Below are 1,092,490 nucleotides of genomic sequence, written 5' to 3'. Positions count from 1 at the left end.
ACACACCTGAGGGACGGGATGCCATCCAGAAGGACCTGGACAAACTCAAGAAGTGGGCCCATGTGAGTCTCATGAGGTTCAACAAGGCCAAGTGCAAGGTCCCGCACCTGGGTCGGGGCAACCCCCAATTTCAGTACAGGCTGGGGGATGAAAGGATTGAGAGCAGTCTTGACAAGAAGGACTTGGGGGTACTGGTGCATAAAAGGATGGACATAAGTTGACAAGGTGTGCTTGCAACCCAGAAATCCAACTGTACCCTGGGTTGCATCAAAAGCAGCATGGCCAGCAGGTCAAGGGAGGTAATTTTGCCTCTCCAGTCTGGTGAGACCCCACCAGTACTGTGTTCTGGAGTCCTTAGTATAGGAAAGGCATGGACCTGTTGGAGCGGGTCCAGAGAGGGCCACCAAAATGATCCGAGGGCTGGAATACCTCCACTATGAAGAAAGGCTGAGTGAGTTGCAGTTGTTCAGCCCGGAGAGAGAAGTCTGGGTAGACCTTACTGCAGCCTTTCAGTACTTACAGGGGGCTTATAAGAAAGATGGGGACAAACCTTTACCAGGGCCTGTTGCAATAGGACAAGAAGTAATTGTTTTAAACTATAAAAGGGTAGATTTAGACTAGATATAAGGAAGAAATTTTTTACAATGCAGGTGGTAAAACACTGGAACAAGCTGTCCAGAGATGTAGTGGGTGCCCCATCCCTGGAAGCACTCAGGGTCAGGTGAGACAGGGCTCTGAGCAGCTGATCTAGTTGAAGATGTCCCTGCTCACTGCAGGAGGCTGGACTAGATGACCTTTAAAGGTCCCTTCCCACCCAAACCATTCTATGATTTTATGATTTAGGGAGTCCTGAACTTCAAAAAGTAGAAGGGAATAGGCACTTCAGCTGTAGCACGGCTGCAATGAACCATCCTGAATAGTCATTATAGTGTCTCAGCATCGGGATGTCAATGGAAAGTCATTGCACTTCTGTGTAAGATTGGCTTAAAAATCATGCTATTCGGAAAAAAAAAATATATATATATATATATATAATATGAGTTCTTTTTATTTCCTCTCTGGGTTTTGAGTCATCAGATTTCATCTGGTCCAATTTTTCAGTATTGTCTGCAACTGCGAAGACTAGAAGCACACCTTTGCAAAAATGAAATCTTTTATTATCATGTATTTCCATGATTCCAGTGTCTGGGTTTTTTTAAGAAACACCTGAAGTATCACTCAATGCACAGTGGTGACATTGCTGTTCCCAGCACAGGGCTGTTATGGTCTTTTGTGTTAATGCGTCAGGGCACATGCCTTTCCATATGCCATGACCTTTCCTTAAAGCTATGATTTTCTGGAACTGCTAAGCTACTGCTCTGCAATGTGTATGCAGCATTAGATCTGAAACCATGACAAAGTTTTCTCCTACAAGGTAGACCAGAAGCAATAGAAAAGCAGCAGGAGTTGCACCCAGCATTTATTTCAAATATGAGCATTTATAGCCAGCACTGGAGGGAATACATCCCAAACTACGCATGCCAAAGGATCTCTACTAGCCCCTTCCAAGGAGAGTAACACCCCCTTGGGGAAAAGGCTCCCTCTCTCACTTTCTCTTTCTCTCCCTGTTCTGAGATCAGAATGCCTCTGTCCCCATCCTACTTGGACTCCCACGTAAGATGGTTCATGCATACATGAAATCCATACAGCATATCAAAGCCTTTCCTCCAAGTACCCAGCACTGGCAGAGACCAAAAATCTGGGAGAACGTAAGGCTCTGTAGTCCTGACAGCATCACCAATATTTACATGGAAATTTGAGCATCACTACCTGCAGAAAAAGCGAACTACATTAGACCATGAGGCAGTAGGTCTCTTGAAGAGCATGCCTGTCCAGTTCCCTGCACATTCTCCGGGACGGGCAGAAAATCAGAAACTGGATGATCAACGGCACAGTGGAGCAGTGCATGCACCCCCCCCCCCCCCCCCCCCCCACTCCACTTCTCTTCCCCAGGAGGCAAGCAAAGGAGGGTGAGTGCTAGGAAGAAGGCAGGCTGGCTCCCTGATGTGAGAGCCCTGCTCATAAAACTCAATTAAGTGGATTACAGATGAGCTCATTCCCAGCGGTGGGTCGCATTCCATTAGAGGCAGGCTCGATGCCAGGCGGACTCAGCGCTGCTCGGACGGCAGCACGGTCCGCCCCGCCGCTTACCGTCTCTGCCTCTGATCTCACCACACCTTGCAGGATTTCCTGCCCCGTGCCCCACCACTGCATGGCAGGCTCATTGCTCATCCCTGCTCACTCTCCCGATGAGATAATCAGGGCCAACGTTCGGTCATGGACAGGGACAGGGATGGCCAAGCTCTCAAACACCGTGGTCTTAGGCAGCAGTGTGGGAAAGGACAAGCGTAGGGAGAAAGAGTCAAGGGGAGCAAGGGGAAGATAAGCAGAAAGGGAGGTTCTGTGGAAAACGATGGCAGAGCTCAGGCTCAGGCAGGGAAGGATGGAAACAGCCAGCCCCATACGCTGGATCGGTGGTATTTTACGTCAAAGTGAGAGCAATCAGAGCTCTCAGCTCACTAATCCCAAAGGCTTTTCCACAGCAAAGGTATAAGATTACAGCATCGTCTGCTATACGAATGTATATATACCACCTACAGACACTGCACTCAGCACTCATAAATGTGTGTGTGCTTGTATATGGGGAACAAAGAGTGTGTATGAGGTAGATTTGTGTGTGGGAACGGCTGTGTTTGGAAGAGCAAGTGGGGAGGGAGAAGAGAAGGTGAATGAATCTGTGAAGGGTGAACATGTGTGGGTGTGAGGGCAAGAGAAAGCTGGATGAATGAGCGTGTGGGTATGTAATACGCGGGCTAGAGTAAGTCAAATGTTATAAGCACCTGCAGGCATTTTGCCAGATTGGAGACCTATTTTGACTTCCTTTGTGCATCCCACTTTCCTTTTCACTGTTTGCAAACGTTCCTGGCAGCTCAGCTTAATTCGTACAAATAGCAACCAACCGAGAGCAAGCCAAATATGTTGTGAAATAGGTTGAGGAAGACGCAGTTTTTTGTGCAGATCCAAGCAGCAGGGGCTTTGTACCATCTGGAACTTGCGTACCAAGTCCCAGGCAAAGGCCTACAAGGGAGATCAATCTAGTTACCTCCCCACCATTTGCCATCCCACGTGAGGAGTGAATACTTCAGACCAGTTGCGGGGTGAGACATGCTGTCTGGACAATGATCCTCACTGGGCATGGGACCCACACAGCGCAGGCATCTGCCATCCTGGCACAGGAGGCCTCAGTATCCACAACCTCAGAGAGAGCTTTCTGCTTTATTTCGGAAGGACTGAGAGGAAGACAGCAGCCTTATGTTTCGTTCCCTTGGTGTGCGACAAGTGAACTCAGTTTGGCAGTGTGAGGCAGCAGGTTTCCTATTTTTTTTACCACCAGTTTACCGGGCAGTTTTGGACAACTCCACCTGCCTTCTGCACATCTCTGTTTCCTAAGATATAAAAAACTAGCAGTAATGACACAGACATGGTATATCTTGAGGAAAAGCACTATGTAAGGTTCAGGTGATATTATTCTCCTGCACTAGCTGAGGTCACCCTTTGCACTCATTGGCAGCAATAGCCAACCCTCAAGCTCTGAAGATGCCCAAGCCTGAATTGCAGGAGCCCCAACTCTAGGCTCTCCAATCCTGCTGGTCCCTTCAGCAGATCATGCCCCAGGTTCTGGCTGTCAGTCTCAGGACTTCCAGCATAATACATAGAGCCCATCCTCGGTGGCAAGGGATATCGCAGTCCCTTTGGCATGCCCCAGATTGTGCTTGCTACTCTGCCCTTGGCAATGTCACCACCTGGCTGTATGTTGAGTGTACTGGAGTCCAAAATAGCTGGGACACAAAAGTACTGTGGCCACACCCTGGTGCCAGAATTTAGAGTCCTATATAGCAGCCAAAAAACCTGATCCCTTGTCTTTTATTCTGCTCTTCCCTTCCTTTCTGACTGGCTTTTCTTTATCAGCATCGTTCTTTCTGCTACCCTGACCCAACGGTTGGCTCCGGCGAGTGCTGTGTGCATTGTGCTGAGCTGCCTCACCCTGTCTTACCGACGGTTCCTGTAATGGCTGACAGTACAGTGCTATATTCTCCTGTGTGTGTGCATGAATTAGCTAGCCCTTCCATTTCACCTTCAACAGAAACACAGTGACCTGTCTATGCAAATAGCCCCCTCTCCCTTTAACTAGAGGGAAGACAATATATTGCCTCTCTGGGGAACTCGAGAGAAGGAGAGAAAAAACAGAGATGCTATCAGGGTGCCAAAGCACTATGTATAAAAAGCCTTTTTCACCCTAAGAGTATATCAGGTGCTGCCCCAAGAGCTGTTATTGAACCACAGCCAGAAATGGTGCGGTTCTATCCAGTGTATTTTTCTCCCGCCCTCTCTCCCCCCTCTAGCACTCTTCACTCCATGAGTGTATTTCATTCAATGAAATGGTTTAAGGCACTGCCTGCAAGGAGGATCTTTCGTGAAATACCACGGCTCTGCCTTCTAAACCTTCCAGCTGAATGAGAATCACTGCTGCGGTTGCCACGGCACAGGCTACACAAAAATGATACTTGTGTTTAATTACACTGAGTAGTTGAGGCCACTGGCTTACTTTGCTCTGGGACACATTCTTCTGAAACGCAGCCAGGTAATTCTGCTGCTGCTGCCATTCCCACAGTGTCCTGGGAAGGGAGGAGGGGTGACAGGGAGGGGGGCTTTCTGCCAGGTTTAGTGATAAGGAGCATATCAGAGCTGGGGGATCTCAAATGATGTGGCTATACCAAGCAGAGATTCCCTAGGGCGGTGCCAGAGGTGTGGCTGGCTGGTGAATTCTCAGAAGGGTAGGTAAAATTCAGTTTTGACGTGGGGATTTCAGCTGGCCTATTCCTGTGCAAGAAGAGGACAAAGAATTGGGAAGGGAAAGAAGGCAGAAAGGAACTGGAATGGGGATCCCTCAAAACTTCATGAGGAAGAAGACAGAGACAACAAGGATGTTTCTGAGAGGCCATTACCCTCAGCCATAAACGTTGTTTTACACAACTCAGTCTTTCTCTGGGTGATGTTGCCAGCCTGGCTTTGGCAGAGCTGACAGCAGGGTTGGAGGTGTTTCAGTACCCCTTGTAGCTACTGCCTACTTCTCCTGGCCTTGGACATGGGTAGTTCTGCCCCAAATAACTCCAGAGCTGGAAACAATATAGCCACACGTGCTTCCAGAGCCAACAAATTTTGCTCAGAAGTGGGGGAAATGAACATCAGTGTCACAGTACGCTAATATGGCTAATTTCCTTCCAGGGCTCATGTCTCCGGATGGATAAGCACAGGTATACCAGCTCACTTGGTGCATGCTCAGGCACTCACAGTACAGCACTGCCTTACCCATCTGAACACACTTTGGGGAGCTCATCCATGTGCACTGTTTTCACCTCCCTCATGGGCACTTTCTTTTGCAGTGCAAGCAGTTCTTGGACTCAAAGCCCCCTCTCATCTTCAACAAAATCCTCTCAAAAAGCTTCAGGAATCTGCCACTACTTCCGTCAGCCAAGCTTCATTCACAGTGACCTGGATAAGGGAGAATACACTGAGTTTCTTTTTTTTTTGCCTTTGAGTTCCCAGGTGTGAGAACCACTGAATCATGAGTCTCTTAAACTATGTTTAGATCTACCCTCTTCTTAGCTAGACATGCAGTAATGGAGGAATTTGCCAGTGGACCAGGGAGGCTTGCTGTCACCCTTCTTGGGAGCCACCAATGACTAGGGTTTTTAGACAGTCTTTATCCAGGGTTCTGGGGTGAATACTTAGGACTTCCTGAAGAGGACCAAAGTTTGTATGGAGCAGTAATAACTTTTATCAGAATAATGTATGCTGCTGATAAAAAAACAAAAGAGAACAAAACAAACCCCAAAACAACCCCCAGGAAAGCTCTTGGTATACCTAGAGATGGATAGCAAGGAGTTTTATCTGAATGCCTCATGAACAAATAAAACCAAAAAAAAAGTTTCATCTCATCCTTTTGGTCTTAACATTCAACATATTTATGTTAAATTTATACACACATTGCATTAAATTTATACACAAAATACACTGTTGTAACTACCTAAAACAGAAATCTGAACATTTGGTAGACATCAAGCCTGTCAACTACAACTTGGTGAATCCCAACCCCTACCCAATGACACCAACACAGCCTCCAGATAAAACTTAGCTGATTATTCAAAGTACTGGACAGATAATAGCTCTGCCACCTCCACCCTCCTGCCCCACTGCCATCCCCACTGCTGCCTTTGTTTTTGCAAGGCTCTTTTCGGAAGACACTGCCTGCAATGGACGCCAGCGTACATTCGTGGTGTCCTTTTTGTATACGTACAGCTACCATCTGGGCACCAGGCTGATTCCAATCATTTCATGGGCATATATACAACTGCAACACAGATTGTGATCCCTGGCTTCAAAAGGTGAAGCCAGCTGCATTTAACCCACTGGTCTCACGTCTCACTCAGATCCCTGGGACTGGCGCTTCTGACTCCCCGGAAGATGCGGCATTGCTCGGTCTCCATGGTGACAAGCACTTTTCTATACCGTAACCACCATCCTGAACTCTGGAACTCACTCCTGCGTGAAGACCAAGTCCGTGTATCTGCACACACCGTTTGCGCTGCCTGTGCAGCCCCGATGCCGCTTCGACCACTACCTCGAGCTCCGCTCTTCGCCAAGCACCTTCCCGCACCCCGTAACCCAACGTGGGAGCACTTCCGAGAGGACCACAGGCACCACTGGGGCTCCCACCAGAGGACGTGGCTGGGCTGACCTGCTAAATATTTTACGGGGAAATCGGCTGGTGCCTGCTGCGAGAGAGCATCCTCGGAGGATGCAGCCGCAGAGCTCTACTGAGCAGTCACTGGGCCAGACCTCCGTGAAAGCGAGCGCCGCCGACAGCCTCCCACGGCGGCGGCACCCCCACGGACTCCTCATCTTCCTCCTCCTCCCCTCCACACCCTGTCACTCGTCCTGCACGATGGGCGTGGATCAACTCCTACGCGCCCCCCCCCAGTTCTGCCAGTCTGAGGGAGGCTGGGCGCGGGGTGGTGCGTGGGGAAGGGAGGGCGAGGGCAGCCGGCGGGGTGAGCCCCTCGCCCACGGGCGGTAGCCGCCGCGCCTCAGGGGAGCCGGGGGCGGCCGCAGAGGGCCCGGAGCCACGGCGGCGAGGCCGGCGTCCCTCCTGCCGCCCCGCGTGGGCCTGCGGGGAGGCCTCGCCCTCCCCAGCGAACGGTTAACGCCGCTGCCCCTGCGCCTCCTTCCTCTCCCGCCCGCCATCTCTCCCCGCCTCCCCCCTCACGTCCCTGCAGACGTCTCCCCTCCGCCGGGGCCTTCCCCCCTCCTTCCCCCCGCCGGAATCGCCATGGCAACCAGCCCCGAGCAGCTGCCGGCTGCGCCCCGGTCGCCGCGGAGGGCGGTGGCAGGCAGCAATGGCTGCCGCGGCTGCGCGGCCCTGCCGCGGGCCGCCGTTTGCCTTCCCGCGCGGGGATCTTGCGTGGCTCCCGGCGGCTCGGCCCCTCGGCGGGGAAGAGGGGGCGGCCACGCGTGTTCCGCCGCTGCGGTGGGCAGGAGGGGCTGGGGCAAGCAGGGCAGCTGGGCCCACCCTTCCCCTTTACCTGCTTGCTGAACGGGCCCAGCGCCCCTTGTTCCTGCTCGGCACCGAGCAGCGGGGTCGCCTTGGCGGGGCTGCGAGGGGGGGGTGCCCACCTCCTGGCATTTGCCACCCTTGTGCGGTTGCCCCAGGGCAAGCCCTGAAAATAGAGGTCTAGGTGAGGTGGGTGCTCCTGAGGCAGGCTGCACACCGGCTGGCCCTGAAGTGGGATGTGGAGCTGAGCTCAGGGCCGCGATCTCTCTGTTCGCCTCCACGGGGAAGGTTTTCAGGTGAAAAAGCTCCCCAGAAGCGTCGCACGTTGTCACCAGTAGCCCCTCCAACAAACACATAGCAGTAATCGCCAACCCTTGTGGCTCCCCCGCAGAGGTGTGTGTTCTGCTGAGAGCTTCCCTGCAGAGATAAACAAGGCTTTTCCTCAGGTGTGGCAACTCCCATCCACAGTAAAAAACCCCTCTCACACACATTCATTTCTTTTTTTCCCATTAAGTGGAGGTGATCTAACCTGAGATACAGACCAAGCCATGGAAGTTGCTTTTTCTGGGGTTGTAACACGCCCTCTTTGTGGCAAGAGTTGTCACTAGCCCACCTGAACCCTTCTGGACCCCAGCTCCCTTTGCACAGTTCCCATGGTGTGCCCATACAGGCAAATTTGCTCTCAAATTGCTTGGGGAAGAGTTGTGCCATGCAGCACAAGTGGGAAGTGGCTCCAGAAGCCCTTGCAAAATACAAGGGTGACAGCGGATTCTGTGGGAACCGGTCAGGCTTTGATTTCATCTGTGCGCCAGCCTTGAGAGCTAGCCTGGTGGTGGAAACACATGCCAAAGGATGTCCTGAAAGTAGGTTGAAACAAAACAGGAAATCCAGCTTTGCTGTCTTACTATCCATAGTGAATCATGTCTTTTTTTACCACCCTTATATCAAATGTACCTTCCTAGCTAGTGAAACATTATCTCCAGTTCCAGTTCTGAGAGACTTGTTACACTTATCCTGCCGATAAGATCAAAGTAGGGCCCAATTTTGGACTTGACCATAACTCTATTTTGCTCTAGCCCCAAACCTGTCTTTTGCCCTCATCTTAAACTCTCCCAGATCTCATCTTGTCCTTCCTTTGGTCCCTGAAGTCTTTCTGCCCAGTTTCTCTGTAATATTTCACTGTATCCCTAACCAGCAATTATATGTCAGAGATGAAAAGGAGCATTTCTCCATACCCATAAGATGCTTCTGAGACTAAGTTTTGCCTGTGTACAGGAGGCTACCCTACTTTCTCTGCTCTTCTAAATCCAACTGATGCCTGCTGGCATCCAGCTTTCCCTCTCTATGTTTTCCCTCTAACAATCTCTGCCTCTTATCCATCTCCTCCATAGACTGAATGATTTGCAGCGCAGGATCTCCTTCTTTGACATTGTCCTCCCAAACTCTCACACTGGGGGGGTCACACCCCTATATGACACAGCACAGATACCGCAGCTGCTCTTTGGCTTCACCCAGGGAATGTCTCTCCCCCACTGCTCTTAGTTAATTATAAGATCTGATGTGGTCTAATAGGCATGGCTGTCAGACACAAACCCCCTCAGCTGCAAAACGCTAGGCATAGTTGCTGACAGCTCGCTGTTTTCTGCTCCTCTCATATTTTCTTATTACACTGAGTAAATATGACCCTTCCCTCTTCCTTATCAGAACAACCTATTTACCAGACATTCAAATACATAAGTAGTGAAGGAGATAGAAACGCTCACTAATGGAGCATTGAGGCTATAATTTGAATACACGCAGAGCCTAGGCTATTAAATAGTTTCTATGTGATGCTAGGACAGTTCTCAAGCTCCACAGTCCAGAGAAAAGATACAGATCATAAGGGGATGAGTGCTAAGAGTTACAATGGACTTAAGTCTGCTAGGTATAATAATTGCTACCGAGGTATAGATAACTAATATCTTATTTTGTCTAATCACATGGCTGTACCTTTTTCTTTAGAATGAGCTCTTGGACAAGACGTCCGTGTTTTGATGACTCTTGCAGCTGTCCACAGTCATGAAATTGCTGTGGCCTGAAGCAGCTCCAATTGACTGATAGTGCAGCAGGCACTTAGAAGCCACCAAGCTGTTTAGCAGCTAGCTATGTAACTAGATGAGCAACTCTGCTTCAAGACATTAGACCTCAGGTCTCATGGTTACCAGAACCTACCTTGAAGCTTCATTACTCAGCTGATCAACAAATAGAAGAAAGAAATACAGAATGAAAAGATGAGGAATTAGATTGCTAAAGGGTGTGTGTGTATAAAACCAGATTTTCTTTGGAGCTTAGAAACCATCAGGATGAAGATAGTACAGGCAGAAAAAAATCCAGCCGATGTGAGATCTAGAATAAGAAAATGTAAATGGAAGTAGGCCTGGTCTCCATTTTGGTGTGCAGTTTTTGCAAGTGTGTATGCTACACCACCTTAGTTCCTGGTAGACCTAATGTGTAACATACACCATTCCTAAACTCCCACTTTCCAGGGCCTTTAACTGGCTCTGTTAATTCCAAATTCAGAGAAAACAGGGCTCAAAGGAATACCAATACACCTGGTCATCTATCTTCCCTGCCACAAGCCAAAATCAGATACCAAGAAATGACCAGTATTGTTTCCTTCATTACAAAGTTAGTGAAATAGTGGGATATTAATCAAGCTGTCTGACAGTGTGGATGATGGGACAAATACTTAAGAGATGTTTTGTACATGTAATGATATACCTTCTTCAGGGACTTGGAGCCTTGCCTATTTCCAGGCTTAGTTTGCCTTCAACTTAATGTAGGGAAGGGAAGTTACAGGAAAGGTTTTAACTCCCTGGATCCCCTTCAAAGAGCTTACCTATGTTAGCCTGTCACTTATGAGTTAGGAATCCTTCCTCCTTTGTACCTGAAGATTAAATTTGCTGTAAAACAAAACTCATTTTTGCTTTGTACAGACTAAATCTGAAGAAGTATGGCCCAGAAAAGCAATACCTAAATTAAGCCACCTACAATAATGTTCACCTGGCCTGCATGTATCCTAAATGGTAGGAAAGTATGAAGGCCTTCTTCCATTGCTGTACTTGGTGGGGTAAGCAGGGAGAACAGGAGAGAGGTCTTTCAGAAGCGTGAAGATTACTTCTTGGCATAGTTTAGAAACAGCGGGAACAAAAGTTAGCTTAAACCATCTTTAATTAAAGCTGTGCTGGATCCTCTCTCTTTTATAGCAAGCACAGTCTCAGCCATAAACAGTTTTACGCTGCAAACATAACACAGACACCAGGAACAGAATATACTACAGAGACCAAGTCTCACTTTCAGTGGTGATTCACAGGGGCAAATGAGGACAAAATTAATATATCTAGGGGAGAAAAACTGACATTGCTGTGGAAACCATTTCATTTCATGACATTTTAAGTCTAAACTGTAAATTCCTGACAATGAATCAATGTAGTTTTGTGTTATTCTACTCTTGCAGCCAGCCCAGAGTGGGCCATGGTGACAAATACCTTCCAGGATATCTCCATGTGGCAGAAGCCCCTACCGTTTCAGCCAAAATGCCCATAGCGACAGTATATGCTTTATGTGGTTCAGCTGGGACTGGGAAACTTGATCTCATAAACTTTGTCAGCATGATTTATGTTTTTATTATATTAAATTGTGTCCTGGCGTTTGCCCATACACCACATCACAGCCTCGGCAAGCACATAGTACAAGCACTTCTGCCAGAGCGTGCAGGCATGGGGGCAAAGTTATGGTTGTTGCAAGGCCTCCCATCTCAGAGCCTGTCCAATTTGGTCATGATTGACACCTCAGCTGTCATGTTTTATCAGTGTAAGTTCCCCCTCCCCTGCCTCATTCTTCAGCTTTCAGAAGGTAGGCGCTTGGTCCCATGTCTGTTCAGAGGAAGCACCATGACCTACACGGCTGCCCCTGACCTTTAGCCTGATCAATAAAACTACAAATTGGTCTTTTCTTATCCTCGGCACTTTAGTCATAAAATCCCTATTGAGATGGAATGAAACACTGAACTTTATGTCTAGGCGTCATGAACATATTTCGAGGCGGGGGAGAGACTGGCAGTATTTCAGCCATCAAATATACAACCCTCTTTCTTTCACTCACTCACTGTGCAGCAATCCTCTGTGTTATATTTGAAACCTGTACAACAACCTTATTGGTTCTATGTTGACATATTTTCCCAAATAATCCAGAATGGAAAGAACCTCAAGTGTCCTTTAACAATGGTTTTTTTCCACTACACATCCTTCCCCACTTGGGTTACTCTCCCTTTTTTTACATTGCTGTGTGGAGATGGTTGGCTCCAAGTCTCTGGAAGGCCAGAGGCCAGGTCCATCTGCCTGAATTCTCTGGGCTACAATCAGAGGAAAAGCCACTGACCAAAACTAGAAAAAGGATCTTCTACCTTTGCACACCAGCAGCTGTGCCTATGAGGTGCGGATAAGACGCAAATATATTCACAACTGTGCTTCTGTTAAGCAGGACTTGTTTTAATACCCAGGCTGGCCTAACACGGTGGAAGATGCAAAAAATTGCCCCACACCCAATGCAGATGACAGCTGGTTTTCATCAGAGTTCGCGGAAGGAGCTTGAGACAGTCTCTCTCATGGCGCGGACAGTGCGCTCAGGGGAGAAATAGCTCATGCTGTCATACTCTTCGTGTAAGCTCACCCGTAAAGCCAGAGACAAGCCTGTCGCCTGCCACATCCAGCTTGTGCTAGCAGCAGGCAATGCAGCAGCAGGCGCCGAACGCCGGTAGTGCTGCACTTGCGCTGCTTCAGTGGTGTGTGGGCAGGGGACATGTTAGGGAGGCACTAAAGGAGAGGAAGAAGAAACAGCCCATTCCCACGAGGGAAGGGGAGGACAGGAGACACGAGGGGTGAGGCACGAGGATGGCCCTTCCTGCTGTAGGGTGGTGACGCTCCAAGAGGCAGAGGGGAGAGGCAGAACCGATAGGGACAACTCCACTACAAGGAGCGGCATGTTCAGGAGGAAGATGGGAAGAGGCATGATTTCTCTCGGAGGGGAGTAGAGAGCATTTTGGGAGAGGGCAAACAAAAAAAAAAAAAAAAGAAAAAAAAAAGAGTTTGTTTAGTAACACTAAGTGGATGCGCTGTTGTTCTAGTATTCCGGCTATCAGATGCTTTGTCATGGTCACTGCAGGGACCTGCCTGTACTGAGGCCGGCAGCATGAGTGGACATGGGAGGTCACAACCCGATGTGCTCGTCTCGTGAAGCCCTGCAGCAGTGTCGGCAGACCTGAGCTTGCATTTGCACTTGTGCAATAAACGGTACTTGGGTCTGAAAGAGGATGTAAGGGCTTTTTTTTATATATATACACACCAACAGCCTTTATGAGAAAATCAGAAATTGCCATAACATGGCAATAAAAGTGCTTAATGTGTTACTTTACACCTCTCGCAGAACTATTCAGAGAGAGGCAAGAGGCTGTACTGCGTAGTTTTGTGCACAGCTTGGAAGATCTATTCCATCCTCTTTACAGTGAAAAAGCTGGTGAAGCCACATGACTTCATGCTGGCAAGATAGTTGTGTATTTAGCATGCTCAGCTGCTAGTAAGGTTGGAAACCATACTTTCTACTCAGCTGCACTGCCACGGAATGGCCCTGAATAACCTCTTGTGTCACTTCAGGGCTTTTAGCTGGTGAAATGAAACATGACTGTGAATCAGAGGAAGAAAATCAAAGCAGGCTCTCTTCAAATTACTTTTTGATAGTCAGGCCACTCCTAATGCCAGGAAGGCTTGCCATCATGTCTATCCATCCATAAAAAACAGAAAGCTAGGTCCAGTCAATAAGGTGGACCAGAAGACTAGGAGTCTTTTGGTTCTTGAAAGCCCAAGAGGAGTTGTATGAAAATAACACCATCTCCTATGTGTCTCTCTGACACTGCTGTATGCTACACAACACTGCTGAGTCTTCAGACATGATTTCCTACACCTCAGCTTGGAGGAGAGGCCAGAAATCTTGTGTTGGAATCTCAGCACAGCACGTGTCCACGGGAGGAAGGTGGCAGGTTTGAAGTGGGGCAAATAAACAGCTCCTTTATGTAATGCACAGTTAAGCTCTGGAGTACCTTTTCTCTACCTGATGCAGCTCTGCTGCTGTCTTATACAGGTTGTTCTTGAGCCAAAACTTGCCAGAGGCTGGAAGAGTATACAGGGCAAGGGTTGCTATATGCTGGCCCTGCTCTATACTCTTACCAGGACACTGCTGTTGGCCACTATCAGAGGCAGGACACTAGATTACACAGAATGGTTTCATCTGCTGTAGCTGTTTCTGTATATTCTTAGATAATGCAGGCTGAGACTAGAGTTGTATGGGTTTACACACTTGGCAGGGAAATCCCACCTTTGGGAACCAGGGGCTTTTTCTAAAGAGACTTTTAGTGACATCATCTTTTAATGACACTGGATCTCTCTATCTCATCGCAGAGATGGCGCTTCCATCTTCACCCATTTACTGTTTATTGTGTTTGCCATATGATGTTAGTGTTGTAACAGAGGTCAGGTCTTTAGTACAATGTGCATTGCAGTATCCTGTAAGAAAGGAGAGGAGTCATTCCTCAGAGGAACTAGATGTCCAAAAAATAAGAAAAATAGAAGAAGAGACACAGCAGAACAGAGAAGCAACACAAGCTGGGGAGAAGTTAGTCCCGTCGGGACTGCTGGAAAAACAGTTCACGACTCTTAACTCCCAAATGAAGACCCAGAAACCTCACATGCCACCGAGTCCCATCCCAGGCTCATTTTAAGTCCTACCTCAGAATGCTATTTTTTGCTATTTTCTTCAGTGTTTCTTGATTTCATGGCCGAGTGCCCTTTCCTCTAGTGAAAAGCACTGCTCTCCGATAATGGACAACAGCTCAGCTTTTGGTGGTGGCTATAGCTCTCTATCACTGTGTCCATCTTCTTCCCTTTTGCAATGCCATTAGGCATCAAAGAGGATAACACACCATTAGGGACCAGTCCTAGCTGCACAATACATTTCAGTCACACCAATGTCTACCCACCAGCATCATCTGTAGCCCATGCTTCGCAAAAGGATCCCAGCATGGATAGAACTGAGGCTTGCCCAGAGACAAGCTCTATTAGAAGCAGTGGCACAGCTAGACTGTAAATTTAGCAGAACCAGGATTTCGTACTCGCAAGTTCCAAATATGTTGGCTGGTGTCATATTTGAGCATGTAACTTGAAGTACTCCATATGACATAAAATACACTGCATACCAACAGATTTGTGTTGGAATTGATCTAGTCATTCTGAGTTCTTTATTCATACAGTTGAGCTGTGGCAGGAATAAACATTTCTGGTACCAAATTTAGAAAGAGTGTATTTTATTGTAGACGAGAAGATATTATCTTCTCTGGTGGCAGTACTGGGGATTGATGGCAGTTTACAAAATGCAGAAGCTGTGTGTGTGTGTGTGTTAATCTGATAGGCTTATAACTGTACTAAACTGCTTCCATAAATCGCAGGCCTAACGCTGATTTCAGTTACACCAACACACACTCAGTAAACTCCCAGAGGATTTTAAGATATATGAATTATAGGAGAATTTGATCCCTTGTAGTGTCAGTATTTTTTAATGCTCATCTTTTCAATAGGTGGAACTCATAAACACTCCAGGTATTTTTACTTACTTCACCGAGTTCACTCTTGCTGGAGGGCAACTGATGATACCCACTGAACATAGCCAGGAGGGGTAGATTTCACAGACCCATTAGGTGTGGTGATTTATGTGGCATTCATTGTGACTGGGCTTCGGGTGTTTGTCTTGGTTTTACAGTATACTGCTGGTCAACTCATCAAGTATGTTACACTCAGACCTGTGGATAAAATATCAAGTTCACAGAGGAAAAATAAGAATAGAATTTACATTTCATTCATTTTTTGTTTGTCTCTGCTGTTCTTACACATTAAAATGTCAAAATGCATTTGTTGTATTCTAATGTACATCAAACTGTCCTGCAGGAACATACATTATTCTTTTATTGTCAGCAAAACACATTGAAACAGGGGTATTAAACATCTGGCCAACATACGTTTATGTGGCCCAAATGGCATATTCAAGTTCTAAGTATATAAGAAATCCTTTGAAAACAAAAGAAGTCTTGCCTCCAATTTGGGAGAGAACCTATCAAATATGAACTGGTATAACTAGAGCAGCGGTCTCTGCCTGAGACAATGGATTGCTTAAAGCAGTGCCTGAGAAGTGCAAACTCCTGTACTCTACCACTAACCTCATTTTAAGTCTAATGAGAGCACTTAGTCAGAATTAACTAGTTTGCTGCTAAGCCCCAGTGATTGGCAAAGATACAAGCTTAGGACTGGAGGTAAGACATAAACAGAATATTGCCAAAAAGAAGGAAATGCATGAAGAGCGAAAAGAGCGGAGGCATACAAAAGAGCAGGAACGAGAAAAAAAAAAAAATGGAGGTTTGGACAGGACAAAAAGGCAAAAATGCGTGGCTTTAGGAAGTGGGCAAGTTTTCACCCCAGTAGAGAGGTCTCTTGGGAGGGGGTAGGACTGAAGAAGGAGATGCTGTTAGCAGCTCAACAGAGGTGTGAGAGCAGGCACAGCTCAGCTCCTGTCAGCCTGGTGTGAGGCTGCCTGGGAGGTGAATTCCCAGGCATCAGGTCACAGCCCCAGCAGTTCAAGGGTTTTCAGCCTCAGAGGATTTTCTTGCTGCCAGCACATTTAGGTTAAGAAAAGTGAGTTTCTGCAACAGTGGAAAAAGGCAAGGAAGGCAGTTCCTAAGGCTAAAAAGTGGGGAAGCACGGGAAGGATCAGTGGTACTTTGGGTGGCATCAGTATGATGGAAAGGATAGTAGGTTTCAGGAGTGTGGGTTTCAGGAGAGGGTAGCAGTGGGATTTTCAGATTTATGAGACCACAGATAGGCGATGGGGTCTGTCGCCTTTCCTCCAGTTCTCTTGCCACTTCTCCCCCTGATCCCCTTTATTCCTTCCTTACTCCCTGGAGTACATAGGCTCCATTTCCAACTTCTCCCCTCCCTTAAACCCCACAGTCCCTTCTCAGGCCCCCCAGCAGCCTTTCACTCACTCATACTGCCTCCATCCCACCCATCACCCATCCGCACCCTGTCCCACTCTGCACAACAGCTCCTCCGGGCAGCAGAGATCGCTGTGGTAGGGATGGAGGCACAGGGGCAGAGCTAGGAAGGTAGAAATGGTTGAGGAAGGAGAAGGGGATACAAGTGCAAATCATGATTGGTGTTGATGTAGAGGACAGCAAAGGCAGGGTACAGACTGGGCCTCTTCAGGCTACGAGAGCCAAGGCACCTAATTATCCTTTACAAGGCTTTGCCCTAATACTAGTCTCTACCTTACGTCAGTCTTACGGCACTGTAGTAAGTCAAGTCACATGAGGATTGGCAGGGGAAGGTCCACTCCTCTCAAAAACATACATTCATGGGACACATGTGAGTTTGGGATCCCCTTGGAAGGCACATAGTCTGTAGCAGCTGTGCAGGTTTGCCACCCCTCTCCTGCTGTGGGACCCCCAACCCTGGGCACAGCTGGGGCAGACACGCAGGGAGCCAGAGCGGGACCCTGCTTGGAGCGCTGAACAGGCCAGGGAGGAGGTGCAGACAGAGATTGCTCAGAGTGCTGAACAGGCGAGGTAAGAGATGCTGACAGAGATTGCTCAGTGCTGAACAGGCGAGGAAGGAGATGCAGAGACTGTGCCAGGTGGCGGGAGGTGGGGAGAAACAGTGGGTAACTGGTGTGCCTCATGCATAAGGTACACCAGCTGGCAGGGCTGCCAAGCCCCTGTCCATACAGGGGCGAGGGAAGCACAGACAAAACACCACTCTGGAAAGAGGCAAGACTGAGAATGAGGTCAGATTCACAACACATCCAGACATATAATTTCCACCATGCAAGTCAGTTCTGCGCTTTTATTCAACATGGTAGTTAAGAAGCTTGGAAATAAACAGGAGAAAAAAACTGTGATTGAGGCACTGTCACAGAATCCAAACATCAGTGGCTGCCTGATAAAAAACATTGGCCACTTGTTTTGTTGGATAATAGAGAAAACCTTGTCTTTTTTCTTCTGTTTTAAACTGGAATAACTATACCGTGGGGTTTTGTCAGATGCTTTGATCACTTGGCATTACAAGTTTATGTAAGAATGTGCCCACTTTACAAATTTAGCTAGTGTACTAGTCTATTCTAGAGTAACTAAATTATTGCAGCATGATGACTTGGGGTCCAGTTTCCAAAAGTCCTACCAAATGGCTTAAAAACTCGCATCATATTTTCCGGAGTAACTTCAGCACTTATGACGGGAGATGTTTGTGGGTGGTGAGGGAATGGCTGCTATATAAAGTAACACAGATTTGGTTTCTTTGGGGCGAATTAAAAGGGGAATTTAATAATGATAACAATAATAATAGTCACAACATCATCGATAATAATGATAGTTTAGCACTCTTTTTTTTCTTAGCTGAGCTCCGGTAACTCTACTGCAGTGATGCTGCTGCCCTCAGCTGCCCATCCTCCCCTCTGCCAGAGCATCGCTGCCGCAGAAGCAGAGCGGGTGGAAGGGGATGCGTGCCTGGGTTCTCGGCCATCCCCACACGTGGCCCACGACGGTTCTGGCTAACGTGCTGCTGTGAAGTGCAGCAGCTGAGGTGTGAGCACACGTTTCCCGGTTCTGCTCCAGTGATAACAGCCTCCAGCAGTGAGGCGGGCTGGGCAGCAGCAGGGTCAGGACAGCATCCGACCCATAAAAATCAGAGATCTTATTTTTAACCAGAGGAATGGGGCCCCGTGTGCCATGTCTGAATTACCTACGTCCCACCACAGGATTGCCACACTGATGGTGTCTGAGAGGCTTTTCTGTTGGGCGAACCCCAGTGTTTGGTCAGGGGAAATAAGCGTTTCCAACGAAACAGAACGAATAACCTTTTGTTAGCCAACGGGAAGAACAGTTGAAGCATAAGAGTTAGGTGCTGCCCCCCTTTCTCAGGTCACAGCCAGAGGTCGGTGCAGCAATCGTTGCCCTGGAGCTGTGCCGTGTCCCACTCGGTGCTGGGACCAGCCATCACCCGTGGGCCCAGGCCAAGCCCTGCCCACCGCTCTGTCTGCAAAATGTCCACGGCTCTTCCTCTCAGCTGAAAACAGCTGTTGCTAGGGAACTGCCTAAAGTCCAAAAGGCAGCAAAGGATGAGAGGAGAGCAGCAGCCGAGGGATGGCAGGCCGGGGGCTGGCGGATGGGAAGGCGAAGGGGGGGAGGGAGGCGCGAGGGTCAGGAGAAAGGAAGGACCAAAGAGTGTGGCGTGGGAATTGTTTCCCATCTTTCCACTGAGCAACAGTTCCCTGTCCCTTTCAGGACTGTGTTTTCTTAAAATGGTTGAATGGCTTCTCTTGAGTTGTTTTTTTTGTTTTGTTTTGGGGTTTTTTTAACATGGCTGGGAGGGAGGTAGGATCTCTCTCTTTTCATCGGGTGCTTTCACATGATACTTTGTACTTAATTTAATTATCACCTCTTCCTCCATCCCTTTCGTCTTGTAATACAAAACATGAGTCTTATTTTTGCTTTCCCTAACTCTTAGGGACTGTTACTCTTTTTCACAGTAGCATTGAAATTGTGGATGCACCTCATTTTATAAATTCAGATGACACCGAAACAACAGGGTTTTCGTCTTTTTGCTCAAAATTTTCCTTCTTCCTGGAGTTAATAAGGTACTGACAGGTGATCTCTCTATGGGAAACATCAGGGTTATACAGTTATTGACCATACAGAGCCACCTCAGCTCCATTCAAGATCTGCTTTGTTCATCTAAGGACCTTTTTCAAAGTCAGCTGAACCCAGCAACAGGTTTCCTCACATGAAACTAACTTCGGATTCAGCCAAATCATTACAAATGACTGTTAGCCCATAACTCATATATAAGAGATGTGGCTTACATTTGCATGTGGTGGCATTTGACTGCCCACTGAAGTGACTAGACACCATTAGAGTTGGTACAGCTCTCTGCCCAGGTCTCAACCACGGTTCAGACTCTAGCATTACGTTCTCTCAAAAGATGCTTCAATGTCTCTGTCACTGCACTGTCTATTGTGTGGGTTGGAGAGTGGTAGGTGATGGTGCTTGAATTAGAGTGAATTCTAATTGTGGGCAGTATTAATGCTGTCTGAATAGTGAACACATGCATCTGAATACAGAACAAGATTATATAGTTCGTTGCTGAACAGAAATAGAAGGAAACAAAATATTCTTTGCAATTAAAAAAAAAATAATATCATGTGGTTAAAAGGGTTGGTAACAAGATATATATATGTATATAAAGTCATTAAAGAAAATAAAATAAGGTATGTGTGAAGTTTCCAAACTCAACTGTGGTTGTAATACCTTCCAAAGAAAGCCATGGCATATAATAAAAATCTCTGTTTTATTGGTTTCAAATACTACAACGTATAATTGACTTATGGCAGGGGTGGGTGGTGGGATAGGTAGTATTTCACTTCCAAGCATCTGTTCCAAAATCAACCTTGGTTAGCAGTGATTGAATGTTATTAGTGTTTGATGGGTCTCTGGTGGAACCTATGAAATGCGTCGGAGGTTTCAGCGCACTTCCTAGTGGACAGGTGCCCATACCACTAAAACCACAGCTCTTTTGGAGCTAGTCGCATTTGCTCTCAGTGGAGAGGCTCATGGCTGAATGGAGCATGGAGCCATCTCCATGCTGATATTTCTTCCTGCAGAGAAGCTCCACCAGTCCTGCGCTGAGGCACAGTAAAGAAAGTTCAGGGCTCAGTGGCCCGCCGTTCCTATCTGTTTTGAGGCCAGAGCAAGAAAGTATCTTTCAGCTTTTGGACCAAGGGGAATAAAGGAAGATTACTGAGCTTGCAAAAGCCCGTTCTTCCAGGAGAGAAGCCAGGGAGAATTTAAGCTCTACATTAGTGCTTGGTCTCTTGTTCCCAAATCATCAGGCTTTGGGAAGGGAAATTCTCTTTGTTGTGATCCTCAGCAATCTCCTCTGCAGGACCAAAGGAGTTGTTATCTTGACTGGGCTCTTCTGTAATGCTTGCAGTTCTCTGTGGCCAGAGATCAGTCATTAAGAGGCATGAGTCACCCTATGGATGCACAGAGTAAAATGGCTGGATAGGAAACATGTCATTTTCTGGACTTAGAAAGCTCACTCCATTCTCCCTACTCAGTGACAGGCAAGAGGACTGACCTCTGGAAATAAAGGCTCTTTGGCACATCAGGCTTGTTCTTTAGAGGCTATTCACAGAGCTCCATAGCTCATGTTTCTTACTGACATTTACATTTTACATTTTGCTTTCACTACATCACCCTCTTCCTATCGCTTCTTGGCAGGCTAATAAATCCACCTGGCTTTTGATGGCTGTCTGTCAGGCTGCTTCCCCCAGCCGTCTCCAGGCCCTGCTCATTTCCCTCAGTGAACAGGTACATCTCCTGCTTTGCTCCTATATTCATTTGTGCTTGGCCTTGCAGTATCTGCCAGGCAGTTCAACATCTGTTGTTATCTTAGGCAGACTGTATTTGGTGGCTTTTTCATTAACCAATTTGCTGCTGTAGGAGGAACGCACTGCAGAAAGGCCTTGCGAAGACAGAAGGTAAGCCATGGTCAGCAAGGTTGAGAAGGAAGAATTTCCCAGCAGCTACTGTGTAAGAAGCTCAGGAATCCCCTTATTCCGATGAAAATCCTCAATAACTCATGCACCAGATGCTGGACGACAACCAAAAGACACTACCCTTCTGACGCTCAGTACCCTTTTTTAGTAAGAGAAGTGTTTGCACAGAAAACTATCTGCATGCCTTACCTATGACTACAGACCGAACTTCTCATTGCATTCTCCAGCCTCTTCCTGCATCCCAAAGCATCAAAATATGGCTTTGAATCACCGCTCTGAAGGAGCTCTCCTGTTCCATTAATGATACAGGCCACATGGACAAACAAGCTTCCTAACCTAGGCAGCATTCATCTTATCCTAAAAGGTGACTCTAACAGATGGAAGCAGCGTCATGTGTAGCCACTTGTGTCCCCCCACTCATTATAGAGGGAGCCTGAATTCATGCTTATAGACCCGGTTTTTAGATGGCTAAACTGAGCTGAAATAAACCTCATGCTTAATGGTCGCAAGATGACAACGGGGTGTTTTAAATGGTGGAAGCATAAGTCATCTGAAGTTACAGTTGCCTCCTTACAACTTTAATATTTCCCGAAGGTAATGAATATATCTCAGTATTATCCAGCAGGTCAAATTTGTCAAATAAGATAAAAGATGTGTTAAACCAGAATATGACTTTTGTGTCCAGAAATGGATCGCTGGGACCAAGGAGTCTGAGTAAGCTTTGAACTGGAAAGGAATTGAGTTGATACTAATTGACTAGTTGCTTTTGGCCTGAGGAGATAGGAAAGTGCAGCTGTAGTCGCTGTCAATAGGAGACAACATCATGGTCAGTGGGGTATAAAGCAGTAAATGATGAAAGGTTTATTCATGCTACCTAATAGGCTGAATAAAAAAAGTGTGATGGTTTGATCAGATGTGGTTGCGGGGAGAGCTCATGCATCAGGAACAGCATATTCCTAGCCAGGGCGATGGGGACTGGAGGAGGAAGGGGACAGGCCCTGGACAATGGTGGTGATGACAAGGCAGTATTTCGTAACAGTGGGGCAGAGTCTCAGCACTGAAGCCAAAACAATTGAGCATGATTCACTGAGAGTGAAGTTATCTCAGTTGCCTTTCATGTGCAGAGACTGATATCAGAGGATATATGAAGAAGCTGTAACAAGGGCCTTACAAATTCCAAACAGAAATGCCACTTCTTGACACATGGGGAGAGAAACTCTATTTGGCTGCAGAATTCTCTTCACCCCACTCCAGTTTCTTCTGTGTCTTTTGAAGAACTCACCTTTCCCCACACCCAGACATCTGCAGCTGTCATTTCCTTTTCCTCCTCGGTTGATCATTTCTTCCATTATCTGCTCCCCCTCACCTACCCCATCCAACATGGGTCCTTCTAGCGAGCAGCTTCACGTCATCTAAACCGGTTTCCCCCCTGTGATGAGGAGGTGGGCAGCTTAACATAAGCGGTATCAGAAGCAGCAGGTTTAATTCCCTTATTTCCTCGGAGCAAGTTAGACTCCAGCTCTGTGGGCTCCAGGTTTTGGAGGTCTCTCTTTCACTGTTCTTCATGTTCTAGTATCAATCTAAACTCTTGGGGAAGAAAACCCTGGGAAGTACAGTCTGTAGGAATTTCAAACATAAAATTATTTATTTCAGTCACAGTCATGAAAGGCATTTTTGTTTGGTTGCCTTTTAATACAGAATCAGGACAGGAAAATGCATTTAGGATGCAGTGGTGTCAAAAGCTGTGGTGATGCTGTGGCTTGCCATGTTAGCAAATGCTGCAGTGTAATGGGAATGGAGCTCTAAAGGAAAACATCTGGCACTGAGGATCTGATGTGCACATTTACACATTTTGGGGGGGTTAAGTTGGTCTAGCTGTAGTCTAGCTCCATGGGCTGAATGTCCATTAGCAGGTATATTTCTGAAACAAGTGTTTCCATTTAAATGGGAAAATAAACTAAATGGGGACAACCAGAAGATTTACTTTAGAAGAGCACCTTTGTGCCAAAATAAAATGCTATTTTAGACACATGATATGTGGCCCTAAGTTTGCCTCCCCTTTGATAAAATAGAAGAAATTACGTTCGTTTGCTACAAGAAAAAGTGTGTTATTAGTCACAGTCCATTTATCTGCTCAAATGCAATGCACTAGCAATTGTGGATGAATACTGCATATTTAGAAACATTAACACTTGGAAAGCACATAGGAATGCCCTAAAAAGAAACATACCCTATGTTAACTATACTCTCTGTGCTTTAATGATCCACCCACATCCAAAATGTTGCCTCCCTCTTTTTTAATCCTTCTTTGGCCTCATGCCACATTGACTTGAAAAAAGTAGTTTTTTCCTTTGGATTACGTGTGGTTGAAAGCCCCTTGCTAAATGCTGAGAACCCTCAACGCCTGCTGACTCTGGTGAAAACTGATGGCACTCCACACTCTGTGAAAGAGCATGCAGTCTTCTGCCTGTTAGCGAAGGATGTGGAGGGCAAATGGCTGTGTGGGTGTGAGCACATCTACAGGGAAAAGAGGAAGCAGCTGTGTGTGAGCAAAAAAGAATGACCAAGGAAAAGAGTTGTGTGTATGTGATAGGGGCAGACTAATACAGTTAAAATTGAAGTGATAAATCATACCTGAGATCCCCCTTGAGATCTATAAATAGGAAACTGAAAAGCATTTCCTTCTATTTATTTTATAAGTGCTATAAACTTTATCAGCTTTTAGTATTGGAGACTCGTGCAATATTTATGGGCTGTTTACTTTAGAAGTTATTCAGAGGTTAGCGTCAGGAGGCTAATGAAAAAGAAAATTGGGATGGGTAAAGGAAAGAGGGCTTTTCCTACAGCCCAGTAATAACAAATGCATCTCATCTGAGTTGCTTGGCCCTCTTCCCAACGTCCTTTGCTCCAGGGATGCCTGTATTTCTCTAGCAGGTACTTACCCTGAGCTTCACAGCTCCACAGAGGATCACAAAGAGCATCACTTATTGGTAAAAATTAAGACAAACTTTTTCAGGAATCCCTGTGAGGAGACTCACAGAGTGAAGAAGGAGATTGCACAATAGGACTTGCAAAGAGGAGGTGCCTTGGAGGGTGTTTCGGAGATTGGAACAGATTAGGGTATGCAAAGGTCCTCTAAATGGACCAGAACCCAAGGTCAGCCTCAAGTAGTCTTCAGTTGCAATACAGAGGAAGGCTACTGCAGGAATGTCTTCTTACCCTGGACAAGCCAATGGCAATATTTTTGGACTGATTAGTAGGTCTGAACAAAATAACAACCTCCTCATCCCTCACCGAACTTCACACCAAGCACAGTCCAAATGTCTGATTCATTTCTTAACGTCTGGAAACATTATTTCAACTTTCCACAATTGTGCAGTTTCATAGATGGCTTATCTATGCTCTTTTCTTTCAAATGGAGACAACAGCTGTTTTAAAAGTTTTTTTCAGAGAAAGATAAAATCTCTTCAGATTTATAGCTGGGTGAAAGAGCTTTCCAGAACCTGCTGCTATGTAGAATTCTTCTCTCGGAAAAAGTTGCAGATTGTTCACATAAGGAAATGTGAACTTAGAGAGACTGCTTGGCCCAGTTATATGAAGGAATTTCCCCCCAAAAAAGCTGTGAATACAAGCCAAAATTAAACAACTCTAGAGAGCACATCTTACGGGTAGGATGGGAGGCCCAGTCCCAGCTGGGGAAGGCACAGACACCAAAGATGGTGTTTGCGAAGCCCAGGGACTTTGTGCTTCCCAGTTGTTTCTGTACACAGCTGTGGGACGAAAACTGGACGAAGAAGAGAACACGGCGCGAGGAAGCTCACACATCTATAAGGTGGGGAGGCTAATGTTATAAATAGCTCAGTCTCTTCACCAGACCAAAAAGGAGACCAAGTGGTGTCTAACTTACCATTTGTAAGTACCTTAAGAAAAGTACCCAGTTCTTATGGGGCCTTCAGTATGGCAGAGAAAAACAGGCCAACGACTTGCTACATTAAGTTAGACTCAAAGAAATTCAAACAAGAAACGAGACCTGTTTTTTTAACAAATATAAGAATGAAGTACAAAAATATGCTGGCTTTGGCACATTTTTAAAATCCTCAAATCAAGATCAGATGCCTTATTGGATGATACATTATTTTAGCTACACACAGTTATTGGATTCATTACTGAAACAGCTGGATAAATGTCTCTGGCATGTGTCAGATTAAATGATAGTGTATTAGTCCCTTCTGTCCCTAAAGCTGTAAGTTTGTGAGCAAAGAAATTGCTTACTCCTGTAGATGTAAAACACTGTCTTTATTATTTGACTATAAAGACCTTATTAAAAAAACACCAAACACAAAACCAAACAACCCTTCTATGAAGTGATGTTGTGGGGAGTATGTTTTTTTGCCTATGGCCTGCCTGTATACCCCGGGTAAAATTTTGCTCAATGGGAATTATGCCTTGAACTTCAGTAAGGATGAGGTTTAAAATGTTGCCTCTGCCAGCAAATGTTCATTACCTTCTGAAAAATTTCCAACTATTCTTGAAGGAAATTCAGCAGTGCACTGCCTGCTTGCCACCCAGTGTCAGATGGACTAGCAGCAAGCTTTGTTCAAGTCCTTCAATGAGCCCTGGAACAAGTATCCAAGGATAGTCTTACGGTAACCTGTTTTAAATGTACTATATAACAAGCTTATGCTACTGTTGACCCTGCAGAAAACTCTGACTACATTATTATACATTATATAACCACCATTTTACAGATTAATTTTTATTTACTTGTATGGGATTTATCAAAAGAACTGTAAGAAAAAATTCTTTAGAGTAAATAAACCACGATACATCTCATAGGATTTTATGTCTAGACCAGAAAGTTAGTTATGGAATAACAAAAGAGAGAAAGAGGAGGAAAAGAAGGTGTTGTCAAGGGGTATAGAGACAGTGTTATACCTAGAAAAGGCTGAAAGAAAAATAATGGTGACCCATGGTTCAGCTATTATAAGACAAAGGTTCAGAGAAGGAGAAAAGGCCTGAGTTAGTGGGAAAAAAAATATTAAAAATTAAATTATTCTGCTTTTTACTGGCCTGAGAAAGATGTAAGTGAATATGTTACTGTTGAAGCCAGATTCAGGATAGAGATGAGGAACAGTCCTTTCTGGCAGACAGTTTTAGCCACAACATAAATACTGGTCTGCCAGAAGATTAAATCAATAAAAGGCTATGCTTTCGTAAGTGTAGTATATGCATGTTATTAACTGAAAAGATGAAGCAAGTCTCTTGCATATCATGCCTTTAAATTAATAGGAAACTTCTCACTTTTGATGCAAGGAGTGATAGGAAGGAGTAAAATTTTTTTTTTTATTTCAGATCCCATGTGAAGTAGGGAGACTTTGCACCTCCAGACTAAGGAGTTGGTATTCCTGTTCATTTTCATACTCAGAAATAAACCATCAAAAGAGAACATACATGAGTTGTACTTTGTCCAGAGGTAAACATGATACCAGAGAGGTCCAGCTGGCAGCCTGAAGACCAGAACCAGCCTTCCTTCCAGCCCACCGTGTCTCTTCTGAGGGGGTGGGAAACAGCTGCCTGGGCAGCACAGTTGGACTTAAGAATCAAACACCTTCCCCCACAGTTGTGAAAAATGCAGGAGGGGATGATACTGGCATCAGGCCTTCTCCTTTGCTCATAGACTCCTACCAGCAACCTGGGAGTTCCTCCGAGAGACCATGAAGGATTTCTGTGATATCACTCTCCCAGCTGTGGAAGTATGTGCCCAGTTATGCTCAGGGGTTTAACAGTGTTGAAGAAATCCTGGCAGAAAAAGCAAAAAATCTCCCCCCACCAGAAAAAAAAAAAAAAAAAAAAAAAAAAAAAAAAAAAAAAACAAACAAACAAAAAAACCAACAAAACAAACAAACAAACAAAAAAAAAAAAAAACCCAAAAAAACAGAAAGGAGAATGAAAGACACCAAAGACAACTGAGCAAAGACTATTTACCTCTTCAGTGATAAGCGGTATGGGTTGATTTTATCTTAAAGAAACCCGTGAGTGCACGTCTGACCAAGACACATTACAAATGAATGTGTAGCTGTTTGTCAGCACATGAAGAGCAGCCATGTACCTTCAGTGTAAAATAACTTTTATTTTTGAATAAAGCAAGTAGATCCATAAACATCACTACTACTGAAGCACAGTTTGCTACCCATCTGAACCCTGTAACTGAATAGAAACTGAGAAGCTTTTTCCACATCTGGGATACCTTCAAGGGATCTCTCTAATGTCCAGTTTCTGACGGCTAGTAAGGGTTGAGCTCACACTGCTGTCTTTTCCTCGTTGGGACATTGGGATGCTCTTTCTCATCTGCCTTGTCAGTGTACAAAACTTGTCTTTGAGACCTGCACTCCCCACAAAAACAGACAACGGAATCAAGAGCTATCTGGAAGAAAAAGCAGGCAACAGACAGCGGTGAGAGAGAGTAAAAGTAAGTCACTAGAAATCAGGGAGTGTTTGGATCCTTTACAACAGGCTACAGCATTTAAGGAAACAAAGTGGCCAGTGCCCATGAACACAAGCTCCTTGAGTGTCCCTAGAAGAGTGCAGGTGCGGTTCACAGAAAACAGTGCTGTAGAGGTCCGCTCCGCTGCTGTCTCGAGGTAATCTTTGCCAGCTCAAAGAGCAAAGAAATCCATCCAAGAAAGATTTCCCCATTTAAAAAGCAGATGACAATGACTTTAAAGTGCTAGAATGGGACCCGCTGTGATGGGAGAAGTAGAAGCGTGGAGGTGACGATGGCTTTCTCACCAGGTGACAAGACCATAAATGTCAATGGGCATTTCATTAGAGGGAAGGAAGGAATGTACAGACTAATAAAAGACAAAATGCTGACAGCAGCTTCTCCTCAGCAAACATTTCCGGTCCATTCCTCTGTCATACAAGCAAAATTTATTGCCTATACGCAATGCATTAACCCTTAGTATATTGGCTAGGGCCCAGGGAATAGCCATTTTTATGCAAGTTAAGTCCAGCAACAGAAAGACAAGATTTGGCTGCAGGGGGAAGGCTAATCATCTCCTGCTCATTCTGCCAGAGATCCCTCTGCCTGCTCACCCAGCATAGTCCAGTTTCCCCTCCCCACACTTACTGTTGTATCCCGCAAGCCTAGAACCAGTTCTGTCCTCAGAAAGCGTAGTCCTAAATCCTCACTGCCAGTCTCTCATTGCAGGCTCTGATAATACGCCTGGTCCCCCACCCCCTCCCAGCCCTACTTTTCACCTCAGCCTGATACTGGCCCAGGGTGGCCCTCGAGCAATTTCTCAGGCGCTGCACTGCAAATGAGGTAGTTGGTAGGTAGCCCACAGCAGACCTCATAGCCTAAAGGCAGCTGTGCTTTAAGCACACAATAATCCACAGACTTGGGAACTCTTGATATTTGGAACATGAGAATCTTTCCCCAGCAGCTTTTCTTTGCATTAATTGCAACCACTCCTGTTTTTTCTCGATGTGCTTCTAGAAGAGCTCCAGGTGTGGAGTATCTGTGGATGTAACAGGGATACCTCCTTTAGAAAATCTATTCCAGTTTGTGTTCTTTGCTCCTTGTTTCCAGTTTCCGCCTCCTCTCCCGGGGCTTCTTTTCTCCCCCCTCTCCTGCTGCTCTGGGGAAATGCTAAAGCTAGCTCCTAATTAAAGTGATTGCAATTCCCCACTGGAACAGTGGCGCCAGGGCCTGAAACTGTCCTGTGTCTGTGTCCCCTAGAGTCCACCTGGCCATGCTCAGGCACCTTCCTGCTCGCTCCTCCTGTCACAGACTTTCCCATCCTGGCTCCAGCAGTTTTCTTCTGTGTTTTCTCATCTGTGCTAATCTCCCTCCAGCTCTGCAGGCAGGGGGTGGGGAGGTCACTCAGCAAATGAAGTAAAGATCTCCCTGCCCTGAAAACAACAAAAGGGAAAGAGCCATGGCGGGAAGCGCAAAGGACTGAAGCAAAGATAAGGCTCTGCCTTGCGCTGTATTCACAGCAACAGTATTTCCATTTGACTTGCTATTGTCCTTTGCTGAGGCCCAAGGCACTGCACAATGCCCGCCACCCAAATGACACCGAGCATGTAATCCTCTTACTGCCCGGATTAGTGCCATGCGGGCGCCGTGTCCGCGCTCACGCTGTCAGCATGCACACAACGTATGGCCCACCCCACAAAGCAACACAAATTTAGAAGCTGGCCCATGCCTCTCCCCGTACACGTTCTGCCCACCACGTCCACGCTCGTGGCCCCCCGCGCCCACCCTCGTGGCCCCCCCACCAGCGCAGCGCAGAAGCGCGCGGGCATCTTTTGTGCAGGGCTGAAACCCTGCCGCTGAGCTGCAACGTCGCTTGTCGTTCACCGGCACCACACTGAACAGGGTTCGTGCTGTGTAACTACACACATCCCTACTGCGGCCACTGCCCACCACGCAGGTGGCACGAGTGACAATACTCTGGCTAGAAATACCCACCTCAGGTGCGTCTCGGAAGAGGGAGACTCTTCATCTGGAGGAGACTCTGTGTAGCCGGCTCGTGTACCAGCCTCACCTTTACTAGGTCCAGCCCGAGGTACTGCAGAGTTTAACCACAGTGGGCCCCTCTTCATCTGGCGTGTGATGCCTTACAGCCCCCGTCGGGAACTGGAGCTGCTCCTCCGTTCGGTGGGAGCAGGCAATACGGAGTGCAGGAGCCATTCTCTGAACTAAGCAAAACTCAGCTACAGAGCGGCCTTTCCCAATACATTTCAGAATATATACTCAGCACGTAGGTTTTAAACATTCTATGTAACCTGTCATCAGACATCATTAAATAAGCACAGACTTGGTCAAAATCATGTTTGCACACAAATGCACGTGTAAGACATATATTCCTCCCATCGGCCACACACACACAAATGTACACGTGGATGCAAGTGGGAAGAAAGTTCAGAGACAAACAAAAGTTCTCTGAAGGTACCAAGGACATGCCTCACAGCCATTCAAACGACTCACATGTAGTTATAGAAAATCCAGTGGTAGAGGTCCTCTCTCTGTAGTAATGTTTTCCAAAGAATATGAGTGACTAAAGAACCTAAGTTTCATTTGTTGAAATAAGGCAGACCTTACATGGCTGAACCTCCTGCAGAGCCAGTTCAAAGCCCTTTGTTGGTGTGAATGAAGTTCAGTTTTGCCACCTCACGGCCGAGCGACAAGAATGGGCGCTTGCCACCTGGGGATGGCAATAGGAGGGCAGAACAGGAGCTGGGAGAGCTGCCACCCCCAGGGGTGCCCAGTGATGCCAGGGGAGCGGGAGGAGGACGGGCAGCACTGACTGCTCCCAGGGAGACAGAGCACACCCAGGCACAGCCACCGGCTCACACACCTCGGCCCACAGGTTGGCAATAGCGGGCAGCTCAGTCTCCGTGGCTCTGACACAGAGCAGTAGGCAGAAGAACAGGGACTGGTTTGCTGCCACCAGCAGCCCGCTGCCCTAGGCAGCTGCCTGCTTTAGCTGTGCTTAAAGCTGGCACTAATCATGCTGGCCCTGAATAAAGCTTAGGCTCAGGGGACCTGACTGCCTTGGAAATTGTTAGCCTGGATTTGTCTTTCAGCTGTGACAGACAAGGAGACAGCGGGGTAAGGGAGCAAGGAAAACCAATATAGCTGAAGTTGCCCCAAAGTTTCAATTCAATATGCAAGAAATTGCTATGGGAAGGTAGAAACACCTGCTTAGAGATTCAGCCTAGCAACATCAGAAATTGGCTGTCAGGTGTTTTAATAGAAAATCTGAATGAAAAGAGAAAAATGGCAAAATAATTTAATCCGAATTTTCAATGAAACAATCTGAGTTTTCCGTATCAATCATTACAAACCAAACTATTTCATCCCAGAATCAAAATGGCCTGCTTGATAATAAAATAAAAATTTTGAGTTTGAAGTGCCATTATGGTATCTTATGGAAATGACTATATGAAATGTCTCATGCTCCTATTTCACATTACCTCCTGGAATCTTCAGGTGGAACTGCCTGTCCCGTGAGACACACTGGTGTCAGTCAGAGAGATTCCATCCCCTTTGCCGCTGTGTGCCGCAGCCATCATGAGCAATGACGTTTGGCAGGGATGCTTGGCTCTTCAGGGAAATGAGACAGCCTCCTGCTTCCTCACAAAAAGGAAAGCAAATGGAAAAGACGGGTGCAGAGATACATTGATAGCAACAGGCATGTGAAGATCCTTCCAGTTAAGACCTTGAGAGCTGGAGGCTTGCACAGTTTGTTCCACTGAGGAGTGAGCTTGCAGACAAATACTGACCCCAGTAGACTGGGACCGTCAACAAGTTTATGAAAATAGCACAGTGTTAACCAAAAGCCTAAATAATAGCTTATGGGTGAAGTCATTAAAGATAAACCAACATGACTGTCAACAAAATTTACAAGCCAGGGGTACTTAAGGAACAAGTAGTTGTTGTTTCACCCAATAAAGACTCATCAGAATTTGCAAGGTTAGATAGAAGCAGTTCTTTCACATGGTATTTAAATGCATTTATATCTTCTTATTGTAAGAAGTTGCTCAGGTCAGGAGTAGAAACGGATTCAGAAAGGGAATAGACATTTTCACCATTGATGATGACTCAACATTATAGTCTATCTGTGACTTTTGAATTTCCTTATCTGCTAACGGTTGGGAGTTGAGAAAGTATGCTTAGAAAAGATTGCTCACTACTTGCTCCCTTCCTTGTACCCTTCCCACAGGATTTACAACTGGCCATGCTGAAAACATAAAAATGAACAAGGCAATCTTACTAGCTGTGCCGAGGTGTCAGTTTTTAGGTTATGTCCTACCACACAGCAGGACACCAGCACTCAACCACATGTGCTGTCTTACACTGGAGTGAAAATGTCATCCAGCATCAGCTCAGGCAAATGCCTCCAACTGCTGGTAAGAAATGCAGCGATGTTCCCAATAATTCCTGTCTCAACTCTCATCAAGGAATAACTATAATCTCTCCCCAAATCAAAACATAGTCTGCTCAACAGGGTGCTAATAAAAGATACCCAATTCTGAGGGGAAGAATGACAGAGAAATTTTTAGGCACATAAAATATTAATATAAAAAAGATGTTGTTGTTCAGAAATAGCCCAAGCTACTAATACATAGTTTGGAGTTACTTTCTGGACAACAACCAAAGCAGCCTGTCTAGGAAGGGATTATAAAACACATACTTTCATTAAAGTCATGAGTAAGAAAGACTTATGCCAGAGACGGCAGCAGTCGTGTTACCTTTTTCTGTGTGAAGCTGTGCAGAAAAGAAATATCCACTTAGATACTGAGTAAGTAGTCAAACCAGAACCAGATTTCTTCTCAAAAAATAGTTTTCTTCCTGTTCAGAGAATCACCAAATCAACAACCTACAATCAGAAAAAAATGATATATTACATCAGGCACGCTAAAATATCTCCAAATAAGCAATTCCTACTGTTACTGCTCCTCAAAAAAAACACACAGATGATTTGTTGCTGGCTGCCCCTTATTGGAGCTACTTCGATTTGCAGATGTCCAAAACAGAGACATGTCTAATGAAAACAACTTGACATTCCCAACCCAACGCCTCTATCTTAAGTTTCCGTTTAGTCTCATGCAAAAAGCTACACCCAGTAAGAGGATTAAATTTTTAATCCCTGTATCAAAGAATATCGGATCAAATAATCCCCAAACTCCTTTCCCACATTCCCATGCTGAGAGTCATGACCAGCCTATGAAAAGAGGACAGAGAGGAACTGCCATGACTCAGGGACTATATCTATCCTGTTCTTCCTATGAAAGCACAACCCTCACCACTAAATTCACCACTGTTTGTTTGTTGTTTTGTTTGTTTTTTTTTTTTTTCAGCAATATTGACTGAGACAGTCAGTGCTGCAGCATCTCTTGAATATATAGCCCTAAGGAGCTGCACAGGCAAATTCTATTTCACAGCTTAGCAAAGGAACTCAGAAACCATGGTGCCATGCTCACAGACTGTAGTGGGCACCAATGCCCTAGATACCTTTGGAGCTTGCTGGGATCTGATTTGGCCCTAGACAGCCTGTCTTAATCTATCACCATGGAAACCACCACATTCCTGGGCACAAGGCCACCTTTTCTGTCCCAGACACCTGGGACAGTCTGGGGTTTTTTCCAGCTCAAGTGGAAGTGATTATTCCTACAACAAAAGCAGGTAAGTGTTGAAGCACTGGAACGGGTTGCCCAGAGAGGTGGTAGATGCCCAATCACTGGAAACATTCAAAGTCAGGCTGGATGGAGCCCTGAGCAACCTGATCTAGTTGACGATTTCCCTGCTCATTGCAAGGGGTTTGGACTAGGTGATCTTTAAAGGTCTCTTCCAACCCAAACTATTCTATGATTCTATGAATATTCTAAGTAACAACATACAGACTATAAACAGATTCCTCTCTCCTGTATTTTAAAGAAGCTTTCTGAGATTTATTGGTTGTTGTCAAGACAAAAAAAGATCGGGCTTGCTGAAACATTGACACCTTGTATGACTATTGACCTTACTATTTCTCACCAGATGTGAGACAAGAGGGATATTAAAGATGATAACTTCTAATAGTAGCTACAGAGAAACATACAACAGGATAAAGAGTACCCTGTACAGTAATATGCTCCATAGCCATTTTGTCGGCAAGGCTGAGTTTGTCAACACAACTGCCTTACTCACACAGAGACATGCCATATGTTTTTTACAACCAATTATCTTCTCCACAGCTAGAACACATTCCCCTACTAAGCCAAAACCTGCAACTCCTGGTGCCCATCAAAGTCTCCGAATATGCAGCGCTCTGACAATTTTGTTCCCCAGGGCCAGACGTCTTTGCCCAAGGGACTGGCAAAACCCCAGACAGCACCTATGAAACCCACCAAATCAAACACACCTGAGAGGAGGGAAGAGGAGAAAGAGCTACCATCTCCTCGGAAGGAACCACTAACAGGAAAAGCAAAGCATGACAGCACGTCCCCTTCCTGCAGCTTCCAGCCAGAGCGTGGCCATGAGTGCCGTGACAGGGGAGCAGCCACCCACACGGAGGAGTGGGCTTGGGGTCAAACTCTGCATTATCTGGAACTCCCATGCCATCAGGACATGCCAGTCCCAGAGGGCTACTGGTCAGCTGGAAACAAAAGCACTCTCTATCAAGAAATAGCCAGAAGGCTCCTTTTGATTCTCTATTTTGAAATAAAGCCTAACTTTAAAGACTCCAATTCTACTGCAAAATTGAACTACTGCTTTCAAGGCAGCTACAGTTAGGGCTGTGGGTGTGGCAAAGAAGTACCCAAGACTGAAAGTATTCTGCTTTAGAGAAAGACCTTCCAAACATAAAAAAAATACCCAAACAACTCCTAATTTTGAAACAGGATTGCAGGTTCATTCGCTATTATCACTGAAAGAAAAAGAAACAGAAACACACATGCACACACCAAGGTTGAGACATGGAGTGAGGAAGTAAGTCCTTTTTCCTGTATCCTCCACACCTAGTCTCTGAGAGTCAGTGACAAGCACCCTTGGGACAGCAGTAATGGGGAAAGGCAATGGTCTCAAGTAACACTATAGCCAGAGTGCGCTGAAGGGGGCATTGGTGGCTCATACAAGATGAATGCAGGGTGCTGAGCAGACCACACAAGGGCTGATGTGCCACCCAGCACGCCACAGAGGAGATGTCTGTCTGCGCTGCGCACTCTAATGACGTGTTGCAATTTATTGCAAGTCTTGCGTGGCTTAAAAAGGCTAGGAGCTTTGTCACTGAAGTCAGCAGGGGTGGGAGCAGCTCCAAGGAGACACAGCAGTGAAAACCTGTTGTCACAGGGTCACCACAGAGGGATGTCAAGCCTAAACCTTGTGAGTGTGGCTGTCATCTTTTGAACTGATCTTCTGCAGGTGCTCAGAGGAGAGCACTTTGCTCCAAAGGGTAAGCAAGGCTGGAGCTGAAAAAAAAGATAGATCCAACTGCTAATGCAAACCCAGATGAAAGGCCAAGGGTTTCTTTTTGATTTGTATTCTCTCCACTGATCTGTGACCCACTCTGACCTCTCCCTCTGACCCCTCACTTCTGGCAGTCGGGTGGAGAATTAGTCACTCTAAGTAAGGACACAGACCCTGGGGCTGTGGTGCGTTCTGGTTTCCTTAGGATCAGGGCACTGTAATTCCCTGCAGCATGTGCTCAGGTCATGGTGCTCCTCCCGTTGGTCATTCATCTTCCGTGGTTCCTCAGCAGAAAGGCAATTTGCTGAAGGGTGCTCATGTCAGAAGTGTTCTTGTCATATGATAGGTTGTCCTAAGTTGGCTGCCTGCTATTGCCTCATTTTTCCTAGTGGGCTGCAGAGATGGTGAGTCAAGCTTTGCAAGTCTGATTCTCCAGTAACACTGCTGAAAGGGAAAGACACTGTCCGTGAATTACTTAGGGTATACAGAGCTCCAGAAATTTTGTTCCTGTCTTATGAGTGAGCCTTGGCTGGACCAAACACAGCTGGGACCACATGACTGACTTCTTACTAAACGAGAAGTTAATCTCATCAGAGGGCTCAATCAACAAATGCTGACTGCATTTCCTCAGGGTCTGCCTTGGTCCCATGGGAGGGACAACAGGGACACAGAATTGAAATGGATGTCTTGCTCCCACTGAGGCCTCTCCGGATTTGCAATTCAATTCAATAAAAAATGGAGCAGACTGCTGAGCTGCCTTTGAAAGGGTCAGAGGGTTCAGAAGCAGCAGGAGGGAAATGGAGGCAGGGTACAAGCAGGAGAAGAGCCAACATTATTCTTCTTCATTCCAGAGTGAACGGTCTGCTCCTGGGGCAGGAGAAAGAGCACTGCTCTGATTGAATTACCAGAAGGACCAAGAAGAATAAGTAAGCACTGGAGTGCTGACACCCATACCATTTAGCAGGCATACATTTGACTCAAACTGGGAGGAGCAGCGGCTAACAGTCAGAAAAACTTTTCCCCGGGTACTGAAAACAACTTTTTACACTTGTGTCCACAAGTGAGCCTGTGCTCTACCACCCTCAGAGCACCCTCAGCTTTCTGTGTTACAGACAGAGACAGAGTCAGCGTGTTATATCAAAGCATAAGAGTTTATTTTTGTACGAGTTGCAAGGGGCTGCAGAGACCTGCAGAGTTTCAGAAATACACACTGCAGTGTGTTAGGAGACCACTGTGACTTACCCCTTTGCATCTAGTCCCTCGAGAGGATGAGGTATTGCTGTAGGCAGCATTGCCTAATTGCTGAGTGGCTGGCATGAGTTACACCACTACGATCATGAGACAGAAAGGACCTGAAAAGCTTGTGGAGAAAACGCCCTGATTTAACCACCAAAAAGTACAAAATTATTAGTAAGCAAGGTTTCTTCCTTAAAGATTCAGTTTGTCTTGGTGAAGTTCAGATGATGCTTGTCACAAGAAGTCACAGTTATCTAATGCAGTCTGTCACATTAGCTCACAGGACAGTCCTGTCCCAGGTCCCTGATGACTGAATCAGAGCTACAGGTTGTCAGCACCAAGTGGTGCTAAACTACATGATGATGACTTTCAAAATCATACACTTTTGTTCAACTACGTATCTCTGGATCAGGCAGGGTGGTTGCTGGATGTGGCTCCATGTCTGCTGTTGGGAATGACACCAGCAAGATGATACAAGATGGATCTTTCCAGCCTTCAGAGCTGGATCTTCCCCAGGTCTGTTTCTTTCTCACTTGCTATTTCCCCTCTCTTTTATTTATTTATTTTTTTTTTTCTTCTGATGGAACTTGCTACAGCCCGGTATCTTTGTGCTGCATGTCTTCTGCCAGCATTACATCATTCATCTCTTTCCCATGAGTCTTTCTCAGGACAAATTGACAAGAAGCAGACCTGTCAATGCTATTATGTCCCAGCTCCTGTTTGGGAGTACCAGCCCATTCCAGGAGAATACATAGGAGCTAAAGGGGGAGCTTCACCCTGAATTTGAGCATAAGACAGGGAGTTGCAGAATGCAACACTGAGGCTTCTATGCTGAATACTTTGTGCTAGAGCAAATATAAACACAAGAAGTTTTTAGAAAAGGGGGAAAAGGTATCATAAGATTTCTTCTCCAGCTGCTTGTTTTTATAAGTCCCCCAAACGGGAGCATCTTTGCACCCAAACACATACCTGTTTTACTTACTTCCACTAGCAACAATGGTGCACATTTTCTGCCTTTGTCTTCAGAGCTTAGCGAGGCAATTTCTTGATTTCTTCAGCACTCCATAGTGTGAGCCTGAAAGCTTCATATAGCAGATTGCGAACAGTGTTGCTTAGACTTTTCCTGAGATGACAAGTCCTGACTAAACTAGCCATTTTGTGGAGCTAGACCTCTCCTAGCCCCACCATATGTCTACTTAAAGGCCAAACAGTCAAGATGTTATTTCTCTTGTCCTATGCACTGATTTACCCATTTCTAGTGTATTTCATGGCAGTCTCTACCCAAATATTTAATGGATAGAGTTCATCTGTATTGCAAAACCATTTAAGAAAGCCAGCCATCTTTGCCAAAGATCAAGGCCAAAGCCAGGGCCTCCTCCATTCTTCTCTATTCATCAGGATTTAACTCTCATCTTTTCAGAGCACTCTGGCTCAGGCAGCTTCAGCAAAGTGCAAATTCCAGCTGCTCTGATCTCATGGATTCAAAACTCAACTATTTCCATTTTCGTGGCTACATGCTTCCTGTACTTTGAACTTGCTTTGAACTTTGGGTTTGAACAAACTTAGGAGCTTCCAGTTATAATCAGCGAGAAAGAAAAAAAAAAAAAATGTTCTCTATGGATCAGACATAAAATCAGTCTTGGGTTGAGTCAGAAAGGTCAGATGAACTTCCTAATGAGCCCTACCTGAGTTTTAAGCTTGTACCGACAGCTGAAACTAGTCAAATTTCACTCCATTTCAGGTTTCATTTCACAAGTTTCATGCACTTCTAGACCTCACCATTTTCAACATATATAATTTGGTTATTACTCCTGATCTAAAGAGTAGATTTAAATTGTGTCAGAAGATAAGAAGGTGGCCAGACTGATAAATCTCTCCTCCATTACTGAACTTTGACACGGCCATTTTTTTCCATTATATGCTGAGGTTATTTCAGTTACATGTAAAGGAGAAGTCACAGATGTCCATAAGGTAAATCTGTCTTAGCTGGGCTTCGATCCTGCAGGTTCCTCTGGATGGAGGGCCCATGGCTTGATGGAGGTCTCTGTAGTACACAGGTGCCAAGGGCCACTCGCAGTGCCAGACTTCTGCCCTCGCTGCCTTCTGCCCCGTGCAGCAAAACACGCTGCCTTTTGGGCAGCAGCACATCCCTCCCCTGAGGACCCATGGAGCTCCAGAGCTCCTTCTCAGTGCATGATACGAGAGTCTGACCTTATTTTTGTGTGGCCACCCAAATGGCAAACAGTACAAGGGCTTGCACTCACGAGGTGAGAGGGCCATGGTTGTCGCATCCCAACCATTCACCCTTCCTGGGTGCTGCCCTTCTTCCCAGCCCACAAAAAGCAAGAAAAGGCCCAAAGCTCTTTTCCCTCGTTATTTCTCCCTTGCCTTATGCCACTCTTTAGTACAAAGGCAGAGTGTGAGGTCTTGTAGCCCATTATAGCCCATCTGACAGGTTCAACGAGATCATTTATTTTTCTTCTTTCTTTCTGAAGACTGTTGCATGGGATGACGTGAGCTGCATCTATTTAATTTAAACATGAATGACACGCAGTAGAGAGAGGCCAAAATCAGAACTGCTTCTCTGATTTGCTTCAAGCTGTGGGATGGAGAGGGCATGAGCACAACACAGCAAAATGAGAGACCAAGGCATAGCCCGGTGCAGCCTCAGTCATCCTGCCCGGACCACATCTGCAAACCCAGCTGTCTTCTGCTTTCTCCCAGCAGATTGCTGCAGGTGCACGAAGAGGAGCCGTGTGATCTCTGTCCACGGAGGTACTCACAGCTCGCCTGGATGAGGCCCTGAGCAACCTGGTCTGACTGGCCCTGCTTTGAGCAGGAGGTGGGTCTAGAGCCCTTCAGAGGTCCCTTCCCACCTCCCTTACCCTCCAGTTCTGCCATCTTTCAAGTTGTTTCGCTGACACATTTTTGGGCAAGAAAAGAAGTGGAATGCAATGTTCTCATTATAAACATATAAATATATATAAATATATTAAAAATAGATACATTCTCCCATATAACAAACTCTAGTCCTTATTAGAGAAGAGAAATGTACACTCTATTTTAGCTGAAGCTGTTGTATCTCCTTTCCACTTACACAAATCAGGAAAAAATATTCAACAATATATCACATCTACATTTTCTTTCTAATAATTTTGGGCTAGCTCAAAACCACTCAGATATACCATGAGTCTAAAGTTCAGCTCCAACTCAGACATTATTAGGATCATCTACCACCTAAGAGTTGTGATATAGAAAAGGTGAAGGAATTGGAAAGAAGAAAATTCCAATTAAAAATAGGAAGTGTAAAGTGCAAAGAGAGATTGTGAAATGATGACAAGCGAGTATAGGCAAGACAAGCAGAGACTCAAATAAGCAGCAGGAATGCAAAGAGATAGAGATTTTAATAAAAAAATACATGATAACTAAAACTAGTCAGAAACTATTATATTTTTCTCTGGAAACATTTTTACGACAATATGCATTGCTAGGTTGTTTTGTTTTGTTTTGTTTTGTTTTGTTTTTTTTCCTAAAGGTTCACTGTAGCACAAAAGAGCTTTCAACAAACACAAAAATGTTTTCAGAACAAACAGGAAAATTATATTTTTGAGATTTTTCTATTTCTTTTTTTTTTTTTTTTTTTAAGAAAGTACAAAGGAAAATTTTAATTATACAACTGTAATTACGTCTTTCACTGAATCTTCCACTGAAAAAAGTTTCAGACACCGTATAGAGTAATATGCAAGGCGATGGCAGCCTGGGGCAGCTTGGCTGTTGTCAAACCATTATCTTTCCAGCACTGCTATTTCACATTTGATTGTAAGAATTTTGCACATGCTTAATATTCCTTGGGAGAAAAAACACACCACAGGCAGATTATTAGAGGGAAATAACTTTGTATCTAAAAAGGTAATTGCAGAGATCTACAAAGCTACAAATATGAAATTAACCTCCTTCATTCCGTTCTTTTCCTCCATCCCAAATAATTCTCAGATTTCACTTGTGTTTTCTGCAGCTATTAATGAAATTTTTCTTCCTACAGTACTGCCAAATGATCTCTTCTCTACACAGTAGCAAGGGTACATAATCCATCACCTGTCCCCTCTGCGAATCATGAAATACTTAGTCCCAGACAGTCTTACAATACAAAATGCCAACTTTTAATTTTTTCCTAATGGAAGGCTGTCGATACAGATAATGATATAAAGTTTGAAATAATTCCTCTGGAATATTTGCTAAAGAGCTATTCTGTGTGAGGGGAAATCTTGGGAAACCTCAAGTCCCAAAACACTGGTTTATCAAAAGTCCCAACTTGTAATGGTTACCGGTCAAGCAAACTGGTGTTATCTGGAGTTATCTGGAGTTATCATGTTATCTGGGATACATGAAATCAGGATCTAGCTTCAGCCAAAGTTTCCTGCCTGCACTCCCTATTCTCTGCTCTTCTTTTAGCATTAACTTGATTTAAGATTGTGCCATTAAGACATGGGAGCCTAAGGGAATGCCCAGGGCAAATATATGGATTCTTCTTACAGTTTTGCAGAATCATACACCAAAGATGCGCTTCCCATCTTTGTATATAGGACCCTTTATGAAAATGGTTGTCAGGATTATTCCTGCATTTTTTTTTCTGGGGGTTCGTTCTTCTCATGTGAAGGAAGGCAGCTGGAGAAGCCAGCGTCATGCAGTTCTCAAAATAGTTGTGTTTCCAGAAGGGAGTGCGGCAGGGACTACAAGCAATGTCTCTGGGGAGGAGGAGGAGGGAGAGGAGTGGATTTGCTCGTACACTTTGTTTCCACACAGCTCAGCCTTATGCTCTTCAGCTGAAGTGGCATCACTCTGCCATGCACACTGCAAGTCTGAATAGCCAAAACTGCCCTACCGTGCAATCCCACCCTCCCTTATCCAGTCGTTTGGTACCGTGAGCCGTTGCATCTCATTTCCAGCAGGCCTGTGTAGAGAACTATTGTTGCTGTTTGACAGATGAACATGAAAAAGAAAAAGACAAAACATTGTAGTAGTTCTGATCTGAGCCAAAATTCAAATGCTTGAGGGACTTCCCTTGCCAAATCAATGAACAAACAAACAAACAAACTCTATTTTTTCCTTAATTTGGCTCAAAGAAAACATGTCATTCAATTCAAAAGGAAATGTTGCCTTCTCATTTTCAGTAAGATTTAACAGAAACAAACGATAGGAATAAAAGACTAGAGGCAGACATTGCTTTATTCAGCAGTGCAATGTTAAAAACCACAAAGCACAGAGGAGCAGCTTTCTCCATCTGTGCAATATTCAGGTTTCCCCATTTTAGATCTACCTCCTCTGCTATAGGAGATTCTTATGTAATTTAAGGTCAATCTTCACATTGCTCTGCTTCGTACTCCACACGGAATGCATGTAACCAACCTCTTTATAAACCCCACACAAAAAGGATTTAAATACGTTATAGAAAGTGGAACAGCTCCAGCAAGAAGGAGTAAAAGAGGTTTACCCCAGAAAATCTGGGGTAGAAATATAATTTCAAGCCAGTGAGGCAGAGTCAGGGATAGAGTCTGTGTCTCCAGCGGTGTGAGTGAATGCCTGGAGCAGACTGCTGGGTTAACATGGGCCCTTCCTCATCATCCTCCAGTTTAGGAATTTCACTTCTTAGCCCATTAAAAAAGCACAAGCCAAACCAAAACGAAAATCAAACCCCTTTTTGGCTATTCAGCAGATTTAGTTGTAATTATTGCATGGCCATGGCTAACTTCATGATTATCAAGAAATAGTTTATTTACCAAAAACCTTTGGTTTAGCCTCATTCTGAATTACATGCTAAGCTCTTTGAATTGCTGATGGTGCTTTTGAGATCCAGTACAGTCGCTGCACAGTGCTGCACTAAGCCCCTAAAGTTCATCAGGGCCTCTTGACAGTACACTGACACATTGAAGAGTGGAAAAGTTTAAAAAGAAAATAAAATAAAAAAAAAAAAAAAACCAAAGGGGGAAAAAAAGAAAAAAAGACCAAAACAAAAAAACAAACCAGAACACACAGTTCTTAATGATGAGTCTACACCTGAGTTCTTCCCAGTCTGTTTATCCCAAGATTTCTCATTATGTCTAAAAGAGTTATTAGTCCAAATGATACTGACATTTGATAAATGTGGGTTAACTGATGTTGTAAAACTCCAATGAAAATCTCAGCCTTAGGGAAAAGGAACAGCAAAAAAAGTCACCTTGGGAGCCTTCAACTATATTAAGACTGGCATCTGAGGCACTGAAGATGGCTGTGAAGAAGCCAAGCAGTGGGAAGAGCAGCCTCTCAGCCACAGCTCACCAGCACCGAGAGGCAAAAATTCAGAAGTAGTAAACTAAACACAGCTCGGCGTAGCAAGACTGCAAAGGCTAGGTGGGAACTGCTTTGTGGGACCTCCAGGTCAGTTACCACAGGCCCCAGTGAATCTAAATTTTCTCCAGTTACCTTTCCTGTGCCAGGAGAAAAAAAAACAAAAACAAAAACAAAACAAACAAACAAACAAACAAACAAACAAAAAACAACAACAACAACAAAACCCAAACAAAAAAAAAAGAACAAAACAAAACAAAACAAAAAAAAGCTGGGTGGGAATGGCCCAGGTAGTGCCAGCTATCTCGGAAGGCAACTTGGCAGCACCAGCAGCGCGTTCCCCCCGGCCCGGCACGGGTCATCCTCTGCCCCCGCACAGCTAGAGCAGGTGGATGCTGTTTGCCCATCCTTTGCATCGGGCTTCATAAAGCAATGAAATCTGTTTCAGTTCTGCTCATAACTGTTTCATTTCCACATTGTCACTGATCCCTGGGAATCTGGCTCACCTCACGGCACTTTGTTCTTTTATGACTTTTTTCTGGAACTTAAAAATAGTAATAATTACAGAAAAGGTTCTGTTAGGCTATTCTGAATGAATGAAGGCCCTTTAAAAAGAGCTGTTGGAGAAAATTAAATAAAGGGATCCCCTGCCATGTTGTCCACACCCCATGCTTTCTAAATGTGTTGTATTCAACCTGCAGTATGAACTTTCTATATAGCAGAGAGTTTAACGTGACCAAACCTGGTCATGTTAAATTATGTAATCCTCAAGATCTGGTTTCTGCACTCTGCATCTTTAAATCTCCAGGAGTATGGCAGGAAAGATGTGCATGACAAACTTCGATGTAAACTCAAATGTTCTTTTTTGGTTTTCCCACGCGAGTTAAATTAAAAGTCATTAAGCAGTGGTTTTTGCATACACAGAAATACAACAAGATGCTGAGCTTTATTGTAAGTGCGTATGCAGTTGCTGTATGGGGAGTAATTGCATCAATGAAACCTGTTTGCAGAGCCCAGCCAGCATATGCAAGGACACCGCCTGAATTTTGAGAATGAAAGGAGAATGACCAGGAATGACAATCCTGCAACCCACGCAGATGGAGCAGCATGAGCTTCGGGCTGTGAGAGAATCAGTGCTTCCCAAAAGTAATTTCAAGCAGAGAATTCCTTAGGAAGGAAAAGAGAATTTCATTTCGCAGGTCTCAAGTAGTCCCTGAGCTCCTTACTGATCCTGTCAAGCAGGCTGAAATATCGCCAGTAGATTTTTAGCTTGGTTTCTAAGGAAACAAGGCCTTTCTAAGCACACAGGAGTGCGTGTGTCCATGTGTGTGTGTGCATTAGCCTCCCGGATGCCCTTCACCTCCAATAGCTTTTGAGCTCATTGGCTGATTTCAAACAACTTTGCTGAAGGTATTGAAGGTACAGTATGCTTACAAGTGTTGTGAAAATAGGTGATCACATAAAGGCTATGCTGTTCATTCCGCCACTGACAGAAAGGCTGACAAACCCACTCTTTCCACACTTTAAGGAATCCAGGATACTGCATGCTGTACTTCATTATTTCCACAGATCACAGCTCTGTTTGTTTTACCTTGTTGAAGCAATGCCCACCAACCACTGGGATAAGCCCCATCAAAAGCCCCTTCTAACAGCCGCTGAACACTGACCCACATTGGATGCAAACTGATGCTGGCAAAGGGATTATAGGCATAAACTTGATAAAGCCCTGCATTGTCTAGTGTGTCATGTTTTGTAAGGAGCAGGGGGCCTGAGCATGTGCTTGAATTTCAGCTGAGTGGACTTCAGGCTGTTGGACTCCCTCACCTGGGAGCACATGGATTATTTGACCGAAGCACCCAAAATCCTCTGACTTGGTTGCTTTTATTGTTGCTTTTCATCTCCATGCTGACTCTGCTCTCTAAATGTATCCAGAGAATGTCTCTAGGAGGGAGGGAATCGAGGGCGCCAATGAAGCGGAGATGTGCTTAATGCAGACACCATTAATAAATCACTGATAGTTAAGATATAGATTGGGTGATGGGTGGCAGATGGGAAGGAGGAATGTCAAATTGCTTTTCTCATATAGATTATTGGATTAACAAGGAAGCAGCGGGCATGTGGCAAACCAGTGTAACAAATTACTATCATAAAAAAAAAAATGGAGCTCATCGCAGGCTGGTAATAATGCCATGTCGGCCATTAGCTCTCTGGAGAGGTACTTAGAGCGCAACATCTGTCTTCTGGAAAAGAGACGGCCACTGGAACACCAGAGTGAAGGAGGCCCCCATTTACTTCTCCTTCCCCCTCCCCCTGCTTCTGACTCCAGAGCTCATGCTGTTGAAGCAGGGTGGCCAACAGTAGCTGTAAGGAATAATCTCCATAGCTTTTAATAAGTGCTGCTAATTATTCCCCCCCCCTGTCTCTGACTGGGCTTCTGAGCTCCCGTGCACCAGCGCAGACAGTATTGGCGTGAGAACAGTAGGCAAACAACAAACTGCTGGACTGGCTCTGCTCTCGGCTCCCAGTCCTGCTCCATCCGAAGTCAGTGACTAAAACACCGTTTGCCTTAAATGGCAAAAACAGATCAAGTCTTAATTTTCCTAGTGTTCCACCTGCCAAGCACATCTGCCTACCTACATTGTAAGAGTTACATACTACTGTTGTGTTGCAAATAATGCCTCCCAATACTCACTGAGCACATCAAAATAAACCTTGAGTTGGCTTTAGTCCCTTCTGTCAGTGTCCCCATTGCCTCCCACTAGGAGCTAGGCATGCCTGTGTGCAGGGAGCCAACACAGCAGAACAGTGGACTACAGGTGTTAGCAGATAATGTGTGTATCTTCTAAAATGAATAAATTAAGTAATGGTAAAGCTGTGAAAACCCTAGGCAGAAAAAAGAAGGAATGAATAAAATAGCATAGCATAACCTTGTCTATTTATTTTGGTCACTAGTTTGTTATTTATGGGTTCAGTCACTTGGTCCCACAAATTTCCAATCAAGCTGGGTAAAATCATGTTGTGTCTTCTATCCCCCGCAAGCATGTTTCTGTGTTCTGGTTTTGGACACCCTACCCAGATATGAAGGAGGCTGCACCCCTCTGCCTTTAAACCCCCGAGCTGCCCCAGCCCAGCAGCTCCTGAGCCCCTGGCTGCTCACACAGGCCCCCTCCAAAGAGTACAGTCAGCATATGTGAAAAAAAAAAAAAAAACAAAACAAAAACAAACCAAACCAAACCAAACCAAACAACAACAAAAAAAAAAAATGAAAACCAAAACCAGAAATCCATGTCCAAACCTGGAGTATTTTTCTTAGCCTTAAAGCATGCTGGAGCTATACAGTGCCGGGAAGCCTCCTGCTCACTCGCGTGCCTTTCCCATGTGAGCCAGCACCCATCAGGATCCAGCCACCGGCCACACTGGGGTCTCGCCCCCACGGAGGCTGCAACGCCTTTGTGAGAGGGGGCAGCTGCCTGGAGCACAGGCAGCAAGGTGTGCCTGGGCTGCCGCAGGCAGAGCCCGCCTCGTGCGCAGAGTCGTCGGTAAGCACGTAATCAAACACGGTATTTTAGCAGGTATGTGCTACAAAGCCTAGCGAAGGTTGCCCAAGTAATACTTAACTTGGAGGTGCTTCTCTCTGAACCGTTTGCTCCTTTTGATTTGTGTGAGTGACAAACCAGGGTTTTAGAAGAGCAAGGAGCAGATCCCTTCCTGCAGCATCCTTCTGACACCTCAGCCCCCACGTCCAGCTCCTGCATTAACCCCTTTCCACCCCCATCCCTGGGTCTCCATCTCTGCCTCCTTCCTGATGATCTGACCTCAGCCTCCCCCTCATCTCCCCTGCCCAGCTCCCTGTGAGGTCCCTGTCCCTTGCTCTACACCTCATTTGCTCCACTCTTCCTTTGAGCCAGGCCCTTTGCCCAGCCACTCAGACTCCCTAGCAGCCTTATAATTTCACTTAGTTGCTGACCCTTTGGCTCCAGGCTGATTTTGGCCAGAAGCCTTGGCGAGCAGGACACAGAAGGGCCAGAGAAAGAAACACCAGGAAGTTCAAAGAGGGTGGTTTTCTAGTTTCAGTGGTCAACCTCCACATCAGAAAAACCACTGGTACTGCTGGTCCTCAAAGGTCATTTTCTTGAAGAGGCCGATGACAAACCGAGCTGCGGAGGCTGGGACGTCACAGGCAGACTGGCAAGAGCACCAAGCGCCTTGGTGGTGCCACCCAAATCCCATACCGGACCTGTGATCAATCAACTTCTGCTGCCAGGGTTGTCATCTGGCACTTCCCGCGTGCACAAAATTAAAACCCCAATAAAGCTGAAGTGTGTGTGTTCCTCCGTGTGCGCGTTTGTGCGTACACTGATGTCTCAGGACTGGCGGGACCCGGCTAGGGCTGTCATTACAGCCATGCCACAACCTACCGCAGGCGCCAAGGGCTACAGCTCTCCATGGCAACTCTAATCCCTGTGAAATGGGATCTTAGTTTGTTTTTGTTTTTTAAGAAACCCACGAAAAATAGCTGAGACATCGCAAAGCGAGATAGAGAGCTTTAAGGCAAGAACGGCAGCATCTTATCACGCAGACTGCCCCTAGCCCTACTCCCCAAGCAGTCAAGCTGGCTTTTAGGGTTTTCTTCTGGAGACACGAGTTATTTATGCTTTCCACCCACCTCTGTGTCAACACCTCATCTGTTGTCTCTCCTTTGTCAGTTAAAAAAACAACAGATAAAAATGGAGGGCAATTTCATCACCTACACATCTTTTCCTATATAATTTATCCTGGACAGATGAATAGAACTGATGGAAGTGGTTTAAATGTACAGTGGAGAAGCTGTTTGTCCATCATATGCTTAAGGGAAAAAAATAGCAACACCACCCACTGATTATGCAGACAGTATTATAACTTTACATATACTACCCTGTGGAATAAATTCAGGAATGACAGCTTCATGATATACCAGTTGAGTATTCATTTGCTAGCTAATCTATAGCTCAGATCACTCGTCCCTAAGCTTAAAAAGCACAGCTATGGCCTGGCTTTCTGACTGTGCTGTAATAACAAAGTTAGAGAGTACTAAATCTAACCAATTTCCACGCAGCCTTTCACTGCCTTTATTGTGGTATTGGTACCACAACTTTAGGGAGGGCTGGAATAACAAACCCTTGATTTCCATTTTCCTGTCCCGTGCATCCGGGTAGAGCTTCATGTCCAGTCTGTCCAGGACCTGAACATCTGCAAAGCACTTTCAGTTCCCTGTCCCAGGAGACAGACTTGCCCCGCGGTGTGATGTCACCTGCTGTTGCCCAGCACAGCGATGACATCGTGGGGCTAGGTGCTCTCATCAACAAACATCAGGCGGTGGCACGAGCTGATCAAGTGCTGAAGTGTCCAAGTAGACCTCATTTAAAGAGGGAAAAAAATCCCAAGACATAGGATACACCCCAATTCTGTTCTCCATAGGAAGCATGAATATTTTTCAATGAGAAGATGCCCCCGTTTTGATGCCCTGAAGCTTAAGATGAAGAGTGTCTGTGTAGCTTATGGAGTCCCAAGTTACAGGCCAGTGCATCAGACATTACACGGGAACAGCAAGGGCCACTATAAACATTTGATTTATGAGATGAAATAAAATGTGTCTATCAAGCCAGTGAGGTGAGTATAAAGATATGAAATCATGCCAAGTGTATAAGAAGTCTGTCTTCTAACACACTGGCATGGTTTAAATAAAGACTCTAAACAGCAGCATCTAAAAAAAAAAAAAGAATCCCAACTTCTCTAAGAATCCGTTGAAAGCTCTTTGTCCATCTATGGACCACGGGCTGTCCTTGTCCTCTCAGGCCACTGGGGCAGGTGGCTCCAGACCAAAGGGTCTTCTCCATACCTTCTCCATATCTGCTAAAAGTGCCAGGTGCATTTTCAGGATTTAAAGCGTATAGGTCTTTGTGCAGAAAGCTAATCTCTTGAATTTTATCCGTTAATTAACTAGATGCCAACTGGAGAGTACAGGTGTTTGGCAGTTTCATGAGACACACACCACAGAGTCAGCAGCTGCCGTTGTATTACCTGAAACTGCCAAATGTTCCTCACTTGTAACCCAGCACAGAGAACTGTACCGGGGGCGACCCAAATGCTGTGACTGTGCTGTGGCAAGGGTTTGGTCAGCCTTAGCTGTGGAGGAGGCTCAAGTCTCAGACTGATGAGCCCCAGCATATATAACCATTGGGTTTAGGATGTCGCAGTCCCAGCTGTGTTTCTGCTGGAGGTCTGACATGACAGCGGAGATGCCCCATGGCACTCGTAGCAGTGTCTCTGCTCCCACTGTGCTGGTAAGCCCTGGGAAAAGCAGTCAGGAAAGCAGCCTGACTGGCAGTGTGTGGCAGCAGAAGGGGCCAGAGACCCCTGATGCTCCTGTCCCAAAGTCAGGGGTGCATCACAGGGGTTATGGTATCTTGGGGGAAAGGAAGAGGAGGATCATCCAATGCAAAGGTCTGCAAAATGACACAGCATCCCTACACCTCGTGCCCAGCCCTGTCAGGGCCATACATTTGAGGCAGATTTTGGCAGCCCATGAAAATGGGATGGGTGGGAATTGGTCTAAATGCCAGAGCCCCGGTAGATTCATGTCCAGAAACTAAGCAGCCAGGAGTGGCTTCAGGTTAAAAAAAAAAAAAAATAAAATCAGGTTTTAACACAAGCATCCTCCCATCTCTGAGTGCCCCTCTCCCCTGATCTGTCTCACCTCCCATGGTTTTGTCTATGGCGGGTGTTCTGCTCTGCAGGTGGGAGCTAGCTGCTGGGGACTGCAAACTGGATGCAGTTCTGGATCTGTTTTCACTGCTATGTCCCAAGCCACCACTTATCTCCTAGTCACAGCTTTAAGAGGAATGATCTTAAACGTGGTGTAGCAGAGATTACTGGAGATGCCCATTGCCCTGCCATGAGCATAGGACAGCTATGACCGCAGCTGAGAGGAGGCAGTGGTGAGACCCTGAGAGGGCACTCACTCAGTGGGCATCCAGGCTTGATCTTTCAGGGGAGACTTAAGAAAATAATGCATCCAGCTCCCAAAAAGCTTCTCTGAAAACCCATACCTCCTGCCAGGGACAAAATCTAGCACACACCCACCAGGTTTGTCTGCGGGAGGCTACAGTGCCTGATGCAGGCACAGCACTGACAGAACAGCAGGGTTCCTTGGCGAGGCCACCGGCGCTGTGAACAGACAGCAAGGTCTCCTTCCCCCCCACCCCCCGCACATCCCCCCTCCAGCTGATTAGCATGCTCAGGAAAGGTTTTGCATGTGCAAGATATCTGTAAGGCCTGCTGCCAGCTTTTTGCCAAGGCACTGATTTTTCGTGATGTGAGTTACTGCTTTCTTCTGGTAATTATTGATAATGCTCTTGGATGAATTACAGACATTTAAAAATGAATTAGATTGTATGTGTGTCTGTCTCTCCCATCCCCTTTCTGTTTCTCCACGACAGAATCTATGGCTTTGAAATGTTGATACATATTCATTACAGTTTCTATGACTTGAAAGACTCGGATCAACAAGGATGTGAAAACGGCAATGAAAGCAGGATACGTGGCTGTAAGCACAGTGAGTAAGCAGCATTTGAGCGGTTAGCGCAGGGAACGAGGTACCAGGAGACCTGAATCCTGGTCCTGGCTCTGCTGCTATCCCCGATGGCTGTGGACAAGACTTGGTGCCTTGGCTCCCTCAGCCGTAGGACTGACGCAGAGATCCTCACAGGTGCCTTGAAGCATTATGGTACATAAATGCAATCTCAAACTGGTGGCAAAGGAATCCAGCCATCACCTTTCCTGTCATTTCCAGTTGTCAAAGTGATGAATCCAATGAGAAATTCTTTGGGAAAAAAAAAAAAAAAAAAAAAAAGCCCTGAGCAGATACCAAAGACACAGGTGAAAGCTTCCTCTGGTCATAGTGTTCAGAGCAGAATCTCAGTGGCATGTGGTGCACACGCACTTTCTTTTGCACAGCCATGCACGCACACGCACACACTTGCACACGTGCTCTGTGCTTACACAGAGACAAGTTTTGTTCTATCTTGTTTTGAAGAGTTCCCAACTCAAAAGCTAAAACAAAGCAGAAAGAAGCTTTGGAGGGATCTTGCATACCTGTACCTATAGGCTGGGATGTGGTGAGAAAATGCAGATGAAAGATGAGCTTGTGTTTCTTGGGGCCGTTGCAGCAGTGCAGGTGTGAAGAGAGAAGCAAACTGTCTTTGTGCCAGTGGGGGTGGCACAGTGTCAACACTCTCATCTGGCTCTTTTCTCTTTTTCCACTGCAGCTCCTTGTGTGCATTTCTTTGATGTAAAGTTGTGTCTAGCACCGGAAGGCACTTGGCCAGTGGCCTCCATTTAGGGCAAGGCAGAAAATCACAGTGGGTAGGAATTAAATCATTAATCTGGAAAAATCCCTCCTAACCAAATTTTAATCAGAACTACTGAGAAGTTTGGGGTTTTAGCAAGCTGGCATTTTTTTCGATAAAATCAATGCAGCTGAAAAATTCCCAAGCAGGCCTGGCTGTGACATCTGAGGAGTTCTGCCTCTCCTTGGCACAGCTTCAGAATGCAAAACTGTTGCATGCGGGACATCTTCAAACTCTTGTGTGAAAGCACCTTCACCTGGTAAAACTCTGCCTAGACTACTCATTTAGTGCCTTTCCAATCAAGACACCACCTGCACTTTTTCTCTGTCTTCCAGAGAATCTCTTTGTGCTTGTGTTAAATATGAGGCTGGTGAAAAGTTTCAAATTAACAGCAACAAGCCTCAACACACAGCAGACTGACTACTAGCAATGCTTGAATAAGCTTTTCTCTTACGGCTCCTGATGCTAATATGCCTCAGATATTATCCCCAGAGATGAGAGAGTAGCTTGCAGCTCGTTCACTTTCTAGCCTCTCTGCCAGGCTTGCCAGTGAAAGAGGGAGACAGTTTCCAGCAGTGGTGGTATTTCTGATATTCACTGATCGAGTAGGAACTGGACTGGGACTAAGTTCATTTCCTATCGGCTGACAGCCAGTCAGCACATGATAGAAATTTGCAGTCCCTGCTGGTGTGGGCTGGATTCATATTGGCAAACTCCACATGAAAAGGCTGTCTAACCCATTACTAAACTGTTGATGCCAAGACATTTCCCCATCTCCTGTGAGGATGCATTTTATAGTCCTTATGATGAATAGCCCTTGATATAAAATAGTTTGGGATGAAAAGGTACAAAAAAAAAGAAAAAAAGCATATACAGGAAGAAAGCAAAGCTCTTTGTTTCTTGATGCAGAAAGATCTATTTCTGAACTCTGGAAATATGCAGGCTGGATAATGGATGCCATTAGATTTACAAAGGAGACCTTCTTTTGTCACCTAAACAAAGGTCACATCTGGAATATAGGCTCTAACCACCACGTGCAAAGAGGGCTGCAAAGCAGGTTTCCAGGAACCCTGACGGGCTGCAGTCCCCAGGGGTGCTCTGTGAAGATGAGTAGAGTTGGGACTTGTTTCAGTCAAAGCAAGAGCCCCTCCCTCCCCTAGTGCACCCAGAAGGGAGGTCGTGTACGAAACGGTTCTCAGACAAGCAAACTGCCTTACCCAAGAGTGCCTGGGCTGAACACCTTGCTGATCCATGGTAAAGCATGGGGTATGAAATAATGCTGTGACTCACCTTATCATAAGTACCCAGCAACCCTGAAGGAGGACATGATGGGAAACGCAATAAACCCATCACACAGCAGATATCACACGTCAACCCCCAGCTCTTCTGGGTTTCTCTTGGGGGTTTTGCTCTGCCCATGCCCTGCAGTTCCCTCTTCCCAGGGTTGAGATTGCAAGATCCTCTTGCTAACATGAATCAGGCAGAAGGCACAGGCCAGAACTTGGCAGCATAAGCCAACTTAGTACCACACGGCCAATGGCTCTGTCCCGGTTTTACACTGGAAGAGAGTGTGGCCCAAGTGCGGTGTTAGGTAAGATATGAAATTTGTTGCTTAATTTACACACACTTGACACTGCAGTGAGCATTAAAGGGCTGCTTCTTAAGCTGTTCAAGAGGCAACAGCTAGAGCAAAGGAACAGTGGTTTGGAGAGTCAAGCCTGCTGCCTGACTGATGGGATGCCTTAGGGCAACACCACCATGGTTTCCCCCACGCGAGGTGCAGAACATGTATTTAGACATCCTTTCCTGAAAGGGACTAACTATGCCCCAAACGTTATTACAGACACTCTGTATTGAGGTCACGCCTGTGGTGGCTGATGCTCCTTCATAAACCATCACGAGTAAATCAGTGGCTTTGACTTACAGTGGTAAGATAGTTCTGTTTGATGACAGACTACTTTAATGTGGCTTTTATCAGCACATTTCTCCCAAGATAAGGAGACTGTCAGAAAGGTATCAGCAGTGGTTTAGGGGGACCTGGATGCTGCTGTTCTAAATTAATAGCAGGACCGCCTCCATTCACGTCTCCCGGTGCAAGGCATCGGAGGAGGCTTAGCCACAAGGACTGTAGCACTTATGGCACCAGTGTAGGCACTTCTTACTATCAACTGTATTGTCTCCACCAAGTTATTTTCTGGGGGTAGATTAGACTCCAGGTTGGCTGCATATTCACTTCTGATAACAGACTACCTGATGTCACAAAGCCCGTGTCTGTCATCTCCCAGACTACTCGGGAGAGCAAACCACAACCTGGAGCACGAGGAGTAGAAGGGAACATAACACTGAAAGTTGTTTCAGATAGCTGTGAAAGGACTGCAGTTTGAGAATAGCTGCACCTCAGAAAAGGCAACAAGAGGTTCCTGTGGATCCATGCAGGAGATCACAGCTGAGTGGCATGCCAGACACTAGCTGCAGTGGACCATCATTACTGTAGATCATGAATTTCCAGGTCCTAACAGACCAGTGTGGTATAGACCAAGGCGGATACAGACTACCACAGAGGGCAGTGAAGGGTACCTGAAGACTTAATTCAGACTTAAAACCACAGTGTGGCTCCTTGCTGATATTGGGAGAGGTGGGAACATTAGGGATGGGGGAGTGAACCCCAGGCCATTAGGTACAGGGCTAGTATATACAAAATAGTGATTAAAGGAGCTAGTTGTTATGGGTGCTGTGACAATGTATTGCCGTGGGCAAAGAGAAGTGGCATGGGAAGCAGTGAAATAAATCTATCTGAAAGGAGTTCATTGCCCATGCTAGAGTGCATGCATGAGCCGGAGCCTGGATCTGTGCTGCTGGCTGCCTTCCCGAACCAGTGCACAACAAGGCAAGAGGGAAATGACAAATTTATTTCCCCGAGATTCTGGCAAGGGAAGACAAAATGGACACCTATTTTTCCTCAGAAGGGAGTGTCCAGCATGTTTTTTCCACCTGTTCAATAATCCACAGAACCAGGAAAGATAGCAGTCTTCTTCCCCTGACAGCATCTCTTTCTCCTCACACTGCCACTGCCTGTCTCTGGCAGGCTGTTTAGAGACTCATAAACCTGAGCTGAGGGACCAAATCCTCCACTGCTTCTTCTTGATAGCACCTCATTTCAGCTGTGCAAGAGGACAGGAGGAATCTGAGCCTGAGCTGGCTTCAGGCAAAGAAATTGAGTGGTGTCTCTCACTTTATGCATGCTCAGGTACACACACACTGTCACCACCCCCAGACTCAGGCAGCAACAAGTTTGTCCATTGCTGGCAAGGGCTGTGCTCCCAAAGTGCTGAAAGATGACTCCAGAGTCTCTTGCAGGTTCCTCTTACCATTCCACCTCATGCACAAGGAGAATTGCTCCACTGGCCAGGGTATTCGTCATAATCCAAGATAGATCTCCCTCCTTTTCTCCTCTGAGGAGGATCAGAAAGCTAACCAATTAAGTTATCTCTATCTTTAATTCACCCATACATGTTCTTTAATTCCTCCATATATATAACAGCTGTTTCCCTTAATTGCTAATATGAGATCATTTCTCATTATACAGAAGAGAACGCACAGGAGTTCATTCTTATTCTCACTTTTAAAATCAGACACAGTGAATTCTTATATTGACTGGCTTTGGGCGAGAACTCATCAGCAAAGAAGCAGAGGAGTATGACAGACTACATATCTATCTATCTATCATCTATGTATGTATGTATGTATGTATGTATGTATGTATGTATCTATCTATCTATCTATCTATCTATCTATCTATCTATTTGTCTCTAGAGAGTGTGTGTATGTGTGCATAGACTGACTCTGAAAAATAAAATCCTTCTGTATGCTAATTTTTCTCTTTGAGTTTCCAAGACAACAGTAGTTTCACTCAGTGCTGTTCCCATATAACTCCCTGGTCCTCTCTCTTCAGAGACAGCTTCATAGTTTGTAAGGGCACTATATTTTTCTCTGTTTCTGTAGCTTTTCCATGTAGCTTTTCTAAATCACCCACAGTGAACAGTCATACCTCAGGCATCTGTGAATACCAGCACACAGAGAAGTTAGCCCAGAACAAGCTGTGGTGTGACCCTGAGGAGAGCATCAGCAACTCCAGTGTAATGGTCCCCCATGTACATTCTTTCCCCATGTTGCACGTGGAGTCACTTATCCCATTTACTTTGTCAGATAAACTACCTGACTTGGCTGTAGGGTAGAAGTATGTCCATGGGCAGGTACTGTGCTGTCACACTGTAAAGAGCACACCTTAACCTCATATACCTTTTATCTGAGACAACTTGTTCTGCATCTGTATCCAAAGGCATTCAGAAGCATGAGCTCTCCTCATTAAATTTGTACTCTGGGAGGCATCTCAATAACAGATAGCAGTGGTTGTGCCCGCAGCACGTAGTAGGATTTAGCAGCATTTTTCCTAGACTGGAGCAATCGCTTAATAGATAGCATTTTTGCATAGGCAGGAACCAGCTGCTATGTCGGTTTATTTTTCTACTGTCATTGTTCATCCTCTCCAGTTTGGAGTTTCCTGGTAATACAGCTATGCAGGGAAAGTCTGCCAAAGCCATATGGCAGTGCCTATTTCCTTCCCCGCTTTCCACTGGGCACAGGTCCTTCTAGTGTCTGAAGTGCTCACCTGCTGTGAAACACAAACCCAAGGGCTTGTCTCTCTACCCCTTTGCTGAGAAGGTTGCTCTCCAGCCCCTAGCATCTCACCTGTGGGAGCACTTTCCTAATTTTCAAACTATACTCTTCACTACTGTTCCCTTCATTTCCACTGCGAGCATCAGTCCAGCTCCTTTCTTCCTGGCTGAAAACTCAGATCATTTACCAGTTGCACCACTGTCTCCTCCCAGGTATCTCCTTTTCTGTCCCACAGCAAACATTGCCATGAAAAATCTCAATCAGTAGGGTTCAGGAAACTGCAGCAGGATGTTCCAGGAAATCAGGGACAAAACACAATTTCTAAATACCAGTAAAAGATAGTGACTCAGGTTATGATTTGAAGGAGGCTTCTTCTCCACTTTTGCTAGTAGCTTTCATTCCTCATCAGTCCAGAAGATCAAACTTGCTCTCTACCTAATGGGACATGAGAGATGGTAAGCAAGTGCTTATGAAAGCAGCTTGGTTCCTGGAGTGTTACAAGTATTTAATAGCTTCATGTTCTGCAAAGAAGTTGGGAATCAGATGTTCCTGCTTATATTTTTTTCCAGGCTTTATTTTCCTGCCTTTTAAAAGAAAGAGCAGCAGAAAAACAGACCCCAGGTCCAGGCCTGGTTTAGAGCAGCTATGGGGCATTCAGAAAACTATCCAAGTTTGATAGGGACATGTGCAGGTCTGAGAAATCCCCTTGGAAATGGAGTCTTCCCTCCAGAAAGTTGGAGAAAATGCTGAGGAAAAGTGAATAAAAACAGAGATGTTCCAAAACATTGTCTAAATGTTATGCGTAGCTGTAGAGGTGGAAGAGCAATATGCAGCATTGCTGGACATTGCTCTGCCCATTGACTTGTGGGGGGATATAGGGAAAAGTGTGTCTCAGTACCCCCAACCATGAAATGTACACAACAAGTCACAAGAAAGATGGAAAATTTAATTCATATTTTTAAAATCCATTTAGATCTTCTGCAGAAATTGTTACAATGGACAAAATATTTTTTTATCTCTGCCTTACTGTTTCAGGAGGGAAGAAACACTGAAAAGATGAAGAGAATGGATCTATTGAGATGTCCAGATTTCAATCTCATCTTGAACTTGGTACACATTTGATTTTTAAAATCATTGACTTGTGAATTTGAGAAATATTTTGGGAACTTATGTCGTCTTCAGGGTTCAGGGACAACAAGGTTTTGGACCACAACATATACAGGTACATGCAGATGCCCCTTTCAGTCATCCACTTCAATTATGCCAGAGAATTTTATGCATTCTTTACCAAAAAAACTAAAGGTAGATAGTGTCACACCACAAAGAAGGGAACTATATTTGGTAATCAGATGTCCTTAGCCGTATTGTGACATTGGTCACTACAGAAAATCACTCCAGAAATCTCCATCACTCTGAGAGATCCTTGATCTTCTAGCACAATGAGCAGGTTATTACAGCTATCCACTGTTTTTACAGAACAGCAAACAATCAGATCAGCTAAGAAGCACATGCGTACTCCTTCAGTTCCCAGAAGTGCTGTATGCAAAACTAGTAGCAAAATGGCTTTGTCTACAGGAGCATGCCTTAGGATCGCACATCATAAATCTGTGCCCTAGCCTAACTTTGACTATGTGTATTTATAAAGTACAGGAGATCAAATACAAAGAAAAAAATAATAGCAAATAGAAATGAAATAAAGAATGACATTTCTATGAGTAGTAGAAAAAGAAAAGCTTGAATCTGCAGTATTATTGCACAGCATGGACCCAACTGATGCAAAACTGCTATGCGGGAACAGTTTAGCTCACCCCCTTTGCCAGACTTGACTTGAAGGGAGATAATGGAGGAGATCAGGAAGGGTACAGCTTGATTCTCAGCTTCTGACAAGCAGCATGGCAATAGCTATTTACCTGAGATAACAAAGCTCCACATGAGAAGCCTATTCCCAAAGAGGGCAAAGCCCAATCTGAAGACAGTCCTCCTATGAAGACAAGTTTTGCTCGCTTTCTTGCCACAAGCCTTTATGTGGAACATCAGGATTTACAGAGCATTTGCCTTATGTGTTAACAAAGAGTCAGTTTGAAATTGTCAGGCTGTCCTGGGTTGAGTGAGTGGTGGAGTTTTTTGGTGGCAGGGGAGGGGGCTATCGGGGCGGCCCCCTGTGAGAAGCTTCTCAAAGCTCCCCCAGCTCCACGTCAGCTCCACTTCTGTTTGGGAAATTGAGCCCATCAGCTGCACCTCTGCGATAACGTATTTAAGAAGGGACGTGGTGACGTGCAGTGGGACTTGTGAGGAGGAGTTGCTGCAGCTGCATGAACACCAAGGTCAGTGGGGGAACGGAGGAAGAAAGGAGGGGGGAGGGGGGAGGTGTGCCGGAGCAGAGACCCCCCTGGATCCTGTGGGGAGATGGCAGGGCGGCCCCCCCCCCCCCCCCCCCCCCCCCCATGAATATCTACGGTGGAGCAGACATTGATTTATGTCCTGTGGCTCCTGCTTGCATGATCAAGGTTCTGTGCCTGAAGAAGGCCGGGGTCTTGTGAGAAAAGGTAGCCCCACTGCTGTAATTCAGTGCTGGGAGGATTGCAGCATGCGGGGGAGTCCCACGCCGGAGCAGCTCGGGAAGGGCTGCAGCCGTGGGAGGGAATCCAGTTGGAGGAAATTAGTGACCCATGACGGAGCAGTGTGGGGAACGCTGCGGCCCATGGGAGGAATTCATGTCAGAGAAAGTTTGTGGAGGACTGTCTCCTGTGAGAGGGGGACCACGATGGAGCAGGAGGAACAAGTTCCAGACACTCCCCTCACCGAAGATAAGGGAAGTGGCAGCGCTGACTGCACCCCCCATTCCCTGCCCCTGAGCCCCTGGGGGAGGAGGTAGAGATATCGGGAGCAGAGCTGAGCCCGGGAAGAAGGGAGGGGTGGGGGGAAGGTGTTCTCAAGATGTGGCAATGCTTCTCACTGTCCTACTCTGTTATGTGTTGTTAGTGTCTGTAATAAATGGATGTTCTTTTTTTCTTCCCCTAACGAGTCTGCCTTTTGCTCGTGACCATAAAGAGGAATTTTTCCCCATCCCAGTCCTATCTCGAACCCCAAGCCTGGCTCTCTGTCCCTTCTCATTGCCGGAGGGGAAGGGAGAGAGAGCTGCTGCATTGTGGTTGGCTGCCAACCAGGCTCAAACCACGACACAGGCTCAAATTTTAAGAGAGCTAGAGATTTTTATATAGTACTTTAAGGCGCTTTTTAGAGTTCAAGAGCAGATTAAACTGCCCTATACATATGAAAAATAATATATTTTGACTGGATTTTATCTAATCACAATTCAGAAGGGGGTCAGGCACAACCCTAGTCTTCTGTCAGTTCTGTTCACACCTGACTGTCACTAGCAAGTGCAAAGGTCTTTAACGACACCATCAGCGGAGGGAGGAAAAAAATGCACAGTGCAAAATGATGGCTCACAGTGAGTCACTTGCAGCTACACGTACAACTGGCAGCTTCAAGAAGGAAGCATGTGCTTGTTGTGTGATGCTGAATTTACTACTGTGGATTAACTTTTTTTTTTTCCCCCACTCTTGCAATAGCTCGCTATGGGATTTACAATGTCATGTGAAGACCTCTTTTATAAACTACTGCCTGTAATAGCTGAAGCAATGAAAATCACCAAAGACAAGCTGAGTTCTGGCTCAGAATTTTAATGCATTTTACATGTGGGCTTTTATATTTGGAGCAGACTTTTGCAGTCCCTGTTTAGAAATCACAGTTGAAGCTTTCACTCGGATAAACCCAACAGTGTCAACTTTTATGCTAAGCATCAGATCATGCCAGTATTTCTCATGTAACAATTACAGATCAAGTTGATATAAGAACTTAAGGTCAGCTATCCTGGGTTACATCAAAGGTCCATCTAGCCAGGAGCCTTTGTCCAGCAGTGACTGGGAGAAACTACTTGGAGAGTGCTTGTTCTTAAGAGACCAAATATCAAATGTATGTCTGGAACACCCAGAAAACCCCGACAATACCCTCCATCAGACTGAAACTGGGATTTCACAGATGACATGATTATAACCCTTGGTAGGTTTCCCTTACCTAAACTAGTCCAGACCCCTCTGAAGCCCATGTAATCAAGCATATAGCAGCTACAAAATCTGCAGCAAAGTTCTCCACATGTGAACCATGTGTTCAAAGAACCACATCCTTTTAATGGCCTGTTTCAGGTGCTACTTTAATTCAGTGCCCCCTGCTTCTCGCACCAGTGAGCAACTGTCCTCCATGCTATTAGTGAGAAAACAGAAAGGGGCCTGGATCACTCCTGGGCACAGCTCTTCCAGTAAACCACCCATATTCATGCCAAAAACAGGAGCTCAGGTAAGCTCTGAATGAAATCCAGGCCCAAGAGGTGTGGCTATTATGAAAGGGTAGAGCCAGGGTCTCTGAGTCCTCACTGCTGGTCTAGGTCATTGCAATTCTTGACCATCCTTGTGGATTGACACCTGCTTCTTTAACCCCCCTTTGGCACCCTACCTGACCCCTGCAGGGACCCAGGGTCCCAGGGCCCCAGCACATGCCCATTAACATGAGGGATCCTGGTGCCAGCCGCTCTCTGTGGAGAACTTTGAGGTTACAAATTAAAATGCTTTTACTCCACTGTATGCCTCACAGACCAAGGGCGAAAAGCAATATGCCTTTGTCCCGTGTCTCCTTTCAGCTCCGACATTCTCTTTGTTTGCAGTAAAGGTTGCTCACTCAGAGCCAAGGCGGGAGGGTGCCAGGGAGGCATGTCACTGGACTGGGAAAGGCAGGCTGAGCAGGACACATCCCATGTTAGTAAATAATGAGGAGGATGGCGCAAATGCTTCAGCCAGCTCTGAGGCTAAGCTGAGCTGAGGGCTGAGCAGTGAACATCTCTCTCTATCTCTATTCACAGATCAGCCCAACAGGATCCAGTACTGTTCTGGAATAATTCTAAGCCTAATTGCAAGCATGGTGCAGGAAGGAGTTACAATCCGATGTGCTGAACAAGCAATACGAACCTTAGCCTTTAGAGCTCAGCTTATTCTCCCTTATATCACTTCTCCCCCTTTAACCTAAGATTAAAATAGTCAGGATAAGGCAATTTGTTGTTGGAAAAGAAGAAAAACCAACATTCTCTGGGTGTTATCTGTCAGTTTCTCTCACGCAAACACCAACAGCATCCACACATACACACACACAGCATCTACTTGAAAGGAGGGAACACTGTGAAAAGGTCAGCAGTCTGTACTCATTTTCTGCCCTCAGGACCACAGAAAATACATCTTATCGAGTCCATCTCCTGCCCCAGAGCAGGGTCAGTGTTCGTATAAATGTTCCCCAACAGACGATTGTCCTACTTGTTCTGAAAAACCTCTGGTGTTGGAAATTCCCACAGTCTTCCTAGGCCATCCATTCCTGACCTCACGTACATTTTCTTCAGCCTAAAAACTTGTCCTAGTGTTTAGCCTAAGTCTCCTTTACTTCAGTTTAAGCTCAATACTCCGTTTCATACCCTCAGTGGAAAAGACTATTTTATTCCCTGTCTCTTAGTAGTGATTTCCTATATATTTGAAGACTTATGTTTTCCTACTGTTCCCCTCTAGACCCTGTCCTTTCTCCTTCAACTGAAACAACCACATATCTTTCAGTCTTCCCTCACAGGTTGTGTTTTCTAGACCTCATATAATTTTCATTCCTTTTCTCTGCTATCCCCACCAGATAGCCTGCATCTTTCTTTGCATGCAGCATGCAATGCTGGCTGCAGTGTTTCAGCAAGGCTTTACCCCCACAGAGCAGATTATGGACTCCCATGTTACGTGCCTCTTTTTTATAGACTGATACAATATCTGATGTCTGCTCTTTTTTGTGGCAGTATGGCACTGACAGAATATGCATAAGGCTCTTCAAGTACTACTAGATGGGACAAATAGTTCATACTTTAAGAGGAAGAGGTGACAAAGTACAGAGACCAAGTAAGACAAAAGGCAGAGCTTGTGGACTTACGTCTTGATCTGGGGAAATAATTATTTCCTTGTACAATTTTCTGGCACAACTAGAACATTGTATTGTATTTTGAACAGTGCATTGTATTTTGGATGCTGAAAGCCAGGGTGAGATTGACAGCATTAAAAAGAGACTCGTCAAAGGACAACAAAAATGATTAAGAAGTAAGAGAGAGAAATATCTTTTAAAAAGTAATTCTCTATAATTTAATCAAGCAATAATTTCAGGAGAGGATTATAGGCTTAAACAAGCCTCAAAGATGGAAACACAAACAGCGTGATGGTTTAGAGTATTAAAAGACAGCAAGCAGATGGTCATAAGCAAATGCATTGACATGAAATTAATGAAAATACCACTTCAGTGTAACCTGGGAAAGAATGGGATTTATTAAGCAGTGGAACAATTTCCACAAAAAGTGATGGAAGCTTCACTGTTTGCAGCATTTGAAGCCAGACTGGACACAAGAAATAGTCAGTGGACAGCAAGGGAAAGGTCACTGGAGCAATTAGGGCTGAATCATTTTCTCTAGGGCCTACCATTCCTATTTTCAAAGAAAAAAAGGAATAGATTATGCATGTATCAATGGAAAGATCTCTCTACTATGTCTTCAAACCAACTGATGGAAAGTTCATGCAAGTGATTTTGGGAGTGTCTTGATAAGCAAGGATACTAATCTGTAGACCAGTGAGATGAGCAAGAATCCCTCTTCTGACTTTGGTGGAATTAGGGAAAACCTGAAGAAAATTACTTCAGGACTCCTAAGGCAGATGACAGCTTCCGTGTTATGTCTAAGCTTGTCACAGACAAGAAGAATTTGCTACTGATACATCAGGAGCTGAATAAAGCAAACATGACAGTATGGAGGCAGGTGAATTTTTTCCTCTGTTTTTGCTGAATCATTTATTTCCTGTGAGCCGCACTTTCTGGGACGCCAAAACAATTAGTGAATTCAAGCTGAATTTGCCAAATAATTTCACTTGAAATGAGACTAAGACGGGGAAAGAGACCGTGTCAGTAGAGAGACAAGTGGGACACTTCCAGTTTTTATTTGTAAGCTCATCTTGTAAACAGGACAGGACGGAAAGCCTGGATGCACCAAAGCGTCACAGCAGGAGCAGCCAGCTGCCCTCCTTCCCCGGCAGCGACAGGCGTGTTCCTCTCGGCATCAGCCTCCGTACAAGAGGAGTTTGAACCCACATCGTTTCCACTTCCAAAGAGAAGGGCTTAGTCACCAGGCCGAGATACTCTGAACTAGGCTACTGCTGGTCCTTCTGGCTTCAGTTGACCCACTTTGCACTGACACGTGGAGAAGGAGAAAAAGAAACATTTTTGTCATTTGGTCCTCGTGACAAAGACCTCGACAGCAACAGGAACATTACGTGTTCTTGCCTTCCCACAGCTGGCTCTTGCCCTTGCACCGTCACGTTGTGAACCAGGGCAGGGAAGCAATGTCTCGGCTTAAAAATAACTTGCCAAAATATAAACTGTGCTCTGAAAGCCCCATAGATTCTTCAATGTAGCTCATAACCCAGCTGCCCACAGACATGTGCCATCACAAGCAGTAACAGGGGAAAAAAATGCCAGAAGATAAAGACGAGACTCTGCCAAAGATGGTGTAAGAGTTATTGTTGTCTCACCACTCAGGAAAAATGTTTAACCATGGGAATGATAAGGGAAAGTCAGAGGAACCCAGAAAAGGTGATGACAGAAAGGTGTATGGTGCAGTGGCTACGTATGAAAGAGAAGACCTTGTCCACTCACAGCATGAGCCATGGTAGTGTGGGCTGGTGCTGGATTTAAGCAATTAAGCATCAAACATTTATATTTCTCCTACAGATGGGCAAATGGTCTAGCTTACCTCCAGCTTTCACAGCCTTCTACCAAAATCCAGTGTGACCCCATTCCAGTCCAAGTAAAATACTTTTTCAATAAGGGTGACAGGGAAAATTAGGATTTCCTGAGGAAAACCCCAATCCCTGCTGCTTCATGCTGTATTTATACATATGCAGGCTCATATACATAGCCTTCATCTCCTGACCTGCAGTTAAGACTGAATTACAAACCACGGGGTGGCAGCCCTTCAGAGACAGGCCAAGGCAACGCTGCATTAAACCGGAGCACAGAGCACCCTGAGCCCAACCTGTCAAGAGATATCACATTCATCTTCCCGGAGAAAGGCAGGGCTTCGTAACTCACATCAGGTGGCAACTCTCAGGTCCTGGACATCTACGCCCTGAGCGAGTGAGCGAGTTTAGTTTCTGTCACAGGTGTTTTATTTTTTTGGCAAGAACCGCTGGAGTAAAATGCTGTTAGCACATCAGCAGGCTTGTCACTCCCTCCCTGTCACATCAATCAGAGAGTCTCAGTGGACGCAGGCTGCCTTGCCATGCGTCTCGGCGCGGGAACAGAGAGTCCTTTTCCCTCGTACCGCCCGTCCCCGTTGTGAACCAGCAGCCGGGTTTTTCTGCGCCACACCGCAGGAAGGCAGGGGACAGGAGCCACTGGGCCCCACCACGCGGAGGAGAAGCTCAAGACGTTGCAGAACAAGGGGGTCAGTGTAGCCCCCTCCTTCATTATGCCTGGATTTGTAATCAAGGCTGATTCCAGACAGTATAGTTAATCCATGCTCCCCGAATCTCAGCTGGAAGAAAATGGATTAGCTTTACTGACTTCACTGAAGCTGAAGCAATTTACCCTGGCTGAGGATCTGATTTTTATCCTGGCCACCGATAACTGCATGTGTTTCAGCATAGAGCACAAAAGCATAATTTTTCGAGCTGGCCAGGGGTCGAGCATGGCTCTTTGGCTGGTGGGAAGCATCAGGGCCAAATCCAGGCAGTACACTTTCAATGTGCTGTGAGAAACACAGCGTCAGGGGGAAATTAAAACTTGCGTTACCTCATGTGTAAAACACCTCCCGTCTCCCACCCCAACACCAGCAGCTGAGGCAGCTTTCCTACCAGCACAGCTAGCGGCTCCCTCGGTGAGGGCAAGCCAGCAACAGATCCTGGCCGCAGCAGAGAGATGATAAACAGTACTGCAGGGCACACTGCAGGGAACACGGGAGGTTGTAAATTAAGGTCTTCCTAATTAGAAAGCGGTCAGAAGCACACAAGCATACACAGATTCCTGGCCTGGGGTAAGCTGCTCTCCTACAGGTTAAGGTAACATTAAAAGGCAAACCAGCACCCAGGAGGTGGCGAAGGATGCACCAAAGGATGAAGCTGCAGGTGTGCGTACAGCACTGCGAGCTGCAGCAAGTCATGAGTAAGTGCCAAGGAAGAGGCCAGAGTCAGAAAAAGACAGGCATATAATGGCAAAGGCTCTTGAAACCACAGGGACAATTCTGAACTGTGACCAAAGGTTATTAGGAAGCGAGAGAAAATGTCAGAATGCGAGTAAAGTGTTAGCACACTGTGCCTAGGAAGTCCACCTATCTGTAAAACAGAAATGTGCAATCATCAGGTCAGGAAATTTACAGCTTGAAAGATCTCGGTGGAGTAAATCCCTGTGGCAAAGGACAAGAGAGTGGAATTACGAAGATCCTACAGTTCCTAACTGGAGGTGCAGTGCTAAACCAAACTAAACACCTTGGGGGGAGGGGGGCACACCCCTTTGTGGGGTTTAAAAAAAAAAAAAAAAAAGTCATTTCAGCTGCAAGGGCAAAGATGTTTTCTGGGTTGTCCAGGTACTAGATATTCGGGAGCAGAAAAAAAGAGTGTCCTCCCCAGACAGCCCTTCTTGAGTATCCTGTGTCAAGGCAATGGCTATGATGCTGCGCCCTCCACGTCACAGCTGGATCCAGCCCTCGCGAGGACACAGGCGCAAAGAGGAGAGAGTAAAGGAAAATCTCTCAGGGAAAACAGGGGGGGATCCTGTGACATAAAACTGTCTGGGATAAAGTATTCAAGAGTGCTCGATAGGAAAAGACCAAAGAGGACCTAATAATATTCTCTTAATGAGGCAATTTAACTGCCTGTAATTCTGTGTCCTGTGCATTGTGCTCTCCCGGTATAAGAGTTCAAAGGGTTGTCACAACAGGCCCTCAAAGGAGGGTTTTTATAATGAGTGATATTTCTTAGGGACTCAGCATGGGGCAGATATGCTGAGGAGAATGGGAAAAGAAAATGTAGAATACACTGAAAAATTGGTCATCAAGCTAGATAGTCACTGAGCCCTATTGCTGCTTGCTATAAAGCGGCTCTAAAATCATTGGAGCTCTCCCATAGACTGTGGTCAGTTCTGGTTTAAGAGCGGAGGAGATTCAAATTTAGTTTGACATCTTTAGCACAGGGACTTTGGAGGGTTTCATCTGCTCAGCTCCTCCATGAGCAACTGTTTCCTCACTGCAAGAGGGGAATAAGGCTCTTCCAGCGCAACTTGAAGGGAAGGCCTGGATTCAATTAACTGGCAGACAGATTGCTTCCTCTCTCTCTCTCTCTCTCTCTCTGTCTCTCTTCTTTCCTTAAGACAGTGGCTGTCCTTACACATGAAGGTCACCCGTAGAATGTGAGTCAATGTAGAAAGGTGCAGAGCAAGGCAGGCTGTGGCAGCTGTCACCGCAGTAACCTCCGCAAAAGCAAATGTCAATTGTGCAGAGAACGGTAACTGCTTTAAATAGGTTAAAAAATAAAGCCTGGTTATTTAATTTAGCGTACATGCTAGGTGGGTCAATATCTATCACTCTCTCCCCATCTTTTTTCCCCACCCCTCAGGTCTCTAAGGGCAGAGGTTTAAGTCCCAGCTGAGGAAGCAGGGCATGCTTCATTTAGTAGCACTGCAGCAGGGCCGCTGGGGATGTCGTGCTTCTGATGAGACATTAAATCAAGGTAAACACTAATCTCATGGGCATCACTGCTTAAGAAGCACGGGAAGTAAAAAATAACAAAACCTTCATGGCTCTTGTGATTTGACCTTTCATTACGGTGTGATTCCTCCAACTGAGGAAGCCCAAATGTACATGGAACAGGAGATATTAAGTTTTCTGACTGCCTGCTTGTGCTTTTTTTTTTTTTTTCATTTGCTCTGGGGGAGATTTACTGTGAATAAAGGGATTCTGTTAAACAAAATCTTCATCAACAAGAGTAAGCAAGTATCTTCCCAAGACCCTACTTAGCATCCAAGCCACAAGACCACCTTATCTTCTTCTTTAAACCCCTCACTCCATTCCTTCTTGCCCTACAAACCCCTCTTGCCTTCCACCACCTCAGCACACATGTGCCCCTCTTACCCGCCATGCACCAACCATCATGGACCATTTTTCTTATCTGATTATTTCAAACCCTAGGTCTGCAGCTCAGGTCAGGCTGAACCTGCACAGCCATACAACAACTTATTTCTTTTACGGGTGAGAAACAGCAAGGAAGACAGCTGCAGTATTTCAGCCTATTCTTTCCTCTTTCCCAACCAGCCCCCAACCCCTTCCCCGCACAGGCATGATTTTCTCTTTGAAATAATCTTGATGCACCTGGTAATTGCTGGAATTCCTGAGTGTAATGGTTCAAAAATAATCATCTCTTTTTTTCATGCTTTACACTAATTCTTGTTTAATAAAATTGCTGCTCTGTGCGAGAGACTGAGCCCTCCCAAAGACAAACAAGGAAGAAAAGTATTTATTACTATCAATATCCTTACAGAGGCTTCCTCACTTTGTTTAGGTATGAGCAAAGAGAGCAAAGGCTAGCAGGTTAGATCCTGTCTGGCTAAATAAACAATAAATTAATTGGGTTGCCCTCTCCAGCTCCTCTTATTTTCTGTAAAAAAAAAACCAAACAAAACACAATAATTCAGCCATACTGTTATGTTTTTTACAGGTCTCAGGCAAGAAATCACATCTAGCAAATTCTGTAATGGATCATGCCAAAATATAGATTAAAAAGTTACAATATGTAGTCCTAGGCTTCATTTCACTTTAGATCCAAGGGACTCTTTCAACAGCCTTTGCTACCCCTGGTGTGGTCCTCCTCTCACTTTGATGCCTGCAGGTGTCATAGTCAAAATATCCTAAACGAACCATGATCATGTAGGAACCAGCGCGGGTTGCACTGGGAAAGAGGGAGCTGTGATTTCACAGTGGGGAGAAGAACCCAAAACCAGAGCCAGTTTGTTCCCTGGGGATGGTTGTGAGAGGAGGGCAGGCTACCACACAGGGTCCCATCTCTGAGGCAGGCACACGTGCAGTGCAAGCGCACAGGTACTGCTCTGCCCATCAGATGTGACCAAGGCCCATAGGTGACAACACGGGTCCAGTGCAGGCACAGCTGTAGCCTGTCACCAGCATCCCCCCAGTGATGGGCAGAGAGGCATTTCCTCTAAGGAGGCAGGCAGGAGGGCCAGGGGAAGGAAGAAAAGCATACCATTTTAATACTTTGGGTTATAACTTTTGATGGGTAAAAGAGAATTTGGAGACTTTTGATACCATCACTTTGTGAAAAACAAATGGTTCCTCTCATTCTGCCTCAGTCATGTGGAATTAACAGACAGAGCTAAAGCCAAAGCTACTGATTTCATTAGGCTTACACTAGGGATGAGTTTCTCTCTGCATACCAAGCAAGTCATTGTACATGTTTAAAAGTTTCCCTTGACTGAGTCTCTTCAATTACCCTCCCACATCCCCACCTCCCTAAACTCCTTGAACAGAGCATAGTAACCTGTGAAGAGCCTTAGACTTGCTCCTGGAGAACCTCTGCCTGGCTTTCATCACCTTCCAACCTCAGGAACTGCTCATTCAGAAACCCTTCACTGGCTATTTCCCAAGTCCCCACTTCCTCTCCCTGAAACCTTGCTGCTACTGCAGGTTCATTCACTTCCCAAGACCCTATCTCTGCTGGGACCCTCACAGCTCATACCATAATTCTGCACTTTTTTTTTCCCTTTTAACTTAATCTTTAACTTCAGGGACTGAAATATCTTTCTCCATTCTGGAACTATCCACAACCTTCATTCTTTGTCCCACACCACCTCTTTAAAGTTGGCTTATATTCATCAGGCTCCATGCCAAAATCTTCTCCATTACTCGTGTTACTTATCCTTGCTAATAAGGCTTCTGTCCTCACATCAACAGGAACACCCTGGACCCTCTCCCATTGCAGAATGTGGCTGATTTCTTTAGCACCACCCTTTATTCTTTACATCTGTCACTTCTACATCCTTCCCAGCCCCACCAACATGTTATGAGTAGTAAAATTATCTCCCACCTTGATGGTGACTATGTAATTTTTTCCATCCTTCCAGTCATCCTCGTTTGTCTGAAGGCCTGCTCCAGGACATCCCACAGTGTCCTACCAGTGCAATTTGGTAGCTAGAAGAACCAGGATGTCAGGCAGGAGAGAGGCTGATGTGATTCTCTGCCAGGCTGGAATAAGCACAGAGAAAGTTTATGAAACCCCTGGGAAATCTGGGCAGCTTTAAGCATCTCTCCAGTGACTCCTCCTGTCTGACATATCAGACATTTGACTCGGGAAAAGCACTTGGGAACCATGCCCAGGTCTCTCAGGACGTGGGATTTGGCTTCGATGTAGGTCCAAGGGTGCCCACGTGGAGAATTCACGTGCTCCCTCATTCCCACCTGCCTCTACCTGAGAAGGATACCATGAAATGATTTTGGCTGGGTTATTTAGTTCTGCGGAAGTCTTTGCTGCTAGGTTTGCAACAGCAAACTTAACATACACCCCCCTCACCCCCCCCCATCCCTAAGCTTCTCCGCCCCATGGGTTCTCAGGTGCCTTTGGGGCACGATGTGCATTGGTGGCTGTCTCTGCACCAGCCGAAGATGACGGGTGAGCGGGCTGAATGTGAGCGAGAGTGAACTGAGGCAGATCTGCAGGCCGTGAGCCCGCTCTCCGTGTGCCTGTGCACGCGTGCTCTCCCGCGTGAGCGTGCCCCTGCCCGTGGGTCAGCGTGCCCTCTCCCCTGCTGCCCCCGGTGCACCCGCGCTCAGCTTCGCTCCCGGCTCCTCTCCCGGCAGCTCCTCTCCCATTCACATTCCCGGCCGTGCCCACGGACACACTCTCTGCGCACAGATCCGCTCTTTTTCTCATGGGCACACCCACTCCCTCACATGCACTCTCCCTTTGTCTCTCCTTTCACAGACATGGACATTCTTCATCTTAAAACTACGCACCCTCCCCTGCCCCGGGGTTGGATCTGGCCTTGAGCTCCTGAGATGAAAGGAGCTTGTTCCTGCCTGGGAAGAAATGTTAGTGTTTCTTTTGAAATAGGATTTATTTTTTTGTTTTTCTTTTCTGATGAGCCACTGAAAGGCAGAGGCTGGGATCACCTTACGGTGCAGACAGTGTGAGATAATCCAGAGCGTTTTTACCCTGCAAAGTGACAGATCCTCTGGTGAAGGACCAGGGTCGTCATTCATTAGGAGAAATAATAAAACAGGCTGAAAGCTTCGTCACCGCACTGCAGCAAGGAGTGAGCAAAATGGGGCTTCAGAGCCCTTTTCCGCTACAAGAGAAAAACCGTGGCGGCACTGCCTCCCCAGGGCTGCGGATGCGGTTGCCATAGCAACGCTACATCTGAGTCAGAACTATTAAGTATCACCATGGCAACAAGTGTCTCACTTGCCATTTCCAGAGAGCTGACGGGGTTTGGACTGGAACCATCACCCCACGGGAAAAGGGCAGGGTGGGAACCATCGCCCAGCGGGCCCTGGACGGGGGCAACTGCACCGACCCCTCCAGGGCAACCTCACATCGGGGTACCTGCTGCCAGACCCCGTGCCCCCCGCCCCAGCATCGCCAGCTTCGACGGATCCCCGGCGCTGGTGCACCGGCCTCTGCACGCCCATGCGGACACGCCGGATCGGTGCCGTACCCCACGCCAGCCCCCCAAGCTGAGGAGGAGGCAGGGTTCAGGGCGGTTGCGGTGAGCTGACGCTCCCTGTAAAGCCTCTTGAATGAGCGGATTTTTTAACCCCGTAAACTCCAGACAAAGGAGAAGACAAAGCTCCCTGCTGCCTGCCAGCTCTCACCCTCCCTTCCGCGCAGGAGCCTTCATGCTCCTGTGAATATTGAGCGGAGACAGAAGCCTGGAGGGATTTGCATTTCACACTTGCCAGCAAATGAGCAACAGGAAGATCACACCGAGACCCCGGCACGGTGCTATTACCAATATGTGCGCTAGACATACACTCACTGCTGAGCCTGAAATTGCTCCTTTTCCTCTCTCTCTCTGTGGAGAGGGACCAGGCGCTGCCTTTGCGGTCACAATGTCAGCGCTGTCGGAAGGCACAGACCCAGGGCCCAGCGCTTAGAAGGGCTGCCGAGACGGCGCAGAGCAGGTCGATGGCGTGGCAGAGCAGACCTCCTCTCGGTGCGTGCCACGCCACGAAGTCAGACACACGTGTACGTGCTGGGAATTGGCTCTGCGTTTTGCACAGCGAGGTGGGTGTCACTGTTGCACAGACTGGCGGTTCGGGCTCCCGCGGGCAATGTGTACAGGTGCTCTGGGAACGCCTGCAGAGCCTTTAGCACCACCGTATTTCCCCGTGGGAAGTCAGGTGTGGAGAGCACAGGCTCAGGCCTGCAGGGGAGGACAGAAAGCATCCCCGAGACGTCCGTGTTGCAGTTCTCTTCCCTACCATGTCCAAAGTGATTCTCGCCACTCTCCCGCTGTAAGACCACCTGAGATGCTGGCAACACAACTCCAACAGAAAACATGTGGGAATCTCGAGTTTCTGAGCCCATGCGAGGCATTAAGACCTCTAGGTACTGGGACTTCACCTCACCCGCCTTTCTTTCTCAGCACACAGTCTCTGCCCTACCCTCCACACAAACTACCCACATGACACTTTTACACCAGGGAGTGCTTGTTGGAATATGTTCTGATATTGGAATAGATCACCTACAGGGAAGAGGAGGCACAGTTGTACATGACAAGGGGTGCCCAGGTGTGTGGGGCCAGTAGGAGTGCTTGCATCTTCCCACGTCCCTCCAGCCCGTGCCCGGGACAGACATCTGTTGTTAAAACCTGCTGAAGGACAACCCACATCCCTCAGCCACTGCCACCTCCCGGGAAAGGAGAAGGCACCCAATCCAGATGTGTCAGAGCCAGATGTGTTGGTGGGTCCTTAAGGACTGGGACTGTGCCAGGTCATCTCTCACTTTGTCCTGAGCCAGGGGGACAAGCGCAGCTCAGGATGTGGTATGCTGTTTTTTACAGCACCAGGTTTTGTGATCCTGGCACCCCTGGTGTCACTTTTTTTCCCATGACACGGGTCTGGTAGATTCGATGACCTCTCTCTTCTGTTTCCCAAAAAGAGCAGCGATACTCTCCCCCTTCCTCCTCCTCCCTCTTGCACCATCCTCCCTCCCTGAGTTTCGGTGCACCGTCCTGATGGTGACTGTAGCACACCTTTGACCCCTAACAGGCCCAGACAAACCTGCTCCACTAGAAAGGCTCTTTTTTTTCCTCGTGAAAACATTACGTTTCAGGAAACACGAGGCAGAGCGAGGCGCTTGTTGCTCCCTGTTTATCACTACTGAACCCGCCTTTACCTTTGAGCTCTTTCAAGCCGAGTTGTAATGTGGTTCCCTGCTGGCAGGCCTCTTGCCTGGAGCTATTCCAATTTGAGTGGGGTAGTTTTCTTGAGATATTTTTATACCGTGGTAACTAAATCAACAGGGCAGTGACAAAGCCATAGCCGCTGTGGATCAGAGCACTGGTTGGAAAGACCGGTGTCAAACACTCATCTGCAGGCAGGAAGACTCCCCTTCCACTTGGGACTTTGAAAATGGATGGGCAGGGAGCAGTTGCACTCACGGTTGGTACCCAAAACAGATCTGAAGCAGATCTTGAAGGTCCTTGAAAGACTGCAGCGTGTTTTCCTCAAGACAAGCTTTAGGAAGAAGCAAGGTAGGGAGTGGCAGTAGCTGGGGCAACAAGGTCTTCCCATCTTCCACACCATTTTTCTGAGTGCTATGGGCCAAACCAAGTGGAGTGGAAGTCGCCAGCTGCTTTTTCTTGAAATAATGGGATGTTTCTCCTGAAAAACTATGCCATGGTAAATCTTGCCCTGCTCTCCTGTCTCCAAAAAGGTGTTTAGTTTCTGGTTCTTTGTATTTTCTGTTTTTTCATAAACTGTTTTTTGGGTTTGTTTTTTTTTTTTTTATTGGTGACAAAGGTTTTTCGTTTTCTCTTATGAAAAGGGGAGAAGTAGAGCAGAGTCCTGATGAAAGGATAATGCCCTGCTCTTGCCCTCAGCGGCAGTGCCATCCTCCTGTCAGACAGTGAGCAGGGAACTGCGCCATCCCTTTTATTTCTGTAGTCACACTGTCAGGACTCACTCTAGACTTAGTATAGGAGTTTGTAATCCTTACCCATCCAGTTTTTTTCCCATTAATTTATTCATTTTGTCATTAATAGATGCTGTGCCCACCAGTGGCAGTAGAGCTCGTTCTTTCCAGATGTGTGTAGATACCTGGTTTTAGTTCTGATATTAAATGGCCCACACCAAAATCACTGCCCCGAAATGCCAAGAATGAAAGAACATTATAATGAGATTTTTTTAACTAAATGGGTAAGCAGATTTTAAAAATGGATCTGAGGCTCCTAAGTCACTTACAGAAATTTTATTTCTTCACAAACCTCTTTTCTTTCATCAGGGCAGAGCTAGGAAATATTTTCTAGATAAGGAAGACATGTTTTTTTCATTAAACAGTGTGGTGAGTTGACCTTGTCTGGACACCAGGTGCCCACGAAAACCGCTCTGTCATTCCCCTCCTCAACTGGACAAGGGAGAGAAAATATAACAAAAGGCTCATGGGTCAAGATAAGGACGGGGAGAGATCACTCCCCAGTTACCATCATGGGCAAAACAGACTCAGCTCGGGGAAATTAATTTAATATATTACCAAACAAGTCAGAGTAGGGTAATGAGAAACAAAATCAAATCTTAAAACACCTTCTCTCCATGCCTCCCTTCTTCCCAGGCTCAGCTTCACTCCTGATTTCCTCTACCTCTTCACCCGCCTGAGAAGCACAGGGGGATGGTGAATGGAGGTTGGGGTCAGTTCATCACATGCTGTTTCTGCCGTTCCTTCCTCCTCAGGGAAAGGACTCCTCATACTCTTCCCCTGTTCCAGCATAGGGTCCCTCCCGTGGCAGACAGTCCTCCACAATTTCTCCAGTGTGAGTCCTTCCCACAGGCTGCAGCTCTTCACAAACCTCTCTGGGGGGGTCCCTCCCAGGGGGTGCATCCTTCAGGAACAGACTGCTCCAGGGTGGGTGCCCCATGAGGTCCCAAGTCCCACCAGCAAACCTGCTCTCCAGCGTGGGCTCCTCTTTCCACGGGGCCACAGGTCCTGCCAGGAGCCTGCTCCAGCGTGGGCTTCCCCTGGGGTCACGGCCTCCTTTGGGCACATCCCTCTGCTCTGGCGTGGGCTCCTCCCCAGGCTGCAGGTGGGGATCTGCCCCACCACTAACCTCCCCGGGCTGCAGGGCACAGCCTGCCTCACCGTGGGCTTCACCACGGGCTGCAGGGGAACCTCTGCTCCGGTGCCTGGAGCACCTCATCCCCCTCCTCCTTCACTGACCTGGGTGTCTGCAGGGCTGTTTCTCTCATGTATTCTCACTCCTCTCTCCAGCTGCTGTTGCACAGCAGTTTCCTCCCCCCTCTTACATACGTTAACACAGAGGCGCTACCATTGTTACTGATGGGCTTGGCCTTGGACAGTGGAGCTGGCTGCACTGCCTCTATTGGACATGGGGGAAGCTTCTAGCAATCTCTCACAGAAACCACCCCTGTAGCCCACCTGCTACCCAAACCTTGCCATGCAAACCCAACACAAACTGTTACTTGTGTAATCATTAGTCCTCAGAGTGAACACATCTATTAAGTTGATTCAAGGCTATTCACAATTCACTCTTTCATTTCATATAATCTTCCTGCTGACAGTGCTGTGTCCAATAGTAGCCCAAAAGGCTATTCACATCATTCTTTAAAGATCAGCGTGCACGTGCTGCCATAACAGACCTATAAAACATGTTTTCTTCCTTTTTTAGTAGCAGGAAGAAAAGGCCAAGCTCTACTCAAAGTCTCAAATCACTTCCTGGCAGATTTAGGGCCAAGCAGCAGAATCCACCCTCTTCCACTCTTCAGACAAAAAAAGAGGAATTGGAGCCAAGCAGCAACTGACTGTGGGCCCTCTCCTGCTCCCCTGCTGCAGGCAGTTGTGGCTGCACACCCAGCCCAAAGCATGTAACAGGGCAGTGAAGCTTTGTGCAGACGTGTAATGTTGATACAAATATGTAGCAAATTACCCTCCACTAATGACAGAATGAGGCTATTCTCACTTATGAGTCACCTGTTTTTTTTTCATATATATTCCTCATGTGTTTATTTTCTAGTATTAGAGGAATAACAGCATACCCACTGACCACAAAGCTCAGTGCCTCAAAATAGCACCGAGATGGGTCTGGCTTGCTCAGAGCCTGCTGCTCCTTCCGTTGAACCCAGACCCTTTCGACAAGCTGGGTAACATTGGGTTGCGTCTAGGAGTACAAAAAGTGGTTGTCTCACACCGAGTTCGGTATCTGGACCCAGGCTGCGAGGGCACCACGGGCTGGGGGCAGTAGGAGTAGCACTTTATCTTTCCTGCTTTCAGCTGTTTCTTCCCATAAACGTTTGCCTCGCTCAGCTCCTGAGAAGAAATTAAATACCGCAGGGACCAGCTGGCATTCTCCCACTCCTCCATGGACACAGCCACTAGACAAGCAATTTCATGTGCCCACGCAGGGACTGAAGGAGGCTGTACAGGGGCTCTGTGCCATGGCTTGGCCCTCTCTTCATCTCTGAAACTTATCTTACTTCAACCCCTCCTCAGGCCCAGGACAACTTTATAGGGACACAGAATAACTGTAGCTCAAGCCCAAGCTGGCTGTGTAGACCTGACCCAGGTCTGTCCTCTTGTCTCTTCAGTCCCTGCTCAGCCCTTTGGAAAACTCCTCAGTCTCATGTTCAGACTCCTGGGCGGCTGTTGGCAGCTCCAGGATTCCCATGTGCAAGGATTCCTGTGCACCAGTTTTGCTAACTGGGACCTGGGATGGCGATGAATCATGACCCTTGTGTGTCAGGGTTTTTTTCAGGAGGAGAAAGAGAGGGGCAAGGAAAATATCCAGACTGGTGGATATTTTTTGCTGCTGTGGATGAGTCCTTGTTAAGTATTGACTAAGTCAAGCAAGCTGGAGGATTTTGAAAGGATTTTGCATTCAAATCAGTACACAAAAGCTTTATTACCAGTCCCAATGCTGGAAAATCACGTCAGGCCCCAACAAAATCATGACAGTGGCTTAAATCATGAGTTTAAAAATAGATGTGTTAGCTTATTATTATTTCCTTTACGGTTTCTGAATCATTAGGTTAAACTGGCATCAAGTTCTTAGTGTTCCTCCATGCCAGAAGCTCTAAAAACTCACTCTAAAAATATTAATAAAACCCCTGAGATCCTTGATTAGTCGCATTCCTCTAGAATATGAATCTTCATTAAAAAAACGCAACACACACTGTCATAAGATCACTGCTAAAACCATGAGACCCGCCAACTTCTTTCTTCTCCTCCAGGGTTTCAAATACATGTTTTATCTGCTCATTTCTGCCAGCAATGAATACAATCAGTGACTAAGCAGCACAAAGACCAGGTTTACTTTTGGGAGAAAATAACACTTCCACTGATTTAGGTGTTGGCCGAGCTTCCAAAGATGCTGCTGATAACCCTGCAGTCAACAAGCTTTCAAGCTACGGTATTGCCTGGATGCTGCTCAGGATCCCTCTTTTTCACAGACCCAAAGGATCGTGACCCTGAGGTCCCTATTCTGATACTGGACGAGCTGTCTCCAGACCCAGAAGCGGCACAGCCTCTCACTGCTAGAGCCCTCACATTTCGGGGACCCATTCCAGCGTGCCTGGGGGGCTGCTGCGTTGTGCCCGGCGGACCCACTGCTCCCCCAGCACCAGCTCGGGGATCGCTCGCCCTCGGCCGTATCGCTCCGTGCCGACCCTCGGCGTTGCAGCGTGGGGGCTGCGCCCTGCGGGCGCCCCTCTGGCCGTATTCAAAGGGTGATTAATGAGACTAATGTTGCTTTTGGGCAGGGGCCGGCCAGCCACAGCAACCACAGGGATTTGCCGAGCGCCATCAGCAGCCTGTGCGGGATCGGCTGCTCCCAGATCCCTGCTGAAGGGCAGAGATCCCTGTCGAGAGGCGAAGCGACAACCTTGCGCAGCAACCACAGGGCAGGATCGGGCCCTGTCTTGGGCTGGGAAGAGGTGAGGACCCAGGGTGGCAGCCTGTGGGAGGCTGCCTGCATCTGGTCAGAGCAGGAGAGCCGATGCCTTCCCTGCCGAAACAGCGCCCAGGGATGCTGCCCAGCCACCCGTGGCCAAGCACCCTCCTGGCTGGAGCCAATACCACAGCACAGCACCCTCTAGCACTGCTTTACGGCATCAGGTCAGTATTTAATCAGACCAAGGGCCACTTGATTTTACTCTCCATCACTTCTTATGTCCTTGAGCCACTCATATGTCGTTTATTTTACTCGCCGTCAGCCCTGGAAACCATCCTTTCCCAGTAAGAATCAACAAAAGCCCATACAGATACACCATAGCAGCAGGGAGGAAAAGGGGGAGGAAGCTGTGGAGGAGGACAGAAAGGAGGCACGGAGACATGGATGGTGGACACCAAGCAGTGACTCTGTTTCCTATTTGTGCAGGTGAGTCTGTCTGCAGCATTTCTGGTTGTAAAGCCGAGTGCTGAGTAAGACTCGGGCAAGCCTAAAGTAACCAGCAAAGCAAAAACATGGTGTTGGCCGTGGCGGATATGTCAAAAGGAAAGAGGGAAAGCAGATTTCGGCTTGCTGTCAGACATGCTCCAGTGCAGACACGGAGCTCTGTCTCTCATATAGCCATGGACACCCACGCAGACGTAAACCCTGGATCCATGTGCCGGCTGGCTGCTCTCTTGCATCTGGCCCACTCCTGAGGGACTGGAGCCCTCCAGCGTAAATTGGGATTTCAGCCCTTACCTCCTATCGGGCTGCAGTTGGGTCCTTTGGCCACGTTGCCTCCTCACAGGCTGGTTGTACCCTGTGCAGGGTCCCTCGGGCAGCATCCTCCCTGCCACCACCCCTCCTGAGGAAGGATGGCCTGGTGTTTTCTGCAGCAGTGGTGGAGTCCCCAGCAGATGTCAGGCTCACACCTCAGTCTTGAGGGGAAATTTCAGGGCTGAGGCTGAACAACCAGGCTCATGGTTAACTCGTGCTCCCCCAACTTTTCTGCAAAGTGTGGCAGTGTTAGTGCATCCAGATGTGCTAGGCGCTTGCTGCTCCTTCCTACCACCCAACACCAGTGCTCAGGTGCCCACCTATTTTTAAGCTAGCCCTCTTAACTATTCAAAATAGAAGAGAGTCAGAGAGCAATTACCTTTCAAACGCAGGTCCCCTGATCTGAGCTAAGCCACGCACCCTTTGCTGGCTACCTGGGGCTCGCTTGGGCAGAGCTCAGAGACCTGCCACCAGGCTTGGTAAATGCTGGCAGACCAGGCCAGTGCGGAGACTTCAACTGGTGCAGACAGCTGGTGCAGCTAAAGGAAGGACCCCAGGGAGCTTAGAGATACGAGAAGGGCTGAGACGAGCTGCTAGGGGATGCGAGCACGGGAAAATAAGAAATGCTGAGAGAGCCAGCTGGGGACGGCTAATAAAGCCTGCCTGTCAGGGAAACTATCTGACAGGCAGACAGCCAGAGGAGGGGAAAAAACAGCTCACTTGAGTCCACAGACTCATAACTGGGTTATGGAGCTATGTAATCCACTTAAGTGCTAAAACTGTCCTGCCTCCCTCCCCCAACCTTTACTCTCCCCTCCTGTACCTCTAATATTCAGAAATGTTTCCTCGAAGCTTCGCAGGAAGTCTTGACAGCGGTTCAATTTGATTAGCACTAGCTGCAGAGTTTTCCCAGAGGATCTCGGGAAACAGAGAGACACATACCCCCCCCCGCCCCCAGAAACCTGCAGGGTATTAACAAGTTCATACAGTGTCTGCAGCACAGGAGAGACCTGCTCTGTAAGAGGGGCACGCACGCCAGCAGAGAGACAGGGGTGGGGTTTTTTTAACCTGCATTAGGAATTATATGTGGACGCTTAATGCAGTTTATTCAAAAACAGCTGTCTTTTCCATTAAGTGTCATTTACCCTGAGAGAGACTGGAGAATCGCAAGATGCAAAAGGCCTCTTAGATCATCTAGCCCATCACCCCCCAAATGAAGAATTAATCCCATTAAGGGCCACTGCTGGCTTCAGTGGCTTCAAGATTTGGTCCTAATTGCACAAACACAAAGCTATTACAAGACTGCAGTCTGACAGAGGAGCTTTCTTTTTTTATGGGGTATATAATTTCTTTAATTAAAGGGGCTTATCTGTATGCTAATAATTAGAAAAATATTGTCCACTTCTGTTTTCATTTAATTCTTATATCCTGATGCACTGGATATAAGCAGGAGGTGAGAATGTGCAAACACGCATATATACTACGAGATCAACAATGCACAGGCATATCAAAAAGACAAGTCCTTGCCCATGAGGGGATTATAATCTAATTTATTATATGGATTGCAGCAGAGCATTACAAGCTAAAAAAAAAAAAAAAAAAAAAAAGCAGAAAAACAAACAAACAAACAAACAAAAAAATTTTATAGGAAGGATCAGGAATGTAGCACCAAACCTTGATCAAAAAGGGAGGGGTCCACACTGATTTTCACATGCTTTGGATCATCGAGACACAATAGCTGAACACATTATTGGCTATGTACACATTTTGTTTGCTCTCTAATTATTAATTTAGAAAGGACATTCAGTCGGGGAGGGACTGGATGATAAATGTCCCTGAGAGCTGCCTGGAAAAAATGAACAAGAAGGGATTTATGGAACGAGAGGTAGAGAGTCCAGAAGGTTGTCTCCTCCAGACAGGGTACAGTGGGAGAAGGTAAGGGGGCTGTAGGAGGAAGAGGAGGAGGCTGAATGCATTGACAGTGTCAAGGACACAACTGGTGATCGACCACAGGGTGGGAAAATGTGCAGAGAAGCCCCTTAAGAGGAGGGCAAGAAGATCAGTATGGAAGCAAAATGCAAAACTCAAAGAAGGAGTGTATAATTGGGGAATAAAGATATCACTGCTGTTTCTTCTTCCTCCTGCATATTGCAGATGACAACTAAGGGCTCAAGATCTTTGCATATCAATTAAACCTATTATAAAATAATAGCAACAATAGCAAGAATAACAACAAATTACCAAACTCAACTTGCATTTGCAAATTTTTGGTGGATAAACACTTTGGTCATCTCTCCCAGTAAAAAATGTGTCCTGCCATTGATCAATGCTAATGGCTTTCAATAAAGGCTAATTAAGTAATGCTATAAGACTGGACACAGCATAAGCCAAGTCCCAAGCATGCCCTAAAGCCAGTCTGAGGGGAAAAGAGAAAGGGATCTTACCCTCGTGAAGCTACAGGGGATTATTTCACCCAGTGCAATCTTTAATAAGACTATCAATCAGCCAGGAGGGATGTTTATCCCTGTCTCCCAACATATCATACAGAGGCACTCATTCCCCAGGCAGGAGCAAATAATGAATTGTTCTTTGAACCAAGAGGAAGATGAGGCCCATCTAGTCACCACCTCAATCAAAATGGGAAGCACCAAGTCAGAAATATAACCCAAGGCAAGACAGGAGAGCAAAACAGATTAAATATTTGTATAAATGTTTGTACATAATAAAAGGTGGGGTTGGAACAAAAGAATAAACCATAACAAACCTAAAGGATAATCTAAGAGATTTCTTAGAGTTCCTAATGGGTGAGATACAGAAATTGTTACTGGCATCTTATATTCTGCTGAACATCAGCACAGTGAGTAAAGCAAGGATTGGGAGCCAAGACCCCAGAAATCAGAACTGCCTCTGCTGCTTCACACTACTTTACTTAAACTACTGAGATTAAAGGAGACCCTCAGATTTCCTTAAAAAAAAAAAAAAAAAAAAAGCATCAGTCCTTCATGGTTGCAGATAAAAGCTTGGAAACACAAAGCAATTGCACCCTTAAGGCAAGTGAAATAAACTCAAACCTTGTTATTTCACAATACATGATTAGTTTAAATTCTCAGAACGGATCTCTGTAGGGAGAGTCTCCTGTTTTGTGAATGCTTAGGACTGAGAAAGAGGTGCTCAGAGGAGGAGAAAGGAAGCTTCTTGTCCACATGCCTTAGACCAGGTGAGAAGGAGAAAAGGAAAAGTTGGAGGTGGCAGACATAAGAAAGAGACAATTGTCTTGTTAGACACAGGTGGCTGTGATATTTACAACATCCTTGATATTCATTCTGGCTCTTTTCTGTCCCTTCTACACCGCACTCTACAACTGCAAAAAGGGGGGATAATACCCCCCCTAAAGATCTGCAATAGCTTGTACCTATGTATATGTGTGACATTGCACTTCGTATTACCCTTCAGAAGCTTCTGTACACATTATACTCAATACCATACTAATTCTACAGCAACATTTGCAAAGATAATGCCTTGACTTTGCTGATGGTGAAATCTTTGAAACTTTTATTTACACCATATGAAGAAGCAAAGGATAATATTTTTAAGGCAAAAATGTCTTGAAATGGATGAAAAGTGATGCAGTTATTGACCTTTCTAATGCAAGCTCTCCTACTTCAGACTGCAAAAACTAGTGTGCATTAGTGGTGTATTCCATATTACACTAGGAAAATGTATCTGAGACTCAGACTGAGTTGTTTTATTGTTGAGTTAATTTCTGTAACCGACATCTATTTTTTAACAGTTCTAGTGCTAACAACTCCATGTATAAATGGTCAGATCAGTGGTTCTAATCCTGAAGGGAAAAGCCATTATTTAAATCGTCTTTACTCAGATGTTAACAAATCTTGTTTATTCCCATATCCTTACAAACTGTGGTAGGACTATGCCATAGGTGTCAATGAAGTAGGAATGCAGCTCTTGGTCCACACAAGCTTAACACAGAGTCATTGAAATAACAGAAAAGATAGTCATGACAGACTAAGGAAGTCAGCAAGACAAGCTGTTGAGAGAAGTAATATCTTTTGTTAGACCAGTTGATAGAATTAAAAAAATGATAAAGCTTTCAGGCACACAAGCTCTTCTTCTCTTCCTCCCTTTTCCCGCCCCCCCCTCCAGTATACTAGCCAGTCTAATAAAAGATATTGCAACTCCTTACAAACCTTGCTTCATTTACAGACAGATGAACTTGTGATCAGGTGAGAAAATGCGACAAGCAGGACTGGCCATGCGTGCAAACTGGGTCCTGAATTATTGAAAAGCAACCACGTGGCTGCCACCCGAGCAAACAGAGATGAACAATAGGAGAGGAAGTCGGAGGAGCAGCGTCTATGGCCATACATCTTTCACCCCAAGCACCTAGCTTTCATTTGCATCCATGTTTATTAGTGGTTTAATGAAAAAGATTGTCTGTGTGCATAGCCTCGCATTCACAGTCTCTGTGTATGGGCTCATTTCCCCTTACTCTCTGCTGTCTGTCATTCAACAGCTGAGGAAAACAAAACAGAGAATCAGTCAGGATTTGGCCTGTGTTCCTACCCGTGTCTCTGGTTTGGACCTCAAGATGATGTAAACTTATGGAGACCCACTGAACTCATGTGAGTCTGCTGACTTGTCAGTAAAGGATTCAAGTTGTTTACCTATGAGCTATTTACGTCTTACATGATGAATTGTTCCTGTACTGACAGTTAATAAAAGATGTAGTTATGCAAATGAGAGAGAGAGAGTATGTTCTCCAATGTTATGCCAGACTGGAGTTCATTTAGAAAGGATTGTTTTCTCCACAAAAAATATCAGTTGAAAGACAGACAGACAGATGTCATATTTGTTTTGAAATATTGGGGCTTCAGTTAAACGAAAAACCACAAAAGCCTTTTTTTTTTTTTTTTTAACAACAACAAATGCAAACTTGTTATAAAATCTGAATTTCCATTTGGCGACAAAGTTGTTTTTTCAGGGTCTGCTGGAAAGCATTCAGCCTGAAGAAGGTCTTCGATTCCCAAAGGCTTTTCTGTTGTGTGTTTTTTTCCCTCCAAATGTGTCAGTTCATCTAATAAAAGAGATTTTCCAGCCTAAGAACCTTGCCTCACTTACACCTTGAAACATTCATACTACTTCTACAACTGCTTATATCAGCTATTCACTAATGATGGTTTATTAGCAGCAAGTAGGGTCTAATATTTACCATCTTCAGATACGTGAGAATTACATATGTGTGTTGCAAATGCCTGAGAACATGCAAGGCCAGCTTGTGCCCCTCCCCAAAAGGGAAACTGTGAATCAGTCACAATATACAGCTGCAATATAACAATAGCTATTGTCCTTTCATTTTCTGTCACAACTGGAACACAGACACTGAACAGCAGGACAATGGGGTTTTGTCAACATGCAGGAGGATTTCAGAGTGCTTACAGATATGAGTCATCTTGGTCTGTTATTGAACACTAAACCTTTGGTGTTATGAGACTTTCTCGGCGGTTGATTCTCTTTATTTTTGTCTTAATTACTTTACCCTGTCATTTCAGATGGTGTGAAAGAAATGTATTCAATGATTGCAGAAAAAAGCTCTCTCAGGACCGTAGAGAATGGTCAAATTTCCCCAGGCTTTCTCATTTGACTTATTAATTCTTACTCCCTGCCATACATACACACAAACCCACACTTAAATATAAAATAATCTAGTAGCGTTACAGATGAGAAAAATGCTGTCAAGATACAGCGGGAAAAAAAATCTTTGGGCTTTGTTATAGGTATATACAACAGCGCCAGCATTTACCCTGACTAAAGCTTTCTAATGTGTTTAGAGTTTGCCCCCTTCTATATATATGCATTAATACTCTGTGCTACTGGTTACTCTGTAGTGCCCTTTTCTTTCCTGCTTGGCACTTTTCCACTATCATCTTTAACAGAACATCTTGTGTCTCTTCTCATCATTAAAAGAAATACTCATCTCCCTTCCCTGGCCTTTTGGGACTTGAATGAGAAAGCATCACCCTAATTCTTTTCCCCATTGTTACTCTAGGTGCACAGTCATCATCTCTAAACACAGTTTAAGATCACTGATTCTGTATTTGGTAACAATCTGGCAGGATTTGGCACACTACACAGGGGTGAGGTCATTTGGTAAAGCAGGAACTCTGTTGGGATCTGTGGCTGTCTTGTTTGTTATTAATCTGTTCCTCCCAGGAACTCTTCTGCTGTTTTGGCTTTTAATCAAACAAATATTTTGAGTACTACTCCTTTTCTGGAGAAATTATTTGCTCCATTGTCCTAAATACTGCTGCTACAGCCTCAGAATGATTTGTTGGGCTGACAAGTGGGTTTGTGCTTTCGTTTGGAAGCTGTGTTTCACTGTCTGCTAGAGAAAGCACATCTAGCTCTTTGTGGGCTTAGTGGTGGTGTGGGGCACTTGCAACCTGAATCGTGTTGCACTGGAGTGTCCTTTCCCGTGTGTTGGTAACACGTAGATTCTCCCTCCCACCCGTGCACCTTCTATACTGCTCATCCGTCTTACCCAGCTAACAAACTCAAAGCACCTCCTGCCCTGATCATGACCTTTTATATTTAAGTAATTACAGCGAGGCACTTGGAACACACTGGGGATATGGTGAAAGCTGATCATACAAGAAATACAGCGGTCGTTCTGCAGCCAGTGCTGTCTAGATCCCGATCCCACTTTTATTTGAGTCCCTGCCATGGGAAGTATTGAACAGGACTAATGCACAGCAGAAAGTAAATGCGTATTGAAGAACTGCTCAAGTTTTATCTAGACACATATTAAATGATCTTGAATTTGGGGCAGAGATGGGCAAGGGAAGAAAATAAAGCAGCAAATGATGTGTCTGACAGGGCTTTGGAATCAAGCTGTAACAGTCAAATCTCCATGCTTATGTATGTGTGCTGTGGAGGGAGAGGGGGATGCACAAACAGAGGGGAAGCCAGGCACTGGGAATATATCTGTATGAGCTAATCTGTTTCTTTTTCCCCTCCTCCCCTCCCCATCTCCCTTCTTCTGCCTGCCTCTCCTGGGAGATGACTCACACCTGCTCTGCCCTGATACTACCATTTCCCATCACAAGCACACAGTCACTCTGATGTCACCCAAGCTGTTCTGTGTTAGATCCCTGCATCGCTTACATCTGCTCTTCGGTGTGCAGGATTCAAATGCTGTGATGGAGAGCATGCCTGTAACCCAGCACAGACTCAGGAAATCCAGCCACCTGCCCATGACATACTGATGTCTTGATGGCATCAAGGGCTTCTGAGTGCTTCAGCCTACTGGGAACACCATTTCGGAGCAGGTCATTGAATCTTCTCTTTGTCAGAGAGGTGGTCTTTATGAGAACCCAGGCAAAACATTCATCAGTTGACATCAGGTCCTCAGATAGATAGACTAATGACTTTTCAATTCTAAAGGTCTGAGTCATTTAATCTGCATCTGACCTTATTCCACCTACACCTCCCATCATAGCTAAAACCTACTCTCTCACCTGCATACAAACAACCACAGTGGCATTCTCTAATGCTTTCTATGCAGGATCCCAAAGTACTTTGAAAACGTTAATGGATGAAGAGTCAGGACCCCATCAAAATGTGGGTAACCATTATTTTAATTTACGTATTAGGAAACTAAAGGCATAGAAATAATCAGCATCTTCCCCAAGGCTATATAAGAAGTAGAGACAGAAAATTGGAAAGGAATGGGGCAACATGACTTCCAGCACTGTATTTGAGAGCCAAAATCATTCTCCAATTCACACAAAAGGATGTTCAGGCATTTCACATCCTCTAGTTCTGCAATGTTTTGCATCTCCAGCTTCTCTGTGAGCTTCAGGTTCAAGTGAGCCTGTATACTTTATGGACATTCAGTGATAATAATTTAATCTGACCACCTTTGTGGCTCAAAATAAGGCTATGGACTGAACAAAAACTCAAAACATTTCGAAGGGTTCTGGGTCCTGATGCCCACAGAAATATTGTACAAGACAAGCTGCATGTTATTTTAAATGTCACCAAGAAGATATTGTTCACTCTCATTATCCTGTCATTTGTTTTTCTTCTTTGATGGCTACACTATAGTATCCAGAGCTTCTTACAGATATTATCAAAGACGGGAAAGATGGTTTGACTGCAAGCTGTCAGAAGGAAGCTCTCTACGTGCATAGATACTGTACTTATCCAGCACATACCTCTATGGCAGACAGCTAGAATTATCTGAAGAATATGACAAATGAAGGCGTGATGACTTTCCCTAACTAGGAAGATGTTTTCCTTCAGACGTGATCGCTGTACCGTGATCTGACAGTTGCAAGTCTAAGGCTGATCTTCAGGAGGAGACAGATTTCAGATGTGAGCCTTTTGCAGTGGCCGCTGCAGTCCCTGGAAGAGGCTTCCTGGGAACCTGAGTGTCCTCTTCGGCCACAGCTGTCACTCCAGCTCTTAGGGAAAGTGGTGGGCAAGCCAGCTGCCCACTACAGCGCACATGACCTAGTTTTTGGAAGTGCTGTGGACCTTTACTGACGTGAACCCAGACTTACAACCAACCAGGAGAAAAAGGAATTTCCTTTCTCCTTAACACAAGAGAGGCAGCCATCCTTTTACAATTAAAATAATCATGAGCATATGTCTGACTGCTTGCATAAGGCAGTAAAATTATATCCACAGTTATATTTCACTCTCGTTTTCTTTGGGTAATGTGATACTGAAATAGTGTCTTGGCCTTTCCCAATGATAATTTCCCTGTTCTATTATAGGAGGGATTGAACAACAAAAAGAGTTCAGCACAGATTTCCAAGAGGGCTTTTACACCTATATAGAGGGAAGGATGCATACTCTTATTTCTAGAGATTTTTATCTCTGTTTGGTTCAGCCGTTCATTGTTCCAGGTGTCACTGGAAGTCTCAGTAAAAGGTCTATTTTATATATACTCCAGAGTTTTTCTGAAATTTGCCAGTCCCTCACTGAGCCCCTGGATTTATACTGTCTTCTTCCTATCACTTTGTTCAAGCTATCATGTACCTACTTTTACAGCCTTCTGCCCCCTACGATGCTGCTTTGATTCATCCGTTTCTGCTTCAGCTTTCACTCTGGCATTGATCAGCAGAGGCATTTGAGAACTATAAAATCTGCCCCATCCCTCCAGTTTGATACTGATCACACTTAGCAGACGGGTCTTACAGCCCCATTTACACAACTGCCTCAAAACACTGTGGAGAAGCAGTCAGGCACCACCTCTCAGCAAGTAGTAGGGAATATGGCAACCAGGAAAATAACTCCTTGTAGTCCTGGTTTCCAACCCTCTTCCAGACACTCTAGAAATGAATCAGCTTTCATCACATTCCTGGGATATACAGGCCATATCTCAATGAAGAGATACTAAGCCATAAAGAACCATTCCAGGTACTACTAGCCCAGTGTTGGGGTGGAAAAGCACTGTCCATGTCTTCATACTTCGCTGACCCTATGAGACTCTGAGAGGCTTCCAAAAGCCCTCCCACACACCCTGGGACCTCTTATGCACACTTTTCTGATAAGCAGCATAGACCTGAGGTGCCCATGCATCTGCCCTTGCAGTCCACGGTAACGGGGGCCTGCTGGGAAGCATCGGGGGCCTGCTGGGAAGCATCCCACTCTGTTTCTCTAGTTTGATGTCGCTCACTGAATGTCATCCAAGGCCCCTGGGATAGATGGAGGCTACCAGTGCAAGTCTGGATGACTGCAGCCAACTCACTGTGTGCTGGCCTGTTCTTCAAGGCACAGGTCACCACCTGCATATCCCCCTGCCCTAATGTTCACCCTCCTGCTTACCAGCCATGGAGGTACTCAGCACACAACCACGATGAGCAGCTAGATATTGCTTCCTAGCTGTCCCATAGGGCTCTGTTGTCTCTGCTCTGCCTAAGTCTAGACAGCACCATTTTGCTTTGCTGTGGCAGCAAAGTTCCACTGTGCAGCATCACGACAGCCCCCCTTGCCTCCTGATCTGACATTGCCAGATTTCACTACCCCCCTGCTACACACACACACACACACACGCATGCGCACAGTCCCTCTAAACTTCTGATAAAATGAGATTGATTAACATTTAAATGCCAACACAAAAGCCTCTGTTGACCTGCACTTACACTGATCAATGTTTCCAAGAAACCTAAAGCTCCAGCTTGCTGAAGATGGAGCCTGGCCTCTGATGAGCAATTTCTGATGCTGTACCATGTCTTCTTTGGATTAACACCTTTGGCTAGTGTCCCTGTGGCTCAGGTGGATAGCATGACTGCACCTGCTCCTACTTCAAGGAACCAGGAATGAAACAGTTTGTTCAGAGAGCATAGAGAGAAAAGTTGAGTGCTCCTAGATTTGTCAGGGAAGCATATTTCTGAATGGCTGAAAAGTAAAGGTTCTGCTGCTGGTAGGAAAAAAGTACTTAAATGGCAAGTTTAGTGCTTTCTACTAAGTAATTATCTTGTTTTGGTCTTATGGGGCTAACAGAGGAAGGGGAGCTCTGATGCCTAGTTCATGGGATGTGTTGGCATTGTCAGAAGACCCAGTGCTTTCTAGCCACCAGTGCCTGATACTTCTCCTGGCAAACCTACACATTTTTGGTATCTTCTTTTGTACCCGTTAACCTTTCTAGATCATCATGTTATCTTCATTTGCAGGCTGCTACTCATGTCAGCTAGCAGCTGCGCTCAAGCGATCCTTGATTGCAAAGTAGGATTAATGTGACAAAAGTCAATGAACAAACACATTGCATCAAACGTGTACACATGGCCCTTACCTTTCAAAATGGATTCATTAGTACTCAGTTCTTCTAGAAGTTTTACTCCAGAGCCTGGCAGCCTGAAGTGGTTGAAAATGTTAGGACTTCCTAGGAGATGAACCAAGCAGAAAATGCAGACTAACCTATCCGCAGGCTATTGTAGAAATCCACAGTTTGACCACACCTTGGAGACTGTCTATAGCTCTGGCCTCCCGATCTCAGGAGGGGACATACCAGAGCTGGGAGAGGTTCAGAGAAAGATAAGGATGTATGGAAAAGCTTACATACAAGAGATGACAAAGTAATCTGGGACTCTTCAGCCTAGAAATGAGATACCTGATAGGACTGTATAGTAGCAAGTGCCATGAAGGTAGTAGACACGCACTGACTGCTACATGCCTTTTCTGAAACAATAACCTTGAGCACCAAATGAAGCTAGTGGGTAACTGGTTCAAAACAAAGAAAGGAGGTGGTTTCTCTCCAAAAACACAACTGAACTGGGGAACTTCTTGCCACAAAGTGTGCTATGACCTTAGGTACATTTGGAGAGTGGTTGGACAAGCTGATGGATAAAAAAATTCAGGTGCACAGAAATGAGTCCTGGATCATGATGTCCCTGAGTTGGAAAAAGAGCTGGAAGTAGAATCAGAGGAAGTATTATACATACCTTCTCTATTCTGACATGCTTCTTTAGGTATCCGCTTCTGGCCAACAACAGAGACTGCATACTGGGCCAATTAAAACATTGCTCTAACCCAGTACTGTTGCTCTTATGTTCTTATGTCATATATGGGTCTACTAAATGGAGACCAGCAGCAGCCACTCTCCCTCTACCACTGCATCAGGCAACATGTGAGAAAGAACCTGATAGAGCTAAGAGCACCGTTTTCAGAAGAACGTGTTAAAGAGCAGGCAGTAAGGAGCACACCTCACATTCACAGAAACAAGCCGAATGGAATGGCTACAAGGCGCGATGCAAGGCGTTGGTGGGGAAACCAAAAGTATCACTTAAGATATGGCTCACGTATAGGAAGAGACATAACTGAGCAGCACAGAGCAAGCCCTTTCAGAGATCACTTCCCACCTCCATAAGCCTTTTTTTTTAAAAAAAAAAAAAAAAAAAAAACAACAGAAGCTTGTTTTTGCTGGAAAAGAAGAGGATAAGCATCCATATCACAGAAAAGCACATGCTTTTTGTTGGAACAGCCTTATTTACAGCGCCATGGGAGAAACCAAGGCCTGGAAACATATGGAAAGAAATCTACAGCTCAGTAGAGGAATCCCTGCATCTAGGAGAACCATCCTGTGATAAAACCCTTGGGTGTCCCAAACTGTGGTACTTTCAAGGGCCTAAAAGGAGACTGGATGTGTAGCATTTGCATCATATTTTCATTGTATTAATTTCATGCATCTGTCTTCCTCTGGTGGCCTGTTTGGGCCAAATACAGAATCCTCCCTCCACTTTTCATATTCTAATTGTCTGTAGGATGAGAGAAGAGTTAATGCTGCCTGTAGCTAGTGACTCGATGCAAGCAGGACATGTTGGCATTCCTACTGGCAGTGAATTTTCTGTTACCTGGCTAGTGTGTTTCCGGCACATGCACTCAAGGTTAAACTGATCTCTCAATTCAGGAACAGTGGATGTCTTCCACTGGTCAGACTGCCTAGAACCACTTGGTATAGGGGCTCTGTTTATTTCCCCATAAGTTTTTTTTTGTGTGTGTGTGTTCTTACTTTGGTTTAGTGGTTATCTCTTTGTTTTTTGTTTTTTGTTTTTTTTTTTTTTTTAACAAATGCCTTACTAGATCAGCAACCTAGCATATGAATGGTGGTAACCTGTTTCCCTGTCCTCTTCCATGGAACATTCTAGTAAGCTTTTAGTCTTACAATAGATTGTAAGTTTGTTGTAAAGGTATAGGGATTTATATTATTGTTGTGAGCAGAGCAGATGTTCTGTAAAACCTCCTGAACAAGACCTCTAAGGCATGGTGGTCTTTTCCTAGGTGTGCTGCTGGGAGCACAGATACCCTTCTCACATCCAGCCTCTTTGTGCCACCGTGGAGGCACAGTGATGGCAAACTATTGAGAGGCTTGATGTATGCTGCAGTACCTGCATTGTGAGGACTTGTGAATTTATGCTGCTGGGGGAAAGATTTGATTTCTGTGTGTGTCCCAAGTTTGTCCTTCAGAACAGGACAGAAGGGTTTGGTTTGCATCCAGATTACTCACAGATTTCACAGTCAGCTTGTTGTCCAATGTGGAAACTAGCAGGCACCCACACTCCTCCATCTCTTCCAAAGGTCTGAGCATAACTCATAACTGTTATATTTACTTGCAAGGTTCAGAATGGATAAATTAATATGTGAAGCTAAGTGCAATCAAAGGTAAAGGTCTTTCCTTCAAGCTTTTGTCTCACAAACACCTCACATCCTCAATGTCTACAGAGGTCCTACCTAAGTGCTGGAGGTTGGTCCTGACTTGATACAATTAGAATTGGAGACATCCTGACCTAAATTTGGCTGAAGTGGGCAGACTCTGTAGCATGTGCCCAAGGTATGGGACTGCTGTCAGCAGTGAAGTCCACCCAACACCCTTCCTCTCATATATGTGCAGCAGGCCAGTATAAAATGATCTGTGTCTCTACATCCTCTCATTTGTGACTCAAATCTCAAAATTTTATTCTATGTTGGCTAAGATGGCTATAACCAGAAAAGGAGACGAGAGAAATCTTTTTAACACTGCAAGATCCAAGACTTCTTCTCCATTTGCTGAGAAGAAGCAGTGTACACTAACTTTGTAATTTCTTCTAAACAGCCACAAATGCCATTCCCGGAGCTGTGCTTGGCATCCAACTCATCTTCCTTTTCAGCTACTAGATTTCCTGCCTTTCCCTTTGATTTTTCCATTATCTCCCATGTATTCTGCCTGTCCTGGCCACTCCTTCAATTGAAGGCAGTGACTTTGCTTCCCAAGATTCAAACAGGCTGCCACCTTTCATCAATAACAATTTCCCTTTTTTCCCCTCCAGAAAGAAGTGCCTGTCTGGCAGACAAAGGAAAGCACCTCTCACATAAAAGTGGAGCAGAACTAATGTATTTACTGTATTTTCCTATTTTATTATTCCTTGGAGATGTATTAGTTTAAAAGGTTTATTTATGGTACGTGAAATGTTAAATATTCCTTTGTCCTTGGGATTTACATAAACTGGTGCAGTGTGAGATTCTGGGGTTTTTAATGAGATATTTGTCAAAATAGTCTCCCTAGTAGATTTTTTTTTTTTTAATACCTTTGAGACCATAAAGGATCATTTTACTACAATACTCTGCCTCTATCAGTGCTTGTCTGAGTGGCTTGTAATATCCTGTGGACGTATTCCCTCTAGACATTGGACTTCCCTTTCAGAGCACTGAGAGACGAGAGGAGCAGAGCCTGGGGGTCCCTTGCAGACCCTCCCCTGAGTTATGACCAAGCAGGGCAGTGGGAACTTCATGCATGGGGCCAGATCAGGGATGATACAGAGCCCACCAAACAGTCATGAGCCCCCGTGCCTGGAGTTAAGACAGACGACGGGGTTCACCCAAGCTGTTAGCATAAAATCCTCCAAGCCAAGACATCTCTACCCCTGGCTCTCTTCCTCTGCAGAGCAAGGAGAAGTAGATTAATGTCAAAAAAGATCTGGAAGAAAACGGCTGTGCATGGTGTTGCTCTGAGGAAAGAGCAGCCGACACGTGATGTCCCAGACTCCCAGCATCCAGGGCAGCCCTTATCTTTACTGTAAGGATATTGGCCATAAGAGCTGGGCTTGGCCATAAGAACTTTACTATAGGAGCTGGGTCAAACCTAGCACTTCCATGGATTTCAAGGTCAGCCCCAGGAAACACAGCACCCCTCCTGAACTAGAGTGCTAATGACATCCTAGCCAGACCAGACATGGGCTCCAGGTGGGGTTGGGTAGATGACCTGTTCCTGACCAGGTCGAGGAAGATGCACACTTGTCTGAGGAGGGACATCCCCAGACTCCCTCGCCATCCCAAAGCTTGGGTCCCACTGGGTTGTAGCCAGCAGCAGGTCCCAAGGGGAGGGTTAGCTGCTGCTGGGACATTGACAGGGATGGAGAAGCAAGGAGGAAGCTTATTCTGGGTATGGGGAACAGGCTCTGTCCTGAGACTCCAGGCAGAAGGGAGAGGGAAACAGGAGGAGAAAGGGAGCAGGTTATGTAAATTGTGCCAATCCCTCTATTTAAGGATGCTGATGGAGACAGAGGGAATGAGACAATTATGTAACAGCATTATTTACAGGTCTGACAAAATCCTTTGCAATTTCCGCATGTTCTTTATTGTGCTAAGTAAGCCAGACAGGAGTGAAAATGACAGCTAGTTAGGAATACCTTAATTCATTAATTTTTACTTCGGTAATTCTTTTACAAATTAGAAAACACTGAAAGTTCCTTAAGAAAAACAAATGAACAAAAAAACAAAACAAAACAAAACAGAACCAGGAAAACAAGCTGCACCAGAAAAGAAACTAACCCCTAATTATCAACTTAGTGGAGTGAAACAATATTTGCCTCAAAACATGCTAACAATATATATAAACACATCCTCATTCTTTCTCAGTCTGTGTGGGTGTTGATCTCCGCTGGCTATGGCTCACTAGGCACAACCTGAGTAGGACTTAACTCCTGTTGATCCCAGGAAGAGATAATGCAGGCTTGGCTTGCACCAGAAGTCAGTCCTGAATCATAGCAAACCCTCATGCATTTGTGACTCGTATAGAAGCATTAGGCACAGACAAATTCCAGCATGAAGTGCCATACCTAAAAGACATGCAGAAAAAGGTCACGTGAGCAAGGGACATGGTTGGGATGGCTAGTTCCTTTTCAGGTCTTTTTTCACATTGGCATGTAGAGAAACCACCGTACAGGATGGTGACAGTGTCAGCACTGTCCTGAGGTCCTTTCTTCAGCATGGGTTCTTTGTCTTGTATCTATGAGTTCCTTGCTAGCAAACTGATCAAGAGCCCACCGAAAATGGTCTGTCTTTCCCTTGGGCTTTAATGGGCTTTCGATCAAGACCCACAAGGTCAATTCTATAAAGTTCTAACTAATTTTGAGTACCCTCAATTCTCACTGAAATGCTAGTAGTCAGCATCTCCAAAGGTGCCTTGTAGATTGGGGCTCTAGATCCACTATGACATGTAATAAGTAATCTATTTGTTGGTGACTTTTCCAAGGTCATCTGAATCATATGTGATTGGATGGACAAGAGAGGCCATCTCTATGGACACAAATGCTTCCTTATCCTCATGTTGGCAAGAGAGGCAGGATCAATCAGCAATGTCACACACAGTGATAGACAACCAAAAAAAAATTGGGTGTAATATTATAGGGTCATGTTTCTATTTACTGTAGGGCTGTTACAGCCCCTAAAATATTCATTCATTTTTTAATAGGTTATCTGTTAAGGTTAAAAAAAAAAAAAAAAAAGAGTCCAGTTCTCCAAAACTAAATAAACACTTTTGCTGAATGGAAGCTTTAAATTTCAGAGTACATAGCTAGCTTTAAAAGCTGGAGTGTACCCATTCATTATTTATAACCACTTATAAATTTAAAGTAATCTGCTAAGAGTTATTACCTAACACTTTCTTTTCAGTGTCCAAAACATATTTGCTGTGTGTACGCAGTTCATGAGATTTTCAGGAAGGCAAAGGAATGAATCTGCCCTCTTGGTGGGCTGAGGTCTTCCAAGCACCCAGGCTCCAGCTGGCCATCTCCCTAACAGAGGTACGGTGCTTCTTACAACACTCACACCCCTCCCATCTGGAGAGGATGTAATCTGTAAGCACGACAGATCTAAGCTATCTCCTAGGTCCCTGCTATAGTCAACAGAGATGAATAAAGCATCTTTTGAGAGTAATTCACTCCGTCCTAGGAGAAATGGGGTGAATTAGTCAGGGGTGGGGCTCTCCCATCTCTTTATGTTGATTGTAGGGGATTGTAGGGGAAGACTAGACAGCTCATTTATTTTACCATATTATATTGTCAATTTATAGTCCAGTCTAAATGACGTTCTTAGCAAAGATAAATGCAAAAGGACTACAGTACGCAGGGCCTCCAAAAATCTACATAGTATGTATGGGTTACACAGATTCGGAAGCTCCCAGGCCTCCCTGCTTCGCCACAGTGCAAGCTGCACTGATCGAGACAAAGGACTGCAGCCCCGGACTTAGGTTTTTGCACATTCTTCTGGTCTTCTTCACATTGTTAAATGCTTTCTGTCAGTACTCATCTAATCCCATGGGCTGCCATTTGGTCTCTGAGGGAGTGCAAATGCCAAGTCAGTCAGACTCCCAGGGAGCTGCACAGCCATCCTCGGCTGAAGGCCAGCGTTGGTATTCCCAGATATGCCTTCTGCGCTCAAGGGGGAAGACTGGAGCCATGTCTCATGCTAGGTGCAGTAAATAGATACCTCAGGGGATTAAAAACAGACATGGTGGGAAAAAGAAGTTAGGATCATGCATATCCTCACATCTTCTGAGCTGCGTTTCTGCACATTGCCTGAAAGACTTGGAAGACTTGACTGCAAGAAAGCAGAGTCGTGACCGTATGAACAACCGTGCCAGATCAGACAAAAGGTTCAGCTGTGAGGTGTTTAGCATGCAAGAAGGCAAAAGCAGTGCCTAGAAGTTAGTTACTTCCATCCATTAACCACTTTGGTTGCCCATTTCATTCTCAGAAATATAAACAATGCTCTCTCCAAAAGTACATTTAAGAAACAAAGATATTCTCTCTCTCTCTCTCACATGCACACTCCCTGCCATTTCTTTTTGCCTCGTTCAAAAATGTGAAAGCAAGCTTGAACTGCTAGGAGAGAAGCAGCTGCACTGATGTCAGAGCTGCTCCGAGGACATTTCCCAACAGGCCTGGAAAAGGATTACACTGTAGCTGGTAACAGTAGGGGATGTTGATTTTCAAATCCCTTTTATTCAGCATTTGTGTCAGCGTTTTCATGCGTGTTACCTCTGGGCTGAGCCAAACACAAATCTGTTCTTACTGGTCTTCTCATTAGCATGCATGAAACAAACATTAGCAGCGAGGGCATCGGCACCAAATGATAGCAATCCATTTACATCGCTTTGGGAGGCAAAGAGGAAGCATAGGAGCAGTGGAGTCTGACATACGAACCCGGTAAGGCTGCTGCTGAAAGCCGGTGCACAGTGCAGCGTGTCAGGCTGCTGCCTATGAGGTGGGGTACGTGACAGCCAGTGTGTCAGAAGCAGGTATAGGTACTGCAGTTTCAGTCTTGGAAACCAGGGGAGGTCCATTATCCATTGGTGTAACAAACTTTCTTTCATGACAGGTTTGTTGTCTGCTTCTACATCCAAAGCCACAGAAGTGGTGACATTTTTTTTCCATTTTTGAGTCGCTGCCTCAAAGCAGCCCCACAGGAAGAAGGTCCAAGATTTTTTCTTTTACCTCTTTGATGGTGGATGACTTCTGTATTTGAAATACATGGATGTCATAGTTCCTTAAAAGCAGGAGGGATCACCAGCAAAGCAGGGAACATGGAAGAATATAAGTTTCTGTACTGTGCAAAATCCACTGTTCCGAACAAATGTTGCTTCATAACATAGATACATCTTTATTGTGAAAGCTTAGGCACACATGAACACAAGCTCTGCATTAGGAGTCATGCTAAACAAACATTTCATACGTGCCTGTCACTGTGGTGGCTGGACTTTCTCTTTTCATGCAGCAAAGCTACTGCAAACAAGGCATTGTACCAGACTCCGCAGCAGATTCCGCATCACTAATGACACTGGAAGGCTGAGAAACTGGTGTCTATCAACAACATCCCTTGTGTTAAATTAATGACATGTACCAGAAGCAATGCAGGAAGATTGTTTTCTTGGCCCCATCTGGGTCCTGTGCTGGGGAAGCAGAAAAAGATGGTGCTTTTCAGGGAGAAACATTTGGCTCTACAGCCAACATTTTTTTTTTTTTTTTAAATAAGCCACAGCATCAAGCTCTGGTTGCTTTCTAATTGTTCACCAGTCCTTTGGGAAATGCTCTAGTGAAAAAGCAAAGTATATTGCAAAGAGCATTGCATTGACATGGAAACGGCAATGTTTTCCTCCACAGCTCACCTGAGCATAAGAGTTTGTATATTGGTGGAAAATGCTTGAGATCCAGCATCTCAGCCAACAGGTCTCACTCAGCTTGTCTGGAGAACCAAGGCAAAGCCTTCCCCCTGAAGGCCAAGGACTTCGTAACTCCAGGAATCTTGAAAAGAGGTGATACAACAGGATGCTAGGGCATCCCTACAGATCCCTTCAGTGCTGTGAACGACACTGAAGTACTCCATTTAGCTGAGGACAGGACAATCTATCAAACAGCTGGCAGTTTCTTTGCTCAGCCTTTGCCTGTGATGAACACTGAGCCCCTTAGAGGTGTGACAGCTGTCATTTGAGTTTCTTGCTCCCAATGCCAATGTTTAAGGCTTTCTCCAGAGTAGTGTCACCCCCATGTGCCCAATAGTAAATAAGTACCTCATAATTCAGAGTGCATTTTTAAAAGCAGCCAGGTCTAACACTAGACACACCTGTCCCTTGGTGTTACCAGCTGCAGAAACTGGCCCATCTTAGCACACTGAGCCAGCAGGTTCATATGTAACAAATTTTTATTAGCCTATTTAATTGAGCTTCTGTGGTGGGGATCAGCACAATCCTACCACAACTTTTTTCCAGCCAAATCAGCAGAGTTTATCTCTGTCCACAAGTTGAGCACAGAGCACTACCCTTCAATACCTGAACAGAGTCTCAATTACCTTATACTCAGAAAGATGAATCCTTCCAGCAGAGCTATGCCATATTTTGTAGGGACAAGCTTGCCTTATCACTCCTGAACAGCATCTCTGGACAAATATAGGACCTCAGGCTATCAGTGCAGGTTGGCCAGTGTCCCATCAGCATCACTCTTCCCAGAGAAGGGCACCCTCTATGCACAAAAACTTCCAAAAACACCTCTGTGTGGCTAATCCTCTTATTCACTCCATGTCCTTTTACAGTCCTGTAGTTAAACATGAGTTAAACACAATTCCCAATAACGACATTTGGGGCTTGTCCTCTTCAGCATTCCCACCTCAGAGTTCCTGTGGTGAGAGGCAGGAAAATTTCCTACCCTAATGCATGTGCCAAGCCCACCCTTGTTTCCATCCATCCATCCATCCATGCATCCATCCATGCATCCATCCATCCATCCATCCATCCATCCATCCATCCATCCATCCATCCATCCATCCATCCATCCATCCCTCTGGAGCAGGTGAGTTGGCCGTCCCTGGGGAAGGGCAAACAAACACTATCTTACCCTGATCCAAGACAAAACAGAAAGGAAGGGAACTAGATTTCCCTTAACTGCTGATTTTGCTTTTTCTAAATTGTGCACAATATTCTTGCTCTCCTCAGGGATTCCGCAGAAGGCCAGGGAACTGGGCGATCCTGGTGTGTGTGCAGTGTGATGGTCCTGCTCATCTCCCATCAACGTCTGTGGATGGCACTGGAGGAAACCTCTGGGCTTTGTATGTTTTCCCTCTTCTATTGCTCTCTGGCTGAAAAAGGAAAACAGCGCAACATTGACCTACTGGGATTTGGCTTATGCCAGTTTTAGGATTTTTCTCCTGAAGTGCATTAAAAGGGCCTCACAGTGTATTTCATACACTCCCATGATATTCTAGTTATGGGATCTCTTACTCTAGGAAATTGCTCAACATCCCAAGTAAAGCTGCCTTATGGCAGAGCTGGGAGGGTCTGGATTTCAACACACTGCATGCCACAATTCTTACCATGATTTTCTGTCTTCCTGACACTGAAGCATCATCAGACTGTTGAAACCGCCACTTTCCGGTAACTTAGTTGGTCAACAAGATCAGCTTGAATTTCTCTCACTTATGAATTATTCTCCTCCTTGCACAATAAATACATTTACTGTTTAGGGCACGTTTACACTGAGACATCAAGACCAATTTATTTTAAAGAACTGAGCTAAATGCTGAGAGTGTTCAGACTCTCTGCGAGAAGGTGTATTCAGACCCTGCACCAGATGCCCTTCAGAAAAGGCAACACAACAGTGCCGTATCTCCATAATTGGTTTTGGTTGCTCCAAAAACAGGCTGCTGACAAAAGGGGTAGCCTTAGCCATTTTTTTTTCCCACTCCATCCCTTGCTCGGTCACAACTGCTCAGGGGGCACAAGGAAGCTGGATCACAGAGCTGGCCCAGTTGAAAATCAACCCAAGCAAGCAGAAAGGCTGGGCACACGGCTGCAGGGGCACTTGGACCAGCACAGGGCTGGGAACGTGCTGCCGGGGTGGAACAGGGAGAGAGCTTCCAGTCTCCACTTCAGTCAACTTCACCACTTAGGAAACCACAGCTTAATGGGAAACCACGCAAAGGAACTAATAGGAAATGCTGTGATTAAAGGACTTTAAATGGGCTTTAGCACCAAGGCAGAAGAAGGAAAGAGGGCCTTTATTAAATGCTTAAAAGCACATCTCAGAGTAGCCTCTGCTGCCTTCCCTACCTGAGAGGGGAATCTGGGTGCCTCACACCACAGTGAATATACTAAGTATTGGGTACATGTGCCCATCAGAGCCACGGCACCACCTCATTCAGCTGCGCTGTGTGAGCTCTGTGTGATTCAAACACACCTGCCGGGTCAGGACTCACCAAGGAGGCAGCTCTTCTCCTTAATCATTTGCAATCCCAGTCAAGGGCCAAGGTTTAAAAGAGGCATTGAGCCGCTCAGTGTGATTCAGTTTCTGTACTGAGCAGTAGAGGTTTGGTCCTTTACTGGTAGCCTGTGCAACTATGCTGAGTGTAAGGTTAAGCAAGAAATGTCTGTGGGACTTGAGTAATAAGTTTAGACCTGGAAAATCTACCCTGTGAATATTGCTTGCTCTGCTGAGATTTATTTTTTTTTAACTCTACTTTGGGATTTTAAAACTAGAAATGTTTGGCCACTACATGTATGTTGGAGAATGGCTCAGAGACAAGGGTCCTGAGCCCACCGAGCAATTGTACGATCAGAGCCTGTTCTAGCTGCTGATGCTGGGCCTCACTAGGGTTTGCCTGCAGCTGCTCACAGCTGCTGATACACGAGGAATGTCAAGGACACTTCGGCCTTGTGTACCATGGTGTGTCGAAAACAGGTTGAGAGGAATTGGGAATAGTGGTCTGAGAAACCTAGTGTTATGGTAACAGTGGTCTGAGAAACATTGTGTTATGGTACCGTTGTGTATCGAAAACAAGTCAAGAGGAATTAGAAATAGTAGCATGAGAAACTTAGTGTTATGAGAAGCTTGTGCTGTAAGTTAACTGCAAGTAGGTGGACCGTGCAAATACAACCTTTAGAGCTTAAGCCAATCAGCTAGTGACTAGTAGGCATAATAATTAGCGTTGTCTGTATAAATATATGTACCCGGACCAATAAAGGGAGTTGATGCTCTATCACCCACATTGAACCCGTCTCGGCGTGTTGTTCTTCTGGGGCTCCGCACATGTAGTATCTAAAAAGTGAAGGCTCATATGATACTGCCTAGTAAGACTTAAATTCTTCACCTTTTCCCACTTACAATGCTGGTGCTGACACACATGTATACATAAGGGTTTTTTTCATCTAGGGGGAAGAAAAAAATCAATTCTTGATTAAACAAGAAACATATCTAGCTTGGTTAGCATTGGATTTCTGGGTTTCCTTTCCTAGCTGACTCTATTTTCTGTTTCCTGTATCCTAGTGAAATATCAATCTGCTTTCAATTAAATGTATGAGTCTTTCTGCAGTGAAAAACTAATAAATAACCTTCTGTTAATCAAAACAGAAACAAAAATACCTCTTCTAATATTACTGTTTGTAATCTACCTTTAAAAATACATACGTGCCCTCCCACATACACCTCCTCCTGGTTCTAAATTAATTGCTGGTGCTAACAGTGCCATCTTTTGCATGAAACCTAAAATGGAGTTTCTGACCATTTATAGACATTGTGATTCCTGTAGCCGTCTTATAAAGCACCGGCACTACAAAATCTGATGTCTAGCTAGACTTTTCCTTCCACTTCAACCAGATATGATGTTATTTGTCAGCTTTTATCTGAAGTTTTATAGTCTTAAGCACTGTTGAGTAAGTGTGTTCTGCTTCGGAAGTATCACTGCTGTAAGGTGAACAACATGGCTTCCTATAGAACTTCATGGAGAATTTTGGGGTGGGGAAAGAAGGCACTGTGTAAACCACAATTATTTGCTACAAGTATCTTCTGAAAAGTAGAAGGGATGTTTTTGCTTGCAATTGATGAACATCCATAAAAAGAGTTCTATTTTTATGCAAAATTTTGTAATTACAATGAAAAGTGAGTCAAAGTGAAAACAATATGTAAGGAACTGTTACTAAATAGGGAACTACATTGGGCTGATGTGTTAGATGCTGGGAGTACTCATTGAGAGAATAGCCCTCTCTTTTAAGTGCTAAGTGTGCTTAAGCAATAAGCCATCGATGTCCTTTTTGTCTGCAAGTATTAGCTAATAATACAAGATGTCAATATTGGAATTGGCAGTAGAAACCAATGCCCAAGTCTGTGCTTTAGTCACCAGAGCATGTGGCTCACTGCTGTGCAGCACGAGAGCCCGTAAGGATGTGGGCGTTGCAGTGCTTATCTGTCTGGGCCCTTAGAGCAGAGCCCAGACTGCTGGCTTAGGTTTAGGCTCCCTGTGTAGTGTGTGAGGGGAGATAAATGGCACAGAAGGAGGCCTACAGAAACCTGCTCATTAGACAAGGGCACAGCTCCGGGTCAGCAGGCAACTGCCAAAGCCTAGGCAATGGGAGGTGCTGGGGTGAGCAAGTCCTCACCCCTGCCTACACAGTCACTACATATAGCGATGTCCATTTTCTTGCCCAGGAGTTGGTGCTCTGGGAGTGAGGTTTGACTATATGGGGTTAACAGCAGGGATACCATGTTGTGGAGTCCCTTCCTTGGGCAGCTTGTTGCTTGTAGCTTCTCTCCAGGTGTGTTGGCTTAAGGGCCGGGCTGGTTTGTCTCAGGTCAGGAAACAAAAAGACATTGGGGAAGGGAGAGACTTCAAAAGAAATGCAAACATATGGCCCTATGGTCCCACAGAAGACAGGCCCTCTATTATTACTGAGGGACAAATAAGTTGTGACAGAGGGCAGGACCCATCTTACATGTGCATTGCTGTCAGATCCTCTGCTGATCGTAGGTGTGTGTTGCTGTGTCTGTCAGAGGAGTGAGCAAGCAATCATTCTCCTCCTTTAATGCATCCAAAGAGGATCCTCTCTAGATGAATAGCCCCCCAAGTCACAGTGGTCGTGCATTACTCGGGGGAATGCAGGCTCTAAGGGTAGGTATGTATCTACTACTTCAGCTCCAGTCTGGGTGAGGCAGGAGTTCAGTGAGGAGGTGCTCCCACCAGGCACAGAGAAGCAAAGCTAAGCTTCGAAATCTATAATGTGCAGGTTCAGGTGTCACCTATATAGGGATGCAGCTGTGTGGTGTTCTCAGCCCTCATCCCCTCTGTGGAAAAGGCAGTGGGATGGGATTGTCTTCGGAGGGGTTTATTTTGCCCATAGCTTTGTACAAGAAACACTGTGAACATCCCAATTTTGGGAAACAAGGACAAAGTGACCTATGGACTTCTGGAGGGAAGTGAAGAGACCTCCAGTGTTGGTGACTGGGGGGATGGATGCGTGATGGGAAAGGAGATTAAGGGTGTTGAATTGCAGAATTGCATTTTTAGAACTATACACTTCTTATTGTCACTATAGGTGCTCCAGCCTATTACTGGATCTGCCTAGTCCCAAGTCTCTGCGTTTCAACCATTCTGTCAAGTGTTTTATGGCTGTTCTGTGTTCTGCCAAAAGCTTATCGGATATTAATGTGCCTTCCTGTGGCTTGAATGAACCGGGTCACTTTAGCACTTTTTAAGAAATGCAGGAAAACCACTGATCCCATTTGCTTTCAGCACACCAAACATCTTCGCTTCCCGCTGAAATAAGTCTGAGAGCTGCAAATCTTCACATTTCTCTCAGTGTTTCACAGGAGACAAGCGTATCAGATGACCTCTGCTCTGACCATTGCCACAATCAGTACAAAAGTTAATCATTGGGTGTGGTGTGCCTCATCCATCTTTCTGCTAAAATCAGTCAGGATCAGGGATTTAGGAAAAGACAAATAGCTGAGTGTGGGGTCTTTCCCCCACCTTCCTGAGGAATACAGAGCACATCCAGCATCCTCTGTGCCTCTAGCAGGCAGAGGATATAGAAATAGCACTGTTCTGCTCATATTCAGCTTCTCATGAGACCAAGCTCTGAATGTGCCTGTCTGCTTTTCAGTCAGCAGTCACTTCTTCAGTAGGTCTGCTCAATAGATCAAGCCAAGTTTTTGCTAAACTCTCACTTCATGGGTTCCAGTTCAGTGCTGGGTTTGTTATATAGTGACTGCAGTTGTCCCTTAGAGGAGAATTTTTTCTCTTCATTCTTGAAACCAGCATCTAATGCCATGGTGACAGTGAAGTTGAGCGCCAAGTCTGTTTTATTAAATAAAAGTAGAAGTGTAGCACTTGCTCCCACACTAGTAGTTACTGTTTGGAGCGTGAGTGTCCAGTTGTGGTGGAGATGTGACATTATGGAGCTAGCAGAGTACAAACCGGTGCTTGGCCTTCAGGCAGGCTAGGATGTAATTCTATGTGTAGTAGTATACTTTTCACTGCTCTTTGGACCCCTCCAGCTGTCTAGATTTTACTACCATGGGTATGGTGGTATAAATTCCGTTAATCTTAAATTTATCAACTAGACACAGTCCCCAGTGACAGTGAGGGACAGTGTTCCCAGTACAGTCTGATAGATGCCAATTTTGTTGGCTGTCACTGTGCATCTTTAGGGTCTAAGTCCTTCCCTGCAGTTTCTGGAAGGACTGGACTGAGTCAGAGATGACTTGGTGAACTGTGCAGTGTTTGAGTATATCAGTACAGTGGGTCAGCTTGACTTTGAAATTGTTCTCATCAAAATGGTGAAAGACTTGCAAACTTAAATATAGCAGTACCCAGAAATTGAAGGATATTAACTTCTAACAATCCTCCATTTTCTTCTGTCTACTAGAATAATTAATCATATGTAGCTTAAAAGGATCTCAAAGCATTATATAAAGGAGGTATTTCCACTTTTAAATAAGGCTGGCAGAAGGGCAGGGGTGAAGTGCTGTGTGTCAGGTCAGTAGCAGAGCTGGCAGTGAGACCTATTTCTCTTGCACAGTGATGCAATGTTCTAAGCAGTAGATCAAACCCACCCTCATCTACTGCTGTAGTTAAACTCATCTTCAGTGAGAAACTTGCATTCTTAAAGGTTTGCAACAGTATAAATAATGTGCCATATTAGGATTGTAAATCAAGTGCCATTTGCTTGAAATTATTTCAAGCAAATGCTTCTGCTTTTTTCCAGCATAGTCTAAAAGAGCTTTATTGATGTCCTGTCTACCATCTGTTTTACATATGAACCTTGTGACTCCTCGTCTTTCAAGCTTGTTAATTAGGCCAGCAAGAAGCATACCACAGCAGCTCTAAAATGAAATGCTGGTGGCTCATCTCTGCCAGCATGGGCTTGTTCTCTTTTCCCAAGTCTACAAGTGAGTGCTAGTTCCCTGGATGGGGAACCCTTCTGTGATCAGCCCCTTTCTTTACTTAGGGGAGTGGTGCAGCAGTAGCTATGTGGATTTCCTCTTGCATTCTCACCTGTTGCAGGAGGAACCTGGGCGGGGAAAGGCTTCTGTGTATTTTCTCCCTTGCTGTGGCACAGGCTGGATTTTTCTATCTGCACCACACCTCCACCAACCTCGTCAGGATCTCGGCACTTGAAGGCTGACAGCTGTACAGACAGCATGAGCTTCCACAGGCATCCACCTGGGTGGACGTTTGAAGGAGATGCAGTTCTAGGAAACAGAGGCCCCCATTTGGTGTACAAGCCACTGCTAAATGCTGGAAGTCTTCTATTTCCATTTACTGACTGCTCTTTCTGAAGTCCATCTTTGGTATTACGCATGAATATAAAACAGTAACAAGAATGGAGAGCACCTGCCCACTTATTCTTCTCTTCTGCCTCCTCTCCACCACCACCACCTTGTAGTGTGAAGCTATATACTCTGAGATAGGGATGCAGTTGCCTTTCCCGCTGTGCCACCACCTGGTGAGGGATGCTGGTTACCAGAAGACTGCCATGCCTTCTTGCTGGGATAACGGCAGGCATGGGCAGCTGGGGATGGCACACCAATAAATGGCTTGGATTTTCTTTATTGGTGTGCGATAATTTTTTCCAGCAACTCCAAGGTGCAAATCGGTTGGTACCTCTATAAATAGATGCACAAAGTCTTAAAATGAATATCTGTTCTAAAATGCCATCTGATAAAGCACGCCTTTTCCTTGAAAGATGCGTGGCCAGGCAGCTCCCTCCTCCTCTGCCTTCCCAGCAGAGGGAGAATGCTGCCCTCTCTTGGCTATGGAGACAAGCTATGTTTGCCACCAGAAACTACCCCCCCAGGGGTTAGTATTTCTGGCCACCAAAAGGACACCATAGCATCCAGCCTCAGGGGATGGCGGTTTGCAGGATGCCTGAGGCGTAGCAGCAGGAGGTGGGTTCCAAGCTCTGGAGTGGTGTGGTCTAGGCGGATCATCCAGCATGCTGCATAGGGCTGCTGGCAGGCTATGGTACCCAACAGGCTTTGGTGTGTTTGCATCCAAAGAGGTCGGTGTAGATGCATTTAAACAGGAAATGCTATAATTTGAGGGTTTGGAATAATAATAATAAAAAAGGTCTCCATACCCTCCACTTAAATGTTTGGCTGAAATCTGAGCCCAGAGCCAGGCTGAAGGCTACACCAGCTGTTTTCTTCCTATAGGTAGGCACTGGGGCTGGGACTCAGACTAGGTTTACTGGAAGTGCTGATGTTGTCTTCATAGAGTGATTGTGCAGTGCAAGGGCTGGGTTTATTTCCTATCTCTTCCTCCAGGGTCTGGAAGAAAGGGGGCTGAGTGCAGGCATCGAACCGAATAGGAGACATCTCTCTGCCATGTGTGCGAGTAGTGTTGGCGCTTCTCAGGGATTCATTACCAGGAAAGCAGTTCTAACTCCCACTTTTCAGCAGAGCCTATGGTGACAGGACTTCTGTCATTCAGCCATTTGGGATCTGTTTAACACTACCATCAGATTTCCCTCCTGAATGATTGCCTTCTACAGCTTTCCTGCCTTATGAGCAGTAGCAGTCAATCAAGACAGTTTGAGCACTGCTTTGCTCTTTCCCTCTTTTCTTCCTCTGAGCTGCTCTCAACCCTCATCATCCCTTCAACATCAGATGAAGAGTGCAGTTCCTTTTAGAGTTGCTTTCTTTCCTAAAAGCACAGTTGCTAAATGAGTTGAAGCCTTACTTGGGGAACAAAACAGGTCAGATCTGCACAGTTGAGAGAGCTGGCTAAAGTTAAATGTCTCACTAGACGTGAGAAATGCTAATGAATCTGTCAGGAACCCCCTGTGAGTGGACAGAGCAAGCTCAAATATGAGACAGGGCTATCAAAAATTACTTATCCCTCTCTCCCAACTTGCAGTTAGATGCAGTTTTGCCTTGGTAAGGTGAGCATCCCCAGCATCTTAGAGTAAAAATATCCTTGGCTTAATACTGGAAAGCCATACGTGTTACTTGAAAGTTCCAAATTCGTACTAATACATCAAGGAAGCATCTTCTCTTCCAAAGAATCCCAAAGAGCAATACAGACAACAGATCAAAACTTGTACGGGGGAAGTGGCTGTAAAACTTACTGTTAAACTCAGTCTGAATAAGTTTAAGCAACATATGAGCCATAGCCCCTGTGCTGCAGAAACACAACTAGTTTTGGGGTTCAGTGCTAGCTCTGAGGGCTCAACAGCAAGAAGCAATAGTGGACGACCGAACACGAGGAAGGCTTTCCTAGAGGCAATGGCAAAGGGACTCAAGGAACCAGGATGCAGTTTCCCACCTCAGAAAGACACAAAGGTCAGAAACACAAAATTTGGAAGAGTACCTTGGGAATGACAATATCAACACTTGTTAGGGCCTGGCTTTCTGAACGTGAGGATCATGGTGGAGCCAGTGGCTCAGCAATGATTCAAAAGGAACACTGCCATCTAGTGCACTTCAAACAGAGCATTTTCATACTACTTGGAAAATAATGGTATTTGGGTCTGTGTGTGCAAAGGCTGGAGGGATGGGAGAAGGTATTGTAATTTTATGTTGTGTTGAGAAATGGTGTTTTAGCTTGCAGGTGATCTCTAAGTATGAAGAAGAAGAGGCAGAATGAACAACCTCCCTTCTCATACTCCCATTATACATGAGTAATCATTTTAGCCGGAAAATGTTTGATCTACAAAATGGGTTTCCACAAGCTCTCTGGACACAAGCTTGTCCTACACATTGCCTTAGCAATGTTCAGTTCCTTGCTAGAATCAGAAAACCTGTCAGATGGGTGCAAGCTCACATATCTTGTGTGCCCACTCACACCCGGACTGTTCCACACCTGCAGATTTTCTTTGCATGCCAGCAAGACTGATTGAGGTTGTAAGGAAAACTCTTGTCTGTGAAACTGAGATGGATTTCACACTCTTTTTAAAGAGATGGCCTGATGGGCTCTTCTCAAGCCAATAACAGGGCAGAAAACATCTGCAGCTCTCTCCCTGCTGGGAACTAACTTTCCTTTGTCCTAGCACATGAGCTTCCCACATGCTGAGGTGCGGGGTGGGAAATGCCTGCATGTGGCACCATATAGCAGCTGCCTGCCCAGTGCCAGCAGACAGAGCTCTGAGCTATGTAGCTGCTGGGAGTCAGTGGGGAATAAGGCTTAGGGCTGGCAGAATAAACTGTCCTCAAGGCGAGGAGTCACTCAAGTTCATTTTCAGACCTGTTAGAAATCCCCCCCTGCTTTCTCAGAGCAAGTCAAAATGATCTGTACAGATACAAGAATGGTTAATTCTACTGGTGCTATGCTTTTTTGTGATGTGCCCTGCTCATCTGACCTGTTAGTGAACAGTTCCTTCTTTCAGGAAAGGATAACCCAACAGGTTTGGGCTCTGCAGCCTCTTCCATGTAGGAAAAAGGGATATGCTCCTCTCTATCCTGTCTGTGGAGTAGATGAAAGTTCTTCTGAGGTAGATCTTGACCCCTATGGGGTTGTAGGAGGGATTCAGAGGGAATTGCAAAGTGTTTATGTTAGCCTCAAAATGCCTAATTAGTTTTAATCGTTGGCAGCAACTCAGAAATTACAGCTGGTTCTCATGTTCATGCCCTGGAGCAGCAAAGCCGTTGCCTGCAGTTAAAGGTAGCCAGTTGTTCCTAGTGCAAATGCCTTCAGCCAGTGGTTACATGGCATTGGAAAATGAGGGGTGAGCAGTTTAGTGGGCTGACAGGACGACATAAGGTCAAACCACCTGTATCGGGGGGTGGGAGGTGTTGCAAGGGTGGGGGAACATAAAAAAATGTAGATCAAGTAATAGATTGTTCACTTCCATGTTACTCTCAGTGAAGTATTGCTGAAGAGCAGGTTTTCTCCCTCAGTGAGCTCTCCCAAACTGGCCATTAGATTGTCTTTCTGACTTGGTCTTCTGATATAACTACTTCTGTGTGATACCAGTGTAAACTTTCAGACTTTTTTTTATGTCAAGAAATGCACCAAATTCATTCTGCACAGGGTGAATCATCAGTGTGCAAATACATTGTGCAGACTGCTTGCATCCTGTCAAGGCTGATAGCTCTGCTCCTACAGTCACAGCAGAAGTATGTGCTTACTTAGCAACAAGCAGCTGATGAATTAATCTGATCCCTCCACTAGATGGGATGGCAGCACCATAATTTCTAAGCCCTTATGGTTAAGATGTGAAGTTCCAGCACAGTCTACTCAATATAACTGGTTCCCATGCCAGATTCTACTAGCCAGGGGCTATGAAAGACAGAAGTGCTTCGTTCCAGTTCCTCTTCATCAGAGAGGGCATAAAAAGGAAATGACTCAGTGCCCCAGAATCATGATATGTGGATGATTGGGGCTGACATCATCCAGCAATCAGGCAACACGGTGCCCCTGCAACCCTCTAGGTCATATCAGAGTGTGAACAGAAATGAGGGAGCAAGCAGAGGCTGAGAGCTGTCACTTCAGCATTGTCACCAGATGCAGCAAGTGCTGTTAGCTGTCCAGAGAAAGAAGAGACAAGGGTGTTTTTGGAAGCAGTATGAAAGTTAATATTTTTATAGATCTCTAACCTTAATACTCAGTAGTCTTACTCCATTATTGCTAGTACACTTATGTCCCTAATTGCACTTCTCATTCATTATCCCAGAGTAATGATAGCAGATAGTATATTAGTAATACCTCTACTCCTCTTGCTTTATGCTTTTAATTTTGTGTCTAGAAGTTAGGAATGTTGTTATTACTGCTTTCTCTCTGAGGAGAGAGACACACAGAGAATAATAAGTTGCCCAAGAGCTCTCAGCAAGTGTATAGCACAAACAAGTAGTACCTGCATGTCCCAATTCCTAGCCTCTTGAACAATATTCTGCATTATCAGGGCCCTTCATTGCCACAAACTTCACAGGAAGCTAGACACAGTCTCTTTAGAAAACCTCTTGGATTTTTATCTTGACAGCTCAGCAGACTAGACATTGATTGTGTTGACTCTAATCTTAAAGGTACATTTTGTCTGAAATTAAATGTGAAAATAAATACAACCTTGAGAATACCAGGTCATGTGTTATATTTTTATATTCGGGCTTGTTTAATCTTTTTAGTTTCAGTTTTCAGAAAGCCAAACATCTTTGTTCTGACACCACTCAGACAGGGTTCATGTACTGTCAATCCAAACTGGACAGTTGAGTAGAGGGCAACAGGAGCTTGTGGGAGCTGGGAAGGTATGAGGAATAGCTAAGGGTTCTAGTACGAGCATGAACTGATTAGTAGTGAAATCGTTATATGCTATGTAATTTAATGGATAGCATTATGTTCCAGAGTTAATGTCCCCTGGAGAGGAACTGAACACCTGTAATTCCCCCCAGGCCACAGGAGCAGTCAGGCAATACTGCATTGGGTACATTCAGCTAATGCTTCCAGTGCTTCCTTAGTAACCTGAAGAACTTGCATTCTGAAGCACAGTTTCATGGCAAAAGATGAATGCCATGAATTCCCAGGGAATCGGGGAACACCTTGGGCCCTTCATGTTGTATTTACTTTGAGCTAAGGGCCTCTCTTAACTTCATTCTGGTACAGCTTTGTTTCATTTGTTCTTAGTGGTGCACATTGCAGCCACTCTAACTGTTGATCCTTTGAACAACAGTAGCACCTGGGCATAAGAATCCTGAGAGCACTGTCACATATCCAGATACTGTGGGCAAGGTGAAATCTCCTTTGTTCTGTGGTTACTTTTTGCCCCGCAGTGTAAATTCCACTGAGTTTTCTCAGCATGTTAAAGATGTTTTCATCCCTGCATAACATGAAAATATTAGAGGGTCAGAAATGTAGGTACAAGTCTCCTGAATGTCACCTTGATGTGCTGCCATCACCCAGTTTTATTTACAAACACAACAACTGAAAGGGCAACTCCGATGACTAGTATGTTCCTCTGCTATGCCTTGAAGCAGCACTTTCTCACACTACTACTTTAGACTACACTTGCTGTTGTCTCCCCACTGTCCTTCTCAGAAGGTTCACAGGTCACCTTTGTGTGCTGCTATCCTAGTTATTGCTTCTTGTGATGAGGGTGTATTCATGCTTTTGGCAATTGTGGCTTTCATGTTTCGCTAGTGTTGGCACACTTCTAAGTGAACAGTTTTTTACTCCCACTGCAGGCTTCCCCTGGGCCAGGCAATATCCACCTTGCCTGTGGTGGTAGACCAGTTAAGACACATGCTGGCCACCTTGCCTGTTGGTATTTCTTTGGCTAGTAGTGAAGTTTAGAAGCCGTATTCCACAATGAGGTCCTCATTTCACAGACAATAACACACAGATAGTTCCCACCCACAGAGAGCTCACTGCCTAGGGTTATGGAAAAATATATCAAGCGGAGGTCGAAGAATAGTAAAGGGCAATAATACAACACTGGCCACCCTGCTTTCCATGGGCCTCTTGCCTCAGGGGTAACAGTCAACCTTGCCTGTGTAGGACCAGCTGTCTCTTACTTAGTACATACATATACACATGTACATACACGCAGGCTGCGCATAAATTAAACAGTCTTTAGAGTGCTTACAAATAGCAAATGCTAAATTCAAGCCAGATGTGACCCACTCCCTCGCCACCAGCAAGCAGCTTTGGGCTGGAGATCCATGCTGTTGGAGGTGACTTGGCAAGCAGACCTGATGGGAAGGCTCCAGCACTTAAAATCCAGCGGGCCCCTCTGAGGTCTCACCTTTCCTCCAGTTTAACAGACCTCCTGGACCCAGGCTGTCATCCAAGAGGGAAAGTGGCTGTTCTGATGTCCTTGCACTTTGCTTAAACACTATACTTCTTGGAAGAAAGTAGGTGTGTGTGTGGGGGGGGTTATGTCCATGATGTGGGTTAGGATATGTGCTACTTAGATGTTTGGAAAACAAAAGTATGTAAACGTTTAGAGTCTGACAAACTGGAATATCCCACTCCTATGCATCCTATTCTATTTAGACGTCTCTTGGCGCCTTTTTAGGTCCAGACTTTTCTTGATAACGTCGGATCTGAGTCTCATATACAGTGTAGCAGACAACTGAGTTAATGCAGGGCTGAGCAGCTGGAACTCCTGTGTGGCTTGCAAGCTAGAGCAGAAAGCCTGCTGCAAGGTATCCTCCTCCATGGCTTCAAAATGAACAGTGAACCTGGAGAAAATGTCAGCGGCCTTGGCGCTCAGAGTGAATGTCTGTGCCAAAAGAGCCATCGGAATGGATTTGTGGATTTGGAAATCTTTCGCGAACAAATTCAAAGTTACCCCTGAAATTGTATTTCTTTAATTTCAAATGACTGCTGCTTCTAAATTTTTCTCTTTTGATTAACTAGGAATTGCATCAGCATCCCCATTATTATTACTAAATAAAACTTTGTTTGAGTTTCAGTCCATAAAGTTTGATCAAATGCATTTTACTATTGCTGTCTAAACATTTCATCTGGTTAATGTCTAACTTCAAGTATTTTTAATATTTGTACTTACTAAATTATTCGGAGAGAAGTTACTGATCGTAGGCCAAATGCTGATGTCATTTACACCAACAATTAGCCCAACATTGCTCAACTCTCATCAAGTGCTGCCAGGGTTTGAGGATCTGGTGTCCTCTCTAGTTTCTCCCAACAGATGGCAGCCTCTTGACTTCTCTTTTTCCCCTCTCAGACTTTAGGTAAAAGGCAGCAGAGAAAACAACCTTATTGTATTTCTGCCTTGAACAAGAAAGATTTTTTGTCCTCCTTGATTTAACCTTTGCTTGTCAGACTAACAGTGGTGGGGGAAAGAAGCCAATCCCTGAAGCCCAGAGAAATGGAGGAGTGGATTTCACATTAATACATGAAATAACAGGGACAGCTTCACAGTCAATATGTCATGAAATAGCTGTCAGGAAAGTCTGAGTCAAATGTAATGTGAAATGTTCACAGAAAAAAAAAAGAAGCAATCCCAGATGAACTCCTCCGCTATGGCATGTTTTGGGGCACAGCTGCCTCTTGCAAACACTTTTTAGAGACTTAAAAAAGCTCTGTGACTGGCTAAAAATAAGCCTTGGCACCTTTCATGCAGACTTTGCAAAGCCCTGTTACAGATAGGAATGAAGGCTCAACAGCCCTGCAAGGTAAGATCTAAAAGGCTTCTATAGATGGGGAAAGTGAGGCACCAGAGGTGGTCTACAGACAATTTAGTACTAGGTATAAGTATTTTGTTGAGGGATGAGATCTTTTTATCTCCATGTTATAACAGTAAACTCCCCACTGTGCCAGCAGTTGTAACGGTACAAAGGTATGTTATAGTGGTAAGGTTATTCCTTTTGCCCAGCGTGAACGTATTATTCTGATAAAAGTACTTGAATACCAATATGGTTGTGTTAATACTAGAGAGTTTGTATAGCTTTACTGAACTGGTACAGTTAGAACAGTACAACCTTGGCATATAGATAAGGACTAAGTATCTTATCCAAATATATGAAGCAAGTAAATGACTAATCTGGGAATAGTACACAGCAGTCTTCCTTCCCAAGCTGCTTTTCAGATTGCCCAAAACTATTCTGTTCACTTTTCTTCTCACTAAAGGATAACACAAAGCATCATTGTTTGTCAAAATGTCATGGTTTAAAAAGAGATGCCACAATCTTATTTATAAAACCAAGTGAAACAAAACATTCAAAAGTATTTGTCTCCTCTCTGTCTTCCTTTCAGTGATACCTGGCATTTTTGTGTGTGCTTCTAGAGGAGTGAGTTTTAGCAGTGCTTTAGCTGGGCCTGACAAAATACAGATATTTGTGTGGAATTATGTATGAGAGTTTGTTTGGTTGGTTTGGTTTGGGTTTTTTTTTTACATATATTCATCAATGTTCAACTCAAGTGGATGGTTTAAAAACAAAAATCTTTACACAAAGACTAGCATATCCAACTGTCAAGTGGAAGGATGACAGTGGCTTAACAGTATACATTTAACTACTTGTAATATGTAAAGTATTAGAAATGGCTCTGTTCCTGAGGGAGTTAATGAAGCCTTGGATCTCAGGTTTCCTCTCCACGTAGGTGTGGGACTCAACTCACTGAGCCATGCAATGGAGACAGCCCTAATAAGAGGCCAACAAGGAGGAATATGGACCCTAAAGGGTCTAACACACGAGGCAAGGGGCAGGGGAAAAGGGGATACTTGGCAGAGCTGTGCAAGCAATACTGTCCAACAGGTAACAGGGTGTGCAGTAATACTAAATGAAAATGGGCCTCTATGGGGGTTATGTGGGAAATGGTAGGGCAGGCCCACAGCTGTACCTCACGTGAAGATTATGTTTTAGTTGCATTGTTCTCTGTGCAAGTTGCTTTATTTCTATGGCTCTGCATCCCTGTCTGAGCCATCACGTACCTCACTGTTGTAGCAGTTCAGATAACCCGTGTTCCTATTATCCTCTTCAGATCAGCCTCTGCGAGGTGTCTTCCCCACACATTACACCAAAACTTGTCTTCCTTGCTCATTGTGGAAGAGCTTTATGGCCAATGTGAGCTAGCCATGGAGTTGGTCTCTCCAAGGAGAATAATGGAGCAAGCCTGCAGAGCACTGGCAATGTAAGGGTCACTAGAGGCAGCTAGGACAGGCACAGACTGATCTCCAGCTGAGCCAGACTGAAAAATTTCAAGACAGTCATCAAGCCCAAATTAAACATTTCTAAAGTTCAGAATATTTTTTTTTTCTTTTAAAACTTCCTTTTCTGTGAAAAACTCTGCTAATTCAGTATTTCGGGACAAAAATTAATTTTGAATTATCTGGATTTCCCTTGGGAGGGAAATTCTGCTTTTCAATGAGCTGGAAGTGATGTATCTTAAAATTCCCAGGCAACAATCTTATATTGGTATTTTTAATTCTGAGGACCATTCCCATGAGTTTCTAGTATTTTAAAGTAGGTCAAATTTTGAACACAAAAAACCTTAAGAGTTATGCCCCTTTCATCTTTTCTTAGGAGCAATAAGCCTTTTTGGTATTATTGCTGGCTTAAATATTAAACAGGAAGCAAATTACATTTCTAGTCATTAAAGTACAATAGAACAGCTCTATTGTCTGAATCAGTGCAATATTAGGTCAGATTGTCACAAAATGCTCAAAAATGAAGTCATGTTGAGAGAATGCAATAAATTAGACTTTTTATGCTTTTACTATGACTTCTGACTGATGAGGGATTACTTCTTCATTCCTGCCAATTAAGGTAGGAAATTCAGGTCCCATAACTTGAATTCAGTAAGCAACAATATGGAATTTGATATTCACATGCCTAAAGTTACTACAAAAATGCACTGCATTTCAGTGTTGCTGTTTACAAGATCCCAAGCTTACCAGACTTTCTACTGTGACCAGACACCTTATTTTTAAGATTTGTTTTAACTGACTCCACAAAAAGAGGCATTTGCTTGCAATTCTATTAGAGGAATTAGACTCCAAAGGGTTTTAGCTCAATCAGCAGATAGGTATGGAGCTACAACGTGGCATTTTGTTGTAATACTCCTCTAGTCAAATCCCTGCTCATAAAAAGGTAACGCTAGGACAGGCCTGAAAGATCTTGCAGGGACAAGTGTAGACAACACTTGACCATATCTGACACCCAGCACCTGGTAGTCTCCCAGCAGTGGTGTCCTGACTATATTTACTACCCCTGACTTGACATTAAGCCTGACAACAAAACTAAGCAGAAGCTGGAAACTGCTGCTGTGTAGAGAGGCAATATGCTATCATTGAGCGGACTGGTGGTATAGTGTCCTCAGGAAAGGCAGGAGCTGCTGGCTGTTGCTCAAAGGCATGGGGAGTTTTGGGGTGTTTCTCACAGGCACTTTGCTCCCGGTGTTGCAGTTCCCAGCCTGTCCCAGCAAGGCAGTGTGCCACTCAAGATCTTCCTGCTTTGCTGCCTTGGGCAACTGTCCAGAGGGTGGTTGGCCCCAGTCTGTTGTAAATTTAAGAGCATTCGGTATTGGGGATCCTATGGCCTCCAAGGACTCTCTTACTGTGCTGAACACGCAAAAGGTTTTCCTAATATCTGAACTAAAATGCTGCTGCAAATGAAAGCTGTTACTCTTTGTCTTGACCCAGTGGATTTGGAAAACAATTTATTTATCTTCCTCCACAGTAATTTTACTTAATGCAAGAACTTGGTACTGTTCCCCTTTCTTCCCTTTTCTAGACTAAACAAATTTCTTGTAGGCTGTGTTTTCTAAGACTCTTACCATTGCCACTTCAAACCTTTTAGTCTCTGATCTGAATCTCTTCTAAATGCAGTGTCTGAAAAGAAACACAGTATTCCAGCAGAGGCCTCCTTGGCACTGGGTATAGAAGATCTATTTCTTCCTGGGCTTACTTTTAAGTACAACTCTCCTGTTTGTACACCCTAAAATGAGATTTGCTCCTTTCACCTTTGCTCTGTATTTCACGTGTGATCTAGCCTGACCTCTGGAATCCTCTTCTGTAGCCTTTCTGCCTCCTTAGCTATTTCTCTTTCAGAAGGAAATTCCTCAACTATTTCTATAGCTGATTTATAGTTCTATACCATGCTTTGCAATTCTGTTAAATACCAGGTTATTGGTTGGATCACTTCCTCAAGTTAACGCAATTGGTTCATCTTCTAACAACATCTTCTGAGAGGTTTGTAATGTTTTTGAGCATGACTTCTATAAATTTTAGAAGTGTGTTCTCTATCCCACAATTAGTAATTACAACACTAAATGGAAGCAGACCTACATCATCACTGGAAATACTCTGTTATGTCAGCACATTGCCAATAACTTGCTGGACATCTCTGATATAGCTGCAATTCCCACCAGAAACGCAGCCTCATGATCTGTGATGGACAACAAATGCTGCTCAAGGAGAGGGATCTCCTCCTCCGCATCTCTTTAAAATCCCCTGTCCTGCTGCAGCATGCCTTTTAATCGATCACATATTCATTGCCACCTCTACCCGTTGTTACCTAGAGTTACTAGCTGGGAGGTATCTGCTCTCTAATGGTCACATAATTTCTCATTCAGTAAAATAACTCAGCTAGAGGAGCCTTCAGCTCATTCTCAATACTTAGTTACAGACTGTGAAAGATTTATGTATATGAAGTGTGCTCAGTTTTACTGTCATGCGCCATTGTTTTGACAGCCCAGATGAAGTTCCAGGTATGACATTATCAAACAGAATATGCCCTAGAGAAATTATTTTTCTGAGTGTTTTACTTCACACTCCGTCTCATCTTAAAAACGCAGAACAGGCCACAAGAAAATGAAAATTAAAGCTCTGATTCAGCAAAGAACCTCAGCATACGCTTATATTTAAGCAGCTGTGCAGTCAGATTACGCCAGTGCTTTAATCCAAGTGCTTCACAACACTGAGCTGAGTCTGATGGAGGTCCCCACCTTCTTTTGATACCAGTTGTAATTCGCTTACTAATCACTCCCATTGCATTAAAGAACAAAACCAAAAATCCCTCCAAAATGACAAAGGGCTACATAGACTGAAAAACATCAGGTATGTTCCAGTTGGGGCAACAAAGGTGCAGAGGGGTAACCCACATGATTGGAATACAAATATAAAGGTAATCCCTTCTTCGGGGAGGATGATAAGGGGAGGAAGAGAGATGGCCTTGTTTGTTATACACCAGTTCTGCAATCAAACTTGCTAAAGGAGCAAGAGTTGCTAGAAGCCCCTGGGAATGACGAGAGGAAAGAAGCTGAGCACTCTCCTGGTAAAGGTCTGCTGCAAAACCCAACCCAGAAGACAGAAGAGCTTTCTGTAAACAACTAGCGGAATCACCCAAGCTGGTGACAATGGGAGACTTGGTCATGCAGGAAGGACCCCAACCAGGGACATTTCCTGGAAAACACTAGTGACAAACCTTGACGTGGAAGACGGAGAAACCAACTGGAATGGGAGCTCCAACAGACAGGTGTAAATACTTGTGATATGAATGTGGGAGGCAACTTGGGTTGGGGCGATAACGGCAGATTGGGTGATCCATGCAAAGGGAAGGACAGGGAACTGAAAACCTGACTGACGGCTCGGAGGAGGGAATCGGAGAATTGGAATGTTGGATCACACAGGAGTAGTCCGTCAGAGAAAAAGGAGATAGGAAGCTGAGGGTTCTTGAACGGAATGATAACTACCAAATCTAAACTAACAGTGTACAGGAAGAAAAAGGAAGTGTATAGTGAGACGAATTCGTGTAAAGCATGAGTTTTATTTGACCTGAAACAAGGATACAGGTAGAATGTGGAAGGTAGGTCAGACGAACAGAGTCCTGAAAGAACAGCGCAAGCCCATAGGATTACCATCAGAAACACTGACAGAAGAAAAAAGCAAACGAGGCATTAAGGACGGTAAAAAACTTTCTATTCATGGTAAGAAAACTAAGGAAGGTCTTGCCCATCGCTTTGGGAAAGGATGGAGGCTGATAGAGCCAACTGCCCTGGGGTCCCTTCTGGAGGAACCGGCAATGCAAACTGGCCTTGGGCCTCTTGAGAATCCTCAAGGTGCTTGTGGCAGCGGTGTTCACTGTCAGCTCGCTTTGGACCTGGCTGCAAACCTAACACGTAGAAACGATGCCTTCGCTCTAAAAACAGCTGTCGCTTCTGTCTGAAGGGGGGTGGTGGTGGTGTCTTTGCCCCAGTCCCGAAGACAGAGGTTCCACAGCGCCCAGTACAGAGGTGAGGAGCCCCCGGTCCACGGTAGAGACTAGAGCACGCTTGGGGAAAAGAACCTCCCCTCCCGGGCTGAAAAGCCGGGAGCCGCCTCAGAAAGGCTACACAAGGACACGCACCCCCCCACACCCCGGCCCCTCCGAGCCGCTCGCCCCGTCGTGAGGAAGGAAATGATGGTGCGTCCCTTCCTCCCACACCCGGGCCGGGGCCGGGGCCGGCCGGCGCCGCTGCGTGAGGCGAAGGAGCAGCGCCCTGCCCGCCTGGCCGGGCGTCCGTTATCGGGCGTCCGTTACCGGCCGCCCCGCCCCGCCCCGCCCCGCCGCGCGGCGCGGCGGCCGCTGGCCCGGGCGCGGGCAGGGACCCACCGCCGGCACCGGGCGGGGGCGGAGGGCACCCCCCGATTGGCCGGCGGCGAGCCAAGCGCGGCCGGTCTGTTGGGCTCCCGTTGGCCCGGGCGTCTGGTGGCTCCGCCCCGCTCCTTCTTTCCCATTGGTCGCCTGGCCCTACCCGGGCCCCGCCCTTGCCCCCGCCCCTCAGGGGTCATTTAAGTTTATGGAGAAAATAAATAAATAAAGCGGGAAATAGAAATGCGTAGAAGGCGGGGGGGGGGGGGGGGAGAGGGCGGGAAGGGAGCGCGCAACCTAACCTGCTGCTTGAGGGCGGAGGCGCTCGCGGCGGCCAATCGAGATGCAGCTGCCGGAGAGATTGACATCGCCATAGAACCAGTTAGAGCTCTAGCCGGGCTAAGGCCGCCGCTATCCTTCTAAGCGCCGGCCAATGCAAGGCGCCGTGCGCTTGACCAACACTTGCATCTTCCAATAGGAGGGGCGCGTAGCGGGACGGGGAGCGCGGCTTCGCCAATAGAAAATTAGCAATGAGTCTCGAGGAGGGGGGGCGGGCCCAGGCAGCGGCCCCGGGGGGGGCGAGGCTCGCCCGGGAGTGGCGGGGCTGTGAGCCAATAGGGGCAGGCCGGCGGGGCGGGGGGGCCGGGGGCCAATGAGGGGCCCGGCGAGGCGGCGGCGGCTGCCTGTGAAAGTGTCGAGCTGCCGCGCGAAGGGAAGGGAGAAGATGAGAGAGGTACCGGCGTTTCCGGGGTCAGCGGGGGGTTAGGGGCGGGGCCGTCCGGGGCACCGCCTACCAGGGGGGTGGGACGGCCGCCCCGCGCCGTGAGGCGGGCGGGCGGGCTGCCGGCGGCGGCGGGAGGGGGGGGGGGGAGCGGTGTGTGTGGTGTTTCACGGGGCTGGACGCGGCGGTTCCCCCCCCCCCCACCCCCCCCCCGTCCTGCTTGCGCGAGCCGCCGGGTCCCAACCGCCCGCCCTGAGGGCGCTGGGCGCGCGCCAGGGCGGGGGGGGGGGGGGGGGGGGCTGCCGCGCCCCGCTCCTCCTCCCGCGTCCCGCCGGGGCCGAGCGGGGAGCCCGCACCCGCCGCCTACCCCCTCCCCCGCCGATTCGCGGAGCCTTTTTTTTTCCTCCCCCCCGCCCTCGTCCCGAAAAAGTTTCCGAGCCGGTGGGGCCACGCCGCGGCGCCGCTCCCTTGAGGGTGCGTGCGGCCGGAGGGAGAGTTGACACCGGCATTTCCCCCCCCCCCACGCACCCCCCCCCCCCCCCCGCTCTGGCGCTGCTCCTCCTCCCCCCGCGGAAGGGCCGCTGGCCGGGCCGCTGGGAAAAGTTGCCAGCGCCCTTTTGTGAGCGGCGCGACGGCAAGGCGAGGGCCGCGTCCGCCGGGACTGGGGCGGGGGGGGGGGACGGGGGGGGACAGCCCGGCGACGGCCCCGGGAGGGAAGCGGGGAGCGGGTGTTGGGGGGTGTGTGTGTGTGTGTGTGTGTGTGTGTGTGTGTGTGTGTGTGTGTGTGGAGGCGCGTAAGGTGCGCGGAGGGGCCGCGCCGGTGCTGGGTGCGGAGCCGGCAGTTCCTCGGCGGTGGGGGGGGGAGAGCCGGGCTTGGGAGGAGTTGATCGTCCTCAGACACCCGATGAGCTCAGCTGCCTTTTTACGCCGTCCCTTCGGGCTCGTGGAGAAAACACGCACGTCGATCCTCGCTGAGGTTGGCAGCGCGTTTCTACCTGAGCGAGCCATCGGGATACTTTATCTCGCGCGTTCAACAGCGGCTTTAAAAGCAGTCGGCCGCTTGTCCTTCCAGTGCCAGACATCTGTGTGTGCCAAGATGGCAGGGTCTCGTACCCGGGTTTCTTTAGCCCTGGCAGAGAGGAGTGTTCTCACGTTTATAAATCGGAGTGCAAATGAATTTGCCTGTCGTTGCAGCGAGAGAACTAGAAAACGGGCTGCTTTACCGCCAGTCATGTTATCCAGACTGCTTCCTTTTGTGGCCGAGTCTTTATTTTTTTTCAGGTTAAATGCCCTCTTGTCGGTCTTGTAGTCCCCTCTGCTTAATGGCAAACGAAAGACTAGGAAAGTAAGAGTTATGGTCTCTTCAGTAAAATAAACTTAATACACAAAACCTGAAGCAGGGTTCTCAGATCACAGTAATTATTTAGGAGGAAAAAGTGTCTCTATAAAACCTGGAGTTGTTTAAACTGGATGACAGTCCTGAAATCCAAACACCTTCTTGGGTCTTTCTGAATGCCTGGGATGTACTCTCATATAAGAAATCATGTCTTTGAAATTATGAATTGAATAATAGAAATGCAGAATCATCTAGCATCCGTGAATCTTAGGGTGCTTTGCAAGAAAGAGTAACTGAAGACATAAATAAACCTATGCTAGGAAAATAATGTCATCTGTCTCTTACACAAACCCCACAGAGGCAAGCATTCTTTTAGCAGCTAGGCTGTCTACAGTAGATGCTATGAGTACACAATATTAGAGCTGATTGGGAGGATCCTTCCCACCCCAGTGGAAAATGTGGTATTTGTGAAGTTGCAGTTTTCTGCAGGAAAGTTCCAGTTTTACTGGAAAAAAAGTTGAATTTTTCTGACCAGAAAGTTAAAGCCATGGTTCATGGCTACCTGCCTTGAAGGCTTCTGTCAATTCCAATTTCTGCTTACAGGGAAAAAGCACGGTTAACAAAATTGTCTCCTGAGAGACTTCCACCTTCCCCCCCCCCCCCCCCCCAGCATTTAAAGGAATTGCTTGGAATTTTTATTCCACAAAGGACATGAGAGCTTTATTTTTTACCCCGAAACACTACATTTTTTTCATAGGACGAAAATTCCGGTATTTGGCCAGCCCGAATCAAAACTTCTGGAAACTTGGGGCCAGATCTTTGGCTTGTACAAACTGGCTAGTTCCATTGTGTTTAGTCCACAGAGGATTTGGCCCTAGTTAATTAATGGTTCACCCGAGGTCATGCAGTGAGTTGATTTTTATAGTTGGAGACTGCATCCAGAGCTGTTATTATTCAATCCTTTCATATATCTTGAAGTTTACTGCACAACATTGTATTTTTCTCAGACAAGCTACATTTGTAAGAGCCAGAATCCACGAGGCCCTGATTGCAACTTTTCTTTAAAATCATGTTCTGAAAAATCTATTCAATTGTGGTATTACTAGAAAAGAGAGTAAATATGTTGTAATTAGTGCACAGGTGACACTGACTACCCAGGGAGAGAGAGGCCTGAAAAACTGCTTTTGTTATTTAAACCTTTCTCTCAAAGTACAAAAGCATTTGATTGGCACTTCACTGATTTAATAGTCCATTTCTAATGCAGGAAGAACATTACAGAAGATTTTAGCATTATTTTAAATCTCATCATTTAATCTGTAGGTGTTTTAAAAAAAAATCCTCATTTCCAGCAGAAGAAAACTTTCTGTAGAATCTGTGACTAGTCATTTGTTAAAGATACGGGTGCCTTGTGTCTTCCAAAATGAAATGGTTTATAAGTCTTAAAATGTAGCTTGTTTGTTGTGTTAGCACCAAAAAAAAAAAAATTCTCCTGGCCAAGGATTTCATGGTTGCTGTTACTATGTTGTAATGTTAGGAATGGAGTCCTAAGCCCCCTGCTCTAAAATCAGGGTCGCTAGCATTCAGACTAAAGAGGAGAGCAGCTCAGATGCTGTGAGGCAGCGATGCCAGATGTACAAGATACTAGCTCATTCAATAGTCCGAATTTACAGAGGTTGTCTTTCACCTGTGCTTACATAAAGATGCTTTCTGAAGGTTGAAATGTTTTCTGTTTTACACCTGGGAAAGATACAAAGGCAAGAAATCTGAACAGACTGGCATGCACACACCCCTTCCCCCTGCCCCCTATGTTTCTGAATTTGGGGGGAAGAGAAGATTTCATGAAGTTCATGAGGGCTCGTCTTTGCCTTCCAAATGTTTGGGGAGTGACTTCACTGCTAAAATATATGCTATAAGGGCCCTGAATTAAACAGCACTGAAATGACTTCCCAATGTCAAAGAGAAGTCAGTGACAGAGTCTGAACAGACCTTCTGCCTCCCAGGCCACAGCTGCACCTATTGGCTTCATTGTACCATCCCTCCTACGCACATGCATGCCTGGCATTGTTTTGGAAATGCAGCAGAAACTTGATAATTCAAACTGATGACTAGGGAGAGCCACTTGTGGAATTAATTTATTGGGTAAATTAGTGACTAGATATGCAGGCAGATTTTAAAAAAAAAGCTGCTGTGTCATAGTGTATGATTTGTTCTGTTACCTCAAACTGTGGTTTAATTGTCACTGCACTAATTGAGTATTCTGGAAAATATTTTGTTTGATATTTTAAAAGTAAAGTCTTAAAAGATCTCAGCATGGTTCTATCCTTGTTATTTAAATCTGTGAGGGGAATCGGGTTTTCAGCTCTTCAATGAGGATTTATAATTTGGGATTAGAAATTAATCCATAGCACCTATTTTATGGCACAGGATTTATAGCATGCCTCAGAGATTAAACCATAGCCCTAGTATACTGATCTGTGCTGTAGGCTTATTTGATTTCAGCAGGACTGCCTGCCGAAGACAAATAGGATTTGATCCTTGCTGGGTAACCTTGGTCAAATTCCAGGTGGCCCTCAAGACTTACTATTTCCATCTTGGTATTAGAAAATAAATATGTTCTTTTTGTTTATTTTTCACAGGACCTCAGTATTGTTCAGCATAGTTTGTTATGTGAGGCTGTAAATCCCTTCAAGCGAGGTGGGATTTTAGATTTGCAAACTGTTCCCAAATGATCTCATGTGTATCATGAAGGAAAGGGCTGTCCTCTAGCCAAGTATGGACAGAACTTATGAAGTTTAGCTCATTAAGATTCCAGAATGACTGCAGATATTAATGTAGAAGATGCTATGGGGAAAAATAATTATTTTTAATTTGTTCGAAGTACTAAATTAATGTTAAGTAAGCAGAATTCATCTTTAATTGCGTACACGGTAGCTCAAGAAATCTTACCGACAGTTTAAGCTCTCTGAAGAGGCCAGCTATTGCAGAAAGTGTGCACAAATAATTATGGTATTGAAAAACAAACCAAAAACAATAGAGTGTCTCAGATTGGCAGCTCTTAGTAAACTTTGCTTGTTTACCCTTCCATAGTCATGCTGACCCTTGATCTTGGGTATCAGAGCAACACAAACAAAACAAATTTCAATTCTTTAATTTTCATGAGCAATATATAGTGAGATGAATCACTGGGCATTTCTGAAGCAAAAGAAAATAGTTGCCATTGATGGGTTTTCACAACCAGAGATGATTTTGGAAGGTCTGTATTGCTTTGTGCAGTCCCATAACTTGTGGCCTGAGCAGGGTGAGCAGAACTCAAAAAGATTTCAGGATGCAGATTATTTTGTGCTTATTGATACCAGTGGATCTCAGATTCTACTCTGATTTTCCCAGGTATTCATGAAAGATTCCTCAAGGAATATCAAAAACAACACGTTGTAATCAAATTTTGTTGTAATACCGGGGAAAGTTCTGAGTCTGATTCTTTTACTACTTATTTGAAGAAATAATTATTAATTTTCTTATTGTTTTCATCAAATACGGGGTCCAACCGAGTTACTGCTTCTTACATTTTCATGAAAGCATACTGAAGACTGAGTACTTGTTTACTGGTTTTGGTTCCTGGCTTAAGACTCGGGACTCATGAAGCTCTGCTTTGCCCTGCCTCGAACAGCATATTTGACTTTAGGGAAAATTGCTCAGTCTTTGTTTCCTATCTGTATAACGGGAATAATACTATGTGCTGTCGTCACAAATATTTGCAAAGGTATGTACACGGAGAATTCTGAAATGCTGCTGTTATGGTTATCTATAGTAGCTCAAGTAATAATTTCAGATGGTAGGTGCCAATTATTCCATTGGCTATTTGGTTTGACAATAAATGCTGATGTCAGTAGCTTTATAAACTTCGGCGTAGTTATATTGGGTTTGCATCAGAAAACAGAACGTGGCTTAGGCATGAATTTCCTCTTTGAAATAACTGAAGTGACATCAGTGGAATTATACAGGAATGATTTTTGGCATTGATACTACCGAAAGACATAGTGCTGTGTGAGTGTTTTGGCCTCATAGAAAGTGAGCTGTATTAGTAGTACAGGAGTTCAAAGTTTCTTTGGAACTGTAGTACCCTCTTTACCATTTTAAGTTTTCAAGTACTGCAGCTAGCAAGCAGTGTTTCTGGAAGAACTTAGAGGATTCAAAAATGTGCATGTCTCGTACCCAATTCTAATTATACACACAAACGACTTAATTCCCCATATGACCTTTAGCACATCCATTTGACTACAGCTAAAGAACTTAAAACTTTTAAAGCATTTTTGTGACAAACTATGGTCAGAAATCTAGGCTGCTTTTCTTATACATAACACTTTCTATTTCCAGACACTGTAAATATTGGCCTTCATAAAATCTTTTGGTGGTGTTTACCCACATCACTTTATGGAAGATGAAGAAAGCAGAAAATACTCACTGTTTCAAAAACTGGTGATAATTTTTAACTCTTTATATTTTTGCATGCATCTTTTGAGACCCTGGGACTTTATTTCCATCACCAGCACTACTAGTTCTGTACATTTCCCTGTCCCACTGATGCTAGATATAAATTTCAGTCATTAAGCATAAATACCTCAAGTCAGACACTTGTGCACCCTCAAACCTCATGGAGAAGTTACTGCTTTTAGGCATAGTGAAACAAGGGCAAAGTTCTTTGAAACAGATTGGGAGTGATTGAAGCTTGGTGTTTGGGCCACTAGAAAAGTTGTTCTTCAGTATTTTTAAGTGTAACAATGAAATTAGGGATTGAAATAGCAGGTGCTGCTATTCTTCTGTAGAAGAAGCAATATCTGTTTTGTTAAGCAATTTCCTATTTCATAGCTGTAAAGTAAATAAATAAAATCTTTGTGCTACTTAGTTGAAATTTAAAGGTTGGGTCTAGTTTCTCTCCAAAACATTTGTAGGACTTCTCCCCCATTGTAGTGTATGAATAACACCCGCTGAACTCAATGCAAGGGTTTTTTTTTTTTATCGTGTGGCTGAAAAGAAGAGTCCCTATTTATAGCATTCAAACATTGGCAGGTGCAAGACTGGTGAGAAACTTTAGTCTCACACATACAAACTAGCTATTTAGGAGAGTCTTCCCTGTGGTGGTAGCTGCTCTTAGCTGGGCCGCTAGAATCAACAGCGTTGCTCAGTGTCTGTCTTCTTGTTGAGATCAATCAGCTTGTATTTCCAGGAGGTGTGTAACGAAGAAGGGCCTGATGGTGCTGATTGCAGTAATATACTTAGCTATGGCAGCTTTAGCTATTATTTATAGAAGTGCTAATTATATTAATAGAAATAGCAATATTAATACTGTTAAGTGTCAGAATCCACGCTTGACAGCATGAACTAAACGCAGCTACTGTGAAACAAAGCAGCCAGCTTGTCTCCCTTGTCAAACCACCAATATGCATTTCAGGAAGAGTACACACCTACCTTAATTGCTTGGGGTCTCACCATTTTTGCTCATCTTGTTATATCACTATCATTTCAAGCTGAAAGCTCACAAAACCGGCTGTTACCATGAAATGTAGACTGCATCCAAAGTCAGTCCGGAAAATTCAAACTGTGACTAAAAGTGTAACAGCGGATTCCAGTTTAAAGCTGTCATCCTGCAATGCTGGAAACTGAAAAGTGTCTGAAAGTTCAGAATCTGACCCAAACTTTTTTTCCGAGTCTGTATTCTACCACTTCTTGTTTACAAAATAGTTGGTGAAAACTCACATAGATTTCAATACCCACAGTTACGTGCAGACTACGTTATAGCCAGCCTTAATTGGCATCTTTTAAAGGGCAGAAATCATATTACCAAAAAATAAACAAAACTAAAAGAAAACAAGAGCATATTGAGACTCATTTTCTGGCTGCTTTTTTAACATTTAAAATGTGCTTGATTTCCTGTCACAGCTCTTGTTACTTCTGCCTACCTCTTGTGACAGTGTTTTAGACTGACTTCCCACAGGAGCTTATGAATCAAGCAGGTTAATGTCTTCATTAAAACTGAATAACAGTTTACTTTGGGAAAAAAACATATTAAATATTTCAGGATATTGAACACCAAACTACTATTAAGCTTTAACTAATGCATTTACTTTGCTGACACTTGCTCTCTGATGGGATGTGTAGCTCAAGTTAATGTCACTAGAAGTGATGTTTAAGACTTCATGAGAAAGTGTTTCCAAGCCCTTCCAGATGATTTTACTCTAATTCTATCACTCTGTACTTGAGAAAAAGTTTTAAATAAGTTATTTCAGCAACTTGCCATCCTTATTTTGGAAATGTACTGGGTATAAATGTCTCCTTTAGAGTTTTAAATAATCCTTTCTATGTCCTAGATACATGTGGTACACTGTGTAAAGAAAGTGACAGTCTGTTGGCCTCCGGACATATAAAGAATGTCCTTAGCATACTTTGCCTTTGGGGGAGAAAATACAAGGATTGTCACAAACGGAAAAGGTTGGGTTTTTGTCACCCATGATTTTGAACCTATCTTAAGGACTGGCTGACTGATTTAGTGGATCAGTAGAATAGAAACGGAGGCACATGACCAGTAAGTCAAGGTCTTTCTGTTGGCAAATGGTATTCTGCATGGACTGCTGTTACTGTAGAGCTGTGTGCTTATGTCTTTCTCACTCTCTGCAGAATCCATTTGCAATGATGCCATGTGGGACACAGGGGCATCCCATCAGTAATAGGAATGGGGTTTGTTTGGGTTTCTTTTGTTCGTGTTGCACTGCAAATTCTGTTGGTGTAATTTGCTTTATCAGCTTTTTTTGTTTTTGTTGAGGTTTTTTTTTTTTTTTTTTTTTTTTTTTTTGTTTTTGACCTCTTCATTTGGCAATCCTACAGTTTACTTATCTATTATCAGAGCCATGTCAGACTGTGATGCGTCATTCTTTCTGGATCCAACTGCAGCAGCATCCCAGTACATGATGCAATCAAACAACATTCCTTCTCTGGCAGATTTAGACCAATCCCTTTGAGCTTTGTTAATTTATCCAAAATCAAAGCCAGTTTCAGTTCTGTGCTGTAATAATATTGATATTTTGTTACAATCCTTCCCATCGTCGGTCTGTAATAACCCTGGAACTCTTCTGACATCTCTTTAAACTCTGTGAACAGGCGATCTGTGAGTAAATCTCTCAGAGGAGTTACAAACTTTCTTGAATTATTTACATCTACGGTAGGAATTCTGTCTTGTATTGCATACTGGGTTCATTGCATAGATGATACAAACTGGATGATGCAGAAAGAAACAAGGGATGTGCCTAGCACATAAAGATATGCATCAGTCTTATGAATATACTATATAAAAAATAACTCCTCCTGTAATGCTGCTGGGATTAGTTGAGTTAAACTGAGGAAAAAAAATTGCCAGCGAAACTTAGGGTCTTGGTTATAGCCATAGAGACATCATTGAGAAAGATGAATGGCTTAGAGAGTAATTTATGCAATAGGACAAAAGTAAAAAGCCTAGTTTAACTACTAGTGGGTATTTGAAAGACGTCATTGCTCAGGGGTGGTGTTCTGCAATGTGATGAGTCCTATCCTCATCTCATTTGGCATACTTGGTAATTCCTGGTAGGGTAAGTAGGTAATTAATGAGTGCGTGTAGAATATGAATTGGTTTTTATCTTTACTCATGGTCACACTGCATTTAAGCTTAGTAGAGTAGGAAAAATAATGATCAGTTTTAATTGAATAATTCTGTGGGGCACTCCACATTTTTGAATAAACAAATACAGATCAATACTTCCTTGAATTTACTTGTTATGCACACTTATTCACTATATTGTCATTCTTGCCCTTTAAGTGGTTCCACATGTCACATTTTTGAGAGTTTTACATTCGTGTTCTGCAAATAAAAATTGTTTTGCCTAGTCCTGACTTGCAAGATAAATAAGACAGAACTGCTGTTATGACCGTGGCTGAGTACTTGTACTCTTGTGGTGCAAATGCATACTCAGGTTCACGATTTGTTTTCTGACAGGCCTCATGGACATTTGTTTAGGCTTCGCGTTTTGTTCAGTAAAATGTAACGTTTCAGTCAAAGAATGTAGACTTAAATGGAACAGGTTGGCCTAAAGTGAAGTTACCAGAATGCGAGGTTGAGATGAAGAGAGTTAGTAATCTCCATTTTCAGTGAATGGGTCATCTTCACGGTGCCACATGGGAGACATTTACCCCCTCTTGCTGTCCTGCACCTGCTCTGTGGATGTCATCTTCTTGGGCTAGTGATCCGGTGGATTTTACCAATGCAGTACTGCTCCTGGAAAGCACGATAACCCAGGCTTTGGGAAAACAGTTTAAATTAATGCTCTCCAGGTTCCCAATTAGTATTAATGTTATTTGCATGTATGTATTCTAACAGAAAGTAAGAGTCCCAGATGAGAACAGTGCCCTGTCCACTGGTGTGGGGTACTTTACATACTGTAAAACAGAGGTGCTGTCTCAGGAAGCTTACGGTTAAATAGGCAAGTCAGGCGAAAGGTGAGGGAAACAAAATACTAGAATTCCCACTGCGGTGGTTGCAGATCAAGACACAGAAAGATTTAGTGACTTGATGGGGATAATCCAGGGAAAGGAAAGAGAGGTTTTCAGAGGCAACGAACTCCCACTAAAGCAGGCATGGGAGTGATGTGCCAACCTGCCATTTGTGCCTTTGAAAATTTCCCCAGGGAGTCTATTGTAGAGCCAAGCATTGAACTCTGATCTTCAGTCCCCCACCAGACAACCGTTCCTTTCTGCTTTAAGTGTTTTTAATTGAAAAATACCATCTGAACAGTGTCTGTAAAGAATTATTTCTCTTCAGAACCTCCAAATAAAAGCAAAATGATGTGCTACAGCAATAAATTAACCAGTGATCAAAATAAAAACCACAGTCTTGTTATGAAAACCAGAACTGGTGGTAAATACTGTGAATTTATGACACCACTGAAAAAAAATCTACTCTGGTAAACGTTAATACTTTTAGAACTAAAGATTTTTGGTTTAATTATTAAATTATTCAGATCTCTTCTAAACAGACTTTACATGCAAAAGCTACAAATTGTTTAAAAAACCAAGCAGAAGTTCACCCCTTGCTTTTCTGCAGGCACTATTTATATCTGTGTCGGTGTTTGTTTCAGAGAAGAGAATAAAACTGAAGCCCACATGACCCTGTCTACTCTCCCCAAATAGCAGTAACGCTTTTCCTTTTTTTATAGAGTTGTACATATATTAACTCACACATTCTCATTGCTTCATGAGGAGGTAGACCCGCTTCCCATTTTGCAGTTTGGGAAACAATGGCAGAACTCAAGGATATACAAATCCAGAGAAATTGTTAGAGTCAGATTACGCTGTTGGAGTGACCCATGTCCAACACGTCCCCTAATAATATTTTACAAGCCTGAGCCATCTGTGTGAGATGAGATCAGAAGTAAGGAAGTCTGTAGTTGCCAAGAGAATTTTAGCTTGCAGAACTGTACAACTACAAAGAAATCCTATGGCATCAACACAGGAAGCTCAGAGAAGTATTCACACTGAGCTCTTTTGGACTATTTTAATTGGAGACCGTTTGTTGTAAAATTTTAAGGGTTCATTTTTCTTTTTGCACATCTAATTCTTACTGACAGTATGGTAAATTTTGCATACATTATCAGTAGTCTCCAGAATGGCTAATCCCGTATTTTGCAAAAGCAAGAAAGTGCCATCTCTGCTGCACGTCTCTGTGCACTTGTAGGGGTAGCCAACCTTTTTGACTTGGCTGCATCCCAATGGTTTGCCTTCCTTCCCCTCACAAACACACACGTGCTCAGAAGCACCCCAAACAAGAACCACCACCACCCCCACAACACCACCAAGAATTCTCCATCCACTTTTGACCCATGGAGTTCTTGTCACGCGTGGACCTCAGAGGTACGATGGGCTCATTACTTACGCCTTCCTGCTTTTATTTGTTTTAAGAAGTACTTCACAAAAGCAAATAAATACAAAGGATAGGCTTTTCAGAAGCTCTCAGCATAAGTCTAGCTCTTCTCCCTTTGAAGACAACCAGGACTTGACTTGACTGGAGATGGAATTAAGCCAACACTGAGCATTTTCAACACTTCCAGTCATAGTCTCTCCCCAGAGAATTTATAATCTTACAGAAAGGATTAATTGATTAATAACTGAAGTTGACCAGTGGATATGAATTTTTAGCTCTCAAGAACAGCTCTGATTTTTTGAGTTCTCTCTTGAGTTTTTGTTTTGGTTACTACGGGTTAAGTTCTATTAGGTTTTCTCCCAGTTTGTTTTATTAGAAAATGGTATTTATTTGACTGCGGTATGCTACCTAAAATTGTTATAATTTGTTTCTTTATTTCCATAAACATTGCTATGTTTATTTTGGAAGGATGGTTACTTAAGGAAAAAAAAAAAAAAGAACCAACACAAAGTAAGCTTAAAAATATATTGGTTATCTCCCATATTTAAGTTTCTCTTGTAATCCGTGTATATAATTTTCCTATAGCACCAATTTAAACAAAAAAAAGGGAGAGGGAAGAGAGACATTAGAATCTATTTTCAGGATGGCATATCAGACCACACGCACTTATAGGGTAGAGTAGATTTGTTATTTTGGGCAGTACTGTGGAACTTATGAGAAGCTTTCTTTTTTTATACAAAGTTAGTTCAGAGTAGATTAAAGTTTATTTCAAACTCAGCATATTTGACCTCAAGCATCATAAGAGTCATGTAGAATTGGCTCATGCTATTAAATTCCTACAGCGAACTCCATAATAATGATTAATTTCTTTCATAAACTCTCTTCATAATTAATACAGGTTTCATTGTGGGCACTGCTATTCTCATATTGATTATCTCTACAATTTAGATTGGACTTGTAAAATGATGTCTTTGTTTACTCTGATGACCAGACATTTATTTTACTTGGATAACGCTCATGATTTGCAAACTGAGCTGGGGATATTGCTACCATAGAAATTACAAATATTTCAGAGCTGTTTCATACAAGAGCAGGGATAATTTTTTGGCACCTGAGATTAATAATACTTTGGTGTTCTCTGATGCCTCTCATCTGAGAATCTGAGTTCTTTATGAACATCAATTAATTAAGCTTTAAGACACCCTCCTGAAATAGGGAAGCATTAGTAGCCTCTTGCACTGACGGATAAACTCAAATTTAGACATGTTGACTGACTTTGTCAAAGTCACCTGCCAAGTTATTAGGAATATAACCCAGATTTGTTGATTACCAATCTTGTCCTTCAGTTATGCGGAGTTTCTTTATCCTGGCATGTTAATTTTTGATGTGGCATAGTTTCTTTTGGCAAAATATTCTTTTTAAAAAGTTACAACGGCAGGAGATGCTCTAGCTGCTTGTCACTCGTTTCTTCTCAAAAAGAATTTAACTTTATTTCCAGGATTCTCTCATGAGCTGCAGTTAAACCAGTAAACTTTGAAGACTCTAATAATCTCTTCTGGAAAAAAAAAGGGATTTTCACATTTCTGACAGACTTCAGGAGAAGCAGCTTTAATGAGAAAAGCAGAAAATAATGAATGATGAGACTGATATTTGAGCGTACTGAAGGAAGAGAGCCACAAACCAGATTTTGTAACACTACTCTGTACACTTTATATGTTGTTGTGCAACCAGGTGAACCTTCCTCTTGGTCAGTCCTGTGTATTAACAGTATAAATCCACCTTATTACAATATTAAAAAAACCCTTCTCATGTAGCTCCAGTCCTGGGAGACCTCAAGGATGGGGGCAGTATAATTTGTTTAGCTCTGTTGCCCAGCCTCTGTAGGATCCCAAGTCCCACAGGCGCTGCTGAGCTCTCCACGTTTTGCTAATTGCAGAGGGTGCCGGCGGGAAGTTGCAGTGAGTGGCAGAAGGCAATCTTTGGAAAGCCTTGGAGACAAACAGGGATTCCAGTTTTTGAACTGAATTCAGCCATCCTGCCGTTGCCAAACCTACAAGCAGGGAGGGGGGAGATGTGGATGTAACAAGCAGCACGTATATCTGTATTAATACTTGCAGTACAACATCCCCCATGCCTGAGGACAGTAAGTGCAACTGAGGACATTGTGGAGTTTACAAGAGTACCTCACATGTTGAGATGCTTTATAGGCCCCCCTGTGAATAGCCTAGCGAAAACCATATGTGAAATATAAATATACTGGGACTTAAAAATGGAGCTGTATTCCAGCCTTTTAAGTTAATTTTGTAGCATGCTGCATCTGAGGGCTTAATGTGTCTTGTATCCGATGCTAGCTGAATAGTGCAGGGCTTAATAAATGCAGTATGTACTGGAGACACTAGAGGGTCTGATGGAAGATGGGAAAGGAGAACAAGAAGATGGTGGAAATACCACTTTTAAGCGAAAGAACAAATCCAGTTTGAACCAACTGGCTGTTTGCTTCCTTCAGTCCGAAGGCAACAATGAACTCCTGTTGTCATGCTGAGTCAGTTGGCAGTGACTCACTTTATCAGTCTCAAAATTGTCCGGCATTTCATCAGAACTGGATTACACAATGGGTTTTTCCTTTTCCCCCCTTTTTTTTTCCCAATACACTTGTAATATTAATAGGCACGTAAATCATCTGATGTTAACATGTTTCCTCATTAACTTTTACTTTTTTTAATTATAAGATTAGTAATCATACAATTTCCCAAAGAGGGAAATAGGATAATCCCAAATCTGACTTGAAATTCTAAAGCACAAACTTTCCTAGTTATGCACTTCTCTCAGTTAAAAATAAGTTAAAGCCTTTTGTTACTTTCCACAGGATATTGGCATAGCTAACATATGCTCACAATTGTTCAGCTGAGGTATGTGTTCTCTATTGGGTGTGGAGAGAAAATTTGTATGTGGAAACAGCAGCCAATGTATCAGAGTTGAATTTTTCTCCCCAGCATGACTTTTTTAGGTATTTCTGCAAAAGCCTGTCAGTGAATACACTCAAATCTAGTATTTTATCCAGTAAAACAGTGCACACATGTTTATTTTATGGGCATATTTATACCTTAAACAGAAAAAGACGCATTGTCTAAAATGTAAAGCATGTGATTCTGTAACTAAAAAATAAGAACATCCTCACGGTCTCCATAGTCTGTGAAAAAAGTTAGGTCTATGAAGCTTTATATCTAACTCTGCATATCAGTGCACTTGCCAGATTCTTTGATTTTAGCACCTACACTGTTACACAGTTTCAATCAGTGATATGAATAAACTAAAAATGTGTAAAAGTGATGCTGAGTTGGCTGGACAGCAATGCATCTGGCCTAAAATCCAGAATTTCTAAATTCAGCCATTTTGTCTGCCCTAATTTAACATCTGTATTTTCCACCTGCATGATTAAATTAATTGTGTTCAATCATACCCATTTTGTAGTTACATATTTAGGACAAAAATATGGATCTTCAGTTTTTAGTCTTAGGTTTGAGATATCTGGAATATGTTCTGTGCCTGTCCCAACTTCAACATCCTATCCTGGGTTTAATCCCATCCGTCTGTGTTTGAAATCAGTCCTGGTGGCTGTGAAATGGAAAGCTTCCAAGCATCTTTGAATAATTTTTTAATTTTGTTCTTCAGTGGTTCTAGTTCTTTGTTGTTAATTAGATCAAACCACATTTCCACTGAGGCTGTAACGGTAGTGTCATCAGCCTGTAATCTGTCAAGTCCCTCTGAAACCTCCTTCAACTGCTTTTGTAAATTTAGTACCTCTCTGTAAAGTTCCTTGCAGAGTAAAATGTGTGCTATTTTTTGATCAAAGTCCTTCTTGTTCTCAGTGCACATTTCAAGATACTTGTTGATGTAGAGGCACCTGTTCCTGAGAGGAACAATAAATGTCCCTGGGAACCAGGGACATCAGTCTTCCTTTTTCACACAAGTTAGGTGAAAGCAGAGTGATTTTTGTCTTTAGGCTCTACAGTACAGTTTGGGGAAAGTTTGGTTGTTTCTTCTTCACTCAGCATGGCTGAAATACAGCACCGAGCAGCCGTATATCAGAAGCAGAAGAAATAGTTTTAAACATTCTTGTTTCAATTTTGTTTTTTTGTCTAACCAAATAGTAAAGACATCTTTCTCATGTTTTTCTCTTTTTTCTTGGATGGTATCTTCGGTAACGCTGCACCAATATTTTTTTTGTTTTCATTGTGGTACAGAATTAATAGCAGCATACAAGGATATACATTTGATGGTTTGTATGTTTGTGGCCATTAGAAGGTCATTTGTCATGTACAGATAGCCAACCTGCACCAATGTCACTGTTCAATACTGTTACTTTTTCTTTTCTTTTCCCTTCTGTTTCTTCACTTGGAGATTTTTATAGTGGACAGCTGAATTTACAAGTCTCTAAAAGAAATGTTTCAATCACTGCTATCAATTGCTCCTTTTGTGTTCCATTGAAGGCAATATCATTAAGATAAAATAAGGATGCATCTGTCTTGTTAAGCAGAGCTTTTCTTTATGGCATAATCAACTAGTAAGCTTATTTCTGGGTCTTCAACACACAAAGGTGTCTAATGTTGAAGAGCATCTAGGAGGTTTGGAACACAGATTTAAATTGTCATTGCAGCTACATTTAATAATGATAATGATAACACTAAAAACATCTCACTTTCAGGTTCATCAAACTCATCAGAGTTCTGCTTCAGTAGTTTCACTTAAAAGAACATCTCATCTTGAAGGGTCGGCAGAAATGAATTGTCTGCACTTTGAGATGGATGTGAATTCATCCTAACTTCTTTTTGAAAAATTTTTGACAATGCCTATACTATCCTGTTAAAGAATTATCTTGGGTTTTGTATTGCTTCGGGACATGCATGCACATGTTTCCTGTTGCTTTCTTCAACTTTTCTTTAAGTCAAATAAATTAATATTCTTATGTGTGTTAACCATTAAGCTCTGGTTTGTAACACTGATATCTTTAATACTAACAGTGGAGCAAGAAACCTGCTGTCTGGATTTAATAATTAGGACTGAAAACCTGAGTGAGATAGCTAGCTTTTGTTAGACCCTTGCTATAGAATACTCAGACTACTTAATGGTAGTTTTTAGATCCCAAAAATATTGTAGACTCATGTTCAAAACTAATTCCATTTATTACTTCCTTTTTAGCATCTGATGACAAATGATTCCATCAACTAGCAGCATCTCTCTTATCAGGCCCCAAAGGCATTGTTTATTCCCCATATAAGTAGGTAGGCAAAAATGTACATTTTTTGCTGTTTTTTATGAGGGACAGAAATTGTTGTACTCTTGTCACTTCTCTGTTAAGTTTTAGAATGTTTAAATTTTTCATTTGCAGATTGAAAATAGAGTCTAATTTTTCAAGTATCGTATGTTCCTATTCTTTGTTATTTTCATGTAAACATTTCAAGTGGCAGATCCTGAATAGTCAGAGCCAATAGAAAAATGCCACTGGGTGGTTCCTGCACCTGACATTGTAAATATAGGTATCATGACTCATGGACTCTTGGCCAAACTAGATATAAGCAACAGCAGCAAAATGTAATAACATCTCCCCTGGGACCATTGTGAGGGACTGAGGAGAGTTCTACTGTAGCTCATGTTCCAGTAGATGCAGACATGATGTCTTGGGTCAAATGTATTTCTGCTTTTGAAGCCACCTGTAGATTTGTCTGTCAGGGCTCTATCTCATCAATCACATCTATGTGAGTTTTGATCTGGTGTTTAAAGGGGAGGGCATAAGGAGTACCTCTCTAAAAGCCAGTGTTCTTCTGATGATTTCAGTTGCTAAAAAGAGATAAATATGGTAATTTACCACTACAATACAATTTGTGCTGTTTTTGTTCATATTTGTCATATTTAGTGGTCCTTTATAGATTATTGTCTTTTGGGTTTTGTTTTGTTTTGTTCTTCCCCCCCCCCCCCCAATGTCTCTTGGTTTGTGTTTGGGTTTTTTTGTTTTGGGTTTTGGTTTTTTGGTTTGTTGGTTTTTTTTTTTGTTTGTTTGGTTGGTTGGTTGGTTTGGTTTGTTTTTTTCCCTGATTTTTTTTTTTTTTTTTTTTTTCCCCTCCACGCAGTCTCTCTTGTGTCTGCAAAGTAGTATGTGTCTACATGCCAGTATTACCTGCTCTGTGTGGTCTTAGATGTTGTGTTGTTAGGTGAAGATCTAGCTACCAGTTTCACAAGTAACACTTCATTTGAATTGTTTGTTGACAGTTTCTCAAAGATACGGGTACACATACTGCTTTAAGAGTGAGAAGGACTTACCAAGAACTTTGAGATGTCCCAAGAAGCTTTCTGTGGGTTGAGAGCAGGAGAATGTGTGGGATGGTAACTGTACGGGATGCTTTGCTCTTCATCCACCTTGTACTTCCTTGTTTGTGCAGGGACAGTTGTAGGTCCAGAGCTCTGCTCAGAAATTCTCAGAGCTTGATCTAGTCTTGAGTGCACGAGACAACTAAGTCCCGAAAGGCCAAGTTAGCAGGAGGGAGTTGAGTATGAAGGTGCAATAAGAGGAGTGGTGTTAAAGCTGCAAAGCAACCATGTTTTTTTACCTGTATAATTTTTTTTATTACATGCCACAATCAACAGCTCTTCCCAGATGTATGCAGATAATCTGTGATAAACCTAAAGACTGCAGCTATAGGAAATTCTTTTTTAGCCCAAGCAATATTGGCTAGGAATTTTTTTGGAGCGGAAGGAACTTCAGTTTAAACTCAGATCCATAAAGTTAGGAGTGCTTATGGCTAGTCCTAAAATGCTGGAGTGCTTCCTGGCCATTTAATTGTGACAATGGAGTAATTCAAGTTACAGTGTTTACTTCCAACTTTATGGTCTGCCTTTGCCACTACTTTCAACATGCTTCCTAGTTTTTAATCTACACTTCTTTTAGCTGTTAGAAAACAAATTGGAAATACCTTTTTACTCTTGTAGGGAGGGTTTTTTTTATACTCCTTGAGGGAAATAAGATAACTTTATGCATTTTTCCCTTATTTTATTCCCCGTTTTGCCTGTCTGTTCCTTGATGGCTTTCATTCTTCGATCAATTCCATCAATTTTAATTGGAATTTTTTTCCTGTCTTCTCTTGTGATAAAAAGATATTTTCATGTAATCTGTTTCTTTGGGCCCAATGGTAAAAGGACTATCTTTGGGAATTTGGACATGCATTTTCCATTAAAATGAATGGAGTATAGTGTTGGTATCTTGCAGGGATTTGAACACCTTTGAGCTATTGTGAAGCAAATATTCTTGTTCCTCTGAAAAGGTGCTCTTGCCATACATAGGGATGGATAATCTTGAGCTTTGAGACCTGTGGATAGTGCTGTGAGCCTGTAAGTCAACTTTCTGGTTTCATTTGTCTTGCACATAGCTCTTCTTTTCTCAGAGGAGTAGCCTGTAAAGTAATCCCAAGGAATTTCCAGTATCATTAAGTACCTAACACCAAAAACTCCCAGAAATTGTTATGTTGTGACTTCTCCAGAAAATGATATAATTCCTGTCCTTCATATTTTGAGACAGGGGTCAAACTGAGCTGACTTTTAGAAGTATGGTAAAATGGTGCTTTTTTCCCTGGTGGTTGACTTCTTGTGCTCCAAAATTACAGCTTTAATTTAGGAGGCAAAAAGCTTGTAGCCTGCTTGACTGTGAGGTTCTAATTAAAGATTGCACTAGATGTGAGCTGACACTTGGTTATTTGCAGTCAGCCTCCTAATACAAGAATTCTTGGATGTTTGACGCAGTGTTGACTCTGAAGACTATTGACAATAATTTAAATGTTAAAACTATTTACCATTTTAGTGTTTCTCAAGAAATAAATAAGGCAGGAAAAGAAGAGAGAGAATCCTGTTACAGAGACCTTGAGCACTGTTGTCACATTTTGATACCTCAATCCCAAAGTAGTGTTTAGATTGAAACCGCAGTTTGGGAGAGCAATGCCCCATGAATTCTGTTCATTATAACCCTGTGACTACCTTTCTCATACCTATTTTTAAACTGTGAATGATTATCAGCACTAGATGCATGCATGAGCTGGATGTGGTGCCTGAGCAACCAGTCCCAGATCTTGTGACTGACAATAGATGTGTTGCACCAGGTAGCCGTTAACAGGGCATTCCTGATTTCCCCCTGTAAACGCATATCTGAGAATGCCCAGTGGATTTTTATCTTGTGTTACGGCTTTATTATATGAATCCCTAGGAATTCCAGATTGAAACTTGGTTTGACTTACTCAGATGGATGGATAGCTTGATATTTATGTGGCATTTCTATCAGTCATGATTTTTGTCTCTTGCTTGGTGCCTGGCCCACAGATTGTCTACTGAAGCAAGTCAAGACTTTCATTTATCTGTAGTGTTAGTACCTTTGTATCTGCAACAGAAAGCATTAAGGTATACTGGCATTTATGATTCTAACATCTGTGATGTTATCACAATGTGGTAAAAACAAATGTCGATTCATTCTGAGACCACAACAGAGAGTACTTACAACTCATATTTGTATCCTGATTCTTACCAATATTTTGTTGGCTTCAGGACAACTCAACAAATGGAACAGTAGGACAGCAAAGTACCAGTTAATATGAAGTTATCTTTATTCCAACTTCTGTTTATTTTGTTGGGGTTTTTTTCATTGCATACCATCAAACGGTTTCACAATGTGACCTCTGATTTTGAAACAAAACAAATTAAATGTTTGTGAGTACTGATTAGTGCAGTATTAACATTGATTCTTTATTTACTCAAAAATCAGGAAATTAAAGTTCCCCTGACAAACTTAATTATGCCTAATTGCACAGATATTACAAAGGGGATCTCTCATTGCATAATCATAGACCATCTTGGTAGCAATACTAAATATTACAGTCCTAGCTAATAATTGCAAAGAAAGTTATAGAAAAGGAGCCCTTGGACCATAAAATAATATGTAACTCGGGCTCATTACAAAACCTGACTGAAGAGTAGCACTGAAGTTGGTACACTTATTTTCCATTGTATCATTTTGAAAATATTATGTTACCTTGTTCTGTATGTTCTAGTTCTGTAATGTAAAGACCTTTTTGTTCAAATACAGGCAAAATAAAAGAGTTTGTCTATAGGATACCCAAGCTCATTTTTGTCAGGTTTATACCACCACTAACCTCACCAAATCTTCCAATTTTTGATAGGTCTGGTTGAAAGAAAGGCTCTTATCGCTGTTCTTGTGTAAAGTAAGACCTGAGGCTTAATTTTCAGTTAATACAACTTTTTTCTTTTAATTTCTTTGGCTTTAAATAATAAACTCTTTCATCTTTTCCTTACAAAATGAATTTCAATTAATATTTCAGGAAAAGAAATGCACCTTTAAATGTGTCCTTTAAGACAGCTGAGCAAACTGTGTTCGGATTATCCAAAAATATTCTCCTTAGGCTAAAACTAAAGGACTAATTGGAACCAGTCTTGCCTAGTTTTTCTAAGAGAACTTACTTTATATAAAGTAAAAAAATATCCAGACCAGGACATTCCATTTCTCTATTACATCTAGTACATCTAGGTTTTTATTCTTCAGAAAAATCTTTGAATAAACATTTCAAAGATAATGAATCCTGCCCACTTACACACAAAAATAATTGCCCTGAGGTGGTCTACAGATAATCAAGGTTTGTGAAAGTGAGACTTTTTTGTATTCAATTTTGGTGGTGTTAGTACTAGTAAAATGGTTGCAACCTTACTAGTGTTTCTTGTGTATTTGATACAGAGGTCAGCAGATAAGTTTTTTCTTGGAGGGGGCTTCCCAGACTAACAAGGATAAACCTTTGTTTGATGTTTTACTCATTTCCATCTCTTTACTCCATGGTCTCTGTACTGTTTAGTTTGCCCCAAAACAGAATCAGGCAGCTTTATGTAATCACAGGTCAGAGGGAGTTGGCCTAAACACCACCAAGTCCCTCTGCCTGGTATTTTCTGTTTGCTGGTGGTGGGATTTTAGGGGCATATATCCAGAAACGCTAAGCACAGGGACTTTGTAGAAATTTGGGTCATCTGAATCTGGGTCCTAGGGTGAAATTTTGTGCTGAGCTGCTTCAAAGCGTGCTCCAAGCCACACAGCTCTGAGAAAAAGTCCAGCCTTTTCAGTAACTTTCACACAGTGCCTGTATTTGAGAAAAGTAATCCTACATCACCCAAAGGGATTTCATGGTGAAGAATTAGATGAATAATGGCACTTAGTGTAGCTCCTTTCAAATATTACAGCGTTATTGTACATACAGTGATTTTTTTTTTTTTTTATGTTGTTGGTCATATAGCCTTAGCTTTAAGAAAATAAATACATTTTTAGTTTTTATAATTATATGTAAACGCTTTAAAAGTTCTTGGGAGCGTAACAGAGATTTTTTTTAAAAATTCCCTGGCTTTTAATACAATCATGTAACTTCTAGAGCCTACTCAAGATTTTTTGGATCTTTGAAGTTTCAATGCTGTATGTCTCTTTTCTGTAGAGGTGTTTTTTGTCCTTGTATAGTCAATCAAATAAAAGTTAAACTGTGGAATTTCTGTCTTTGTACATCTGATACACTTAAACTGCATTTTTGTTTTTCCAGAGGTAGCTATTCATTTGGGGGATAATACTCTCATATGTGATATTCTAAGCTAGAAGATAATTACCTCTTGAAAGAGTAGCATCTTTGAAAATGCTGACATAAATATTTTCCAGGTAGAATGGATTCATGCTCATAATCTTGTAAAAATACTCAGTTGCACCCAGAGGGTAAAATAACTGCTTCCAAAATATTGCTAGTGATGCCTCTCACTTTCTTCCTGTCTAGATCAGATCTTCATTCATGTTAAACTTTGTGCATCTCAACTGACACGAGTCACTAGAGTTGCAGAAGTTTGTTTTGTTTTGTTTTGTTGCTGTTTTATGGTGGTGTGTTTTGTTTTGTTTTTGTTTTTTCCCTACTATTTAAAGAGGGTGAAAGTGAAGTGATGGCCACCTAGAGTTTCAGCATTTTCACTGTGGTTCATGTCATAACCATCTGCAATTATTATGACAGCGATCAAATCCTCTTGCATGCTCCCGAACTTCCTGGGACAAAAGTAGAAATCTTTGATAGTCATCCTAGTTATCTGGTAGAAGACAGTGATGGATGTGCATCCTGACTTGTTTGTTACTATAGCTTCTTTCAGATGGTAAAAAAACTTTTTACAATTTCTTGTTTAGTTTGGGATTGATTCAGTATGGATTTCCGTAAGTAATTCATCAAATTTCCAGTCCTTAAATGTTGACTGAACTGCAACTTTATAATCAAATTATAGGTAACCTTTGGAGACCACATAGTTATATAATAGAGGGTGCACCATACAATGCAGTAGGGTGTGTAACAATATCTGACTCCATTGTAACTCCACAGCTTGGATGAGGGCCTTGCACGTTAGCTCAACAGCTAAATTGGTCACAAATGGCCTGCCGATGCAAATAAAGGTAATATCCCAGCACTCTGCAAATGGAGAGGATGAACACAGACGTAGCCAAGGCCACATGCATAACTGCAGATGCTTAAACAATTACAATACAATGTTAAACAATTACAATACAATCTACACATTCAAGACGGAAAGCTAACACATGAACATCCCAAGTGTGTGTGCATGTAATGGAGAGATGGGGATAAAGCATGTGGGAGTCTGAGGACTTTTTGTGTGGTTTTGTTTTTTGAATAGGAAAAGGCCGTGTTGGTATGATACTGGTCTTCTGGAGTTTGTTTTATGAGGACTCTCAGTCCCCATTGGTGGTGACTGATACACAGCAGTGTTGATGGGTATAAAAGCAAGGGGTTGGCTTTGTTGGGACAAGATTTCTTATATCACCTAGACTTCACTGTTGCAATTTACTGATGTAGCAGCAATATTTACCCAACACAGTACTAGAGTAATGCAGTACTGTTGTATCTGACATGGGATTATTATGCAGTGGAAACACCAGTTTTCAGCCTTCGCGCAAAGTGGCCTTAAGGGAACAGTCATTGTGCAAAGTGTTCCTTTACCAAAGTGCTGGTAGTCTCATCATAAAAGAAAGTGGGCATTTATGGTACTTGGTAAATATTACTTGCAGATTTTCACAAATCCATTGAAACTTGGAGACATATCAGCTTTGAATCTGATCATTATTCAGGACGTTCTGGGGTTAAAAAAAAAAAAAAAAAAAAACAACAAGCAACATTAGAAAAGCCAGTTCTGGTTCAGCAAGTGCGCCCCAGTCTTGCCAATCAATTGGGCTGTCTGAGAGCCTGATCCATACAGGCAGCATAGTATGAACTTCTGATGAGGAAAACCTGACATCCCAATCCCACTTCAGTTCTCAACAGAGTGATTAACTCTTTACATCTATTTTATACTATCTGTAAAACGGGAATGAAAGTAGCTTTTTGCCAAAGGAAGTTGTGAGATTTGATTTGTTAATGTGTATGTGCAACTGAACTATGGAATGATGGATTGAAATTGCTAAATTAAGGAAAGGATTACTTGTTTGGAAGTCTGGCAATGAGTAATGACTGCTGAGATGGAAGAACAATTGAGATTCTTTGCATATTGAAAGACACCAGAAGCATGCTGTATTCCTCTCCTTCTGTCCTCAGCATCTTCATCAGTAAATCTGCAAGGATAAAGAACTTTTGTGTGGCTCTTCTACGTTTGTGTTGGCCCTTACTGATGTAAATCAAACACTGTCCTCCTGTTATCTTCAGGTTTAGAAAACCTATTTTTAATCACTTCATACAGGTATCTAATTTGAATCAGCCTGCCACGCTGCAGGACTCTTGTGCTTTTTTAATTGGCATCTTTCTCATTACATTTGAACAAAGTTGCAGAGACACTGCAGGACACCAGCAGAGACATCTGAATCACCAATCCTGTTGGGCTGGCAACATGATGGTGTGATATACCAGGGGAGTCTAGGAGATTTGCGTATGTGGTGAAGGGGACTAAGAGGAAGCAATCAAGTTCAGACACGTTGCTGCGAGTGTTTATAGGCCCTGCCTATACCATCTGAAGGAGAATTTCAACACACATTTGCCTTGGATTTTTAACACCAATATGGTATTAAAGCAGCCTGGTTTATAAGAACAATTCCTGGGACTCTAGTAAAGTGGAGCTCCCTGAAGGTGTTGATGGAGCTGTGTAGGGCAGGTATGTGGAGTACATTAAAACCAGTGTGCTAACCCACCACGAGGATGGGCAGGATACCCAACCAGCTCATGGAGTCAGTCCCACTTAAATTTCTTTAGAATTTCAATATCAACCCTTAGATAACTGCTAAAAGGCTTTTTTTTTTTTTAATTTTTTTTTCCCAAAGGAAGTAGCTCTTGGCCTCAGACATGCTTATATGATGCCACGACTCCTTTTCCAGTTGTGGTTGCCAACAAGATGTGTCTAAACTCAGCACGTTGGTGTGTCTCACAACGTAAAAAGGAGAGACGAGAGCAGTGTAAAATATATTATTTGGCATGAAAGCACCTTCCTTCCCTCTTAGTCCATCATCCAATAAAGACTTCCACAGTTCCGGTGGACAGTTTGACTTTTCCTATCTCCCCCTTACTACTGAAGATCAGGGTGTTCTGTAGCTCCCGGGGAGAACTGTAGATGGGGCCCCTGCTGTGCCAAGCACCAGAATTTTCCATCTGCCTTATGGTGCTAGTAATTTTTTCATTCTTTTTAAGGCTTTGCTATAGAGGGGTTGGGGCTTCTTCATCTCCATAATGATAATTGCTAGAGTTTAATTCTGAACCAAGAAGACAAGTTTACAGAAAAAGAAAACCAGGAGTATCATCTACTGGGTAGAACAGCATTGTTTGTTCTTGCATTCCGGATAGATAATGCAGCCTTTTACTCAGACAGCCGGGAGCCCTCTCTTCCAGCCTCTTTCTCGTGGGGTGACCCCATGTGTGACATAACCAAAATTCAGTGTCTCTGCTGTGGGAGGTGTATGCTCCTGGGCACGTGACAGGCGTTTGCTTGCCTATTCTGTTGCACGGCCGAGCACAGGCCAGCCGTGGGACTGCCATGCAGACCCTCACCATCACACAGCAGGTGTGTGTCCAGTCCTGGGACAGGGCTGAAAGCTGTCAGCAGTTACATGTCCTCTTTCTTTTCTTGCAAGTGAACCAAGCACATAGCCGTCGACCTTCTCACGTAACGGAGTGGAGGAATTGCAGGCCCACAGGAATGTGATGTGAGGGTGAGCCGGCCCTTGTTGAGCATTTTGAATCAAGCAAACAGGCAAATATTTTTATGTTGGCAAAACATTAAGTCAGGATTCTCCATTCAGCTGCACCACTCGGGATTTTTTTTTTTTTTTTAATGCTCTTTTTGTATGATTTAGGTAGATTGAATGGTTTGTAAGACAACAGAGAATTGGGACAGTGATGGTTTGGATCCATTTAGACAGACTTGTAGGCAAGGAACTAGTTGTGCAGATCACATCTTGTGGGGTTTTCTTTCAGGTCACACAGATATTTGAATTTTATAAAGATTACAGCTAATTGGATTAATTTCTGATTGAGGGCCAAAACTAGCTTAAATTGGAATCTGCTTTTTGCTTTCAGATTATTTGCTTTCAAACAATCTTGAGGTTTGAGAGTGTTTGGTCTTAGGTCTACAGTTCTGCATGTACACAAACCCCATGAAACTTTGGAAAGGGTGGCTTTTGGTTCCAGTTTGGGTCTGGGTCTAAATGTTGTCATAACTGGATAGAATTGGGCTCAGTTCTAGAGTTCTTCATCAAAATAAGGAAATTTTGCCTGTTGATCCTGGTTCAGATACATATATGACATTTCTAGAGAGTTACAGGAAGTGTAAGGATTTAGATGCCTCTCAGCTTACAGTTTCTGGATCTGGATCAATTGCAAATCTGAACATTTTTTGAACTTAAGTGTTTCTGACTTAGTACTCAGATTTTAACCTGAATGTCTGTTAAATGTGAAGGGTTCACGTCTGTATTTTATCCAAACTTGGTACGTTTTGAATCTCTCTTCAGATTTGTATGTATAAGGTAAGTAGGACTGAGGAACGAATGTTAGTTTGGGGTCAAATGTTCCAGAGTACTAAAACTTCTTACATCCGATCCTCAGTGGTAGAGATCTAATTTTTAAATTCAGAGACTATTCTTATTATTTGAAGAATAGAAGTGTATAAAAACTTGTGATTTTCATCAGCTGGCTTTGGTACAGGTCTGCTTGATAAAGTATTTATATTTTTTCCCATAATATTCTTCATCATAAAACTCTGAGAGATGCCAGACTGAGCTAGGAAGATGAAGCACTTCATATATTTATGGTGCCATCTGCTCATGGAACTACAGTTGAGTTCATTTTACAGATGGAAAAACTGAGGCAGTGAGTGGTCAACTGGTACACACACAGCCAGATCGAGTTACCACACTTAGAAGCAAAGTCTTTAAATGCTCATTCTGCTTTCCTGACCTTACATACCCTTCATTAAGCTGAATTTGGCCATGAAGTCCAGAGAAGCAAGTATGTAATAGGGCTAAATTTTTGCAATATGTATTTGGAGTAGCTTGTAGAACTGCCTTTACATATGCCAGGTGTGTATATAGCTAAATACTACAGAAGGAATTAAACTAAGTCACCTAATAGAGCTTTTTACTCTTTATATTTTACCCTAAAGTAAGGAAGTCTGTGTTTTGATGAAAACGCTAATGAAGATTAACCTTTTGAAAAAAATTCCTTAGTCCTTCTGTGTTTAGTATACATCTGGATGAAAACAGAATGTTTATAAGCGAAATACAAAAATGTGTAGCAGCTACCAGTGAACAAAACTAATCAAATTCACCAGTCGCCAGGCTGGTTAATATTATAAAGACTGTGTGAATCATGAATATCCAGTGAGCCTGAGGGTACAAATCCATGAATCTAGGGCGTTTACCTGTCTCTTTTAGTCATCAGGCTATCCCTTTCTGATCACTACAATTTAGGCGTATATTGCCTAATAATAAATGCGATAATAAAAATGTATTTTGGGATGCAGGATCTTGTAATAGGGCTTTAGATCAAAAGTGAGATTAATTTTCCTTAATTTTAGCCAACTACAAGCTGTTTGCCTAGTTTAATCTAGTTGTGTAGGCTCCCTCCTCAGTGGAGAGAGAGAGAGAGAGAAAGCTGGGATGGATCGCTTTTAGGAGGTGCCTGTCTCTCCACTGACAATAGAGGGAGCCTACACAACTGGCTTAGACAGGACACAACTTTTAGGTGGGTATGAGGTACTCCAGGCAAATTCTGTGTTAAGCATCTGGAGATTTGGGTTCTTGTCTGGTTTTCCACTGATTTACAGCATAACCTTGGGAATATCACTTAAACTTCCCCCCCCCCCCCCCCCCCCCCCTCCTTGGACCCAGTTTGTCCATGTAAAAAATACCCTGCAGATAGAGTTCTCGGAGAACCTTTGTCCAAAGATGAAATACAGGTGCAAAATCTTGTTTTCCTGCTCTTGCTACTTTCACATGCCTGTAGTTGTCATTAAAATCAACAGATTTTTTTGTGACAGCGTAAGTTTACGTGTGATGAGAGGCAAGGCTGAGTGAAGATTATCTTAGAAGCAGCATATATCCTCTTCAGATATGACAGAATATTGTAAGAATAAAAATCTAGTAACTGGTTACGTGTATTGACTTTCCCATCTTTGCTTCCCCTTCACACCTTTCCCGTATCCCCCCCCCCCCCCCCCGCCCCCAGCAAAAAAATATAGGGAGTGGGGAGAATGTTCTTCAAATTAGACCTATATTTTAAATAACCTTGGCCTGTTTGCAACTGGGAAAATGTTTTTTTTTTTTTTTTTTTTACTTGAGAGATTTATTTCTGTCCTTGTAACACCATGTACTATATGCATTGCACCTGTTCAGACATAAGCACAGCACATTATTATAGCTGTAGGGGTAGAAGCTTCCCAATATATATTTTTGAAGGGAGGGAATGCTGGGGAGAATAGCCCTCTCTTTTCAATTGTTTACCGAGCAGTCTCTTACGAATACTTCTTCCTCATCAAGATCAATTTTCCCTGCTCCCCTATTGTCTGGGGAAACCTATCTTCAGGAGCGTCTTTCTTGAAAGATCTCATGACTTTAAAATCATCAGTGGGCTTTGTGTAGTCTGCCTGTCAAAAGAGATATGTTTACACCTTCCCTGCATGTGTTAAAGCTATAAGGTTACGGAGCAGAATGGCTGATACGTTTCGGCGCTTCGTGCTAATACGCACCGAAAAAAATGTATTTATGATAATCGTACGGGCCGTCTGAAACAATGCATTCCAACATCCTGCAACATAAATAAGAAAGGTGGAGCCAGCCGGCACTAAACTGTTTATTTGCCAGCAATCCTGCGCGGCCCCGTCTACCTTCCCGACGCTGCCTCAGCCTGGCAGCACTGAACCTGTTGCTGCGTTAGCCGAGTTGTATTTTGCTAGCTCGGGGAAGGAGGGTTGTCTGCTGTCTGGTAGGAGGGCTTTGTCTGTGGGCGCCTTTCCCCCCCGCGCCCCGCTCGCTCCCCGCCTGGCTCTCGCGCTCTCGCTCGCGCTCCCTCGCTCGCGCTCGCTCGCTCGCTCGCTCGCTCTCCCTCTCCCGTCTCTGTGGTCTGTAAGGTAGGTTGCAGTGTGTGTGTGTATACACAACATCAAGAGCAGGAAAATGGACCCATTAGGGAGGCAGGCAGTCATTACCACTCACACTGTACTTCCAGGGAGACAGCGACTATGAGGAGGCAAACTGAGGACTGGGGAACAAGGTAGGCCAGTCAACTTTTATAAAAAAATAAAAGAATAAAGCCTCTGCTCTCCTTAAACCACCAGCACTTCTTTATTTCCTCCCCCCCCCCCCCCCCCCCCCCGCCTCGATTTTTAATTTAGAGATGTAAGTTTGCCAGACCTATTTGCTAGCTTAAAATTCGGAACATCTATAGAAGGCCTTACCCTCTACAAATGTTTTTCCCCCTTCTACTTATTTAAGGGTGTGCCCCCTTATGATTCACTTTAATTACTTTTTTTTTTTAATCGTGAAGGAAACAAATACGTTTGTTTTCCAACACTAGTTCCAAGTAAATCAATATCTTTCACTCTTTTAAAACAGCCTTCTCCGTATGTTTGTGGGTCTCTGCTTTTTCTTTTCTGTTTATGCAGTTCCATCTGTCCGTTCATATATCATGTTCTCCTTATTTACTGTTAAATGGGGTCTTAATAGTATTTGCCAATGACTTTTAACTGTAATGCCGGTGACCAGGGTTAACGGTGACTCTCTTTCTTTGTTTTCTATATATATGTACACTGTAAGTTTAAAGTCCATGCTTGGCATATAGTAAATAAAAGCAAAAAAAAAAAAAAAAAAAGAGAAAGCAGGTTCCACTCCTCTTGACAGGATTTTTATTCGTAGATTTTGCTGTTTGTCTCTTTCGGTGCGGGGGCAGAGGGGGTTAATTTTGGTTATTGTACTTTTTCCTCCTGGATATTTTTAACATCTATCTTTCATTATTAGTATTTTTCCAGTTTCCTTTGCTAGGAGGAAAGGAGACGTATATTCCAACTTTTATGTTGCTGATCTAATGTAACATTACAGAGGCATCACTGGGTTAATAAGAATTCAAACTTTCTAAGAGGGAGTTTGTATCCTTGGCTGCCCCCCACCCTCCCACTTTATGCATGGTTATGCTTGTGTTTCCGTGTGTACTGCCGGGGAAGGGAGGGGGGAAGGGAATAGATATTTTTTACAGTGGTAGCAAATTATGAAATCTATCGAGCCATTTTGTCCAGAAATAGTAACTATTTATTTACCATTTTTAATTCTACAAATATGCTGCTTATTTGTAATTTCAAACATTGACGCTTCTCTCTGAATTAATCTCTTTTTTTCTTTCTTTTTTTTTTTTTTTTTTTTTTTTCTGGGGAGGGATTTGTGATGCATTTCATAGCCCATTTAGCATTGTCGAGTTTTTTGGAGCCCAGATTTATCATGGGTTCTAAAGACTGCTTAAATTGATCCATTTGAAATGGTCTTTTTATCTGAGCTCCTGTCATTTCTACTGGAGAGTAAAACTGCTACTCTGCTGGTAACAAAAAAAGAAAAGAAAAAGGGAAAGAGATAGTGGAAGTGAGTTACATAAAATGTTCTGGAGAATTGTAAGTAATTATATAAAATGGACGCTGATCAGTGGAGATCTCTCAACAATAATAATCACCTTTTTTAATAGAAAATTATTTATTTAATAGCAAGAGGCAGACTTCTTAAAAACATGCATTAGGCCTTCCTCTTAGCACAAAGAAGTCCATAATGCAATATTCCTAACCCACCTGGGACTGCCTAGGAGATTCTCCAAAACCTTCGAATCCTTTGAAATGTTTCTTAAAAATCCATTATTTTACAGCCAAAGAGAACTTCTGCTGCCAACAGGTTTTTTTGCTGTTGTTTGGGGCTTTTTTTTAGCTGTCCTTTAACTTACGACTCCCCAGTTTCAACAGAAGTGCCTCCTCGCTGTACAAACTAAGTTAATTGAAATCCAAAGCAGCAGATCTATTCACTGGCACTACAACTACAGAAACCACTTGCTCCATTTTATTAGCAGCTTTATTTCCAGAACATGAGCGAAACTTTTCAAGGTTTTATGTATCTGTGTGCCAAGAATTGGTGGCTCATCTCTTAGCTGAGAAATGACATTCATTGCTTCCTATTTTTTTTTTCCTCCTCCTTTTTATTCAAGCTTCTAAATGAATATTTTGTTGATAGACTCTAAATGTGTTTATTGCTTCAAAAGACCAGTTAACTGTAGCGAGGTACTTCCTCTTCTCTTAAAGTTTGAATCCCGATCTTTGAAACTCAGGTTTGGGCGTAGAGGGGTTGCTGAACTTACGCCAAAAATGTAGGGGTCTTAAAGGTGGAGTCGCTGGTGCCTTCTGATGGTGGTCAGCCTGGACTCGCGCAGCTGGAGCCTCAGCAGCCGTCACCACGGTGGGATGGGTGGGTTTTCAGGCACCTGTTATTTTCTCCTAAACCAGTGCAGGTGGACGATCCTCAACAGCCCAGGTTCTTTGTAGGAAGGCACGTGGACCTGTCCTCAGGATTCGTAGGCGTACATTTAGCAGAAGCCCAGCCTCATCTTAACACACTTGAAAAACTTTAAAAATGACTACAAGATACCTCTTGATTTTATGAAAACCGCAGGGAAGAAGAATTCGAGCAGAGAGAGTCGGGGTAGGAGAAACATTTTTCATTACCCAGTAAGATCTTTTTTTAAATCTTAAAAACTTTTTCACTAGGAGGATTTAATTGCATTTGAACCCCAAGTATATTATATTATATTAAAAAAAAAAAAAACAACTTAGCCCTTTCATTAGCACAAAGTCTGTTTGCAATCTGAATACAGCAGCGAAGGGTGAAATATGCCTAAATAAACTCAAATTCGGCATATGATGCTGTAGCTGGAACTCGGGGAGCATCAGACCTGTTGGCCAGGGGAGTGGGACCAAGTTTGGCGGCGCGGCGTGTTGCGGGGTGGTGTGGGGTGCTCTGGGTTCCCATGCTCACAGCCCCGGCAGCTGTGCGGAGCAGAGCTTGCGGTGTTGATTGGGTCACAGTGTGCTTTATTTTAGCGTTGGAGCAGACAGTTATCTAACACACCCACATGAGGAAGTGCTCTGGAGCAGTTATTTCATGCCTTGCCATGCCCTGTAGCTAGAGTAATTTTGGGCTGAATGGCGTGTGTATATGCCTCTTTCACTCCTGTGAGACAAAAAGCAATGCTATTGGGGTTTTTTTTTGTGTGTATGTTTTTGTGTTGGTTGTTTGGTGTTTTAACAGGACCAAAAATGGGATATAAGATAGTCAAATCCAAATACCAAACAAATACCAAGTCAAATTAATTTTAATAGCAGAGGATTTTGCTTTTCTCTTAAAGGAGGAAAAAATATCAATCTTGTTTATTTTGATAAAGACAGTTGTAGCAATTTCCTGAGTTGGATATATCATTATTATAAATATTATAGTTTTTCTATTTTCACATTTTCTTCATAGGCCCAGCTTATTCATAAGGGAAAACAGCTGCAGAAAATTTTAAAAGATGTAATATTATTTATATAAAACTTTGATATAAATAGGGAACAGTGTCCCCTGCTAGAGAATTCTGTGGGATGGCTTACAAATCCCATACAAGAAAGATTACAGTCTTAGATAAATTGTTATTTAAATCATTTCAAGAAAACTCTGTTCATTTTTGAAGACCATATGAGGTTTTAAGAAGAATGATTTGAATAGGAGTTCTGTTTAGAAATTGATGGCATGCTGTGGCCTTACAGATTTCAGTTGGTTTCACTCCTGTCTCTTTTTATAGGACTTCTTTACACTGTGATCCGTGTAGTGAAGAGCTTCTACTGAAAGAGATTCATAAATGTTAATGGAAAATTAAACACTGAGATTTAACTTCAAGTTACTTAGATTTTTTTTTTTTTTTTAATCAAAACTTTTAGAAAATGCACATCCTTTATAAATGTTTTTAGTTTGTTTTGTTTTGTTTTGTTTTTTTTTTTTTTTAATGAAACAATGCACTGGAAACAGTTATTTTAAAAGAATGACTTGTTCCCTCTGTAGCGTCTGCATTTCAAACTGTGCTGAAGAGAGAAAATTATAGCAAATCAAAGTGAAACGGTCTTCGCTGCTATTGCTGGTTTGGCCCAAGAAAATTCAGAAATTAAACAATATCAACTGTGAAAAATAACTTGGATTTTTAATTATCTGTGACAGTAATCCAGGTTTCTCTTGGTAGTAGTGTTTGACTGTGCACCAGATTTTGAGATAATTTTGTAATAGCTGTAAAGCTTTAACTTGAGATTTTGACAGATATTTCAAACTTTCAGTGAGGAATGAATAAAGGCAAAAGCTTTTGTCCAGAGTGGTTTCTGCTTTGACTGTTGCCTATATTCCTGGTTATTATTTGTCTTAAAAGTTAATATTTAGATCTAACGGCACTGATCCAATTCTGCTCTAATAGGAAACTGGCATTTCAGAATGATTACTGTCTATGTCTTTCATGTTTTCCTACATTTTTATACTTAATCCTTCGGTGCCATCGCGTCCTATGACGGCATCTTGACCGCCTGGCGCTGGCGGGAGTTTTGTTTGCGGATGGGTCTTGTAAAATGGTCACCGGTGGCGTGGGGACATGCGCTGCCTCCTCCTTCCATAGCCCACGGGGCAGCCAGGACTGCCGGTGCTGCAGGGCACGCTGCTGCACAGCCCAGAGGTTTACAGAAAGAAAAAAGTTACGCTTTTATCACGTACAGTGAAGACTGTGTATCTTGAAGTCGTTCAAATACAGGAGTGGGAAATCGGGCTAACGGGATAAAATTGTCTTTAAAGAGAAAAATACTGTGCCTTTGACATCTGGGGTTTGACTTGGGTGAAATGAGTGTGGAGGGTCCCAGCCTGTTTCTGATGGGGCAGATGTTCACCTCGCAGGAAAGTGAGCTTCTGACCGAGGTGGCACTAGGTGGCACTATGGGGAGAAAGGCCATGGACTGTTGGAGTAGGAGGGCTGAAATGCTTTGATGCCAAGAAGTGGTGTCTCTTCCCCTCAGCGACAACCTGCCCTGCCAGCCCCGTGGAGGGCAGATTTGTAACCTGTTATCAGGAACTGTTCCTCAACATCTTTTCTGAAAGATAAGTATTCTAACAGGAACCAATCCTACCTAATTCAAACACTGGCAGTGTCTTTAGGACTATTCCTCAGTGCCTCGTGTTGTATGCCTCTCCTTGTGCTTTTCTGAAGTGGGTGGACACAGACCCCTAAGTAACGTTTTATGTCCAGTTTGTACAAGTGTAATGACAGTACAGAGGCTGAACCAAAACCCATATGGTCTTCCTGAATGTTTCAGCTAGTTTCAAATCGGTGGTTATACAAGTCTGTATTAAAACCAGTTGGTTTAGAAGAAAGGAAACCTGGATGTGCAATGCTTCTGACCCACTGCAGAGCACCTATGGGAAATCCTCTGCAGGACAGAAGTGGTGCCATTCTCTAAGTTATACCTGTAGATGACCTCTTAATGTTATGCTTCCATAGTAAATTTATCTTGGGATTGTGGTGGAGCTAAAAATGCAGGCAAGTATAGTGTGCCATTTGATTCTGAGGTAAATACAGCATGGAAATTACCGATGTATTATGGTTGTTTTTTTTTATTTTATTTTATTTTTGGGGGGGGGGGGGAGGTGGTGTTTGTGTGGGGGGTTTTTTTGTTTCTCTTTTTGTTTTTTGTTTTGTGTTTTTTGTGTTTTTTTGTTTTTGTTTTTCCAACTAGAAAACAAGCTTTCTAGTATCTTGCTTCTAAAATCATCAATAGCTGGAAGTGCAATCAATACCTTGAGGATACAAAAGCAAGACTGGGAAAGTTGCCTTATGGACTTCAGAGTTGTCCTTACAGCTGACTGAAACTTAATTATTGATTTATCTTTCCTCCCTAGAGATCCATATGCCTTCCTTTATGGCTGGAAAGTTAGTGTTCACAGTGCAGGAATTTGAGAGCAATTGTCGTGTGGAAACACAAGATTTCATGTGCAGGATAACAGGAATGGGTAAGATGAGGTTGATATGGTCAAAGAGTGAAGACAGACAACTAGGTAAAAGCTTATGTCCACTATTGTTTTATGTGGGGTGGATGTGGAGACTATTCTTCTCCATGGCTTTGGCTCCTAAACTCCTAGCAATTTGATAGCTGAGTGAGTCACAGACATTAGTGACAGAGAGGAATGCTGAGAATAAAAACAAAACAACAACAAAAAAACAAACCAAAAAAATCTCATTGTTTAGGCACAAACACAAGAAAACCATGTTTAATTGCTAATGTGCTCCCTCTGCTGGTTCTCTAAAACTAACAAATGCTATTCCCAGGAGACCAGGCCACACCCTCTGGGACACTGCCTTACAAAAATTGTGTCTAAATTAATGGTTTTGAGCTCTCTTACAACGAGCAGTATTAACAGGAAAAGAAGTCTTCTGATGAAGTGTGTTAAAGCCGCCTATACCACACGTCTGCTGAGAAAGGTCATGAAATGCCCAGTCCTATAATTCACCCTTTTTTGCTTTTGTTTCCAGTCTTAATTATATTTGGTAGGTGTTGCTTTTTCTATCATTTCCCAAAGTTTGTAGTTTTCTGTTTTGCTGCTGCTGCTTTTAGGATTTTTACCATCTGAAAGAGTTTTAAAAAATGTTCTCATTGGTGCTTTTAGTTTCAATTTTAGTGCATGTAGTATCTGAAGAAGCCCTAGTGTAGCTTAGGCTTTGGCAGCTTCCAATTCTTTCTGTCACTGTCAGTTAAATCTGCTTGTCAGCTTTATACTGTTGTGCCCACTTCATCCTGTCCTTTGGCTTGAATACCGCTGTATTTTCAGGATACTCTTGAACATCCTTCCTCGTGATGAATCTGTATTTCTTTTCCAAACATAGACTGAATTGTTTAATATGTTCCCTACGCAGCACATTTCTCCATTAGATACGTTTTTAAAATCCAGCATTTTGTACTTTCATGCTATGAAAAGTGTCTTAAGTCCTAGATAAGACTGAGTATTGGAGAAGAAACTGAAGAAAGCTTTATTAAATCTTGTCGAATACTTGGAATGTGTGGAAGATTTCTGACATGGTAATTATGTAATGAAAGCTTGTCCTGTATTTCCCGTGTTTTCCACCTATGTGGACTGTCATGTTAAAGAGTCTCATCTTGCAGCTGTTGACACATCAGTGAGAATCAGCTGTGCAGAGCTGATGCAGGACTGGGCTCAAGTTTTCCATACAGAGTAGTGAAAAGTTTCCTTTCTGGAAGTCTCCTGCTTCCCATCTAGGTGACTGCTTATTAAATCTTTATACAGTAGGGACAATAAACCAAACAGCCTGGTGGGTAGCTAATTGGCTGGAGTGACTCAAGCCACATATAAATCTCATTTGTACTCAGTACATTGACTCTCTCTGGCCTCATCGCTCTCTCTAGTATTCGTTAATTTTGAGACAGCCTGAATATAATGCAAAGAAAATAATCCCTGGTTCTTCTTTCTCAGAGTCTCAGAGGATGCTTGTGGGATGAATCTCCATTAATTCCCTTTCACAGGCCCTGCAGTTTAGGAACCCATGCTCCTGAAACAGTGCAGGGAACCGGCCCTCGTGTGGGCAGTCGCAGCAGAGACATCAGGAAACTGGTACAGCACTGAGACCACATCATTCTCCTGTCACCAGGTCCCTGGACGTGAGGAGTCGTAGCAGGGGTTGGTAACTCGGTGATAGCTTGCGCTCCTGCTGTACCTGCTTTTGGGATAAATAGAGAATTCAGTGCCTGGGGCTACCAATCTGGCACCTTTTGATAGTACTAAACTAATACAAGTGATTAGAAGTGTCACGAGTTCCCGGCGAAGGCCCAGCCTGTCCTGGCTCATGGGCGGACCGTTTGAAGTCCAAGCTATGTTTTGTAATTTCCAGCATTTCATAAAAATGCTGCTTTTATTTTGTTCTCCAAGCCACGGCCAAGTTTTGAGAGCTTCAAAGCTTGCTCCAATTGGATAGAAAAAGTGTGTTTTTAAGATAGTGACATTTCCTAAATGAGCTGGTTCCTTCTGAGCTGTACCAACTTCAAATCATTTAACCACCAAGTCAGTCAGGCTCAGCCTGAAACCTTTCACTGCTGTGAAAGCAGCTGCTCCCGAATGAGGTTAAAAGCCAGTTGTGCTTCTGCAGTACATTCGGCTGTGCTGTACTTCGTGTCGGACAAGAGGAAGCTCAGTATTTTTCCCTGGTGCTGGGCATTTCTGGATTCTGGAATTAACTTTCCTTTTCTACTAATCTCCGAGTCCCTTTTTACAGGGGACTGGATCCCATTCAAAGCCTTTTTTAATAATTTTCTTGGCAACTTTTTTTTTTTTTTTTTTTAAGAGATCTTAAATATTTTTGTCAGCACAAAGCCATGGTGCAGTATCAGAAGTAGTAATCAGATTGCAGTACAGTCAGTACCCTGATACATGCAAGTACGTAGGTATTGGTAGGGCTGATTTACTGATGAGGGAAGCAGGATTTGTAGTTTGTTTCTAGTTTTCTCTGTAACTTTCAACAAGTCACTTAATTTCTCAATGTCTCAGTTATTCCTCTTCAAGATGGGGATAATGATGTTTATCAGTTTCTGCTGGCAGTTGGGAGAGCCTTAGCTATAACTATATTAGTTAATTTTATCTTTCTCTTTCAAATTTGTGCCTCGTTATCACCCTAAAAGTGCATTGCAACCTCTTTGCTTCAATGGGTTTGCTTTAGCCTCCCAATTAAGTTTTTGAATACTTGTGGTCTTCCTCTGGCATATCAGAATAGAACTGGCACCTGAGATCTTTTTTTGGGGGGTTGTTTATTTCTTTGAGGAAGTTTTCACCTCGTGGAGATTAAGAGCTAGCATTTAGTTAGGTAGTTTAGATGGCAGTAACTGTTCTGCCCTGATCATGGAGGATGTATTATGTTGGATCTCAGGTGAATTGTGCATATGTTTTGAGCTATGTATTTTCACTGCATTCAGTCCTAGTCTGTCTTAACCAAACTGCTATTAATAACTGAACTAGCTCAGTTAATGCTGTCTCTGTGGTGGGGTGAGAGCCATCTTGTCTAGATCACATGTGTATCCAGCTCAATAATAATTTAATCTGCTACCAAAATTAATTTAATTTTCATTCCACATCTTTTTCAGGTGAAAAAAAGTAGAAAACAAAAAGGAAGTGAGCTAAAACGAACTTTTCTGGAGTTTCCTGGTTAAGACTGGTTGTGCAAAAACACAGTTCAGTTGACTGTAAGCTGTTTTAAAGAGTTATTAAAATCTGGTTGAGTAATGTTACTATGGAACATTGGCTTCAGTGTGGTAGAAGGATACAAATGGTGCATTTAGAAGGGAGGTTTGGGAAGAATGTGAGCAGCTAGAAGAAATAAAAGCTGAGGTGCAGGCAGGGGGCAGAGCTGTTCAAAGAAAATGAGGACAAAAAGTCTGAACTTCATGCAAAAAGAGGGGCTAACTCCCACTGGCAGGAGAGGGAGAAAATTCTAGCAGCATGATTGTGTATGATCAAGACCAGAGTGGGGTGGGACAAGGCCACAGCCCTTTCCTTTTCCCTCATGAGCAGTGAGCTGGAATAATCATCATACAATAATCATCTTCAGAGGACTGTGCTCTTGGGATAAGAAGTCCAACATGAAATTTCTGAATGTCTGTGTCTCTGCTAAAATGTTTATGGGTCATATTTTGCCCTCAGTTGCATTTGTATAAAAATGGACCAATTCTGTGAAATTTAGAAGAATCAACATTGAACTGAGAGCTGAATTTAGCTTTGTCTTTCTAGCCTACTGACTGCAGCTGGCATACATCTGAAGCAGTAAAGATGATGCATGGTACTCCACAAGTGATTTGTGACCAGGAGACAGTTTTCTTTAGGACAATGCTGCTGAGTTTGACCTCATTTTTGCTTTGTTACATACTGTCTCCCTTGTGGCAGCATATATAGGTGTGTTAATAAGATTCTTACCAGATCTCCCCTTGAAATCTGAGTTTATGGAAAGGCTTGCTTTTAGGAGGTGTTGATGATTATTCTCATAATATCCAGGCAAAGCCTCTGCAAAGAATTTAGCATCCAAAAAGATGTCTTTTTTTTTTTTTTTTTTTTTTCTCCTCGTCTCCAAAGGTTTAATCCTGAGACCCTGTGTTGTTTTGTTTTCTTTTGCTTTGTTCTCATTACCCAAAAAAGATAGGTGCCAGTTCTGTCTAAGTCTCTCCTAGGCTTTTTTAGATAAAGGAGTGACACATGTACTTCAAAACAGAGAGCAGTTATCAGCTGAGTTCAGCCGGAGAAGGGAATGCTCACAAAAGGTTCCAGGACAGTTTAGCCAGAGATAGCTGCTGATATGAATAAATAGCACTTTGCATTTCTGAAGAAACATATTCAAATATCTTATAGCGTTTAACGAAAGTAGTTAATTTAGTTTTGCCTAACTCCAGTAGCTGAATCAACATTATTATTTCCATTTTTTAATCAGGAACAATCGAGGCACAGAGAGAAATAGGAAGTGGTGCCTTTCTTTCTTCCTTCCTCAGTGTATTGTACATGTAGATGGGCCTTGGAAAAGTAAAGACCATGTTCCATGGACAAAGGAAGCTCAGATGATTCCTGCCTCTATTAAAGACTGTTAGGCTTTTTTTTATACCATTGTGGTATCGTAACACATATGCAACTTCTTTGCCATTGAAGTCTTACTTCTACTTTCAGAATGAGATACAAAGACCTTACAGTAACGGAAAATTGAAGCCAAATGCACTTAATATACCAACACATCAACAAAGTCTTATTTTTAATAGCAGATTTTTTTTGAAAAAATTGGTGTTTAGTTTGCTTATTATTTATAATTACTCTCTTAACTCAGTTACTATAACTTCAAAGACTTGTAAGCAATAAATATTTTTTTCCCCCCAATTAGATTTCCCACATCTGGATATGTCCCAATGAGCTCCAGTGTTAGCTTTGTCTAAGGAATAGATGTTCAAAAACTGAACCAGTCTGTCACCTCTTTTTGTGCAATAATAATCATAGGGGAAGATTATACCTGGCTGAAATACATAGTGGTGTTGCTTGCTTCACAAAATAATCATCAAAAGAAGACTGAAGCTCCCTATCCCATGTGAAGACAAAAGTACCTTCAAATAGTTATGTTGTTCTGGACTTCTTGTATGTATACCTTCTCATATGTGCAACTACTATTAACCTCTATGAAAGGTGTAATCCAAAAGGAGAAAATAACCCCTAAGGGTTCTTTGGTCAAGCATTTAAGAGAGATTGTCACTTGTCTGTTTAAACTGTCAGTGGAGACAAAGCACATGCAAGTAATAATGGGGGTTTGCAACTACTGCGTTTTGGCAGAGCACAGATGTATTGCTGTTGAGGCATCTGTCAGTGAATGAACAGTAGGAGGAACTGAGTTGTTCATACATTCAACCTGAAAACTGTACAATGAACAGTTGCATTTTACTTTTTGTTACTTGAGAACAAGATTCAGATCTCAGTTCCTGAAAACTTGCAAACAAGTTTTGGGTTTGCACTGCTTTCTACAAGAGCTAGTTTTAATGTCTGTTGATGCTTAGAAGACCAGATTGGAAGGACAGCAACAGAAAGTTTTATTAGCCAGCACAATTAATAGTTTCTTCTTTGAGAGCCAATTTCATCTAGTGTAGTATGTTTACAAAAGAGGCTGGAATGCACAATAAGGTTTTTACTTCATCAGAGACATATGAATTCACCATCACTGGATGTATTTGTGAGACACTGTAACAAAGGACACTCCTCAGGCGTGTCTCATATTTCAAGGATAGAAGGGCAAACTGGATGAATGTTCCTTCCAGAAAATGGGTGAACCAGCTTTTTCATATGCAATCTCCAATTTTGGTAATTTCCGAGAAGCTTATAAAAGCCAGGATGGAGCCAGTAAAACCTCATCTTATTAACCTCCAAAAGGACCCAAAAGGGGTTTGGGTTGCAAGGCTGGTCTGGATGCCTGGTGCGCCTCGTAAGTACTCTCATACTGTCTCAGCCTGCAGTAACTTCTGGTAGACACAGTACAGTAAGGTTCATGAAGTAGATGAATACAGTAGATGAAGAAAACAAGTTTACTGAGAGAATTCCCACCTGAGAAAGACCAGTCAAGCTTCTTTCTATAGGAAAGCCAATAAGTGTCTTTCCACCCTCCACACCCCCTGAGTAGAGATTTTTCCCCTGTTCCCCGTTCATCTATACATAATGACCTGTTCCATAGATAGAATAGTCTCTGAGATTTGGTTGGCTCTGCTGATAAGCATTGGTCCTATGAGAGACCCTCAAGTCAATTGTATCTGAGTCCTCTTTTTAGGACACTTCTATCCACTTTACATGCTAAGTTCAGACAGAGGGAAGTTCTACAAAGGTTCCCTATTACATAGTTGTCCATACATGCTATTGTGGTAACAAAAATGGGCAAGTTTTTTCTCTCATTAAGCATCTCCACTGTTCTGCATCTACTTAAATAAATGAGCTTCTGAGTTTGTGTTTTAATTTACTGAGGTACAACTCTGGCTATATATAATTTGGATACATGGAGTCTTCAGAACTCCAAAGGAGTGCTTTATAGGATACACCATTTTTCCTTTTGGGTGCCATGAACCATTATACATCTATATGGGGTTTGGGGAAAGATAGATTAAAGAGTTAACAGTTATGGAGGCATCAAGTCAGCAAATCTAGTGGATGCTTATTTCTTAACCATTTTATTGAACTCACGTCTTTGTGGCCCACCCTTTGGTTTTGATGTGGATCACAGGTGTGTCTAGGGGGAAATTCTCCTTGGGTCTCCTGTTTCCTAAATTTCAAATGTGCCTAGAGATCAGTGAGATGGGAGCACAGTGGGGAACTTGGAATCTGGAAGACTGACTGACCAAGGATTTCTCCAAGCTTTCTGGAAAGCCTGGGTAAATGAGCTGAACTTCTGACTGAACTGCTATTAACCAGCATTGGTGAGTCTCTACCTTGTCAGAGGGAATCTTGCTTCCTCTCAGAGCACTTCTTTGGGGAAAGGTCAGGAAGGAAGTAATTCTGCACGATTCAGGAGAGACCTTAGTGGTCTATGCTCTGTTTTTTAGGAAGTAGGTAAGGCAAGAGCCTACTTTGTCATATGCGTAAAACTGTAAAGCTTAAAATCTTTATTGCTCTTTGCTTCTTTTGTGAAGCTTTTACATTTCTGTATCTTTACTCTCAATGCCTGTGTATTTGACGTTAACAAAAGAAGCATAGTAAGCTGAGCCAGTGGAGTGGTGTTCAATTTGCTTACTTATTTTCTGCCTGAGCAGGTCATGTACCCACTCCTTGTGGCAGAAGGGGCCATATGCCGTGGTTCCTTCTCTGCAGCATGACCAGATCTGTTGTGCGTGCACAGTAAAACTGAGCTGGGCAGAATTTGGTCAAGGTGTGTGAGGCTTACTGTTTGTGTGTGATACAGTTGTAATAATGTCCATGCCCAGGAGCTCCAAAGCTTCCTGGAATCACTGGATTTACTGTGAATGAACCATAACTAATTTGGATGTTTGAAGTACACCCAACATGTCCCAGAGTTGCTTGACTGCATTCGTGGTAGTTCTCTCAGCAGTTGTGGTGGGCTTGCGTGGGAGTAGGTCCTCCCAGATAAGCACCATTAGGAGAAGGTCATGAGTGTGTTAAACAAAAGTCAAGCATCCCAAGTACAGTCCTCAAATACTGATTTTATTTATTTATTTATTTGTTTATTTATTTATTTATTTATTTTTAATTCAGGTACTGTTTATAATGCCCTTAGATGTGGCATGTGTAAGAAGAGAAGATACGAGAAATGTAAATAAGAGGACTTTTGGGGTCTGCTGCAGACCTTCTTACGATCTGGGTACTTCAACTTCACCTCTCTGCTCTTCTGTTCCCTAGCAGTAAAATGGAGTGATGTGAAAGTGACTTCTGCATGCCTTGAAGCTTAATGAACATTTTGTGAAGTGCTCAGAAATCTTTAGGTGAAAAAGGCTGGGGATAAAACAGTGATTACTGCCACATTTACCTTCTCTTGATCTGAGAGGAGCAAGCAGAAAATGCAAACACTTGTATTACCATGAGAAATGAAGGTGTCTTCATTTAAATTTTTTTTCCAGTAAGTTAGCCCTTCATGCCATCTGGAAATTTCTCTAGAAAACTTTCTTCCAAAGCTTTAATCCTTTTCCTCCTTACACGTTTTGCTTGATCACATCATCGGTGGAAGAATACAGAAGCGAAACAAAGGATATAAGTGCTGAAAATTTTGATGCTTCTAAACCTTGTATACTACTGATGTCAGTGGAATTTTTAATTCCAGTGGAGGGTTGCAGTTAGTTTTCAGAGCTGCAGATGATGAGCAGAGGTTGATATTTGGGTAGAGAGGAAAACGGCCAGCAAGTGTCCACCTGGGTTCTGCAGAGGACTGAAGGACTTGCGGTTGGGAGTCTAATCCCCCAGCGCTGGAGAAACGGGGCTTTGGCATGATGAGGGATGCTGACGTGTTGTTTATATCCTAACCCCTGGCAGAAAGGAGTGTTCAGGAGGATGGGATTTCGAAGTAGGATAGAGGTGAATCTAAATTAGATGGTAAAGAGCGGTGAAAAAGAAGAGGAAGGTGCAGTTCGACAGCAATAACTGTCTAGATGCCTTGTGTGTTCTGGAGTTTGTGGTGGAGCTGAGTCTCACCAGCAGCAGTGCTGCGTGTAGTATGCTCAGCGTAAATAAAATCCATAGATAGTTTTTCAGAGAGTAAGGGTTTTATTTTGCTTGTGGAGTCGGACCTGTTGTGACTCTTGGCTCTGCCATTTCTTTCCTTGCCTTATTGGTCAGATAAAGTTGATATGGCTTAGCCCAAATTCACATATATGAATACGCTTTCATCTCTTTCTCTGTTGCTTTGTTTATCTGTCTGTGTCTATCTCTCTGTGTGCCTGCTGCTTGTCTGCCTGCCAGTTTTTTCTTTGTCTCTATCACTTCATCATTGAACCCATCTGTGTAGAAAATGGGATATTTGGCTGTCTTGTATTTTTTTAATTATTTTTTTTTATTTATGTCATTTTGTTCCCTCAGACTTACGAGGATAAAACTCGCACTCCTGGGGGTGCCAGGCATTTCAGATCTTGCATTTAGGAGGAGCCGTGATGCTTTTTGCGTCTGTTTGTCTGTCCATCTGTCTGCTGGTCTATAATAAGCTGTGCAGCGAGACAGCAGCTTACTATCTGTGTGTGTGAAATTAGCTAATTGGTGTTAGCAGCAATATTTTCACATGTTTTATAAGCAAAGTGCAGCAAGGTATATAAATGTAGATATGATCCAGAGACACACACACACACGCGCACGCAAGCCTGTCGCTGCTCATGCATAGACGCTCAGAAGTAATTAATGTTAATAAGATTTTAATGTGCTTGTGAGATCATAATGAGGAGAAATGAATGCTCTGATTAGAAAAAGGTAACTGTGTGTGTGTTTTGGCTTAGAACAAGATTTCCCCTCTTTTTTATAAATCACAATTTCAGAACTTGTTTGTGATTGCATCAATCGGTTTTTATTTTCAAATTAGAGGTCTGTTTAGCCATTTGAGTGATTAGCCAAATAAATGGGTAAAACCCTGATCGTAAGGAATAGTGCAGATTTATTTTTTTTTCCTCTTAGAAAGCAACGCTACTATATGACAGGGCTGGGCAGCCTCATCCTTCTAGCATTACATTTTTTTTGATGCTGCTTTTAAAGCCTCATCAGAAACTGCTCTCGGAGACAGTGCTCATTTCTTACAAATAGAGATGTTTATCTATAGGTGTCTGCAATGCATAATCAACCACTGAAACTATTGTGCCAAGGCACATTCCTGTTCATCAGTAATGATGAATCCTCAGAGTCCAGATGATCACATGATACCTTGACAATATTTTGAAATAATTAGCTTAAGAAAGCAGAACTGTATACATGTATTTTTTTCTTTCAATCAGTCGGTTTCCAAGTAAGAGAGATGAGAAAGTCTTTGCAGGAAATATTTTACAAGCTGAGATGTTTTTTTCATCCTGGATGCTGTGTAGTCACCAGACCCCAGGTTGGATAAAATCCAGCTGGACACTAGGGGTCCTTCTGTGCAGCAAATCAGTGAAAATACTGTCCAGAGGGCTTTACTTTCATTTGCATACTTGTTATTATTTTGAGTAATAAAATATATCAAAATATTAAAAAGTTCTCATTTGATAATGCTACACAAATCACTTTGGGATCGGGTTAATTTTTTTTTTAATTGACACTGAAAGGTTAAATATTCTGTTTTAAAAACATCTAGAATTGAAAACAAAAGTTTAAGAAGCCTGTGCTCCAGTGCATCCGATGCTACATCCCTACTGGTGTCTTTATTTTGGTGGCACCTGGCTTGAGTGGTGTTTTAAAGTGTTAGATCTGTGTTTGAATTCATGGAATGTGGTTCATTTCCACAAAGTGCTGAGGTACCACAACAGTGGTTGTGATGAGAAATGGTAGAGCATGGTGATAAGATTGCAGTTTCCAAATTGTGCTGAGCAAAACCCAGTGTCAGTGGATACAGCTTTGACATGATCTGAAGTCTCTAAAGATGATGATCTGACAGTTCATTTATACTGAATTAATTTATTTTGGGGAAAGGAAACATCAGACATTATGTATATTTGTTTATTCCTCTAAACACTCCTTTTACCTAACTGCTATACAGTAGGGCCTCTAACTCTTATTTATCATTCAGATAGCCCAATCAATGAACTTAGTATGGGAACTTTAATTTTCTGAGGTAACTTGGGATATTGTCTGTACGTGTCTGTGCTTAAGTGTGTCGGTGCGAGTACAGTCAAAGCATCACTGAAACCTGAATATGCATGCAGTAAGGCCAAAACAAAGTATTTCCCAACTGCTGCCAGCATCCAGGGAAGTTTTAATGCATAGAACAAGGACACCTTTACTTCTCCTGAGTGCTTCTAGTTTGAGAAGTGCTTTAAATTTTGACTTAAATAAAATGGTAGTCTGAGCTCTCACTGTAAGGAAGCAAGTCATTTGCTTTAAAAATCATTGATCCTTTATATGGATAATTTTATTAGACTCTTTTGAGAAATATCAATCCCAGTTTAGGGTTAATATTGGATTGAATTAGTAATGAATTCATGGAGTACGATTCATTTCCAGAAAGTGCTGAGGCACCACAGCAGGACCTGTGATGAGAAATGATAGAGCATGGTGATACGATTGCTATTTCCAAATCATGATCAACAAAACCAGTGTCAGTGGATACAGCTTTGACATGATTTGAAGTCTCTAAAGAATATGGAGATGATGACAGTTCAGATCCCACTTGGGAATTAGTATCCTCTTGCATTTTTTTCATTGCCTGTTTCTGCTTGTTTCCTATATGTTAACATGCCACTTTGCAAGACTGGCTTCCAAGAAGTTGAAGAGTGAGAGTAGGAGTAAGTAGTGGTAAACTCCAAAACCACTGAATTTTCACCTTGGAGCAGGAAGCAGCTAAGCAGTGTGAGGACTTTATTGTTTTTCTGTCTTCTAGATGAAAAATGTTGAAGAAGATACTCAGTTTGACATTCTCAACATTAGAGATGAAGTAGCCAAGCTCTCTCCAGCTACAGGCTGAAAGCTTTATAGGGTTTGGGGAACTCGGGAACTGCTGAGGCAAATTGACTAAATGCATGAAGTCAGTACGCAAAAATGAGTTGTGGTGAATCCTTGGGGGACTGCTTTAATTCAGGAGTAAATTAGTCTTAGACCAGTGTAGCTTAACTGAATAAGGAGCTACAGGGAGCTTTGGTGTTGAATTAGAGCATCTACTGACAGCTTCAAGACAATTAAATGTGTGCATATTGGTGTCAGACCTTTAGTTGATTTGCCTTGACTTTCTCAATGTCCCCATGCAGACGTGGCTTAAGAGATAGATAAACTGCCCCAAGCAATTCTTTCTGTACTGGAGATCCAGAACAAAACAAATTTCAATAGCTTCTTAGCTCTGAGGAAAATATCATAATGCCAACTATTGCACAGTTCCTGACAGAGTAGTACTGGTTGCTCTGCCTCTCCTTGGATACCACGGTTCTGCTGTGCAGTTGTTGGAGGGACCACAGACACTGAAGATGTTTTTCTGTTACAGTCACTTTGTACATACATAAGCTCCAATATTTGGGAATAAAACATACCAAAGGCAGAGATACCATGTGTTTGCAATGAATTCTAGAATTATTACAAGAAAAGCAAGTCTATTCACAAGTCTTGTTTCTGCATGGCAACTAGCTGCTTTCCTTACATTTGGCTACTGGTGTAGGGTTAGTTCAAAGATGAGAAAGTGGGTTATGGGGTGTTTATTTTGGTTGTGATAGCAGAACAGAATATGATGGGAGCATTGTAATTACAGGCTATCTTGGAAGAAACTGATTTTCTCTTAAAGAAGCCTATGCACATTGTGTAAATAGTAGCTTGTTATCGTATGTTGAGATTGTGCTCTGAAGAATGTTTTAGAGTATGTTTGCCAGCCTTACTTGCATTACACCTGTTTAATTTGACTTTGTTCCTAAGCACACATATAAAGTTCAAAAGCTATTAATTAATAAAGTTCATAATTAACAAACTGATGGTGAGTTAGTTGATAAAATCTCCACACTAAACAACGTTGGATTTGCACAGTGAAAACCCTCCACATACAGGTGGATTTTAAAAATACCTGTAGGTTCTAGCTTTATCAGGCCAGCAGAGTAAGTATGTGATCAACTTGAAAGCTTCACTGGAGATAGTCCCCTGCTACCCTCAAAGAGGGGTGTTTGTTCAAGTATGCCAACTGTTCTCAGGTTTTTTCGTATGATCCGGAGACAGAAAACATACATCTTAAAACTGTCAAGACCTAAGCTTTGAAAGAACTGATTATCTCATCTTACTTGCTCAATTCCATATTTATGCTCTAAATAAGTAACTACTTTTTCCAAAGTACTTAATGCCCAGAAGCACCTGAAGCTGAAGCTGCTGGATGCAGGGAACTTCTAGAAGCATATGGATTTAGAAGAGCAATTTTAGATACTAGTTTTGAAAATGTTGGTTAGAAAGCTCTTCGGTCTAGATGAACTTAGAAATTCCAGATAACTGGTGTCACATTTCTGCCAAAAAATGTTTCTTAAAAAAATTTGTATAATTGTAGTATATGGTATTTACATGAAAGTAAAAATTACGCGTATCTATAAGAAGGCAGGAACTGTTGAACAAGTCAAGTTGTTCACATAGTTCAGTCATCTCTGCTTCTGAAAGTGTCAAAAACTTCTGAAGTAAGTAAGGAAAACCTTATGAACAAGTATGGAAAAACCTAACCATGGAGAAAGGTCCTACCTTACTCTGTCATGGCATAATTGGCCAAGTCTTTGAACAATGTAAGTATAGGTTTTCTACTTGATTAGAATTCTATTTGACTTAGTAATAGATATTCATACTTGTTTTGGTTTGTTTTATTTTTTTTTTTTTTTTCCAATAAGCTCTTGGTTTCAGTGTTACTTTGCAGCAGGTACCATGCAATCTACAGGTTGATTCACACATAAAAGGAAGTGGATTAATTTTTCTGGAGCTTTGCATGTGGATATTGGGAAAGCTGCTTGGATATTTGAAGTTTCAAGTAATGTAGAAGCAGACAGCACTGAACAATGAGATGGAGTCAGAAACATGAATCACTACATCATGAATTTGCTTCCTGGTGTCTCAGTTTTGTTATCTGGTGTACATGTGTGTCCTGTCATTAGCAGAATTCCAGTGGCTTCAGGGTGAGTTGCAGTCATCACAGAAGTATACCAAATAGTTTATATATGTGCTAACTCCTACACTTAATGCTTATGTTTACAAGTAAATGCATTTGAAAAGAGTCTAAATGTATAAGAAGTGTTTGAATAAGGAGCATGGGTAATGGTTCAGTTTCTTTGGAAGATGCTAAAACTTAATCTTGTTCTCATTCCCTGAATCGGTCTGCCACTGACAATAGTAGGAGTCGGCCTTTTTACCTGTGCCTGCATTAGTGATTCAATAAAAATTTCAGACTTCCTGTGTTTCCTGAAGTAAGGTATTATGTATCTATTGCCTCAATTTACCTATCTTTAAGACGGGATTGATATTTTATAGCTCCCTATCAAGCAGGTGGAGTTTAACTGATAGGAAGTGCCTTTGTGTTCTTTCATGTGAAGGCCTTTCAGATCCGCTAGGCGCTGTGATGTTTGGGACTCTCTCATTTGGTTGATCTCTGCATTATGCTTTTCAGCCGTGCTGTTTGCAGTTCACACGCTAGCAAATGCAGCACAGCAGCATCTCTTCTGCTGTGGGACTCCATACTGCAGATGCATCGGACCACCCTGCTGGTCAGCCAGCTGTGTCATCTGTATCCTGGGAATCAGACAGAGATCATGGTGCTTAGCAGTATCTACAGGGCTTTATGCCTCCAAGTGAGGTCCTGAGCTCAAGGAGATCTGCCAGCAGGCATTTTATCTGGAGTATTGCCCAGGTAACATGAACTGCTGTGTGAAGTCTCCATGCATTGGGCCAGCTGAGGTGCCAGTCTTCTAGGCAGGCAAAAAGCTATGCAATCTGGCATGGGAAATCATTTCTCTGCAGTCTTCTTTTGCGATGTTGCTACAGACTGGAGTAATCCATTGAGGTACTTGAGCCACTCAGATAGGAAGAAGCTCCCAGCCCTGTCTACGTGGAGATGCTTATCTAACTACATGATAAACATCCTTCCTCAGATAATTGCCCCTATCATCTGAACAGTGGTTAAGGCAAGTCTCGTGGCTTCTGGTAACTCGTTTCTGGTGGTGGTGGTAACCCAGCCCGCTCCACTCCCAACAGCTGCTACTGAAACGCTGACCGTGTCAGGATCTGCACTTTCACTTCCAGACTGGGGAGAAGATCCAAGGCAACATGAGGCAGGGATTTTGGGGAGGGTGAGCAGGGAGTGGGATTGAGGGGTGAGAGGATGGAGCTGGACCCTGGTTTTGTGGAGATGAGGAGAGCAGAGAGGGAATAAAGCAAGGGCCACTGCCGTGGGATTAGCCATGATGGAAGGGTGTGGACGGTGAATTGTGTAAACAGGTGGTTTAAGTAGACTCTGCATTAGAAAAATGGAAAGGTGAGGGAATGGAGAGGTCTGTTTTGCAGAGAAAGAAGAAACAGTACAGATATGCCTCTACCTGCTCACACTTGGGGTTCATCACAGAACTGGGAGATGTTGGTGCCAATGTGTTGGTACCATAAGAAACTTCATTGCTTTTGGAAAAGTTTGTAAGCATTGAAAATAAATACAGTCGAGGTCACTCATTAGGTTTTCAGCTCTCTGAATACTGTAGTCTAGTCCTGATTGAATGTGTATTTAACAAAATCATGCTTAAATGCTCTGCCCTCGTGCAATTGATTTCCAGCACTCTACCTTTGCTGCTGCTTTCAAAGTGTTTCCTACGTTTTATTCCTTTTTCTTTCCCTGATAGTGAGCAAATGACAAAAAATTGTTAAATTTCTTGCTGCCACTTTGCTGTGACTTATTGCTGGCATGGGACCAGTTGAAAGGCCTGGCAGGTACTGTCTTCTGTTCTAAAAACTCTCTGTTAGTCTCTGGACATGATGGATTTATTTGTAAGCATCTAATGCATGCTGAAACCTAAAGGATTGACAGTCGTGGTGTAATGAGGCTGTCTTGAAGGATAGTAAGAGACACTCTCACTTCTGGTCTCGATTACTTGTATAAACACATACCTTGCTGAAATTCAAGCACAAAAATGGTCCCTTTCTGGGCTGAAATTTTCTCTTCCTAAGATATGTATCTTGTTGCCGTGCTTCATAACTGTCTTTTCTTCTTTTGTGGGATTTTCCTTTAATACTTGTCAGTGATTTTAGCCATCTTAGAACCTTTGAAAAAGAAAATAGGCCTAAGGAAGTCAGATAGTCTTCTTCCCTGTCCAAAAGAGGATAGACTATATATTTTGTTATTCCTGACGAGTAATTGTCCAGACTGTTAAGTTTCAGGTCCCACTTCAAGTGATCTATTCTAGTACCTCATTATTCTTGCCATTAAAAAGATTTTTGTTTTGCCTAACCCGAATCTTTCTTCTTACAGTTTACTTCCATTACTTCTTTGGCAATTAATCCCATTCCCTTTGCAACAGTCTTTTACGTACCGGAAATCTGGGCAACGTAATAATTTTTGGTAGTTTTCCCACATTGTTTATGGTGTCTGAATTTATGATCATTGTTGTGGTTTGAGCTCAGAGGGCAACTGAGCACCATGCAGCTGCTCACTTCCCCCTTCCCCCACAGTGCTGAGGAGAAAATAAGCAAAAGCTTGGGATTTGAGATAGGACAGGGAGAGATAAATCACCCATTATGGTCACAGGTGAAAGACAGACTCATTAGGGGAAGAAAAGAAAGGAACATACATTTATTACAGACACTAACAATGACACTTAACAATAGGACAGTGAGAAGTATTGACACATCTTGAGAACACCTTCCCCCCACCCCTCCCTTCTTCCCGGGCTCAGCTCTGCTCCCGATATCTCTACCTCCTCCTCCAGCGGCGCAGGGGCAGGGAATGGGGGTGCAGTCAGTGCTGCCACTTTCTCCATCTTCGGTGGGGGGAGCTTTTGGAACTTCTTCCCCTTGCTCCAGCGTGGTCCCCCTCTCACAGGGGAAAATCCTCCACAACTTTCCTCTGACATGAGTCCCTCCCATGGGGTGCAGCCCTTCCCCTGCTGCTCTGGCGTGGGACAACCCCGCATGCTGCAATCCTCCCCATGCTGAACGACAACAGCGGTGGCTGCTTCTTCTCACAGGATCCCATCCTCCTTCAGGCACAGACACCTGAAAAACCACCCCTATAGCCCCCTCCCCTGCTACCCAAAACCCTACCACTCACTCAAAACCAGGACAGTCATTCATGCTATTTTTTCAGCTGCTTCGCATTTTCTTGAAAAGCATGGACAATAATTCAGCAGCTTACATCTTGAAACTTCCCAAAATTGAGTAGAGTTGAAAGATTACTTCCTGTGTTCTTGGGGCTGCATGTCTGTTTTTACAAACCCCAAAATGATGATTGACTCCTTGCTTCGTCAAGATATTGCTAACTTATATCAAACTTATAATTCATGGTAACTCCAGATCCTTTCCTGAAAAACTGCTATCTGCTTAGTTCTTGCCACCTTGTATTTGTGTCATTAATAATTTCCGCCCAGGTACATTACTTTACCCATATTCCTGTTGAATCTCATTCAGTGCCTCTAGACAACTTCTTTTATTTGCCAAGGTCATTTTGAATTTTATTCAGTCATTCTGTGCTCTCCTAGGTTCATGTTGTCTGCAAGTTTAATAAACATGTTTTCTATTCCATCATCTAGGTTATTAATGAAAAAGTCAAATAGAACAAAACTCAGGTCAGAAACCCAGTTGATGTATTCTTGTATTTTGATAATTACTGCATGGATTCCCTTATACAAATAGTTTTGCATCTGTGTGATACCATGGCTATGCTTGTTTTGTTCCTAGCTTGCTTATAAGAATATTATATAAGATTGTCAAAGGCCAAAATAAAGCCAAGGCACATGACATTTGTTTTCTACAAGGTTTCTTATCCTATTGTAGAAGGAAATTAGGTTGTTTTGGCATGATTTGATCTTAAATCAATGTTGATTGCTAGTCATCTTTTATTCTTAGGTGCTTACAAGCTAGTTTGATTCATTATTCAATAGTTTTTTGTGGGAATTAAGCTTAAATGGAGTGGTCTAGGGTTCCCCTGTTCTTCTTTCTTTTTTCTTTTTTTTTTTTTTCTTTTTCCATCTTTTCATGGTAGGTACCAGTTTTATTCTTTTCTTGTCTTCTACAAAGGCTCAAAGTCTGTTTCAGACAGTATCTTAAGATACCAGGATGAAATTTGTACACAAATGACTTGAAAAAAATCTAATTTAACTAAGTACTCTAATCTGTTTGCTCTTTCTTCTGGAGTAGAACCATCCCCCTATTCATGAGTATTAAGTGAATTATCCATGTTTCTTGACTTTAAGTTTTGAATGAAAGGTGGTAGAAAAAAGGTGTTAAACACTTCAGCCTGCTCACATCATCTGCCAGTTGATCTTCCTCTGTATTGATTAACAGAGCCACATTTTCCCTCATCTACCTAAATGTCCAAGTAGAATGTTTTTTTGTTGCTCTTGATTATTCCTTGATAATTTTGTGCTTTGTGCTTTGACCACTATGATTTTGTCTCTACGTGCTTGTGCTATTTTTATACTTTCATGTGTTCTGATGTCCTCCTGCTTTCTTCAGGCTTTTTTTCCTGTCTTGGTAGCAGTAGAGAGTACATAATTTAGTGATGTTAAAACTCTTCTATTCTCTTTCTTTCCTCTTTATTGGGATAGATTTTGCTTATGATGTTATTACAATTTATTGGAGGAATGGTTATGCTTCTTCTGCTTCTTTTTTCCTGTAGTCTCTCACAGGGATTTTTGCCTACTAGTTATCTGAGATCATTGAGATCTATGTGCTGGAAGTCCATTGTTTTTACTTTGCTTTTCTCCCTCTTTTCTGAAGAATTGTGAACTTCATGACTCTGTCTTGCACAGTCACCCAATCAGTTTGTTCATCTATACAGGGTAGAGCCCAGTCTGGAAGAAATGTCCCTTTGGTCTTTCCTTTACTTTCTGAATTTAAAATAAAAGAAGTCTCAAGTGCATTCCATGAAGATGCTGGAAAGCTGTGATCTGCTGTATTCTTTTCTCCATGGAATATGTGTAATTAATTCCCATCTTTACCAACTTTTTCATGCAAGTGCTTTGGCTTACTTCACTAATTGTTTTCAAAAGCTGCACTCATTTTCTGATTTGGTAGTTTGCAGTATTTCCTCATCATGGGAGGGCTGGTTTCTTTTGCCTTTAATCATTACCTGTAGTTTTTTCAGGAGGTTTGATGCTCTGTACATTCAGGGCCTCAGAGCATGTTTGTGTAGTCTGTTTTGCAAGGCAACACTCCTTTCCTGTTTTCATTGTACATATCCTTCTCACAAGGGTTATATACCCTTTTATATTTCCATTGCACTCATGTGAATTAACCCCTCAGATTTCTGTCCTGCTAATTAAGTTATAATCTTGATGATGTGTTAAGATTTCTAGTTTATTTTTCTATTCACCAAACTTCTTGTGTTTTTATATGGACACAGGAAATGATAGACATTTTATCCTCCTTTTTTTCTTTCCCCCTCTAGCAACCTGTTTCTTGTCTTGCTCACTTTCTCTTTGGAGATCCTGACCAAGTCACTGTTGTTTATACGTAGCTGTTAGGTTTTTTTCACCTGCCTGTTTTAGTCCTTGAGAGTAGCATGTTGGTGCTCAGACATGCTCCTCCTTCTGTATGAAGTGAGTGTCCTCTTGTCCTTAATAGCATTTCCAGTGGTGAAAGAAGTCAAATCTCTCCTTAGTGATGCCATCTGTATCCATGTGTGATGCCGTTATATCTAGAATTTGTGTCCTTGCCTGATCCCTGTCTTTGCTGTGAGGACGAGGAAGAACGTTAATTCCTTCAGCATTGCTTCTAGAAAATTGTAGTCACTTTTGATCCTTGATGTCCTTCATGTCTTTTTGTAGATATTTTTTTTTATTCCCTATTCCATCTGTGTTGTGCCTTCTTCCTGTGTTGCGTGCCTGAACTGGAATGTTCAGGAGACTATCCTGACCTCACTTATAAACCACTTAATTCCATTGTAATCTGAATATACTGACTTAAAAAATAGTTTATAGTATATTGTATTTCTTTTCTTATACTTCTGGTTTCTTTTTCTCTTTTCTTTTTATTTTTCCCCCCTCTTTCTTTTCTTCTTTTTAAAAATTGTTTCTGCCTCTTGGCATGAAAGTTCCTTGTGGCAAGGGTTTGTGTTCTGTCATGTCAGCTATGTCTTAATAGACTTGCTGTTCTTCTCTCAGTTTTCCTTGTACATACATACTTTTATTTTCTTGATAGCATTTTTATAAGTTTTGCAGATTGGTGCCACTGCAACCATATTATTCCCTATAATTGTCCTCTAAAATGAAACTTTTTGTCAGATTTCTGTCCCAGCTTTGTGTGAGTCTTCTCTAGTGACTTTGTTCCTGCTCATTTGCTGTTTTGGCCTGTTGTGAACCAGATGAAGGTTAAATGCTCTTTCCCAAACTTTAGGTGATTGGTTAACAAACATTTCAGGGTGTTTGAAGCCTACATTTTAAGGCAATCACAGATTTCTGTTGTACTAAACCTGCCATGTTGCCACCAATGTTCACAGACTTGTTTGAAAGAAAATAATCCACACAAACAGATACTCAGTAGTTCTTGGTTTTAGTACATGGTAAGATGAGAGGACATCTGAATATGAATCTCTAGGTCTTTCCTTTTGTTTGTTTTGGTTTTAATACCAAATAATTGGAAAACTCCAGAGAAGATAATACTTAAAGTGCCTGTACAATCGAATTGCTTACGTTATTTCCTTTCAAGACTAGCATTTAAAAATGATACTTGGGTACAGGTTACTTAACTTTAGTCATCTTAAAGGAAAATGCACTCAAGACATCTTTTTAGTCTCCCTCTATTATTAGTGGAGAGGAGGAGAAATACCTCTACAGAGCTATTCATCCTAAATATATTAGAGTTTTAGGATGGAATTAATGGCTCCACAGAGATTATTATGGTGGCTTCAGTGAGATACCTAACTTTTAGGAGGATAATCATTAGACTATATGCATCTTAGTCCCATGACCGATCAGATTTATCTGAAGAATATTTCTACTGTCCAGATATACAACACAGAAAGCTACCATGCCTTGTCTTACTTGGTAGAGATTTTGTATGTTAGAATTTTCCAGAGTTTGGAAGAGCTGTATTAATTTAAAAATATTTCCTTTTTTAAACTTTGCTTTGTTCTCCTTAACTTTTTGATTGTAACTTAATTTGCTCCTTAATTTGTTTTTTGGTGAAGAAACTGTTCAGGTTCTTTGTTTTGGTGTGGCTTCTTTTCTGTGGATCATGTCTTTGAGATCTCCCTTCAGTCGTTTGTTCTCCAGTGTTGCAGGTAAATACTGTTCCATCCTACCTTCTTCACAGGTGACATGAAGGTTAATTAAACGCAGTTTTGCGTATATTAAACTCTGTCTCTAAGTAATTATTTTTAGGTGAATATTTGTACTTGTATTTCAGAGCATTTCATGATGCAGCCACTAAAAATAAGTGATCCTGGACAACAGATTAGACATATTTGTTGTTTTTTGGGGAAGAGCTAATGTCATTTTGGTGTTGCGCAAGTTTCCCTCTTTATCTCTGTAGAGCCGTAAGGTGTCCATGACACTATTATTTTGGCCACTCTGTTGCCAAAAAGTTGTCAAGAAATTAGTGGAGAATTCAGAGAAGAGCAACAGAAGTTAAGAGGCTGAAGAGATTGAAATATGAGCAAAGATTACAAGATTTTAATATGTACAGTTTGGACTAAATGATGACTAAGACATATGATAACAATCTACAAGTATTTGAAGGGTGTAAAATATTAAGACAAAAAAGGAATTATTTTAAGATGTTCAAAGGGGTAAAACTCAGCAAGGAAAAATTTCAGTGTGAATCACAAAAACTTCCTGACAATTGCATGTGCTGGAGTCATGGAGTGGATTTTGCAAGAAAGTAGTATAAAGCCTATAGTTTCACACAGCCCAGAGATGACACACACGCGTGCACACGAAATCACACCGGTCTGGTGCCATCCATTTCTGAGCAGCTGCCCAGACCAAGTGGTGCTTCAGGGGTGCCTGTTGGACTCTGCGACTCGGCTGGACAGCCGGATTGGCCTGTGTCCCACGCTGGGCTTTCCCGGGGGCTCCTGCGGAATGAGCTGCAGCATGGACGGTTCATTCTGGTGGCAGCAAACTGCCTTCAGCTGCTGTTTTTATGGAGAAGCCCTTTCCCATCATATGGCTGTACACGCACCCATCCGTTTGATAAGCGTAGGCAGAATCAAGCTGTCACCAACAGAATATAGGCAGAAGACTCAAGGAAATGTAATGAACAATAGCATTTTGCAGTATCCTGGCAAAGGATTGATATAACATGTTAGGTGTTTTATTTTTCCTTTTACTCTCTTCTTTCATCTCTGTAAGTTGGTGCAATCGCATTGAGAACTGTTTTTCAGTAGACTTTTCCCCCACAACTTTAGAGTCCTTAACACCTATTAATTCGTTCTGATAAAGGCTGCACATTTATACTGTATGTTTAGTTTAGTTAAGAGGTCCTTTATCATCCTAGTGAATTGTAGTGGACTAATTTAAGTCTAAAAATATTTAACTCTCATGACCACTATTTAATTGAGATGATATTTTTGTTTAATAGGGACATCTTTACTGTTTACAGCTGGTTTTTCACTCGTAAATAGATACAGACAGAAGGAGTGAGGACTACAGTTTTTGCTCCCTCCTCTGCCCTCTGTTCCTCATTTTTATTTTCTTGTGTGCAAAACCATCATGCGTGCCAGCTTGGGAAGCTGGCATCCCTCCTGTTAAGACCAAACTTGCTCTCTGTTGCAGTATAAATAGTGCTTGCTTCCAACTTCAAAGCATTACCCAGTGTTGCATGCGTACTGTAGCTCACTGGGAAGCAATAGCTGTATTAAAGGGGTATGTATAGAAGGGATTTGTATTTGTGGCTTTGAATTCCCTGAATGACTCTGAGCAATGGGTAATCCTGAGCACACACCTGGGGATAGGCCTTTAGGCTTGTGTGATGTGAGGTTACTGGAATTTTTCAGCTCTGGAGTGGCTCAATTTAAGAAGGTCCTCCTTCACTGGTATGTACAGGAGAAAGCAAACCAAATGCCATTCTTTATAGCACTTCAAATACAAAGCTGGGAGCACACCCAACCTTGGTAATCCTATATTATCTGTAAGCTGCTGGAAGCGAAGGGGGAAATTGCACCAGGTGAGAGAGATATGTTTTCAAATGTCATTTAGTTTGCTAAACTGGGGCTTTGGATTTGGTAAAGGCACCTTGTTCTGCTTTGTAAAAGTACCTGGCTGGGCAAAACAAGAGACCGTTTGGTCAGACAGAGAACACAGAGGAAGGCTGTTGGGGGAAGGCTGAAGAGATGGGCCATTTTTGATTACAGAAGAGATGACTTCAGCAAAGCCACTACAGTCCTTCCTGAGAGCATGTGAAGTTTTGCCATGACCTAATTAGTCCTTCTGCTCTTGAAAAATGTCCTCTTAAAGTTACATGATAGAAAGCAGTTGCTGTTTTCCTTAGGCTCGGTAGAACGGTTATCTTCCCGATTGAAAATGCTGGGCTGTTTGCCCTGGTTGTACTCTTGGGAAGTGCCTTTCCCATCCTTAGCTCTGTGGCACATATGGCCAGCTACAAGCTCAACCCTGAAGAAAAGAATTCTTTTATCCCTCTGTCTGTGGTGTTTCGTTTTCTGAGTGTGGATGATCTCCTTCTGCACCATTAGCTGTTGTTTAGCTTCAGTCTGGATGTACCAGAGTAAATGTTGCAGAGAGGGATGCTGGGTTTTAGGGTTATGCTGTGTTGTTACAGATCATGTCACCTCAGTGGGTAAACAGTCCAAAAATAAAACCAGCAAACGATACAAAAAGGAATCCAGTTATATTTTTATATCTCATTAAGTTTCACTCCTCCTTCTGCTTTTATTGGCAGAGATATCAGGGGAGTGTACATCTCCATCTGAGAAGAGGTGAAAAGATTTGCAATGGCTGGCTGGGTGGGCTAGTCTTTTTTTTTTTTTTGCTATGGAGATTAAGTGGGAAGGGGTTTAGGCTCTCCCACACCTGTCTCATTTGAGGAAATCCTTATTTTATCATGTATATAAGATGGCTGCTGATTTAAAATTTGTTACTACTATCCTGCGCAGGGGTTCTTTTTTTAGGTACTCAGCTCAAATAGCTGCTGTTCCAGGCTGTCATTTAACACAGAGGATTGCTTAATGTTGCTGTGAGCCAAAGGTATAGTTGGGTGGACTCTCTTTTGAACCCTAAACTTTCCCTCCATGGTAGTGACAGGCAAGTTGGGGTAGAAGAAAGGCAAGAAAGATGTTCAGCCAACACAGACTTTGGGGTCAACATTGGTCTGTCCCCAGAGCTTGGCATGACCTTGATTTATGACTGCAGAATACTGGCTACAAGAGCCTGTCCTCTTAAGTCCCCACAGTTCGATGGCAGATGAATAACTAATCAATACTGTTATCTTCTGTTATTCTGAGGGGTCCTTGACTGCCTAGCCCTCCTTTGCAGGGGATAGCTAAGACGTGGCTGGATGACTGTGTTGGAATTTGACCTGCATCCATCCAAACACCTAGTGCAGCCCAAGTCAGGAAAGGCAGTGGGAAAAAATACTGCATGCCTTGGTTTTAGTACACCTAGGTCCACTGAGCAATTCCTTACTATGGGTTTTTTGTTTGTTTGTTTGTTTGTTTGTTTTTCCCTAGCATTGTGCTGGGTTCCTCCAGCATGCTCAGCACCTGTGTTGTTAATGGTTTTTTTGGAAGTGAATTATGGCTGCCAGGATTGCTAAGACCCTATCCCAGATATGTTTCCACATGACATTTATGTTTGGATTATGGTCCAGTCAGCTTTTCTGACTTTTAAGTTGGAATGGAGAACCTTTCTCTTAGGTTTGTCTGTAGTAAATGTTTTACCTCATCAGACATGCCATGTCAGGACAGAAGCAGAGTTGTTATGACTTTTTATAGCCATAATCCTGTGCTGTAAGAATTCTGTTTGTCTCATGTCCCCTATTTAGGATTTTTATGTAGTTATTTATACCATACTTACTGGATCTGGGATGCATGCAGTAAGGGGCATGACTGCCCGGTGTGGATCAGCAAACATGATGATGAATGGAAAACTTCAGTTAGTATTTAATGAACTTCTTCATATATTCAATATGAGGACATTTCTGAGAATACGATCCTTGGCAAGTAGAAGTATCAACTTTTTTTTTTTTTAAATACTTAAAGCACTAAACTTAAGCACTCTTGAACTCAGTAGCTAGAGAAAAAAATGTGATTTCCCTAAAGTAATATCTGTAAGCTGATATTGTAAAATGGCCTTGCAAAGGCCAAAGAATGAGGTATTCCCAGTGAAAGAGTTAACAAAAATCTTAATTACAGAAATTCTTTAGTATGTACAAGTTGTGACTATTCTTTCTCTGAAAACACCAGTGTTTCTGTCACTTCACTAAAGGTCTCTTTGTACAGTAGACAAAGATGCATAAGGAAAACAAAACATATTGCATCTGGGAATTAAAAAAAGAGTGTTTTCTTTGTTCCAAATAACCTATACTGTTAATTCTAAAAATGAAGTAGAATATTTTCCTAAAAACTTAGTATGCGGCTCATGCATTTCTGTGGAATGTCCTTAACTATTCACTGACTCATTCCCTATTCATTTATAGCTAATATATGGCACTTTTATTGTGGTTTCTAAAGTATGGAGGTTATGTGAGTCAGATGCAATTTAGAATAGAGATTATCTTTAAATAATCAAAAACATACTTTGCCAAAAATACTAAAAGAAGGAAAGAAAGCATTCAGTGTTCTCAAAATATGAAGTGCTTTCTAAAAAGACTTTTTTTTAAAATAAATAAGGGGGAAAAAATGTTACGTAAACCTAAGTGTTTAGCAGACGTCCGTTTGCTTCCTTCAAGGTGACAAGGGGTTTTAAGATTTTCAGAGCTCATGAGAAAGGCACATCCTTGAGTACTTGCACCAAGGACATGATGGAAGCATTTTTCCTTGAAAATTTTCAGCAAGAAGACAAAAGGTTAGAGGTGGCATGAATGATAACTTTCTTGAAGATTTTAATCAAGGATGTTTTGGAGAATGTGGATGTTTGGATCTCTCCTTCAAAAAGGGGAAAAATAAAATCAACAACCAAATACCTCCCTGCCTCCCCCTTTTTTTTTTTTTTTTTATTTCTTCCATCTTCTTAGACTGGTTCTGGTTCTCATAAAGTTTCTCATTAATGATATGGTGTTAGTAAGGGCAATTGTTAGTTTTTTTGCTGTGACTTTGAAGTTCCTTTGTTGTGACAGCTGCTAGGCTGGCATTTCCTGGACATCAGTGGGATATGATGATAGTTTGCCTGCTTCCCTTCTTTCTGATAGATTTTCTCAGAGAAGATAGCAAACTGGCAGTCTCAGATTCCTGTATTAAAAAAGCAAAAGGTGGATTGTCGTGGGCTAGAGTTGAGAGAAATACAGAGATCCAAAGAATTACCAGCTTTTTTGTAAGATAGTCAGCAATGTGATCTACAGACAGAATCAAAAAGATCTCAAAGTTTGGAACATGTATTCATCCTTCTGTTCATCCTTTATTTTTCCCCCCTTGTTTTCTTTTTTAAGAGTTTGATGCAACAACAAATGGTGCTGGCCTGTCAACCTGATACCAGCCTAAGTAGAGGCCACATTATAATAAATGTATATTTTCACTATCAAAAGATAACGTACTGTTGGTTTAAAAAAATCCCAAACAACCTTGCACAGAAGCATTTTCAACAATATATTAAGCCTCATATTTTTCAATTACAACAGGGCACTTTTTTTCTCTGCTCATCTCTTTTAATAATCAAAGGAGCAAATATGTCTTGGTTTTGAGCTTTAATCTGTTGCTTTGTGTACTCTGATGACCTGCTAATCACACTCTCCATGACATGTCAATATACTGCTATGGAAAGTGGGTGATTTGGGCTGTCATAAAAGTGTTGATGTGCTCATATATCCTGTGCACTTAGGACAGAGGAGTTCAAAGAAATGCATTAACCAAAGGAATGAAATGTTATGGGAACCCATAATTCAGCTATCGAGTGTCCCTTTCTCAGTTCATGAGTGGTTCTTTATCTGTGTTGTGTCTTTGAATTTGAGCACCAGGTGTGAAGATTTCTGTTTATTTTTATTTAAGCAAAAACAAACACAAAAAATTCAGAGCTGATGCAGATGATGAAATGTAAAGATGTGAGATGGGTTTAGTAAATAGTCAGGGTGCATATGTCTAAACAAGGAAGGAGATTGTAGAATGTGGTTTTAGTTTATAATACTCTCCTTTCATTGCTATATAACCATCTGCCTTTCTGGCATGTTTCTTAAAATCTGGTGATCTTCCACTTCAATCTGTAACCTTCAATGTTACGCTAGTGTTTCCTCTGCTGAGCTACTGTAATCATCAAGATCACAAGGTAAATGCTGTCAACATCTACAGTTTCATTCTTCATAAAAACTAAAAGGTAGGACTGACCTTTATTATCAAATGGAGACCAGCCTAGTATGCAATTTGAGAGGAATGATGTGGATGTGAGTCTAGGGGCAAGGATCTACTCCACTTGGCACTGATAGGCCTTCTTCTGTGGTCCTAGATGCGTTACCCAGCTGTTCTGCCTGGAACCTCCCATCTGCAATGTGTAGGTAATGATACTTGCCTCCCTGGTGAAGATTATGACAGTTACATAATGTTTGTAAAGTTCTGTGAAAATTCAAAGTGCTGTAAAAAAAATTATATATATAAAAAAAATCATGTGTCACAATTAAATTGAAGACTGTCTAAGCGAACACTTTCACCTTAATAATCCAGTACCTTTTCTGCTATTGTTCAGAGAGTTGGGCATAGATTTATGATAGTGTGGAATTGTCCTTATTTGGGGAAGGCATAGTACAACATCTTAAATACACTTTTCTGGTTTTCTCCAAGAAACAGCATCATCATTTTAAACTTGTTACAGAACCTTTATTTTGGTAGGTTTTTTTCTAAGGTTTTTCTTAGGCCATTCGGTTTGAGCAAATGACTAAGGGATTTAGATTTGTGGGTCTGCATCTCAGTCTACCCTTGACTTGGTAGAAATCCTGGAACAAGTTGCATTAGCTGCTGCACGCTGTATCTTGACGGATCTCCTTGGATCTGCCCAATGCTCTACTGAATACTGTGGTGAAGAAAGCAGAAAACTTGTCTATGGGTACAGACTTGAGGCCTTAACATTTCTGTTCTGTTTTTCTCATCCATGAATTGGTTACAGGGGTGAAACCAGATTCATGATTTTATATGTACTTGTAAAAGATACAAACATACAGTGTTTTAATCATTGGCATGTCTCAGTGAGTATATGATGGTGGCTTTAAGTGGTGAATGTTTCTTTTTGATGCATGGTCTTGGAGAAAGGGTTAAAAGATCAGGAAGGCCAGACTCAGGTTAGTGGTTCTCTTGGTTTGGTGGGTTTTTTTGTTGTTGGGTTTTTTGTTTTGGTTTGGTTTGGGTTTTGTTTTTTTTTTTTTTTTAATTATAGATGCTTTTTGAAGAAAAGGAACTTGAAGCTCCTTGCCTAGGCTGTTCTTGAGTTGTGGTGTAGATGTTTTGAGGGTATAAACCACAGAGGAAGTTGGGATAAAATAGCTACTTAAAAAGAGATTAAGGGATTTACTTCAGTGCCTCTATGGGCTGTGATTTAAAGGGAGAAGAGCCTAATTTTTCATATAGCAGCTACTTTTATTAGCTACAGGTTTTAACTTCTTGGAAAGATTCTCACATCTTTCTATCAGCCACTTTTGGGAGTTAATCCAGACCAGTCAACAGAACTGTACATTGCACTTGATTTCTTGGTAATTTTAAAAGTTCTTCAGTGTCTAATCTGTCCAGTGTAACTCCTGAGTCTTTTGCTGTCGATGGTATTGATCAGCAAAAATAATAGATAACTATACTTAAACTCCATTTTCCAGAGGTAAAGAAAAATAAAAAAATAAAAAAAATATTAAGTTAGGGTGTAAAGGGAAGAAGGCATTACATAAACCAGAATTGAATACAGAATGATGACTCCAGGTCAAAAGACTCTTGAAATTTCTCCTTGTGGATAGTTAATATTTTTTTTTCCTGTAGAGTTATATTTGGGACAGGAGCTGAACTTTGTATTTCAGCTTGCTTTGCCAGAGATGATCAGTGGGGACACAGCTTTGTCAGTCTTTGAGTTTGCTGTCACCCTCAGGATTTTACAACCACAGTACTCAATAGAGTATTTTTGTAGAAGTTCTTGGTGATCTTTACTGGAAACTGGTTTCTGCGGACAGATCAGTTGAGGATGTCATGACATTGGGTAGCTGAGATGGAAAGCTCAGTACTGTTATCACTTTCAGTGAGTGGAGGTTTTTTTCAGTAGTCCCAGAAGAACAAAATTACATGCCAGAGAGTAGATGTTTGCATTTGAAAGGGTTTTCTCAGTTGATTGTCATTCACTTGTATCTGCCTAACTTGTATGAAAAACACCTTGAACCTCCTTACAATTTCTCTCCCAAAAACTTGATTCCAGAATTGTTCTCCATTTGTACACATTAATTTTTTCTTTTTCAAATGTCAGCTCAGTATTTCAATAATAGATTTAATCATGCCTGAAGTTCTAACAATCCATTTTCAGTAGTGGATCATTCAGTTAGGAGATAATGCCCTCTGCATTTTTTTGAGGCTTGATTTGTTTTAGGATTGGAAATACCCAAAGCCACTTTTGAAAATGAGTTGTTGATGCCAAACTAACTTCAGTCAAAGTTTGGAAATTGTATACTATGGCTGATTTGTTCTCCTAAATGGAAGAGGGCCAGGAAGTGAGTTTGAGCACCTGACTCCTGATCATCTATGCAGTTCATGTGTCAGTTCTTCCTGTGCCTCCACTTTGTACTTTCTCAAATAATTCTGTTCGAGATGAGTCTGCTTTAGAGGCATTTTTCTCTGAGCAGTCTGAATATGAGCTAGTTTCTGCCACATAGGAGTTTGGATTGCTCTCAGGTTTAAAACTATTTTATGTTGCTGTAGAGACCTTGTGTGACCAGAAACAAATTTCCTGAGGCAAGAGGGAGACAGTCCCAATGTCTTCGGTAGTTTCAGTTAAGGATGGAGTAGACACTAAAGATTCTGTTGAACAATAGTTCATTTCTGTGCCACATGTGAATTGAGAATTGGCTCTGTCATGCACTACTTGTAGGTCTGTTCTTTCGTCAGGAAGGTAGAACAGCAGCAGATCACATTGACTTGAAAGATGCCTGTGACCAAGCTCACTTTATGCTATTGAGACACTCTGCTACCGTTTGAGGATTCTCAGCTGAAGTAAATGAAGACTTGCAGACTTCTCTAATTGCTATAAAGCATTTGCTGTGCTAGTGGGTTCGTGGGCAAATGGAAGCTCTACTTTCCTTGGTGGACTCTGTTTCCAACATTAGTCGGGACAAAATAGATGGCCAAATACTCAGCTGTTTGCTATCAGCCTGTCTCTGTCTGTAATGATTTATGCTTGCTGAGTATCTGCCTGGTAAGGCTGATGCTGGCCCATACACATCCCTTCTGTTTATACGCATTTGGGCAACTCTTTGTCTTGCCTGTGAAAGGGAAAAGCGGATTTGGTTGATCCTGTGAATATAGTTGCTTTCTTTCCCCCTTAACATATTTTTGTTTCTTAGACTAGGTTGAATGTTCTTTAGTGGGTTCCTGTGGAAGGCATTCAGCGGTAAAAATGTTTTCTTTCTTGGGATATGTTTAATAAACATGAATAAAAATCCAACACAATCCAACCCCCAGTGGTTTCTCTCATGTAACTTTTTCTTATTTCTTAAATTTCATTGTAGTTGTTTTTAACCAAAGCCAGCCAGTTTTAAGTCTACATTAAGCCCACATTAAGGTCTAACTTTATATTTTTGGTCTAGAGTTTGGAAACAGGAGTGTCTGATGCCCAGAGAAATAAAGAATTTTTTTTTTTTCTGTGTAAATTAAAACCAACTTGATGAATTAGGTGCAGTTTTTTTTAAGGTATTATATATCGGATAGTACTGGTGTTGGAAAAGAAGTGAGAAGGACAAAAGCTTTGAATTCAGACTGGCAGACTGTATTCCAGAGGTCTTAAAAGTACTGTTTGAAACTTCAGGAAGGTTTAGGTTGAATATTAGGGCTCAAAAATGCAAATAAGAAAATAAATTCAGAAATATTTCAGGTTAAATCTTTTCAATCTGGTTTTCTCCATGCTGCCTTCCAGCATTCTGTGTTTTTTCTTTGCATTCCATTCCCTAAAAGTCTTTTCTACTTTCAGAAACTGTTTAAATGCTTATTTTATGACTAGCATAATATTCAGAGTTCTCACAACTTTTGGGGCACTGAAACTAATGGTGTGCCCTTCACTGCAGTTCCCTAAAAGTCTGTGAGAGAGACATAGATGAGAAAAATAACTTCCCTGCATGTATCCTGTAGCTTTTGTCCAATATGCCATAAATGTCATCCAAAACCACCGTTGGCTTTCTGCACGGAAAGCCCTACCAGCTACACTTAAAAAATAATTGTTCAGTCTTCAGTAACAGGGAATGATACCCCTCTTACCCCCATATTTACTAACAGAACTTTAACATGGTTAGTTGTGCAATGCTGATGGAGAAGCAGAGCTATTGTTTTAATTTCTTAGATGAGGAACTGGAGCATGGTGAGATTGCCACTTGCCAAAAGTAACAGCATATGTGCAGAGCCTCTGGGTGAACCTGATGCTCCACAGCCTATGGCTGATGCTCTGGAGTATTGATCATTCTTCTTTTATGACAAACTATTAGTACATACAACATGTACCAAGCTATTGTGGAGAGATCTGTCACAGCCACTTAGGAAATCTTTTATACTGTTCTCTCACTCCTAGGGAAGAAGGAACATCTTAAGTCTTGTCTGCACTGAAATGGGGTTTCTGTGTTTATACATTAAAATACAACCTGTTTGTATAGTGGAACTTCAGAAAAGATCTAATCTCTACAAAGATTTAAACTTCATGGGTCTGTTTGTCACCTTTTCAACCATACACCTTCTTGAGTAAAAATACACCATGAACTTGCTGTAAAAATGAACAGACTGAGATTGGGAACAGTGATTTCCAGTCCAGGTGACAACTGGAGGGCAATTTAGGGATACGGTCAGTCACTGTTCTTGGAAGCACCTTTTGGCTGTGAAAAAAGAGGGGGGAAATGGGAAACTGAAACTTATCTTCTTACTATCTGTTATGAAACAAAAATACTGGAAATCTGAAAGACATCACCAACTGTGAGTGCAAAACTCATGGCAGGATTCAGATCACTGGAGGCCCCTAGTCCCCTCCTAGTCATTACCCAGGAGCCCTCCAAGGTATGAGACAAAACGGGAATGTAAACTGTAAGCTTTTCATTTTCTCCACCTTCCCTTTGCATCCCCAGGCTTTTATTTTCAAGAAGCCAAAAAGGAATTGAGATTTCAACTGTACTGTTTGAATGGTAAATCAGAGGACTTGATCTCTGATTTATTCCACTATATCCCTCTGAAATGAATGCACATAGAAAAAATTTGATGTGGTGGAAACCCACCTGCGCAACCGTTGTAAGTTGGGGAAGGGTTGGCTCTGCAACTTCTGAGTTTGGTACTGTGGCCTCATTCCAACTGTCACTGAAGTGAGAACTTCTGAATTACTTTTAATAGCATTGGGCCCAATATAAACCTCTGTGATACTTCTGAGATACCTAAAAGTTGTTGTGATGATTTGTTATGGCAGCTGGTCCCCCCACCTCTCCTGTCATGTCCCTTATGTTTAAGTCTTGTGTTTATAGAGGCGCCAGAGAAAGATGGACCAAGCCTGGGGGCTCCTGGGCCACCTGAAGGTCTGTTTAGACCTCTCTCTTATACTTAAAGTCCCTTTCCTGTTTTAAAGAAAATCATACTTCCCTTAAAATTTCTTCAGCTTTCCAGTGAAGCTTGGTAGCTGGAAAAAGGATTTGCAAACAAGTGTATGCAAATACACTTGCAGAGAAAGTGATCACCTTGGAGAAACTGTTATTTAATCATTATATATGGTAATATTGATGTTAGTGGAGATTGCATTTGGTTTCAGTGTTTTTTAAGGGGTTTTACCAGATCTCATTAATGATTTCTCAGGGTTTATAGCATTCCTCAAAAAAAAAAAAATCTGGTCAAAGTAACAGAAACGCTGAGAATCTGTTTAGAATGGTCAGTTGGCTTATGGTCGAGTCACTGCCTGAGATAGGGAACAACCCTGTTCAAGTCCTCTTTTTGAATAAGACAGCAAGGTCTTGTCCCTGAGCCTCACATGTCTGAGATTAAGTCTGATTTATCTTTCTTAATCTTTTAATGAAAGGCTCAAGAGAATGTGGTTCTCTTCTGATCCAGAATGGGAAAAAGTGACACTGCAAAGTCTCTTGGAACGGGAGGAGAATTCTACTCTGGTCTAGAAGATGCTGAAGCAATTCTTTCAGTATTAAAGCAAAAAATGGTTCATAAAATTACTGTATTTTAAAACAAGAAAGAGAATCCCAGCTTCTACTATGCTGCTCATGAGGACTATAGTCAGAGTTCTTTAAAAAGCAAAATCGTAGCAAATAAGGACTTTTGTTTCCTCCAGTGCTAAGTGAGAAGGACCTACTAAACCAGCAACAAAATAACTAAGGCCTCAAGCTTACAGAAATTTCTTGAGGGGAATCTTCATAGAGAACTGCAGTGATTTCAGTTGAGTTGTGTGTGAGTGCAAGGTGTAAGGAGACAGACCTGCTCAGAGGACTGGGACCTCCTGACTTCATGGGTAAGCAGTGAACCTTTTTATTACACAAACCGTGAAGTTCACATGCACTGGAAGTTGGATAACAGTTTCTCCCACTAATATCTTTCAATTCTGTTACTTTTAACCATATTAAGTACAGAAAACTGCATACAAATGCCTTTTTTTTTTTTTTTTTTTTTTTTTTCCAAGTGGAAGACGTTTCTTTGTAAGAGTCTTTCACTGATGTTAATAATCTAATTCTTAAGTATCATTCTGCTTGTTAGCATTCCTTGGGCTGAGAAGCTGGCAGTGCAATTCTCCGATAGGGAGTGTTACTCACAACTTCGGTTTCTATAGCTTACATCCACTGTCCTTCCTTCCTGCCCTGAAATACACGATAGGATTGTGCCTTTTGTTTGTTTGCAGTGGTGGTCTAAGAGGAAGGTCTGTCAAGTAAGATCATGACCGAGGTGGAAAGGGAGGAAACTATTATTGGATAATGATGAGACATTTACATACTTCAGAACAGATCTGGCTCTTACTCCATTTTCTTTTCATAATGCCCATTTTGTAATGACTGCAAGCCAAAGCACGGTTATGCTTCTTCAGTGACATTTATTTGATCCTAGTTAAGTAGGGATTTCAAGAATTTTCCTTGAAACCACTATCTGCACCAGAATAACATGAATTTGGAAAGAGGAATGAAATAATACAGAAATATCCCTTGATCTTACCAAAGTAGAATATAACCCATCTAGGTGCTGTTTGCTGGTATTTTGCTTTATTAATGTGTGCTTGTAATCCATTCAAAAATACAATTAAGGAGTTATTAAAATTGCACAGAGAAGTATTTAGAATTTAGAGAGTGGAGAAGTCAAGACTTAACATTTTATTGCTAAGAGGAGACTGGCAGCTTAAAATCACCACTTCTCTCTTACTGTTGTTACCTGTGTGTAGTGCTTTTATAGCTGAATCCTGAAGAAAAAAATGTTTTGTACATTTGGTGGACCGTTGGTAGAGGTAGTTTGCCTCCCTGTTATATGTATTTTACATTCTATGTTGATGTCTCACACAGCAATAGGGAAGGGAAAAAGCAGTAAGAAAATTGGTAAAATATAAATTGTGGAGAGAAAAAATAAAGATGTGCTTGTAAAACTGTGAACATTCATAGAGCATCTCAGGAGAAACAGTAAACCCCAGATCTCTGCCTAGCTAATTTTATAAAAAAGGACTAGATTTCACATGGGTGGTACATCAAGTAGCTGTATGACTTAGGTGGAAGATGTGGAGGGGCTGCACAGGATCTTGTAATAGTGGAGGAGCATATGTTAGACCTTATATTTTCTGCATATGCTAGTATTTTTTGTCATAGATATTAAGCTTATCTTGTCTGACCCACAGTTTTTAAAAAATGATGTGTCTCTGAGTTTTTTCCCTTAGAAACAGTGGCATTTTTTATGGAAATATATTGATCTACTACCCAGCATTTTTTAGATGTAGAAAAAGGAAACCTTGAATTAAATATAAAATATGTATAAGTGGTTTACCGGTAAACTTTCAGAGCTGTATTTTATCCTGTAATGTGTTTCAAAGGCTTTTGGCAGCTTTTTGAGGAGCTGTTACTCAGTTATACCTAGTTATTTATGTACTTTAGGCTATACGCTTTAATACCTCATCAATCCACAAGGCATCTGTAGCAGGGGCAGTACTGCAGAAAGCCCTGCCATGTCCACCTGTGTGGGCACGGAGCATCTTGTGAGGAAACCAGGGCGTGGGGGAGAAAGAGAGGAAAGTCTGGTGCATGTTCACTTTGGTTTGGAATTGAGACGCTGTGCTGAGTGTTTTCTTAGGAACTGTAACAAAGACCTGGGACCTGTGCCCCTCATTCTAACTCGTATCCCTGTGGAAAGCCCGGCCCCCCCCCCCCTTTCTACCACCAGCTTTTGGGAGCGAGCCAGCAGGAAGAAGAGCGTTCAGCCAGGAGCTCCCGAAGCAGCGTCCAGCCTCAGAGAAGGAGGTGCTCGCCACCTGTGCGATGCCTCTTCTAGTGCATCATCTAACTCGGAGAGAAGAAAGCCAGTCCTGAGTCCTGTTCTGTCCAAGTCAATAACAGAGAAGCCATTGTCCTCATGACGGCCCAGGGCCCGGCCCTGTGTGCGTTGGCAGAGGGTCCTTCCCGGTGCTCAGTTCCCTTCTCCGCGTCCCGGCGGGGGAGACGCTCTCTGTGCCTTGCCTCTGCAGTGCAGGCCTCCTGACAGCTTTTGCCACCTGTCTTCCACCCGCTTCTGCTCACTTCACCACTACCCCAAAAGCAAAAACTTAATTTTGTTAGCATTATCGATTAGGTAGCTTATTATTATGTAGATTTTTTTTTTGTCTGAAGGCCTGTTATTCATTCTGGGTGGAGGTGTTTGGCTTCAGTCACGTTTATCTGTCTGAGTCCACATTTCAAGGATTTCCATGGTATTGACATTTCCATTACAGGAATCTGAAGAATGTTCAATCATATACAGGCCACGAAACATATTTACTTCTTTTTTTTTTTTTTTTTTTTTCTTTCTTTCTTATGCCTGCCAACTGTTCCCTGCCAAACTTTAAACTGGGCTGCTATGACTCTTAAGTTTTTTTTTTTTCACATATCTACTTTATTGTAATATATACACATAGTGCACACGCAAATAAAAGCTCATACTGTAGCATTAGAAGACAGCACCAGATTTTATCTGGGGGATTATTGCAGGCCTGTTTCTAATTTATATAATGTTTTTGTTAATAGCAGTACCTCTTTAAAATGCCCAATAAAATAGTGTAGCATTAATTTAAATAGAAATTTCAGTCATTTTAGATATCCCCCATTATAACAGGTCAGGCTTTTAACAGATGTCTCAATAACTTTGCTATTAGCAGGAATATTTCATGAAGTAAAATCAGGCCTCTTTGTCTCTGTCACTCATTGAGATGACCTACATATTTGGCAGATGGAGGGGACTTGCTTGCGCATTAGTACTGATGGGGTAGGTTTTTTTCAGTTCTGTATTTTTGGAGAAGAGAAAAAGATTTAACATAAGTTAACATCGTTTATTTTTTATTAATACCACACTTCAGTTGCCCTTTACAGAAAAATCATATTAGGCACGCCTTGCCTTCTAAGCATAGAAAACATCTAGGACTTTTCTCCTGGGCACCAGATTTCTGTCTTAAAGTGTAAACCTTTCATTGAAGCAGCGGACAACTTTTTTGCCACTATATGGACTAATGGAGCTGGAGCAGAAGGTGCAGTAACTCAGTTGCTGCAGAGATTCTAGATGACATCTCCTCCAGAGACCTGAACGCTTCCAAGCCTTTCCGAGATGTTGATTTTTGTGCTTAAGTATTTCATTCCTCTTCCTGGCATAGTGAGAGTTTTTCAGCATTATACTAAGGGTCTTGCTTAAAACGGCTTGCTGACACCTTGTTATGCCAGCACGTGTCTCTGTATTCTTTGAAGAATCAAAAAGGACCTCTCGAGTTGAAGATTTCATTGACTCTCATGTTGACAGCGGAGTCTGAATCCTGCTGTGAAGAGGCAAACTGCAGAGGGAGATTTAGTTGTAGATGTAGTCTGTTTATCTAATACAAAATCACTCTTTGGTGTCCTGTGTGCTAGTGCAGGTAGAAATGATTTCTTATTATTTTTGTTGTAACTTTCATTGGAATGTAACTAATTACACAAGCAAGCAGAAAAGCTCCACATATAAATGTGCTGTCTGAGCGGGCAATATATCCCACAGTCATTAATCAAGAGATAAAAAACATGGTGGGATTGAGTGAAGTTACTTAAGGGATACTTTTGATCCGCTCTTCTTATTTTTTCTCTGTGTATACTAAGGGTCTAAATCAAGTAAAGATACTAAGTTTCTGCATTATCAGAGAGCTGCAAGTTCTTAACATTTCTTCAAATAAAACTGTTTGAAGTCAAGTATATTGGTACTGTCTGATCAGATTTAATGACATTTGTCCAAGAAGTTCACAGTATAGCAAAATTGGTAGTTACAGCCGTTATAATAGTATTTTATTACTGAGGATTCTCCCTGTTTGCAGGGAAGTTTAACTTTTCCTGCCCAGTGAGAACAGCCTATGAGTCAGTTGGCAATCAGAAGTGCTTTTCCAGTCATCTGTTAAACCCTAAGGATATTCCAGGATTGAAGAGGCAAATCAGGAAAGGTGTTATCATAAACTTGTCGTAACATACCGTTCCCTTGGCCTTTGCTCTTTAGGACTCTGAGTGGGGATACAGGTGAAGTGGTCATCTGGTGGTGGTGATGATGATGATGCTGATAATAATACTACCACAATTTTCAACTCTTAATTAGTTGCTTAGGACAATATGAGTAAATTCATACAAGGGACTTGGTTTCCCTTCTTGGAATTTTAGGTCTCTTTCATTCTTAATTCAAGTAGAATCTGAAGTCTTTCTGGAGTGATGGCCTAGTTCATTTCAACTCAAGACTTACTGTTTTAAGGAGCTTCCAGGGGTATAGGAACTGGCATCATTCCACTTGGCCTGCTCTGTTATATGGTTTGGGGCTGAGGCAAGTGACTGGAAAGAAAGCGTGCACCTTTTCAAAGGAAAACATCAACTTTTGGGGTACAAACAGTAAATCATTGGCTTAATGATCATCTTGCTGGGTATCAATGTTGTCTCTTAAATGGGAAAGGAGATTTTTGATTTATTAGACGTTTTCCTGTAACAGGAACTGGAAACACAGTCACATAGAATACCAATGGATGTTTATTATTTATGTGTGTAAGTTTAAAAAAAGAAAAAAAGTCGTGATGCTCTTCTTCTTCGTTTAACTCTTCTTCTTCTTGCACAAAGAATGACTGTAAGGAGTGAGAAAGACACTTAGGCAGAGACAACAGGGGAGAGGATGTGGTACATCCTGCACCCATTAACACTGTCAATTAGCAACATTTATCTTGAAATTTATCCAGCTTGGAACATGAAGTATGTACATCAGGGTTTGGGCCAGACAGAAACACAGAAAATGATGGTATTTGTGGAGACACTAGCCAATGTAGGGGAGAGAGCAAAGGCACACAGTAATTCTAAAGAGAGCTGCATTTTTTGTGTGTGGAAATTTGATTATAAGATGATTCTTTCAACATAAACACAATTCTCTAAGGACTTATTAATGCTTCAGTAGCATAGTGGAAAGACTCTAGTGCAGTCCGCTTTAATAGCTTTCTGGCTTGAACCCCAATACATAATGTTCTAGTAATAGTTTATGGGTGACTGCAATAAATTGGTAGCAAGTGTTTTCCATTTTTTGGCTCTTCTTATCAGATCTGCTGGTGGAACATTTTGTTCTGAGAATATTGCAAAGGCAATTGATCTGCTTTGGATATGTGCTCAAGAGTTTTGTGTCTTCTAAAATATATGTATATATGAGCTTTTTCGCTTTGTTCTGAGATGTGCAGTGTAAAGCTGGGGGCCGGTAAAATATTACAGGGGATCTGAGCAGTTGGTTAGACCCAGCGGGACTCCACCTACCCTACCTAATGTTTCTGCGAGTACTGCCAAAAAGGCAGAGCTTTCCTCCCTCCCTCCACTTCTCTTCCCAATACTTTCATTGTTCTAGTCTTTTCATGCAGCAGTGGAAAATTTGTTTCTGTCGGTGTGGGAATAAAGATCTTCCACACAGGTTCATTTTAGACCCAAATGGATTTTTGAAATAGGAAGAAATGTGGAATATTTTGCACTTAGTGGTGAGGGAAAGAGCTACTTTTGATTAGAGATGGGCCTGATATGGTCACCTTTGATTTCTATTGGATTTGGAGCTGAACTTAACTGTAATTACAGAGTGAAGATCCATGGCCTCTATTATGTAGGAGCTGTCCCTCTTGGTCTTCAAATCAATTAATTCACAGCTCCAGATCATCTCTATAGCCAGCCTAATTGAAACAGCCTGCTTTCATCTCCACTCCAGCAAGAAGAGTTTGGTAACTGAACCCAGCTAGGAAATGTCTAGCTGCTTGCTGTGTGTAAAAGGCCAAGCAAAACCCATCAGCCTGACTGCCTCTGGATATTAATCTTCTGGATATGATAAATAAAGCCAGAGGTACTAAGTGTTGGAGAGTAAGCAAACATTATCCATTATCCAGTGGACTGTGCAACCGAACATCCTGTGCTGGTTCCGGGCTCCATTTTGTTTCTTTAAGCAGCTAGCATGTTGGCTTTTTCGCAGAATCATCCAACGTAGCTTGTAGATTAGATTCAAAATGAAAATGGCTACATTTCTCCAAGATAACATTAAGCACATGTAAAATTAAAGGATAGCTGAGTACCTCCTTCATTCCTTTAATCTTCTGCATGTACTGGAACGTGCGTTTTATATAAAGGTTAAATTACAAAAATACTGGACTTGGGGCAAAAATCAAATCTTAAAGAATGTCAGCTGAAATCTGGAGATCTCTGAAGCACAGAGTGAATAGACACAGGAGAAATATTTGAAGTAACAGAATGTGGACTTTGCCCAGTTAATGTTAAAAGTATCCCAAATGACAGCAGGGGAGTCAGTTTGGTTGTCATACAAAGCTGCAGAGAGAGCTGGAGATGAACAGAAAGTACTGAAAATCTGGCCCTGAGACAATAAATGGAAGTGCTAAGTGGATGAGAGTGAGAATTGACAAAGGAAGATAGAAACAGAGAAGTGCAAAATAAGGGTATGTCATACCAGAACCACTTCTAATGGTGTTTACACTGTCATAAGCCTAATAAATGTGGATATTTCTTCTCTGATGCATACTAGCCATTTTCTAAAAGCACATTATGGACTCATAGAAGGAGAAGAGCATCTGAATAAAAGGATATGCAAGTTGTATTCTGACCACAGAGGTTCAGTGCTACTTTTAGGCAATTTCCACTGTGACTGTGTTTTGCTTTCACTGCCTGTTGTGAACAGGGATCATTTTTCTTGTTGTTTTCTTATTTAACCAAGTTATTAAGATAATACTATCAACTACTTGCGAGTGCTGCCTTAAACAGTTTGGTTTTCTTGTTTTCCAAGGGAAAAAAACTCCAAACCATATTCAGATACAGTTCTGGGAATCTGTTGCATACTGCCTTCATGTGAATCTGTTGCATACTGCCTTCATGTAGGAGCTGCAGTTTTCCTTCTTTCATCCTGTGCAAAGGAGGACAGTTTTCAAGCACTGCTGCTAACAGTGCACTAGGCTGGCTGTTTCTCTCCACAAACAGAAACCTGTGCCATTTCCTGCTAAGGATTCTGGGCAGGGTTGTCCAGTAGGTAATTTCTCGTAGTAAACATTAGAATAATTAGAGTTACCGTTCCAAAGCACCGAACTTTCAGTGTCTGTTATTACTGCATCGCAGAAATCATACAAGAAGCAGCTGTAGTCAGGTGCGGCTATTGTTATTAATTTCAGTTGTGCTAAAGCAAATATACAGTGTGAAAAATGCAGAAACTAGATGGTCCTGTGTTTGTAACTATTTATATTATTAACATGCACTTAAAATACATGCGCAAGAACAAGCATGCAACTCAAGACCAAAGAGGCTAATCCAAGAAGAATAGTTAAAACCCAGTTCCCCGAAAAACCCCACTGCTTTCTTGTGCTTCTCTTATTTATGACATAGTTTATTACAGAGCAGGTTTGGAAGTGTGTGTTGAGGAAACTACTTGCATTACAGACAATCAGTAAGGTCTAGTGTAATAGATAATATTAAAATGAGCATAATGTTTAAGTTAACAAAAGTCAGAAACATGGTGATGTTGAGATTGCACAATGAGAAGCCCTACAAGAAGACTCAGTGAGATTTGCCCTGGCTTGTTGAGGGCAATATTTTCCTTGATTTTTTTTTTTTTTTTTTTAATAGGTCAGAAGCAGAGAATTTGAGGGAGAATGTTCTATTTAAAACTAGCAAAAGTGGAAAGAGAAATTCCTGAGGTGTGTTCTTTTTACGTTTGCTGGATTTCTTCACTGTATAAAGCGGTCTTCTTACAGTGCCGTGCTGTGTTTGGAATAAACAGTCGAGTGCTATATTTCACTGTAAGGTCTGTCTATAGAAAGTGCTGGCTCTCAGATCAGCTGTTTACATTTTTTTGAAAAAGCTCCCATCTGTTACATCAAACTTGTTAATATAGGTCTACAGGATACAATAACATTAATGCTTTAAGTATCCAAATGAAATGTCAGAGACTAGTTGCAGTTACCAAATTCAAATGTGGCAGTGTCCTGAATCCACCTCTTTTACTAACAGGCCATTTAATAATCCATGTAAGTATCTATAGATGTCTAAGTCTTTGAAGGTCTGTGAGGGGCCAGATGTACAAATGCAGTTACAACATCAAATCCTCACAAAAGCTTTTCCACCACACTAGCATGACCACATAAAATTTGGCCTCGTTTTTTTTTTGGCTCCGCAGCTACAGCACCGTCAAGACCTATTTAGAGTGAAAATAGGCTTGGTAAGGGAAGTCTCTGAGGTTCGTGCTGCTCCCAGTGAAGTTAAAGGCAAAGTGATCACATAAATAGAGATATACCTTACTTCAATGTATACTTTGCCCCTTGTTTGAAAAAAACCCAACAACATAGACTATTGTTTGTTTTGTTTCTTTTTTGTTATGGTTTGCTTTGTTTCAATTTAATACATAACTGAGTCCTTGATATTTTTATTTCTCGTATGAGCTGCTATAATTTATTATTATAGTGGCCATCTGACTAGAATGAAGATGTATGCTCCTGTTTTGATCCTTGTAATGATGGAGGGTGAAATGTAAGTTTGTTATATTACCTTTCTTGTTTCTACTCTTTTGTATCCATGGTTTTTTAATTTACATTGCATTGTGAATGAAAACCCTTATCTTCTGTTATGTTTTTTTCCTGCCACTCAAATTTTGCATCAACACAAAAGGTTTGTTCTTCAGTTCGTGTTCAGTATTTGGTCACGTTCATTATGAGGTGTATCTAGAATACACAGATCACATATTATACATAAAATATCATTTCTCACTGCATTTTCCTTGATATCTTATTATTAAGGGCTATTTTTTAGTGGATAGAAACCCAGTCTATGCATAAAACTGCATTCAAATGAGCTTTGCACATCTAATCATATCTATTTTTATTCCCAAATGCTCGGTGATCAACAGTAATTTGAAGTACAATGGTTATAAATCATATTATTCCTAAGCACAATGAAACTGGCTAAATAGGACCATGCAGAGGGTTAATAGTCCAATAATAATTAAAATAAGCCTCTTCAATTCAGTAATAACTGGCCACCTGCCTTCCTCCAACCCCCAACACCACCCTCAGTACTCCTTAAAAAAATATTCACATTACAGACAATCTTGTGTAACAGCTTAACATAACATATCTGGAACATTACTCAGATTTTTGGGCAGTGGCAATCTGAACATGTTCATAAGTTAAGCTTTTTTCTCGACAGCATCCTGCTGTTAACTCCTGACTTTTTTTTTACTGGTGGGTCTCTACGTAACTGGAAAGCACGGCCCTGTAAGTGTATGCATTGGAGGGACTCTGCTGAACAGAAATACGCGATGTTTTGAGGGGCTTATGCAGATAAACTCAATATTGTAAGGACTGAAATTTTGCACTCACTTTTAGGTTTGAATAGTCATGATACCTACTTGATAGATTATTTTAGTCATGATAGTGGATTACACAAATATGGATGCACAGGTGGATGTGCAAGAGAGACGTTAAAAATGCAGGCTTTTTTTCTCTAAAACATGGGAAGATGTCATGTCTCCGGGTCAGAAACAGTAACATAATCATCAAAGCACAAGACTGGAAGTTAGGAAGCCTTTTATTTTCTTTTGTTCTTTATCTCATCCCGACTCGTTTTTATGATAGGTTTTTCTCACTTGTAAAGTAGGAATTGTGCCAGTGAGATTTGTGATGGAAAGTGTTTGGGGCACCAGTTATTATTGTTGAAGTATGATACAGTCTTCAATTTATTGTCCCTTTTTATAGGTGACCAGACCTAGAAACAAAATAACTCTCTGCTATAAATGGGATTTAACATATAAGTCCCATTTTTTTGTAACAGATTTCATCTTCTCCATTGGTAAAATAATTGGCCTCTGTAAAGAATCAGTAAGTAAACAGCCAAGCAATTTTTGCTAGTACATATCGTAATTCCCATTTTAAAAATTACCTAATAAAGATTGCCTTTTAAATAGAGCTATTTGGGTATATCAGGGCCATGCTGTACTAAACAAAAAGAGGAAAAAAAATCCCTCTGTCATCTGAAAGAGACCATTTAGCCTCTGAACATATTTGCTCCACACTAAATAATAGATGTTATTCTCAGATAAATAGAACATGGTCTATATCCTTCTATTGGAAACTGTTTTGTTTTGTCTGAATACTTCACCCACTCTATCCACGTGGCCTCAAAACAACAAGCAGATTTGGCTAGTATATGTTGTAAGTAAATTTTAGGAGTGTCATATAAATTATTAATTTAACAAAGTTAATATTTAAATAACTTTTTAATCATTAACAAAAGTGGAAAGTTCAGAGTTAAGATATGCTTCTTCTTCCCCCGTAAAATAAACATTAACAAATCAGTCTAATTTCTATGCATAATGTTAGTTGCTCTGGTTTGGAAAGTTAACGGTAGTAGATGGATATGAAGATATTACTCTGGCAAAGTATTAAGATTGCTTTCATGCCCTTAAAAAAATTGTCCAAAAGTGTTACTGACAGGTTAATACCTTCAGTAGGAATTATCTGCGTTAGCATTATTAGCATATGGATATACTCATCACTGAGTTAACTGAGAGTTTTTCCATTTGTTTTCTCATTCTGTTACCTGCAGAAAGAGTTGAGGCCACTTTGGCTTTTTGATAGGTCTTGTTTGTTGAGCATAGTCCTTTTTGGAACAGGCAGGTCAGTTGCCTGAGGTGTGCATGTATGGAAGAAGATGGTACGATCTGCAATGCAAATTTATTCCCAGGAAAGGCTATTCTACTACTGTTGCCCTGGAAGATCGTTCTGCTCTTTGATAAATGAGCTGGTCGGCTGCTCGCTGCTGCTGCTGCTGCTGTGCTTCCTGGTGGCAGGATCTGCGGTCGCAGTCCTGCTCCTCAGCGTCCCTCTCCCTTCTCTCCCCTCCGCCGCGAAACAGTGAGAGCTGGTCTTTAGCTACTGCAATAAGTATTGATTCTTCTCTGCTGATAACAGATAACCGTTTATAGTAGTAATACAAATACTGGTTGGGGAACTGTTAGCATATTACTTTCGTTTTAAACGGAGCGACTTGCTGAAACGGAGAAGTATGAGCGTGGAAGCGGTGTTTCTAGCTGTTGGCTCAGTGCTAACTGCTGGGCTTGTGATAAGCACATACGATTCAGGCTCATTTGCTACACAGCAGTGCTTTGTTTCAAAGCAAGACTTTAGTGCTTTTACATGTACCTAATGGGTGCTTTTTGCCAGTAACTGAAGAAAGAGGAGAAGCTTGAATTTGCAAAATCTGATTCTTGAGGTACTGCAGCTTTCTCATTCCCTTTAGGACTTGGAAAGTGATTGAGTGAAAGTGCTGGTATTTTTTCTTGCGACTCCGTTGGTATCCTGTGATATCTTTAGAGAACTCCTTCCCAGGTTTTATTTGGCAAAAACTCTGAAATACATTACGTAACTTTCTATGCATAGAATGGAAGCTGTTAGTCTAAGTCATTCTTTTGTGGGAGAGACAAGACAACGTATCTTTCATTCTCATTGTCTGTTTTAATGTTGGAAGAGGCATCACTTCAATTTTGTGTTAACCAGTTTTCATTTTGGAAGAGCTATTTGAAATACCACTTCACCGTTACTTCAGAGCTTCACGATCCTATTATGTAGTATAGTGCCAGATTTTTCTGATGTGTGCAAATCTGCATAGAAAAGTCAAGCATTTTTGGATCCCCAAATCTGATGTCTGGGTTGACAGAGAAAACGATGCAAGCATTTTTGTTTTTTTAAAAGCTATTTCAGCCACAGACAGATTCATTTTCAGAGGGATTCAGAGGTATTTCCTTTTCTGAATAGTAGGACTTGTGATCGAAGTCTGATAGCAGACTTCTGTCACCTTTCTTGGGGAAAGTCTCATTTTGATGTGAGTTTTATTTATAACCACTATTTATATTGTGACAGCACCTTAAGCATTCCTGCTGGGCTTCCACTCTGGACTAAAAGTGCCACAAATCTCAGTTAGATCTAGCGACCTATGGCCATTTGTTTGGCCTCCCAGTAGCTCAGGAAATGGTGGTCAACTGTTAGGCTACCTGGACACTAAAAAGCAGGGACTTCTGTTTGTCTTATTTGTCAGCACACTGATAGGTCTAGCAGTGTGCACCTAACTTTCTATGTGCGTGTGCTGACTAGTCGGCACCTTGGCCAATCACTGTTTTGCATCATAGAAAAGATATCAAGGGAACACTGAAGAGAGATCTACCTTGTGGTAGGATAGGGGCATGTAGCTCGCCCATCTAAACATGAGGCATTTAGTCTAGGCATCTAGATGGAAGGAATAGGCAGAAGAAAGGAAGAGCCGTTTCTGGCGATTGACTTAGCCGTGTATCTGAGAAGAAAATGAATCAGCCTCTCAAGATGTTAATCTTGTTCCAGCGGTGAAAGGAGCAGCCTAGGCAACTTTACCGTTAATGCCTCTATGTTTTTATTTTACTACTTGAAAATTTAAGATGATCTGGTTCTATTTGGTTTTGCTTTACAGTGATTTGAGATTCTTGATGCTAGAGTTACACAAATGCAAAGTAGCATGATGTTTGGAATCGCTAAGTTAATGGGGCAGTTGTAATACTGGGACTTTTGGAGCGGGCTTTATATTAATTAATAGAGAGGAAGGAAGGCTTTGTTGTTAAAGCAGTGGAGTGTAACCTGAGATAAAAGTTCAGCACTGTACTCCTGTCACAGATTTCCTGAGTAACTCCAATCTGTGTGTCCCAGCTCATCTGAAAAAGTAGTTCCTGCTCTTTCACTCTTTGGCTGCTGTGTCTGAAAAGCTTTTTCTAGTGACGACTGTCTCCCAGTCTGTGTCACTGCAATGCCTAATACAAGGATCTCACTGTGACCTGTAAACTCTACTGCAATATAAATAACTTATTACCTGAAAACACAGTTTTGTATTCTATCATATATTTCAGAAACTTTCTTTAGTCTCATTTAACATAAGAGGGCAAACCATGTTGATTTGGGTAAGATTACAGCAAAGGATAGATTGATCCACAACTATCCCTTCACTCTTGCTGGTGAATTTTCAGCTAAAAATGTAGAGTCCATTTTGGATTGTTTCCTTCAGATCTTAATCTGTACAAAGTTTATATTTGTTCTATAAAATATGAGGCATTCTTGTAATTGAGATATGTGCTAGCTTGTAGTATAGCTCCCAATATGGTTTTAATCCAAATACTATATATCAGTGTATCTCAGCTCAGGTTTTTACTAAATCAACTGTCCTCATGTCCTTAAAGCCGGATGAACGTTAGATCTAAAAATGTCCTACTGATATGAATATCTCAGTCTTCATATTGATTAATATAATAGTTATTTTTGTAATAATATTAATTTTTAATTAGACCCATTCTTGTTACTTGGTTTCTATGTACCAATTTTTACATATTAATCATTATAAAAAATAAATACTGTATCTGTAACGAATGATGGAAATGATAGGAAGAAATAAGGGAAAAAGTGATCTCAGTATTGCAGAGGTACTGTGGGTGTCATATTTAGTACTGTTTCAAGCGTGTACTTCTCTTCTAGTTACTCTTATGTTTAGAGGTACGTACTGCAGCACGAAGGAACTGTTTTGTGTCCAGAAGTCAGTGCAGAGTGGCAAATATTGAATTTTTAATGTTCCCCACTGAATATAACTGGGGAAAGATACATTTTATAAGAGGTTTTGTAGATTGTTTTGTTTTGTGGGTTTTTTCCTAGAGGAAATGTGAACTGACTTTGTCTATTGTGAGGCATTTTAGGGTATGCCATGTAAGTGTTGTACATGTATTGGAATAACTTTGAAAAAATCAGTAAAGTACAAGAATAAAAAGAATGTGAAATAGGCTCAATTTTGTTTTGTTTTTCAAAATAAAAATGTTTTTGAATATCACTTGACAAGCATCAACTAAAGATACTGAGAAAAGCTTTGGAACTGATATTTTGTCAGAGATTGTAATAAACGGTAAAGATCCTTTGTAATAATACTGAAAATACTTCACCAGCAGAAAAAAATGCTTTTGCTGTGTTCATATATTTTTGTATAAAATAAGTTTGGTGTTTACTAAAGTCTTAGCATCTGTCTTAGCTACCTCATTATAAAAGGATTTATAGATACATTGACAAATTACACAGCAGAAGAAATATATAAAGCTAAACCATATTGATTACAAACAAGCTTTCTTGCCTTCTGATGGACTTTCCCTTCTTATCTGGGATATCACGAACTTCAGAGGCAATGAGACTTGTCCTGGGAGGTTATCATCCTTCCTTCATGCTGATATATTCACCTGTCAGAAGATCTCAGAAAAACTTATTTGTGAATGATTGACTTGTTAGAGATCAAGATCTAGACTTAGGGTTAAGGTATAAGCCTTTTTCACACCCCAGGAAAAATTACTGTACCTACTTTTTTCAAAGTTATGTGGCAAAAAGAGCCATCTGTACCTAAAGTGGCTGAAGTAATTTGAAAGTTAAGAAGGATCTGTCTGAAGCAAATAGGCTAAATCCCATCTTCTGTCCCTTTCAAGGTAGTAAGAATTGCACCAAGACTGCTTACGGGTCTTGTCACATAGACCTAATTCAGGCAGGACTGAAGGATTTTCCCTTATCTGGCCCTTACAAATGCTGCTGATGTATCTTTGATTCACTTTGTAAACAGGAAGAGCACGAAAACCAGTACACTTTTCCTCATAACTGGGGGCTAAAGTAAAAATCTCATTACCAGTGGTAATTTCTGCACATCAGTACAATCAAAATGGCTACAGCTGCAGTTATAGCTAGATAACTGGGATCCCTGCTCAGAGCTGCTCTCCAGCTCTTCCAGGAAAACTTGGACCTGATTTGGCCAGGTGATTCTCCTTTGGTACCACCTGCTGCTCATATGCATTGTGCGTCCTTCCCTGGGACTTTCAGCTAGCATTGTGTAAGTACACACTAGAAGGGCTGCATAATTCATGAGGACATAGGTAACTTACCTGCCTCCTGAAAAATGACCAAAAAGCACTCCTAAACTCAAAGAAAGATCCTACTTTGTCTTTTGGGTCTGGTAAAATACAAAAGGGTTTTGGATGATTTGCTGTATGCTTTGTTGCAGTTGTCTCTACTGTGAGACTTAAGCAGTTAAGAAAGTTGCCTTTTTCTTCAGCTGGACATCTGCTGAGGCTTCCAGGGGAAGATTTGAAATCAAAAGTTAAAGAAGGGATGAGCATTCTGCATATGTTCCTAATTCTGCGTCTTTGATATAACAAAGTATTTATAAGCTAGCCTTCAACTGTATTGTCAGATACACTTTAGTGTTTTTTCTACATGTCTTCTGTTTATCCTTATTTTCTGTAGCGTTAGGTATACTTAGAAATACATGTATTACTTATACACTGTTCTCTGTGTCAAACAGAATTTGTAAGTCATTTATGGGAGCAGTACACAGTAAACCATTTTCACACAGTGTACTAAATATTAAATATACAGCATAATGTGCTAATAAAATGTTGCTAACATAAGTAGGCCACCTAAATTAGAGGCAAAGCCAGCTCTGTGATTAACTGTCTCATCTCCTGAATTGCACCTTTGGAAGGCTTCAGTAGGCAAAAAAAGTATAGTACATAAATACTGGCAAAATTGTTAAGATCTAAAACCATGAAAAAAACCCAAATTATGTTGGACCATCATAGCAATTAAGTGTAGATTAAGAAATATGTTATCAGAAGTCACATTTGTACGTGCTTGTAACGATGAGGGAATAGTAGTATGTGAGTACCTTGTTAAATATTATTGTAATGCCTTTGTGAAGACTTCTTCTTCCATGAGAAACTTTAGAACAGATTTTTAGTGGCATGTCTCATATGTGCAGCTTCAGCATATATGCATATGTCTTTATTAATCCAGGGCTTCAAAAGCAATATTATGGAATCATTTCCAAAGAAAAGCTAGTTAAGAAAAATGATCTGAGATTCACAACCACATTTCTTCAATTATGATGATGTTACTTTTTTTTCTGGATGGTAATGACTGTAAAATGACCTGAGATAACTGAGGAAGAGATGGCACTGCTTTACACTACTGAATTCTGGAGACTTCAAAGGGTATGTACTAGCTTCAGCAGGTATGGAAACGTTGCTCTTTTATCCAGTAAGGAACTTGGAACTTCCCTTGTTTTCATCATATCACTGGGGAAGTCTGCATCACATCAGCACTGGGTTAGGCAGAATGGTGTGTCAGAAGGAGGGAGAACATAAAGATGGACTCAGTTGGAGGTTAGGCCTAGAATGGCATCTTGTTGGATCATCAAGGACCAGCGGCATTGACCTTTTTGTTATTTGCAACACAGGCAAGGTTCACTTCAGCAGGGTAGCTTTAGTCAATAAAGAAATTGGGATTGTGCCTGCAATTATTTTATCTTTCAGTGTAGGATTTCTGTCTGGACCCTTCACCAGGTTCTCCTTCTGAATCTAGCGTCTTCCTAGCAGATGTACAGAAGCAGGAGAAGGGTGCATATGCCTCACAGGAGTTTCATTTTCACTCAGTTGCAAGACAGAAACAGCTGCTCATTCACTAGCAAACATGTGAATACAGGATCCTTATACTAAAGCTTTCTGTATTTGAAATTCCACCAGGGTTCAGTGAAAGGAGGGTATTTTGGGGTTAATAAGAAATGGGTACTCTTCAAAGCGACCCTACCTCTGAAAAAAAACCCACAGTCTTATAAAATACCTGTTCTGTGTCCTAAAATAAAGCATGTATTTCATGCTCTAAAAGTCTGAGGTTTGTAGCTGAAAAAGATTAAGTAAATAATTCAGAATTTGTTGTGTTTACCTGTTAATAATTAAGCAGGTTAGTCTGTGTACTTTTTATAGACATTGAGTTTTATTTATTTATTTTAATTTACTTGGCTCATCTTCTGATTTTTAAATTTGAAGAAGTTTCTGCCAAGGAAGAGTTCACCAGAGAAAGGCATCAAGGAGTTAACCATTGCACAGGAAGCAAAATCTGTAGGGATGCATGGTCTCTGGAGACAATGGAGAATTGTCATCTCTCACTTCCCTTCTGCATTCCCCCAGACTAGTCTCTAGTGCTTGGAGGGAATTAAATTTTAAAAGTGATGTTAATTTTTTGGACAAAAGCAGCACCTTTGATTCCTCCTTTGTGATGCCAGTGACCAGGGATAGAGAAGTCTGTCTTTGTTACAAGGTGTAATTTGGTTCATCTCAGTCAAAGGCAAGTTTCAGCCTTGTTTCAGAAATAGAACAGAAATTTGGAGGAAAAAAATCAGGTAACAGACACATCGTATATCTGTTTTCTTGTCATGTGAGTTACAGTCTGGTGAAAGGTTGTAAGCTGATGGCTATAAAATCTGAAATCTTCTTGATCATTTGAGGAGGTATAGAGAGGCCAACCATAGTGTGAGCTGCTCTCCCAGACACATTTAGGTCTGTCCATCGTGAGACTGCATCCTGTGGCAGGTGATAGTTTAGTCCAAATGGACCGGTCAGGGCATCTTTGCTTTCTGTGGTAATGAACAGGCCAATTGATTCCCAGGGTCCCATTGAATCTCAGTGTCTGTCACTTGGGGAAAGAACATGATGATCAGCAAAATAATTCTGTGTTTTCCATCCAGTACTTTTTGGTTGCTGTCTATGTATTCTAGACCTGAGCATAGATTAAAAGAGAATGAGAAGAGATTTGGGTTCAGGTTTGTTTTTTTCCTCCCCTGCCAGGCAGTGATCCACCCCACTGCTAATCACATTCCCTCTCTGCCTTAAGCAAAGTCATTGCCTAATTTTTTTGAACATTTGAACTGTTCCTTTGGTCTTGGCAGAGTAAGATATCATTTGCTATTTTCACTCACCTTTTCCAAAGGGGAGAGAAAGCACAGAGTAGTGAGAAAAGTCAGCTGAAATGATTGGCATTAAAAGACAAAAGCTGCTAAAATGCAAGAGTGATCTTTGGACTGTATATTAAAAATCAAAGATTTAAAAAGACTGTTTATGTGAGAATTAATAGCCTGATTTTGTTGACAGTTGACGTCTTCATCTGTTACCATGGCATGTTTTAATTCACTGTCTGCATTGGTATTTCCTTCTGAAGAAATACACAGGCTAGTTGCTAGTACTTCTAATATTTAAAATGCCATTCGCTTCTCGTGTTCCAGGTGATGATTTCTGTTTAAGTAAAGTTATGGTACATAAAGTTAAGAGGAGGTTAACCTGGTAGATAGTGTTACAGATGATCCCCTTTCTCCATCACGTGACTGTTGCCTTCAAAGGTCATTTTGGTCTGGGCCTAGACAGTTAATCCAAGTCTTCCATGGAGATAAATATGGGCAGGTAGTACTTTTCAAATAGAATTTAAAAGTGCACAGGGAACTTTAATTGTTTTCTGAAAGACTTTTTCATGTGTTAAGAATGGTACTGTAGCACTGTTGTTTCTTGAAAATTTTTCTGTACATGCATGAAGCTTCCTTTCTTGCAATAAAGCCAATTCATATCCAGTTCATTATCTTATACTTGCAGGCCAGGTCAGTGATCTAATGTGGGCAGTTGTCTTCAGAAATTCTCCAGAATCTGTCTTTATCATGGAGCTTGATGCTAGTCATTTAACTCAGTCCTTTTTTCCCCCCTAGACAGTCAAGCTTGACTATTGAAACAAGGTAAAGAGATCTCAACTCTAGTTTTCACTGGACTGAAGTCCATATCACAGAAAACATTACTACAACCAACAGTAATTGGTCTGTGGTTGTAAGTTCAATGGAAGAGGTTGAACCAGCCACAGAACCTGACCACTGAACATGGTCCCTCACTTCAGGGCTGAGGGGGTAGTGGTGAGCCTATGTGAGTCAATCTGTTCTGTTGCTAGAAGTACTATCCTGGAAATAGAGGATTTCAAGCTTTAAGCCTGCCAGATTAGACTTCTCCATGGACATTAAATTCAAACACAAGTCTTTTTTTTTTTTAAAAAAAGATCATTGGTGTGATGCATTGTCCATTTTGCTAAGGACATACTTTACCCAATGTTTGTGCCAGGTTGACTGATTCTTAAAAGAGACCAAGAGATTTACTGGTAGTCTCACAGTGAAACATTGTCTGAAATCCTTTTGGCTCCTATATTCTTAGCATTAATCAACAGTGATTCCTTTCACCCACTTGCTACCTGAGTTTAGTTTGTATGTATGATGGCTGTATTTGGAAGGAATTGAACTGCAGTGATGCTAATATAATAAATAATCTTACTCTTTGAATTTTGTTCTTTAAATATAGAGTCTTAAAAAGAGAGGATCCTCACAGTTATCATCCTATAATATCTTCTCCCCCCCCGCTGTGAAAGCTCCATAACCTTGAGAGAAAACGTAAATAAAATTGACACATTCTTTACATATTCTTGAATAGAATGTATTTATTTCAGTTTCGCTTAATCTAGTGATAGTTCACTGAATAGCTTTTTTTTTCATTAGTAGCAAATGTCAAAAGGCTATGCCATGCTAATAAGGCATTAACATAAGGAAATGAACAAGTATGTATAGTTCTTTCTTGTTTGCATTTGAACAGTTGTACAGTATGCTGTTGTTACTGTACAAACAACTGGCATAGCAAAAGGGGCATTTTGAATTCAGGGCTGGCTACGTTACCCATTTCTCTATTTCTTATATTTGTGGTAGATCTCATTCTGGTTAGATATTTTAAAGAGCAGAGTTAATCAGTGTACCTAATTTACTTCATCCTTGAAAGCAGATTTTTGTAGGAAATTACCACCATCTACCTCAAGCCTCTCGAGGATTGTGATATATTTTGTGACTCTGAGGTCAGTAAGCCTATTGTGAGCCCATGTTATAAAGTGTTCACCTTCACTTAGTATGTGGGGTTTACTTTCAGGTGAACCAAAAGCGGTTTCCTGAGTTGGGTACATAGTTTTTCACTTCACTGATGTCACATGGATGCATCAGATTTAGAGGGTATTACTTGATACAGTATAATTTAAATCACCATTAAGTTGTTGATCCAAGTGAAACCATTAAATGTAAACATGGGGCTTGGAATTGAAAACAAAATGAATGGCCTGTAATTTTGGGTATGGTAGCTCTAGTAGCTCTCTTGGTCCAACAAATGACCATCTCAAGTATAAGGCTTGATTAATTTAAATCATATAAAAAAAATAGTTTAAAAAACTACGTGGCAGAAACGTTGACACTAACTAAATTCAGGCATTCGAATGTTTAGAAAGGATCAATTAATGATTGTGAAAATAAAGAAAAGTAACCATAACAGTTATACAGACTCTTGTATAGCACTTTCTGGCAAGAATCACAACCAACAAAAAGATAGCTGTGTACATTATGGGTAGTTGTACAAAATTTCAAATGCCAGTAGGCCAGAGAAGAGAAACTGAGACTTTTGTCTCGGACTTAATCCTTTTCAGAGCTTGAGGAGATAATGTCTAAGCACTGCTGTGGGTCTGACTGACCAGTGGGTTTAAAATAGTAAATGTTCTCTTTCACCTCGTGATTAGCTTTTCCCATGCTTTTTCCTTGCTTTCCATCTCTTCCAGGTTCCCCAGTGCCACCCTCTCTTACTGGGCTCGCTCCGCAGAGCCACCTCTTGCTGCAGCACATAGTGTGCCAGAAAGTACAGAGTGGTTCCGTCGTTAGATGAGTTAGACATTAGGCAAACAGCACAGTTTCATACCTAATAGTACCACTTAAATCAAACATACCCTCATGCAATACATCTAACAGCATTTAAAGGTCAAAATCCTATCCTCATTACTCAATATTTTAGGCCTTCTGTTTTGCTTTATTCATTGTCTGCATAGAACTGACAGACTATTCCAGACCATGGTTGTGTAATGTTGGAAAGTGCTACCAGCTGCTGTCCAGCGTGTCTATTCAGGCAGCTGCAGACCTTATGAAAGCCAGAGTGCATGCTACACAGCCTTAGTTCAAGCAAAATAAACCTTCTTCCCTGAAAACAGTGGAAGCCACTGTTGAACAGACTATGCTGCATATGCTCAGGACTGACCCCCATAGGCTGGGGGGTTGCCATAGGGAAATTTCCACAAATGCTGAAGCTGAGGCATTGTTTGATTGTGATGCTCAGAGGTAGAAAGCACCCAGAAGACAAGAGGAAGGCTGCAGGTCTGAAAAGAAATTGCGAGCATGTCTCTGAGAAAGCAACAGAAGCATCCCTGTAGTAGCCAGGAACTGGTAGGAAGTCAGACTTGGAAACTCCGAGCCTGAAAGGCAGCTGGTGTTGCATCTTCTTTATCTGAGAAAGCAACACATTGTGTCCTTTCTTTCTAAACAAGTAAAGGTGCTCCAAAGAACAGTTATTCTCTGTTAAATAATCTCTTTTTACCTGTAATCTCAGTGATTAAAATGTCTTTGTGGCTCACTTTGTAAACCACTCACCAGCGTAGGATTAGAGAATACCAGTAGGCTTAGTTAGCCCAGTACTGCCCTACTCTAGCTGGTATTAGCTTTTGACACAGGTTCTTAGGTGGAAAGTCAGCACTCGAGGGGAATGAAGGGACCTTGCTGCTCCTGTGAGGAAGCAAGAAGCCTTTGCTGGAGTGCATTTGGGCAGTGTTATCTAAGTGAACCTCTTATAATGGGAACTGGAAATTATGCCGATCAGGTGGGCAAGCCATATTCTGAATTGGTGGAAGAAGAGTGCCCAAGTTTTATTTTCAGAGTTCAAAATCCTTACTCTTTCCTCAGCTGTTTGGCAGTCAGTTCTGAACATTTTGGTAATTAGTGGTATATGGTACTAAATCTGCTTTTAGTTCTTTTTTCAAAATGCAGTCTATAGAGAGGTTTTCTGAACATTTTAGTCATTAAAACCATTTATAGTTGAAAGATGCGAAGACTTTATACACAATCTTTCATTCAAAAAAAAATAAAGGAACCTCTTCAAACTCTTGACCTGTTAGAACACTTACCTGTAACATTTTCCACAAATGCATTTGAATGGCAAACATAAGTGGCAAAAGTTTCGTTGTGACACCCATTTGTTTTTATCTCTAACAGGAGTGAAACTGCACTTAATGGAAAAAACAAGATTTTTTTTTTTTTTTTTAAGCATGGAGTCTTAGAAATTGCTCCCTATTAATTTAGTGTTCAGCTGTGTAACTTTTCTTTCTGAAGGATGTGTATAACATGACATTTTGGGTACTAGTACATTTAGTTTATTTGTTTGTCACCTGTGTAGTAAACGTGAATGTGTAGGACTTTGTTTTGTCTTCCTTCAGATAGCTATATATATGTTTATATATATACAGCATTCCACCTACTTCCCCCACTGAATGCCTAGCTATTTGACTGTTACGAAAACTCCAGCTGTGTGTGCAAATCCCTAAACATAAGCATTTCTTTTCTTTACAGCAGCATAAGAAAGAAGTGTTGAGAGCTGCTCTTCACCCTTTTGGAGTCCGAAGTCAAAAGGTAAAACCAAATGCTAGATTTTGGGTTTCTGAAGGTGTTGATATTGTAATTGTTTGGAAATGCTGTTTCTTTATCACATTTGAACTGAGATTTCCCACAGGAGAAAAGCAGGGATACGGTAAGAAGACTCAAAATATTATTAGACCTCTTTAAGAGCACCAGCATATCTGGGCATAAATTACACAGGTAAGTTACAACTGGTAAACTGCAATTATCTGTTTTACTTAATATGAAAACATTGGCGTTAAGAGTCAGTGGGACTTTCAGTAGGGTTTATTATTGCTAAGGATTTAATGATTTTTGTCTCACTATAACTTGATAGTTTTTATGATATATAAAGTTTTTTCAAATTACAGTAAGACAAATCCTGTAGCTCTTTTCTCAGGCAAGAGTCCCTCAATGGGAGTTTTGCTTGAGTGAGAACTGAATGAGGTCTAAATAATTAGCAATTAAAATATTCAGTTATTGTGCTACTGTATATAACAAAGCACTGGAGGTATTAAAAATTGCTAATCTCCTCCTTATTAAAATGTTAACTGCTAAACATAATACAGTTTTGCATTTTCTATCATTCATTTTTGCAGTTCATTAGTAGAGGTGAAACATTTGTGACAAATAGTCATTTGAACTTTTAAGGGATTGACTTTGTTTTCCTGGCGTTTTAGTTAATATTTCTGACTGAGTTAATTTACAAGCAGAAGTGTTCGTGGAAGCTGTGGATTTAAGTCAAAAACTAGATAACGTACAGAGAGTAACTTCTGATACAGCATTCATGAGTATTTGTAGAAAAAAACAGATGGTAAACTACTCATCGGGAGACAGAGCTAGGCAATTTAGGTATCCAATTTGTATAGGTTTTAATCAGCAGCTTCTTGTACCAAACTTGAGAAATAGGTTAAGGATTGCCCATAGAGTTTACTGGGCAAATCATTTTCAGTGAGACAGTAGCATGTGAGCAGTTCAGCAAGAGGTTAAAAAGCAAAGTTGGTGGAATTGTTTAGTTGTGCACTGTTAATTAGCACGTGAGCTGTTTATTACTATGCTAGTTAATAATATAAGGGCCAGGCTGTGCTCTCATCCTACTTCACTGCACAAAAGCATAAGAAGGAGCAAGATACATCTCCTGTCTCCTTCGTAACATAGCAGCAGCAGGATGTGTGGAGAGGGAGAATGGTATTTGATGAGTGAAAAAGGAGTGTTGAGCGAAGGTGGTAACTGGTAGAGGAAGAAGGTAAATTACTGGAAGGATTTGGTGATAGGTGAATTTCCCAAGGGAAGGTGACTCCCTCAATACTGTTTCTCCCATAGCCACTCCTTGGAGTACATTTCGTTACTTACTATGCCTAGAGGGTTTTTTTTCTAATCTTTCTGAAGCGCCATTCTAGGCCTAGGCATTTAATTGTGCCCTGTAACATTGTTGGCAATTCAGGCCATGATTCTGCAAGGATTTACACATGTATTTCACTTACAGCATTATGAGTAATCCTGTTGAAGTAGATGAGATTAATTGCAGGACATAAAGTTAATCATGTATATTAGTCTTTGTAGTAAAAGAAGTGTAGTTTTATTTATTTATTTATTTTCAGTGTGGGAAATTATTTTAAAAAATACATAAATACATGGGATTTTCCATCAATTTTGTGGCAATTAAAGAGTAAGTAGATGATAACAAAAAAAAAAGCTTGTCTGCTTTTTCCCCAAATCCACAATTTTGTCAGGTTCTCAGCTGTAAAGTGTGAAAAAGAATAGGCTGCTATCATTTTCCTTTTTACATGCACAGTTAAACCTCCAGCTAGAATGAGATCATCATATAATTTATTATAGAGGGGCGAACAGGACAGAAATCAAACAGGAAGGCGTGTGTGCTTGTGTGGACTCTTGTTTATAATTTCATCAGATTGGTGCACACCTCAGACATTTTATTTAGTGATAAGATATGCAAATTGTTCTGGAGCCAGCAGCAATACTTTCACCTGAATGTCAAAACTGACAGAGATTTTAAAATCAAACCTCAACAATAACTTGTATTTTAAAGCAACTATTCCTGAGATACAACCACCAACCACAGACAAGTAAGTGCAGAATTGTTTTCCTACTTTCCTTCTTGCTATTTTCCTTCCTTTCTTGTTTACCTCCATAAAGGAACAGGGTTGCAGGCTTACCTGTAAATACTGGGTGTAACTATGGGCAACAGTGCAGAGGAGCTATAAATTTATATGGAAGTATGTGCAAAGCACAGGAATGCAAATTGAAAGTGGGGAGACTTACAAAATGAGAGTAACCAGAGAAAATATCTTGTGGTTTTCCAGATGCCTTCATCACACCCTCCATATCTGTGAAGGAATAGGTAGTGCAAACTCTTCATTTGAACTTGTTATCTCTTTGGTTTTAATTTTATTGCATTTGTGTCCTTAAATCAGAATGTGGTAGTAGAAGCCTGTGGATACTGTGGAAAGTTTGAACAATAGCTTTTTCCTGAGATTGAGAACTGAAATTCCTCAAGACTGTGGACATTTAGCTGCTAGGGTTTTGTTTTTGAGTGTACATACAGTCGTAGGAGAGGGAGTGTAATTGAAAATACAGACTGGGATTTAAATGCTAGATGTATTTATTTTTTGAATCCTTGTTCAAGTTAGTGCCCACTGCTTATAAAGTGATAATCCTGTGTATTTTCCTCAGATTCTGTTCCTCTTATTGATTCTGTGAATGTGTGCACGTAACTATGTCCAAACTCTTCCACCTGAAGTTTTCCTAGGACTTTTTTGGCTGTTTCTTCTTGTATTTAGCATGTGTACCTATTAACCAGAAAGATACCTGATCTGAAAACATTTAGCAAAGGGTAACAATTTAAGTATTCCTGTATATGTGCATGAGTATGTATGTGTGAGAGAGAGCTGTGATTAGAGCAGTTATGAAAGATTGTTATTTATTTTTGATTACATGGCTAGTTGTGTATGTTCCAGATCTCTGCATTCTTTTGTATCACTTAGTCATTGTGTCCTATCAAATCCTGCTGTATGACAGATCAAAGTTTCTTATCAGTTGCTTTAGTTGATACCAGCCTCTTGCAGGTGGGATTTTGCTTTCCACATTTAAATGAGAGCAAGATTTTTGTTTTCCTACAGAATGAGAAAAAGGATTTATATGTGTTCATGATTAGAAAGGTATGACCTGTTCATGCAATATAAGTCCCATAATATGTGCTTATGAACATGGGTCCCATAGCTGTCAGGGTCCCCAGAAGTACTCTTTGTGGAAAAGGACTTCCAAAATACTCAAGGCTTACTACTTGTGCAGATTAGGCCACTGCAGAACATTTTGTTTACAACAACTAATTCTAGGACCTGCTTTGGTGTTGTGGATACTTAACTCCTACCCACTCAAACAGAGGCACTCCAAAATAATTAACGTAAATGAATAATCCACACACATGGTAAAGCCTTTTGGAGGACAAGTGAGTTTATTGAAAGAAAGAATTTGCTGCTTTTTTTTTTTCTAAATAGTTTCTTTCAAGGTCTTCTTAAATACACAGCAAATGCTTTTGTTGGAAAATAAAAAACAAAACTGAATCTTGGATTGTAATTTCTGCCATAGCTGATGAAGTGAAATCATTGAAAGCTAGAAAAAATCAGATGGAATTTGTTTTTTTAAGCAGAAGTCCAGGCAGTTGTGTATTGCCTCTCTGCAAAATGCTGACTGAGGCAGCACTGACAGAAATACAGTGGGTGTTGCTGTATGTTCACCTTTAATGCATGGATTTAAAAGAATTTGAAAGAATTTTGAAAGAATTTCTGGAGCTTGCTGGGGACTGCAGGATGAAAGCACCAAAGGAGAGGGAACAATCGTGATGGCTTTGGTTTTTCCCTGATTGGCTAGGGATACTCATCATTTAGTCTTTCACCTAAATGGATGCACTTTAACCATCTGCTCCAGTACTAGCACCATGGCTGCAGCTATCAACACTGATACTTGCCAGCTGCCGTTAGAGTTGTTTGCTTGCTTCTGTATAGGGAACAATTGCCTATAGCTGATACTAATAATCTTATTAATCTTACCAAAACCTATGCACACATATTTGATAAATGGTGATATTGCAATTCTTTCAACACCAGTCTCGAGAGAAAATCTTTCCTTCTGCACATGTCTTCCGTATGTGCAAATTCCAAGAGGGGAAGTTCAGCTTTTTTTTTATGTTGACATTACATTTGCTGTTTTTTTCTCTGCTGAGTTTGATTCCAGGCATCCAGGAGCATTCCCGAGGGAGTGGTGACCAGCATCGCAGGCTGCACTGCTGCTGCTCTACTTGTCATGAATAATAGCCCACCAGGCTAGTTAATCATTACACTAACTTTTCCTGTTTCTTCATAGCTGATTGCTGCCCGGGGGACATGGGTTACTGCAGTCTGGCTACCAACACAAAGTTCAGTACTGTGCATTTGTGTGTGCTGATGTTTACCTGCTTGCATATGCATTGTGTTGTTCCGCAGACAGTCTAGTAAAACTAACAATGCAAGGCCAGTGTGCCTATTTTTCTATATAAAAGGTAAAAATGGGAGAGGAAATGTTTTACCCTCCCTCCTTTACCATTTTTGAAAATGAATGTGAAAGTGTTGGTTTCTTCAATCAACACGCTGGTGCAACAAGTTTCCTCATTCAGTGCTTTAAGAGTGGAGTTTCAGGATGCTAAAATTCTGTTTCATGCTTGAATCATGTGACCAGTGATTTGCGCTGATTTGCCAGGGGCCGTGATCTGACACCTCCTCTATGTAAAAGACAACGTCCCTGCCCAATGGGAGTGAAAAAGTAAGGGCAAGGTCAGTGAAGTCTTCTGAGGTTCAGAAGAAGATAATTAACCACCATGGTTTTTGCTTGGATGTATGTAGCTGTATTAATTGCCAGGGTGGAAGCCAAGAAGAAACATTCCTTTCATTCATTCTGATTTTATTCTTCATCTTAAGTGCAAATCATCTTGTAATATCTGGAGGATATGGAACAGGTGACACTTGGTGTTTTTGCCCCACGGAACAAAGTATGGTATTAAATTCTTTCTTCTGTGCCAGTGAGTCAGTTTACCTTCATTGGAAAGAATAAATACAAATTTTGCTGTCCAGATGTCAATATTCAGGTGGCCAGACAGATTAAAATACTGACCTTTAATATTTCTGGTATTTTGGGGGGGGAAGTTAATTTTCTTCAATAGATAGCTCAGGACAGTGCATTTTTTTGCTCCTCCTACTGATCAGATTTCTGTTCTGTTGTCTTTTTTAAACCCAGTAGGCACATGGCTTCCATGATTTTCCATAGAAGTAGAACTTGTGTTGACAAGGGACTCATTGTAAAAAGGAGGGTTAAATCCTCCATCTGGTGGTACAAGATTTCAACTTCAAAACATTATTGTGTCCCACAAAGTTCAACAGATAGTTCCACAGAGTAGTACTCTGAAATCATTTTCCCCTTCTCTCTCTCCCTCTATCCCTCCCTCATTCTTTCCCTCCCTTTATCTCCTTTAATCTCTTTCTCTGTTTCTCTCTTTCTCTCTCTACCTCTCTGTCTCAGTATCTCCCTCTTTCTCTCCCTGGCCCCTCTTTCTATACATGGACATCATCTCTTTTCCTTTTACAGCTGAATCAGGCACTTGTATGGTGACACTGTGGTGATGCCACTGAACACCTTCCATGTGCCTCGTTCATTTTGTAAAACTTTCAGTCAAAACCAACCTTAAGTTATGCAACAGTATGATTAGCAGAGTACTGTTACTGCATAACTCAGTGTTGTCAGCAGTGTGGGTCATTAAAAGACGAACCCTCTCTTCTTCCTGTACCAGCAAATGAAATAGGAGACAATAAAATGAGAGACAGCAAGAAGTCAGCATCAGTGTGAGCTGGACCATTTACATGGCAGCAGCACATTTTAGTACCAAGTAGATGAGGTAGACCACTCTGAGTCTGAAAAACAGCTTTGAGGCCATTTTAGTCATTCTCTTTGGTTGTTTTGAATCAAACCTGGATCATTCTTACTCATGTTAATAGGACTTTCCTTAATTACATAAGGAATTTTCCTTTCTTTTTTTAATAATCTGAATTATCGTAATTTCCAAAACTTTGATCAGAAACTTTTTCCTTCCTCTGAATTAAAATATCTTTACAATAATGTTTATAGGCACATTTAAATGTTCTTTATGAGATGGGATTGGCCCAAGATCTCAGTATCCGTGTCTAGGAGTTGTAAGTTATGTTCTAACAGTTTGATTGGTATATGTCTAAAACACAGTGTTCCGGCCCCACCTGCTTGGCTGGGCTATAAACATAAAACGAGCCATTTCAATATGGGCTTCAAGCCTTCTTCTGATTCTGGAGGCCACCAGACTGTATGTATCTCAGGTAACCTCCTCCACCAAGACTGGAGACTCTCTTCATTACTTCAGAGGTCATCAAAGGAGAGTATCTTTCCCTTTGCTGAGACACTACACTGCAGTGGAGATTCAATTAATTTAGGAGGGGTGACTCAACCTCCATAGATCTGGGAAAAAACTGTTTTTTATTGAAGCAAGCTCTGGACATTTGAGAAATAGCTTTTCTTTGGTTCTTTCACAATTAGTTTTAAAAATCTTTATCCTCCCAAAGTGCTTCGTTATAATTGGTGAATCTGAGCAGAGAGATATGTGGAAGCAACACTGTAATGGGAAAAACCTAGTTATTATCCAGACTGATCAAAGTAAGCAAGCCCACTTTCCTCCCAGGCTCTTCCGAAAAGTGTAGTTTGTTTTGTTTTGTTTTTTTTTTTTTTCAACCAGGTATCTGGGAGGAGGAGCTGCACACATTTTCATACTAATGCCTACATTTATGTTTCTCTCGGGGAGATATGCTTCCTATAGTTTAGAGATCCGTCTGTGGATTTTTGAGGAGAAAGTTACATGTGCATTTACACTAAACATCAGTGGACTGCAGGTAATCCTGTTGTCTCTAACTCAGGGAGACCTATTTTACTTTAGTAAAACAGGTTAATGTTCAGTTACCCAAGCTTTGCTTATGGCACTAACTGAAAGGCAGCAGCAGGTGAGAAGTAACTTGAATATTCCCTCTCCTGGTGTTGACCAGTTGTGTTAAGTGCTGTTTTCATTCTCCAGCTAGATTTTCTATAATGTATTCTTGAAATCATGACTTGTTTAAATTTTCCAGACCCTCAGAGTCATTCTGTAGTGTTTTAAATCATTAAATTAAGCTAGCTGCTGGATTTTGTATTCAAGAAGTAAAGTGACCCCTCCTACTTCTGCTCCCTTCTTGGATACAAAACCTCGCCAATTTTCTGAAGAATATATGTGCATGTAAATAATTTTCGTCTCATAATGGAGTCTGTATATCTGAATATTGATGTCTTTAGTGGCAAAAGGAAGAATAAAATGTCACTTTGAAAGCAGGTATCTTTTCTTGCTTGTTATGTAGCTATTAGCAGTTTTACATAGTGATTAAACTTGTATTTGTGTGTTTAGATCACGTTTATGGAACACGGTGTTGAGAGGGAAAGACATCAGTTACAGAATCTCACTTCTCTGTTAGAAGCCTTTTTCCTAACATCCAGTAATATGAGTGTTAAGGTTAGTTTGGCACACTGTAGGAATAATACATATAAGCCTTAACAAAGAGACTTGAGCTTAGATTTTGAAATGTGTACAGTCAAAGCTTGTTGATCTGGATATAGCTTACAGAATTACAGAGTTTAGCTTTTAAATAAAATCTTACTTTAGTAACTGCTACTTTGACAATCAAATAATTGGCTATTTTTTAAAAACAAAAAGCATGATTTAAACAAAGCTTTTCCCTCTTTTTTGAACAATTTTCTAGCCAGAGATTTTTTTCTTGAAGTCTTGCCAGTGGCAAAAATAAAGGGGGAACATGTGGACTCATGCAGAGTGCTCACTAGGGCAAAAAAGAAAATTAAAAAAGTAAAACCCCTAAGCTATGTCTGAGCAAACTTCACATTTCTCTGAAAAAAATGCAGAACTCACTTCTTACTGCTTTGGAAAAATCAAATGAACTAACCTCTCCTTTTACAGAACAATTTCTCTGTGTATTCCACTTTGATTTCTTAGTGGAAGTTGAACAGTTTTGTTTTTCAGCACTTCTGCAAACTTAGTCCCTCATGCACACACGCAAAACCCCCTAAATCCATTCATCCAAGGGAATCAAAGATTTAGGAGAGTACATTTTTCATAGGTAGTTATAAATATGTATAAAAAAAATTCCCATTGCATGAATTTCCTAAGGGGATAATACATGAAGTCACAAAGGAAGATGTTATGGCAAAAAGTAATGAAGTGAAGTCAAGTCTAGATCTTCCTTTTAGGAAGATGCGGACTGAAGTAACAAAATTGTACAGAGGCTAAAACCAGAGCAGTTGAAGTAGAACTGGGTTTGGATCTGAGGTTTTGCTTTTGACCTTGTACTAATACAGAGTTATAAGACAACATTGGTGTTGTCTTCAGTTGCCTCTAGAACCTTTTTACTTGTGGAAGATACCTACTCGTGAAATGTAAGACAAGAAATCTTCATTCTTTTGTTTAACTTCAGCGTATTAATCGTTAACACAGCTTTTGATGAACTAAAAGAACGTACTAACTCCTACAGGAAACATTCTTGGGGATGATCGCTGCAAACTGGGAACAAATGCTTTATTTTTATTTTTTATTTTTTTAAGAGGAGGGGCTTGGGAAACATCTGGTTTTGTTGTTTTGTTTTGTTTTGCTTTGTTGTTTTGTTTTGTGTTTTTTTTTTTTTTTTATCTCTTTCCTCTAATGCAGTGCATACACTAAAATACCAGACAGTAAAACTTTCTCCTTACACAACGCTGTCATTGTTTTAAGGCTGTTCTGCTCCCTCTGAACCAGTGTTGAAACAGGTGCCTCACTTGCTTGGCTGTCCTGGAGCAGTTTTATAGATTAAAGCGCCACACGTACCCTGCACAGTGGCACTGTTAACAGTGTGGAATGAGGCTGGGAGAAAAACTCATATAGGAGTTACACACCTAAGTGCAGTTAGTAAACAGTTACCCTCATTAACCATAATTAAACCTAATATTGACTATAAACAGTTACTTACCTTAAACGTCTCTGCAGACATTGTGGGAAAGGGATTAACTTAGCAGATAGGTACACTAATTACTACCTCCTTCACGTTAAAGTTACCATCAGGAAGGCCTGTATTCATAAATAAAACATAGTAGAGGATGAGAGACTGAGAAATATGTAAATTCATTTGCAGAAAAAAAGACCAAATTAAAAAAAGAAAGTTGAGTGATGCTACTGGAAGCAAAATGGCACTCTAGCTAATTACCATGAAAAGTATGATAAATCATGGACGTATATCCTTGACTTCTGACTGATAGAGCCTGCAGAGTGCAATCTCTCATGCGTAGCTGCCTCTGACTGATTTAAACCCATACCACTATCGGATTTGATGGGAAAGCACAAAAGTGTGTTATTTTATTTCCTTGGGTATTGTTGCTACCTCTTTCTCCTAGAAATGACTTGCAATTATTGTAAAAATACAGTCTGATTTCTTGTCTGCAGAAGAATTGTTGTTTGATGCAATTGACAAACAAAGGCTCCAAAGATGGTCTAGTTATGGTTTAATAGCTGTATTTTCAAATGCAATTGATCTGGTATATTGAGACAATTATAGAAATATAATAAAACCTCAAGGGAGGGGTTGCTTTTGCTTGGGTGTATTTATTCTCATGGGAGAGATCCTGTATCCCACAGACGAGATCAAAAGTCAGAAAACAGTTTTATTTATGAATTTGTTTGTTTTCTGTAGAATTTTGAGACCCCATGTGCTTCAGCTTTTTGATCTGTTTCTTCCCAAATTTCATAGTTTTCTGCACTTTACAATCTCTGCAAAGGACTGCATACAGTTAGGATTATTCACGTGAAAGAGGCTTGCAGGATGAGGCCATACTACGTGTTACTGTGTCAGTGCTGTACTGCTTAATCCTGTAAACGCTTTACATTGGAATACATAATAATGATATGATTGCTGTTTGTGGAGTATTTTCTGATTTCCTTTTATATCTGGCCAGAGTACTTCTTGACTGAGTTATGTCAGCATAAAAGTCTCTTCTGCTGAGCTAGCTCACACCAGAATAATGAGAGAACAGACTTATCCTGAGTTACCTGAGCAGAGCATTGCCTAAGCCACAGGAATAAGAGAAGCTTAAGTACACTAGTATTTAACACCCAAGGTGGATGTTTACTATCACAGTGGTATTCTTATTATGTGGATATTTTAACACAAAATTATTATTGGCTTCTACTGACTACTATCCTTTAACTTTTTATGAACTTCCCTCACTGGACACACCAGAAAAGAATATTTGTAATGCTCATAGTATAGGGTTTTGCTGAGAGAAGGAGTGGGAAAAATGAAGTTGCTAGTTGAACAGTATCTGCAGATACTACCTAGTGACTACTTTTTTTTTTTTTTTCATTTGTTTAATTTCTCTTTTTCGTTTTTCTTTTTTTTCTAGAGAGATTTACCCCTATAATAGTGATGTGATGTACAGGTAGGAATGTGTAGTTTCCAGGTATGGGTATTATGCTTCAAGAAGCAATGCTAAGTAATTAACAGTATTTTCCTGCTCTGATAACCCTTATTCTTCCCCTGCAGCTTTTGTGTACCCAACTGCAGTGTTTATAGATGTTATCTTCATATCCTTTTCGCAGTTTCACTGAGTTTTTGACAGCACAGGATTTGAAGAAATATATCAGAACTGAATTTCAGAGCTGCAAATTACTTTCCAGATTTCCATGGCTAAATTCTGCAATGACATACACATTATAGCAGATAGCTAGCAAAGCAAAGAGATGTCCTCTGAGCAACAATGCAAAATTATTACTACCTAGCAAAATCACAGGTTAAAGGAAGAGCAATTTACTGGAGTAAATACAACTTTAGAGGCTGCATTGTTCCAGCATAAAGAGTATCTGCATCCCTTCTTGCATTTAGGACTACAGAACTGCAGCAATGAGCTTTCACCTGGGATTTACTTTTGAAAAGCCATTTGTTCTATCTCCTTCTTCAGGGAGATTTAAAACAACTCTGTTAATGGGCTGTTGCTTTTTTCGTGGTTCCCTTCCACATGTTTTTAAAGGGGGGAAAGAGAAGTCAGTGAAGAGGAAATGGAGAAACAGACTTGAGACATGGAAGTTATGAGACTGCATAGCCTGTATATTTCTGTTTATTATCAAGGTATCTGGCCAGATTTCCCCAGATCTATCAGCTAGATGTCATGGGGAGTCTTAGTCACATTGCATCTGTAACAGTGGACAGTCTAAATCCCAAGCAAGTATTTCAGCATTTGGCGTTTTAGTAACAGCTGCATGTTTTTTATAATTAGAAACTGAAAATGGATATATTGGCTTCCCAGGGAAACACTGAAAACAACTATTTTTGATAAATATTAGGAAAGTTCCATTACATAGGAAATGGGAATATAAATGCCAGGCATGCTTTTGAGGAGGAAAGAAGTTATTCTACTTTGTATGTTAGCACCCTAAAACTAAACTGGATTAATTTCTGTCTTCTGCCCATCCAACTAGTGTCCACTGGATACAATAATAATCGATCTCTTTGATCTCTTGTCAAACTCATTCCCTCCAAGTCTTTTAAGAGTGCACTTGATGATTCTAGCAAAACAATTATCTAAGTAATAATATACTTGAATCCCAGTCATCTCTGCAAAGCATAGGCCAAATCCAGTGAATCCACACTGAGGCAAAATTTCCACTGAAGTCAAAATTAGAAGCTTTGTCACTTGCAGGATTTATGTCAGGCAGAAATTCCCTACTTACATTATTTCCCTGTGGTAAGGATGACTAAACACATTTATGGATTGTTACAAAATTTGGACACAGAAAATCCATTTAAAAAAAAAAAAGGCAGATATTTTTATGAACATTTTTTGTTTGTGTGAAGGCAGCACCTCATTTAAGCAATAATATTTCTTAAATAATAATTAAATGAAGTATTTGAAGATTAAAATATTAATTTTCACCAATATCAGAACAGCTGGATCCTAAGACTGGCAACATATTTCTGTAAAGTATAACATTAAAAAATGGGAGGCCAAGTTTTTAAAGATGGATGATACTCTTCATGTGAATCTAAGACATATTCTTAATCAACTGGTTTAATTTTATTTGAGTTAGGCAGAATGTGCATGTTTAAAACTCTCTTACATTTTCTGCTGGATATGTAATAGGTTTCAAACCTTTTTGCAGTGTGAATCTTATGTGCCAGATTCAGATATGCTCAGCTACAAGAGAAAGTCTGTAATTTCTTTTCTTCATCCAAAGTTGTTCCTAGTGGAATGATCTCTAGCATGACAGTAGTAGAGCTTCCATCATTTTCCACCGTTTGTACTATCAGAACCTAATAGCAAATGTGCGAGGCTGGGAAGACATTTAATCACAACAGGATTTTTTGAAAAGAATGAGTATACTGAACCAGCATCCTGGCATCTTCCCGGTGTGTAAGCAGTCAGTGTCAGAGAAATTTGGCTTCCACATGACTCCTTACTTACTCTTGCAAATTTTGCTCATCAGTGGGTCAATTCAGCAGTTGTCTCATATAAATTCCTTGCTCAGCTGGGGCCTGAGAGAGAGGCAAGTTGTTGTTGCTTTTTCCATTACTAGCAAGGGAAAAAAATAGTTTTGTCTCAAAAGCAAACTTTTGATAAGAGTTAGAGCAGGAGTTGAGATATGGATACCTGTGGAGGAAGACTGTGGGAGAGAGTTGAATACCATTTTGGTATGGATGAAGAGAGGCACTTACAGAAACTCTCCCAAACTGGGACAGCTTTTCCTCATTAATATGAGTAGATTTGGTTACTCATCTTTTGGCATGTTAAATACTGCTATGTATTGAACGGAGAAACTTGCAGTCAGTCCTGTAAAAGCTTTAACAAACCAATGTGTCCATTGCTTCGCCCGTTTCCTATTTATCCCCTTATGTTTTCCTGTTTACTCTTGTCCTGGTTTGAGCCCAGAGGTCAACTGAGCACCATGCAGCTGTTCACTCACCCCTTCCCACTCAGGAATGGGAAGAAGAAAATAAAGTAAAAGGCTCGGGAATTGAGAGGACAGGGAGTGATGATTCACCCATTATGATCACAGGCAAAAGACAGACTCATTGGGGGAAGAAAAAAAAAAGATCTTCACTTTAATTCAAACACTAACAAAGACAACACTTAACAGACAAGGTGGGACAATGAGAAATGTCAGCACATCCAAAACCACCACCCTCCCACTTCTTCGCAGGCTCAGCTCTGCTCTCGATTTCTCTCCCTCCTCCCCCCGAGGTTCAAGGGGCAGGGGATGGGGGTCACAGCCAGCTCGCCGCTCCTTCCTTCTCGGGAGGTGGGGGGAACGCCGCCCATCCCTCCCCTGCTCCCCGGGGCTCCCCTCTCACTGCAGACAGTCCTCCACGAACCTTCTCCGGCGTGAGCCCTCCCCACGGGCCGCAGCCGTTCCCACGCTGCTCCGCCGTGGGTCACCCCGCGTGTTGCCGTCCTCCCAGTGCCAAACCACAACCGCGGGGGCCACTTCTCCCCTCGGGGTCCCGGCCTGTTTTACGCGCAGCCGCCCGTCCTGGAGCGGCTTTCTCCTCAGGCTTCGGGTCGACCTCTACCCCACGGTGGATCTCCACGGGTGGCAGGGTGGGCGGCCCTGCCGGCTCCCCACGGGATACAGGGGTCTCTGCTCCGGCACGCCTCCCCCACGTCCTTCTCCTTCCTTCCACTGACCTCGGTGTTCGCACAGGTGTCCTTCTCGTAACTCCTCCTCGCAAGTCACAGCCCCCTCCCAGGTTCTTCTTCTTAAATACATTCTTGCAGAGGCGCAGCCGCCATTGCTAATTGGCTCAGCCCTGGCCAGAGGTGGGTCCAACTTGGAGCCGGGGGAGGCTTCGAGCAGCTTCTCATGGGGGCCATCGCTGTAGCCCCCTCCCTTGCTACCAAAAACCCCGCCACAGAAACCCAGCACAACTCTTACCCTCCCCCATTTATTGTCTTCTCTACCGTTTCCTTCTCTCACCGTTTTCATTCTTTCTTTGTTTCCCGTTTCTCAGCAGCTCTGCTCTTTATAGCTAAAAGCCCTGAATTTCATGGTCTGTCTTTACACAAGTAAAACGCCTGTTGAAGTCAGTCCAAGCCAGGGTTTTATCTTCACATGTTTTGGCCTTTGCTTGTTATCAGGTAGTTACATTATATCCATAGCAAACTGTCTGCATTTTGGGAGGTACACTTTAGCCAACAGAAGGCCATTTATTTTACATTTACTTCTAGAATGAGTCTGCTTACTTCCAATCTCCCATTTGGAAGCTTGTTAGGAGTGTGCATGCTGCTATAACGTGCAAATTCTAATGAGTAGGTGGAGAATAAGTACTTTTTTGTCTGATAGGTTAGTACTTTTATTTCACCCATTTGAAGACAAAGATGGGAATCTACTTGTTTAATGTTCAGTAAGATCTCTGTGTTGAGTGTCCGGGGGATATGAAGTGCTTAAAACAAAGTAACTTAGGAGCTGAGGAGATAATTATATATGAGAGGAGATACTGGGAAGGGCAGGGAATGCAAATGAAGGCAGGCCAAGATAGACTGAGTGCCACAGGATAACTCCCCGTTTACCCCTCCCTCAAACACACAGACAATAACCCTCAATAACCTACTTGAGTTAATGAACATTTTGCTGCATCTAAAATTTGATCTAAGTGATCATTACTTCCACTGGATGAGTGTCTGAACCAACCCTTGTTCTTTGGAGTCCCAACCTACACTTTTTTTTTTTTTTGTTGTTGTTGGGTAGAAAGTAGAAAATGTTATTTCATTGGAGAAGGAGGATTTTATTTGGGTGTTTGGATTTTCCTGTTAAGGTTATTTCCTTCTGCACTGAAATGGAACATATGGGATTTTTACACAAAGAATATAAACTGAGTGTCATGTTGTTGTAAAAGATAGTCCAAACCAATGTGCAGTTGTCCATAATGAGTCCTGTGCTCCATTTCTCCCTTTGCTGAACCAAAAAATGACCACCTTCTCTATTAGAAGATCATAAATTGGAGAATGTCTGTGTTTGAGGCAAGGCTCTCAGTGTGGTGTCAGAAATCCAAAGACACTATTCCAACTGGCTGTTGAAATATAGCTAGTTAGCTCTACAGGGCAGGTGGCCTATCAGAAAAAAAAAAAATAAAAAAAAAAATAAAAAGCAACCCAAACCAACCTCACAGCAAAACCCAAACAGAAAGAAAAATCATGAATACAGAGAGACTAAGATAGTATTCTGAGTTCTGGCACCACTGTCCCTCTGGACCTTGTAAAGATGACTGCCTTCCATTTCCTAATTACTCTGTGTGCTGCAGCAGAGAATGATGCTACATAGTTACCACTGTAAAGCTCTTCCTAACAGAGTAAGAGTACAGGTATATTTTGACTTGCAGCTATAAGGTCAAGGATTTTTCAGTTTGCGTCTCTGATGTGCTGTTAGTCTGTAGCAGAATACTTACAGATCAGATGCCTCTTTCCCTCGGCATCTACTGCTGGCAGTGGGACTCAGGCTTCTCAGTTAAACGAATTTTTGTCTGCCCCAGTTTGCCTGTCTTCTGCATGTCACATCCATTGCATTTTCGATTGAAAAGCTTGTGGTGCTTTAAGGACATTGCATAGCTATTGCATACCTTTGAGTTAACAAATTTTAAGTATTTGAATCACATAGGAAAATGAGAAATGGTTTCTCCTGTGTTTGGAATGACTAGTAGCTTTACAGCTATCAAACTGAGATTGGAATGCCAATCGACCCTTCCACTTTGTATGTTGACTGGTGACTATAAATGAGAAGTCTTTCCACCCCTGCCATGAGGTTACAAGACATGGCTATGTAGTCATTAATACCACTGCATCATTTTTTAACTGCTACAGAAATGTAATATCAGATGCTCAGATGGCATCAATTGGCTTAGCTCCACTGAAGGCAACAAAATGCAATGCCAGCTTATACCAGCTGAGGATCTGGCCCACAGTTAAAAGGAAAAAAGAGACACACTGCCAATATGGCAGGGAACATATTGAGATTTATGGTAGTGACTTAATCAGTAAAAAGTTCTGCTTGAAGTGGTTGTGTCTCTGCACATTCACATTACTCACTTGAGCTGAAGACATTTGCAACTGTAATAGGACCTGAGTGGGCACATTCCCACTCTTGCACTCTTTTCCACACTCTGTGCTCTTAAACATCTGAGGGTATCTCACCTCACTGCCTTTCTAGTTGGTGACTTCTCCTTACAGGCCTACCACAGATTCAGGGCCATACTTTTTTTTAAAAAACATAATTTTAATTTGGATGACCTTATTTTTCCCTTTTGCTTATATTTCTGGTGTTGCTTTCTTAATCATACCTAAAAATGGGGGGGAATTTCACACACTGCTGTTGTAACTCTTATCTAGCTCTCCTACTTGCATTCAAGTATTATATTAATCTTGGGAAGAATAAGAAAATCCACTTTGGTGCCTTTGTATTCAAATATGTAGGTAATTTTTTATTTGGAGATAAAGTGGCTGTAGCTAACTTAATGCTTGTAAATTTTTATCTGCTATAAATATGATTGAATAACTTGATGGATAGAAATTCTCTGTATTACAAAGTTAGTGAATGGAATACTTATTAAATATGAAGTGTCTGTAGAAGCTCCCCAACTTTTTTCTCCATCAGTAATATAACTGTTGTAGCATTTGGTTTATAATGAGTGCTGTCTCTAAACTCGTGAGCCATCCCCAGTTCTGATAACTTGGTTTTGATTGTTAATAATGTCCAGAGAAAATAATCTTTTGGTCCTGATAGTTGCCATGCTTGGTCCCATCTGTAATGTTGATTGTTTGAGAAACTCTGTGATCCTTTCTCATAATATGAAGTTGAGGGAAAAGCTGTCTTCTGCTCTAAAATGATCTTACAAAACATAACTAACTGCTTGATGACTTGGAATTTGACCTACAATATCTGTGTCCAGCCACTTTTGGATTATACCCTAAAAGTACATATTTAAGCAGGATACTTTCAGAAGTAGAAGTATTTGAATATCTCAAGTCTACAAAGTATGTTAAGTTTTAAACATGTAATGAATTTGCTCTTCTGTGCTCTAAAAGTACAGAAAAATAAACTAATCATTAAAACATCTCCGGATACAAAGCTTAGCTGCAGTTTTTGAGAAGTTTCAAAGGATGCTTTGAATGACACTCAGCCTCTTACTATGGTATATTTTCCTGCACTTCAAAGTAAAGAGTGAATCTTCTGTGGCATCTGTATCATGTAGGTGCTGAAAAGAATGTCGGGGAGGCAGGACACAATGTTCATCTCTTTCTCTTTTAGTTTCCTAATTATTGTATGTTTCAAAGAATGCAATGCTACCTCAGCTGGAGGATTGCTGTCTGTCTTGGGGAGAAAAATAGAGGACCCAGTACATCTCTTACTGAGGTCCATGAAAACATTCATGTTTCAACGAGCAGTTGCAAGTTTAAACATAAAGCATGCAGTATCTTCAAATCTGGTATGCTAGAGGTATGATAATTGAAGTTGATTCACTTAAATAGTACATATAAACACTTGAGAATATTGTAAGTATTAAAATATTGCAACAAACATTTAAAGCAGTACTTACTCCTATATTCTCTGTGGGGTTTTTTAGAAATTCCAGTGTACTTTACAAGTTTCCAAATGATAAGATATTTTTTAAAGAACCTTAGAGTGGTTTTACAAAGTATCATTATCCCCATTTGATAGGTGGGGAAACTGAAACACAGAACAGTTAAGTAAGTTTCTCAAGGTTGTAGGATAATTCATTGCTAAGCTAGGGATAGGTTATTTCTTGGCATTGAGTGTTTCATGCACTATTCCATCGCTTCAGTGTGCTAAAGAATGCTACAGCACTTCTGTGATACAGTTTAAAGAAGAAACCCAACTAGTGGTCTCATGTTTACAAGCCTCTTGAAGAAGCACTTATTTAGCTGAACATCTTCATTTGCTGTCCTGACCATTTATAAATACTAAGTTTTTATACACTCACACACACCACGCAATAGAGAATAAGACTGAACACCATCTTTGACTTGCCTGGGTTTGCAGTCAAAAACAGAGGGCATAATCTGGGTAAGGAATACTGAGTTCAACTTCTTATAAATGTACTTCAACCCTCCAAATCCTGTTGCCTGTATATTGGACCATAACAGAAGGTTAGTAGGAGATGGTTGTCCTTAGTTATAAATAATTGTGACAACAACTAGCAGTACAGTGCACTTGAAAGAACAGTTAAGTCTTGCTGCAAAATGCATCCTAACTACAAAAATGACAGCCTGCATGGTTCTGTGGATGGAGGGCAGATTCTAGTGCTATTCAGAATAATAATATTTGCTTATATCTGCTAGGAATATCCCAGAGTTTTGTAAATATCTCTTAGAAAGTAATCTGATGCTTTTTATTCTGGTATTATTTAGGAGTGCAGGAAGACATAGTTTATAAGAAATCTGAAGTCAGGTTATAGGACTTCTGGGGCAGGATGTTTACTTGATACTCTTAAAATTACAATAGCTTTTACTTTACAGTGGAGTGTTGATGGTACACTTTGTGGTCTGCCTGGCACCAGTGAAGACTATGGTTAATCCAGTTTCTTATTTTACAGAAGCCACCGCAGAAAAGTATACATTCTTCTTCCAGACTCCTCTGAGCTTTGCTGAGGTGCATGGCCTTGATGTAGTTTGAAGAAAAGTTTACGGAGAGGGTAAATTTACCCTAAGACTGTTGCCCAAACAGTGAGCCCTGGCCTGTTCCATAGTGGCTAGGATCCTTACTTAAAGAGAGTCTTTGAATCACTGTTGTCATTAAACTCCATCACACACTGTGGACTTTCTGTTCTTGGACAACCTAAGAAATATCTCTGCCTGTCACTTAGTCACTGGCAACCGTGGAGACAAATCAGGGCTGCATTTACCTTAGAGCTCTTCCTGAATGTTCCACCATTCTCGTGCCAATGTTAGCTGTAAGGGAGACATTCTCCAGTGAAAGGAAAAACAGAGTCTCTCCTACTAATGGAGGCCATATTGTTACTTCTGGTGACAAGTAGCATTGTGTATATATTGCTAGGGTTACTTGTCACCTTTGGTTCTCCTAACTGATTAGATCTACATGTTGAAGAATGAATAGACAGTGTCATTTGAGATTTTAATTCTCTTTTAGAAGAGCTAACTTTCTGTTGTGACCAACTCTATGCCAGAGGGTCATGTTTATTTGCCAAATAATCAGATGTGTTGTATATTGTCAGTATGATTCCTGTACTATGTTGTCAGTAGGCACTTCATACTTCCACATCTGTATAACTAGGGGTGCATGAAGGGTAATCAAAAGCTCATCTGTATCTGTCAGCTGCAGATGCTGTATTATCTCAGGCACAGAGCGGGAAGGACGTAACCTGCACTTAACGTAGAGAAACATGAAGTAACTTGTGTTACTGGCTCAAGATCTTGGAATCAATCACATGAATAAAGCTGAAGTGGTAGCCAGTAAAATGCCTTCTTGGAGCTTCATCACTGTGTATGCTTTCTGAAGTCTCTGCAGAAGCTTTACTGGCATTGACGTTTTTTTTTTTTTTTTTCTGAAAGAATTGGTCTATCAACTAAAGAAGAAAGTAGCTTTAAAAAAGCTGAGAAGTGAGCCTGTGTTGAACAATTCTATAGAATTTATAGCTTTTTACTCTTCAGCCTCTTGCCTTTACTAGTATTGTCCTTTGTTTATCTGGTGGAAAGTAAACTTAAGTCCCCATTCATGAACTAGTCTTCTAGTTGAGCAACTCTTACTCTTGGGGCACAGCTCTGACAGTAGGTAAACCAAAACTCAACCATGTTGGCCTTTTTCTGCTGGGGAATTTTTAGCAGTGAAGAGAGATTATTTGGTTTGTTTAATGCACTTTCCACTACAGCCCCCAAAACATACAGGACACTGTAATTATTCTTCACTGGAGAAGCTCTGATGTTTTGGGATGCTGCATCCTAGGAGATTCTGGGTCAAAAGATCTAATGGACAACAGTGTAAGGTAAGATAGCACATAAAAGCTTGTTAGACAGAGCCAATGTTTCTGCCTCGTAGTTGTACAGCTGTCATTGGACCACCAAATGACAAAAGCATTACAATGACTAATACAGGTTTAGATGAGAACATCACACCACTTAATGCTAGGTAGGACCTCTAGACTTCACAAGATTCAACTAGTGCCTTAACCCATGGCAATACTATCCACAGTAATTACATGCTGCCACCAGCTATCTCAAGGATCAGTTTAGGAAGAGAGCATTTGCTTTGCCCAGGGAAATTTAGATTAGATGCAAAATTGGATTTTTCATAAGGCCTTGTTTTTACCTAGCTATGAATGTTTCCTTAGCACAAGTGAAAACTTTACACATTTTAGCTCAAACTGTACTCTACTAAGCCTCCCACATTTATACCCATCTTCTTGGCAGTCATCCCAAAATATGTTTGGGTTGAGGCATTACACATTACATTTGGTGAAGCTTTAGCATTCCCTGTTGCTCACATCAATCCTTACTTCTGTTTGCTCTTGTAATTTACAGTTAATGAAAATTCTAAGTTTACCTTTGTTTTTGTTGGCGTCTGTACAAGAGAGCCCTTTAGCCTTTTCAGCCTCCCATCCAAATGGAAAGCTGAATCCAAAAGGGAAGGTAAAACCTATCTGAGAAGTTTCATTTTAGACAGAAGCCTTTAGCACGTGTGTCAGCATTGTAACATTTCTGAACGAACAGCAAAGAGCCTTGCTCAAGGCTTGACCTGTGCCTGCTCTTGTAAGTAGTAGGTAGACACCATACTAGTAGTTGATCATAACACTGGAGCACCAGATCTTAATAGCCATCTGGCTAAGGGCCTTAACTGGTTTCTGCTCTCTTCCAATTCAGGCAAGATCCTGCCTGAAGTTAACAGGAATTTGCCCGACTACCAATGTGGGAATGTGGCTAATAACAAACTCATACTGATGACCTTAACACAGCGTAGGCAATATTGACAAAACAAACCATTCTGGAGTTACTGCAGTCTTCTCTAACGAGCCTGTTAAAAATTGCCTCACAGATTTTCAGTTCAGGAAATACCTTTTCTGTCTACCTACGGCATCACCTATGCACTGAGCTGTGTATGTACAAGATTAGAATGTTAAGCAATGGGCTGTAAACATATGGTACATAAATAATTTCTATACATACACAAAATTAGATAATTGTGTGATTTACATTATGCCCATAAATACAATTATTTGACAGATGGTTTTGAGCATTAAAAAATCCTACACAGCTATCGAATTATTTTAAAAGTAAGCTTTAAAATGAACCCCTTTCATTTATTTTTGGTGCTCATTACGTGTTGTGAATCATTGCGTGTTCTGAAACATTACCTCTTACATTAACAAAATATTTTGCAGGTGAGAAGTACCGACAAATTTAGAAAAATGTGTAACCCAGAATTATAATACAGTTGCATATTTTTGAAAAAGCAGGTCTTCACAAAGGCAAGCCTGACCAAGCCTTTTTGCATCTGCTTATAGTGCTACATACAAGCTATTTTTCTCATATCATAAAAGTGTCGTTTTATCAGTAGGAACTCTGATCGCGTTTTAAAAGTTAATTTGCTGCTTTCTGGTTCTTCTTGTGTTGCCATTGCAGAGGCTGTGCAGTCTGATGTGCTGGAGGACAAGGCATGGGAGAAAAGCACTGTTTGCACCTGTTTAAAATCTCCAGTGCTTTGTGTGGTTCCTGGGCAACAGGCAGGAATCCTGAAAAGCTAGGCTGCACTTGCTCAATTGTTGCTGGCATCTGTGACTTTGAGAGAGCACATAGCAGCTCATTAGCAGGTTGCTTGTGTTATGTGACATGCACTGATCATGGCAAACTCTGAGCTGAGCTCTCTGCCTTTGCTGCCTACAGTCGAGGCTGGGTTGCCTGGGGTTGCAGACTTGGCCAAGGAAAGCACTATAGAGATGTAAGGTGAGTTCCTCATTGGTAAAGGGGCAGGGAGGTGAGGCAAGGAGATGTGAATCAGTGTTTTCTGATTAGAAAAGGGGAATTAGCATAGGTTCTCTGCACCAATGTGTGCTTTTTTCCTCTAGCAATTATGTTCTTTCTGGGTATGTTTGCAATGGTGCAACATACAAATGCAGGGTATAACATGGATTTGAGTGTGAATGTATGTGTGCACGTGCACACAAGTACGCATGCTGTGCACTGCAGTGTGGAAATTTAAGATGACTTCATGGGATAATTTGAAATTTTATTATGAGCTTTGATTTCTGGGTCTTGTTTACTTTGAGGCATGAGAATCAAATCAATCTTTGCAACCTTGATCTTGGCCTATTTAGGCAGCATCCAAGCAGCAGATGCAGTCACACTGCAAATCTGACTGGCAAATTCAGACCATTTCACCTTCATATCTACTCAGTTTGTGCCTCTTGGCTCAGATTAATCATCTCTTTGCTCTTACAAAAGGGAGTTAGTATGTTATAAACTTAAAGCTAGAGCATTATTACGATCTGTTGAAATCTTCATTGTGAGACAGGAACAGATCTGCCATTGTCTTGAGTCCTGTTTACACTCTACTTTACACTGGTTTAGCGCAGGAGGAGTGATCTATACACCAACCTCTTCCTTGTATTTGTATCGGACATCTCTTTTCTGCAGCTCCAGAAAATCTTTAGACACACAGTGCAAATATTGACAGTAGAAGTCATTAACCCAAGATGAAGAAAAAAGCAGAAGAAAATCTGCCTACTAAGCAAATTAGATACACTCATGAAAGAAAAGTCCATCAAGGGCTGTTCAACACAAAGATACAAAGATAACCACTTGCTTGGAAAATCCATAGCCAGTTGTTTGCCAGCACCTGGAAAGATTTAATGAAGGGCAACAAGACTCCTCATTTGCCCTGCCCACAGATTCAGTAAGTAACTGCCCTGGCTGGTGTCAGGGGCATGCTCTTGAGCCTATCTGTATGGTCTGCAATGGGATGTGAAGTGAACATGGTAGATTTTCAGTTGAACCACGCTCCAGATACATGCTCCAGTGCTTATCTATTGTTGTTGACTTCTTTAGCTGAATAAAAGAAAGCACTAGTAGTCGGGTACTAAGGGTAAATGTGATAAAATTAATAGAAACCAGAGTTTGATAATCATGTATATTCAGCATGAGTCCCTTGCTTTATTTTGTGGTGTAGACCAGAGGTTTTTGTTTCCTCATCTAGAAAATGGGGATAATTGGTGTTTGTATCTCATATTGCTGTATAAAAGCAGTACATGGCAAACTTTATTTTCATGGCTGTCCTGTTGTCACTTCCATTTCTGTTTTGAGCTTGGGTTATACTCTGTCTTGCCATGGAAGGCCTTCTGAATTCATCATCTGACATTAGTTTGTCTATCAAACAATAGAAAGAAATAAACTGAGATATGTATGTAGGTCTGTGTGCTTTTTTGCTGTCTTTTCTCATGCAGGCTGGAAACTGGACCACAAAACTTGCAAGTTGACATCACTTTAGTTAAGACTCAGTTTTTATTTGAGAACAGTATATATAGGGTATTATTCTTTAGGAAGGTACTTGTGATCCCTTTGGTTGGCCTTGTTTAGCGCTGTTCTTGATATCATCTCCTCACTGCAGTGACAGAATTGCAGGTTTCCTCCTCTGCAGGTACAGGGAACACAGAAATTTGGCAAATTCCTCTTAATCCTGCTCTACAGTTTTTAAAATTCACAAAAAATAGATCTGTTGGATGTATTCTGTTAATTTAGAACATGTTAGCTGGTAATAACAACTGCGCTGCACTGTACACAAGCCACGGGCTGAATGTTTACGAAACACATGTTAATGGGTGTTCATTTTCTTATGTACTGATATATTTTATGCAGACTATATAGCACCAAAAACACCCACTCACAAATAAAGTGCAATAGAAAAATGGCATTGAGATGTTAAGGGTACGACTTAAAGTCTCCAAACCAAGGACAATAAAATTGAGAGACTCATTCTGTTTATAAATCATATTGTTGTTTTAGGTATTCCAGCTCGTGTAGTGGAAAGGACAGACTCCACTAAGAGGATTATGTGAGCTACTACATGGATGTACAGCAAGATGAATACAGTAGCATCATATTTTAGTGGAAATATGTTTGACAGGAGTCTCTCTTTAATTTCTAACTTGGGACCACCGTGGCTTAATTCATTCTGTAAATTACTCTCATGTTTTTAACATCCCCAGGTGCTGACAGTCTGCAAAATAAAATGTCCCCTATCTCAGTATAGCATACTTGCTTTGTTACTATAGAGTATATCTGTATTCATATGCTATGCTAGATCTCTCACCGTTTCCCAATGAATAGAATTGTAGAAGAAAGATGTGCTTCTGTGGAAGGCTTGCAATGCAAGAACAGCATGGATTATTGAGAAATACCAGCCAGTTGCCTTTCCCAGGGGCTCTATGGTCAGAATTTAGGGCTGCCAGATATGCCTTGAACAAGATAGTGTGACAATAAATGACTCTGAAGTGGCTGCATTATCAGCTGAACAACCTGAAGAGTTTTAGTGACTTTGTCTTGGGTGGCATCAGAACACCATTTTAGAGGGAGGAGAGGAGAGAAAAAGACATCTGTCTCTATGGACATGAGCATGGGCAGAGCCTGTCTTTTCTTTCTTCAGTCTCCTGTTTTGTTTTGGCTTTTTTTTGGTGGTGGGGGGCCTTGTTTTCTGCATTGCAGCTTCCAGATGGCTAGACCGTGGAATGTAAAGACACTTCAGAGACTAGTGTTCCTTCTACTCTGTAGTTCCACTATTTCAACAGATAGTGAGTGACACCTGTTGTCATATTTGTGGTCCCTAAGATTACACAGAGCCTAGTAAAAGTCCACCTTAGCACTTGGTTACAATGATAGCCATCTTTTACCTTTTGGAACAGTTTGTTATAATACATGTCAAAAGGAGGAAGAGGAAAAGCAGAGAGGCCAGAGAAAGAAGTATGTAAAATTATTTAACAAAGCTACATTGATAGATTATATAAAACTAAAAAAATTAACTAGAATCTGGACTTTTCTTTTGAACTGCAGAGTCCTCCCTGCCCGGGCTTCCCAGGTAGCCACCCTGTTTCACCACTGAACTTCCTTGACACTGTTGCGGAGCATGTGCAGCACTAGATAGCATTATCACTCCACCCTCCATTGTGTAGAAGCTACAGGTTGTCTATTCTGCCTAGTCACTGGTGGGTCATGTGTTCAAACAGTACATCAGATTTGCCTAACTGCACTAACAGTGCTTTAAAAGAGAGCGTAGTCCAAAGACACATCTGGGCACTGAAATTTCTCTTCTGTTGTAAGAATGACACGATGATAATGTCTGGGCTAAGTTTACTAGTGTTTGCTGTGTTACTGTTCTCCTGCACATTTTTGTTCTGTTACTGATCTGCAGAGAAACTTCATTGTGAAAAGTTCTGCTAAGAAACCAGACCCTTAGGAAACAGATTTGTGTGTGGTAGTTTTCTTCAATAATTGGAGATTACCTTGCCCAGCCTGCTTATGACTTCAGCTTGCTTTTTTTATCCAAATTCTTTTTGGTGTCAGCTCAACTAAATTGACAGTTATTCCAGAGACAGTGAGGCTAATTGTTCTAATTAATACAAGTGGGCCCAGGTGGGGATAGTTAGAATTTGAGACCAGTCAGGTGGTATGAGCAAAAAGTCCTCTGATGTTGAAGAACTAGTACCATGATGGAGAAGCTTATGGTACCTAAGATGGTAATGCTCTTGTGGTAAGTTTTACTTCTTTGATTTCTGCTTGGATTAATGTGTAATGTATGTTTGATGTAGGGATTTTTAACGTATTAGAGATGATGTGTAAGTGAGGGGAGTTATATTAAAGAAAAAGTTTCCTTTCAAAATAAAAATTGTCTGGTTACTCCAGCATTGTGACTTTTGTTGGTTGTGAAATAGTCAGTAGTGTGTTTCTTACTGTGTCAGGATGTACTGGATTCACCTAGCAGCCAGAGATGTATGGATTAGCCACCAAGTAAAGAAGTACTTACAAGGGAGAGTGCGGGATTGTGTTGTGTTTCTGCTATGCTGTAGCTCTGAAATGAAAGCTATGATAATACTAATGAGGTGCATGAAGGGAGATCTTTTTTTAACTTTTTTTTTTTTTTTTCTTTTCATGGAAATGGTTAAAGCAAACTTAGAAATCTTTGAAGGTGTAGTTTTTGTGTAGGGGATGGCAGAATGTTATGCTCTTCTAACAAGCATCTATCATTTCATCGCTATTTACTCTGCTCCTTGATCATCCTTCTCCATTTCTGAGCTACCTTTATGTCGGTAGCTGTCACTGAAGAATTCCACTTGCTCCCGTGCATCTAACAAAGATTCTAAACAGGGCAGATTCTGATTGTTGACTTTGAGAGTAGATTTTAGCCCAATTTACATAGATAAGATTTGGCGTGCTATCCTATCCCAAGTGTCTGTTCAGTGAAAAACATGCCATTCTCTGTGCCTCCTATCGTTTTGTTTGCCAGCAACCTGGCAAGTAAAACTCTTTTCAAGTCCTGACCTGGCTGATGGCTATTTGATGGCATACTAAAAGAGGAAATAAATAGCAGTTACAGTAGTCCAAAAAACATTAATTTGGGTAAGGATTTACACTAGTATCCTGCAGTTCGCTATCACCTTCAAGAATCCCATTGAACTGTACTTCTAACCACCATACCTTTTCTATATCTGTAGGGTAAAGGCTACAGTTTTCATCTTTGTAGAGAAAAGGACTTTCCCAAGCCTGGCAATAACACTGTTGAAAGATATGGGAATAGGTCATCCAGTGCCTGCTAGTGTCCTGTAGCCACAAGACAATCTTTGTCTTCATAGCAATCTGGCTGCAGTATTGTTTTGTGTAACCCATGCTGATGCTAAAAGCAGTATGAATTGTATACATCTTGCACATCAGTTTCACTGTCTTAAAAAGTGAGGAGTTTTTTTTTTTTTTTTTTTTTTTTTACCCTTCCTTTGAAGTTTTAAAGCAGAACTTGCTGGTGACCCACTTTTGCTAACAGTTCTCTTAACTAACCCCTGTACTCGCTTATACTTTTTTTTTTTTTTTTTTTTTTTCCTCTTCCACCCACTGTCTGTCTAGCCTGGTTTAAAATTTTTATATATGTACTTTTAAAAAATTGATTAGTTGGAGAGCTGCCCGTTCTTCTGCGCTGTATAATAAGGATTTAAAAACTGCACACTGAATTCTGTATAGTGTAATTAAAACTGACCCAGATTTGGACCTGAGAACACCAGGACTTAGCCAAACTTGCCATGAGCTGAGTTCTGATGGCAGATGGGAGCTAATGAGGACACACTACACTCCAGAATTTCCCAGCTGCTTGGCCCCTTTTTGTACAAACAAGGTTTGGAGTGAAGTCCCAATCCCAAGAGCATGTTCAAGCAAATGTACTGCACCCAGTGTTTTGGGAAACAAGGCAGTACTGTCAGGCTGCTTCAGGAAATTATTGAGGTGTTATTTCCAAAGGAATTTTACTGTGTATCCTGGTGTCATGCATATGCTGTCTCCCAGCTTCCATCTTGCCCTACACTGAGTGTGATCACATGCTGCAGACCCTGTCTGAACATCCACCCCCCGTTTCATCTGAGGGACTTAACTTCATGGAGTGCTCAAAGCCCCAAGTACTGGATCTCCCTTTGACCTGTGGTTCCCTTCAGTGGGTTCAATGTCCTGGGACTACTCAGGCAGATGTAATTGAATCAGTTTGAAGCAGCTGTAGCTGGCATGTGGTCTCTCAGATTGCTAACACCTGCTTGGTTGGGGCTTTTTTGTGTTTGTAACTCACTAGAGTGAAAATAGTGCCAAAACCAGCATTGGTCTTGGAGCTGATAAAACACTCCAGATCCTATATCCCTCTCCCCTTCTAGCCTAGCCACCTCATTACTCGTGCCTGCAATAATGTTGTTGGTAGTGAGCAGAAACAGGTTTATGCTGCTCCTCCAACTGCCTCCCTCCCCTTCAAGCCAGTGTGCTGCCAGTACTGACTCTTCTTCATAAGCAGTAAGACTTAATCGTGCTCAGGTGTGCAGAGTGTCTGTGCTCTCCTTAGAGAAAACCATGGGCTGCCCGATTTTCTATCTGATGCATGCACCAAATTTATCTACTGCTGTAACAGTCTAACTGCCGGCATGCCAAAGTTACTGTTCTTGTCTAACAAATTAACAAGCAGTCCTGGGATGTTCCATTCAATACTTCAGTTCCTTTCTTCTGCTGTAGTGTGCATGGATTTTGGTTACTCTGTTCCTGCTACAGTATAAGTTTTAATAGGGTAAGATTTCAGAAGGAACTATGAGCCACTTGGTTGCCTCCCTGTATCGTGTGATTTATCGTAATCAAAGTTCAAATTAAACACAATGGTGCACTTGGATAAATTCAGTAACAACACACAGTGGTGTGGTTTTCAGTGTGATATTACAAGATGGCATATTGAACCATTAATTTAATATATCCCTCCACTGACTTCCCATTACTTTGTGCATAAAGTTTGTGTCCCTCCCTGCCCTAGAGACAAAGGCTGTATCTGGATTCCTAATTCTGTTTCCATCTTCAGTGTTTGCCCCACACTTCACTTCTTGCTCTTTTTGTTTGCTACTTCAGTTTCACAAACCACAGTTTTTGACTTCATCTTGAAAGATGCTACTCCACTGTGGGATCCTGATAGTGAGGAAGAGTGTATTTCCTGACACAAGAGCAATTATGATCTCTTGTTTTTGGTTTTGTTTTTTTGTTTTTTTCTTTGGCTTTAAATATTTGGGTAGGCTTCTGTATTGCAGAAATTCCTGTATTAACCTTTCCAGTGCCTCCTGATTTTTTTTTTTTTTTTTTAATCTCTTTCCCCTCATTTATTGGGTGTTACCACATATTCCTAGGGCAAAGAGGTCCTTGTCCTCAGCTGATGTGTAGAGTCTTACTTGCCTCCTGCAAAAGCTTTAAAAACTGCTATTGTAGGCAATTAAAAGTCAGTTCCATAAATTGTTCTAGGTGATTCTGAAGCTGTTTCTTTCTCTCCTTTTAACCTATATCTCTTATTTATATCGCATATAAAAAGATTATGTGATTTGCCTGTAGATATTTGTGATGTAAGCAAAGTCTCTCCTCCCATGGAATATTCCATTGCTTCTCCAGCCAAAGTGCCAGTCTGCTGTTCTCTGTGTTTTGTTAAGCTCAGGCATTTGAAGGGTGTTGTTGAACACAACTTCTCTAGGGTCCAAAATACACTTTTGATTCAGTGGAAGTGAAATGCCTGTTGAAATATATAGAATGAATTGTTGCTTTTTTTCAAGGAATGCAGCGTAGAGCAGTTGCTTCCTCTTATTTATTTGTTTTTACAGTACCAAAGACTAGTATTTTTTACCTTTAAGTTGCATTAAGTGTGCTTAGATATGAGTAATACAAGGTAGTTTATCAGGGTGTCAGAGAAAGTGATGCAGCTAAACATTTTCATAGTTGTCTAATGGAAATACAAAGGAAAAAACCCTGGAATTACAATTAAGCCAGAATTGTTTTTACTAATCCAGTAAGGTGATGTCACCACTTGATTTTTCTATTGTCCTGTTGTGATTTGTAGTGTTTTGTTTGTTTGTGCGCTTGTTTTGTTTTCTTTCCATCCGTGCTCCTGCTTTCCTACTACTTTCTGGTTAGTCTCTCAAAACGTCTACCAAAAAAAGCATCCATTTGTAATGATAGCATTTACAGTTCTTTGTAGTCTGGAAGTGCTGCAGCTACAGATGTCATCTACTGAATAAAATGTCAGCCACCAATTCTAAGAGGGGAAGTTACTAAGGTTTAAACTAAGAACTGGATAAGGACTGATTAGTCCTTAAGAACAGCCTTAGACTGTTCTTAAGGACTAATCTCAATTTTTAGGGATATTGGTATAAAGCATTTTCACTATAAGCAGTAACACTTGTGAATTAAATAATGGAGAATAAATATGAAATATTTATCTTTTTCAGATGTTTTGGGTACCAAGAATTCTTGTTGAGATCAGTAGGAATATGAAAGGGAAACTGTTCTTGAGGCCACAGTGAATATAGCACCCATGGATATCTAAATAAAGAGCAATAGCAAATCAGAAAGTGTTGTTTGTATGCAAAAATACGTGTTATTGGTGGTGGAGGGGAACAAGCAAAGAGTAAGTATGCAAGTGTCTATCTTAGGATTTCTTGGTGCCATTTGTAGCCAGCCAGAACAAGAAAGCATCTGCCACGCTTATGGTTGTCTTGAAAATAAATATAGTTTTAGGTCAGCAGCAACTGCTAGCTGACATCTTTTATTCCTAGAATGCCTTTTTTCTTGTACTGAAGTTTACTTTAGAAATGTAGGCGCTAAATAATTGTGAATTCTACACTAACTACAAGAGGTAGTAGAAAACCAACAGGATTTATGTTCTTAAGAAGTCTGTGTGGCATTAGTGAAGAGAAAAATATATAGATGTTCTTTTCAGTCTGCTAACATCCTGACTATGAGAGTTGTGAATTAAGTAGTGTTTATAGTGCTGAACCATCCTTTTTATACATTTAATTTTAAGGTATCCGTTTAGAGACTCTGTACATCTTTTACTTGGATACAGTTAACGGATCAATTTTATGTGCAGTACGCCAGCTTTCTGTGCACATAGATCGCTTTTCCAAACTACAATATATTAGTGACTAGCACAGGAGGGTGACAGAAAGGACAACAAAGGAAGTTAATAAATTGATAATGAAGTGGGATTATAGAGGATTGAGCATGGATATTAGAACCGTTTCAGACATACTTTTTAATCACTGCCACTGCTCTGATTCTGTCTAGTGACACCACCCTGAAATGTATCGTTGGGTATTTGGAAAAAGACCACTTGTCAGATATTGGCAAGCATGTCCCCATCCTTGACAGAGGCCAAGAGGTTAAATGAATGACGGAGATGAGATTCTTCTGTTTGCCGTGCAACTGATCTCTCTAGAAGAGCCTTTAAATAAGTTGACAAAAATATTTGCAGAACTTGCAGTACTATGTCTGATCTGTGAACAAAGCTTTTGTTTTCTGGGCTTTTCATTCCATCACTGAATTCATAAACGTATCAAATCAAGAAGTCAGCGACCAATTTATAACACTAAAGTAAAGATTCTAAAAGATACTGTATCATGCTTATAACCAACAAATAAAACTGTGTAAGGGAATCAAACTAATACAGAGGAAGAGATGCTAAGAAAAAGGGAATCGGCTCTTAATCTCGGAGTGTTTTCAAGAAGAAATCCGAGCCCTGTTCTTTCCGTTACGTCAGCCAGGCGATTTCTTGAAACAATTGTGAGTTGTCTCATGTGGTACATGTAACTCCCAGCCGCTTCCTGAAGCTTCAGTTTTTGCTTTTCCCAAAATTCCGTGCTCGACAACTGGACAGAAGGCTCTGCTGAAATAAATTTTATTGTTCTGGTGTTCTCCATCCATTTGCAATGCACATAATCAGGAATTCAGCTATGTCCCAGGAAACCTGTTTAACCTAATGAGAGCAAATGGCAATGGGTGTTCCTTACTCGGGACAGCAGTGCCAATGGTTCTGCTTAATTGGGACATATTTGGCTGGTTCCAGTGCTTCAAGTGGTTTTTAAACAGGTGTTTAATGGGTGTGGAATTCTGAACTCTGCCCTTTTGATACAGAAGGTGCCAAATAAAGATTAACAGAAATAAAAAGACCTAATACAGAATAAATAATTTTTATCCTTGTATATTTATTCAGCATAATTTTTACTTTAACTTTTAAGTCACAGGCGGGTGGGGAGGTGTTTCTTTTCATAATTGAGAAAGTCCATTAAATAGAACAACAGGATGTCTAACAGGGTGTCCTAATTAAAATTACCCTGTAATTTGAACAAAACATTAATTTCTATGTAGCTAAGGTTGACCTAAAACCCATCTAAATCAGGAAAAATTATTACACAAATTTTTTTCTGCTAAAAATGAAACCGCATTCTGCCAACAAACAACATGATTCTGTTATTATACAGTATTGAAGAGTAAGGATTTTCGGTATTGAAAAACCAATGTTTTGAGAAAATTTAAAATAGATTTCTCTCTTACCTCCACCCTTTGATAGTAGTCATTCATGGTTGCATTTCTGTGGTATTTTGAAAGCAGACACAATTTTGTTCTGTGCATACTGTAAGCCCATCTGAAGCCCATGGTCATGGCTAGTGTACTGGTGGACTAATAAGCAACCGAGGTAGCAGCTGCTTAGCAGGACTGATTGGCTCGGGCTTGGCTTTGCTGTCTGCCACTACACAGTTTCTGACTGGCTTGGAGTGCAAGCTGGGTACTGTTATCTCAGAGTGTGGGCCTGCATATGTAATCTAGGCTGTATACACAACTGGATAGGTTTTACTTTTGTGTGTAAAAATGACCTACTCGTGCTCTAGCTGTCGTGGTTTAAAATGCTGCTGAGGCAAATTGTATTTAATATAATTTATCAAATCAAAGCGAATGTTTGAAAGAATTTACTAGCTTCAGAAATAGTGTATGTATCTAAAAGGGAATTCTCAGCATCTTTAACTTGACAGAACTGCACAAGCTGCAACATGCAGGTGTTGCTTCCCAGACACAAGGTGGTGGAATTGTTTCTGTTTCTGCCCATTTTCTGGGCAGGTTGGGAAGAGGGAGGATTTTCAAAAGCACTTGAAGCTGGCCTGAACGTGCTGCTGGTGGATTCACCTTGAGCTACTTCACCATGATTTGAGTGGAAAAAGAATCACACCATTGCTCGTTTGGATAATCCCACCCATAATGTCTAATACAAAATGTAATGACACAGCTATGTACAAAAAGTGGAACTTCAGAAATACCAAAATTTAATTAGGAGCAACAGGAGCTACTGAATTATTCTTCTGCTTACACCAACTTTAACGTTTTCATATCTCAGCTTCAATAGAGTATATTAACAACAGAAAAAGGGGAAAAATCTGATGAATGATTTGGTTCACCTTCTTTTAGGTCCAAGAAGAACTGTTATAGTGAAGTTAAAATTTGAGGCTGCTGTTGTGGTAATACACTATTAAACCAATCAAGAGTGCTTGAACAGAAAGTATTAAAATATTGGCATAATTTAAAATTCTTAGATTCTCCGCATCATTTTAAATACCATCAAAACTAATATAGACACCTTTTGTAACCTGAAAAGAATAAAATTAATTTGATCAAACAGTTATGATGACGAGCTAATGATACTGTCATAATTAGATATTAATAACAGGTATTTACCAGAATGTTTTATATGTGTATGTATATAAACGTATGTGCCTGTGTAGGTACCTATATATGCATGTTTTCCTATGGACACTTATTTTATAAAGAAAAGTATTCAGTGACACCACAGCAAGAATCTATGTACAGGTGGGTTGTACTGATAACGGCTATATCTTAAAGGCAGTTGAAGGAATTTGGGAATCTCCAAACAAGCTAAGCCTATTGTGTAGAAGTCACGTAACTTGAACATGTATAAATTTGTGTAACAACCTGTGCAGCTGCCCATGGTTAATAGAATAACTGTAGACCTCTTTAGACTCTATAGAAGACTGGAATGAAAACAAGTAGATGCGTGGATGCCATTGCTTCAAAATCACATATGCGGGTATGTAATGTTATGTATGAAAGCATTATTTCATTATTGTTGAAAGAAAAAAGCCACCAATTCTTACACATCTGATCTGGTATTCTGCCCTTCAGGGCTGGTTGTAACTCAGCTATACAAATTCTGACTGCAGTGCTGAAAAGGCAGGTATTGGTTGTTGAGCTGATGAAAATGGATGAAGATCAGGTGTCCACACTGATTCTTTTAGTTCTCATTTACTGTAATTTCCAAAGATGATGAATCATCAGTAGATGCTAACTGACTAGTGAAGCTGTTCTTAGTGACTCCTTCTCCTGAAGAAATTGTAGATAATGGTGTTCGGTGGTTCCTTACTGCCAAAAGATTTCTCTCCTAGCGTTTTAAATGTTCCAATTTTTGTTATCCCTGGAGCAGGCAAGCTAAAGGAATAGATTTGGACTGTAGTGTCTTCCATATTCAGCTGAGATCCAGATACACATTCCACAACCTCCTGCACAACTGTTTGGGCGGAATGACTTTAGAAATGCTGATGGTGAAGAAAGCTTAGTTTCTAGTCAAGACCGAATTGATGCTTGTGCTCTGAGAAAGTAGCAAAAGAGATGCTTAGTACTGTAACTATAGAGATGTAAAAGAAAGTTCCTGCTCTTTATTTCCAGATGTATTTTCTGAAGTCCTTGAAAGATTTTTCAGGAGCTTCTGGATGTCCTGGTAACAGTGGTTCTTAATCATGTGCTTTATCGTTTGCCTTTGGCAAGAAAGCTCAGTTCTTTCCTTTTGAATGTAGGACCTTGCCTTATTGCCTCAGGGAAGCATTACTGTAATGCATGTCACTTGAGGCTAATTCAGCCTGCCACTTGGAAATTGCCCCTGGTGCAGATTGTAGCAGTGCACCATTATCTCGAGCTATTTTTCATCAGAAGCAGACTGCATCTGTTCTGTATGATCTGCATAGCCTGCCAGTTTATTTTAGGTTAGCATGTGAGGTGGGGGCATTTTTACCTATAAAGCCATGATTGGTTTGGCTTCCAGCTATGTGATAAGAGCCTTTCTTCCATGTCATACCAAAGCAGCCCTAGAAATACCAAGATGTAGGTCCACAGTAGCTTAAACTGATCGGTATTGGTGCTGCTCTGTTGCTGTTCCTCCACTTGTACAGTGCTGCTGCCTCCTTGGCTCTAACCCCCAAGTTTCATGCCTGGATGTTGAGCTGTGACTGGGGGTTGATGTGACTGAAAATACTTGGAAAAGAAATTTTCATTGAGCTGAAAGCTCCCTTTATCCAGTCCTGGCTCAAGGATGGACTTGGGGACGTGTCAAGGAGAGAGAGAGGTAAGGGAAGGGTGGAATTGAGAAAGCTCCAATTAAAATCAGTTTACATCATAGCGCAGCTACACACTTAAGGTTCTGGAAATAATAACCCAGTGGTTTCAGCAAGGTACAGTTGTGAGCACAGGATATAGTAGTTAAAGGAACAGTGGCTTTGGAATTTACTTTTTCTCCACTGTTTTCTAAAACTTGCATTTTGGTACACATCAGAAACTCTGAAGATCACACACCTCAACCTTTCCATCCTTGAAAAGGGAGAATGATATGAAGGCTTGATTAATTTCTTTTGTGAGGTTTGGTTGCTACGTGTCATTAGAAGCAGATCAGGCAGGGGGGAAAAAAAAAAAAAGAAAACATTTTTGAAAGCAGTCAGGAATTTTCCCCTTTGAAGAAGAGCTAAAACTTCATTAACATTTCAGCCAGCTTTGAATGAAAATTTGTGTCTGAAAATAATGTGTAATGTATTTTGAGTGCTAGTGAGGCACATCAGGGCAGTATCAGCACAAGTTTCTCTGTGTACAGTTTGTGATGTGAGTCCTGTATCTTCAGTCACAGTGTTAACTGTGCCACACATGCTGTTTTGAGCATGCCCATCAAATCAAGACTTGGCCTTCTGCTGATCAGATAAAGCCAGTGTGCCATGTACCCTGTGTCCGGCTGGGGCAAACTGAACGGAGCAGATGACTACTGGATCCTAAATACTACACCTGTTTTGTATGCAAGCTAACTTGGCCTAACACTTTTTACTCTGAGTGGTCACATTCCATTAGGTTGCAATAGGTCTGCTTACACTAGAAAAGGTTTTTCAGTTGCTATGTTTCTGTAGAACAGGCCCTTATGACATGTTGCCAGAGTGACTAGGTCTTCTTTCCCCTGTCCCTGCACCATTGAATGTTCATACTTTACTTTTTCTGCCCCACTGAGCACAAGTCATTGAGTGTGATGCTGAAAAGGGGAGAGTTCAGAAGTGAAGCTAGCAGCTCTGCTATGCAGGCAGTAACAAATGGCAGACTGTTCTGTTTTGCTGGGTTTTGCACGTTTGAGGGGACATGAAGTTGTGCAGCATGCAGCGTGAAATCATGCTATTTTTTTATGTCAAGTCCACATGGATTACACTTGTTGCTGTCCTCTGCAATTGTTACTCCCACAGCAAAGCCTTTGGAGAAGAACCCGTTGCTGATGTATTGTGCTTTTGGTAGGGCCTGTATTGGAGTTCCTGCCAACTGTTTCTAGAGGTTTTTGCTTCATGCGAGATCTTAAAGATCCTTTTCTCCTCTTCTTTTAGGGAACTAGAGGACTTGACACATCCTTTACATTCTGCATTTACTCTGACCACAGTCCTTCCCTGTTCTCACAAGCGGAGCTCAGCCCTGCTTCCCTTCGTGTTGATTCCCAGTCAGCTACATGGTAAGTTTTCATTATCTCTAGCCTTGTTGCCACAAGGTAAAATTCTGGCAGACTCTCTCTAAAATCCATTAGCACTGGGCATTGAGGGCAGAGTACTTCGTGCCCATCAAAGATCATTCAGTTGTATTCCAGGCTGACTGCAAGGAAGGGAGGATAGTGTTGAATTAGCATTGGAGCTGAACTTCAGCATAGATTGTTATAGGAATAAAATATGAAGTAAAATATGTGACAGAATTAAATCCATCAGTTCTAATAAAGGAAACAGAAGAAAGCAAAGAAATATTGGACCCTTAAATCCCATTAACCAGGCCAGAGAGAGAATGTGTTAAAAGGGAGCTGCACTGTATCTTTTTTCATTGTTTGATGAAATAATCTTTTTCACCCTTTAAGTGGTGTGTTTAAAAATCCTGGTATTTCTGAAACAAAGAGAATACACAGCCACCGAGCTAGCTCGTTTTTATACCTTCCTTTCTGAGTATTGTCCTTCAGTACAATACAGAGCCATTTCTTTGTTCTCACACGCTAGCAGTTAAATTGTATGTAAATGTATGCAAATTAGATGCTGTCTAATAAAGAGAGTCATTAGATGGAAGAAATATTTAGTTTAGGGGGGGAAAAAAAGAAAGAAAAGAAAGCAGGTGTATTTTGCAATAGAAAAATGTAAGATTGCAAAAGCCCCTCAAACTTTGGATGAGGGCTTTTGATAAAGCCATCTAAATGTTTTCTAAAAAACTTGCCCTACTCATGGTCCTTTTTTCTGCACATTTTTTTATGTATATGTATGTACACTTATGTGATCTTTTCTTAAAACTCACACTGTTGCTATATGTACATACTTGAAGGGACATGTAAATATTCTATTAATAAATATTTGATTTCTTTAAATCATATAGCTATGAATTTACACACATGTACCTTGTATTAGGGTGTATTTTTTGCTTACTGAGTATGTACAGGTGGAATCTATGTGGTAAATTTTGTTTTCATGGATTGATTTATTCATCATATGCTCTGACTGGATACCATCTCACTAAATCATCTTCCTCCATTTTATCAACCCCCTTTTCAACGACTGTAAAGCTTTTTTTTTTTTTTTTCCTTCCCATTTTATTTATTCAGTAAATCTGTGCTAGATATTTTTACATTTTTTCACTTGCACTTTCTACCAAGTAATCCCTTTTGAGGTATAGACCTGATTTAAGCCTGAAGCAGCAGTGACCTTTCTAAACACGATGAAGTCACAGCTTTACTCTCAGGTGTCAGAGTGCTAAGATGCTAGGAATGTGAAGCTTTGTGTCATCCAAAGCTGGAGATTCCACACCTGTGGATGGAGCACTCAGCATCCATCTAGGCTCTAAAAGATTTAAAATTTTTGAACCCTGTGTTCTTGCCACTTCTAAGGAGATAAAATTTAAGACTTTAATCTCTCTACTTTAGAATCTGTAGTCCTGCTCTTTTTAGCACTTCTGTTTGGGTGGATTAGTATACATAGATGACATGGCTCAATTATTTTGAAGTCACTGTTGTATTTTGTTTCTGATGGTCAGTTATCATGGTTCAAGCAGGTGAGCTGATAGCTGAATGTCAACTGGTGTATTTTTTTCTGTTGCAGTTTTGCAAGTCTGGAAGTCTGAAGACATATATATATGTGTGTATAAAATATATGTATATAAAAATAATATTGTTTAAATATTTACATATAAAGCCAAAGGATTGGCTTCATTCCCAGAATTACTGGAACTACCTTCCCCAGGAACATTTGGACTTGAAAAATCTCTACAGCAACACTTTTCTTCTGAAACTTAACAACTTGTGAAATGAGTGACTAGCTCTTCACCCTTTGCTGTTCGAATGAGTTCTTTAGCTTGGGGTGATGGAGAGGCCAGTGTGCATGGGTAATACATTTCCAGTTAATTATGATAAGATTCTCTTTTATTGCTCTTTCCCCCCCACAGTTTCTCAGTGGCTTAAGAGAGAATGTTTATGAGGAAAGCTCTAGTACAGTGGGAGTATTTTTGTCACTATTCTAGGACGGGTCCGTGCAGTGTCCTGTGTCTGGGCCACGTACAGTCTGGAGGCAGCAATTGCTGTCTGGACAGCTGCAGGGCAGTCCCAGTCATACAGGCTGACCAGTCAGCAGAGAAGCCATAATGTGTGTCTGCTACTCAGTGGGGAATGTAGGCAGGGTCATTGTAAGGAGGTGGTGGAGGGCTGGCAGTGAGTATTTCAGGTGCTCTTGAAGGTGTAATAGATGATACAAGGTGAAGATTGCTCTCTGGGGAATGCAAGGAAAACCTGAGCTATAATATAAGGATGCTAGAGAAAGATAAGGTTACTAAAGTCAGGAGAAACACAGGACATAGTGGTGACTAAGAGAGATGAGACCACATCAGTAAACAGAAAATGTTAGTGGTTTACCCACTCACTTGAGACACCACTCTTCTAGGCTGTCTGGCATTGAATGTCCAGGAGAACTGAGTCGCTGGGATGCAGACATGTAACATGGATATCCTCACACAGTTTGTAATCTAGCTAGGTGTAGCTACCCAGGTTCTTCAGATTTTTGGGAGGTGGTTGTTACTCCTGAAGTCCTAAATGGGAGATTTACACTGGAGATGGGACAGGCTAGCAGTCAAAGAAAGTACCTTCTCTCTCTCACATTCTTGAACAGGATGCAAAGCATACATGCAATCAGGAGTGGCGCTCAAATTGGGGAATAGTGATGCAAGCTTAAGGGCAGAAGTATGATTAATTCCATGTTCCTCTTCAGGCTTCCTGTGGTCTGGAGTAATTGTTCAGGGCAGGAGAGAATTCAGTGCCTACATAATTTGAGGATATGCGTCTTACTACCTTGTCCATCTTGACAATAGTGATAATACAGCTTTCCAACCCTTGAAATACATTCTGAGGATATATGCATTAGAAGATGTGAGACTCCTGTATCCTGTGATAATGAATCCAAATGCAAAGTACTGTAGACAGATGTGGGAATCAGACCAGTGGTCCCTCTGGTCAGGAATCAGACCACCGGTCCCTCTGGTCAGGCATCATCCTGTTAAATGTCTTAGCTGCAGCAAAGGGAAGCACAAGAAATCTGAAGTTATAATAGTGAAACAACCAATATTTTCACTAGTGATCTGGAAAGTAAATGAGAGTTTTTAAACTTGTATTTCTCAGGCGCCTGTGCATCTTTAAAAAAATAGTTTTAAGAAATAAAATATGCTGCACTAAACTAATCCTAGAGCTAACGAACAGACATTGGGACTAGAAGCTTTTGCTATTACCTACTGCTTATTATTGTTATTATTATTATTTCTTTTTAATTATGCAAAGTGCTAATCAGTTTGATTATGCACAGTGCTAATCAGGTTAATTATGCAAAGTGCTAATCAGTTATTCTCCAAGCACACGAGGAGAGCAGAGGTGCTGGCAGTGAATGGTGGTTCTAGATGGGGGTAGTCACGGCAGTCATTCCTTATTAAAAGAGGAGTAGGTGAGATGACAGGGGTTTTTGCTTCCATTAAAAAGTAAATAAAAAAAAAAAAAGCAAGCCATGAGGATGATAGTTCTAGTGGGGTAATGTCTTCTTTCACAGCAAGGCAGGCTTTTTTTCCAAGCTAGCTCATGCTGTTGGATAATTTCTGTAGGAGTTTGAGTGCACTGATTTGGGCAAATACATTGCAAAGGAGTCTTGTAAGGGGTGGGGTACAAGTTGCCCCCACTTGATAAATCAGGATGCATAACTAGAAAATCACAAATTAGGGGACTTTGTTCAATCTTAATGTAGAGTCACCTTTTAAGCACTGGTAAGTAGGATACTGATAATGTAACATGAATGGCAGTTGATCATATGTTTGTATGGTTGAAGGTACTGCATGAGCATACAAAATGTGTTTCTTTCAGTGTAATGCCTTTACAAGCTGTAAGAACGTAGGGTGCCTTATCAGTGGAATGTACATTAGGCTGCGTTTCCTCTTCAGCGCTAAATTATAAACTAGAATTTTGTGTTCCTGTGAAACAGGATCTGTTTTCAGTAAGCTATGTTCTTCTGACAATTACTGAAGATTCAGCTTGTCTCTTACTGTGCTCAATGTCGAATATTTAACCAGTATTCCTTATTTGATTATGTTTCAGTGTTGGTGTGGGATATAGAAACGTTATTTTTTTCAGTTAGTAATGAAGATGACATTCCCAGAGCAGAGAGCTACATGCTCATACGAGTCTTGAGTAAAGGATCTTAAGAGATTTTTGAGGTCATTAAAACAAAAGACTCCTGTCTAGGGCCATCAGTACTAGAAGATTGCTGCACCAACAATGCAAGAGAAATTTTCCTTGAAAAAGTAATCATTGGAGGTGCTTACTTATGGGGAGTCATGGCAAATTTTCAAGTGCATTTAAGATAGGAAGGAAAGCAGTTTTCCTTCAGTAATTTATGGCTTAAATCAGAGCCTGAAAATTAATGTATTGCCTTCTTGGATTTGTGACTTCTCCACAAGACACTGACCCTCAAAACAAGTTTACTACCAGATGTGTCATCAGAAATACTCATCAATTCTTATAAATTCTTTCTGGTGTTAGAAGCATAGACATACCAGTGGTTCACCATCAGGTCCAGTGCCTTAGATCTGAAGGAGGAGAGTATGTGATGCAAATACTCTATTCGAGAGGGAGATACACCAGGCACCCATGTCCCGAGGCTTTGAATGCTTTGCAGTCCAGTCAGAATCCCCTGAAGTTACTGTGCAGCTTCCCATAAACTGCTGGTGAATCAGATCACCGCCACCTCTAGGTTGCTGGTCTGGGAGACCTGAGTTTGACTTGAAGCAGTCCATCCCACAACCAGACTACTTCCATAGATTTACTATTTAGCTTTCATTTATTGTGGCTCCAGTGCCTGTTTGCCCTTCCACTCCTTCCTTGTCAGCTCTTTGATGAGACACAAAAGGGGAGTGTGTATGATCTACCCAAACACGGGAGGGAAACTCTCAACTTCATGTGGTCGCTTGGCATCATGCAGCCCTGCAGGAAGCAGTTGCTTACTTAGGTTACTCTACTGACAGAAAAGTGGCAGTCACACACATTCTGGATTACTTCTCTATCTTTGGAGTCTGGGCATTTTATATCAGAAGGGAATTAGTTTGAAAGTGATGCTTTAGCTATGTTCTTTGCTATCATCCACATTTTTTGAAATGGGACTTTAATCCTGTGGAAAGAAAGCTCTAAAGTTTTTGTGTTCCTGTGAGTATTTCCCCTGAGTATTTAAAAGCTGTTGTAGAGTCAGAGGACCCTTGAAAGGCCAATAGCATAAAACACAACACCATAGTATTTGCATGTTAGAAATGTAAATCTACCGGAGGCATAATCATAACCTCTGAATTTTACCATCTCGGATGGCCGGCCTTCCGATGAGCTGGTGAGCTAGAAAGTTGGAAAACTTGCATTCTGCTCCGGTTTCTACTGCTTTCTTTGTAACCCTGCTAAATTGCATTACCTTGCTCTACTTTAGCTTTTCTTGATGGTAAGATATGGATTGAGTGCAGTGGGGTTGTTTGTAAGGCAAATGTATGGTTTGCAAAGTGCTTTGATATGTCTGGATTAAAGACGTTATAGAAATGCAGTGTACTATGGGGAGTTATCTGTGTTATTAAGAAGCATCAAAAAATCCTGTGATATTGTGTAAATTAGTGCAAGACAGCACCAAAATAGTTTGTGTATTCCTAAAAGTGAAATAAGTGGATGGAGAAAACACAGTTGCCTTGACACTAGGCTAATGGGTTAGCAACAAATGAAGAAACCTCAATAAAGAAATCTGTGCCTTCTGTGTTTTAAGAAGTGGGTCTCAAGTGAATAAAGAATTCATTTGCTTGTATGGCAGAAAGTCTTTGCTTCCAAACTCCCTTTGCATCTTCTTGAGGACCTAGTCTTCAGAGGTGCGGGCTAAATGCTACTGAACTCTGTAGAAGCCGTCTGCTCATTGGCATTCACAGAACTGGGAGCTGGTGGGGAATTAATAACAAAAAGATTTTAAACGTTCAGCCTGACCTTTTGAAGTTACTGACCTGCATTCAGGTTACAAATACACAGCAATTTTCTTTTGAGCTGCAAAGTCTCTAAATGTTAAATCAGTAACTCGATCAGACTAGCAGCTCTTCTCCTCTCCGTTCACTCATGCCCAGCTGCCATGACTGGAGTAAAGGAACAAGAAAACTATCTAAACACATCCATATCTTACTGTGACACAAGTACTTGGAAGAAGCCCCACTGACATAAACTAACACAAAGTGACACTTTGTTTAAAAAGTTGTTTTGAATGTCTTCTTCCATTGATCTTCTGCAAGGGAGATAAATAAACACTGTGTGTGGTGCAGCCAGGCTGAGTATTTTTGCCTCTATGAGTGTTTATACATTCTCTGGTGGCGGGTTGTATTGCTGTTTGTTGACTAAATTCCAGACCTGTATGTTTGTAATGTATACATTTACAGGAGCAGTGCAGTTCTGGGAGTATGGTCAGGGTAGTGCTTTTTATGAACACAACCAGATGACTAGTGGGTGCAGGTTTTTTTCCTCCTTCCAGAGTAGTGAATTAGTCTTTGTGCTCCCTGTGAAAGAGAGAGGGCTGTGGTGGCAGGAGCTTTAGTTAAGCAGGACTTTCTGTGCTCAGATTAATGTAGCTAGGTGCGCGAGAAAAGCCATGTAGGATTTGTCTGGTAAGGATCAAGTTAGTTTAGCTTTTCATCCAATTAAGAAACAGGTCTGTTGGGCTCTGTTTGTTCAGCGAGGATGACGATGATGCATGTTTTCTCTCTTGAGGAACTGACTGAAGTTCTTACAGATGAAAAAAATCCTGGTGGCAGAGACCTATACTGCCCCTCTGTTCTGATTTCACAGTTCTCTCCCTTTGAACAAAATCTTCCCTTTCTCACTTACTGTTGTCAGCATCTCAATTCCTAGGACAGTGGGAGTGTGTAGAAGATTTTGGGAACCAATGCAGACACTTCTTCATCCACCAATATGAATGGGCGTAGTTTCCTGAACATAATGTTATGTGTAGGAAAAGTTAGCTTAATCAGTCACCATTTCTCCTATTAGGCAGAATTTTCCCTGAACCTGTGCTTCTGTTGTGTTCGTGCAAGTTAAAATTACATGTTTCTGATGTTCCGAATTGTTTAAAGCCTGCCTGGTGTTTTCCTTTTTGCTCTGTCTCATGCACAGTATCTACATTTATTAGATGTGGATTTCGCTCTCTTGCACTTACCATTACAAAAACTTCTCATGTGCTTATAAGTTTTACTGAGCTTTAACCATTTCTATTTACTTTTATTAGCTTTAAACATAATTTTTGGGGAGAGCTTCTTCTGCTTTGGGTGTGCTGTTTGTAGATCTGATGCTAGAGGAAAATATCTGGTTTTGCCCATGCTAAAATGTCCTCATAACATCATCTAAGAATTCTCGTGCCTTCATGGTTTGGATTGTTGTTTTGAAAAAAATCAGTTGAATGACCTTTGTGGCAGGGAGGTATTTTTTACCTTTCTTCTTAACACTTATGCGTCTTGCCACTCTGACAATAAATGTTCCATGAAAATAAGGAGGACCAAGTACTATTATCAGCTGCTTAATTAATTCAGGAGTCAGAGGTCTGTCTGTGGGCCTGAAGGTTGCCATATACTGTTGATGACCACAAAGCAGATGCACTTTTTCACTTGGCTATTTGAAAATTCAGGGGAATAAATACACTAAGATGGGTGAAAGAATATTTCACTTATCTAAAGTCAAATCAGTGAATACTAGAATTAAAGTTAACAGAGCAGCCTTAATTCAACTTTCCTATGCTTTTCCAGTTTTAATTACGTGATCACATGCTGTTTCCTTTGGGAACCAGTCTTCTCATAGTACACCTGATGGACCTGGTCTGAGGTTGAATAGAGGTTCTTTGGTAAGAAGGTATTTTCTTTCAGATCAATTGCCGCACTTACTGCAAACACTGAAAAATGTTTAGTATATGAGGCAGGAAACGGTGGAAAAATGAAAGGGTGGTCTTATTCTCAAGATTACAGTGAGAGCATGCATATGCTTAAAACAAAAAAACGTGCTCAAATTAAGTTGCTTGTAAAATCGGACATCTTTAGATGGTAACAAAGAAAGATGGTATTTCTGCCTTCTCTTACAGTTCACTTATTCCTTTTAACCCTTCACTATTTCAACTTTTTCTAAAACATTCTGTTCATTTTCCTTTAAAGAAAAAATAAAGTCAATACCAGTAGTTATAGCCTACCCTGGTCTTGCCTTCTTTCTCATCACTTTGCTAGTATACAAAAGACTTCCTTTCTTTATTTATTTTTTCTATTTTTTCCTCCCCATTAAATAATAATTTCCTGAATTTTGACTTTCAGTTTGTGGAAAGTATACCTTGTTCCACATTATTCACTGACAAAAGCACACATAACTTTTACTGACACTTTGACAGTTTAGTTGGAGATACTGCTCTAAGTAGAATGTGTCTCTCTGTAGCCAGGTCCGTTTTCTAAGCGCTGGGAATTCAGCTGTTTTCTTGTGAATTCTTCTTTTCATATTTTATTACTATGAAGAAAATACAAAGAGTGCTTGTTTCTTTCTTTCTTCCTCTCTTCATTTTTTTTTTTTTTCCTTCTCTCCAGTTGACACAATCAGTATTATTTGAAGGAAAAAATTACACACAGAATGGGAAATAGGGTGGGAAAATGTAATAGGATCTGCAAATCTTTTCTGTCTTGTCTGAGTAAATGAGAGCTGATGAGAGATGCAGCACAATGAGGGCTAGGGATTGCTAGCTGAACTGGTATATAAAGATTGTTTCATTTTGCTTCATTTCATTTTACTGTATTGAATTTGAAAGGGAAAATTGCAGCGGACATGAAAGTTTGCTGTGGAAACACCTTGGGTTGCCGTACCCTTGACGTGAACCTGGGCAAACATGAAAAAGAACGTTAAATAACGTGGTGTATGAATTGTGTAGGTGTGCTTCTGAAGCTACTTTTTGAAGAATGCCCTTTCACAAGGAGTGGCCTGCCTCCAGGGTTATTCTGCTGTTTCTGTTTTTAATGTCTTTCATTGTCTGCTTAAATTACCAATTCAGGAAAGGTGTCACTGAGGGGTTTTTTTGTGGTTTGAGGTTTTTTTTCTGAACCAAAACCATACAGATTTTAAGGTGTATGTTTTGCAGGATTATGTGGCAACATCACTTTTTCATGCAGACTAGAAGGATATTATTTCTTCCCCCATTTATGCCCACCCTAAAGGTTCATTTGACCTTTTCAAATTAGTATAATGCAGGTTAGGACAGAATTTACGGGAACTTGGTGCTAGGTAGGATACTGCTACAGCGGTGCACTCATCAGTAGACAATTTTACCGTGCGTGTTACAAGCTGTAGTGCTTTTATTCAACTGAAGTGACTGCACATCGCTTGCTGGAAGAAGTTGTAGTTAAAACCAGGTGTGAGTCAGTTTAATCTGAAAAGTTGTTTTTTGCAAATTATTATGCTATCTTAGGCATGGATGATTCTCAAAAAATGGGAAAGATAGGATTATTTTTTTTCTTCTAAGAAACAATGCAGCATGAACAGCAAACATTCCTGCATAAAATCTCTGAGAACACGGATTATAAGTTTTGAGGCTCCCGTAGGAGGCACTATTCTTGGGAGATAACTGTGATGATAAAGCATATAAAGATTAAACCTGTTTTCTCATCTAAATAAGCAAATTCTGATGTTCAGAACTAAGGTTTAACATCCTGTCTTCAGAGTCTAGCTGGTGTGATCCCAAGGCAGGTTCATGTCATGAGCAGATTTAAGACTCTCCCCTTGGAAAACTTTTTTAACTTCTGGGTTTTTATGCGATAGGTTTGCTTGGCAAGCATTTCATTGACAGGCAGTTTGCTTTGTACACTCATTGACTTACCAAAATCCCCAAGGCTGAAGAGATTGGGGTAGGGTTGGTGAGCACAGAAAGAGAAATGAAGGGGGATAGTTTTACTTTTCTCCAAGCTGTTTAGTGGTGTTGTGTAATGTAATATAGCTCTTCTGCCACTCTGAGGGCAAGGAAGAGGTTGGGTACGTTTTCAGTCATCCCCAGCCTTTATGAGACAACACCTCTCCCTCTTAACGGAGACGTGGCAAGTACAAGGGTATCCATAGGGAAATCAGTGTTTCTTCATGTGACTAGTTCCAAAGAGCATCTCTTGAGCTCAGGATCTAAAATCTGGGTGTTGCTAAGTGCCGTGCATTCGTGTTACTAGTTTAGGCACAATCCGTTTTTCCCCTAGCTGTGGTTTTGGAGTTGGAAGGGTTCCTCACTTTTCTCCCCCTGCGCAGGTAAACTGCAAAGGCTCAGAGAGGTAAATCGTGGCTAACAGAAGAAAAGTGATAAAAACAAAACTACTTCCCTCTCTAGGAGTGGGTAGTGCACGGAAGAGGGAGGCAGTGTTCCTGGTGTGATGAGTAGATGTAACGGCTACACATCATTAAGAACAGATCTGAGAATTTAAAAGCTGGTTGAAATCCGGAACGGGTTTGGGTTTTGGGGGAGTGGAGTAAGGAAGAATGCTTTACGGCAACCTATCTTTTCTGCAAATTATTTTAGCCTACGTCTTTATGCTGTGTTGTCTGAATATCCTATCTCATATACAATAGTAATTCAAGGAATATTCTTTTTAGCAGAATAAACAGGTTTTTCCTGCTTGACATGTGAAGTGCTTGTCCTAGTAAATTCCACAGACAGCTTCTTCCCCCTCCCAATATAGTTATGTCTGATTATACAACCTTGAAAGTTTAAAATTGACTGGTTTACTGTAAGAAGCATTAAGTAAATGCAATCTCTCTATTTTTAATAACGGTAGCTCAAATTTCATGTGAGATCACACTAGTCCTCCAGTGTAATTAAGTTTATGGTTTTCTTATGCACTTCAAATGCCTGTGATGTGAAGTTAATAGTATTTTTCAGACAAGTATTAGGACACCTCAGCAGTGATGCCAATGTGGGCTGGTGTCTATCAGCAGTGCAGACACCACAAAGTAATGGAAATTGCAAGACGCTCTGCTATAATTTGTCTAAAAATATGCATGACAGCAAAGCTTTTCTTACCTGAGTTTAGAAAGTGATAAGGCTCTGAATTAGAGTGAAGCTTCATAAATGAATCGGGCATGAAGCAAGATTTTCAAGTTTGGTTCAAAGTCCAATGTGTAGTGAGAGTGAAGTATGGCTGAATATCGGAGATCTTTTGCATCTTGGATTTTGTATAACAACTGTACCTCGAGTCTGGCTTTTTCTACATAAATTTTAACTGTAAGCTGATATAAGACTGCATAAGGATTTTTGGAGAAGCTTTGGATGAACTTCTAATCTGTGTACATATATATACATACGCACGCACACATTTTTTTGTTTGTTTAAAGGAATTGTGGTTTTTCAGTACAAGAGCATTCTTTATTTCTAAGAAAATTATACTCCATATGCCTAAGAATTCCAATGAAGTGGCCTGAAATCACTGAAACAAAATATTTAATTTAATTGAAAGTGGTGGAGATGTTTATTTCAAAGAAGTTTTGACTTTCAAATATGTTGAAGATGAAGGCCAAAACTTTGAATTCATGAGCAGGAGGGATGTATCTGACTTGACTCCATCCGACACACTTTCTGAACTCTGCAAGTTACGATTATACTTAGCTAGGTTTGAATGTAGAGCTGGATCTGCATTTGCAGTGTGTGTCACAGCTCTGTAAATCAGAACAAATTCTGATTATTCCAGTATCTTGGAATATCTGGGCCTGAGTCTGTGGCATCAAGATTTTGGGAGTCTTGAGATTCAGCTTGGCTGTGTGTAGAAGTGTTGGAACTGAGCCCCTAATCTCTTTCTGAAACAACCCCTTCTGATATGATAGTACTATCAGAAGTAGTGACAGTAGTGGTAAAGTTCTTACTCATCAAAAAATATCTCCTCCTCTAGAAAGCTTAAGTGCAGCTTGCTTTATGTACATATTTAGGGACACGGTAAAGACCAATAGGTGATATGTGGGGCAGCTTCTCAGTGACCTTCTTTTCAGTTCATGAGTTAACTCCTGCGCAATGCTTAGCTGTGTTGTGCGGACAGCACATCTGGAAGATCTCTGGCAGGTAGCTGTAAACTAGACTATCCCTTCCTTTCTTAAAACAGCACATGCAAATGCTAACCAACTGTTTATTTTGTTCATGCAAATTTTTGCCCATACAAATTTAGGTTGCAGGTTTCCTTTGTTACACATAAAGAGGTTGGAATGTCCTTCTGAGTGGGAAATAATAACAAGGATAAGTTAGTAGCACCGTCTTGTTTCTGTTTGCTCCTTAATCGAATGAGTATCGCACAGACTTCAGCGAGATGGCTGCATCACTGAGGACTACAGGATTTGGCCCCACAGGTATTAACTTGTGTCAGTCCTACAGGGAGCTTGCTTTGCTGGCTGTCTGCCTTTTCGAGGGACTGATGGGGGCATGAAGCAGAGCGGTTGGGACAGGTCATGGGAGAACCTGCTGTGGCTTCAACTGTCCATCTCTGGCTGGGAACTGCTAGCTGACATTCGAGAGAACGTGCTTTATATGAGAAAGTGGTGAATGAATGGAAATTAAAACAAAAGGGTTGAAAATAGAGCTGTAATCAATCTACCCTGGTATCTCCATAAACCAGGGTCGTTTTTTCATAGTGAATTTGGGGCAGATACCGCAGCAAGTGCCACAATAACAGGGTCTTCCCCCCACTCCCTCCTCCCCTTCCATTAAATCTACATTTGGAAGGTGGATGGTGCTGACTCATAAATTAAATTGGAGTAATACATACAGTGTATATATATTTCTGTCACTTTGTCTCAAATTAAACACGAACCTTCTCCCCTGACAAGATGATAGAAAAGTTAATTGCTCGCCCTGGCTTTAAATTGGAATTTGAATTTGCAAAATGCTAAAGGTTTATGAGATCTAAATCATGAGGAGCTTAAATTACATTCCTGTGATAAAATATTAATAAATCAATTAAAACATAAGCCGAGTATAATATTACTTTTTTTGTAGGAACCTTGAACACAATAATTCATTAGAGTGTGCAGTAACAATTATTGTATCTTTTTTAATTTTCTTTTTTATTAGGGTTTTTTTTTTTTAAAACTGGGGAAAAGGCAACATCAGATGGGAACACACCACACTGGTGGAATATTATCCCAGTACCAAATCTAGTTATCTCCTAGTAACAATGCACATACATACAAAAGCATCTGAGCACCCTGAACTCCACACATTGCATTGTAGCTCCAATATAACAAGATGCATTCCCTGAAATCTGGGGGCTGTTTCTCTCCTTTCTACCATGGGAAAGAAGGGCAGTAGCACAGGAAGAAGGGAAGAAATCTTACTGCTCCTGCTGGTTTTGGTTGTGTTGTGGTTTGTTGGTTTTTTGTTTTGTTTTGGTTTTTTTCCCCCAGCCTCTTCCCATGCCATTTTATTCTTTTCTTATTCTCCTTTTTGTCTCCTTTCCCTTTCTGGGTACAAGTTTGTGATTTCAGTGTCATAACTACCAAAAGTTCCCTGACCTTTCTGTAAAGCAGGCCTGAGTTTTGTGTTGGGGAACCTAGGCTAGAAGTGGATTTTGTTACTAGATTTTCGGTTACGTTGTGAACAACTCTCACAGCTCTAATCTTTACATAACCCATTTCTGTGTACTATATAAAGAGCACTTCAGGCACAGTATGAAACTTAGTTATTATTTGAGGAAGGAGGTGATATGCTAGCTCAGCATGCATTTCTTATATGCAAACACTAATACACAAGGAATGCAATTATTCCATATACCTGCACACCTCTAGTGCCTGTGATGGTGCAGACTCCTTCGTCAAGTGCTTTCTACCTTCTGCGAAATGACTGGACTGCACGTCTGATACAGCTATGCTTGGTAAAGGGTCTAATTGCTATTATTACATTATTCGTGCGGAATTCTTGAAACGTTACTTAGTACAAATTACACATTAGTGCCAAATTGGCAGCTCTGGGGACTGAAGCCTGCTGTAGGTATCCGTAGCGTAGGTACCCTGGCTGGGTGTGCGCTGCCCGCCCTCCCCTGCACCCCGGAGTTGTGCCCGCCAACCTCGAAGGAGCGTGCTCTCCGGTTTTTGCTACTTGCAGGCAAGACCGCCGCTTGTTGCACACCCTCCTCCCGCAGATCGCCTGTGCTGCAGCCAAGGGAATTTTCACTAAACCAGGGAGTTTAAATAGAAGCCCAAGACGAGCCCCCCCCCTCTTCGGGGACGCGTGGCCAGTGGAGGGGAGGCCTGTGTGCGGTAGGCAGCAGGGAAGGGGTGCGCAGCTGCTGCTCCCCCCCCTCCGCCTGCGAGCAGCCTGCAGCCATCTCGCTCGCAGGCGTCGGGGGCAGCTGCCGTTGGCCTGCTGAAAGCGGTTGGGGCCAGAGTCAGCTGGGGGAAACAGTGAGGAGAGCTCCAGGAGCAGGTGGTAGTTTGCGCTTCTAACCACCTGTCTGAGTAACGCTTCCCTGTACTGGCCAGAAGCTGTGGCAGGCTCCGGTTTTCCCCGGGTATGGGATCCCTCGGGATGCCCAGGGCCCTCCCCATGGCGAGACCATAACCAGTGGATTCAGGGATCCTGCTTTACTGTGCTTCTGGCTGTCCTAACTTGGGATTGACTTCAACTTACAATTAAACCTTAGTTTCCACAGTCTTTTCCATTTGTCGTCCCGCTGCTGAGACCAGTCAGGGTCTGTGGTAGTGATGCAGAATAGAACTTTGTGTTTCTAAGCACATGTGCCATGTCAGTACTGCTAAGCTCTTCATCAATATTAAAGAATCACTTGTTAGTTTTCACATGCATTGCTTCTCATTATCCTCTTTTTAAGAAGGGAGATGTGGGAAAAGTCACTTTCCACCAGCTCTCAGTGTCACGTAGGAAGCCAGTGGTGGAGATTCAGGTAGACTACACGTCTTCCAACAGCCCGCCCTTGCACTGAACCTCACCAGAGTCGGAGAAATGCCACTCTTGTTCATCAGGGAGTAGAAGGAGATCATTGAGCTTGTTTTATGCAGACTGAGAAGCAGCTACCAGATGTGATTAGCTTCATGTGACCATCAGAATGAGATAGTATTTAAATCAGCAAGCTAAAACTGAAGGCTTCATATCACCAGGATGGTCTGATCTTCTTTATTATGATTTTTATAGTAATAGATGGTTGAGGGTTGACCCAGTGTTGTTTTTTTTTTTTCAAGACACTTGATAATTGCATTTACTCAATAGATTCCATACTTCAAAAATGATGTTTTAGAGTGTGACTGAATCTTCGTAAGCGTTCCTGTAAATAAATTTTTTAAATTGGATTAGTTTAAGTTTTTTTGTGTGTGTGTGTGTGTGTGTGTAGGAAGGTGTTTCAGGTTTTTCTTGTGTACAGGGATGACTTCCAGTAGAAGCTAAGGAAACTTCTAATGCCAAGTTCTTTGTTAGTGATCTCTTTCTGCAAATCATAGGAGTTACACTGGGGAAGTGCTTTCTTTCTGGCACGCTGTCCTTGCTGCAGGGGGAAAGTAGAATATATGCACAAGAGCATTGTTGCCTCCTGCCCCCACCCTCCCTGGAGCTGGAGATTTATTTTAGCCCTGGGTGACATCGGGTACTTGAGGTGATGAATTGAGGCTGGTGTATTGACTCATAAAAATGGAGAGGAGGGCATGGACTGGCCAGCGCCGGTACAGGTGGTACCTTGCAGCTCTGAGGATCATCCTGCCCAAAACTTTCCTTCCCTGCCCTGCATGGGGATCGCCAACCCTTCTTTACCCCTGCCCCGGGCAGGCAGCCTGCGGATGGATGGATGGATGGATGGATGGATGGATGGATGGATGGATGGATGGATGGATGGATGGATGGATGGATGGATGGATGGATGGATGGATGGATGGATGGATGCCGCAGTTAAGGATTTCCTTGCCTGTTGGGGGCACTGAGGTTCTCCTCGGCGACGGTAAACATGATTTGGCTCCCCTGCTCTCGTAATCAGGCTTACTCGCACTGAAACAGAGATTGCTCTATTGCAGTGCCAGGCCTCTAGCAATACCAACTGTTAAATAATAAACAGGCCCTGGTTGTTGGCAGCGGCTCCCTGGCCCCCCCGCCCCCACCAACATGGAGTACCCATTTTCTGGGTTTACCTGCTCGCTTGTGCGCTAAAGCACAGACCAGCACCCGCGTTCGGTGGAGGTAGAAGCAGCACAGAGACATCAGTCTCTGTCTAATCTGCTTAGTTTATTATTCTCCAAGGACCTGGGGTGATATAGCAAACATGCAGTGCTTTGGCAGCACTAACAATGGCTGTGCTGTCGTTCTAGATAATATTACAGACTTTTGCCTAATGCATGGGGTATTTTTTTCCTCTGTTCATCTGCCTGTTCTTTAAGGTCTTTTTTTCCTCCCCGTTTTTTTTTTTTTTTTTTTCCTCCTTGTCCTTTATATTTGGATGGGTGGGGTAGCGGCTGGGAGAGACTAGTTCCTCCATCAGCTCTGTTTTTTCCTGCGAATGAAAAAAAATAAAGTAGCATGTTTAACTGGCTTATTCTTATGGTGGCAGAATGGTATTTATTGTTTTATTGCATTAAGAAGTGTTACCAAGCCTTTTTCCTGTAGTTTATGGTTAGAATGAGCATTGGAATGAAGAGCAATTTTTTTTTTTTTTTTTGGTGAATGAAGGGACTCCATTATGGAAGTCAGTCTACCAATGGGGGGAAAAATACTGTAGTAAATAAGCCCCTGCTCTTATCTCAATTTTTGTTTGATTTCCTCATTACTGTGTACACTGTACACATGGACAACAGTATGTCCTGTTTTATGCAGAAGTAAAGTTCAAGAGCCTGGAGATAGTTTAGGAAAAATATTGGGATGTTGTGAAGAAGAGGAGATTATACTGCGCAATTATAATGTAACTGTATAAATAGAGCGAGTGTACATATTAATTTCCCTTTCATTTTCTAAAACCTTGAGTGGAACACAAGCCAGAGTTTTCACTTGGTGGAATAAAGATTTTTTTAAAAAACCCATACATGAAATTAATTTTAAACAAAGTGGTTTTTCCATTTCATACAATTTAAAAGTATTATATTTGGAGTCAACTAAACTTTGTACGGTATAGACCCTTTTTCTTCATCTGCGAGGGAATTTCCTGAGCTGTGGGTTAACCATGGCATGTATACTAAAAAAAAATCTTCTTGTTTTCAACAAATACTGCACTCTAAAAAGTGTGGCGTTTCCCAGTGTTCTGGGGGGAATTCTGTCATAAAATTTCCTATCAGCTCTGCTTGAAACTCCACCCTTTCTCATAATTATGGCAGGTGCAAATACAAGGAAGCAAATGTAATTAGTAATCAGACCTGGGAGCACTGCCCTGCACTAGCTTTTCATTTCCTCTATGCAGCTTTGCCATTAAAGGTCTGAGAACCCTTTAAAGCCCTTGCATGTTTAGTTTTTAAACTAAGAAACACAAGATGGTGAGGTCCAAGGCTCTCTGGTGCTGTTTCCTCTTAAAATAGATAGTGTAATATATGTATATCTATCCGTCTTCAGTAAGCGAGTCAAGTTAAATACTCCAGAATAAGGTAGGAAAACTTGAGTTTGTCTAAATCCTTGGGCCAGATCCCATCATATGGGATTTTCAAAGCATCTAGATGATGTTAGGAGACCAGCACTCTCTGCTTCCCATGGCATTTGTTTTCCTAGCATACTTGAGCACTTCTGAAAATTCTTGTGTGTTTTTTTAATCATCCCTGAAGGCTTTGGCCTGAACAAGCATCTGGCATTTGACGCAGTCTGTGTTGAGACTGCAGTAATGACTTCTTCCCCTGTTTGTCATTTACTTGAGTAGATCTCTATGCACAGTCTTTTGATTTATTCTCAATGGGAACAAGTTGGAGTTCAGTGCTTCTGAAGGTCTTCAAACTATGGGAGAAGTATCAGACGATGAACTTTCTGGTTAACATGTTCTTTCTGAAAGTTGTAGAATTCACATAGTTTAATGCATCTTTTTTTTTTTTTTTTTTTTTTTTTTTAAATTTCATAGGAACGTTGAAGCCATGCCAACAGAAAATTTTCGGGAGGCTAGAACAGGGCAGCTGCAGGTATGCAGGGAGAGGCAGTGCACTCAGGAGATTAATGAAGTGCCTTTGCAGCTGCTATTGTGGAATCTGGAAACCTTGTTTCATTAAGCAGAAAAATAAACTACAGAAACAGAAGACTCCCTCTCCTTCTTTCTAAAAGTGTTTCCTTTCTTAAAATGCACATTTTTAATCCAGTGGGAAGAGTCTTTTCTTACTGCTGACATACTCCTTAAATCATATTGTTTTCAGGCAGTAGGTAGAGTGTGTAGATGAGTGACATTTGCTTGTAACTGCAACTAAAACATAGTTTTAGTGACATCAAAAAAATTATTGCATTTATAAGCTGAACCATGTACAGCAAGTAGAAGGAAAATTCAAAGCTGGAGTTAGCAATGGAAAACATCTCTTATCTCTTTCAGTGCATGCAGGTGTGCCATTTTGGGGTGTGATTTATTTGCAAAGAGTTTTGTGGTCAGTACTTGGTCAAGAGAATCACCAGGGAGAACTGGAGGGAGCTGTGGGAGTGATTCAGTAGGTGGTGCTGTTCCCTTGAAGCCGGCTCTGATGCTGCACCCAGCGGGATATTTAGGGGGTATTTATTTCTACAGTTCTAGCTTTCAGGTAGAACTTGAAAATCTAGCTATTTGTTGCCATGAAAATCTCATTAATGTTTTTCGTCAGCTGCAGCAGTACTCTTGGATGCATAGTTGAACGTTTGGGAGTGTGGGGGTGGGAAATATAGTAGAGGATAAAAAAATAATTTCAGAGTCATCTCATATATACTTGAACCCAAAGCTTGAAGCAGATTTCAGGTTCTGTGAATTCCAGGAGTCATAACTGGAAAAAAAACAAACAAACAAACAAACAAAACAAAACAAAAAAAAAAACAAAAAAAAAAAAAAAAACCAAAAAAAAAACAACCAAACTGTGGCAGCAGATGGGCAGATTTTTCCTTGCTGTGTGGATAGCATTCCTCCAGGTAGCACTAGAATTGGCATCCAACACAAGGCGAAGTTGAATCCAGAAGCAGGCTCAGAGAGGACTGCAAACATTCCAGCACTGGGAGTTGCTTGAATGTGAGCTCTCCGTGATGGCTCTCCACTGAGCTACACTCTGGTGAAATACAGTCACTTAACTAACAAACAAAGCAATGCATTTTTTTCAGAGGACATGAGCAATGTCTTTCCAAGCTGCCTCCAGACTTCAGAATTCTTCTTCCCAGAAATCTTCAGAAGCAGCGAAACCTGTGGCGCTGTGCTGGGCATATGTGCATTTTTTCTTGGAGGACTGCTTGTTATGGTCACTCAGAAGGAAGAATGTTCAATTTAATTCTGCAGGACACATAAAATATAGCATTCTGAGGTCAGAAAGGACTGTTAGATCACCTAGTTTGACCACCTGTGTGTCACCAGCTATTAGATTTGTCCAGTCATCGCTGTTTTGAATCCAGTTATGCGCAGAGAGCATCTCTTCATCTTGAAACCATCAGGAGGTTAAAGCTCCTCCTTTCCATTGATAGTTTTGTTCCAATGGTTAATTCCCTTGTTATTTAAAAATGTGGGATTTGTTTCTGGTTCGATTTGACTTTTCTTTCTTTCCTTCTTGGCTTCATGCTCCAGACTTTGGTTCTTGTTATGCCTTTCTTCACCCAATTGAAGATTCCTTTAGAAAACAATGCAATAAAGAAAAGTAAAAATGCCTTCCCAAGCCTACCCGTTACCTCCTGTTTATGCCTCCAGGGATCATGTTATCCATCTTTGCCACATTGCACTGGGTGTTCATATTCAGTTGTTTATTTGTTGTGACCTCTACATCCTTTAAAGAATCACTGTTTTCCAGGGTGTAGCACACCCCAATCCCACCCCTGACCAATCCTGTGGATACAGTGTATATTCCCTTTTCTTAAAGGTATGCCCTACTAAAAAGTTTTATTTGAAAGAACAGAAGCTTGTGCAAAGTGCCTGATTCTCCCTGTCTGTTGATACCCTGTTCTGATCTTTAGCAGTCTTTGTGTCACCCAGAAATTTTTATCAGCAGTGATTTTATAACTTAGGAGTCATTGATCAGAATGCTGAATAGTGTTGGGGTTATTACTAATTTTAATTGCGTCTTACTAAAACCACCATGTTTGAAGACCCCCTAAGTAACATTTTCCTGAGGGTTTTCCATTAGTTAGTTGTTCAACGTGTGCTTTCATTGACAGAACTGGAATGTTACATAGTAGTGCTAAGTCAGATGCTTATAAAAGTGTAAATGTATAAGCTCTCAGGCTTAGAAAACTTATATACTTACCAAAGAATGAATGTAGGTTTGTTGTACAAGACCTATTTTTCATAAAACCATGCTGACTAGCATTAATTATTTTCTTACACTTTAGTTCTTTATCAGTAAATTCAGTCTTAGCATGAGTGCAACCTCACTGGTATCAGTAGATTTGCACATTTTGCTCACTTACAGTGCTTTTAATAAGCGTGTACTACTAAAAAAAAATAAGAGGCATAAAGCAAAAAATTGAGGCTAAGAGTATAGAAATATAAGCAAGAATACTTTAATTAATATTTGGAGAAGCAGTCTGTAACCTCTCTGTGAGTCTGTGAATGGAAAGCACTGGTAAGTCCCAGTGACCATAGGCAGAGCAGACAGCGGGGAAGGTCTCTAGCTGGAATTGTAATCCATCAGAATGTATGTGGGATTTCTTATAAAAGTTAATGTTGGATCTGAATTCTTGTTTTATCTTATGTAAAACATATGTATATGCTCTGTAGGCATCGACACAATACTCCCACAATCTTCTCTTGTTTGTACTAAAGCTCAGAGTAAAGCTTGGTTTTCCTCAGCTGGTCTCTCCTTTCATTTTCTAAAGTTCTCAAGGGGAATCTAGTGGGGAAATCCTCAAAGCACTGCAGAGTTGTAGGTGCTGATGAGATGGCTACAGAGCAGCTGTGATGGTGTGGAGGCAGGAGCATGGTGACTCATGTAAACGTCTCAGCATTCCTTTCAGATAGCTTGAGATGTGATTTTCTTTCCTATCAGGTCTTGAGTTGTTTTGCACTTTAAGCACCCTATTTTGTCTGGTAAGCCTGGGATATTTACCATTTATGTTAGTCTCCAAATGAAAACTTTTGAAAGTCTCTGCAGGCAAGATTCATGGATTGCTGCATTTGACTCTACCTAGTATATATAAATTTGCAAGATGTGGGTGAGAGTTGTGTGTGTAGAAATATTTTAATCTTGTATAAAATAAGTGTGTGGATTTTATTTTGTCTCTAGGGCACGGATACTTGGCCAAAATTGGGGGGCTTGCATGGATGACAAAAAAAAAAAAAAGAATTAGAGTATACCAGAATGACCTACTTAAAATTAAATTGGAAAAAAGAGTAATGGCTTGTAGCTATGGGATAATGGAATTTGGGACACTGGTGACTACAGTTCATCCTAATCTTGCTTTTAATTGACAACAGACGTGTTTGTGCTTTATTGCGGGAAGAGTTTGTGATCAACATACCTTTGCTGCATGAAACACTCATCCTTTTTATGATGCTGCTCAGAGCAAATAGTCCAGGAGTCTAGTGTCCAAGTCCAGGATTTTCATTTGAATCCATTTGTACTCCGTTCTGAGGTAAATCCACTCTGATAACTGAAAACCAAACAAACAAACCCCACCCAATCGCCTTCTCCCTCAAAAAATCCCCACTCTTTTTCTGAACAATTAACTTCTTGCTGTTCAAAGGATGGGATAGTGAAGGCCAGCGTCTCCAGTGAACATTGTATGACAGGTTAATGTTATCCCTGTTGAAAGTATTTGGGGTAGGGACTCCCTCTTTCTGCATGGTGCAGAGGATTGTTGTTTCTGATCCAACTCTTTGGGCATTATTGCGATACATATATTTTAATAACCATAATGTACAAATTGGAGAAGTTGAAACAGAATTTAAGTGATTTTCATGTTGTAATGACAGATAAAATTCACAAGTCTGAAACCTACTCTTTCAGCACTAGACTTACTTTACTCTGTAACCATATTCTGGAACTTAATGAAAACATTGTGTTTTCAAGATAAGATTCCTTTACAAGGAAGTTCTTAGTGTTAAACCACTTGAAATAGCATTTTTTTAAACTTCATGTAGTTTTTTCACACAAAAATTTATTACCATTTTCTCATTCTACTTGATGAAAATGGCATTTTATGTCTTAGCATTTTATCTATACATTCAGTCCGTAAGCCCCTCCACCTTAAAAGTTCATAGTAGATTTGGTGAGATACTACGTGCCTTGGGGAGCCTGAATGATTTATTAAAATCCCCACCCTTCATCCCCTTCCAAATACGACACTCAGAATTCAAAGTGAGAATAATTACAGCTGTGTAGTTATGGCAGTTCTGAAAGACAGGGTAATATGAAGACTCCAGAGGAAATGTTAACAATTCTAATAGTTTTTCATAAAAGACAGAGAGAGACACTGTCAAACCAGACATTTAAACAAAGCATAGGTTAAAATAAAAAAGAAGGACTTAAAGGCCATCAAGGGCCAGTTGAGCCATGGTACCGAGGATAAGCAACCAAAAACTTGTTGTCTAAAATACTGCTGTCTTGCTAGCAAAAAAAGACACGTCTGTTATCTGCCCCACTAGATAAGTCACAGGGGGACACAGAGGAAGGAAATAAATCTCTTTCACTACCTCTCTCTGAAATACTAAATTAAGGTTAGTGGCTACATTTGACAAAGAAAAAGTGTTTCATCTGTGCTGCACATAGTGAACTATTAGTACGACTGCTGCATTTATACAAATTGAATGGCATGCTATTGTCCATCATCTTCTTCTTTTCCTTTTTTTTATCCTTGTTTTGAATAATTCATGGGAAAAATGATCACTTCATAATGCCACAAACTCACAGCAGGCAAAACTAATTTTACATGATATGAAAACAGATTTTATTTATTTAAGAGTAATATTTAAAGAAAACAACAACTTTTTTGACACCAGCTGCTGGGAAATAAATAGAATATTTTATGACAGAAAAAAAATCCAAATGCGTTAAAAGCTGTTCCTGAGAGATGGATTAAAAAATAAAATATAGACGTTGGGCGGATAAATTTAAACTTGGTGGTCACTGATGTAATTCTGCTTCTTAGGGGAGTGAAGGATAGTTTTCTGGAGGAAAGCAAACTTCAGCGGAGTGCTAAGTTGTGCATAAGAAGTTCTCGGAATAGTTGGTCTCTGTGTGCCGGTGACTGGGGGTAACTTGGGTGACAGTTCCGCAAGACCTGTTACATGCTCTAGACCAGATGGGTTTTTTCCCTCAAGTGTCTGTTGCGTGAGAAGCAGGCCTCCTTTTTTGTCTAGTTTTTCCATATCTGACCTCAGCCCTTTAGAAGGACGAAGCACTGAAGAGCTAGGATGCAATGTTAAGCTACAGTTTTGGTTGTTTGGTTTTTTTTGGTTTTTTTTTTTGTTTGTTTGGTTTTTTTTGTTGTTGTTTTTTTTTGTTTGTTTGTTTGTTTGTTTTTTTCTTCTTTTTGTTGTTTTTTTTTTTTTTTTTTTTTTTTTTTTCCCTTGGGGTGGCTTGATGAGTGCTGCAAGAGGTATTTGAGGGGGGGTTGCACGGCGGGGGCAAGAGGGGAGGAATCGAAGTGTGCAAGCCTCTCCCCTCAGCACGACCTGACGGCTGACGTGGGGCTGGGCCGGGTGCCACGGGCCCCCCCGGGCTTCATCCCGGCTGCCCGACAGTCCAAGGAGTGAGCAGCGGGTCAGTGCCCGGGTCCGGCAGCGCGGGGCGGGGAGGAGGAGATGGAGAGCGGGAGGAAAGCTGCGTGGTATTCTAGTGCAAGAGCAGCCGGAACAAATGCCACCGGTAATATAAATGTTGTTTATTGCATTTTCATGTGAAATTGTTTAACTTAAAAACTCTCAGTGACAGAGGGAATGTAAATCTGAGGCTGAGAGCCTGAGTCACCAGCAGAAGTTTATTATTATCCCTGATAACGGCTGAATTCCAGCCTTCCTGCGTGCTATAAAATGGGGCAGTTTTGTCTGTTATTGGCGCCATGTGCACCGCTATAGTTCAGGGTTTGTCAGCAGTTCAGCTGTAAGCCCCTGTTTTCACGGGTTTATAACTTGACTGTTAAAAATTCACTCCAGGCTGAAACTTGGCACACGAGATTAAGTCTGCAAGTTATGCTGAAAGTTAGGCTGTCCTCAGGCAGCTTCCTGACAGTGTTAAAAGACACGAGGTATGTGTATAGCTCCTTTCAAAAGACAAGAGAGAGCAAGGACAAGGTCCCAGCATTTTGTGCCTTTCATTAAAAGTGATGCTGTGATTAGATTCTAGCTTGCTTAGAAGGAGCACCCTGATGCCCCTTGGTATTCTTGCACATCTTAAATTTGGAAAGACTTTTATTTAAAATTTATGTAACTTATCTGTTCTCTTCCTTCTTAGTTTTACATGGAGAAAAATCCATCAAGCCCTTTGTTTGTGCTTGTTTCAATAGGAATTAAATGCAGTTGTTTTGCTGTGCTTTCAGGTTTAAACACCATTAAATTTTCCATTTAACTAGCTGCCATTAGTTAATATATATAGGGTTTGGGTGATATAACATGCTCAAAGTGTATGAAGTATGTTGTTATTTAATACTTCCAGCAATATTTTCCGAGAGATGGATTTCAAGGCTGTAATATAGTTGTAACTGTAATGATGCAGCCTTTGCTCTGACCCAGTGTCATCTGGTACAAGACATGCTGTAATCATGTGAAGAGAGCGTGGTTTGGTGTATTTGTGCGCTCTAGTTCATCAAGGTATGTGGATCAACACTGTTTTTGAAGGGGCGTTCATTTTTCAAACCAGTTAGATGCTTTTATGGCTCTGTCAGCTTAGAAGTAACCATTAGGCTACTTTTAATTTTGCAGCTGATCATGGTAGTTAGGGAGTACCTTTTGTGCTGCAGACTAGCAAGAGTCCTTCAAAGGAAGGATGTGAATAGTGGTAACTCTTCATGTGATTATACAGACTTATAAGTAGATAGGTCCAGCTGTGAAATCTGAAGTTGACCTGGGAAAATGAACCTTTCTGTACATCGGAATCAAAAGCATGGACAAAAAATTAGAAGAGGGCAGGTCTAATTGAGGTGCACCAAGAGACAAAGGGTGAAAAAATCAGTGGGTTAAAAATCAACCTCTGACATACATGGAAAGATGGTGCTTGTCTTGTTACGTTAATAAATACAAAATAGGTATTTGAAAAATAGTATTCATACTTTGCACATACAATTTTGTTTAGATTTTTTTCAGCACTTGACCCATTAAGGATCTAATTCTTGGCTTACATCCATTGATTAAAGAACAGCATTAGAAATTAAATTGGCCCAGGGATACAAATTCTCTTCTCTTATGCCGTCATAAATCAGAAATAACCTTGGATTTTCATACAGGTGTCAATGTTCTGGATCTACACTAACATATATCTAAAATCAAAATTTGGCCAGCTGTCTAAATTTGAGAGTTTCAGTTTGTGTTGTGAGGTATCAGCTAGTTGGCATAGACCTCCTTTTACTGAGGTCATCTGATCTGTCCACCAACATCCGCACCAGCAAAAAAAATTTCATTATCTTAATATCCACCATTCTTGATGGATGACTCTCGTACCTAGCCTTGATTATCTCTGGAGGAAATAGTTAAATACAGTCTTCTGGGATTTGCTACCAAATATTTAAACATCTTATTGCATTGGAAATAGTAAATCCATGTAATGAATTATAACTAGCAATGACTCTGAGGTGCATCTTCTGGAACTAACTTTTTGCTAAACTTTATTTGAATTCAGGCACTGTTGTCAGAGCATGTGAAAGGGCTTGAGGTCAAGGGGGTGCGTAACTGATAGAGTTCTGTGTGATCAGTCTTGGAGGTCTCAGTTTAAAAACCATCATTAACTCAGTGTTACCTTTCAGTGCCTTTCTAAAATCTTTCGTTTTAGATGAGAGGCCTGCATGCAGAATTTAAGAGGCTTATTCTCTTACATAGAAATAATGCTGCTAAGCTGCTAGAAATCTCAGCAGCTTAATATAAATGTTCAAATAAAAAAGTTAGTATTTTAACTGTATAACCTTCAAATATAATTAATAATGAAATCCTAAGCAGGAGCCTAGGGGAAAGCATTTGGATTCTTTCTATTTGTGGAATAGGTGCAGGTCTCTAGTGTGCAGTTGAAAATAGGGACTAAATATGAGCTGATGATTTGGAAATCAGTAATGTGTGCTGCTGAATACAGTCATATTTGGGATATAAAGTAGAGCACAGGAGAAAATGAAAACAGAGGGGGACCTGGGCCATCAACTTCACGCTCAGATAAAATATAAAACTTGTGTTTTAGGTGGAGGCATTCAGATGCAGAGTTTTTTAATTTGGCCCGAGGACTAAATTATGTTATCCTGCCGGTGCAGGAGGTAGTATATTATTTTTTCTTTTTCTTCATTCCCTGACCAGTGCCACTCCAGTGATTATTCTGGAGCATAATAATGGGAAACAAAAATCACAGTAAGAGGGTGTGTCATGACGGCCTGTATGATGAGCCTGTTAAGATTTCTGTCACAGCAAGATGCTCTCCAGAAACACTGACTCCAAGAGAAAGAAGATGTTGTCAAGAGTTAATCTAAAAGTGGTGGTCATATTCTAAGACAGAAAAGGCAGAAAGAAACTGTCTGGGTCATCAAGGGCCTTCTCAGCAGCTGCACGTGTTCTCCAGTGTGGTTGGAATATGTTGCTCTGTCTGAGTTTACTCTTTTCAGAGCCTGGGTCCCACTTCCACACTTGAAGCATGCATGGGAGGGCCACCAATTTGCTCCATGATGTTGTGCTTAAGATCTGCAGCAGTATTAGATGTAAACAGGAGCTATGTGCTTATGTGCTGGAATTTTGGCCTCAGTAATGAGATAAGCAGAGAGGAAAACTGTCTGCAGGTACTTCAAACGTAAAGGATGTCCACACAGTATTCTTCCAGAATGTAAGTGGAAAACGCAGAAGCGTTGAAAATGACTGGTTATTTCTTTTTATTTTCCAGCTCTTTAAGCAGCTTGCAGTACACGCTGTAGGTTTGATTAAAGTATAAATGGGGGTCAAGTTGGGGGTTGCTACATTAAAATCCGTGGAGTCACATGATTGGGAAGGAAGGAGGGGGGGGGAAAGATGCAATTGGAAAATGGAAGTTCGGTGTACACAGTAGTCAGCATTTACACATTGCTGTCACACTGTGTGACCTGAGGTATTGCAGTTATTTCCTATGTAGGTATCAGTTGCCATTTTACTGACAGCTTCTGGAAAAGTGATGGTATTGGCTAACGGAGCAATCGTACTACTTGTCAGAGAAGAAAAAATTATTTTTAGACTTGTCTTTTATAACAACACCCTGAAATGGTTGATGATGCCTAAAAGGGACAACATAGAAGTCAAACTGTTATTTCACATAGCCTGTTTTTCAAACAGGAAAAAGCAAAAATCTCGTAAGATGTGAGAAGGACACTGCAGATTCACTCCCAGTCTACTCTTCTAGACCCCCACCCCAGCACGGTAGCTACCAGAGCTGCGTTTCAGTCCTGGGGCCACCTTCTGTGTTGTACCCTAGCCCATTCTGTTACGGTGCCTGCATCATCCCTCCTCCTCCTCTCACCAGCAATAACTCTTTGCTGCAGGAGCTGTAGCCTAGCTTTTCGTGACCGTCTGTGGTGGTTGTAGGAGAATCTCTGTTCTAGGCTGCCTTCTCCTTGGGAAGAACGATGAGCTGATGGAAATACTCGGTTGTCCATATCCAGCTCATTGCTAACCAATTCATTAGTGCTTTCAGATTATGCTGAATTTTCTCCCATCTGAGGCAATCGAAGGATGTCCTAATGAATGACTGTTTATCAGCTTCATATTGTTTATGTAATCTTGAAGTTTTTTATGTAACCTTTCACATGTGATGGACATGTCTAAATGTGCCTTGAGCCATTAACAGTTATTTGTTTTCTCAAGCCAGAAGCTGACTGGTTTGAAGTTGCAGAATCTAAAATAAAGTAGAAATTAACTTTTCCCCTTACTTTGGGTTCAGAAGAATGTTCTGGACATCTTAAGGCATTAGAAGATAAAGATACTAGATAGCCAAAATATTAGCAGATTCCTCTAATAATTTTAGAGTTTTGTTTGAGATCCTCATTTTCTTTAACAACATTTGGTAAACCTCATATCTCCATAGAGTGTATAAATTGGTCATCTTAGCCAAAATCAGATATTAAGTGCTTAATAGATCTGGAATGCAGGTCTAGTTTTTGGACTTCTTTAGCTATCACTTAAAAGGAGAAGACTTCTCCCCCCCCCCCCCCCAAAAAAAAAAAGTAGTGCTTCCTGGTGATATGTAGTCTTTCTCCCACCTCAAGGTGTTAATGAGAAGACTTCTTGTCATAGGGTTTATTTGTAATAGGACTGCTGAATGTAGTAGAGAAGAATGCACTCCCAGTAGTTTTCAGGAAACAGTTCAGTGAACGCTGGAATTAATGAATCTAGGTTTTCTATGGATTAGTGTTATGGTTGATTGACATGCAGCCTCAGAAGGTGTGACCTCTCACTGGAGTTTTTTCTGGGTTTTGAGATGTTTATAAATCCAATTCTGTGGTGTTTAAGGTATGAACTTGTACTGTTGGTTCTGTCTGGGGGGAATTAATAATGTCTCTCTCTACCCCTGCCTTTTTTTGTGAAGCTTTTAGGAATCAGTTTTTTTATTCAGGGTTATACCCCTCTAGCAAATTTGGCTGGAACTGGTAAATTAAAAGTGTGTTAGGGGGAGGATTTGTCCAGACAGCACAATTTTAGCCTTAAGGAGGCCAAGAGAAAACTCTGGTATCCAGGGATAGAATATCCTTAGTTATTCCAGGTTTAACCAATGATTTGCTCTCTGACCTTTGGCAAACCACTTGTCTCTATGCAGTAAGAAAATATCAATTGATTGAATCGATCTCCATGTGGGAGGGCCATTTTCAGATTCCTGATTGAGGATCTCAGGGTTCTTTATTGCCAAATACTGAGAAGGAAGAAGGTAACGGTAAACAGGCTGTCAGTATTTTCTTAAGATATGCTGACATATGTCTTGATAATGATTCATACTGAAAGGTTTGAACAGGTTCCGCTGATTGAATAATGCAGGTGAAAATGCTTCTCTGAATTGAGGACAATTTGGGTATGGACTGTTCAACCTGAAGAAAGGAGACCTATGAGCATTTATGGGTTCAAGAGGTTTACCTGAACATTATCTTATTCTTAATAAAAAATATCCTAGAAATTAGGAGAGATGTATTTAACTCTTCATGTACTATCTATGATTTATTGCCAACTGAAACTTGACATAAGAGAAACAGACTACATAAGTTTAATTGCTTGGGGTTTTTTTGGTCATACACTGGCAAATCTGTGAAAAGTAAAGCATCAAGGCTTCTTATTCATTCCTTTCCCCTGTCTGTAATGTATGCTAGAGCCAATCCCCCTCTTCTTATTTCATGATGTGATGTAACACCTGAGCCATGCAGTAGGAAGCTGGCTATCAGCATCAGTTACAATGAACGAGTGTTTGGAAGACTGGTAAGTCAGGCCAGTTTAAAGTTTAAAAGCAAATATTTACTAGACAGGCATTCATTAACAATACATATAGCCAGTAGTTCTTAACTGTTATAAGTTATTATCACTGCATATTCAAGCAGTTGGTTCTTAACAGTCGCATTCTACCTTAGCTGTGAGTGTACAGTATCATAAAGCTGATGCCTTTTGGTTGTCATACAGTCCCAGGTGGTTTTAGTCACCAAGGTGGAGGTCATCAATCAAGATCTTTTTCATGAGAGAAGTGACTTCTTTATTCCTCATTTTTTCATTTGCTCTTTGAGGTTTTTATGCTTCTCATCCCTCTTCCCCCCTTCCAAAAGGGGGGGAACCTCATCTGCTCCCAACATTATCTTATTTTTAGGATGAGCACTTCCTCTGTTTATACAAGCCATTTTTCCACCTTAGCCTTCAGGATTATTCTGGTTCCAGCAGATACCTTTCCTTCCTGTTCTGTGTCCTTTTTCTTATCTTGCAGATTTTAGTACTTGCACATATTTTCCTGTACCTCTTTTTCTGCAGCAATAATACAAGTATCCATTTGCCCTTTTGTGATTCTGTGTTACTTACATTCTGGTGCTTAGCTGTATTATGAAATGTTCATGCATTATGGTCTTGTAACATGTATTCATGCTAGTGACCAATTGCAGTGCACTTGTATTTGGGTTCGAGGCGAGCAAATATCAATTATATTCAGCCTAGCATACTTCTGCTTTAGGTGTGCAACAGCCTCTGCTTTGGCTACACCACGGGTGTTCCAAAAGAAGGAACTTTCTGCTGGACTCAAGCTCTTTCACAGAATTTGTTTGTTTTCTCTCTGGTGGTGCGGCAGTGTTTCATGATGCTCCTTAGGTTGGAAGGATAGTGAGAATAACAGGTGGAGCTCTGCGTAGGAGATGGCTTATTGCTCTCGGTGTTTAGTTGGCTACTGTGTGACCTCCAAGAGCCCCAAATGGTTTTGATTAACCGAGTTTGCTATCCGTGTGGTCCTTGGACTTTGACTGCTTTGCATGTATAGAGTTTGAGCTGTCTGTCAGGCATGAGGCTGACCATTTGATATGTCATAAATTTCGCATTTCTTGATTGCATAATGAAATGGTTGGTGTTTTCAGAATTTGTTATAGCACTTCATAAAAGGGAGAAAGGGAGATGGTGCTTTCTGTTGGGGTGTGTTCTTTTTTTTGTTTGGTGGTTTTGTTTTGTTGGGTTTTTTGTTTGTTTGTTTTGGTTTTGTTTGTTTTTTTTGTTTGTTTTTGTTTTGTTGGGGTTTTTTTTGTTCTGTGGTATGGAAAGTTGAGGTGAAGCTGCGTCCTCTACAGGGGTCTGATGCTACCAAATTTTCCATAGTTACTACTGCCACATATGGTTTTCTGTACTTTCAGGTCTCCAAGTTTGGTTTTTTTTTTTTTTTCCCTATTCTTTGGGGAGTCTTCAGTGAATATCAGCCAGCAGGCATAATGCAAGAAATCTCAGGGGTCATCAATCAGAAGTTACATTAGACTATGCTAAATTATATTTAATGCATTTTTTTTTGTCTCAGGACCTTTATTTTTGCCAACGGTTATTAACAGAGGGCCAATTTGTCCCAGTTCTCAAAAGATGACAGGAAACTGTGTGTGACAAAGACCACAAAGTCTCTACAAATGAGGTGTGAATTCTTGAGCTATGCAGCCCTTATCTATAGTGGAGAAAAATAAAAGGCGGCTTCTGGGCATTTCTGTAGACAGGACCCGGAGGGGTGTGGTGGTGTAACATCACCATTTGGTTCCCTTGGCAATGCTTACAGTGTTGCTATAGCATGATGCCTTTCTTAAATACAGAATGAAGTACTGTCTCCAAAGAGGTGGTTAAAAACTGCAGGTGTTCTAGTTTGGAAGGGATGTTCTTGTATAGTTATTTTGTTTACACCAAGCAGAAAGGACTGCTGCTTTGGTTCTCAGTGTACAGCCCAGTTGGCATGGCATGGCATGACATTATGAAGAACTATGCAACTTGGTTGCAAGAAGGGTTCTAAAATGATAATTCACTTCATCATTTTACTGCTGTCCTTAACCCTTGGCTCTAAGCATGCAGTATATTGTTTTAGCTTTTAATCTTTCACTAATGGCATTGATATTCTAGGGTGAGGGATACTAACAGAGTTACCTGCAAGAGTTTCACTGGCAGTAGCACTCATTAATTCTTCTTGGATAGATACAAGCTCAGTTTTGGATCTTTGCACTTTAATCTCCTTTTGAGGCAGTTCAGTATGATCAGAAAAGAAGGAACATATTATTGTTCTCCTCAAAATTCTTGTCCAGTTTGACTTGTATGACTGTCTCTCTTTCCTTCAAGTAATTACAATAACTGAAATTATTTTTCTTTACTTTATGAGAGGACTCCTTGAAATCCTTAGATGAGATTACATACAGTTTCAATTCTGTATTAAAAGTTCTGTTTGTTATTTTAGCCAGATATGTATTTTTCCAAGTATTACTTAAGAACTTGCATTAAGAAACTTAGCAAACAGTATTTTGAACACTTGGAAGAATAAAAATCACTTTCATGCTTAATGCCTCCAACTTTAATATTAAACGCAATCATCCAGTGTTCTGCACCCGACAACCCAGAAGTTGTACACCATACCTTTCAAGAAAATTGCATTTTACCATTGAAAGTGCAAAGGGAAGGTACAACAGAAAATAAAAATAGAGAATCCTAAAAAAAAAGAAAAAATTTAGTGAAGGAAACTATGAAAACACCACTGTACTGACAACCTGAACTGTGTGAATTTTAAGTGGTCTTTTATAAGTCATATCTGATAAAATGAAAACATTGAATTTGCATAAAACATGACAAAATTTGGGCTTGGTACAAGTCATGTCCCTCAGAGATGCATACAAGGTTATGAAAAGAAAAGAACACCTGCATTTCTCTTACATATGTGTGTGTATATAAACAAAAAACTTCCAAAGAAAAAGTGCAGAATTTTCTTTTCACTCTTCTTTCTGTAGGAAACTTAGTCCTTTCAGCCTCTTTTTTTTACAGAAAACAAAAAGGCACAGGTTTCAATTTTTAGGGTTGTAAACTATCTTTAAGGTTCCCTTCCACTTTAATATTTCTGGCTTTCAAACAATTGCCATTTTACCTAAAAGGGCAACATGTTTACAGCTTGTATGTGAAATCACTTTTGAGAGTAATGTGTTTCCTGAACATCTCTATTTTTAGCACGGTGATAGCTCAAAGCTAAGAACCCTTCCTAATTGGAACTGTACTTGTGGGAACTTAAAGATAGGGTTCTTAATTTTTTCCTGATATGGACACATCGTAATGTGGGAAGCATCTTAGGAAATCTGAGACAATCCTCCTCTTATTCGTAGCCATGAGGCTTCTTTCCCCTCCAGGTTGGAATTGTGTTTTCTGTTTGAGAACTAACTGTGGTTGCTTCCAGTACAAAGTTAAATGTTGGATGTATTTTTAGCTGTCACTCATTTTTTGTTTGTTTGTTTGTTTTTTAAATGCAGTTTAGCAACTCAGGTGAGCCAAAGCTATGTAACTAATGAGTTTTCTGCCAGCCATCAGCAAGAGCCTGACCCAGTGGTATGTGGACAGTCATGCTGCTTTAAGAGAAATGGTGGTAGTAGATGACTCTTCAGAAGTTCTACAAATAAACACTGGCCTGGAACATTTTGTTAGCATTTTAAGAACAATAAGGGAACACACATTTAGTAGGCTAATATGCTTAAGTGACCTTGGTACCATCTTCACACAGTGGGATTTTCTGTGGCCTACAGAGGTAGGAAATAGTTTTGTACACATTTACTGTGTAGGACTTCCTTCTTTTGGACTTAATGTGGCTTAGAACAATGAAAAAACAACTTTTCTCCTGTAATTCACCAGTGGAAGAAACATTTTTAAATACATCAGAGAGATCTTTATTTGTCTCTGTGATCACCAGGGCCCTGCTGTACTGCTTATTTTTTATTAATGTAGACTTCCAGTCAATGAGGACAGAAAAGAGATTGCTGACTACATAAAATTCTGGGCTGGTTTGAGTTATAGCTTGGGAGATGGAAAGTTCCTCTTTTGCCCAAATATGAGGTTCAGTTACAGTTAGGAAATACAAAGCCATTAATGTCGTAGAGCATTGTTAAAGAATAAACACTTAAGCTAAAAGAGAGAAATGCATGAGGGAGAGTTTTGTGTCGGGTGGTTACAGCAGAGCATCTGGCAGCTGGACTTCTGAATTCTGCTCCAGCATCTCCAGATCTGCTCCGGGAATAATGTAGCAGTTGTTGGCATCACTGTATCTCTTCATGGAAAAGAAAGCGTGTTTCTAAATAATTTCGAGATTAAAGAAAGAAAGGCTGAATATGTTTTGGAATTTCTTCCCAGTTACTGTACCAACTGATTATAGGGACGTTTGACTACATGTAATTGAAAGCAAACTTCCATTCAATTGACGTCAAATAATACAGTGTTTTATGTAATAGTCTTGATTAATACGCATGGGTGCATAATGAGAATTTATAGGTGTATATAATTCCTAGAATCTTATTCTTGTAAACTATTGCCCTAAAGATTGGCTTTTTATCCTATTTCATTTTTTCTGCTTACATACGTTAGAGTAAATGGGCAACAATCTTAAAGGTAGTCACTGAGTGGAATAGCAGGTGGTGTTTTTTTTCCTGGCAGGCTTAATGTATTTTGCAAGTACCTTTACTGTGGAAGATACAGGTTCAAATTTTGTTCCTTATGCATTGCTTAGTATTGGGGTGGGGGGTGGGAAGAGTGAGATAGTGCTAGTCTCCATTATTTCAAAAAGAGTTCCTCAGGATATGAAAAGAAACTAAGCAGCTCCTCCATGATAGACCCACTTCCTTTGTATTGTTATTTGTAGAGAACGTACTTCAAGAGTGCTGATCTCTTTCTGGGGGAAGTGCAGAGGAGGGAAGGTGAAGGCTTTTAGATCTTCCATACAAATTGCAGGCAGGTTCATCTTTGGTAAATGTAGATGGATCTTAGGTATGATAACAAAAAATCTTGAAGACAAAAAGTCTGCTTTTAATTCCATCAGGTATATTTAAGAAATGAAAAGTTTAGTTGTATAATATGTAAATGATCCTTTTTTTATTTGTGAATATTATTTTCACTGTCTTAGCAATTGGGCCTGAAATATTTTTCTAGGCTTAGTGGCAACACAAAGGCATTAGATCAAGAACGTTCCAAGATTCAGATTGGCTGGTATTTGCTTATATCACCATGACTGAATGTTACCAGTTTTAAAATGCTTTTTTGTTTTTCAGGAAATTTTAAAACAGCTTTGATTTCAAACATGAAACTTGGCAAGCGACTGATCCATAATGTGTTCTAATCACTTCTGGTATTTTGGAAAAGACTTGAAAAAGATTGAAGTTGTTATTTCATTAGAAATGTAGTTACCAATTGCATATCCGAACTTCTCTTCTTCTTTACCTGAAACATAATTAGCATATGGCCTTGTACTCTTTTGCCCAGTATTAGTGTTAACATGATGGAACTTAATTTTGTATTTTGCTGTGCACGTTTTTTTGTTAGTTTTTTTACTGCTAAAAAATGAATTACCAGTTTCAATTCTGTGGTTTGGTTGACCACCAGGGGGGTCCATCTGATCTCATCTATTTTGTTTAAACATAGATTATGGAACAGGTTGAATACCCAACCTTACTTTTCTAACAATAATATTTGATTGTATGTTAAAGGGGGTATTTGGGGTTTTGTAGTGCAAATGGAGCCAGAGTGAATTTTAGTCTTGGCGCTTTGAACAATTCAATAATTACGGAAGCCCTATTAGCCTGAGCTCATACCTAGCATGTACTCTTATATATTTGAAGTAGAGATAAATATTGCATAGATTTAAGTGTGTACACACTTATAGCTCAAGGTCCCTGGAATGACTACAAGCATAATTTGTATTGGACCAGGCCGGCAGGATGCTGAGCTCTCTGAATCCAGTCTGCAATGTATTTAGATATACTTTGCCTCTAGCAAAAGTAGCCATTCTTTTTAAAAATCCATTTTAAACTTATCTAGTAATTATGCTGTTGCTTTATTAGCTAGATTTTGCAGGATGTGGCTGGCAGTATGAAAACCTTTTTGTTGTTTTTACTAATATTGAGAGTAAATGGAAGATTTTTTTTTTCTCCTTTACTTTCCAAATATTATTTCCTGTTCTGACACAGTGATCAGTTTGAATCATTGCTGATATATACTCTTTTTCTGTATTGTTTCTGGGGAAAAAAAAAAAAAACACAAAACACAAACCTACAATAGAACTTTGCAAAATCATAATGCAGGAACTGAATTTCTTTCAACTTTTGTATAGTTCCTGCTTGGTCTCAATTTCATTTCTTGTAGGATAATGTCTAATTAAACAAGAAGTATATATATGGCCTTTACTGGGAAATATTTGAGAGCTTGCATTGGTGTTACATTAAAAGTTTAAGCAGCAGATTTACAATACAGTCCAAAGGTCTGAAAGTATTCTGGTATTAAATTTCCAAAGATTTCTGAGATGAATGGAGTTGGGGGGGGCTTGGTAGCATTGTCCCTGTAATATTGAATCTCAATAGCCTGTACAATAAGATATTGTTCAGTATCCTCCTTGGGCATAGAGCTTAATATGGCAGTTACATAAACTGAAATAATGTGAAACTTCTGGTCATGGTTTGTACATGACATTGTGCAAGATAAAGCTGGTTTTGGACTTCAGGTTAATGGCCTACTGGCAAAATAATGTGCCTAAGTAAAAGAGTGCATTGATTTGTGCTTCTGCACATGGTGGGATAAACTCAGTCCATGCATAATCTGAAACAGTCCTGATACCACTTGAGGTGCACCTGCTTATATAAAGTCCAAAATTATCCTGTAGTCCTAACTTTACTTTCTGTTAAAAGGTATCATGTCCCTTCTTACATGTCAAAATCCAAAGTTCTTCCCAAAGTCCATGGTAAGCCTGTAGAGATAAGTTCCAAAGGAAGCGGGCAGAAGGCCCTTCTAAAAACTGCATCATGTGGACAAAGTAAGTGTCTCCTTAGGGTAGCAAAACTGTGATGGACCTCCTGTCCATCTAGTGTGTTCCAGGGCCCCAGAAGCCACACTTGCTGTTGCTGCTCTGGAGAGCTGCAGGACGTGTTGCCACCCCTCGTTCTTTCCACTCCTCTGGCATCATACAGAAGTACAAATTCATGTCTCTGTGCTGATACCACTACCCTCCTTTTCTTTTTCGCCTGAGAGAGGAGTGTCACACCTTCATCCTAATCCCATCTTTCTTGAGCAAAGGAGGGGGAATGGAAACTCCTCGTGTGAATGAGGAAAGGCAAATTCTCACACTGCAGGAAGAGGGAAGGAGGTGCTTGTCAGGGACATGAGGTTAGGTTGCTGCGTTGAGGGTAGGAGTACTGTATGTCCTGGGCAAAATCAAAGGTCTCAAAAACATAGATGGTGAATCTCAAAAAGGACCTGGGTTACTAGGTGCAGTCTCCTGATGTCAGATTGCAAGGAAATGGACCTTTAATGATAAGTCAGGAGTAAGAGTTGTGATAACTTTCCAAAGTTTCTTACAGTTGAAAACTTGCAGCCTTTATTCACCTATTCAGTTTGCTTTTGCTGTCTCAAGAAAGAGGACAACAAAAGTTATTTTGTCCTTATTCTTGGAGCAACACAAGTAAGCTGAGGCTGTGGTGCTGGGGCGTGTTCTCCGTACAAGGAAAAGGAAAGTTCCAGCATCAGCAAGACAGAAAGAGGCATGATATAGTGCACTTCATGTCTTTCTGCTATTTCTGAGTTTGTCCCAGAAATATTCAACTGCCAGGTTTAATTGCTCAGTGGTTAGAGATATTTAGAATTCAAAATAAAGATTTGTCCCTTTGATCTTCTCAGCCATATGTCCCATTAAATGTATGTGCATTGCCATGTGATTTTTCATTTCACTTCAGTATGTTGCCTTTCATCCAAGATCTTGCCCTTTCATAGATAAGGGTCAGACTGAACTCCTTTGGGAAAGATCTGTGAAGGAAGTGGAGAGGGAGTGAGTACCTATTAAACTGCAAGTATTACATGTACACAGTGTCTCTGTGGGGATAACTCAATGTCATCTCCTGTACCAGAAACTGGCAATGAAAAGGCTTTAACTGTGCAGGGCAGTGGAAATTCAGGACTACAACTAAAGGAGAACCCTGTTTCCAAAGAAGAATTTAACGACATTATATGCGATTCATTCAAAATTTTAATCATTAAAACTAATGTCCTTACTCGAAGAAAAGAAGCCAGATGATCTTCCCTGACCACGGGGGCTGTAATTTTTATTTTATTTTGCTTTGCAAGGGAGACAGTTTCACAACTAGACCTCTCAGTGCAGAGTAGCATGATGAAGTCATGTACTTACATAGTGAAAACCTGGTATTTCTGAGTTCAAAGCCAAATGCTGTAACAGTTTTCAATATCATTTTTTTACATTATAAGATATCTTAAGTACCACATTGTTCTGGCTCATGCACATCTCTGTTATTTGGATCTTACAGTTTTGATTCCTTTCACATTTGATACATTTCTTATTTCTGAATCATCAGTTTTGGATGCTGTCAATATTTATTTCTTTTTCTCATCCTTAATGAATCTGTTTAATGATAATAATCCTAGCACCTATTGCTCGGCATTGGAGTAGATCCTTCTTTCTATTCTTATCTAATACTATTGATTAATAACTTATTTCTTCCTATCTGTCAGGCAGGTTTTATCCACCTTATTGTATTAATATCCAGACCATAATTCTCTAGTTTCTCTATGAGCTTCCTGTGCGGTACTGTGTCAAAGGCCTTGCTAAAATCCAAACAAATTATATCCGCCACATTTCCTTTATCCGCCCAGTTTGTCACTGCACTGAAATACCCATCACAATGAAACATTTATTGATGTAAGTTTCTGTGTTAAACCAGAATAAATGTGAAGGTTCTGCTGTGATTATATGATAGAGCCTGCTTCTTAACAGGTATTATCATTTTATGCGCTGAAGATAATTTGAGCCATGGGAGATGATAGTATTCAACATGAGCGGTGAGGCTGTGAAGATCAAAGCATTATGAACCTTGAAAAGAAGTGGGAGCAGCTTATATGCTACAATAACTTGTAAAGGGCATAAGGGAAGTCCTCAAGCTGTATTCCAAGAGAGATGCTCAGAGAATACCAGCTTCAGAGCTGCTTCACAAAAAAACTGTATCTTTAGAGAAAGAATTGTTTGGGCAAGGCCTCATGAAAGCTGCATGCTGTCACTGTTCCTGTTCCTTGGGAACATAAACAGGATCTAGGGACAGCTTGTGCAAGAAAACAGTTGGAATAGGGAGTATCATGGTTTGCAGCAGCCAACTTGATTGCTATCATCGCCCCGCGTAGGAGGAAAGCTTCAAGAGGTATTTAGAAGGATGCTGGGTCCCACCTGGCTATAGCAGAACTACCAGTTAAATTGCACTTTAGGAGTCCGGGTCAGGGCTTAAGCGCAGTTATAAAGAGACTAACTCTTTAGTGAGTTGAGAAGTTCAGCTTCTAATGTGCTTTCACAGCTGGGCTTCTCAGGCGCTTGTTGCTTACTCTGTTAGCGGTAGGAATAAATGAGAAGGGTAGATTGTGCTGTTAAGGGGTTCAACACATTTAACAGGTATAAGGGCCCTTGTGGTGTAATTGCACCTAGTACCTGTTTCAAAGTCACCATTAGGGTGGATCGTGCATCGTGGCTTTTATTCAGTTGAGTGCCTCTAACTTTCTGAAGCCTGAATTTCAAGGAGTGTTAGTCTTTGCCCAAAGGCAATATATTTCATACTTGAACGAAAATAGTTCAAACACTATTGGGGGTGTGGGCAGTGTGTGAAAAAGTAGCCAAAAATACACCTTTTTCCTGATTAAAATGCTTTTCTAGCTGAAACAGCCATGGTTTGGAAATTAAAATTTGTAATGCATACAGTCTTGACTGGGAAAGTAAACTCAGAAGATGAATGCCATAAGGAAGACAAAATTTCTGTGGGCACCCAGCTTTGCAGTGAACTAATAACAGATGGAGATTTACCATTTTGATAAAGAATCCTTTGGTCTCCCTTTCTCTGTTCCTGCAGTGGCAGGAACCCTCCATCTCCGCACAATGCTGTAGGTTGTCCTCTGCTCCTGTTCTACTAAATCATAAAAACTGGAGGTTTCTCCATCAGCAACCCTGTGACCCCAGTTTGAGCCACAGTCCTAGAGTTAGGAAGAAGCCCAGTTCAGTGCTGCTGGCATACAAATGGCCATGAATTCAAGGACGAACTGGAAATGACCAAAAAATCCTGTGTAATTTTCAAAGTGTACAAAGGGCTCTAATTCAGGAAGATGGTCCTTTTGGGGAGGATTCTTTAAGCACAGGCATTACTTTTTTTTTTTTTTTTCCCCCCCTTTTTTTTATTCTATCCCCTCAAGACAAGAGAATGGTGACAAAATAAACCTGTTTATAGAGAACTAATACCAGCTAAAGTGCATTCACCTTAAAAAAGCAGCAGTAGTGTAATGCTATATCTAAGTTAATAAGATTGTTCTTTTGCGTTACTACTGAGCCTAGACAGAGCATTGCGCTGATGTAACTGTAGTGGTTCCAATTTCAAAGTTTGCTTATTTGTTGTTACATGAGGAGCCTGTACAGAATTGACCTCCCTCTCTGATTTCTGTGACACAATTAGTCCATGGCCCTGCTTGTTTTGAAACTTAAAATGCCAGAAAGTAATCTGGGCCATATCCTAAGTCGTTATTTGGATCCTGAAGTTGGAATGAGGTCTCTTGACTGGCCCCTGAGCTTATTTGAAAGTTCTCTTGGAAGCGATGGGCTGATTTTGTTGTTGGTGTTTTAAGTTGTGTGGCCTGTCACCCCCACCCTGCCTTTCCTTGGTTGCTGAAGAAAGCTTTCTTAATAGTATCAATGAGTTCTCTCCTGAGTAAGGGTATCAGTATTTTACTTTCTGTGAATAGTTTTATTTGGTGGTTGCTTCATCACTGATTTGCAGTTCCAGAAGTGAGAGCAATGATATGAGCATTTACTTTGAAAAAGATCAAGTGGCTGATGTTGTAAATTCTGTGTAGAAAATTCAAAAGATATCAATAAGTGCCGTGCTATATTCTTTCCTAGCCTTCCCTCTCCTTATAACTAATCAACTGTACATGATTCTCATTAACCTGCCTCAGCTGACTTCAAGTATTCAAGAAAAATCAAACCCTTACAGATACGGAACTTCCTTATTGCTAAGAGGCTGCTGAAGGCTGACATCTTCTGAAATGTTTTCCAATAAGAAATGATACTTTTTTTTTCTTCTCTTTAATTTTTAGATGGAATGAATGTGGTTGTTATGAAAGGGAGGGACTAGACCATAAACGTGAGTCAGGCACAGTAGAGTTGGGTGCCATACAAGTCATGGAATATTGCTAATGAACATTGGTCGTTGTATAGTCAGTAGGTTCGCTCTCGCAGTTTTCAGGCTCTGCATAAACTTTATGGCAAGCAAGAATCATGAGAAAGCGAGGTGAAATTTTTTTACCTTCTGATACCTGCTTCCAAAGCCTTTACTGAGAACTAACGCTTGCTTTCCTGTTAATGCTCTGCTAATGTATCTCATTCCTGACCTGCCGTGCTCCTCATTCTTGCAATTCCAGCTCCTGGGACTCTCTCAAGCAGAAGTTCCCCAGCTGTTTGGGAGCCCATGTCTCTTGCTTTGCACAGGGGGATCAGGGCACTCCTTTCAGACAGTGTCTCCTGTCCCCAGTGCCAAGCGTGCTCACTCGTGTGCAGCAATGCAGGCCTCCTGCGTAACAAGCTGCCTCCATTTCTACCTCTCACTCGTATGTACTTGTCTAAATCATTTCATCTTGAGGTCACGGGTTTCTCAGTTTGTAAAAGGAAGATATTACTAAAGTGGCAACAATTGGTATTCTGAGTTTGATGAGGTTTTCTGTAGGTTTTGCTCTGGCTTTAACTCCAACTTGTAGTTCAAATAGCTCTTCAGGATGCTCTGTCTCTGTGTGTCGTAGGTCAGGTGTTCTGTTAACTACGGTTATTTAATGGAAGTTTTTCAAGATGTCAGTGAGCATGCTCTCACAGCAGGCTGTTTCCAAGGCTCCGCTTCTTTTCATGGGTGGATCGTTGCGTCTGCCAGTTACGCCTGCCCTGAGGAGAGGGGCCGCTCTATCTGCAGGCACCGTGCCCTGCTGCTTAACTCGCAGAGTAATGCTAGATGTTGCATTTCCTCCTTTCCCTTTCCAGTCAGAGGAACGTGCACAAAGCAGGAAGGACTTCAGGTTAAAACTACAAGGAAAATACACCAAAGAGCAGTTGTCAGGATGGTACCCAGCATATGAATGGGGTGCTGTACCTTTGTGCTTTGATAGGAGACAGCCTCCTCGTTCTCGACAAGAAAAGAAGGGTTTTGAACAAAATTCACTGTGATGAAGTTCGTGCACCAATTTATTCCTATTTAGGTCATCAGAATAGGGCTTCAGTGGTTCAGTCTGTATGCTGGCTCTCTATACAGGGATACATTTCACCCTCAGTGAATGCTCTTTGTTTTCTCAGTTGAGGTCAGTTTTTCATTGCATTCATTAAAAGAAATAGCTTTGGATTGCAAATACTGCTGCCCCTCTCCTTCCCTGCCAGCAAGCCGGCATTACAGTCCTGTGAAGATGTTAGAAAAGGGGCAAATTTAGAAGGGGAAGAAAGGGAAAGAAATGGAAGTTCAGAGGCTGAAGCTGTTATCGCTTGTCTGGCAGTTGTGCTGTTGCCTACTTCTGATGGACTTACCATTTTTTTCCTCGGATTTCTCCTCTGTTGTTCTGTCTATCTTACTAGATGCCAGTCAGAAGAAAGAAGGAGAGTTATATGATACAGAGATTGTCTAAAGGACAGGGAACACGGTTCTCAAATGGTCCCTTCAAGATAAATTTCATCCAAGCCTGTAAAGGTTATCCTGTGGCAGCGTTGTCCTAATGCCTCTGTCAGAGGGCTCTTGCTCCTTCATTTGAATGCTCAAGAATTGATTCTGCATAAGATTTGATAACTCTTGCTGTTCCATCCCCTTACATTCTCTCTGCTTTGCCTCCTGCTTTTCAATATCCCTGATCTTGACAGAGTGGAAAAGTTAAACCTAAAAATAAGTTCCTGAGCTTGTTCCCATTTGTGGTATGCACGTGTGTATGAACATGTTTGTGTGACAGTATATCATCTGATGAAGTGCATTTCTTTTTAAACATCTGTGGGGACGGATTGAGAAGTCTCACATAACACTGAACTCTGAAGAACTGGGAGAACAAAGAAGAAATTTCACTCAGGAATTGGCCCAGCCTGTGGGACATTCAAAATCATTACTAGATTCACATCCAGGATTTATTTGCAGATCCCTGTTAGTGTGCTGCTGGTGAAGAGAATAGCTTTGACTTTGAATGGGGTAAACTAGGCAAGTTCTGCTGTCACCTTTTAAAAATAAAATTTAATCAAGTTTTGATTTGTTCCTTTAATGAATCATTGGTAGAGTGTACGTGTCTGTGTATATTGCTGTATGGTTTGTTATTATGAGGCCAAATCCTGACAAGTTATTGCAAAATTGGTTTAATTTATTATTAATATTTTTTGTTTTTCTCATTTCTCCTGGTTTTGGAGCCTTTATAATTAGATATAATTAAAACCACAGGTTTTAAACTCCAGTCTAACATTTAAACTCATATTTATGGTGCAACCCCTGGAGTTTTATTGTCATTCCAACTGCATCGTGAAAAAAAAAAAATATTTTTTTTTTTTTGCATCTGTTCAAATGCTATGTCTACAGCTAACGCTTCTTAATCATCTGTTTTGCAGAGTGAAACGACATTTATTTTAGACGATAAGAAACCTTGCAGTTTTATAGAGTAGCTATCTGATATCCCTTAACAAAAGGGTGCAAAGGACCTTTTGCCTTGTACACTTTAAAAACAGCTTCCCTTTTTTTGAACTTGTCTTTCTCTGCTCCTCCATGCAACAGTCTGAAAGTGCTACATGCTGTAGAACGAAATTTAAAAAAATGTTGTTGGCTGGCATTATGTAAAACCATATTTTCCCTCTTGGTGCGTATGTTCTGGTCCTAGCAATGTCCTTGTTTTGCTGAAATTAACATTTTTCCCCTCACAGTTGTTGGTATGTGATGGTGTTTTTCTGTCTTCTTTAATTGTGATGCTTATTTTTTTTTTTAATTAGTATAAGGTTGATTGTTAAAATTAAGTGGCAGAAGGCTTCTTTCCAAGTTATTCAGAGATCTTGTGCTGAAGAAATATATTTTGCTACTCTCAATTGCCTTTTTCCCCTTCTTCTTTCATTGCAAACTACTCTGGGAAGAGCTTCTTTTAACAAAAAAAAAAAAAAAAAAAGGCTACGCTTGACTGATAATGCATTGCTTTGGATGGTGAAACATTATGAAAGTTTAATTTTTAATTAAATCTGAAATACCAATTATAACTGAAAGAGATTTTAACCTGTTTCTTTTCAGACTGCCTGAAGTTACATTGTAGATGCTGAAATCACTGCACCTTAAAAACAAAAAGATTAAGCTGCACTGCATTCCTGTAAGTAAAAGCTTTTCCGGTACCTTTTGTCCGTATTTTTCCTCTATATGCATCCAAAGTGTTAGCACAGTAGCTGGTCTTGGATAAAGGTCAGACTCCCCTTGAATGGGATTTAGAAGTTCAAAGGATGCTTTATTTAAAAATTAAAACTGAACTTATGTCTTGCAGATCTTTAATTTCAGACCTCTGAATAGATCATTCTTTTCTGCTTTGTTTTGGATATTATTAGGAATATGTGCATCTCTGTTGACTTACAGTTCCTTTGCTTTGTCAGTGAGGATTTCTGCACTTTGGTGCAGAGATAACAGAAAGTAGCAGAAGATTCCTTATAGCATAAAATATAGTTTATTCTCTTTTCGTGATGTCATAACAAATTCTTCTCCTTTATACAACAAAAAAAACGAACAACTTTCTGGTAACATCACAGGGGGCTTCACCTGCTTTAGGGTATAGATGAAGGCAGAAATGCCTAATTCATCTGTGCTGTGACACAACAAAACAGTCAAAATAATGCCTTGTATCTCTCAGCAAGAAAGGAGTCTCTTTCTGAGAGCATAGTTGTTCCATAAATGCAAGTCAGATTGTACATCAGTCTGATCTACCCTTATTTAGAATCTGTTTATTGAATGTATTTGGGACCACAATTAAGATTTGGAACTTTGGTGGCTGAACAACAGGCATGCAGAAGAGGAATAGAAAATACAGTAGATTCAGATACTCTGAATTTAATGAAATAATACATGAATAAAAATCCAGGAGCTTGTAGATCGTATGAAAAGATTGATTTTAGTTGGACAGTACAAAGCTGTGGAATATTTCAAAGCAAAGTCAGTTTGTTTTCTTGTTTAAGATCAAAATGTGCAGTCTTTAATGAAATCCAGAGCCTTTTTCCAAAGTGGTACTTTTGTACTTCAGTATTAAAATATTTTAACTATTACATGGGATTTTTCCTTCCTCTTTGTGACCCCCCCCCTTTTTTTTTTTTTTTTAATTGGATTTTAATGATTTATTTTAAACTAGCTGAAGGGTACAGTACACTGTGGGCAGCTAATGCATGCCCCTTCCAGCATGGAGCACCAAGCATGACTCAGGCAGGCAGATTGTGCCATTCTGGCTCTGCTCCATTGTGTTTTTACATTACTGGCAAGGGCTGTGCCATTGTGTTGTTTAAATATTGTGTATTAACTGCAGGCTGTGGCCAGTGAATGGTATTTAACATTTTCTGCTCATCATTCTTGGATGTGAGCAGCTTCCCTGTCCACCAGAGGTTAACGTTGTGATTACACTGGTGAGTGGAGTTGAAAACACTTGTGGATTTGCTGGGTCTAGCAGCAATTGAAAGGGAGGTGTTGGGGGAAAAATGGGGGAACCCTTCTGAATCTGTCAGTACAGAATTTCAAAGTTGTCCTGCAATTTTGTGTGAAAAAACAGGAGAATTTTTGTTGTAAGGTATAAGTAATTCTCTTTCCGAAATGCAGCAGCAGAGTGAGGAGTGAATTAAGACAAATTCTTTAAATACTTAGGATCCAGATAGTCAGTAGGTCCTGCATGGACAGCCATAAGGCAAAATACCAGGTAGCAATATACGGGCCTGATGATTGGTGCTGGCTGGAATGGGCTTTTTTTTAGTTATACGAGACTCTAGGCTTTGGAGGGGAAATAAATACCCAAGTGTAAAACTCATGTATACGAAGTTTTGTTTTTTTTTTTTTTATCAAGAGTGGCAAGCACATCAAGGCAGAGAATTTGAGTAGCTTGTTCAAGGTCAGAGTAAATCAGTGGTCAATCTGGGAATGGTGTGTGAGATCATGACTCCCAGGTCTTTTCTGTTCTGCCTAGTTCTTTAAATTCTATGAAGTAAAGGTTCAACTTTCTAACCTTTCAGTTTCTTTTATCATTTGCCCCTTTTTTTTTTTTTTTTTTTTTTTTTTTTTTTTAATACCCCACCTCTAAACTTCTATCTGCTCCTAAGTTCTGTAGCCTTGGCATATGGCTTGTCTCTGGAATACAGAAGAGCAAGGTGGGGAACTGTTACGTATGCACGTGTATACTGTAAAACAAGGATGTGATTCTTGCTATACCTTGTGTCCATGTAACTAGTAACTTGGCACAGTAAAAATGGAAGAACCTTCTCTATAGAGGAAAGTATGCTTTAAGGATTTCCTTTGTTCCCTGTGTATGTTCACTGTAATCAGGTGCATCTAACTCTAAGGTCTTTAATAAAGTGAACCTCCTCATATGGCTTTCATGTATCAGCAAGAAGAAAAGGCAAGCCATGCTCTGGTAGTTTTGTGGGTTTTTTGGATTCGATTTCTTTAGTTGAAGGGTGGAAAACTTGCTTTGGTGGAGGGATGTCCCTAAAGTAATTGATTAATATAAGATGGGCCAAATTTTCAGCTAATATAAAAATAGGCTTGACTTGATACATGGCATTAGAAGAAAATACAGATTCACAACACGTGAACATCTGATATGCAGTTGGATGAAAACACAGCCTTCTAAATGTGGTACAGGTGTGTTCTTAATGCGAAAGGTCTGTGGGCTGGATTCTTGCTACGTTGGGTGCTCTGGCCATGTTTTGCTATGTACTAAAGTTATGTGGGTTGGTAGGCAAGAAGATCCACTGAGGTCCATTGGACTACTCAACTACTGAACTTCAAGGATGTGGTTAAATACTTTGCTGTTTGCAGCTAACCCCAAATAGGATTAAGTCAAGCATGAGGAGTTACCTCTGCTCACATTAAGCATCTGCTTGATTTTAGAAGAACACAATGACAGTGTGTTGTGTGTGGAAGTAAAAGATTCTGTGTACACAACCTGAAAACCTAAACAATAGGTGCACTGGATGTGTTTTCATTGCCACTGGCTAAGGCCAATAAGGAGTATATGACACATTATTTTTGTTAAGAGAGGTTTGTCAAGGTTTCAGCCCAGTGCAGCCTTGTGATCTGGTTATGGACCAGGAGATTTGGTGCTCTGATCTTAATGGATGCTGGCTCATTGAGTGGCATTGGACAAGTCATTCAACCTCACTGTGCCTTGTTCAGCAGATCACTTTTTCAATCTGGTTCAAACAGATAGAGCTTTGTGAACTTTACTGAGTTTGTGTTTGCAAGGCTCTTAGAGGAGAAATAGTAACCATTGTTGTTATTATTAAGTATATTGTGTAGATAAATCACGAGGGATCGAAATACAGCCACTCATGGGGGTGATCTTTCAGAGCTCACTTGTGCCTTTGTTTAATTCCATCACTCAAAGGTATCAAGGCCAACTCCAATTTACAGAAGTATTTCTCATGTCACTCTCCCCACTGTTGAGTATTTTATTGTTCATGTTCTTTCCCCGTCTGTTTCTCTGCTACTTTCTTCCATGCTGAATTAACCTTGCGTACCAAACTTTATTCCCTTTTTTTTTCATATTACACAGCAGAGACATTTTTGCAGCCTCCAAATTACAGAGAGCAAATTCATTTTGTCTAGTGATTGTTTGCTGATGATGTATGAAACAGACAGAAGACAGTTTGAATTTTCATAAGTTCAGTTGAGCTTGCAGGCATAAGGAAAGGAACAGGCAGAACCCAAGCCAGTGTGACACAGTAGGCTGGCATCCCAGAGTGCATGCTGCATGCGTTGCGTCAGGATGTCAGGGATGAGAAGGGCTTCGTCCATCACAGTAGTGGTTTTAAATGAAGAAAGAATTTTGAAGTAACAAACAAGCTACCCTACTGTGTTCTTTACTGTGCACGAATCCTCACAGTTCCTGATGGGTATGGGATCTGTCCTTCCCCCCTCTAACTTGATGTTTTAAGTAGAATTTCATGTTGAAGATGGGCTTTGTTGAGCCCTGCAAATTCCCAGCTCCTATTCCTCTGACAAAATATAAACCCTCAATAGTAGTTTGTTAAGCCGTTTTTGCTTGGTTTTTTGTTGCTTTGTTTTGGTTTGGTTTTAATGCAGAAGATAGTGGCTTGTAGAAGCTACGCTGGAGAAGATGTGTACAAATGTGAAATGAGTATGGAAATGTGCTTCCTTTGAACAAAGATCAATGTCTTGGGGCTGACTGTCACTGAGGAATTGTGTTAGCACTAACAAAGAGAATTAATTTTGCCTTTTCCCCTTCCTATACCAAGGCATTAATCCAGAAACTCATGGGGATAAATTCTGCCCTGATTTCTACCTGTGGAACCTCAGTGGAAATGTGGAGAGGTCAAAAATGTTTGTCAAGGTAGAAATTGTCCTACTGTTAAAATTGTTGAAAAAGCAGCAACTGGTTGATCGTTATCTGGTCCAGGGGCAAGACATATGTAGGAGCCCTACCTGGCATTATATGCCTCTGAAAGTGTTGCTTTTTTTATATGTTAAGGAGAATATGAAAAAAATATTCTAGTGAGTGAAGTTATAATCAGGAGCACAGTGATTAATTGTTCTTCATATCCACTGGGAGAAAGACCTAAAGAAATCAGTTCAACAAGCAGTGAAAATTACCAAGTTACATATTAAGAACTGTGTTCTGACTGTATTGGTTGTAAAACACTGAGATGCACAACCTGTAGGTACCGTGGAAACAGGGGAAGTTTCTTTTTTTAAGGAATGACTTGGAAAGTCATCTCTTGGGGTGTGCTAGAACTCACCATAAGGCAGAAGACCAGCCTGGATGGGTTCTGTTCCTCTGTGGAGTTTCTCTGATTCAGCGTACCGTTTGGGAATGTTGGTATGTGGCTAATACATTCCTGATTAATAAAGCTTAATGTTCCCGAAAGATCCCCAGGGTTCTCATTTTTCCATCCTCTCATAACTGAAACCATACTGTCTCTTCAAAGATTTCTCTGGGCTGCCAGGATTTTGCTTTGACCCTTCTTTTTTTAGAGAAGGACAGGGGAGGGAGTCATACAGACACCGAAGGACAGATTTTCAGTCGCGGTGAGTCTGCATGGTTTCTTTCCAGTCCGTGCACAAATGCTGATTTGTTTCAGTTCCTGGTTTTTAAAATTTGAATGAATGGAGACACTCCAGGTATTGCCTGATACAAAGGCCTCTGACACAGATCATGGAGACAGTTGAAAGTTGCAAATAGGATTGATGATCAGAGCAAATATGTAATGGGGCTGCAGTAAAGCCTGCTACAAAAAGGTAAATATTTCGGGATATTGGAAGCTTTGTAATTGTCTTCTTTTTCTGATGATTATCTCTGTTTTCTGAATTTTCATGTAAATATCCTTGAAAGATATTTTCACTTAATGAAACTGCAAATCTCAAAATGCAGTTGGCCAGCCTGAAAATAAATGTTGTTAGTTCTCAGGTTGGTTTTAATCAGTACCATTCACAACTTAGCACAAAAAAGAGTTGGGACTGATTGTCGATTAAGTCCTTCTTTTTTGTTGTTGTTGGTGGTGGTTTTTTGTTTGTTTTTCTAGCAAATGGTTTAGGTTTGGATTCTCTGGGAGATGGGGAGGGGTTGTGTGGGGCTGTGTTTATTTGTTGTTGTGGGTTTGTTGTTGTATGTTAAGGGCATCAGTTGTAGTGTACAAATGGTTAGAATCCTGACCTTATTCATAGGTGGAAGTTCCTGTTTTTGCAGAATAGCGGCCACAATAAAGAGAGGAAAATGTCTCTCCAGTGTATGGTTGCTTTAGTGTGTAAAGGAGTATGGGTTGTGATTCAGTCACATTAAAAAGGCATAGGAATATTAGCATTGATTCCCTGAGTAGCACTACTTTAAGTTGTAAAACGCTTCATCATGTCAGCACCTGAAGATGTTATGGTGGAAGTGGAAAATCTTTCACTCTGTTTATCAAAGCATATGCTGGTCAACTTCAAGATAAAACATAGACTAACTATTACTGAGCAAGGAGAGTTATCTTAGACCAGAGATGTCATCAGATGGGCTACAAAAGGGAAAAAGGCAACACAGACCTGACCTTTTCCAAGCCTTGGTACTCTTATTTTGTCCTATTCAAAATGAAATTCTTCAGCTAAACCAGTGTATAATGGGAGGGACTCCACAGAAAGGCATTGTGGTTATTCTATATTTACATCAGTGTCCCTGAGGACACTCTCACTGAATCATTTCAAATTCCAGAGTCTGATTTAGGACAGTCTGATGAATGTAAGTTATCCAAACTTTCTGGTCTGTTTTCTTCATTAGCGTAAGTGATCTAGCTCTGAATTTTACTATAGAGAATCTGGTTCTTCTTAATGCCTTCCTTCCCATCAGTGCCTTTGCATCTAGATAATAGATTAAAAGAGATTTTAATGTCAGTTGTGTCAAAATTGGTCTGTTGTTTTCAACAGTTTTCATTGGCATGAGAGAGATCAGAATATTTGTTTTCTTTATTTTTAAAAAGAAATCATCTGCAGAGCTCCACTGCTGACATGTCCGTGGCTTTGGTGCCAGTGCACACTCTGCAGGAAGTCTGATTCCAGAATTCCAGAAGTCTGATAGGGAATGCTGTCCTTCAAATGTATTTTAACAGTCCTGTATTTCCTCATAACAAAAGAATTTCTTCAGCATCTTTGTTCTGTGTATGTATCATCATCCTGTAGCATTTAGGTTTAAAAGGACCTAGTTCTTACTCCCGGTTTCCTTCTCTTACACCTCTTTCCTTTAGGAGCCTGCAGGAGCTGGCAGCAGGATAACCCAACTGGAGATAGTTGAGCACTTGGCAGATGGGTCTGTGCCGTTAAAGGCCATTGAAAAGCTATTTGGCTTTGCAAGATGTTTTGGTGTCAGTAATAACTGAGGGCATCTCTGAGTCAGAACCTGCATTAACAAATTTTTTTGAACCCATTTCTTTCCCTGGAAGATCTGTTGTTTTGGGTTTTTTTGGTTTTTTTTTTTGTTTGTTTGTTTGGTTGGTTGGTTTTTTGTGTGGTTTTTTTTTGTTTGTTTGTTTTTGTATGTTTGTTTGGTTTTTTTTTCAGTTTTCTTCATCATGTTTCCTTAGAAATTTATTTCTACTTCATGTAATGTTGTCGTGGAAGTTATGAATAACGAAGATCTTCTGTAAAATGGAAGAATGTTATCTCTTTCAAGACTGGCAACAAGCAATCAAGAATCCTGTGACTCTCTGTGGCAGAAACTTTTCAAGGAATTAGGTATATATTTCCCAACAGCAATGACAATAGTGGTGCACCAGATCACTGCATGTCCTCTCTGAGTATGAGTCGGTTTAGGTCATGATCCTGCAGTCCCTGTTCATTTAGGTAGGGTATAGTGGCACAATTCCTGTCTATGTAGTTTGCAAGATCAGACCATCAGTGGGAAAATCTGCTGAATGTTAGAGTCGAAGTCAGAGGCAGATGAATTCTCATCTCTTCCCAGGTTTTTTTCCATTCATTAGGGTTTTGAGCGAGGAAGGTAATTGTTTTGTCATGTCTCTTGCCCTGTTTTAATACACAACTAACCTTCTTATGTCTGAGTGGCTGTCACTTCTCTAGAAGTGATATCGGATTCCTGAAACAAACTACTATAAAATGATCACCCTTTGGGGCACACTAAGTGTGTAAATGACATCTTTTGCCTGCATACAGTTAACAACAAGAGGGAAATTCCAGCAGTCGGGGCATCACACAAGACAGAGGGATGCAGAGAGAAGATGCTGAGGGACCCAGAATCAGGTGACCAGGAGAGTACATTAGTGTATCAACCTGATGAGAAATATAGCATAATTAGAAGTGAAAAATTCCTGAGTCAGTAGTCAAGGTTGCTATAGGTACTGATGCTCATGGATGGCACCTGAATGTAAGGGTTTTGATTCCTCGTACTTGTTTAAATCTTGCAAGAAGGAAAGGATTGGGCTCTTTACTTTTGTCAGGGCTTTGGTGCTATTGAATTTGTTCTGGTGCCTCTTGGCCATGTGAAAATTGCCCCAGAAATGATAGTTTGCTGTTTCTTGCTGTCACAGATTGACATACTACTACTTCTTAGCTTCTTTGTGTGCGTGGCTCAGAAAATAATGCTTTTTACAGCTACATCTGCCATTATTCAGATCGTGCTTGCCATTCAAGAAGGCATTTGTTTGCCATGACAAACTCATGTTCACTTTACCAGTCTTTGTTATGCTGTGGTGGTCTCGTGCTGATGTGCTGACACCTGTGGCTGTAGAACTGCACTGAAGAAAATGTTAAGCTATTAGTACAATTCTAGATACCTAGCACATATTTTGTTTCCTCAGGCTACCAGTCACGGTCACTTCAGGTGTTTTCCTGACCTGTCTAGGGAACTGTCCTTTGGCAAGAGTTCAGGAGAATTCTTAATGCAGGAAGATAATCACATATAGTATGTAAATTTATAATCTTTTACATTAATGTGTGTGTTTTTGGAGTGGTACTGAACCAAAGCTTTGCATTCAGATAGTCCCTGAACTTCTGGTGGTCTCAAAACTTCATTCTTTTCTCATATGTGAAGTCTTAGACTGTTGCAGAGAAATTGATGGTGAAAGGCCACCTTACTACCAGGTCCAAATCTATTTTAGGGGCTTTAAAGCTAGATGCAGTAACATTTAGGTGCTTGACTCCGAGTGACATTCAAACCCCAGAGTTAGGGTCTTTATCCTGTATTTGGGATGTATTAAGGGCAAAGGGAAGAATCTTGTTGGGTGGAGTGCAATCTAGAGGCAGCCAAAGGGAAGCTCTAGAGGATAAAGGCTCAGTGATTCTTTCATGGACGGGATTTCTTACCAGTATGAAACACAGAAAGGATCATTTCCTTACTGTAGCCATTAGTAAGTGTCCCAGAGAATTCAAAACGTGCCAGGTAAATTTTACTTTTTATGAAATTATCAGCTATTAAAATACATGTTCTTTCCCCCTATAGCATTTGCCTTTCAGAAACATGAGATAGGCAGAGATTTCCTGTGCTTTATGATGGTGGAAAACATTTCTGATGTCCCTGCATTGTCAGACTGTCAGGGGCACAGTTTTCTATGTGATTATCTTTATTATGATTTAATTACATTTAAAAGCCTTCAATTTCTAAAAATATCTCACACTGTCTCTGTCATAATGTTTAGAATGTATCTATACCATATTGTAGTTATTCTTTAAGCCTCCTCATACCTAGAAAACCTTGTAAAAGAAATATACTGTATAGCAAAATAGATGTTCCTTATTTAATGCTGAACTAATTCTTAAAGCTGCTTTGTGATTAGCCATGGTTATGTTGGTAGAAGTCTAGAAAGGGTAATAGACTTTTCCACCTGTTTTTTCTCCGTTGAGGTGGTAGAAAGACTGAATATCCGTGTTGTGAAACACTGAGTCGCAGTTCTGCTGCAAGTACTTCATCCCGCTGTCCGAACAGGATAGGGCTTTGCATGTAACTCCCCCCTCCTGCTTCCTAGAGCTGGCAACTCAGGGTGGTTGGATTCAGTGAAATTCAGGGCTGCAGGTGAGCGCTGTGACAAAGCAAGTTTTCTTTGTAGTGCCCAGAGAGGTTAAGCAAACATAGTATCACCCGCAAGCCCTGCCAGAACTCTGCACACCATTTCTGTATTGAGTGCAGCCATTTTCTGATCACTTCTTTTACAGGTAAAGAGTGAAATTCCAGCCCCAGTAAAGTCAGTGAGATTCCTCCACATTCCTTTCAGTGGAGCCAGGATGCGTTGCAAATACTTGTGCTTAAGCTGCCCCTTTATATAGAGAGGGCTGTGGTATGCCTGATGCATTTGTATGTATACATCTGTTCCCCTCCCTCCAGCAGTGCTGCCCCTGGCGAGGGGCAGGCACCAATTGCTTTGTTTTGCCCTCTTGCCAGCCTCAAGGTACAGGAGGAAGCACAGTCCTTTCCTTAGCTGTTATAGGGGAAAATGATTTCCAGTGGGAAAATAAATGCATCATGCTTTCTTTAAAGAGATCATCTTTTTTTTTTTTTTTTTTTTTTTTTTTTTTTTGAAACAACTTGATTTACCCTGTTTTAATATCAAACTGACATAAAAGTTGTCACATGCATGGTTTTGCCCAGTGGTGGTTGAATGAAGGTTTATTTTGGTTTTAACCTCCTAATTTTAGGTGGTTTGGAGTTCTTCTGTGAAAGTTTATAAGACTATATTGGTTAGAAATCATTCCCCTCCCCCATTTTATCTGGCACAATTTTAATACTAGCTTTCAAAACAGTTCATTCTTTTGTGGAGCCAATGAGGAACTGGCAACTTCGGTATGCATTTCTGACAAACTGGGGCTGGGCTCTTGCTTTCACTGAAACCAGGTGTAAAATTCAGAGTCCCTGTCTTAGTTTGGCTTTTCTGCACCTCTGCAGCACTGATACACAAATGGAAACTCCTGCACTGATTTTTCTCAGTGTTGGGAGCTCTCAGAACTGAGTCTGTATTTGGCCTGTATTTGTTTAAATAGAGGACGAAACAATGGAGCTTTTTCTGCACATGTGAAATCTCTCTTCTCACTTAAAACTAGGTCAAATAGAATCATAGAATTACAGGATAGTTTGGGTTGGGAGGGACCTTAAAGATCATCTGGTTCCAACACCATACGCTAGACCAGGTTGCTGAAAGCCCCATCCAACCTGGCCTTGAAAATATTCCGTATATTTGCAAGTCTAACCCTAATTCATGTGGCTAAGTTTACAGTAACGGGTGGATATTAAAGATGGATGGTACTGTTTCCCTTTAAGGAGGGCCTCAATTTACTTTAGTGGGATTTTCACCAGTTTCAGTGCTTGGAAGGTCAGTTTTTGTCTCTTCCACCACTTTGCTAATATAGCACTGTTGTTAAAATCCTTTCCAAGTTCATTCCTAATGGCCACATCATTAGGACCTTTAGGTTATAAGATGATATTGATGATGTGGAGGGTGAGAAGTGGTAAGAAGCTAGACAAAAAATCCTAATGCAAATCTTACCTAACACAAATTCTAGGAATAGGCATCTCATAAAATGGCATCCTTGACGCTGCTGTGCTTACTGTGGCTGCCCAGTTTACTAGTCCAAACTAAAATGTGCTCTCCTCTGCCCAGTAGATCTAGACCAGTAGAGAGGAAAACAAATTGTGTCCCCTCACCTCCCCACTCTCCCCACTTCATAACTACAATCCCAATTATCTTGTCAAAAATAAGTTTTTATGGGGAAAAAGCTAACACATCACCACAATAACTTCTGAACACAGCTTATGGCTCAGGACTTGATGTAGCACTGAAGGTCTTATTTTACCTCTAGGCCCTGTACAAATAGAAATGCCTTGAACAGCGACCCAGCAAAATGAGAAATTAAATAGGGGCAAGTGTACATTTATGTAGAGTCACATTAACCAGCTGTATCATTTTTCTTTGAAAATGACTGTTTCAACAAAAGCAAAATTACAACAATTAAAAATGTAAGGAGGGAAAATATTAATATTGATTTTTTTTGATGTGGTTTTGTTGTTTTTTGCTTAATTTTACGATATGTAAGTAGTAATGCATGTCTTACTGCACGTCAATCTGTTAGACTGCAAGAAGCACTTAGGTTTAGGAAAGGTGAAGGTTCAATCAGTACTAAGCTAACGCTTAGTGACTTTTTTCATTGCACAGAAAACTACTAGTTTTTCTACAGTGATGTGCAATAATGCAAATACAGAAATAGAAAAGAATGGAAGGGCTTACTTGGAAATTCTAATACACAGAACTTGAAAAACAAATTTATTTTTGGCTTTTTAATTATGTGGGAAGGTTCAGTATCACTTCTTTTTTTTTTGAGTTATGACTTCGAATAGAAATGAGTAGTAAAAATTTCTGCCTTTACTTGTAGCTCTAAAATGCCACAAAAGGCCTGGTAGCTCACTAGTAAAAGTAGTGGATTGCCCTAAGTTAAAACTCCTCGAGGCACAACAAAAATGATCTGAGATCTGTGGCTTTTTAAAATTCTACAGGGATGAATCGTGTGCTTTTCGCAATGCTACAAGCTGCATCTCTCTCTCAAACTTTCTCTCTAATTTCTCAACGTCATTCTTGTGTCTGTGTATATCTAATTCTTTGTCTTCTCTTGGATCTTGAATTGAAGAATTAAGGTGAGAACCTCCATTTTTGCTGGCAAAGGCTACTATAATAGATAGTTGTATATTTCTTACGGGTGCCAGGAGGAATGACTATTTTATGGACAGATACCGTAGTAGACAGAGGTATTGATTGGCTTTCATTGTAATAAACATTGCCAGATGTTAGCTCAGTGTGTACTGTTTGCATTAGTAAATAAATAAATCCTCCAGAACACAATTATTCCCTATATTTTTTTTCAAAAATTTACTGTTTTCTTCTTTTATAAGCCTAAAGCAAACTTTCTCTGCTTTCTGTGCAATGTGAGAAACTAATTGTGACATGTGAAGCTAATAGTAAAATTCAAATCCTGCTTTAGGTTCAGATACCATGTCAAGGCCAAATGTGGCATGTATATGTGATGGCATCTTCACTTTGGGTACTCTTTTTTCATCTGAGACTTCCTCCTGTAGGAAATAACTGAACAGGGTTTTTTCACTGCTGTGTTACTATCCATACTGGTGAACACCTTGTCATGGGAATGTCACCATAAACATCTGTGTTGTCTGACTCTTGGTGAAGACTCTCAGCTTGTGGGTCACTTGGTACACAAAATGATCATCAGATTCCAACGTACATGTGGTCACTAAAGAAGACATTTAAATGACAGTGCTTGCAAGCCCAACATGTCAGCTAACAAGTAAGTTAAACCAGCTCTGAGTAAGGATCTAAGCTTTCTCTGAGACAATTTTAAGATTGTAAGAGTCCAGATTCACTGATCAAACAGTGAAAAATCACATCACATCAATGTGAAAAGCACACCAGTGCTCAGCACATTGGTGTGGGCCTATGCGCAGCTCCTGCATCTAGGCTTGGCTAGTGCTACCTTTTTTCCTTGCAATAGGCAAGGCAGATTGAAGCATACTTAGGTTTTGAGTTCTCTCTGATCCTGTGTGTTATCAGCTCTCCCCAAAACACTGCACAAGTTCACAAGCGTTTTTTTGAAGCATAGTCAGTGTCCATAAAAATTCATGTTAAATGAGAGCTGGAATTGTCTACTGGGCTTTCTGAAAATTGTTTCTTTTTATTCTTAGTGAAGCCATACCTGTTTCACTAAAGTAGTGGTTCCTTGATCTGCTGGACTAAACTATCTTGTAATTTATGATTTTTTTCGTAATGTGTGCTGAACACTGGCTTCCACAGCGATACCAGTTCCCTTGGCAAGTTGGCTCATTCTGGAGCCTCCCTAAAACACACTCTGAACAATTTCTAAGTTTAGAACGATGCAATGTATATTTGAAGGCTCTGCTAGTGGGATCAGCATTATTAACCTTATGACTCCTAAATTAAATCATTGTTCTCTGTGTCAGATCCTGAGTTTAAATTCATATAAATTGTGGGTTCTTTTCCAAGTTCTTAACAGTTTTACTCAGTATTATTTGTCTGCTTCTTCCAGTATATCAGCTGAATTTAACTGTACTAACTTTGTCTACTTAGCTACATTTAGAACTTCTTACACATTTTACTGGAACTTGCTGTGATAGAAGAATTTACATGTGTGTATGTATTTACAAGTGTCCTTTACAACTTGTAGGGCTACCCTTTCTTAAAATTTTTATTTTGGACTAAGGCCATCAAACCCATGCTTTTTCATTTTTCATTTGTTAATGTCTTCCCTTTTTCTTCTTTTTAGCAAAAAGGGAAAAGAAGAAAACAATAATGAAGGGCAAAATAAGGGGAAAATGTCTGACCTTCTTGCCAACTTTTTCGTGTTGTATACATGAGTTCTTTCAGTGATGTCTCTGAAAACTTTGAAGGGAAATGTTTTGCTTCCAAAACTCCCTGTGTAAAATTAGGATTACTTGGCCATTCAGAATGTGGCTCTATTTCTCATCTCACTTCACTTTGAATAGTCAAGTGCATGTCCAAGCAACAGCCACAGGAGGAACAATTTCAAGATGCATGCAAACGTGCTCATCAGCTGTGCTTTTTTCCTGTTTCTAAGGAATAAAGATCACAAGTGTGAAATGAAACATAACAGGGAGGCACCAAAGTGCAGATCTGAAGGTGTAATTTGCATTGGCTGCACGTCAGCACAGATGGTGGAAAAACTTAAATCTACTCTTCAGTCCTGAGACCTTTACCCCTGCTCAGGTTAGCAAATGTATCTAAGGGAGAAAGCTGGAGTAGCTGATTCCCAAGTGATTTTAATGATTCATGCTCCCTAAAAGAAGCAGCCATGTGAAATATGCCTGAGCATCACTATTTTGTTGTATTCTATAGGATGTTTGTTGAGTGAAATAGCTTTGATAATAGCTTTTTTAATCAGTCATTTCCCAAATAAAAAGTGCAACACAGCCCTCCTCAGGTTTGATCTTCTGCAAGACCAACACAGTCCTCCTCATATTTGGTCTTCTGCAAGACCAATGCAATTGCCTCAGTTGTTTGTCTTAGCTAGACAGGAAAAGTGGACCAAGAAATGACCAAAACATGCACTTGCTGTAGGGCTCTCTTGATTTTTAAGGGATAAGGCGTGCCTACGCTTGCTGCTTCTTCCGCAGGAGTTCTGATGGAAAACCTTTGGTTTGTTTTCCTCTCCTCCTGCCCTCCCTGTGTCTCTGCTCTGAAGTGATACAGGGGCACATCATAAGACACCTTCTGGTTTTGGGGAAGGTTAGGACTGCTCAAGTCTCGGAGAAACAGCTCACATTTCAGGTAAATGCTGCAGCATCTAGCTGATGTGACTACAGGTGGGTTGGTTTGTTTTCTGTTTGGTAGATCGATATATACATGTTTCCTTGTGCTCCACATTGGCACAAACCAACCCTGTTTTTTAATGATCAGTACCCAGGATAAGGTGGGGAGACTGTCTCCAGGACCAGTTTGTTTTTTTGGCATCTCTTCTGTTACTATGTGCAGTGATGCCAGTTAATGCTCATTGAGGCAGTGGATTTGCGATTCTGGTTCTTGGCCTGAAGTGGATTGAGATTCATAAAAAATAATCTCAAATCACAAAGCCACCATGGGAGGCTTATAGCTTCTGTGACTATCTCACTTGGGCTAGATTTGAATCAGCAATCAGGAGGTGAATGGTTTTGTTCTTATCCCACTGCCAATTTCCTGAGCTAACATAATCTGAGCATGTGTGTTAGAAAACTTTATTGTCCAACTGAATGCATCCATCCTTTAAAAACAGGTTAAAAAATAAGAGACAAAATGTAAAGGAAATTTAACATCCAAAAAATACAGAACAGTGCTCAGGACTTTAAAATATATGTAAACATCAGTTCCTGCCAAGTTAGTCATTACTAAGAGTTGTTAACACGGGGGATTGATTGAGAGAATGATTGTTGCTGTAGAATGATGATTTAATAAGAGAAAATCTGATAGATTTGACATGCTACATAAAATGTGCAGAACGGTTATTCTTTGGTAAATTGCAACTTTCATTTGTACCCCTTACAGCCGTGTTTGTTCTGTGCCTTGCCACATTCCCCTTTTTCCTGTTATTCTCTTTCATTGTTAGAAATCATTAGTATTCACCATTGTTACATGTGTCACCCAGAAAAACATACACACACCCCATTTTCCTTCCCCTTCTTGCCTTCTCTCACAGCTTCGCCTGGTCTGTTCTGCTGTTCTCACCTACCACCTGTGGTGTTCGGTAGGGTGCTGTAGAATGTCCCGCTCCCCACCTTGGAAAGATGGCTCAGTTTTATTTGCTCTTTGATAGCACTTTCTCCATAGGTACTCACTCCTCACTGTTCTGGCTGATCAGTATTTATCTGTTAGTCCTAGCAACATAAGCCAGAAAACGAAGGCTGTCTCTGCTCAAGAAAGTTGTTGTACAGGACAAATAGATGAAACAGCCCTTCTATTGTTCCCGTCTTTACTGATGATCTGTACTCTGTCCTTCCATTTTTCAGCAATAATTTATGAGAGGTTGGTTGGTTTGTTTGTTTGTTTTTTATAAATCTGAAATGCCCAACACCTCTGTGAAGATCCTAGTGCAAATGTTGTCAGTGTATTTGGTTTTCTGTAAAGCCTAGTCGTTCATGCAGGCCATGCTCAAGTAATAGTAATCACCTTGACCTAAGCTGCTGCTGGGCCCTTTTACTGCAGATAGGGTATGCTGGTGTCAGAGGCTGGGCTACAAATGGTCTTCTGCTTGCCTCGGAAAAATGTAGGGCTAGCCTTGGTGCTTGTAGTCTATGAATAATAATAACAAAAAACAATCCTAGAGTCTGATTACAACAAATAAATTCCATAACACCCTCTGCACTATATCTGTTGTTGTGCCAAAGAGCATAACATAAAATGACTGAGAACAACAGCAATTCAAAACAACAGCACACAATAGTGTAATTGGACCCTAAGCACATAAAAATAATGGTTTAAAAGAAAGAAAAAAAAGGCAAAAATGGGACCATGGACTGACATCAGGGACAGTGGCATGAAACTGCAGTAAGATACATAAGCCTAGTAGAAAGAAAAAGGGAAGGGGGTGGGGGGGTGAGTTACTTATGAATCAGTACAACTGTGCTTTGTTCTGCATGAGTGTTTTAATAGAGCAAGTGTAATATAAGGATCAGGTGGGCTCGTGGGAATGGAACAAAAGGTTTTGTAAAATTAAAGCAAAATAATTATAGCTCTAGGTGTAGAGTGAGCACACTCCAGCAGTTGATAGCAGGAACCTGCTTAGAATGGAGAAGGGAGGAGGGAGGAAGATGCAGTTGGAAAGGTTTTTTGGGTTTTGTTTTGTTTTTTGTTTGGGTTTTTTTTGTTGTTGTTGTTGTTTTTGTTTTTTTAATATGTACGTACATACATGTGCATATATAATAGAAACAGATTTGTATATGTATGTTAACAAAAACTTTAAATCAGTGGCAGCTGTACACAACTTTAGAAGTGACTAATATACCCCCACACAAAAAAAGCATTAAAATTAAAATTTAAGGAATAGTCTCAAATGAATTAATTAACAAAAAAAAAAAAAAATAATCACGGCAGAACATTGTCTTTCTAATGGAATAAAGGATGAGAGTCTAAAACAGAGACCATACTATGACATGGAATTTGAAGATGTTCCTGCTGTAAAAGCCCAATGAGGGATATATACAGAATGCCCAGTACACTAAACTAAGTACGCTTCACTGAACTTGAAGTTCCAGAAGTAAATGTGATGATCTGGGGGTCATAAGAAAGCTGTCAGGAATGTATTGTGTTACAGAATCTCTTGCATGTGGGCAAAGTATTCTGCTCTGATCTCTTGCAGAAAAGGCTGTTTCCTACCTGAATTTAAGAGTAGTTTTACCAGCAAGATGAGAGCTTTGCTGATCACAAGGTGGCCTCCCTGTATCTAGTTGTGTGCTTTTTCTTTCCTTTACCATCTGCATGTATATGTATCAAACTGTGCGAGGATGCTGTGTAAAAGTAAAAAACGAAACAAACCCCCCAAAACGGACTCCTGCCTCAACACACATTTTCTCTCTAAGCTGCTGGTTGTCCTCGAAGATATAACTAAAGAGGAAATGCCCTGGATCCAGGAATGGAGAAAGACTGTACTCAGGTGTGCATCTTTCTCTTTCTAGGTATGTCGTGTTAGGTTCAAAATGTTCAGAATCTGCTCCTATTTTGGACAGTGACTTCCAAACAAATAAGCTATTTGTGGATAAATTGAAAGAGAAAGATCTAGTGAATTTTAATGCTAGCCCTGTTAACTCCCTGTGGCACCGGTGGGTTAGGATGAGTTTCCTTCTGCTTACGTGCTGCTATATGGAATGTTATAAGGAATATGAGCAGCTACCTGTGATAAAATTAACCTAAAGCAAGAAGCTGGTTTTGTTACAGGGCTCAAAGTACTTCCCTCCTGTGGTGGATGGTTTCTGACAGGCAGGACGATTGCCACCTCGTAGCAGTGCATGATGCAGGCTGTCTGTGGAGAGGAGGTTCCGCGGAGCCCGCAAACTGTAGTCGCAGGCACAGCGACTACAGATGGCTGGCGTGCGAGATACGGCCTTGGTGAGGGAGGAGGGGGGTGATTAGCCTGCCTCCCACCACATTTCCCCTTATTCGGTAGTCAGTTTTCCCTTATTCAGAGTTTGTTCAGGGTAATTGTTCACAGACAATATATTTTTGTGCTCGCGGTGCAATCAGAGGCTGTTCTCACTTGAAGCAGAGCACATCTCTTAGGTAGTGCTTTCTGCCAGAATGTGGAGGCTGAGATCAGAGTGAAGCTTTATGAGCTCCATTTGGTGCTTTTTACTTCCGTCTTGTTTCTCTCTCTGCAGGGGATGTGAAACTAGATTTGTCCTGTTTCCACAGCAGGGTTTTGGTTTATTTTGTTTTTCCAAAGCATTTCATTCGGTGGCGCAAATCCAGAGGAGAGTGTGTTGCAGAGATGGATTTAAATGTCAGACAGAGAGTTATGTTTAATAAACTCTTTGTTGTAAAGTATAGAAACTAGAGAGCAGGAGGCCCCTGTTTAATACAAACATTCTGTGGTTAAATTATTGCTTTAAGTATTTACCCTTTAACATAAAGAGCAATGAGACAAGGTGACTTTGCTAGAAGGGCTGCTTATGAGGTCTGAAGCTCAAGACTGAAATTCTTTAGTTCTGGGTACTCTTTTCAAACTCTTTCTGCTTTCCATCTGCCTTTGTCTTCCACCTTAGAGGCAGCTGCCTAGTAGAACTGAGTGGGTAGTACTAGTTACAAAAACAAAAACCAGAAAAAAACAATAACAAAAAAACCCCAAACAAAATAAAAAAAATAAGAAAAAAAAAATACCCCACCAACACTAAAACCTCCAAACAGTAAAACACAAACCAAATAAAGGTGCTTCATTAATATGATTCAGTACTTGAAGATGATTGCCCAACATGCAGACAGTTGAACACGTAGCTCCCCTTATCTGTGCTAGTACTGCCTATCTCCTGTGCTCACCAACTTTTGAAAACTCCTTTTTGTCTGTGTAATAGCATGAGTTAGGTATCTGTGTTGATCTCATTCTGAAGTGATTTGTCAACATGAGACTGTTGTGAAACTGAAGGTCAGTAACAGGCCAGACATTCAATGGGGTGAGCACTGCACAGTGGAAAGGGAGAGGTCAAGAATAGCTAGTCACATCCCAAATCTTCAGATGTGCCTCATCAGCAGTGTGTTTTGCTGTTTAGGAACAGAGATGCTGTAAAGCTTCGGAGTCGAGCTCTCGTTCACAGCAAGACACAATATGCCAGTATCTGTCACATTCCAAGTCCTTGCAACACTATTAAAGTCAGAGAATTCAAGTCCCAGATTCTTGGCTTCTTCTGAGATCGACTCATTTTCTTCCTTGCCATTCCATTAAATCCAACATACATACATGCACATGCAGACCCATGTAGACATACTGACATTTTTCCAAAGCATGAAATTCAAAACAAGGAACAATAGCATGTTTTTGCCCATATCCTTTCATTTTCTGACAAAAAGGAACTTTATAAGTAGTTTGTATTCCAGCTTTATTTTCTTCCATTCGCTCTTTGCTGGGAGCAAAGTCTAAAGGTTTGAGACAATGGGCCTGTATTATATCTATGTATTGTATTATATATCTGTATGATACCTGTATTATATCTATATATTATTTTATATATATGTGTTACATACATGTGTATTATAAACATTATTTATATAATAAAACCTGTTCTAAATTGTACTAAAAAAGAAAGTAGTATTTCCGCTTTTGCTCAGAAAGAACTGATGCAGTACTGCTCACATGTCCCTGCTTTCCCTCCACCTATTTTGGAATTTAGTGTGCAGTAACATACAGGCATCAGTAAAGACTGCTGTCCCTCGCTTTGCTCTTTTGTCTGATTCTCCTTTTCGCATTTTGTAGGAGAATGACTCTAGTCTGGCTAGAGACTTTGCACCCTGGTTTTCTCATAAGGCAGATGAAGTTTTTTAGATAACAGTAGGGACAATTTCTGGTCTTATTGAAGTCGTTGGCAGTTCTCCAGATGATTTGTTATGAGATTTGGCCTTGAGAAAAAGGATCAGTCACACTCATCTCCTTTTTATTCTGAACTAGAATGACCCATATCACTACCCAGTGATGGCTGCCTAGGATACTAGCAGTGAATTTTTGGAAAATGATCAAAAGTTCAAATATATGCAAGAATGCATGAAACCCACTGTCTAAGAGACCAGAGAGAATGCAGTTGGCCGCAGCAAAATGCATGATTAAATAGAACCAAATAAAACTGGAAGCTTGTTATGAAAGATCATCTATGTCCATTTTATTATTTTTCTATATAATACCATGTTAGGATGAGGCTGGGAACAGTTCTCTCAAACCTAAATTATGTATATGTGTTTCTGCATTCTCTAAAATCTTTTGATTGCAGAGTGCTATAAATGGTGCAAAACAAAGTCTCTTTTCCAAGTTCCCTACAGTGAAAAACTTAAGAGCATTTAGTTTTAGCTTGTGTTAGGACTTCATGTCCTCAAAGAACAGATTCTGCCCCTTTGATCTCTAGATATAAAAATCACTGTTTCCCATGTTTCCCAGTGGCTATAGAAGATCACTGAGGCCCTAGAAAAGAGCCAGGGAGGTGTGGAATGAGGATCTCGTATGTCCAGTCCACTCTCAGCGTTGCTGTTGACTTTTTGTACAATTGGATAAAAAACTATTAGTGATTGCCAGTATTTCAAAATTAATTTAAGAGTTCTTACCTGACTTAACAACATGCATTAAGGAAGGAAAAAAAGTAATGTTGAAGAAATAGTTGTACACTCTAACCTTAACGTAACTTCCTCCGTGTTTTTAAGTGTGCAGGTAGTCCACGAAGTCAAGTCACAGGCATGTGATTTTATGTGTCTGTATCCCATGCAGTGCCCCCTTCTATGGGAAAGGAGTTGATCAAGACCAATACTCAAATCCAACAGTTTTCCCTGACTTTTGGAGGGAAGGTTAGGTAGTGGGTCAAGGAGAATATAAGATTTCATTACAATACAGTTGTGTCTGCAGCTGAAAGCATTTCACTAACATGTTGCTATCTGAAGTTTTCCCTTTCAGCATTTCTTGTAGGAGGTGAATTTTCCAGTTGGTTTGACTTTGCTGTCAAAAAAGTCAAGCTGATTTTTTTTTTTTTCTTTCCTCAGATTAAGTGAATAAGATGTTGAGTAATTAAGCCAAGGAGAGTTTTAAATATTTTTTTTTTCCTTAATTCCTAACCTGGTAAACAAACTGCTTCTATCCATCTTTACAGGGATAATTTAAAACCACTGTGCTGAAAGTACAGTGTAAAAACACCAGTTCTCACTTCACAGACAAAACCACTTTGATGACCTTCAAACCTTGTGTGTTAAACTTGCAAGTAAAAATCATGTTTTTCATTATTCTTGTTACCTCAAGGTTACTTCAGGGCTAAGGTTTCTTGTGAAGATCAAACGAGATTTTTTTCTGTCTTGCACATCCTCACTTATGCCCAGATTATGCCCTCTGTGAGAAAAACTAAACTACAGACTTTGTGGCCTTGAAGCTGGAGGGAGGATTGCTTGGTGTTTTTAAGGCTCTGATCATCAGACCAAGAGAGATCTGGCTTCTCTTGTCCTCTCTGGCTGGGTAACCTTGGAAAAGTCAGTAATATATTTGTGCTTACGTTCCCTAGCTGTAAAAGGAAGGCGATACTATTTCCCAGCTGCAGAGGTCCTTTGAAGATAAACCTGCTCTCTGAAACGGATAGTGAGCCCCAGAAAACGCACGTGTGGGTTGGGTTCCCAGCTGGCACCATGAGCAGCGCGTTTTTCTTCCAGTGCCCGGTCCTGGAGGTCCACCGGGAGATCATCCACACCTCAAGGCAATCACAGCAGGCCTCTCTGCTCCTGCCTGAGCACACCTTGTCGGCAGCTGCTTTGGGAAACCTCCGCCTCTCCCTCCCAGCTGAGCAGGGCTGTTGAGATAGAGGAGGCTTCTGTGTGCTCCTCTCACCCTGGCAGCATGCAGTGAGTGAACTTGCCCAGCCTGGCTCATTCCTTTGGAGTTTTGGATCCGCTTTACGGTTGGTTTTGAGCCGCAAGGTAGCGATTCTTCTGTGATTTATTATCTGCAAATACCTGATACAATTTTTAAAATGTTTTGCTGAAACCTTATTCACATAGGCTGATCATGTGTGCCCCAGATACAAACAGGAAGGCAAAGTTTCCAGTTCCATCTGCTGCAGTCTAGAATGATTTTATCCACCGTTCACTGGGGGAAAGCAATTCTGATTTAAATAGCACATAAGCTGTGCATTATTAGTCTGATAGGATAAAGCATTAAGTTTTTTTCCTGGTCGGTTTTTAAATCTGAGATGGAAATAAGTGCACTGTGTGAACTCTTAAGTGGAGGTGTATAAAACAAAAAAATTACTTGAGAAATATTGGAGGCTGGAACTATACATCAGTAATGTCTGCTTAGCACATGGACTGTTTGCTAAATCTCTTCTGAATGAATCTTCCACCAAAATACCTGGTCAGCTCTTCTCCAGCAACTTTCAGCAGAGGTAGGCAGGAAGCCCCATCAAAGAACAGCCAAACAGAACCCCCCTTGTAGCCACCACTGTTTGGAAATGAACAATTAATGAATGCAGCCTCTTCATTGATGCCCTAAATTCCTTTGTCACTTAGTAATAGCCTCTGCAAAGTATGCCTCCACACCTGCCCTAAGTTACAGCATGTTGTCATGTTGTGGAATAATCTATTGTTGAATGTGTAGAGAAAAAGGGTTGTAAGATTTATATAGCGAAAAAATCACTTTGGCATAGAGAGCAAAATAAAATATAAATTCACGTGCCACGCTCGAACTGAAAGACATGTCACTATGTACCTCCACAGCTTCCCGGCCCTTCTAATGGGAAATGGTGGTGGTGTTTATCTCCTCCAAGAGCCCGATCCAGAAAAGTGCTCAGCTGCAGTGGACCTTGGTGCCTGCCAGGAGGCAGCTTTCCACAGCAAGTTGTTTCTGAGTTGTCACCTGGTCAGTCTTCCTTAAGGCGTCGCTGCCTGGAGTCGGGTTGGGGGTACGGACACACCTTTATAAGTTTGTGTTAGACATATTGATTTTAGTAGAAGTAGCTGGGGTGTGTTATTGGTGTTACTCACCAGAAGCTCGTCTGTTGATTTCAGTAAGAATTTACCAGGATAAAGACAGAAATAACATTGAGCAGCTGAATTTCAACTGTTCTGGACCAGTTGAATACTTCACATTACCTGGTTAATGTACTTAAATGTTGACTTAATTTGCTGGGTTTTTTTCCTCTTTTCCTCCAATTAACCTTTTCTTTAAGTTTATTTTACTTCTTTAAGTTTGGAGTTCAACTTTCTTCATTTGTAAGTAGCTAAAGATGCTCAGCTGTAGCTAGCGTGTGGTGGTGTTACACGTTACACAGACAATGTTCAGAGTTAATTAAGGGGGGAAACAGGATGGAGATTTTAGTACTGGTAGCCTTTGTGACAGAAGAAGAGCACTGAGGTTCTTTTTTTGAGAGATTTTTCTAGCAAGAAAAATCATCACAGAATGCCTGTCCAGCTTTGGAAAATAAAAATACCTCTGCAAGCGTAAAGCAAATAGATGCTGGAGGCAGGGAGGACACCAACGTGAGGTTGAAAAGTCAGAGTGACCGCATACCCGTTTTTTCTGTCAACTGGATTTGGAAGGGATTCCTACCGAAACGTGCACGTTAAGGCACAGGGCCGTGTCTTAATGAGCCCTGCTGCCAAACCGTCATGCCGCGTGAGCCCCCGCTGCCCGGCCCGCGCGGGGAGGAGGGACGGCTGCGCTTGACTCTCGTCCCTCCGGGGACGAGTGCGAAGGGGGGAAGGAAGGAAGCAGATCACAGTGTATGAGGTCTGAGAAGTGACAGCGTTTTGCACTGAAGGCAGCTGCATGAGGTTACCTGAGGACAACGTCTGGCTCTACTAGCTGATTGCTTAGAGCATTTTAAAAAAGTGCAGTTAATGGGGGCACCTCCTGAGCAAACCAGATATCCCTTTTACCGTGCAGTCCCTGTTGAGAAGAGTAAAATTTTATGTTAATTACACTGGATAAGTAATGACTTGTTATTTTCTGACTTTATCCAGTAAATTCCCATTTAACCCAGTTGTCCCTATTAAGTGTATCGGCTTTTCTTTAAAAAACTCTGTTCTGGAAAGACAAATTAGTATATAAATGTGAAAATATGTAATCTAAGACAATAAAAATTAGGAAGCCCTTATTCATGTTTTCAGATAGAATCACTTATTACAGAATATTACAAGCATCTCTACCTGCTTACAGTTGTTTATAAAAATTAAATTTATTTTTGTTCACACCTTTTTTCACTGCTAAGTCTTAACAGCAGAATTACATTTGTTACTTTCATTGTCTTTAATGCACTTTAATTTTCTTTAAAGTTGATAGAAGGTTTCATTTTCAGATTTCATTTTCAGATTCTCATCTAAATATTGAAAATTTGACCTGAAAGTACCTCCTAAGACCTACCTTTCCCCGCTCTGTCCTTAAGTCATACATAACATAGACTACACAATAGTCAGATTTAATTTTGAAATGCTTTGGTTATGTCAGTATCAGTTAAAGACTAAGGGAAAACAATTAGTATATCTTACATACAATTAGTATGTAACTCTGTTCAACCCAAGTTCACTGTATTTTCAAAGACTTTCCCTCACAAATGGCCATTGGAGAACAGGTCCAACACTGTCCTCTTGAAACCTTTAGCTGTTGTTTACATCAAAGGATGTAGAATGGACACCCACAGGGCACTTGGAAGTTCTGTTTTGAAGGTACTTGTATAGCTTGGTGTTACCAGCCATCAGGTATGTTTTCTGTGTCCTGTGTTTTAGAGCTTTCACACAAATATCAGTTTTAGGAAAGAAGAGAATAATTCACTCAAAGTGACTTGACCTTTCATATGCCGTTTGTTTCTTCATCCTATTTTGCTTTTTGAGAGCGATGTCTTGCAGAGAGGAGATGGTTGATACCCTTATGAAGTTCATGGATCTTCTGTTATGTTGCTGTTTGACAGAGGAGGAAAGTTAAATAATTTCTATCATGAACTAACAATCAGTTGGACAAATGGCACCGTAAGATAGATGTGTACAAGAATCTGAAAGATGACTGGATTGTTTAAGCATGTTTCTAACTTGTCTGCTTTTTGGCAGCTGATATATAGGATATACAAAACATAAGTGTGTTTTACTAGGGATGTTTGATGCCTCTGATGCTGTTTGTGCTCAGAACATGGTATTTTAGAATGAATATTTGTATGTGAGGAATTATTATTGCATTTTACCGTCCTGTGGTTTGAATTTGTGGAAATTCCATGGTCTTCTACAATATCACTGCATTATATGAAACGTGCACAGTCCTTTTAAATGCAGTAACGAATCCATGGTGTGATGTTAATTTTCAGTTTTGGGCCCACAAGTTGGTTTTGCTCATGTAAGAAGTAGCCAGACCCAAACTGATTTTGAGAGATGATGCCTTTCTGTCCTAAAATGGATTTAAATGAATTCTTTATCGTACCATTTAATCCCAGGTGGGCCGTTTTTTCCTTCTGTTCTCTATAAGGGTGTTCCTGTTTTGTATTTCAGAACCTAGATTTCATTTAGCAATTAATGTGGGTGAGTCAAGTCACTCCTTCTACATTTTATTAATTTTTGCCAAATATAGTATTTCTCTGCCTACTGTTGATTGAGCAGAATGAAACTTGCCTACACAAATTTTCTTAGGAAATACAGTTTGCACATCCAGATTTCTAACTACACCCACTCTCCCCATTATTGCAAGGTGTTAATCTAGTTGTATGATGCTGCCTGCACAGATGCATACATACATACCCTCTTTAAAAATAGGGTATGTGCCTAAATCCTTGTGAGAGAGCTCGGATGCTGAATTTGTCAAAGTCTGTGTGCTCACTGAATGTTTAGCCCTTGTGGTTACTGCAGCAGAGTTTTTGTGACGGCTTTTCTGTGGTTTCAGAAAGTGCTTTTAGTAAGTAGTTTAATCCTAAGTAAAAACTGAGTTCTTTTGCACCAAAAGCAGCTACAAATTTTAAAAGTAATTTTAAATTTACACATATCCATTTTAACAGTACTTTTGATTTGAGCAGTTCTCTTCCAGAAATCTACCCTGGAGAAAATGTTCTTAATCAGATTAAAATGGAGGCAAGAAAGGAAAAAAAATGTTTGCTGTGGCTTGACTGCAGCACTGCTAATGAGCTCTGCTCTAATACATGAAGGAACATATGGCCCCCATCTGAATACAAACTGGACACAAAGCAGTAATTCAGCTGAGATGTCCTGAATATTGTAAACTGGGTGAATGTGGTTGAAGGTGTTTATAAACGGTGGCTGAATCCCACACACTGACTCACCGCCTTCTAATGTCCGGGGCTCAAGGTGCTATTTGTAAGAGTATAGAAAATGACCAGTAGAGGGAATTCTTAATTAATGCTAACAGAATAGCAAACTGAAGTGTTGTGTTATGAAGAAAAGACTTCTTGTGCTCATGACGCAGCAAGAGATGGATTACGGAGAGGGCGAGTTAGGAGAAGAAAAATCCCAGGGCAAGCAAGTTGAGTATTTACTGGCAAATAATTGCTCTCATAAACTGTGGCTCTCTTCCTAAATTCTGGGCATTCCTGAGAACTTAGAACCATTTTCAAAAATGCATCGTTACAGACTAGATGTAAAAAATCTCTCAAAGGCTGATGGTACAGAATTGCACAGGTAAGAATGTGTGTTTTACTCCATATATTTTGTCTGAAGCTTTAGATTGTCCATTGTTTACAGAACTGCTACTTTTTTCTGTTTTCAAGAGAACTGATGTTTTGGTTTCACAACTATATTTCATCTAAAAGTTAGGGAAGTGAAGATAGGCTTCTAGGCTGTAATGTATACTACTCTATCAATGTGAATGTATTGATGTACAAGAAGACAAAACAAGCTTGTGGGAGGAAATGTAAGGCCCAATTTGATTTAATTTAAATGAGTTCTGTTTTTTACAGAGGCACTTCTGATTAAAAATCTACACAGCAGTTTAATGTGGGGCAGGAACATAAGCCCCTATGTGCTTGTGTTTCAAGGCAGTCTATTTCACTAGAAATTAGACTTGTAAGATGCCACAGGAAAGGAACTTTTTCTAAGGAACGCGTAGGGATTGCCTGTATCTCTAGAGCTTTTCCAGGTGTGGCTTCCCAGGGAAATGAGATGTCTTGGAACCCACTCTGTTCATTCGCTCGTGTATGCAGTTTGCACAACTTTCTCAACATTTGGCTACTTTCAGCCAACTTTGATGGGTGAAAGTCTCCAAGATAACTAAGCTTCCACATGTTTTGTGGAAATAGGCAGCTGTTTAAAGGGAAAAATCTATTTTAATGACCCCACCGAGGCTGCTTCACAATTTTGGCTAAAATTACACACCAGAGACCCAACATGGACAGAAATCCATTAAGAAAGGGGAGGTTCTTTTGGCTCTCCATGAATTGACTCAAATTCACAGAGAATTTGATTTTTGTTTATTCCACCTGAAAAAATCATTTTCTAATAATAACAAGATCTGTTAGGGTGTGGAAATGTATAGGTGGTTAAGAATACTCTGCCTTAAAACATGACTCCTATTCACCTCTTAATCGACAAATAAAAGAACAATACCATTTTTTGTCAAACCTGCAAAATGTTGTTCTTCATTTCTGCTCCTCATTTCATCATGTGTATTAAAAGGAATGGCCAAAACAATCTCACTTTTCACAAGTAAATGCAAATAGCACGCACCCCCAAAGAGCAGAAATGTTCCTTTGATTTTACAGTGATTTTATTTTGGCTGTACAGATGCTGGTCAGGTGGGGTATCCAAGCTGAACACTTGATTGAAGGACACCCCTCTAGAAAGCCACACAGTAAGCATCACAGAACCCAGTACCAGGTTCTTCAGAAAAAAATGTTAAAAATGTTAAGTTCCCTGTAAAACATAATGGTGATTTAACCTTTCCCGCAGGGGTAGTTTCTCCTTAATAGGTATCGAATTGAAGTTGGCTTATGTCTTTAAACATGGGCAGTTTTCAGTCCTCATACTTTATTGTGCCATAATTGTGGATATTCCTTTTATTCAGTACTATGATAATTATTTCTATGATTATAATATATTTATCATTATTATAATGGTTTTTATTATTGTTATTATTATTATGGCAATAATTAGTCCTTTTAAAACTCATAAAATCTTGGCCCTTCTGATGTCTTGGGTACAGAGTACTGCAAGTTAATTATATAGTATGTGTATGAAAAATAATAATCCTTTTATTGGTTTTAATGTTCTGCCTTTTAGTTTTAATGATTGTCCCCCTCTTTTCTTGGGAGGTCAGATTTATTTTGTTTTCTCTGTGCAGTTACATTTATATCATTTCCACTGTTCAGTCTTTTTCATTTTCTCTGTCAGTTTGAAGCTTTCTAAACTTTTTGCATATGGAAAGCTCTTGAGGGCTTTAATGAGTCTTTTTAACTCTCTGAACCCTTTTTGTTTCTTCTCTATCCTCTTTGAGTCAGGGTGATCAAGGTTGACTGCAAAATCCAAAGTGATGGCATAACACCAACTTATGTAACTGCATTATAGTATTCTCAGAAGTATTTCCTTTGGACTCCCCATCTGTGTGAGGCACTGAACAACCCCACCAAATCCCTCTGTTTCCTTTTTCCTGAGTTAGCTTCCGTTACCTTCCATTCATTGGGAGATGGAAGCAGTGCAAATTACTTCTTTATTCCTGGTAATGGGAAAGGCTAACTACAGAATCCTACAGAAAGGGTTTTATAAAGTCAAAAGAGAGATCTGTGGAGAAGGATCCTTGTACCTTGTGTGCAGCAAACTGGAAGGATTCCATAACATGGGGATGGCTGACATGGAAAGGAAGTACAGCTTGTTCTGTGTCTTCTAGACCATCTGCAAGTGACTTGCAAGAGATGAGAGGATGCCAAACAAAAGCACAATGTGAGATAATGGAAGTATGAATCAGTCATGGGTCTACTGTTACTGGAAAAACCAGGCAAAGCCCAGGACTGTTCCTTGGGTGGCGCTACGACACTTCATTCTTTTGAAAGATGCGTGTTTCGGGCACTAATTCAGGACCAGAAGTCACGTTAAGATGTCTGGAAAAAGCTTTTTTCAGTTTAGATTGTCAACTTTTATCTCTTTATTTCTGCAGATATATAGAAGCGTGTTATAGAGATATGTAATAGGAAGTCCCTGGGTCCAAGTAGAGCATATTGAGTTGACTTTTCCTGGAAGTAAGTGAGTTTTATTCCCATTTTGTTCCTCTCACTTCACCCTCCTCTCTTCTTTTGCCTCCTCTTCTTGCCCCTCCCTGCCTTCCACTAGGAATATTCTTCCTTTCTTCCTTAGTAATAATTCTGCCTGGCCTGGTTTATTTTTCTAGTGTAAATGATCACTTTCAGCATTAAGATGATAAAACATACTTTATGCCTTCTTGGTTGCCCAAGAGATAACAAATAGATTTTTGAAAAGCAGATGGTTGACTAGAGAGCCCTGAGGTATCTCAGAGCTAACAGGTGCAGCTCCCTATTCAGATTCTGCAATGCAAAGAAATCCTGTTTCCCAAACAAACCAGAAAGAAAAAGGATAAACAGTGAAAAGATGGACTTCAAGAGTCCAAATACGTATATTTTAAAATTGTATTTATGGTAGGTAATGCAGGGACAGCATTCGTCCACTGAAAGTAGCCATCCATTACTAAGAACAATGCAAGCTTCATGGCTAAACAGAGTGCTGGAAGGAGGAGACCTGCACTGAATTCTGTGACGGCCATTGAATGGCTGAGTAATTTGCAAAACTCTTTATGTCTGTTTCCCACAAAAGCAGACAGTGGTGGAGGAATAACTAATGTATCCTTCTACAGATCACTGAGAACCCTGTATGGGAAAAGCTAAGGAAGGAAAAGTGTATTTCCTGCTGGAACACTAGATACTGAGGCAACTCAAAACATGTTTCTGAAATGTGTAAACTGTTGAATCCCTCAAGCAAAACAACACATACAGGTCATTAGCAAAGAAAGAAAATTACTGCTACCTCTTTCTAGTTGTGTCTGTCCTGTCTTACAAGTTTAATATGGGGTAGTCATAGTATGTAGCCAGCCTTCCAGTGGTTAAGGAGCTCTGCCTTCACTTTTTAAGTTCTTCACGTTTTGTTAGAGCTTGGCTTCTGTGAGGTATTGATAACTTCAGGTGCAATTTATTTGGGGTTTTGTTCACACTACCATATATTCCAAATCAGAATGAAAATGGTTGGAGAATATAAATGCTTCATTATTAATAAAGTCATTTGGCCTTAGTTTTGTGACCTTAAGCCTGAGCCATCCAACTGAAATCCCTGGTGTGTGCTTACTGAATCAGGGCCATAGTGCAGGGCTGGGAGCACTTCATTGTCATAGGTTCTCTTAAGCATATTTGGTCTTGGGATATCAGGGGACTATGAAGTAGTGTAACTTTTCTCTAGAGAGCAGAAGAGTTACCCTTGCAGAAGTAAGTGATGTATACAAGGCAACAAAATTAGTCTTGCACTGCCTTCTGATTTGGGTACTGGAGAACAGGGTCTTACACTTCAGGGAAAAATAAAGGTAAAGGAAAATTATTCAAGAGGATAACTAATCAGAGTTTTAGCTAGTAGTGAGGAATTAGGAAAGGGCAAATAATGAACATGGCCCTTAACTGCCCAAGCGTTAAATATTAAAGTCTTTAAATTCTAGATTACAAGGAAAGTGTTTCAGTGTGTTTAGTCCTATTAGAAAACAAATTCGTAGTAACCATAATCACATTTTTAAATTGATGAGTACAGGAATAAGAAGGTATTACAGATCAATAATCTTATGCAAAAGTTTTTCTAGGAGTTACAGAATCTGATGCATCATACTCTCAATTTTTCCGTAAAAACAGTTTTCCATTAGTCATCAGGTTGGAACAAAGTTTATAAAAATTGGAAAAACAAGTCATAAGAGCTATAAAACATTTTGAAAAGTTAAAATGAAAAAGATGAATAGGATGGAAAATTTTTTGAGCAGTTCAGAGGAAAGTAATGGGGAGATTTTTTTTCTGCTTTTGTTTAAAAGATGGGGTCCTGATGGAGAGTTAAGCAGGGAGAATACTGTAGCCAACTGTGAATATATGATACCGTTAGAGGAAAGATTGCTCTCCTGTTCCTATTTTCAGACAAATTGCCTTAGTGGTCCCGCTCTTTCAGTTCCACGCAATTATCAGCTGAACTGGAAGAGCTCTCCCTATAGCTGTGAGTAGTAATGAGGCTTTAGCGTTTCTTTGTACATTACAACTAGAATGTGACCTCTCTCACTAGAAGGCTCGCTTTTTCATTATAAAGGTGTTATTTCTTTTCTGCATATTTAAAACATCACTCAGGTTACTCTACCATCCCTTCACTGCAAAGCAGCAGAAAATTCAAACCAACGGAAGTTCCAGAGAGATTCTTTAACCTTGGATGCAAAAGGCGGTCAGTGGTGGAGGTTTCAGTATACTGGGCTAGGAGTTTAGAAGGGGAAGAAAAGAATAGATACATTTAGGGTTGTACTCAGAATGTTGTATAAATTATACAGGAAATGCAGAGAAAAGCTACAAAGATATCTACATAGGGAGGTGTCAGAGAGAGGATGAGAGCTTCCATCCAAAACTGTGATGGCATCTGAAATGGAAATAGGTGTAAGGCAGTGATAGTCTGCTATTACGAAGACATTTGTTCTTTCCGTGAGGTTTTTCCCCCTCACGCCAGTTCGCATACTCTCCTGTGACACAGAATTGATGTGACCTCATGAAATTCCAAGAGTGGAAATCAGACAAAATGGATGTTGCTACAAAGGGAAAATTACCCAGTCATCTTAGAAGTAAAGGACATGGTGGTGTGAGTCAGTCCTCAGAAAATGGTGCTTGAAGTGAGATGGATAAAAGGTACTTGGGCACAGAGGCTTTAAGTGCTGTGAGGAGGTGCTACTGCGTGGCAGATTTACCTGGTATTTATGTGCTGGCAGGAGGACAGGTTTGGGGGGTAGGAAGGCTTTTTATGATCAAGCAGTGTAGCTCAAAGCGGCATTGGTTTTATGTGTGTGAATGATAGACAGTGGTGAAACAGTACAGCAGAATCCTAAACCAAGCGATTGTGATTGGGCAAATTGTAGGGGGATTTATGCTCTCTGCAGCTATAGCTCAGATGATTTGGCTATGCTTTTTCTTTTTCTCACCCTTTCTTCAATTTATTTGGTATTATGTATCATGCCTATAATTGCGTTCTCTTGTTGTTTCTCTCCTGACATGTTTAATCCTACAACACAGTCTAGTCTTGATGTTTTCCTTTTCTTTCAAAGAGTCCCAAGAGAGAGAAGCAAGGAAGGTAGATGTATTTGACTTTGGAAAATAAGTTGATGACAGTTGCAAAGGAAATAAAATATATCACAGGGGTCTGCTGCGGGGCGGGGAGTGAAAATATTGCTCGTTCGTGACAAAAGATTACCTTGAAGACTGCTTCAGCTTGATCAGTCTGAAACCCATGTCTCACTGTTTCCATTACAAAGGCTTTTATGTTCCTGTTTCTTTTGGAAAAGGACTTCATCTATTTTGAAATAAATCCAAGGCTCCCCAAATGTACTGTTTGCTTTCAGGCCCAGCACACGAGAGCTGTGCATTGGAGTCACATTGCAGAGGAGTTAGGAGAACGTACGTTATTTAGGTCGTGAGCCAGGATAGCCAAGGGGTCCGCATGTGACCAGCCCCAGGGCAGCGAAGGAGCCGCAGTGTTGGGCGGATACAGCGTGTCTCACTTCTGCAAGGGCTTCAGAATGCGGGGGCATTGGAGCAGCGCAGCCGTGCTGTGTCACAGGGCCGTGGCTCCTCCCCAGCCCTGGGCAATGGGGCTGGTGTGCTTGGCGCACCAGAGGACGAGCTGCCACGCTGTGCCTGGCACCGGGGATCGCAGGATGGGGGAGAAGCCAAAGCAATCCCCTGCGCAGGCGGTGCGGTGGTGGGGGGCTGCAGGGCTGGAATCAGACGGGGGGATCTCAGCCAGAACAAGCGATACCCAACAGATCTTCATTTCGCGTGGGGCTCGCCTGGTTTGCACGTAGGGGCCAGGACCCTAGGGCCTCTGTTATGCATGAAGGCAGAACAGTACTCATATGATGCTGCCTTGCTTTCAAGTCTAACGCGGTGCTAATCATTCCTTCAGAGGATCTCAGTCTGGATATGTTCATTGGAGTTGATCATTACAGAGCCTTAATACATTATTTCAAGTTCTCAGCAAACAGTGGCTCAATATCCTTCCGCAAACTGCCGGTGGCTTCCTATCCTGAAGACAGCTTTCTGATATGCTTTTTCTTTCTCTTCTGAGATATCCCTAATCTCTTCCGAGCATCGATCCCCATTTTTCAGTTTGCAGCAGAGAACTTTTTCAGTGAATACCTGTGGAGCTCATTCCAAACCTATTATTTTGATATTAATAGTTTAACCTAGTGTTAAAATACTGCTACAGTCATAGTAGAAAGCAAAAATACATAGAAAGAAAGAAAAAATAAATGCACTCTCTGGAAAGAGAGAGTCTTTAAATTAGTGGTGGCCATCCCTCGTGGTGTTTCAAAGTTCAAGGTCTTTTCTTCTTTTTCTTTTTCTTTAGCATGTTTCTCTATTTTCATAAACTGCTGCTGCTTGTACCTTATTTTTTATTTTTGTTTAGAAATCCTACAGGGTTATTTGCAATTTCTATTCCTCCAGTTCAACTTTTAAAAGAAGCTCTAAAAAAATTTTAAAAACAAACAAACAAGCAACTCTCATGTAAGATTAGCTCAGGTGAGCTGCTGCCAGCTAGTAATTTCTGTGTACTGTAAATGGACTTTGTATTTCACATGGTCTAACCATCTTGGCCTGCAATGACTCTGGATAACAGTCCATGAATCCAGAAAAATGTGAGTAAAGGAAGCAGGGGTGTTCACACTGGTAACTTACTGATATGAGAAGATGCCTCATTTCTAGGAGACCACTCTCCTCCTCTCCTCTTATCCTGAAACCATCTGGTTTTAAGCAAGCTTGTCAGAAGGGTGGAGACTCCAAGGAGACTGAATTCCTACAGGTTTTTTGAAAACCAGAAATGAGGCAGAGGCAGAAATTACTCCTGCCCGGCGCGGGAGCCTGCAGTGTGCACTGCAGAGAGGCGCACAGGGGTTGTGTCAGCTCCCCCAGCCTGGCCCAGTGGTTGGCGCCCGGGCTTACGGGTCCCGAGCGCCGCTGGGTGCCCAGCCGCTCGGTGTGGAGGAGGGAGCTGGCGGTGCTGTGAGCGTTGGCCAGAGGGAAGAGCGAAAGAGTGTGGGAGGAAGAAGTGGCAGAGTGGGAGAGGTCTGGGAAGGCTGGGAATATCGCGGCTGGGACGTCGTAGAGGGGGAGAACCCAAATCCAAGGGAGGCCAGGCCTCACCAGCCCAATTCAGATAGCCTCTTGTCTGTCACCATATCCAGAGGTATTTTAACAAAGAAGCATCGCTTTAAGATGAAAGACTGGAACTGAAGTGGAAAAGACACAAGTTCTGCTCTGTGGATAATGCATGTGAACTCGACAAACTGATTATAATGTCTGTGTCTCAAATTCTTTATCTCCGAGAGAAGAATAAAAATACATGTGTGCTTCAGAAGGGAGCTGAGATACTTCATCCATTTGGAAATTATTTTTCTCCTTTAGGAGACAGATGCTTTACCTTTTCCACGAAAAGTTGTAAATGTTTCAGAAACAATTAATGAAGCTTCCTGACATCCTCTTGGGTGAGGAAATATGATTGCTGTGGGAAAACTGAGGCAAAAATCTGTCATGTGAATATTTTATTTTAATAGTTAATGAACAGGGAAAAAGAAAGTATTACTGTGAAACACATGAGCAAGACTGTGGAAAACTTTGGCAGAGAAGAGTACTGAGATAAATTCTGTCTTGATCGGCATCTCTTGAAGGTCAAATTGTCTGCCCAGTGTATAAGGCAGGATTAAATTTGGCTCATGGTGTAAATATAATCAGAAGTCTTACCTCTTAGTATACTTAATTTCAAAATGCACATACTGCATAAGGCAGACTTGTAGAGTAGAAATACTTTGGAAAGTGACTACATGAAAAGATAAACTTCCTTTGGTTTCACAGCAGCAATAGTACCATTACTTTTTACGTGAAAACCTCCCTTTTTTTTTGTAAACAATACCTAATCCCTAGATATCTCACCTCTTCACTCATTGGCAAAAGAACTCAATCTAAATACACCACACCATCTCAGGGCGTTGGTGTTGTATACAATTAGCATTTCCTAATTAAGGATTTGGAAACTGAGACACAGAAAAATGAAGCAGGCCACACAGCAAATGAAGTGGCAATTGAGGAAGAAAAAAACATGCCCTGACCTTTTTTTTTTGCTGTTTAAATCAGAAGATCCATAGTCTTTGGAAGCACATATCCTTACAGTTCAAGCTGATTTTTGCTCTTGCAGACTGTGTGTTACCTCAGATGATCCAATTGCTTTGACTCTCTCATCTCAAGACCCAAGTCATCGAATCAGTAATCCTAGGTAGTCTCACTTCTCTACTGGGGCAAGCCTCCCTTATTTTTTAATCTCTAGTAGATTTTAGACTGAACACATACCAAGCAACATTTTAAACTGCATTCATGTCATCTTACTGGTAGATTGTAATTATATGGATATGTATGTACCAGTATGCATTGAATAGGTAACTGTAATATCTGTGGCAATCACTTTTCTCTGTTAGACTTCTGTACCTTTATATCAGTTCGGTATGCAACTACCTCTGTTAGTCAAGCATATTATAAAAGAAGAAAAAACCCAGATGCTTCAGCTGTTAGGAAATAAAAAATTTATGGTGAGAAAAGACAGGACCACCTGTAAGCATCAGATACATACTGACACTAAATGATTATTTTATATTTCTGGGGTTTTTTTTAAGTTGAGATTCTCAAAAGTTAGCAATTAATTGATTTTGTGTCCACAGGAGTCAATGTAGGGTTCATTATTCATGTAAGATGAAATAGACCGGTTCTGCACAGCATATTGTGAGAGTCTCACCCATAAATAAAACCAGGTTCATATGAAAAAACCCAAACAAACAAAAAACCCCTACAACAGCTGAATACCTCATATTCACCCTTGCGTTTGTGTTCCTGAATCCTATAGGGAAGACAGTGAACAGAAATAGGCATTATTCCATATCCAGGGAGAGTTGGTGCTTTCCAGCATACCAGCCTTATTTCAAAATTGCTTAGTTTTTAAACTGCCTTGCAGCTCAGCTCATCTGTGCATCCAGAGGGTTTTCCTTTGGCCTTTTTAAATCCGTAAAGTTGTTGAGTATACTAGACAAGAACTCTTTTCTCTTTCTACCTGCATATGCCCTTCTTAACTGGTAACACAAACAAAAATAAGAAGGTAATTCTGTTAGGTTCTTCTGGGAGAGGAAGGTAGGTGAGGAGAGCACTCTCTAGCACTCTGGAGTCAGAAATCACAGACTGATTCCCTGGCAGCGTCACAAGTTTTGGACTGCTTGGTTCCTCTCCCTGGGCGAGGGCAATGCTCTCCAGTTCTCAGGTTGTCTAGATGCTGTATGTGCCTGATCCCTGATTATGTGGTGGGTGGGGGTTAGTTATGATACCTATGAGTTATCCTGGTTTTACTGTACTTCTGTTGTTCAAAGTTTGTTAAATGGCTGTAGTTTCCTCTGGCACTCGAAACTGAAGTGGTCCCTTATTTTGTAGATGAGGGGAAATTCCCTTACTGATGGTGTTCATGACAGAAATATGTCAACTGTCCACTTCCATTATGGCCATATTGGAGTCTGGATTTCATAATAACTGTATCAAAAGCAGGCTTAAGATGGGGGAGATCTGGCTACCAACTGGTCTTTCCTCATAAGAAATAGACATTTGCATTCTTTGTATCCCTGAATTATAAATCAGGAGGGACAATCCTCATTCTGAATGCCATGCTTATTCTCAGCATGATGTGTGTGGTGAAGAAGGCACTGAAAGAAAGCATTAAGGCTAGGATAACATCAAAGAAAAGGCTTCGATTTTTATTCTCCCTTCCATGGTAGATTAATTAAAACAGAATGAAACACCAGCTAACTTGAAAATAAAAGCAAATGTGTATGTGTGGACTGTGGCAGTTTATTCTGAAAATCAAAGTAAATTCTTTCCTCCCTCAAACCATAGCTCTAACAACACAATGCTCCAATAACATAATCCTCTACCTTGCTTTCTTTAACGTACCTTCTCAAATTCACTGTCCAGCCCATATGGTTGCTTTGAGATTGTTGATGTCCTGTGTCACTTGGATGGTTTTCAGATCTATGACAGGTAACTCTGCTGGACCTAGTATCCGCTGATACTACATCGTGCTTGGCACACGATGTAAAAGGATGTTACTTTATTGCACCAACCCTCTTACTAGGCTTTGAAATAAAAAGTTCAAACATGTCCCCACTGAGCGCTAAACACTTGGTGGTGACTGTAGGAAAATGGGAAGTAGGAGATTTTCAGGCAGGAGTCTAAGTAGACAACCTCAGCCTATGTCCTCCTTTGAATTAGAAGTTGCATGGCAAAGTATCCTTGTTATCCCAAAAAAAGTGTCTAATCCTTTTTTTTTTTTTTTTTTTTTCCCATATCTTTGTGTTTTATTTTATTTTACAATGACTACACCACATATGACAACATCCTTTTGAGCAGGCAAACATGTCTGTGGAATACAATCCTAAACTCCACCAAACCATTCCCACAGTCCAGACAGGGCTGCCTCCTGCCTTGGGACACACCAAGACAGTCACAACATTGAATTTCATTCAGCAGGAACTATGAGATGCTTTTACTATTTGACAAAAATATATCCAGAGAGTAACTAAATGAGGTCTCAAGAAGCAGTCAAGGTAAAATACATGTGCATGAAGGGTTTAAGATTCAAATCCCAAGTATGTAATGCAGCAGTCATTTGTAATCAACAGCTTACTTTTCACATGTTCAGTGAGGAAATGTTTAATTGTTTTCCCATCTTTATGAGGTAAGGTGCCTCATGATGCATTTTTTCCCATGCATTATGAGGCAAGGTGGGCTGTCGGCTGAAGCAGGTGGTGTGCTACTGAATTCCTCTCTAGTCTGTTTGGGTGTGATTCTGTTTGTGTTTTATTAGCTGAAGAGAGTGGTAAGGGTTTGTGCCTTAAACAGCTTGTGATAATTGTTTATATACTAGGGGACAAAGTATGTTGAACTAAGTGATACATTTGTCTGAATAGGTGAATTGGTATTTGGTACATTGTTACTAACATCTTTGTGCACTCCTTTTCTTTCTCAAAGACGATGTGCATGCCTACAAATAAACCTGCATGTTCAACTTCTATTTCAGTGCATGAACATAGGGACAGAGGAGAGACAAGACATCCAGTTGTACAAATCTACTGAGTATGTCCTCCATTATTTGTGGTAAAATTAGTTTTTCCCACCCTACTGATTAGAACAAGACACATAGTTATTACTGAGGATAGCAGCTGTAGGAAAGAAACACTCTCAGCTTTATACCACATATCCCATTCTTTTGTCAGCTTACATTATAAATAAATAAAAAAGCAATTTGACACATGCCCATTGATTAAAAATAAAAGTTGTCAGAGTGAGAGGAGAAAGACAAAAATATGAATTATTAATAACAATATTAAGCAATGCAAAAAAGATGCTTAACATGCAGGAAAGTCCCTGAAAAGTCACTTAGTGAAGGGGAAAGAAAGGACAGCCATGAAGACCTTCCCTCCACTACTACTTTGTGGCCTTTGCTACTTGGGCACTTGGAGGTTGGGGTGACCATGTGAAAGGATGATGGTGTTAATTTATGTAATCTTGTTTACCCCACCTCTGGTATTTCTAAAATGCACCACCTGCAAACAATGAAACATCACATAGGGAATGGAGTCAATTTGAAACAATCACATTGCATCATAATTGAGATTGGCCACTTTATATTTTTCAGCAATCTTCCTGGCAGTGGGGTTTGAACAACCAATTGACTACACAGACACATTAGTTGGAGAAACTAAGCTAATTCTCTTTCTAGATTTCGTATACCACATATACCTGTGATTTAGTATGCAGATATTAAGGCATGCAAAAATGCTAGTAGTATGTGCTGTGTACTCTGTGATGCTCCAATTGATAAAACATAAACAGTACCCTAGTAGCTGGCATAATTATGCATTTCTTTTCCCACCTTCTGTCGCTTATTTTGGTTGCAACTATTTAAATGCTTTCGTTTATCAGACCAGTTTGAATGGCTGTTGGGTATATTGACCATCCTGGCAATACTTAATTTTCCATCTGTGAAGATCAGATTTCTTTTTTCACTGAAGAGGAAAGGAGGAAAAATAATACTTGCAAAGAACAAGAGAGACAACTGCACAACTTCCACAAAAGCTTTTGAAACCCCCTTGGTGACAGCCCTGTTTGCTGAAGAATGCTTTCACTCTAAAGGAGATACGGTGTGTGCTGTCGCAACAGAAGAGCTAATCGGAAAGTTTTCCTCGTAGGGTAGCACCAGAGGTCCAATTGTGGTTAAAGTGATAGTGTCTCTAGTGGAGCATCCTATATTAGACTTCCTCATGGCCAGTCTGAACGTTGCATTACTTGTAGCTGGAGAGATGACATCATCTTAAAACACCCAAAGACTGCAGGAGCACTGAGGCTCCTACCCTGTGCTTATGATGTTAATGTTTTGAATTAACAAACTCTTAATGAATTCACAACATGATCTCCCAATTACTGTGTTTTAATTCTGAAAAGCTCCTTTTTATGCATCTTTGGTTCAAGTAAGGGCTAAGTACTTGTAGCTTTTGTGGATTTCATTAGGTGCCAGAAATGCTCAGAGCTCCTAAAACCAGGGTCGAAGGATCTTCTTGCTGGCATTTAGTTGCATACGCTGCATATGATGCAAGTGCCTCCATCCTCATTTGGATCCCTTTGCAGTCAGTTGGAGCATATTAGGCACTTAGAGGTGTCAGCCCGTAACAAGGAAAAGCATCTGAAAGAGACCTTTGCATAAGGGCTCACGTCTGTTCATAGATTGTAAAGGAAGTCTGGATGAAGATTGTAATCACTTTAAAAGTTATCTGAGATTCTTCTATGCATGGTGCCTCAGACTGAATAACCAAAATTAGGGAGTTGTCCTAGAAATGTTAGTCTCTGTTTCTCTGTGTAAAATGGGAGTACTACGCAGCTTTGCAGGTTACGAGAAAATGGACTTCTCTTACTAGCTGCATAATTATAGTGATGAGACTTCTTATTAGCTCCTAAATGGCTTGCATTTACATTTTATGAGCGCTTTTTAGTTTCACAAATACTATAAGTAAAGATTAGCACTGAGTGGATATGTCTGTTAGTCTCAGCATGGGTACCTTACACTATTGATGAATTTGGCTGTATATGAAATTATTGGTCTCTCTTAAATATTAATTGATGTAGCCTGACTCCCCTTAGTATTTCTAATCTGCTGCATCTGATCCTCAGGGTTTTGGTGAACATTAATTTGTGCATTAAAAGACTGAATTTCAGATAATTTCATTGGTTCGAAAAAGTTACACAAACCAATAGTTACTTGACAGACCCCAAGCACAGAGCAAACTGAGTGAAACAGAATGGCTTCTGGGGCAGGACTGAGATGATGGAGAGGGAGACAGCTGCCCTTTCTCACACCTACCCAGAACGAAAAGCTAAAGTCAGATAAAGAAAGATCCTAGCATATTATGCCGCTCTCTGTTGGGACTTGAAGGCAGTAATTTCTTAAATTGTTTTAGTCTACTGGCACCATATGTAGCCTTATGCTGAAATCTTGTACAAAGGTCTGCAAGGAAATCTTTAGACATTTGAAAAATTTTGTACTTTGAAAAGGAGATTCTGAAGAAAGTGAGTAGGCTTTAAAATTCATCAAGGAGCGTTAAGAGAGCCTTTGATAAGGAATTTTAAAAATCTGGGAGAAAGCACTTTAATAATACTGTTATAGTACTTTCCACCAGTCTTACTACACCCATGTGCAGTATTTCAGCTCTCTAAACTGAAGCTTATTTATGTTAAATGATTTGCCCAATATCTTATCGTGGGTAAGTGGCAGGCCAGAAATGGAACCCAAGAGTCCTAATTTGATTTCTTGTTAAATTCAGAGACGGTATACTGCCTCTGAAAGAAAAACACTCAAGAATTCCACAGTAGCACTCTGCATGAGGAGTCTCCCATTTCAATAAATGTGTGGTTATAATATGTCTGTGCTCCACTGACCGAGGTCCCTGAGGTTGCTTTCAATCCAAACCCATGTCTCCTTTGTGGGTGCACATTGCACTACCAAATCTTTCAGTGCTCTAAACCAAAAGTCTTGTTCTTAATGGACATATTGGGGAAAATACAGCCATCGAAAAGTACCACCACTGCCAGTGAAAATAGCAAGTATGGGTGAAATAAAAAGAAACTGTAGAGTCATAAGTGTATAGGCTGCAATGTGAATGCTTCTACCAGTGCTGGGCTTCTTTTCTTTGGAGTAGTGAAGATGAGAGAGAGGATGATATGGTTTATCTTAAAACCCCTGTCTAATAGTATTTACTATCTCTGTGAGATCTTGAATAAATATGGCTAAGTCTCCGTATTTTCGAATTCATATTTTTGAAATTTGACAATGCACTGCGTGAGCATTACAGGGAAGTATTTCAGTTTTTTGAGAGAAGTCTCTTCATGTCAGCTTGTCTTCCCAGTAGCTCTCACAGTGTGTGAAGAAGGAAGGTGAGAATGAGAGCAAATACTACCATCCTGCAGCATCTGGGCAAACATTTGAAATCAGTGGGTTAAGTGTGTTGACTGTTTTAAGAGACTTGCACAGACTCTAGATCTAGTCTGGAAAATCCAATCTCATAACCTTAATAGGAAATTTCAAGAGTCGGGGAAATGCAGTCCAACACAATTTGTTCAGTCAGGACTTTGTGAATTTCTGACAGGATTGAGCTCAGTGTATTTATGAAATGTAAAAGTGGTGTTCATTCATAGAATTCCAGATTCTCCGTCAGTCAGGGGAAATTTTGCGTGTGTTACATGCAGAGGTAGAGTATGAATTTCCTCAGCCAAGACATGGTGGGCACGGAGTGGAGTTCTGTGAGGAAAGTTTTTCAGTAGTATCTTGTTTTGTGTTTGGCCAGAAACAGAAGGAATTTGATTTTCTTGCATTTGTGCTAAGGATAAGAAAGTCTGAAAGCAATGAGTAGACGGAAAGATATACATGAGGATAAGGCCTCAAACACAGGTATTTGGTACCATGTGAGGTGCTGTAGGACACTGCCTGGCCTTCAGCTGCTTTTCTCAAAAGACAGGTGTCTCAGAAGTGGTAAGTTGTATCTGTTAGCCATATCCAGGTGTGCTTAAGCCCTACGGCTTTTCTGATGGCACCTGAAAGCTCTCTTTAAGCAATGTGTTGAGCCCTAAAAACCAAACTTTAAATACTTGTAAGCACATCTAGTATATGATTTATTGATGATAATCCTACCATATAGTACTTTTGGATAAATCCTTTTATAGAAGTTATCAGAGGTAATTTCTGACTCTCTGTTTAAATGAGGTGTCATATAAAGAAGGGAGGCCAGATCAAGACCAGTTGATATCTTTAATGCTGATTTGATTATATCAGCGATCCTCTGTCAATTTAGGTGAGCCCAAAGGTGAAAATATCTACCTAAAAATGCTTATTTTAATTGGACCGTATACTGGAGGTGAGATGGGCAGTTGAGAATAATTAGCATACAGTTCAACTGTTCGTATACCTGACAGTATAAAAGTCCCCTCAGAACATTTGCTCAGTGGTGTGAATACAACTTGCACTCCTAGATTGCCATGTATTCATGCCTACTGATCATAGAAAAAATTACTGGAAGTTGAATTGTTGTATTTAACTTCTGTATTAATTGTAACACATACATATATAAAAAAAAGTGAAAACCAGAATTTATGTCCATGTTACTGAAATCAGTGCAGGATAAGAGAAGGAAGTATTAAAAATCTGCAGTTAGTTAAATTCTGGAGTACAAAGGAAAAATGTGTATTATCTGAAATTACTCAAGGTGTACACCACATGTTTTAAACAGTTGAATTGTAATTCTAGATAGTGTATGGCATGTGTTGATCTTGTCCTATTCTGCAGGTATTGTTAATGGCATTATTTCTTTTAAGCTGGTAACATAAGGTCAGGTATCATATCAGGTATCAGCTAATAGGATGTGATCAGTCTGGTCTGCTGAGTCCTTTTTTTGAAGACATAATCCTTATTAGAAGCAACACTGTGAAGTCTGAACCTTTTTCTTCCATTTCATGCACTGATATTCTTCTGGAACTATTTTCTATCATAAAAATGTTTGTCTTTTACAAACTTTTCTCAGCCCTTATTCCAGCAAAGCTCACATTGACTCCAGTATGTATTTTACCTAAGTAGAAACAAAATCAAAAGTTAGTGAAATATTTCAGGATTTTGTGCTCTAGTGAGAGAGAATTAAAAGGTTAAATTTTTTTGGTGGTGAAATCTGAGGAGCTTTTGAATATTGCCAGGCCTCCTTAAACCTTTTCCAGAAAGCAGTCAATAGATACTTTCAGCAGAAAACTATATTTTGTTAATGATCGGCACTGAAGGGTTTAGTTTCATGAAACTTCACCTAGAACCAAACTTGGAGAATAGAAATCAGCAAAATCAGTTTGTGTACTTATTCTCCAACTTGTTAATCTTCCACACTGGACAGTCTTACTTGTTGCCTGTAGGCATAGCATGGAGGAAAGAGACTGTAAACCTGTCTAATGATCATGCAGTGGAATAAGATACTGTTACCCTGGCAAACTTGGTGTTAATTTAGGAAATCAAAAGTGCTTTTCCTTTTTTGTCATTTTTGATATTTCTGTTTCTCATATGCTCTGTGTTGGTAAAGTTTATGCTCTCTGCTTACTCTGACAAATATATTTTGAATGTGCTCAGTACTCGGTGAATTTGGGAAAGCTACTGTCACTCAGTTTTATTACTCGATGGTTTATCTTCTAGTTAAGACTTGGGATAGGAGATAAGAAGAGTGAGGACTGTATCTCCAGCTATTGTCCAGGATCATCAAGTGGACTCCAGACAACTATTTCCAATGCATAGGTGGTAGTAGCATTGATTAATTCATGATCACAAAGTGCTTTGGGCTCCTGGGATAAAAAGCAGAATAGAAGTGCAAAGTATTATTAATGGAATGAATGCTTGACATACTTAGTATACAGTGTTAAATATCGTTTGAGGATGGGTACATTATGAGAATGTGAGTAACTCAACTGAAAGTAATTACGGTTATGTCTTTAATTGAGAAAAACAGATTCTTAATCAGTGCATCACAGTTTCAGCCCTCACGATAACTTCCTGGTTAGGTTTATGGATCAATTTAATTCATCTGACTAACATATGACCTAGGAACTGGATGCTGACAGCATCTTCTGCGTTTGGGGAACATATGCATTCACTTTTGGTATTGATGACTGGGAATTTCTCATCCTCTCTTAGCTGGACTTACCCAAACTTTCAGCTGGGATTTAATTTCAAAAAAACAACATCCTGCTGCAAGACATGTATTTTCCCCTTTTCCCACTGGTTGATGGAAGAAGTTTGTAGTTCTTTACCAACTCTGTAAAACAACATTAATTCTGGTTGTGTTTGCACTGGGACAAATCTTCTCCTGGTTTATATGAATATGAAATTTGCCACTGTGTCCCCAAAGCCAGGATTTGGCATTTTAGGGTTTATCCCTATGTAGTAGGAAGCACTCATTGACTGACCACTTTGTGAAATCATGGGTATGGTATAATACCCAGCTTTTTTATAGAGCAACTCACAATTACAAGGCTCTTTTTGTGGAATTTCTGTGTTTACATATGATGTGAAAAACAGAGGGATGTGCACACCTTGATTAATGTTTTACTTTGCTGGCAGTGGTTGCAGTTTTACTGAAAGTGTCATAATATCTGATTTTTTTTTTTAAAGATTCTACTCTTGAAGTAAACAGATAATGTCAAGATCTTTGGGTTTTGTTTGTAAAATAAGTTTCTAGTCCTTGTGATTGGAGGGAAAACACTGAATTTATGATCAAAGACGTAATACAAAGACTCAGAAATGAGAAAAAATATAAATATAAGGGCTGGTACTTATTAGATTGGTTAATAATATTTTAAAAACATGTTAGAATTTTCAGAGGAAGAATGGGGGAAATGGTGAAAGGCAGGAGGGAAACAGCATGAGAGCAGGATCAGCAGTAGTTCATTTGCATCTTGTTTTCAGTTTGGTCTGAGGAGTAGTTTAGTGGTCTGAATACTATCCGAGTTCAATCTGTACCTACAGTATCAGCAGCAGGACTAGGAATAAAATTCTCACCTTCACACTTCTACAAAGAACAAGTATAGCCATTTAAACAAAGATTACTGAAACTGTTCTGTCTGGTCTTACTCACCTGTGTCTTTGTTAGTTGACCAAGAAATGCACTATTCATCATTAATCTGTATGACATTTCTGTGCCTCTGCCTGTTTGCAGAGATTTCCTCTTCTCTCCCCACTTAGAAGTGTTTGGGCAGTGAAAAGTACTTACTAAAACAAATTTCGTGTGTATTTTGTGATACTCTGCTTGTTTAACAATTTAGATTAAGATCGTATGTGTTAGTAAAAGGTATGTGCCCATTGCTGTAGGAATTACTGGGTGGAATTGCAAGTTCTTTATTGTATGGGAATCAGACTGCATGAAACCAAGGGTCTTAAACCGAGGGTCTTCTATGGCTCTGAGAGCTGTGAAATAGCTTTCAAAACTTAAAATGAATGGTTATGAATGGGTTTTTTCTCTGTAAATTCCATTACAAAAATAACAATAACAATAAAACTGCAAATAAAATAGTTTGTTTGCCTAGGGAATTGTTTAGTTTGTTATTTGGATTGTAGTACCACCCCAGTCCCCAAACAGAATTAGGGTCTGTTTGTAGTAAATGTTTGAGAAGAAATTAAGAGATTGCCTCTGCTTTAGATCTTCATAATCTACCTCAGAGATTCATACAAATGAGAGGAGACATTGCTATAGGCAAAATGTCAAAGGATATTTTGGAGATTATGCTGCTGTAGAGATGGGCCAAGCTACTCTAAATGACATTTGAATCATGTAGAACATGGTATACACAGGGCTGTTCTGCTGATGAAACAAAACAGTGTAAATTGTGACTTTATTGGGGGGTGGGGAACAGGAAGGCCATAAATTTTAAAGAATTTTTGAAAATTGACTTCCAGGGAGAATACTTTTGATTTTCAGCTTAGACTTTTCCACAAGATTTCATACCATTCTCAGTAAAAGCATTTGTCTTGCAAATACCCTGTTCAGCTGCAAATAAAGTTTTCACAAATACATTTCTTTTTTTATTAGCCTTTATTGGGGAAAGAGTTGGAACCTAGTAATAGTGGCCTGTGGCTCACTGGTTTTTGTGACTGCCATGTCTTGAGAACTTGTTGAAAGGAACCTAAAATCTGTATGACTTCCTAAGGGCAAATGCCAAGTCACCCTCCGCACTTCTGGGGAGTTGGAACGCTTACTGGGGTATTCTGCCTAGAATCTAACCAGAAATTTTAGGTAGACAGTAGATCTGGAATTTGAAGTCAGATCCGAGCTCTTTTTTGCTGATGGGTGGAAGAAATAGTCTTTTTCTTTCTATATCCTTGATTTTTTTGTTTCCTAAACACGATGACTACTTGCAGAAAAAGTAAGAAGAGGTAGCCATTGCTTTTCCCTGCTTTTCTTCCACTTGTAGATAATCTCCTCCAGTGAGTAAATCAGGGCAGGTGCCAGGAGTGCTGTTTCCCCAGCGAGCATCAAAAGGAAACTGTATAGTTGTACAGAGCAAATTTTCCCAGCTCTGTGTTTATTAAAGTTGTGAGGAGGAGAAGCAGGAGCATTGAAAACTTTCTGGAAACTTTTTTTTTTAAAAAAAAAAAAAGGGGGTGGGGGGGTAAAGCATCAGCTGGCATTTGGTGTTAGGGATTTTATACAGTGCTGACAAAAACAAAATCTTAAGACTCTGTTTTCATCCAGTAAATCTTAGGAGCTCCTTGAAAGCTTGAAACTTGATTTGCTAGACCATTTTAGAGCAGCTATAAAACTATTTTCTTTTAAATTTGTATTGTTCTGTTTTCCAAGATCAGGTGGATTTTTTTGGACCCTGGAGAGTAAAGGTAAGCTACAGAGAAAATTATGAGTCTGGCCTCCAGATACAATGCAGTTTAGGATTGGGGCAGAGTTATATGTTAACAGGTCTTAAATAGAAATCTTACTGCCACAGAAAGACAAAGGACACTGCAATATTTAAATCAATCTGAATTTCCTCCAGCTAAAAATAAAATAAAGGAAGTGATGCAACTTGGCAAATACATCTTGACCTCATGCTATTTTTACAAGTCAGACAGATGTGCAGCCACCGATAAGCTGGTACCCAGGACAAACTATCAAATCAGAAATCTGTGGACTCACTCTTCAAATCCCAGCACTAATCGCAATGATAAAGAGCTACCTTTCGATTAATCCTGCCCTGGACTTTAGACGAAAGATACTGCAGTTTAATTACTGAGTGAAATCCACTTTGCCTGATCTGCCAGTCTGCACTGTAATGTCATAATATAATCAGCTTCACCCCTGTCTGAAGCTCTAGGGCTGTGAAGTCCAAGGACTTGTTTGATTGGAAGAAATAAAACGATGTTCAAACAACCACCAGCCACAGTGCTGTAATTACCAGAACCTTGTTTGCATCTGTCTGTCATTTTCACCGTTGGTTTTTTATGACATGAAGAGGCAAGGAGAGATCGTGGTGGATAAGAACAGCAACCTGACAGGTGACAAATAAGATGTGGGAGGGTTTGCTTGTAGAAAATAATAATTGTAAAATATTCAGGCTAATTAAACTGGGTCTCTTTCTTACATATTTCCCATCGGCTTCAGTGACACATGCCGGTTGAAGCAAAGCCAGCCATCGGTACTGTCATCTCATAATTAAAACCTGTAACTGATCTGGGAGTGTCTCCACCAGAGGTTCCAGTGCAGGGATAGAGTCGTGTGAGTGTGAGAAATCATATTTCTACCCATGTGAGAGAGGCAGCAGGGCTGCCACAGTGTGAGATGCTCCCTCCCACCCCCACTTTGGAGATGTTAGCCGTGATTTGGAGGTGGTATTTCTTCAGATAAAGGAAGATGTCCTAGCTTACTGATACGCATTACTTAATGTGTCTTGCACAGGTGTAGCACTCAGTTCCCTCAGCAGTGTGGGAACTTGGTGCAGTGAGTCCTGCTGAAAGCAAAGGGAGGATTCAGGATGCTGCAGATCTCTCAGTGTCAGGCCTTCTTTCTCCCTGACCTCCTTTATTAAGGGTGCAACCAGGGAGTAGCAGCAGCAATTTCTTTTAAGTCTACCATGGAGAGTTTTATTCTGGAGAAGTTCATTACCTCTTCCAGGCTCATTTCTCAGACCTCACTGTATATCAGTGACTTCCTGTCATCTCTGACCTCAGCAGAACTGGATCATTAGCAAGAGGTGAGAAGATCCAAACTTTCTAATACGTATTTGCTTTGGATGTTTTTATGGGCATGTGAGGGAGGTGGTGTTGGTGGTATGGAAGGAAGAATAGCGGACAAAGCCTTCAAAAATGGTTTACTCTCAAGTTATTGCTAGACATATTTGCTAGTGACCAGAAAAGGAAACACAGTTTTTCTCTATCTGCAGCCTTTAGGGAGGGAACTCCATCCTGTGCTGTTTGGGTGAAGTCTGGCTGAATTTGCTGACATCTTTTCAATGCTTAGGCTTTCTTCCCTCAACCACCCTCGAAATCCTGATTTACCTTAATCTTACTTTCTCATCATTCAGTGTTCTCTGCTATTCCCTTTACATCTTTTATGTCTTTTGACTGTTTCCAGACAGATCTTCCTTTTTCTTCTTCTCACATGATATATTCTATACAACCCAGACCATTTGAGTTGCACTTTTGACTCTCTATTCCGCCTTTCTAGCATGGCGATCTTGTACTGTCACTCTTCTCCCAGTTCGTCTCCCCTAAAAGCACTTGCAATTTCCATCTCTATTCGTCTCTTTCCATAAAATGAGCCAGTAGACTATTGTGAATCATAACCACAGTTTGATGATGATCCCTGTGCTGCTTCCTCCTCAAAGGACAAGCTTGTTCAGCACCTATGACTAAAGAGGCCAAGAATGGGGTAAGATGAGTACTCTCTAGGTATCCTGGAGTTATAGCCTGGGGGTAGATTTCTGTGCAAAGACCATTTCTCCTTTGTATTGCAAAATCAGAGCAATGTCTTGGGGCAGAGACTGAGGATGAGGAAGAATATCAGACAGCAGTTGTTAGCAGTATGTGTCTGTGCCTTAAACTTGCAATACATTTACTTTCTTCCTCTTCCTTTTGTACCCTGTAGCTGACAGCGGTGCCTAGCATTGCCTGTCAGCGGGGATGGCATGCAGGGTGTTTTGCAATGGAAATCTGGCTTTAAACCTAACTGGGTTTGTCACTAGTGTTTTAACTTCAGAATGGTATTTAAACATTACAGTCTGCAGACTCAGTTCCAGCAGGATCTATCCAGGGGAGGCCATCTAGAGAATCTCCTCTGAACCAGCTTTGACCAGTAGCAATGGCCCTAATGCTTTATTTGTACAGTACTTTTGCCCTCAGTCTAATCCTTTGCTTTAGAAACAGAAATGTCAGAAGGAAGATGTGCACAACTTATTTTAAACCCCAAGAGTATTTTTCAGCTTGAAGGAGTCCATCTAGTTACATAGCCTTGCTAATACCAGTCCACTGCACCAATGATCTTTCTTCCCAGGGGAAAGATATCAGGGGAACCTGAACAATAGTTGTATGGCCAGTTACTACAGAAATGATTTCTTTTCCAAATGCGAGGATAATGGAGGGCATAGGGTAGCATATAATAGCACTTTAAAAGAAAGGAAGAAATTAGTGTATATTGATCAGAGCAAATAGTGTACAACAGGAAAAGGATACATGCAGGTGGAGTGCCAGTTTAGTGTGTGAAAGCCTTGTTACAGTGGCAAGTGACGTGAATTTCCCACCTTTCTAAAGACCTCAATTCATACTCAGGTATTTGGTATGCTAACAAGCATAAAGACGGGGCATTCTTAATATAATGGCTGTCACATACTTCGGTGTGTGAAGTTTTGTGTCCATGATGCTATGCTGTAGCCCAGTTACAAACTTGGGTGCTTTCTGCATAGATGTGGCACAGGTTCTGGGGTAGCTTAGGACTACCACCATGTTATTGGGACTGCCATAGGAACTCATCAGAAGGCCCAACTCAAAGTGTTCATAGCTGCATAGATTATTTTAGCCTCTTGCCTGCTCTGGAGAAGTCACTTTCTCTTCTCTCTCTCATTCAGTTATATTCAGTTATAGGTCTCAGTTGTCTCAGAATAGATGCCATGACATCTTCTAAGAAACTATGCTGCTGTTAGTCCTAGTACTGTGTGAACTAACGATTTTTGCTGTGCAAAATCAAACTTGCCATGATCTGTAGTTACAGGAAGTAGTACAGATAGGAAGAGACTACAGGAGAAAGAGGAGAAGCAAGCAGAGGAGTGATCTGAGGATAGGAGAGGAAAAGTGGGAGGCTCAGATCCCATCCTTCATCACCCATGATGTTGTCTGTGCTGGTCCTTCAGTATTTATTCCTTAGCCCCCATACTGCTTGCTCACTTATAGTCTTGCACCTGTGCTCATATTAGCTCCACAATTTAGACTGAATATGTGAACACGAGCACATATCTTACAATGACCTGTCTCCAAGCACATTGGTTTCAGCTTCCCAAATTAATGTCCAGTTACTGAGACATCTTCTAGTATTGTGGGAGCAGGTTTTTCCTGGATTAGTAAAAACAGAATTTAATTTAGGAAGGTGACAAACTCAGAAGTAGGGGGAAAAAAAAAAAAAAAAAGCAGCAGTGAAAGTAAATAATATAAAGTGTCATCAACATATTCCTAGGCCCCACATGGCATAAATATCTATTGGAAGTACAGTGATACTTGTATATATTGGGAGCAGTTCCATCAGATGTGTGAATCAAATCCAAGTCATTGAGAGTCAGGAACAAGGGCTGAATCTGAAGTCTGCTCCTCAGATGTGCAAGTTACTGGGAAGTAACTCATTTTCTAACTGAAAATTGCATCGTGGTGCTGTTGTACTAATTTTAGAGCTGGTCAGAACACTATTGACAGGATGTCATTGCATCATAGTACTCCCTTTTCTCTTTAGCACAGAGACTTTGATGAAGAGAACTTTCTGGTCACTTCTGGTGACAGAGAGATTGAAAACTTCAGGTTTTTAGGTCTGAAGGCATTTGGCCAGCTTATTTTTTAGAATGTTCAGAACCTGTTATTTCTGTCCCAATGAAGAAAGCAAAATTCTCATCCACTGGCCATCTCTAATTAAAATTACCCCCTCCCTAGCAACAGGCCTGATGGTAGTTCATGGCAGGGTTATGTTTATCTTGCTTGTGGCCATGCTTACCTCACTTTTTAAATGGAGGTTGAATTGAAGGCCCCAAGATTCTGCAAGAGCCAGAGGAGAGTTAATATCTTTGGTCTCTGGTCCTGCTGATGCTGCTAACAGTGTTTTAAGGGCAGAAGGCAACTGCTAATTGTGATGTAACTTGAATGATTTCATCGCCTTACTCCTCTCACCCGATTGGGACATTCATCAGCTCTTTCTGGGCACTGTTGACCTGGGATGCCAGCAATCTGGCAATCTTCAATAGCAACTTAGCCAACCTGGAGTTGATTTATCCACTCTGGTTCATTTCTGTAGATGTTTTTCCTACCCAGTTATATGCAGAATATTCTCATGCTTAGAATTGTGTGGAGACTTCTCATTTTCTCATGTTTTATAATTTTTTTTTTCATACAGTTAAACTCTATCATGTCAAGGGTGAGGCGAAACCTCGTTTTAACATCTTGTTGCCAGTCCCCTAAGATACACATTTTTCCCTAAGCCTGCTGCTCTTGTAAATCATAAAATACCCTTTTTGGAATAGTTACCAGTTGTAGAATCTTTCTCTCCTTTAGCATAAAGAGTAGTTGAGAAACTAGAGGGGCAGCTTACCTGACTGTCAGAGCCTCTATTGAATTCATCCACAGGTCTAAAGAGATCAAAATTGTTTGAAATGACCCTTTCTGTTGCCAGTGTGAAGAGAAATCCCTTAAGCTTTTTGCTTTCTTGTCATGTATGGTCTCCCTTTGTCAGTTCAGGTCCAAGGTCCCTGTTTTCATTTTTCTTAGGGATAGCGGGTGCTCTAGCAATATGTGTCTTTATAAAGCCTGCAGTGAGAGAATAAGAGACTAAGCAGGAGGGTGTGGGGAGAAGGATAAAATATAGTAGGTGAGTATCTGACCCTTGAGTACCTTACGCTGTTTCTGAGAACCGCAACCTTATCAAGAATCACAGTTGTGGCTTCTGTGGCAAAGTATGACAACAAAAGCAACTTTGCCGACCACAATTATTATTCAGATTTGAGGCCAGGGTTTTAAAACAAATGCATTTGGAGCAGAGATGTGGAAAGGAGGAGAAACACAAGTGTTGCTTACTGGGGGCCCTGCAGACAGAAAATTATTGTGTTTCTAACGCTATTGATTTTTTGCAGCAGCTGATATTTCAATCTGGGTGCAGCATGTCTGAGAGTCTACGCACACTGTCAAGAAGAAATATGATAGTGTCTTAAAAGATTAATAATATCGCTGGTCCTCAGGAGGCCTGTCTTAATTCACTGGCCTGTTCCTTGGCATGTACTGTAATTTATCTAGTCTGATTTGAATAGCAAATGGCAATCGGTTGCCATTAGGGAAATAGGCATCAGTCTTATTGATCCAGGATGGGCTGGATTTTATTTAAGAAGAGCTGCAAAATGTTATTAACTTCCGGATGAGAGGCTGGAGGTGGAGAATTTTTTGCAGTATTCCAAGGGGGGTGAATTACACTGAATCTTAAAAGTCCTGAAATAGATAGTAAGGGGGGACCCTGGGGGGAGGCAGGGGGGTGTGCGTGTGTCAACTGCTACCACTTTGTTTCCAAAGGCACCAGTTATTTCCAGCACAGCTGTTCTCTTTCATGGGTTCTTTGTATGTCAGTGGTGTACTCTGTTGTCTTTGGGTGAAGGCAAGGGTACTTTGCATGTGGGGAGAAGAACAAGTGGTGGTTGCTCTTCTATTGATTCAGGTAAAACTGGAGTTGACTCTTCACTGTGATGCATGAATTGTTAGTTTTCCAGTCCTCCTCACTATGCTTAACAGGAGCTGTGCAGTTTAACTTCCAGGCGTCATGGGGAATATGTAGTCCTTGCTGCTTTATGTGTGTTTGGAGCTGCCACCACTTGCTTCCAGAGGGGAGCAGCAGATGTGCCTACAAGGGAGGTAATACTGCATTGGTTGTATAGGTCCTGTATGGGTTCCCTCTTCATACCAGTTCTCATCTAGAAGTTACTGTGGAGAATAAAAACAGTCCTTGGATGATCTATTCGGTGCTGCAAATCCAGCTTTTTTCAGTGGACAATTTTGTTAGATATCATGCTGAGCTGTGGATGTGAGGAGGACTGGTGCAGTTCCAGTCTCTACTAACAGAGGAGAGAAATCTGATGGCAGCATTGGGAGTCTGAAAATTAATGCCTGTTTAATAAAAACATACATAAAGAAGTAAAATTACACCGAATACCTTGGGAAATTTCCAGTCTCATGGCAAACCACTGTGGAATAACCTCCCCGGGGAAGAGGTGGGAGCCCAGTTATTTGGCACTCTTTAAAGTTAGATGAGATAGAACATCAGAAAAAGAATAGTGTTAAGAATACCCCAGCTCAGGTGGGAGGATGGAGTAAATGATTAAATACCATAGGTCTTTCTAGCTTTAATCGCTGTAATTCTTTGATACATCAGACTCTCCCAGCAGGAATCACTAGAAAGAAAGATCCAGGAGTGCTGTCTATTAAAAAGCTTATAGAGACTTCCGCTCCAGCAGGAGATACTGTAAGGAACAGTGAAGGAGTGTTGTACGTAAGGGAGTTCAAAGCTACCCTCCAGTCCCACTCTCACTGGGAAGCCTGCTCGTCAGGGAGCGGTGCAGGAATGGGGGCTCTGGGGAGCTCACAGCCCCTCCTGTGCCAGGGAGGCACTGGGCAGGGATTGCTCTTTCCAGAGGTGGGAAGCGTGTAGTGGGGAAAGGGAAGGGGAAGGGAAGGTGCTCACAGCTCTTCGGTGTTAGGTTTTTACCTTTGAGAAGCTTCTTTAAGCTTACATGAGATTCTTACCTATGTCTTTTTCCAACAGCGTTCACAATAAGGAGGAAAAGGTGCAGGAACGTTTCAGAGAAGTAGCTTCTCGTTTCTTGTGTTCCTTTTCTTTTGCACCTAAAACATGAGGATAGAAAATAAAGCACTACAGGAAATGGCCACGCACAAAAGCAATAAAATAAATTGAAACTGACTTTGGGGTTTTTTTGAGCAGCAGTAATTGCTATACATTGTGATGTTTGCATAAGAAATTAGTTAATGTGTAGGAGAATGACATGTGATACATTTTATTTGCCTGATGACTGTAGTCTCTGAGTGAATGACTTATTAAGGTTAATAAAAAAAAATTTCCTTGTGACTTGTAATAATCCAATTGCTAGAATTTAACATCCCCTTATGCATAGTTGCCTAAAGGGGAGAAACTAAATTATACATACGTTCTAATGACCGACTGGCTATGCTTTTATTTATTTCTTAATAGCGGTTTAAGAACAAACAATGTGTTCTAAATTGTTGGTCTGTCTGTCTTTCTGCCTGCCTGGGCAGGAACGTTATGGCTTTCTTAATTCTCCTGTGTGATTTATCATCCCCAATTCATTGTTTTGCATAACTCTGCTCAAAATGAAGAAATGTCATTATTTTGCAGTGAAAAAGTTGTCATTTGCATAATGCCTGCCATTAATTATTGTGAGACTAATGCAGTTGTTGATATTTTTAGGGCACAGTGGTACATCCTGCACCTTGTATAATGTCATTCTGAAAACATGGGTAGTTAATAGGTGCCACAACACTGCACAAATGCAAGAAAGGAGGAGAAGAAAAGGAGGAAGGGCACATAATGGAACAGGCTGTGATCTTTATTTAGATTTTTCTTTTCCTGAAATACATGGTGAGAGACGACTATAAACAGAAGCAAAAGATAGGAAGCTCTGACACCCAAGAGAATGAGGGAATGAAGAAACAGAAATGTTCCCTTCTGCATATGTTAGTCAAGATGGACCTAACTAAAACTCTCTCAGGCTGATGATCCCTGGAATTTGAGAAAACTCATGGCAGTAGTTAGTAACTGTTATCTCATATCTGGCACTTTTCCCCCTCAGAGAAGTCATTTGTTATTTGTTCTAGTGGCTTATATTTATTTTTACAATGGAGCTATTTTATTATTCTTTTTCAAACATATAAAGGGAAAATCCCTACATATACATAAGAAATATTATTTTATAATGTCCTTTGCCTCTGTGAGGGGAGAACATATTGAACAGATCTGAACCCCATTAAGAATTTAATAACTGCAGTTACTAAAGCATAGTTCTTGATCTCATCTTAACATCTAAAGTTCATCACTATTTGAAAGGGTCACTTGATTCAAGCCACCAGTGGTTGTGGAAAAATATCCTTGCCCAGCTAAGCTTGCACATTGCCAGAGAAAACATCTTTTTCATTACTTTTTCATCCTAAAGGTAGTGGATTTGGCCCACAGATGTTAGAAGCAGGGGGAGAGAAGGGCAGTCTACTCTAATTCTATAAATTCTATAAATTCTATAAATTCTATAAATTCTATAAATTAAGAACGTGGGACGGGACTTTTTTGGTTGCCTTTTCCAAGGACTTCCATTGCTCCATGAGTAATTAAGAGCTGCTGTTCTCTGAATAACATGTGCACCGCTATAAACCGTAATATTCGAGTGAAACAACTATTTGGGTCTCATGCTGACAGATGCTACTGCAGGACAGCCTTCTTGCGATAGCCTTTCTTCTACCTTACTTCTTTTTTGGGCCTTAGTAGGAGAATGGTAGTGAGCAGTTTCTGAGCCTGTAGTCATGACTGAATGCTAATGGGAAGAAATTAGTTCAGGTGGCCATAAAACATCAACAGATCCTAAGGCTTTTGGTATCTTTACCAGGAAATAAGCAGCTGTACATCCCTTTGCCACTCTACAGAACTACTAGGTCAATTCTCTGTTTGCTGATGTATCTTAATATACCAGAAAGAGAAAGCATGGACGTTTACTCTTCAGATCCTGAGATTCACTGCCTCCAGAGGGATGTTGTTTCTTCTCCTGTTTTCTGCCATTAGAATTAAAACAACAACAAAGAAAATTAAACCACAGAAGTTCAAATAATGCTAAGAGTCTAACTGAAACCCACAAAGGGCAGGAAATTCATCTCCAAAGATTGCCAGTCTGTCCTCAGCTCACCCTATTGTCACAGAGAACTGAAAGTTATTCCTACAGTGGGTGATCTTACAGACCACAAATGCTGCAATATGTAGGCACAATAGGAAAAACAATAGAAGAACAGAGACTGAGCTTTGTTCTCAGTTTCTTGGATTTGGTAGGTGTGAGACAGACCCTTAAGGTACATCAGGCTAATTTTCTTGTGTGTTTTTATGCACTTAGAGCACAAGTGCAGTGTGTAAAGAGTGTTTCATAAAGCTGTAATTCATAGTCATGAACTACACCACAACTATAAATTGCAATCTTTAATATTACAGAAACAGCCCTTATGTCAATTGTTGATTTCTTACACCCATACCACTGCCCCTGCTTGAGACTTTTTAGAAAAATATGAAATACTTCATGGTGGCAAGAATCCTAGAGAATGCAAATCAGAAGGAGAAATTACCGCAAAATATTGTAAACAAAATGTCCTAACTTTGCCTTTCATCGTGCTGATGATCTGAGTATCTCCAAGGGCTTTGCAAATCTTGCATCGGTGAATGCTTAGAGACGCTTCTCCCATTTCACGGGATCAGATACACAGTGTGGTGGGAATGAGGTCCCTGTCCATGGTATCACGCCCATGTCAGAGAACTTTATGCTACAGAGGAACCGCGGGTCTGCTGGAAGAGCATGAATCCTTGGAGTGCTCCTTCTGTAGGATGAGTTCAGGAGATACTTGGCACCCCTTAGAATGAACAGATCTAAATTGTCTTCCTGTCTTTGATACAGACTTCCTGTGTGGCCACAAAAAAAGTCACATAATTTCTCTCATCATTTTCTTCAATGAGGAATTAAAATCATTCCAGACATCTGAGGGTACATTGTGAGTATTAATTCACCAAGATTGTTGCGATATTCAGACGCTATAGTGATGAGTACCACAGAAAAGCCAGAAACAAAAAACCATCTTATTTCATGCAGGACTTGGATGCCACTCAGTAAACAAGGCTTGGGGCCACACACTGAACAGAGAGGATAAAAAAAGAGTATTTGAATTAGTCTCATTCCCTGGATGCTATCCATTATACAGAACACAAAATATACAATCATAACATGGAAGATTGTATTGTAACACTACAGCTGTTGTGACAGACTTCATTTTGATATTTTCATACTTCAGTGCGCTTTGCTTTGTGACCTTAGTGTTTTTACTTAGTTTTTAAAAGGCATTTTTGAGTGTAACATGCACAGCAGACTAACTGCAGCTCCCACAGAAATCACTCCATGGTGTGAATGTTGAACACCCATTAGAACCAAAGGGGGTATCATCACTGGTAACTACATAAGGAAGATTGTTTTCATCTTGGGAATGAATATCACCTATTGGAATCTCAGCCAATTAGGAAAAACTGCTGTATCTATACATCACAAGTCTTCTGAAAGAGTACCTTGTTCTCCAACCATTTCTCTGTTTCGCTTTTAACTCTTTGTCCTTAACATACACTTTAACTATGGTTGTACTTGGGGAAGACTATTAATCAACATCCAGTAGGTTGACAGTGCAATAGTAAATCATCAGTTGCAGCCATAATGCTTGTGCTCCATAGATTCATTTTAAAGCCAGAATCACTGTGATCCATTTATTAGCTATGTTGAAGCTTAGCTGCTGTCTGATACACATCAGCTTGGGTCATTCTGCTCTTCAGCAACGCGCAGATGAGCCTTCCCACCTCTTAGTGTGGGGTAACATTTTCTGCTTTTGCATCATTGTATTTAATAGCCCCGGTAGAAAGGGCAAATAAAGCCCAAGCTTTCTTTTTGGATTTTGTCCGATTGCTTTTTGAAACCATTTTTTGCTTTTGGCATCAAAAACATCCTGTGCCAGTGAATTCCACAATTTAATTACATACTGTGTGAAAACATACTTCCTTTTCTTTGCTTTAAACCTGGTGCTTGATAACTTCTTTGGATGCTTCCTAGAAATACGTAATGAGAAATAGGGAGCAATTATTAACAGTTCACCTTGTCCACGTTTGTTATGATTTTATAAAACACCTCTATATTTTTCTCGATGATTTATTTTCCAGAGCAAAGAACCCAACTCTTTAATCTGTCCTTGCACAGAAGTTATTCCACTCTTTGAACATCTTTGTGTCCTTTTCTGCATCTCTTCAGTCTGTTATTATCCTCTTTTGCATTGAGAGTTGAAACCTACATGTGGTATTCAGTATGTGAGTCTATTATGGATATATTAGAAAGATTTTAGTTTTAGTTTCTAGCTCTTTCTTAGTAATTTCCAACTTTATGTCTTATTTTCCTTTATGATCAATGGTGAATATTGAGCTGCTGCTTTCATAGGTATATCCACAAGGATTCCATGCTGTCTTTCTTGTGTAGTAATAGCTAAATCAAATCCTACTGTGTTATATCAATGTTTAGTCTATTTTCTCTTATGTCCTGATAACTTTCTTCTAGTATCTTTGGATAGGGGTTTAATCTTTTTTTTTTTCTTCTTCTTTTTTAAGCAACTAGTACTACTTGAATCTGATTCCTTCAGGGAACTCTGGTAGATTTGTGAATCAAAATTTCCTTCCGCAGAAAACTCATGTTGAATCTTCCATGTTTTATCTACCCAAGTGCCTGTTATTACTTTTTATATTTTCTAACATTTTATATGGCATAGAATATAGACCAGCTGATGTATGTGTGTCTCCCTAAATCCCTTTTCTTTACTATTGCCATTAAATCACTTTCCATTCTTTTGTTCCCCACCTTGATTATGTGCAAGAGTTATTAGTTGACATCTTTCATGTCTGAGTTTCTTTATAACTGTTAGTTACATATTTTCTCAGACTTGACCTTCCAGAGAATGGCTTTCACTTGCAAACCTTTTTAAACTTCCATAGTAAACACAAGTACAAAGAATTAATTTGGCATTTTTGTTCTTTGAACATTCTTTTTATACCTCATCTGTTACTCGAAACAGATTCTCTGTAAGGTGTTTAGAAAAGTTATTTATGACTTTAAAAGTTGTTCTTCAACATTTGTGTGGTCCTGCCTTATTCTAAATTTACTTTATTTAATAAAAATCATCAAAATGTACACCTTTTTCTGCTTTCTGCATTTAGACTTGACTTCCTCTTTTTGGATGGTGTCTTTTTACTTCTAGTAAATTCCTTCGCTTGACTCACTTTTTAAAAATCCTATTATTTTCTTTTTTCGCATGTGGTTATACATTTACTTTGTGAGTTCTGAATAAGGAGTAGAAATGAATTACTGTAGGACAACTTTAAAGGTTCCTGCATCTAAAGGAATTGTATCATGCTTTTCTCCTGGTGATTTTTGCCCTCTTGCAAAAGATTTTCATCTAAAGTGGCAACCGAATTATGACAGTTTACAACCTAGCATATTCAGGTAAATCAGAACTGTTTAGGGATTTCTTTAGTACCTCAGGCTGTAATTTGCTGTGTCTGCCAGACAAACTGCTGAGATGTTCCTCAGAATGATTGAGGCAGACAACTGGGGGTCAGGATTATTACAGCTATTCTAAGGTAAGACTTTCCTGTTACTTGTAAGAGACGTGAACCTCTGATAACACATCTTTTAACAGTGGCATCTAAAAGCATTTTACCTGTAGCTGCTTCTTTTTAATTTTGTTTTCTTGTGTTTCTTATTTTAAATAGGATTTTTTCTGAAATTACATATTACCGTAGTGGATTTTGTTGTTATTTTTTTCAGTACTATAGAGAACTGAATTTATGTGCATTATGTTCATTATTACAAGATGGTTCTTTAATACACACATATTAAATTAGGTTTAGTGATCTTAGCACTAGAGCAAAGTTGCTGCTTCTTTCATAGGTTTTATGACTAGCTCCTGCCTCTCATGTCTTCTATTTTGCATTTCATGGTCACTGTCAGCATTTTGGTAGGATGTTGCATAGTATGCTTCTAACACCATTTTCTTTCTTTTTAGACCTGGAGTTAAAAAACATGGACCTTTGATGGTACTTTTTAATTTTCGTTTATTTATATATGTTTTAATTCACAACAGCAGTCCCTCAACTCTGCATACTACTCTCTGATTATTATGAAACACACCCTACTATTGCAACACACATCTTCTTCAGCTGCTGAAGTTGTGTCTTATGTAAGTCTTTTTCTCTGAAAAATAGGTGTTCCACTTCTCTTATCTTAGTCCTTAGGTTTTGTATTGAAGTGCTTACACATATGACCTATCTATCTGTTTAGATACTCTGCTCAAAGTGACAACAGATTTCGTCTGCTGAGGCAGTTCTTCGCTGAGTTGGGTACCTGAGTTTTATCAATTTACGGCCTATTCTTTTTTGCGCAGATACAGAGTTCTCATGGTTTCATCCATAGATGATGAATCATTCTGGCCTGTGTACAGCTCTGTACCTCTAGCCTTAAAATCTCGCAGATAGTCTTTTTAAGTCTAGTCCATTTTGCTCTAGTTGGAACCATTTATCATTTGTAGGTTCCCTTGCATCTAAAACATTCTTAAGCTAAATTTCTCTTCCCTTGAAGAGAGAACAGCCTTTAAAAAGAGCAAGTTTAATGTAATATCTGACTTGCTAGCATCCTATTCAGACAATAAGTCACTCATTCAAACTAATATACTGCTGGGATTAGAAACTGTCAGATTGAGCTCAAGAAATAGTTTTGCTTTTGTGTTACGTATTGGCTGACACACTTTCCTGTCTTTTGGCTTGTCAAAAGTGCTGCCTCCCACAATCTTGGGGATGCCTCTACACCAGAGGACCTACAAGACCTGGAAGCTCTCCCAGTAATACATTGTAAAAAATGCTTTAAATGATTTTCAGAGTACATCAGAATCTCAATTATCTGAAGAACGTAGGAAGAACACTGAATACAGCTCGATAATCGCGTTTACCAGTAACCAAAATGCCCTGCATGCCCATGGATCTGTGGAAATAATTAGTAATAGAAGCAATTTACCATTTAATTAATAAATGACAAGGGGCAAAACCTTGTCTGGGTTCACTGAATTTGGATAATTGAGGCTCCACTGTATTTTAAAATCTGAAATATTAACCATTATTCTGTGTGCTTGAGATAATAATCGTTTAAAAAATGTGCACACAACAGGATCTAAGCCTAGTTATATTATTTCTATAAAATGAGGAAGAATTTCATAATGTTCCACATGCAAAGATTTGCTTTGCAAAAGAAGATCACTTTTTTTTTTTTTTTTTTTTTTTTTTTGGAATCTGTGTCCTTAAATACACGAATCTGTGTCAGCTTTGAATCTATAGCTATGTTCAGGAGCCAGTGAGGAATTTCAGAGGGTGGTGAATAACCTTTCACCGAGAGGAGTAAGAACCGGTGCAGCAAAACATCTTCAGACTGGTTCTTATCTCAGCTGCCCACAAAGGAGTTTGAGATTGATGAAGATAACTTAAATTTTATAATGAAATAAGAAAGAGATTAGAATTGGTCCCCAACATAAATAACCATTCAAGAATATGCTTTAGCAAGTGGATTGTGGAAAGCTGGGATTGAAGACAAACGTTCTTGGTTTATAGTATATTCCAGTGGGTTTAACTGTCATAAAGCACTGGTTTGCTGCCTCTTCAATTACCACTCATTGAAAAAAGAGTTCCAGACTTTGACCTTCCTCTGCTTTGCATGTGTGTCATACCATCTTAAAAGTTTAACAGCCACTACCTCTGAGGCATTGAAGCAGTATGACTGAAGAACAAGGATTGAGCTCCTAATGGCAGAATCCTTAGCATCAGTCTTAAACTGTCAAAACCCAAGGTGATTCCCTTCTTTTTTTTTCCCCCTCATTTTGTTTGTTGCATTCTATCTTTTTGTCCCTCAGATCTTCTCCATTCTGGTATGGTCCTAAAGGACACTGCAGATGAAAATAGGTGTGTTCATAAATTAGACTCTGCATTTAAATCTGAAAGTAGGGAGAATGGGATGAGTCTAATTTCCTTCAGAAGGGCTGTCCACTGCTGGAAACATTCTATTCCTGTACCCAAGAGACTTACTGTAAATCAGTTTACTTTGTACTATCATTTTCAAATATACAAGACTCATCAGAGTATAGGCAGTCCTTGCAGAAGTTTAATTCCAGCCCCACCCAGATGTTTCATTCATAAGGAATTGGAGGAATGAACAATAAAACCATGCTATGAAGTTCTAGATGTCAGAGGGGTTTGTCTGTTACTTCTGTAGAGGGGAGTAAAAATAAAATCAGTCATTTCAATCAAGTTAATGCTGTGCTCACATCGAAAGTGTCACAGAATTTGGTGCGTACAGTTATTTCTGCTCAAGGGATCCATTACCAGAAAAACAGAGAGGGTTGCGTTAGAAATGATGAGTTGGCGCCATTCATGGTGGTAAGGGAAGCTTGGTTATGCAATGAGCCACATCCTGCTCTCCTAACTCTGTGAGGAGTTTTGTTGAAGTCAATAGTAATTACATCTGTTAAAATCAGTGGAACTACTTGCATCAATAAGATAAGTAGGATTTGGCCCAAAGGTTGGTTAATATCAATGTTTTTAATCTCTCATTTTCATAAATTCTGTGTTCATTCAAGCAATATAAAGTGAGGTGAATAAAGAACATTCTGTGCTTTGAATAGTTTGGCATCATACGCAGACAGGGCATGTGATTAATACCATATTGTTGGCTTTGTTCTTTGCTTTTCAGTTGTGGCTGGCAATGTCCTTTTCATAATTGCTGGTATCCCCCTGAGCCTATATAAGCACTCTCTCCTGCTTTTCTACAATGCCCTTCGATTTCTCCTGTACTCAATGTAATATGTTTCTGTATTCACTTACCCTCCCATCAGAACCATAATGTGTTTCTGATGTGCTACTCTAACGTGGTCGGAGCTGACATGGGGCAATGTATTCACCTGACAATGTTTCCCAAACCAGATATGTTATCTGTATTTTCTTGCGCATAACCAACACACTGCAGAATTGTGCTTCATAGTTGTGCTTCTGGGAAAACCTGTGGAACTGCAGCAGACTGGTTCAGTCAGTGGTGTTACACAGGAAGGTGTGCTTGAATTTCAGTTAGTATAGTTCACCTGGCTACCTAAAATAATAGAATTAGGGGCTGAATAATAAAAAATGGATAATCCAGTTCTCATCGTAGATCTACAAACATAGACTTCTTGTTGGAGCATGATAATCTTGATAGTTTCTACTGAAAGCAGGCAATATATGATACCACTATCAAAGAAAAACTATGATTTCTGCAGAAAATAGAACCAGGAACAGAGTCACTGAAGTTACACTCTAGTGTCAATGTTGGTAAAATTGAATAGTTAGAGGTATAAGCCTCCTCATTCTTTATATTTTTCAATGGGTAATATCTAGTGTGTTTGTTTCCTTCCAGTGAACTTCCTGACAGTACGTAACTTCCTGAACAGGCATTTATTGTCACCAGGAAACTTCTTTTGAAAAAAAAGTCAGTAAGGACCGGTAGTTGTCTGTGCTATTTAGTGTGTGTCAATGAAGTCAAAGCCTTACCACGATCAGAAAAGATTCATTAATGTGCCATGAAATTCTGCAGTGCCTACTCACAAGAGATTTCCGTTTTGTTATGTTCTCACTGATGTGACATTCAGGACCAGATTCCACTTTCAATGAAATGTGAGGTCATTTGACTGACATTAAAGGATTTTTACTGATTTAACAGAAGAATGCATTATTTATGACTACACAAGGGTAAAGGGAGAAATACTGTCAATATCATAATTGTTACATAGGTAAAACTTGAGTGCATTCATAGTAGCAATCTATTCATTGGTTAAGTTACTACAGGAGATACACTAATTCCTCCTACATATATACTCCCTGGTGTTACTCAGGGTGGAATTTCCTACAAGGTTTTGAAAATCTAAAGCCATACAGTTCTGTACTGGTGCTGTGGTGGTTGATGGTCCATACGTCAGTACGCGTGCAATTTGGTCAGTTTTCCTGGATGTTTGAGATATCTGCAGGTACTATGCAGGAGGGGGAGATAAGATTTGGATCACCAGCTGAGGGATAAGAAGGATTAATCCTTGTGAAAACAGAAGACTATTACTCACGTCTTTGCACAGTGAAGTATTATGTGTGTTTACAGGTGCTGTAAATAGCCTTCCAAGTTCTTTCTTGCATTGTTTATCCAGCTATGCTTACATTGATAACATACTTTATAAACAATTCATAGAAGTTTATATATGATTTATCAATATTCTCAGAACGTTTTTGAGATGTATAATATGTATTACACATTCTGTAAGCACATCACAGGTTATTGTAAACATCAGTTGGGTTGTTCCACTCAGTCCTTTATAACAACTAATAATATTTTATTGAACGCTTTATTAATCATCTTCTAAACCTTTAAAGGTAGCCCTTGTAAAAGTAGGACCTTCTGACCATGTAAGGTATTTAAAGGTTCCGAGTTGAGACTAAAAAATGGACAGTCCAAATGCAAATTCTTCTTAAAATAGAATTGGACAGTAACAATGAAAACTCTTTTTAAATTACAGTGCTGTCCAAGCATTTTTTCTGATCAATTGTTGTAGAGCATATCGCATCTTTTAGCAATCACATCTGAAAATATTCTAACTAGTACATACTTAGAGTAATCCTGAGAAGGTAAATTAATTCTAATTCTGAGCAGCTGAAAATTCAGTAGCACTGTGCTCTAGTAAAAGCTTGCAAAGATTGATATGCCTGAGAGCACCGTCTTTTAAAATGATCTTCTTTTAGATTGATAGAAAAACCAAAGGTTTCTTACTCTGTTATTATATTTACCATTTAGTGCTTTTCCCCATATTTGTGAGGAGATCAGAGGACCAGAGGTCATCAGTGAGAGAGGAAACTGCCTTTTGCTATATTTGTTTTCATTGCTTTGGCATGTTTGACTGGTTTTAATTCTTAAGAATATAGGTAGCTCTGTTATGCATCCAGTTGGGACTCTGCAGATTTAGGTTTTATAGTTGGGATGGTTAGTATCTGCCTGTGTTTTTCCGGCCTTGAAACCTCAATAGAATGATTATTGCTTCATCTCCTTCTGTACTGCAATTGCTGTGACTCTTTCTAATTCTTATTTGTACCAAATAAAGAAAAATAATGGAAACACTGTTAAGACTTTCAGGAATTACAACACTATTTTATCTTGGTTTGTAAATAAACATACTTTTTGTAAATTTAATTTAGGGTAGGCAAGAACTTGCAGATTAGTATTAATGATGTAAATCAGTTGGGCTGGATATGTTCATTCACATGTTGGAATTGCAGAAGTGTTTGTTAGTCTAGAAAAAATATATCTGGATGAATGCATACAGAAGATTATTACTTCTTTCTTGGACATATTTACATCAGATGAATGGAAGAGTCTTTAGAGTGATTCCTAAAGCAAGGTGTCATGCAGAGATAGGGAGATCTGATAGATGATGGTGACCTGAGTCTCTATCAGTCTCCAGCAGCTATCATAAACAAAGTATGTGACAAAGGATTTGCATTTTGCTGCTCCTGAAGGCATTATAAAAGCATACGGATACTTCTACCAACTTTTCTGTTAATCTTGTACAGGCTGAAGCCAAGCTTTATATTTCTGAGCAGGACCAAGTCTAATAAAGCCAGGCATAGGAAGGTATTTTAAAATGTGTTGGTGTAGCTCCTAAATTCATATCTGAAAAAAAAAAAAAAAATCACAGAATCATTGAGGTTGGAAAGAGTCAATGTAGATGGTCTAGTCTAATGCCCCAGCTCAAAGCAGCGTCACCTAGAGCAGGCTGCTCAGTGCTGCGTCGAGGTAGTTTTTGAGTGTCTCCTAGGATGGAGATTCCACAGTCTCTCTGAATAACCACTACAGTTTTTAAGTACGCTCACCGTGAACATTTTTTTCCTCATATTTAAATGGAATTTCCTGTATTTCCATTTGTGCCCATTCTCTGTTATCCTTTTGTGGGGATAACATGGAGAACAGCGTGGTTCAGTTGTCTTTACTGCCCTACATCAGGTTTATACACACTGCTTAGGTTCCTTCTAGGCCTTCAGGATAACTTCCTGGGATAATTATCAACAAAGATCTTATTCAATAGCTTTTCTGTGCTTACTGCAGGGAGGAGGATACTTTTCTTTCATTGTGTAAGGAGACAAGTGATTTGCAACAGTTCTTCAGGACAGCTGGCATGATCAATTTAAGTTAATAGTGATAGAATTAAGATAGTCAGTTCCTTAGGTTTTTGCCAGCATTTTATTTGTTGAGGTAACTCATTATTTTGGTCAAGATGATCTAGAGAGTTAAACACTTCTTTCTTTTATATTTTTTTTTTGTCCCTCTTTTTCTCAAGAGCATGTTTCTGCTGGCTTCCAAGGAGAAATAAGGCTGTTTTCTGTTCAGAGATTGACGCAGTATTTGAGAGTTATAAAGAATTAGGAGCTCCTGAAAAGATATATCAAACTCAGTGCTAAAGCCCTGGAGCATTGCCATTTGGGAATGTCCTTTATGATGTTTTAAAATTATTCTGTTGATATCTTAGTTTCAAGAGTATATTTTGTTTTTAAGTCACCTATACTACTTGGGAGTGCTTTAAAAAAGAAAAAAGAAAAATTATGCATTGGAATTTTAGTACAGTTCTGTTGTTTCTCTTACTGACTTTTCTAAGTCACACTTTTAGTCTTCTGTTATGGTTGTGCGTAAAATAATAAGAGATTATGGTGGAATGGCGTATTTCAGAAAGCATACTGCTTACCCTGTTTCCAAATTGTAAGTGTTGTTGGCCATATGAGAGCATCTACTGCATGGAGATGATGATGGTGCCAAGCTGTACTTGTATATCTACAGTTTAAGTTTTTGTTTGTTGGGAAGCAGCATTGATCAGTTGTTGCTGATGAGATTTCAGCCTGTTTTAAGAAGAGCTGCTAAACAGAGTTGGTTGGTTTACAGTGTCATTCTTTGAATTTGTCCCACTAAATCCAACAAAAGAATTCCCTTTTATAATTTCTTATTACTGTTTTTCTGTTGATAAATGGGACATACATTTTCTTTTAATCTTTAAATGCTCATTATTGGTCTCTGAAATTCTGATTTTGCATGTTAGTTCATGACCCATGTGGTTTGCTTGCTTTAAGTCTGATACATTTGGGGCAGTTTCAGCGTTCTTGAGATTAATCAGGAATTGTGACCATTGGAATGGACAGCTGGTCTTTACCATTTTGTCTTGGGAGGTCTCAGACATATACTAGGGCCTAGGATGTGCATGGATTTTATCCTAATATAATTGTTCTATTTGAAAGGATTGATGTTTTTACTGAAGTAATTATACTAGATCAGCTACATGCATGGATATAGTTATACTAATATAAGAATGAGTTATAAACCCATACAGTTACATCAGCATAAAATGACATGAGTCTTTTGTTGAGGCAGGGATAGGGCTTAAGTTTTCATATTTTAATTTATTTGGAAGTAGAGAGTTACTTTATCTACTTTGAATTTTAACTTACCATTAAATCTTCTCCAAGAAATAATATAGTATGTTTAAGATCACAGATATCGGTTAGCAAATCTAATAGAGGGATTCCTAAGGAGGGATAGATGTATGTCAGATATGAAGATATATTGGCAGACAATGTGCCAAGAATTGAGCGGTAATTATGTATTGACATAGCTGTTCTCTTTCAAGCAATATAAGATGTATTAGACGTTTGTCCCAGCCTGTATTTTTCAATGCATTGTATACAGAGAAAAGGATGCATTTCTTGAATTCCAGTAATATTCACTCTCTTTGTCATAAGAAAGGAGAGAGTTTGCATTAAATAGATTCCTTTTATGTTCTACCTACAGAATTTCAAAGAATGCTGAACAAATGAGGTAGGAGTTTGTACATTTGTGCATCAAAGAAATGCTTAAATAGTTTCTCATATGTATAAAGGTACATTGTAGGGCACCCTCAAAGAGCCACTATATTCTGTAATCAATCTGTCGCCACCTGAATAATTAAATAATGTTTTTCAATTTAGAAATGCTCTTAAACACACTAAAACTATAAAATACCCTGCTGAGAAAAAAAATGAATGGCCTGGTTGCTAAATGGTCACTGCGAAAGATAACATAAATGTAGAGTCATTACAGTTATCACAAAACTGTCATTTTTAGCAGTATGGTAGTATTTTCATAATAGACCCTACCAGATTGATGGTGCCCAGATAACGCAGAAGTTAAAAGAAAATCCTTTCTCTTCCCTCTTTCAAACTGGTATTTTATTTCTAGATGGCAAAGCTGTTCAAGTAGGCTGGATCCCCTGTTACTATGTAAGTTGTCCTGAGCAGTTGTAAAAAATTAGTAAGTTAAGAGGATGGTATTACATTTTTTATATTTTAAAATAGTTGTGTCAGCCATCGGGCGTAAGGCGTAACTTTAACAGGGAGAAGAGCATGAATGGAATTTTGTTCAGTAGCTGCAGTTCAGTATAATGATTGAGAAATGGGAATATTAAGACCAAAAAGAAATTATATGAAGATATGTAGAAAATGCACCTATGTGGAAAGTATATACATATCATATTTAAATACCTTCTTGTCCGTAGATTTTCTGAAAACCCTTTCAAATGGACCATCTAATACTGGTTAAGCATAAAATCACTAGAGAAGCAGTTCCTCAGTATGATCAAGTGGATGAAAGAATTATCCAGAAGTCTTTGATTTAGGAAGTAGTATTTCTGGCTTAGTTATCCAACACGATATTGACATAAAACTGATTTTGGGTCACATAAATTCTTTGGGGTTTTTAAATCTACCCTAATAGTTTGTTTGTTCATTAAGTTACTAGTTAATATCCTTATTAACTGGATTTAATATGAGACAATTTTTATATTTGAGTATAGTTTTTTACTCCTGTAAAATACCAAGATATGTTGTTTGGCCATATTTGAAGTTTGGCAGGATTTCAGAAAGATTATGGGTAAGGTTGTCTTTTCCAGCTGCCCTTTATACTCAGTGGGTTCTTTGTATCTTATTTCTTTAGCCTATATATCCAGTAGTTTTTGGCTGAGGGATTCCTGCTCCTTTCAGAAGAGTCCAGAGGTCTTGTATGGAATCAACAGTTCATTTTCACTGCCTTGTGAGGAACTGGGAAGCCAAAATACAGCTTCTGCAATGAGGGACACAGAAAGAAATCCCCAGTGACTTTGTTGCTTAGTTGTGCTCTTATCTTGTGGAACCTCCTCCTCCAACACCCCTTTGAGAGGGTAGGATGTAAATGAATCAAGTACTGAATTAAGATCATCCAGTGGAGACGTACTGCAATCTGTTTACGTAACCGGCCTAATGGAGGCTTCATCCCATCACAGCACCACAGAGACCTTAGTGTCACAGGCTTCAGTTCTGTTGTGCCCCTGTGGCAGTTCTGATAGACTTAAGAGAAACTGAGCTAGCAAGAGGAAAGGTTGAGCAAGACCTAGCTCCAGTGTGAGTAACGGGACAGAATACCTGCAACTCTGGTGATAAGGGGACGTGTGGCATGCTGGTTTCTCCTCATGCAAAGGTGAATACCCCCATTTATCTTCTGGTAGTTTGGGGAAATGTTATTTATTCTTAAGACCTAGGGAATGTTTGATCTTAAAATTGCCAGGTTGACCCGGATGTGGAGTCGCGCTTTGTTCCTTTCCTCTAGGGGATGGTCTCCTGAACTGGCATAGGGTGACTTAACTCTGGCCTTTGCAATGACTAGATGGAGGGAAACTGCTGGTGGTACCAACAGGGAATCAGGCCACAGACAGGATGGCAGTGATTTTGCAACTGTGCCAAGTAAGCTTACGCAGGAAAAACTCCAAGCAAAATAAGCAAAAATTGCTACTGCTTGCAAAGCTACAGCAGCAGAGTAATGTAAAGGAAACTAATTGTATACAGTCCTCTTGACTAGGCAGCCTGCTGAATAATAAACCCTCCTAAAACCAGCAAGGCATATTCGTGTCATTGTTTATGGTTTTCTTTGTGCATGTGTCTTCGTTTATATTGTGTGTACTGCATATGTTTATATTTATACAAATCTTACTGTTGAACAGAAGCCTACTGTAAGTATGCATATTCTTGGGTATGCCCGTATGTGTGTTTATATATGTCTGTATATTTGTGTGCGTGCACGCGTGTGTATGTATATATGTCTGTGTGTATGAGAAACAGATGCACTGTAGGCAGATAAAGCAGATAAATATAGATTCAAATAGAAGCATAAGCCTATAAATATAGACACTATATAGAGTGAAAGCAAGCAGATCAGCACAGTTTCATTATTACTTGCATTCTGTATAATAAAAGAGTAGCTGACACTGAACTGTCTGAGGGGATGACACTGTTGGCTCTCAGCAAATGTAGTAAAAAAGGTAAGAAAACTTCTTTCCAATATGAGCAGCAATTATGACAGATTTACTATCTCTAATCATTCGCTTAATAAAAGTAATTGTGTAGTTTCTTTTGGGTTTGAAGTCAGAGAATGGAAACAGAGCATAACATTTGTAATTTTACCTTAAAATTTATGTAAATAAAATAAGAATCCTGACCCACAGTCTGAGAAAGTGCAACCTCTAGTTTCTATTTTACAGTAAGCCCCACGCACTGTTTGTCAACTTTCTGCTTCTGTTGTACAACAGATCTTCTTTGTTTCAGATCCTACAGTCTCTTCAAATGAACTTGCATGGCTGAGAACAGGGAAAAACATTTAAGTTCACAACAAAATTCACTTTCAGAAATAATGTGTGTATATATGTGTATCTCAGCCTTCTGTTTGCAAATCTCTGATGCCTGTTTTCACAGTCAGCTTTGTTGTAGCAATACAGCTTTGGCTAGTCCATAGCTGTAATACAGGTAGTTAATGTCAAAAAGGCCCTCATTTTACTAGATGTAAAGGAAACATTGCAGCTATTCAGTGGGGCCTGAAAAGTGAAATTTTTCTTAGTCTGTAACATTTTGATGAGGGTGTTCAGATAACTTAAGATTGCTGGAAGATGCCAGAAAACTGTCAGTACTGTGTTTTATTTTTGTTTGCATAATACAGGTAGTATTGAGGTGACTACAGCAAGAGGCTAGCAACCAAGTTTGGCATTCTCTTTCCACCTTGACCACTTGCTTTGAGTGAGATCTTGCACAAACTGTTTGAAGTTTATGTACTTATTTCCCCGTTTGTGAGTAGAATTGGTAATAATTATGTCACAGAGTTGGCTAATAGAATAATACCTTGTTTCGTTACCAAGTCTCATGATTTCATTGGTACTACTCATGGAGCAAGGTGTTCAATAAAAGTATATCTCTTTTTAAAAAGTGTTCTGACAGTCTTGAGGAAAAACAAACAAATAACAGTAGAAAATACTATTGCTCATGTTCTGTACTGTGTTACAAACAATTCACTTATTTTTTATTTATTTAATTGTTTTCAAAATATGCCATTAGCTGTTGAGTATTGTCAGGTTTCTGTTTTCCGAGGAACTCACAGCAAAGCAGAAGAGAGGTAAACACCATACTCAGACCAACAACGACAAAATGTAACCAAAGACAGAAAATTAAAATGTCAAGTGGTGGAAGATTTGCTGTGGTATTCAACTCATGTAACGCCAGTTTTCTTAAATTATCTAGTCTAAGCTAATTTTCCTCTGCAGATAAAAAGAGAAAGGCAGCTCAGAACATCTGGGTTCTGCTCCTGAACTCATTAACATGGTTTGGTGCAAGCCATGTTTTACTCGGCTTTCTTATTTTGATATTTGAAAATAAGGTCTCCCAGATATATTTTAACATATTTAGACCCCTATTTCCAATCACCTAGGTGCTTTCTGAAAATCTTCTCTTTCAGTCACATGAAGCACCCTGTGAAGTTGCTTTTTTTTTATCTATTGAGATACCCAAATTAAACACAAAGAGGAGTCTGAAGGTATATGCATATGAACAGTGGGACCTATGGGGAAGCCTCTAGCTGATACAGGTGGCGTTGGCACTTTCTCTTGTCCTTGAGCTAGTTCTGTGAAACTGGGACCTGCAGGCTTTGTTCAGGTGCTGCTGCTGCTCGTGGTGGCTGTGGCGGCAGCAGTCGCTGTGGCCTCTGGGCTGGAGGAGGATGTGCAGCTCTGGGCACAGCTCTCATGTGCCTCCCGGGACCACCTTGACTCCTCTGATGTGCACACTCTCCTGTCTGAATATCCCTGAGCTACTCAGACTCCCGAAGGATGAAATCTGTGTAGTGTAAGTGTAATATTTGAGAGGTATATGAATGCAGGTGAATGAATATGATCAATTACAGCACTTCAAAAATTAACTGGCCTATCCGGTAAATTCTTCTGAGTCCCTCCTAGTCTCTTCTGAGTCCGCTGTGTATTATAACAGTCACGCTTGCTTCAAAATAAGCATTTGCTTTTAAGGAACAAAACAAATATTAACATTTGCTGGACAGCAATTATACTGAGCCCCCAGTTACAATAGAAACATGGTCTTTTCAAAATCTCATAGGTACTATCTGGAAGGGAAGTTATGCTATCCCAGAAAGCATTCACTGTGAATTCTGAATTTTGTTTTCTGCTTCCCTGCTCCTTTCTCTCCCTAATTCAGATAAATTAATAATTCCTTACTGGATTAAAATATAACATTAGATTGTATGTGCAGTATGGGAGATATATTAAAATATATAGATATATATATGTTTGCTCTTGATCTGAAACCTTGCATGTGTTGATTTCAGTTTGGATCAGATCATTGCAGCTGAGCTATAGTCTTCAAAACTGAGGTTTATTATGGAAACACTGACATAACCTCTTTCTTTTTGTTCTGGCAGACATGGCAAAAATATCCAGAGATCTTTTTTCTGCCTCTGAGTTCTTTGCTAGTCTCCTTGGACTTTGCTTTCTGAGTCTTTGCCAATTTTACTGCCACTCATTTTGACTAAAACCATCTTGGAAATATGTCAGTCTGTAGGAACCATTAGGAAATAACACATGTTTAATAGGTTGGTTGAGAGGTGGGGAAAGTTTAGTAATTTCTGCTGTGTCATGGTCATTCCAAAATAGTGAAGTCCAAAAGGTTCATGTGAAAGAGAAGTCAGTAGGAGAAAAATAAAGGTAAATTGCCAAGAAGTGTGTATTTGTTGTTACTTTCATTGCAAGGAAAGTAATGGTGCAGAAGGTCTGCAAAAGGTTTATTGATTCTTTAACTAGCAAGAAGAGTTGGCAAGCATCTCTAATGTATTTATTTTTTTGTCTCTATCATTTTAATATTTTTTTATTATTCATTTTGCCATTAAAAGCCCATGGCAACCTAGCACTGTGCTTATCTACAGTCATTAAAAAGAAAGAAACTGTATTGAGAAACATTAAGCTTACATGCAAAATCATGAAATCCTAGAGTAATAACTTGTTTATAACCTTAGTCTCTCCCTTATGATACAGTCTTTCCTGAGAAGCCACATTGTTTTTCTGCAAATACTGAGCTATAGAATCTTTGGTTCAAATGGCATCTACTATTAATGTGTTTCACTAATCAAAAAAAAAACCAAAACCCAACTGAAATCAGCTGTCTAGCATAGTGAAAAATAATGCTATGTTGTAGGTATGTAGTCTTGTAGGGAGAGGATACATTAGATAAGTTAAAGACTGTAACATATAGTTACATATAGAAAGGTTTTTTAGCACACACAAAGGTTTTTTTAGGGTTTTCTGACCTAAGTATGTATCCAAGATGCTCTTCTAAAATATTTGGTAGAATTTCATAGCTGTGTGGACTTTTAAAAACTTCAGTATTTTCATCATCGGAGGAAACGTTTTCTTGAAACATGAATCTAGCCAGTATTGACTTTATAAACTATGAATCCATTCATATTTTCAGTTGTTAATGCTTTTTACTATAGATAGTAAGACTAGAAAATGTGCATAGTGAGGTTTCCAAAATTTTTGAGTGAGTGAAGGCAAGTTGATTATAATGGAAACTTTTGTTAGCTTCACCTGGTAACCCTCAACTACAAAATATATCAAAACTGAACTCCCTAATTTGTGTCCCTGTATATTTAGATGATTCAGATCTCTGGTTGAACCTGATATGTGCAACCCCCAGACAGTTGCTTATAATCTAACACGCAAACGAGTGCTTAAATATATGTGTACTCTGGACAATGATAAAGCAAGCATAGCAGCATTGCAGCTGCTCTTACTGATATCCGAGCTTGGTTTCCCTGAGCTGGTATTTCTTTAGTTTCTCTCTGTATCTCTTTTACATAACATCCAGTAAGATTAATGTATTTTCAGCTTCTACACTGTGTCCCATAGGACAGGGACATACTAAACATTCAGACTAACTTTAAGTACATAAATGGTGCTGAAAATTATGTTCCTCTTCGCATGCAGTCTATTCAGAAGAGTACAGGTTTTCATTGTTTGATAAAAGGGTCCTATGGTCCAGTCTTCCTGAGATACCTTGCATAACATCACTCAAAGTTTGATTGTGAAGCATCATTTCTAGTGATCACGTGAGAATAGAGTTTTTGTCTTCTCTGTCTCATTTCTTTCCCATAGTGTTCTTCTGGTGAGCAAAGAAAACGTGCCTGAGCACATTTTGAGTTGGCCCCCATCTGTATAAATGAGCGCTTAATCCAGATTGCATGCCTAGGTCCCTTTTTATGTAGACCTTAATCTTCTCCTTTAAGGATTGGTTTCATTTTAAGACAAATCAGACTAGTTAGGCTGCACATGACGTTTTGTGTAAAGCTCTTCTGGATAATTTCAATGCAATTCCACTTTCGTGCAAACACAATTAATAAGCACGTGCAAGACAGTGAGTTACTGTTTTCTTTTTGTAACATCTTGACAGAGATCTTGAATGCATGCTGGCTGGTAGTATCACAGTTAATGTTACTAAATGTGGACCTGGGGGAAAAAAAAATCAACAGAATAGTCAGAAACATTGCATATCTGTGGAATTTCCTTAAAAGAGGGTTTACCTTTCTTACAACATGTTTTTTTTTTTTGTTTGCTTGCTTTGCCAGACCTGTAAGGAAAAGAACATTTTGCCCATTACATGGAATTTTAAGAAAACAATATGGGGAATGCATGTCTTCCAGTAATGATAATGCAAAAGAAGCTTTAAGACCATTGATAGTTGATTATTGTTTTGGTTTTTTTTTTTAATCAGCATATTCAATTTAATTTCCGATATTTGGCTAGGTGTCTCCTGTGGCTTGTAATAAACCTCCTTCTAGTCTTCAGTCTTTCGCTGTGTGTTAGAAGCTATGTTAACATGCTTTAGAATCACATTGACATTATTAGCAAAATCCTCAGCTCAATATGAATAAATAAATGGATGCTCAGCAGTTTGTTGTGTTGTGTCAGACTGGTGGTGTTTCCTTGCTTTTTAGGACCTAGTGTCAAGCATGAGCAGGCAGAATTTGGAAACTCATGTCCTACCTTGGAGACAAAGGATTCAGCAGTGTGGTGGGCATTCGCCTGTGGGAATGAGGGGATTTCACCTTGTTGACTCAAAATGATTCTCGTTACAGAGCTAGGGGCATAGGGGCCTATCTGAATTGAGGACTCCAGGTGTGTGCTTGTGTGCAAGAGAGAACAATGGGGATATTTTGGCAGGCCTACTGAGCAAAATAGGTCAAGTATTCCTTGTTTCCAGTCTCTAATTCCCATATTCCCATGTCACCCTACCACCTCAAAAAATTCAAGGCTTTGTATTCACATACTGGGCACAATGCCTATGATTTTGGTGCTTCTACAAGCCTGTAGGTCCTGAAGGAATAAAGCAAAAGCTGATGTATAGTATTACTAAAGAAGGATTTCTCTTAGTAGCCTTAATGACCCTCATGGCTGAATATGAGCTTCCTATGCATGTTTATACCTAGCACAAGAAGTGCAAGAGTGTCATTAATCTATATTTTTCTGTAGTTTCTAATAGGATTTGGGCATGAGTGTTGGCGGGAAACCTTGCTTTTGGATTGAGGGGTTTGTGGGTTTTGTTAAACATCCCCTCTTCTAGGAAAGGGCACGAAAATTAAAACGTTGGGAAAAGTACGTTTGGTTCAAAAAGGTGTAATTCTGTTTCTATGTTTCTAAACACTTTGTTTCCCTCTTTCCATGGTGCCTCTCCTCATGCATACCTTAAATCTGCATCTCACCCCTCTGCATTTCTTCGTCTGTGTCTCCCTCTTAGAGCTCTGAATTCATTATATGGAGTAGTGTAAATCAATAGTAAATGCTAACCGCCCACTCTGTACTCAGTTACGCAATATCACATACCATGTACACAGAGACAAAAAGGGAAAAAGCGCACACAGGCTTTACATTCAAAAGCTCTTGCATAATTTTGCTTCTCTACAGCCAAAAGAAAAAAAAAAAAAAAAAGGAAATAACAGATGGGGAGACTTGCAGTTTTTTTTCCCTTTTCTCAGACTGTACAGAGGGGAGTTAGTTTAACATCCATGGTCATTTCTAATTGCCCTGTGCTGCAGATAGGCAAGGCAGACTTGCTTGTGCTTTAAAATAAGAATTTTTTCCAGCTTCCATGATGTGGTGCACTTTTCAGGTAATACGAGAAAAACTATTATGAAGTGTTTAAGACTGAATTGGTTATTTGTTTAGTCTTAATGGAAAAAGGAAAAGAAAAACCTCACTTTAACTACTCGATACATGTTGCAAAGCGAAAGAGGGACAAGGAGTAAGGGAGGTTGGATTGAATTCTCTGCTGGCGTGGTTTTGTGCTTTTTTTTTTTTTTTTTTTTTTTTTTAGTTTTAATCTTTTTTCCTTTCTGAAAAGCAAAATATCTCTCAATGTAATATTTATGTAAAAAGCCAGTTATGTAACTCTCGCCTGCCTTTTGCTTTTGTTACCTCTCTGGACTGTACAGCTCTACTGTTTTTCCTCACGACAGATTGTATTAAAACCTGCAAATCCTGATGAAAGGAAAGAACAAGCGGGTGCCCACAGCACAGACTTTAATTTCGAGCCTTTTTAAGGGCTTCAGGCTGGAAGACAATGGATCTATTTAAGATCTGGTTTTGGCTAGAGGAATTCTTATTGAGTATTTTCCTGTCACAGTGCGCTCTGGAACATCCCTGGCTTCTGCACAGTGTTTCTGTCTCTCTCCTCCTCTCTTCTCCTCCCCCCAAACTTCGGATGTATACAATGAAAGCTTTTTCCCTTTCCTCTCCTGACCTTAATGCGAGTGTTAGGTTAGTCTCCATGTAACAGCAAGTGCACAAGCCTAGTGAAAGTTTAGGTTGTGCTGAACTTTATACATTTTTATTTCATCTAAGTGTTTGATGTCCATAAAGATCCAGAGATTCTTTTGATCAGGATTGGTTGGGATATTTTAATGGATTTTTGTCAAATGCAAGCGAAAAATGCGTAACCGTGCTAAAGAATAAAAAATGAGGGATTGGGGGGGGGGGGGTTCAAGAAAGGGAAGGAAAAGGTCAATACTAAGAAAAGTTCATACCTTTTCATCACAGGAAGAAATTATTCCTGCATTTATTGTAACCAATTTATTCCTAGTTTTATCCTCTGTGGATCTGACCTGTTTGTGGTTGCGAGCATTGTGTCAGGGTTTGTTTTCTTTTGCCCTTTACAAATCGTTCTCGTCTTGCGTGCACATTTTTGGACAGATTCTTCCCTAGTGTAATGCTGCTAATTCTGTTGACATTATGTCAGGAGTCTATTAGGTCAATTATAAAGTTGTAGGGCTCGATTCTCAGTTATTTTAAAGTGTTTTTCTGGCATTGGAAAGGAGTCATAAAATGAGCCTGAGTGTGAATTTTGCCGACTTCAGGCATAATAGAAAAAACAGTTAAAGCTGACATATTTCAACAGTGATCCCTGAGACAAGCTTTAAATGGAGTAGGGTTTTGTGAAAACAGGAATGTTTTCATCTCTATAGTATAGTAAGTGTATTATAAGATGTATATTTCGCCAAATTGCTGGATAGTACATATATATTCAAAAGTGTGTTGGAACACCTCGATTCCCTGCCTGGTTCTGAAACCAGCCCTTGCTTTGGCTCTGGGCAACAAAAACTTCTACCTCCATTTCTATCTCAGTAAAGAATCTCTTAGGGATTATAGTAGTAGATACTTGGTTTATTGTGCCCTACAGAAATATTCTAAAGATGGATTATTAAAGTTTATAAAGTGAATTTAAATGCACAGGGAGAAGGTCTTGAATTTATTTGGAGAGGTTAAAAAATAATTCAAACTTCAAGCCAGTGTTGCCACAAAGACAAATTATGGGCACCATCCATATATAAATGTTAGCTGGAAATCAAAAGATGACCCTAGTCATTAGAGGATTAAATTCTAGAAGACTACGTTATAGGAATTATAGGGCCTGGAAACCTATGTAATTGTAAAAGGGAGTTGAGTCAACATAACAATAGCAGTTTATGACATGGTTACATACAGTGGAGGAGAATAACCTCCTTAAAATCCCTTATCTTGCTGTCCCTAATAGCTGTCAACCCTTTATAAAATGCTTGCAAGATGTAGATTGTGCAGCTTTACAAAGGACGTGATAAAAAATGATTCCAGTGTTTAACTTAATCAAGAGAGTGGTCATATGTCTTTGAATGAAAATTACTTTCTTCCCTTCTCAGATTTTTAGTCTATAAGGTTTTTTCCTGCACTAATTACAGTGGAAGACTGATTTGGAATAGGTGTACAAAACCTGGTAACTTTTAACAGTAGACTGGCAAATTTCCCTCTTCAAGGAATTTGCATGCTTTTCAGCTACTGAGAAGTTTCTCTGCATCACGAGGTTACCTATAACTTCCCAAGTCTTCAGTCCCCAGCTTTGCTTTGTATGCTTAGGTGGACTTGTAACAATGCACTAACTTTCCTTAATGGTCAAACAGACATTTAATTATTTTCTGAGTATTTACTAGCTAAACAAGAAGAAAAACCTGGGAAATGCCTGCTGCTAAAAGTCTGGTTGTATATATGTAGTTGAACGGCGACCGGAATGATGGAATTTTGTGTTTTCTGCAGAATGGAAATCTAATTTTAATTTATGGAGGAGAGGGTGATTTGACTTGACCAGATGCTAGACATGCAACCTGTGAAACTTCTGTCTTCCTAAATTCCTAGGCAAAATAGGCAAAAGGGATGATTTGAGCAGTTTCTGAAATGAGATGTTAATATTCAGTTTTAATGAATAAGTCTTCATTTCACAACTTAAAAAGACCTCTGGTATTTTATTTTTAAACATAAGCTGTTTGAGTCCTGCCACTATGAAGATCTGTGCCTTAGTTTTCTTAAATTAAATTTTGTCACTTTAGAGAAAGGGTTAAATATGAACCCTAAAGGTTTAAAAACAACAATAAAAATTAAGAGTTCTACATTCATTTTTATTTTAAAATTTCATTATTTTTCTTCCCTGACACATGTTTGGTGTTGGGTATATTCAAAAAATAGCTAGCTAATATGATTTTGCTGTATCTAGCAATGTGAAGAATTAGCTACGGTAGTCTTTTTTTTTTTATCTAGCAATTATTCTGCAAGGTTTCAACCCTTCCTCCCTTCCTCCGAACAGTGTTCCTGGCAACTCTGACACTTTGGTTAAGTTTATGACAATCTTGTGTCCTTGACTATCAGGAATTCATTGCTAGTGCCCTCAGTAGTTTCATGGGTCTTTTTGACTTACAGGAGCCACAAAGAAATGAAGAAAGAAGCAGTATTTTTAGAGCAGTTCTAACAAAAGTGTCAGCTCTAGCTGCACTGAACGTTCCTGTACTCTTCCTTTTCAAAATTATTATCTTACACGTTCACAGCAAGCAAAGCAGAGGGTTTCCTTCTCACATCCAGGAATCTATATATTCTTATTTTTGCTTTTAAACCCAGTTTATGCAGGTGGGCCATGACAACCGCAGGGAAGAATCGCTGAAGTCTGGCAGTGTAGAGTCTGCGTTGTCAGATGGGCGCAGTGCTTAGAGCAGGGTCGACACCTGGATGTCCCTTGCTCTTTCTTCTCTACAGTGGTTAATATTTTCCTGTTGTCACTAGATGAAGAGGGCTCTTGACTGAGTGCCTACACCAGTGTGATCCCCGTGAGAGGATGTGCCACATGGTCTGTCGTACCCGCTTTCGGGAAGGAGCACATCCTCATTTGTTTGTGCACATCTGGTCTCATTGCTGCCAGCTGCTGAATACTGGTGGCTAGGGTGGGAAGGATGGGTAAGATCTCTTCACCTTACTGACGCGGAGGCTTAAAATCAGCTCTTTAGGATGTGACCTGTAGTAAAAGAGAGCAGGGAAGTAGACTTGATAATCCAGAAAGTGAGCTTCAGGGTAAAATCCTGTCAGAAACCAAACTGTAAACAGCTCAGTTTCAGTGGGGGCTCAATTTGGGCTATTATTTCATAATTTTGACTGAAGAAACCTCTGACTTATTTGGCTTTTAGGACACATGATGAAATTCACCCCTGTAGGGAAGTTCTTGCAGAGACAAGATACAAGGAGAGTTCGCCTGTGTAAGCAGCAAAGAAGACTGTCTGCTCCTGAGTTTTTGCCCATTTATTTCTGACTGGTTGCAGCAGAATAGATGGACTCACTGGTTGGACCGTGTTGTGAGCAAGAAGAAAACACACTCAGTTGATAATGTTTTAAATCAAAATAAATAATAATTCTCTTCATGGAAAGACTGTGGAAAGATATTAACAGAGAACAGTGCAGAGAACATCTGAAACGGTCTTTGCCCATAGTTTTCACTACATATATTTCTTTAAAATATTTTTCTGCTTACAGATTTTATTATGTATACTGGTTGCCTTAGGTTTCTTATGTGACTTTTAAAAAAAAAAAAAAAAAAAAAAGACCAAATTTCAGTCTCAACTTCTGGGATACATCTAAATATACATTTCTGATTAAAAAGTGTCATTTGCTGCTGAGGCTGGAAATGGTCTGCTCTGCTTTGAGGAAGGGAGAGGCAGATCTGTAATGGTTGCTCAGGCTGTCGTGTTTCTGAGAATCAGCTGTTTTTTCTTTATACTGCAAAGATTAAACAAAGAATGTTAAACATTTCCCAATTTAGCATTTATAATGGAAAGCGGCTGTAGGGCCACAGCTCGCTGCTGCAAGGGCACACATTCATATTAGGAGTCACTTAAAAAGGCTTTTATTTTCTTTGAAGGCCTATCCATTCCTTTCCCAGCCTGGCTGCTGTGCTTTGCAGTCAGGTGGAGGCAGCTTTAAATCTTTACTTTCATTTAAGTAGGAGCTAATTTACTTTTGGAAATGAAAGTTAAAGCAGCTCAGCCATCTGCAAAGTGAAGGAGGCGGCAGTGGGTTTCTTTAACTTTTCAAATCTCTACAATTATATTTTGTACCAACAGGCAATCAAAATTACCTTCCTTAGCTCCTATTAGTAATAATATGTAGTATTAATGATCTAATGTCTTAGCTTCAACTCTTCATCTCGGTTTCTAAAAGATACCTGTTGGCTGTGTTCAGTCGTCTTTATACGTGCATCCAGCTCAGGAGCTTTGAAGTAAAAAGTTGTAGTCCTGAGTGCAGCAGAACTACATTTGTTTGACCTACTGACAGCAGAGCTTTTTCCATAGCATTTCATTAGTGATTATGTGGAGCACTGGGACTTTCTGTTCCTCATAGTAAAGGCAAAGAATGCTTAAGAATGAGTAGGAGATGAAAAGAATACATTTAAAAAAAAATAAAGGGGGCGGGGGGGGGAAGGTGGCATTTTGGTATCTTCGTATTGTATTTGCTTTTATTGTGGTTGTTTATCAGCCTTTCTTAGTTTTATTTGAAGAGTCCGTAGGGGAAACAAATATATAATTCAAACTTTTTTAGTTAAAGCTGAAGAGAATTTCAGTTTTATGCAAATATATATTCTATTCCCTATCAGAGTGAAATAAGTATGTTAATTCAGTTAGTTTTTTAACAGAGCAGCTAAAAATGTCATTTGCCTGCCTCTCCACTGGATAGTTTTCAGAAATTCAGTAGTTTTCTGTCATCACATGGGGACAAGTCTAAACATATAATTAAAACATTTTCAGAAAGAAAATATTTCTGGTCTCTTGTATAAATTGTAAGCACTATAAAGAAATCAGATATCCGTTTTCTGCCTTCTCCAGCCTGCCTGCAAGTAGGTTATGTCTAAACAAAATAGCCTTGCACTCAGAGCTCACAAACATTTGTGTATTACTTAGGTATCCACATGAGTAATTTTATTGGCCTCTTATAGTAGCTTAAATGTGTTTGTAAATGTTTGCCCACCTTTTTGTTTCTTAACGGAAGCTTTTTACAATTTGTTTTTTTTTGGAATAAGTCAAAGTTTGAGTTTAAAAAATATTTCAATCTTCTTGTGATTGCATTTCTTACAGAATTTTGGAATTTTTGGACTGTGCATCTGTTTAGGCACGTGGAGAAAGACAAGACTGAGATCATGTAAGTCATGAAACTGAGGGTGAATAATCCATACTTTGTTCTCTCACCATCTTTACAATTTATACCTATATGCAAGTACTAAACGAAAAAGAAAAAAAAAATCTAGTTAGATTTTATTTTTAAAGTGATTAATGAAAAGCAAAGTTCAGATGAGGCCACAAATCCTGGTGGTGCACAATGGGTTGATTTATTTTGTAAATAGACCATGGATAATTAACCATAAAACAAAACTTTTTTTTTTTTTTTTTTTTTGCAAACTTGCATAATGACACTGGTTTCTTTTAGTTGCTGTGAGTTGCACAGAGGGATAACGACTTATTCACAACTGGTTGCAACTGGTTACAGCCAAGAAAAGAAAAATCCCAGAGCAGCTAGAGGAAAAAAGGCTGTTAAAACCCTGCTACACTTGCAGTTTTATAGTCAGGCATTTACTGATGGCTACAGAACGGGCAAAGCTGCCCTTGTACAATAACAGCAAAAAAGTAGATATGTCCATACTCTGATGATGCTTGCCATGTTATCCCGTGCTTTGGCTTAAAACCCATTAGCAAAAGACAGCCTCTGCAGCTGACCTTGTAGTTCACAATTTTGTATTGACTTTCAAATAGCATTAGTTTATTCTTTGTTACAAGCGTCCACGATGCCTGCATCTTACTACTTTGGCACTGGGGGAAGAATCCTCTGGATAGTCAAAATAGTCTGACTTGCTGCCAAGTCCTCTTGTGAGCCAGAGAGTGATGGTAGTTTTTCAGATACGTGATATGAGAAAGCTGCCTGCCCAACGTCCCCCGAATTTGTCTCTTCGTATTCCACAGTCATCTGTGGAAGGGATCTCTGATTCCCAAGAAGGAGAAGGTCCAATTTGTTGTGAAAGTACATTCACTACTAATTAAAACTACCAGCTGGGATTACAGCCCTGGAGACTGTAAATAAACTAGAGCATGAGATATTCAGATGACAATATGGCCACTTTTGTGGTGGTTTGTATTAGTTGCTTGTACTCAGATTTGCTCATCTCATGCCAACTTACTAGAGTGAAGAGAGGGTTTATGTAGGTAATAGTCAAGGTGCAAGAGGTTGGATTTCCTACACAGGCACTGTCTATATGGACACCTTAGCTTGCTCTCACATGCCACAATGTTCCTTAAAATACTTCTGTCCATACGTATAAGGTCTGCAGTTCACACAGAGCTAAAATCTGATCATGCTGTGTTCATGTGAGCTGGCTGTTGGTGCAGCTGTGCTGTGTTTCAGAGACTCTAAGGTACTGGAAGACAGCCCCCCGTTTCCAAATGATAGCTTGGATAGGCAGAGGTAGTGGGTAAAATTGCTTGAAACCAGTAGTTTTACATGTGTTCAATCAGTTTGTCGCAACAATGTTGCAGACTGATGTTTGTAAAGGTCCTCCGTGCTAAGTCAATTTGTACACATGCTGTTTCTTCTGCAAATTTGGAGACAATGTACTGCAGAGACTGAGGAGAGGAAAAGCAGATCATTAATGTCACCTCCTATCTGCATGAGCTTAATGCAGACAATCAGGTGTAAGAGTTGTGTGTTTTTAGTTTAGATCCCAGTTGCAAGACATGGCCTCACATCAACACTTTAAACCCATAACTAGAGAACTGCTGGGTTCCCACTGTGTTACTGACACTAGTAACTACAACACATGGGCTGTCACTTAACAATCTTTTATTTAGTCCAAAGAGTCAAGTTAAAATAGCACTTACTTTGAGCTGGAGGCTTCTGGTTTGGGTGGGAGTCATGCTGGGGGCTACATTAGCATTGTACTTTCAAATGACACTGCAGTGAAGACAAGACCCCAAAAGTAAGTTAACTCTCCAAGGCTCAATACAGTCTTCAGCTTCTCTTCAGGTCCTGTTGAAAGGGAAGCCAGCCAGGCTCCACTGTGGTAGTGCTAACTGGATGTGTCTGTCCTGTGGGTTCTTCCTTGAAACTGCTTTTAGTCAGGCTTTTGCTTCTGGAAAATGTGGCAATGTATGGAATCTGCTATGTACTGTTTATAAGTTAGAACTTGATTTTATTGACTAACTGAATCCTTGTATCTTGTGACAATCTTTTCTGTGCTCTGCATCATGCCAAAGAGACAGGGGAGTGGTGTTGGCATATCTTTGTATGAATAGGTCTGTCATTAAATATTTGAAATAGAAACATCTGAAATAGATCTTGCCTGAGAAGAACAATAGGGCAACTAGAGAAAGCCAGTTTTCTCCAAATTTGCTTTTGGGGGCTGGAGTTTTAAGCAAACAGAAAAAAGGACAGAGACCAGGTATTAGTGCAGGGGCTTGAAAACAACAAACCGTGAGAGGTATGAAGGGAGATGCAAAGGAAGGTGAGAGGAGAGGGGAAGGATACTTAACAGAAGGAGGGAGTTTTTCATTTGTTTGTTTGTTTTAATAACTAAGACCAGCTAAGGGAGAGGGAAGCTGGTAGTGTAGAGGATTGAGAATCTCTCATTGGGAAGAGGCCCTGTGTTTAGAAAAGGGAAACTTCTCCGCTAACGTGGGTCTCAGTCTGAGGATCATTCACTACTAGTGCTGAGGATGCTGAGGCACGAAAGTGCGTTTGGGTATTTTCTGTTTCCTCTGATCTCTAAATCTTTATTTTTGTTTTGTGAAGAGTGAGGGAGTCAGTCATCCCTCAGGCAGTTAGGCTCTGAAATCTTACTGCTAGGAAGGAGTTCCAGACAGCCTTAGCTGGAGGCACACGCAAGATGAAGGAGAGAGTGTTCAGCTCCTTTCAGACTGTGGAAGTTGTCAGCGCATGGGCCCAGTATGCAGAACACAAATTCAACAGTCTGCTTGGTGTGCAGCAGGAAAAGCTCTCTTAGAGGTAACTGTAGTTCAGGCTTTTGAACAAACCTTTGTATTTCTCTCATATGGTAATACCCTATTGGTAAAGATACGCAATCCAAACTCCTATTATTGTAGCCATCCTATCTCTTTCCAAATACTTCTCCCCAAATCTACTACTTAAAAAACCCACAGGTGAGGTAATCCCAACAGTTCTTCCCAAGACTTTCCCATCTTTGCTTTGCGAAGCATAGCATCCGATGTAGTAGGTAGGTTCAAGTTCCAGTTAGAAAGTGCTTTCGCATTGGCGTAAGCAGTACAGCTGTCTGAATCCTTGGACTTCTGCTCCAAGCACTGTGGTCAGAAATTGGCTTTATAAGAAACAAAAATTATTTGGTTCTTACTGAGTTTCTGTCCACGTTACAAAAAGCCCCTCACCAAGTGGGATGGGAGACAATCACTTCTCATACGCATCTCAACACTGAAATAGCCAGGGAATGCCAGTCACTCGGAATGGTTGAAGTCACGGTTAAAGGCCTAGTTATGCTTCAGCTCTCCTTCTGGTCTTCCTAAATTAATAGTTTCATATGCTGGCACTCTTGCTAGTACCTGATCTAGATTAAATCCCTGATTTTTTCCCATTTTAGGCCAGGATATGTCTCACATCTTCAGTAAAGCTTCACGTGACTTCATGGTGTTTTGTATTTTATTCATTTGGAAATGTATGAGCAGTGATCGAGAGCCTTCTTAGCAGTTGGAGCAAACGGTTAAAGAAAACTGAATTGTTAGATGTTAAACATCTTATTAATCTCAACTGCTCTTACATCTCTCTACCAGTTAAATTTAAGGTTACAGGGACAGAGCAGAAACAACTACCATTCCCCTCACTTCTCACTCCAGATTCTTCTGTAGGACTCTCTGTGACTTTCAGTCTGCTGCTTTATCCTGCTCAGAACTGGTTTTGATACTTCCCCAAATGGCAATAGTAATTAAGGGTACTTGACCCAACAAGACGTGTTAGTTGTTACATAAATGACTGTCTGAAAAAGCCTCTTACCTTTCATACATCGATAAGCTCCACCGGTTCTTGGACAAGAACAACATATCAGCTGGATTATTAATAATAATTAGATTGTCACTGATATATTGATAACATTGCAGAGGTATTACAAGCTTCTGAGGCTCACTAAAAAGTACTGAGGGTCAGGACTAGAAACACTAAAAAAAATACCTAGTGGTATTATCTTCTTGTGGAAATACTGTTTCAGTAAAAAAAAAAAAAATTCTTCCAGGACTCTTATTTATTTTCATTATTCATATTTCCAGATAAAGCTTTTTGGCATTTGTGGAACAGAAATGATTTTGTTTCAAACTTTCTTTCAAAAATGTATTCTGTGTTCTAATATAAAATTTAAATCACAACTGAAAGTAACAATCAAAACAAAATTATTTTGTCAAAACAAAACATTCAATTGATTGAAATGATTTTTTATTTTTGTTTCATGGACAACTTTGCAATGCAGTGTTTAATTCAACTGTGAAACAAAAGCAAATTTCAAAGTCTGTAGCAATCCTGTAAAGCAGAAATATTGGGTTGTGTTTCAGCTCATCTATGTGGCGCTTAGGGGAGTACTTCATCAGAATTCTACTAAATCTGTTTTTAAAAAAATCTGTTCAACCTGTCATATTCTGTTATATCAACAAAAATTTTAAAATGTGTGAGGACCCTTAGACTATGCTGAGGTCTTCTTGTATTGATGTTGTACTGGGACTTTCTATCTCTGTAACAGTTAATCAGAATCTGTCTCTGCAACTACATGTAGATCTCCCTTGGAAATATATTCTGTGTTTCTGCTCAGAAAAGTGGGAAGCCTTTGATACTGTTTCAGCTCTCTTGGCTTTCTTCTCTATGAGCTGGTCATGGACTAAACCTATCAAACTCTGGGTGCCTATCTTGGTGCAATTGCTTGCAAAGACATCAAACAGTTGAGTGTAATGATAGTGTGAGTGTAAAGCCTATACAGTTAATATTAGTGTGTTCACTTCCATTTGTTGCTTCTTAGATTTGATTTAAAAGGGACCTTCCCTCAGTAGAGCACTTTGCGGTTATTGCTTTGAGTCTTTTCTTGTCCTGTATAATAGCCAAAACATTCTCTCTTTTTCTTCATAATGCACTGGAAGTTTTTTTCTCTCCATTCTCATGCAGGATCCATATACTTAAACAGTAAAGTTCTTCTGGCAGCAGTCTTGTCCAGGGCCACAGTATGGTATACGCCTTGGAGGCATATTACTTCAGATTATGGTTTTGGCTAAATTTAAATTCTTCAGGATTGGCCTAAATCTGTCTCAGTGGGAGCACCCTACAACAGAAAAACATGAATATAAGGGGGATATATTGGACAAGTAGGGCAAGGGTGAAGATTAAGAGCAAAGAACACAGTTAAGGATTGCTCTGTTGCTGGAAAATATAAAGCATCTGACCTTATCTCAACAGTGTGATATTCCTTATTTTTTGAGCAGGGACTGAGATACTCTCTTGCTCATGTGATGGACTCTGGTTATCAACATCTGGCTTCCTTAAATTTGACTAGATATAACAATGTCATATTCCTTAAGAATATCAGCACTTCAACTTCTGTAAGTTAGGGATAAAGCAGTCAGTGTCTGATTACCCATTCAGGGTAAGTTGTGGCTCTACAAACTTTGGAATTCTCAGTCTGGTCAGAGGTAAACACAAGATGACTAAGTAATACGAATTGAAAAGCTTTTCCATTCATTAGACCACCTCACTTTTTGTTTCTGTTTTTCAAACCTGGAAAGGAGTGTTTTGTGATACAGAAATTCTGCTTTTAAATAAACATGTATTTGGACAATAGCGTAGTTGGTTCAGTATTTCTCAGTTACAGGCCTGGGACAAGACAGGTGTTAAGATGCGCTTTGACCAACAGCTGTCTCCAGTATTCATCAGACTTTTTTTTACATGATTAAACATGTAACCTGCTATATCAGTATAAATTGAATTTAGTCATAAGAATACTGATTTAATTTGAAGAATATACTTTGTGCTGGTCTTGGACATGAAGAGCTGAAATGTTGACGTGTTTAGGCCTTAAAAAATATAAAAATAAAAGCTCCCCCACTTCAGTGTTCAATAAATATATAAATAAATAAAATAGTTTATGTTATGGACACGCTCACAGTATTTCCTGCATGCTAGTGGAGCAGCACACATCAAAAAGATAATAATATAAGCAGTAAAATATCCCAAGCAAACAGAAAGCATCTGTAGATCTTGCCTAGCTGGCTAATATTATTGGGATGGTTGTTTTTAGTTTACCATGCCATTAATGCTTTGAAAATGTATATATGCATGCTGAGGGTTGGCCAGGAGTTGAACTGTCTTTATAATGGTTATATTCAATTGCTGCATTGTGCCTGAATGCCTACAGACATATAGGACAGGAAAGGTACTCAAGAAACTATTAGACCATGCAGGATCTGGTCTACCAGCTCTAGTCACAGGAGAACATAATGTGCAATAAACAGGGTGTAAAGAATCAGTTATAAAGGTGTTTGGAGAAATCCTGGGATGCAGCTGAAGTGTTTGTTAGCTGGTGTCGCAGGATTGATAGTCTATGTCCCTTTTGTTGTGCTACTGCCTTTAATAAATAACAGATCAAACTCAGAGATATGATATAACTGGAAAGATTTGTATCAATAAAAACCTGTCGTAAATGTAAAGAGAAAGCTATTCTGCCTCCCCTTCTCATTTGGTACCTTTTCTTTCCCTCACTATTTGGAACAGTTGAATGCTGACACATATCCCTAGGACTTCTACCTGTCTGTCTTCAGAAAGTCAAGGCCATTTCAGCAGGGTATAGGAGTGAAGATTCAGGAGTATAGACAGGAGGTATGACTTTATGGTTTTCAAATTAACTGTGTTTTGCTGTATCTAGCATTTTTTGTAGAAAAAAAATCAAGTTTCCTTGGAACATGTATCGAGCCTGATCTAAAATCTCTCCTTGGCTTTAGGAGGCAGGAGATCAAGTCCATATTGGAAATTCTCTGTTCAATTTGCTGGATGCAGTCAGAACCCATGACTGACATTCAAGCTGTTTCAGCCTGTGCTGCCCTTAGCCCCAGAGTCAGCACTGGCAGTATGGCCACTCTGACTGCAAATACAGAAATCAGAAACCTTCTGATGTTAACTTGATATTAGATGTTACTTGAAGGAATCCCCTCTTGGAGTATGAGTTTTGGGAACCCTGAGATTTCCTGATCTGCTTTTTTATCTTTCCTGACCATCTCTAGAGGTAAATGGGCCATTTTGCTGGAAAATTTAGATTGTAAGCATTAATCTGAAGGGTTTTCTAATAGGAGGATATTAGCAATACAGGTAATAGAGCCCTGCTAAGGAGGCAGGCCCGCTTGCAAGAGTCAGAGGTCTTCAGGTCAAGAAGTCAAAGACTTTCCCTGTTAGTTTTGCATCAGTACATTGTGGATTGCAGCAGTTCCAAAAGTATTATCTTTCACAGGTCCCATCAGTCTCATGTCACTAGAGATCCCACTGCATGTAGCGTTGCTTCTAGTGGTGGTTCCTGGGCACAGGGATGGGTTCATCGTACCATAGCTCCCACAAAACCATTAGCAGACATAGAATTGGCTCATCCTTTCTCTGCTGTGCATTCAGGTTAATTTTGGATTCCCTTTTCAGATGTAACTGTTTAGTGGTGCTGCAGTGTGAGCTTCAGAAATTGCTGATTTCTTTCTCAGGGATGACAAATTTCATAGTATATTCTTTAATTCCTATTTCTATAGCAGTTTGTAAAGAGTCTTCACTTACAATTTTCTAATACTCAGAAATAAATTTAGGAATAGGGTCTTTCAGAAAGAATCCTGTTGCAGACGTCCTTTGATCATTACACTGTAGAAGAACTTAGGATTTTTATGATTGAAAGTTCTGATATAAATATGAGATTGCTGTATTTATGGGAAAATCTTGACACAATCTCGCTGTTATGCGGGGCATTTAAGAGACCCTGAAATATCTTTAAAGATGAAACAATGGGAAGCTGCTTACCTCATGACATAATAAGGCAAAATAAGGTCATCAAAAAAGTCGTGGCTGCAACTCCAGCAACAGAGCTGAATGAATTAATTACAACAAATAATCTCGTTGCCAAATACAACTTTTCTGTCCACGTCAAATACCCACAAGTTGATCAGTCTCTTTGATTCAGGAATTGTTGGAATTTATTTGATGACTACCTTCAAAACTTATATTCTGTGGACTCTCTGTAAATGGAGGTGAAAGAGGGATGACTGTGGTTTTAATGCTATTTGCAAAAGCCCATTCTGTAATTTTCCTCTCTGGCATCCATCTTGTAAATTTGCATTACTCGATGCCAGGCATTTAGGAGTCTATAGTTTTGATGAAAGAGGGTAACAAGTTTAGTGTTCATACAGCAACTGTTAATGTTCATACAACAAGAGTTAATGTTTAGCAGAAAGGAGGCTTCACACAGGTTCCTGAATTCTCATACATCTTTCATATTATATTTATTTTATTAACTCTATGGCTGAAATGGTAAAACATGAGGAACACGAATAAAGGAGATCCTGATGCTGCATGAGTGAGATGGGGAACGGAATGTGATTATTTAGGAGTGCACTGATTCAGAAGGTCAGTGTGAAGCTAGGTGCTTCTGTTCACTGCACACAAGGGCAGAAACATGTCAGAAGTTGTTGCTGGTAGTGCTGCATTCAGGAAAGGAGCATGGCATTCACTTTTCAGCCGCCAGAGAGTAAAGGAAAGACAGAGTGCCACAGACATCTGTTATTGTGTTTGCTTACCTACCCCTGTTCCTGGAGGTTTTGAAGCAGGATTTGAAAAGTGCATATGACATTCATTGTTTTTGACCATACTTTACAACATCCTACTGACTTTAAAGAGCCAAAATTTGGACCTCCGTAATTTAGCCAGCAATATACACAGGGCACTCTCAGCAAAAAGGCTGGGAACAAAACTTAGTTCCTTGTTTCCTGCCTATTATTTAGTACGTATCTGATTTGAAATCTGTTTTCTGCATACCCTTGCGTGCATATTCCTTGGCACATGTGCTCCTTGCCATTATGGGGCAGATCCCATAGATTTTCTGCGTCATTAGTAGAGAGAGCCAGTCATTAAAAAAAAAAAGCTCATTTGCCTGAGCCGTTAAGATTTTTTCTCACAGTTCTGCCTGTGGCGCCTGTCACTAGCAGTCAAATAAGGACAATTTTACCATTCTCTCCTGCTGCTCTAATTTTTTTTTTCAGTGCCAGTACATGTATTTGTTATTCTTTATAACTCCCTTTGAAGTTGGGAATCCAAGGGGAATCTAAAACCGACCAGATGTTTCTGCTGCTGGAGACACAGAAGACAGCAAGGATTAAGTTTAACTGAAACTTAGTTCTCTACAAAACCCATTACAGTGAGAATTCTTCTTCAGGTAGTTTTATTTATTATTTAAATTTGCACTTGCCATCCTGGGTAGGTGATACCTCAAGTCATCTTGCCCGGGAGGAAAATGGATGATTTATCCAAGTAAATAGTGTATCAGCAGCTGCCTGCATTGATTTCCCTTATGGGGTTTCAGTTCCATTACACTGCATATTTCCCACCCACACTCTTTATACAGCATTTCATGTTGAAGAAAATCATTCCCATCTCTGTAACTTCAGAGGACAGATATGTGGAACCATCCAGAGGGAGGGCAGCACAACTCATGCATGCGTGGGGAGGGGTGACATACTTGAGAAAGTACTGGACAGAAAGCAGTACGAGGTTTTAACTCCTTCTTCCGTCACGGTTGGGAGATGAGAGAAAGAAGTAGAAACCAGCATGGGAGACTGGCTGTGGGAAGGAAGGAAAGTACTAACCTCCTAGAAGTGGTGGCAGAAGTCTCTCAGGTGGGAAAGGACAGGAAGAAATGCTATTATTGACTTCTGAGTTCAAGTTAGATGTTTTTGAAGATGCAAGACAAGAAAAAAGAAGGTTAATTTTAAAATAGGCTGTGATATGAAATACATTAAGGAGTCCTGTGGAGTGTCCATGTCCAAATTCTACGATGGGAGATCCTGCTGGCCTGCTCCTGCAGTCATGGCCACAAGTCCATGGTCAGACCTCATGGAGGTTCCGAATGGGAAGGCAGCAAACAAAACAAGGCTGTGATCTCTCTCTACCCTAGACATGGCTTAAGCTAAAGTTTGGATCCACTTCCAGATATTAAACACCCCAAATTTCTGGAGTACTTGTTGCCAAGTTATCTTAAGTTTATGGGACTGTCTGTCCCTATGCCTGTCTGTCACACCCATACGTAGCTGTTGAGCACGCCGATCGCTTTCAGGCAAGTCGAAAAGAACTGAAAAGATAATTTGTTTTCTACAAAATGAGTATCTAAGGAGAGGAGAAAAACTTAAATTAGTGCCCCTGCTGAGGGAGAGACAAGCAGAACTTATCAGCTAAGCATATTCAGCAGAGGACAGCTGGCTGGCCAGCACAGGCTTTGCTCCAGAAGAGCCTTTTGCTGACTGTTGCTCACTGAGAATTTCATCTTTCTTGTGGGAGAGGAGATCCACAGTAATTGTACTTGTATTGTGTAGCACTCGCAGGCTCTGATTGCAAATCTGTAGGAAGACAGCCTTTATCGGCAGTTGTTTCATGTCTGAGCTGTTTTGTTTTCTTTAAAGTCCAGCCCCCTTTCTCGTTGTTAATTCAAGGTACATCTCTGGCTGATAGTGTTTTCCCTTTCCTCTCTGCTGTGGGGTTACAGAAGCTTTTCCCTGATTTTTCTCCGTGTGGAGTCACTTTATTGTTTTGCACCAGATCTCAACTCTCGATGTTGCAGCCACCATAATTGAGAAATAGTATCGGGCTCTGCCTAAGTTACTCTTTAATTGGCCAGATGGATCGCTAATGCCTTCACTGAGGCACTGTCCTCCATCATTAACTGTTGGAGTTGCCTCCTAATATTGCAAGGCCCTGCACACCACCCTAATTTGTTTTTAAACAGGGAAATCAAAATCTTGGTAATTATATAGAGCCTCCTAATAAACATCAGGTAAAAATACATGCACTGTAACGAGCTCTTTTCAGAATAGCAAAAGGGAGCGGAAAAAATAATTTGCTAGTGCCTACACTTACTTAAAGTTGCTTTTCTGATTTTAAAATATAAAAAGAAATCAGGTCCTGAGAACGCTGGGTGATTTTGGATGTTCTGTAAGGTTTTGAGGAAAGATAAAAAGAAAATAATCATATGTTTTTAATTTTTATATTTTTAGGGCCTGAATTTCTTAGCTTTATATTAAAGGGAAGCAGGTTAAAATCAGTGAGTTTTGGACCTACATATTTTCTCCTCTTCTTTATTTTTTTGTCAAGACATCAAGGCAGATGGTATGAAAAGCATTTATATTGGTCTCTCTGCTGACGGAGCTTAACCTAATAATCCAGGACTTGGAACTGGGTGCTTCGATAAAAACACTTTCTGAGAGGTTTTTCCATTCAGAACACCAGGAGAAGTTTTTTAATTGACAACATCAGAAATTAGTATCCTGCCAGGACTACATTTCTTTGCACCTTATTACTCAGAACAAAAGATTAATATATACTCATTCCGAGCATGAGAGTTTGCAATAATTTTTTCCTAAATTAAACCAAAGACGAAGTGAAATGGTTTACCACAGGATTGTGAGAGTGAAAACAGGGGGAAAGTCCCAGTTCCATGTCAGTTATTACTTTGTCCTAGTTTAAGCACTTGACTCTCTTCTGGTGATTGCTCCATTTTCTTGTTTTTTATAGTGTGCTAGATACTTTGAAATTTGCAGACTTAGCTCAGTCTTTGAAATGAAGAAATCTCAGCTCTGAAAATGCCAAATTAAACTATGATTCTGAGTTCCCCTTAGTTGTGAACAACTTCACATATAGAAAAAGCAGCACTCCAGTGTGATTCCCCTTCCTTCACCTTCAGTCTGAACTTCTTTTCATAACCCAACTGTAACGGGGCAAACTGAAAGACCAAAGCCAACATATAAGAAGATAACGTGGTTCACAGCTAAAATTTGGAGCTCTGGTCTGTGAGGACCCCACCTGCATTCTTAGATTTTTGTATGTGTGTGTTCTTGAGGCATTGCATTTGAAATATATACAGGAAACTAAGCCTAGCTGAGGAGGTTATAACTTGTAAACATTTTCCTGTGTATGTTTTGATAGAATGGTATGGGAGTGGGAGGCAGGGATGTGGATTTTAAAAATATTTTTATGCTTTCGTAACACAATATATAGTCCATCTTAGACTTAGTTCTTATTAAACAAAGATATTCAGATGTATCATGGAAGTTAGCAGATAATGAAACGGGTTCCTCAGCAGTGTGACACCAGCACTCCAGAGCAGTTTGTCCAAGTGGAGCAGGATACACCCTACTTTCTTGGATCAGTTCATGTTTGGTTTTTTTTGGTTTTTTTTGGTTTTTTTTCCCTAGCTTCCATATGGTGGATTTAAAGGTTACTCCTTGTGTTATTTACAGTTGTCTTCTTCCATACAGGAGCACTGCAGGGAAGAGTGTGCGGTGGAAAGAGCTGGTTCTTCAAACAGCGGGTGCAAGGACATGGCTTACCTATTGTCTGTAACATACTGTCTTCTACAGTCAAACAGGAATCTCTCTTTTATCTCTTGCAGTCTTGGGTATTAGAGTATATATGCAATGAGTCCAAACCAACAGGGAGCCAGAGGGTAGATTGCACATCTGACTGTGAGAGTCATCATCAGGCCAAGTACTCTATCAGGCCAGTTGGAAAAGCATCTTGTCACTCGGAGGTAGGGCTGGATTTATGTTCTGCTCAGCATGCTCATTTAGAGAGGGAGGGTTAGATAGCCCGTAATATAGCTGTTGATACTGTTGAGCACTGAGGGGTTACCAGTCCTTTCTGCTGTGCCCAGGGTAGCAAGTGTGTGAATAGGGTAAGGACTTGAATGCAGCCCCGGTACCCCCAAACTGGCTGAGTTGTTGCAGTGAGGTGGCACAGACCTCTGTGGAGCACATTCCCCACCGATTCACATGCATTTATGTTGTGTTGGTCTTGGAAAGCGTTATGCCTCCTGTGATCACTTTCTCAAACAGTGCTCCTACTTCCCTCATGATTTAACAGCTGCCTTGCAGTTGTGGTTCTTAAATCTACCTTTCTTAGATCTCCAGTTTGCCCCATGGCCTCTTTCATTTTCCGTTCCCAGGGCCCGGGACAGATTCCGAGCTTCCTGCCAGCTTGCTGTTGCTTTGTATCTGCGCTCGGATTGCGGGTGCTGGTGTTCTGACAGTCTACCCAAATCCTTCGTTGCTCAGAAGAAATAATAACTCTCATTCAGCTGCTTTCTTAGCATTTATTGTGACATCCAAAGACAAATGCAAGCTCATCTCTAGAATCATTATTCTCTTTGAAGAACAACGGATTGTCAGGGGAGACATTTTTTTTGTGTGGATTCACTTAGAAGTTCTGTCCCCCAGTGTGGTTCTCCAGCTGCCCCTGTCATATCCTCCGTTGTTGTTTATCCAACTTTTAATAATTTCCTTTTCATGCTAGAAGGGGCCACATAATTTTCTCTCTGTGTGTGCATGTATTTGTATCTATTTCATGTTTTTTCATTTCTTTCAATTCATAACATACAAAATATATAAGGAAAAGGCATCCATTGCACTAAATACATGTATTATTTATGTATGTTTTATATAGATTTTGGCCTAAATTTCATTAGATGCCTAGGGATTTTGTGCACCTCAATTTTAAGTGCTCTATTACAGTCTTTAAGGTATTTCTTCGGTACTTATGTCATGACTGATTTTTGAAAGAGACATACTGATATGTGAATAGCTAGGCTACCCCTACTTCTGTGTAGAAACAAATGGAGGGGAGGCTTGCTGGAACTACTGAAAGAGATAGATATTATGGATACTGTTCTATCTAATCAAAAGAAAGAGCATCACTTAATGTATCGCCTGGCCATCAGCTATTTATTTGTGTTTTCTGGATCACCAAAGTTACTTTGAGGTACCAGTGTAATATTTGAATAGCTCTGGTTAAATTATTTTGATTTTGACTCATCTCCATTTCAGATGGGAGATCAGACCTGGCCTTGAACCAGCCCAATGTGGTATGAAACTATGCAGTTTCATTTGCTCTATTAACATAAGCTTTCACCTAAAAGTGTTAAGATGACAGCAGCACAAGGCTTGCCATTACAGCAGCGTGCACATGAGGGTGGAAAATTGCTCAGAGAAACTGTCATTCAAGGTCTCTGGGTAAAGTAGGAATCTTGTTTATTCTCCTCTGAATAACAGTGGCACCTTTACCTGTAGCGAAAGAAGTGGAAGGAAGCAGCAGAGAGAATGTTCTTCCAGTCATGACTTTGGGTTTGATGATCTCCAGTGAAATGACTGTTTAAGCATTCGCTAGCATTCTAAAAAAAAGGCATGTAATTACTTGCAGGTAATCAGATACAACATCACCAGTTGGGGCAGGGGATGGAGAGAAAGGGAGGAAAATCAATGGTTAATGTTAGAAAGTGCAGCCCTTGTCCCACTGGAGTGAGTGGGATTTTCGTTGGCATCTTATTTTCAGTCCTGTGTTCCTAAAAAAAAAAAAAAAAAAAAAAAAAAAAAAAAAAAAAAAAACAAAGCACACAGCATGCATTTGAGAGAAAAACTGGATAGTGAGGTTGTCAGGGTCCTAACCTGAAACACATAAGCCCTGGGCTGTTCCCATGCTCTGTCACCGCTCTCCCAGAGGACCCTGGAGAAGCAGCGTGCTCTGCCTTCCCGGGGATGGGGGATGGAGGCACAGGAGGTCACGAGGAGCTCGAGCACGGAAGCAGCAGTAGCCTTCCCAAGACGTCAGATAGATACCAAGGTTCAATGTGATGAATGATGTTAATCTAACTGCAGGTAGAAAGCGTGGATTTGTGATGAAAATGGTTCCTTGTACTGGGATCTGTTGTGTGTCTGCACCAGATATGTGCCTGGTTGTGAGCTGGTGCACAGCTTTTCTTTCTATGTTTTCATTTAAGGTTTGCACCAAGGTGTTTGTAGTGTAACAGGGATTTTTCTTTCTTGCATTAACATAAATGTAATCTATATGTTATATTTATAAAATAAGGATTATATGGGCATGAAGGACATCATCTATGTCACATAAATATAGGTACCTTTTTGTTTCCTTTTCCTCCTCTTCACATCTTTATGCCACATGAAGAACTTACTGAATCAGGTACAGTTATGGAGGTTGTAGTTTTACTCTGCACAAGATTTTTAAACCTTTTATCACATCATAACTTATTTAACTTCTGCTTTAAAGGCAAAGAGGAATTCTGTGGCTGGGAGCAGAGGAATATGAAAGGTATAGTAGGCTTCCTGTGAGAAGAATACGATAATATTCACTGACAGAGGAACTGAGGAACAATTATCCCAAGCTAAGCTGTGTCTTTCAGACAATGCTGTCAGATTTTCCACTTCCACGAGCACAGCTGGGCATGTGGTGCCAGGGTGAGAAATTCCACAGTGGCTAGAGGCTGAGTGCATTGGGTGCCGGCCTGGCTGGTAGTGCTGGAAATCAGAAGCTGAAACTGGAAAGAAAAGAAAGCTGACTTTCTACAGCTTTGAGACTAAGAAAAAACAGTTTTGAAATGTAAGGAAAGATTCTTTGAAAGATGCCTTGTCCCAGGCTGCTGCTCTTCAGAGACTTGAGTTTGATCTTGGGGTTCATGTTCTTAACATACCTGTTATTACCTTTACAAGACATTTGCTCTTCTGTCTCCAGCTCAGGATGTAGACATGTGCAAATTTGCAGCTTACTTATGTATCTGTTGAAAGCTTGGGGCTTTATTTATTTACTGGATTTTCTGTACCACTGTTACTTTACCTAGGACTTCTTGTGGTTTAGGTTTGTTGTGGTGGGGGAGGAGTGTTGATTGTGGTTTCTGGTCATCAGAGTACTTGTCTAGTGTTAGCTGACTGAATCTGGGAGCTCTGAAGAATAAGGAAGTGATGTAGATCATACTCTGGTGGGCACTAAGTCCGAGGTCTGTTTGGATGCAGCGTTCCAGTCCCACCTGGTTTCGTTGGGCTCAGCCAAGGCTATCAGCTCTGTGACTTACATGTCTAACTGTTTGTATTGACTAGACTTCAAGCTGATAACCTTGGTTGCATCCAGAGAGGCAAAGAGGTGAAGGGGTTCTGAGCAAGAGGGGAGACAGTGAATTCCTTATTTACTAGTGCTCCAAGTACTAGTACTTCTATCCAAGTACCAAGTACTTCTCTCATACACATCAGGTTTTATGTGTTGTTTGAAATATAAAATGGTATAGCCATATGTTACACCTTCTGCTTTAAGCACTGTGCTGTTTCTTCATAACTTTCGGGGTTTCTAGTTGTTTAAGAATGGTTTACTGAATACCTGAGTTTGATAGTCTTTGGGACTCCATCTGAAAGATTACCTACCTTCTTAAATTATCATATAGATTTCTTGTTACATCAGATTACTTTGACTTTTACCTACTGCTTTGTCTTAGTGCTTGGAAAGAATGGTCTCTTCTCTCATTCTTTGTATGAGTTGTTTCATAGAGTTGTTCCCTGGCCTACCTTTTTAATGTTTTCTAATTTCTCCACTGAAAACTTGGGAATTCTGGATAATTCCCTAGTCAGTCAAACAGCTCAAATAATGGACCCCAAAATGTAGGCTGTTAATTATTTTTCAGTGCAACGGCAATGTAATGTGTGACAATGGAGCTTTTTGGTAGCAAGTGAAATAATTTTGGACATACTGAAGGCTAGAGTGATTAGTGCTTAAATAACACCATGCTTCTGAGGATATCAAAACATTTCATAGCGTTTAATGAAGGAGGCCTTCCTTACATACCCAAAGGATGTACTTCTCTGCTGCTAGCTCTCTTCATAGAGAAGAGAGGAAACTGGTTCAGGGAGAGGTGAGGGATGAGGCAAAGTCGTAATTAGTGGCTATATTGTCTGATGACAATCTCAGTCAAACACAGACCAAAAGACTCTGTGGTTTAGTCCTTTGTATGAACCCTAGAGTGGCCCATTGTCAGCGGGGAGAATTCCCGCAGCAACTACTGCCTTGCTGGGGCTCTCCACAACCTGCCAGGAGGGTGGCTCCAGGAGGAGAAGGCCCTGTTGGGGGCTCATGCAATGGCTAAAGAGGGAAGGGAGAACACGAACACCTTGCAAAACCATGGGTAGATAGCTGGTTATGGACAGGTTGGAGGAATGAAAGAGTGAGGGACGAAGTAAGTGAGACTGTGTGTATCTGAATGGGAGATCCTAGTGCATGTGCGAGCCCAAAAAATAATGGGCACAGGAGAGAAAGATATGAAATACAATCATATTGCTTTCAGCTATTGGAACACAGAAACTCATTTCCTTGCCTGTGTAACCAGCACTGCAAAACTGAGTATTTAGTTTTTAATGCTTAGCTCCGAAAAACCAAGTTCTGTGCCTGTGCTTTGCATCACCTTTGAACTGGACACACATAATAAATATCGCCATGTGGTGGTGACTTAACAGAATTGGTTTAGGATAATGGTCAGCTTGAATGGCCACTGGCTCATGGTTGTTCTGGCTAATGTTTTTAGCAATATAAGAGTACTATACTGTAAGCGTCTTCCTTGTGTGTTCAGCCTATCCATAAGATAAGGATATCAGACCCCAGAGTCTGTCTTAAATTCCTTTGTAAATAAGTACAGCTGGTTTGCTATTATTTTTTCCTTGATAATTACAGTAAAAACATACTCTAAGTTGTATCAAGTCTTAATGTGTTGACTTGTTTGGTTTGTTGTTTTTTTTTTTTTTTTACTTTGACTTCAGCAGTATTTTTAAATCCATTAACTAGGGATTTGGTTTTAAATTTTAAGAGAAAACGCCCTAGGCATAGAAATAAAGGACTAAATTTGCTTTCTGGGTATTAGCATAGCCTTGAAGTGGGCAAAGTGGGCAGGGAGAGCAATAGTGAGCATCCATGAGTGCATGACTCTCAGGATTGATTTTGCCATGTTAGACAAGCTACATTTTAAATTCAGTATTCTGATCTTAAGACTATCCAGCGAGGAAGGCAGGTATCTTCAGACATATATGTGTGTGACATTTAAAAATTGTATTACTTGAAAAATACCATCGCTGTTACAATTTATTCACTGCTGAAGCATACGTACAGTTGAAAAAGGTCTGTGCTGATTAATGAGACAATTATACACATTAATACCAGAGTAATCAGGCTTCATACTTTTAAGACACCAACAGAAAGACACAAATACATTTTTGAAAAGCATTATCCTATCTGTAGTTGTCACTGGATAGTTTGGCTGAGATGTATATAATGATAGTTGGACTTCATACTACTAAAGCACTGTCTCTGGAGACATCTCTTGCACATGACAAATTAAGAAAATGAAATGCCGATAGTTTGAAAGACTTAACCAAGCCCATGAAGCAACTTTCTGTCTGGTCAGCAGCTGACACAGGAATGCTGCCATTGAGACCCATGCCATGAGTTCTCAGCTGTTATGTCCTGGATCCTGAATAGGTGCATCATGAAAAGTCTGTAACCGAAAAATTTTATCCTGGATTAGGGATCCATGTTTTGTAGCATCCTGGATACACTTTCCTGTTCTTTATGAGAACTATGACTCTTATGCAGGTATATTTGACACTGACATAAGATGATGTTAAGGTGAAATAATGAAATTTTTGTCAGAGAATCGAAGGTTACTGCAGGTTATCCGAGGTTTGGCTATGAGCAAAAAAATACACATTCACATCTCACTAGTTTAGTCAGCCAGCAGAAGGGTACCTCTGAAAGCTGACACATTTATTAGGTAAAACACATTTTCAGGCAGAATGATGATGTGTTTCTTTAATTCCTCCTGTGGTGGAAGGTGGTTCTTGGCCAAATTTCATGTTGTCTCTTCGCTACAAAACTGATTAACCTGGAGCATGTAGCATCTGCAGCTGAGTTTGAAGGCAATGTCATTTAATGCTGAAGAACACTAGTGTTTCTCATCTAAGGGATTCTTCTGCACAACAGTGTTGTGTTTGGTTTTGAGTGTCAGGCTGTACCACCACTCCTCAGAGTTGGCTTTAGCACACTTCCATGGCTCCTCACCGGCTCCTGAGAGGCCTTTTGGCTGTATGTTTCATTATTTGTATTTATTATTTTCAGTCTTACTGCACTTTTCTTTTTAAACACTAGACAGAGTTGACTCACTGCTGTTGACTCCATGACCTGCTTCCCATTTCAACCCCCCCCACCTGCTTAAAAAGTTTAGTAGTTGGCAGTATGTCTCATGGGACTGATATATGAGCAATGGACCATTAAAAAGCAAAATGAAAGGTAAAACTCCTTTTGGCTTGTGTGGCGGGAGCTCTGGATCTGCAAGTGAACACCCACTTTGCTGATGACTGAACCTAGGGAACAGAGGAAAGAGAAGGAATCTCTTTCTAAGCAAAATGTCCTATTGGAAGTCAAAACCCCATCTTCCTTGCTGTATTAGCTAGTAAGAGTACAAGTGAAAAATAGCTTTTATTTTGTTCTTCATATAAAATACATTGAAACGTCAGGAAGAAACTCAGTAGTTTAGTGAGGAGTGGTGCAGGCTATGGATTTTATTTTGGTTTTATCAACGCACTGTGTGACTTTGATCATGTGTCTTAGTTTCCCCCTGTATTAAGTGAATGTTGGAAAAATACGTACTGTAGGTTTTGATGTTACACTTTATTTATATAGATTTCAAGAGACCCAGCAGTGTTTTAGCTACTGTCCGCCTATTATGGAAGTGCTGGGTAGACTTCAACAACTTACAGTTTAACTAAACTGTGACAGGTAGGAACTTCGTTATGCTAACTTTCCCCACAGCTAACTTCTCCCATCAAAAGCAAACCTCTGCTTTAAGCCTCAGTGAAGTAACAGAACACTTGTGGATATCTGAAAAGGCTCAAATATAGCTGAATGAATTTATTAATGGTGTATTCCCTCATAGCAAACAGGCTTGTGCTCTCCCATAATTAAGCAATACAGAAGTAGTACTTGTCACCTTCCCTTTAGAGAAAGTGAAAATAACCACTATACAGTGTTAGACAGTTTTCTCCAAAACTGAAGTTTTATTGTTGTTGAATCCTTGTAAGTGTTATATTAATAAAAACATATGGTTTATTTTCTTACATGTTAATATAATTTTTTGTTCATATTTAAATGTTCTTGTGGAGTGTTTATACCGCTCCGAAGGAAGAGCATTGTTCACACATGAAAATCTGTAAATGAAACCAGCTTGAAACAAAAGTAAAGCTAACACATCTGTTTTAATATCTCAGAAAGTAAACCAGCTGTGTATATATATAATATATACACGCTAGTAGTAGATGTTAAATCAGATTTTAAGAATTTGTTTCGGCTTAATAGCCTAAAATGTTATTAGTAACATAGATAAGGAAATTACTTAATAAAAAATATATGATTTTTAACCTGACAATGTCCCTCTTAATTAAGTTATGAGATCCTTAGATGAATGATGTTATAAAAGTGCAGTGTGTAGCTTCTATTATTTATAAGAGAATGCCAAAGAACTAGCTCAAACCGATTAAAGCAAGGAAAATCTCATTGAAACTTGCCATTCTGAACAAGTGAGTGGTGAATATTTCTAGAGAATTCATACAGCCTTAGCATCTCAAACATAGTACCCAGCTAGCTCTTTTTGATGGAGGAATTGCACCTGTTGGGAAAATAATTATATTAATATTAAATTAATAAAAAGGATAGTCTTGACAGGTTCTGGAGTGTGAACAAAAATTTAAGTATTTCAGTTGTGGTGACTCTGATGGAATTTAATTTAGAAGTCTGGGTACCCTCACTTACCTCACAAAGTCAGCCTTGCACTGAACTTTTTTTGTTTTTCATAAAATCTTCAAACATTCCTACTAGGCAGCTAATTGAGCTCCCCTTTTTAAAGACCCCTCTGGGTCTTATTTCTCATTGCCCTGAGATGGCCTGGGTATATCTACCCTTCAGCACAGCAAGCAGTATAGACCCGCATATCTTTAATCCGCGGGTCTCCTAATAGTGACAGTAAAGATTTTCGTTTTCAGCTGTTCTCAGGCATGTGAGCACTTCGAGTTCAAGGCAGTTGCAGGACTGAGGAGGGATGATGTATGGCGCACAGCAGGGCTGTGCTGGCGCAGGGCGCTGCTGAATCATTTCTGTCCCTCACTGCGGGGACCACGGGGGCCGACATTAGCAGCTCATCCAGCATCCCAGCTGCACACTCAGCTCAGCCCAGCCCGGTTGTGCAGTAAAACAGCAGGGCCCTTGAGAGAGCTGGCGATCTCCAACCTGGGAATTGCTTATGGAGGTCCTGTACCTCATATCTATCTTTGTCTGTAGAATGTGTTTTGTGGCTTTCAGCTGTATAGAGATTATGTATGGAGCATGGATTTTAAGGCAGGAAGGCTAGTTGCTCTTGATGTAAGAGATTTAGAAGGGTAAATACTGGTTTAGTTGGTAGTTAGCTTATTGTTAGTGAGCTCTTACCTCTGCCCAGTTATTTTATCAATTAGGTACTTTAGTATTTAAGTTATCTGCAATTTAAGCAAGTAAGAAAGATGAAACCCCAGATACATTGAAATCAATGGTAAATACTTTCTTTCTGGGTTCATGATTTTATCCTAAATATCCAAATCATGAGGTAGAATTTATTAATATCTCTTACTTTCTCCTTCCAGTGCTTACCACTCTCTTGAGGGCTGTAAAAATAACAAATTCTGTGGAATACCAGTCAAAATGTATGCAGCAGAAGCAGGTTATAGAGAAGAACTTATAACATGTTTGAAACTTTTTTCCTACTCTGCTTTCAGAAAACTCCTAAGCAACACAAATAATAAAGTAGTTCATTTTAAAGGCTTGATTCTGGGAATATTGTTGAAGCACTCAAAAAACAGAATTGCTAAGCACACCTTTAAGAAAAGACATGTAATATCTTAACATGATTATAACTTTAAGCTAGTTTTCTATTAGTTCAAGCTATAACCCCTAGAACTGATAGAATATAATCATGTCTTATGATGATCATGCTTGCCATGGAAAATGAACATACACAAGGCTTCGGCTTAGATTAACCATGCACCACAGATGTGTTCAGTGAACCCGTTTCCTGTTTTTCTTTATAAGCCCCTCCAGTCCAATCCTTCAGAGACATTTTTATCTGCTAATAAGCATAATTACAGTCATTCCTGCCGTCATTTATAAAATTATAAGGCATTTATTTAGTCAATTGTGGTGTTTAAGGCTTATAAGTTTCCCTGACCAGAATCAAAGCTCTACTGGCAAATACTTCTCTAAGACTTAAGCAGCACACCTGGTCTCCAAGTTCTCTCTCCAATAGATCATTAGTCTGTGATGAGCCATTTACCATGTAGAGGTTTGCACCGGACAGCAAAAAGTTCTAGTTCTCACCTCTATCCACTTCATACCATTTTCAGTTGCATTGAGAGAATACAGTTTTCCCCCAAGTCTTGCAGATGTGAATCTAGACCCTAAAGTCCAGGGGGTTTCAGTGCTGTATGTCTCTGTGAGAGGAAATGCAGGTCCAAGGGGTTTAAAGCAGAGAAATTGGTTGTGTGATGTCTTGCAAATTGGGTGAGACCCTTCTAGAGGAGTGGAAGTGTGATGGGGAAACTGCTGTAAATGGCACATCTTGAATGACCTCAAGGGAAAGGAGACCATTTTGCAGGCCTTCTGCTGCTCAAGGTAGCTAATTGGGCTACAGCTAACTTCAGCCAACATTTCTTCTGTAAACCATTTGAAAACACCTTTTTTTTTGCCTCCTATCATGTTTTTAAGCTGCAAATATTCAACACAATTTGATTAATACATCCGGTGACTGGAACTTCATTATGTATTCTGATGTTACATACAAATGATCTGATGCTCAGGCCCAGTTCCCTATTTCAAAAGTTGAGCACATCTTTTTAAATCAATAGGAATTTTGCCATTAGCTTGAACTAAAATTGTTGAAAGGGCTCTTGTTTTGGGGGAAGATAACTAAAAGTACCAGAATGAGCACATCTGTTAGCCAGACATCACTTCAAAATCCTGAGTTTAGTAGAAAGTTTTAAAGGCTTTGTGGGAAATAATGGACTGCTCTGGGGAACTGCAGAGTATTCAGATTAATCATCTAGACAGAAATTTGTGAATCTAGGGACTCTCCAGTATAGAAATGCTGGAATCATGAGCAAAATGTTATGGTAGGTCAGTTGGTTCTACTAAAGTATATAATCCTTTTAACTTGTGAAATCCTGCTGTTTAAAGGTGTGTCAGAGTAAAACAGTTCAGACAGGGGCAGCATCAGTAAAAACTGTGACTGTTACTAATTTCACCCTCACTGGTATTTGTTCCATGCAACTGCTGTTTCCTCTTCCTAATTCATATTATAGTTGAGGTTTTTTTGTTTATCCACATGAATAGACAAGCTCATGAAATGGTCTCAAGCAGCAAATGGCTTTGGAAGGCAGACAAAGTGAACTAATCTCCAGTTTATAAACGTATGGCGATGCTGAAAGAACAAATGCTTCAGCAAGCAACTTTAAAGAGGAATTGGGGTGTGGAGTTTCTGAAGGAAAGGAGTTGGAGGTGACGGAGCACAATACGGCCTGAGCACAATGACACACTGAGTAGAGAAATTTAATTATATAAAGAGGGATAATAGATGAATCAACTAGAAAAACAGACACCGGAGAGAGCAGGGAGAAAAGAAAAAGAAAAGAACCATTTGACCGTAGGAAAATAAAATGAAGAGAACTTTGCAGTGTCCTACTAGCCAGCCTTTGAGACTGAAGAGAGTATATGAAATTTTTAAAAACTCATTTGTTTCTTAGACTGCTGGGGAAAAGAGACTGCAAGGGAAGAAGTGACTCTGCTATCATGCAGCTCAAACTGCTTCAAAGGTCTTCCTGGTGTGACAAATAGTGCAAAGCCCTTTGTGATCTCCGGATGAAAGTCACGATAGTAAGTCCAAAAAATCATTCAAAGGCCAAGTCCAGCAATCCTCAGCTCTGATTCAGGCAAAACTGCCATTGTTTCACACATGAGTGTCTGGAAAACAGAGGATACAGGGGCACTGAGCCAACTGTTCTTTTTTCATTTTCCTCCTTTTTTTTTTTTTTTTTTTCATGTTTTGTAGAAAAAAAAGCTGAACAGCTTTTCAGGGTGGAGGAATTTGTGAGAAAGGGAGGCGGCCACCCACTTGTAATTCAAGGCTGAGTGGATCCTCCGCTACTCTCTTTCCACCTGCCCCCAATTTCCTTTATACTTTGCATCATTCATTTGAGGCCAGTCATTCAGCCCAAAAGGAGAACTTTGCAGAAAGTTATGGGCAAACAGTTTGAATGGAAACATTTCTGCAAACTTAATTATAGCATTTGCAGTTAAATGCAAACTAATAGCAAAGCAGTGAGAGTAGCTCAGCATTCAGCAGAGAGGCCAGATACAAATGCTTTGATAGTTAGATGGATCCAAATTCAAATTAAACACCTTTTAGCATCCTGAAAGAAACAGCCTCACCTCTGGTTCAGGATGTATCCCCCTTTTTCCACCCCCACCCCCCTCCACCTCTTTTTTCACCAATTGACCGTGTGTACAATGAAACTGTAGTCAAAGCAAAGCAAGCAACTATGTTTGGTTCTCCTTAGGGCTATATTGAAATCAATGAAGCATCTTCGTAATCTATTGTTCTTAAAAATGTACAAGCTGAGTCACTCCCTCAGCATCATCTTCTTGCAGTTCAGAGTAGAATTTCAGCTCAGGTTTCAGCGATCGTTTGAGAGGCTGGGGGAGGATGGTGGCTGCTTTCCTTTTCCTTGGGAGTAAGCTTTCCTAGTACTGGTAACCTTTGCAATTACTAAGTAATAAGAAAGGCAGTTATTTGGGTGCCATTCTTTTCAAGTGTTGAAGCCACTGTGAGTTTTTGGAAGAGCTCAGCACAATGCCTAACACATTGCAGAGACAGGCTTCACGCTGTGCTTCACAGGCAGTCTTAACTCAGGCAAACTTGCACCGAAGTCAGCTGAGGTTTTCCCCATGTGAGAAATGAGTTAAAAACTGAGGCAAGATCCTGATCTTTTACCCAGGCACAACTCCAGCAACTTCAGAAGCGTTGCTTTTGACTTACAGCATTGTAACAGAGATGAGAATCTGGACTTCAATAAGGACTTCGGCATTTGGCCCCACTCCTATGTAGGCCTTTATTAATTATTTTTTTTTTTTTTTAAATGGACAATTGCATTGGCTTTAATAACCCTTACCTCAAAGTTCACTCGAAGGAAAACTAATAAGACTTTTTATTTAAAGGGGGGGAAAAAAAAAAAAAAAAAAAAAAAAAAAACTAAAAATAAAAGTTTAGCTATGGTCAGCCAGGGTGGGAAATTCCATTGTGGCTGCAAGCCCATGGCAGGTAGAGTGGAATTTAATGAAGGAAACTGCTGTGTTTTTGTGTCTTTCTGTATGTTTTTCCTTTAAAACCAAGAGCTGGGCAGGCTTCCCATTTGACCTGATGTGACCCAAGCAAATTGCTTCTTATATAAAAACAACTGCAGACTTGGAGAATGTGAAAATGCACTGTATCCTTTTTCCAACTCAGGGAAAATGAAAGCCTGAGAAACAGGACGGCCCTGTCAATATTCGTTGAGCAAAACTATCACTCAAGCCTGATAAAGAGAGATTAGAACAGGCTTCCTTATGCCAGAGGGATTCATTATAAGTTAGTTCTCTTTATGGTTGTTTTTGTTTTTTTTTTTTTTTTTAAACAGACACACTTACCGTCAGTAAGAGAAAAATCCATTTTTCAGATAATGTTTTTTTCTGAAGGGAGGAGAAGTGAAGTGCTTGTAAAGGAGGAGGGAAAAAGAGAGAGGGAGGGGAATAAAAAGGTTTTAACTAACGCACCCAAATGAAAAGAAATAAATTGATAATTGTTAAAATGTAGGCAAAAAGCCCAGCTTTTAGCTTTTGCTGTAACTTGGGAGAGCACAGGCGCAGGGATTCAGGGTGTGTCTGCTGATATTGTATTCAGATGTGTTGCCTTGGCATGTGTACTGACGGATTTATTTAAAAAACAAAGAAAAAAAAAAAAGCATTGTGTGCTCGTGAAATGACTTCATAAAATCCTTCCCTTTATGAATTATTTTGATCACAGGGCTTGTTGTTTAAATTTCTAAAGTACTGTGCTTTTTTTTTTTAATTGCCTTCTTTTCAGAACTGTCTGTTCTCAAGTTGGCACCTTCCGCATAGCAGCATGCAGAGATTAAAGGAGAGGGGAGGGAGGGGAGGTGCAGAGGCTTTCATCAGACCAAGGGGGTGACGCGGTGCATAAGCAAGCTCACATCTTCTGCGGGTCACCCCTGAAACGAGTCTTTAGCTCTCAGCCATTCTCCTTCCCTACAGGCATGTCTAATCTGCAGCACCTACTCTGAGGAGAGGCACGCAAACACTTGAACCGTCGCATGCTGCCATGTCGTAGGAGACAGAATAGACTTTTGTTTGCTCTGTCTTGCTTAAAATGGAGGTGAAGGGCTTCCTACTCAGGGAAGCAAGATGCTGTAATACTTTCCAGGTTCAGTGAGGCCGACCTTTCCAAAACACAGGTTTTGCTTGTGCTCTGTGGGCTTCTCACTGTTGCTTGAGGTTTTTTCCTGCTGTGGATCATGAGTGCAGCTGATCGACACCATGAGCGCTCCCAGCATTACTCGCCGAAGGGGCAATATACAGAAGGAACCTCTTGACTGTTTTGCTCCAGACATTGTGTTAAGAACCTGCAAAGTCAGTATTAGTCACTTCCCCAAGATCAACATCCACCATCATCATCATACAGATCCTGTATTTTTCCAGAAGTTAAAACGATATTTTCAGACTAGGCATGAAACCTAGAATGTTTTACTGGATGAAAATGTGGTACTGGGGATGAAGAGAGCCAGGGGTTCAGTCGCTCCTGCTTCTTTTTAATTGCTGGGGAACACTCACAAGGTCCATATTTTTGTTACTTGATAGAGTCTGAAGTAAGGCAGTACTTGTGACAACCCTCCAAGACTATTTCTTCTTGTGTAAAGGAGGAGGTCAGAATAGTACTGACCTGAAAAGGATTGTGAGTTTTTATTGTAAGGTTGTATTTGGAGCATTAGGATTTCCAAAGAAAGGTGATATTTCTGTCAGGAATGCTTGTATTTTCAGAAGGTGGTACAGAGATTCATGAGCCTAGCACTGACTTGAGGACAGGATTAATAGCTTTATGTTATGTGTATTGATTTATTTGGGTCTCTTCTCATTGCCCTGTCTTCTGAGCAAACAGATGATGGCTGCACATATAAATGGGTGTAAGGTGACAGCAAACAATGATTCAGGGTTCTAGATTATGGTGAAGAAGATGCTGATTCCCATGGAAGCAAAGAATCCTTCTTTGACTGACTGGATGTGGTGCTAGAACTTTGACTCAGTCTTTAATAGCAAGACCAGTTGTTTTCGGGGTACCCAGCCCTGTAAGCAGGAAGACAGGGAGCAGAATGAAGCCCCCATAATCCAAGGGGAAATGTTTAGAAACCTGCTACACCACTTAGACACACACAAGTTTATGGGACCAGGTGGGATCCACCGAAGGGTACTTGAGGGAGCTGGCAGAACTGCTCACCAAACCACTTTCAATCATTTATCAGCAGTCCTGGCTAACCAAGTGAGGTCCCAGTTGACTGGAGGTTGGCAAATGTGATGCCCATCTGCAAGAAGGGCCAGCAGGAGGATCTGGGGAACTACAGGCCTGTCAGTCTGACCTCAGTGCCAGAGAAAGTTATAGAGCAGATTATCTTGAGTGCTGTCACACAGCATGTACGGGACAACCAGGTGATCAGGCCCACTCAGCGTGGGTTTCTGAAAGGCAGGTCCTGCCTGACTAACCTGATCTCCTTCTATGACTGGATGACCCACTTAGTGGATGAGGAAAAGGCTGTGGATGTTGTTTACCTGGACTTAAGAAAATCCTTTGACACTGTTTCCCACAGCATCCTCCTGGAAAAACTGGCTGCTCATGGCTTGGACAGGCATACTCTTCACTGGGTAAAAAACTGGCTGGATGGCTGGGCCAAAAGAGTGGTGGTGAATGGAGTTAAATCCAGTTGGCAGCTGGTCACAAGTGGGGTTCCTCAGGGTTCAGTATTGGGGCCAGTTCTCTTTAATATCTTTATCAGTGATCTGTATGAGGGGACCAAGTGCAGCCTCGGTAAGTTTGCAGATGACACCAATTTGTGTGGGAGTGTTGATCTGCGTGAGAGTAGGAAGGTTCTGCAGAGAGATCTGGACATGCTGGATCGATGGGCCAAGGCCGATTGTATGAGATTCAACATGACCAAGTGCCGAGTCCTGCGCTTGGATCAGAACAACCTCACGCAACACTAGAGGCTTGAAGAGGAGTAGCTAGAAAGCTGTCCAGCAGAAAAGGACCTAGGGGTGTTGGTTGACAGCCAGCTAAATATGAGCCAGCAGTATGCCCAGGTGGCCAAGAAGGCCAATGTCATCCTGGCTTGTATCAGAAATAGTGTGACCAGCAAGACTAGGGAAGCGATTGTCCCCCTCTACTCAGAACTGGTGAGGCTGCACCTCGAAGACTGTGTTCAGTTTTGGGCCCCTCACTATGAGAGACACTGAGGTGCTGAAGCATGTCCAGAGAAGAGCAATAAAGCTGGTGAAGGGTCCAGAGCACAAGTCTTATGAGGAGCAGCTGAGAGAACTGGGGTTGTTTAGTCTGGAGAAAAAGAGGCTGAGGGAAGACCTTGTCACTCTCTACAACTACCTGAAAGGAGGTTGTAGCAAAGTGGGTGTCGGTCTCTTCTCCCTAATAGTAAGTAATAGAATGAGAGGAAATGGACTCAAGTTGCGCCAGGGGAGGTTTAGATTGGATATTAGGTAATATTTCTTCACTGAAAGGGTTGTCAAGCACTGGAACAGGCTGCCCAGGGAAGTGGTTGAGTCACCATCCCTGGAGGTATTTAAAATAACTGTGATGCTTAGGAACATGGTTTAGTAGTGGCCTTGGTAGTGTTAGGTTAATGGTTGGACTCGATGATCTTAAAGGTCTTTTCCAACCTCAGTGATTCTATGATTTTTTGCTGCATGGAGTTTTTCTGAAGGTAGCATAGCTTCCAGGTCCTGGTAGACTTTCTTTTAACAGTGTACAGGAAAGCTCCAAAGAGACAAACAGTGGAAACCCTATTATCTTATTCTAGAGAATTTGCCTCAGTTTAGAGACACTTTGTTCATAGAAGCTCTTTCCCATGGTGTAATATATCTTCATTCTGATAGAGAAGTAAGACTATATGTAGCAATTTTCTGTTTACTTCAGGCCCTTTCCCCTTGCAAATTAGACATCACTCTAATCTTCAGAACTGCACTTTGGGTGACAGGAGATGAGTGCCATACAGTAAGCTTTCCTTGATGGCAGCTCATTTTGTCCCTTAGTGAGGAGGGCGTACTATGTTTGACCTTATGAAGTTTATGTAGAACTATACTGATCTAAATGTGCTTTTTTACTTCCTATGTGTAAACACAAGTACCACTTAATGCATACTCCATCACGGGCTGAAGACTAAGCCATCTAACTTTTCAGTATCTATATTAATCTATTCATCCAGCAACAGCTGACTGTATACCTAGCATTAATTATTTGTTGTAAATAATGATTTTCTGTTGCTCATGCAATTGGTTTTACTGGTCTTTTAGCAGGTATAAACTATCCACACAAATGTTTTTCAGCCTGGGCTGTTTCTGTGTTGTCTAATGAAAAGTGCAGTATACACATCAACAAAATGTTGTGGCATTATTACCGTGCAAACTCTGGGGACAATTCCTACTTTAAGAGCTTGTTGGGACGTACAAACATTTCTGTGAAATGCAACTTTTCTTAAGGAAAATGAAGTAATACATTCCAGTTTTAGGTTAGTCCTATTGCCTAGGTTGACAAATCAGTCTATTTTTATCATTTTACAGGACAAAGCATTCGTCAGAGTGAGAATAGTTTAGGTACATGGGTGTCTTTCTGAGATTTAAAAGTGAAGCAGTATAAGGTGTCTGCATTTTTGACAGTGGACTTTTAAACTGTTTTGAATTCCAGCAAAAGGTCTAAGGAAATCCCTAGAAAGAGGTCAAAGGACGTTTGGCAGGTCCTGGAAAAAAATCTATTACATGTCGATTCTCTCTGTTTGGGCAGACTATTACAGTACCATGTCATCGTTTGTCCTCTGTTATTCGAGTTAGGTAAATTCTCAGCTGCTTTTTTAGCCCATACTCTTCTATTGATCTCAGAAGGAACTTTGCCTAAGGAAGAAGTGAATAGTGCTTCACTATTCAGTGCTGGATTTTTATGTTCCTGGTCTTGACCATATACATGATCAGATTTCTGAATGAAAGTCAGGACAAAATGAAGATGATGTTATGGGCAAAGCAGAGAAAGGAATTTCTGGTTTAAAAACCCAAATTAAGGTATCAGCAGGAGATTTGCAGTCTGTTTAGAATATTTCTAATTGTACAAGCCCATGTGGACCTATTCCTTTCTCATTTAATGGCATACCCAGAACTTCTATTGGCTTTAGTGCAATTACTCGTAGAGCTCTGGGAACTTTCCCAATAAGCCTGCACCAAAGAGCTTTTAGCTAAGTGGGAATGCTTCCAGTAACATCTGTATGCCCTGGTCTGGTCTGTATATGCAGGTACTTCTGAGCTGAGTACTACTGAAGATAATCAGTGGTCTTGTTTAAAGGATATAAAACAAAATTCTGTGATCAGTAGTACTTTTTTGATGTCAAAGGTAGTAACGACAGGAAAAACTACCAATAAGAATTATAAAAATTATATGATGGATACTGCAGTTTGCAATATGTAACAGCTCAGAAAGGAGATTTGTTTCTTCTGGAATTTGAGAATGTCACCAATTTTGGGATGTCTCGGTTCTACTGGGAACTGTATTTGTGAATATTTCAGTATTTACATTACACATGCATTTTTATCTTATGTATTTGTTATATTTTTAGAGCGGTGACAGTAATATAAACATCGGTATTAGTATTTTGAATTTTGGTAGGTTTCTTTACCTGAAAATATTCTAACAGAACTTGCAAACTTAGGACTTTCTCTTGTGAATACTTATCACTACTTACTATTTGTGTGATTAGTTCTGTAGGACTGAAAATTCAGGGGAGTAGCTAGCCAGATGTGAGATGAGTATATGACTGCATGTTTTCATAATTAGGGTTTTAAATTTTTAAAGAAGCTGCACAGGAATCTTATAATCTACTTCAAAAATACAGGACCATTTTGGAATAAGAAACAAGAACATTATTCACTAACCTAAAGTAGAGAGGGAGAAAACTCAGACTGTTGAAACTGCAAAATGGACTGAAATGCGTAAATTTTATTTACCCAGTTTGGAATCTGGCAAGCACACTTGAAATACTTTTTTTTTTTTTTTTTCCCCTCTCTTTCGCATTCATGAAGAGTTGCAGGATTTGAGTTAGGTCTAAAGTCAAAATAAATATGATACCTCACTCAAGAAGGACTTGCCTCCTTTATTTAAGAATTTATGAAAAGTGTTCGACAGGGTTGAGTGGTATTTTATTTGGTTAAATTAGGGTTTGAGGTTTGTAAAGTTTAAACTTGGTCCCCTTTTGAGAATGATTTAAGACAGAAATGCTATAATCATCTAGTTATATGAGGCTGGAGCAGGTGCAGTGTATGGAAAAATGTTCTTTTCTCCTCCCATCTGTTCTCTGAAGAACTATTTAATTCTTCTTGCAGGAATCTGTTAAAAGCTTTTCCTAAAGTTTCCCTGTAGACAGACAATTCACTGCAGAATCCTACAGGCAGTGCCTTTGGATGCACTGGGAGTAACTTGTGCACAGGCTCTTTCTGCTTGTCCAGGTGAAATGAGAAAAACAGGAAAATATGCTTAGGGATCCCCCTCCATATCTTTCTTCTGCGTACAGCAGAGATTGGACTGACTGAAGAGTAGCATCATGATCCATTTCTGCTAATGTCAATAACATTACTTTAAAACAATGACTGGAATTGGGTTGCTTTCCCTCCTGTATGAGCATCTGTCAGTTATTCTGGTTTTGATTTTTGAATATCCAAATAAAAGATAAGCGAAAGCAAAACCACCTTGAAAATGTTTAATTTGTAATACTCTCTGCTTCTCAGTCAAGGCAACTTCAGTTTACCAGGCTAGATGTCCTGTTATTGGGGAAATAAGCTGTGCTACATTCCTTACGTCTTTGTGACAGGGGTCCTCAAATGTCTGGGCTTTGAATTTTTTTAACCTCAGGGTCACATTCTATTTTTAGTGCAGATATTTTTCACAATACTTCTGCTAATATTGATGGGATTAATACATAAATCAATTTTGTAGATATAGATGAAGGGATCTCAGATGTTTTACTCTTCCCATCTGTATATTGGGAATGCCATCAGATGAGAAGGAAGAAAAGAGTGCCAGTTTACAGCAGAAAAGTATTAGACGAATTCCCCACACACACACCTCCCCTGCAGCAAAACAAGCATGTGTGTACAGGAAAAGTCTGTCAAGTTTGGTGTGAGCTGGGATTTAAACTTCCTCCAAACTCTGAAGTACCGGAATCCAGCACTTGGGTCCAACCCATCGCTATTTTGTAAGCTGACAGGGCCATAGTCATAGCTAAGGGTAAAAATCCTTCCTGATTAACCTTGGAAATCTGAAAGTCAGAATTTTAGTTTTTTCTCTAAAATAACTGAAGATAAATGGCCCCTTCCAGAAAGTGAATTATTCTTCTCCTTTGATAGACCTGTTATGATGAGACAAAATTCTCTTTACAGATTCTTGTCTATCCACTGGTTAGCAAGGGTACATGACTAAATGCAGACTTTACAGATAGCTGAAATAAGTGAGCTGAATTCTACCTGACATTGCCGCAGTTGGATGTGTTTGGAAAAATTATAGCAGATCTTCTTAATTTCTAATTTGAGTTTTCCTCGTGGGTTTTCCATAAGCTGGCATTGATCGACTGAAATGGACCTTTAACTCAGACAGTAATCTGGCTTACAGATAGTGCAGTTTTGAATGCAGAGAAATCCTCCATATTTCCAGTGTTTTATTTTTTTTGTCACCCTTTATTCCCAAAAGCCTTGGTATCTCAGCAAATGTTTGAGCAAAGACACCAGGCTGCAGTAATGCATATGCATATTGCCATTAGATATTTCAGTATCAATCTGGTGTCCTGCTATTGGGGAAGCAAGTCCAGGAGAGATTAAAAAAACTAGGCACTACCTGCACAGTTCAGCACAGTGCAGAGAACCCAAGTTAGTGGTGAAAAAAACACGTGGAGAAACAAGAAGTGGCATAGGTATGACAACATGGCACTCTACCCAAGCTAATAAGCACCGCCTCTTCAAAGTATTTATTTGTTCAGGTGCACCAAGATGCTGTTCTGCTTTTCAGATTTAGTTTTGACCATATATATTGTGCTATGTTCTGCTGGTCAGTTATACAACCCTTTCCTGATTGACACTGGGGCTACCTTCGAAAAAAAGAAATAGCATTGCCTCAAAGAAGCCGTTCAGTTAGATATTGGTAGTTCACAAAGCAGTTTTTCAATATGACATTACAGTATATTTAAAGTTGTGCTTGTGTTTTGTTACCGCTTAGGGATATTGTTTACGGTTTTGATTACTAGTTTTACTGGTTTAATTTAACCCCATCTCCAGGCTTAATGGAACCCACAGTTTAGTTTTAGGTAGTCCTGCATGGAGTTGGACTTGATGAACCTTATGGGTCCCTTCCAACTTGAAATATTCTATGATTTTGTGATATAAGCCCATCAAATGAATCACTGAAGGGAAGGACAATATTATTGGAAGGTGTAACAACTGGCTTGCTTTGGTTTTATACCTTTCCTTCTAGATGCATATTCTTGGCCTCCGTTGGAGAGGGAGGACTGGGCTAAATGGAGCATCTGCACCCATCTACCTCCATGTTATTCAGGAGACTTGATGTATGTACACAGATATACACACAGGCATACATATCAAGTCTTTTGGTCTCCCAGGTGCTGTGGGTAATTACTTTCTCCCTTTTCTAATAAACAGGTAAGTGGAAACACAGACTTGGCCTATTACATGGGTAGCAGGTCTCAGGAACATATGGATCAAGAACCCAGAGCCTCTTGGTTCTTTGTTCAGATCCTAGTTCAGTTCCTCTTACCTACACACACATTCTTCCTGCTTGAATGTTTCAGTGTACTTCACAGGAACAACTTGAACTGTCTAGGCAGGAGATGGAAAAAGATAATTCTCCCAAAAAAAAAACGCTGTATGGGTTTTTTTGACCGCTATATGGGACTGTTAGGACATTAACGTGAGAGGAGGACATGTAATTGCTAGCCTTCCTGCCCAGATGGCGGGAGTGATACTTTCATGCTTTTCAGTTGTTCTTTGCAAGTCCAGTAGAGAAAGAGTTGAGACTGCTCATGGAACAAGTCCAAAGTATGCAGTGCTACTACCATGCCAAATAATTGTATGTTAGTCACTTCATATTGTGTGTGCGTTCTCAAATATATGTAGATGTGTTATATGTATGTTTTATGTATAAATATATGCAAGTATACCAGTGTACTTCCATGCACCCAGGAGAAGCACTGCATTTAGCAGCTTCACTTCGAATGACCTGGCAGTTAAGGCTTGAAGGTAATTTGAATATCCATAGCAGTCCTTCTTTCTTCTCTATTGAAGGACCATGCATGTTACGTATCCACCTTGCAAATTTTTCTTTCCAGACACTTTTGAATAATAGGATCAGGACTGTATTTGTCTTAAAGAAGTGTGGGTGATCTGAGCAGTTATTTCTGATAATGAAAGCATGTTTCAGATACAGGAAAGAGTTCTCCTAATCCTGGCTTCTAATAGTACTGTCTCTGGCCAGTGTTTTCCTTTTGTGGCCTTGAGTAGATCACATCAACCCTTTGCCACTGTTTTCCCATCTCAAAGAGCCATTGTAAGCCTTGACTAAGTAATGCTTGGAAGGATTTTTGCAAATGAAAGCTGGTTGTGAAAATACATGGATAGAAAAGCAAACAGTATGATCCTAGACTGGTGTTTTCCATAGGCATCCTGATGAACTTTACCTGAAACTTAGCTCTGTATCTGTTAGCTTTAAAAAGCAGAGACAGTAACTGTAGTTTTACATTTAGTTTTATTCATTAAAGAGATGTTTGAAATATATTATTCTGTTTAGTCCAGTGAGCAGCCTCAAGTTAAGTGATGTGTTCTGGGCTGCTTCGTGGGACGAAAGCACAACAGGAAAATATACTCTATTTTCCTTTTCCCGTTTCTGCATTGTGACCTGACATTTATGTATATTGTATAAAGAAAATTCTGAGCACTGCAGCTTCACTGACTTGGGAACTGACAGATTTTTTTGTCCTTTTTACTTGCTTTTTGTAATTTTTAAGAAGTTAAACATACTGTACTTTTCAGCTCTTCCCAGATAGCACTAAAAGGCTTGGTCATAGGCTTTAGGTGAGACTGCACTGTAACTCGTTTGTTCATGTCCAGCTTTTCAATACAAAAATAGTGTGTACCTGAGTTCAACCAGAATGGTTGTGTCTGCCTGATTATATCATCTACAGAAGCCAAATGGTATAAAGTATGCATGGTTTGATAGACTAAGCATCCAACAAAAGCATCCTTAAAATGAGTCATATCTTTGATTCAAGAGTCACATTAGTTGAAATGAATCAGTCTTCCTCTTGCTGGTGCTGGGAAATTTAAGAAGAATAGCAAAAGAGTTGCTGCAGCATAACAATGCCATCCATTGTAAGACACTGCCAGCCAGGGATACCAGGCAGCAACCAGCCAGGCCAAATCAGCACTTATTTGTTAATTCCAGGAATGTCTTAAATATTTGAGGGCAGTTTCCGGACAGAACAGTGATGGCAGAGGGTTCTGGCATTACAGTTTGTTAAGGCGTGATGGATCCCGTGTTTGGAAGTGTTCACATTAGGGCATTCATTTCATTACGCTTGAAGTAATTGTCTTTCACACTGTTCCAGCAGGAGTGGCAAAAAACTGCGTGGACAAATAAAGCAAACAGCACTTCTTTCAGCATCCCGTCTGGAGGCCAAGTTAATTTTTCCTTTCTCTCTTTTTGAAACTTAATTCTACATTGAGCAAGAGGTCAAAATTCAAGCACAGTAGTTCAGATGTGCTCACCTAACAAGTATGTATTATAGTTGCTACGTCCTTGGTAATTTTTAGGCATAAAGAGAATTCATCTTTATCTTTCCTTATTCCCTTGTTGTCCCAGTGCTGTCTTCTCTGCATTTGCATTACAGATTTATCAAGCCTTTTGCAGATACCTCCACTCAGTGCACAGACACCTATTCCTTCAGCTGTTTCTCTCCCTTCATTACATCTTCTTAACTGACACTTATTCTCCCATGCCAGATCAAGCTCTCATTTCCTTGATATCTCTCTCTTATCTATTTTTTTCCTTCTTTTCTCACAATTCAAAGTTTCTTACCTTATGGATTGAATGCAGACATAACCAAGTGTAATTCTATGACTTACATTACTTAGGAGGTAAATCCATGCTACTTGGGCAGACAGTTTGAGTCATAAATCTATTAATTTATTAATTTTGGTTCCATGAACAAGTGTCTCCTGACCTCTGTAGTTGCATCCACACTTTTGCATGAGAAATATTTTAGATTTCTTTGTGCAAACTAGATGCCTATACACATCAGTCAGTTCCAACCTTGGTAGCATAAATTCACACACAAAAAAATTTCAGTGTAGAGAACAATAAAATGCAAGGAAAAAAAAACATGCCTGAAAAGCAGAATATTCAATTCTATTTTATAAGTTATCATTTTGTAGTCATAGTATTCGAGTATGTCCCAAAAGTTCATTAAGCAATGCAGCTAATATATTACATGAATTTATAGTCTTGTTTGGCTTTTGCTTTTCCTCATCCAGCAATACATTATGGTACCCAACTTACACCCTGCGTTTTTATCACCATGCCTTTTCTAATTCTGTTTACTCGCTTCTCTTAGCTGTTTTCCCAAATTTAGTGAATATAGGTCTAGCATGTATCCTAGAAATGTGGGTTCTCTATTTCTTCAAAACAACCTTTCTGCTCTGGTATAAGCAATATTCTCCTTGTCTGCTTCTCATGTATTCAGGCTTGGTGTTAGGCCAGATCCGTTGTTCTTCAGAACTGAATGGGTGATGCTCATTGTAGCCCACTCGGCTGCTGAAAAATTGCCTCTTGCTTAATTTTTCTCCAAAGGTTGAATGGAATTTGTGGAGTTTTTGTTCCAGAGCTGGTCAAGGATGACTGTTTCCCACTTAACACTAGCCTGTTATTGTCTGCTATACTTCTTCCTTTACGCTATGAAATGCAAAGCAAGGTTAAGATTAACTGCTTACCCAACAGCAGTCTGCATTGCCAAACAAGATACTTGAGATAAACACAGTTTCCTTCAAGTTCACAAATTGACTTGAGATTGAAGGAATGTAGGTTTGCTGGGATCAGTTCAGAGAGGAAAGGCAAATGCAGGGTGGCTGTAGAGCTAGCCAAAAGTGGTGGTTATAGTCTGACACAGAAAATAGTCCGAGGAAAAAACAGTTTAAACCGAGAGCAGCTATGGATTAATATTTTGAGAGTGGTGTGGAAACAATGGATATTCTCCATTAGTAGACTGATGGCTCAATAAAATGTAGGGATTCTTTCTGAATATACAGGTAGATCTCAGACTGGGCAGGCTGTCTTCTTCCCTGTTTTGCAATGTATTAACCAAATGTGTAAGAAATTAAAACCACCCAATGAGCAATATTTGCTCTCTGCAAACTTGTAGTGCACCAGCTGTGAGAGGGTATGTGTTCCTGGGGATATGCAGGTTTTATACTCTTTCCTGACTAGCACCATATAGTTACATCTTCAGTCAATAAACATATGTGTTTTTCATATATATACATATACACCCACATGCACATATATATCGTTTAAGTAAACAGCAGTGGAAAGGAGGAGAAATAGTTATAAAAATAAGCATTCTGAACAACAAACAAGCTTAGTGTACAACTAAAGGAAACTGAAGAAACAGGCCTTCATGAAGGAATAACATTGTTGAAACCGTATGTTTTCCATGTACCAGGAGGCTGTTTTAATAATTTACAAATGTATTTAACCACAGAAAGTATAAAATTAGTCAGTGCTATAAAGGGCTAGAGATTGACACAAGTCATTCCAGTTAGTAAAGGACTTCTTTTCATCCAGATCCAGTGAATAAACTTATGTGACTAAGCGGCAGGAAGCATATGGGGGGACTGGTGTGTTTACAGCTGCTGTCTAGATTTGTACAAAACTTTGCTGCTAATTTGCACTATCCATTTTCAGGCACTGTATCTGGTGGGAAGTATGGTGACCTAGACAACAAGTAACCTGAATTCTGTCCCTGCTCTGCTGCTGGTATGCTAAATGATCTCGAACAAGGCATTCCTCCTTGTTGTACTAGTTTCACCTTTGTAAAATAGGAAGTCCCTTTGTAAACTACTTTGAGAACTGCTGATGAAAAGTGCTGGCTAGGAGCTTTGTCAGCTTTCTCTCCCGTTTGCTTGAGTTTAGTAGCCTAAAGCAAAACTCAGGTGTCTTTGGGGCCTCCAGGATTTGTGCTGAAGTTGTACAAGACCTTGAATATGGCATGTTTTCATTTTAACAGCTCCAGGGTTAGTCTGAGCTGGGTCCCCCATCGTTAACGGGGTTTGCAAACCTCAGGAGATCCTTCCATCGTCTGATCTGAATTATGAATTGGCAATGAAATCAACATCTTCTGTTGAACAGCAAAGGTTTTATGAGTCTGTGCAACACTGTCTCTGCAAAAGCTTAGTTCTCTTTCAGCAGTGCCCAAATGCTAGTTCTGCTTTGTTGCACACCCTGCTTATTCTCCTGTTTATCCTTAGGTGAACCTCATCCCAGATGGCTTCATCCTTAATTGATTCTGGACTGTGTATGACCACAACTGAGGCATTCATAATGATGTCACCTTCTTCTGTGATATCACAGGCCTCTGATGAACATGATCTGGGTTCCTGCATCCATGATACTGTGCTCTCAAATGCAACATAATTTTGCCCTTTCAATCCAACTGGACATCAATCCAACTGGACATCTTCCTCATCACAACAGATATTTCCATTGTGATTTGAGCTACTTACAGAGACAGCTAAGTCACAGAGCTACCTGACAAGGTCAAAGTCTTTGAATAGTGTTTGAGCATGCTTTCCTGGAAGCTGTGTAGTGGCTCTATGCTCACTTGACAGATTTTCATCCCAATGGCTCTTGTACTGGGTTTCTAGTCTGTAAGGAACTCCTTTTTATTCTATGCAGCCCTTGGTAGGAGCAAGCTTAGGAAAAGAAGAAGTACCTAGAAGAAGGGAGGAAGGTGGTTTTGGTCCTCAGTAGGTGGGTCTGGTGCTTTACCAGAAATCTGGTTGTGATGTCTTTTTTTTCCATGGTGAAAATGCACTAATGTAAACAAACGCGCAAGCAGAAAATTCTTACTAGACTTTCTGCATTCCTAGAAATCCTATCCAGGTCTTTTCTTTAAAACATGGTCAAAATGAACCTAAGAAAAGGAGCTGTATTAGCTCCTTTAATAAAGTATTACTTTCAGTGTCTGTCAAAAATGGTCACATGGTAAACATTGAACAAAAATTTGAAATGTTAAAGGAATAAAATTCTTCAGGGAATAAATTATTTTTACAACTGGCCAATATAAAATAATACAGTACAAGTCTCTTAAACTAGTAATTGATAAAGGAATAAAACTGCTAAAAGAGTATATTTTTCATTCGCTGGAGCTAACTGCATAATAGCACTCAGCTGTATTTAATCTCTAGGGGCCTACAGAACAGGCTCAAAAATGAGTGTAACTTAAAATCGACATGAGTGATCTTTCATGAGATCTGTGCTACCTGCTGCCTACTGTCAACAGCCATGTTACTGCAGCAAGCCTACTCACTCAGCCCCACAGTACTTTGCCATTCTGAGCTTTTTTTTTTATCTGGATGTTAAGTAGATAATTCCCAAGGCATCCCCATTAAGTGAAAAATAATTACTCTTTCAGCTTGACACCTGGTGGAACAGAGATACAGAGAGGATAAAGCCTTTGCCTGGGGTAAGACTGGTTTGTTCTACCATCTAATGTGGCTGTAATGGGCCTCGGTCCTTCCACAGATTGCTGGATGAAAACACACTAGGATAAAAAATTTAAATTCTGTTTTCACTGGATACTGTGAAACAGGATTACAGTTGTGTTGGAACCAGGTTCCTTGGCTTCCTATGGTATGCACCTAAGTATGGAAACCAAGTATCAATTTTTTATATTAATTACGAGTTCATTAAAGAGCTCTTACAATATATTATGGAGATATGTGAGTGGGCTTCAAAGGCTGACCTCACATGGGCAAAAAGAGAACATCCCAAAAGGGAGAAAATTGTCCTGCTGTGTGGCTACAGCATGAGTCTTGTTTGCCTTAGAAACAGATCTGTTCCAGAATTTTTTTAAGCTTTCATTGAGGAAAAGAAGATACTTTTTCCACTGGGTAGATACATTCAGAGATTCTTGGTTGAAGAGAGTGGAAAGGAAGTGGAGAGGTAGAAGAATGCATACAAATGGCATTTCATTTATCCTTCTATGTCTTGCTGGGTCTTTGAGAGGGCAAGTGATTTCTAGCTTGTGCAGGCTTCATCCAGTGATGTTCTCACCGCAGTGTCTCTTCCTTTTTTTCCGTCCACTGCTTAGACCATCTGTCTCTGCAGAACTAGTTTGTTTTTCTTGAGAGCAGTCTCACTGAAGCAGTTGTGTTGAAGAAACCATTGGAGCGGGTCCAGAGGAGGCCATGAAGATGCTCAGGGGGATGGAGCACCCCCCCTGTGAGGCCAGGCTGAGAGAGTTGGGGTTGTTCAGCCTGGAGAAGAGAAGGGTCCGGGGAGACCTTATAGCGGCCTGCCAGTGCTCACAGGGGGCTACAGGGAAGGTGGGGAGGGACTCGTTATCAGGGGGTTGTAGTGATAGGATGAAGGGTAATGGTTTTAAACTGAAAGGATAGATTTAGACTAGACATAAGGATGAAATTCTTCCCTGTGAGGGTGGTGAGGCGCTGGCCCAGGGTGCCCAGAGCAGCTGTGGCTGCCCCCTCCCTGGGAGGGTTCAAAGCCGGGTTGGACGGGGCTGGGAGCACCCTGGGCTGGGGGAAGGTGTCCCTGCCCGTGGCAGGGGGGTTGGAACTAGATGATCTTTAAGGTCCCTTCCAACCCAAACCATTCTATGATTCTGTGAATTTTATAGAATTAGGGTTTTTAACTGTGTCTGTCAGCTAGTTTTGGGTTTGCTGATGAGTCTCTCCCGCCACCTGCGAGCTCATTCTCCATTAATTTGATCAGAAGTAAAAGCAAGAGGTTTTATCTCATTAGTCTTAAATTTGGGGTATATTTTAAAACTGAATCCTTCTTTCAATATTAAAGTTAAAAAACTACCTTCTTTTCATAGCACTTCCTTATAAAGCTATTGACCCGATTGTATTAAATTTTAAAGATATTTAAATTTAGAAATGGATCTACATTTTACAGCATTTCTGGTTTTGATAGCCCCTAAAAAAAGGAAATAACTGTCTTTTTTATTTTCTTGTACTGTTTACTTTGTTTAGTTTGAGACGAGAATATGCAAGAAACTTTGATGAGTGGGTAAAAATAGTAGAAGGTAAAGGTGCCTTTGTAAAATGCTACCCCATGCATACCCTGTGCCCTTTCATTATGGAGTATACTCTCCTAGCCTATTTTTTGTAAACAGACTGCATTAACTCAGGAGTAGTAGCATGCTCGTATCAATAATACAGAGATCGTTTCCCTCTATTATCCACAATATCAGTTACAAATTTCTATCACTAATTATTTTAGGATAGAAATTGTTTTACTTTTGAGACCTGGGGGATAAAATTTTATTTTTTTTTTTTAAAGCTAGAAAAAGTTTCAGGTTTTTGGTTTGGTTTGTTTTTTTTTCAGATGGTGGTTTTAGGCATATAGAAATAAGTGAGGAAAGAGAGAATGAGAATAAATTGCAGTATTCCTGGCATACCCAATGATATATTTTGTTTCTGCCTCACTTCAAAATGACCCAAATGAATGTTGTTTAAACTTGTCTTATTTTGTAGATACTCTTGAGAGCCTGGTAATAAATCAAATGCCAAACAAGTTAGTTCAGTAGTTTCAAAGTGGTGTGTATACATAGCATACGTAGACTGAATATCACTTGTGCCTGAACCTTACTATTTTTCTCAGTAGAGATCTGTCTCCATTCTCATGGAAACCAACCACTGATTGACAGTAATGCTGTGAACTTCCACTTATTAGCTAATGCTGACTTTTCGTGAAAATAGGAGCTGAGCAGAGCAGTATGGAATATTCATGGAACAAAATTCCAGAGAGAGAGGTCTCAGGGTCAGGAGGAGGGAGGGAATGGGAGACAGATGCCAGATTGCCTGTAGAGAGTCCAAGCATGTGTTTTTGTTTGTAGCAATGATGCACATGCCTTTTGCGGGTGCAGTTATTGCTTCTGCCTTTGAAAGTTTCACCATAAATCTGTTTCTCAATCTCCCTTCATTTTTGACCCAAATTAACCTCTTCTCCATACAGTTCTGTTACTTAACCTCAGTTTCTTTTGGGAATATCCAAGCACCACCATGCTGTAGGTGTTCTCTCCTGAATTTCAGAGATCACTCTGAATTCAAATCTGTTTCTGGATAGATTTAATTCATTAAGTATTTCTGTCTTTTCATGATCCTCTTGCATTGGATTTTATATTTCACTGAGTCATTGCAATGAACAACACCACATGAGTGAAAAAAATAATTCTCCCTTTATTTTTGGTCTCTGCCTACCATCCAGTTTTAAGAAAAGGCATATGATTTGGAAGTAGCTGAAAACTGAAACCTAAAGTATTTGAATATCCATTTAACATATCGTGACACTTTCCTTTTAATCTATCAAATGCTTAAAAATCTGATTTCTCTTGTTCTAGCAGTAGCTTGTCTTATTTGAGTGACACCTTGGGTCTAATGAAACTGACTGCAGGTGACTCACAGCTAACTGTGTAGCAGATGTGGGGTGAAAGCTTTTAGCAGCCATGCACCTCCAAGTGGGAATTCCCAGCCTGTAGTATCTGTGACATTGATACTGTGCTATTTTCCCATGTCAGACTCGGGCTTTATTGTGGACCTGACAGGTTCAGTCACATAAGCTACGTCTTGTGGAGTGTTTCAGAGAAGAGGGATGTAAGCATATTAGCATTTATTAGTTTTATTTAGGAAATAGACAAAAAAATTGCATCTCAGTATTCTTGTACTCTTAAGAAGCTTTGAACCTTCTGCAAATTCTCTAACTTGAGTCTAATCCCTAGGCTGGGATGCTAGCAAGCGTGCTTCAGCTTGCTAGCTGAAGAGATTGCAGTTAAATTCAGCTGCTAGTTGTGCAGTATCCAACTGAATAGAATCATGCACTGGTTTTAAATGTAGTCTAAGTTACATGAAGAGCTAATTATCAGAATACAGAGTCCTATCATACTATGTATGTACAAAGTCAGGAACTTTCTGTGCCCTCTCCTTCTGGAAAGAGCTTGTTTGGGGGAGAAATAGCATGTTGCCTATGGTTTTCCCCAAATGCTTGAGGTGCATCTCCTGGGGTACGTCCAGCAGTGTACAGGACTGATGCTGGGAGAAGAACTGTGGAGTAGCTTGTGAATGTGAGCCTTGGGGTGCTGGGTTAGTCCAGGAGGGTCAAACGGGTTGGCAGAGTTTCATGGTTTCTGGTGTGCTGCCCATAGTGGATTGAAGTTAACTGCAGCCTGCATCAGTTCTGTCAAAGCTGAGTTGTAGACTTCATCCCACATGGGATGCAACCAACTAAATACGCTTTTGTCACTTGGGATAGCCGTTGTGTATGGATACCCGTTGTCCTAAAGGCATCGTGAGCTTAGCGGGTTCCAGCCAAGAGCTCACTGCAGTGTTATTTATGAAGAAACCCGTTCTTTTGAGCTGGAGGTATGTATCTGGGTCCTCAGAATAGAAGTAATTTAAATGCATGTATATGTATTTTTATTTTATATGGGGCAAAGTTGCCTGAAGCCTCTTTATTAGTTAATAACCCCCTCCAGGTTACCGTCTCTAATCTTGTAATGAAATTGAGTTAATAAATCCAAGATATTATTAAATAAAGTAAGTATTTAATATTACTTGTCCTCTTTGAATCCAAGTTGCAATACAACAGAATTTCATTTTATAAATAACACCTTTCGTGCTAGCACCACAGGGCATGATTCAAAAGAATCTAAATAGAACATGAATGCTGTAATCAAATGCAGACCCCAGGAAGGCAGATTAAAAAGGCATGTTGCTGGTTAGCGTAGCAGACAGGGTAAGTATAGCGGGTCACAGCAGAAAAGCTAGTTACAAAAACAAGGGCACAATCAAATGAAAATTGTTTGCTTGCCCACTCCAAACCATGACTGACTGCTTCTGTGTCTGTGACCTATTTTTTTTAATAAAGGAAGATTTTTGAGAGGTTGTTACATTTTAATTGCTTTGTACTAAAGAAGAAAACAACAAAAATCTCAACTCCGTGTTTGCATCTGGAGGACACTAGGAGAATCTCTATTTATAGACAGAGACACTCCATCTGGAGGAGACTTTTCCACTAGGTTTATCTCTTCTCTCTCTGTTCATCTCCTCTGTTTGCACCCACTGCCAAAGGCCGCGTATCTTCTCCTGTATAGAGGAACATACAGAGGGGGAGGCTGCAGGGAACTGCCACGAAGCTTCCCTTGCAGAGATCCTGCAAGTGCTCGGTGCTGAAGGCAGTACTGGCAGGGGCGAAGGAAACTAGTCTCCAAATCCCACGACGCCCAGGGTCCAGAGGCAGACCTGTCTGACTGCCCTGGCAGCGCTGCCTCACCTGCCGCACGTGCCTGGCTCTCCTGCCCACACCGTCTTGTCACCTTCCCTCCTCGGGGGTGTCACGAAGGTGGGGCAGAGGTTAATGGAGCAAAAAGCAGATTTAACCTCCATGTGCTTACCTGCGGCTGCTCCCGAGGTCTGGTCACAGCATGGTCTTTCTCTAAGCACAGAGCCTTAGCTGCAGGGAGGAGAGGAAAGTCAGGGTCTCCAAGCACTCTCCTGACTGTGCTGGGTTTCTTCCCCCTTACTTTGCTGAGATGGGGGGAGAGCATCAGCTTTTTTTAAGGCTTGACCCCTCTAGACTGATACAAGGCAGGCAGAGACACCCCTAGCTCGTACTGTTGTCTTAAAAAGGATTCTGTTTAGCTCTGTATTTTGTGTGTGCACATATGTAGAATTGCAGCCAAATGCATTCAGTCTTCTAGTTCAAGGGCAAACAGCTAATTCAGGAGGTAGAAATAAAACTCTGACCATTTTATTTATATACGTGTGTGTGTGTGTATAGTTGTATACATTCATATTTGTCTGTGTAACACTATTACAAATATTACAAAATATTTTTATGTAGAGAAAGCATGTGCTTTAATTAGGTACCACCTCCAAGACTCCTGGTTATTTGCATATAGGTCCCAAGAAGAAGGAATGTCAGTACAGTTGCCTCACCAAGCTACATAAACAATAAAAATATTTCTGTAGGCAGTCTACTGCTTTTCCTGTAACAAGTAGGATTAAACTAGCCTAATACAAATAATGAATCAGAAAAACTAGTCTGTAAACAGTATTGAAGAAAGGAAAAAAAAAAAAATAAAACAACCAACCAGCAACTTCCAGAGTGGTCTGCTGTACTCAAGGTAAATGAAATATTTAGTGGTGGCAGCAGTGAAAAATGAAATATGAGATCTTGCATCCCAAGTTATTAGTGACCTGTTAAAAGACAGGCTGAAAAGTGCTTTTACCAAATTAAAACTTTGAAAAAGGGCACAAATGGGAAATGTCAAAATAAAAAATTGGAGGAAAACGATTGTCCTCCTGGTTCTTATTATTTTGCAGTTCTGAGGCTGCGGCCACTGTTAATGGTAGTGAAACAAGAATGGCACAATTCAGTCGCCTGAAATCTGTAATGGAAATATTCTGTGCTGACAGGCAGACAGTTGGAATTTGCTGAGATTTTGATCACAATTGCGTGATCTGTTTGCTGCATGTGTTTTTTAGTTTAGCCTAATTTTCAGAAACTTCGCGGGCGCTTTTTTTTTTAATAGAAGATTTCATCTGTTTCTCTGCTCCCTGTTTTTATAGTATAGGCATCCCTAATGCTTAATGATACTAAATAATAAGAATGCCAGAGTGCTTAATTTAATGTCTGCTATTGATCCCTGGACTGTTTAGCAAATGACTTACTAAACACAGAGGGCCATATACTGCCCTCACTTCCATCTGTAAATCCCCTAAGGGCAGCTGAGGCATTGGGAACCTGAGGTCAGTTGATCAGCCTGCTAATCGTGTTGCCTGCGTTGAAATGTTGAAGGTTTTCCTAGGCATGGACAGGAATTGTTTTTCAAATTCTGTTCCGTTATCCTTTGCGCACCACTCTGCTCTCTGAGCACCTGGCTCTCTGAACACCTCTCAGTAATAAGGTTTCACTTGAAAGAGTTCGAATTTGTCTCAGTTTTCTTAAGTATTTCTGACAATGCTAGTAAAGATACAGGTAGTGAGAGGTGAATGATGGGCTGATCCATAAATGAGCAAAGCAGTTCTCCGTGAGGTCAGATCACCTAATAGCTTCTCTGTGTTGACCAGAGTCCTTTCAGGCTTTGTACCTCTGGTGGCATGTATGAGCTAGATGGTCAGATTTACAAATTGATGTTTAGTTTGGCAAAATTTCTTAGACTCCCCTCCTTCCCACAGCCCCCACACCCCCCACCCCCCGATGCTCTATCGGTGATGTCACTTCTACGGCTCTGTCTTAAGAAGTCTCTTGAAAATGCTTCCTGCTTTTATTTTATTAAGATCACCTTGGTATTGTAGCTCTTTAAATGCTTTAACGATAGCTTCCCCAAAAGATCTGAGCCTGAAGGAGCTGTGATTTACTATGAATTTTGCATTAAAGGCTCTCAGCTTTTATTTTCAGCCATACTTCAATCTTAAGCTTGTCTCTGCCTTATCCACCTGCATCGTAGACTGAGTGTTGCTAACAAGAGTCTATGACAGCATTGCTTTGCCAGCGAGAACACACAGATGTAAAACTAATTAGTTTAAAAAACATGTTTTCATTTGTGTCTCACGAACACGGTAGTCCTCAGGAATTTGACAGATTAGGCAATTTTTTTGAGTTTTGGGGTGGGCACTATACACATTCAGCATTGCAGCTCTGTGTCAAATAGAAGAGTCCCCTAGAAATGAAGTGCAGATTGAGACTGCCAGGACACTTTCAGTTATCTCATGATCTTTTTAGTCTTTTTCCCCACTTCTCCTCTGAAGTAGGCCCTCACCTGCTGTACTCTCCTTTCATAGTCATGACCCAAAACACAGCATTGCCGAGCACCTAGATTCTCATCAGCAATCTGTGATCTTCTAATGCTGTATACGCGAGGCAGGTTTAATAAGCTCCCTAATAATGACTTGTAGCATACTGGTTTATCATAGACTCAGGCCATCCCCCATTCTAGGTCTCCAAATGTGCTTGATAAATTATTTGAATTACTCTTTCAATTGCCATCTGTAGTTCCTCATAAAGAGACTGCTATTTGCCGTGCGTTGTGCCAAATCATGCAATAGTTTTTTTGCAAAGCTAGGGACTGTACTGAAATCATCGAACTCATGTCCCTTGTGAGCTGCAGTACGATAACATGTTAGCTTTAAGTACACTGCAGTTGCAGTCCTGTGAGATGAGAACAAAGCCGTTGGAACTCTGGCCCACAAATCTCCAAAATTATGGGGAGGTATGAGAGAAGAGAATTTCATGTACCTTGGGTTTTTAAATACATATGTTAAAATATTCTTATAAATATGCATCATATAATGCATAAAATGTCCATATTGTGCATAAATAAATATACACATATATACATCCAGATCTATGCACGCACATATATATACTGTGACCTTCTCCTCCTTCCCCTTGCCTTGAACTTCCTCCCTGAATGTGTCCTTATGGCGGAGTGATGATCAGATCTAAAGAAATTTAGCACTGCGTGAAACTTTGGAATAGTGACATCTGTTGAATTTGGACAGTTTTGTTTGTCTACTGGGAAATCGCATGAACTTCCCAATATTTTTTTTTAAGTTGGCGTTGTCCTCCTCCTCCTCCTTCCCCTCTACCCCCCCGCATAAGGGAGGGTGGCTTCAGGAGACATGGCTGCTTTCTTGCTTTCTGGTGTGGTGTAAAGTTTTCCGTCGAGAGACAATAATGTACATTCCTCTGGCAGGACGGGATGGATTTTTTTGTTTCTCTTGCTGTTGTTTATTTATAAGACGTTTCCTCTTGCTTAGTGGAAGTTTGATCGTAAGAGGCTCCAGTGATTTTCCTTCCCACCTCTCCCCTCCCTAATTTCTCTGCCTCGGCACTCGCTCTGGAACAGAGCGAACTCGAAAAGCCCATCGGCGCAGGGCGCGCTTCGCAGCCAAGCCCTGCCACTCTCCAGAGACTGTGAGGTGATTCTCCTTCGTCACCGCTTGGACCAGGAACCACAGCCCTGGTGAGTGGTGAGCTCCCAGAATTTGATGTGTCAAGGCTTCTATTCTCGGGGCCGCTGCGGCGAAGCAGGAAATAAAGGGTTTTTTTGTTGTGTTTCCTCCCCGCTCCCCCCCCCCCCCTCTTTTTTTTTTTGCCTCTCTTTAAAAACAAAAAAAAAAAAACAAAAAAAAAAAAAAAACCGAGAAAAATAAAAACAAAACCCATAATCAGCAACAAGCACAGAGGGATATGGAACTCTGAGCAGAGGCTGCGGAGCTGAGGGCAGGGGGGCTGCGCCCGGCCTGGCGTCCCCACTGCCACCAGTGGGGGTCAGGCGCGGCTGCTGGCGGGGGCAGGGCGGGGGGGGGGGAATGTTAATCCTTCACTTGGAGTTTCTGTCTGGCAAGTTTTCATGCCTCTGTGTTCTGAGCATTTACATTATGCTCTGAATACCTGATTGCCCAGCCAAGCAGAAAAGAAACTCTACAGTGGATGCATAGTAAAAGAAAATGCTTCTGTGGAAGCCACCTCTGGGAATAGGAAGAACTAGTTGGTTTATAGGCTGCTGGTCCATTTGAGGGGGAGGGAAGGGTTGGATTTTTTTTTTTTTTTTTTTTTTATTATTATTAACTCTATCATTTCCTTTCTGTTTGCTTTGTGCCTGTATGGGGAACTGGCAATCAGGGGAAAAAAAATGTACTTTGGAGAACTTCATGTGCAAAACCTTGGATGCTAAAGAATTGGGCGTCTCAGCCACCATCAAGGTACTTACGCAGAGTTATTTCCAGCTGTTGGATAGGGAAGCCGAGGCAAGTTGCAGCGATTTGCTCATGGCCACATGGGAAAGCCAGTGAAAGAAAAAGCAGTAGGGTGTGCATCTCTAGTTCCAGTCTCAGGTTGCTCAGGGTCCCCTTTTGTCCTCTCCTGCCTTGCTGAATGTATCACTTCTGTTAATCTGTTACTGCTGTAGTGCTCAAGAAGGCCAGGGCAGTGCGTGGGCAGTTCCATTCATCCTTCATCATCTCCCATATTATCTGACTTGAAGAAATGAATCATTTCTTGACTAACATTTTCTACTCTTAATAAAGTAGGCATGTAAGAAACACAGGGCAGCAGTCAAAACATTTGTATTTTGAGGTGTTACCCTATTCTTTGAAACATGTCCCTGGCAAAAGAACAAGATGTTTAATGGCCCTGGTGTATCTCACATGGGTTATTAGCTAGGAAGCATTATTCTCACCCTTGTCCTGCTTTCGAGTTGGATTCATTCAGCAGGTATATCAACAAGCGTGTCTGTCTGACCCGCAGGGAGACAGCCCCTCTCCAGATGCTGCTGGTCACCTGTGACATACAGAGAAGTCCAGTCAGCCTCTCCCGGGTTTCACACCAAGTGTAAGGCGTGAGCACAGCATGCAAAAGCCGGCGCTGAATGGTCTTTCGCTGGAGTTATCGGAGGCTTTGACACTGACTTCAGAACTGAGCTCAGTATCAAATCACATCCAACCCAAATTGAAGTACTTGCTATTTCTTATAACCAATAAGTAAAGTTATGTAAGATTTGGTGGTTTTACTGCTTGGTATGTTTTGCAAATATTTTCATTGGTTGTGATCCATGTGGGGTTCTCAGTCCCTCCCCCTGCTTCAGTTTCAGCCTCAAGTTTGGCTAAGCCTAAAAACTTCAAGTGGAAGATAGACAAAACCTCTGAGTTTCATCTGGTTTTGTGTTAGACCCATAAAGATCTGTGAACTCCTCTTTTTTCATATACAAAACTGTAAGTTGACCGCAGACCTTGTTCAGCACTGAGCTGCAAGGGTTAGCTCTTTCTCTTCATTCCCTGGTGCTGTGAAACCTCTTTCTGAACCTAAACTAAATCACCAGCTCTTAACAAAACCCACAATTAAGTTGGCTGATCCCCTCAGTAAAGAGACTTACATGCACATAGAAATAACCTTTACGTACATCAAAGCCCCTATCCGAATGGTCCCAGCTTTTGACTAAATTGATGTTAAGATCCCGACTTGGCTGTTGCATCACCTTTCTGCAGTGTACTCAAAGCAGCTGACAGATCAGAACATCCCAAACTTTCAGGCAGTTCACATCACAGATAGAAACATAATGGATTTTTTTCTGTTCTCTAAATGGGCTATACTGAACGCCCACACACACTTTTGGGTCTGATCTTTGAAGCTTATCTCTGATTTACTTTCTCCCTTCAGGCAGTGTAAGTCTGAAAGACATAAGTACTTCTGAAATGGAAAGTTCTCAAAGCACAGTGCTAAATGTCTGAAACTTCAAACTTCTGCCTGTATAACACTTGTTCTCTGGATATACTGAAGTCAAGAGCTGTCACTCTGGCAACTTTCACCAAGGAGGCAAAACAATGTTTAATGTCTTTCTTAAGAGTCTTCGTGTTGCTCTAAACCTCTCAATGTTTAAATTATTTAATTAATGTATTTATTCTGCAAGTCTCTGTGGTATCAAGGGAACTTGTCTTTGCTGGTATGTATGTACAGCAACATGGAAAAAATCGGCAGCCTTTCTTATTATGGTATAAGCTGCTTATTGACTGTAGTCCAAGGTTATAGTGGTTTGTCTATGGTCTGAAATAATTAGGGTGAAAATCTGCAATTTCAAATAATATTTTAACCGTCTGTTTAAGCACTCTGGGATGGTAAGATGATAAATTGTCTCATTAGTAGTAGCTTCTTTGTCTACTGTATAATAGTTCACCATAGTTGCTCTAAAAAACGGAAATGAACACATACAGTCATTCTTTCATAGATGCACTGTTTGCTTCTAGCAGTAGCCATTTTACTTACAGCATCCCTTCAAACTAGTAATCTCAAAAGTGCTTTACATGCACTGCTGAATTAAACCTCCCTCCTTTACCCATAGATAAAGTGGGAAGGGTATCATCTCTTGTTTGACACAGGCAAAGAGAAAATGGTAGTCATTCGCTCGTGTTCAAACCACAAGTTTATACTTTGGGGGAAGATAATATATATTTATGTAGTAAAATCAAAACCACTGTTTTCTTCACAACAATTTTGTTTGATGTGATATGCTTGTTGTTCTGTGACTTTTAACTGCATCACACAAGAACAAAGCACAGAAAAGGATGTAATGATAAAGGTACACAGATTCATAGGTACTGGGACACTTCAGAAGTACAAGAATTTAAGCTATATCTAGAGACAATTTTTGCAGTAAAAGTACATAAAAGGAACTGCCTCATTTTGAGTACATTGCCTGGTTTAAGGTATTCTATTTTTTTTTCTTATTTTATATTCTAAGCGTATCTCTTCCAGAAGTTGGACAAGAAGCTTGTTTTCCAGGGTCACAACATTGAAACAGCACTAATTTGCCTTTCTGTAAATCAGAAAAGGTAGTGAAACTTGATTTTGAATTAAGTCATATGAGAAAGAAAGTTATAAAAGGGATCTGCAAGTTACTGAGGTAAAGCAGCCACTAACCACAGATTGCCAGTTATCAACTACAGAGTTGTGTTGTGACATGGAACATTTGAACACTTAAGTCATATCCTCAGCTAAAGAGTGAAGAAGTAGCAAGGTGCATGAACGATAAAATGTGGTGGTTTTGTTCTGTTTTTTTTTTTTTTTCTCTCCTGGGCTGGGATGGGGAATGGATGAATGACGTAGTGAGAATGGAAGGAAATGGAATAGGCTTTAGGAGACCTGAATCTGTATCCCAGATCTGTCACTGTGTGATCTTTACCTCTATCTATGTCTCACTTACCCACCTGTAAAACTGAAATATTTTTTCCAGCCCTCACAGGGCTACTAGAAAGAAAAACTTGATCAGATTTAGCCAGGCTCAGGCATCTTAAAAAAAAAAAAAAAAAAATCCTGTAAATACAGCACATAGATCCTCCCGTTGCTGCCTTGTTTGTTTTTCCCTCTGTGCATGCTTCGAGTTCCTGGAACCGAGGCGAGTTCCAGAGCTAGCATGGGTCTGTGCTGCTGGCAAAACAAAGCAGGTGCAAATTATGGTGGAAATGAAATAGCTGGTGCTTTGAGGTGGTGGAGTGCCCAGTTCACCTCAGGGTATATGTCTGCGTTCACAAAACATGGCTATCACACACACCCTGATTCATTAGATGTGTTATCCGGCAAACAAGAAGCCTAATCATATTTTAGCGGGAACATTCTTATGATAAACTCTGCTTTAGTGAAACTCCGTGTATAGTGCAATTTTTCCTGGCCGCGTATATTACACAGTGAAGAAAAGCTACCCTGCTGCGTATCAGAAGGCTGTAATTTCATTTAGGGGTTCTATTGACATCATAAACTGCAAGAGCAGAGCTCAAGTGGCTATTTAAGTCATAGGAACTTCAGACTGAAATTACTGCCTGGCAGTAACCGGCCCTCCCCCCACGGGCCCCCATGTACATACTTCATGTTTTCATCCCTCTGCCTATAAATAATAAATCTCTTCGGTGGCTTCGGAAGAGAGCGGTTCCAAAATACCAGTGTTATCTGCCACCCTCGCTGACAGGCAGGGGAAGGAGCCGGGAGCCCCAGCCAAGGTGGGACCCAAGCGGTGCTCCGGGGCTGCCGCTCCGCTCCGGCTGGGGAAGCGCCCGCCGGCCGCGAGCGGCGGGAGGTGAACGCGCCCCTGCTCGCTAGCGAGGCTGTTTGTTGCCATCATAGCTGACATACCTGACCTTTCCCACTCGTAAGCCATCGATACCCACCCTGGCGCGCGTGAAGATAAAAGGCTCTGTGCCGCCGGCGGTGCACAAGGCTAGCGCGCATCTCCCGTTCGCGCCGAAATCGCTCCCTGCAGCCCCCGGCCTGCCCGGCCGCTGGGAGAGGGGACGGCACTGCCCCAGCAGCCAAACTTCGCCGCCGCGGGACCTGATGCACCTGAGTGAAAAAATTTCCCCCTGTTTTATTTTAACATTTAAGTAACGCGCGGAGCAGCAGTCGCCTTGACAGAAGTTCGTGTATTTCATTCATACAGGCTTGTTCCAAGAAAAGAGTGAAGTCAGGGAGTGTTTGCTTTTTATCAGGAAAGCGGGGTTAACCAGCCATTAGACCTTGTCAAGAAACCTCAAATTTAAGCCAGGCACAGGAAGAGACTTTCAGTAGGACAATGGACAAGAATCATTAGTTTTGTGTGGCGCAGATACCCAGCGCAGGCATTTTAATTTGGCCGTGAAAACCAAAGCATCTCAAGTTCACGTAAATGTTAATCTTTGTTTCCCTTATCCTAACTTTTTTCCAGATAGTGGGAAAGAAGTGTTTTTTGTACTCAGTGTTTCCAAGACCTTGGGGTGTGAGATAGGTGTTAAATTACCAGTGGGAACAGAATTAATATTTATTTATTTTCTCTGAACCAGTTTCCCCCTTTTTACATTTCATTTAACAGAATGATGGTTCACCATGGCAATTTATAAAAAGCTCTCATATTATTAATATTTCCATTTTTATAAAGGAAACTTTATTTTGCTTTTGGACTTAGTTTTTTTCCTGGAAAATCAATTAAATCATTGCCTCTCCTTCATAAAAGCCACCATCCTATGATTTCTGAGACTGTGGTACAGCTTAAATGAAACAGCAGCTTTGAAATTAAATAAAGAAGGTTTATATAGTTATTAGACATGGCAGTCTGCAGTAGCAGAGCAGACTTTTCTGGTCTGAAGGTAAGCTGTTCACGCTTGCGTTTCATTTGACCGAGCAATAAACTACAGTTCTGAGTCGGGATATAGGCAGTTATCCCAGAGAATATGCTTTCAGTATTCTCCGTGAATCTGTGGGAGCAGCTTACAGACATGCACACAGTGTAAATGGGAGAAGTGAATTCTGAAGTCCGTGTTGCTGACTGGGGGAGCTAGGAATGCAGGTATCAGGAGCATCCCTGCTCTTCCTGCTGCTGTTCTAAAAAGCTCTAGCCATGTCTTTTTGTGCCGTTCCTTACCCACTTCCCTCTGCTTTATGGACTCCTGAACCTTGTTATGACTGAAGTTACTATGCTGGCTGCGTGCCTACTGCAAGTGAGAAAAAAAAATACGAAGTCCACAAACTGTGGATAACAGCAGATCCCACAATACAGTGAAATCAAAATAGGATGTTGTATGCCAAGACACAGAGTTCTCGTGGTCCTTATCTTTGTATGGAATAACTGGAAGTGGTTACAGTTGCCTTCATTCAGCATAACTGAATGTATCGAGGGCTGATTATCTTCAGTGAGATATTGGCTGCCTGATGGCATGCATCCTAATTTCAGGACATGATGTCCTGGCATGAAGATAGGGTAGCCTTTTGTCCCACTGAGTCTTGAGTGCCTGAAATCTAAAGCTATGTTACTGTATTGGTGGCTGTCCAACAAAGATGTGTGTTCTACTTGTACCATGTGGAAAAATGAATAAAATATCTGAAGTTAAAAAACAATTCATAAACACCATATGCACATACATACTGCATGCACAACTTCTCTTTGAAAATATTACAATGGGACGCCCTTCCAGATTCTGGTTGTAAAAGACTGTAACTTAATTTCTTCCACAGGTTTTTAGTCAAAAAATACTGCAACAAAGTCTGGGGTTTTTTTTTTTTTTTCAAATCAGCAAAAGTATAGTAGAAGAACGAGTGTTCTTTAAAATGAAATATCAATCTGTCTGTCTAACATATAGTGCTTCTGAAGCTGCACTGACCTCTTAACTTGTAGGTGCCAAAACCTAATTCACACTTGGGGATACTGAGGCAGAAATTGGTGAGGTGACTAATCTAACACCATTCTCTGATGGAGTCTGCCTGACTCAGAGTCCCCTGCCATAGCAGCTTTGTCCAACTTGCCAGAAGAGCTGCTGTCACCTGGATGTGGATGAGTGAGTGGAGGGCTCTGCAGGTCACCGAGGCATACCGTGGGGATGAAGCTTGCTGCCTGGGAGCCAGAGCCTCTTGGAGCAATGATACTCAGCCCTAGGTGAGAAAAGGGACTGTTCCCAGCTGTGGAGCAGCAAAATTCTTGTAGCATCAAACTTCTGAGGGAGACATCATCGTTTCTGCTGACTGCCTGGCTCACCAAAAATATACAAGGAGAGGCTTGAGTGCTCTTTTGGTCCCATCTCCTGTTTGCTACTGCAGTACCATCATTTGTTTTGCTGGCATCACACTGCAGTGTCTTTGTAAAACTGGAAAGAAGCTGTGGCACTGGATTAGAAATGAGATGGATGACATTGCTGCAGCAGGGAAAGAACAGAGAATATCTGATGCACTCTCCCTTCCCAACCCTGCAATCTGCATCTGGGTTTGATATTAGATAGGATCACTGAGGGTAATTGTGGTTGGCAATTTTTACTTTTTAATGGCTTAAAATGACCTGTGATGTATTAGGCTCAGCAGTGTCACTCCATAACATGACTTCATTGTGGGACTTCCTGCCTCCACTAGATCGAGGGGTGCTGATGGTACCACTTCATCTGTATTGCTGCTTTCGGCGTGTGGTACACTGCTGTGTAGGGAATGCTACAGTTGTTTTTACTTTAGAAATATTAGTAGTCTGCCTGATATTATATCAAACGGACTTGCTGCTCCATAAAATTGGCTGTTCTGTAGAGCAAAGACACAAGTACAAGGGCAAGCTGAGTCATTGGCTGTATTTGGATGTGTTTTCGCATACTTTTGTGGGGAAAAGACGTATACTTGACAGGAGGAAGGCTAATTCTTCTCTGTCAGTCAGTGGAAGGCAGAAGGTTTAGTGAGAAGAGATCAGATGGGCTTGAATGAATTTTGTAATTCTGAACGTATCTAGGAAATAGAGCTGAATGATGTATAGAGAACTCCTCTGTCAGTGTGGAAAATTAGAGATTTGAACAAGATGGGTTTAATACTGAAATGAAACGAGAAGAAGTTTATGATTAATAGGGTCTGGCAGAGACAGCATACTTATATATAATTTTGGAGGCTTAGGAAATGATCCTTGGGTAGATGTGGGTCTAAGGGCTTAAGGGGAGAGGGGTGGCCCCACAGGGATCCCCAGCTGGCTTGTTTCTTTTCAGTGAAAAACCCAGAAGTGTTACACAGCAGGAGTAAAATGGAAGAGGTAAATCTTCAATTTCAGAAATTCAGAGCATCTCTTAAAATATTTTACAAGGTCAAAAAGATAAATTAGGAATAAAGTATTTGCTGAGCTGAAACAGGCTTTTAGTTCATCTTTAGTCCTGTTTCTGAAGCAACTACCATCAGTTGTTTCAGGGCAAGATGTTTTCCTCCTGGATACTGCATCTACCCAACTGAGTAATACTGAATGCTGGACATGGAGGCCAGGTTTTCTGACCCCTGCAATGATCAACCTGCATCCTGAAACATCAATTTGTTACATTAACTCATAAATGGCAAAATATGCAGATAGAGGAAATTTGCCTCGTCTTACATGGCTACAGATGTAGCTCATAATCATTAAAATTACTCATTGGCCTGTGAGGAAAACATAAAGAAAATTATTATGTAGAAACTAACAGAAAAGGGTAAGATTCACAGCTCACTTGTTATCTTTATTCTAGGCAAATAATTAGCTGCTTTATTATATTCTAAGGAACTTTAGAAACCTGGGTTGTATTCTCCCCTCAGGACATGGGAAGTTTCTATATATTTTGCTTTGCACACTCCTATTTTGAAATTTTTCTTCAGAGTGAGAATTATTTCTCCTTTGAACACCTTTATGTTTTCTCCCTGTGTAAGAGAAAAGCCATGTTCCCATACTGATGTTTTCTGACTTACAATTATCTGTGTAAAGTCAGCAAACGCCGAATAATTACTTCTGGTGCGGAATTTTCAATAAGCAAGTTTTATTAGAAATGGGGAAAGTGCAACTCTGGTCTTTGCCTGCCTCTCTCCAGAGTCCCATCCTACTGCACTTTCCTTTAGGTGGCACTCCCACATTAACTCCTGTACGACCCGAACAGCTGTTTGTCATCTGTGTCTTGAAATATGATGGAGAGACTTAGAAATGATATTAATTGTGGTGTCCACGTCCTCTCTTCATTAAAAGTTGAAAATTGCTGTTCAAATATTTCATAATCAAAAATTAATCCCAGTCTACCTGTTCCAGATCATATATTACGCCCTCTGGGAATGAATCCCAAATCCCTGTTACAATTTGGATGCTCTCTCCTCTGGGTATTGATTACAAATTCTGGTTATTGTTCACATACTTTGTCATAGGGGGAATTAATCTCAAGTTCCCATCTACTGTTCTGGGACTGAAAGCTATCTATAATTAAGATTTTTCTATTAAATGGATATTGACAATGAGCTTTTCCATCTACATTTTTGGGGTTATCTTCTGGCAGGGAAACTCTGTCTCAACTCACGGAGAGATTTTTCATGCTGAGTATTCTGACCCCCAATTTCAGGCCGCTGTGAGTGCAGGCATTTTGCAAGAGCCGGTGGCATAGCTGGGGTGTTCTCTAATGTTGACATTAGGTAAGAAGGCGTGAACTTTTTTGCAAGGACTCAACAAAGTGGATCAGATAGACTGACTGATTAAAAGCAGAAGCGTTACATCAGAAATGTAGAGGAAGGTACAAGTGTGCAGTATAGCAATCACGAAGCACCTAATATTTGCAAACCAGTTGCCCCAGGAACTCATAACAATCTTAGTTATGTAGAAGGGAGGAATAATTTGTCCTCCTTTTCAGCAGAGGGTGGAATACTGTGGTGAGAGGTAGCAGTATAAAAACACCAGAGTGACCATGTATTTTTGATACGTGAATCCAGCAACTTTGACTGCAAAAACAACTGCTATTATTTCCACGTAGATAGACTCATTTTCCATGTAACGATGCAAAGCACAGAGAATAAAAGTCTTCAGTTCCATAGCTGTGTCTATCCCTGTTTCTTCACGGGTGGAAAATCAGATCAGAACAGCCCTGAATTTCGGAGAAGCTGGAATCCGGACCTAGGTTTTCGTGTTTCAGACCCACTGCTGCTGCTAATAGACATGGTGTTTCCAGTGGCAACAGTTGGCTCACGCATTCTTTCACACTTCAGAAGAGATCCCTGCTTTCTTTTTTTTCCCCTCTTCCTTAGCAGTGGGCAGCCCTGCAACCTTTTGATCATACCGACTTTGTACGTTACATGACTGAACTCAGCTATGCCAAACATCCTTTTAGAAAGTTTGACATTTGTGCCATTTGAAAAAAGAGAGGGAGAGAGAAGGAGAGAGGGGGAAGAATGAATCCTGGCGGCTTCCTCCTGCCCTTTTGATTAAGAGTGCAGTAAGTCAGCAGAAGAGGTGGGACTTTTAACAAGCAGGGGGTTGTACAAACCGGTTGTGATCTGTGATGTATGCACACACGTGCACACAGAGGAAAGGAAAGAAAAAGATGGAAGGAAGACAATAGTAATCAGAAATGACTGCAAGAAATTAATTAATTGATGGAAAGTATACAGTGACAGTCAAAGAGACTAGGTGAGACAAAGGATATCGAAGGCCTTTGATACTATCCTAAACCAGGTGAAGGAGGTTGAACTTGGGAACTTCCAAGGTCCCTTTCAGACCTTAAAATTTTAATTCTAGAACAACTTTGTTCCTAGTCATTCCCTTGCAATTGCTATTTTGTGTGTCTGTCCTATTCTATTCTGTTCTGTTCTATGATAAATTTTGTGTAACCATTAATACTTCCAGTTCATACAAAGTTTTGCCCACCTCTGTTATCCCAGTCTTGGAGATGATGCAGAATTTATGGAACTGAAATGGCTGTTGTAACGTTGGCATGCAAAGAGAACAGGGACAAGACTTAGCTATCCTAGTATTTACAAAAGAAGGCAGGGAGAGAAGGCTATTTCATAACGTTGGACAGGTCATAAGTCTTGTGCCTTCTCAGCCCCCTCATTTAGTTAAAATGCCAAAGACTCATTGGGGGAAAAAAAAAAGTGTCCTAACCTTGCAGTGAGTTAGAAAATTGCCCAGCTTGCTCCTTTCCCAACACGCTCACTTAGAGTTTTGCTACATTTTAGAAATTTTAGCTTCCTTTTTCTGTTCCTCCAGCAACGAGATAAATCTCCCAAGAAAGTTTTATTACTGGCTGCTGTGTGAGGGGATCTTGGAGGAGATAGTGTTTGCATTGCCCGGGGATACACACCTGGCTCCTGGAGAGAGATGTGTCAGCTGGGCTCTGCGACGAGCCTGCCATCCCTAGCATGTACTGAGGACATTAAATGACCCGAAGGGGCATCATCGTGTTGGTATTGCAGCGTCCAGGTAATCTGCCCTTGTGAGGGGCAACTTCATAGCTCAGGTATTTGGGCTTCTCTGTGTGCTGCAGGGATCCCACCCAGTGCTCCACCTCAGGCTTTAGACTGGAGCTGATCTCCACTGAGGTATAGGAGAACGCTTTTGTAGAAGGGGAATACTGAGGTTTTTTAACCTTCCTTCAGTACAACCAGTGCTGGCCTTTGCTGAAGATGTGCTGCTGGACTGAATGAATCTCTGGGTTAGTGTTTTGTGATAGTTCCTCAGTTACGATTTTTTTAAAAGAGAGACAGAAGAAGAAAGGAGAGAGGAAAAGAGGCACATGAGGAGAAATAGCAGGGCAGGAGGGGCAGTAACGTTAGTCAGGCTCTTTAAAAGTCCTAAAGAAAAAGTAGTGAGTGTTTTAAAGTAGGTTTGCAATGATGTGTAAAATAGTTCCCTGTGTGAAAGTCTATATTGATTTTTCTTTTTCTTTGTTTGTATAGAGATTGTTCCCAGAATAGAAGGGCTTTGACATTTTGCCTTCTCATGTACTTAATCAGTCATTTGTGTCATTCACTCTTACACGCACATGTGCTCTGTCTCCTCTCTGGTTGTCAGCAGAGGATGGCTACTTGCTTCTTCATCCAGATCATTTGTAGAGCTATGGGTAATGGATAATGGTGTTGGAGACCCTGCAGCAACTCTGGTGGTCATGGGATGAGTGGTGGTAGGGAAGACATGCTTTGGGTGGTGACAGAGTGGATAGCACATATGGCTGACTGTTGTAGTGCATGATACAGTTGACTGCCACATGTGCCAACCTAAAAAAGCACGTTGGCTTTTGAAAGCCAAGGACTTCTATGTCATCAGGAGCTGGAGGTTACCATCAGAGTCCTTGCACTTGTTTCCACTTGGCTTTTCAGTCAGAAAGGTAGCTTTGTCTTTTGAAAAAAAAAAAAAATTTGCTTTGGCAAACGTAGACACAAATAACCTAACTGACAAGATGACATGAAAACAAGCTGGTGCTGGTCCCCATTCTTACAGTGAGATTTTATAGCTTCTGTGGTCAGCAAAGACTCATGTGGCCAGAGACAGAGAGAACTTAGGGGAAGTTTTTAGTGAAGAATGTTGACTTTTCTGCAGTGAAAATGTAAGTGGAGAACCACAGGGTCTTGCTACTTGGCTTTTCATTTATCGCTCCCTTTGCTTGTCCTCAGCTTCTCTGGATTTTCCTGTGACAGGCCTGGCCATGATGATGGTGGCAGCTTCCCCTTCCCCATCAGCATTGTCAAATGCCTGTGCTTTGGAGCGGAAAGGAGGCAGCCAGACAGGAGCTGGGCCTGTCGGTGCTCACCCCTCTCGGTGTCATTATATTGAAGAGAAAACCTGTGGGACAACCTGGGAACAGTGGGGGCGGTTGAGCCTTGCGGGAATCGGTGCCTGTGCCTCTGAGAACAAGGGATCCAACGGCTCGTGGAGCCCCGTTTACAAGTGGCTGTGTGCAGGGGGGCTTGCTGAAGCCATATTTTTAGCACAGTTGGGTATAAATGGCCCATTTTTACCTCTGCATACATCATCTACATCATCCCTTCACTTCCTTCCTCTTTAAGTGATGTCTTATGCATAGATTTGTCATTTACGCTCCAACTGCATTTTGCATTATTACATTTTAATGATATTTGAAGTTCTTTCATACATATTTGAGTTCACTGATATAAATGAAAAAAGAGAAATAATCAGCATACTTGGTTTATCTGATGGCATAAAAATGTGATATCATAACTTTGGCAATTTCTTGGATAAGATCAAGCACAGCATCAAGTACTGAGAGAGGGTCCAAGTACAGCTGTCTGTCTGAATGGCTCTAAAGCTAGGGTCGTTCAAAGTCAACAGCTGAACTTTGCAGTTTGGCCTCATTTGTACCTCAGATAAAAAACATTTAACCACTTCTACACCTTAAGTTTTGTAATTTATGGGTTTGGTTAAAATGAAACCGAGATCTGAGCAGCCCTTGACCCTCATTGTTTTTTGTAGAAATGAACATCTCACGTATTGGCTTTGCTTGAGGATGCTCTGCATGATCTGGAGGGTCTAACCTCCTCCACCCCGTATCTCCTGCTGACTTATGATCTGCTATAATCTATTAGGAATCTTGAGGCTTGAGGGCAGAATTTTGTGTAGGGATAAAAGATGCTTTCATGTTGGTGCTGTGGGATATTTTTTTTTTTTTTTAATTCTTTCTCTCATTCTCTGTTTCATGAAAATTCATTAATCTGTGACATTTAAAGACTCTGTCTGAGAGGTGTCTGGAGCAGCGGCCGGCTGCATACATCAATAGTTTCTCAGAGTCTGGCACTCTGTCAATATTTGGGGGCCTCAGTAACAGCACTTAAATGCACTGCCTGCCAGCCGTCACGCTCTTAGCATGTCTGTAAGAGTCTGAATGAGCGGATATTAGCACGTCAAGTCCTTTCACAACTGGCAACACTTTAGAGACAAACTGCTTGGTAGGTATCTCTCCTCTTCCCTCCCCTCCTGTTTTCTGGCATGTCTTCTTTGTTTATCTGATGTGATTTATGTATTTACACACAAATATGCATCCTGTGAGGAGGCATCATAAATCCTGAGGCTAGAGGTTGGTATTATGGCATAATCTATGTAACAATGGAAATGGGCTGAAGCTGGATTTGGACCCAGAACCAGATTAAGCTTGGGCTGGCTCCTGGGCCAGTTGAGTCAGGAACAGAGTTTTGTTTTGACTTCATGGTGCCAAAATCTTTAGAGTTTAGTTCCAAATAATGAGAATCTTGGACAAAAATTTTACAGGAAGTGCTACTGTGGCAATATTTCAACCAGCTCCAAACCAGAAGTGGAAAACAAGCCATTTCAAGACTTGGGTTGTATTCAAATCAAAACTGTTAGAGCAGGTTCAGAATCCAGACCTTCTGTTCCTTTTTTAATCCTATCCCACTGCATAAATTGGATTCACAGCTGAATATTACTCTAGATTACCCATGAAACCTCCGTTTTCAGTGGAAGAAAAATCAGGGAAGCAAAATACAACTTTTTCTTCTTTCCCCTGGTGGAATAGGAAGTACAGTAAAAGAAGTTTGGATTCACAGACATTTATTGCTGTCTTATTCTCCCCCTGCCTTTTATTTGGTTGAAACATTATGGCCAGAGAGCAATTGCTGTCTTTTATCATGCAGTCATGTTTATTTTCTCTTTACCCGTTGTTCTTCACCTCTTTCTTATTACGTTAGCAGACCTATGGCTCTGAAACCAGGTCATCTAGAGAAGTGAATGGCCACTGGGTCTGGAAGCTTAGACTGGATTTTAGAGCTGAATTGTAGGCAGAAAGCAGGCCATGGAACTCTTTCTGGATGTTTCCATTTCTAAGTCTCCTTAGAGTTTTCTATTTTCCATCCTCTTTTGTGCCGTATATACCAAAAGGAGATGAGGGGATGGGTGCAGATTGAGCACTCCATTAAGAATATTTTCTTGATTGAATTTTGGGAACAAGTTCTTAGAAGAATAAATCTGAATTCAGAAGGTCTCTGAAACAACTTCTTTATCATTCCTACTTCACAAGTCCAGTAACACCAGCCAGTGCCCCTCAGCTGTGACCTCCAGCACATCCTTCATTGCTAGCTTGAGTCAGCGACTTCTTAATCCTTTTCCATTGACATCCAGAAACTTCTTTGCAATAAACTTCCAACCTTACTCTGGTAACACCTGCAAAAATTTGGCATGATAACAAAATAGACAGAATTATTCTTCTAGAGCTACCTTGCTAGAGTAAATCGGCAACAAAAATAGCTAACTACCCCTTCTCAATAATTTCTTTGCTCTTTTTAGCACTCTCTTATCTGCTGCCTTTATCTTGATTTTTCCCTTACTCCAGCTACAGCTGCATCTGGTCTCCATTTTCCTGTTTGTGTCCCCAGAGCACCTGCAGTTTTAGAGTATTTTGTCACCTGTTGGAAGAAAAGGAAAAGTTTACAAATGTCTCTGCAGAGGCAGTGAGTAACAAGGAATGCATTTATCCCTGCTTCAGGCCAAGCAGCAAAGGGAAAATAAACAGGCTTACTGCTTCTGTGAATATCGGAGATGCGTCTGCCTAGATGGCAGCAATGGCCAATAAGTACAGACAATCGACAGGGAGGAGGATTTATTTTTAATTATAATAATTGCTCCTTTAACGTGGCATGGGGGCACTCGTATGCGGAGGGGAGCGGCCCACTGCAAATGCTGCCCTTGGACGGAGTGTGATCGCCTTGGCAGCGGCCGGCACGGTCTGTAGGCTGCTAGCAGGCCCCTGGCGGGAGGCTGGGGGTGAGGCGCAGCCGCAGGGGCTGCCAAATGCCACTGGTGCCTCCTACAGCTGAGCAGCGGCCCCAAGGGTGGAGGAAAATAGCATGGGGTCAGAGCTGGGGTTGGAATGGCGGGATACCGGGGGCACCCAGGATCAGGCCCGTACAGAAGGAATAATCTCCCCGTATACTCCACAGTTGCTCTTTCTCAGTCGGTACTTTGTGCTGCTTTTTACGGTCTCGGCAAAGTAACACATGAGCTTACCGTAACCCACGCACCTTTTGTACCCAGGGAGTACATCTCAAGACATAATGGGGCACATTTGCAACTCTGTCCCCAGTGTTTTAAAAACGTGACTGATTTTATTGTCAGTGACAGCCGTGTGCGCTCTGACAAACCTCCCCACCCCCAGCCACGAGTGCTGCGCATCAAAGCTGAAGAGTTCGAAATGTTGCATTCGTTTCTATTTCTATGTTGTTTATTTCCTGAGAATCTCTAAAGCTGTCTTTTGATTAACCAAGTTGGCCTTGCGAGATGCAAGGGGTCTTCAAAACACAGGCAGGCAGACCTCCTTCCTTCAGCCTCTCGGGCTGTTTCCACCTCTGTGCAGACATTGAACTTGAATTTCCCATTCCTCCCGGTGACAGCTGTGTGCCTAAAGCCCTGCACAGAGAATTTGGAGGTTGCCCGTGAGGCTTTCCACTAAGCAGATCTTTCAATCCAGCTACCTTTCCTTCCCTGGAGGGATGGGAGGATTTGTCCCCAAATAATGGGGGTACAAAAGTGCTGAGGGGCTCTTGGGTTTCAGGCGTCATTCAGTACATGTCCCTGTTGGTTCCTGTTAGCTGTAAACGAGATGCTTTCTTTGAGTACTGAAATTGATGAAGCAGGAAAAACCTAGACTTGTCATCCGTTCATATTTTACCTCTATTAATAAGTAATTAATTAAAAAAGAAGCTGATGTTCCCATGATGGGCCACTAAATATATGCAAGAGAAACTATTGGCATTAAAAAGAGATTTGAATGCAGTTGAGCAGTTATTTATATTATAGTAAATCATATAGGCCCCAGCTGAGATGAGCAATCTATTGTGTTAGGCACGGTACAGACATGCTGTAGGAGGTGCATCTAACCCCGACGAGCTCAGAGACGGTAGAGACAAAATGTGGACAAAGAGACAACCGTAAAGAAACGAAATAATAACTCACCTTGGACACAAAGACAGGGGCTGAACCAAGAAGAGAATGCAGTTCCCCTGCCTCCCTGCTCTTCTTTCATTAAGTCAAGAGCCAGTCGGCTCACAGTTCAGCCCTTAGATGTAGATCTGTGTAAAACTGTCGAGTTAAATGTTTTATTTGCTGAAAACTGGTTGCCTCAGATATGGGTTAGCCAAAACTATGGAAAAAAATAAACTGAGAAAAAAAATTAAAAGAAATGTTTTGGAAAGCCAAAAGGTTTTGTTTTGATATTTCTAAACAAGCTTTCTGTTTTTGTTTTGAAACAAAGTCAATTTTAATTGAAATGTATTGAACACAAACAAAAAACTAGCCCATTTTGTAAAACACCTAGGTGGTTTTCTTTTTCATGCTCTCAGTTTGGTCAGCTAGCCAAATAAATCAGTTATTTGCACAACTAATTAGAATGTTGGAGCCTGGGGACTTGGTCTATATATTTCAATACAGTACATATTTATAATACCAAGTACCCTGCCTGGTACTCCATATATAATAATAGCAAACAACCCAGTGCACTGGGGAGATGAGGGCACTGGGGAAGACCCAGTGCCTTTTAGCTCCTAACATTTTTATTTCCAGTTGTAGTAGTATTTTGGAGGGTATTGCTTACAAGATAAAATTTGCATTTATTTGAGCAACTCACAAATGAGATTCACTGCAAAGCTATCATTAAAAGGAAATAAAGCAGAAGAAGGAACAAAAGGTACATTCTCGGCAAAGTCTGACATGTAGACACTTTCAGAGATCCTTGTCGCCACAGGAAAAATGCCATCTTCTCACTCTACTGCCACCCCCCAAAATCCTGAAAAACAAGCAGAGAAGCACAGGGGCTGTTCGTAAAGTGCTGCGACTCAAACACTGTTCAGCTGTATTGTTGTCTATTGCCAGTGTTTCTACCTTACGAACGATTTAGTAATTTCTATGTGATCATTCCTATCTTGAGGCAGTTTCCTCTTGTTCCAGTTCAAAGACACAGTGGCCATTTTCTGTGGAGAACTTTCAAGGGGGGGTACTCTGGCATCAGATATTCCTGATGTGCTGCTTGATTGTGTAGGTGTTGACACCCTTGGTAGGTAGATGGTGGGAACTGAAGGAGTCACTTTAAGCTTGTCGGTATGTTACTCTTTATGTAACTCTATGTTATACTATGTTACTCTGTATGTCACTCTTCTTGTTTCAGCTGGCCTTATTTAGTGTTTTCACCATTTACATATGTCCTTGAGAAATAAACCCATGATGTTATTCAACCCTATAACCTTGTTAGAGAAGCACTTGTGGGACAGAGTGAGATGTTTTGCTCCCAGCACGGTCAGTGTGGTATTCATCCTGCTCCTTTCTTGCAGAAGAAGCTCCACAGCCGGAGCTCTGATACACAGAGCACCCCACCACGCTCTCTGCAGTGCCACAGCCTGACGTCTGCAGCCGTGGTGCTCCCTCCAGGTGATGTTCTCTGCAGCGTGCAGGGCCGGTGCTGGTTTTGGCTCTGTCCCAGTCCCATTTGAAAGGCTCGGTTGTACGTCCCATATGAACTTTCTGTAATGAAATGGACTTCTTCCTATGAACCCGGCTGGCTTGGTGATTTAGTGGTGGAGAAGGATACTTATGGGATTGCTGGGCCTTGACTACTAAGTCCTTAAAGATTAGGACCAAGCTTTCTAGTGGAGAACTCTTAAGCATTCACTTCCCTTGACCGAAGGAGTTTAACTGTAGAAAGCACTAATGTCAGTCTTGAGCGGACAGTCTAGCTCTATAATCACAACCAAATAGGAAGCCATGGATAAAATGTGAAAAACAAGACTTGACCAAGCCCGCTCCAACTCCCCACAGATACTCTTTAATGAGGTTAGCTTTGCGCACGTTTTTGGAAATTTCTTTTGACATCTGGGAAGGCCTCGTATCACTTCGTCCTTAACTCCAGAAGTCTGGGGCATTGCTGGACAAAGTGAGGGTCTGCTGCAAGCTGTCGGATTTCTCTCTTCCTTCCATTATCTTCACAGCTGCCCTGTTTAATATTATCTGATGGTAGCTGCCACGGGATTCAAGATAAGTGGAAACGTGGTAGGAAAAGAGGGTAGATAAGATGAGTGGGACTGGAGACTTGACTCAGGGAGCTGAGAGTATGCTGTAGTATATAGGAGGATAGGCAGACATTTTTACTGAGTAGATATGCACATAGGGAGTTGGGAGCTGCCTTTGTTAGTCTTCATTTGTTCAGGATTTCTGCTGTTACATTTTGGCAGTCCTAGTACTCAACACTAATGCTCAGAATATTCCAATGAGATTACTTGGTGCCTGCGAGATTTGCAGCCCCAACAAGAGAGGTGCAGGAACACAGGTCCTCCTGCTGTTGCCGCTACTGCCCTGGTGTAGGAAATTGTGGAGAAAGGAAGTTTTTACCTCTGGTGGTTGCTGTATTCTTTGTGCTCTGACTGCTACTGTACCAAGAAAAGGTTTGTCTAGACCAGAGCTCAGGGTTACTTAATATCCTCATAATCCATTTCCTTTTGCCAACAGCAGTGGCTTATGTGGATAAGTCAGAAGGGAATGCTCACATCACAGGTAGCCTCTTTTCTGTGATCTTCATTAAGCTTTGGACCATTAGCTCAAGATGCGTGATTATTTTGTTTGTTCAAACAGCAAGACAAGCAGAGTTTCGTCTGAGTGTTTCTTTCAAGCAAACCAGCATGACTGAAAACTGGGAGCTTGCCAGAAAATGTTACGTGAAATAGTAGTGGCAGGTTCATCTTAGTGTGGGCGGAGAGAGAGCTGTACCCTGTATTTTACTACTTCAAACATGCAGTGTCCATATGCCATAGTTGAGCTGGTTTATGGATGGAGTACGAAGGCTACTACTTGATCTACTTCGTGCAAACACTGTGCGAGTGCTGTAGATGTATAGTCTTACGATATGAGTATCAGCTGTTGTTGCAGTCCAAACACACAGCATCAATATTCAGTATGCTATAGACAGTCCCGCTTTTCTCCTTTATATTTAGTGTTAGTACACAGAGCCAAATACTAAAAGGGGGGTGGGAGGGGTGGGTCACATGATTAAATTAATACCATTAATTATTTAGAAACAATCAAAGGAAATACAAGACATCTGGCTTTAAGCCCAAACAACTCATGGCACTGCTGTTGCCTTGTAACCTCATCAGCTCTTAGTCCAGTCATCTCTCTTCTTTCATTATGAACACACGAGATGCTCCCCCCACCACCCCCGCTTCTTTCCTGCCTTATTTCTGGCAGCTTGGAACACAGATCACAAGACCGGACTATAGGGTTGTCTGATTTTGTGTGTATAAACTCTGATTAGTTCTACGATGAAAGGGCCTCCCCCCCCACACATCCCCATGGTATACAATAGTGTTTGATTAGCAGTGTGTTGCAGCCCTAGGTTGCATTTTTCTCTTCACCCCGGTATTGGGAACTAGCTGCTGTAGGAGGGAAAAACACTGTTGTTACTGCAGTGCTGAAAGTCATTAAACACACATGTTACTGAGGCCGCATACAACACGCAGTGAGAGCTGGTTCCAGCCCTGAAGAGTGGATGGTCTACATAGGCAGAAAGGCAGGAGGAGGAGTGGCGTTGCGGAGAACGGAAGCGCTTTGCCTCTGATTGTGCAAGAGGACTGTGGCAGACCCAGTGCACTGACCTTGGCATTCACCTTCCCCTGGCTGAGGCCAGTGGTCTTATCCTTTGTAGCCATGGCCAGGCATTTTCCATTGGAATGACTTTTCAGTGGAAACTCTTTTTCTTGAAATAAAAATTTTCCTTGGGAATAACTGTTTTACCCAAGAAAAGTCAAAACAACTATTTCCCAACTGCTGGTGCTGGAAGGCTCTTTACCCGTTGTTTTTTTTTTTTTAAACTCCTTTTGTCTAGCTAGTTGATGGAAAATTTCTGATTTGGTTATCCGAGAGGTGAATTTTTGTGGAAACACCTTCTCATGGAGAAAAAAGACCCACTTGGCTGATTTTTTTATTTCAACTCAGGAATAGAATATTTTGGGGCCCCTTTCCCCCCAGGTGATTATATCTTCATGATAAGGTAGTTCCATTTTCTCTTCAGCTCAGTCTTTATTAGTATAGGTGATTTAATAAAATCTAATCATGCACTTGTTGTCTTCTGTAGGTAAATTAGTACATACAACTTCCTGAAATGGTTTTATAGTTATTGGAGCAAAACAAAGTTTCTTGCTGATCATTCAGATTCCACTTTTCCATGCACTTGTGAACGTGGACCTATTTTGATTCCTAGCAGATGTATTGAAGTCTTTCTCATTACACCTACATCTGTGGAGAGGCATGGACTTTAATTTTCTTCATTTAATCCAAAAAGTGTAGTTTCGCTGGCTGTTCTTTTAATGGTTGCTGAGAGTTGCTTTGAACAACTCTTGTTTTATGAAAAGTCATCGAGACTTCTGTCCTAGTAGGGATCTCTAGACAGTCTTTACCTACTCTTGACTATTATTTTACTATTACTACTACATTCCAAATATCTGTGAAAAAGTATCAAAATATGCTTCCTCAGTTCTGAGAAACTTACTTTAGACTACTGCTCTCTGTTATTTGTCATATTCCATAGCCTACACTTGTCCTAGGAGAAAGACGGCGTCAGTTGAACATATTGGGTGTGATTTTTCAAGGCATGCAGTTATCCACGTTTGGTTCCCGCTGCAGTTGATGTGTGCTAACACTACCTTCAACAAAGGCAGAGTTAGGGCCATGCAGAAGGCTTTAAAAAACAAAAGAATGAAACCTACCCCTTGCACCCACAGCCATTTTCAGGCAAGAACGTATGTTGCAGGTGCTTCTGATCCTTTGCAGGGTGTTTGTTGAAGAGGCTTAGGCTGCTCTCTGAGTAATGGTGTCGTTCATTTTGATGCTTTAAGAGGTTTGTTTCTTTAATGTTATGCCTTTAAGTGTATCAGATGTTTTCAAAGTATTGTATCTCTTGGAACTAAATTTAAACAAAAATTCTCTGTATCCAAAAAAACCTCTTAGATTAAACTGTTCCAAGGTTTTGTTTATTTGTTTCCTTATGCTAAAGCCAGTACTTTTAATTTTGTTCTCCTCAGATATAGTCATTATGTACAGTTTGTTGTTTATGTAAAACTTACATTTTTCTTTTCCTGTTTCTTCTCTCCCTTTACTTTGCCTTTTCCTAACATCTACGTCGCGTGCTGATGGCAAGAGCAGCAGTGGTTGGCAGTTTTCCTCAACTTTGCAAGAGAGAGAGAGAATTGGTTGGAATGAAACCTTGCTCTCCGTACAGCCTGCTTGAGATGCAGCATTGAAAGGTATCTCATTTTCTGTCTTGAAACCAAAGATGAAAACCACAAACAGGTAGAAATCTTGGTGCCAAACCACCTGTTGATTCACAGCCGAAAAGCCCTTGGCAATACATTTCTCACTGTATCCAGTTGGAGCGGTTGCATGGCTCATACCCACAGTATCTGTCTGTACCTGCGAGTTTGGTAAAGCGGCTAATTCATTTGGGAAGATTTGGATTGAAATTTATGTAAAGTTAGCAGGGCAAAGAATTTTCTGATCTTAGTCTTGCATTTTGTCTAGAGGAGCACACATCACTCATGTAACTGGGTTCAGCATTGAAAATACTGGTCCTGAAGTCACACACTGTGCATTATAGAGCAAAATGAGATTTGTTGAAACAGCTGTGTGTAGAGAGTCCAGATCTGCAGTAGCATAATATCCTGGAGGTCAGAATTGAAATGGATGGATGAAACTGTGAAGACAAAAATAGTGAAATACCCTGCTAGTAGCATCAATACCTCATCTTTTCAGAGTATTACAATTCAGAAAATCACTTGAAATCAAGTTAAAATGCTATCCTTGGACTGCTACACATATGCTCCCTGTGACATGTGCGCACAGAAACAGCCACTGTGTGCTAATATGGCATTAAAATTTTGGACTCCACTCACAGAAATGAATAACATTCTTGAAATAAGAGTGATGTCGGATGCTGACACATTTAAGTCCATATGTTCTTGGACATGTGTCCTCCAGTGCATGAGAGAACTAGAAATCCCAGATACTCTATTTTTCTTATTTCCTGTAAAGCCATGCTGGGAAAGTAGGAGAACGTAAGTGGTGGCAGGCTGGCAGGCTTTGGCCCATGGATAGCTGTACAGTAGAGCCACATTTTATACTTTTACAGGCTCTTATCTGTTGTGTTCTGTTGGTAGCACTAGTTGACTTCCATGGATTTGCATAAGCATAATTTAGAACAGATTTGAGCCACACTATTTATATTTGTGCAGATTGTTTCATGTTTGTGAAACAATTATTTCCTGTGGATCTGTAGCATTGTCCAGTATTGTGCAATGCTTTCAATATGTATATATGACTGGTTAAAACACAAAATGTGTTTTGAAACAACATGACAAGGAACAGTAAAAGCTGCACAGTAACTGAGCTATACTTGGCTGTCCATATAACGTCCAATTAATGTGGTTACTGCACTCTGAAGCCTTTCCAAGGCTGAGTAAGACATGCTGTGACCTGGTAAAAGACCCAGTTTTTTCCCGAATTTTCTAAAGATTTCCATTACAGATGCTACAATGACATGAGGACACTGTAATCTGTATCTTTAGTAGGAGTAACAATGAAGGGTGTGAAGTATATCCCCAAAATCTGAAGGTGTGAATTCTAACCCATCAGCGAGCTGTGTGTGAGAATTCTATACAGTAAAACCTAATTCTGTGCTGAAGAGGAACACTGTGAACTCCCAGCATAAAATAAAAGATGTTCTGTTCTCTACTGCACTATCTTGAGCCAAACTTGGGATCTAAAAGCCAAGCGAGGTTCTTTCATCACCAGTCATAAAGATGCTGTAAGTCAGATTGTCCCCTCAGGCTATATTTTGACAGTGTAGTAAATCGAGCTTCAGGAACTTTCTACCAGATCGAGAACTCTGTCACCTCAAAACGCAAAGCACGGATCCATTATAAATTCATTCTTCTGATGCAGTTTTTAAAATATATTTTGATGTGTTGACTTTTACCAGCAAGCTTCATGCCTTATCTGATATCTTTTGTTCCTCACTGCTAACATTAACACATATAAGGGCTGGCAGAAATGTGATCTCATGCCCTCACATGATCCAGATGAAATTTGTACTGTGGAGTTATTCATTAGTGCAGTCTGTTAATGCTGTTAATGATCAAGCACCATCAACTCAGTTATTCCCCTGCATTTTGTTGTCTTCCTACTCTGCCCTTATTACTCAAGTCTACACTAGAAAGTGTCACAGGTATCCAGAAGAGCAAAATTTGATCTGTGTTCCAAATGGGATCAGAATATGTGTGGGATTTTGTTCATGTGTATCAACACTTCCAATTCAGTGAGTTATGTCAGGAAGAGTGAAAAAAGCTGAGTCTTGTTTCTTGCACAAAATTAAGCCAGAGCAGTACAGGAAAAGTACACGGGCAAGTTCCTTTTTGCCTAAACTCTAAAGAGCTAATGAGTAGGCAGAGCTTCAGAGTCGTGATCTGAGGGTGAGTTTAGCCAATATTAAAATTTGTCTAAAATTCTTACTGTTTTCTTCTGTCCTGCTCCCCTTTGCTTTTCAGTGTTGTGTGATGAATGTATCATGCCCAGATTTTGCAACTGTAGCTTTGTGCTTAAAAGCCACATTGACACAATGAATGTCTTTACTAAATTAAATTTCAGAATTTTTCCAGGGAGTTTGTAGTTTGGAAAGACAGAGCTGCTTGAAAAATTTTCAATTTCAGAAATGTTGTGTACTTGCACCTATATGATTTCCTTCATCTTGGTGGGCCAAGATGATTCTCGATCTGATGATCTTGGTCTCTTGGAAAGAAGAATAGAGGAAGAGGAGGGAAGAACTTTACGGGGAGACTGTTGCTAGTTCTGTGTTTAAAACCTATTGTTTGCTGGAGTTTTGAGAAGTTTTCAATTTGTTTTCCTTCTCTCTCTGACCTAATTAATTTTATGGGATATCCCAAAGGACGTAATTTATATGACAAATGAATTACATTAAAAGTTGCTGTCATGGTATGAAACCCCTTGTTTATGGTAAATTTAATATGTTTTTGTATTCTTTCCCTCTATAAATAGTGACCTACCAGTAATAGTTTGTTTTCTTTATTTTTCAGAAAATTTTGGGTGCATAGTGGCTTATTGTCAGTATTAAAAATACTAAAAAATATAAATGAAAAAGGAGAAACATTATTATAATTCAGCTGTGGTTAGCAAAAAGCTTCTGAAGTGGCACTAGCTGAGAGATAGGGCTCTTTGACTTTTTCTTCTTTAAAAATAGATTTTTGTATAAAAGAGTCAAACAATAACTGGTATACAAGTCTACTCACCAGTTCTCAGTTTACTGTAAAATAAAAACATTAGCCCTCAAGAAGGGAGTTTGAGGAAGGGAAGGCACACACCGTTTTCATTGCTGTGTGCAGGACTGTCCCATCTGCAGTGTTTGTATTAGTGAAGCTGTTTAACCTTTTGAAGCTATCTTTTCATGCAGCCTTTTTTTTATATCCACACAACCTACTGACTTCAGTAAGATAATACACACATTAAAACAACATTTACCTTGGGCTTCCAAGGCTGCACACACTTTTCTGAAGGATTAATGAGACACGAGGGATAATTGCTGCTCCTGGTAAAAGCAGTAGGTGTTTTACTAACAAGAAGAGCTGGAGTAAGTTTGCTGTAATTTCAGGACAAAATACAAGTTTGGAATTTATTTGGATTCAAAAATTTTCTGGTAGCATTGCAGCTGGGTGCGTATTCCTGAGGTCAGATAGTGACATGGAGTTTCCTTTTCCATAGAGAATGAAATGCAGAAAATAGATTACATGGGGATAAAACAATGTACAGTGCATCTTTAACAATTCTTGTTTTGATTAGATGGAATAATCCAAGGAGGGGAACTTCTTTTGTGAAAACGTACTAAATGTAGCAAAACATCCCAGCCTTAGTTCAGCAGAATATCCAAGCCAGTGCTTAAAGTTAAGCTTGTGCTCCAGTGCTGCTCTGTCGTGGAGTGCCTGTGCCCTGGCACAGGCTCTTTGACCCAACCGTGGCCAGGTCCCAGCTGCTCACCCACACCCTGAGCAGGATTTGGGGAGGATCTTTTGTTAACTGCGAGGAACTGCCGAGCTGGTAAATTTGCCTAAGGGGATGGTAACAGGGAAAGGGTGTTGTACAGGGAACTTATTTTGAAACACTGGATGCACTTTTTTTAGTTTTCTATTTCCATCCTCTGTTCCCAGCTTTTCTAAAGGACTCCTAAGTAATTTCAAAATTAAATGACTTCACTAGCAGTTTTGTGGCCCTCATAAATATGATGAAGCCTGACTCTCTCTCTGTGTCTCACTTTTTCTTGAGGTGCTTAACAGTCTTATGGCATTTTAAAAATCTTCATTCTGCGTCAAGACAGCATATTTCTTTAGTTAAAGATAAGGTTCAGAGACAAATATAAAATAGTTATTTATGTTAGGTCTGCACTATCTCTTACTTTTTTTTTTTTTTTTTTGGAGATGATAAGTTATTTTGCTTTCTTTAGATGGATTATGGAGAATGCGGTGCTGTCCCACAGTCCCCAGCTTCAGTTTTAAAATGGATCAAGTTCAGGTTCTGACATACTTGGCAGAGTACCATCGTTTTTCTACCCCTCCCTCAATCTGGGCCATAATTGTGGATATCCTGTGGACTGCAGCCCAGAGACTGCCAGTACTGGGAGCATACGGAAGGGAAGAGATGATGGCAGTAGCTTTGTAGCTTGACCTGACATTTGCATTGTTTCTCAGTCGCTAAGTGTGATGAGGAGAGCAGAGAGTTTGGCATGAACTGTAAGAAGCTGGTTATCATTTGGAGGAGCAATCTCCTCTACCTGACTCAGATGTTATTACTAGGTGCTGTTTGCACTTAAAAAAAAAAAAAAAAATACAAATAACGGGTATTTTAAATAAAGAGAAAGAAAGCAGATAGAGAAAGTAATACTCCAGGCAATTCCACAGCTTACAGTGAAGTTGCACTGGGGATAGATATTAACCCCATAAAATCCCTGGGTCACGGACAGCCTTATGACAGACCCTGATAGCTTTGTGGAGACAGATTATGTCAAGCCCTCAAATTTGGAAACATAGCAATTCCTCTGTAGTAAGATTGCAAATGAACACCCATTCGGAGATTGCCAACATTATCACAGTTTGTCAGGGTGATCTCACAGCCCACAAAGCGCCGTAAGAGATTGCTTTACAAGTTCTGAAAGATTAGAGTGTTGAAGTATGTGACACCAGAATGATGCTTTGATGCTTGGCTTTGTCAGTCAGGCAGACAAATAAATAATATCCAGTGTTTTTATTAGTGTAAAGCATAACAGGTAATGGAAATGTATAGAGAAACGCTTTCTTGTTGCAGCTACGTAGAGCACAGAAACGTAGGCTAAACGAAAATGGGATGTGTTCATGTCATATCCTTTGAACAGGCAGTTGTATACCTGCGTGGGTCAGTAACTGCAGTGCAACGCTTATTGCTGTTTCAGCAGGTAGTAGTTTAGAGCATTAGCATTACTGCATGGCTAAATGGAACAGCAAAAATAATTTGGCGGTCTTGGGTTTTGGTCATCTAGTGAAGCATGAAAACATATATTCTAGCAAATTAAGGATGGAGTTTTGGCTAGCAAGGAGCAAAGGGCCTGGACTGCAGAAACCATGGGTTCCTCTCTTGGCTTGCGAAAGAGCAACGCAGGTCTGCAGTTAGGAAATGGCATGGAGGTATACAGTAGAAGAGTATAAAATCCAGCATTTCTTCCCTGGCAGGAATTGTGGAAAAGCTTTTGGGTAATACAGCCTGTTCAGAGTTTTGTTATGAGTTTCAGGTACTTAAGAGATCAATGTGGGAATAATCTACTAGCATGAAATTGGCATTTGGGATTTTCTGGAACAACTGAACTTTAGAGGATACCTTTTTCCAGATTCCTTTGACATTCAGCCCAGATTTCCACAAAGGATACGTGGTCTGAAAACTGTTTGTGGAGCCTCAGATGAGAGCCATTCACATTGGTAAAGAGTTCCAAACAGGGCAAATTTGTCAGTCTTTGTGCTTTGATACAAAATATTGGTATAGTTTTGTATATATCAGAGTTCCACCAAAGATTAGCCATGGATCTGATTTCTGTCAATTTTCAGCCTTTAAACTTTATGGAACAGAAGGCCTAAGATGCAGATTTGTTGCACTCCTTCATTCTTACAGAGGTACTAACTTACCACAATGTAGGATCAGCTACAAATTTCTGCATCTCTGATCCACCTGTTGTTAGAAGACCATCATCTGAAGTTCTCTCCTACCTTGACACCAAATCGTTTGTCCTTGACCTTGGAGAGATTTTGCCCCTATTTCTCCATCCTTATGAGCAGCAGAGTACTCACAGGTACCCAAGCATTAGTTAATGATTGCTTACGCAAATCTGGAGAAGCTTGGATGAAAGACCCTGTGTTAAGGGCATAGAATTATTATGACTATTATTAACTGAATGCCTAAACCTAGACAATGTATTTGCACATGTAAGTAATTATGATGCACTTCAAGGCATTCTGTTTGTAATGCTTTGTAATGCTTTGCTCTCCATTTCCTACAAATCAAATTACTGAGGGATAGATTTGATTTCCACATCATTTTGAAAATATTTTCTTTTTCTTTTTTTAATTTCCTTTGTATTAATTTTTTTCAAAGTTCAAAACACAACCAACTGTGACTAAATGCATAAAACCAAACAAAAACCCCCTAAAGTATAACAAAATTAAAGACAGCCTAAGATGATATGCAGCAAACAATGTAAATCATACCTAACAAACATGGTTGTAATAATATACCTTATCCATGTCTGATCCACTAATAACAAATACTTATTCAGAGAACAAATACCTCATTCTTCTTCTTAGTGAGAGAGAGAGAGAAAGGCAAGCCCCAAATTCAAATTATGTCTTACAGTCTAAACAAATATGAAAAACCTGCCAAATCTTCTTATAGAAATCCTAACAATCTTGTATTTTCTTTGTATCTTTTGGGAATAATGAGATTGGGAGGAGGGGGAAAAAGGCCGGTTTTCACTGGGAACATGTGGCCTGATCCTGTAGCTTTTCCCTGAGAAGTCCTTGCTGCTTTCTGTAAAAGGTTTCTGTTGTGGGTACTGGATTCAGACCAAAACCTGAAGGCACAGCCTGGGGTTCTTTTTAATAATTAGGGATTTTTTCCCTCCCTCATGAGAAGGTTATTCGGAAGTGTAGGGTTGACAAGCAAATTACGAGTCATACCTCTGGTCAGTTTATAAAGATTGCTACAAGAATAAAGGCTGTTACTAGAAATTAATGAATGCTTTCCTCTCTGCATCATGTCAAAAGCGGTGTTTGCAATCTTCCCATTTCCTTTCTGGCTACAGAAATTATTACTGTTTGCTTAACAGAACATCACCAGCCTCCCCCTCCTACACTACACGTGTACCACCATCTTCCCCAGGCCCCTGCACCCTTCCCTGGGGTCGGTCTGGTTCAGTTTAGTTCTGGGCCATGAGTTGGCATCGGTGTGGTAGTTAGCACAAGTACTTCCCAAAGGGGAAAAAGGCAGACGTTCAGGTACCTTGCAAGCCGTGGTACACCTTGCGTGTCACACAGCGCTTGTTTGTTGTTTGCGGCCAGGTCCCGATGCAGCTGGCTGCGGTGCCATGTGTGCTGCTTGCCCCTGTTCGGTGCGAGAGCCGTTCTGGCCTCATCGCCTGATGGTGAGAGCTCGTGCGCTAAGGACGTTTAAAGAAACTGCAAGATTTGCCCTCTCTCACGTTAGAGGCTTCGGGGTAGAAAACATCTGTCTGTCTTGCCTGTCTTCTGTCTCCCTCGTTGCTCCTCGTGCTTGACACTCCTCCCCTGCGGGCTGTGGTCACTGGGGAGAGAAGGGTCTCCGTCCTCTGCCTGTCTGCACTGGTGAAACCGTCGCAGGGGCTCCATGCCCGGGGCGGGGAGGGGGTGTAGCAGGTGCCTCTGTGCCTCTTTGGATTTTGCCTCGAGGCCTGTTGCCCTTCGGCAGCCCCCTTGCCTGCTCCTCCCCGGCTGTGGCTGCTGTGCTTCCCGCAAGGCCCCGGTGCTGCCCCTGGCCCAGGGCCGGGCCCGCGCAGCAGGAGGTGCCACGGGGCGCGGGCGGTGGCGGAGGAGGCCTGTGGCTGGGTGAAGGGCGGCAGCGGCGTGCGCAGGCCGAGCCGTGCTGCTGCTGCTGGCTGTCGGCTCTGTGCCCCCTCCCCAGCCTTGCACCCTGTCCTTCACAGCGGCGCGTGATATATATATACATCAGAGAGAAGAGCAAGCGGCCCGGCAGTAATCGATGCCAGGATGACCCAAGCGGCTGATCGGTGTCGGACGCTCAAGGGGGCTTTTCTGGTATATTCTCAGTATTTGTATAAATACCTGAACCATTTTGGAATCCAGTGTTCTCCTTGCCTAGTCTGTGAGGTTGTGGTCATGAGTTTTTCAAGTTTCAGATGATGCTTCTTGTCACTGTTATTACTTGAAGTTTAAAAAGCACCTTTAGCTGAGCCCAGGCTTCCTCTTGCAAAGACCACAGCCTAGTACGTACAGATAACGTGTACATAACAATAACAAATGGGAGATGAATAGGGTCATGAGAGTGATGTAAGGTAAGGAAGCATTTTTAGAGCTTCTCACACTGTATTTTCCATCATGAACTTCAGTTTAAATTCGGTCAACATCAATTTGCATTTAAAACCAAAGCCATAGAAATTTCTCATCATTGTAGCTGAGAAACTTGTCTTAAAAATGTGAGCCAAGCATAGCTGGTGCAGTATCATGTCTCAGTGTGTAAGATCCCAGATTACTGCCACTTGAAATTGTCTTTTTATTGAGGAATACCTGATTCCGCCAACGTGATTATCAACAAAGATGGTTTCTTCCCAGGCTAAAAAATGAACCTTATTAGCTGTAATGTAAAATGTAAGAGAGAAATGGCTGTACCAGCTGCAGAAACAGAGATCCCAGCTTCAGATACAGACCAGACTCCAAGCAGTGGGCAAACAGCCTTCACCTCCTTCTGAGTACCAGGGATAAAATCCTGATGTACTTTGTGTGTATTCTCTTTGAGATTCTTATTAAATGTCAGACACCAGGCCTTTTTCCTTATACCTCTGTGCAAATCCTGACAGGGAAAAGAAGGATTCGGGAAAAGGTAAGGATGTTTATAGCACATGTTCTGAGGGGCTGTGGGAAGCAGATTGGCTTCTGTGGTAGATGGATTTAGGAAGGAAATGGAGTAACAGGAATAAAAAATGAGAAATTCGTGTATAGGCAGAACCTCACAGGTCAGAAATAGATGAGAATTTATCTTTATATATTCTTTCTTTTCATAGCAAAATTATCTGCTTTATGAAGCAATGTTCTAGGTATTTAACCTGTAGTGTTTTCATAACAATGCATTTCCATTTCCAAAGAGACAAAGTACCCAGAACAGGTTTAGGGAATGGAGAGAATGTATATCAGTTATATCTGAGTTGTATTTTCATTGTATTGAAATGAAAATTAAATTTATGATACTGTTGTCATTCTTTGATTAAGAGACCTGGAGCTATGGAATTAAGCTTATAGTGCCTGTCATTTAGCTGAGCTCTGCTTTAGTCAAGCTGGCCAAAACATCAGAGAAAAAGACACTCCTGAATTTAACCTTTTAACTTCTTGTTCCTAGCATTGCAGCACATTGCTGCACTGTCCTGTAGCATGAGAATTGAATTCCATGCTTAAGGTGTGGTTCAGAACTTGAACTGCTGGTGTGCTGGCCCAGGGCTGCACTGTGACACCTTCAGTTAATCTTTTCAGATCAGGATAGTAAATTACACGTCTCTGTTGAGATCTAGTGTCTTGTCTTGTGTTTGCATATCTCTCAGCTTGTCCATGGTGATAGTTGTTTAAATGGTCATGAATTTTAACCTTGTTGGATCATCCCTTTATAAGTTCCATTCAGTTAGTCAAGGTGGAGACAGTGTCTCTGCTGGAGCCCCGCATGGTTTTTCATTTACATCTGCTTTTTGAATTCTCACAAGAAAGAGGTTGCACGCATGAGATTTGTTTAAGGATGCTGCATTCATTTTCAGTAGGCATGTCTCCTGTCGTACTGTGATAACGTGGACCAGTTAAGGTTTCATTTGTTCTACAAGAGCTTAATTCTGTAACTCCTTCTGGCAGGACGTCAGTGTTATAGTCTATGTAAGTAGGAGGGATTTGCTTACGTGTTGGAGGACTGAGGTGAGGCCTTAAGATACAAGACCTCCTCTACAGCACAACCCAAATAGCATATTATCCCCAGAGAATAGCAGGTGGCAATAGCAGATGTTTGTGAATGGCAAGACAAAGCCCTCAATATGATCAGGAAAATAATTCTCAGCAGAAATTTGAATTCATGGTGCTGAAGGGAAGTGAAGCACCGTTTATTGATATGACTGAAGAGTTTTACACCTATTGTGTTATGGATACAGAGGAATAGTAAAACAGCTTCCACTTAGCATGTTATCAGTGCAGCCACCAATTATAGGGAATTCGCTCATGCACAATACTGTCACACCAGGGAAAGTAAACTTCTACAATATCTAGCACAGTCATCAAACTCTCTGCATGCACATCTAATCTGTTCAAGTATTTCCTGGGTTATGCTCTAGTATGAATACAGGTATACATTACTGTTTCCCGTAAGCATGCCAGTGGACAGCAAGAATGGACACAGAAAATCTTGAGAAGGCATGAAAACAGACATGAAAATGTTATCCATCTCTTTCTCTGTGCAGTCACCATGTATCAAAAACCACAGATATGATGGTACATCATATGTCAGGGGAAAAAAGCAGACTACACCCCATGCAGCCATCACACCTTGAAAATAGACATAAAATGGTAAGTCAATATGAATACACAGCTCCTAACAGCCTAATAGAATAGATCACACCACAGCCAGGTACATCTGTTCTCAGCACTAACCATTATCATTAGCTTAAAACACTTAAAATCTCTGAGCTTCCTCAGGTCTGGGGACAGATTATGCGAAGAGAATCTGCTAAATAGATTTAGCAATGTAGCAAACAGGGACCTTGACTACATTAAAACAATACATTTTGCATCTCAAAGGCTGTAGGCTGTTTTTAGAGGAACAGTCTGAATGAAGAATGACACTAACACTGGATAGCAATTTCTTTATCGCTGTTTAAATACAGAGCTTGAAACCCTTGGACAAACAGTTGTGCCAAACTGGAAAACAATTTGTTTGCAAAGAATCAGGCTTGCCTTGTATGGCAAGCCAACTGCCATCGTATAGCATGTGTTCTTGTCAGACTTCTGCACAGGATGCAAAGACCTAACTGTGACTGGACTTCAGACTGTGTGGCTGACAAAAAGAATCAAATCTCTTTTACGTAGGAAAAGAAACAGGGAAGTGGAAGAAGTAGCATATTTCTCCTTGTCTCTCTGTCTTCCCAGTCTGGTATCTTGACTGCTGTGAAATGCAAGATGCGGGTTCTTACAGAGACCTTCAAGTCAGTCAAGTCATGAAAGCTTCAGAGAAGGTTTCAAAAGCAAACAAACAAAAAAGCAGTTTGATATACATACAGCAGTGACTGCTAAGGTGGTACACGGCTGCTTGTTTAAGACTTGCTCTAAAGGAGCTGATGAGGAAGGTTTGTGACTGATTCAGTGGGAATAGAACTACCTGGTCTTTCAAAAGTAGAAGTGGAGATAGGGCAAAATGACCATGATAGAAATAAATGTATGAAATACTATTTTTGATGATGAAAAATGTCTGAAAGATGCAGAAGAATTGCATGTGTGTGTTGCATGTTAGCTGAGATCAGGTCCAAGGAAATAGGTAAAGGTTTAGCTTGTATTCTCATACTTCTTATCAGGATAACAAGGGAAATTGTTGAACTTTATGAATGACCAGGAAGGACAGATATCTCTGGCAGAACTTCAGTATGTGGTTCCCTATATCTTCACCCAGATTTGGAGTTCATCAGGAACACTCCAGCTCTTAAGGGAAAAAGTAATAGCAGGTACACATAGAAGGCCAACCCATTTTTTAATCAACCTCACTCTTTTTTGCATCTTCAACAGAGAGCTGAGTTTCCATGCTTCCACAGTGTCATCTTTTCCATATCTCCTCCCACCCTGTCTCATGCCCCAGATGTAAGAGGTGTTAAGGCTGGCAGGAGTTCTGTTTCACCAAAGCTGATCAGGCTGGCTGTGCAGGCCTAGCGCCGACATGGGAACCTACTTCACCATTCTGTTATCATGAAGTGTCTTTGCTGTTCACGAGCTTGACCTGCAGTTTGGTAAGCTGCTTTTCCTGTGTCTGAAAGGCCACATCATAACCTTCCCTTACAAAGTCCTGAGAGTGATTCGTGGTGAGGGAGATTCTGCGGTGGAGACTTTGAAGGATGTTTTTTTTTTTCAAGGAATCATCTTCTAACGAGGAGTTTGACGAGTCTTGAATTTTCAAGGCAATGTGAGCACTTTTGGGGAAAGGTCACTCATACAAATAAGCAAGATGTAACTAAATGCCCATCCGTTCCTAGAAAGTTCAACATTGTCTTTGTGTAGCACCCGCTTCTATTGCTGTACAGTGGTGGCAGAACAGAGCTCCCATATTCCTAGTTCTACCTTCTGGCTGTCAGTTCTCTGAAATTTTTTGAATAGCATGTCTTCCACTTACTTGTTCCCAAATACTGGAAGTCCACAGTGAAAATAAAAAAGTTGTGTCAAAGGCACTTGATCTGTAGTTTATACATCTTTGTGTTGCAAAAGAAAAGGTCTTACAAAGCCTCTTGGAGCACCATTTTCTAACCTGTCCTGTATTATCTATCTCATCCTAATGGACAGTTTTTGCCTTTGAGGTTCATGCCTTTTCTGCTGGTGTACAATATAGTGTAGCTAGGCATGAAAACTTCAGGACTTAGAATTCTGCCTAGTAGAGAACATTGGATTGTGCGTACTTGGGAGCACAGAACACTGTAAAAATACTGGATGTCAATACCACTTTCTCATCTATGTTAAATCAAAACCTCACCTTCAGAGTACCTGCATAACCAGCACATACAATGTATGGCGGTGTCCAGGAAACTGCTGTCAACAGTCATACTTCTCTGGCACAATCAGTCTCTCTGTGCTAAAGACAATCTGTAATTTTCTTGGGAGGCAGTCTGAGCCCATGCAGTCAATTCCCTGAGGAACTGGTGGTTAGCGTATACCTCACCACTCTCTGCTTCCCATGGGAAGTGTATTTCTTTCATCATGTCTTCTTAAATATAAATACAGGGCATCAAGCACATAAAAGAGCCCCTACCAAAACAGGAAACCATATTGCACCCGCTTCTGTCTCTGGAGAAAGGAAGGAATAATTCATGGAAGGTATGTCGAATGGTATACTTAAAGCAATATCTGGATGATGCTCTGGTAGCACGGCAGTGGTCAGGGAATCAGAACCTGAGTAAGACAGAGGAATACCATGGATCCTGGCAGGAGGAAAGGGTAGCTTGTGGCAAGAAATAACCCACAGCGTCTGGATGTTCATTCAGCCCCAGGATGGGGATAGGTGGGATATCATCTTCGTAAGAAAAAACAACTAATAAAGTTGCCAAGAACAGATATTTTATAATCTGTGCTAAATCTCTGCTGGAAAACATGAACAGCAATGAAACTGAGAAGACACTAAAAGAAATTCGGGGCAAAGTGCCAGACGCCCAGACGGAAGCAGAATGTGGACCAAAAAGCTTGCGACAATTGGGTAATTATGGTTTATGAATTTCAGCTTTAATCTGTAGTTCAGTGAGTCCTGATTAAATATCTGTTAAACACAATTAAAGTTTGTTTTTGTATTTCACCGTCTTGATCAGAATAATTAGAGACTGCGTGTTTCATGTCAAAAGTAGCAAGAGGAATTTTAGTGAATGAACATCGTTTTTAAAAGCCATTTGTAGCACCAGCTGTTGGCATTATTTTATATTTTAGTGTTATCAGCATAAAGACGGGTCCTCTCAGTGCTGAATGCTTTCCAGCGGGGCTAAGATTCTGGGAAAGGCATGATACAGTAGGGACCGTGCCTGGCCATGGGGCTACGCCGGGAGCCCCGGGGTGGGACTCTCGAGCTACGATGTTAAACTTGCACACTTAAGTGGTGGAGGGTGAGAAGTGCTGTGAACAGGCCATGTAGCGCCCAGCCTGTGCTTCTCTGCCAACGATGTTTTAGATAGCGAGTGCGATGAGTGATAGGAAGGATCATCGGAAAGGGCACATTTCTGATGAGCTGCGTTTGGATTCTCTCTTCGCAGTGTCTTATCAGAAGCTCCGGGTGTCCTGAGGGTTAGGTGTTAGAGTGATAGCCCAGAATGATAATTGTGGTAGCGTTACGAGTGCTCTTGGGAAGGAACCCTTGAACTGTGCTGGCGGTGCCTTAGCAAAGGCAGCAGGCTGCAGGGATGGCCCTGTGCAGATACTGAAAGGGATGGGTATGCACATGGCAATTGCTGCAAGGACTAAGTGCGTTCGTCTCCATTAGTAGCAGTTTCATTTAAGTGAGGAGAGGGGATAAGGTCTTCTAAGTTGTTCCTCTAAACAGTAGGAAATAAACGGTGTAATGGGGGAGAAGCTTTAAATAAAGGAAAGCTAGACTAAGATGCAGCTTCCATAGGTGGAGCTTTATTTTTTTTTTTCAAGAACCTGAAATATATCTGAATATCACCTGAATGTCGTTAGGGTGTATAAAAACATCCTTGGGGGGGTGTGTGTGTGCATATACGGATGGCCTGGTTTTAGCCTTCATCTGTCTGTTTATACCAGTGAAGATGGATCTTCAGTCATACTTAGTGGTGCCTGAGGAGGGGAAATAGATCTCAAATATCATAAGCTAAAAATTGAAAATACCTACTAAAAAGACTCAAAAGACAGTGCCAGTTTCTCCTCTTAAGTAAGAGTCTCACTGCTTTATGTTTAGTTTACTTCAAATCATATTGTTCCTTTGGCCTTTTCAGCTTCAGCGTCTTTGCTGAGTGTCAAGGGGAAATGCAAGTGTCATATTTTGGGGAGTCTTGGTCTTCAAACACAGGGCTGAGACCACAGTCCTACTGAGAGGTCATCCATTAGTTACAGCTCTCAGTCACTGGTGGTCTTGTGGAAGGTCTGTGTGGCTCATTATCATCTGGCAGAATCACTTCATTTGCTGCCAACTTAATGGTTCAGTAAGAGAGTTGTGCTTTCTTACAAGAAAAGTATTAGCTTATCTATAGGTTTGCTTGGGTTTTGTTTTGTTTTGTTTTGTTTTTTTGCAAACACTGGTCAGCTTTTTTGCAAACACAGGTCACTGTTTCACCTACCTTTCCAGCTAAGAGGGGAAAAATAGTGCCAGAGAAAGCAGAATTTCTAAATTAGCCTTCCAATAAAACTATAGATCTATTAATTCCTAAGTGAAATCAAGGTTAATGGTGAAAGAGTTGAACAGAACTTAAAAATCAAAGATACTTTGGAAGACAACATCAAAGGCATATCAAAATATGGTGGTCTTTTTATAAGCTGCAAACCCTGAAGAGATGGTGCCCCTAATAGAGCTGAGGGAGAAAGGATCAAAGTGATGATCACATGAGTCTTTAAAGTAGAAAGAATATCTGGAGCGAATCTATGAAGAGACAGGTTTTGGATGAAACTTTCATAGCACTGGGATCGTTTATCAAATCTTGAAGCCCGGGTACAGTACAAATGATCAGATTTCACCAGGGAAAAAGGGAAAGGATATTTGATTCAGAATAGGAAAACTAAGACCAAGTGTTATCTGTCTGTGGAATAACAATATCCATGTTTGAATGTGTCTATATTTACATGTTTATATATATGAACAAATACATTTTAAAAATGTGTATTTTATTAATTTTAGCCATGCCCCCTTTCTTCAAGAGGAATATGGTCTAGTGAAACAGAAGACATCAGTGGTATTTGGTTGAGTGTATGATTTTTTAATTTTTGCTTCATAAAGTTATGAGGAGAGGAGGAAAGTAGTTAGGGTTTTTCTGTTATCTTCTGTTGCATTTCTGAATTACTCTGATTTTCCCTTGGAACCAGCTGCTTAAGTATATCTCATCAAATGGCTGAGCTTGTCCAAATCCACTACCCTTATGTCTGAGATAAAAAAATCAGGACAGTGTGTAGGTCTCTGAATACGCATTCCTTTATATGGGGGTGGGGATGGAAATCCTGACTTATAATTCAGTGTGTGTAGGCCTTTCACAATATGTATACAAGCCCGGGGAAAACAGGAGCTATTTCTTCTTTTGGCAAAGGTGTACACAGTTCTTCCACAGTAGTATGCCTGAGGGTCTTTTCTCTTTTAAAGAAGCACTGACAGCCGTGATGAATGGCATTACCTGGGAAGAGAGAATATCTAGATGTTTAAACAGATCAAGTTTCTTCTCATAGAAGAGTAAACACTAGGTCACAAATCAGACTGTTCTACTTTCATGGACAATCAGGATCAATTCTACGCTACTTAAATGTGAACTGGAAAGGCTTAAGTATAGCTGCATGCTGACATTAACAGAGGAGGGTAGTTTATAACCTGTGTACATTGTCACAGCTATCCTTCTACATGAAGTCATGGATGAATGCCATGTGCCCATGTTGAGTTGCCTCCTTGTCAGCAGGCAAGATTGCCCGTCCATCACTATTATCTACAACGAGGCTCATTACCTGCCAGCCAGTAAACATCTCACTCTCACCATCTGCAGTGAATTACAAAGTGACTGGAAGAATCAGGATCAGTTTGCCTTGCAGAATGATTGTCAAGTTCATTTTCATCTCTGGAGGCCCCTTGGAAATGGAAAAGATGGTGACTGGGATTGGAAAAAAGGATGATGTCCATTACCCTCAGGCATACAAGCTGACTGACACTATTCTTACATACCTTCCATTTTACCAAGTGCAGGTGCCTTGAAATTTTCACAGCATGCAGGTGAAGTAATTTCTTTTATTATCGACTGGCTGTATCATTTGTGATATATAGCAGTGCCATTTTCACATGGGTGGACAATGTGTTGTCTCATTAAGGAAAGATTTTTTTAATAAAAACATTAATTGTACTCAGTACGAAGGTATCTTCCATTGACAAAGTTGATGTCCAGCCCATCAGTGGTCCATTTAGAAAGGAGGGTAGTATATTATAGTAATTTTTGCTGTTAGCATTTTGCCAGTCAGTAGGGTTTTTTTAAAGCTACAAGGTAGCATGACAGTGGTTGTAAACCTCGGCGTCGCTATGTGGGCATACAGTGAATTCTGAGCATCTGCTTTAGGGAAGACAAAATCTATTTCATATGTCTTTTAAGGGAAAACATAAAATAAGAGGGGCAAATCAAGAATGTCAGTACATTCTTGGTAAAGGGTCTGCTGGTGATACACAGATAGATGTCTCGCTGTTAGTAGTGGGAAGGCAGGCAGAGGAATGGAGTGTTAGCAAACAAAGGTCATTCTTACAGCTCTTCCATCTGACCTCTAGGACACATCAGCATAGTGCAGAACCTGGCCCTGGGCTTGGGTGTCTGTCCTCTCTCTTTAGCCTATCTCCCAGAAAAAAAAGAAAAAAAAAAAAAAAAAAAGAAAAAAAAATTAAAAATTGGAGTGATATGTGTTTGGTGTGTCAGCCAGTGGCCACATGTGCAGTGAGGAGATTTTCTCTGAGAGCTCCCAAAGCTCATAATCATTGTGCAAGACATAATTATACTCTTTAGAAACCCAGATCGGTCCACAGTAAGGGGAGGATGAGAGGGAATGTTACAGACGGATTTTAACAAGTGTATGTGTCTCCTTTCTGCAACAATTTTGGTCTTAAGTGCACTTGGCTAAATACTCATTCTCCCCCGGGAGGGTTACTGGAGGGATTTCCAGGCTTTTCTGTCTGCCTGCAGCAGGCTCATGGGGAGAGAACACGCTGCCTACCATTCTTTGCACCTGCTTCAGAGAGGGGCAACGTACACTCCCAGATGCTTGCCTCGGGGTGCCAGCAGGAACGGGGGAATAGGAGGAGGTTGGCATTGCTCTTCAACAGACAGTCATCCCCCTCAGGAGTCAGGAAATGCCAGTGGGCACGCTGTACCCGGGACTTTTGAGCTAAGCAAGTGCTCATGACAGTGTTTTACCTGATCTCGGCCAGATAAATAAAGAGGTTCAGAGGAGAAAGCTCTCCTGAACCCTTACTTCACTGTCATCGTGCTTCAGGAATAGCTGATATTTAGCTCCCTGTAAGAGAAAAGCTTTGTGCTGGTACTGTGGAGAGCAAAATCAAATTAAAGTGGAGAGCAAGCCTGATTTCTAACTGGTTTTAACCATTTGCTTGTCTGACCTAGTCATTGTTTTTAGGCTTTGTCTTTTTCTTTTTGAAGTGGAGAACTTACTTAGATCCTTTGATTTGTAAACGTTATTTGCTAAAGGAAACGATTTTCTGAACAGTGATTTTTCCCATGAAACAGGGCTTCAAAATGGCCTGCCATCCCAATGGTTGGTGATACCCAGACAGCTGACTGACTAGGCATGTTTCATAATTCTCAGATTTACTATACTTTGAAACTGGAACAAATGCTTTAATAAAGTAAATGAACAATACCCTCTGAACCCTTGAAGTGAATGCAAATTTTGCCTGGGGCAAATAATATCTGGAGCTTGACAGGCACCCTTGCTTTGTACAGAAACAGTCGATCGCAGTTGTTTCTGTAGCATGCAGGGATAACCAGATACCTAGAACCAGATAGTGGATTGCTGCGTGGTACACAGCATAGCCTCGCTGGATTGCACCTCAGTATTCAGGATGAGAGGTGAATGTCAGCCTCGTGGCAGTGTTTTATATGTTGCATTTGACTACACATGCATGCTGTTGTCACTTTTCCCATTTACAGAGACTCTGCAATGGAGGGATCTAACTGTTGGATGCCAGGTTATCAAAACCATTTATGTGTTTAAAGATGTCACTGATTGCCTGAAGGTATTTTCAAGAGCACGTAAGCAGGTTAGGGTCGTTCCTTTGGCACCGGATGGCTTTTAAAATTCTGGTTGCTGCCTGCTGTTATGTTTGATTATACCAATTTCTCTGAAGATCTTTGTCGCCACCTCCAAGGCTTGCCAGCTCGCCCACCAGAGGACTTGCAAGTACCCTCTAGGCTTCTCCTGTATGAAGTGTGTGAGGGGGTGGTAGGCCCCAGTCTGCTTGTTTGAAAGTATTGAGAAGTACACAAGTAATGAGAAGAGGGTGTAAGTAAGAGTGAACTAGAGAAAGATAGGAAATTGCAACTGACTTTGTAAAGGATAGAGAATGCTTGTACAATGAGCATTGCACTGAAAGTCACACCACCACAGTGCTGTCTTGGTGCTGTGTTTGCTGAGCAGGGATGAGATGGATTTTTGAAGGATGGCAGGCTTGGTGGGCTTCACGTTCACACTGAAATACTGAACAGACAAATCAGCTGCAGTATGAACTTCAGCCATTCAACAGTAAGCATAGCTTAGCTTGATAAACAGCCTCTCAGAAGAAGATACCTACGTCACCAGTCCAGGCACAGAGAAAAGCTCTCCTTTATGTTATGTTTTGACTATTATGTGCTTCCAAATGGTACATTTAGTGACACTGATAGAGAAAAGATGGCTCTAAGTATCAAGCAAGAAGCAAATGATAAAATACCAAGCTGTTGAAATAGCATATCGACTAGCCAAAAGAATGTCTGGCCACATTTTTAGATGTTGTAAAATTGTTATGATTATTTAGATCTTAGTTGAAACATGCTGAGTTACACTTGCAAACTATCGAGCCCTTTGTTTGCAGTAATTCATTTGAGTAAGAGCTTTATCCCTGTGTGTGGTTAAGTATTTCTATAGGGCTGTTGATATTCTAAAATTTCAAACACAGATTTTTAAACCAAATTAAATGGAAATGTCACTCCTAGTTACAAGTCTCATTCTTGGCAGTTTTGAATCATAAGACATCTAAAGAAAAACCTGAGACAAACCTGAATCTACAAATTGCAAAGCCATAGATACTCTTACTCTTGTGAATCAAGCAAAAAGTAGAGAGATTTTCTAGCAAAGCAGCTGTGACAAATAGCAGTAGAACTACTTGCAGTTACACAAGGAGGAATTCAACACACTTGACATTTTGTAAGAATTTGGGATTTTTTTATAACTTTGGAGGTGTTTTGGAAGTGTTTTTGATAGCACGTTATAAGAAATAGATAAAAGTTGAAATAACTTAATCATGATTTGATAAATATATTTTTTATTTAATTGTATTTTCAAAAAAGAACATATAAAAACCCACTGGAGTTGATAAATTCCCACTAAGTTCAGTGTACCTTGATTCAGATTAATGGCAATTCAGCACCCCTAAAAATAGCAAGAAGGTGGTTTGGGGAACCTTTTAATTGAGAAAGTGTGATGACAGTGCAAGCAATGAATTACATTTCTTCTTAGACTTTGACAGTTAGTCCAGTTCTCGGGCAACTCCAAGTAAAAGTTTTTCAGAGAGCTGAAGATGGTATTCTATACAAAGTGTGTGGCAGTATGAATTACAAGAGGAGAAGTTTGTGGTATTTTAGCAATTAAAACACCTGCAAAAGGCTCTATATATATATAGGGTTTGAGGAGGACCTTGATTGAACTAAAGCTTTATCGGTTTAATGGTTAAATAACTGTGGCACTGTTTGAAATTGCAACACTTGTTAAGGCGATTGTGGATTGTTTTGTTACTTGCTTTCTTTTCTTTTTTGCAATGTATGACATTCAGCAGAACTTGTATACAGAAGTGATGGTCCAGCATCTTTAATAGCATCTTTGTTGTTAAGATTGAGATGATACAAGAACTCCAGTGATGGGATCTTCTCATCTTTTCCTCATTCGAATCTTCCCTTGACTAGACTACCTGGAAAGGATGAATACTGGTTGTGAAATGGAGTTCTGATTCCTTTTCACTACACTTTCACAAGTGCAGTGACTTTATAGTTTGTCATAATTGGGAATTTTATTTTGTTAGTTTATTTTGGTGGAGAAATTTATAACATCCAGGCAGTTGAGGAATAACCAACATGCCTGTCAGTTGCCAAATCCTCAAACGATGCCTTAGGATGTGGAGAATGACTTTTTAATTGAAGTGTCACGTTTCATAGCTGAACTAAAAAGGTCATGCTGAAGTATGGATGTGGCTGGATTTCAAGGCAGAATCAGTGGTCTTTTTGAAGCTTTTCTTGTAATTTTCTGTCTACTTATCTTGATCCAAAGTGATGTAAGATTAGCTTTACTCCCAAGATTTCTGCACTGTATTTTTCAAGAAGGATTGGTAGAGGAAAATTTTAGTGGTATCTAGATGGCACTAGACAACATGCACCTTCTGGTTAATTACAGTGAGAATTTTAATCCAATTTAAAATAGTCCTACCCTTTTGTAAAGCATTTTTGAGACTGTGTCAGCATGCATATAGGCAGGGACTTGTGACTGTGTCATAAGATGATAGTGTTATTTGAAAGCAGTGTCTGTCTGAGTCTAGTGGGGATGTCTGGACAGTCTTCATTATCCAGAAGTTTTTCTCAGCATCTTACAGCAAAAGTATACCCTCCAAAAACTGTGTTCTTTTGTACTCAAGCCAAATAATTATAACCTTCCTTGTCTTTCTGTTTGCCATGTTATCAGATGTACATTTTGTTGTCTGTACAGTTCTAGAGCACAAAGATGTGATGTGTACAGACAGATACTGATACTGCAGATCTGTAAATATATCCCAAGATGACTGAGATAGGAGTTAAGTTACAGGGTTGCCACACAAAGATTTGCCACTGGGAAGACAATATCTGGGTATTTGAATGTGTAGATTGGTACTGTTTGAGCACGGGAAGTTGTGGAGGAGAGAGAAGGTAGGGTCTTGTCAGCGTTTCAGCTAGAGATTACCAGTGCGGGGAACTGTAGTAATACCTGATCTTTGGTGTATCATTACTGCTTGCAGGCTCTGGATACAACTGTTGTTAATAAAGAAGGAGAGGTTTTCCTTCGCTTCAAAACGTAGCTATCCTGCTTTTGAGTCCTGAGGTCCTTCACTGAATCTTGCGCTGAGATGAATTCTTCAGAAGACAGGATAATCCTTCATTTGACATTTACTCACTCAATTACCTTCCTGCATTTTGTACAGGCCACATCAGACTTTTCAGATTTTATTTGTTCTTGCCAGACCACATTTATTCATTAGCTGTATTTATTGTAGTTATGGTTGAGACAGCACTTTTATTGCAAGCTCCCTATCTTTGGTGGTTTATAACTTTCTGAAACAATTACCTTTTTGGCTGAAATTTCTCAAGCTTGTTCTAAGCTCAGAGGTGAATAATGTTTCAGTAAGTTTGAAAAAAATCCATTAAGCCATTTATGAGGACTAGACGTTCCAATAAACATAGGCGCATTTATTTTTTGATGACCTACTTATTCCAATAAAGTACATTATTATTCTGTTTTCTCCTGTTTTAAATTATGTTGTCTTTTAAAAGAGAATGAGGACATTTTATACTGGATTTTTAGATGGGCTTCAAGCAAGGTTTGTTTCCATGTAATTTTGCTCAGGCAAGCACACTTGTTTGCTACACTTAGCTCACAAACAGGACTGTTTATGGGTGCAAAAACTTCTGGGGTTCAGTACACTGCTCTCTGCAGGAAGACAGCAGCTCAATCCCTTGTGGTTGTGGTGGATAGTTGGCAGAGTGCATGTGCAAGTCTGACTACACAGCACAAGGTTAGATAGACAAAATGAGGCCATCTTTTGAATATAGGTCCTTAGTTGTGCAATGATGATAACTCAGTGTGAAGATTCAGATATTACTTGTGCAGCACTACAGTGAATATACTTATGCTGTCTTGCAGGCATGGGATACTATTTTTCATCATGCTGTTCTGGACGATGTGAAATAATTTGACAAATGATAAAGTCTCATGCAATTGAAAAGGCAGTGCTTTTTTCTTCTTTTTTGCATAGAACTTCGGCATAGACTATGTAATTAAATTCAGCTGCGCTTTGTCTCGTGTCTACAATGTGCTTTTTAGTACACATGTAGTGTTTTTATTGTATAGTTTGTGTATTTTATACCTTGTGAGGAAGTTGTAGTGTTTATGCACACCAATGTAGCATGACAGTAAAATAATTCTACTTAATAAAATAAAGATGTTCTAAGTTCATGCCAATGTAACTGAGAGCAGAATTTGGCCCAGTATGATTAAATGTACTGATGAAGTTTGATACTGAACTCCATGACCTTTGCACAATTAAAATCTCAACTTCAACATTGCATTAGCCTAGCCTTTCATTTCATTATACATATTTGGTTGAAAGCTCCAAAAATGTTAATATTTTAAGTCTCTTCTCCTGTTTGTAATTGAACTTTTTTGTGTGATTGTTTTCTGCAGTAATCAAGAGGACATTAGCATGGACAGGAAATGAATCTGGAACTCTAGAGATTAATATTAATCTGCTAATGTCCTGTCCTGATGTTCTCAGGAATCCTTTCTTCTCTAGCACATTATGGTACTTTAGTAATCAGCAATTAGGGTAAGGTTTTCTCATGCCTGAACTATGTCCTCATATGTCTTTCATTTTCTGATTGCTATGGGAATGATGGTTCCTTCCCCCATGGAGTTAGAGCAAAATGTAATGTTTCTTCTTCAGGAGCCGTACTGCTTAGACAAATGCAGGGCTGGAGGCTTAGCATATTATCAGGAAGGACATTTGAGGGTTAGTTAGGGGAGTTTTAACCTCAGGTTATATTTCTGTATGATATCTGCAGTGCCTCCATGTTTTGAAATACTTACCTTGATCCTTGTGCTAACTCTGCATAAATAGGCATGGGCTCAGTAGTGGAGCTTTGTGAAACACAGACCCATCAGGCCCTGATCCACAGCAACACTTAGGAGCCTGGGCCATGCTGAAATCAATCTCAGGAGGGGCTTTCTCATCCTTTGATTGTGTAGTCCAGGCAAGGCTTTTTTGCAGATTCAGTCTTGCAGTGTCAGGCAGAAAGTCAGAAGGACTATGTAACCTCAGCCCATTTATTCCCTTCTGCAAGGGACCTTGTCCCAGCCTGCAGACATACTGATGCTATTGCAGAAATTATTGCATCCCTAGGACTCCAGTAGACTCCACTGATACTGCTTAAGTCTAAATGTGTAGGATTTAGGCAGGAGATCCTGTATACACAGCTCACTAAGCCATGCTATTTCTTCCCTGTTGTTTCTTCTTGCCACTCCCCAGATGGTCCTGAGACGTTGCATCTCAGTGGCATTTAAGGAAATGCAGACCTATCTCCATGTATACCACTCTCATTTGCATAACAAAGCTGAACTGATTTTTATTTCTTTTAGGATGTGCACAGAACTAGATGTGAACAGAGAGAATTATTTTTCAGGTTTTCAGAGAGCTGTAGGATTCTGTGGGTTGGTTGGGAGAGGGGGTTGGTGTGTGTTTTTTTCCTATTCTGGCATAAGTGCCCCTGGTTTTGCTCCAAAAAATTAATTGATAATCCATTAAAAACTTACTACATTTGTTCTGACTTCTACTTTTATTTTTAATTTCTATTGTGCAATTCCATCTGAATAAAAAACCCTCTAGAAGGTGCAATATTGAGATGCAATATTGACTTGATTGTAGCAGATCATTCAATTTTTTTCCTAAACAAAATTTCATTGAAATTGTTGTATTTTCAGTGTTTCACTTTTGATAAATCGGCATCTTCCAATGGCCATATGTTCTATTGGAAAAATCTCAAGTCGTCCTAGTTGTAGGCACCCAGATGATACTCAGTTTCATGATATGTTCTATCGTATGGTATTTAGTACAAAAAGAAGAAAACAAGAAAGTGATAGTGGAAATGACACCAAGGCCTGTGCTTGCACTTCAGAATAACCAAATTTGAGTCTAAGCATCACTTAAAGCTCTAAGTTCAGTAATTTTTATTTTGGCTTAAGATACAGAATAATTTCCATTTATCTCAGATCGGATTATGTCCTTTATAGTCTGTTTGTTCCAATGAAAAATGCCTACGTTATCTGAACCTTTGACTGGCCAAATATTTTCTAGTGGTTTTGCATGATATTCAGGTAATTGAGCTTCACTGTTCTTAGCAGATGAAGTGGATAATAAAGTTGGTTTGATTTACTAGGAAATGGGAATCAAAATACCATTTCAGACCTCAGCCTTAGTTTTTCTGTGCCACCATTTCCCACCTGTAGGTACATCTCTAATTTATAAAGGGTGCTTTACAGATAATTGTGGCAAAAATGGAGAAGTGCTTGGTGTGGACTGTACAAGTACCTAAAAAGGTGAAGAGAATGAGCCCAGAGTCAGGGGTGTGGGGAGAGGGAGCAGGGAAGGAGGGAAGCCCAGGTTTCTCTGGATGCACAATTTCTGCTATGGCACTGGGGCTCAAAGGGGAGAGATTCACTTCAGGTGAGCTGGAAAACCCAGAACACTCATAAGGGCCGACAGCTTGCACTGGTGTGGTAAACAAAGCTACCTGCCCAAGCTAACTGCTCTATCCCAACTCTGTAAACATCTGAGATTCTTCTGAACCATCCCCTGAACCATGACAGTTTATTACGAAACATTTTCAAGAAAATAATCTCCACCTATGATTTGCTTTATAGCCTTGGACTGTGAGCCATAGCATTTCAAATCTTCTTTGTGAGCATTTCAGGCAGCTTTGTAGCAGTGGTGGATAGAGAGCTGAGGTGACAGCAACATTTGACATCCCAATGCCTAGGACTGATTCTATGTCGTACCAATTCCTTGTGCTCTAGCATTGAGGTCAGGTGCATCCTCCATCTGTGCTCCATCTGCTCAGCAGGAATGTTGATCTGGTGTTCTGTACCTAAAGTGGTGTATCTACATTCCCATTAGATTTTAAAAAGACAAAAGGCGCTGAGGAGATCCAAAATGTGTAAGTATTTTTAAAGGCTTGGCTGGAAACATTTAAACTTTGTGCTTCAGTGGTCAACAGGGGAGTTGCAGCAAGCAAGATTTCTTTAATCTCCCTTCAGAGCCTATCTTTTCTATATCAATCCAGTTTTGCTTTTCCAAAGGATTCCTGGTTCTCAGAAATATGAGCAGAAGTTGTAAGAAAGCTCACTAGAGGCTCAGCTTTTAAGGCTCTATGTATCTTGATGAGATATTGACTGTCTTAGGGTGTTGGAATTTAGGTCTCCTCCCCTCTTTGAACTGTTTCATAGAGATCCAGGGCTTTTTCTTGTGACAATGACATATCATCATTTAAAAACAGTTTATTTTACAACTGAATTTATTCCCTGGTAGCATGGGGAAACTGAGGCAGAAAATTACTAAATCACAACAGAGTGAGTATCAAAGCAGAGAATGAAATCCCACATTTAATGCTGGCTTCTTGAAATCAAAGGCAAAGCCGACTTTGATGGAGCCAGCTTTTCTGAAGATAGCTCCAGACTCTTCATCTGTTTTCTGTCCATTTAACTTTTGTCTGAGTACTTACAGCTAAAGGACTAGGGAAATCAGTTTAGCTAAGTATCCAGAATGGTAGGTGCTCTTTTGAATGTTTAATTTCAAAACTGGACTACAAGTTATTTAGGGACTGTGTTGAACAGAGTATTTTGTCACTTAGTGTCGTAGGCGTAGCAAAATGCACTGTATGTCTAAAGAAAGTTTTTTCAAAAGTTCATTGTATGTATTTAGTAATAAAGAATTCAGTAATTCCATCAGCATTTTTAAATCTTGAAGAAGATTCAGGGTCCAAATATGCAACACTTCCCAGAACAAAATGCCTGTTGCCTTTGTTGTTGTTCATTCCCAAACTGGCATGGTTAAAGGATTAGTTACTCAGCAGCATTCTGGGTAAAAGATCAGACTGGTTTGCATTTTTTTGTAAGGCAGTTCACCCTTCCCTGTGGCAGAAAAGGACAGTTGTATTTATACTGACAAGAACTGTAAATCAGAATTGGAATAAATGTTGGCAATGGCTCTTAATTATTTCTGGGAGTTGAGATCAGGTACAGCTTACATTTATATCGCAGCTCTAAAAGGCCACAGTGTACTTTCCAAAAACTAAACAATGCACACGTCCATTTTCTGGGGGGTTTCAGCTATAGTAGGCTGCAGCCCACTGCTCAAACATCTGTTAAAGGAATGGGCCCATTAAAAGAACACAGCATCGCTGTAGTGTGGTGATGCATTTTAATAGTCTCTCTCCTACTGAACTTTTTCATGCTTTTTTAGCCCTGTGGAAAACCAAGTTCTCCTCCAACTGGTTAGAAGTGTTCACATGCACTTATTTGCCCTGGGGTTCACTGAAAGTCCCCATGAAAAAATGGGGATGCTGCTCGGGTGTTCTTGTTTCTTAGCAGTTTGTTCTAAGCAAGTCTTGCAAAACCTGTTTTCTCTAGGGTGTAGGGATGTGGGGAGTTTGGTGTTTGTCAGATTGTTGATGGAGGGCTTAAAACATCTTCGCTCTTGCCACTGTTGTTCATCACTGAACTGTCAGGCCAGTGGTGCCAGATAGCTGTGGGGCTGGTGGAATTTCGTGATGATTTTGCAAAGCCTCACTAGCCCCCAAACCGTGCTTCGTTCTCTACTTCTGTTTAAAGAGGGAGTTGTAAGTAAAGTGCTTGTGCATTCTATTGCAAACCATCATGTTTTCAGAAGCATTTACAGATTTGAGTCACAGCTTTCCCATATCTGGCAGCAAATACTGATTTGAGAATGGAAGAGATATCACTCCCTTGATCAAATTACAATTTTTTCTTTGAACATTGCTCCAGCTGGAAATTACTCATTTTCCCAGCACAGCCCTGCTCTTCTACCCAGAAAGACACTTCCACACGTACATAAAAGGTGAACTGAAGCTGGGGGGGAGTGGTACTTTTGGTTGTTTATTATTATTTCATTTTTTAAACAAAAGTGTCAATTTTGTTCCATTTTTTACTGAATTTTAAAACCTAGAAGCACAGAACGTGTGTGACTCTTTCCATATCATTATGATAAGGTAGAAACCAAGAACTTCAGGATGTTCTAGTGTCAGTCATCTAAGACCTTTTGAACCAAATTCTGCCTCTAGCTACACAACATACAAGATTTTATACAACTGGAAATTAAATGAAGGCATATTTCAGTCCCTTGTCTTGCTGATATTATTGCTGTATAGTATATCTTAAGTGTCCCAGTCTTCTTTTGGTATTGAACATATCCATGGGTGCTGGATCTGATGCACAGTGTTTATAGGTTATGGATGACTTCAGTAAATAATGACATGTGTCTGCTGGTGTGGGAAGACCCTGAGAAGGGGCTGATTTAGCATGGGCATTTTGTTTCGTTGCTGCCTTCCCTAGGGATTCCCAGTCTATTTTAAAGATTTGGTCAGGATTAGTGGCCAGGATCAGGCACGAGTACTGTTTTTTTCTAGGCCTGGTACTACTACTCCCTTTGGGGGATGATGATGGCATATCACTTGGTAATTCCTAGATTAAAGTTATGGCCACAGAGCGATACTTAAACTCAAATTGGACCTTCCTCAGTCTGAGTTGATGGCCGCTTATAGATAGGGCCTTTCAACAAACTGTTGATCAACCTCTGCTTTTGGGGAAATGAGACTAAAAACATCATGCCCTTTGCACGCACCTGGTGTCACAAGGCAGTTGTTGAGTGCTCCTTGGAACCCACAGCTTCAGCTCCTCACATGCAGGGACCTTAATCTAAACAAGGAGTCTAAAGAATAGCACTGCATGTGCCTGTATAAACAGTCTGCAAATCCAATTGTAATGAGACATTCCTGAGGTGATTTCTGAACTCCCTCATCCCAGACGGGCAAATTTCTCCCTAGGCTACACCCATGCTGCTTCACAGAAGGTGGTGGGGTAGAGCATGGTTTACTGATTGTGTTTCTTAGGCCTTGTGAATGCAGAAGTGTGAGCGGAAGAAACATCTGCAGATGTCTGGGTTGTACAGGAGTTAACAGAGGGAGTGACTTAGGCCACCAAATGTGGATAGTTTATTGTGGCCCTATTGTAACTTTTCTTATATCATAAAGGATTTTATATCTTCTACTGACTGCACAGTCCTGGGACCTGCCTTCTGGCTGTGATTTATTTTTCCTGTTAAGTCATTGCTCATCATTATGAACTGAGATTATTTTTCTGTGTAAATTTAACAGAGAAGCATTTTTGAACTTGCACACATTTTTAATTTTAAAAAAAGCAAGAGAACCCCCTTTGCCCTCCTATAATTATGATACTAAGCAATTATAATTCTTTACCCTTTGGTCTTCACAGCATTCTTGTCAGATTAGTACAGGAAGAGGCTTAAATCAGGACGCTGCTCCTGAACCACCTCACCAGCTATAGGCTTTGAAGGGCTGTTTAAACCTGGATCCAGACACAATCTTGTCTGAACACCAGGAAGCGAACGTGGAAACGTGCCAGGGAAGCAAGGCAATGCAGTCACCAGATGCAGAAGTAATTTTGTTGTTGATGCTAACACCCAAATCCTAAAGGAACAAAACTTCATTGGGAAACCCGTTGAAGGGGAAAGAAAGAGCTCTAGTAGTTGAACTTGGCAGATGTCAGATAAAGGAGCTGCAATTATCTCTTAGGAGCACTTGGAAGACCACTTGGGCAATCTGAGAGAGGGTGAGCAGGCTTTCCAGGCCACCCAAAATTTGGCATGAAGAGAAGAGCAGGTGCACCTGAACAGGTCAAAGGGTGTTGCACTTGGCCTGTGCAGAATTTCAAAGGGATAGGTACAAGGCAGGTCGCACGTCCTGGTTCTTCACAGAGGGAAGGTTATAGTTATAGGAAGTCGTTGGGCTGTCACTGTGTGGAGTCAGAATATCAGACTGCATTTCAGGGGGGGAGAAGACATGTAGTGCTTGAAGAGGAGCAGGGAGTCCTTGTCTGGACAGGCTGAGACCTCCAGATTTGCCTTTTCAGTTGTGACACAGCCAGCTGAATAATCCTTGCTCTTATAATTTATATTTTCTTATACTTGCTTAGAATGTAATGATAGCCTCTTAGCTAAAGCAAAACCTGATATTTCTTAGGTGGAAAAGAATTATCCAAGAGCTGGGTTAGATACACAAGTACTTAATAGTCTTTCACATTTCTCTGTTCATGCTACTTAACAGTGTTTTGCTCATTGCTCGATTTATCTCTTTGTCCTAGTTTACAGTGTATATTTTTCTGCCAACCCCAAAAGCTCCCTAACCTTTGTTGCTTCTTGTTTGAGAGTCTTTGTGGATATATTTGTATCTCCCTTCTCACTCACCCACCTCCTTCCCTTTCCTTTCCCTTTGCTATCCACATGTAAATTCATTATTTTTACTATGGGTAAGGAAGCCCAGTTGTATTTCTCTCAAATTTTGAGGTCTACTGAAAGGAGGCAGGGGGGGAAGCTAGATTGAAGTGAGTCATCTTTCTTGGCTCCTTGAAAGTTGGAACTAACTTCAAAGGGAGTCTCAACTTGGGGGCAGTTGCACAGATGAATCCCAAACCTTTGTATGTCCTTCCCTTTCCTCCTCCTCTCTCCTCATGTAGTCCGAACAGATTTGGCAATTTCAGTTAAGCACGTCTGTGCAGTTTTTTTAAAATCCGTTACATAAGTTTGTTAGTTTAAGACTCTCTTTTTCGACATATGAGCCTAAAATGGCTTTGATTTAAAAATGGAACTTGGCAGGGAATTTGTTCATATGGTAAGATATTTTTTTTTAGTTTAGTTTCATTTATAATATGTTTTAATCATTTTTGGTGTTTTCAAAACAAATGGTGAAATATGGTTTTTTCCTTCTATTTTTGGCTACCCTCCTCTGAAAGGCCTTACTTCTCCCTTGTGTGTTTAATTTGGTGCTTTAAGAAGCCTTTTTAGATAGAGGGGCCTTATGCTGCAAAATTTAAACTTAAGCATCCTTGTGAAGAGGGAAAATTCAGACATATATCCTGCTGGCCAGGACTTCGCATCTTGGGGCTCTTCTCTGGTAACCAGCAGAAGGGTCGCTAACTGGGGCTGAGAGTATGTATGAATATAGAAAATAAATGGAATACAAGGAGGAGAAAGGAGGGAAAAAAGTGAAGACAACATTGCTTCTATATTCATGATCAGTGATTCCCAATTATCTAGACAATTATTATTTTAAGGAATTTTTTTCACAGTCTGAGATGCAGTGAAGCAGATTGCTGCCAAGCAAAACTCTTTAGTCTAGTCTCTAAACAGAGGGACTCTGCATTCCCTGATTGGCCCTAATTCCCCTGAATTTTCTTACAGAGGTTTTCCTTCATGATCTCCTTAGCACATAGAATAACTCATAGAAGAAATTTTTGCCCTTTAGCGGGTGGTTCAGACCAGGCATCCTGTTAAAATCTGTGCAGTGGATTGGGTCCTAATTTTTCAAGTGATCTCCTCTTCACATACAAAGGTCCCAACTTTGTGGGGAGTGGAGTAGCAGGGTATGAGTTAAAAGTTGAGGCAGCAGTGTTCAGGATGGGACCTCAGAATAAATGCTTTTAAAAGAAATGCAAGGCTGATCACCTGGCCTGCCAGTTACACCCAGGTATGTAGGGGACCCCAGCCTGTGTTTATACCTGGAGTAGCTGAAACAAAATGCATGTTGCTTTTGCAAAGCATGGCAGAAGAGAAGAGCATCATCAACCTGAAGAGCAGCCCCTGTTTTGAAAAGGGACAGGCCCTGGAAAAAAAAAAAAATCTCCTCTACTTGTCCTTTGTGGGAAACCCAGTCGCCATGACTGACTTAATTCAGGATGAGAAAGAGGTAAACTCTGCATGACTAAAGCAAAGAAAGAGATGTTCCAGCATAGGAAAGTACTGTAGACAGGAAAAAAAATTGAAACTGCACTTCATCCTGGTTAAGGCTGACATACGAGGTAGAGGGGAAAATGTTTTAGTCTTGGAGATGGGCTTTAGAAGATCAGCCAGAAACAAATACACACAAAAATAAGAAAGCAGAAGGCATGGGTGGTTATGGGGATTAGTACTGACATATGGAGCCTATCAGCTTGAAGTTACACATTTATATCTGACCTAGGTCACTCATGCCCCAAAGTCATTACTGTTGAACAGCTGTTGGGTGGCCTCTGTGAAATGACTTAGGGGTCTGAGCCCAGTTTCTAGTGGCAGGTGTCCACATTACACAAAATCCATCTGTATTAATTAGCCCCCTATATCTGGCAATCTCAGCAGAAAGACCAAGTACTAACGGTTCACCACAGAGATTGAGCTATCCTGTTTTATCTTGGGTGGCCCTTCAAGGAAGGGGCTGAAGAGCTTTGGCAAAAGTATCATAGGAGAAGACAGCGCAGCGCCTGCTCTGCGGTTAAACTCAGACCATTAGTTTTCAGATCCCTCAGACCAGCAGATTTCACTAGTACTGCATTTACTCCTGAAGTCAGCAGAAAGTATTTCCTAACTGACTGCTTGCACGATGTTGAATATACATCCATTTGGTTTCTACTTTCGGATCATAATAATATAAACAGGAAAACTACATTTTGAATTCATTAAGTTCTTCCTCCGCTGTTTATAAAAGATAAAAACTTCTCTCTCCTTTTTTTTTCATAAGGATTGATTGGTGTCATGTACATATTCGTTCACTTCTGTTTATGCAAGATAATAAGAGTATTAACATGGAGGTGGAATAATGGTGTTTATAATTCCATCACCACTGTTTACATAAGATAAAAACAGTTAAAAAAAAAAAAAAAAACAAAAAAAAAGAAAAATAATGAGAGAACATTTGCTGTTATGTACATATATTATTTTTTTCCACTTCTGTTTCTAAAGAATGTGAAAGAAAAAAAAGTGTAGCAAGTTGAAGAGGAGTTGATTCTGTTTATAATATTTCTGTTGTGTTTACCTAAGATAAATTAATTTAGAATTGATGTAATGAGTAGCTTGGGAGAAGAGGATTGGGGTAAGAGAGGGACTGGTGGGGTTGTGCCTGATACTCGTAGTACATTGTAATCCTTTCCTTTATTAAGAAACATGAAAGTTGGGTACTGAATCTTTCTAGTGGGAATACGATACTACCAGTGAGGTGGGGGACGCATGACGCTGTCATACCAGCTAATACAGCGGCCGCTACCAGCGGGGTCGGAGGCTTTCTCCGGGGAGGGGACTCTGAGAACAGAGGGGATACTACAATAGTCTGAAAAGATCTCATGAACGTTAAACCCCTTGATATCATTGTCCATGGACTTAGTCCAGTAATTGTGTGCCTGTATGACTCTGTTTTGTTCTGCAGCTTTGAAGTCTAATCCTAATTCCTTCAGGGAGAGAGGCTTGTAAAATGTCTGCATTTCAGAGAGGCAGAGGAGTACTACCTTTGATGCAAGCTCTATTGTCAGTCCTGCGCAGTGCTTCTGATTCACCCCTGCTCCTACCCTGTGCGCGGGCATATGGACAGATGAGGAAGGCTGGCAGATGTGGATGATTCTGTGGGATGAGCACCAATGCACTGTTTCTCAGTGTCAACCAGAAAGGCCATTTATACCTAATAAAAGAACAACTGTGTGGACATTAACGCGCGCACACACGACAAGTCCATGAGTATTCGCTTACTTTTACAAATGAGTTTGCTCCGGCTGCAGTCACGCCCTTCATGTGTTTGCTTTGCGCAAACATTCGAGCAGGCAGGCTTTACTCTACTGAAAGCAAACGTCCCACTTTAAAAATCACATGCTCGTGTGCTTTCAGGTAGTAAACTATCAGCTTACGTATGTATTTACCCTGTAAGCGGTAAGTGCTGCGAGGGAAGGCTTTGCACATGTTTCTCGCCTCCCTTGTGCAGTCAAAGGAATCAGCCCAGGAGTTGGCCTGACCTTCTGCAAATGGCGATGGACATACACATACGACTAGCTTAAGTAAAAACACTGAGAGAAAATCAAACAGCGTCCCTAACCAGGAAGCTATAGGGTACCAGTAAATCTAGTATTGCGTCAAACGTGCTTTTTGTCGTGCAAAAGAAGTCACTGTCTTTTATAATTCCATAGTAACATTTCTTTTCCCTCTAATCCTGAATGAATCCAAATCCCAGTGATGTCTTCATCTCTTCTTCCCAATTCTTTCTTCAGCTTAATAAAGTGTCCCTACAAAGCAAGCCATTTAAGCACATGCATAAGTCCATTTCTGTTAAATAAAACCTGAAGTAAAGGTTAGATTTTAATTACATGCTTAAGTCCCATTGCATTCACATGTTTGAAGTTAAGCACAAACTTGAGTACGTGGTTTGGGGGCTCAAGGGTTTAACATTAATCCAGTCAGGAGGTAAAGAAAATACTGTATGTCTGTTGTGTGACGTGGTCTATTGCATTGCTTGATCCCACCTATGTACCCCTGTTTCAAATGTCAAGTACTTGAAGCAGACTGTATATGCTTAGTGAACAGCATTGCCCGAGGTAGGTGAAAAAAATAGGCTTCATTGAAAGAAAATTGCAGGCTGCTGGTGGACCTTCCAAAAGCAGACAAGGACATGAATTAGCCAAGTAAATGATTCCTTGAAAATTTCTCTCTACTAATTGCCAGCCCCTGCTTCCCTTAGTGCTGACATGGAAGTGGATGCAAAGAGCAGGGTAGATCTGTCAGCAAGCTGGGAAGGAGTTTAAAGGAGCTTCAATCAGAAACTTTTGTTTCTTCGATGAATATAAATTGTCATGAGTACAAAATGTCATTTCCTGAAGCGAAGGCCACTCTCATCCCTATCTCGGAGCATTCCAACATACAATAATATGTGTCTTAATTATGGCGTTTCAGCACAAAAGGCACAGAAATTTCACTTTTCAGAGTTGTATAATCAAGTTGCTCCACCTTGCTATTAGGCATGAATGACAGTCAGTGCTCCAGGGAAGCCTGAAATTGAAAGAGCAGCGGGTGGGGAGCAGTGGGTCAGGATGGGTATGCATTTAGGAGAGCTGTGTGGGGAGTCCAGAACTAGAATAGCGGGAAGTGCTGTAAATTGGATTGAACACGTTGCTAGTGGACAGGGTGAAAGATTATACAGCATTTGTCTGTGTGACCGTAATGAGCTTTTTTCCCATAAAAGATTTGGGGAGAAAGTACTGCGTATGAATAGGGTCCCTTTAAGAAGCACTTTTAAAAGAGCTCATTTTCGATTCCAGTCATGTATATGCCTCAGCAAGACTGTAGCCAGATGCTTGTAGATCTGAAGAAAACAGCCCAACCCTTTTCTTATCATCTACCAGAGATGACAGACTTTTAAAACTCAATGGCACTTTCGATAACTTCTAACAAGAACTGGGACTTGCCTGGCTCCATTTGTCTGGTCAAGGCTGTATTTCGGTGATTTATCCCATGGAGATTTTCAGCAGAACCTTACACTTAATGTCTAAATTAATGATATTCCTTCCTTTTTGCCATGACAAAAACCACTCTGCACTATATACGTTATGCTAAAGTTTTTGTCATGGACATATTCTTTAAAAGCTTTTTCAGCTTCATCATTTTGACAAGCTGATTCCATTAAATCCTTCTCAGTGATCATTTTCGTATGGTGTGGATGGGGGATGTTGTTTGCTTGTGTGGTTTCCCCTTCTTTGAAGCTAGAAAGCAGTGATCATCTGCCAGGTTACATGGTATATCTTACCACTGACCTGTCCCCAGGAAAACATATTTTGAGGAAACACATGTGTTTTCTGTATAGCTCGCTGAGCAAATAGAGTCTGCTCATTAGTCTAGTCCATAACTTTTCTTCAGAGCTCTTTTAGGATGTGCGTATGAGCTTAGCTCTTAAAGCATGTAGGTTGGTCTGCTAGTATCCATATGCATTAAAAAGCTCTGGATACAGAACACTGTCTCCTCAATATTTTTCACCGTTTCACCTGCACTGAAATGGAAATTGTTGAGTGTTCTAAAAAAGGAAACCCGCTAGTTGTTCTCAAATCCATGGTTAACTCAAAATCCTCCAGTGACGGTTCACCAGTATGGTGATACCTTTTCCAGATTTCTTATACTATTGGAGGTACCAAAGGAGTCTGGGCAAACATTGTTGGCTCTGATGCTGCCATGCTGGCAACTGCTAGGTACTGGCAATAAAAGCTAGAGCTGACAAATGATAGAGTTGATGATGAAAGAAAAGGATTCTTAATTTTAAAATACATCCCCTCATAACATACCTTCTGAGGAAGTGAGTTAATCTGTTTTATGGCATGAGGAAACTAAGATTTTGTGACTAAAGCAGATAGGAGTCTGAGGGGAACCAGATCCCACAAAACCTGCCTTTGTCTTCAAGGAATGCTTTTTATTTGCCATTGCTACAAATGAATGTGGTGTAGAGCTACCTCTTTGCTTTATTCTTATTGAAGCCAGTAGTTTTTCATGCTGACCTCGGTGATGTGCATGGCCACTGGTCTTTTTGGGATAACTGTCAGAGCAGAACAGCATTGCATACAGCCTGCTTTTACGTAAAAAGAGAACCAAAATCTATTGCAGTAGGCTACTAAGAGTATCGAAGCATCTCAGATTCCTTAATTTATTTATCTGTACCACAAATCAAAAGCAAATTTTAAAGCGCTTTTTGCTTTTTTTTTTTTTTTTTGACACCTGCTATTAACTACACCATCCTGCCTCTTCCAGAGCATTTCCACAGATACTCATATTTCACAAGCTTACAGCTTTCTGAACCCCAAGACTGAATAGTTGGTTATCTCAGCTTCCTATCTTACGTGGACTTTATCTTCCTCATTTAAAATGGCAAAAGCAGTGTCTGCATGCACAGACCATTATCCTGGTTGTGTTGTTAAAGTTACTGTAGTGCTGACTTTATTTTCTGTAACAGTTCTGAACAAAATGTTTCCCTTTGAAAGGTCTCAGACCTCTATCCTCCCAACTCCTAATCACTGTAATAACCAACCTCAAGGAGTCATTAGTGAAGACTCAAAAAATATCCAGTAACAAGTCAGCAATGAAGAAATTGGCATCGTTTATCTCTTTGATTCATGTTCTTGTGCAAGTAATGGGTTGCAAAATAAAGCTAGCATTGCTCTCATGCTATACAGTATCCCTTGGATCTGAGCCTTTCCTCCCCCACCTGCTCGTCTCCCGAACATGGAATATAATTCTGCAATCACTTACAAGACAGGGTGTCTCTACAGAAGTGACATGTTCCTAGACTATAATGCCAGTTTATTATGCTGCTTCTTAAACTGACTCACCTATAAACGTCTTTTTGACCACTGTAACTTGTTGCATTTTTAGATGAGCTGAGAAAATGGTATAATGATTATATTTAGATTCAACCCATAAAGAAGGGTTTACTTCTCTGAAGTGAAGGGATGCAGCAAACTATGTAAACTGGGTTTGGATAAGTTCTTGGAATTGTTTGCTTTTGGTTTTGTCTTTGTGAAATGGACACTTATGCTTTGCAGGAAAGCTGATAAATAGCATAAACTATGGCTCACCACTAAGAGACTTTGTAAAATCTCTGTGTCTGCTGTTTGGTTTGGCTTCAGCAATCAAAGGGATTGGCTTTTCTTCTCTGAAAGGAGCATGCAGGTTTCTTTAAGGATTTTTCTTTTCATTTGATGTGGTTCAGGCTCTAAACTGGGCATCAAAAGATGTGAGTTCATTTCACAGTTCTGCTTTAGTATTGATCAGCTTCAAGATCAGTTTAGCTTTCTCTTTCCTTTTTTCATTCCATAAAATGAGAATAAGGACAATTCTCCCTATAAAGAAAAAGGTAATGTTCAGCTCATTGGTGCTTTGTTTGGTTCTTTTATAAATAAAACTCTTGAGACTATGTATGTTGAACTCCACAGCTTCAAGGCATGTTAGTTTCTCTCTGGAAGAGCTCTATTGATAGTTTTGGGAAGAACTGGAAAACCGGGAAGTTTGGTATTATTTCTACTTGTCGACTGGATCAGCAAATGAAATTGTCAGGCTAAGATAGCCTGAGATGGTTTGGTTGTTCACGAGAGGCGGATCAGGGCCAGAACAGAGTGTCATTTCAGAGAGTGACGCCTACTAGAAAAGTTGCTAGCAACTTACAGTGTAGTTTCTTTTATATTATGTCTGACTGGGGCATACACATTTTCGCTTCAATTACATTTTACAGTAATTTGGTCCAACCAACTACCCTGTGTAGTCCTCTATCTGTATTATCAAAAGAGTACTCCAGTTCAGATTGAAGAGTTGGTGAAAAATTATCATATAAGTTAACCGGCTGTTGCACAACTTCAACTCCCTTCCTTCAGCATCACATTGGTGGTGAGGGTCATGGAGGGAGGCATGTCGAAGTTAAATTGATAAAACAAGGAATGAAGAGGGGAGGTGGTTTGGATATATTAACAGTAAAACTTCAAATTAGGGACAAGATCCTATAAAACAGCATCAGATTTTGGTGATAAGAGGGATCAGGTTTGCTGATAAGAGACTGCATTCTCGCCTTTTCAGCCATGCATCCCATTGCTAAAAGAGCAATGAAAAATTTAATTCCCCTGAAACTCGATTTTCAGGACACGTGTCACAAAACAGCATACTATAGAGTACACTGTCATACTGAATATAAAATGGAGAGTATTGTTCCCAGAAGCCATTTTAGTGGATATTTATAAGGTAGTTTTGATTTATTTTAAGCATAGAGTGAAAAGAAACAGGTGAAAAATAAACTCCAAAGTATTGATTATGGCCTTTTAGGGAAAAAAAAAAAAAAAAAAAAAAAAAAAGTTTGTTCACCTACTGGAAAACTTAGAAAAACCACATACTTAACCTGTCTTTGTAGACACTGAGGGCTTAACATTGCATACAGTGGTGCAGCTGCATAACCCTGGTGACTTCAGTGGGTCTGCAGGGGTTTAAAGGCAAGTGAAATTATTCTGTAATGCTTTTAGTCTCATTCCAAGTGTTGCATATTGTCACAAGAGCACAGTTCATGTTTGAAGCAGTACAAATTGTAAAAAACAGAGCACAAACCATATGGTACCTTACCTTTAAAAGGTTTACTGCTCTCGTGTATGTTATCTGTCAGGTTAGCATTTTCCTATAGGTCTTCATATAGTCGCATTGTGATTTCTCTACTAGATAGGCAATCAGGAAAACATTCTGACATTGTCTTTAAATGATTGTGACTGTGGATTTGCTGTGCTTACACTTTTCCCCAATGATCTTGCTCCTACTTTGCTCCTGATTTAACAGACACCCTCATATTCCAGTCCTAAAACCTGCAGCTCTGACCAAAGCGAGCAAGCTGGATTTTTAAAGCCCAATATAACCCCAGCCTGGTGCTTGCCAGAGCTCTGCTTGTACACTTTGCCCCCCAGCACCATGGATGGTGCGGACCCCCCCATCCCTCTGCAGTCCTCCAGTTCCCTTGCAGCTGAGGCCTGGCAGTGACCCCACTCCAGCCCACGCTGTTCCCCCAGCCTCATGGTGCTCACAAACTCAGTTAGTGCCCTTTAGTTCTGATCTGCAGTGCCTTCAGTGAAAGATGATGGATCAGAGTACTTATGTCCCAAATTGAATGTTAGTCAGATGTTAAAAAGAAAGAAATGTTATGGAGAGTCAGCACATATCACTTTGGAAGTAAATTATGTGAAGTACACTGAAGTGTCATGGCTCTTGGGACCACATATGATCCAAAGACACTGTTTAGAGAAGCGATCACAACACCACTAGATTTATCAGATCATCCTGGAGGAGCATTAATACCCAGAAAGAAAATAGCAATTAGCAATAGAAAGCTTCCAACCAATAGCTCAAACTCATTTTCCAGGGCCACTTCCTCACATCAGTAACTTATTTGTATGTGTCACTAGGTTTTATAGCAATTATCTCCTTATTAATATTAGACAAACTTCACTAATTGCTATTATTAATACAGATGCTTTTAGTTCCTAGAAGTATACTTTCTTAGCTTAACACTTCGCTTACTTTAAGTTTAGTCTGTTTAAATAGTTCACTATTATTTGATTGTACTTTCTCATGCTGCGTAGTCCGGTTTTAGCACTGCTGAATTCAGGACAGGTACTTGAGAGGGTGCAAGGAATGTGGACTGTGCACTGGAGCTGCAAACCTCAGAGCAAGGAAGCAGAAGATACACTTCTCTGCTCATCCAGCTTGAATAGGGAGAGCATGACTTGATGTGGCCATGGTATAAGGCAGCAGATCTGACTTGTGAGCTGCCAGTTCAACCACACAGCCTCAGAACAGAAAATTCACCTACAGGCATGAGCAGAGCCAAGACCTAATTTTTAGGGTATGATCCTGAAAGACAGCCAGAACATTTAAATATATATATATATATATATAAGCTTGTATACTTAGGTAGGTATGTTTTCTGTTTTGTTCTATTTAAGGTTTCAAAGCTGATTCCCAAGTGCCAAGAGTAGACAACACAAAATATTTTATAAAATGGAAATGCCCAAAACTGTTTATGGACCACAAAGACAACTCATCTGATCAGCAGCTGACTTCTTTTTTCCCTCTTTTCCAAGAGTGAACAGGGACCAGGCTGTAAGATGGACGGGACCAACCCAGTCATGTTGCAACCACTATCGTTTCCAGTGCCGTTTTTGCTCCTTCACTGTCTCCTGATGGGAGCGCTCACAGCCACGCCGTGAGGGAAGGGCATCAGGGGCGTTAGAAAGGTGACAGGCAGGAGCAAGCAGCTGAGCTTTGGGCGGTCAGAAGTAGGCCGTGTGTGTTATTTTGGCAGCTTCTGCCCCTTCCCAGGTCTTCTGTTTCCCAGAATTAGTCCCCCAGCACCCACGAAGCACTGGCTGCCTTGTCCATGTACCCCTCGGGGTGGTGGGGGACAGCAGGGAAGGGGCAGCGCGGTGGCACTGGAAGGGGGGCAGTGGTGGGCAGCCTCCTTCTGTCAGTAGGCTGAGCTGCGTGAGGCTGCGGTGGCCAAGTACCTGCAAACAAAACATCCCGGTTTCACGTATTTTTACAAATTCCTCAAAGGCGTAGTCAGTGGTTGGAGTTACGGAAAGTTAAAAGTAGTACTTTTTCAGGCCATCTTTAAGCCAAGATGCTTTGCTCAAAATGCCACATTTAGATTATAAAACAAGGATCTATTTAAACTTCTTTTTGTTTTCACTTTTTGCTAGTTTTGCTCTCACCCTGAGCCCCATAACTGCTGCTGAAACTGTAATGTGCTGTTGCTTCCAGAGGGCCCTCCTGCTCCTCTTGTAAAAATGTTTTCCTCAGAGGTGCTTTGTATAGAGACTTTTCTTGACTGAAGTTCTTCTTAGGGAGCTGGAGACCTCCGATGGATGTTAATTAGAGTTCAGTTTGCAGATGTAAAAGATTCCTTTTCTTATTTCATCTATCTCATTGTTTTCACTGAGAACAGCTGGTAAGACTTATTTTGGGCTCAGTTACCTGTGGAATGAGTCAGCGCCTTGACTTGACGTCTTTTTGAATTAACTTACACATACATGAAAGTCCAAATTTTGACTGGATTAATTTCTTTTGTCTTATCAAAACATAATGTTATCCAGCCTTCCTGGCAAGAAGAGTGTACTGAAAAATCTATTCCATCGAGACTTTCCTTTTGTATTTTCTAGCTAAGGGTCTGTGAAGTTTCTGGTTTATAAAAGCATTTTTGTGTGTGTGCACGTGTAACACACATTTAAAGTCTCCTTTTCCCAGTACATATTTCTTAATTTGAAAAAGACAAGGCTAACATTTTAGCTATTCTTAATTGAAAGTAATAAAAAAGTCTCCTTTTACTACACTTTCTGGTCCAAATTTAACAATGATACTAAATAGTTACTTATATACTTATTAAAGTATAGTTATATCATAAATTGTTTACAATATGTGGTAAGGTAAACTGCAGGGCTTTCTGTCTTCAAGATTGAGAGAGGAAAAAAGTCAGTTACCTTTTCTGTTATCTTCTGTGGACTGTAGCTGCTAAACAAACTGTCTTTGGAAAATGAGTGATGGAAATATTATTGGTAAATTTTGTTTCAGAATTGTTCTCAAGTCATCATTGCATTCTCTACAGAACCACAATTTGCCTGCTTATTTCATTAAAAAGAGCGTCTGCACCTGTAGTTGAGTAGATTTTTTTCAAATTCTTTAATGACGCATAACCAAAGTACATGTGTAAGTGCATTCCAATGTATACAGATATACATTAATTCTAATGTTCGTACAAAAACTCCTTGTCATTTTTCAAAGATAATTTTATTTTGAGTATTCAGTATCATAGGCTAAGAGTTGATATGTGGCCATGTAACTGGGCCTCAAGCTGATTTTGTGGTATCCTCTCCTGTTTGTGCTTTCTCCCTCACTGCAATAAGCTGCCAGTTGTAAAACCATGTCCTCAGTTCATCACTTTCCTAGCACTAACTCAACCGAGTGATGTTCATTTCCTTTCTTGTTAGATAGAGCAGCCAGCCCTTCTCTTCAGTCTTGTATGAATAAATGAATCCACAAGCCCAAGGGTGGGCTGTGGAGCTGTCCCTCTTCTCCTGGACACAAAGAGGTAAAGATGCAGAGGAAGAAGAGGAACCTGCCCCCTTACCCTTTGAGAAGACTTGGTTGCTTTGAAAGGGAGCAGGGTTGGGCTTCTGCAGAGGTCAGGATCTGCAGAAGCACTATCATCTGATCGGCCTTTTGCACCATTCCTGTGCTGCGGCACGCTGTTCGAGGAGGTGTCATTATCGGTCCCCAAGCAGACACCGTTAAAAAAAGGAAAAGGAGAGCTCGTAGGTCATTTTCCTCTGTATGTTACCATTTTGCTTTTCCTGATGTGGTTCCTTACCTCGTGTGTGACATCTGTGGCTAAGGCATTGTCATATTTCTGGTATGCTAACATAACATTTGACTGCCTTCCTCTGCATTCTTGTAATTAACTCCTAATATTAAAGCAGTTTCCATCTCTGGATTCCTCAGCAAGCTGATTGAAAGGCAGTTTAATTGCACAGTATTGCCAAGAAATGTGTTAGGTGATTGCGGGCTGTAGTGAGAGTCAATGTGAAGGTAATAGGAGATATCACAGGGACTAAGATTTTTCTGGCCATTAGCAGAGGTGACTTCAAAAAGCAAATGATAATTAGTATAGGTTTCACTGAACCAAGTTTCTATCTGTTGCTAGTCACTGGATTTTCAGCTGCTCTCCTATTAAAGATTTGCATGCATTTTCCTGGATTCTCGATGGAAAGAACACTTAGGGGAAAAGGGTATAAATCAACAAATAACAATGTAACCTCCAGAAATATAAATCTATGTAGATTAATCCGTGTTTCCTAAATTGCATACTAGATTGTAATTCAATCAAAGGGTAGGGGTCTTGTGACGTTTATGAACATTTATGGGTAGTATGAGCGCTCAGATTAAATGTCAAACCTGGTATTCAGTTTAGAATCACGTATTATTGTTGTTCATTAATATATAAAAACAACAATTATATCCACTAAAATCCTCAATTTAATTTTGCTGTAATCTGTCTCTGCTGTGTCAGAGATGCAGTGCAGGCTCTTTGCCCCCTCAGACCATTTACAGGGCTCCACTGAATTTCAGCCAAGTCTCCTCTTTCACCGTGTTCCCCCAGCATGGCAGTGTCTCTGTTTGGCCCCCTCTGAACTGAGAAATTCTCTAGTAAATTATTTTCTTTATCTGCCACTGGGATTAAATTCTAGTTTAGATACTGAGCAGGTTTAGTGCATCCAGAAGGAGAGAGGTGACAAGACTGCATCTTAGATCCAATTCGCCAAGTAGATTACATATGATAAAGCTGTGCCCTTCACTGTTTCAGTACTGGTAAAGGGTGAAAATGTTTTGAGGCAAGACCGGTCAGTTTAGGATTATCTGAATCTGTTGCCAGTCCTCCCTGCTTAAAGCAGTTCATAATTTGCCTGCTTCTTGCAAGTGTAGGGGCTGAAGAAATAACATTTCTCACCTTGGTAGTGCATTACATCAGAGAGATCCTAAATCACTTTGCAAAAATGAAGCAGAATTGCTGTCCCAATTTACTTCTAAGAAAAAGGCACTTGAAGCAGGTTAACTCAAGCCATTTAGTGAATAAATTGTAAGAAGCATCTGAATGCCAATTGCAAAAATTACTTTGGCACTTAAGATGTTAATTTCGTTGAACGTGCTTAAGCTAACAAAGGTAAAATACTCTCAAATCCCCGGGTGGTTTACAGCCAGAATTTCACTATTTTCAATGGAATTTGATGTGAATGCCTAAGTCACTTTTGAAAATTGTAGTTAGCTTCATAAATCGATTACCTGCTTATAAAATGTAACTCATATGAGTGGATTTCACCATCTTAACTGCCCATAAATAGCTATTTTTCAGTGTTTAGGAACCTTATTCTCATTAAACTCAAGGGAAAGACAGATTCCTAAATAACTTTAACATTTAGGCCTTGTTTGTCTCTTAGTCTTTGTGATTTAAATGGAATTTATTCATGTAGCAAAGAAAGAGAAAGTGGGCAGAATCTGGCCGCAGTGAGCAAGAGCAGGTTTAAGATTAGCACTGGCCATTCTGTCCAATGGCTGAAACAGCTTCCAAGTAATAATGATTAATTAACGCTAGGCATTCAATATTAAAAAGATCAGTGGATTCCCTTTGTCTACCCCACCAAATAGAGCCATACTGGGTTGAAAACAAGTGACAGAGACTGGTAATTATTCTGCTTGTAATATGGAGACCTAGGGAAAATGGTCAGCGTTCTTAGACTTCATTTTTTAATGTTATTATATAATAGTATATCTTGAAGAAATCTGCTGTGTTAATCTAATGTAATTAGGTTAAGCATGTCTCTAGTGACAAACAGCACCGTATGATAAAAAGTTTCACCCCAGCATTTTAATGGTTCAGGTTCTGCTCATGGTTTCAATTAAGTCAGCGCGACTGCACAGGGCAGTGAGAACAGGATTTGGCCCACTTCTCTCCCACATACGTATTCTGCAGTTATCTAACCTGGAATGAATCATAGTTTCCTCAGACACATCTTGTTTTTCCAATACTTTACATGGAAAGTTTTGTTTTCATGTATTTTCTTTTGAACAAAACTGGTAATCAAGTGTCCAGACCAATTGCAATCATTTAAAAAATTATGGTGTTTCAGTTCTGGTGATTTGCCAGATTCCAGTTTGCAGTTTCTAGTGTATTGTGCCTGTCTAAAATTACCCTACAGTTTTAATTAGGTATGACAATCTTGTTCGCTTCTTATAGCAAATTCCACAGTAATGTTGGTGTAAGTCATTACTCAGCACCTCCAGACTCTCAGGCCATAATTTGTAGAATTCTTTGGCACCCATGTCATCAAAGTTGCTTGATGCTTTCCCTTAAGAAAACTTGTTTTATGTTGCTTATAATGGAGCCAAACTCTAACCACTCAGCCTAAAATTTTCCATTTGTGTTTGACCATGATGCATGCGTCCTGATTTATCTTTTTACCTTTTTTTTTTTCTTTTTTTGGGGGGTTGGGTTTTTTTTTTTTGTTTTTTTTTTTTTTTGTTAACTTTGGGGCTCCACGTCATATTCTTTGGCTTAGACCTCTTGTCTCAGCTTCTTCCATGGTGTGCAGCTTACTGCCCCATCTGCCCAAAACCCTGAAATACTTACCAGCTTGCAGATGCTAACAGTCCTTCACATATAGTCTTTCTCAGATGAGTCTGTGGACTTCATGGTTAAATCTTCAGGAGGTATATAAAAGGAAAATAAGGGATATGTGCTTAGCAAAGGAGTTTTTTTACCACTAGGACAACTTCCCTGTTAAAATCCATCAGAGTAATGGATTCCTGAAAGTAAGGTAAATAGTGACCTGCTCTCCGCTAACTTCATCCTGCCCTTCCTTTCATCTTTTGGCACTTCAGCTTTCCAGTCTGGGCAGAATCCATCCTATCATCTGTCTCATGCAAATTTTCCTTACATGTGGGAGCAGTCGGCTTCTTTAAAGAGAAATTTGCTGTTAAACAGAGCCTCTCTAGGTAGCCTATAAGCATCTTGTTTGCTGCCCTGCAGTTTTTATAGTTCTCTCTGCAACTTGTTCAATTTCTTCCACCTGCGTTGCAGGTGACCAACCACTAGATATGCACACATGCTTTCTCTCACACTCTACAATGCCCATAATTCCCACAAATAACAGCTAAAATTCTGACCAAATTTTCTGCCTGCCCTCCCTCTTTCTCTACTGTGACAGCTCCTCACTTTTTCTTCACTATCTCAACTTAAGTTTGCATTTCTCTGAATATTTTTAATCGATTTGAGGAATGATAGAGTTAATCTCTCCCTGTAACTGGACAGGAAATAGTAGGTGAGGGCCATGTCTTGACTGAAGTACTGGAGTACACCACATGGATCTCATGGTCTTTGTCCACTGTGCTCCTGGTCCCCCGATAGCAAACTTTTGGAGAGCACTATCTGGTCTGGTTACCTGACTTTCTTTCAGGTTGGTAAAGGGAAGCGGAGACAGAACTGATTTGTAGCTTTGAACATTTAGGCAGCATCTGCCTTTTTTTTCTGTGTACAACACGAATGTATCTTGCTTGTTACAATCCAGAGCATCAGGCTTTGATTCATTTTGTCTATTGCTTCATCCCAGGTTAATATGTTTTGGAAAATGTATTTGCAATAAAGCTTAGAAACTCCATAGTAGACTTGGGAAACTAGAACCTTAGTCTACCAAAAGTTTGCAATCCTTTAGCCATTCCACTGTCATGTAGCCATTTTTTTTTTCATAGGGGTCTCAGGGTAACAAATCTGTCAAGTCCAAAAGATACTGTGTTGACAGAAGGAACTAAGATAACCCGGTTTTTCTGTGCAGCTATCAGCCGTAAGTAAGCATCCTCAGCCCTGATAACATGCCTAAGCTTTCTTCAGTGAATGTCAGGATCAAGAAGGCAAGTTCTGTTGCAGAGGCCTGTATCATCTGGCATGACTGCTAAGAAGGATGCAATTCAAATATGGCAATGTTTATGTGATAGGAGCATTTGTCCATAGGAGCCACAAGCCTATTTCACGGAGTCTGTTGAACAGCCACCAAAGGATATTTAGTCTCTGCTGGTTTGGAATTACCCCAGGACTGAAAGCTCCTCAGCCCTTACCAGTTTTCTCAACTATATAGTTTTGGGGTCAAGTAATTTAAAAACTTCCAAGATTTATGCAGTTTGTGAATTTAAAACACTGTTTTCTCTCCCTCTCCTGTGGGAGCTGATATCATCTGTGACTCTCCTCAATTCCTGGTTTATATTGGTAATGTTTAGTGTCTTTATTGTCACTTAATTTCCTTTTCTCTTTCTCCCTTTTCTTCTCAGATCACTCACGATCAGTTTGTGGCCTTCCTCTGAAGGAACCTTTCCTGTCTCTTGTGTAAGTATTTATACCAAACATTTTATACTTTTCATTGATGAGAGCTGTGCATTTTGTTCAAGTTCCATCCAAGTCAGGCCGGAACCCTTGTGAACTTCTCTGTTGCTCCCTATGGCCACAGGACTCAGTACTGAGTTTTCATTCAAATGCAGCACTCTGGGATTTTAATGCAGTGTCAGTTTATGGGACTTGGACTTAGTTCAGTGACACTGAATGATCCGGAGTTTATATGGGCATTTCTGGATGGCAATATGGAAGATTTCTGTTATATTTGAGGATATACATGATGTAATGGGCGTTATGCTGTTGTGCTCTGATTCAGAATCAAACTTACAGTGTTCCATGCTGTGCAAGCATAAAACAAGTATAGAAAACAGTCAACTAGCATGTCAACCTGTCCTTGCTTGAAATATGACCTTGTGGCGTGGGACCCTTTCTTACCTAGTCCTGTGTGCTCTCCTACCTAACCCTGACCTGCTCTTCTCATCTGGGTAGACTAAATACGCTGTATTCTCTTTGACATTTAACAGTATCAGGAATAGGAATCTGTTAGTGGTTTCTTTGGAAGATGTTATATAGGATTCTTTTCTCACCTGGTCTTGTTCACTTGAGTTTGGCTGCTGCTATGATAGGTTGTCAATTTGGTGACCATTTAATTCAAGTAAATACTGTATTATTCCAGATAACTGTAGGTTTTAGACGTAGAACAGGAAGAATTAAAATTTTTATGGTTTAAGTGTTGCTTTTTCTTGTTTTGGGGGGATAGAGGATGGAACCTGTGGGAGAGTTTGTTTGTTATCATTTGGGTTTTAATTTTGCCAAGTTCTGACACCTGACAGTTTTGTGTATTTGGAACAAAAGTTTGCATTTTTCTGGGGTTCCTTCATACATATTGGCAGTGAAACCTAGTATTTTAAAAACAATGAAGCTCCTTGTTGTGATATAAAGGGAATATAGCACTACCACTTCATAATATTTACTATAGTTAAGTAAAGACAGACCAAAGTTTTCCAAATGTCCACCAGCATTTTAAGCCACTGTTTTGGGATGTCCAAGATGGAGCTATTTAGTGAATGCCAAAAATATTGAGGGCTCTTAAATTTAGGTTGAGAACTCCATGTCCGAATATGCCTAGACTTTGTGTTACTTTAGATCTCCATTTTGCAATTTAAATTCATGTCTCCTACCCATTCAGAGAGGAAAGTGGATGGCTGTTAAAGTGCTGTCTGGAATTTATAAAAAAAAAAAAAAAAAAAAAAAAAAAAAGCATAGCATAGCAAGAAAAATAGCTCTTTCATATTTGGGAGAGGAATTAAACCTGCAAATTTATGTTCAAGTTGTGTTTTGATTGTTGGAATTTCTTCAAAGGGATGCTAAAGTGCAAATGGACATTTGTAATTTTTTCAGGTGCATGCTGAAACAATCAAAGAGCTTTCTTTTCCTGATACTAGACCTAAAATATGTGACTTTAACATTTGAAGTAGACTCACTACTTTTGCGGTGCAGAAAAAAACAGCACACCTCTTTCTCCCTTCCCCTGTGGGCAGAAACACGAGATATGCTGCAGTGGCTGCAAAAGGTGGTATGACAGTGCCAGCTACCAAGGAGATGTATCTGAGCTGACCTATCATGCCTATGGTGTCCCCATATTTCTTTCCTTTCCCCTTTGCCTTTCATTATAAGGTGTCCCAAATCTGTAATTTACAATGTGCTGTTCCAGTTTTGTTCTGATATATTTGCTACAAATAAGTAGGAGTCTATGCGCATGCATAGCTCCCCGTGGCGGTGTCAGGCCCGTGAGACGAGGGGAGCAGAGGCCCCCACAGAATGCAACATGGCTTACGTCTAATGTGACATTTATTTGACTCAGAAAGGCAATTGATTAAAGCCTCATCAGACCTTTGCCATCATGTATTATGTATTTATCCAGCAGGGGCGGTTCATAACGGCCCCTGACAAATCCTATTATTTTTGTTGCAGAACTTCATAATATTGATAAAAAGTGTTAATGATACTCAGGGACATGAAGCGCACACTGCTTATGTTAACACTTCCTGCAGCAGCGGAAAAATCATTTCTGTCTGTGGCAGGGAACATGTGCCTTCGACATTTGCACAAAGGCACCAGTTTATCATTGTTCTACCTCGGCAGCTCAAGGCGGTTGAGGTGGATGCAGCAAGCTGGCTTCATGGTAGGTCGGCATGTGGAAACCCAGAGCTGAAATCCCCCTCCAACAGCACTTTGCTGTGTGACCGTGCATAAGTCATTTCCTGCCTGTCTGCTTTTGTTTCTTGACCTGTAAAAATAGTCATACACTTTCTTGCTTCTTTAAGTCGGGCTTATTCCACAGCCAAGGGCTTCTTTGCGCTCCTCAGTTCACAATTTAGCAAGCTCTGTAGGAGTCTCACTTTATTTCAGGCATGTGGATAAAGTTTGTATTGTTTGTACTGGTTCTGTCCTTTGTCTCAGGAAGATAGGTCCTTCAGGCCACTGATACTCAGAATTCTTATCTGTAACAGAAAAAGTAGAATTGGAACATCTTTATATTAGAAGCTGTTAATGGCACCTGTCAAGCACGTTTCTGATCTGGAGATAAAAGCTGATTTCTTTGGCCGTCTGCGTCAGTATCCAGCGCTAGGCTCTCTTCTCCTATCCCTACCCACGGCTTGCCAATGATTCAGTCTTCTTCCTCCTTCTCCCCCAGGTTACACACGTGTCTCTCTGACTATATGGCATCAAGGTTTTGGAGGTAGAAGGATTTAATGGATCTCGCTACCAAATGGTATTCCCATTTAAGAGGAATAAAATTAATCTCTGCTCTGCTTGAGTTCCCTCAGGAGTTTGAGAGAAGCAGGTGGATTCTTTGTCAAAAATTGACCTTTCATGGAATAAGAATCTTCCAACCAGTCTTGATCCTTTCTATTGTATTGTCAACAGTGTGTAACAGTATCGATAAAACTAAGGTGCTTTACAATAAGACAGGTAGCTACAGTAGGATAAATAGTTACAGTAGGACACTTACTACCTGTTCAGGTGGCACCCATGCAATATTGAAGAGTTATCTGCTGTTAGCTTTGGTAAGTGCAAATCAGAAATGCACCTAAGTGATCCAGATACAAAGAAGTAGCAGGACATGTTAACCTAATTCCATGAACATCTGTCCATTTCCTTGGTTTCTGATGTAACTGAGTTGTGTTGAACACCAGCATCATTCCTATTAGATTCAGCACTGATTCTAATTCTTGTTATTTGACATCCTGTTAAAAAAAAAAAAAAAAAAAGTGTCATTTATTCCTCAGCCTCATGAAGACATATTCGGTCAAGTAATGATGACCTAAGGGAAGCTGAGCAGCATCTTACTGATCTCATCATAGTTATGAGAACTATCCATCATGTGGTCAGTGATTTGTATGTCAAAAGACACCCAGCAGTATTCCAGCCTGCCAGTTGCCAGTTTCTGAGAATACGTATTCACTTTATCGGACATGATGATGCTCAAATAGTCTTTAATATCTATGTATGTGTCCCGGCTGCTGGTACTTATTCACCACCAAACTGTCATCTGTTAGCACTCTGAACCATCTTCATGAAATAGCAACTAATTAGCACCGTCTGAATCCCTTTATTTGGTTAGTGTGCTTAGTATTGCTTTGCAGATGAGGAACAGCAACAGTGATTGCTACATCAGGAGCAGGGAGGAGGCATCTTTTCTCAGGTTTCTGAAGAAGCTTTCCATTACTTCAGAGGAGGATAATAACCTCCAGGTCAAGCTTATTCATGAATCAAAAATGAACATTTGCAAAATGCCAAATAAGTCTAGATGTAGTAAGCCTTATGTTTACAACATCTTTCAAGAGTTAGCATTTTTCAAGAATTTTCGTATTGAATATAATAAATACACATGTAAATTGTCCAGAAGAATCAGTTGATCTGCTTCTGAAAATAAGTAGTTGTTGGAAGGGAACGGTCACCTACACAACAATCTGAGACAGGAAAGGGATATTATTTCCCCAGCTTTTATGTGTCTCCTGAAGGAAGGGCATGTTCCAAAAAAGAGAACAACATGGGCAGAGGCCCTTTATTTGGCATTTGCAAATGAGAGAAATGGTGAAACAGGCTCAAAATAGCAGTGAAGCAGAAGTTCTGCTCTGATGTGTGTATAGAAATCGAACTGTGTAACTGGGTATGCACCTCGGGATGAAAGTTCTTGAAAAAGTGCCACAACTTTAAGCTTTATTCTTTATCTGAAGACATAACCATCAAATGGACTTAAGCAGTAGATTTCCGTGAAAAAGAAAAAAAAAAATCTCATTTAAAACAAATCTGAAAAAGTTCATGATTTTGTTCTAAAACACCTTTAATAAAAATAAACCCAATATCCAGAAAACCAGAGAAGTAGCCAGATTAAAAAAAAGGGCAAAACTTGATACTAGTTTTTCACTCAAGCATTAGTTTAAGTGTTAACGCTCAAATTATTTAACAAAAAATAATGACTGCCTATGGCTGTGAAGTTGATGTGTGGATTACAACAGAGGCATATATGCAGCCTGCTTTCTAATTGCAATACCTACAAGATATCCACTGACGTTGGATGAGATTGAATTTAAGATTGGCCAGCGTGACAGCTGAAAATGTCACACCTTTCTGCCATTATGCTTACTAGCGATCTTTTTGTTCTGGGTTATTTTTCCATCTAATTAGCGTAATATAATGTATTAAGTGTTAGCTTTTTTTCAAATATAACATTACAGCAGAACAAAAAAAAAAAAAAAAAAGGTTTTAAACTAGACGGTTCTTGGAGCATAATATTTTATATTTAGCTAGAAAAAAGAAAAGGACAGAAAGAAAATGCAGTTGTTCCATGTGCTTTTACCCCACACTGGCATAATTTAATACATTTGGATGGAAAAGACCACCTTGCTGAATCAGTAGCAGCATTTCCTACAGCAGTTTGGACACCAACCATCAAAATATTAAGACAGTCCAGTTTGTTAGGTCTGAAATCACTGTGCAAAATGGCACAACTACAGAGTGTAGCAGAGTTTTTCAGAATATTGCCTTTGCAGTTATGGTAGATTATCTTCCAACTTTGGCAAGCACATTGCTATTCTAGTTATAGCTCCAAATATCTCTCTTTTCTGAAATGTACCGTCAGTCCTTCTCGTTATGCAGAAATCCTCTTTGATGCACCCTGCTTCAACTTTATGTTGTATGCCTGTCTCCATAAAATGTACACACCAGATATAAGGCAAAGATGGTACCAAGAGCAAGTAGCCCTGGAGGAGTGGTTACTATAAAACTGGATATCCAGAAATAGGTCATTTCCCAAAAGTCACCTCTTGATCAAAAGATCATAGATTTGCCTATTGAAACTGCACCGAAATACAAATACTCACGAAATCTACATGCCAGACAACATCTCTATATTCATCCTGAATGTCCTATGTGTAGGACACCAGGATTGAAAATGAGCTTGTAAGAGTATCTCCTCCACCTCCTTTTTCTCTCTGCCTCTCCCACTTAAAAAACAAATGAAAGCCATCTGCCGTGTGGTTTAGCTGTGTGCCATTACACAGGTGTACATGCCAAACCATGATTAGTCTTCAGGCCATGCTTCATGAAGGCTGTTTTACCTCTTGGTGGGAATGGGAGCTCTTAGACATAAAAGATTCACAGTGTATTAAGAAGTAATGTTTTCTTCCTCTGAAGATCTTGTTCACCGCTGCTTCTTTCCATTATTTTGGATAATGTCATGCTGAATATGGTTCACAAATTCAGCCCCCCAGGTAATATTTTCATTTCGTATGTTTGCATGACCAAAATATTAGATTTTTGCACACCACCAAAAGTAAATGCTTTTGGATTTGAATAGATCTCACTCTCTCCCATTCCATCATACTGAGTTTTAAGTTTAATAGAATAGCTGTATCAGTTTTCTGAATGCTGTTTTCTAATGTCTTAGCTTCTTAAGCATACGCTAAACAGCTTGATTTTTCAGAGACAAAATTGGAATCCCAACATCAAATAGCATACAATTTAAAGGTATTCATGCTTTACCCAATTGCCAAAGTAAGGATCAGTTGGAACATTTGGATCTGGATGTGTGTTTAAATTTCATATTCATCTGTGTTCACTTATCCTGGATGTCTGTAAAAGGGATTAATTGAATTTCACTTTTCGCAGTAAATCTACTTTTACATAAAAGACAAAAATTAATGTGTTACATTCTGGATGCTCTGCAATATGCACTGAAGGTTGTGAAAGAAACCTACTATGTGTGATCAGCATATAACCAGCCCCAAAGAATGATGTGTTTCAGAAACTGTTTTTCAGTTTTTACACCGAACAAATCCTTCAAGTTTTGGTTTTTAGTGCAAATTTCTTGCATGAATGTCCGTGCATGCTTAGCGTGGTCTGGTTGCGACACTAAATATTTAAATTTTGCCACAGAAGACTAAAACAGAAATGCAGCTTTTCTTTCAGTGAACTTTAATGGAAAGGTAACAATTTTAGTCACTGAATTACCTGTCGACTGAGACATGCCTCAGGGAAGATTGTCAAAAATCCTGGGTTTTTTCTTCACTTGTTGGAAGTATGCTGGCAGATCATTTCTTTTGGAGCCTGAAAATCAGTCTTACATTTGATACCTTCTACTGTGACTTCTGTGGCACTGTCTCCACCTTCCATCCTGGCATGGCTGTGTTCTGATGCGTGTCATCCTGGTACATGCAGCGTGCCAGTGCAACATCATTGCCTTGCTAGTGGCCAGCCCACTTTGTCCCATTGAAGAAATTCACAAAATGTCATAGCCTGAATGGATCAAGAAAAGCAGGTAACATATTCAGGGAGAAGCAACGCTTTTGTAAGTCCTTCTGTTCACCAAGTCTTTCTCCTCTGCATCTTATTGCAGCAGCATTTTGTTGGGAGGCAGGGTCCAGCATTCAGACGAGATGTAAAGGCATTCAGCAAGCAGATTTGGAGATGAATGGGCATCCTGTTCTGGGAATAAGAATATTTTAAAAGCACAGAAGTGAACTAGATATTTAATTCAACTGTACAAGTAAACTGCTGTTGTAACATCTTTGAACTACTGAGTTGTAGCATCTTTGAGCTTCCCACAGGACAGAACCATGGAAATAACACGCAAAAATTACTGGTGAATGAGGCCTAAATGTTGTTAATGAGCAATTTATTGAAGTTGATTGATCCTTTTATGGCTGTTAAACATGCTCCCACTTTTTCCTACTCTATGCCCCCTTCCTTTGAGGGGCATCATAAAGAAATGTTAGCTCCCACCCTCCCCCAAATCTTATTAGTTAGAAAATGCTATTTTGTTTATCAAAAAAATTGTGGAAATGTAGCCTTCACCTTGCCCAATAATTCTTTTTCCACCGCTGCCCCGTGTCCCCTTCAGGTAAGCATTTGCTCACCTTATAGTCCTTTTACAAATCTTCATCTTAACTCATAATTTCCCTTGTGATACTGTATCAAATGCAGTATGATAGATTACATTTCCTTTGTCTGGATAATCAGCTATCATATCAAAGTACGTTATCAGGTTAGTCTACCACAATCTACCTTTGGCAAACTCGTGTTGTATTTTATCCCATTTTCCATTTACCTATGTGTCTCTTTCATTATTTTTCCTTCAACATTTGCTGCACTTATGCTACTGAAGCTCTTGATGTTACATCAACATCTAAGAGGTGTAAGTGAGATCAGAATCAGTTTCAATATGCTGTAGCACGGCCTTGCAAAAGCCTATTCATTCTCATGCCTACAAAGTGTTAAGTTCCCATCCAGCAGACAAATAAAATAGCGTTTTTTACTTTTCATTGTCATTATAGCAAAGGGCAGGTGAGCTGATTTTGAGCCTTGGCTGGTAAATGTTTGCAATGATTTGCAAAAGGGTTTCTAGAGATAGAATCAGAGACATCTACCTGCACATGAGAGTGCTTGGGCACTTGCATTAGCAAAACCTTAATGTATGTATCAGTAATGAAAATCTTAATTAAGAACGCTGCATCATTGTCCATGAACACTCTTTCTTTCTCTGTGTGTGAAGTCCTTTGTGTATTGCAGCATCTACCTGGTCCAGACAGACAGAGCCCTTGAAGAGTGAGTCTGGCAGATCTTCTCTTGATTATTAACAACTAGCAAACGGCAAACTCTTACTCTTCTTTTGTCTCGACACTGATGTTCAGAATAGTAGAGCATACAGCATAACTTACAGGTTGTTTTGATTTTTTTTTCTATTGCTTTTTCCACTTCATTATATTGTTGGTGGATTTCAAAATTCAGTAGCATTGATTAGAACAGAATTATGTAGCTTAGAGTTGCCAAAATTGGCACAGACACCTATTTAACCAGTAGTATATCTTTTCCTTTAGAAACAATACTCTTGCCTGGGCCATGTTCTGTATGCACAAAAAGTATGCTAATGGGATGTGAAGACTGAGATTTTAATCTCCCTAAACTCAGGAAATTTAGAGTTAAGGTTCCCACAGCAACCTTACCTCTGCCCTTTGTTTACAATAGGGTCTCTTACTGTATGATCCCTAGCTGTGGGCTTACCAAGGCAAGTAGTACAGAGAGAAGACGGTGTGATGGGTAGGAACCGATGAGTTTTTTCTCTGTGATTGTATTCCAGTGACATTTTGTTTGTAGAGCACCGCCTACATGTTTGATGTGATTTGAAACACATTCAGAAAACCTCTCAAAGTAATGGACATAAAACAGAGTTACTGGTGTACAAATAAAAGCACGGATAGTGTAAGGTAAGGAAGAGTGTATGCATACACACACACATTTCTATGTGTGAGAGCCCATCAGAATTGTATCTTTTGCTTTCAGATGAGTCAGGCTGTCTTCTCAGATTCACTGTCATGTCACTGATGTTGATAGTGTCTGTGGACTCACACCTGCACGGTAGGAGGATATGTCCCAGGAAAGGTGAGAGCAGGAGGTGCTGCTGTTTTCTTTGCATGAGAAGCAGCTGTGGAGCCTCTTCCTGTCTGTACCGATCAGCTCAGTTGAGCCCTGTATAGAAATCTACACATGCAGTGACTTTCCTTTTACAGAAGTGTCGCATCTTTAAAAAGAGTTCCTCCAGCCTGACAGAAGAGTTCTGGCTAAGGCCAGTGGTTCGTGCAAGGTATAAAAGCCACGTATGCCTTTATGTCATGCTACAGAAAAATAGTTCCAAAACCCGTGTAATCCAATAATCAGTCTTACTGCAGCTCCTGTTTCAGCCACCATTATTATTCTCAAAACCAACACTTACTCCACTAAGACATCAAACCCAAAAATATTGCAGATTAAATGAAGTGTTTAAATTAAGTAAATGGCTGATTCTTACCTGCTTGGTATCATGTCATTGCATTTCTATCTAGGCAGAATATAAGTGAGGAATCATCTCCAGTCTGATTTGGTGCAATTCTATACCAAAATGCAAAGATGCAATAATTAAAACTGTAGAAGTATGCAATGTCAAACTGAATTCAGAATCTTTATAGAAAGCTGTGGCCATCACAGTGGAGCAGCGCGTGTGGTGGGCAAGGGGGAAGGATACGGTTGTCATCGTCCCACCTTAAGTGCCAGTTCCAAGGTTTTTTTTAGAGAGTGCATAATCATAGGTCTGAACTAGTAGTTGAAGCATGATCTTGAGAGCAGACTGTGCCAGCTACGCGTTTGCTGACCTTATTGCCAGCCATTAGCCCACCAACTTGAGCCACCCGCCAGCAGACAGGGCTGATGAGTGCGTGGGTCCAGCCATTGCCGGTGTCTGTGGAGTGTGTGAAGCCAAGCTGGGTCTTGTGAAATCACCAGGCTAGAGCTTTAGCTGTGCTCCTCAAGCGTGCACCTGCATATGCAGAGGGCCCCGTAGCCAGGTCTGAGTCTGCTCCCAGTGCAAGCAGTGTCCCCCAGTCCTCCCTGTTACAGCTCAGTCACAGACTGCAAGAATAGTACCTTTTTTTTTTTCTTTGTTTGTTTCTTTTTTTGCTGGTCATTTACACAGTTGAGTGTCTACAGTTAGAAAACTGTAGCTCAGTGTCTGGGAGAATCTTTAAGAAAGGAAAGATGTTTTAATACAGTAATAACCTTGTTGTTTCAAAACTAAATGGTTCCAAACATGGCAGTGCTGCTCCTTCTCTTCCAGGACTATGTACGTGTCAAGTTTGATGTTTTAAAACAAAGCTGTGTTATAATTATACAAGCGTGTTTAAGAAAAAAAGGCTTATGGAAAACTTAACAGCTGGAAACTGTTTTTTACATACTTGGATGACTCAAAAACAGCTGAATGGGTTGTTGCAAAGCTTTACCAAAAATGTAATTTCTGGATTGAGATGAGGCATGAGAAATATCTGCTGAAAAGGTAACAGTTTCAGAAAGGTATAAGCAAATATAGACAGAGATTATTTAATTCATCGACTTCCACAGTATAGTTGTTAAAGTAATGTTATAAAAATAAAATAACTCATATTTATGTAGTTTTTCAAAGATTTCAAAGATCTGTACTAGACTTTAAGGAACTGAGCTTTGTAGCTGTGAGGTAACCAAATAGTAATATTTATATTTCATTGGGATATCACATGCTCAAACAGGAAAAGAAAGGCCTGGAGAAAGGCACAGGGCTTGCCAGAGCTGACGCGAAGACGCCCAGGTTTAGCACCCGTGCCTCGGGACTGCTCCGCTCGGGCGCGCTCGGCGTCGGGGCGCTCCCGGCTCCCCTCTCTCTCCGACTCCGACAAACAAATAGCTTGGGGCACAGCCGCCGTGCGGGCGGAGAGCCTCGCTAGCACGCATGCGCCGGGCTCGGGTACCCAGCTCCCTTCTTTCTGTCTCCCGCTTCATTCCCAAAGGCAAAGCCTGCAATTCTGCCTACTGTGATCGTGAAGTTTGACTATATACAAGTATCGCCCCCAGTTTCAAGCGTGCTCACGCTCCTCCTTCTCCCCCAGTGCTGCCGAGGGCTGTCGAGGTGAGAGAGCTGTCACCGGAGACCTATTCTGGGGTCTTATTCAGGGCATGGTCCAATCTATAACTTGGTAATAACAGTCACTTTACTGTTTGAAACCTTAGTCAGTGAATAAATACAGTTTTACTGCTGCTTAGTTTGGATGTTGAGCTGTATTGGAGGAAACTGCTCTTCTTTCATACTGAATTTTGTTTCAGGGTGGTGTGTGTGAAAAATAACACAAATAGGAGTATTTTTGGATGATCGTACTGAACAGTCAGCAAGAAGAAAAATACAGTATGGTGAAGGGAAATCTGTTTGTAGTAAAAGCAATATGAGCTTGCGGTTTGCTAACGGGACCGATACATGAATTTTCACTTTAACCCTAGCCATGGAACTCCCTCTGATGCTGAGGAAATCACTTGATCTACTGTCGTTGCACCTCAGTTTTTTCTTCTTTATATTAGTGGCAATCATGACCCAGCTCACCAGAACACCGTTCCTCGTGAAGTTCAGTTATTATCAGAGGTTTTGTAGAGATGCTTTTCTAACCTAACAAGCCCACTCCTTGTCAACGTTCAGAGTGCCATTGTCTTACTTCCCCGATCAAACAGGCTTTTATGGCTTTTACTCTTTTTAGCTCAGCAGAACCACCGATTCTGGGAGGGAAAGCAAGACTCAGCGCTGCCTTGTGCATTATGCAGGAGAGTTTCAGTAGCAACCCCAGGTTAAGAATTCAGTGCTGGTATTTCAGTGGGACATAAATATCATTTCATTTTCTAAGCACAGCTGATCTGAGCTCCCTGAAAAAAGGTAATCATGAGACAGACTTCAGCTTGCCATTTCTGCAGGCGCATTCGCAGTAGCCCCAGATTTAGTTAGCTTTAATCTGTGCACCCAAACTATGAATTCACATGAAGAAAAAACTTGAATTTAGCCAGGTAGGAACACCTAACTCCACAAATCCCCTCGGCACAGCAGGGGGCCATCGAGCTTTCCTCAGCTTTTCTAAGGCTTTGTCTGTGTGCCCTACATATTGACCATCATGCTCATAAAGGCCCTCAGTTTTGTTTTCCCTTTAGCATTTCCCCTTTGAGGCATCTAGTGTTGCCAGTGGTTCTCACAAGAAGCTGTCCTTGTACTCCTGCCAAAACCAGAATCACTAGCCTTTAACTGGGCATTAGAAGGAAATGATGCTCTTGTCATTTTGCTAGCAGCATCACTTTCTCAGCTCCACAAATACTTTTCTGATTCAAAACTTCTCCACTGTTGCGTTTAAGTGGTTTGAGATTCTCATACCTAAAACAATACAAATGCTGAGCGGTGTTGTTATGCACCTCTCTCCTTCTATGTATGTATCCTATGCACCAGATAGTGCCAGGTACATGGATCTTTTTATCAGACCTCATCATTTTTTGCTTTCCTCAGTCATCTTTTAGATTGTATGATTTTTAAATATGTGTTGGCTAGAAGATGGTATGTTGAGATGACTGGATAGAGAAAAGAGAATAATTAATAAAAGGCAGAAGTCAACAAGTTGGGTAATCTGTTGGAGATAAATTCTTCCCTGGAGAAAGAGTTACATCACGTAAGGCCCAGGACAGTTTGAGTGTAAGAGTTGCAGGCTGGCAAATTCTCTGCTTTCTGGCTAACTATTATGATCAGAACTTCAAAAAAACCCACAACAGACCTTTAAATATAATTGCATTTCAACCCTGACTGAAGTAGGAGAACAAACTAAAACCTAGTAAGCAGTCTTAGAAATTAAGTATTTCCCATTATAGTTGACACAAGAATTGGCATCATTTAAATTGCACAGGTATATATGGGAGACATTTAGGAAGCAACAGCAAATTTGCAGCATCCTCTTTGCTCCCCACTTCACTCCAACAGGCTTTTCTTCTTCAGCATAGCTGCCTTTGCAAGACTGCATCTTGAGTTGTCCCTGATTTTGGCTGAAAGTTTTCGGGCTTTGTCACTGAAAAAAAAAAAAAAATCATGGAGAGAAAACAATGAAATTTTTCTTTTTCTTGCCTAATTGAAACAGCAAAATTGCTTTGGCTGTTTTGGGGTGAGAGTCAAGGCAGAAAGTGCAGCCTCTCTGTTTTAAACAACTTTTACAACCCGGTTTGCACAAACAGAGCCACTGGAGCTAGGCAGGGTGGGTTGTGAGAGAAACAGGCTGCAAGAGGCGGCAATGCAATCCCTTGCATATCTTTAACAACAGTATGGCCCTTTGATACTACATAGGCACAAGTTTTGTTCAGCTCGCACAGCAAAGCTGTGCTGCCTGTGTATGTGTGGCTCACCTGCATGTATGTGTTATTTGTGAACCTTTCCTTCAGCCCATTTGCAGTTTGCGTGGGGATTTAGCGGAGTTTTGCAATTTCAGAGAAGTCTGGCTTGTCAGATGTAGCGTTAAATGAAATTGGTTTGTATTGCAACAGGATTGGTGGGAGGATCAAAGTCTTGGTATAAAATAAAAGGAGTTGTTTGGCTTCCGTGTGCTGAAATGTTTCTATTTCCCTCCATTTTTTTCATTAGTGTATTAATCTTAAGCTATTGAGTTCTCCAGTAGTGCGCAAAATACTGTAACAAAATGGTTATTAGAGAGAGGATTGCTTCTTCAGTTACTGTGAGAAGGGGTGTGTGTTACTTCTATGAAGGGTCTCAGAAACTGTGGGTTTTTTAATGTTGATCAACATGTCATTTTAAAATCACTGAGGTGTGCACCTAGACAACACGGTATATCTGATAATTCTAACTTACCCTGAAAAGCCTGTGTTGAGCTGGAAATTTGGTAGATTGTCGCTCAGGTCAGGAAGTAGTTCTGGTTTACAAATTTAAAAGCCAAAATCTGTTTTAGTATTTCTTAAATGTCAAAACAACCCTCTGACCTTGAAAATTACTTTCTCTATATTTTTTGTGCTTTTAAGTAAAAAACAGGCCTTTTCCTTAGTGAAATACTGTAGCCTGTTAGTCATCAAATCTGAGAATTTAGAGAAGGGAAAGTGACATTAACTCATCTTTTCTTTCCCTTTGCCAGTGCAAGAACGGGCGTCATTCATATCAACGGTAGCTGGAGGGAAAAAGATTTGCTAACCTTTAACAATGCGTCCGGTTTATTTCCATAATGTACTCTGTATCTTCTCGCCTGCTCAGTCCTCCGTCTGCAAGCGTTTCGACCCTCGTAGTAATAATAATACGTGGGAGGACAAGTTCCCATGCTGTGTATCAGAAGTGACCTCCAGTGCCTCAATTCTGGTCTGTCCCCGTCGAAGCACTGCAGGAAGGAAAAGGCCACATTTAGTGCAGCTGGCCAATTGCGCACTTCTGTAACCCAAACTGATCATTCCTGACCCTTCATATGATCGGTTGGACTTAAATATGACATTTGAGCAGCCTGTTTAGTTTACCTAACTCCAGTATTCTCCTTTTCTGTAAAGTCATTTTGCCACTTCTGAATGTTTGGTGGTTTTCCCTCCTCTGAAACTATGCCTTTTCTTCATCTTTTCTCCATGCACCTCTTCTTCTCCCTCTTGCTTTTCCTTTTGCAAAGCGGGCCCCTGTGCAGAGACAGCCTGCGGTTCTCGCCACGCGTGACAAGTGGCGCGGGAGGGAGCAGTCTGAAGCCCTCTTCTCTCCCCTGGCAGCAGAGCACAACGAGTTCCTCCCTCTTCCCAGGTGCTGCTGCTCTGCACAACTTCACATCCTTTTGGTTCTGGTATGATGAACCCCAAAACATCTTGGGGTGTGAGCTCTGGGCCTCTTCTACCTCAGTTATCTGTAGTATCTAATGTTCCTGCATTCTCCAAGACTCCGCTTGAGGAGTTGCAATTACTAAGTGACTGTTAATGACTTAACTTTCCCTGGATTTCTGTGAAGTGGGGAGGTCGTATTTTTAGCACTTAGCCGCAGAGGAAACTGAGGCACAGGATGAATCACTTCTTGATTTAACAGAACATCTGAGCACAAATTTCTGCTAATTTAAGGGTTGTTCAAAGAGATTTTCTGAGAAATCATTTGAAATGTCTGCCTCGGGTAGTCTGCTGAAAAGCATCTTAAAAAGAACCGTATGGTCTTTATAGCAATCAATTAATTAGGTACAGTTGTTACGTAGAGATGGGGAAACCAAGGCATAGCATTTGCTTAAGGTCATACAACCTGAGTGCTGATGCTCACAGAGTTAAGCAACTTTCTTTTCATAGTCTTTTTTGGTTACATTCCTTCCTTTCTCCCCGTAGTTGATCATTTGAAAGATTGAACAAGGCTCTTTCGAGAAGAGATTAAATTTGAAGGTGTTGGCTGGAGCGTTCCAAAGTGATGGTTATTCAGCCAGTTTACAATGTAACATTATAAATAATTAAGTATATTAAAATGTTAAAAAGTAATACCTGCTCAGTGATATGCCAACTTAATATAGAGCAAACACCTACTACTGATCTGTGGTTAAATTATTTAATCTAGAACTAATCTACCGTTCAAACCAGTTTTGAAAATTAAATAGTTCTATCACTGAAAATAATTAATTGTTCAAACCCATAGGGCTAAATCCAGCACTGACCTAAATGATACGAGAGAATTACACGTCGGACACAAGCATGTGGGAAAATAAGTAACAAAATAATACATGTTGCCCGGGTTCTCTCTTATCCCATCTGGTATCACGCACTTTAGTCAGCAGGGCTCTTTTGCTGTGCTGGCTTTGCCCCCTGCTTCCTCCCTCCAGCATTTGAGTTCCAGCACTTTTATGACCATCTCACAGGGAAAGTTTGTAGAGGTTTATGTTTTCTTTGCCCTGTATCCATTTCCACCCATTCTGCGACCTGGCACGGGGCTTGGCCCGTGGCTGGTCATGCTGAAGAGTTTGGCTCCGTAGGGCTGACCCCGCGTCCGGGGAGGGAGCTGCCTGCCAGAGCACTCCCAGTGACCTCAGTCAAATTGCTACTGATTCACTCTGATGTAAATACGAGCAGATCTCAGGCCAGTAGACCTCAGTGATGAAGTGTTTCCAGCATCCCGTTTCAGGAAAAATAGTGAGCCCCTTTGAAGAAAAAAAAAAAAATTTTTTTTTTTTTCTCTTTCTCTCTCTGAACGCCTCCACAAAACAACATGGGAGAAAGGAGGAGAAGAACAAATATTCAACAGGAAATTTTTTCTTCAACCTTCTTGGAGAAAAAAATTCCCCCCATAAATCAAAACAAGATGGAGCCCCGGAGCCCCACCTGCTGACTTGAGGAAACCGAGAGAAGAAAGGGAAGATGCCTGGTCCTGTGCCAAGCATTCAGTGCTGGGCTTGTAGCGCTGTGATGTGGCACTTAAAGCTCTAGGGGACCTGGAGCCAGCGTTACAAATGCAACAAAAACTCTCATGAAAACGAGCCTCTTAACAGCGTGTTGAGCTGGTCTGCGATGGCCTCAGGAAATCCCCCTGGCTAGGCAGGTCCCTTTTATCCACTGCATTGCTCTGACTCAAAGAGAAATCTCACGTAACCTCCTTGACCAGAAACCGAGCAAGCATGCAGTCTGCAGTGTTGGGTTTGCAATTTTCATATTTTCAGTTAATCATTTCCCACCTCCTGCTCTGAAGAAGTCTGCCCTACCTTTCTTCGATGTCTCATCACATGTAGGGCCCAACGCTGCAAGCATGTGGCATGTCCTCAGTCATCGGGCTTCCCAACGTCCTTGCTTTGTGGTCAGATCCTTAGCTGACGTAAACTGGCCTAGGGCCATTGATTCCCAATCACCAGTTGAGCACTTGGCCCTTTGATTCCCAAAGAACTACTTGTTTTTAATAGCACCATGACTGATGCTACTTGTTTTCAGGCTTAGGACCATCTACAAGTGAATGCTTGCGTATTAATTACAACAAAGAGCAAATCTACTTGACATTTGATTTTGTTTTTCTTGTTTCCTTGCAAGCTTGAAAATGAGCTGCTTTTGCCAAAAAAAAAATCGAAATGCATTTCACACCTTTTTTTTTAAAACTTGAAATAGGCCCCTTGAAAAAACTGACATGTTAAACACCAGCAAGAAAATGATTATTTGGACATATGGCTCCTCTTCCCGAACTTTGCAGAGAGGTTAGATAACGCTCTTTCACATCTTAAAAGACTAGACTCCTGCTACATTACTAACATATTCTTATGTAATAATCCGGCACTGATGATACTTTATCCAGTCCCAGTAATATAAGACTCATTTATGGTTCGGTCAGTTATGAGGGATTTGTTTTTTCACAGATTATCTTCTAATTTGTTCTTTTTCATTACTCTGTCCTGAAGTAGAATACAGAATAGAGTAGAATCATGAACAAAAATATCCTGTGGCACTGTCTTACAGCAGGGTTTTGTATGGATTGTTTCTATTAAACATTGCATGATTAATATAAAAGTAAAAACAAATTTTAAAACCCCGCTCTTAAATGAAGACAAACTCAGCTGAACCCATCCATTTACTTTTCAGATAAGGCTGTTTCATAAAGCAAAAAAAAAAAAATGTAAGAATTAAAAGTGTCAAAGTGTCGAAGATAATGAAATTTCATAGAAAGATTGTCATTAGCTCTGTCACAACTGATGTTAGCAGTCATGTAAGGTCTGCAGGTACTTGCAGAATGCATAGTCATATAGGCGAGCTGGCCAGAAAACAGCAATGCCCCATGGTGAAAGCATTTTAAATTTTGGAGATTGAGAATGAAACTTTATGAAACTTTTTCATAAAGAAACGAGTTTTCAGCAGACCCACCTCAGTAGAACTAATGGCGCAAGGGCCAGGGCTCCTCCAGTGGGTGAGCGAGCATCGGAGTCTGTTCTCTTCCAGGTCTCCCTCATCACACCCCTAATCATCAGGCTCTAGGGTCAGCCTCTTTCTCCAGCTTTGAACTAGAGTGTCTATCCGGGACCCAAGAAACTTCCCTAATAATATTTCCATTAAAAATTATGTTTCCTTCAAGTTGTGTCATGTTCAGTGACAGAACTCTGCAATGGAAAACTGTGGAATCACAGAATCCTGGAATAACAGAAATCAGCAAGGGCATCGTTCAGTCATCTGACTTCAACCTTCGCCCGTGCTCAGAGCAGAGCCAGTGAGGATCACTTGCTTTCTTAACTGGCCTGTTTGTGTGTGCATATATGTCCTTCTATGTATCCATTTTATAAGTACTTATATCCTACTGCACATTTTTTCAATAACCGTGTTTCTGAAATTTGAGATTTTTAGAATAATTTTAGGTTCTCTCATTGATAAGCAGAAACTCTTGATCAGAAGCTGCCCTCCACCAGAGTGAGTGTGTGTGTGTGTGTAGCTGTACAGCCACTGCACCAGACTCTTGCTGTGCCTGGTTCTTAGTGATAGTGGGTTGTAGGGGCTTAAAGATGTCCCCTAAGTCATAAAATAATGCTTTAACCAAGGGTTAGCATTGACTATGCTTAGACAGAACCCTGTTTCTGGGCAGAGTGGGGACCCCAGTTCCTCTACCCTGCATTTATCGCGGCTCTCTGTTGCACACAGGGTGTTCAACTCGATGGAGCAGTGGTCTAATCTGATGTGGCAGCTTTTACATTTTTATCTTTTAAGTGCTTTACTTGCATGAATTAATTCTGAAAACACTCTTGTGACGTTAGTCATTGTTATGATTCCCATTTTAGAGACCCTGTGTCTATTTCTTAATTATACTAATTCTTCCTTATGCTGGTGAGGTTCCGGATGTGTGAAAGGGTCTCCCAACTCAGGGAGATGGATTGCAGAAATGTCAATGCCAAAATGAGAGTTCATTGCCCTGTAGCAATTTTCTGTTTCCCTAAGGTTGAAGAGAAATATTGGAAGACGAGTATAAAAGAGGCTCTGTTGATTTGTACTAGGGGCTACACAGGAGTTGCATAGATCAAGCATGTAAGAGGTGTTGTATTGGCCAAAATGAAATTATTCAGATTGTTGACACTTCTTTCAGTGTGGCCATAATCTCATCGAAAGAAAGTGAAACCGACCTCTGCTGCGCCTTGTTTTCCTTTTATTGGAATACATTATCATCCCCCCTCAAAACCCCAACAAATCCAGAATGAGAGGCAGTGAATTTGATGGATGGAGGAAGAGACTGAGGCTTCCCCAAGAATGAATAGCAAGCCATTTTAAAACTAGCCATTATGTGCTGGAACCAGAAGGATCTTCTGTCTTTCTGTATGATAAAACTACCAGTGAAATGTATTGCAAGATAATTAGGAGCAAACAGGCAGGAAAAATGAGTGATGCGCTACTCTTCATTTCCTGAGCCGGTCTTGTTCCAGTCACCTTGCAAGCTGCAGCTGTGTCTGTGGAGAGAGTGGAGGTGGAGATCAACCCTGTCTGTGTCTTCTTTCCTCACGGCTTCACCCAGCCCAAGGACATGATGGACAATCATATCTGCTGCAGAAAAGAGACAGAACTCTACACCCTCCTCTGGCTCTTTGACTTCCCACTCTATTTATATCCAAGTCCAGGAGAGAAAACGGTGTGTGCAGAGTAGGGACCCTTGCAGCTGTCCCTGACGCAAAACTAATGGTTGGACAGAGAAGCCAGAAGCCCTCAGTGGTGTGATTTTGGTGGGAGTCTCACGGTTTTGGCATGCTGAGGCTGTACAACTCCCCACACTGCTAGCAGTACTGTTGTTCCTACAAAGGTTTTGTCCTGAATAAAGAATAGGAAGGTAATTACAATTTTTACTCAGCACTAAGCCTATGGAAAAGCCTCCAGAAACAAAACATCTTTCGGTAAGAAAGGCTGGGAGGCAGAGGCGCAATACCTGTCACCTCCAAATGCGGGAAATAAGATTTGTGAATGTGTGACAGCACCAGAGTTAGCAAGAGGGATGTATAGCACGTTTCACGTCATCATTTAGAACAGAAGTGGGGCAGACGTCCGCTTTAAATTTCTTCAAATCAAAATTATAATTGTCTTCCCATGAAAGTATGAGAGAAAATTAAGCCTTCTGACACCCTGAGATACTTACGCTTCTTTCAAAAATCATAGAATAAAATATAACAGAACTGAGTAGAATAGGCTGAATATCACATACGATGCTGTTTAAGTAATTTTAATTTTGGAGCAGAGATGCAATCCGGTAACAACAGTATGGGTCATGATAGAGGGTAGAGAGTGAGGTAGAGAGTTCATGTTTTCAGTGTTTAAAAGTCTTCCGAGGCCTTCACAATAAGCATCCTTTCAAATGTACAGAGAACATGTCACCTACAAAAGCCACCTCCTCATTTATCTACTTTTTAACCAGTGATCACATTTCCCTAATTTGCTGTGAAAACACACTTTCAGAATGTTGCTTTTTGACCCAGTGCAGCTGAAGAGGAGAGGCAGGAGTCTTGCTCTTCTCATGTCTTCTAAACCAGATGTTTTATAGAGTTCCCCTAGGTTGCACTGTTGCTTTTCCAGTGAAGACAAGGGGATTGCTCTGGTGCCCGTGAGGGCATGGCTCACTTTTCAGCATCTTATTGCTGACAGCAGTGTGCGAAAAAAAAAAAAGAACAAAAATGTCTCTCATAGCTCAGTTTGCAATATTTTAAATTTTTTTTAAAAAGAGGCTCTTCCACAAGATAGGCCATTACATTTGGATTGTCTAAAAGTGAAAAAATATGGAGGCCCGCTGATGTTTCCGTTTACATTGCCCTGTTGTCAGCAAATCTCTGAAAGGATTTGCATTGGGAACTGCACAATCTCAGTAAAATGTTCTTTAGGAACCAGTTCTGGACATTTGATATAGTTTTATATGGGGGGGGGGGAGGTGGGGGGGGGGGTCTGTTAATCAGTGCAGTAGGAAATAATAGCTTGTTTGGTTTTCCCCACAAAATCCAATTGCATATATGATAGATTAGATGCAAGACACAGTACCTTTCTTACCTGAGCATACAAAGGCATCTACCAAGCATAGTCGTACAAGTTAGGAATGACTGCGTACCCAAAAGATAAGCAAGGAGTAGATTTCTGTAATAGCTGGACTTTCCAGGTTTTTCCTCTAATTTCTTATGTACTGAATGATAACCATATATTCACCCTCTCCAACATGCTGTGCTGGTTTACATCTCTGAATAAAAAGCACAGACTCACAGCTGTTTATGAAGACAAGCCAGTAAATCTGGAGGAATATATTTATGCAACTTATCCTGAGATTACATAGTTAAACTCTATTTTTTTCAGGTAGACAGAGCTCCTTCATTGCAAAGGAACCAAATTCCTCCCTGTGTCACCCAGATCTGTTGATTTTCCATTAATGTCAGTTCATGTCAGCTGTACTGAGTGTTACAAGTTGCGCTGCAGAATACTTGATATACATTAAAGGAGCAAGTACTCTGCCATTTCCAGGTTCTTCCCAGTCTGCTGTTGTTTTGTGTCCTGCTTTTGGCTGGTGTGATGGATGTAGAAGTCAGAAAGTGAGGAGCAGTTCTGGTGGCTTTTCCTTTTTTAAGTCCTGCCATTTGCTAGTGGCAGGACTCATAAAGTCAGTTCTCATAAAGATCTGTTCCAATACCATAAGTACATTTTCTTCGTATGGAGTGGTTATCATACACGTGATCTTGAAAGCTTGCTGAAGCACTGAGTGCCTTTTCCATAACAAACAGCAAACTTTATTCCACTGCTCAGACTGAGCTTTCAGTTCTCGCTTCTTTGGCTAAACCTCCCTGATGCACACGATGATTTATATGAAGGAAGAGCAAGCAAGAGGGTGCAATGTAAAGAGAAAGATCATCATCATCATGTGTCTAAATTAAAATCCATGATAAAACCTCATCAGGGGAAGATAATGTACATTTTTTGGAGCTGCTCTTGGCCTTTTGCAGTTAGACTGCAGGTCTGCTGTTGGTTGATATTCAGCTAGAAATCGGGAGGTCTTTGACTTGGGTAGCTTCTAGTAGAAGGGGACCTACTGAGAGCAGGACTTAACAGTAGTGCTTTCTACATTAAGCACTATAGGAGATTTGGGGATCACCATATCAGGAACACACGCTAATAAAATATGTGCCACACAGTAAAAACTCACCTGGGTGAAATGCTGCTCCTTCTGATATCAATGGAAATTTCCTTTTGACCAGGGGTTGCTATGGCAGCAAGCACTGGAAATGAGAACAAGGACATTTTGATATGTCTACACTGTGGATTGCAAATTATGATACCCGAGTTAGTTTTAAACAGACTTGCAAGAAGTGGTCTAGTTAAGGCAGCCTGGAACGCCACGTGGCCTAATTTACCGTGCTAAGCAGCTTGCTTTCCTCTCTGCTCAGGGTCCATCTGTGCCTGGGGTAGAGCAGAGGTGAAGAGGCGTGTGAGGGGATACTCATCGTAGGGCAGTGGGGTGAAGAACAGACTGACAAGGAGTGGTGTAGGGAGGGAGAAATAGCACGAGAGAGAGCAAGCTAGAAAAGAGGAGGAACAGCAGAGCGTGGAGTCAGCTGAATGGAGGAGAGGGGAGGAAGACGAACAGCAACAGAAGAGATGCAGGTTTGGGGGTCCAGGGACCGAAGGATCTCTTCCCACGGCAGTGCACTTTGCTCTGCTCCTTGGAAGTCAGCCTAGGGCTCCTGGCTCTCAGTATTCCTGTTGTCAGGAAGACACTGTGAAACCCCTGACACTCTTCCAGTGGTTGATCACCTTGTAAGCACCGTTTTACTCGTGCTGCCGATGACGCTGCTGGCTGAAGTGGTGAAGTTCTGTATTACAACTCCACAGGTGCTCACCCACCTCAGCATCAGCAGCAGTGTGGAACAGCATTCGATTTTTAAGTTGGCTTTAAAAGAAAACCCTGAGAAATTGTATTGAAAATGCATTACTGCAATTTAATGTTACTAAGTCAAGCACTTAAAAGTTAGGAAATGCCACAGTTAACATAGTCTGTGCAACCTTACTGGGGGCCCTTTGTGCCATTACCATAGCCTGTAATTACACGACTGCACACTGTTTCTTCCAGTGAACCCCTGCATCAAGTGGTCAGGTCCTCTGCATATTTCATTAGAAACATAGCCCAGAGCTGTTTTGCACCCTGCTGGATTATTAGTTTGGTACTGACCCAGGGAAGAGAAAACTACTTGTCTGTGTCACTGTGTTCTACAAAATCTCCTCATCTGGAAAGGAGTTGAGGCCTTTGATGGCATTGAAATTTCCTTTTCCATTCTTCGGTAGCGCCTTACCTCTCATAATCCCATAATAATTCAAATGGGAGCAATTCATATTTTGGGGAGGCTGGGGAGACAACTCATAAATAGCATTTAACAGACCTCATTAAGTCCAATGTCCCATTTGCTTCCGCAGTGCATCCCTCTCCTATTGACCCCGGTTAGTTCTCTTGCAATCTGTGCTGAGTCAACGGGCCCCAGCGGACTGGTAGGCAGATGCAACACAGCCACCCAGCACGTGGCATTTCAAAAGGTGGAAAAAGTCAGGAACCCACCTTTTCCAATAGCAGAAGGTGATAGAAGCACTGAATAGTACTGGTACCTCCCATCAGCTCTCCGTTAACAGTGAAACACATAAAAACTGATGCTAGCTTTGCCTGGAGATGTATGTGGAAAAGATGATGAAATTAATATAGAGCAGTTGCTAGAGCTTCTGTCTGTCTTTTGTTTCTTGTTTCCTTAAGCATTTGTACCCAAAATGCAAAGTGAGGGGGGAATCCCAGCGCTCCCTCTCCAAGGCCAGCAGTCAGCCGCGTTGTGAATTCCGTCTCTGCTTTCTTCCCATGCTTTTGAGCAACGCTTACAGGTTAGCCGTGCCCATTTAAAAGTTTATATACAGCAGATGTTCACGGAGCTGATCAGGAATTACGGATTTACTGCTGTAGCTGCAGCCCTATATGAAATAGAATGTATTTAAAACACAGAGGATATACCTGCCTCACACAGTCAATTCACACAGGCTCTCCTTGCTGACGTTCTCTCGGGAGGGGACATCAGAGCCTGTATGCCCTGAAACCCAAAGCAAGTCCCCAGCGCCTGACAAAAAAAGTTCTGGTGGGGCAGGGGGGGTGATGTCTGGGCACTAAACATGCTGGCAGCTCCCTCTCACAGCAGCGTATTTACCTGCTGCCTTCCCTCTCGGGGGGAGAGGCCGGCTGCCCCACACCTTTTTAGAAGCAGACTTTGCAGAAGTGTCATAAATCTCTGCCTTGCCCGCCACACAGCGCTGCCGCTGCGCTGGCTATCGCCAGGATTCATCCATTTGAACTGCACTTCGTTTCGCAGCCCAGGGCAGGAGGAATAGGTTGCTTTGCCACCTATTTTGGGGTCTAACTTCTCTCCCTCCCCGGTGCCTGGGCCTCGTCTAGCCCAACACTCAGCACTGCCTTTTTACAGCATCTCCGTCAGTACCCGGCAGGTACTCGATTTGTCTGTTTCTGTGCAGACGTGCATGGCAAGGATGTGCTCCCGGAGCTTGTGTGGTTCCAGGATCATAACATTCCAGTGATCCATCAGGAAAATTCAACTGCAGGGCAGCATGGCCTCGCTTTCACTGAACCGAAGTAGCTGGCAAACCTGCGCTCCCTTCCCCACCCCGCAGGACAGGTAGTTGTTGAAGGCTGCGGGAAGGCGCGAGTGTTTATTTCGGCGAGAGCTGCGGTGGTGTGTAAAAAAGCTTTTTTTGGAGCGGGCCTCTGTATAATGCCATTTGAATCCGTACTTTTTGTTTGGTGGTAAGTTTTAATAGTTATCCTTTGAGGATTTTCCCGGCGAGCTTATCTGAATACACCAACAGTCTTTTTTGTAATATTCGCATTTCCCCTTTGGTTCAGCCGAGCCCACTGACAGATCATTCAAATTCAATTGTTTTATGTCTAAGCCGAACAGCTAATTAAAGTAGGGATGATTAACCTGACTGGCAGTGTCGCTCTCTCTCCCTCGCTCTCTCGCTCCCTCCCTCCCTCCCTCCTGTTCCAATCAGTCTTTTTCTCACACTCTCCCTCTCTCTCTCTCTCTCTCTCTGTCTTTTGCTCTACTGTGTGTGTGTGTGTGTGTGTGTGTGTTTTTTTTTTTTTTTTTTTTTTTCCTCTCTCCTAAACGTGGTCTGCTTGCTGATGGCAGAATGGCACTCGGAGATTTGTGCATTGTGTCTGGTTTCCTACGGGCAGGCTGACCCAGTGCCTCTAGGGACTTATCAATAGACCACTCAGAAGAGACAGAGACAGGAGAAAGGAGGAGGGGTGGGGGGGTGGGGGGGGGAGAGAGAAAGAGAGAGGGAGAAAGAGAGAGAGAGAGAGAGAGAGAGAATCAATATCAAGAATAGAAGGAGCTCCGAAGCCATTTTTTTTTTTTTTTTTTTTTTAAAGAAGTATCAGGACTTGGGAAGAGGGTGACAAAGAAGGTTTTTCAAAGAGGCAGTGGAGGAGGTTCTAATAAATTTGGAAGGAAACAGTTCCCTGTCTTGGGAAAAAAGGAGAACTCCTGGCTGATTAGCATTCACACCAGGTATGAGATGTTCCCTACCCCTTATCACTGTCGCAACCGAGATGGAAAAAAGCTTTTCTTTTTTTTTTTTTTTTTTTTTTTTTTTTCACCCCCCCCCCTCTTTTTGCCCTTTTTTTCCTTACCCCCCCCACCCTCCCCCCCCCCCCCAGCTCTATAAGGAGATGGAGCGAGCGTTTATTTTGGTACGTGGGTTGGTGGTGGCAGGGGGAGCGCGAGCTGTGGGCATTTGTGTGCTGGGAGCAGGGAGAATGGAAGCAGGGCAGCGGGGGGGGCGCGGGTGGGAGAGGAGCCGGGAGTGTGTTACTGTGTCTCCTCTTTGTGCACCCCTGGGGGGGGGGGGGGGTTACCCAAGTTCATTTCCAGCAGGTGGATTTAGACAGGGAGTTACTTAACGCTTGACCGCCAGTTTTGAAAAAAAGGAAAAAAGAAGAAGAAGGAAAAAAAAAAAAAAAAAAAAAAAAAAGACCTGCTTCCTATGTCTATTAAAGGAAGCTCCAATTTTTTCCCTCTCTCTCCTCTCTCTCTCTTTCCTCTCTTCCTAACCAGACAGCGGGAGGGTTTCTGGCTCCTCGCCAGCCCAAAAGCCTCTAAGTGTTTTGCACTTGTTTCAGGGAGCCCGGGGATTTTTTTCAGCATTTTCACTAGAGAACAAAGAGTTCTTTACAAAGGAAGGGGGAGAGCGAGCTTAACGCCTGAGATATGTTTTTCTATTTTTATTAGGGATTTTTCCCCCCCCCCTCCTAAAAAGAAAGAGAAGCAAAGCACAGAATGTGTGGCAGCAACAAAATAGATTGAAAGGAAATGCAGTTCCCTTACCTCCAAATTATAATTTGGAATTAATAAGAACAGGAATGGAAGGGGGACGAGACCAAGTGAGTTTGATATGTTGTTCTTTTCTCCCTTTTTTTTAACTGTGTCGTTAAATCCAATTGCTGTTTTACCAACTTACCTCCTAGCCTCTTTTTTTTTGGAGGGGGGGGGGAGGGCATGGAAGTTCTACTGCAAACAGTTTCTGTTTACTTAAAAAAATCAACAAATTCTTACTGGGAAAAAAAAAAAAAAAGAGGGAAATGGGGTGGTTTCGGTAGAAAAGAAATAAACGAGTGGGAACAGAAATCTTTCACTTTCTGTCACTTAGAAAAAAAGTTGGTAATGGCTTGTTGAAGCTAAGATCCTAAAATACAGATGGGGCACTAACGCCTGTGTCCACGGACCCAGCTTTTCCCTGGCCATCTGTCTAAAAGTCACCTCTCATTGGCAGCTCAAATGATTAGTCGGAGCTCAGGGATTTTTTTGTTTGTTTGTTTGTTTGCTTGTTCCTCCTGTTCGGTGGGACCCTCTCTCAAATGGCTCCATTTCACCTTCTGAGTTTAGTTCTTTAATCCAGCCCCAAATTGAGGATTTCAGCATAGACCTCTTTGCCCTGTAGTTTTTTGTTTTTTTTAATGTATTTCTTATAGATACACTCTTTGTCTATTTGTATGTGGAAAAGACAAATGTAACATAGAAGGGAATAATGCATCACATTTAAAGAGATGTTTAGATTGGAATTTTATTGTATATAGTGTATAACATACAGGATATCTTCTCTACAGTGTCTCCTGTACAACGGTTAGGATGTTTGAGAATATGTACTGTTGTAAATTCAGTAGCTTAAGGAAGTGCTTTCTTTAGCCAAATTCTGCCTTCCTTCCTTTATTGATTTGTATTTTCCTGGCTTTGACAAATTACCAATCTAAAAACTGCATCATATAGCAGTGGTACAGAAATCAAGAGAGGAAGGTGTATATTATATCCTCCCCCCCAACCCCCCCCCCCAAAAAAAAAAAAAATCATAAGTGCACAATATACAGAACTATACCAAATTATTACAGAGTTACAACGGTTGTTTCTGGATGCAGGGCATTATTACTATAATACCTTGATTTTTATATTCATGCTACAGGCTTCCCTCAGAAGATGTTGTCTGTTACAGCTACATAGGTATCACATATGTATCTGTGGCACCGTTTTTAAGCAATGTCTATGCATTGTGTAAGTGTACACGGAGAATTAGTCCATTTACATCTCCTCGTATGATGAAGGGGGGAAAATCCATCCTTGGGCTCTAGGATGCCGCTTTAGGAATGCCACTACCCTACAGTGGCAGAAAGTCCTGCAGGATACAGCCCGTCCCTTGCAAAAGTGAAGGGAAACCATCCACGACAAGTGAAACCGCCAGTTAAAACACAGTTTTGTTTTCGTACCGGTATCTAGACAGGGGGCTTGCACCCCTCCAGCTCCGTTAGCCAGGGCTCTTCTCTCTCCAAAGCTGGGGTGGGCACAGCTGCCCCAGCAGAAGCTGGGGGGGTCGTCGTGGCCTCGAGTCCCCTGCTCTGGGTCCAGGTGCCTTCGCTGCAGGTACCCCAGGTGCTCTGCCGTTCCACGGGTAGCAGCAGTAATGGTGTCGAGTCGAAAGTACTTTGCGAGCTCCCCAGTTTAATGTGAAATGCTTGACGGCGAGGGATGGACCACCAAAAAGCGCCGGTTGTTCTGTTGGCAAACATAACGAATAGAGGAACTTTTGGCAAATGACAAATGCTTTTCTTTTATTTAAAATCCCCTCTTTCCTCGTTCCTCCAGAGAGTTTTCCCAACTCCTGATGTTTTCCGTGGTCTGAATGTTTTCTGTGACTTTTCTCTCTTGCTCTCTCACTCTCCAAAAAGGGAAAGAAAAAAAAAAAAAAAATCACAGGAAAAGTAAACAAAAGAGCATAGAAATGGGACTTGGTCTTTGAAGTTTTCCATAGGATAAGCAGTCTCATATTTTTTCTGCCTGAATCTTTTTTCTTCCCTCCCCCCCCCCCTTTATTTTTTTTAAATCTAACACATTTTTATGAGCATTTTGTATCTGCAACCGTGGAGATGGTGACAGAAGAGGGAGGACATAACAGAGCTGAAACCTAGATTTAACCCCCCCTCAATCTCAACTAGAAGGCATCTTCCAGTGTCTGTCACTGCTTCCAGAAGTAGGGAGAAAGACGATAGCTGTCTTCTGGGGACTCCGCAGACCTGACCTGAGAGTAGCACATTCACAGTACAGGAGAAAAGAGAGAGAGGGCAAAAAAAAATAAAAAAAGGGGAAAGAAAAGCTCTTTGAGCAGTAACACACTGGCTCTTTCTTCCTGCAGGCAATCCGCTCCAGCTCCTGGCGACGTGTCCTGCACTATCAGATATCATATGACTCTTTATTTGGACTCCCGTTAGCAGTATGGGCCTGTTAGGAGGCTGTTTGTTTTCTTTTCCTTTCATTTTCTTCTCCCCAGTTCCCCCCCTATTTTATGTGTGCCTGTGTGAGCGTATCCCTTTTATAATCTCTCTTTTTGTGCTGAAGCTTTATAGAAAAGAAAAAAAAAAAAAAAAAAAAAAAAAAAAAACAACGTAATCATTTCCCAGGGCTGTTTTTAATCCTCTGCCAAAATTGAAGTTCATTGTCGAGTTGTAAAAATAAATAACACCTTTTGGTTTTATTTCTCTCTTTTACCTCTTCCTTCGCCCTTCCTAGCACTTCTCGGTGTGTCTGTACACACTCGTGTATGTCTCTCTGTCCCTCCTGCCTGGGTGGGTGAAGTTGGGATACACCTGTGTCAGCCTAGGGAGGAGTATGGAGCTGCCTGCTGCCGCTCCTGCCACTCCACGCTGCTTCTTTCACTTCCATAAACTTTCCTCTGCTTATTTATTTATTTCATTTGGGCACCTTCTCCACACCGGGTTTGAAAAGCTGTCAGGTATCGCTCCCTGTGCTGGGCTTTTCTGCATTTAGGTGAGCAAACGGGGAAAGTTAAGGCTGTAAGAAAATGAAATGTTCTGCTGAAGGAATAGAGAACAAAGTGTGAGGTAAAATTAGACATGCTTTGCGTATGCCTCCCATAAAAGTTTCCTGTACCAGAACGTTGGTGCCTAATAGTAAGATGGGGGGAGCCAGACAGCAGCTAGCAGTCGGAGGTGTATAGGCAAGTAGCCTTATGGCAACAATATTTCTGGTACCGAGTCACATCTTAGTTAAGGGAGATGACTTTTTTCCCTATCTGTGCTGTCTTTAGCAGTACATTATTTAGATAAGCACCGCTGCAAAACTTTTTGCCTGAAAATGCAAAGTCACATCAACAGAAACAGTGAATTGCTATCAAATGTATTAAATCGTTGCAAGAAAAAAAGGTCTGTCTTTCCAAAAGAGAGGTAATGTTTTGTTTTGATACTTGCCTGTACAATGTTTTCATTTCTGTTTTTGAACTAAGGATTTATTTTGACAATTGTTAAGAATTGATTTTTAAGGGAAAAGGGGGGGGGGGGGGAGGAAATCCTTTAAAACATTCCAAAATGAGAGGGCTTGAAGGGGGGGAGATTTAGTTTTTTTGGGAGGAATTTAAAGTGTTTGGTTTTTTGTTTGTTTGCTTCAGTTTTGTGCAACCTGAATTGTAATATACTTTGGCAAGCAAACCAGAAAATGAGCTTTTTACACAACTTTGCTCCCTCTATAATTACTGCTGTATTTTTATGGAACTCGGGTGGGTTTTTTTTTTAATCTGAATTTGGTAAGATCATCAAAGCCGAAATCCTGTTTGCACTGTAGAGACACAAAGGAGTTACTGACACTTTCTGTCAGAGGTAGATGCTTTGGCCGGCCAGACCTTCCACCAACTTGCACTGTTCAGCAGCTGGCTGTGTGCGGGCCGATCACCGCGCTCCAGGGGAAAGTACGGGCATATTTTGTATACGCAATTTGTATACATTTTGTGCTGATACTCCTACTAGCATAGCTGAAGATCTATAAGTTGTAGCATTTCCTCTCCGGTGTATACTTAGGCCAGTGTACAAAAGCAGTCTTGTAAGTGAGGCAAATAGAGACGAGAGTTTTTTTGTTACAAATCCAGAAACAACTGTATTTCAGCCATACTGTAGGTGTGTTGAACCACATCGAGGTCTCCCTGCTAGGTGGTGGTGTTTCTTATGTCTCCTCTAACTGAGACGCCTTAACGCTGAAGTCAGTGCAGGTTTTCCTGAGAAAGAGTTACTGAAAAACTGAGCTTAGAACATCAGGATTTGGGGTGATCCCCTTGAATTGGTGTTGGAAACGAGACACCCCGGAGCGTGTCCTTGCACCGCACAGCAGCTCTCTGGAGCACACAGGGCACACTCGCTGTAGTGGAGATGTTAGATCTGGCTGAGATGTCTCCTGCAGTCTGAAACTTTATTTGTATGTGCCTCAGTTCATTTAGAAAATTACCAATCTCTCTTCTTCACTCTCAACAGCAAGCCGTTTCTTTTCATTTAGTTTTTGCCAGTCATCTCAGTGAGGATTAAGAGACTCTGACCAGAGACAACATTTTGAGGATTCTTTCCTTTTTCTCTCGCCTTCTAGCAACTTGAAACCAGATTTGCTTTAATGTTTCATGCTTGGGCACATTCATGGTCCTGAGGAAGGAATTACAGACTTTGTTGGAAGAAATTTGGTTTTGAAATAAGTGTTACAAACATTTAAAAATTGTGTGCTGTTCGTGTATGGTACATGATGTTCCCTGTTACTCTGTGCATGCTCCAGTGCTCTGAGCAGTCCTAGCTGTGGGTATTTATTTGTGAGCTCGTTCTGGTAGCCACCCATGAATTTAGTTGCCTTGACAATCAGTAGACGGGCTGAAGTTTGAGAGCTATGTAAGTGTGTGAGGTAGGAGGCTTCATTCAAGTTTTTGTCCGTTTCAGTGGATTGTTGCTCAGCATCTTTATTTGAAGAAAAAAAAACGTTCTCCTCAAACTTCTCTGACTTCATGTCTGCAGAGTAGATTATTCTATTTCAAAGTTATTATAAGCTCAAATAATGATAAAATACATATTTAGCTACCTCATTAAATAAATATAGCGAAGAGCTGCGGAAAGCTGAAAGCCAAGCGCTGCAGCTAACGTCTGAAAGCGTGGCTCTGGGCTGGGCAGAGAAGGCCGGGCTCATTGCTGCTGAAGTTTTGTTAGCATAACTTGGACTCGGTGGAATTGCACCAAAGTTGTGTTTTGACTTGGCTTAACTTCACTGCTTTCATCTGACTTTTTTTCTAAGCCAGCCCAATCCGGATCTGTTCAGCGCTCGGGAGGGTGATAGCCAAGGGACAAAACAGCTTGTCTAACACATGTCTCTTCAGTGCACCAGTGTGTGGCTTGTGAGACCTCAGACTGGATCACCACTGTCAAGAGAAATGCGTTTTCCTACAGCGTAATAAGTTGTCCTGCTGCTTTCAGATGTCAGAGATCCCCAGTTCAGCACTTGGTGAAAAGGTCTGCTCTCAGAAGAGGTTTCCCTTCCATTTAACATTTCATTAGTGCATGCAACTCATGCAAATGTGATGTGGCCAGTAGGAGGAACAAATTCTGGTTTGTTTTTGCCAGGATGCATGTATTTATTCAATGTCTGTATTAATGGTATGGTGAGATGGTATTTCAACCTAAACACCGATTTCAGTGGCTTACCGCTAAAAAATGAGCTGAGTTGAAATGTCAAGTAGTTGTTCCAAGCTCAGAGGTGAAGCTTATATTATTTTGGAAAGTATGAGGAAAGTCATGGTTACTTTTTTCTTTTTCTTCTTTTTTTAATGTGTATTGGGCAGTCACACTAAGACAGGAGCATTTTCTGATTAACTAATTACTGAAACCCATTAATTTTTCCATTCTCATTCTATTTTTAATTTTTCATGTTTCTTCAATACAAAATGAAAATTATAAAGAGCTAATTTCCTTAAACTAATTAGACTTAGAATTTTAATCTCACAAAACCCAGGAAATTCCAAGCGATGTTTTTTTGTAACTCTGCCATGTTGCACATGCCTCTCTCCTCTTTGAAACCCTTGTATTGGCCTTCAAAAAATCCTGGGAAAACACTCAACACTTGCCTGAGCCAGCCTTGTCAGTCCAAACCCTCCTGAACTTCTGGCACTGTTAGGCATCCAGATCCAGATTTTGTGATTTGAGCTCATCACTTTTGAGAATAACAACATGGAATTTCCAGACATTTCTTTGCATGAACTTAAGATTTTTTTAAAAAATAATTAATAAATCAGAGTAATTCTGTTTCCACTGAAGCCAGCACAAGCAGAATCCACATCCTCTGGGTAAAATTTCTCATGGCACTTTCCAAAACTTGATTTTTGCTCAGATGGCCTTTTCAGTTTTGACCATCTGGAGAGCAGTTAAGTTAGTTACATAGAATATTCTTTAGGCAGTCCTCTGAATAGGACTTCTAAAATTCTTTGACCTGTTAATCTCAACTACATATCCCATAAAGCCTAAAGAGCTAGCGTGAGAAATAATTTTTGTCCCCTCCTCCCAGAAAAAAGGGTTTAGTGATGATTTCTTTGGCTGGAGAATCAGGAAATACCAGTGAAAACTCTGTGTAGGAAGATGCCAGAGTCGTCTTCAGTGAGATCAGCTGTTCTTTTTATATATATATATATATGTATATTTTTATATATATTTATATATATAATTAGTTAGTTTGTGACTTTTGGGGGGTTTTTTTGGCTTGTTGAAATATATCCCCACAATCTTCAGAAGCCACAAAAAATTATTAGTGCCACAATAACCCTATACAACTGGAGAGAGCAAAACAGAGCTGATCTGAGGCAGCCTTCCCTACTAATGAGACTAGCCAGCAAGCTGGTTTCGTGTTTTAGTTTGTGCCACTGTCTGCGCATTGCTGAAGCACCAGCGTGTACCCTATAAGAAATCTTCCTCTCTGTAGCCATTTTTCACCTCCTGGTCCAATTGTCTATTTTCATTAAATTCTTACCAAAGTCAGAGGAAAATCTCTGTCTGGCAAGCATGGCAAAAATGGACCCTCTCTGAATAGAGTCTCTACTGCTCATACAGTTAAAAATTCAATCCATCACTCATAGAGAAAAAAAAAAAAAAAAAAAAAAAAGTTGATATATAGTGGAAAGCAAAGGGGAACATTTATTTGCAGCCTATTCATTTTGTATTATGCTCATGTCAGAGAGCGTAAGACTGTTCTGGTGCTTGCTTTGGAGGACCTTTGTGAAACTCTGTAGAGCTGCACAAAGCAAAGTCAGCGAGTGAGAAGCAATCTTGTTTCTGATCAAAATGAAGTAATGTGCCAACTAATGATGACAGAAACCTGGAGAGCTGTAGGTGCTCCCTTTTGTCTGAGATATAAAATAGAGATTCAGACCACTGTTAAAGATTGCATAATGTCCTGGCTAAATTTCAATGAAGGTAATTGTATTTGGCCTCCTTGAATTCCCTCTGAAGTGTCAGTTGTGTAGGGCAATATTCGCTTCCTGGCCTGAACCATACTGTAAGGGTATGGAGCGTAGTCAAGCAGCTGCCACCTCTCACTAAGGGGATGGCTGTATTAGCTCAGTGTTGAGCGAAGTAACTACTTTGCAATTTGATCAATGGCTGAATAATGGCACCAGCAAGCACTGCTCTTCTATACCTTCATTTGTCTCAAAATGCTTATTATAAAACTAGCGGCTTGGGCCGCTTCCCCTCCGTGGTCTGTTGATGCTTGTAAGAACTATCTCCATTTTGCAGATGAGGAAACTGAGGCACAGAGATTTTTGAGTGACTTTTCTAAGTTCACACAGCGAGTCAGTGGCAGAGCAGGAGGATAACCTGGGAATCCTGTATCCCAGTCCCATGCTCTAACCACTAGGAAACGGTACCCCTCTGAATGTAAGTTATTGTCATTAAGATGTGGTTTATCTTTCCTGTGAATCACCATCTGTTATATTGCCTACTTGCTATTAGTTACGAAAGCTATTCACATTTTAAACTGTTTTGCATTCTCACAGCTACTTAAACCCACAGTAGACTTTTTGACAACAGTAACAGCACTTCTCATGTGAAAGAACTGGACAAATATTAACTCATGTTTTTTCAGTAAATTTTTGCAATGCCATAAACCCACAGTTTAGACTGAATTTAAACAGACCTTGAAAAGTCCACGTATTCAATGCTGGTTGGTTCCATGTCTGTCAGTTGTACCATAGTTAAGATGTGACTGTATATTCTCATAGATATGATTAAGAAGATAAATTTCCAAATGGTAATTTAATGTAAATTGAGTCATTGATAGCTTCGTGTGTCTTGGGCCTAACAGCTCTGTGGCTGCTAAGATCCTTCAAATATGTAGTAGAAAAAATGTATTAATCTTGAGCTCTTAGTGATGCTTCTGGGGACCTCAGTGAGCTAAGGAGAACTAGGTCAGTTTTATTGGAGGCAGTCTGGAAAAGCCCTGAGCAGAAGCTGGGGCAGGGACTGGAGCTGTAAAACAAGAAAAGGCTCTTGAAAAGTAAAAGTTGCTCTGTTTTTCTGTCTGTGTACAGATGGGTGGTAGTGGAATACATTCATTTAGATCCTCACAATCACCATTTTTAAGGCAGCCATGAAGCCCCATCCTGGGAGAGGGTGACCACCACAAACAGGAAGAAATATACTTGTAGCTGAAGAAGGAAGGAGTTGTCCCAAACTATCTGACATCTGCTAGCAGGTGGAACATCAGGGGAGATTGCCATGCAGAGCCAGAGACAGATTGGACACTGGTGCCTTTTCATCTCTGAAGATGGACAAGCAGCAAGGGCCCTGCTGATAGTCCTATCTAGTTTCTTTAATGTGATGAAGCCTACTGAATTTCTTAAAGCTCTTATCTTCTGGTCAGATAGAACATATCTTTCAGAAAGACAGGTAATCTTAAAGTCTCCAAGCAAGGGAATGACCACATATTTAAGACAATTTTTCTGAAGGTTTTAAAGTCCGTTTCACTTCTTTTGAATCTGAATTTTACTAACTTCAGCTATGCTTTGTCTGATGTATTAAGGAGCCCTCTACTGTCAGAAATCTTCTCCCCATGCTTCATATTAATAAACTTTGCAGGTCTGGCTGATTGATGGTGAATTTTTGACACCCAAAGTACAGTCTGAAGGTATGGAAAGGTGAGTAATAGAATTTGAAGTGAGATGTGAGGAATTACTGGTGGCAGAGAAATGCATGGATTGATAAGCGGTCTGCAGAGACAGTGGGTTTCTTTTTCCTTCTGAGTAGATGAGGCAGAAATGAACGAAATATGTGGATGAAGGCAAAGATCAAAGGTCTTGAAAATAGTCACAGAAAGTAGTGTGAAAAGAGGGGCATCCTAACACTACTAAAGAACAGAAAAGAAAAACAAGTGTAGTCTGCAGTGGTCAATAAGGTCAGGACAAATGGGGAAATATCAGATTATGTTAAGAATGTAACAAAAAGTAGCAGTAATTCACCTTGGGTACTATGGTCTACAGTTTCTCAAGCAGTGGGTAGTTTCCTATCTCACAGGAGGCCAGCGGGCTTAGCTCATTATGGCTTTGAAAATGTACTGCTTAATCTTAAGGTTAGAGAGCGGCTGATACAGTTTTGAAAGGTCTGAACACATTCAGACTTTGTGAAAAAGACTGGCCAAATTTTCTGCCCAAGGCCCCTCTGTGCTCAGGATTAAAACTCCAACGTTCAGGGCATAACGAAAAGGAGGCCTAATTAGGCGAGAGAAAGCTCTTCTGACACACATAGCTATTTTTTCTTTTCTATCGACAAAAGAACAAAGAGGAGGGTAAAACTTTCTTAGGGTAAGCGTACTGTTAGTTTTCTCAAGTCGTTTCTCTTCTGGCCCGCTCTGGAGCAGTAGCTCTCTTTGCTCTGGTGGCTGGGACATTGCGATTTGGACATGTTCCCCACCCGCTGCCCACTCACGGTGCAGCTTGGGACTGGTCACTTCACCCCCTGGCTTCAAATTACTCCCAAAAACTCTAAAACCGGCCGGTGATTTCTTGTCTCAGGGGGCAGCTGAGAAGATAGGATCGACGTGCCCTGTAAAACACTATGAATTCATTAGGAGCGAGTGGCAAGGTTGCCTTTATCTTTGGGTTTCATGGAGTTCAGTATGAAGAATTCTTCCATCTTCACCTCAAATGTTGTGTCATTTCTCTCCTGTCTTCCTTTACCTGTGAAATAACTCTGATAATGCTTGTCGCTGATGCTACAAGAGCAGTGTGTGAGTGTAATGAGTTCTTCACACTTTGAAGGTATTAGTGTTCTCCTCTGAAATCTTGATAAAACCCTCTGGCTAAGGTAAAATTCTGGTTGGTTTTTATTAAGAAAGAAAAAATATTTTTCTAAAGGACTTTGATTTTTTTTTTTTTTTCCAACACACATGACTAGTCCTAACCAATCTGGGAAAATAGAGTGATACTAAAGATAATTTCTAAGTTGCCATTGTAGGCCAAACACTGAAATGGTGCCAGTCATGACCAGTTAGACTAGCTTTTGCAAAGGTACATGCTTTCAAGGGGGTGCAAAAAAAAAAAAGCCAATCCTTCAAACTGGCTTTGTGTGGCTGACTTGTCTCTGATTCGAACGAAGTGCATGGAAGTAAACTCCATGACACTCACTGCTGGAAGTAAACTCGATGACACTCTGCTTACTAGAAACACATATCTGCGTATTCTTATTGATTGATGGATCACCGAGTGTCGTATTCCGACATCTTTCAAACAAGGCTATCCCCTTGCATTTGTGCAAGCAAAGGAAAAAAATTACTCAGAAGGAGAAAAAAGCAAGAACTGTTGGAAACATGAAAGTCATTTCTAAAGCCATTTCTCCCTGTCTCTGGTATGAGAAGAATTTTCATTCTCTTTAGGGCTATTTAAAATATACTTTGGGGCTAAAATAACAGAGAAGACAATCCAGTCCATTCTCAGCCCTGAAACCACAATGGGTAACAGATCCTTGTTACCACATCGCATCCAATGAGATAGCTTACTGGAAGAATTGGTCAAAAAAACCTCATTACTGATTGCAAAAAAAGAAAAGTAAAAGAAATTAAAATGTTCTCTTTCCCTTCCTTTCATTCTTTTTTCAAGGCAGAAAGAAAAGCAAAACACTGTTTTTGTTGTTTAATTAAAAATAACTCCCTGTTTTTCAGTGATTTTAATTTCTGTGAAATTTATTTCTCCTTTTTTACATGAGATGAAATACCAGAAAAATGTGAAAGCAGTTAAATTTATTTTTTCTTTTTAATTTGGTATAAAAAATTATTCTCTCACTTTCTGCTGCCCTCCTGCCTCTCTTTTCCATATTCATGCAGACTCCTGGCTGACTCTGAATGGCACTTAACTGTTTCACTCATTAGAATGAGCAAGTGGTGGCTCCATAACTTTGTTGATTTAAGGTGAGATCGTGGTAGGGACCACTCTGGATTCTGGAAATGACACAGCTTCTTGAAGATATCCTTTGCGAAGCAGGTAAGGAATACGATAGCATCACATCTAATCAGGGTGAATATCATTGCAGTCAGCAGTAGGTGTCACAAGCTATATGGGTACATCAGGGATCTGACATGAGAACACTTGTGTTCATAATGTTTCTGTCACTTATTCAGTGCACAATCTCTGACTTTTTTATTTTGGTTTATTTTGCATATTAGGACAACTTGGCACAGGTAATAAACCTAAATTTCTTTCATTTGTTTGAGAGATTACTTGAGAGATTACCTGTGGGTATAGCACCAGTAGTTGAGGTTGTTCTTGTTCAAAGGCCAACGCTGCTGGTTTGGTCTGAACTAACATTTAGCTCCATGTTGAAGGCATGCCTTTTTTGTCAAATCATTGAATCATGGTGAAATTAGGATGCTCTGTGATGATGAAATTAAAAGCTGTAATTTCAGAATAGATGTTCATACTGCACTGATGTCCACCTGTAGCGCCTTTTGTATTGAGCAAATGAAACGGCAGCAGTATTAAGAAGGAAGACTGAAGTGGGCATTGTTGACCATATGGGTGCAGCTTCTTTGTTACATTCCCACCATTTTGCGTTTGAGCTCTTTATTTTCACCCTCTGGCTGTCAGTCATCATATGAATTAGAATTGAAAGACTCTTCCCCTACTATAGGACCTATAGTCACAGGTCCCCCGGTCTCTCTGGGTGACTGTGCTGTTTAGTTCTGTCTTATGTAGTTTCTGTCCTCTCCTGGTAGGGTTCTGCAGATTGGCATCACAGTTTAGTCTGCTTCCAATAAATGCCAGAAAAAAGAGAGGCAAAAATTTGTCCCAGTAGGATCAGAGGAAACCTTGAGTGATTTGACCTGGTCAACAACTGTCAGGAAGCATTACTGCTTGAGGAAAAGTAAATGCTTCATTATTGGTGTGAGACAGATGCATCTCCATAAACACCTGGAAGTGGTCCACAGACCACAGACAGAACGTCACTGGGGTTGATTTTAAAAAAAAATGGTGAGAGATAGCAGACCTCATATTCTTAGACATAAATTGATCATCAGCGAGGGTGAGGAAGTAATCTATTGCATTTGAGTCTCATGTAGGAACCAAGTATGTTATAAGGTGATGTACCTTTCATCAGATGTTGACCACTGTATGGGGAAGGACATCAGACTGCCTGAACCATCACTTTGAAGAGACGAGCCCACAGGAGAGAAGTTACTTGTGGCGAGGCTGAAGGTGAATGGGGTAACCACAGAGTAAGCTGCTAAGGATGTGGATTGTCGGAAGCACTGCTGATGGGAGGCAGACGGTTGGATTGATTAGGGCAGCACCAGGGACTAGTTGTTTTCTTTCACCATCCCAGGGTAAAGTTAAACCTGCTACTGGTAGTAATGAAGAATAGCTAATATAGATCAGACTCTGACAAAGTAACAGCACTGGCATTGGGAGCAGAAAGTTTTGCAGATTTCTCTGTGTGTGCACTTGCTACTGGTGTTCCTGGTGGGTGGCTGAATCATCCTGATGGCATTCAACAGGAACCAGCTGCTGAGAATATTAAAATGCAAGCATTTATTCCTCTAGAGAGACAGTAGCATCTGCAAAGTTTTCCTGTCTTGATAGTACAGATAATCCCAGGGAGTATTCTCTAGTAGTTTTTAACTCTCAATTCATTTATGCGTTTTTTTTAAAGCTGTACATGCTTTGTGTCTGCACAGAAAGGCAAGCCTAGTCTTAGATCTGAGGCCACAACTGTCCTAGGCAGGTAGTTTGCAAGCCTTCTGCTCAGGCTGAGGTACCTTTCATGGGGAAAGGGGAGTTGGGCTTTGTCTTGTTTTCCCCCTACCACCTTTTTCCTTCACCGTTCTCAGGAAGAGCTGCCTTGGAGCCTGGTATGCCACAGAGCAGGAGTCCTTTGCCAAGCCACGATTCTCTAACTTCCATATCAGCATAAGCTTTGCCTTAAAATTCATAGTGGCAGCAATTGTAAGAAATGGTGAAAATTGGAAGAAAGCGATTTAGTGGTCTGATAGAATAGGATGTTGAACATACCCATTACTGTTTGTATTTGCTATTCCCAAAGAGGAACATGTCACTTCACAAGTCTGTAAGCAGCACTGCCCAGCCCTAAACTGCTTATAGTCTAGGGGACAACTCCAGAAAGGAAACTGAGCGCTGGCAGCTTTCATTAACCTGATCAGGAACAGGGAGCACTCGACACCCACCAGAAGCTAGCTCTTAGTCTGACATGGCTGTAACACCAAACATCATAACCAACACAACTGTGGGAAGGGAAAAAGCAGATAGTAGCAACAGTGGGAAAGAAAACCAGCAATTTCTTCTCTTAAGTCTTTTGCTCATCTTTGTATAGCTCTTCTGCTTTCTTTAGAACGTGTCCTTGTGCTAATAGTGTGTGAATTCACATACTAAAAGGCATTTACAGAAAGGGAAAGGCAGAGATTCTTCCCATGACATACAATGTGAGAAAAGGTGCAGGATTGTTTTAAGGAGAAAGAGAAACAGTTCTTTTGCAGTGCAACTGCAGTGTTGGCACAGAGAGGAGAAACGAGCTGTAGGCAGCCAGAGCTGCGTGGCAAAAGGGTGAGGATTGTGATTTTATTGAAAAAGGAGCATAATTTGGTGCGCTCATCACAGTAGCATTTTATGAAGATATTTTAGCCTTATCTAAATAGTCTTGTGTAAAATGCCTGCCTAATACCTGCAAGGCTGTGAATAGTTTGGCTCCATTTTTCTAAGCGGGAACATTAGCACATGGCATTAAAAGAACAAACTTGCCCAAGGCAGCAAACCTCCTTTCCTACTTCCACCTTTTGTCATCTCCAGTCATCCTCAGAGCCTGGCAGTGTGCGTCAACAAGTCAAGGTTTTGACAGGATCTTACAGACACAAGAGGGACCGCAAACACCACTCCACAAAGTTTATTGATAGCCTCTCTTGTGATGTGACAGGCCAAGGAAAGCTGTTGCAGGAGAGGTGACAGCAACGGCAGCACTTTATAGCCCTTCCTGATTTCAGCTTCTCCTTGGGAAGAGCTGCTGAAACCTCTTAGCAGTGTTAGACATATAGTTTAATCTCAGTGAGGCATCACAGTGATGATGCATACATCAAGACTCTGTTGTGCTTTCCCCTTTTTGTGTGAGTTATGTTTGCTCATTTGTTTAAAAAAATAGCATAATGATTTCAATTTTAAGAGGCTTAAGCCCAAAGCTTTGGAAAGTCTTAACAAAGAATGATTTAATGAACTGGCTATTGTGTTTATTGTTGTGCTCAGCTACTTAAGTATGTCATGGGCTCTGCAATACAAACAATTAACGGTCAAGCTTCTGAGCTCAAGTGCTAAGGTCTTCTGCTTTCAGAAAAGGAGAAGTAGCATTTGAGGTCTGTTCCCACTTAAGCAGTAGTGCAATAAAACTCCAGTGGATTTAGACTAAATGCGTTGGGGTTGGATTTGTTGTTTGTTTGTTGGTACAACAAAATAAAGTAGAACTTAATCCTGAATAAGAGTAGCACTGGAAAATTTCAGGAAAATACTGAATGATACTCACCCCAGCATTTCCTCTAAAGACACATCTCTCTCTTAAAATAGTCATAGGGAATAAAAGATTCATGAGCTTTGCCTCAGTAATGCTGAGGGTGTGAGTGAGCTTTGCACTGGGAAGATCATGCCCACCAAACTTAGGGATGGGTTGATCCACACTGCATTCCCTGAGAAGTGATGCTGTTAGACCACAGGGCATCAGACAGCTCTTAATGCAGCTCAGCTCATAGTATGAGGTTGGTATCCATCTCGAAAGCCACACAGCGTGTGTCCCAGCAATTCCTGGGGACTTAGGTTCTTCTTCCTTGCAGTGTAGGCTACCAATAATCTTTTAAAAACAAAACAAAAAAAAAAAAATCACTTTTTTTTTCTGAAAATACTTTTGCTTTTCAGTTTTATGATTTCTATCGTGTCAGCTAACTTCAGCTCCAAGAAGGCAGGAGGCGTCACTTTAATGCTTCCGTATTTTGTCATGGGTTCTTCACGTCTTCTGTTTTCACTGCTTATCTACACTTTGTATTTACCACTGCAAAATGATAATGAGGAGATGGGGGTTAAAGAAAAATAATGAATTTTTAGAGCTGTTTATTGTCCTCAAACAGAATAATCCTCTAGGGCAATACCCCCCACCTAGTCTAAGCAGCCAGCAAAGAGACATTTGGACACAAATTCCGCCACTAAGAATGAAGTCAGAGCTCAGAGCTATGATAATAAATTCCATCCTGGGAAGAAAGGAAGGAATGAGGCTGCCAGTGGAGCAACTGAGTATCTGCAGAGCTATGACTTGATTCTCCCTTTGCCATCCTGTCACTGAAATCAAACTACGTCTGTGAGTTATTTACCTCTGGCCACAGGAAAATAGCAAGCCTGAAAATCCCATCAATGCTGTCCACGTAGCAAGAGCTGCCCCTTTTTCACCTCTGAATACTGTGTCACACCTGAGTAGTAAACTACACTAACTGTGTAATAAATATGGTAACAACTGTTAACTGCTGTGATATCTTTTACTAGGAATGCTTTGTGCAACCATTTTGGTCAAGCCTTCCACTTTTCTCCAGCCCAGACCGGTCAATGGATGCTTCCCCTGCCTGTTGCTTGTTCAGTCTGCCCTGTAGCATGGTAAATAAGTGTGCCATCAGCATAACATGCACTACCAACTTCCCTCTTCATCTCTAGTCTATTTACGTTCAGTGTAATTCTTTGACTCGCGCCAGCTCGTTCGCAATACTCTGTCCTCAGCCTTTTGTTCTTCAGCTTTCGCTCTGTGGGTGAAAGGAATAAACAGCAGCTGCTGGAACCCAGCGGCCAAAATAGTTGAGAGTTCACATTACTTTATGAGCAGAATCTGTGAGGATTATTGCTCCGGTCTTGTTTTTCTTGAAGATTTGAAAAGAGTGCCATGCATGCATGCTCTGGCGTGCTAACTCTTCTTTGCCACCTGAAACAGTAGTTGTTCATACTGCTGTTTCTAAGAGAAAACTCAAATTCAGCAAATGTACCAGGGCCACTGAAGAAGGGCTGCTGTAGCCCACATACTTTCCTGCATCATGATAACTCACTTGGCATTATCAGGATTTTCTTCCTTTGTGCCATTACCTTTTGAGAGGGAGATTGGCTTCTGTTCTGAAACCTCGAAAGTTCCCCATTTCAGGTGATTATTGTACTTTCTCTCTAGCTGGGAAAAAGGAAATGTAAACCCATGGGGAAACACTGTTGCATGAAAGCAGAAGCAAAGGGAAGACGCATTCCCTGGGTGGGGATGCAGAGGCCCTTGGATCCTACAGAGAAGTGTGTTAGGACTTCATGTGCTCTTCCAGAAGATAGTGGCAGGGTGATCTCTGGCACCTCCAGGCCACACTGAACAAATGCAGTAACAGAAGTGGTGAACTGTTAGTTTGGGGCTTTGCACAGGAAGGGAGCGATAGATTAAGCCCCGAGACAAATACCCACATAGCACAGGCTTGATAGCTCCTTTTCAAATAACTTTAATAAGGTATCTTATACTATCATTGTATTTTGTGGGAGAAAAAGACAAAGATGTGGATGGAAGAAAAGTATTGCTCTCTGGTTTATGGAGAAAGATTTGTCTTTATGCCTTAGAAAAATTGAACGTTTTCTTGCATTTTAAGGGGGGGAGAAAGGTTGTGAAGGTAAAACATTTTATACCCTTATGTTCATATTTCAAAAGTGACTTCTAAATTGTTGGGTGGTATCTTTAGAAATGTGGGATTTTGGAGCAAGTGAAATTTTATTCTAGGCCCATGGGCAGTTTTATTTCAAATCCATCTCTTTATCTGAGACCTGGTTGTGAGCAGGTATCTGAAATTTAGCATATCAGATTGAGACCACTGTGAAAGTCTGACAAGGCCCTGCACAAGGCAAATGGAGGTGGATACCAGAGACCAGGACACAATATTGTGTTTGTCATTAGGCATTTGGGGAAAATCTGAGTGATCCTTCACTGAGGTTTAACAGAGGGCTAAAGGATCCAGGAGACACAGAACAGTTTTTGAATTTTGGCAATCTGGGATGTCCAAGTACACGGAATACTGTGAAGAACAAAGGACAAGTCAAAAAGGACATTTCTTCTCATGTATTTTCTCTGAAAATCTCAGCCACTTTTATAGGGTAACTTCTCCATTAGTAGCTTGCAGTTCCAGCTACAAACTACAGGGATAGACATTCATTCAAAGATGATGAAGCCTTCATTATTTTTAGCAAGTTCATCACAGCACATTTACTTGTACACAGTAACGTATTTTCACAAATTAAACCTAAGCAGTTGTCAAAATAAATGAACAAAGTATACTCTGTTATGCTTTATCCTTTATTTATTTATATTTTGTATTGTCTGTTCAAGTGTTTGTTAATTTGAAAAATTCAGTTATTTGTGATAGGTCAGCATTCTAGCTGTTAGCTTGAATTAACAAGATCATATTATTTTTCTGACTAGATACGCTCCTACTAGCAAAAGTATTAGCTGAAAAACAGTGATATTTGGGCTGGAAGAACTGTGGTAGCTACGGATAATCCAAAGGATTATTCTATGATGGATTATCCTAAATGAAGGTTTTCCCAAAGTGCCTGCTCTCTGAAAGGTCTCATCACTTCTGTGCTAGACTCTGTGTCAAGCCACATTTCGGTGTTTGCAGGAGAAGGGATTCCAAAAGGAAGGGATGGAGGTGGCAGAACTGGGTGCCATGTGGTAGGCATGTCAGTGAAGGGAACGGCATGCCACACACCTGCTTTGGGGCTCTGCCATGCCACAAGTTAACATTTTGATGAGCAATTTCCATTCTGTTGTTTTCTCTCAACACATGGGGTTCAAAAAACAGTTAAAAGAAAACTGTACCCATTTGCTCATCCCAGAAGCCTGTGATTTCAGAAGAGTCTGCCAGATTAATTTTTGCATATACAGTATTTCAGAGTTGAAACACACAGAGGATTGTGGTTTATCTTTTGAAATTGTAGTGTCATGGCCAAATTAAAATAGGTATGCATTACTCTAATGTCATGGAATGTCACTGACTGATGGTTTATAATTGTAGAAAAAAAAAGTCTTTTGTTGTAATCAAAACCTTCAGAGGTTTCTTGAGTCTATATAATAATCAGGAATGCTAACCTCTACAGGAAAGGTTTTTTCATCAGCTACATCCAAAAAATTAGAGAAATGCAAGTCTTTTTGCTGGCTGAACATCTATAAAGAACCTGCCTTCTGTAATCTCCATACTTGAACTTGACTTCCTTTAAACCTACATTAGGATGATAATCTAATGATCTGCTATGTTAAAACATTTAATTTTTGTCCATACTAGCTCCATAACACCCTCTTTGGGGGGCAGACAGGAGGGGAGGGAGGGGAAATGGCTTCAGGATTCCATTGGCATTGCTGCAGAAGGGATGTGGGTCTCACAAAAACACTGTTATCCCAACTGTGTGTTTTAGTCAGAAATAGGCTAGTCCTTTGCTAATTTACCCTGAGAAGTAACTGTCTTGCAGTTGAGGAAAGAATTAAACTTGTATTTCCTGGTTAAACCTCTAATCTGATATTCATATAGCTGATTTGGTCTTAAATTTTGGCTACTGAAAATTTTCTGGCTTGCGGTAGGCCTATATCTCTGTAATTGGAAAACAGAAGAGATTCTCTCACTTTAATCTGACGCTTATCTCCATCCTCCTTAAGGCAGTAGAAAAGCCAAGGGATTTATCATCTTCCTTCTTTTCTTGCAACCTACTGAGACTAACTATGGTTAGAAGCTCTTCTTGACGCATTTTATAGCAGGATGTCCATGCTGCTAGAAACCTTTTGTTGCTGAAATCTGAAGCATTAATTCATTCAATAACCCCTTATTTTTGTCTTTCAGGAGAGCATCAGCTTGTAAAAAGTGACATGATCAACACAACAGTCAGCCTCTGACATGCACTTGTACCCACAGATCATGTTCATGCACTCACTAGTAGAGCAGTTTAAAGGTTTTCAGTAACCTTTTAATAGAGGTAATTTCACTGGTCCCATTCAAGGGGTCCACTTGATTATATACCAGTAAAGAGAGATGGTATTTGAGAATGGTTGATATGCTCAGAATTTTTGTAAGCAAAGACCTTGACGAGTTCCTCCACAGTCAGTCTCCTTGGGCTAAAATTTCAACCTATTACATGGGGATTTAGCCACTCATTTCCCATAAACATCAATGGGAGTCATGTGGCTAAATCCCTGTGCAACACATTGAAAATGTATTCCCTTGTGTTTAAACTCATTTTGATGCAGATGCTTTCTTCTGCAGGAAACAAGTGAAATGAAGAAGCCATTTATTTCTTTCATTTGTCTGCCCTAGATCACCAACCCCCCAAATAATCTTCTCTTCTGCCTAGGTACCAGAGTATCCCACAGGTTTTGCCAAATCTATGTGTGACACTAAGTTAGAGGCCAAGCTTCAAGACATTAGAACAATGGATGCTAATTTGTATTTATTACCTACTCATGTGTGGGGAAAATTGGACAGATGACAGGCTGTCCCTTCACCCACGAGAGCAATATTTGTCATTTCTTTCAGTTCTCCAGCAGTACACCTGCTGTATTATATATTAAAGGAGGGACGACATGCTGGTTTTAGTGGATTTAACTAGTGATCTTTGACTACAAGTTACAGTGTAGGATCACTGCTTGGCTCTCGGTTGATGTGTGCTTTTGTGATACTCTCCCATAAGGTTAATGGATCTGCTGTGATCACAATATGGAGATTCTACTTTACTAACTTCCTTAGTCAGGAAGAGGGTCTTTTAGACTAATTATTTGAGGGAGGGGAAATGAAAGGCTATCAGGATGTAGGCACAAATGTGAATATACTATTTCAAAATCATCGGGCATGATTTTCAGTAATGGCATATGTGTGTTAAGATGCAATTTTGTGCCTGGAAAGAATTGTGTTCATTATAAAATGGCAGGTGCTTTTAAAGCGTTTAAATATTGCATTTTCTATTTCCACCTGCACACCAGGTAACTGGGTATTAATATGCTACTAGTTGAGCCCATGATTCATTGCAGGTGCAGTGCTTGGGAAATCAAGGATTGCATTGAGGTCCTGATGAAAATCATGCCCTCAGGCACATCTGAGCTCCATTTTGATCAACAAGCCAAAAATAAGACTTTTATTTCAATTACAGTTCGTCTGATTTTGAACTTAATGATGCAACTCGAAGTCTATTGGCTTAGCTCCTGAGACCCAGGAAGGAGGATGTCTGGGACCTTGCCTATTCAGTGGAATAGAGGTTCCCATTAAATTCACTCTGATCTCATTACATGTCTTTTATTTGGTCAGAAGCTCTATTTTTGCTCTTCCTGGCCTTATTGAATCTGTTGTTGATTCATTGTGCAGACTTGATATTAATGAAAAAGACTGCCTCACTCAGGTCTCTCCAGAGGGTGAGATTTTCCATAGCCCTGTGTCTGTACCATGTGTTGGAAGCACAGACTCCGATGGGTTGCCTTGTGAAACTAGATTCGAGCAGAGCTTTATTAATAGGCTGATGAGATGTATCAGCCTGGCGAGGCTGCCTGCCTCCATAATGAGCAAGGGCTGTATTTTACTTCCCTTAACGAACAGAAAAATCCTCAGTGCTGCTTTTCCTGTCCCCCTGCTATCCTCGCTCCACATTCCCTTTTCAAAGACCTCTTTAAAGGTCTCTATTATCCCAGCTGCCTTTAGGTGTCACTCGAAGCTTTGGGTTCCTCTTGTTCATTCAGCCCTTTTTGTGCTGAGCCCGTCCCTGCCATTCAGCTGCCCCAACTGCTTGGGGACCCACTGGTCACCCCCCAGCTACTGCCTCCCTCACTTCTTGATTGCACCGCTTGTCCGCACTAGTTGCGCGTCATTATGGTTCAGTGTTTAAATTGCATTGAAGAAAGGAACGTAATTAATTTTGGTAGCTTTTCTCATTTTATGCAAAGTTGGATGTCAAAGGCTGCACCTGCATTACTGGATTGGAAACGCTACCACAGGAGAGCACAGTTGTCCGAAAATACGTCGTGGGCAGAAGACCTGTATTTTTAACTTGCGTGAGAGCGGAAGGGCTGACTTCCATCCTGCTTCTGTCAGGCATTGTCAAGCTGTCCTAGCTCCTTTCGCTACTAGACTTCAGGGACTGTTAATCTGGTCTTTTCCGTTTTGAGACAGATCTGAACATTTTCGAGTGGGCCAAGTACTTTCTTGGCCTTCTGACTAAGCTTAGGTCGCTCATATGGTAAATCATTAATTTGGAGACTATATTCTGCCTTTTGCTGGGAGTTAAGAGTGGTGTTCTAATAGCTTCCTTCCATCTGGAACAGTCATAAACCAGATGGATAAAGGATTGGCACCACTTATTTTGAGTCTTTACCCAATTCACCCTGTGTAAAGGGACCTTGCAATATTTCCCAGACAATTGTTGCATGTATCCAGAATCACAGGTGAAAAATACCAGGATCAGATGTGTGGGCTCCCACTTGGGGAAAGTTTTGGAGAGGTGAACAATAAAAATTATACCTTCATTTAGCAATATTATATTGGAGTCCATGATTAGGAACCGTATGTACGATTGTTTTGTACCTAAGAGTTATTTGAAAAATTAATTGTCTGGTTTGAATTCCAAAGTTTAAAGCACCTTGGGTTAAGCCAGTTCAATGCAGAATTTATTTCTTAAATAGAATGGGAAGAGATAAGTTTTCAAGGATATTGTGTATAAAGATCTTGCATCTTGTCTTACTAGATCTATTGTGTTCCTCCCTGTTTTCATGAAAATAAATTCATCATGCTGCATTTCAGTACGTTCCTTTAATATGAGTTAATAGGAATGAGAATATTGCCAGAAACTAGAAGTTGCACCTATATTTATTTATTTTGGTAAATTAGAAATATTAATATTTTCATTAGTGAATGGCTAGAAGGAAGAAGCCAAGCTGTTCTGGTGTGTTGCAAATAGCATTTATTAAAGAGAGCGTTTTCATTTAGAACATGTCTTTAAAGAACTGCTCTTTGGCCCAGGCCATATTGTAGTCTTTAGGAATTGCTTCAGAAACACTTCTGATGCTGCTGAATACCAGAACAGATGCATAATGGTAGCCTGTTTTATTTTGGCTTAAGGAAAAGAAAGGGGTGGGGCAGGAAATAATTCAAGGAAGACTGTAAAATTCAGGTGACAAAATTGAAAGGTTCATAAAGGCTTCTTAGGTGTACCAGAGAAGTCACAGAGACATGGTACTGCAAAATGCAAGAAGGGATGCAAGAAAGGTGAGTGTGCCTAAATGTGCAAAGGTGTAAGAGGTTGTTCAAGCCACCCAAATGCTTTTCACTCAGCACAAGTGTAGGCCAAGCAGAGCCATAAGAAAAGTTTATAAATCTCGGATAAAAGTTACAGAAAAAAAGGATGCAACAGTGGTTGGAAAAGCAAAAAGCAAACTTGTAGAAAGACACAGCTTCTGTACTTGACCTTGAGAGTCTGGTGGGGGGAATGGGTAGGGCCACTATGAAAGAAGAGAGGAAACATTTAAGGATAGGGTTACTGCAACATTGTAAAGAATTTATTTTCATTTGGCATCACTGTATATATTGGAGGAGCCCTTTATGATTTTCAGCTAAGATCCTCTTCAGATGGCTTTCACAGAGGGTATGTGGAAAAAGAAAAAAAACATAAATAGTGACATATCTTCTAGGATCATGTTGGTTATGAATCCCAGAGCATTCAGGGAAATGAGAAGAAGGTGTTGGTGCTCCTAGCAAAAAAAAAAAATGCAATCTGTTCCTAAAAAGCAAGGAGTTACAAACGTTGCTCTATTACTTCAAAAGACCAAGTGGTCATCTTATGAATTAATTTAGCAAACCTTGCTTCAGTAGTTTGTAACTTGTTTACCACTATAGTTAAAATCATAAACAATTTTTTGTAGGCTGGTTAGTCTTCACTGGCTCTTTCTACTTGCTCGGAAGAATCTGTCTGTGCTCAAGGACTTCAATGCCTAATGCCTCCGTCCTGAACAGCCCATCTCTCTGGTCCCAGGTGTCATCTCTGTGGAAGGGCACCTTTTGAAGCACCAAATGCCAGGACGTTCTGCCCCTTCCCTCTACCAGCTAGGTGCTGGTCTGTGAAGCAGTAGTTGGCATATTGCATCCAGATACATTTCCTAGGATATCCATGAAGATAGAAGAGATGGGGCAACTGTTATCACTACAGAAGTTAATAATTCAGTCCAGTCTGTCTTTGTGGTTTCACAGTAAGGACCATACTAGAAGAGCCAGTTCCTTTTAGCAGTTTCTCCCTGAAATGTGCTGGAAAATGAAGTGTTCGGATGAAATCCTTTGTGCTAGCACCTCTCTCTCTTCATCTTCTGCCATTCTCAAATTGCAAATTTGTGTCAAGAAAGATGCTAAATTGCGGTATTGGGTCAAGAAACATGTCCCTTAGAGTAACTAATTAGAAAACACTTAAAATACAGCTGTGTCTCGTTATAAAATCAGATTAGACTGAACTATAAAAAAAATATAAGAGAACAAAAGCACCAAAGTAATAAGCAGGAACATATTGGCATTCAGTGTTGGTTCACCTGACCCTCATAATATGGAAATACAGTATTTAATCAGTTATTTGCAAACTGCAGAAGAGAACACAGCCTGTTAACGGCAGTAGTCCAGTTTCCCTATTGCCATGTTTGTAGCACCAATACAAACCAGAGAAATTCAGACTTGCACCTAGTACTTGCTACTAACTCCTTAAATTGGCACTGGATGAATGCCAAAAACTCTGCTCAAACGAGGGACCAGCAGGAAATTAACAGCTTTTCTATCTTAAAATACCAGAGCTATAGAAGCTGCATACCCAGTACTGTGGTTCTCAGCTTTCTGAAGGCACATAGGCTGTTTTTCATTATTCATCCCAGTCATTCACATTATTAAAGTTACATTAGTCTGGTGGCCATTTTGCCGTTTGCCATTTTGGTTCAGTACATCTTCAGTTGTCTCTCGTGGACTAGAAGAATTGAAAACAAAAGGCCTGATCCTGCTCAGAGGGCTGGTGTCACTGATGTCAGTGAGACTGCCAAAATAAGAAAGGCCTGTGAGGATTAGGCTCTTGGTGTTCATACCAACTGAAAATAGGTTGGGATCCCGTTCAAATTGTCAGACGGTGGTGGCAGCTAGAGCTGCTTCATTTTGAAACCTGACATCTTCTGCCCTGCCTGTGCTAGAGGTACTTCTGTGACCCCATAGCAAAGCTTTCAAGGCCAGTGTCTTGTTCCATCACGAGTCCCAGTTTATTATTTTAAAAAAAGACAATTCTCTCTGTCTTCAACAGAGAGAGTGCAGAAACACAGTCCTGCAGAATGGCATCTGTCATTCAGAGGAACAAAGGGCTGAACTGGGAAAGTCATCATTTAGGCTTTTCTTTCTTATGCTTGCCTGATTTCTAACCTTAACATTAATATAAAACGTAGCTCTTTTGCTTATCTGTTTTCTGTGACTGTTGGTATTATCTGTAAATAATTGTTAACGCCTTACAAAAGTGTTTTCGTAGCTCACCATGATGATCAGTATGTTGGAAATAGGAATCTTAAAATATGGATTACTGATGTGATAATTTGCCCCAGTTACAACCTTTCTAGATAATCTCTAATGCAACAGGCATTAAAAAATACAGCATGTGATAACAGGAGCTGCTTAGTTACTCCCTAGCAGAGCTATGAAGAACTCTGTATTTTCACTTTGCAAACCTTGGCAAAGATATAATGCTGTATATGCCAAACTTTCAAAGATGATGGAATTTTGCTTTCATGCCCAGGAATAAAACAGTCTAAGGTACCAACCAATAGAAAATCTGATGGTGGGGGGAATACCCCAAGAGCATTGGATACTATTTTTTGATAGACTTTAGACATTAGTAAGTATTATCTAATGACTACAGCAGGACAAAGAGTTCTTTGGACTTTTTGCTCTGAGAACTACAAAAATAAGCATCTGACATTAAATAGAGCAATAGAAATACCTTCTCAAATTGTATCCTGATTTGACAAATCTCAACTGAAAGTAAATGAAATGGCTGAAATACCAACCCCTGACAAAAATGGAGGAGAGATATTAGAACGAAAAAATATATCATCTAGGTTAATTGCTCTCTCTGTTACTAAAATTGAAAAGACAAGTTAGTTTACCCCTGGATCATCCAGCTGCTGGCTTACTTAATAGACCAATGCAGAAGTTTTCAAAATTTCTCTCAATTTACAAAACACTAGTTCATTGCTGCAACCTGGAGTGAAGCTGTTTACAGCTCAGTGCTAAGTAGAAAGTTCAAATCAATTCTTGTCCATTAGAGTTAGGTATAACTGATGAAATATCCCCAGAGGAGTATTGTAAATGTATCAAGATGTCCTCCCCCATTACAGAAATGGGGAGGCATGGTGAATTACTTACCTTCTCTCTTACACTTAATGTCTCTGAAATGCTGCCAGGCAGAAAAGGCTTATCTTGTCTCACTGGGTTTAAGAGAGGTCTATGCTGTAGTCTGGGATACAGGGGAGGAAAAAAAGGTAGTAGTGCTGAGGGCAGACCCACATTAAGCTTTATTCCCAGAGAGGACCAAGAACAAAAAAAAAAAAAAAAAAAATGGAGAAAAACTACTCAATAACTGACAGTGGTTTCAAGATACATGCAGGAAATATCTGATCCAAAAATCAGTACTGGCGAGTTTTTTATAATGTAACTGAAAATTTTGTGCAGTGAGCTATATAATAAATTCACTCATTAAAATGTACACTGAAATAGCATTGGGGCAGAACATACAAACAATAGAAACCAAGAAATCCATGCTTAAGGATGTCTCCAAATGCCAAAGCACAGCGAGCATGGTGTTCAAAGTAGCTAGCAATCACTGTTTGTCTCCATCAGGAAAAGACCCTTCAGCCTACTTCTCACTTGCTACCAATTTGGCTCTAGGACTGTACTTGAAGTTGTAAAGAAATATGGAAAGACAAGGTTCTTGCACCAAGGGAGCACCATTTTGTATAAGGCCTTTGCTAGGGTTGTAAGGAAGTTTGTGGCTGCCAGACACCCTTTACTTTTTGCAACACCTGACTGAGATGTCCTCCCGTTGCAGCTGGCATACAAGATCACTCAGTTATGGGGTTGGAGTGATCTCAGCTGCATGTGAGAGTCTGTGCCACAGAGCACAAGGCAGTAGAGTTGAGGGGAAAACACACCATCCTGAGACCTCTTGAAGACTAAATGAAGCAGAAGAACATACTGGCAGAGAAAAGAGGAAAGGATGTACATGACTGGGGAACAGCCATGCTGCTAACTGATCTGTGAAAGTGAACCTTTATGCAGGCAAGGAGTTCAGGTTTATGGAAGACTCAATAACTACCCAGTGCTCTCTGAGCATTTGGAATGGAAATCAGAAATACACAATGCAATAGGAAGAAATGTGCATCTCTCCTTAACACTCTCAGAAAGTGTTGCCATAACAAATCATAGCCTATGCTGCCCACAGGGAAACTGGACTCAAGGTTTGCATGATGCATGGAATTTTAAGCAAAGGGAGATGCTAGGGTCAAAAGTTGAAAAATCCTGTGTGGGGTTTCCTGATTCTTGGGACTTCTAGCACATCAGCCTCTGCTGATCTCAGTTGCAACAAGTGGACACACAAGGAAAAGCAGTTTCAGGTAGCTGAGTTCCAAAGCCACATGTGTATGACACGATACAAAGCAAAATTTACCTGAAGCTTATAATTTCTTCACCCTCCTTTTGACTTGCAGAAGTTGAAAGGTTAGTATGCTTTGGTTTTTACCATTAGAAGAGCACCTAAGCATCAAAAATTCCTTCTCTGAGCATTATGAATCCTTCTGAGTGTTGTAGCAGAGGATATTGGAGAAGAACAAGGGGAAAATGAAAGCAAAGATTGAAAGGGACTAGAAGGAGGGAGAAGATTGAATTTAAGAACCTGGTGGAAACTAAGAACTGGGAAACAAAGGGAAGAGAGTAAGAGAAATGGGAAAAGGCAGGGGAGGAGGGAACAGGAATAGTGGAAGTGGCTTGGAGGGAAAGAAGTATTCAAAACAAAATATTTGGTGAGTGAAAGCACAGGACAAAACCTAATGAGAAATGGCAAAGCTTCAAGATCCAATTTAATGATGTAGGAGGTCAGGAGGGAAAGGGTCCTGAGGGTCTTTAATGCTGAAGTAGACAGCAGGACTATTCCAATGGTTAAATCACTGACTTGTAATTCTAAAGTCCGATTTTCAGACTTCTGCCTATTATTTTCTTTTGTGACCCTGACAAGTAACTTAACATCTCCAAGCCTTAGTTTCTAGCCCTGTAAGATAGGAATGCTAGCACTTCAGAAATCTACAAGGATTTTATGAGACAACATATTTTGAAGGTCTTGCAATGATTTGATGCTACATCTGTGATTTGCATAAGTATCTAGAAAAGAAAGAAATGTTGGGAATGCAGATCTACAGAGTGAGACCTAATCTGAGAGCACTGGAGTGTAGATTTGGTTGTACAAAACGCTCTTGCCTCATAAAAGGATGATGATAAGATGTGTGGTGGGGTCCAGCTCTCCTCCCAGTCTTAAGTACAATTTTCAGAGAATTGTGCAAAGGAAGTTAGTATTGTGACATATCAGAATGCATTAATCACACAACTGAGTGTTGGAATCTGGTGGATATTGAGGTACATGCAAACTTCTATTAATGTCAGCGGTATATTATCTCAGCACCTCTCATAATCAGAAGAAATCATTGTTCACAGCTTGGAGTCAATCTTCTAGCTTTTTCTCCATTGTTTTCCTTCCAAGCCACAATGGCTGAGACAGCCACTGTCAAGAATGGCAGTCAGCATGTTAGTGGGTACAAGAAATCAGTCTGATTGCTCCGTATAACTAAGAAGAAACAAGTTCACATTTGTGAGGGATGTGGTGGGGTTCCCCCAAGCAGAAGCCCCTTTCTGGCTGCTCTGGCTGTGGCACTGAGAGCAACCACTGTGCTGCCCACCCTGCCTGCTCCCCTCCTGAGCTGCTCTTCTGCGTCCTGCTACATCTTTGGGGGAAAGCAGCTGTTTGCCAGCTCTGTTCTTGAAATGCTGAGGGTCTATAGCACAACTGACCCCAAAGGCTTCTTCTTATAAGGCCAAAGACTAATTCAAACTCCCTACACTCCAAGATGTACTTCCCTGCTGCCGCTACCATCTCGTACTATTGTAGAAATACTTTCTCTGGGAAAAGACAGCTGTATGTTGCTCTCAACCAGTAGCTAGATTTGTTACCTCCACTTCTCTCCCACTCTTTCTGGATGGAGAAGGCTCAAGGACCTGGAGTGGGATTGCCAGGAAACAACAACATGCAGCCACAGGCTAAACTGAGTAATTAGTAGGAGGGTTTCTGTTCTCACTGCTGTGATGTGGCTACAGAATGTTTGATGCCTGGCATAATCTTCAAAGTTTGGGAGGATCACTTTCCTGGGAAGTGAAAAAGTCTATGATAAGTTAGCAATGTAAATCTTCCCATACGAATGTCATAAAGCCTTAATCCCCTGCTATATTGCTCTCTAATTCATGACATGCAATTCTTTGTAAAGTAAAACGATTTACAAAAATGTTAAGAGTTCATTATTTCATCTATTTGTATTTTGAGTCTTTAATCTTAGGCCTGGCAAAACAGCACAAAAGAGCGTCTGTGCATATTTGTCCAGATTCTGTTTTATTCTGTCATATTTGCCTCCTAATGAACATTTCAGAAATGTTCAGGTGAAGACTTTTGTGGTTACAAGTACTAATGCATCAGTTGGAATCTATCCTCCTGCTTGAAAAGTTTGTCGTTCAGTTAAAACCAGGAACATATGACTTAGATGACCAGATGCATAGTGTAAATAACAAATGGTTAAAAAAAAATGAATCATTCATATATTGTCAAAGGTATATATACCATTTATCCAGGGTTTTCAGCTCACACAACTAAATAACACCACCACTTGAAAAAATTAAGACTTGGGTACCAAAAATAAAAGGGGGGCAGATTTTTCCATTCTGAATCAATTGTTCAGCCAACTCTACCAATCCTTCATGCTGAACCTCAGAGATAGGAAGTGGCTGTAAACTTATTTTAGAATAATTTGAAAATTACATATATGGCTTTTCTGTACATAGTTTTGGTATAGAGTTGCTGATCTCTCAGGACCTTACAAGCTGCCTCTGACCCTGTTCTGCATATCCTTTTTGAAAATTGAAGGAATTATCTTGCTTAGATATAGAATTCTCTTATTTCTTGTCATCATGAATTGCAAAATTCACACCTTGTATTTGTCATTGCTCCAGGAATTAAAATTACCATTCCGGAGCTTAGGGCCACTTCAGTTTATGGTCAGATATTCCACATTTAGAGAAAGAAAAATATCCATGCTATTGTTAACATCTAAAAATTCAAAGAAAGAAGATAAATTAAGTAGAGAGCAGGGGAAGGTGTTGTTTTCTTTGTAAGCGTTAAGAAGCTTGAGATATTAGAAACTCCACTGTGGAGAAGCTTGTGAGCAAAGGTGGAAGAATCAGTATCTGCTGCAGCTCCTCTTATGGAGAGTTCTGTGGTAGAAATGGCAGACATATTCATGATATGATACACATAGTTTTACTGACATGAGCTTAGAACATTCATAACCCACATTTCCAAGTGGTGCTGCTCAGCCCAAATGAAAGAGGATGCAGAGAGAAACTTTTCTGTTCTTTAATGATATATATGTGTTACAGAAAAAATATTTTAAGTAAGTTTTAGGCATAGTGGGTCTCTTTTCTGCAAGTACAGGGATAATAGACATCATCCCTTCATCTTCAGCTAAATACTTCAGTTATCACAACGGAGAGCACAAAACTTAGGAAGTGTTTAATGAGTGTAAAATGTTTGCAAGTTATGTATGTGAGTATATGTAGGTATGTATAAGTATATATGCAAACATGCATGTAAATATATATAAATTAGTTGTTTATACATATGCATGCGTGAATATGTATTACTTTGTTGGAGTTTGGTGTGTATGTGTCTTTGCAAACATACATGTTTATATATTAAATATGTGAAATGTAGTCATATAGTCACTAATTTCAGTCTATTAACAGGGTCAAAAATAATCATGGCGTGTCTGATTAAGAAACTTGCTCTCTTTTCCCAGGCAGTGACATTGACCTTATGATGCAAAACAGAAATTGCACATGAATATAAAGACAAAATTTTGGATAAAGACTGAACCTTAGCCTTCTGTGGTTCTAAGGAGGAATATTATATCTGTAATAGAGAGGAAAAGCTGGTTTCCTTATCTGGGAAGAAGCAGTTCTTTGCAGGTGCACAGGTTGGAGGATTGTTAGTCTGATTCTTGGGGGGAAACATTATCCAACAGGAGATGCTAATGTAGGACATTTAAAATTACTCCTGTGAAAAACTAATTTAGAATACACATGTATGACTCGTTACACACTTATCACTTCTACATACATGACATATGGTGCTTTCTGAAACAGATATTATTAAGAGATGAAATTGTCTGACTGAGCAAGGTTGTGGCTTTATAGATTTCATTCTAGCGACTTTGAGCATTGAAAGCCGTTAAACAAAAGTCTTGAAAGATGCAGATCACCTGTCTGCATCCCTCGGGACATTATCCTTTGCAAACAACTTATTTCTGGGGAAAACAGTAACAGTTGATACCATAATCCTTAAGTATTCAAGGACACTTGTCCTCCATCTTTTGGGCCTCGTGTCATCTTGGGGCAGGTAGATTCACGCTGTGATCATGACACAACAAACGTTCTTGCTGATGTATTTCGTCAAAGCCTGCTCTAACCCACTCTGATCCCTGATGCCCTTGGTGATCATCTTCACTGGAAGGAGGAGTTGAGGGAGTTACAGTATTTGTGGCTTTGTGATGAGTGTGAAAAGCCCCTTTCTGGGTGTTTGGAGGGGAGACTTGGTGTATCCTTGGGTCATCTCTGTACTGTTATAAATAGGCTGCTGTAAACAAGAGGACAAATTACTCTGACTTGTTCCAGACAGACATACAGTACGTGCAGCTTAGCAGGCAGCTTTCTGAGTCACTGTATGCAAAATAAGCTTCCCATGAGACCTTGCGATAAAAAGGAAGAAAGCAACTTATTATTTCAGTAATCGTGAGCCACTGAGCTAAGCAAACTAAGGCTGCCCATAAAGCCACCCATAACCTGGGAGAAGGACTGTCCATGGCTCCTGCTTTCTCTCAGATCATTAAAGGCACTGGGATTCCCAAGAGTCACTGGGCCATCTTGATTTAGTCAACTTCTGTGTTTGGTTTGACTAGAAAATGACCTGTTAAAAGATGAGTCTATCCTGTGCAGTCAAAGGAAAAGTTAACCACACCAGCTGCTGCTGCGCGTTCTCTCTGGATTACCTAGCTGCCAAAGCCTACTCGCTGCTTAAATAGCCATTGAAAACAGTGCATGATTCCTTGCCTCTGCACAAGGAGCAGTCAGAAGAGTCTGAACAGACTGATCAGCACCAATAAAGGGCTCCAATCTGACTGTGTAGATAAAGGAACAAGCTTTTTCTATAAATTCAAGATACAGCCATCCAGGATAGATGCGCCAACGGGGGGGACTCAGTACATGCAATTGCACGAATCATTTGAGAAAATGTTTGTACAGATAAATGTAATGAATTTCCTTTTCTCTCCTTTCTCTTTGTCACCTTCCCCATCCACACAAAGCCACAGTTTATCTTTCTGTCCTCAGGAACAAGGAAGCTGCCAGGCGCAAATCAAAGAGCCCACACTAGTGCAGAATGGAGCAAAACATTCTCCATCATCTTTACAGATCTGACGAGCCTGTATTTAAGTTTTCTCTCTGTGCAAGCACAAATGCAATTAGGAAACCTGTGATTTCTCCTGAGCCTTGCCAGTCTGACAGCTTGGGAGAAGGAAGTGAGGAGAATGCAGGGAGTCACTGGGCTAACTGTGATCGGCAGCCACACTCAAAATGTCTGTTCAGTCAAGGAGGGCGTACCAGGCACAGAGGTCTCACTTCACTCTACAAACTGCAGCATCTCTGCACTTGCAAGCACCATGCTCATTGTCAATCAATCTGCGACAGCCAGCACTGCCTCTGCAAGCACTTCATCCCCCCTCCTGCCTTTTCTAGAGTGGTAGGAACTGAAGAGGATAGGAAATCAGAGTTAATGAAAGGTGGGGGTGTGAGACGGAGAGAGTTTATCATAATAAATGCAAGGTAAAGGTAAACACACAAAGTACAGCCCAGGTACTGTGGTGGTATGGGACGTTGGTGGTGCCAGAAGTAAGTGGGAACAGCAGGAAAAAGATGTGTATTGGAGGGTATAACAAAATATATATCTGAAAGCAGAAAACAAGTGACAGGCTAAGGGAATAGCTAGAAATGAGGAGAGAGAAAAAAAGGCAGATAAAGGGACAGGCAGAATGAAGAGTGCTGAAAAGGGATGAAAACGGTGGAACAGGTAGGTATAATTTACACTGCGTCCTTTCATGAGAGTCTCTACCCAAAAGAGGTGGATAGGATCTTTGAAACCTTCAAAAGAGATTAAACACACAATTTACATTGAAATAAAATGAGAGTTGTGAGTGTAACACACCGAGTTGGTCTTAAAAATTCTTCTCTGTATTCATAGCAGCATACAGTAACATTAGCATGAACTGCATGACTTACAGCCCTACAAATCAGAGTTAGCATGGGCCCCAAACACTTCATTAAACAGTAATTCATATACTATGCAGTGTCAGTGTGTACTGAGAGTTTGGGTATTTTTTCTCAAAAGCACGTATGCAGGTATGTATGTGTTCCCTACATGCTGTAGATAACTTTACATAGATGAAGTTGCATCAAACTGCCCATTCTAAGATTCTGGATCAGTTGCCAATTACTTTGCAGTCTTCACGCCATGGAAATCCTGTTCTGAACACATACATGCTGCATTCCTGTATTGAATTTCACCACAGATTTGCTTTCAGAGTTGCATCTGTGCCATTCATGGAGTCATAAAACAGAAGTACTAAGGCATTACCTGAAGAAATAGTGATATAAAAGTCTTTTTTGGGGGAAGCGAGGGGCTGGATGTGAGTGAAGAGGCCCATAACTTCCACAAGTTAAATTCTTACAAGAGAAGTGGCAGATGGAGCCATGTCAGCTCCCACTCTGCAGAGAGGGTCATTAGAACTGAAAAGTAAAGTCCCATCAGACGCTTCTCTAGAACCCCCTAACCTGACAACAGGAATAGGAAAATCTTTAAAGTGACAACAGAGTTTTGCTCAGTATATTGTATATAGCAAGTGCCATAACCATGTATCCATACTGAATTTCTACTGCTCTGCCGTTGTGCATGAATCCCATGCGAAGTGGAATTTTTTTAGGTAATGATATATTTCCCTTTCATTTTACACAGTTATCAATAATTGCATATGGTAGTAAGCAGTGAAGGATGTGGGTTTTTTAATGACCTAAAGCCCACAGTAGGCACTCAGGCTGAAGCCTCTTCCTCCAAGTTTCAAAGGACAATGAAATGCAATGACAATTATACTCCTCCAAAATAAAAGGTTTATTGTGTACAGCCAGGGCAGATGCTCAGTTAGCTGTAACTGAGCTGCTAAAAGAAAAGCTGTGTTTACCTGCTGCTGCCCAGCAGATTTGAAGTCTGACAGATCTCTTAGCTGTAATGCAAAAGGAGCCATGTGTGTGCTTTAGGTTTAATGGCACACCTCATGATGGGCCCTGAAATACTGCTCTGGGAGGTGAAGAGGAGGTGAAGATACACTCTGCTCAGTCAAAAAACATCTCTGAAACATGAAATACTCTTTGGATGGATAAAGGTGCATCAGAAGACTGTCAAAAGGAGAATTATGACAAGGGTCAATAAAGAACCATGGACAAAATCTGCCAGATTTAACAGAACATTAATTCAACATGCTAGGCTTTAAAACTGAGCTTTTCTTTAACTGATTTTGTGGAAATGTTAGTGAAGAATGTAAATCGAAGCTGAGCTGATGAGTCTGGGCATCTGTGACATGATGAATTTTGTAAATAGTAAAAGGACTGTTCAGTAAAAGCTAACCTGTTGTGTTCCACATTAAAATAGCCCTTTTTAGAACCAGTTGCTTTTCTAATATATAGCACATGGGTTTCCATTACCACCATCGGGATGACTTCATGCATATCCTGGGGCAGGTTTTGGCCCCAGATGTTCTATAGTTAAGTTCTGGTGGCTCACATTGCAAGCTTGTGTTTTGGATAACTTGAAGCTGTTAGCATTTAAATGGGCACAACTGGAGCCTTAATGTTAATGCCCCATTAATCCCTCTGCTCTGGGAGTCAGGTTTTCCTGCTTTAACATCTGTTGCACTAGCAGTAGGTGCACCTATGCTGACAGTATACAGAAGGTCAGATACACAGGGGAGGATGTGCAGAGCTCTACACCATTCTAGCAGGACCACAGTCTGCATTGGGTGGAGCCCATGCTCATTCCGTCTGCCTGAAAAAGCATCTTTATGTATCATAGCAGCCAGGCCTATAATATAAAATATTATATTATACAGCCCATATATAAAATGGCCAAAGAGTTTCTTGAAATGTCCTAGCCTTCCATTTGGATCCACGAGCATCTCTTATTTTAGCAGGAGCTGAATCAGACATAATTAGATATTAGGTATTCTAGTACCTAATACTTTTTGAGCAAGAAAAATCCTGATGCACCCTTTGGATGTTAAGATGCCTGTATTTCAAAATGAAGACCTGCTTGCATTTGACTGGCTTTTGTTGCTCTGGTCTCAGAAATCTTAGAAGACTTGTCAGAGATGTAGGTGCTTTCTGAATATAGAAGCATGGTGTTGTTTACATTAGTATTTGGTGGGGAATTGTAACAAGATCTTTCCCGTGGTGGATCCTACTATGATTATCTCTGTGGGTGATGGTTTAAAAACTTCAGCTCATATACAGAGCAAGTTCTTGCCTGCATTGTATTTTTTTCTACGATGGAATTTAATATATTATTACTCTCAGATGACACTGACTTCCAGGTCATATTCAGGCATAATCTAGGAGATGCTTTTTGACCTTTGAGGGACTTTACGGGGTTTGGTCTCTTTCTTAACAGCTGAATTAGCCTGATCAGCTCAACCACTGACTCTCTTGCATGCCTTGTCTCACTGGTTACCACACTGGCAAACCCTTCCTCAGAGGAACTAAAAGATCATTATACTGGGGGGAGAGCCCTATCTATTTTCCCAGGCTTTGGGGAAAAGGGAGAGTAGGGGAGTGAGCTGAGTGGGAGGCTATGTAAACTGAGGAGAGGAGGGCCAGGCTCGTTTCTGTGAGCTGAGGAACCTTTTTAAATGTTGGTATGAGGCAAAGTCAGACTGTTCTTTGTATGTGATTTTAAACATCTATTTACATGCACACATCAAATTTTAGGTAGGTTTATTTTATAAATCTTAGCAAATTTTAAAAACCCTTTTATGCTAAAAGAGAGTTGTCATAAGTATTGTCAACGTGATAAAAATCACATCATTTTAGGCACTTTGAGTCACTAGTGACTGCAATGCTGTGTTTGGTGGTTAGAAAAGCTATCAGCTGTCAGTCATATCAGTAGTACCCACAGGGCTAGGAGTGCTGGTTTGGACAGGCTGAAGGTAATTAAAACACCCTATCTATAAGGACTTACAGTATTAACTTTAAAATTAGCTTGCACTTGGGGGAGTGAACAGCATTGTATTTCCTCCTCATATTTAAGTGTTATCCTAGCCAGAATGGCTGTCAGAAGTGTTTTGTCCGTCAGCTGCTTGGAAGGTCCTCTGTGACGTACATGGGGTTTTAGGATACAGAGCCTCTAGAAGCTGAGGTAAGCAATGAAATATTACACGGATCTTGTAAGTGTAGAGGTCAAGTTATCAGTGTGCATCAGCTGGACAGTAAACACACAGCCTCAAGCCACCTTTGTCACAGGACTCCACAGCACCAGGCAGACATGCAGTGGGCTTGTCTTCTGTCAGGCTCAGCAGGGATTCCTTTCTGTTGTTTTACAAGAAGGTATGTTTGGTTCTGCAGATGGACAGGTACATACCACTGGTTAGCGGAGAACTGCAGAAAGCTAATAAGGTGCACAGGCAGTGGTCTGTCAATACATGGGCTTCAGGGACCAAACCAGTTGAACAGATTTCCCTCTTGGCTGCTCCGATTTGACAACGCATTGTACAACTCCCCCACTCGTGGCAACACAGTTGTTTGTAGAGTTGGGATATGAATGGAGACAACCAACCTTCCTCTAAGTCATGGATTTTTGCGGGGATCGGGGAATAGTTTTTTGCAATGGCGTGGGGAGTAATGAGAATACCTTATCTGATACTGCTTCTGAAATCCCTGTTTCATTGGACCTTCAGGCTCAGGGCATGATTTGCAAAGGAATCAGTACTGCACTTATGTTTACCATTTTGTTCAGGAAACACCATTGCTGATGCAAATAGCTTCTCTTCTCCAAAGGTGGATTTTAATGCTGAATGTGAAGTTGTGCTCCCGGAGGAAGAGCAAAGGGAAAGAGTCTTCTTGTTGTCATACTTGACCAATGTGGAAGGCTAGCAGAAGAGTAATATGAGCAAAAATGAACTGTGTATAATGTCACCTGAAACTTCCTGAGATGTTTTTCCTTCACATGTAAGGATCACACAGTCAACAGTGCCGTACTCATAAGACCTCAGGCTGAGCTAGCACTGTCAGGAAGGTGCTGCATTGTCAGGGCTCCATGGCAGCACCATAACTGAAGTGTAGCCCCTCCTACATAAGACCACAGAGGAGTTATATCAGTTAGCATCCATGGTCCAAAGGAGCTTGTCTTTTTTCCCCTTGGTTCCAAAAAATATAAAAGGAATAACAGATGCCACTCAAATGAATATACAACTAATTAATTTTTCTCTTTGATAACACCACTGCTGTAAAGACAATGTTTGTCCTTCTTGCTGAAAACTATCAGTAAGAACAAGTTAGTTCCTCTGTCTCTACCTTCCCCTTGCTTCTCACCCATAAGGACCCACTCTTTACTTTCCAGTTAAAAAAACCTAAGGATTATTTCCAGTGCAGACTGAAATCAGTCAGGTTCTGGTTTGCTTTATGTAATAACTTTTATGTCTCGGGTTTAGCTGGTGGTTTTTCTGTCTGCACTTCTTGCTGCTGGGGGGTTATGGATGCGAAGTGACAGTAGCGTTTCATCTCATCACATCCACACGCCGGCGTTCCCTCCACTGCCACCCCCTGCATGGCTCTGTGATACTTTTGGTCTGTGTGTGAAGCTTTTAGCAGTGTTTTAATAGTCAAGTAAGGAGAGTATTATTTTTCCTTTTGTAGGCTTATATCCATGGTTCAATGGTACAGAAGAGTGCAAGGCTCACTCTGTCTGTCATTGACTTTCTTAGGATGCTTTATAGAGAGAGACTAGCTCTCTTTTTGTACAGTTAGGTTTCCAGATGTGTGATGCAAGTGTTTGAACTTCCCATAGACTAGCTGGCCAACTCATGGTTCAGGAGGTCACATATCCTTTAAAGTCATTTCCCCAACTCCGTTGTCACATCTTGTTTCCTGATCCATACATGCTGCTCTCTTTTTATGCAATGGATGATCCCCTCTACTCTGTGGCTGTTCCTCATTATACCACCTGATGCTAAAAGAACCATTTCCTCAACCTGCTAGGTTTTCCTCCTTGCTGTTTTACTCCTTTCTTCATATACAACTCTGTCTAATTCACAGGATTATCCAATGAATGTGAATTTAGTCTCCTGGTTAATCATCATCTAACCTGCCAAAGTGTGTTTCATGGGTTTCCATATTTTTACGGATGATTTTTAGGCCAGAAAAACACAGTGTACCTTGGAGTCATCAAACTGGAAAAACAATCAAGACCTGCTCAGCCCATCTCCCCAGGGCCAATGAAGGATGGTGTGTGCATCATATGTCTAGTGTTTTGTCTAGGGCAGTTTTAAATACACAGTCAACCTTCAGTTCCTCCCCTGAGGAGACTACTCTTCAGGGTTACACTATTTGCTCCCTGGAATTTCAACTTTATGTTACTGGTCTTGATTTCATCCATACACCTTTTTATTATTAGCTATCCTCTCTTCTTTCCCTTTGCTTTTTTTAATTTTTTTTTTTTTTTGGCATTTGCACCTTTCAATTATATGCAGTTTATTTTCATGCCTTTCCCTTCATCTGCTAGTCATTGGCATGTAACTAGTCTATGCAGATGTAATTCTTCATTTCTTTTCCTACTAGCTCAGTCTTTCCACCACCCTGGTCGTTTATGTGGCTCTTCTCTGAACTCTCTCCAGTCACACTGATGAGGAGGTGTCCAGAAACAAATGTCACATTCCAGGTGATTTCACCTCAGAGCAGAGACAGAGAGACTATTGCTGTATCTCGCTGTTATGTGATGTGATTACTTGGCTTTTAATGGTGCTGATCTGTCTTGACTTTTCTCTCTGTGTGTGTTCGGTCTAGACTGTGGCCATCGTCTGTGGCTCTTAAAAGAGCCTCTTTAGCAGCCTCCAGGCCTGTTCCATTGATCTGAATTTATTAATTTTCCTTTCAGGCTCCTTTAGCCCCTTTGCTCCCTCTTCTTCCTAAAATGTAGCTTTCACAGAACTCAGTATAATCCTCTCATGGTATCTGTGTTTCGGATACTGCTGTTAACAGTTCAGCTCTACCTCCTTTCAGTACCAATTCTGGGGGATAAGATTTTGAGGCCACTTGCTCCAGTGCGTAGCAAATACTGGCACTCACCTTTAGCTATCCAAACCCATCCAGGGCTTCTTTGAAAAGGTTAGGGTAAGTGAATCATATTGTCCTGTAATGAGTCTTTGTGAGACTAGATTTTAAAGTAACATGCACCTGCAGCAAAATGCTCAGTCTGGGCACTTCTCCCGCATCTTTGAGTGACTTGAACCCAGATGTTTCACCTTTTGGTGTTTAGCAATACAACTATATAAAAAGAACCAAAAAGAAACACCATGTCAAGATACCTTGGAATTTTTGAAGGTATTTGTATTCCAGTACAAATTTTGCTCTAGCACTTATTGTCAACAGAACTGAAGTCAGGTTAAAGTAAACAAATAATCCGAGTAGCTTCTTAAAATGCATGAAATGTAAAAGGCAAGACTTAATTTCTCTTGACAGTGCTCACCACCAGATAAACCTGTTTTGTCCACTGGCAATCAGATATTTTGATGACTGTTATGCTTACGATCATTGTTTTTCTCATTCTCATGTTATCATGTTGTTTGTACCTTAAATATTTACTCCTGGCATGCATATGCAGACATAAAAAAAAGGTTATACATTTCCATATGCCCAGAGTGCTTTGGGTTGATGCTTAGCTCTAGTGTGGAAACCCCTGGGCAGCTGAGCTACTGTGACCTTTGTGCTAACTGCAATGTCATGATCTCTCTGCTAATTGCAGCTTGGTATTGAAAAGACAGAATTTATGTCCTTGTTAGTGAAGCCTGTTCAGGATAAGATAAGAAAAAGATACATAACTTTTCACTGTCTGCTAACTTTGATAGTGCAAGATAAGAAAAATATGCAGAATATAGTGGCAGTATATGCCGCAAACAAGCAGCTATAAATATATTTGCATTGAAATGCACATTGAGTTCTCTCAATGATGAACATGGTTGTGGTAGTCTTTTTGAATTGGTAACATCTCACTGCCTGGGTTTTTTGGTAGATGATATTCTTAATCAGTAAGCTAACCCACGTTTGGGCAGTTCCATTTCTTGAGTTCTTTCTTTAGGATTAACTATTAATAGAGACAAGAGTTGCAACACTGATGGATGCTACCGAAACAACACTGCTGAACAGATTTGCTTCTGCAGGTCTGACTCATGGCAGTTTGGTATCTTCTGTTTGTCATTTATATCTAAGTAAAATGATTTGGAAAAGTTGTGTGAAATCGGAATAATTTTGTTTTGTTTTTATAATTATCTTAATTTTACTGTCCTCTTGTTTCCTAACCTAGTTTAAGGATTTATCTATCAAGGGCTATTCCATCATACCTGCTATTGCAATACTCAAAAATTTTAGAAAGCCATGTCCACTTTAAACACAAGCAAAGCAGTCTGATGTCTAGGGTTGTGGACAGGTGGAACAGAGAGGCCTAATGGTTGGTCCCCAAAGTCTTATAGCAACAGTTGTGGCATCTTGCCTGCACTGCTGCTGGCAAGTAGCCAGCCATCCAAGTAGTCATAACTTCTCATCTCTCTTCCTACCAGTCCAGCAGCATGGTGTTAGCTCCCTGGAAATGGGCACATGCATACGGTGTTGCAGTCCAGCAGGGAGTGAGACTGAGCAAGCACAAAGCAAAGCCAGGGCTCCCCATTACCACTTACTCCCTGATTCTTCCACTAGTTGTGGGGGCAGCTTCTTTGCCCATTTGTCTAAGAAGCTTTAAGCTTCCTTTGGAAACAAAATCCAAAAAATGAAGTGATTTCTTCTTTTCCCATGATTTTCAGGAGACAGTCAAGTTGTGGAATCTCCTTTTCAAGTATTTCCCAAATCTTCAAATTCCTTTTTGTCTTGTCTTCCATATAATAATTTATACATCAAAACCTCAAAAGTGTTTTCTCAACACTCATGAATTAAGCTTTATAAAATGCCTGCCTGTGAATTCACTGTTATTATCTTGATTGGCCTTACAGAGAAGCTGAAGCAAAGAGCACTGAAATATCTTTCTCAAGGCCAAGCATAGATTCCCCAGAATAGGTGTAAATAGGACCCAGGTTTCCTGATTCCTAGTGATGTTCTTTAAAATAAATAAAACTCCTTTTGACTTCTGAAGATGCTCTTGATAGTGGTAATGGCAATGTAGCAAGCCTTGTTTCATATTTGTAAAATTTTTCTTTTCCTTTATAATCTCACATCCTTTAAACCTTATTATTTTTATTGATGCCAGCTCTAATTTATTTCTATTTTTATTTTGGCAGCCATGAGTTTTCCATCAAATTGGTGGAACTGTCACTTACTAAAGTTTTTCATAGTATTAAAATTGATGAGATTGAGTTGAGGCTGCTTTAACTCTTTTCTCTTTTTTTTTTACTTTTTTTTTTCTCTCTTAAAAAGTCAAATCAAACTGAGATGCTCCACGTTTACACCTGTACCTTCTTTCACTTGGTATATTCTGATTGATGGCTCTGTTTCTTACTACTCCTTTTCTATTATCACACATATCCATTTGTAGTAAAATACCTAGCTATCTTCACTGGTGTATTTTCATACTCCAGTCAAAAAGCTCATTGCCTCTCAGGCAACAATTGCAAACCCTTTTCTTTTCCATCCTTTCGAGGAGATTTGTGTAGCATCTCAGTCCTGCTAAAGACTAAAACCTTTGCCTCTTTTTTCCTTACTCATGCCATGAAGTCATAGCTGTCTGTGATATCACACTGGGCTGCTATGGGAAATCTTATGATATCTGAAGAAGAGGATTATAACTAGGTTAACAAAGCTGTGGCAGGAGTGGAATGATAAAGGTGTTTATCATACCATAAAGCATTTCAGTAATTAGAAATTTAAGCACAGACGTTTCCTGTTTTTTGAGGGAGAGCTGGAATTTTATCTGCTTTTCTCTCTTATGCTTCATCAAGGAAGTTCACATTTATAAAGCGAGAAGAATTGAAGCTGCACTTTGTTTTTCACACAGTAAGAGGGAAGGGGAAAATGTGCAGGCAGGCTAGGTCTATAACATTGATTTGTAACCAACAAAGGAAATGTCTACTTATGAGACACAAATCAATGTAAGCAGACTGTGAAAGTGCAAACAGAGATGTGAGAAAATTATTTGATCGTTAGTCTTCCTTTGGAAAAGACAAAGGGCCAAATTCTGCTCTCGTTTACAAGGATGTAACTTCCACGAAAACCAGAGGAGACTTGCCAGTGCAATTATGAACAAAATTTCACATGGTGTCCTAATGGCTGAAGGTGTAAGACATTAGAGTAGCAAGGGGGCTAGGCAGCAAAGGGAGGCAGAGGAAGGATGCTGCAGCAACGAGGATATGAACCAGGTTTTGCTATTAATGAATTGTAGGTGCAGAAAACATATTGATGTGCCTCCCCATGCAGAGGTGACCTGCGTGAACTGCGCACCTGCTTAATTCAGCTGAAATCTTAAAACAGTTTTTATTAACCTGAGACTTTGTTGCCACAGGCTGAGATATTTTCTTGGAGATTGACTGGTCTCCTGAGTATAATCTAGTCCTGAAGATTCTAAAACTGCAGAGTCCATTATCTAGGAAAACCCCATATTAACAACAAAGCCACCGTATTTTGAAGGTAAGAAGAAAATCTGGTGATCTAACTCCTTTTGGTCTGTGGGAAGTAGTAGATGGTGATTTGGAGTGAACCCCTTTGAACATGGCTAGTCTTTACAAGGACAGCCTGCTTCTCAGGTGGGAATTTGTCTATCCTGGAGCTATTTGCACCCCCAGACTTACCCTGTAGATAGATATAATTGGTTGTTTCCAAATCTCTGAGGCAAACAGTTTCTGAAGCTGTGGTTTGATGGCACAGTGGATCTGGGTCATAATACCCTATCAGAATCACTGTAGCCATACAACACGAAGTGTTGATCTAGGATAAATTCACATACTGGTTTGAATGTTTTCAGAACAAATGGATTAACTTTATATGGCAGGCTTTATGCCAGATCAGATATCACCTGTCTGCGCCACTCTGACTTCAGGCTAGATTATATATCGTCTGTTCTCTTGCAGCGACACAAACTCTTGCTAATTTGATAGTAATGTGATCGTGTGCCCATGCCCAAACCAGGTCAGATCTATACTGCTGAGTGATCCCGTGGTAACGGTTGTGGACTGATACCCTGAGTCTGTTCATTAGCAGGGAGACTGACCTCAACTTCAGCGTCAAAAATCCACCAAAGTAGAGGCAAACTAACTTCCTTTAGCTACACACCCTGCTTCAGTTTAGGCTTCAGTCCCCCTTTGCCTTCAGCGGTTCCCTGTGTTTGCACGAGTACTGGGCTTTCCCCGTAAGAGTCCATTCAATTCCATTTGTGCAGCCACTGGAAAGAGAAAGAGGCCAACACATACATACGTACACAGTTTTAAAGGCTTGGGACCCGTTTGGAGAGGTAGATATTTTTATTCTGGTTAAACTATTCTAATTCCTGTGGATATTGTTTTATTTATGGCACAATACAAGATTAAATCAGGCCATGGCTTCCCAACAGGCGAACAAAGCGAGTCTAAACAAATGATATTTTTAAAAGCTTTTGGGATAAGAATAATTTTGAATCTAAAATGTGTTAAAGTGACATTAAATAACAAAAAAAGCTTACGTTCATGACAAGTTAAACTCTCCTTTACAGAAGGAGATGCAACAAGTTCTGTCATTTTACTTCGTAAACTGAAAAAAAGTCCTCTTTTTTATTTTTCTGTCTTCCGAACTGCACTTGGCCTTTTGAGAGGGAGGCAAAACCCTATCTGGCACTTGCCCCCAGCTCTCACATGTAGTGAATATTTCCCCTTGGGTGCTCTTTGTGTCGTGATATCTTAAAATAAGTGTCTTTCTGTCAGGCATTGCTCTTATATAATACATGTTGTCATCTGGAGTGAGGCACAGTTGTGCATATTTAACTGGTTTGCTTTGTAATGCGTCATTACAAGTGACCGAAAACATGGTACAGGAAGTTGTTTGTGTGCTTTTTTTCATTGCTTATGCAACTCCCAAGCAGAAAATGTTCTTGAGAGCAGATGGTACAGAACAGTCAATTGCAAGCTCCATTTTCCAGATGCATAGATGTTTCATGTCTACTTGAAGCCAGTTCAGATGGCTTTATAAACCTGAGTCCAACTTTTGTTTAACCCTTTACTGGGCCATCAGTGAAAGTGTTTCCTGCAGGAGCTTCAGTCCTAATAAAAATCACTTGAATGCACAAGATCCATTGTGTTCTCAGATGCTTAGCCGGAATCTGGGACATAGCGTTATGATCAGCAAGTAAAATATTAATACTGTTTTTCTAGCAGGAATGTTACAAGTTCAGCAACTGATGCGTGATCTGTGGTTTCCATTCATTTCTCTTTTCAAGTTTCTAAACAGTATGTTGTACCACAGAGTGGCCAATATCTGAATTTCTTACTGCTTGACAAGGGGATTACTAGATAGTGAAGGCAAATTAATTTGCCTTCCTACAGAAAAGGTAAGCACTTCTTACCCTAGGGCAGTAACACAGTCAGCTCATGACTGCATGATACTGATAAACTACAGTTTACAACTCAGCAGGTTTCTTGTTTGATTTGGTTTTTTCACTTGCTTGGGTCTTTGGACTTTTCACAGTAGGCTTATTGCTGCTGAACCATAGCCTTTTATTTAATGACAAATAAAAGTACCAATCCATTTTTTTTTCCCTGTTGCACCCACAGAAATCTGTCTGAGATCATATGAGTATCACAGACTAACTCGGGGGTCATCCATGAAAACCAGTCTGCAATTGTTGGCCAGACCAGTCAGTTTGTGAAACACAATTTAGGTTTAGTTCAGTTCTGACTTTATTGTAAGGTGATCTGCAAATCCAAGGACTCATAATAAGTAAGATGCTTGATCCCATAATAACGAAACTAAATTGTCAGTTATTGTCCACAGATCCTGAGAAACAGGCAAGTAATGATTCCTCCAAAGATCCTGCCTGGTTGTACAGTGCACCTTGGTCAGAAGTAGGCATAGAACCAGAGTCTGACATCTGATCCACTAAGCTTTATTGTTTTCAAGTACTTCAACAAACTTTCAAGAAAGATTATCTGAGCTGAGAGAGATAATAGATTTCAAAATAAAAGCTGAAGGAGAACATTTTTTATTATGTCATCAGTTAATTTTTTAACTCTTTATTACATTCCCACAATGTGAGAAGATGAATCTAAACTGAACTCTCAAAGCTGAACAAATCCAGAAGTCAAAATGATTTTCCAAATCCCTGGCTCCAATCCATCCCTTAAACTGAGAGAATACAGAAATTTGGAATAGCTGAAGTCTGGCTTTTATGTTGGTAATATCATGTAATCCAAGTTTAGATGCCCAGATATGCTGATTGATGGTAAGAGAGGTCGGAAGGAACTGATTTCTTTGGAAAACCTTGTGAAACAGTCTAGAACCACTCTGTGAATAGGCTCCCCAGGGAAGTGGTCATGGCACCAAGCCTATCAGAGTTCAAGAGGCATCTGGATGATGTTCTTAGTTGTATGATTTAGTTTTAGGTAGTCATTCAAGGAGCAGGGTGTTGGACTCAATGATCCTTATGGATCCCTTCCCACTTGAGATATTCTATGATTCTATGATTCTCTCCCTTTGAAGAGTCTTGTGTTATTAACCAGAATCGGGATAGTAAAGTTGATGGACCTGATAGCATGTTTCTCTGCAGCAAAATTTTGTCTCATTTGGCAAGAGGACAGGCAGTTCAATGTTTCACAGAACAACAGTAACATTCTTGGTGACAATTTCTTCCTTGACCTCCTACTGAATTAAAGTTCAGAGTTTTTGTGACACCGTAGTAATCTTCAGAAACTCCTCCTTTCTGTGAACCACTTATGGTTTACAATACGAATAATATTTTCAATTTGTAAAGAAGTTTCATTTGAAGACCTCATTACTGATAAGCAGCATTATCTATTAGCCTTGCAGTAATGAGGGAGTTGCATATTGTCCTTTACTTTTCCAAGGGGGAAACTGAGGGGTGGAAAAAATACGGGTTTGTCAGAACTGTGAGAAGTACTAACTTTATCAAAATGTGGGCCTTCTCTAAGAGGCAGAATGAAAGTTCGGTCTAGAAAGAGTCAAGCTTTCAGGTTAGGATCCAACCATGGCCTTTTCCATTCAGTGCTCTCTAAAAAGAAAACAGTTCTGTCAGGTTTTCTTTTCACTCCATCTTGCTGCATGAGATGCGAAGCAAATTGCACGTATTGGACTGGCTTCTCAAGGCAATAAATGAAATAAAAATAATAGTTGCCAGGTCCTGCATCTCGGAACTGTCATACTGCATGTTAAAAGCTCACTCCTTCCCAGAAATGAGGTGTAAAAAGTAGTATGAATGTGTGTGTGTGTGTGTGTGCATGTGCATGTGTCTGGGTTTGGGACACAGACAGATTCCCTACCTGGAAATGGCTTGCTATTATTAGACACTCAGTTACCAGGGGTTATGTAAGACAATTGAAGCTCTGTTTTTTAACAGAGACGTGATTCATGCTACTTGTAGTAACAGTAACCACCTCCAAACGAGACAGAAAGCAGACACAGACAAAAGGCTGAAGAAATCAATGCTGGCTGATCACAACCATCCTCCTGATACTTTCTGCCTCTCAGGCAGCCGTTGGGTTATCAGCAGTGGAGGTTGATGCTAATTCCAAAGACTTCTGGAGTTACTGAGCCGGTGCACCTGTATCAGCAGTGTTTGCAGGGAGCAGCTGAGGCTGCAGGAGCTGCAAGGGGGGACAGCACTGGGCACACTTTGCCGTGTTCCCCGCAACATCTCTGGTGTTCTGCAGGAGGCTGAGGGAGCTGTGAGCAGAACTAGCACTCCTACTCTATTTTCTCAGTTACTCCTGCTGGGAAAGGCTGGAACCAAAACAACTTTTGGCTCCTCTGCAGTTAACACTTCTACAGTAATTTTTATAGTAATGTTGGAGGGAGAGTCGAGACCTGGAGTAGCTTTGAACTTCTGCCAGCACTCTTCATTAGAGCAAATTGTGAAATCTGGTTGAACTAGAATAGCTCTGAGCTCCCCTATGGCTAAGATTCCTGATCCATCACCTACGGTACTTCTTGCTGGACATGGCAGAGATCAGAGTATCTGCAAGCGCCTTCATAATCTTGTTCATCTGGGCCATTTTCTTATAACAATTTCTGTTGGGAGATAGCAGGAGTAAAGTAGCTGCCAGATTGTCTACAGTCAAAAATCCCGTCTCCTCCGCACAGAATTTCTTTCCTGAGAGGAAGGGTTATGTTCAGAATACTAAAGTGAACATCAGTGGGGTGCTTATTTACAGTGTGTCACCTTCCAGAAATAAAAGGTGAGGAAGTTACTGTTGGGTCTCCTCAAGTCACTGCCATTCCCTACCATGTCTCCTCTTGGAAGACTGTGGATCTCCTGTAAAATTTCATTTCAGCATCTCTGCGTAGTAACTTCTGCTGTCAAGGAAGAAGATGCTGAAGATTTGGAAATGGTCTTTTTAGCACTCAGAAGACAGCCCTCCTACGTTAGCAGAACTTATCCAACAGCAGAGCCAACTGCCTTCAGTTTCATTCAAGAAAGTTTTGAAATGACCAGAGAAATAGCCTCTAAAAGCCACAGAAGCGAACTGAATACTGAATCCCAAGAGTTTATCATTTGCTAATACCGGAGTAAGAATAACAACAATTATTGCTATGTTATTTTCCTTAATGCATTATGCTGTATATACTGTACAGAGTAGAAATCACTTCAGCTACTATTAATGTTAGTAATCATTCTTCATCAGCCACACTGCATACAGTTTTAGGAGAAAAGTGAAAAATAACTCAGAGTGCCTTAAAAATGGCATTGTAGTCATATCCTGACTGTGCTTTCCTGGCACAGGGTATTTAAAACCCAGATCTGAATAACGCAGCTGGCACTGACATCTCTACATTTCAGGCACATTTAAGAAAAATCCTGTTTTGATGCAGATGATACATAACTTTAAAAAGCAAATAATTATCACAAATATACATCACACCTCAGGACACATTGCTGTCAGTGACTTGACATTTCAAATGATGAGTTTCGCAAATGTGCATAACCATCAGATTTGATTGAACAATGTTTTAGAATAATTCACATGCTCATCTAGAACTTTTTTCATTGTGTTTTGGCACTGAAGCATGAAACAGGAAATCTACAGTGGGTTTCTCTTTGCTTGTGAGGAAGCAAATGCTTTGATCAGTTCTACGTACTCCAAGGCTTCAGTCAGTTATTCCTCAATGGATAATGAAACCAAAGCCCAGAGTGACTCTGTTTCTCTGTGGATCCTGTGTGATATTTTATATATAGTTTTTGACATAAATCAAACAAGCTTTCATTTGTACAGTTCGAGGCAGCAAGCACACAGGAAGAATGGTATGAGAAAACATGTTCGTGGTCCTTTTTACCTAGTCTTCTCACTGTGTTGGTTACTGACTCTTTAATGATTGACTCGCAGGGGAAATCTTCAGAGACAGGAGACAGTCACCCAAAAAAAAAAAAAAAAAAAAAAAGAAATATTCAAAATCACTTGAGTGTTTTTCCTGACTGTCAGTAACATGATTGTTTAGCTCAGCATTCAGACATTGCTGTTGTGAATCTCAAAACTTAAGGAAAAGATTCCTTGTCTCAGACTTGGCCCCTCAGAATGCATGCCAACATGATTTTTAATATAAATCTTCCTCTAGTAAAGGCAGGAAAAATCCTACAACTTTCTTTCTCTCCATACAAAACAAGTCATGTAATAAAAGCTCAGTGAGAGGGAGGAATTCCATCAAGATAATGGTAAGTTTTTTTGGGGAGAGGAGGATGTTCCATTTTTCTGTTTGATAATCTGGCTCTTGGTGCTTGAGAAAATCAGATGTATGAGTGAAAGTTTCATTTCCTAATTTACCTTGAGGGGAGTGGTTCTGTGACAAATGGATCAAATCTATTGAAATTTATAGCTGGTGGTATTCCATTGTCCCACATGGAATTATACCTTAAATGAATGTAAACAGTATGTTTCTGCAAGCAACAAGCCACCAAAAAAATAGGATTTCATGACTCTTACCAGTTACCATTTTGTATCATCTTCCATACTCATGACAATGTCCTTTAGACTTGTGATTTAGGTCAGCTTTCATCATAAGAATGACAAATTTGGTGGCCAGACACTGATGCATCGGGTGCTGTACCACTGTGACCAAGAGAGGGGGACATATGGGAGAACCAGTGCCAATAGTGTATAGCTTCATTAAATTGTGTTATGTGTTGAGATTAAACAGTCCCTGCACCTAGGTGAAAATACATTATCAGTCTGCAAACCTGGTTGCTGAAACATGGAGACACTGAGAAGATTCAGTACTTTCTTCAATTCACCATCGTCTATAGGACTAAGGGTTTCGGGGTTTATGCTAGAGTATTTGCAAGGAGAGCATTCAATGAAACCAAACCAAATGTGTAGGGGAGGAGGAAAAAACTCAGCTCATTCTCTTCGTATGCTTTCATTGTTTTTGTTCTTCCTGAAAAATAATGTCCTTTCAGATTTCGTTTGACATCTCCATGATGTTGAACAGATTCGGAGAAATCACCAATATTTTGACAGGGTTCCTTGGCAATGAAATGTTCATGAAGCTCATCTGTCATGAGCTAATCTGGCTCATCTAGCCAAAGCAGTAGCTCAGGCGGATATATTACTGTAACAATTTAATTTCTACACATTTTCTTCATCTCTGGTGACTGCAGTGATGGCAACTCGTATTTCAGTTGCAGAAACATTGGTAGTAATTGCAGCACAACTATACCTTTAGTTTTTGAGAACCTTGCTTAAGGTAGCAAGGCAGTGTCATGTTGTCCAAGTGCTGCCTTCTTGGTAAGAAGGCAATACTGATTGCACTAGCCATCTTCAGTGTTCATGGCTTCCACACCTTAACCTCTTACCTTGATCACCTACATGAACCTTTTGAGTTTCATACCGTAATACTGATGCCTTGTAACCTACAACATCACCACATGAATGCCTGAGGCTGTATATACTCTCAAATGGCCTCTGTTAATACTAAGTATCTGTAGAGAACTAGCACTCAAAACTCGTCGACACTATCAATATACAAGCACTACCCACAAATCAGTCTGTTCCCTGGAAAGCTTATGTAGGTGCAGTTACACTGAGCACAGAAGATTTACTCTGTATTTGACACCAGCATCAGTAAAATCATGACCTTGTGTATTTGCCTCAGTCACACCCCACTCAGTGAATTGCTTTCAAAAGTATGGGGCTTCCTTCAACATTCAGATACAATTGTGAAGACTCCATAGTAGAAATATAAAGAATTCTGTGTTGTTACACCCAGCAATATTTTGCCAAAATAAGAATTCTAAAATAGTAGTTGTGTATATAACTATACAGACATACATATATATATATAGTCACCATATAGGTATATATCATATTTATATGTACAATTGTTTCTTCTCTTTGCCACTTGTGAAAAGATAACTCATTGTCTGACATGCTGTCATGGTTCAGTCTGCCATCACAAATTTTTGTTTTCATTTGAATGTTTAGCTGAATGTTACATCAGGGCTTTTGGTGATCTGCTTCTGCTGTGATTAAGCCTATGAACTACTGACATTTAGTTGCCTCTTCCAGGTATCAGTTATCTTCACCATTTCAAAGCAGGAGTGCAAAGTCTGAACAGATGCTTAACACTGCCTAATGTTGCTTTATCCTGCTCTGCCCATAGCGAGGTGCAGCCAAGAGCAACATAAAGCTCTGCTTGGGCACCATCTAACCCATTTCTCTGTAGGTGTGGGGTTATACACCCAACACACTAAGCATAATGAGATCTCCATTAATGGAAATAAGCAGCACCCTGATTTGTATCTTAAATGAGAGAGAACTATTCCAAAAGCTCAGGGTTGAGGCCTTGTGCCACTGCCCAGGGTTGGAGGGGCTATTCGGCATGGGGAGTGGAAAGAAAAGTCAGTAGGAGAAGAGAATTCTGGACCTTAGCCCTTGGGTATGGTTAGATGTTGCATTGAGAATACTGCTTGCAAATAGAAAGAAATATCGTAAGAATCAACAGACGAAAGTGAGACCTGGAAAATGCCTATTCCAAGTGCCAAATTCAAGCTTAAGAAAAGAATTTCAGCTGGAGGGAAGTGAAATTCTATAGTATCAGATAAAAGTCAGTGAAAGAAGAGAAAAAGAAACAGATACAGATAAGCAGTAGAGGGTTTGTGAGACAAAAAGTGGGAACATGATGTAGACTGTACTACAAACTACATTTTTATTCCACATTTCGGTAAGTACCCCTGGCCCTTCAGGGAGAGATTTTTTCTCTGGTACTTTTGCAAAGATGTCCTTGTGGGAAATTGGCCTTTACCAGGCTAGAGCAGTCCAGCCTCTTTAAACAATCTTTCTACAAATGTCTAAACTATTAACAAATTAATTTCTGAATTTCAGGCCCAGTTACTGATAGTGGACATACAGTGTTCCCAATAGAATACAGAAATGAGCAGTCTTCTCTCCTAAATGAAGTCCCAACTATTGTGAAGAATTCATGCTATGGCCTTCTGATAGCATGTTCTGTGCTGCTAAAGTTTTATGTTTTTTCTATGGCACAAGTTCTGGCCACTGTTGGAAGGGTGGGTTTTATATCACAGTCCACCTTGACCTTTGTTTAAGACACTGTGGTTGGATATTTGCCTGTAGGTAGCCAACAGTCTTGTTCACGTAACATAAATGCCACAGTCTGCCCTAGTCAAAGGGTGTATCTTCTTTTGAAAAAGAAACCATAAAATACAGCTAAAATAACCCCTTCATGAAGCAGGTTGCCTGTTGAATCACATTTGTTGATGGCTAACACTGCTGTTCTCGTCTTCTCTCTCATTGCTGCTTTAAGAATTTCAGCCAAAATGCTACTCCCAGAGAGAAAAAGTGACCAGAAAAGAATTGCATTTACCCTAAACAGCTTAGTCTGAAAATATATCATGATTGTGAAAGCGTCAATTAAAACTGACCCCACCTTGCTCAAGCGACCTGCACAATATGTGGATTAAACTCAGGCATGCTAACTTCTGTGGCACTAGCAAGTTCTTATTTTCCATTGCCTCATGATAGACAGCACTGTGCCAGCACAGCAAATAAGAATAATCAGAAGTAAGCTCACAAAAAGCTGATCTTATATTTTTCTTCATTACTAGGGATCACATGAAAGGCAGAAGGAAGCGGACTTCTGAAAATATCAGGGAAAAGAGTATAGTGGTGATGAAATAAATACCAATTAACTAAAAATTTGAGTCCACTTGATCAGGACTCATTAAGAGGAAGTAACAGAAGACTTTGGTACCAGGTCTCAAGCAAAGAGAAAGAGCTATTCTGCTGAGCGTGTCTTGCAGGTCAGGCATAGGAGCACCCCTAACAAACAGGGAATGCTGGAGGTGTTTAATGGTGTCTCTGAGCAGAAAGAAGGACCAACAGGGGTAGAGATAGAAACGTCCTGTGTGGAACCAACCTAGAAAAAGCAAATTTCAGGACTAAGCACCAGCAGGAAATTGATGCTTGTAATATTTAAGTCATCTGTAAAGGAAATATTGTGATGGTGTGTTGTGTAAAGAGCAGAGTCAGGCCAATGCTTGCTTATGCGTGTTTTAAGTAATGTGATATGACAGACTACATCAGATCAATGGTGCTGATTAATGAACAGCTCTGGAAAGGTAGCTAACAAGAGATGAAAGGGTCAAGACACAAATTTCAGGAAGGAGGAGAAGGAGGATCAGTGCCTCAGAATACGGAGTTATGGTCCAGGAGCCCATTAATCATCAGCATTATTATGTAAAGTACCACATTTTCTCCTGACTTTATGCCCACTGCAACTCCACTAAAGCCAGTATAGAATTGACCTAAAGTGTACATCTTAAATCACAATCTGTAGTACATCACTACTACCATAAAACGGACCTTCCTTAATAAAAACAGTAATACGATTAATGTTTCTTACACCCTCTAAATTGCCAGATAAAGCTTGGGAAGAGCAAGGTGGAATAAAAGCATATATAAAATGCCAAAATTACTATCATTAGTGGAAATATTTAAGTAATAAAGTCTGTATTTCTGGAAAGCATTCATGCAGAAAACTTATCCTCCAAAATCTTAATTAAGCACACAGTACCTCATGGAGCAGAAATGTAATGCTTTCCTTTTCTGGATAGAGGAGCCCAGGTAGAGAGGGCAGAAGTTACTTAACCCAGTGTCACACATCCCGTTCCCCTGTTGTCCTGCTTGTCTCTCTTTCTGCCCAGTCTTCTCACGGTCAAAAATCCTTTTCCTTGAATTTTCCCCAAGCTAGATTAAAACTTTCAGAAAAATTTGGGGTGTTTCCTTCTCTCTTGCACTCCCCATGTCTTCTGAAGCACCATCAGCTTTGTTGATTTTATGTTCTTAAAATGTACCTATCGGCTGCTGATGAACTCAGTGCTTTATGCTCATCACGCTGGAGAGAGATGTATGTTCCCAGGCCATAGCAAAAATTACGGAGAAAATTTAAGATATTTTAAGTGTTGCCTTTCACAGAGATTTTAGTGCCCAGATTTTGTAGGAGACTTTGAACAGCCCATCTCTAACAACTTGTCTGCCTGACCCTTGATGCGAAGCCAGATTGAGTGCTAGGCAGTGCTACAAGAGAGAGCCACTTGGATTGGGATTCCAGAGATTGGAAGAGCAGTAATGACATAAAAAGAGAGGTGACAAAATATGCAGGATTAGTACATGCAGTTCTTAGGCTTCTCTTGTGTGAAATTAGGAGTGAAGTGAGCAGGAGTTCTGCCGAAGTAAAGACTAAAGACCTGATCCTGTGATTTTTCTGCTTCTAGTACAAGTTAAAAATGCATGTTAACTGAAGTACTGGGCAGTCTTTAAGGCACATGGGATTTATGCCTTAAAACGGTGAGCAATAGCCAGATAAAAGACAGACTGTTATGTGGGAAGTAGATATAAGAAGCAGGGTCAGCATTAACAGAACAGGTGGGGCGTATATGGAAGTGGGAAAGAGAGCTTGAAAGTAAGCCATGCTGAGTGTTAGCAAGGATTTAAATCTACAGAATCCTTGGGAATTATTGCACCTTTGAAATACAGCCCTTGGTAGTGGTCAAATGTGTCACTGTTTTATGTAATTCGTTTTAGCTAACCCAATGCTGGCATATAGTTCTTCTCCCAGGCCCTGGTGAAACTCAGAGGTTCAGGCTCAGTTGAGGATGTTTGTGTGTGTGTGTGTTTAAATTTACTCAATTTGCAATTCAAAGCAGACTCCAAAATGGGAGAACCTACAAAAACTGGAATCAAAGAAAATGTTTGCGTGAGCCCCTGTGAAGTATAGCTGCCAGATTTCATGTAGCCTCTTGAAATCAGTATGTAGCATATATCCCAGTCACCAGTAAACGTCATCATTATAAAATGCATAAATTGAACGTAAAACCGAATGTATATTTTGTGAAGTACATTATTACAGTGTCATCTAAAATCCTTCATTGTGTCTGCTGGCGCTCATTCCAGTGTTCCTGCTGCATGAACAGTGGGGTTTTTTTACTGTGTTGCATTTACAGACATAAATTCCAACTTGCACAGTGACATTAACTACCTGTGAAATAACAATTACATCTCCTATCATTTTTTGTTCACCTTCTTGATTTCTTTGATAAAGCAAATATTTGCTTTTCTTGTCTGATCAGAGTAGGCAAAATCATTTATTCATGGAAATAGCACCATTGGCTTCACTGTGGGTAGGACTGAATATGCTGATGTCCCAGGAGTTCTTTGCATAAGTGAAGTGAGCAGGATTTAATTCTGTCCCTGGACGTTAACTTCAGACATACTTCCAACATCCACAATGAGCCACCCAAAGATCATAAGATGCTAGCAAAGTAGGAGTTCTGTTAGTCTAGAGAGGGATTCAAGTCCCCCAGAAATGTAAATACTCCCAAACACTTAGGTCTGGGTGGCGAAATCACCCTCCAATAAATATTGGAGCTGAGGTTTCTCTTTGGATCCCTTTCTGTATTAGTCCATTGAGTCCAGCTCCCTCTTTAGCTCAGGAGATTTCAGACATAAAACTGCTGCCAAGCTGACTCTTTCCTGAAAGGCTGGCAGTAAGTTATTTCACTGGACTCACTGCAGTAGAGCTGGTGGATGATGGGAGATAAGTGGGGTTTCTGCTTTGATATGAGCCATCATTTTTGTCATGTAAAGACAGCAAAAGAAGGGAAGGAAGATTTTTCCTTCCCCTTCCAGCTTTTCAATCCTGAGGAAATGTTTGTTGCTGCTCTGAACAGGACTAGCCTTGTTGTTCTGATGAGATGCACTTGAGTGCCAAGTTTGTGCTAGCTCTCCATCACTGCTCTGTGCTCATGCCATTAGAGTGAGCAACTTCTCAGAATGAATCCTACTGATAGCGCTTTGCTGGCTAATCCTCCCTCTCCTCCTCACTTCACCAGAATAGGTTGCATGGGCAGACTGGGATAACCGGGGACTGACTCCGTTGTCGTTTGCAGCCAGGGCTGGAGGGGTTGAAGGGGGAAGAATTCGGCCCTACCAGGCTGCAGCCAGCTGTACTGACAGTGGAGAATGCCAGTTAGCGTTGCAGCAAGTTTTCTTGCTCTCAGTAAATAATTATTATTTCCCCCTGACCTTTCCTTTTGGTTCTTTCTGGTACAGACACAGCCTCTCTCTGTTCCCTGCCCCAATGAACGTCTGCACTAGGTCCAAGGCTTGGAGTAATTTACCTGAAGAGTGATACCATTTGGAAACCACTGTGAGTATATTTTATCTCTTATAAAAGACTTCTTGTTTCAGCAAAAAAAGACATCTTTAAAAAACAAAAACAAACTGCAGCACCTGTGAGCATTACTGATGAGGGTAAGCCAAGTTTTCCTTTTGAAAGTTACAAGGAAATATGTGGGCAAAAAATATGTCAATAAAAAACTGTTAAATATTTAAGTCGTAGCCTCACAGCATAGTTCAGCAATGGCTGGTTTGATCTGCTTGTATCTTTTCGTTTGGCAGGTTCTCCCGACTTACTGCTCTAGTTCGTGCTGTTTGAGTCAGTTCATCCATGTTTGCCTTCAGAGTGTTTATCTTCTTTTTTATTCTTATTACTTTTTAATGAGACAACTTTCCTTTTGTTGAGGTTTCATGCAATACAGATTGAATTTACTGCAACTCCTTAAAGGTTTACGCTGTTCTTTCTGGGCCCTGAATCGTTCATGATTTAAGGCCATTACAATTTGGTAGATTTGGCTGGATTGCATAGGTGAAGTTGCCTGAGAGAATTTTAACTGTGTGTTGTGGTTTTATTACTCTCTGAAATTATCAACTGGCTGTTATTTGCACTTTTTTTCCCCGTAGATCTCATAGTTTTGATTTCTTATGATCAGTTCTCAGTGCTTGCCAGTGTGGTTGCAGTGTTGCTGTAGCCGCGATGCTCTTGAGGTTGTAAGTCAGACGAGTTCTTTAGTCAGGGCCTAGTTTTCATGAGACTTGTGTTTTAGATGTAAAAACTGGACAAATTTGGCGGCATATAAACCCCACTTCAGGCCTGAAACAGACCCTGCAAATTTCAATCTTAGTTTAACTTAATCTCTGAGTTTAATTATGTTAATCAGTCTCCTGTAAGGGATTTTGGAGTTTATTTTACTTTTCTGTGTTGATTAAATTTTCTAGGCTTTTATTGCACTAGAACATTGGGCCTCTCTTGTCAGTTCTCCATGCCTCCCGTTCTTGCTCTGCAGTGTTCTGCCGGGATTTCTCTTTCGTATTACATTTTATGGCGATGTTTTCAGGAGTTTGTGTTTCCCATTGTATGACACAAACTTGCAATCAGAGATTTTAAACAAACTGCCAGTCATGTAGCTGTAACAGCATGAAGATCAATGTGGCTGCAAATCATCAGAGAAGCTGTGTGAATATTCAGGCAGTCAGCCTGTGCAGGACTTTTAACTACTGAAGCAACACTTCTGGCAGGAGAACTGGGATGGCTCAGGTGGTTTAAAGCGAGCTTGTCTCGGGAAGCTTCACCCTCAGCTCTGGCATTCAGTGTGCCCCGAATTTTGAGGTGAGGTTGCTGGGCAGATTTCAGAGCTTTTTGCTGCTATTTCAGGCTTTTTATATATATTATATATATATATATTCAAGGATTGTACTCATCTCCCTCTCTCTTTCACTTTGTCAGTTTCTAAATATGTATTGTCAATGTCATGTCTGGAAGAGACACAACAGTGGCAGTGATAAGCACTGATATCAGGAGCTGTGTTAGTCGCACACAGGCAGAGGAAGAATGTGCAGCAGAACGCTCAGGAAAAATACCGCTTAAAATCAAATGTGAACTATTTTCACACTCATATTTTTAGGATCTGAAAAGCCAGGGGTGTTTTATAATTATATGCAGTCTCTGCAAATTACTAAGGTTACAGATGAACTGTGCACCAGTGAGTTAACTGCAGTGCTTGGGCACTACAGGCATCTCTGACCTGAAGGCACTTACTAGAAGGTGATGCCATATCTGTGAGGAGGAGAAATAATGCCTGGAACATGGGTGGGCAGACACAGCCAGCAGCAGCACTTGTAACAACATCAGCAACCCTGTGGTGTGTTCCCTCTGTGCTGTTTAGTATGCAATGAACAAAGGTCTGGTTGGTGACCCAGCCCTCCCTGTATTCAGAGGCTGAAAACTGCCTCATTATTGTTCATTATGTAGTATTATTCTCATACAGTCACATTATCATAGTTTCCCCTGAGAGCCAGGATGCTACTGTGGGTTCTGCACAGCTACACTGGTTCCTATACCTGAGCTAATTTGTTCGTTACTAACCTGGTGTCTCTGCAGGACAGAGAGCTGTTCCCTGTGTAAGGGAAGGTTCAAGCGTTAGTTATATGTTGTTGTACGATAGTGTTACAGGTACGTGGAAAGGAGGGAATGCCTCGCAGCAACAAAGGTACTGACAGAAAACAGAAATAAAATTATGACAGTGATTGTATGTCTTGATTTACACATGAGCTGGAAAGTGCTGATGCGCACAGTTCAGTTCAGGGATGCCAGTGAAAGCGGTTAGCCTGATACTAGGTACTGGAGAGCATACAGTCAAGAAGGAAGAGAACACATTTTAAGTGGTGTAAATGAGCATAATGAAAAAATAACCCAGTAAATACAAGGGAATAACAGATGAAAGTGAACACCAACAAAAGCAAAGTACCTGAACATAGGGTAGAAAATTTAAAGAGATGGAGTAGGTAGGATGTTTGGAAATGGACTGCATAATTGTCTTAAAATCAGTAGCAAATATGAATTCTGCAGTGACCCACAAGACTTAAATTAGCTTAGAAAGGTCAGCATCTTTTCTGTCCCCAACTTCTGGGAGTCTGTGCATCAGGTCCTTATACAGAAGTGCCATCTCTTTGCTGTATTGGCCTTCTGCTGTCCTTCACAAGAAGCAAAGATGATCATGTTCCTCTGGTAATTTTAAGAATGAGTGCTGTATTTGGAAGGACTTGTAATGCACTACAAATGTGTGTGGAGAAGGAGCTCAGAGACAACTGGAGATCAGACTGGAGCCCCTTGCTCTAAGGGCAGTTCCCAAGTCTTTTTCAAGTAACTTGCAACTTTTATTGCCCTTACTAACAAGTAAATATCAAACTTCTTGTTTCCAGGATTAGTCTGTACAGAAGAACATAATCACATGAACTAAAGTAGCAAAGTAGACTGCCCCTTACTACTGAAATAATCCCACAGGACTGCCATTCAATGAAGTCTAGAGATGGTACATAAATAGGTATAATTTGGGAAGGTTCCACAAACAGTATTTATTACTTGTTGCATTCTTGTTCCTAACCCTGTGCATTCAGGGTTTTTGACATAGCTATGACAAGTCACACTCTTCCACAGTTTATGTGCCATTTTACCTTCTGGAACATAGAGATATATTAGAGAGCTTGCTGATAGAAGTGTGCGATAATAAAAAAAAAAAAAAAAAATAGGTTGGAAGGGTCCTCTGGAGGTCTCCAGTCCAATTCCCTGCTCAGAGCAGGGCTGACTTGCAAGTTGGATTAGGTTACTCAGGGCCTTGTTCAATTACGTTTTGAAAATCTCCAAGGATGGAGATGCCACAACCTGATCCCGCACTTAACAACTCTCCCTCTGAAGACTATAGCAGTACGATAACAATAGAAGTAGACTATGTAAGTGAATGTAAGAATATTTAATTAAAATATATAGGTGAAGATCATAGCAATACGAGCTTTCTATATGGACGATAAGGTAGAACAAAAGGATCGCAATATACTTACAGCAATAGCAGGATTTTTCTGCATTTCCCCACTGTCCTTTGCTGGCAACAGCAGTCGGACATTGCAGACTGGAGAAGAAACTTGTTGGGGTTTCTTCATAGGTAGTTTTGATCACAGTGTCCACAGGATTTTTTTTTTTTTTTTCTGAAAAGTTTTCCTTAGGTCCTTAGCTGACTTGGCTGTTTCCCTTACTCAACCTTCCTCATGTGGAAGCCTGCATTCCTTTCAGGTGGTACTGAGAAGCGGAGAAGGTTCCAGGAAGATCTTATAGCGGCCTACCAGTACCTAAAGGGGGCCTACAGGAAAGCTGGAGAGAGACTTTTTACAAGAGCATGTAGTGATAGGACAAGGGGTAATGGTTTTAAACTGAGAGAGTAGATTCAGATTAGATATAAGGATGAAATTCTTCACTGTGAGGGTGGTGAGGCGCTGGCCCAGGGTGCCCAGAGAAGCTGTGGCTGCCCCCTCCCTGGAAGGGTTCAAGGCCGGGTTGGACGGGGCTGGGAGCACCCTGGGCTGGGGGAAGGGGGCCCTGCCCGTGGCAGAGGGGTTGGAACTAGATGAGCTTTAAGGTCCTTTACAACCTAAACCATTCTATAATGATTCTGTGAGATGCAGGGCATGTCTGAACAGTGTAAGAGAAAGAAACTGCTGTGGAGAGGTATTGCCTCTAGTACCATTGCTTCTCTTCCCATCCTAGTGAGTACAAGTCACCAAGCTGCAGGACTCTGATGTGGCAAAGTGATGACACAAGAGCATCTTGATAACATAGTGTCAGCCTTAAGAGTGAAGTAGAAAATAAACAGGTTTGGAAAGGAAGAAGCAATAGGTGCTGTGTACAGCCTTGCTACTGTCACTACCTGTTGCTGAAGTATTTTTCAACCTGTCCCCCTGAGGGGAGGCGCATGTGGGATCAGCCACACAATGTAGCATCAGTCAGCGCTTGGTCTAACAGCACAACTGTGGCTGTGCTAGTGGCCAACAAGTTCTACTTACTCAGATCGAGCCCCTACCCTTCAAATAACAACAGCGACCTGCCCAGGGGAGACAGATTTGTGTGTGGATAGAGCTGGAGCCAGCAACTGTATTCCGAGCATGTAACTTGGGTTAACTCTGAGCTGAAAACAGACCTTAAATATGGCAGTTGAGCTTCCAGGTGCAAGGGACTTCATTACCTTGTGCATCCAGAGTCTAACCCTACATACTTCCTTTGCTTCCTGGACAAAAAGCCATGCTATCCAAAAGCTTCTTGCGTAGCACTGATGTAAAAAACCACTGGTTTATACATGGATTCCCCCAGTGTGTGCTGGCTGTACACGGGGAAGTAATGGGATCTGGAAATGAGACATGTGAAGGTGTGCCAGAGGTCGTATACCAAGGATCGATGCAGACTGTTATGAACAAAACATATGCAGTCTATATACTTTAAAATACATGTGCCTATATACAAGCTCTGTGTCTCATGCACCCTCATCCACATAGCAAGAGATGGATCCCAGTGGCAGAATGGGTAACAGATGGAAGGATGCCCAACCTTGGAGTGATGAGATGCTCTGTTTACTCTTCAGGAAAAAAATATGCTCTTAAGTGGATTTATTTTCCTTCCTTTTAAAATGGTGCAAATCAGTTAAGCCCTTTGCTATACCTCTACAACTTTAAGTAAGGTCCACGTAGTCATCTCCTATTAATTTAGACAAGATTAGACTTTAGCCTGGTATATTTTGAGCGTATTGATTATATGTGTGGAGGATACAGCAGCAGCAGCATCTGCCCATCCCATGGCATGGGGGTTTTTAGCCCCAGTAATCCAAACCACATCAGAGCTGCCAGTAGCTGTGGGGGTTATCAGCGTGACCCTCCATTGGCAATGGCTCACCTGCAGAGCTCAGCTCCCCTGTAGCACCCCAAAACCCCATCCGCCTGGCACCAAGCACCTTTTTTTCTATGTTTTGGCTGTCCCAGGGCATCCCTTCAGCGCCGGCAGCCCAGGGCAGGTGCCAACGTCCGACTGGGCCCAGCACCTCCAGGGGGGGCCTTTGCAGGGGATGGGGGAGGAATTGTTGTGTTTCTTTTCGGCCCGTTTAACCTTTTATTATTATTATTATTACAGTTTGTCTGCCCTCCTCTCTCAGATCTTGGCCGAGGAGGCACCTCTCCCGGGGCGGCGGGCGGGCAGGGCTGCTGCCCCAGCGGGCGGCCGGGCCGGGCCGGGCCCAAGCGGCTGCTGCCCCCCGACGGCGGCCTCCGGGAAATGGCGTCGGGTCCCGGCCCTGCCCCTGGCCGGGCGTGCCGCCCTTACATAATGCTTTTATGTAAGACACCGGGGCCAGGGGCTCCGCTCTGCCCTGCGAGGTGACCGACCCACTCTGTTCCACCCTGTCCCCCGCGCCCCCATGGGAATGAAGCTTTTCTTGCTGTACGCTCGAGTTGTTTAAAAATTGAGAGGCCAATCCAGTCCTCAAAAATCATGTTTTGGCTTGTCGGCTGCACACCGTCCCAGGTGGGATACAGGAAAGCGGGTCGTGTGGGGAGAAGTGCCTTGGCCCCCCAGGGGCAGAGTCCGTCCTAGTTGAAAGGGGCTTTGCCAGCCGACGGGGAGCCAGGACCATGTGCGTGTGGGGCCTGAGCGGACGCAGGTCAGGGCCATCTGGGCTCCAGCGGCACCTTCATGCTCTGGGAACAGCCCTTGCTCAGGCCAGACACCGCCCCAAAACCATGGTCGTCTGGCGGTGTGAGGTGCCACCTCGAGAAGGGCCTGCTCCCGGGGCGACCTGCCACTGCTCGGGCCTCAGGTGCCGTCAGGAGATAACAGCGTTTTATTTGGACAGTTTCAGCGTCCCCGGCTCCTGCTGCTCTCTCTCAAGCGTGGCCGTGGCCCCCCTGGCGCACAGCGGGAGCTGCTGGATGTTTACCCGGGCACCCCCACAGCCACGTGCTGGGTCAGGGCAGTGCGCTCCCCAGCTGGAGGCTGCAGCCCGAGCTGGCTGGGTGGCTACCTGCCTCCGGGAGCAGAAGAAGGAGTGCCTTCACCTGTAAAACAGAGGGGAAACAGTGGGATGTGGGTGCTTGCCTGCCGGTACAGAGTGCTTGTTGCATGATTTTGAAGCCTGCCACTTCTTTTTGTGCCACAGTTTCTCTGTCTCCGAAACGGAGGTGGTGATTAACTACCTGCTTAATGTTCCTCTGAGGCTTAATTCCTTGTGTTTACAAAATGTTCAGTGGTCCTGGGTGGAGAGGGACGTTGAGAGCTTGCATGCACTGTGCTCATAGCCTGTTCTTTCAGGCTCTCAATCTTCATGCTCAGATGACCCCTGCATCCCAAAATTACTTCAGTGCGTTTCCCTACAAAATGAGTCTCTGCAATGATTCGTTCTGAACTGGGAACTTGCGTATTTGTTTGCTTTTCAGACAATTCTATTACATTTCTGTATAACTCTCTCTATTCAGAATGCTACAGCCTTGGTTAATATTTGTCAAATGGAGCTCTGACTGTCTAAACCACTGGGATGAGTTTCATTTTATATGTCATCAGTAGGGGCAGAATGAGGAGCTTCATGCTTGGCCTATTTGCTTGTAACACAGTCTCAAGGCCATTGCATCAGAGTCAAAACAAGGAGCAGCTTGTTTCCAAACAAGAAGCATGGAGGAAAGTCTTCTCTGCCTCCTTCCCTGTAAGGGAAAAGAGATGAGAGAGGGGGGTGGTGAGGGGGAAGAAAGTTATCTTTAACAGATTCTAAAAATGCCTTTTCCCAAATATGCAGTCAGTCCCTTCAAAGGTCTCTTTGTTTATTTTCAGGAAGAAACCCAAGACAGCTGAAAACCAGAAGGCGTCTGAGGAGAATGAGATTACTCAGACGGGTGCATGCAGCGCCAAGCCGGGCCTTCCCTGCCTGAACCTTGAAGCTGTTCTGTCTCTGAGCCCGGCCCTCATCCTCATTCACCAACAAACCTGCACGCACACACAGGGTCATCTGATTGTGAGTACACCAACACGCTGCTGGGTTGTACTGGGGCTCTTGAAAACACACTCCTTACTGCGGAACAGGTTTTCCAGTTGTATGCTCTTTCTGTAACGACACGAGCAGGACTTCCTCGGGGCTTACCTTCTCCCTTCTTTGGGAATTACCACTGAAACAGAGTGTTTTGTGTTACATGTTGTGATAATGCAGTCAGCCAGAGGAAGCTGAGAGCATGTTGTTGGGTCAGGTTGCTGCTTCTTGTGAATTAAAAAGGGAAGACCCCTCAAGCATGTCTCTTTCCAAGTAGAGCTGTAGAAATTCCTCTTCAGGTGATCACATGCATCCCCTTAACCAAGCATATCTACTGAATGAGGATTTTCAGCTTGTGCTATATTGCAGTGGGAGAAAACAAGTATCTCACTCCAACAACCAGGATTGTAAAAGATTTCTGCAAAGCAAGTGGAGAGTGTTTTGTGAGGAGTATCAGTCTGTGAGCATCTGGAAAATCTTTGTAGACCTGTGTGGTTGTACCAGTTTAAGGCCCTTGTTTTGAGTGCATTCACTTCCACATTACTCAGCATGGGTTAATTGGCCTGTTAAAAATGTTCTTTTCCATTTTGCCAAAAAATACAAAAATAAGGGAGGGAATGATTAAATCTGGATTTTGGAAAGTCAGAACTTACCCTGTCACACCTCTTCAAAAACATTGTCATTTCACAGTGATCCCTTCCTAGCAGTCTCTTGGGCAAGAATGTGCAGAGTGATGTGAACCTCATCATTCACTAGTTTCAGAACATATAGTTTACCTCTTCTGTGGTGGTTTTAGGATGTTGTAAAATTTACAAGGAGGAAAAAAAAGGAGAAAGAAAGATGATGACACCAGGTTTCAAGAGCTCAGAAGCCAACCAGACTCTGCAAAAGCCTATAAAAAAAAATCAGGGCATGACAATAAAAATCAGATTAAAAAGTATGTATATCCTTTTCTTTTTTTAATTTAAAAATCTTGCCTCAGGGCCAAGCTTGGAAGCAGCCGGGTTATAGGGATCATCACTATCAAAATCACTTTAGCTGCAATTCATTCCTGTTGGCTTCTGACTTTATTCATTATGAGCTTCTTCTAGAGATCTTCATTTTAATAGAGCTGGTAAACATTGGGGAGACTTTCCTAAATCTCACCTGGTGATTTGGGGAGAAGAAAGAGATGTGAAACAATTGAGCAGCAGGCAGCATCCAATTTAGTATGTACAAGAATTCTCTTCAAATTGGAGATGTCAGGCTCTTTGTTAAAACTGGGGTACAGTTTTGTCTTGTAATGTTTTCTGAAAACAAAAAGCTTGTGAAAAGATGCAAAAAATGAGCAGAACAACAAGAAAAAATAATCCTTATTTTCAAACAAAGAATCTCTTTATCCCATTCACAAAGATGAAAGAGTTCATCAGTAAATGGGATTTGAAACCTCACACTGATGTTTTCTGACAGTACAAATGGAAACCTCTGAAAGCAACCTTAGGACAGAGGCCAGCAGGGATTGTAGGGAACTTGGAGAATGAACTCCTGCTTTTGCTTTCTGAGGTGGCCAAGTTCAGGGGTGAGGAATATTGGCAGAGGGCAGCAGGGGGAGGTGGAGCCTTCAGCTCTTCATGCTCTACCTGTTCTGTGGACAAACAGAGTCTTTTAGACCCCAAAGTTTTTGATGTCCCCAAATCGCCTTCCATTCCTACTAAATTCACAATATGAATAAACTGCAAACCCAGGTTAGGTGCTTCTTTCACACTGAAGTTGTTTTTTATGGAAAAGTATTTTAATAATAATTTCAGGATTAATATTGTCCTATCTCAGGAATTGTTGAAATTTAGTTCCCAAAATACAGTTAAGAGTCCTGCAAAAACTCAGGAAATGATAAGACATCTTGTGGTGTTGACCTGTTAGCTGATTCCATAAGCTTTGAAACCAATGGGAAAACTCCCATTATTTATGATGAGTTATAACCTTTATCAGGCTGTATTTGTTCAGGGTGGTATGCATATCATTAATGTTTGTCATGTGCTTACAAAATAGCAATGACAGTTTCTCACATTAACTAAAAATGAGGCATGATGAACATTTGCCACTTATTTACTACAGCTATCTCCCATGTTGTGTGGTATTTTTAAAATATTGCCTCAATCCTTAGTGCTGGAATACATTCATTGGCCTGAGAGATTAATACGTATGTCTCTCAACATTTGAAAATGGGCTTCCCTGTCATTACAAACTCCTCCTCACCTCTTGCCTCTCCTGCCTTCTGGACTGATTCTTTCCTCTCACCCTAGAATCCCTCCTTTTGTCCTTCTCTTCCCCTCCTCTCAGAGCTACATTGCCACATCTTTTTTCTTCTCAACTTTTAGACCTGTGGTGATGCCTTACTTCTCAGGGCCAACAGCTCTTCCTGTCATTCTCTACCTTCTAGACACTACAACACTGCTTCTCCTCCCTTGCCCAGAACACAACTGGGCACGTTATATTTCATTTTCAAAGGGTATTCTTTATTCTGCTGGGGAGTTTTCTAGTGGATGGTAAATAAAATATTTAAAAACTAGGATTAGACAGGAAGTTTGAGAGGAATTTTCATTGTAAATATCTGGAACACCCAGAAAGAGTCAGCATGGTAGGGTATATCTGTTCTTGGAAAAATAACTGATGTACAGATGGTTCCATAAACCCTCATTCACATATCTGGAAAAAAGACTTGGATTTTATGGGCCACCTATTCAAATCAGTTTGAAATCTTCACTGACCATTTTGCATGCACAGTCACTAGTGCTTGGCAGAAAACAACACCACATATTTATTATGAGAAATATTCAGAAACCAATCTACTTGAAAAAATCAGGGTGCTTTTGGAATGATTGAGATCAAAATACTTTTTCCTAGCATAGGAAATAAAAACTATGATAGCCATCTGCTCCTCAGCTGTAGAAGGCAGAGGTAAAGAAAGCCTAAGCAATAGTCTGAATGCCAGTCTTACTGAAGTGATTACTTAGCAAAAAAATCTGGGTAAAGTCATGTGTGACACGTAATTTAGGGCTTAATTCTACAGTGTGGTACGTTCTACATGCTGTTTCTGGTGCCACTTATTCCCAATGAAAATGCATGACTTCTGACCCTTGTAGGAATGGGTCCTAGATTTCTGGATTTGAACATTATGATATATTTCCAGAGCAGATGAATCCTTGAAACAAAATCCAGAACCTGGGATGCATTGTGTCCAGTTTCCCATCTCTTTTGGTCTTGGGAAATGCTAGTTCACTCAGTGTAATTGGAGAAACAAGTTAGAGAAAGAGGTGCTTCCTGAGGTAACTGTTTTCATGTAGGGCTTGGCAGAAAAAAAAGGACCACTTTGGCTTAATTTGGAATTAAGTCATAGAGTGAGCGGATAGACCTCCAAATGAGTTATACCTCTAGCTGCTCAGCTGTCACAAACAGATGTAGCTGCTTTCTCAGAAGAAAGGTGTCTGTGCAAAAAGCTACAAGGACAAGTGTGGAGGTAGAGGTTCTGGAAAGGTTACAAAGAAGGAAAGTATATGAGATTGGTGCTCTTTGCAGTTTTCCACATACTTTCTTGCTTATGGATAGAGAATACATAAAGTTGATAGGGTCCTAGCTTGAAGGCTGAACTGCCTCAGGTAAAGCTTCTAAAGATTTTGCTGAGAGGAAAGGAAGTCATCAGGACTTGGCTGTATTTAAAGTGATTTGGTCTGGATAGGCCACTTCAGCAGTCCTTCAGAAAGCATCTATATGTTTTGCAAGTGCCAAGAGATAAGATCATTTTGGCAGAAACTTTCACGAGTTCTCAGAGATACAATCAGACAAAAACTTCATTCAAGCTCTGATGTATGCATCTTAACAGATGTGTCCAAACTGAAAGGAATCCCACGGGAATAGTGCAACTGAATCTCTTTGTCTCTATTGATAGTTAAAAGAGTTATTCTTAGACATTGGATGGTCCATCTGTGATGGAATTTGTTCCAGACAAGGGAAAAGCAACATCTTTGCAAAGAGTTTCCATGGGACTGAGAGGCAGGTTGTACAATCATTGGAAAAACTGCTGAAGCAATTTTTATGATTTTCTATAACACACAATTCTTGCAGAGACCTGAGATTCTGGTAGGGAATGAAAGCTGAGAAGGAAAGTGAGGCATGGATAATTTTTGAAAAATCCATGGAACAGTCATTGACAAGACATTGAGATGGAAGAGGACTTTCTAAAGCTATATTTTAGCAAGGGACCAGGGAGGGTTTTTTGCAATAAATAGAATGCACTTTACAAACACTGCCAGTGATGGACCACATCTGGACACTTTGTCCATATGTGCTCAAGTGACATGGCCGATTTCATCCAATTCCAGCATTTTTTAGCTTTTACGGGATGGGAACTTTGAAGTGGTCTGGTTTCTTTTTCTCCTTCTAAGTTCTGATTTTTGTAGCTTGATAGCCTTCCAGCACAATGAGGAAAGGCAGAGAGGGAACCTCACATGCTTCCTGAACTCCACACAGCATTGAGAGTGGATGTGGAAACTCTGGGTTTTCTTTTTCCTGAGCAGCTAGAGGAACCCAACATTCTCTTCCCATGAATCAACAAGTTTGATTTGTCTGGGGCTAACATAGAGGCTAGATGGATCTGAGAGTAGTTTGGCCTCATCTTTATGTTTTAGATTTCCTGTATTTCTCTTTGAGGTTCTGCGGCAGGAAGAGAACTGTTACATGCCTTTATGGTCTTCCTTCTGCCTCTGGAAATTTGTGGCTGTGATTTCATAGGAACTGCTCTGGAGCCTTCAAATGATCTCCACCCTCAGAGGGGAGGAGGGGTGCCCTGATTCTACCAGCTTCCTTGTTTTTGGAGACAGGCAGTATGTCAACAGTAATTTCATCTGTATTTTTGCTAATCTGTGTATGGTATGTGTTTGCTAATGCTGAATATTTTTAGGTTGGTTTTGGTGACCTAAGAAATGATACATGTTTAGATATCTATTTTAGATGATCTAAGAATGATACGGACCTTTTCTGTGGCAAGATAAAATGGAAGCAAGGACATCAATAGTTCTCAAATACTGACGTCGCAACACTTTAATTATACTTTCATATTGCAGAACATAGAACATTTGAAATTTTGTTTCGTAAATGCTTCTCTTTTTAACAGTCATAAGTGGTTTCTTTGTCCTATAAGTTTATATTTCTCTCTGTAAGATTATCAAAGAAATATCAGCCAGGAATAACTTGTGTTTTCATAGAAGCAAATATATGTTGCTTCCGTTGCGTAAAGACAGAACTAAGTACAAGTACAGATATGTAAAACTATAAGATGAGTTCACCCGGCCTCTGTTGAAAAAGCCATCACAATACATTGAAGAATTGGTGATGTAAAATATTGTACTACTGATAGGAACTGGTCTTTATATTCCTAATCAGTACACTAAGTGAGTTTTGTCAGGTTGGTCTCTCGGGCTTTTCTTCTCATGAGAAATGACTAATAACATATGGTACTTCAGTTATGAAGTCAGCGAGTATGTTTTCAGAAGCAACTGTGTGACTTTGGAGCCTAAGTTTCACTGATGCAAAAATCACATTTATAACACATAGATGCTTTTGAAAATGTGTCTAATTATCCTAAATGTTGATTCTCTTATTCGATGACCCTGTGATGCTGGCTTGGTGCTAGGTTGTCAATTCTTGTGGTATTCAGTGCTCTTCTTACTGCTCTTCATTTAGAGAACTCCCAGTGCATAATTTCAGCTTTGTTTTAAAACAGCCGTGCCAGTTGCTAGCTTTCATGATTTCAGGGGAGAAGTTGAAGATACATCTTCAATATATCTGTTTTTTCTAAGTACCACGGAAAAGGATAAAAAGTCTTACTGCTCTTTACAGTTCCGTATCTTCCATTCCTAAGATATTGAGGTGAGTTGATAATACTGTGATATTTCTGTTTGTAAGTCATGCTGCAGCTACTGAGACATACTGTAACTGGCCAGTAAGATATCTGCAGTCTGCTTCTGAGTTTACCTGTTCCTGTCTTCAGAGTCTGCCCCCCATAGATCTTTATTGTCAATCTTTAAGTTGTGAGTCTTCTAGTAATTATTTCCCTTGTATATTGGATGAGCATTTAAACTACTTCACTCACTAAATGAGTGACTATACAACTGTTTGTCACTGTTCAATGTATTAGGATGTTCTAATACTCTTTTGTTGTTTGGGATTTTTTTGTTTGTTTTTGTATGAGGTTTTGCATTTTTTTTTTAACAGCACACTGCAGAGCAGTGTTTTCCCTTGAGCTAGCTTACCTTCCTCCAGCATCCTCCACTGTGAAAATCAAAGTAATAATGTCAATTCCACTGCAAAATTTCTGTAACTTCTTTGATTACCTTTACTGCTTTCCTAGATCAGTAGTCTAGCTAACCCACTGAGTCTACTACTTGCCTACTTAATCTATCAGTCCACATAATCTACAGCACTTCTTAGGTACCAGTCATTGCTCTGAAAGCTTTCTCTATCTGATGTGTTTAAATAATGTTTTATTACAGTATTTGTCCTTATGCCTTTAGTGTTTTTTTCTCTAAATTTCCTCTTCACCCTACCTAATCTTTGTTTTACATCTAAGCCTGCTACAGTTTATGCTCAGTTCTACTAGTGTCACTTGGGCATGATTTCCATGTTTGGAAGGATACATTTTCAGCTTTAATGAACTCTTATACCTTGTTATTTAACCATTGTAGCATTTTCTGCTTCCTTATTTTTTTGTTGTTGTCCTTGGATATGCATATAGACTCTAATAAAGTATTATTACAGCCACCTCCCTGCTGATCTTATGGATTTTAATTCCTTATCTTTCCCTTTCAGACCCTTTCTAACTTCTGCTTCTTTTTTTTTCCTTTTGGTAGTTGTTCCTCCTGAAGTTGCACATACCAGAAGTGCCACTTCATTTGTTCTGCTTCAAGGATGTCAAACATAATCATGCCAATCATTGTTATTTCATGTCTTAACCACACATGCTATTGCTCTCATCTCCTCTGTCCTAGTTGGGTGAGAAGACAAAACCAAGTGTACCACTTGCCTAATATGATCCGCAGGGGGACACTTCATGTAACAGAGTCAAATGTAAAAGATTTCCCAGTGTTTGACAGGTGACTCTTACTTGAAAGAAACTAAAGCAGCTACATCTAACTCTCCTTTTGTCATACTGTGTGTTGTTAAAACCCTGCATATCTCAATGCTTACATCTCTCTTCATTAGTCCTTTGCGTGCTGTAGGGGGGACCCCTTCCATGCTTTGAGAAACATTGACTCCTGCATTAGTTGCCTGGTTTGTTGCAACTATGCAACTCAGGAGTTACAGATATTCAGAGAGACTTGGTCACTTTCTGTTCCTTTTCACCACTGTAATCTGTCTAACCTTGGAGCTTTTTGCTGTTTTCATTTAAGCTTCCGTACCCACTTTCTCCTCTTTTCTCTTGTTTACCTATGTAGACCAGCCATGTAATCTTTGTGCTGTGATCCCACTCAGTAACTTTAAAACAAGGTAAGGCCAGAGCAGTATTCAAATGAGAGAAAACCAAAACAATTCTTGTATTGTTCTTGACTGGACAAAGAGAGCTCTTTCACTCAAAGCGTTTTTGAAGTGAAGCTTTAACGTGGTACTGGGAGAGAACCTGAAACATAAAACCGAAGTACTGTTTAATACTGCCTACTAATATTTATAAAGTGTGCTAGGGGACGTTGTGGAGGAGAATCATTGTATTTCCACAAGAAATGTGGTGTTTGATCTACTCCATAGGTGAAAGTCAGTTGTAAAACATCAGAGTGCCGCTGAACTCCTTCATTTCTATCAGGGTATTTGCCTTGCAGCCTGGTGCCCAGCGGACCACAGGGATGTGTTCTGGCTGGCACTGTGCGTTTGGGTTCCCAAGGACGCCAATTATTATTGTTTCTAGAGGGAATGCCATTGCGCCATCTTTTAATTTATGTTTTCTGTGTCTGTTTTCATTGTCTGTGGAGTCATTTACAAGGCTAAAATAACATGAGATCTAGTCTTATGTATCTACCACTCAGGAACTGGAATACAAAGAGAATTCAAGATCTCTAGTTAATCTGTCAGCACAAATAGCTCCTTGAGGAATTAACTGTGCCTATGAAAAAAAGGATAAACAAATCCTAGAACCCCTACTCATCCCAGCTTTGTTGTGTTAAACACTGAACGGATCTCTCCCTGGCTGGGATGCGCAATATATACTCTGTATCAATCTGTGACATGTGGTGAAATGCTTCTTCTTGAAAGCCCACAAGAGAGAAGTAGTATAAATTAAGAGTAATCTCACAACAGCTATTTTTGAGTTCTTAACCAGTGAAAATGTAAGTGTAGCAATATTGTGCATCTATTAAAAATCTTGAAAGGCTCTTTATAACTAGGTGATAGGAGTGATAACGTGTAATTTATTGATGTTACACCGATAGAAAAAACCCCACAAAGTAGCAATTTTTGTGTGAAAAGGGGTATGATAGAGGAAATAAAAACAGAGCAAGGGACTTCTCCCCACAGCTTCATGCCTGTGTAGGCAACCATATTAACTTTACCAAAAATACCTCATGCTTTGATCCTGTGCAGTGTTTCAAAACAGGGCATATTCCCTGTATTCAAATATAAAACTCCCAGATGCTATCTCTAATGTTTTTGGCTGAGTAGAGAGTAGAATGTGCCTGAAGAAATAACTCTCATGCACTGTATTAGTATCACCTGTAGTTGGTGTCTGCATGGTTGTGCATATGTGTAATTCCAGGGCCTTTTCCCTTTGGGGGTGGGGGGGAAGCATTGGAACTGACAGTGTACATTTAATGCTACAGATCCATCTGATGATATCAAGCCACTTATGAATGCTGTGTTCTTGTTGATTGCCTTCATTTATTAAAGTGGTTTGCCATACATTTCTCTTCCTATCAAAACTAAGTAGGTGATTTTGGAAATAAGTCTGCTCCCAGGGATTACAGAGGTCTCACTGAGAACAGAAATTTTCCCTGTGGCCTTCAGCATCGTTCACATAAGCATGTGCTGTTTCGCACTGATATTTAAATCTGAATTACAAGCAGGCCTGAACACTCATCCCATAAACTCAAAATAAAGAAGCCACAGTCCAAAACAGTATGAATATCTGTCTCACGATATTTCTAAGTTGAAATATTCACCAAAGCACCCAGCTGTACTAGTTAACAATTACCCTTTCACTAATAGATAAAAAAAGATAAATGGAAAAAATAACCAAATAAAATCTAGCATTTTCATGTGATAGCCTTCCTCTGATCAAGGCTGAGGCACAGCCACTGGAAGAGATAAAAGAATCCTTTTCCCAGCCCTGAGGTCTGGCATTTACAGTTTTTCTTCCGTTCCTTGTTTCTGCCATCAGCCAGTAGTTCTGTGACCAGAACAAAATTTCCTACATTAAAAGGTCTTTCTCTCAAAACATGGAGGGTATAAGCAGTGCTCTTCCACAGACAGCAGCTCTCCCACAAAAGTCAAACATTTCTGACTGCACCCTTTTCCTAACAGACGGCTACAAACACTCCCTGTAGAGGATTCTAGCTTGAATAGAAACCTTCTAAACAGGTAATTATCTTAAAAGGTTTTAATCTATATTTTCCTTTTAACCAAAGCCCACAGGCTTTCAGGCTTACTGTATTTAACCACACTCAAACTGATAAGCTTTTCCTCCTTGTCTTTCTGCCTGGGGGAAAAACCTAACAATACAGGGCAAACCTGAAAGAGTTCATGGAATAGCAATTGTCTCTTCTGGAGACATGTTTTAATATATTTGCACCTATTATCCTTCTAATTCATTCCTCCTTCAGACTCAGCTCCCACCTCCAACCTCAGTCCCTTCTCCTCCCTAAACAGTGCTTCTGAGAGAGGATATAAGTTTATATAGTCTACCACAGCAAGATGACCAAAAGCAATCCCTGTTCACTTCCCTTACCGGTATTCAGTCTGAAATACACTATCAGGATTTAAACAAAAACCCTTAAAGCAGGTGAAGGTATTCCTAATGGCTACAGTAGGCTTTTATTCAGGACCATAGAATAGCAAAATAAATCACTTTGCCTACATTTTCTAAACAGTTTATTTTCCCCAAGAAGCTTCCCCTTGTTCTTTGTTTGAGTGGAGAGTGTTCACACTGTAACTTCATGGGCATTGCTGGCCTATCTCACCTCTTCCCTGTTCAGTGGCTCTCCCGCTGCAGGTCCAGGAGTGCAGTGTAATGCCCTCCACATAACGGTACCGGGCACTGCAAAGGAAAACTAGCAATAGGTGCACCTAGATGTTTAAAGATCCCAACTGCCTTAAACTTATAGCCAGTTAAAACAGTTGGGCCATGCTGGGGATTGGCTGGATCTTGCATGAGCTCTCTGGGAACAAGCAAGCGCAGTTGAAACAGTCTCCATGTAGAAAATGAAAATGTTCCTTACTGAAGAAGGGATGAGCACAGCTTCATTTCTCTTCCTAGGAAATGGTGCCATCACGTGGCGACGTTGTTTTCTCTGTTTCCAGTTGCAAGAGGGCAGTGTACAAACTGTTTTCTCCCTTTAAGTTTTAAAAAAGAGCATTAAAATGTTATTTGGTGATCCTATCTTTTGCTAACATAAATAGGTTACAGCTGTCCGGGGCACAGGAATTAACACTCTTGTAAAGATATGTCCAGCATGTTGAAATCCCCATTAATGCAGATGTGACAACAGCTTTGGTGATTCTTCTGTTAACATAGTGTATGTTGCTTGGAGGTGTTGTAGATACCTACAGAAGAAGCATCCCGATTCAGTGTAGTCTGTGTCTGTGCTAGGGGTATATGGTGGCATGGCTGTAGCAGCAGAGGGTCTGCAGACAAGGGCTGAGCGAGGAACTGAAAGAAGCAGAGTGTGTGTATATGTGTGCCAGTATTTACAGTGGATGTATATTGGAGTGGACCCCAAATACGTGCCTGGGAATAAAATGGCTTTTGGGTATACTTTCTTTACTCTAAAGTATCTTTGGAGTTCCTAAAAGAGCAAGAATACAAATTGGAGTGAAAGTGGGAAAAGTAAATACTCTAGATAAAAATCGAGTATTTCTTTAACTTAAAAATAGCTGAATATGCTGTAACACTTTGAAGCCCTTGGTCACCAGACTGCTATGAATTGGAGCTAGTTTTTACCTGGTGTTATACATCTGTGAGTAGGATGCTCATCATAAAGAGGTATAAAGGAGTCAAGGCACTAGAGTAGTGTGAGAGGAAAGCTTCATTTTTGTTAGCCTGGAGAACAAAATTTGAAGAGACCTATGGAGTTAATTCTTGATCTGTCTGTAGTGTTCTTTATCCAAGGAACGCAAAACAATTTGTTATGATTAATTAAGGCGGGCAGTCCTTCTGCAGAATTGGGTGTGTGATGCTGTCCTTGTTCTACATGTGAGGCAAACTGAGGCACAGACATTGCCGCCTGCGGGTTGTAGTGCAAACGGGATTAGTGCTGGCAGACTCCTCCCGCAGTCTTTCAGGCAAAACATAGGAGGGTGGTTCACTGCCTGTTCCCCAAATGTGTAGGTTGAAATAGAGGCTTTTATGCCTGACATTGACGATTTATGCCCACTGGATATACAAGCAATCTTATGTACAGAACACCTATGGTTTAGTCTTCAGTTTTATGTAAAATGGATATCTTATCATTAGGTAGTTGCTAAAAAGGACAGGGCAATTAACTGAATAAATTGTCCATAGGAAATTTGCTGAACATTTTCTAGTCTGCAGAAAAGCATGTCTCCTGAACAAAGTTTAAGCAAACTATTTCTTACTAGCCGTCTACTCAATATGTTTGCTCCTTGGAGAATAAGGTTGTGTTTGTGTGTGCATGCATTTCTGTCTTTCAAATAAACGTAGTTATTAGACTATGAAATTCAGAGAAGTTTGACAGCTTTCAGAACACAGTGATTCTTTCTTCCATAGAGTATATTACTGACACATTAATAGATGTTGTGCTGGTAAAAATACAGTACTTCCTGTTAAATGTAGACTGCTACATATTTTGATTCTAACAACAATCTGGTAGGGTTAGGGCAATTCGTGTAGTGTCATCTGGTGTTTGTTTTGGATAGATATTATAGAAGGAGATACTGATTTTCAAGATGTTCGAGCAGATGATTGGGTGAAAACTCCAGCAAACCTTTAAAGCAACTGAAAGCAAGGGCTGCTCCTGGTCAGATCTCCTGCTGAGGATACAAATGTTCTTCTGTGTTCCTGAAACTCCATACAAGCTTTTCCTCTTGCAGGCCCCTGCTCAGAATGAGGCCAAATATTCAGGAGAATCAGCCTGACGAGGACTGGCTAAATTGGCCTCTCTAGTATCATTGAGATATACTGAGCAGTCAGTCGCCACCAGGCTTTCAAGATTTGAATTCAAGTCACTTCCTTGAGTGGAAAAAATGTTGCTCCACTAAATTTGGTCCCAGAGAGTTGGAACCTGATGCAGGACTAATTTGTGTATGGAAACACTAGATAAGAATTTTTTCTCTGTTAATCCAGTGTTACTTTAGAGCAACGAACTTGAGAATAGCAGAAAAAAAAACTTCATCACTAGGGATAAATCGTGTCATCAGAGCCGAAGAAAGCACCCATGGTTATGGTACTAAGTTTGGAACGGGAGACGCTAATATATGGAAATGAGGAAACTTCCTGTGGAAATTGTAGGGCTATAGTAGCTTTCATATGTTGTGATGGAAGCGCTGTATTTCCACTGAACTGTCATGTTTATGCAAGAGTTGAGATTTTCATTCCAAATTAAGGATTCTTTACTAAGACTTACCTTTCTTAAAGGAAAATCGGTAGTTTTCTTTGGATAACAAGGCTTGCTTTGCTTGGTTTCATTTGTTCTGTAAGGTCTTTAAAGAGTGTCATATATGAAGTGCCTCAGACAATTGTTACATTCACCTCACTCAGCTTTATCCACTTTAGGGCACTGCGACTTAAGTGAAAAGACAAACTGGATGGAAGACAGAAGAATGTAAGAATGAGGAAAGTACATATAACCAGTGAAGTGATTGAGAGACCTGAGTTTGTATTTTCTAGAAAATATAGGTCTAAAGAAGAAAATTGAGGCACCTTCCAATGTATGAGAGAGTGTAGTAAAGAGGAAAGTGGTCAATAGTTCCCTGTGTCTGCTGGAGGAAAGGATGAGTAATTGGTTTCAAAGTTGAGTACCAGGAAAACTTTCTTGCTGTAAAGATAGTAGACAGTCTGTCTGGCGAGGGAGTGGAAATCGCCCATGTTGGTTTTTGCAAAGATGTTAGACAAATTTCTAAAGAGACAGTGTAGGTAGATTGTTCCCACCACGAGGAAAAGGAGTAGACTAGATGACTGTCTGAAGAATCTAATGCATCCTTTTGATACAAACAGGAGGATGTGGTCATCTAACACTTGGTATAGAGACCAAGGATTACAGATTTCCAAAACTACGCATGGTAGAGGAAGGGAGCAGGGAGTAGATGATAATGCTTGTCTCCAGCAGCAGCAGGTTACTCAGGTTTGTGGTGCTCCCAGGAACTAGTGGCTGGATTACAGAGAAACATCTCCAGAAGCAGGAAGAAAGCCTACCAATCCTAACTTCCACATTTTTGTTTTAGCCCAGGGTGTTGTCTCACATAGGGAGGCACTTGTCATTTTGATTATAAGAATATAACGATACCATATTCTATATGAGATATAACACCCCCAACTTTTCTACTGTTGCTCAAAGTGTGGATTCTTCTCAGTGTGAGGCTTGAGAAGCTCATCAGGAAGACAAACTAGGCAACAGTATCAAGCTAGTTCTAGTTAATCTTGTCTAAGTATCAGTGAGATGGGTTGCCAAACAATTTTCTAACTGCTACTGCAGAAAATCGAGGCAAAACCTTAATCTATATCTGTCTCAGCAAGACTACAAATTCTCAAGGATGTAAGATTAATATTCTTTTTCCCTGTAAGTATGAAAGCAAGACAGAGCCTTTGGGATTCACTCTGCTAGTTATTCCTGTGAAAGACCACACAGTACATTTACAAAAAGATCTTGGATTCCAGTGTCCTAGGCAGTTTTGCTTTAGGTGAAGGCTATGCACTGAGCTACTGCTGAGTTACAGTAGCTGTGGTGGTTTCATCATCACTGTGTTCCTAGAAATGGTAGTCATTACTGTGCAATGAGCTTTGAGATACTGTGATTTTAAAGGACACTAGAGAAAATCAAATTCTGTGATATCTTTCAGTTATGAGCATTAAAGCTGTAAGCTTTGGCTTGGCAGAAAAGGACATCTAGTGGCTGTACGAAAAAACCTTACTAAGTATATTTCCAAATGTACAACATAGCCATTTGTCTGTGGCCTGCAGTCTTCGATATTCCACACATCTTTGTAGCTCTACTGAATCACGTGTTGGCTGGGATAGTTTTTTATGGTTTTGACAAACAAAAGTCATCTTTGCGAGCCATACCTTTCTAACTTTATGTAGGGGTACATACCCCAGGTATGTATGGTAACTTTGGCAAGTAGAAAACTGCCTTCAAGGCATGCTTGATGTACCTCACTGCTGCACTTCCACATTTTCTATAGCATCTTCCAGGAGTCCATTGCCTGTTGTTTTCTTCTGCCATTGCCTTCCCCTTTGGTACTGTACTTGAAGAGGTTGTCATTGTTATTGTCATGGTAAATTCTACTTTCATTTGAATGCCCATAGCATAAAAGTCAGCAGGAGGGGTGGATGAGATTCAGGGAAACACTAATCTGAGCACTCAGTCATGTATTACACAACAAAAGTTTTTTCCTTTCCCATCCACATTGTGCTCCTTCTTACTAGTTGAGGATGAATTCCATGCATGTTTCTGTGAATAGCCTGACAGTTTAATCGGTACATTTGCATATGGGCAAACGGAGCTTTTTTCAAAGTTGCACAGTAATATGTTTCACCTTTATGCCATGCCAGCTTCAAATTGCATCCCAGGAGGATTGCAAATGTGCATAATCTGTGCAGTTGTCTGGGCTTTTTTCTTTCCTTTTTTTTCTGCTTTTTTCTTCTTTTTATATTTTTTTTTGAACTGGCAAACGCCTATTCATTGCCCATCTGGGTAAGAATGGCCTTTGCATTTTCACACCCATTCTTTCCTATATGGTTTCTCAATACCCCTCCAATCAGAACTGGCTTCACAGAAAGGGGACAAAACCATTTTACAGGAGTTTCTCAGAATAAGTCCATTGGGATCTCTACATCATGTTTACTGGACAAGAAGGGGGGGGGGGATTTGGGGGGGTGCATTTAACAAAGACCACTTGAATTTCACAGAAAGGTTCCCACTGTCTCGAGCTTAAAAGAGTGGCAGGCCTGAGAAGAGCCTGAGACAGCAGTCTTTTTCCTGAGCCAGTCATTCTGTACAGTGACGAGTAGGTGAGTGTGCGTGTGTGTAGCTGGGTCTTGTGAAGAGCTGACACACTTCCTGGCTTGTCCAAGGCTCAAGTAGTCTTTGTCAGCATATGACACTTACTTTAGAATCAAACCTGCATTGGCAACTCCACCTTTTATGGGGAGCATCGCCTTTGGACTTTCAGCTTAGAACATCATACAGTAAGGGACAACCACAAGACTTGGATCTGGACACCGTTTCATGCATGGGACAGCAAGTTTTGCTACAGACCAATCTCCTGAATTTGTTAAAGCTGCTCTTTTATACTGCTGTGGTTTATGTAGTAGCGTCTGTGACACTATTGCAAATTATTTGGTCCCGTTTACTTTGGATAGATATGGTTTTCAGTGATGAATGTCAAGGAAGGTGGCCTCGAAGAAAGATCCTCAAAATCTGTATTAGCTTTTTTTACCATGTGTCTATTCTACCAACCCCTATTGTTTTATCCTTAAGGAGTCAATTTCAGATGTTTCTCACTTGAAGTGGTAGATGTTCCAGTTTCATTTGAGGAAGTAAAGAAATGAGGAGAGGGTTTTTTTTAAAGGAAAACTCTGTTATCAATCAACAGCAACCAAAACGTATTCTGTGCCTTTTATGAATTGACTCAGTTGACTTTCAGACCAGTTCCTACACCTCAAGGTGCATCCTAAATCAATTCCTATAGGAGAGCTATTCACATCACTCTCATAAATGCATACAAACATCTTTTCTTTAGTCTTGATTAACCCCGGCTGGCTGTTTTCATCAAGTTAGCTAATGACCAAATACATTGTGGCTACTCAGCTCTTGCTTCCCACAGCCAGGACCTGAGAAAGGCTGCTGAAACGTGCAGATGAACCTTTCCCTTCCTCCTTTCTGTACATGATTTGTGGATAAGTGTCAGAATTCACATTCCCAAGAAGTCATCCAGTCTCATGGTGCATATCTACATTTCTGGAAGGGAGTTGTCCTGAGGATGCATTTTTCAGAGTTCCACTCTCAAAATTCATTTTACCTGCCAAGCTGCATAGGAACTAAGTAGATTTCTATGCACCTGCTCAAATCAAGAGACCTGTCCATAGCATCTCTGGTATGTGTGGAATATTCCACCTTGTGCATGTGCAAGGCAGGGTTTTTGGTTTATTGAGTTAGATATCTGCATGTTTCTTCTTATTATCAAATACCTCATTTGACAAAGCAAAACATAAACTAGAGATCATTCCCTTTTCCAGAAGCACATCTTAAAGAAATGTTTGCATGAAGAGGAAGCACTAGTAATGAAAACCAAGTAATGAATGATATTTATTGATGGAAAGATTTCTAGCATACTGTTAGGCAACCACTCAAAGGGAGATGCAGATATAATGGGTAGATGTGCAGTCACTTGCCATGGCCTACAGCAGGTCTTGAGAAGGGGTGTTATCTATTTATCATTAATTTTTCACCCTTCTGTTTCCCCATGAGTACAAAGCTTTTACCAAGTTGTCTTCCTTTCAGATCAAGGATTCTGACTTTTTACGTAAATACATTTTGAATCCTTATGTGATCTGACACGTTGGGAAGGGAAGCATCTGGAACTGTCCTGAAGGCCTCTGGAGAATCAGTCTATCTGGAAGGAGGGAATACATCTTTTCTGTACATTATTTTTTGTAATAATAGTTGCAGTGTCCTTGAAGGAAAGTCGCCCGGTTTCTGAGATGGTTTTCCAGTCCTATGTTCATTCTCATCAGAGGAGGAAACTCAGGTTTCCCAGAAGAGCTTATGAACAAAACAGATGTAATTCACGACCTCCATGATACTGTTAGTGGTTTCCTCCTTGTTTCTGCTATGTGAGCATCCGCATCATGCACTAATCTACATGGCAATTAGTACCCTTCTGATACTGACTGATTTACATCTGTTAACATCATACTTCATGGCCAGACAGCTTGGCCCCACCAGGATTTCCAGTTCCTGACCTTTGTGCTTCCCTTTTATCATGCAGCTACTTCAGAGAATTAAAATAACCACCTGTGTCCAGTGTGGTTTCTCTCTGAACCACCAGAACAGAGGGTGCTAGAGATGTCACGAGTGCATAAATGAGAAAGAAAAGGCAGAGCAGGGAGGACGCCACATCTTCCTGCACGTTGCAGTGAGTAGTGTTCTACTACTGCCTGTGTATGAGATATAAAGCACCCCTTAGGCTGGAGCAGAGGGACATTGTTGGGTGAAAAGGCATGTATAAGAAACAGCTTTCAATGCCATTTATTTGTTCTGTGTATTTCTTTAAAACAGACAGTGACAATAAGCTAGTTTAATTTACTCATGCTTCTCTACTAAAATTTCACTTTCGGATTCTCACACGTTAACAAATAATTGTGGCAAGAGATGTTGTAGCTTTGGTAGGAATATTCAAGACAAAATGCTTGTAATACTAGTGGTGATTTTGCATTGCTTTGCATACTTTTCTGGGAAGCAAGGTGATATGTCTACTACAAATGCTAAGAGAAAGAAATAATTAATATTGTTTTATTTGTTTACCTCTCAAAGGACAGTTGGTTCTTCATAGTTAAAAGGTGAAATCATAGTTTCTGCCCATCAAAATCTAAATAGACAAAAAATGAGTAAAAAAAAGGAAAGGAAATGAAAAAGCATTAAAACCAAAGCAGTCAAGGTTGAGGTAGGGAAAAGTGGACTGAGAGATTAAGAAGTTATTTTTTAGTCACTTTTAAAAGTTAATTTTGAAGGATATGTTGGGTCTGTACCCAAATTGGTTAGGTGCTTTTCTAAACTGTTTTCTATTTAGATTATTCAGCCAAAGTAAGACAAAGTCTTCCTTAGAGTAAATGTCTGTAATTTTCCAGTTTCTGTCAAGTAAATAACAGCAGGAGAACATTTGTTTTTAAGTGATGGCATTCTGGTGCCAGTCAGAACTTGGGATATGCTAAAAATGAAAGGGACAGCTCATGTTAACTTTCGCTTTGGATTCTTACAGAGGACTGTTTGTCACTATTGGGTAGCAAATGTTCTAAACCACAACCCCAGACAAAACTGTGCGTGGGATTTTAGAACATTTACAGCCTAAATCTTGAACCAGATTTGGATTTTACAAAGTGACTGCCAGTTTTTTTGATACAAGTAACCGTACTGTAAAACACGGGGTCCAAATTCCTTAAAATACCAATCTAGATAGAAATCATATTTTCATATAGACTCTCTGAGTTAACAACTTGGTGTAAGCAGTCATTAAAGTAAGAATCTGGTCTTTTCTCTCAGGGGTCCACATCTGAACAGCCTAAAATCCAGTTTTAATCCATGTGCTCAGTGTTTACAATTGGCTGGCTCTAGGCTTTTTAACGCCAGATAAACTGATAGGAAGTCCAAGGCCCAGGAATGTGGTTGGAATTTAGGACCAGCTACACCTGTCTTTGCTTTTGTCCAGAAATTCAGGACTTGAGCTTCTGCAAATGAGTAGCAAAGTTTACTTCTAGCCTTAAAGAGATGATGTCTTCTTATCGGGTGCCTTTGTATGTGATTTTTACAGTATAATCCCTTTGTTTACCCAGTGGGCAGTCACCTTCACCAGTGCCCTGACTGTGGCTCTGCAGAGGACAAGACTCATTCTGTTCTTTTTTTTTTTTTTTTGTCTCTCACCTGCTTTGCTACAGGTAACATCAGTTGCAAGGGGATGACAGAGCGCATTCATAGCATCAACCTTCACAACTTCAGCAATTCTGTGCTCGAGACCCTCAACGAGCAGCGCAACCGTGGCCACTTCTGTGACGTGACGGTCCGCATCCACGGGAGCATGCTACGCGCCCACCGTTGTGTGCTGGCGGCTGGCAGCCCCTTCTTCCAGGACAAGCTGCTGCTGGGCTACAGCGACATCGAGATCCCCTCAGTGGTGTCAGTCCAGTCTGTGCAAAAGCTCATTGACTTCATGTACAGCGGGGTGCTGCGGGTCTCACAATCGGAGGCCCTCCAAATCCTCACAGCTGCCAGCATCCTGCAGATCAAGACTGTGATTGATGAGTGCACAAGGATTGTCTCACAAAACGTGGGAGAGGTCTACCCAGTGATTCAGGATTCTGGCCAGGAGACACCCAGGGGAACACCTGAATCAGGCACCTCGGGGCAGAGCACCGACACAGAGTCTGGCTACCTGCAGAGCCATTCACAGCACAGTGTGGACAGGATCTATTCGGCCCTCTATGCCTGTTCCATGCAAAATGGCAGTGGGGAGCGCTCCTTTTACAGCGGAGCTGTGGTCAGCCACCATGAAACAGCCCTGGGGCTCCCCAGGGACCATCACATGGAAGACCCCAGCTGGATTACCCGGATCCACGAACGGTCACAGCAGATGGAGCGGTACCTCTCCACCACTCCAGAGACCACACACTGCCGCAAGCAACCACGCCCTGTCCGAATTCAAACCCTGATGGGCAACATCCATATTAAGCAGGAGATGGAGGATGACTATGACTACTATGGCCAACAGAGGGTGCAGATCCTTGAACGCAATGAGTCTGAGGAGTGCACTGAGGACACTGACCAAGCAGAAGGCACTGAGAGTGAGCCCAAAGGGGAGAGTTTTGACTCGGGAGTCAGTTCCTCCATTGGCACTGAGCCCGATTCCATAGAGCAGCAGTTTACGGCCGGTCTGGGCCGGGATGGACAGCAAGAACCTTCTCAAGCAGATCAAAATGACGTCCCTGCTGATGGCACTCAGCCGCAGCAGCAGCAGCAGCAGCAGCATGTAGATGCCAACTCTTCCTCGCCAGAGAGAAGCAATGACGTTGAAATGGACAGCAAAGTGCTCACAGTCAATAACAGCACCGAAAAGGGGGCTTTGCAGCCTTCTGTCAACACAACTGTTGCCCAGCCATTGCCAACCACACAGATCTACTTACGCCAGACAGAAACCCTCACCAGCAATCTGAGGATGCCACTGACTTTGACCAGCAACACTCAGGTCATTGGCACAGCTGGCAACACCTACCTGCCTGCCCTTTTCACCACACAGTCTGCTGGCAGTGGCCCTAAGCCTTTTCTCTTCAGCCTGCCCCAGCCTTTAGCTGGCCAACAGACACAGTTTGTGACAGTGTCCCAGCCTGGCCTGTCAACCTTTACTGCCCAGCTGCCAGCCCCACAGCCCTTGGCCCCATCTGCGGGCCACAGCACAGCAGGTGGGCAAGGCGAAAAAAAGCCTTACGAGTGCACTCTCTGTAACAAGACTTTCACCGCCAAACAGAACTACGTCAAGCACATGTTTGTACACACAGGTAAGAGTAAGTCCCTTTGGCTTATACACGAAGCCAGAAAAAGTCCTTGACAAACATGGACTTAGATTCTGTTTCCCAACCTGCCAACCCCCAGCACAAACAGGAGGGAGAAGTTATCCAGGGAGCTGGTATCACTGAACACTTTCCGAGCTTACTGCATTGAAGTTGAGTCCCTGCAGAAACATACAGGTCCCTTACAGGGGCCTAACTGTGCATGGTGCAGAAACAAGCTCATTTTACTTGGAGTAAAATGTGTCCTGTACCCATCCAAGGAAGTGGTAAGCATTTGTTGTCCCGTGCAAGCTGACCAGGCAACATTAAGTAGAAGTTGCATGAGGAAACTGTAATAAGTCATTAAAGAAAAGCTATATCTACTAAGAAAGGGTATCCCGCCGCAAGTTTTACAGCTACAGGGTTTTAAGCTCAGCTGATGATATTTGGCATGAGTTTAGGGCAAGTTCATTCCTGGTGGAGTTGCAGCAGTAGGTCCAGGCCTGGGTGTTACACACACAGCCACGTATTTTCTAAATCTCATGTATTCCTATAAGAAAGTAAATTTGGAGTCTTTTGGGGAAGTTTTTCTGTACATCACTGAAGCTGATTGCTGTAATCCCCCCTCTCTTAGTAAGTCAGATGTTTCACTAGCTGTGAGTGTAGCAACATAGGGCTCAATGAGAAAAATTTAAAATCTCATAGAATCATGGAATGGTTTGTGTTTGAAAGGACCTTAAAGATCATCTAGTTCCAACCCCCCTGCCACGGGCAGGGACACCTTCCCCCAGCCCAGGGTGCTCCCAGCCCCGTCCAACCCGACCTTGAACCCTTCCAGGGAGGGGGCAGCCACAGCTTCCCTGGGCACCCTGTGCCAGTGCCTCACCACCCTCACAGTGAAGAATTTCTTCCTTATGTCTAGTCTAAATCTATCCTTTCAGTTTAAAACCATTACCCCTTGTCCTATCCCTACACTCCCTCATAAAGAGTCCTTCTCCTTCTTTCCTTCAGACCCCCTGTGAGCACTGGCAGGCCGCTATAAGGTCTCCCTGGACCCTTCTCTTCTCCAGGCTGAATACCCCCAACTCGCTCAGCCTGGCCTCATAAGGGAGGTGCTCCAGCCCCCCTGATCATCTTCGTGGCCTCCTCTGGACCCACTTGAGCAGGTCCATGACCTTCTTATGTTGGAGGCCCTGGAGCTGATTACAGTACTACATACAGGTGTGGTCTCATTAGAGCAGAGTAGAGGGGGAGAATCCCCTCGCTTGACCTGCTAACCACACTTCTCTTGATGCAGCCCAGGACACAGTTGGCTTTCTGGGCTGTGAGTGCACATTGCTGGCTCACAGTCAGTTTTCCATCCACTGATACCCCCAAGTCCTCCTCCTTGGGGCTGCTCTCAGTCCACTCCTCACCCAGCCTGTATTTGTGCCTGGGATTGCCTCGATGCATGTGCAGGACCTTGCACTTGGCTTTGTTGAATTTCATGAGGTTTGCCTGGGCCCACCTCTCCAGCCTGTCCAGGTCTCTCTGGATGTCATCCCTTCCCTCCAGCCTGTTGACTGCACCACACAGCTTGGTGTCATCAGCAGGCTTGCTGAGGGTGCACTCAATGCCGCTGTCCGTGTTGCCAACAAAGATGTTAAACAGTGCGGGTCCCAACACCGATCCCTGAGGAACGTCACTCATCACTGCTCTCCACTTGGACACTGAGCCATTGACCACAACTCTTTGAGTGTGACCATCCAGGCAATTCCTTACCCACTGAGTGGTCCATCTGTAAAATCAAATTGTCTCTCAAATTTAGAGACAAGGATGTCATGCAGAACAGTGTCAAAATACGTAGAACACAACATCATCACCCTTTTTGTTAAAAATGCAACTGCTTTAGCATGTGGTCTTTTGCGACAATATAGGTAACCACATATACTACAGAGCCAGAACTGCCTTTTTGAACTCTGTCAAGTTACGGGACTTCAGAGAGATACATGTATCTCACGTGGAGAAGCTATCTTGGGTTTAGGACTAAATTTTGCTTGCTTTAGCCCTCAGCTCATTCTGACGTTGGAGAGAAATTCTAGTTTAGAGAAAGAGTAAATATTTCTCTCACCAAGCAGTGGTTTTGTTAACATCAGATCTTAAAATAAATGGTACATGGAGTAGAACCTGGAGAAATTGCCCAAGGTATGAGAGGAATGTAAGTCATGCCTCCCCATTGTATCCAATAGATTTCACTTCTGTGTGCATATGTAAACTTTTAACTTCTATTTACCTGTAATTATCACTTAAATTAGAAATTCCTTTAGACATCTAAGGCAGACATGTACATGTGCATATACAAAAAGGTCAACTTCTCGTGACTGGTACAAAATGTATGATTGCAAGCATCAAGAAGCCTGAATCCCAAGATTACCCTTTGTGTCTGTTTATGTTCTCCATCTTTGTGTTGTGGATGAGTAGCTAAAATACTGTGTAGATAGTATTGTGTTATTCAGAAAAATAACCCCTTCGGAACACAGTTAAGTATATCTGCCGGCATCCTTGTTCTAAAAGCTAGAAAGGCTTTTTCACAAATAACTTCACTAAGATTAGGTGCTTTATTTCCTCCACCCCCAACTGTGCACTGCATTTGGTATTTGGAGTCAGATAAAGAATAATATTGGAAGACCTGACCTACTACACATAAAGTCAACCAAGGAAATTGATAGGCATCTCCGATCATGAATTAAGATTGACTCTTCAGTATTTAAAACAGTGCCAGACAGACTGTAAGGAGGAGGAAGCAGGATGTCTGTGGGGGAAAAAAAAAAAAAAGGGGGGGGGGGTTTCTGCTAGAGGGGAAATTGCAGAATGACCTCAGTCAGTGAAACAGAGAATCATTTTGATTATTACAGAGCTATGGTACCATCTCTCTCCCTGACAGCTTTGGGGATGACAAATTATCACACCTGAAATATACCACGAGTGATTCAGACAACAGATTAAAAAGCAGCTTTTGATGGGGCATTCAGGGTGTTGGGTATTGTCTACATTATGGATACAGCAACATGTAATGAAAATATAGCCTGCTACCAATTAAACACGGGGCCATGGCATTTTCTCCAAGAGGAACTATGAGCATGAGGAGTAATTAAAAGTAGTCTGGACAAACCAGTTGTATGTGCTCAGCTAAATAGTTTTTTTGGTTTATCCTTGTAGTGACTGGTTTGTCTGAATAGGATCAGAGTTCACTTACACTAGTTGCCAGAATCGGTTTTACAACAGCCCTGGATGCACCAGGCAATGTGGTAGATGAAATAAGTAATTTTTATCTCTGGTTTACCTGATAAGGTGTTTTATTTAATTGGCCATCATTTCATTTAAATTTCATGTCTGTTACACTGGAAGTTTATCTGTTAGGCTGCCCTTTGCATGGTACTGGCTGGCCTAGGCAATTCTGTGTACTGAGGTTCCCTTTTCAGTTACTGTTGTCCATGCTTCAGCTATGAGATATGACCAGAAAAAGGGGTAACAAATGTAACCCTCTTATAGCGTTGGATTCCTTTGGCAATCTCTAGCATTTCTGTTCTGAGAAATTTAAAGCAATTTGGCAAAACGGAGTGTGTTACAGGTCAGCTATCTAGTAATCACTAGTTTTGTCCATGCTTTTATTGCATACAGGTAGGGAGAGGGAGTCACTGGAAGGTAATTTGACTAAGACCTGTCTAGAAATGGGTGCAAGGAGCAAGGCAGGAGCACAGCCGGGCGAGGCTGTGCCATTGAAGCTGGGGATAGATGCCAGGACCTTTTAACTCTAGTCCTGTCTTTTTCAGTGCCCACTGTGTGAACTTGAAGAAATTTCCTGAGCTCCTTTTTACCGTGTGTGGCTTGGGAATACTTAACAGCCCCCTTCATAAAGCGTTTTGAAACGTCTGGTTGCAAAAAATGTTGTGTATCAAAACACGCTTACTAACAGAGTTACTCTTTCTTACTCTGTCAGATCACCTCTCCAAAGACCCCCGCGACTTACCATTAGTTTATTGCAAAGAGTCGTACCGAGCTGGCTTAATGTTTTCTGTGTGTCTTTCTTTCTCTCTCTCTCTCTCTCTCTCTCTCTCGTTGGCAATGGGCAGGTGAGAAACCCCACCAATGCAGCATCTGTTGGCGCTCCTTCTCTTTAAAGGATTACCTAATCAAACACATGGTGACGCACACTGGCGTGAGGGCATACCAGTGCAGTATCTGCAACAAGCGCTTCACCCAGAAGAGCTCCCTGAATGTGCACATGCGCCTCCACCGCGGGGAGAAGTCCTACGAGTGCTACATCTGCAAGAAGAAGTTCTCCCACAAGACCCTGCTGGAGAGGCATGTGGCTCTGCACAGTGCCACCAACGGCACGCCCGGAGCCACCGGCGCGGGCGCAAGGGCTGTCCCTGCCGGGGTGGTGGCCTGCACGGAGGGGACCACGTACGTCTGCTCTGTCTGCCCAGCTAAGTTTGACCAAATCGAGCATTTCAACGACCACATGAGGATGCATGTGTCAGATGGATAAGTAGAATCTCTCTCTCTCTCTTTGTTATGAACAAAAAAATAGAAACAACAAAAAAAGCTATGGCACTAGAATTTAAGAAATGATTTTTGTTTCATTTTTACCTTTGTTTTCCTCCTATTTTGGGTTCGTTTTGTTTTGTTGTTTTTGTACTACATGAAGAACTGTTTTTTGCCTGCTGGTACATTACATTTCCGGAGGCTGGGTGAATAATAATTTTCCCAACCTCCCTCGGATGGTGGCCTTAAGGCCAGGTAGTGCTTCATGAGCTCCACTGGTTGGATCTCTAGCTACTGGCCTCTAAATACAACCCTTCTTTACTACAAAAAAACAAACAAAAAAAAACCACAAAAAAAATTAAAAAAACAGACAGAAAAAATAAAAAAAAAAAACAAACAACAAAAAAACAATTTCTTTTTTCTCACTTGTGAAGAGCACTACAAAAAAAAAGAAACAAAACAAAATATATTACAAATCTACAAGGCCTACTGTCGTTATAAGTACACCGCTCGCAGTGTTTCAATGGACATAATTCACAATGCTGACCGCTTTTGGACTTCACAGTATCCAGTTAGAACTGTGGAATATTTTGCTTCTGGTTGAGCAGCAACCAGAGGAAACAAGGCCCTGCTGGTTTCCACCACGTGTCTGCTTTCTCACACACACATGCATCCACAAACACACGAAAGGGCTGAGGGGAGTGCAAGGCAGTGTGGCTTGGATAGTGTGGAGTCCCTGCAAGGTGAGGAAAAAGAATCAGAGGTTCCTCACCTGGATTCTGCTCCATCCCACGCTCTCTGGCGCACCCTCCCCGCTGCTTTTCCCATACCACCTTACAGCAGAAACCAAGAAGATTCAGACAACGAGCAACGGTGGCTTTTTTGTAATTTATTCAGTGTCTTTGCTGAGCCCAGGGCCTCAGCACAATCAAGAGGGACTTTCACAGAAGGCAAAGAGAAACACAGAGGAAAATCAAAGATATCAGAGGTTGCAACCTATGGATCTAGGTACAAGAGAAGGGTTAGTTCCCACAATCTTTGCAAAAAAAAAAAAAAAAGTTGCATCAGGATTTATTCTTGTGGAAGAAAGAGGAATAGAGGGTGGGTGGGGATGGGAATAATAATTAAAAAAAAAGAGTTCTTGGGACTTTTTTAATTCAAAATTTTATAGAGGGGCAAAAGTGACGTTTACCAGATAGAATGCTGATTTTTTTAATATATTTACAACAGTATTTGTGTAAAAAAAACGAAAAAGGTGAGATTGTTAAAAGTAATTTTTCTTTGTTTTCTTTTTTGTTTTGCGTACACTGCCACTAATATCTTCTCTTTTATTATATATATGAATATATATAAAAATATATATTTTATTTTAAATTGAGACTGTTAAGGTTAGCTAACCTGCTTCCAGATAGAGGGGGGGGAGGGGAGATGATCTTGATTTTTATTTTAAAAAATAGGAAGGATGTTTCTTAATTTTCTTTTCTAGTATTATTCTCTCTCTCTCTCTTTTCTAATGGAATCAAGAATTACCTGGGTCGATGAGGGGCTCTGTGAAGTCATCTGTGAGATTATCTACTAGAGTTTGTGCATCCTGCAGTATCATTGAACTGCTACTTTGTTTTTGAATTACGTGGTTCTCTTTTTGGCTCTTACCAAGGTTTTGTTGTTTCTTTTTTTGGTTCCATCTCAGAATTTTATTTCTGCTGAAGGGCGGTTCCTTTTGAGAAAGAGATTTTTCTAGCAATGTTCCCCTGGTTTGGGGGATGATAGAATCTGTAGTCTTTTATTTCTTCTTATTTGAAAAAGTACTGAAAGTTTTGGAAGTGTGTAATAACTAGGATTTCCCTTCTTTTTGGTCACTGGACAAGAATTAATCTGCTGTATTGTTATCTCATCCCTGCCTTGCTCGCTAGAGAGCTTCCGTATTTGTGTGGGAATCTGATCCTGCCCCTGATAATTTGTGCTGATGCCAAAATAACTTAAAATGTTACCATTGCAAATAATCTTCCCTTCTTCGTTTGCAAAAACATCTTACTGAAGGGCCACATCCCGCATTCTCTGCATATGCAAAGCTATGCAAGGAATGTAGGATCAGTGTGGAAGATTGATTCCTGATCTGCATATATATGTTGGTGTTTTGTATTTTGTTTTATTGTGTTTGAGCTGGTGTTCCCCCTAGTCTTCTGTGTATCTGTGTGAGAATTTTTCCCCCAAAGCCAACTCCCAAAGTACATGGGTCCTTAGTTCAGTTGGATCAGTGTCTGACACTATCTTTGTCTTGCTTGAAATCCATAGCTAGGATTTGCACCAGCTGCACTCTGGACTTTATATTTTAGGCAGAGAAGAAGCACCTAACAAAAATATGCAAAAAAAAAGAAAAAAAAAAAAAAAGAAAAATTGCTAGTTTAGCTTTTACTTGTGTCTATATTTAAATTAAGCTTTCTTCAGTTTACAAAACTTTGCTTGTGAACACTGAGCATTTCACATGAGACATTCTTTTATGCTGGACAACTTTCTAACTATTGACTTGGTAGATCTCCACGTAAAATTTTATGTGTTCTTTACACCTGCGGCTTCTGTATCGGATGTCTGTGATTCAGCACAGGTAACCTCATTGCTATGTTCTATGCCTGTTCCATTACTGATTTGTTTTGGGGAAAAAAACCTGACAGGTGTTTCAGTCTCAGAATCTTTCTGTACCCTGCAAGGTATTGTTCAGCAGATCCTAAACGTTGAAGCTCTGATTCTCAGCTGCAGTAGGCAGCACAAAGAGAATTTGAGGTGAGTGCCAGAGCAAATGAGTCTCTTAGACGGTAACATCTCTTTTTGTTACCAATTTGCCTGGGTAGTTCAAGAGGGCTGGAGAAGGAGCACAGGTTAGTTAACAAATATTGTTCTCACAACCACACCGGTAAAAGCAATGCTGGCACGTAAACGAAGAAATGAAAAGACAAAGCCTAAGATGCAGAGAGAGAGAACTAATATTTGCCATTAAAAACACTAAATCTGCACAGAAAATAAAGGTTCTAGAGACAAGGGTGTGGAAGGTAAATCTATACAAAAGATTGAAGATCTTTCTCTGAGGTAAGGAGTTTTTTCCAAGATCTTTAGTATCGAATAGTTTGGTGTTCTCCCATATGAGGAATTAATGAAGAATTGTACCCAGCTTAAAATTCTGTAGCTACTCATTTGTCATCTGAGGTCTGGGAAACAGCTGTTTAATTTGTTGTTGTTAAATCTGGTGAACTATAGTCAAGATGTAGCATATTCTGGAATATGGTTCTGATACCAGAAGAGATATGCCAGTAGACTGGAAATAAGAATCAGGTTTTACATCCACCAAAATCCAAATACTATGGTGTTTAGAGAGAAAAATCCTGTCTAAATTTTAATTCTTTGATTTTTAACCTTCTCTAAATCAAAAAAAGCATCATCTTTGAAATGCAAGTTTATTATGGGGCCTAATAAATTTGAAGTGAATTAAAGATCAGCTGTGAATGAATGAAGGGTGCCATTTAAAAAAACTAAACAAACTTCTTAAAGTAAAGCTAAGGCATACTAGATTGAATTCTAAATCCCTTGTCAAAGAGTATAGGCTAGGGTCTTCACAAATTGCTACCTGAAATATAAACTGACTTCAGGCTCAAAATTCAGTAAATTGATTTTGTAAAACATGGAGCAACTTGCAGCATGACTGTAAATGTGCTGAAAGTGCTCATCAGGACACTTAAGTGCATGCCCTTCTGTGGACTTACAACCTCAAACATAAACCCCTTTATCTTTTAAAATGTTAAATTCTTTTTAATTAATGCTTCCTCCCATCTATTGAAATATTTATATACTGCTTGGAAACAATTAAAGTATCTAAATGTTACAGATATCTTTAAGCTTCATGTATTGCTACAATATTCCTTATCAGAAAGAATAGCTGTGGTACACTCACAGTCACAACGATCCACAAACTGCTGTTGACAGTGTTTGAGCACATCCATCTCAGTATGTGTGAAAGGTTTCCTTCAGAACACCTGATAAAATGATATAGATGAGCAAGAGCAGACTGTAGCAGACTTCCTTCTGATGGAGCATGCAATATCCTGCATTCCTTGAGCCTGATTCTCACTTTCCCTACAGCTCTTTAATCGCTTTGACAATGGAAAAGGGCATTAAATAGGACATAATTTCAAGCATACAAGTCAAGGCCTCTCTGCAAGGAAAAAGTGCAATAAAGGAAGCCTTAGAGGAAGTGAGGGGTAAGTGCCTTCTCTTACTGCTGCTGAGGCTGATGAAGTCAACTGAAAATGTAGGATTGACCAGAGCAGATCTGCCCTGTGGCCCACCTCGCCCAGTGTTCTGTCTCTGACACAAGGCCAGTTACAGATGATTTGGATGAAGATGAAAGACACATGTTGGATAATTACAAAGTAATAAGCCTAAGAGAAGATTTATTTTAATCCTCATTAACTATGTATCTGCTTATAACCTAAAGACATAATAATTTATGGCCTTAACTTTTTATCTCATGTGAAAATTATATATTGTGGCAGATAATTCTCATTATCCTTTAAAGATCTAGCTTATTAATTGCTAAGTGGCCTCAGTGCTATCCTGTGGAAGTGAGTTCCTCAGGTTAATTACCACCTTGTTGAAATGATTCCTTTTCAGATTAATTTTGTTGCTCTTCATTGAAGCACCCTTGTTCTTGCATTCTGTGAAATCATAAATTAGAGAACCAAAATTTAACTTCTCTTGCCTGTTCCGCTGAAGTCTGCTTCTTTCTGGGAAATCTGAATCCACAAGGAATGCAGGACTACCACATCAGTGTCTGCTGGTCCATAAGGAGAGAACAGCTACTGAGTGTGTGTGTGTGTGTGTGTGTGTCTGGGGTGTGTGCAGTAGTGAGGTTCTCTGCAGTGGTTGCCTGCAGACAACTGACAAGTACAACTCATAAATAAGGGGAACATATCAGTAGAGTACACCAGTCTAGAAATTGTAATATGATATTTCAATCTGGTCCCTCCTCTCACAAAACCTGTATTAATAGTCTCTCATAAGGGAAGTAGATACAGATATTTTGCAGGAGCTGCTCTGGGAACACTTTCTTAGCAACTGTCATGCTTTCACTAGGTCCACTTCAGGTCCATGCTGTTACTTTCAAAACTAGCTCCAATTCATAGTAAGTTAACAAGGAAGAGTGGCATTTAACTGACTTTATAAGAGAATGAGATTTCCCTTTGCACTAAGATCAAAGAGGCCAGGTGGTACCCATTTTTCTTCTTTTGATTTCTTTTTCATCCAAAAGAGAGCTGAGTAATAACCCACATACCACTAGCCCTCTCACTTCTTATCAACCCCAAACTGATTGATTTCAGTTGACCTTGAGCTACCTGATTAATGCTGGATCATCCACCTGGTAGAAGAACAAATCCCTTGCCTTTAGCAAGTATTATGCTAGCATGTCCTGCCTCTCTTAGTAATGAAAACAAATCCCATAGGGAGAATGTACAAGACATATTATTTGCAGGAGTTTTGAGTCCAGACCAAAATCAGAAGCACCCACGCCATTTCAGACATAACCAGACCTTCAGTATGCCTAGGACTATAGATCTGTGACCCTTCTGACAGTCTTATGGTAAGGAAATCCTTCAGTTCTCACTGTTGAAGATGACTTGCCGCTCAAAAAGAAATATAATATCAAATTAACACCTGGTGGCTGTTCTGTCAAGGAAAACTAGACCTTGGTAATTGAACCCTTTCAATTCAGCATCCATCTCCTTTGAGCTATTGAAATAAACCTGATAGAAATGAATCAGCAGGTAGCCTAACTGAAGCAGCATCTGATCAGCCTGAAGCAGCCTCGCTGCTTTTCATGTTCCCTGATTTGTTTTCATGCTGGCTGTGAAAATTCATGAAGGAGGTGTAATATCATAAGAACTTAGCCCTGAGAGGTTCCGAGCCTGCTCTGCTCCCAGGAGGCTTGTCATTCAGTAGGATCTGGCCCCTAAGTGATCACAATTCTGCTGAAGGAAGGCTTATGAGAGAAACTGTAGATAATACGCTAAATCTGGAGTCTTGAGTTTGTAAATGCAATGAAAACCTTTCCCAGAGCTTGAGTGTCCCGCTGACAGAAACCAAAATCAGGTAGGAGGGCCTTGCAGAGGGGCAGATACTGGACGTACCAAGCTTCTGCAGCATGTCCAGTAAGTGTATGAAGGTGGCCTAAAGCCAGGTTCATGTCCATCAGGGGCTTGTTCTGGCCATGCCAAGTCAGTGTTCTTGCTGCTGTTAGCTGCCTTATTTGTCCTGATAGAATTAATAAGGTCTCAGCTAACTTCCTTTAAAGCTAGTGAGTGATCCGGTTCATTTCAACAGGGGCAATGGAGTCCCCAGATTTTGACAGATGACTAAGCAGAGAAATTTATGAGAATTTTAGGTATGTGAATATTCTTCAAACTGACTCAGACAAAACAAAAAAGCGAGTTATGTTTTCTTTAGTGTAGAACAGAGAGATTTGGTCCACAAGGGAGACACTGACGGAGAGACAACCTGTCTGAAAAATAAGAATGCGTAGACCTATTGTTGTGAAGCACAAGGGGGAATCTTTGTTTCTTTTTCTAAGAAAGTATGTAAATGAGAAACAAGATGTGTTAGGTAATAGTGTATATCCATCTAATTATTCCCAGTGCTGATAACTAATCAGCTAGATTAGCGCCTCTAGGAACAGAAAAAATGTTATGCATTCAGTGTTTCTATTTCTGATTCCCCTCTGCTATAAATGAGGAGTAACTAAGATGAAAACAGTGTAGTTATACAAATGCAAAATTCTGATGAACGGAAGAATTGTTACCCTGTGTACGTCTGCCAGTATCTGGACAAATAGCCACGCTAAAGTAATGTTTATAATAACTAGGATACTGATAAGTAATTTTGGATTAAAATTTATGGGTTTAGTGGGAAAAAAAAAAAGTTAAATATTAATAGATATTTTTTCATTATATATTTGGCAATGGTGCTGGCTTCTTTTCACATTTTGGCCTCTGCAGTAGTGCTTGATCCCAAGAGATTATGAGGCAGTCTGAGTGCAGGAGAAGCAGAGTTGACTAGTCTACTATGAATAAGGTAAAAAAGTAAATTGGGCCATAATGTGCTGTAATAAATCACTATTTGCATTGCAATTGGTAACCCAACTAAAGAGTTTCTGGGTTTATTTTAAAATACAAGGAGTCAAATGTATTCTAAACATAATTCTAGTGAAGTCACATCAGGAGAATTAGTCATGTTTTTTTAAGTGCCATTTTCCACAAGAACTGTTCACTAAAAGCTTTTAAAATAATAAGAGGCCAACTCAAGATATGTAGAACTCTGCTACTATAACATGATTCTTCATGTTATAAGTGATCACAATTACCACCACCAGATCTAAGTCCTACTTCACTGACTTCCCTTTCCAGCAGTCAGTGAACTGAGATTTTTGTGCACAGCCACATATGCCCAAGGAAAACTCTTAATGTTTCCATTAGGAAAAGGAGTGTAACATTGAGGTAAGCAGACCAAGAAGGTCTTCCAAACACTCTGTTAACTGTATTTTAATCCTCCAAATCACACATGTGTCCTCAACTATTTTTCAAAAAGCAAAGAGCAGTAAGAGACTTCTTTGGGAAACAAATACACTGCAGCCTTGAATACACTACAGCCTCATACACAATTGCTGCCTTAAAACAGAAATGAGTCTGAGCAGTATGGAGTATACTTGTGTTTTCTATCTGTAGCAAAGTTTCATCTAAAATATTCACTTCAAACGGACTGTGTTACACTGTGTTTTCCTGTTTGAGAGGGTAGGGAAGAAGTAAAGCAGTATTAGTGAGGCATAGTGGTCTCTTCATATTGCATGGTGCTTCTCAGCTGTTTCCTACTTTCAGTTACAGCTCCAGGTTTGTTCCTGTTCCAAAGTGTTTCCTCCTTTTGATTGGGTTGGTTGGCATCAGCTCCCTGTAAAACACTGGGGAGTAAATCCTCTTCCTAAACCAAGTGAATAGGGGGGGTAAGGCTGTGCAATTTGACTGCTGACTCCAGCCTCAACAATGCCAATGGAATTAATGAGAGAGAAATCCAGTGAAAAGCTACTTCCCAGTGACAAATTCTGTTCTTAATTTCTATCAGGGCAACCTGTAGGGACACTTTTGGGGTTGCATGCATGTCACTGGAGATAAATGTAGGCCCTTTTGATTGGTTTAGCTGTGATTTCTTTTAAGAAAAACATATTCTAACAGTATCCTTTTGCTGCAGCAATAACATTATACGAACAAAAGAACCACCAATATCCCAGCATATGGGAGAACTTCTATCCAGTCCAGCCCATAGGGACATTCTTGTTTCCACTCCTCATGCAAACTTTATGAGCACCTGAGCCCTCTGTGCTGCAAAATTTCATGCACAGTCATGCAGCCACACCCCAAGCATCCCTCGTAAATGCTCTGTGTCAGGTTGGGCTTAGGTTTTACAGCAGCCCATATGCTTTCATAGGGTCCCCACTGGGACTTAGCCTGATGGAAAATCTGGTACCTGTGTAGCAAAGCATTTCTTGCTTTAGATATTTTCCAGGCAGAACTGCAGACTTCTACAGCATGCACACTTGATACAGTTGACTAGTTGGTGAATTTTTGCCAAGTTCACAGTGCTATGACACTGGAGGACAGTGCAGAGCTTAGTTAGATACTTACTGTTGCACTCAGTCTGATTCTGCAGTGTCCTGTTCCTATGAAATGGACAGGTATCTTTCTGAGATCTATATATTTAATTAGACACCTTTTCTATTTCACTTTGCTCCTTTTCTTTTGGCACCTGGATATCGCCATGTTCTTTGTTGAACCTTATAAAGTCCCCTAAAAGTTCAAGCCCCATGTTGAATATATACAGTTTGACTAGAGAGGACTGTCATATTGAGGAAGCAGGATTACATTCACCCAACTGCCCTGAAACTTTCTTCCTCTCCCTTTTCCCATGAAGTCCTTTACTTTCACTTGTCACGTAGACTGTTGGTACCTATGGAATCTTCGAATAAAAACAAATTATATGGCCTCTGTGTGTGTGTGTGTGTATGCAGATGTATGTGTGAGTATGCATGTGTATGTGTGCATGCATAGGTAAAAAGCTGTCTATCTCTGGCTTTACAGACAGGTTGCTAATTGAGTATGTGAACATGCATGGTTCAGGAAAGGGTTGGGATGAAACAACAGTTACAACATTAACTGTGGAGCATTGGCATGAATCTATATGAATCTAATCAAAACTAAGTAGACTACTTACACAGTATATATGCACACATATATTCATAAAACATGTTCTGTCAGCCAAATGCTCTTAGCTGGGTGTTTGCCCAAATAATATGTTTGCCCTCATTCAAAATGTGGCATCCAGATTTGGTCCAGTGTATTTTTGTGAGTACCATTCTGAAGGGAAGGCTGAAGTGTGCCTTTCAGAGCCTTGTGTGGTCTTTCAGCCACAAAATAAATAAAACAGTCCAGCTCACAGGCTTCACTAGCAGAGGTGGGCATCCATGAGGGGTGACAGCTCTGGAATAATCCCCTTGAGTTCAATCACTCATTTCCATTGAATTTCAACACACTCACCTGACAAAGGAATAAAATCCAAGTAAAATAATCTAACTTGCCTGTTTGTTCCCCCTAAAAAGAACAGTAAAAACATATCATGTCTTTAAACAGCTAGCTCTAAAATATTCCAGGTCTGGAGTCTCTAGTATCCAAAGTGCCGTATCAAACAGCTCTTTCCCCACCTCATGTACTCTGAAACATGTTGATTATGAATATCTTTACAAGTAATCTGAGTAATCCATTCCAAATGTGCAGTCACTAAACAATTAACAATTAACTTTCTCTCCCTTGGTCTTTGCCAGAATCTTTCCAGGAACATGGTTAGTGTGTCTAGAAGACCAATAGACTGTCAGAAGGACAAGAAATTGGTCGGTGAGAATATTCAGTGTGTAAACCGTGAGAACTGCAGGATTTCTAGAACTCATTTTGCGCCCGTTTAGTTAGTGGGATGAATAAGTATGTTTAGCTACAGCTGCCTATTTTGGTATGAACCTAAAAGTAGAATTTTATTCTTTTAACTCTTTTGCCCTATTGGGGAATTCTCCTTATCCCAGAAAGGGTAATTGGAAACTTGAGGGGGATTTTTTTCTTTCATTTTCATTCATACAAAGTTGAGTAAATGTTATTCCTCTTCTTAGATTAGTGGCGTTTCCCTTCCCCTTTTGAATAAGATGATAAATGCAACAATATTGGCTGGTTGATTTTGGGATGAGATTTTTATTTTGGTTTGGGGTTTTTCTTTGGTTAAATGTACATTGTCTCTCTATAGTCAAAATGTCTGTGACTGTAACAGTATGTATTTCTTTTACTGGAGAAAATAGAAATTTTGGTTTTTGTTAACAGTACTAGTGACTTTGTGGAAAAATGACAAGTTGCTATTTAGATCTGCTTAGTTAAGTACACTACAATACAGTATTTCTGAAAGCTAGAACATACAGTACACAATATATATAGCAATTCTATATCAATATATATACATAGTATAATCATTTAACTTTTGCATCTGCCTATGATCATAGAAAAATAATTTTTCACATGTATCATCCACAACCCAATCAACTGCTGCAGCTATCTGAAGCATTTAACAATCATTATCACAGCTCTAGTGTGCTTTTTCATATTATTGGCTTTTTTATTGTCTTTACAAGTATTTTTTTTTTCAGGCTTTTAAAAATCTCTATGTAGCAAGATGTAAGAAATTAATTTTTTTTAAGAAAAGGTAAAACAGTATTAGGCTCTACAAAAAGTTAGAGATTATTCCCTGCTACCCTTTCATATCAGAAGAACAATTAATCAAAACAATTAAGGTTTTCTATTAGCTGCCTTCTAAGATGCCCTGTTATTTCATTTGTAAAAGCGTATGTCAGACTTTCCTCTTCCATTCCTAGCCTTGGAGAAAGATGCCACAAGTGGTCTTTCACTCTTTCCAAATTCTGTTTCTTTAAAATTTTAAAATTTCCTAAAATTATCCTCCGCACTAAAGTGAGGTAGAAGAAATACTATTCTCTGTACATTTATGCTAAATGTGGCCTGTGAATTTTGCCAGGAATTGGATGAAAAATACCTCCATCCACCACTATTAATATATTCCAATTTCATCTTTACTTATCCACTTGATCCCCCTTTTTCAAATGAAAACAGCCTCTGCAAGTTTGAGTTTCAGTTCAAAAATTTTCCAAGGTGAGTGTTGCCATTACCATCTTCAGTCCACATTGCTGTTGGTTCTGAATTTTGGGTCAGTCCCACTGGATTTTAATTGTCACAACAGAGCTGCTGAAAAAAATGTCACTAGGGATGTGTCAACATCTAGATCCAAATAGCCCAGGGGAAGCTGATCAACACCCAGACTTTATGGCTTGGGGTCTCCTTTCTGTATTCTCATCTTGCCACAGATGGCCCAGGCAGCAAGTCTAGATCCTAACTTCGTAAGAGTACAAACTTATGAGTGCATGGGAATTTATGTTTGCTTTTCTAATTTGGGTACATCTCAGCTGACTTTCATTCCTTTGGTCGATAACATATCAATCCTAAATAAAAATGTGCAAAATCAAGTGGATGAGGGTTGTGGAGGAGGTATTAATTGTATTTCATTTCTCCTAACTGTGAAGACTGGAAGAAATGAGAGAAGATCACACCAATTACAAACTGTGCTTTCACTGAGAATGAGGAAATCTGGGTCACTGCAAATCAATAAACGTGACAGTAATTTTGGAGTGGGAAGAGAGGGAAGGAGTTACCTATGCCACACCTTGGGATAAAATGAGAACTTCAAGCATGGGAATCAAGTGCTGGCATTCCTTACAGACTCCTGTCATCTGCCATTTGCACTTACGTGGAGGCCACTGCCACATCCTTTTTCTTTCTACTTGCAGTTTAAAAGTTATGGTCTTCCAGCAGTGATTTCTAAGTCTGGCTTTTCTTTATTCTGTGTATACCCATTTGTAAGGGAAGGAAGAGACTATCCTCTCAATATTAATTGTGTGGGTAACAAAACAAGATTACCCTATTACATGAAGGATGGGCTTTGTCCCACTAAGCCAAACAGGTGCCATTTCCCAAATTAATTCCAGTTAGCTGCTGCAACAGAGTGCTGATTCAGTGGTCCACATTTTCTGACCATGGTCTTTGCCTTTTCCTTTGACTGAATGCTGAGTCATACATATTTTCGTAGAGAGTGTTCTCACTTCATTGAGAATGCCTGATCATTTAAATGGCTGTGTACCCATTCCACACTTCCCCTGCTAATCCTTTCTAAGGTTAGGTAATTAACTTAGAATAATTACTAGTTTAATGTGTTTCTTGATTTAACTTCTTTGTTGCCTTTTATTTTTCCTAATGCTTTTTTAAACACCTCAGTTCATTTTGCATCTTATACAGTTTACAGTTTATATTTTTTAGGCTAAGAAGTGGTTTTACAAACAGGATGGTACCAAACAGGTAGATTATCCACACTAGAGATTGTACTTTTAGAACGCAGTGTGTACAGATACAATTGCCTAAGTGAAAGTGAAACTAACAAAATAATCAGCTGGTGAACACTATTTTAACATATCTTTTACATAAAGACCGTCAGTCATTTGTGAATCCAGAAATCTTGCTTTTTTTGAACATGTATCCTTTCTTTTTCATTCTCTGAAGAAATATTGAGAATTGTGATGTTCTAAGAAACTCGTTTCATATGTGCATATTTTCTGCTTTTCTAAGGAGAGAGAAACCAGAAGGTGATACTGGCTTTACAGTTTTGTAGATTCTTGCATTGGAGACTTTCCTTGAATGATATAAACATCAAGGGAAGACTCTGTCCAAATATTAGCTTTATTCTAGTATATGGTTTTCATTATTACTTTCGTTTTCCATCTCCTCGTTGACTGAGTAGAGCTCCAGGGCTAATGCAAGCCATGGTCTCATATTTCTGTGGTCGACAGCATTTATATTCAGCTCCTTTTTGCATTTCTTTTCTGTGTTATACAGCTTTTGAGGAACACAACAGTTGAAGTAGGTAACACTGTCACCACGAGAGGGAGAACCTTGTACTAAGAGAATGTTGCTCTATGCTACTGTGCAGGGACAGAAATGGATTTTAAAGCTCTTCGCTGCAAGGTCGATTAAGAGGAGAGTCCCCTGCCTTGGGGGTGCTTGCACCAAAGGCTAGGGGGCCTCCCAGGAGAGAGGGATGCTTGAACTCCATACAAGGGACTTGCTCTTCACCCATGCCACTTAGAGAAAAAGGCTGAATCTCCAGTGTCTGCTGCTGCTCTTTTTTTAATGTATTAATATCTTTTTAAAAAATTATAGTTCCTATTTATTGGTGGAGGAGGTATCGCTGTTCCATTTATTAGAGTCAGAACTACCTGTTCACAAATATCTCAGCAAGTTTCATTGTCTTTTGGGGTGCCCTGTTTATTTTGTCCTAATGCCAGGATGTAGCTTGGACTGCTGTGAAACTCACAGGGATCCTTTAAATCTGGAATTTATTCCCTGTCTGTATGTATTGAGCATTCAGTCCCCTAGATCCTTGCTCTGAAGTTCAGATTCAAAGAAGTTCTTACAATGAAATGAAGCAGAAAATTGGTGGTTTCCCATAAACTCCACCCATAATGATCTTTGGTTGTCAAGCATAAGATAAACAGGCTGCTTAGTTCAGGCAGGATGTACTGTGTAACCTCCCTTGTCAGCACCAGTGAGGTCTATACTTAATCCTGAAAATTGACTGGACCAATACTTTGTGGGCCAAATTCCGCAGGCGGGACCCATGTGCTCTCTCGTCAACTTCAGCGCATTTTCTCTGACAGGGAAAGCATATGTAGTCCTACAGAAAGCTATAGCCTAGTTGCATATGCACCCTTTAAGATGTTACAGGACTGTTCCCTATAATTTAGCATGTCTCTGCTCAAAGTTTCTATTCTTCATAAAACTGGCTCAAAATTTTATTTCAATCCACCAGGCAGATTTCACCTGTGATATAAGGGCTCTGTGATTAAATAGTGTCTCCTTCGTGCTGGGAGGCTTAATTCAAAAGAACGATACGTGACAGGACAGCTGCTTCCCTCTGAACAAGGTATGAGACATTTTTGTCCAGAGAGTCATAAATAGCCTTGAGTCTTCATTCCACAAGTATGTAGCCTCTTTGGGTTTGACTGGTGATGATGTGTTTATCTTAAATAATTAAATAGTGAGCCACAACAGCTAGTGTAGATATATGATACACAGCAATCACTTTTGCCTAATTTACACCCTTGCTGTGTCACTTTTCTATTGCGAGAACAATGTAGAAGCATTTGGGTATTTGGATATTTGGAATTACTTGATTCTGGGTTTCTGACTGCTTTACCCAGAAGCTCTCTTGTCATACCTTCTGTAATGGTGATGACATATTCGTGTGGGTGAAATAAAGTTGTTTCCTTGTAATATCTGAACATATAACCCCAAATTCAGACTATACATCAAGCTTTTATGTGGATTTTTTTTTTTAAATGTGCTACTGCCATTGGGTATGCACGAGAATGGATGGGAACCCACATAGTCTAGTGTGAACTTAGCATTTCAGCAAACAGGTAGGACACCCTCAAGTTACACATAGCTGAACAACAAGAGATTTCACTGATGCTGATTATACTGCCTAGATTGATGTTTAGAGACCTTGCAGAAGAGCTAGCAATCATTATCCATTTTGTGTCTCATGTATGTTCTGACATGGGACACACCGCTCCAGCTCTGCACCCAGAGAGCCTGGGTTTAGATGCTGGCCCCTTGCCATGGCTAGTGATTCCATTGTGCTCTCTTTATCTGTCATGATTGGCTCATTGGTAAACAGCAAAAGTCCTTATGGCCTGGCATTTTTCCATTTTGGAGGTGAATGTTTAGGATCCCTGCACCCTTATCTAGATTCTTTCTCTTAGTTACTTTCCTTATTTCTGTGCATGTGAAACTGTTAATTTTTTTCTGCGCTGGGATGAAACAGAGTGTATCCGTGTGCCTGGAGGCGAGGGCACAGTTCTATCTTTGCAAGAGAAAGAAAAAGGAGGAACCTGCTTCTTGGTTATCGTTGGTTTGTTTGTTGGTGTTTTGCTTTTGTTCACATTCTGGGGTGAGCTGCCATCTTCAGCAAGGGACTGGGAGTGGGAGGAGAGGCAGAAGGCATGAGGAACCATGTGCCTGAGCCTAAGCGAAGCAGCATGCAATATTCCTCTGCATACTGAGCAATTACAGTGAGATTACTGTAAAAGCACCAATATTGCTCTGTGTTCCTTTTTCCATACAATTCCCTTTCTTCCTCCTCCTTCCCTGTTGTGGCCTCTCACACAGTTCTAATGGTTCCCCACACTCCTTTCTAGAAGTTAAGAGAGTTAGATAGAGGCTCTTGTGGCTGTCCAAACTGAAATTAGTCTCCAAACTGGTGAGTACCCCAGAGTCATTGTTGTGTTTTCCCAACCGGTATCTTAACGAGTGGCAAGCCCTGGAAGATGATTTATTTTGTTAAAAGAGGTAGGTAGGCTAGGGGAGGTATGGACTGATTGGGATACAGTAACCTGCTTGCCTTTGTTATCAGTGAGCTTTATTTTGGTTTTCTTCTGTGTTTTTATTTAGGTACTTAAGAGCTTATATGCCTGTCATTAAAATTCCTGCTTTTCCCACCATAGCCCTAAAAGGGCCATGAAAAATATCCTGTATATATATACTTGTGTATTTGCAGGGTGGGGGAGGGAGTTGTCCATGCACGTGTGTGTCTGTATGAGAGGGAAAAAACTAAAGTTAGTGTTGATCTGTCCATTTGTTTTAGGGTGGCCATGGAAAGCTACCAATTTGAAGAGTTGATTGCACTACAGAACCTTAGCTTGGGCACTGTTAAAATAAGGACTGTATATTGGGAACAGGGAAGATTTTTAGGTTTTGTATCCACACCTACACATGCCCTTTGCAAGGTGTGCCCTTGCAAAGTTTGCATCTGACGACTTTGTGTAAAACCACTACTGACCTTTTTGCTGTATCCATTTAGTTCTCTCTTCTTTCTGCAGCCCCTAAACAATGGCTTGTCTCCTTTCCAGTTTCTGTCATTGGACTTACTATGTTTTCAATAAATGTCCTATCTGCTAATGAGATCTCTACATTAAGTGGGAGGAGAGAAGATGAGGCATGTGAAAGTGTGGCTGGGAGACTGCAAATCCCCCTTTGTTTTGGGGCATTGTTATACTTTTACTGAGAGCTGATTTCTTTGGGGCTGGGTGGGGTGGGGTGGGAGTTTGTGCTTTTTTGGTCTGGATAAGGCTTTTTATTTTTGCACTAAGTATGACTGCACTGCACTGCATTGCACTACTGAAATGTATTTACATGTGGTGGGATTAGAAGAGGCCAATTAAGCAGGAAGAGAGAAGAAAAAGATATAGGCACAGAAAGCAGGATGTACCATAAACCTGACCAGGTTGAAAGAGAACTGCGGTTACCTTTACTTTAAGCAACTAGTCAGACACTGAGATAGCTGTATTGGATAGCTTCTGTTAAAAAAAAAAAAAAAAAAAATTAAAAAAAAAAAATAATTAAAGCACTATAATAGAAACTGAAGAGGCATCACAAGTTTCAGGGTGCTACAGATCTTTTTACCCCCTTTCCTGGACAGTGTACTTTGGGGCTGTAAGAGAGTTAAGAGAACTGCTCAGCATGAAAACCAACATAGGGCTTCAACATAAAGGTACCAATTCCTAGTTCAGATGTCAAAACTTGCACTGTCAGATAGGATCTCTTCAGAGAAGTTTGACTGTGATTAGCATCCCTTCAGTATAAGCATGATCTCTCAGCTCAAGAAGTGGAGCCACAAAGCAGGCTTACCAAAGGGGAAGGTCACTGAAAAAAAGCACTTCTTTCCGAGGCTGTTATGGGAACAGTGCAATAAACAGTCATCCTCAACACTCAATTAAAGGTGTTCCAGTCAAGCCTTTGGGACAGAGGGAGCAGGAGGGATATTTGGACAAGAAAGGGTGACGTGGAATTCAGTACAATGAGGAATATTCCTGTTTGGGCAAAGATGCTGTCTAACATTTTAAGATCTTTAGTTTGATTTCTCTCCTCAAACAGATAGTCAAGCATTATGAAGGCTTTTGGCTGGAGCCAAGTGGAATCCTAAATTGGAAAGTAGTTTTACAGTCAAGATGCATGTTGGCCTATGCTTTGGTCATTAATTTTGTAACAAGCATAACATGAGAAAGAAGAAAACAGTAGTCATGTGCAGCAAGATCCATCTATGCTGTAGCTCTTTGTGGTCTATAAACTCTCAAAAGTTTGTGTTGAATCTCCTCAGTAAAAATATAATTGGAACTTCAGCCAGAAGGTAAAACAGGATCACGAAGAATGCTCTGTATAGCAACTGGGAGAAGAATGTAAGTCACGAGTGCATCTGCTTTGGTCCTGTAGTGGAGGGGCCACCTGTCTAACTTACACAGAAGTTTCATTGACAAAAAAGGGGAGGTAATTACCCAATTGCTAGGGAAGGTCTATTGTTATTGGGTGGTCAGAAATCTATTCATGCCCTGAATTTCTCCTTAGACTTGAAGCTAAGACATTTTGGCTTCGTTAGTACCAAGGAATGGGTAGTACAGACCTTTACACAGAGCTGCACAATGCAAAGCGGATTGCTGCTGGTCAGTCTGTTGGACTGCCTCATTTGAGAAAAGTATCAAGAACTAGAGGAGGAATAATACACAAAAGGCAGGTCCTAGGCAGGAAGGAACAAGTCTGTCTGGAACCAGGAGAGACTTTGGAGTTAAGGATATGTTCTGGCAAGCTCTGAGATTTCCACTCTTAGATTTCATCCATCCTAGCTTGAAAGGACTGGAAGAGAAGAACTGGAGATATCCCCTGATGTAGTGTTAGTTGAACTACTGAACGACTCTTCCCTTGAAAGCAGGCAGGACAGTAGAACATGCAGTCTCTTTCTGAGATGTCTGCAGGAATCCTCTAAGATGAAAACCACTGGAAGGTCATCTTCCAGTAATAAAGCAGTGGATGCCCAACAAAAGCACAGTTCATTTGAGAGCCAGCAGAATACAGTGGCAGGAGAGCACCTTTAATTTGTGAAGTGGCATTTGCTTCTGTAAGAGTAGTGACAGCTACAAGAGTCATGATATGGGAGGAAATGAAGTCTGTCTGCTGAAGTTAAATTCAGGTTATGAGCCAATACTCCCCTTCTTTGTTTAGGTGAGGTTTTGTTTTGTTTTCTTGTTTAAGGCAGCTGCATATATTGCTACTGTCAGAGTGGATTTGCATTTTCAAAGAGGAGTAGTGGACTGCTCCAGAAAAAAAAGTGAAGCTGAGGGTTTACTGAGCCTGCTGTGTCCAGAGTGCCTTTCCTGCTGTGGTAAAATAAAGAAGTTCTGTAGTTTGAGCTGTTCTGGCTGACTGAATGCTGCATATTCCTCTCCTGTGGTGTCACCCAATGGCAACCGTATTTGGAGAAGGAGAGGAAAACTGCATGCTTGCAATGCTGTGATAAGATGCCATTTGCACTAGTTTTAAAAAAGTACTGCAACCTGAAGAAGTGGGCTTTGAGCCATGCTCCAAACCCAGGTTTGAATTCAGCCTCTTTAAACCTGATTCCAGCTGACTCAGTTTCAACAAAACCAGTCTAGTCCATGTAAACAGGAACCAAAACACTTTTTAAAAGCCACATTCCAGCCTATGTTCCCACTCAGTTACAGTGCTCAAACAGATCAGCTCCTGGGCATAAGCGTGATTGTATAGTTTTAATGGCTTTTAAATAAGTTGTTCCTTTTTACATGGTCAGATTGAAACTAGTTTAACTGGAACTGCATTTAAATATAGCACAAACTCATTAATTTTTTTTCAGCATGGTACTAAAGCCCCATGTAGACAGTGCTTGACTGAGAAACCAAGGATAACTTGAGGTTTATTTTAAGAAGCCAAAACATATGTTGCTGACTAGAGATGCCGCATAACTTAATGCCCTATTTTTTCTCTCCAGAAGGAGAAACACTAACTTCCATAGTTCTCCTCCATTTGTCGTCCTGCTTCATTGTTGCACCTTTTCTCTTGAAAGAAAATCACTTTGGCCAGTGGGCTAGATCCAAAAGAGAACTTTCCTGTACTTGTTTCATCATCTTGTTTCTGTACGTTCCTGACCTTGACATTGACAAGCACTACTGAGGATCAGCTTGAGTTTTTGCTGGGACTACGTGGCGTAGTTATGGTTCAGAGAGATGCTAGTGATATTTTCAACATTATGGTAATTTTAGAGCTTACCCTTGAGGAAAATGTTACGTTTCAGAAGTTCCATGGAAAAAAGAAAATGCCAGGAATCATGATGGAGCTTCAGTCACAGTGCTATAGCCAAGTTTGTGGGGAATGCTTTTCTTGTGGCTGGTGATGCTGACATTTACAGAGGGAATTTGAAAGCAATAGAGAGCGTATGCTTTCTCAGCCCTGCTGAACTAAGAGAATTTATACAAACAGATTGATCCCAGAGTAACCAGTCAGTGTTCATCACTTTTTCCCTAATGGAGGAGGCTAAACAATCTGCCACATCCTCTTCGACAGTCTGAATTTGCTTCAAGACTGCTCCCAAACGGCCTGCCAGCCAGGTGCGCTCCCTCATCGATCCTAATATCACACTGGCTGGTGATTTGTCACATCAGCCAAGGTGACCAAGAGATAGCCTTGGCCCCATCTAGGAGCCTTTTCTCTTTCCTTTTCCTTTTGGTTTTCCATCGAACCAGGAGTGCAGTTAGTGGTGAGTAGATGGCAGGTCAGCTGTTGCTCCAGATGACAAGAATGGCAAAGCCATGTGGCAACTGAGCTACTGTTGTCCTCAAGGACACCAGTAAAAGCAAAAGACCAAGCTCTGGTTGCTGTGTAGTTGTAAACCTACAGCTTCTGCTGCTTGCCCCTCCAAACTTGTTTTGGTCAACTATGCTGTTGCCCTCGAATACGCTTTGTGTGTGAAGAACTGAATGCAGTTGTTCTGTTGTCTGTCTTCTTTCTTCTGCATCGCAGATGTGGCACCAACTTACTCTCACAACGAGCTTGAGTTTTGTTTTGCTGTTGTTATTAACATGTAATTCTACTGTAGACCAAAAAATACGAAAAGGAAAAAAAATCAGTTTCAAGACATAAAAGACCAGTGAGTGAAAGGTGAAGAATTTAGAAAGCGAAGGTGTGAGAGAAGCAGTGGTTAACTGTGTTAAGTTAGAAATCTCAGAATAGCCTTACCTATTTCTTAACCAATGCTTACCAATCATCCGGTAGTGGGGTTAGATAGCTTTCTTGGCTCATTCGTACTTGTATCCTAATATATATATATATATATATATATATTTTATTTTTTTGTTTCTTTGGTATTGCTGTTGCACATCATGTTGTCTTTTATAATGCCTGATTTTATTGTATTGTACTTTATCAGTCTGTTTCGTTTTTGTTTTCCTTTTGAAGGATGGGAAAAGTAATGTTTCTTTTTTGTTTTGAATATTTGAGAAAAAAAAATGCACTGGAAGTAAACACAAACACATTTTACCATTTGAAAAAAAAGGAAAACACACAGCCACGCAGTGGAAGAGGCTAAGAAAAAGCTCCCCTCTTCTTCCTTATTATGGAAGCATCCTCTAAAAGATAGGCTAGAAAGAAAACAAGCAATCTCAAACAAAAGAAGAGACAAGTCTCTTTGATCCTAGCTCTGCAATCTGGAGTGTTTTAGCACAGGGTTTTGCAGGGTCGGGCTCCTAAATGGCCAACAGTCATAAAATCCAGAACCACATGGGGCAAATTCATCCCTGGTGCAAGCCAATGTAATTGCAGTGAAGTCAAAGGAGGTACACAAAGGATGGATTTAGCCACATGTGTGCAAGATATAACTGCCTTCCCCATAGTACCTAAGTCCCCACTGCTAGATTTCATCGCTGTCGGAACAGGTGGTCTTTTGGCTGTGTTAATCACATAATATCCCTTGAATGTCGTTCGAGGTAGGCAAAACACTTTCCCGCTGAATAAATCAGTTCTGGATGCACCTTGGTGTGACACTCTCTGCCTACCAGCTTTCAGCTGTTACCCACTCCCAGCCGTGAACTGATAACGATCTATCTCTGGTTGAAGAGCCTGCCTTTGCCAGAAAAATGGACTTGACTATTAAGCATAGCAAAACTTCTGCATATTTAACTACTATGATCCAGAAACGGCCCTTGCACTTTTAAGGCAAATGGAAACATCCTCTCTGTCTTTCAAAATGGCAACAGTTCTTGCGCGAGTAAAACACCACGTGTGCACGCGCGTGCATGACCCCGCATGTGGTCCCTGGGCTCCTCGCCCCGGGTCCTTCCCAGATCATTTCTGTGCCCGGCAGTGTCCTGTCGCCGTAGTGCCTGGTCATTGGAGTTCAGCCGGGCAGAGACTCGTGTTGAGGTAAATGCACAGAGCATACATTTTCAAAGGCAGATGATTTTCCTGTTACGCCAGCATCTTTGAATCCCCATATCAGCTGATGGTTTTTCCTAGCCTGATGGCTTTCAATCAGTTGTTGAAACATTGGCTTTCTCTGTTTTATTTTCTAAGGAGGGAATGTGGGGTGGGGAGAATAATGAGGTGTTGTTTGTAACTTCACAGTCCTGATAGTCGGTTTTTATCTTCCATATTTTATGCAAAAACAGACATTACAAGTCAATAAATAATTGTGCCCTAGGTTGAAAGTTAAGTGTTCAGGAAAGGTAAAAAATGGTTGGCATTTTTCTACATTTTTGTGAAGACTCTTTTGGAAAGGAAGGGTACATATTTTTGTTGTGTAGTATTTTCTATTTTTGAATGCATTTCTTGGTACAAGACTGTTTTGTGGATTTTTTTTTTCTTTTTGGTGAACACATTATTTAAAAAAAAAAAAAAGAAAAGAAAGAAAAAATTAATTGAAAAGTTTGCCCTTAAGGATATGCTGCAGTTTTGAGGTTTAAAATAAATAAAAAAAAAAAAAACATTCAAGGCGCGTGTTAAAAGTTGGGGGATTGTATCGTTGGGAGTTTTTTTGTAATTGTTACAAGAAGAAGTTTGTAGCCACTGCTGTTTATTTTGTTTCGGATGAGTAAGTAAAGGGATTGTTCTTGTGTTATTCTTTTTTTTAAAAAAAAAAAAAAAAGTTATTTATGAAATGTCACAAACACTGGACTGTGAGTTTGTGTGGAAGCATTTTACCACCCTGTGTCTTCATAGAGCTGTTGGTGATCCTACTTCTCATTACTCTGCCATATGATTTCCTGAGCAAACCTGGGGGAAGAGGGGGCATGGCGGGAGGGGGAGAGAAAAACTAAATGCATTTTTGAGTCAGAGACTTGGGGAAAAAATACGAAACAGTGTTTTGGAATCCCAAAGCCAGGCCACCAGCTCTACTTCTTCTCCCATCTACCACAAGAGTGAGAAAGGCTTACAGTCACTGGCGGAGAAAGAGAACTTGTGGTACCTAGAGGTGGTGATGCACAAGGGGTTAAGTGACTGAGAGCCGTGATGCTCATAATGACCTCTGTAAATGACATCCCAGTTTCTCAGTCAACAGCTCCCTTTGTTTCCCATCATCCGGCCAGTGGCTTTGTGGCTTTTGTGACCAACTCACCTGACCCAACTGAAGATGTGAGGATGGTTTGCGTTTTCAGTCGCTAATCAAGCCGTTTTGGCACCCCAACAGTGGGAGCGACCAGCGGGGAGAACTACTCTGTTTGATCGCTGGTTCTGGATTTGAGGAGAAGTAGAGGCTGAGGGTGACCAAAGAGGTGTGCCGTGTTCTCGATTCTTGAAGAACGGGCTTAAAAAAGACTAAATCAGTGCTCCAGGCACTCACGGGACCAGAGAAAAGGGAAGGAGGAAGACACCAACAGCCATAACAAAAACTGGAGATATATAACTGGGCTACATTCAAGACCAACCAGACTCTTTTCCTTCCTGGACAATAATGCAGCCAAATCTTGAGACTGTCAAGCAGACAGAAAGCTGAATGTGGCCTTCATTTCTCCTGCCTTTCCTTTTTATTCTTCCTCTTCCTTTGCCCTGAGATTTCTTCTCAGTGAGCACCTGCTCCACTGAGCACTTTTTTTGCCCTCCACCTAAACTGCCCTTGCTTTCAAAATGTGGATTCAGTCAGGACTGAGTAAAATCATGTGCCTTCTTTTTCCCCTTTTGTAATTATACCAACCTCCTCCCGTTCCCCAATTTACATATGAGAGAGATGCAGGAGGAGGCTCTTTAGAAGTGCTACTTGTCTATAGGTGTCCAGCAAAACAGTAAGGTAGTGGTGAGGGGAAGGGGAGCAGGGAGATGCTATTAGCTCCTTTCCTTTTCCACACGTAGCAGGTCTTCCCAAGGAGACGCCCTCCACCACCGCCACCTCCTCAGATGCTCCTCTCTCCTACAGAGTGGTCACAGTGGGCATGAGGCGGCTCTTTCTCTCCCATTCCTGTCCTAGCTGAGTGAAACACGCGATTTCAATTCGTGCTGTTTGCAAGCAGTTACACCGACAAGACAAATGCAGTTTGTGGCCTTATCAAGATGACTTTTAAACCACTAAAAGAAAAAAAGGCAACTCATTTCCCACCCAAGGTTTGTGTCACTTCTAAAAACCCAGTCCATAGCAGTTTAGACTCCTCTAATCTCAGTCCATTTTAACGATGGTGGCTAAACTGTCCAGCCTAGAGCTTAAACGCTAGACCGTCTGGTCTCATGCTTTCTTTGCTATAACCCCTACTGTCTGCTTGCTTTTCTTACTTTCTACTATATTCTCTGCTTTACGAGGCAGCCCTAGCCTTTGGTGAAGGGTGAGAGGAGCCAGTGGGATCCTGGCTCGGGGAAGGTGGTTGATGGATCATTTTCAGCATTTTAGCAGGAGAAGGGTATACCAGCTGCCACAGCAAATGCATATTATGATGGGCTGACTGCAGTATTTTTAGGGCCAATGAACCCCACCCAGTTACTGGAACATGGCTTGTTCCCAGGTCAAAACCGTGGAGAGGAAAGAGCGCGTTGGCATAACGGAAAAGCGCTTGCAATCCACAGCTGCTCGTGGGCGGACAGGGACCCAACTGCTGCCCAGCTCCTCTGCAGACTTGCCCACCGCACAGGCAGCACCCCTGACCCCATGGAGGAGCCAGCTGCGCTGCAGAGGCTTTTCTGATTTTAAGAACCAGGCCTGGAGTAGTGTGTCCGTCTGCCAGGCAGGCGCGAGGGTGGGCTTTCGCGCAGCAGGAAGCTCCACGCAGGCTTGCCAGCAGCTTACCCTTTCAGAAATCCACCTGTAAAACCTGTGGCACCTGGGTGGTGGGAATGAAAATTCCCTTGATCACTTCCATAAACGATCCAGCAAATGAAAATGTTGTGGATGGGGGACTGGAAATTTATTCTTTGGGCTGGGCTCTAGAGCCAGGGAGGAGCCGCAGGGGAACGGTGTAGTTATTCCCTCCTCCCAATTAACAGTCTGCATGTGTGCACATTTATACAAGAGAAAGGGTGTATTCCTACCTATCTTTGGTGCTGATGGACTTAAGACATTTGTCCAAGGCCTACTTTTTGACACACTTAGAGAACATAAGAATGAACTCTATCACATGCAATAGTTCCCCCCCAAAAATGGAGGCGGTGGGGAAGAGAGCAGTGCAGGCAGTTGGGATTATTAGGGTTGGATTATTTTGCATCTTTTGAAAACTGTAATTTCAACAGTGCCTTATTCCTAATAGATGCTGGCACTTGGGACACACACACGATGAAAGACGGAACTAGGGAGAGTCAGACGTGTACATCCGTAAGACAGAGGTCATTAATCATCTTAAAGGAAGCTGTATTGGGAAAGACACAGCTATGTCGGAATTGAAAACAGTTCAAATATTCAACCTCTAAAGCAATTTCCCTTCCACCACTTCCTGCCTTCCCTCCTTGCCAATGGTGCTGCCCAAGAATAGCTGCCTACACTGAGGCCTGTCACTGCCCCATTTGCTTTTGGCGTTGTCAAGTCCGAGTTCAGCATAGTCAAGCTTTCCACTGCTATCGTGTTTTCCATGGGGTATGTGAATGCCAGTTATTTTGCTTTAAATGCACTTTAAAAAAAAAAAAAAAATCAAATCAAAGCTCCAGACTGTTTCAAATACATAGGGGAAGATAGTGCATATGTGTTTGAACCCAGTTCACTTTATCTCCAGTTGAAATGTACTCCATGCAGTGTGTATGTATAGAACAATGTGTATGCATACAAACACACACGTCAACCTTAAATATCAGCAGACTAACCTTTCTTCTTAAGCTCATGAAACCAGATGCTACACAAACACAGCAGCAGCAGAGGAATTATGGTTGGGCTCTTGAAACAGATCACAAAAAATAAAAACAACTACTTGGTCCTTTCTGTACGTTCAATAATTACAGAAGGAATTGGGTTGTAACCAGAATAAAAAGGAACGGTGCTAACTGAATGAATGGGCAAAAAAAAAAAAAAAAAGACAAAAACTCAGCCCAATAACACAGTTTGACTTTGACACTAATTCTCACATTGGGTTGGTTTGTTACTTTTTTTTTGTTTTATATGAAAAAAAATTGCATCTAAACTGATCCACCACAGCAACAACAACAACAACAAAAAAAAAAAAAAAAAAAGAGAAGCAAACAAACAAAAATGCATCCTGCCCTGCGGAAGCTCTTGTTTATGGAGGATGTCAGAAGTCTCAAAACTCTCGGCCTTGCTCTCACGTATCACATGCTCAATCAGTCCTTTTTTTAAAACGCCTGAAACTGAAAAAAATTTTAAAAAAGAAAAAAAAAAAAAAAAAAAAAAAAAAAAAGAAACTTTTTGAAGCACCTTACGTGGCTTCCCATTCCAGGAGTGGGAGCTGCCTTTTTTTCTTTGAGCACCTTACTGATGTGTTAATGCTATCTGCTGTCTTTTTGTTACCCGTGGGCCGAGTGGCTGGCTGTTGGCACGTACACGCGAGCGCGCGGGGGGCGAGGGCACGGCCGGGGGCGCGTACCCCGGCCTGGCCGCAAAACGCTACACACGCACACGGGAGCGCGCGGCCCCGCGGCGGGGGGGCTCCGGCCACCGTCCCCGCTCCTCGCGCCACCGGCTCGAACCCGGGAGGACATTTCTTGGTCGGTCTTTGCTCTGTTGCATGGAGTGGGGCCGGGGGGGGGGGGGGCTAAATGGTGGAGGGGAGAGCACGCACTCGTGTGTGCGGATGTAGAAAAACAAAATAATAAAAAAAAAAAAAAAAATGGGGGGACATCTTCTTCTTGGGGAAATTCCCAACGGTCATTCGATGCTGAGCGAGCGGGAAGCTGCACCCAGGCCTAAATCCTGGGGTCTTTATGCCGGCAACCGCCGCCCCGCCACCCTCGGGGGCCGTTATGCCAGCGTAGAGCCTTCAGGATCGGGCCCCGGGGCGGCAGAGATGCTCCGCAGGAGCCGGGGTCTCTGCCGGTGCCGACACGTGTGGCCGTGGTTGTATGTGTCATCAGATGCCCACCCACCCGCGCACCCACGCACGCGCGCTGCCGCCTGAACACACGCACCCCCCCACACACCCCCCGCCGCTGTACAGGCATCTCTCGAGAAACATGGTTTGTGACGATGTGAAGAGCAGGTCAAAAGTTTTGAGGGGTTAAGTTCCTTTTTTTCTCACATTATACTCTGTAAATGGTATGTCAGTTATCAAAAACAAGCAAATAGAAAATCGTTAAAAAAAAAAAAATACCTTGCATACGCCTTTTCTATCAAGTGCTTTAAAATATAGAATAAATACACACATCCTGCCAGTTTTTTCTTACAGTGAGAGTATCCTTACCTGCCATTTAATATTAGCCTCGTATTTTTCTCACGTATATTTACCTGTGACTTGTATTTGTTATTTAAAACAGGAAAAAAAAATAAAAAAAGAAAATTAACTGTAGCGCTTCATTATACTATATTATTATTATTATTATTGTGACATTTTGGAATACTGTGAAGTTTTATCTCTTGCATATACTTTATACGGAAGTATTACGCCTTAAAAAAATACGGAAATAAATTTTACAAGGTTTCTGTTTTGTGTGGAAGAGTAATTGATGTTGCTAAGAATGATGTTTGTTTTTTGTTTTTTTTTTAATGTTACCAGCACTTTTTTTGTAAGTTTCACTTTCTGAGGTATTGTACAAGTTCACACTGTTTGTGAAGTTTGAATATGAAGGAATAATTAAAAAAAAAAAAAAAAAAAAGACAAAAGAATGTGGCAGGTGTCTCTGTGCGTTTCTTTTTCTCTGGAGGACACAGAAGGTGGATGGCGAGTGTCCTGCGGACCTCTCTTAGCTCCGATGCAGCGTGGCGTGAGTCCTGCTGGCAGCTGTCTGCAAGATCAGCCGAAAACTTTACCATGTTGGGATCGTTGTCAAGTCTGAACAGGTGCCTGGAAGTCTGGGGTACTGGCGTCTGAGGTATCACTCAGAGATAAAATGACTGACTTCCCATTCTTCCAGTTTCAAGCAACTCTGCAACTAAGTCTGTGAAAGCAAGACTTCTCACTCGCTCAGCCCTTGTCAGCCCCCATCCAAATATCAGAAACATATTCTGCCTGTCAGTGCAGACTCTGAAAGAGTGGAGCGCTCCTCGGGGGCAGTGGGATCTGCACTCACTCCGAAGGGTCTCATTTTCTCTGGATTTTCCCTCTTTGACAACAACTAGTCCTCAGTCCTCTAGTTGCAATAGCAAATTTTTCCTCGTGCCTCATTACAAGCCCTTTTAAAAGACAGCCCTAGAAGCTACTAATTACTGTGTTGAACGGTAGCAAAGAACACCAGCTGATGGTTCATATGGGTTCATGCTGTTCACTAATGATTTTTCCTGCAGATCCAAGGTTGAAATGGTCAGAACCCCCCAGGCACTGTGTGCAACAGAGATGTAGCTGAATGAAACAGGCACAGTGCTACACTTAAGCAACTTTTAAAATCAGGCTTTTAAAATAGAGCAAATTTTGTTAATGATGATATTTTTAAAGTTACTGAAGGTGTAAGCAGCTCTACCCTTCAGCCTCGTCCTTTCAACCCTGTCATTTTCATAGTGAATACCATTCTTAACTTTCCATACCTTCACTACGCTTTTCCCTCCAGCACCAATGCACCATTGAATTGTGATATCCTAAGTTTGATGACTTTCATTACAAACGATGAGTCGTCAAGCCCCAGCAAACTCACTCCCAGGTCACGCATGAGCCAATGCTGTGAAAATACAGAAGTTGCTGCAAGTTACAGCTGAAGGGATGTAAAATCCAGGGCACAGACTTTGCCAAGCTCGGGCTGCTAAGGCTGAGAATTGGAATTATCATACAAACCAGAATTGGAAATGCAGACCTAAACTGAGCTCCTGCTCGCTCCCCAAATGCTGCTCCCACTTAACCAAAACCATGTTGGATCTAGAAAAGCCCCTAATTTTGTTTCCAGGTCACATATTGCAGACTGCTAGGTTTCCTTTAGGATAACCAGCTTTCTGCTTGGAGCAGACTGAGATCCCCAAAGTGAGACCAAAGTATCCTATTTTGACTTTCTCCTTGTGAAAATTAGGACCATTTTGTCCTTCTATTTTCTGCTGCGTGCACTGCGTGCAAAACAATCATCTTCATCTTCCATAACTGGATGAAGAACAACTGTCCCCGCAGTCCCCTGGCCCATGAGTAGTAGCAAGGAAGGGATCCTCCCACCTGGGAGAAGCCGCTCCTTTAACAGCTCTGAGGGGCGTTTTAGCGTGGAACTGAAATCCCGTTTCTCAGCCACCATCGGCAAAAATGCCGAGCTACCTCATGCCTAGCACCTCCCACCTCCCTCTGAGTCAGGAGCACAAATGGGCGCGGGTTTGGCGGGCCATGGGCGGCCCAGGCCACGGCCTTCCCAGGCGCGTCCCAGGCCACGGCCTTCCCAGGCGCGTCCCTTGGGTGTCCCCGGCAACGGCCACCCTGGGGCAGGCTGAGACGACCAGCACCCAGGCTCAGTCCTAGCTGCCCTCTTAGCTGAGAGGCCTTGCTGCCACCGTCATTCGTGACGTGTGGTGGTCACTTGTCTTCTCACCCTCCCTGCCGGGAGGAGCTAGCCCTCCAGCGGGGGCCTCTGCCAGCTTACCTTCCAGCCAGTCCCACAGTATTTTCACTCATTTCCACAAAACAACACCTTTTCCTGCACCTAGCACAGCCTCTGGACCTACTTTTTACAGACCTGGGGGGAACCGGGGAGCCCTAGGTACAACTGATGCCGGGAACAACAGGGTTGATCTCATGTCCGCAGGCCCTCCTCTCTCAGCCTCAACCTCCTCCCTCTTCACCAAATCAACCCATTTTTATTGCAATGCTCACGCTACTGATGTGGCTTTTGTAGCTCAAGACATTGAACACTCAGGTTCGTTATCAGCCCCCTTCTGCATGCTGCTACCCCAGGCTGACACTGCCCCTTCCTCTCCCGTGGTGCCTGGTCTCCTGGCACCCCTCAGAAGCACCCTCCATGGTGTATATGGCAGCATGTGGCTTGTGGTTATTTTTTTTCTGCAAGGCAAACCAAATTGAATTCCTTCTCAAACCAGACCGCTCCATACCAGAGAAAACTCACACACGCGCACACAGAGGACCACTGAAACCACCAAGTTTCCCCAGGCTGCAGGCAGGACCGGTACCAGGGTTTCAGTGAGCTTGGGCGATGCGTTGGTATGACCCGACCAAGGGTCATGCTGTCTCATGAGGGAGATTTTGGGTGGGAGCTCAGTAGAGGAGTAAGGAGGAGACAGGGAATAGAGGAATAGATGTGTCCCTATACCAACTCCATAGGCTAGATCACCTCTTAGTGTCACACACCCAGTCAATGAGGGAGAAGCTCCTACAGGAAACTCGTCCCCAGTCAAGGAAGCCTCTCAAGCTGTACCCTTGCCTTTGGACTGTGCAGGAGAGGAGGGTCCCCTGTGACTTCTCTATTGTGTGGGGCACAGCTGTAGAATACCCTGGCAGACTTAGATACACAAGATAAGCCTAAAATTAGGATCCTGACATGAGCCTCTCCTCAGAATTTAACCTGTAGTAGCTGGGAGTGGGAAAACTGGGAAATTGCCTAGATACAGGCTTCTGAGGAGCCACTGCATGTGCTCGGTAAGCATTTAGAAGACCACAGGGACGTCTCACACATATACACACAGGCGTGCACACGCAGAGGTTCATTCCTATCATCACACAGCTCAGAAAGGTTTCTTCACCCTGAGCCTCAGCGGGCCCTGAGTCACAGCCTCAGTTCAGCCCCCTTGGGGACTCGGACCTCAGGCCCCAAAGAAGATCAAATAATGCAGTTGAACACAAAAGCACAGAATTAGGGTGGGCTCAAGACCCTCCTTCGGACTTCCTAAAGTCAGAAACTTTTGGCCAGCAGACATTTGGTTTTGTCTGAAACGCTCAACTGACACTCTGCTTGATGGGGAGACCTTCCAGCTGCCTGCCAAGAGCTGGGCTGGTGAGGTGCCACCCCAGGGAGAGCAGTCAGGACTTGGGTGGGTTCAACCAGGGTCTGGGCTGGTTTTCTGGCCCAACATGAAGCACTGGATGAGCACTGGTGACCCCCCAGTACAATAAGAGCCACATGGCTGCATGATCCCTTCACCCCTCATTCATGGGTCCAACCCTAGTCAGAAGCAGGTAGCAAATATTAGTAAGCCCTGCCTTGCTGAGTTACTTCATGCTTATAATAATCACCACTGGGCTGAGCCTTCACTCCTGACCAGATGGGGTGAAGTAGTAGCCTTAATCTACCAGTGGTGAGTGTACCCCCTCTCCAGACTGCAAGACTGGCAAAGGGCGTGCAGCGTCATGTTCCTGAGCTAAACATGGTCCAAGAGTGCTCCTTGCAGGCCTTTCCCCTGCCCCAGGGTCCTTACAAAAACTGGGCAGTGGATGTTGGTTGCAGCCCATCGCCAGCTCAGCTGCCTGGTAGCCTCCAGCCCCTCCTCTGCCTGGGACCAGACATTGCCTGACCGCACAAGCCACCTGCAGGTATCTCCATCCAGGCCTGTATGCCCAGACACACAGCAAAACAGATACATGGCTGAGCATATTGATCATGCAAGGGGTGTACATCAAGCCATATGACAAAGCAGAGACCACAACAGCAAGCAACCCATTCCAGGGTCACCATAAACAGCCAACAGCCTTGCCTGGCTCACCAGCAGGGAGGTGAAGCTCTATTGCTGGCTGGTAGACACAACTGCAGCTCTGTCATGGCCAAGTTGTCTGCTTTGTTTGGTTTTTTGGTTTGGTTTTTTTTTTTTTGGTTTGGTTTGTTTTGTTTTTTGGTTTGTTTTTTTTTTCCCCTCTAGAGATCCTTCTCTGCAAGGGTCAATGGCTAAATTGCCCCCACAAGAAAAAAAAAAAAAAAAAATCCTACTAATGCACATTTGTTTACAACATTAACAAAGAAATGCAAGCTCCATATCTGAAGATTTGTGGCCCAATGATCAAGTTACATCACAGCTCCCAAATCAGAATTTTTTCAGAAATGCGTATTTAAAGCTTCACATCTGCATATTGTAGAGTATGGAAAATGAAACATAATTTGAAAAAAAAAAAAAAAATAGGAACTTCAAGTTTTTTCAGGCCACTTTCTCATAGAACTAGAAATGTTTCCATGTGCCAAAACTGAGATGAATAATCCCTGTTTCCAGTGGAAATGTGCAAAGTTCAAGAAATTTTTATCACAACTCTGACTTTTGGTAAGTGCTGATAAAAAAAACAAATTATAGTAAAATTTAATTTAAAATATCTTGTTTTTTTCAGAAGGGCTGCAGTCCTAATGTTCCCAATGGATACCCATGGAATGCATAACAGTTGTGGACGGTAGCCCTGTGATTTTAGAGGCTCAAACAAATTTATGAAGTGTTTTAAGGCCAGGTCCATGAGGGCAATTCTGTGTCTCTAACATGGCTCCATTTCAAAGGAGGCAAAGGATATACGCCGCTCCTCAGAGCTGAGCCCCAGTCCCTTTTGCAAACAGGCTGTAGCTGCTTGTAAAACAATGCCTTGCCGGTCAAGAGCCTGCTTTCCTGCAATTTTCCTTGGCTGACCCATTCACTGGTGGGTCTGTGCACTGAAACCCAAGTCTGAAGCACAATAGGAGCCTGAAATATCATTTCACCTAAGGAACAAAAAGTGTGATTTCCTCCAGAAGACACAGGAGGATGCCTTTACACAGCTGTATGGAGATAGACCAGATGAATATTGCCATTGTTGCCCACACTGCACATCTTTTCGAGTGTCAGAGATACTCCCCATGGCCCTGGTGAAATGGGGCCGACTGTGCTTCAAGGCCTTGGCATACGTGCTTCCTTTAGTAATCATCATCATCAGTGACACCTCTGCGGCACTCGTACAGGCCCTGTGCAATACATCTTGCAGACCAAGTCCCTATATTAGGAGGGAGGGATGGCATAAATATCATTAATTCAAGGAATTAAAAGTGTTTGTGGAAAGTCAGCTGCGCTGACAAAGCTCTCTGTGCCTACAAACCAGCAGACAATGGTCTCCTTGACCCCATTAGTCCCACTGATGGGCTTCAAACTCAAACCTGGGTGGAGAAAAGTACTCAGCTCACCTGTCCCCCTCGGTAGTAGCCCTTGTGCCACCAGCAAACTGTAGGCAACAATGATTTAGCACTTCTTTCACCCAAGGACTGTGCTCGTAGCACAGCACTGACAAACCTCACACCAATACCATGGCCAAGCATTTTACCCACAGCATTTTAAATTCACAGGCTGTGTGCCACGGGGGTTTCATGCCTGATTTTTCTGCCCGAGCCAGAAGAAGCGCACGATAAAGGCACTGGCAGTATTACTGACCGCAATCCCATCTATCTCCTCTCATCTCATTAAAATAAGCAAGTGAAGAATCCAGCTATTCAGACGAGTTCTATTTTCCATATAGCCACACGGCCCATCATCAATTAGCCTGATGAATGAGACAGAGCCAGCTGTCTGGAAGAGACTAAAAACAAAGCAATCAAAGCAAAGAAAGAAAACAAACAAACAAGCAAACAACAAGAGCCCAACTTCCCCAGACAACAGCCCAACCCTCCTTGGTTTTTTTTCTTGCATGATTTTGGAGGCCTGCAGCACCAAGGGAAGCACTGAGTGAGGAAAGCAACCTGCCCCCACTGCAGATGAGTGCCGGCATTTCAGACAAATCCCAACATTTCTCATTCCCTACCTGAACCCCAGGAAAGCCATCATAACCCAGCACCCTCCTAGGGCCATACCTGGACCAGTGAGCATGAGGAAGCTGATCACACACCAGTGCAGCCCCCTTGGCAGGAGCGGGCAGGCCATGCTGCCACCAAGCCATGAAAGCTAACAAGCGCTAGCTCTCACGATTCCCGCTCCAGGCGGCATTGCTATTATGGAGAGAATTGAAGAGATTATTTTAGAAGCTGATCGGAAGCAGCAGACATCTCACCTATCCTCCGAAAGAAGCATAGAGCGTGCTCCTGACCTGCAGTCAGCTGCATGTGTCTGCAGGTGCATTTCTAGTTCCCAGCATAGCAGCTGCAGGGTGGGAGACAGCTCCTCCTGCATCCCCCGCCGTGGAAACGAGCCATAAGGAGACCGCGCCGCTGTTTCGGGGCAGAGGGAAGAGGGGAGAAGCATCTGCAAGCTCATGTCTTTAGTGATGGGAGGAGAAGGAAAGTTTCTCAGCCCAGTACACCCTCGTCCTCTGACATTTAAGACCTGCATACCCCAGGCAACGAAGCACTGGGCTTTGCAGTGTCACACCTCTGTGCCCACCCTGGCCCCAGCAGCCTCCACCAGCTCACCTGTGCCCGTGGGAGCCAAGCCTGCACCAGGGGTTTCGGCAGCGGCTGCTTTGCCTTTACCAAAGCTTCGGCCTTAAGACACAGAGCAAGCTGGCAAGGGGCCTCCAGGGTTTGCAGCCACAACGTGTGCTTTCCTGGGTCTTGAAACTCCCTCAAAACCTCCCAGAAGAAAAGCTGTTACCACATCTCTGCTATTTCAGTCATACTGCTGACCTCTGAAAACTTTTTAGCTCGTGCTCAAGACCTCTCTTTTGAGTCCTGCGTGGCGAGTCTTGCTAAGCCCGCACCCACCTCTGCTCAAAGGCAGCTTTGCCCAAACTTTCAGAAAGCGATCGCTGCCTTGGGGGAAGGGTTTACCAGCTGCCAGCTCTTCAACACCGGTCAAATTGTATTTCTTCCTCTCTCCACCTCTCAGCCTAAGTCTCCTCTGATGCACTCACCCCACCACCACCCCCCTGCTGCCCCACCAGCTGCAGGGCAAAGCGTGGGTCAGTTTGGGGTGCCTGGGCACAGCCATGGGGGGGGGGGTTAGGGGGGTGGCTGTGTTGGGGGTGTCCTTTGGCCCTGCCAGCACACGCAGCCTGTGGTGCTCACGCCGCTCGCCGCCTCCTTCCCCCAGTTTAACAGCGCACCGAAACTTCACCTGCTCTTCTGGGGTTTTTTTCTTTTTTTTTTTTTCTTGTCTGCTCGAACGCCTTTTAAAGCTGAGCCGGCTGCCTCTGAGGGGATTTACTGGCCAGCACAATGAGGTCAATAGCTTGGCTTTGCAGCTGCTCCTGGCTTTCAGGGCGCTTTGTGGCCTTCGCAAGCCCGGCGGCGTGGCGGCTCGGGGCTGCGGGTCTCCTAATTGCCCCTTGGCTCAGAACTGCATTAGTGACCTGAGCTGTTCATAAATACAAGCTGCTGAGTTTAAGAGCTCATGCGCAAAAGGAACTTCAAGGCATCTTAATCCTGTTTCCTTCCCCCTCTTCTCCTAGGTTGTAGACGATGCCAATCTGAACCTATTTATCTTCCCACCCACCTCTTTTCATCAGGCCCTTCTTTGGTCCATTTGCAATCTGCTTACATGGCTTTTGATAAGATATTTTAGTGACTGTGTTTAATTGAAGTGACCAGGCTTATTTGGGTTTATGTCTTTGGACAGCCTCCAAAGGACTTTATCCAAGGGACTTAATTAGTGACCATTAATAAAGTGCATAAACAGCTGCTTAGGAGAAAGACAGATCATAAATGCAAGTATATTAACAAGGCCACTAGCCTGCAATTATATGTGAGCCAGAAGATTATTACCAGACTGTCCTGAACCAGCCTTGGGTGATATCTGAATAAATGCCAAAGAAATTTAGGTGCTGGCATTCTTCTAAGTTCCTGGCAGTGATGCTGGCACTGCAGAGCAGCTGCACTCCCCAGTGCCCTCTGCACCTTCTCCTTCTTGAGTGCCTGGGAATTAGGGTGTCTGCAGGGACCCGAGGGTGGCAAGCACACGTGTCCCCTACATGTGTGGTTCATAAGCCATGGACCCTGTAGGTCCTAATCCTGAAAGCATTTGTCCAAAAAATATGACTATCTGAACATGTTCTTGACTGGACTTTTGGGGAAAGGCTGCCAGGAAACACCTTTCCTTTTGTGTCTACACTTGAAATGTCGTCTAGCCAGAACAGCTATAGCCATATATGGCTAAACTTTAGCAGTGATATTTGTTTGCCTGGTTTAGAACCTGGTTTAATTCCCCAGTTGCCCATGTGATGTGTGTGCTGGTTGGAGGTCTGGTGAGAGCCAGCAGGTTTCTCATCCAGCAAAAAAAACAACAGGGCAGCAGCAAAGCACCATGAGCTCCAGTCCAAGGGGCAACCTCCACCTTGAACCAACTGCTGTGGCAAAGTCCAGCCCCACATCCAGACCCATTCCAGGCAGGACCAAAATGCCAGCACCTCTTCTTGACTGCAACAGGAACAGCTCAGCAGCTGCTGCATGGTGGTTTGATCCCATCTTTCCTCTTTGGAGGAGCCTGTCCTGAACCTAGCATACAGACGTCCCCCTCTCTCTCCCTGCAGCCAGGCCCTGACAGTCTGGCTAGCCTGGTGTGTTTTAGGAGGAGGTTTGGTGACTGTGTTTTGCCATACCAGGTGTATCGGGTGCCCCAGCTCTAAGTGCTTCCAGCAAAAGTGGGTATGACGCACCTCTGCTTATGCAGTTTGAGGTACAGGTCAGATGGATGCTTCTGCAGCCCCTTCCCTGCCATACGTGCCTCTTGTGCCATCTTGTCTCTTCTTTCCCCCAAATTCTCTCTCCTTTCAACACTCAATCCCTCTCTACCCCCATGCATTTGTGTCTTCTTTTCCCGGCTGGAGGCTCCCCGTCTCCCCACAGTCCTCCCCAGGTCACTCCTCTGTCCGTGTCTCCCCAGCCCCTTGCTATGGCCCTCTGGGCCCGCTGGTCCCCCTGAGAAACATCACCACAGCACCTCAGGATGCCTCTCCCCTGATAGCTTCATCTACCTGCCTGTTTGCTCCTTTTCCTCTTGTCACGCTTGATTGATGCCTTTAAAGAGGCAAGCTCACAACCTACATTCTTCTTCACCTTCTCGTGCCCCACCATCCAAACCACGTTTTTTCATTTATCTTTCCTCTCTGCTTTCCCCTCCTTGACCTCCCCAGACCCTTGTCATTCCTTTGCCCTCCACCCTGTCTTCATGTCAGAAAAACAGCACAACAGTGAGGGCGTTCAAAACCTCAGCCGTGTTTGTGCAAGTGGGAAGATCCACGTGGGCCTCAGCAGATCTCGGCCGAAGCCCATAGTCACTCATGCTGAAGGGGCAAGTAAGCAGGATCCCATTCCAGAAAAACACCTGCACATCCATTTGACTTCGAGTACATGAGTGATCTCAAAGGAGACACTGGCTCTCTTTAATTTTTGCTCAAGTGCATTAGTAGCTCAGGACTGAAACCAGCATCACCCCAATCTCACAGTTCACAGCGAGATGGAAATCTTGGCAAGGAAAGACAGCCGGCGTGAGGTGACCTCACCTGGTGACACTATTGAAGCCTGGGGAAGGACCCCGGACAAGCTCTTTCTGTCTCACCTCCTAGATAACAGGAGAGTCAAGAGTGTAACGGAAGTTTGGTACAAATGCAGCATGAATGCAAATGTCTGTAAGTGCCTGAAGGAGGGTTACAAGAGAGGCCTGAAGGATGCTGTTCACCACAGTCACGCTGGGGAGAGCGTTGGTCACATCATGACCAAAAGGCCACTACAACGTCAACACAGACAGCTCCTCAGCAGGAGACCCAGCATCCAAACACCAGCACGATGGCAACAAGGCTGCAGCGTATCACATATATCATTCCTTTTCCTGCTGTCCTGACAGGAAAATAGAGTCTGCTTTTATAATTCGAATATATGGTCCACACAAAGAAGACCAGACACCAGGCAGCAGCCCGGCGCACGGGTTGGGGCAGCCGCAGCCAGGCAGCTCCTCAGGTGCAGGGCCAGCCACCAGCTGCCAAGGGAGCCCACCCCCAGCACCCGTCCAAAATGTATTTTGTTATTGACAGTCAAGAGAAACCCAGGAAGCATGGTGAGGACTTGAAGGCCACTGTTTCTGCTCCTCCATGTTGCACACAAGTGGTCCTGGACAGATCACCTGAACCCATACAGCTTGCTGCTTGTTAGTGTACCAGTGTGTAACATCAGCCTGCTAAAGATTTGGTTTAAAAACCCTCACCCCTTTCCATAAGAACCCACGCTGAGTTTTGTTATATTTTTTTTCCTACATTCTTGTTATCTTTTGACTTTGCAACTAAACACCTAAAACTCAAAGGTTCATTACTATTTTCTTGTTTGCTACAAGTAAAGTCCTATAGATCAGAAATATACTGTTTAAACCAACCAAATATCTACAGACATAGAGAAGTTTCTACCTAAAAACTCAAATGAAAAGGGTTTTTTTGTTATTTATGTTCCCTAATTTAGTATTGGTAGTTTGTGCAATATTGAGATACATTAAGATGCTCTTTCTACAAACTACTCAAATACTTCACAGTTCTGAAGTTCTTAATTGAAAATAAAATACAAATCCACAAGCCTTAACTTGAAAGAACAAACTGCTAGCTCACCTTACCTGCTACTGTTTTTTTACTGTTTTCCTCGGCAAAAGAGAATAAAATAATTAAAATGGATTAGTACCTGCTGCCTTATCAATGGATAAGATTAAGTTAGTGCCTACCATTGTTGTATTTGATAACTTTACGAAATACAACTCCTGTGGTTTCTAAAAGTTCATAGCGAAATCTCCAAAGTAATGTCTTTCCTGTCATTAAAAATCCATGTCAGCAAACGACCTGAAACCATCCTTCAGTCCTATGCACCAAAGCATGTGTTTCCTTAATTGAAAATGTCCTTATTGTTGCAAGTGCTTGAAATAATTTAAAACTTTCCCTCTAATATGTTGAAATACTTTCAGAATCCCGAGGGAAGCATGTAGACAGCAAGAACCTTTATGGAAATACTTAGTAACCCCAAGGAAGACTGAGGCAAGGAATTAATTACCCAAATATGGCACCACGGTTGGCCCACACTGACGGGTGCTGACCCACTGAGGCCACAGCAGCCAGCGAGCAGGGTGAGAAACAGCAGTGTAGTTCTCTCCAGCCCCTACCAGAATGAGGGCAAGTCTTGCACAGTGCTGCGATAAACTCAGGGCACTTAAAAGTTTCATAGCTTTTTGTTTGACTGAAGGAACGGCTCGCGTGCAGTTTCCATTAGGGGAAAAAAAAAAAAAAAAAAAAAGGGGGGAGAGGGGAAATTAATTAAAAAAAAAAAAAAAAAAAAAAAGAAAAAGCAAAACACCCAAGAAGTAGAGCACCGAGGGTGCAGCCAACCTTTTACCCTGGCACAGTGTAGGACCCTTGCTGCACCTCTGGTGAGAGAAGCCCAGTCTGGGCTGCCGGACCCTCCTTGGCAGCACAGCCACAGCACTGGTGTGAAACCTGTGTCACCAGTGGGTGCCAGCACGCGCTACCCACCCCGAAGGAGCTCTGACCCCCTTCCCAGGAGGTATATTGGAACAAACGCACACATCGAACACCCTAATGAGGGATTGCAAAGATTGATGTTCTGCATTGGAAGAGAAAAGGTTAGAAATAACAACTAGTTCTCTTCTTTCACTGCATTTGGTGTCTCGTCTTACTTTTTTGGAGATACTCATAATTAATCAACTGTAAAGCTTATTTCTGCATACCTGAAAGTTTCCTTTCTTTGACTAACACGGTCATCCTGTAAATGTGAAGCTCCTCAATGCCAATACACTATAGCTGGTCCACGTCTTGGAACAGTAACATATGCACTCGGCAAGGGGGCGGGCACTGATCCGTACAGCAGCAGCCAAGCACAGTGAAAGTTTGCCAAAAGTAGCCAAACCAACGTGGGAATGTGCGTTATGGCAGTGAAGACAGACCCCCGCATTCTGTAATGCAGTGATGATCTCGTAAGAGATGAAGAGCCCGCTCCTGAGAAAGCCTCCGTTCAAGGATATTAGGTGTCATTATTCTTCACTCATAGTGAAATTAAGAAACACTCGACACTGACAAAAATTGTTTTTAAAACACCATAATTAGCCTGTGTGACTAACTGCCACACTGTATTATCACTACCTAGAGGTTAGCTAGATTAAAAAAAAAAAAAAAAAAAAAAAGAACAAAAAATACCCACAGAAAACAAACACAAAACCAAAACAACGTGGTGTTTATATGAGTCAAGAGACTGCATGCAGCTGTGTTAGACAGGGAGGCCGAGGCAGGAAACCTCTCCTTCCTGAGCCCATTAGCCATGTGCAGGTTTATGAAGTTCTTCTGTAATTCTGCATTTTCTCCGCGCTTGCCCCCCACCGCCTGCGCCACCAGCGTGTCCCTGCGCGGGGGGCTCGCCGCGCTCCCACCCAGGGGGATGCTTGGGGGGGGGGGGGGGCCCTCAGCTGAAGCTGCTCCCGGGAGCGCAGCCCCCCGCGTGGGGCCGGCGGGGGGGCTGGTCCTGGGGCCGCGGGGTCCCGGCTTGCAGCCACGGGCTGCAGTTTTTTCTCGCCGCCACCGGGTGTCCCAGCGGGACCGGGCAGAGGTGCCGCTCCGGGGGGGGGGGGGGGGGTGGAAACGGGGGGGGGGGACTCTGCTCCAGTGCCACCAGCACCTGTGGGACGCGTCCAGCCTCCTCACTAGCAGGAGGGGTGGCGACGGTACGAAGCACCACAGAAACACGCACTGCCTGAAAAGTCGCTTTTAAAATACGCTTCCAGAGCCGTTGTGCATCCATTCTTCCCCCCGGGAGGCGACACCTCGTCCCCTCGTGTCCCACAGCCAGGCCCGTGGGCTGCCCCGTGTGCCCTGTGGCAGCCGCCCGTGCCCCCCCCCCCCCACCCCCCACCGACCTCGGCAGCCCTGTCACCCGTGGGAATCAGGCCCCCGCGGCTCCAGTGGCAACCCTCCCACGCTGTGGGTCTTGCCTGCGTGCACAGAAACAGCTTCTTCTTGCTCCAGGTAAGCCCAGTGCCCAGCTCAGGACGGTCTTTACATCAGCCAGGCCTCCTAGATGCTGCAGGAATAAAAGGAACGAGCCCTGCTACCCCACGGGAGCTCAGCACAGCCCGCACGGCCTCGGTCAGAGCACCCAAACCTGTGCATGCGATTTTACCCCTATGTGCAACCTCAGGTCTGGGTCGGGACACATCAGAGAAACCCCTGCACGAGCAGGAGAGGGCTCCCCCATAGCCCTGCAGCAATTCCCTGTCGGATTTTGAGTCCGAGCCCTAAAACACCGGAGATTTCAGTTTGAAGAGGTGGGGTTTCAACAAAGGCAAAATAGCATTTTTTCCCCCTCACCCCTGTGTTCTAGTTCTAGCTTAACACTTCTGAAAATAATCAGCACTCTTCAGGCCACTGGCATGGAAAGTTGCAATGGGTAGCACCAAGAAGCAAAGGCGGCAGCCTTCTTGCAGGTAGTGTTGGACAAGTGACCAGTGAGCACTGCTGCAGGAGTGCAGTGAAAGCATTACAGGCTTTCAGATGTTAAACAGAATATCTGCTGTTCATCAGCTCTAGCATCCCAAATGCTACGGCCTTTCGGCTTTCAGGCATTTTCCATGATGAGACATCCCCCCCCCCCCCCAAACCCACTTTGCTCGTTGTCACCAGGCACCAGTCACAATGAACCACTCCATGGCTTCACGGAGCTGTGGTGGCCCCTGCTCCCACCCCACTCACAACCCTGGGACAACGGCACTTGCTCTGCGACTGAATCCTGGGAGGAAACAGACCCCAAGTCAAACACAAGTGCACACTGAAACTCCTGATTTCTAGCTCTCAGAGGCTTGGTTTCATAGAAATAAACAAATTAGCCTGCAGCTCCATAATGTTTGTGCGACTGCAAGTGCCAGGCAGATGACTCTGATGAAGCTGCTATTTGCTCCTTCAGGAAAAAGCACTTAGTGCGAGGTTTTAAAACCTGGGCAGCATGCAAATGGCAGCTGATAGGAAGATGCAGTTCTAAATGACACCTTAAACGGCTCCTTGTCTTCTTGTGCACTTCAGGGATACAGAGTAGAAAACCAGGGAGGCAGCAGCAAGTCTCACCATTTTCTGTCCCAGCAGACAGCCCAGAATAGAGGTTTAAATTCAAAAGTTCACAAGAAACCATAGGTAAAGCAGAGTTCACTGAGGCAGGTAGATGAGTAGGACTCAGAGCAGCTATCTGAGAGGGTATGGGAGAGAAAGGGGAGGTCCGTGAGGAGGTTTGACTTCAAGGCAGACGGAAAGCAGAGAGAGATTTCGGTTCACAGCCAGGGAAATGCGTAAATGCTACATCCACCCCAGCAATTTTCACTTGAGATCATTTCATGGTGTGTCTGTATATAGCAGCTGAAGTACCTCTGAAAGCTATAATGAAGAGTACCAGAATGCAGTCTAATTTCTTGGCTCACTGTTCGGGCTATAATTTTGTCGGTCTTGCCTCAGCTCGGTGTTCTTGGCGATTTTAAGTAAAAATGGCTCAGATGTTTTTAGCTTCATTGCTCTTTTAAGGAAACATGCCTCGTGCAATCATGCCACCTCTCTGGCCCTTAAGCAAAGATTTTGAGCCCAGTAACCCAAACCTGACAGAGGGAGTAGCAGCAAACCTGAAGAGGATGACATTATTCTGAGTCCCATGCAAACTAGCAGCACAGCCAGGAGGAAGGCAGCAGCCCAGGCTCTGCTGCTGCCTGCTCTCCCCGGTGTGCTGCTGCGCTTGCTTGGGACAACGCTCCCGCTCAGCCAGAGAGTAAGAGATGCAGCCAGGGTTGCGGTGGTGGGAGGAAGGCAGAGGTCTCAGTCCCATGGGAGGGCAGACCCTACTCCTCCCACTGCTCCTGGAACAACTAATTTCTGAAAAAAAAAAAAAAAAAAAAAAAAAGAAAGAAAAAAAGTGGAAATGGGATCTTCTGTTGTCTTTCTTAAAATAGAAACTAAATATTCTGGAGCATTCTTGCTCTATTCATGGGTCACCCTGGCTTAAGGCTAGGAAGTAAAAATTTGGCAGGGGCAACAGTCCCTCATGAGTCTTAAGTGTTTGGTGTGTGCTGTGGGATACATGGGCACCTCGGCCAGAGGCGATTAGGACACTCCAAGTCCGTGTAGGAGGCATGATATCACCCTGCATCCTCCCCTGTGACACAGATATCTGCCAGTCTCACACCGCAGATGGGAAAGGAGAGGTGGCCAGAGCCACTGCCCGGTGAAAACACCCTGTGGGGTGGCAGCACCCGTGCCACCCAGAGCAAGAGGTGACTCTAGGTGGACCCTGGGGCCAGAGACCAGCCCGTGACAGGAGAGAGCCACCAACGCCCCTTTCAACTCACCTGCATGAGTGTGTCTGTGCACGCAACCTCTTACCTCAAACAGGAAAAGAGGATTAAAAATTCCTGTTAGCTGTGAGACGAGCGTATTGCTGTGACCAGCAGTGAGAGAAACTGAGAGGTCGGAAACCCAGCAGAAACCGTGGGCGCCAGTCAGCCGGGTCTGAGCAGGAATCCCAGGTGTAGCTAGAAAGCATCAGTACTGTTACTGATAATGCCCAGACCCCAAAAGCCCTTTAGGATGGAGGAAGGTGTGAGGGAAGAAGAGAGACATCACAGAAAGAGCTGATGCTGCAGCAGACCTTTGCTAAGGAGGGATCCTGTTTGCTGAGGATCCTCAGGCCAAGGCAGAGCGAAGGAATGGGAGAAGGAGGGACACAGAGTTGAGGAACAAACGTAGCTTTAGCATTTGGGCTTGGCTCATAGAACCCCTCCTCCAGCTCAAACGGAGCAACTGTTCCCGCACCCAGTCCTGCCTCCGGCGGGGCTTTGCTCCCTGCCAGCGACAGAGAGCCGTCCCGTGCGGAAGGGCAGTACTGCTGCCGGAGGGAAACCCGCACGTCCCCCCCGGCCCCCAGACGCGGCTGCGACAGGCGCTGGGCGATAACCAGCCCCTCTGAGATTCGGGGCCTCTTCGATAAACGACTTGACAGCCCCAGCTACTGGCAGGCTGTGCCTCGCGAGAGGGCACAGCGGGAGCCCCGGCAGCGCGGTCCATCACAGACCGGCCACGTTCATTTTCCAAGGCGGGAAGGAGGGACAGAGGTAACGACAGCCCTGCAGCGCCGAGTTTTCTTTGTGTGAAAATGTGAACGGGTTTTCCCAGAGAGGAGAGCGGTACTTTTGAACACTGACGCCCTTTTCCTCACATCTCCAGCATTTTTCTTCCCGTGTCTCGTGGAACTGCTCCACCCGGCCGAGCCCCTTGGGCTCCCTGCACACAGTGCAGCGTGGAGCCCATAGGGAGGCACCACGAGGTGAGGTACGACAGCATGATCCCCCCCGACCCCCCTCCACAGCCTTTCCTCTGTCAGGCATCCCTGCAGAAGTCACCCTCCTCATTTTCAAAAGCCCCATCTCCTCTCCTCACGAGCAGCACCCGTAGCCTGAGACTGGATGCATAAGAAAACAAACCACAACAGGATCTGTCCTTCCGTGGACACACTGAAAAATACGTGTTCTAACATAACCAAAATATAATGAAAGGAAAATAGGATCAAACCAGTAATTTTAGAGAGGGGTTTGGCAGGATGCTGGCTTTATCCGACCAGCCTGCTTTATGGGATGCAGAGCCTGAAGTCACAGTTCTGCCTAACAGAGAGCTCCTCTATCCCAGATTACACCTTAGGTGAAGCAGAAGAAGGACTTGGACCTCAAAGTCCCAGACTAATACTTAACCACCAGATGAGAAAGAGAGTTGTTATGCTACCACCTACCCTTGTAGAATTATCATTTTACTGTATAAAATCCGCTGCGGATGCGATTTACATGACAAACATTCCCTGTGGGCTAAACTCACATCGCTGTGTACTGTGCAGACTCGGGATGTGCCACCTCTTTCCAGACTGCTGGAAGAGGGAAAAGGGAAGGATAAGGCTGAGCAGAAGGGAATCAGTATCAGCAGGATCTGAATCTCCTGTGAATCTTATTTGATGTGAGCTGTGATAGCTTCCTCCCATTTCTCCAAGGATCCTGTACTGGTTCTGCAAGCTGCTGTGCATATATTATCCTGAAGCTGCTTGAGTTCCTTTTTGGTAGCCGCTGCGAAAACAAGTGAGTTTTTTAAAAAATTTAGAGCAACTGAGACTGAATAGGCATGTCCTGCTTAGGTGGTATGATTATGAGCTTAAGTTTCATCAGAAGTTTGCCGGTTGTGCCAGCCAGGAAGGACTTGTTTACTTACCACCAGCGGGCAAGGTTATTTTCATGGCAGCACAGGATAATTCATCTTGGGAAGGGTCCCCCAGAGGTGTCTAGTCCAGCATCCTGCTCCAAAGAGGGTCAACCATGGGGTCAGGTTAGGGCTTTATACATCAGGTCTTGCAAACCTCCGTGGCTGCAGAGTATTTTAAAAATGCTCATTGCCACGGGGGTGTTCTGGCTTGCAGGATGAGTGATGGAAGGTTTATTCCACCCGAGTGGCACGTACTAGACACTGTGCCTCAAACGCTGGCTGTAGTGACAGCAACCATGGTGTGAGAGCACAACAAATACCATTTGCAAACAGTCCTTTAAGCTGCAGGAGTGCAGGGGACTAGCAACCCAGGCAGAGCTGGCAAGGTGGAGAGTGAGGAGCTTGGGAAGGAGTGGTAGTGGGGAAGGACAAATAGGCTGGGTGAAGCTGACAGAGGTTTGGGAGCTGGACAAGATGCTGAGTCTGTGTCTAGAAAGCAAAGGAAGAAACATGAGCAAGGGCTGGAAAGAGACACAAGGGACTGGGAGTGCACAACCACTCACTGGACAAACTTAGCACAGAGGAACATTGGGACTGATGGGCAGGGAGATGGGGAAAAAATTAGTGGGAACACTGACATTTATCCAAGTCATCTGAAATCTTTACCAAAGAGCCTGGAGACACATAGGACTGAAAAGAAGAATTAGGGGAGTTGGTGTTGGAGGTGAGGGCAGAGAAACAGACTGGGGGGGATCCAGAGGGAACGGACCAGGTTTGGGAATGATGGCCCCTCTCAACTTTCTGCACGTGGGGGCAGAAAGCCTGTGATGGAGCTGGAGATGCAGGAGTTTGAGTAGTCTTTGCTGTTAGGATACACCTGTGAAATCTGTTGGCACAGCCTCTCATTTTGAGGTTCCTACAACGCATTCTTGACCTGTTTCTCTGCCATGCTTGTGATACCATGTTGTCACAGCCAAGGGCTGCAACTTGTCCAGTGTTTAACTGGGGCCAATATATGCCACATACTTGGATTTTGGGGTACAAAGAAGAAAAGTTATGAGAGAGGCATTGCACTAAGCATTGTATTATAGAAGTTGTAATGTTTTTTAAAAAAAAAAAATAATCACTGCAAATATCACAATCAGGATTGCTTATGCAATTTTAATTCAGCCCTGTCTCTGTGTGTGGTACAATCTAATCTAAATTAAATGATCACATGGATTATTATCTTGCTCTGCAGAGCAAACACAAGAATGTCATTAAATCCCTACCCCAAAAAGATTCCAGCCTCAGGAAAATTGGACAACGAGGTGGGAAGGAAGCCGCTGCAGGAAGGAGGTGGGGAGGGACTGCTGGTGAGAATGAGCTTGAATAGGGCAGCAACATTTACAACTGGATTTTTTTTTTTCCTAGAGTCACTGTAATATTAAGAAAATAGATAAAAATAATTAAAGTAAGAAACAAGTTTCACAAGCCCCTACTGTCCATCTGCCTCATTAATCTGAGCAGGTTGATGAGGACAGGCTGCTACAGAACTCTCAGGACCAGAGAGGGTAAAGGGCTGGGGCATTCTCAATGGGGGTCTCTGGGATGAGGGGGTAACATGAATTAAGGGGTGAGGAGACCCCTGGGAGAGGCAGCACCAGGGGCTCCACTGACACACAAGGCAAGGCAAGGCAACAGGGAAGGTTTCAATGCTGGAAGATAAAGATGTGAATCAGAACAAGGGTGCTGCTGTGGTTAAAGCACTGGATTCCCCCTGTCAGATCCCCTCTATCTTAGAGGAGGGGGGCAGGTGCATGCTAATGTCTCTTTATCGATCCATGGTTAGCCATTAACATTGAACAGTTGACATCAGTAAAGCGTATGGCGGTAGTGCCTTGTGGTCCTAGCGTCCTACAGCTGATGTGGGCACCTTGCTGGCCACAATCCTCGGGGACTCACCTACAAATCAACTGCACTTAAAAAAAAAAAAAAAAAAATGCTAAAAAGAAGCTAAAATGCCTCCAGCTCTTTGCAGCTCTCTAGCCCCGCAGTGAGGAGCCGTGCTCACCGGCCATTCGCACCCAGCCCACAACTCCCACAGCCCTCGCTAGACAACAAGCATCACGGCGCGTGCTTTTCCCTCCAGTTTTAATCACACGAGTGTGGGTGTGTTGGACGCTTTCCAAGCTCACAGCTAAAAAGCCACTGCTGGGGATGGGTGGGAGGGCTTCCCCCCCTTCCTTGACGTCTCCAGGCACAGCTAGCAAATGCATTTCCCTGAAGGTGAGCAGTGCAAGGCGGACGACAGCAGAAGTTCAGCTGTACACATGTAAGATAAGCACAGTACATGTAGGCCACGTCACATCGTTTTGGAGCTCCCAAGGGGACAAGGGGGCTGTAGAGCCCTTCATGGGTCATTTGGTCTATAGCCTGGCAGTTATATCCTCCACCAAGGACACCTGCAAATGTGTCACCTGTAGGGACTAGGCAGTGACTCATCACACTCATCCAGTATCATACACCAACCTGTCTCGGGGTAGTCACAGCCTTGGTTAAAGGCGTTGGTGCTGATTAGTCCCCATCAAGTCCTGTATGGGCACTTCCACCATCCCCAGCCAGGCTAAAGCTGGGACTCTCACCCCCCTCACACCTCATGGGTACGAGTGCTCTCTGCAGCACTTCTCCCTCCTACCACCCTTACCTGCAAAGAAATTAGCTCCGATAGCTGCAATCGGGAGAGGCAAACCAGGCAGCTGGAATCCCAAAACATGTTTGTTAAGGTAACTAATTTGTTAAAAACAAATAAATGGACTCTGCTCTCTGCCGTATCTCCTCCTCCTCCTCTTGCCCACCTACAAGTTAGCCCGTGGCCACCCTGGCCAGCGGGTGCATAAAGGGGAAGAGTACTTTCCCTCCTCCCTGCCAGGGCCGCAGTGCTGCTCCTGCAACTCTTGCACGCCTGGGAAGGGGAACCTCAGCCCCGCAGCCGAGCATCCTGCACCCTCGCGACAGCCCGCAGCGAGCCCCACTTGCTGTGCCAGAGGGAACAGTGGGTTCAGCCCAGCCTTAGGAGAGAGAAGGCCCACTGGGATCATTTGTACCCCGCAGAGCTCTCCTAGGGACCACAGACTGAGGAGAATTGGGCCTCAGACTCCTGGTCTCAGACCTCAAGGGAAAACACATCTCGGAGACAGCGGTTGTGGTCACGCTCCAGCCACAGCTGATGCGGCGTGCCTCGGTCCCGACAGGAGAAGGACACTTCCCCAAACATCGCTCTTCTTCTCAGCGTCCTCCCCGGTTACCCAGCACTTTTTCATCTCAGGTTTAAGGTAGTTTATTTAAACATTTTAAGTGAGAACTTTCTAAGACGCTCGCAGCGTTCCCCCGAAGGGGTCTGCCTCTTTGCCTCCCACCGCCGCCGAGGCATCTCCCCCAGCCCTGCCGCAACACCGGCGCCTTGGGGCCAAGCACACCACCCGGATTTGGGGTTCCCAGCTCTCTACTTTCCCCACTCCCTCCCACCCCCCCCCCCCCCCCAAGGAAAAAGCCGGTCAGCCCTTCAGCAAAGCACACCCTTGCTGCGGCCCCTGGCTCCAAAATGAACCAAGACCCCTCCGCCAGGTCCTTTTGGGAAAGGGGCAACCTCTGGGGCGCTTAAGGGCGGGAAGGGGAGCGCAGCCCCCGGCCCGGCTGCCCCCCTCCCCGGCCACGGGGTGGGGGGGGGTCCCGGCGCGCTGCCGCCGGCGGGGCTGGGGCGGGGGGCGGGCGGGAGGAGGTGGCCAGGGCGGCCCCGCCCCGCGGCTTCGCGCCGGGGGGGCGGCAGGAGGGAGCGGGGCCGGCACCGGCACCGGCACCGGCACCGGCACCGGCACCGGCACCGACACCGGCCCCGGCACCGGCACCGACACCGGCACCGGCACCGACACCGGCACCGGCACCGGCGGTGCCACGGCCCGGCGGGCCGGGGGTAAGTCCTGATCGCTGCCCTCCGCCTCCCCTCCCGCCCGGTGCCGGCGGTTCCCTTCCCCGCAGCTCTCCCCCCGCCCCGGGTTTCCCCAGCCTCCCACTCCCCCCGCGGCATCGCCGGGACACACGGCAGACCCGGCCCGGGGTCACGGCGGTGAAGCCGCGGAGCTGCCGCTGCCCCTCGGGTGCCGGAGCGGCGGGCGCGGAGCAGCACCCGCGGCCGGAGCCGGACCCAAAGCCGCGGCCACGCGTGGACCCTGCGCTCGGACCCCGGAGCCCTCCCCTGCTCCCTGTACCCCACGCTCGGACCCTGCCGTCCGAACTGAGACCTACGGGAGGAGCATCCCTCCCTTTCCCCTCCGTCTGCTCGTCCCCACGGCAGCGACCCTTGTCACAGCCCGGCTGCCCCGGGTGGTGGGTACCCCGGTACCCCTGGTGTCCCGGTGTGCCTGTACCCCTGGGTCCCGCCACCCCCCATATGTGGGTGTCCCGGTACCCCGGCACATCAGCATCCCCGGTCCCCTGGCACTCGCCTGGTTTGGCAGCACCCCGGCCACGGGCAGAGCGAGCAGGGCTGGGGGGTGTGGGGCAGTCCAGGGTTGGGGGGCCTGGCAGGATTGGGGGTGGAGTGCTGGGAGGGAAGACTGGCCTCCAGGTGAGAGAGGAAAGTAGTGCTTTAGGCTGTAAGGGCCAGGAGACGGGGCAGGAAACCTGCAGGCAAACCGTGTGATGCGGTTCCTTAAGCCTTTTGGTTGTACCCTGCGTGATGTTTTGTTCATTCCCTGTCACGGCTTTGCTTATCAGCTAGGCAGCTGCTTAATGTAGTTTGTTTTTTGTTTTTTTTTTTTTTTTTTCCCCAATGCTACAGAACTAGCCTTTGATGGCCCCAGACAATACAGATTTCCCAGAGCGGGAGCTGTGTCAGTGCAAGGGACGCTGGAAAACAAGTCCTGTCTTTAGGTGGCTGCAGCTGAACTGTTTTATGAACAAACAGTCCTGGGCTCAGCAGCAGCGCTCACGCTACGGGAAATCCTCCAGATCCAGTGGAAGGCTTAACTTCTTTGTCAGGAGCAGGCAGAAGAAAGATAGAGAAGGAAAGGCAAGCACAGGCACTTTCAAACAAAACACATGCCATAAGAGATTTGTTTCAACCCTGTCCTGAGGGATCTGTGTTCATGGGACAGAGGGAAGTTCAGTTTCTGTCTCATTCAGCCTTTGCCCTCTCTCAACTACAAAGCAGCAGGGGCAAGAGACACCAGTTTTAAGGATGAATATATGCCAAAGGGTTGGAGCAATTTATACCTATTGCACAGCTACTCTTCCAGGAGTGTGTGCATCACAGATGCTGCTGCTCAAGGGGTGAGGTGGAACAAAGAATTATTTATACCATTGGCATTGCAACATTTTGTCCTTGCCTTTTGTACCTGTCACGCTGATGATGAGTTCAGCAGTGGGAGCACTAGCAAAGAAAAAAAAAATTGGATACAAGCGATTAAATGTCACAGAACAACCCTGGGACAGCAGCCTTCATACTCCTGGAAAAAAAATCATCTTCCTTCGAAGTCAAGAAAGGGTAGGTTCCTGAGCACAATCACGAATCCATTGTAAGGAAAAGAAATGCAGAGTAGCCTGCATCCTTCCCTTAGTTCATCCCAAATGACAAGTTGATTTGCTCTTCAGCACAGGAAGCGCGTCTTCTGGCCAGGCATGGAAAACACGGAGCGCAGTGTGGACGAAATGGGGGCAGCACTGACAGTCAGGCTTTGGCAAGGCAGGCAGGGCTGAAGCAGAGCATTATTTGAGCAGAAGGCCTGAGACAGAAACACGTCGCAGGAAAGAGTAATTCAGTAGGTGGTGCTTGCTGCCAGGCGGCCAGGGTTCAAGAGGCTGCTTGAGCACTGCAGGTGCGGTCTCTCTGCCAGGCTGCCGAGCACTCGAGTGCATGAAGTTATAGAAGATGTTTTTTGATGAGGGAAGGGGGAGGGTACTTCCCAGAAGAAAAGATACTAGGTCCAAGCTTCTGGACAAGCCATAGTTTGGGTAACTGCGTCGGGTCTCCCTCAGCACTACTGATTGTTGTCTTTCAGACTGCGCTCTTGCCCGGCTGACTTGTACTGCGGTGTGACTTTGGTGCATCTTAAAACCATTGTCACTTTCTGTACAGGTGCATTGGTTGGTAAGATGCTGTCTTAGTTTGGGCTGAAATAGAGTTAATATTCCTTTTCAGGGACTAGATGAGTGCTGTGTTTTGGATTTAGCTTTGGGTTTGGTATGGGAAGAATGCTGAGAGCACACTGATGTTTTCAGCTGCTACCGAGACTTCAAGGACTCCCCGACTCTCCATGTCCTGCCCGTGCGCCAGGGCACAGGGAGCAGGGAGGGAGCACGGCCACAGCACCTGACCCTAACTGGCCAGTGAAATATTCCATATCATGGAACGTCATGCTCACTATATAAAGAAGGGGTGGTCGGGAAGGAGCTCTCTCTCTCTCTCTCTCGCTTCTGGGATTGCGATTGTGGGATCTTGGTATCTCGGGGTCGCTGGCCGGGAACGGGCTGGGGATTGGTCAGCGGGTGGGGAGCAATTACGCTGTACATTGCCTGTTTACATATTTCTTTTTGTTTTCCCCCATCATCGTTATTGTTCTCATTTTATTGCCATTATTAAACTGTCCTTATCTCAGCCTGCGAGTCTCCCTTCACCCCTCTAATCCTCTCCCCCATTCCCAGGTGGGGAGGGGGAAGGGAGGGTGATTAGCTGCGGTGGTTGGTTGCCGATCAGGCCCAAACCACGACAGGTGCACCTTTCAGATGCACACAGGAGGCAAAATCTTGCATTCTTCTCTTGGCTTAGATTCAATGAACACCAAAACAGGCCAAGCAAGGCTTTGAGCAAGGCTCTGCCTATATATGAGCAGGAAAAGAAAGACCTCTATAACTGGCTTGAGGGAAGTATGAAAAATCATACACCATCCCCAAAAGGTACTGTTCCCCGCAATTACTGTAGAGCTCTGATTTTCAGTCACCTCTTCCTTTCCCTTTGCAGCGGCACCCCCATGGCCCTCTTCACAAGAGCCAGCAGTCATCCTAACACCACCGACCCCGCTCCCTGTGGGGCAGACAACACTACAGAGCCTGACCCCCCACACTCACACGCCTACTACGCCCTCTGCTACTGCATCTTGATTTTGGCCATCATCTTTGGGAACGTGCTGGTCTGCTTAGCCGTGCTGAGGGAACGCACCTTGCAAACCACAACGAACTACCTTGTGGTGAGCCTGGCGGTGGCGGACTTGCTGGTGGCTACTTTGGTGATGCCATGGGTGGTGTACCTGGAGGTGAGTACATCCTGGGAAAGATTAGCAGGTTTTAACCACAGTACGAGTTCACCAGCATAGTGCACGCTCTCAGGATAGGCCACCTGTGGTACAGATAAAATCCATCCGCATTTTAACCCCCCCATCTAGCTCTAGGGCACTTGTGGGGTGGGTGGCAGCCCACGATGTCGCACAGGTGACCCTTGTGGGCTGGACACGTGCTGGACAAACGCACCACAGTCCCACCTGTCAGCAGATACCCTGAGCCTTGTTCTTCCTGGCAGAGCACAGCCTCTTTGAGCTTGAATGGCAGCTGGGCTACAGCCAGTAATGTAGATCGTGTGTTCTGATGTGCTAATACCACTTTCATCTGAGCATCCTTGAAGCTGACTCCATCAGCCAGAAGGGTTGCCAGTGAGCACCATGATGATTCAGGAATGGAGGGGGAGGCAATAGGGTGGAAGTACCTTATAGGAACTCATCTTGAAGCCCAGATAAATCCCTGCTCCTGTTGGCCAGAAAACAAGCGAGGGCAGTCAAATCCTCATCTCCTGCGGAGTTTGAGAACCTTAACATCCGTGGTGTTAGGTCAGCTCCAAGCAACCTTCTCCAAGCAGGCTGACAAAGAGTTGAAGCTGAAGAACGTGCTCCAAAATCTCTTTAAGTCATGTGAGCATTTTCACAATAACTTCAAAGGACTCATCAAGCCCTTGGGGTCTTATTCTCCATTTCCTTGTTCTTCGCACATTGGTCAATGTAAAAATGTACTGGCATGACCATGCACAGTATGGACAACACTGTCAGATATAGGGCAGCAAAGACGGAACCCAAGTCCCCCCACAATGCAGCAAAATCCTGAATTACTGAAGCTGCTCCCAAGGCAAATGTTTTTACTAGAATAAATATATGAAGGTATGCTACAACTGACATTTTTGTCTGTTTTTTTCACCATTTTTACACTAATTCACAAAAAAATAAGAGGTCTAAAAAAATTAGAGTGACCATCTATCAGCCTTTCAGCTGAGCCCTAGTAAGCTTTCAGCTGAGCCCTAGTAGCCTGTTCTCGTGCTAGCAGAGACAGAATAAGCCTCTGAGCTGTGATCTTGCTGAAGCCTCATGCTCTTTCTGTAAGGGGCAAGCTGGGATCAGGCTGAAGGTTAGGGTAAATAGTCCGTTGGCAGCTGCCCACCTTTGTCTGACCTCTTTCCCTCAAAACAAAGTAGAAGCAGAGAGGGATTTTGACTTGTGCATATGGGCTGCACAGTGCGTGAACAGAAAGTAGGACAAGACAGGACAACACCAGCAAATGCCAGACCTACTGTGTGGGTACAAGGAGATTGGATCAAGTGGCAGAGGACTGGCAGTGGCCTACAGCCCTCCTCTGCCACCGGAGTAGGTTGAACGGGCGACACAGCTCTAAACCTTGGCACCCAGCCTGGGCATTTCCCTTGTGTTAATCCAAGCCACTCGCCCAAGCTGTGCCCTCTGCAGTCTCAGCAAGGCTACAATTAAGAGAAATTAAGGGTTTGCTCTGGGTATAAGCATTGTTAATAAGGGCACTAGTGTTAATTATTTATGTATAGCATGGCTATGGAGTGAAAGAATGAAGAGAGCACGATGATACTGCATGTGTGATCATGCTCCTAATGAAGTCAGTAGCAACATTTAGACCAATCTGTGTGGAGCGGTGCTAGAGGTGGCCTGCAGGGTGTGTACAGCTCAGCTGTGTGATATTGAATGATTAAAAAGCAAGGAGTAAGTGGGGGAAGGGGGAAGCCATCCCAGCAAGACAGAATTAGACTCAGCAATTTTACTGCAACTAAAAAATATTATTAAAAAGTCAAATTTTATTTCAGACTTAGAAAATACTTAGCACTTGCTCTCGCTGTGGACAGGTTGGGAATGAGGCATATATGTGAAGCAGCCTCTTCCCCCATGCAGTACTGTGGTCACGATTTGTGAGCACAACAGTAGGTCTGTTCCCTAGTTATGTTTGGAGACCCATTCAAGATTAATTTCCATTCGTGGAGCTTGCATAATCAAAGTAGCTGATCCAAGAGTCACCCAAACAACAGGGAGAAGAACCCACACACGCCCCAGCCCCAAACTACCACTTCCAGCATTGCACAGTAATAGCCTGGAGAACTAGGCTGTAGGACTCCAGCAAGACTAAGATTTAAAAAACATTCCAAAAAGCCCCAAAGTCGTTTAGATATTTGCTGCTGTTTATGGATCAGCGATGCTACCAATGAAGCAGAAATGGCATCATGCTTCAGTACACTATGGGCCTGGAAATTGCCAAGAAATCATTCAGTCCCCAAAAACTATGTACAATGCCTATTAATCTACAAACATTTGCCAAACCAGACATCTGAGACCTGGCCATTATTTATGGAGAAGCTAAAGGTGGATGAATACCTCGGATTTAAATGTCACTTGTGAACTTTGTGCTTTACACTCATTATCTAGAGTCATCTGTGGCCTGGACCTTCTCCGCGAGATTTGTCGTTTTACCACTCGTGCAGACCAGAACTGTCTCTTTCTGAGAAGTTTTTTGGGAAGGCTGTGACAGAGCAACAATAGGAACATTTTATAACCTCAAAATCCCCATCTCCCCCTAATGAAGCTTCTGGCACAGAAATGCCATTCGGCACTGTGGCTACCAATCTTCTGGGGCTAATGGATAGGTCTAATATACCAGTACTGTGACCCCAGTGCCTTACTGACCTCTGATGCTCTGGCTGACGTGAGGACAAGCTCACCAAGGTTTCTAAGACAGAGGCGTTAGGGTATCCTGCCCACTGGAGTCTGTTGGCATTAAATACTATCATGCCTCGTAGTCATTGTATAAGTGGAGGAGGACATGTAGCAGCATGGCCTGGAGCATTCTCCTCAGTCTTTTCACAGCATCCAGTTCTACCTTCAAAGGGAAAAAAGCTTCAGAAGATGATTGTCACTGAGGTCCCAGTCTGCAGCTCTGTTCAGAGAGTGTGAGAGTAATTCCATCTCTTCTTCCATGGCTCTCAAAGCGGGGCAGTGAGACCTACAGCTGCTCTCTGAGATGAAGGAGCTCGCCAGGCGACCGTCAAAGGGAGGACAGACAACTGACCGACTGCAGCTCAGCAGTTTACTGACAGCATGCGTGCTCTTAGTTACTCCCACCATGCAAAAACGTAAGCAGCTATCTCCCACCTGCGGGGGAGCTAACAGCATCCCCAAGAAGAAAGCTCTCTTAAACACAAAACATTTAAGTGAGCATGGTTAGGTGCACCGCTACTTACATGCCTGTCATCACCTGGTGCAGCTTTGTGTTCATCCTTTCCCATCCATGTACTCCTCAATACAGTATCATCATACATATCTGATTTACAGAGGTTCTTTTGTTTATTTTTAAGGATTCAGGAGAGTGATGGATTTGCAAAAGTTTATGAATGCACAATGATTTTTTCTTTTTTTTTTAACTGGAAGACTTCCTTTAGGGTTGGAAATTTAAAAATAATAATATTGCAATTTTGTGGATAATGCAGACTGGACATCAAGAAAGATGAGGTGAGAACCTGACCTGAATAGTCTATAGGGAGCTTTAGCATTGTCTTTGATAGAGCCAGGATTTCATCCTGGACTCTGTTCCCACTTCTGCCACACATGCACTGAGTGGTAATGAGAAATGATATCAGCTCATCTCTCTGTGGTTCGCTCTCATCAGCTGTAAGAGAATAATATTTGACCATCCACCTCACCCAGGCAGTTGTGAGGATTCATTCATTTAATCTCTGTGATGTGCTTTGAGATTCCTGGATGAAAGACACCAGAGCGATAAAGAACAGGTACCCTGCCAGCACATGAAAACCAGAAATGCACACTAGCAAGTTCTAGCTGCTGTAGCAAAGATGAGCGGAACAGAGCAATGAAAGGAAGAGCAGAAATAGATTTTTAAAAATTATGAACAAGGCCTATAATAAAAAGGCCCTTCTTCAGTGTTAAATTCTGGAATAAATTCTGTGTTCGCACACCCCACAGGTAAATATTAACCACTTCACTGGCTTCAGCAGAGGTACTCCCCATTTTAGAAGTGGCTGGTGGAAGTGAGGATGGTTTATAAGCCCAAACGTTTTGATCTGTCAAGCATCCACTTAATACAAGCTACAGTTTAGCATGCAGGTGGTGTGAATGCATCATCCTGAGAGGGTTCACTTCAGAGCCATTCCCACCACCACCACCTTCAGTTTTAATGGCTCGCATTCTTGAGCTTAGCATCTGAATGTGCTCAGGACCTTGGAAACTCCCTCAGTTAAGTGCTTGCACATCTGCTGGGGAGCGGCAGCTGGCTTTCATGCGAACACCTGGCACCAGCTCCTGGTGAAATATTCTTCAGACTCCACAGATCACACAGACACTGCACTGCATTTTGCCTCAGACTACAGAAACATCCCTTACTGGGTCCCACTGCAAAGGCTTCCAGCATTCATATTGTTTTTAACCTATTTTGAGGTTGTCAAGCAGATCTCAAATTGTGTGACTAAAGAAAAAACGGTGTTGAGTTTCTTTGAAACCTGAACCTACCTATTAAGGTCCTTAATTTCAGATGGACAGCGTTCAGTTTGCACATCTTGTAGCCCACCTAATTGTGCAGAAAACCTCTAAGGGTTTGGGATTTTTTGTTAGTTTTTTTTGTTTGTTGTTTTTTTTTTTTTTCCTTTGCTTGCTTTTTTAAAAAAGAAAACAAACGAGCCCCACAGGTATCAAAGAACTGAAGACAAAAACCCAGTTCCCTACTGCATTTTGCAAGCCAATTCCCCTTTCTCTCCCTTGCATTCATTCAGAGTCAGGGGGTCTAATGGAAGACGCCAGTTCAGTAGCTGGCTTCTGACATGTAGCAGCTGGGTCCAGCAGAGAATACCCTAAAGATACAGGTCACCTCAGTGAGTTTCTGTGCCCACGTGCGGGAATTCTGGCACAAACCAACCCATTGAAATTTCTCAGGATTATTTCTTAAACAACTGTGAAAACAACTCGCGCAGACTGAATTCTGTATTTATACAAATGCTTCTTGCTGCAGGGAGCCACGTCCTTCCTAGGCATCGACACTTGTTGCAGGGTTGACCCCACCACCTTAGAAGCCAAGCTTACTTGTGGCACCCTCTCCAGCCTGATCTGGGATGAGTATTTTTGAGTAGGTCTTGAAAACCTCAAAGGGTGAAACCTGCACGGGCTCACCAAGCAACCGGCTCCACCGCCTCACTGGCCTCATGGTCAGAATGTTTACCTTCATAACCAGTTTGCACCTTTCTGCTTTCAACTTACGCCTGTTGCCTCTTGTCCTCCCACCACACGCTGCTGTGAAAAACCTGGCTCCATCTTCTTAGTAATTTGGCTCCAACTTTCTTAAAAGCCTCCCACTAGGCACTCGGAGTCTGCTGTTAGCCCCCCCAAAATCCACCGCTTCTCCAGGCCAAACAAGCCCCGTTCCTTCAGCTGCTCCTCACAGGACAAGTGCTCCAGCCCCCCGGGACTGTCTTGGTGGCCCTCCGCTGGACTCGCTCCTGTTTATCAATGCTTTTCCTGTAATGGGGCCCCAAAACCGAACGCAGAACTCCAGATGTGATCTAAATGTAAGCAGAGAGACAAGGAACTAGCTCCGGTTCCTGATAGCTTCCCAGGATCCAGCTGAACCAGCAGTATCTACGGGGTTGAAGGCTAAAATCCAGCCTCTTTCCAAGCAAGGAATTTCCTCCCTCTTTCTCGCTCAGCCCCCTTCTCCAACTACCACAGTGTTAGATTTGTTTGCTCTACTCATCCAACGGGCTTATCTGTTGGAGGGCACTCTGCCTCCTTGTTTATCTCCTACAAGGAGTGGGTGCTGAGGCAGACCACCTTGCTCTGAGCCAGGTTATCATCCCAGCCCCGAGAAGAGCAGTGCCACATGGTGCTGGGAGCATATTGTTGTCAACCGAAAAGGTCATTGTCAAGAGCTTGATGGCTGGGCCAAAAAATGCATTTCTCCATCACAAAGATTGGCCACAGCTAAGCTTTCGTGATTACACACTTCAGATTAAAAATTCAAAGCAACCAGAACAAAAGCTCAACATGATAGCAAACCAAAACTCTTTATCCAAATAGCTTGTGAGCTCTCACTCAGATCTGATAATGAAAAGCTGTAACTGAGATAGGAATCCAAATAAGGTTTTAGAGAAGCATCAGGTCTCAGGTCTCTGTTTCATACATAAATGCATAAAATTTGTGGCACTTTTCCACCTCACTGCCTGCAAGAGGTCGCCAGCAGCTAAGATAAGAAACACTTACAGCCCTTAGATATTTCTCAGATAATGCTTAATCAAAGGATATATACAGCGATATCAAATTTAAATCAATTTATCATGCTAGGCCTGAAGGGAAGAGATAGCTGCTATCAATTCCTTCACCTTATCTCCCTCTGTAAGAGTAACTAAAGGGTTGAAATCAAGGTGTGGCTCCTTCTCCACGACCTACAGCTGTGTTATCTTGCACACAACATAGGCGCCTCAGTTTCCCTCTGCACATGAGAGTGGACGTGAACTCATCTAGCTGATGAGACACTTGGAGGAGAGCACCTACCTGTAAGTAATTTATCAGGACTCGGTGCAGAACAAGGCTGACAGTTTTATGGTTGCTGCTGCAGGTGACAGGAGGAGTCTGGACTTTCAGCCGCATCTGTTGTGATATCTTCGTCACCATGGATGTAATGATGTGCACAGCCAGCATTTTAAACCTCTGTGCTATCAGCATTGACAGGTGAGAGCCCGCGGCATCCAGGGGGATAGTCTGGAGGCGGGGGTCAGCCCCGTACCCCAGCATGGCCGGGACAAGGAGGTGGGGTTTGCACAGGCAGTATGGGTGTCTTCAGGGGCACAAACGTCCCTGCAAGTCTATCACTGCCATTACAGCGATCAGTGTGGCTCTGCCCACGTGCTAGAAGATGCCTCCACTTAAGGGCAGAGAGGCAGAAGCAATAGAACATCACCAATAGGGAATCAACCACTTGCTCATGCTTTTTGAAGGCCAGAACCAGAACTGATTATCTAATTCTTGTTGAGTCTCAAAGAGCGTTTCTCCTTCTAGAGACCTCACTCATGAAGTTTTAATAAACCAAATCCTGCCATATACACAGGGAGGGGTGAAAATTATTGCTGTGCACTCTTCAGCCTTGCCCTGTTTTTCTGCATCTTAAAATTGAGCCTTTTTTAAGCAATACTGAGGGCTAGGAGCCACGACCTTGGCACACGTGGTGCTGTTAGGACTGAGGAGTGAGGGAGGGAGGGAAAAAACACTGCATGCTGTACCTTTTCAATATGTGGCTCAAGGGTAATTGTACAAAGCAGCTCTCAACGTTGGATTGCTCTGGTGTTCCTCCATGGGAATCTTTATCGCCACTTCACTTTGCCTCTGTCTGCAAGGAGCAGCCCCTGGGCTAGCCTAAAAACATGACTCTTGTGCCTTCCAAATCCTAGCCTTGCTGAGCTGAGTCCCCTGGGGCACCCTGGCAGCCAAAGGCCCCGGACACCCACCCGTGGGCAATCCTCTGGCTGTCGGTGAGGCTGACACCAGAGCGGGCAGCCGAGGCACGGGGTGTAGCAGGCTATGGTTGCTCCAGAGACTGCTCTTTCCCAGCAGTGCATATAACCTTAGGGGCTTGAGGGGTGGGGGTTTCTTGGGGTTTCTGGTCCCAGCTGCTATCCCAAACCTTGTAGCTTCACAGTGCCGGCAGTTTTGCAGAGCATTTCTCTGCAGGGCTGCCAGCTAACTCTGATTTCCTCTGTTCCTCCCCTCAACGCCCCCGCTCACCATTTCTACAAAATCACTGATCCCATCATCTGATCTCTCTTCTCCTCTTCCATTTCTTCACCACATTCACCATCATGTTCCCTATGTGGCTTTCATTTCTCCCTTTAAAACCTGGTCCTTTTCCTCCTTCCATTCTTACCTCTCCTCTTTCTGGAGCTGGTTTGGTCCGCAGATACACTGCAGTGGTGAAACCAGTTCAATACCAGTACAGCACTGGGCAAAGCTCCTGCAGGAGGGTCTCTCTCATGATCGTGATAGTCTGGATGCTGGCGTTCGCAGTGTCGTGCCCTCTCCTCTTTGGCTTCAATACTACAGGTAGGTGATATCCCAACCAATAGCACACAGAGAGGGGTTGGAAATGGAGCTGCCCTGTGCATGGCCAGGTTATTTAACATGGGTCCTGCAGACTTTCCAAGTTATAGGAAATTTTAGGGAACTGGAAAGCACACTAAGGAGGGTAAGAAAAATCTCCAGTGCTTGGAGAGCAGATGTGCTCTTATCTATAAACTTGCCATTTGCTTAGGAATGACACCAAATATTGCTCTGAGGACAGACCTGCCTGCTTTACTGCCAAATCAATGCCCATCAAAGTGTCCAGGTCTAAAGATCCCTCCACCCAAGCAAATCTCCAGACATGCAGAACGTCCAACACACACACGCACATCGGACACTGCACCTTGCTGATATCAACAGGTACAGACACACGGTTTTAAATCTGATGCAGGACACATTTCTAAACAGCAAGGATTGCATATTGGCACTGCTTCTGAGAAACCTCCTACCCATCCAACCGGCTGTTGTGTTTCCTCACCTAATCCCTTGAGAATAGCCAACAATTTAGTCTCCTCCCTGGAAGCAGGTTGGTCTTTCTCCTTCTCCCCACCTAGGGCAGCCCATTCATTCTCCCTGGAGGCAGAGGGGCAGGGGAGCCTTCTTCCCCCCGGAGCCACAGGCAGAAGTTCTCTGCTCCCCATCCATCCTCTATGCAGTGCTGGAGGCGAGAAGGGACAGGGGGTGGGAAGAGCTGCAGTCTCCCCCTGCCTGGTCCAGACAGGTGGGGGTGAAGGCATAACTCTGCATCTAGGCAGCTCAGAGGCTGTCAGAGGAATAGGAGGAAGGACAAAAGGAGAAAGGATCCTCTGAGAAAGTATGGGAATAGACGTGAGAGAAGAGGGCAGAGCTGTTGGCCAGGAGAGCAGGCAGATGATGCTGGGTCATGCTAGATGGCCCTAGGTAGAGTCCTTTTTAAGCGTCAGTTAGGTGAGTGGATAGGCCACAGTATAATTTACAACAACAGAAATAGGAGATACTTGCATTCCTTAGACCACCTTTATCCCCTGGCTGCCTTTTGACTTGCTTTGCCAACATACCAGAGGCCCCTTGTACCAAACGAAAGCAGCTCAGCCACTCCTCTCTCTCTCTTCTCCTCCCCAGCGGATCCCAGTGTCTGTTCCATATCCAACCCTAGTTTCATCATCTACTCCTCTTTGGTGTCCTTCTACCTCCCCTTCATGGTGACCCTGCTGCTCTATGTCCGGATTTACCTCGTGCTAAGACAAAGACAAAAGAAGCGATCCCTCACCCGGCAGGGCAGCCAGAGCGCCAGCACCAAACCGTGTTATGCACACAATGTAAGATTCACATGAACCCAGTGGGAGCTGTCAAAAAAGGACGGGGCATGCATCATCTCTCCTCCTCAAGGAGCCAAAGCGCAGAATAGAAAGCAAAAAGAAGGGACATGGCATGTTTTCATCCCATCCCTCACCCATACACCATGATATTCGAGATGCAGAAGCTCCAGTTAAATCCTTTTCAGCCCTCTAGAAAGAGGATACTCCCTGTGTATCTCTGCCCTCTAGAACCAGGCCACTAGAAAAGAACACAGCCTACTTCAATATTTCTTCAGAGCAGGGCTTTCTCAGCCATGCAGAAGTCTGTCTGATTTCTTCATTTATTGATTTTTAATGTCTTCATTTATTGATTTTTTTGTTCTATGAAGCTTTGTTCTCAGGGCTTTACAGGCTTTAACCTAGATTATTTAAAAAAAAAAAACAACTTTCTCAACTGACAGATTTAAGAGGTCAAAATGCTTATGGTGCACGGAGCATTTGTTCCACTGACCTTTCTAGATGAAATATCTGCAACCATGGGAACCAGCACAATGGTTTGAAAGGGATCGCCTGGTCACGCCTATCCACTTGTTTTACCCATTTTCTCAGAGTGAAGCTACATTAAAAAAGGGTGGGGATGTTAAGGGAAGGAGGGCCAACACAAAAATACAAGTGAAAGGTTAGCAAAGCAGGTGTTCCAGCTCTTCTTGTTCTCATGCTTCTCCTTGGTGGGATGGAGGCAGAGTTGTCCAGTGCTGGTTCACTCCTCTGATAAGCCAAGGTCAGTCCAGAGGCTATAGTGCGTACCTAAGAAGCAAGTGGGGCTAAGGATGACTCCTACAACTCTCCTCATCATCCTTTGACCCAATGAATGGTTTGGATGGTTCCCAGTTCCTCTGTGTCATCCTCTTTTGCAGGAACACCTAGAGAGAAAAGCCTTGCCAAACAGATGCCAAGGCACCTTTTCCCCCTGTCTCCCGCTCAAATGCTCAGGCCAGGAGATGTCAACCAAAAGGAAGTTGTTGACTGTCTTCAGCCTGCAGCGGTACCGCAGCTTCTGCCATGAGGCATCCCTCACCAAGACACCAGGGACTACACGACACAGCAGGCTGGAAGAGAGGAGAAAGAGTATGAAGCCAGGACTGGAGGTACGGAGGCTCAGCGATGGCAAAACCATCAGCTCTTTGAAGCTAGCGCACCAGCAGCCCCGGCTGATTCAGCTTCGGGAAAGGAAGGCTACACAGATGCTAGCTATTGTCCTGGGTGAGTGAGAGCCACTCTGTCTAGTGGGGTGCAAGGGGTGATGGCTTGGGACTTGCAGGAGCAAGGAACCTCCTAATACAGTATTGAGATTGAAAAAATGCAATCCAGGCCCAGGCTTTGGCTGTCACTGCTCCACAAACTCAGGAGAGGCAACAGTGGGACATATAGGGATCTAGGGTAATGCCAGCAACTGTTGAGAGCCAAGCATGTTAGTGTTTTATTTGCCATGTTTTGTTACCCTTTTGTTTTAAATCAGTGGCCAGCAAGCCCTGCTAGAGGGAACAACAGCCAACACCTTTGCTTTCCCTTTTACTTCATTATTATTGTTGTAAAGCTGAAGCAATCCTAAGTTTCCATACACTCATCAGTTCTTAGATCCAATTACGGAAGGGGAAACTGAGGCAAGGAGCAGCAGAGGAACAAGCTCATAGAGCTGTATAGAGAAGCCAGGAGACTGGTACCCCAGTCACCTGCCACGGTCACCAGATGCACTGCTACCCCTCATTAACTCAGTCGTAGCAGGGAAAGAATGCAGCCCCGGTCGTAACTGATGAAAGCAGCCAAGGCAGCAGTCTTTCCCTCTAAGATGTGGCCACTCGCTTTTGTCTGTCACCAGGCCACCCCTGAAGTCCCATCCATCCATTCACGTAACTGGTCCCAAGGAGCCTGAGCTCTTGCCAAGTCGCTCTGTATCAGGAATAAATGTCACCTTCAGCGTTTACCAAATGCAGACACGTGCATGGAAATAGTGAGAGGGTGGAGGGAGAGGGCACAGGCGCAGGCCCCTTTCCAAGCAGTTGCTTCTCTGAAGTCATGGGTGGCTTTCCCCTTCTCTCTCAACCCAGGGGCATTCATAGTCTGCTGGCTGCCCTTCTTCTTGATTCACATCCTCAACGCCCACTGCCCGTCCTGCCACGTGCCCCCGGGGCTTTACAGTGCCAGCACCTGGCTTGGCTACGTCAACAGCGCCCTCAACCCCATCATCTACACGACCTTCAACACCGACTTCCGCAAAGCCTTCCTCAAGATCCTCTGCTGCTGACCGCCGGGCCGCGACTGGGCGGGGGACGGGGCGCCGGGGCCCTTCCCTCCCTCTGCTTTACCCGCTGCGGGGAGCGACGCGCTCCCCTCGGCCGCGAGCGGCCGGCGTGACGCGGTCACTGCCAGGCACCCCCTGCACCCAAGCGAAGAGCAGGAACGCGCCCCACCTGCACCGCTGGCTTCCCACACCGAGCCTCAGGCGCTCCTGCTTGAGACAGCACAAGTGCTTCCCGCTTCTGGGGAGGGAGGGCAAGAAGACACAGAGTCCAACCGGTGAGTCCCTGGAAGGTCGGCCACCGCAGCTGGGAGTGCACGGGACCCGAGCGGGCAGCTTCTCTTCTCTCCCCTGCCTACGCGCTGGGAAATCCGCATTTGCCCTCCCACTGCTGGAGCCGCAGCCTGCAGAAGGCACCCAGCTCACGCGCAGCAGTGCTAATAAGAGGGCAGAACGGGACCTCTTTGATAACGATCCTGATCCCTCCGATCAGGAGCCAAGAGCAAAAATTTGGCAAGGAAACTTAGAAACGGAGCACTGATAGAGAAATGACATCATCTCTGTTGTCTCCAGCAAAAGGTTTGCCCGTAAAAGTGGGTCAGTCTCGGTGCTTGAGAAATCTGCCCCAGTTGCAAATGAAAGCTTCCCTTGTGCTGCCAGCTTGTATTTTATTGCTCCTTGCAAGGCAGTGAGGTGGCTACCACCCCTCTGGTAGGTCAGATCGTGTGAGAAGTGCAACATGATCACAGTGCCCCCTCTCTTCCTAACCCAAGGACCAGCAATAGATCGGCCACTACTTATCTACCACGCACCCAGTCATCTATTGGGGCCACTAAGTAATGAACAAGGCCTTGGATGGCTCCAGCCATGCCTGCAGTAGGCTCAAACCTGTTTTTTTTTCAGCCAGGGCACGTTGCATGCACCCTGTCTCAAAACTTGTTTGTGGTGTCTTTGGAACCAGTCTCTGTTTTTGCTCCTCTCCTCATCAAGAAGCACTGCAAGATTAAGGGTTTGTCCTGCCTGACTGCTGCAGTAACTCCTGTTATAGCCCACAACCTGAGGTAGAGATGTTTCAGTAACATCCCTCCCAGTGAGACATGACGTGTGGCTCGGGATCAGACCCAGGACTCTCCTGGCTCCCCTCGCCGACACCCCTGTCAGCACACAAGGATTTCCATTCACCCCAGCTGCCAGGAGCTGGACACAGGTAGCCCTGCCACCGTCTCCTTTCCCAGCTGTATTTTACAAAGCCATCTCCAGGAGTTCCTGGATGAAAACACCAGACAAGCCCTGCCGTACCATGTCAGCTGGTCTCGTGTCAGGGCACTCTAATGCTCTTCTCCTTGTATAGACAAACCTAACCTGGGACAGCCTTGACACATTTCTCTCATCTTCCCCCGCTCCCTGTACCAGACCAGAGGCTCCAGCTCTCGCTCCCAAGACCAGGCTTAGCTGTGCTGCTAGCCGCAATTGTTTGACAGCTTTGGGTGTAACTGTGTGTGCCGTCTCTGCCTGCGTCCATGCCACAGCTCCTCTGTCTGGGAAGGGCTTCCTCTCTTTACTAATATAAAGCCAAAACCATTGTCCTCCACCTCTGGAGCACATAGCAGAGCTCTAGCTTCTTCTTTTGTTTGCCTTTTGGGACGAGATGCTTGTGGACAGCATGTGTTGTTTGCCTGGGGAGGTGCCCTCCATACTGCATTGTAACTGCATTAATCCAATAAAACGCAGATGTAATTGGAACTTTTGGTACCTTTGTAGCCATTCCATAAGCCTTTTCCCACCTGTAATCCTCTTAAATGCTTTCCTTGTACAAAACGTTCATCCTCCTCGACGCCCACAAGAGGTCTTTATTATTACTTGCATTTTACTTGCAACTGGGAAAGAAACAGACAGCTGCTGCAAGCACTTCCAGCAGATGAATTCTGAAAATATGGTCAAGTAGTTTCCCTGCTATGTCAGGCAGGCTTGAGGTAGCGTTACTCCATCTGCTCAAAGTTGCTGGACAGCACGGGAGGTACTCGGAACACAGGATATTGGGGGGTATCAGTCTAGTCAATCAACCTGTGGACAGTAATTCTCACTAGAATGCTTCGTAACACAGATCACCAGAGACCAGTTTCAGTTGTTTTATATACACAGTTGACAGGAAGGTGGAAACAAGGAAAAAGATCTTTTATAGGGTGACTAGGTCCATATCAAGCCCTGGCCTAGCATCTCTCAGGTGTCATGTTCAGTCCGATCTTTCTTGAATTCAAGTGTATTCTTCAAAAAGTGATCCCCAAGGCGATTCAGAATAGAGGTGAGGAACAGGAGGTGTGGCAGAAGACCAAGCAGCATTTTGGTACCCACATAGCTATGAGGGTTAGGGAAAGTTCTATATCTAAAAATACGGTCCTTTATTTAATAATTATAATTTGAACTATCAGATCACAGAACTGACAGCAACGTCTCAAACTATAACCTGCTATGGACAAAAAAAAAAAGACACCACAAAACCTACCCATAATTACACAAACTCAGCTCCAACAGAAAGCAATCTCTCTCCCCCTCACTCAAATGCTGCTTGAGCTCCATGCCCAGTTTTACTGTGGCAATATGAACATAGGCAGCCTCACGGGAAAGGCCAAAGAACAGAAGCAATCAAAGGTGCAACCAGTCGACACCCCCCCACCCCCCCGCCCTCCTCAGGAAGCCGGGGGGACAGCTGAGGAGCCCCCACTCATTATTTGCAGTAGAATAATCCGCACTCCCTCATTTTTTAACTGAAATGCCTCCTCCTAACCTTTGTTTTCTACCATGTTTTCATCTTTGCTGTGTTTTGGTTTTTTTTTTTTTTTTTCCCCTGGCTCCACCACTGGCTGGAAGAGGAGGGGCGAGCAGTGAGTCTGTACTCTGCTGAAGAACCACAGACATTGTACAGGGCTTCACTTGCATGCTGATACTCGCATTAGAAGAGCGTTTGGAGAACGCAGAAAGCTCCTCTCCTGCAGAGAGAAAGAGGGAGCTCAGAGACCGCCACGGGCTGTAAATAACTCCTGGTGTCGGGAGACCTCTGCTCGGACAGCGCGGCTGGGCAGCCATGCAGGCGCAGCAAGGGGTCCCGCAGCCTCTGCTCCCCTTCACTCCGCCCCACCAGGCAGCAGGAGTGGGATACCCAGGGCCCCCGACGCCAGGTGCCGTTTGTAAACGAGCCAGGGGACAGAATAGCCAGGAAGCATCTCTACTGTAGCTGAGGAGAGTTAAGACCCTTTGGAGACGAAGGATAGCTGGCAAAACCCACTGGGAACAGCAGCCCCCCCGCCCCGGCGCACGGTACAGGGCAGCCATCCAAGTACTGCCTGTCTAGACGCAATTACAGCACGCCTGAGAAATGGACTGAAAAACACCATTTATCCCCTGCCTCCACCGCTTCTCCAGGCAGACACGTATCCCAGCTCGCAGCGCCGTGGGCTCCAACCGAGCTGCGGGAGCGCAGGTGAATGAGCCACTGGGCCCGTGTACCCCCCCCCACACACACACACACACCACCACCCCCCCTTGCCCCCCTGCTTGCCCACGGTGAGTGACACTCACCCAGGTTAGCGGGCACCGCAGCTCTCACAGCACCGCACTGACTCGGACAAAGCCACAGAGACCCTGCTCTCCTCCACGTGTACCTGGGGCGCCCCGGGGGAACGTCGGTGGTAGGTGTGCCACACGTTGCATGCCTCAAGTTTGCTGCTCCTGCCTGCGATGATGCTCTTTAGGGGCTCATAAGCAGCCCATCTCACCCAAGCATGTGCGTGTACCTCCCAGTGACCTCCCTGGAGGGACACGGGGGTCCCTGACGATGGCTCTGAGGTGTTTTTCTTTATTTAGAGCGTAAAACATTTAAATAAAATGGATTATGAATCTGTAGTTCACCGTAAGAGGGTTTTCCAGAATAAATGGTAAGACTCTGACTCTGGGCTGAAAAGGACAGCCGGGCAGGCAGCAATCTACTTTCCACGGTGGCTCTCAATCTGCAACCTGTGCTCAGGCTGCTGTGTGGTGGCCATGATGGTAGAGGGTATTTAAGGTGGGTACCAACTGTCTGAAAACAAGGCAAGACAAGACAACCCAGCCTGAGCGGCTGTCCATCACTCACTCCTACAAGCATGGCAAGCAGAAGCAAGCAGAGAGCGTCTCCACAGCTCACTGCCACCCCTTCACAGACTACCAAAAATTATTTCTATTTAGGCTGCTGTATGGTGGTTGCTGTAGCTACTTTTGTGGCTTACTTGGGTGTAGGCGCAACAGGAGGTGTCTATCGCAGATCAGAGCCCTGCGTATGCCCCATAGCTCTTGGCTGTGTTCTCAAGGGCCACGATTTAGACTTCTGGTCTATGATCAAAACCACAGGTTACTCAAGGTAGTAAAACCTTAAATGGTACCAGGCACCAAACTGAAGCCATCCGGACCTAAAATCAGCAGTTCTTATGTGGAGTTTTACATTGTAAAATGTAAACAGAGAAGAAACCATAAAACACTCTCCCCCATCGGAGGCAGCAGCAGGCATGGGAGGCACCAGGTCACGCAGGAGTCTTCAAGCAGGAGAGCACAAGTTCCCGTGGGGCAGAAGGTAAAACAATCTTCCATGAGGGAAAAGCTGCCTGCGGAGAAGGCAAGGAATTGATGGAGGAGGCAGGTTCCACCTGCTGGCATGGCCCTGCTGCTCCGCAGGTGCTGCTGCTCAGCTCACGTGCTCCAGCACACCTTGCAGCAGCTGTTGGACACCTTGTCTCAACAGTCGCAGCTGCAGCTAGACATTAAAGCAATGCCATTGGCCAGACTACGGCAAGGACAAAGCCAAGTCTTGCAGAAAACCTTGGTTCCGCCGGTATTCCTCCCTAGAGTCCCTAGGGGAGGGGCAGACGAGCTACTCAGCTGGACCCCGCTGTGGGGCTAAGCACCAGCAGCTCCCCCCTGGCTGTGTGGGGGGGTACCGCTGGAGTCTGCTGTATTACAGCTTCTTCTGAGGGGCATCAGAGTGACCTGGGGGACCTGCTTCCCCAGGCTGGCCCTCTGTCCACAGCTGGGGTCAGCACAACCTGCTCAGGCCAGCAGCCCCTCTGGAAGGGGCAGCCTTACTCAAGACAGAGCTTGACTTAAGCTTATTGCAAAGCAAAGCCCTGTCTCAGTCCCTGTTACTGATGTGCTGGTTTTTGAAGAATGTCTAGTCAACACCAGCATTTTGAGGAAGGATCAACAGGCTGCAGGCTGCTGATATGGTGATGCTCAGAAAATAACAAATAGGAATTACAGGCACCCAGAGGATGCTGGTACCAATCTGATTAGTTTCAGCCAAGTGTGTGATGTTTGCTCACGAAGTGATAACAGGCTCTGGCAGCCTTCAGCCTGCAAACGCTCCTGGCTGTGAGGTGTCTTGTTTCCCAGAGAGAAGGGGCACATCAGCTCTTCCTCAGACCAGTGTGAGTACCGCAAATCTGAATTAGCCCTAGAGTGAACCACTGAAGTGAACTTTTCCTCATCTAATGGTAATAAAGAATTAACATACTGGTCATCTCCTGGTGGTATCTTATCACCTGACCTGCTGCCTTAGGAGCAAAGGAAGGCTTTACTAGGCTGCAGGCAATTCAAGAGGTAAGGGATTTGAAACAGTATTTCTTCAAAGTCAGCATCAGCTGTTCCGTACATCTTGCTGAATGATATTGAACAGGAGGTAGAAGATACATCCCAGACCAATCCTGCTTTTCAGTCTCAAACGCCACTGACCCAGCTATGCTCATTACTCTCCAAACAGTCAATCTCAACTCAAGACAGAGAGGTGACCTTTCTTGTTCTGCTTCCCTGGTATCACTCATATCACCCTTTCTTGGTTTCATGCTGCCTCAAGCACCAGAATGGGAGACCATCAGCTCTGATGCCAACCACTCCTTTCTCCAACAGGAATGCTCTTTCTCCCTGGCCCAGGAGAGGAATTCTCCTGAGCCTCCCTCATGATTCTGGCCCCACACCAGTGAATATCTTTCTGCCAGACACTGGTCTCATCTCGTCGCTGAATGCCTCTGAAAATGTGAGGCAAAGAAGAAGAAAACCCCTAGAGCCAAAGAAAACTAACATAATTAAAAATTAATTTTAGTATAATAATTTAAGCCTCTCAGCGAGACAAGCACCAGGCTGCTGTAAGTTTGGCAATGTGGGGGAGACCTTTCTGGTTCCCTGCCCTGGGGACTCTTGTCAGTTTTAATACGTTTTAACCCACAGCTGTGAGCATGGTGAACAGCACAAATAAAGGCTACTTTTCACTGGACGGAAGCACAGTTACTATGGAACCTTACACTTCTCCCTGCCACCCTGTGCCACGGCAGAAGGGCTGTGGTGCAGGCGGGCTGCTCATCTTGCTATGCCTCAGCTGAGAGGCGGCAGCATTTCTGCCTGTCTGTGGGGGATAGGCAGAGGGAGACGGGCAGATCGTTAATGCTGTAGGATTCCCTTGAATATCTGTGATGGCACTGGCCGAGGGGAACAGGGGAGCCAGCTATCGGGGGCGAGTCTAGCACTCAGTCCCCCCTCAGCCTCCGGTGCGAAGGCCACCAGCATTACTCTGTAGCCTTTTGCCTTTGTGAGCAGGGGTGTAGCAGCCACTGCTAAACTTCCTGAACAACAACAGAATGCTTCTTCCTCCTCAAGGCATGCATGAAACAAGGGATGTAAAAAGGCACATGCCGGTGTCGTCTGCAGCTTGATGTTGGCAATGCTACACGTGGGCATACTGCACAGCTCCCACTCCTTTCTTTGCTGGCCTTGCCAAATTCTAATCATCTTGTTTGCCTATGCTCCTTCCTCCCAGATGCTCCATCTCCTGCTCCCTTCCTCGAAGATGCTGCATCCCTTTGAAGGCTTCGGCTGCCTGCCAGGCTCTGGGTTCTCTCCCATCCCAGTTCACTCAGCTTCATCTGAGGAAAGCATCTGGCTTTCCTCAGGGCTGGTTTCCTCAGCTGTTTTTCGGCACATAGTAGCATTAAATTTGACATTACGTTGTAGATGGTTCCATTTCAGCCTGGGAAGCACAGTGTAAAAAGCTCAGGACAGATTTGTAACCTCTGCTGACTTCCTGCAAGATGTTAGCTACGTCACTTCAATATCTCCCCCGATTACCTCACCTAAAGGCAAACCAGTCGTTCTCCTGTGGAAGGAGGGAGCAACGAGCACAATGCATTGCTACAAAGCCACCTTCATGTCATGTTTTGCAATACATGTATGGTACCTCAGAAAAGCAGTCAATGCAAGAGCCAAAGGTGTCACGCACACAGAGCGCTGGAATGACTACAGGAACTCTGGCCAAGGACCTTAAAACCACTCGTTCCTTTTTTGGAAATCTGTGGTGGGCCATTACATCTACGGGTTGTAGTTTTTAGATCTTTTCTTGTCCACCAATCTGCAAATCAACCTGTTTTGCAGGTACAAACGGGTGAGATATACCTTGTCCTGTAGAGCCACAGGCATGAATTTCCCAGTGCACTGGCCATCCCCTTGACCAGAAAACACTTTACACAGTAGCAGGGGGATAGGGAAGGCAGGAATCTGGCTAATCCTCAGATGCCTGGCAGATCCAGACACCTCTAGTTATCATTTCTTCACATATGGCCCTGTCCCCACTACATAGCTTCTTAAATATTCAGGCTGAAGTTTGAAATAACCCTGGTTAACCAGATAACCCCTTCTCATCCAAACCTGCTTCCCAAAGAGCTCTGCAAGATGTCCGGACACACAAAGAGCTGCTCAGCAGAGGAGGCTTTCTCTGAAGTTGTTGAAATGATGGGGAGTGAGCAAGGCCCGGAGCTGGAGAAGGCATGGCAGAAGCACAACAGAGAATCCCACCGTGTTGTACTTTCATCTGACCAGTCTAATTAAATTGTACAGACAGATGTAGCAGGAACCGGGCAGTCCATCATCACCTGCCTCACTGCGAGGCAGGGAAGGATTTGCCTTTCCCAGCCAATATGCCACCAGGGAGGAGACTCTGTGCTCTGGCAGAGCCATTCCCAGTGGCAGCACCAACAGGGAAACGAGCATTTTGCTGCAGGAAGATGCTTTTGTGCTGGCACCAACTTTGCCCATCTGGATCCAACTTCTCAAAGGGATTTAACTTCATTCTCTTTTGTTTGAAAAGTCTTATCGTGCCTACGGAACGTGCTTAAGGAAGGACAGTAACGTGTGCTTGAACATCTTTAATAGTCTGAAGACACAAGTGGTCCATTACCAGAAAAGAGGTCCCTAGAGAAATAGGTAGATGACCCCTGAGTACGACAAATAAGACCATTAAACTGGCCTGCACCGTCATCTATTCTGTGCATGTCCTCCATATCACAGAGGAAACCTCTCTGAAATTACTGAGAGGAAGGTTTAAACATTTTATTGGGGCCCTTCGCCTGCCAACTCAGGTTATGAATCAAAAATCAACAGGGCTCAGGAAGAAAAAATAGCTATCCGATACTCAAAAGCACCTCTGAAACGTACCTGGAACCGGTTTTTCTATGCATAAAAACTCCATTATCTGAAAGCCCTCTGGACCTAAGAGATGTAGAAATAAATTAGACACCTTGCTGGAATACTTCTAGTCTTGGGCAGCTCCTGCAATCCTGCTGAGCCACAAAAGGGCAGACCCAGAAACTGTCAGACAAGGCTTGACAGAACCTGTCATGGACAGTGTATCCCTAGTAATTTAGAGGATGGATGGGGTGGGTGAATGTGTGGGGAAAGAAATTACATACCTGAAGGAAAGGAGAAAACATTTTTGTGATAAACCCATTAGATTATTTTTTTTTTCCTTAACACATTTTAAAGCGTACCTTTGAACCTGCCAAAGAGTCTGCAATGTTAAAACAGCTTTGAAAGGAGTAAGTTACTGAGCAGCATACTGATGAAGTGGCCAGAAAGGCACAAGACTTAGCATTTAACATATGGCCCTGCCACTTATTCTCATCAGAAAAAAAAAAGAGTATGAAAGATTTTTCTTTATCAAGGGAAAGGCCACATTAAAAGTGTCTAAGGGGAAGACATTCAAGGGTCTAATGTTTTTGTAACACACCATCTCTTTTGTATGCTGCTCTGCTCTTTTGTATTTTGCCATTTGGGGATGGATGGCAGTCAAGGATGTTTTTGCAGTCTTCTGTGCTAAGTAAAGTTAATTTAGCACAGAAATTTTTCCACTCCTTAGTCATTTCAATTTCCACTTCTCCAAGAAAAGTTTTGTTTTCTTCATGTAGTTTTCTTCCCCATATTAGGGCAAGAAGTCTGTTTTTGAAAGAAATTATATCCCTGCTTGGAAATAAAATACAAATCTTTCTAAGTCACCATGAAAAATGTTGCTTACTTTTTACAATGTGAGCTGGGACTGACAGATAGATTGAAAACTTGTGTACATACATCAAGTTAAGGTTGTTTCAGGGTTAGTGCAGTTCGTTACGGTGTTCGTTAGATAATGAGCAGATGTAACTGGTCAAATTTTGCCCTATTGTTCACTTTGTGCAGCTCTGGCAGGCAGATGCACACACATACAAGCTAAGCAGGGAACCCTAACAGTAAAGCTTGATCAGTATGACTGGAGAATGAACACAGCAATACGGGAAGACTGGAAGGCCAGAAGGAAAAACAGAAGGGTTATTGATGGTTGGCGTGTTATAGGCACTTAGCTTAGCAGGTCACCAAGATCCCAGTACAGCTACTGTCCTGGGTTGAGTGAGTGGTGGAGTTTTTTGGTGGCAGGGGAGGGGGCTATAGGGGTGGCCCCCTGTGAGAAGCTTCTCGAAGCTCCCCCAGCTCCACGTCAGCTCCACGTCTGTTTGGGAAACTGAGCCAATCGGCTGCGCCTCTGCGATAACGTATTTAAGAAGGGACGTGGTGAGGAGCAGTTGGACTGGTGAGGAGGAGTTGCTGCAGCTGCGTGAACACCAAGGTCAGTGGGGGAACGGAGGAAGAAAGGAGGGGGGAGGTGTGCCGGAGCAGAAACCCCCCTGTATCCTGTGGTGAGACGGCAGGGCAGCCCCCCCGCTGCCACCCATGAAGATCTACGGTGGAGCAGACATTGATTTATGGCCTGTGGCTTCTGCTTGCCTGATCAAGGTTCTGTGCCCGAAGAAGGCCGGGGTCTCATGGGAAAAGGCAGCCCCGCTGCTGTAATTCGGTGCTGGGAGGATTGCAGCATGCGGGGGAGTCCCACGCCGGAGCAGCTCGGGAAGGGCTGCAGCCGTGGGAGGGAATCCAGTCAGAGGAAGTTAGTGACCCATGACGGAGCAGTGTGGGGAACGCTGCGGCCCATGGGAGGAATTCATGTCAGAGAAAGCTTGTGGAGGACTGTCTCCTGTGAGAGGGGGACCACGATGGAGCAGGAGGAACAAGTTCCAGACACTCCCCTCACCGAAGATGAAGGAAGTGGCAGCACTGACTGCACCCCCCATTCCCTGCCCCTGCGCCACTGGGGGAGGAGGTAGAGATATCGGGAGCAGAGCTGAGCCCGGGAAGAAGGGAGGGGTGGGGGGAAGGTGTTCTCAAAATGTGGCAATGCTTCTCACTGTCCTAGTCTGTTATGTGTTGTTAGTGTCTGTAATAAATGTATGTTCTTTTTTTTCTTCCCCTAACGAGTCTGCCTTTTGCCTGTGACCATAACGGGTGATTTGCCCTCCTGGTCCTATCTTGAATCCCAAGCCTGGGATTCAAGATTCTCATCGCTGGAAGAGAAGGGAGGAGTGAGCGGCTGTGTGGTGTTGGGCTGCCAACCAGGCTCAAACCATGACAACCAGCAGTAAGGCTACCAACCTAAGAATGCAGGCAATGCAAGGAGGACACAGTAGTTAGCATCCCATATTCACTGTGTCTTCCCAGAGCATCCCCGACAGGCCTCTTGGACACAAGCATCTTGGTGCCCGAGTGTTGGGCTGACTCGTGCATTTTGGTGATGGTGAGTATGTGACTATGAAGGTGTCAGTGAATGAGAAGTTTTAAATAATCACTGTCACCTCCCCTAAGGTTTCGCACTGACACTTGCAACATTATAGAAACAGACACTGCAGAAACAGGCATTGCAAGGTCCCAACATTACCATCCTATCCTGCATTCCTCTTGAAAGAAGCATAAAATGTTCTTGTTTCATTAAAACTCCCTGCCCTTTAAGACAGGCAGACCTTCTACCTCACGCTGTATGTCCAGGACACTATCTCCAAGTTTCCCAATGCTGCATCAACATTAACCATAAGGTATTTTTTGAAGTGAGGATATCAGTCCGGCGTTTTATGTAGTTTCTGTGGCTGAACTATTACCCGTAATTTCTGTTTAAGGACAACAGTAAAGCCGCTTTGGCATCATTTCTTTAGGATCCTGTGGAACATAAATGCAGTTAGTGCAACACAGTAGATAAGGCTGGAATGGTAGGACGGACTCCGACACCATTGTGTAGCTTCCCAGGGAGATAGGGATGCACTCGGAATGCTGACAGGGAAGCTAAAAACTCCTTATACTCTATGATAGTCATTCTGAAGCAAGATATTAAAATGTTAAAACATTAAAGAAATGGTGAAGAAAAGCAAACTGCAGATTAATCCTTTATTGCTTTGAGGCCAGAAACTTTAACTGTAGTATTTTTTTAAGCTTAATTCAGGTAGTAGAGTTCTTACGTGGAGAGGGACAGGCAGGTGTGTTTAACACTTCCAGGTCTCTTATGGCATTCTTTTGAAGCAAATTATTTGGACCCTTGCTCTGTGAGGATCCTACTCCTAGATGAGTCACTGTCCACCAGGCTGCCAGGTCAACTTTCAAGGAGACATCTTCTATGAGCACTGCACTCAAGGTCTCTGGTACACCACCTCTGTCACACATTGAGGAGTCAGTGTAATGAATAATAAATTTTTTTTATTGTTGCTTTGTAACAGAAAATGAATAAATCCAGGATTCCAAGGTAAGGGAGCATAAAAAAAAACCTAGTAAGAGGAATGCGACATAACAGAGTCATATTTTTAAAACAAGGAGCCACAAGACTTTTCTAAACACCTTTTCCTGTGATACATCACTTCCACAGCTCCATCTCACACTGACATCTGTGTAGCCTGCTATTTGACCAGTGCTAGGACAGCTGGGGAGAATGACAGAGTCATTATCATCCACATGCTAGCATGGGAGTGAAACCTTAGTCCATACAGGTGAAAGGGTAGGATCAAAAAAAACCCCAAAACTCTATAGCAGAACATGGACTTCTTTCTGGCTCTAATGTCACAGATGGGACTCCCGAGGCAGGGGTTTTCAAGGCCAGGCTGAGGTGCAGGGCCTCCTCCTGGCCCAGAGAACATTCTGCACTGCAGGCAGCCCGAGAGAAAAGTACACGTACCGTCCCTTGTGACACCGAACACAGCAGCACTTCCAGTCAGTTCTTTTCAGAGGCAGAGATTCTGGCAGTGGCCACAAGAAACAGTGTGTTAGACTGAGGCAGGATCTCTCATCAAGGAGCTGCATGATGGGACAACCACACCACCAGGATTTTCTAGAAAATAACTACCTGTAATATCCATTGGGTATGTCCCAAACAGCTGCTGAGCCTCCAGGCAGCTGGATTCATTTAATGTCCTGCTTCTTCTTTAATCACAAGTTCAGTAGAATTGTTGAATTGTCCTTCCACATGGAAGAGCAACCATGAGTAACTGAAAACAAATCTATGCATACTGGCCTTGTGAGCTGTTTAGGCTCTTCCATACCTCAAGAATGTACCAAGCCAATTAACTGAAAGAGACATCTGAGTAAGATCCTCCTTCCCCATCAGGAAGTGAGATCTTCTTCAAATGTCTCTTTCAGTTCCCTCCAGGAAGGAAGGCATTTTACTACTAAAAGGTCCACGTGACCCTGCTGCCAGTCCAAGTTACACAGTCCCACTGGATAAGGATGTAACCTGCAACATCCTCTGTCCTCTCTGAACTCACCAGCCTGGCTTTGCGTTTGCTGGGCCTTGAAGCACCTGCCTGAAGACACACTTTTTCAGCTGATCCAGTTCATTGTTTCTTAAGGCATCCCGTATGGCACTGAAGAAACTGAAGTAGTGCTGGAAGTTGTGCATCATGAGCAGGACACCAGCCAACAGCTCATTGGTCACGAGGAGGTGATGGATGTAGGCGCGAGTGTGTCTCTGACAACAGTAACAGGTACATCCTTCCAGCAAAGGACCAAAATCATCTTGGTATCTAAGGAGGAAGCAATGTTGGATAACATCAAAGGTAAGACCACCCATTCAAGCAATAAAGGGTATCCAGATACTACACGGCCTTTTGCAGAGACCTGTGCCTTGAAGTCCTGAGGGCCTGAACCCAGCTGCTGTAAAATGTCTTGACATCTAAGACCAGCACCACTGGCACAAAGGACTCCAAATATCACACCAGAACTCACTACAGCACCAAAAGGACACACATCTAAGTCAGAGAATAACTGACTACGTCATAGCTAACAGCAGAGAGAGTTATCTGTGTCTTCTCTGACAGAAAGGCTGCAGTGCAGGACATGCCTCACTATCACCCAGTCTATGAAGAAGGAAGCTATGAGAAACAAGAATTTACTGGTTCTACTGTTCACGTGACAGTATTCCCTCTACTGTGAGATGCACTGTCCTCACAAAGTGGAGAGAGGATGGAGCAAAGCAACACAGGTGTCTACTCAGACAGCCTAGCGGTAGCTGTGGAAAAAAGAAGGAAGGACAGGTGGTAACACTGGCCAAAGTTTTTGTTAAGTATCTAGAAATTGCAGAATTGCTCCGCAGCTGCCCAAACCACGTCTGAAAGCGGAGGCTCTCCATAGTTTAAATAAAATCTAGCATCCCAAGATGACACAATTTAGATGCAGAAAACTAAAATGATCCCCAGACAACCTTTGTGAACCTACTGTCTTTCAGCTGGAACACAGTTATGACCACAGTATGTCTGCTGGATAAATGATTGGAAAATCCCTGGCTTTAGGTCACACACTGTTGCCTGACAAGCTAGAACGCTTGTCCAACATTCTCCATTTAATGTCCAGAAGTACTGTCTTCAACACCATGTTTTATGAAGTCTCCCATCCAGCTGCTGACCACATGCAATTAAATACAGAGGACAAAACCATCATATTTAGTGATACAGCTGCAGGTACCCTCCTCACAAGCTCACGTACCTTTTGTCCTTCAGAAATATCTCAAATGGTGTCATTTCTGGGTCAGCTTTCGAGATTTCATCCTGGTCATCTTCAGCACCATTCTTCTCCAAGTTCTGGGCCCCATTTTGTTTTAAAGCTGCTTTAAATAAAAAGACAACAGACATTTATGAACAGACAGCAAGGGCAGAGGAAAGGTAGCAACCTTACAGTACGTATTTCTGCTACTCTCTTGCCAGATGAAAAATCCTGCCATGAGCTTCCACCTCTTTCCTACAGTAAACAACTATTTTTCTTTAATTATCATAGGTAAGTTAACAAAAATACAATTTTAGATGTTTAAACCAGCAAGAGACAATTGAGAACTAATCTACTAAGTGTAATGAAGAGTTAGAAGTGAAACAACAGTGTAACTTCTTGCTGCTCCACTGAGCTGAATTCTTAATAAAATGCCAAAAATATTTCCAGTCTGAACTGCACGCTGAATAGAATGCAATCACCTGAACAAACTGATTTTATTGAGATTTTGTTAGAGTAGACAGGCAACTCATCTGCATTCAATCATTCTACTTTCCATGCTGTCACCAGGCCGAGAAATTTAGATGCCTTCTTTTAAAAAAAAAATAAAATAACAAAACAAAAAACAACTGGAATCAAAGAGGCTGATAGCACTAATGCAGAAGATTTAGATTCCACATCTGACTTTTCAGCAGTCTATCTTAAAAATAAAAAAATCGGTCCACAATTTTGTAGGTTTGCATTTTTAGGTTTGTTCTTAAGCAGGAGATGTATCTGGAAACCTCAGTATTACTGTCTGCACAATCCATGTCAACTGAGAGTTAAACAGACATAGAACAAAGAGATTGTCCTTACCCAGAGTAATATGATTTAAGAATAAGGTCAAAGAAGGTAAAGAACAACAAAGAGAAGGGTTAAAAAAATAGCAGTAAGCACAAAGAGACAAGATGTTCTGTTCTATTCAGCTGGTTTTGAATTATCCAGGCATGAAAAGCCGCTAGGTTCTACCCAGGAGGAAAAATGTAAAACGTTTTTCTATATTAAAAACATTTAATAGGCCAAAACAAAACCACTACTTGAAACACATTTGATAGATGCTTTAATGGGTGATACACATGCTCTCATCTCACAGCGTAATGAGGTAATGAGTTATGAACATCGCCTTTTTGTTTTGATATGAACTGATGAATACAAGGAGAGAGAGGAAAGTTGCCCAAAGAAATGGGATTCCTAACTTTTGTCAGCTAGAAAGAGGGACTTTAAAACATATATTATTAAAACAAACTCATATTCAGTTAATTCTAGAGATCAAGTATTTTAGATCTCCACTTCCAGCCTTCACTTTATCCAGCCTCCACTGCTAGCAGTAACAGAAAATTTGTCAATGGTGTCAAACTAAAACCCCTCTATTCAGTAAGTGTTTAAGAAATACTGGAGCACATTTTGGCTAGTCAGACATTCAGATCCTAGGTTGAGGCCCCAAATTCATCTCAACAAGTTTCACACCAAAATACCCCACCTTCAAAGGCAACACTTGCCAGTGGAATCCCAGTTTTTCCAGTGGTTACTGCACTTATTTCAGGAACAAAACACTCAAATACAGATTCCTCTAAAGCTTGTATTATGCTTGCCACAGTACTGGCTGACACAGTAAAAATTACAATGACTATCAAGAAGCCTACCTGCTGCTTCAGGATCTGGATGGCAGTCATAACTGAAAACCAAGGCACAGCCTCGTTCTGTCACTTGGAAGGGAAAGAAGCTCTCAAAAATGTCTACTCCCCTTTCAATGCACTCAAGCACCTCATCTGGTTTGCCTACACCATGGATGATTCTGTAAGAGACACACAAGATGACAAATCTAGAATATTCTGAGTAGAAGCAGGCAGGTACCTGAAGGAAAAGATGCATGTGCAGCACGTGTAGCTTATCCCTGCAACTGCTAACCAGTAGGCAAGTGGGTACAATGGTCATCACTCAGAATCCTGTATACTTCCATTTCCCCACTCCAACCTATCCAGTACATGGCAGGTTTTTCTTTATCTGCCACCTGGAAGACAGCAATAATCCCTCATTTACCGTGGAAACCCCTCATTTTGTTCATTATGTTTGAAGTGATTTGGTTTCTTTCACACACAAATACACTTAGATTCAAAATTCACCTAACATCTGTGCCATAGAACAAATATTTTCCTTGGTCATGTTGGTGCCTCAGGGAACTACCAGTTTCCAGACACACGGACCCCTTTGCTTGGTAACTATTTAGGAGACAGTCTAAAAAGACTTGATCAAGAGCAGCAGAGGCAGCAGTAGGTGGCTGGTCAAAGATACAAGGCCTTCAGGTGACAGACACATCATCCAGCACTTGGAGAACTGCTTGGAAGAGAATGCAGTAATGAGGAATGTCTTTGGAAAGAAGGAAGTTCCTTGCTTTATTCTTCCCTCCTCTTTACACTCTACCTGTTCAAATTATTTACCCAGAAACTTGGGCTGTAACATCTCCTGGGACATGGCATTAAGAGCCAGGAAGAGCCCAGCTGGATTGCCATCAATGGTAATAGAGATCCTGCTGTTAGCCAAATTTAGCTGGCAACTTCCCTGAGGGTGGGAGAAGCAGAAGAGAATGGAGCAGTGCCTGCTCTCCTGCAGGTGCATGGCTGGGCTGACAGCAGCAGAAGCTAATGTAGGGCAATGATCTAAACAGATAATTAGGAAAAGACACAGGGGCTGATAAATGAAGTGACAAGGTGCCATTTTTAGTCACTTTTCTAAGTACTCCAATTAAATTGATGAGCACAAAATAAGGACAAGAGAAGTTTACAGCATGAGTGTCTTGTTTCAGGCTCTGATGGCAGGGAGAAAATTATACACAATAGTTAAAACAGTAACTCTGCATATATGATCAAAACCCTCACTAAAATTTATCTTTGCACAGGTAAAGACAAACATTTGTTCTTGCAAGGGTTCTGATGCTATTGAAAAGATAAATAAATATTACCAAGATACTTCAGCATCCTTAGGTACATGAAAGGACTCTAAAGAGTGCATTCATAAGATCATTTCACCATCACACAAAAAGCAGTCACTTCTTGGGTGAAGCACAAAGTGTTTATATTCTAGAGAATTTCATAAGGCAGTAGAACACAGCTGCAAAACAAAATCCCCAGACGGAATGGCAATGATGAAAACAGGATTGTCTGAAATTCACTTGAGGTACTTACAAGACCCTCTAGGGCTAACCAGCTTTCTTCCTACAAAGAGGTTAGAAACACTTGTCTTAACCAGACAAGCAAACTATTTGATAGATGAGGCAGATGCACTGGTAGCCACTAAGGTTAGGTGAGCAGATTGGACTCTAATGGTCCCAGGAGATCTTTTAAGTAGCTCAACCAGACAGGATGGCAACAACACAGCAAGCCTTCTAATTGTCAGGAAAATTCAAACCCCAGGCACCGCTAAGCATGAACAATCTGCAACACCAGACACATGCTTTCGCATTTAATTTCCTTTTGAACATCATTAGGTCAGAGCAATGCTCAGCTAGCAGAGGGCAGCACAGCTACAGACAGACAACTGGGTCTGAGCCACACCCTTCAGGAAACAATATAAAAACCACCCATGCTACTTTGTGGCAGCTGCTCGTGTAAGAGCAACCCATGCAAAAGTCTGCAAGCTCAACCCCATGCTAAGGAACCCCTTCACTTCTGAACCACTAGCAAATATCAGCACACATTTTCTGGAAGTCTTGAGTTACTATTAATCATTTGTAAGAGTCAAGAACGTTGCCACTCCTGTCCAGTCTCTGGCATGGATCTGATGGGCATAACTAACAACAGAATACACAACAATCCCCACACTATGCCAGTCCAAGCAGAAAATACAATTGTTTTGAGCCAGGCTGTACCACTTCTGGTAGTCCACAGGCTCAGTGCCTCAGGTACGAGGTCACAGCTGGCTGCCATGAGATCATGTAAGCACTGGCTGGTTCTGTCAGCACCACCCTCTGCTCTCCTCCAGTTCAGATTCAGAGAAAACTGGAAACATGATACTTTTTCTGAGAAGAGCTCCCTGTAAAACAGGTTGGTAATAACTTTCTCGTTTGAGCTGAACTTCAAGTAAACCCTGGCCTCAGAGGCCAAATGCAAGCAGCCCAGACATATCCTACCTGTAATTATTCCTAAAAAAACAAGTAAAGATGACTTGAACCAAAATCTTGATTATTCTCCAAATGTGGGGAGTACTCAAACCCACTGCATGAGCACAGCATGGTGCCAGCTGCAGCTAAAAACTGAAACAAGGGCTGAAGACTGCAGCCCGACAGCGGTAGAATTTATGCAGCCTGTCACACACACAGCGCTGTGCAATGCAGTATTTCCTACAGTAATACTGCACAGCAGCCTGCAGACACTCCTCATAATAGGACAGATGGACTTCTTCAGGTGTTGCCCACACAACTTACCTCGGTTTATCCTCTGGCAGCTCTGCTGTGACAGAAGCTATCAGTTTCAACTTGGTCTCCTTGGCCATGGCACATCCCTGGAAGCCATCTAGCAGAAAGCCACCCACAGGTCGCTTGGCAGTCTCCCTGGCTGATCTGAGCCTCTCTTCCAGGATATCTCCACCTTCAATTGCCCCAAACATTACACTTCCTTGTAGTTCCTGGCCCAGGAGAAAGCTACAAATGTTAGAGCGTGCTCTGCCAAAGACACACAAGGTATCTCACAGCCCAGACTCCAGATGCCTGCTACTTAAGCCTCGCGTTCCCAGGAGCTTGCCAGAGCCATAACATTTCATCCCATTTAAGACTATTCCCTACACAACACTCTGAAGTCCAAGTGTAAAGTAGAAACAGCATTAGGAGAGACAAGATTCTGCTCCTTACCTTGACACTAACTCACAGAGAATTTTGGTGTCATCCTTCCCACCCCCCTACAGAGGGCAATAACCACAGATCACCTTTCCACACAACTTTTTAGAGATGGCCCCTCAGCTCTACATGTGTCAGCACAGAATAAAAAGCAGGTGCCATTCTCCTGGCTGTCAGACACCAGCTCTCACAACAAATTGCCCTCCAGGGGATACCGGTATCAGCTCCCATCACCCCTTTTCCTTTGAGGTACAGACTCAGACAGTATGTCTCCTTTCACCAAAAGGAAGGGAAGTTTCAAAGCTGCTGGAAGAAATAAAGAATAGCACTGGCAAATTCTAACAAGTCCTCCCTCACTCGGAACTGAGAGAACTTCAGAGCAAAAAGGTGGGGGTTCTGAATCTGAATGAGAAGATCCTACTTTGCCCATGTATTATACACATTGTATGAAGGTAAGTGAAAGAAATGCACTACAGTTCAAAAGCAGAAGAAAAATTTAAAACCCCATAGTTCTCAATGAGTAAAAATGGGTATCCTGCTGCAGGAGGCAAGTTATTAAAAGAACAGAGTGGCAGAAGAAAAACTGACTGTGCTACTGGTTATACCTCATCCATGGCTATCACCTGGGCATTCTCCAATACATGTGTGTGACACAATTTCCTACTAAATCACATCCTGGAACTGGCCCAGGATGCAGCACAGACCAAAAAGCAGCTATGGTGCTATTGCCCCAGTATTTTGGGGGCCTTACCGGCGATTTTTCTAGCAGCTGAAGGCATACGTCCAGGAAAGAAAGTGACCTATCCACAGACTTCTTGGCCCTTTTTCTACCAACTTCCCCAGAGATGGTGTCTCCATCAGAGATGCACTGGAACCAGTCTGGCTGGATGGCTCGCTGTATGTCCATGAACTTGGAAGCTGTCATTTCCATGCGCCCTGAGTTTCCCCACAGGGACACTGTCTGTCAAGGAAGAATAGGGATAAACGTTAGTTGCAAAGGTTAACAAATCTTAAGGGTCAAAGGAGAGAAGGAATTGGTCTGGTGAAACACCAGATACTGGAATGGTCTTCATAGATAAGTTCTCCAGGACCACGGCTCAGATAATCACCTGCACCTGGCACGATAAGTGAATGAAGATAAACAAGTGAATTGGGATTTCTGGGATACTCTTTGGTGAAACAGTCACACTCACCACATGTTTTGAAGTCTCTGAGATATAGCAGCTGACCTATCATCACACAAATTAACAGCACAATTGGAAAAAAAAATTAAAAAGAAAAGATTTCATTCCCATCAAACTTATGTTGTCACCTCATGAAAGACAGCAAAGGATGCAATGGGAAATACAGTTCATTAGTTTTCTGTACGCAGTGCAAACCCATGAAACTATTTCCTCTTCCAAACAGTGAATTCATACCACCCATGTGAATACAGATGCATATATAAACCACACAGCACACTGGGAAGAATACAAAAGGTTGTTGGACAACTTAATCTTAGAATCCAGTGTTATTTTATATCTCAAATCCAGCCACTTAAGAAGGGATTGAAATACCAAGCACAAAAGAAATACACAGCTTTCAAACTGAGCCAACATAAGAAACGGCAGATACTCGTTAGGATTTCACAGAGTCTTCTCAGTCTCTTCACACACTTTCCATTCTGTGTGCATTCATGGGCCCCCCATCTTCCATTGTTACTCCATGCTACCCCCATAAGATTTTAAAGCAGGACAAAAGCACCTGCACAGAGAGGTTATGTTACCTGAACACCTCCGGGCTAGCAGATGTTACCATTCAATTCACTAAATGTTCAGATTCATAAAATGTTACTGCAGTCACGGCAACTATGCATGCTACCATGTTTCATCCTATTCTGCAGGATCTGTAATTAACCTGTGGATGCAGCTTGGCAGATGCTTTTGTTGTACTGTCGTTAGACTTGTGACGCTGCTGCTCCAAAATTGTGAAGGGGTAAAGTAGGCTAAGTATTGGGCTTGAACCCTTTAGAAGTTAGTTCTTTTCATCCACAACTCCGTTAGTGCTTTTTTAAATGAGGAACAGTTTTCAGCTATCAAATAGCTTACAGCTTGCTGTGTTATGGCAACTTTTTGGGGCTTGAGGGTTTAAACACGTTCTCCTAGCCTATGCCAGACAGACAGATTAAGCGGTGCAGTTCTCATGCATATTAATTCACAAATTGAATTTGATCAGTTGATGTTAAAAATATGAGAATTTTTTTTTTTTTTTGGTCTGGTCCCCGCAAAAAAACAAAAGTATTGTGCAAATACATTATATGTCTGTCATCCATCTGTCAATTCATCCCTCCTGTTTACTTTTGGCCCCATCAGCCAATTTCACTAAATTTGAGCAACAAAGAAACAGACAGAAGTCTCCAAAGTAATAACATTTTAGTAAATCTCCCATTATTAAAAAAAAAAAAAAAAAAAAAAGCAACTCCAAAGGAGGGAGATCCCAAATTAGTACCTGCAGAATAACTGGAACACAGCTGCTGCAGAACGACATACAGCCTGCATGTTGGCCAGTTAGTACCTGCTGCCTCTTATGGGAGAGCATCAAGGAACAGCTGGTGAAGACAGGCAAAGGAAAGTCAGAACTGTTTGAGCCAAAGGGCACGGAGTGTAATCAAGTCTAGTTACCTTCATTCTGCACTCCAGAAAAAAAAAACTGCTTTAATAAATAAAATAGCCATGCAGCTTAGAGAACTGAGCGTTAACCCCCATGTTTATTTTAATCCAGCCTATGCCAGGCTTTCTGGCACAGAATCCAGTTTTCTGTCCCATTGCTTTCAAAAAGCTTTCACAAGTGCTTGTCAGCAGGGATCTAGCTGCAGAAGGCCTTGCAACAAGGTGACAAAAATCTTCACCAGGTTCCAAAAAAAAAAAAAAAAATCCAAATCAAACCTGCAACACCGAACCGAGGCTTAGATCGCTGCTATCATCTCATAGCTGCACAATGGTGAAACAAGCTCCAGGGAATTCCTTCCCTGCAGAGAGATGGGACTCAGCCTGGTTCCCAGCAGCAAGGAATAAACACGGATAGTTGGATGGCAGTAGCTACCATCCTCTGTCATTCAGTGACCTTTCATCAAATGTGACCATGTCCAATCAGGCCTTGGGACTGACCGTACGTGAGCAGGTGCCAGGAGTGGCCCCTCCAGGCCAAAGCTGTGGCAGGCAGCAGGTACCGTGTGGATTGCATGGGGAACATGAGTGCCTGTGGGGTGCAACGCACAAACATCTGCAACACTATGCACTCCTGGATTGCTGAGCCACCTTCCTGCAGAAATAGCAAGTTCTCCCCCTTTGTGGGCCTGAAGCAGACCATGAATACACACGCAGGGGTTCAGGTTTATTGCTTATCAGTGGCATCACCCTAAGCTAAAGCATGTAAGCTAAAACATATGTTATTTCTTTTACTACCGTATTAATTGCAACAGCACGGGAGTCTAGAGCTTTCCTTTCTACCTGAATTACCACTTAGCTGCTCAAGAACTGCTCAGGGAATGCACTGCCAAGTAAGAAAACATCCAGCTTTACTTAGTTGGAGGTATGAGCAATAAATGACATTCTTCTTTTGTGCAAAGACTTATTTTTCTATAAAGCATAAAAAAAATCTTGTGGCTGTCTAAGCACACCCACACAGATGAGAGGAGGACTGGCAGCTTTCTTTTGGGAACTTGGAAGTGGACCCTTTCAAGTCTTTGCAGTCACTGTACCTTGTTAGTGTTGTAGCCAGATGGACAGGGAGTGACCGGGTCGTGAAGGGAGCAGTACAGCACTGCGTCTGGCATACCTGGGATCAGAGCGACAGACACAGAGTAGCTTTATGAAACAAAACAAAGCTAATGCAAAGATGTGGTTTGTAAATCTGCAAAAGGAAACAGGGTATTTTCCCACACACAAGTACATCCATTATTGGCAAAGAAAATACTGTTCATCTGATCACTCAGCACCAAAGGTGGCAGACTTTTTCCCCAGCTCTACTAGCTGCAGGGAAGAGAGCGCAGAATCAGAACAAATCATCATATAATACCCTTTAGTTCTGCAGCCTACATAGCTCCTTGGAGATTTATTTGTGTTTCTTCTTGCTTAATACTCCTGCTACTAAAATTTGCCAGACCCAACAGTTGACTCACTTGACCGCTCAACTGACACACTGGAGACATCTGACATTTGACACAATCTAAACCAAGCAACAACCTCAAGCCTAGATTCTTACGGCAGGATAAGGCATAGTGAGAGAACAGATCAGCTACACAAATGAGAAATTTATCATCCCTGCCAGATTGGAGGTTTTAGATGTCAGAAAGCTAGACAGTATGTCTCAATGACATACGGTTTTCTCGTCACAGATAGTCACTGAAGTTGGTGAAGCCTCCAAGAAGTTTCAGATAAAGAGATTTTCAACTTTTCTTGAAACAACAAGTAGCCCCAAAGCAGTTAAAGTTTACTGAAAGTTGAGCACAAATTTCCTTTGGAAATCCAAGCCATAACTTTGCTTATCATGTCCAAAATTTTGATATGTTTTTTAGAAACAAAGCAAACAAAAAAAACCTTGGTCTCTCTGTATAGGATAAAAATGTTTAAACATTTAAGAAAATTATAATAATTTACATTATTTTATACATTCATAATATATGTGCAACTGGCACACCCAAAACATTCATGAAAATACCTCAGCTTTGATACAAGCATTAGCAACTCAGACATCTTTTTCTTGCAAAGTCTGCTAGATTTCATACGCAAAGAACAGTCTGTAAATTATAGAAATTAAAGTCATTGCCATCACTTCAACAGAATTTACCCTATACCCAGTGTAGCCCGAGACACGCAGCCAAACAAGGCATCCCAAAGAAGCTTGCTGACTTGGCTGATCATCCCACAGTTCTCTGAGCTACCTCCCCAGATATAAATACAGGCCGTGATACAGATACTGACACAAGATGCTAACCCTGCATGCAGGTTCCTTCCCCACGAGCCTGACCACAGCAATCCTGGCTGCATAATGCACGTGGTCAGGCTATTACTGATCTGTTATAACAACCAGAGGAAAAACCCAGGATAGTCACAAACACAGGAACTGCTGCTTTACTCGTTCTTATCACCAAGATGTTAAGACAAAGATTTCATTTGGGAACTGCTTCAAGAATGGAGTACAGTGACTGATGAAGATCACAAAGGCTTGGTGCGGTAGCCTAGGGCCATAGCAATGTTAACTGGTTTGCATTTGACTATCCATAAGTAAAACTGAGTTTATTCCCCAAACTGACTCTTTAACATGGAAAAATTGAAGGCAAATACAGGGAGCAAGTACAGTCTGACTGCTAAACTGACAGGAACAAAGAACAAGGGAAAAATGAGCTGCTTCACCTTCTGCTTTACTTCCTCAAAGCCCCACAAATTCAACATGGGTTCTTGCCCTAACATATTCTCAGAGGCTGAAGTGTCCACCAGCTGAGACTGACTTGATGTGGGGTGCTTTGCCTGTTTATTCTTCATACTGGATGAAGATTTTCTGTTGGAAATCTTTAGATGAAACCAACTATTTTTACGAGAATCAAAAAAGCCGGCTTGAGCAGATCCTCTCGGGAAACATATCTGAACAGCTGTATGGGGAAGGCCGTTTTCATGAGAATTTCTAGTTCTCCTCATCAAAAGAAGTCAAGAATTGCACCTGGCAAGATTCAGTCACAGCAGTGACTGAGGGCTGCAGTAAAACCTCTCTTTAGTTCTAGTCTCAACTTTTGGTCTATGCCCATCCCAGTCAATACTGAAGCCCCCCAAGGAGAAGGCTGGGTGCATAAAAAGAGAAATAATGCAAAATTACATATTTTTGTAGCCCATTTGAAGGATTTCTGGCCATACTAGTGAAAACATACTATTTCAAGTCTTCCTTAGTGCCACTTTGAGCGAGAAAATGCCTAAATGTGGAAAGCCTATGCCTACTGTACTGCCTAAAAATGCACCAGTGGGATCCACCTGTGTTACCTCTCCAGACACACAAGCAAACACACACACACTTTACCTATAAATTTTGCAGCTCCTTCTTTATACTCTTCCAGGACATCGTGAATTTCTGCCCTGCATCCAAATACAGAAACACATTAACTATGCAAATAACTGTCAAGAAAGATTGATGGTTTCATAACTAAGGCTTCTGTTCCCATACTTAGGCATTGTCTGAACTTGAATTGGTTTAGGCACGGACAGTTACCATCCGGCTATCAAGCAGCAAAGCAGGGACAGTGGGAACTAAACGCCAGAGACCCAGAGCTCAAGAATCACAGCTTAAAAACAGGGGCATTCATAATTCTGTGACAAAAAGGCTGAGCTTTCACCCACATTGACTAGCGACTTCGTGCTGGAGAGCATGAAGACACACTGTGACTTTCCGGGTTGCATTACTAACGTGCACCACTCAACAACTACACAAGACTGGGAGGGGAGAGCTTCAAACAAGCTTTATGGTGTTAATTTTAACTTTCAGCTACCACTTATACCCCAGTGGTTTTGAGTTGGCTGCTTCTAAAGCCGGGTTTGGCCGAAACACTCAAAAATTACGCAGCCCTCTCTCTAGGTCCCTTACCTTCACCTGCCTCCTACCAAGTCCCCGCGCCTCCCTTCGACGGGGAAGCAACAACGGGGCAACCGACTTTCGACATTCCGGGGAACGCGAGAAGCCCGCCTGCCCCCGCCCCGCCCGGCAGCGCCGCGGGGGGGGCCGGCCGCGCCCCACGGAGCCCCCGCCCCCCGGGCCGCGGTTACTCACAGGGCGGGCAGCGGGAGCTGGGCCACGGCGGGGACGCCGCCGACCGCCTGCAGGGTGTCGCGGGTGAGGTGGGGCGCCGAGCCGCTCCGCGTGTAGAGCAGGCAGCCCGGCAGCGCCAGGGCGGCGGCCCCGCTCCTGCCCAGGCCCACCAGCGTCCCCAGCCGCCCGCCGCCCGCTCCGCCCAGCTTCACCTGCATCGCCGGGCCCTCAGCGCCGTTACCGGCGGGGGGGGAAGAGCGCGCTCTCCGCCCCAATCACCTCCCGCGGCATCATCAGCGTGCGCCGGCACCTCCCTTCCGCCCCCCCCCCCCCCCCCCCCCGCCGGGTGGCCGTGGCGTGGCGTGGCGTGGCGTGGCGTGGCGTGGCGGTTTGCGGTGGGGGTTGGCCGGCGTGGCCATGGCCTTCCCGGGGCGCGAGCTGTACCGCTGGCGGCGCCGCACGGCCGGGGCCGCACCGAAGGTAACGGGGCGCCGGCGGGACGCTAGGGGGCGCGCTCGCGGGTGAGGGGGAGAGGGGAGCGGGGCGGGGCGGCCAGCGCGCGGCCGCCGCCGCGGCCCTCGAGGGCGGCTGAGGGCGCTGCGAGGGTTTGCGCCCACGCGGGGCGGCCCCGTGGGATCGCGACCGTTTTTAAGAGTCGGGATAGTAGGGGGGAGACAAGAAAAGAAAAAAAAAAAAAAAAAAAAAAAAAGGGTTTGTTTCCCGGGCGTGTGGGAGGGCTGCAGTCAGCGGCCTCTCGGTGTGCCCGCGGGTGGGAAGTCCGCGCTGCGCTCGAGTGAACGGCGCTAAACTCGTCAGCGTTAAACTCGTTCAAAATAAAAGAGGGGCAGGTGATTGCAACACTATTATTTATTTTTTTTTTTTTTTTTTTTTTTTTTTTGGTATCTTATTTTTGTATCTTATTTTTGTATCTTATTTCCAGCTAAGGTTTGACTCTGACAGCTTGGAACGCTGGACCAAGGTGATGTAACTTGCACAGTAACTCACTCGGCAGTAAGGCACCTTGTTGCTAGGCGTAAAACTCACGGGTCTCGCACACGAGGCATGCTGTTGAGCAGTACTGCAGGTTGTCTGCACGGGCAAGTAATACAAGAGATTGACCCCAAAGCACCATCTCCAGCATCTACCACCATCTGAGATCAAGGAAAATGAATTCTAGGGTGAACTTCCTTTTGTTTTGCTTCCTTGGGCACCCCCGTGCTCAACCCTCCGCCTGCAGCCTCAGGCAGCAGCTTGCTCTGGTTGTCCCTGCACAAAGGGGAGAAGTTCCTCAGAAATTCGGGCTGTCTGGGGTACAGGCATTACATGTGAAAACACAGTGACACATCAGAACCATTTACACCTCGGAGAGATGAATGTGGGACAGAAAAGCACTCAGACTATTTACACAGTGGCCAGCCTGGTTATGACAAAACGCTGATACCCAATTTTATAGCAGGTGGTTGCTGGGGACAAGCTCAGCAAGTCCCCATCCAGTCCCCAGGGGCTGGGTGTTTGCATTCTTCCTGTGTGTGTTCTTCAGTTGCTATGATTGCCACTAATCGCCAAATGAATCCTTATTACTTGATTTCTAAGCCAGATTTCTCCAGTTAATCAAACAGTCAGAGAAACATGTTTCAAAATAAATCTGTTTCTTAGAACAGCCATGCTGTCTTGTGTTACCTTCCTACTGATGTTTGTTCTCTGGGGGAGAAATTTGGATATAGGAAGTTTAAAAATTAATACCTAGCAATCCTTAGAAATGTTTTCCTTTCTTTAATTTAAAGAGATTGGACCAACCCTCTGAGTATGCTGTCTCTGAAGCTTTTTCCCTTCCAAAGTCAAGGTATCCACAGGGGCCCTGTCCTGTGACAAGTTTGGAAACTGTGGAAGAGCTGCAAGATCATCATGAGGCCTGTGAGGAAGGTGAGCTGAAATACTGCTTGCCACCAGCTGCCTAAAATGAACTGTTCTTGATCCAGCATTGTGGTTCTGGTCTGAAGAGGCTCTTGCAAAGCTTGAGACCATAAGAAACAATTCATAGTAAGATGTCTTTCATCTAATGGAGAAAGGTATAAGAAGAATCAATTGTTGGATTTCAAGGTAGATCTTAATTAGCATTCCTAAGAGAAGCATAAGCTCTCTGTCTCCTGGAGATTTCAGGTAAATATGAGGATGAATACTGCCTTTGAAGACACACTGTGTGGTCAAATGCAAGTTAGTGGGCTATAATAAACCAGATGAAATTACCTGACATATTTTTAATAGCAGACCAGATGTGAAAATGGGAGTTGCTCTGTGTAACTTTCACATCTATGAATAATTGTGTGTTTTTTCTTTGATTCCCTGGCAAAATTTTCCTCAGTGGTTAGCTAACTAAACAGTCCCTTTGTAAAGCCTGCAGCCACAAGTACTTACTGAAGTTTGAAAATAAAGCTGCGGTACATTTAAAACAAAAACAAAAAAAAAACAACAAAAAAACAAAACAAAAAAAGACATTTCTCATCAGTGCTGGAAGTATATCTTCAGTGTAAAAAGCTGATAGGAGACAGGATTTTAAAAACTGAGTTAACCATTCTTTTAAGACTCAAAAGTAAGCCTTACAGAATGGAATGAACAGATGTCTCAAGGGCATACTCTTCAATACAGGAACTCAGCACTTCCACTTGTAATCATCAAGAGTTCAACTAATAGTTCAACTAATACCCCTTTCTGCTTACAGCACGCTGTCTGCATGCATTATACAGCATAGTGGCTCAAAAGGAGCTGTCTTTGCAATCGCTGGAAAAGTTGCTTGCTTTCCTCATGTTTATTATTTTTGTTTGCCCTTCTCTGCTAGAGTTTTTCTTTTAATAGCTACCGATCCCTCAGGATTGTCCCTAGCTCAACTGAAAGCCTTTTATCTGGAATCCATTATTAGAATACTTAATGGTATTAACTACACATAGTCCACTTTGCAGAGAAAGGTATTGATAAGAGAAGTGCCAGAACTTTCTTATTCCAGTTACGAGGAGCTCACATTGCCCAGTCAAAAAAGTAACTCTTCCCCAAGTGATAAGCTGGTTTTCTCTCTTTCTGCTATCAGTTCTATTTCCTTGTTCCGGTGCTGGCCTGAGAGAATGTGAAAGAGAACAGAAGTGATTTGAAGGACAATAACCACTAGATCTCTGTTTTCTTTAAAAAAACCACCCCTTTTTAAGGCAGTTTTTAAAAGGCTTTATTGCCTTAGAAATACCAGGACTCAATGGGAGCATCTTCATTTTGTGCTAGAACTAGTGATTTGGAGACGCTGCTTCCTCCAGCTGTGTGCCTTTACAGGGGATGACTTACACTACAGTGGCTGCTGAGATCCCTGCTTTTTGCCCACCCTCACCGTGTGGATGGCTCAGCTTCTTGTGGGGCTGTTCCTGATGCCTTGCAGTTTACCGCCCTGCTTTCTGCTTCAGGAACAGCTTGGCCACCCATGCGGCAAGCCCAGGTGGTTTGTTGAGGCAGCAGCCACCTTAGCTGTCCTTGCTTTTGAGTAGGGACTTGGAAAAAGGTATTTTTGCGTTTTTGCACAGAAGAATGGAGATGCAAATAAAGTCCACTGAAGGACTTTATACCTAGTTGTTCATTAGGCATTTGGGCTCACTGAGGAGTGCCACATCCATCATGGGTGCATTCTTGTAGTTACAGTCTTAATTCTGAATACAGGTAGTCGCTGGTGAAGCTGACCACCTGACAGATTTGTAATCTAGCCTCGCCAGTTGTTCCTGGAGCTGTGGTACTTGCAAAGGTTAACCTGTACGCATGAAGCAAACATTTGTCCAAACAGTAGTTCTTTTTGTATTTTAACATGTGACAGTGCTGGTTGTACATGGGGAAAATAGATCAGTGTCTGCAAGTGCAGTGGTAAAACATATGAAAGCCAACAGAGTTATGAATTACCTTATGTGAATTCCATCTCCTTGATAAATGCTGTAATAATCACACGAGTGATCTAAATGTCCACAGAATCTGGCAGGAAAAATGAGGTGGAGAAGAATTCATTTGTGACATATGTGACAGGGAAAAAGTTTGCCACCTTCTCTTCCAGTACTTTTATAGATCAAGAAGATGAGAACAGAAGTATCAGCCTTATTTCATCTTCTGTTGCAGATCAGCTTTCAGTCATTTTAGACAGCCTTCCCAGCATGTGATATAACTATCCCAGAGACAGTCTTGCTAGTTTACACGTACCCATATATTTTTTAAGCAAGTGAAGTCATCAGTCTCTTTCCTCATGATAGCCCAAGAGCTGCTCAGCAACTGGATGAAGTCCAAGCTGCAACTGGAGCTGATGAACTGATGGAGAAGAGGAAGCTGACTCTGTCCTCCTGGAAAAGCCTTTGGCAGCCCCTTTGAACTATGAGCGGTTTGATGGTGAGAGCACAACAAAGCAGTTCTCCTGGCTTCCTTTCTGAGGGCGGGCTGGGGAAAGGGAGCCAGGCCTCACGGCTTGTCAGACTGAGAGGTAAAAGTTGCTTGCAGGTTGGGACAGTGGGCTCAGTAGGAACAAGGTTTGAGATGGTGGTTTTTCTCCCCCAGCTCTTCCAGCAGCTTGCTGTAGGGCTGCACAAATGCACCTCAGAAACATTCGATGTCTCCCTTTGTAAAAGAAATTTTATTTCTTTTGTGTATGGGTATTTGCGAGGCCTGTCAAATTTATAGAACCATTTGAGATGCTGAGAGGCAAGGCAGTAAAAAGTGGATGAAATGTTGTTACTGCTCTAGCACGTTCAATGGAAGACTGATTAAGACTCTTTGGGGATAAATGGAGGGCAGTCAGTGTGTCTGTTTTAATCAGAAATGCATTCACAGTCTGGGAAAGTGATCCCTTTAATTACGTTAAGCTTTGTGATCTGAGACAGAGGGGTTTATTCATTTCAGACTAGGCTGAGATAATCTGAATTCCTCATTTCAGACTTGTGCAGCTATCTGGAACACAAATTAGAAGGTTCTTCTGTCCAAGAATACCTACAGCATCTTTTGCAGAGTGAAGTTGTGAACTGTGGGATAGTGGAAGACCTTAAACTTGAAGACGTCAAGGAAAACCAGAAATTTGCAGATCCACGAATAATCATGGAGCTTAGACACAAGCAGGTGAGCAGGCAAGGCAACACAGTTAAAAGGAATAAGATGGAGGATTATAGGATTAGAGTAAATGCTCAGTGATACTTTCCCAGGTATTCTCTCCCAACCTGCAATAATCTCTAACTTGGAGGCAAATAGCTGAGGATACTCTTCCACAGTTTAGCTGAAACATTACCGTGTTTCTGCGTGCACATTAGCCATTCATATTAGCTTGCACAGTCAACTTTTTCTACATCTATTCAGTTTTTTCCCCTTTCTGAAGACCGACAGGAAAAGCTGCCACGGCAGTCAGTTCTGAGTTTGCTCCCATCCTGTAATATTGGTTTAACCTCACTCTTGGATGGAGTTTTTTGCTGGTCTGATAGGATAGCCAGTCCAGTCAGTGCCAGCTAAAGATAGGGTTGCTCACTTCATGTGAAAGGTGGCTTGTGTCCCACCTTGTCAGTGTACAATTATCCTCAAATCCTTCAGCCTTTGGCACCTGCTTTGACTTTTGCTGATTTCCCTCTTCCCAGGTGAAAGAAAACCGACTGAGGCGTCAGAAGGCATTAGAGCTTCAGAGACAAGAAAAGTCCTGGAAGAAATCAGTTCTGTTTGAGGCCAAGCTCCAAGTACAGGAGGAGGATAGAAGGAAGGCCCTGAAGGCCAAGAAGGAGGAGGAAGAGATCCAGAGGGAAGTGGTGAAGCTGCGAAAGGAAATGGCTGAGAAGAGGCACACCATGGCAGAAGCACGGAGAGCGTAAGAGGGAGAGGGGGGCATGGAAAGAACCATATGAAGAACACTTACCAGCTCCTTTTGCTAAATAGAAGAAAAGTGGTGGTCCCAAAGGAAACGTCTGCTATTTCTCTGTCTCCAAACTCTCACAAAACCTTTTATTGCTTTGCTACCAACATCAATGGCAGAGCTTGTCATTAGTGGAAAGATGGGCTAAAGATAATGTTAGCCTCCCCTCAGCCATTACCAGTATGTACACTGAATCACAAAGTATCAGTGTGTTTGCACCACCCTGCATTTTCTCCATCAACTCTGTGGCCACATGCAGCCTTGTTAGCATCTAATGCACCATGAAAGCCAGTACACAAAAAGAAAAAAAAAAATAGTCTGTGTTGCAAGTCTAGCACTTACAATACTTCCTCCGCTATGAGAGAATGAAGAGCATTCTTGGCTGAGAATTCTGCAGACATAGATTTTGCTTCTGCTGAGTTTAGATTGTCACAGAGATGTGATTTGTAGGGATGCCATTTATTTACTTAGGCAGCCCTGAGATCCTGAATCTTCTCATGCAAGTGCTCTACTGAAATCTTACTATTTTCTTCTGCCTGCTATATTTTGGAAATGCTCCAGACTGTTTAATCTCTGGGACCCCACACTGCGACAGAGGCTGTTTTCTAGGAAAGCTGAGTTAAATGATCAGCAGCTGTCTAAGCTATAGAGGTGATTCTCTTAGGATTGGCCAAAGAGTGAAATCTGTGCTACAGTGCTTTCCTCATTGTATGAGAACTGTATATTTGTTTACTTTCCAGTGAGGGGAAGGGAGAAGAAAAAAGTCAGAAGCTGTCAGTGCGGGAGGTATCTATTACTGCATCACCACCCCTGGTCCTGAAGAAAGAAGAGCAGGGAGAGGAGAAACAGAGAAAGACTCAGGAGCTGCTGCGCAGGATTCACACCAATAAGCAGAGAGTGAGCATCACTCCTCTTTATCTGAGACTCTGAGCTACCTGCCCTCAGCTACTGTTTGCAAAACTGAAGTAAAAAGTCCAGGTTATCAGGACTTTTTACTTCTTCCAAGCCTCCCTCCTGATACCAGGAAAGTAGAAGAGCAGAGCAAAAAGTATCTTGTAAGACTAGGAGCAAGAAATCCTGAGCCTCCATCCCCAGTGTGTCTGTGCCTCATGTGTACTCAGGGGGAGGTTTCACTTGGATTTGTGGAAAAGATGTGGCTCTCAGTACACTTGCGAACAGAAAGGCTTCTGCAATTGAGAAATAGGCAGATGTGCAGAGGTGGCAATGGAGCAAGATTTTTTTTTCCCTTGAGGAAGGAAGAAACAGGGGGGAAGTGACACAAAAGGGCCTGAGAAGCCCTTATTGTGTGTATGAGCAGATATTTTAAAGATTGCCCTGCAGGCCCTGGTGCAGGACCGGGGAGCGGAAAGAGAAGTGCTGAGGCCTGGGATGAATTTTGAACTGGGTCCCCCAAGAGTTGATGTATGCCAGCACATCCACAGTAACAGGTTCCCCAAGGATCCACTCCCACTGGGTGCAGTAGGATATTCTGTGATATTGCAACAGCTCTTCTGAGGCAAACATGCAAACTTTAATAATTCCTAGTAGGAACCTATTCCTTTTACCCTCATTATTCTGATACCGTGGCCAGCTCTGGGTTAAACACCTAGTTGTATCAAATACTTGCAATTAAGGAGTGATCTTCTTGTACTGAATAATTTTATATAGGCAGTCTCAGCGAAGGGAAGAAATTTCCCTGAGTGCAGGTATGAATGCCATCCATCACATAATGGTTTTAATTAATAGAGCAGTCGTCATCATTAATGTCTACTTATCTACGTCTAGAATATTTTTATATTTCTGTATTTTTTTATAGAAGAATCCCAAAGCTTTCATGGTGATTGTCCCCATGGCTCACTTCATCTGCCTGTCTGCTGGATTTGAGCTTGACTACTGTTTAGCAGTACACAACCTCTCTCCAGCACAATCTAAGCTACGAAGATAAGCCTGAATTAAACCACTGAACAATTTAGGGCTGGCATAATGTGAGAAGCCACAGCTTAGCTGAGCTAAGCAATAGTGACACTTAGATTATTTTCCTAAAGCAGAAAGAAATAGCTAATGCATTGATAGTTTGTCCTTTTTGTAAGTCTCCATTTGGACATTTCAGTAAGTGAGAGGAATGCAATTAAAACAAGGCATTACGACAAAAGGAGAACAGCTGAGTTCTGTGAGTTGACCCACTTGGAGGATCAAAATGAACAGTGTCTGCAGCGACAGAGCTAGAATTATGGGGTAGATTAGATAGCAGACTGCTGTTCTGTAAAATGTAAATCACTCTGAGAGGCAGCGAGTCAAATTACACAATAGGGAAAGGTTTGGCTTCCTGCTGGGAGAAAAGTGAGCACTGGTCATGTCATAAATTTATACTGGGAAGTGTCTTCATTTTTGTCTAGGTTGAAAAAAAAAAAAAAACACAAGTGGTCCATGGAGATATTTGTGAACTGTTCTCCACAGACATATTCTTGCCTGTAGCATTTTGGAAATCACCTAGATTTTGAAATGTATTTCCTGTCTCTGGAAATTCTATGTTCCTCACCCATTTTATTCCTTTACACTTAGTGAACTGAGTGTGTTTCACTCAAAAGCATAGAGCCCCATGATGTTACCTTTCTAGTCTCTTTCAGCTTTTTGTCGAAGACATGCATGTGCTCTGCGTTACTTTTTTTACCCTCAAGATAATTGTTGAAAGTGGGGATTCTAAAAAGAATTTCAAAAAGTCAGATGAGGGGAAGGGTGGAGAGGCTCAGCATTTGTGTGACAGGATGTATCTTGCTCATTGGTTTTCTGAAACTCTCCCGTGCAGTGCATGCAACGACATTTCTCTGCTTGGTTGAAAGTCATTCTGGAGCACAGAATTAAAATGGGGAAAGCCAGAGCCCTTGCTGACTGGAAATGCCAGCTGAAAGCCCTGCGAGCCTGGAGAAACTATACATGGGCCCAGAAAGTAGAGCAGGAGACACAGCAATTGGAAGTTCATCTCCAAGATCAAAACAGGTAGTGACCCTACACTGTGGAATTCCTCCTACTGCAGCAGTACTTGGGCAGCGCAGTGATTGAGGACTGTAAAAGGAACTTGCCAGTTAGCCATCAGGAAGAAAATAGTAGCTTTTTGTGAAAATTGCTACATTGCCTGCAGTCTGCCAGAGGCATTGTTGCACAGATGAAAAGGAGGACAGAGATAAACAAGAGCTTTAGCACTTTCCAACAAGCCTGTGTCTCACTCTCTCTGTAGGTATCTTTCCTGGAAATCTCACCCTGGCTTGCTCTGGACCCTAGAGAATATGAGCTGCCATATTTATTCCTGATTCATATAGTTACTTCCTGTTTCAGTAGTCGTATAGCAGAGATCATTTTGGCCAATGCCTTTCATTAGGGAGACTGTTGGATGAATTCCCTATCAGCCAGAGAAAATATTGCTCCTGCAGGTGTCTGGCAGGCTGTGTGGTGAGGCACTTCCACTTCCCCTTATGCAACTGGCAAGGGAACAGGATACCTTTTTTGCACCTATCCTACAGCCCAAGGATGACACAGGAAATTGCAAAATGTGAACTAGGGAAACTTACTTCAAAATAATGGGCATCCTTTCTGCCCTCACACTCCTCCGTGGAGAAACTCTGTACAGCTTTGTAGGGCCTTCAGAGTTAAGCGACAAAGAGACTCAGGAAGTTATGGGGCCTCGTGCCATGACCTGCACTGCTGTGCTTGATGAAAAGTGTTTCAGGCAGGCCGGGGCAGAAGTCTCACTCCTGTCATAACACAAGTGCTTTCCCATTCAGGAAAAATCAACTGTCTGTGGAGCACAACCAGCGACGGCTTTTGCGCTGCTGCTTTCTGGCGTGGCAGCGCTGGAGCCAAGCAGAGACAGGAAAGCGAGAGTTGCAGATCAAGAGGGAGGAGATGAAGAGAAAGATGGCACAGCTGCTGGAGGCAGTGTCACTGGGGAGGGGTGGTCTGCACGGGCCACTGGAGGTTAACAAGCCTGGGACAGCAGAAGTAAATCATCAGCAAGATTTGCAGCAAGACAAGGTAAATCCTTCCCATGTAGTTTTGTCTTTTGGCATCTTAGTTCTCTTACAAAGTACTTCTGTGCAATCCGAAATAAAGAGTACATTGACCCAGAGGAAGGCTTCATTCCCAGGGTGACCCCCAAATACCTGCCTGCAACTGTTCAGGAGATAAGTATTTAAAATTCAGAGGTAAATGCAAAGGACAATGGGTGACTTTTAAAAATAATCTCTAATGCTGCCCAAGAGCAACCCTTTATGTACTGTGAGTTGCAATGAGTGTCCTGCCCCCAGATTACTTTTGCTGAGAGATTAGCTACGTTGATGCCTGCTTAGACTTAAAAAGAATAATGCTTGACCGCATGACAAGAGATTTTGTCATACCAGTGCAGCTCTGCCTTTTAAGCATGGGGGAAAAAAGTTGTCACTGGCTGTTTCAGGATAATGTATATCACAAGGAGGTAGGAGAAAAGAATCAGAGGTTGCTTCCTTAAACTGTCATTTGTCAGGGCAGAGCCTGCCCTTCCTTTCTGTCTATAAAACCTGCACCACAGCAGTATCCCAGTCCCAGCCTGAGAGCTCACGCACACAAGCTTTTCATTTGCTTAAGCGTCATCAAAAGTTGATTTCATATGGTGCTTGTATCATCCTAGTAGGCCTATATTTTTCTTCTGATGCACTGGTAAAATTTGTGCTGGAAGGATGGGACTGAATTTGGGGTTTGACCTAGGAATCATAAAGCAGACTGTTATAGGTAGATTAAGGCCAATCACACCCAAATATGGATTAATGAATCTTTATTAAGGTAAGAGAGCAAATGCAGCGCTGGGGTGGCTGAGGAGTCGCAGCTCTGTCCAGGCCCACCAAATTGTTTAAGTTTCAAACCCCCTTTTATCCACCCAGCTGCCGGTTTCAACACCTTCTGCACGCCTCCTGGCTTCTTCTACAATCTTATCTTCTTTCTTCAGCCCTGTGGTCCTTACACCTTGTCCTTCCAGTCTGGGCCAATTTGCAGCTCCTTTGTCTTTTATGGCTCAGTGGTTTCAGTTCCCCTCTTATCTCAAAGACAAGGGATACCAGCGATGGCCCATTCTGTTCTTTCTCAATCCATTGCAAAGGAGTTACCACCCTTGGATATGGATCATCTGGTGAGCATCCCAAGAGGGGGGGCTGTTGGGTTGGTGTTTCCTCAGATCAGTTCCCCCCTTTTCCCAGTAGTAAAGTCTTTTACTTTTCTTAAAATTTGGATCATTGTACTAATAATAGCTTTAGCCTAAGAAGTAATTGTTTAATTCTTCTATTATTTATCACAAAATTCTTCTATTATTTATCACAACAGCCTCCCATTTTGTGCATAAATGGGGCCCCTCTGCCCTGGCTAGGAACTGGATAAAGATTGCATAGCTGACATTACCCTACTTCTCAGGCATCTTTCTAGATTTGCATTAAAGAAACACTTACTATGTAGGAAGGGCAGAAGAGTGCTTGGTTTTAATCAATGCCAAGTTTCCCTCATTTCTTTGTGGTTTTTTTTTTTTTTTTTTTTCCCCCCTAGCCAACTGAAACTTGCCTTGTACAGAAAGAACCTGACCAGACCAGAGACCACTCTTCTTGTGATGCTGCTCACACATCTCATTCCTACAGAAAACCCAAATTTGCCTGGGAGATTACCCCAAAGCATGCAGCCCCGAGTGTCCAGGACCAAGCTGTGTACAGGAATCAAATAGCCACTCCCTCCCAGCAGTTTCAGGCACCTGGTCCAAAGACTGCTCCTGCTTATGGTAGCCGTTTTGAGCACCGTCATGCCTTCCAGCAACGTCTGATTGAAGAGCAAAGGCAGCAGCTTCGGAAACAGCAAGAGCTGATCCTTGAACTGCAGGAAAATCAGAGACTGAGCAGAGCTAGAGAAGAGGCAGCACAAGTCATGGCTGTAACCCAACCACTTAACAACTCTGCTTCACAAACCAGGGAGGAGAAACCAAAGAGGGAAAAACAATCCAGATGCAAGAATACAACTCATTTGAGGTATATGCCCTCAATAAAGCAGGCTCAATTAGTCAGCATGTCTCATTCCTACTCAAGTTGAGCCAGAATTTGCCAGGCACACCTCAGTCGTGCTAGTGCTATCTGCTCTTCCTCTCACCTGTGACTTAGTCTCAAGGGTAGTATCAGGCTGGCCACAGTTCTCCATCATTCTCCCTTTCTGCAATGGCTCGACACCGTGTGATCCATACAGGATCCACTTTGAAACAGCAACACTGGAGTGTCACACATAGTGGCAGCAGGGATTGATTTAGTTAGCAAAAAAGAAAGTGTCATCCTCTCTATTTCAGAACATGCAGCAGCCCTGGACACTTGGCTACTTTGCAAGCATGCACCATTAATCCCAAGCGGGAGAAATGTAAATCTGGTATTCAGAATGAAAATGCAGCACAATGGAGAGTAGAAACTACAAGACCTGTTTCTCAACCATATGTATGAGACATAATTTGATCACATCCACTGATGAATTTCTTTACTCTTTCCTTTCATAGTTCAACTGTTTCTTGTGGGCCAGAAAACATGAGGGCAGTGATGCAAGGCAGAAGGCCCTCCAGCCAGCTGACCTCAGCTCATCCCATACTGAAAGGTATTGTTCTAGATAGCAAAGACCATTCCAGACCACTTTTCTCAACAGCTTGCCTGGAAACTTCTCTCTCTTCACCTCAGCCTTGCTGGTTGATGACAGTATGCAAGTAAAACTCAGCACTCTCTCCCAGCCTGACCAGTGCTGTGAGAGGGTAAGCTGTTTTCATGCCCAAGTCAGGCACCTGTAAAACCTGAGCCACTGCAAGCCCCTCAAGTCCATGCTTAGTGCACCGTAGTAGCAGTTACTCCTAACACTTGTGATTGTTTCTGATGTGACAAGATTCAGAGAGAGAAGCCCTACAGGGTTTTTTGCTGTCAGTTTTATTCTCTTCATTGCGCATCCAAGTAACACTTACATGACAATGACTGGTTAGTTTAACTTTAACAGAGGTATTGAGATTTCAAAGGGAATTAAGTGCCTACCCATGGTTTTGTGAGACAACACTAACTAAGCTGGGGAAGGAGTTCTGGATCCCTGCCTTCTGTGAGATATCTCGCCTTCTCTGGCCACACCAGAACAGCATATATACATTAAACATGCAGCACAGCCTTTTCATGCAGTAAATTAAGATCAGGTTCTGCTATAGGTCTAAGTCATGTTCTTCTGTATCAACTGGTGGGTGGTCACAGGCTGCACGAGAAGTCTGGAATACGATCATTGCGATGTTTTAACAGTTTGGGGATCACCAGAGCTTTTCAGCCATGATAGTTGGGCATTAATAGTTGCCTTTCATTAACTATGTTTAGCTCCAATGCTACCGAGTCCAAGACATCACTCATTCTGATTTGCCTGAACTCTGTACACCTTGTGAATAAGTTATCACTGCATGATTTTCCCTTGGCAGAGAATCCTGGGACAGCCAAGAAGAGAAAAAAATCTGAGGAAACCTAGCATGGTCAAAACACTTAAATTCCCCCTAGTTATCAGTTGCTTCAGTCTGTGCTTCGTTTGCAACTTCAAAAGAAGCAAGCATGGGTTCTCAATTCCACTGCATGTTCTGCGTGGTCACGTCAGCACTGTAAGACCTTTGCTGATAGATAGCAAGATCACTGCATTGCAATTTACCTCCCAAAAGAAGCACTAAGCAGTAGTTTCTCACTAGTGGGACCAAGTACGTGTGTGTCCCTGTGGAAGGAATGCTTTTCATCATGAAGGTGCTCTTTAAATAAGCAACTGGAGTATACTGGAGACCTCATAGCAATTACTGATAAATCAGATGCCCTGAACCTCAGCACTCAATCTGGGGAGACAGGGATAAAACCTCTGAACACAGCTCCTTTCATAACTGAGCTGCATGGCTGTGACTGTCAACCAAGGAGGGTGGTGTGAATCTAATTGGGGTAGTCCTGAGTCATGTCATAAATGTTTATAGGTTCCTTGTTCATGACACTGCCAGCCATAAGAGGCAGCAGAAAGCAAATCCCTTTGTGCTGGCATTGCTAAGTCAACAATGGCCTAGCCGTAAAGTGGTCATCCTTGTTCATCAAACTTCTGCCATTAACCCATAGCTCATTTCTACTAAGCCTTATGCATTCTGTTTCTGTAGCTATGGAGGAGAGAGCAACTCAGCGGGCAGAACGGAGGAGGAAACTAGAAGAAGCCAAACAACGAAGAGAAGAGGAAAAAATGGTAAGGGAATTAGAAAATGAAATAAAATCTCTTTCACACCATTCCAGTTACAAGAAATGCTGTTTTAACCCCAGAGTCAGGGACCAAGAAAAGGCCCTTGATTCAAAACAGGAGTTTTCTAGCTTGCATGAAAGCAGATGTCTGGCACACATCAAAAGAAGTAGTTTTTGCTGCATTTGCATATGATGACAGCACTAGCCCTGCCATATCACAGGCAGACACTTCATGTTGATGTTGTTGCAATTCTAGAAGCAGCCTCCCTTACCACCCCCCCCAACACTTCTTTCACGCTTACCCCACGACCGTAACTTGTCCTTGCTGAGGATGGGAAGGGTGGAATGTGCATGCAGAGATCCACTTGATTGGACCTGGCAACGGTGGGTTTCCCCTCCCCTGCCTTTCCTGTCTGATCACATGCAGCTTGAGGACATGCAGTCTCACCTAGTAAAAATCCTGCCTCTCTCTAGCAAATCTCTGCTGAAAAGATACTGACAGTGTTTGCATAGTTAATACAGAAATTCTGTGATAAGCATCCAGCAGAGGAGCCTTCTTAGCTTCAGGGCATTAAGCTGTTACTGAAAACATTGATCGTAAATTGCATTAGGATTAGAAAGCTCAGAACTGGGGTCCTAAACCAACTAGCGTTTCTTCCTTCTCCAAGCAAGAGAGATGCACTCGCATATGCAGGAGGCTGAAATGAGCCTTAGAGAACACTTTAACCATAGAGTGGACACACAAGCATCAGGTTAGGTTTCTTCAGCTGCAGTCGCTGCAATCGTAGAGATCAAGAAGCACAATCATAGTAATCATGCATTATGTCTGGTGTGGGTTTTAGGCCTTTGACGCATACATCAAGAGCAAAAGCTTTCTGAAGTGAAAGCAGAGTGGGGTTTGCAAGAGGAGTAGATAAACATTCAGATGAGGACATTGTGCCAAGTATGACTAGTACTGAAGCAAAACAACTTACTTGAGCTTCAGTGTTTGGGGAAAGAAATGTTTGAGCACCTGTAATGTTGCTTTGCATGTGGAAGTAAAACTTCAGAGCAGAGCCCAGGTTTTCAGAACTAACTTCAGCAATCAGGTTATCAATAAATAACTTGGCATATGGTTTAAATTTTTAGGGAAAGAGTGGGCAAGTACTATAACTTAGGGCAAAGAAAGATATAAATATATATAAAGTAGTAGAAAGATATATATATATAGGTAGTAGAAAGAACAGTCCCTCCTTCCTTCCACAGATCATTGTCCAGCACAGATCATGCATCATATGTGACAAAATCTGCGTCCTTCTGAAATTTCAGGTGCTGGTCAATACTAGAGGAATACTGGGAAAGTTTAGAGGTTTGTGTTCTCTGAAAAGGTCACATGCACCAAATTAAATTTTACCTTCTCCCATTTCAAGGCCCAGCAGAAGGCTGAAGAGGAAGCACGACAGAAGAGGGAGGCCGAGGAAAAGGAAGCTCAGCAAGAAAAACGACGGGAGGAGAGAAGGCAGCAGAAGCTGGTGACCAAACACCTCACCTGATTCCTTCCCCTTTAGCTGGGATAGGGAAGAAGAGCTGTTACCCACCAGCACTCAGTCAGCAGCCAGAGTAATGTGAACTGAAGGTCTTAATGAGTAGAGCAGAGTTCCACAGCACAGCACCAGCTATGTAGACTCACCACCTTCCCCCTTTTTGGCAAGGTTAGGCTGTGGCTATACCTCAGCAGTGAATGTCCACCAGCTGGGATCTCTAGTCCCGCTGATGAGGCAGCCAGCATAAACTTCACAGTGTGTTTGGTCCACAGCCACATAAGCCCCCGCAGTGGCAGCATGCTCAGCATACTTTCAGACTGCTCCTTCCACTTGCATCCCCCTCCAGAATACACACTGACACCGGTTACACACACACTATTTAAAAGTAAGCAAGCCTGACATATATCAAGGGCAACTTTCAACCTGAAGAATAGAAGCATCCTCTCCTTGGAGCTAGCCTAGGAATAGCCCCACTTCAGTATTATTACTTGGAAGTGACCTGTCCTAATAACCCAAATAGCACATTTGAAATCCTACAGGAATTTGACCTACGATTACTGTTCTACTTGGATGTTTGACCTTCATCCCTGAGTCTCGGTCAAAAGTGATATTGTATGGTTACATAATACCCACATCCCTCCCCTATTATTTAGGTTAGATTAAGTGGTAGAGTCCATGTGTAAACTCAGAATAATTTTTGGACATGTTTTCAATCTAGTTTTATAAACATAGAAAGCTGCCCTCCTTGAGCTCACCAAAGCACCCCTTCCCACGTTGATGAAGGCCCATCAAAAGGAGGTTCCTGCTGTATCAGCACTGCTGGTAGCCACAGATCATACGTCTGCTGCAGTAACACCAAACTGCAGTGCTGAGGAAAGGCCATGTGCCAATACATGGCCGAAGGAAACGTCCAGAAATACCATCATCTTCCATGAAATTTTTCAAGACAGTTTGCTCTGCTTTCTACCACACGTTCTAGTACATGGGGTCATGTGTGGTCTGTGCTGCTAAAGATGATGCAGATCCCTATTTCCTGTGACATCAGGGCCTCCAGTTCCAATATGACAATCTATTGTCATTGCCTAACATACTCCTCATCCAGATTGAACTAAAACTACTGTTCTTGGTATTGCAGAAAGAGCTGGAGAAGCAGAGGAGGCTGGAGAAAGAGCAGCAGCTCCAAAAAAAGGCCAGAGATCACTATGAGAAGGTCCTGCTCAGAAAGCGGGGAATGGTGCCATGGAAAAGGCTGAGGGAGCAAGCCAAGGAAAAGCTGGTGGTAGGTGCTGAGGATAACAGAAAGGACTGGTGCCACTGGAGGAAGGGAAAACGAATGGATGCAGCACTTAGCAGAAACCTTAATAGGCTCTTAAGCCAGGTAGAGATGGAAAAAGCAAAAATTCTCCCTGCACACCCTGCCCTATATTAGTTCTTTAAAGCAGCTCACCTGACAATAATCATGAAAGGTCATCAAAAACCCACAAGAGTGGCATCCTCATTTATAGCCAATTAAACAGGAACCAAAAGGACAGAGAAAGGAACAAATTTCAATCTAATGAGAAGTCACCTTTTGTTAGCCTCCTCTCATCTGCAGTACTTAGTGCCACATGATTTGATGCCGATAACACAGTGGGAGTTAGCTTAGTGTGATATAGCCAAAAAAATAAGTTAAAGTTACATTATGTGAGCCTGTCAGTTCTCTTGCTCCACAGCAAAGCTAATCAGTAAGACACCGACAAGCCACTATGTGATAGTGATTAACCTCAGCCCATCCAGAGAGGGCTTTCCCTCTCTCTGGAGTTGCTGCTGGTGCAGTGTTGGCCACTGCTGGAGGTAGGACACCACAGGTGACAATCCAGTGATCTGTTCTAGCCTGGCCCTATCTTCCATGCGGAATAGCAAGCGGTAGCTTCTGAGACCTTGACACATAACTATTGCTAATGAAACATTTCCATATCCTGAAGATTTAGCCAGAGCCCAGGGCTACGTTGGCAAGCTTCCGTTCAAGTCACTGGAACTACAGCTACTTACAAGTACTCAACCAGATGCGCCTAGGCCTCCGGCTGGGAAGGAGAGGGATAGCAGCTGCTCCAAAAGTCCACCCTGCTAGTCAGCATTATGGGCAGGGCGGGACTGAACTGTTACAGGGTATGCCTCTGCTCCATTGACAACAGGTTAAACTGAGCATCTAATTCAAAAGGAGATTGTCTAGAAGTGATGCAGCAGCAGCTTGATAGAGAAACTGGTCTTGTTCCTTGTGCTGGCCTCTCTTTGTGGGAACCTATCCTGTAAGTTATTCCAGCTATCAGACTTTGCGTTTTGGGGGCCCCAAAAAGCTGAAGTGATTTTCTAGTGTCCCCGGTTTTCTGTAGCTTTACGTTTATCTAGTCACTAGTCCAAGTAACTAGCTGCCATCTCTGCTGTCTTTACTCAGGTGGCACAAAGGCACCACTGCTTGGGCCTGCAGAGGAAATGCCTGATGATCTGGCTCCAGGACGCCCAGGGGAGCCTCATGGAGAAGGTGTCTCGGGCTCAGGACTTCTATTCCCACACATTGCTGAGATGGGGCTTCAGGAACTGGCTAAAGGTTTGCAACCACTGTGGAGAAAATACCAAGCAAGCTAGCTGCTGCCACGCTTTCCCCCCCCTGCAGTACCCCTTTGCACACCTGCAGCCCAACTTTTGCCGAATTACACTGTCCCCATTCTAGCAACATCATTCCCTTCTTCAGAGGGCTTCTTTCAGCTCTCCACTCTCTATCATTCTCCACCCAGGACGCTCTCCTACATACTGCTCCTCCACCTTTGCACACTCTCAGCCTGCTCCCTGCTGATTTTCCTCCGCTCCTGTCCCCATTACCCTTCACTGCCACAGTCTGGGCACTGCTGTGTTTCTGCTTATTGGGCTGGGGGTTGGGAGAAAGAAGCCATTCACACCTCCTTCTCTGGCCTCCTTCCCTAGTACAAGGATTATCTCTCCACTCTGGAGGAGAGAGTGAGTACCCTCCATGCAGCCTGCCTCATGAGAAAGTACTTCTGGGCGTGGTTTGATCTGATCATGGAGGAAAGAAGTACCTTATGGGAAAAGCTGAAGATTGCTACTGAACACAGTAACAAGTAAGTGCACTCCCTTGACAGCAGTTCTTTTTACTTAGGTTTATTATATCCTATAAATTATTTTAGAGACTGCTTTTGACAGGTCAATCATCTGTTCCCCAAGAACATGTGAAACAGGTTCTTTACTGCTGGTACTTTGCTTCTGTGATATGCACAGACAACATCAGCAGAGGTTTATGGTAAGAATTTTCCATGCAGCCTGAAAAAGGAAGTTCAGTGGTACCCTTCACAGCACTTTTAAATCTACTAAAGGACAATACAGTGAAAGCGGATAAGTAGCTGAAACTTTTTAAGCTGATTAGCAGATCTGGCCATGCAGCTTGTGTTAAAAGCTGCCGTAGGAGAATCTTTAAGTACAATTATAGCAAGCCAAATGATTGTGCAGGAATTACATACCGCATTGTTTGTCCAGAGCAGATGCTTTAGTTCACAAATCTAAAACTGATCAACTAGAAACCCTACTTAAGGAGTCTTTCAGTTTATGCCATCATCAGCCCGAGTTGGCAGTGAGAACTACAGCTGACAGTTCCACCAGTCATGACTGGAGCTGGACGCACCCAGTTCACTCACTGTCCCATAACTGCATTAGCTGTGCATTTTAACAGGAGGAAAAAAGCTGTTGTCAAAGTTCAGCAGAAACCAGAAGCATGCTTACCTACCTCACTGTGACAGCACGTCAGCTGCATGCAGTCATGAACAGGCTGCGCCTGCACATAGCCCAAACAGGATCTGCTGTACCTTAGAGGAAGAATTAAATTAAATTCACCTCTTATGTGGTAGAGCAAACCTGTTCTAGCTTGCTGTGTCAGTAAGCTCAGAACAGGGCACCATTTAACCCAGCAAGACAGCAAAGTGCAGGAACCAGGGAAAATTCAGATCCAGGAAGAGACTGGATCCATTCTACATGTGACCTCGTATTAGGAGCATAATCACCTGTCGTTCATTCCCTTTTCCCCACTGACTGGCAAAAGGCAGTTCAGACCTTGACAGAGCCAGGTTGCCCATATGGGAACCCAGGACAAGGCGCCTTTGGTGGGGTGATTAAAATCAGGTAAGAATTGGAGCCCAGCTGCCTGTACTCCCAAGTGGTTGGTGGAGACCACGCGAGCCTGCATTTGTTCCTGAAGAAACTGCTTTCAGAGACCCTGTTTATTCTTCAAGAAACATCATTCATCTTCAGAGTGCTAAGCAAACACCAGTTAATGAATCCTGTTAGAGGGAGGAGCGAAATTTGTGGGGGAGGGAAACAGAAGGACAATGTGTTATTTTTCCCTGGCATGATGGATGTATTAATGGAGTGCCTACAGATGTTTAACATGTCACAGCCCTGACTAGCAGCAGAAATGGCAAATCCCACATCTATTTTAGGGGAGTTCCCCCTTAAACAGAAGTCATCTTTTGATTACCTGTTACATTATACACACACCTGCATGTCCTCACTTTGTGTCCCTATTTTCTTTAAGGAGACTTGTGCTGAATGCGTTCAAGGCATGGAGGCAGTACCCATTACTGATGGAAAAGGAAAGAGAGAGAGAGGAAAGGAGAAACCAGCTACGCAGGAGAGTAGCTGAAATTCTCCCTGACTTCCAAACGTGACAGACAGAGTCAAAGGAGACTGGGAAAGGGGACAAAAAGAATGATTTTGTTCAGTGCTATCTTCCTGCTGACTGAAACGTGTCCAAGGGGAAGTCCTGTCCAGTACAAAGGGTCTTACAGCCAAAGGAAGCTTCTTGAGGTCACTGCTGTCGTAAACTAAGCATATATGGAAACTTATCTGATGGTTTCACTTTGCACTCCAGGGGATTATTCCCCACAAGATCCTCCTGGTGTGAAGTCTCCGTAGGGGTGTCTTGGCTGGTGGCAGCAAGGCTTAAGTAACCAAAGCCTAGTAGAGGGTGTATTTCAGGCCAAGACCATTTCCACACAGAGCTGCAGCACTGACAATGAATCCTCCTCCATCACAGGAAACACGGAACTGACCTGCACCTATTTTTCCTTAAGTAGTTAACGTGGTGTTTTTGTTGCCAGTGCTCTGTCAGGTCACACAGCTTGGTCAGAGAGCAGACAGACCTGACTGTCAGCTGACCCCTAACCACCACCGCGAACTTGGCCACCCAAATAACATTTTCTAGCTAACTGTGCCAGGAAAGTTGGGATGGGAGGAGAAGGAGGGAAGAGCTATTTATGCAAACCGTATTTGCTAGTGTTCCAGATCACAGCATTGCATATGGACAATTTAAAGCCTGGGTTCTTTTTCAAGGGACTGCCTAGTTTGCAGCACTGGCCAGCTCACAAGCAGCGATTCCAAGTTTATGAGATTCTATCTTCTTGTCATTTCAACATTTTCCAAGCTGTTTAACTGTAGGATTTAGCGGTGTATTGTGCAAGTCTGCCTTTTCGCTTGATCCAGCACTTAAGGAAAAAAACAAAAAAGCACCAAAACAAAACCAACAAAACAAAAAACCCCACAAAAAAATTTAAAAAAAAGTAGACTGTATTTTTACAAGAGAAACTGACATGATTAAAGTTTTTTATCACTGTTCAACCTTAACCTGCAGCTTAGTGCAGATAGGATAATGCTGTTAAGGTACTGTATGTCTTGTCTTAGCAACAGCATAAGGCAGGAATCTGGAATCACTTCCCCCTCACAACACGATAGGCAAAGTTCTCTCCAAAAGCATTTGGCAGTACAGAGAACATGTGGGTAATGCCAGGAAGAAAGCAGGTTACTGTTATCCATTGTATCGGATAATTTTTAAAACCAGTATATGCACTGAAAGTTTCCAATAAACCCAAATGTGAGATGAACACAACTGAGTTGTCAGTGCAAATTGTGTCGGAAGCCAACTGAGCGGCACGAGAGACAAGTCCAGGGTCAGGGACCTCGGCCGGCACAAGGCGCTGCGGATGACGCCGCAGAGGCCGGGTCAGGTGCCCGGGCACAGCAGCAGGCGCCAGAGCTTTTGTATGGGGAATCTGTCCCTGCAGAGCTCCCAGGGATGCAGTCAGAGAGCCTCCCTGCCCACACAAGCCAGGCTGTCAAGCCGACTCTTGGCGCAGGTCTGAAGACAAGTGTCACTCCCAGGTTACCTCCCACAGCCATTCTCTACAACACATCAACGTTTCCCGTCTCCCAGAGGCTGATGAAGACCTGACCACCAGCAGGTCAGATGAGCGTACTATCCAAGCGCAGGGAGCTGGAGGTGCCTGCGTGGAGCGTGGGCGAGTACAGACCATCTGGCTGCATTAAAAGGCAGATTGTGAGAGGAAGCGACAAGCTGGGAGAGGGCCGAATAACTCCTCTTGTGGGGAAGAGCGGGCACAGCAGAAGGGGAGACTGAGCCAAAGAGGCAGGGAGGAGCAGAACTGGGGGCTGAGCTACCAAACTAATGCCCCAGTGCAGCCAGCAGCCGCGCCTGGTGCCGACAGCAGCAAGCTGGGGCAGCGCAGCAGCAGCAATCCGCTTTCTCTTGGTAGACTCTCTCTCCCCCTGGAAGCCTCTCCCAGGTAGTGCCTAGCCAGCTCCTGGAACACCTCCATCGACCCTTATGCTCCCAGGTTACTGGTGGCCTTTTCCTAAGCTGACTTCCTCCTTACCGGGGCTCGGCAACGAACACAGCAGGGCAAGTCTCCGGCCCACCCTCCATCTGGATTCACAGCACAAGGAGGATAGTGACCCAGAGGATGAAAGGTGAGGACACATCCCTTCTCAGCTAGAAAGAAGGCAGCACTACAGCCAGCCGGAGACAGGACACACTGCAGCTGTAAGGGGAGTAGCAGGAGCATGGAGCAGAAAAGCGGATGATCCCGCATGCAGCCTGGTCTTGGCGCTAGCAACAGGCTGAGCAGGCATTGAATCTACATCTCTCTCAGCTGAAAGGGTGCCCCAAACCACTGGCTACTCATCCAGTTTACTGAACTGCAGATTCTTTCCCCAGCAATGCCACACTTGCACATTTTGCCCTCAAAGCCTGCAGCTCCCACTCACCATCCGTGAAAATAATGCTGCTTACGTGGAGCATAACTCCCCTCAAAGAACTTGAGGTACAGTCAACACTTACTTTTGAAACTGGCCTTCGTCTCCAATACTCTCACCTTCTAGTGTTTTCTTCTATTATTAGTAGCTTTGAAAAGGATTCTCCTGGTAAGATGCTCTTTGGCTGGACAGTTCCAGCAGCAAGGCAGCAAACTAAGATCCAGGAGCTGTGCTTTGACATGCCTTTGCCCTTGATACTGGCAATTCAGTGCTAGGCCAGAGCTGAAGCCTCAGCTGGATGCAGCTGAGGGATAGGGATGATGTGCAGGCATCAGGCCCATTCATACCGAATATGATCTGAATCAAAGGGGAGATGAGTGGCCCCTTGACTTCTGCATTCAATCCACAGTTGGCTGAAACAACTCGTACCTCCTTGGCAGAAGCAAGGCTGTGCTTGATGGTGCTGTTGAGAGACTGCACAGGACACCCCCAAAATGCCTGGCATGATGTTAGTGTTCTGCAAATTAGAGCTCCAGCAAATGTTTCCCAGCAGGAGGGTGACACACGAGAGAGCTTGTTAGAGCAAGGAAACAGCTTCCTCAGTTTGCAGCTGTGCCAGAGCATGCCTCCTGCTCCAGCCCATGCTTAGATGCAGATGTCAATGCCTTAATGCTGGTCATCATCAGCCCACACTCTCACAGCTCAGGCACACTCCTGCCTGTCAGCTCCTTGCTTTTCTTAGCAAGAGAGGGAGGTGGCTGCACAGCCAGATTTTCCTTCTCCTTCACATGGAACAGGGGGAGGATTTTCACTTTGGTACAGCAGCAAATGCAGAACCCCAAAGTGATTGCAAACTCCCCTTCTCCCCAACCCCATCCCCTCCCAACACCTGCCCTCTGGAGCTCTTACTCGTTTTCCCAAAAAACCTCGACCACAGAAATACCTTCTTCTCAGTAAATCTGTACACCAGTCTCTTCAAAGTCTCCCAGGACCAGCTCAAACTGGATCCGAAACATTGCCTGAAGTATTGAACAATTTCCTCTGCTCCTCCCAAAGACGACTGTAGCTGGGGACAGTCATCAGACTGGGAAGGGTCCATGAACCACTGCACTCTGATCCGCAGCTCACGTCTTCGCAGACCTGTTGCCCATCACGGATACCAGCCGCAGTAGCACACCTTGGCCTTCCCCAGCATGTGAGCTGCCACTCCAGACATGCTCCTGCTGTGCAGGGGAAACACGGCAAGTCAAGAAGGGGAAAAATAAAAGCTGGGGAGAGACAGTAGTGTCATGTATCCCTGTCATCAGCATTGGAATTAATGAAGCCGGTGGCTGCTGGGGTGTCAGCAGCAGGACACCCTTCTGCACGCACCACTCTCACCCAACTACAAACGTGGTTCACTGCTACTGCAAGGACTGTGTTGTCAGCAAGTGCAAAGTAATCTTCAAAGAGAAACAGCTGAGCGGCAGACAGAAGTGCCGCAAGGCAACTCAAAGCAGAGCTCTGGGAACAAAAGGCACCTATGATTCTACTCATTAAAAGTCATCTTGCCTTTCAACAGATGTCCCAAGATACCAACAGAATCAAAGGCTACATCTCTTCCCACTATCTGCACAGAGATTATCCACATCATTTCCAAACTATGGCTTAGAAGAGGGCTTAAAGAGATTGTTCCTTTTTGGGATTCTGGATGTATTGTGTGGGCAGGTGTAAGAGGGAAATCAAGACACTAGACAAGAAGGCTAGGAACCTGATCGGACACTGATGATGGACTTGCTCACTGGATGCAAGGTCCTGGTTCAAATCCCCACTGCAGGGGAATATCCCTGGTTTCCAGGGTGGTGAGGACTATCAGCAGGTCTCTATTTCATCCCAACACCAACAAACCCAAAAGTCAACTTTTGCAGAACCAGAAGAACACTTGATTCCTAGCTTCTCCTTAGCCTGTTGCTTCCTTGCTCCCAAGTCCAGCTCACAGCTAAATAGCCATGAGACGATGGCAGCTTTTGGTCATTTGACCTGGCTGAGTGCATTGGCATAAATCAACAGGCCACTCCACAGATCACTTCTAATAATTTATTTTGATTCATAATTGCATCCATTTGGAAACACCGAATATGATGCAAAATGGACACAAACACACATACCCCCCCAGTCCTTTCAACAAAGCTCACAAATATGTTTCACAAAGTTTCTCCCTGAAACTTAGGGTGGAAAAACAAAAAAAAAAAACACAAACAAACCAAAAACCCACCCCAGTCTCCAAGGTAGACAGTTATTCCAGAGCCCATCATTCTTCACATTATCATTAGAGGAGTTCCATAAAGATGGTATCTTGGGAGGCTGAATTCCCACATTTCAGAAAGAACCTCACCTGTCCGCAGAAAGAGTTTTGCTGTACAAACATCCTGGTAGTGGAACAAAATCCTAGGAAACTGTAGTGTTCTTCACCGAAAGCAATACAGGAAAACACATCCATAATCACACATGCTTCCTGCCCTAATGAAGCAATATACGTTCATATAGAAGGAAAAAAACAAGCACATTATTAAGACATTAGGCAGTGAGGCATTATCCATTTTATCTTCCGAAATTTGACAGCAAATGGTTTCATTAAGACACTTGAAAGCAACCTGCTTTGAAGGGAAAAAAAAAAAAAAAAAAAAAAAAAGCACCACCATAGCACAAAGGCTGAAATGTGATTAGGAGTCACAAGCAGCGCCAGCTCAGGCTCACCAGTGACTTTTGTCATTTGAGGACAAGTTAAATGGAGAAACAGTTGATGTGGGGAACTGTGACTTGCCTACAAAAACGTATGATGTAAGAAGACATAGTTAGGAGTGCCAAGCTGCCATTTACAGGGTGTATCTAATGGTGCACAGTTGTTAGCATAGTCACCAAACAGTAGGGTGTTGGCATCTGGACACAGCGAGTTTAACAATACAACAGCAGCAACATCAGAACCCTGGCCTGCAGAAGTCCATGCTATTTGTGAAATAAAAATATGCCTCTTAAAAGGTGAAGGTTAAAGCAGGATAAACTAATTTCCAAGTCCGAGCAGAGAAACATCAAGGCCAGCTGTTACCAAAATCCCTCCCTGCTTCTGACCAGCTCTGGGTCCTCTCTTCTCACACAGGGAAAACTTTTCAAGGGCCAGCAGGGCACTGTTTTCTGTGCTGCCAGGTACGTGCACACCGTGTAACAGGTGAGACACTGGTCTGTGCCTCAAGGCTGCACACACCACCCACAAGTCAGCTGTCAAATGCAGCCCGTTCCCACACCCAGGCAGTGTGGATCTAGGCGGCCACTAACAGCGAGCCTGGGGACTGATTCTTTGTGCCTTGGTTCTAACATTTTTCTACCAGTGCGGCCAACAAGCTCAGCAAGAAAACACTCAGAAAAGAAGTTGTCCTTTAGTGCACAAGACATCACAACAGACTGCTCTGGCTATAAGCACAAAAGGAGCATTACCCTTCAAAGGCTTCTTGCTAATTCTCAGGGATATTAAAGGGATATTAAAAGGAGAGCTCCAAAGTAGGCATCTGAAGCTCCCAACTCTTCCACCCTTTTAGATATCCTGTTACTTCATGTTTCTCATCTCCCAAGGCATTCACAAGGTAAATCCTCTCAGGAAGAAGCCAGGATGGTAAACAGAAAACATGTCCTTAAAGAAGGTCACCATTGCTATGCAGATTACAGCCACTTGAACTTCCTATTCACTGGGGAATCAGCACTACATTCTCCTCCTAAAGAAACCCAGCCTTGCAACCCTTTTAGTGTCCTGAATGGTTCCAGTTCCCTCTGGAGTGAGTGCAAAAATAAAATTTACTTCAGCACTTTACACCCGCTACACTGGAGCGAGCTTGACCAAGATATGAAGTGATTACATCAGTCCAATGTCTTTTGTTCCTAATCTGCACTCCAAAATCCACGCTGCCTGGGAGAACACCCCAGAAAGTCTCAGTGTAAGCAGTTCACACAAAATCTCCCACACCAGAGCTCACTAAGAGACACGGGACAAGGCTACACTGACAGACAGGCTGCAAAGTAGTAATTAATCTCTGCCTGTGGGAGAAAGTGAGCACAACAGGGTCAGGCACTGCCAGGGAAATGATCTGCGATCTGCTCTGCTTTCTCCCAGCCAGGAGTAGCGGGACTCAGAAACCACTTATCTCAAACCTGCTAAGCACTCAGAGCTCCTTCAGCTCACGAGCGCATGATTGATTTTGCACATGGAGCTCACAGGCACAGAGAGGTTGGCTACCTCCACTGCAGGGGCTCATTTAGCCCAGAAGGTCATTCTGCCTTAATCTTCCTAAGCGCCAGCAGGACGAGATCTGGGAAGATCACAAACCTGCTAGCCCACAGCATCCTCATCTCCAGGGTTGCCAAGCTCCAGTTCATCTCAGCAGGCACCACAAAACGCATATGTGCCATGGAAACATTTACAGACAACTCATGTGGAGGCAAGGTCTTTATGTGAATTTAAACTCCTAGGGTCAGGCTCCAAGCTCCAGTCAGAAGGTCACAGAGGAACAATTAGCACAGCCCAGCTGGGTGCCTGTGGTCAGAAACCTCTGAGTGTGTTTGGCTAGAGGCAGAAAGCAAGAGCGGAGTCCCCTTTACCTCCTTATAAAGGGCTGCTCACTGGATGAAAAGGGGTAAGAGGAAATAAGGAATACTCAGTAACTCTTTCTGCACAGCCACATTCCAAGTGCAGCTGCTCCTCAATTATCTGCTGCTTATAGAAAGTGCCACTTGAGGAAACTAAACAGTGCAAAGAGGGACATGGTCTTCACCTTAAAGTAGGACATGCAGTCAGGAGCACACACTCCGAATACAGCAGGGATCTCAAGGGACATCCCTAACTCTGCTACCTTGTGGCACCACACGCCATCCATTCGTTCTTCAGAGACAGTGCACGGCAGTGCACACTGCATTTGCATCACTCGGCCAACATCCCCCAGCTGCCTGCTACAGAAGCAGTGTCAGGGGTTGGTATGATCTATGCACACTGCACACACATCTAATCATCAGTAGATACGACAAGGCTCTTCCCCCTCCTCCTGCATCTCAGGCCCAACCCAAAACCCTTGTGCCATGGTCCCAGGCTCTTCCAGCCAGACCTTTCGTATTATTGCAGGGCCAAACACTAAGGATTTATAAAACAAAAAGCAACAAAAAATACCCCACCCACAGAAAGCAGAAACCATCACCACCAAAACCTTGTGATTTCCGCTGAAGCTCAAGTCCAGGCAATAATACAGTTGCAGGCTGATGAGGAACAAGTGGCATTCTTGCAGAGCACATTTAATACATCCATTCACCGGCCAGTGCAGGTCATCTATCCCCAAACCAGACAGCTCTAACACATCCTCTCCCTACATATGCAAAAACTAAACTGTCCCTTGACTTCCTGGCTTCAGAAAAATCGATCTACAGTCAGGCAGCTCCACCGTGACCGGGTTGGGAGGAGATAGGATCACTATGTTATTAGCAACACAACCAACAAAGATGATACCTCCCAAAAGTGCTGCTCTTCAAATTGTCTACTCTGCCACAGACTCCTTCCTCCCACAGAGGGAAGGAAGAAAGGTGGTTTCCATAAAGCTACAGTAACACCAGACAGCACTCCTATTTTTCCCTCACAGTCCACTGTTACATGTTGCTTCAAAGCATCTCCTTATTTGGTATATTTACCTGCTGTCTCACGTCACAGTCCGTAATCAGAGCAGAAACACTTTGAGGGACATGAGCCAAGCCTTCAAACCAACACAGTCCCAGCTCACAGAAAGAACAATGAGATTGAAGTCTTCTCACCCCATCAGACAGATGGGGATGGAATAACAACTGTAGGGATCAAGAGGCCAAGGGATCTTAAATCCCTACAGGAATGCTGTTCACAAAGGCACTTAATACAAGCACGTATACAGCAGGATGGAATAGAAGATAGAAAAAAATAAATAAATACACCAGAGAGGAGGGAGCTGCTCAGTGACTGCCTAGACAGTCCCTTTTAGACAAAGAGCCTGGCTTCTGTGGTGGTCCATCTGTTACCCGCATTAAAAGTTCATCCTCCTGACATCTCTGAAATGTCGCACGCAGGTATGAGCCAGGGATTCCTTAACCTCTGCAGGAATCAGTGCACGCTCTGAAGTCCAGCAGCGGGTTCCTCTTTATGTCAGGATTCACCCCTAACAAAAACTCAAGTTCTCAAAACCTTGTGCTCTTCTTCCTGCTGAGCTGAGCTGCACAAAGCTTCCCACAGTGGAAAAAGGCAGCAGGCTCCTTCTCTCCAGGTTTGTGCATATGGCTTACTGTTTTCTGCATCCTATTGCTGGCTGACAGCACGAGAAGAACCATTCTGCCCGGGAAAGCCTCTGATGTTGTCGGTGATGGGATAAGCAGTCCGTACACCGACCGCGAAGGAAGGGTGTGGGAGGAAGGAGTCCTAGTGGAGGGGGCCGTTCCCCCGCTAAAGAAAGTCAGTCAACGTCATCTGCAGAAAGAGGGGTGTCACACGATGTCTTCAGCAGAGCGCTGTGGAGGAGAAGACCCCAGGCTCAAGAAATGGCCCCAGTTGCATAGGAAACCCCTGTTATACTGGCCAGTGTCTATCACTAACCCACCCAGGAGCCTGCGCCCAGTGTTGTCCCGCAGAGCCAGCCGAGCTTCCCTCTCAGTCACGTTGTAGCTGATGTTCAACAGCTGGATAAGGAGGATGTATCCCATGCCAGCTGTTACAATGGCACAGTACCACACACAGGTGAACGACAGAGCAGAGCTGGCAGCAGGGAAAAAGATGGGAAGGAAGCCATTTAGTTTTGGAGCAGCTGCTTTGGAGTGACTTTCCCCGGTAATCACTATCTTTTCAAATCCCTGTCTACATCTGCCACAGTGATCTCACTTTGCTGCTTTCACCAGATAATCCTTCAAGGCTTTCTCAAAATTAAATCTTCAGGGCTTACTTAATGAGAGCTTTTAGCACTACCAGAGCTACCCCTGCACATTGCTATCGCACTGCCTAGCTCTTTACTCTTACTGTTGTAAAGGTACTCGGTCCTTATTTAACTACACAACGGTGCTAACACTCTACAGATCATGAAATGGAGTACGGAAGAAGGTCGAGTCACTTGTGCTAGTGCACTCTGCCCATCAGTGGTAGCGCCAGTCTCTAAAATCGTGTCCAACACTTCTTGCCACCCTCCCTGCCAGACGAGGCATATTAACACTGTCTGTTCTAAACTGATAACTCAGAGGGACAGTCACTAGATAAAGAGTGAGGGAAGAGAGAGACAGCACACAGATTCCAGACTGTCAGACTGTTACCTGCATCTGGGTGCAAGCATATTTAAGGGTATATCTAAATAGGACACAATAAAGACTTCAAATCCCAGCTCCTCCAACAACTTTTTCCAAATAAACGGTGAACTCTGCCCGAGTCTCAAGCTCCCTACCTTGGCAAAAGCCGTTATGTATCCCTGCTTTCCAGAGCTTATTAGGGAGCACTTTTTGGTCAGGTTTGTCAGCCAACAGCACTGGCCTAGAGCACAGAATGAAGAACAAGAGCTAAGCTGCCTGACCAAGCCCGTGTCCACCCCAGCTCTCTCCCAGCCAGATGTCTCACCTGTAGTCAGAGTAGGCTCCGGGGCAGTAGAACAATGCCACAAATGGAGTTCGGCCCCTACAGACAGTGTGCAGGGTCAACGTAATCCCATACACAGAGGTGAGCATGAAGAAGGAGAGTGCAAGGATGAACGCGTGGTGGTTCTGCTCCCCTACACAGCTGTTAATCCTACAAAAGGAAAGAAGAGATTACTTTGCTTGAAAAGAAAAGAAGCTGGCTTCTCTCTCCTCTTCCCTCCCCCAGCTGTCAAAGAACCTCATTTCCAAGGTGCTTATATACAACACAGGTTAAGAACCCAGAAACAGTTCAGAGAAGCTTTATAGCTTTTTATAGAGAGGTTATAGGCACAAATCAATAGACCAGTAGGGTAACAGTGGTAGACCATTTGCCTCAAACTTTTAGCAAGTGTTGCATCCTTTGCTGAGATCCTTCTATAGTCTATACCCTACTGCTCCTTGGTTCCAGTATTACATGCGCACACAGGCAGGTCTGGGCTTCCATTCCTGGGAGAGTACTAATGCAAGTTAACTGCAGGATTGCTAGTGCTCCACGGACCAAAAAGTTGTAAGGAAAAATAAAATAAAAATAAAAAAAAAAAGACCACAACCCAGATGAAAACCAGTAGAGAACCAAAGGCAATTCTGAAATACACTATAGAAGTTACCAACTATCAGGTCAACTCACAATAAACAAAGTTATTTAAATTGGGCTTTAAAACGGTAAATTTGTATTTACCGTTTTAAAGCACGTCACCAGATCTTGCACATAACAAAAGCAACCCCGTTCAAGAGGGACTGTAAAAAAAAAGAAGCTAACTTAAAAAGGGGGGGGGGGGGGGGGGGGGGCAGGAAGACAGAGGGAGAGAGAGAACACACACGTAACCTCAGCAGTGCAAAACCTACCAGACACAGTGATGGTCCAGTCTCCTTACACACCTGCCGCAGAGCCGGCAGTGCCCTGCTCGGGCTGGCCTGACCAGCTGGCATTTAGTGCACCAGTCCTTTTTCACACCCTCTGGCTCCTCGGCTGACATCCTGGAATAGCCTTTGGTCTCCCCATTCACAGCACGGCCGCTGGCAGCTCCTGAGGTGGAGACGCCATGGAGCCCGTTGGAGCTCCCTCGAACGCTCTTGCTGAGCAAACCCTGGTGCGATGACCGCTGGTCGCTCGCTGGGAGGGGAAGGTAGCCAGGGTCCTTCTTGGCTCGGGACAGGGCTGCAAGCATAAGGATTAACCCGCCGGTGAGAGCGACCACTTGGGAATGCCCCACATGGCCTCGGGGAACCACCTCCTGGAGAAACACGTAGTACATGTAGCCCAAGGAGAAGAGCCCCAGGCTCAGGAAGAAGAGGGTCCGCTCCTTCCTCCTGTGGGTGAGGTAGTAATACCAGAGCACCACCACGGGCAGAGACGTCAAGATGACGAGCCCCAGCAGGAAGTGCAGGGCGGCAACGTGGAGGAAGACCGGCAGCAGCACGAGAGGCGGCACGAGGCTGACGTTGATCCTCACGGCCCCTGCGAACCAGGGGACCCGCACCCGGTCCGCGACGCTGTCGGCAATTCTCTCCAGAGCTCCCGGGGGCAGAGGTCGGCACGTCAGCCACCTGTCAGGGGGGGAAGCCCAGGCGCCGGCTAGCAGGCGGGCAGCCGCCCGCCCCGGGCCCTTCCCCTGCCTCGTCCCGCTCCGGCCGCCGGCCCCCGCCCGCCTCCCCCCCCCCCCACCTTCCCTTCTCTCCCCCGCCAAGTTTCCCGAGAGGAAGCGGCACGCAGCTCCCCTCAGGGCGGCAGCCCCCGCCAGTCGAGGGGACCGCCAGAGCCCCCCGTGGGCGGCCTCTGGGCTGGGGTCGCGGAGCCGTTACCTCTCGCAGCCCTCGTCCAGGTCCTGGCAGTCGCAGCAGCACGCCGCCAGGTGGTTCCTCTCGCCCCTCCGGTCCACGTACTCGCAGCAGCAGAGGGGTTCCTCCATCCCCGCGACCCTCCCTCAGCCGCTGCTGCCGCCGCCGGGCCGGGGCTCGCACAGCGGCAGCGCCGCCACCGCGCCGCCCCGCCCCGCCCCCCCCACCGCCCTCAGCCGCAGGTGCCTCGCGCCCGCCACCGCCTCCTCCAGAGGCCCCGCCCCTTTCGGCAAAGCCCGGCCGCCATTGGCCGCCCGCGCCGCCGGCACCACCCCCCGGCGGAGGTGTGCGGGGGGGAGGGGGGTGAGGGACAAACACACACACACACACACACCCCCCCCGCCGCCCCGAGCCCATCCACCTGACGGCGGAATGGCCCAATGCCTGCCCGGGTGGGGCGGGGCCGGCCGTGACGCGGCGGCACCTGGCTTAAAGGGCCAGCGCAACAGGTGGCGCCCCCGGGGTCCCGCCGCGGGGTCCCGCCGCCGGGGGACAGGCCCCGACCCTGCCCCACCTGCGGACGGGGGAGACGAGACGGGGGGAGCTTTGCTGCTCCCCGGGGTTGGACACGCACAGCTGGGGAAGTTTCCCACCGCCCCTGGGTAAGCCTAGCCCACGCAGGGTTTTGCCCCAGGCCCCCCCACTCTGGGACTCGAGCACCCCCAACACGCACGCCCTAACCCGCCCTGGGGTGCAGGGAGTGGAGCTCAGCTGTTTGGACAGACAGAGCACCACTCCAGCCAGCACCGACCTACAACCCCCGCCTGAGCCCAGAGGGATGGTGCCGTTTCCCTCGCTTTTAATTTCCATCTTCCTTCTCTCGACCTGCTTAGAAAAACGCTTGAAGACAGAAGAAAAGGTGTTTCATCATCAGTGGGCACACCACGCTGAAGCACTGAAGAGCAGCCCTCGATGGAGGGAAAATACCAAGGGCTGAAATTTCTCTGGGAGAGCTAGAAACATATGGCAGAAGGCAGACTGCCAAAGCACAGAGTATGCAATAGATTTAGCAAAGAGGTATCAAGCATTTTCCTGTTTAGTTAATTAATCTTAAAAATATTCATCCTTAAAAGATGGTGACTTATTTTACAAGGTCCCCATGACTAAAAAAAGCATATAAAGATCCTGTGGCTGTGAAACCACTACCTGTTCTTTTTCTCCAAAACACTCTTCACTGGCAGTCATTTTTTGAGTCGACATAAGAAGCTCCAATTTCATTAAAGACAAGCCCAGCTCTCCGCTGAGGGTGTTCTCCCCTCCTCCAAAATTTGCAGATCCATTAGCCAGCAGTACAGCTGCCCTGGCTCACTCACCATGGGATTTGAAAGCTCTGCACTGTTTGTAAGCGAGACTTCCCCCGATACCGGGCTGGCAGGAGACAGATCACCAGGCTATGGGAATGCGGAACCCAACTTACTTCTTCCAGAAACCTTTATTCCAGGCAGCTTTTGAGCCAAATAGTAACAAGTCCAAAGGTGACAGTTGCAATCCCTACCCCACAAGTCCTCACACACACATCTGGTTCTTCCACCATCTTGAACGGAAACCTGATGTGGGTATTAACTCTCAGTCTTGCTGCTCTGTGTCCTGTTCAAGTGGTCAAAGCTTCTTTGGAGCATGGAAAGGGAGATCTTTAGCTGTGAAGATACAACCATCACATTCCCTCAATTACTTAAGTTAGTCGTCTGCATGGATGAGCAATATCAGGAAAATAACGTCTCCCTCCTCCTTTTCTTTTAAATATTTCATGCAATTTCCTCCTCTCTGTTTCTATAAACAGCTGTCTTACTGTGCTGTCCTAACAGCTATGCTCTGTACAGTTTATAATTACTGACAGCCCAGTAAGATAAAGTCTTAACACCTTGCCAGACGACAGTGTGGAAGATAAGCCACCCCACTCGTTTTTAGTCACAGTTAATGTTCACAGCAAATACTCCAAGGAACATGGCAGCAAAGCATGAATTTTCTTTTAATACCTGGCCCACCCAGTACATTTTGGTGCACAAAATGCATTTAGATTATTGACAACCCTTAGAAAATGCAAGGTAACAGGCACAAAGATGTGTCATGACTTCTAGACAAGTGTTATTTGGGATGAAAAAGGTGGTTGAATCCTCACCTTTTTTTTTTTTTTAGTTGTTGGTTTGTTTTCAGGTTTTTTTTTTGTGTACTCTGGGTGTTCAAAAGAAGTTTAACACTTCAGAATTGGAAATTGTTTGGGTAGTAAGCAGAGAAAATTAAAAGGGCATGGAAAACAGGAAATTAGTTTCTACAGTGAAATTACCAGCAACTCAGCAGCTTGTTTAAATTGTGATCAAAATGGTTAAGAGATTAATAGCAATTTTGTGTGCAGAGACACCTCTGAACAAGCAATATAAAAAATGGCTTCTTTTTCTACTCTTCTTTAGTGCGTGGGAGAACACAGAGCAAACTGGTGATGGATAGAGGTATATGTGAACTCCCCCACAGCCTTCCTAATCTAATAATTTCTTCTGTCACATTTTAAGGTTTAATAAAATAACTTAAAATCAGAACATTCATAGGTTATAAGTAAAAAACATAGTATGAATTTACTGTCCTTCATTTACCGAGTTGAAATTTCAGCCTAGGGGTTTACCAGTCCTCAACTTCAGAATTAGAAAGACAAAACAACATTCAACAACTTTATTTTTTTTAATATAGTGTTTGTAGTATATAAGAGCCTGGAAGTGTAAATTACTGAAAAGGAGGATTAACACCATATCTATGGAGCCTCTCAGAAACATATGGTCTGTAGAATTTATTTTTCACTGGAGATCAGGTGGCCCATTGATACCAAGACTAAGTGAAGCTCTCACCAATATGTAGAAGAGTAGTGGGAAGCAAAAGCCAGGATACACCTGAATGATGAAATCCCATAATGAGGTGGGCAAATACTTAACATTATGTTTTGAGTCTTCTTGGAAAATAGGATCTGTTTTTAATTACTCCAGTCTTTGCTTGGTCATGATTCAGAACTGCATCAACACGTTCATCAATAAAGGTACTTGACAGGTTTAAGGAAGTTGACATGAATATTTAATCTTAGTCTAAAAGAAAAAAAGAGCCCCCAGCCAAAACATGAGCAACACGAGCACTGCCTAGATAACAAATTCAAGCCTAGGACAAAACAGGTCAAGGAGTCATGAAAACTTTAGTTTGCACCAGAAGACATAAAACAAAAACTGTGACAGTGTAAGGGAGAAAACCTGAGTTGCTGAGAAACAAGAATATCACCAGGAAAGACTGGCAGACCTACCTGCTCAAGCATTTCAATTGAGTCTCTTAAAACTCCCTTCACATGCTTAACCTGTTCCTTATCATACTGAGGGATCTCTTCTTTTGATACCATTTCTGGGGATATGCTGAAAGAAATTGAGATCCCATCAGAAACATGAAGCAAGCACCTTCAATGCCTTTCTAAAAGCAACTACTCTCTGCCACCATCGCTCTGCCACTGCTAAAAGCATCTTTTTCCAAAAGCCACATAAAAAGCTGCCTGCAGTTGAATTTCAGTCCCTGTTGCCTTGAAGATACTATCTCAGACCTTTGTAGACAACAGCCACCAAGAACAAATGTGCTTGTGTTATATCTACAATGTAAGTTCTCACACTTCAGAGGGCAAGATCTTTCTTATGAAGGTTACCACACCACTTCCATACTCAAGATCAAGTTATGGTTTAACTTGTTGCTGATACCATATTCAAGAGAGGAAGCAACATCCGAGCCTCTTCATGTGTCTGAATACAAAAGGCTCCTAAAACGGAAGTTTGAGGGGGAGAGGAGATTTCGCAGGAGACTCACAGAAAGGCTAAAAAGCTAAATGAATCTTTAACATTACATTTGAGATCATGCTGGTTCACACAGGATGAAGTGAACGCTCTGATTCTGTGATCAGCACTATGATATTCACAGAAGATGAGTCACAGCAGGGTGATAAATGCAAGTTAAGGTTAACACTCCCCCAAAAAACAGCTTGTCAAAGGAGAAATTTATTACTGCAAGATGCAGTCAGACATGTCACTAGATACCAGCATAGACCACAGAAGAGCAGCAAGCCCCAGCAGCTTTTGAAAACTTAACATTGAGTTTCATTGTTCAAAATATATTTCTTTAGATCAGATTCTCACATAAGCTGATGAAGAAAGAAATCAAATATTGTAAATTCAACTTACTTCAAAGAGCTTTCTTCCTGAAGTTGGACATGATAGAGGGACTGAGCTGCATGCTCTATCTTTGACAGTTTGAGAAACAGTGTTATATTCAGCAAGACCAAGAGCAGCAAACTGTAGAGAGAAGAGAACAGAAATCAAATCCTGTAACAATTACAGTTGTAATGCTACAGAAAGAAGATCTGGGCTACAAACAGCAAAGAGAATCCTTCTGGGCGAAGAAAATGCATGGGGCAACATTATACTGAATATAAAGATCTATTCAAACAATTCTTAGCAGTTAGCATTAAGCTGCGTAATAGCAACCAATAGGAATGACAACAGTGTCTCCTTTTGGAACTTTTAAAACTAGGAATGGGTAAATTCTAGACCTTTTTTTTTATAGGATCAGACCTAAGTAAACCTGCAAGGTAGACTAGTTTGGCAAGTCATCATTTTCATTCCATGCATCGCTTCAGTCAATCCATTCCCCTCCTATACCTGAGTGCTCCATTCAAATTAGGTTAGAATCTGTCATGCTACATGAAACGTTAGCATGCAAGTGAGGTACAGACGAATACAGATAAAGACCAAGATGAGCTTGAGTCAAGACACATTTTAATGCAAATGAGTACTTACAAGACACTCATTGCTACAATGATGGTGGTAGTCCTACTTACAGCATCTCTTTTCCTTCCTATAGGGCATGGAAGAGAAGGAGGTTAAAAAGTACTGAAGAACATTCCTAAAGGATGCCTGTAGATACATGTCAGTGCCCAGCATTTCACACAGAATAGCTCAACAGCTTCTGATGGAAAAAAATAACAGATCACGTGGGTGCACAGGATCATCTCCAACATTCACTAAGGCATTTTTGCAGTCATCTCAGACAAGTCAGCTGGTCAGTCGGACTCTTCCATCAGGAGCATGATTCTACCAGTATGCTGGGGAGCACACAGTGCTGGGACATGTTCACATTAAACCTAGATAACCCGAGAAAGTTACAGTCCATCCATTACTAACACTCATTCAGCACATAAGCTGCTAGTCACACATGAGCAGAGTACAGGCTGAAAAGCGGATTTTCTCCTGCCCACATTAGTCTTTCTGACCACCACCGTCAAATCAAGTTCTCCTGTGACTTGTCCTATCCTTACTGGCTTGGTTTATATATCGGCCTGAAGACACTTTCAAAAGAGCATCTGCTAGTCGTCAGGCAACAGGGACCAGACACAAGTGAGGGAGAGGAAGTGTGCATGTCCTCCAAACGGCACAGCAATCACCTACCGCTGTGGCCAGGCTGACCTTTACATACAATTACATGTTCTCCTGAAAGAGTCCCTTACATTCAGGTTTCCTGCCCTGGACAAAGGGCAGACATGAAAGCTGTAGTGTATACCGAGACAGACACACTCACCTGAAAATGTGGAGCAGCAGTAGCAAAGTTAAGTGACCAGGAAGTAATCTCAGTTAGGTAAAGAGTCCATTACACATGCTGTTGATCCAAGCATTCTCTCAGTGCTATACTCAGTGTTGCCTCCCCCTTTAGGAAAGAGCACTTTCTCCTATTTCAGTGTTTACAATTCAACCTGTGTCACGAAATCCACCATTCTCTGGTACACATTAGTGCACATATGTTCCTCACCTCAGCAGGTGTAGCTAATGTTGTATATGCTAGTGGCCAAGTCTATCATGCCTACAGGCAGTGGAAATGCAAGAAACACTTCGGTGACTCAGAAGTTACAGAAACGCATGGGAAAGCATGGACTCCTTAACATAAAAAAGTATATTAAAAAAATTAGATGACAGGGCCAAGAAGTGAGTGACAAATTTTAATCAGCTCATGACTTGGGTATGCAGTTATTTGAAGAAATAAAGCAATTTTTCAGCAACTTTACAGAAGTCTGGTTAAATTTCCTTCTGATCCCATCTCATTTTCAATCCTATGCAGCATTTTAGGTTCTGTTTGGGTTTTGTTTGAAAAACGTAAGGTGAGATTAGGTTTGATTTCATGAGATAATCATCATAAAAGTGACCATGCATGCTCCAAATCTATTTTATGCAAGCTTGAACACACTAAAGAATTTGCCACACACCAATTAGATAAAAACAACGAGAGTAAACATACATGCAAGTATTACACTTGCACTAGTTTAAGAGTTAAGCTTTCTTGAACACACCTTTTGGAAAACACTTGATGTAAAGATTCCTACCTATTATGCTGCCCTGGGACTCTATTCCCATGTCACCAGAGGAGTGTTGGGAAGAACGTTTGGGAAGTGATTCTGCCAGACTCCGGTGTAAAGTGCGTCGTCTTCGTCTCAGGGCAACTAATTTTCCAGAGTCTTCTATGGACTGATTAATTGCATATTCCTCCATTAGGAGATCTGATTCTGCAGTGGAAAAAATAAGGTTACTGAACTTTCAAAAGAAAAGCTGAAAAGCCTGGCACTGAAGGCTTAAATTGAGATGTGGAGGGTGGCAGCAAGAGGAATAAGCACACCTTCTAGTAAATGAACTTAAAGCAGGTAATTGACATAAACTACACCTTGACCTGTACTACCTATCCTATTTACTAGAGGGCACTTCATACACTTTTCAGATATGGTGTACATTCAGCCTAGGCAGGATTGTTTAATGAAACGTTAGACAACAGTTGGAGGAGCGCTTCAAGACACTGTTAGACTGAGACTAGGAATTGTGTTAGACCGTGAGCCTGCAGCCGTGGCTGGCCAGGCTGTTAACAGACATAGGCAGGGAGCCTGCCAAGTGCCCCTGCTTCTCTTCTCATACCCACAATCAAGGAAATACTTAAAAGATAAGCACACGCAGTTGAGAGTAACAGCTTTCCTGCTGCTCCTCATGTTTCCTTCAGAAAGCAATTATGACAAAGTACACAAGAGCTCCATTAGCACTAAGCTACAAGGCTTCTTCCTCACCCTATAACTGGCAGATCTATTGATGACAAAAACTTCTGACTTCAAGATTCCTTTGGTGTTTCCTTCTTTTCAAGCAATTGTTTAAAGGAATCGAGTTTGACAGATGTGAAAACATACATAGGAAAGGTCACCTCCTTACTCCAGCAAAGAAGAAAACGCCTCACCAAGTTGTTTGAAGTTTTCCTGTATTCCTCCCCAGGTATTCTTCTCGATTACAGATTTGACAAGGCCCCAAGGCTGTTTCTTGTACTTCACTTCTGCAGAAACCCTAATAAACAGAATTCAATAATGAAAGAGTGCTCTTCTAGGTAGCACAGTGATAGCAGAAATATCTTATGAGAAGCAGGTCTCTAGCTTATGTCCATAATCTGAAATATCAACTGGAACTGCCTTGGCTTTCCACCTGGGCAGCACTTACACTGAAGCAAGGCAAGAGACAGACAGTAGCAAATACAACATATCTAGCTAAAGCCTCAGGAGATCTGAATGTTCAAATTATGGGAAACATTTTCAAGTGTTTTCCTTCAGACTCGCATAGAATTTCTCTCCTCTGAAGTGTTCTCATTTTAACCTACATTTAAAATAGGCTTAAGGCTTTCAGATCATAAAGTCCTGCTTTTTCCTCTGTATGTGTTTACCTGATCTATTACATGGGGGCTGCAGTGGCAGCAGATGAAATTCATTATCACCACTCATGCACCAAGTGCTTAGATCCTACCCTGAAAAGACAGAAATTAAAATCTGTCTTTCTGTGAGCATGACAGAAGGGAAGTGACATTCCTTCCTTCCCTTCCCTAGGTCAAGTTAATCAATAATGCTTCCAAGAAGAGAAATAAATTGGAGCAGAATCCTTCAGAGGGCTGCTTTTAACAACTGAATGAATCCCAAAGCTCTTCATAAAGGACAAAAGGATAGCCTGTGATCTTGGTTTAAGTGAAAAACACTGACCATCCCAGAACACGCTTTTTTTTTTCGACATTATCAAATAGTCACCCAAATCAATGCAAGCCCACTGTGTTTCTATTCTAATAGAACAGCAACTTTCAAATGGTTTTAAAGCCATTTTAAATGCAGTATAATAAAGCCAGCTGTAACACTACCATGCACCTTCTGTTCCATACATGCATACTCTGCACACCATATTGAAATCTAGGTTTTTGCTCTTACCCTAGGGTTGTCATGTGCCTCAGATAAAACAAATATAGCCCTCAAAGAGGAAGAATGACTCACTCAAAAAAAATCACCCAGAACATTTGTGCAAGATCTTTCTTCCCTTCTCCTCCCAGTAGAGAGGCAGTCTTCAGTACTTTTATAGCCTGAGATAAGCCAGAATAAAATCCAGGCTTGCTTACCTTTCCTGGGTACTGATGAAGTTTGAGCTAAAAGATCTTGCTTAAAGACAGCAGAAAAACTACCAAGGATTACACAGTCAGAAAGTCACACAAATGCACTGAACATGGAACTTGATCACTGCAGGCATTTTCAACAAATGGGAGAGGAAAGGGAAGTGCCTTTTAAGACTCCCCTATCTAGGCAGAATGTCATAATGAAATCTGATTCGCTTGAGTACCCTCCCTGCAAAAGTAGGTACATTCCATCTTCCTTGCACCTTCCCGCGAAACCATCTTCCTCTGCAGACCCTTAGCAAGGATATCTAGAAAACTCTATAATAAAACATCTCAGGTAGTTTCAATTTATCCCACTCACACAGCTGCACTTGAAAACTCAAGGCTGTTCAGAACTCAGCTCAGTCCTGAAGCAGAGTTTTGTACCTTGCAGAGTCAACGTAAGAGTTAACTTCTCAATGAATTAATGAAATTCAAATACAGTATACATGTGACAAGAAAAGCCAAGATTATTTTTCAGAAGAGTTCCACAACTTCAAAAGAAACTGACCTTCTCTATGCTGGTGGCAGATTTTTTGATAAGCACACTTCATCAATCCATAACATACATTCCTTGACTTCTCCCCTCCCACTGTGCACCACTCAGGCTCACCGTAATCGACACTTGTGACTGGATGTGCGGCTGATGCAGTATCTGTTCACAGTGTAGAAATAATCATGGTAGGGAACATCATGGGTCAGTACCTCAGCATCCACCTGATAAGACTGACCTTTCTGGCTCTGTTTATGCAGGATCTACCATAAAATTTAAAAAAAAAAAAAAAAAAGTATGTTCATGGTATCAATTTTTTTCTTCTTCCAGCCTGAATTCCTTAGGCTAGATCAACCAACTCCAAGTGAACTAGAGTAGGGGGAAAGCCTGAACGATCAAAATTAAAAAAAAAAAGAATGGCAAGTATAGATGGGGTGGGGAGAGAAAATGACTCCCACTAAAGCCAACACAGGTGGCAGCAGTTCTTCCCCACTGCCATTTCAAGTACCCGATGTAAGGCTGGCAACTGACTCATGACCACAGCTGCTCTTTGAGACCGACCTGTGAGACCTTTCCCAAAGCAGAATTACAGAATGGTTGAGATGGGAAGGCACCTCTGGTGATCATCTTGTCCAAGAACCCTGCTTAAGGAGGGCCATCTAGAGCAGGTTGCCCAGGACTACATCCAGATGGCTTCCAGTATCCCCAAGGAAGGAGACAGCACAACCTCTACGGACAACCTGTTCCAGTGCTCCATCACCCTCACAGTAAAAAAGTGCTTCCTGACGTTCAGAGGGAACCACCTGTGCTTCAGTTTGTGCCCATCACTACTGGTCCTGTCACTGGACACAACTGAAAGGTGTGGCCTTTGGCTGCGAAGGCCTGGCTCAGTCATCTTTGCACCCTCCCTTCAGATACTTCCCACCAAGCCTTCTCTTCACCAGGCCGAACAGTCCCAGCTCTCAGCTGTTTCTCATATGAGATGCTCCAGTCCCTTAATCATCTGACTGGCCCTTCACTGGACTCTTTCCATCTCTCTTGTACTGGAGAGCCCAGAAGTGGACACTGAAAGCATTTCATCACATCTTTTCACTGCCCAATTTATAAGAGATGCTAATATTTTTCCCCAGAGACTTTGTGGGAGAAGTTTACAGTCATTTGTAAAGGTAGAAAGCCTCTCTGATTTGCTTACTAATGGCGAGAAGGGCAGCAAGCTACCTTTAGAGATGCTGCATTTAAACCACAGATCCACATTCATCTCACTGGACTCTAACCCACAGTCAGATCCCTGGACAGACTGTAGAGTTAACCTCTCCCTTGCTTTAAAGAGCACCAGGCACACGCATACAGTACCTGCTTTTCAGTTGCAGTTGTGAACTTCCCACAAAGTGGATTGTTAATAGTTACAGTGTACGTCAAAGTCCTCAACTGATTGCCACTGGAATCTCTATTCCAAGGGGTTGAAACAGCATCTAGATGAGAAATGATGCAAAAAATTTCAAATGCAGATTACTTAAAAGACATTATCTCTACCCTTTCATATCTTAGTTTAAGAACAGTGATGGGGAGAGAGAGAGAAAACTGATTCCAAATGATTGGTTTTTGCAGGAAAAGAGAAAACTGTAGTTCAATGGTGAACAAAGGTGAAGCACTAAGTAGCTGAACTCAAGTCTACTGAAAGAGACCTGAAAGTGGGGAGAAGAGCAAGCAATTATATGCAAGATATCATTTCCCATCTGCTTAAAGTTGACCAGATTCCCTTAGCATTATCAAAAGCTTTTGCCAGTTTGCCTTCCAAACTGACACTGAATAAATATTACCTCTCCTGACTTAATTTTCTGTTCTTATGATCTCAGTGAATAAAATTTACTCATCCAGAAAATTAAAGCCTGTGAGTATCGTTTAGGAGGATGCAATTATTTTGCCTGTGTGCCAGCCGTGCACATTTCACTATTTCTGGAACACAATGTAATCAGAAATATCCCACAAAATGCATCAACTTAACAGCCTACCCAAAATTCAGGCAATTAAGGTGCAGTTCCGTGGGGCACTGAAATGAGGTTTTTACTCTGAAATGTGACTGGTCTACAGATGCAACAGGCTAGCTTTAAATATCCTCTCTTCTAGTGGAACTTTAGGGCTTCAAAATTCTTTTAAAGCAAGGAGAAACTTAAAGTTCAACTTAGCCCTATTTAACACTTCTCAGAGGTTGAAATTTTCAGGATAGTTTGCAACACTGACAGAAGGAAAAAGAATATATTACCTACTATACTCCTGGAATTGAGAAACCTCTGCATGAAGTGAGAATTGGTGAAAAGAATTTCGAACATCTTGTCTGCAGTGATGTGGAAAACTCGGTTTATAAAAAGTCTCCCATAGAGATCATTCTCAGAGACAGTCTCCTTCACTGCTAAGGAAAGGCAGAGATATGAGGTTAAGAATAGAACAGTATTGTGAAGAAACTTTATAATATTCGAAGATTTACTACAGGTCAAATCCTTCCCAAGCTTGCATTAGCATTTGTTTCTCACTCTCAGAAACTCTGTAATGATAGCAGCACGTGATTTGGTAGGTAGGTTGTCTCCAGGAGCAAAGTCCAGAGTTGATTTTCAAACCCATCCTCCCAACCCTATTTCCTGGTGCAAGCATAGAATGCAAAATCAACATCACAAGATCCCACCCCTTTAGTTTTGCCTTCAGTATTCTACTAATACTACAGGAAACATTGGGGAGGACAAAAAGTTAGTGTAATCTTCACTAATATGTGTACTTATTGTACAAAGGACACATGCATAGCAAGCAGGGCAGTGAAACCATACCAGCTTTCTTGTGGCTAGTTTCAGAAATCTGCTTTTAACATCTGTAATGCTGGTAGTGTCCACAGTGTAAGAGACCAGGTAGACTCCAAAAAACACTTCCTCAAACTGTTCCTCCCTCCGTACCTATTTATAAAAGAAATGCAAGAGGTACCCTGCTCTATTTTGCAGACCTGAACAGTGCACCAAGATGCTTAATCGTAATCCCCAATTTCAAAACCACCAACAAGCGCCCCAGTGACATTCTGTGGCTGCAGCACTGATCTTTGTTATTTCTGCTTCTTATTGGTTGCTGGCATGACTCAGCTTTGTGGTTGTCTCAGCCACTCTTGCAAGAGATAAGGGATAGAATTATAATCCTGGAGGGCAGTTTCCTGTGCCAACCTCAACTCAATCTGCTTATGCTTTAGAAACAAGTCCATCCTAAACTATAATTACCAAAAAGCAAACAAGAAACCCCACGCCCACACATTACTAAAACGAAACAAAGCCTGAAAGTGAATCTTGCAGAAGCAAGACAGAAGTCAGGACACCTAACCTTTCAACTGATAGAATGAATGCTCAGAGACAGCAAAGGTCAGTGCAGCCACCAATGCAAAGGTAGCCTGAATATCAAGCTATAGTTCAAAAGCTGCCTTTAGGCTAAGGTTACAGCACTTAAAACGTTACTTCTTGGTAGCAGTCAGTATTGATAAATGCAAATGCAGCCACTAAACACCACAAGAGTCCCCAACAAAATCCAATTCTGACTCCAAGCAGGCTTGTGCCCTAGTGCTGCTTCTAGCCTGCTGAAAGTCCTTGTTACACATCTGCCTCCAAAAAAGTTTTTTGACCTAATCAGGCTTGAATGTGGGACCCCAAAAGTGAAACAAGTGCCATTTTGTGCTTGCACAAGAGATGGACTTCCTTCCCAGGCCACGTTCTGCTTATGCAACTGTAAGTATATGCGGTTGTGAAATGGGACAGAAAGCAAGTACACATTTTAAGAGACCTATTTAACCAGCCAATATGCAGTCATTACATGCTAGAATACAGATTCTGTTGTGCTGAAACATTCTGAGGGAAGCCAGAAATTCAGCCTGGGTTTTCAGCTTATGTTCACTCTATTTCCTCTCAGAGCTGAACTGAATTCCAGCAAAATGCAGTCCAAGCAAAATGCAGTCCAAGCAAACTAAGCTTGACCTCACTAACAAGACCTCAGCATTACAGACCTCTCCCTTCAGAGTGTTCTCCCTGCTTCCTCTCTTTTGCCAAGAGACAGGAAGCTTCAGATATTGATGTTGACATTCCCTTTGCCTGCTGCACATCAGGTAACATGCATGGAGTCAGATACCAGGTAATTCAAACCTCGTTACTCTGGTTGAGTCTTACTCAGCTGAACCTTGACATGCCTAAGGAATCTGCTACCACTTAACACACGCAAAAAACAACACAAAAACACACTAAAAAATCCAACTCAACCTACAAAAAAAAAAAAAAACCCCCACACACAAAGGCCCAGACAGATGATCAAGTCACCATGCATCAGATAAGCTTTGGCAGCTATTTGTATATGTCTTAGCAAATACAAGATAATACAAGTTACCTTTGCCCCGTGAGGCTTAGCTAAATCACACAACTTTATGTTCACCTGAAATGCCTGAGGACAGCTACTATGTTTCTGCTGATGTAACTCGGTAAGCCACTGCAATTTATGATACCCACAAAGCCCTGGCATTATTACCTTATCGTACAGACCTTGATACCGAGATATTTTACTCTTCAAGCATGAAGCCTGTCCTCCTTGTACCAAGTCTTAAGCCAGACCATCCATGGGTCTATATAAAATTTCTTGTTAGTTGATTTACCTACACTTTTTCTCTCTAGTCATGTCTCTAACAAGGACTAGTCAATGAAGTGCCAAGTGCATTGAGAGTATCTCTTGAGAAATATGTTTTTACTTATAATCCCTCTCAGCTCTCAGAACAAACATTTATTTTAAATGGTGTTATCACATAAAGCAGTATTTTCAGAAAATCCAAGCTGAAATTGGATCGATATATCGGACCTATCAGCCACTTAGATGCTAGGATTCAAAGAGCTGCTTTCCAGAAAGCCTAGAAATCTTTCAGATGATAGCTGCATGTATGTCTGAATGCTGCTGTGAGTTCCGCATCTGCGGAAGCAAGTCGCTGCTTGTCAAGCTCTCAGTGTCACTTCCATCCAGGCTTCTCAGAGTTTATCTGTAGAGATCCTAGGTGAAGCAGCGAGTAGAAACAGTAGCACAGCAAGAAAGTGTACAGTTTACACACAATTTGAACAGAATAAAAAGCTTTAAGCACTCATCTCTGCTACAAATGAATATGCATGTTTGTCTACTGTTTTCTTTTGTTTAACTCACACAGGTAAACCTACCTGCCTTTTATTTATCTCAACATCAGAGCAACATCAAGCATTTTACCCAGGACTGGCTTAGAAATCCTGTTTATGAACAAGATGTTTTTTTGTGCAGGTATCTAGGTATCAGTCTAACTCCTTAAATTTTAATGCTGTTCTAAGCCCTCAGCAGTATGCAATTATCAACCACTAACTCTTCGCCTGAATACATTTGTAGATAAATTGGAGCTATTGTCTGATAAGAGAACATGACAGTATTCTGACTTTAGGTTTGAATCTCTAGGGACCCAAAAATCCAGAAGTAAACCTAATTCCCAGAGTGTCCTGGTTAAGCCTGAAGACAGCAAGTCTGTTCCCTCCCCCACTATGGCCTTACACTTCATAAGGTCATTTTCATCACTGCAAGGAAAGCGGTGAATTAATGTTTGAATGATACCATTATGCAGCAGTGATTGCAGAGGTTTGAAACATCTGCAGTGCATGAAGAGAGAGAGAAAACTGGAGAGGGAGAAAGGGGGCAGGAAACAAGGTTGTTCTTAGAATTCCCATTAACAACCAACAGCTCAAAGCTAACCACACACCACAAGCAAATTAAGAAAACTGTACTGATAAGAGCAGAAGCTATCAAACAAATTAATGAGACAGCTGATTTTTCTACTTCACAGAGTTGGGGGAGGATCAGGAGGTGGGAGAAAAAAAAAATGCACGTATGCAAGTCTTGGCACTGTTGAGCATTTCTATGCCACTGGGGATGTGGGAAAACTGCACACTGAATGAAGAATATGCAGGCAGGAGCCTTTAACCAGATACACCTGAAATCAACTCAAAAACAATGCCTACAGTGAACATGTTCCAGACACCATCTATTTAAAGACTGCATCAGCAATATCAACCATTATCAAAGAGCTCTCCTATACTTTAATGACTAAGTACAAAATTAGCTTGGGGAGGTACTGAGTAAGTATTGTGCCAATGCTAGCTTTTTCTAGTTCACAAAAAAACCTTTTACCTTTAGATAACTCAAACATATACCCTCCAAACCCCCACAGCAACAAATAAGTGGTAGTTATATAGTCAACAAAATACATGCTTTTGGTATTTTGATTAAAATACCAACAAGATAACAGGGCTACTCTTCCTTACATACATTGTTTATACATATTTATATTTTTTGGATATTTTGGATATGGAGGGAGGAATCAAACCAGGGCTGAACTAATTTCAACCACTCTCTATTTCAAACATTTTCCACCCCATATATCCCTGTCTGCAAGAAAAGTCAAGCCACCCCTGTACCCATCTCACAACACTACAGTGCAAGCAATTATGCTCCTCTGCAGACCACAGATTTAAGGCGGTTATTAGTAATAATAGAATAATAGGTTATTAGTATTAATAGAAACAATACAGTAAGTCTGTCAAGTTATGCAAGATCAGGAATTTATGATGTTCCCATACACAGCAAAGCTTTCTAACAGAAAAAAACTGTTTTCCAAATTCTGGCTTTCCCATTCTTTCTTTGAAATATTTTATGCTGCTGAACACTGTATATAGGTTTGGGGGTTTTCTGCAATGACAAAGAGTCATTTGAGGAAATTCAGAATCTCCTGGCTCTATTTTAGAAATACATATTCGGTGCTTGAACTAAAATTTGTTTTCTGCAATTTAGAATCAAGACCACAGATACTAATTTTTAGCTTAGCCAAAACTTTGTCATGGCTCAAGAATTATACTCCAATTTATGAAACCGAACAGAAGTACCAAGATGCAGGTCAATAGGCCAGTGGTGCAGTGAGATGCACACCCCCAAGTAAGCAATGTGAGAATTGCTTAGAGTAAAAAAAATAGTGTTGCTAAGGCTCTGGCATTCCAGCTTTGGGTGTCAGGTGGACCTGGAGTTGGAGAACAACAGCCTTGAGCTTGCCCCTCACCTTATTTGGCAGGACACCTCCATAGGCAGCCTGGATATGAGCCAGAGAACAACAGAAATTAATCACATGGGTAAACCTTTGCCATGTAGGAAAGCTAGTTTCGTTTGCATGAAGGAATTCACCTTGTAAGAGTATGGGGCAACTGCAATAGAAAACAGGCAGAGAAACAGAAGAAAAAAAAAATTCTAAGCATAAAGAGGAGAGCGTGAGAGAAAAGATTAATGTTGTGGGACTAGAAAATCCTGCTCTGAATAAAAAAAACTAGTTTTGGGGGAGGGAGGAGAAACAAGAAAAGCAGCATGAAGTCTTTCTTAAGTCTCTTTTTTTAAAGAGACCTCTCCAGTTGAACGTGCTGTATTTACCCAGTATCACCAACACAGGGATGACGGGGAGTATTTACTGCTATTGTTTAGGCAAACAGCAGCATGAAAGACAACAGGACTATTCTCATTCAGTTTCACTGGAGACATTTGCCATAAAAAAAATAACACACAGAGACAGAAGAGAGATGTGATCCTAAAAGGACAGAAAAACTGCAAGATACCCAAAACATCTGAAGGCCAAAACTTTCTGCTACTCTAAAAGACACACCACCTGCGATGGGCTAAACAATTAATTTGTGAAGCTTCAGTGTGTAGCAGTATGGCATAAACAGTAGTCTGTTCAAGTCAGTGCATTCACAAACATGATACAACCTGACATGCATCAAGTTGAATCTTAACTCAGGCAAACGCAGAAGTAGTACAGGTGAGCAAAAGGAAAGGTTAGCTGAATATAAAGAATATCCTCAGGCAACAATCACAACTTCAATCCATGACTTTGAAAGCTTTCCTGGACACCTTGGTGATCCCAAAGTAATGACACCTGCAAGTAACTTCAGTTACTGACTCTGAAAGGATGAGATGCAAAGTTCCTCAGCCAGATTAAGAACTGACCTCAATTGACTGAACTGTTCTATTCCTGACAACAGGTAAAAGTTAGTTACCTCTGCATATGAAAGAAATAGTCAGCTACTAGTGAGCACATTGCTACCGTTGAGCTTTTCTGTCTCCCATTTGCACACTGACACGCAACTTTAGAACCAACCCAAGCTGTGCACAGCTCATTTTAAAGGCATTTACATAGCCCAAGATTGGGATATTTAACAGAACATCCACCACAACTTCAGGGAGCTGTTTGAACTATGGTCCTTTGGCACAGAAAACCTCCCCACGGTAAGTGAACAGCTCAGCCTTAGTGAACAAGAACTTGACAGGGGGGCTACTGTGGGACCACAGAACAAGCACCCACAGACCTCAGCAAAAGTCTCACTGTCATCCAGTCTGGGTAAAAAGGCACGCTCTAGCCTTCCTCTCTCCCCAGGACATATCAAAAACACTTATACCAAAACCACTACGAGACATACAGCTACATTTTTCCCTCCTACAGTGAGAAGAAAGGAAGCACGTAACAGCCAAGTTACAACCTCTACACTACTGTGGTATCCAAGTTCGTTATCTTTTACTGGGTAATGAGGTATGAGTTATGAGGATGGTATATTAGGATCCATTAAGACACTAACTCTACTGGCACATAAAGTGTAATCTGCTCCAAGATACATGTTAAGGTTTTCCATCTTCAGGATATGCACAATACACTCCTGAAATCTGGGAAGTTGTCTTGCCTGGACTTTCAACAAATTCCTCAGTTTACTCCGTCAGTAACACCAAAGCTCACATGCCTTAAGAAAGTACAAGTGTAAAGGGGGGTGGGGAAGGCAGGGGAATCTTTCAGAAACTGGAGAACAGTCTGAAATGTTTCCCCTCAGCTCCCAAGAAGTAAAAACAAATGCAAGAAAAATACCTGAAATACCTGTGAGAGCATGAAAAGTGAACAAACACCACCTTGTTGTCAAGAAGCTTTTTTTTTGTTAGTTTATGCTGTTAGCAACTCTTTACCCACCAAAGGAGAAAAAGCAAAATCACAATTTGTTTTCATTCTAAACACCTGCAACAACTTTTTTTTTTTCTCCCCAGAAATTAAGATACAAAGATGTTTTCACTGCAATTCTGTGAAACAAATGAGCAAACAAGTTTCATAAGATCAGAAAGTTCTCTAACTTGCTCCACAAGTGAGATGGAACACCAGAGTCAGGTTGTCTTACAGATCCCAACTGTTAAGAGATTTACCTTCTTCGCTATCTGAGGCACTGCTCTTCTCTGGAAGATTTTCATTCTCATTCAGATCCAAGCACTTTTCTAAAGACCTGCTCCTGACTAGCTTAACAGGTTTTCTTTCTGAAGATGGAAGAGGGCTCTTCTTTATTTGCTTCTCCGTTGGGGACTCCTCCACCTGAAACAACCAAGAGAAAAAAAATTAATCAGTAATCACAAACTATTTAAAAAAAAAAAAAAAGAAAAAAAAAGAGAAAGCTACTTTCAGAGAAGAAACATAAAGGAAGCCACAAGTTCTATCCACTTATCACCGCATGGTCAAGCACCAATTTCTCCCTTGTTCCCTCCTATCTCACTCAACCTCCCTCTATTTCAAACTTTCACTTTACCCTGGTAACAAGGGACAGATTTACTCATCTGTACTGTTATACCAAGAGCTGCCTTAAAAGGGACAGTTTACTTTCCATCCAGTCCCCCTTGTACCCACCTACATGGTTTGGTCCCCTTCCCTGCATCAATGCTAGCTTTTATACATTCATTACCCTAACAGAGATTATTTACTTTTTATTGATCAGGTTAGTTTTTTCCTGCCAGTTTAGCAAGGGGTCCAACAATCTTGAGGGAAGCACAGTGAAAGAGGTAGGGCCTCCCTTTTTCAGCAAGATTAGATCATCCCAACTCCAAACACATTTGAAAGGTGCTCTCATTTTACAGAGCTCCATTATCCTTAGACAAAAAAAAAAAAAAGTTTTAAAACACTCTAGAGCCATCCTATCTATAAAATGTTATTTCTCAAAAACAAAGCAATGGAGTAACATTTGGTATCTCCAATACATAGGCAGGAAATCCCCCCAAACATCAGTCACTGAATCAACCATCCAGCTCTTAACCCTAAACTATAACAACTGGAGGCTAAGTTTACATGCCATTGCTCACTTCAAGAAGTAATTTCTAGTGAAACTATGCACAAGGTTCGTATGTCTCAAAACGCCACCCAAAAAGCTTTGCTACTAGCTTCAAATCATAGCTTTCATCCTAAACCTCTCCTCAAAGCTCCCGTTGCCTCCAGTGGAACAGCTGGGATCAACAGTAGTACACAGATCATAATAGCTGAGGAGGCCTGATCTTATTTGAGTATAGTTTCGATTCATCTGCAATACCATCATCCCTAAAGATTATTCAGCACTGACTCAAAAAAGCAAGAGCATCCTCTACTTGCACAGTCATCACGTACTTCCTGTATTTCTTGGCTTTTTTCAAAAAAAAGACCATCCACTTTTTTTGTGTAACTGAGGGCTATTAGCAGAAGGTGGGTGGCTGGAAAACAGAGACAGGCATGAATTTAACTGCAGTATAAGCAGGTAAAAATACTCCCTCAAGGTCAAAAACAGAAAAAAAAAAAAAAAAAGCAAGACTACATCGGAAAAGCAGATCAATTAACAAATGCTCCTATTGAAAGTAGCTACCATGCCTGAAGTTATACTCACACAACAGGAACTAGGACAGAACCAATATTTCCATGTCAAAACACTCTACCTATAGAGATGGAAGCCAGAAAGGAGCTAGTTGTGGTAAAACAGTCTAAAAACTGAGACACAGATCCAGCACAAATCCAGGGAACTCTCATAGCACTCTGATGACAGCTAGGGATGTCAGAAACAACAGGAGCTCCCACTAGCAGTGTAAGAACAGCCCGATATGCCATGAGCAGAACGAGAAAGTCAGGCTCAAGTCAGAGGACAAGAGCAACAGCTCCTACAAAAAAGCCTTTTGTGATGTCAGGGAAGAAGAGATTCACATTGAGGCTTTTGGAATAACTGATCAACTCAAACAGCTTTGAGTTTTTTCATGTTTTTTTGGTTTTTTTTTTTGTTTTTTTTTTTTTGTTTTTTTTTGTTTGTTTGGTTTTTTTTGTTTGTTTTGGTTTTGTTGTTGTTTTTTTTTTTTTGTTTTTTGTTTTTTTTTTTTTTTAAGGGTCAGGGAGGGCACATTTGTGTTTACACTAAAGAGTACTGATTTTAAGATCTGTCAGCTGGAATTAAAGATGTACAATTTCTTCCTTATGTTTATCTCCTGAGCTAGTCCCATACTGCTAAGATCTGTGCCAAGGCTTTTCTGGTTTTTAGCCTGTGAACAGCAGGCTCTGGGACTGGTGGCTTCCACGTTGAGATGAACTGCACTTAAAGAAGCAGACAAGCCATGACTGGTGTTACACACAAACTTTCCTTAATCAACTATGGACAGGTATTGAAAATACTTTTTCCGAGACAGGCCAAGTACTATAGCCAAGTCCAGATCTTCCTCTGAAGAGAGCTCTGAGACTTTGTCTATCACAGCAGTAAAGGAGAGGCTAAGTCTGCATCCCTCCAGTCTTTGGAAGGTGATTAGCTGTGTTTTGTGTTATCAGTGCATTGTTTTTGATAAATACATCCTAAACACTACCGCCTCCTATTACTCCTGTGCTTCTACAAAATATACGCTAATCCAGGGACCAGGGAGCATTGATATTCTTGAGAAATGCCAAGTGACACATTCAGCTGAACACAATCATTATGTATTTTAGTTACACTGAAACAGTAAGCTAAAGTGTTACACATTTATCAAGACTGCACTTTTACACTATAAATACAGGACTTTTTAAAGGCAGTTTATTCAAGGGAGAATCCTAGCATGGTTCCTTGCCTACAAAACAAATCCCTAGGCATTACTGCTCACCAACATGCCCAATTAGACTTAGCACCTGCAAGGGATCTCTGGGAGTGGCACCCACCAGGTAAACAAAACACTTCCCAGGCAGAGCAATTATTTTAAAATGGCTTGTTCTTGTGCAAAGAAGACTTACAAGTCCAAACCAAGGCTATCTGGGTAGATTTTTAGTTATCCTACAGAGTCTACATTCCAGCAGCATCCACAGTCCAAGGCTTCCCTTACAGCTCTCCAAAAATCATACACTGTTAGGATTTCCATGAGGGATACCCATTATCCAACTAAGTTTTTAACGTCTGACAAATACCAGTATTGTTTGCTGGGTATAAGTCTCTAGACAGTAACTTGGATTTCAGTAAAATTATTTAAAGCCTGGTTAGCCTCCAGATCAGTTTTAGCAAGTGACAAAAGCCAAAAGATTTACATAGTAGTAAAAACTACTACGATCATCTCCTTTCTTCCCTCCCCAATTTTTTCAAAGCAGAAACAGCAATTAGGTACCCAACCCTAGTGAAGTTTATAAGAAATGCTTTAGTGCTTTATTTGCTTTTCCAGTATCTTTCCCTTGGGGTATCTAGTAATCAATAGAAAATGTCTATTACCTTTTAGGACTACAACTATACACTGGCATCCCAACAACTGTGCACGCCTCGGGTACCACTGCGAACACCCTCCCAACCAGACAAATGCATTCACAAATTCACTCAACACCATGAGTGAAGCACTTATTCTTGTTCAGTTGTATTAAATCAAGGCATTATGGGAAAACTCATCTTTATTATCTCAAGTATGGGTTTTCCTCCCCCCCTTTCTTCTGAAACATTTCCACAAATTTAAGTAAAAAAGGTTTCATATATTCACAACAGAAGACTAATTGACCTCTAAAGGCAAGGATAACGTAGCATAAGTACCCTCTAATACTTCTGTCTCACCTATACATGAGGTTTATATGAGATTTTTTTAAATGACAAATAGCACAAGCAAGAAAGCACTGGAAGTGAACAAAGGCATTAGCTTTCATAAAAAATGCACGTGGTCACTAGGAAGATGGAGAGAACAGTTAATTTTGTTTTTAAGCAAAGACCAGGGCATAAGCCTCAGCATTCTAGCCAGGTTATACAGCGAATTAGTGATAGGACATTGCTGAAATTCACACCAACAATACTCTCTTATACAGAATGTTGATAATTTTCAAATTCAAGAACCACTTGTGAAACCCAAAAATATTCTTATTAAATTTCTGATGTGAAAACCTCCTAGTCTATTATGAATTCTCAAAGGCTTCTTTAGAAGTTACAATCCCCATGCATCCTATGCTTACAGATATAAAAGTTAAGCATATATACTTTATCAGTTACAAATAGGAAAAAAGGCTGTGTCAGCACTTACTCCTGGCAACGCGTGTCTGAGTGTCTCTCCTTCTGTTTGAAGTGTAGGTTCCCGAACTAAACCAATCATTTTATGTAGTTTTTCATCCCTTTCTCCAGAATCATCACAAATGCTGGATCTGTTCAAAGCAAAAAGGAAGATGTCTTTGGAGATAAAAACGCTGAAAAATCTGAGAAAGCTTCTCAAGTGTGAGTTCTGCATTCACACCATTGCTGTTCAGCTAATATCAAAATATCAAAAACTACCAACTCATTCTTCAATCTAAACTCTCAAGCCATTTTCTTCACCCTCTCAGAAGACTCAGCTTCTGACCATAAGGTTAGTAAAACCAAGCACTGGGGAATCAGAGAGAAAAGTGAATGCTGTGGCAGAAGAAGAAACAGAGATAGCTTAGAACAAAATTGGGAAGAAAAATGTTTTAAGAAAGTTTGAGACAATTTTTTTCCTCCATCCTTTATTTCAGAATTGCAAAGTAGTGCATTTTTTACAGGAAATATTTAATAGGACAGCTTTCAAAGCTTGTAGTGAATTTAAGATTTTTTTTTTTCTAACATAGGTAACAGGACTGAAGAGAGACAAATTACATTGTTCAGTTTTGTAGAGCCATACTTATTTACAGACAGATACAAAAATTAAAGCCCCATTATTAGACTAACACTGGCAGTTCATAAGTTAATTCACATTTGTTGCAAAAAAAAAAAAAAAAAAAAAAAAAAATCGAGACCACCATTTAAAAAAAGTCCCCCTACAGTTACATTATTCCAGTTTCCTAATTCAAGCTGAGGACAATACAAAAATAAGCCAAGACCTCAGACATCAGGAGAACAAAGCAAAACAAGCATTTTAGTCTCCATAGAGGGGAGGAAGAAGTATCTGATCATTATAGATCCATTCTGTTCAGCCCTTCCATTTTGTTGAAGGGCATACAGCTCCTGACTAGATACCATCATGAGAAAAGGTTGCTATTTAAGCTATCCTGCAGATATCCCCACGCAGATCCAGGGAAATCAAGGTCTTCCTATCTCCTTCCTCTAAGTGGCCTCAGCTCTGCTCCTACTATTATAGACAACGAACACAATTAAGTTTTTATGCACGCTCAGTTTATGCAGTTTGGTTCTTTGCATCCTTTTACCAGGCTTAACCTTCCTGGTAAGGCTCCAGCAGCACTTTGGAAAAAGAATTTCTAAGCAAGAGGACACTGCTGCTCCCCCAGTATTTCAATAAGCTTTATAGCCTCCCCTTACCGAGGCTGCCCGTTGTCCTCAGACGATGAGTGAAAGCTCTCCATCTCCTCGCTGTTCAGGCCCAGCTCAGAGCCATAGCTCTGGTGCACCAGCTGCCAGAATTCCTGCTTGGTCAGCCTCTGAAAGAAAGCAAGCTAGTCAAGAACGACGGTACGGGACAGTAAGGCACAGGAGGTAAAACGGTAAGAAGTTTGAATTACGCCACAGACTTTAACCTCAATTCTGACAAGGACTGAAAGCATTTGGGTATCACATTTCAAGATTGGATTTCAGCATTTTGGGGAACTGTACTCCTGTCTACTCCATATTCCCAAACCGCAACCGTTCAACCAATAACACCAGACATGAAAAAACTTGTTATTTCAAGAAAACACATGCTTCTAACCATTACTTGCTGCTTCACACGTCACCAGTGTTTTCACAGATATCTTCAAGGTAGCTCCCTCTTGAATTTCACTCGATACAGCACAAGACCAGTAACTAGTAGACAGCCAGCGACTCCCTCTTTGATCTTCCACAAAGCGCTTAACAGATACATGCCTGTTTCCTCAGGATGCTCAGAGCACTTTACAGATGGTGAGAGGCTAGCGTTCCAGCCACGGCAGGCAGTGCTGTCTAGGTCAGCCAACTGCCCATTTTGCCAACGTGGGACAGGAGGTCCTCGCTTTGGGACACCACCAGAAGCCCCCGACAAAAACAAACGGCTGCTTTTACTCAGTAACAGTATTACCTTGACTCCCCACTAGCTACTCTTCTCTTTCTCTATAGTATCCCTGCCCTGCTCCATGAATTCCCTGCAGCTACTGGGATATATTTTAGTTCTCTCAAACCATCAGGAAAGTTAGGAAGTGAAAGTAGTATTACAAACTCATATCGGCAAAGTAAGCAACTGGTTCCAAAGTCCAGTTCAGCTGTAAAAGGCTAAAAAAAAAAAAAAAAAAAAGATCCAAACCAAACAAAAAAAGAGAGAAAAGAAGTAAGGTTCTGGGATTTAGCAGAGCTCAGAGAGCAATACCAGTGGACTTAAAGAGACACCACACTGGAAAAATGTGCCTCAGCCACAATCCATATTGATCAAGGGAACAGAACTGTGCTAATGAGGTGGTAACACAAGTCCTGCTTACTATTTGCATGAAATGATCACATTAAATATCCATGCATTATTTAAAGGGCTTTAAATGATCCTCTCCACCTCCCTATACCACCTGTAGAGTGTTATCCTACCCGCAATTTTAGACAGACCCGAACGAGCTGACCCCACAAGCAGGAATGTAAATGCACGCCCGTACTTTTCCCCCCCACCCCCCCCCAGTCCCGGGGGCTGCCGGCACCCTCCCGGAGGGCGCCTGTCGCCCCGCACCGCCACCAACCTGCCGCTTCCCGCCGCTCCCGGGGCGCCCCCGGACCCGCCGCCGCCGCGGTCCCACTTCCTGCTGGGCGGCGGCGGCGGGGCCCGGCCGGGGCCGCCCCCCCCCACCCCCCCCGCCCGGCGGCGGCTCCAGCGAGCGGGGCCGGGGCCGGGGTCAGGGTTAGGGGGGGAGCGGGGCACTCGCGGGCAGCGCCTGTCCCCGTCGCCGGGCCACGCCGCGGGTGTCCCTCTGCCCACTCGCCGCGGGACCCCCGCACGGCGTGGCAAGGCAAGGGGAGCCTCTCCCCCCGCCAAAAAGCGTGCGAGGGTCAAGGCTAAACCCCAGCCAGGTCGGGACGCGGCGGTTGCTCTCAGCCGCTCTGGCTGAGGGTTTGGTTGTTTGTTTTTTTTTTTTTTTTTTTTTTCCCCCCCCCCTCAGGTGTGTTTTCCAGCACAACGAGGTTTCAGGCTGTTCAGAAAGCGGCTGGCACAAGCATCCCAGCGGTGGAGATCAGTTTCAAGGTATTTAATCCTACCGAGGGCAAAGTAAACATTAAAACACGAAACACGCACATAGAAAACAAGGGTCGTAACAGCTAACGCCAGCCTCCCTCTGCCACCGGGGTTTGCTCTCCAAAGCAAAGTAGCACTAAGGACACCCCCATCAACACACAGCTGCCTTACTTCCCCCAGGTGCGCTGTACTTCGGAGCAGCAAACTCATCACCACAAACAACTACCTCCAGCTGTGTCCCCTAAACGGCTAAAAGCAGGGAGTAGGTATTACACAGTTTCAAAAGGTGACAAAGATGTATCTCTAGATAGCCCACCTTTCCACCCGAAATTCAAGGGCAGAAACAAAGCCACTTTCACTTCTGTGGGCCAACATTGCCAGTGCCTTTATTTCCAGTCATAAGAAAATAACTGGCAAATGGCTAATGCCGCTCATTAAATTCACCAGCACGTTCTGCACCAGTCTGTGGGCAAATCAGACTGCCCTTGTACAGAGAGCTCAACGGCTTGAGGAAAGCAGAGAAACTTTAAACTATGCCTTTTAGGAATCTATAAAGCTGTTTCCTGTGGTTTTGTGCAGTCAATGTTACCAACTTCTGCTTCTAAAACAGGATCCTTGCACTCTGCTCAATTATTCCTAGCTCAGCTAGATGTAAGTTGTTAATGGTCACAGCCCAAGATCAAACCAGTCTTGATTACTGTATTAGAAAAGATTAGTTCTGAAGGCAAAAAAGGGCACAAGTTTTCTGGGTCAGTCAGACTTCTGCTTCTGAGGGGATGGTTTGAGAAGCTCTGAAGTTTGAAAGGCTGAATCTGAACATGAATTACTTTGCCCACTCAAGGTGATGGTTTTTGCTGGATTTCTCCTCAGTTCTCTTTGTATACAAAAACAAAGGCTAAAAGAAGCAGCCAGGACACATTTTTTCTTTTCAACTAGGAGCATAAAACTTCAATACTTTGTTTCACACGAGACAAAGTGGTGGCGTGGCACAAGCAATACTACAGAATACCACTGACATAAGCAAAGATGCTGTTTTTTACCCCCTACGGTCAAAAGCAGAAATAAGAACAAGACGCTCCACACAAGTTTACTCCAGAGACAACCCCCCACCACACTCCCAACCAGGCAACCCTAATACAAAGTTCTGTCCGACTGCTTGTCTGCAGGACAGGGCAGGAAAACAGCAAACTCCCCCCTATAGCTGCCCAACCATGAAGGTCAGAATCAACCCAAGCCCTCTTTGATCTCTAAAACAACCCTTGTCATACACAAAGGTGCAAATAAACATCTCTGTTTTCACAGCCTTCCCTGAGCAGCTGCCAGGGAAGGCAGAACTGCTGTCCTGGTAGACATTTGCCACAAGAAGCCCAGCTCATCAGAAATTCCGGGCCCTTCTCACACCTCTAGACTTACCTGCTACAACGTCCCTGGAGACAGGTGCAAATCTCTACCCAGCAAAGCATAAGAAGAACAATAGGAAAATAAATCCAACTCTACGGAAGAGGACTCATGGGAATTGAGACTGATTAAGTTAAGATCTTGTTCCATTAGAAAGAAGGAGCGCTGTGTTTGTTCGGGATTTGAATGACCTGCCTAATTAGATTTTAATTTGTTCCTTCTCCCTTAAACTGGAAGGATATTTGACACCCCTAAGCTTTAGGAAAATAAAGCAAGAGAATAAACAGCATTGCTCTTACTGTCAATAGCAGCCATTTGTAAACTGGCTTTACAAATCTGGAAAGCCTGTTGCAAAACAGGAATTTTGGCTGATTTTATAAACTGATGTATTATTGAAAGCCCCAGTGGATGTGGAAGCAGCTATCTGTTTTATCAAGATTGGTGTCATGTCTCTTCCAGACCTACATTAATGATTCCTTATTTTCCATGATGCTCCCCCTTCGACCAGGAGCATTTAAAAAACAAAGTCAAGGTAAAAGCCTAAGACACTCACTCTGAGCACATTTTACAATAGGAATGAAAAAAAAGTGGAATTGTCCTTGAAATAAAAGAAGTTTCTACATGGACATTTTAAAAAAACAGCCTAAGAAAGGACCATCTGAAGAGGAAGGTACCCACTGATCCCCAGAGGAACCAGCTGAAGGACACCAAATGCCCAGTACCGTACTTTGAGCAAGATCTGAAGAAGAGCTCTGAGCTAGAGAATTACAACTCAGCCAAAGGGACCAGGAGTCCTATCAGAACAGCGACACAAATTTGGGGGAGAGCATCTTGGTGGCCAAAGTAAGCTTAAGCATGGAATAGCATGTAACCATTGACTGGTTTTCTTACATGATGCTAGTCACTTCTAATAGTAAGGCAGACTTTGAAGCCTACTTGTTCAACTGGTTAGGGCATGCGATACTTAAAAAGTACAAGGCAGAATGGCCACAAGATGGAGATCTGGGAAAGGGCATGCTGACCCTACCGAGAAGTTCTGCAGGTGGTGAAAGCTTAAGGTGTATCAGGTAAAGCAGACAGGTCACTCTCCAGAGGTGAGACCTCGTAACACAAAATCTATGCCCAGGAAGCATTCAAGAGGCGAGAGCCAGTAACGGAAAATTACCTCTGCACAAACATGCTTTGAAGCAAATGCAATTCCAGTCGCCTGGATCCAAATCCTGGAAATTGGGGATTAGTCACTATCAGGTGGTACAAACCAGCACTGTGTCAGCTACACTCAGAGTTATACTACAGATGACACCACAATGATTTTATTTCATAACGAAACAGTGGGATGTCATCTCCAGGTCTAGCAGATGCATTCCAGATAATAACAAAGTTAGCTAAATATTTTAAAGCCTATGAATATCTGCAGAGGAATCATTAAAACCAGCTCCTTTTGGAACTGGTTCCCAAATGAGATTTGGGCTTTTTGTCACAAGCTTTACAAATTCTGACTAGATCCCTTTGACCACTGGAGCCCAGAAACACCAGCTTCACAGACTCAGGGCATTGTACACCATGCCAGAGCCTCAGAAGTATGAGATCTCTTTCAAATACATGCTGTCTCTGCCACGAGGCAGTGGGGAGAAGGTGCATCTAAGCCATTTTGCTGCTAAGGGCTTGCTTTTATCAACAGATGAGTGACAGCTGTCACTGTACTGGAGTCTGTGGATCCAGCTCTAGCAACTTCAGTTTCTACTTTCAACTCCTCAGTGCCCCTCTACAGCTTGATCTAGTTTAGTTAAGCAGTAAAGAATCATAAAGCAGGCTGACAGGTCACTCAAACATATTCTAGTAGAGAATCGGAAATCGCTACTACATTGCAGAAGTAGGAGCTCAACTTAAATTCTGTTTTCAGTCAGTAACTCCAAACACACTACATTCAAAAGCCCTACATACAAATCAAGGCAATGCTCCATTTTACAACTCAGAACCCCAAGCAGAAATTCATGACACTCATCTTTCAACATACTTCAGTGAGGATGCAAGAAAGCCAAAAGGAAGGTTAGATGGAAATAATAAGGAGAGTTCCCAAGCAAGTCAGATGCACTGGTCCCTAAAATCTGCTGGCTTAATTCATCTCATCTTACATGCAGCCCACACCTTCTACTTTCATGTCTATCCTTTAGTCACTGCTATGAAGCGAAAAATTGTTCCTAATGTGACACTCGTTTCAGTGTCAGAATAGAAATGCATGGGGAAAAACTAATCACAAAGCTTGTTGCCTCTGTTCCAGCCCCTTGGATAGATCTGTATACCTGAACGCCCATACATTCACGCTCCTGCACCACAAACTAACCAACCAAATTAAATAATTATTGCTCCTAACAAACTTTGCCTAACAAAAGAAAACTAGATTAGTTCCAGTTGCACATACCAGTCAAAGATGACATAATATATTGTGGGTTTTGCAGTGCTATTGCTGGATTCAAGACAAGATGGTTAAGATGTTAAAGTTAAATAGGATTTGATATGAGGGATAAGAGATTTGCAAGAAACATTGGTTTTGCCTTAAACGACACTTCACTTTATTTTCAGCTTTTGTTCGACAAAAAGTGCCTCTAGTCAGTCCTAAAATTCATCTAACAAAAAAGCTTTTGGTTTTTGTTACATATAAGACTACATAAGTAGTGCAACCACTTTAAGCCTTTGGGGACCACAGCAGCACAGAGTTATAGACTGATATTTCAGCATTCTATTGCAACCGTGTTGAAATATTTAAACGAGAGCCATAAACAGGAAGGAATTGGTTTACAAAAATTGCAGTACTTACAGTGATGTTCTGCAAAAGCGTCGGTACATTTTTAGAAACAAGATTAGCTTAAATGTTCACAAATTGCAGTATAAATCAAGCTAACCAGCGAAGTTGCCAAAATATACTTCCATATCATGCAGCCTGCCTTTGTTGCATTTATTCAAGGTCAGGGGAGTTGTAATGAGTTGGTTGGCAAAGGTTCAGCTAACTTATCTGAGAAGGTGATTTTTGGCTTTTTCCTTAAAAAGAAAAAAAGCTTTCACTGAAAAAGCATCTTGTCTTTTTGATCACAAATTAGCCACAGAAGATGTGAAGCAAATGCATGCCAATTTAGTAATATCTGCTTGAGCTGGTAGTGAAGAGAAGCATGCAACTTATCTTCACAGACAAAATGTTATATCAACAGCAAAGTTGAAAGGGATAGTATGAGAAAAGGATGAGAAGTTTATCTGGGATCTAAAGTACGAAGGAGAACATCAGATTAGAATTCTGTGTCAGAAAGGAAAAGTTAGTTTCATAACGAAAAAAGTCTCCTATCCTCCAAAGACCCATCTGTTTACATTAGAAAAAGATTATTTTGTTATTTAACCATAGGTACTGGCACTTACCTTATCCAGCAACACATTCTGCCATAAGCGGAAGATACTGAGGTAGCTTCTGTCTCTTGCACTGAACGATGTGAAAAAAAACTGCAGGAAAACACAGATGCAAAAATCTCACTTGTGGGTATTTTCAAGAAATCTAGAATGCTTCCTTGTATCTTGAATATCCCAAGGCTTTCAGCAATAGCATGCTCCTCTCACATTCAACAAACCTGGGCTCATATTCCTCACACTCCACACTTTTTATCACTTAAGAGATAGCTCCCCAATATCCACATAGTATATAAAGACACTGGCTCTTCTGGGCATCTGACTGCAATCATTTGTACCTTCAGCATAAGGAGCAAGCTCCCCTTCAACTAACTACACAGTTAAATCTTTCTCCCACTTCCAAATAGAAGGTGGAACATATCAGAGCTGCATAAGCCTATTTCTTACAGGCCACAGCCTTTTCCATCCTTCCGCCACATGTTCCTTTTACTTATCTTTTCACATGAGATGATGTGAAGTTAATTAAAATAGGAGATCAAATTAGATGCATCATTTGCAGTACTAAAATCTTCTTTCCCATTTGAAAGTTTGTTTAGCAGAGAAAGAGGTTTATCTTCCTTGATGAAAGTTAATATTTAATAAATTGAGAGCAAACAGCTAAATAAGAAGAAACACAGTTCCTTCACAAAGAACAGCTCCAGATTCACCCTGGAAAACTATTTTCTGTATCCAGCCAAGAATCGTTATTTTCAAGGCATTTACAGAAGAAGGATCATGAAGTACTAAGAACATTCCACATCATGCTTTTCATTTTTTTCCCAAATACACACCCAAAACCTACATTTCCCAGCTCAAAAACTGCACATTCTATGAGTAGATTTCTCTGACTCAAACCCCATGATATCACAATTCTTTTGTTTTCAGGAATTTTCTTCCAGGGGCACTTTAAATCCATCAAGTTTGATATTTTTGTGATCTCAAGGATGCACAGTTCTGAATTCATGCCCTGAATGTTTAGCTTTCAAATGACTTTCCTTTGAGAAGCAGTGGGACAAAAATTCCCTTGCTTACTGTATCAGTACTACTAGGGGATTCTGCAATCAAACTAAAGTTGAATTATCAAGCCAACATGCACAGGGAGCAAATCACCATGCCTGTCTTCTATTCCCAATCACATTTAAAGATTTGACAGGGAAGTTAATTATACAAATTATACAAACTACAAGTTTTCTGCCCTGGACATTATCATTTTAAGAAACATATTTAAACACAGGTTTTCACCTTCTCTCCTTTTGTTGCTATTTGTATGGCATTTGGAATGAGCCGAGCAGTCTTCTCCTTTGTCATAAAAGTGATATCCTTCAAGGCAATAGAAATCTAAACAGAAACAGATTTAATAAGACATATTAAAAAGACTGAAATTTTACAAAGGCACAGAACAAGCAAGAGGAACTCAAACTAACCCCAAACCCTGGGATGCAATTCAATTGAGATCACAAAGGCAATTACTGTCTCTATGTGCTAACCTTAACAGCAAGCACTCCAAAGGAGAGGCAAGTTAAGATGATGTAAAACTAATCTGTTCTTCTTTCATACCAGGACTAAGGAAGCAAGTAGTTCTTTCTTCTTTCCTTCCACTCCTCCAGCAACACTCAAGGATTAAGGGCACAATCCCAACCACCTACAAACCACAGATCTGAAAGCCAATCCCAAGCAGTACACTATACATAAGGCAGGACACAGATCAGTAACAGACAATCTTGTCCATGTCATCTCACAGAAGTTTGCAATCTAATTCATTTCCACAGAGGTTTATTTGCAGTCCAGAAACTGCAAGAAAATCTTCCTGCTTGGGTGTGTTTGCCTGGTATATTAATACTTGAAAGGTTTCTGTTTAGAAGAGCATGGTCTGGCTGGCTGCAACAAGTGATTTCCATTCAGCCCACCTACCTCCCTTGAAGATAAGGCTGTGCTGCCATTCACCTTAGAGAAGGGAAGAACATATTTGGATCTTTCTTTTTTACTGTGTGCAGAAGGTCCTCCACTTTCTCCCTGTGCATCACACAGCCTGCTAAGGAGGTCCCACAACTTGGCTCTACCATTGCAGCTGATGAGCTCACACTGCCTTAAGATATCACTCTGCCAGGTAGGCAGGAACAGGTTGGTTACCAGGACATATGCTGTTTTGGCTGAAAAATCTGTCTTTGAAAAGTTTATATATTCAAGGGTGTAATTTCAAAGGGATTTTTTTTTTTTTTTTTTTTTACATCTCAAGTAAGAAACATACAATCATCAAATTCATCTGATGAAATTAAGCTTAGTTTTCAGTTAAGCACTTCTACACCCCCTCACTGTATTAAATACATGAGCTATTTGTTGTCTGTCCTGTACTTCAGAGCACACATAGAATTTAAAAGATTAATTTAAGGTACGAGCAGTCCCACAGTTGCAGAACATTTTGACACATCTCAATCGCCTATTAACTAGGTTACCTTCCCTTTCTCATTTACTGCTTTGTGCTATTTCTACAGTAGATGCAACGACTGCTTCAATGAGAAATTTTAACTCATTAACCTAATCTGACAGAAATAGAAGGCTAACACGTCAAATATCTACTTTTGCTCATACTGTTTAAAAGCTACAGACCACAATATGAGAACTTGTACAGGTCATTTGTAGGTTCTCTTCAGCTGTTCTTAGATGCTGATATTTACATGTGAGACTAAACCAAGTAAGGTTCTTGGGGAGCTCTTGAACAGGGCAACACCATGTACCGTATCATGCTCCTGGTCTTACAGAAGACCATTATGTGTTACAGCCTTTTATAGAGCAACTCTCCTTGGTGAGGAGAGGCAAATAGTCATCCAGAAATGCAAAAGATCAGTTTTAGCTTAATTCCTGAACTTCTTCCTATGCTGAACGACTAACTGAGTAGGCTTCCTTCAGCATTCAGATGTCTCCAATGCTATTCCCATTTTATGGAACAATGGGTCCACATTTCCACTCAGGGATGTAGGCTCGCTCTTTTCAGCGCAAAGTTACTAGCATGAGATTGACAGGTTAAGATCTGTTTGAGGGGCTCTTATATTCTGATAGTACAGGACAAAAAAGGTGGGATTCAAGTGAGCTAAGAGATCTTACTGTGGTCTCCCATCGGAAAATGTTGCTGTGGAAACAGAGCCAGTTTTCAGAGAGATACAAGCGTCCTTGCAGCAGGATATCCTTCTGGAGTGCACAGGCATAATCTACGTATAGAGAGCAAGAGCAAGTTTACTCACTTACGGCAGCTCAGTTGACCCAAACCTGTTAACTTAAAATGACATAAGGGTATTACAATACAAATAAAAAGCCACTTTCACTCTTCAAAAGTCTGTGAAAGCAGACTTGTACTGGGTTGCATCTAGACCATTGTTCTGGGAATACCCCAAAGCCAGAGTTGATGAAAGTATCTGTGCGAGGACAGCACTTTATTTATTGACCCCCTGTGCATTATCCTGTATTTTCAAAGAGGTATTAGGCAAGATCAGAAGTACATGGGAGAAGTATTCATAAGTCAAACTTCAAAGCTCCTAAACAACTGAATACACAAACATTTTATAGTATAACAGATTATACTGTCAACTCCTACATAACAGTAGTTCATATGCTGTAAGATAATCACTTTCCACTAAACAGATCCTATCACTAGCTAAAACTATCTACAGAGTGAGACACTAAAAGGCAGCTTGAAGCTATGCAGTTATTCAGGCAGGGGATATTTTCAGAAGCCGACTGTCATTTTTATGATGACAGTGCCTCTGGCTGAAACATCCCATTGAGAAACAGATTTCATCAAGAATGCAATTACCCATCATCAGATACCTGCTAATTAAGAACAAGAGCAGAGGATTTGGTTTTTAAAAACCTCTCTGATAGAACTTTCATGATTTCAGTGCCTGAAGATTCAAACAAAAGGAATTTTCAGAATTACCACTACTAGAAAGTTAAGACAGACCCTTTTTGGAACTTCCAACCTAAAGAAGGTTACCTTATGTATAGAGAAGACACAGAATGTATCTATGCAGGATGTTAATGATTTTAACTTTAGAGGTATCGAAGAGTTTTGTTATTTGAAAAGCATTGTATCTGGTAGTGTCTGAGCCAAAATTCTGATTCTGTGTACTACAAAAAGATGAATACAGTTCTCGTTCGGGTACCAAGAGGTTCAGGAGTCCCTCACCATCCTAACTTCAATGTAAGTCTGCATCTACAAAAGCTTTTATCATGATTTTTTTAAATTCTCTTGGGTTTTCCCCTCAAATAATCAAGTGGAAATAAAGTTCCTTGCAATAAGCCCTTGGAGACATAACTGCAAATAGAACTACATAAACTTAAAGATATCCAAAGCAATAAGTTTTAAGTGAATGTTTGAAGAGAAGCCAGATACCAAAATGCTGTGAGAGCAGGGAGAGGGAAGGCAGCAGGAGTTTGAGGGTAAGGACTTGAGGAAAGCATTACCAAGAAGTTTGCATCTGACTTCTATGTTTGGGGGAGGAAGAGGGATTCAGAGCCATAAGTAGTGGGAAACTGGACAAGTGATGAGCAACATCACCATGATCTACCTACACAAAAGAGAATATCAAACAAGAGGGAGATATTAGCATTTTTCCTTTTAAGTTTTCAGATCCATTAACTTAAGATGCTGCTTGTAAACAACACTTTCAGACAAATTAAAGTTAGTGGCACTACTTTAAACTCCCATTTCAAAAGAGAAATGTCTTAGACTTTTATTATAAGGAAATAATTATATTTCATATAATCTTTATATACAGTGCTCATTACAGTGGAATAGTCACTTCTTTTTAACAGCTAAGTTAAGAACAGGAGCAGTTATAGTTCTTTTAATGAATAGCAGCAAGTAATTGCTTCTTTGAGCACTGTAAAGCTTGTGATAAGTTTCTCTGCATCAAGCAAAGGAAGAGCACAGAGGATGCAGAGTCCTTCCAAAGAAACACTGCTTCTTATGGCATAGAAAAAAAAAAAATGTATATAGAGTAATTACTTTGCTTCTGATGGAGCAGGTGCTACATTGTTGAGATTAACCCATAACTAAATATCTGTCCAAGTCCTAGGCAGTCTGTTCACTGAATCTGTGCTTCAGTTTGCTCCACAGCTTTCTGTATCAATCCTATGTAAGGAGAAACATCAAAACAACGCTTTGAAGTAATATCCTTTTCTTCTGTACTGAACTCAAGTATTTTAAAAATGCAGAAAGCATTTCAGAGGATAACTGCCTCCTCCTGAGGCTGAAAAAAGACATGGGGATTTAACTGTTTCTGTGCAAGTGAAAGCAGTAATTTCACTTCCATTAACCTGGAAGGAACTCAGCATGCTACAACCATATACTGACAGCCTCACAATATTCACTTCCTTAAAAGTTGCAGAAGATAAACTTTAAACAGTCACAATGCCACTTTTGTATAAAAACAACACTTAATGCTTGGACAGTGTATTTGTTACAGAATGCTTAGGCAGTGCGGGCAGGCTCACCTGCAAGGCAAGTGATAAAAGAGGGAGTAAGGTGCATCACTACAGGCAAAGGAGGTAAGGTTATATACCTGCCTTCTTTGGCTTTTGCAGTGGAGCAGAACTGGGAGTCAGAGCTCAAAAGGCACATTTCAGTGCTAAGAAGTTATGCACCACAAGTCTGACATTCTCTGCCACCTGCTTCTCTCCCCTCCCTCCCCATGCACTTCTCACCACCTCTGCTCTTCCAGCTGAGTGTTACTTCTATGCCTACACCCATGTCATCAGTGTATGGATAAGCTAACCTGGTATACTGGGCTCTGAAAATCCTCCACTCAGGCATGAGCCAACCCAGAACTAACAGACTTGCACAGCACAACACGAGATGACATACTGTGTGCTCAGCACTAGCCTGGGTAGTAACTACAACTGCACAGACCAGCGTGGGACATAAAATGTTTTTATCTGCCCTCAATATACCATCATGTTGACAAATACATCCAAGCGCACAGCATTATAAGTCAGGATAAAATTAAGGTTGGTTTGTGTTTTCCAATTGTCTCCTATGATGGCTGATGTGATTTACACACTTAAATACTGAATTTTAGGTCCTCATACCACATAGTTGGCATTTGTCTCTGAGAAGTTTTTTAAATTACAAGCACCTACTGTGTCACTCAGTCCCAGAAGTCACGTTAATCAAGGTGCCTAGGGTAAGGATCTAGGCTTAGTTCCAGGGAGTAAGGGAAAAGCTTCTGCTAAGGATGAACTACCTACTTGACAGGGTCACTGCAGCAACAGCTCTTACATTTGTATCCAAGTATCAAATCATTACAACTATGGAATCATTCCCTCCCCCCACAACATCTAAGGCAACTGACTCAGTCATAACTAGTTGCCTCTTTAAAGTAAAAGAGAGGACTCAAGACACTCAAATAATAGAAAATAAATGGTTATGACACTGCAAGAGGTACACCAAGCTGGTTGTCCATGCTGGAAAGAACATAAAACAAATTCAGTGCTCTCAGGATTTAACTCTACTTCCGGTTCTTCTCACACTGGCATCACACAATCCCGTCAATGCACATATGTTGAATTTATGAACTCAGTGCTCACCCTGACCCTACACAGTGATCTCTTTCCAGCTTGTCAGCTAACAGCTGTCAGATAAGTCACATCTCCACTGCTGTCAGGAAGGGTTTTGTCTAAAAAAAAAAAAACACCCTACTAAATGTCTTTTCCTATCACTAGTTTTAAGAGGCTCCCATCCCGTATCTAGATGAACTGGAGGATTCTATATCATCGCCTTCATTTCTCAACGCCCAAAAGGAATCTTTTTTCACAAAGCAGGCTGTACAGGAGAGGAGCATGGGCCTGACTTTCCCTGAAGGTATTTGATGCTAGTTCAGGGACAGGAGAATAGGAACTTATCAGCTGTACTTATAATTTGCCATAAAAAAAAAAAACACCTTGGCACTACTGCAATCTGGAGTTATTAGCCTGAAGACAAGCACTTTTCATGTGATTATATCTTACCTACTATGAGTCTCTCCGAGTCTGGCAGATGAGAAAACTGTCTCTTGAATTCCTCACTCCTATATTTGTAAGTAGAACTTGAGAGCTGCAACAAAGAATGGTAAAAGGCTAAGCAAACATTTGTTTTCAGCCATCAACTGCTTTCATACTAGATGTGTAATTTTATCTTGAAGAACAAGTGAACATCAAAAGAACAATAAAGAATAGGCGGTATCTAAATATGATCATCACTGTAACTTTATGCTTGCTTATGTAAGAGTGTGCTTCTAGTATTTAGGATAGCATGGGCAAAACTGTTCCCTGTACCGGGCCAGATGCCGATCACCAGGCATTACAGTTGTATGATGGCAACCTGCTCCAGAGTTAAGTCTTCTATCACAGACTAAATAAAGTGGCAGCAAGATCATGACACAGGAGGTGACAGAGCAGATCAAATCCTCGCACAGGCCACTAGCTGGACACAAGGACACAACCTAAAACACAAATTCCTACCTGGAGTACTATTTTGGGAATACTACAATGCAGTGATTTTTTTGCCAGTTGTTATAATTAGACTTGTAGGAATAAAGGCAAAAGTTTCCTCCAGTAAGCACAAATAGCAGCACCACCATCACCTCTTCATTTCTTGATCCGTTCCACACTTCACCCTGTATTTAAAGAGATCACTGTCTATGGTTCATTTAAGATTCAGACTGGGTGGTAAACTCGGAGCAAAGATTAACCTTGATGGACTTTAACACCTTATTCTTATAAATGAATGTCCCCGCTCCCATTCAAATAAAGAGCTTCAGCATGCACTCCAGAGAAGATACTGCAAAATGAAAACCAGGGCTTTTACAGCAGAAAGAACAAGGCCATAATTTTTTCTTAACAAATGTTGGCCACTTATTTTAGGAGCTGTCCTAACCAAATGCTGTATAAGGCAACAACTCAGGTAGACTACAGCTAAGACAGGAAGAAGTCGCTTTCAAGTGTTACCAAAAGCAGGTATAAATATACTATAATAGCCTCTTTTACACCTTTTTTTTAACCTTTCTAAAGATCTTAAGCACGTGGCTGCAATTCTCTCCTTGAGCACCCATATTACTCCAAAACTTGACATTCACCATTAAACCCATCTCCACCATACGATTAGTGGCTATTTACAGTTAGGGTGGGGGAAGAAAGAAGAAAGGAGGCTAAGAACCATTTTTGACTGTATGACCTCGCAGCATGTTTACTGAAAAAAAAAAAAGCCACCCAGTTTTAGCACACTCCTGCAGCATGTTAGTTGGTCACTATCCTTTCATTATGTCTGTGCTGCATGTCAAAACAATCCCAGAATAAAGACAGACTTAACTTCAGATGAGGGTCTTCTAATAAACTAGTGCCAACAGTGCCCCCACCTCATCAAGATTCTCACATTTTGCTATTTTCCACAGAAGAGATCCCTGCTTCTTTCAGTTCGAAAGTTCCTTCCACACCACCTTACACACACATCCTACAATGGTCTGTCATCTACCTATACTTGAGAATCGAGGTCATTGGCCGCAAGAACACGTAAATGATACTTCAAGGTCAGGTGCTTTAAGTGCATATAAGATGGGAGAGCCAAAGTCACCCAGACTCAGCTCAGCTTTATGAAAAAATGTTAATGTTACCTTCTATTACCATCAATAAAATACAGTCTTTATGTCTGACCACTGGTCAGTACATATTTGCTGTCCACTAATATTCTGAGCATTGCAATGCAAAAACACAGTGAGGAAAGGGAAACAGAAAATATGTCCACCTCTCCCCTTCTGAGAAAAGTAAACATGGAAGCTTTAGGTGCAAGTAACTGGGCAACATGTTAGGCAGGTCCTCTAAGCTGTATGCTTCCAGTTATATTTCAGCTATTTCTGAAATGATGAAAATAGCATTCTTGGAGACCATGTCATCTACTGAAGTAGACAGGCTATGACTTCTTGGCTGTGCCACATCATGCCCTGAAACACATGTTTTTAACTGATCATCTGAAACAGGCATCCAATGACTGCACCGCTTTGAAGAAACTGAATTCTTCGCAACTACTCTGGAAAGAGACATGGGGGAAAAAAAAAAAAAAAAAAACAAAAAAACAAACAAAAAGTCACTCAGACCTGTAAAGTTTCCAACTGTAGTTCCAGAGACTCTACAGTTTACACAGACATACTTCAACTGACTGAAGTCTGAAGTTGTGATGACAATGCTAACATACAAGGGGAAAAAAAAGAACTGGTCTGCCATGAGAGCAGCAAGAGAAAGTTCACAAACTTCAAGTCTGATTCATGAAACCATGATTTAAGAAGCCATGCTTTTAAGGAGAGAAGCAGTTCCTCAAACACACTGTATATAAGAGATAAGAGCTACATTGAAGTTAAGCGTTTTTGTGGTTATGAGACAAAATGAATTGGGAAGATGAGAATAGGAACATTACAGTTTCACAGACACATTTGTATTAGTGCCTGAATCAGCCAGATCAACAGCTTCAAGAATCCAAACTCGAGATATCTTGAGTTTTACTTAAAAAGGGATCTTTTTCTAGAGCATAAAACCTGCTATAGCTTGTCTGAGAAACCCTTGCTGGCATTTAGAAGTGTTCTTTGTCATGAGCAACAAACAGGCTGTAAGAAATCCTGTTACTAATTGTAGATTTCTGCTGAGCTCTTAAGACATTTATGAAGAGCCTGCTCTCAATCCTTCTCTAATTAGCAGAAAAAAGTGAACACAATGAAACTTTTTAACCTTATCTTTCCCTTACTCTGCATGAAAACTAGCTCTGTAATTATTACGTAATCAGTGCGTGGCTTGGTGGTTAAGAGATCACTCAAAGGACTTGGGAAACAACAGGGACAATTTTAACACTATTGGCACTATCAATTTCCTTAAAGTGAAGAAAATAAGACATTTCCATTTCTATGAATACAGCATCTTTCAGTAACTATTATAATATCCAAGACATGGCAGCATTTGAGGCAGGTGGCCACCTCTGAGTTACAAAACGTACCATTAAATATTAAAAGAGAAGCATAAATTAGGTTGCAGTATGGCATTTAAGAGATGAAAACAGCAACTGATTTTTAACACATGCACATTTCTAAGTTTAATTATAAGTCATCAGGCAAACACTCTGCCCAAGGATAATCTTAGGCATTTATGCGTATGCTATATTTAATCATGAAGAAAATTATTAAGTCCAGCCAGCAATGTATTAGCATTCTTTATCTGAAGCCACAAAATATACCAGAAACCTGTAAAATAGCATAAGCAGAAAACATCTTCAGTGTCATCCAGAAAATTTTTACAGAAAACAGTTATGTAAGAACCAGATACTCCTTGAAGATATATAGCCCAGTGATTCTCATACCTTGTTTAGAAATAGACAAGAGTCCAACTACATGAAGTCATGTTCCAGAAAAAAATATGTTAACTTAAATAGGACTAAGATGAGTTATTTATATGATAGAAGCCTGTTAAAAAAACAGCTTCCCTTCACGTTTACATCTTCAAAGTGTGGACACTGCAAATAATTTGAGATATTTAGCAAACTGCAGAGGAAAATTAAGCCACACCGTCTCCCACAAATACAGAAAAAATGCTAATCGTTAGGAAATTATTTGATTGCAACTATCACTGAGCATGTAAATAGTCAATCAACCTCAGCAGAACAGTGTGCACATTTCTTAACGTTTGCTAATGACAGTAATAATTTTGCATTTGCTTTGTTAGGGTTTTCCCCTTGTTTTGAGACACCACAAAACCCACACGTTTGTTACCTGACAATTTGCATTCTGTAGTTTTGACACGCAGCTATGAATACAAACAGCTGAGAACACAGGTAAGTTGACCTCACCACTAGAGTGATACAACTCTGATGTCACCTCCTTTTAAGAGATGCACACGTGCCTCTCACTGAGCTTTAGTCTTGGTATCAGCTACCACCAAGTGCTTGGGGTCCCAGAATCAAACAAGCCTATAAGCAAGCTGCCCGACCTACTCCCCTTTTACACTGAGAAGCCTCACTTAACCATCAAACTATTGCCAACGAGATTCATGGCTTTGCTCCTCTGTCTACTAGCAAGCAAATCCATGCCACTACCCCTACACCCCACTTAAAGACCACCTGATGTGCTATTCCCCAAAGACAGAAGACCTTGACCTGTTCTTTCCTATGAAGTTTCTGGACGTGGCCAAAAACAAATTTGGAAGCATCAGTAAGGTTAGGATGAAAGTACTTTTTAATCCTACACTAGCACATTAAAAGAAACATTACATATCCTGGCAAAAATTATTGCACTTCTACTGAAAAACGTATTGTTTTTCCTGCCTCTTCATCTAAAATCCTTCTTAGTATCAGCAGAAAGTAAAAGAAAACAGCCTTCAGAAGAACAACACAGTCAGAGAGGAGTTTAATTTTATACAAAAAGACTACTTTAGACTACATGTATTCCTGAAACTTACCCGGTAATGGAGAAATAATAATAAAAAAAAAAACCACAAAACCAAAACATACCAACATCCCACTTTCAGTGAGTCTAAAGCCTTACCAGGTTAGGAGAGAGCTAAGTTAATAGCCCTGAACAAAAGCCTCATTTGCCAGTATAAGGCAGGCAAACATGACTTCACATACTCTAAAACACATTCAGGCAGACTTATCTATAAACACAAGAACAATTCCCATGGCACGCTGAGACGGCCATCTCTCTGCTGAGGCTACCTGTAAAACATGCCAAGTCTGACAAGCATTTCTATCAGAGAAATGCTGATCGCACTGCAGCCATTTCTTCAGTCCAGAAAAGTTCATTACGACTATCTGATCTAATCTATAATGCGCAAACCACAGCTATCTTGCAATTTAGCTCCTGCTTTAAAACCAGAGCTGCAATGACCAAGTTTCCCTCTGAGAAAGAAAAAAAAAAAAAAAAAGAAGTTTTATCTTCTTAAATTAAGTCACCCCGATGGAAAAATCCATCCTAGCTATGGATAGTTCTTCTAGTGGGCTGTTGGTTAATCTTATCTTTGTGAATTATTTTTGGACTGTAAGCAAGTTAACCCCTATCTTCTTTTGGGGTAGGGATTAAGCTTCTCAAGTCTATTATCAAAAAGATTTTTTTCAGACTTATTTTCATGGCTCATCTGAATCCTCTCCTATTTTCAATGTGCTTCTTGAGAGCTAGACATAGCATTGCAGGAGTCACTGCAAACACACAGAAATCCGACGCACATTTGCTTTCAGGCACAGAATCACAGTGGGAGCCTATGTCCACATGACTACCAGCCTCCCTTATCTTTTCACAGTTCTAGGGCACAGTTTTCCATTTCTCCTAAAAACATGCACAAAGATGTATTTTGAAAGTATCAGGCTTGTTCTGTTTACCCTGTCAGAAGCAAACAGTCCAGATCCACTCTGTTACAGTGATCTATTTTCACTAACCATTACTTGACAGAATCACAGAAAAATTTTGGGTTAGAAGTAACCTCAAATTATTGAATGCTCATAAATTTTACTAGCAGCAACTTACTGTTCTTTTCTTTCTCTTGAAGTACAAAACCATTATACTTGCACAGGAAAAGAATCACTCACAGGACCTGAAGAGCAATACCACCTTACTTAGGGTGACTTACTGTGCTGTATATAGTACCCTGTGCCCTTTGGGACTGCATGTGTACAGAGTGTCCACTTTTGTTGTTTGTTTGGTTTTTTTTTTTTTTTTTTTTTTTTGTTTGTTTGGTTGGTTGTTTTTTTGGTTTTTTAAAAAGAGCTATTTGATCACACCTGATTATCCACAAAGTTGTATTTAATTCATAAGTCATATGAGGCATGTCAACCAATAAAAAGAAAAAAAAATAAAAACAACTGTTGCCAGGGTGGGCTCAGCCACTGTATTCCCTAGGAGCCTGTTTTCCAGAAGTTCCCATGCTCTCAAGGAAATGAACACAAGCTCGTAGCCACAGTGGGAGGAGTAAGAGTTTAAGCACTATTTTACTTACATTCATTATATGCTCTTCTTCATTCACCCTTAACTCCTCTGGAGAGGGGAGTCTCATAAGCACAAGGCACTCTTCCAGTGGGCCACTGGCAGGCACAGGGCTGTGCACTAGGGTCATTACATTGCCTTCTGTGGCCCAGCCCCCCTCTTATTTGCAGAGGCTGAAGGAGAAACAGATTTTAACATTTCTTAGTGACTGAGCAGAAATCAAAACCAACGGCAGTTCTCCTTCAGTGGCATCTGTGTACAGGCAGAGTGGCATCCAGTAAGAACGTTGGTGCAACTATGTCCTTCCTCTGTTGGAAATACAACATGCAAAATCTCAAGGAAGGGATATTAAAATACAGGTCATGAGCAAATACTCAAACTACTGCATTTTCTAGTATTTTCTTCGTTTGTTTGGGGGTTTTGTGTTTTTGGTTGTTTTTTTGTTTGTTTGTTTGTTTTTTGTTTGGTTGGTTGTTTTTTTGTTTGTGGGGTTTTTTTTTGTGTGTGTTTTGTTTTGTTTTGAATCAGGAGATCCCATAAGCAAGGCTAAAGACCGAGTCCCTAGTCCCCCCCAGAATGAGTGTTACTATTAACTAGTTCTCACAAATGCACAGGCAGGCACACTCAAAATGTTAGGCAGTCTACTATTTACCACTAACACCAGTGGCTTCCAAAAATTCATGTAGGAAGAAACTCCTCAGAACTACTTCATTATGGAGCGTTTCCAAAATATTGAATGCCCAAAGTATTTGACACCCAGTGTCATGAAACTGACTGAATTAGGTACTTCCAACAGGGAGACAGCTCCTATTTATTTTGAAGACTGCCTCATGTACATCAGAACCACCGTGTCCCACAGTGCTTCAACAGCAGTCCAGCCCTCACCAGCTCCCCTGTGGGCATCCGTCTCATCAGTTGACCTGACAAGTGGTAAGACTCTGCTTTTCTGAAAAGCAGTTCTGGTTGACTACTGACCAGGGAGGTCATGACGTTCGTAACCCGACTGAACCAGAATCCTGCTCACAAAAGGCCTGGTCATCTCCTGCACCTCACCAGCCACCTTGTCCTTCTGAGAGCAAGAAAACAGGTCTCATACTTGAGCTCTGCCTATGTAAGTACAAATATCAAATCATGTTGGAACATGGCTTGGAAAAGAACCTACAAAATCCACAGCCAAAGTTGTCACAACTATGATTTTGACAGACAAGAAAATTTAGCATCATATGAAAAACTGGGAACTATGCTGCTAACATCATGTTATATAATTAGAAATAGAACAAAAGTGTAATTTTCTGTGAAGAATTTTAAAACTTGGCTTCCTTCAAGCAGAAAACTCAAACACTTAATGTTTAAAAGGTTGAAAGGTAATGTAATGGCTTTTTGGAGGACCAAGTGGCACAACCAGTTAAAGGTTTTTATTTTTTTTTAAATGTTCTTTAGCAAAAAACAGTAGAAAAGATCTGGAAGAATTTTGTAACAAAGTACTTCAGTTTAGAACATATGAGGAACCCCAAATTTTTCCTTCAAGATCCCACCAGAATTAGCTCAATTTCACAAGCTGTTACATTTCATTAAAATAGGGTTTCAGCTGAAGATATTCCAACAAGGTCCTTGGGAAACAAGCTGATAATCTTCTTATCAATGATAAGAAAGCCTCTTGTCATTAGTAGTATTATAGACTTTTCCCTGAAAAAAAAAAGTTTGGATTGACAATATCCTCTGCTTATTTTGAAGCAATTGCTTTGCAGTATTCAGTACTTTCTGCAAATAAGCATTCTAAAGCATTTTTCAATGGTGAAGCCAATGTACTTTTGTAACAACTCTGATTTGGATATGAAATCTCAAGTTTGACACATACAGTGAGGAGCAAAGCATATGCTCCATTTCAGAAATAAAACTGACTGAGGCATGAAGCTAACGTGAAGTCAGAAAACACACTCCCCCCTACACATACCTCCTCCTCCTCCTCGAGCTGCCTGCAGACTGTTCCAACCCATGCAAATCCCTGGCCAACACTCAGGCAGCCTCTACAGCTCCCCCCCCTCACCCACTTGCTCAAAGACGGTGCTGGACACCATCCAGCAGAACTAGCTAGCATCCTGCCAGCCTCTGCCTGCACGCCAGCTTGGAAAACGGGCTGAAACTCACTCGCCTTGCAGAACATGCACACAAATGCTGCAGCAAGTGGTCAAAGAAAACTTAAGAGGTGGGTGGGGGCACAGAGCTACCCAGTTCCAACCTAAAATCACCATCATCTAAAGAGATTTTGGGAGGCAGACTGCAGTAGCATAGGTCATTTCAAGTTCACAACAGTCCCAAAGGCGACAGCAGATGAAAGTACCATCACCAGGGAAACATCAGCTTGAAAAGGAGGAGCACTCAATGCGCAGCGCTCCTCCTCTCTGCATCACTGGAAGCTACAGCCCATGCACCAGTCTTAAAGATAGACCACATCTACCTCTGGCAACTCGGTGTGGACCCAAGTCTACTCTCACACAAGACCTGGCTATTGTCTGCTTTGTAAGTCAAGTCCTTGCTAAGAGACCTCCTCAGTCTGAGGTCTCTCAGTGGGAAGGAGATCAGGGCCTGCTTCACACACACCCAAGCCCCCCAGATGAGTACACAACCACCCACCTCTCCAACCAGCTGCCCAGAGCTCAGTTCTTCGTAGGCAGGGAGCAGACACTTTGAGACAAGGAATATAGTGCTTTGCATACCCATCAGATCTCTGTCTGCTCTGAAAGGTAAACAGCAGGCATAAATCTTTTCTGCTTGCTTTGTGCTGTCTGTCCCTTTCCATCTGCCTTACCCTAGGACCTGTCTGCTGCATTTCTGCAAGTAACTACGTGAAGTCAGGATCTAACTGTCATTTGTGTAAGGCGTTGTTCTGGAAGTGAAGAGGACTACAGAGGAAACAGCAGGCTGCACGGCATCTTCACCATGCACAGAGCACGAGTCACTCCATCAGTGAGGGACTGTGGAACCCCTCTTTGATGCATGGCACCACCCACCCATTCCCAGCTGCAAGACTGCATCTCTAGAAGCTATCACAACACACATACGGCTTCAGAGGAAACTGAAACTCCTCTCTTCTACAGGAAGAGGCAGGTGTCTCCCTGGTGTCTCCATGGTGCATCCACCTCGCCCACTGAAAGCCCAGCCTCCTACAAGTCTGATCCCCTTGGGCACTTGGCTGAACGTAGAGCTAATGACTCACTCAACAGCAGGGAAGAGAGAGCCCTCTCCTAGCACAGACCTATTGAGGAAGCAAGAGAAGAAACAGAAAAATGCATTTCAAGGTATTTTAATCCCTGGTATAATCAGATTTAAATCTGGATCCCCGAAAGGAGAAGATAATTGAACACAATGGGGCTGTATTTACAGTCATTTTGCCAGCCACAGCTACTCACTAGAATTAAGCAGTTGTCTTTGTGCACCTAGCTGGGTGGTGGCACTTCAGATGGCCCGAAATTCTGTTGTCAAGATCAGCTACATATGTAAATAGCAGGAACTGGTTTCACCAGAAAAACGAGGCAACTCTTCTGCCTTCCCAAAGCAAAGCTAGGATACATCACCGGGAATCTGTGTGTGAGCTGAAAGAGTAGCAAGATACCGGGAGGCAAATCTATATAGATAGATATTCACTCACAATTTCTTTCCATCAGAATGACAGTAAGAGGACCCAAAGCGATCTCCAAAAGGCCCTGCCAAAGCCTGGGTACCAGTGTGACTCAGGCCTCAGAAGTAGCACGAGTATAAAGTGGTTTAAGTGCACTTCCTGTTTATAAGATAACACCATCTTCAGCTGATTAAACACCTGAGCCTGGACATCTGCAATTAGCAATAAGGCTGATAATTTCAGTTTCAAATATACTTATTTATATAACTGATACCAAGTACCTCTGAGTTTGGATGAAACAAACATTTAAAATTTAAATAAGAAGGTTAAGCAAAAAGTTCAAGAGATTTGGACATTTCCATCAAACATCTTCCCCAACTCTGAACTGAAAATGAAAGTGCTTTTAGCTTCCAGGAGGCAAGACGCTCCAATCTCAGATTTACTCAGGATCCTCATATCAATACCATCCATAGCTGGCAATAGCTTCTTTGGACTTGGTAGTAAAATTATGCCTATAATGCCCCTGCCAGAGAGCACGTTTCATGCTGCCTCCCCAATACACAAGAACAAGCCAAATTCACAAGGGTCCCAAGTACCCAGCTCCTTTTCATTTTAGGAAGAAAAAAATGTGGATCTGTACCTATTTCCCTGACTTCAAAGACACAGCATTCAAGCAATCTTTTGTTTTGTTTTAGTAATTTCATCTGTTGCACAAGGATTTAACAACAAAAAAAGCCAATAACAAACCCTGTGATACATCAAGTTCTAAACCAAACTTAGTGCAAATAAACCAAAGTGTGTTTGTATGAACTCTGCAGTTACTATTCTAACATTGTGTAATTGAAGTGAGTTTGTCACCCTCCCAGCACAAAGTTACCCTTTAGCTCAGAGAATTTGTCCACTCCCCAGCTTAATTTCAAGTCCTGTAACTAGATTGTCCAGGCTTCAACAATCATAAGTTTACTAACTAATATGATGCAATGGCAATTAAAAAGCTCAGCCAAGATGATTTCCTTTTAGATAAGAAAATACATTCCTTTCTGAACAGCAGTTTCATCTGACTCATATTTCTTCCTACAGCATGTGTGTGAAACAATTAGTCAATGTTATTTGTTAAGAACATCTGTTCCTTCACCTGATCTTTCACTGCAGGCTGTCTGAGTAATGAAGAAATTCAAACTGCTTGTCCTTAGACTTACTTGATCCATTCAATAAACATGGGGAAAAAAAATCCAGATTGCAGGTGGGGACCCACACACGACACAGGACTTCATACAATCAAGCAACTATAAGACACAGCTTTTGTACTCCTGTCTTCCTTACCTGCAACAAAATCCAACAAGAGTAGCCAAATACAGAAGAATGGCATTCCTCAGTTGCCCTTTTCTCTTCTTCCTTTGCCAGAACTGGACTCTGGCATCTCTGATCTGCATGTAAATTTAGTAACAGTCCCAAAATATTGGGCAGAAAAAAGGTCACGAAAGAAACAAACAATTCTCTTGGTAGTAATTCTTGGTGTCATTTACTTTTCAGAAACTCACAGAAAGATACATAAATGCTTTGGATCAGGAATACCGGGCAAACCTAAAGGAGCATATTAAACTACAACAGTAGTTACATAATTAAGGCAATAGTGACTGTAGCCAATTACATGAGTGATTTTGGTATAAATTATACTGGTCATCTCATTAAGTCTGACAGTAGCCCTACTACACTTGAAATTACATGGAAAATAGCACTCATGAAAAAATTGCCCCAAAACTAATTTTTCTACGAAATACCTAATTTGATCTCTTTCTTTTCTATCTTACATACCAAATGCAGATTTTACTCTTAGTTATTTGTATATTAGAAGCTGCTACCAGATTTGATTGAACCATTCTCAGAGAAGACAGACCATACATATTTTTCTTCAACTTTTATACAGAATGGAATGCAAAGGGACAGCTATTGGGAGACATGTATATCAGCACCAGCAGATCAGAACTACATACACACCATGGTTTGCAATCACATACCTTCACTCATTCTGAACAAGGGGTGGTATCTTGAGTCCTGGTGGGTAGGCACAGCAGAAGACAGGAGAAGCTGAGAGGTCCTATGAGCCGGCCAAAGTCCTTAATGACTTTAATTTCCCTAGGGGCTCTATGGGGTTGCAGTAACAAACACACAAATATCCCAAGTGTAGGCTTTACTTACTGGGCAAGCAGCTTCAGTAAAAAAGCATTACCTAAAAAATCCACTTACTCCTTACGATTTCTAAAATGCTGCCAGTATTACCAAGGAACCTTGACATAACCTGGTTAGTACATAACCACCTGCTACATAGGATGGCACGAAATACAACTTGCTGAGTGCATACCCTTGTCTAGAATGCTCCTATTTTTTGCATAAGTAAGTGTCCTAGATCATCTAAACCCCAACAAAGTATTTCAGATTTTGACTTTTTTTTTTTCTTAAGCATCTCCTGGAGATTTTTTTCTACTCCTAATTGCACTGATGATTTAAATGTACCACAAAACTAAACAATCGCATCCTGTTCAGTTTTGTTTACCTGCCTTCTTTTCCTCCAAAGGGATGCAAGTGGCTCACCTGTAGTAGACTTGAAAAAGACAGTGCTACACCATTGCTTGTTGCAGAAATACTGAACAACAAAGCTGTAACCAAACCACAAAGACCAAAAAAGGAGCTTACTTAATTTCCTGGAGTTGTCTTTTAAACCTTTCATTCCACAAGATATGAACTGCCCTTTCCTTAAAAGAATATCACCATTTAATCAAGTCCATGCAGATTTTCTGAACTACATTGCATTTCTAATGGTTTTGCTCCCAGTGACTTTAAAGAAAAAAAAAAAAAAAAAAAAAAAAGAAAAGAAAAATCACATGAATCTGAAGTATTTTCTTCCTGATCTATTAAACTTAACCTTCAGGTTCTAGACTAATTCTTTAGATGTGTGTAATAATGATTCATATTATACAGAACTTCCTACTGCTGCAGCTGAGGAAAGCTTATTTAGACAGGACACCAGCTGCCAGTTGTTCAGAACAGGCTGAAACTTGATGGCAGTCAGGTCTACCCCAATGCTCAATTTGGAGCTGCATCAACAGCAATGAAGAGATTCCCAGGGTGAAAAGTGAGAAAAACACTTTAGCCTAATCAGCCATGTTCAAGGGCTAGTCAGAACTACACAGCTCATCTTTTCTCACCATTTTAAAACGCTGCTTCTGTATACTCAGTGTTATCACAGGGCTAAAAAAGGCACCTATTCTAGAGATTCCAGATAGGTAAACAAACAACATACCAGTGCTACAAGTACAGCAAAAACTATCTAGACTAAAGATATGACATTCCAGAAAAAAAAACAAAACAGAACACCAGTGTGAGTGTGCTTAAGTTTATTCCTTCTGGACACCTACAGTATTTATCCAATTCTCATCCTCCTTAGCAGACTGCTTTATACCAGCAAATAAGAAGGAGGCTAAAAATCCTCCTCCAACATCACAAGCCATGACATCTCTCCTTTACAACCCAAACATTTAGAGGCACAGAGGAAAAGAAAAGCTTTCTTCAGAGGAAGTAACATATCAAGTATGAACAGCAGAGGAGATGAAGCAACTGTTTGAGGGCCTTAAATACCAGCCTGCCAAAACATAGGAACCAATTTAACAAGCTCAGTAAACCATTTCCAGAGTGAATATTGAGTCTTCAGATAGAGGTGGACGAAGCATTCAAACAACTACAGATGCAAGAAATTTCATATAACCCTTACGAGTCTTGGGCTCTGAAGCATGTAAACTTGTATCTGTGCTGCAATAAGTGATCTTTCAAACTGTAATGTGTATCTACATCCCTCTTGTGCAGGTTTGACTCATTTATGTTTATCATATTCTTGGCATACATATTTTCACACGCTCCCACAGACTAGATCTCTCTCATAGAAGCCAAATCCATGTTTGTAAAAATTCAAAATGCTTTTCTAAATCTTGTGCAACCTCATTTGTTTTACTATTATGAAAAATAAAAGCCTTATTTTCAACTTTCACTGTATCACTTGTTTGCTTCCATTGTCATACTCCTTCACACTGACCAATTCTTTAAACTGACATTACATTGCAGTCAAATTGGCTTTTTTTAAAGCCTTTTCTATTATTTTCTTTCCAACACCTCCGTGGCACCTCACAATTCCAAATTCTTAAACAAGCCTCCCAGATAATAGCAATTTTCTGAGATGCTCATTTGATTTCAACTCTTTCCACCTACCTTTTCATTGCAAGGGAAGGACTTACTTTTTTGTTCTTTCTTTCCACAGGCATTCTTCTTATTGTAGACATATATGAACTTTCTTTGAGTGCTTATTAACAGAAACTACAGTCTCCAGACAGAAAACCCTCACTTTTGATGCAAGGATCCTTTCCATTAGCTTCCTCATTCACCTCTACCTTCTTCATTACAATAGGAGAACACTTAAAGATTTTGCGGGTTTCTTCTTCCGAGGATATTAAATTGAATTATATTTCAGTATGAAGAGTATAAAAAGCATAAAAAGTGAGTTCAAAATCTTGAGACAGGGCTTCCAGATGTAACAATTTCCAAAGCATCTTTGACTTTCATTGCTTCTATTTGCAGTTGCCAATACTGGAACCATTTAATCAAAAGTAGATGAGAGCTTTACAGGTTCCAGCAAAGAGGGAAAGCCCTGAGATTAAGTTTGTAAGCAAGCCTTTTAATTCCTCAGTGAGATTTTAAAAGTCTAGTTTTGTCCACCTCCAAGGAATGGTCTTCAAAAAAAAAAAAAAAAAACCCCACACACAAACAACAAAAAAACACCCACATTAAAAACAGCAGTTAATAACACTACCAGTTTAAGAATTGCTTACAGTAGTATAGAAGATGAATTATTTCTCTATATTTTTCAATAAAGCTATCCAAAGTATTATTTTTTTAGAGTGGGGAAAAATTATGCATAATAGGATTCTCTTTTCTTCCTTCCCTGGTAATTCTTCTGCTACCCTTCCTTCTCCCCACTCACCATGGCCAGGAAAGAGATTATATCCCAGAGGCTCCCAACCCCAGCTTGCTGCTAATTAGATGTGCTCACAACACCCATTGAGCATTCATGATACCTGGCCTGGCTTCCAGAGGCATGGCACAACTGCCTACTCCCACTCAAATCCATGAAAAATTGAAGTCAAACCAGTCAGTCTGTAACATCCACATTTGGTTTCCATCAGAGAAGCAAGTGTACATACTTAGAAAAAATAAATCATTGGAGCAAACCAAAGTCATCAGAAAGATGCAGCCTCTCAAAGCAAATAACCCAGGGAACAAAGCCGACCCCTGGATGCTACCACAGGCTAGTCTTGTTGTAGCAATTCCTCAGTTCTACAGACTTAAGAATGAACATAACAGATCCACGCCTGCCACAGGACACCAAGATCATCCTTTGTCAAATGTTAGTGACACATGCTTTGCACACTGCAACAAACTACCTTCTGCATTATCACCTATGCTTTTACTATGACTCAGTATTTAGGGTGTTTTAATGATCTGTTTATATAGTCAGCAGCTGATCAGCAACCATGGAAGTTGTTAAAACACATTTTCTGTCTAAAAGATCAGGGAAAGACGCCAACGACATAATTTTAATTTTAATTAGATCTTAATTTTTGCCTAGAGTTTGTGACTTTCTGCTCTTGCTACTTTTAAGTTCAGTCTCCTTGAGGCTGAGAAAATGAGTACCACCAACTCCTATAACTGGATTGATAGAGGTTTTTAAAACTAACCAGTGACAAACGGTACGGCTAAAACTTTACAAGCCACAGCACTATCTTACAAGAGGCAAGTATTTACACAATTCCTTTGTTTTAACTGCAAGGTCATATTTGCAGAACCAGACAAACACGAACTTCAAACAAATACTGAGGTCTTGAAGTATAAATCATAGACTGAAGGAAATCGTTTAATCACACCGGACAACACCTCACACTTAGCAGCCACCACTGCACTGAAGAATCCCACCCCCCTGAAGTTTCAGGCAGGCATTACTACAGGAAGCAGAGTGGCACTGTGAGGACAAACAATACCCTGGCACCCTACATGCCTAAAGCTCTGTTCAAACAAACTTCTAACCTCCGTCATGTGTCTCAAAGCCAAAAATGCAAAGCCAATAGCAGAGTTATATTCTTCTTGTATTATACTTTACTGACCTAATTTTAGATTGCCAAGCTTATCAAGGAAAGACGGAGTTGCAAGTTGCAAGTCCAACAAACTGGCCCCAAGACCTAAACAGGTTTCTTCCTCGAATAAACTACCAACTGCATTAACAATTGTATACAAACCATCAAGAGTTAGTTTACACAATCTAATTTGCCATCTAATGAGAGCACAGCTGGCAGTTACAATGTCTGAGCAGCATGATTTGCTATCAATTCAACTACAGGGATACTGCTGGGCACAGGCAGAATGGCCCTGTATCACTTTTGTTGCTCTAGGAACAGTAGAGAAAGCATTGAATGACCCAAGTACTCGCTCTCTAGCAACACATTTCTACAAGCTGCTGGGATTCATCGGCCTGTCCCACCTCCATTGGCTCCAGACTACCATTGCTCAATTTAAAAGTACACTTGCATTCTGAGGGAAGTTTATGCTACGGCCCGAGATGCAAAATCAGTGTTCTAACCATTAAGGACATCCGCTTAGTTTGAACAGGCGGGATGAAAAGACATACAAGCTAGATATTTATAAATAAGGAGTTGGGAAATCAGATCCCCCAGTTCTGCTCAGAGATCTGCCACAGATTCCCTGCGGCCTTTGCTGGATACTTCATCTTTCACCTGCTGAGCACAATGAACACTCTGATAACCTCATCAGGACCAGGACATGGTAGTCCAGATGATGTTCCTATGCACAAGCTGAAGCACACCAATTTACTGAGGCCACCTGATGCAGAACCTGAGTCAGACTGTCAGAGCTGTGCGGAAGGGAACCTAAGTCTCTCACGAGATTAGGTGTTACCCTGCCTGTATCTGCATGCACAAGTGTTCCCCTTCCCTACCTAACAGCTGGAACTTATCCACCAAACTAACTGCAAAACATACACTCCGAGTCTACACCTGTAAGTTTACTTTCTGTCATGGCATTGGGGAGAGAAGAAAAAAAAAGAAAAAGAAGCCATCCACCAAAAGTATTAGAAGAGTATTAAAGACAGCATTTACACCCTCTGCTTTTGGTGAAGCATCTCCCTGTAGAGGAGCAAAAATTAAACCGCTCCATTCTGCCCTTTTTATTCACAAACCTCTTTCCTTCCACAGAAAGCTTATTTACTCTTGTGGAAAACAGATGTGTTTACTTGACAAAAACAGACACTAGGAAAGAACATGAGAAGAACCACCCAACATTGAGAATCAAAATTCATCCCTTATTGTTAAAAAGCAACAAGAACATCTTCCAAAGGCATAAAGAGACATTGGATGGGTTAAGAAACCATACAAGGAACTGGGAGACAGAACCGGGCACAGAAACCAGGAGTCCTGTCACTAACTTGATACGTGACATCAGGTAAACAACTTCACCCCCTCTCAGTCTCAGCTTACACTTTAGTAAGCTGATAATGATAAAATTACCTACCTCACTACATGGGTGGAGAATACTTTACTAATTCATGACTACAAAGCAACTTGAGAACTGTGGATATAAAGCTAGTACATACACACACACATATATAAATTAAAATATACATATACTATATTTTTAAATAAAACACAAGTTAGAAGAAAGACAAAACACATTACCCAAAAGCTCCAGTCAGCACTCCAGCTGTACTGAGCAGGACCTTGCATTTTCTCTGTGCACGGACTGAGAGTCTCCTCTGAATCAGCAAGTAGCTGGCTAATAAGACCATGATCCACTTCATGAACTTCCTGTGAACAAAGAAGCAAGGTATGTAATTCAACAATGGAGGAGAAAAGTGAAGTAAGAAGTTGGTTAATCCATTTAACAACTATATTAAATGAAACTTGACATGCTAGTTTCACCAAGGTGAGTGGCATGGAAACACTTCCCACTAACAGCCTTTTCATTGATTCTACGTTTTTTTCCAGAGCACACCATATTTAATTATTACTTACATTTTTATCAGAGTATTTTATTTCCACAGCAGACCCTTAACTTGCACGCTGAAGCTGCACAGACATTTAGAGCTGGAATAACATCAACATGAGAAATCAGTGCCTAATGTGCAGCACATCTCTAGAATCCGTGGGACCTTTCAAAACTTGACAAAGGTCATGCAGGCGTACCATTTACCAGAGGACTGACATATATAATACAAATACACCAAATATTTATACTCAACATTAGTTACACTATAAACTGTATATTTTGTCATCTATAAACACAAGCACAACACTTCAGAGGCAAGTAGTTCTACTCCTATCACTTAAAGATAAGCACTCTTCTGCAGCACTCTCCCTGGATATCAGTATTCTTCACTCGAGAGATCAGTTTGACTTTATGAAGGGAAACTGAGCTGCAGAAAGACGCTTGTCCCAAGCCACCTAGCAAACTGGTACAAACCCAGTCCAGGGCCCTAACCAGTAACACCGCCTGCATTACTGGATCCATCAAGAGGGGAAGCTGGGTTTCAAGATCAAAACGACTCGGAACCAAACCGATGTTGGCACACGCACGCTGGCCCGTGTCTGAGCAGGGCTGCGGGCAGCCCGCCAGCGGGCCCGCGCTCCCCCGAGGCTCCGGCCAAGCCCGCGGCCCAGGCTGGGGGTTCGCCCGGGAAGAGGGCAAGGGGGTGAGGCAGAGAGCAAGGGCACGCCAGGCTCCGCGGCGTGAGAGCAGGGCTGCTCCCCGGCGGTTTATCCACGCGAACACCCCGGCTCGCTGCAACTTCCACCAGTTGCCAGGGGCCACCCCGGCTTCCCACGCAGCGGGCAGACCCGTTAATGCCCCGGGAGCGCCGCTCCCGACCCACGGCCTCCCCGGAGCTCGCCGCCGCCGCCTCACGCTGCCCTCGGCACCCCACAGCCCGCGCCCTCCCCCGCGGCGCCCTCCCCCGCCCCTCCTCGCCGGGGGCCCACGACGCCGGCGCTTCGCGGGCCCGGAAGGCCGCCCCCGGCCCTACTCGCCTCACCCCAAAAAAACTTTCGGGGAGATGGGTGGCGGCGGCCCCGCACCCCCGGGCGGTGCCGCCAGGCCTGCGGGGCAGCTCCGCCCGTCCCGTCCCCTGGGAGAGAGGCCGGGGGGGGGGGGGGTGGGAAGCAGCGGGGCTCCCCCCCACGCACACCCCCACGCACACCTACCTGCGCAGCCCGCCGCCGGCAGACGGGTCGCCCGGGGGGGGGCAGCGCGGCGGCGGGGCAGCGGCCGGGGGCATGGAGCCCGCCGGCGGGGAGGGCGCAGGCGGCGGCCGCGGCTCTTACCATGGAGGGGGGCGAGGGCGGCGCGGCGCCCGCCAGCTGCCTCAGCGGGACGCACGGCGGCGCCGCGGCCGCCATTTAAAGGGGCCGGCGCCGGCCGGGCCGCGGACCCGAGGCGGGAGGTGGTTGCCAAGGGCGAGCGGCGCCGCTCCTGAGGAGGGGAAGCGGTCGGAGGGGTGGCGGGAGAGGGGCCGCGGGTCCTCTCGATTTCCACCGCTCCCGCACAACCCGGCCAGCTCCTGAAACGCCTCGGCAGCTTCCAGAAGGGTTAATTACGAAGCGTCAGAGCCGGTGGAAAGTTTGAGGACTGTAGCAGGAAAAACTCCTGGCTGCGGGGAGTTGGGGGGGGGGGGGGGGGGGGGAGGGAGGGAGGGCGGGACGGGCGGCGTTAGCTGCCTCCCTCCTGAGGGGAAGCCTCCCGTCGCCGTCAGCCCCGGCAGTCGGTCAAACAGCGCCCGGGCTGCAGACGCGGTTCCTAAACCTGACGGCGGGGGGGGGGGGCGGGGTGGTGGTTGAGGTTCAACGGAAAATGCCGCCGAGAGGCCGCTCCAGGGGGACACCTGGGGGGGGGGAGAGCGGGGAAGGGGAGCCCGCCCGCCGCCACCAGCGGCCGCGCTCCGAGGGGCCGTTCCACGGCGGGCACGGAGGGGAACGTGCCGGCCTGCCCCGCCGGTGTTTGCAGGGGAGCGGGCGGAGGCCCCTCTGTGCCCTGCTGCGGGGCGGGGGGGGTGAGGTGAAAGAAGGGAAGTCCGGGGTGGGGGGCCCCATCTCAGGGGTAAGGCGGGCTGTCGGTTTTCGAGCTGCGGAGCAGCGCCAAGGGGTTTCTGCCCGAGCTGTGAAGAGCCCAGGGGTTTGAAAAGCTGGGCTGCGAGTGAGGCAGCACCTCAAATCGGGACGCAGCCAGAGCGGTGGCGGCTTGCAGATCTATGCCTCCATATCGCCTTGCCGGAAAAAGAAAAGCCCCATGACGTGAAAAGAAATCACCACCTTGCTGGGTGGCTGGCTGGTGGATGATGAAAATGGGAGGGATGGATGGATGGATGGATGGATGGATGGATGGATGGATGGATGGATGGATGGATGGATGGATGGATGGATGGATGGATGGATGGATGGATGGCCAAGGGAAGGAGGAGTAAAAGCAGCCTGGCATTGCAGTGCTGTTTCTTCTCGCTGTCCCTTTTCTCTCACCACTTCCCCAGAAAGCAGGTTGAGGCTCTCGCTGAAGGGACATCTCTGGGCCCTGCGATACCTGCCCGCTGATACATTGAGAAAGGTGCTAGAAGTCCCTGTGGCTGACATCCCCTCCCATCTGTCGGCCCAGACAGGACAGCCTTGACGCCACCAACTGCGAGTCTCCAAAATTTACAAGAAAGTGTAAAAAAGAATGTGTGTTTTATTTCATTTTTGTTGCTTGCATTCTTGATCTGGACCTTTGAAACTGAAATTTTTCAGGCTTTTCTCAACAACACTCAGGACCAGTTTACTTTTAATTTTGTCCAAAAGTGGAGATTCGATTTGGATCATACTGGGTTACCCAAGCAGGAGAAGCTTCACGTTCAAGTGATGGTTGCCAGCAACACTAAAATGCCGTTGTGTTCCCTCAGTTAAAATCTGTCTGATCTAACAGTTCTGCTCAGGCATCTCCTATTTCATGGAAGATTCACAAGAGAATTGCTATTACAGGATAAAATTAACGTAAGCAGCATTTGCGGAAACAATGGTAGTTTGTCCATCACAACGCACTTGAAGTTTTTTTTAGAAGCACACTAAATATTTGGGTTTAAATCAAACACTGTTTGGAATGCCTTTGGTCCAGCTCCATCTTCCCACACTGACTTCACTGACACAGAGTCACGGCCAGTGCTCTATGCCAGTAACTCAGTCCCAGTTCCTCTTGATCTGCCAGGTGCCTTTGACTTCACTGGTTATTCCTTTCTCAAACTCGATTGTTTTTGACTCCTCTGTCTTCTTATTTTCATAGATATTTTGGGTTTGTTCAGTAATGCAATGGCAGTACTTCCTTCAGAAGACCCTCACAATCTACCTTCCAGCTTTCTGCTGAAGTGCTATCTTGTTCCGCACTTGGTCCCAGTTCCTTTCGTAATATATAATTTACGTCAGAGTAATTCTTTCCTTGTAATCTCAGACCTTCCCACACTCTCAACCCATTTCAGAGAAGAAATATTTGCCTTTTAGGTTCCTTTAGCCTATTGTGTTTTTGCTGATACAGGTGACTCCACACCAAAGCTAGAGCCACAAGTGGTCCAAGAAATGTTGTTTGGTCAGCAGTTTTGTAAGTCAGATGTGGAATTTCTTGAAGCAGTTATTGTGGAGCATCCACATCCAAAGTTGCAGATCACATAAGTTATTAAAAGTGTATTCAGGAAAGCCATATGACAGTAGCATGATGACAGATTTCCTCATGGTGTGATGGGGGCTTTTTTGCTTTCAAATATGAAGAAAAGCAGAAATACTCATGCTTCTCAGCTGAATTTGCTTTGTGTTTTAACGGATGTGGAATTGAGTCTCTACTGGATACTCAAGTACAGCTCAGTTACCTGAAGAGTCCTAAAGATAAGCAAAATCATTGGATAAAACCAGCAGGCCTCTGGAAAGGTGTGCTGTAATCCCTAAACCCATACCCGAGGGAAAAGGAGCCAGCCAGCCAGCGAGAATGGCACGTGCTCGGTAGAGCAATAGCACTGCTGGCAGGGCTGGATGCTACAGGTGAGGTTTTGGGGCCGCCGGAGCTCTTCCCACAAAGCAGTGCTGTGTATGCACCTTTGTGTAAACCCACATTTTCTGTTCTGGAGCGCACCTGATAGTTTTGCAGGTAGTCTACCCTCTTTAGCAGTTTTCCCCTTCACCCTGGTGGCATAGATGAGCTTTACTTAAATGGAGTTTAAGTAATCAGCTTTTGGTGCAAAAGGATTTATTCTGCACTGGAAAAAAAAGGTCGTTTGGGGAATACATTTTACCAATAAACACAGTGGGCATATAGCCACAAAGATACTGAATTCCTCGAACTTTCTTTCATGGTCAATTAGGATGATAGGAGTCGGGCTGCTCAGAAAATCAAGGCAATGCTTTCTCTTCTCACCTCCACTAGGGAGGGGTTCAGCACAAGAGAGGTTTCCTTTAAGTATCTGGATATTCTGTACTCAGCCCAATGTTCTGATTTGTACAAGGCCAAAGCGAAAAACAACAGATTATCTTCCCTCTGCTCTCAGAGCATTTTCGGCATCTTCTCTGGGAGAGATCAGAACAGCCCCCGGGAACTCATTGTTGTCACTTCAAATGTGGCTGTCATCCAGCCAGCAGGCAGAGCACTGTGAGCTCAAAGCTGTGGTAACTTTAGCAAGTGTGACATTCACTGGGCAGAATGCGAGGTCCTGTTGCAATAACACACACATATTTTTTTGCCCATACTACCAGAGGGAGAGACAGTGAGGCCATATACTTCAGCAGCTATGAGCCAGCACATAGGGAAGCTCTGTAGGTCTGCAGTGTCTTCATTCCTCCTCTTCTTGCTGGCAGGTGAGTACTAACACACCTTCCTTAATTAGAAGAAATATAGCTTATTCCTAGAGTTTGACTTGAGAGGTTCTCTTCTTTTTTTTCAAAAAGCAACTTTCTGGTGGGGGCTTCCTCAGGATGCAGGAAAACTATATCTAGTGTTGTACATGGCATTAAACCATACTTTTTTTTTATAGATGCATTCCTGTTTAGCTAATAGAAATGTTCAGCAAGAATATGTTTGCCTGTCTTTTTCAAGAAGAAAGGCTGTGTATCATCACTGCTAGAAGCTTCATTTCTATTTTGGTTCTCTGATGTATTAGCAACCGGTTATTGTCACAAGGTAGTTATTCATATCCATTTGCGAAAGCCAACCTCAGCCCAGGGCAAAAGACATATAAATTAAGATGAGCAATGTGCAGTCATTGATCATTTAATCATAGACAACTGGGAACTGGCTACAGCTTGTATAGCACCCTTATGGCACCAGCTGAGTGTGAAGTTGAGCTCTAAAGCCAACAAAACCATCTGAAAGATGGTCACTGCAGTATGAAAGGATTTTTATGCGGGTTGGAAGTTGAGACCTATTTGCCATCAGTCTCCTCCATCTGCTGAGTGTGAACTAAGGAGAGAAGGCTCAACTAGAAAGGTCAAATTTTGCGCTGACCTCCAGCCACCATTTTGATTCCCTGATGCTGCTGGCAGCTGCCAGAAGAAGCTTGCAGGGCTGCTTGGGTTTAGTCCAGGCACCAAGGAGTAAGTTAGAGGCTGCAGAACTGGAAGAGAGCACAGGTATATTTTATTCTTTCCTTTTGCCACCCCACCTCCTCTAGCCTGTTTTGTGTATTTCTCATTCATAGCCAATGACATGGCCTTACATGGGAAAGTATCAACCTGCAGATTATGTAAAGGGGAAGCTGATGGCTTAGCAGGTGCCCTACTGGCCCTGACAAATGTGGAGCACACTTTCACATTACAGGGAGCCCCAGAGAGCTTTCTCCTCTCATGGTTGAAAACTGGCTGTGAACTGCCGACTTCATATGACAATGACCTATGAGATCATCTAATCATTTTTCCAGTTCAAGACAAGATCATCCATGCTGTATTTCTCTGCACTCTGTCTAGCTCAAGTGCTTTCACCAAAAAGCCTTGAATTCCTCTCCATTGGGGATTGAGCCCTGCAACCTGCGTGACAGGGGACCTACACATCACTCTGCTAATGAGCGATTGACTTAAAAGAGCTTTGAAGCAGAGTCAGCAAGGCATTTGGCATGCTATGCTCCCAGATGCCAGTATGATAAGGGCATTGTGTATTTGAATACTAGTGAACTAGTATGTTCCAGTTTTGCAACCTTATGAAAGAAAAAGAAAGGAAGAAATAAAAATAGATGCTGTGCTGTGGCCTTCTCAGTGAAACCCCCAAACAGAGCTGGGGTGACACAATACAGCTTACTCCTCTTGAGTTTTGATTTTTTCGAATTAGCTTTAAGTTACATGATTTGTATTGAGTCAAAGATGTGGGATAACACAGATGACAAGGCCAGTTATTTCATGATAGGAGGTGCAAATAAAACTCATGTTGAACAGCGGCAACATCAAAGCGCATCGTTCCTGCTCAATTATGTTTGCTATGCCACTAAATGGGTGTGTAAAAATGATACTTTTACATCACTGAAAGGAATAAAAATTACAGTTGTGTTGAAGGGGGTGTGTATGGTAGGGCTGGAATACTTGTAGTGGAGAAGAAATTCTGTGGCCGTCCCTTGAAAACAAGGTAGCAGTAGCACTGTTTTAGCTAAAACAGCAGCATCTAGTGTAGATAATGGTTAATGAACAGAGATTTTAAAAGAGTACTCATAATGAAACTGCTCAAATTCACTCTAACAAATAACCAAATATATCAGATCAGAATATTTGTTGCAGAAAGACTGTAATAAGTCAAGCTACCATCAGCCTTGTCAAGTATTTCAACTATTCTTTGTACTTCATAGAAGTATCTCATCAAGATACTTCAACTTTTATGACTGCTGCACTAAAACAAGGTTATCTAACTGGAAGGGGAAAATCTAGGCCTCAGATTCCCCCAAGAAGCTGCAGTGGCTTCACAGGTAAGATTATGTATGAACATGAGGATAGTATCTCATCCAGGATCTTTAATAAGGACTACTCATTTTAGGGGACTGGATCCAAAACTACAATAATATTTGAGTACCTAATTCTTAGGCATCCAGTTCCCATGGATCAGTGTTCCAATTACAAGGCCAAAATTTTCACTTTGAGGTAAAAGCATGGAGCACCAAACAGCTCTGAAGGTTTTCCACATGCTTTGTTGTTGCCTAGTTTCATAGCCATCTTATATTTTCTGTAGTTTTGCATCCACAAGTTATCTCTTGTCTGATACTTAAACTGTAAGCTCTATACGCCATCCTTTTATAAGGCACCTAGAACAACAGGGCCCTGCTGTCTGACAGAAATTGTCAGTGCTACCCCCATACGAGTCATAAATAATAATAACTGTGAATACAACTGTGATTTTGTGTACAAGCATGCCTGGAGGAGCCATTCAAGTAACTCTCAAACTGATCATCAAGGGGTTTGTTTTTCCACTGCCTTGAGACATTTGTCCCTGAGTTTAGAGAGACTACTGTCATTGTGAAGCTTTACCAGACCCAGACAATAGCATTTCACACCCTTTGGATGGCAATGTAGGACTCAAGACAATGGTAAATCAAGACCTTCACTGTGGAATGGTCTGCAATCCTTGAGAGGACACCAACTAGTATGAAGGGAGACTATTTCACTTGAACAACAACAAAAAAAAAAAAAAAAAAAAAAAAGAAAGAAGAAACTTTTCAGAAAATTGGTCTGAACTCTTTCTTGGCGACAGCTGTTGGCTTATTTTTAAGTTTGGTTTTCCCTCGTTTTTGAGACAGCAACTATTCTTCTCATCTTCTAAGCCCAGGCTTGTTTCCAGAAATGAGATCCACTCACACTACTCTTAGCTCGAGGCTGTTTGATTCTATGATTAGCAGCCGAGTGAGAGCAGGCAGATTTAAATCTCTACTACAGGCATGTTGTCCATAAAGGGTAGCAGGACAATGTGATCTCTTCACAGATAATAGATGCCACCCTCAATATCAATAACCACAGAATGCTAAGTTGGGTCCCAGAGGTCGATGATAGGATCTGCGGGGGTTCAGTCTCTGTCAATGGAGATTCTTCCCACAGTTTCAGGATTTCCTATCCTGAAACTGGAAGTGCATGCCAAAACTTCTAAGATGCTTGCATTATGTTTTGGGACACAGGCAGTTGCATGAGGAGGCACACATATTTACTGTATTTGTCAGAACAGAGCTGCCTGTGTGTAAGTGTACATGCATTTTTTGCTTTGCTTCAAAAACAGCTGAGGTAGGAACATCAGACCCCAAGGCTTTTTGGGGTGGGAAGAAAGAGGTTAGTGTTCCTGGTGGCTGAATGGACTCAAAATTCCACCCAGATGCATTGGACAATAGTATTAATCTTTCTCTAGTATGGCAGTAGAAAGGAACTGAGGGTTAGGAAAAGGCCTATCTGTACACATGAACATATTCTAAGCAGGAACTGGGGAAAAAAATTGCTATTGTCCTAATAGTGGCTACCCTTAAGTCCTAATTCCAGGAGGCATTCCTTGTGCTGGCTAGAGGTCAGGAGCAGCTGGAAGGTTTGTCATCCTATCACCCTCAGCCCTCCTCTTCTTTCTTTTTCCTGGTACAGATGTTGGTGTTAGTGGTGGAAATGCAAGCAAGGAGAATGCAGCTGTAACTCATACAACAGCACAGCCTTCGTTGTTGACAACACCTGAGCCATGGCACCTTTTGGTGACTCAAACGCCAGCCAAGGAAAAAGCCAAAGAGGGTGAAACTGTGATCTTAAATTGCCACTTTAACAGTCCACGACGTCCCTCCCTGACTGATCTGATGGTGAAGTGGTACAAAGAAGATGAAAAGGGGCGGGTGGACCTGCTAGAAAACAATGTGACCGTCTTGCCAAATAACTCCAGGGTTTTCATGAGTGGAGACTTGTCCCAAGGGGATGCCTCCCTGGTGATCCTCAACGTGACAACTAGTGACCATGGTATTTATTTCTGTGAGGTTACACTTCCAGACGGGAAGGTGGTGACAGGAGATGGCACAAAGCTCAGGATCAGGAGGGCTCTGGGTAATATTTGATGTTATTTACTTATTTTCTCCTTCTTTCTCCTCCAAAACTGTCCTACACGCTTGCAGAAAGAGGGAACTTGGCCTGTTTGGCCTCTAGCAGCCTGGTGTCATGGAGTGTGATTGCTCTATAGCATTTCTCATTACTTTTGTTAGGCCAGCTAATTTTGATTGTCTTGCCTCTATAAACAGTCACACAGGTATTATAAGGAAGGACATCTACAACCAAAAAAGGAAGGAATAATTTTATCACTAAAATAAAGGTCAGTGCCAAGGATGAAACAGACAAGTTCTCCTGTACTCACAGCTCAGTTTGGCAGAATCCCCATGAGTGACAGGTGTCAAGATACCAGCTCAGGGAACATCTCCAAACTCCTTTTTTTTGACATTATTTCCCTCCAACCCACTAACTTGCATATTCATTCCTCAACTCTGGACGACATAAGTAATCCCACAATAAACATGAGGATGACATTATATCATTTCTGCTTGACTTCATTAATATTAAAATCAAAACAGCATTAAAAGTGCCATGCTATGTTTTCTTAGCCTCACAGACACTAGGCATATTAAGTAAGAAGATAACTTGCTTTGCCTTTATCAGCTGAAAATGTCAAAGCAGCTTTCCTTTTTATGAAGGCTAAATACATTCCAGCCCCAACAAATCAACACATCAGAAGGTTTATTATCTTATTATCTAATTAACAAAAAATAGCACCTTCTGTGTCAAGAGTAAATTATGCAAGTGCCATTTCCCCCGTATTCATTACCAAAGCTTCTAGCTCACTGAGAATCACTAAGCCTTTGCCCTCTTGAGCCTGAGTTCTTCCGTTACTAATTTTTATAAAACTACTTAGTTTGAACGGTAGCACTAACAAGGCAGGAAAACTGTGTCCTGCTGCAAAAGCTTGGTCATGTGTCTACTGAAGTCTCCGATCAACTTGATCTCATAGTCTCAGTAGCACAGGTTACTCTTGCGATGTCTGCACCCTGTCCAAAGTAATTGCCTTTCTGTGTTCCTGAGAAGATGAAATATATCATTTCTGCACTACAATGGAATTAAAGGGACAGGAGAATATGAGAAATGTAATTCATAAAGAAATGTTACGTGACACAAATCCACACTGTCCAAAAACTTATCTAAAATTAAAAAGATAAATTAGCTGACTCTCTTAACTTATTCATTACAGGAAGCAAATGACATATATTTGAAGTAAGATAAGTAATGGTTCTACAGCACCTTCATTGCCCTCACTTACCCGATGAAATGAGCAGCCCAACAAATGGGTTTCAACTACAGGATACCTCCCTGTATGCGGGAGAAAGGAGTGGGGTTTTTTACTGATGAGTTGCAGCCACTTTACTGCATGTCCATCCATTCAGCTGGGTAGCACAGAGCAATGGCTGCTCCTGTGAACGGGTGGCCGAATGCATGGAAACCTATGTGTGAATATGGTAGCAAAACCATCCAAATCTTCTAGTGAAGCTTAAATATAGTTGCATAGATATATGTAGTGAATGCCTGATCATACTGTAATTGTAGATAAAACTGGAAGGGTTTTAATCACTCTTCTATTACCTTTCCTGAGTGACTGACATGGCAAAATGATTACCATGAGCATGAGGCAGTCACTTAAAATCTGATCAGATCAGAGGTGCCCCATTGCCTAGCCAGGTCCCCTCTAAAGAGACATTCCTACTCTGGCAGACTCAAAGCCACAGGGCAGATGCTCTCCATGCTGCCTCCCATAACTCTTGCAATGGTCCATCCTACTGTGCTCACCTGAACAAAGGCTCTTCCTGACACATCCTTCAGACCCAACAAATAATAAAGCCAGAATGCTAACGTGTTGTTATCTTAAAGAAGAAGGGATCATCCCATCTCTGCCAGGCAACAGTCCCAAAGAGCAACGTATCAAAGAAAGGACTTCAGTGGAGCTCTTCCCACCCTCTGGTGCTGTCTCCTTTGGAGGTAGCCAGGGACGCTGATGATTTTCTCAAAATTGTCAGAGTATTTTTTCCATTCGAAAATAAAGCATACAGGCATGAGTCCCATTAATTCAGGCAGCAGCATCTCTTGCCATCCCATAACATCCAGCTGTTAAGGGAGATTGCTAGGGAGATGGGGCTGTCCTATCTCTAAGTCCCCAGAAAGCGTAGCAGCTTCCTTCATAGGAATGAAGAAAATCAATAGCTCTGTAGTGCAATACACTTTCTCCCGTGTAGAAGCCCATGATTTCATGTCAGACAAGACTTCAGCATAATCGATATCATAGTAAGTAGCTTCCTCTGCAGTAAACGTGCTGGCTGCATTGCATATATTTGCCTGGACAGCATCATACCTTATCCTCTCTGCCTTCCCTTCTCCCTCAGGCTTGTTTGGTATAGAAGAATCCATTGGCACAATCATTGGAGTTGTAGCGGCTGGTATCGGAGGCGTAGTGGTTCTGATCATTGTTCTAACCCCGCAGCTGAGGAGGTGTGTCCTCTGCATGAGACAAGGTTCTCACCAAGGTAAGGAACACAAATAAAAACCTTGCTTGAAAAATTAACCAAATCACCTATTTCCAAAGGTACTTCTTTTTTAACTTAAGGAGGAATTAGCCATTTATTTACCTCTGGTCAGACATGGAGTCTGATTCAGGAAATAAGCGTTGTGGATGAAACTCTTACAGTTTAGCCAGTATAGCTGGCTCTATATTCCATCTCTTTTTCAGATAGTTCTTTGCTTATGTTGGGTGGTGCTTCATGCATGGGCCTAATGAGTTACCTATGGACAAAACAATAAGATCTTTAATTGCCACTTTCAGCAAAGAATTGTTCAATGCAATGATGCTGCTTCTTTTGACAAAGTCCTGGGTCTCCTTCAGTTCTTTTAGGTTTATGCCGAAGGATGGTTCTTCCTCCCACCAACCACATCCTTACACCTGTATTCTTGTAATGCTCATGTACAGAAACCTTGTGATGGCCTACGTGTATGTGTGAGGTGTGGTTTGTAAAAGCCCGGTAATATCTTTTATTAGATCAGCTAATCAGGTTAGGAAAACTAGGCTTTTTTTGTCACACATGAAAAGAGGCTGATGTACCTGAAGGCTTGTCTGTTTTTTCCAGCTCTGTCAGCTGGTCTAATTAGAGTAGACTGACACTGAAGGCTGGATTTGGAAACGAGCTTCGTTCCAATTTTGTGCAACCCAAGATGTGATCTGCGTTTCAGACCGGGCTCAGCTGATTTTTTACTTTCAGTGCGGAGCCGTGCGATTTGCACCTCTTCTCCCACCAGTCAAAGATCTTGCTCGGTCTGCTTAAAAAAAAATAAAAAAATAAATCATTAAAAAAAAAAAAAATCCCCTGCCTGAAGGGATGAAGGAGGAGCTGCTCCTGCCATTCCCTGGAGCGCTGCCGCCACCCCACGGCCATGCTGGCGGGGACAGGGACACGGCCAGGAGCTCTGCCCCTCTCACCTCACCGGGGAGGCCCTAACAGCCCTTGCTGAGAAGCCCACCTGCACCCCTAAGCTGGTGCTGCCCCTGCAGCATCATCCTTTTGCATCTCTCTGTGTGAAAAGAGTTCACAACTTCTTTACTTGCCCGAAAGCCTTGGAAGAGTTCACTGTGTTGTGCTAACTCTGTATCGCTCACTCGCTCTCCCCTTTCCTTCTTGCTCTGCGTAGCTTGAGGTGCAGCATTGCAGGAGTCGCTGGAAGATGCAAAGCCCACAGGTGGAACAACTTCTGATGCCTTGTAAGCCAAAATTGGAGCTCTAGATGGAATAAAAGCCTTTGCCTCAGTACATGTTGTCTTTGGCACCTTTATTTTTGTTAGTCTGTTTCCTTTTCCTGCAGCTTTGAGAGCCACGGTGGCATATTCAGCATCCTCCTGCAGCAAGGAGCAAAATAGCCTTTTGTGAAGAAATCTGTGTTATCACCTGCCAAAACCCCACTTAGTCTCTGAATCTAGACTCTGATGAGGTACCTTGGGTCTTTCCCTGCCATTACTTCTTATTTTAAAGGTGGTGCTCAAAGCTTCTCAGCTGTCCTCCAGAAGAGACAGCAGGAGCCTGACCTACCCAGGCCCCCCCAGCTGTTAGCACCTACCCAAGGAAGTCAAATGTGTTGCTTCTCAGGGTGCAGCTGTGGCTCCCGTCTGTCTGCGCCTCTCGGTATAGAGGCTCTTGTCCTTTTGATTTGCTCCAGCCTACAGGCTTGTAACAGAGAGCCAGAGAAGGCCCACCTGAACATAGCTACCTATGGCTGAAAGAATGGGATTTGCTTTTACTCTTGCCGGAAGGAAATATAGCCTCAATATAAGCCTCCAATACCCTTAAAAAAAAAATGACTGTTGAAAGATTTGCTTGACATGACTAATGTTCTCCATAGCCCCCCATTTGCTGATATGTCAGTAATTGATACCGAGGTGGTCAGTGACCAGGGGACATGCCAATATAGGTGACCATCTCCTTTATGTATAGGAGAGCAGCATATCAGCTCTGAAACATGTGTAGCAGGTGAGGAATATGTTCTTTTACAAAGTATGGAGGTGTCTACTAGTAGGTAGAAGTCAGAGACCTTTGCTGGCCTGGAAACAGCAATAACCTGGTGTAACTCTGCTCACCTTTGAACACACCTCAGCAGTATTCCCAGTGCTATGAGGCAGGAACGTAAGGGATAAGATAACTGGCTATACACACACACACACACACATCCCCCCCCACAAGAAAGGATGGAGCCCTGCCCTGGGCCAGACTCTGCTCTTCCTTCGGGTAAGAAGCAGAGCTCCTCCAAGCACAAATAAGGATTAACGAGGCATCATCTGTCCCCTCTTCTCCTTCAGGTCCAGGAAAATAAAGTGGGTCACTCTACTTCCAGACTGGCATGTCTTAGGTCTTCAAAGGCCAGTGTATCTTTTCACAAAGGTGGAATTTTTTTTTTTTTTTAACAAACAAATTCAGCAGAAGCCTCTACATATTTTCCAGATCATGCAAATGTGTGGGAGTTGAAGGTCAGTCAATGCGAAAGGACAAAAAAGCTGTTTGGTGACGGGTGATGTGTTCCCAGTGCACTGCACACCAAACCCTCTGTTTCTGCAATCAGGGCAGGATCTTAACCTTCAGCATGTATGTTACCCTCTCTCTCCTCTCCATATAACATGGCCTGATAGAAATTCTCTCACACCACTGTTAGCTCTGGCAAAACAGGTAAAATTTTATTCCAGCGCCTTCAGATTCAAAGCGTTAGAAGAAAGGGCCTGAAAAGACTATTCTGCCCCTCCATATCTGAAATGGCAGGTGGGATGAGTCTGTCCACATAAAAAGTTTGGCCAGAGGATTAAGAGTGGGTTGTACGGGGCTGCTCCCCAACACTTGGCTGCTTCTTGGTCACACAGGCACACCATTTTTTCACACCGGTCTGTCAGGTTATCTGCAAAAGACAATGTGAGTGAAGGATGAGAGATTCTATATTGGATGAAGGCAAGAAAGAGTTTTAAGGGGAACGATTCCCTGTTAAAGCAATTCTTAGGGAACAGAGGCTGCGGGAGCAGGAAGGGAGAAGGACTGACATGTCTTGTTGTGTGTGGATGTGACCCTCCCCTCTCCTGTCTCTGTCAATGGGTCTAACCTTAACTGTGACCAAGAGCATCAGAAAATAGCAGCTAAATGTAAATTGAGAATACTTATAAAATTTTGCCCATCACAGAGCGCTCCATGCTTCTAGAGCTGTGTGAACAATGGGGGTTTAGTTCAGTGTCTGAAGATAAAAAAGAAAACTATTTTAGCTTAGCCCGATCTAAAAATATTCCATTTTCCCTCAGTCATCTTCCCTTTTAACTCCTCCCTCTGCACATCAGACCAATTTCAAAAGAAAAAATGCTGCTTTGAAAGGAAGAGACTCCCGGAGGGACATTTGGAAACCTGAGCACATAGAAGTACCCACCAGGCACCCTTCACTCATGCTCTACGAGTTGCTCTTACGTCTCTCTGATCACAGCAGAGGAGCCAAGGAACTCCACAGCAGGGTCAGGTACCTGATTTTTATGAGTCAGCAGCTAATGAAGCTGATCAAAATCATACATATGGCACTATTTCTAATGCAATTACATGACTCCACGATTAGGTAAGGACCATAAGGAACATCAAAGCAATGAGCTCAGGTGGCTACATCGCAAATTACTGATTTGGGGTTAATGAACCCCATCTCACCTATAGGTTGTTTAAATGCAGCCGTTGGGCTGATATTACTTCAAAGCACAGCGCCTTGTTTGTTTGAGGATTATCTAACACCCACCAAACTCTGCACTAGGCAAAGTTTAAAGTGTGGCTTCATGCCAGTGCACATGGGTTTTGCTCCAAAACCAACTGCAAATAGTACAGGAATCTTCCCAGATTTCACTGGTCTGTGCTGTATCAACCCTGTATCTGACAACTCAGAAGAGTCCATATTTCTCAAGCTTTTCTGAAGAGAGTCACATGTTTACCAGTAAAAAGTGTTTCAAGGGTCCCACCAATGAAGACTCAGTACTAAATCCATTTTTTTCTTAGCTTAGTCTGATTTTCTCCTTAGCCTCTGCTCCTTGAGTTCTTCCTATGCTGTGCCAGCAACTGTTAGTTTAATGTGAGTACAAGAGTCTGGATTGGTAGTCATTTCTGTTAGAGCAGAATAATTTTTTTGTCCAGCCCTCAGAACTTAAAGCCTTTTCTATATTCCAGATATTTATCGAATGGAATTCTCCTACACAGGATGGCACATCTGGACTGAAAAATATGGTTTTGCCAATTTTTTGCATTCCACAAACAAAACTGCCTAACAGTAGCAAAAGGAGGAGAAGTCCTAGGTAAAATAAATTTCTGTTTAATTCACCTGAGAATATCAGTGTTTATGACATGATGCCAGTCAACAGGCATATATTTCCTCTTGCACAGAAAGGACAGTGCAATCAGTTCTGCTTCTGATGTTTCTGGACATCACTACCCTAGGCCCAGCAAAAATGCCTGGAAATTTAATTCTTCATCCCTTTTTGTTTGAATGGAATCAGACATTATACCTTCACAAGTCAGCAAAACCTCTGTGCTGTAGCCTGGGGTAAGAAATTTGCCTTCAGAACACATTTCTATTGTTCCTCCCCATGGGGGCTGTCAGGGGAGGTGAGGCCTGCTGAGGGCTTGTGGAGAACAGTTGATGGATGCTTCTCAGGTCTTGCCTGGACACCAGTTAAGGAATTAATGACATCGGTTTAACTAATGGTTGTTAGCCAGGCTAGAACAACTGCAGCCCAGTGCACTCTTATGGGACATACATTGCACATGTCTCATGGACTTGATGATACGTATCACATCCACAACTAGGATTGTTCCTTCACAGCAAAAAGAAACAGGAATTTTTTTTTTCATAACAAAATAGCTAGCAGAAAATATCAGAGAGCTATGGAAATAATGAGTAAGCGGGAATGAGAGCAGTTATACATTAAAGCAATACATTACTTAGCCAGTATTCTGTATTTAATAGTTGTTCTGGCACTTGGAAAACAGCAACTACAGATGTGTTGTGCCACATCCTGTATTTGTTGGCATATTCTCAGCTGCTGGGGAGGCTGAGGGTTGCACCAGTAGGCTATGGTCTTCTGGCGAGGTAGAAATAGTCTTTTAATGTTCAAGCAAGTAGCTTTGATGGTATGGGGACAAGTTTTACTCTCACATGTTTCTTTTCAAACTTTTGAAGTGTTCTACAATGGATTTTACCATCGGGGACTTTTTGGAGACTTAGAAATAGAAGTGACAAATTCTAAGACTCAAGTCATCTGGTGTATGTCAAAACAAACTGGTGTGAACCACTGACGGGCTGTGACTGTGCAATTCAAGACCTTCTTGACTGGGTGCCAGCTGTAGAGCTGAGCACAGCTTACACTCGCTGCATGCCTGTGGCACTCGAGAGCATTTGACTCTACAAGTTTCAGAATCTCCGCTGGATCCCTCAGGCTTTAGGCTGGAGTCCCGCATGAGGCAAAGATGCAAGTTGGAGCCCTGTTTAACCTGTCTTACAGACACGTGTGATAGCATGGCTCTTCTCTAGTACATAATGGTAAGTAAAGCAGTGAAGAGACCTGCTGGAGGGAGGCCACGGGAAGCAGTGGTCCCAGGCAGACCATTGCACAGCTTTGGGAAGGTGTCGGTAAGGGGCAGATGTGCTGAACGCGGGTGGACAGAGAGCCTCCAGAGAGACATCTGCATCCTTGCCAAACTGAGATGGCTTGCTGGCTCCACGGGCCCTACTCCCACTCTTCAGCCTGGGGTGGACTCGGGTTACGTGGGACGGGTGGTGCTGGACCTCCAGCCTTCCTCTCCGCTCCAGCTGGGGACTCTTGGCAAACCTAGTCATCCAGGCAAAGGACAGGAAGAGAGCTTGGAGGAGAACAGACATTGCCCAAAGCAGCTTTAAACCCATTTCAGCATGCACAGACCTACTTCTGAAGCCCATAAAACTATTAGGTCGCCCTATGCCCCTGTGGAGGAGGGAACGAAATGAACCCAACATGAGCATTTCCTTACCACACCGCACAGTGTTCTGCTCACATGCCCACTGGTACCGCTGTGCCTTGGGGCTGCAGCCCTCCTTCTCTGCCTTGTCATAGCAGCAGTCGTGCCTGTGGCAGCACCTGGGAGAGAACAAAAGGCAGAGACTGGGCTCAGGCATCCTGCATGTTTTGCTCAGGGGTGTTTGCACGTACTCCAGGAGTGCTCCACTCAGGCACCGCTTAGGACAGCAGTGTTTGCCCCAGTCTGTCAGTAAATTGTTGATGAACCAAGTGTCCTGACATCTTTTTGAAAGCTCACATGGCTCTGGAGCTCATCAATACCATATTTGCTCCCCTGTCCATTGTGCTTCTTCCTCTGAGCTTTTACCCTCAGAAAGGCAGGTGTGGTCAACACGGTAATCCCACTCACTGAAACGGAGCAGAAGTGTTACTATGAGGTGCGTGACCATTTTAGGTTTAGACCCATCTCAGAACGTGGTATTGGGATATTTCTTGCCTTCCTGAGCATCACCGAGCAGCTTCATCTCTTCAGTTCACCTGGAGCTGCCACATGCTCTCTGTCTTAGCCAGTTTCTGAGAGCTAGCTACAAACTCATCAGCCTCACTGGTGGAATTCATACCAGTTAACTTCAGATCCCTAAATGTAAACATGTCCATCTAAGGTATTGATCTATGCTGCCTTTATGCATGTCTGGGACACAGTACATATTATCATGCTGCAGAGATCTAACACAGGTGAAAAACATTGCATTTGAACAGGCAATTGTTTTTCATTGACCATAGAGGGGGCTGAGGGTGACTAGCTCAGCTGATGATATCTGTCCTACAGATTAGTCAGTGAGATAATTCCCACCACCAACTACTTCAGAATTTATAGAAAATTTGATCCCCACTTGAATTTTATTCTGGTAGTTTAGTGATTCAAAATACACAGAGAAAAGATTCAGCACTTGAGAGGTTCTCTGGCTTCTCCAGAGACCCATTGGGAGCTGCCAGTACTTCACCCAAGAGCTCAGGAACATCACAAACTTCACCACCCCCTGCTGCGCGAGGATTTTGCCCTTTTAGAAATTGGTTTATGGATATGAGGGCTGGTGGGCTGTGTGAGGTGAAAAAGCCCAGGGGAAAAAAAAAAAAAAAAACAAAACCAACAAAACAACAATTTTTGAAACGCAAAGAGGATCCACCACTGATGCAAATTCCAGTAACATGACTGGAACTAGATCAGGTGAATCATGTGAAAGAGACAACACAACCAGACCAGTCAGATCAAATTCAGCCTTCAAGTAACCCCTGTGATTACACACAGGCTGAATTTAGTCCAGTGTGCTTTCCCTACCAACTGAGTTCCTGATTTAGTAATTAAAGTAGCAATTTCATCCCACAGATGAATCTGCAAACTAAATGCCTTTTTTTCTCAGCTTGCAAAGATGAAACCTATGTGATGATTACAACCGGACTACTCGCTGCTTTGTGAAACCTAGAAATTTAGGTTAGCAGTAGCAGGCTAGTATCTTCCCTTATGCCAGCTCCTCAAAAGGGCTTTAGAATGGGACTAAACCCTATGGAATATATGTATCTAGAAAAAGCTTTCCCATGAGAAGTTACTGCAACCGCTGTAATTGAGAAGACCTTATTCAGCTCATGGAACTGATTCGGTTGGACACGATGGCAGTAACAGGCTGTGGGTCAGATCTTTGCTGGTTCAGTAACACCCCATTCCTGGGCTTGTCCTGAGATGTTAGAAGTGAAAGGCCAAAGGAGAGAAGAATCTGCAGCCTTGTGGGAAGTATGAAGGTCCCAGCTTTCTCCAGTGTATGAGTTTCTGTGTGATGTGCCATGTTATGACTGGGACGGACTATGGCACTGAGCCAGAACGGGGGCACGTGTCACCTGGAGGCGTTGCTGTAGCCAGGGGCATCCTGGCTAACATACCTGAAGCTGCAGCACAGCCTCATCTGTCCTCAAGGAGGTAGATGGCAGAGTGGTCCCATCATGGGTATCTCCTGTGTGGGGGATAGAGCACAAGAGGCCACAGTGGAGAGCTGCGAATCGGGCTGAGCTGGGGCAGAGTGGCAGCTGTAGAAATCATAGGGTTTATGAGGTCTGAATCAGCAGCCAAATCAGTAAAGTTGGTGTCAGTGATGGAGGAGTGTGGGGAGGAGGAACAACACAAAGGTAGACAGGCAAAGGGAGGAGTTAGGACCCTGCAGGCCAAGGGAATGAAATTGCTCTTCATGGAGAGCCAGAGGGAACAAACAGGAACAGAGGTAGGAGGAGAAGAAGTGAGAACAGATCTTGGAGGGGGTGAAAGGTGGTCTGTGAATCAGGCAGGACAAACAAATGAGCACTAGAGAGGTGTGCTAGCTAGTTGTGAGAACTCACTGCTCCTTAGCTGCCTTGGCAAAGTCAGGGGGATTGCATAAATTCTGTAGGACCGCAGGATTTGAGGCACAATTCTGCTTCCCCTTACATCAGTTCCTCCTGACGATACCAGTGATTGCAGCAGGGTGACATGTAGCTTACACCAACAAAAAGCAAGGCTTTGACTCATACGTTATAAAGATCTCTTTCAGATGCTCTGAAAGAACTGCCAGGGAATGAAGAGTGAGGAAACCTATCGTTGTCCTTTGCCATCTTTGATGGTCCTGTCCTGCCTGGAAATGCCCTTTTCTGTACCTGGGTCAGAGCGTGGTGTTAAGTTTTTAATAACCTGCTAATGCTTGGCTAGACCAATGCAAACAAGAGTCAGCCAACACTATGGCAGAGCACTGGTCAACAGGTATGGAAAACAAATACAACAGTGTCATCTAGTTAGTAAGCAGCTTATTCATCACATCTGGGCTCGGAGACAGCCCTAATGGCTACAGACAGCTCTGGCTGCCCCCCAGGGATGAGCTGGCCAGACTCCTGCCATTGAGCAAATGCCATTAAGGTAAGAATTTCTCATGTTGTGTTTGTCACAGTAAAGCACAGCCACCACTGTGTGTCCTTTTGTTTTGCTTTAACTCAGCAGCTGAGGGCAAATCTAACTTTTCCCTATGAATTTCTCAGGACTTGGATGAGCCATATATGCCATCTTCCCTTTCATGGCATTTGGTGTTTTCAGGGAGATGTTAATCACCTTCCAGTCCTGCTTCACAAAATGAGTTCTGCAGCAATCCAGGGGAACAGAAAGGGGAAGGAGAAACAAATCTATTGACTTTATGTGGAAGAGATACCATTATGTCTTGAAGTGATGGGCCTGTGAGAGTGGAACAAAAGGGAAAAGGTAATTACTGACAACTCCACATCAAAGACAGTGTGTGAAATAAACCTTATAAAAGGATTACCCACTCCACATTTTTTTTCTTTTCCCATAAAAGAGAGGTGTTTAAAAGCACTCTAGCCCTGTCTAGACAGATTGACTGAATTACTCACAAGAAAATCACTCCTTTTGTAGGGGTCTCCATAACAAACCTAGAAGTGTCAAGGGGGTGAGTCATTTCAAACAGTGTTTGTCACTCAATGCAAGTAGTTTTGCCATTCTGCTTCTTTCTTTTGTAGAATGGCAAATATGGAAAATAATGTGGTCACTTTGACGGGCATAGGGTACTCAACCACACTGATTTTTGCAGCAGTTCTCAGTAACAGATATCAAAAGATTCCTTTAGGAAACATAAAATGGAAACTGTTAGGGTTGAATCTAGTAGGGGCATTGACGATTCTTTGTAGCTAAGAACCTAGCTAAAAATGTTTGTTTTTTTTGTTTTTTTTTTTTTTTTTTGCAACCAGGCATTGCAGCTAAGGAATAATAATCAATGCACTTAAAGGATCAAGCTTCCTCTTTACAAACTGTCTGGTATTTTGAGGCATTTCCATTTGCAGAGTCTCATTTTCTACTGTTAGGATAAAATCCACCTCCCATGGAAGCTGAATGGTGGCTGAAACAGTGGCTGACAAACACATGATCATATTTTTCTCCCTCTCTGTCTCTTTTTCAGGAATGCTGACTGCTTGCACCTCCCAGAGTCACCTAAACTTGGGGGTCACCCAACGTCTATGGAAAACAACTTTTAGGCGACTCCACTTAACCCCATTAGTAAAATAAGAACTCCAAATTAGTGAAGTCATGTTTTACTTTAATGACCTGATTATGAGAGTTGGTAAAGGCCTAACAAAAATAGAGAAACACATTTACAGATGCTGCTGTAGGTGGTGATAAGCAGGTCAAGAGATATTACTGAAAATTAAAAGAAATCTCTACACCTGAAACCTGTGACACTTTGTAGGCAGTTACTCATTATTTGTAAGCCCTGTATCGACTGTTTCAGACTAAATATTTCACAGATACAAACCAGGAATGTGAAGAGAGGGCTCTAGGAGCGAAACGTCTTGCTGCATTAATGAAGACATCTCCACTAGTTTCAGGGGATACTTGCTCTTTTATGCCCACAGAGGAGTTGGCCTTTAACCTTGGCATCTTTTCTTCCTTTTTTTCCTTTTTCTGTCCTGCCAGTTCAGCAAAATTTTGGTTCTGTAGCGATGCAAAACGTCTCCAATGGCTGGATAATCTGGAAAGCTCAGTTTCCTTCGCAGTGAGCTGCAGGCTGCCTTCACTCCCACTAAAAGCAGCGCTTGCCTATCAGTAGCACCTGGCCAGTTGACTGTAGATAAACAGATAGACTTGTGTATTCTGTCTTTGCCGTTTAAAACCAGACAAGTCTGTGAATAAAAGGCTCAGAGAACACAAGAGTCCATCGTGCTCAAGATTTACATGTATGCTAATTGCAAAGTACAAGAAAGAAACCTTTGATTGCAACACCTCCTAAACTAATTGCTTTAAGCCTTGGGAATAACAAGCACAGCATCTTCCCCACTAACAAAGAGAGGTAATAACACCACGCTCTCCCCTGTTGTTGTTCTTCCTTGATTCAGTGTGAACTAACAGGCAAGGAAGGCAACAGGTTTGATTTCTCCTTGCGATGATCTGGATTTCTTCCACGGGATAAACAGCAATATTCTCATCACTGCCATTTTTAGGACCTGGGTGAAATAACTCTCCAAACACATTGGTCACTCTCCTTTTTTTCCAGGCAAGGCTTGCTCTCTATGAATAAACATGCAGCTATTTCATGAAATCATACCCTAGTTCCTCATTTGCCCTCCATCCAACAGACTACCAGGTCCCAAGAGCTTTGCTCTCATCCAGAAGGTGGTTAAACCCTCATTCACACGCATCCTCACTCACAATTCCCCAGTGCTGTTCATATATATTAAGTTCCCTCCTCCACAAGGCAGTAACGATTCCATGGAGTCACAGGAGTACAAACAGGGAAGAGTTGAGAGACCTGCACCACTTCTGGACACATACCCGATGTTCTTCTTACCAGTCTGTTTTATCTTTAGGCCAGCCTTGTCCTCCCAGTCCACAGTAGCATCCATAGCCTATATATGCCAAGGGAGACCGTCTCGTGCCACACGATATAGCTCCTGCCAATTCGGTGATTCCTCGGGTGTGCAGTGAATGGGATTTTCCCAGAGCACCTTTCCAAACTGCAAAGACAGGACATGGCTACACAGAAGGATTAAACACACCTGACACTGATTTTCTTAAACTCCTTAAAGGGGGGATTTTTTTGGTTTTGACTGGTTGGTTGGGTGCAGCCTTGGCAATCTAATTAGACGTGACATTCAGCCTGCAAAGGGGACTCTGCAGGGGCCTTACCTGAGGGTTGGGATAACCAGGAGGCAGATGCAGAATCACCCAAGCAGGATATTTCTGCAGAGAGCACTCAATTCAAGGATGATTTTCTAGCTCTGGGGCGCTAGCACGTGATTGCAGCTATATTGCACCTGGGAGCAGGCTGCCCGGTTTTGCACAGCATGGAGCCCGAGCTGGCAAGCTTTGCAGGGCCTGTGCCAGCACCATGCAGAGCCAACGGGGCTTCAGTGCACCCCAGAGCCCCCAAACCTGGGAAAGCTTAAGAGCGATGCTGTGGTCCAAAGTGGGACATGAAGCAGCAGAGGACAAGCACACAACCAGACCTAAGCTGGGCTCTATGGAAAAAAATTAGGTTTCTATGTTGCCCAGGATGTTTTATGTTATCCAAGTTTCCCTTAGTATTCAGGATACTTTAACCCATTCTCCCGATGGCAAAAAGCTGGCAGTACTATTAATTTGCACAGCAGGCTAGCCACAAGTCCCTGAGCCTGTAAGGTATACTTTGTCAAGGATAGAGTGCCTACATTAGCGAAGACGTATGTATGTTGGCTTTCTTTTGCGTGTTTGGAAGTGCTGGCAGCACTGACATCCGCTTCCGTTATTACATTCCATTTAAGTCGTAACATCAGGTTGGCTGCATTAATTTAGGGGTGAAAAAAAAAAAAAAAAAAGGAGCTCTGTGGTAGCTGAAGTGTGTGGATAGCCACCTAAACCAGTCTGGAGTTTTTTGAGTTACAAGTCTTGCAAGAAGTGTTGTGATTTCACATGTTAATTTTCATTTTTTTTTTTTTAGAAACCAGACTCTACCTTGCAGTAACTGTTACAGAACCAAGAGAACTCTGCCCCTAATACTCAAACCACTGTGATGCTCAGCTGCAAACGCTGATGCTTATCATGTTAATGATAGAAACAGATGGGAGTATTTCTTGCCTGGGTTTACTGTGAAGGACCGAGTGCACTTTGCGCTGCTCTGTAGGGCATGGCAAAGCTACTCACCAGTAGCATCAAAGCCCTCAGACCGAGTGCCTAACCTATCCGCCTGTCCACTCGTGCACAGCTGCTCCGAAAAGAAAAGCCTGCTGAAACGGGGGGACTTTGCAGCATGCTTGGATGGAGAGGGACGTGGTGCCTGGGAGCTGGGAACCCACCACCGGAGTTGCTTTGCCACCTGCCCCTGGCTATTGCAGCACGCTTGACCTCTTCAAAGTGCTGTGCAAACACGGACTAATTAATCCCCTAAACCACCCGAGGACTCAATACTATTATTAAAACAGTTGCTTTCCTTTTAAAACCTAGCCCCTAATCCCCTTGCCTGGGCCCCTGCCTGCATCTCCTGGGCTGGCTCGCCCTCCTAGGCTGATCCAAACCCCAGGGCGAGGACAAGGAGGGTCTCTCCCCAGGAAGGACAAGGCAGGGCTTTGCCCCCCTCTCTGCAGCCCAAGCCCTCAGCAGGACCGAGCGCTGCCCTCCACCATTTCCACCCCAGCAATCAGCAGCTCAGGCTGTCCCCGCAATCGGGGTTTTGCACAGCCTCCTTATACTTCCTGGGGCATTCCTCGGGGATTAAATGCACATTCCTGAAAAAGTAACCACGAGGCTCACCTAAACACTACTCGAGTGTTCAGGTTTTGTGTTAAGAACGCATTAGACGGATGTTATTCGAAACTGGAGAGACGACCTATTTCCCTTGTCTAAACAGCGGGGCTCTCGAGTTAGAAGGGGGCTCAGCCCTCAGGCACCCCAGGGGAAATCACAGACAGTGAGCTGCTCTGGGTTTTGGGTTAAAAATCATGCTTTTTCAACCTGTTGCAGTATGTAGACCCTGAAAGTGTTCCAACAAAGACAAAAACTTCTTTGTAGGTATTCAGGCCTCCTGACAAGCAGCTTGCAATTTTTTTTATCTGTCTTTCGCTGACCTCTTAAGCCAGGACTGCTGGACTTGGTCTGTTGGCCGCTGGCTGAAAACAGCCAAGACTGGTGTAAGGTAACTGCACCTCACCCAGAAGAAGAAAGGCCATTATTCTTTTGGGGATATCTCTGAGGATCAAGGAACTGTAATTATAGCACAGAGCTGCTCATGAAAGTGGAGAGAAAGCCCCAAAGGGAATCCAGCCCAAAAGGCTTGATCAGTGATCTTAGGGCTGTGTGCTCTGCAAGAGCTTGAAATAACATGGGCATCCAGGCAGCCTCTGATGTTCCTATTTCATTCTTTGAAAGCTGGCTGGGTTTTGAGCTGACAGCTGATCACTGCAGCTGAGGTATCAGCCCCAGCAAGTACGTTTCAATACTCAAGTGCACAGCTAATAACTTGACCGAGGACTGAAATTGCTTTTTCTATGCTGGGCAGCCAAGCCAATGCAGCTGGGAAAGCCTTGAAAAAGCCTGAGTCTCCACAGCAGCCTGCGTTTAGCCACATCTCCCATTAGGAGCATGCTCAAACATTAGTTATACTACTAACAGGGCACCTTAGCAGATAACATACCTGCAGGGAGGTGAATCTGACAATTTATACTTTCTATTTCCTGCTTAAATGAGCAGCCTTTGCAGTAGATTAAGGCAAGGGTTTGGGTTTTATTTTGAAACTGTACTGCAAGTATAACCTCAGACCTGATAGTTTAGTGCCGTGTTGCCTCTGTGTGTAGGGGCTTTATGTTAGCAGACATTTATGGCTTTTTTTAACAGTCTTTTTAAAAAATTATTTTAAATTCAGATGAATTGAAAACTGCTTACTCCGTGGTCACTGGTAGAAAAGGAGGGTATTTCTGTGAAGGAACACAGCCACCAACAACTCTGTAGCAGAAAACTATTCAAGAAGAAAATGCCCCGTGTTTATACAGCCCCGGCTATGTGAGCTGCGAGGGACGCGAAGCGGGCAGGCAGCTCCCTAACACAGCCCCTCGCTGTAAAGCTGAACAGAGCCGAGCGGCGCTTTTTTTCCCCTCTCTTGGCCAAACCACACCAAGGTGCCTGGCGTGAAGCAGGCAAAGCTGACGGCCAGGGGAGCGGCTGCCCCGGGGTGGGGGGGGGAGGCATGAGGAGGTAGAAGGACCGAGAGGTGGTACTCACCTGCCTGAAGCAGCAGCAGCAGCAGCAGGTGGGAACCCATGGCCAGATCCTGTGCTCCTGTACGCCGGGGTTCAGCACCTCGCCACGCTGCCGAGCGAGCCGAGGTGTGGGTGTGCTTAATGATCCTCCCCGGGCCGCTGCTCCAGGGTTTATATATACATGGCTCTGTGCCTGTCTGAAGTGAAACACCCTCTCCTGCGATGGCCCCGAACACCGGCCCGTGTCCGGTCCGTCCCCGCAGTGGGCTCCTTGCTGCGTGAGGAGAGGGCAAAGGCTGGCTCTGTTTGCCCAGCATCACCTTTGGGAGGGAGGGGCTGCTGGAAGGACCTTAGGCTGGCGGTTGGTCCCCAGGACGGCCCGAGACACCCAGGCACTAAGCCGGGCTCCTGCTTTAAGCTGTTTGCTTACAGACCCTGGCTAACCTCTGAGTAGCTGCGGAAAAGGGAAGCCTGCAACCGGGCTTTCTGTGGCTTGGGCTCGCTGCTGTGGTGTCCCCCTGGCAAGGATTTTCTCTTTTTATAGATCACTCTTTCCAGACTAATTTTTTTTTTTTTTTAATTATTTTATTTTAAGACTGATTATTTTTCACATTTAAAGAAGAAGAGACAAGACTATAAAAATCCAACAGAAAGAATACTGTTAGCTGCAAGTATCTAATTATAAACTGACCAACAGAGCTAATTCTGCGCCACTCCCAAGGGAAAAATACCTTCTCAGCCTGTTGCTGCACCTGACCGAGACCGACTGATATCTTGAAGACTCATCAGCCTGAGGGGAGGGTCCCAGCCACAGCAACAGCCCAGTGGCTGGGGCCAGTCCCCTGGGGCCAGCTTTGCTCTGGTCACACCGGGCAGCCGGATCGGCAAGGCGGCCTCCGCTCGCGCGGGGCAGCGGGCAACGTGAGCGGGAGGGATGGCCATGGTTGTTTTGCCTTTGGGGTTGAAACAGCTTCGCCCAGGGCTTTAAAGCTCCTGCCTTGCTTGGTGCAGCAGCCATCCGCCTCGTCGGGACCTGAGCATCTGCCCCTTCCCCAGCGTGGGCACGAAGGGCAGGGCTGGCCGCTCTGCTGGGAGAGGGAGAGGAGGGGATGAAGGCTGCTTGACTCTTCCCCCGCACAGCCCGGGCCCTTCTCAGCAAGTTCCCCATGGTAAAGATGTGCCTCGCCTTCTTAATGGTGTGGTTTTATATATTTGCTTGCTAAATATTGGTACTTGAATCAAAGGTCAGCAGCAAGTCATTTACAGGGCTGCCTTCAGCTGTAGACCAGCCCGGCCGCTGCAGTGATCAAGCTTTCAATAGAGAGTTTTTATCAGGCGCCTTTGATGCGGGGCAAACGAGACAGCAGGACTGGGTAAATCTCGCAACAGCTGCGAGCCTGGAATCCCCTGCCCACCGCCGCGCCGGGATGGGCCGTGTGCTGGCAGCAGGGGAGGGAGGAGGGCGAGGGGACCACACCGCTCAGCCTGCTGCTCCGGCCCCCCTTCCTCCGCAGCATCGGAGGAGCCCCAGAGGAGCTGCACGGCTTACACCTCCTCCCGCAGAAACTCCCTTCGGTGATTATACATTTGCTCAAGTAATAACGCCAAATCCTGTGTGCGTAAGCCAGCTAATATTTAACCTTAAGAATATAAGTTTGCGGAAGTAGGGTGCTGGAGGTTGGGTGTGCTGTATTCGAGGGCCCTGGGGATGTAGGTCATCAAAATTGGAAGTGCAAAGAAGAAGGCAGGCTTTGAAACACGGTGTGGGGCCTGGCTGAACAAGACGCCCTGTTACAGCAAGCTCCATCCCTGACGGATACCTGGTGGGCCCTGTTCTTAATTGAGGACCATGGGGAAGTTGTAAGGAACCTCTGCAGGTGCTTTATTGGGTTCCTGGGGTCCTTGGGCCCAGGGAACTGCCTTCGAGTGCCAAAAGTGTCTACTCTATGGCTTGGATTTATCAGTCATTTGGGTTTAAAAACCTGTTTAATCTCATTCTTTCAAAGCCTTCCTGAATTACAAACCTGATCAAAAAAGGCATTATACCTTTACAAACCACAAATTGATTCTGTTCTTCCCTTTCTCACAGTCCCCTGCCCCCCAAATAATAGATAAGCTTTTTGTCCCCCATTCAGCAATAAACACAAAAAAAAAAATCATAGTCCTTTAACAGCCAAATGTATCTACAATGTCTGAAGAAGACTTCTGCAGGATATTAGGGAGGGATACACAAATTCAGCCTTAAAATTCGGCAGAATTACTATATTGTTTCCTTACGATTGTTTCACACTGCTGACTGGTCAAGTTTGTTATTTATCTGTGCAATTACCAATTACTGTTGCCTAAATTAATCAGCATATTTATAAAATAGCATTAAGTGCTAATCATGGTCTTACTACATTATGGCAAGTGCACTGGGATCATGAGGGCATTTTTGCTACCCTTTAGGGAAACCAAATGAATTCCCTGATCCCATCCCTTCACGTGCATTTTGCACATTGCCTGCTTGAGCTCCACTTCTCACTAGCAGCAAGAGGCAGCGCACGAGGGTGTTGCATACTGTCTCAGCAAACTCAGCTATACAGACTACTGGCTCTCCAAAACTGCATGCGCAATAAACTTTGAGCCTCGGGTCACTTGCGTGGGGAAATCAGTCCATACTGTTGGAGGGCTGTTTCTTCAGATGAACTAGCTCTACTGAAAACAGAGTTGCCTTGGTTTGTACCACCAAAGCAGCTGGCCCTCAGGGATGATACTACTTCATGTTCTTGGGCTTCCTGCTGTTGAAGGACACTATTAGGGAAAAGTCTTCAGTAGAAGGGGAGAAGAATTTATAAGGACTCCACAGTTTTTAACAGTTTTAACCCTACAAGGTTCAAGATGTTAGATTTTCTTGTAGAAGCTGGGCTGTCCTTCATCCCATAGAGGCTGTTCTTCCTCAAATGAGATACCCAGCCTTCTCTGTGGATGTCACCACCAACCACAAGAAGACGTTTCTGCTCAGCACCACCAGATTCAATGATGCTTTTGCGGCTGAGGCCAAGGGTTTTTCCTCTGAGGGGCAGAGGAAGCTTTCTTGCAATACCATGGGTGTTAGAGGTTCCCTAAAAGAACTGACTCCCAAAAGACTGGTTTATAGGAAGATGACTAAAGAGACTCAAGGATACAGAATGGCCATTGGGATAGTGGGAGTTAGAAGAGAAAATCAGCTCTGAAGGGAGACAAACCCCACATTACCTGTCCAGAGGGAAAAAAAAAAAAAGTCTAAGACTGCCACATGATTTGTGATGACATAACCAGTTACGGAAACAATAGACTTAATATAGCGACAAAGTAAGTAAACAGTCTTATTTAATATCATCTCGCATGGAAGGTCTGTCCATGCTTTAGTGATGATGCAGCCTAGTCAAACTTTGATGAGGAAAGACAACATTATTATTATTATTTCCAGTTTATAACTGAGCCCCAAAAAGAAAGTTTTAAAAGTGGCTCCTGGTTTGAGAGTGTCCAGAGCGTATCTCCTTGAGCTTCACTGCCGCTGTGCAACCAGGTCTCGTCTTCACGGTGGCATTTCTGAATAGTGAAGCTGGATGGCTCCAGCCCACAGCGCCCTCTCAAAGTCAGTGCCTGCTTTCGTCTGTAGTCCGTCTCACACACACATATACCTCATGTGATGAAGAAGTAAGGCCACCTCCCTCAGGCTTTCACTGCCGCAGATTTCTCCCAGCACAGCCTCAGAAAGTCTGTGCTGTCTCCTGAGCTGACTGTGGGGGACCTTCCCCTCTGAAGTAATTTCTACATAAAATTTTCCCCTTCTGCATACTTGCTTGCACTCCTCCCATGTAGAAGTGGACTTCATGGTCTACACATATAATGCTGCTGGAGGGAAGGCGGGCAGAGCTGGAGTGAGTCCTGTGCTTGAGATAAAGGAAATGATAGAAAGTTGAAGTGGGGGCGGTGATGTGAGATGCTGGGGGAGCAGTAGCTTCCTCCTTATTAGCATTGCTGGATGTGGGGTAAACGCTGTAGGTCACATGCTAGGGAAGAGCTACACCACCGTGTCAGGCTGCCTCCAGCCCTTCTGAGGATCTGTTACCACTCAGGCTCTGTCTGGAACACGTGAAACCCAGAGCTGCATCCTTTCACACATCTCTTCCCCAGAGCACGGGGAGGCAGGACCCATGGGAGTGAGATGGGGTGTAGATGTCCCCTCTTTGTCCTGCTGCTTTCTCATTAGGTGGAGAGAGGTTGTGAGGGGGTGCAGTCGCTGCAAGGGGGGACAGGCCTGGCTGCCTCGTTCTCTCATCAGTGGAAATGCCAGAGCTTTTCTGACTTTAAGAGTTTCGTTATCCCAAGTGTTAGTGACGCTATCTTTTTATGCTGAGGCCTTCTGAAGTTTGGTCTGCCCCTTTTGCCACGGAGCAAGCAGTCATTCTGCTGCCTGCAGGACGGGCTCGCTCGGGAATGGCGAGGCTCCCGTGGCCTCCAGAAACCATCGGGCTCCCACGGACATCACGTAACCTTGTGCATCTGCCAGGGCAGTGGGGCCATGACTCCGAAAAGGTTTTCAAGACTGCAGTGTTCCTTGGCCGCAGGTAGCCGGGGCATGAGGAACGCAGCCTGCCGTGGCAATGCGGAGCGCGCTGCCGTCGCCTCCCGGGGGCACTGCCAGCCGTACAAACCGGGGAGAAGAGCATCACTTTGGAGCCACGCCGGGCACTGCCTGTGGCCGTGCGGAGTGGCGGCTGAAAACAGGCACGCCTTATCACCTTTGGACATTTGGCTCTCGTTTTAGACCCTCGGAGACATTTCCCACTTAAAACAGAGGAAATACTACCAGAATTAAAGGACATCTACAACAGGAACAGGTGGAATAAAGGCACCTTATTTAAATACCGACACCACTTCAGGCTGCTTAGTTTATGAGATCCACCAAGAGGCTGCGCTGCTTTATCTGATAGGAAGTCCAGGGAACACACACGGAGATGAACGTACACTCTGAAATTCAAGACAAGCTCCTGCAATGCCTCTGAGTTTCCTGAAAAAGAAAGGCTAAAGTAAATGTCTGTGTCCATGTAACAAGAACCCCTATCAGGGACAAAGCTGGAAGACCCATGATGCCCAACACCAAGATTCGTGATACTCATGCAGACTCTGAAGCCCATTAAAATACTTGTTTTGATGTGTCAGTGTTTTGAAGTCTAAATTAATGGGCAGTCCTCAAGAGAGCAAAATCACATTTTTCTTTTCTAGTTGTAAAGGTAATGTAAACAGAGGTGTGTCCATAGCTCCTTCTGAGAGACAGAGGAAGGGATGGCCGGAGCGGGGAAGATGTAATACAGATCAGGAGCACATAAAATTCTTACCTCACCTTTGCAAGTACATTTCAACCCTGACTGCTCTAGACCACCATCCTCACTCAGCTCTGCCAGTATATTCCAGTGCTTCCTATCTATGTAGTCTGTGTGCACTGAGTCATCTTCAAATGCTGTCTGCTTTAGCTTCTCATCTCCCCATTGTTCAGGCTTCATTTTCCTTTTTTCAATTGCCAAGTTTTCCTGCTTCTGCACTTGCCATCTCACATCCCTCTCCTTCCACGTTTTGTCCTAACCTACCACTTTCACCAACAATGTCATGAATAGCTTGAAGACTCACACTGGTACTCTCTCAAGCCTCAGGTACCAAGAGAGACAGAAAAGTGCTTTTTAATTTAAGGTCTCCATTCATAATAGCACTTGGTCCTGTCTTGATCATGGAGCACTTGGGAGCTCTGAATATTCCAATTCTAAGAGGATGGGCAATTAGAGGCATCCTGAAGAAAAGGGCATGTATGTTACACTACTTCTGCTCTGCTCTCCAGATTGCTTTATTAGGATGCAGCCAGTGTAGAGACTGGTGTCTTTTTATGCTTGATGTCTGAGTATATAAAGAGAAAGCCAATAACGGGCTACATTTTAGGTGGTGGTGCTGCTCCCACAGGAAACGTGAAATCAAGCATTCCCTGAAGGTACTACCGTGGTGATTCATGATCTGCTTTCCTGCAGCCCTGTTGAAGGTTGGCCATGAGCTCAAGGTTACTGCTGTAGATTTACTAGAAGAGACACTGGAGAACAAGGAATTAGCTGCTCTTTTTTCTTGACATCAGCCAGCACTGCATATGGCAAGCTTTTAAGCATTCCTGGAATCCCTCTGCTCTTTGTCAGATCAGGGTTTTGCTAATCCACACAGAGAGATACGATCAAGCTTATATTGATTAAAGTACTCTATTGGGAAACTCTTCTTTACTATTTCCCCAATCACAATCTGAATTATCAAGCCTAAATTCAAATGCTGTAATTTACACAGTTAATATCCTTCCACAGGCCCTTCAAAACCTCTCTCTTTCTATACATGTATACAACCCTGCACCAATGCTCATATTTGCTATAACTACTTTGGTTTTGGTTTTGTTTCATGATTCATCACTTCTTCACTGCTGTGTAAACTGTCGTCTTCTGGGTTTCATACTTGGTATATTAAAAGGTTTGGGAAAAAGGAAAAGGAACAAACACCAGGACAGTGGAAAGAGCTCCACCTTTCAGGGAGAAGAAAGAGAACAGCTCTGCAGTTTGTTCTGCTGGGACAGCAATGCTCTGGGCTGGTCACTGCGGTCACCTAGTTGGTTTGTGTTTCTCTCCTGCCTGACCAGCCCCCAGCTGAGGGCAAGCCGCATGTATGACATCTCATCTTCAGGCTTTGTGCTTGTGGTGGGTAAATTACCACGTAGGCAGTCCCAGCGCCAGGCCTTTTCTCCCTTACATGGCAAGGATTTACCTGACCAAAGCCTGCACCTTCGCCCCCGAGGACAGGCTGGGTGAGGGCTGGGTGCTGCCGTGCTCTGAGCGCTGAGCAGCTGAGTGCCTCGTGTGGGCAGCAGCCCTCCAGCCACGGCCAGGCAGCTCCCAGCACCATAGAGATCTCCTCAGTTCCCAGTAGAACTGCCTCTTTTGTGTTGAGCAAGTAATCCTGGTGAGGCGTTTTGATTATGATTTCATGTAGTCTTTTGCTTACAAGTGTTGGAGAATGGCTCAGAGACAAGAGTCCTGAGCCCACCGAGCAATTGTACGATCAGAGCCTGCTCTAGCTGCTGATGCTGGGCCTCACTAGGGTTTGCCTGCAGCTGCTCACAGCTGCTGATACACGAGGAATGTCAAGGACGCTTCAGCCCTGTGTACCGTGGTGTGTCGAAAACAGGTTAAGGGGAATTAGGAATAGTGGTCTGAGAAACCTAGTGTTATGGTAACGGTGGTCTGAGAAACATTGTGTTATGGTACTGTTGTGTATTGAAAACAAGTCACTAGGAATCAGAAATAGTAGCATGAGAAACTTAGTGATATGAGAAGCTTGTGCTGTAAGCTAACTGCAAGTAGGTGGACCGTGCGAATACGACCTTTAGAGCTTAAGCCAATCAGCTAGTGACTAGTAGGCATAATAATTATCATTGTCTGTATAAATATATGTACCCTGGACCAATAAACAGACACGTTGATTGATGCTTTATCTTTCACACTGAACCCGTCTCGGCGTGTCGTTCGTCCACGGCTCCGCATACAAGTATAGGAAAATTTCAACCTTTACCTGGCTCTCCTGTCTGTTTCTCATATCAGTCCTAGTGCTTGCAGTAAAGACCACGCTGAAGGACGTGGATAGTGTAATTATAATTTTAAGTGCTAATTTGTCATTAGAATGTTCTTGGTTGTGACATGGTGGAATGAGATAGCAGGCTCTGCCTGCTGAAATGCCTTATCACTTCACGGATGTCAGTTACTGCTTGGGAGTTCGGGAGTTTACCCAGTTCCCAGCACACCAAGGAACCGTCTACAATAAGAATGCTTGTATAGTTGGCAGGAAAAAGATATTAAATGATAAAGAAGTGGGTAAATTCATGTAGGGTGTTTGGCCTTCTAGGCTGTGCAGCAAAGAGTAGGTCAACCCTGTACAGCCCTAGTTAAAATGGCTACATTCAACTTCAGTGCATTTTCCCACAGTTGAGTCACTCATCCTTCCCACTTTGCTCCCCTGAGTGTTTGGAAGTTGTGTCTTTTCATTGTGGCTTTTTGCATCTTGTCCCCATGCACATATCCCAGCGGACATCAAGTCCCTGCTCTCTGCCACAGTCATATTTGCACAATAAGCAGCATCCCTCTGCCTGAAGACATTCTTCTTGTTCCAAACAGCTCTGGTATGTGTCACAATCAGCTCCTGAACTCTCTAAAGTACGATTTATTGAAGGTTTCAGTATTTTCATAAGAGATGCTATATTGGACACTGAATCCATATTTTGGGACGCATGAGAAGAAGATGAGGCTTCTCTTTTCTCCAGTCAGTAGAACAAGTGTGAGCACTGGTAAAGCTCATGCCACTTCTTTGCCTACTCACAGTTTCTTCCTGGCTTCTGCCTAGAAATTACCTCACAGGTGGCTCAGTTGTTATTTACTCCTAATTCTGTCAGACTGAGGACATAGATTTGTTTTGTTCTCAAATTCTCCTGTTGGGCAGGCAGCATATTACCATATGACAAGAGCCACAGACATGAGGGCTTTTTGTGGTGACTTTTCCAGACTGGTGTTATACACCCTGGTGATGAGCAGGCCTGCCATGTGTGAAGTTGCACTTATTGCTCAAACATTTTAGTTTTTCTTTGTTGGCTCCTTCTAGGAGACACAAGAATCTTTCAACCAGTTGTCCTCACAGTCATACAAATTTTCATGGTAGATGGCATTCTAATATAACAGCCACAGTGCTGTGAGTGTTCATATATTCCCTAAATCAGATCCCCAGGGGTATTCTCAACCCCTTTGTCCTGTTACTAGTGTTCTTAACATGGTAAGGGAGCACTCTATCCAAATTGCTGATACTAATTTTTGGCACCACATTGTAAGAATATTGTGGCTTTTCCCCAAATCTGATCATATTTCTTTCACTGCATGCATCCAGCAGTTAACTTTTTAGGGTGTTGTGTTTAAATTCTTTGGGCTTATGCAAACATGCATCATGGCTGAGTTTCTTAGGACTATCAGAGCTGGTCACCTGGCTTTATGTACTTCAGGTCAAGGATTCTGTCTATTTGCTTAATTTCTTCCATTACTTTGGAAATACAGGCTATTGAGTATTTGTCCTGGTTGGGGCTGGCCTAGAGCTCCCGTTGGTCTGGCAGCGGGAGGAGCTGCAGCCCCCTGAGACCCCAGGGGCTCCCCAGGCCCCAGTGCCCTCACCTGTGTGCGGGGGCGGGGGGAGCACAGCTGGAGGGCTGGGCCCCGATTGGCCGATAGTCCATGTCATGTGACCTTGCCCTCACTATATAAAGGCAGGAGTGGGCCAGGTGGGGCTCTCACTTCCGGGAGTGTGGCTGTGGGGCCTGTGTGTTGGGGATCACCAGCCAGGAGCAGGCGGGTGTGGGTCGGCGGGTGGTGAGCAGCTGTATTGTACATTACCTGCTGATATTGCTGTCACCGTATTATTCTGTTACTCTTATTAAACTGTTTTTATCTCAACCCGTGAGTCTCCCTTTGCCCCTCCGATTCCCTCCCCATTCCCAAGTGGGGGGAGGGTGGGTGAGCGGCTGTGTGGCATTTAGCTGCTGAGTAGGCTCAAACCACAACAGTATTTTTTCTTCAATAAGTACTACGTAAAGGTCTGCTGGACCAAGTGACACAAGAAATCTATTTCCTGGAGTAACTTACCCAGAATAAGTTACTTGTTTTCTTTCCAAAACATTACATTTTTTTGCAGCTTTGGTACAGAAAAGCCAAAATCACATGCATGCTCTTCTAGTACCACTTCTTTTGTTTGTAGATCTACTGAGGGCATCATCTGACACTCGTTTAGTAAGTTTAATTGTAAATAAATACATCCATCAATTAAAATTTATTTCTCAGAAATCTCAATATTTCCTGGTATTTTAACCTTTATGCTTTTCCTTGGTATTGGCTTTCCCTGGCGGAGTGATAGTTAGGCCGCTGTCTAGTTTGTATTTGGCTTGCCAAGTTTGCTCTCCTCTCTTGCACAGCCCTGAGCACGTCTTCACACATTCAACCACTGCCAAATTGCGTGTCTGATGCTTTGTTTCCTGTTTGTACAGAGAGCATTTTTTCTGAGGCTACTGCTGAATTAATTTTTCCTTATCTGCACCAGTTAATACCAAATATGACCAAAATCTTGTTTTCTGAGTCACTGCTTACTTTAAAAAACAAAACAAAACAAAACAAAAACAACTTTCTTCTCTGGCTACAATTACTGTACTTGGCTAGTAAAAGAACATTTCTGAATTTGCATTTCTTAGTACCTGCATGTAGGATTGGGCAAAGGGCATCAAGTCTGAATTTTTGCCCATAGCTATAGTTCTGTACTTGTGCATTTATTTTTCCTTGTATATTCAGGGCTTCCTTGTGCTGTTTGCTCAAGAATCTCTTTACCATTATACAGAGCTTTAACTGGAAGCCTGATATTAACCAGCTAACGGCAGAGTGCTTTCTGAAAAAGTAAGGGCTGGAAATGTTCAGCTGGCTGACACTTTCTCTTCATCGATATTAGGATAAAGCCTCAGACAAGGTAAATTTGTCAACCTTAATGCACTATGACAATCTACAAAGCAGGGTAATCCTAGAGATTAAATGTGTTGGTACAGTGATCTCTGGGGAGACCTTTCTCTTATTTAGAATCACATACTAAGATTTCTTTGCCTCAGAAGCAAACAAAAGCTCAAAACAAAACAAACCCCACAGGCTGAAAACCACAATGTGGTTTCAACACAGCATTTCCTTGTAACTTTTGAATATGTGTGCTACTGCATCAGCTTCATACATCCAACAAAGCACACAAAGGGCCTGCCACTGTCACACTGAGATGCTACAAACTGGCTTCAAATTGATTATTTCTAGCTGGACCCCGCTCTTCTCCCTCTGGGATTAACTGGCATGATTTTGATATTCTCTTCGTGTTTGCTGGTTGTGCAGAGTTCAATAACATGAGCTGGAAAAAATTCAAAGAACTCACCTGAGAGAAGCCAGTCGTAGGTTAGAAAGAACTTTATTTCAAAAATAAAGACACAGAGGACAAAGGGGAGCTCAGGAATGAAGCAGCTCCAGTAAGACACAATTAATTCAGATAGGACAGAATCTGCTGTTAGAGGAACAGTATGATAAACAAATATTTCCTATCTGAAAGAGAATTAATTCTGTCTTAGAAATCAGTAGCAAGGAAGAAATCTTGCTTAAATAACAACCTCATTCTCAGAGGCAAATTTCAAATACAGTTTTTGGGGAACCAGCTGACGAGTACTTCTGTGTGAACAAGCTCAAGAAGAATACTCTCTCAGAACAGGTATTAATGTATCACTAATATGAAGCTGTTGCCTTTCCTTCAAGGCCAGAAGGAATATCAGCTGTATTATCTGCAGTTCAGACTTATTTTCCAAACCTTGCTTTTGTCAGGTTCTCTGTCATCTCTAATTTCTGATGCTTTCCTTTGATCACTTGCACTTCAGCCTGACTCAGCATAACAAACATCAAAAAGAAGTCTCATTGCATATCAGACATCTGCATTTATTCTCCTATTTATTACAATTTTTTAATTAATTATGACAATAATTTAATTAATTAGATGAATTAGATGAATGAATTAATCTAATTCATGTCTATAAGACAGCAATTCTGGGCTACAAATAATATGTGTGGTCTCATTTTGCCCCTACAGGAAATGCCATAAATGCAACAGGAATCTAATGCGAGATGTATCATGAAGAGTGAATCGGTGCTTCGTTGTTACACCAAGTGACAGACTTCCTTAAAATGCTGCACCAAGGTTCAAAACAGTTACATGTACATGATTCTAAATTATACAGGCCAGATCTGCATGGCATCACTCAAGTGTCTGCAGGATTTTAAGGCTAGTTTTCTATTTGTTCTAAAGCCAGGAGTAACAAGTACCTTGCAAAATCACCTAAAGAAGTTCAGATACATAATACCTCTCACTCATTGTATAACAGTGACGTCAATGATTTAAAAAAAAAAAAAAAAAAAAAATAGCAAGATGACCATGAACTGTAATCTAGCAAAAAGGATTATTCTGTTTAGTAAGCACTGGGATGGCGATGCTTGCTTCAGTGGAAGCACTGACAGAGTCCTTGTCCTCTATGAGCCCTCTTTACAGGAAACTTGTAAGAATCAGTATTTCAGCAACTCTGGCTTGAAATAGCCAACAGATTCTAAAGGGGGAGGATGGACAATATTCACAAACACATAGACATCATAGTTTCCTCAGGTTTGTCTCACTGAGAAACTAGATTAAATAAGCCCCAAACTAAATATACCTCAGACAAATAGAATAAACGAAAATTTTAGGAAAATCTATATAAGTGACTTTTTATAGCACATCTTGAGCCACTGTCTCAGGTAAAACAAGCAATTGGATCTTCAGCAAATTTCAGAACACTCATTTGAAGGTCCATGTTTAATTACCTTTTCTAGTATTTGTATTTCATAAATAATTCTGTAAGAGAATAAGCCAAGAAAGTCCCTCAGAAATGGTGTCTCTTGGTAACATTCAGTAGATGAACCTTTGGGTAGGTGAGATTTTTACCTGAAGACGGCTTGGATGAGGAATAGAAGGATGTAGGGCTGAAGGGACAATTAATTGTTTAGCTCAGGATCAAGCACGCCTAGACCAAGATTTTTTTTTTTTTCTGTCCATCAGCTTAGTTCCCCTTTACTACAAACTAAGCTGGTTCCCTCTTGTCCTATCACCAGTGGATGTGGAAACTAATAGCCATTGTCTATATCAATTCCTTTTGTAAAAAAAAATTACTTGCCCCACCCAAAGAGTCCTTCCTTCTACACAGTGGCTCCATTGCTCCCCATCTTGTAGGTTATGGTTTCTAAACATTCCAGAGGTGCTGTTCACTCCTCTCAGGATATCCCCAACTATCTACAGCTTCAACACACAACATCAGCTAAGGCTGAACACTGCCAAGTGGAGAACAATTATTTCCTGCATCTTTTATTCATATCCCAAGTTACTACATCCCAGAATAGGAAAGAAACCTACAGAAAACATTAACTTTGTCTGAATTTCATCTTCCTGAATGTTCATTATCGGTGACTTTCTTTGTCCCACTTATTTCTCACTGCTTCAATAAACCCTCAGGATTTTCCATTGGGTCAGAGAGTTTGTAATCAGTGACATCTTTGTGGAAAAAACTTCAGTTAGAAGACAAAGGTGACTCCTGTAATTTCCAGAAACGCTAGCACTTAATCTAAAAATTACTGGCTATAAAGGAAAAACCCAGGCTGAATATATGATACAGCCTCTGAAAAACAGGGGAAGAAATTCCCCACAAACTGTCTTTACCTATAGGCCAAAATGTTTGCATTGTGCGTGATGGCACCACGAGGGTTTTCTTTACTGCTCCATCAGTTGATCCCTGTTTCCTTGCCACCTTGTTGAGCACAAACAATGCCCAAATATCAAGAAGCTATCAGCTCCCTACCGGCATCTGGGGTGAAGATGACCCAGGGTAGGGAGCGTAACAAGCAGACAGCTGGCAGGAACAAGAGCTCCTCTAGCCTAGACTGTACTATGCAAAACTTTTACTGCAAAAACAAGGTCTTATTTCTCATTCTGTAAACACTGGATGCAGAGAATTTAAACCATAAGCTGAGCTCCTGGCAGAGCAGAGCCAACAGCATCCAGGCCACATTAAATAGGGTGCCAGTGCTTTAAAGGCATTCACGGCCATAGCTGTACGCCCTAACAAATGTTCCCGTGCCTGGAATTTCCAATTAGAGGGCTTTAGGCCTCCAGATGCACCCAGCTGGGTGCGTAACAGGGATGTGGACGGGCTTAAGGTCCTCTGAGCAGGGCCCAACGAGCCTCTGAAGCAGCTAGTTTATTTGCTGCGGTACAAGAAGCTACGAAAGAGACAGAACAGAGGGGATAACCAGCGCAGGAACTGCGAGAAGGAAGCAAAGAGACACGAGGGGAATAACAAGGCCGTTGCCTGGATGATGACACTCCTGTCAGCACACAAAGGTGGCTGGAGGTCAAACACACCCGTCCGCTCCAGAAGAGGTTTTGGCTTTCTCCCCCCAGAACGCTCCAGCCTTCCTTGCGCTCCCTGGAGGGGACAGCCCCGGCTGCTGGAGCCTCTTCAAGCCCAGGCCACCGGGGAAGTGACCGAGTCCTGTCCGTGCTGTCCCGCAGGGGCTGACGCAGGCCGGCGGGCGCCGGTCCCGGGGCAGGCCCGCGGTGGCTCCCGCAGGATGGCGAAGCTGCTCCGGGACCTGCCAGCCGCTCCCAGGGACTGCTCGTTTCCCACCATGGCCCACGCCCCGCTCACCAGCTCCTCCTGCCTCACCGCCCAGTCCGGCGCCAGGGGTGACTCCGCCAGCGGCACCCCCCTACTGACACCATTTGCGATGCCCTCATCGTTTGTGGACAGTTAATTACTTTCCAGAACTCCAAGCAAACCCAAGCAGTTCTAGCACTGGGCAGACGCTGTGTTTTTATACCACTGCTGCTGCTGTTTTCTGTGGAAGTAAACATCAAAATGCAAATCAGAACTAGCTAGTTAAATGCGTCACTTGAGCGCAAGACAAAAGGGGTTTGTTTGCAAAAGAAATTACTGGGACAGCTCTAGAAAGCAGAGCTTATTTCTGGTGAAGTCGAACCGCACCCCCTTCTCAACCAAAGCAATTTAGTGAAGGTTGAAGAAATTACTTAAGTCACTGGGATCGCACACTCACCCACACAAGCGGTTTGTTTAAATCAGTAAATCAGCAGTGGCAAGGGAACACAGGCCAGTGCAGGGCTGACAGCCAGGAAGGCTTTGGAGAGGCTATGGAACCAGTTCTCCAGCATCTGCCACCAGTGTCCCCGGTAGGCAGGAGGGATCGGGCAGAGCTGAGGCATCACAGAAAACGAGCACCCGCTCTGCACTGCCACTCCAGCACACTCCTGCTCTCGTCCAGCCAGCCCTCCAAAACACACATTTGGTGATTAACTGGTGGATACAATAAACAATTAAATCAACATCGGTGTAAACATACCGGATGGTCAGTTTCGATGCTCTTTTGTCAGAGGCAAACCCTCTGATGACGAGGGAGGTCTGTCAGTGAATTTACATAGAAACCATTTCACGTAAGAAGGTATTGCCATGGTCACTTAGCCAACAGCGTCAGCTACCAGCCTCTGCAGAGAAATCTCGTGAAGAACCAAGTTAGCTAAAGGTACAAGCTGTACTTGGCCTCCGAGGAAACCCCCCCCCCCCATTCAGCGCAGCACCGGGGTGGTGGCTCAGGCCAGAACATACCGGTGGCCCAGCACGGTTGGAGGCTGCTGGGAAAGGCTCCGGGCACACGCACTTGTCACGGCGCGAAGGACACCCGATGCTCACACTTAGAGCTAACACAAGTCTCCACGGCTGAGCTTCTGGGTACGGGAACACGATGGGGCACCAGCGGAGAGCTGCACTTGCTCCGCCGGGAAGGGTCTGCCGTGGTTCCTCCCACAGAGAGACCACGTGCTGCTTCTTCACGGGGCCCTTTTATTGTGTAAAGGGTAAAACTTTTATCGTGAGGATGATAAAAGGTGAAATTACGACGGGGAACGGCCCTCAACCACAGCTCAATCGAGTTAACGTGTGGCGCAATATACTCACGTGCATTCAGCTGAGGGGGCTGAATGGAAAAAAAGGACTGGTAAAGGTCCAGACACATGGCAGGTGGTAACACGGGATAGGAGTCCTTGCTAAAGAAGTGCTCTAGAAACACTCATTCTTTACTTTTTTTAAAGGCTGTTAAGGATGTTTGGATTAACCTTATTTTTAATAGGTACTCCAAGTTTTTTAAAAAAATACACATCTGGTATTGAGAACTAGCCCTAATAACAGAGGTAAGGGGTAGGTCCATTAAAAAGTTACATATGTAAGGGTTTTCTCTTCTGAGATAGTGATACAAAATACAACGGTAGATTATCTTCTTTGGAAACATCAATCCAAAAAGGTAATATTCTAAAAGAGTATCTCTAAAGAGACACTTTAAAAGAGGCAGATGAAAGACTTGAGAAAGCTGGAAAAAGAAAGAAGGCTATTAAGAAAAAAAATCACTTTTTTTTTTAAGAGGGTTCTGATTAAATAGTAAGTAATTTTCATTAAACGAAATGTTCTAGTTTTCTCAAAAATTTTTAATCTTCACCTCAGAAAACCCGAAGCTAGAGAGATGCTTCAGGTCCTCTGCATATATCAGTAATCATCTTCACCCTTGTCTGTACACAGAAAGCATGGAGCACAGAGACATTTCACACTCATTGCTCTAACCTGATCAACAAATAAAACAATCTCTCAGTAGTTATTTTAAAAAGTGGTAATTTTAGAAGGGAGGAAGAGAGAGAAGAGTGGAATGCATTATCAGTGTCAGATTTTTTTCAGTGGTCATTGGTTGGTATAAAGGTCTGGCACGTATCAGTAGGCAGAGAGGTGCTTGTTAAGTATCATTTTGCATACGGCTGTTATTGCCATATCCAGATACCTATACAGCCTGCCAGTTACAGAGCATCCGTTCTTCCAGGTCATATCTGAACTGTAACTTGAACCAAGGCTTCACTTTGCACTCCCTAGTTTTGAAAGTTGTAGTTTAAAAATATAGGGCAAGAATAATATTCTACAGCAACAGAAGAGTTAGTAGTAAACATGAAAACTTTTGATCCTTTCCTATTAGAAAACAGGTTATAAAGAAGCTCTATAGCAAGAAACTCCAGCTATTCCTGAGGGGGTAAAAAAAAAAAAAAAAAGGCAGCGTCAAGATGTTATCTCCTCTCTGTTTAGACACACAATCTACTTAAGCAGGAAATACACACAGACAGAAGTGGACAATCAGCCCAACAGATGCGCCAATCAGTGTCCTATCAGTGGACAACGATGACAAGCTGCTGACATTTCAGAATTTCTCTTCGAATCCCAGGTGCTGTCTGAGTACACACAACACCAGTGAGCAGGACAGAGCTTCTCGGAAGTCACTGCCTTGAAACACAGAACTAAAACAGCACTGCAAGAGAGACTGAGAGTGACAAAGAACAGGAAAAAAAAAAAACAATCCAAACCCAAATCCCTTTCTCAAAACACACTTCAGAGCATTTTCGATGAGGGGAGAGGAGGCACTCATTATTACTGTAGCAAAAAGACTGCAACAGACCTTCCATGAGGAGAGTACCACGGGGCCAGCACACAATCCAGAAGGAAAACTAGAGCACCAGTTTCCAGCGTGACAACAGATTAGGAGGGCCTCTTGGAGTCACCCAAGACGCTGCTATCGCTTGCACCCACAGCGTTATTCCTTTTGTAAGTGGCAAACTGTTCCCTTACACAACAAAGCCCTTTTTTGTGCCTGCTCTGTACTACATTTTTAATTAAAGTTAGGAAAGGGGATTGACTGTTCTCCTGTTTTCACTGCTCGCTCTCTCTCTAACACCAGCAGGAGCTGTCTTTACAGCCACACTAATAACACCCACCTGTAGCCAGCGGTGCTGGCTGCCCCGTACCACTCCTGGGACCTCGCTCCCATGCAGTGTCGAGTCCTCGGTTCTCACGCTCAGTCCCACGGGATTCTTCCTCTTCCTCCTCTTTTGCTTCTCCTTTCCCTTTCATATGCCTTCCCTTCACTTTCACTGGCCCATACAACAGTGTTAGCGATGCGCGCCCTTTCCCCTGCGCACCCAGGGACGCAAGGACATCCCCTTTTTTCACCTGTTTTGATCTCACTGTCTGTGTCTGCCTCATCCCTATCTCCAACACTGAACCATCCCCCCTGGTCAGACCACAAAATACTAAGGGACACAAATCAGCTTTTGATCTTGCCACTTTCTTCCAGAATTTGAGCACTCCTCATTTTTTTTGAGCAAGGGTGTCTGCATTTGCATGTATGTACGTGACCACAAACATACAAACGGGCCTCAGGCTCCTCTTGAACGCAGCCAGCCTTGGAATGTGGCACGTGGATCTGCTGGCGAAGGGCCTGTACCACACACTTCGGGTCCAGATCTGTCTCATTAGCTGTTGGTGCCCTTAATCATCTCTCTTTTATAGAATTACTCCATCCTCAGTGTCTACTCTGTTTTTCTTTCCTCCAATGCCATTGAGTGAATCCAAGCCAGCAGTCCAGGAACGCTTCTTGCTCCCTTTACACCTTGAGCAAAGCACACAGTTATGAAGCGAGATAGTTACACGCAGATCCATCACCCCAAACAACAGAGAGGGACAGTCCTCTTTCTGTATGAAATCTGTCTCTTGCCGGAATCCATTCTGATGAAGAAGTCCTTACACAAGAGTGAAGGAAAAAAACCCAACCAACAAAATCATCCTGAAAGGTGACCCTCATTTTAGTTAAATGGTCCAAATAAAAGATCAATTAAAGCCTCTTTTCTTCTGGGCAGAGAAAATCAGCAGCATTTATACGAGACAGAAAAAAGCGGATAATCTTGCTTTTGCTGATTTTTAAAGTGAACAAGGACTAACAGCACCTCTAACATTCCCTTTTCTCTCCATAACAATCCTTCTTTTGGAAGCAAGAATGTTATTTTAAAACTGAGATTTACACTTCAGAAAAACAGGTGATACAATGGGAGAGAGTAAGCGCACGGGATTCCCATTGCTCAGGTTAAAATCACACACTGTAATTATTCTGCCAGCTCCTGAAAAAAAAAAGAAAAAAACCAAAACAAAACACCACCAAAACCACCCAAACTGTACTAGATAAAATAACCAGCAGTGTTTCCTCTCCAAGTTCAGAATAACACCTTCCACTCCTTTTGACCTGAGCTGAGGCTTGCATGCCCTAGAATTTCTGACAAATGAAGATAGAGACAAGCTGAGCAGTGAGGTGTTATCTACCTAAGTCAGAGATAACTGATGACTCTGAAAAAGCACCGTATCAGTACACGTCAGCAGCACAGACTTTAATTTACTCTCAAATACTGCACAAAAGTACTGCATGCCCTCTCACAGGGTTAGAATTGGCCCAGACATTGTAGAGAAGGAAAGGAGCTGTTTTAGGAGGAAAGCTGAAAAATTACTCAACAGCAAGAGAAAGAGGATTATCTTGAATGGCCCACCATTGCTTTTTCACTGATCTTGGTTTCATTTTGTAAAGACTGCAATGATGGCAATAAAAGGAGAAGTAGGTTGATCGCTATCACACACATGATAGAAAAAAAATAAATGATACCAGCAGATATACCTGATCTTCAGGGAACTACTGACTAGGGCTGTTTGCTGACCCAGCAAAGACTACCTGCGAAGAAGCACCTACTGAAAAAATAAAGCAAGCACAAAACAAAATAAAGAAAACAGTGAGATAAAAATTCCTATTTCTGGGTCATTCTCATCAACAGTATCTCACAGAATCCTTGCCACCACAGACTTTTTCATTTTGTCAGGATTTACTTCTTCCAAGACATAGTTCTGTTAAGCATGGAGTAAGGAAACAAGGGAAGTTAAAGCTTCAGAATTAAACACTTTAGTCTTGGAACACTGTTTCCTAGATAAGACATGCCACCCAGTCTGGCTAGAGTTGCAGTGATTTAGAAGAGGTATGTGTAGAAGCTGTGAACTAATTGGAAATTATGGGGTGTTGCGCCCCCCAATGATGGGAAGGGAAAAATCTAAGGTTAGCAGGAGCCCAAGAATTTAATTAAAAAAAAAAAAAAAAAAAAAAGGCAAACCAAAAAACCCCCCACAAACTAACCAAAGATCTTTGTTTCTGGTGACATTTCCCTGAAAGCAGAGAACAATCTAGATATTGTCTTTTCTTTCCCCAAGTAAAAATCACTTCAGGCCATTCCCTCACCCTCCCATCAGATGCATGCAACACTGAAAATTTCTGAGATTTTTTTTTTTTATTATTTTATTTAAACCATAGGTTTGGGGCAAGATGGGAAAAGAACAGCACCTTTTAAAAAAACCCTGTTGAGTGCTATATTGGATAAATAGGTGAGCTTTAAAAAAAAGCTAAGTTTGTATATGTACATATACACACATACACTAAACCAAATTAAAAAAAAAAACTTGTGAAGGGTCATTTTCAACACAAGAGAGAGGAAAGCCTTATTTCACAGCAAGCAAAAGCACCACAAGTTAAGATTAGAGTGCAGTCACATGTAGTGCAGATACCAAACTAGCCTGGGTCCTGGAAGCAGCGTAGCTAGAGCAGCACCAGGCTCCACGGGGGCCAACTTATCCCACTCCTCGGCAAACGCGAGCTCAGAGCCTACTTCAGGATGGTGTGCTGTGCAGGCACTCCCACAGCCAGCTGCTCTGCTTGCACCACTTTTAGCAGACACCATAAAAAGTAAAAAACTAGTGAGAATAAGAGCCCCAAAGCAAAGCTACAGGACTGATTTAGCTACACTATTTCCATAACAGAAGTTTCTGAGTTCCCCCATGTCTCTTGGGTGCTCTCTGTAGGTATTACCTGCTTGGGTCACACAGCAGAGAGCTCCTGATTATTTATTATTTGTGTACTGAGGTTCCCATTCTTGCCTATCTGCATCTTTTATTTTCCTATCTTTCCTTACCCCGCACAACACCACTCCTGTTTCCACCAGGCTGACAGGGTAATAAAATTAGGAAAGGGCATGTACAACTAACCAAGAGGATAGTCAACAACCAAATGAAGCTTAAAAAATAATTAATAATAATTCTATATAAAAAAAAATTTAAAAACCCGTTCAAGTTCTACAGGCTTCTGGCAGAGTTTGGTCATTTAGCCCAGAGGTCTCTGTCTTCAAGGCCTGCAGGCTAAATCGTCTCACCTGGCAAGAAGCATGCAGTAGAAGGTAAAATTCTGACTAAAAGAAAAATGTAGTTAAGGGTTGGGAGGAGAAGAGGCTGTAACATAGAAACCCAATACTTCGGTAGCAGCACTTATGCTACACGGTAGGCTTTCAGGAGAGTGAATTCCTTTCTGTTGGTGCGAGCCGCCCAGATGAAGAGAGCAGCTGCCATAAACTGCAAAGGTGCCGAGACGCAGGCCAGGCAGAAGGACCAGCCGAATTCCCCCCTCACATCATCCGGCAGTGGCAGCTTCTTATGGAGCAGCTCAATCCCAGCTACGTAGCAGGCAACCAGGCCCAGCGTACAAAGCCCTGGGGAAGGAAGCAGCAAAGCACAGTGAGCTCGCCCTTGATGTGCTCTGGCTGCCACTGATGAGCTGCTGGAGGAGGGAGGGTAAGTGGTGGACGGCAGGAGACCTACCTGCTAGGAAATGGAGGACTCCGGTGGCAATGGCAGGGTAAAGGCTGCGGCAGGCACAGGCACAGAGCCCAATGAGAGCCCCAAAGCACATGAGGCCGAGGCTGACAAAGGGCAGAAGGAACTGCAGTCGCCAGAGATCTGCACGTGAAAAGCACACAAGTTTGATGAAAACGTGCTAGAAACTGAACCTCTCCCACCATCTTATATTCCCTCCTACCCACACTGCTTCAGACACTCTACACTGACAGCTAAAAAGGACAGAAGGCCTCACTAAAGTAGAAAGAACTTAATTTGTTAACTCCCAAATACCTGTACTGCATTCATGGGCAAAACCTTTGCTAAAGAACTTAAGTTTTCCTTTTAAACTTTAACCTACTGCCTGTGTTACTGTGAAGAAATGAGAGGAAAAAACAAACAAACAAAAAAAAAAACCACAGAGGAAGATACAGATACTTCCCTCACTAGTATCTGAGAAATGTTTTTTAGTTTGTTTTTTTTTTTTTTTTTTTTTTCATCCTACTTGTTTACCTGCCAGAAGTGAAAGACACTTACAAGTTCGATTCAAATCTGTGCCGCTATTGTGATTTCCAGGCTCTATGTACTTTTCCATAAATTGATCAGAGAGGGAAAAACTGATGCAGTTTGTAGTCATATCAGTTTCTGGGGGGGGATGGGAAAGAAAAAAGACAAAAATTACCATTAGGTGCCTCCCATCTCCTCCCTTCAATTCCACCTTTCCCAGCCATTTATGCTGGGAAGCTCCCCAAAGAAAAAACATTCTAGAGAAAAAATTACCTCTCAAAACAGATCTGGAAGATGCCTTATCATAATATAGTTAGAATAACATAGTTACTACAATGAGTGGCAGCGTTCAAACATGCAGAATCTTCAAGCTTACCTGGATTATCCACAGAGAACTGGGCCATGCTTAACAGATTGGGAAAAGAAATGTGGCATGAGATGCTCAACTATGTTGTTACATATTCTTGTACTCAGAGTCGCTTAACTGAGCTGTGCTTATCTCCATGTGCAGCGTATAGTATTGTACTAAGTACTTTGTTCAAAAATGGGATAGAAAGGACTATGTAAAGAACGGAAAGTATTTGCTCCTTTGTACTCAATTTCTACCCTTTTATACTTCAGTTAGATTACCTCAGTTATATTTTCCTTTGAAAATACTATTGAGCAGTATTTTCATTAGAGAAAAGAAAAAAAAAGAGTATGTCATGTAATGTTTTTTTCTCCAGAAAAAGTGTTTGAAAGTATATTTTTTAAAGAAGGTTCAAAATGAAGGGCTTCATACACACAGTATGTGTCCAAAATGTACTTTGAAGCAATTAAAATAATTGCTCACCACATTTTTTTTAGCCCCCAACCACTGTGAAAAAGAATGCAAATATTTCATTCTATATCCAGCACTACAGTACAAGGACTCCAAAATGTGCTGATCCAGCAGTGGGATATCTGTGACTTGTGAGCAAAATGAATGACTGGTTAAAGGGAACGAGTGCTCCCCTGATAAAGTAATATCTTTATTCCACTGCTGGATCCCAGGACCTCTCCTAAAACAACAGTGACTGGCAGAGCAACTATAACTGTATCCCTAGGTGGACAGCAGATGCAAAAGAAAATCAAGTTATACTAGACTAAATTTAGATCAAGTATCACATGTGAAATCCAGAGTCTGTAGCACTGACAGCCACAGACCATTCTGCCTTTCGCTTCTTTAGGAAATCAGACTGTCTTTATTAAAAAACCCCACATAAGCTAGAAATAAGCCTTCTGGAGGAACAAAGTGGCATTAGTATGTTGTGAGGAAGTTAGCACATACCACCCCAGGGAACCTAGGGAAGCATTAAATGCTGTGGAAATACCTGGTGGGCTGTACCAGTGGGAGTTTTTGGGTACAGTGATACACCTCCGCCACAATCCAACCGTGCCATTGCACCGGAAGAGCGCATCTGTGTAGGTCTTCTCGTCTGCCTCTTCACTGACAAATTCCTCCCAGATGCTCCTACCAGCTTCACTAACATTCTCAGCTGGGGACAGGGTGTGGTATTCGTACCAAAAGTCGGTGCCGATGGAAGCTGCCATATAGATGGTGGAGATGAGGCTGAGAACACACGCAATTACTAGCGCTGTAGCAAAACGGTTGTCCATCATTGCGCCCTTGCTGCTGCAAGAAAAGAGAGGGCCAAGTGAGTAACTCCTCCGACAGCAAACACAAAGTTATCTCAGCAGTGTCAAACTCATGGCATCATTCCTCTTACGCAACGTTACCTCAGGATACGCACGTCTTCCTTTTCCAACACGCTGGAATCAAAGGAACACTGAGTGGGCCTACAGTCTTCGTCAGCATCCCTTGGATCTGGGAGTTCAAGGCACAGATATCACCCTCCTCCCAGCCACGCCACGCTCGCTGCTCTCTCCGAGACAGCGACTGACAGCGCAGCAGCAGCAGCTCTGTCCCCCAAGCAGATGGCACCGCTCACTGCCATTTGTGATCCTGACTGTAGGGACCTGCAGGGAAGCCATCCACAGCGCCCAGGCAGAAGACTTATCTTTCCTTAAGAGATTACCAAGGGTGGAAGTTATTTTTAGCCTGCCATCCCATACGGCTTTCACAGCTTGTGTTTACAGCAAAGATAAGAACCACAAAGCATGTCAAAAAAAAAAAAAAAAAAAAAAAAAGAAAAAAGCTCTTCTAGGCTGTTCACAAAGGGCAGCCATGCCAAGGTGCTGGAATGCCTTTAGGGAAGCAGAGAAATGTATCTAGGTACTAGAGACAGAACATGAAGGAAGTACTGAAAGACCAATTTGGAAATTATGATGAATGCTGCGGTAACACCGCAATGCATACAGTGGTATTTCTGAAAAGCTAAAACAATGCTGGGGGGGTGCCCTGTCCATGGGAACAAGATGACAAGAGCTTCCAAAACTGAAAGGCCTCCATGCCCTGGCACAAGGACTTTGCTCTGGCTCCCTTTACTAGGGGTCATTTATGCCCTCCTTTGCAGGGTCGTGTCCACAAATGGTGTCAATTCAGGGTCGAAGGAGGCATGGGAGAATACAGATGCCACCCATGCTTACGCTTATGACAATACTGTGACTTTAATGAACAATTGATTGCTAATACATGGAATGTTTTGCAGATAGTGCACTATGTCAGAGGACTCTCAGATGCCCATTGTTCTCATGTTTTCTGTGCTGGATTAAATTTATGGATTATGATGAATCAGGCTTGAGGCACTTGCCAGAAAAAAAAATAAAATCAATTGAGGTTAACCCAGCAGCTAGAGCTAGTCTGGTGACATGAGCTACTATCTAATCAGCTCTTGTCTATTGCTTGTTCTACCTCCCTTCTCCCACATACTTTGATCAAAATATTTTGGTCTAGTTTAGTTGCAACTGAATGAACCGCAAGTGGAAACAGCAAATGCCTTAAAACACGACATTCACAGGGAAAAACACAAGTGCTCAAGTCAGACCTGCCAGTAACAAGTTCTGAACTATGAAACAAATTAAGGTGCAAATTAAAGCTGGGAGTTTCAAAGGCACTGATATCTGCTGCTAACAATGTCATTCTTATTTCTTTTCCCCTCCCACTTGCTCCTCTATTTGGTTGAAACTGGCTAACAGGACTGGGGAGGAAAAATTATGTGTACCCATAACATTCCCTATGCTTAATTTCCATATTAAATGGGGCACACTCTCTGTAATATGTGTCCTTGAACCGCATCCTTAGCAATGAGCAAGGATAGAACTGATTTTTGGTAAACTGACAAGCAGCATCTATTTAAAATACTGCAAAGTTTGCATACGACAACTGTACTTAAATAACAATCCACAGGCTTGAACTTGGACAAATACTGAGAGGGAGAATACATTGTATCTGGATTTATTTATCTAGAAGACATAGAATCAAGTCCAGACTTGAAAGCAAATTCTCTGTGCAGTGTTTAATTCTTCGTTATGTACTTCAATTCTCCTTTGATATCCCAGCCTCTATGTCAAGATACACAGGACACAGGATGAGCAGAACACAGAGAGAGCAAGTTGCTGTATAGATCTGACCTCACCATTCTTCCCCACTGAGTTCACTGGGGGAAGTTCAGTGGGTTCCCATCCCTTCACAAACAGGACAAGTACAGCTCTGAACCAAGCAGATCCTCTGGGAACTCACTCCCAGGGCAAGCAGCAGAACAGGCTGGCAAGCAGGCTGGTCTGGATTTTCCACTATATTGCAGTCACATTCACTGCAAGAGGAACCCTCTGCAATAGACTCCTCTCTTTAGAAAGGGCTCTCGAAGGAGGAGGAGGAATTGCAAGAACCTACAAGATTCATCCTCAGAGTAGCATCTGGCAAAAAAAAGAGCATAAGCAGGGCATTATTGGGCCACCGGTTCGCTGCTGTTGCCTTTTAATATAAATGCTTACAATAACAAAGTCCTATGAACTTTGTACCTAACACATGGAAAGAAAAGAACCGACTCAAAAATCTGACTTTCAGATACAACATCCCAAGTACAGAACATGGGTGCTGGAAATATCCCTATCAGAGCATCATTAAAACTTAATCACATGCTTCTGGCCAGCCTTCTGCGCGCTGGCATACAGACTTGGCAGAGTTCATGTCAGTTGGCAACCAAGAGTAGTTCACAGGCAAAATGAAGGGTTAATCATCAAACAGTAAATTAAAGCACTACTCACTGTTCACTACTCGCTTGGTAAAAGGGACATGGCTACCTAATAACATTCAATCCTTGTAATGCACAGCTCCAGGGACAGGCAGAAAGCAGCTGAGGTGGCAACAGTCCCCAAAACTTAGCGGGTGCCTTTGTGTGGCATTTGTCCCAGAAAGAACACACATGGATTTTCAGTACAGACAAGACAGTGCCAAGGCAAGAGCATGCCCCCAATTCCTTGTAATAAACATCCTCTCAGTGCTTCTGCCTAACACTTCAACTACTTACAGAAAAGATGAACTCCACAAAACTTTAGGCAAATTTTTGAACTAGAAGTTCTTGCTGCCACAGTGCAGTAGACTTGACTGCCCTGCCCCTGCACTGTGGATATCCAGTGCATCATTTACAGTAGACACAGCCCTACTTAAATGAGTTGTCCTTTGCTCTGCTAAAGAGAGAACCATCCTTCCAGCCCCAGGCAGAGTTCAATGGGAGTAGTAAGCAGTCAGTAAGAAATAGTTACCAGAAAAGACCATGAAGAAGAACACTGCATGTTTATGAGATTATGCGACAATTTGCAAAAGGTTCTGTGCAGAACAATATGTAGGAGGTGCCTTAGAATGAGCTTACTTACCAAAATTATAACTACAGAAGATGACCTTATTTATAAAGACCTGAAGATCGGTAACAAATAGAAATACTTTGCCTTTATAGGCTGGCAGAAAGAACCTTCGCTGTTTTTACAAAAATAGCACTGCCAGCACATTTTATTCCAACAGTAGAAGCTATTTCAAACAAGTTATGGCTGAAACTAAGCTATGCAATGAAAGTAAGACAACACAAGGCAGTAGTAAACAGGTGCTCAGCCAGAATTGCTTCAGAAGATAATGTAACTATACTCATTTTTTAAAGAAGTGAGACACAAAAATTTCAAAGCACCAGCTTATAAAAGAGAAGGCAAAGGCCAAACTAGCAGCAACATTCAAAGGGTTTACTAGATGCATGCACTTCATAAAATGGGGGGAAAAAAAGGGCAAATCAGTATAGTTGAAAAAGAAAAAACACAGAACAACATAAAAGCAAGTATTCTGGCAAAAAATCTACTGGAAGACTGAAGAACGAATAAGAATTTTAAGACATTACTGTACCGTGGCAGAAAGGAATATGTGTATTTTTATTTTGTGATGGCAATCATTCCCTTCAGCCAACAGCGGGCCACTATATTTAAAAAAACTCCTTTACTTGACATCACAAGAGGAAGGATGCATTTGCTGGCACCTCTTTAGAAAACACGCTTGCAATCTGACTGTTAAGTGGGAAAGCAGAATAGGCAAGAGGCCTAGAAGAACATGTAAATGGGGGGGGGGGGGGGGGGGGGGGGGGGGGGGGGGGGCAGAGGGCTGACAACACTACCAAACAGGATCCTCCTTTTAATACTCGGGGTAACAGAGGGTTAGGAAACAATGCTAGTGAATACTTTTTTACCTTCAGAGCTCCTCAGAGTCCCCCAGGACACACAGCTCCAGTGATTCCAGGTCACTTCAGTGACACCACGTTGTTTGTGCTTTGTGGTCAGCACAGAGAATGAAAGGCAAACTTCCTATCTGCCCTAACTGTTCCATTCATTCAGTTCTTCAACGCCAGCCGCTCACAAAAAGTCACCTAGAGGTAGAAAGCGAACCAAATCGTTTGAGATCATAATTTCATTTTGAAATTATTCAAATCTCCAAGCATTACTCATTAAGAAAAAAAAAAATATTAACAAGGGTGCGGGGGGGGGGGGGGGGGGGGTGGAAGGGGAGGAACCCAAACAGACTGCAAGAGCCCTCAGGCCAACGCCCCACGCGGACCCACGCAGCGCCCGGGGTAACTGACCCCACGGACGGCGCTCGCCCCTGGCAAACGCGGAGCCGCGCTCCGGCTCCGGCCGCCCAAGCGGTGCCGAGACGCTTCACCCCCCGCCGCCAGGCCGAGGCACCAGCCGGGCCGGGCCGGGCCGGGCCGGGCCCACCTCCCCACACCCACCCCCCTCCGCTCCGGCCTCTCAGTCGAGCCAACCCTGCGAGGGGGCACGACCGCTGACAAGCTGCGAACTCGGGGAGAGCACCTCAACACCACCACCACCACCTCCCCCCCAACGGTTACAACGGCCGCACCCACCGCCACCTCGCACCCCCGGCCCGGCCCCGCCGCACCGCTTCCGTCCCGCCGGTGCCCAGGGCCAGGGCAGCGCCCCCCCTTCTTTACCCCGCCGCCGCGCGGGGCACCCTGGGGGATGTAGTTCTCCGGCTCACGGGAGGAGCGGGCGTCTATGCGCCGCCGCCGCGATGCCTGCTGGGATTTGTAGTCTCCCGGGCGCCCAACCCTCACCTTTCGACGCCCACTGGCTTCCCACCCCGCCTCATCCCCTCAGCCGCTTGCAGGGCCCCGCCGCTGACACAGGCCAGGCCCGGCCCGGCTCAAACCGCAGCGGCGCAGCCCCACACCTCAGCACCCCCGCCCTCACGCTGCTCTGGCCGGGCGTGAGGCGCGGCGATGATTAATGCTGAAACTGCACACCTGCAAGACACACGGGCGCTTGGGCTGGATCCAGAGTCACGGTCCCAACGTCCTGCACCTGCTGTGACAGCCGTGAGTTTTCGCAGAAATTCTCGTTTCTGCAATTTCAATTATTTGGTCTTCCGCTGCGGCCATAAGGCTCACATTTCTTTCTTTTTTGCTTGCTTGCTTGTAAAAATGGTCACGGTAGCCTGGCTGAATGACTTGGGAAAACACCGAGTAAGGAAAAAAAATGAAGATTTAGTAAAAATTGCAAAAATTGGCAACACTGGCTCCAGGCCCCACATTGGACATTTCCCCCCATCCCTGGTACACATACTCATGCAAACTACAAGTGTGTTACCAGAAAGTGGTAATTAACTCACTCTCTAAGACTCAATTTTGGAGTTTTAGAAAGCAGGCATTCTTTATTACAGCACCAGGCACACAGGGGAGAGCTCCTCCTAATGTGTGTGTGGGAGAATGAAATCAACAAGCATTTATACTACCTTAGTCATACATATTCATTGCATTTTTATCATATTCGTAACTTTTCCGGGAACTCATTTAGCATATGTTAATGTCTGTTACACATGTCAGTTGGAGTCTTCAGGTGGTTGTCAGGGGTCTTCAGATGAAGGCTCGTAGTCATCTTCACTGTGTTCGCCAGTTGACCCTTACTTCTGCGCAAACTCAGCCCTGTGGTCACGTACATCTCGTCCTTCCAGGCTGGCCTGGTCTGGTTTTGTTGCTAATTTGCAGCTTCTTTATGTTTCTTTGCACCTGCCACTACAAGGCCAAACCGTCTCCAGTAAGATTATTTATGAGTGCCTTATCCTACAGTTATTCCAACTATTCCTCAAAAGATCAGTGTTTGTCCTGCAGCACAATTGTTTAATGGTTAAAACATCTTAAATTGATCTTAATAATTCTCTTCCACAAATATCTATTTTCTAATAATCTTAGTTCACAGGTATCAAGAGGATTCTTAGAAGTGGTTAGCAACTCCCCAGCTGACGGACCACCATACCCAGTTTTGATTTTACCAACCTCCAAACTAGCAAACAAATACTCATAAAAAACAGAATCACATCCGAGGCTTTCACGTCTCTAAGGGCTTCTGGGGAACAATCCTGACCAACTCCTCTCCCAGAGCAGCCAGGAAGCATTTTCGCAGAGAGGTAAGAAGCTATGGTGGCAATGGTGAAAGCAGTGATATGAGAAACTTCTCTCACTTGGTGTGACAAAATATTTTTTTAATTTTAAAAAACAATTAGAAATTATACTGAATTAAGAAACCTCTGCCTATTTGCCCCACCTTTCCAGGTCATGGAACTGTCTCACCAACACCTCATAATGTAACTGTCTACAAGAACGTATTCTGGGGTCTGACTGGGATTTATGCTAGACTCCAAAATATTTATCATCTTTATTGATGGCCTGGAAGAAAGCAGAGTATCGCTGATAAGCTTCACAGGTGGCACGAGGCCCGAGGCAAGGGTAAACAACGACATGGAGAGGGTACAGGGTGACCTGATCATTTGGCAGCCAGAGGCAAACAAACATGCATTTCAATAAGGTCATCAATGAGCTCATTCATTTAAGAGCAAAGAGTGGAGGCTATACTTACCTGACATAAAGCTTTATCCTGGGGAAGCACAAAATGAAAAGGACAAACAGGTCATGGTGGATTACCAACTGCCAAGATGGTGCTGTGGCCAAACCCACCAACTTTCCTGCAACCTCGGATGTATAAACAGAGAAATCACAAGGAGGAAAGAAGCTGTATCACATCCAGAGTTGCTGCTGGCTGCTGAAATAGTGTGTCTTCTTTTGACATGTTGATAAAGTGGACAGAAACCTGAAAAGGGACATGAAAATCACTGAGCAATTAGGAAACCTCTCTCAGTGAAATATATCACAGGTCAGTCAATTTAATTTACTGAAGAGAGAGCTAAGGAGTTACGAGACCATAAAATACATGTAATGGCAACAGGGAACAAAAAAATCAGTAATAGCTTTTTCAGTATACCTAGCAAAAATATCAGAAGTTGAAGCTAGAAAATGTTAAAAGAAAAAAAACAACCAAACAAACAAACAAAAAAACATCCCCTCTGTCTTCTAAACCATGGGATAAGTAGAATTGGAACCATTTACTGTAAATCACAGTAAATTCTCTAACACTGGCAAGTCTATATGTTTTTCTCCTAAAAGATCTGTTCTTGTGAAAATGAGAATCAATTCTGGAAAATTTTGCAGCCATTGTTACTTCCATTATTGAATTAGACTACAGTGGCCTCTTCTTTTTCATAATTTGCCCTGATCAATATGATATGTTCAGCTGCTCAAAAACAGCCAGAGGGAAGAAATGTGTTTTCATTTTATTTATTTAGTTTCAAATACTCTCTACAGATTTCACCTGGATTTTTTTTTCTGGAAAAATACCCTACAGTATAATAAAAGTGATCCAATAAAAATGTTACAAATGAATTCACAGAGTAATTCATTGCTAACACCTATCTTATTTCGTTTTCTCTTCTTTTCACACCTTCTCAGTGTGCCTCAGCAGAATCACTGGATTGATCAGTTTAGCTACAGAACAGGATAATTTGGGAAGGTTTTCAAAGTAAAAATTTCTTTGTAAAAGAAAAAGTTTCAAAGTAAAAATTACTTTGCAAGCACAAAAAGAATAACGCTGATGGCTATAGCTTAAATGCTGTTCCTGCTTTTTGCAAAATGAAGTTTCTTCGGTAGCAGACCTGTATCAAGTGCATTAGTTCTCTAGCACTAACAGAGTTTAACATCCCAGTACTGCAAACAAAACAAACAAACAAACCCCTAGTATGTTGCAAAAAATTCGTGTCATATAAAATTTGTGTCATTTTAGCTCTCACAGTCTAAGAAAATAAGTAAACATTTGTAGGAAGTGGCACTGTCTGTATTAAATGAAGTTGATACATGATGAGAAATGAAAAAAACCTTCATTGTATTTGCTTCAGTTGATGATTCAGACCTGAAAAAGGTGCTCAATGCCCATTTCTTCCAATACTACTAGTTCATTTACTACAAGATATTGCCTCTCCCAACAAATATTCTCTTTGTAATAATAAAACAGTGAGTGTTAGTTTTTGCGTTTTAGGCACCAGCTACCAGCATTTCACATAGACAGAATGAGCAGAAAATCCCATGGATTCCCCTCAGATCTCTTTATACAGTCTCCCTGCTTTTATTTCTGCCTTCTCTATCTTTCTATCTGTGTCACAGAACATGGTAGGCTAAGAAAACTCTGCCGTAATTATAATTTTCACAGAGAGAAGACGTTCTAGATGTGCTTCTTCTAAATACAATGAATAGCATAGGTTTGGCTTTAACTTGTCCTCAAGTCAGTGGTCTCCAGACTGTTTCATTATGCACCTCATTAGTAAAAACTTTTTGAGCATGCACCCTTATATGTTTGTGGGGTTTTTAAAATTATATACATGTACGACTGTACTAATATGTGTGTTATAAAACATATACAAAAATAATTTTTAAAAGGATGATATAAAGAGGAAATAAACACTATTTTTAAAATATTTTATTAAGTGCACAAAAAATATTTTCTTCCTGCGCTGCACTTTGTAAACCACTACTCTCAGTGTGACACTATTTCAACCTATCATGATGCATTGTCTCAGTGCCCACAATTTTACCTGAATCAGTTCTACCCTCTCCTCTTTGTTCAGGGGTGAAACTTCTGTTGGTTAGTATTGATCTGGTTACCTCTGAGCCTGCCTTCTCCTAGGTTATAGCACGGTAGGGCAGTTTCAGCCAATCTGGGTGCGCACGAGCGCGCGTGTGTGTGTGTGTGTTGTTTTTTTATTTAGGTCTGCAAATCTCTATTTCTTACAGTAGGTTTTTGAAGCACAATCATTCAGAAACTACTACACTTTCTTTTACAGCCAAACGAACTTCTGTTCCTTCTCATCATTTATCATCATTAATAATTTACAGATATGTAGCTTGTTTTATTTAGATGCCTGTACTTCTATAAAAGCATGTGTACAAGTTGGAACAAAACCACATTTAAACTATGAGTAAAATGAAGAATAGAAAAAAATTTTAAAAAACCCACAAACCCACATCTTGCTACCAAAAATGCTTCAACTGCAGAAATTTGTAAGGGGGGGTGTGTGTGAGGGGAATGTGTGTGTAACATACTAAATCAACAACACTGCATACTTCCGGTGCAGATAGTTCTGCTGTGCATCTCTTTTACCGATTTTGCCACAAAATTAGAAGGCTACCATAATACAGGTATCACAAGCACTACAGAACTGTGAACCAAGACATGAAATCTTTTCCCTTGCTACTGCTGGAAATCCTTTAGCTTTTCCTATGAGGAAGACTTAAGGAACGGTACAAACACTGACAAGACAAACTTCCCAAGTGCATCTGAGAAAGGCAGGGCCGTCAGAGAAACAGACGCTCTGAAGCAGAACTGGCCAAGTGCACGGCCATGATCACAGTATCTGCCGTGAGAGCGTGGTTACAAAAGCTTTAGGTTCACTCCCAGGTTCCAAACGACTCAGCACCCAGCGGCTGCGTTTTTTCAGAGCTGCATCAAGGGCTGGGCAAGATGGGTACCCCGAATGGAAGGACACACACCCAAGCCAAGCCAGTTGCTGTTGCTTCAGCAGAAAATTTTGTTCGGGAAAAGGGTTTACACGTATCTGGAAAGGTCTGGGAGGAGGAAGGTGCTGTGGAAATCTAGGAGGGGGGTGAGGAGAGGGTGGAGGCTGGTCCTCCTGGTGACAAAACATCTCACCTTATCTCTTGTATCTTAGCACATCATGTGCCGAGCTTTCTGGAATATCTATACAGAAGTGTTATGAAGGGAATTTCCGTGTGCTGAGTACTTTGGAGAGCTTGGCTCTGCCTCAGGGAAATGAGCTCTGGTAAGCGTTAAGACCCTACCTGACACCCTAAGTGAATCACTGCCACATAAAAAAAAAATCACAAGGCTTACAGACTACTGGCAAATACGGCTGCTCTGCTACTGCTTCAATTGGATAATTACAGATCGCTTAATTATTCATTGCAACGCTTCATACTATCTTTGCAAATCTTTTGTCCAGATAAGGAAGTGTCACATCTGTAATAAAACACACAGCGACATCTACAAGTCTATTTCGAGCATTCAAGAAATACAAAGCAGAATCAAGAGTACAGAGTCAATCCCTGTTGAAAAAGGTTTACTATCTAATTTTATTTTAGTAAGTAAGGCTATTAAATTACAGGGAGACAACAAAGTGAGGAACCGCAAACACAACAATATATGGACATATGCTTATCTTTATGGTTCCATTAAGCTTTTTGAAAAGTTACTCACTTCTTTGTCTGCTCTGGGATGGGGAAAGGGAGGGAGTGAATTTCAAGAAGGAGTATGCAGTAGTGTGAGATGGAAAGAAAAGTTTCTGCCTGATCCCTGAAGCCTGCAACTGCATTTAAGCTGTTAGGATCTAAGTACAGAGTAAAGTAACATGTAGGTCCATCTCTGCAAGAGAGGCAGGACTATTATACCACAGACTGTAGCGTTCAGCTGACTCTACTATGGATGGAAACTGAATGACTCCAAGTGCTTCCTGGAAGAAAATAACTGAAACACATTCCTTGAAGCAGAAATAAGCAAAGATGACACAAACCTCACCTCTGCACTGGATCCATCAAAAATTGTTTCCGTAACTGTAAAATACTTGGGCATTTTTACACAACTCTTACCTAAAAAGTGGGTATATCTTTTGTAATCTTCAGATGGTGAGAAGATGATTTTTAGCCTGTGCTTCCTTACAGGCTCACACTTATGGCTGCGGCATACTAATCGGTAATCTAAGCCAGGGTGTATTTATATACCTTTGTCTTTTTTTCAGAGTTTGTGATGGCTGAATTACACTCACTGAGATAATTAAATTCTTACACATTCCATGACAAACAGTCAGCTAGAATCCACTAGTGCCCTATGGATAGGAAGGCAGTTGTATATAACTAGGTCCTTATTAGACATCAGAGTTTCTACACAAGAGAGAGTTCCCACCTAAATATCCCTCGATCCAGCAGCCAGTTGTTTAATATCAGCTGGCTGCTCTTCCAGGTGACTGGAAGTCTACCAGGTACCTGCTGCACAGCAGCACATAACCTGAGCGCTGGCAGAGTGAATCGGAGTGCATCCGGAGTGCGCTGGAGGGACTAATTTGCTGTTCCTGCAATTTGGAGTTGCTCTTTGCCTGTGGAGACATATACAGATGTGATCTATCTGCCCCGAGCTCAAGCATACTCCAGTAAGCAGTATGCTCGAAGATTTGAGAGTCCTGAAGATGCGCCTGGTCTGCAAACATGCAGGTGGGAGGGAGGGGAAGAAGAAAATTCATTTATCTGCAGAAGAGAGGAAGGGTGATGAAGACCAGTAGTAGAAGTTTCAGATTAGTATGCACTGACAAATCTGTAATGAATTCGACAATTTAAAAAGTGAGAATTTTCATTTGATTTATCCAACGCTGAAAGGGCTGTCTGTAAGGTAAGCCACAGCTGGCGCAATATTGATATTGAGAATAAAAGATGAAGGAAATCAGAGTTCTTCAAGAGAAGCGAGCACTGTACGTAACAACGGCTCAAGAGCCACGTGGGCCACAGTCAGAAGGAGAAGCAACGAACAACTGCCCTGGAGACCAGAACAGTGGCCGATAAGAAAGCCTGGGTGGGGATGGGAATGTCAAACCAAGTTTCAAATTGCAGAAGAATATATGACACACTGGAAAACTGTCCTCTAAGTTTCTAATACATTCATAAAGCTGGGTGTGGGGAGCCCAGGGCTAGGGGAAGTGGAGGGGCTGCAGGGCAGGAGGGGGGCACTGGCAGAGCAATGGAGAGCCTGGAACTGATACAGAACAACTAACTACAGGGCAGAATAGATGGGAGTTTTAAATGTTTTTCCCTAGATATTTTCGTATGAGAATTAGTCTCAAAAGAAAACAGCAATCACAAACGGATAAAGGAAGTAAAACCTCCAAGCCTCAGAAAAGTTGAACTTGCCCCAAAAAGCAATTTATACAGAACGTTTCGAGTAAAGATAAAGAATGTGGCACCTGAATTCACCATTTTCAGACTTTTTCTGAGCTGGTACAATCTCACACCTCTGCAAACTAGCAATATCCTGTCATAAAAAAGTTCAGAATCTTGAAAACTACCTTCCCTCCCCCCAAAATAAAAGCAAAACCCAAACCTGGTTCACTTATACCGGCAAATGCCAAATGAAGATAAAATCTGTAAAACTAAACCTGATTTTAAAAAAAAAGAAGCCTTTATCCTGAAGACAGGGTTTTGACTAATCAGAGACTCTCGTCGCTTGTCCGTTGCCAATGCGATTGGCTAAAAGTATACAGATTACCCCCTCAAAACCACTCTTCTCTTCCTGCCTCCCCCCACTCCTCCCTCCTCGCTCGCTAACATGTTTTTAAAGAAGACCTTGAGGGGAAGGGTAGGGGGAGCTCAGAGCCTTCCTCAGAGCGGGGATGAGCACAACTTGGCCAGAAATGGAACTCACCCAGCTTTCGCCCGTGACTACAGTCACTTTCAGCTATGACTACTACTACGACGACAACTGCCAGTATCAGCATCTGCAACATATGTCTACCTTTCTCACTATCCTGTACACTGCAGTGTTCCTGGTGGGCATCGTTGGCAACTCCATCCTGATAGTAGCCTTGGTATTCAAGCGACGGGTCCAGAGGCTGATCGATGTCTTTATCATCAACCTTGCTGCATCTGACTTCATCTTCCTCATCACGCTGCCGTTCTGGGTGGACAAGGAGGCGTCGGATGGGAGCTGGAGGGTAGGATCTTTCCTCTGTAAAGGTAGTTCCTATGTCATCTCAGTCAACATGTACTGCAGCATCCTCCTCCTCACTTGTATGAGTGCTGACCGATACCTTGCTATCATGCATCCCTCTTTCGCTAGACGGGTCAGAACAAGATCCTATTCCACTGGACTCTGCATCTGTGTCTGGTTATTATCCTGCTGCTTGGGGATGCCAACCCTTTTGTCCCGAGACCTGAAGAAGCAATATGGAAAGACTTACTGCACAGACAAAGCCGTGACAGAAGCCAAACAGATCATGTCACTGATGCTTTTAATCCTGGCGTTCTTCTTCCCGCTGCTGAGTATCTTAACCTTTTACTGCTCCATCACCAGGAGACTCTGTCTGCATTATCAGAGAGCTGGGAAACATGACAAGAAACTGAGAAAATCCATCAAGATCGTCTTCGTTGTAGTAGTGGCTTTTGTTATCTCCTGGGTCCCCTTCAATCTTTTCAAGCTTATGGCCATCCTTTTGGGACTCCTGAAGCAGTCTGACTGTTTTCCCGACCTGGTTGCCCAGCTGGGCATGAAGGTGAGCAGCCCTTTTGCTTTTGCCAACAGCTGTGCCAACCCTTTCATTTACTACTGCTTTGACACCTACATCCGCAGAGCCATGCTCCGGTGCCTGTGCCCACGGGTGAAAATCACCAGCAGCGTCAGCAACAACTCCGATACTCTGGACACTCGCCTGAGCCACTCCTTATCCAATTTTGTTGCGGGGGAGTATGCCGCTAGGAAGAGGAAGCGCTCTGTGTCCCTCTGACTGGGAGCCAGGGCGGTGGGGGAAGGAACTTCTCCCTCCAAAGATGGTGAGAAATGGATAAAGTGAGAGAAGCTGAAAAACTGAAACGAGAGACAGAGGTGCGAGTGTTATGCAGCCGGCACTTCGGGTGGGAGGAACGCTGCTTCCCTTTAAATGCAGATAGATGGAATAGGAAACCTCAACCACAGAATTACAGTTCACAGTGATCGCCGTGCCACTGCACGGTGTAAATCTGAAACCATCGTACCGAGAAGTATCCACAAACACTTACACTGGAATCCCAGTACAAGTGCTACAGACTACAGAAAAGATTCACGTGACTCAGTCAAAGCCACTCCAAGGCGAGCTTTGCACTTAAATGTATATAGGTTTTTATTCTGTGCAGAGTTAAGAAAAACAACACAATGAGAGTGTTTCTTCTCCTTGGTTCCTTGCTCACCCACAAACATGTTGCAGTGTCCTCAAACCAACCTGATCAACTGTGGTTTTTTGGAGGTTTTCTGAATTTAGAAATCCAATGTTTTAATGAATTTGTGTGTTACCAGTTCTGGTAACTTGAGTCTTGTGCATTTTTTCTTGAAGTCTCAGTTTCTTATTTTGACATTAAATCTTAGTTTTAATCACAATAATTAAAGTAAGTTTCTAGCCCCCATGATTTCAGAAAAAAAAACCACTCGTGGTTTTTAAGACTTTTTTGAGGACCTGACACAATTTCTGACTGCTTGGGTGGTTGTATAAAGGTACGACACTGTGTGCCATTCAGATTCCATATCTGCTTTGTTTAGCTGCAACCGGTTTATGTAAAAACTTGGAGCAGGGCTACTTTCTCCCACTGGAGTCAAAGTCAAATGCAAATGTGCCTGAAAAGCAAAATTAGCCAGAATTTCACAAACGTTTGAGATTCATGGAGAATCATGGATAATGCTGATAAAACTTGAATGCAAGGATGCTCACAGAAAATTAATTCTAAAGGACCAATGATTTAGTTCATTACAGTTGAACTCTGTAAACAGAACAGCTCTATGAAGTCAGCTCATTCCTATACAGCAATCTTTAGTAAATGCACAGGTCTTGAATTTAATATGCTGTGGGGAAGATATGACTTGTGCAGCTGGTGTCAAGTCTTACAGCAAATGGGGTGGGGAAACAGAGAAAACTGTATTTTTAACAGCAGTAGTACCTCTCAGATTTATAAGCTGAACAAATGTGTGGCAAGGAGTTAAGCAGCTCATCAGAAAACTGGTACTGGACTTTAATAAAGCTGACTACATCTGTTTTATTAAATCTTTCATATCCTTCTAAATGCCAATTATTGATAGAAATGTTTGCTTAAAACAAGGAAACCAGACTACAGTGTTTTAAAGTGCACAGTTAAAAAAAGTATTAAACTTCCAACAGCACTGAGATACCTTGGCTGTGTTGCAGTATCTCATATTCTGTTGTCTCTCTAGTTAGATGTTTAGCTTAATATACTACTGCTTGTCATAAATATAATAAATCAGCATCATAAAGCATCCAGGATGTCATGTGTGACTATGTCAAACGACTGTTAGAAACTTTCCTTTTATATTTCCTGATTTTTAAAGATTTTTATCTCTTTTTTGCACTTAGCCTTTGAAGCTTTTGAACTAGCTTTCACAAAATCCACAAAGGTGTTGACTAGAGGCAGAAGTTATCTTATCACTAAGTAATAAAATAAAGTACATGGAAACAAATCTTGAATTACAGCAAGTAAAACATTTTTAATGGTACTTACAGCTCTGTGAGATAAAGCAAATTCAACTCTGCCAGCCAAAGAAACAGTTAGCAAATATACATCTCTGGGTCTGCTTTCTAAGAAGTAGAATAAGCTGGTAACAACTTGCATGCAATCTATTATACGGCAAACCCCTGTATCATTTCACTGGGCAGCAGTGTTTCATGTTAAGTTTTAAGAGTTTGGCTCTGTGTTCCCTTCTCCCTGTTTTGCCAAGGAAGGAATAAACTGGCACACAAATCCATACTGTAACTGACCAGAGGGAGAAGCCTCTCATAAACAAAAAGACTTGCAGGAATAGTCCCTGCATCACTTTGATCACCAGAGAAGAGATTTTTACTGAAGCTAAGAATTGTCTTCTAGGCAACCAGATTCAGATTACTGCTAGAATAACAATGAGGCATTTTACAAATCTATGGAAATTTCCTTTTATTCTAATTAGGGAGTGGTCTAGCTGAAAAGAGTGACTGTCTCCTACTTCAGGTGAGGACACAGTGAGTTTCAGGGTGAATGGTTAAACACGCAGACCTGCTGAAAGGCTTCAAGTGGAAGACAGCTATACCACCTAACATAATTAATGAGAAACAGAGAGAAACGAGCAAAGACTGAAGACCTGACTCCTGTCGGGGCAGCAGGGGAGAAAATGTGTAAACTGAACAACTGAAGCATTCCTCTGATGTAACTGCCCCACGAGTACATTCACTAGAGCTTTTCTTTTCGCACCTGTCTACGTTCTAAGTATCTGTAAATGGGGATGACTATTTTGGGTATTACAAATAAACCCTGGCATTTGCATTTTTTATTGAACCTTGCAGTTCTACTGTTTAGTGTTGGCTGAGAAACGAAAGCATACCTCACCCAAGGGCAGTGCAAACCTAGACACCAAGGCACGGCCGTCTCCTGCTGTACATACCCCAGTCTAAGAGAGAGCAAGCTGAAGAGGGAAGACATATGGAATATTACAAATTGTCACTAGTGGCAAGGTCTGTTGAAAGGACTGCTTCATGCAGTAATATCTTGTTCGTAGTTCTGCTTAGGAATCTGCCTAAAGAAGAAATATTTGTGAAGGTGGCGCTTGGGCCTGTCTGCCTACATGATTTAGGTACACTCCTGTCTATGAAAGCTTCAAAGCCCTCGCCTCGGCAGGCGCAGAGCCGGCACGGCAGCCCAGCGGAGGCAGAAGGGCCTTTCAGCAGTTGCTGGTGGCACCGGGTACTCTCTGGCACACAGTAACACACCGGGTTACGTGCCTGGGCTACAAAGGGGGCATCACAGAGACACACACACTAGCTTTTTGCTCTCCGCTCTCTTCACTGCACGCATTTTTTTTTTTTCCTTCCCCTAATACCTCTTCTAAAAGATTTTGGTTTTCTTCCTCCATGTGACAGACTTTTCTCCTCACACTGAATGACCAAACGCCTTTTTCAGGTTTACAAATGCCTGAAGAACATCAACTGCGTTTTCAGACCCTCCAGTGTTTGAAAATCAGAACAGTGTCAGTTGAAATTTTAATCTTATTTGCAGTAACCCTCAAAAAACTACTATCTTAATAGTCTCTTCTCAATCTCTTCTTTTCCCTCTACCTTTACTAGTACATAACAAGACACTTATTTAATTACAACAAGAAGCCTGAGACTTGCATTTCAACTAAACTGATTTTTATTACAGGAAAAAATCACATCTTATTTTAAAGAGGGTTTTCTTAGTAAGTCTGACTCACTCACTATTTCCTCAATCCCCACCCAAAGCAGAACAGTGTTTTTGAAATACAATCAATCTACGAGACTTTAGGCAAATTTAAGTTAGGGCTGCCACTTTCTTTCTTTCTTTCTTATTTTTCTGATTAAATACTTCAAAATACCATCTCAAATTGAAACAATGACCAAGGAAATCTACCAAGATCTCCTTTTATTGCCTGAAACTTTAGTACTGGCATCTGGAAAAAAAAACCCAAACAAATAAACTTGCTAAATATTGCTACACTTGAAGAGAATCACATATAAATGCCACAGCAAATGCTTCACATGAGTGAAAAAAACTACAAAAGAGGCAATTAATTCAACAAAGCAAAACTCTCTGGATTCTGTCAGGCTTTTATCAAAAAGACTATACCCTATGAAGGTGCTTACTTTATTCTTGCAAACTGCAGATCTATTTGACATTTTCACAACAGTGTAAAGATTATTTTCAATTATTTCTTTCAAAGAGAAGGCAATCTGTGCTTGAACAAACTTACTTCTGTAATTTTGGTTGTTCCAAGTTAATATTGGTTATTTGTTTGGTAGCACTAATACAGTTTAGGATGATACCAAAGTTACTGTGATTTTACGTACTTAACCTGGTAGACTTGAGTAATATAACAGGATGCCTATTTTATCCGTGTTAGAAGAATTTAATGACTGTAAAGTGGTTTGGTATGTGAAATGGAAATGGTGCAATTCTGATATGGCACCTTCAAAGATCTTGGTAAGTAATTTGGACTGTTTCTTTTTCTCCCACTTTTATTATTTTAAAATAAGTCCTGAATGATTGCAGGTAAGAAATACGGTTTGGTTTTTTTTTGTGTAATCTAACTACTCCTTTAATTGTCATGAAAACGTAGCAAAGCATTAATAGAAAATCTGTCAGACGATCTGGATGGGAACATTCATCTGACCATCCCACAAACCTTCTCATGATTTCAGAGATGCTTTTGTACGCTCTTGGAACGATATCAAGACCTTCTGAGGTTTTTCATGAAAACTACACCACCAGCACCACCCCCAACAACCTAGAGGTTGGTACACTTTCCTGAGACGTGCACAATCAAAGTTGAAGTGCCTCTGCTTCTTGATATAAATCAGGACCTGGTTAGAGCCACTTCTTGGTCTCCATTTTGGCTTCAATGAATCAGCATTGTTCAGAAGTATTTCATCTCAATGCAAAGAAAAATTGTACCCAGATGTCATGCTTACTTAAGCGGGCAAATAATTTTTGCAACCTTCATTTCAGCACCTGATGTGCTAATGCTGACAACTGCATCGCTGCTAAATGGTACTCCAAGTTGCAGAGGACTGAGGAGAAAGCCACAAAGGGAATAGCTTCAGATCCAAAATGACCAGGACCCAATTTACTGCCCTCAAACAAGTAAGACAAGTGGTGTAGTCACTGCACTGGAGTAACCCTCCACAAGTACTGCAGTAAAGGTTGGCTCTTGGAAGCTAAGACGAAAACTTTCACGGACTAAGGTGCATCAAGATTTCATCTGCAGCTTCTTGTCCCTGGCTCTGTCAGACTGGTGGGATGATAAGCCCTTCACAGCGCGCCTGTGCCTCAGGTTTCAAACAGGCTGAATTAAAATAAGAACATTTCCTGACTTCGCAAAGATGTTGCAACAATACATTTGTTGACTGCTAGACAGAACAGCAAGGTTGTTGACAAAAGAAGGTTTTTCAGGTTCTTGTAAGGCACACAGTACAAAGAGATGGCAACTAATCGGTGGGGACACCTACGCGAATTTTTAGCTGTTACACGCTACTGGAATACTAATTTGTTATCCCTGAATATTCATGAGGTCAACAGGGACTTATGAGTAGATTTGCAAGCTGTGGGCAAAAATGACTATGTGTCCCAAAATTTCTAACTGAAAACCAGTTCCAGATATTCTGTTGTTTAAAAGGCTTCACTCATTTAAGAAGCATGTGTCATGGCAAGTGAGGAACATGAAGCAGTGACCACAAAAGGCCTAAAGACATTCCTGCAATGGGAAATCCAACCACTCAGGCTATTTACCAAATATGTCAACATTCCGCATGCCATCAGAGAAAGGGAGATCAGTTCATGAACAGGAAGAAAGAAAGAGCTACCTGAATTCATAACCAATGGAAACACGCACTGATGAAGCATTAAATGGATTCAGAAGTAATTGTGATGCTACCGAATGTCACACACAGAAGTGGCTGGGTAGCCCTAGAAAACCAGAAAAAGCCCATATGATCTCATATAACATTTTAATACTATACCACAAAGCCTGCAATTAGTGCACTCCAGGTTTCAGTAACAACCCAAGCACCTGCTCAGTTTGCAGATGTGGGTGTTCAGTATCCTGCTGTAGTCTTGCTGCAAATGATGGGAAGTTTTGGAATACTCCACTCTCAGTAAAAGCCAAAGTGAGTTTGGCCCCAAACATTTAGGCAGCTAAGACTGGAGTTCATAATAAAGTAAAAGAATGCAAAATATGGGAGATGAGAAAGCAAGTGGATTGGAAACCGATAGCCTTCAAGAAGAAAGAGCCTTCCACACGTGACTCAGTAAAAAAGCCCTGCTAAAGGCTGGGCTGGTTGACACTTAATTTTAAATATGAATTGAATTGTGGGTTTTATTTTCCCAATTCACCTCTCCTAGGCTTTTGTAACACATTGCAGAAGCTTTGGAAATAGTGTTATGGTTTGAGAGCATGCAACATTATCAGTACTAGTCATCTAAATAATGCATTGTGACCAAAATACATATTTTCAAACTTCAAAACAGTTTCCGTATTAGTAAGAGAGCATATTCTTAGTCAGAAGCTCACGCTACATCTAGTTAGTGAACATATTTCCTCTACTGTTTACTTTTCACATTTTCTAGAGCACATGGGATTTTACAAGAAGCAACAGATCAACAACAGATCTCAGAAGAGAACAGAACAATGCTTCTCCTGAAATGTGGAGTGCCTTTTGCTGCTCTGTGGACTAGAATAGGGCACAGGGGAGGTAAGGTAAGAATCTTGTGTTCAAAGAAAATGCTTCCCACAAAGTAATTACTAAATTCAGAGGCTTTAATTTGTAAATGCCTAGTTGCAGATCCCTTTGCAAAGCACTGATTTCCAGAAAGGGCTGAGTACTCACTTTCTAAACAGGAGGATCTTAAAAAATAAATTAATTAGATAATATCAGGAAATAACTGGATGCATCCAAAAGTCATTAGTCAATTTTGGAAAAAAAAAAAAACACCACCTCTGTCTTTTACCTTACAATGGAGATCCCAGAATCTGATACCCCATTTTCTTTCTAAACAGATAAACTAGTTAATATGAATATAAAAGAACAGCTGTTCCCCAAATTATGCCCTTTCTTTTACCCTCAATTTGAGGCAAAGAAAACCAGATTGTGAAACTGTGTGGCACTCTGTCAGAGAATGAAACTTGGTCAGTGGTTTTTAAATCAATCCAAATTTTCAGTCTAGCTTTAAAACTGGTAAGCAAAATGATCGGAAAGTCAGATTTAAAATGCAAAGAGCAGTTTTTCTACTGAGGAACACTGTGTGTAAATAGACAGCAAATATTTGCCCTATATAGTACCGTGCACTTGACTTGACCACTCACTTGACTTCCCTCTATACACTACCTAAACACCTGCATGACCACACCACCCATTTCCCCTGTCACCCACTCCTCACCCTCCCTCCTCTGGGAACCACAGAAACATCTACCCACGCCTCACACACAGCAGAACATTCAAAACATTACAAAAGGATTAAAAAAAAAGGGGGGGGGGGGGGGCGGAGAGAGAGGTGAAAATTTGGTTTTGCACGGCTTTGAACCTGTGGGAGTTACCCGCCATGGGTACAATCACACCACCTAAGGAAATGTTGCAGGTAAGAGTAGAAGCTTGATGACTTTTAAGAAACACATGTATGTATATAAACTTCCACTTTCCTCATAACCAACCAGGACATTATGGATGGAGAAGTGCTAAGAAGCAAAGAGAGGGCAGACAAATGCACTGAAAAGTGCAATGGCATGCCGAAGATCTCACGGCAGCTCACGTGTAGATAAGGTGCCAGATATCCTGATTTCTAGTCAAAGAACATAGTACTTCAGATCACTTAGGAACACTCAAGTAATTTAAAAACCCTTGCCAGGAGAAAGGAAAAGGCTCAGGGAAAAATTAAAAGAATAAAGGTGAGGAGAGACCTGAAGAGCACCTTTCTTTTCTTTGTTTGGCAAGAGTAGAACAAAGGCTATACGGCAGATATGAATTGTGCTAAAACAAGGTACCTATGAAAAACTAAGCTACATTTGAGAACATTTCAGAGCAGAGCTGCTGCACAGAAAAGTGACTAGATCTAGCCAGAGAAAAAGGGAGAATAAACCTTAAACAACTCTTATAATCCAATAGCTTTTAGGGCTGATGTTTTGGCAGCATGAATCAATGGTGCTGTGTCACACTCACATTTGCATACCCACTTTAGAGGTGCAACCATCCTGAGGCTATTAAAAATGTCTAAACACCCTGCTGATTCACAAAAGGAGATGTGACCCTCTTACTATTCTAACTTTCAAGAACTTGTGCAACTAGACCAGTGATGCTTATAGGTCATTACCTATACCGCTACTACCGTCACCCAAATAAATACCAATTAAAGTCACTGGGGAAACTGCTGTTTTCATTGACATCAACTGGAGTTTTATATGATTAGCTTCCATAGAGTTGGGGTTTGGCTGAACAACACCAAAAGCCTAACCCACAGACTACCTACCCAGTAGTGAACCCAGCTGGATTAGTGTACCCTCTTTCAGAGTTCATGCTAATGATTCATCTCCAAAAGGTCTTAAGACCCATGAAACTGCTATAATTATATGGCCTCACTCATCCATACAGAGAGGAGCCATCTGAATAGATGCTCACATTTCCTGATACTACATTTCCTGATACTATTAGCTGCACCTTTCTTAAATTGCTTTTAAGTAACTTGGATAAAACTTGGATAAAGTGTAGGGCAAGATCATGCTAATTTAGGTACCTGTGTTCCCTGCTAAGGCATGCATGCTCTTCTCATGCAGTTTTAAGAAGGTGAGCCCGTGTTGTCAGGGAGCAATGCCAGATACAGGGACCTCCCCCAGGCAAGTACCACAGATCCCTCTGCAGTTTGTGCCTGGTTTAGACTTCATTTGCACCACAGCTTGAACTGGCAACTGCAACACTGAAGTACGTGTTGGCATCTCTTTATCTGTACCAAACCTGTGAACTAGTCAAACAAAAGTAGCTCAGGTGTCCTAACCCATGTGGCTACCACAGTTGTGTCTGCACCGTAGGCCAGTGCATTACACACCACAACACCAGTGGTTCGTGGGTTCGAAGGCTGAGTCCCCTCTCCATTCTGTAACAGGCAAAGCTAGTGCCTTCCTCCAGCGCCCAGCAGCTGGACACAAAGCATCACTGGGCAACATCTCCTATGGATCAGGCAAACCCAAGCTTGATACCCTCAAGTGTGGGGTTCAGGAGGGGACAAGGTCCCTGCCATGGAAGGGGACCCAGCTGGGAGGGTGCTGAGAGGGAGCGAGCCCCCGGAGGGCAAGCTTGCCACTCTGCTTGCTGAAAAGCTGTCCCTCCCCAGCAGCATCTCTATCCCTGCACACCCAGCCCTCCCGCAGCAGCCAGCCACCGGCCTGGCTCTCCGGGCCTCTGGCACAGGCAAAGCAGGCAGCAGGGATGCAGCTAATGTGCTGCTCTACCCCTGGATGCCCCCCTAGGCCACATACCCAGCCAGTGCCCGCTGCAGCCATACTTGAAAGTCAGGTGGAAAGTGAGGCTGAGTAGCTCAAAAAAAAAAAAAATTTCAACCAAAACAAAACAAATCAGTATCTGCCTTAAGACCAGATGGGAAAGCATGTGCCCTAAATCAAGTCTTGTGAAAAGGTCCAGAGGAAGTGAAAAAGGAAGATTACAACAAAAACAGGATTTCCAAAAGGCTGCAAATAGTGAACGAAGACCAAAGTGTATGTTTTCAGTCTTATAATTCAACTAGAACAACAACAAAAACCAATGAGTTCAACAAAAACCAAAGTTCATAATATGCTGAATTCAGCTTCTGCATGGAAGTGTCCACATTTTTATCAGACAGAAAAACAAACCAAGGGCTCCTGCCACAAACTCGGCATGATTTGATTAGCGTGTGTGAAACGCAGATAGAATGAAGATGATAAATTGTAGTGTAAAACCACAAAGGCTGAGGTGTCTGCTAACAGCTGTTACGACTGTTTTTTGACACAGAGTGTCTTATGTTCACAGAAACGACAAATAGTGACAAGCAACCTTCTTCCTTTTTATTTTAAGAAAGCAAACTTGTATTCTGACTCATGCTTTAACGCAAGTGGCATTACCAGTGCAGCACAGCTGGAGGAGACCTCAGGCAATCATCTAGTTCACTAACTAGTAGCAAGTACACATAGATTATCCTTGACATATATCTGTCAAAAACCATAAGGGTAGGCCATCATTTATCCTCAGAATTCACTGAAAATCATGAGATGCCATGCAAATGTATTCAGATGATCCTTTTAATTGTTTTTGAACTTGTAGATTTACTACCCTTTAACCACATGCTTTCTTTGCAAACAGGAGGGGGAAACAAACTATTTTAAAAGCAAGCTGATGGGCTTTGAGGATCACCAGATTGTCAGTTCACGCAGGAAATGGACATGCTCCCACATACCAGTTTAGATGCTTCAAAAATAGGTTTTTCATTTGCTCAGTTATCTAAGTCAGGTCTGTGATTTACTCATTCAAAGATACCTGGTACCCTGTGGGAGCAAGTGCTTCTGGAGTACTGAAGAACTTCGTGCTTTCATGCTCTATATTTTGATTTTATGTGTTACGACATAACATGAGTTAGCAATGTCTGCATTACCTGCCAGCCCTCTGTGGTGGCCAGCTGCCAATGAGTTGCCCAAAAGACTTGTAACAGTGCTGGGTATTCTTGTCTTTTGTCTTTTGCCACAAGCATTTTTCTCCAGGTTGACAGATGACAATTTTCTGCAGAGTATTTCTAACCCTGCTCGTGAGCTGGCAAAAATTACTGACCTACACTGAGTCAATTCAGTGCAGAAATATTTCTTTTCCTCCCTTATTCAGCCACCCAGTGCACCCTCCACATAATATATGACAGAGCAAAAAGTGCTTACGATTGAAGTGGAAAAATTTTAAACCTAACTGCTAGTAAGAAGTCCTCAGAAGAAGGACAGAGTTTATATGGACAAAGAATGTTTTTACCAATACAGAAGTTAATCAGATGAATTACTATTTTGGATGAAGCATTGCTTCTCAATAAATTAATTAAAGTATCACATGCCATGTATGTTTGCACTGATTTAGTATAGTAGATCTTTATCCTTCTGAGGTATTAAAGTACTATTTGGGAAAATGGATAACTCCAAATAAAATTAGCATTCTCTCCCTCCAACATTATCTACCATAGTTGTTTTTACAAAATATGACTTCTATCGCATCAACCTTATTAGAATATTAAAAACTTGTTTTAAATCCAAAAATCACTGCAAGTTTTTACCTGCCAAAAAAGACATAATTACTTACTTAAATTGCTAAAATAACTGTATAGATATGTAACTCCAACAATTTTTGACACCCAAGAAGAAGAAATACAAGACTTCCCACTTTCATGCCAAACAAAGCAGCTCAGAAGCATGGGAAACCTAACATGCTGAATTAGCTAACAGCTACAGTGGCAGTTTAACAAAAGACAGCATTAAACTAAGGATACAACTCCCTGCAACTATTAACAACATTTCATTTATGTGTTTTTTTTTTTTCTTTTTTTTTTAAAAAATAACTTTGCGTTTTACTGACCACAACTGAAAACAGATTAGTCCTGCAGATCACGCAGCCACCCCAGCTGTCTTACAGCTCTGGGCTCTCCCTGAGCACGGCATTTTGAAGATGTCTCTGTGGGGAAGGTTACCTGAGAGGGTCCATACTCCATTCCAAAGACAGCGATACTCCACTGGCAGGACTTTTAACATCATCACCCCAGAGAAAGGCAAGAGACAAAGGAGCCTTTGGAGAGAAGAGAAAATGTTACAATTAGGAAAAAAATAATCATCTTGAAGCGGTTGTTCTAAGCAATGAAGTTAATCTACTTGTTTTCAAACACCGAGTTACACATTTTCTCTTGCACCTGCAGCTTTTGCCTCTTATGTGGATTCTGAATAAAGCAGCCTCCAATGCAATATATGAACCTGTTTAACAAGGCCACTACTGTAAGCTTGGAGATAGGAAACTGTGAAAATAAAAAATCTGTGCTCTTCACTGACACGTATCTCAGCTGTACTTGTAAATATTTATTCTGCTGTTAACATCTTCAGCAGTCAGTGCAACTTGGGGATAATAGCAACTTATAAACCATTTTCAGATACATTCCTGGCATGGCAGTGAGCAGGTTAGTGCATCTCCCAGGAGACACGGACGGTCCCTGGTGCTGTGGTGCACTAATGCTGTTGCATTTATGGCACCAGGAATCTTTAATAAAGCAGTTTTATCGCATCTACTGTCGAGACAGTTTGCACCTGTGGTGCAATTTTCTAGGTTTTTGAACAGGAAAACCAAGAATGCTTCTTAAAGCATTTTTTGAGAAGTGACCTAGTCCCCTATCACCCGCACATCTAAGCGTAAAGAGGAATTCTGTAATATGGCATCATTCGATTTGGCACACTCTCTCACACACACACACCCGCACAAAAACAAAACAAAACAAAACATTAGGATCTGAAAAGCACGGCGTAGTCATTATACACCCAAGTGGCAGGGACTCCAGCCTCACTGGTAAGCACGCAGGTAAGCGGGCAAACGTACGCGAAAAACCGTCTTTCTACATATTAGGGAAACAACATTCAAACCCTCCCCACCCAACACCGTCCCAGCTGCAGCCTCCCAACCCCAACTCGGCCCATGCCAAAACACCCTTCCACCGGCTCTGCGGCTGGGCCCTCCCCGGCCAGGAGGGAGCGATTTCCCTGCCCCAGCCGCACCAAAAAGTGGGTTTATTGCCATAAATCCGTTCCTCCCTTCCCCCAGGCACCTCTGCCCGCCTCCCCGAGCAGCCCCAGCGCGGGGTTTGGGACCCCGGCGGGGCTCGTGGTGTCCGGCCGCCCGGAGAAACCCCCTGCCCGCTGCCTACAACAGGGCCCCGGGGCCGGCCCGGCCCCGCCGCGCCTGCCCGAGCCCCGCGGTGCGGGCCTGACGGGAGGGGGTGGGCGGGTGGGTGTCTTGGGGTACCGCAAATTCCCAAAACCCACCCCCCCCCACCCACACCCCCCCCGGCCAAATACTGAAGTAAACGTGTGTGTCTGCGCAGGGGAGGAGACGCCGCGGCGGCAGCAGCGCGCCTCTCCGCTGCCCGAGCCTACCTGCGCGCCGGGGCCGCTCCCGGCCGTGCCGCCGCCCCGGCCCCGAGCGGGGCGGGAGCGCAGCAGCGAGGCGCGGCGGCGGAGCCGGGAGCGGGGCCGGGGTGGTTCGGGAGGGTGAGGGGGGGGTGGTGGTGGTTTGGGGGAGGCCGGCGGCATCGCGTGCGAAGCGGGTCGGGGCGGCGGTGCCGCTCTGAGTCAGCGCTCGCCGGCCGCGGGCTGTGAGCGAAAGGGAGAGAGACGCTGACTGATCTCCGCCGCCCGCCGGCGGGCCGCCTGGCACGCAAAGGCTTTGCTGTGCTGTCACCCGCCCGCGTACTCCCCGGCCGGCCCCGCTCAGTCCCCTCGGCCCGCGGGTCTCCCGGCCTGAGGCGGTTCCCCTGCCCTCGCCGGGCAGTCCCGGCCTGCCTCCTTCAGGGCCTCACCTGGAGCCCCCTGCTTTTTCTGGGTGCCGGTTTTCATTACCGATATCGCAGGCACTCCCCGCCCTTGTGAGTGTGGGGATTACTTTTTTTAAGCTTCTTTGTCAAAAGTCTGTGGAAAGCGCAGAACCATCAGGGAGAAGGCCGGACGCCCGCCATCTTTGTCCGCTCCCTCACGGCAGCGGCTACGCCTCTCGGTCCCTGCCCGTACAGCTGTACGCTGCCATCACCCATCACCGGAGGGCAAAAAATACAATTCCTTTAAATGGAAATGCGTGTGTGTGTAGGGGAAATCACCACATGGCTCTTCGGGTGTGACTACCAGCCGTAAATTTCAAATATTTTATGCGACTTTTTCCAGTCCTCGCCATCTCTCCTTGGAAGGAGGAAACACCTTGCATTGGGGTTTCTGCTACTGAAGGACTGGGGCTGTTTGTCGACAGCAATAGCTGGCACTGCTCACAGCAGCGCAGAGCCCAAGGTGTGCATTTGCTAGCATTAATTCATGATTTTTCTAAGGGTTGAACTAAGAGGCGAGGGGAACTAGGAAATGTAAAAGCTGAAGAGTTCTGTGCCATCAACACTCTGAGCCACTGAAAATGGTGTAAACCATGCACCATAGTAAATAATTTTTGAGAAAGGGTGTTTTTGCAGAAATTAGGAACATATCAGGAATGATTCATCCATCTTGGACACAACAGAAAACTGACATTTCTTAAGATTTCACTTCAATAGACTCAGTGGAACCAGTTGCACCACAAGCTTTCCCAAAAGTGAATGATGATTACTCACAAAGAAAGTCTCTCTGACATGAATCTCGCTGAAATGAACACCTTACTTATGAAGCCTCTCCAAGAATCTTGAAGCACTTAGTGAACTTTTACAGAGACCACTTGGGAAGTGATTGCCATCCCTATTTTACAAATAACAGAAAAAATAAATTACAAGTTAAGCTGTTTATTCCTACTGAAAAGTGGGAGCAGATGTGAAAAATTTTAACTCTGGTAGTAAAACATATGTCCCCCTCATTACCTGTCCCATGAATTTGACCCAGGATCCATTTTGAGATAAAATGCCCTTTTTTTTTTTTTTTTTTTTTTTTTCTACACGATCCTAGCCTGAATGCCATATCAGCTGCTAGTTTCTGCCTTTAAGGAGCTCACCAAAGGGTGGTGCCAGTAATATCAGGGTCAGAAGTAGTAGTGGGAGGTTGTCTATTTTTGCTCTTTGTAGGTTGCCTTCCATTGTAGATTTTACAGCAGATTAACCATCTGAAAAGTTTTCTGTTTACTTCTTTTAAAGCATAAAAATGCATAGATAAGTACATGATCAGAAGATTCAGTACGAACAGAGATCTATGAGCTGATTCAGTTTTGCCCATGCACTGAATCAGTCAGGTATCAAACAGCTAATCAGCACGTGGCTGGCTTGGATTTTCTGGAGGTTACATTGCAGAAGACCAAAAGGGTTATAATTAAGTGCATTTAACCAAAGATCAAAACTTTGTTAAGTTTTAGCATGGAATTCATACCAGGTACTGCTCTGCTCCAGCTGTGCAGTGATGCAATACAGGAATGCCACTGGGTTGCACTTACGAAGTCACACAACAGGGTCAAAACATGAGCCCCCTACACTTTCCAAACTTTTTCCTAGCCATTCTGGCAGGGCATACAAATACATTCAAAAGGCTGAAGCAATGATTTCCAGGACACCAAACTTTTAAGGGTACATTCAGGCTCTTTCATATGACTCATGACTCCTTTAGAAAGAAATACTTTTGAAGTGTCAAAATAAGAAGCTCTATTCTGAGAAAACTCAAAATGCTGAATTCTTCCCTGGGGTGAGGGGGGATTTAAGCTGCAGGGCTTCTCCTGCAAGGGTTGTATTTGGGAAAAAAAGAAAGACAGAGCAGACACATGCAAAACAAGCAGGTAGGAAATCATCTCTGTAGCAGAAAGCTGAAGTTTCTGGCCTTTTCATGTGGTAAACGCTCTTATCAGCCCAAACTGCCTTTTCTAAACCTTCTTCTAAATACTAGTGCATTTACATAATGCATACACATGTGCACATTCATGCGTGACCAGGGAAGCACAGACAGTCTAAGCAAAACAGGGCAGCAATAAAGAAGTCTGCAAAAGAGCTCTGCAGAAGTGGTGAAGCAGCCGGAGATGGAAGAACTTGCTGTTCTGAATGAGGGCACTGATTTCGTTCCGATTGCCCATGGTACCAAGCAGCTGTTGAGACATAGAAAATGCGAAATGAGATTTTTTATTCCAGACAAATGGTTATGTGCAAGTTTGTATTGATAGGTGATCTGAGTGATAATTACAAACCAAACCAAAACAACGAAATAACCAACCCCAAAACACAGGGGACTCATTTCTCCTGTGAATTTGAGCAATTTAATAGTCTACCAAATTGCTCCAACAGGAAGCTTTGGAGAATCAAGTACTGCTGGCAGTAACTCCTTCTGATCATTGAGAAAGAAAGTAGACACACATATTCTCAGTATCCAGCACTTCAGGTTGGAGAAAGAGCCTTACTGTTAGCTTGGGGCATTCTTCCCCCACCCCCAAAGCTGCCCAAACAATAGGAGTATTGAAGCTCAACAATGGAAAAGCCTGGTCTCCTGAGATGGTCAAATATTGTTGTAAAATGTGAAGAGCAGGTTAAAATAAAGGCCTGGAACTGTACCTGGGGTTAGGGCAGTTCTGTCACCAATGTTAGTGGAGGTTGGCACAGAAATACAGGATAAACTTTATCTGTTAATTAGCCTTCTGTCAGCTATTTGAGTTAATTTTCATAGTCAAACCCGGTGTGGGGGGTGTAGGGGGTGTGGGGGGAGGAAATGAATTCAGCTTTCAGGGCAATCACTGCTGATTCTTCTACTTCCTTCAATCTCTATTGCTTCTCCCTTCTCCCTGTCACCCCCCATCTCTCCCTTTGCTGTCTTGCACACTTCAATGGGAAGACCCAAAGACTGACATCTTCCAGTTCCTCCTTGGGCTTTTCCGCTTTTCCTGCTTCCCCCACTCAATTGTTGATTGCCTGACAATCTAGAAATAGTGTCAGGGAGCAGCAAGAGCTCCGATGTTCCTAAAGGGAGGACAAGCCAGGAGGTAGCAGAGACCACAGTGCAGGTAGTGCTGCCTCCAGCCAGGGCACAGTCGCACTGTACCCAAGCAGAGGCGAGGTAACATCGTAGAATGGTTTGGGTCAGAAGGGACCTTAAAGATCTGCCATGGGCAGGGACACCTTCCCCCAGCCCAGGGTGCTCCCAGCCCCGTCCAACCCGGCCTTGAACCCTTCCAGGGAGGGGGCAGCCACAGCTGCTCTGGGCAACCTGTTTTCTAGTGCCTCACCACCCTCATAGCAAATAATTTCTTCCTTATATCTAAATCTACCTTCTTTTAGTTTAAAACCATTACCCTTCATCCTATCACTACAACCCCCTGACAAAGAGTCCCTCCCCACCTTCCCTGTAGCCCCCTGTGAGCACTGGCAGGCCGCTATAAGGTCTCTCCGGACCCTTCTCTTCTCCAGGCTGAACAACCCCAACTCTCTCAGCCTGGCCTCACAGGGGAGGTGCTCCAGCCCCCCGATCATCTTTGTGGCCTCCTCTGGACCCACTCGAGCAGGTCCATGTCCTTCTTATGTTGGGGGCCCAGAGCTGGACACAGCACTGCAGGGGGGGTCTCATTAGAGCAGAGTAGAGGGGGAGAATCCCCTCCCTCGACCTGCTGGCCACACTTCTGTTGATGCAGCCCAGGACACGGTTGGCTTTCTGGGCTGTGAGCACACATTGCTGGCTCACAGTCAGTTTTCCATCCACTGATACCCCCAAGTCCTTCTCCTTGGGGCTGCTCTCAGTCCACTCCTCACCCAGCCTGTACTTGTGCCTGGGATTGCCCTGACCCATGTGCAGGACCTTGCACTTGGCCTTGTTGAACTCCATGAGGTTTGCCTGGGCCCACCTCTCCAGCCTGTCCAGGTCTCTCTGGATGTCATCCCTTCCCTCCAGCCTGTTGACCGCACCACACAGCTTGGTGTCATCAGCAGGCTTGCTGAGGGTGCACTCAATGCCGCTGTCCGTGTTGCCAACAAAGATGTTAAACAGTGCGGGTCCCAACACCGACCTCTGAAGAATGTCACTCATCACTGCTCTCCACTTGGACATTGAGCCATTGACCGCAACTCTCTGAATGTGACCATCCAGGCAATTTATCCTCCGAGTGTTCCATCCATCAAATCCATGTCTCTCTGATTTAGAGACAAGGATGTCATGTGGGACAGTGTCAGATGCTTTGCACATATTCAGTGCAAAGTCACTAGTAACTGTGACAGGGTCCTTCAGCTGTACCAGGGAGCCCACTCAGGACAGCAGTAGGCAGAACTGAAGACAAGGGTACAGCATAGGTCCAAGGTCCATCCAGGAAGCACAGCCAAGGATAAAATGAGACTACATACAAGGTAGGTCCAGCATCCGTGCAAGAAAACCCACCAGCAAGCCAAGACAGAAGGGAGCATCCACAGGTCTGGGTGCCCAGAGCCTGAGCTTAGATGTGGCTCCTGGGTTCATAGGCAGGGTGTGTGGATGAGGGTCCCAGGTGAGGGCTGTTACTGGTGCTCTCAGGCCCTGACAGATAGTTAAGGGTAATGCTGAAGCAGAACAAAGTTTTAGGTTTAAGACCCCAATGAGGGGAAAGTAAATGGAGATGTGCCTTAAGAGATAGTGGTGTTGCTTTGCAGTTATTAGGCAAATCTCCTTTTGCCAGTTGTAGTGATGCTCTCCCTCCTAAGCAGTAGCTCTGCCCATGTGCCTCTGACTCCTCGACCTCAGGCTACCAGGGTTTTGGTTTAGCCTCTGCCTCAGTCTCCCACTGTGATTAACTGCCTACTTGTTTCTTCTGGCTTAATGATAAAGTAGGTGGATTTCTTTATCCAAAGTGGGCATCTGAGATGAGGCAGTTACATAGGGGTCACAAGGACATGCCAGTTCTTCACAGGCAGTTCTGGGCATAGGTGCCCCTCTCACAGACCGATCACCTTCCATCCTGAGGATAGTGAGAAATTTTCCCCCTTGTTTCTCCTTTGGAAAGGCTATTCTGTAGCCTCACTGGTTGGCTGTTGAAACATACTTTCAAAGTCCTGCTCATAATAATGAACAGTTCATTTTACTGGCACTTGTTTTCCTAAACAACTTTTAGACACTTGACACAGGTGCATCTACTTGCTTCTTACCTAACCAAGGAGCACAGTCAGTAGGACTTAAATTTCATGGTCTTCCCTGATGTGAGGTTATGGTTTCCATGTTGTGGCTACCCTGAAAGATGCTCTAGTAGTGCCCCCTCCGCCCAAACAGGACCTGAACGGTCAGGGTTGGTTACCATTGCCTGCAACAACTTCTTGTGAATCACTGGGACATTCCCAGCAGAATGGAATGCCAAAGTGGATGTGATTTTGTAACAGTCAATACAAACAGGAAACTTAAGGAAGTGTAACAACCAACATTTTTTTTTTTTTTATTATTAGAGGCGCAATGGCCAAGCCATTCAGGAGGAATTAATTTTCAGGATTTGGCTACATAAGAGCTCTACAATCTCATTGCCTTCCCCATGCCCAGCTGCTGGTTTTTTTTTTTTCGGGGGGGAGAGTTCAGCAGATGCCTTCCATCCTTTGGTCTTCGAAGAAAGGTTCCCTCTAGTGGCATTAAGAGGAGCATCGATTCTGTCTTATTGACTGATCTTGGTCCATAGTAGGGGCAGGGGGAAAGAAGACACTGCAGGGTGTTACCAACTCACATGAGGAAACACTGACTTGTCTTCATCTGGCTAGTAGCCTAGGACTCTTGTGTACCACAGGTTCTTTATTTTTTCCATCAGCTGCTCGGCCAGTATAGTGAGTTTAGTTGTTTCTCTGATGAGGAAGTTCCTGTGGGAGATGACAGTGTATGTGGTAAGATACACCTACGTGTGAGGTATGTGAGGGTAATCTCTGTCTGCTGTAGTCACCACGCTGCCTGTCACTGAGGGTGCAAAGCTCCTCAGAAGTCCGAGAGGGACTTTCCTCAGAAGACAGGAATAGGCAGTATGTGTTTGCCATGAGTTACATGAAACTGTATCTCTAGGGTCATCATGCTTTTCCTTTTGGGAGGAAACTCATTCTGCTGCTTTGAGGAATATGTATTCACAGAGTCAATTCTGTGATTTGCATTGAGTGACAGCGGTATTTCCTGGCACCCTCACTACTCAGCCCCTCACAGACAGCACTGCAGCACCCTTGCAGGTGGGCTGATCCCCCACCAGCCAGAGACCCCCTCCCTCACTACCCACGTATAAAGAGCAGCACCTGCTATCCCCACAAGCATTGCAATTTTCAATGTGCATCCCTGGGAACAGCTTGCACTTTCACGTGAAACCATATTGTCCCACCCTGCTCCCACTGTAGTCAGATCAGGCTTTGGTTGCGGATTCGTTTCCCATTGGGTCTCCCCACATAGATACTTGATTAATCTTCTTTCTCCCACTCCTCCCTCTCCCTTTTTGCCCATGGCTTTTGCAGTGTTAACGTAGAGGATCTTTCCGTACCTGGTTGCAACAACTGCTGGAGTCTGGGCAGCATCCACCAAGAACTGACCAACTTTAGGGGACACCTTGTTCACAGTTTCATAGATATAGGCTGCAATTGCATCGGGGACGACCAACCAGTCACGACGGTCTTTCTCAAAGATGGACTTTGAGTGCACTTCTGAGAAAGAGGAGGCAAAAAACCATGAGGCTTCTCCAGTCACTTGTGTCTCTGGTATCTTCCCCCAGATGCAGTGGGAAGAGACTCGAAATTCTGAGATTCAGAGCCTACCCCAAAATTTGTACTAGCAGCATTGAGCAGCACCTCATCCCTCATTTTTGGGCATCTAGGTCATCTGCCTCACATGGCAGAGTATTTGAAGCAGATATGGACAATATTCATGCCAGGCCCCTACTGATTTGTTTCACGCTGCCAAGCACAATATATTCATGGTCTTGAACTGTGTTATTCGGTTTCAGTCCTATTTTATGGATGGGTTAGGCTGCTCTAAGGCAAGTGAGAACCCCTTAGAGCTGAGCCTTGTCTCAGGCAGACAGAAAAGCTTGTGAGACTTACCGGGGACAGTGGTGCTAAGGAGCAGAATCAGAGCTATCACCAGTGCCCTGGACTGCAGCATGGTTTGCGGTACCAGTCCCGCTCTCTCCACTAAGAGACCTGCGGGAATCAGCATACAACATATTTGTTTGTTTTCAGAGAAATAAAACATGTCACTTAAACATCAGAATTTTGCAACAAACCTAGCCAATAAATGAAGAAGAAAACAGGAAAGATCACGGTGCATTTCCTCTGAAGAAGTGAGGAAACGATAGTATAAAAATGAAAATGTCCTTTTATTTGTGTAATCACAAATATCCACAATGAATGATAGCTTTCAGAGCTCCGAGGAATATGTGAGAGTTAAAGCTGCTTCCTTTATATGAGAGTTAATATTCCTTGTTTCAGCACATGAGCAAACCACTAGAACTGGCAGAGGTCAGAATAGGTTTCCTCCACACATAAGTACAATGGAAAAATTCATAATGTGGGATTTTTTTGTTTGATTTTATTTTGGTAAATTGCTCTAAAGAACGTTGTGCTAGTGAGCATATCACATACAATGATCCTCTTAGTGACTCGGTGATCTGAATATTTTGTCTTGCTCTAGTTGAGGAAAGACACAACTAGGTTCTCTTGTCTTTTTCACGTTGGGATTAATGAAGCAGATAGTAGCCCAGGCAGAACAAGTTCTCAAAAGGGAGTAAGTGCAAACTTTAGCGTCATCCAATCTCCTTTATTTTGCCTATTAAAAATATCAGAATTGAAGGAACTCTTGAAAATTTGGTACTTGGTACATCGAAAAGATGACATTACATCTAAACAAGCTTTTCAAACACACTGCATTTAAAAACGTGTTTAGAAGTTAAAATTGATTTATGCCCTGAATTAGAGCGTTGCATCAATTAGAGCAACATGAAGAAAACATTGCAGCGTTAGGAATTGCAATTGCAAAAAAGGCTGCAAGTCCATTGCATGTGAATGCCTTGCTAGATCCTGTGACATGTAGCTACAAGTCAATGCTCCTTCTTATCCCACAGTCAGGAAAGTTCCATCCATTTTTATTTCCTTCTGTGCACAGATTACCTCCAAAAGCTACCACTCCATTCACTAGACATTTGCTGACCAGCAGCAGTTGCTCTGTTATCACCCTTCCTTGATTTTTAATCCTAGAGCCAGTTTCTCCCTCTGTAGGCAAAAGGTATAAATTTGTTTCCAAAGAGCATGAAGAGGTGATCTTACCCATTTTAGAGCCTGTAGTCCCTGTGGTGAAGGCAGCTGGGCAAAGGTAATGTCTCTTCCAGCACTGAAACTCCACAATCCCTACCATGGGCTTGACCCTCCTATGAGTGTTTTATGGAGCATCCATCGCTCAGCTTTGATCCAGGTGACCTCAAGCACTCCCACCCTCCTCCATTTCAGCAATGTTCCTGGCTATGGAGCGTGAGAAGGGCTCACACATTGGTTTGCAATAAGGAACTGGGCAAAATAGAAGACCACCTCCACTTCTCCATGTCCTAGATATACCAGTCACAAAGTCCATACCACCCAGAACAGAGAGTTCAGCTCTTACCTGTCCTGCCTTCTCTCTCTTTCTCCAGCTGAAGCTGAGGTAGATGCTCATCTGAGACATCAGCATTTATGCAGAGCTAATATAGTGATAGGAAGGGGTCAAAGGTCCTGCTTTGTATCCCCGTTTGCTCTTTTGCAAGCACATCCAGCTTAGTGGGACAGGCAAGAAGCTGTGGAGGACTCTGGACCTGTTATTGAGATTTGGTAATGGAGGGTCAGTCTGACCTGAGCCTGAGAGACGTGGAAGGCAGCTCCTGGGTCACCGAGTCCCCCACTTTTCCAGGCTAGCATGTCATAGAGACCCCTTTCATAAGTTGACCAAATTCCACATTAACAGTAGCTAGTAGCTAGAGTCCCTGTGGGAAGGCCTGTGCTGTAACCTCACTGCTCTGACAGTTGGGACTTACTCGCGGCTATTATACCCCTTGGTTTTTCACCCTCCATTTCCAACAAATGGTGCACAGAGGTAAGTGTGCATCCCTTTCGCATTTCTTCTTTCCCCACGCCCCCATCTTTTTGCACGGGCTGACAAGATGGGCATACATCTGAGCCAGCTGTCAAAACTTACCCAGGGGAAACATCCAGCTCTGGGGGCCTCAGCCCAAGACTTGGACCTGTTAGAGCAGGTCCAGAGTGCCACAAAAAAATGATCAGAGGGGTGGAACACCTCTCCTGTCAAGAAATGCTGAAAGAATTGTGGTTTTTCAGCCTGGAGAGGAAAAGGCTCCAGGGAGACCTTACTGCAGCCTTTCAATACTTAAAACGGGCTTAGAAGAAAGACAAGGACCAAGGCCTGTAGTGACAAGACAAGGGGAAATGATTTTAAACTGAAAGAGGGTAGATTTAGATTGGATATAAGGAAGAATTCTTTATGATGAGGGTGGTGAGACACTGGAACAGTTTGCCCAGAGAAGCTGTGGACACCCTATCATTGCAAGTGTTCAAGGTCAGGTTGGACAGGGCTTTGTGCAACCTGATCTAGTGTAAGATGTCCCTGCCCAAGGTAGGGTCAGGGCAGATGAGATGATCTTTAAAGGTCCCTTCCAACCCGAACCATTCTCTGATTCCACGATAACTTCTCCCCAGGCTCCCTAGGGACCTGGTCCCAGCCAGAAGGTGTCTGCATCGCCACTGCAGGGTGTGTTTTCCCATACCTCAAGTTCCAAGTGCCCCTTGGGTCTCCGGTCAGGCCAGACATCTGTGTTTGGCACGTGCAACCACTGAGGGGTAGGGGGAAGAGACAGAAAGGCTGCAGCACGGAGCTGCAAAGGGCATTAGCAAAGGGGAGTGAGGAGGATATGAGGCGTAAATGAGGTGTGCAGTCTCCCAAAAAAAAGTCTCCCAAAATAAGAAGAACAAAAAAAAAAAATCCCCCATACAAGCCAACCATTTTGCATTTTGTCCAAAAAATAACAAGAGAAAATTCTTACTAACATATAACAAGGTTAATTCCAGAAGTAAGAACAGAGAATTTTCAGTTCCACTTCTGGTGCAAACACTAAAAAGCAATTTATGGTCTAGGAAGAATACACAAGAGCAACTGGCTGAAAGTTCTCTTATATTTTAATTATTCATTTGACAGTCATTGAAAAGAATCTACACATCTACTATCTGCTTTTACAGCTGGAATAATATTCAGAAGACCAGCACAGAGCACATTATAGGCATTAAACTTAGCAGAAATAGCAATGAGCAGTCATTACTTGTGCGGGTTAGTTTAATATAACCTCAAGTGTCATCTTTCTCTTATGCCAGGTCGACAAATGGAAGGCTCTAACCATATTAAGTGGGTCTTTTAAACTGATGTGCAGCTGGAGGTAGTAACACAGAGGGGACTTAGCTACCCTATGTAGTAATATGTACTGCTGAAGAGCTTTGCATTGTGGTGGTTATCACACAAGGCAACTTTCCACCCCTCCAAAGTTAGCCTAACTTTAGCTAGTGCTGTCATGAATACAATCCCAGAGATAGCAACTGGGCATTTCAGCACTTTCTACTGCCAAAGAGGCACTTGCCAAGACCAGATCAATGATTGCACAAGAAGCAGCCCTTGCCCTCCATTCCTGGAACGGCATTCTGGAATGGCAGGGTGCTCTGCAAATAAGCAAGAAAGCCAGATACTGCAAGTCCTTTCTTAATCAAAGAAAAATTACATTATTTTTTGATGTCTCTTATGAATCTCTGGTCTGAGGTAGAAAGCATCTGACAGGAGCAGCACAGGCATCCTTATCTGCCCCATGTGGCATGGTCACTTACTCATTACAGTATTATTTTAAATTAGGGTAACTCCAGTGGCTATCAAGGCACTTTATCTGAGACAGAAAATTTATTCTTGGGGATAAAGTATATTCCTTCCTCTGCATGACAGGAAGAACAAAAGTCTAGAATAGCAATAACTCTCATATGTGAAATATATTCAACTTTTTTTCATCGCAAATGGGCTGACATGTGAACATCAGCTATTTGGAATGGCTGAAAAATTAAGCATGAATAAATTGCAATGTAAAAAGAATAAGGCTAGGCTATTTCCTACTGTTACTTCTTTCAGTGTGCAGTATTTGAGCTGCTCCATTCTCTCTCTCTTTTAAAAAGTCGAAGACCCTGTAATCTTACTGGAAAAAAAAAAAGAGTCCATATAGTATTGTGCAGTGCTGTCACAACAGCTTTCATTTATAGCCAATTAAAACCAGAAATAAGCATTCAAAGCAGAGCCTATTTCCTTCTTTTCTGTCTGCTTGCAGTTGTAAAACACGCATATATAGATTTCCTTTGTCATTATTTCACAGCCCACCAACTAGTGTTCTATGATTTGCACTGGTCTGTGGACCAGTAAACCTGGTACCATTTCTTCTTCCCTGCTGGATAACCTAAGCTACTTCTGTCACAATTTAAGAAGTTATAAAATTAAGTCTGAGATACAATCAATTTTCCCTGAAGTGTTTTGTTTAATGTTTCTACAATTATGAACAAAATGACTGAAGAGGAGCTCAAGTATGATAAAGATAAAACTCTTTAGACTTCACACAGCACAAATTGTGTTCACACAATCTACAATTAGTCACCCTAGGTCAATTATGGGGACTAGAGGAACAAATAAAGATGGAGGGCTCCTTCATAGGATTTAGATAAAAAAAGCACAGCCTCTGCAGTTAGTGTGCTCACACTGCAACAGCAAGCTTTGACAGTTGCTACTGTCACACAGAGGCATCTGGTTTTTCTTGCTGTGTGAGAGGCATCTCGGTCTTCGGAAAACTTGCTGGACGCATGTTGGCTTCTACACACTTGAATGCGAAGGAAAATGAACTCTTTCCCATGCTACCATCTCGGGATCTCACCTGTCTCAATAGCTTCTACTCTTGATGGAGAAAGGGGCAGCCCTACCCTGAAACCTGGACGTTTGGGCTGAACTGAGATGACAGGAAGAAGTTGTCCTGCATGACGGATCTACTTGGAAGCATAAAGTCAAATTTCAAGCCACCAATTCAGTTTCCAAGTGTAGATTCTGCAGGGCCCTGAGTATCTGCTAAAAGTTGCCAGAGGGCAATGCTAAAGTCAAAACTGGATGCTAGTTTTGGAAGAAGGAGCCCCATATTATTTTCTGTCACTGTAGTCACGATAAACTCCTCTTAACTAATAAAAACACTAGCCCATCATAGAAGACAGGGTGTATAAAATCCTCAGCTTGTCGTTAAACAACAATAAAAATTATTTGCAGCCAGTGGCTGAGAACCAGATTCAGAAGTGATACTGGCTTCGCAAATTCTGCAAACATACTTAATTCCCTGTATTTCAGATGTAACTCACAGGTCAGTTCACATTATTCACAGTTTGGGTCTAATGCAGACAAGGACTACCCTTAATATAGCGTTCCTTTCTTGAATTCAGACTTTTGAGTTAGTCCTTCAGCTCTCTTTTATGCTAGCCATCAACTGCTAGTGAACAGCCCCTCTGTCTTCAAAAACCAGGCCTCCATTTCTGGAATGAAATCAGTCAGAGAAGCCTGTGGGTCCTCCTTTATCTCCATACACAGGAATTAGAAATAAACAGTCAGCCAAGAAACTGTAGGAAAACAAGCACTCTCTGTAGTAGCCTTTGGTCAACCAGCAACTGCATCGGATATCCAGCTAGGAGCATTCGCTCCAAGTGTGATGTCCATCATTGTCCAAAGAAAAGAAAAAAAGGAGGTGGGCAAAGTGAATCCCAAGTCAGTCTTCCAAGGAAAGACATAAGCACATCAGTAATTAGGACATTAAAGAACAAATAGTAGCAATTGTCCCACGTGGCATGGGCTGGGAAATAAGCTAGGCAATACAGTCATTGATACGGGCCAATCTCCAGTGCCTCTGGGTTACAAAATAATTCAAAAGATGCTCCAAAAGCTCCTCGACAACAGTTGAGTCTCTTGAATCCAAGAAATGCCTTTGGCAAGCCAGTTTTCCATGGAAGCAGCCATTATCCAGAGAACATCCCTTTTCCAGCACATTTTAAATGAAAACAGTGGATGTATCACATCAAGGAGAAATGGCAAGTTATTCTCCTTAGCAACTGGTCTCAGAGCATAGAGAAATTCTGTGTTCTAGTTGCAAGGTGAGAAATGAGACAATAGTAAAAATGGTAACTGTGAGATTTCTTCAGAGTCCTTTATCCCATCCCATGTATATGATACATGGCACAGACAGCAAAGGGAGAATACAAAATGCATAGAAAAGAGTACATGGCTTAGGAGAGATATATCCACCAAAGCCATGCTTCCTAGAGTTGAAGGAAATTCTGGTCCGTGGTATGAGGGACAGCAGTTATACCTTTCTCAGTCCCTGTAGGGATGGTCAAACTCTGTAAATTTAGTCCTTTAAGTTCACAAATAAATCAAGGCTGGGTGAAAGGCTAGAACAAGTATCTTTTAAGGCACTAAGGTCTAGCCTTAAAGTAGGGAAGATTGTTTCAGTCAGTATTGGGTAGATAAGCTGACAATTTGCAGCTGAGCTAGTGAGCCCTTACTAAGGCAGTCAAACATCCTTCCAACACTGTGATCCTTCTGTTTGGGAGAAAGGCTTACTGGGGACAAAATGAAGCAACTGCCCCAACTAGGCTAGCAGCCAGGCAGAAGCAGGAAACATTACACATTCTGAAGCACAAAGGGCCTTAGAAAGGACATGCTGTGCCTCACTACACCAAACTCCCAGGGGACCGGATCAGATGACCTCCAGAGGCCTCTTCCAACCTAAATTATTCTAGTGTCCTGTGACTTTACAACTCTGTGATCACTGAAATCCCTCTCCAGTAACTGGTGTGTAAAGGACCAGTATTCTACAGACTGTGATCCTTGCAGTGCCAGGGCGCCTAACAAAGACACCTGGTATCTCTCTTTAAAGATTGGGAATATACCACTTACTGAAAAAATCTGCTGTTTCCAATATAACGTTTTCAACGGACCACAGCCCATCACAAACATGAGTTTTCAAATCACAGCAAGAAAAAAAATGGGTTATGTATTGCTTTCATGGGCACTAGGCATAGATTCTTCAGAGTTGTAAGTCTAAAGGGAAGCTGCTTCATCTGTTTTTTTTTGCTGGTTGCCTGTTCAATCAAAAGGAGCCATCCCAACCTACATAGTAGAACAGCTAAGACAGTCCAGTGGGAATCTCAGTTCTTTCAGTACTGGCACTAAATGACTATGCTTCTTCCACTGTGGGAACTTCCTCTGTCCTGCAAAAGAAAATAAAAGATTCAGGAACAAGGAAGGATGAATGGAAATCATATGTCTTCAATCCTGCTCTGAGCACCATAAACCCCTCATACATGCACACATCCCAGCTGGGACTAGAACGGCACTTCCTTCCAAAACTCTGAAGGGAAAATGGTAATGTGCAAAATACAGCCCTCTGAGAAGACTCCCACCTGGTAAAATTCTGCATGTATGTGAAAAGGGACACTTAACATTTTTTATTTTAAAAACCTTCATTTTTTAAGGGGGAATACACTAACTTGGAGACTAGCAATTTGATATGAAACTGTCACACTCAAGTTGCTACCTGAAATCTAGTCCCAGTATAAACTGACAAGATGAGCTGTGAACAATAGCTGTTTGCCACCCATATAATGCATGTTCAGTTCTCAAGAGTCCCAACAAGCAAGCCATCCGCTTCCACCTGGCCTGGAGGATCATACATTTCTCACCAGTATAGCCACTCATGATCTTAAAGCCTATTTCATGTAGCTTTAGGCATCTTACCTGGATGCTTTCCCATATGAACCATCTTAAAAATATCACCAAGATACTATAAAAATTAAATGTTGGAGATCGATAACAGGAGAATCATGTTAAAAGAAATTAGAAGTAAACCAGCACCAGAGAGGGATGCAGAGGGATGCTCAGTACTGCAGCTTACTCTGGAAGTGCTTTTTCCCCAGGCAGGGCCAGGAGAACAGCCATTCTAACACCAACACATACATAGAGCCCCAAATGCCTCTAGGTGGGAGCAGGAGTGAGGAAGTATAGCATGTCACCCAATGTGGGATGTGATAGGGGACCTTACTGGGCTGCTCACTTTGTCCCTGAACACGCTACAGCCTACACATGTCTGAAGGCAGGGAACCCAGTGGGTTCTTCATAACCAAGCTGCGCAGGGCACCCAGTGTTCCTCCCCCTTTGTCTGAAAGACAACTGCAGAAAGTAACAAACATTCACTCTCACTCGCCAAAACCCACCTCTTCCCTTAGATGGGAAAGCAAAAAGGCAGCTGACTCACCGAGCGTAGCCCTGCGCTGCCTTTTTGCTTCTTGTCCTGACCTGGGATGATTTCTAAGGAGCGATAACTGGGGGGTTTATCTTCTGGCCATTCCCGAGTCTGGTGCCGCCGCCTGCGGTTTGTCGCTGGCAGTCGGACTTGCTCTTCTGAGGAGCTCCACGACCCCCGGCGAGAAGGGGGAGAGTAGCTGTGCCGCCGCTGACCTGAGTTATTGCTCCTCCTGGTATGGTGCTGGTAGTCTCGCCTCCCTGCGGGCTCCTGTCTCCAGCCATGATGGTGGCTGGAGCGTTCCTTGACTTCGTCTGGATAGAAACTGCAGCTGCTGCTACTGCTCTTGCCCCTCTCAGCCTGGCGTGGGGGTGACGCATCCCGTCGGGAATGCTGGGGCCTGCCATTGTAGCCCCCTGTCCTCTGCCTCTGAGGATGGTCCTCTCGCTGCCTGTCCCAGGGCTCCCGACTATAGCTGGAATGAGAATCCCCGCTGGAAGGCAACGGCCACCTCCGGTTTTCTCTCCTGTCCTCTGCTGCAGAGTCCCAGGGTCTGGGGGTATGGGCAGCTCTCTGCGGCCGTGAGGAGTTGTTGCTCCCATGGAGGGAGGAGATGTGATCAGCTGGAGGAGGTGGCACGATCTCGGAGCCCAGGGAGGACAGCAAGCTGGGCTGCACAGCCTGCCGCTGGTGGGAGTGTGGCCGGAGCTGTGACGTGTTAATGTTTTGGATTTCAGCCTCCAGATAGTCCAAAACACCCTTATTAGGGTAAAGCTGAGCCTGTGGCTGCACCAGCGGAAGACTGTTCTGCAGAGACACATCTAAGGATAAAAGCACAAGAGAATGCAGCAAGTCAAGAGGAAATAATAAAGAGAGGGCCCTTCTGCACTAACAATTCCGGCTGAGTCCCTTTTGAGCCTCTCTTCTCCTGTTCCTCCTCACTGCGAGCCGCGCGAGTCTCCAGCACGACAACCAGCACATCCAGACCACACAAGGCAAGGTGCAAAGAGTGGTAAGTTGCAGCATGATCTGGTTTTTGGGCAGCACAGAGCTAAGAATCAAAGTCATCCAGCACGCCTGGAAATATAGTTTATGTACTTAGAGGGACGGTTTTTTCCTACAGCACTGATACCAAATTTTATTTTTAAAAAATCATATTAGAGAAAGTTCATAATGTTCCCTCTTGTATCTCACTGAACTGGAAGAAATAGGAACCAATACTGCAAAAGAAAAATAGTTTTTTATATATATGCACACATAGACACACACATGTATGTATAGATATAAACAGCCAATGTAAAGGTTTCTTCACTAGGACACTGGAACTTCACTGGAACAGTTATTAAAAGAAGTCATGGAATCTCTATACTTGCAGGTTTCCAAGACTTGCTGGACAAAGCCACAGCTAATGTGACTGAGGTTGGTGACAGTCCTGCTTTGAGCCAGAGGTAGAACTAGATGACCTCAGAAATCCCTTTTACCCAGCGTCTCTAAAAAGCTGACCTGAAACAAATTTAAGGGAAACTTAAGCACAAGAGATTCAAGGACTGAAAACACAGGCGAGGAAACTGCCTGAAGAACTTTGGTCATTTTCTGTCAGCATGCACATGGATTTCTTTGAGAAGACTCAGTGTATTTTGTCTTAAATTGTGGTTGCTCTGTCACCAGAACTTCCTAAGGAGAACTCATGCCCTGGGTAGAAAAAATGGTAACTGTAGAATTAACTAGCTAGCTAAAGTAGTATATACTCAAACATCTTGAATCTTGCATTTAAGATGTTTGCAAACTATTTCTTCAAACAACAGTTAAGATTCATCAGACGTAGAGTAACTCTGTGATTCCTGTATGGTGATGAAAAGTTAATTTCAGGTAAAACCCATGTTATATTTATTTGACAAGTCATTATGTTGAATTCCCCTATTTTCACTGGGTGATTAAATAATATTACTGGTAATAAGTTATTTTATTATTTATTTCTCTAGGACTTCAGAGACTCCATCCTCCCTCCTCCATTAAAGTTCCAAATAAATACCACTAGTACAAGTGATTTTGAGGCAGAACAACTGGAAAATTCTTCCTGGCTCATTAAAGAGTTCTTCAGTTTTTGCTGCATGCAGGCTAGATCTATTGCACAGAATACAGTTTGCCCTTAATCATTTGAAGACTAGACGTTTGATAAGAGCTCAAACAAATTGCACCTCACTTGTCATGTCAATTTTGGCTATAAGGAGTTGACCGTGACCAGCGCTGCAGAACAAAGAGACAGTACCCTCTCTAGCAAATGAAGTGAGATAAGCTGGAAATATTTACCCTGCAGTCACTGGGGTGTAGCACAGATATACCTTAGTTAGCATTAAACTACTAAACCCAGCAATGAGCCCAGCAAGACACTTAAAATGGATAGGATGTATTTATCCACTCAGGCAAGTCTGTAGAACGCTGCAGATGTAGCAGAGCTGCCATGCTAGGACATGCAGTCATGCTAGGAGCATCTTTCTCTCTTTGTAGTTGAGAGGGTAAAGCCTCACTGATGAACCTCCCTGAGAAGTTACCTGTTTCTTATCCTGATTTCCCTCTAATATGATGCCTATGGTCTCACCTTGTTGCAGTAGAGGGTTCAGCTGGTAAGAGGAAAGTTGAGAGTTCCTGTCGCCACCTCCATAGAACATGTTGGGTGACATCCAAGGTGCAAGTGCCTGAGCCTGCTTCATGAACCGATGCCGTTCCAGTACTGTAAAACAAGATGATGACATCTTACAGCAGCTATCCAGAGAGCACAGCTTGCAGACCACGTACCGTTTTGCTTGATATACTGTTGCCTCTGGATGTGAACAGATATAGGAAAATTCACAGAACGAAAAACTCTCTCTACCCTATGACAAAGGTAAACAGAGCACAGGAAATTCCAAAACAAAGTTTTACTGTTTCAAAAAGATACCTAGAACAGAAGAAAAGGATTATAGCCTGACATTCCAGGTACAGTTCCAGCAACTGGGAACAAATGGCACTATGATTAAGTACACAGCACATAACCAAATGCAAGACTTCTACCTGCCCTGTTGTTATGAGTACAGGTGCAGAAAGGTGGGAAATAATGTTTCATACAGCAAGGCATACCACACTGTTTTCTCTCTTAAAACTTTTTCAGCTCGTCATTGTTCCTTTCCCCTTTTAGCTTTGATTTACAGCTAAATGAGATCTTTTTTTGCCACCTTCATGTGGGCTCTGTCAGATCATATTTTCCAAACCATATTCCATCATTTCCTCTCTGTTCCACAAACAGGGCACTTGAGATGCACTGTCCAGTTTCTCCCTTTCTAGTCTTTCAATCACTCTTGTTGTCTCTCCCCATAATTTACCTCAGCATGACTGCTAAAATTAAATCACTTAGGACAGTGTGGTCAAACTGGTGAACAAACCAGATTTCCTGTTCTCAACAACAACATCCAGAGTGCCAAAAGAGCAAACTCAGTGGAAATTTCTCTCCCTCAGTTTTTCCACCACTGCTAACTCCAGACCCCTACTCGTGGGGTCAGGCTCCAATTCCACTTCACTTTTTTCAGTGCTTCCATCTCACCTCCTCTACACAGACCACCTTACCATCATCCCCATCTTCAAAACCATCGCTCATTGCTGCTTCTTTTTTGGGAATACCAAAAACATCTTACAGAAACTTACTCCTGCTACCACAGACAATCAAAACTTCAGTGTACAAGCAAGTAAATTCTGCAAGTCCCAGACCTTACAAAGCCTGACTCTGCATGGTTCGTCTGTCATTACTGGGTGAAGCCTTTTCTGCAATAGGGCCTTTGCAAAATTTCTCTTACGTGGCTTCTCTGGAGTTTCAGAAGTGGCAGGCTTTTACTGCAGCCTCTTCTCTGGTCAGGTATAAACAAAACATTCCTGGCTATACAGTTCAGGAGACAGGAACATAACTGCCTTTGAGACTTTTACCCTCACTGATAAATCTGGCTGAAGTTGGCTGATGAAATTAAAAGCTATTGGAGGGAAAGAGATAGGGGACAGACAGGCAAGTTAACTGCACAAGCTTTGTTTCTTTAAGAAACCAGGCTACAGCTAAGCTCCAATTCTGTCCCCTGAGTTCATCTGCAGCAGGTAGCATTTAGACTGCACGCTCTTTGGGACTGAGCTCTCCATTTCACCCCAGTTATTAAACATGTCCTCCTTTAGCTGTTTCACTGAATTTATACAGAGCACCACTTGCAGCAAAACAAGGACTGACTATGCGTCTCAATACATCCTCCCCTCTCCCCAAAGTTCATGCAGCTCCATTTTGTTCTCTACACCAAACTCCCTCCCACTCCCTAGCCTGGCTCCAACCAGAATGAACTACAAAGCTGGAAACTTCAGGGTTTTTAATTCTAATACTCTGATTTTTCTTCAAAGCTGTGTGGCCTGAGGTAGCAGCTGTCAAGCTTTTTACGTCAAACTTGCTTCTTTTTTTTTTCACCAAGAGATTTTCCTCCAGTTTAGGTTTCAAACTTGGAGAAGGAGAGAAAGGAAAAATAAAAAAGGATAAAAAGAAGAGAAAGGCCTTATCTCTTCCTCTTCCATTCCTCCAGTTATCACCTTGAGAATGTCCTAGAATGTGCTGAGTGTGCATCCCTAAGTTTTTGACCATAGTCTTTGCCTGAGGAGTGAAAGGCCCAGCAGCTGTGGGCACACTTACTTAGGGCTCCCCTCCTTAGGGTATGAAGGCAGTCACTAGGACCAAAGTCATCCTGTCCCTGCAATTCTCTGATCTCTCCCTACAGCTGAACAAATGCAGAATTACACTTGGACTTCCTTCACCCTCTCATTCTTCCCCAGATACTTTGTCTTTCAGTTTGAACCCAATATATATTCTGGTTCCTCATCTGCAAAATGGAAGTAAAGTTACTGATCTCTTTTTAAAGAAAACATATTTATCTGAGGAAGGTCAGATTCACCCTAATTCCAAAATTCATGCCTGCTATAAAACTTTAGCAGAATGTTGTGTTGTTCCCTCCACTTACTCCCTGCTGAGAAAGGTTGTTCTTTACCTTTGACAGACTTTACAGCTGCTGGGCCAATTATCCAATTATTAAAAAAAAAATATTTTCCAACCTAGTCAGAGCCAGGTGCCAGTATATCCTATTTTGCACCAATTCATTAGTAGAAGTTGTCCACAGTATAAAAGGAACTAATAGGAACAGAAGGAGGTCATACGTATATTTACCCTGGTGGGCTTTTCTCAGAACTTTCCATGGAGAATGTAATTGGCTTGCTCCTGGAACATGTTTAATATTTCTGTACATCAATTCTGAATTACTCAAACAATGCACTTGTTTTATTACTAGGTACAAAATCATGTTGGTTAACGACCTGACTTAAAACACCCAGAATTATTATGCCTCAATGGTATCTGACTGTTCTGCAGATCTAGGCTACCCTCTAGTGGCCAATATTTGGGAAGAAATCACACATACTGGGCTCGGCTCTGTCACTCCTAAGACTTAGTTAAGGATTTCTGCCTTCTCTTCAGCTGTATAGAACTGTAATTCCTCAGGACTGTTTTTTTAATATGCCCCCTGTATCTGTCTTCTTGTGGTTTTTAAGGCCTCCAGTTCATTTCTTGGAATGCAAAAAAGTAAGTCAGAGGCAGGATGAAGTGAAGGTACGCTAGAGGAGGGGAGCAGGCATGAGAATCACTTGCAAAGTAGATAAAGTGGGCAGGCAGCTGGGATGGAAATTACAACCACAGAATCCAGCAGCCAGTCGAGGAGGCTGGACTTGTCTGTACCTTCTTCTCATAAGCAGGGAGAGGTTTAGGGAACTCTGAAAGAATCCCTCCTACCTATCCTCAACAGGAGGCAGGAAAGACAGCAGCAGTCTGGAGTGTGCCATCATCTCCTACAGCACAGAAAAACAAAAAGGAGCTCACACATATTCTGAATCCCTATTTTGATGAGAACTAGGAAGTCTGGAGGTGTGAGTCTTTCATCTCCGTCACCTCTCTCTCCCTTCATGGAAACTAACTTTTCTGCCAAATTTTTATAGCCTACTCAACACTACACATTTTACTTGACAGCCTGTAAAGCCCCAAGAAAGTGTTTCAGTTTTAGCAGTAAGAGGGATGCTCTGTTCACTCTTTGCAAGGGCTAAGCAAATTAAGCTTAAATCTAAAACTCTCACAGTTTACTAACACCCAAGGTATATCAAATAGCACTTTTGCAGGTAAAGGGAAAGCAGAAACACAGCTCCTTGTTCATAAATTCTCTCCTTGTAGCATCTGGGGAAGAATCTGGTGATTTCAGTGATAAATAAGTGTATTTGTTCCATTTTGTTTCTGTCAGATTGTGTAAGCTGCAGGGGGGCTAGTCCATCTTGTATTGCTGCTAAGTTTCAGTTAGAGGAGCACAGAGGTTTTATGACTTTAGCAGCCAAACTTCAAATGGTGGCTTTATTAAGAGAACAGGGTCTGGATGCAGAATCTCTATCACCGCTAAAAACAACATACAACAAAGCTTCTCTTGACCCTCAAAACCTCAGAATGCATTGGCATGGCTGACCACGAAGAGAAACCATCTTTCTCCTTTCTTTCTCCTCACTTCCTTCCACAAAGAAAAACAAACAAAACCTTTTCATTGTGGAAGGAGCAGCTCTCATGCACAGGCATATGAACCACAAGACAAGGAAGAAAAGACCTGAGCTACTCATACATGGGAGCCGATCGTGCCCTGGATGACACGAGAGAAGTTGGTAGCAAGGTGTGAGTGAAAGGGAATTTCTGAAAGTAGGACACAGAGGAGCAAGATGGGCTCCATGTATCCTAGCTCCCTTCCTCTAAACTCAGGTAAGGTGGTCACAGGGGTCACACTGGACAAAGAAATGTCTCAGTCTGTATGGATGACGAACTGGAGGGAGAAAGTGGAGCTCAGCAACTCCCAGTCAAGCTTTTGTCTTGACAGAAGCCATGAATGGACACACATTTGCTTGAATCTCACCTTCCTCATTACAGCAGCACTGAGTCGGGCAGCAGACACATGGGACGTGGCAGCAGCAATACTGAGGGCAGCACTGGCACCAGCACACTCCAATCAGCAGAAGGAGGAGAAGACCACCGAGAACAATGAGAAGTACTGTGAGCCAGTCTGTGGAAAAAATGAAGAGAAAAAGAGGATCCTGATGTACCTGGGTATAGTAAGTTACTGAGCACCCCCCCACTGCTGGAGACATCTTATGTGGGAAGGGGGGGTGGAAGAAGAGAACAGGAGGAGCTATCTGCCACCCAAGCAACAAACCACAGGCACTTACGGAGAACAATCAGCTTAACTTCTTTGTCCGCATCACCTGAGGTATCTCCTGGTGCTTCCACAGCGCAGTAGTACACGCCATGGTCCCACCACATGACCTCACTGATGACAAGGTCTGCCCCTGTGGGAGCAGGAGTGAGAAGTTAGCGGGCCTGACAGACACTACCTTCAGGCCCCATTCTAAGAGGGCCCTCTGCCTGCAGGTGACACACACTAGTACTGCAGCTCCCCTCTTCCCAAGCCGTCACCTTCAGACAATCCCATTTGAGTCCACTGAGAACTCCTGTAAACAGCATTATCTGCCAATTCCTTCTTTCTTTCTGTTGCTGGAAGGCAATGCTACTCAGAAGCGGGACTAGTACTGTGTGGGGTCAAACAACCAGCATGCTGCTGGGTGATGGATGTTAACAGATACTGGCTGCTGCCAACTGCCAGCCCTACTGGTTTTGGAACACAGATAGATCACTGTCCCTGTTAGGCCAGCCATCCCAATAACTCTTCTGGCAGGAGCAACAGCCATTGCTTGAGAGACAGCAGGGAGCATATAATACACCTGGACAATTATGCAGTCCTTCTTAGAAAAACAAACTGTTTTCTAGCCTCTGGGCTCCTCAGCTTACTTTTGTGCTCTTCAGCAAAATGCTCAGGCACCCTCAGCTCAGCCTTAGCTTGAAGTGCCTCCAACATCCTCAGGCCAGCTGAGGGCAGGGCCCTTCACAGCTCTTACTCCATTGCCAACTCACAGACTATGTAAGCTCCAGAAGACATTAGCCATGTCTATGCTTCCCTTCACTTAGTAGATCCAGATATTGGATAGTTACGGAGTTCACTGCCTGCCTGGGAGCTCAGGTCACTTACGGTTCTGAATGGTGATCTTTCGTTGCTGGTAGTCAATACCCAGCACAGGCTCCTTCTGCCCATACTTCTGGATGACAATGCGCACCCTTCGCTGGCTGTCATTGCAGTCATCAGATGGGTCCTGGCCAAGAGCTAAACCAGCCTGGTATGCTACAAACACACATCATCAAATAAGATGCCAAAAGTTATTTCAAAGGACCAATTTCTAACCCCTTGTGAGCAGCAGAGAAACTCTTGAATGAATGTGTGCATTTGCTTTGGTTTAGTAATACAAAGCATGGCTTCAAACCAGCAAGGACAAATTGCTTTGGAGTACTCAAAAGCAAAGAGAGTTAGAGTGACAGGAATGGCAGAGATTTTCAGAATGCAGGAACTGCAGAGGAGACGCCTCCTGTACTCACAACCGAAAGAACAACACTATAAAGAAGCTAATGGTGTTAGGCTGGAGGGCAGCTCCCAGTACGAAGATAAACTTCAAGGAAAAAAAGTCATAAAACTCCCAGGAGTACCGGAACTAAAACAAAAGTGTGTTTATTTACCAAACAAAATCTCTAGATGTACATGAACTGCTGTAGGGATTGTTTCCCTTTCCCTCCTGTATCCCATTAGATATTGTGGAGCTCATAGCGACAGAAAATCTGATTCCAGATAAGGATTATGTGTAGAGGCACCTAACAGAACTAATGAAGGACTAGAGGCAACTTCTGTGCAATGCTCTTATGACAGACTCAATACAAACTAACATTGAATTACCATGTATTTGGGAGCCTAGATGTGGAGAGACAACTGACACAGTCAGCACTGTCTGTAAAGGGCTTGCAATGAAGAGAGGAGAGGACAAAGCTTGTCAGAAGTTCCACCATTGCTGTATCTATAATAGATCTTGAAGACCAGACCCAGCTAAGTAACCACCGTGACCTTCATGCTTTCTGTCCCTGTTGGGGGCTATTGGCTTGAGCCTGGACACAAAGCACTCACATTGTGCTGGGATCAGCAGAGGCAGAAACCCACCTGCTTGTAGACTAGGCTGTAGAGCACTTGGTAACATGCCTGCCTAACCCATCCAGACTGCATAAAGTAGAACTTGGGCACCAAGACACCGAACAAGTCCAGGCTTCCCACTCTGAGCTCAGTCTTAAGTGTGCAGTTAAGCTAAGTTTGGCCCACTTAATCATACTGCAGGGTTTATAGAGAAGAGAAGAGAACAGAACAGAATAGTTCAGTTGGAAGGGACCTACAATGGTCATCTAGTCCAACTGCCTGACCACTTCAGGACTGACTAAAAGTTAAAGCGTATTATCAAGGACATTGTCCAAATGCCTCTTAAGCACTGACAGGCTTGGAGCATCGACCACCTCTCTGGGAAGCCTGTGACAGCACCTGACCACCCTCTCAGTAAAGAAACGCTGCCTAATGTCCAGTCTGAACCTCCCCTGGTGCAGCTGTGAACCAGTCCCACGTGTCCTATTGCTGGATCCCAGGGAAAAATGCTCAGCACCCCCCTCTCCACTTCCCTTCCTCAGGAAGCTGCAGAGAGCAATGAGATCACCCCGCAGATCCTTCCCTCCAAACTAGACAATCCCAAAGTCCTCAGCTGCTCCTCACAGGACATGCCTTCCAGCCCTTCCACCAGCTTCGTTGCCCTCCTCTGGGCACACTCAAGCATCTTCATGTCCTTCTTAAATTGTGGGACCCAGAACTGCACACAATACTCAGGTTGAGGCTGCACTAATTCTAAATACAGTGGGATCATCACTTCTTTTGACCAGCTGGTAATACTGTGTTTGAGGCACCCCAGGATGCAGTTTGCGTACTATCTTAAACACTACTGAATTAAGGCTGCACATGCCAGAATATCTGTACATGAAGTGCTGCCACCAGTACTAAATATTACTACTTAGAAGTCTTTCTGCCCTCCAAAATGCACATGTTTCTTCTACTTCCTAAAATCAGTAAGAAACTAGCTCCAACCATGGGGTCCCCTGTGGAATCATAAAGTCCACTTGTTGCAGGGCCATCACTTTCAAACATGCTGAAGCATAAGAAGGGGCTGCCAAGATTGACATGTGTCAAACATGGCTGAGCCTCTCTGCCTTTGGAGTTGATGACAAGGAGGACAAATGAGCTGCTTTGGCTGGGATTTCTATAACATCGTATCATAAAGCCTTGACACTGCAAAGTAAATCACAGACATGACCTGTTTTTTCTTGGAGCGCAGGGAAATACCACCACCCAACCTGGTTTGCGGGCAGGAAGAGGTCAAAAGCCTGTATTACCCAGTAAGTCTACCTTCCCCTTCCTTTCCATTCGAAGAGGGATTCCTTGGAGGACAAGCCTGAGACTTACAGACTGAGTAGTAGTCAAAGATGGGGTCCTTGCAGAAGGACTTGAAACGCCAGGTCACCACCACATCCTGCAGCTGAGCTGAGGTGCTGTAGTCACACTTGAGGACGACAGTGGCAAATAAAGTGGTATAACGCTCAACATCCTGCACTGTCACCAGGAGGGAGAGGCAACCTGCAAGCAAGAACACAGAAGGCAGTCAGCCCCCAGGAACAGACATTGCATCACAACTTTCACTCTCTCAGACCAACAACTGAAGTACATCTCCCTTGGCCTCACCCAGGACTGCACCTACGGACCTCACCAGCCCTCTGGTGAAGCCATCCAGCGTTACAAACCCTGGTTAGCACGAGTCCCATCTTTCTCTGACAAAAGGCAGCTTCAGCCAGCTGCATTGGCCTGCCTTATGGACTGAACTACCTTCTCAAAGCAACCATTAATAGTCATTATGTAGCACATTATTCTGTCTTCTCCTTCTGCATGGGGAAACTGTTCCTCCAAACTGAGGGAGATAATTTGATGGGCCCAGAAGCACACAGGATGGGACTGCCGTGGTTTGTCATCCTAACCAGAAATGTTCTGCAGCACCATCCGTTCACATTTAAACACCAAATTAATTTTATCAAGGTCTCGCTAAGAGTCATCAGAATGTTATCTAGTGGTGACCAGGACTAAGACAATACAACTTTTGGGATGTAGCATCATAGTGAAACTCAATGTATTTATTGCCACTTCAGAACAGCACACATCAATTACCCTTTTTTTCTTTTTTTTAATTAAGCTATTGCTATGTATGTTTAGAACCCACCTGAAACAACTTCCACAGCATTTTCTATCCAAACAGGTGCATCCACCGAGGAATGTTTTAAAAAGTTTCTCATAAGCTATGCTTTATTTTAGCCACACTGCAGAGACATCTCTATCTTATTTAAACTTTGATAATACAGTAAGCTGTGCTTGTCATTAACAATAGTGAAGTTATCACCAGTTGCCTTTGATAAGGGAATACAAACAGTGCGGAGCGAGTGTGGGATGCCCTGTCTGGAATACACCCCAGAGAACAGGGCAGCAGCGGTTGCAGTGCCATGCCAGTTGTTTCTCAACTGGGGAGCACGACAGCAGGAAAGGAGGGAAGGAAAGGGGGGAGGCTTGGAATGTATCTGCTGAAAGGGTCTCCGTGAACCACCACTGGATTTTTATTACATATTCAAAGACTTTCCCTCTACTTCATGTTTTCAGGATGAAAGCAAGGGAACAAGGGACTATGTAGTAACATCTGGATCACAACTGTAAGAATCATTCTTTCAGTGTCCTCTTATGCTGCACCTACACATTATGCTCCAGGCTAGTGAGACCTCACCCAATTTCCACCCAGTGGAAAACATACTGCAGAGGTGCAATGCTGCTTCAACAAGTAATTCTGCAGTAGGGTACTGTCAATGCAGCTCCTGCTCAGTTTCTGGTTTGAAACAGACTCCTGGTCAGCCAACTCAAAGCACAGGCAGAGCGAACTAATTTGCATTAAAAATACCACACAAAGAGGACCAGGGTAAACTCTGATTCCAAGGCTTTTCTGAAAAATAAAATATACACATGCACTTAAACGCAGAAATATCAGCAGCTGTGCAAACCCTAGCAAAAACAAGGACCTCTAGTTTTTACAACACTGTAGCAAAGCAAAGTCTGGACTGGTGACAGGTAGTTACAGTTGCTCTTATTTAAGATCACTGTACTTCCACACATCTTGTTTCAGCTTTCATTGTGAAGCAGCTGACCCACAGGATTTTACCGCGGGAAATCACAAGAAACAAACCCAAAATCTAAACTCTCAGGATTGGTAACACCTTGATCTCATTGTCAACCAAATGAATTCCGACATGCTGAGGCTCATGGAAACAGAACAATTTTCCATGAGTCTCCTACAGCAGCATCTCTCAGGTAAGAAGAAATACTCAAAATCACCACATGCTTTTCACGCACAGAAACCAAAGCCCTTTATGAAAGGGATCCTTTCTCATTACCTCTGTCCTGCAAAAGAGTCAGAGTTGAAAGAGAAATTCCTTATTTTTTAAAGAGGTAAAAAACCTACTGTTCCCACCAGAGGCCAGTTGGATGTCCCTACACATCTGATATTTCATACTAACCTTCTCCAAGAAAACTGACAAGTTGTGAAATTAAGGCCAGTTCCTAAACTTGGACCATGTTACTCCACTGCATGCGGCTATCCTTCTTATCCTAGTTGGAAGGAACAAACCTGGACACTACCAACCTCAGGCCTGTGGCTTCGCCTTGAAGACATGAACCTTCAGAGCCAGTGAAGCCAAGTTTTAGCCAGAACATCATGCAGGAATGCAGCTGCCAAGCAAGACAATCAACAAGCACACCTCCATTCTTTTTTTTTTTTTTGGCTTCTTTTACCAGTTCTCTTAAAAACTGAACCTGGGTATTTAAAGCTAAATCATCAGCAATGACCCAGGCATCCAAGAAGCAAAATGATCATTAGATTTCCTACAAGAAAGAAGCTGCCAGGCAACCTGCAAAGCTAGGCTGAAAGGACTCTATTTGCTGAAGGCCGCCTGCGGACATGGAGGCAAGCTCCTACTCTCCATACAGCCAAGTACCGAGCAGGCTCGGAAGCGCCGCAGCTACACCAGATCCCCGATGAGGCTGGGGCCGCTGAGCTAGCACCGCAGGCTGGGGTGGGCGCTTGCAACAAGCCAAAGGGGAACCCCTCCACGTTTGTAGCCGGTGCTCAAGTCCGAACCAAGCCGGCCGCCCACGACCGATACTGGGAGGCTGCCAGGAAGCTGGCGGCCACTTCCTCCTAGGAGAGCGGCTGCCCGCCGCACCTGTGGGGTAACGAAACTCCTCTCCGCGTGGCTTTGGCGCCGAGCTCGGGAGAGCCTCGCTCATCTGCCCGGCGGGGAAGGACACCAAGGGCGGGGAACAGCGCTCCGCGGGCCAAGGCCACCCCTTCCCCCCGCCGCGGGGCCGCCGCCGCCCCCCCCCCCCCCCCCCCCACGTTAACCCCAGGTAAAACCCGAGGGCGCCTCCCGTGCCCTGGCCCCCCTGTGCCACAGGGGCGGGTCACCCGTGGGACGGCGGAGGCCGGGACCCGGGCGCGGCCCCACTCACCGGCCGGCAGCCAGGCCAGCAGCAGCGCCCACCGGCAGCTCCCGCACGGAGCCATGGCGCGGCCTCCTCCGCCCGCCCGCTCGCTCGCGGACGCCGCGCCGGGCCACCCCGCCGCGCCCACGGGCCCTCCCCTTCCCGTGGCACCTGTCCCAGGGCCGGGCGCTGCCGCCGGCCACAGTCCCCTCCCTCCGCGGCGCGTACGCCCCCCTTCCTCCCCCCGCCAAGCCAGACAGAATGCCAGCCACCAGCTTCGGAAGCTGTTTTTTTTTTTTTTAAAAAAAAAGGATTATGTATATCTAGAAAAAAAAGGTGCGCACAGGTGTGTGTAGGTGAAGATACGGACAGAGACAGGAAGTTTCGCCTGAGCTCTGCCGCCTGGGAAAAGACGCCGTAACTGACCGGCGCACGGCACTTGCTTCGTCTTGTGGGCTGAAAGTTTAGGGAATTCAATTCATTTCCCCACTCTGAGTTTTGAAAAGACCGCAACAGTGGCCAAAGGAGATTGATACTTAAAAAAAAAACCACAAACAAACAAACAAACAAACAAACAAACAAAAAAAAACAAAACAAAGAACACCTCCTAGCCCCTCTAATTTTCAGCGGACAGGTAGCTTCGCCGCGCCGCCTCAGCCCCGGCCGTTACACCGCCTAACGGCTGCCGACCGCCGCGAGCCCTGAGGCCTGCCCCCCCCGCCCCGCCCCTAGAGATGGCGCATGCGCGCACCGCCACGGCGCGGGACCGGTTGCCTGGAAACCGGTAACGCCGCGATGGAGCCGGCCCCAGGTAGGGGGACGGGTGGGAGGGTCAGGGCCCGCCCCGGCCCTGCACGGGCCCACGTCGCACCTCGGGTGGGCCGCAGCCCTTCCACCGCGTCTCCCCGCCTCCCGTGGAGCCGCCGCCGGTAGCCACCCCGCCCCTCGTGCACCCGCCGGGGGCATCGCCTCACCGCGCCCCCCCAGGGCGCCGCCCGCGGCTCCCGCCCCGCGGCCCCTCGGAGCTCACTCCCTTGCTCTCCCTCAGGAGTCCCAGGTGTCCGCTGCCCGCCCCTCTGCGATCCCCTGCAAAACTGCCTGTCTCGGGGCGCCTCTGCCTCGCCGTGGCCTTTCCCTGGTGCCCAGGTGGAAGGTGGCCTTGGAAAGAGCGTCAGGCTGGGGCAGTGCCGGGCCTGCACCTCTGAGCGGGGCTGGTGCCATCGCCTTTGCGTGCTGAAGTCTGAGGAGGGGCCCCGAGTTCCTACGCAAGGGCTTTTGGAAAAGAAAAGCCTTTATTCACGTGCGGATGCTTAGCTTCGGAAAGGTGAAACCGGGATGAATGTCCTGCAGCCGAGATAGACCATCCCGTACTTATTTTGAAGTGGGACTTGTTGGTTTTGCTTTACCACGTGTGAGGCAGTTAATTTTATTACCTGTTGCATTTGTGGCACTGTTCTCACGTTCGTTTTTATGATTTTCATTTATACTGTAAATTAATAAGTAACTGTGGTGATGTCACCGGTTCCTGTTTCTACTTAATAAAAATCTGGTAACCTTTATTCACAAGGCAGACTTTAAGAAACTCGAAACTTTTGCTTGTATGAGTCAGAGCTAGGACACCTGGGTCATACAGAGGACTGCCTTAGTTGTAAGGTTGGGAATTAAGTTTTATTTCTCCTAATTTTATAGGAAAATATTTTGAATGTGTGCAACACAGCAATAGTGAGGTTCTAAGCAGGACTCTTGTGTCCACTTCTTTATCTCTCTGATGGGGGAAAAAAGACAATGGGGCTATGATAAAGATGATGTGTCTAGATCCTGCTTTGTAGCTTTATCCTTGATCACTCTGTCTCTGACTAGTAAATATTTTATGTGTGTAACTCTAACTACTGTGAGAATTTATATCTACTGTTATTCTCCTTGCTTTCAAGTCTTCTAGCTATCGTAAGAGAGACAACAATATTTTCTAGCACAAAAAAAATTCTTTATTTGGGATTTTGGGTTGATTGCCTAAAACTGACTTCTATTACTAATTCTGTAGTAATGCTGACTGATAACAGTACACAGACAGCACTGTATAGCTATGCCTTATTTACACTTGGATATTTTTCTTTGTGTATGTATATAAGCACTAAAAGGCTTTAAATTGTTTTGAATGAAAGTAAGCTGTGCAAAACTACTGCTTACACTGGTTGCACTCAGCAGCAGCTCAGTAAATTGCTGGTGTACTCTGATGTGGTACTCTGAACGCTAGAAGGAATGCTGAGAGAGTTGTTCAGTGGCATGCTGTTTTTCATAAAGAAATGGAAAACTCAGAAAAAGCTGCTGAGGGGACTTTATCTGAAGAGGAGTTAAATGAGCAGGACTTGGCAGATGGGAAGAAACCCAACATATCCAAAGCAGAGCTAGACTTGAAGAAGATGCCTCAGCCTGGAACAGATGTTTCATGTATAACTCCTCATGTCAGACGCCCCTCATGATAGCCAAAAGTTGCAGTCATTATTTTAGGCCAGTGTTATCCCCAGGCCAGAAAGATAGCAGAGTGTAGCCCCGAAGGCTCATAGTATGGTGCTAAGAGAAGTCAGGACTGAAAACAATAATGCAAAACAAAGTCTGGGATGAACTGAGTTCCTTCACATGGAACAAAGACAAGTAAAGGAATAACACACAAGACAATCTCTCCTGAAGGAAAGAACAGGTGACTTTTTTTTTTTTTTTTTTTTTCTCCATTCTTTCCCTAAAGCCCACTGGTGGCCAAAGCTTTTCTACAAAAAATTGCACAATTTGGAGTGAACCAAAAAATAAACTCCTGCAGAAGTAGCACAGTACAGAGATGAATTTTTAATCTCTTGCTTATTACTGGTACTAATAGCACTGCAGATACGTTCTTCAGTAATAATGCCCTATTTCTACATATCCCAAATTAGTGGACAAAACTGATTATCACTCTTCTGTAGATATAAAAGCTGAAGTGAGATAGGTGATGTGTTTTAAAGACAGTCACACAGTGGGTCAGAGACAGCTTAAAATAATAGCTACTAGATATGTTCAATTCCTAAAATAAAAAAAGTAGGTTGCATTTGATCATTATTTAATTTGATGCATTTTATTCAGTTGAAGTGTCAGTCATGGGATTTATGAAGGTAAGCACTACATTTATGAAGTATCTGGAGTTTACATGTTTAAACGCTTTTTTTTTTTCTGGAAAGAGCAAAAATGTAGGATGACAAAATACAAACAAAATGGTGTAATCTCAGTGAATTTGTTTACATGTTACCAAATAAACACCCATTTGATTTAATTATCCTGTATTTTAAATAAATGAGACAATTATCCGAGATGAGAAATCTCTTTAATGTCCAAATTTACCTTTTTGAGAAGGTCTTATATAAGGATTCTGTGTGGCAGCAAAATTGCCAAGAAACATCTTAGTTTTGAAATAACTGAAAGAATATACCTAAACGAACATTTTTCTCCATTCTGAGTTGAGCTGTGGCTTTTGAGAACATAGCTAAGAGAAAGTCAGTTTGAAAGAAAATGGAGATTAGCTGAAAATCACAGTTTATAGCACGGGCCACTGAAACAAAACCTGAATTCACTCCTGAGTGAGTTCTTAGAAAGCTAAATGGTGGAACTGTAGCTCTGTAGAACTGTAGTTCTGTGTAGTGTTTCAGGTCTGTAACTTGAATTACTAGGACTAGAGGAAAAAAACCCAATACTGTCCTGGTCAGGCATAGTGTATAATTAAGGTTGACAAAAATGTCTGGTTGCCAACTTGGTTTTTCTTCGCACTTCACACCAGTTCTTCTTGCCACTATCTCAGTTTTCTGTATCAAAAGCCTTAATTCTATCTTCTTTAGGAAAACTGACTCAAAAAAAAACCCAAGAAAAACAAAACCCACAGGTAACAAAAAACAGCATTCAGAAATGCATACCTTTGTCACAGTGAACCTACACAGAAGTTTTCTGGATCAGTCAACCCATGAAAGCTAAAATCTGCAATCAAAGTAAATGTGTCCCCCCACTGAGCCTCCTCAGAGTCTTTAAATTCAAAATTTGTTGTGCTTGAACACCATCACAGTAATATGCACGATGAACATTGCAATGGCTTTCTTTAACTAGAACCCAGCAATGCAGGCGGAAATGTTCATACCCTCTTTCAGCCTAAAGCATTTTCCAGATAGGAATTAATTTATAATGAAAACTATGATAGTCTTAATTTTTAGAAGATAAATGATTGCTAATTAGTTGCAATAATTTGAAATTTTATAGCACTTTTCTCGATGGATATCTAAACACTTTGCTAAGATGGGTAAGTATTATTATCTCATTTTTCACAAGAGATAACTGAGACAGCCAGAGGTGAAATGGCTGATACAAATTGTACACGTCATTACTGGGTTTGGAATTAGAATTCAGGTCTGTGAATACTCCACTATATATTTATGCAACTAGTCTGTAACTATTTCTTCAACTTCAGTGATATCAGTTCTGTTACCCCATTAAAAACTCATGAATTTAATTTAAATACATTGAGATATATTGCAATTGTTTTTATTTGTTTTATGAATGTAAAACTTTATGCATGTCTATTTTCAAGTTTTTCTCAGTGCTCCTGAGGGGTAAAAGCTCGTTTTAATTCTTAAATGAGATCATGCAGGAAAGCTAGATGCTGGCAGAGACTCAGAACCTTTGGATGAAGACTGAGTAGGGCAGGTTGACTACATAATGACAAGAATGACATGTCTACAATAGTTCTTTGCCTTTGCTGTCCTTCTGGTGCATGGCATTATGTTTGGACACTTTGCCTTTCCTGAAATACCTGAAAAGTCTGAAATGCCTCAAAAGATCTTTTCCCAAATGGATTCTGGTTCACAGTCAGAAACAGGAAATGCATTCTTAGGGACTTTTTCTTGGTATCAAAGTCAGGCTTACACATAAAAAAAGATTCATTTGCATCATGTCTATATTTCTTATTCTGAATATTTAGGTTGCTTTACATTCAACTTCTGAATTTTCTGATTTCTAATAATATTTTATAGCTGTAGTATTTGTACAAATTTTCTTCAATGTTCATTGTAAGGTACTTTATTTGGAAATGGAGACCGTGTTTGAAATTAAAAGACAGAACAAATTTAGAATAAGATCAATGCTTGTGCTTTTTTGCTTATTTCAGAGATGTTTATGTAGATGATTAATGTGTTTGTTTTTCTATGAAAAAACCTAGATCTTTCCCACTCCAGAGGACAATGATAACTAGTGAAATTGTAACACTGAAAATGATACTCTGAAAGGTGAAAAATTGCTGGGGGGTGTTAGTTAAGCTGTTTAAAGTTTGGTTTTTTAAATTCACTTTCCATGAATATAGAATGTTTTGAAGAAAGTCCTTTTTTCTTAAGGTTCACCTCCTCCTTCTCCAATCATGGTATTAGATGGTCTCAGAATGTCTATCTCCTGATATTTTTGTGAAGTCCACCAGAAAGGTGGAGGAATAGCCTTGTCTCAATACCAAATGCACTCCCCCTTCGGCTCCGTATATTAAACAGAAGCCCACAACATGTAAATCTCTCTTCAGCTTCCCGTGTTATGCAATATTTTAGTATTTCTATAGCAATGTGCACAGAGCTCGGAGTCCTAAAACCTGAACCAATTAATTTGCCTTACAAATTGGGACGTATCTTTAGGTTATCCATATTTGTAGTGTATAGGCAGAACACAAATATTATCTTTGAGAATCTCAGAGCATTTGGGAGGAAATTATAATGGTCTAAATGGCAGATGAAGGCAGAAGTACTAAAAGTTCCTCTTCACCACCACCAGGTAAAGAGGATGTGCCATCTTTTCCAAGGGAACAGGAGGGAGCCGATGGGAAGCAAGCAGGAGGTGCACAGGCAGATCACAGTGTTGTTCGTGAGTATTTCCCACCATTATATAGTGATTTCAATACTGAACCTACAGTAGCTTCTGGCTTCTCCCACCACTCACCCCATTCTTCCTCATACTGGATGTGTTTCTTTTCTTCCCCTAAGTTTTAAAATATGGGGGTTTCTGAAAGCAAATTTCTCCCCACACTTAATGCTAAACAGCAGGAAGTCCATTGTTGGACAGAAGGAATTTTTTTTTACTACTACAGAACTATATATTTATTTAACATGGCATGTGCCTGCAAATTAGTCAAAGGAATTAATACCTGAGAGAGTAATCCCAATTGTCCCTTGCAGAAGAAAGCAAAACTAGTCTTCCAAAGGAATCACCAACTGCAGAGGAAGAGGAGAATGAAGCAGAGCAAGCGGAATCAGGCACTGAGAGCATTGGTGAGTACTCCTTTTCACTGAGGAGATGTTGGCATGACCTTAAAAATCCCACCACTTTCTAGTTTTTATTTTTTCACTGTTGTTGTTATGAACAGCATCTCAGACCAGTGCCATCAAGTTACAGTCATTGCTCTGTAATTGACACTGCTCCCTTTCAGTTGGCTTACCTTGTGTACTTCATTTTGCTCTTTCCCATGGCTGGTTTCTGATCCCTTTGGTTGATTTTCATAGAACACCTTGGAGAGAAAAAAAATCAAGACAGGGTGAAAAGCTTACAACATAGGTAATGGGGATTTGATTTGAGGTATCAAACTAAAAAGCACTTCTAACAAGCGCTTATGACTAGTTGGAAGTCAATTTGACGGTATTCCGCATTGCACTCCAACAAAGAACTGCACTGGGTCACACGTTAGCAGTATGCCTTTTTGAGGATGATGGTGTCTTATGGTGGTCTGATGTATGTGTTTTTACTAATTGTTTTGTGTAATGATTTGCATTCAATAGCTCCTGAAAAAAGACACTTAAACTTTATTTTGTTTCTAAAGCTGAGATGTAACCACCAAGCAAAGCTGAACTGAACTACTTCGGTAGGTCTTTGGTAGGTCAATTTTTTTAAAACACCCTCAAAATTCTTCTTCTTTAAATTCTTCAGTTTTGAATATTCACAGAGAAATTTTTAAAAGCCCAAGGGAGTGCTTGTTACAGGCTGTTCCAGGACAAGTTGTTACAAAGACATGGTACCCCTGTTTTGAGCTATGGAGTGCCTGTTAAAGGAGGCAAGGAATGTGTGAATCCTTCCCTTTTGCAGCTAGGTGCAAATATCAGCAGGGAATCTAAAATTTATGGTGAATATAAATTTCCTTTATGTTCCCACTTCTGCAATGCAGAAGGTGATTTAGAAGAGCAAGATAATAGTGAAGCACCCTTGGAAGTACAAAAAAAGCCTGAGAAGGTAGAAGAGAAAATCTCAGAAACGTTCTTCTATAACTATGAAGACATATATTCACGGCCCTTTGTCACAGAAGACTCTGAAATACCAATTAACCTTCTTACTCTCAGGTATCCTTTTTGCTGAGGCTGTGCAAATTTAAAGCTAAGGATATTTAATATATGGTCTTAAAATTGTACTTGTCCAACTTGGAGTAGCCTATGTGGCATTACTGGGATACCTTTGATTGAGACACAGATAAGAATCCTGACCAGTTATGGCTCTGGGTGAATTTAGTCTTAAACATTGTCTTGACCTCATCAACATTTCTGATTTGGAATAATTCTTACTGTTATAAATACTCTTGTAGAACTAGATCATGGCCAAGTTAATGTGACCAGGCAGAAGACGAGCCCTGCAAAGCTCTCCCTTTCTGCATAGCTACACTGGTATTCCCCAAGAAGCTGAGGGGAGGGCGGGAGACGAGCAGCTGTGTACCTCATACTTCCCCACAGAACAGCAAAGGGAGAAGTGGGGAAGAAACCAGGTAGATATGTAGCCTGGTGCCCAGAAGATCTAAAGTGGTAGAATGAAAGAAGTGATGCCCATCAACTAAGAGCTACAATAAGTCTTTTGCTAGGTACGGTCAAGTAGGATATGGTATGTGACTTTCACAAGTGCTGGTGGTTTTCTCTGCAGACACAGTCAAGCTGCTATTGAAAACTGGATTCTCCCTTCTCTACATCTGCCTGTAAACATTTAAGTGAGTTTGAGCACTTCTTTGATTTGATCTCTTGTCTGTGGAACAGTTCCAAGTAATCTGAGACATATCTCTTACATTTTGGTTGAAAAGAGAACACCAATAGAATACAAATTCCTTTCAGCCCCAAAGGATGCATCAGAGACAAGAAGTGTGCCCTGTAGTGGAGATGGAAGGATGGAATATTAACTTTAGAAGGTCTTCACTTCTGCCTTCCCCTCAGTTACAGAGGCTTGATATATTTTACCTTCACTGTATATTGAACAAAACTATCTCCTACCATTAGGCTTTTAGTTACCAGATTCAGTATTCCCATTTCAGGTTTGGTTAGTTTCTGTCCACTTTATAAACTTCTATAGAAATCCGGTGTCAAATCTTTTCCTTATCGAACTGTTCTCAGACATTCTTTTGGATATGACTGCACCAGAAGTGTAAACCTGCTGCTGATGGATAGTCAAACACTGATGTATATAGCAGGCAACCAAGTGGTGCTCCTGGACCTGAAAACTAATTCTCAAAGTTATCTCCGGAGCAGCAGTGGTGGTGGAATTGGGTTTATCACGGTATGACTTTTGTTTTGGGTTTTAGTACATTAGTCACTTTCTAGAAGCGAATTGTTCACTTGATTGCCTGATGGGACATTTCAACAGCTGCACATGCATCTACGTAAGAAGGTATGGTATTGATAAGGGGGATTTGTGGACCATGCAGTGTGGGCTACTCAGCCCATCAACATAATTAGCAGAGGACAATTATCTGCATACCTAAGTCCCAGACGCAGGTACCTTAAAGGACTGACAGGTGCCATCTGGGATTTTTAGAACTATTACATTCTTATTTTGACTCATACCGACTTTTTTTTTTTTTTTTTTCCTGAACACTCATCTCTCCTAGTCACAGCTGATATTAGTATAGTGTTTTGCCTGCACTTAAAATTTAGAAAATCAAGTTCCTAGATAAATGAAGAGAAAAAGTATCTAGTTTCACTCTACTAAGCTCCTACCAAGCACTTGGTCTCTCAAATGCTTCCTCTGGATCTGAAGCACTTTACCCTGTGAAGGGCTCTGCCTTCTCTCAGTTCTATTCCACATGAGCAAGGCTTTCAGAATACCAGCCTCAGACTGTTCTGCTCCATTGCAAGCAGCCTTTTCTGGGGAATCATGGTACATCTTTATGTCTTCAGAACAACATCATTCAGGATGGCTTTTCTTCAGCTATCTGCTTTCCTGAGCTGTCTTGAGCTGTCTGCTCATGGAAGGATCAGCTAGTGGGTTGAGTGAGGTAGGAATAGTAAAAGAATGCATGATAAAGCAAATTATTTCACAGTTTGTCATGGTTCTGCATTATACGTGCAATATACAATTTTGTGTTCATAATGGTTTTATCATTTGTGCATAGTAACTTCATTCTGATATTGAGCAACAGATTGGCAGTTGTTCAGAATAAATCCACAGAAAAATACAACCTGGTATTTACGGGAATATCTTTTGACTAATGAGTGAATAAATACAATAACTCAATAACAAGTAGGATAGAGACAAAGGTGTCATTACAGCATGCAACTGGACTTCTCTTTTTCAAGGCACACCCTACTAAGCAGTACTTTGCAGTAGGAGAAAAAGGGAAGAAGCCAAACCTCATCATCTACGATTATCCTTCACTGAGGCCCTACAGAATACTGCGAGGTAGTGTAAAAAGTTCTATTTTCATTTTAGACAAATGGGCCAGTGTTTATAGATCTCAGCAGATGAAGTAGTGGGTCACTTCAGAAGGAAATACAACCTTTTGGTCCTTCAAAGCAAAATAGAAAACACCAGGTTCAAGCTTTTTCATTAACACGCGGGAGGAAACTTTTATTTAGTAGAAATAGCCAACTGAGAGCTGTTACATAGTGAAAAAAAATTGCGGTGAAAGTTGAGCTCCTTCTAAGCAGATTTTCCCTATTGTTTCTTCCTCTTTTCCGTGTGTGTGTGTGTGTGTGTTGGGGCTTGTATGTTTCTTCAGGTGGAACAGAGGAAGCCTATGTTTCTGGTGATTTCAATGATGCTGGCACTTTGCTGGCCAGTGTGGGGAGCAGCCCTGACTACATGCTGACTATCTGGGACTGGAAAGAAGAAAAAATTGTGTTGAGGTCAAAAGCTTTTTCACAGGATGTTTACAAGGTCACATTTTCTGCTGATAATGAAGAGCAGCTAACTACATCTGGAGCAGGACACATCAGGTAGGTTTACTGATTAGGATTAATACATATCACCTCGGAAGTCACAGTATGTGGAGGATGACTAACAGGAATGCATCATGAGCAAACATGGACCAATGAGGAATGCTATTTTACCTGGCCGCTACAATTACCAAAATTAGAATGTTCAAATCCTTCAGCCAGTCAGCCAAGTCTTTTAACATCTTTGCTGTGCAAAAAGGATGATGCTTGTTGTTGGATGTTGGTAGTGCTGTCTTCATTCTTGTAATTTCAACAAGCACTGGGGAGAATTACTAAAAAATATTTATATATACATGTCTTCTAGCTGGTAACATAGCATATATGCCTCCTGTGCCTTCTGGACTTTCTACCTTTGATTTCTTGAACTCATTTGCTGTTTGGGTAGCCATTAGAACTGGTTGCCAAGTCATGGATCAGAAACCCTCTGATACCACGAAAAGCCTGCAGGGAAGCCTTACAAAAGATATGCTTCCATGCATTCCCTTCTCTGATAAGTTCATGGATCCTTTTGTAACAAAAAATAAACCACAATTTTAAGATCTTTGGGACAGGGATTAACTTTGTGTTCTGTATTTATCCAGTGTTCAATGTTAATACAGCAGAGACTTAAGATATGACTTGGATGCTATTGTAATATAAATGATACCTTTAAAATAATAACACATCTAAAGTTTCTTTGAATTTTAATAGAGGAATCACATCAAAATCTGAGATTTGCTCAGTAGCTTGGTTGCAAGATGGTCTGAAATAGCAAATGGCTTTTTTAGACTCAGAATGAACGTGGTTTAGAAGACATTATTTATGGAAAACTGACAAAACAAAATCACTTATAAACTTTCTTTTGAGCTAAAATACTATAAATTAACTCTGACATAGCTTTTATAACATGGCAAACATGACCTTTCACCCAAGTATGGTCTCAAATTCCAGTTTCTAACACTTGTCTTAAATGTCATGTCTCCTGCACACATGGTGGACTATTCCTAATTGCAGTAGATGCTAATTTTTCTGCAAGGTAGTAATTTAAAGTTATGTTTTATACTGCTAAAAATATAATGATGAAATAGAAATAGTTATGAAGATCTAGGATAAAACCTTTGGCTCAGTGAGATTTTATAGTCAAGCTCAAGTCCATGGGGGTACTTGGATGAAATTCGGTGAAGACCTTAGTCCCATGGGTTTACACAGTTGAGCATCATATACTGCAAACAGCAAGAATAAAATAGGTATCCCTAACGACGTGTATTGGTTGTAGCCGGAAAGATGTAGCTATGCATTTTACACTTATTAATTTTAAATAGTAGTTTAATCTTCATTTTGTCCATTCCAAGTCCTTTTCCTAGCTTTTTCATAGGGGTAGTATTAGGACATGTTTGTGCAATTAAAAGGCTTTATCTCATTTTAAAAAGAAAAACCCAGGGTCTCCTGCGAAAAAAGAGTGATAAATGAACAGCCCTTAACTCGGAGGCATTCCTGGTAAGATTATTACAATGTGAGGGACTGAGAAGTGTGTTCAGGAAATTTTGTATCAGAGAGCTATGTTTTTACTATACTCAGGTTCTGGAAGATGGCTCTCACATTCACTGGTCTCAAGTTACAAGGAACTTTGGGCAGGTTTGGAAAAACAGCAGTGACTGACATTGTAGGTTATGTGGAGCTGCCTGATGGGAAAGTAAGTAAGAAAAAGTTTAATTGATTTTGTTCCCTTTCAGGTTTTGATATAAAGTTTACTGAGTCAGTTGGAGAGTTACTATTTGCTTCAAAGTGATTTGAATTAGTCCCTCAATGAGCTGCTCTGATAAGCTAATATTGACATTAATTTGCCAAAAACCTGGCTTGCTTTGTAATAATTGAAAAGTACAGCTAGTATTGTAATTCCCAGACAAAAGTTCTCTGTTGGCTTAGAGCTGAGGCTTCTCTAATAGGGTAGTGAAATTGTTAGTGTAAAGAAATACAAAGCCTGTTAGCCCTAATCTTTAACCATTTCAGTGCATGTAAATTATGTCACATTGCTATAAAGCTGAATCTTCTCACCCTTTACACCTTCTCTTCTGAATATCTGTACATTGCTAATGATTTAATGCTTTCATGGAAGGGAGCCACAAATATTAACTAGTTTCTTGCCAATATTTCTGCATGGTTAAGTGCAGGTGCTTACGTACTTATCTTCATTTGCGTTGAAGGTTATCTCAGGGACCGAGTGGGGCAACTTCCTGCTTTGGGAAGGGGGCCTTATTAAAGTAGAGCTCTGTCGAGCTGGACACAAGCCCTGTCACAGTGGCCCTGTCAGCCAGTTAGTTCTGGATGAAGGAGAACTTGTCACTGTCGGAAAAGATGGCTTCATTCGGGTGAGTTTTTCTTCTGCTCTGCCTTTAGGTGTGCATATTTGTGGTCAGCAGGTAAATGTTACATATTTTCTTTACTGGGGCTTATTTATGGAGGCAATATTGCAGTGCAGTTTCTTTCTGAGAATGAATTTTTAGAACAAGCAGAATAAAAGCATATCTCCACAGTTTATGTTTTTGAATCAGATAGCCTTCACACAACATTCTCTGTTTAATACTAGTAAATAAATCATCTTTCACTCTAGTAAATTAAAATAATTTATACTAGTTCCATAACGGCTTTGTTCTTGCAATTCTAATTTTTTCATGTGTACTTTTGGTTAATCTTTATAGTTTTCAGGCCTATTAATACATTTGGTGTTATTTCAAAGGATAAACTACAGCAATATTTGAAATTAATTTTCTGAGTATTTGAAAGCTCAGATTAGTAATATTAAAATGACATATAAATTAACTAGCATCTCAGAGATAATGTATACTGAAATGGAAGAACAAATAAAAGAAAAAGCATCCTGAAGTTAACATAATTCTATAAGTTAAGGTCAAAAATTTTCCTTATCCATACCTTCAGTTTCTGATCTCATTTGCCAATTATCTAGGATTTTGCAATCCTGTTTGCCTGCTCTTTAAGGGAGGACATGATGTGTCTTCTGCTGATATGTGAAAGACCCAGATAATCAACAGGAAGCCGACTATTACAGACATCTGAGGGTTTCAGGCACCCTGGAATTTTTGTTGCTGTTGTGTTTTATAAATTGATATTATGCCATTAGGAAAAATCACTTGGTTATAAGGGTGCCAACTGATGTCTTGTCCTTATCCCACAGAGCAGAACATGGATGTATAAGATTTCCCATTCTTTCTTCTCTGTTGCCTCAGTATGAGCAATGCTGAGAGCAGGCAGTTAGCATTTACTCTCTGTAGTTCTGAGGCTGCCATGTATAGCTCTGCTAGTGCCAGGACTGAATTTAAGCTACCATTGTTTCAGAATAGGACAGAGAACTTACTTTTACATATACTTTGCATTGCAGCCAAATGTATCAGATAACAGTTGCTGATTGTTACTGGTCTAGGTTACATTCAAAGCAGCAAGGCAGATATGACAGGTTTCATTACTCTACTTATAGAATCTACACTCCCCTGGTTTCTTATAATCTTCAGTTTCCATATTAATTGTGTATGAAGACATAACCTGGCCTTATAAACCAATACACACTGCCCCCCCCTCCCCTTTTTTTTTTTTTATGCTTCCAATTCTATGAAGGTGTGGAACTTCGAGACAATAGATGCTGCTGATTCTGTGGATGACACAGGGTTAGTGGAGGTGGAGCCTATGAATGAACTTCATGTTGGCCGGAATGTCAGTCTGAGTTTCATGTCAAAAGTTCATGACTGTGGACAGCCCGTTTGGTACGCTCAGGTAAGATACACTCAAGTGCATACATTTCTGTGGAGAAATACAGAATGAGGGAGGTCATGTGAAGTAACAACAGGAGTTCAAATCAGTATGTTTCTTTCTGGTAGAATTCAATCTTCTTCTGGATATATTTATATATATATATAAACTTATTTTAAACACTGACACAGGCTTCCTAGAGAAACGGTCGATACCCCAAACCTGTGACTGTTTAAGAGGCATTTGGACAATGCCCTTAATAATATGCTTTAATTTTTGGTCAGCCCTGAAGTGGTCAGGCAGTTGGACTAGATAATTGTGGTAGTTCCAACTGAGCTATGCTATGCTATGCTATATTTTTAGTGTATACTAACATGTGAGACTGGCTTTCAGAGCCAGAACTGCATAAAAGAATAGGAGAACGTCAAAAGGTATTGTCCAAGTTCTGTTATCCTGGACTGATGGATAGGACTGATAGGACCAACATCACCACATTCAGTCATTTCAGCTTCACAACGATAATCATTAAGGAACTTTTAAGGAGTCACTGTGGGCAGTTTTATTTCCAAACTGAGTTTGAAAACACTCAAGTTACATGTTTTGTTTTTCTTCTTCTTCAGGATGCCAATGGAGCAATCTGGAAGCTGGATTTGACTTTTTCAAATATGGTAAGCTGGTTTCTTTCTCTTTCTTCAGATTTCTTCAATTCCTTTGCAATAACTTTCTTTAACTATATTGAATGCATCTGCAATGAAGTTTGTATTTTATGAAGCTGTACAATTGAAAATGTTAGCATTGAAACAGACTTTTTTTCCTTAAAAAATTATTTTTATAATGTTATTGATAATAATGATTGTGCAGGATTATAAAAAATAATTTTGTTTTTGATTCCTGAAATTTTGGCTGCCAAATTCAAGTTACCTTAAAGGAGTTTTGTTCTCATAAGCTGGTAATAGAAGTTCCATGGATGCAGGAAACGAGTTCAAGGAGTACTGATACAGCCTATCTAGATAGGTGTTTGAAACAATCCCTATTGTTGTCTCTAAATGACATAAAGAACTAGGAAAAAACAGGAGAAGATGAAAGGCACTTCACATGTTTTATCCTACTGGTTAGTAGTGTTACTGCTGGAGATGTTTTTGATGGAAAAATAGATGACACAGTTAAAATGGGGCATTTAATTTTTGCTCCCAAACATATTAAAGTAAATGGGAACAATTCCTCTGAGTGGAATATAGTTCTGTGGCAACAGGTAAAATTATGCTCCAAGAATTTTATGGTAAATAAAAGATGTACCAACCATACTATAAAAACTAGTGTAAAAAATGTATAGCAAAACCTATAATTCCTTGGATGATGAAATGATTTCCCAGGCAGCATAAGCCCTAGGCTTGAGAGCATTTTCTCTGCCTTCAGAACAACAGCTCTTTGTTAAAAATACTAATTCCATGCCTGAAACCACTTAATGAAAGGCATTTCCCTTTATTTTCATATAGAAAATGATGAGATTTTAAATGAACTTAATGTTCCTACACTAATTTTGCTCATGACCTTATTATGAACATTTAAATAAAAAAAAAGGGAATTGACTATAAGTACCTCGTGCATGCCAAATTTTGCTCACATAAACAGCACCTGTCTATTTTTCGGGTTTGCTGTTGGTATGGCTGGCAATACCTTGTAAGTGCAGCTGCAGAATGTAGCAGAATTTCTGTTCTGTCTTGCGTTGTAGACCCGTGATCCAGAGCGCCTGTACACCTTTCACTCGGGAAGGATTGAGGCCATGAGTGTCTCTCCCATTACATACCTTATGGCCACCACTGCTCTTGACCGTAAGTAGAATATTTGTTTCCTCTCATACTGCTGTAATTATTGTTTTATAAGAGCAATGATGCTTGGTTTGGAATGATTCTGTTTTGAACTGAAGTTGTGTATCTGCTCTTGAAAAGTCACTTTACATACAATTGTTATTTCTGGGGTCAGTTCTTTAATAGTTAAGACAAGTCATTAATGTTTTGAAGTAATGCATTAAGACTGATTAACATTAAAAGCCTGGGATTTTAATGAGAGGGGTTTTTAATGGGAAACTTTGTAAATTCTGTTTGTTCTGAAGGAATAGCTGAAAAGATGAGACATTTGGTTTGAATAACAGCACTTGTACTCAAGGCTCTGGGTTGATAAATGTTAGGATTTTTATTTTGTAAGGAATTACATACACCTCTAGTGTTGTGTAAGTCACTGTGAATATTAATATTTGTGGCTTTCTTAGAAAACACAATAGTTATCATGCTCTCAACAACAACTAACATGTAATTACAGACATATTTATTTAACTTATATAAATAGTGCAATTTAGGTCTCTCAGTTAGCTTTATCATGCTTTGAAAGAACCACCGCTGGCCAGAACATTAACAATGTCATTTACACTTCTCAGAAAATGCTACAAGGTCTTTAACTCAATTCTTGTCAGCAGTAACTTGTCATTTGTCTGTGTTACACAATGTACATGCTCTTCTAGCCTGAAGACAAACTCCTACCAGTTGAGCAAATGACACTTAGGATATATGCCAGCTGGAATGGAATTTTATGCAGACCAATATGTGTGTCTATGAATCTGTTAATTTCACCTCTGGTGAAACTAGCTTTTGTTTGGACAATCTCCCATTTTCATCTATTTAAATATTTTCCTCCCTAGGCAATCCCAAGTAGTAGCATATCATATTTTCCTATGTTGTCAGTAGAGATTTTCCTTACGGTATGCCACAGTTCTGTGATTACTTGAAAATTACATGTGGTGGTCAGCATGGGATTTCTTATTACAGCCCTCAGCCCCAACAACTCTTGGGAACATGTAAGTTAAGGAGTGAAGAAAGCTTATGTTATGTTCATGAGCACCATACTAGCTGTGGTACTTTGTAACCATCAGTCATCTCTTTCCAGGTGGGCATTGGATACTCAGAGAGAAAAATTAATAACATTCTATCCAGCTTTCAATTCAAATAGACATTTCTCCATAAATCTTAAAATGTAAGTAACATTGCAAGAAATAAATTCTTTCTGTCACTTTTCCACACAGGGTCAGTGCGTATCTATGATTTCGTCAGCAACAGTCAACTGAGTGAAATGAAGTTTAAACAAGGAGGAACAGCACTGACATGGGCACCTCATGTTGTGAGTTTTGCTAGTATGTTAATAAAATTTCACAAGTGGCCTATGACACTGCCAACATCAAAAACATCAAGTTGCTCACCATACAAGACCTTTAGGAAGTCACTGTTAGGCCATGGTGGAATTTACTTTAGTAGTATGCAATATGAGTCTGTGGAGTAGCTTGTATGTATGTATATAGTATGTGTACAGTTTGACTTTACTGTGTATTATCAGGTATCCTACTTTGTATCTTCCTGAGATTTTAAAATCAGATTTCAGTGTGCAGTCCCAGGAAGTAGTCTTAGTTTATAGACAAACAGCTTCTATTTAACCCACGTGGAGTAATTGTCAATTAACACGAATCAGTTAACACATTTTGAAATGACAGCCCAGACAATCCACAAACATTTGGAGATAAATCATAAAAAACCTGTTGCCAGAGCTGATCATTTGTAGAGTGTGGAGTCTATCACTTTTGGACATATTTGCTAATTTTAATTAAAATAGGGTCTAGTTATGTTCTTGAGGAAACATAGCAAGCCTAGTGGGTTAATTATAAGCAAATTTATGGAGGAAAGTGCTTACTTGAATTTCCAAGGTGAAGGTAACACTAGGACAGTGCTCTTACAACTATAATTCTGACCATGCAGACTTTCAGGGATGCTGTTAGGTGATGACATTCAAGAGGTAAGCTGACTACCACAACAAATTGTACAGCATTACAAAACTGACTCAGTTCAGTTTTACAAAAGTTGCTACTAAATGCAATCTGAAAAATCAAGGGTACTTAGTCTACCTAGCTGCATTTGAAATCCCATTGGATACTTCCACGTAGCTTAAGGTGCTCAAATATATTTGGAAATCTGTGCTATTAAGCTAGGAAAATTTCATCCAATGTACTTTGAAGGATCTGTATACTGCAATATCCTCATAGGCAAGCTAGCAATGTACAGGTTAGATAAATGAACAGTGACGTGGATTTAAAACTGCCTAAATACAAAACTGAGAGGAGTGGCTGGTACTGTGGAGGGTTGTGCTGCCATTCATGTGGTCTGGACAGGCTGGAGAAGTGGGCTGAGGAGTATCTCATGAAATTCAACAAGAGAAAATGCCAAGTCTTGCAACTGGGTAGGAATAACCCCAGGCATCAGTACCACCTGGGGGCCCACCAGCTGGAAAGCAGTTCTGCAGAGAGGGATCTTGGCATCCTGAGGGACACCAGGCTGACCACGAGCCAGCAATGCACCCAAAGAAGTCCATCAGCATCATGGACTGCATTAGGAAGGGTGTTACCATCTGGTTGAGGGAGATGAGCTTTCCTGTTTACTCAGCACTGGGGAGGCCACATCTGGAGTGCTGGCTTCCTAGTAGAGGAAAGATGTGGAATTAATGAAGGGAGTCAAATGCAGAGCCATAAATTTGAGGTTCATGAGTGACTTCTCTTGGTCATTTACCGAGCAATGCTATCATACACCCTCTTATTACAGAGGGACTTTTTAAGATAAGACATCATGGGCTGATCTCCCCACATAAAGGGAAGACACTCCCAGCTCCCTTCTGAACAATAAACATTTTCATATCTAAAATCACACTTTTGCCAATTGCTGACGGAACTTATCCATTCACTTTCCTGTCTTCATACAGCAGTTCTCCTTCTGGTCTCATTTCTGGTGTGCATTAATACTGATCTGTGCCATGTCTGGAGCTTGCTCAGCTTGTAAATCACTTCAAGACACTACCATGTATGGCTAATATCAGCTAAATCTGCAAGTCCATCTAGATCCAGCTAAAATACAGGCCTATTTCTACTAACTCTTTTCTTTCAGAGTTCAGCCTGTCTACATTGTTAGCAATTGGCTTACCTACAGGGCCTATGGTAAAGACTCCATAGCCTCTCCTTTCCATCTCAGTAGCTGTCCCTGTCGACAACTGTACTTTACATGGAATCAGTCAGACCCAAGTCTGTGCCTTCACCTCTTCAAATATCATACCCACATTTGATGCCCGTTATTATATTCAGAGTAATATAATTATTCCTTGTTTGTGTTCTAGCTCTTCTTAAGAAGAAACTATTGACATATTTATATATCAGTATGAATTACCTCTTCCTCAGACGTTACAACCACATCCTCATTAACATTTCCATATTCAATGGCATGTTATCAGTAAAAAAAACCCCAACCAAAAAATAACCCCGTCCTGCCACTCTCTTTACAGTAGTGTAGTAGAAACAATACACAACATTTCCTATATGTGAAACATTCTTTGTGCTTTAGCAACACTTCTGTGGAAGATGAGTTGCAGGTTAACACCAGAGCATGTTCCATACAGAGCCTTATTCTAAGCTCTCAGATATGCACTGTTTTTTTTTCTTCATTCTTCCACTCAAAGGTAAATCCTAAAGGAGGTCTAATAGCTGTGGGGTTTGAAGATGGTGTTGTCCGCATAATTGAAGTTTATGATCCCAAAGGGCTGCCAATTCTTGAGGGACAGACCAATACAGAGAATGCACAGATAAGTCTGAAACAAGCTTTTAAACCTCATACTACTGCAGTTACAGCCTTGGCATATGAACGAAATGGAGATGTGCTTGCCACAGGGGTATGTATCATTTCTTTTGGTTATTTTTTTTAAGCCATAAGCATAGAGATTATTTAAAGATATAAGGTGAAGTTTGTTTACTAACAACACAGTTACACTTCTGCTACTGCTATTGATTACTTCTTGTAGTTCTCTACAGTTCTGGGGGAAAAGAAGGATCTGTATGCACTCACATTTGTTTTCTGAAGGAGAGCAATCATGCAATCCATACAATTAATTTTGTGAATTACTGGACTGTTTAGTGTGAGTTCTGTAATCCCCTTTGAAGATGGATTTGGTTCATTTTGGAATTAGTTTATCAATATCTTGGAATTAGTAAAAGCAAGTCCATTTGTACACCGTCTTGGTAGCACTCCAGCTGCCACCCAGTGCTGCTTGGCCTTCCAACATCAATCAGTTGGCTTGCCAGTGTACCTGCTAGTCTTTGAGATGATTTCCAGTCAATGTGGTCTCTCTTTTTAAAAGCTAGCCTTTAGCCATGAACAGTGCAATTGCAGTTATGTGTTCCTTGAGCTGAATCACCATGCATTTCACTTACTACAGGATTTAAGCTGCCATGTGTCATGCAGTGTACCAGTTCTGGATTTTCTTGTTATCCAGGAAAATCAGCCTGTGCTGTCTTATCTGAAAAATCAGGCCTGAGCCTGAGCTTTAAAGGAGCTCCTGAGGCAATGGGCAGAAAGCACATGGCTGGGGATGCCAGGTGAGGCCCATCAGGGCAATTAAGGGCTATGGGTGCATTCAGGGCCCTGGAGCAAGGTGGGAAGGATCTTTATTTCCTCCCTGTAATCATCATGGAAATCCAGTTCTAAGTTCCAAGGCACTTGTGAGTCCCCCCGTCAAGCCTCAAAACATTGAAAGTATATGTTTATGTCATAAAGTGCGTACAGTGTTTTGAATTTTTGGTCAGCTTTGGTTCAGTCATCATCTTTTTTTTTTTTTTTTTTTTTTTTTCCTCAGAGTAAAGACAAAACTGTTTTCTTTTTTGCTGTTGAAGACCAATATGAACCTATTGGATTCATCAATGTCCCTGGGCCTGTGCGGGCATTACAGTGGTCTCCACCTTCCCATGTGAGTAATGCATGTTTGTTTTCTTTCCTTCCTTACACTGTTGAAATGTAATTTTAAAAAGAACTATCAAATGAAAATAGATGAAGATGCATGACCCTAGCCATGTTCTCTATAGACAATGCAAAAGATGTTTTACTACTTTGTTCTTCCTGCTGCCTCAGCATGACAGATAGGTTCTGTGTAGCTGTATCTCTGGTTCAGTCAGATCTTCATCTGACAGTTGCATTTTGAGCCCTTTTCTTGAGGACAAGGTACTCCTGTTTACTAAAAAAGCACCCATCGTGTCTTTGGTATGCTAGATTCTGCCTGAGTAATTTTGTCTACAGGTATCAGGTCTCCACTGCTAGATATGAACGCTTACTAAACATAGTACAAACATCTGAGTGTTACACTACTTTTTTTTCTCTTTCAAAAAAGCACCTTGGTGATTAAATACTATGCATTTGATGAATGTATTTGTGAGGCTGAGATTTTATAGACACAGGAACCATATAATTCCTAGTTAGAGTTTCCATAGCAACTCTAATATGCCCTCTTTGCACATTTTTAGTGATGGGTCAGATAAAATAAGCCTCTTTCTATTCTCCAGATATCTTTGAAAATTGAAACAGACTTGCCTTTTAAAATCTCAAAACACTAAATAATTATTATCCTCATCTCACCTATTCTTCCTGACTTTTCATTTTAAAGGACTTGGCATGTACCAGCAAAGTACAAACAAACTCAAAGCTGAATAGCCTTTGGCAAGATTCTGAGCCTAGTCTTGAAGACAGAAAGGATTTATTAGTATAGAAACATATGAACTTACAAAAAAATTATCAAACCAAAACCTCAGCTCCTAACTGTTGGATCAGATCTGTCCATTAATTTACCAAACTCCCAAAATATCATCATGCTGCTTCCAAGCTAGGAAGTGTCAGAGTCATAGCTGTTTTGTATATGGCAAAGACTTCTTCAATCCCTTAGCTTTGCCTAGCATACATAGCATCAAAGAAGCTCACTGATTTCCCATGTCTATTTAAAAGTGTCCATTTAAATAAGAGCACAGTTAAGAGTTAATGCCTCCTGGCTGGAGCTTGGCTTTCTGCCTATGCATCTTCTGACTAAGCTTTTACAGTTTCTCTCAACTCTGTGTATACATTTGCCCCATACTTGTATTTTTTTGTGGTTTTGTACAGGTGAAGAGCACACTGCTCATCCTTTGTGAGAATGGCTTTGTTCTTCAAGTTCCTGCCCCTCTTGTTGAGGAACAGGATACAATGTTCACCTATCAAATAAAAAACCTGCCGACACAGTACTTCCATTTTTATAGCATTAAATCCAGAATCAAGGTAAAGAACTCTCCTGTGGCAGAATTTCATGTTCTTCATTGTGCCAGAGGACAAAACTATCTTAAAAGGTTTGTCCCTGTATTGCATCATAGGATTTTTGCTAAGCTTCTTGAAGGGGAAGGCCAGCTAGAGTCCATTTGTGGCTGAGTTTCAACATTTGAAATTACAAGTTGTTGTTTGTTTATTCAAATAGAACATACAGCACACTGAAAGCATGATGTGCATTTTGATTATAATTAGAAGATAGCATTTAAGAAAGGGAAAGGTAGTATAGCACATTAGTTCTCAAAATATTTTCATTTTGGTAATTTTCAGAAAGCATATGTTTCTTGTGGTTGCTGTTAGCTCTGTGGGAAATTCCTTTGAACAGTCATAAAACACACATGTGGTCACTTTGAGGCAAACATGAAACATCTTTTTTTTTTTTTTTTTTTTTTTTCCAGCAGTTATATATTTCTGATTTTTTAAGATGTTGTAGTAACTTTAAAGATGTGGGTTTTATTTTTGAATGAGAACTAGCATTTAGAAGATATGCAGGGCCAAAGGAAAAGAGTTATGCCAGCTCTCAGCTATAGTTAATTTTGTGAAATGAAAAAGCAAGCTGATGTTAGGCTCTGGAGCTCCAGTGATCAAGCTTTTAGTCCCATGTTCAATTCACCACAATCCAACAGCCTCTCTAGTTCTATTCTTAACCTGTGATTTCTCTGCTTTCTCTATTAACTGCTCCTGTCTTCTGACTGGTGCATTACTGAATGTTGGGCAAAGCCTCATTTCTTATTATAACTAGGAGGAAGATTTCTTGATGGTTTTCTCACAGAAAGAACTACAAGAATGGTCACAAAGCTTGCATACATATATAAGGAAAGATTGAAAGTGTGTGTGTGGAGTTTAGTTGGGGGTTTTTTGGCTTTGTTTTTTTGTTTTGTTTTTAGTCAAAAGAGAATATTGTTGGGAGATGCTATAAATCTTTAAAAATAGAAAAGTTTTCTACAGAGAGAAAGAATATTAATTGCTCTTTTTTTCCTCTAGGAATAGATCAATAATTAATAAGTTGCAGCAACCATGTTTTAGATAAGATGTAAGGAAAGATTTCTAACAGTAAGGGTGGTGAAGCACTGAAATAGTTTGCAGAGGCTCTAAAGTCCCCATAGCAGGATATTTTTAAAAGGTAGGCCAGACACACATCAGCTGATAATATTTAAGGTTTAGCTGATTCTGCTTTCAGTAAAAAGAATGCTCTTTTGAGTTCTTTTCCAGACCTTTCTCTATGACTTGCTATCTAATATTTTCTGAGGAAGATCCTGTTTTAGAGAATGTTTGATATTTGTTCATGCTAAAGTAGGCTTGAATGGAAAGGGGGTTTTAAAGGTTTGATAAATCTGCAAATATCTTCCCTTCCTTGTTCAGAAGTGAAGTCCACTACAGCTTCTCTTTTATTCTACATCAGTGATGCACTAGAACTTGGGAATTTGAGTTCAGCCTTCCAGTGCTTTTCTTCCTTCTGGGCAGGCAGAGGACAGAGCTTAGAGTTTTGCAGAAGTAGTATGCTAATATTGGTTAATACTGGGAGTAATCTCTCCGAGGAAATGCAAAAGTCTGCTTCTCATGCAGAATGATTTCTGTTTCAGAGGACCGTGAAGTAAAATACTTCATAGGAGGCAAATGGGGGCATTCCACTGGAGACTCCCATGAAGTCGGGTTGATCTCTGCCTACTTGATGGAAAAGAGATTTCTCTACATATTTTATATCTATAATGCCAGAACCACTTTGGATTTCATGTGTGGAGTGCCTTGGTTTCCTGTCTCTGTGTTTCTCTGCTTGTTGTAATAGCTGGAAGAAGAGATCACACTGAGAGAGAAAAAAAAGGAGGAGATGAAGAAAGCAAAGCTTGAATGGATAAAGCAGCAACAGGAGATGGGAAAGGAGATAGAAGAGGAAGAACCTGAAGAAGAACCAGAAGAGCCGTTGCCACCTCTCTACATACCAGAGGAGCCCAGTCCCATCCTCTGTGGGTTTTATTCAGCACCAGGAAAATTTTGGCTTTCCTTGGTAAATCAATTTTTATTTCATGTTGATGGGATTGCAAGATGTGGCAACCTTCCCTTCACATCTGTGTGCCTTAGAAAACAGATTATTTGAAACCTGCCATCTCTAGAACACGGAATTCCTTTCATACTTGATAGTTTCAGAGGTCTTTGTGAAGTAAACCAGTAGTGTCACTCCAATTCAGATTGTTCAGTAAATTTCCAATAGGTATGCTTCTTGGTGATGCGTGAATGGGCACAAAGACTAACCCGTTCCCTCACAAGCAGAAGGTAGAATCTTAACATATTGGTAGAATGGCTTGTAATGTCAGTGATCACGATAGCTTTTTCTCTGTGGGTAAATAGGATCTCTAGATGTTTGGAAATAACATTTTCTAACCTATTGTAGATCCTTAAGAAAGGAAGAATTATTCTGAAAATTGCATTTACCTGATCAGCTGCTTCAGTATTCTTTTGTCACTATTTCTTTATGGTCCTTTTCTTTTTCAGGGTGGGTATGACTCAGGGTTCCTCTATCATTGTGAATTCTCACATGATCACCAAGAAGACCCTGAAAACAGGAAAGATGAACCCTTTGAAGTGATTCCTATTGGGGACACTGATGACAATCCCATCCACCAAATCTTCTTCTGGTAAAACATTGTAGTGTAACAGATAACTTTGTGAAAAAGCTCGATGAAATTGATTTTAGAAGGGAGGAGGGTACACTGCTTTGTCCCCTTTTAATTGTGTCTCAACTCTAGTATGCAGGAATTCTCTCTGGTTTTCCTGGTACTGAGTTTCACGTAAAAGTCCTAATGGAGACAGTCGCGCACTGTCTGATAGAATAATTTAAAAAGCCCATCAAAGAATAAAATGTCTGATTTCTAATTATTGATTAGGACTCAAACATCTTAGATTGTAGAACTCCAGGAGAACCATTAGAAGTCACTGCGGGTTGTGATTACGAGAACAGCAGTTCTTTTTCATAGTTAGCAAAGAGGCCACAGTTAGCCCTTGAGGAGAACATGGAGGGATCAGTCTACTCCTCTTGTGCAGAGAGTACAGGCTTCTCAGGACATTCTGTGAACTGTACAAATGAAAAGGGTGAGCTGTTTTCAGACTCCCAATATTAGATTCCCTGAAAGGCTAGGCAAGTTCTGCATCTAAGGAGGGAGGTTTAGTTCAGGCTTTAATCTACAGCTGGCTGCGTTTACCACCACCTGTACTAGAAAACTGCTTTTCTGGCTCTGAACTTGATGTCTGCTACCCTGCCCAACTCAGGCTGAGACCAGTTCCATGATACTCAGCAAGTGCTGGAACATCCCTGAGCCGCCAATTAGCTGGAAAAACTGTCGTAGTAGTATCACCCATACTTTAAATGGTCCAAATACTTTGCCTCCCAGCTTACAAACTTGAGAAAGCTACATTTATTAAGCTAGGTTAGCTCTTTTCAAGTACTGTGTTTTGAGCTGTGGCCTTACAAGTTTCCTGCCATTACTGTTTCTTGTTGTTTATTTGACAGTACCAGCAGACAGCTGATGTTCTGTGGGATGCAGAATGGCGCACTGCGTGTTTATCCTCTCCAAGATAAAGACCTCTCACTGAATACCCTGAAGGAATACTGGTGCTTCAATGTACATGACAATGATTATGGCCAGATCCAGGGGATCTGTTCTAGTTATGATGATAGGTTTCTAATTACCTGTGGTGGAGATGGGAACATTTTTACTTTCAATGTCTTGTCTCCAGAGGATATTCACAAAGAGATAAAAGCCAAAATCCCCCCTCCTAGGGTAAGTCACTATCCTCTTTCACTAAAGTAGGCCTATTTACTATGCAACTACTGCAGATGGACAAAATGCAATTCAGTTATTTGGCATCATAGATCTTTCATAGCAAAAGCTGAGGTTTCCCAAACAATTTGGAAGAATATCTCTTGCAAAACATTCCCTAATGAACAGGCACTATGATTGCATTGCTCCTTCTCAGTATTTTGTGGTTTTCTCCAAATAAGCATAGTATGTGTTGTTCATATGTAATATTCTACTGGTCTTTTCCCACTCAAAGTTGTAATCGTGCACATTCCTAGAATGAAAGAACCACAAGGATTTGTCATACTTAATACCCGTCTTGGATTTAATTCCAGTAAAGTATGATTCTGCTCTGGATGGGGATTCTAGAAATAATGTTGGAGAATACCAAATGTGTAGTTTCTCAGTACATCTAGTACCATTTGTATATAATTCACAAGTTGGATTTTTTAAATTTGCAAAATAGCACAGCACGATGCTGATACTGTTGTTCTTTCATCGACAACAGTTGTGCTGATAATACACAAGAACAGAGAGGTGTCAACTCCCCCACTGAAAATGTTCAGACTTTATTGAATTTTTTAAAAATCTCTTGAGTGCTTGAGTTAAACAAATGTAACTTGAAAGAAGCAGTGAGATCTTTTTAGTAAAGAAGTACTATCATATACAATGAATTTTAGAGTAGATATGCGTTCAGTACAGTTTAAAAGTCTTGAAAGTGTTAACATAAACCATTCAATTTTATATATTTTTAATATTAGTTGGTAGCTACGTTTTGGAAGATGCTTGATGAGGGAGACAGAGAGGAAATTGTGATTTTGGTCATTTATTTAAATTGTTCATGACTAGTTGGAATTCTTTACCAGTACCACAAGAATATATAGCCCTGAGAATAGACTCAAAATTATTTTCTTAAACTAAGTGAATGATTGAAATGTGATATCAAAGCCTTGCTAGCTCCTGTATTACAAGTAGTGATTAATCTACAATTAAAAAGCATATATACAGTTTTATCATTTTGAGTATGTAAGTAGCTCTATATAAAGATCTTTATGGTCAATTTCTATTGTTCAGGCTAGCAACACTGCTTAATGACCATCCTAATAGAGTTTTTCCCTTATCAAAGTATATCTTCATTAAGTATCTATTCTAGTTTTAAGTCATGTGGAAGTTTTGAAAAATTCTGTCTTCATTAAACTTAATGAGATTCTTAGAGAATCAAATACAAATCCTCTGAAACTAATTGAGTTAAATTACAGATCAATTTAGTAAGACTGTATTCACTGTAGGGTTGATAGGCCTCCCTTTTTTTTTTTTTTTTCAGAGCATGATTGCCTAGGGAAATGAGGCTTGTGTGACTGCAGTGTCCATCCATCTGTCATTCTTCACAGCTAATAATTGTGAACTCCATTATGCAGTCAGCAGAAGCAAACCAGTTTAATTACACATGTAATTTGGAATTAGCCCAGGATGTGTTGTCTCTTGTCAGTGTGGCAGTGAGGGGAAACAAGAGAATTGGGTTTGGAGGGTAGAGAACTAAAGATGTTGTGGGACAGAGTGAAGCTAGGACAAGCAATGATGCAATAGTTAATGTTGATGGTGAGGATATAGGATTTGTGTTCTCTGTCCCTAAGAACTATGCTTCATTCATTCTTTTACACATAAACCAACTTAATTGCTTTTTTCTTCTTGAAATATTAAAACCTGATATTTAAGGCCTGTATAGCAATATTGATAACGAAGATTTCATTTGGTTTTGTGAGAGGCAATGGGACTTCTGTCTTAATGTTTGTAAAAGCTGTATTGTCTGTTGAAACTATTGCTTGTTTAAAGGCAAGACAACATTTTTATTCCAGAGTGGTCTTGAGAAGGAGAAGGCTGAAGACATTGAAGATCCCAATGCCTACAAGTAAGAGATGCTTGGATAATGGTGAAAGAGATTTTCAAGTGTTGGTAGCTCTTTCTTCAGACCACATGTTTCTTTTTCTCTAAGAGGTGGGAGAAGTTGATCACCCTAAATTTGGGTCATTTTCTTGTTACACAAAGTTTTTTCAGCTATTTCCTCAATTTCATCTTTTCTGTGGAAGTAACTCAAATATTGTACTCTGAGACTTACTTAACTTTAGACTACAGAGGCAGCACAAGATCAAGGTCAAAGCCCTGTGACGTTAGGACTGTACAAATATACAGGAAGATGATTTCTTTCTAAGTTACCTTGAGAGCTGTTGAGTTCACTGGGAGTTTAAGGCTGTCAAGAAAATACAAAAGGTTACGTAAACTGTAATCTTTCCTCTCTTCCATTGGGATAGCACCATTTCCTTTTTCATGTATTTTCAGCATTGAGGGAGTCAAGCAGAAAAAGGAGTATGAGCGGATAATGAAGGAAGCTGAAGAAAAAAAAAAAAAGAAAAGAGAGAAGTTAATGGCACTGAGGCATGAGTTTCTCTTTCTTCTTCAAAAGAATCAGGAGTTGCCCAAGCACATGCAGCTGCACAAAGAGGTATATCTGGTTTTTATAAGGGTCGTTTACCTTTAGAGGCACCTTATTCTAAAATGTTGCTACCTGTTGTGTTGAGGCCAAAGATGTCCAACCCTTTGCATTAAGAAGTTCTATGAATGTATAATTTGCTGAGACTTCTGAATGACAGCTGATGATTTTTGCCATTTAAGAAGCACATGGGAAAAATGTGGTTCTCTTTGGAGGTCTGAATAGCTCCTGAAATAAAGGATTGTGTTGATGCGCATGGATCTCTGGCACCTGGGCAAAAATATTTATTATCAAAACTTAGTAGGCAAGATAAAGTGACGCTGGGTTTTATGTCTTTCTGCAGCAGTATAAGATGGACCATAGGATCTTTGAGGAGCTGGATAGACAGACAGCACAGAGAATCCTGTTAGTGCAAAAGGAGCTGGCTTGGGAGCATGAGAAACACTTGATTGCCCTGCAGAAACTACAAAATCAGTAAGTACCACTTTTCTTCTACTCCTCCCTCTGACCTTGCGTGATGCTTGTAATTTATGTAGTTGTACCTGCCCCAAGGAAAAATAATGTTTGGGTGTTGTTTTTTTTTTCCTTTTTTTTTTCCCCCTTATCTAATCAATATTTCTTCTGTTCTGTTATGATTCTGTTTTTATTTTACTTGGAACATACACAAGAAAATATTTTGATATTTGGGTGTACTTACTTCTTTTGAATCTTTGATAAAAATTAAGATATTCAAATCAAGGTTGATTCACTTATATATTTAGAAAAGTGGGGGTTTTTCTGAGACTGTTTGCCTGCATTTTTGCCAGTAGGTTCAGTAAAAGCCAAGAACTCTTATTGAAACTTTGAAGCACAACCTGTGAAATGAACCTTTGTTTTTCAGTCATGTTGCATGTGTGTCAGATATTTTAATTGCTAACAGTGTTGCCTATACAGTTTAAAGTTACAAAATTAATTTTCTCAAGAACACAAGTTTAAGCACAAGGTGTATTTTTGTTTTGGTTTTCTTAAATCTAAGCATATAGTAAAAGATGAATTCCTAAAAATAAATACATGATAGAAAAAACACACAATAACAAAACCACCTTAGGCACACAGAGTGTGTGACTGGGAAAAAGACTTGAATGAACATGTTTTTAATCAGTCCTTAATGGCAGATGAAAGATATTCTCATGAAGAACCTGGTGTAAGTTTCAGTATTGGGAGAGGTCTTAATATGTTTATTCTTGAGCATCTTCATTCCTAGATCGGATAAAAGTCAATAGGTAGTGTCAGATGTCATCATACTATTACTTACTGACTTGTGAATTTACATGTAATGATTGTATGTGCAATAAGCAAACTACATTATTCATGTCCTTTTGGTCAAGGCAAAATGGTAGGTTGTGCCTACTGACATCAGACAGTTTTATCTAATTTGGCTTTTCAGGTTTCGGGACTCACTGGAATTTGACACTGTTACTGTTCATGCTATTCAAAGCAATCATCAGATTTCCACGTACAGACTTCTAGCAATGTCTGAGAAATACTACCAAGATAAGGAACACCAGTCATGGAAGAGGACAGTACTTAAATGGACCTGTAAACAAGCAGAAAAAAGGGAGATCGTCGCAGAGACAAGGCGTACGAATAGGGCTAATAATGACCATTTAAATCTTATGAGTAATGTGGTCTCTGTCTTTCATCTTAGTTTGTTTTCCTGAGTCCAAGCTAAAGAAATTATAATTTCTTTAGGTACAAGAAAAGAAATACAAATGTGGTATGTTTCCTCAGTACCCACATAGGTAGTAACACACATACATAGTTTTCCATGTTTAAGTCAGCGTCAGCAATTGTCTATCAAGCCTGTGGGTAGAATGTGACTAAGAGTCGAGTCAAAGAGTCCGCATGCGTTCAGAACATCCACTACACTGGAACTATACTGTTTGACACCAGCTCTACAGGAGCCATCTCGGGGGGGTTCCTGTAGTTGGCACGGCACTGTGCTGCATGGTATTCACATCTTCACATGGTTATTTTTTGGTCCAGATGACAGAACTTTCGAGGGTGAGACTGAAAAGCTGAAGATGTCAGAGGTCCGAAAGCCAATGACACATTACATAGAAAGCAAACATGAGCACATCAGAAGAATTGTTGAGAAATCTGACAAGGTGAAAGCTAAGATCATGAAGAGGAAGGCAGAGTGGGATGAATTGTGAGTCTTGAACTGGTCTCTGTGACCTTTCAGTTCTGTTTCTTGTCTGAGGTCAAGTAATGCTATTTAGCTGTCATATGGCACTAAGTATCTCTGCCTAGACTTTATATTCCTAGTGGTTGTAATTAAAATAGATGAGTTTTCATGTATCTCTGAGTCTCAAGAGAGCACTAAAATCTTTCAGTTAGTTTCTATTGTTCTAAAATACTAAAAAACTTCAGCTAGGTAGCTGCATCTTCAGGCAGGGAGTAAAAAGATGTCTAAATTGATCACGACTGAAGGACACCTAGACGATTACAGTCATGTCTCAGTTAACCCTGCCTGCACTACATAGAGCAGATGCTGTAACAGCTGGGTTAAGTCAGTTGTGCTAACACCACAGCCATTATATGGGTGTTCATGATATGCCTTCATGCTCTGTGCTGGTCTTTATCTTGAGAGACAAGAAAGGGGAGCAATACACCTTTGAATGCTCATGGAAATACAGTTCTTCATTAGGGGATGAGTGACAGGGAATGGGACCAATGTAGTGTCAGAATACAAGGCTTTTGAGGTTATTAAGTGTTTAACAATACAGAGTAGGATCTGGTATTCTGTGCTACAGAATGGTGGAGTGTTGACATGTGTCTCCTTGAGATTAAGAGCAGCATGTAGTCACTAAACCTAGAACTCAGTCTGAGTGTAAAGGTTTAATCTGTCCAATGGCAGAGCTATGTTACTAGAGTTCTTGGGGAAAAAAAAAACCAAAACAAAACCAAAAATACGTGTTTTTCACTCAAATGTGCAAGGATGTTCTTCCCAAAGTAGCCATTCTTTTCTGAAAGAGATGTGTGATTCTTGATCCCTAGCTCACCTACCAAGCCTTGCTGCACAAATCAGAAGGTATGAAATGACCCTGTTTGTTCATCTGTATACTTCCTCTCTTAAAGTTTAGCATTGTTTTGTACCTACCAGATACAAGAGCAAACCTAGGGATGACTATGAGAATCCCAAAGATGTTGAGGACATCAAAGAAGCACGGGAAAATATGGGATGTTATAAGCTGAAGACTGCCACTAACTACAGAGTCCCTGAACACAAACATGTGAACGCTGAGAAGAAGGTGATGCAGCTTACATCCCTGGAAGTGTTGGTATGTAAACTGATTCATTGATGTGTATATTTCCCCTTTTTTGAGGAGGGAGGATAATGTATTAGTCACTGCAGAAGTTTTCTGAAAGGAACTCGGTGTGGGAGAACACCTTAAAGGAGACTATGTTGAGTCAGCTTTAGTTAGAAATCAGCCTTTCTCTCGTGGACTGTTAGTGCTTCACCAAACTGAAACCTGAATCAATCCAAGATAACTCACAGCTGGCTCTTTTTCAGTGAGAAAGAGAATTTACATTTTCTGATACTTTAGCAGGAACATCTGTCTTTTTGAGTCCTTCAAAAAGTCTTACTGTCTAGTAACTGGTATGCTTTCCTTAAAACACTGAGCTAAATACCCCTGCCATGAAATACCTTCACAAAAACAGGGATGTGAGCGAGGACACATGTTTCTATTGTGGCCTCTTCATATTTGCACTTTGGCAATCACTGCTTCTGGGTACTAAGCATTGGAGTCTTCCTGAGAAACGAGGTCATTTGGTGCCAACTTTCTGGGATAGAACTCCTACAGCTACCACATGTCTTTTAACCACAAAGACAGAAGAAGCTCAAATGTTGTGCAGTATCTTTGTTGCTTTCAATGTGACTTCTTTCCCCCAATTCTTCTTCTCATAGGAACTGTTTTTCATTTTATTTGGCTGTAGTGCTAATGAGTGACAAATTTATTTCGCTAAAAGAACAATGAAGAAATATATCTATTGAACTTGGAACTGTCTAGTTGCTTCTTGGTAGGAAGGCTTATTTCTTGCCCTGCTTACTGACAGAAGAGCCTCTTCATTGCATGGGTTATCTTTGTCTGGCAAAGTGTAAGTTGTACTCTCAGCAGCCCTGAATCTTTTCCAGTCTTATCCTCATGAACCAGTTGTCTAATTTGAGGCACCCTCTAGGATGGATTGCTTTGATAGCGAGGTCTAAGTATTACAGAAGCAATGTTACAGTCTCAGGAGATTTATTGGATTGTTTTAATCTCATGCTTGGGCTCCAGTACTTCATTGTAGTGCTGATGTTACCAGACACCCAGTGATTAACCTAACTCAGTAGGACAAGCCAGTTCAACCAAAGCGAATAGTTCTTGTTGTAAATTCCAGGTTTATACAGATGAAGAATTCCAGTTACTTCAGGTGGCTGGTGTATACGGTTGTTTTCTTTTATAAACATCAGAGAAGTTTCTGTCAAATATATTAATGTTAGATCACATTCAATTCTTATTTCATGTGAAAAGAGTAAATTAATATAGCATCTCCTTATCACAGAAGGAGATGTCCAGACGGCTTTTTAATATCCCCAAGGATGGAGATCCCACAACCTCTGTGGGCAATCTGTGCCAGTGCTCAGTCACCCTCAGAGTAAAAAAAGTGTTTCCTAATGTTCAGAGGGAAGCTCCTGTGTTTCAGTTTGCCCATTGCCCCTTGCCAGTCACTGAGTACCACTGAAAAGAGTATGGCTCCATCCTCTTTGCACCCTCCCTTCAGGTATTTATATACATTGATGAGATCCACACCCCCTAAGCCTTCTCTTCTCCAGGCTGAACAGTCCCAGCTCTCTCAGTCTTTCCTCATATGAGAGATGCTCCGGTCCCTTAGTCATCTTAGTGGCCTTTCACTGGACTGTTTCCACTAGCGCTCACTCTCTCTTGTACAGGGGAACCCAGAACTGGAAACAGCACTCCAGATGTGACCTTGCCACTGCTGAGGAGAGATTATCACCTCTCTCGACCTGTGGCAGCACTCCCTAATGCACTCCAGGATAATGTTAGCCCTCTTTGCAACAAGGGCATGTTGCTGGCTCATGGTCCACTTGGTATCCACCAAGACCCCCAGGTTCTTTTCTGCAAAATTGCTTTCCAGATGGTCAGCCCTCAGCATGTACCAGTGCATGGGGTTGTTCCTCTCCAGATACAGGGCTTTGCACTTCCACTTGTTCATGAGGTTGCTGTCAGTCCATCTCTCCAGCCTGCCCCTCTGGATGGCAGCACAACCCTCTGATGTATCAGCCGCTCATCCCAGTTTTGCATTATCAGCAGACTTGCTGAGGGTATGCTTTGCTCCATCATCCATATAATTAATGACGTTGAGCAGAATTATTATTATTGAATTCTGAATATAGAATTATTACTGAGGTCTGCCTACAGGCCAAGCAAGATGCAAATAAGTTGTTACAAATAGGTTTTGCTGCACTTGGCTGTTTAATTCCCACCACTGACATCTGATATAAGTGTCACTTTTCAGGTTAGTGGATCTTCATCTTGAGTTGGAGAAAAATTATATTCAGCTGGTGCCAAAGTTTTCTGAGTTGACTTTGAGACTCTGGACTGCTGGAAGGCCTGGTGGGCATTTGTTTGGGGCATCTAGTGGCTTGTATGAAATCTAAAAGCATCTGACAGAAAGTTACTTTCTTGTTTTTAATATTGCTATCTACTATACTTCAAAAATTCAGAACTTTGTTCCATTTCTAACCACCCACAGTAGCTGTGATTTCAGCTTCATCATCACGTATAAAAGACAAGAGTCTCATCTGCCTTCCAGAACCTACCTTTATGGAGGACTGCTTCCGTATCTTTGAGGTTATGTGAGATAACGGCTTTGTTTCAGTGACTATGTACAAAAATCTAGACTTCTTTGATAGCTGTGCATTTGGTAGTGTGTACAGTAAAGGTCCACTCAGGTATGTTTCTTTTGTCTTGGGGATGGATGCTTGCTTTACAAAGGACTCAAAGAAACCTAATTTTCTTTATTAGTCTATTATTTGTACTATATGCCTGAAAAGAGGGCCATATATCAAAGCTGAGATACTCTCTGTATTTGAGAGAGAGCCCAAATGACTAATCCTCTAAACCCCAAAGCTTATTTTCACAGCCTCTGTCTGCTTTCTGCACTGCTTCAACATCTCATGTCAAGCAACTCACAATCAAGTCAGGAACTGAGAGAATGAGGAAGCCTCATTCCCTTTCTTACACCTTTGCTGATTTCCGTGAAGGAGGGGTCGTTCCAAAGATTTTAAAACCACAGACTGAAAGACAGCTGTTTAAAAATGCTAATGTGTGGAGATGGTACAGAAAAGAAAGCTAGTATGGAAGGAGGGAAAGCCAGTACAACAAACCTCTTAACTGTTTCTTGCATTGGGGAAGACTACATACTGTGTAAGTGTTCCTGGGAAATCCCACTAAAATAATTCTTCCTTTGCAGATCCATGAGAGGAAAATGAATATGAACAAAGAGATCATGTCTTTGAGGGATCTCAAGGTTTCTATTATTGATGAAATCAAGTGTTTAGTGCAAGAATTGAAATCCATACAGGCAGCCTTGGATTCATCAGAATGTCTCCCGCTTCCCCTGATCCCTCAATTACACCCAGATGAGGTTCCTGAAAAAAAATTTGAGTATGACAGTGACATCCTCCTGAAGTTCAAAGAGGAGCAGGAGGCCAAGGCAAAGCTTCAGGAACAAGTGGAAGGGTCTCCCTCATCTCATGCATTTGGGGGTGGTATTTTTCAAGCTCCTTCCATTAAAGAGACTGGCCCTGGGGCACAGGCTGCAAGTTCATGTCCAATGAAAACAGCACCATCTGTGGTCACAGAGCAACGAAAGGTTTTTGAGATTGAGAAGGCAGAGCCAACAGAAATGGAACTGGAAATTTTAAAGAGGGAGAAGATAAAAAATCTATACTTACAGGAGACCTTGATCAAAAAGGTATGAAATAAAAAATGATTTTTCTCAGCTTGAACAATACCACTGTATCAGAAATAAAACCAAAACCCTTTCCATCTCAGAATTGCAACTATTCCTGTTTTCCAAAGGTCAGGAAAATGCTATTTGGTGCAAATTTACAATGTAAATCTATATAAATCCCTAACTGTGACCTGTGTGCTGACTATTACTACCTAGATTTCTTATTGATTGCTCTATGAAACTATGAGCTTAATGGCCAAAAAAAGACAAGAAAAATGTTAGAAATTACTTGAAAAGTGACAAAGAGGGAAAAAAAGGAGCATCACTGCAACTTAGTAGGTTCATGATGTTCTCAGCTCTTAAATAACTGTAGTCCCAACCCTTTGGTCTCAAAAATGATTTTGTAGCATTAGAAAAGGAACAGTAGAAAGAGAGTAACCAAAACGCTGTGTCATGGAAAAGCTTATTTAAAAGGCACATCTAAATGGCTAAATCATCTTTTGCCTGGGAAAGGGACAACTGAAAGGGTTGTAGCACAGTTGGTAAAATTATGAATAGTATAGAAAAAGAGAGTGGGAATCCTCTCATAAAAGAAGGAGAGATATCAAATGAAATGATCATGTAGAAAGCTTGAAACATGCAAATGGAAATAATTTTCCTATCCAGTAATAAATAAGCTTTGGAACTCAGTGTTGGGATGTGGGGGAAGCTACAATGTGACAAACTATGGAAGAAAAATCCATTCAAAGCTGTTGAACGCAAACATACTGCTTCAAGCTCAGGACGTCCCTAGGTCAGAGTTGAGGAAGGTACAGAGAGGAGCGTGGCAGAGGTGTACCACCGTTCGCTTGTCTGCTCCATTTCTTACTGCCTTTTCTCTAATTCCTGCTATTGGCCGTTGACTCTTTGATCTACCCCAACACAGACACCCTCATGTTCATGTGTGTGAAGGTTTTGAGAGAATATCCAAATACTGCTGTGACCATCATATATATAAAAGTTAATGTTGGCAGCTGCTAATACTGATTTAACTGTAAATGTCTAAGGGAAGAGCTGGCAGGTCTTCTGAAAGAAGTCTGTGAAGGCAGAAGTATTTATTGGTACATCTGGGGTAGTTAAATGAAGTACTTCAGGCTACTGTAAAACATTCTGTGAAGAGTAAAATCCTTGTGGGGTGGAGTGGGATGCAATGAAACATTCCTGTGAAGCCCTGGTGATTCTTTTACTATTGTGCTGAGAACAAAGACACCTTTGGGGTTAACTCTGTCTTTCTAAGCACTTCAGTAATCCATAGTAAATAACATGGATACGTTGTTGATTTGGCAGAGAGAATTTTTCCCTTCTGCCACTTTCTCTAGCTTTACATGTTTCGCTCGGCTCCTAATGCTTTTCCTGTCCTGCATTTGATTGTTTCATATGCTCCAGATCAATACCTTGGTGATCACCTTTGATGCTGAGCTTCGCTTTCTGCGGCACAAGAAATTGAAGCTGGATGTTCAGATGAAGAATGCTGACCTGCGCTACATCACGTGGTATGAAGAGCTGCTTATCCTGAAGAGCCTCGAGGAACATGAGAACCTTCTCCAGGGCCACGTTAACACCCTCATCAGTGAGCAGGAGGCCGTGCAAGTAAGTAGGCCATGTGTCTCTGGTTTTAACAGTAGCACTAATGCATGGCTTGAAACAAAAGCAAGCCATAAAGTAAACGGTGGCACCTCTTTGCTTCATTTTAGCACTGATCCAGTGTCTAGTGGTAGATTTTGAAAAATAAGAAACTCTTGATGATCAGCCTAGGATGGTTGCTTTTAACTTTCAGTAGTTAATCGTTTCATAATCTTAACAGTTATATTTTAATAGGTACATCATGATGTGGAATAAATGATAAATCATATACTTAAATTTACGAGCATGCTTCTAGGTTTTGCTTGACTGAAGTATGGTTTTAAAGAGAGAGACAAGTTTTGCATTTCCAGATCTTCACAGATACATCCTATAAACACACACGTGGGTTGTACCTTTTAACTGAAATGGATTTTTTTTTTGTTTTTTTAGTCAAAATTGAACAGCTACCTTGCACAGATGGAGGATAGAAAGTGTGAGATTGTAAAGCTTCAGGAATGTGAGAAAGCTCTTTATGCCAACTTCCAAGCATCCCTTGGAGAAAACAATGAGTTTGCCCATTTTCTGACCAAGGTTCTGAAGAAGAAAATCAAGTGCATGGAAAAAAAAGTAGTAGGAAGAGAAACAGGTTGGAGATACTGTTCTTCTTGTTTTATGGATTTGTTACACAGACTCCCATGTGGTCAAGTAAATGTCTCTCAGTCTAGCTGGAGCCCTGTGTAGGTGCAACACTGAACTCAGTTCAAAAAACCATAAATCAGACCTACCCAGCTTTGTTTGTATACCAACCCATGTTCTGTGGCAGCCATCCTGAATGATAACTATGTAATTCAGTTTCTAACATGACTACGTTTGGTCTGACAGCTCCTGCAATTTACTTCCTGAAAGTCAGGGTTGAGGACTGATAATTGGTATGAAGAAGAGACAAAGCTTTAAATAGGTACTTCCTATGCTGTGCCAATGGGAGCTATGGATAAGTGATTAGTCTGCTACATTCATGAAATTCTCCTTTAATCTGTCCGTTGACTAATGAGAGATCATAAACCTCATCTGCAATCATCTATTAGTCACAGGACTAAACATATTATGAAAGGATTTAATTTATCTTAGTGACTCGGGTTTAAATTGTTAAGGCTGTCTTACTGTGGTAAAATACTTGTGATTCCTCTCTGACTTGGCTTTTGATTTCAAGTGGGCCACAATTAGCAAGAAGTGCAGACAACAGTGATGCTTTTGTGGCAGTTTTGTGCATCCGTATTTGGTTTGATTAATCTCTGTAGTAGAATGGTAAAACCACAAGATTTAAATTCCTAGCCCATATAAAGAGAGGAAACATTATTGAAAGAAGTCCCGAAAATGTGCCTGTGTCTGTGCCTTTGGCACTACTAGATGATCTCTCTCCCTCATTTTTTTTTTTTTTGTTAATTTTCTTTTTTTTTTTTTCGTTCTGTGAAATGATTAGATCAATAGGCACAAGGTGCATCGATTCACATTTTACCAGGATGATCCTTCATGGATCATTTGGATTGTGCTCGCCAGCACATTGGCATAATGCAGAGGTAGTGGGTCTGAGGGTGTTCTGCAAGCCAGCAGTACTATCCTTTTATTCCAGATGAAGAAGATGAGAACGAAGAGGAGGATGATGAAGAATCCAGCTTGGAGACTGACAAAGAAAATTCTGGATCTGAAGATGAAGTCTTTGATGACTCTGTTTGCCCAAAAAGTACCTAAGTCATTATTTCCTTGGGCTGACTACTTGTTTAGCTATAGGGGCAATATTGGGTGTTTAAAACAAAACCACAGATTTTTTCATTATTCACTGCCTATTAATGTCATTAAGGGCCTGAATGTGTGTACCCCTCCTGAATGCAGCATTTTTCCCCAGGAAATCTCAGTGAAGATCATGAAACCACTGGCAGTTGCAGAGTACCCTAATTAAAAAGTTTGGAAAAGTACAACTTAGCTAAGCACTAAGAATTAATTATTTTGTGTAAAGAACGATTCACCACTTCACGGCTGTTTTCTGGAGAGAAAAGGCTCCTCTTAGGAGTGGAATTGGAGCGAGGCTGTAGCTGCTCTCTGGAAACCTGCTGCCTGGCCAAGCTGGGTCCCTGCTCAGGACAACTCTGCGGGGGCCCCACCACGCTGTTAAATTAAGCTCTTTGTTACCACCTCGTGGCTTTACGCAGCAATTGCCTGTCGCTAAACTGCTCTCTTAAGGGTATCTGAAAAATCAGGAGCTCTACTTTGCAAAATCCTCCTCAGACGTTCGACAAATCAAGCAACTTCTAACGCCCAACCCCCCCATTTCTTTTGTATGAGTTTAACTAGTTTAGGGTGTTGTGGGTTTTGGTGTTGTTGTTTTGTTTTTTTTTTTTTTTTAATTTTTGAGTGTCAATGGCCATGTAACAATACTGCTTTGTTTTCAGTTAGAATTTACCAACAAATTACCTTTTCATATTTTTAAAATAAGATTTTAACATAATTTCCACAAATTTAATTTTTTATTAATTCCTCATTCGTCTTCTTTTTCAATGAAATGTTGGGAAGAAATGAAGACTTTCCTTTTTATTAAAGAAGTCCAAATTATTAATTTAATAGGGAAATTACATGTTGCATTCGCCTCTTCATATTTGTCTCTTTAGGTGTCATTTATTTTGCCTTTATTGGACTCTCTTTTAATTATGCCTGCTAGTTTGGGCATAATTATGCACCTGATTAGTAAGACTGAAATCACAGAGTTAGCCAGAAATTCATAGATCTTCCTTACCATGAAACAGGTCCTGTGAACCACAGCTTTGTTTACAAATAGACCTATAGCTAAGGCAAGTTCATCGTGTATAGTGAAAGGTGCAATGGATAAACTACATGTTCACATAATTGAAGATTATGCTGTAATGTATTAATTCCTGGGACTGCATTACTTAGAAAAGCTAACTTTTGAGCATTTGGCTTTAATATTGGCTTCGATGCATTTAGTCTTAATTCTGGAAACAAACTGTCTTGACTGAATGTAAAGAAAAAAAGATCCACCCAGGATGCTTACTCCCTCATGGAGAAACGTGGCCCATGTGGTTTATCTTTGGGAAGGCTCAAGGGAACCAAGAGCACGGTCTTATTATGGGGAACACTGGGCAATGTGCACAGTAGGGGAAGCTACTAGCTCAAGCCTGTAACTATAGTACAGTCATAATCAAATGAAGCTATTCTGTGACTTTTTCCTTCTCAGAGTGCAATGAGGCACTCTTCCAAAACACCATCGAGCTCCGGCAGAAGCGATTAGACATTGAGAAAGCTTTAACAGAGGAAAAGAAAGTTGCTGCTAACCTCAGAAAGAAATATAATGCCTTGGCCAAAAAGGTATTGTAGTATTTTCTTCTCAGCAATCATCGGCTGATTCCCTTACAGTGAAAATGTTGTACTAGTGATTTTGGCTAAGATTCAAAAGCAAAAGCCTAACCTTTGAGAGGCCTTAGTTTGGGTAGAGATATCTGTGGTAGCGCAGCAGCAGGAGGCGGCTCAACATGGGTCACCTCTCCTCCTGAAAAGGGTAAATCAAGGCGGTCTGACCTTAGCTGCTATGAGGTTTGATCCAGATTTTAGGTCCACTTCCTTCCCAGCTGATTAACCATCATGCAGCAGCAGGAACTGGATTCTCTGGTTCGAATGAAACACCTGGTGTAGCCTGGCCTGTCCTCTGTGCGTGTGTACAGGGATGGAGAGATTAAAGAATACTTATCTTAACACAAATGCAGGTTAAAATAAATGCATAAAAATGCTATTCTTCTATTTCTTTTGCTTTTAGTTATTTTCTTTTGCTCTTTGTCACAGTAATCATGGAATAAACTCTCTTGGTACAAGTTTTCCTTTTAGCTTTTTTCAGATCCTGCATTCATAAAGACATTTGATTTATATTAATTCAAAAATATCTTAATTTGAAGGGTTATCCGGGATAGAGAGAGAGAGTTCTGCCAAAATAACATTATGCAAGTCTTGCTTTTATTGTGTCTCAAAAATGTTCCATCAAATATTCTTAACTTACAACATTTTTTTGTTTAGTTTTTAAAGGCTTTCCTAAATGCCAGCTGCCACATATTCACCCTGGGGTCTGACATTTGAGTCTGAATTGTTTCTTTCTCATGCAGAATCAATAAGCGTTTCCAGGCATAACACAATAAAAAATTATCTTGCAGACTCTGTAGATCTAGAAGTGTTTTAGACACTAAACAAAGCAGCTGTCCCTTGATACATACAGGGCTTCTCTACTAAGGAGACATTTATGAGTGTACATGTGTACAGAGGTATTTAGGGTAGAAGAATCTTGCTTGAATATGTAAATAAGCCTCATGTTTGTCTATGAAACTCATCTATCATAGTATAAAAATAAATGCTTTTTTTTTAAATTTTTTTAACATACTTCTTTCCCTTTGGATCAGAAACTCTAACGTAGAACCTTGCTGCCATATGTATTTGAGTACTACAGGAATTTTCTTTGCCCACAATTTGTCTTTCTGCAGGCAAAAGTCGTGGAAACCAGTCTGGACACCGCAGACAGGGAACTGGAGGCCTTTCAGCAGGAAAAGCAGCAGAGACTGAATGAGCTATATGTAGTTGTGCCTTTGAAACTCCATCAGGTAATTCAAGATGTTGTGCATCTGCAGGTGCAGAATGACTTATGTACATCTAAACAATGGTGTTACTGTTCTTTGGGGCCCTTAATTCCTGATTAATCATAGTCTCCTGGGAGTGAAATGCCATTAATTGAACTTCATGCTGCTATTTCCTCTAGGTTTGTTTTTCTTTTTTTTCCCCTTCTCCTGTATTGACAAAAAAGAGGTAAGGACAGGCAGGTTGGGCCATTGCTGAAATGTGCATAGTCTTCAAGTGTTTTATAGGTTTGGCTTGGGATTTTCCTTCAGGTTCATGCCTACTGATATCCTCTTGGGGGAAAAAAAAAAAAAAAAAAAGCCCCCAAACTATTGAAACTAATGGGAGTTTTGTCTAATTCAGTAATGCTGGATTGGATGCAATGCATTCATCTACACAGCTGTTAGCACAGGGATGGTAAGTAGAAAATGAAAACTCAAGACAATACTGTTATTTCCTCTGAGCTGAATCTTGTCCTCAGAGAGAGAAGCTAGGCCCCTGCCTGTTCTGGCTTATATAGCTCTGAGGCAAGCTCAGCTCTCTCCATTTGTTTTATCTCCCTTCGTTAAAAGGTTGGTAATAAAGACAGAAGAGTCTAAGGCCTGACTGCAGTCGGGCCTCAGCTCCCAGATCATTCAAAAGTAGTTGACAGGGAGTCCCCTTCTCCCCTGTTGTTCCAGGGGCCATAGAAGGGTAGACAGCTTTCTATATAGGCAGTCATCACAGCTCTGAGCAGTCTTTGAGCTTTGCTGAGCAGTCGTGATGCCCAGGCCCAAAACGTGAGAGTTGTGCCCACGCTTCCTGTTACCTCATTCATTAGTTCTCAAGCGCTCACACATTTGTTATCCAGAGAGGTCACCAGCACCTTTAATAAGTCAGACTTGCTTACGGCTGTTTCTTGCAGGTAGAGTACTTGGTTAATGGGAAAATGCCCAGTGACTTCTCCCAGGCTTTGGTATTTACCAACCAGTCCTTAGAGTATCTGCAGAAGAGAATTGTGGACCTACATAATGAAAAGATAATGCAAAGAGAGATCTATAAGAAGGCCCAGGAGCAACATAAGCAGCTTGTCCAGGACAAAAAGGAGATGGAGATACTCATTCGACGTGAGTAACAGAGACTCTGAAGAACACAGCGTACTAATGCTCATTCTGCCCCCTCACTGGGTGTGGGTAACTCACCAGATGCCCGTCTTTACGCTCACACAGGTGTCACAGCTGGTTACTGCAGAAAATAAACCAGAAAGAGCAGATCAAGTGGGCTGTTTCGATGAAGTACCAGTAGTTCTCCAGCACTGCCGAGTTGTTACGCTGTGTGAAATAATTTGGGAACTTAGTATAAGGAGAGTTGACTGAGATGAGACACTGGAAGTCAGGACACACGATTGCTATTTCTGGCTGTAAACCAGAACTGCTAGGAAAAAAAGTACTTTCCCCAAAGCTACACAAGTTTTTTTGGCAATTTCCTCCTCTGCATAATGAAACAAGCCCTATTTGAAACCCTGACTTTCCCAAGGACCAAACCCAAAGATGTGTCCAGCACCGTCAAACCTGCGGAGGCCCTATAGCTTTGGGTGTGGGAGTGGCTTACTAGGTCTGGCTTAGAGTGTGGTTTAGTGACCACACAGATGTGCTGATGGGCAAGGGAAAGCAGCAAGATTCAGCTGTGAGCTCTGGGTTTGTGTGAATTATTTATTACGGAGCAAATTCCAAAGAGCTCAGGCAAAAGCTGGGGGGCAAAGCAGAAATTCTTATTAACTAATGAAAGACAGTGCTGCCACTCGTGCCGTGCCCCTTCTGTTAGGACTGGAAGAGAAGTGTGATCGTCTGATAATGGAGAAGTTTGGCCGGATGGTTGATTTTGAAGCAGTTCAAGCACAGTCTGTTAACATTCGCATGGAACAGTTGAAAGTGCAAATAATGGAGAAAGAGTATGTGCACTCTCAGGAGCTCAAAGAGTGGGAGGTAAGGAGCAGGAAAAAGAGGGGGATGTATGTTACGATGATCTGTTAAGGCTTCATTTCCCTTGGGCTGAACAGTTACATGAAAATCTTTTGTGAATGGGTTCATATTCGTTTTTTTTCACTTGTCATTAATAGACCATAATGTCCAACTCCCATTTGCCATCATCATTCCTACCTCTGCTCCAGTTGCTGATGCACATCCTATTTTCTCACGGGAGTAGTTGATGATATTTTTGTTTTACTTTCCTCAAACGCATCCTTCTACTTCAGTGCCTATGTGAAGTTCTTCCAGAGTGCTTTCCTTTGGTTTTCAGCTGGCATTTAGCACCTACTGCCTCCTCCCGCTGCCTTGGGTGACAGACTGTTGGAGTGCAGCGCTGCCCTGCTCACGCCTGGGGGTGCTAGTCCTCGGTGCAGTCTGAAAAGCTCATGTCTCGATCTGGGGGGGCCTAAGGCTCAGCTACTGCGGTGCAAGCAGGAAACACGCTGCCCTTGCAGAAGGGCACATATGGAAGTACTATCTACCTAATGGCTTTCTCTTTCGCACACTCTTGCCTAACTAACCGCTTTTCTTAAACATTTGCAATATTTAAAAAAAAAAAAAAAAAAAAAAGATGACTGCTTGCACTAAAGACACTGTGGGATCAGGTGGTGTATGCTGGAGCTGCCTGTTATTTATCTCTTCTGTGACATGTTGTGCCTAGCACTTCTTCCCCGTGTCACACTTTTTGTCCCCTTGCATCCCAGCTCAACTTTTTATACCTTTCTAGGGAAGAATCTTAGACCTGCGGCAGCAGCTAATGAGGCTGACAAAGGAAAACACGAGCAAGTTGCAGCAGCTGAACCGGTTTTGCCTTGAAAAGCATCAACTTGAAACTAAGCTGGATTCACTAAAGAATGATCTGGTAAGCCTTTTAGCCACTGTACTACGCAGAGGTTTAGGGCTGTTCAGACCTGGGTAAGGGATCCTCTGGCCCTCGCCAGCTCTCTGGTCTCACAGCCTGCGCTGCAGTCGGCAGCTGGGGCTAACATCACCTAGAGGCACCGGCTGAATGGCTGCTCCCGGTCTCGTAGGAAGGGAGATGAATGAGCTGATACTAAAGCAGGCCATACCTCAGCTTCTCCGTAATTTCTTACTTAGCTGCTTTCTAATATTGAAACAAACTCATCTTATTTCTAATTAAAAAACGTCTTGCGGCAAGTCAAAATTATTCCTGTTCTATGGAAACAGTCAAATTAATTAAAGTGTTTTCTTTTTTCTATACTAGGGAATAAGGCAGCCACCTTTGGCAGTCTGAGTCTAAGTCAGTGGCCCCTCACTCTGATTTCCAAGTAGTTCTGAGTGAGGGATGGAGCAGTCATGAAGCTGTCCTGCCTCTTGGAAAGTTTCGCTTTCCCCGCTTGAAATAAAGTGCCACTGTCCATTCTCCTCTGTTTTATAGGAGCTATTTTTTCCCTCTCTTTACAGGGAGTAGAATTTCAGGGCAGCCGAACTACTGACATCAAAGAGAAGGCCAGGCTGGAGTCACGGCTCAAGCGCACAGCTCATGACACAGCCCTCCTAAGAGAAGAAATCAATCTTCTAAGCAGAAAAGACGGGTACTTAAAAGAACTCGCTCTCCTTAGGAGAAAAGATGGGTGCCTCTTTCTACAGCCTTCATCACCAGGGACTCTGAGACACCAAGTGAATCATTCCCTGTTCTTACACCAGAAATGGTAACTAAATTTTAAGGTGTCCCTTAAAAATGGGCATGGTTACCTGTGGCGGTAGTCATACTTGGAAGCGTGAAAAGAATTGCTTTGGCTATACAGGGGTTTAGTTGTAAAGGGTTGTATTTGTTTCCCTTATCAAAATACGACTGTAGTCATAGATACGGAATAAAAAAGTGCAAATACAACTAGTAAATGCTGTCATCAGTCCAGTGCAGAGATTTGCCCTGGGCGGATGCCCCGTGTGTTTGTGCGTATGTGTTTGTGTCCGCTCTTCAAACGAGCGCCTGTTGAAGGCCGGATATGTTTCACACGGGCAAACAGAGCTTTTGGTACCTGTGCTCTCAAAACTGGGGAAAGAGGTCTGCCTTAGAGGTGTATTTTGTTATTTGCTGAACATCCTAGCAGCAGTGGCGCTCCTCTGCTAGCTGAGCTAGAGTCAAGGCAAGTGCTGTTTGTTTGGAGAAAGCAAAGGGGCCTTTCTCCTCAGGGCCGACAGCGCTCAGCTGGGTATGGAGCCAGTCACATACTTTCCCCCTTGCCTCTGCTCTGCAGCTGTGGAAAACTGCGCTGCAGTGCAGGACGTGGTATTTACCTGGAGGGTACAGCAAATGCAAAGGCAGCCTGTGATTCCACGGGCTTGCACCTGCCCGATCAGAGCGAGAGCGCGCCAGGCTCTGTACGTTTCTGGGTTTTATTCTTTGCCTCTGGCATCCAGTATGGTGGCACTGCACGATCATTTACAGCACTTACCCTGTCTTACTGGGAAAACTTCCTTCATCCCCTAAGTGGAGGGGGTGTGTTGCACTGTTCTTCCACTGCAAAGTTTCTGAGAGTGCACAGGGAAGCTTGGGCTTTGTTGCTAATTTTTAATTAAACAGATTGAACAACCTGCAGCTGCTCTTGCTCCTCCTCCCCACTCCCTGCCTTTTGCCACAGGACTTTGCTCCTCTGCACGGCGTATGCTGGGCCAGGATCCAGCTCTATCCCAGCCAGGCACAAAAGCTGCCCCCGCTGGCCCGGATACTTGTACTACCTGCCTTTTCAGCAGGCCCTGATGAAGGTGATGAGCATCCCATTTCCTTATGGGGGAAAAAAAAAAACATCCTTATCCATAGGCCTGGATGCTGAAAGCCTCTGAGGCTGGAAAACCACAGGACGGGGCAGTGGGAAATAAGGAAATACAATCTGCAGAGATTTGGGTGTCTGTCTGTCAGCCTCCCCTGTCCCCGCCCATCACCAAACACAGGCAGCTGTCCTTGGAGATAAATGAAAATTTCCTCTAGCTGTGCTCTTCACTAGAAGTTTTATGTCACTTAACTGGCACAGGTAGCAGCTGTCCCTCTAGTCCTGAGCTCATCATTAAGAAGATTCATGTCTGTGGCTATTTGCAGAACTATAACTTCAGGAAAATGTCGCCTTTCCCCGAGTGTCCTGCGTGCTGTATGTCTGCAGGTAAAAAAAGAGTGGGTTTATTCTGGGGGAGGATTTAGCATACAGCCAGTCACAGGAAAGACTAAAGCCTTTATTTTAGATGTTAAAGCGTGGGTTTGTCTTTACAGATACGTGGCTGCAGATGGCGTGTATGTGAAGGGTTGGTGCAGTTGGTTAGGCAGAGTGCATAACTCCAGTCCATTCACAGAAGGGAGTTCCTGGGCCAAACCTTCTCGCAGGGGAGAGGAAAAGACCGTTTTGGCAGTGTAATCTTTCGTGAAGCCCTCACTGCAAGAGGGTGCTAGATCTTGGTGGTGGCAGCTCTCCTTGGACCCGTGTCCTGCAACGTCTTTTGTGCTGCTGTTTCAGTCTTGTGCTCTGATGAACAGCCCGGTGCCAGGAGTAGCTGCTGCCTTGTTTCCTGGGCCCTCCTGTGACCGTGCTGAGGATGCCTTCTGTCTCTATAGCATTATAAAAGGCACATATACATCTATATACAAGTGCATAAATATATAAATAGGGGTGTTATACAAAAATAAATACCCATTCTCTTTTTCTCTTTAGAATAAGTCTTTTGCAAAAGGCAGCTTGGTCCCTAGCTGGTGGCGGAATGAGTCTCTAAGGGCCTCAGTGGTGGCGGGCTGCTGTTCAGGTGTCTTGGTAGGTCCTGACCCAGAGATGTGATCACTGGATTCTGGGGATGGAGATCTCCTCTGGACTGGCAGCAGTCTAGTCTTTCTACCTCTTCGACCGGCACTAGGCCTAGGCAGCAAGGGCTTCCTGAAGGGGAAAGGAGCAAGAAATTATTACGATGCATACAGAAATGAGAGATGCTGGGGTAGCTTTCCAGTCAGCAGTCCACTTTATGAGGACAAGTAGTCTGATCAGTGGAAGATCTGCATTCTGAAAGTCCTGGCTCCATGGGAGTTTGATCCTGCGCTTGCACACAACGGCTTTGACCCACACAACAGGGGTGGATCAATGGATTAGGGTCTAGGGAGATGGATTAATATAATTTTTCAGGGATGTTGTTGTTCTATTGGTGGTCTGGAAAATGGAAAATTAAGAAGTACTAAAGGACAGTGTCTCTACAACTGGAGGTGGGTATATGCCCTTTCAGCTGCATACAGCTCAGACTGCTGGAGAAATGAGAAATACATCTTTTAAAACTGACTAAGGCAATTTAAAGTCCCCAACTGCTAGTATGGCCTTTCCATGCTCCTGTTCTACACAGTGTTAAAACTGCCCTTGCACCGCAGAAGCAAGCATGGACAGAGTCATCAGAAAGGCTCTACAGTGGGATTTCCCTTCAAGATCAGACGAAAACACTGAGATAAAGCAAGCACAGAATTTTCCAGACCACTGACCTTGGTGGAACAGGGGATCCCGTCGCGCGTCCAGGCTAGGGCCTCCCACTTTGCTGCCCATCACTGGATGATGGAGGCCAACAAAGTGCTCTTGAAGGTGAGGACAGTCATCTTGTGGCTGAAGAAGCTGGTGAGTAGAGTCATCTGGGAGACTGTAGAGGAATGAGCTGTCTTCTGTTCTTGAGTTGGGCAATCTGGGGAGGCAGACAAAGAGGTTTAGCACTAGTAACAGATCGTTCCTCCTTGGAAGATATGACCCGTGTAGCTGCATCAATGCAGTGACACAGAGCATTCCTAAATGAGGGGAAGAGCAGAAACCGGGATGTACTTGTGGGATGGGAAGGAGGTGATGGGACCTGGTACCCACGATTCAAGATCGAGTGAGTGCTGCAGGAGCTGGGAGGAGCGGTGCCTCCCGGGGAGCAAGGGAACAATGACTTGGTGTCTGAACAGTGAGACACAAAGCACCCACAGCTGGGCCCCGGCCAGATTCTGGGGCAGCTGTTTATCAGCAGCCAGTCACAGATGTTAGCTTCTCTCATCCTACTTTTTGGTTTCCCACTTAAGAGCAGGGGGAGGAAAAGGAGGCAGGGGGAAGTAGGGCTTGGCCATCTCTACAATTAAATTATCCCTCCCTCAAAGCTTAAGAGGAATGAGCCATACGAAGAGAATTAAGACCAAGAAGGCCCAGTGCTGGAGTATGGATTTGTTTCCCGAGTGGTTTGGGACAGATGGGAGCACGGCGAGGGCAGGTTTTTGTGAGCACGTAGTCTTGTGGGCCCCGCTGGATTGTGCCAGCCTCCCTTCCACAAGCCAGGCCTAACCTGGAGGGCTGGTAGTCTCGCTGGGCAGTCCCGTTTTGCAGCACTCTCGCCTGCAGCAAGGTGTTGGTCTCCTCGTGTGACTGGAAGGAGAGAGAAGGATTCTCAGCAGAGCAATGCCACGCAGAAGCAGCAAGAGGCAGGCGCTGATCTGGGAGCCAGAGCCCTGGGGCAAACTGGTGAAGCTCTTAGGACAAAAGGTAGAGAAAGCTAAAACTGTTTCTTTTGCTAGAGAGGACAGTGGAACTGAAAAACTCACTTCACGCTTACTGCTGACTCAATGGGGGGGACATTAATCAGTTTATAGTCTCAGCTGGGGCACTGCTTTGGCTTGTGCTACTGTTGACACACAGAGTTCTCAACACTGTCAGCCCCTGCGAGCTTTGCTCAGGAGAAGCAGGAACTATTCCCACAAGAGTAGCCTTTGCTCACTGCCTCCTGAATGCTTAGAGCCACTGCCCCAAGAAACCACCTCTTCACCAGTGTTCTGGAGACCTTCTTGTTCCTCCCATGACTCGGGCTCCACTGAAAAGGGGAAACCTCTTTTTAAGAAGCCAGTCTTGCCACTTCTGCATGCTGCAAAGTGGGCCAGCCATGTCCGGAGAAGCCCTCTCACTGCAACCACGGCCTCCAGCTCATGTCAAACCAACTTTTAACCGCAGGTGTGGACGTACCGGTGGCGCTTCATCTGGACTGTAATCTCGGGGCTTGGTGCTTGCATACCCCACCCCTGCAGCGGGGCAGATGCCATTCAGATGGGCCCCGTTGGCGTAGGGCTGCCCGTTAACATAGGGGTGTCCGTTGGCACGAGGAGCAGAGATGCCCCTCAGCGGCACCATGGTGTACTGGCAGGACGACACCAGCAGCCCAGCTCCTGGGAAGCCCATGTCAATGGTTTGCTCTGCAGAGGGAAGAAAAAAGAAGTCTGAGGCCAAAATCAGAGGTAAGGTTGAGCTTCTTGAAGCTCAGCAGGGATAGCGTTAGGCTGTCCTATCAGGCGGCTGTTTTGGCACCCAAAGCACCCTTGGAGACTAGTGGTGGAAAGGGGCCCTACAGGAAGGCAAAGGGAGTGCCCCTCTCCCCTGTTCTAGTCCCAGGGGTCCCTCTCAACAAGGTAAGCAGGAGAAGGGACTTTAGGGGGTCTTTACAGGGTTCCACAGGACATCTGAGACCCACCCTCTCCCTGCTTCCCCGGATGTGCAGCCCTCACGTTTTGGGTGTTTGACCCAACTACACCCAGGGTCAGATCCAACCCGCAGGGCAGAGCACGTCTTGTAAGTCCACCCTCAAGAAAGAACCCTTACTCTGCTTGGACCAGGCTCTCCAAAGGCAGAAGGGGATGAAAGCCACGATGAGGAGTACAATAGAGCCCAGCACAACGCCTACGATCAAGTACGGCAAGTCACTGGAACGGGCCACCATGGCTCCTGTCCCCAGGCCACTGTGCCCACCACTGAGGGGGGGACGCTGCTGGGGGGGCACTGTGGAGGGTGGAAGACGACCTGGCAGACTGAGAGACTTCCGAGCTGCGAAGGGAAGAGAGAGAGCACGCGTTAGAGGCAGACATGGCAGATGGAGTAGCAGCCTGCTCCGGGGATGTCTGTGCTGCTGAGGAGTGGACAGGCTTCTACCGTGGCTTTAAAAAAGTGCTCCTGGATGACAGAGGCTTTCCGAGGCTGATGCATATTGCAGTGCAGACTTGGCTTGCAGCTCTGCCAGGCTGCTAAAGCAAAAGGAAAAAGGAAAAGAGCTTCTCCAAAACACACGCTTGGACTTCATGCTGTTCCAGCTGCTTGGGAAGACAACCTGGGACCTGCTTATAACCAAAGACAGGAGATCAGCACAGCAAGGGCAAGTTAGCCCTCCTGGTTCCGGTCACCATCTGTGTGAGACTTAGGAAAACTAAAGGTAACTACTGCCCTGAGGAAAATAGCGACGGATCTGCACAAGGGGTCTGTGAGTACCAGTATGGGTATACAGACATACCGATCCACAGCATCTACAAATCTAGGGCTCTCTTCTCCCCGGTGCTGCCTCCACCCGCTCGCCTGAGCTTGGGTGACACACGTCAGGCAGGGCTGGTACCTGCCGTGCTGCGCTCCGGCAGCTGCAGGCTGCGCTCCCCGAGCTGCCCTGGCAAGCTGGTTACCTTTGGTTTCACAGATCATCACGTTGCTGAACTCGCTTTCGCCACCCTCGTTGAAGCATTGCATCTTAATGTCATACGAGGTCTCTGGCTGCAGGTGGCTGATGGAGTGCCAGTACCGGTCTCCTGAGGAGGGAACAAACACGCGGTGCCGTCAGCTCCCTCGGGGAACAGGCAGCTGGCCCAGCCCTGCACCAGCGCCGGGGGACAGCAGCAGCAGCCACCTTCTGCTCTCAGGGCTCCTCCCGGCCGTGTGCTCCTCCAGGAGGAACCAGCAGCCCAGACCAGTCTCCCACTATCTCCTACCTTCCACCACGTCCTTCTTGTAGTCGCTGTCATTGTCACTGTCAGTGGGGCGGTAGTAGATGTAAAAACCATGGATGGGCGTGTTGTTGTTGCTGGCTGGGATATACTGCAGAGAATGGGAGGGAGAGCAGAAATCAGCAGAGAGGTCTGTGCTGCATGTTGTACTAGGCGAGGAGCAGTGGGGATAAATGGGATGGGATGGGATGGGAGGAAGACCCAGCAGGGGGATCTTCCTTGTGTTGCCATGGGTTTGCACAGTAAGAGCTTCCTTCCCAGAGCTCACTGCTACTTCACACTCTCACCCCTTGCTTCTCTCAGGTGACAGACAAGTCATGAGTCTGGTCCTGTCACCCCAAGCATCCAGTGCTCTGCTCCCTCTCAGCAGCCACAGCCGGTGCTTCGGAGAGGAAATTCCTCAACAGCAGTGACTCAGCTGGGCAAGGACTAGCACGCCTTCACCTTGACTCCAGGAGGCTCACGGCTCCCAGACAAACCGCATCTTGCCACGAACCGGTGACTGCAAGAGTCTTGTGCTTCTGAAGACAGCTCTGTTCCTCCCCCACCCAGGGCAGTACTGTCCCAGCTCCATGCGTTCTCGCTGTCTTTCACCCAGTGTTTGTCAGTTACCGTTTGTGTTTAAATGAACAGCAGTGCCCAGCCTGCCTTGTAGCAATTTCTGGCTAGGAGCAGCTAGGAGAGAAGAGCATAATGTGTCCCCCTCTGAATAAGTTCTAAGCTGTTGGAAACACTTGGATCTAGGCTTGTCATCCAAAAGATCCTTCCCACTCCTTAAAATGCTCTGGTGTGGACTGCTGTAAATGATTATCAGCACTCAGGACTGCTACCCAGCCAGTGAGAGTGAAGGACCTACCTCCTGGAAACTACCAGGACAGACAGAAGTACTAATGGATTCCAGGAATTGGGCCAGGAGAGCAAGCAGCCGCCCCATGCGTTGTTGGACTGCGCTTGCAGAACAAATGGTCAAGACCCTGAGGTTATCTGCTGAAATGCCTCCTGTGGACAGTGCTGCATTCAGATGAAAAGGGTTTCCTAGGCTCTCTGACTTCCCCCCACTTCTGTGCGGCCCAATCCCAGTCCTCCTTTGGTGGAGGGGGCTAACGGATCCCAGATCCATTGGTGCCGGTGCCGGGCTCCAGTGTGGTACCCTGGAAGATGTGCAAGCTGGGCAAGCAGCACCCACAGCCCTGCTTCCTGCACGTTCAGAGATCTCCGCCCCTACAAACCTTACCATCCACTTCAGCATGATGGTGGTCTCGTTGATGGCATCGGTGAAGGTGATGTATGGCCCGGCCACAGGGCGCTCGTACACTCGGTTGCTGTACCCAGACACCACATACGGCCGAGACGCCGCGCTGGGCTCGCTCTCTCCAAGGATGTTCAGTGCCCGGACACGGAATTTATAGGATGTGCCTAGAGGGAAAATGGGAAATAAGAGTGGAAGAGATTGGAGTCTTCCAGGACTTCTGCTGTCAGCACAGGCCTAACTGTGGAGAGGGGCTGCATGGTCTCCAGAAGGCAGAGAGACTTTTGATCCAAGTACAGACACTGCATGGCCAGATTTCAGCCACGTGCTAGATGGAGCCTGCTTTTATTTGCCTTCCCCAATTCCTATCTAGGAGGTCTAGAGGTCAGGTAACAGTTCTGGAAGATGTGTTGGTGGATTCAAAGGTTTCTGAAAGGATGTCTTGACCCAAAGCAGGTACGGGAAGGTGTCCTTCCCATGGAAGGGAAATTAACTTCTACATGGAAATTAAGTGCATAAACACCAGTTAAAAGCTCAAAGCCTAAGTAATTTTTACCCAAAACGTTGTGCTACTGGTCTTTAAGCTGGGGTAAATACGCTGTGCTTTTAAGCTGTCCAGCTCAGTGATGCCGTCTTTTCCCACGTGAAATGCAATGGGAATTGTGCGCCCATCTGTCTTGCCTGTGGCTAAGGAAAGTTCTGTCCTGTCTCGTAAATGGCAAAACCAAATGCCTTCAGTAACTATATCCTGTAATACAGGAAAGCACGAGCAAGCCTCCCGGAGGGAGGTCAAATCTACGCTGGTCTTTGCAGCTGGAGAAATTGGAGAAGCATCTGCAGCTTCTCCCCGTGCAGCCAGGGTGGGAGCTGGGGAGGCATTGTTTTGCTCGCACATGCCGGGGCTAAGCCTGACGTGACAGATGGTTAACCATCCTGCGGGGACCGCGCAGCTTCCCTGCAGACCTCCAGGAAGCCAGGAGGAGAACACCTGCCTACCTTTCTCCAAGCCTGGGATTTCCACAGAGAGGCGAGAGGGAGGAATGTCGCTGGTGGCCAGGACCCAGTCTCCCAACTTCTTCAATTTCTTATATTCCACACGGAAAGACTGGATAGGGAACCCGCCGTTCCCACGGGGGATCCAGGTCACGTACACAGATGTCTCAGACGCCATGGAGATGGTTGGGCGGTCTGGTGCCTCCGGAGCTGCAAGGGGCACAGAAGGACATCAGGACATGAAACACATTCCTCTCGCCCTGGCTGGAAGATCCTGTTGCTCAGAGGTATGCGAGTGAAGGACTACCTGCGCTGCACCCACCCACAGTGTCAAAGTCCTGAATGCTCTCTTCTTTCTGTCTCTTCCCGAGAGCTGGCACCCCCCCCAAATCCTCACTCCTTTCGGTCTGTGCCCTGCAAACATCTTTTACTCCTGCTTGCATCTTGCTCCTTTTCCGCTCCCAACTCAAGTAGGATGAGATGAGATTTGAGGCGCGTCCACCCATCACGGGAGGGAGAGCAGTGAGAGGTGGGGGTGCGGGGCTGGGCGCGGAGCAAAAGGCCTGGCTGGCGTGGAAGCAGCGAGCAGCGGGAGACTGGCACCGCGGACGGGCGAGTGTAGGAGGAGAAAATGGGAGGGACTGAGAAGAACCAGCTGAGGAGGAAACAGGGAGAAGTTCTGAACTGTAGAGATGCGCTTTGATAGGAAAACAATCAAATGATGGGAGGGAAAGAGACGAACGGAGCTGTGGAGATGAAAGAAAAGGCAACACATGAGTGAGTGGGGGGGACTGAAGGGAGAGGACTTCACAGAAAGGCTAAGGATCGAAGGAGAGAATGTCACAGAAAGGATAATGGCATTGGTGAATAATAGGAACGGCAGGCACAAGGTGGGAAACAATGAGTTGGATTAACCAGTAAAGAACTGATGTTCCTCCAGTGCAGCAAAATACCCAGAACGGGCACTAACTGCCCCGTGCCAGGGCTTGGCTGAGGGAGGAGGGTGGCAGGACCTGAAGGGGCTTGGTTCCCCCTTCTCCCTCGCCTTCCCCCAGCACCCAGCGGTGGTGGTGCGCGCCAGCTGCTTGGTCCTCTGCCGCCGCACGTTCGCAGACTCCACGGCAGGGCTTTCCGAACCCTCCAGGAGAAACTCGGCCAGAGACAGCGAGTCTCTGACACGTCCTTGCGTTCGTGGTGGGGGCAGGCAGCGGGATCAGCCTGCTCCCCTGAGCCAGGCCGCCTGCCGGGTGCGGTAGCAGGGGTGTCCGAGGAGGACCTCTCCTACCTCCTCAGGAGCAACCCCCCCGAGCTTTGCACGGACTGTGCTTCACCCAGCAGAAACTTCAACCCCAGCGCAGCCCGGCCACCGCCACCCACAAGAGGTCCAGCACCCCTCGCCCTCCCTCCTCGCCCGGTTTGGGGAGGGCCTTACGGGACAGACGGCTGTTGTCGGACTGGTTACTGCTCTGAGTGCTCGTGCCTGGGTCGTCCCTCTGGATTTGCTGCTCTTTGCTGGCAACAATCTCTGGTTTTGGGCGCCGGCCTGTGCAGAAGGGAGAGGTGGCATCAGTGACACAGAGACACGGCTCAGGGTTCATTTTTGCTGTGATGAGCAAAGAAAGTATTCCCAGCCATGATGCCAAGGTAAGCACTCTCAGGACTCAAACGGCCCCAGGGGTTCAAAGCAATCAACCAGCAGGGAGGAACTAAACCTAAGGGGCAGGTTTGTTAAACCGGTAATAGGTCCCCTTCATATTTAATTTTCTAAAACTTTTAATTGGTTTTCTTGAAATATAGCTATCTTTCTACCTGGGAAGGTAGTAATTAGCACAAGACGGGGGCCTGAGGGGAGACGTGAGCAAGCCCACCACCATGGGGAGGGTTGCTACAGAGGAAATGCCATTCCCCACACCTGCTGGAGACAGGAAAAGTGGCCAGGAGACAGGGGGACTCAGCACAGGCATTTGGGACATCCTTTTAGTGGCCAAGACAGCTCAGCACCAAACAGACTGCACGGGAAGGCCTGGAGTTTCCTTTAGTGCAGGTCAAGCTTTTAAGGACAGATTAGACAAACACCTGTTGGGAACAACCCCTGTCTCCCCACAGAAGATGGATTAAGTGACCTCTTGACATCCCCGCTGGACCTATTATCTACGGTTCTGCAGGTGTCCAACTGAAGACACTGAGGGAGGAAGGGACTTGCTCCAACCCAGGCAGAGGGCAAGACCTGATTTTCCTCATCCTCTTTCAAACCCACTCGCCACTTTCCCTTCTGACAGAGTCGCTCTAAGCTGAGGGCAGATGGGTTTCCAGAGCAGAAACGGCCCCTCTGTCCTAAGGCTGGTGCCTGTGCCTCAGGGCTGGGGAGGGATGTCCCCGAGTGGCCCTCCCCTGACTCAGAGCAAAACACCCAGGGAAAGGTTTGACGTTTACCGGTCCGGAAGGTCACCATGGCCGTCTGTCCCTCGCCAGCACAGTTGTGAGCAGCCATCTCCACCTCGTAGAGGCTCCCAGGGTCCAGCCTGGTGAGGGTCAGACGATGCTGCGAGGCTGGGACGTCCCTCACTGCCCAGCTGTCCGAGGCATTGGTGACCTGCTGAGAGACCAAGGCAGGCGTTGCAAAGCTGGGGGCAGGCTGGGCTTCTTGCCTGCACCGAGCTCAGAAACTTCCGTGACAGTTTGTGTATCAACCAGGGCTGCCTTCCCGGCCTGGAGGCCAGTTCCCTGCCTGCAGAGGAGGGAGATGTCTCCAGCCTGATTTTGCAGAGCTGAAGGATTCATGTGTCAGCAGGACAAGCCACCAAGCACCGAGGTGTCTTCTTGACCCCAGAGGTGCACTCAGCCCCGTTCTGTCCGCTGCTCCCCTCTGACACCACTGCCCCTCAACGCGCGTAAAGCTCTGGAGCTGGCGTGCCCACGAAAGGCAGCATCAGCCAGAGGCTCGAGCTGCTTTAGGAGCCAAAGCTCCTGCAGCCCAGCTGCTGAGCTGCTCATTTAGACACTGGCCATTTCCATCAGGTGAGGTACTTAGACACTGCTTTGGTCATCTGGACCTGCATCATTTGACTGATGGCTTTTTATCCAGTTTTATCCAGCCGCACTGCTGGCACTTTCTGGCTGAGATGAGGAGCCGTAACGTTTGAGCACAGGTTTCTACAGGGAAAAGAGACCGTGTATGGCTGTGGCCCCCAGAAAGGCTTGGAAACACAGTTCGTTTTTTGGTGATGCCCTGACACCCCATGCAGACGGAGGGGGAAGGTGGGACCTTCTTCCTTCTCCCCAGCTGCAAGGATAATATTTTTGCAGGCAAATAAGCAGGACACTGAAGTGACCCGGTGCCGAAAGGAGCATTAGCAATGCGGGCTACGCAACAAAACGGAAATGCCAAGACTCTGCTGTATCATTCATCTTCTCCGAGCGTTTGACACTGACTGATTAATGCCTGCCTCGTTTTATTTTTATTCCCGAGCCCGCAGAGTTGTGAGGCCAGGGAGGGGAGCCCTAAAGACTGCTAATATCCAGGAAAGAAAAAAAGAGAAATTCTTAAGAAACAAAGATAACAACTGCATGGCATCCGACTGCTTGCAGGCTTCTTAGATTTTAGGGGCAGCGTAAGAGCAGGAATAAAGAGACATTCCCAGATACTTTCCAGAGAATCAGACCCTTGCCCAGTACAAATGTTAACCTCCTGTCAGTAGGTTTTACTTTCCTTATAGCTATCTTTCACACAAAGAGTCTCTTCTTTTGTTGCTGAATTGGTTCTTTCCCTCTCTGCACACATGCTTTTCCAGTCAGAGACGTCAAAAACCAGATCATTATAAAACTTGATCCTAAGGATCTCCGACAGAAAGAGACTCTTTCTAAACAAGCTTAAGGGTTATTGGGTCTAATTCCTTTCCACACAATCCTTAAGCATCCCAAGAAAGAGTCTCCAGCTGAGAATTTGGACTACACTGAAAACATATTACTGCGAACTGCAGTGACCCACGGTGACCTCCACTGCCCTACAGCCCCTTCCAGGTGAAGCGCTGAAAAACAAATAAAATATGGACAAACTCCAGCCTGCAAGTTAAGATTGCATGCAGAATTGGTAGTTACATGATACACCATTGGGAGACAAATCTCTTCCTGCCCGACAACCAGAGCCAATAGTTTGCTGAGGCTTCTGGCATCTTTTGTTTTTTATTTAAGCTTGCCCTATTGTTTTCTTGTGTTGTCATCTTCTGCCTTTGTTTTAAAGGGTTCTTTAAAGACACAGCTGAAACCCTTAGCTTAAGTTTCGTTTAGAAAGAAATCAAAGATGTGTAGGGATTTTAACAGCCTCTTATTATACTATATTTTCACAATATCAAACAATGCCAGGAAAACAGACACATATATTCACATATAATTGAAAACGGTGCCTTGGAATGGCTGGGAATCCAAAACATGCCAGATTTGGAACGTACTCAAACCCCAAAGCAAAACCTGCCTCTCTACTGCAGCTCCCTGCCTACCCAAAGGAAACACAAGCAGCAAACGGATAAATTCAAACCCCTTTTTTTTCCCCACTTATAGCCAGAAAAATGGGAAGAGATGCTCTACACCCGAAAAGCAGGATTTTAACCTTGCAGTGCTTCACGATTTAGAGAAACTGCTGGGCTACAGCTCTGCCTGCGGTGCTGAGCAGCACTGCAGAGGGCCGGGGCCCCCAGGCTCAAGCAGAGCTCGGCAGTGCCACCAGCCAAGAGGCACGCTCAGCAGTGCACTGCCTTTCAGCCTCCAGAATCAAACCGGTGGTGGAGGACCTTCCCGGAGGATTCCGCACGGCTCTCGGCCGGCTCCTCACCGTCACCCCGTGCGGGTGCTTCAGTGCTGCTGAGCAGGGCAGGTCTGCGGAGCAGAGAGGGGCTGCTGCTCTGTGCCCTGCAGCCCAGGCCTTTCAAGGCAGAGGTGTCCCCAGTGACTTGGCCCAAGGCAAAAGCATTGCAGAGCCAGTCACGGCACAATCTGCCCTCAGGACTTCCTACCTGTGCAAGCACACAACAGGGAACTGGAAGCTCTTCTGGCTGGAAACATGTGTGTGTGTGTGTGTCTGTGTGTGTCTGTCTCTGTGTGCGTGTGTGTCTGTGTGTGTGTCTGTGTGTGTGTGTGTCTGTGTCTGTGTGTGTCTGTGTGTCTGTGTCTGTCTCTGTGTGTCTGTCTCTGTGTGTCTGTGTGTGTGTCTGTGTGTGTGCGTCTGTGTATCTGTCTCTGTGTGTGTCTGTCTGTGTGTGTCTGTGTCTCTGTGTGTGTGTGTCTGTGTATCTGTCTCTGTCTCTGTGTGTCTGTCTGTGTGTGTCTGTGTCTCTGTGTGTGTGTGTCTGTGTATCTGTCTCTGTGTGTGTCTGTCTGTGTGTGTCTGTGTCTCTGGGTGTGTGTGTGTCTGTGTATCTGTCTCTGTCTCTGTGTGTCTGTCTGTGTGTGTCTGTGTCTCTGTGTGTGTGTGTCTGTGTATCTGTCTGTCTCTGTGTCTGTCTGTGTGTGTCTGTGTCTGTGTGTGTGTGTGTGTCTGTGTATGTCTCTGTCTCTGTGTGTCTGTCTGTGTGTGACTGTGTGTCTGTGTGTGTGTGTCTGTGTATCTGTGTCTCTGTGTGTCTGTCTGTGTGTGTCTGTGTCTCTGTGTGTGTGTCTGTATCTGTCTCTGTCTCTGTGTGTCTGTCTGTGTGTGTCTGTGTCTCTGTGTGTGTGTGTGTGTCTGTGTATCTGTCTCTGTCTCTGTGTGTCTGTCTGTGTGTGTCTGTGTGTCTGTGTGACTTTGTATCTGTCTCTGTGTGTCTGTCTGTGTGTGTCTGTGTGTGACTGTGTGTCTGTGTGTGTGTGTCTGTGTCTCTGTGTGTGTCTGTGTGTGTGTGTGTGTCTGTGTGTCTGTGTCTCTGTGTGTGTGTGTGTGTGTCTGTGTATCTGTCTCTGTCTCTGTGTGTCTGTCTGTGTGTGTCTGTGTCTCTGTGTGTGTGTGCCTGTGTATCTGTCTCTGTGTGTCTGTCTGTGTGTGTCTGTGTGTCTGTGTGTGTGTGTCTGTGTGACTTTGTATCTGTCTCTGTGTGTCTGTCTGTGTGTGTCTGTGTGTCTGTGTGTGTGTGTCTGTGTGACTTTGTATCTGTCTCTGTGTGTCTGTCTGTGTGTGTCTGTGTGTGTGTGTGTGTGTGACTGTGTGTCTGTGTGTGTGTGTCTGTGTCTCTGTGTGTGTCTGTGTGTGTGTGTGTGTCTGTGTGTCTGTGTCTCTGTGTGTGTGTGTGTGTGTGTGTGTATCTGTCTCTGTGTCTCTGTGTGTCTGTGTGTGTCTGTGTGTCTTTGTATCTGTCTCTGTGTGTCTGTCTGTGTGTGTCTGTGTCTGTGTGTCTGTGTGTGTGCATATACCCTCTGCATACTTGGGCACCACCACGGGCTTTTCTTGGACAGCTCAGCAAACCTCCTCTCGCAGGCCGTACCCGTCACACCTCAACAGGCTGAGGCTGCAGCCGGGGAGGCCCCAACCAGTGCCACCAGCGAGCGACGGGTGCCCCTGCCCCAACGCACCTCCTCACGGGGTGCGAAAACGTGCAGCGAGGCCACCAGCCCACCTGCGGAACGGCGCGGAGGAAAGATGGGAACAGGGCGAAACGGCGATACCTTGCGATGCTTCACCACGTAATAGAGGATGGGGGCTCTGCTGTCGGGCCGGGGTCTCCACACCAGGTCGTAGCTGTCCGTCTTGGATGTCCGGGGAGAACTGAGGATGACGGGGGCCTCGGCTGGAGACACCAGCTCCCTGTTGGCTGCACACTGTGGAGATGCTGCCAGCGGGGTCGTCCCAGGCTTTGGCGGGCCTGCTTTATCCAGGGGCAGCTTTAAGGCACTGTCCTTGGAAGGTGGTGTTGGAGGCTGAGCCGAGCCCAGCTGGGCATCTCGCCCAGGGTTGAGCGTTGCTCCTGAAAGACAAGGTGTCGAGGCAGGGTAAACGCCTGTCCCAGGCTGCGGTGGAGGCAGAGCTATGAGCCCCTCGAGCCTTGCAGAAGAGCGGTGCAGTACATCCACTGCAGCCCAGGTATCTTAGAGGTGCCAGGTCCCAGGCGCTGCTGCCTGCTGTGACACTCCAAAAGGTGGTGGGAACGTTCTCTCCTTCTCCTGCTGCAAACCTAACATGCCTCACTGGGGCCTCTCTGAGAACAGGCCTCGGCCACGTGGGGCTTCCTCCCCTCTGAAGCCCCCCCCTTACCCTGGATAAGTTCAGCAGGGTCCAAGGAATCAGGTGGTTCCTCTCCTACCCCAGATGAATCCGTCCACCTCAGCGTTTATGCCGAGTAAGCCCCGGGGTAAGGCACTACACCCAGAGGTCCTGTGCCTCTCGGGTAGAGGCAGAGCAAGTTTGCACACGTGGCACTGCACTGAGAAGCAAAACCACTGCCGTCCCTACAGGGAGAAACGGAAATCTCACCCCAAAAAAGGCACTTGAAGTGTAGGGTAAAAGGGAGGGAAGAGCAAGGTGGCTCAAACACAAGCGGGAAGGTCACCCACCAACTTTCTTCCCCTGCCCTTTCCCCCGTGCGTTTGGGTCTGGGGCTGGATAGTCACGAGCTTGGAGAGCGGGACTTACCTGGCCTGGCTGTCCTCAGCTGCACCATGGCTTGCGCGCTGCCGACCTCGTTCTCCGCCATGCACTGGTAGATGCCATCATCCTCGGGCCCCACGCTGACCAGCCGCAGCGCCCGGCGGGAGAGCCGGAGCCGGTGGCTGGCGGAGAGGGGGACGGCGTTGCGCAGCCACATGACGGAGGGCTGGGGGTTCCCTCGCACCTCGCAGGTGAACTTGGCGCTCTGGCCCCAGGGAATGATCTGCTGGGACACCTCCATGGTGACCTCCGGGGGCTCTGTGCGGGGGGGAAACACACGGTTGCTGCGTGCCACTCGGCAGGGAGCGCGGCACGGTCACGGCTTCGCACCTTCCTCTCCGGCAGGGACGAGGGCGGAGTGATGGATCCTCACCCCGGCCCCAAGCCCCACTCCCTTCATGGGGGCCCACAGGAGTCCGCTCCATCGCGCCTCCCCCTTCAGCATCCACGTGAACCGCAAGAGGAGGCGGCCCAAGGCCACCTGGCCCTCTCAGGTGACAGCAGCCACTTAGGATGTTCCATTTTTCTGAGCTGAATTGCTACTCTGCAAAGACTGCGGCTGTGCCAAAACAACACATCAGCACCTGGATGAACCTCAATCCACTAAAACACAGGCTTAGCCTCCCTAATGCTTGTGAGAAGGGGAAGGATGCGTGGTAGAAATGTCTAAGGTGCAGTATCCCTTACACTTCCCACCCCATAGAGAGAGCTTCCCTGCAGAACAGAGCAAAAAGCAAGACGCTCTGATGTCTTCCCTACGTCAATGTGAAATAGGTCTAAGAAGCAGCCAGTCCTGCACTAGGAAGTGTCGGAGCAAGGCCAGTGCCACAAATGACAAGAGGAGAGCTTCTGCAGAGGAAGGGAGGATCCATCATCCCTAGCCCATGGTGGGAGCCAGGAAGGAGGAACGACCACCCTCAGGGGAAAATCTGTCCCACCTCCTAGAAAGCGGAACCACAAGCAGGGGTTTGCATTACACAGGAGTTTGTCCAGGGCGAGGCAGAGCACAGCAGCACTGGCATTTCCCCCTGAAAGCGGTGGAGAAAGTCCAAGCCCTCCCTGAAACGAAGGCTACAGCAGCACTCACCAAACACCTGCACGTTGTAGAAGATGAAGGCGGCTCCGGCGTCCCCAACCCCATTGTCAGCCGTGCAGCTGTAGGTGCCCGAGTCCTCCTCACTCGTGGGGTCAATCAGGAGGTTGCTGAGCAGGAAGCGCGTCTTGTTGTACGCGGAGACGCTGGAGCCATCTTTGGCCCAGGTGACCCGCGGCGGGGGGATCCCGCTGGCCACGCACTCCAGGATGAGGCTTTGGCCCTTGGTGACAATGATGGTCTGAGCTTCGGGCGGGTAGATTATCCGAGCTGCCTCCGCTGTGGAGCCTGGGGAGGAGGGGAGGAGGTGGGTGGGGAGGAAGGTGCCCGGTGGGAAAGCACCCTGTGCAGAGGGCGGGCAGGGGTACGGGGAGGGCCAGCACGCCGCTGCCCTGCACCGGGGCGGATGGACGGCACCGCGGGCCAAGAGGGACATTCCGTAAGGGATACAGGCACACAGCAAGAGGCCTTTGCTCCCCCCATCACCAAGAACAACCCCCTGAGGAGGTACGGCCACCCCAGGGTGGCAACACACCCACCCCAGACCCGGGAGCAGACCTTGGGGCCTTCTGCTGCTGGAAAGGATTTTCCCGGCAACCGGTAACGTCGGTTCACACGGAAAACCAGCTGCGATAGCGCTGGTACGCGCTCCCAGGGCTGGAAGCGCCCCGGAGAAGATGTGAGGCGGAGGGAGAGCGGCTTACGTCTCACACGGAGCCTCTCACTGGAGACTGAGGTTTTCACCTCCTGCGTCACAGGGTTGTAGGCAGCACATTTGTAAGTCCCCTCATCCTCTTGGCTGGCATTGACGATCTGAAGGTTCCCAGATGGCATGATAAGGTAATTGTCTGTAAAGAGAGAAAAGGAGGTGGCATGCGGTCACAAGATCCGTTCCCTGTTCCTGTCCAGCCTCCTGGTAGGCATGCAGCGCCCTGAAGAAAGGAGGGATGAGAAGGATGGGAAAAAAAAATGCAGTAACAGCAGCAGCACTGATCCCTTCTGGTTCAACGATCAGGGGGAGCAATGATGCAGCGATGGAAGGAACAGAGCCTCAGGTGAAGCGGGCTCATCACAGGTACGTGCAGCAGATGGAGCGAAGCTGCAAAATTCAGATCCAAATTTTTAAAACTTCCCCAAATTCAAAGTTTCCTTCGTGCAGGCTGGGCTAGAAGAATGCTTCACGGACACATGGAGACACCCAATGAAGAGTGACGTTGTGCCTCACCTTCCTTTGCTTGCTTTCGCCTTACCACAAGCTGGATCCCCAGTCCCAGGCAACGGGGACGTCAGGGAGACCTGGCAGAGACCCTGAACTAACCTGAGCTCAGACCGGCGGCGAAGGGACAATGAGGAGGCAGCGGGCAGAGAAAGCTACTGCTGGTGGGGGACGGTAAAACCGAGGGTTCTGGGAGGGGACCCAGCGGGACAGACCCCCGTGGCACTCACCGCGGGAGGCCTCTAGCCACTCCTGCTTCACGCTGTAGCGGACCTGAGCCTTGGGGTGACTTTCAGGCAGGTCGCAGGCGATCACGGCCGTGTTCCCTTCATCCACCTCGATCACGTGCTGGCCATCGAACTTGAAATCTTTGAGATCTGCAGAGAGAGTGAACGACAGGGCACCTCGGTGGCCGGCTCAGCAGCTCGGTGTCAGCCCATCCTCCCCCTGCGGACCCGGGGCTGTTTCACTGCGGGGTTGGCAGAGGACCGCTCTGTCCCCAGCAGCTAGGGAAACTGGCCTGGTTTCAGAGCATTATTGTTCTTCTCCTCCTCCTTCCTACCAAATGGACAACTTAAAACACAGCTTCAGGAGAAACTGCCGGCTCCATGGCTGAGAAACCGGGTGCGACAAATCCCGGCCCGAGAGTGAAAAATGAGCCAACTCACTGCAGCACTGAAGGGTGGGCCAAAAATGGTCCTTCTGCCACCTGCTAGTTCAAATGGGGCTGCCACCCCGCTACTGAGAAGCTAACTTTGTAGTCATAGCTCAGGAAGCCCAGTCTGCTTCGAGGGTGTACAGTGACACAGTGGCAGAAGGTGTGTAAGTGCCGGATGCTCCCAGAGATGCCCTGAGCAAACTCCAGTGCGTGAGCAATCGGCCTCTCCTCTCTGGGCACTCTCGCTCCCATTAAATATCTCACAGCCAGAGGCTGGTTAATCATGATGCTTTTCATGTGCCCAAGCCCCAGTTCAAAGAACAGGGACTTGCAAGGTAAAAAAAAAAGCTCTTCCTCTACACTGTATCGCTGCCCCCTCCCTAAAGCAGCCACAAAAACACCCCATGTCCCAGCACGTGTCCCCCTATGAGGCTGTGATGGGGGTCGCTCCCCTGGCGGGGCCAACGCAGGCAGCAGGATTGGAAGCACAGGGGCGGGGTGGGGGGTGAGGAAGGGGCGTTTGACTTTCTGTTTTCTTTTCCCTGTTTTTCAAAGCAGGAGCAGAGGACTGCAGTGAAACCCCAGGGATCTGGCAGGGCAGGGAGCACAGCAGCCGGGCCTCGCCAAGCTCCCCAGAGATGCAACCGGGCCCCGCTTTCCCCCGGGCACGATGGCAAATCATGCCAGGGCGCCGCAAGCCCCGAGTTTGTCTCGGTCAGCCGGGAAAAAAAACCGAGTCCCGCGCTGGCGTGCGCTTTTACAGCGCCGTGCACCAGCCCCGGCGACCACTAGTGCCAAGCGCGCATCCCGCGGCCGGGTCGCACGTCACGTTGCCGCATCAAGGCTCGAGCCGGCCCATCGTCCCCAGGCTTCTCCCGAGCGGCGAGACGGCGCTTCCTTTTCAAAACCCCACGCGCTGAGGCAGCACGTCGCATCCGTCACCGCGGCACGGCCTGGCCACGCGCTGTCAACAGCTCCCTCGCCCCTCGAAACCCATCCCGGGCCGTGGCGCCCGCGACCTCGGGCAGTTTGGAGAGCCTGGGGGTGGGAGGGGGGGGGGAGCGGGAGGGCTGGTGGCGGGCGGCCGGCAGGCAGCCTCCCTTGGCAGCCCCAACCAGCAGAAAAATGTGTTTTTGTTCTCTGGGAAATGCAGCAGCACTCCAAGAGCAGAAGACAGCTCTGGCTCCAAGCTTCTCCCACCCACAGTCATGGAAAAGTGACATGAAATTTCTCAAGCAGACTTTCTGATTAAAGCAAGAGCCTTTATGGAGTTTAAATAAAAACCAGCTCTCTTGGCAAGGCGGCGAGAAAGCCTCCCCGAGCGCGGCGCGGAGGGGCTGCCGGGTGGCTGCCGGGGGAGCCAGCGTTCCCGGGCCCAGATCTGAGGGAAGGGGAGGAGGTTGAAAAGAAAAGGGGAGGTTTTGCAATGTCATAAAAATGATTTGCAGCGAACATACTTAATACTTCTGGAATTTCTTGGCATCGTTCAATTAAAAAAAATAATAATAAAAAGAAGGAATACGGGTGAACTTCAGAAATGTGATTAATCCTTTAAGACAAGCCGAGGAGGGGAGCCATGTTTCCACTGGGTATTAAAGCCAGATGAAGGTTAACTCTTAACTTGTGAAAAGCTGGCAGCGACTCGTGCTCCTCCAGCAATGAAAGTTACTGCTGGGGAGGGGAAGGTTGCTGGATATTCTCTCCTCTTTGCTTTTTATATTTGATCAAGGAATAAAATAGTAAGAGCCACAGAAATGGAAAGAGGTGGAGAAGAGGCGAGAGCCCAGCATCTGCCTGCCCACATCACGCATATTTCTCCGATCAACCAAATATAAACGAGCATCAGGAAAATTAATGTGTGCCTTGGTGGTCTGGATTCATCACAGCCAAATTAAGATTTCGGAGCCAAGGCATAGGCTCCAGCAATGCTGGCAGGGATCTACACACACACAGAGAAACACGCGTGCGCACGCGTACACAGACCCCAAAGAGGATGAGAAACGATGTCCCCATGGCAAGGGACCCCCGAGACAACCTTGGGCTGAGTGGACGTGGGGGTCCCTCGCGTGCAGCCCCCCCCAGACGGCAGCTCAGCCCACCGCGCTCACAGCGGTGAGTGCTGCAGCCCCACGGTGGGGAGCAGGACCCCCGGGTCTTCCTGCCTTCCCCTCCCAGCCCGGCCACGCGAGACAAGAGGCGAAGCTGTGGACAGAGGGGGAAAGGATGGAGGAAAGGAATCCAGGGAAGGAATCCTGGGGTGGCTGGGGGAACAAGAACTGGGCACCGCTAGAGAAAAACAAGCAGGGGAGAGGGGAAAAACATCAGGTGGGCACCCGGGACAAGCTATTTTCCAATACGCAAGTGTACGAGCTTCCTGCCAAACTACTCCCCTAAATTCCCGCTCCCCCACAGCAAACAAGACTGTTTTATTTGTCAGTGGGTTTTGGCCACGGGCGGTCTCAGCCGCCCCGCTCCCCGCTGCTGCGGGCACATACAGCCGTCCATTAACGCCGATGGGTCAGCCAGAGCTGGCGAGGGGTGTTCGGGAGCACCCCCCGGCCCCCTCTGCGTGGGATGAGACACCCCCCCCCCCCCCCCCCCACACACACACACATCCTGTTCCACTTGGCCCCAGCACAGCAAAACGGAGGGTTCCACGCTGGGCTGGGCCACCCAGCTTCATCCTGGGGGCTTCATATGAGCTGCCCCCGAGACGCGGGGGGCCACGCGTGCCCCCTCCCCGCCGGGCAGGGTGGAGGAGAGGGCCAGCGCCGGCGGGGGACGCAGCGCTCGCCCCTTCGGCTGCCCGGCCAGCAGCAGCCGTGCCCCTCCTCTAACATGCAATTTGCACCCCCAGCCTAACTCCCGCCACAGCCGGGAGAAACCACATCCCCTCTCCACTGGCTGGGTTTTCCTTTTCATACAGCGGCGCCTGGCGTGCCAGCCCATGTCCTTGTCCTTAAAAGACACGCTTGCTCGCAGGGAAGCAGCAACCACCAGCCACCAGCAACCTCATCCACCAGCCACTGGCCGGGAGGTGCTGCGGACAGACAGACAGAGCACTGCCCCAGCTGCGCAGGGACAACAGGGCTGATTTTTTGTCCCGTTTTTTTTTTTTTTTTTTTTTTTTGTTTAGAAGGGAGTGCAACCAAAGGCCATTGCTTATGTCCATCTGCGCCCCGCTCCGAGGCACGATGGGGTGAGCCGGGGCATGGGGAGGGTCAGCCCCGCGACTAGCTGCGCCGCTGTCATCGGGGAGGGAAACCAGCTGAATCCCAGGGCTGGGGGCCAAGCAATGAGGCAGGCGAGACAGATAGGATTAAATGAATGGGAGACCATAAATAACTTGGAGAAGAAGCAGTAGTAAATAAAATGCCGGCCCTCAAGGTGCAAGTCCTCCCTGCTGTAGGGTGAGGGAGGGACCCCGAGAAGGGGAATGGGCAGGGACTGGGGTCCCCCAGCCTGGGGGCAGACACCTTCCACTCGTCCCCCCTCGGCTGTCAGAGCAGCCTGGGGTTAGGGCTCCCACTCCCCGGGAGCCTGGGCACCGGCGCCGTCGACACCAGCCCCTTCCCACCCCGCTGGGGCAGGCGCAGCCCCCCGGCCTCCCGCCTGCTCACGCATCCCCAAGCGCGTGTGGCCCCCCCACACCCCACTCCATGCCCCAGCCCCGCTCCCCCACATCTCCCCCGGGCCTGTCTCGCAGCCCTCGTGCCACAGCTCCGCCGGCTCACAAAACACCACCTGTGTTTTCCTTCTCTCCCCCCTCCTCACGCTGCCTCTGCCCCCGGGGCCAGAGCCCCCCGTTGCCTGCTCAGCAAATGCTTTTCCAACACGCAGCCGCCCCCCCTTCCCGCCTCCAGGGAGCTGTCAGAGGAGAGGCCCGTGTGGAAGAAAATGAATAGGGCTGTCTTCAGAAAGCAGCTGCAAATTCCTGGGGGATGCCCAGCCGGATGAAGGTGCAGGGTCACTGCCCACGAGCACCACAGGCTGAGGCCCAGCTTCCCCCCCCCCACCCCACGCTGCCGCAAAGCCGAGGGCACGGATGGAGGGCCACAGGGCAACGAGCCTCCCTTGCCCCACAGCGTCCCTGGGACACGGGCACCCTGCACTCCTCCCGTCCCTGGCCACAGGGGATAGATACACTGCAGCACGTGGAGTTCCTCTGCTGCACACTTCATCTGGTTTGGGTTTTGTTGTTTTTTTTTTTTTTTTTTATTTTTTAAATGTCACGTCTGTGCAGGTCAGGCGTGCTGTTGTGCTCATTGCACTGATTTTCCACGCAGGCAGCTGAATGCTGGGAGCTGCATGGCTTTCGCCACCCCTGCCCGCCGGCTTTGCTCCATTTCAGCTGCCCTGTGAGCTCCGCCAAGGCCTCTCAACGTGCCCGAGCCTTTTGCTGCTGCAGGACCAGCCCACAGAGCCGTGTTCGTGTCCTTGGTGGATTTATTTGACTCCACCAGAGCCTACTGCAGCCATGCCTTTTTCATACAGCACCTCCACCCAGGAGAGGGGCTGGAGCAGGGCTTCTGGCACGACGGCAACTTTGCTAAGTGGAAGCAGGCAGAGAAAACACCTTTCTCTTCCTTGCAGCTCTCAGCCATATGAAGGCTTAGGGCCTGGCTTGGAAAACCAGGAACACCCTTGCCCCATCCATTCAGGCTGTCCCAGACTCCAGCCCATCCCCACCGTGCCGAAGGGCTGCCTCGGGGCCACGCGGGGCTGGTCTCGCACAGCACAGCCAGGCCAGCAGTGATCAGCAGGTATCTCTCTGCCCCGATGTGCCACGGGCTGCCGAGGTTGAGTGTGGGATCACGGAGCACCAGGTCGGCTCTCACCGAACCCAGAAGTGCCCAAGTGATGCCTGAAGCGCTGCTCCTTTTGTTGCTTCAAGAAGTCTTCCCCTTTCTGCAAATCCCTCCTCCCTCTACTCCTTGGCTATGCAATGACTATTTTATCTCCACCGGAGGAATTAAACGCTGGTTTCAGTCAGCCCTGCGAGCCAGGGAGAGCCGAGGTGGGCTCAGCGGCGCTGTGCCACTGAGGGGAGAAGGAGGGATCGGTCCCAAGGCTACACTGGGGCTGCCACCACCGCGGCAATGGTTATCTGCTTGCTGACTGTCAGCAAAGCACAAGGAGGCCCTGAGGGATGGGACACACACAGCCTGGGGCACTCAAAGGTGTTTCCTCCAAAAGAGGTGGAGAGAAAGGGGTGGCAATCGCCTACAAGATGGCCAGATGATGCTGCCTACACGCCTCGAAACCCAGCAAGATACTTTTGCCAATGACTCCAGGTCCTCTTCCAAAATAAGCCTAAACCTTGAAAATATTTCCACACTCCCCGCTGCTGCTTTCATTCACACTCTGGTTTCACTCTCCCCTGGCCCCCCAAAAATAATTTCTGGATAGGGCTAAAACTTTCAGTAGGTTTTCTTTCAGCCCTGCAGATGATCTGGAAGACATGTACCAACGGCAGTGCAAACCTGCCAGGGACTTCCCTCTCCACCCCCAGGACCATGGTCCCCACTGAACCAGCTCAAAGCATGGCCCTGCAGAGGAGATCTGGAGCAGGAGTGAGAGCCCACAGCACGTCTGCTACCACAGCTTTCAAACTCAGTCCCACCACAAACTGGCGCCCCCCTGTTATGTTCCGACTGCTGCAGAGCCATTGTTGCAAGCAGCCTCCAGCTCATGAATGTGAAACTGGATATCTGAACCCCTTCAGAAGGTTTCCCTCCTAGACCTTCAGCCTCACGTCTTTCCTGGACTGCCCTCTCTCTCTATTCACTTCTTGACTGCCAAGTCTTCCCCATCTGGGGGCTTGCCATCGCCTGAGGCTGTCCGGGTGTCTGGGACGTGGTCTCTGCTGGCCCCAGCTCCCCTCGAGGACAGGGACCCACGCAGCACAGCACAGGGGTCCTCCACCGTGGATTAGTTGATTGTCCATCCAACCTCTGGCTCCAGTTTTGTGAGCTCCACTGAATGGTGCTCCTGACCTCCCCTCAGCGGCAGTGCCTTTGCCACAGCAGGGACCACAGCAATGGGCAAGTCCCCTTCTTTTGCACCCGTATCCCCAGTTGCAATCCGGTAGCTGAAAGTGATTTGGCTCCTGGAGAGGGCTGACAGACTACCTCAGTCATACCTCTGATTTGCCCTGAAGGACATGGTGGGACCTTCTGGTGCTCTAGGACCTATCTCCTGTCCACCACTGATGCTAGACCAAAGCAGACAGATAGGTCAAACAGCCACGCTTTGTCCCAGGAGACAGAGCTGCTGGTGGTGGGTTGGAATAAGGGGGGGGAAAAAAAAAAAAAAAAAAAAAGAAAAGGGGATCAGCCTAAGAAAGAACTGATCAGGCTGAGGAGCTGTGCACACCCTGCTCTCCTAAATGCAAACCATGCCCTTGGTAATCCCATCCACCTCTCCCCTCCACTCCTTCCCTCTATCAGGCCACCAGCGCACACAGCCCCCTTTCTGCTCTGGAATGTGTTCTCCGAAACTTAATCTCAGCATGGGGCTCAGGCCAAATACCCCGACAGATTCGGCCCCGTGACAACCCCCCTCCCACCCTGCTTCAGAGCTCAGTAATTCTCTCCTCTCTCTCCTTTGACTCCCCCTCCCACCCAGCCTGGTCTAAACATTTCACTCCTGATTAATGTATCAGTGACAAGCCAATAGCGCTTGGCTTTAAAGCAAAGCCAGCCCTCACTTTGCACAAACATCTTCACTTCTTCATTTTCTTAAGACTTAGACCCAAACCCACCTCGCTGGGAAGATGAAACCCTTTCCACGCCCGGGGGCTGTCACTGCCAGGGGATCGTGGTCTCCTCTGCACGCACTTGCTCCACCAAAAATTGCACGGGTCTCTCAGAACGTCAGACTCTCCACTGCCTGAACAAGGGTGGTCCACACAGAGCCCCCCCCCATCCCCAAGCAGACCTGGGCTGCCCTTTCTCAAATGCATCCAAATACAGCACTTTCTCACATTTGAGCATAACAGCTGGCCAAAACTACGTGCCTGTGAGAGCAGTTCCCCACTCTAAGACACCCTCTCCCACGCACACGTCTCCTTGGTCTGTCGCCAATGCCAGAAGGCAGCGGTGAGGAGCACGTAAGCCCAAAGATAGGAGCAAAGTCCCTCACTCAGAAACAAGGTGGCTCTTTGCTGCCATGTCACTGCAATCTCTAAGGAGAGGACAAAGCCATGGAAAGCAGGAGCATGCCCTGTTCCCCTCCCCCGGGACCACAGCAGTGGTAAGGAACACAGCCTCCTGCCCCTTAAAGATAAAAACCTCACTACGAGTGCTTTTAGATACTCTGCTCTCCTGTCTCTTCCTCCTGTTGAGTTCTGTGCCTGCCTTACTAAATAAGGACAGCTCAATATCTGCCTTCAACACCTCCATGCAACCATTCTCCCACCATCCTTCTCCCTCACCTGCCCTTTTGGGAAGGGATCTTCCCAGCGGTGCACACAGGACCAGCAGCTACTTAATGCAGGTGCTCAGGAGCACCTCCTCACCACAGCCAGACTAACAACCCCTCCTCAGTGTAAGTGTAGGGGCTGGTACTTTGGCTATGATGAACCCAGGGGCAACACGAAAAAGCGCAGGTCCCATCACAGCACAAGCAGGGCAAGGGACTTCACTTTCTGTGGGTCAGGAAGACAGTGAAAATTTAGCCAGCCAGCGCTGGCAACAGCCCTGCAGCAGCCCAGGCAGCAGTCTGGCCATCAGCACCAGCAGGTACTTTTCGGTAACCTCGATCAAGAAGTCAGTAACCAGAAGAGGCAGCACGACAGTCAGGAAACCAACCATGCACATAAACCCCATCGCTCAGGTATTCCTTGTTCTTTGGGGTCTTGCTAAAACCATCACTGCAGGACAGGTCTGCAGCCTGCCATGCAGGAGGACTGCTTGGGTCACAGCCGGGCCACAATATGACAGCCAGTCCACAATCAAAAATGCTACAAAATGGCCTAAGCCAAAGGAGCCTTCCCTTGATGCCAGCGTGAGCAAGTGAGCATGGATGAGCCTCTCAAGACACGTGAGTGATGGCCCAAGCAATGCAGGGGGTGGCAAAGGACTAAAGCTACTCACTAGCCAATGTGACCACTGCAGGGACACTGGCAATGACTCCTTCTGGCACGCGAGCGATGCACTGGTATCGCCCCACGGTGTGGTTGTTGAGAGCCGTGATGACGAGTTTCCCTCGCTCGATGTGGATACCCAGCACCGCGTCCGATCCAGCCAGCTCCTTCCCGTTCAGCCTCCAGGTGAGGTTCACTCGAGGGGGGTCCACCATACACCCCAGGCTGACTGGGCCCCCCAGCTTTTGGACAATGGAGGCAGGTTGCACCGTGACCTGCAGAGATTCACCTGCACAGAGGGAAAAAATGGGAATAAGAAAGCTCTGCGAGACTCCACGAAACAAAGAACAGAGGTAGAAAATGCAGCGCTGGTACATTTTGCATTGCCCACTGCTTCCAATTGTGCTGCAGCTTCCCCTTAGCTCCCCACACACCCACCCGAGTGCTTGGAGATGCACACCAGCCCCATTTCTTCTTGGCACCGCCAGACAAAGATGTCCAACTCTGACTGTATCCCCTTCTCCTCTGGAGGAGTGTTTGATCCTAGACCTTTGGTCAAGGCTTTTAAGGAAACAGTGGAGAGAGGAAACCACTTTGTGCTTGAGACATGGCTATGCTAAACAGCACTCAAGGCAAAACATAAACGAAATGGAACAAATGGGTAAGAACAGAAACTCACTCAGGCTGGCAAAGCAGCTAGCGGCTGCAAGGATGAGGCAAGGGATGGGGGACATGGGTCTCTTCTTTCCACGTGTCATTGCCATCCCATGCGGCGTGTCCTGGGGTGCCCAGGGAAGGGTCCCATAAGCTGCCTCAGGGGATGCAGTGGATGTGCGGCAGCAGATTCCTGTGGATGACAAGAGGCACAGTGGATGAAACCCTCAGACTTCCCTCTGCTTTCCAGCCCTGTCTGGCTTCTCCACCAACATGCCTGGGCTCCCAGGGATTCACCCAGCCAGTGGCCTGAGGTGGCTACAGACACTGATGCAAGCACTTCTCCCCCAGGCATGGCTGTGAGTCTCCCGAGACATCCCCTCCTCAGCCCTCAGTAGAAAACTACATGTGTGCACACAGACACATACTCCCTTTCCCCATTTCAGACCAGGCATAGTGAATGCCTGTACTGTGCTGGCAATGCACACCAGGCAATTTTCAGGAGCAAAACACAAACATTTCCAATGAAGTGTCACTGGAGATATTTGCTAAGTGTTGCTGCCACTTCTTGGCTGGGTCTGGAATATATTCTAGCTTGAACACTAAAGTAAATGAGCGGTACAAGTCCCAAACCACATGAAAACAGAGGTGATCCTGCAGTTTCACAGTCTCTTCCTGAGACTCTGGACACGTTGCTACTGGGCACACCTATGTTTCAATCTAGATGGGACTCCTTAGGAGATGTAAAAGTTTTTCAGGGCATCTCCGCAAGGAATTATTCTGAAGTGGAGGGGCACTTTTTCAGGAGAAAAGAAATTCCCAGTTCTAAATTTGTTTAAATTCAATGCAGTGAGCTGAGGGTGGATTACACTAATTTGGCATAATACACCTTTATTCTAAACTAAGAGACCCAATCAATGGAATGATGTCAGATTAACTGTTCTGCCTGAAACACACTGTCTATTTTGAGTTGAACTACTCTGTCTGGACAAACCACCAAATTCATATTTGAAAGCATCAACAATCTCCAAAAAACTTGAAGCCCAAGGCCACCCATCACAACCCAGGTCGCTGTGAAGAGCTGCACACTGCAGTGGCTGTTTAGGAGAGATTGTCACGAACAAATGCTAAAGCTGACAAGCCAGGTCAGGGGGATTAAAAATCTAAGTGGCTGCCCCAAGAGACACCTCAGATGTCAGACTGAATTCAGCTTCAACCGAGGGCAAAGGGCTGAAGTCAAGAAGAGACTTTCCCCTATGAAGATCATAACACAGCTACAGGATTTTGAGCTCCCTCCACCTGCAGCACTAAGAAGATGACCTGCGACTCTCAAAGGCATTTCACAACTGTTCCTGCAGCACGTCTACGTTGGCAGGGGAGAAGCTCAAGACCAAACCAGCCACGGCAGCCAGCCCAAACAGCGCTTATAATGCCTGCTCCCCCTGCAGATACACGAGCTCAGACGCAACCACCATTCTCAAGAGCACCTGGACTCTGCAGAGCAGTATCTGCTACTTCCACCCTGGTAACTGCTCAAGCCATCACCTGTTTGAGCATGTCCTTTTCATAACCATCTCAGTCAAAAAGAAGGGACAAGTCCCTTCAAGCATAACCTCCAGAATTAAACCTTCTAACTCCTGAAGCATAACCTCCAGAATTAAACCTTCTAACTCCTGAAGTAAGGACTACCACAGACTCCTCATGAGATACTCAGTGATATGTTCAAAGCAAGGCTGACTACTGCTAGCAAGGAACCACAGCATTTCAGGAAATCTCACCAAGCTACTCTCAGATGACATTGCTTGGCCTCTGATGACAGCAAAGGTGCTAGAGTGCAGTACGGGGCAACTTCCATTGGCCAGTCGTGCTGAGTTCCACATCACCACACCGAGGATCCAGCTAGCTAGCTTGCATGCATCTCTGCAAATTGGGCTGTTCCCCTAACAGCCTCACGAGCTGTCCCCTTTCACCCCACCATGCCCCAGAGCACTGCTTGGCTGGAGAAGTCATGGAGGACGCATTCATATAATGCTGAAAAAAGATAAGCAAAAGAAAAGCCTCCTCTGAGCTGGCGATTTCAAAAGGAAGCAACGCCAAGTAAAGTGACCTGCAGCCAGAGCTTTGCAAACACCGCAAAGAGCATCTTTACATGCTGCCTTGCAGGCCGATGTGAGCTCACTCGGCTGGCCTGCGCAGCGGGCTCAAGGCAAAGCAGCTCCTTCCCAGGAGTCACGCAGTCACGGGCACTGTGGCCGTGAGGCCAAGGTGACAAGCCCTGCCGAGAGGCTGGGTAAATTAGGTCCAGCTTGGCATGGCCTGCTGCGGCTTTCAGGCAGCCAGGAGCACAGACAGAGCTTGGTTGCTGGGCATCAGGCTGGTCATACTCTGAAGGCACCCAGAAAGATCAGCTAGACTCATACTCCAGCTTACTGCAGCCCACAGCCCTGTTACATGTGAAAATCCACTGTGGGTAACCTCCAGCACCAAAGTGACAAGACAGCACCTTCCCTCCCACGCACTTCATCCTTCCAGGTATTCACTTTCCTCACCCGAGCAGCGAAGAGAGCGCCAACAATTTGAAGAGTTTCCCCCATCAACCAGCACAATACTGTTGTATGAGGTCTTTTAGCTATTGACTTGGAGACCATCTGAGTTACTCAAGTTCATTTCTCCAAGTAAGACAGGCACCAAAGCAGCCTTTGTTATGCCACAACCATCTTGGGCAAACCACCACTGACCACAACCGTGAAAGCGCCCGAGGTCTGTCCATACCAGAACATGCGCTATTGACACCACTGCTGACATACAAGTTGATGTGCCACTAATCGCAGTCATCTGGAAAAGACTTTGAGTTAATTTAGGCTTAAAAACACCTCACGCCATAAGGTTTGCTGGAGATAGACAGCCTTCCACCAACAGACAAGAAACATTTTGGCGTAGGACTTAATGTCTTGTTCCTCAGTGCTGGAAGCCTACAGAGCAAATCTGACTCACTCCCCCTATCTGGATGGGTTTGGCAGCAGGATGGAAAAATGTTGGATGGAAAAAGAGTTGCTCTTTAGAGCCCATGCTGGGGGAGGGGGTAGGCAAAGATGTTCCCAACCAGACCTCCCTGCAGCTCTGCGTCGCGCAGAGCCTCTGGCCAGGAGGGCAAAGCCAAAGGCGCAGAAATGTGTAACGGACCCTTCGTGAGCTGGGACCACCCAGGCACATCGATGCAATGACTAAACTGGCTGTCCCCAGGTCTGTAAAAAGATGAAGGGCAATAGGTAGGGAGAAAAAAAGGAGTGACCAAAAAATTTGGCCACAGCCCTGGGCAGATTGAACAGTATTGAGCAGAGACTGAGGAGAGAAGGTATGTTGGAACAAGTGTACGGTACCTCCCCAAACCTCCAGGCAGAGTATGAGCTCTAAATAGGGACATGTGGCCATTTCTTTCACAGCTGAGTGAAGTACAAAAAGTAAATGGCCAGCATAAAAATAATGAGGAAAATGAATGAAAACATCAATTCCAAAAGAACTATTAGGATCCAGGGCCAGATTTCGAAATTCTCAGCTTCCACAATTGAAGCCAGATTTTCAAAAGCATTCAGTTCTTGACATGCTGAGCTCTTCTGAATAGGCAACCAACTTATTTCGATGCCTAAATGGGAGCTGACCTCTTTTGAAAATGCTGCCCTTAAGCAGTCTGCAGTAGTGCAAAGCAAGGAACTTTATTAATCGGGCAGCTTTCGATCTGCCCGGCATCCCCGCAAGCACCGCCAGAGTGGGCTGCGGCAGGAGAGGCGGCAGAGGTGGGGAGCGGAGGAGGCCCCAGGTGCTCCAGTTGCCTTCCCAGAGGCACTGGTCCCGGGCAGGGGGCTGCACCGGGAGCCACAGGGCAGCTGTGTGACCGTGTCCTGCTCTGCTGCCTCCTCTCCCCACGGCAGGTACGCTCCGAGATACCCCCCGGCTGCTGACACTTCTGCAGCCACCGACACCGCTAGCCTCAACAGCTCCTGCTTAATCGCTGTCTGGGAAAAGAAAGAGTTAAAGTAATTTAAAGGCCTTCAAGGGGGGAAGGGAAAACAAAAATTATTTGTTTATTTATTTCTAATTCTTTCCTGCCAGGTTAAAATAACAATTTCCTGTGGTGGAGCAAAGGCTCTAAGTCCATTTCAGACAGCCCAGTAAATCAAAGGAGGGGCCATTAGGAGAACAAAATTAACAAGAGCTTCATCAGATATGGAGGGGTGGTGGGGGTGTAAAATCTGTCGGCTCAGCTTCCCGCCACACACCTAAGCCCACCGAGGCCCCCGCGCAGCCCCAGCTGTGCCGCGGCGATGGAGGGCACTGCGGAGGGAGCGGGGCAAGAGAGAAAAACCAGAGGTGAAGATATAAAAGGAAATAAAGGTGCACGCGAGTGCGGGGAGGGGGGTGGTGTGTGATAGAGCTCGAAAGGAAAAAGGGATCTGAATTAAGCGCAGGCAGCGGGAGAGGTGTTTGCTGATTAGAAGCTGAAGGTTTTACTGAGGAAATGCTGCTCACAGCCCCAAGCCCCCTCCTGCTTAACAAGGGCTGACCAAGCAGCCCTTGTTAATGCCACGCTGTCTGTGATTTACAAGGTTCCCAAATAGGAACCAGCCTCTGCCCCGGCTTCGGGGCAGCATCCCCGCACCACACGCCCCAGCTCCGTGGGCAGGCGGGGGCGAAATGCAGAGCCCAGACTGGGAGACAGCGAAAATTTGCCGGGGCACGGGAGGGCGGTTTGGGGTTGTGTCAGGTGGCTGGACCCCAAACGCCTGCTCGCGAAGGGGAGGAACGGCGGGAAGGGGAAGGGGCTGCTTTGCACTGAGGCAAAAGCTGCAGCAACTCAGGTCCAGTTACCAGCTGGGGACACCCTGGGTGACTCTGGAGAATTCACTGCAGCTGGTCTCCATTTCCGACAGGTCAAGTAGGGACAATGATACTCCCAGTTCTCTATTTTATACGTTGAGACTTAAGCTCTGCAGAAAAAGCAATGTCTTACACAGTACAGTGTGCCAATTCTACTTGTAATCATTAGTTTTTAATACAAGAGAGTATTTTTTTCTGTTGTTCCATAGAGCTTAAAGCACAGAAAAAGAAAATGTAGAAGAGAAAAGAGCCATAGTACCCCTTTGCTTTACAAATGAGGGAACCTGAGGGCTAGAAGAGGAAACCAACCTGGCCCAAGGTCATACAGTAAAGCAGGGCTGGAAACCAAAAGCTCTCTGACTGGGACCTCCATCCCATCAGGCAAGTTGTTCTTGGATCCAAAATCTTTCACATCCTGTCTGAAAAAAGCTACCATACAACTGTATAATCCTTTAGCTGAAAAAATACTGTCCTGGTGACACACCTGAGCAAGTCAGCTGCAAAGTCCCCACATGATTCCTGGGTGCGGATGGCAATCTGGGCACCCCTGGCTGTTTCTCCCCAAACTGTCTAACAGTAACACCTCAGAGGACAAAATTAACCTCTACCAACCCCCATCCCCACTCCGAAGTATTGATTTCACACTGCTAAGTTACACTCGCTCTCTCTGAAAGGGTTTGGAAAAGGACAGGTTTGCAGAAGGAGAGACGCTCCACCTCCCACGTAACAGCAAGTGCAGCCGAGGGGGATGGGGGTGCGAATGCTGTGGCAGCATCCAACATTAGAGCACCATGTTTAAAGTCAAGGAGGTAGCAACAGCGTATGTGCAAACACGGATTAAAGCTTGCCTGCTTCCCTCTGCAGCACTGAAAGCTCCTGACTTCAGAGTGCGTTAGCTCTATTAACATAGCCCTTGATTAACTGTGTGAGAAGTTCCCCCCCCCTCCCTTTTTTAAAGTGATTAGGCAAAAAAGACTCTCTTACTGACTACTTGTGAGCTCAGAGAGTCCATCAAGAAGCCACAACAGAGAAAGCCTGGGATAAATTCACGCTCGTAATTGGGAGAAGGAAAATATCCAGAGCAAAACCTGGCATGGCACCACCACCACGCAGATGAGCGAGTTTGCCTGCAAGCTACAAATTTCACTTGGGCACCGGGTGACCCTAAAAAAGAAACACAGATCTTCTCCAAGCAAGTCCTGAGCAATTCAGTGGCAACAGACACCTTTCTAAAAAAAATAACCAAACTAGACTCGCAGGTAAAACAGCTCTTTTTCCTTGAACAGAACAGCTCATGGAAACTAAACCAGCAATGAACCAAACGAAACATGCAGTGGTCTTTGTGACTTCATTTTCGTCTTCCCCAAGACGAAGCTACTGCCCTTGGGCAGCTCCTTTCCACAACAGCCTGTGGTAACACCAGGGAAGGGACTGGGCACGCTGGCTTCAAATTAGCAACAGGATGCAAAGCCTCCTCATCGCCCCTCTGACTTTTGCTCGCGCCCCTGAAGACCCAACGCCTGCAGTTTCTGGCACCTCTCCATCCGACGGTTCCTCTGAAGCGAGCGCCACTTCCCAGCTGGCATTGATCAGGCTGACTTCGCTGAGCCCCAGCGAACCCCCTCACGTTGGCGTTTCGTCAGCCAGCGAGCTTGAGGCCGCCCCAAGGACAAAACACGCCACCCTCACGCCGGCCACGGGCTCCCCGGCGTCGGCACCGCAGCGAGCGCAGCTTGCCTCGGGCGATGCCGGCAGCACGGTGGTCCCGGGGTGGCTGGACCCACCGGCCTGAGACAGCCCTGCCGCAGGCGGGCCAGGGCCGTGAGGATGGCCTTGCCCCGCGGGATACGCCTCCCTTTTTCCGCAGCTACCAGGAGAGGAGCCCTGTGCTAAAACACGGTATGCACGCCGGCTTTCGCTGCCCCTTGGCGCGCCCCGAAAACAGCTCCAGCCCTTGAAAAGACAAGGCTAAAGAGTAAGAAAGAAAGAAAACCCGCGTCCTTTCTTCAATATCGTGCTCCCCCCATGCCCTAGACACTTAATTTCCCTCCTTCCCCCCCGGCTTCCCCCTCCATTCTGAGTAAATTCAATTTGACAACCCTGCTAATTGGATAAACGCTGCTCCCTACGCTCCTTTAAGGCTGCCCGCTTTTCTCTCCTTGTTTTTGGAGGGCGATTGTGGCTGTTCTTTAACATGAATTCCATCTGCTTTATTTCTCCTCTGCCCATTCAAGACCCCTCCTGAATATGTATGAGGGGCTGTGCCCCCCCCTCCTCTTTCTCCTCCATCCCACCTCCCTCCCTCATCAACCCCCGTCCCTCTCCCTGCCCTCTCCCATTGCCCGGGACAATAACCCCCCAAATGCCCCCTTCTCCCACCCTGGCCCTTTTTGCTTTAGATAAACACAGGCAGTGTCAAGTGTGAGGAGGGGGGGGGAAGGATGGGGTTCAACTGCCAGTCAAGCCTCGGGCCCTCAATGAAGCCCGGAGGCCTACCCTAATCTGCTGCATGCTTGCCATATGGGAGCTGTGTTGCCCTGGGAAACACTAACAGGCAGAACGGAGCTTAATAGAGTCCATATTCATTGTAATGCAGTGAAATGGCTCGAGGGACTATTGCCCCTTGGGTCTGTTTTCATTCTTCTGTTCCCCCTCTTTCTTTTCTCTCTCTCTTTTTTTTTTTTTTTTTTTTTTTTAAATAAATTTTTTTCCTCCCCTCCTTCTCTCCCCTCCCTTGCCCCCCCCCCCCCCCCCCCCCCCCCCCCCTTTCTTCCTTTCAAAAGGACCAAGTCCCTGGAGAGCTCTAATCTGGAGAGGCTGGGGGCTCCCCAAAGGGCCGGCCGGCCAGCGGGGCAAGAGCGGGAAGGGGGAAGGGAGAGGGTGGAGGTAGTTAGGGAGGCGAAGGAGAGGTGGAGGGCAAGAGGAAAGCAGCAACTAATAAGCATGCAGCCGGCCAGCTGTCAAGATGCTGACAATGCTGCTTTGGGTGCAAAGAGCCCGACAGCCAGCACTGGCACGGAGGCTGGTGCAGGGTCTTCCCAGAGAAGCACTCGCCTCCCCTAAGAGCCTCCATCCTTGTCTGCTGAACACGGCACAAGCAACAAAAAAAAAAAAAAAAAAAAAAAAAAAAGAGAAGGGCGCAGATGGAGCGTGCTGCGCAGCCTCTTCAGAAACAAAGTGCACCTAGGAAACAGATGTTGTTGCTGCAACAAGCTCGGAGCTGCTGGCTGCTCTCTCCTTCTCCCAAGCGCGCGAGGGGGGAAAGCGGCCCCGCAGCAGTCACCAGGGCTGCCCCTGCAGGCAGGACAGGATGCCTCTCCAGTCAAAACCCTTCATTCCAACATCAGTCCCATCCTGGGAGAGCTGCCACAGTTTTAGACCAACTTTTCCTCTGCATTCCCCACCCTTCCCATCCTCGATCTACCTGTAGACTCTCCAGCCTCCCAGCTAACATCCTAATTTAAAGAGCTGAGGACTCTCAAAGGGAGTGCACATCTGCAGCACTTATCGAGGGGTGTGGGCTGGGCATCCAAGGGGTCGAACATCAAACGTCAAAAGAATCAGCAGAATTGCTGGTATCAAGGCCCTGCGAGACCCCAACCGAGCGCACACAGGGTTGCAGCTCAACCTACTCTCATGTCAAAGTTGGCATCAAGAGAAAGCGTCAGGATCCCCTTGTAAAACTACATCAACAGAGCCACACACTTGTGGAGATCAGTTACCTACTCTTGAGCATTTTCAGTTTGCCCCATGCCTGCTACTAACTCAGCTCACGGTGCAGCAAGAAAGTCTGACTTATCTGAGGCTTTGCAATGGGACAGCGTTGCATCTTCATGGTAAGAAACACTTCAGAGGAAGCAGCAGGAAAGAGGTCACCCACTGACACAAGTGGGGTGTGAAAACACAACTTCAGTCTTAGAAGCAGGGGATTTACTGCACTGTATTACTTGCCTGAAGCATCCCATCTCTTGCCATATGAAAACAATACCTGCTTTATCATTCACATCACAACTCAAGCCGGAGACCAGTGCCGACGCAGTCAGAGCTGCAGACAGATGCTGTACCAAACACGGAGTGAAAACCATCCCATGTCCCAGAGACTTCACACCACCGGCTAGAAGGGTGACTCACTTTAGGATGTTTGATACAAGCAGTAACAAAATTCATCCACCTACAACTTTTCCTATTTGGACAGAGAGGCAAAGCATGTAGCGAGGAGCTGGGAACAAGGGAGCACCTGGGCAAGGATGATGCTGTGGGACCCGCAGGACAGGCGGCGAGCGATGGGCAGTGCTGCTGGCTCCGGTCTGGGCCCCACCGTGCCGAATCCCACACCAATGTGAGCCGGGTGTCAGGTTGTTCCCTTCTCTGTCAGCAACTGCAGCGGAGGAGAGCGCCGGGAGGGATGGGCAGTTCCCACCAGGAGCCGTCATCACGCAGGCACAGATGTGCCTGTGGCTAGTTTACATTAGCCAGGGCACTGCTTTTGTTTTTCCCTTCTCATCCTTTCCAAACAAACAAACAAAAAACACCCAAAACTTGAAGTCTGAGGTTGAAACTCTAATTGCCTTTTTGCCTCTGGGGTTAGGGAGAGGTCAGAAAGGAGGCAGGCCGGGAACACACAGGCAAAAGCCCTGTGAGATACCAAAGGAAAGCGGGGAATAAAGGTGGCAGAAAGGAAAAGGCAGGAAAATTAAATGGAGATGAGGGGGGGTCAAGAAAGAAGGAGAAATGGGAGAGTTGGTATTTTGGCCGATTTCCTTACGCTGCATTTGTCCCCACTGCTCCAGGGGCCGGGCAGGCAAGGAGCAGGCAATGCCCCAGCTCACCGGCCACGCGTGTGCCTGGGCTCAAGTCCCTGCTCTGAGGAAGGCAGGGCACCTGGGACCGCCACATCTCAGGCAATCACTCTCTCCCCACCTGCCACTCTTCCACTTTGTTTAAACACGGGCTACTCGTGATAGCAGGAAAACCACTCCTGCTCTCACCAGAAACTCCACCCTGCTCTAAGACAAAAAGTTTCATCACCAGTTGCACATCCACGGAGTGCTCTGGTCCAAGTGAAACAGCGTTTTTCCACAGGGAGAGCAGGATGCTTTCCTCCAAAGCTCTTTTCTCTCAGCTCTGTGCCTCTCCCCCCAGCAGCTCTCAGGGAGCACACACACCCAGCCAACCCTCACCCCCCAACTGCAGGACACCGCCAGGTTGACCAAAACGAGCATTTCGCCACTGATGGGGCAGCAACGCTACAAATCCCGCATCCTAGGCTACCTAACAGCCAGTGGTCAGGAACGGGCCCCAGGGAAGGAGGACCACAAATCATGCCAAAGGTGTGACATGGAGCTGCCCTGAAGAGACCCATCTCCGTTTTATTGTCTCTGTCATGTGATGGGGTCAGGCTTGCAACGGGACAGACAATAAATATCACAGTGACCATTCATGCTGGTAACCACCAGATGAAACACTCCTCTCTCTGAAAAGCAGGATCCATATAATATAAATCAAAGCACCGAGGAGTGGTGTACCAGACAAACACCACCGGTCAGCATCTGTAGGACGCGCCGCAGGAGTGCCTGGGGAGCAGGGAGCGTTTCGGCGTGTCTGTCAGCTACGGCCATCGCCGAACCGGGTCTTGGAAGGTCCCGTTTGCAGAGTGGATCACAAGCCAGAGAGACAGCAGCCACGGATGCTTTTTGAAAGCAGCCCACTTCTTTATATGCTTAAACATGAATCTACCTTTAGGTACCAAATTAAAAATTAAAATAAAAAAAAAAAAAATCATCTTTGTCTAGGAACAATAGAAAAATCTTGTCCAATTAGGAACAATAATAGAGTGAAACAAACACACAAACAAACAAAGAGGAAAAAAAAAAAAAAAAAAACACAAACCCACAGAGACTGCCAGTGACACTGTTAAGCCTTCCTTGGGGGGAAGTTGCAATGGGGAAATTTTCCCGCACAGCAAAGACTTGGGTAGCCTTCCCAACTTTTGAACCTTCTTCCAGTGTGTATTTGAAGAGACAGGGCGCCTACAACACTTGCAGTAAAAAAATGACCAAGTTTATATTAAATACAACCAGGGGCACAGTAGAAATACCTGCCAAAATAATGCATCCAGAAGGTCATAACAGAGGCGTTGATCCTGCCGTCTCCAAAATCAGCCTGATCTTTGCCATGACTTCAATGGGAGCAGGCCCAGAAACTGCATTAACAAGCACGAGCCTAGTTTAACACAGTTGACATCAAAATCCAGAAGAGCATACAAAAGAGACAGGACAAAGTACTCGCCAGTAACGTCAATACAAAGTTTAATCCCCAGATGGCTGGCTTTAGAGACATCCCCATCACCACCATAAAGAGAAACTGCCTTCTAGTTTGCACTCCTTTCAGCAATGACTTGTTGCTGGGATGCAAAAGAGCACAAGCCCATTTTTCTTGCACTTTGAAGATGGTATTTAAAAGTTGGTTGGGTTTTGTTTTTTTTTTTTCTTCTTATTCTCTTATAAATTTGGGAATAAATGGGAGTTTTTACTCTCCATAGCTGTCACTTTAATGCTTTCACTAACAATAATAATTTTGGTTATGGGAGCAGGTCAGAAGCCTCCAGGACTCTCTGCTGGAACAGATTTCCCCTGGAAGACATGTCACTACTCCAAAAAACACAAGAGGAAGCTCGAGGCCAGCAAAACAAAGGGACAGAAATGACTACCCATAGAAAATGCTCCGGCCAGTGCCAAAAGCCTAGCTGGGGCGTGGAGGCTCAGTGCCGAGTGCCAGCACCCAGACAGGCTGGGCTGTGGCCCTCATTCGTGCTGTGACCACCAGCCGCCACGCTGCTCCAAAATCCCACGGGGCCCACCCTGGAGGCAAAAAAATGATGGGGGGACACACTCGCAGCAGGGTCTTGGGCTAGGTGACAGATTTCCCCTGCCCCAGAGATGAAGAGGAGACGGTCGCATCTCTTGGGGCGTCCAAATCTTCTTTAAAGATTGCTTCCGCACGGCATTTGCCCCGTTTTTCATCCCAGCAATAAATGCGCCTCTCCAAAAATGATGGTCCAGTTGAGGACAGTGACCCAAACACAGTCCAGGAGACGGAGCAAGACCTCGCATCGCCCTGCAGAGACGGGCAGGGCCAGCACCCGGTTCCTCCCTCTCGCCGAGGGGATGCTCCACAACAAAAGGATGAAAAACCACTGCTGCCCCAGGGCCTGGGAAGGGCGGCGTACCTGCCGGTGCCCCGGCACAGACCCGCTGCCGGCTCCCCGCTCATCGCCCCTGCCCGTTGACACGGAGCCGGAGGCACCCCCCCCCCCCCCCCCGGGCCCTTCGCGCAATAAGCGCCAGCAGCAATTCCAGCTGCAAAGTTTGCTTTCCTTGACGCACAGTTTACTTTCTCCATTCCCCCGCATCCCGCCCCTGCCACTTACCCCTCACTCCAAAAAGGCTCTCTCAAACAGGCTTAAGCTTTAAACAAATAAGGGCTTGGAAAGCAGCAGCCTGCTCCTGTTTCCCTCCCCACCACCCCTGCTCCCCCCCCCCCCCCCGCTGCCTCCACCTCCGAGCTGCGGCACAAGCGGAGCTGGCGAGCGCCGTGCAGGCATAGAAAACAAACACGTGGAGCAGAGCCAGCTGTGAAGTCGGATTTGGCATACACCGTTTGCAAAAGGCATAAAAGCACATGGGCGAAGGGGGAAGGGGAGAAGGGGGGTAGGGCGGGGAGCCGGGGGTGCCCCGGCCTCAAGGGGAGAGCGTGGCTCCCTAGCAAAGACCCCGCGCTAAGATCTGTATGTACGGGTGCTGATCTCGTGTCCTGCGTGGATGTGGAGGGGAGAGACAGGCCTACAGCAACATTTCCAAGGCTATTTGGCATCACGCTTCCGCACCCCTTCCCTAGCGAGATGGACTGTTTTTGCACGCCCTTGCCCTCCCTCCCAGGCAAAATTTTGTTCTCTGATGCAACACGTGAAAAATAAATAACACTTTTGCCTCCTGGGGCTTCCAATTCTCCCCATGTCTTTCTTAGGGTTTCTTATCCCCCATGCACACGATGCTCCAGGGCCCCACAGCGCAGGAAACCCTGACCCAACGTCCCCATCACCTCGGCTGAGGTAACATACGTTGAGGGCATGCATTCACACTAATCCTCTTCCACATCATCATCTTTTTTTTATTTATTTACTTGCCCCCTGCCCTCCCCTCCCCCCCCACAACTGTCCATTTCTGGAAGGGCTTCAGATAAAATATCCCTCCTCTCACACCCAAGCTCCCAGGGGATGTCAGATTCTCCCCTCACCAGTCTGGTCTAGCCATGGGGATGGCACTCGTAGGCTTTAGGAACAGATCACCTACGGCCTTACATTAACGTTGGATCCATGCAGGTTTCCCTCCACCTCCGTCCTCTCCCAGTCATCTCCAAGTGAAACGAAACAGATGCCCATGCACTCTGCCTGATTTGGGGTAGAATCCAGCACTTTGGCGTGGTTTGCTTGTGGCTTTTACCCAAACCCATAAACCAACCCAGGTTTGCTTGGAAGGTCCTCAGCAGCGTTTGGAGGCGGTAAGAAAAGCAGCAGTGTCCTACTTGGTCTTGGACCTCATCCAAAACAGGCCAGCAACTGGACAGATTAACAATCTGGGCTGACCACCCAACCACCTGCAGACATGTTTTCACCAGTCTCATTACAACCCCTGAAACACAGCAAGATCTTTCCCCAGTCTGGGCTCACCATGAACACTTGTCCCTCAGCATTGCTCCAAATCACCAAACTGACAACAAGAACAATATTTGGTTATTGTTCTTCCTGGGAAGTACATTATTGACCCTTGAACGCAGCCAAGGAAGGTAATTTACCTTGGAGAAATCTTGCAATAGCCTTTTGTTCATGTGTGGAATTTACCCGGGTGCTAAAACAAAGCCATGGATTGCTGCAAATAAAGTATTGCTCAAAACCAACCAACCCACTCTGATCTTTTTCCTTCTGTGGGAAAGTTAGGTATTGCAAGACAAAAAGGAATAGAGGTTATGACGCCACATTTCTGGAATCGCTTCTTCACCTATTGGACAAAACATAACCCTACCTTGGGTCTCAGCTTCCCAGGTTGCAAAAACAGGAATAGCAAACCCCAGCTGGTACAAGCAGTAACCAGATGAACATGAGTCAGACAATTTCACATTCTCGGGTGAAAGGTGCAGGACAGGTATGCAGTGTTATTATCTGTAATGCTTCTTGGTAGCCCCAGGATTTCTAGATTAGTAAAATACAGATGTCAGCATCCTGGCGATACAGCCTCAGTAACCGAACCAAGCAGGGAGGAGGAGCAGGCTGATTACAACAAGGGGAAAAAACATGAATTTGCACCACACACAAAATATTGTGGTTAAGGGAGACGGCAACCAAGAGATTATCGACAACGGAGAACAGGATAATTCAGTGGGGTTTGTCAGACTAAACTTTCTGTAATCACAGACTCCAGGGAAAGTGTTTGTCAAGCAAACATTCAAACGCACAGCTGCCAAGAACTAAGTAAACAGAGGGAGAAGCAGCAGAGTCAATGTGGCACCATTTGCAAATGTCCTGTGATCGGCTGTCAGAGGCCAACTGAGCCCATCAGCAGGCACTAGTGAAGCCAAGGGGCTGAGCTGCTACGGGAAGACCCACCACCAGGTTAGACGAACAAGGAGCAATTCACGCCTTCAAAATCTTTTCATCCAGCACAGGATTTGCAGACCTGGGTTCACAGCAGCCTGTGTGGGTTCAGCAGGCACTTTCCTGCACCGCACTTGCACGCAGGCAACCACCTGGGCGAGTGGAATGAAGCCAAACTCCAGGCTGAAGGGAATCCTCCAAGATAATGAGCAGTACCCAGCAGCTATTGGTATCATGTGCTTATTTAGCACCGTTTTACCTAGAGGCCTGTGGTGGTAGTTACTGTGCTTATGGGGAGTCAGATGCCCTGGCCAAAACATACCACAGATCTAAGGGCAAGTCAGCTGATCCCAGCCCTGAAACCAGGGGTGCTCGGTGGTGCCCTAAGTGAAAGGAAATACTGTTGTTCTGCTTCCCACCCAAGTGCCAATCCATCAGTCAGGGCTTCCCACCCACGGTTCACAAGACTGCTGAAAAGGGTATGTGGATGACTTAAGGGGTCCAAGAAGAGGGACAGATAATATGCAAGTTCAGACATGCTGTGCAGTGAGTTGCGCACATGAAATTTCCAACCAGGTCTACTAGTCTCCATAGGAAAATATTCAAGATTGCACGTGTCAAAAAATAAAGCTGAAACCCCTCACAGGCGATCCTGCACACGCATCTTTTGTCCAAATGCTCTTACTCTTCCCCACCTCATCCTCATGGGTGACACCAGAGTGGCGTTATATTGATTTCCTACAGATCAGACCTCCCTTGGCTGTCTAGAAAGAAGTGTGCAAGACACAAAGCATGTTTCAAAGCCAGCACTGAATGCATCGCTTCTCTATTAGTCACTGGCCACCAACATACCCACCATGATGCTGCTATAACCACCCCTCGGCACGTCTGGGGCCAGCTGCACTTTGTGCAAGTGACCCAAAATTCACATGCTGCAGCCAAAGCTGCTGGGAAGAGGTAGCTTGTGGTCTCAAGCCCAAAGTTAAAGACAACTTCTTCAGAGCTGAAGATTGTGTTCAGGAGGTTCATGGGGGAATTTGGAAAGCTGTTATCCTCCTACCTAGAGAAAAGGGACTGTAAGAGAATGGAGGGCCAGAGAGACTGCTGGTGCTCATGAAGCAGGGGCTTGCAGGTTTAGTTGCTGTGAATATTGACTCCTCCTGGGTTTAAAAAAAGGGGCATTAAGCATTTTATGCCTACAGCATTGGTCCCCTCCAGCTCTGAGGGAAGAGGGTGGTTTTCCCAGGAGAATGTCAGCCAGCAAACTCCATACAAACAAACAGCCCAGCACCATAGCACAAAACCCTTGGGTCTTTTTAATCAGGAGGTACATGACCTCCTCTGGAGTCCTGACACAAGTGCTTCAAGTATTTACAACCTGAAGAATATTTTAATGAAGCGATAGAGTTGCTGTAACTTTCCCTTCTCTGCTCCCCTCCTGTATCCCCACCCTCAGTTTGCTACTGTGCAACAGCCCTGGGGCAATTAAATCAGCAGCCTACATATCATGCAATATTTATGGCCCAAGGCAGTCACAAATATAGCAGTACATGGCTACGGAGGTTTTCCAGCACCCATACCCTCCAACAACACGATTTTCTTGCATAGGAGACTGGCTCAAAACAGAGAGGAGGAACCAGCACTGTGACTTCCCAGCGGTTTCCAGCACAACCATGAGCTACCTGGGGCTGGGGCTTGCTGCTGCCCTGCTCCCAGCAGTGCAGGGCTCCTTTGGTCAAAGGACAAAGTGTTTCCCAGGCGTCTTGCACATCACGAGGCAAATGTAGCCCCTGCCTCCCAATGGGAACAGCTGAAGCAGAGCTCAGCAGCATCTCAAATCCCACCAGGTGTTTCTGGCAGGGCAGGAAACAGCACACTGGTCCTGACCCGCAGTAAGGAACATGCAGATTTTCTTTTTCAAACGGCAACTGCACTAGTTCTGGACCCTCACTGATAAGCAAGCACAGATTTCTCATCCACTCACTACCATTTCTAAGAAGAACTTCAAACTGTGGTTAGTACTTAGTCACAACAGCAGGCTTAGGTTTGAGACCATTCAGGTCACCTGGGCCACGTAACAAAAAAACCACAGCCCCGTTTTAGGTCCAGGACTTTGGTGTTTCCCTGAACAGCAGAAGTTGGACAACAAAGGGTTAAACCTGGTATAACCTCAAAAAAAAAAAAAAAAAAATCACTCTTTGCTTTCTGAAGCAAGAACATCTTTGGCAGGGTCCCCATCTGGGAAATGACATCCCGTTCCCCCTCGCTTCCCCCTCTTCTCCCCCTGAACTCAGAACAAAGCACTGCACTGCCCAACATGCTCCTCCACCGGTTTCATCTTGGTCCAAACACTTCTTGCGTTTCAACTCCTGCCAAAAAGAAATGGATTAAAAAAAATATATATATTAAAAAAAAAGTCATGTGTGGGGCAGGGGGAGAGGAAGCAGAGAGAGTAGAGGGAAGTAATTAAAATTGAATCTTGATTAGCTACCAGTGGTGGAAAAAGGAAACAGTGGGGAGAGGAGATTTTTCTCTTGTGATCTGTCATCTTGAGGCTGAAACCAGTAGGCCCAAGACCTCACACAACCGTCCACCTAGGACCAAACCTAACTTGCTTTACCTTTCCAGTCTACCACGTGCCACCCCACCATCATCAGAAGAGGCATCTTCTTCCTCAACACAGTTTCCTAACAATCACCACGCACATTTTTCACCACTCATAGCTGTAGTCCCGCCAGCCTTCCCCCACCCTGCACTGAGCACCTGTTGGCAAAGGGCTGGAGGACACAGCACAGCTGGCCTGCCCTTGCTGGCCTTTCCACCTTCGATACCAAACACAAAGGTTTGGCCATTGCAAAGCCATAGAGAATCCTAGAGGAAACGAGCCTGGAGGAGATGGCTTGTGCCTGCTCTGTGGATACGCTGGATGGGCCAAATGAAGAGCTTCAGACTGGCTCTGCCTCCCAGAGACACCCTCCCAGACAAAATAAAAAAAATAAAAAAAAAAAAAAATCACATTGGCTAAAGAAGCATTTAAAAGCAAAACAAAACAACAGTCCAGTTTGGAGAGTTTGTAATAGCTGAACCCAGGGACATGCAGAGGAAGTTTTTTGTTCCCTCAATACAAAAGCCCTTGGTTTCCTCTCCTCCTCATTCCAGCATTTCCCCATTGGGGGAGTTAGAGACAGTTCAAGGCCTCCTAGCAGCACAGACAAAACTGAGTCCTGCTGCCCTGAGGACAAGTGGCTGGAGGGCTGCAGGAACCCTGAAGAGCTGGGCAAGCTGAACCTGCTGCCCCTGAAGGACGGTCAAAGGGCCACCCCTCTAGCATCCCTGTGACCTGCCACAGGCTGGTGCTTCCCTCTTCCCAAGGTGTGACTTCGGCTGACAGGCTGCAGGGCTATGCCATTTTGATTCCCCAGGGCTCACTTGTGCTACAGCTGGCGCAATGCAGCGTGTCAAAGAGTGGGAGAGATTAACTCCTTTTTAAGTATCTCATTACTGTTATATTTTTAAACACAGCTGGTTGAAAATTTTTCTGCAAAGCCATAAATAAATAAATACTTCAAGGAAATTTCCTGCAATTTGAAAACGTTACCTACTGGTCTGGCCTTTATCGGATGGTATTCTTTCCCTGGTATGTATAAACTCCACTTGCTTTCAATTTCTCTCCTATAAAAAGCAAATCCATTGAACCATCGATAAAATCTCAAGATTTCCCTGCCTGTACTGTTTGAGATTTGAATGACCACCCCTCTGACCAGTGCCTCAATCACATATTTTTTTTGTCCCACCTGATGACTTACCATTTTCCTTGTCAAAGGTGATACCGCCTCCCAGGACCCAAAGATCCAGACACAGAAAACTTATCTCCCAACCCTGCCTGCAAAATACTTCTTTTCCTGCTCCTCAGGAGGGAGATCACAAAAGAAGCTGACTGGTACTCCGATTGGTTTTCTTCTTTTGCAGGTCACCCTGTGCATCATCAGCTCCCATGCCTCCATCCTAGTCAACACGGTTTAGAACGCAATCAGTTTCTACAGCTGTAGACAACATTCAAAATCGCCAACTGCCATGACATCTGACATTAAATAAATAAGAAAGACAACACCACCCACCACCTTCTATTAGCAATCTGTTAAGGAAAGCAAAGACACCCACTTCTGAAGAAGGCTGGTACAGGAGGCAGAGTTTCTCCTCTAGCCTGACCCCGCCTGCAAGCGGCAGACAAAGCCTGTTTAGCAGACTCTGTACAAAACTCTACTATTACGTAAATAGCAAATAAAGTCTTGGGGCCAGCTGAGAAAAGAGGCCCCCCAAGCGTGAGGTTCTGCACATGGAACAATGGAAGTGCTTGCCCCCGAAAGGCTGCCTTTCTACAGTACTTCTCTTTTTACCAGGATGGTGCCCATGTAAACCTTCTTCAACCTTGGAAGAGATGGCTTGGAGCTCCCAGCGTCCTCACCCAAATGCTAAACCGCTGCTTGTAGCCCAAAAAAGGAAACAAATTCACCACCAAATCGCTTCCAGTACTTTTTTCCAGGCTATTGTTATGTAGCTGCATTTGGAAGTAGGGGAGACAAACAAATACATGACTGTGGTCAGTGTCTGTCCTAGAATATGGGAAGGAAAGAAAAAAAAAAAAAACAAAACCAAACCCTAAACCCAATCCTCGTTTTATACATTTAGTCATTTTTGGAGAAAACTGTAAGCAGTAAAGAGACCAGGAAGAAACAGCGACACCAGCCCCTGGGCCTCAGAGGGTGACAACAGGAGAAGCAGTACAGAAGCGAATCTACTCTCCATCTATTAACATATACTGTTCAGCCCAAGAAATTCTTAGAAGCCCCAGCAATAATCTAAGTCAAGAAGTCTACTTCTTCCTCTGCTGCAAAGGTCTAAGACATTTTTGTGATGTGAATTGCTTTATCAATTTAGAAAGCCTTTTTAATGCAAAAATCACCTTTACTTGAGAGGCATTAGTAGGCTTTTCACAGAAAAGATCAGATCATCCCCCCCAAAGACTCACCCAGCAGTGGTCTGGGAGAACATAGCAAACTCTGGCATTTGCTCATTTGTCTACCAGGAAAAAAAAAATATTTTAAAATTCTTTGGCTCTTCCAAAGTTCCTTACATTACTGCCCAGTAAAGGAACATACGGAGTATTCCATTCTCTTATTTTACAGGGACTCCTTTAAGATCTCAGTATTAGGTAGTCTACAAAACCACAATAAAAAGACATCCTCTGACTCAAGGACATTTATCTCTAATTGCTTACAGAGACTGTCAACGCTTTCTTTGAGAAGGGAAGTCTGTGACTGTCCCGTAGCACTAAATACCCCAGAAAAAACTTTCACTATTCAGTGCAAACTCATCTGTTGACCAGCTCAGTCAGTACCTACCCTCCAAATTATGTTAAATACTGTCACTTGCTACAGACTACAAAAGCAGTATTAGAAGTGGAAAGGAATAAGGACTTACTCCCTTCCTGTGGCAATTGGGAAAACTCAGGTATATACAATCTCAGAATTACCCACAGTGAAATTATTGACCATTTATTGACTTGGAAAAAAACAAACTCTTTTAGGATGAAAAACACTCCTCAGTTTTGAGGAAATGCTACTCCATGATTTTAAATCCAGTTGTGCAGTTGGCACACTGCTCTGGGATGGGTAAAGCAAGCCGTTCTCATATAGTCACATCCACAACATGCTGCAGGATTTAACAGTCCCTCATGAAAGAGATAAGCTATATAATCATAAACTGGAATAATGGGACAAAAAGCAGCTTCCAGAATTCCTTCTGCAAGCCCAACAGGGAAACAACGATGATTTCCCTCTGCATTTCTTGCCAGCTGAAGTTTGTCTGTTCCTCCGCTTTGCTCTGCTGATAACAAACATCTGTCGGGAGTGTCCTTCCCCACACAAGAGGGGAACACATCCATCACCGCCTCTGGGGCTTTGTACCTCAGCAAAGCCTCTGGAAAACCGCCACTGTAAAAGCCACAGGTAAACCTCTGCTTGTCTTACCTATTGACTACAAAAGTATTACATGGAAAAGAAGTCCTTTTTCTTCAGCCCCCAAGTAGTTAAGGGGACCTTCAGAAAAAACACATGAGGAGCCTCTGGTGGAGGCAATCTCTTGCGGTCCACCCCGTGTCTGCCTTTCTAAGGATCTTTATTTTAGGGTCTTCCTTCCCAGCCTTTATCTTCCACCTGCTTTTACTCATACATTTCTTCAGCAGAAAGCTCTAGAAGCCCAAGGTGGCAGGCTCCCAGATAAAGCTGTCGATCTGTGGCTCGTTAACAGCTCAACGAGGCTTTTTGGCCTGGTGCCTACACGCCCCTTGCAGATGCTGGCACCTTGGTGCACACCATGTCTGCCGGCCCCACTGAGCTGCTTCTTTGGCTGCCTGTAAGGAGACGACAGGTCAACACAAAACTCTCCTAGTTTGCAAAACGCTATGAGACCAGAAACGTTGGCAGGGACTTGAAAATGTTGCCTTTGAACCCCTGAGCCCCAATCCACCAGCTGAGGGGGAAAAAAGGGCTGGAGGGACATGGCTCGCCTTTCAAGGATGGTATTTCTCCAGAATAACCTCTGGGGAGGCAGCAGCCTTGCCTGCAACTGCAAGCAGCCACCCTGCCCGGGCAAGGGCTCCCCAAACCCGCTCCGACACGCCAGCACCCCACGTTCGCCCCGGGTCAGTGAGGGCTGGGAGCACCTCTCCGGCAGCGGGCTGGTGCCTGGGGTGCCAACCCTAGTTGTTCCTTATCAGCCTTCCCCAAAACAAGTAAGGACAGGGGCAGCCGGGATATGGCCCAACAAGCCTTTCTCAGCCCCGGCAACTGTTGTTGGCAGCACAGGGACCTCAGGCAGAGGAGGGGAAATTAAAGACACGAAATGGGGAGAAAGGGGGGTGCCAGGGCCTGGCGGCAGCCCCCACACCCTTTGGGAAGAGGCACACACGCAGGGAACAGGGGCATGCTAGCAGCCTCAGCTACAATCCCATTCTCCCTCCTCATTGCGGGGTCTGAGAAAAGCCTCCGCAGCAAAACTGAGAGGGATGTGCATACCGGGAGAGAGGAAGATATTTTCCCTAAGCATGAGGGGGGATGGGTGGCACAAACCCATTTTTTGACACCTTCTCCATCCCACACGCTGCCTAACTCAGCTGGACAGAAATAAAGGCAACAGCTATGTTGGTGCCTCCTTGCAGTCTTTCATGTACACGGAGTGACTTGGGACCAAGAGAGAAGAAAAAGCCGTGCAGCTGCCTGGCATCTCCTATCACTCCTCTTCCACTCCCAAGGCACTGACTGAACCAGGGAGAAACAGTAAGGGCCCAACACCTCATCTAAAATCTCTTCTGTAATTAAATGGTTTAGCTTGCAGGGGGCAGATCAAACCCACTTGCAAAATGGATGAGTCCTGCTTCAGATAGGCTCCTCTCCCTGCAGAGCGGATCAAGGAGTCATCTCTTCAGCCAGACACAAAGAGCCTTCGGCAACACAGTGACATTAAAAACAATATGTTTCAAAGCATTCCTCTAAGCAAAAAGCCTCCGACTGCGGTTCAGGCTGTTATTCAAACAGTAGCGGGGCATGGCCATGAGCAGCCCCCTAGGAGAGTTTGCTCACAGCTTTTTACAAACAAACAGGTGCCAGAAGAGGATGCATATGCATCCCCACCGGCTGCCCAAAACAGTGCTGTTAGTCAGACAAGAAAAGAGGGGTGAAGGAACCTGCCCAGGTTTCACTGAAGCACTCCTATCCCCCTTGAGAGATTGTTCCAAGTTACCCCGTCAAGCCAGGTTTTGCTCATGTCCTGCCATTGGTGTCCACACAGCTGCTCCCACCTGGGCTACCTGCACCTGCAGGGCATGGGTTTGGTTAGCATTTGGCTACCACTGTGTGTCCCCAGCCTGCATGCCTGACATGGCCTGCAGCTCTCAGAAAGAGCAGTTGTTTGTAACCTTGCTGCCCCTCATCTCTCTTCCTGCACCTCCCTACAGTGTAAGGTACCTCTGTACTGACCACGGAGAGGTGAGCAACATCTCTTGCACTTGGGCCACAGAGCAAGCCACTGACTTGGCCTCAGCAGCATCTGTTAAGAGTTTATCCTTGGCTTGTGCACTGAAAGCCAGTGCCTCCAGAGCAGGAGGAGCACAGTCCCAGACCCCTCGAGAAAGAGGGCACACAATATTTACGTAATGAAATTGTTTCACTTGAGATTGCATGCTCCAAGCAAAACACTTATTACACTGGCTCTCTGCTCTCCCAGCTATCTTTCAAAGCATGATGCTGCAACTGAAAACTAGCTGACAGGAGAGAATTAAAGTCATAAATGGCTCCCTTCCTTCCCCTTCAGCCATGCACTCTTGCTTTCCACCTTCCACTCCCCTTGCACCCCGTCAGACCTCCTGCTCATTCGCCTTCTGAAGACGGGCAGGAGTTTCAGCTCCGCAAGACCAGCTGCCCACCCCAACACAAGGCCTACCCCAGCCGCAAGATGCTACCAACAGCGCCTGCAGCGCCAAGTGCCCCATTTGGGCAACCACTTACTGGAGCACAAGAAGCCACGTCACTCTCTACTGACTGATGTGAGCTGAGGACTAGGGAAGATGAGACTCTGCTGAGTCTTGACTAAGTCGTCTGCTGAACCCTCAGCTTCAAGGCAGATGACTTAGTCAAGCCTTAGCGATGACTGACTTTGACCTCCTCTTCCAAAGAGCAAAGCAAGGCAGAGGATGGAGCACGGGACTGGGTATCAGGCAACACAGGGTCTGTACTACGCTCCAGTCCTGACCCACTGAGTCACTTCAAGGCACACGTGTCCTTTTTCATGCTCCGTTTTTACCTCCTGTTCCGCATTTTGCTTGCTGTTTTGCATAGGGATGTAGGAACCATCTCTCATTACAAGTTAGCATGGTATGTAACACAGCTGGGTCCCAGCCTTGGTTAAAACATGTAGATGCAACTGTAATACAAATAATAATTTAGGTTTTGGAATACGGTGATGGGGGAAGATGGCGTGGCAGGCCTTTCTCAGGCCTTCATCCAGAGAGTCAATCTAAAGAAACCTCTACTTATCTTCAGTGCTGGAACTATGCAAAAACTGGGTTATGCTCACATTTTTGTGGCTGCTGAAATTTTTGCTTGTTTGCTTGGTCACTAGTTTGGGCAATTTTTTTAAAGGTGTTTTTTTGAAGTGGCTCGGAGGTTAGGGATGTCCAAAGCTATCCCAGGGGAGACAGATTATAGGGTAGAGTGCAGGTCAGGCATCAACGATAAACACGGCTTGCCCCTTTGCTCTTGATGTTGTTCTCTTTGTGCTCCTCTTCCCTCTTCCCCAAATCTGCAATCCAGGCAATCGTGAAGAAAACTGGACAACTGTACATTTAGCAAGTACGCTCCTGCCTAACTTGCTGCATGATGTAAACAGTTTACCCTTGCTCCCACAAAAGACAACAGGCTTCGTGACTCAATCATCAGGATCCCACAGCTTGTATTGCATACTGGGCAAGTACAGCTAGCTCTTGCTAGTGGGCTGGTGCCTGTCCTATGAGATATGGGGCTGGCCTGCCTTGCTGTAGCCATGTAAACCATATTGCTCTTCCCCAATGCTTCCCCAAACTGGCTACTCCCCTCCCTGCCAAGAGGGAAGCAGGGTCAGCAAACAGACACCCAGGCTCCAGCCACTTCAGCTCCATACATTGGTACCAACCTCCCTTCCCCTGCATCTGTCATCAAGCTAATGGGCTGCATGGTCACTGAGCATGGTTGACCATGAACCTGGCACCTCCTCCCTCTCTGCTGGCTGGGCAGCCAACGCTGGCAGGGCCCAGAGCTGAGGCTAAACTACTCTTGCAACATTCACAGCAGTTCAGGTGCCCAGAGCAGCGAAGTCCTCAAAAGCAACTAGCCCTTGTGCTGCCTTGGACTCTTTCTGTACAGCGTTCCAGAAGTGTTCAGGCGCAAGGTGGCATGCAACCATGAGTTCTGCTCCTCACCTGCTGGGAAGCAAAGACTTTTTCCCTTCAGGCCAAGACAATCCAAGAGCAACATCAGAGTGGTAAAACAGCAATGATGAACGCATCCAGAGCAGCTGGCACGCCTCTCTGAGGAGCCCTCCATGCTCCAGCTTCTCACAACCTTGTCTCACCCTACAAGCTTCCAGCTCCAGAGGTGGCTGACAGCTACAAGCCAAAGACCCTGCTCGGCCAGCTGAGGGGTAGGGAAGTCCCCACACGGACTCAAAAGCTAGTAGATGTCAAGCTCCCCTCCTGCCAGGGTCCCACAGCTCTGTTGTGGTCTGGCTGGCTGTGCTGCAAGGCTCCGGAAGGAACGAGTGATGGGGTGCTCCTCACAGGATCCAGACCCCGTTATGGCTGGATAATTGGGCCGTCCTGCTGTCCTTCTGCCCAGATAGCACTGGCTTAGAAGGTGCACTTCAACTGCCTTCAAGCCAAGATGTCCCTGATAGCCACTTTTGAAATAAAGAGTCCACTTCCATGCAGGAGTAGGTGGCTGGGGCCAATGTGGGCAACTGTTACACTGGTGACAGTGGGACCATCCCACAAACCCGCCAAGTGTGACCTTGTACTTAAAAGTGAAGGGAGAGCTGTCTGGTCTCTCAATGCACAAGTCTCATTGACTCTCCACCACATCATTAAAGTCACCCCAGGTGTTTCTGAAAAATCCCACCCAGCATGTTTTTGAAAAAAATCTCTTGACTTTGGGACTCAAACCCACTCCTTCAATCTGACACTGCTTGGGTTTGTTAAACAAGCTGCTTTCTTCTGGGGGAAAAAAAATAAAAATCACATTCCCATCACCATTCAGGGGGCCCAAAGGAATCTCTCACTGACAGCAGCAGGCCCTAAAGAAGTCCTTTTTACCACCCACGGCCAAGGAACGTGCAAGCAAGCACCACCTTCCTGCCCCAGAGGGGGCTGCCATCAAGCGGAGGGCTGGAGCGACGAGAACGCCCTCCACGTCAGCTACAGCCCAGGGAGCAACTTGAGGCAGAAAGCACTAGATGAAGTAAATTACTATTCAGCATCCAGAATACTATTGGCTTCCAAATAATTGTCTATTTGTGTGCGTGCATGCACAAGAATCCTTGCTCAACAGTCTCTGCCAGCGTATTCCCAGCGCTGTGACTCTCTGGGGACAAGGCCCATACTTGTATTCAATCTCGGCTTTGGATCTCAAACACTAAGGTTTCAGATTTTGTTTTAAAAAACATTTTCTCTGGCAACGGGGCTGTTAATGGATTTGATGTTTTTGCTCTCGCCTCCTCCCTACCTTTAAAAGCTTGGCACCAAAGGGCTTCTTTGAAGATAAGGCCAAATTTGCAATTTAAGGGGAGGAACTTCATAAAGCTAGACGTGAAGGGATGGAAAGGAGGAGGGGAAAAAAAAAAACCCAACAAAAAAAACAACTCAGGAGCCACTTTGCCTGTTGAGATGTACACTGTACAGTACATCGGATTACAATGGCTTCTCTGTACCACCACTGGCTGGAGCCATAAATTCGCTGCAGCTGCACTGCTACTACCTACGCTAGACTCCCCAAGGGTCACGCTCAGAGAGGGGCTTCTCTACAGCCCCACACCCAGCCTACCCTCCAAACCAAAAGCATCATGCAGCCCTCACAGAGCCCACATCCACCCAGCACGCAGGGGTGAACATCCCCAGAGGCAACTGCAGGAGCCTCCCATGGGGCTGCCAATGCTGCAGGAGGCTCTCCGCTGAAACCAGCCCAGGTCCTTTATCCCAGAGGTTTTTCGAGGGCCAGGAAACCCATGGTCTCTCTCCACCTCCAGCAGACATACCTATCCCCAACACCACAAGGAGGCAGGGAAGTGCCACTTACAGGTTTTGCAGGTGGAGAGCTGAGGCAAGCGCAGCCTGCCCCAACCTGGGGGGAAATCTGTGCTGTAGGGTAGCACCCTTCATATCCCAGGCTTGTGCCCTAAAACACTGGCATCACTAAACAAGGTGGCCGCTCTGCCTAAAAGTAACAGGATAAATTACAGTGACATTATTAGAGGAAGCTGTATTTTGCATATAAATGCTATATGCTAGGCCAGCATATCCACGTTTGAGGTTTATTTCTCAAAGACTACCTCGGTGGGCTCATATCATCACAAGCTTTCTTAACCACACTAAACTCAACACATTGATTCACAGGGCTCTGCCGAACTTGTCCTTTTGTTAGTTAGAAGAAAAATTAAAAAGCAACCTCATTTTGGTATTTGGAAGCTAACGAGACAGCTCTGACAGGGATCTTTACATCCTTTTCCACTCCACTCTTAGGATTCAAAAAGCAGCAGAAGGGCCTGATGAGCAGTCTTTAGACACACAAGCTTGTTCAGACTCGCTGACATTGCAACCAGTGAGCACATCCTTGCATTTGGCAGGGCCCCAGGACTGTGGCTCTGCATACGCGTACGACCTGCTGGCTAATCTCTTTGCCAGAGTGGACCTTAGAGAGTCAAAATGGCATTGCCGCAACAGGGCTCAGGGTGAAAGACTTACTGCCTATGTCGGGCACAGAAGTTAATGAAAAATGACCGGTTTCCAAAACACCATCTGGCTTTCGCAGACATATATAGAGACACCACAGCCCAAAACCTCTGTGAACTCGACAACAGTGGGTTTTCGTAGGGGCAACACGCTGCGGTGTGGTTTGGACATTGCCCAGCAAGCCTCCGACATGCTGCACGGGCACAAGGTGCAGTCACCACCCTCACGTCTAAGGGGAGCTTGGGGAAGGGTTCTGGCCACAGGGCAGCAGCCTCCCCAGAGCAGCTGAGCAGAAAGCAAGGGTAAAGTTTGGCTCTCACCTCTGTGCTGGCACGCTGCCCGTGAGGAGGGCGAAGAAGCTCAAGCACGTCCCACACGCTCCCTGAAGCACATTTCCCTCCATCGATCCCACCAGAGCCAAAATAAATTGGCACTGACGCTTACTCAAGAGCTCCTACAACACACAACGGCAGCGCTGAGAGCCCCTCTCCGGCACCCTGTCTGTGCTGTGCCAGGTGCTCTGCTGCTAACAACCCCATCAGGCACAGCTGAGCCTCCCACCCCATTTGTCCTTTTGCAGGGAAGAAGAGAGGCCATTTTAATAAAAGGAGCATGCACCATCCTCAGGGCAGGGATCTGTTGCTCCCGCTTTATGTAGAAAGCCCTGCACTGCCTGTGACAGCTTTGGGACTGTGTAAGCTTCGAGCATTTTTTTTTCCCCTGCAACAAGTATCTTTCTGAGCTCTTCAGCTGACTTGCTTCCACTGCATCCGTGCTCCTTTTGTCTTAGCTTCCCACGAACGCTCATACAGCTGTGTTGCTGGAGCACTCGCGCCTGTGGAGAGTTGATTTTAAAAAACTCTAATGCACAAATATGCATATGAAGCAAATTTCAAAAGCTTCCCATCCTGCAAGCATTCCCTCCAGAAAACCAGCTCCAAGTGCTATGTTCAGCTAACAAAGCACCAGAAATGATGTTGTATGGTTCTGGGCCAAAAGGAACTAAACCAAATATCAGGAAATAAAAAAAGATGCTTGTGATACCTTTTGCTGAACAATTACCCAAAGTACATTTAGAAAACTGGAAGATGATATTCACCCCTGTTCTACCTAAGGACCTGCAATTCATTTAGTCATTATTCTCCTTAAATTGTTCTCGTGGCCTAGAAACTGGAATACATAACAGCCTCTTAAACTGAGACTGACCACAAGAGCACCAAAATACACAGCAGCAGGTTTTTCCCTCAGGATGTTTTCAGTCTAACCAGAAACAGGAAGTCTCCGAAGATTTTGCAAGAGAGCTTTTTCCTTGTGGGATATCCCATCCTAACCGTAGACTTCGCACTGCAAAGTTTTTAGCCTGGCAGGTAACAGTTTAAACCAAGAGATTTGCAAGCTTTGGTCTGTAGTATGCCAGCAGTAACATATCAAGTCATCTTTGCACACTGAAGAAATCTAAGGGAATTGTGCCTCATACCTCTGAGGCACTTGGCATCAGGCATGAAAACGAACAGTCCACCATTATTTACTGCCAAAGAAGCTTTTGTTAACCTGGAGTTATGCTGGCCTACTGATGCTGTAACTTCTTGCAGGCTGAGTGACTAAACAGAGACTGAGCCCGAGATCTCTGAAAACCCACCTGTGGGCCAACCTGGGGTAAAACAACCAACATGGTCCCCAATTCACTCTTCCCTGCCCCTGCTCTCCTCCTTCATAAGGTACATGGGGAGGGGGTGGGGGTGGGGAGACAGACTATCTTTGCCTGGAAAAAGGGAGTGATTTCAGAGGCGCAGAGGTACCTCTCCAGCCCTGCAGCAGTCCCAGGGAGGCTCAGCACAGCAGAACGGGTCCTCCTGGTGCGTCTGAGCTCTGCTCCGAGAGACATGAGGATGGGTGCCAGTCAGCTGGCACGAGTCAGCATGGACGGCGGCATCTGCCTCGTCACAGTGCTCACCCCATCAGCACAGGGTTTAGTCCCGTTTTCTGCATGGGAAAACCAAGGCACAGGGCCGCGGAGGGAATTGCTTAAGATCATGTGTGGCATATGCATCAGCTAAGGACACAGCACGAACACCTCCACATCCGAGCCCATGCTTCCCCCTGAAGAGTGTCTTTCCTGTCCTGTCACCCATCTTCCCTCCCACAGCCCGGCTAGATGTAGTAATGGTTCTTTTTTTTTTTTTTGCTGTGCATGTTATCAGATTGCGAGGCTTCTGTGCTCCCAAGGACATGTGATTCAGGAAGAGGCTGGGAAGCACTGGCTGGTAGATCTGGTGTTCAGTCAAGCGTGGCCATTCAGTAATAATGATGAGAAACTACAAAAATTCGCATCTGTCCTAAACAGATTAGTTTTCTTAACTCAGGAAAGTCTCCCCTTTGCATCAGTGGGGAAGATGGGGACAAAGCCTGCTGCTCGCTTCACAGCTCCACCTGCAACGCTCCTTGCTCAGCAGGAGGCTCCAGCTGGCTCCCAAAGGACCAACTCTGCCAGCCCTAGTCAGGTGGAAGGAGCTGAACCAGCATCCTGAAAGCACTGCAGGGCTGCCAGTTTGGTACGGAAGGCCTGGAGGAATCTGTCTGCTGTCACTTTTGAGGACAAAGCAGAATTTCAAGGAGTGAGGGGGACTGGGCAATGATTCACCTGTTCTTTGATGGAGCAAAACTCCAAGTCAGGAGTCTGACACTCAAAAGGCTGGAAAGAACTCTGCAAATACCAGGCGCTGGGTTTCACTTTGCAATCTTTAAGAACCTCTCACTCTGTGTTTCTGTATCAGGTCAGTACAAGGTACAGAAAAGCCATATTTTTCAGGCTGTAGGGATACAGAACACCCATAAGACTTACTTGCCAGTTTGTACACATACATTCACTTTTAACACTTCTTTGTGTCAAGCAGAGGAAAGATGTGTTTGGATTCAGCTACTTGTACTGAGATATCTCTCAAAGAAAGGTCCCATGGGTGTGCGTGTGTACGAGAGGGAGAAAAGTGAACTTGCCTTTCAAATCTGCACAGAACCCTTGTGCACCTTTCAGATGAACCTGCTTCATTTTCCCCAGCGGGAACTACACCAGCAGGGAGGACTGCACTGTATCTGACTTCAAACCTTGCAGCAAACACCCAGTGGGACCTTGTCTGAGTTGCACATGCAGGATAAGTCCCTGTAATTGTATCTAGAGGGGAGGGTTAAGAAAAGTACATAGAATAAAGCTCAATTTATTTATTGTCAGAGAATATCATGCACCCAGCAGGGAGCTCACAGCTCTTCCTAATTGTCCTACTTCAGAAGATCCCAAGATGACTCCTATTAGCATGGGAAGTTATTTCACCTTCATTTCTTTAGGTCACTTAAATAAACAGAAGAAATCTTCACTGCAAACCCATGATGCGTTTCCGCTGAAATCCTTCCCCGAGCCATAAACCTCAGTATCCAACCCATCAAATAAAAGTGCCTGCATATATGTATATATGCATAAATATGCAAGAACCCTCCTCTAAACATATGCACACTGAGGCAGTTAGTTTCAAAAGAAAAGAAAACTAAGATAAAAATCCTATTTACAAAACACCCACATTCTTCTAATATCTTCCACGGTAATTTTTTAGCCCATGGGAAAAGAAACTTTAATGGCAGATTGCAAATGAACGTATCAGAAAGACACCATGGTAGTGATGTAGGAATTAAGAGAACTGGGCACCAAGAAAAACAAGCAATTTAAGACATGCAGGGAATTATGCGCGGGCGCAGAGTGTGCGTGTAGATTCCTGTTATGCCACTCACATAATGCTGCGGAGAGGTCAAGAGAGTTTCTTTAAAACAAACAAGGACAAAAAAACCCCTTTAATAGACCTGAACTGCCTTTCCTACAACGCCAGTGAAATAACACTTGGGGTACCAGAATTAGTTGGGGAAGTGGCCAAAGATACAAGATTTGTATTAAATACCTTTTGCCAGCCAGGGGTATTGGTTACAGTCTATTACTATTTTTCAAAGTAAGCATTAATATCTTCAGAGCACTTTAAAAAGTCTCATTTGGACACAGCTACAAATTCAGCATCCCAATTTCTCCCCAGCACATTTTCTATTTACAGTCACCATTCAGAGGACCTGCCAAAGTTGCAGTTCAAGCAGCGAGGCACGCGTGTACAAATCCTACAGCATCCCACCGCTGAGCAGAAAATTACTTCCCCCGACCCAAACTGCTTCTCATCCTTGCACCTGGGTTAAAAACTCTACGGCTGCACAAGAAGAGGACAAAAATTTTACTCGCAGATTACCCAGCCCTGCTTTTCTGTGCAGCAGCAGCAGCACCAGCCCCTTCACAGGGCACAAACCGAAATGCCTCCGCATCCGCGGGAGCCAGGTCTCGCCTGCAAACTCCCATCAGCTTTTGACAAGAGTTGGCGCAACAGAGGACGAATCTGGGTCTGATTTTGCACATTTTCTCTCCTCCTCTCTCCACCGCGCGCCATCCCTCCTCGGCTATCCAGCGGCGAGGACGGGGCGACGTCGTGGACCAAGCTTTTGGGGAAGTTTCAGGCAAGGGCCGGAGCACTGCGGTTGTGTGCATGCACTGGGCCCTCCATTAAACCAACTGAGGAGGAAGAGCTGGAGGGAAACGGCCGAGCCCGCCACATCTCACCTGCCCGAGTGAGAACAAGCCCCGTCCTGGTGAGGGCCAGTGGGTCTCCATTCCTCCCTTGTCACAGACCTCCTTCTCCGCATCCCCACACCAACTTCCCAAACTCTTGACACAAAGATTGGCCGCCGCCGGCTGAAGAAGCGGGGGGAAAGCCCTGCGCCCCGCCGCCCGCCACAGCTGTCCTCCCGGCCCCTCGCCCAGGCCCGGGCCCCCTTCGCTTCACTCACCGCGGTCTCCAGTGGAGCAGGCGGGGGAAAACACAAAGATGCCCCAAACGAAGGGAAGCAACAAAGAGGCTTAACTCCAGGAGCTGGGAACTTCCAGGCCGGATCTGCAGGGAATTCAGCACACACACATACAGAGAGGGGAAAAAAAAAAAAAAAGAAAACGAAAAAGAGAGGGGGAAAGCCTGTTTTTTTTCGAGGGGAAGGGGAAGGTGGGGGACCCTTGGTTTGGGGGTGGTGGTTGTGTTTTTTCTGCGGGTTGCTGCTGAGGATGAGGGGGCCGCACAGAGCTCAGGCGCGGCGGGAGGAGGAGGAGGAGGAGGAGGAGGAGGAGGAGGAGGAGGAGGAGGAGGAGGGAAGAGGCGCCGGGATGCGGGAAGCCAGACCCTCCATACGGGAGACGGCTTTTGGATGACTGAACTCCCAAACAATTCCCTGCTCTGGCTACTCCTGCCCCAGAGCCTCCCTCCTCCCCTCCCCCTGAGGAGGAGGAGGGAAGAAGAGGAGGAGCCAGAGGAGGGAGAAAACACAAAATAAAACCCCTTTCCCCAAAAGCCCGGCAGCGGCCGACCCCCCTCCCCTGTCCGTGTTCCCCCCCCCCCCCCCCTTAAGAACACTAACCGGCATCATCTGGCCGGTGCCTACCCCCGGAGGCGGCCGCCGGCACCCGCAGGGCCGCTCCCCGCCGCCCGCCACGCTCCCCCGCGGCAGGCGGAAGCGGGAAAGTTGGGCCGAAAAGTTTCGCGTGGGCGGAGGGAGGCGGCCCCGCCGGCAGCGGGGTACGGGGGCGGCGGGGGCTGTGGCTCCCCCCCCCGGTTCCGAGTGGGGGGGGGGGGAGGACGGCCGCCAGGCCCCAGCGGCTGAGGGAGCCCCCCCCCCCCCCCCCCCCGCCGCGGCACCGGCCGCCATCCCGCCTCGTCCTGGCTGCGCGGCCGGGCCGCACCGATCCCGGGGCCGGGGCCTCGGGCAGCCCTGAGTTGGAGTGCAACGGGTTGCTGTAAGTGGCAGCCCGCCTGGGAGACAGACCTTCCCCTCGCCCCAGGAGGGACCCAGCCCGGAGAGTTGGGTAGAAATGGCTCCAACCACCTGTGGAGCTTCCCAGGGATCCCCTGCGACTGTCCCCACGCCGCCGGGTGTCTGCTGGAAGGACGTAGGAGCAACCATAGGTGGGCACCGCCACTGGGATGCCCAGCCCAGCGTCCTGCCCTCCTCCAGGCTCTGGTGGTGGCACGCTGCTGGGTGGGATAAGGCAAGCCCTGCCGTCGCTTACGTGCCTCAGTTTCCCCTGCTGGGAGGCTGAAGTTCAAGCATCAGCTTAGCTGCCTCACAGGCATACCCGATGTTTGTGAGGGGACCTGAGGTGCTCTCCCCGCCTGCCGTCGCCCACAGGCTCATTCCCTCCAGGAGAGGTTTCCCATCCTGTTCGCCACGTTGTGGGGCCTGAGACAGATCGTCTGGATCAGGGCGTCAAGTCTCCCGAAACAAAAGTGGAGGCAGAGAAACAGAGAAGGAAGAAGAGAAATGACTATGTAAAAGGCAAAACTTTGTGCATGCATCCAGGTTAAATAAGATGCGCCCAAAAGTTTATTTCGAGTTGCAGTTTTACACCAAAGCGCGGGGGGGGCTAATATTTTGCTAAATGACAGGCCCTTCCCATGGAAGTCTAACAGTCTATGCATGATTTTAGCCAGCTGGCTTCAAGGAAGGTGACTGACTCCTTCTCTCAACCCCTAAGAAGTGCAGTGATATGGAGAAAACTGAAACAAGAAGAAAAAGACCTTTTCTTTCCAACCATCCCTCCTGGCAGGTGCTTGCTGTCAGGGAAGGTGTCTCAGCCACAAATTTTCAGAAAAAAAACAATGACACCTCTCCCTGGGATTAAACCAGCTCTTCCTTACTGCCTTCCCCCACCGCAAAGGATGAGTACCTGCCCCAAAATATAGATTTACCCAGAGATGCAGGGAAATCCTCTGTCTTTCAAAGCCCTTCAGTAAAGGCTGGCTTGAAGCAAATGTGCTGTCACTGAAAAGTCAAGATAGGTTTCTCACATCTTTGCCATGCACAGAGCATAGAAGATAAACGTGATCTGTAGTTTCTAAATCTGACATTGTTCAGTCAGGGAAGAAGGTGAAAGAGTTAAAGTTTATACTCATGTCATCATTAGGTTTCAGAGTTATTTCTGCTTAAGTGGCACTGTGGGAGGGGCTGTGCTCCTGGGTTACCCATTTCTCACACATGAGGATGATTTGAAGGATCTGGGGTTTTTTATGTTTGGATTTGGGTTTCTTATTTCCTTGTTTTATGACGGGGTACTGAAACTGTCAAAACTGTTTTTTCTGCAGGTTTTCTTGAGTTCCAAGGAAATATGTATTGATGGCTCTTCAACTTGCATTTGAATGGGTAGGCTTATCAGGTTGAACACAAACTTCCTTCCTCTGAAATGTTAACTTTGCTGTCTAATTATCTTTTACAGAGCTGTTTCCCAGACTCCCAAGTTTTTTCTTACACTGCTCAGTAACACAGTCCTCAGGTGCTAAATCCGTATGTAGACACCTCACTAAGTGGCCTAATTTTTACAAGTGCTGAGACCTCTAGCACCTGTCTCATCTGAAAAACAGTGGTTTCTTAATTTAGAGCAGTCGTAAACTGTCCTAAATTAAAACAGGAATTGAATTAGTCCTGACTAGTTTTAAGTTTACAGAGGTGGGAAGAAAGAGGGGAGGGAGTGGAGTTAGTGCTACCTTGTGCAGAAAAGTGCCCCAGGGCTTGTTTAATGCTAGGGAAAAAAGATTGCAGCCCTGCAGGATTACATTCCCTGATTATCCCCAGGGAGGAGGAAATGCAAGGCGCAGCAGCACCCTTCCTCTGCTGCTCTACCCACCTGCCTCTGTTGTTAACGCTGGAAGAAATGCCTTGGGATGGAAGCAGGATGCTGGATGGTGTGGCCGTGTCCCCCCAGCATCCCCAGGCAAGCCAGCGGCAGTCCTGCTTGCAGGCAGTTGCCCCGTTGCCATGCTGGGGACACCAGCTCTAGGCTGGCACCCATTTATTTTGAAGTACCCACCAGAACTCACTTCTGGGTGCCACTGGCTGAAGCTCAAAGGAGCGTGAGAGCCGAAACCTCGTCCTTTAGCCCCATTCCCTCTGGCATAAGGAAGCTTTTACTGTGGGCCTTGACCAGGCACAGGCTGTGGCTGGGGGGGGAGACACCTGTCCCCCTTGGGAGGTGTCAGAGCCCCCCGATCCTCAGCTACCAGCTTGCCCGGATCAGCCCCATCCTTCTCTGATCCCGGGCAAAATTCCCACTGCTGCTGCCATCGGATGCAAAGGCTCCTCCTCGGGGCCACAGAAACTCCAGCTGTTTGATATTGTGCGGAGCAAGGCAGGGGGCACGGAGAGACTCTGCATGAAAGGGCGAGCTCAAAGGAAACCGGACCCTGGCATGTCGGCACGATACTCAGTGAGCAACAGGCTCAGTTAAATTTGCTCATTCAGCCAGCTAAGAGGGAGAGTTTTCTCATCCATCCCGCTATGTTTAATTCATCCACACATGCCTCCCAATTATGGCAAGAGTAATAAACAGAAAGAGATGTTGGGGGCAGGGGGGAGCCAGCCAGGCCCCAGCCCCCAAACCTAAGCACCCCAAAAAGGTGTGAGCTGCACGATGCTGGGTTCTGTTGCCCTGGGGGGAGCTCATCAGCACCCTGGCTCTGAGCCCTTCTAAATTTTAGCCCAGTTTCAGGCCTGTTTTCGTTTGTTTTGTTTTGTTTTGTCTTTTTCTCTCCAGAAATACATGTTGCGGGAGGTGTGTGTGTGCAGAGTGATGCTTTCAGGTGTCCATGACTGGTGCCTGAGTCGGACAAAGGTCCCAGCAAAAATCAATGTGTCATCCCTACCTCCATGGAGGTTCCGGGGCTCATCGCCAGGTTTTTTAATCTCCAAATCTTTGCAAAAATGGCAAATTGATGGGGGCGGAATTGGGCTTTGGAGCCAAAGACAGGATGGAGAAAATGCTCATTCACAGAGTGAGTTCAAAGCTGCCTGACCATGTTGTGGGAAGTTCATAGTGAGTTTGGTGAAGGGAAGGGTGGTGACTAGCTCAGCAGTGGGCTGGTCTGAGAGCAGCGGCAGCAGTCCAGAGTAACCAGAGAGTCATCCCTCATATGGCGGGGAGGAGAGGGGACAGACTCCCATTAGGAAGGGACGTGAAAGGGAAGCCCCTGGTTCAAAGGAGTTTCAGCATGAGTTTTACTTTGTTTACCCTCTTGTAAAGCTATTTGTTACTTCGATAATCCATAGGAAATGGGATCATTTCTCTCTCGGCATGTCAAATTAAATAAACAAATAAAACCTTGTTTGGCTGGTGAGAAGCTTAGAAAGGAAAGTGTATTTGTACAGGGATTCAAGAACTAAGCATCTTTCAGGAGCAGAAGATTAGGAAAGAAATCAGAGAAACAAAGGGGGAAGTGATTCAGTTATCAAAACTCAAGAGAGCCAAATTAAAAGAGTGTGGGGGGGGGGTGGGACGGGAGGACAAAGATGGAGCCTGTCTATATTTGGAAATCTGTATTGGTGTAAACTCAATCAACTCAATGTTAGTTTAATTTTACCACTAGGGTACAAGTCAGGGACATAAACTTGGTTGTGATGAGCTCACCCGGATGTCAGACAGAAATATTGTACGTTTGCTGAGATTTATTTTATTTCAGAATATATGTGTTACCTCTCATGCACATTCATGCGTGAGGTGTAATGTATATATTCCGAAATAAAATAAATCTCAGTGAACCGGTGCTAGCTCAGAGGGGGATAAGCAACAGGATGGTCTTACTGGTACAGTTCCTGTTTCAGACATGGTAAAAGGAATATAAAAGAAACATATCCCTGCAAAGATATCACTTGCCTTTTGTGCAGTGATAGGTATATTGGTATAAAATGCATTATATATGGGTACAGCTGTGCCTGTGCTCTGTATCTGCAGGGGATGTTGTAAAGAACTACTGTTCTGTTTGTAGTCGGTTCATTGATAGGAAATAGTTGGACCGTCAGTGGGCTCCCAAGTCTATGTGATGACAAAGTTCAGGTCCATTTGTTTCATTGTCTTATAATGTTCAGGGATCAGCAGTCAGAGAGATTCACTTGTGTTTGGGGAGTGTTTTACGATGTCACTCAACATTTTGGGCAGAGGACAGCATCTTTAAGGACAGGAATTGGAAATTATTAAATGCAATGGGTAAAACCTTTTCCTTGAGTAAGGAGTTCAGACAAATGCCCTAAATAAATACCCTTTATCCCCCTAGGATCCTGCTTTCCTTCCTCGGAACTTAGCAACAATTCTTCTACAGTTTAAAACTTCTCATGCAATGAAATCCAGTGCACCCACGTTTGTGATCGTGACCACACACCTCACTGCCAGTGGTGGATGTGGGAAGTCTTGAGACTGGATACAAGAGCGCCATGAACCTGCCTTGTGCAGAAAGAGGTAGTACATGTCCTCCTGCCTTTGGGTTCATTAACAAAATCCATCTCAGAGTAATCGTAAGAAATGTTCCCCTGATGGACAGGACATAAAAACGAGACCATGCACGTCATCTTTTGGTGTGACAACGTTGTTTGTGCTATTAAATAGGTGTTGTGTTTTACCCCAGAGAAAGTGACATTTCAGCAGCAGGCAAACTTTTTCAGGTCCTTGAGCAGGAAATTATTTGGAAACTTTAGGATGCATGTGCGGTGGATAGACAGGGTAGGATGTTACAAAGTAGTTCACTCTTCCAAGTGGAGATGGGTACTTAGACAGTAGGTGCTGAAAACAGGGCTTTCATGGGTAAAATGCAGTAGGTAGAATGGATAATTACAAATTAACATTGTGAGTCTCAAATTGGAGGAGATATATATTCAATATTGATAATGCGTTAGCATATGTATTTGCATTATGCGCATGCACACTTGTCTGTGACATCTGCAGCTCATGGAAAACCAGGGGGTTTTTTGTGTGTGTGCACACCTTTAGCTAGGAATCCTACCAGAGAGTGTAAGATGTTTGAGCAGTACCAGGTTAGGTGACTTTTATGGATCCTTTTCTCCTGCTATCTATTTTTAGGCTTGCAGAGGTTTGTTGGAAAAAGCAGTTAATTTCTTCTCATGTTAGATGAACCACTTCTTCCCTCTGTGGAGACTCTGCACGGAAACCTGGTGCTACCATAGTCAATGGCAGTCTTATTCCTGTCAGTACAGATTTCACAGGGTTTAGGATTTCACACTTTTTGCTGATTCCCCTAATCTGAAATAAGTTATCGGAGGTTTACAGGCATCAACAGTCAAGATAGGGAGGTATCTTAAAGGTGTTCCAGGTTAATGCTGAAGGCTGGAAAGATGCCTTTAGCTGGGGTGCAGTCCCTGAGTAATTACACCTGTGTGAAATAGCTACCTGTCATGTCTATCAACAAGGGAGTTTACATTTTAAGGCACACAGAGCTCCCTTTACATCACATTCTCTCTTTGTTGTAGTCCATTTATTCACCTATTATTTACCTATAATCTCTCCTACTTCACCACTTTCCCACACACCTGTTGCCCTTCCTTCTTTCTTTTTCATTGCTTATGGCTTGTTCTTCCCCTGTCTCCTGAAACAGCCCTCAATCAAGTCCTTAACTTCAGCAAGTGAAAAGGCTGGGGATCCCCAGTCTCCCGGGCCCCCGCTAGCCCTGCATCTGTCCCCGTGCCCCCCCACCCTGCCCGTCGCCCACATCCTGAGCATGAAAGCCGGCCGGATTAATCCAGCACAGAGCACATTGTGTGTGAATCATGACAGGCTCAGTAAGGCGTGCAGTGCTGATAAAAGGCAGCTCTGATGGGCTCTGTCAGGGATCCCGGGGAAACAGCGTGGAAAAAATCTGCTAACCCACATCCCAGCCTGGCGGCCGGGGCCTGGGGACAGCCAGGCACCGAGGGGAGCGCGGGGAAGCCCCCGCGGCACTGGCAGGTCCTGCTCCAGGCTCAGCCCCCAGGGAAGCCCCCGGCCCCCGGCATGAGCTGGTGCTTCCCTGTGCCCCGTGGGGCCAAATCAGGGCTTGCATGAGCCCCCAGGTCCCGAGGATGCACCTGGGGATAGCCCCCCCCTCTCCCCAGAGGGACCAGCTGGCCACATGGCATCCCTGACCTCCCAAGCTATGTCAGAGGTGTCACCTTCCCTAAATCTACCTTCCCCAGGTATGCCCAGCAGCTAGCCCAGCCGGGATGGCACCGCCCCAAGGCAGGGCTGCTCCTTGCTGCGCCCTTGTCTAACTTGGAGGGACACATCTCTCAAAACATCATTATTTTACCAACCTGAAGTTTCCCTTTTTTTTGTTCGTTATTCATACTATGACCCTTTTAAAGCACCCTCAGCAATATCTCCAAGTCTCTAGTGTTAAGCCTTGCAGACACTGACTTCTGAACCATTTTACGTTCCTCTCCTTTGGGTCAGTCTCGCTATGTATTGCCTATCTGCAGTATCCTTTTAATACTCTCTACTTTTACATGTTGTCTTGACTGAATACTGTCACCCTACTGCAATCTGGAGACTCTGTAAAGGGCAAAAAGAGAAAGAGCTGCTCTTACAGCTCTGTGCCTCTGTGCATATATGCCCTGTTTTGTCTTCTTATTAGGCTGTGCATATGTACACTTCTATTGCATTTTAAAGAGCAGGATAGCAAAGCATCTACCAGTCATTTCTTTGAAACATTAAGAACCAGGCCTCCTTCTAGAAAAAAGAATCACAGTTGATACCAAGGCCATGGTGCTTAGGAATTTACAGTCTCTGAGAACAAGGGTTAGATGAATTTTAAAAGGTTATATAGCTTAGTGTTTCTGATCCTTTTTTTTTAATCCAAAGAACAAACTAACCTTTCAGGGAAGAAGAAAGAAATCCACAGATTCTTTCATGGTGCGATACCACTCAGCAGCCTGCAGTTATAGCCAAATAAAAATCAGGCTAAGCTTTGAAATTCTGCGTTTTATATTTCTGCCAGCTGCTTTTATTTGTCGCCATTTCATTTGACTGCATGTGTTAGATATTGCATGAAGCATGAGTTTATGGGTGGGAATTTGGAGAAGGATGCTGTAATCCACTTGCGGACCACCTTCTGAAGTCTTGCAAGCCATCAGCATTCAAAATACTCACGATCTAGTCTGCCTGCTGCATGCCAGACCGTGCTAAACCCAAAACCCGTTTAATCCCCTTTCCTGACTGATGTAAGCCATACCTAGAAGCTTCTTGTGGAAGGCAGAACAACGGCTTGGGAAATGGATGTCAGCTGCAATCTTTTCTCAACAACTTAAATTTTACTCTAACATAGTTCATCCCATTACTTCTGATTCTAATATTTCTGGACCACCCCCACTTAGCATTTACATGTCTTTGATCCTCTCTGTTGGTCAGACAGATATACTGGGTCTGGGCCCAATTCTCCCTCAGTTAGCCGGGCATAAACGCCCCTGAATTCACACCAGCTAGATGCAATGTAATATGAGAAGTGTGTGAGGCCCTTTATTCTTTCAGCCTCCCCTCGTAAATCAGCTCCCGCAGCAGCACCTGAAGTCATTTTCTCAAGACCAAAGCATGCATGGAGAAGTTTCTATCGAGAGTCTAGGGAGATCAAATAGTCTCAGAAGGTTTGCTGTTCCCTACAGCGCTGCAGGCAGCTCAGCTGGGGTTGCTGAGCGTGAGGACTGTGCATGGCCCAGCTAGGCGCCAGGACGCCTTGCAGAAGGAGGACGTTAAGCCACCAGAGAAATCCTAGTTGCTTCTGCTTGTTGCACTGACTGAGCAGTATGACCCCAGCTGAGGGATCAAGCATAACCATATTTCTGTTTCATCTCAGCAGAATACAGAGCCAGTTTATCTGCCCAAGAGGTTTCAAGTCATACTAGCTTTCTGGTAGTGAAACTTTCCCATGAGACTGAACCGCTAAGCAACTTTTTTTTTGGTGGCCCTTTCTACAATGTCTCTCATGTGAGCTGAAACAAGGGTGAAATCCCCTCCCACCAGTGGCTTGTGCGGCTCCTCGCCTGGCTCTCTTGGTGGGAGAGACAAAGCGGGGAGATCCCTGGCAGCTCTTACAGTGCCTGTATGAGGGATGAGCCAAATACTGGTCCCAGCGTGGTACCGTCACTTTAATCACACGATACTGAGCGGTACCAGAATTGCTGAGTGCAGCAGTGCTCTGGTGCCTACCACCCCATCCCTCGCCCGCCTCTGCCACCGCCTCCACCTCAGCAGGTCCTTGTCCACGCTCCTTTCCCACGCAGGGACAGTGCACTCCTTGCCTCAGGAGCAAGAGGAGGGGACTGGAGGCAGGTTTCTTCATGTGCTGTCAGAGGTATGCTGTCTACAGGGTCATACTACCTCACGAAATTGTGAGAAATGGCGGGGCTAGAGCTGGATTAGGGATACCTGTACTCCAGGAAGATAGAGCAAATGGCAGCCCTGAGACCCTCGGCATCACCTTGGGTGTGTGATTCTTGTGGGATACTTCACATTTTCTAATCTGGTGCCAAATTCTTCCTCCTAGAGTGCCTCTAAAGATTTTCACCAACCAAAAGCCAGGCCCCAGAGCCCTGCCTCCTGCTGAAATCCTGCTAACTGCTGCTCAGAGGACAACCCTCCCGTGGGCAAGTGGCTGGGCTCCCCGTAGGGGAAGCATGACATCAGTATAAGACACAGCACAGCTCGGCCAGATTAGTTCTTGCTACCACCGTTACAGTCGCTGCAAAAATAAATACATCTCTACCCAAGAGATATTTGTGTCAAAGATGTTTTTTTAATAATATATTTGGGGAAAACCAGAAGCTACCTTGCTTTCTGAAAGACAAGTCTGGCTGGTGTCCTATGACCTGCCAGAGCTGTGATTTTCTAAGGACGCTAAAGGAGCTGGATTTCCTTATTGAACCTCAGTGGGATTTGGGGGTGGGATATGTGTTTCTTCCCTCCCTCGAATATTCAAACAAGTACTCCTCAGACATCTCTCTTCTGCTTGTCACTCTTTGCCCTGTTTGTTTATTTTTTGCACTTCTCACAGCCCGGACAAGGCAAACAGGCTAGTCTATTGTTGGTGTGCATCTCTTTCACTGCAAGATTTGTTTATGTCTTAGCACAGTGATGCAATATTTGGGTTGAACGCTTCAAGGGGAAATGTTTATAGAACTAAAAAAAATATTTCCATTTGATTTGTTTATAGGAAGTTTTTTCTTGTGGTCTTGGGTTTTGAAAAGACCTTTGCATGTTTTCTTTTCCGCCTCCCCCACTCCCTCTCTGCGGATTTGAAGTTTGGAGCCAAATTCAGTCATGATAATGCCACGACTGACTCCTTAGGTATTTCTACCATGCTCAGCACTACACCGCTGGAGTATTTTCATCCTGGTCTCGTAGCTCTTGTCAACGGTGTCATCCTTCCCATGCGCTGAGGCTCCCAAAGCCCCCTCTGCGGGGCTGAGGGGTTTCCAACCCCAGAGTCAAACAACTCCCCCTTGTTCCCGAATTGCCTCTGACCTGGGCCAGCCCTCAGACAGGGGAAGGCTACACAACAGGGGAGACTCGGAAGAGTTAAATGGGAACGTTGCTTAGAAGGAAAACAAAAGAGTAATAGGAAAGGCATCTTCGTGCGACTGAGGGCTTAACCGAAACCAGGCCTTCTCCCTCCACCCCGGCCGGGAAAACAAGGGAGTACGTGCAGGCAGCCGCCGGCTGAGCGTGCACGGGTGCCCGCCTCTGCCTCCAAGCATGTGCGCAAGGCACGGCTACTCCTCGCAGCCGGAGGGAGGGCCGACACTTGCTCCCGCGGCCCCCCGGGGCACGTGGGCCTCCCTTGTCCCCTGCTCCTGCACAGCAGCACCCGGCGTGGGGTGCCCTTCCCGCCACCGCGGCACGTGTGCCCTCCGCTGCACATCCGCTCCCCGCTCTCTGCCCCTCTCCCGCCGACCTGGTGTTCCTCACCCGGAGGAGGCTCCCGGGTGCTGCTTGACACTGTCCTGCCGTGGGCATCGCACGTCCGACTGTTCGGAAACAGTTTGGAGGCAGGGCCGCCTCCTCGTCACGCTGGGTGGATGAACAAGGATGCTGAAAGGACGAATGTCACAGTTTCTGCTGTCAGAGAAAGTGCTTCAGCGGCCCTGGCTTTGAGGAATTCACAGTGTCTCCTGGCACAGCTTGCTAGCAAAGGGCATGGACAGGGCAAGAGGAGGTGCTGGCTTTCTCTCATGCCTTGCATTTCTACCTCCTCGTACCAAAACCAGGAAGAACAGTCGCAGGGTTCCTCCAGCCACTTCCCTGTCCTGCTAAGCTATCCCAACATCATCCATTGCCAGTCTTGTTTCCCTTGGCAGGATAAATCATCACCACCTTTACCTTGCTATACGTGTACCTACTAGGGGGAAAACAGCAGAGAACACAGAATATAACAACACGCCCCAAACTCTTTGAACCAACAAGTATTATCGCCCCTCAACATTTCTCCCGGGCACCCCCACACCTATACCACCACAGTTATAGGGCTGGAAATCTTCAGAAGGTGGCTGGCCTCGGAGCCCAGGTGCAGGTGACTTTCCATGATCTCATTAACCAGCAGGGCTTCACAGACCATCATCTGGCAATAGCCGTTGTAGGAAAAATTACTCTTAGAGATGTTTCCAGCTACTTCCAGCTGCTGCCTGCTCAGGAATAACATGAGATCACTGGCTCAGAGGAAGCCTTGGCTTCCCCAGCCCCTGGCCATCAGCAGGTGGCCCTGGGAAGTGGAACGGCCTGTGTGTGCTATGGAGAGGGCGAGCTGGTGTCTGGGTGCTGCGATCATACCCAGATGAATAAATAAAAGCCGGCCCCCCTCGCTTTGCTGGCTAGTGAGCTCTCCTGCAAGAGGAGACTGCGATCAGTGTTTGGTTTTTCCCCTGAATGCTCCCAGCTCAACACGCGCCATTTCAGAGGCATGCCAGCCACCTGCTGCCGGTGGCCCCCCCGTAGCCCTCAGGATCCCGCTTCCCAGCAGATGGTTCCATCACTGCAGAGGGGCTCAGGACAGCCCCCGGTTCCCTCCACTCCCGCCCTGACTTCTCCTCAAAGCTGAGATCCGTCAAAAAGAAAAAGCAGAGGGAACGAGCAGGCTGGCTCTGGCCCCTTTCATAGGTAAGGAATGGAGGACAAATTAAAGGAAAATGCACAGCCTATTTTTCTGCAAAAATGACAGGGCACAAATGTATGGGTTGCTAGCCCTTGTTCTGAAGCACAAGAATGCCTTGAAACTCACTCTGACAGTCACCTTTTCTGATGGTCAGCAATGGCGTAATCCCTCAGAGAGATGTTCTTGTGACAGCACCATTGCACCTGTGAAAGAGCAGGACCTTTCTGGAAACACAAAGGCCACACTGCGAGTACATTTGCTGTGTCCTGTTATCTTGAGACTGAGGTTGCCCAAGAGTCACAGCCTCCTGTGCATCCATGCACCCTGGCTGTAGCCTGGAGCAAGCTGACAAGGGAGCAGGGGGTGGCTTGTGTCTCTGCTGAGAGCAATACCAGGGTTTTCCTCAAAGGTATCTACAAGGCTGGGTGAATAAAACCAGGGCCAATATATTTTGTACAGAGTCCTGGCTTCATGATAACTATATTATCTGGGGCTTGTGTCTACAACACACGTATAGGCCATCATAACTAACAGGTGATAGTCTATCTTGGCTCTTCAAGTGTAAGACAGACACCACTTCATCGTGTTATTAAGGATTTTAGTTGTGCTGGGAGCCAGATGGAACAGAGCACCAAAGGAAGAGGAGGGCAGGGTAGACCAAAGTGCACTTACAGACACCATAACCACAAGCCTTGGTTTGTGAGGGAGAACCAGGAGGGATATCACTCACAAGCTGTGGCTAACTGCACACCTTCATGCCATCTCGGTACCTTCTTGTATCCTACAACCACATCCTCCCAGGAGGGAAGGTCTATGGGTCACACCAACGTGGTACAGTTAACTATGTCCCCTGCAGATGGCTATTGCACATCTGTTTGTATGTTGCTGCTGGATGCTAAATGGTGGTTCATAAGAGTGGTAGAAATAGCTCATTTATTCTGTTTGGCATCTATATCCATTCCTTCTTATTTCTCTCTTCTCCTCCCAACCCATAACCCCCGCCCCCAAAAACCAAGCTAATGCCTTCCAGATGAGGTGCTAGAAGCTGCTAATTGCACCCGGATCCGTCCTGATTTGTGCTTCAGTCAGCAAGGCACCTCTCTAATGGATCTGAGACTTGGCAGTGGGCCTGGGACCAGTGTCAAAGGAAATGGATGAGAGGGAAGGAGAGAGCAGAGGGTTAGAGGGAGAGCAGGGAGACCCAGAAAGGAAAATGATCCCTCCTCCTCACAGCAAGGGGCCGAATCCTGATAAGGGCTTGTGGTTGTCCCCCAAGGCGAGGTGGTCGTGTGTGGGATGGAAGGCAGCAGAGGCACATTGCACATTACCTTCTCCTGGAGGAGACCCCACGCCTGCACTGGGGGCTGCTCCCCACTCCTGGGGGGAGGCTTGTGCTCATGTTTGGGCGGCAAGGTAGAGCTGCAACACACCCGGGCTTTACCAGCTCCTGGAATGGCTGGGGCTCGAGCTTTCCGGATGCAGAACTGGGAGACAAGAGCTGGGAGCCAGGGCCTAATCCTGAGCTGCTGCTCCCTGTTGATCCGGGGCATCTGTCACACATCCCCGGCAGCTTCCAGGAGAAGAGGAGCCAGCTGGGGTGATTGGACGTGGATCAAAGGTGGAGAGGAGAAAAGAGAAAATAAGAGGGAAGGGGGATGGGGAGCAGGCGGGATAAAAAAAGAAAGAGGCTTGGAGAGGAAAGAGAGAGGATAGGAGGTACCACAAAGGGAAAAAGGAAGGGCCAGAAGGGGAAAGGCAAGGAGGAGAAGTGAAAGCTGGAGAATAAGGAGATGGGATATGGTACATTGTTATTGCCCCTGTGCATCCTGCAACAGCCACAGTGCTGCGTGGGGAGGCTGTGCTGGCAGCCAGACAGGGCTGCAGCCTCCCCACACCCCCCACACTCCGGGACCACGCATTCTGCTCTGCCCGGGAGCCCTGGGACCCCACTGCAGAGCCACAGGGATGAAGAGCTTCCTATCAGCACACAAGCCTCTAGGGGATCCTCCTCAGTGGCTTCCCAGGAACTGCCCAAGGTGCAGGTCTGTTTCTGGATGAGAGACTTGAGCAAAGTGCACAAGCGGCCAGGAGTCCGACTGGGCCTCTCCTGCGGGGCCACGGTGACACTCCATAGCATGTTCCTGGCCACCACAGAGAGGAGATGCTAAGGCTGACAGCACCAGGGCTTTTCTCTTTCAGTAATTCTTCAAAATGGTCTGCCACCCCAGCTTGGTCTGGACTGAGAATCTGAAGACCTCCAGTGCTACATCCTGCAGGACTTCTGCTTCAGCATCTCAGCCTGGGACTGAGGAAAAGATTGTTACTAAGTCCTTGGGGGTTAGCTTGAGGGTGGCATGAAGCAGCCTCCTTTCTGTGTGCTGGAGGGCCCCAGGAGACCACACAGTGGTTCCTCTCCATCATGAGATACCCCTCCAGCACTAAGTCCAGTGTCTTCCCCAAAGCATCTACAAAAGGGAGTTTATTACACTCGTTTTACTGGTGGAGAAAACAAGGATCAGAGAAGCAAAGTAATTTTGCCTAGGGTTCCACAAAGAATCCAGATCCTATCTGGGAGAGGACTTGTGGTTGTCAGTCAGAGGGTACATGCTCTGCTAGGCCATGCAGGTCCAGCATGAAGAACCAGCAGATCCGTGAGGTCATCAGAGGGAAGTAAGGTTCAAGGGCAGAACTGCACCAGATAACTGGGAACAGAGAGATGTTTAAACCCGCACGGGTGATCTGGATAGATGGGCACTTGGTCTCAACAAGTCCTTTTCAAAAAAAAAGCAAACAGGGAACACCTCAGTGGGAGGAAACAATCAATCAAGCTGGGACTGCCAGGCAGGCCCTGGAGATGTGGAGCAGCATCTAGTAATGATCAAGATAATCCTGGGAAAGGTGCTCCGGGTGGAGGAGAGGTGCCAGGCTGAAAGCGGAAACAGGACAACCAGAAGCAACCAACTGCAACGGGAACCCAGTTGGTTGGAGCCTGTAAGGCACTGTGCTAAACTCCCTTTGGCTGAGAGTCCCATTTTCATCAACTTTGCAATTCTTGGCAAAGATCAGAGGGAGTTTCCACTAGGCTGATTCATTTACTGAAATCTGATCGTGGCCAGCAGGGGAGGGAAGTAGACAGACAGACAGACTGGCAGAGAGACGGTGCATTTTGAGTGGAGGCAAGACTGCCAGGCCTCTGCAGAAGGGGCAGAAAGAGACCTGTTCTGTCTGATAGGGATCTCAGTGGGCAATCTGCTGGGGGAAGAGGTAAGGAAGTAGAAGAACAAACTAATTACAGACATTGTGTGTGCTTGTATGTGCCTACAGACTGATTAGCTCATGTCTCCAAAGCACTTGGAGATGGAAACCAGTTAATTATCCTTATTAATTTTTCCTCTTTTGCGGTCCTGGTTGTTTTTGGAGACCATTTTAAACACAATGTACCACCCAGGTGTTGGCCGCCCCAAAGCCTGTTGGAATTCCCTACGTGTCTTTTCCTCCCCTTACACAAAGGACAAAATAGTCGTGATGAGAGTGATTCCTTCTTCCTGAAATGAGGACAAATCAAAGAAAAAAAAAGAAAAAAAAAAAAAAAGAGAAAAATAACATATCCCATGCTGGCATGCCCAAATCACACGATGCTTGCCTGGCTCTCAGGGGCCAAAGGCAAGGTGGCTGCCTGTCTCTGCACTTACTGGGGCCCTGGGATCCTGGCAGATAGTTACCTGGGTGCACAGGAGACAAAAGAATAATTGCTATGCAGCTTGTTGCAGCCCAGGTGAGACATAGATTTAGCTTCTTTCTAATCTTGTTGCTGTGGGACCTGGCTGAGGACACTGAGGGAAACCCTAGTGAATGTCCTGAGGCCATTTCTGACAACAGCAGCATTTCAGGCTTCTGCACTGCAATAGGACAAGTCATTTTCCGAGGCAAACCACAGAAAAATCTGGCTTTAAACTTCATCTGCCACCTACTTCCCTTGTTCCCAGGTGGGGGCCATGGCTGCTGGGGGACACGTGAACTGTTTTCTTCTAACACCTGTGACCTGGTTGCTTGGAGAACTAGGAAAGGAGCTGTGAAACTCTTGGATGTGAATGAGGATGCTTTGGGATCAAGGATTTTGGGACCTCAGCCCTTGGCTGCTTGCTTCAGGGCACGGGGAGCCTCTGCAGTGGTCTTCTGGACTTCAGGTGCTGCAGTGCTGGGGCTTCCTGGGCAACTCAGTAAGGAGACCCCTCCAAAAAAATCTGGGAAAGGTCTGGCTGTGGAGAAATGCCTGGCCCTTCCCTTCCTTCCAGTTTCTTGCTGCCTGGGGCCAGGGCACTCCCTGGACAGCCAGGTGGGAAGCCACAATCCAAAAACCGGAGAATTAACAGTTTTTTAGCACTATGCCAAAGCATTAAGTGCTGGGAAACCAGACCATGCGCACCATGTTAAAATAAAGGGATAGCTGAAGACTTCCAGACCATGACAGGTTTGATCTGGCTTGTTTATTTTTTGGCAGGAGGGACCAAGGGAGGCCAGGGAAGGGACTGAGCATGTGTTATATGTACCAGAGAGAGCACGTCTCCTCTGAGTCAGCTGTGTTCTGTCTGCTTTCACACGTGGCCCGTCAGTCCCATTATGGCTCTGCGCTTTGCTTGGTGGCCTGAATGCAGGAACATCTGTACCAGGTCCACTGCAATGTGATTTATGAATCCTCTCTGAGGTCCCATTTTTCTTCCTCCTCTTTGGGACTTGGGGATTTGGTTGTTTTGGGGGTTGTTTTGTTGTTTTTTGTTGGGTTGTTTTTTTTTTTTTTTTTTAATAAAGAGCATTTCAAGTTCATTTAAGTCAGAACCCCTTGATTTACTGTGCTTTGGTTTCAGGAACAAAAGACTTTAGGGGAAAAAAGAAGCCATTTAGGTTTTTGAGCATTGTTTCCTATTATACCTCAGCCTCTCTGTACGGACAGAAAGCATGCCGTGGTACAACACCAGCACTTGACTGGCACTGGGAAGGACCCAGATCAGTTTGGGCTACAGGTGCTCTGTCAGAGGGTCCCATTTTCTCAAGCAGAGGCAGATCTCTGTGCTGCACTGCTTCTATACAACATGGTGTTTGCTGAGATCTTGAGGCCCGGCAAAGTCAGAAGATAGGGTTCGGACCAAGATACAAGAAGTGGTGTTATAGATGTACACAACAGAACTGAATGAAAGTGATGGACAGCTGTCAGTAAGGATAAATTTCTGTAACTCATAGCTTCTCAGGTGGCAGAAGGAGTGCAGAAAGAAGGGTGCTTTTAAACACCTCTCACCCAGTATCATACCCCATTATTTCCGAACCTCCGACAGCATAGTGATACCTTTGCATAAGTTTGCAGACCTGGGGACGTCTACCCGGAAAGGTGCGTTGCAGGCCAAAATAAGATGTGTCAGGAGGTAAAAAAATAGGATTTCTTCATATCATCCTTGTAAAAGTGAGAAGAATAACACAAGACTGCAAGGAAGAGCTGGTAAGAGGCATCCAGAGGAAGACTCTGCCCTGAAGGACTGCTGACCATGTGCCTCTCCCTTTTGACTAATCACTTCTTCTAATGACAGTTCCTGAAGTAATATTGCACCGTACTTCCATGGCTTCTTGCTTTTCTCAAATCTAAAGGACACAGTACTGATAGAGTATCCTGTGTAGAAGAGTTGAGTCATAGAATTAAAAAAAAAAAATCAAGAGTATGGCTGGGTTCCTACACTTTGAGGAGCTGAAACTACCTTGTTTTTTCCTGAAATGCAGGTTTGGCTTAACTGAAAAGTAGACCTATTTGTTTCTTTCTGCTGCAGCATATCCTAGCCTAAAATCTGTCATCTGCACTCTGCACACCTTTCATAAGAGAAAAAAGAAGTGTTATAGATGAGGTAGAGGGTCAGATACATACTTAATTATGTAAAAAGCACATCCACACTTATATAATTTTATTTAGGCCTCTCAGTATCCTGTTGACAGGAATTCAGAGAGTCCAGGAAAGCATCACAGGAAAAACCTACGTGGACCTCTTGCTCTGTAAGAAAACCACCAGATAAACAAAACCTTCTGCTAAAGCTATCCAGTGATACAGCTCAGGGTGCCTCACTACACTGGGAAATCGGAGAGCCAACTTTAACAGCTAGTGCCACCAAATGAGTCAAAACCTCAAGAGTAACTTTATACCCATGGTTCTGCAAGCAAGTCTTGCATGCTTTACCAGCAGCCGAGCAATGATAGCTTCAGGGCAGAGTGGGGATGCTGGCTCCTTAGAGGTGTCGAGAAACTGCCCCAAGACAAGGCACTACTCTACATAACACTCAAGTGTTGAAAATGGAATCCATTGGGAAAAGCAGTTTGTGCCGATAAAAATCCTCACACTTGGACCTCTGGCCACTGGGGCACCAGCAAAAACCTGAGCACTGCTCAGGACCCTACTGGGGGCAGAGGTGATGGAGAACGGTCTCCGGTTCTCATCATCTGAACTGGAAAAAGAAGAACTGAGAAGAGAGGGGATGCAGACAAAGGCTAGCAGGATGGTCAGGGAAAGAGAGTGCCTATCATGGGGCAGGAGACTGTTGATTTATTTTGCCCAGCGAAATGCAGGCTGAGAATGGATATGATTGTTCTTGGTAAACACATCAGAGGGATAAGCACCAGGGAGGGAGCAGAGCTATTTAAGCATTGGAACAATGTTGGCGCAAGAACAAGTGGGCATGCTCCAGCCAGGAATAAATTGAGACTGGAAATAAAAAGAATGGTTTAAGCCTCAGAGCTGTCAAGTTCTGGAAGAGCCTATTAATTGGGGTAGTGGGAGAATCTTAAAACTTGTTAGGATTGTTTGGAACTTCACATTTGTGCAAAAGATTGCACGATGTGATTGCTGACAATAGCATGGGACGAGACATGGTAAAATAGGAGATCCCTTCCAGCTCTGCATCCCTACTGCGAAGCACTTGGGATTGATTTCTTTCTCATGTGTCCATGTTAAGGCAGGAGACTTGCATGATCCTTTGCCATCCAGCCCTGCAGGGAAGCTGTTAGCAAGCCAATTGCAAGCAAGGATATGAGGAGGATACTTTCTCAGATGGCTGAAGATGATATGATGGTTCCTACTAATGAGCTGTGAGGAGAAACGTGTCTCTTGTCTCAGGAGGAATATTGCAGGCATTGCACCAGGCCACGGCCGGGCAGCAGGGCAGAAACAAACAGCAGAGGCAAAGAGTTGAAACTCCAGAGGAGAAAACCAAGTGCAGGCATTTGCTTGTTAGAGAGAAAGGGGCTTCCTGTCTTCTTTGTCTTTTTGAAGGCAATAGAGGTTGAACAATTACCAGGGAAAATTTACATAACCCTTTTTGTCATTTTGGGCCATGGCAGCTCTGCAGCCCTAGGATCACTTAAGCCATTCAGGCCAGGAGTCAGTCTCAGCAAAATGATGGTTTTATGCAGTCATCTACCCCCTTCTCTCCTTAAGGAGAAGAATTCCTATCCTGGCTACTAGCCACCCAAAACCATGTGCTTCCTTGTTAGTGCCTACTGCTCATTTCAGCATCTCCCAATGGAAACAGTGCGGGCAGCCTGTGGCAAACTTCGACGATCTCACCTGGTTCACCCCAGCCCAGGGGCTCAGGTGTGAAGTGAGGAGACCCTGTCCTGACCTAGGGAAGGTTCCCAGGATGAGGGAACTGCACAGCGAGAAGCCACAGCCCTGAGAGATGAAGGCAATGCAGCAAGGAGGAGCCAGCTAGCAAGCAGCCAACTCAGGCTTGAAAGCACTTGTCTGTGCTCAATGTGAAGGAGAAAGCTTGCTGGGCAAGAGGATCCCCACACAAGACAGACAGGACAAGACTGGGGTGCCCCAGGCAAAGACTGAGGCATGTTTCTTCCCTTGCACATGGGATGATTAAGCTCTCATCCCTGCTGGGCTTCCCCCAGGGCTGTGTCTCTGAGCAATCACCAGGCTCACCTGTGTTAAACCCAGTGTTAGAAGCTGCCCTAAAGCAAGGGACAGTCAGTCCCTCTGCCTCAGGGGAGTCGGTGGGCAGAGCTGGTGCAGCCTCTGCCAGGGCTTGTGAGCCAGGAGGCAGGTTAGTGTGATTTGGGGGGGAGGGGGGGGCTATGCATAGTGCCCGACCCTTGGCAAGATCCCCGTATGCAGCTTCCCCAGGCGCGTTTCACTGGAGGGGCATACACGGGGACCAGTCCCCCTCTGGATGGGCTGACTTGTCCTCACTGGATTTAGGCAGAGCCTAGACACTGGTCTTACGTGGGTCACCAGAGAGTGGTCTTACATGTGTCAGTTCAGAAGAGAGGACACTGACAAAATGCCCAGCCAAGTAATTCCTCTTGTCCTCCAAAACCAGCGGCACCTGGGCAAAACCAGAATGCCACAGCTCTCAGCTGCTCCTACGAGTCCTCTCAGCCTCCCACCGTGGGTAACCCAACCCAGTTTAAATCTTGGCCTCCCTTAGTTGTGGCTAAGCAGATGGAGGGGCTTGTGCTCAGGGAAACAGTGGCCTTTCTTATCCTCAGGGACTCTACCTGAGGCAGTGGGGGATTGATAGAATGAGCAATAATTCAGTGGGTGTGTAAGAGGGAATAAATGTTACAGCAGCTGGTAATGCACAGCTTTCCACATGGGCACGATAAGATCAAGCTCTAAATTCCCTTTCTTTAGTTCACTGCACATACATACACACAAACTCCCTCCCTTCTCCTTAGGAAACTGGAAGAAAGGAAAAGCAATAATGAAATATTTCAGATGAGAGAGAAAGAATTCTCCATGATTGAGAACATTTAATGGGAACCAGCTGCCTGAGCAAGACCAAAGGCCAATCCTGCCGGGGTTTTGTTGACAGGGTCACTTTCCACAGGTACCTGCTGAGGAAAAGGGAGGGATGCTCAGGAGACAGCGCAGAGGAGGAGGAGGAAGATGAAGGAATGCATTGCACCGTGTTTTACCTCCATGCAACCCAGGCTCCCCCTTTCCCTCCATCAAGAAAATCTTCAAGCTCTTGGAGAAGAGCCATGACATGACAAAATGAGAAAGCGAGAGCAAGCATGGTGCAAGCGTGTGGGTGGCTCTATCTGAGCAAAAGAGGGTGGGTGGAAGAAAGGAAAGAGGACCCCAAAAGTTCAGCTCATGAAACAAAAGTCAAGGCTGGCCTTCTGCTCCCCTTCCTGTTCTTCCTCGCGACCAGACAGCCGCAATTAGGATGTAACTGATACTCCGAGAGCTGCTCCCTTGCCTGTCTGCCCACTGCCGGTGTGCCCACGGTCGTGACAACTTTCCAGGCACGAACCCACCCGTGCAGAGCTGCTGCGCGGCTAGCAAACCCAGCCTGAGCAGCCAAACTCTGCCACAGCAACCCCTGGGATGGGAAATTTTAACAGTGCGAAATGGGGAGTGCTTTCAAGTCGCCCTTTCTCCTGTGAGTAATAACTGGCTGCATGGACCTGCCCAGGCTGCCACCTCCGTGTTCGTGAGGCGGCGGGACCCGACCGATCCCCGGCTGCCTCTGTGGCCCCAACCCCTCCGGGAGGAGCCCCTACTCCTGCAGGATCTGGTGCACTGCTTGGTGCTGTGCTCCACCCAGCCCAGGGCCACCACCTTGGCCCAAGCTCAATGTTCAGGGTCCTGCTTCTCGAGGGCTGTGCTTATCCCTGTCCCTGCACCCTTATCCACTCCCCGTTCAGAGCTTTGGACATCAACAGCAGGAAAGCTTTTCAGCCACCTGCCCCAGAACCGTGAGAGTTGTGTTGATCAGTGCTTCAAGCGTACAGAAGGCCGGAGCTACTATTTTCACATTGTAAAACATAATAAAAGCTTTTCAAAATGTTCCAAAAGTGACTCTGAATTGGGTGACGTAGTCTGGGGTAAATACTGGTATGGAAACATAGCGCTTCATTGAGCTAGCTAGCAATTCAGCAAGCTTTTCTTCTTTATATGAAATTCATCTTTCAACTAGAAAAGGTAACTCGCGTTGGCAATGTTTTTGCCTAGCTTTTCCTGGTCTCTGTATCCCATTTTCCCTGGTTTCTGTTCACAGTCCTTGATGGAATTGTACCTCTAAAGGTTTCCTCAAAAACCATGAGCCAGAATCCCCCGTTCTCCCAAATCACAGGTTAAGCCTAACCATCATGATGCACCGTGCTCCCTGCCCCATATATATTTTAGACAAGTGAGATTATGGTGCCAACTTCTGAGTTCCAAGGGTTTATACTTTTCCACTGCAGGAGGAAGTCCTAGTCCTGGAGATTTTACTGGTTCAAACAGGCAAGCTCAGGCAGGGAAAACCCTGACGGAGGAGTCACTGGGAAGAGAGGTGGCGTCTCTGTGCGTACCCTGTCTTCTGCCTGCTGAGCACCTGAGATGCCAGGGTTTAACTGGGCTGTGCCCACAGACCCCGCTCCCCCCAGGAGGGCTCTGGCACCGCTGCGACATTTTGTCAGTGCTAATGCGAGGGTAGCAGAGTTAATGCAAACCTTGTCATAGATGATGCTTTGACATGGACCATAAGATCTCGGCAGAGCAGTAGCTGTAGCTGCAGGATAGCGACAGCACTACCTGTCACAGAGCTCTGGGGAGGAGATGCCTAAACAGCCTGGGGCTGAGAAGAGGGAATAGACTAGCAAGCTGTGGCACGGATCTGATTTTCCATTCAATACCCCCACTGTAACTCAAGAAGATGGTAAATTGCAACTGCAACAGCTCACTAGCAGCCTAACATTTCCTCATGGTGTTCCCGAGGTGTGGAAAGATCTCTGCAGGCTGAGGCCCGTGAAAGGGGGAAGCGTGCAGCAAAAGTTTTGGAAAATTGCCCTGCAGCCTCCTTCACCATTACCCTTCCCCTTAGCAGCGTGTCACCCCCTTCTTTTCGGTTCAGTGCACTCATGTGGGGGGGGGCCCACAGCCACAGAGCTGCTCCCTCTTCACCTATAACTTCATCTGCTGCTTTTATTCCCAAGGGAAGTTGCGAATAAACCCCAAGCTCCAGTGCAAGGATGGTTTCCAGGCTTGGAAACCCGAGGGGCAATCCAGCCTGAGCCCCAGGCTCTTGCTGCGGAGCCCCCGCTGCTGCCTAAAACCGAGCAGGACTGCTGCCAGTTTACATTAGCAGTCAAGTGACCATCTGTTACAAAGGCAAAATATGATTATTATCTTTAGGTGCAGACTTTGATGCAGCGCCCAGAGGTAATAATAAAGTATTATTAAGTTTTTAAAATTATGTGGATCGTGACAATACTATGACAAGACCTTTGAAAACAACCTTCAAAATGAGGTGTGGGAGGCTAAAAACACCTAGCCACATGCTGCTTCTTAATCCTAGTCCCACTGACGTTCAGAAAACTTCAGCTGGCGTAAGGGATATAAGGGATACGTGCCCCAGCTGCTGACGGTACAGGATCCAACCCCAGGGCAGCCTCAGCAAGAGGATTTGGGCAGAAGTCGGGAGACCAGGACTCTGCCCCCAACGAAGCCATGCCACTGCCCTGCACATCGGCCTCGAGCAAGCCCTTCCTCCCCCTCGCACCTCAGTTTCCCGCTTCCGAAAGGCAGCCGCGGATCGGCTCCTCTCGCGCGCCGCCGAGCACCCTCCCTCTCACTGCTTCCTTCCTAACCTCCCTCCCTTTTTTAATCGGGATTTGTACGTGGGTTTCCAGGCTTCCTGGCTGTCCCGTCTCCTCTTTCTCCTGCATTGCTTTGATGTTAATTGTCTCCAGGGCTGGAGCGCTCCTTGGCTGATTAAGTCCAAGAGTCCTCCCTGGTTTTGTTGACCCATGAATGGGGGCCTCTTCAGTGCTCACTGGAGTGCGGGCTCATTGCCCCTCCTCCTCCCCCCCATTCGGTTTGATGGATTAATCCCGCTGTGTAAAGGAAAGTGGGGTGGGAGGGGAAACTGAAGCAGCGGGAAAGTGGGGGAAGGAGGACGGGAGAAAGGGAGCAAGAAAGAGAAGAACCTTCGGCAAATGCTCGACTGCCCTTGCTTAAAATAACACCGTTTATTTAAGCAGGTCAGGCACACAATGGCATGAGAGGGGCTGCTACTCAGATCATGGGACCCCGTGTATGCTGAGTAAGAGGCTGGAGAGGGTGTTAGCCAAACTCTGAAAGCTGGTCTGTTCTTACCCGACGTCTCCATCTCCCCCCAACACACACACACACACGCACGCTTGCACCTCCTCTTTTCCTCCTCCCTCCCCTTCATACACTGGAGCCCTTTGCCTTTTCTGCAGCGGCACGTCTCAGAGCCGGGAATGGTGGGGCTCTGAGAGAAAAAGGGGGCTCCAGCTTGCTGCCCTGGACCTGCTGCCCTGGCAGGCAGCCGGGACAGGAGAGGCTGCTGGCCTGATGGTGTGGTCTTTCCACCAGAGTCTGTGAAAAGGATGTCAACGATTTGGAAAGACTTGTCCCTCTATCCCAGCTGCCACTGCTGCCTAGCTGGTGGCCCAAATGCTCCTTGCTGTGGCACAGGGTATCTGCAATGCTTTTGGTAGAAATGTATGTGCCTCCTGCTCCTTTTTTAAAAAAAAAACAATTGCTTTCATTCAGAGGTGAGATTTGAGTGGCTGGGGCAAAATCAGCAATATCAGCATCAACCAGCTGAGCAGGCTGCCACTGTGTTAGACTTACTCTTTGCTCCATTGGGAATAAAGTCCCCCCTGCCATTATCCCAGACCCCTTGGTGTTGCAGTTCTTTGCCTCTTCATTTCTGACCCACTGAGGGATGCTTTGGTCCCTTCTCACCAGGGACAGCCAAACCAGGGGTCAGGAGGCCAGGAGAGCCCCACAAGCGTCCCGTCCCAGGACAGCCATATCGTCACTTGCAAGTCCCTCTGGTCCCCAAGCCCGGTCGATGCCAGCAGTCTCCCTCCCCTAAGGAAGAATGGCCTGGTCTCAAACACATGTACGAGAAATCACGTATGGGCTGCAGCCCATGCCTCTCCCTTCCCCACCTCCCCCTGCTCCAGCCTCCCTGCTGTCGGATCCATGGGGCGCTGCCCCCCACCCCCCCCCCCCCCTCCAGCCCCCAGCCCCAGTCGCATCCGTACTGAATGCAGAGAGTCAGGCTCAGGAAATGAAAAGGCTCTCCCCAAGGGGGAATCTGTGCAATTTTCCAGCCTCTCCCTCCACTGCTGCTTCCCCTTCTCCATCTCCCTGCCCCGGCTTTCCCTGGCTGGGGGTGGCGAGGGGCCGCTGGTGTTGGCAGGGCACTGCCGGCTGCCTGGCAGGCTCTCCCGCTCGGCCTGCCAGGCTTTTCAGGGCTCACTCTCGCTTTCCAGAGGCTGGAAGTGCAGAGCAGGAGACAGGCTGCCTTGGCAGCCTCACTGTTTCCAAACATTGAAAGGCAGAGAGAGAAAAGTCTGCTTCTCCGGGCTCACCAAAGCCACCACCACTGTGGGTGCTGGCCAAGTCCTCCTAAAAATAACCGTGGTGCTACCGGACACGCGTGCTTCTCGGGGACAAAGCGGGACAATACACCCCAGAGCAGCAGGGACAGAGCAGAGCGGGGTGAGGGGAAAACCTGGGGATTTTTCCTCCATCCTCCCTCTCGACAAATAAAGCCGCCTGTGTTGTCCCAGCAGTCAATAGCGACCAGGGACGTCTCTCTCTGTTTGTTTCCACAAGTGGGATCCAACCAGCACAGCTCAGAATAGCTGCAAATTGCCTTTTCCCAGCCGGGAGCGCCTCGCTCCCCGTGGTGCTCACGCGTGTGAAAGGGAGCGTGGCAGGCATCGTGGTGTGGGTGACCCTGTCCAAGGCCTGCAGTTGCCTAAAGCCGAGGTCTCCCCCACCTCCACCTCCACCTCCACCTCCGAGGTGTGAGCTTCTGCCGGGCCGGGGCTGCCGATCGCTCCGGCAGCTGTGATCCTCACCGGCCCGCTCAGACGTGACTGCAACACGTAATTCACGAGTGGACTGGGACACAGGAGCGACGGGGCCGTGAGGGAACGTGTCTCGCTAGCTGTGCTGCCCAGCTTCAACACAGCGGTCCCGGGATAGGTGCAAATACACTGTGATTTTAATCCAGCAGCCCCTGGGCAACCACACTGACGCCTCCAGATCAGCATGGGGCACACCAGGTCCTTCCCACACTCTCACGTCCACTCTCGGTATAGACAGCAAGTCTGACTTTGAGAGCAAGTTCTGGGCTCCCCTCCAAGTGCAGCGCAGATGCGCTTGGTATAGTGCAGATACACCGTGCTTGTAAAGATACCTGCCATGTGTTTCTGCTTGAAAGAGAAGTGAGAGGAGATGTAAAAACAGATGTGTGAGCTGGGGAAGTCTCTTCCTTCCTGCTGTGGCCAAGACATCTCCCAGCCCCAGTTGGAGGGTTAGCACAGACAAAACATCCACGTTCTCCTCTTGGCAGGAGGGCGAGGGTAACTGGAAAAGCAAAGCCGTGTTTTACCAGCAGGAAAACGCAAAGTCCTGAACACGCTGAATGTGTCCATGGGCTGGAAGAGGCTCTGCCAGCTCAGGCTGTCCATGAAGCTGTAAAACACCTTCTCTCTAGCCTGCGCCCTTCCTAAGAGTTTCTGGGTGGGAGAAAGCCGATCACAACCAAAGGCTGAACAACAATCTCTCCCAAGGCTGATGGATCTGCTGGGACACCTTGCAGAAAAACAGTCAGGGTGTAAGCAAGAGGTTGAGTGTTTCTCATCCCTGCAGACAAGGCTTCTTTTCTTTCAGACAGAATAACTCAGCAGAATTGATGTGAATTTGCTAAATGTTGCAGGTGACTCAAATTTTGGGGGTTTGGCCCCCGAAAAAACTACCATGAGAAAACTATGTTTCAGCTCAAACAATTTGCCTTGCTCTAAATCTGGGGGGTTTTTGGTGTTTTTGGGTTTTGGATTTTGTGGGAGGAAGAGAGGAGGGTTTAAAGAGGGTTTGGCACAATGAACCTCCATCCCAGCAGATACATATTTGTTTGTCTATTTACAATCAGGACAATCTGAACCCATTAGCAGATGTAACTGAGTTAAGGCACGAACACGAATTTAGAAAACAATATGACCCATCATTTGTAAGAAAGGCTTGGAGGCAAAATCCAAGTAATTGATATCATAAATCCTTCAGGACATTGTTGTGGGACATTTCTCACCTCAGAAAAAAATCAGGGTCACTTGCTTACATGCCTGCACCTATTTTTGAAGCATAACTGTGGACATTCGTACTTGCAAATGTCAATGTTTAAGTTAAGGCAGACACTACTTGGCATTTGTTCCTCTCCCAAGCTATTTCAAAGGGTATTTGCCAGATCTGTGAGAAACTGCTAAGTGCTAAAGCTCCAGTGAATGATGTTTTAATTTGGTCTGAGGGCTTGAAAGAACATCTTGAAAGACTTAGACAAGTCTTAAAGAGAGTATGAGAAAGAGACTTAAAACCAAACTATATAAAAAAAAAAAAAAAGCTATATCTGATGTAATAACTTATTTAAATGAGGCATAAATTGAGCAAAGATGGTTTAATTGGTAATGTGGATAAAATGTTGAAATGTTTAGCTCCACAAAACAGAGTGAATCTGTTACAATTTATGGAGACGATAAGCTGGTTTGGACAAAATGCGTTCCAAATGCTCAGGGAGGGTGTGATTTTGCAAGGTGGTGAGCCTTTATTTTTTTTCCCCTTATCCAGAACAACACTTAAACACATGCTTGTTTGTGCTGACTTGGCATTCTTGCTTCTGGGGTGAGATGCTACACAACGTGACATTTAGAGAAAGCACGCTGGCCAGAGGAAAGATCACTGCTTCGTCCTGTAACAGTGACCCAGAGGAGTCCATCAGGGAGCCCTCATTTCACTTACCCTCCACCTTCACTCGATGGGTATAAAATAGGAATAGGTTTTTTTTTGTTTTCACAGCAGCTTTATGAAATGAACACCTACCGGTGAGGAGGTTTGCCAGGGTGCTGTGACAGAGGGGGGTCATCAGCCAGGGCCACGCGGGGTGCAGAATGGAGACGGCGAAGCTGTGCCATTGCAGGCTTGGGGTGCTGCTGGGCTCACACAACACTGGCATCCAAGAGGAAAAGCGGATTTCTGAGCTTAAGAGCAGGGTTACTGCTGGTGCCCTCCCCGAGGCGAGCCGTCACGGCCTCCCTGGTGCCCATGGGCGCCTAACACAGACCGCGGTAACACAAACACACCGCGCGTCCCGCTGCCACCTCCTCCTCCCCAGTTCGGAGCTGGGATCACTCATGTCTTGTCAGAGTCCCCAAAGGTCACAGTTCACGTAAAAACACGTGTACATATGTATGATTGCTATGAGGAAAAGCAACTTTCAGGAATGAGCCTGCAGAAAAGGGGAAAAACCCCAAATCCCTATTCCTTACAGCATTACTTCTAGCACAGGCACGTACTAGGGCAAGACAGCGTTTAAGAGTGGACGAGGTCTTGCTAACCAGAGCAATTCCTCCCTCGGCCCAGGTTTTTCTGAGCTTGTTTTCCTCCAAGCAGCACATCACAAAGCCATCTTCTCCCTCTCACCCCTCCTCCCCAGCCCAGGTTGTAAAATAACGAGTTTCTTGTTATTCTTGTTATTGCTGAATGGCAGAGGTCTGGAGCCCTGTGAAGAGAAGGGGGCAGCCTAATTAGGGAAACGAGAGCCATCCTTAATGAGCACTCCTGACTAGGTGGGGATTTAAAGAAAAAGGAGGGGGCAGCGGGGGAGAGAGGTCAATCCGTACAGCTTTCTCTTCCCTACCCCCACCTCCCACCCCTCCCCTCCTCCCTGTAAACCTACCGCAGTTTGGGGTCTGAGTGCAGGGCCTTCTCTACATCTTTATCAATTATTAAACTATATTTTCCTGGTTTGCCTGCGTTCACAGGGGGTTAATTTAATTTCACTTCCTTTGCTAACTTTATTCTGTGAGGGTACGTCAAGTGTTAGACTGTTCCTGCCCCTGGACCTTATGGTGTTTTTGTGGGTGCTCTGGAGTTGTTTCTGGGTGACATCTCATCAACAGGGTGGTGCCTGAGCAGGAGTGACAGGCAGTCATACCAAAACTTTTCAGCAACCCCCCAGGATGGTCCGGTGGGTGTGCAAAACACGCCACATCCATGCATTGAACTGCTCCACTTTCGTGCTCCACAGATCACCAGTGTGGCTCCATTTGTGGTTCCTCTGAGCAGTGTAGACAATATTGATGCCTGCACCTGTCTAAGCGAAAACTGGGCTCTACGTGCATGGGTGGGGTGTATGGTCACAGCAGATGCATCTTTGTAGCTAGATCTGTCAGGACCTCTGCCTACCATGGTTGGACATCTTTGTCACTAGGACCCACACCACCAGCGCAGAGAGCACAACCCGATGATCAGCATTTAAGATGCCCTAGATGTAGCTGTGGTACCCCCATAATTCAGCATTAGTTGCTTGCTGCAGTCTCCCTTAGCAGACATAAGCCTCCCTGAGTTCCTCTGAGTTCATCCCATCCTATATGTACATTGGCAGGAGCTGAAAGCCCCGTGTGTGGAAATTCAATTGCAAAAACTTTCTCATTCCCCACCCACCCTCTTGAATTTCTCTCCTGTGCTGCTTTCCCTCGCTCTGCCTGAGCCGTAACCAAACGCCCCCGCTCTTCGTGAGACTTCAGCTCTCGAGCCCTCTCTGCCATAGACCGGCCTCTCCTCTGTCTCCTCAAGGGAGAAGAGCAGAAAGAGCAGGTCTTGAGACGCACCCCACCTCGGCAGATGGCAAGGGGGAATCTCCCAAGGGCCCGATGCTCAGAGGTGCTCTGGGAGAGGCTGTGAGCGCACGGGGCTGGATGGGTTTCTCTTTGCCAGCCTCGTCCTCCTGAACGTGCCCTGGGTCGGCATTAGGCAGTCACCTCCAGCAACTCTTGTGATGTTATTTGCAAAGATCTGTCAGAATCCGTGCCCAGTTAAATCATCACATGCTGAAATGCTTAAACAGGCTTCCAAGGAGCGAGCTCACAGCCAGAAGCGTGGGAGGAACGTAGTCTGACGGAAAGGAAATAAGCAGGGAACATTTTACCCATAAAAGCACTTTGCTTTCTCTTTGCTTCATAAATCAGCTTTCTCTGATCTCATCCAAAAAAAGGCAGTTAATTCCCCGCTTCTCCCTGCCTGGGAGATGTATTCTTTTCTGCATTTGGGTCTTGCCTCGGAGAAATTAAGAGACCTAATTGTTTCCACTGCTCCTTCCAAAATCAAGGAACAAAATAACATCAGAACAAAGGCCCTGGGCCACACCTCCCAAGGTGCCGAGCTCTTTCCTTCAGGAGGCAGCAGGAGCCCCGGCACTCTCCCTACCTGCGAGAGCCAGGGCACCCGCAGAGGTCCCCAAACCTGGGGACCCCCCCGCCAGCACCCAGCACCGAAACCTCTGCCCAAGCATCGTTGCCGAAGGCCGGGTAGAGCCAGACGAGGAATGAGCACCCCACTCTTTTTGGGAAAAAGTCAATAATGGGGTATTCCTGCTGGCTGCAGTGGAACGGGTCAGGCAGATAATTATTCACCAGCCAGAGTAAAAGATTTATTCAGCCTGTAGTGCGTCAGTCCCAGAGTAAAGACCTGTGCCCAGCAACACCGATTCCCGCTCCCATGTACTAAGCACGTAGCATTCCTCCAAGCCTACCAGAAATGTGGCTTTTTATCGGATCCGTTTCTCTCCTCTGTTTATGGCTTGAGGACGCCAGGGTCCCTTTGGACTATGGCTTGAACTCATTTAGCATTTTTTGTGGGCGAATTTCTTGTATTACCAAGAAAGTCTTGGCACAAGAGCCAGTTCCTATTTCTGCCCTGACATGCAGGCTCCTTGGTGCTCACTCCTAGCAGAAATGACCACATGTCTCCAAAGGAGACAGCCTTGACTTTACAGCCACCTCCGATGACCAAACAGGAACAGGGCCTGAATAGTAAAAGTACAGTAAATTTAACTTCCATTTATCGATCCAGAGGGTGTGCTCAACTTACATTCCCGTTGTTCTCCCGATTCATGTTTCTCTCCCCTTTGACACATGCACTGCATCCTATGCATCTCTTGGTTATTCTATAGGGAAGCAAAAAAATTCAAAGCAAATGGGGAGAGAAGGAGGACAGGGGCATTTTAGAAGCAGTGGTGTTTCACGGTGAGGCTGTAAAAGCCAGTGGCATTAGATGAGCACTCCCAAACAGGTGAAAGGCTGAATTAGAAGCTGAAGGAAATGTGCATCTGGAAGGTCTTGAAATAAAGGCATCCATTCCCCGAGCTGTTCCCCGACAGCTGCTTAACCGGATGTCTGGCTCTCTAAATATCATCCGTCTCAAGTCAGAGGGACTCTCCTGGTGCCGAATTATGGCAGGGGTGCCCCTAGGCGTCTGAAAACATTCAGCTGTCCCACAGGAGGTCTGACATTAACCCTGACATGGAGGGGATGCTCCCCTGGCATCCTCATGACTCTGCCACGGTACGCGGATGTCAGGACGTGCTCCTGCAGCGGTGGCGTGCACAAACCTACCTCCTCTGGTGGTTTGCGGAGTCCTCCAGCACGGAGCTGTGGTTACCGTCGGTGCGGGAGAGTCCTGTTAACAACATATTACCCCAGGCCTCTTTACAGTGTTTGTCTAACAAGAGAAAGTTTGCACAGCTTGTGGGGAGGGATTTTAACAGAAAATGAAACCACTGTTGCTTCTTCGTCCCAACGTACAGTTAACGGGTCTCTCACCCTTTGGTTCCCTACTCTTTCTGGGCAACACCAATAAAAGTCTAGAAAATCTTTGCTATAAGCCACCTTCTGTTCATTATAATCAGAGAGAAGGATGTTGAGTGCAATGTTCACTTTAAGGGCTTTTTTATGACTGTGGCTCATCCTCCCTGAGAATAAGTTGGCATATTGTGCTTTAAACACACGGTGATGGGCACTGGGTGTTGGCAGCAGCTCTGTGTCTGCTCTGGCCTGAGAGCCCCAGGTTTGTCGTGGCTCCACTAGCAGGAGGCATACCACTGCATGGGAACCCCTGGCAAACATTCCCCCACCTGCAAACCAAGCAGATGCAGCACTGAGAAACCACCCCGCTGCATCCAGACAAGTGACATCACGTTGATTTTGCCAGACTTAGGAGCAAGAACTGAGTCTTTTAAACCCTGTAGCTCCTAGGCTAGTGGCCCGATGCATAGCCTCATAGAGCTATAAATGACCAGGCTATAATTGACCACTACAATCGTCATTAAATCTGGGCCCCACATTCACAGACCACCAGGTCATAGAAACCATTTCTTAAATGTGTGCCCAGGCTTCATTTTCTGGGGTGGAGCATTTGCTGGCTTCATTTTTCTGTTGGACTTTTTTCCCTCCGTGAAAAAAAAAAAAAAAAAACCCAAACCCAACATCTTAAAGGCTCATTTTCTCCCCATCATGGAATGAGCCCAAATGGCTAAACCTCAGCATTTTTCACAAAGTGTAAGCCTTGTTTTGCAGCCAGCCGAAGAGGGAGTGGGGCTGGAGCTGGATGTGTGGGTGGCTGTGGAGGCAGGTGAAGGTACGTGGAGAGTCTGCATATGCATAGCAGGTGCACAGAAGTGTGAAGAGAGGGAAAGCATGGATGTCACATGGTTGGATGTGTGACATGCTTGCACGTATGTGTAGGGGTGAATACACACATGCATGCATATATAGATACATAATCATTTGCATGAGTCATTCATTTGCAATATTCATTTTGCCCAAGAGGAGCCTGGGCATGTAGGTCTGTGCAGAATTGGGTATTCAAAAGTGCTCCCTGGCTCCTCCATCAGTTTAAAGACTTGGCAGGCGAATGGGGACAGTCACTGAAAAGCCTCATTTTCTGTGCTGAGTTTGTCGGGGGGACCGGGCTCTATGCTGTTTCTGAGCCTCCTTCTTGTACCTGCTCTCACGTCCTGTTTTGCTTTATAACTTTCCTCACATTTGCTATTTCTTCCTTTCCCCTTTGCTGGCTCCTTTTCTGTTATTCCTTCTTCTCACGTTTCTTCCCTCTGCCACTTTTAAAATGTTTTTCTCCCTCCCTTTCATTTCTCCCTTCTGTTCCTCCTCTCCGGGTCTCTCCTCTCGTTCCTCCCACATTGGCATCCTCTCCTTTCTCTGCCTCCCTCCGCTCCCCCACACTTGCTCTCCATCCTGCCTCTTTCCCTCGCTCTCCCATCTCACATCCCTTTGTTTTCCCTTCCCTCTCCCCCTCCGCTCGGCCTCTCTCCCCTCTTCTCTCCCTCCTGCTTCCTCACTCCCTTCTCTCTCTGAAATAAACTTCCCCGTGTGAAGCCCCTGGCCGCCTTCCAGCCTCTGGTGAGATGAAGGGGTCCCTGGCATACGCTCAGCTCTGCGCTCCATAGGGCATTGTAACCACTGGTACCAAGGCTATAAAATCTTTAGTGTCTCTAGGAAAGATGACTGTAAATTCTTCAGAAGTCCCACCATGGGTGTAAAGATTCCACCCCCCCACCTCTCCCCTCCTTCCCCGGGCCTCTGTGAAAGGGGCTATGTAGTAAAACAAGGGGCTCACTCCTCCCCTTTGCTAAAGCCCCAGCTCTGATCAGGATTTCAGCAGAGCATGGCTCTCCCCATTGACTTCAAGAGGAGATTTCAGTACCCTGCAGAGCAGAGAAGCAGTTCTCGCCGCTCTTTTGGTCACTTAGGTATTTGACTTTATAAACATGATTAAAAAATGCTAAGAAAGCGCTGAAGAGAGGGAGGCCTCCCCTCTAAATGTTGAGCAAACAGAAACACACGAAGCATTGTTAGGCTCTGAAAGATGAACCAGCCTCAGGCCAGCAAGGGAGTGTGGGGAAAGCAGGCGGTGCATTAAAAATAGGTTAATTCCCACATATTACAGATTTGTTTGAAGATTCCAAAGGGTGTTTGCTGTTTGTTTTTTGGTGGTTTTGTTTTGGGTTTTTTGTTTGTTTGTTTGTTTGTTTTTTTAAAAAAAAACTGCTTTCCAACCTGATGAATGCCAAAGAGGGGCATTCAGCAGAAAATTTAGCCAAGGCTCTGCAGAGACAGCAAAGATTCCAGCTTTTGGCCCCAGGAATGTGTGTTTAGCAAGAGTCAGACCTGGTTACTGTCAGGCTGGTGGGTAGATGGGACTCAGATGTGCACAGGGAGCAGAACAGGCCATAATGACACTTTTTTATCTTACGCATAAATTTACTGATGCTTGGCATGGGAAGAGGGAACACACGGCTCCCACGTGAAAAGCCATCTGGCAAAAGCTCTTTGGTACCACCACAAGCCTGACGGGCCTCCCACGCCACGCACAAAACACACGAAGAGGGCTCCCACCCCACGCTCCCAGCCACCGCCGGGCCCAGGGCAGGGCATCCCTCTGGGGCTGCCTTAAGGACCAGGAGCAGCAGAAACACCACGCTGACCAGGGAGAATCCACAAGGCGCAACAACCCCAGCAGAAGGAAGCCTGAAGAGTCTGCGTAATTCTCATTTTCAGTGTGAAAGACTTGACAGGCTTGCAAATACCGGACCCATCCTTCCTAATGAGTTGTACTTCAGCATGTGGCAGGGGTGGTAAATCCCCTGGGGCCTCCAAGTCAGTGCTGGAGCTAATGAACCCACCTTTGCCTTCTCTTAGACCGTGGCACAAGTTTATTTCTCAAGATACGGGGCAAAGAATTTGAGGCATTCGTATTCTCATCAGTTACTGCCCGTAGTGCCAGGCTGCCACTGTTTAGCATGAAGGGGAAGCACCGAGGGGAAATGGGGGGGCTGTGCTGTTGGTCTGGCAGGATGGTATGTGCAGGGGTGCCTGGGTGGAGGCAGAGGGAATGTGGCCTGGAGGAAGAGCCTTTGACAAAACTGCATCTGTGAAAACTAGCGGAGAATTTTGTAGATAAGGAGTGCTGTGAAGTTGGCAGAGCCTTGTGGAAGGCCGTCCAAAGCACCTGGCTCTTTGGTTATCGTTCGAATAGCAGACTTGCCCAAAATGGAGGAAAGCATTGAGTGGAAGTTGCATGGCTCTTTTGTTCTGCTTTTCCCTTTCGCTTCCCCTTGCCAAGACCTGCTCCCCGCTCTTCCTGCCGAAGAACTGCAAAGCCGTTTCCCACCTCCCTGCTTAACTGCAATCAGTCACAGACAGCTCCTTTCATCTTCCTTTGCACCCTCCTCCTCCTGGGGTGCTTTAAGTGTAGCCAAGCTTCCTCTCCAGTTACTGCTACCTTGACGGCCTCTTCCGAGCTTTTGGTGTTTCTGACCTATTGTTTCCATGGGATCATGGGGATCTGCTCCATCGGGTCAGCTCCGGCACTCCACTGTTATGCCAGTCCCTCCAGCCCTGCCAAAACCTGGTGCGCTCAGCCTACTGCACAGCAGCAGCCGCCAACGTGCCCCATGTGTTCAGCTCTCTGGTGAACCCCTGTCTGCGTCCTGGTGGGTACAGTAGAGTGGAGATTGTAGGACCTAGGCTTTATTCCCAGCTGCACCACTTCTTAAAGGATGCTTTGGGTTGAGCCACATCTTAATCCGTGCCTCAGTTTCCCCAGGCATAAAATAGGGTTACATAGTCTGACTGCTTTTGGCAACTGATCTCATAGTTCAGTATCTACTGATGCATACCTGACGGCCTTCTTCTCTGGACGACCTCCTGCAGTTTGAAGCTGAGATGTCCAGGTCTGAAAAGCTCTAGGTGTGGCAAGCCAAGAAAAAGAGGGAAAGGTGTGTACCGGGGTGTTAATACCAATTCCTGTCCTCTGTGGCTTAGCAAAGCCGGGGGGTTGTACATCCTCTTTCCCACAGGGTTTCATGGAGCGGTGTCGCCCGCCCACTCCACGCTGCCTTCCACAGAGACTGCCAGTGTGACATCTGGGAAGGGGCAACGCCAGACACAAACCTCCAGCGCAGGGTGGTTGGCATGGGGGATGCGCCGGCCACTCTGAAGCCTTGGCTGGTTTGTGAGACCCTGCGCAAATCCCGGATCACCATCCCTTGGGTGGGGGCACTCGCGGCTGGGACCAGAGCATCAGCTAGTCAGGGAGATGAAGGGAGATGGCCGTGGAGGAGGGAAGGGGTCGCAGGGCCAGGAGAGGAGTGGGGTGACAGCCTCCGGGCTGAGTGCAGCCCCACGAGGGGATTGAATTGGGAGGGGACTGGGAGAGCCCCCTCTGTGGACCAGCGCTGGCCCTGCCCCTCCATTTAACCCAGGATGTGTGCTGAACGGGGCAGTGCTCTTGGGGAGGACATAAGGGGCTGCAGGTTACACCCTTCTTCACCCCTGCAGCAAATCCATCCCTCGGATTTTCTCCAAACAGCCCCCCCTCACCAGATATTTCAGCCATGCGACCCGTGGCGAGGAGGTGCAGGGCGGGCGATTCAGGTGGCAGCATTTGTTCTTCGTCCTCCTGGTGGCCCTGAAACCCTCCAAACCTCATTTTTCAATAGGCCACCAAAACAACCACTAGATGTTTAATGACTTTCGATCTCTCCTGCCCCAGACTGGCTTTGAAACAGTGACTCAGATGCCAAAGTCCCAGTAGCGAAGTGGCTTTTTAATGACACGACTCGAGCTCAAATTCCAGGCACAGGGGGAGGCTTTGACACTGCTGTTTGTTTTCTTATTGGAGAAGTTCAAGAGAAGCTCAAGGCTTAAAAGCAAACCCTTGAAAGCAAAGCATTCCTAATCACATAAAAGTGTCTGCGCAGGCCAGGGCTGAAGAGGGGGCTTGTGACTTTAATCTTTGCATATCCCTTTCTTTCTTCAAGCATCTATCCCCCTCGCAGACGGACACAGACACAGACACACACACACACACACGCACGCACGCACACACAAAACTCTCCCCAGTGCCAATCGTATAATGCTCCAGGAGAGGAAAGAGGAGGAAGAGGAGGAGGAGGAAGCTAGCCCGCCTGCCTGCCCCCATGCTGAGCCCGAGCAGACTTTGTGAGAAAGCTTCTCTCCATCTGCAGCCCAGCCCGGTGGGAGTCAATTAATTCTGAATAACCTAAACCGACAGAGGTATTTGCATTCACAACCTGACTGATGACCGTATAAAATTGATTTATGAATTGAAGTACTTTCCCTCCCCTTATCCCCGATTCAAGCCATAATTGATTATACGTGCTGCAGCGAAATTAAAGAAAAGAAAATTAAAAAAAGAAAAGAAAAAAGGGAGGCCCCACAGACGCTGCTCTATATTCTCAAGCTTTCCCGGGATTAGCCGATCTATTCATCACTTATTTTTTTTTTTTTTTATTTAAAAAGTTGCTTCCTTTCCCCTCTCCACCAACTTCCCCCCCACCTTCACCCCTACCCCTCACCACCACCTCTCAGCCCAGGCAGCAGCACGGTGGGTCGTGCCTCGGGAAGGAGGATGGGAGGCACAGCACCCCCTCAGCAACATTCCCACAGCGTGACGGCGAGAGGACCTCAAGCCTGACACCCTTCCTCCCAGGGCAGGAAAGACCCCTCCTAAAAGAGAGGGAGCCTCAACTGGAAGGCCTCAACCCAAGACTGCCTGAAGCTCACGCTTAACTTGCTGCCTTGTAACTGCCCCCTTGTAGACCTTTATGGGGTGGAGAATTCACTTGGCCCTTCCAGCTGGTCATCTCTAGTAAGAGATGCTCTCTCGTCATACTTCCACAATGTTCATGCAATGCTTTCTACGTACCTAGGGAGAAGTGCTGTGTGAAAGCAGGTACTACTGGGCAAGATCCACTTGCCCAATGTCAATAGGAAGCTCAAGGAATCTTGATGGAAGCAGTTGAATAATACAGTTCCTCAGATTTCCTCCTGGCACTTATTCTATAAATACTGAACTGAATCCTGAAGCATGACAATTGATGACCCTTTTAATCTTTTTTCCCCTCATTATCCATCTATTCATCCTTATCTGTGATTTCATTTTCCTTATCTACTCATTGGTTTTCTTCCTATTTTACATATGGGAGCACAGAAAAGCAGACCAGTGGTGGGAACCTAACAAAACCATACAGCTAATCAGTCCATAGGACAATCTCAGGCAGAACATAGGTCATCTATTAGTCCTGTTATTTTTTCTCTCTGCTTCTTTCTAAACCCTTTATTTTATTTTATTTTTTTTTAAGAAAAGTGTATGTCCTCTTATTTCCTTTCACTTGAGTGGGAAAAGGCAAAAAAAATCCTGCATGAAGCTCAACTCACATATGATTTCATTAAAAAACATTTGCCTGCAGTGCTCTGTAAGGCTCACAGGCCTCCTGAGCATGTAGGTCCAACATCATATCGCTTTGCGCAGTTGCAATGTTCATGGTTCCTTTCACGTTAAGGGAAACTATAGGAGAGGAAAGTATTTAAACCAAATCTTTCAAGCAGCTGGACACAGGATGGCAAGGCCATCTGCATGCCACCTCCAGTGGAGCAAGAAAGGCCATAATCCAAGTGTACTAATGCGGGGATTTTTAGCTTGCCCATTCCTAGTGTCTACAGGTGCAACTGGAAGAGATCATTTATTTCAACCTCCATAAAGTTGTCTTGCTTGGTTTGGATAATGCTGAGCAGAGGAAGAGGGCTCAATGAATAAACATCAAACAAGACCACTTCCCTGAACTGTTCAGAGAGGCTTCCAGCAAGGAGCTCGTCCAGGGACTTTTGCCTGGCAGCAGGGGTGCTAGCCCCAGGGTTCAAGGAGAAACTACTTTGCTGGCTGCTAACAGGCTTTAAAAGGATGAGGAAGGGGCAGGCAGGGAGGCAGCGCTGTGCAGGGATCCAGCTGTGCCCCGCTCTGCTGCAGCTGCCTGCCTGCCCCTCACGTCCTCCCGTCCCGTGCCTTTGTCCTGCACTTGGGACAACTTCGCTAGACTCTGGGTTTTGCAGGTGTCTGAACTCATTGTGCTGGGGATAAGTGGAAGGCTGGGGGGAGGGGGGCTCCATCTCTGTAATTAAAGCCAAAAGCCCTACACGCTCCCAGGAAGCTGAAACTTAACTGGCATCTCACATCCCCGGTGGAGGTTCTGGGCTGAGCTTGGAGGTACGCAGAAGGCTTTAGAGCGGGATTCAGGAGATACTACCAAAAATCACAGTGACCCAGGAGACAGAGCTCCACATCCCAGGAGTCAGACTCTGTGCGGAATAAAGCCTGCTTCAGAGCAAATCATGCCTTCATGCTGCAGCCTGGGACATCATTTGGGAAAGAGCTATGTACCTCCTTCAGAAGTCTACAGGGCCCTGTTCCTGAAAAATGGTGCTGTGGCCACCCTGCCTGCCAGGTCTGGGCTGAGGTGCACAACTGGGCTCTGTGATGGCCTCTGGCTTGTCAGAGTCGTGCTGTGCAGGGAGGACCTGTTTCACCCTGAGGTGACATTAGGAGCAAATGCATTGTCCTGGCTCTGGAGGCGCCCTCCAAACCCTCCACCTTCCTGCTGAGATGAACAAGCCCCCCATTTCAAACAGCAGCGGCTCCAGCGCTCAATGAAAGGCACAGCATGTGGGCTGAGCCCATACAAAAGCTTCTGCATTCTCACCAAGAATGCCTGTCCAAATTAAGCTAACTAATAAAGACTGTCTGTGGCTTGAGGAGGTGATAGCAGGCAGTCCATCAGCAGCTCAAGAGCTCATGAGCCAGCAGACACCAGAGGGTGCCAGCTATGTCGATGCTCAGATGTCACCAGGTAGCTGGAGACCCAAATCTGTGATTTTTCTCATCCCAGGCTAAGGCGCTGAGCTTTGGGATGGGGAGCCAGTGGTGCAGGGTGGAGGAGGGCAGCAGCCCGGGCAGAGGAGGGCACTGCCCGGTACCCCCTCCCGCTGCAAGGAGTCTCGCAGATGTCAGCCCCGACAAAAGCCTGCAAGCGGGAGGGACGTCAGCACAGATTTACATCCAAAGGTCGCCATGTCCTGAGTGGTAAACTGGTGGACAAAGAAGTTAATCGAGGAGTCAAAAAGGGCAACCTGAAGAGGAGAGGCAGCTGGGAGTGTGGAAGCAGAAATCAAGGCAATTAGCAGGAAAAAAGAGGGAGAGTTTTGCATGCCTTCCCGATTTTTCCACATGGAAAGAACAGTGCTGTATCATCTGAAACTGAATTATTTTTACTGTCAGCTGAGAGAGAGCAAACAGGAGGCTTCAACTGATGCCTCTGCCAGCAATCACAGCCTCTCTTTCTCCCCACACAAACCGGCGACCCTTCCACAGACAAAACAGCTGCCCGGGCAGCTCCCTGACATTACAAAGCTCAGAGGGTGAAAGCGGTGCCATCCCCACTTGCACCCGGCACAGACAGGCTCTGCTGTTAAATATTGGCTGCAGCAACGCGTAGGACCACCCGTCAGAAAATTAGTATCGATCCCGCACAGGGTGCGCTACAAACAGGGAGCTTAAAGGCGGCCGGTGCTGCCTGGAGCTGGCAGCGCAGCTATCACAAGCGGCAACAAGTCACCGCAGCCTGCAGCCACGCAGGCATTTCTGAACTATTGTTCAGGGTACAGACTAAGGTCATGTTCCCTTTTAAGCTGAGTCAATCTTTTTACCGAGTTCATTGGGAGCTCGGGCCGAAGCCGGCGGCTGCTAGGTGGACTGAGCGTCATCTTTCAGAGCTTGGACAGAGCTGTATCAGCCTGTGGGTGTTTGGGGTGTGGAGAAAGCTATGCCACCATCCATGTAACTAAAAACAAACCAGAAAAAAAAAAAAATCAAAGATATTGATAAACAAGTATACTTTTTAATGACTTTCTCTACTTTTTTTTAAAAACAAAACAAAACAAAACATGAGGAACTGCTTTTCAAAGTGGCACGATCTGTTAGATAAGGCATTCTCCTTTTTTAACAGCACAGATTGATCTGCCATCTTCTCATAGCATTAACTCACACCAGCAGAGGCACCAGTCGGCTACCCGGTGGGTACCAGAGGGGCTGGCGGCTCTGAGCTATGCCACCCAGGCTAACCACCCACCCAGGACCTGCCCTGCTCTCTGCATTTAACTTGCCCACGCTGGCTTCACAGGGAAACCTTAACAGACCCTCGCTGCACAGTATCTGGATTGCCAAAAAGACCTATTGCCAAGCAAAAACCTGTTTATTGTCTCTGGGAAAGCCAGCTCACCTTTTGCAGTAAGTAGAGCTCTCAGGCAACAGAAAGGATGAGGACGAGCAGCATTGGGGATGGGGGTACTTCCAAGGGCCTCTGGACTTCAGCTGGGAGATAGCTTGGTACCTCTCTCTATTGGCCTAGTGGGGCAATTAGCCTCGCTCAGCAAACAAACCTGTGAAGATCTGGATTTCCATGCTTTATCACCACACACAGGTGTCAAAAATACAGCATCTAATTAAGTGAGGCAAATGCAGAATAAAAAATGTATTTTGCCAAATGCCATGGGGCTCTTGACTGGGAGAGCCCCTCTGTTTTTTGCATAGGGTCTACCTGAAATCCAGAGACAAGAGACGTTGACAAAAAAAAAAAAAGAAGTGGCTACTGGCCAGATACAAGTCATTTAGCTCAATATAAGGGTAATTGAGTGTCATCCCAGGGTCTTTACAACACAAAAGATCAGGCTGCCTGGTCTAATGATCTCTTTTGGCCTTCAAACCTATGAACTGATGCCCCATCTTTCAAACACTCATTTTCTCTCTCAAAATCTGGGTGCAGATAAGGTCTAAAATATAAGTGTCCCATGTTGCCCATGCCATTGTACTGGGCATGTTTGGTTAGTCGTGCCCTTGCCCAGATGCCTCAGGAGCTGTTTTTTCTACACTTGTCCCTGTTTCGTTGCTTCTGTTAAATTCCACAGTGACAGACCCTGGAGAAACGCAAGAGGGTTTTTTTTATTTCTTTCCAGCTGTAAATGTGCGAATAGTTTTATCACAGATTGTCTCTGCAAATGTCACAGACAATGAGGCATTTTTGCATGAGCCAAGCCAAAATCATAAAAACGTCTCCTGGACAATATTTTGTCTGTGACACTGGTATATGTTTGTGCAACTGGCTTTGGGAAAGGACAAAGATCCAACCCTTCTGCCGGTGAGTATCTGAGCATCCTCAGGAGTGAGGTGACTGCAGGAACAAAGATGCCAGGTTACACCTGGGAGAAGAGAATTTCTTTGCCCATTTCCCAAGCCCGGGAAAAACACAGTGGCCGTTTTGTTTCTTCAAGCTGCTGCTCAGCAGCAGTGCCAGCAGGTCGTATTTTACAATCGGGGCCTGGGCAGGATGAAAAAAAAAAAGAGAGCTAGCTTCTCCATGGCCCTGGCTTTACACTGAAATCCCACCCTGCTCCCTCCTTCGTGGCACCGCCGGCCTCCGAGTACGCGGGGACCTCGCTCCTCACGCCGTTTAGGGCTTTTTTTTTTCCCCCCGCCCCCTTTTTTCTTTGGGAGAAACTTACTTCTCCCCGGCGGCTTCTCCCTCCATCTCCCCCCGCCGCCCCGCTCAGCATCCCCCCCACCTCCGCCACAAAACCGCCACACACACGCACGCACGCACTCGCGGGCAGGCACAAAGGCTTTAAAAGCCGCCCTTTATGTCCCCCCACAGCTGCCCGCGCAGCCCCTGCTCCAGCACTCGCCCGGCAAGGATGCGTATTCTTCGGCTCCCAAAGGCCCCCATTGCTGTCAATTAGTTACGGGACGCCACCGGGATTCAAGGCTGACAGCTCCGGCAAAGCAGGAGAAATGGGCTCAGTGGGGAGCGAGGGGGCCTGCCCTCTTTCTTCCCCCCCTCCCCGTGTCTTTCTCCCCACAAGAAATACCTTTCTCAGCGAGGCTTTTTAAGCCCCCCCCCCCCCCCCCCCCCGGCCATCCCCATCCCGCCGCCTGTGCATGCACGCAGGGCCGTGCACGTACAGGAATGCGCAGCGCCGAGAGATGCAAAATGCGCTGCGAAAGGGGCGCTGGGGAGAGCTGACCCACCGAGATAGAGGGTCATCAATGTCTCCGCACGTTTCTTTCTCCCCCCCCCCCCCCCCCCCGCCGCCTCCATCCCGGTCTCCGGTTACAAATCCTCCCCCCCCCCCCCCCATCTCTCAACCCCCCGGGACAAGCGTAACATCTTATTTCTCCCCGACTTTCCCACACGGGCTGTCTTTTTGGAAGGGGAGGGATGGGGCAAGGTTAAAACACGGCTCCGCAACAAGTGTGGGTTTCGTGCGGTGTCGTTTTATCCACCGCCACGGCTGCCGGGCATTCACAGCTCATCTCTCTGCGTGCAGCCCGGAGGGTAACGCGGCTAACTCGCGGAGAGAGGGGGAGTAAAGCCGGGGGGGGGGGATGCTGACCCGGTGATTTCACGGCAAACGTCGGTGCTATGAGATTTAGGAAAGAAACAAAGGCTGTAATGGTTTGGGAGTGAGGGACCTCTTTAGCCAGACCGTGGAAATAAGATATATTTCAAGAGAAGGCATTCCCACGCTTTCAGCCCTGATTTTGGGTAGAGAAGAAAATCCAACCCGGGAGCTGGCTTTGGTGATCTGAAACAGGATCCGTTTCATGTGAACCCTCAGCTTTGGCTCCTGTTGTAAATGCCAGTTAGAAATGGGGCTCACTCACCCCTAACTCAATCTCTGTATTTGTATCTTTCAGAGCTAGACATTTGGATAGTATGGAGGCTCTTATGCCAGCTGTGGATTTGGCCCAGCCAAGCTAGTCTCTGTGGATCAAAGAGGAATAACAAAACAGTATTTAGATTTCTTTTTTTTTTTCCTTGTCCCTGCTATAGGCTGTTTGTGTGTCCCTTGTCAAGCCACTTCATCAGGCACCCACCCCAGCTACCCAAGTAGTTTCACTTACTGGCCCATCACTTTGTCTCCTGCCTGGAGGCACAACTAAGTCAGGGTGACTGCATTTCACATGCCTTCTTGGACTCAAATGATCCTTTCATCTGAAATACTTGAAGATAAGAGCAGCTCAGATTCAATTGCTTGGACCGAAATCCTCCCCTGAAGTTTGGATCCTGACTGGGCTCGACCCAGAAAAAGAGCAGACTTTCAGTTTGGCTGCATCTGAAGCCTCCAGCTCAAGCCCACACGGCAGAGTCTTGCACAAACAGCTCATCTCGAGAGACTTCTGCTTCCTGGAGAGATGAAATCTTTCAGAAACAGCGTAAGAAGAGATTTCAAGTCCCAAGGAAAAAAAATCCTCCCCTCCGCTCCCACCCACAGCTTGGCATTGACATGGAACCATGGACCCCTGCCTAATTCAAAATCAGATTTAGACAAGCTCTGGGCTATTACAGTGGGAAAGAGAAACCTTCACTCGGAATGGAAAAAACCCATGGACATCCATGAAGGCTGACGGAGGATGTTGGGGGAGTTGTGCGTGGCTTAAATTGGGTGTGCACTATTATTTTCACGCTGTGGGTGCTGGGGAGTGAGCAAGGCAGCAAAAAGTTTCGGTATTACAAAGGGCAGATGTGGTAAATAGTTCACAGGAGAGGCTGACAGCCTTCCCAGGCCACCAGAGGAATAAGCCGTCCAAGGAATGGCTTCTAAATGAAACAGCCTCCGTGCAGTTTCTGCATCTGGACAAAGAATAGGTTTATTTTGGATGTGCTAGTAAAACTGCTGTCTGCGAGCCATAAGGTCATACAGCTAAGGTCTGGCTGATGTCTGGTGAGGAAGCATTCCTCTGGGCCTCCTCTCTCAGTGAGCAAATGCAGGCCTTGTAAAAAGGAATAATATATTCACCATTTCTCTATAGAGCAGTACTGCAATGAGCGAACTCACTGCAATGAATTCAAACCTACTCGTCCTGCAGCATAAAGTGTTCTTCACATAAGGAGAAGCAAGGTTTTTGAGCAAGGGATTGGTGATGGTCAAGGATTTGTCAGATAATGGCACATGCGAAGTGCACTGATCAAATCTCATATTATTTCCTTGTGCACAGCAAGGCAGAAGAAACCTCTTATCATGAAGGGCACCAGCTGGCTGCCTCATTGGTAGACCATAAAAAAAAAGAAAAAGAAAGAGAGAGTATTGTGTCTGAGAGGATGAACTCGTTTCGCTCTTTTGACAGGATTCTGGTCTATGATACTGCTGCTGGTATATTATACATTTTACAGCCAACCTGAGAAGTCACTGGCTTCCGTGGCCATTAATCCAGAACTCCTCGCTATTGTTTTGTTCATACAGCCATGTACAACGATCACATATTGCTCTTTTAAAATGTCTCTGTAAACAAACCTTGCCAGAAAGGAAAAGTTCAAGAGATCTGTGTTTGGTACCAGAGTGTTGAACCATATTGACTTTCTGGGCCATGGACCTCAACATGCCAAGCAAAAAGCAGTAAGAGAGAGAATGGGAAGGGCTGAGCTGAAAACGCCAAGGGATGTCTCATAAATAATGGAAATGCATTATCAGCACTGAGGCGGGAGGGGGGCGGGAGACGATGACGAAGGGGGGATGGTGAAGAGTGGCCAACGAGGAGAGTGGATCTCACACGGCGCTTGCTGGGAGGCCAGTTGGGTCATGTGCGTTCTCATCGAGCTGTAGAAAAGTTGACAAAGAATGTCAGGGTGTGAAAAAGTCAGAATAGCAGCTTTAATTAACACCTCTTCACCGCGTGAGACAAGAAGCCACCTCCCCTCTCCATGCCTCCTTTGCCACCCGCCCCATAGAGCACCTCATACCTGAGCTGCTGAAAACAGCCTCCGGTGAGAGATGCTTGTCAGCATGTCTAAGTGCATCACTGACAGGGTCAAGAGATCCAGCTCACCACCTCGAGGAGTGAGCGGGTAACAAACTGACGGGGGTTTCCTGCTGCAGACAACGTTGGGGAAACAGTCAGGAAAAGGTAAAAGTGATCTCTGGGATGAAATCCTCCCTAAGTAGCCCCACAGAACTGCTGGCTCTCTTCCATCTTGCATGCTAATGCAGAAATATGAGTTTCTCAGGCAGGGACGAAAGGAAAACACATGTCTCGTATCACACGAGACCCCTGGGACTGGGATGAGGGTAGGAGGATTTGAGGCAAGAAAGAAGATCTTTCTTCTCCTTTCCATTCCCATTAGCACTGAGCACCACACAGGAAGAAAGAGGTTTGATGTCCGAAGAGCCAACCGCTCTCCCTAGTTTTGCTGGTGGAGATACAGGCCAGGGGAGGTATCCCACCAGTCGGCACCCTGGTGGGATGGAGCACCTCGCTGGTCCTGCTTGGGCAGCTTAAAGAGACTTTTACAGTTTGCTTTAGTTTGCATTGGGTTGAGGCAGAATTGGAGACTGCACTGAGTCTGTAAAGAAATTAAATCTTTCTGAAAGGTGAATTTTAATCCAGTTTATGATAAAAGTTTTGCAGTATGAATTGGACTAGACCGATGTGGTGCTCCCTCCTGAGACACCCTATGGATTTACTCCCTGGGCTCGGGGGGTAGGGAGTAGGTCTTCTTTGCCCTCACTTTAAGACTTGTAGCTCTGCCTTAAAATGCACAACTGTGAGAGATAAATCTCTTGATTTAGAAATGCAATTTTAGTGGGAAAGGCTGCCCAGACAGATCTTCCTGATCTGAAGCAGCTGAGGAGTGGCTCCACCTGGGAGATGGTTCAGTGATGAAGGGGCAGAGCTGAAAGAGCAGAGTTCAGGTCCTGTCCTGCCACCAATGCCCTGGGTGACCTTTGGCAAATTGCTTGGCTAACTACAGTGTTTCATGTTCCCCAGCTGTTGTGACCAGGGCTGGTTATACCCAACTGGCTGTAATCTCAGCTGGTTATAACCCCAAATGGTTGTAAGCATGGTAGAGTAACAACGCCTCCACTTCTTAGACTATGCATGTTACAGACTGTGGTACTCTGGCAACCCAGTGGAGATGCATTTGATGGTGGAGATGCCATTCTGCATGAACTTTGGGCTTAATAAATGCAGCAGTGATACTGGACTGCAGAGCTTACAAACAAACAAACAAACAAACAAACAAAAGCTGTAAAATGTAATAGCGTGGGGATACAACATGGCTCTCCTTTCCATTTCTGACAATATGAACTTCTGCAGGGTCCCCTCTCTGACACAGACATGTCTTTAATTGCAAAGCTGGGCAGGAAGGTATTTTTCACACTTTGTGAGCTCGAGGCTTCATTGAAAACCTTTCCCCCTTTTGTGCTATACTGCCACAAAAAGTTAAAATCTGAAAAAATGTTGCAAGCCAAGAATAAAAAGATTTTTTTCTTAAAAATAAACCTTTTTTTTTTTTTTTTTTCCCCCATATATGAACTGCTGTGGCTAGATGCCCTTTGACCCAAGAGATGGACCCGTTTCTCCAAGACTGCTGGTACACAATGTGCTGGCCAGTTTGAAATCTCCCTCCCACCCTTGCACTACAGACCAGCCTCAGTTGCTGTGACCCACTCAGTGCACCGTGACTTTCTGAGCAGCAAAAAAGGCAGCAAATTTCATTTTATTCACCCTTTTATACTTGAGGAGCAGCCCCGCTGTGGCCAAACGTGGCCATCAGGACTCCCCCAAAGTCTCTGCTCCTCCCGCGGTCCATGCATGGCTGTGCCTGCCGTCTTGAAGGCATCGAGCATCCCGGGCTGGCAGGCAGCCCTCCGCAGTACAGGTGAAGGACACAGGAGCAGGTGAGGATATCACAGGGCATTTAACACCCCACAGCTTAATCTGGAAAGGTTTCAGCAGGATGGCGGGGGTTGAAATCTGGACAACCGACCCTATGGTGTACAATTTAAAAAGGTACGATCTCCCTGGTTCTTCTGAGCAGTGATTTGATCTACAAGCACTTCAAGGGAGAGAGATTCCTGATATCAAAGGGCTCTTTAATCTGGCAGAAAAGGACATTTATGAGAACCAGCTGCCAGCAGCTGAGGCTGGACAAATTCAGACTGAAAATCAAGGTGCACGTTTTCAACTGTGAAAGTAATTAATCCGCAGGGCACATTACCTAGAAGGGCAGCGGCGGCTCGGTCACCGACAGGCCTGAAATCAGGACCAGATGTTTTCCTGGAAGAGATGATATCACCTAGCCAGGGACAGCAGGCTCGAGGCAGGAACTGTGCAGGGCCAGGCTGGAGAGTCACAGCAACTACTGCCACTGCCCTTACAGCTCACGCTCCAGGCAGGAATGTGTTTTTATATATATATATATATACATCTACACACACGTGTATGTACATATAGATTCAAGTGTACAGCCCCAGCTGGCGCAGACCAGCATTCCCCCAGCCAAAGTTCTGCTCCACACACTGTATTAATTTACCCATTTCAGTCTTGAAGAGCTGCACAAGCATCTGGCCCGAGCTCAGGGGCCAAAATCTCCACAGCATCCCCAGTGTTTGACCTGGCAATGGGATTGGGGCGAGGGGCAGAGCAGCTGGACACCCGCTCAGCTGGCAGGGAGGGATGCCCACCAGCGCCCATCTTCCCACCGCAGCCCCTGAGGGTCCCTTTCTTCAGGCCAGCGCTGTCTCGCAGCCCCTCCAGTGTCGCCTGGAGCCTCCATTGAGAATCAGTGGATTGGGCAAAATCCTGTATTCACTCATCCCTCCCCGCCCACAGCCCTCCTTGGCTGAGCTGCAGCCCGGACCTCACACAAAAAAAAAAAAAAAAAAAAAAATACCCAGCCCTCCACACCACTGACAACAGCAACAACCAGGCTCCAGGCCCTATAACTGATGGCTTCAGTGGAGGGACCCTACTTGTCTGGCTGCCTCCCTTACCCCCAGCCCCCTTCCCGCCCAAGCCCCTGCTGTTGCTATGTCTATCCTCCTTCTCCTCCTCCTCCTCCTCCTCCTCCTCCCTACTCCTTTTTTTTTTTTTTTCCTGGTTAACAAGTGTGCACTGTTATAGTTGTGGTCCCTCCCTCCATCGTGCTTATTCCCTTTCTTATGGCAGCAAGGGCTTTTTTTAGAGGGGGAACATGCGTGCAACTTATCTTTGCACAGGTTGTTGCCTCGGCGTGTGGGCAGCGGGACGTGGGGAAGGGCTGCGGCTTGTGCTCCAGGGCTGAGCAAAGCAATGCTGAGGGGCTGGGGAGAGGAGGAGGCGGGGGGTGAGTCAAAAGGGCCTCCTGAATCGATGGGGAATACTATGAAAGGGAAACTCTGGCGTGCATGGGGCGACCCAGATGGACAAAGTGCAGCAAGGCAGCTTAGTTAATGGGCTGCATTAAAATTAAACAGAGACGGTGTTCGTTTGCCAAGCGGTGCGGCGACTGCAGAAGGGCTTTGCAGCCCCCCGGGGAAGATGGCAGCGTGGTGTGAAACAAAACCAGGGCAAACTTTTCCCTCGCTCACTGCCACCCCCCCATCCTCAGCAGGTGTAAAACCAGGGTAGCCCCACTGTTTTCCCCCTGCCTGGGTTAACACAAGCCAGCCACCAACATCCCTTCCCCTGCCACCAGCTTGCATTTCCGTAAAAGGGATGATGATCTTGTCAATGTTGCTGTAAATCTGAGTTTTTCGTACATGGTCGCAGCCCTCAGAGAGGTGACAGCCGCTTACCAGCTGGCCACCAGAATGAGGAAGGACCCGGGCAGGCTGCAAGACTAAGTCAGGCTTTAAAGAGAAGGATGATAATAACACGCATCCATCCCCACTCCCACCCCTGTCAGGAGGAGGATTTATACTCCCTCTTACAAAGGCCTTAAGTAGTCATTTAGGCTCTGCTTCAGGAAAGCACCTGCTTAATTGCTTGCTTTACTTCACTGTGACTGAAGCACACGGTTAAGAGCATGCTTAGAGGCGCTGCTGGGTAGGAATAAACTTAATCATATGCTTAAGCTTAAAGTGGTGTTTAAATGCCTTGCTAAATCAGGACCTTGCACCTGAGGAAAGCGAAAGGAAAATGTCGCCAAAGCAGAACAGAAGAGCAGCTTTTGGAAGAGATGACCAGTTTAGGTTCTCCATTCTGCATTTAATGGAGATGAATGAAAATCCTCATTATTTGGTGGCTGAAGATGGAATAATCAATCAAAGAAAAAGAGCTATGTGGTGATATATTACATACCTTACCGATGCAACTAGGACTGAGAACCTTTAACTGGCAAGAAATACGTAAACTTTCCTGCATTTTCTTTTTTTTTTTTTTTCTTTATATTGAATAGGATGTGAAACATACATCTTTGTTCAAAAAGACATGGTAATGTTTGATGTCCATTCTGCATACTTCTAAACCGTTAACCAAGCCGTCGGTGCAGATCTGGACCCTCTGAGCAAATTTATACGTCTTTAAATAAAAAGTAACCAGACACTGGACTGATAGCCCCAAACCCTGATGTGATGTGCTGTAGGAAAACTCCCAAAACAGCCTGAGCACCCTGTTTGGCACTGCAAGGTAATTGCCCAGCCACTTTTGGTGTTCCTGCTAGGTAGATGCCAGCAGCGAAGGCCGCGGCGGTGCCCGTCACGCTGCCCTGCAAGGTGCCTCAGCACCAAGGGGGCAGGTCAGGCTCCCCTCCCCATTCCCGGCCGAGCTGTTCTGACCGTCACCAAAAGGCACTATTCGGGTTGCAGCTCATGTCATGGGGATGTTTGCCCCAAAGAGAGTCTGGAAGACACAAATAAGACTTCTCTTCACTGCTCTTGAATCGCCAAGGTCTGGACGTGATTTAGGAGACGTGATAAATGCCCACGATGATGGGCTCACAGAAATTACCTATGCAGGGAACATAAATTACTGGATATTTTCTACCTTTAGTATAAATAACTTTCTCTCCGATCAGCTTCACAGTTCTTTATTTCAGGGGCAAACAATTTTCACAGCAGTAAGAGATCCCCAGTTTACATGGCATGCAGGTAACTCTGGGATGAAAGTGAGCAGCTTTCCTCAAGCTTGCCTCACATTTCAGGGAGGACTGTCATGGCAGCCCTTTCTGAAGACATCCATTTCATAACCAATACATTTCTGAGAACTTCAATTACTTTGAAACTGAAGTCTAGAAAAGATAAAAGACAAGATATAAACACTGTCCTCCTTGTTCATGGACCAAGGCTTCAAATATACCTGTCTCACAGACATGCAAGCCCCCTGAGCGATCTGCTTCAACTGATGTATTTATGTATCAAAGAAATGTCATACCTAAATCAAAAGTATTAGCAGCTCTAAAGAATGCTGTTGCACCTGAATTTGCAAATACCTGTCTCCCCCTCTCTTAGGGTTGGACAGAGCTATGTAACAGGGGTGAACACCAAACTATGCTCTCATGTACCTGCAGCAACACAAAGGATTGATCCCAGCTGGATCGATGACACGTTGGATCTCTGCAAGAGCAGAGCTGCAGGAAATCTTGCAAAACTGGCTTACTACTGTGTGACCCTGCAAGTTGGAAATAGGTTACTGTTGGCTGAACAGATGATTTGGTGGCAGAAATAATACAGGGTGCGCCAGGAGCTGCAGACACTCCAGAGGTGGCAGGAGATGATCATGTGGCAAGGGCTGCCTCTCGCCTCTGGCTCCTTCAGATGCAAACCCTGGTACTCCAGGGAAGGGGGATGGTGAGAAGCTAAGGGTGTAGTAATGCAACAAACCTCACTGTTGGGGCTGAAAACCTCTACATGAATCCCTGGCATGGCTCTGATTAAAAAGTCAGAGCAACAAGTATCTGCAGCGGGAAGGCAGCATACACACCTGTTGCTCTCTTTTTTTTTTTTATTTTTGTGCCCCTGGGCTTGTTTTCTCTTTGCCCCTTCACATCATTCTGAAATGAGTCCTCCTCCTCAATACTTCAGGGTCCTCATGTCTGCCCATCTCCCGGGCCCCCGCTAGCCCTGCATCTGTCCCCGTGCCCCCCCACCCTGCCCGTCGCCCACATCCTGAGCATGAAAGCCGGCCGGATTAATCCAGCACAGAGCACATTGTGTGTGAATCATGACAGGCTCAGTAAGGCGTGCAGTGCTGATAAAAGGCAGCTCTGATGGGCTCTGTCAGGGATCCCGGGGAAACAGCGTGGAAAAAATCTGCTAACCCACATCCCAGCCTGGCGGCCGGGGCCTGGAGACAGCCAGGCACCGAGGGGAGCGCGGGGAAGCCCCCGCGGCACTGGCAGGTCCTGCTCCAGGCTCAGCCCCCAGGGAAGCCCCCGGCCCCCGGCATGAGCTGGTGCTTCCCTGTGCCCCGTGGGGCCAAATCAGGGCTTGCATGAGCCCCCAGGTCCCGAGGATGCACCTGGGGATAGCCCCCCCCTCTCCCCAGCTGGCCAGTGTCTTTTGGGTATTTATAGAGCTATAAAAAGGGACAGTGCATCCTTCTGCCTCAAAGTTCCCTCTGGATATTTTTCACAGTTCAGGTCCTCACAGCTGTGCACCACAGGGTAGGTTTTTTTGCCGATCCTTTGCTTAGCACTTAGCAGCGCCGCTCCCAGAAGACCAGCAGGAGAGATCACGGCCCAGCAATACCCAGTGCCCTCCGGTGTGCTGGAAAACTGCCTCATAAACAGCCGGGAACCTGCAGTGGGTGAAAACATCCTACAAGCAAGTGGGCAACTCACTGTAACACTGTCCCAAAAGGTTAGCGGCTGCACGTGCCGCAAACAGGGTTCTCCCCCAGGCCCCACGCAGTTCAACAGCTTGCCTGACCACAGGAGTAGAGATAATAAAGACCACAAAAGGGATATTGCAGAGAAATCAGGATAATATTCACGCGTACCACTGATCTGGGAGGAGTTGCAGCCATGGTATGTGTATGGGAAGGCAGCAGCAGACTTCCAAACAATCTAGATAAACTGGAGAATTGGTCTCAAATCAGCAGGATGGAAATCACACAAGAGTGAGCGCAAAATACCAGAGCGAGGTGTTGGAACTCACATGCAAAATGGGGACTAATTGGATAAAGAGCACCGCCGCAGGAAAGGCTCCTGGGATTGCAGACAAAAACATAGTCAATGCTGTCATGCTGTTTCAAAACAGGCAAGTCTCTGGACGGGCTCCATTAACGAGAGATTCGTAGGACAAGTGTGGGAGAAAATGACTGCGCTGCAGTTGGCCCCGGGGACGCCTCAGCTGGAGACATCAGGCACAGCACTCTCCAAACCGGGTAAACAAACTGGGGAGTGCTCTGAGGTGCAAGAGCGAGCACGATAAAGGCTTTAGAAAACATAATCTATGAGGGCAGATTGAAAGAATTGGGCTTGTTTAGTCTGGAGAAGAGAAAACCAAGAAGGAACATAACAGCCTTTCAATGCATAAGGGCTTGTCCTAAAGATTACAGAGTCCAAGGGAGGAGAACTGGGGCTGGTTTGCAGCAAAGATTTAGGGCAACAGAGCAGTAATAGGGAGGCTTTGGAGGTGATGAGGGATACTGCAAACTCTCCTTCACGGGCACAATTTAAGTGGAGGCCGGAGAAACTCCTGTCAGGGATGGTTCAGGTATAACGAATCTTGCTTCAGAAGATGAAGCCATCTACGAGACCATAACCAAGCACTCGGTGGTGTATTCCCTCCCCATCCTGCTCTCCAAGCGAGCCTGCATTTTTACTTACAGCCCCTCTCTGACTTCCAGCAAGGCAAGGAAATGGGGTTACCCTGGGGAGAAATCCTCCCATCAAGTGATCATCCATCACCCTTGCATCCCCATTCTAACTCGTCACCTCCCCAGGCCCCTCTGCACACCCAAAATTCTCAGTGGGTTTCCAAAGTTCATTTATGCTCTATTATTTATTTATGTGCAGTTGACTTGTGAGACCCCAGCAGAGAGATCCAGGAGGTCTCAAGTTGCCACGCATGTACTAAATAATACCCATCCCAAAGACCTTACTGCTTAAATAGATGGAGCAGAGGAAAATTATTTCCACCTAAGAGATATGGGGGCTAGAGAAGGCGTATCAGGAGAAGCTGAGAGAAAGGGACCTGTTTAGCCTGGAGCAGAGAAGGCTAAGGGGGAATCTACTTGCAGTCATCAGTTAGCTAAAGGAGATTAAAGAGAAGACAAACCCAAACCACACCTGGAAAAGGCCAGTGAGAAGACAATAAACAGTGGGCACAGGTTGCAGCAAGAGAAATGCTCATTGGAGCTAAGAAAAAAAGTCTTGTCTGGGAGGATGTTTCAGCATTGGAACAGGTTTCACAGAGAGATTGTGAAATCTCCATCCTTGGAGATTTTCAAAACTCCAATGAAAAGATGCCTGGACAATATGTACGAACTTTGAAAATAGCCTTGCTCTGAGTGGGGGCCAAGGTTGGAGCCCTGCCAGGGCCCTGTCCCACCTGAGGTATTCTGTGACAGGTACGCTGTGACTACCACAGAAGCTACCTGTGCAACTGAACCTTGTCACTGACGCTTCATACAGCATCCTCTCTGCCACACAGGATTCTCTTCATACAGGCATCTCCGTCCCTTTGCCTCAAGAGCCTTTCTCTGGTCTTTATGTTCTGCAAAGCTGGATCCCTACTGTTTGCATCAGGCCTCAACCCATTGTAAAGCACTATGTAATAACAACATTTCTTGATTGTGATTCACAACAATAGCTACCACCCAAGATCTTGGCTCGCTGCGTAGTCCAATATCTAACAGCATTCAGTTCAACCCAATATTATCTGCTCTGCTTCCCCAACCCCTCCGACTCCAGCTTCAGAGCCTGGCCAGCATTGAGCCCATGCTGTTCCTGTTCACAAATCCTAAGCACCCTGACTGCTGCTTGGAATGAAGAGGGAGCACTTGGAGATGAACTTTTAGCAGTGCAAGCTGTAGGCAAGGCTGAAGTCCTTGCTTGTCTGTCACTGATTTATTGATGCCTCCCTAATTGTGGAATGCCAACCATACATGGAGATCTGCAGAAAGAAAGGACTTGGCTTGAAGGAAAGAGAGGTCATCACAGGCAAATCAGACACAGGCACCAAGAAATGTTTTTGTTTTGGTTTGGTTTGTTTTTTTCTTTGCTGCTGCAGTGAATGTAATAAATGTGCATCTGCTGAGCTGTTTCTGACAGAGTTTTCCCTTGTCCCAGATTTGGCCTTAACTCTTCTTAGTAACCCTGATTAGCAGTGATCTGCCCAGCAAGGGTATGTGTGCACATGTTCATGAGAGGGAGAGACAGCGCTCATTTCCAAAGCAGACTTTTTGTTCATCCTCTGCAAGCCATTTTTTGGACAGAGGTATTTTTTTCCTTCATTCTTTTGGGTCATAATGTAAGCATGAATTTGAAAATGATCTGCAGGAGTAAGATTTAATAATCTCACTGATGTAGTAATACACCAAGAAAGAAAAAAGAGAACAAAAATCACAGACCTTTTCTCTAGACCTTCTTCAGTACAAATGTGGGTACTTTTTTATTAAAAGTTAATCTATAGCAAACACTAGGGAACAACATTTGTTCATCTGCAATTGTTCCTCACCACTCTAACACACATCTTCTGTGCCCTCTTCTTCACTTTCCTCTCTTGAGATGGAGCAGAGCTCTGGTTTAGCAGCCGGCATCTGTTGCTGATTACAGCGGTTTAAGATTTTAGGGGGAGCAGATTGGGGTCCTGTATGTAGCTGCACACATCCCTTCTCTAGCACTTCTCATACCATCACTCCTCCCTTCTAGATTTGCTCTTCCAGACCCTCCTTGAATCAGCCCTCTCCCCCATTAGCTCTCTCCAGACACCATGCATGTGAGACGGATCCTGTTTCTTCATCCCAGTACCAGAGCTAAAGAGCATTGACTTGACAGCACACCAGAGAAAATGTGCAGTCTACTTTATACTTTGGATTAATTATACTAATAGAGCATTTTGATTCTAGCCTGCTGTGGCATGGCCGAATGCAGCATCCAAATTAGGCTCTACAGCAGACAAACTCGTTGAGGTTTCCGAGTCACGCTATTGAAGCGACACTTGTGGTGAAGCATTTTATTAATAACTTTTGTTGTAGAATTTATCCCAACAAACAGTCTAAAAATGGTACTAATCATAATTGCACTTATATCTTGTAGCATGGGGTTATTTTGTCATTTATTTAGGTCAAGTAGGTTTTGGTTTGGTTTTGGGTTTGTTTTTTTTTTTTTTGCTATTTTAAGCCTTCTTCACTGTAACCTGAAGGCTTGCTCCTGCCCTGTGTTGGTTGCCATAATCCAGCTCTGTTTATCGAACCAGTTTTTCCCCAGTGCGCAGACCTGAGGTTCAAGCCTCGGTTCTAGTTTGGGTACAAGCCAAGTTGGCTGACAGAGGTCAGATAAGGCGGAGAGAGCAGGTCACAGACATGGCTGACCAAATCAGAGACTCTACACAACTCCAGACACACTGGTTTGAGTACGGCTGGCGCTGAGGAGGCTCTAAGGAGGGAATAGCCTCTTGCAAGGCAGAAGCAAGGCACAGCAGCAGCAGGCTGTGTGTGGCAAAGTCTGTGCGGCACCTTCCTGCACAAAACTTGGACCCAGTTTCTGGAAATCTCTCACTTTCCCCTGGCAACAGATTCACTTTCCAAAACAAAATGAACTAAAACAGGATCATTTCCTATGAATGCAGTCAGGGTGGGACATAAAATACAGGCGGGGAAATACATATATGTGACATACTTGAACCAGCAGAGAGAATGATTTCATCTAGCATCCAGCGGACTAGTAAAGAGAGTCAGCAGCCCCCGAGGAGAAACCCATTAACACACAAACATATTTTATGCTGGCCAAGGTGAGAAAGGAAGGGCTGTAGGTACTGAGGTGACAGCTACTTTAGGATCAAAGGAGAAGGCTGAGAGGAAACTATAAAACTAACTTAAGACCTGGATGTGGGAGGCTGTGTGAACAGAGGGGAAAACTTAATTAAATGTGGCAAACAATGACTATTTTTTCTGGGGTAGAAGCAGCGATGATTTCACTTCCAAGATACTACACCTGAGCAAACATTATCCAAAGATGGCTTGAATTAGGACTTCACTGCTAGTATGGCAATTTAGCTCTAACCTTGACTTCAAAGGCTAAGAAAAGTAATTGGGGTGGGGAGGCTCTAGTTTGCCAGTGGTGCTCAGTATCCCTTCCCTCTCCTACAGAGTAGCTGGAATGGATAGTTGCTGGGCACTGCTGAAGATGTGGCCATCTCATTCATGTCAATCATTTCTGATGAGACCAAAAGAAAGAAAGAAATAAGGTGGCACTCGTGCTGAGGTGGGTGGCCCAGACCATCTGCCAGGTGAAATGCTATAGCCAGTATAGCTCAGGGAGAAAACACAAGCATCAACAGCATAGCGTGGCCTATAGGTCACCAGATGTAGGCTTCATCATCATGACAAGTCTCCTGCAAACCATCAAGCCAGGAAGCAACTAGCAGATTTCAACCACAGCCCCGTAATGGGGGGATTTTTTTGCACCCAGCTAGCTGCTGAGACAGAAAAGCAGCAAGATACAGTTTGCCCAAGCAAGCTCTACACCAGGGCAGAGATAGGAAAAGGAGTACGAGAAAAGAACAGCTTGATGAGACTGCTGCTGTTGACCCTGAGAATAAAGAGGTTATGTGTAGAGAGAGAAATCTAGGCTGGGTTACTAAGAATTAGTATAGAAGCATAGCAAAAGCAAGGAAAGTCAAAATTGGAAAGTCGGGAAAAAAAAAGGAGCTGGGGAATTACAGACTAATTCATTTAATTTCAATTACAGGAAAAATTCTGAACTGAATAATGAAAAAAGCTATTTGTAAAGAACTGGAATGTAATGGGATGAGTAACAACCACTACTAGCTTCACAGTCTAGTCTTGACAAACCCATCTAATTTCCTTTTAAAACAAGGAGACAGGCCTCGCAGGCCAGTAAGGAGAAGCAGATGTCAGTGTCTTGACTTGAGTAAGTCCTTTGACACTGTCTTGCTTGAAATTCTCATAAACTAGAAAGGAATGTGTGGTCTATCTACTGCAGAGCAGACACAGCACTGGCACCCAGAAGGCTCTGAATGGGACTTCATGCTCCACATACAGGAGCCTATTGAACAGAGATGTACAGGTTTCTCTCTGACTCCAGTCTGATAGTGACTTGGACTGTGAACTAGAAGAAAGATGGCTAAATTTGCAGGATGCCCAAAGCTGGAAGGATCTGCAAGCACATCGAAGACAGGATTAGAATTAAAAAAAAAACAAACAAAAAAACCCCAAACAAACAAACAAACAAAACAAACCCACAAACAAACAAACAAATAAAAATCCCCCCCAAAAAAACAAAACAACTGCCTGACAAATTAAAGAAACAGAAAGGGAAAAAAAAAAATAAAGGACACAGTAGGAATCCGTGCGAGACTCCACACTGAGGAATAACTGACTGCACAAATATGGATATGGAACTGCTGAAGCTGAGGTTTAGTGCAGATTAAAAACTGAACTGTTTGTCATCAGTGCCATACTCTTAGAAAAGCCAGAAAAAGATGTGGGCTAATTAGATACAGTCGAGAAGAATAATCAGAGGTCTGGAGAACATGATCTGGGAGGAAAATCTGAAAGACTTGGTAAAGGTTAGCCTTAAGAAAAGAAGACCAAGAATAAATACAACAAGTCTTTAAGTTCATGAAAGACTGAAGCGAGGGGAGAAAGGCACTAGTCAGTTCTGCCTACCCAAAATGAAGAGGTTAAGAAATAGTAACAAGCTTCAACTTCAGTAAGAACGATTCAAACTTGGTGTTACAAAAGTATTAGGGCAAATAGATGGAAGCAATATATAAAGTGTCTAGGCGTGAAGCCTCCCTAAGTGAAGACCTTCAAGAATAGGTTGTACAGCTGTCGGAAATGACAGAGGTATCCTGCCTCAGGAATCTGGAGGGGGAACAGTGATTTGGGGGTAGTCAGCAGCTCTTCTGGGGGAGGTTGACTGAGGAGGGCTGGGAAGGGTCCATTGGAAGTGGAGGGCCTTGTTAGGGGGGTTCAGTAGGGCAGGCAGGGAGGAGTGCTGGGATGTATCTCCTTCTCTCTTCCTCAGCCTGCCCTCCCAAGGCTTCCTTTCCCCTCTGCACTGGGCCTGTTTCCACTGACTCCCCTCATAGTCCCTTATCTGCAGTAGGTGTCACTGATCTTTTTGCACTGCCCTGGCTGCTGCTGCACGGATGAAGAAGCCTTGACAAGGTTCTTACCCTGGTTACAGGGCAGCAATGCAAACAGATGACTGGTGACCACAGGAGAGGTAGGTAGGATAAACTGAAGCCTAGAGAATTGAAAGTTACCATTGTGTTACTTCTGTTTCATGAAATCCTGCATTTGTGAATGGAATTGCACTATGGAGAAGCACAGTTTTAGGAGTAAAACATATTATAAACCTACATATCATCCTTGGATGGCAGGGTGGGGGTCATTAGGTGTTTATATGCACAGATAAGTTGCAGGCATATTGCTGCCATCAGGCACAACCACCTTTTCCTCTGTGTTCCCATTCTAAATTTAAATTGTGCCCTATGCTCTGCCCTGACATCCAAGCACTTCCAGACCTCTGAATTGTGCTTTCTGTTATCTGGAATGAGAATAAAATTGTTCCCCACTGACATGATGGTATAGACTCAGCATTTCAGCTGGTAAGTGGAGACTGAATCACTTGGAACTGCATGTACATGCTATATACCAGGACCTACAGCACACTTAAAAAAACTCAACTCCAACGCTGAATGAAAAGCTAGCCCCTTAAATATTGAACATTAGTAATAACTCTGATGACCAACAGAAAACTTAGGATAAGATTTTCAGCTTGTGTAGATTGGCTGATTTAGATTTCATTGAAAGTAACAGTGCCAGCATACCAACAAAACAATCCGGTCCTATGAGCCCACAGAATCCAATCTAAATTATTTACTTTCAAAGAAAGATTGATTCTAAGTGTTTCCCTGGCCTTCTGGGTGTTCACAGATCATTCGTTCAATGGTAGTCTCAGGTGCATTGCTAATTATTACTAATAATGATTTTCCATTGCATTATCAACTCAGCAGAAATGCACTTGGTAGTACATTAGGCCTTCTCTTTCCTTGTATGTTTTTACTGGCAAAAACCATCTCTGAGTATTTATTTTCATTCAGCTGAACATTGGTGATATGCACAGAAGGACCAAGAGATGTCACGACACCCTATGTGCAGCAGACTATATTCCTATGGGTCGAATCCTCTTCTAGTGTCAATCAGCATTATAAATCAATGGAGGCGCAATGATTTCACAGACGTAGGAGCTAGGTCAAATAATCCTTGTCCCACACTTGAGCCTTACGAGCCATGTCCAGAGCACATGGCATAGCAATGTTCCTCCTGCTTCGCCTCTGGCACCAGCACCATACGCTCTGTTACCATGCGATTCGTTAGCCTGGGTCCCCATCTCCTCGGCAAGGATGCTCTCCCTGCGTGACGGGGTAAATAAGCGCGTTCAGCCAAACCCCGCTGCATCCAGGGAGAAGTGGCAAACGCTTTCTTGGTGGCAGAAGTGGCCCCATTGTCAGAAATCAGAAGAATCATTTCCTGGTTACAGTAGCCTCCAGATACATTGATCCAACTTCAACCCCCAAATAAAGACGCTGGGAGTGATATATTAGCTATTCTGTTTTGGTGACTGAGCACTCGAGGGCAAAAATGCAGCTCCCAGAGGAGCAGCACAAGGGCTTGAAGAGGTTGGCTGTATTTTCTTCCACTTAAAACTGGGAGAGGTGAATAGCTGGTGAAAGTGGGGAGGAGATTGATGGCTTTGGAAACTGCAAGGCCCTCTCCCTGTATGGCACAGCTTTGGTACAGACAGTCAGCTTCAAGCCTGACCTTGCCCCCCCTGACCTGTCAGTAACCTCCACCCTGACCTTGGAAGGACCACCCTTCTCCTGGGGGAAGAACAGTTAAGGGAATAGGGGGGAAATCTGAGTGATGATCAGGTCAAGATCATTTTATTTTCCAGGAGAAGATAGGCTGGGAGGCATGTAGAAGCTTGATGTCCTTCTCATGCTTTGATAGTCATGGCAGAGCAACCTCATGGTGCTCACACAGCATTAGCCCCAAACATGGTCTGAGACTGACTACCTCATTACACTTCTGCATGGAGCACCTTCTTGCCTCCTCTGCTGAGTCCCCACCTTCATTGCACTTTGGATGCCATGACAGCAGTCAGACCGCATCCCTGATGGAATTTGTTGAGTCTCACCTTCTTCAGAAGTCATCAAGATCCCAAACAGGCTCTTTCCAGACCCACGTATTTCAGCATCATGAGCCCCCAAACCCATCTTGTAGCTCTATGCTTCCCCCTGCAAGGAAATCCCTAGGAGCTGCCTCCCCCCTGCTCTCCCTTTCTCATAACCAGCCATCCTTCTCCGTCCCATTTCTGTAAAACACTCAGCACACACAGCAGCTGAGGGGGAGGGACTGAGGGTCTGGTGGAAGCCACTCAGATTTCACATTTATTTAACAGCCGTGGCTGTGCTTGTTTGATTTATCTTCACACATACGTTTGACAGATATGGTCTCATAAAAACTCCACAGAGTAAAAACACCAAAAAGGCCTGCAGCCATACTGTGTTAGAATGCAGTCTGGCTCCAGCTCCAGAGCTAAGCAGAGATCAAGCTCGCTGCAGCTGGCAACACCCCTCGGATGGGAAACCTTTGAGTTTGCAATGCCCAGAATGCAGGGTGCTCAAATGTTGCTGGACCTGAGTTCCCCAGGTGGTGGTGTCTGGGCAAAAAATAAAAAAGGTCCCAATTTCCTCTTATCTTGAAATATCCCACCGCACTTTATATAAATTGCTTCATTCAAATAAACTTACTTTTAGGTGGCTAATCTCATCCTTCCCCTGAATCCCATGGGATACAGCAGTGTCTAGAATATCTCAAGAAAGCTTATGATTTTTATAGCACTTTGAAAAAACCTCTCCCAAGTCACAACAATTAAAGAGTAAGCTTGCTTCATTCTTACCTTGCAAGGGCCTTACATCTTACTGTATTTGTATTACTCCTAACATTCCCTTAAAATATTGAGGTCTTATTTAATGAGTCAGATTCATACTGTCATGGTTGTGATATGCTTTCATATCAGTTCATACTGTCACGGTTCCATTTTCACTGGAGTGGAATTGTGCCTTTGTACAATTTGTGCACAAAGCAGGTACTATATAGTTTAGTATATAGGCTCCACAAAAGCACAACCAACTTTAACATATGCATATTTCACAGTGTTTTTTTTAAAGGGGAGCACATCTGAAACTCTCATTCCCAGCATCAAGAGAGGCAAAGTGAAATAGCTGTAAATGAAGTCATAAGAGTGTTAATGTTACTCAAAGGTAGGACTCCAGCTGCATTCAGATGGTGTTTTATTATGCGTATAAATAAGAATCCCCCCATGTCTCAGAGCTGGCAGCACAGTCTGGAAGAAGGAGCTCACGGCCAAGAGTGAAAGACCCTGTGTTCCAACCTGCTGCTGCAGTGGCCGCTTCGTTTCTTTATAACTTACTCCCACATATAAAATGGTGTTCTTAATACTTACCCATCACACAGATGCAGGACTGCTCTTGCTCTGTTAACAAAAGTGCATGTGAAGGCCTGTGTATCTGGCCCACAATTATCTTGGCTGGTTAAAACCTCTGGTGAACATTAGTGGGAGAAACTGTGTCTGCTTCTCTGTGGGCAGATAAGATACTTGTGGTTCCCCCTCTCATCAGGGACAATTTTCCCCAGTTATAGAAATGTCATCTTTTCTGTTTTAGGTAAATAACTAATGAGGTTTTGAAGCCTCATGTTTTCCTGACTTCAGATAACCCACTTTTGTTTGTGGATGTCTCCTCTATTGCTGATCTCCTCGCTGTGACGTGGGGTCAATGATCCTCTTGGTGCCATACCCACCCAGTTGTCATGGTCACACTGAGCAGTGCCACTCCAGTCACATTCCATAGGTGCGGCTCAGTGCCTGGCAGGGAGTTATTTTCCAAAGGCGAGGACTTCCAGGCAGTGGTTCCCTCTCTCATCAGGGACAGTTTTTCACAGCTATGGAAATAACGACTTTTCTGTTTTAAGCAAATAACTAAGAAGTCAGCAGACACCCTGCCTTCAGGACACACTCACCGGCTATCCTGTTTTCTGAGGACACTAGACAAGGATTGCAGATATTTCTTGCCATGGCCTGGCTTTTTCTCCCACTCTTACTTTGTTGCTGGCAGATGAAAAACTTAATTCACCTTCATTAGTAGCTTCAATGGGTAGAAGGACACACTCCCAAACCGAGTGCCAACTTCACACCACAGACTCCTTTCTGGAGTCTATACTATTTGAAGAGAGATCACTTGTGGACAATGTATTAATCACAACACCTGTTGTTGTACACATCGTTACGTGCAAGTGCCACACACATCGGGCAGTGTCTGGGCTTGGACACTCAAACCTTGACCGGTGACAAACTGACAGTGAAGAGCCACGGTCTGACATGACTCCTTTCAGAAACAGGCCAGCCTTTGCCAAAGGCAGGGCATGACAAGCTCCCTCAGAAAGCTGCAGGCAATGTGGAAAGACAGGTCCCTGGAGCACACAAAATGAAATAACCGCATAGGAGATCCTGCTAACACAAGAAAGGGGACTGTATCTCCTACATATAAACACAGAAAAGGAGGCCACTCTCACACTGGCAACATAGCTCCCGATATCCAGCATTTCTATTCCTTCTTTTTCATTGAGGATAGCTACAGAGACTCAAGGAAAGTACTGACAGGCAGTCAAGGAATTCAGCTGCTCGTTGGCCATACAGGACTTGAGAGCTGGAGGGTGAAAGTGAAGCATGGAAATTAAGTTAATTTTAAACCGCAGGCAAGAGAAGAGACTTGCTAGCAGTTACTTAAGAGAAGCTGCTGACTGTTTAAATACCATTAAGAAGATTAATGTCGGCCCGCAGAACCACTGAAAAATTAGGGCTGAAAGGGACCTTGAAAGGTCAGACCAGTCCATCCTGCTAACCCAAGGCAGGATCACCTAAACCTCAGACATCCCTGACAGATGTTGCTTAACTTGATCTTAAAGCTCTCCACTCCCCAGGCAGTCTATTCTTTATTATCCCTGTCATTAGAAAGTTTTTCCTAACATCTAAATTGAGTCTTTCCTGCTGTGACTTAAGCCTTCTTTTTTCTTTTTTTTTTTTCTCTCTTCTCCATCACAGACAAGGCACAAAGATTATGTCCTTTTATGTGCTTAAAGACTTCAGTTCTCTCCTCCTTTGGGTTAGAGAATTTCAGTTCTTTCAGGCTTCCCCAGTAGGTAATGGTTTCTCTACTTCCGCTCGTTCTCTATGCTCTCCACTGGGCTGGATCCAATTACCCCACATCTCCCCTCAACTTATTTTCCATCACCTCAACACCATGACATAGCTGACTCACATTCAGCTTTTGATCCTTTTTCTGAAGAACTGCTGCTTAACCCATCACTCCCTCCTCAGTACTTGGGGAGTTCATATTGCTGCTCAAGTGTACGACCCTCCACTTATCCTTATTCAACCGCCTCCTGTTTCTTTCAGACCATTTCCCCAGTTTGCCCACACAGTTTTTAAATCTAATCCTGCCCACCACCACATCTACAGTTTTATTTCATGCGTAAAATACGAGGACCTCATGTTTATCCTTTCTAGCAAAAGAAAAAAAAAAAATTAAGCCAAACTGAATGGGATGTAGGGTGAAATCCCACTCAAAACCACCTTCCACTTGAACAAGAGGTTGCTGGCAGTGGCGCCCTGGGTGAGGTTATTCAAGTAGGTTTCTACAGGAACATGTCTTCCCAGCTGGCTTCAAGCATCGAACACCAGACAGCTTTGACAGCCACACAATGTTACTGCAGCTGGGCCTCTCCTGCTTCTCACCTCCACCTAAAACCTCCTGTTTGTTTTGCTGCGTCTCTGTCCCAGCTGCCTTTGGCCCACGCACCCTCACTTTCCCCCTCACCCCTTGCCTCCCTATCACAGTCACCCAGGCCCGGTCCTTCCCGGGCCCTGGGCTGGTGGGAGTGACCAAAAAAAAAAAAAAAAAAAGGAAAAAAAGGTAAAAATATCTTTTATTTCGTAGAAGTGGCTAAGGACAGGGCTTGGGTAATAACGAAGCACCGCCGGGCAGGCTGGGGGTAACCGTGCACCTCCACCTGCTCCCGGCCGGCAACCACCCTCCCGCCTCCCCGGGGCCCGCGGGCCCCGGCCGGCAGCACGGGCCGCGGCTGCCCCCTGCCGAGGCGGCGAGGGCGGCAGCCGTTGGAACCGGCGGCAGCCGTTGGAACCGGCGGCAGCCGTTGGAACCGGCGGCAGCCGTTGGAACCGGCGGCAGCCGTTGGAACCGGGCGGGCGAGGGTCCCCGCTCGGGCTGCCGCCCCCAGGCAGCCGGGCCCTGCCGGGCCGGTGCTGCACGCAGGCCCCAGGGCGCGGCGCGGAGCTTTGTCACCTCCGTACCCGGGCGCCTCGCTGGGGTGTGCTGCCACGCTCAGCGGGTCACCCCTCAGAGTCCCCGCGCTGAAATAAAAGGTGTCCCAGCTCCGTCCGGCCTGCCCCTCACTGGCCTCAAAGACCAGCGGACTCAGGGATGACCCAAGGAAGAAACATGATGAAAGTTAGCTCACCCAGACAGATCTCCCTCCTCTGCTCCCTATGCCGCAGCCTAGGCTCCTGCCATTACCAGTAGTAATAATTAGACTTCTTTTCCCATTTTTCAGTCACAATTCATTACCGGGATAGGACTAAAGACTGCAACTGTGCTCTAAGGTACTAGGGGCTATGTGAAGGGACCCAACACCAGAGAGCCTGGAGCTGGACTGCTTTCTGCAGAGGTGGGAGAATACCAAAAGGTCCCCATGTCCAAAGGCAAGCTTCACCTAAACACAACACAACTTGAATCAGTTGACTCTGAGCAGGGAAGGTTCTGGTCCGTATGAGGAGAGGAACCAGCAAAAGACTAGAAAACAGATCAAATCCTGTTGTGTGCTTGCGGAGGGAAGGCCTTCCTCCAAGCCATCACCTTACACGGGCTGCAAAGAGAACAGGCTTTGCACAGTCACTTCTGCACCCCTGGAAAAAGCTGTTCTTGGTGCCAGATCTGTTCCACACAGGAGTCTCCCACTCCACACCCTGGCTTCAGGCTGCCTGTGCCTGCTATACCCTGCGCTCTGTGGCTCCCAGGTAAGGCCTAGTCTCAGCTCTCTCCGAATGTCTCTTCTTGGCCAGAGAAAGGCTGTGTTTAGAGGTACATTTCTAGTAAGTCTGCCCCAACTAGCTGTCATGACTTGCCATGGTCAGGAGCAAGGGTTGCACTCCAGAGTTGGAGGACCAGATGTCATTCCTGTACAGGGGACAGAGGTTTTACTAGCCCGCTCAGGGGCCAGTGCAACCAGTACAGGAGAGAGGAGTGATGGGAACATGGGTTTTCCCGACAGCTCACTAGATCATGGATAGGCAGGGAAAATCATACTGTCCCTTAGCACCTACCCCCTCCTTTGCCTGTTTGTTCTACAGTGAGGGCATTTCCTCACGCCCCCTCATGGTCACAAGGTAGGAAAAGGGGAAGCCAGTAAAAAAGAGTTCATGTGGCACCACAGCAGATGTGCAAGAGGCAGAACCTAGAACTGCTTTTGCTCTCCAGATAGACTTAAGTCTACCCTCAGTGCCATACAGATACATTCTCTCCATACCGCTGCACCTAGGCTCTGAGAAGCATTTTGGGCTTGCGCATTAATCAAAACAGGCTGATCTCAGCTCATTTCTAGCTCTATCTAAACTACCTCACTCAGCAAATGTCCAAGAGTACCTCATGCCCCCGGCCCCACACTGAGCCCATCCTGCCAGCAAGTGCAGCTGTGGCTTGGCTGCCATTCCTTGCAGCCTGCAAGGAGCCCACCTGCCTGATATGGATGTGCCTCCCAGCAGCACCACCGATTAGCACACACAGGAGAGGACCTGGGCAGGCAAGCTGCACCCCTCCTAATTGACTGAAGGAAGAGGATCACTTGAACTTGCTCCAGAAGGAAGCACAAGCTCCAGCTTCCCCACATTCATTTACTTGCAGAACTTGCTCAAACCTGCAAGTAGGCGTCAGCTTGCAGACAGGCAGTTTAGAGGAAGCAGAGTTAGGCCAGTGCAAGTCAGCTGGAGGTATTAAACCTTCTGGCAGTTTGGATGCAGACCTTGGGCTCAGCTTAAACATGTCTGTCTTCCCTTCTTCTCTATCTAGAAGAACTGGCCCTTCCCAGCCATTATTCTCTTCATCATGACTCATTCCAACTACAAGTCCATTGTATCCTTCAACACTGTCTATGTAGGCCCTGCAAAACACACCAGGGAAAACTTCATCAGAGCACCCTTCCATACAGGCAATTCCTGGGGAGAAACAGGCATACTATCAAATATCCCATTTTTTGTTTTAACCACACAAAGAATTTACCAGAACATTCTTTATTTTTCTAGAATGTCATACATTGTAATAGTCCAGTTTAGCTCAGGGCAAAGCTTAAGGCCCATACAATGAGCAAGAATCTCTCCAGAACAACCATCTGCCCCTCAGGTGATGATGGCATTAAGATAACACTAGGTACTTCAGTGGCATGCACCAGAGCGCTCTGGTGGCAAACCACAGATAGCACACAAAAACCAAATCAAGAGCTAGTTTCCTAAGCAAGCAGACTGAGCAGGCTGCCTGACAGCCATCTCTACATCATGACATGTGTCAGAGCAGTGAGTTTTAAAGTGATTTTAGTGAGTTATCAGGAAGGAGTAAGTGTTTGAAAAATGCATGGTGATGTGATCACATAATAGAGCTCCACTTTCCAAGCCTCTCAGGAATAGAGGTTTTAGGTTAAAAGTTTCCTTGTACTCATTACCTAGGGCAAATTCTGCTCATCAGTGAATGCAAACCGTGCCACAGAACAATGACAACTGCAGGTGCAAAGGAGGAAATGCTAGAGGCATGATAGTGCTTCTACATTTATTCTCCCCACAGACACATAAAAAAGAATTAAAACAGTTCTAAAACCCACAAAACTTTATAATACCTCACAATACATAAGAACTAACTGTGCTTCCTGCTTAGACTAACCAGCAGGGAGGTCTTTTATTCAGGCCTTTATGTCAGTAGGAGCATAAAGCTGTTTCATTTACTTCAGGTACAGAACAAGTAACAGGATAAATTTACAGTAGAGTCATTCCAGATTGGTTCAAGGCCAAGAAATTCTCCTGAGAGGGATGCTCTGCTGTTGACTGGAAGCCATGTTCAACAGGTACCGCTCGCATCCCGTACAGATGTCTGCAGTCAGCCAGTCTGCCATGGTCCCTGTGTAACAGCACAGAGGCTGTGCTAGGCATTGGGGTTCCAAAATAACTGGTACACTGGAGTGGGAGAGAGAAAAAGAAAAGCAGGAAAGCTGTCCCAGGTTTCTGTTAGAGGGTACGGTGCTCTTCTACCCCTCCCCTTGTATAATCCAACACTGCTAAGTGATTTAGCTAAACGCACAAGTTCAGCAGAGCAGTCAGCTCCACTTAGGAAGGCTACTAAGCACCAGAACAGCTTCATTTACTGACACCTTCTGACTATTGACAGTCTGTTAGCCAAAGGGCTAATGGATATCGGTGATTGATCCAAGGCTATGGCCACATCCTTATGCTGTATGATTATGTTGGGTTTTTTTTTTTGTTTTTTTTTTTTTACTACCCTGAAGTAGGGCAGTAATGCAATCACTCAGACCTCTTCTGCAGCACCTGCATTGTAAGACAGACCAAATCACTGCCCCACACAGCAAGCTTCAGTAGTAAACACGACCCCTGATTTTTGACAGCTGAAGTACAGGCCTTTGAACCAGAAATTGCTGTGACTTTATTTTGGCTACATAAAGAATGGTTTCAGAGAGAAAAGATCCCTGTTCCCCTGTAGAATACATAACCGATTTGGAAAGGAGAGAACCGATAACCTATGTTTCCAGTCCTAGATACTGCACTTTATCCACAAAGTCTGTATTTTCCACCAAGAACTGTCAAAAGCTCTTTTTCAAATAGTTCCCTTTCTGGAGACAAAAAGAAAAAGGTGTCTGTATGTGAGTGGAGGGACTGCAAAACCACTTGTGGCATTACTCTTCAGTCAGTTACACCTGAGACCATTAGCATATTTTATTTCTAGGTATAAAGGAGCTAACACTTATGTTGTAGTGACAGACTCCCAGCTGTTAGGGATAGACTATAACGGGGGCTGGAAATTTTCATACAAATGCTGTCGCAAGGAACCTTCTATGCCTGGGCTAATATGGACACTTCTGAATCCATACTGGGAACCTGATAGCTAAAAAGCAAAATAGATTTCAGAGCACCTACATGTCCTCTCTTTTGGTCATCTAAAATCCACAATAATTCCAGAGAGCTGTAGTCTAGATATGCTGAATGACAGGTTTAGCTACTGGTCTAACACTACATACTGCTGTCTGCATGTTTGTAGACTTGCATATACAAGTAAGTGGTAACGTCTTTCAAGGTAAAAAACAGCATCCCTGTCCCAGCTTACCCCAAACACTTCCTGTGCTCTATTTCATGCAGCAAATCTGAGCTCTTCTGCTCTTGAGTAGCTGGGTCCTCCTCTCTGGAGAGTCTCCAGAGTTTTAGGAAGTGAAGTGGGAGATGTACACACATTCTGAAGGGCATGGACATCTAAAAATCACAACATTAAGTCACCTGAGTTCTCAGGGAAACACAACCTCCTTCTTAGGAAAATTTGCATGGCATGCAATTGTCATATTGGTGCACTTAGAAGATAGACATTAATGTAGTGAACTTTCTGACCCACGTATAAACAGAGCACAGAGTAATCCCAACTACTTTACATAGGATGAAATAAAGAGGAACCAGAGTTAGTTTAGCCAAGTATGACAAGAGATGTCTGTGGCACCCTGGCTGGTTTTGTACCTTGTAATATTCCCTCTTTTACTTTCCAAGAAACAAGCTAGAGGGTAGATTTGAGGTATCAGTTGGATGAAGGAAAGCTTCCAATGACTAAGTGAGGTGCAGGGAAAACAGAAAATATAAAAACCCCATATGCTGTTGTAAAGACTAGACTTGCCTTGATGCAGCAGTCACAGCAGACAACACTAAGAGAAAAAAGTTCCCAGCATTATCATTTGAGTAAAGCTCAGCAGATACCAATATAGCAGCTAAGGGTGACTTTCCCAACTAAGTCTTAATTAGTGATTGTGGCACAATCACTTGATGGCAAAGTGAGCAAGCTTAGAACTCCCCTATTCAGTTTGCCAGGCCTCCTATTTATCTTCATTTAAATAATCTGAAATGCATCAGCATCCATAGCTTGAAGGCTTTATCTGCAAATGCCCATTACTTTTTGCCCAGCACTACCACCAGACAGTTACTCAATTGCCAGTAGTTGTTTACTTGTTGCTTGTAATCAATTCAGTGCTTCACCACTGCTTCAAATAGATTTAAATGAGCCTTAATGAGCCTGAAGTTCCTCCTTTCCTTTCCCATGAATAGAAAACCTCTGATGAATAAGTGGATAGAAGTATGTCCAGCTCCTTTCCCCAACACATAGTCTGGAGTTCATTTTTTCAGTCCTCAGCAGAAGAATCTGCTGAAGACCCTCTCCCAGAACCTGTTCAAGCCCTTAACTGAAGTTAAATCTAACCTTTAGAGCAAAATGCAGAGAGTGGTCTCAGAGAAACAGAATCTAACACTTGCACAGTAGATTTGGTTATTGCTAGCTTAGTACTAAGAGTTAAGATGGAGATACCACTTCAGAGGAAAGTTTCTCCACATCCTCTGCAGCTGTAGACACTTCAGCCTGGCTTATGCAGTAAGGCAAAACTGAAGGGCTCAGCAACCTGTTCCTATCCAGTACTACAACTGTTTGAATACTGAGTATTTCAGCACTGTTCATTCATTCTTTTCTCCCTCCCCATTCAGTCCTTTTGTACCAGCTCACCTGCTGCAGAGGTAACAGCTGTAAGGCCACTTAAGAAACATCTGCTTATGGCAGCTGAAACAGATCTGTGGAAATAAAAGTTACTTGTGAATGCAAACGGAAAATATCTTTGTACCAACAGTATCTACTGCTTGCCAAAGAGCAAGCACACAAACCAACCTTCTAAAGCCTTTAGATCCACATACAATAACAGAGGTCTAATAAAGGATACCAAAGACACAGGAATTAAAAGCTAAAAAGGCAAAAAAAAAAAAAAAAAAAGTCTTACTTGTAGGCCAGTGTTTTTATGATGCAGAGGTTTGGGGCAGCTGCCAGACAACAGGAGTTTAAAAAAAGGCTCTTGAGCAAACAATAGCTTTATTGTGCAAGAGTGTAACAGTAGCTAGTTAAGAGAGAGGGAAGAAGAGAGACATTCTTTGAGGTAGACTGCAGCAATCCCAAAGAGATTAAGTCAGGGCAAATCTGAATCCAATCCTGAAGCAAAAAAATGAGTCATAAGGAAGCTGATGAGTCGCTTGAACTTTATAAAAAAGAACACATTCATAAACAGCTGGCAGTCAGAAGTGATATTATCTTGAGAAGTAGAGCTTGAGAAAGCTAAAAAAACTTGAGCAGCAAGAACACAAAGGGGGTAAGAGAGCCATTTTAGAAAAGGCAGAGAGCAGGCAAGTTAAAGCAGGGTTGGTAAGTGAGGTGAGAAGAAAACAAGGATACAGTCTCAGGAGCATCAGACAGATCGTGGAAGTAGTATAGCTCTGCTAGTAGAACCCTTTGGCTCTGCCTATACTATTCAATAAGTGAGGGCAAGAAGCTGACCTCTAAGCCAAGAAGCACAGACTTTCTCACATCTGTGTTGCGAAGGGCTTGTACTCATGACATCTGCTCTAGAGGGGCTGGTTGCAACACCCCCTCTAAAGGGGTCTCGGTGAATAAACCAGCAGTTAAGCAGAGTGGACAGTTAACAGGTCTGTGCTGCAGGTCATCTCTTGCCCCCTTCATCTCCCCGATGTTTGCATCCACTCAGCAAGGTGGTTTGAGTCAGCACATCTCAGGTGTGGGAGCCTGAGTTAAGAGCCTTTGTTTCACTGTTTAGCAATACCCAATCCAAGAGAATTACTTTGATATTTCAGAGCTGGCCAGCAGTCATGGCACTTAGCTCTCTTAGGGTGAAAATAACAGACAAGACCTATCAAGCAAAGGCTGGGTTACTAGCTTAAACTGGATTAGAAGCCATCAGGGCACAAGTATTAAAAGATTTAGGGCCAAACTCTGATCAGGTGTATGAATAGGATAAATTGCGGCAGAGAGCACCTCAGCATTACAGCACTGAGGGCCATGAAGCCAGCCAGCTTTTGGAAAGGCAAGGACAGCACAAAGAAGGAGAGGAAACATACCTTTGCTCTTGGAAAGACACCATCACTACCTCCTTGGAAGGAGCCTTGCCCTTCCAGTACCATCATTGCATATCTGGTTCCAATCAGCTCAGCAATGGTTGGTGATGGCGACTTGGTAGGAAAGGGACACTCCTACCAAAAGACAGAAGTTAAGCATCAGAGAAAGCATAAGGAAGCTGGTTATTTGGGGAGGTCATCCTCAAAACTGGGTCCCAAAAGGCTCATGAGCATTCGTCCCCAAAACTCAGTTTTGCCAGTAATGGGAAATATCAGCTGACTCCTTGATAATACTTGCAGAGAAATTCCTACAGAGGTTTTAGTGGTTGCTGTAGTTTTAAAGCAGCTTCCTGACACTTCACTAGGGAAGCAGGTCCCTCGGTTACCACAGTAGTTAATACCATCTCCAGAACCAGCCTAAGGAATTCTACCCTTTGATACAGACCACAGCAAGGATAGCACCCTGGCCCCTCTGAGGTACAGGTTCCCTTTCCACAGCACAACACTCCCTTGCCTTCTCTTTCCCAAGACCCACCGGCCCCACAGAAATGGCATCTTCAGTCTGGTGGTTGACCAGGAGAAACAACAGTGCTTTTATCCTCAGGTGGGGAGCCCAACTCACCTGTATCCCCCACCACACAGCTGAACACAGTTACGGTCAGTTTAGAGACTTGTCAGCGGTGGGGCAGGGTGGGATGCAGAAGGAAAGAAAGAGGCAAGGGCACAGCACACCTTGTCAGGGCAGAACAGGGCAAGGCCGTGATTCAGAAGGTTGCACTGAAGTACACAAAACCCACCATTGCTCCCACAACAGTTATTCAGAGCCTCATGACTTCAATACAGCATACATTTTAAAGTCACTGATGCTGTGCTATCTACATTTTGTCAACCACTTGTTCCCTTTACTGCAGTTTAGAGGATGTTTGTGAATGTATCAGAATCTAGAAAGAATGTGGGGAGATGGAAAAAGCAGGACAGTCCTGTTGCCAACTACAGTCTGCTTGAGGAAGCCTTAATGGACGCTTTCAAGTAATGTGTGGGGGGGTGAGGGGGCAGGGGGGGTGGTTGTGTGTAGTGTATTTCTCTCTTCTTGTATGAGGAACAACTTTATTTCATATCATTCAAGCTGGAAAGCGTCCACAAGGACACTACAGCATCCAATCTTCTCTTAAGCTGATTCCAAGGACAGAATAATATCCCAATTTAAGACCAGTACACAATATGACCCAAGATAAAAACCACAGAATATGCTTACTGCTTGCACGAGGATCAAGGTGCAAGCTCTGGTCATTACCAGATGTATCAGATCAGTCTTGCTAGCTGACATGCTGGACTTACAAGTTCCTTGCTTTGAAGGCTGGCCTCTAAAGATCTGGACCTTCCTCTGTAAGGAGGCAGCTGCTGTTGGCCAGCATTCAGGAAACCGTCAGGTTTAATGTCTCCTAGTAGGGGTGCACTCATGGGAGTACATGTGCAATTGGCAGGGAGACCTGGACAGGAAGAGAGAGTTTTAGGGTGCAGAAAACTGACTGGTAGTTTCTAAATATTCACCCCAAAATCTGAGCTCAAGAGCACTACACTGCCTTCTGAAGGCAGCAAGGCTTACATCTCTTCCCCTCAACACCCATCAGCTCAGATCACAAAAAGCAGAGGTTACAGTAATTATGCTTGTCAGTAGGCAGTGATGAGGCTTCATTAGAACCATTTAGCTTAATAAAAATCAAGCGGTACGCTTTCTACGTGAACATTCAAAACACTCATTTAGCTTTTACTGTGAATCCCAGTTAGGCCTTTGGGCACATGCTATCATTGTTTTGAAGCTGCAGGAGCTATACAAGCTTCAGTCAGCTACAGAGGAATGGTTTCTAAGGGCAGCTACCCAGACTCATTACTTAGTGTTGAAGCTTCTCTTGTAAAGTGTCTTCAGGTGATCAGAAAGCGTACAGTGAGCCCAACCTAAGGCTTTGGGAACCCGGCAGGCCACTGACGGTACTCTGTCACCTGGTTTAGATGTGCAGCTAGAAGTACACTGACCTGTGCTGTTGCAGGATACTACTGATGACCTGGCTGAGGCAAGCCAGGTGCTGGAAGGCAGCTTGGGAGTGGTTTCCTGTAGACCAGTAAGAAATCAATGTGGTACATTTAGCAACTTTATATTCTAAGAGGTAATAGCAAGTTAATTCCCCCTGCAACCAGGGAGCTCCAACCAAGCTCGTGAAATTTCAAATTCACCTGTTCCTCTCTCTCACCCAGGCTCAATGTGGATACTAGTCCCGGAGTTTCATCTGTTCAGGAACCAACTTCATAAAACCCTCCCTGTACAACTCTCAAGTACATTGGAACCATTTTCTTGGCTCCAGCTCATGTGTAGCAACACTGGAGAACAGTTCAAGGGACTGTGCTCCACGAACCCAACTCAAACCCAATTTTGAATCTCAGCAGCATTGTTCCTATCTTGTCTAGAAAAGCAGAAAACAAATTAGTCTCCTTATGAAGGTCCTTCTAGTTTAGCAGTAATACATCAACCACAGCGTTCTCAAATGCTGAACATTCCTAAAAGTAGCACAGGCTTGTGCAAATACAGCTAAGATTTTCTGCTTTTATGAATTCATATCCATTTTCCTCAGTTAAGCAACTGTATTTCAGACAAATGTTTACAGAAAACAGATTCCTGTTTGTATGCCAGCGCATCTGTGCTAGACATGATGTGTTAGGGCTTAAGTTCTGTTCCACAGAATTTCTGAATATGTTCAGACTGAATCCCAGAACCAAGCAGTCAAGCTTTTCATGATCAAGCCAACAGTTGAAGAACCCAAAGACTATGTATTTATTGAAGAATGGTGCTCCCAAAAACTGCTCCACAGGCAGAATAGTGGGAATTCACCAGTGAAGTTGCTTCCTGAAAATAAATCATTAAGTTTTCCTTCCACAAGCTCACGTAGCACATGAAATGCAAATATACCAATACATCTAGCATCAAATGCCTCACTGTGAGGTGAGAGCGGGAATAGTTCTGACCCATATTGGTCAAGCTCCTACGCATATTAAAACTTCTGCAGGATCTACTTTTAAAGAGACCAGATCAGACTTTGGTTCTACAGGCTGCAGTTATGCCACCCCCCAAAAAAATAAGTGTTTAAATAGGGTATGAGGTTCTGTAGAGGAAAGGACTTCAGTGAACCTAATAGTACCACATTCGTTCACTTTTGAGACAAGATTGCTCACACTGGGATTGGAACCTAACATTCCAGGCTATCTGTGTGTGCAGATCTAATGCCTCTTGTGCCTCTCCAGCGTCTTTTCAATTAAAGTCTTACCTGAACTCCTGGTCCCAGCTGCTGTGTTGTAGTGTTGACAATTTTAAACTCGGTACTGGCATCTTGGAGAGTTAAGAAACTATCACTTGGAGATTTCAAGGCAATATTTGGCATCACAAGCATTTCTGCAGGGGAGAAGGGGAACAAAAAAAAACCATATATATAGACAAGGTAAGATATTTTGCTGAAACAAGAAAATGACAAATCTGATACCTACTCATCAAAATCTGGGATTTGGCTAGACTTTGTCCCAGTAGTTATATAATCTTCTAGTTTTAGGTGATGGTCAAAGTCCTCTCATTTAGTGGACAAATTTAAATGTCCATAAAAAAAAAGGGGTAAATTGAAACATCTTTTAAGTCTTTGTAAGATTTTCTAGAAAGAACTATTCTTATGCCATACCACCTCTATCACATAAAATCTGCATTCACATCTCCCTTGCACTACACATGCTATGGAAAAGATAAGTGGGCTTTCATTTCAAAGGCCATCCACTATTTTTAGTCAACACTGACTTCATTTGCATGCTTGATAGGTCACTTTGTAGCAAGTACCTTTGGGTCCACTCCCATTTTCCCTTGCTGCTGACGACCGCAGTTTCTGTGGTTGTTTTATTTCTGCCATGAGCTGTTCGTGCCAGCTGGGCTCCCGTGGCACACGCTCTTCCAGCTTCCTCTCCAGCACCTGCAGGCAAAGCACAGCACTAGAAAGAGCCGGTGGATAGAGCAAGGAGACCAGTGGTGACAGAACCACTCCTTCAGCAATGGCACTGTTTCACAAGCACCTCTCACTCAAGAGGGTGCTGGGCCCTGCACATGAGAGACAAATCAGACAACCTTTATGTAGTGCATAGTAGAATACCTTAGCAACTCTCAGATTTGAAACCGAGAATTCCAGAAGTATTTTCAGGACTACCAAATGTTCCAAATGGAAGAAGCAGTGGAGGAAGTAGGATTTATTAACTTCCTCCTGTGAAGATGTTGCCTCCCATTTTCCTAACCCCATGTTCTGGCAGGAGAGTCTGCCCAAAAGTTAAGTATGGTTAATACATCCCCTTCCCAAATCCAAACCAGTAGCTAAGAAATTAGCTCTAGATTCTTAGAAACTGTCCTGTCAACTCCAGAATCATCTTGTTTTGCTATCGTTAGATGAAGCACCAGGTCACCTACAGGCTTTAGATGAGGCTTGGGAGCAGCTACATCAACTTTGGGTGTCCTGGGTTTTTGCTCGATGATCACCTGAAAGAGCAGAAGTGATGCTTAAGCAATAGTTCTTTCTCTGCTCCTGGTACACCCTCCCATTCAGTGGCACGGTGAACGACACAAGTCAGGATTTGGGAAGGGGGGAGGTGGGGAAGGCATAACAAAATCGAGATGGAAAGTGTAGAAAAATGAGGTTTACTTACATGGGGTTTTGGTAGAGACAGATTTGCCTGTGGCAAACTAGAGGCAATCAGAAGCACTGCACAGCCCTTTGAGGCTTGCACAAGAAGCATACAGCCTTCTAGCCCCAGCAGCCCATGGACTGCTCTGAGAAGCCACTGGAAAACACTGCACTCAGATTTTAATGTCAGGAGTGATCCTGACAAGCACCCTGGTCACATTACGTTCATCAGCGAGAACTCGGCTCCAGGAAGGACAGTAATTGAATGGGTTAACAAGACTGTAACAAAACTGTAGCAGCAGGCAGCTGTATGCATAAGCTAGAGTCCCAGGGACTGGCTTACTGCCCTGCATAAACTACAAACAATAGCAAGACAGGATTGCAGGGCAGGTATTCATGTGAGGCAGACTGTCATCAAACCCTGCGCTTGCTGCATAAGGGAGAACTGACAAGGGGAAAAAAAAAAAAAATTCAAGTTGCATGTCTTTAGCCGCCTTGTTCACTTATTCTTACTTTGCTGCTATGCCATTTACTTTCCCTGTGCGTACAACTTCAGAACACGTGGGAGTGCAGGTAGAACACCACTACAGCTTCCCACACTAGCTCTGCTTTCATTCATTTGCAAATTAGACTACTGTTTGCTAGAGAAGCTTTAAAATAGCTTTGCAGATGGGGAAACCCTCATTTAGGAACCTTCATAAAGACCCAAGCAGTACCACTCTATGCTTTCTTCTAGCATTTCTAACTACTACTCTTCAAACACGTTTGAGCTTCTCATCAGTCAGAGAAAAAAAAACTTAAAAAAAAGAAAATCAAGACCCAGTTCATCCTGCCACCTTGAGTTACAATTCTGTACTGCACAGTGCATTGATACACAGTACGTTGCAAGGAACACAAGCAGTTAGGATGTACTGTCTCCTTTCCATTACTATTCATTTATATATCAATCAAGATATCTCCAGAGAAATGGCAAAGCCTTATCTGAAGGCTGGAGCCACAGTCAAGACAAGCAAGAGCTGGGGTTTTATAGAGGTGCATGGTTTAGCTGAGGCTTTTAAACCCCTCTGCACTCTAGCAGCACCAATAATGAGAAAAAAAAAGCTGATGTCTAGTGTGGTATGCAAAGTTTTCACTTTAAAATAGAGCTCTATCACAAGTAGAGTCATGTCTCATCTTGTACCAAGACGTCTGTTTGCAAAGCATGCCAATGCCACAGAGCCTTATGCCAATGTTTTAGATCTGCTCATCATTCCCAGCTCAAGCTGCAGCAAGTGAACAGCATCACAAGCCTTTAAAGACACCCCAGACATTTTTGTCATCTTCACCAACCATCCACGTTGCTGGAAGCCCCTACCGCTTGAGTCAGCAGAGCGGCTGCCCCTGGAAGGGGCTCAGCTTCTTCCACCCTGACTAAACTCCTTCAGTAGCTCCCGTACACTGCCTAGAGGCCTCTGCCTGAGGCTGAGCAAAGGACTCGCTCAAAAGTGCTTCTGCACTTTCATGCATCCCACAACACCCAGGAAGGCAAAGACTAGTAAGAGATGCCAGGCACAGCTCAAGGAGCCTGGGAGGACACAAACGTCCAGGGTGAAAGGCATAAGCAGGCATGGGTCTGTTGCACTAAACTGTTGTGTGCAAGGCAGCGTAATTGCTCCAGGGAAGGGAGCGGTTGACCCCTGCAGGGAAAAAAAGTTTACCATCCAGCTTCATGGAAGTATGGCTACTCTTGACTTAAAAAGGCATCCACAACCTCACTGGAACTGGTTGCCCAGAGAGGTTGGGGATGCCCCATCCCCACCAAGGCCGGGTTGGCTGGGGCTTTAAGCAACCTGGTCTAGTGGAAGGTGTCCCTGCCCGTGGCAGGGGGATTGGAACTAGGTGATCTTTCAGGTCCCTTCCAACCCAAACAATTCTGTGATTTGAAATTACTGGAAATGAATCACTTGGGTGGACAAACAGGGTGATCTAATGTTGAGCTGCAGTGAGAGGGAGACCAGACACTTCTGGACTTGGAAGTACCTTTGAGAAAGACAGGCTTTTGGAAAAGAGGTCTGAACAAATACTGCTTAGAAGTGAGGTACAGCAGGCAGTTTCAAAGTTGAACTCTAGCCACTCACCTTCCGAAAGGTGTACCTCTTGTGCTGAATATCATCCAAAAGTAATTCATAGGGAGAGCGGATACATTCTTTCGGAGGTGTGTGATGCTGTGGTCGCTCAGCAGCCTTGCGCAGCCTCACACCGTTCTGCAGTTCACGGATGATGCTGGGCCACAGGGATGCCTTGAGAAGCCAGTGGGGGTCCAGTCAACAGCTGGCCAGAAGGCACAGAGCAGCACCCCCTCCCTCCATATTATAGGGCACACTTAGCAACTGAAGTCATTCAGAAACACAGAAGTGTGTCCTTAACACCCTCTTCAACTCACTTCCAGATCAGGAGGGCACAGTAGCAGAGCAGGGAATTGCTTCTCTTTGCAGAAGCTAATTTACAACGAGGAATCTGGGAGCTGGTTCACCAGGCTTATTCCCAAATTTTGTCATTAACTTTATGAACGTATTTCAGCAAAACACAGCTTCTGCTGCCAGATAGCTAGACCCATTTTCTTGAATACCTACTTCCTGCAAGTGCTCTAGGTGCCAGAGTTTTTTCATGTTATTTGATCCTAGGAAACAATGGGAATGAAGCCCCAAATCTTACCATAAAAATCCTCTGAAATTTCTGAAACTAGGGGTTGAAGGGTCCACAGATAAAAAAAAGAGGAAGACAAGGGGAAAGGGGTCTCCTACTTTAACCTTCACAGCAGCATACATTAGCAGTTTTAGCCTGGAGACACAAGCTGATAACACTGATATCTACTCATTCTGTTCCTGTATTAATATCTGAAGATGCTCAGGCATGCAGTGTAACCCAACAAAAGCTAAAGACAGGGAAAAAAAAATAATCAACTCAATAGCATGTTTAGACAACATTGTAATGGAAGTGCTAAGTCAACAGCTTATCTGGATCCCAACGGCAAATTGAGTAAGCACAAGTGGTTGTATTATAAATTCTGAATGGGAAGGAAAGCATTTTAGAAATCTGCCTCAGAACAAAGTTTCCAACAGACTTCTCTCCTGTTCCCACTTACAGTATGAAGCATCTTCTCTCAACTTATCCCTTCAGATATCTTGGGATGATATTAGAAGAGTCTCATGCAAGCTCTGAGTGATGACTGCCTTCAAGGAGACAGATTTTTTTTTTGTTGAATGGCTTTAGCCTGGCTTTGGTACAGTCATACCTCAACTCCAGAGAACTAGCACTGTCAAACAGTGACAATATACTAGCCATATTTCCTAGGCTATAATTACTATTGTGTATAACACACAAAAATCTCTGGGCAAATTGATCAGTATTAGAGACCTCTTAAATAGCTGATCCTGAGCCATTTGCACTTTTTAGCATTGTATTTCACATGGTGACAGAACTTGACTGAAAGATATGACCTGAAGAGAGACTTCTATACTGTAATATTGCCACATTAATTTCGGGACAAGAATTGCCTCCAGCTGGCCACTTCAGAGCAAATTGTACATCTGAAAGATGTGTTGGGTGTAAGTGACATCATTATCACTCATACTTTCCTTTCCCTACTGGCTGCAATTATTCTACTTGGGTCATTCCATGTATTGTCAAACTCCACACAAACTTCCCACACCTGTGCAATACAACACGAAGTGCTACAACACCCCAATCCCATTGCATTCAGTTCAATACGAGCGGCAAGACAACTGTGCTCCTAAGAGGTCTCACTGCTTACATTTCAAGGTAAAGATTGTCTTGGACATGTACAGATAAGCTCTGCTGAAACTGTACAACCCTGCACGCTATCAGGCTGTGGTCTGTGTTTCAGAAGGCCTGTTTTGCAGCAGTCAGCATGAAAAAGCGTGGCCCAGAGAAAGCATTAGCTTCTTGGCGCCTCTCAAGGCATCAGCTCTGATCTGCAGGATCCCAGTGAAACTGGCATCCTGGATATTTTAAACTCAAGAGTTTGTCAGAGCGATGCAATCAACTGGTGCTCAGGGACTTGGAAACTAGAGGCAGAGGATTTGCAACAGACATCCTGCTTTTGGAATTCATGTCTCCTGAAGGAGCATAGGCCAAATACACTGGCCTTCAGGCCACACGGCAAAGCCCATGTATTTATTCATGTATTCCCTGCAGAAAAGAGCTATAGCAGTTGATGAGTTTGTGGTTTGAGAGAGCTTGCCAGTTTATTTTAATAGATCACAAAATTGAGAATATGCCCAAACACACATTTCACAAACATTTTCATACGAATAGTTTGAGCACGCTTCAAAGCAAGTGCTATTTAGACAAAGGGAGCAAGTCCACAAGTCTCTCGGGGCTTGCCGTTTGTCTCCACAGACTCCAGACTACAGCGCATTTGTTTATGCTGGGCAGAGCTCCAGCCAGAAGAGCTATTTGTTTCTGATTGAGCCCTGACTGTGTAGGGCCTTGAAAAGAATAGAGTAAGTTGCTTTCTCTGCCCCAAACACACAGTCCAAGACCTATGGAAGGACAGAATGGAAAGACAAGAAAGGCAGGGAGCAGAAGGTAGGAGCTGCAGCTCCAACATTGCTCACCCTCCTTCACCCCTTTGTTTGAGCTGCTGGAGCTGTGTAACCACAAATATGGACAGAGCTACTGGCCCTCAGTCCCCTCCAGCCCTGAACCAGCACAGACCCCACATAAGAGTGAACTAGTCCACCCCAGTACTACCACCAACAGAACAGTTTTCTGGGAGTTTTCAGTCCAGCTACAAGAAAGGAACAGATTGTTTTTGGCAGGTGTCAGTTCCTGCCAAGAGCTGGAGTTTGGCACTCATTCGCAGGAAGAGACAGCCTGAGTAACTACTTGTGGACGCTTACTCCAAGAGCTGCCTCCAACTTCATTTTTAGAAGTGGTTTAAGCTGAACCACAAAGACAATCTTTGTGTATAATAAATGCCCACATGAGGTTAACACACAAAATACTTTAACTTCCAGTTCACTCCCCAGCTTCTTTTGCAGACAAGTCTTTAACTACTTAAGCTCTTGAACAGCTTAAGAAGTTTCGTTTGTGTTCAGGCTCTACTTTTCCATAGAAGAGTCAATGGAAAGCGTTAGAGAGCCAAGGTATACAAAAAACTCCAACCCCCCCATAATGAAGCAATTAAAATGCTTACTCCATGTTTTTCCTTCTTCTGAAGGGGATTTTCCACCAAATCTTCCACATCCATTTTTCTCAGACTCTGAGAAGCAAGCACACCTTGCAGTGATTTCCTATGTATCCAGTACAAATTACAAACATTAATCTGAAAAGCCTAGAAGCCCCAACCACCCAAACTTTCAAAAGCTACAATAATTACTAATATGGTGCAGACACAGTAGCCTTTCATACTGTGAAAATAGACTTTCAGCTTGGTACTTAATTTCTAGTGTAACGGGAAGATTATTTTAGACTAGGTGAGTGTGTGAAGGTAGAGAGAATAGCACCTAAGGGGTGATCCCAGATGTACCTCCTTGGAGGTCTGGATGATGGTCACAAGCTTTTGAAGTTCCATATATTCAGTAAACAGACTCCTACAGGTCATTTCATAATGGCTGGTAGCCTCAGAACGCCTGGACAAATGCTCCTCGCAGGCCTGAAACAAGTGCAGCTATTTAAAAGAGATCTTGAAATGAAAAAAACAAACAAACAAACAAAACAAAACAAACAACCCAAAAAGCCCAAAACACAAACAAACATGGTAGAATGGAATAAAGCAAGATTCTGTTTTTTCAGTCTATGGCTAAAAAACATCTTCCTCACAGCCCCTTTGTATTCTTTTTTTTTTTTTTTTTTTCTTACTGCAGATGCAGAGAACAAATAAGCAAGATGTCTAATCTTATAGGTACAATAATGCAAGTAGCTGTGTAATTTATATATCTTGTCCTCCACAGGTTGTGCTTTGAAATAAGTACCTGGAAGGGGAAGCCTCCAGTGCAAAGCACAAAAAACCACAGCAGGTAGAGTCACTTGTCCTGTTTTTGTCCCCTGCTCTGATCAGACTAAGGGATGGGAAGTTACCCATACCTTTAAATCATGGTTGAGAAGAAAATGTTTGAGTTAAGACATTCAAATCCCAGCTCTTGCAGAACTGAATACTATGGACAAGTGACTTTTTTCAACATCCATAGTTTTCTAGGTATCGAATTTGGAGATTATGTACAGAAGAACTTTGTAGACACAGCTGTGAGAAAGCCATGCTTGGTCTTCCTTCTTAATTTTTTTCATAGGCACTTTCACACTTAAGATGGTTTTGCCTTCTCCCTCTGATGGGAAAGCCAGGAGCAACTTCTATGTCCTCCCAACAAGCTACCCAGCTTTCTCCCAGAAATGGTTTTGCCCCTTGGTTAACAGCATTGTTCCATGAACTCTGCTAAAGCTGCTATATTTACTAAGTGGGAAGAAGGAAACCTTGATAACATCCTGCAGGGTGACTGCTGGCTTCATTAACTCATCATCCAGTTTCAACATGAGGCACAGCAGTTTCTCCAAAGGATCACTCAGTTCTCGCTCTGCTTGGCTGTCGATTCCCCAGTCCAGGGCTTCATAGATGACCACTCCCAAGTACTCCAACAGCTGCAGAGAGGCCAAGGAAGCAGTGCAGCACAAAGCATTGTGGAGGACCTCACAGCTCTCAATTCCCAGCCATGCACATACCCTCCACTGCCCCTCAGGCCCAAGCACATCTCTCGGGATGAGAAGGGCCCAAGAGACAGCTAGATGCTCATCAGGTAGCCTGAGATACTCCCTAAATCAGCTGTTTTAAGATTTTAAAATGTCCTTATCTAGCACCTCTAAGTTATCCATTATTAAGACAAAAAGACTGGGCTATTCCACAATAGGCAGCGCCTGTGCACATTGTTTCCCAGTCCCATTTTCTTACTTGAGTTCAGTCCTAGCATCTTGTTTCATTTTCTAGATTGCAGGGGATAGAGTCCCTTTCACAGGGCACAGCAAATTTAAGCACCTTGATAGTTTCCAAAGACATCAGCGTCTCCTGAGCTGGTGGCCTACTACAGCAGGATTATATCCGCACACATAACAAAGGTGAAGACACAGGCTTACCTTGTCCTCTGGCTGCTGAATGCTGCCAACATCTGAAAGGGAAAAAAGAGGGCAAGGGGAGAAAGATAACTGCATAGGCATTGATAAACAGCTTTTATAATCCCTGCCAAGAGAGAGAAACAGGAAAAAATCTTGATAATAAGGAAACAAACACCTCTGACTAAGGTCAGTCCCATCTGGGGAAAGTAGGCCTATATTTTGGGGACTCCTGGAAAGCAACACAGGATACTCTTCTTATCATGAAGATCAGCTCCAAATTAACTACTGCTGGGTACTTTTTCTGTTTGCTGATACATATCTAACCACAAGGAAGACACTGGATCTTTGTCTTTATTACCTGCTCCTGTCCCTGAAGAGTTAGCCTAGCATTGACCTCTGCAGCAGCGCTACCAAGTGGTGCGGAAGACAAGCAACTGCCACTTGCTGGCTACACATAGTGACAAAAAAGGGAAACTATGAATCATAGATCTGTCGTGAGAGTTACTATAACAAAGGAACCATACATTGGAAGATGAACAGAGGGGAACATACAATAAAGCCTCAGACTATTTATTTCAAGTAACAGAAGTGGTAACAAACTTTCATCCCAGCTATTCTCTAGAACCAAATGACTCACTAGAACACTATTAGAAAGATTAGTAGGCTGTACATCTGTATTAACACTCATCAACAGTCCTTTGAAATGAAGTATAGACATCAGAATAGCTTTATGACAACATACAGAGAAAGGAAAGAAAGAAAAAAAAAAAAAAGCAGGGAAAAAAAAAAAATTTCCCACATTTCAGCCTGTTGGCATCCACAGCTACCTATGCTCTTACCAGACTTGTGGTACACCTTGAAGGATGCAGTACCATCAGCATGGATAAAGATGCTTCCAGGACCTTTAATGAATACAGCATGGAGCGGTGGGCACAGACCCTGAGCCAACTGTTCCATTTTACAGCAACACTGAAAGCAGACAGCCCAAGCTTGCTCCTCACTTATAGGATGTTCAAAACACCTCAGAATCTCTGCTAGGGAGACCTTTGTGATCATCTGTTCACACCGTGGAGACTCCATCTTTACCTCTCATCTCCACTCTCAGCTTAGGAAGCTTAATATCCCCTTTCCAGGACAGGCAAGTGCTCACAGCAGCCTTTTATCAGTTCTGCCTCCTGGTTTGCTCCCACTTCTCTTCCCTACAGGTGTGACCATTAATGCCAATTTTGCTCTACCTTTTTAAAGGGACATCACTTTAATCTGCATTTGTATGGGGCTCCTTGAAAGCAAACAGAAAGTATACAACAAAAAGAATCTAAAGAGAAGGCTGCACAAATGTCATGCTTAATTTAACTCCTTTGTTTCTAAGAAATATATTAATTGGAATGCAAATGTTGGCAGGTAAGAAAAGAGTACATTCAACTCCAGGCAGAGAAAGGAGGCAGGAAATAATGTCTTATACTTGTGGGAGAAGAACTCATGGAAGACCATAAATATTCAATCCATTTGGTGGGAAACCGTTCTGGGACCACCAATACGTTACAGCGATTAACTCGATGGGGCACTTGCAGCCACCACAGGCCCCACTCCTGCCTGACCCTGACCCTTGGGCCCCGCCACAGCAAATCCCAGCCGGGGCTGGAAGCAACACCTCCAGGGGCCAGGTGGGCACCCAGGCTCCTGCTTGTTCAAAACACCAATACAAATCGCTGCTGGTGTGAAGTAAGTTACCCAGCTTTTATTTTTCCCTCGCACTTTGGGCTGTGTGTGTGCCCGATGGGAGGGGACAGTCGCCTGAAGAACTCCTGCTGCCGCAGGGCCTGCAGCGCATCACGGGGGACCTCAGCTCAAACTGCCCAAACTCCCGAGGCAGACCCTGAGGAACTGCGAGGTTTAAAAAGTGTGGCTAATACTCCTAATTCGTATTGCTTTCCCTTCGCACTTTGGACAGTTGGGGAATGCTGTGTGTCAGTCAGGGCCCGGGCCTTGGCGTCCCGGGGCCCCGTGGTGGGTGCTCACAGGTGACGCGCCCCACCACGGCCGGGGGGCTCACGGCAGGGCGGTGTTTTCGGGGGTGCCCGGCGGCCTCTCCCCTGCCCCTGGCATCGGCCCGGCCGCGGTGCTCGGCCGGGACCTGAGAGAAACTATGAGCTAAGTATATTGTTTATTAAGACTCAAAGATAACAAGAGAAGGGGAGATCGTACATGGAATCATGTGTTGCTTGTGCACACATGGCCACGCTGCAGATCACAAGATATTCCAAGAAAACAAACAGAAGAAAAACAACTCCATATAAGGATATCATCGACCACCAGAAGGCAGAAAACGACCCCCTAGCAGCAGTTGGCACATGCGCAGAGTATCTCCACCACTCTAGACCCCAGCAACAGTTGAAACAGAGTATCTTCACTCCATGAACGCGGGAGACAAAATGTATAAAAAGGGACAGTTTGTTCTACTCAGTACGGCAGTTGGTGGAGCACAGACTCCCCTGTTGTCCAGCGCTGTTTTTGCTCATATTCTACTTGCTATAATTAATAAAATTTCAATTGGATTACAACCCATTGTAGTCTCAATTTATAACAATTTTGGTGCCGTGACTCGGATAAGGAACGGTGGATATCTGTCCTCCGGGGAGGCGCCCCGCGGCAATCCGCGGCCCCGTGACTGATAGCCCACCCCATCCTTACCGACGAACCTAAATTCTAGAATAATGAGCAAAGGAAAAACCGCTAAAATCCCATAAAAATTCTGTGCACAGGAGTCCGGATGAAGACGCAGGACGCGTAAGTATATTGCGGATTTATTCGCGGGTTTACCGTTCGGGCGGGATTGGGTTTCCTGAATTATAGCGAATGAGAGGTTCGATATACTGAACCAAGCGAGTGCGGACCCTTAAGTACTGCGTTTCCCATTTCCCGCGAGGGACTGGGCCAGGAACAAGGGGAGCGAGTGAGTGTGTGTTTGGAGATAATTCAGAAGATGGGGGCGAAGGGCAGGAAGCCTTCGACTCCCGTGGGAAGGGTACCCACTGTGCCTAAGAATACCCCTCTGGCATACATCTTAGACAATTGGGAATAAAAAGTGTGGCTAATACTCCTAATTCGTATTGCTTTCCCTTCGCACTTTGGACAGTTGGGGAATGCTGTGTGTCAGTCAGGGCCCGGGCCTTGGCGTCCCGGGGCCCCGTGGTGGGTGCTCACAGGTGACGGGCCCCACCGCGGCCGGGGGGCTCACGGCAGGGCGGTGTTTTCGGGGGTGCCCGGCGGCCTCTCCTCTGCCCCTGGCATCGGCCCGGCCGCGGTGCTCGGCCGGGACCCAAAGAGCAGCTTCCCCGCTCCCGCCTGCCGGGCCGCGGGGCCGGGCTCTGCTCCCAGGCTCGGCCCTGCCAGGGCGGCTGGCGGGGAAGCCCGGGCGCTTCCCTTCCGCGGCTCTGGGGCGCCTGGCAGCCTGCAGCCCCCGAGCTGCGCTGTGCGGGGAAGGGGCGACGGCGCACCGAGGTCCCCGGGGCGGGCATCCACTGGGCCTGCCATCTTGCACCCCCGCCGCCGTGACTTGGTCCTGCCCTTCTTCCCCCCCCCCCCCAAACCCCGACGTGGTGCCGCCCGCGCTCGGCCTCCCTCCCGCCCTTGCGCAGCGCCGCCCCCTCACCGGGGGAAGATGGCGGCGCCCGAGGCGGCGTGGAACCGGCTGGATGTGCCGTGGCCCGCGAGCAGCGCGACGGTGGCCCTGGCGGCCACGCATCCTGCAGGTCCACGGCGCGTGGGCCGAGGGGGGCCGGGAGGTGTTCGAAGCGGTCGGTCGGTCGGTCGGTGGCCGCGGTGGGGGGGGGGAGCGTTACGGGGCGGCGGCGGGCGCTGAGTCGGTGCCCGGCTCCCGCCCGCAGTGAGGTGGCTGCCGGCGCTGCGGCGGTGCTGCGACATCGCCGACAAGCGGCTGTCGGGGACCGGCCTGGCCGCCGAGGGACGCGTCCTGCGGGCCATGCTCTACGTGTACCACAGCAGGCTGCTCCGGCACCGGCCCTACCTGGCCCTGCAGCAGGTGAGGAGCCTCCCCCGCCGGGCGGCAGTGCCCGGGCCCCAGCCGTTCAGGGTCCCCGAAAGGCCTTTGGAGCCGCGCTGGGTGGCTGGAGCGTCGTGCAAAAAAAAAAAAAAAAAAAGTATTTTGGAGCTGGTGCGTTTGGGTCGCCTTCGAGCCCTCTCGCAGTTTAGTTCAGTGGGGTTCCTGGCTCCGCGCAGCCAGTGGGATTTCCACTTCCTAGCCCCGTGGAAGCGATACTCAGTCCCTTATACTCACGCTGAGGCCTGAAGGAGGTACAATTATCTTTGAATATATGAGTAATACAGAGATTTCATTTTCAATTAAATGTAGTAATGGGAGGGGGGAAGAATAATCCTAGGCTACTCTAGTAGGCACTTTCTGTTTTAAGATGAAAAGTGAATTTACCAATTTCCCAGTACAGGGATTGTCAGTATCTTCAAATAATGGGATTGAAATAGAACAGGAATTGTTCTTACCTTCTTGATTTGTTTATGCACTTTTGTTCTTGAAAGCCAGTACCAAAGGCTGTTGTATACAGCAGGGGAAACCATGCAGCACCAAGTAACAGTGGCCTACTCTAGCCCTTCACTTAATTCCGCATTCACAGTAGTGGGATAAAGGGATCTTTTTCATCATAGTGCAGATATAGGAACATACCAGAACATTTCACCATGCGAACCTGCAATTTATGCCATTAAACTAATAAGGGGAAGGTGTCGGTTAATACAGTGACAGTCCTTAGACCGAGGCACGCCCTTCTCTCAAAATACCAGTCAGAGGAGCTTTCGTTTTTTCTAGGTAGAACAATGCTTGAAGCGCCTATGGAAAATGAACTTGGTGGGCTGCATTGAAGCTCTGTCAGAACTGATTCCCACGTAAGTGTCATGATCCTGTATGTTATACTTACCTATTAACTCAGTCTGGAGAGCTAAAGGGGTGGGATGCTAGATCATAACCGTCTTCTCATTCCTCAATACAGGAAAAATATATCCCAGAGCCATGCAGAGTGCTTAGTTCCTAGCCAGCCTATGCTGGAAACAGTGGCTCTGAAGGTATTGGGAGGTTGCAAGCTCATACTACGTCTACTGGACTGTTGCTGTAAAGCTTTTCTGTATCCTTTTTAACCATGAAAACATACGTACAGTTCACCGGGAGCACCTCATGAGACCAAAACTAGGTCTGCTGTAGGCCCTGTATTGCCGATGGACTGGGCTGTGCAATTCATATGTGCAGCTTGAAGTTTCTTTGATAGCCAGACATCTTATTTTCAAGTTATTATGTAGGAACCTCGGGCTGTTGGCTTGCTGCTGTTCCAGCCTTGAGCAACCCAACGTTTGGATGCTCATCTCCCAAATTATCCAGGATATTGCCTTGTGAAATGCCTCTGGTTGGTGTGTTCAGCAAGTCTCATTACATGCTGTTTATTTTTTATCCTTAACTAGTGTAATCTTCAGCTTGTCCGTTAAACATCTCTGCTCAGAGGAATTCATACTTTTGAACACTGTGGCTTCGGGGTTGTTGAGCCGGCTATGGTTTGTGTATTCAAAAGTCTGTCTTGTTTGTTGACTGTCTGTTTGACGTGCCTCTCAGGGAGAAGGGCTTGCAATTAGGACTTGCTGCTGACTGAGCTTTATTCAGTTGGGAGGAGGAGGGGGGTGTCCCTCCATCCTTTTGGACTTGATTCTAGCACCTGAAGAGTTGTGTAAGTGGAGAGAGACTTCTTACATGCTGTTACAGAAGGCTTTGTTCTTGGTTCATAGAAAACTTTATGTAGCACTAATAAAACAAGTGTTAATGCCAGCCTGCCGCAAACATTAACACCAGGTGCTCTTCGCAGAAAGCAGTAAGTCCTGCCTCCTGTTGAAATGGAAAGGCTGGGATAAAGTTCTATGATACTGCTGAGTTTTCCAAGGAGATCAGTGTTCTGGTTTCTTCCAGTACGAGAAAGTAACTGCTGCCTATAGCTGAAGGAGTAAGAGGATTGTGTAGAAAAACTCAGTGAAATGTTCCTTGGCACAAGAAATCTGTCTCCCCAGTAAACATAGAGCAAGCGATGGTACGGCATCAGTGCTAGCATCGTTGTCCTGGGTTGGTATGGGTTGCTTTTGGGGTAAGACCTCATGTCAGATGATTTGGATGTGACCTGAGAACCTGATGAGTCCCAGGTGTGGCACTCAGCAAAGTGCTAGGGAAGCAGAGGGGCTCCTGATCAGAGATTCACTAGTCTAGTCCGTCCTATGTTTTGAACAGGTCCTTAGCACTCAAACTAATATTAAGGAAAGCATGATGATGGAGTGTAAAAAGATAAGCTTGTATTGAGGGGGAATAGGGAAAAGGCAGCTTGGAATCTCTTCCATTAGCTCTTCCACTTGAGCAAAAGGTAGTTACTCAGTGAGTGCAAGGTTTTCCTAGAGACCTTTCTGTCTTCTCTCTTCAGGATTCAGTACAGGTGCGTACTGCAGAGCCTCATGTCCTTGTATGGCATCCTGTCGACATCACTTCATCTGGTATCTGAGACCCAACAGATGCCTTATATCAAGGGGTTTACCTTCCCTTCTGATATCAGTAACTTCCTTGGAGTTAACATTTCTTCTGAGGTGAAGCAGCAAAAGGCTAGAATACTTACAACAAAAAAACCTACCAGCTGGCTGAAGAAGCTCTTCCCAGCAATGTCAGAAGTTGGGAAAAAGAGAAATTCTGCAGCCTGCACGAGTGCTGTGAAAAGCTGTGGCATCCCACGCCCTGTGGACATCGGAGAGCCAGTTCTGGTGGCCAGAGCCAGCAGAGGTAAAGCCTTATGCCACAGTGCTACTGGTTTCTGACATCTCAGAGACTCACTGCAACTTCTGTCCAACAGAGCCAAGCACCTGTACTGCCCACAGAGTGCAGTTCTAGTGCATACTCCCCTCTCCTGTCCTTGGAAGAGGAGAATGCTGCATGTACCCTTGCCTTTAAAAAGCTGCACATGTCAGTATTGTGGGGTGGGGTGTTTTGTTTCGTTTTGTTTTTGTTTTGGTTTTTTTTTTTTTTTAAACGTGATGCAACCTGGAGAGAAGCAGGTAATGAATACAGTATATAGGTCCTGTAAGTAGTTACTTGTATTTTCCTGCTTCTGCATAGATGGGGCCCAAGTATAGTGAGGGAAGCTAAGAGCACCGTCTGCAGTCCACACAGGACTAGATACGGGTGTAAGTACAGGATGCAGGTATCCTGTGCTCGCTGGTTCTGGGCCGTGCCCAAGCCTTCCCCTGCAGTCAGGGGTATGGCCAGTGACTGCAGGCATCCAGGTGTTTGCATGAAGCTTTTACCCATTAATTTCTCCTTTGCAGCCGTCTGTAAATCTGTGTCCTCTTCATCCCTTGCCAGCTGCCATGCGAGATGATTTTAGTCCCCTTGAGTTTGCCTGGAAATGCTGAGCGCAGGTGTGAACCTGCTGAGAGGGCAGGAGATCTGACAGCTCGGCAGGGCACTGTGGTGCCTCTGTGCAAAGATTTAAAACTGTCTTTGCTTCATAAGGGGAACTCTTTTCTCTCTTTGTAGGGAAGCACCTGGGGTTTGATGTGAAGAGCTTACTTAGACTATCCAGACCTTCAACACAAAAGGTTTGTATGGTACTGTTTTACACCCTTTTTTTTCTTTTTTTTTTTTTTTTAACTTTAAAGACCCAAACACTTAAAACATGATAGCCCTGATTGAAAATGTCCCCTTGCCCTGACATATTTTCATTTGTCTAACAACACAGGTTAGTGTGTAAGCTTTGCACTGAAAATCACTACACATTTCTGCTTAGGGATTTGAATGTTTGTTGGTACGTCAAGTGAAATGACCGTAGAGCAAGTCAGTAGAGGACAGGAATACAAATTGTAATTACCTACCTCCTCTTTTTGTATTCTACAAAAGAAGACTGCTCTTTCACTTTCTCCTTAAGAACTAATAAATGTTCTCACAAAAACCTCAGTGCTCTGCTCCTCTCCAGCATAGAGGATCAGGCACATCATGTTTTCAAAAGACTATTTCTGTTACTCTGTTTCAGGGTACAAGCACTGCATCAACACCTTTTAAAGCAAAGTCAGCATCATCTTCCTCTCGTATAGCAAAATTGCAGCATACTGGATCTCTTGTACAGATGGTCCAAACAGCTGCATCATTTGGGGAACTGTCAGAGGCACTCAGAAAAGCCATTCTGTGGTGCAAAGGCAACAAATTCAAATCAGAAGCTTATTTTCTGCGTAATAAGTTGTTAAAAAGCAACCGGCTGCACCATGTGGAGGCTCAAGGATGCAGGTAATTTCACATGGGTGTGGGGTTTCTGGATCTGACACTTCACATTTTAATATTACCTATTTTGCTACAGCGTAGTGAAACGCAGTGGCCTAACCCATTCTTTTTAAACTCAGATGGGGTCACTAGTTCATGTTACTGGATGCTCTGACCTGAACATTCTGTTTAGCTTCTGTTTAGCTTTGTGAAGGGATTTAAAGGGCTAAAGTGCACAAATACTTACGAGGGAAGGTGAAAATGCAATTTAAATCGTATGCATGCTTAATGATAACGGTTATGATGCAGAAGGCGTCGTCTTTCTTCAGAATGCCCTGGCTACTATTGTACAAGGTGCTGTTATATCTCCTTGGTATGACAAGGAAAATGGTAGAGAAGGCTAATACCCAAATCTCTCCAAACCCCAAATGAAATAACGCTTTAGCAGCTGATAAAGTTGTTCTGTGCACTTTCTTCCCTTAAGCTTGAAGAAAAAACTGTGCTGTGTCAAAACATCTGTCCGTAAATACCTCCTCTATGGGTCACGAAACGCACACTGGCCAAAGCAGTACCCCAGGGCACAGTTCTGTCGAAGGGGGATCAAATCATCTGCACGTTTGAAGAGAGCGCTGAAGGCTGTTCGGCAAAAACCTTCAGAGCTTTTTGGGGTCTGTGAGAACAGTGCATCACTCAGCCTCCCAGCTTACCAGCAGGGGCCTCCAAGGCGGGAAGGACAGGCCAGTGCTGACAGCGGCCATGTCAGACTAAGCACGGCAGGGACCCCTAAGCAGCTGCTGCTGGAAGGAAGCCCTGGCCCTGCGTGGAAAGAAGCTACTGAGAACATAGATATTGATTCTATTTTTGCAGTTATGGGTGTCTGACCTGGACTTGCAAGGAGGAAAGGAGTCAAGTTATTACAATTTTTTTAAGTAAAACCCTCAGAATCCTAATGGTGTCTTTGTAACTCACACCCTGAATTCTGCTAATAAAGTACCAACTATTTTATTATGTTTGTGTAAAACAGCTTTTTTTTTTTCCTTTCAAATTAGAGTAGGATAATGAGAAAGAAAACTGCATCTTAAAAACATTATTCTGCCCCATTCCTTCCTTCTTCCTGGGTTTAACTACTCTTCCCCTCCCCCAGCAGGCCAGGGGAGGGGAAGTGGGATTTGGGGTCAATTAATCACACATTGTTTTGTCTGCTCCTTCCTCCTCAGGGAAAGGACTCCTCATACTCTTCCCCTGTTCCAGCATAGGGTCCCTCCCGTGGCAGACAGTCCTCCACAATTTCTCCAGTGTGAGTCCTTCCCACAGGCTGCAGCTCTTCACAAACCGCTCCGGGGGGGTCCCTCCCAGGGGGTGCATCCTTCAGGAACAGACTGCTCCAGGGTGGGTGCCCCATGAGGTCCCAAGTCCCACCAGCAAACCTGCTCTCCAGCGTGGGCTCCTCTTTCCACGGGGCCACAGGTCCTGCCAGGAGCCTGCTCCAGCGTGGGCTTCCCCTGGGGTCATGGCCTCCTTTGGGCACATCCCTCTGCTCCAGCGTGGGCTCCTCCCCAGGCTGCGGGTGGGGATCTGCCCCACCACTAACCTCCCCGGGCTGCAGGGCACAGCCTGCCTCACCGTGGGCTTCACCACGGGCTGCAGGGGAACCTCTGCTCCGGTGCCTGGAGCACCTCATCCCCCTCCTCCTTCACTGACCTGGGTGTCTGCAGGGCTGTTTCTCTCACGTATTCTCACTCCTCTCTCCAGCTGCTGTGGCACAGCAGTTTCTTCCCCCCTCTTACATACGCTTGCCCCCACTTTTCCAAGGAAGCAGTCTCACACCCTTCCTTCTGTGCTGCTTGTACAGGGGACAGAGCCTTGACTTGCAGTATTATCACTGTTCAGCATTTGTTACCCTTGTCCTGAACCGAGGAGTTCACATACTGCCTCTGAGCTGCCCCAGAAATAGGGGAAAGCACAGCTGTGGCCTGCAACAGTAAATTCCTGACTGAGAACATGTTTCTCACTGTCCTGAAATCTTTTTTAATATAAGTGCAATTTCTGCCTGCTTGGCAGTGTAAGGCACAGCTACTCCAACATGTATTAACGAAATAATCCTAGAACAAGCAATGGGGTTAGTGCGTTCTGCCAGGCTTTTGCTTCTAAATCCCAGTATCAAGATCACCAGGAAATACTAAGAAAAAATTGTCTCAGAATGAAGAATGGGAATCTGCTTTATTGTGGATGACTTGCCTACCAGGTGTAACAGAGGCTGCAAGTGCAAGTAAATCTGGAATAGGTTAACTTCAATTTCCTAAGCTTAACACTGGTAGAAAACAAAAAAAGCTGTGCCCACTGGGACAGAAGGAAAAATAACCTTCCTGGCCACTTAAATGCTAAACCTCCTGTATTATGCACCTTGTGTGAAATGATCAGTGTAAGTTTAGTTATGAGGAGTGGGCACAAGCTTAAAATGTTTTATTCAAAGAGCATATACAGAGCAAAGAGCAGAACTGCTATAGTAGTTTGGGCTTGAAGAATTTGTTCAGTTAGCCAAGATCCATTTTCTATGTTTCCTGTCACAGGAATACCCAGTGATAACTGAAATAGTCATAGAGAATTACCCATCATTAGCCCTCTAGATATCTGATTCACCACAGTCCTACTTCAAACAGACTTCCTGCCATTATGAGACTCTTTAGAGCTCTTTTCTCATTTCATAAAACAGTATAAAAATACCTAAGCATACCCCATACAATCAGGTAGCACTCAGCTGCTTGAGTACTTCACAGAAAAGGCTGGGAGCAAGTACAGACATCCCAGCAGTGACCTCCATCCTGAATAACCCCTCCAAAGAACACACATGACATTCTTTCTTTGGGGCAGCAGGTGCCCAAAGTAATGCCCCAGCACAGCTTGTGCACAGAATCAAGATCCATAGTTTGCTTCATCAAAGGCCTTTCTGGCTCGTTTCAGTTCTTCATTCATAGTTAGGAGGTCTTTAACTCTGGCAAACTTCCGGGGGTCCTTGCGTATTAGAAAGACAATGTCCTCAACCTGTACACGTCCCTGCCGCCCAATTGACATGGCCTTGTGTGTCTGTTAGAGGAAAAGAGGAAAGTCAGCAGGGCTCCTTTGCCCCTAATTTTTTTTTTTTTTTTTTTTAAGCTCTCAATTTCACTTTATTTCCTGTCATTTTACAATCAAAAAGTAAGCAACTGCATGACCTGGGCACCATCATCATAGTCACAAGAGAACTTCCCAGTAAGCCATGGACTTACTGTCGCTCTGCTGTCTCCAGCTGCCTGTCACTTACATCTACCACGTACCACTACATACACGTAACAGTAACGGCATCAAAACTGAAGTCAGATTACATGCAAGACACCCAACCTGCAGAGTGCTTGAAGACGAGCAGCATCAGGCAGAACTTGGAAGCAATGTGAGGTAACCGTATCTACAGTTTAGGGCACTTTGATGAGGGAAGACAAGGCCAACCCTTCAAAAGAAAGGGGTTCCACAAATAGCAGGAATAACTTTTTTCAAAAAACAAAACAAACTTTCAAGCAGTATTCAAATATCTGGAAGAGTGATGGCTTCGGGCCCCACAAGCTTGCATTTCTTTTGTAGTGCAGAGCCCATCCATGTAAAGTCACTGGGAGAACACAAAAAGTCAACAGACTTTCAAAGCTGAGCCTTGTCTTTTGTCAGCTTCACATATAGTGATGCCACTGCAAAGCCCAAAGTCAGCCATGTACCCCTTACAATCCCAATTTAACTTCTACTTAAGGACTTCAGACACTGTTATAAATCCACATGGAGCAAGATGCATGAATTTTGCCTTTATCTTGGAAGAGCAAAGCCTAAGTTCAGCTTTTTCCTACTAGTATCAGTTTTGGGCCTGGGATAACGCAGTATTTGAGTCAGAGGTATTAACCTTCAGAACACTAAAATCTCAGTGAGGATGTTTCGACCATGCTGCCTAGAGCTGACTTACCATTTCTGTGATAAACTCTATTACCAGGTCCTCAAGAATGTCCACTGATTCTGTGTAAGGGTTCTGGTCATCCCCGAATCCATACATCATGCACCTTACTGCAGAAAGAAACACTCGGCGTGAGGCTTCTCCCATCCATTCAGCACTGTCAGCAACCCGCATCTAGTCAGAGCTCTCCAGCCTACACGTTTGCACGCCAGGATGGCACTTCTGTCTGTCGGGCAGGGCGATCCTTCAGCAAACATACGGGAGGTAGACAGAAGCCAACAAAAGCCTAGTGCTGCATATACAGAAATGCATCTCTGATGACAGACTCTTTAAATATGCATTGAGCCTACCAAGTACCGAACAAGGACCGACAGCGCGACTGACTTTTGGCACAGCTAGGTTCAGAGGATGCGTCATCGATATTTTGGGGAGGGGTCTACACGACATCTTTCTCTGCTTTCAGCCAGGGCACAGAACGAAAGCCGCTGTTTTGCTAAGGAAAACTGAGTTTTGGAAACTCCACAGCTGCCTCCTCAGAGTTTCAGCTGTGCCTGGGGGTAAGGGCATGATCCCTAAAAACCGCAGGGAGCCCTGCGGCAAGCGACCGGCCAGCGCCGGGCAGGGCTTTCTGACCCGGCTCGACTCACGTTCTTTGGAGAACAGCCTCTTCCTCTTGCCTTGCCCGCCATCCAAGCCCCCGCCGGCTTCTTCCGCGTCTTCTTCAAACTAGACGGGCACAGCGGAGGAGAGGCCGCCGTCAGCGCCCGGGGCGGCGGGTGACCCCCAACCCCTTCCCCTCCCGCCCCAGCCGCGGGGCGAGGCGAGGCCCCCGGCCGCCCCTCCGCGGCACACGCCGGCTGCGGGGAAAGACCCGGAGCGTCCCGCCTCACCTGCCCGACCCGCCGCCGCCGCCGCCGCCGCCGCCACTCACCGGCGCGTCCTCCTCCTCGTCAGCCATGGCCGCCGCACACCGCCCGGCCCGCCTGCCAGCGGCGCCGCTTCCGCTTCCTCAGCCCCGCGCCCCCGCGGCGGCCGCCATGTTGCGGCGGGGCTCCCCGGGCGCGGCCCTCGCCCGCCTCGGGACAGGCCCGTCGCCGCGGGGCGGGGACGCGCCGGCTGCCCTGAGGTAACCGGGCGCTCCGCCGGGCGGGGGGGAGCTGATTTTCCCCGTGTAGACTAAACCCCGGCTCTCCTTGCCCGAGAAATGGTTTGAGGGACGGAAGGAGAGGCGGGGTAGGACTGGAGAGTTCCCAGCTCCCCGCTTGGGCGGCTGCTGCTTCGCTTCCTCCCCCTCCTCAGCAAAAAAGTTGTAATTCTCCCAGACTGTTATAAATTGAGACCACAATGGATCATAATCCAATTATAATTTTATTAATTATAGCAAGTAGAATATGAGCAAAGACAGCGCTGGACAGCAGGGGAGTCTGCGCTCCGCCAACTGCCGTACTGATCAGTTCAAACAGTTCCTTTTTATACATTCTTACATTCGTGGTTGTCTTTGATCAGTACCCCTTCTGCTTGCACAAGTATCTGGTTTGTGTAAGCAATTGCGGTTATCTTGTCTCACGCGGTCATCTTGTCTCACAGGTTATCTTGTCTCACACAAGCGGTGTCTGGCAGCTATTT

General features: G+C 43.3%; 16 protein-coding genes and 1 long non-coding RNA gene across 50 annotated transcripts; 6 read left to right on the top strand and 11 right to left on the bottom strand.

Moving 5' to 3' along the window:
* The first annotated feature begins 148,165 nt into the window (after positions 1-148,165).
* On the top strand, positions 148,166-634,007 carry ZBTB20 (zinc finger and BTB domain containing 20). Of its 8 annotated transcripts, XM_042788417.1 has the most exons (13): positions 148,166-148,346; positions 210,365-210,424; positions 246,775-246,896; positions 291,178-291,253; positions 320,425-320,506; positions 374,174-374,237; positions 444,830-444,930; positions 491,960-492,014; positions 517,270-517,405; positions 574,228-574,324; positions 581,648-581,828; positions 600,904-602,517; positions 606,621-634,007. In XM_042788417.1, the coding sequence occupies exons 12-13, from the start codon at positions 600,924-600,926 to the stop codon at positions 607,037-607,039; spliced, it is 2,013 nt and encodes a 670-aa protein (XP_042644351.1). In that variant the 5' UTR covers positions 148,166-148,346; positions 210,365-210,424; positions 246,775-246,896; positions 291,178-291,253; positions 320,425-320,506; positions 374,174-374,237; positions 444,830-444,930; positions 491,960-492,014; positions 517,270-517,405; positions 574,228-574,324; positions 581,648-581,828; positions 600,904-600,923; the 3' UTR covers positions 607,040-634,007. The 8 variants fall into 8 exon arrangements, with proteins under 8 accessions (XP_042644351.1, XP_042644347.1, XP_042644349.1 ...); XM_042788413.1 differs by lacking the exon at positions 517,270-517,405; XM_042788415.1 differs by lacking the exons at positions 320,425-320,506; positions 517,270-517,405.
* A 21,633-nt stretch (positions 634,008-655,640) lies between these two features.
* DRD3 (dopamine receptor D3) lies at positions 655,641-672,462 on the top strand. Of its 2 annotated transcripts, none has more exons than XM_042788642.1 (7): positions 655,641-655,673; positions 658,719-659,010; positions 665,648-665,760; positions 666,983-667,125; positions 668,245-668,441; positions 669,338-669,683; positions 670,529-672,462. In XM_042788642.1, the coding sequence occupies exons 2-7, from the start codon at positions 658,729-658,731 to the stop codon at positions 670,723-670,725; spliced, it is 1,278 nt and encodes a 425-aa protein (XP_042644576.1). In that variant the 5' UTR covers positions 655,641-655,673; positions 658,719-658,728; the 3' UTR covers positions 670,726-672,462. The 2 variants fall into 2 exon arrangements, with proteins under 2 accessions (XP_042644576.1, XP_042644578.1); XM_042788644.1 differs by having other exon boundaries at positions 669,338-669,568; positions 670,529-670,582.
* A 9,829-nt stretch (positions 672,463-682,291) lies between these two features.
* Positions 682,292-696,799, bottom strand: QTRT2 (queuine tRNA-ribosyltransferase accessory subunit 2). Of its 2 annotated transcripts, none has more exons than XM_042788923.1 (8): positions 696,542-696,799; positions 695,798-695,853; positions 693,489-693,565; positions 690,501-690,710; positions 689,342-689,541; positions 686,565-686,716; positions 684,886-685,006; positions 682,292-683,927 (listed from the first exon to the last, which is right to left on the bottom strand). In XM_042788923.1, the coding sequence occupies exons 1-8, from the start codon at positions 696,736-696,738 to the stop codon at positions 683,666-683,668; spliced, it is 1,275 nt and encodes a 424-aa protein (XP_042644857.1). In that variant the 5' UTR covers positions 696,739-696,799; the 3' UTR covers positions 682,292-683,665. The 2 variants fall into 2 exon arrangements, with proteins under 2 accessions (XP_042644857.1, XP_042644858.1); XM_042788924.1 differs by having other exon boundaries at positions 684,886-685,003.
* Positions 696,800-696,876: 77 nt separating this feature from the next.
* On the top strand, positions 696,877-718,126 carry CCDC191 (coiled-coil domain containing 191). Its single transcript, XM_042788922.1, is given in 18 exon segments — positions 696,877-697,000; positions 697,461-697,499; positions 698,305-698,443; positions 700,789-700,841; positions 700,843-700,921; positions 701,463-701,641; positions 702,148-702,371; positions 703,157-703,313; positions 705,223-705,413; positions 706,196-706,445; positions 707,979-708,448; positions 708,958-709,052; positions 710,599-710,681; positions 712,084-712,185; positions 713,333-713,476; positions 714,632-714,784; positions 715,159-715,313; positions 716,777-718,126. Coding segments are annotated over 18 exon segments (2,709 nt in total). The 5' UTR covers positions 696,877-696,937; the 3' UTR covers positions 716,910-718,126.
* A 3,225-nt stretch (positions 718,127-721,351) lies between these two features.
* ZDHHC23 (zinc finger DHHC-type palmitoyltransferase 23) lies at positions 721,352-728,948 on the bottom strand. Of its 5 annotated transcripts, none has more exons than XM_042788968.1 (5): positions 728,776-728,948; positions 727,819-728,520; positions 726,917-727,084; positions 725,919-726,073; positions 721,352-725,829 (listed from the first exon to the last, which is right to left on the bottom strand). In XM_042788968.1, exons 1-5 carry the CDS (start codon positions 728,880-728,882, stop codon positions 725,819-725,821), a joined length of 1,143 nt encoding a protein of 380 aa, XP_042644902.1. In that variant the 5' UTR covers positions 728,883-728,948; the 3' UTR covers positions 721,352-725,818. The 5 variants fall into 5 exon arrangements, with proteins under 5 accessions (XP_042644902.1, XP_042644901.1, XP_042644904.1 ...); XM_042788969.1 differs by lacking the exon at positions 721,352-725,829 and adding an exon at positions 726,747-726,832 and having other exon boundaries at positions 725,921-726,073; XM_042788967.1 differs by having other exon boundaries at positions 721,352-726,073.
* A 1,276-nt stretch (positions 728,949-730,224) lies between these two features.
* On the bottom strand, positions 730,225-785,463 carry GRAMD1C (GRAM domain containing 1C). Of its 4 annotated transcripts, none has more exons than XM_042788567.1 (18): positions 785,014-785,463; positions 783,493-783,621; positions 766,106-766,190; positions 762,206-762,309; positions 760,346-760,441; positions 759,080-759,160; positions 752,413-752,531; positions 751,169-751,286; positions 747,089-747,251; positions 740,061-740,207; positions 739,151-739,269; positions 737,918-738,060; positions 736,084-736,187; positions 735,194-735,373; positions 733,620-733,677; positions 733,005-733,115; positions 732,089-732,194; positions 730,225-730,448 (listed from the first exon to the last, which is right to left on the bottom strand). In XM_042788567.1, the coding sequence occupies exons 1-18, from the start codon at positions 785,206-785,208 to the stop codon at positions 730,371-730,373; spliced, it is 2,136 nt and encodes a 711-aa protein (XP_042644501.1). In that variant the 5' UTR covers positions 785,209-785,463; the 3' UTR covers positions 730,225-730,370. The 4 variants fall into 4 exon arrangements, with proteins under 4 accessions (XP_042644501.1, XP_042644502.1, XP_032861056.2 ...); XM_042788568.1 differs by having other exon boundaries at positions 740,061-740,204; XM_033005165.2 differs by having other exon boundaries at positions 785,134-785,463.
* A 12,560-nt stretch (positions 785,464-798,023) lies between these two features.
* Positions 798,024-810,361, bottom strand: LOC104368974 (phospholipase A2-like). Its single transcript, XM_033005309.2, has 4 exons — positions 810,141-810,361; positions 806,740-806,905; positions 801,384-801,490; positions 798,024-798,261 (listed from the first exon to the last, which is right to left on the bottom strand). The coding sequence occupies exons 1-4, from the start codon at positions 810,178-810,180 to the stop codon at positions 798,098-798,100; spliced, it is 477 nt and encodes a 158-aa protein (XP_032861200.1). The 5' UTR covers positions 810,181-810,361; the 3' UTR covers positions 798,024-798,097.
* Positions 810,362-826,315: 15,954 nt separating this feature from the next.
* On the bottom strand, positions 826,316-838,740 carry CLDND1 (claudin domain containing 1). Of its 10 annotated transcripts, XM_033005196.2 has the most exons (7): positions 838,643-838,740; positions 837,569-837,745; positions 833,679-833,766; positions 833,273-833,574; positions 831,951-832,058; positions 831,399-831,536; positions 826,316-831,289 (listed from the first exon to the last, which is right to left on the bottom strand). In XM_033005196.2, the coding sequence occupies exons 4-7, from the start codon at positions 833,559-833,561 to the stop codon at positions 831,069-831,071; spliced, it is 756 nt and encodes a 251-aa protein (XP_032861087.1). In that variant the 5' UTR covers positions 833,562-833,574; positions 833,679-833,766; positions 837,569-837,745; positions 838,643-838,740; the 3' UTR covers positions 826,316-831,068. The 10 variants fall into 10 exon arrangements, with proteins under 10 accessions (XP_032861087.1, XP_032861086.1, XP_032861082.1 ...); XM_033005195.2 differs by lacking the exon at positions 833,679-833,766 and having other exon boundaries at positions 833,273-833,571; XM_033005191.2 differs by lacking the exon at positions 833,679-833,766 and having other exon boundaries at positions 838,643-838,739.
* Positions 838,741-839,021: 281 nt separating this feature from the next.
* On the bottom strand, positions 839,022-860,468 carry LOC122152942. Its single transcript, XR_006164940.1, has 4 exons — positions 860,199-860,468; positions 858,755-858,849; positions 840,252-840,482; positions 839,022-839,410 (listed from the first exon to the last, which is right to left on the bottom strand). It is a non-coding gene; the product is annotated as an uncharacterized LOC122152942 (long non-coding RNA).
* On the top strand, positions 846,169-847,376 carry GPR15 (G protein-coupled receptor 15). The gene has a single exon (XM_009969338.3). The coding sequence runs from the start codon at positions 846,169-846,171 to the stop codon at positions 847,276-847,278; it is 1,110 nt and encodes a 369-aa protein (XP_009967640.2). The 3' UTR covers positions 847,279-847,376.
* A 5,641-nt stretch (positions 860,469-866,109) lies between the features above and the next one.
* LOC104365608 (apovitellenin-1) lies at positions 866,110-869,325 on the bottom strand. Its single transcript, XM_033005320.2, has 4 exons — positions 869,313-869,325; positions 867,761-867,859; positions 867,205-867,364; positions 866,110-866,548 (listed from the first exon to the last, which is right to left on the bottom strand). Exons 2-4 carry the CDS (start codon positions 867,819-867,821, stop codon positions 866,449-866,451), a joined length of 321 nt encoding a protein of 106 aa, XP_032861211.1. The 5' UTR covers positions 867,822-867,859; positions 869,313-869,325; the 3' UTR covers positions 866,110-866,448.
* Positions 869,326-870,856: 1,531 nt separating this feature from the next.
* ILDR1 (immunoglobulin like domain containing receptor 1) lies at positions 870,857-889,773 on the bottom strand. The gene is made up of 8 exons (XM_042789063.1): positions 889,680-889,773; positions 886,548-886,718; positions 884,202-884,351; positions 883,345-883,464; positions 883,035-883,181; positions 878,648-878,779; positions 876,061-876,869; positions 870,857-875,017 (listed from the first exon to the last, which is right to left on the bottom strand). The coding sequence occupies exons 1-8, from the start codon at positions 889,732-889,734 to the stop codon at positions 874,976-874,978; spliced, it is 1,626 nt and encodes a 541-aa protein (XP_042644997.1). The 5' UTR covers positions 889,735-889,773; the 3' UTR covers positions 870,857-874,975.
* A 660-nt stretch (positions 889,774-890,433) lies between these two features.
* On the top strand, positions 890,434-935,232 carry CFAP44 (cilia and flagella associated protein 44). The gene is given in 36 exon segments (XM_042789045.1): positions 890,434-890,463; positions 895,473-895,562; positions 895,874-895,966; positions 896,854-897,025; positions 898,055-898,217; positions 899,237-899,339; positions 899,659-899,875; positions 901,433-901,547; positions 902,059-902,223; positions 903,485-903,640; positions 904,237-904,284; positions 905,349-905,448; positions 906,693-906,787; positions 909,158-909,367; positions 910,328-910,438; positions 911,617-911,769; positions 913,601-913,819; positions 914,305-914,447; positions 915,320-915,590; positions 917,465-917,517; positions 917,946-918,108; positions 918,440-918,570; positions 919,523-919,716; positions 920,122-920,287; positions 921,242-921,419; positions 924,619-925,122; positions 926,527-926,730; positions 927,154-927,349; positions 928,334-928,444; positions 929,951-930,081; positions 931,239-931,355; positions 932,273-932,474; positions 933,172-933,332; positions 934,102-934,236; positions 934,800-934,970; positions 934,973-935,232. Coding segments are annotated over 36 exon segments (5,547 nt in total). The 5' UTR covers positions 890,434-890,447; the 3' UTR covers positions 935,063-935,232.
* Positions 935,233-936,545: 1,313 nt separating this feature from the next.
* Positions 936,546-995,268, bottom strand: BOC (BOC cell adhesion associated, oncogene regulated). Of its 7 annotated transcripts, none has more exons than XR_004408924.2 (20): positions 994,611-995,088; positions 962,714-962,881; positions 962,045-962,323; positions 953,521-953,667; positions 952,779-952,922; positions 952,069-952,362; positions 950,967-951,239; positions 950,003-950,301; positions 945,806-945,968; positions 944,805-944,915; positions 943,376-943,582; positions 942,365-942,546; positions 941,116-941,221; positions 940,813-940,935; positions 939,968-940,189; positions 939,338-939,564; positions 938,667-938,746; positions 937,843-938,036; positions 937,019-937,255; positions 936,546-936,936 (listed from the first exon to the last, which is right to left on the bottom strand). XR_004408924.2 is itself a non-coding variant. In XM_042788892.1 (20 exons), the coding sequence occupies exons 3-20, from the start codon at positions 962,796-962,798 to the stop codon at positions 937,071-937,073; spliced, it is 3,321 nt and encodes a 1,106-aa protein (XP_042644826.1). In that variant the 5' UTR covers positions 962,799-962,881; positions 994,611-994,714; positions 995,229-995,268; the 3' UTR covers positions 936,546-937,070. The 7 variants fall into 7 exon arrangements, 6 of the variants coding, with proteins under 6 accessions (XP_042644826.1, XP_032861124.2, XP_032861129.2 ...); XM_042788892.1 differs by adding an exon at positions 995,229-995,268 and having other exon boundaries at positions 936,546-937,255; positions 994,611-994,714; XM_033005233.2 differs by having other exon boundaries at positions 936,546-937,255.
* Positions 995,269-1,061,431: 66,163 nt separating this feature from the next.
* On the bottom strand, positions 1,061,432-1,079,675 carry LOC116964748 (protein spire homolog 1-like). Its single transcript, XM_033005218.2, is given in 16 exon segments — positions 1,061,432-1,061,750; positions 1,064,371-1,064,495; positions 1,064,498-1,064,552; positions 1,065,398-1,065,462; positions 1,066,792-1,066,923; positions 1,068,127-1,068,278; positions 1,068,823-1,068,898; positions 1,070,106-1,070,230; positions 1,070,660-1,070,789; positions 1,071,275-1,071,343; positions 1,073,606-1,073,767; positions 1,076,689-1,076,754; positions 1,077,022-1,077,147; positions 1,077,963-1,078,127; positions 1,078,617-1,078,648; positions 1,079,435-1,079,675. Coding segments are annotated over 16 exon segments (2,040 nt in total).
* Positions 1,079,676-1,081,288: 1,613 nt separating this feature from the next.
* NEPRO (nucleolus and neural progenitor protein) lies at positions 1,081,289-1,087,902 on the top strand. 3 transcript variants are annotated; one of them, XM_042788996.1, is made up of 9 exons: positions 1,081,289-1,081,382; positions 1,082,483-1,082,637; positions 1,083,436-1,083,512; positions 1,083,617-1,083,748; positions 1,084,092-1,084,169; positions 1,085,075-1,085,424; positions 1,086,178-1,086,239; positions 1,086,671-1,086,921; positions 1,087,379-1,087,902. In XM_042788996.1, the coding sequence occupies exons 2-9, from the start codon at positions 1,082,578-1,082,580 to the stop codon at positions 1,087,773-1,087,775; spliced, it is 1,407 nt and encodes a 468-aa protein (XP_042644930.1). In that variant the 5' UTR covers positions 1,081,289-1,081,382; positions 1,082,483-1,082,577; the 3' UTR covers positions 1,087,776-1,087,902. The 3 variants fall into 3 exon arrangements, with proteins under 3 accessions (XP_042644930.1, XP_032861209.2, XP_032861210.2); XM_033005318.2 differs by lacking the exon at positions 1,081,289-1,081,382 and adding an exon at positions 1,082,238-1,082,347; XM_033005319.2 differs by lacking the exons at positions 1,081,289-1,081,382; positions 1,082,483-1,082,637 and adding an exon at positions 1,082,254-1,082,347.
* Positions 1,087,903-1,089,095: 1,193 nt separating this feature from the next.
* TAF13 (TATA-box binding protein associated factor 13) lies at positions 1,089,096-1,091,916 on the bottom strand. The gene is made up of 4 exons (XM_042788386.1): positions 1,091,796-1,091,916; positions 1,091,512-1,091,590; positions 1,090,877-1,090,974; positions 1,089,096-1,089,978 (listed from the first exon to the last, which is right to left on the bottom strand). Exons 1-4 carry the CDS (start codon positions 1,091,820-1,091,822, stop codon positions 1,089,808-1,089,810), a joined length of 375 nt encoding a protein of 124 aa, XP_042644320.1. The 5' UTR covers positions 1,091,823-1,091,916; the 3' UTR covers positions 1,089,096-1,089,807.
* Between the last annotated feature and the right edge of the window lie 574 nt (positions 1,091,917-1,092,490).

This window comes from Tyto alba, unplaced genomic scaffold (genome assembly GCF_018691265.1).
Source record: "Tyto alba isolate M040663 unplaced genomic scaffold, T.alba_DEE_v4.0 Super-Scaffold_14, whole genome shotgun sequence".
NCBI classification, from domain to species: domain Eukaryota; kingdom Metazoa; phylum Chordata; class Aves; order Strigiformes; family Tytonidae; genus Tyto; species Tyto alba.
Note: the sequence above shows the minus strand (reverse complement) of the source record. Positions and strands in the feature narration are given on the sequence as shown.

Excerpts from the sequence above, each read along its gene's own strand:
- ZBTB20 (XM_042788414.1), top strand. The coding sequence starts at position 600,924 with ATGACAGAGCGCATTCATAGCATCAACCTTCACAACTTCAGCAATTCT. Across the intron at positions 602,518-606,620 it reads GCACATGTTTGTACACACAG|GTGAGAAACCCCACCAATGC; the intron begins GTAAGAGTAAGT and ends GGCAATGGGCAG.
- DRD3 (XM_042788642.1), top strand. The coding sequence starts at position 658,729 with ATGGCCCTCTTCACAAGAGCCAGCAGTCATCCTAACACCACCGACCCC. Across the intron at positions 667,126-668,244 it reads CTTTGGCTTCAATACTACAG|CGGATCCCAGTGTCTGTTCC; the intron begins GTAGGTGATATC and ends TCTCCTCCCCAG. Across the intron at positions 668,442-669,337 it reads AACCGTGTTATGCACACAAT|GAACACCTAGAGAGAAAAGC; the intron begins GTAAGATTCACA and ends CCTCTTTTGCAG.
- QTRT2 (XM_042788923.1), bottom strand. The coding sequence starts at position 696,738 with ATGCAGGTGAAGCTGGGCGGAGCGGGCGGCGGGCGGCTGGGGACGCTG. Across the intron at positions 695,854-696,541 it reads CAGCTCCCGCTGCCCGCCCT|GGCAGAAATTCACGATGTCC; the intron begins GTGAGTAACCGC and ends ATTTGGATGCAG. Across the intron at positions 683,928-684,885 it reads ATATTTCTGAAGGACAAAAG|ATACCAAGATGATTTTGGTC; the intron begins GTACGTGAGCTT and ends CTTCCTCCTTAG.
- ZDHHC23 (XM_042788967.1), bottom strand. The coding sequence starts at position 728,882 with ATGGAGGAACCCCTCTGCTGCTGCGAGTACGTGGACCGGAGGGGCGAG. Across the intron at positions 728,521-728,775 it reads CTGGACGAGGGCTGCGAGAG|GTGGCTGACGTGCCGACCTC; the intron begins GTAACGGCTCCG and ends CCCCCCTGACAG. Across the intron at positions 726,074-726,916 it reads GGAGCCTACTCTGACTACAG|CTCTGCTCTGTCGTTCACCT; the intron begins GTGAGACATCTG and ends CCCTGCTGCCAG.
- GRAMD1C (XM_042788567.1), bottom strand. The coding sequence starts at position 785,208 with ATGGCGGCCGCGGCGCCGCCGTGCGTCCCGCTGAGGCAGCTGGCGGGC. Across the intron at positions 766,191-783,492 it reads GTGCTGACTGGAGCTTTTGG|CTCTCAAGTTCTACTTACAA; the intron begins GTAATGTGTTTT and ends TCTTTGTTGCAG. Across the intron at positions 736,188-737,917 it reads AGTCACAAGTGTCGATTACG|GGTTTCTGCAGAAGTGAAGT; the intron begins GTGAGCCTGAGT and ends TCTGTTTATTAG.
- LOC104368974 (XM_033005309.2), bottom strand. The coding sequence starts at position 810,180 with ATGGGTTCCCACCTGCTGCTGCTGCTGCTGCTTCAGGCAG. Across the intron at positions 801,491-806,739 it reads CCTAAAGATAAAACAGACTG|GTGCTGCCACAGGCACGACT; the intron begins GTAAGAAGAACA and ends GTTCTCTCCCAG. Across the intron at positions 798,262-801,383 it reads GCAGAACACTGTGCGGTGTG|ATAACCTGACAGACCGGTGT; the intron begins GTAAGGAAATGC and ends TGTCTTTTGCAG.
- CLDND1 (XM_033005196.2), bottom strand. The coding sequence starts at position 833,561 with ATGATGGACAACCGTTTTGCTACAGCGCTAGTAATTGCGTGTGTTCTC. Across the intron at positions 832,059-833,272 it reads CCACTGGTACAGCCCACCAG|AAACTGATATGACTACAAAC; the intron begins GTATTTCCACAG and ends ATCCCCCCCCAG. Across the intron at positions 831,290-831,398 it reads AGTCCTCCATTTCCTAGCAG|GGCTTTGTACGCTGGGCCTG; the intron begins GTAGGTCTCCTG and ends TTCCTTCCCCAG.
- GPR15 (XM_009969338.3), top strand. The coding sequence starts at position 846,169 with ATGAGCACAACTTGGCCAGAAATGGAACTCACCCAGCTTTCGCCCGTG.
- LOC104365608 (XM_033005320.2), bottom strand. The coding sequence starts at position 867,821 with ATGCTGCAGTCCAGGGCACTGGTGATAGCTCTGATTCTGCTCCTTAGC. Across the intron at positions 867,365-867,760 it reads CCTTAGCACCACTGTCCCCG|AAGTGCACTCAAAGTCCATC; the intron begins GTAAGTCTCACA and ends CCTCTTTCTCAG. Across the intron at positions 866,549-867,204 it reads CCAGCAGTTGTTGCAACCAG|GAACTTCCTCATCAGAGAAA; the intron begins GTACGGAAAGAT and ends CATCTCCCACAG.
- ILDR1 (XM_042789063.1), bottom strand. The coding sequence starts at position 889,734 with ATGGCTCCGTGCGGGAGCTGCCGGTGGGCGCTGCTGCTGGCCTGGCTG. Across the intron at positions 883,465-884,201 it reads AAAGATCACCATTCAGAACC|GGGCAGACCTTGTCATCAGT; the intron begins GTAAGTGACCTG and ends CTGCTCCCACAG. Across the intron at positions 878,780-883,034 it reads GTGCTGCTGTAATGAGGAAG|TACTGGAACGGCATCGGTTC; the intron begins GTGAGATTCAAG and ends CTTGTTTTACAG.
- BOC (XM_042788892.1), bottom strand. The coding sequence starts at position 962,798 with ATGGCAATGACACGTGGAAAGAAGAGACCCATGTCCCCCATCCCTTGC. Across the intron at positions 953,668-962,044 it reads TGCAGTGGTCACATTGGCTA|ATCTCAAAGATTTCAAGTTC; the intron begins GTGAGTAGCTTT and ends CTCTCTCTGCAG. Across the intron at positions 951,240-952,068 it reads CTACAACGTGCAGGTGTTTG|AGCCCCCGGAGGTCACCATG; the intron begins GTGAGTGCTGCT and ends CCCCCCGCACAG.
- NEPRO (XM_033005318.2), top strand. The coding sequence starts at position 1,082,257 with ATGGCGGCGCCCGAGGCGGCGTGGAACCGGCTGGATGTGCCGTGGCCC. Across the intron at positions 1,083,513-1,083,616 it reads CTGTCAGAACTGATTCCCAC|GAAAAATATATCCCAGAGCC; the intron begins GTAAGTGTCATG and ends TCCTCAATACAG. Across the intron at positions 1,083,749-1,084,091 it reads TGTTGCTGTAAAGCTTTTCT|CTTGTCCGTTAAACATCTCT; the intron begins GTATCCTTTTTA and ends TGTAATCTTCAG.
- TAF13 (XM_042788386.1), bottom strand. The coding sequence starts at position 1,091,822 with ATGGCTGACGAGGAGGAGGACGCGCCG. Across the intron at positions 1,091,591-1,091,795 it reads ACGAGGAGGAGGACGCGCCG|TTTGAAGAAGACGCGGAAGA; the intron begins GTGAGTGGCGGC and ends GTGCCCGTCTAG. Across the intron at positions 1,089,979-1,090,876 it reads TAGAGTTTATCACAGAAATG|ACACACAAGGCCATGTCAAT; the intron begins GTAAGTCAGCTC and ends TTCCTCTAACAG.